Consider the following 1,153,433-nt stretch of genomic DNA (forward strand, 5'->3'; position numbering starts at 1 on the left):
CCTCCTTATAATTATAATAGTGACCCTCTGGGTCTGGTCTCTTTATAATAATAATAGTACCCCTCTGGGCCTTCTTATAATAATAACAGTACCCCTCTGGACCTCCTTATAATAATAGTACCCCTCTGGGCCTCCTTATAATTATAATAGTGACCCTCTGGGTCTGGTCTCTTTATAATAATAATAGAACCCCTCTGGGCCTTCTTATAATAATAACAGTACCCCTCTGGGCCTTCTTATAATAATAGTACCCCTCTGGGCCTCCTTATAATAATAACAGTACCCCTCTGGACCTCCTTATAATAATGACAGTACCCCTCTGGGCCTCCTTATAATAATAGTACCCCTCTGGACCTCCTTATACGAATAACAGTACCCCTATGGGCCTCCTTATAATAATAATAGTCCCATCCGGACCTACTTTTAATAACAACAGTACCCCTCTGGTCTTTCTTATAATAATAGTACCCCTCTGGGCCTCCTTATAATTATAATAGTGACCCTCTGGGTCTGGTCTCTTTATAATAATAATAGTACCCCTCTGGGCCTTCTTATAATAATAACAGTACCCCTCTGGGCCTCCTTATAATAATAATAACAGTACGCCTCTGGGCCTCCATATAATAATAATAATAGTGCCCCTCTGGGCCTCCATATAATAATAATAACAGTACCCCTCTGGGCCTCCTTATAATAATAACAGTACCCCTCTGGGCTTCCTTATAATAATAATAGTACCCCTATGGGCCTCTTATAATAATAATAGTACTCCTCTGGGTCTCCTTATAATAATAACAGTACCCCTCTGGGCTTGCTTATAATAATAGGACCCCTATGGGCCTCTTATAATAATAATAGTACCCCTCTGGGCCTTCTTATAATAATAATAGTGCCCCTCTGGATCTCTTTATAATAATAATAGTGCCCCTCTGGGCCTCCTTATAATAATAATAATACCCCTATGGGCCTCTTATAATAATAATAGTACCCCTTTGGGCTTCCTTATAATAATAATAGTACCCCTCTGGGTCTCCTTATAATAATAATATTACCCCTCTGGGTCTCCTTATAATAATAATAGTGCCCCTCTGGGCTTCCTTATAATTATAATAGTGCCCCTCTGGGTCTCCTTATAATAACAATAGTACCCCTCTGGGTCTCCTTATAATAATAATAGTACCCCTCTGGGTCTCCTTATAATAATAATAGTACCCCTCTGGGTCTCCTTATAATATTAACTAGATGGAGGCCCGATGCTATGGCATCGGGAGGGTGGTAATGTCACAATGGGGGCAGGCTTTGCAGCATTGAGAATCTCTCCCCCCATGTGCTCACCCACCTGTCCACTCTCTCTTTCCCCCATGTGCTGACTTCTCCCGTCTGTGCTCTCTTCTTTGACTTGTCTACCCCATGTGCTATCCCCCTTGTCTGCTGTCTCTCTCCTTAATGTGCTGTGTTCTCTCCTCATGTGCTGTCCCATTTGAGCTATCTCCCCCCTGTGCGCTTTCTCTCTCCCCCATCTGCTGTCTTCTCCTCTCATGTGATCTCTTCTTTGACCTGTGTACCCCATGTGCTCTCCCCCTTGTCTGCTCTCTCTCTCCACCCCTGTTCTGTCTTCTTCCCTCATGTGTTCTCTCATTTGAGCTGTCTCCCTGCGCAATAAATCAGACCACTGGTATCTTTGTGCAGGCAGATAGCGACAGTCACATTAAAACTGCGCATGCATTCCTCCTGTACAAAGATGGCGGCGGTCAGTGAATCATTTGGCTGATCCAGGCGGCGTGTGCGGCATGTTCGCGATGGTGTTCCGCTGGTGGTACCGCGCAAGAGGCTGCATACGGCGTATACAGTGTGTGTGTGTGTGTGTGTGTGTGGTGCGTACGGGGTATACAGAGTGTGTGTGTGTGTGTGGTGGTACGTACGGCGTATATGTTGCGCCCTGCTGCGCATTGGTGCCACCGAACCCAGAAGGGTGCATGAACGGATTTCTCCACAAGAGGCCCTCACTACATGCAAACACCTCCACCTTCCACCTCATACTAGCAGAGGGAGCCCTGATAGGGATATATAAAGGGAAGGTGGAGCCAGGCAGCTCAGTTAGTCTTCAGTTTTCAGTTACAGTGCAGTGTGCTCAGACAGAGTGAGAGCAGCACACGCTGCTGTGTGAAGCAAGCTAGGCCTCCAGCAGCCCTGAAGCCCAGTGAGGGCCCCGAGCGTGGCCGACGGCGAGGAGGAAAGGAGAGTGGAACTAAGGGGGCAGAGGAGCATACCAGGCTTACCCCAGTATATATACCGGACACCGGGTCCAACCGGAGGTCCTACTTCAGAGCAACAGGCGGAGTAAAAGCAGGACACATAAGCTAGGCTCAGTTGCAGGCTGGCCAGGAGCTTACACAGAGGCAGACACGGATCAGGAGGCCTTATACCCGCTCCCTGGGGAGAAGTCCAAAAGTGCGCCCTTCACCTGGAGTACCCTGGACTGTATCTAACAGCTGTACCAGTAAAGGTAACGAAGCAAAACCCCCTGTCTCTGTCCGTTACTCCGGCTGCGCCATCGTTCTTCCCCTGCACTACAACGCCCAGGGCATCTTCCACCATCTATCTATCTACACTGCCCTGAGGCCCGCTCCACTTGTGGGGAGCTGTATCATCTTTAGCTGCCTTGACACCCGCCTCAGAGGACTGTTGCAGCGCTGGTGACCTTCACCAGACACCACAGGTGGCGTCACAAATTTCTCTGAACTTTTAGTAGTAATTGCTACCCCTTTTGTGCACTGACCGCCCTGGGCCAGCCACTGTGATATACTACCCCGAATAGTAAGGCCCCTGGGGGCGAGTCATCCCAACTGGCGTCACGAACAGGATTGCGTGCCCGTTGCCGAGTACTATGCACCTTAAAAGACTGTAAGTCTTACTGTGGTGAAGTTTTTCCCGCCAAATGCCGCTTTTTCCCGCTATTATCCGCCATTTTCGGGTCGCTGCGCGGGAAGAAGAGGGGCGTAACTGCTGGAAGCGCGCGAAGTCGAGGACACGCCCCGCCCCTGACGTCGTACCAGGAAGCGTCAGGACCTGGAAGGAGCCAGGGGACGCTCTGACGTCAGAAGCGAGCGACGCAAGGTCCTGAAAGAAGGCCGTCGCCCGCGGAGCTGCGGCCTACCTAAAGGAAGAGTTCAGTAGGTAGGCTCCGGTTCACTAGGGGGGCGCAACGATGTCCGAAGCCCAGCAGAGCGCCGGAATACCGGTTAATGGCCCCGATGTCCCACTAGCGCTTGGCGCTGAGCAGGCTGAAGCGTCTGCTCCACCAGCAGGGCATGTAACCCCTGTCATACCTATGGCCCCCCAGTATAATGGCAAATCAGACACACTGTCCGGATTCAAGAGGAAAATATGCGGCATACTGGACATGTACTCTATGACTGGCAAGCAGAGAGCTGCTGTAGTGTTAGGACAATTGACAGGTGCCGCTGAGCGAGAAGTTGAAACCTGGCCATCCGCAGACCAAGAATCAGTGTCCACCATCTTTAAAAGACTGCAAACAGCGTTTGAAAACTGCACTGAAACAGATCTCCGGATGAGGTTCTAGCATTGTGTCCAGAAACCCGAGGACAGTATCCGGGACTATGCCTGGCGCTTACAGGAGGCCCTGCGGTCCCTGAAACAGGTTAGTCCAGCCAGCATCCATGATGACAATAAAATGCTGACGGAACAGTTCATCCGGGGGTTAAAGTCCCAGGAGGAGAGCAGAACTGTATGGTGGTGGGCCTTAGACCATCCAGATGCCACCTTTGACACCCTTAAGGACATGGCTATAAAGGGCCTGCAGCCCCTGGAAACAACAGACACTGCTATCCAGCGTTACCAGGGTGGGGCCACCCCCATGTAGGCAGCACCCACCGCTCCTTCACTAATGGCCGAAACAAGGATGCAAACAGTGCCCCCTAGCGAGCTGGACAGCCTACGCTCTGAGGTGCACCAGCTAAGTAAAACCATGGCCACTGTCATGAGCACCCTGCAGCTACAGACGGAGCCTGAGCCAGAAGGAAGGATCTTGCTAGCCGACAGCCCTGAGGATGTCCCCTGGATGAGAAGAAGAAGGAGGACAACACCACCCCGGAGGGGGACAATGCCACCCCGTGGGAGGACCAATGACCAATGCCGCCCTCCAGAAGACTTCATCTGCTACCGTTGCCATAAAGCAGGCCACACCACGCGGAGGTGTCCTTTAAATGAGGAAACCCTGGGGCCGAGGGCCAACACCCAGGAGTAGACCAACCAGGCCCAACAAACTGGTACCGCCGGTTCGTGGGAGGAAGACCTTTCCTGTACATTGTGCTGGACGGCATCGCGACCCCTGCTGTGCTGGACACAGGATCTCAGGTAACCATTATGCCTGATGTCCTCTACAAAAGGTTCTGGTCCATAGACGAACTGAGCCCGCCAGCTCCAAACCGTTCTGTGTATGCCTCCAATGGCCTTCCCCTTAACCTAGTTGGGGTTAAGGATGTGGCAGTAAAGGTGGGAAGAGTGGAACTGAAGGACCAGGGACTAATTGTAGTAGAGACTAATCCTGATGATACAGACTTGTATATGGTACTTGGCACAAATATTGTTAGTAACTGTTTGGGAGAAGTGTTGTTCTTGCTCCAACAGATAGCTGACACTGCCAGACCAGGGCAGAGGAGGGTGCTCCAGAAAGAGATCCGAGCCCTTATGTACCAGCAACTGGTAAAGCTATCAGGTGGTGAAATTGGGTGACAGACCCGATACCCATTGTGGTCCCCCCGATGAGTGAGATGCTGATTTGGTGTAGAGCAGCAATAGGTCTCAAAGGACGGAGCTACCAGGCGGTAGTAGAGCCCCTTAGCTCAGAGCATAGACCTACACTCTTGACTGCCAGAGGGGTAGTGGATGTACGCAATGGGAGGGTGCCTGTACGCCTTTTAAACTATGGGGAGGATGAGATTAGATTACCACGTTACGCCACTGTTGCCAAACTGTACACAGTAGATAACAACTCCATACACACGGCGGAGTCCTTAACCTCACCAGACGAAGTGGAGGATAATGACCCGGGAACCCAGGTGGGGGATTGGTGTCAACAGCTCCATGTTGGGACAGACACCACTCCTGCCCATCAGAAGCAGGGTGTACACCGGGTGGTTCAGGAATACGAGCAGGTATTCAGTAAACACCCACTTGACTTTGGGAGAATTAAAAGGGTACAACACCATATCCCCACAGGTGACCATCCACCCATCAAAGAACGTTACAGGCCTATACCACCAGCACACTACCAGAAGGCGAAGGAGATGTTGCACGACATGAAGAAGGCAGGGGTAGTAAGGGATAGTTGTAGTCCCTGGGCGGTTCCCCTAGTTCTAGTCAGGAAAAAGGACGGAAGCATGAGAATGTGTGTAGATTACAGACAAGTAAATCGCATTACACATAAAGATGCATACCCTTTACCACGTGTCTAGGAATCTCTGGCTGCCTTAAAGTCTGCAAATTACTTCTACACACCCTTGACCTCACTAGTGGGTACTGGCAAGTAGCTGTTGCTGAGGAGGATCGGGAGAAGACGGCCTTTACCACCCCAATGGGACTCTGTGAGTTCAACAGTATGCCGTTCGGACTCTGCAACGCCCCCGGAACGTTCCAGAGATTGATGGAGTGCTGCCTGGGACACCGCAACTTCGAGACTGTACTACTATACCCAGAGAACTATAGCAGCTTCAAGTTGGAGTTCCTGGCCCTGGTCTGGGCCATCACCGAGCAGTTGAAACACTACCTAGCCTCCAGTAAGTTCACTGCCTACACAGACAATAACCCCTTGACTCATCTGGAAACAGCCAAGTTAGGAGCCATGGAACAACGATGGATGGCTCGGCTGTCAAACTACCAGTTCACCATTAAGTACCGGTAAGGCCGCAAGAATGCCAATGCCGATGCCCTGTCCAGGAAGCCTCACCAGTCGGACACTGAAGAAGAAGTGGATGCGTACGACGTATGAAGTGTGTGTGTGGTGCGCACGGCGTATATAGAGTGTGTGTGTGGTGGTGCGCACGGCGTATATAGAGTGTGTGTGTGGTGGTGCGTACAGCGTATACAGTGTGTGTAGTGCATACGGCGTATACAGTGTGTTTTTGTGTGGTGCGTACGGCGTATACAGTGTATGTGTGGTGGTGCGTACGGTGTATACAGTGTGTGTGTGGTGCGTAGGGCATATACAGAGTGTATCTGTGGTGGTACGTACGGCGTATACAGTGTGTGTGTGGTGCGTACGGCGTATACAGTGTGTATGTGGTGCGTATGGCGTATACATTGTGTGTGTATGTGGTGCGTATGGCGTATACAGAGTGTGTGTGTTGTGTGTACGGCGTATACAGTGTGTGTATGTGTGTGGTATGTACGGCGTATACAGTGTGTGTGTGGTGGTGCGTACGGCGTATACAGTGTGTGTGTGTATGTGGTGTGTATGGCGTGGTATGTACGGCATATACAATGTGTGTGTGGTGCGTACGGCGTATACAGTGTGTGTCTGGTGTGTACGGCGTATAGAGTGTGTGTGTGTGGTGCGTACGGCCTATACAGTCTGTGTGTGTATGTGGTGCATATGGCGTATACAGTGTGTGTGTGTGTGTGTGTGTGTGGTATGTAGGGCGTATACAGTGCGTGTGTGGTGGTGCGTACGGCGTATACAGTGTGTGTGTGTATGTGGTGTGTATGGCGTATACAGTGTGTGCGTGTGTAGTGTTTATGGCATATACAGAGTGTGTGCGTGTGATGTGTAGGCGTATACAAGGTGTGTGTGTGTGTGTGGTGCGTACCGCGTATACAGAGTGTGTGTGTGTGATGTGTACGGCGTATACAGTGTGTGTGTGGTGCGTACGGCGTATACAGTGTGTGTGTGGTGCGTACGGCTTAAACAGCGTGTGTTTGTGTGCTGCATACGGCGTATACAGTGTATGTGTGGTGGTATGTACGGCGTATACAGTGTGTGTGTGGTGCGCACGGTGTATACAGTGTGTGTGTGTGGTGCGTACGGCGTATACAGTGTGTGCGGTGCGAACGGTGTATACAGTGTGTGTGTGTGTGTGTGTGTGTGGTGCGTACCGCGTATACAGAGTGTGTGTGTTTGGTGTGTACGGCGTATACAGTGTGTGTATGTGGTGCATACGGCATATACAGTGTGTATGTGTGTGTGGTACTTACGGCGTATACAGTGTGTGTGTGTGGTGCGTACCGCGTATACAGAGTGTGTGTATGGTGTGTACGGCGTATACAGTGTGTGTGTGTGTTGCGTACGGCGTATACAGTGTGTGTGTGTGTTGCGTACGGCGTATACAGTGTGTGTGTGGTGGTGCTTACGGAGCAGAATTATCTCTTCATGATTCAGAAAGAGAAGAAATTCGAACTGCACCTGAGGAAACAGAGGAATGGAAGCATGTGACCCACAGAAGCAGGAGGATCGAGAGGCAGTCAGCACCCATACTGCTCAGGAACCAGTACCAGGCTCTCTCGCAGGAGAACCATGAAGAAATACAGCAAGATAAGACTTTGCCAGCAATGAATAACCTTGTAAGCCCTCAGAATCCTCCTGGATGGAGAAAGAAGAATGTTGTGAAGAAAAAACGGAGAGTGGTGGTTATGGGGGATTCCCTGTTAAGAGGAACAGAGGCCGCTATCTGCAGACCAGACATAACCTCAAGAGAAATGTGCTATCTTCCAGGAGCAAAAATTAAAGATGTGTCTGACAGGATATCAAGACTCTTCAGACCTACAGATCACTACCCATTCCTGCTAATACATGTGGGGACAAATGACACCGCAAGAAAGGACCTGGAAACCATCTGCAGTGACTTTGAAGACTTAGGCAAGAAAGTGAAAGAATTGGGAGCGCAGGTGGTCTTCTCATCCATCCTCCCAGTGGATGGCCATGGAACAATGAGGTGGAATAAGATTCTACAGGTGAACAACTGGCTACGTCGATGGTGCCGTCAACAAGGATTTGGATTTCTGGATCACGGAATGAATTACCTATACGATGGACTACTTGCTAGAGATGGGGTGCACCTTACGAAGATTGGAAAACATGTATTTGGAAGTCGCCTTGCTACACTCATCAGGAGAGCTTTAAACTAGAACAATGTGGGAAGGGAAGCAAAAGGCCAGAAAAAGCTATACAGCTGACAAATACTATTGAGATCTCTGCTACTGGAAGTGGAAAGGAAGAACAAAGACAAAACAATTTAAATAATAAAAATATGGGAGGAAGAGAAACCAATCACAAACTAAAATGTTTTTATACAAATGCACAAAGCATGGGCAACAAACAAGGAGAATTGGAACTACTAATGCAGGAAAAGGAATATGATGTCATTGGAATCACTGAAACTTGGTGGGACGATACACATGATTGGAATAAAAGGCTAAAAGGATACAACTTATTTGCAAGAAACAGACTTGATAAACGAGGAGGAGGTGTCGCATTGTATGTTAGAAAAGAGTATATCTGCACAGAGATTGAAGCTTCAGAGACTGGGAGTTCTGTGGAAACTGTTTGGGTAAGAATACAAGGAGAGAACAACGGAAAGGACACCATTGTAGGCATTTACTACAGGCCACCTGGGCAAGCTGAAGATATGGATGAACTCTTTATGCATCAAATGACCAAGTTCTCCAAAAAATATGACGTAGTGGTCATGGGAGATTTCAACTATCCAGACATTTGTTGGGAATCTCTCTCAAGTAAAACTAACAGGTCAAGCAAATTCTTATCCTCTCTTGCTGACAACTTTATCTTCCAAAAGGTAGGGGAGAAAACAAGGGGATCTGCTACTTTGGATCTAATCCTTAAAAACAGGGAGGAAATGGTTGAGGAGGTAAAGGTGGCTGGGACCCTAGGAGGCAGCGATCATGCTATTATAGAATTTTGGATAACTAGAGGAGGAAGACATGTTAAGACTCAAACTTCAAGATTAGATTTTAGAAAGGCAGATTTTAAGAGACTCAGAAAGAGAATAGGAGGGATCCAATGGCTGGATGTCCTTAAGGACAAAAATGTCCAGGAAGGATGGGAAATTTTTAAAAATGAGATTCTCAAAGCACAATCGTTAACAATCCCGAAAAGTAGGAAGAATGGGAAGCATTTAAGGAAACCAGGATGGATGAACACAGAACTTAAACACATGCTAAAAAGAAAGAAAGAAATGTTTATTAAATGGAAAGAGGGAGGCATATCTAAAGAAGATTATAATGCAGTCTGCAGATCCTGTAGGGCACGTATCAGGTTAGCTAAAGCTGACAATGAACTAAGGCTTGCAAGAGATGTCAAAAGCAATAAAAAAGGATTTTGGGGGTATGTCAAAAGTAAAAGAAAAGTCAAAGATGCTATAGGATTTTTACAGGATGAAAATGGAGAAATGGTAAGAGAGGATGTTGAGAAGGCCGAACTTTTTAATTCCTATTTTGCATCTGTTTTCTCTCAGAAAGAAAATGTAACATCAACTGATCTTCACTGTCCTTTTAAAGGAATAGAAGAATCCAAGTTATCTGTAAACAGAAAGATTGTGAGGAAATATTTAGCTAACATAAATGAGTTCAAGTCTCCAGGTCCAGATGAATTACACCCCAGAGTACTGAAGGAGATCGTAGAAGAAATTTTAGAACCACTCTCCATAATCTTTGAAAATTCTTGGAGAACAGGAGAAGTCCCAGAAGACTGGAGAAGAGCAAATGTTGTTCCTATCTTCAAAAAGGGGAAGAAGGTGGACCCAGGGAACTATAGGCCGGTGAGTCTGACTTCTATACCAGGAAAGATCTTTGAACAAATTATTAAACAACATGTATGTAAGTACACGGATAAGAATGAAGTGATTAACCAGAGTCAGCATGGGTTTGTAACTAACAAGTCATGTCAGACTAACTTAATTTCCTTCTATGACAGAATCACTGACTGGGTGGATCAGGGAAATGCTGTAGATATAGTATATCTTGACTTCAGCAAAGCATTTGACAAAGTATCTCACACCATCCTTATTGAAAAAATGACCAAGTATGCAATGGACCAGGCAACTGTTAGGTGGATTCATAACTGGCTTAGTGATCGGACTCAAAGGGTGGTTGTAAATGGCTTCACATCCAGCTGGATGAATGTCTCAAGTGGGGTACCACAGGGCTCCGTCCTGGGACCTGTATTGTTCAACATCTTTATCAATGATTTAGATGAAGGAATTGAGGGTAAACTGATTAAATTTGCTGATGACACAAAGCTAGGAGGGATAGCTAATACTAGAGAAGAGAGAGAGAGGATTCAAAAAGACCTAAATAAACTGGAGCAGTGGGCAGCAACCAACAGAATGGTTTTTAACAGGGAAAAATGCAAAGTACTACATCTGGGCAATAAAAATGAAAAAAGCATATACAGAATGGGTGGAATAGAGCTAAGCAACAGTACATGTGAAAAAGACTTAGGTATACTAATAGATCATAGACTGAACATGAGTCAACAGTGTGATGCAGCAGCAAAAAAGGCAAATACAATTCTGGGATGTATTAACAGAAGCATACAGTCTAGATCACGTGAAGTCATTATCGGTCTTTACTCCTCTTTGGTCAGACCTCATCTGGAATACTGTGTACAGTTTTGGGCACCACATTTTAAAAAAGACATAGACAAACTGGAGCAAGTTCAGAGAAGAGCGACCAGAATGGTGACTGGTCTGCAAACCATGTCCTATGAGGAACGGTTGCAGGATTTGGGAATGTTTAGCTTGCAAAAAAGAAGACTGAGAGGAGACTTAATAGCTGTCTACAAATATCTTAAGGGCTGTCACATTGTAGAAGGATCATCTTTATTCTCATTTGCACAAGGAAAGACTAGAAGCAATGGGATGAAACTAAATGGGAGGAGACACAGATTAGATATTAGAAAAAACTTTTTGACAGTTAGGGTGATTAATGAGTGGAACAGGCTGCCACGAAAGGTGGTGATTTCCCCTTCAATGGACGTCTTCAAACAGAGGCTGGACAGACATCTGTCTGAGATGATCTAGTGAATCCTGCTTTGAGCAGGGGGTTGGACCAGATGACCCAGGAGGTCCCCTCCAACTCTACCATTCTATGATTCTACGGCGTATACAGAGTGTGTGTGTGATGGTGCGTACAGCGTATACAGTGTGTGTGTGCTGCGTACGGCGTATATAGTGTGTCTGTGTACGTTTGGTGCATATGGCGTTTACAGTGTGTGTGTGTGTGGTGCGTACAGTGTATACAGTGTGTGTGTGTGTACGGCGTATACAGTGTTTGCGTGTGTGTGGGGTGCGTACGGCGTATACAGTGTGTGTGTGGTGCGTACGGCGTATACAGTGTGCGTGTATGTGTGGTGTGTACGGCGTATACAGAGTGTGCGTGTGTGTCGTGGTGCGTACTGTGTATACAGTGTGTGTGTGTGTGTGGTGCGTATGGCGTATACAGTGTGTCTGTGTATGTGGTGCGTACGGCGTATAAAGAGTATACAGTGTGTGTGTGTGGTGCGTATGGCGTATACAGTGTGTGTATGTGGTGAATACGGTGTATACATTGTGTGTGTGTGTGTGTTGCACACGGCGTATACAGTGTGTGTGTGTGTGGTGCGTATGGCTTATACAGTGTGTGTGTGTGGTGCGTACGGCGTATACAGTGTGTGTGTGTGAGTGTGTGGCGCATACAGAGTATACAGTGTGTGTGTGGTGCATACGGCGTTTACAGTGTGTGTGTGTGTGGTGCGTACGGTGTATACAGTATGTGTGTGTGTACGGCGTATACAGTGTTTGTGTGTGTGTGGGGTGCGTACGGCGTATACAGTGTGTGTGTGGTGCGTACGGCGTATACAGTGTGTGTGTGTGCGTGGTGTGTACGGCGTATACAGAGTGTGCGTGTGTGTCGTGGTGCGCACTGCGTATACAGTGTGTGTGTGTGTGTGGTGCGTATGGCGTATACAGTGTGTCTGTGTATGTGGTGCGTACGACGTATAAAGAGTATACAGTGTGTGTGTGTGGTGCATATGGCATATACAGTGTGTGTATGTGGTGCGTACGGTGTATACATTGTGTGTGTGTGTGTTGCGCACAGCGTATACAGTGTGTGTGTGTGTGTTTGTGGTGCGTACAGCGAATACAGTGTTACAGTGTGTGTGTGGTGCGTACGGCGTATACAGTGTGTGTGTGGTGCATACGGTGTATACAGTGTGTGTGTGTGGTGCGTACGGCATATACAGTGTGTGTGTGTGGTGCGTACGGTGTATACATTGTGTGTGTGTGTTGCGCACAGCGTATACAGTGTGTGTGTGTGTGTGTGGTGCGTATGGCTTATACAGTGTGTGTGTGTGTTTGTGGTGCGTATGACGTATAAAGAGTATACAGTGTGTGTGTGTGGTGCGTATGGCATATACAGTGTGTGTATGTGGTGCGTACGGTGTATACATTGTGTGTGTGTGTGTTGCGCACAGCGTATACAGTGTGTGTGTGTGTGGTGCGTATGGCTTATACAGTGTGTGTGTGTTTGTGGTGCGTACAGCGTATACAGAGTTACGGTGTGTGTGTGGTGCGTACGGCGTATACAGTGTGTGTGTGGTGCATACGGTGTATACAGTGTGTGTGTGTGGTGCGTACGGCATATACAGTGTGTGTGTGTGGTGCGTACGGCGTATACAGTCTGTGTGTGTGTGTGGTGCATACGGCATATACAGTATGTGTGTGTGTGTCGTGCGTACGGCGTATACAACATGTGTGTGTGTGTGCGTGGTGCGCACAGCGTATACAGTGTGTGTGTGTGTGGTGCGTACGGCGTATACAGTGTGTGTGTGTGTTTGTGTGTGGTGCGTACGGCGTAAACAGTGTATGTGTGTGTGGTGCATACGGCGGATATGTGGCGCCCTGCTGTGCACAGGCACCACAGATCCCAAAAGGGTGCATGGACGTACTTCTCCACAAGAGGCCCTCACTTCCTACAGACACCTCCACCCTTCCACCTCAGACCACCAGAGGGAGCCATGTTAGGGATATATATACTGGAGGGTGGAGTTAGGTAGTCAGAGTGTGCTGACGCTAGGAGAGCAGTGAAGACGCAGCATGCTGGCTGCTGTGCTTAGGCGAGCCAAGGCCTACAGCACGAGTTGAAGCCTGAGGGGCCCTGAGTGTGGCCGGAGGCAAGCAGAGGAAAGAAGTGATAAGGGGGCAGAGGAGCATCATAGGCTCACCCCAGAATGTAAACCGGACACCGGGTCCGCGCCTACAGGGTCCTTTACACCCAGTAGGGATTACCGGCATACCAGGAGGACTACAAGTCCCTGGTCGACCAGAAGCTAAACCCGTCAACAGGACTAGGAACCACGAAGGCCCCAGCATCCAGGGAGAGTGGTTACCAGGGAAAAGTCCTACTACCAAGCCGTCAAGTGAGAGAGCAAAACAGCATAGAGGCCAGGCCTAGCTCCAGGCAGGTCAGAAGCACAGAGAGAGGAAGAAACGGATCAGGAGGCCATATACCCGCTCACTGGGGAGAGTCCAGAAGTGCACCCTTCCTACCAAGTACCCTGGACCGTACCTGTATTCACACCAGTAAAGATACTGAACCGAACCCCTGTGTGCGTGTCTGTCATTCCCTCTGATCCGACCTGACCACCTCTCACCTGCACCCCCATCAACTCTACACTGCCCTGAGGCCCGCTCCACCTGTGGGGAGTCGTTCCATCCCAGCAGCCCTATCAACTGCCTCAGAGGTCTGCGGCAGCGCTGGTACAAATTACCGGAAACCACAGGTGGCGTCACGATCAAACTACAAACTCCATATAAACAATTAACCCCCTTTTTTTGTTGACCGCCCTGGGCCACGGACCGGGCCGCCGCCACTGTGACATATATCTCATCCCCCAGTATCTGTGAGGCCCGGATGCCGAGTACCCCACTGCCCTTGGGGCGCGTCATGTCTGGCATCACGAACAGGATTTCATGCCCTTTGCCACCGGGTACTGTGTGCCGTAATTGAACTGTGTTTGTACTGTGGTGAATATCGCCGCCATAACCGCGCCGCCGCGTGGAAAGAGGAAGGACGTAACCGCGGGAACCAGTGGGGCGTGACTGTAGGAAGCGCGCGAAGCCCAGGCCCCACCTCGCTCCTTGACGCCGAACCTGGAAGCGTCAGGTTCTAGAAGGAGACCGTCGTCAAGCACAAGCTCTGACGTCAGCCGCGAAGGAGACGCAAGGCCCTGGAAGGAGACCGTCGTCTGCGGAGCTGCGGCCTACCCGATCCAAGTAAAGAAGGTAGGCTACGGTTTACTAGGGGGACACAACCATGGCCGACGACCAGCAAGACGCCGGAGCAACAGTTAACGCTCCAGATGTTCAACTTGCGCCCAGCGCTGCTCTGGCCGGAGTGGCCGCCCCACCAGCAGGGGTCGTGACTCCATTGATACCCTTGGCCCTGCTGTATATCCCTGGAGCGAAATGGCTTCCCCAGTTTGACGGCAAACCAGACATCCTGTCTGGATTCAAAAGGAAAATATGTGTGTGTGTATGTGTATTGGACATGTACCCAATGACTGGTAAACAGAGAGCCGCTGTTGTGCTGGGACAATTGACTAGTGCCGCAGAGCGGGAAGTTGAAACCTGGCCAGCTGCAGACCAGGAATCAGCATCCGTTATCTTTAAGAGACTGCAAACTGTCTTTGAAAAGCACACTGAGACAGATCTCCGGATGAGGTTCTACCACTGTACCCAGAAACCTGACGACAGTATCCGGGACTACGCCTGGTGCTTGCAGGAAGCGCTGCGGGCCCTGAAACAGGTTAGTCCAGCCAGCATACAAGATGAGAACAAAATGCTGACAGAACAGTTCATCCTGGGGTTGAGGTCTCAGGAGGAGAGCAGAACCGTACGGTGGTGGGCCTTAGATCATCCAAATGCCACCTTTGACGCCCTGAAGGACATGGCTATTAAGGGTCTACAGCCCCTGGAACCGTCAGATACTGCTATCCAGCGTTACCAGGGTGGGGCCACCCCAGTGCCCGCAGCACCCATTGCTCCTTCATTAACGGCTGAAACAAAAATGCAAACAGTGCCCCCTAGTGAGCTGGACAGCCTGCGCTCTGAAGTGCGCCAGCTAAGTAAAACCCTGGCCACTGTCCTGAGCACTCTGCAGCTACAGACGGAGCCCGAGCCGGAAGGAAGGATCCTACTCGCCGACAGTCCTGAGGATGTCCCTTGGATGAGGAGAAGAAGAAGGACAACGCCACCCCATAGAAGGACAACGCCACCCCGTGGGAGGACCAACGTCGCCCTCCGGGAGAATTCATCTGCTACCGTTGCCACAAGGCAGGTCACACCATGCGGAACTGTCCTTTAAACGGGCAAACCCTGGGGCCAAGGCAAAACACCCAGGAGTAGATCAACCAGGCCCATCCAGCTGGTACGACCGGTTTGTAGGAGGAAGGCCTTTCCTGTCCATCGTGCTGGACGGCATAGCAACACCTGCATTACTGGACACCGGCTCACAGGTAACCATCATACCTGATGTCCTCTACCAAAGGTATTGGTCCATAGATGAACTCCACCTGCCAGCCCCGAACCTCTCAATGTATGCCTCTAACGGCCTTGCTCTTAACCTAGTAGGGGTTAAGGACGTGACAGTGAAGGTGGGGAGAGTGGAACTAAAGGACCAAGGACTAATAGTCATAGAATCTAACCCTGGTGATACCAATACATATATGATACTTGGTACAAATATTGTTGGTAACTGTTTGGGAGAAGTGTTGTTTTTACTCCAACAGATTGCTGACACTGCCAAACCAGGGCAGAGGAAGGTGCTCCAGAGAGAAATTCGAGCCCTCCTGTACCAGCAACAGGTAAAATTAACAGGTGATGAGATTGGTAATGTACGGGTGACAGACCTGATACCCATTGTGATTCCCCCGATGAGTGAAATGCTGATTTGGTGTAGGGCAGCAATAGGTCTCAAGGGACAGAACTACCAGGCAGTAGTGGAGCCCCTTAGCTCAGAGCACAGACCTACACTCCTAACTGCTAGAGGGGTAGTTGATGTACGCAATGGGAGGGTACCTGTACGCCTCCTAAATTGTGGGGAGGAGGAAGTTAAATTGCCAAGATACGTCACTGTTGCCAGATTGTATACTGTGAATGATGATGCCATGCACACAGTGGAATCCTTGACCCCCACCAGATACAGTGGAGGACAATGACTCCGAAACTCAGCTGGAGAATTGGTGTCAACAGCTCCATGTTGGAACTGACGCCACTCCTGTCCATCAAAGACACGGTGTTTACAGAGTGGCTCAGGAATATGAACAAGTGTTTAGTAAGCACCCACTTCATTTTGGAAGGGTTAAAGGGGTACAACACCACATACCCACCGGTAACCATCCACCCATTAAGGAGCGTTACAGACCCGTACCACCAGCACATTACCAAAAAGCCAAGGAAATGTTACATGACATGAAAAAAGCAGGGGTAGTAAGGGATAGCTGTAGCCCCTGGGCAGCTCCCCTGGTCCTGGTCAGAAAGAAGGACGGTAGCATGAGAATGTGTGTAGATTATAGACAAATTAATCGAATAACACATAAAGATGCATACCCTTTGCCCTGTATAGAGGAATCCCTGGCAGCACTAAAATCTGCCAATTATTTCTCTACATTGGATCTGACTAGCGGGTACTGGCAAGTCTCTGTTGCTGAAGAAGACCGGGAGCAGACAGCCTTCACCACCCCGATGGGATTATGCGAGTTCAACAGTATGCCGTTTGGGCTCTGCAATGCCCCTGGGAAGTTCCAGAGGTTGATGGAGTGTTGCTTGGGACACCGGAACTTCGAGACAGTGCTGCTGTACCTGGATGACGTTATCGTGTACTCGAGGATGTATGAAGACCATCTAAAGCACCTGGCGGAGGTATTTGAAGCATTGTCCCAGTATGGGATGAAACTAAATATTTCTAAGTGCCACCTGCTCAAGCAGAAGGTTCAGTACCTGGGACACGTGGTCAGCTCAGAGGGAGTAGCACCGGACCCGGAGAAGGTCACTGCCATCCAGAAGTGCCCTGAACAGAGAAGCATCAAAGAAGTACAGCAATTCCTGGGACTGGTCGGGTACTACAGGAGGTTCATAAAGGACTATACCAAAAAGGTAGCACCTCTACAAGATCTCCTGGTACGACAGTCCAAAAGAGGAAAAAGTCCCCCATTCCAGTGGGGCAAAGAACAGGCTGAATCCTTTGCAGAAATGAAGGAAGTCCTAACTGGTGAAGAAATCCTGGCTTACCCTGACTACAGCCAGCCTTTTCTGTTGTACACCGACGCCAGCAATGAGGGACTGGGAGCTGTGTTGTCCCAGAAGCAAAACGGCAGAGAGAAGGTAATTGCCTATGCCAGTAGGAAGTTTCGCCCTACTGAGAGGAACCCGGAGAACTACAGTTCCTTTAAGCTGGAGTTCCTGGCCTTGGTCTGGGCTATCACTGAAAGATTCAAGCATTACCTAGCCTCAACTAAGTTTACAGCTTTTACTGACAACAATCCCTTGACACACCTGGAAACAGCCAGGTTGGGAGCCATGGAACAGCGTTGGGTGGCCAGACTGTCAAATTATCAGTTCACGATCAAGTACCGGGCAGGTCACAAGAACACCAATGCTGATGCCCTGTCGAGAATGCCCCACCAGTCAGACACCGAGGATGAAGTGGATGACCTGGAAGAGATTAAACTACCTGCTTTCCACAGAAATGGGATGGTCCACGTGCAGCGCACATCCAGAAGGTATCGTGGTAAGACACTAAACCCTTTACCTCATCACAGCTGGAAGGAGACCCAGGACAGTGACCCGGTTGTCAGCCTCATCAAAGGACTGATAACCCAGGAAGGTTCTCACCTGGAGAAGGATGCTCCCCCACAAGCCAAGGAACTGTGGAATGAGAGAAGCCGGCTATTCATCTACAGAGAGAAGCTGTGCAGAAGGTATGTCAACCCCAAGACCTATGAAATGGTGTGGCAGATTGTTGTACCCAGGACAGATATCCAGATGGTGTTAGAGGCCTACCACGATCAAGCAGGTCACTTTGGCTGGAAGAAGCTGGAAACCCTGCTGAAGGACCGATTCTATTGGGTTGGAATGCGGAGTTCCATAGAAAGGTGGTGCCGGAATTGTGGGCCCTTCAATCAGCAACCAGAAGAACTTGTAAGCGCCCTGGAAGAACCTGCACAGGAACAGGAAGAGTCCCCTGTCAGAGGAGAAGCACCAGTTGAAGCACAGCCTGAAGGCCCAGTAATCAGTGCACTTGCCAGTCCCATAGAGAGATTAAGGCAGTTCTATGATTTACCTACACGAAGACCTGATAGGCTAACAGACACTAGTAACACCCCAGTGCTACATAGGTCAACACGCAGCACACAAGGCCAAATCCCTGCCAGGTATAGGGAATGAGTTAAAAATGCATACAGTGTAAATAGTTACCCAGTTGGGTATTGCCTACTATTATTTGTTATATGAACTGAAAATATATGTGCATTTAGTTACCCGTGAGGGTATAAAGACTTGTAGGCTGAGGACTGTGAGCAGCCAAAAACTGTCTTTGTAAATAGTTGCACTCATCAAAAGTGCTCCCTTATTTGACCACTGAACAAAAACCCATTTGGCGTGGCCGAAGACGTGGTCCAACACCAGGATCACTTAAGCCCTGCAGCCACGCCCAGGGCCTACGTTGAGGGTTTTCGGACGGGTCCCTCATGCTGCTCAATTTGCATCCTCCCCAGTGAGATGGACACCTGTAAAGGATCTCACTGAGACTTTAAGAAGAGTGTTTTAAATTAGAAAATGTATTAATGTTATTATACTTGTTATTGTTATTGTTACCTGTTACAAAATGCTTCAGTCCGGGAGTACTGAGTTGTACTAGGGGGGAATGTGGCGCCCTGCTGTGCACAGGCACCACAGATCCCAAAAGGGTGCATGGATGGACTTCTCCACAAGAGGCCCTCACTTCATACAGACACCTCCACCCTTCCACCTCAGACCACCAGAGGGAGCCCTGTTAGGGATATATATACTGGAGGGTGGAGTTAGGTAGTCAGAGTGTGCTGACGCTAGGAGAGCAGTGAAGACGCAGCATGCTGGCTGCTTTGCTTTGGCGAGCCAAGGCCTACAGCACGAGTTGAAGCCTGAGGGGCCCCGAGTGTGGCCGGAGGCAAGCAGAGGAGAGTAGTGATAAGGGCGCAGAGGAGCATCATAGGCTCACCCCAGAACGTAAACCGGACACCGGGTCCGCGCCTACAGGGTCCTTTACACCCAGTAGGGATTACCAGCATACCAGGAGGACTACAAGTCCCTGGTCGACCTCTAGCTAAACCCGTCAACAGGACTAGGAACCACGAAGGCCCCAGCGTGCAGGGAGAGTGGTTACCAGGGAAAAGTCCTACTACCAAGCCGTCAGGTGAGAGAGCAAAACAGCATAGAGGCCAGGCCTAGCTCCAGGCAGGTCAGAAGCACAGAGAGAGAGGAAGAAAAGGATCAGGAGGCCTTATACCCGCTCACTGGGGAGAGTCAAGAAGTGCACCCTTCCTACCGAGTACCCTGGACAGTACCTGTATTCACACCAGTAAAGGTACTGAAGCGAACCCCTGTGTGCGTGTCCGTTATTCCCTCTGATCCGACCTGACCACCTCTCACCTGCACCCCTATCAACTCTACACTGCCCTGAGGCCCGCTCCACCTGTGGGGAGCCGTTCCATCCCAGCAGCCCTATCAACTGCCTCAGAGGTCTGCGGCAGCGCTGGTACAAATTACCAGAAACCACAGGTAGCGTCACGATCAAACTACAAACTCCATATAAACATTTAACCCCCTTTTTCCTTTTTTTGTTGACCGCCCTGGGCACGGACCAGGCCGCCGCCACTGTGACATATATCTCATCCCCCAGTATCTGTGAGGCCCGGCTGCCGAGTACCCCACTGCCCTTGGGGTGCGTCATCTCCAGTGTGTATTTGTGAGTGCGTGTAGTGCGTACGGCGTATACCGTGCGTGTGTGTGGCGACGGTGTTCCGCTGGTGGTACTGCGGCGTGTCATCACCAGTGTGTATTTGTGAGTGCGTGCGGTGCATACGGCGTATACAGTGCGTGTGGTGCGACGGTGTTCCGCTGGTGGTACTGAGCAAGAGGCTGGTGCCACCAGCGGTTTCCATATTGAGATACCCATCACTTGGGTGTCCCAATATGGCAGTCGGTGAACTTCTGCTGCTTGGAATTCTGGGATCCGGACACATCTGGACGGAACAGGATGTGAAGACATTACAAGGTAAGTATATAATAGATAATGCCCCTCTGCGTCTCTTTATAATAATAATAGTACCCCTCTTGGCCTCCTTATAATAATAATAATACCCCTCTGGGTCTCCTTATAATAATAATAGTGCCCATTTGGGTCTCCTTATAATAATAATAGTGCCCCTCTGGGCCTCCTTATAATAATAATAGTACCCCTCTGGGCCTTCTTATAATAATAATAGTACCCATCTGAGCCACCTTATAATAACAATAGTGCCCCTCTGGGTCTCCTTATAATAATAATAGTGCCCCTTGGGCCTCCATAAAATAATAATAATAGTGCCCCTCTGGGCCTCCTTATAATATTAATAGTACTCCTCTGGGTCTCCTTATAATAATAATAATAATAATAATAATAATAATAATAATAAAAATAATAATATTACCCCTCTGGGCCTCCTTATAATAATAATAGTGCCCCTCTGAGCCTCCTTATAATAATAATAGTGCCCCTCTGGGTCTCCTTATAATAATAGTAGTGCCTCTCTGGGCCTCCTTATAATAATAATAGTACCCATCTGAGCCACCTTTTAATAACAATAGTGCCCCTCTGGGTCTCCTTATAATAATAATAGTGCCCCTCTGGGCCTCCTTTTAATAATAATAGTGCCCCTCTGAGCCTCCTTATAATAATAATAGTGCCCCTCTAGGCCTCCTTATAATAATAATAGTACCCCTCTGGGCCTTCTTATAATAATAATAGTACCCATCTGAGCCACCTTATAATAACAATAGTGCCCCTCTGGGTCTCCTTATAATAATAATAGTGCCCCTCTGGGCCTCCTTTTAATAATAATAGTGCCCCTCTGAGCCTCCTTATAATAATAATAGTGCCCCTCTGGGTCTCCTTATAATAATAATAGTGCCCCTCTGGGCCTCCATAAAATAATAATAATAGTGCCCCTCTGGGCCTCCTTATAATATTAATAGTACTCCTCTGGGTCTCCTTATAATAATAATAATAATAATAATAATAATAAAAATAATAACATTACCCCTCTGGGCCTCCTTATAATAATAATAGTGCCCCTCTGAGCCTCCTTATAATAATAATAGTGCCCCTCTGGGTCTCCTTATAATAATAGTAGTGCCTCTCTGGGCCTCCTTATAATAATAATAGTACCCCTCTGGGCCTCCTTAAAATAATAATAGTGCCCCTCTGGGCCTCTTTATATTAATAATAGTTCCCCTCTGGGCCTCCTTATAATAATAATAGTGCCCCTCTGAGCCTCCTTATGATAATAATAGTGCCCCTCTGGGTCTCCTTATAATAATAGTGCCCCTCTGGGCCTCCTTATAATAATAATAGTTCCCCTCTGGGTCTCCTTATAATAATAATAGTGCCCCTCTGGGTCTCCTTATAATAATAGTACCCCTCTGGGTCTCCTTATAATAATAGTGCCCCTCTGGGCCTCCTTATAAGAATAATAGTGCCCCTCTGGGCCTCCTTATAATAATAATAGTGCCCCTTTGGGCCTCCTTATAATAATAGTGCACCTCTGTGTCTCCATATAATAATAATAATAGTTCCCCTCTGGGTCTCCTTATATTAATAATAGTTCCCCTCTGGGCCTCCTTATAATAATAACAGTACCCCTCTGGGCCTCCTCATAATAATAATAGTGCCCCTCTGGGCCTCCTTATAATAATAATAGTACCCCTCTGGGCCCCCTCATAATAATAATAGTGCCCCTCTGGGCCTCCTCATAATAATAATAGTGCCCCTTCGGGCCTCCTTATAATAATAGTAGTGCCTCTCTGGGTCTCCTTATAATAATAATAGTGCCTCTCTGGGCCTCCTTATAATAATAATAGTACCCCTCTGGGCCTCCTTAAAATAATAATAGTGCCCCTCTGGGCCTCTTTATATTAATAATAGTTCCCCTCTGGGCCTCCTTATCATAATAATAGTGCCCCTCTGAGCCTCCTTATGATAATAATAGTGCCCCTCTGGGTCTCCTTATAATAATAGTGCCCCTCTGGGCCTCCTTATAATAATAATAGTTCCCCTCTGGGTCTCCTTATAATAATAGTAGTGCCTCCTCATAATAATAATAGTGCCCCTTCGGGCCTCCTTATAATAATAATAGTGCCCCTCTGGGTGTCCTTATAATAATAGTACCCCTCTGGGTCTCCTTATAATAATAATAGTGCCCCTCTGGGTGTGCTTATAATAATAATAGTACCCCTCTGGGTCTCCTTATAATAATAATAGTACTCCTCTGGGTGTCCTTATAATAATAATAGTGCCCTTCTGGACCTCCTTTTAACAATAATAGTACCCCTATGGGCCTCTTATAATAATAATAGTTCCCTTCTGGGCCTCCTTATAATAATAATAATAATAATAATAATAATAATACCCCTCTAGGTATCCTTATAATAATAATAATACCCCTCTGCGTCTCCGTATAAAAATAATAATACTCCTATGGGCCTCTTATAATAATAATTGTGCCCCTCTGGGCCTCCATAAAATAGTAATAATAGTGCCCCTCTGGGCCTCCTTATAATATTAATAGTACTCCTCTGGGTCTCCTTATAATAATAATAATAATAATAATAATAATAATAATAATATTACCCCTCTGGGCCTTCTTATAATAATAATAGTGCCCCTCTGGGTCTCCTTATAATAATAGTAGTGCCTCTGGGTGCCTCCATATAATAATAATAGTACCCCTCTGGGCCTCCTTAAAATAATAATAGTGCCCCTCTGGGCCTCTTTATAATAATAATAGTTCCCCTCTGGGCCTCCTTATAATAATAATAGTGCCCCTCTGAGCCTCCTTATGATAATAATAGTGCCCCTCTGGGTCTCCTTATAATAATAGTGCCCCTCTGGGCCTCCTTATAATAATAATAGCTCCCCTCTGGGTCTCCTTATAATAATAATAGTGCCCCTCTGGGTCTCCTTATAATAATAGTACCCCTCTGGGTCTCCTTATAATAATAGTGCCCCTTTGGGCCTCCTTATAAGAATAATAGTGCCCCTCTGGGCCTCCTTATAATAATAATAGTGCCCCTTTGGGCCTCCTTATAATAATAGTGCACATCTGGGTCTCCGTATAATAATAATAATAGTTCCCCTCTGGGTCTCCTTATATTAATAATAGTTCCCCTCTGGGCCTCCTTATAATAATAATAGTACCCCTCTGGGCCTCCTCATAATAATAATAGTGCCCCTCTGGGCCTCCTTATAATAATAATAATAGTAACCCTCTGGGCCCCCTCATAATAATAATAGTGCCCCTCTGGGCCTCCTCATAATAATAATAGTGCCCCTTCGGGCCTCCTTATAATAATAATAGTGCCCCTCTGGGTGTCCTTATAATAATAGTACCCCTCTGGGTCTCCTTATAATAATAATAGTGCCCCTCTGGGTGTGCTTATAATAATAATAGTACCCCTCTGGGTCTCCTTATAATAATAATAGCACTCCTCTGGGTGTCATTATAATAATAATAGTGCCCTTCCGGACCTCCTTATAACAATAATAGTACCCCTATGGGCCTCTTATAATAATAATAATAGTTCCCTTCTGGGCCTCCTTATAATAATAATAATAATACCCCTCTAGGTATCCTTATAATAATAATAGTACCCCTCTGCGTCTCCTTATAATAATAATAATACCCCTATGGGCCTCTTATAATAATAATTGTGCCACTCTGGGTCTCCTTATAATAATAATAGTGCCCCTTTGCGTCTCCTTATAATAATAATAGTGCCCCTCTGGGTCTTCTTATAATAATAGTACCCCTCTGCGTCTCCTTATAATAATTATAGTGCCCCTCTGGGTCTCCTTATAATAATAATAGTGCCCCTCTGGGTTTTCTTATAATAATAGTACCCCTCTGCGTCTCCTTATAATAATAATAGTGCCCCTCTGCGTCTCCTTATAATAATAAAAGTGCCCCCCTGGGTCTCCTTATAATAATAATAATAATAATAGTGCCCCTCTGGGTTTTCTTATAATAATAGTACCCCTCTGCGTCTCCTTATAATAATAATAGTGCCCCTCTGCGTCTCCTTATAATAATAAAAGTGCCCCCCTGGGTCTCCTTATAATAATAATAATAATAATAGTACCCCTCTGGGTCTTCTTAAAATAATAATACCCCTCTGCGTCTCTTTATAATAATAATAGTACCCCTCTGGGTCTCTTATAATAATAATAGTTCCCTTCTGGGCTTCCTTATAATAATAATAATAATAATACCCCTCTGGGCCTCCTTATAATAATAATAGTGCTCCTCTGGGCCACCTTATAATAATAATAGTGCCCCTCTGGGCCTCCTTATAATATTAATAGTGCCCCTCTGGGCCTCCTTATAATAATAATAGTGCCCCTCTGGGCCTTCTTATAATAATAATAGTGCCCCTCTGGGCCTCCTTATAATAATAATAGTGCCCCTCTGGCCCTCCTTATAAAAATAATAGTGCCCCTCTGGGCCTCCTTATAATAATAATAGTGCCCCTCTAGGCTTCCTTATAATAGTAATAGTGCCCCTCTGCGCCTCCTTATAATAATAATAGTGCCCCTCTGGGCCTCCTTATAATAATAATAGTGCCCCTATGTGTCTCCTTATAATTATAATAGTGCCCCTCTGGGCCTTCTTATAATAATAATTGTGCCCCTCTGGGCCTCCTTATAATAATAATAGTGCCCCTCTGGGCCTCCTTATAATAATAATAGTGCCCCTCTGGGCCTTCTTATAATAATAATAGTGCCCCTCTGGGCCTCCTTATAATAATAATAGTGCCCCTCTGGGTCTCCTTATAATAATAATAGTGCCCCTCTGGGTCTCCTTATATTAATAGTGCCCCTCTGGGCCTCCTTATAAGAATAATAGTACTCCTCTGGGTGTCCTTATAATAATAATAGTGCCCTTCTGGACCTCCTTTTAACAATAATAGTACCCCTATGGGCCTCTTATAATAATAATAGTTCCCTTCTGGGCCTCCTTATAATAATAATAATAATAATAATAATAATAATACCCCTCTAGGTATCCTTATAATAATAATAATACCCCTCTGCGTCTCCGTATAAAAATAATAATACTCCTATGGGCCTCTTATAATAATAATTGTGCCCCTCTGGGCCTCCATAAAATAGTAATAATAGTGCCCCTCTGGGCCTCCTTATAATATTAATAGTACTCCTCTGGGTCTCCTTATAATAATAATAATAATAATAATAATATTACCCCTCTGGGCCTTCTTATAATAATAATAGTGCCCCTCTGGGTCTCCTTATAATAATAGTAGTGCCTCTGGGTGCCTCCATATAATAATAATAGTACCCCTCTGGGCCTCCTTAAAATAATAATAGTGCCCCTCTGGGCCTCTTTATAATAATAATAGTTCCCCTCTGGGCCTCCTTATAATAATAATAGTGCCCCTCTGAGCCTCCTTATGATAATAATAGTGCCCCTCTGGGTCTCCTTATAATAATAGTGCCCCTCTGGGCCTCCTTATAATAATAATAGCTCCCCTCTGGGTCTCCTTATAATAATAATAGTGCCCCTCTGGGTCTCCTTATAATAATAGTACCCCTCTGGGTCTCCTTATAATAATAGTGCCCCTTTGGGCCTCCTTATAAGAATAATAGTGCCCCTCTGGGCCTCCTTATAATAATAGTGCCCCTTTGGGCCTCCTTATAATAATAGTGCACATCTGGGTCTCCGTATAATAATAATAATAGTTCCCCTCTGGGTCTCCTTATATTAATAATAGTTCCCCTCTGGGCCTCCTTATAATAATAATAGTACCCCTCTGGGCCTCCTCATAATAATAATAGTGCCCCTCTGGGCCTCCTTATAATAATAATAATAGTAACCCTCTGGGCCCCCTCATAATAATAATAGTGCCCCTCTGGGCCTCCTCATAATAATAATAGTGCCCCTTCGGGCCTCCTTATAATAATAATAGTGCCCCTCTGGGTGTCCTTATAATAATAGTACCCCTCTGGGTCTCCTTATAATAATAATAGTGCCCCTCTGGGTGTGCTTATAATAATAATAGTACCCCTCTGGGTCTCCTTATAATAATAATAGCACTCCTCTGGGTGTCATTATAATAATAATAGTGCCCTTCCGGACCTCCTTATAACAATAATAGTACCCCTATGGGCCTCTTATAATAATAATAATAGTTCCCTTCTGGGCCTCCTTATAATAATAATAATAATACCCCTCTAGGTATCCTTATAATAATAATAGTACCCCTCTGCGTCTCCTTATAATAATAATAATACCCCTATGGGCCTCTTATAATAATAATTGTGCCACTCTGGGTCTCCTTATAATAATAATAGTGCCCCTTTGCGTCTCCTTATAATAATAATAGTGCCCCTCTGGGTCTTCTTATAATAATAGTACCCCTCTGCGTCTCCTTATAATAATTATAGTGCCCCTCTGGGTCTCCTTATAATAATAATAGTGCCCCTCTGGGTTTTCTTATAATAATAGTACCCCTCTGCGTCTCCTTATAATAATAATAGTGCCCCTCTGCGTCTCCTTATAATAATAAAAGTGCCCCCCTGGGTCTCCTTATAATAATAATAATAATAATAGTGCCCCTCTGGGTTTTCTTATAATAATAGTACCCCTCTGCGTCTCCTTATAATAATAATAGTGCCCCTCTGCGTCTCCTTATAATAATAAAAGTGCCCCCCTGGGTCTCCTTATAATAATAATAATAATAATAGTACCCCTCTTGGTCTTCTTAAAATAATAATACCCCTCTGCGTCTCTTTATAATAATAATAGTACCCCTCTGGGTCTCTTATAATAATAATAGTTCCCTTCTGGGCTTCCTTATAATAATAATAATAATACCCCTCTGGGCCTCCTTATAATAATAATAGTGCCCCTCTGGGCCACCTTATAATAATAATAGTGCCCCTCTGGGCCTCCTTATAATATTAATAGTGCCCCTCTGGGCCTCCTTATAATAATAATAGTGCCCCTCTGGGCCTTCTTATAATAATAATAGTGCCCCTCTGGGCCTCCTTATAATAATAATAGTGCCCCTCTGGCCCTCCTTATAAAAATAATAGTGCCCCTCTGGGCCTCCTTATAATAATAATAGTGCCCCTCTAGGCTTCCTTATAATAATAATAGTGCCCCTCTAGGCTTCCTTATAATAGTAATAGTGCCCCTCTGCGCCTCCTTATAATAATAATAGTGCCCCTCTGGGCCTCCTTATAATAATAATAGTGCCCCTATGTGTCTCCTTATAATTATAATAGTGCCCCTCTGGGCCTTCTTATAATAATAATTGTGCCCCTCTGGGCCTCCTTATAATAATAATAGTGCCCCTCTGGGCCTCCTTATAATAATAATAGTGCCCCTCTGGGCCTTCTTATAATAATAATAGTGCCCCTCTGGGCCTCCTTATAATAATAATAGTGCCCCTCTGGGTCTCCTTATAATAATAATAGTGCCCCTCTGGGTCTCCTTATAATAATAGTGCCCCTCTGGGCCTCCTTATAAGAATAATAGTGCCCCTCTGGGCCTCCTTATAATAATAATAGTGCCCCTTTGGGCCTCCTCATAATAATAGTGCACCTCTGGGTCTCCATATAATAATAATAATTCCCCTCTGGGTCTCCTTATATTAATAATAGTTCCCCTCTGGGCCTGCTTATAATAATAATAGTACCCCTCTGGGCCTCCTCATAATAATAATAGTGCCCCTCTGGGCCTCCTTATAATAATAATAGTACCCCTCTGGGCCCCCTCATAATAATAATAGTGCCCCTCTGGGCCTCCTCATAATAATAATAGTGCCCCTTCGGGCCTCCTTATAATAATTATAGTGCCCCTCTGGGTGTCCTTATAATAATACTACCCCTCTGGGTCTCCTTATAATAATAATAGTGCCCCTCTGGGTGTGCTTATAATAATAATAGTACCCCTCTGGGCCTCCTTATAATAATAATAGTGCCCCTCTGGGCCTCCTTATAATAATAATAGTGCCCCTCTGGGCCTTCTTATAATAATAATAGTGCCCCTCTGGGCCTCCTTATAATAATAATAGTGCCCCTCTGGCCCTCCTTATAAAAATAATAGTGCCCCTCTGGGCCTCCTTATAATAATAATAGTGCCCCTCTAGGCTTCCTTATAATAGTAATAGTGCCCCTCTGCGCCTCCTTATAATAATAATAGTGCCCCTCTGGGCCTCCTTATAATAATAATAGTGCCCCTATGTGTCTCCTTATAATTATAATAGTGCCCCTCTGGGCCTTCTTATAATAATAATTGTGCCCCTCTGGGCCTCCTTATAATAATAATAGTGCCCCTCTGGGCCTCCTTATAATAATAATATTGCCCCTCTGGGCCTTCTTATAATAATAATAGTGCCCCTCTGGGCCTCCTTATAATAATAATAGTGCCCCTCTGGGTCTCCTTATAATAATAATAGTGCCCCTCTGGGTCTCCTTATAATAATAGTGCCCCTCTGGGCCTCCTTATAAGAATAATAGTGCCCCTCTGGGCCTCCTTATAATAATAATAGTGCCCCTTTGGGCCTCCTCATAATAATAGTGCACCTCTGGGTCTCCATATAATAATAATAATTCCCCTCTGGGTCTCCTTATATTAATAATAGTTCCCCTCTGGGCCTCCTTATAATAATAATAGTACCCCTCTGGGCCTCCTCATAATAATAATAGTGCCCCTCTGGGCCTCCTTATAATAATAATAGTACCCCTCTGCGCCCCCTCATAATAATAATAGTGCCCCTCTGGGCCTCCTCATAATAATAATAGTGCCCCTTCGGGCCTCCTTATAATAATTATAGTGCCCCTCTGGGTGTCCTTATAATAATACTACCCCTCTGGGTCTCCTTATAATAATAATAGTGCCCCTCTGGGTGTGCTTATAATAATAATAGTACCCCTCTGGGTCTCCTTATAATAATAATAGTACTCCTCTGGGTGTCCTTATAATAATAATAGTGCCCTTCTGGACCTCCTTATAACAATAAAAGTACCCATATGGGCCTCTTATAATAATAATAGTTCCCTTCTGGGCCTCCTTATAATAATAATAATAATAATAATACCCCTCTAGGTATCCTTATAATAATAATAGTACCCCTCTGAGTCTCCTTATAATAATAATAATAATACCCCTATGGGCCTCTTATAATAATAATTGTGCCCCTCTGGGCCTCCATAAAATAATAATAATAGTGCCCCTCTGGGCCTCCTTATAATATTAATAGTACTCCTCTGGGTCTCCTTATAATAATAATAATAATAATAATAATAAAAAAAATAATAATATTACCCCTCTGGGCCTCCTTATAATAATAATAGTGCCCCTCTGAGCCTCCTTATAATAATAATAGTGCCCCTCTGGGTCTCCTTATAATAATAGTAGTGCCTCTCTGGGCCTCCTTATAATAATAATAGTACCCGTCTGGGCCTCCTTAAAATAATAATAGTGCACCTCTGGGCCTCTTTATAATAATAATAGTTCCCCTCTGGGCCTCCTTATAATAATAATAGTGCCCCTCTGAGCCTCCTTATGATAATTATAGTGCCCCTCTGGGTGTCCTTATAATAATAATAGTGCCCTTCTGGACCTCCTTATAACAATAATAGTACCCCTATGGGCCTCTTATAATAATAATAGTTCCCTTCTGGGCCTCCTTATAATAATAATAATAATAATAATAATAATAATAATAATACCCCTCTAGGTATCCTTATAATAATAATAGTACCCCTCTGCGTCTCCTTATAATAATAATAATACCCCTATGGGCCTCTTATAATAATAATTGTGCCCCTCTGGGCCTCCTTATAATAATAATAATAATAATAATAATACCCCTCTAGGTATCCTTATAATAATAATAGTACCCCTCTGCGTCTCCTTATAATAATAATAATACCCCTATGGGCCTCTTATAATAATAATTGTGCCCCTTTGGGCCTCCTTATAATAATAGTGCACCTCTGGGTCTCCGTATAATAATAATAATAGTTCCCCTCTGGGCCTCCTTATAATAATAATAGTACCCCTCTGGGCCTCCTCATAATAATAATAGTGCCCCTCTGGGCCTCCTTATAATAATAATAGTAACCCTCTGGGCCCCCTCATAATAATAATAGTGCCCCTCTGGGCCTCCTCATAATAATAATAGTGCCCTTCGGGCCTCCTTATAATAATAATAGTGCCCCTCTTGGTGTCCTTATAATAATAGTACCCCTCTGGGTCTCCTTATAATAATAATAGTGCCCCTCTGGGTGTGCTTATAATAATAATAGTACCCCTCTGGGTCTCCTTATAATAATAATAGTACTCCTCTGGGTGTCCTTATAATAATAATAGTGCCCTTCTGGACCTCCTTATAACAATAATAGTACCCCTATGGGCCTCTTATAATAATAATAGTTCCCTTCTGGGCCTCCTTATAATAATAATAATAATAATAATAATACCCCTCTAGGTATCCTTATAATAATAATAGTACCCCTCTGCGTCTCCTTATAATAATAATAATACCCCTATGGGCCTCTTATAATAATAATTGTGCCCCTCTGGGTCTCCTTATAATAATAATAGTGCCCCTCTGCGTCTCCTTATAATAATAATAGTGCCCCTCTGGGTCTTCTTATAATAATAGTACCCCTCTGCGTCTCCTTATAATAATTATAGTGCCCCTCTGGGTCTCCTTATAATAATAATAGTGCCCCTCTGGGTTTTCTTATAATAATAGTACCCCTCTGCGTCTCCTTATAATAATAATAGTGCCCCTCTGCGTCTCCTTATAATAATAAAAATGCCCCCCTGGGTCTCCTTATAATAATAATAATAATAGTGCCCCTCTGGGTCTTCTTATAGTAATAGTTGTTAGAACCTTGCTCTTAGGTTTTTTTTCCTTTGCTGGTCACATGACCTTGTTGGCCTATTTAATCCTGCTCCGCCCTTCTGGCTTTGCTGGACTTCATTGTATATCTACTTTCTAGCTAGCCTGTGCTCTGTGTCTTGCTCTGTTAGTTTGCTTGGTCTACTGACCTCTATGTTCTATATATTTTGTTTGTTCGTCTGTCTGCTACTATTTCTGTTAGGAGGTGTCCCATATTCCTCCCAGTCCTTAGTACTTGTAGGGATTCCTTCCCCACATCTATAGGTCTCCGTACAGACTAGCTTAGGACTTTAGCAGGTCTGATCGCAGGATCAGGTCCCCTGTTACATCGTAGGGATTAAGCTGAGTTTTATCGTAGGGACAGATCTCCTCTCTTTCCTTAGCTCTGGTAGCAGAACATAACAGTAAGTCCAGCCAGCAAATTCTCTAAGGAAAGATTTTTCTGTTCCATCATGGTGTCGGTTCAGGATTTGGTTCATCGCCTGCAGTGACTCTCTCTGGAGGTGGCCGAGCTCCGTCAGCACGTGAGTAACTGTCCTGGAGCACATTTCTTGGAGCCTAAGGTATGTTTGCCGGATTTATTTTTTGGTGAACACCGAGAATTTTTTTCATTTAAAAATGCTTGCTTATTGTATTTTCGTTTGAGACCTAAGTCCTCTGGGGATGAATCCCAGCGCGTAGGGTTCATAATGTCACTTTTGCGCAAAGAGCCTCAGGAGTGGGCCTTTTCTTTGCAACCTAGTGATACATGCTTCAGATCAGTGGATAGTTTTTTTTCTGCTTTGGGACTATTATATGATGATTCTGACCGTGTCGCATCAGCTGAGACTGAGTTGAGACGTTTAAAACAGGGATCAGGTAATGTGGAAAAATATTGTACTCATTTCCGTCGTTGGTCTACTCAAACAGGGTGGAACGATTCTGCTCTGAAAAGTCTATTTCTTGCTGGGCTCAGTGAAAGGGTTAAAGACCTGCTAATTGCTTATCCTACACCTGAAGATTTGCAACAGGCTATGCAATTAGCTATACGGGTGGATAGAAGACTGCGTGCAAGGGTTAATGAGAGCAAATCCTCTGCTATGTCAGTTTCTGGTTATGAGAATGTGTGTACTAACAGTGGTGAACCGATGGAGATTGGATCGGTGAAACCTCGCTCTCAAGAAAAAGACCGTCGATTTTCTGAAGGCTTGTGTTTCTATTGCGGAAAATCTGGTCATTTGATTAAAGGCTGTGAGCTTCGTATGAAGAAAGAAAAAAAAATGGTCAGTCACGCCCGTATTGCCTGTTTAAATTCCAAGGGTATATTTTTAGCTGCTTCCACGATTGCTCAGAAAGAATTAATGGAATTTCGGGTGTTTGTTGATTGCGGGTCTACTTTGAATGTAATTGATGGGGGATTCGTGGAAAGACTCAATTTAAAACCTGAACCTTTATCATCCCCCATTGCTGTGGTTTCTGTGGATGGTTCCCCTTTGAAGAATATTACTCTCAAGGTCTGTGAATTTCCTCTCACTATTAATGGTGTTCACCATGAGAAATTGGATTTGGTAGTGTTGAATAACTTGCCTTCTCCAGTAATATTGGGATTGCCCTGGTTAAAATTTCACAATCCTGTACTGGATTGGTCTACCAGTGAAATTAAATCCTGGAGCCATAAATGTTATGACAAGTGTTGTAACGGGCGTATTGCAGCTTTGGATAGGGGAGAATTGCCTGTTCCTATTCAGGATTTTTGGAGAGTTTTTTCTGAGAAGGATTCGCAGGTTTTGCCTCCCCATAGAGACTATGATTGTTCTATTGAATTTGTCCCTGGAGCGACTCTTCCTAAAAGTCGTTTATTTAACCTTACTATTCCTGAGAGGAAGGCTTTGGAGGAATACATACAGACAAGTTTGGCCGCCGGTCACATTAGGCCCTCTAAGTCTCCTGTGGCGGTTGGATTTTTTTTTGTAAAAAAAAAAGGACGGCGGTTTACGTCCTTGTCTGGATTTTCGTGAGATTAACAAAATTACTGTACGCAATCCTTACCCACTGCCATTGATTCCTGATCTGTTTAACCAGTTAATGGGGGCCAAGTGGTTCTCTAAAATTGACCTTAAGGGGGCATACAATCTGTTGCGCATGAAGGAGGGTGACGAATGGAAGACTGCTTTTAACACTCCTGTGGGTCATTTTGAGAATCTGGTTATGCCTTTTGGTCTTACTAATGCTCCTGCATTTTTTCAGAATCTGATTAATGACATCCTTAGACCTTTGATCGGCAAAAATGTGGTTGTGTATTTGGATGACATTTTGATTTATTCGCCGGATCTGGAGTCTCATTGGCGGAGCGTGCGTGAGGTATTACAGTTATTAATGGACAATTCGCTTTTTGCTAAGCTGGAGAAATGTGAGTTCGCTGTACAGAGAATTAGTTTTTTGGGCTACATTATCTCCAGCAAAGGTTTTGAGATGGATCCGGTTAAGGTTCAGGCTGTGCAGGAATGGCCTAGGCCTATTGGTTTGAAATCGATACAGAGGTTTTTGGGTTTCGCCAATTACTACAGAAAATTCATAAAAATTTTTTCTAGTATTGTCAAACCTCTGACTGATCTCACCAGGAAAGGTGCTGATGCGGTTCAGTGGTCTTCTGAGGCCATTGAAGCTTTTGTGTATCTCAAGGAGAGGTTCACCTCTGCTCCCATCCTTATGCAGCCTGATGTTACTAGGCCGTTTTTGGTTGAGGTTGATGCTTCCTCTGTGGGGGTTGGCGCAGTATTGTCTCAGGATAACGGGGATGGATTACATCCCTGTGCCTTTTTTTCAAAAAAATTTTCGGAGACTGAACTGAATTACGATATTGGTAATCGGGAATTATTGGCTATTAAACTCGCATTTGAACACTGGCGCCACTTCTTGGAAGGTGCGGAATTTCCCGTTCAGGTTCTTACGGATCATAAAAATCTGATATATCTTGATGCTGCCAAGCGCCTGAATGCCCGTCAGGCTAGGTGGGCACTGTTTTTCTCGCGGTTTAATTTCTCCGTTACTTACATCCCTGGTACTAAGAATGTTAAGGCGGATGCCTTGTCTCGCAGTTTTTCTCCCATAGTCGGTGCTGAGAAAGAGGAGAACATTTTACAAGAAGGTGTTGTGATAGCTGCTTTGGACTCCGTTTTCGAAAATGAGATTCTTAAAGCACAGGAGAATGCCCCTTCTAACACTCCTCATGGGAGATTGTTTGTGCCTGGGACCTTTAGGAGAGATTTGTTTGTTGAGTGTCACGAATCTCGGTTGGCAGGTCATCCCGGAATCTCTGAGACCAAGAGACTGGTGGGTCGCAGTTTTTGGTGGCCTGGATGGCAGAAGGAAGTCATTAAGTGGGTGCGTCAATGTACTATATGTGCTAGATCTAAGTCCTCACATACTCCTGCTGCGGGGTTGCTTTGTCCTTTGGAGGTTCCCAGTGCTCCTTGGACACATTTGGCTATGGACTTTATAACTGACCTTCCCCCCTCTGAGGGTTTTACTGTCATCTGGGTGGTCGTGGACCGTTTTAGCAAGATGTGTCACTTGGTTCCTTTCGTCAAACTGCCCTGCGCTAAAACTCTCGCTAAGGCCTTTGTCAAGGAAATTGTCAGACTTCATGGCGTTCCTACTGACATTGTTTCTGATAGGGGTCCTCAGTTCGTGGCTCGTTTTTGGCGTGCCTTTTGTGATAGGTTGGGAGTTCATTTGTCGTTCTCGTCCGGATATCATCCTGAATCTAATGGCCAGACAGAAAGGAAAAACCAGGATGTTGAGCAGTTTTTGCGTTGTTTTGTGGCAGACAATCAAGAGGGGTGGTCTGAGTTTCTGCCACTTGCTGAATTTGCTCTGAACAATCATACATCTTCTTCTGCTGGTTGTTCGCCTTTTTTTTGTTGTTCTGGGAGACATCCGTCGTTTGGGTCGTTCTCCAAGTTGGGATCTGCCGTGCCTGAGGAGGAGAATTTTTCCGGTGATTTGGAGAGAGTTTGGACGGATGTGCGTGGTAATCTTCAGGAGGCCAACAGAAAATCTAAAGACTACTTTGATAGGAAACGACAGGAGGTTTTGTTCGCTGTTGGTGACATGGTTTGGTTGTCCTCTAGGAATCTGCGGTTGAGGATTCCTTCAAAGAAATTGGGTCCCAAGTTTGTAGGGCCCTTTAAGGTGCTTCAGGTTGTCAACCAATCTGCTGTTAGGTTGGAGGTTCCTACCTCCTGGAGAATTAATCCGGTATTTCATGTCTCTCTGTTGAAAAAAGCTGTTGTATCGGATTGTGATGCCTCTGCCTCTGTTCCTCCGGTGGTGGAGGACGGGGAATATGAAATTTCTCGCATCCTTAACTCTAGACGGTATAGAGGTAGTTTGCAGTATCTTGTGGCCTGGAAAGGTTTCGGTCCCGAGGATAACTCTTGGGTGAGGTCGGATGATGTTTCCGCGTCCAGACTTATCAGAGCGTTTCACAGGAGATTTCCTGATAAGCCTGGTCCTAGGGGATCCGGAGGATCCTCTTAGAAGGGGGGGTACTGTTAGAACCTTGCTCTTAGGTTTTTTTTCCTTTGCTGGTCACATGACCTTGTTGGCCTATTTAATCCTGCTCCGCCCTTCTGGCTTTGCTGGACTTCATTGTATATCTACTTTCTAGCTAGCCTGTGCTCTGTGTCTTGCTCTGTTAGTTTGCTTGGTCTACTGACCTCTATGTTCTATATATTTTGTTTGTTCGTCTGTCTGCTACTATTTCTGTTAGGACGTGTCCCATATTCCTCCCAGTCCTTAGTACTTGTAGGGATTCCTTCCCCACATCTATAGGTCTCCGTACAGACTAGCTTAGGACTTTAGCAGGTCTGATCGCAGGATCAGGTCCCCTGTTACATCGTAGGGATTAAGCTGAGTTTTATCGTAGGGACAGATCTCCTCTCTTTCCTTAGCTCTGGTAGCAGAACATAACAATAGTACCCTTCTGCGTCTCCTTATAATAATAATAGTGCCCCTCTGGGTCTTCTTATAATAATAATACCCCTCTGCGTCTCTTTATAATAATAATAGTACCCCTCTGGGTCTCTTATAATAATAATAGTTCCCTTCTGGGCTTCCTTATAATAATAATAATACCCCTCTGGGCCTCCTTATAATAATAATAGCACCCCTCTGGGCCTCCTTATAATAATAATAGTGCCCCTCTGGGCCTCTTATAATAATAATAGTACCCCTCTGGGCCTCCTTATAATAATAATAGTGCCCCTCTGGGCCTCCTTATAATAATAATAGTGCCCCTCTGGGCCTCCTTATAATAATAATAGTACCCCTCTGGGCCTCCTTATAAGGGAATCTGCCAGGAGGATCAACCATCTACACTAGTGGCTAAAATTGAGGCAACACCCTCAAAATATATGAATTTTAACCATTTTTCCAATACAAATCCAAGTTTCATGAATGTTTTTGATTTCACAGTAAAGTTTTTAAGTAGAAATAACAAAATCTCATATAGAAACACCATATTAGCAGGAAATTTGTTCATTTGTCAACAAATTGGACACTATTGTCACTCAGATGACTGTGGGAGAAAGGCCATTTATTTGTCCCACAGTCATCTGAGTGACTGGCATCTTCTTGGCATGCTATCTACCAGTTTGTGTAAATCAGATGATGTGATCATATGAAGCCATGATTTGATGATGGGTGCAATGAGTTCCTGCTTGTTTGAAGCCCGCTGTTTTGACACCGCTCTTTTGAGCCGAGCCCATAGATTCTCAATAGGATTGAGATCTGGGCTGTTTCCTGGCCAATTCGATAGCTGGACATTTTTGTCCTTGAACCAAGAGAGACATTTTTTAGCTGTATGGCATGGGGCTCTGTGGCACCCCAGGGGTCTGGTTACCACAGTAATAGAAATATTACATCTGAGAGCAAGTGGGAGGTTTCTCTGGTCAGGAGCCCTAAGCATGCAACACCGCCCGCCCAGACCTGGGAGGGGAGGAATCTGCCCTTATAAACTGGGTCTGGGGCGGGATTAGGACAATCAGAGCCTGGAGAGGGAAAGCAAGAACTAGGAGCTCTGTAGGAGCAGGAGCGAGTGCCAGGGGCTGGAAGCCAGATAGCTCACCCTGGCTGAAGACACTAAGACCGGACACGGAGTCCGAGGCTGTGGGGACATCCAGGTCCAGCAGCAGAATCCAACCGGCAGGGGATTCCAGGTCCTCTGGCCATAGAAGCCCGGAGGCACGGTCACAAGCAAGGGACCAGCACCGCCATCGTGGAGCGGAGGCTAACAGAAGGCCCCAAGTCACCGGCCATACGGGTGAGCACCACACGGTACACTCAGGGATGTGGGCTACTTCTACCCGCATACAGCAAGGTAGCCAGGAAGAGTGCAGATAGACGGGGAGGCCTACAACTCCACCTGGCCAGGGGAGATCCTGCTTGCTCACAGACTGACCAGGCCTCTACTGCTAACCAGTACTCCCGGGAGGGTCTGCTTTATAACACCAGTAAAGACCCTGAACTGCACTGCACAGACTCTGAGTTGTTCCTGCTGCGCTCGTGCACCATCACTCCCATCATCCATACCAACTGCCCTGAGGCTATACTTCTCCCGTGGGGAGTCATCCCATTCTTAGCTGCACACACAACACCGGCCTCAGCGGTCTGCCTTGCAGCGGCGGTCCCCACTGACCGCAATCCACGGGTGGCGTAGTCGGACCATCATCATACCAATAACCCTGCCACTGATTTGACCACCCTGGGCACGGACCGGGTCATCGCCATGGAGACTACAACCCCCAGCGATCCGGCTCCGGGTATTCCCCGCACACACGTGCACGCACAACACAGGCCCAGGGGGCGAGTCAGCTCCATCTTGCTGAAAAATAAACGGTGTCCCTACACCAAATACATCACGTGCCGAAGGAATGAATTCAGGCTGAAGGACTTCCTTGATGTACTTTTCAGCATTAACTGTTCCTTCAATTACCGGCAGCCGACCAACAACATCTCTGGACACGTAGCCCCCTACCATAACGCTGAGAGGATTCTTCATGGCGGGTACTGTACACTCTGGCAAGCAATCCTCTCCAGGTCGTCGAACGTAGCGGACACCGTCGCTGCCGAAGATGGATATGTGTGTCTCCTCGCTCCATAAAACATTTCTCCATTCAATGGTCCATTTAGACTGTTCTTTGGCCACTGCAGACGTTTCTGACTCTGTGAGGCATTCAAAAATGGCTTTTTACGTGGTATTCTGGCTCTTAACCCCGCGTTTACCAATCGTCGTCGAACTGTCTGATCGGTCACTGTCACTCCAGTGTTGACAAGCTCCTTGTTGATGTCAACAGCAGTTGATTTCCTGTTATTTAGGGCCATTCTAACAATTCTTCTATCAGTCTGAGGAGTTGTAGCCTTCTTCCTTCCTCTACCTGGTTTATTCTTTATCGAACCAGTCTCCTGAAACCGCTTACACACTTTGAGAACTCCGGCCGGTGAGATTCCTTTTCCAATTCGTGCTGCAATTTCCCGGTAACTGTACCCTTCTTCTCTTAAAGTAACAGCTTTGGCTCTCTTCTTAGGTGACCACTCCTGTCTAATACTGCTGGCACAATATCGGTCTTAAATCACACCCAGGTCACTATAGACAAACATAGAATACATATCGCAGAAGAGGGCGTGTGTTCAAGTAAGTATGTCAGTGAGAACGTTCATTAAATATTGGTGATACTGAAAAACTGCAGGTGTTGCCTCAATTTTGGCCACTAGTGTATATGGGCATTGTGGGATTCACTCAGGTTGTGCTTGAGGTAGGCATTAGTCAGTTTCCACACAGGCAGTGTTTTAGTTTAATAAGGAAAGGTTTATTAGCTCCACAATCTCTGGTGGGACTTTAACACAAAACAGCCAAGATCCTGCACAGAGGTAAAGACAGCGGGAATGTACAGAACATACGACATGTCAATACTCCGCCAGGTATACATCCAATACTCTCCCCAAGTATACATCCAATACTACCCCCAAGTATACATCCAATACTCCGCCAGGCATACATCTAATACACCGGCAGGTACATATCCAATACTCCGGCAGGTCCACATCCAATACTCCGGCAGGTACAAGTCCAATACTTCAGAAGGTATATACCCAGTGCTCCGGCAGGTACACGTCTAATACTCTGGCAGTTATACTTCCTATTCTCCAGCACACATCCAATACTTTGCCAGGTATATGTCCTATACTCCACCAGGTACATGTCCTATACTCCACCAGGTACACGTCCTATACTCCACCAGGTACACGTCCAATACTCCGGCAGTTATACGTCTAATACTCCAGCAGGTACACACATCCAATACTTCACCTGATGTACGTCCTGTACTCCGGCACGTATACGTCCAATACTCCACCAAGTACACATCCAGTACTCCTGCAGTTACACGTCCAATACTCTGCCAGGTACACGTCCAATACTCCGGCCGATACACATCCAATACTCAGGCAGGTACACGTCCAATACTCCGGCCGATACACATCCAATACTCCGTCAGATACACGTCCAATGCTCCGGCAGGTATACGTTCAATGCTCTGCAACGTATAAGTCCAGCGCACCGGCAGGTATACATCCAATACCTCACTTCTGCAGACTGTCCACCATTAACTGGTGCTTTTTCTCTCCAGGGCCAAAGACTGCTCAGCTCCTCAGCTGACTCACAGTCACTCTATTCAGAGAGACCCTCATTTGTCTCTCTCCCCACTGCAGCTCACATCTTGGCAAGTTACTCAGGAGCCTCAACACACTCACCTCTGCTCAACGTCCCGCAGACTCACTGGCTCACCAGCAGTCACACACGCTGAACACATTTCCTGCAGGTGCTCTCCTCATCACGACCTGCAGTGCTAGGACCTCACCCTCACCTACCTGGCCTTGCTACAGCATGCAGGTCATGGGAAGCTGAATAAACTGATACCTTGATATCTGCGATCCAATGTCTTATTCCAGAGAAATCCATATTTTCCTTAATATGTTAATAAGCTGTTAAGATCCATGGGCCGCACACATTTCCCAGAGAATCTTCCTCCAGAGTTTACTTTCAATGGAATGAGAAGTTACCAGTGTGAGACATGTAGATTAGAAGAGCAGACTGTCAGTCAATACATGTCTCACACTAGTTTCACTCTTTTTCATTATAAGCTCTGGAGGCAGATTCTCAGGAAGAATGAAAATATACATTTTTCTACCATAAAAATTTTATTTTAGGCCTAAATATTTCCTCTTCACTGGTGATGGGTGAGCACTAAAATGCTCGGATGCTCGTTGCTTGGGTCGGTCAATTAACGAGCCCAATGTAAGTCTTTGGGAAACTCAAGCATTTTTCAGGCGGCTCCCCCCGACGGTCTGCAGAGGGCCTAAAAATTGCCCAAATCGATGAGAACAGTGCTCAAATGACATGGGAACAGCATGGGGAAAACCCCTGGAAGCATTTCTGACTCCCAGGTCACTGCTGTCAACAATGTTGTCAAAGGTATTACGCCACTTTTATGGACTCACAATAAAACATACAAAAACGAAACCAAAATTGATTTTCCTGGGAAATATGTTAAGGAACATCCTTTCCAGGATAATGACTTGTATATAAGGCAAAAACAATAACAAAAAACAAAAATGCTCCTCCACACCATAGGCTATGTTCACACGTAGCATTTTTTATACATTTTTGCACTTTTGTATTGCTTTCAACCGTGACAAATGCATTCACCAGGAAATGTCATTTTAACATTTTACAATCTTATCTGGCCATGTGGTGTGTGACACATCATCAGACACATCGTGTTTCATTTATGAAGGAGGGACTCTGAAAGTCACAAAGCCTATTTTTATAGGGCCATCAGGCGGCCTTTACTATTCTTAAAGGGCCAGCAGTCGGCCCTCACTATTCTTAGAGAGCCATCAGCCGGCTATACTTTGTTGTTCTCATTATTAAAGAGTGGGTCTCCTATACTTTTATTGCATATGCAGTGAGTGGCAGGGCTGCTTAAAATTTGGACGCACCCCAATACCCCTTTGAAAATTTGGACGCACCCCAATTCCCCTTTGAAGAGACTTAGAGTAGGGCCTCCTGAAAACAATGTTCACATTATTAGGAAGTGGGTCTCCCATACTGTTTGCCTATGCAGTGAATGCAAGGGCTGCCAAAAATTTGGACCTACTCCAATGCCCCTTGGAAGAGACGTAGAGGAGGGCCCCCTAAAAAAAAATGTTCCCATTATTAGGAAGTGGGTCTCCCATTGTGTTTGCCTATGTAGTGAATGCAAGGGTTGTCAAAACTTTGGAGGCACTACAATGCCCCTTGAAAAAAATGTGGAGGTCAGAGGGCCTCCTGAAAACAATGTTCCCATTATTAGGAAGTGGGTCTTCCATAGTGTTGGCCTATGCAGTGAATGCAAAGGTTGTCAAAAATTGGGAGGCACTCCAATGTCCCTTGGAAGAGATGTAGAGGGCCTCATGAAAAAAATGTTCCCATTATTAGGAAGTAGGCCTCCCATAGTGTTGGCCTATGCTGTGAGTGCAAGGGTTGCCAAAAATTGGGAGGCACTCCAATGCCCCTTGGAAGAGACGTAGAGGAGGACCTCATAAAAAAATGTTCCCATTAGAAAGAAGTAGGTCTCCTATACTTGTAATGCCCATGCACTAAGTGTATGGGCTGACAAACATTTACCCCTGGTGGGTATACAGTGCCTACAAGTAGTATTCAACCCCCTGCAGATTTAGCTGGTTGACACATGCGGAATTAACTTGGCATTGTGACATTTGTACTGTAGATCAGCCTGGAAGTGGGAAATGCACTGCAGCAAATTTTGTTTTTGTTTTTTTTTTTTGTTTTGTTTTTTTAAAAACGTTAAAAATTAATTCAGAGTGTCATTTATAGTGTTGAGCCACCCCCGTAGTGTTCGAGTTCGGTTCGGTTCGTCGAACACCCGTGTGTTCGCCGAACTGTTCGTCGAACTGTTCGTCGAACACCTTCGAACACCGTTAAAACCAATGGCAGGCAAACAAAAACACATAGAAACACATAGAAAACACCTTCAAAGGTGTCCAAAAGCTGACAAACTGCTCAGAAGACACAACTAACACATGGAAACATATGGTCATGCGAAAAGAAAAGAGGTGGAGGAGTAAAAGGAGGGGGAGACACAGATATAGGCATGTCATGCCCTTCTAAAATCCAAAAAGTGAGAAGCCGAGACGGCCAGTCCGCTCCTGCCCGTGCCACCTCCGTGTCGCCGGGTTTGTGCCAGAGCCGCGGTGAACCCTGACGGCCAGCCCCCCTCTCCCAATACTGGTGCCTGTCCGCTGGTGGGTCGAGAGAGCCCCCCTGTGGTGGAGGCAGCTCTAAGCTTTTTAATTTAAATTGTCCCTCTAATTTGAATGAATACACTTTAAATCCATTTACAAGGATCTATTGGAGGGCAAGTCTCATGCCAGCAGCCGCGTAATTCCAGCTCCAGTAGCGTCCACTAAAGCTGCTGCAGTTAAAAAGCTTTTATAAGGATCGAGCTCGGCTGTCCACCGCAAGGCATCCTAGTGCCAGTCCCAGCCCCTATGCCTTGGGGTGCCTCCTGATGCTCTTCACTAAGTATCCCGTGGTCCCGAAGCATTTCCTTTGAAAAAATTAAGTGTCCAAACTACAGGTGGTGTAGCTTGCTTAACAGCCGGGATAATCCGCTGACTAGCAGACACTGCTACTAGGCACAAAGTATTTCCTGGGCTAGATGCAGTTAAAAATTTGTAAGTAGATACTCTCGTTGGATGCTGAGAAAGCATTCCATAGAGTCTCCTGGCACGCCATATATGATTCTCTTAAAAAGCTTGGGGTAGGGGTCTAGGGGACCCTTTTATAGCCAAAATCACGGCCCTGTATCACAATACGTCACCTAGGCTGAAGATAAATGGAACTGTAGCACCGAGGGCTCGGTTGCTACAGACGTATTGCACCTCACCCAGAGGTGTGATATCTCACTCTCAGATAAGGATGGAGTGTGGATCAGGACCCGACACCTGCATGCATTACACCACATTGCCGTGGGGCAGGGCGACCAATATGCCCCTGAGATGGGCACGACAGTCCCTGTCCCTGGCTGGAGTGGGGGGAGGGAACACTGAGGAAGGGGAACCCTGCAGTGCAGGAGCAGGGAGGAAGCAGTTCCTGGGTGCATTGAGAAGGGAGTATAAAAGGTGGGCACCATCTTAGTTCAGTGCAGAGAAGTCTGAGCAGAAGTGGCAGGGAGCAGGGGCTCTGCATGAGCTCTGCTCCGGAGGCGGGCCTAGTAACAGAGGCCCAGGCCTGCAAGAGGGAGAAGGAAGGAAGAGGAGCGGAGAAGGCTCCAGGAACGAGGAATGAAGGGATCCCAGGGGTGCGGACGGGCGAGTCGCCACCGCACGCCCGAATCCACCTGCGTGGAGGGGTCAGGCCAAAGGGGGAGACCGGTCCCCGAACTAGTGGAGGCAGGAAACGACCCTCAGCTAGAAACCGGAGGCTCTGACATTTTATGTGGCGCAGCCCCTTGCTCCACCCGCTAGGAAGGCACCACATAGGGTCAGGGAAACTGGCGCCAAGTTTACCAAGAGGAGGCCCGAGGCAGCCGGACAGAAGTGTTGGTAAGAAAGGCCAGACAAAGGACACACAAAGGGGGTCCTGTGAAGCGCTCCAAAGTTATCTGGGAGTTGTCTGAGCCCCTCACCTGGTGAGCACAGTACGACGTGGGCAGCCGTTACCTGCAGACGTGGTCTGGATAATAAGAACTGTGAGTAAAGGCCCTGAACTGCATCACTGACTCCGTGTCGTTACTGCTGCTGCCCTGCACCATCACCCCCATCCTCCGCATACACTGCCCTGAGGCTATACTCCTCCCGTGGGGAGTTATGCTACGCTCTGCTGCACCCACAACACCAGCCTTAGCGGTCTGCCCTGTAGCGGCGGTTCACTCTGACCGCAATCCACGGGTGGCGTAGTCGGACATTTAAACATCAAAACCACATAAATAGTTCCGCCACTGGTTTGACCGCCCTGAGCCACGGAACCGGATCGCCGCCACGAAGACTACAACCACCAGCATCCACCAAAAAGGGTCCGGCTCCGGGTGTCCCAAGGCCCAGGGGGTGCGTCAGAACATTTTCATCACCTTTCACAATCACCAATGGGACAAGGCAGGGATGTCCTCTGTCCCCTCTCTTATACATCCTAGTGACGGAGCACCTGCTCTCATCAATTCGCCATAACCCCAATATTAGGTGGATTGAGGTGGGAGGCACCGAGTACAAGTGCTCTCTATTTGCTGATGATGTACTAGTATATATCACTCAATCACATATATCCATCCCTGCTGTTATGGCTGAAATAGATCACTTTGTTACATGGTAAAATTTTAAAATCAATGCAGCGAAGTCTGAGGCCCTCGATGTCTCCCTCCCTAAATCCATATAGGATTCCATCCAGTCCAACTTTCCCTTTGCCTGGCCCTCACAGGGTATCAAATACTTAGGAATTCCTATTCATAGAGACCTCTCCCATCTATGTTATCTTAATTTTGGGCCCTTTATTGAACAATTCCATACAGACCACGGTTGGCAAGTTAGAACTGTAAGATTCACTACGTGAACCACTGGTGTTTTGTGGAAAAGCACATGTACACCGCGTTCCAAATTATTATGCAAAAAGTGTTTAGGAGTGATAAGGGAAGAATTTGTTTGTTTGTCAGTTAAACTCATTGATGGTGATGTGTGTCAGGGCTCTTTATATCACTGTAAGCAATTGCAGACACCTGTGCTAATTAGTTTGGCAGGTGTGTCCAATGAAAGGCAAGACTACTTAAGAAGGCTCTCTCACATTATTAAGCAGCCTACATTTTCTGCCAAAATGGGAAAGAAAAAGGATGTGTCGGCTGCTGAGAAGCAACAAATTGTGGAGTGTTTAGGTCAAGGCATGACTACAATCAACATTGTGCGATGATCAGGATGAAGTGTCTTGGCAATCAAGAAGTATGTAGCTGATTCACAGTACACACGTGTGCGTGCTGATAAGGGCAAATTGAGGACTCTTTCCTACAGGCAATTACGTCAGGTTGAAACAGCAGCGGCAAAAAAGCCTTGTCATAGCAGCAGACAAGTTTTTGAAGCTGCTTGTGCCTCCAACGTCCCCCGAACAACAAGATGCAGGGTCCTTCAGAGGTTTGCAGCTGTGCATATGCCATCCTGTCGACCTCCTCTATCCACTTCACACAAGCAGAAACGGCTCCAGTGGGCCAAACATTACATGAAGACTGATTTCAAAACTGTTTTGTTCACGGATGAGTGCCGTGCAGCGCTCGATGGTCCAGATGAATGGAGTGGAGGATGGCTGGTTGATGGACACCCCACGCAAACACGGCTACAGCGCCAACAAGGAGGAGGTGGAGTAATGTTTTGGGCTGGAATCATGGGGAGAGAGATTGTCGGCCCCTTTAGGATCCCTGAAGGCGCTAAAGATGAACTCCATAATGTATGTGGATTTTCTCAAACAGCACTTCCTGCCATGGTTCAAGAAGAAGAACCGTGTATTTCACAGCAAGATCATTTTTCTGCATGATAATGCACCATCTCATGCTGCACATAAAACATCTGCATCTCTGGCTGATATGGGCATAAAAGGGGACAAACTTATGGTGTGACCCCCATGCTCCCCTGACCTCTACCCCATTCAGAACCTTTGGAGCATCATTAAAAGGAGTGTCTATGATGGCGGGAGGCAGTTCACATCTAAGCAACAGCTCTGGGAGGGTATTCTGTCCTCATGCAAAACAATTGAAGCAGAAACCATCCAAAACCTGACAAATTCAATGGACGAGAGAGTTCAGAAGCTCCTTTCGAACAAGGGGTCCTATGTGAAAATGTAACATCACCTAGAATAAAGTTTTGAGTTGAAAACTGTTTGATTTCAGTTTCTAACAACCTGCTAATGCTTATAATTTCAAAAATGACCATTTTTTTGGTCTTTATTAAAATGAAAAGGTTGATCGAAAAGTTTGGGGGATCTAAGAGTGTGGCAACCCAGTAGTCATGATTACTTCGAATTCTGACAATATGAGGGTCATGCTGCAGGTAGTGCAGCAAGAAGGCACTTATGTGTCTTGCGCATCTCGGAGCCCCAAAATTATTTTCCGGGCTAGATGCAGCTAAAAATTATTTTTAATTTTAAATCTGGTGAAGCTTATTATAGATGGCCTAATAGGATCAGTGCTGCACACTGCTACAAAGCCCAAATTATTTTCCAGTCAAGATACAGATAAACATGATTAGTAATTTGAAAGCTTAAAACGGTTGGTAGGGTGATTTTAACCAATCATCAAGCTTTTACTCTCCCCAGGATGACACAGGGGTAGAAAAGTCGTTTCGGATCCATGATTTGTTCATCTTTATGAACGTGAGTCTGTCTACATTATCAGTGGAGAGCCGCGTGCGCTTATCTGTCAGCACACCACCAGCAGCGCTGAACACACGTTCAGACAGAACGCTGGCTGCGGGGCATGACAAGATCTCCAAGGCGTAAGTGGCTAGCTCCGGCCATTTATCCAGATTGGAAGCCCAAAAAGAGCAAGGGTCCAGTGACACAGTCGTGGCTTCAATGTTTACTTGGAGATACTCCTGTACCATCGTCTCTAGGCGTTGACTATGTGTCAGACTTCTTGTCTCCTGTGGCCTTGCAAAGGATGGGCTAAAAAAGTGGTGAAATGATTCCGCAAAATTGATGTTACCAGCAGATACTGTGGTTCTGTTACGGTTTGAGTGCTGAACACTTGACGGTCCCACGGTTGGCAAGTTGGAACTGTGAGATTCACTACGTGCACCACTGGTATTTTGTGGAAAAGCACATGTAAGATTCTGCAACAGTCTCTGCTGATACTCCTGCATGCGTGCATCCCTTTCTATGGCAGGAATAATTTCTGCAAATTTACTTTTGTACCGGGGATCTAACAGTGTGGCAACCCAGTAGTCAGGATTATTTCTAATTCTCACAATTCGAGGGTCATGTTGCAGGTAGTGCAGCAAGAAGGCACTCATGTGTGTTGCGCATCCAGGAGCACCAAGTCCCTGTTGTGTTGGTGGCGAGGTAACAATCATGCTTCCTTCCTCTGTCCTCTCCCCCCAACCTCGCACAACAGAAATGTGATCAAGGTCTCCCTCATCTGATGAGTCTTCCATCAGTTCGTCCTCCACTTCTTCCTGGGCTCCTGCACCTTCCTCACTAGTTTGGCTGCTACCATGCGCCCTGGTAAAACCATCTCCCCCACCCTCACATGCCTGCCGCCTTGGTGCTGCCGACCGTCTGGACCTTGCAGATGTTAGCCCTTCCGCATACAACTCCTCCTCCTCTACTTCCTCCACCTCCTCTTGTGCCACCACCTGACTCTGAATTCTGTTTAACATGTGCTCCAGCATGTAAATCACCGGAATAGTCATGCTGATAATGGCATCGTCAGCACTAAACATCTTCGTCGCCATTTCAAAACTGTGCAGAAGGGTGCATAGGTCCCTGATCTGAGACCACTCCTCCAGCGTGATTTGCCCCACCTCTGAATCTCGTTGGCCCAGGCTATACGTCAGAACGTATTGCACCAGGGCTTGTCGGTGCTGCCACAGTCGCTGCAACATGTGCAGAGTTGAATTCCACCGGGTAGGCACATCGCATTTTAGCCGGTGAAGTGGCAGGCCCAACGACTTCTGTAGAGATGTAAGTCGCTGAGCTGCGGGATGCGAACGGCGGAAGTGAGCACACAGCGACCGTGCCCTCTGCAGAAGGCCATCTAGTCTGGGATAGTGGGCTAAAAATTGCTGGACAACCAGGTTCAACACGTGAGCCATACAAGGCACGTGTGTGACATTGCCCCGGCGAAGGGCCGCACCCAGGTTTGCAGCATTGTCGCACACGGCCTTCCCTGGTTTCAGGTCCAGTGGAGACAACCATTCATGAAATTGGTTCTCCAGAGCTGACCACAACTCCTCAGCTGTGTGACTCACATTTCCCAGACATTTCAATGTAAAAACCGCCTGATGACGTTGAGCCCTACTGCCAGCATAGTAAGGAGGTGTGCAGGATCCCTTCTGCGCAGTTAGAAAGCTTGTGGCATGACCAGACAGGCTTTGGGTGCAGGTGGAAGACCGAGAGGAGGTTGAGGAGGCAGAAGCAGTGGAGGAACTTTGACATAAAGAGGATTGACGCACAACTCGTGGGGACGGCAAGACTTGGACAGCAGCCCCTTGTCCTGCTGTCACCATAGTTACCCAGTGCCCAGTCAGCGACATGTAACGCCCCTGTCCATGCCTACTCGTCCAAGTGTCTGTGGTGAAATGCACCCTGTCACACACAGAGTTTCTCAAAGAAGCGGTGATGTTGTGTGCGACATGCTGGTGGAGCGCAGGCACACCTTTCTTTGAGAAGTAGTGCCGACTGGGCATCTGGTACTGGGGCACTGCGACGGACATAAGGTCTCGAAAATCCTCTGTGTCCACCAGGCGGAAAGGCAGCATTTCTGTAGCCAAGAGCTTGCAGATGGTGAAATTCAACCTCTTAGCTTTCTCATGGCTAGGAGGAAATGGTCTTTTACTTGTCCACATCTGAGGGACCGAGGGCTGGCTATTGTGCTTAGACGGGGTTGATAAGGGTGTCCCCGGCAAACTGCCGGTCTGTGAGGAAGATGCAGGCGGACATGTTAGGTTGCCTTGATCCAAAGGTGGTGCTATCGATGTCGGACAGCGCTCAACACCAGCTGGTGTTACCACCTCCAAAGAAAATGATGACCTGCCAATCACGCTGGCTGTTGCGGGTAAAGAGGTGGCAGGTCTGCGCCCCAAAACAGGTGTGACTGCTGTCCCCCCAGTCACAGAGGATGAAGAGGCCGCGGATGCACAAGATATGGCAGACGGTGATTGGCCCGGCCGGCTAGGCCGCATTGTAGCACACTGAGCTTCCCACTGCAACTTATGCTTCATGTCCATGTGCCGGTTCATGCATGAAGTACTCAAACTATGTATTTTTTGGCCTCTACTTAGCTTTTGCTGACAAATGTTACAGATAACACGAGTTGGGTCATCTTTATCGATCTGAAAAAATGCCCAGGCTATGCAAGGCTTAGCACCCATGCGACCTGAAGAGCCACCACGACTTGTGGTGAGAGGCAGAGTTGTGTTTGAGGATGCAGTTGTTGACGTGCTTCCAGTACTACGTCTCTGTCCAGGAAGGCGCAACCTGACCTCGTCGTCACTAGCATCTTCCTCCACCTCCTCTGCTGACCTCATCTCTTGGCTGACTGTGGGTTGACAGTAAGTGGGATCTCCGACCTCATCATCATCACCCTGTGCGTTATCACACCCGTCGTCCTCAGAGCCAACCTGTTCCTGCCCTGACAAAAAACTAAAGTTGTCGCTCCAATCAGGTATTTGAGTCTTATCATCGTCTTCCTCATTGTCTCCACCAACAGGAGTTACAGTTTGGGAATGAGGGTCTACATTATGGTCAGAACCTTCTGCGTCTGGTCCTGGATCCGACTCATAAAGATTCTGGGCATCAGTGCAGATCATTTCCTCGTCTGGATTCACACAAGCGCTGGAGTCGACCTCTGATTCCCAGGCTATAGTATGAGTAAACAGCTCTGCAGACTCAACCATCTGTTCTACCTCATACTCAGACGGGCAGCTGGAGATTTGGGAGCTGTGAGGAAGCAAGTGCGATTTGGGTGACACCTTTGAGGGCTGGAGTATTTGTGATGTTGAAGTTGATGTGGAGGAGAGCCCACTTAAAGGAGCACTTGATATCCGTTGAAGCACCTGCTGTTTTTGTGCCTCATCTGGAATTTGTAGCGATTGGCGTGGCCGTAAGAAAGGGATCTTATCACATTGTCCGCTAAAAGAAGTAGACATTTTAGTTTGGCTGGAAGATGGTCTTTCTTCTGCAGATGTTACTGTTGCTTTAACACCTACCCCACGGACACAACCTTTTTTCCCCTTCCCAACACGCCTATTCCCCTTTCCACCAGCAGCAGGCCTTTTTCCACTCATTTTGGTGGTTAACTAATTCACAACTCTGGAGTTGTTTGCACAAAAAAACAATGGATGGTAACCGAGCAGAGCTGAGTGGCCAAACTGTGGTATTAGGCCAAAACTATTGGCTGGGTTAGATGCAGAAAAAAATTATTTTGAATTTGCAACCTGATGGAGGTCAGTATAGATGGACTAATACAAATAGTCCCACACACTGCTAGAAGCCCAAATATTTTTTCAGAGGTACTGTAGATGCAGATAAAAATTATTTTTAATTTGCAACCTGATGGAGGTCAGTATAGATGGACTAATAGACCAAGTCCCACACACTGCTAGAAGCCCAAATATTTTTTCAGAGCTAGATGCAGAAAAAAATTATTTTTAATTTGCAACCTGATGGAGGTCAGTATAGATGGACTAATAGACCAAGTCCCACACACTGCTAGAAGCCCAACTATTTTTTCAGAGCTAGATGCAGATAAAAATTATATTCAATTTGCAACCTGATGGAGGTCAGTATAGATGGACTAATAGACCAAGTCCCACACACTGCTAGAAGCTCAAATATTTTTTCAGAGCTAGATGCAGAAAAAAAATATTTTTAATTTGCAACCTGATGGAGGTCAGTATAGATGGACTAATAGACCAAGTCCCACACACTGCTAGAAGCCCAAATATTTTTTCAGAGCTAGATGCAGAAAAAAATTATTTTTAATTTGCAACCTGATGGAGGTCAGTATAGATGGACTAATAGACCAAGTCCCACACACTGCTAGAAGCCCAAATATTTTTTCAGAGCTAGATGCAGAAAAAAATTATTTTTAATTTGCAACCTGATGGAGGTCAGTATAGATGGACTAATAGACCAAGTCCCACACACCGCTAGAAGCCCAAATATTTTTTCAGAGCTAGATGCAGAAAAAAATTATTTTTAATTTGCAACCTGATGGAGGTCAGTATAGATGGACTAATAGACCAAGTCCCACACACCGCTAGAAGCCCAACTATTTTTTCAGAGCTAGATGCAGAAAAAAATTATATTCAATTTGCAACCTGCTGGAGGTCAGTATAGAAGGACTAATAGAACAAGTCCCACACACTGCTAGAAGCCCAAATATTTTTTCAGAGCTAAATGAAGAAAAAAATTATTTTTAATTTGCAACCTGATGGAGGTCAGTATAGATGGACTAATAGACCAAGTCCCACACACTGCTAGAAACCCAAATATTTTTTCAGAGCTAGATGCAGAAAAAAATTATATTCAGTTTGCAACCTGATGGAGGTCAGTATAGATGGACTAATAGAATGATGCTATGCCCAAAAGATTTTACTTCACTAGGTGCAGTAAAAAAATTGGTATTCTATACACAGGTGTTATATCTTGCAACACAGATAGGCTACTCCACTGACTAACACACTCTGCAATAGGCCAAAAAGGATTAGCTTTGCTAGATTCAGCCAAATGCTGTGAAAAAAACTTGCACAGCACTGGCACAGACCTGCCTGGCAAAAACTGATAGGAACTCATGTAACCTAGTCCTGAAAAGGACTCCAATTACAATTAGTCTTTACTCCCACAACCTATCTATTTAAGAGCACAGACCTCCCTGATAAAAGTCAGAGGAAATGCTGTAACCTAGTCCTTAAAAGGACTGCAATCACAACTATTCCCTACTCCCAAGCTATCTGTATATTTGTGCGAAAATTGGCTTGAAATTAACAAGGTATAGCGCACACAGCAACAGCGGTGCCGTCTAACACGCAGCTGCAGCAGTGAGAAAATGGTGGCGACGGGGAAAATGGCTTGGTCTTATAGGGCAAGGACATGTGACATACACTGCCAATGACACATGCCCTTGCTTGTGTGAAAAAAAGCACTTCGCTCCGTGTGTGCGCTGCTGATAGGCTGACAGATTGCACCTCCCCACTGCAAATGCGGGAAAGAGAAAAAAAAATGGAGATCTTCATTGTTCCTGCAGAGATCCATCCCCTGCCCCTCCCCCCACCCCGCTGTACACTCAAACTGCGTATTAACATTAATTTTCATCATTACTGAGAAAAAATCCAGTTATGATTTTGGTGCACGAACAGTTATCGAACATAACCTCGAACAGCCGAATTTTTCTCAAATTGTTCGTGTTCGCCGTCCGGCTCGAACACCGCCCAAAACAGCTCGAATTTGAGATTGGCGAACAGTTCGAGTAGAACAATGCTCATCTCTAGTCATTTATTATTCAACCCCTCAAACCACAAGAATTCTGTTTGGTCCCCCTAATGTATTAAGAAGTAGTTCAGGCACCAAGAATAATAAGCTTCACATGTGTGGATTAAAGATCTCTTTTGCCAGCCTTTTCTGACTATTTAAGACCCTCCCCAAACTTGTGAACAGCACTCAGACATGGTCAACATGGGAAAGACAAAGGAGCATTCCAAGGCCATCAGAGACAAGATCGTGGAGGGTCACAAGGCTGGCAAGGGGTACAAAACCCTTTCCAAGGAGTTGAGCCTACCTGTCTCCACTGTTGGGAGCATCATCCGTAAGTGGAAGGCTTATGGAACTACTGTTAGCCTTCCACGGCCTGGACAGCCTTTGAAAGTGTCCTCCCGTGCCGAGGCCAGGCTTGTCCGAAGAGTCAAGGCTAACCCAAGGACAACAAGGAAGGAGCTCCGGGAAGATCTCATGGCAGTGGGGACATTGGTTTCAGTCAATACCATAAGTAACGTACTCCACCACAATGGTCTCCGTTCCAGACGAGCCTGTATGGTACCTTTACTTTCAAAGCGTCATGTCAAGGCTCATCTACAGTTTGCTCATGATCACTTGGAGGACTCTGAGACAGACTGGTTCAAGGTTCTATGGTCTGATGAGACCAAGATCGAGATCTTTGGTGCCAACCACACACGTGACGTTTGGAGACTGGATGGCACTGCATACGACCCCAAGAATACCATCCCTACAGTCAAGCATGGTGGTGGCAGCATCATGCTGTGGGGCTGTTTCTCAGCCAAGGGGCCTGGCCATCTGGTCCGCATCCATGGGAAGATGGATAGCACGGCCTACCTGGAGATTTTGGCCAAGAACCTCCGCTCCTCCATCAAGGATCTTAAGATGGGTCGTAATTTCATCTTCCAACAAGACAACGACCCAAAGCACACAGCCAAGAAAACCAAGGCCTGGTTCAAGAGGGAAAAAGTCAAGGTGTTGGAGTGGCCTAGTCAGTCTCCTGACCTTAACCCAATTGAAAACTTGTGGAAGGAGCTCAAGATTAAAGTCCACATGAGACACCCAAAGAACCTAGATAACTTGGAGAAGATCTGCATGGAGGAGTGGGCCAAGATAACTCCACAGACCTGTGCCAGCCTGATCAGGTCTTATAAAAGACGATTATTAGCTGTAATTGCAAACAAGGGTTATTCCACAAAATATTAAACATAGGGGTTGTATAATAATTGACCCACACTTTTATGTTTAAAATTTAATAAAATTCAACTGAGCAACATAACTTTTTGGTTTGTAAGATTTATGCTTCTGTTCATAAAACCTACTCTCGTTTGCAGTTTGAAGGCTCTAACTTATTTGCATCTTATCAAACCAGCTAAATCTGCAGGGGGTTGAATACTACTTGTAGGCACTGTACATGAACATATTGTATAAAATTATTTTATTACGGGCATCATAAACACCCTTTAATAAAATTATGTGGGCGTTGCATCATGGACCACGGTCACCCTGGTGATATGGTGGTGGAGGATGAGGATGAGGAGAAGGAGGAGGACAAGAGCAAATAGACAAAATCAGAAAGGGTATACCCATGTGTGGGTGTGAAAAGGTGCATGGGAATACACCTCCCAAAAAAAGACACTGGATTTGAGTTTATGTTACGCTGCTATCATTCGGTGGTATTGAGAAGTCTGGCCCAATCCAGCCCTTGTTCATTTTTATAAGAGTCAGCCTGTCAGCATTTTCAGTTGACAGGCGGATGCGCTTATCAGTTATATTTCCATCAGCAGCACTAAAAACCGGCTCTGATAAAATGCTAGTGGCAGGGCAGGCCAGGATCTCCAAGGCATAGAGAGCCAGTTCATTCAACGTATCCAGCTTGGATACCCAATAATTATAAGGCACAGAAGAATCACGTAGGACGTTGGTACGGTCGGCAAGGTACTCCCTCAGCATCTTCCCAAACTTTGCACTCCTTGTGAGAGTACCCTGCACCTCAGGGCCTGTGCGATGGGAGGGTCTGAGAAAATTCTCCCAGAACTTTGACAGTGTTCCCCTGCCTCTGCTTGATTGGAGTTGTGTCTCTCTTGCCTGTAGTCCTTGGTTGTCCAATTAACTGTGACCTCTGCCGCCAGCGTTTTCAGATGGGAATATTTTTAATAGTTCCACAACAAGGGCCTTCTGGTAATGACCCATTTTTGTAGACCTGTCCGCCTCAGGAATAAGAGATATAAAGTTCTCCTTGTAGCGTGGGTCTAGAAGTGTCACCAACCAGTAATGACTGTCACCCAAAATTTTGAGAACGCGAGGGTCATGGGAAAGGCAGCGTAACATAAACTTAGCCATGCGTGACAGACTGCTAACAGGCAAGACTTCCATGTCCTCACCATGTTGACGACTGACCATGCTCTCCTCCTCCTCCTCTCTGTCCTCAGGCCATCCACGCTGAACAGACGGTATGACAGTTGTGCAGGTAGTACAGTCAATAGCGCATGAAACTAGCTCCTGTTCTTCCTCCTCCTCCTCCTCTTCCTCATTGTCACCCAATCCACGTTGGGATGAGATGAGGCTTGGCTGTGTGTAATCACCCTTTATGGTTCCTTGTTCTATCTCATCATGCAATGCATCCTCTTTGATTGTGAGCAGAGAGCGTTTCAGAAGACAGAGAAGCGGGATGGTGATGCTAATTATGGCGTCATTGCCGCTCACCATCTTGTTGGACTCCTCAAAGTATTGGAGGATGGTACACATGCCTGACATCCATGTCCACTGGGAACATCACACACCAGTCTGTGAGCTGGAAGCTGCAAACGCTGCTGAAACACGGCAAGGGCGGCGAAAGCTGTAGGTGACTCTCTAAAATGGGCACATAGGCGGCGTACTTTAGCAAGCAGATCCGGCAGCTCCGGGTAGGATTTGAGAACCCACTGAACCGCAAGGTTTAGCACATGGGCCAGGCATGGTACGTGTGTGAGCTCGCCTCGCCTCAGAGCCGCCACCAGGTTCCGACCATTGTCACACACGACCATGCCTGGCTGTAGGTTCAGCGGTGTGAGCCACAGATATGCCTGCTCTTTTAGAGCTGTCCACAACTCTTCAGCATTGTGCGGTTTGTCACCTAAGCATATTAGCTTTAGCACAGCCTGTTGCCGCTTAGCCAAGGCAGTGCTGCAGTGCTTCCAGCTTGTGACTGATGTGGTCATTTCGGAGATGGAGGTTGAAGAGGAGGAGGAGGCTGAGGAGGATGAGGTGCAGGAGATGTAGACTGTGGGGGCAACCCTGATTGACCTAGGGCCCGCAATCCTTGGCGTCGGGAGGACGTGTTTCGTCTTATAGTCAGACTGGGTTCCGGCTTCCACTATGTTAACCCAGTGTGCCGTCAACGAAATGTACTGTCCCTGCCCACAAGCACTTGTCCACGTGTCCGTGGTTAGGTGGACTTTCCCGGTAACTGCGTTATTGAGGGCACGGCTAATGTTTTGGGACATGTGCTTGTGTAATGTGGGAACGGCACACCGGGAGAAATAGTGGCGGCTGGGGACCAAGTACTGAGGGACGGTCACCGTCATCAGGGTGCGGAATGCTTCCATAACCACGAGCCTAAAAGGCAACATTTCGAGTGCAAGCAGTCGAGAATTGTGAGAATTTAGTATTGTGGCCTGTGGGGAGCTGGCTGCGTATTTGTGCTTGCGTTCCAAGGACTGGCGTATGGAAAGCTGAACGCTGCACTGGGACAAGGACGTGGATGTGCTTGCTGATGCTACTTGAGAGTGTGCAACGACAGGTGCAGGGCAGGAGGCATCTTCGCATGCACCATTGACAGGGGATTGTCTTGCCTGCACAAGAGCACAAGAAGCAGCAGTGCCACCCGTAGACACTGTTCCTGGACCCTGGGGTTCGGCCCACAAAGGCAGGTGCTTTGCTGCCATGTGCCTGATCTTGCTGGTGGTGATCAGGCTGGTAGTTTTGCCACCCCTGCTGATGCTGGCCTGGCAGGTGGTACAAATGGCCTTTTTGGGGTTATCGGCAGAGTCTTTAAAAAACAACCAGACTTGGGAATACCTAACAGTTGTACTGGCAACTTCCTTTGTGTTTGTGTTACGGGGAATGGTTGCCTGCCTTCTGTCTGCGGCCACCACACTGCTTCTTCCTGCCTGTTGGGGTGCTCTGCCTCCCTCCCCCTGTGTGCTGCTGTCCTTGCTCTGCATGTCCTCCTGCCAAGTTGGGTCAGTTACTATATCATGCACCACCTCGTCTTCCATTTCCGCACCCTGGTCCTCCTCCTGACTTTCTGGCAATTGTATCTCATCATCATCCACCTCTTGTGACACTTTCCCACCGTTGCCTTCGTGTGACCGTGGCTGCTCAAATATGTGAACATTGCTACATGCGATCTCCTCTTGCCCCGCTTCAAGTGGACTGGGCGAGAGGCCCAAATCTATAAATGGAAAAGTGAACAGCTCTTCGGAGCGTCCAAGTGTTGGATCAGTTGTTTCCGGGCACTCAGCATGGTGGGAGGAAGGAGGGTCCAGACTCACGGCTACTGAGACTTGACTGTGTGGAAGACAGGGTGGTGGTGGTGGCAAAGTGACTGGAAGCATTTTCCGCTATCCAACCAACAACCTTTTGACACTGCTGTGGGTTCAATAGTGGTGTGCTGCGGTCCCCTAGGAATTGGGATAGGAAGGTCGGGCGAGAAGATGTGGGTGTTTATTGTGGCACAATTTTAGCTTGCCCACGGCCTCGGCCTCGGTCTCTGCATGCACCATCACCATAACGTCCAGTTCCCCGTCTTTTGCCATGTGCCTTGCCCATTTTAGATGGAGGACAATATCTTCCACGCTCACTACAAATGGCTGAATTTGGAGCGAACTTATATGTGATCCGTGTGACGGAGAAACCACAGTTTTAAATACCTGGCCTTTACGTAACTATTTTGAACAGCAAACCGGTGTCAAAAACTGCGCTGAGGCACTGAAACTAATTTTTAACGGAGGCTAGAAATGGCAGTATTTTCTGAAAACGTATATGTGAGCCATGTGACGAAGAAAACACGGTTTTAAACAGCTGGCCTGTAGGTAACTATTTTGAACAGCAACCCGGTGTCAAAAACTTTGCTGACACACTGATACAAATTTTTAACGGAGGCCAGAAATGGCAGTAGTTTCTGAAAACGTATTTTTGATCCGTGTGATGGAGAAACCACAGTTTTAAATACCTGGCCTGTAGGTAACTATTTTCTACAGCAAACCGGTGTTAAAAACTTCACTGACACACTGAAACAAATTTTTAATGGAGGCCAGAAATGGCAGTAGTTTCTGAAAACGTATTTGTGATCCGTGTGATGGAGAAAACACAGTTTTAAATACCTGACCTGTAGGTAACTATTTTGAACAGCAAACCGGTGTCAAAAACGTCGCTGACGCACTGAAGCAAATTTTTATTGGAGGCCAGAAATGGCAGTATTTTCTGAAAACGTATATGTGATCCGTGTGACGGAGAAACCACAGTTTTAAATACCTGGCCTGTAGGTAACTATTTTGAACAGCAAACCGGTGTCAAAAACTTCGCTGACACACTGAAACAAATTTTTAATGGAGGCCAGAAATGGCAGTATTTTCTGAAGACATATATGTGATCCGTGTGATGGAGAAACCACAGTTTTAAATAGCTGGATTTTTAGCACTGTAATATGTAAAGGACATGGCTGTATTCTGCACTGCCAGCAAGCAACTGGGAAAGAAAAACTGTGTTCTCTGGATTGCTTTTTAAGAAAATAATGATAAGATCCCCAAAAAAAATTATTCCTGGCCCCTAAGACCTGGGCCTATTTCTAGAAATGTCTAACAGCAATAGCAGACAAAACTGGAATGGAGCCTCTTGAGCTATGTGCACTGCAGTCTTCTATATACACTGCCTGCCTGATATCTCTGCAGATGGATTAGTCCTCAGTAGGACTGTTTGTTGAGATGGATATGTGTCTCTAATATAGTTTGGTATACCTACACTAACTAGAAACAAGCAAATCTCTCCCTAGCTCAGCAGCACCTCTCCCTACACTGTCTGATTCCGGAGAGACTGTGACAAGCATGGCGGTGCCAGGTCTGATATAGACCTGATGACACTGTGCGGCCAGCCAATCACTGTAATGCCACAACCAACATGGCTGCGGCATTACAGTGAGTGGCAGGCAATCCCTGCATGTTCATTGGCTCTTTAAAGAGCGCCAAACATGCAGAGAGGGGACCTGAGCATCCACCTGAGCATCTCACAAGTACTCGGTGAGCTCAGAGCATCTCGCAAAGTACTCGGCAAGCTCCGAGCATCTCGATTACTGAGATGCTCGGGCGAGTACCGAGTACTTGCGAGTATGCTCGCTCATCACTACTCTTCACAAAAAGTAACAGGAGAAACTGGACCATTGAATTTGTATATCAGTTTCTCCTGAGTATGCTGATATCCCATATGTGGTTGGCCACTATTATCTCCACACATGACATGGCACAGAAGAGAAGGTGCGCTATGTGATTTTGGAGAGCAATTTTGCTTTGTATAGGTTGTGGACGCCATGTTACATTTGCAAAGCCCTCAAGGTGCCTAAAAAACAAAAACTCCTTACAAGTGACTCCTTTTTGAAAAGTACATCCCCATCAGGAATTTATCTTGGGGTGTAGTAACCTCGGACACACAGATGCTTCACGAAAGTTTATAACATTGAGATGTGAAAATTATTGTTATTTCTACAAACCTGTTGTTTAGTCACAAATTTTTCCTTTTCACTAGGCATTTTCTTCTGAGTATACTAATACCCAATTTGTGGTCAAAAACTATTGTTTGGGTAGATGGCATGGCTCAGAAGGGAGGGCATGCTACTTTACTTTTGGAGCGCAATATGGGTTTGAATTGATTGTGAATGCTATGTCATATTTGTAGAGCTCCAAAGGTGCCAAAGAAGCATAAGCCCCACAAAATTGACCCCATTTTGAAAACTACGCCCCTCAAGGTATTCATTTTGGGGTGTAGTGACTCAATACTTGAAAAAGTATTCATATCCATTGAACTTTTCCACATTTTTTCATATTAAACTCGCAAACTTCAATGTACTGTACATTTGTAGTTAGGGGGTAAGAAAGGAAGGAGGATGTAATAGACGGCACTTGATAAGTAGACTTCTTGGGGAGGTATAATTTCCTTTTCATCTTCACAGAGGCAGGGGAAAGCTCTGCGTCTGAGGCTGGTAAATGTTCTGTGGACACAGGTCACTGCTGGGGGAATAGAATAGTAACTTCGACTACATCCCAATATAACCAGTGGACTTATGTCCTGTGAAGATAGGGGTAATAATGTGGGATATTAATACCGTACTCCTTGTGCCGGTGCGGTGCTTGTAGGGTTTAAATCTTAATTAGGTGTTGGTTTTCTTCTGCTCTAACCCGATTAGCTATACTATTTATATACATTACAGATCAAAAGTTTGGACACACCTTCTCATTTAAAGATTTTTCTGTATTTTCATGACTTTGAAAATTGTACATTCACACTGAAGGCATCAAAACTATGAATTAACACATGTGGAATTATATACTTAACAAAAAAGTGTGAAACAACTGAAAATATGTCTTATATTCTAGGTTCTTCAAAGTAGCCACCTTTTGCTTTGATGACTGCTTTGCACACTCTTGGCATTCTCTTGATGAGCTTCAAGAGGTAGTCACCGGAAATGGTTTTCACTTCACAGGTGTGCCCTGTCAGGTTTAATAAGTGGGATTTCTTGCCTTATAAATGGGGTTGGGACTGTCAGTTGTGTTGTGCAGAAGTCTGGTGGATACACAGATGATAGTCCTACTGAATAGACTGTTAGAATTTGTATTATGGCAAGAAAAAAGAAGCTAAGTAAAGAAAAACGAGTGGCCATCATTACTTTAAGAAATGAAGGTCAGTCAGTCCGAAAAATTGGGAAAACTTTGAAAGTGTCCCCAAGTGCAGTTGCAAAAACCATCAAGCGCTACAAAGAAACTGGCTCACATGAGGACAGCCCCAGGAAAGGAAGACCAAGAGTCACCTCTGCTTCTGAGGATAAGTTTATCCAAGTCACCAGCCTCAGAAATCGCAGGTTAACAGCAGCTCAGATTAGAGACCAGGTCAATGCCACACAGAGTTCTAGCAGCAGACACATCTCTTCAACAACTGTTAAGAGGAGACTTTGTGCAGCAGGCCTTTGTGATGCCCTGCTGTGCATGGAGTCAAAGATCCAAGGGGGGTGCATTTCAGGTTTTCTCCACAAGAGGCCCTCAGAGCATGCACACACCTCCACCCTACCTCAGAACCACCAGAGGGAGCCCTACAGGGATATATAAATAGGGATGGTGGAGCTAGGCAGGGAGTGACTCAGCAGGTTTCTGCAGAGAGAGAACAGTCTGGAGTCTGCTGCAGCCAGAGACAGAGAGACAGTGTGTCAGCAGGTTCTGCAAGCAGTCTAGCAGAGCAGAGAAGGAGACAGCTAGGAGCGTTGCCGACGCTCTAGAGAGCGGCAGAAGAGGCAGCCAGCTAACTGCCAGTGTGTATAGCCTAGTGAGGGCCCAGAGTAGGCCGAAGGCTAGTGGAACAGTAGTATTGGGGACAGAGGAGCTTCATAAGCTCACCCCAGAAATATACCGGACACCATCTCCGAGTCTGCAGAGCAGTATACCCTCTGTGGAAAACAGCCGGATCTTTCCTGGAAGACTTCAGGTCTCAGGATAGCCCAGGAGCTGACACGTAGCAGGACCAAGAGGCACGGAGGCTCCGCCATACCAGGAGCGTGCTCTTCAGCAAAAGGCCCTAACACCAAGTCAGCCGGCGCATCACAAGGACTAAATTAGACCAAGCAATGTGAACTGAGGTCTAAGATGGTAGACATGCAAGAAATAGGAGCATGTTCACACTAGCAAAAAAGAAACAAAACCTACAAAAGACAAAAGACAAAAATATATCTCATACCCTACCATCATTATATATAAATGTAAAGCAAAGTTGCATAATAAATATAGGGTACTTAGTGAACTATTTTTGATCAAAAAAAGTGTATACAAGCCGTCCCACCAGCGGCAAGGTGACCCTAAATTGGGACGGTACCTATACTGCCTATATTAAAAACCTTACTGTATATCAAAGTTGAAGTAATGCATATAAAAGGGTAGACAAATAGGACCGGGTCCCAACTCCAGACCACCCAGGCCCGTGGTAAGCTACATATATACCAGTCAGCTCAACAAAGGGGATGCCACACCCTTAAATTGCACAGAATGCAAACAAGACAAAAGACCAAGCAATGTGAACTGAGGTCTAAGATGGTAGACATGCAAGAAATAGAAGCATGTTCACACTAGCAAAAAAGAAACAAAACCTACAAAAGACAAAAGACAAAAATATATCTCATACCCTACCATCATTATATATAAATGTAAAGCAAAGTTGCATAATAAATATAGGGTACTTAGTGAACTATTTTTGATCAAAAAAAGTGTATACAAGCCGTCCCACCAGCGGCAAGGTGACCCTAAATTGGGACGGTACCTATACTGCCTATATTAAAAACCTTACTGTATATCAAAGTTGAAGTAATGCATATAAAAGGGTAGACAAATAGGACCGGGTCCCAACTCCAGACCACCCAGGCCCGTGGTAAGCTACATATATACCAGTCAGCTCAACAAAGGGGATGCCACACCCTTAAATTGCACAGAATGCAAACAAGACAAAAGACCAAGCAATGTGAACTGAGGTCTAAGATGGTAGACATGCAAGAAATAGGAGCATGTTCACACTAGCAAAAAAGAAACAAAACCTACAAAAGACAAAAGACAAAAATATATCTCATACCCTACCATCATTATATATAAATGTAAAGCAAAGTTGCATAATAAATATAGGGTACTTAGTGAACTATTTTTGATCAAAAAAAGTGTATACAAGCCGTCCCACCAGCGGCAAGGTGACCCTAAATTGGGACGGTACCTATACTGCCTATATTAAAAATCTTACTGTATATCAAAGTTGAAGTAATGCATATAAAAGGGTAGACAAATAGGACCGGGTCCCAACTCCAGACCACCCAGGCCCGTGGTAAGCTACATATATACCAGTCAGCTCAACAAAGGGGATGCCACACCCTTAAATTGCACAGAATGCAAACAAGACAAAAGACCAAGCAATGTGAACTGAGGTCTAAGATGGTAGACATGCAAGAAATAGGAGCATGTTCACACTAGCAAAAAAGAAACAAAACCTACAAAAGACAAAAGACAAAAATATATCTCATACCCTACCATCATTATATATAAATGTAAAGCAAAGTTGCATAATAAATATAGGGTACTTAGTGAACTATTTTTGATCAAAAAAAGTGTATACAAGCCGTCCCACCAGCGGCAAGGTGACCCTAAATTGGGACGGTACCTATACTGATTATATTAAAAACCTTACTGTATATCAAAGTTGAAGTAATGCATATAAAAGGGTAGACAAATAGGACCGGGTCCCAACTCCAGACCACCCAGGCCCGTGGTAAGCTACATATATACCAGTCAGCTCAACAAAGGGGATGCCACACCCTTAAATTGCACAGAATGCAAACAAGACAAAAGACCAAGCAATGTGAACTGAGGTCTAAGATGGTAGACATGCAAGAAATAGGAGCATGTTCACACTAGCAAAAAAGAAACAAAACCTACAAAAGACAAAAGACAAAAATGTATCTCATACCCTACCATCATTATATATAAATGTAAAGCAAAGTTGCATAATAAATATAGGGTACTTAGTGAACTATTTTTGATCAAAAAAAGTGTATACAAGCCGTCCCACCAGCGGCAAGGTGACCCTAAATTGGGACGGTACCTATACTGCCTATATTAAAAACCTTACTGTATATCAAAGTTGAAGTAATGCATATAAAAGGGTAGACAAATAGGACCGGGTCCCAACTCCAGACCACCCAGGCCCGTGGTAAGCTACATATATACCAGTCAGCTCAACAAAGGGGATGCCACACCCTTAAATTGCACAGAATGCAAACAAGACAAAAGACCAAGCAATGTGAACTGAGGTCTAAGATGGTAGACATGCAAGAAATAGGAGCATGTTCACACTAGCAAAAAAGAAACAAAACCTACAAAAGACAAAAGACAAAAATATATCTCATACCCTACCATCATTATATATAAATGTAAAGCAAAGTTGCATAATAAATATAGGGTACTTAGTGAACTATTTTTGATCAAAAAAAGTGTATACAAGCCGTCCCACCTTGCCGCTGGTGGGACGGCTTGTATACACTTTTTTTGATCAAAAATAGTTCACTAAGTACCCTTTATTTATTATGCAACTTTGCTTTACATTTATATATAATGATGGTAGGGTATGAGATATATTTTTGTCTTTTGTCTTTTGTAGGTTTTAAGGACTAAATTAGGCCTAGTTTCAGACGGGCCATAAACTACATGAAGCGGCAAGGATACAGGAGGCCCTATGCCAGCTCACTGGGGAGAGACCTGCAGTGCACCCCTCACCCTACAGTGCTCCAGGCGGTACCGCAACTCCACCAGTAAAAAGGTACTGAAGCCAAACGTGAGTGTGTCTCCTATTTTTCCTTGGACCCGGCTGGGTCACAGCCATATCGTGTACCTTACCAAACACCGCTGCCCTGAGGCCTAGCTCCACCTGTGGGGAGCTACACCATCATAGCTGCCATAACACCGGCCTCAGTGGACTGCCGCAGCGCTGGTGGTCCTCACCAGACACCACAGGTGGCGTCACAAACTTTGACATTACATTTTCCTTTTCCCCTTTTTTAAGAGAGACCCCAGGGTACAGGCCCGGGAGCCGACCACCGCGACATCCCCCAAGACCAGACATTAAGGCCCGGGCGCCGAGTAGTCCCCATCCCCTGGGCGCCACACCTTCATGGAAAAATAGCTGCTAAGAAACCACTGCTAGGGACAGGCAACAAGCAGAAGAGACTTGTTTGGGCTAAAGAACACAAGGAATGGACATTAGACCAGTGGAAATCTGTGCTTTGGTCTGATGAGTCCAAATTTGAGATTTTTGGTTCCAACCACCGTGTCTTTGTGCGACGCAGAAAAGGTGAACGGATGGACTCTACATGCCTGGTTCCCACCGTGAAGCATGGAGGAGGAGGTGTGATGGTGTGGGGAAGCTTTGCTGGTGACACTGTTGGGGATTTATTCAAAATTGAAGGCATACTGAACCAGCATGGCTACCACAGCGTCTTGTAGCGGCATGCTATTCCATCCGATTAGCATTTAGTTGGACCATTATTTATTTTTCAACAGGACAATGAACCCAAACACACCTCCAGGCTGTGTAAGAGCTATTTTACCAAGAAGGAGAGTGATGGGGTGCTACGCCAGATGACCTGGCCTCCACAGTCACCAGACCTGAACCCAATCGAAATGGTTTGGGGTGAGCTGGACCGCAGAGTGAAGGCAAAAGGGCCAACAAGTGCTAAGCATCTCTGGGAACTCCTTCAAGATTGTTGGAAGATCATTTCCGGTGACTACCTCTTGAAGCTCATCAAGAGAATGCCAAGAGTGTGCAAAGCAGTCATCAAAGCAAAAGGTGGCTACTTTGAAGAACCTAGAATATAAGACAAATAAATTTGGTGAGTCCCAAGAATAATTAAAATCTTCAATTTATTAGAAAATAATTAAAAGATCATACAGGTTGGGGATACATCTTAACGCGTTTCTGGCAAAAGCCCTTATTTACTGAGATACAGATTCCTTATGATACATGGTATAAAAACAAATGGTGACCAACCATTGATCAATAAACACATATGTTAGCAATCAATCACATTTGAGAATAATCAGCATAATCACAAGGCTAAATCTGGCTTTCTTGGATTTAGCCTTGTGATTATGCTGATTATTCTCAAATGTGATTGATTGCTAACATATGTGTTTATTGATCAATGGTTGGTCACCATTTGTTTTTATACCATGTATCATAAGGAATCTGTATCTCAGTGAATAAGGGCTTTTGCCAGAAACGCTTTGAGATGTATCCCCAACCTGTATGATCTTTTAATTATTTTCTAATAAATTGAAGATTTTAATTATTCTTGGGACTCACAAAATTTATTTTTCTTATGTGATGCCTTAAGTCACGGCTATTGTTTGGAGACCCTCAGCATTGCAAAACGGACTGAGCTATACTAAGAGTACACGGTGAGGCTGTCTTTTTTGTTTATTTACCTTATAGAATAAAAGACATATTTTCAGCTGTTTCACACTTTTTTGTTAAGTATATAATTCCACATGTGTTAATTCATCGTTTTGATGCCTCCAGTGTGAATGTAAAATTTTCATAGTCATGAAAATACAGAAAAATCTTTAAATGAGAAGGTGTGTCCAAACTTTTGGTCTGTACTGTATATATATATATATATATATATATATATATATATATATATATACCGGTATATACTGTATATATATATGTATATATATATATATATATACATATATATGACTGTGGGGTCGCCATTGTTGCAGAACCCAAGTTTTGAGTTGTACAGATGATAAAGGCTGCTTTGGCCATTGCACACAGGTCATAACCCGCCATGTGTGTTATTTATATACACTGGGTATGGAGGAAGGACGTGGAGATATAAAGGTTTACACGCGGCCAGTTCCTCATCAGCTGTCATGTAGTCCTTGTAGTGCAGATAGTGGAGTAACATGGTGATATAAATGGCCTCATCCATTCTGCACTTTCTCTAATGATTTTCCTTTCTTGTTTATTCTCATCTCTATAGGCCGAAGAAAAATCCCAAAGTGGAGAATTGGCCTTTTTTAAACAACTGACCCAGAATGTCCGGCTTGCACTGGAGTATACGGCCTACTCACTGGAGAGTCTGGTAAGGATCCATCATCTATATACAGTTGTGCTCAAAAGTTTACATACCCTGGCAGAATTTTTTCTTTCTTGGCCTTGTTTCAGAGAATATGAATGATAACAAAAAACTTTTTCTCCACTCATGGTTATTGGTTGGGTGAAGCCATTTATTGTCAAACTACTGTGTTTTCTATTTTTAAATCTTAATGACAATCAAAAACATCCAAATGACCCTGATCAAAAGTTCACATACCCTGGTGATTTTGACCTGATAACATGCACAGAATTTGACACAAATGGGTTTGAATGGCTACTAAAGGTAACATCCTCACCTGTGACCTGTTTGCTTGTAATCAGTGTGTGTGCATAAAAGCTGAGTGAGTTTCTGGGATCCAGACAGACTCTTGCATCTTTCATCTAGCCACTGACGTTTCTGGATTGTGAGTCATGGGGAAAGCAAAAGAATTGTCAACGGATCTACGGTAAAAGGTAGCTGAACTGTATAACACAGGAAAGGGATACAAAAAAATATCCAAGGAATTGATAATGCCAGTCAGCAGCGTTCAAACTGTGATTAACAAATGGAAAATCAGGGGCTCTGTAAAAACCAAATAACTGTCAGATAGATCAACAAAAATTTCAGCCACAACTGCTAGGAAAATTGTTCAGGATGCAAAGAAAAACCCACAAATAACATCAGCTGAAATTCAGGACTCTCTGAAAACTAGCAGTGTGGCTGTTTCAATGTGCACAATAAGGAGGCACTTGAAGAAAAATGGGCTGCATGGTTGAGTCGCCAGAAGAAAGCCATTACTGGGCAGATGCCACAAAGTATCTCGCCTACAATACGCCAAAAAGCACAGAGTCAAGCCTCAAAACTTCTGGAACAAGGAAATTTGGAGTGATGAGACAAAAATTTAACTTTTTGGCCACAACCATAAACGTTACATTTCGAGAGAGGTCAACAAGGCATATGATGAAAAGAACACCATTCCTACAGTAAAGCACGGAGGTGGATCGCTGATGTTTTGGGAATGTTTGAGCAATAAAGGCACAGGAAAACTTGGTAAAAGTTGAAGGAAAGTTGAATGCAGCATGTTATCAACAAATACTGGAGGCAAATTTGCACTTATCAGCCCGGAAGCTGCACATTGGATGTACTTGGGAAGGATGAGTTGAAGGCTGATATCAAAGCAACCTGGGCTTCCATATAACCTCAGCAGTGCCACAGGCTGATCGCCTCCATGCCACGCCACAGTGATGCAGTAATTATTATTATTATTTATTATTATAGCGCCATTTATTTCATGGCGCTTTACATGTGAAAGTGATATTCATAGCATAAACAATTACAATAAATTTTGAACAATACAAGTCGGCAACTTGTACAAGAGGAGCGAGGACCCTGCCCGTGAGGGCTCACAATTTACGTTTAAAAGGAGCCCCGACCAAGTATTGAGTGCATTTACTGAACATACATTTCAGTAAGACAACATTTCCGATTTTAAAAACATTTTTCAAGCCGTTTTTATAAAGTATTCTAATTTACTGAGATAATGACTTTTGTGTTTTCATTGGCTGTAAGCCATAATCATCAGCATTAACAGAAATAAACACTTGAAATAGATCACTCTGTTTGTAATGACTCTATATAATATATGAGTTTTCGCTTTTTGTATCGAAGAACTGAAATAAATTAACTTTTGATGATATTAGATACACTGTATATATATATATGAGAATTGTAGAGGAAGGCCCCATACACATCCTGTAACAATTATGAAGGAGGGCATAATACACACCCTGGAAAAATTAAGAGCGGGGGTCGCATGATGACGCTGTTAAAATTATGAGTGAGGGCCGCCTGTTTACTCTCTAAAAGTCATAAGTGAGGTCCGCTTGTTTACCCTCTAAAAATTATGAGCGAGGGCTGCATGATGACCCTCTAAAAATAATGATCAAGGGTCGCCTAATCACCCTCTAAAAATTTTGAGTGAGGGTCGTCTGATGGCCCTCTAAAAATTTGAGTGAAGGCCACCTGACAACATCTAAAAATTCTGAGTGAGGGCCGCATGATGACCCTCTAAAAATTTGGAGCGAGGGCCGCATGATGACCCTGTTGATATGGTGGAGGAGGAGGAGGACAAGGAAAAGAAGAAACCATGAACTGCATACCCTTATTTGGGTGGGAAGGGGTGCATGGGAATACACTAGAAAAAAAAGGAACATTTAAATTGGCTTTATTTTCCACTGCTGTCATCCGGTGGGGTTGAGAAGTCTGAGCCAATCCAGGCCTTGTTCATTTTGACAACAATCAGCTTGTCAGCATTTTCAGTTGACAGGCAAATGCGCAGTTATGATGCCCCCAGCGGCACTAAAGACCTGCTCTGACAAAACGCTAGAGGGAGGGCAAGTCAGCAACTCCAAGTCGTAGAGGGACAGTATTAGATCTATAATATATGCCTTCAAACATTACGATATTAGTAGGGAAAAGAAAATATGTAGCCCTGAAAAGGACTTTTTAGGTTACAGTAACAGTATACCTATAGAAGGACTGCCTATATGCCTCTAATACAAAACTATCCCTCCTCCACCAGCTATTCCTACACTGAATGCAGGTAACAGCGGTTTTACTAGAGAGAGGACAGTATGTAGCCCTGAAAAGGACTTTTGTTTTAATGGTGCAGCAGCTGTATACAACTACTGCAATAGCAATTAAACACTGCCTATATACTTGCTCTAATCTCAGCTCTCCCTAAGCTGCTTCTAGAGGAGAGTGTACCGAGCATCACATCACTGGGTGTTATATAAGACCCGATGACGCGATGCAGCCGGCCAATCACAGTAATGCCAGTAGCCAACATGGCTATGGCACTATCGTGTATGGCAGGCAAGCCCTGCATGTTTATTGGCTTCTAACGTGCACCAAACATGCGGGGCGGGGACTCGAGCATGGCGCTCGAGCACCCGCGATGCTCAATCGAGTATCGAGCCATGGCGAGCAAGCTCACTCATCACTATTAATGACATCTAGCGGTTTTTCCAGGTTCTTTGAGGATACCGCATAGTTTCTCCTCCGATGTCTAATTCCTGCTCTCATTTTATTTGTGCTTGTGCTGGGAATTGCCAACAGATGGAGATTTATTGGAAACAAAAATTCAGCTGATACATTCCTCCCTGATAAGATATCACAGCAGTCTGAATAGGAATCTCTTGTTTCTCCTTCAGTGGTGTAGTGAGACTCACTCATGTTGATGTCCTGTTACGTTTATAACTAGTCCTTTCAATATAGATTTAGGAGTAACTCTCTCTTTTTTTCCATGAATAAACCTCATTTTTATCATAATCTTGTAATTCTGTTGCAAACTTGTTTTTTTTCAAACTTTTTTTTAACCCCTTTCTGAAATGTATCATACATATACGGCACATGTCGTGTGTCAGGACTCTGAATGTTTTGTTTTCCTTTGGGACATTTCTGCCCTTTTTCAAGATGGCGTCTTCTGTATCATGTGCCCTTACCTCCTACCCTTATAACTCCACCCCAGCCACTAGTCCAGTGCTAGAGTATTTTGCCTGAGATCCTCCTTCTGGTGACTTCCTGGCTTTCTGCATGCTCCTGAAATTCTGATGGAATCAACTGTTCCCTGAGAGTCTGCTTCATACTCTAGTTTCCAGCATTTCTCCTGCCCCTGGCTGTTTTGTGCTGGTTCCTCTGCACCTCTGCCCTCTATCTGCTTTGGCTCTCAAGTAAGCTGCTCTGAGGTCTCACTCTCCTTATTCGGATGGTCGCTGAGCACGGGACTGGTCTGCACTGTCCGAGACTTTTATCCGGGCCTCTCTCTGCATTGTATGGACTTGCTGATATATATATATATATATATATATATATATATATATATATATATATACATATACTAGCTATTGAACCCGTTCTACGCCCGGGTGGCGAGCATTTTTATTGGTATATGGTCTCCCATGTTGATATGTGCTGCCCCCCTCCTGGTATTTGTACTGCCCCCACCATCCTATCCCGGTATGCGTGGCACCCCTCATCCCCAATCCCGGTATGCGTGGCACCCCTCATCCCTAATCCCGGTATGCGTGTCTCTCCTCATCCCCAATCCCGGTATGCGTGGCACCCCTCATCCCCAATCCTGGTATGCGTGGCACCCCTCATCCCCAATCCCGGTATGTGTGGCACCCCTCATCCCCAATCCTGGTATGTGTGGCACCCCTCATCCCCAATCCTGGTATGCGTGGCACCCCTCATCCCCAATCCCGGTATGCGTGGCACCGCTCATCCCTATTCTGGTATGTGTGACACCTTTCATCCCCAATCCCGGAATGCGTGGCACCCCTCATCCCCAATCCTGGTATGCGTGGCACCCCTCATCCCTATTCTGATATGCGTGGCACCCCTCATCCCTATTCTGGTATGTGTGGCACCCCTCATCCCTATTCTGGTATGTGTGGCACCTTTCATCCCCAAACCAGGTATGCATAGCACCCCTCATCCCCAATCCCAGTATGCGTGGCACCCCTCATCCCTATTCTGGTATGCGTGGCACCTTTCATCCCCAATCCTGGTATGCGTGGCACCCCTCATCCCCAATCCCGGTATGCGTGGCTCCCCTCATCCCCAATACCATTATGCGTCGCACCCCCTCATCCCCAATCCTGGTATGCGTGGCACCCCCTCATCCCCAATCCTGGTATGCGTGGCACCCCTCATCCCCAATCCTGGTATGCGTGGCACCCTCATCCCTATTCTGCTATGCGTGGCACCCCTCATCCCCAATCCCGGTGTGCGTGGCACCCCTCATCCCCAATCCCGGTATGCGTGGCACCCCTCATCCCCAATCCCGGTATGCGTGTCACCCCTCATCCCCAATCCGGGTTTGCGTGTCACCCCTCATCCCTATTTTGGTATGCGTGGCACCCCTCATCCCCAATCCTGGTATGCGTGGCACCCTTCATCCCCAATCCTGGTATGCGTGGCACCCCTCATCCCCAATCCTGGTATGCGTGGCACCCCTCATCCCCAATCCCGGTATGTATGGCACCCCTTATCCCCCAATCCCTATATGCGTGGCACCCCTCATCCCAAATCCCGGTATGCGTGGCACCCCTCATCCCCAATTCTGGTATGCGTGGCACCCTTCATCCTCAATCCCGGTATGCGTGACAGCCCTCATCCCTATTCTGGTATACATGGCACCTCTCATCCCCAATCCTGGTATGCGTGTCATCCCTCATCCCCAATCCCAGTATGCGTGGCACCCCTCATCCCTATTCTGGTATGCATGGCTCCCCTCATCCCTATTCTGGTATGCATGGCTCCCCTAATCCCGGTATGCGTGGCACCCCTCACCCCACCACTATACACACATCCCCCAAAAAATAAACAGTTATACTCACCTTTCTTCTCTGTACTCCAGCACTGCAGCGTCCTGTTCTGCCGGAGGCCGGGGGTGGAGTGCGGCGACACTGTAAATGTGTCTTCAGTAAAATGGCGCCGGATAGCGCTATGTGCACGCGCCGGTCCGATGTCTCACTCCGCCCCAGGTCTCCGCTGAAGAGAGGTGCCGCGGCAACGCTCCTCCCGGTCAGGTAAGTATGTAAATATGGCGCCGGAGATCATGGTATGTGTTCAGTGTCTACGCATACCGCGATCTCCGACGCCATACACTCCTCTTACCTGTAACGGTCTTCTGTCTGGAGCCAGACTGCGCATGCGTGACGCGCAGTCTATCGAGACTTCGGACAGAGACCCGCATCCCCGGTTATATTATATATATATATATATATATATATATATATATAAAACGGTGAACTAACCTTGCAAAGACTCATTATTCTGTGAACTTAAGACTTTGAGATTTCTCTGCATTTTTGTGCAAAACATTGTGTGCTTTAATATAGACTTTTCACCTATAAACTGTGTAGTGTTGTGTCTTGCTCCACGCAAACAGTCTCCTTAGTTATCCTCTATAATTGTTACATCGTGTCTCTCCCTTTGGCGCGGGCTCCGGCGATGAGTCCGCACCTTTCCATCGAGTCCGCACCTTTCTGTGCCCCTAACACGACAAAACAATAAAAAAATCAAATTTACACATATTTGGTATCATCGCTTTCAGAATCGCCTGATCTATCAATATATAAAAATAAGTAATCCGATTGGTAAACGGCGTAATGAGAAAAAAAATAAAAACGGCAGAATTACTTTTTTTTGGTCGCCCCAAATTGAAATAAAATACAATAACGGGCGATTAAAACATCGGATCTACCCAAAAATGGCACCAATGAAAACATCAGCTTGGCGCGCAAAAAATAAGCCCCCATCCGGCCCCAGATCACGAAAAATCAAGATGCAATAGGTCTCGGAAAATATTGTCTTTTTTTTTTAAACAAACTTTGTTTTTTTTTCACCACTTAAATAGCAAAGAACCTATACATGTTTGGTATCTACGAACTTGAAATGACCTGTAGAATAATGGCAGGTCAGTTTTACCATATAGTTAATGTGGTAAAAAAAAACAACTGTGCAATTGCACTTTTTTTTGCAGTTTCACCGCACTTGGATTTTTTTCCCCGTTTTCCAGTACATGATATGGTAAAACCAATGCTGTCATTCAATAGCAGAATTTGTCCCACAAAATATAAGCCCTCACATGGCCATATTGATGGAAAAATGAAAAAAGTTATGGCTCTGGGAAGAAGGGGAGCAAAAATCTGAAAGCGTAAAAATGGAAAATGGCCCCAGGGGTGAAGGGGTTAATGTTCATAACAGAAGTTTCAATATTATTGATATTCACTTTAACTTCATTATCCATATCTTAGAATTTATCATGATATTGAAATATCACAGGATTCTGTTTAAATATTTTTACATCACAGATACAATCAATTCCATTGATTCCAATGAACATCTAGATAGGACAACTCTTCCATTTGTCAAGGAATTCTGGAGAGTATATAGCTGTAGGAGTTTTTTTTAATTCTTAAGCCCTGTGTGATCATCTTTTTGCTGAAGTAATTTTGCAAGCTAGCCAGGTCCCACCAAACCTTCATTTCTTTGGAGCTTTTCCAATTTATACATGGCAGTTTTACACATGGTTTATTCATCAGCAGCATTCAGAGTTGGGGTTCAAAAATCTGTATCTAAAATATTTACGTCAATGAAAATGGTTCAGACATGCCCCATTAAATCTTATATCAATTATAAACAGAAACTTTGTAGTTTATTTAATAAATTGCAATAAGTGCAAAGTACAGTATCTTGGTTGCACCACGAGGCCCTCTTAAAGTTAGAATTCTACAGTAACATAAAAAGATCTTAAGGGTGCTTCCGCAGCTTAACGGCATTTGCCCTTGTTCACACAGGCAATGTTGTGGCACCCCAGGGGTCTGGTTTCCACAGTAATAGCAGTATTACGTCTGTGAGCAGGTGGGAGGTCTCCTGGGCAGGAATCCTAAGCATGCCACACCTCCTGCCCAGTCCTGGGAGGGGAAGAACTTCCCCTACATAAACTGGGGCTGAGGCAGGGTTAGAGAGAGGAGTTCCAGACAGAGACGGAGTCTGGTCTGGACACGCAGAAACAGGGACAGATAGACATCAGGAGCTCTGTAGGAGCCAAGGAGAAGCGCCAGGGGCTGGAGCTGTGCAGAGCTCGCCCTGGGAGAAGGTACTAAAACCGGACACAGGAGTCCGAGGCTGTGGGGACTAAGATATACCCAGCAGCAGAATCCATCCGGCAGGGGATTCCAGGTCCTCTGGCCATAAAAGCCCGGAGGCTCAGTCACAACGAAGGGACCAGCACCGCCATCCCGGAGCGGAGGCTAACAGGAGGCCCCAGGTCACCAGCCATACGGGTAAGCACCACACGGTATACCCAGGGACGTGGGCTACTTGTAACCGCCAAAAGCAGGGTAGCCAGGAAGGGTACAGACTAACGGGAAGGCCTACAACTCCACCTGGCCAGGGGAACTCCGGCTTACTCGCAGACTAACCAGGCCCCAACTACTAGCCAGTACTCCCGGGGTAATTTGCCTTGTACCATCAGTAAAGGCCCTGAACTGTACCCTCACGTCTCCGTGCTACCTTGTCGCACCGTTAGTGCTGGGACATCCACACCATCACTCCCAACATCACCCACATCCGCTGCCCTGAGGCCATACCTCTCCCGTTGGGGGTTATATCAACATTGCTGCACACCTATACCACCGGCCTCAGCGGTCTGCCCTTCAGCGGTGGTTTCATAACCGCATTCAACGGGTGGAGTAGTCGGACACTAATACCATCATACCAATAACTGCCACTTAGTTTGACCACCCTGGGCGCGGACCGGGTCACCGCCACACGAAGACTACTACCCCCATCGGATCCGGCTCCGGGTATCCCCCGCGCGCACGCGCGCCGCACTACAGCACTGGCCCAGGGGGTGAGTCAACTTTGGCGTAGTCGGCAGGATACGTGCCCGCAACCACCGAGTACTGCGTGCCTGGAAAAAAAAAAGAGACTTTTATACTTACCTGTGGTGAAGTTTCCCGCCGTCCGGAGTCGTTTCCCGCCATCTGGAGCCGATTCCCGCCATCCGACGCCATCTTCTGCCTTCTTCCCGCCATCCGTGGAGTTTTCCCGCCATTGGACGCCATCCTGAGGGCGCCGCGCGGTAAGAAGAGGGGCGTGGACTCCGAAAGCCCGCGAGAACTGAAGCCCCGCCTGACGTCCGGACGTTGCGTAAGGTCCTGGAAGGAGCCCAGCAGACGCCGACGTCACAGGAGCGCGACGGAAGGTCCTCAACCCTGACGATCCACTGCGGAGCCGCGGCCTACGGAAGAGGATCATCGCAAGGTAGGCCACGGTCCACTAGGGGGGAGACGGATGTCGGATACGGAGGAGAGCTTCACCGCCACAGCCGCCGCCAGCGCCACCGCTGCTGCGGTCATGCCTTTCACCATGCCCTATATCCCGGGGGCAGCCTGGCTACCCCAGTACTCAGGGGAGTCACATACCCTAAATGACTTCAGAGAAAGGCTGGATAGCCTCTTCCAGGTGTATCCCCTCACGGAGGCGCAAAAAGTGAGCATCCTGGTGGCCCAATTAATCGGGGCAGCCCAAAGGGAGGTAAAGTCCTGGCCACCTGGGAGGAAGAGGACTGTCAGAGACATACTAACCCGGCTGAAAGACACATTTGACACCCGCACCTCAGCCGAAATAAAACTAAGATTTTATGGGTGCAAACAACGGGCACATGAGAGTATAAGAGACTATGCTCTAAACCTACAAGAGGCCCTGAGAGCCATTAAGCAGGCAGACCCTGACAGCGTGGGAAATGAAGATAAGCTGTTGACTGAACAATTCATTGAGGGTCTACTGTGCAATGCCCACCGAACCCAGTTGCGGGCAATGGCCTTACAGGACCCTGACCTGGACTTTGCACAGTTCAAAGACAGAGCCATCCGGGTGCTCCGAGAACCGGCACCAGGTGGCGCTGTGACCCACAGGCGCCCCGCTATCACTTATCACCAGGAGACGGCGCCCTTGTCTGCAGGGCCTGTGGGAGCTGATGCGCAGGCTTTAAACAGTGACCCGGCTACAGACCTGCACCATCAGGTCCAAGAGCTAACTAAAAGCGTAGCCGCGCTAACCCGAACTGTGCAGTCTTTACAGGTTTCTACTGCAGTGAAGATCGAGCTGGCATCCGGACCGGAGGACATCCCGTGGCGCCGACCAAGGAGGACCCCACCGGCCAGAGGAAGACCCAGCGATCGATACAACGAGGACGGACGACCTATTTGCCGCCGCTGCAATCAACCCGGACATGTGGCAAGGTACTGTCATTTAAACGGGCACAACCTGGGGTAGAGGGCCAACCCCCAGGCATAAGACCATCAGGCCCATCAAACTGGCGTGATAAATACGTAGGGGGGCGTCCAATCTTGCCTGTGGTACTGGATGGCATTCCTATGAGTGCCCTACTAGACACTGGGTCACAGGTCACCACCATCCCGTACGTGCTCTTCAAGCAGTACTGGAATGATTCGGACATAACCCGCTACCCAGACGATGACCTGAGTATCATCGCCAGCAATGGTCAGCCCGTGCCGCAGGTGGGATTCAAGGAGGTGACCATTAAAATCGGTAAAGTCGAACTGGCGGCACAAGGACTGATTATAGTGGACATAGACCGTCATGAGAGTCACCCTAGAATCACCTTGGGAACCAATGTAATTGAAAATTGTCTTGCAGAGGTGATTCTCATTTTACAGCAGGTTGCCAAGAACGCCAGTTCCGGCCAGCAGCGTGTGCTCCAAAAAGAGATCCGGGCACTGATGAAGCAGCAACAGGTGGAACTATATGGTGGTGAGATAGGTAGCGTGAGAATGTGTGACCCGTTCCCTATTGCCATGCCCCCAAAAAGTGAGATGATGATTTGGTGCCGGGCAGCTATTGGTCTAAGAGGTAGAGACTACCAAGCAATGGTAGAACCCGTCTACTCAGACAGTAGGCCCACCATTTTGACAGCACGGGGGGTGGTCGATGTACGCCATGGGAGGGTGCCCGTTCGCATCATAAATATCGGTGAGAGAGAAGTACACCTGCCCCGGTATGCCACGCTAGCTAAATTGTTCACCATAAACCAGAATTCTGTACAGGCCGTGGAACCCTTGCCTCCATCTCAACCAGAGGAAGGTAACGGCTCTAAGAAACCAGTGGAGGACTGGTGTCAGCAACTACATCTGGGTACTGACTCCACTCCCTCACACCAGAAACAAGGAGTCTATCGGGTGGTTCAAGAGTACGAGAGAGTGTTTAGTAAACACCCGTTAGACTTCGGGCGAGTAAAGGGGGTAGAACACCACATCCCCACGGGAGACCATCCTCCCATAAAGGAGAGATACCGACCCGTACCCCCTGCACACTACCAACACGCCAAGGGGATGCTTAGAGACATGAAGGAGGCTGGGGTAATCAGGGACAGCTGTAGCCCCTGGGCAGCTCCACTAGTCTTAGTGAAAAAGAAGGACAACACTATGAGAATGTGTGTAGACTACAGGAAGGTCAACCGTATCACACACAAAGATGCGTACCCGTTACCAAGGATAGAAGAGTCCTTAGCTGCATTAAAATCTGCTAACTTCTTCTCTACTTTGGATCTCACTAGCGGGTACTGGCAGGTTCCTGTAGCAGAGGCAGACCGAGAGAAGACCACATTCACCACCCCGATGGGTCTCAGCGAATTTAACTGTATGCCGTTCGGGCTCTGCAACGCACCAGGAACCTTCCAACGGTTGATGGAATGCTGTCTGGGACACCGGAACTTCGAGACGGTCCTGTTATACCTGGACGATGTCATCGTCTATTCCAAGACCTACGAGGACCACCTGAAACACCTGGCAGAAGTGTTCGAAGCTCTGGCAAACTACGGCCTAAAGGTGAAACCCTCCAAGTGTCACCTCCTGAAACCAAAGGTGCAATACCTGGGACACGTGGTGAGTGCTGACGGAGTGGCTCCTGACCCTGATAAGATCACCGTGATTAAGGACTGGCCAAGACCCTCCAGCATAAAGGAAGTGTGGCAGTTCCTCGGGTTGGTAGGCTACTACCGAAGATTCATTCCCGGTTTCACCAAAATGGCAGCCCCTATGCAGGACCTCCTGATAGGTCAATCTCGAAAAGCCAAAAACCAGAAGCCGCCCTTCAGGTGGGAAAAGCTGGAAGAGGAGTCCTTTTGCCAGCTGAAGATGGCCCACACGGGGGATGAAATCCTGGCATATCCAGACTACAGCCAGCCCTTTATCCTCCACACGGACGCAAGTAACATCGGGCTAGGAGCCGTGCTGTCCCAGATCCAGCAAGGAAAAGAACGAGTAATCGCTTACGCTAGCCGAAAGCTACGACCCACCGAGAGGAACCCTGAGAATTATAGCTCATTCAAGCTGGAGTTCCTGGCAGTAGTGTGGGCAGTGACCGAACGTTTCAAGCATTACCTTGCCTCCTCCAAATTCATCGTGTACACGGATAACAACCCGTTGACACACCTGGACACTGCAAGGCTCGGTGCTCTGGAACAGAGATGGATGGCTCGCCTGTCCAACTTTGAATTCACCATCAAATACCGGGCAGGACGCTCAAATGCCAACGCGGATGCCCTGTCTAGAATGCCGAACTTACTGGACGTAGGGGAAGATCCAGAAGATCTGGAAGAAGTTGAGCTCCCTGCGTTCCACCGTCATGGGATTACCTTGTATTCCCACCGTGTGAAGGACAGGCGCTCCGCGACGTTCAATCCCTTGCCCCACTACAACTGGGCGGAGACGCAAGACAGTGATCCTGCAGTCCGTCTGGTGAAGGAAATGCTGACCCAAGCCGATGCCAGTCTGGACCCAGACGCCCCAGAGGAGACTAAGCAACTGTGGAAGGAGAAAAGTAGGCTGTTCCTCTACAGGGAGAAGTTGTGCCGGAGAATGGTTAACTCTCGAACACATGAGTTGACCTGGCAGGTAGTGGTCCCCAGACGAGACGCGGCTATGATTCTGGAGGCGTACCACAACGGAGCAGGACATTTCGGGTGGAAGAAGCTGGAGTTCTTATTGCGTGAACGGTTCTACTGGTTAGGCATGAGAGGAGCCATCGAGAGGTGGTGCAGAGACTGTGGACCGTGCCACCTAAGAAGGAAGGACCGTGCCAGCCAGAAGACTCCCTTGCAGCCCATCATCACCCGACAGCCACTGGAACTGGTAGCCCTGGACCATGTGAAACTGTCTCCAAGCAGATCTGGGTATGTCTACGCCCTCACAATCGTAGATCATTACTCCCGGTTCCTGGTGGTGGTCCCGGTCAAGGACTTAACGGCTCAAACAGCAGCTAGAGCCTTCCAGCAGCACTTCTGCCGTCCACACGGGTACCCGGACCAAGTGCTGACAGACCAAGGGCCAGCCTTCGAAGCGGAAGTCTTCCAGGAGTTCTGCAACCTGTATGGCTGCACGAAGATAAGAACAACGCCCTATCACCCACAAACTAATGGACTCTGCGAGAAGATGAACCAGGTGGTGATAGACCTCCTGAAAACATTGCCCCTGGAAGAACGCAGTCTGTGGCCTGAGAAGCTGCCTGATCTGGTGGACCTATACAACCACATCCCTGTAGGTTCTACCAACTGTACCCCGGCTTACCTAATGAGAGCGAGGCCTGGTAAGCTGCCTATCGACCTGGATATGGGAGTCCTGACGCCCGAGGACACCTCGCCAGAGGCAGACTGGGATACAGGACGGCAGCAGCAGTATCGGAAAGTGCAGGAGAGCGTGGAGCGAAGTCTGTCTCATGCTAGAGAAAGGCAAGAGAGGGCTTATAATCAGTATGCTCCCGCTGTTCCCCTGGTACCTGGAGAGCAGGTCTTGAAGAGGAAAAGACGGCTCCACAAGTTGGACGACCAGTGGGAGAAGGACCCGTACACCGTACTGCCATCAAGCCATGAGAACCCAAATATTTGCGTGATCAGTAAGGATGGAGGAGAAACCACAGCCGTTGTCTCCAGAGACCACCTGAAGAAGTGTCCCGAGCAGCTGCAAAACCCTGAAGAAGAAGATCAAGAAAACCCTCGACCCGCAGAGGAAAGGGAAGAAATGATCAGGACTGTACTCGGAGACTTCCCCCGGTCTTGGACACAAGTAAACGGTGCTGTCGTGGTACCCGTCCTCACCTTTCCCCAGCCAGCCCCGCAAGTGCCTACAGAGGAACCAGTAGAGCTGGAAGAGCAGCCAGCCCAAGAGGCAGAAGAGTCCACGCCAGCAGTACAGGAGGATCAACCCTCTGCTAGTAGTGAGCCTGCTGTGCCCCTAGTGAGCCAAAGAGTGCGCAGAAAGCTGCCCAGCCTGCCCATAACACCTCCTACACCATGTAGTGCAGGACCAGTTAGTGAGCTCCGTAGGTCCACTAGGGTTACCAGAGGCCAGATGCCCGTACGTTGGAGAATCTAAGTTGGCTAGTTGCTTTAACTATTTTATGTTTACCTGTTTTGTTGTAGCCGTTGCTAATTATGTTTTTCAGTTACAGATTTCTTTATATGGACTGACAGGTTATGGACAGTGAGTAACCGGAACTCTGTTGTAAATATGTTTGGAGCGTAACCCAGGAATGGACTAAAGACTGTTAAAGACTCGGGGCAGGACAGACCCCTACCTGGTTACGGCTCCCTGTTCTTTGGTGAAATGGACACCCTTATTGCTTCCCGGTTACGGACACGCCGTGACCATCTCATGTATTTAATTGTTATTGTTTATACCCTGTTATGTTTTGAAAAAAAAAAAAAAAAAAAAATGTTTAGTCCGGGAGTACTAAATTTCACTAGGGGGGACTGTGGCACCCCAGGGGTCTGGTTTCCACAGTAATAGCAGTATTACGTCTGTGAGCAGGTGGGAGGTCTCCTGGGCAGGAATCCTAAGCATGCCACACCTCCTGCCCAGTCCTGGGAGGGGAAGAACTTCCCCTACATAAACTGGGGCTGAGGCAGGGTTAGAGAGAGGAGTTCCAGACAGAGACGGAGTCTGGTCTGGACACGCAGAAACAGGGACAGATAGACATCAGGAGCTCTGTAGGAGCCAAGGAGAAGCGCCAGGGGCTGGAGCTGTGCAGAGCTCGCCCTGGGAGAAGGTACTAAAACCGGACACAGGAGTCCGAGGCTGTGGGGACTAAGATATACCCAGCAGCAGAATCCATCCGGCAGGGGATTCCAGGTCCTCTGGCCATAAAAGCCCGGAGGCTCAGTCACAACGAAGGGACCAGCACCGCCATCCCGGAGCGGAGGCTAACAGGAGGCCCCAGGTCACCAGCCATACGGGTGAGCACCACACGGTATACCCAGGGACGTGGGCTACTTGTAACTGCCGAAAGCAGGGTAGCCAGGAAGGGTACAGACTAACGGGAAGGCCTACAACTCCACCTGGCCAGGGGAACTCCGGCTTACTCGCAGACTAACCAGGCCCCAACTACTAGCCAGTACTCCCGGGGGAATTTGCCTTGTACCATCAGTAAAGGCCCTGAACTGTACCCTCGCGTCTCCGTGCTACCTTGTCGCACCGTTAGTGCTGGGACATCCACACCATCACTCCCAACATCACCCACATCCGCTGCCCTGAGGCCATACCTCTCCCGTTGGGGGTTATATCAACATTGCTGCACACCTATACCACCGGCCTCAGCGGTCTGCCCTGCAGCGGCGGTTTCATAACCGCATTCAACGGGTGGCGTAGTCGGACACTAATACCATCATACCAATAACTGCCACTTAGTTTGACCACCCTGGGCGCGGACCGGGTCACCGCCACACGAAGACTACTACCCCCATCGGATCCGGCTCCGGGTATCCCCCGCGCGCACGCGCGCCGCACTACAGCACTGGCCCAGGGGGTGAGTCAATGTCATTAGCATGGAAGTTACAGAGATAGAAAGGGTTACAACGGATGTGAGAGGAGATAGCTAGTAAGCATGGAAGCCCACTGGATATTGGTTTTACAGACCAGACCGCCTTATGGATTAAACTTGAGACAAGATCTTATTTACCATTATTGATGGGTTAATCCAGATATCTGTTTTTAGTAATTTTTGATTGATGTTTTTGTGGTTTCTGTCTGTATATTTTTTTGTATTTTGAGTTTGTGGTTTATACATATAGGTTCTCTCCATGTGGAGACTGCACACCCATTAATTGTGACCTGATCTGAGAAAAGTTAAAGGGGAGGGGTGTGATATAATGGTAATATGTATTAAACAGCTATGATTAAGGAATTTTATTCCAAAATGCGTAGGAAAATGTTCTGATACGTATTCTTTAAACGTTGGCTATGCACATGAGTTTTGGAATAAAGAATAAGAGTTCATCCTGGAGGATGGAATGCTGAGTTTTTCTTCGATTGTAATGACAGGTTTAGGGGTCATCAGCAGGCCCCCATCTGGTATGACAACCCACCGGCGCCCGCAATCATGTCACAGGCGCGCTGATGGGTGCATTGAACAGTACACATGTTAAATGCCGCTGTCAGAGATTGATAGAGAGATTTAACAGGTTAACTGGCTGTTAGAGGTCTATGATGGCTGACATGTGCAAGGAAATATGCTGGCTCAGCTTGCGAGCCTGCATCAAAGGCAATAAGTTTATCATGGAGATACGCAAGTCTGCGTAGGAACAGCATACACAAAATAGTGCATTTTTTAATGCTGTTTGCAATGTTGCTTCAGATTGTTTTCAATTATTTTGGATATATTGGAGCAAAAACAAGATTTGCAAACGTATAATAACCAACTATAGAGTCTTGTGATGTCTTTCCTTGATCCTTACAAGAAAAGAAAACCACGGACTACATAAGGTTTGGTGACGGTGTAGCTGGAGGCACAATGGACTGTCAGATAAGCAAAATCCACAGCTAGAGATTTCATTACATTCAAGTGAAGGCTGCCAAGATTTATTCCCAGACTTCAGGAGAAGGGCAGGAAATCCCACAGCTGTTAAGGTATTTCCCATTGTTTACATTTAAGGAGTCTCCATCCTTTTGTAATTAGAAGTGATGTTTGCATGTGGTGCCCACCGAGACCCTGGATACAGGCAACGTCATGGATGATCTCTGGACTAACATATGGGGAATTCTGTCTGTGGTGGATACAAATAATGAAAATTGCTTTCGGAGTCAATCTGTCTTCTTTACAGCTTATCTTTGTAAATACTTTTATAACAAAATAGACAAAAGTATTCTAAGAGTGATACCTTTATTGGCTAACTTAGAACACTTTTGTCTTTTTGGGCATAAAAGTATTTACATCAATTTTTCTGGGTAACACAGCACCACAATATAATATTGTATTTTTGTTAGTGATGAGCGAACGTGTTCGCCACTGCTCGGTACTCGCCCGAGCATCACGGTGCGTGACAAGCTCGGCGAGTATTTCTGGGTTGCTCAGCAGGAGCTCGGGTCCCTGCCCTGCATATTTGGTCCTCTTCAGAGAGCCAATGAACATGCAGGGATTGCTTGCCACACACTGTAATGCCGTGGCCATGTTGGTTGTGGGAATTACAGTGATTGGCTGGCCACACAGCGTCATCAGGTCTATATAAGACCTGGCGCCGCTATGCTCGTCACAGTCTACCCCGGAATCAGGTAGAGTCGGGACAGTTGCTGCTGAGCTAGGGAGAGTTTTGCTTGTTTAGAGTTAGTATAGGTATTCCACAACATATATCTATATAGCCATCTAAACTAACAGTCCTTCTGAGGAATAATCCAGGTGCATATTTTCAGTGGTGAAGGTGATAGCAGGAGTTAGGCAGGCAGGCAGTGTATGTGGCAGACTGCAGTGCATATAGTGCAAGAGGGTCCATAGCACGTTTCTGCTGCTGCTATTCTTACAGATATTTGTAGACATAGCCCCAGGTATGAGGGGCCAGGGCAATTTTTTTTTTTTTATATTAATCCTGGTTATTTGCTTAAAAACCAAGGCAGGCAGGGTATGTGACAGACTGCAGTGCATGTTACAGCACAAGAGGGTCCATTGCATGTTCAGCTTCTGAGTGATCCTGCTGTGACAAATATTTGTAGACATAAAAAAAAAAATGCTATCTCAATCCTAGTTAATTGCTTTAAAAGCAATCCAGAGCTAGCACTGCAGAATACAGCCAGATCTGTTCCATATTTCAGCGATAAAAATCCAGAAATTTGAACTGAACCTGGAAAATATTGGCCTCTTTTTCCATCATGTTGCAGTGTGTCAGTCAAGCCAAGCTATTCATACTAGGTCTCTGTGTAGAATAATATTAGTAAATAACAGGCCTGCTATTTAAAACCGTGATTCTCTGTCAGACATCACTTATAACAGTGTTCCAAAATCAGCCATTTCTGCCTTCCATTTCATTGCAGTGTGTCGGTCAAGCTATTCACACTGGGTCTTTGTGTAGAATAATATTAGTAAATTACAGGCCTGCTATTTAAAACCGTGGTTCTCTGTCAGACGTATCACATATAACTGCGTTCCAAAATCAGCCATTTCTAGTGAACGTGGAAAATATTGTCCTCCATTTAAAATGGGCAAGGTGTGTGGCAAGGGACAGGGAAGTGGACGTGATGGTTACGGTGCATGCAGAGGACGAGGGCGTGGGCAAGCTGAAATTGTGCCACAACAAACACCCACATCTTGTCGCCCGACCGTCCTGTCCCAATTGCTATGGGACCGCAGCACACCACTATTGAACCCAGAGCAATGTCAAAAGGTTGTTGGTTGGATAGCAGATAATGCTTCCAGTCACTTTGCCACCACCACTACCACCCTGTCTTCCACATGGTCAAGTCTCAGTAGCCGTGAGTCTGGACCGCATATTCCTCACCCTGATCCTCCTTCCTCCCACCATGCCGAGTGCACGGAGACAACTGATCCCATACTTGGGCACTCAGAAGAGCTGTTCACTTTTCCATTTGTAGATTCAGGTCAGCTTCAAGCGAGTCAAGAGGAGAACGCATGTAGCGATGCCCAAATATTTGAGCAGCCACGGTCACATGAAAGCAACGGTGGGAAAGTGCATTTATTGTTGCAAGAGGTGGATGATGATGATGATGAGACGCAACTGCCAGAAAGCCAGGAGGAGGACCAAGGAGCGGAAGTGAAATACGGGGTGGTGGATGATATAGTAACTGACCCAACCTGGCAGGGGGACATGCAGAGCGAGGACAGCAGCACATAGGGGAAGGGAGGCGTATCACCACAACAGGCAGGAAGAAGCAGTGTGGTGGCCACAGACACAAGACGGGAAAGCGTTCCCCGTAACACCAACACAACGGAAGTTGCCAGTACAACTGTTAGGTCTTCCCGAGTTTGGTTGTTTTTTAAAGACTCTGCAGATAACCGCAAAAAGGTCATTTGCACTACCTGCCAGACCAGCATCAGCAGGGGTAGCAAAACTAGCAGCCTGACCACCACCAGCATGATCAGGCACATGGCAGCATAGCACCCTACTAAGTGGGCCGAACCTCAGGGTCCTGAAACAGTGTCTGTGGTGACACCACTGCTTCCTCTGTTGTGCATGCACGCCAATCCCCTATCCATGGCGCATGCCAAGGTGCCTCCAGCCTTGCATCTGTTGTTGCACACTCTCAACTAGCACCATCAGCAAGCACGTCCACTTCCTTGTCCCAGCTCACCATTCAGTTGTCCCTACCTTGGAACCCAAGCGCAAATATGCAGCCAAAGCCCCACAGGCCACACTACTAAATTCACACATTTCACGACTGCTTGCACTCAAAATGTTGCCTTTTAGGCTCGTGGAGACAGAAGCTTTCTGCAACCTGATGGCGGCGGACGACCCTCAGTACTCGGTCCCCAGCCGCCACTATTTCTCACGGTGTGCCGTCCCTGCATTACACAAACACGTGTCCCACAACATTAGCCATGCTCTCAACAACGCAGTTACTGGGAAAGTCCACCCAACCACGGTACATCTCACTAACGGCACACTGGGTTAATATAGTGGAAGCCAGGACCCAGTCAGACCTTGGGATGGAACATGTCCTCCCGATGCGGAGAATTGCGGGCCCTGGGTCAATCAGTGTTGCCCCCACATTCTACAGTTCCTGCACCTTCTCCTCCTCTTCTTCAGCCTCCATCTCCAAAATTAGCACATCAGTCAGAAGCTGGAAGCACTGCAGCACTGCCTAGGCCAAGCTGCAACAGGCTGTGCTGAAGCTAATATGCTTAGGTGACAAACCGCACACCGCTGAAGAGTTGTGGACAGCTCTGAAAGAGCAGGCAGATCTGTGTCTGACACCGCTGAACCTACAGCCAGGCATGGTCGTGTGTGACAATGGCTGGAACTTGGTGGCTGCTCTGAAGCGAGGCGAGCTCACACACGTACCATGCCTGGCCCATGTGCTTTACCTCATGGTTCAGCGGTTTCTGAAAACTTACCTAGATCTGTCGCATCTGCTTGTCAAAGTATGTCGTATGTGTGCCCATTTAGGAAAGTCAGCTACCGCTTACGCCCCCCTTGCCGTGCTTCAGCAGCATTTGCAGCTTCCAGCTCACCGACTGATGTGTGATGTCCCCACGCATTGGAACTCTACATTGCAGATTATGGGGAGGATTTGTGAGAAGAAGAGGGCAGTTGTTGACTACCAGCATTGACACGGCCATCGGTATTCAGGTCAGACTCCAAACATAAGACCTTAGGAGTGGACATTGATGTCAGACATCTGTACCATACTCCATAACTTTGAGGAGTACACCAAGATGGTGAGAGGCAATGGCGCCATAATTAGCATCACCATCCCGCTTCTCTGTCTTCTGAAACACTCTCTGCTCACAATTAAAGAGGATGCATTGCAGGCAGAGCATGATGAGATGGAGCAAGGAGCCATACAGGGTGATTCCACACAGCCCAGTCTCATCTCATCCCATCGTGGATTGGGTGACAATGAGGAGGAGGAAGAACAGGAGCTAGTTTCCTGCGCTATAGACGGTACTACCTGCACAAATGTCATACCGTCTGTTCAGCGTGGATGGCCTGAGGACAGGGAGGAGGAAGAGGAGGGGGATGAGGAGTAAAGCATGGTCAGTTGTCCTCTTTGTGAGGACACAGAAATCTTGCCTCTTTACAGTCTGGCACGCATGGCTGAGTTTATGTTACGCTGCCTTTCCCGTGACCCATGCGTTGTCCAAATTTTGGGTGACTGCCATTACTGGTTGGTGACACTTCTAGACCCATGCTACAAGGAGAATTTTATGTCTTTTAGTACCTTGCCGGACAGGCCTAATAAAATGGGGCAGTACCAGAATGCCCTTGTTGCAGAATTATTAAAAAAATTCCCATCTGAAAACGCTGGTGGCAGAGGTCACAGTTTGTTGGACAACCAAGGAGTACAGGCGAGAAAGACACAAATGCAATCCAGCAGAAGCAAGGGAACACTGTCAAAGTTCTGGGACAGTTTTCTCCGACCCTCCCATCGCACAGGCCCTGTGGCGTGGAATACTCTCCCAAGGAGGGAAAAGTTTCGGAAAATGCTGAGTTAGTACCTTGCCGACCGTACCAACATCCTCCGTGATTCCTCTGTGCCTTATAATTGTTGGGTATCCAAGCTGGACACATGGCATGAACTGGTTCTCTGCGGCTTGTAGGTCCTGGCCTGCCCTGCTTCTAGCGTTTTGTCAGAGCGGGTTTTCGTGCTGCTGGTGGAATTTTAGCTGATAGGCGCATCCGCCTGTCAACTGAAAATGCTGATGAGACGCCCTCCCTGAGCGTTGGGGTTTTACTTGGTGCCGGGCCAATGTATGGTGGTGGTGTGGGATGTCGTCGTGGCCGTGACCCGGTCCGTGCCCAGGGCTGTCACATAAAAAAAATAGGCTTTTGGATGAGTGGTTGTTCGACTACGCCACCTGTGGTTTCTGGTGAAGGCCACCAGCGCTGCAACAGTCCTCCGAGGCCGGTGTTCCGGCAGCTTGGTTGGTACTACTCCCCACAGGCGGAGTAGGCCTCAGGGCAGTGTTAGATCTGGAGAGTAGTGGTGGGTGCAGTGCTGCGCAGGAATGAACAAACGGAGGCAGTAAGTGAAGTCATCCAAGCTTTACTCACTTTGGTGAAGTAGCAGCTGCAAAGCTTCTCTCTGCTTCTCGTGGTGCGCTGCGGCCACCAGGAAGGGGGTTCAGCACTTCCCAGGTAGACCAGGAGCACCTGTCAAGACCCCGTTGGTGTGTTCCTCTCTTTCTCCTTCTCCTTCTCCTCCCGCTTGTGTCCCCCTCTGGGATCCACTAAGCCGCCGGGCTTTTCCAACAGTGACGTGAAGTACACAGTCAGATATCGGGGGCCGGTCACCCCTCTTGCAGCAGGAATCCCTCTGGCTAGGCCAGAGTGAAGAATACAGGTGGCGACTCCGCTCCGTCCGTATCCCCCTGGGATCCTTTTCCTGTGGAGCCTATCTCCTCTGCTCCCCTCCAAGGCCTTCTTAGAACGGGACCCTGACCGGGCAGAGACACTGGTTAACTCTGACCCGCTCCTCGTCTCAAGGCCTGAGAATGAGGACCATGAATCTTCAGCCAGCTACAGGCTCTTGCTGGACCCTGACAGAAGACCAAAATCAAAGGACCTTGAACTTAAGATGGCCACCTATTATAAATGATTCTATAAGTGCTTCCTGTAAATGTTTCCTCCACCCTCACCCACTACTTGGTTCCCCTCACTTTTGGTTCCCCCCATCTCCTCTATCCCGGAACGGGGCAGCACCCTGGTGCATTTAGGCCCCCTGCAGGACAGGAGCGGTGTAGTGTTGAGTGTGAAGTGGGGTCCTGGGTGATGCTCCATCCTTACCTGGAAGAGGAGATACCACACCTCTATCTGAGGTGCAGTACCCCTGTGGCGACTGAACCCTCAGGAGCGCCACACTGACAGGCTGACTCTTATAAAAATTAACAAGGGCTGGATTGGACCAGACTTCTCAACACCACCGAATGATAGCAGCGTAGCATAAACTCAAATACAGTGTCTTTTTTGGGGAGGTCTAACTCTATTCGCATGTATCTCTGTCTTCACATCCAGACATGGGTATAAGCTTCCTGATTTTGTCTATTTGCTCTTGTCCTCCTCATCCTCATCCTCCACCACCATATCACCACAATATCTACCATATCACCATATGTAGTTCCTCCAAATTTTTAGCAGCCGTTGCATTCACTGCATAGGCAAACAGTATGGGAGACCCACTTCCTAATAATGGGAACATTGTTTACAGGAGGCTCTCCGACCTCTACGACTCTTGCAAGGGACATTGGAGTTCCTCCAAATTTTTGGCAGCCGTTGCATTCACTGCATAGGCAAACAGTATGGGAGACCCACTTCCTAAAAATGGGAACATTGTGTTCAGGAGGACCTCCGACCTCTACGTCTCTTGCAAGGGACATTGAAGTTCCTCCAAATTTTTGCTGGCTGTTGCATTCACTGCATAGGCAAACAGTATGGGAGACCCACTTCCTAATAATGGCAACATTGTTTTCAGGAGGCCCTCCAACCTCTACTTCTCTTGCAAGGGATATTGGAGTTCCTCCAAGTTTTTGGCAGCCATTGCATTCACTGCATAGGCAAACAGTATGGGAGACCCACTTCCTAATAATGGGAACATTGTTTTCAGGAGGCCCTCCGACCTCCACGTCTCTTGCAAAGGACATTGGTGTTCCTCCAAATTTTTGACAGCTGTTGCATTCACTGCATAGGCAAACAGTATGGGAGACCCACTTCCTAATAATGGCAACATTGTTTTCATGAGGCCCTCCAACCTCTACGTCTCTTGCAAGGGATATTGGAGTTCCTCCAAATTTTTGGCAGCCGTTGCATTCACTGCATAGGCAAACAGTATGGGACACTTACTCCTTTCTAATGGTAACATGTCATTACTGTGGCCCAGCTCTATGTGTCTTTAAATTGTTATTGGGGTATTTCCTAAATTTTGGCATCCGTTGGACTCACTGCATACCCTATAACTGTATAGCAGACCCACTCCTTGCTAATGGGAACATGTCGTTACTGTGGCCCAGCTCTATGTGTCTTTAAATTGGTACTTGGGTTTTTCCCAAATTTTGGCAGCCCTTGCGGTCACTGCATGACCGCCGGGTGGGCCGCTGGAAAAATGCTCGAGTTTCCCATAGACTTACATTGGGCTCCTTACGCGGACCGAACACTCGAGCATTCCAATTTGCTCGACCCGAGCAACGAGTAACCGAGCATTTTCGTGCTCGCTGATCACTAATCATTGTACATCTTGTGAGTCTGGACACATAGGAAACCCCATATTAAAATGAGTAAAATGTAAAGTCGTAATGTGGTGTTTTTATCCTTTTGCTCTCTCTTTTGACCTATCGAGTTTAGTATGACACTTTTGCACAGTGGACAGTACATTTGCGCAGAAAAAGCACCAAGCCTGAAGGGTATCCTGCAATGATCAAAGTAACTAGGTGTGGCACCAATGACACTGCCACTGCAGCTGTACTGCCTAACATGAAGGAGCGCTGGGCTATGCCAGATCACCAGGGAGAGAAAAACTATATGGTAGGTATGTGTTAACATTTTTTTTAAGCTTTGGATCTTTAGTATTCTAAAGGCTACACAGCGACTAAGACATGACATGGGTTGTACGGCCAAAGATCGCTGTATGACGCTGATACATCACAGTATAATGAAAGTGAATAGGGTCACATTGCAAGGAATTGCGACTGCGACAAAAATATGGCATAAAATCTGCTTCTGGTTCTGACATTTTGTTACTTGCCTGATGCATTGTGACCTCATTTTCTTGCATTATGCTCTGATGCAGAATCAGCATACAGTCATCATTGGCCGTGCAACGTGTAGAGAGGCCAAATTCTCCTTGCAGCCCCAGCCTCATTCACATCTTCTTAATATGGCTCCATACCGGATCTGTACATTTGGTTTCAAGAACTGGAGGTCTGATTCTATTATGTCATGTGGCAAGGCTCATTAAAGGGTCGATATTGACTGTTAGGATTGCTACTTCCAATCTGTGGTGCTAGAGTTCAAGTCCTTTTCCTCTCTGAATAGACAATTTGCATATTTAATATCCAAAAAGAGAATTAAACAGCCTCTAAGTTTACTTTCCCAGGCATGTGAGCCATGTCACTTTCCACAAGAAGAGATGTTACTCATAAGACCCCAGTCAGATGCCTCTCATACAGCCAAAGGGAAGAAGGACTGGAAAGACATAAAGCCCAAAATAGGGCCTTATCTGGGTAATAATGTTAAAAGAATTGCACAATGGTGCTCACCTTGTCGGGTTGTGTGCACACAGGTTATGGAGAAACAAAAGGGTTAATTCTGCACTGCCGTGTGGAAAGGATAAAAGATGCCAATCCGAGTATAAGTGGTTTATTCGTCAAAACGTTTCTTTATCCTTCCCACTTGGCAGTGCAGAATTAACCCATTTGTTTCTACATTACCTGTGTAACGACCGGTACGCCGGCCGAATGTGTATGAGGGATACGGCGCTGCTATGAGTGACTCCAACCTCGTATAGTGGCAAATAACTTTCTTTATACTAGTCACACAAATGACTGGGTTAAATGATTCTACAAAATATGGGCCACAACAGCCACTAACACAAATTACAAGTTATGCAGCCCGAGAGAGCCCAAGTGCCAATCTCGCGGGAATGAGCCAAACTACCCCTGGGCTATGCCGCTCCCACCCTTATTCAGTACAGGGCCTACCCAGGATGTTACCCGCGGATGTGGCACGTGGTCCTCCCAGGAATATAACCTTACACCCCCTCCCACACTAATACAATGGGATCTGGGTACCCTTGTTTTCCCCTTAGAGAACACTCATATATATATTTAGCCAATGTGTTACCTATACAGTGTACAGTTTCTCTTCCTACAAGAGCAAAGAGAAATCTCTCAGACTTAATACATATACAAACAGTTAACAAACTAAACCTTTTATTAGACTCTGATCTCTGGCCACAGGGTTTGATCAGCTTCTCCTTCTTACCAAGCTCTTCAGCACATTCAGGTGTAAGCAGGAATTAGAATCAATCTTCTCAGTCTCAAAGTGTAGTTCACAACAGGGCTCCTTTGTAGTATCCACATACACAGAATCTTAGTATGTCAGATCCTTCACAATCTCTGGGATCAAGCCTGATCAGTCCATCAGCAGTGATATACACCTGGCAGTTCTCAGCACTACTGGAATCACTAATTAGCTCTCCCTAACTGACTACACAGTTGGTGACCGGCCACATATCTCAGTTACTCACAAGGCACAGCTTCTTCTTGGACACACTGTCTGGCTGCAGTCTGTACAAGTTCCCAAATGTCCCCCTGGGCATCAGACATGTCAAGCCTCCTCGGAGGACTTCCTGGTTCTGTGTTTCCCGGGCTTTTTTTACAGATCCCCGGGCTTTTTCTTTACTTGTTTCTTGCTGACCCCTAATGGCCGGACTAAGTCATTGCAGGAGAAATTTATACTGTCAGTAATATGAACTCATTACTAAAAAGACATGTCAACTTGTTACACCTGCACTTTCTCATACAGCCAAATCAGATTTCATGCTTTGCACTGAGGAGGGGGGCAACACCTCAAAACACGTGTCTGCAAATTGACTTTTACCTTAAGTCATGTGGCAAGGCTTGTTAAAGGGTCGATATTAGCATTGAGGATTGCCACTTTCGATAGGTGGAGCTAGATTATAAGTCCTCTTTCCCGCTGAAGAAACAATTTGCATATCAATCACAAGGCATGCAGTGAACAGCAGGCCTCAGCAGTCACAAAACAGGACATCATTTCTTCCTGGGAAAAGGGAGACCACGGAGCGGCCCGTGTGTGGAGTGACGGGGATTTGAGACAGTGGGTATACTTTCACTGGCCGCAGTGGAGTTACAAATCAATACGGCCATAACCTGGTGTACAAAAACTGTATATAACCTGTTTTGGCCATACAGACAAACTGACTTCTGCGGTGAGTGATTGGCTGCAGTAATCACATGCACATTCAGTCAGAAAAGGAAGCATGGAAATTGGTGGTAGACCCGGAAAGGAAAAGGGAACAAGAACAAATGTAAAAGATATATGAAGCCCTACAGAGGTGCATCAGGGAGAGGGGGAGAAACTAAGTTTGGACGTTCTAGCAGAAGTCTTGTATTAAATCCCCGGAATGTTTTTGTACCATTGATGCTAATACTGCCCGTGACTTGAATGACTTTCTAACCATTTTTGAATGTTCTACATAAACATTTGTGTTATTTTCTATATGTTTTTAGAAGGGATGGACGTCTTAAGACATAACTTATCTTCGGGGCATCTCAGTAAAAACACAGCTCCTTGTTCATTTCATGTTTAACGTAAATGGAATTTCCTGTGTTTCTGACATCCTAAATCCGCACCAACATCATCTATTAAAACTGCCTGAGCTTATGGACGCTATTAATATGTCGTGAGAAAAACAAATATCTTGGGAAACAGCAGCCGCCAGCTGCAAACATAAAAACTTCACTCAACTTCATATACATAGCTGACATTTTTGTGCTATTCAATGGCTCCAACAGGAGGAAATATGGGGAAATGCAATTTCTAAAAATGTTGATTCTTTAAGCAACATTTTTGTAATCTTTTAATTTGCCACACCATTAATTATTTTAGGTTTATCCAGCGATTTTGAATCATCCTCCTGGTCAATAGATCTGGGTAAAATCACTGGTATGAAATTATGACTTTGTGTTTTACTGCTGCACGTTCCTCCTTACCGTTAGCTAATCACCCTTGTTATTTTCTATATGCTAATTGCTCTGCAAAGATGTAATTTTAACATATCTTTGTTGTATTTTTTTAACACTTCAAAGGATGGACCCAAACTGATGAGGCCAAAAATAATAAATCTGATCATAAAACCAAACAGATGACGGCAGTGTTTCCCTTCATCCCTCCAGCCTGTTCCTGCCCTCTCTGTTTTTGTTGCCTGTCAGTATACAAGGTTGGGTAGACATTTGACAAGACTTGACTTTGAACTGTTGGTGTTGTGAATGTTTTTCTATCGGTTTCAACTTTGTGGATTTCTTATATTTGTGTGATGTGAAGAATATTCATTTTCATTATGTGGATCAAGCAGTGGTTGCATATTTCCACTAATGCTCAATTCACATCGTGGACTTTGGGCCCTTGTTCTTGTGATTTCGGATCTACGGGGGTCTCAGAAGCTGGATCCTCAATCGATCTGTCGATTTGTTATCCTTTATCTTGTGGGTAGATGATAAATGTTGTTTATGGGATAACTCCCTTAACAACCTCCAACTTGTGGCAAGTTCATAAGAAGTGCATCTTGTATAAATTGGACACATTTATTTTAGGCATTGTCCACATATGTGTTGTAGGCGTCTTTAGGAGTCTCTTTTGCAGATTCTGTAAAAAACTAAGATGTGCCAAATTTATTCTGGTCTACACCTTAACTAAAAATGATATTCCAGTGAGTGGCTGGCATATTTTTCTTGTAATAATTCATGATGGATCGCCCACTTTGAAGGAGGTGGCAGACATTGGCATAAAAACTCCCCAAATTTTGCAAAATTTCATGGAATTTAATGCCAGAATTCTGCTGAAACTCCTTGATGAATTGGGGCCTAAGTCAAATTCATGTCTGAGGTATGAATATTGCTTTCTGTTCCATCATAGAACCAGAGAAAAAGATGAACCCTATTGTAGTATGTGGAATCTGTCTTCATGTGATTAATCATTCAAAGCTAAAAATTCTATTTTTCAGAACCTATGTCGGAACAGAACGGCATTCATATTACAGATGTGAACATAGCCTAAGAGCATTTTATTGTTAAGCAAACCTCACGTTTCTACAGTGGGTGAAATAAGTATTGAACACGTCACTAATTTTCTAAGTAAATATATTTATAAAGGTGCTATGACATGAAATTCTCATCAGATGTCGGTCACTACCCATCCAATCCACACAGGCAAAGAAATCCAACCATAGATGTCGACAAACTAAGCTATATGTAATATTGAGAAATGACACCGGGAAAAAGAATTGACCAGATGAAGAAACAGAGGTGGAAAACCCCCATGGAAAGTCATGTTACTAGCTGAAAATTATCAGTAATTAGAAAGCAATCCTGCCAGTTAGTGAAAAATGATATCTCCTGATTCAACTGATGACCTATAAAAAGGAGTCTCATTACCAAAGTGCCACACAAGAAACATGTCATGATGGGTAAAAACAGTGAGCTTTCCCAAGACCTTCGCAACCTTACTGTTGTAAAACATACTGATGGCACTGGTTACAGAAACATTTCTAAACTACTGAAGGTTCCAGTGAGCATTGTTGGGGCCATAAACCAGAAGTGGAAGAACATCATTTCACCATAAACCGGTGACGACCAAGAGCTCCCTGCAAGATTCCAGATAGAGGAGTGAAAAGAATTATCAGACAAGTTGTTCAAGAGACAAGGACCACCTGTGGAGAGCTACAGAAAAATCTGGAATCAGCAGTGTCATGGTACATAGTTTTCCCTGTCCTGCAATTCTGTATAAAATGTCATGATGTGATGTAAGTACCCATGCCCTTTCCCAGATCTTTGTTCCTCAACCATAATTTAACTTGGGCTTGTGTCAACACCGCTAGCGTACTCCCCATTGTTCTCTTAAGCAGGGGGAGAACTCACAGTACACATCTTTATAGACACATCGGAGCCATGCCATGGACTAAACCATCGACTAGGAGGGGGGAAACCTCTCCTCCCCTACCCTTGGGCTGTTCCCGGTAGCCCAAGACAAAGGACTTATGCGTGACCAGTGTTGTGTTGGGAGATCTCTGGAGGAAGAAGTGTGGGGGCTCTTAGCTGCGGCAAGACCTCACGCCCGTCGGTGAATGTGGACTTATTATGGACCTTAGGAATAACATGGATTTTTGATTTGGTATTCTGCCTGCCTTAATAAATCCCATTGGATCGTTCTTAGTCCGGTGGTCTCTTCTTGCTCTGCCGTATACCCCGTCACAAACTGGTGGCAGCGGTGGGATCAGAGCAGAAGGAATGGAGGACAACGGCCCATCAACTGCTGGAACCAGAGCCTCAGAGTACAAGAACTGGACTGTGGTGAGCTTACAAACAAAGGCCCGTGAACTGGGGGTCAGCTACAAGGGACTCTCAAAGGAGCAGCTAACTGAGGCTATGGAAGGAGTTCGCCTGCAAGAGGATGCTGAGGAAGCACCTCCACGGCCAATGGAGGAAAGGCGACAGGCAGAGGTAAATACCCAAAAAAGTCAGTGGGCTGTGTGGTACGAGGAGGAGATGGTAATGATGGGAGAGGAGGTCTCCATAGACTATAAGATGGAGGTCATGCGAGGAGCTAAGGGGATGGCATTGCTGGAGAGGCAGATAGCTTTGGAAGCAGCTAGAAGCGCCAGACAGATTGTAACCCCAGCACCCACCATGAGGGAACTCCCCAGAGTGTCCCGCAAAGATTTCAAGCCGTTCCAGGAGGCTGCAGGTGACATTGAGGGCTTCTTCCAGGACTTTGAGCTTCAGTGTCGATTAATGGAAGTCCCAGAAAGGGAGCGAGTCCGACATCTGGTGGGGCTCTTAGAGGGTGGAGCTGCCGCAGCCTATAGAGCTATGGACCCTCAGGGGGACTGTGAGTATGCAGACATTAAACGGACTATTCTGGAACACTATGCTGTGACCCCAGACACTTATTGGACCCAGTTTCGTACTTTGGCCTGTGATGAGGAGGTGTCCTTCAAGATGTATGCCCACAGACTCAAACAAATATGTCATCGCTGGCTGGAGGGAGAGGAGGCCTTAACTTGGGGGGCCTTCCTCCAGGTCATCTTGAAAGAGCAGTTTTACTTCAAGTGTCCCGCTGAGATCCGAGAATGGGTGCGTGAAAGGAGACCAGCCACGGTGGAGGAAGCTGCAGCTCTAGCGGATGAGGCTCTCACCATCAAGCCTCAATGGAAAAAACTACTACTCAGTGAGAAAAGAACTACCAGCCCCCCGACGATGGCGGCCCCTGGTCCTTCGGCCTCCCATACTCACCATCCCAATAGACCATCCACTCATGGTGACCTTCGTGTGACTGTGCCTCGCATTACTCCTGCTCCGCCTTCGGGACTACGACGTGGAGGAAGAGTCCCAGAGCGCAGATGTTATAGATGTGGGCAGCCTGGGCATCTGCAATTCCAATGTCCAGGTGTTCGGAGGCAGGACAGCTACAGACCGCCTTTGCCGGTTCATTATCTACAGACACCCTCACCAGGAGAAGAGCTGGATTCAGTCCCTGACGACTTGCCAAGTGACTTCAATACCCTGGCTCCCATACCAGGAGTCTATGAGGTGCGAGCCCCAGCCACCTGTTCTTCTGACCGTCAGCACAAATATCTACAGGAGGACGTGCTGGATGGCCAAAAGGTTGTCGGCTTCCGTGACACTGGGGCTTTTCTCACCATAGCCGATCCCCGTGTACTTCAGCCAGAAGCAATTCAAAAGGGACCAGGAATTGCCATTGAATTGGCTGGAGGCACCCAGAGATATATTCCAAGAGCAAGAGTGTCCCTGGATTATGGCTTTGGGGCCAAACAATGCGTGGTCGGTGTGATGAGCGGCCTCCCCGCAGACGTTCTTTTAGGAAATGATGTGGGACATCTGCATTGCCACTTCGTCGGTGCGGTAACCAGAAGTCAAACCAAGAGAGCAGCAGATGGGGACGCATATAACTCATCCATGGAAATGAGGCCACCAGAACCGCCGACACTGCCGGTGAGTGATTCTTCTTGTAGGGACAGTGTGAGTGATACCTGGGATAGAGTTCAGTTTCGACAAGAGGTCGATACTGACCCCACCCTAGCTAGTTTTAGAGCACGAGCTGAGACAGGGCAGTTAGGGGAGAACAGGGAAAGGATTATCCGAGAAAATGGACTTTTGTATAGGGTTACCAATGCTGCCTCCCCAGATAAGCCCTGGACTTGTAACAAACAGATGATTGTTCCTCAGAAATACAGGATTCCCCTACTACACCTTGCTCATGATATCCCTACTGCTGGCCATCAAGGCAAAACCCGCACCGAGAGACGATTGACTCAAACCTTCTATTGGCCAGGGATTTCTCAGGCAGTGGAGCATTTCTGTCGAACTTGCGATATATGTCAGCGTAGAGGGCAACCCGGAGATCACCCAAAGGCCCCTCTGCAACCACTCCCTATCATAGAAGAGCCATTTCAAAGAGTAGCTGTCGATATCATTGGGCCTCTAGCTAAGCCAAGTAGATCAGAAAAGCAGTACATTCTCACTGTTGTGGACTACGCCACCCGATATCCGAAAGCTGTGGCCTTGTCCAGTATTTCTGCAGCCAAGGTGGCTGAGGCCCTGGTTACCATTTTCACCAGAGTAGGATTTCCCAGTAAGATCTTGTCGGACCAAGGCTCCCAGTTCATGTCAGAACTAGTACAGTGTCTGTGGCGCACCTGTGGAGTACGAGCGATTCTAACAACACCGTATCATCCACAAACAAATGGACTTTGTGAACGATTTAACGGCACTCTGAAGAATATGCTGAGGGCCTTCACGGACAGAGATTCAGACTGGGAGAAGTACCTACCCCATCTCTTGTTTGCCTATCGGGAAGTTCCTCAGGAGTCCACCGGGTTTTCCCCCTTTGAACTCCTCTATGGAAGAAAGGTCCGAGGACCCTTTACTCTGCTCAATGAATACTGAGTGGGGCAAGTTAAAGATACAGGAGCCCCTGTTGTCCCTTATGTCCTAAAGCTGCGAGAAACCCTGGCTCAACTTGCTAGTTTCGCCCAGAGTCATGTGCATATGGCTCAAACCCGACAGAAGACCTGGTATGACCGTAAAGCACGCTATCGGGAGTTTGTAGAAGGACAACCGGTCTTAATGATTATTCCCCATCCACAAAATAAACTGCAGACCACGTGGGATGGTTCCTTCCGGGTTCTCAAGAAACTAAAATGACACCAATTACCTTCTTGCTCTAGATGATCAGGGACTAAGACAAAAGACTGTCCATGTGAATATGATTAAGGAATACCACGACCGGAACCTTCCAATGATAGCAAGCTGTCGGCTAGCTTCAGAAGACGGTCCCGAGGAAGAGGACTCCCTACCGGATCTCGTGGAAGCCACGAGAGCCCCGTCCACTGTTGAACAGGTTCCTCTGGGAGATCACCTGGACCCCTTACAGAAAGACCAGATGCTGGGAGTGCTTCAACAGAGACGGGCTGCTTTCTCATCTCAACCAGGTCGAACCACCGTCACCCAACATCATGTAGACACTCAGGGTATCCGTCCCATACAACAGGCTCCTTACCGGGTACCTGAATCAGTTCGAAACACCATGCAGCACGAACTAGAGGAGATGTTACAGCTGGGGGTAATCCAGGCCTCTCGTAGCCCTTGGGCCTCTCCTGTGGTGTTAGTACCAAAGAAGGATGGGAGTACTCGATTTTGTGTGGACTACAGACGACTTAATGACCATACTGTCAGTGATCCATACCCAATGTCCCATATTGACGAACTTCTAGACCGAATGGCTGGATCCCGATATGTCACTACCTTAGATCTCAGTAAGGGATACTGGCAAATTCCTCTGATGGAGGAAGGGAGAGGACGGTCCGCTTTTATAACCCCCTTTGGTCTGTATGAATTTCTATGAAAAATGGAATTTGGAATGAAAAATGCCCCGGCAACCTTCTAGAGAATGGTAGATCAGATCCTCCGGGGATGTGGGGACTTTGCTTGTGCCTACTTAGATGATATCGCCGTCTTCAGCCTGACGTGGGAGGAACATCTGAATCAAGTAGCCGTTATTCTTGACCTGATTCTTGCAGCCGGCCTAACCATTCGACCCGATAAATGTCAATTGGGGATGGGTGAAGTCCAGTACCTAGGGCATAGAGTAGGGGGAGGGAAGCTCCGTCCAGAACCTGCAAAAATCCAGGCTATTAGAGACTGGCCTGTACCCCAAACTAAGAAACAAGTTATGGCTTTTTTGGGCACTGCTAGCTACTACCGAAAATTTGTTTCTCATGTTAGCACTGTGGCCAAGCCTCTTACCGACCTGACCAAGAAAACGATGCCCAGGCTGGTAATCTGGACTCCAGCCTGTGAGGAGGCTTTTAACTGGCTGAAAGACGCCCTGGTCTGTGACCCTGCTCTGGCTGCTCCGGACTACAAGAGGCGATTCATTGTGCAGACAGATGCCTCTGCTTATGGATTGGGAGCTGTACTCAGCCAGGTGAATGCAGCGGGGGACGAGCACCCCATCGCCTTCCTCAGCAGGAAACTGCTGGACCGAGAAGTGGCCTATGCAACTGTGGAAAAAGAATGTCTGGCTATTGTGTGGGCCCTCCGGAAACTAAAGCCGTATCTGTATGGACGAGAATTCACTGTGGTTACTGATCACAATCCCCTCACCTGGCTGAACAGAGCCTCTGGGGACAATGGACGCTTACTACGATGGAGCCTGGCTCTGCAGCCCTATAACTTTACAATACAATATAGAAGAGGCAGCCAACACCAAAATGCAGATGGACTGTCCAGGCAGGAGGAGCCCTGAGTCCGGTCAGCCCTGCCTGTGTGTACTTAACAAGCGACCTGTAGAGGTCCCTCGTACGTAAACAAAATTGGAGGGGAAGGAATTGTCATGGTACATAGTTTTCCCTGTCCTGCATTTCTGTATAAAATGTCATGATGTGATGTAAGTACCCATGCCCTTTCCCAGATCTTTGTTCCTCAACCATAATTTAACTTGGGCTTGTGTCAACACCGCTAGAGGACTCCCCATTGTTCTCTTAAGCAGGGGGAGAACTCACAGTACACATCTTTATAGACACATCGGAGCCATGCCATGGACTAAACCATCGACTAGGAGGGGGGAAACCTCTCCTCCCCTACCCTTGGGCTGTTCCCGGTAGCCCAAGACAATGGACTTATGCGTGACCAGTGTTGTGTTGGGAGATCTCTGGAGGAAGAAGTGTGGGGGCTCTTAGCTGCGGCAAGACCTCACGCCCGACGGTGATTGTGGACTTATTATGGACCTTAGGAATAACATGGATTTTTGATTTGGTATGCTGCCTGCCTTAATAAATCCCGTTGGATTGTTCTTAGTCCGGTGGTCTCTTCTTGCTCTGCCGTATACCCCGTCACAAGCAGGTAAAATAGTTTCAATGAAAACAATAAGTAATACACTCAACCTCCATGACCTGTATGCATGCTCACCACGCAAGACTCCATTGCTGAACAAAAAGCAAGTTCAAGTGCGTTTAAAGTTTGCTCAATAACATTTAGACAAGCCTGTGAGAATATAGTCTGGTCAGATGAGACCAAAATTGAACTCTTTGGATGCCATAATACACATCATGTTTGGAGGCCAAAAGACACTGCATATCACCCCAAAAACACCATACCAACAGTGAAGTTTGGAGAATTTAACATCATGGTGTAAGGCCGTTTTCAGCAAATGGCACTGGCAAACTTCATATAATTGAAGGAATGATGAATTAATAAATATACCAATACATTCTTGATAAAAATCTGCTGCCATCTACCTGGATGATGAAGATGAAATGAGGGTGGACATTTCAGCAAGACAATAATCCCAAACACACAGCAAAGGAAACTGTCAATTAGTTTCAGGGAAAGAAAATAAAGCTGCTAGAATGGCCCAGCCACTCACCGGACCTGAATCCAATAGAAAATGTATGGAAAGAACTATAGCTCAGAGTTCATAGAAGGAGCCCACGAAGCCTTCAGGATTTGAAGAGTGTTTGTGTGGAAGAATGGGCCAAAATCACACTTGAGCAATGCATGCAACTAGTTTCTCCATACAGGAGGCATCTTGAAGCTGTCATCACCAGCAAAGACTTTTGTATGAAGTATTAATTACATTTCAGTAAGTGTGTTCAATACTTTTTCCCTGTGTCATTTCCCATTATTACACATGACTTAATTTATGAACATCTATGGTTTGATTTCTTGGCCTTTGTGGACTAGATGGGTTGTTAACAACATCTGGTGAGAAATTCATGTCAATAGCATCTTTAGAAATATATTTACTTAAAAAATTGACGTGTTCAATACTTATTTCACCCATTGTATATGTATACCGTATATAGTACTGTGCAAAAGATTTAGACAGGTGTGAAAAAACTTCCGGAAAGTAAGAATGCTTTAAAAAATTAGAAGCTTTAATAGTTTATTTTTAGCAATTAAAATGCGAAGTGAATGAAAAAAATAGAAATCGAAATCAAATCAATATTTGCTGTGACCGCCCTTTGCTTTCAAAACAACATCTATTCTTCTAGATACATTTGCTCACAGTTTTTGAAGGAACTCGGCAGGGAGATTGTTCCTAACATCTTGGAGAACCAACCTTCTGTCTCTACATGTAATCCCAGACAGACTCGATGGTGTTGAGATCAGGGCTGTGTGGGGCCATATCATCACTTTCAGGACTTCAACCTGACAACTGACACATAATGTTTGACCCTCAGGCAGCCTGATCTCAGCCAGATATGTTTGATGTCTCACGCTGCGAGCGGTGACGTCAGTAAGGTTATCGCAGTTTATCATCTACGAACTGGGATAAGCTTACTGACATCAGCGTTCGTTGCAGCAGCCGGATTCACGCGCTACTGTCATTGTATTCCAGCTGCCGTGCTGAGCGGTAATGACTCGCCCCCTGGGCCGTGGGGCACTCGGAGCCGGGCAGCAGGGAAACGCTGGGGGGTAGTGGTGGCGACCCGGTTCCGTGGCTCAGGGTGGTCAGACCAGTGGTAGTCCGCTATGTGCTGTAGGTAATGTCTGACTACTCCACCCGTGGATTGCGGCTATAATGAACCGCCGCTGCAAGGCAGTCCTCTGAGGCTGATGGTGTGTGCAGCTGAGTTAGTATAACTCCCCACGGGAAGAGTGTAGCCTCAGGGCAATGTAGTGAATGGTGGGGGTGATAGTGCAGGGCGTCCCAGTACCGTTAGTGCTGGCGAAGCAAAAAGCACAAAGACAACGTGTTGCAGTCCAGGGTCTTTTACTCACAGTTTGTATATTCCCAGTCACTTCTGTCAGCAATGACCGCCCAAGCCGTGCTGCGTCCACCAGGTGAGGGGCTCGGTCAACCCCCAGGCAGTTTCAGGAATATGGCACAGGACCCCCTTCTGTCCTTTCTCTGGCCTGCCCCACCAGTGACCAACTTTTGTCCAGCTACCGCGGATCTGCGCGGGTAAACGTGGGCCCCGTTCCCCGCTGTCCTATATGGTGCCTTCCTAGCAGGTTTGGTGAGGTGTCGCACCAATAAATGATCATGACCTCCGGTCTTTGGCTGAGGGTAGTTTCTCCTCCACCAACTTGGGATCCGATACCCTTAATCTGCCTGACCCTTCACCCGGTATTCTCATGGGCTCTTATGGTCCCTTCTGCCTTCTTGTTTCTGAGCCCTTCTACACTTTGGGTACTTCTCTTTTCTTTGCTGTTCCTTTCTGTTTCTGTTCCTTTCTGTTTCTGTTCTTTTCTGTTCCTTTCTTCTGGCTTCGGCCTTCACTCTAGGCCTGCCTCGTGGAGCTGGGCCCAGACTGAGCCACAGCTCCCTGTCAGCCCTCTCTGGCTGAACTCCTTCTCTCACTCCACTGACTGAACTGAACCCAGAGCTAAGATGGTGCCCACGTTATATACCTTCCCCCAGAGTGTGAGCTCAGGTGACCAGCAACCAATGAGCTCCTATCTATGCTCAGAAACCGTCCCCTTCTGCTCCTACATCACTGGGTTTTCCTCCCCCCTCCCCACTCCAGCCAGGGACAGATTCTGTCGTGCCTGCCTTACTGTCTAATGGGAGCACCGTTGAGCTGTCCCCCCGAAATGGGGTGTGTGTGATGCATGCACCGGGAGTGGAATACCACACCTCTGGCAGAGGTGCAATACCCCTGTAGCGGCCGAACCCTCGGGGCGCTACATTCTCCCCTGGTAAACCACAGCACGTCCCCGGGCTGGAAAAGAGCAAAGACATTTGATTACAAGACATGCAAAACTTTTTCAAAACTTTTCACACTAGAAAACGGACGACATTGTTCAATTCCCTTTATGGGAAACACCTTCTTCTTTTTCAACATTTTTCCTTCACTAGATATGGTCATGACTACTGGAACTCTTTTGTCATATAAAACACCTTACCAAACATTTGCATTATTACTTTAGCAGCGTATAAAACTTTTTCTACATAAAACATTTGCAAGAAAAACATTTTCAAAAAACATTCTTGAACTCTGGCCGCTGTGCAACTTGTGACCAGGTGTTCAATCTTCTTTTAAAGTGCAAAAACTTCAGTAAACTTTTAAACGTGAGGGACTCTCTGTCCCGAGGTAGACGTTAGTCTTGTTATAAAACCAGTAGAGGGCGCTTTAGGAAGCGCAACTATTTACAAGGAATTGGCCGTTCCTAGTCCTCGGCCGGTTGGAAAGGGGGAATGGCTGCTCTCAGTCCTCAGCCAGGTAAGGGAAGAGGGATGGCTGTTCTCAGTCCCCAGCCAGATAAGGGATAAAGGGGCAACTTTCAAACAGGTAACAGTCTCATAACAGTTCCTCTTACCCTGACGGGTAACTATTTACATTTGTGCGCTGCCACTTTTCAGTAGCGGTGTCCTCCTTGCGCACCTTCCTCAGGATAGTCTTCAGACCCGTCCGGGTCCTCTTGGCTTTCCTCGTAGCCGTAGTGCCGCAGTTCCTCCTTGGTAAGCCGGTGGACATAGAGGGCGTACGGTCCTTTGGCGCCCTCGTGCCGGGTATAGGTGACCACATCACCAGGGTATAGGTCCCTCTGGCAGATGGCTTTCGACGTCCCTGCGGGTAACAAAGACGTCGCCGGCGGTTCCCGGGTCCCTTATAAAGCCCCAGCCATTCTCCATCTGGAACTTTATCATGGTCCTTGTGGCTCGGGGACCGCGGGCGGCTCGGGGGTCTTGACGGGCCCTGCGTTTCTGCTCAGCACTCTGGACCTGAAGCCGCTCCTCCTTAACGCGCCTCTCTCGCCTTTCCCGCTCAAAGGTCACCAGCTGCTGACGACAGGACTCCAGACGAAGGGCTGCGTCTGCCCGGGTCTCCTGAGTGAACCCCATTAGGTTTTCGCCAGTGGGGTCCCACTCAAATTGGGCGTCCTCTATTGGGGGCAGGGTGACTTCTACGGGCTCCGGAGCAGGTATCAGGGGCTCGCGCGGGGGCTGGGCTCTCCATGGGTGGCCGCTGGTCAGCTCGGCCGGCCACACCAGGGGCAGTCCATCCGGGCCGGTGTGCTGGGCGAATAGATCCGCGCCCAGGGGTAGTATGGCAGGGGGCCCCGGTTGGGGAGCAGCGCCCGGGGGCACTCGGCCTTGCGACCAGGCCGGTGGTCGCCTGCTGGTCGTGCCTGGGAGTGGCGCAGTCAAGGTAGGGGGCGCTGGTGAGGCAGCGGCGCCCGGGTGCACTAGGCCTTGTGTCCCGGCCTGTGACGTCTCTCTCTTTACTGCGCCCGGGGTTAAAGGGCACGATGCGGGGCGGGGCGTGGCCGCGGCTCTTGCCGCTTGAGGCCTAGCCGGGAGTAGTGACGGCGCGGCAACAGGTACGGTGAGTGGGGCTTCGGGCTCTGCGACGGGAGGCTGGGGCAGGCTTGCAGCTGCTGGGCCTTGGGTGGTAACGTCCCCTTTACCTGCCTCGGTCCTCGTGGCTCCCTCCGCGGCGGCGTCTCCGGCCTTCACTCCTCCTTCACCGTCCTCAGAGGCAGGCGTACTCCGGGGTGTGGGTGATGCCTGCCGCTGGCGGGTTCCAGCCTGCCGGGCCAGTTCTTCTCTCCACCCGGCAAGCGCATCCTGCTGCGCCCGGACCATCCTCCGATCCAGGTCTTCTAGTGCAGCTTGTGCATGCTCCGGATCTCTGGGGAGCTGCGCCAGGATCTCCGCCAGGCTGCATGGCGGTTCAGCCTGCAGCAGGCTACGGGCCAGGGTGCTGGTGGGGTTCGTCGCTCCTTCCATTCCCGGGTGTGGCCTGTCCAGACTGATCCAGACCGCACCCTGCCCCACAGTTTTCTTCTCTTTCCGCCCCCTTTGGGGGTGGTCTTGGGGCAATCTGCTGACAATCACTTTCAGGGGCAGCCCCCCCACCTTGATGGACATCTCCACAGCCGCGCTCATGGCTGTTGGGGGTGGGCTCATTCTTTGGCGCCATTCTGGGACCTGGCCCACGATGAGAGGTGGCTTCCTGTGGTCTTTCGGCGCGCACATTATGGCGCTCGTTCTTCCGGGGCGGGCGCCATTTTTAGTACAGTGAAACAGTCTCTTTTCAGGCGCGCAATACCCGTTTGTGGCGGGTTGGTCACGATCCTGCCGACTACGCCAAAGCTGACTCGCCCCCTGGGCCGTGGGACACTTGGAGCCGGGCAGTAGGGAGACGCTGGGGGGTAGTGGTGGCGACCCGATTCCGTGGCTCAGGGTGGTCAGACCAGTGGTAGTCCGCTATGTGCTGTAGGTAATGTCCGACTACGCCACCTGTGGATTGCGGCTATAATGAACCGCCGCTGCAAGGCAGTCCCCTGAGGCTGATGGTATGTGCAGCTGAGTTAGTATAACTCCCCACGGGAAGAGTGTAGCCTCAGGGCAATGTAGTGGATGGTGGGGGTGATAGTGCAGGGCGTCCCAGTACCGTTAGTGCTGGCAAAGCAAAAAGCACAAAGACAACGTGTTGCAGTCCAGGGTCTTTTACTCACAGTTTGTATATTCCCAGTCACTTCTGTCAGCAATGACCGCCCAAGCCGTGCTGCGTCCACCAGGTGAGGGGCTCGGTCAACCCCCAGGCAGTTTCAGGAATATGGCACAGGACCCCCTTCTGTCCTTTCTCTGGCCTGCCCCACCAGTGACCAACTTTTGTCCAGCTACCGCGGATCTGCCTATATGGTGCCTTCCTAGCAGGTTTGGTGAGGTGTCACACCAATAAATGATCACGACCTCCGGTCTTTGGCTGAGGGTAGTTTCTCTTCCACCAACTTGGGATCCGGTACCCTTAATCTGCCTGACCCTTCACCCAGTATTCTCATGGGCTCTTAGGGTCCCTTCTGCCTTCTTGCTTCTGAGCCCTTCTACACTTTGGGTACTTCTCTTTTCTTTGCTGTTCCTTTCTGTTTCTGTTCCTTTCTGTTCCTTTCTTTTCCTTCCTTCCTTCTTCCTCTGGCCTTCACTCTAGGCCTGCCTCGTGGAGCTGGGCCCAGACTGAGCCACAGCTCCCTGTCAGCCCTCTCTGGCTGAACTCCTTCTCTCACTCCACTGACTGAACTGAACCCAGAGCTAAGATGGTGCCCACCTTATATACCTTCCCCCAGAGTGTGAGCTCAGGTGACCAGCAACCAATGAGCTCCTATCTATGCTCAGAAACCGTCCCCTTCTGCTCCTACATCACTGGGTTTTCCTCCCCCCTCCCCACTCCAGCCAGGGACAGATTCTGTCATGCCTGCATTACTGTCTAATGGGAGCACCGTTGAGCTGTCCCCTGGAAATGGGGTGTGTGTGATGCATGCAGCTAACTGGGCCCAGGTCCATACTCCATCCTTACCCGGGAGTGGAATACCACACCTCTGGCAGAGGTGCAATACCCCTGTAGCGGCCGAACCCTCGGGGCGCTACAGTAACGTTACTGATGTCAACGCTCAGCATTGCATCCAAAAGTAGCAGAGTCGGGGATTGTCGTGGGACGTGGGATGAATTTACGGCGGACCACTTTGGATTATTTTATTTTTTTAAATTAATAAATGGGTAAAAGAGGGTTGGGGAGTGCTTTTTACAATTAAAGGACTTTTCTCTGCGTGTGTATTGATTTTGACTACTGGGTTAGTAATGGGGGTTTCTTATAGATGCCTTTCCATTACTAACCCCTGGGTTTGATGTCAGCGGACATTACATAGCTGACATCAACCCCAAAACCATTACCCCGCTTGCCAATGAACAAGGGCAAGCGGGAAGAGTCGAGGCTAAGCACCAGAATTGGCGCCTCTAATGGTTGCACCATTTCTGTGGTTGGCTGAGGGCTGGTGTTATTTGTCTGGGAGGGGGTCAATATTCATGGCCCCTTTCCATCCTATTAATATCAGCCCAAAGCTGTCTGCTTAGCCTTTGCTGGTTATTAAAAATATGAGGGACCCCACGTATTTTTTTTTTTTGGGGGGGGGGGACACCTTTTTAATAACCACTAAAGGCTACGCAGACAGTTGAGAGCTGTTGTTAATAGGCTGGGAAAATCCATGGATATTGACCCTTTCCCAGAATAATAACACCAGCTCAAAGCTGTCTGCTTTTCCTTGGCTGATTATTAAAAATAGGGGAGAGCCCAAGTCGTTTTTTTCATTTATTTATTAGTATTTTTCATTTTTTTATTTATTAGTAATAAATAAATAGATGAAAAAACTGCCGTGGGGCCCCCTTATTTTTAATAACCAGCTAAGGGAAAGCAGACAGCTGTGGGTTTATATTAATAGGCTGGAAATACCATAAATATTGTGCCATTCCTAACCTATAAATATCAGCCTGCAGCCGCCTCTGAAGTGGCGCATCATATTTGATGCGCCAATTCTGGTGTTTAGCCTCAGCTCTTTCCGATTGCCCTGGCGTGGTGGCAATCGGGGTAATTATTTTGGGGGTTAATAATGGAGAGGTGTCGGTCAGACACCCTCATTACTAACTCAGTAGTAAAAATACATAAACACACACGCACGGAAATGTTTTTTATTTGAATAAAAACTCACCCACACTTTGTACACCCATTTATTAATGAAATGATCCCACAAAGTAATCCCGATTCCACGTCCATCAGCACGTTATTTATGAAAGATATTTTCTATTTGATTAGCTTTCCTTGGCAATCTCAAAATTATCTTCATAAATTGTCCATCACCACATCCTCATATTCCTAATCTTTTATTCTGAGTCTTTGCGCCTATATATTGAATGTACAGGATATTGAAGGCTTTATCATCTGCATTTTATAACCAGGGAAGGAACAAGTAGAATTATATCCCAATTAATCTCAGTCACTGGTACTTCAAGGATGTTATTTCCTGATATAACAGAAGAAGAAAGCAGCAGAACGGACATATAACGAAAACTGAATGTGCTGGTTACACAGAACATAGGGGCTAGAGAGAAAATCAAAATAGCTTCCCCGTCTATGTATTTCTTGACCCAACCTACATAATAAGGCAAATCAGCGTTCGACCATTGTAGTCACCTTCTTTGGTAAGTATGGGAACTAACTGGCTAAGACCTGGACCAGACAGGACATTCATGATGTGTTGAGTTTTGAAGAACATAAGACAGTCTTTATTTAAATCTCCCTTTCGGTCTACCCTTGTACCTGCCAATCCATATCAATTTTTTTCTTTTATATATTCCTTAATTCCAACATTTGAATTTTTAAGGAGATTCTTCTTCTTACATTATGATAAACAAGGGTGTGGTCTTTCATCATGTAGGTTGTATGGAGTAGGATTTATTTGTATGTGGCTTGTTAGAATGGGGCAGGGTTTTCCGGAATATACCTTTACTCACACATTCCTAGTATATTGTCTTCACAATAATTCAGACCGAAATATTTAGATCTTAGATTAAACCACAATGTTCAGATCACAGACCCGATGCCCACAGTTCAAATTAGACCACAGACCCCAAAATTCAGCCCTTAGATCAGATCTATTTACTTATTCACCCTCCATTATTTCACTCTCCTTTACTACATGTTGGCTTTTTCTTTCAAAGGAATCTGTCAGTAGGTTTGTGCTATTTAATCTGAGAGTTGCATAATATAGGGCAGGAGAGCCTGGTTCCAGTGATGTGTCACTTGTTAGGCTGTGTGTTGTAGTTTCAATACAATCAGTATTTTATCAGCAGGAGATTATCACTGTGCGATTACATCTCATGTGCAGACCAGTCACTCTAATCTGTAACCCCGCCTCATCACTGATTGGCAGCTTGCTCACAATGCATAGTGTACATCTGCCAAACAATGGTTTGGGCAGGGTGATACACAGAGCAGAAGTCTTAGCTCTGCAATATTCTATCAAAACTACACCAAGCAGCCCAGTAAGTGATACATTGCAGGAATCAGGATTTATTGCCCTGTGTAATGCTGCTCTCAGATTATATAGCAAAAAATGTGCTGACAGATTCCCTTTAACTTTGCCTAGTACCTCACATGACATTCTAAATCTGGCAAGTACAAATAGGCTACAATGTAAAATACTGTTGCTCTTGCAGTTTGACGGACTGTGCTTGTGTCAAAAATTTGCTTTGATTGTCCCTAAAATATAAGGACAGGTATAGAAAATTCAGGACAGTAGGTAGTATACCTACTTTCCGTAACCTCAGTTCACACAACATAGCTGCCCAAATCTAGTAGTGTCAACTGGTTTTGTTTCAAGGGGCATAAAATTCTTGCCTGGCCACTTGGTTCTGTTGGAAAATTTTGCTGTTTCTATTAAAACATACCTTTCGGGCTTCATTATAATGCTCACAGGCAATAGCAATAGGTGTCTAATGTCCGACTTTGCCATTGCTAATGCTCCCACATGCCAACTAATGGCGGTCATTTAATGGACAGTTTTAACAGAATCATTAAAGAACGACTCCGACTCCTCCTTCCATTAAAGCTTTTATCCCCTTAATATATTGCAATCATCATATTATATAGCACTGTCCACTTACAATTGCTCATTTTGCCTTTCTACCCAGCTAATTCTTCTGTTTTCCATTAGGTCTATGACATCACGTGATTACAAACTGACTAGCTGAATCCTTCTAAGCTCTATGTAGAAACAGGAAGTCTCTTTTCCCTGCATGAGTCATGAGTCACTGCAAAAGTCCCTGACTGGGGGAGGAGGGAACAGCTGGATCAGGAGTTGAAGATGGGGATGATAAATGCAGGGACTAGAGACTTCTTGTTTCTACATAGAGCAGAGAAAAGAGAAGCATTAGCTGGGTAGAAAGGAAAAATTAGCAATTGTAAGTACACAGTGCCATATAATGATGATGACTGCAATATATTAAAAGGATTAAAACATTGATGGGAGGAGTGCTTCAATATGATTGCTCTGTGCACACAGAATTACATGTTATGAGAAGCACGGGAGAGGGGAGCGGTGGCGATGTGCTGCTGATAATGATTTTTAAGCTTGCATCCGATGAATGAGCATTTTGCTTGTCTATTAGGTGTTTGCCAGCCTGTTTAAACAGGTCAATAGTTGGGACCAAGCATTTCTATAAACGCTTGCACCACCGATCGAATATTGCCCAGTAGAAAGAGTCCTTCATCTTAGAGCAGTGCAAAATTTAAATACTCTAACTGTAAAGAATCCTTTCCCTGACTGAAGATGGATCTGCCTTTTTTTTCCTTTGGATAATAGTACTTTTATCTTTGGGCTAATTTCTTTATGAGATTGGGGCTCAGACCCAATGTAGATGTTATACAAGACACAGAACACAGATGAAGGTGGCATTGTATTTGATTCAAATCAGGAGGAACTACAGTGTTACATGGCCCGTTCCTTATAGTGGATTGGTGGATGTCACAGTGGATGGTTCATACTAATGCTTTTTACAATTGATGTATTATCAGTTATGGGTGACGGAATCGATTTACAGGACCCTTGTATAGAGGCCAGGTCAGTAATCCTTGGCTGCAAGACGGCATCCTCAGCTCCTTTTTTTTTTGTCTAGCTGGCTTGGTGGGACATTGTTCTGACTAATCAAAATAGACGTAGTAGGCGAGTTCCTGTCTAACGCCCATGGAATAATGACATGGCCAATGGACCAGGGTCCAGTACATTTATTTGCTCATCTCTTTTAGCAATCACTATTGCTCCTACTATTAAAAAGTTATTCCCATCTCAGCTATCTATGATTGAGATTGGAAAAACCAGTTAGGATCAATAGTAACCACAAGTGCTTTGTAAGGAAGAGAACATTTCGCAGAACCACTTGGAGTAAAGCTCTGAAGCTCTTTGTTCTCCTTTGTGCGGCTGATCCTCCCTGTGAAGCATGCCCGTTCATGATCCCCACAACCCTCCTACCACCGAGAACAGAACCTTGTATTACTCCCTGTTGACATTTTTCATTCCAACTGATTAAAGGGAAAGCCTTGTTATTCATTCCATAGAATGTGCAGTTCAGCATAACATGCAGGGCTTGATCCATCGCCATTCATACTATTGGGACTTTTTGGCAGACCCTTTCTAACTGTAAAAGGTATTTAACTTTCATAAATAATAGAGAATGGAAAGAGTAACCAGGTCACATATCCCAGATTCCATGAAATGCTGAAACAGAAATATTGTTTGTTAAGCTGAAATATCATGTTACTTTTATAGAAAAATCTCCCACAGATCTGTTTTGTTAATGGATTATCCAGGAGTCGCTGATTTCTATAACCAAAAAACACTATTCTTCTGAGACGTATTCCCGCTTATGTCTTTAACCTCTTAAACGGGTATTTCCATCTCCAAGATCTTATCCCAATATGTAGTAGGAGTAATAATAATAATATTAGCAAATACCTCCAATTAGACTGTAGTATAGTTTTTCTGATTCACTATGTTGCTTACCCCATGTGCAGGGCATTGCAGTAGCTTAGGTATCCATGGTTATAAACATTCATAAAGTGACAGTTAGTTCTTAGTGGTCGTAACCTTGGATACCTAAGCTACTACAATGCTCTGTATGTGGGGTAAGTGACATTGCGAATCAGAAGAACTTTACTACATTTCTAATTGACGGTATTTGCTAATATTATTATTATTACACCTGCTACATATTGGGATAAGATCTTTGAGGTGGGAATACTCCTTTAATGATGCAGCTTATTTGGGACCTTAGGATTCAGTTTGGTCACCATACTTTCCTAAAAAATGCAATAAAAAGCTATAAAAATGCCGTAAGAACCCCAAAATGGTTTCAAGAATTTTTTAGCTCACCATGCCAAAAACATTCACACAGCTCCAGTGATAGAAAAAAAAAAAGTTACAGGCCTCAGAAAAAGACGACGCCAAGCAAATCTTGTATTTTAGATATATATATTTTTTACTTACCATCAAAATAAAAAATAAAACTATACAAGTTTAGAATTTTCATAATCATACTTCTAAGAAAACATGTTGATGGGTAATTTTTACTGTACAATGAATATAGTAAAAACAAAATCCCAAACACAGTGGTGGAATAGCGTCCCCCCACTTTCCATTTTCCTGTGTATTGTATGGTAAAATGAATGGCGTCATTCAAAAGCTACAACTCGTATTTCGAAAAACAAGCTATTAAATGGTTATGGCAATGGAAAAAAAAAGTAATGACTCTTGGAAGAAGGGGAAGAAAAAAGTGCAGAAAATAAAAATTGCTCAAAGCTGGAATTTGCTTTGTACAAAGATGTAAAACATTTTATTTATTAATTAGAAAAATGTTTTTTTATTATCTTTAGATAACTGTTCTCCATCGGAGTGTGCGCCCATTGAAGTGAATGAGATGACTGTCTCCCAGATCAAATTGTGCAGATTTCTTATTCAGTGACCACAGCGACCTTGGCTTTCCAGTTTTTGACTAAACAAAACATCTGACCCCGGGCACTTATGTGTGATATGAGCGATCCAACCGATGAGTGACAGATGCCAGATGATGACAGATATCAGTGGAAACGTTAACGGGCTGTTTTTCTTTTCGGTTGCTGCAGTAAAAAAGTCTTTTCTGCAACAAATTAAAGGGAATCTGTCACCAGGTTTCTGTTACCCCATCTGAGAGCAGCATGATGTAGAGACAGACACCCTGATTCCAGCGATGTATCACTTACTGGGAAGCTTGATGTAGTTTTGATAAAATTCCTGCTTAATCTTGTGCATATCCACCAGTTCTCTTAATGCTGAGCTCTGTATAACTCCGCCCCCACCTCTGATTGGCACCTTCCTGCCTATGCACAGTGTAGACAGAAAGCTGCCAATCGGTGGTGGGGGCGGAGTTATACAGAGCTTATGAATATGGTTGAGTAACTGGCAGCTGGTTTACTAGTCCTCTAGTGATAATCTCCTAGTGATTTTCTCAAAGCTACACTAAGTAGCCCAGTAAGTGACACATCGCTGGAAGTGGGGTCTCTGTCACTACATATTGCTGCTCTTGGTTTACATTGCAAAAACTTGATGACAAACTCCCTTTAATGACAGCCCTGAGCAGGCACCATGTTATACCAAGATAAATCGATAGGTTTGTTTGATTTGATATTTTAATTTCTGCTATTGTTGCACCAGATAACAACCATCACAGATCAAATACAAATAAGTCGGCTGTCTAAATATCCATACTATTGGCCATCCTTACAGAGTAACCATATTTTTCCCCCATAAATCAATAGTACACATTAAAATATGAAACTTTGTAATATATCTTATTAGAGAAATCCTCTTCTTTCTCCTGACTTTTGGTGCTCATAAAGTTCTATGGAGAACTGTAACTGTCGTTTCAGTAGAATGTGTTTGTCTTTAGCTCCTCCTTCTTCATAGAGTTTTAAAAGCACCAACTGTCATCTCCTATGTTAGTAATGGGAAAGTTTGTCTTCACTGAATACAGATTTTACCCACAAATTGAGCATGAAAGATCAGTGCAAGAGAAGAAAGAAGCAGGTTTCTCTGATAAGATATATATAGTTACATAGTTACATAGTTTATAAGGCCGAAAAAAGACAAGCGTCCATCCAGTTCAGCCTATTTCTTGTGCACTGCAGCTATTCCGCAGCGTTGATCCAGGGGAAGGCAACAAAAAACCATGCGGTATAGGCCAATTTACATCATTGAGGAAAAATTCACTTCCCGACACCAATCTGGCAGTAAAATTAAATCCCTGGATTAATTAACTAAGCATAAGATGTAATTTTATTGTTCTCAAGAAAGGCGTCCAGGCCTCTCTTGAACTCTTTAAGTGAGTTGGACATCACCACTTCCTCTCCCAGAGAGTTCCAGAGTCTCACGGCTCTGACCGTAAAGAATCCCCTTCTATGCTGGTGCAGGAACCTCTTTTCCTCCAGACGCATAGTGTGCCCCCTCGTCTTTGTCACCATCCTTGGTATAAACAGGTCATGGGAGAGATCTCTGTACTGCCCCCTGATGTATTTATACATGTTTATGAGGTCTCCCCTAAGCCTTCTCTTTTCCAATGTAAATAGGCCTAATTTTGACAACCTCTCTGGGTATTCTAGTCCCTCCATTCCCTTTATTACCTTAGTCGCCCTCCTTTGTACTCTCTCTAGCTCCAATATGTCTTTCCTGAGCACCGGAGCCCAGAACTGTGCACAATATTCTAAGTGCGGCCTTACCAGCGCTTTATACAGAGGAAGAACAATGTTCTCATCATATGCCCCTATTCCTCTTCTGATGCATGCCATGACTCTATTTGCCTTCGCAGCTGCTGCCTGACACTGGGCACTCCAATTTAATTTGCTGTTAACCAAGACGCCCAGGTCCTTCTCCATGTCAGATTTCCCCAACGGTTTCCCATTTAATATGTATGGGTGACTGCTGTTTTTCTTTCCCATGTGCATGACCTTACATTTATCGGCATTGAACCCCATTTGCCATTTTTTGGCCCAACTCCCCAATTTATCTAAATCCTCCTGTAGCTGTGCCCTGTCCTCATCTGTATTAACTACTTTACAAAGTTTAGTATCATCTGCAAATATTGCTATTTTACTATGCAACCCTTCCACTAGATCATTAATAAATATATTAAATAATATAGGGCTGAAGACAGACCCTTGAGGCACCCCGCTAGTAACAGTGACACACCCTGAGCTTACTCCATTGATAACCACCCTCTGCTTTCTATCACTCAGCCAGCTATTTACCCACTTGCACACATTATCCCCCAGACCAAGCATTCTCATTTTATATACCAACCTTTTGTGTGGCACGGTATCAAACGCTTTGGAGAAGTCAATGTATACAACATCCACTGACTCTCCCCGGTCCAGCTGTGAGCTCACCTCCTCGTAGAAGGCGATCAGGTTTGTTTGGCAGGAGCGATCCCTCATGAATCCATGTTGATATGGAGTTAGACAGTTATTATCATTAAGATATTCTACAATAGCATCTCTAAGAAATCCTTCAAACAATTTACCCACAACAGACGTTAAGCTGACTGGTCTATAGTTCCCAGGGTCACTTTTAGACCCCTTTTTGAATATTGGTACCACATTTGCTTGGCGCCAGTCAAGTGGGACAGTCCCTGTCCATAAAGAGTGCTTGAATATAAGATACAGCGGCCTGTCTATCACATTACTTAATTCTTTTAGTACCCGGGGGTGTATGTCATCTGGGCCTGGTGACTTGTCTATTTTGATATTATTTAGGCGTTTCTGAACCTCCTCCTGGGTTAGGTGGGTGATATTTAGCGGAGGGTTTACGTTATCACTCTGCATTTCCTCCGATAAATTGTTTTCTTTTGTGAAAACAGTGGAGAAGAAGCTATTGAGTAGGTTTGCTTTACCCTCATCGCCCTCTATGATTTTACCCAGGTTATTTTTCAATGGGCCAACTCCATCAGTTTTAATCCTTTTACTGTTTATATAGTTAAAGAACAGTTTGGGATTCGTTTTACTTTCCTTGGCAATTAGTCTCTCTGTCTCCTCTTTTGCTATTCTTATTTGTTTCTTACAGATTTTGTTTTTTTCCCTATAAGATATTAGCGCTTCCTCGCTGCCTTCTTGTTTAAGTTTACCGAAAGCCCTTTTTTTGTTTTTCATTGCCCTCTTGACTTCCTTATTTAGCCACATTGGCTTCCTCCTATTCCTAGCCCTTTTATTCCCATAAGGTATGTACCTTCTACAGTGACTATGAATCACCAACTATATATTACATAGTTGGTGATTCTAATGTGGACTATTGATGTAATAGACACATTTTTTTCTTTAAATTGTTTATATTACATATTCATACAATATTTCAAACACAATCAAAGTCTTAATACAGTCCTCCCAGAAAATACCAGAGGATTAAGGACAAAGACTTAAATCTCTGTTGTTTGACACTTGCTCTCCTTTGATCTTACATTAGAGGTGTGATTTTATCAATGGTCCCATCACCCAGTGAATTTACCCCTATACCAAACAAATGATCGCCCTTTGATCTGAGCTTTCATGGTCTGAAGAGGTGACAGCAATTCTGCTCTGATGTCTTCTTTTTCATTTGCTTGTGTTAAACCTAAATGTCCTGCGTTTTTTATAATGGAAGCAAAGTGACTTACAAGTCTCGTCCTCCAATACACGCGCTCCACTCATAAGCTAAGCATGGCAAAGGAAAGGCGGATATCATAAAGACTGTGGAACTTGGAAGAGAAGTTCACAACTTGCACTAAAACATGAGCAAAAGGGATTGATGCAGTGAACTTTTACCATAGATTATATTACTACACAATACGAAGAAGAATTTATATTTTTCTCTATGTCAGTAATGTACAGCACAACTTCAGCCATTAGTGGTCATTACGACACCCCTTTTCCACATACGTCTTCTATCCATGTTTTTCACGAAAAAGTAGGAGTCTAAAGGGTAACATCTCTCCTTGCGAAAAGTGACAAACTTACATAAGGAGACTTTTAGGCCATGCAATGCTCTTAAGGGAAATTAAAAATGCAAATACCCTCTTCAGAGAGGAAGAGGACTTCAACCTTAGCGCCACCTACTGGAAGCGTAAATCTTAAAAGACAATATTAACCCTTTAATGAGCCTTCCGTTCTGCCTTAGATCCCCAGTCAGAGATCTCTCACCCAGCCAAATCTTACTTCCTGCTTTACACTGATGAGGGGCAAACACCCTGACACACGTGACTGCAAATTAAATGTCTGGTTTATCTTCTTTTCCTAAGTCATGTGGCAAGGCTTGTTAAAGGGTCAATATTTACTTTTAGGAGTGCTACATCCAATAGGAGGCACTATAGTTCAGGTCCTCTTCCTCTCGGAATAGACAAATTGAATATTTCACGAAAAGAATATGCACCTATTATTGTATCGGATACTGTTTATGCTCCTGTATTCATTTGTGGGCCATTTGTCCAGGAATGAAAGGACTAAGACATGTCCATTTTTTATCTGATTCACTCATTCAAATCAATAGGTCTGTGAAAAACTCAGACAGACCACTCATGTCATACCAGTTACATCCTAGTGCTGTCCATTTTCACTGACCGCTTGGATAGACGTGAGAAACTTCAATGAGTACACAGGGGAAATGCTGATGCAAAACACTACTCCAAATTGATCCATCTTTCACGTATGAAAAAACCCCTCAGATGTCTGAATGAGGTCTTAGGTCTCCTTTACACCACTCAAACTTAAACTGGACAGTCTTAAAATGTTCTAGATTCATCAAAAGGCTATTTGTTAAACCTGTCTAATTTGAAGACTCTCTTGTCTGAAATTTAAACCACCACATTTAAACCTATTAGTTGGTGTCATGGTTCTGTTGTCGGGTATCCCAGGACCAGGGGCTCCTTCCCTGTCCCTAACACTAGGAACACCCTGTTCCCTGGATTACCTTCTGAAAGTGAAGAAGCCGGGGCCACGTACCTTGCTCCTGATTCAGCCCTCAGTCTGTTCCCTCCTCCCACCCAGGGAAAAGGGGAGTAGTAGTGTATAGTAATACACCAACCAGACTAACAAGCTAATATGCACAGGGATAAAGGAAAATACCAATCATACAAATATATGCACACAAACAACAAAGGTTAACACCGGGGAGTGGAGGATAGGGAAAAACCATAGTAGGTGTAGAATATCATTAACACATGATCACAACCACGCAACAGTCTCATATAAATCCACTAAACGCCTTCTCCAACAACAAACCAACAAACTTCTAACAATGCTGCATAAAGCTAGCTCTGGCAATGATTGCTTGCTAGAACCCAGAATATATAGAAGAGGGGAGTGACCAGCATTGAACAGCTGAAAGCATAACCCTGTGAAGCTTCCAACAGCAATCAGCAGCAGATTAACCCCTGCACTGCTAAAAGAAACCTGCACCGTTTAATATGAAGGTGAAAGGTATAATGAGACGCTGTGATCTTCTGACTCTCTTTCGTGGTAAACCCATGACAGTTAGTTTACTTTATACTAGAAATTTATGTCAAAACACCGGTTGTGTTGCATATCGGGCATCTGTCTAAGACATCACCTATTAAAGCTATGTCCTTTCGCTGCTGTTAAAGGGATTGTCCAGTGAAAACAAGTTATCAGCTATCCTCAGGATTCGTGATAACTTGTTGATTGGTGGAGGTCCAACTGCTGGGAGCCGCATTCATCAGCAGAAATGGGTACTTTGATCTCAATTAGAATGGAATGGCATCAAGAATGCCTGACAGCTGCTCCATTCATTCTCTATGGGGTTTCCATGCTCAGCTTTCTACGGCAACACTATAGAGAATGAATGGAGCAGAGGACGGGCTTCTGAATTTCTGCTTAATTTTGTAAAAGGGATAAAAGTTCCTCATCAGGGATAAGATTCCATGTTCAATCGATCAGTGCGGGTCCCATCGGTTGGACACCCACTGACTAATCCTGCCAATATGTGATAACTTGTTTTCGTGGGACAACCCTTTTAAAGCCCTTAAATTCTCCTTGACATATTGGCGGCAGCGGTGGGATTTGTGTAATCTTACTGTTGATTTCCTGGACACAGAACTTTCCTCAGACAACCACTAATAACCTCAGTGATAGCAGCCAAGATGTGCAAGTGCAGGGATTTTTGCATGTGGCGCTCATACCCAATACTGAATAAATCAAGATGTTTAAAAACTGTTGCTTGCATTTTCTCACCATTTGTGTTAGAATCTATGTTGTTTTATTATCGGCTATCTTGTTGTGGATTGCTGGCTTCTGGTCTTTTCCTCTGGTGTTGGGAGTCTTGGTCACGTGATCTCTTCACTCTTTATTACGCAGCACCTGTCTCCCATTCCCCGTTGGATATCAGTGTTTGTTAAGCTTGTGCTCTGGCTAAGTTGCCTTGTTAAGTTCTTTGTGCTTTGGACAATTGATATCCTGGGACTTCTTGTTCCACCAGCTTTGTTCCCTTTTATCTTTGATTCTGCAACTAACTTTTCTGCTAGGAGGCTCCTGTTTTTGCTCCCAGTCATTAGATCTTTTAGGGACCCCTTTCCCCTTTCTTCAGGTCTTCGTTTGAGTTCAGTGCAGGAGTTTCAGTGGGGCTATTCACAAGGAATTGGGCACCCACCCCAGTGAAGGGTTAAGCTGAGTCTCAGTGCAGGGACAGCTTTTCCCTCCTATTCCTTAGTTCTAAGTTGTAGAACATAACAATTTGCATATCATCAACATGTCTATCGATCCTGTGATTTCCATAACTCCACGACTTTTTCCTCTTGCTGCTGTAACTTTAATGTTTAGGAGTGTATCTCTCGTATCACAAAAAAAATCTCTATTGATCAGAAAACAGAAAAGTGACAGCTCTTGGACAGTGAGGAGGAAAAATCGACTTAATGGCTTAATGGGCTGAAAAAACTGGAACCGGTCCAGCATGTACAAACCACATATTTTGGACCAACCTCAAGTCTCCTAACCCAAACTTAACAGCCTCCTAAGGCCACGTTGACACCTTCAGTATTTGGTCAGTAATCTCCATCAGTATTTGTAAGCCAAAACCAGGTGAGGAACAATAAGAGGAAAAGTATAATAGAAACACGTCACCACTAGTGATGAGCGAGCATACTCGCATGTACTCTGTACTCGCCCTAGCATCTCAGTAATCGAGATGCTCGGAGCTCGCCGAGTACTTGTGAGATGCTCGGGTGGATGCTCGGGTCCAATCCCTGCATGTTTGGCGCTCTTTACAGAGCCAATGAACATGCAGGGATTGCCTGCCACTCACTGTAATGCCGCAGCCATATTGGCTGGCAGCACAGCGTCATCAGGTCTATATCAGACCTGGCGCCGCTATGCTCATCAGTCTACCACGGAATCAAACAGTGTAGGGAGAGGTGCTGCTGAGCTAGGGAGAGATTTGCTTGTTTATTTTGTAGTGTAGGCAGAACAGAAGTATATTACACATATGCATCTCAACAAACAGTCCTTCTCAGGACTAATCCATCTGCAGACATATCAGGCAGGCAGTGTATATAGGCAAGTGTAATGGAGACAAGAGAGCCTTTAAGAGAATTCTTACAGGATGCTTCAAAGATGGAGCAAGCCTGAAGGGGTTTTTGGAGCCAAGCTGCAGAGAGGAACAGACGTGCTCCCTATGTGCTGAGAAACCCTGCGTGTCAGGCCTAAACCAGAGGCCTTCGAGGTGCCACAGCCAGACACCGGTGGATAAGCTCCGGATCCCTCACAGATGTGTCTCATGTGCTGTGCCTAGTGAGGAGAGTCGGAACCTGCTTGCGGTGCTGAGTGAGTTTCCGGAACCCAACGTCGCCCGCCAACAGACGAGGTCTGGGAGACGGGTGGACCAGGAAAGTCACACCAGTGAAAGCAGAGGAGCAGCATACGTGAACAGGGTCATCACTTCTACTGTTAACTCACGGCACCGGGACAAGTTGGGTTTAGGTACTCAGATTGGGAGGGGAACAGTTGGGCGGAAGAAGCTAAACGTGATTTAATTGACTTTGTCCGGAAAAGACTTTCGGCCTAGTGGGAATAACCAGTGACCCCCGCTAGGGACATATACAGAAGAACCATAAGGGTTCGCACGGTTAGAAAAATTCTTTGGTGCTCAGGAGGAAAATAGTCCACTGATATCAAACCTAAACCTCTGGCACTAATAAATGAGGAAACAATGATATATCATTTCAAAAATATTTGTTTTAATTCGAAGAAGTGACCATAGTGAGATAATAATCAACGGAACGTTTCGTTTCGGCTAATTGCCTTTATCATGGTTTATCTGTGTTAATGAAAAATATTGCATTTAATAAGGTTACACAAATAATAAAGCCACACACATTACATACGTATATAATTTTGACATACATAAAGCTCATATGCATGGTTGTCAAGTAGTAGGTGATCATATTCAAGCGCAAATTGTACCTATAATATAAAAAATAATAATCATCATCATAATAATGATGTTGCTCAGTAAGAAAAGCATCCAATGCCATGTAGAAAGGCGGAGTAGGGAAAGGCAAACCAAGAGTTCTAAAGGTATTTGTTCCAAAACAACCATAAAGTAGGATATTTAGAAACATAGTGCAATACATAGTAGGTCATGTGTATGTCCCAAAGATAAAGGGAAAAGAGAGACAAAGATGTTCAAAGTATATATCAGATTGGATGTAAAGCTATGCAACTTACTTATTAGCATATAGAAGTCCGACACGGGTATGTCCATGTAATGTAGCAGTCAAATGATGCGCCAGTGTGAGCACATGGGAGGTAAGTCCCATTTTATATGCGTCAGAGCAGGAAGAGGTATCGCCGTGAATGAGAGATGCGGTGCAGTCTGCGTTCCACCACCAACCGGAAGTGATGCGCTGGATATGATGTGCCGATATTGAACTGAAAAAGAGGGGTGGGGTGCGTTCCCCAGGGCAGTGGGGTACTCGGTGTCCGGGCCTATGGATGCTGGGGGGGAATATGTCACAGTGGCTGGCCCGGTCAGGGGCGGTCAACAAAAAGGGGATAGTTTATATGGGATTTGTAGTTTGATCGTGACGCCACTTGTGGTTTCTGGTAATTTGTACCAGCGCTGCTTGCAGACCTCTGAGGCAGTTGTTAGGCAGCTAGGATGGAACAGCTGCCCACAGGTGGAGCGGGCCTCAGGGCAGTGTAGAGTTTGACAGTGGATGGTGATGCTGGGGCTTGTAGTGCAGTCGGGATGGCGCAGCAGGAGTAACTGACAGAGACAGGGGATTCGCTTCAATATCTTTACTGGTGCGGATGTCAGGTACGGTCCAGGGTACGCGGTAGGAAGGGTGCACTTCAGGACTTCTCCCCAGTGAGCGGGTATAGGGCCTCCTGGTCCGTGTCTCCCTCTCTCTAAGCCCCTGGCCAGCCTGCAACTGGGCCTAGCTTCTGTGTCGTGTTGCTCTCTTCACCTGTCGCTTGGTAGTAGGACATTCCGCTGGCAACCAGTATCCCTGGGCGCCGGGGCCTTCATGGTTCCTGGTCCTGTAATGGGTTTAGCTTCAGGTCGGCCAGGGACTTGTAGTCCTCCTGGTATGCCGGTGATCCCTAATGGGTATAAAGGGACCCTGTAGGCGCGGACCCGGTGTCCGGTTTGTATACTCGGGGTGAGCCTATGATGCTCCTCTGCCCCCTCAACTCCTCTCTCTTCTCCTCTTTTCCTTCGGCCACACTCAGGGCCCTCAATACAGCAGCAGACGTGCTGCGTCTTCGCTGCTTTCAGTGTCAGCACACTCTCCTCAGACACTCTCACTCTGTCTGGCTGACTGACTGCCTGGCTCCACCCTCCATATATATATCCCTAACGGGCTCCCTCTGGTGGTATGAGGTGGAAGGGTGGAGGTGTTTGTATGTAATGAGGGCCTCTTGTGGAGAAGTCCATCCATGCACCCTTTTTGGTCCTGTGGTACCTGTGAACAGCAGGGTGCCAAATTCCCATCTAGTACAATTCAGTACTCCTGGACTGAAGCATTTTTTTTTAAAACAGGTCACAACAATAACAATAATAATAATAATGTTACAATAAGTCCCATCACCAGGTGTCCATTCCACGGGTGAAGGTGTAACAACAGGAACATGAGGGACCCGCCTGAAAACCCTCAACGTAGGCCCTGGGCGTGGCTACAGGGCATAAGTGATCCAGGTGCTGGACCACGTCTTCGGCCACGCCAAACGGATTTTTGTTCTGTGGTCTTATAAGGGGGCACTTTTGATGAGTGCAGCTATTTATAAGGACAGTTTTTGGCTGCTCACAGTCCTCAGCCTACAAGTCTCTGTACCCTGACGGGTAAGTAAAGGCACACATTAATTTCAGTTTACACAATAAACAATAGGCAATACCCAACTGGGTAACTATTTATAATGTAAGCACTTTGTGCTTATTCCCTAAACCTGGCAGGGATTTGGCCTTGTGTGCTGCATGTGGACCTTCGTAGCACTGGGGTGATATTGGTGTCTGTGCATGCACTCTCTGTTAACCTATCAGGTGTACGTGCTGGTAGATTATAAAACTGCCTCAATCTCTCTATGGGACTGGCAAGTGCACTGATTACTGGGCCTTCAGGCTCTGCCTCAATGGGTGATCCTCCTCTGACTGGGAACTCTTCCTGTTCCTGAGCAGGTTCTTCTAGGGTGCTCACAGGTTATAGAAGTGTATTACTGGTATAATAACTGCTCCATCAAGTTGAGGCCAGTCTGCAGGGAAATCTCCTAGAACTGTGAGAAGCACATCTTCCTTGGGTTCTTCCGGTGCTATAGGAGGTACTTCTTCCTCCATTGTCTTCAGTAGACCTGGGCACACTTTCAAGTGGTCTCTTGAGACTGTTGCGGTTGTTTTACCTCCATCCTTACTGATCAGGCAGGTTTTACTATTGTCAAATCTGGAGTTTAGCACAGTGTAGGGCTCTCTTTCCCACTGGTCATCGAGCTTGTGACCTCTTCTTTTCCGCTTTAGCACTATCTCTCCAGGTGCCAAGGGTTCTGCTGGTGCATGCTTATTGTACTGCTCTTTCTGTCTTTCCCTCACCTTGTTTAGACTGTCTTCGACACAGGCCTGTACCTTCCTGTACTGCTCTTGCCGACTTGTGTCCCAATCTTCAGTGGACGTATCTGCAGCAGGTTCTACCACTCTGAGTTCCAGGTCCATGGGCAATTTTCCAGGTCTTGCTCTCATGAAGTACGCTGGGGTACAATTAGTAGAATTCACGGGTATGTGGTTATACAGGTCCACCAGGTCAGGAAGCTTATCTGGCCACTGGTTCCTCTCTTCCAAAGGTAGGGTTTTTAGCAGGTCTATAATGATGTTATTCATTTTCTCGCACATATCGTTGGTTTGCGGATGATATGGCGTAGTCCAGATCTTCTTGCATCCATACAGGTGGCAGAATTCCTTGAATAGCTCAGCTTCGAAAGCAGGGCCTTGATCTGTGAGCACCTTTTCAGGATATCCACGGGGTCTGCAGAAGTATGCTTGGAACGTTCTTGCCGCAGTTTCCGCTGTCAGGTCCTTGACAGGGGCTACCACCAGGAACCGGGAATAGTGATCCACCATGGTCAGGGCATAGGAGTAGCCTGATCTGCTGGGTGACAGTTTCACGTGATCCAGAGCGACAATCTACAGGGTTTGGGTTGTTTTGATGGACTGCAAGGGTGCTTTCTGGCTGCCGTAGTCTTTTCTTCTAAGGCTACAGGGCCCACAATTCCGGCACCACCTTTCTATGGAGCTCCGCATTCCAACCCAATAGAACCGGTCCTTCAGCAGGGTTTCCAGCTTCTTCCAGCCAAAGTGACCTGCTTGGTCGTGGTAGGCCTCTAACACAATCTGGATATCCGTCCTGGGTACAACAATCTGCCACACCATTTCATGGGTCTTGGGGTTTACATACCTTCTGCACATCTTCTCTCTGTAGATGAACAGCCGGCTTCTCTCATTCCACAGGTGTATGGCTTGTGGAGGAGCATCCTTCTCCAGGTGAGAACCTTCTTGGGTTATCAGTCTTTTGATGAGGCTGACAACCGGGTCACTGTCCTGGGTCTCCTTCCAGCTGTGATGAGGTAGAGGGTTTGGCGTCCTAACATGACATCTTCTGGAGGCGTGTTGCTTGTGGACCATTCCATTTCTGTGGAAAGCAGGTAGTTCAATTTCTTCGAGATCATCCACTTCATCCTCGGAGTCCGACTGGTGGGGCATTCTTGACAAGGCATCAGCATTGGTATTCTTGTGACCTGCCCGGTACTTGATTGTGAACTGATAATTCGACAGTCTGGCCACCCAACGCTGTTCCATGGCTCCCAACCTGGCTGTCTCCAGGTCTGTCAAGGGATTATTGTCGGTAAAGGCTGTGAATTTAGTTGAGGCTAGGTAATGCTTGAATCTTTCAGTGATAGCCCAGACCAAGGCCAGGAACTCCAGCTTGAAGGAACTGTAATTCTCCGGGTTCCTCTCAGTAGGGCGAAGCTTCCTACTGGCATATGAAATTACTTTTTCTCTGCCATTTTGCTTCTGGGACAACACAGCTCCCAGTCCCTTGTTGCTGGCATCGGTGTACAACAAGAAAGGCTGGCTGTAGTCAGGGTAAGCCAGGATTTCTTCACCGGTTAGGACTTCCTTCATTGATGCAAAGGACTCATTCTGCTCTTTACCCCACTGGAATGGGGGACTTTTACCTCTCTTTGACTGTCCTACCAGGAGATCTTGTAAAGGTGCTGCCTTCTTGGTGTAATCCTTTATGAACTGCCTGTAGTACCCAACCAGTCCCAGGAACTGCCGTACTTCTTTGATGTTTCTCGGTTCAGGCCACTTCTGGATGGCAGTGACCTTCTCCGGGTCTGGTGCTACTCCCTCTGAGCTGACTACGAGTCCCAGGTACTGAACCTTCTGCTTCAGCAGGTGGCACTTAGAAGGTTTTAGTTTCATTCCATACCGGGACAATGCCTCAAATACCTCCGCCAGGTGCTTTAGATGGTCTTCATACGTCCTCAAGTACACGATAACGTCATCCAGGTATAGTAGCACTGTCTCAAAGTTCCGGTGTCCCAAGCAACACTCCATCAACCTCTGGAACGTTCCGGGTGCGTTGCAGAGTCCAAACGGCATGCTGTTGAATTCGCACAGTCCCATCGGGGTGGTGAAGGCTGCCTTCACCCGGTCTTCCTCAGCAACAGAGAATTGCCAGGACCCGCTAGTGAGATCCAATGTAGAGAAGCAATTGGCAGATTTTAGTGCAGCCAGGGATTCCTCTATACGGGGCAAAGGGTATGCATCTTTATGTGTTATTCGATTAATTTGTCTACACACATCCTCATGCTACCGTCCTTCTTTCTGACTAGGACCAGGGTAGCTGCCCAGGGGCTACAACTATCCCTTACTACTAGAGATGAGCGTTGTTCTACTCGAACTGTTCGACAATCTCAAATTCGAGCTGTTTTGGGCGGTGTTCGAGCCGGTCGGCGAACACGAACAATTTGAGAAAAATTCGGCTGTTCGAGGTTATGTTCGATAACTGTTCGTGCACCAAAATCATAACTGGATTTTTTCTCAGTAATGATGAAAATTAATGTTAATACGCAGTTTGAGTGTACAGCGGGGTGGGGGGAGGGGCAGGGGATGGATCTCTGCAGGAACAATGAAGATCTCCATTTTTTTTTCTCTTTCCCACATTTGCAGTGGGGAGGTGCAATCTGTCAGCCTATCAGCAGCGCACACACGGAGCGAAGTGCTTTTTTTCACACAAGCAAGGGCATGTGTGATTGGCAGTGTATGTCACATGTCCTTGCCCTATAAGACCAAGCCATTTTCCCCGTCGCCACCATTTTCTCACTGCTGCAGCTGCGTGTTAGACGGCACAGCTGTTGCTGTGTGCGCTATACCTTGTTAATTTCAAGCCAATTTTCGCACAAATATACAGATAGCTTGGGAGTAGGGAATAGTTGTGATTGCAGTCCTTTTAAGGACTAGGTTACAGCATTTCCTACGACTTTTATCAAGCAGGTCTGTGCTCTTAAATAGATAGATTGTGGGAGTAAAGACTAATTGTAATTGGAGTCCTTTTCAGGACTAGGTTACATCAGTTCCTATCAGTTTTTGCCAGGCAGGTCTGTGCCAGTGCTGTGCAAGTTTTTTTCACAGCATTTGGCTGAATCTAGCAAAGCTAATCCTTTTTGGCCTATTGCAGAGTGTGTTAGTCAGTGGAGTAGCCTATCTGTGTTGCAAGATATACCACCTGTGTATAGAATACCAATTTTTTTACTGCACCTAGTGAAGTAAAATCTTTTGGGCATAGCATCATTCTATTAGTCCATCTATACTGACCTCCATCAGGTTGCAAATTAAAAATAATTTTTTTCTTCATTTAGCTCTGAAAAAATATTTGGGCTTCTAGCAGTGTGTGGGACTTGTTCTATTAGTCCTTCTATACTGACCTCCAGCAGGTTGCAAATTGAATATAATTTTTTTCTGCATCTAGCTCTGAAAAAATATTTGGGCTTCTAGCGGTGTGTGGGACTTGGTCTATTAGTCCATCTATACTGACCTCCATCAGGTTGCAAATTAAAAATAATTTTTTTCTGCATCTAGCTCTGAAAAAATATTTGGGCTTCTAGCAGTGTGTGGGACTTGGTCTATTAGTCCATCTATACTGACCTCCATCAGGTTGCAAATTAAAAATAATTTTTTTCTGCATCTAGCTCTGAAAAAATATTTGGGCTTCTAGCAGTGTGTGGGACTTGGTCTATTAGTCCATCTATACTGACCTCCATCAGGTTGCAAATTAAAAATAATTTTTTTCTTCATTTAGCTCTGAAAAAATATTTGGGCTTCTAGCAGTGTGTGGGACTTGTTCTATTAGTCCTTCTATATTGACCTCCAGCAGGTTGCAAATTGAATATAATTTTTTTCTGCATCTAGCTCTGAAAAAATATTTGGGCTTCTAGCGGTGTGTGGGACTTGGTCTATTAGTCCATCTATACTGACCTCCATCAGGTTGCAAATTAAAAATAATTTTTTTCTGCATCTAGCTCTGAAAAAATATTTGGGCTTCTAGCAGTGTGTGGGACTTGGTCTATTAGTCCATCTATACTGACCTCCATCAGGTTGCAAATTGAATAAAAAAATTTTCTGCATCTAGCTCTGAAAAAATATTTGGGCTTCTAGCGGTGTGTGGGACTTGGTCTATTAGTCCATCTATACTGACCTCCATCAGGTTGCAAATTAAAAATAATTTTTTTCTGCATCTAACCCAGCCAATAGTTTTGGCCTAATACCACAGTTTGGCCACTCAGCTCAGCTCGGTTACCATCCATTGTTTTTTTGTGCAAACAACTCCAGAGTTGTGAATTAGTTAACCACCAAAATGAGTGGAAAAAGGCCTGCTGCTGGTGGAAAGGGGAATAGGCGTGTTGGGAAGGGGAAAAAAGGTTGTGTCCGTGGGGTAGGTGCAGAAGAAAGACCATCTTCCAGCCAAACTAAAATGTCTACTTCTTTTAGCGGACAATGTGATAAGATCCCTTTCTTACGGCCACGCCAATCGCTACAAATTCCAGATGAGGCACAAAAACAGCAGGTGCTTCAACGGATATCAAGTGCTCCTTTAAGTGGGCTCTCCTCCACATCAACTTCAACATCACAAATACTCCAGTCCTCAAAGGTGTCACCCAAATCGCACTTGCTTCCTCACAGCTCCCAAATCTCCAGCTGCCCGTCTGAGTATGAGGTAGAACAGATGGTTGAGTCTGCAGAGCTGTTTACTCATACTATAGCCTGGGAATCAGAGGTCGACTCCAGCGCTTCTGTGAATCCAGACGAGGAAATGATCTGCACTGATGCCCAGAATCTTTATGAGTCGGATCCAGGACCAGACGCAGAAGGTTCTGACCATAATGTAGACCCTCATTCCCAAACTGTAACTCCTGTTGGTGGAGACAATGAGGAAGACGATGATAAGACTCAAATACCTGATTGGAGCGACAACTTTAGTTTTTTGTCAGGGTAGGAACAGGTTGGCTCTGAGGACGACGGGTGTGATAACGCACAGGGTGATGATGATGAGGTCGGAGATCCCACTTACTGTCAACCCACAGTCAGCCAAGAGATGAGGTCAGCAGAGGAGGTGGAGGAAGATGCTAGTGACGACGAGGTCAGGTTGCGCCTTCCTGGACAGAGACGTAGTACTGGAAGCACGTCAACAACTGCATCCTCAAACACAACTCTGCCTCTCACCACAAGTCGTGGTGGCTCTTCAGGTTGCATGGGTGCTAAGCCTTGCATAGCCTGGGCATTTTTTCAGATCGATAAAGATGACCCAACTCGTGTTATCTGTAACATTTGTCAGCAAAAGCTAAGTAGAGGCCAAAAAATACATAGTTTGAGTACTTCATGCATGAACCGGCACATGGACATGAAGCATAAGTTGCAGTGGGAAGCTCAGTGTGCTACAATGCGGCCTAGCCGGCCGGGCCAACCACCGTCTGCCATATCTTGTGCATCCGCGGCCTCTTCATCCTCTGTGACTGGGGGGACAGCAGTCACACCTGTTTTGGGGCGCAGACCTGCCACCTCTTTACCCGCAACAGCCAGCATGATTGGCAGGTCATCATTTTCTTTGGAGGTGGTAACACCAGCTGGTCTTGAGCGCTGTCCGACATCGATAGCACCACCTTTGGATCAAGGCAACCTAACATGTCCGCCTGCATCTTCCTCACAGACCGGCAGTTTGCCGGGGACACCCTTATCAACCCCGTCTAAGCACAATAGCCAGCCCTCGGTCCCTCAGATGTGGACAAGTAAAAGACCATTTCCTCCTAGCCATGAGAAAGCTAAGAGGTTGAATTTCACCATCTGCAAGCTCTTGGCTACAGAAATGCTGCCTTTCCGCCTGGTGGACACAGAGGATTTTCGAGACCTTATGTCCGTCGCAGTGCCCCAGTACCAGATGCCCAGTCGGCACTACTTCTCAAAGAAAGGTGTGCCTGCGCTCCACCAGCATGTCGCACACAACATCACCGCTTCTTTGAGAAACTCTGTGTGTGACAGGGTGCATTTCACCACAGACACTTGGACGAGTAGGCATGGACAGGGGCGTTACATGTCGCTGGCTGGGCACTGGGTAACTATGGTGACAGCAGGACAAGGGGCTGCTGTCCAAGTCTTGCCGTCCCCACGAGTTGTGCGTCAATCCTCTTTATGTCAAAGTTCCTCCACTGCTTCTGCCTCCTCAACCTCCTCTCGGTCTTCCACCTGCACCCAAAGCCTGTCTGGTCATGCCACAAGCTTTCTAACTGCGCAGAAGGGATCCTGCACACCTCCTTACTATGCTGGCAGTAGGGCTCAACGTCATCAGGCGGTTTTTACATTGAAATGTCTGGGAAATGTGAGTCACACAGCTGAGGAGTTGTGGTCAGCTCTGGAGACCCAATTTCATGAATGGTTGTCTCCACTGGACCTGAAACCAGGGAAGGCCGTGTGCGACAATGCTGCAAACCTGGGTGCGGCCCTTCGCCGGGGCAATGTCACACACGTGCCTTGTATGGCTCACGTGTTGAACCTGGTTGTCCAGCAATTTTTAGCCCACTATCCCAGACTAGATGGCCTTCTGCAGAGGGCACGGTCGCTGTGTGCTCACTTCCGCCGTTCGCATCCCGCAGCTCAGCGACTTACATCTCTACAGAAGTCGTTGGGCCTGCCACTTCACCGGCTAAAATGCGATGTGCCTACCCGGTGGAATTCAACTCTGCACATGTTGCAGCGACTGTGGCAGCACCGACAAGCCCTGGTGCAATACGTTCTGACGTATAGCCTGGGCCAACGAGATTCAGAGGTGGGGCAAATCACGCTGGAGGAGTGGTCTCAGATCAGGGACCTATGCACCCTTCTGCACAGTTTTGAAATGGCGACGAAGATGTTTAGTGCTGACGATGCCATTATCAGCATGACTATTCCGGTGATTTACATGCTGGAGCACATGTTAAACAGAATTCGGAGTCAGGTGGTGGCACAAGAGGAGGTGGAGGAAGTAGAGGAGGAGGAGTTGTATGCGGAAGGGCTAACATCTGCAAGGTCCAGACGGTCGGCAGCACCAAAGCGGCAGGCATGTGAGGGTGGGGGAGATGATTTTACCAGGGCGCATGGTAGCAGCCAAACTAGTGAGGAAGGTGCAGGAGCCCAGGAAGAAGTGGAGGACGAACTGATGGAAGACTCATCAGATGAGGGAGACCTTGATCACATTTCTGTTGTGCGAGTTTGGGGGGAGAGGACAGAGGAAGGAAGCATGATTGTTACCTCGCCACCAACACAACAGGGACTTGGTGCTCCTGGATGCGCAACACACATGAGTGCCTTCTTGCTGCACTACCTGCAACATGACCCTCGAATTGTGAGAATTAGAAATAATCCTGACTACTGGGTTGCCACACTGTTAGATCCCCGGTACAAAAGTAAATTTGCAGAAATTATTCCTGCCATAGAAAGGGATGCTCGCATGCAGGAGTATCAGCAGAGACTGTTGCAGAATCTTACATGTGCTTTTCCACAAAATACCAGTGGTGCACGTAGTGAATCTCACAGTTCCAACTTGCCAACCGTGGGACCGTCAAGTGTTCAGCACTCAAACCGTAACAGAACCACAGTATCTGCTGGTAACATCAATTTTGCGGAATCATTTCACCACTTTTTTAGCCCATCCTTTGCAAGGCCACAGGAGACAAGAAGTCTGACACATAGTCAACGCCTAGAGACGATGGTACAGGAGTATCTCCAAGTAAACATTGAAGCCACGACTGTGTCACTGGACCCTTGCTCTTTTTGGGCTTCCAATCTGGATAAATGGCCGGAGCTAGCCACTTACGCCTTGGAGATCTTGTCATGCCCCGCAGCCAGCGTTCTGTCTGAACGTGTGTTCAGCGCTGCTGGTGGTGTGCTGACAGATAAGCGCACGCGGCTCTCCACTGATAATGTAGACAGACTCACGTTCATAAAGATGAACAAATCATGGATCCGAAACGACTTTTCTACCCCTGTGTCATCCTGGGGAGAGTAAAAGCTTGATGATTGGTTAAAATCACCCTACCAACCGTTTTAAGCTTTCAAATTACTAATCATGTTTATCTGTATCTTGACTGGAAAATAATTTGGGCTTTGTAGCAGTGTGCAGCACTGATCCTATTAGGCCATCTATAATAAGCTTCACCAGATTTAAAATTAAAAATAATTTTTAGCTGCATCTAGCCCGGAAAATAATTTTGGGGCTCCGAGATGCGCAAGACACATAAGTGCCTTCTTGCTGCACTACCTGCAGCATGACCCTCATATTGTCAGAATTCGAAGTAATCATGACTACTGGGTTGCCACACTCTTAGATCCCCCAAACTTTTCGATCAACCTTTTCATTTTAATAAAGACCAAAAAAATGGTCATTTTTGAAATTATAAGCATTAGCAGGTTGTTAGAAACTGAAATCAAACAGTTTTCAACTCAAAACTTTATTCTAGGTGATGTTACATTTTCACATAGGACCCCTTGTTCGAAAGGAGCTTCTGAACTCTCTCGTCCATTGAATTTGTCAGGTTTTGGATGGTTTCTGCTTCAATTGTTTTGCATGAGGACAGAATACCCTCCCAGAGCTGTTGCTTAGATGTGAACTGCCTCCCGCCATCATAGACACTCCTTTTAATGATGCTCCAAAGGTTCTGAATGGGGTAGTGGTCAGGGGAGCATGGGGGTCACACCATAAGTTTGTCCCCTTTTATGCCCATATCAGCCAGAGATGCAGATGTTTTATGTGCAGCATGAGATGGTGCATTATCATGCAGAAAAATGATCTTGCTGTGAAATACACGGTTCTTCTTCTTGAACCATGGCAGGAAGTGCTGTTTGAGAAAATCCACATACATTATGGAGTTCATCTTTAGCGCCTTCAGGGATCCTAAAGGGGCCGACAATCTCTCTCCCCATGATTCCAGCCCAAAACATTACTCCACCTCCTCCTTGTTGGCGCTGTAGCCGTGTTTGCGTGGGGTGTCCATCAACCAGCCATCCTCCACTCCATTCATCTGGACCATCGAGCGCTGCACGGCACTCATCCGTGAACAAAACAGTTTTGAAATCAGTCTTCATGTAATGTTTGGCCCACTGGAGCCGTTTCTGCTTGTGTGAAGTGGATAGAGGAGGTCGACAGGATGGCGTATGCACAGCTGCAAACCTCTGAAGGACCCTGCATCTTGTTGTTCGGGGGACGTTGGAGGCACAAGCAGCTTCAAAAACTTGTCTGCTGCTATGACAAGGCTTTTTTGCCGCTGCTGTTTCAACCTGACGTAATTGCCTGTAGGAAAGAGTCCTCAATTTGCCCTTATCAGCACGCACATGTGTGTACTGTGAATCAGCTACATACTTCTTGATTGCCAAGACACTTCATCCTGATCATCGCACAATGTTGATTGTAGTCATGCCTTGACCTAAACACTCCACAATTTGTTGCTTCTCAGCAGCCGACACATCCTTTTTCTTTCCCATTTTGGCAGAAAATGTAGGCTGCTTAATAATGTGAGAGAGCCTTCTTAAGTAGTCTTGCCTTTCATTGGACACACCTGCCAAACTAATTAGCACAGGTGTCTGCAATTGCTTACAGTGATATAAAGAGCCCTGACACACATCACCATCAATGAGTTTAACTGACAAACAAACAAATTCTTCCCTTATCACTCCTAAACACTTTTTGCATAATAATTTGGAACGCGGTGTACATGTGCTTTTCCACAAAACACCAGTGGTTCACGTAGTGAATCTTACAGTTCTAACTTGCCAACCGTGGTCTGTATGGAATTGTTCAATAAAGGGCCCAAAATTAAGATAACATAGATGGGAGAGGTCTCTATGAATAGGAATTCCTAAGTATTTGATACCCTGTGAGGGCCAGGCAAAGGGAAAGTTGGACTGGATGGAATCCTATATGGATTTAGGGAGGGAGACATCGAGGGCCTCAGACTTCGCTGCATTGATTTTAAAATTTTACCATGTAACAAAGTGATCTATTTCAGCCATAACAGCAGGGATGGATATATGTGATTGAGTGATATATACTAGGACATCATCAGCAAATAGAGAGCACTTGTACTCGGTGCCTCCCACCTCAATCCACCTAATATTGGGGTTATGGCGAATTGATGAGAGCAGGTGCTCCGTCACTAGGATGTATAAGAGAGGGGACAGGGGACATCCCTGCCTTGTCCCATTGGTGATTGAGAAAGGTGATGAAAATGTTCTGACGCACCCCCTGGGCCTTGGGACACCCGGAGCCGGACCCTTTTTGGTGGATGCTGGTGGTTGTAGTCTTCGTGGCGGCGATCCGGTTCCGTGGCTCAGTGCGGTCAAACCAGTGGCGGAACTATTTATGTGGTTTTGATGTTTAAATGTCCGACTACGCCACCCGTGGATTGCGGTCAGAGTGAACCGCCGCTACAGGGCAGACCGCTAAGGCTGGTGTTGTGGGTGCAGCAGAGCGTAGCATAACTCCCCACGGGAGGAGTATAGCATCAGGGCAGTGTATGCGGAGGATGGGGGTGATGGTGCAGGGCAGCAGCAGTAACGACACGGAGTCAGTGATGCAGTTCAGGGCCTTTACTCACAGTTCTTATTATCCAGACCACGTCTGCAGGTAACGGCTGCCCACGTCGTACTGTGCTCACCAGGTGAGGGGCTCAGACAACTCCCAGATAACTTTGGAGCGCTTCACAGGACCCCCTTTGTGTGTCCTTTGTCTGGCCTTTCTTACCAACACTTCTGTCCGGCTGCCTCGGGCCTCCGCTTGGTAAACTTGGCGCCAGTTTCCCTGACCCTATGTGGTGCCTTCCTAGAGGGTGGAGCAAGGGGCTGCGCCACATAAAATGTCAGAGCCTCCGGTTTCTAGCTGAGGGTCGTTTCCTGCCTCCACTAGTTCGGGGACCGGTCTCCCCCTTTGGCCTGACCCCTCCACGCAGGTGGATTCGGGCGTGCGGTGGCGACTCGCCCGTCCGCACCCCTGGGATCCCTTCATTCCTCGTTCCTGGAGCCTTCTCCGCTCCTCTTCCTTCCTTCTCCCTCTTGCAGGCCTGGGCCTCTGTTACTAGGCCCGCCTCCGGAGCAGAGCTCATGCAGAGCCCCTGCTCCCTGCCACTTCTGCTCAGACTTCTCTGCACTGAACTAAGATGGTGCCCACCTTTTATACTCCCTTCTCAATGCACCCAGGAACTGCTTCCTCCCTGCTCCTGCACTGCAGGGTTCCCCTTCCTCAGTGTTCCCTCCCCCCACTCCAGCCAGGGACAGGGACTGTCGTGCCCATCTCAGGGGCATATTGGTCGCCCTGCCCCACGGCAATGTGGTGTAATGCATGCAGGTGTCGGGTCCTGATCCACACTCCATCCTTATCTGAGAGTGAGATATCACACCTCTGGGTGAGGTGCAATACGTCTGTAGCAACCGAGCCCTCGGTGCTACAGTTCCATTTATCTTCAGCCTAGGTGACGTATTGTGATACAGGGCCGTGATTTTGGCTATAAAAGGGTCCCCTAGACCCCTACCCCAAGCTTTTTAAGAGAATCATATATGGCGTGCCAGGAGACTCTATGGAATGCTTTCTCAGCATCCAACGAGAGTATCTACTTACAAATTTTTAACTGCATCTAGCCCAGGAAATACTTTGTGCCTAGTAGCAGTGTCTGCTAGTCAGCGGATTATCCCGGCTGTTAAGCAAGCTACACCACCTGTAGTTTGGACACTTAATTTTTTCAAAGGAAATGCTTCGGGACCACGGGATACTCAGTGAAGAGCATCAGGAGGCACCCCAAGGCATAGGGGCTGGGACTGGCAGTAGGATGCCTTGCGGTGGACAGCCGAGCTCGATCCTTATAAAAGCTTTTTAACTGCAGCAGCTTTAGTGGACGCTACTGGAGCTGGAATTACGCGGCTGCTGGCATGAGACTTGCCCTCCAATAGATCCTTGTAAATGGATTTAAAGTGTATTCATTCAAATTAGAGGGACAATTTAAATTAAAAAACTTAGAGCTGCCTCCACCACAGGGGGGCTCTCTCGACCCACCAGCGGACAGGCACCAGTATTGGGAGAGGGGGGCTGGCCGTCAGGGTTCACCGCGGCTCTGGCACAAACCCGGCGACACGGAGGTGGCATGGGCAGGAGCGTACTGGCCGTCTCGGCTTCTCACTTTTTGGATTTTAGAAGGGCATGACATGCCTATATCTGTGTCTCCCCCTCCTTTTACTCCTCCACCTCTTTTCTTTTCGCATGACTATATGTACTTGTCACTTTTCCATGTGTTAGTTGTGTCTTCTGAGCAGTTTGTCAGCTTTTGGACACCTTTGAAGGTGTTTTCTATGTGTTTCTATGTGTTTTTGTTTGCCTGCCATTGGTTTTAACGGTGTTCGAAGGTGTTCGACGAACAGTTCGACGAACAGTTCGGCGAACACACGGGTGTTCGACGAACCGAACCGAACTCGAACACTACGGGGGTGGCTCAACACTACTTACTACCCTCGCCTTTTTCATGTCATGCAATATTTCCTTGGCTTTTTGGTAAGGTGCTGGTGGTATGGGTCTGTAACGCTCCTTAATGGGTGGATGGTTACCGGTGGGTATGTGGTGTTGTACCCCTTTAACCCTTCCAAAATCAAGCGGGTGTTTACTACACACCTGTTCATATTCCTGAACCACTCTGTAAACACCGTGTTTCTGATGGACAGGGGTGGCGTCAGTCCCAACATGGTGCTGTTGACACCATTCCTCCAGCTGAGCTTCGGAGTCATTGTCCTCCACTGTATCTGGTGAGGTCAAGGATTCCACTGTGTGCATAGCATCATTATTCACAGTATACAATCTGGCAACAGTTGCGTATCTTGGCAATTTAACTTCCTCCTCCCCACAATTTAGGAGATGTACAGGTACCCTTCCATTGCGTACATCAACTACCCCTCTAGCAGTTAGGAGTGTAGGTCTGTGCTCTGAGCTAATGGGCTCCACTACCGCCTGGTAGTTCTGTCCATTGAGACCTATTGCTGCCCTACACCAAATCAGCATTTCACTCATTGGGGGAATCACAATGGGTATCGAGTCTGTCACCCGTACATTACCAATCTCATCACCTGTTAGCTTTACCTGTTGCTGGTACAGGAGGGCTCGAATTTCTTTCTGGAGCACCTTCCTCTGCCCTGGTTTGGCAGTGTCAGCAATCTGTTGGAGTAAAAACAACACTTCTCCCAAACAGTTACCAACAATATTTGTACCAAGTATCATATATGGATTGGTATCACCAGGGTTAGATTCTATGACTATTAGTCCTTGGTCCTTTAGTTCCACTCTCCCCACCTTCACTGTCACATCCTTAACCCCTACTAGGTTAAGAGGAAGGCTGTTAGAGGCATACACAGAGAGGTTCGGGGCTGGCAGGTGGAGTACATCTATGGACCAGTACCTTTGGTAGAGGACATCAGGTATGATGGTTACCTGTGAGCCGGTGTCCAGTAATGCAGGTGTTGCTATGCCGTCCAGCACGATGGACAGGAAAGGCCTTCCTCCTACAAACTGGTCGTACCAGCTTGATGGGCCTGGTTGATCTACTACTGGGTGTCGGCCCTTGGCCCCAGGATTTGCCCGTTTAAAGGACAGTTCCGCGCGGTGTGGCCTGCCTTGTGGCAACAGTAGCAGATGAATTCTCCTGGAGCGCGATGTTGGTCGTTGGTCCTCCCACGGGGTGCGTTTTCCTCCTACGGGGTGGCGTTGTCCTCCTTCTTCTCCTCATCCAGGGGACATCCTCAGGACTGTCGGCGAATAGGAGCCTTCCTTCCGGCTCGGGCTCCGTCTGTAGCTGCAGGGCGCTCAGGACAGTGGCCAGGGTTTTACTTAGCTGACGCACTTCAGAGCGCAGGCTGCCCAGCTTGCTAGGGTGCACTGTTTACATTTTTGTTTCAGCCGTTAATGAAGGAGCAGTGGGTGCTGCGGGCACTGGGGTGGCCCCACCCTGGTAACGCTGGATAGCAGTATCTGATAGTTCCAAGGGCTGCAGACCCTTAATAGCCATGTCCTTCAGGGCGTCAAAGGTGGCATTTGGATGATCTAAGGCCCACCACCGTACGGTTCTGCTCTCCTCCTGGGACCTCAACGCCCGGATGAACTGTTCTGTCAACATTTTGTCCTCACCATGTATGCTGGCTGGACTAACCTGTTTCAGGGCCCTCAGGGCTTCCTGTAAGCGCGAGGCATAGTCCTGGATACTGTCCTCAGGTTTCTGGGTGCAGTGGTAGAACCTCATCTGGAGATCTGTCTCAGTGCGGTTTTCAAAGACAGTTTGCAGTCTCTTAAAGATAATGGATACTGATTCCTGGTCTGCGGCTGGCCAGGTTTCAACTTCCCACTCGGCGGCACCAGTCAATTGTCCCAGCACAACAGCGGCTCTCTGTTTACCAGTCATTGAGTACATATCCAGTACACTGCATATTTTCCTTTTGAATTCAGATAGGGTGTCTGGTTTGCCGTCATACTGGGGAAGCCATTTTGCTCCAGAGATATACGGCAGGGACATGGGTATCAACGGAGTCACGACCCCTGCTGGTGGGGCGGCCGCTCTGGCCTGAGCAGCGCTGGGCGCAAGTTGAGCATCAGGAGCGTTAACCGGTGCTCCGGCGTTTTGCTGGTCGTCGGCCATGGTTGCGCCCCCCTAGTGAACCGTAGCCTACCTCCTGTTTCTTTAATCAGGTAGGCCACAGCTCCGCAGACGACGGTCTCCTTCCAGGACCTGACGCTTCCTGGTGCTGCGTCAGAGCGCGAGGTGGGGCTTGAGCTTCGCGCGCTTCCAGCAGTCACGTCTCTCCGATTCCCGCGGTTACGCCCCTCTTCTTCCCGCGCGGCGACGCGGTAATGGCGGCGATGTTCACCACAGTTTAAACATAGTTCAAATATGGCACACAGTACCCGGTGGCAACGGGCACGAAATCCTGTTCGTGGCGCCAGAGATGACGCGCCCCCAGGGCAGTGGGGTACTCTGTGTCCAGGCCTATGGATCCTGGGGGGGAATATGTCACAGTGACTGGCCCGGTCCGTGGCCCAGGGCGGTCAACAAAAAGGGGATAGTTTATATGGGATTTGTAGTTTGATCGTGACGCCACCTGTGGTTTCTAGTAATTTGTACCAGCGCTGCTGCAGACCTCTGAGGCAGTGGTTAGGCAGCTAGGATGGAACAGCTCCCCACAGGTGGAGCGGGCCTCAGGGCAGTGTAGAGTTTGACGGTGGATGGTGATGCTGGGGCTTGTAGTGCAGTCGGGATGGCGCAGCAGGAGTAACTGACAGAGACAGGGGATTCGCTTCAATACCTTTACTGGTGCGGATGTCAGGTACGGTCCAGGGTACGCGGGAGGAAGGGTGCACTTCAGGACTTCTCCCCAGTGAGCGGGTATAGGGCCTCTTGGTCCGTGTCTCCCTCTCTCTAAGCTCCTGGCCAGCCTGCAACTGGGCCTAGCTTCTGTGTCGTGTTGCTCTCTTCACCTGTCGCTTGGTAGTAGGACCTTCCGCTGGCAACCACTATCCCTGGGCGCTGGGGCCTTTGTGGTTCCTGGTCTTGTAATGGGTTTAGCTTCAGGTCGGCCAGGGACTTGTAGTCCTCCTGGTATGCCGGTGATCCCTACTGGGTATAAAGGGACCCTGTAGGCGCGGACCCGGTGTCCGGTTTGTATACTCGGGGTGAGCCTATGATGCTCCTCTGCCCCCTCAACTCCTCTCTCCTCTCCTCTTTTCCTTCAGCCACACTCGGGGCCCTCAATACAGCAGCAGACATGCTGCGTCTTCGCTGCTCTCAACGTCAGCACGCTCTCCTCAGACTCTCTGACTCTGTCTGACTGACTGCCTGGCTCCACCCTCCATATATATATATATATCCCTAACGGGCTCCCTCTGGTGGTATGAGGTGGAAGGGTGGAGGTGTTTGTATGTAATGAGGGCCTCTTGTGGAGAAGTCCATCCATGCACCCTTTTGGGTCCTGTGGTACCTGTGAACAGCAGGGTGCCACACATGCGCAATAAACCCAGAAAAAAGGGGAGGGGAAAGGGAGGGGGAACAAAGAGTGGCTAAAAGAGCAAAAAACTGAAAGGTGAATAAAAGACAAAAAAAAATAAGCACATTTAAATGAAAAGAAAGAAGGATACAAAGACGGGGGAATAAAAAGGAATGAGGCTAAACTGCAGGAATAAGGAAAAAGGAGGAAAATCGGAGCAAATACCTCTGGAAACTCTTAAGCAGCCCCCTTTTTTTTCTTCCTTATTTCTCCTCTCCTGGATATTTTATTTTCACCTCACCTATCTCCTTATATATCTATGTATTGAGTCTCCCTGTCCCCTATCTTGGTTTACACATAGCGCATTCTGGGTCTAATGCGCATGCACATGGTGGAACTCACCTCACCCCTCTTTTCAGTTCGATATCGGCACGTCATAACCGGCGTGTCACTTCCGGTTGGTGGTGGAACGCAGACTTCTTTACTTGCAGCCACATTCACATACAGGGAGTAACAAGTGATACAGTCTCTTTGTGATCTCTTCACATACAGCGGCACTTTACCAGCGATGAAAGACACGGACACCGATTTGGATATGAAGATTAATGCCGAATGCGCCAGCTCTCTGGGCAACTCCATTCTCTGTCCCACTGCCTGACCTGCTTGGATCCACCTCCCTAATGAGGCTGTCCTGTCTTGGCATGTAAGGTGAAGTTCCCACATTGACCTCTCCATGTACATCTGTTCTTGTGCCCGCTGCCTAGACTGTTCGGATTCACCTTCCAGATAAGGTTGTCCAAAAGCTCCCAGAATGTGACACACACACAGCCTTCTCCTGTACTTTCTCCTGTGTCCTCCTGACATGTCCTCACTAGTCACTGTCCCTCACTCAACTCACTCAAGTGAACTGTCTGCAATCAGGAAGTGACTCCTTTCTTCACTGAACCTGCTCCTCCCACACTGAAGCAGCTCCTAAACCCCTTAACTCTTTCCTAACTTATAACTGCATACTCTGTGTGCTATAGTGCCCACCTCTGCACTACTTCTTCTATCAATCTAATAGTCTACCCGCACCAACCTATATTGAACCTATAAGTAACCCATCAGACATTAGATCATATGAATGCTCATATATAAACATAGAACACAGCATTATGTGCATTAAGAGGGAAGAGACGCATGACCGTCCTGGTCACCCTCTTACACTGCCATTTCTGGCCTCCATTATAAAAAATTTTCAGTGTGTCAGCGAAGTTTTGACACCGGTTTGCTGTTCAAAATAGTTACCTACAGGCCAGGTATTTAAAACTGTGGTTTCTTCATCACACGGATCACATATAACTTTGCTCCAAATTCAGCCATTTGTAGTGAGTGTGAAAGATATTGTCCTCCACTTAAAATGGGCAAGGCGCGTGGCAAGGGACAGGGAACTGGACGTGATGGTGATGGTGATGGAGCATGCAGAGGCCGAGGCCGTGGGCAAGCTGAAACTGTGCCACAACAAACACCCACCGACACACACTGACCTTCCTGTCCCAATTCCTAGGGGAACGCAGCACACCACTATTGAACCAAAAGCAGTGTCAAAAGGTTATTGGTTGGATAGCGATAATGCTTCCAGTCACTTAGCCACCACCACCAACACCACCCTGTGTTCCACCTGATGAAGATGAGCAGAAAAAAGGAAGCCATAAGTGTTTCAAACACCCCAAATACAACATGATTTAAACACAATGTGATGACTAAAAAGATTTCATAATTTATTAAATATATTCAAAAAAACACATTGTACGAGTTCCATATAATATAAGACATAACAAGGGCAGGTAAAGCAAAAGAGGGTAGAGAGAGACATAGTTGGTATCAGATTTTAACCAAACCTACAACACATAAGGTCACATAGCTTGTCCAATACAATTCATTGGTAACAACAAAATGCGTGTTGATAAAGTCACAATAACATTAATCATATAATCTGGCATATATATAAGGTCAATACAAATGGCCATAAGTCATACACAACAACACAATTGTACAAATATCACATGGACTAAGCTAAATATGACATACTCAGTGAGAGGCTAGAGATGACCAACAATGTCAGAGGAGGCCCCAACATGTGTTTCCGTACATCCTCAGGGGACAGTCATTGGGTGTGTGAGGATACAAAGCCTCTTATACATGTGGACAAGGAGGGAAGACTGGGCACTGACGCACGCATAGCGCCATGCGCCCCCGGACGTTGCTGACAGCGGCGATGAAGATGGCTTGATTCTATCGAAACTCGTTGTCGAAATTTTTTACCAAATTATATTAAAGGTTTGCTACCTTATATTTTATAATACTCTCTTGTCCTAGCGCTCCTTATACCGCATCTTTTTTACCTTCCACACGGTCAAGTCTCAGTAGCCGTGAGTCTGGACTGCATATTCCTCACCCAGATCCTCCTTCCTCCCACCATGCCGAGTGCCCGGAGAAAACTGATCCCACACTTGGACACTCTGAAGAGCTGTTTACTTTTCCATTTATAGATTCGGGCCCCTCGCCCAGTCCACTTGAAGCGGGGCAAGAGGAGATCGCATGTAGTGATGCCCAAATATTTGAGCAGCCACGGTCACACGAAGGCAACGGTGGGAAAGTGTCACAAGAAGTGGACGATGATGAGACACAATTGCCAGAAAGTCAGAAGGAGGACCAGGGTGTGGAAGTGGAAGACAAGGTGGTGGATGATATAGTAACTGACCCAACCTGGCATGTAGGACATGCAGAGCGAGGACAGCAGCACACAGGGGGAGGGAGGCAGAGCACCCCAACAGGCAGGAAGAAACAGTGTGGTGGCTGCAGACAGAAGGCAGGCAACCATTCCACGTAACACCAACACGAAGGAAGTTGCCAGTACAACTGTTAGGTCTTCCCAAGTTTTTTATTTTTTTTAAAGACTCTGCCGATAACCCTAAAAAGGCCATTTGCACCACCTGCCAGGCCAGCATCAGCAGGGGTAGCAAAACTACCAGCCTGACCAGCACCAGCATGATCAGGCACATGGTAGCAAAGCACCCGACTTTGTGGGCCGAAGCCCAGGGTCCAGGAACAGTGTCTACGGGTAGCACCACTGCTTCTTCCATTGTTGTGCATGCAAGCCAATCCCTTGTCCATGGTGCATGCGAAGATGCCTCCTGCCCTGCACCTGTTGTTGCACACTCTCAAGTAGCAGCATCAGGAAGCACGTCCAGATCCTTGTCACAGCGCAGTGTTCAGTTGTCCATACACCAGTCCTTGGAACATAAGCGCAAATACGCAGCTAACGCCCCACAGGCCACACTACTAAATTCCCACATTTCGTGACTGCTTGCGCTCGAAATGTTGCCTTTTAGGCTCGTGGAGACATTCCGCAAGCTGATGGCAGCGGCCATTCCTCGGTACTCGGTCCCCATCCACCACTATTTCTCCCGGTGTGCCGTCCCCGAATTACACAAGCACGTGTCCCAAAACATTAGCCGTGCCCTCAATAACGCAGTTACCGGGAAAGTCCACTTAACCACGAACATGTGGACAAGTGCTTGTGGGCAGGGACGGTACATCTTACTGACGGCACACTGAGTTAACATAGTGGAAGTCGGGACCCGGTCGGACCTTGGGACGGAACACGTCCTCCCGACGCCAAGGATTGGAGGCCCTAGGACAATCAGGGTTGCCCCCACAGTCTACAGCTTCTGCATCTCATCCTCCTCAGCCTCCTCCTCCTGTTCAGCCTTCATCTCCGAAATGACCACATCAGTCACAAGCTGGAAGCACTGCAGCACTACCTCGGCCAAGCGGAAACAGGCTGTGCTGATGCTAATATGCTTAGGTGACAAACCGCACAATGCTGAAGAGTTGTGGACAGCTCTGAAGGAGTAGGCAGATCTGTGGCTCACACCGCTGAACCTTCAGCCAGGCATGGTCGTGTGTGGCAATGACCGTAACCTGGTGGCAGCTCTGAGGCGAGGCGAGCTCACACACGTACCATGTCTGGCCCAAGTGCTTAACCTCGTGGTTCAGCGGTTTATCAAAACCTACCTGAAGCTGCCAGATCTGCTTATTAAAGTACGCCGCCTGTGTGCCCATTTTAAAAAGTCACCTACAGCTTCCGCTGCCCTTGCCGTGTTTCAGCAGCGTTTGCAGCTTCTGGCTCAGAGACTGGTGTGTGATGTCCTCACGCGTTGGAACTCTACACTGCAGATGTTGGGAAGGATTTGTGAGCAGAAGAGGGCAGTTGTTGAGTACCAGCATCAACAAGGCCATTGGTATTCAGTTCAGAATCCACACATAAGTCCTCAGGAGTGGACATGGATGTAAGACATATGTACCATCCTCCAAAACTTTGAGGACTCCATCAAGATGGTGAGCAGCGATGACGCCATAATTAGTGTCACCATCCCGATTCTCTGTCTTCTGAAACGCTCTCTGCTCACAATCAAAGAGGATGCATTGCAGGCGGAGCACGATGAAATTGAGCAAGGAACCATACAGGGTGATTACACACAGCCCAGCCTCATCTCATCCCAATGTGGATTGGGTGACAATGGGGAAGAGGAGGAGGAAGAACAGGAGCTGGTTTCATGCGCTATAGACGGTACTACCTGCACAACTGCCATACCGTCTGTTCAGCGTGGATGGCCTGAGGACAGAGTGGTGGAGGAGGAGAGCATGGTCAGTCGTCCTCTTGGTGAGGACACAGAAATCTTGCCTGTTAGCAGTCTGGCACGCATGGCTGAGTTTATGTTATGCTGCCTTTCCAATGACTCTCGCATTCTCAAAATTTTGGGTGACAGTTATTACTGGTTGGTGACACTTCTGGACCCACACTACAAGGAAAACTTTCTATCTCTTATTCCTGAGGCGGACAGGTCTACAAAAATGGGGCAGTACCAGAAGGCCCTTGTTGCGGAACTATTAAAAAAATTCCCATCTGAAAACACTGGCAACAGAGGTCACAGTTTGTTGGACAACGAAGGACTACAGGCGAGAGAGACACAACTCCAATCCAGCAGAGGCTGGGGAACACTGTCAAAGTTCTGAGAGAATTTTCTCAGCCCTTCCCATCGCACAGGCCCTGAGGAACGGGGTACTCTCACAAGGAGTGCAAAGTTTGGGAAGATTCTGAGGGAGTACTTTGCTGACCGTACCAATGTCCTCCATGATTCCTCTGTGCCTTATAATTATTGGGTATTCAAGCTGGATACGTAGAATGAACTGGCTCTCTACGCCTTGGGGGTCCTTGCCTGCCCTGCTGCTAGCGTTTTATCAGAGCGGGTTTTTAGTGCCGCCGATGGAATTATAACTGATAAGCGCATCCGTTTGTCAACTGAAAATGCTGACAGGCTGACTCTTATATAAATGAACAAGGGCTGGATTGGGCAAGACTTCTCAACACCACCGAATGATAACGGCGTAACATAAACTCAAATCCAGTGTCTTTTTTGGGAGGTGTATTCCCATGCACTTTTTCACACTCACACATGGGTATATGCTTCCTGATTTTGTCTATTTGCTCTTGTCCTCCTCCTTCTCCTCATCCTCATCCTCCACCACCATATCACCAGTGTGACCGGGGTCCTTTATGCAACACCCACTTAAAATTTTTAAAGGGTGTTTATGATGCCCGTTAAAATTGTTTTATACAGTATGTTCATGTATATCCACCAGAGGTAAATGTTTGTCAGCCCATACACTTAGTGCATGGGCATTACAAGTATAGGAGACCCGCTCCTTTCTAATGGGAAATTTTTTTTTTTTCATGAGGCCCTCCTCCATATCTCTTCCAAGGGGCATTGGAGTGCCTCCCAATTTTTGGCAGCCTTTGCATTCAATGCATAGGCCAACACTATGGGAGACTCACTTCCTAATAATGGGAACATTTTTTCATGAGGCCCTCTACGTTTCTTCCAAGGGGCATTGGAGTGCCTCCCAATTTTTGGCAGCCTTTGCATTCAATGCATAGGCCAACATTATGGGAGACCCACTTCCTAATAATGGGAACATTTTTTCATGAGGCCCTCTACGTTTCTTCCAAGGGGCATTGGAGTGCCTCCCAATTTTTGGCAACCCTTGCATTCACTACATAGACAAACACAATGGGAGACCCACTTCCTAATAATGGGAACATTGTTTTCAGGAGGCCCTCTGACCACTATGTCTCTTCCAAGGGGCATTGGAGTGCCTCCACATTTTTGGCAACCCTTGCATTCACTGCATAGGCAAACACAATTGGAGACCCACTTCCTAATAATGGGAACTTTGTTTTCAGGAGGCCCTCTGACCTCCACGTCTCTTCCAAGGGGCATTAGAGTGCCTCAAAATTTTTGGCAACCCTTGCATTCACTGCATAGGCAAACACAATGGGAGACCCACTTCCTAATAATGGGAACATTTTTTTTCAGGAGGCCTTCCTCTACGTCTTTTCCAAGGGGCACTGGAGTAGGTCCAAATTTTTGGCAGCCCTTGCATTCAGTGCATAGGCAAAAGTATGGGAGACCCACTTCCTAATAATGGGAACATTGTTTTCAGCAGGCCCTCCTCTAAGTCTCTTCACAGGGGTATTGGGGTGCGTCCAAATTTTCAAAGGGGTATTGGGGTACGTCCAAATTTTGGGCAGCTCTGACACTCACTACATACGCAATAACAGTATAGGAGACCCACTCATTAGTAATGGGAACAACAAAGCATAGACGATTGATGGCTCTCTAAGAATAGTGAGGGCCGACTGCTGGCCCTTTAAGGATAGTAAAGGCCGCCTGATGGCCCTATAAAAATAGGCTTTGTGACTTTCAGAGTCCCTCCTTCATAAATGAAACAGGATGTGTCTGATCATGTCCCACACACCACATGGCCAGATAAGGTTGTAAAATGTTAAAATGACATTTCCCGGTGAATGCATTTGTCACTGTTGAATGCAATACAAAAGTGCAAAAACGCATTAAAAATGCTATGTGTGAACATAGCCTATTATGTGGAGGAGTATTTTTGTTTTTGGTTATTTATTTTGCCTTATATACAAGTCATTACCCTGGAAAGGATGTTCCTTAACATATTTCCCAGGAAATTCCATTTTGGTTTCGTTTTTCGTATTTTATTGTGAGTCCGTAAAAGTGGCGTACTACCTCTGACAACATTGTTCACTGCAGTGACCTGGGTGTCAGAAATGCTGTTCCAGGGGTCTTCCCCATGCTATTCCCATGTCATTTTAGCACTGTTCCCATCGATTTGGCCAATTTTTAGGTCCTCTGCAGATCGCTGGGGGGAGCTGCCAGAGAAATGCTCGAGTTTCCAATAGACTTACATTAGTCTCGTTACTCGGACCGAGCACCCGAGTATTCCAATGCTCTCGATCCGAGCATCGAGCACCCGAGCATTTTAGTGCTCGCCCATCACTAGTCACCACTTCTGTATTTATCACCCACTCCTGGTTTTGGCTTACAAACACTGATGCAAAATACTGACCAAATACTGAATGTGTGAACGCGGCCTAAAGATTTGCATTGGGGTTCTGCGCTTCCATCTGTAGCTCATTCAGTTGGCATGCACTGGATGATGGTGGAACTTTAAAAAAAAAAACGTGATGTACATAAGTTAACTTTTTATTAATTTTTTATTTATTGGAGCTACCTGTTGGTAATTAGAAAAAGTGAAAAGAAATGCATTAACCAGAGTATTGATATATTAATGATGCGGCCATAGACTAGGATACTTATGGAATTCTTGTTACAATTGATTAATGTGTACTATAAAGGGGACTGTTCACAAAACATGTGATTGTTTGCATTTCTCCTGCTGAAAGTTCCCACATTTATTTCCTTTGTTCAGTTCTAACATCTACTTTCACATAGAAAACTATTGCCACCTAGTGGCCACTCTTAGTAATTGATGTACACTGTATTTTCCCAGCTCACAAAGTAACAGAAATATTTCTTGTTAGCCACTGCAAAATTAGCCTTTTCTTGTGGCGAGGGGTTTTTATATAACTGACTATGAATTAGTGTGGTTTTTTTTTTATCTTATAAAATTCTGCATAATTATCTTTATAACAATTCTGCCCTGCAGGTCTTATTCACTCAGGAGGTTTTTTTTTTCTATCTGCAAAAAGTAGTCTGTTTCTCATCCATTATTTTTTGTCGGTGCACTGTGTTTCTGGAGGTTTCCAATCTTTTTCTAGCAACTGCTGAGAAAAAAAACGATAGCATACCAATGCCGTCCATGTGTTTTATTTTTCCCCATTTACTTGATTGGGTAGAGTTCAGTCTGCAAAATGAACCAGGTTAGGACATACAGTGGGTGCGGAAAGTATTCAGACCCCTTTCAATTTTTCACTCTTTATTTCATTGCAGCCATTTGGTAAATTCTAAAAAGTTCATTTTTTTCTCATTAAAGTACACTCTGCACCCCATCTTGACTGAAAAAAAACAGAAATGTAGAAATTTTTGCAAATTTATTAAAAAAGAAAAACTGAAATACTTCCCGTGGTCCTCCATAGAATATAATGCACTCACCATAGTCCTCCCTACAGTATATTATACACCCCATAGAGTAAAATGCAGCCCCCATATAGTATAATGCACCCCACAGTCCTGCACTATTATGGGCACCAGGTACTCACTGATTTTAAAATACTGTATATTTTAAATAAGCTGACCCGAGTATAAGCCGAGGCCCCTAATTTTACCACAAAAAAAATTGGGAAAACGTATTGACTCGAGTATAAGCCTAGGGTGGAAAATGCAGCAGCTACTGGTAAATTTCCCCATCCTGGTATGCATGGCCCCCTAATCCCCCAATCCTGGTACATATGGTACCCCTCATTCCCCAATCCTGGTACGTACGGCACACCTCATCCCCCAATCCTTTTATGCATGGCACCCCTCATCTCCCAATGCTAGTACACATGGCACCCCTCATCCCCCAATCCTGGTACACATGGCACCCCTCATCCCCCTATCCTTGTTTGCATGGCACCCCTCACCCCCAATTCTGGTATGCATGGCCCTCTCATCCCCCAATCGTGGTATATGTGGCCCCGGCCTCATTCCCCAATCATGGTACGTGTGGCCCCCTCATCCCCTACTCCTGGTACGTATGGCACCCTTCATCCCCCAATCCTGGTATGCATGGCCTCCTCATCCCCCCAAACCTGGTATGTGTGGCCTCCTCATCCCCCAATCCTGGTATGTGTGGCCCCCTCATCCCCCAATCCTGGTATGTATGGCCCAATCACTTTACACATAAAACAAATAAACACTTATACTCACCTTCCTTCCTCACCTCTGCTCCAGCGCTGTGTTCTGTCTGCCAGCAGCTCATGTCGGCATCTGAGCAGCGTGCGCTCTTGGATGCCGAGGTGAGCTGCTGGCATATTCACTCCTCACCACGCTGGAAATGTGCTCATGAGGGACATGGAGAGGCTATGAGGCTCTCATCCTGTACATGGGGATGCTATGGGGGTCTGATACTGGACATGGGGAGGTGATGGGGGCTCATCCTGTACATGGGGAGGCTATGGGGGTCTCATCCTGGACATGGGGAGGCTATGGGGGTCTCATCCTGGACATGGGGAGGCTATGGGGGTCTCATCCTTGACATGGGAAGGCTATGAGGGTCTCATCCTGGATATGGGGAGGCTATGGGGGTCTCATCCTGGACATGGGGAGGCGATGTGGGTTTCATCCTGTACATGGGGAGGCTATGGGAGTCTCATCCTGGATATGGGGAGGCTATGGGGCTCTAATGCTGGACAAGAGGCAGCGATGGGGGTCTCATCCTGGACATGTAGAGGAGATAGGGGTCTCATCCTGGACATGTCCAGGATGAGACCCCCATCGCCTCACCATGTCCAGGATGAGACCCCCATAGCCTCCCCATGTCCAGGATGAGAGCCTTATAGCCTCCCCATGTCCAGGATGAGACCCCCATAGCCTCCCCATATCCAGGATAAGAGCCTTATAGCCTCCGCATGTCCCGGATGAGACCCTCATAGCCTCCCCATGTACAGGATGAGAGCCTTATATCCTTCCCATGTCCAGGATGAGACCCCCTAACCTCCCTATGTCCAGGATGAGACTCCCATAGCCTCCCCATGTCCAGGATGAGACCCCCATAGCCTCCCCATGTCCAGGATACGACCCCCATCGCCTCCCCATGTCCAGTATGAGACCCTCATAGCTTCCCCATGTCCAGGATGAGAGCCTTATAGCCTCCCTATGTCCAGGATGAGGCCCACATAGCCTCCCCATGTACAGGATGAGACCCCCATAACCTCCCCATATTCAGGATGAGAGCCTTATAGCCTCCCCATGTCCAGGATGAGACCCCCATCGCCTCCCCATGTAAAGGATGAGAGCCTTATAGCCTCCCGATTTCCAAAATGAGACCCCCATAGCCTCCATATGTCCAGGATGAGAGCCCTACAGTCTCCCAATGTCCAGGATGAGACCACCATTGCCTCCCCATGTTAAGGATGAGACACCCATAGCCTCCCCATGTCCAGGATGAGACCGCAATAGCCTCCCCATGTCCAGAATGAGACCCCCATCACCTCCCCATGTCCAGCATCAGAGCCCCATAGCCTCCCCATGTCCAGGATGAGACTCCCATAGCCTCCCCATGTCCGGGATTAAACCCTCATCGACTCCCCATGTCCAGGATGAGACCTCCATCGCCTCCCCATTTACAATATGAGACCCTCATAGCTTCCCCATGTTCAGGATGAGACCCCCATCGCCTCCCCATGTCCAGCATCAGAGCCCCATAGCCTCCCCATGACAAGGATGAGAGCATTATAGCCTCCCCATGTCCCGGATGAGACCCCCATAGCCTCGCCATGTACAGGATGAGAACCTTATAGCCTCCCCATGTCCATGATGAGAGCCTTATAGCCTCCCCATGTCGCCGATTAGACCCACATAGCTTACCCATGACCAGGATGAGACCCCCATCGCCTCCCCATGTCCAGCATCAGAGCCCCATAGCCTCCCCATGTCCCGGATGAGACCCCCATAACCTCCCCATGTTCAGAATAAGACCCCCATAGCCTCCCCATTTCCTGGATGAGACCCCCATAGCCTCCCCATGACCAGGATGAGAGCCCTATAGTCTTCCAATGTCCAGGATGAGACCACCATTGCCTCCCCATGTCAAGGATGAGACCCCCATAGCCTTCCCATGTCCAGGATGAGACCCCCATAGCCTCCCCATGTCCAGGATGAGACCCCCATCGCCTCCCCATGTCCAGGATAAAAACCCCATAGCTTCCCCATGTCCAGGATGAGACCCCATCGCCTCCCCATGTCCAGCATCAGAGCTCCATAGCCTCCCCATGTCCAGGGTGAGACCCCCATAGCCTCTCCACGTCCAGGGTGAGACCCCCATAGCCTCCCTATGTCCAGGATGAGACTCCCATAGCCTCCCCATGTCCAGGATGAGACCCCCATAGCCTTCCCTGTCCAGGATGACACCCCCATAGCCTCTTCATGTACAGGATGAGAGCCTTAAAGGCTCCCCATGTCCCAGATGAGACCCCCATAGCCTCCCCATGTCCAGGATGAGACCCCCATAGCCTCCCCATGTACAAGATGAGAGCCTTATAGCCTCCCCATGTCCAGGATGAGACACCCATAGCCTCCTCATGTACAGGATGAGAGCCTTATAGCCTCCCCATGTCCAGGAGTACACCCCTATAGCCTCCCTACATACAGGATGAGAGCCCTATAGTCTCCCCATGTCTAGGATGAAACCCCCACCGCCCCCACTTTTCCAGGATGATACCCCCATAGACTCCCCATGTCCAGTATGAGCGCTCATAGCCTCCCCAGGTCCAGGTAGATTCCCCCATAGCCTCACCATGTCCAGGGTGAGACCCCCACAGCCTCCCCATATGTAAGGTGACACCCCCATAGCCTCCCCATGTCCACGATGACACCCCCATAGCCTCCACTTGTTCATGATGAGACCACCATAGCCTCCCCATGTGCAGGATGAGACCCCCATAGCCTCCCCATGTACAGGTTGAGACCCCTATTGCCTCCCCATGTCCAGCATCAGAGCCCCATAGCCTCCCCTTGTCCACAATAAGAGCATTATAGCCTCCCCATGTCCCGGATGAGACCCCTATATCCTCCTCATGTACAGGATGAGAGACTTATAGATTCCCCATGTCCAGGATGAGAGCCTTATAGCCTCCCATTGTCCAGGATGAGACCCACATAGCCTAACCATGTCCAGGATGACACCCCCATCGCCTACCCATGTCCAGCATCAGAGCCCCATATCCTCCCCATGTCCAGGATAAGATCCTTATAGCCTCCCCATGTCCCGGATGAAACCCCCATCGCCTCCCCATGTCCAGGATGAGATTCCATAGCCTCCTCATGTACAAGATGAGAGCCTTATAGCCTCCCCATGTCCTGGATGAGACCCCCATAGCTTCCCCATGTCTAGGATGAGACCCCTATAGCATCCCTACGTCCAGGATGACAGCCCTATAGTCTCCACATGTCCAGGATGAAACCCCCATCGCCTCCACTTGTCCAGGATGATACCCCCATAGACTCCCCATGTCCAGTATGAGTGCTCCATAGCCTCCCCAGGTCCAGGTAGAGACCCCCATAGCCTCAACATGTCCAAGGTGAGACCCCCACAGCCTCCTCATATCCAGGATGACACCCCCATAGCCTCCCCATGTCCAGGATGACACCCCCATAGCCTCCCCTTGTCCAAGATGAGACCACCATAGTATCCCCATGTCCAGGATGAGACCCCCATAGCCTCCCCATGTACAGGTTGAGACCCCAATCGCCTCCCCATGTCCAGCATCAGAGCCCCATAGCCTCCCCTTGTCCAGAAAAGAGCATTGTAGCCTCCCCATGTCCCGGATGAGACCCCCATAGCCTCCCCATGTACAGGATGAGAGCCTTATAGTTTCCCCATGTCCAGGAATACACCCCTATAGCCTCCCTACGTCCAGGATGAGAGCCCTATAGTCTCTCGATGTCCCGGATGAGACCCCCATAGCCTCCCCATGTACAGGATTAGAGCCTTATAGATTCCCCATGTCCAGGATGAGAGCCTTATAGCCTCTCATTGTCCAGGATGAGACCCACATAGCCTAACAATGTCCAGGATGACACCCCATTGCCTACCCATGTCCAGAATCAGAGCCCCATATCCTCTCCATGTCCAGTATAAGAGCCTTATAGCCTCCCCATGTCCCGGATGAAACCCCCATTGCCTCCCCATGTCCAGGATGAGAACCCCAAAGACTCCCCATGTCCAGGATGAGACCCCAATAGCCTTCCCATGTCCAGGATGACACCCCCATAGCCTCTTCATGTACAGGATGAGAGCCTTAAAGGCTCCACATGTCCCAGATGAGACCCCCATAGACTCCCCATGTCCAGGATGAGAGCCTTATAGCCACCCCATGTCCAGGTGGAGACCCCCATAGCCTCCCCATGTACAAGATGAGAGCCTTATAGCCTCCCCATGTCCAGGATGAGACCCCCATAGCTTCCCCATGTCCAGGAATACACCCCTATAGCCTCCCTACATCCAGGATGACAGCCCTATAGTCTCCCCATGTCTAGGATGAAACCCGCATCGCCTCCACTTGTCCAGGATGATACCCCCATAGACTCCCCATGTCCAGTATGAGCGCTCCATAGCCTCCCCAGGTCCAGGTAGATTCCTCCATAGCCTCACCATGTCCAGGGTGAGACCTCCACAGCCTCCCCATATCCAAGATGACACCCCCATAGCCTCCCCATGTCCAGGATGACACCCCCATAGCCTCCCCTTGTCCAGGATGAGACCCCCATAGCCTCCCCATGTACAGGTTGAGACCCCCATCGCCTCCCCATGTCCAGCATCAGAGCCCCATAGCCTCCCCTTATCCAGAATAAGAGCATTATAGCCTCCCAATGTCCCTGATGAGACCCCCATAGCCTCCCCACGTACAGGATGAGAGACTTTTAGATTCCCCATGTCCAGGATGAGAGCCTTATAGCCTCCCATTGTCCAGGATGAGACCCACATAGCCTAACCATGTCCAGGATGACACCCCCATCGCCTACCCATGTCCAGCATTAGAGCCCCATATCCTCCCCATGTCCAGGATAAGAGCCTTATAGCCTCCCCATGTCCCGGATGAAACCCCCATCACCTCCCCATGTCCAGGATGAGACCCCATAGCCTCCCCATGTCCAGGATAAGAGCCTTATAGCCTCCCCATGTCCTGGACGAAACCCCCACCACCTCACCATGTCCAGGATGAGACCCCCATAGCCTCCCCATGTCCAGAATAAGAGCCTTAGAGCCTCCCCATGTCCAGGATGAGACCCCCATAGCCTCCCCATGTACAGGATGAGAGCCTTATAGCCTCCCCATGTCCAGGATGAGACCCCCATAGCTTTCCCATGTCTAGGATGACACCCCTATAGCCTCCCTACGTCCAGGATGACAGCCGTATAGCCTCCCCATGTCCAGCATCAGAGCCCCATAGCCTCCCCTTGTCCAGAATAAGAGCATTATAGCCTCCCCATGTCCCGGATGAGACCCCCATAGCCTCCCCATGTACAGGATGAGAACCTTATAGATTCACCATGTCCAGGATGAGACCCACATAGCCTAACCATGTCCAGGATGACACCCCCCAACGCCTACCCATGTCCAGCATCAGAGCCCCATATCCTCCCCATGTCCAGTATAAGAGCCTTATAGCCTCCCCATGTCCCGGATGAAACCCCTATCGCCTCCCCATGTCCAGGATGAGACCCCCATAGACTCCCCATGTACAGGATGAGACCCCAATAGCCTCCCCATGTCCAGGATGACACCCCCATAGCCTCCCCATGTCCAGGAAGAGACCACCATAGCCTCTCCATGTCCAGGATGAGATCCCCATAGCCTCCCCATATCCAGGATGAGACCCCCATCGCCTCCCCATGTCCAGCATCAGAGCCCCATAGCCTTCCCATGTTCAGAATAAGAGCATTATAGCCTCCCCATGTCCCGGGTGAGACCCCCATAGCCTCCCCATGTACAGGATGAGTGACTTATAGCCTCCTCATGTCTAGGATGAGACCCCAATAGCCTCCCCATGAACAGGATGAGAGCCTTATAGCCTCCCCATGTCTAGGATGAGACCCCCATAGCTTTCCCATGTCTAGGATGACACCCCTATAGCCTCCCTACGTCCAGGATGACAGCCCTATAGTCTCCCCATATCTAGGATGAAACCCCAATCGCCTCCACTTGTCCAGGATGATACTCCCATAGACTCCCCATGTCCAGTATGAGCGCTCCATAGCCTCTCCAGGTCCAGGTAGAGACCCCCATAGCCTCCCCATGTCCAGGGTGAGACCCCTATTGCCTCCCCATGTCCAGGATGACACCCCCATAGCCTCCCCGTGTCCAGGAAGAGACCACCATAGCCTCTCCATGTCCAGGATGAGATCCCCATAGCCTCCCCATATCCAGAATCAGAGCCCCATAGCCTTACCATGTTCAGAATAAGAGCATTATAGCCTCCCCATATCCAGGATGAGACCCCCATCGCCTCCCCATGTCCAGCATCGGAGCCCCACAGCCTTCCCATGTCCAGAATAAGAGCATTATAGCCTCCCCATGTCCCGGGTGAGACCCCCATAGCCTCCCCATGTACAGGATGAGTGACTTATAGCCTCGTCATGTCCAGGATGAGAATCTTATAGCCTCCCACTGTCCAGGATGGGCCCATTGCCTCCTCATTTCCAGCATGAGACCCCCATAGCCTCCCATACACATAAAAAAAAAGAACACCACATACTCGCCTCGGTGCCATTCCCCCGGCGTTCCGCCTGTGTCTTTGCTCTTGTCTCTGATGCATTGACTCTCCGCAGTACACAGCTGTCGCGATAAAATGACGTCATCGCTTCAACTGTTTCACACGCTGATCGGCGGAGGAAGGGGCTGGATGCCCATGATCCACCAATGCAGTTAGCGCGAATGGAGACAGCGGGCAAAATTCTACAATGACCTGCAGCATTTGACACATTGATTTGACACATTGATCTCCCATTGTTTTCTAAGATTGGGTCATGTACCAATTAACATGAAGAAAAAAAGAATCACAGTTTGAGCCCAAAAATTTTGATTTAATGTGCGACATTTGACATATTAGTTTTAAGCTCTTATCTAACATTGGAAAGTGCACTATCATGGTTTATACATTGTGCTGACATAATTTGCGCAAAATGTATCATTACAGTGTGAGTTGTGATAATTATGGTGTGGAAGGGGTTGAAGTGAATGCATCAAATATTTAATGCAAATTATGACATTTTTGATAAATGTGAACTGATGTGTCAGTGTTTTGCCTGTGAAAACAATTGACAGTACATAGAAGACAAATACTGATGTGTGAATAAGGCTCTACACGGAGATCATTCACTCACTTACATCAGGGATTACCATTACTTTAAATTTCTTTCCTGATCTTGAAATTAAGAGACACAAAAATGCAAATTATTTGAAAAGTGCAGTGCAAGGGATATTATCACAAAGCGATATTACTAGTGCTATCTACAGTAGGCTGAAAGAATTCTGTCCCAAATTTCTTAGAGAGGAAAGAAGCAACCGGACTTTGGCTTTATTTTTATTTTTTGTGGTTAATGCAGTCTATATTGGAATTGTGTCTAAATGCAAATCCTCCAATTCATCACAGTGTTTATGTCAGATATGCGGCATAAAACACTTTTGAAAAGATGCGCAACATTTTTAGGTCGGTTTCACACGTCCGGATATTTCCAGTACCGGAAAAAACGGTAACAGAGATATCCGTGCCATGTGTCTCCATGTGTGTTTTACGTGTGGTATCCGTGTGCGGCACGTGTGCTGCATCTGGATCACACTGACGGGTGCCTGGGAATCAGCGTTACAGGTAGCGCTGTTCCCAGGCGCAGGTGCTGAACGCTGCCCTCATCATGGTTCCCTGCCGGAGCTGTGATCAGCACCAGCAGGGACCATGATGTGGGTAGTAGTAGTGTACTCTCTGTGTCCCCATCTGTAAAATTAAGAATAAAATAATAAAATCCTTGTACTCACCTCTCCTAGGTGTCCCCTGCTGTCACCCATGCGACCGTTGCTGCAGAGAATCCGGGAAGAATGAGCGGCTCCAGAGCTGCACTCAGTGAGTGACAGGACGCCGCTCCTGAGCTTCAGCTCCAGAGCGCTTTATTCTCTCTGGCTCCTCGGCAGCAGCGCTCACATGGATGACAGTGGGGGACACCTCAGAGAGGTGAGTATAAGAATTTTATTATTTTATTCTTAATTTTACAGGTGGGGACACTGAGAGTACACTACTACTACCCTCATCATGGTCCCTGCTGGTGCTGAGCACAGCGCCGGCAGGGAACCATGATGAAGGCAGCATGCAGCACCTGCGCTTGGGAACAGCGCAATTCTCAGGTGCCAGTACGTGTCACACGGATGACACAAGGATGTCATGCGAGTGGTACATTTTGTGGACCGTGTGTCCCCAAAAAAATGGACTTGTCTCCGTGTGGAGCACACGAACACATGGTCCTCAAAAACACACTGAGATGTACACAGACTCATTCATTTGAATGGGTCTGCATGTGTCAGTGTCTCCGGTACATGTGGAAACTGTCACCACTCGTACTGGAGATACTGATGTGTGAAAGAGGCCTTACACAGTGGGGAGTTGTACAAACATTTTGCTACTATTGGCATTTTCAAACCAGTCATACCATGCTCCTCCAAAGTGGATGAGAAATTCAGCAAAAGTTAAGCCATTACTTATGTCACAAATGTTACTCCATGGAGTTGCCTTTTTGACGAGGTGCACAGTGGTGCACACCACTGATTAGATGTGCTGAATTCATCAAGTGGAGTGGGCCTCTTAATGAATTTGCACATCCTACTCTGCTACGCCTCTTCATTAAGAGTGGCTCGTACAACACCAGTCTTCATAAATCGGCCCCAGAGTGATACTGCTTATAGGGGTTGCGTCGCCAAAGACCACTCAGAGTGCCCATGTTGACCCATGTATGCACAAAGAAGGCAACGATTAAAGTGAATTACAATCACAAAAAGTTATAGCATACCACTATTCCTGGGACCCCACCGATATTAACCCCTTCACCACCTTGGGTTTTTCTTCAGACACACATCCAGTTGAAGTGTATTGCGGCACACAGACCCGTCGGGTCCGTGGGCGGCAATACACGCTGCCCGCCAATCTGAGGTCAGCTGCTGATGTCGGCATGCACATGACTGGTGAGCACGGCAGTGACGTCATGCACTCCGGCGACTTGCACACTGAATCGGCTGCCGGCTTCAGAAGAGGATGCCGCCCGGTATGGGAGTGAATGGGAAGTAAGTATTTATTTGTTTTTTTTTTAAATCAGTGAGTGCACAGTGGCCATACTACTACTTGGTTGACTATGGGTTGTGCATTATATTGTATGGAGGACTATGGGCTGTGCGTTATATTAAATGAAGGATATGGGCTTTGTATTATACTAACATGGAGGTCTATGGAGAGTGCATTATATTACATGGAGGATTATGGGCTGTGCAGTATACTATATGGATAACTATGGGGAGTGCATTATACTATATGGAGGACTATGGGCTGTGAATTATACTATATGGAGGACTATGGGCTGTGCATTATACTATATGGAGGACAATGGGCTATACATTATACTATATGGAGGACTGTGGAATGTGCATTATATTATATGAAGGATACGGGCTGGGTATTATACTAATATGGACAATTATGGGTTGTGCATTATATCTGGAGATGCATTATATTATATGGGTGAATATGGGGGTGCATTATACATGGAGGACTATGTAGGGTGCATTATATTATATGGAGGAGTATGGGGTGCACATTATACTATATGGGCAGCACGGTGGCTCAGTGGTTAGGTCCAAGGACAACATCTGCAAGGAGTTTGTATGTTCTCCCCGTGTTTGCAATGGTTTCCTCCCACATTTCAAAGACATACTGATAGGGAAATTAGATTGTGAGCCCCAATGGGAACAGCGACAATATTGTCTGTGAAGCGCTGTGGAATTAATGGTGCTATATAAGTGAGTAAATATGGAGGACTATGAGAGGTGCATTATAATATATGGAGGATTATGGGGGGTGCATTAAACTGTATGAAGGACTATGGTGAGTGCATTATACTGCATTGATGACTTTGTGGGGTGCATTATACTGTATGGAGGGCTATGGTGGTACAGTATACTATTTGGAGGACTATGGGATGCATTATACTATATGGAGAACTATGGGCTGTGTGTTATACTATATGGAGAACTATGGGGAGTGCATTATACTGCATGGATGACTTTGTGGGGTGCATTATACTGTATAGAGGACTACGGGGGTGCAGTATACTATTTGGAGGACTACTAGGGATGCATTATACTAAATGAGGACTATGGGCTGTGTGTTATACTATATGGAGGACTATAGGGAGTGCATTATATTTCTACTATGGGGCCCCATGATGTCTATGTATGCCCCTGGTGAGTATAACGGTTTATGTTTTTCTATACATTAAAGAACAGCTACAGAATGGGAAAAATGTACCAGGATGGAGGATATATCAGGATAGGGCCCAGAATAAGGGGCATATGCCAGGATGGTGGATATATATACCAGGATGAGGCCAGGATGAGGGACATATATATCAGGATGGAGGGCATATATATATATATATATATATATGTATATATATATATTCATTCAGGATGGGGGGGCTCAGGTCCAAATCTTGCACCGGGGCCCATCAGACTCTAGTTACGCCACTGGGTCTGTTATGTTGGATTTCAAACTGTCTGATCTATTGTTCTCATGGACGATAAGCCACAAGCAGGGGGTTTTTGGCAGTGGCTTGTTTAGTTCTCGATGTTGAGAACACGTGTACACTAGGCTGAACCAAGCATGCCGGAGGAATAGCTGTCCACATAACAAACATTCATCCGAAAGCTATTTATCTTTTGTGGCCTTCTTAATTCAACCAGACAACCAAAAGTCCATCACAAGATCGCACCATTTGGAGCTGATTGGTTAAAGTGTTTATACAGGACTAGAAATGAACAAAGACTTGCAGGACCGTGGTCGAGTGTCCTGGTAGGTACTTCATGGCAACCTGGAAAACCCCTGGTACGCGAATTGATATAGGTATCTGGTTCAGGATAAGTGTAAATGACGTCACTTTGAATCTTTATGTAATTGAGGCTGCAAGTGCACAGAGGGCATCCCGGTTCACAGCAAGTGCTTCGAAGGGGACCCACTTTGTAGCAAGTGTTCCAATTCTCTGCACCTATCACTACACACTTCGACTTGATTGATATTAGTTTATTATTAACAGCAGAGCTAAGCAAACAAATAATCAAACACATGGGAGTGGTGCAAGCAGTGGCGTAACTAGTGTCCAATGGGTCCCTGTGCAAAAATGGGCTGGAGTTCATAGGAGATTGTGATTTCTACTATACATAGTGCTGAAGCCCTGCTATGTGTAGCACAGGCGATCAGATGATCCCAGCTTCAAGTCTCCTAAGAGGACTATTGAAGTCAGTAAAAAAGAAAAAAAAAAAAAGTTTTAAAAAATATTAAAAAATTAAAGGAATCACAAAAGTTTAAATCAACCCCTTTAGCCCCATTCAAAATAAAACAATAAAAATACACATATTTGATATCACCGTGTTCAGAAAGGTCCGATAAAACAAAATATAAAGTAAATTAATCTGATCAGTAAATGGCGTAACGAGAAAAAAAATTGCAAAGCTAGAATTGTGGTGTTTTGGTTGCCTCAACAAGACAATAAAATACAATAAGAGACGATCACAAAATCGTATCTACCCCAAAATGGTATTAATAAAAACATCATCTCAGAGCGCAAAAAATAAGTCATCACCTAGCACCAGATCCCGAAAAATGGAGACACTACTGCTCTTGGAAAATGGCGACAATTTTTTTTTTCTTACAAATTTTCGAATTTTTTTTTCAATACTTAAATAAAAAAGAACCTACACATGTTTAGTATCTGTGTACTCATACTGACCTGGGGAATCATACTGCCAGTTCAGTTTTAGCATTTAGTGAACATGGTAAATAAAAAACTCCAAAAACTTTTGTGGAATTGCATTTTTTTGGAATTTCACTGCACTTAGAATTTTCTTCCCGTTTTCCAGTACACTATGTAGTAGAATGCATGGTGTCATTCAAAAGTACAATTCGTCCCACAAAAAACAAGCCCTCATATGGCTATATTGACTGAAAATTAAAAAGGTTATGGCTCTGGGAAGAAGGGGTAGAAAAAAGAAAGTGCAAAAATGGAAAATTGCAAGGTGGTGAAGGGGTTAATCATGTCACCATCCTGTAATAATATTCCCCATGCTGTTCTTTTTATACAATAATGGGCCCCATCCTATAATAATGTCCTCCATCCTTAGTAGCTTCCAGTAATAATGTCTGCCGACCTGGGCCCTTCTAGTAATATGTCCCTTTCTGGCCCTTCCAGTAATAATGTCTGCCGACCTGGGCCCTTCCAGTAATATGTCCCTTTCTGGCCCTTCCAGTAATAATGTCCGCCGTCCTGGGCCCTTCCAGTAATAATGTCCCTTTCTGGCACTTCCAGTAATAATGTCCGCTGTCCTGGACCTCTCCAGTAATAATGCCCTTTGCCTGGTTCCTGTCCTATAACAATGTCCCACATCCTGGGTCCCTCCCTGGTATAATATCCCCATCCTGGTACAATGGTCTCTATCCTGGGCCCCTTCAATTCTTGTCCAGCACATTTTAAAAAGAAACAAACGATTATTCTTACCTTTCCCCACTCCCACAATATGCAGTGTCCTCATCTATAGCCAGCACAGAAGTCGGCAGCTGACTTGGCGTGCTGGCACAGTTAGCACATGACGTCACTGCCATGGACCGCCCATCAAGTGCGAGGCGATGTCTGCTGCCGTCCTCTGATTGGCCGGCAGCGTGTATTGCATTGCACGTAGCCGGTGAGTCTCTGCACTTTAATACATTTCCCTGGATTTCAGTTGAATCCAGGTGAAATCGGTGCTGGCATCAACAGGCCCCTTTGCATGAGCTCTGTTGCACCCTCTGCGACCGTGATCCTCATGCCCCTGGATACTGGTCAACAAATAATGCAGAAGTGCAGTGCAATTTGCGAAGACTTAGGCCGACCTGGGTGCAATTGCAGCCTCCTCATTCATATAAAAATTCAAAGGTGAATTTCTAAGTGATGAAATATCCATTTATAGACAGAAACATATGTTTGAACTTATTTTTTTACTACCCTACCCGAGAATGTAATTAGTTTGGTGGCCCTAAAACTCTTCACAGGTTCCCTTTAAGAGATGAATTATTGGGATATTTTTCCATATTTTTTTCTGCCTCTTGTTTCTCCTTTAATGCTGCTGTTCTGATGAACCATCGTATATTTTAACTACAAGAATCCTCCCTGGCCTCTCTGTGCTTCTATGATCACATTGGGTGAAGTAAGGTAGCGATGATAAAAACACAAGTGCTTCCTTCTCGTTCTCGGTTCTAGCTGCCACTTGTCAAGAAATCTTGTGAAGCAAAAAACAGCAAAATAAATCTCAGGTCAAAATCTTAAGAAAGACTAGTAAAACAAGCCGAGGAATTCACAAGCCAGGGTACGACTGTATGTCAGAACTCGGAAGCAGGATTTATGTGGCAAACCTCCATCTTTACAATTTGCAAATACAACATTAACTGTCGAGTACACACTATAAATATATATTTTTCTGCATTGTAAAATCAGCCCAGAACATAGCAATTTCAGCATATAGGCATTTTTTATGGCTTTTTGAGCTTTGCAATAATTCTTCTTGATGCAGTGCTGTAAGGTAGAGAACTCGGATCTTGCTCCCGTGGTTTCTAGCCTTGGCTCAAACTCTTGATAATGGTTCACGCTTGAGCTATATTTTGAGAACCCTATGAACTAAATTCTTTCACTGTGTATTGAAATCTATTGATGAAGGAAGGTCTCGGTATATTGTTTATACCTAGTGCCCTTCAAAACTAGAAGAATAGCAAGGACTGTGTGGATCCACCTAGAGCCCTCGAAGAGACTACACAATGCCCACCAGTCCTACGTCTAGTCAAGAATAGTATGGAGTGGCCTTGTATTTTAATGGAGAGAGGTTCAAGGATTTAACTGGTGTAGAAAAATGTATTTTACAGTACTAATAGGTAAGTATATTCTTCAGATATGGAGAATATTAAAAATGCATTTGTAGAAATACAAACACTGATTTCTCAGTGATGGAAGACCAGTGGTATTCTTATATGTGTAACCTTTAAAGACCCACATTAAGCAAATCAATTCTTTACATCTGTTATTTGGTAAGCTGTTGTATGTGATATCTATCATAAAAGGACATACAGATTGCATACATACATATATACAGTGCCTACAAGTAGTATTCAACCCCCTGCAGATTTAGCTGGTTTGATAAGATGCAAATAAGTTAGAGCCTTCAAACTGCAAACGAGAGTAGGTTTTATGAACAGAAGCATAAATCTTACAAACCAAAAAGTTATGTTGCTCAGTTGAATTTTATTAAATTTTAAACATAAAAGTGTGAGTCAATTATTATACAACCCCTATGTTTAATATTTTGTGGAATAACCCTTGTTTGCAATTACAGCTAATAATCATCTTTTATAAGACCTGATCAGGCCGGCACAGGTCTGTGGAGTTATCTTGGCCCACTCCTCCATGCAGATCTTCTCCAAGTTATCTAGGTTCTTTGGGTGTCTCATGTGGACTTTATTCCTGAGCTCTTTCCACAAGTTTTCAATTGGGTTAACGTCAGGAGACTGACTAGGCCACTCCAACACCTTGACTTTTTCCCTCTTGAACCAGGCCTTGGTTTTCTTGGCTGTGAACTTTGGGTCGTTGTCTTGTTGGAAGATGAAATTACGACCCATCTTAAGATCCTTGATGGAGGAGCGGAGGTTCTTGGCCAAAATCTCCAGGTAGGCCGTGCTATCCATCTTCCCATGGATGCGGACCAGATGGCCAGGCCCCTTGGCAGAGAAACAGCCCCACAGCATGATGCTGCCACCACCATGCTTGACTGTAGGGATGGTATTCTTGGGGTCGTATGCAGTGCCATCCAGTCTCCAAACGTCTCGTGTGTGGTTGGCACCAAAGATCTCGATCTTGGTCTCATCAGACCATAGAACCTTGAACCAGTCTGTCTCAGAGTCCTCCAAGTGATCATGAGCAAACTGTAGACGAGCCTTGACATGACGCTTTGAAAGTAAAGGTACCTTACGGGCTCGTCTGGGACGGAGACCATTGAGGTGGAGTACGTTACTTATGGTATTGACTGAAACCAATGTCCCCACTGCCATGAGATCTTCCCGGAGCTCCTTCCTTGTTGTCCTTGGGTTAGCCTTGACTCTTCAGACAAGCCTGGCCTCGGCACGGGAGGACACTTTCAAAGGCTGTCCTGGCCGTGGAAGGCTAACAGTAGTTCCATAAGCCTTCCACTTACGGATGATGCTCCCAACAGTGGAGACAGGTAGGCCCAACTCCTTGGAAAGGGTTTTGTACCCCTTGCCAGCCTTGTGACCCTCCACGATCTTGTCTCTGATGGCCTTGGAATGCTCCTTTGTCTTTCCCATGTTGACCATGTCTGAGTGCTGTTCACAAGTTTGGGGAGGGTCTTAAATAGTCAGAAAAGGCTGGCAAAAGAGATCTTTAATCCACACATGTGAAGCTCATTATTCTTGGTGCCTGAACTACTTCTTAATACCTTTGGGGGACCAAACAGAATTCTTGTGGTTTGAGGGGTTGAATAATAAATGACACTCTGAATTAACTTTTAACGTTTTTTAAAAAAAAAAAAAAAAAAAAAAATTGCTGCAGTGCATTTCCCACTTCCAGGCTGATCTACAGTACAAATGTCACAATGCCAAGTTAATTCCGCATGTGTCAACCAGCTAAATCTGCAGGGGGTTGAATACTACTTGTAACTTGTAGGCACTGTACATACATTCATGCACACATACATAGATTCATTCACTTCCTAATTCCTTTATGTCCTAGAAACGTTCAAACACTTTTGTTTTGTTTCTAATGTTCTGTATTTTAAGTTCTTTACAGCTATTACATCGCCTTTTAAAGACCATCTGTCAAAATACAATATAAAACAGATTTCTTAGACCTGGTAAGGCTGGTGTGTTTACTGTGAAAATCCATGTAACAATGTCTGTATAATTCTTTGGCAAAAATTCCCCAGCCGAACCTTAAAACAAGCTTTTAAGAAGTCCAAACAGAGCTGCACTGGCCAATTGTCCAATTTAATTTAAGGATTATACAACCCTTCTGAAATGGGTTTTCAAAGAAAGTACAATAGTCTCACCAGGTCTAAGATATTTATCTAATAATGTATTTACATCATTTCCTGAATTTGGCGACAGAGCTGTTTTCAGTAGTTTTGTAACCCTTTCAGGCACCATGGCAATTTTATTTTTTTTTGCTCGTATCTTTTTCCCTCCATTTCTTTCAAAATTTCTTACAGTTTTGTAATTTTTCTGTCTACATAATTTTTTTGTGGGATGTGTTGCAGTTTTAAATTACACCATTCATTTTACTATATAGTTTACTGAAAAACGAAGAGATGTTAAATAGTAAAAAAAAATCTGCCATTGTTATTTGAGTTTTGCTTTTATGGTGTTTGTTGTGTGACAAAATGACCTGGCAACATCACTCCATATCTATATTATATAGTAATTGCCGAAAGTGTTGGCACCATTGATATTGTTCCAGAAAGTGAAGTGTTTCTCCCAGAAAATTATTACAATTACACGTTTTGTTATACACATGTTTATTTCCTTTGTGTGTATTGGAACAACACAAAAAAAAAGAGAAAAAAAAGCAAATTGGACATCATTTCACACAAGACCCCAAAAATGATCCAGACAAAATTGTTGGCACCCTCAACCTAATATTTGGTAGCACACCCTTTGGAATAAATAACTGCAATAAATCGCTTCCTATAACCATCAATAAGCTTCTTACACCTCTCAACTGGAATTTTGGATCACTCTTCTTTTGCAAATTGCTCCAGGTCTCTCATATGTGAAGGCGCCTTCTTCCAACAGTAATTTTAAGATCTCTCCATAGGTATTCAATGGGATTTTGATCCGGACTCATTGCTGGCCACTTCAGAACTCTCCAGCACTTTGTTTCCGTCCATTTCTGGGGGCTTCTTGAAGTATGTTTGGGTCATTGGCCTGCAGGAAGACCCATGACCTAGGATGCAAACCCAGCTTTCTGACACTGGGCACTACATTGCGACCCAAACTCCTTTTGTAATCTTCAGATTTTATGATGCCTAGAACACAGACAAGGCACTCAATGCCAGAGGCAGCAAAACAGCCCCCAACCATCTTTGAGCCTCCACTATATTTGACTGTAGGTACTGTGTTCTTTTCTTTGTAGACCGCATTCCATTTTCGATAAATGGTAGAATAATGTGCTTTGCCAAAAAGCTCTATCTTGGTCTCATCTGTCCACAAGACCCTTTCCCAGAAGGATTTTAGCGTACTCACGTACATTTTGGCAAACTGAAGTCTATTTTTTTATGTCTCGGTGTCAGCAGTGGGGTCCTCATGGGTCTCCTGCCATAGCATTTTATTTCATTCAAATGTCAACGGATTGTTCGTGATGACACTGATGCACCCTGAGCCTTCAGGACAGCTTGAATTTTTTTGAAACGTGTTTTAGGGCTGCTTATCCACCATCCTGATTATCCTGTGTGGCAACCTTTCATCAATTTTTCTATGCCGTTCATGTCCAGGGAGATTAGCTACAGTGCCATGGGTTGTAAACTTCTTGATTATGTTGCATGCCGTGGACAAAGGAACATCAAGATGTCTGGGGATGGACTTGTAACCTTGAGATTGTTGATATTTTTCAACAAATTTCGTTCTCAAGTCCTCAGACAGTTCTCTTCTCCTCTTTCTGTTGTCCAAGCTTAGTGTGGCACACACAGACCCACAATGCAAAGATTGAGTCACGTTCTCCCCTTTTTATCTGGTTTCAGGTGAGATTTTCATATTGCCCACACCTGTTACTTGCAACAGGGGAGCTTGAACGAGCATCACATGCTTAAAACAAAACTGTTCACCCACAATTTTGGAAAAATGGCAACAATTTTATCCTGCCCATTTGGGGGTTTTATGTGAAATAATGTACTTTTTTCTCTCTTTCTTTTGTGTTGTTCCAATACACACAAAGGAAATAAACATGTGTATAACAAAACAAGTGTAGTTGCAATAATTTTCTGGGGGAAATACTTCATTTTCTCAAACAATATCAAGGATGCCAAGACTTTCGTTCATGACTGTATATTGTTCCTTGGGGGCTTTTAACAGGCACTGTGTGATTGCGTCAGGAAGAGAATGGTAATGGTGGTATCTGCTGGGAATAACAGTACTGCTGGGTCCTAATGGATCGAATTTAGAAATTTTATCTCTCAAGCAGGGTGAGTTTTATTCTGTAACTGTGGCTCCTATTGATGCCTCTATTACTGTGAAAAACTAAACAAAAATCAAAAAACTATTATTTTATAGTGTAATGAAAAAAAAAAATTAAACTGTAATTTATATCTACCCCACATTACTGCTGCAGCTAATCGCTCGCTACAGCAGTATATGGAAAAAAATAAAAAAATGCAATATTTCAACATTGAAATTGCAACACCAAGAAGGAAAAGTCATGGAGTTATGGAAATTACAAAATGGATAAACATATAAATGAAATGCAAATGATGAAAAAATGGAAATACAATTTTAAAAACATCTCAACTTGTTCAGTATTGAGAATGAGCGCTACAGGCAGGAATCCCCTCACTTACAAGTGTTGGCTGCTATCAATGAGGTTGTTAATGGTTGTCGGTGGAATGTTCTGCCACACTCAATGCACTCAGGCAAATCATCAAGATCCACTGCTGGCAGCTCCCTTTTATTGCTCATATATAACAAAGAAGCAAAGAAGTAGAAACTTAACCTGAATAATTATTTTATAGCGTGAAGAAAAAAATAAATTAAACTGTAATTTACATGTGTCTCACATTACTGCTCCAATTACTCTCTCACTTCAGCAGTACATGGACTGTGAAAGCTGCAGTTATTCTCTAAGCTCAGTGGTAAATGTGCTCTGGTGGCAATAGCCCATCACTGGCCTCAGCAATATATAGGCTGTGATGATTGCAACCAATCTCATTGCTATATGGACTGTCGGCTGCAGCCATTCAATGGCCTCTGCAGTATACAGGCTGAGACAGCTACTGCCAATCGCCTACCTCAGCAGTACATAGACTTTGACAGTTGGGGCCAATCACTGGTCTCAGCAGTACAGTATATGGGCAGTACCAGCTGCAGCCAATCATTGATCTTAGTGGTGTATGGGCAATGCCAGCTGTAGCCAATCACTGATATTAGTGGTATATGGGCTGTGACAGCTGCAGCCAATCACTGATCTTAGTTGTTTATGGGCTGAGAATGCTGCAGGCAATCACTGATCTTAGTTTTATATGGGTGGTATATCGACTGTGACAGCTGCAGCCAATCACTGATCTTAGTTTTTTATGGGCTGAGACTGCTGCAGGCAGTCACTGATCTTAGTGGTATATGGGTGGCATATCGGCTGTGACAGCTGCAACCATTCACTGATTTTAGTGGTATATGGGCTGTGATAGCTGCAGCTAATCACCGTTCTTAGTTGTTTATGTACTGTGACAGCTGCAGCCAATGTAAACAAAGGATCTGCTGGTAGGAACTGGAATGTAAAGTTGGACCGGAGAGGAGTAAAAGATTGAGTATACTGTATATCATTTGGTTATTTAACAGTATTTATGCCTCTAAACAGCTTTTTAGTTAACTTGGACAATTTCTTTAATAAAAGTGATAGGTACTCAGATTGCCTGAGACGTAGCCAGGGTGTAGACAGTAGGGGAGATGGTGAAGGTAGAGTGTCTAGGGGTGATCGACTACCTGAGGCTATGTGCACACGTTCAGTATTTGGTCAGTATTTTACATCAGTATTTGTAAGTCAAAATCAGGAGGGGAGCAATCAGAGGAAAAGTATAAAAGAAACACGCAGTAGCGTAGCTACTGGGGGGGCAGAGGGGGCGGTGGCCCCGGGCCCCGTGCTCCGAGGGGGCCCACCCGGAGCTACGCTATTGTAACTGTATCGGCGTGAACAGCACGCCGATACAGTTACACCCTGGGGCATAACAGGGAGACTCGATGTCCCTGCGCTGCCTGGCAGAGGGGAGTGCCCCCGGTGCCAGCATCAGGGCCCCCCCACCCATAACCGCAAGCTCAGTGATGAGAGAGGTTTATTTTTTATTTTTCCTATGGGGGTGAGTATGCTACAGACTCTGCCTATGGGGGGTGGTTATGATACAGACTTTGTCTATGAGGGGGGGATTATGTTACAGACTCTGCCTATGGGGGGATTACACTACAGACTCTGCCTATGGGGCGGATTATACACTATGCCTATGGGGGAGATTATTCTTCACGCTCTGCCTATGGGGGGATTATACTACAGACTCTGCCTATGAGGGGGATTATGCTACAGACTCTGCCTATTGGAGTGCATTATACAATATTGAGCGCTATCTTGTGCATTATACTATATGTAGGCTATTTATACAGTGTGGGGATTACAGTTAGGGTCATACAGTTTGGGAGATAATGTGGGGTCTTTGCATAGTGTGGGAGCCATCATACAGTGTGGGAGATAATGTGGGGTCTTTGCACAGTGTGGGGCCCATCATACAATATGGGAGATAATGTGGGGTCTTTGCACAGTGTGGGGGCCATCATACAGTGTGGGAGCTAATGTGGGGTCTTTGCACACTGTGGAGGCCATCATACAGTGTGGGAGATAACGTGGGGTCTTTGCATAGTGTGGGGGCCATCATACAGTGCGGGAGATAATGTGGGGTCTTTGCACAGTGTGGAGGCCATCATACAGTGTGGGAGATAATGTGGGGTCTTTGCACGGTGTGGAGGTCATCATATAGTGTGAGAGATAATGTGGGGTCTTTGCACAGTGTGGGGCCATCATACAGTGTGGGAGATAATGTGGGGTCTTTGCACATTGTGGGTGCCATCATACAGTGTGGGAGATAATGTGGGGTCTTTGCACAGTGTGGGGTCCATCATACAGTGTTGGAGACATCAGTTTGGAGGCTATTAAGGGGTCAGTATACTGTGTGGGGGGTACTGTACAGTGACGGGAAATTATACTGTGTATAAGAGAGCATCATACTGTGTATAGGGGAGCTGCACATGGGGGGAGACTCAGGACATTATTAAATCTTAAGTGGGCACTTATCATTATAGGGGAACTCAGGTTATTATGACTGTCAAAGGGGCACACAGAGGGCACTGTTACTTTCTAGGGGACACAATGTGGGCTTTGTTTTCTAGGGCACTTACACACTGCATTACTGTATTCTAGAGGTTTGTTTAACCATCTAGAGAGCACACAGCAGGTGCAGTAATAGGGACACATACAGCAGTGGCTCAGTATTGGGGTATCAGCAGGATGAGGCGTTTGTGCAGGTTGGGGATAGATGGGGACGGGGCCTGAAATGTAAGAAGTCAAATGTGTCTTGTGATCTCTGCAGACCTGAGACTCTGAGTCCTGGATGGAGAAGTCATCATGTTGGTCTGAGCCAGATGGAAAAGACAGAAAAAGTGAACAATTTAATCACAAAGAACGTCAGCTGTAAGTTATTATACAGTATATAACTGTGCTGTGATCTCTTATATGTTCTGCAGGACTGGTATCTAGCAATATATCACCATATGGCGGTAATAGCAGCGCTGGTCTTTGTATAGAGATTATTTTCAGTAACAGTGCGGTCATCTGCTGAGGTTCTCCTACATCCACTATCTGGGTGCGCCACCATAGGTGTAATCAGGGTTACCTAGTTAGGGGCCAACTCAGAAGTTTCGCCCCCCCCGAACCAAAACCCTAGCTACGCCTCTGGAAACACGTCACCACTTCTGAATTTTTCACCCACTTCTGGTTTTGACTTACAGAAACTGATGTAAAATACTGACCAAATACTGAATGTGTGAACGTGGCCTGAATGTCCACATGAAAAAAATTGCAGCATGCACTAGTGCCTTCAGTATTTCAGATGACACCTGTCTATTCCAGTCTATAGTTGTGCAAAAAAATTGGATTTCGTATGGATCAATTGTATAGCGTCCGATTTTTGCAGATACATTGCAATTCTTAAACATAAAAAACTGTATTTCGTCTTGTGTTGATGTATAAAAACGGATGTCATATGGATGACACAAATCATTTTTTTTCTGGATGAAATTCGGATGATTGTTTATATGCTAGTGTGAACTTAGCCTTAGGCCCCCTTCACACGTCGGTTTTGTATGTCCGTATGCGGTCTGTTTTTAAAGGTCCGCAAATACGGACATACGCACACCCTTTGTATTCAATGGGTGCACGAACGTGTCCTTGTGTCCGGGTGAAAAACACGCAGACATGTTAGTTTTTTTGCGCAACTCGCACAAAATGCCTGCGGCATACGTGCACACTGATGACACATGGATGACATCTACACCTACGGAATACAACGTTACAATAAAACTAGTTGCAATACAATAAAACAAATCTTTGTTCACACATGCAGTTTCTTAGGCATAAAGCAAGAAATCCTTAATGAACACTAATTGTTTAGAATTCTATGTTAGAAAGCTATGGGTGCGTCCAGCAGGTGGCGCTGCATACTCACAGTACGTCTGGCTCCACTCCCCTGCTGGATTGTGAGAGTTAATCCATCCCTGTACAAAGCTCGGGGTGAAGACTTTTATTAAAGATGATGCATCAGTGCTAATACATGCCAGGGAAGAACAGCACATTTTTATTTGATTCCAAGTGATCTTTTCTCTCCTTTAATGGTAAAATTAATTGTAGTGTAAGATGCTGAGACTTCTGTTTTAAACCCGGCTGATACCATTTATGATCCTTTACTATCGGATGTGTCACAATCATTTTTAGAAAATATTATATCACCGAAAGGTTTAAAAGCTAAAAGCTAATTATGTTCAAAGTGATATTGGCTCAATCACTTAAGCAGCTATTTACTACAGCAGATTTTTTCTTTTCATTTCTCGCTGGGGAAAATGTGATAATTAATAGTGACCTCCGAGCACGTGTATTCAAAATGGTAAAGGATTGGGGCAGATAAGAAATATTATAGAGTGGATGCGAACATGAAAAGTAGAATATGTATCATGTCACCTGTTATATATTCATTTCTCCTGACACAATCAGGGCTACATCTCTATAGGATACTGCTGGAAGAACAGTCACCGATGCTGAGCAGATACGTGTATAGAAAATGATTAATCCCCTCTGCTACAGTTTATGTATCACTACCATACTATGATTTCAAATTACATATACTACACTCCTTAACATTGAAATTGCAGCACCAAGAAGGAATGCTGGAATTATGGGAATCACAGGATGGATAGATATGTTAATGATATGCAAATGATGAAAATATGGAAACATAATTATCAAAAAAATCGCAATTTATTCAGTATCGAGTGTAATCACTATGTGCAGAAATTCCCACACTTTCCCGCCCTGGATGCTATCAATGAAGTAAATAAAATGGACGTCTGAGAACTGTTCTGGCATTTCTGGGGATTTTCCATTGTTTAGGCACATCAGGGGCTCTCCAAACGCGACATGGCGCCCGCTCTCAATTCCAGCCAATTTTGCATTCAAAACTTCAAATGGCGCTCCTTCCCTTCTGAGCCCTGCTGTGCACTAAAACAGTGGTTTTCCCCCACATATGGAGTATTTGCATACTCTGGAGAGATTGCACAATAATTTAGTGGAGTCCATTTTCTCCTGTCACCCTTGAGAAAATAAAAAAAATTTGTCTAAAGTAAAATTTTTGTGAAAAAAAGGTAAATGTTCTTTTTCTCCTTCCGCATACCATTAATTCCTGTGAAGCCCCTGAAGGGTTAATAAACTTCTTGAATGTGGTTTTGAGCACCTTGAGGAGTGAAGTTTTTAGAATTGTGTCATTTTTGAGTATTTTTGTCATATACGCCCTTCAAAGTCACTTCAAATGTAATGTGGGCCCTAAAAAATGGTTTTGTAAATTTTGGTGGAAAAATTAGAAATTGCTGGTGTAATTTTAACCCTTATAACTTCCTACCAAAAAAAAAAAAAATTGTTTCCAAAATTGTGCTGATGTAAAGTAGACATGTGGGAAATGTTATTTATTAACTATTTTGTGTGACATATCTCTCTGATTCAGGGGCATTAAAATTAAAAGTTTGAAAATCGCTAAATATTCAAAATTGACGTTAAATTTCTGCTTTTTTCACAAATAAACACGAGTCATATTGAAGAAATGTTACCGCTTTCACAAAGTACAATATGTCACGAAAAAATATTCTCAGAATCAGTGGGATCCGTTGAAGCATTCAAGAGTAAGTACCTCATAAATGGACAGTAGTCCGAATTGTAAAATTTGGCCTGATCATGAAGGTGAAAGCAGGCTTGTAGGCTGAAGGGGTTAGGTACAACTTAACAAAAATACTCACCATTCCATCATTTTTGCCTTTCCTGTCCTTTCTGAATGTAGTTTGTCTAAATTTGTAAACCAGTCATGGCTTTTGTCCAGCCAGGTTTCCGTAATGCCCAATTTTTATTATCTATAACAGATATGAATAATTTTTCTTGCAGCAGAACAAAACCCTAACTGATCAAAAAATAATAGCACCCATGGCTCTTTCCTCCATATCTGCATCCTGTACTGATGCTAAGCTTATACTGTTGCCTCCTTAAGGGTTGCTAGGCAACTTCCTTATAAGGTCATATGCCCCTTTAAGGTAAGAACAAAAGATTCCATTCTGACATCATTATGACATCACAATTAAACATCAGAACTTATACAAGTGTTTACACTCCCATCGTCACTTTGATACCCTGGTGTCATTGCTGTCAGTGATCAGCTGCATAGCTATTCACCTATTGACTGTGCTTGGATTTATTTTGGATTGTTGAAATGTCTGGAATTCCTCCAGACAGACTTCAGGTGTTAGCACTACTCCAGGGCATTCTTACCACCTATGACCCTGACTTTGTGCTACCACTACCGGATGGCGTCCTCAGCTTCACTTACCGGCTGGTTATGGAGCTAGTGAGAGATTGCCTGACCAAATACCACCAAGGTCGAATAAGCTCAGAATATCTTGAGCATTTACAGCAGAACATCTGGACATTAGTACAGCAGGTAAGTAGCAGACAATATGCACAAATCATAGAAAAATAATAATAATAGACAATATTAATGGAATACAAGTTTAAGTTTAACCTGTACCAAATACCTAGATAAGAATACCTGGGGAGCTGTAATAGGGTGTAGAGGCTACATTAGTTGCTATGCAGATACTTACTAGTATTTGCTGTACAGATGGCAGGAGTAACATGTTTGGTGATATAAATGGCCTCCTCCATTCTGCACGTTCTCTAATGATTTTCCTTTCTTGTTTATTCTCATCTCTATAGGCCGAAGAAAAATCCCAAAGTGGAGAATTGGCCTTTATTAAACAACTGGCCAAAAATGTCCTGCTTGTACTGGAGTATCCGACCTACTCACTGGAGCGTCTGGTAAGGATCCACCATCTTCTATATCTCATGTCCTTGTTGTCTGATCTTCTCCAGATTACCGTCATATAGCAGAAGGTCAGATGTGTGATGTTAGAGGCCTCCCTGTCCGCTCCAGGCAGACACAGAACATTTTATGGCCGCCTGTCTCTGCGGCTCCATCACCTGTGATGGCAGTCTGTACTCTGCGGTGCAGAGTTTGTATTGCCACCTCTGTCTCGCTCGATCATCACAATCTTCCTTCTGGTAAATGCTGCAGTCCTGATAGAAGATATTAGAGAACAGTGGTAGATACAAGTCCCTTATATATGAATGTGGGTTTACTGGAGGGAGCGGCTGCGTATAGACCGTCCTATACTGAAATTATCATGTAAATCCATCCAGTATTAGTCCATCCTGCCTTGTGGTAATTTAGTGTTTGTGAAATGTTATATTAATTGTATATATTATATCCATCAGAAAACATCAGAAGGCGACTCCGAAGAGGGGAAAAACCTAAATATTGCTGAACCTGATACCTGTCAGCCGGGGCTAAACCCTGATCTGATGGAAGGTAAGCCGATCATCTAATATTCTACATTCTAATATCAAGTTATAGAGAACGGCAGAGAATATGGAGATTTACTCTTCATCCTGTGTATGAGGCTGCTGACGGCTCATGAGCCCCCTATAGACTCATGTAATTCTGCTCCTCTCCTCTGGGCTCTTCTCATGTCATTGTTGTGACTGGATCAGATCCTGAACAATCACACATTTATAGTACAGTATATATGGATATGCCATAATTATATACAGTGTGTAGAATATCCATATACCCAGTATTATTCCATGTACAGGGGTCTCGTCATTTCCTTCATTACATGGATGTGTTATATAGTACTAGATGGTGGCCCGATTCTAAAGCATTGGGTATTCTAGCATATGTCTCCCGACCCTCCTTTATAATGCCCCATGCAGGAAGTCACATCCCCCGTATATAATACCCCATGCATATAATACCCCATGCAGGATGTCACATCCCCCCTATATAATACCCCATGCAGGTTGTCACCTCTCCCCCATATAATGCCCCATGTAGGATGTCACCTCTCCCCCCATATAATGGCCCATGCAGGATGTCACCTCTCCCCCATATAATGCCCCATGTAGGATGTCACCTCTCCCCCCATATAATGCCCCATGCAGGATGTCACCTCTCCCCCCATATAATGCCCCATGTAGGATGTCACCTCTCCCCCCATATAATGCCCCATGCAGGATGTCACCTCTCCCCCCATATAATGCCCCATGTAGGATGTCACCTCTCCCCCCATATAATGCCCCATGCAGGATGTCACCTCTCCCCCCATATAATGCCCCATGCAGGCTGTCAAATCCCCCCTATATAATAACCCATGCAGGATGTCACCTCTACCCCCATATAATGCCCCATGTAGGATGTCACCTCTCCCCCATATAATGCCCCATGTAGGATATCAGCTCTCCCCCCATATAATGCCCCATGTAGGATGTCACCTCTCCCCCCATATAATGGCCCATGCGGGATGTCACCTCTCCCCCATATAATGCCCCATGTAGGATGTTACCTCTCCCCCCATATAATGCCCCATGCAGGATGTCACCTCTCCCTCATATAATGCACCTATGGCCCCGTACAAAAAAAAAAATCCAATACTCACCTCACCGCTTCTCTGGACTCCAACGTAGCTGGCATCTTCACGCTGTGCGCTGTGATCGGTCAGGAGAGAGCGCGGTGTAAAGACGTCACCGCGCCCTCTGACCTGAAACGTCACAGAGCATCAGCGGAAGACACAGGAGCTGCTACGCAGGCACGGCGAGGGGTAAGTATGACGCCGGGTGCCGGGGTCCTGATCGAGCGGGGGGAGGGACGGGAGGAGAGGGGAGGGGAGGGGTAAGTATGACGCTGGGGTCCTGATCGAGCGGGGGGAGGGACGGGAGGAGAGGGGAGTGGAGAGGAGGGGAGGGGTGCGGTAAGTATGACGCCGGGGTCCTGATCGAGCGGGGGGGAGGGACGGGAGGAGAGGAGAGGGGAGGGGAGAGGAGGGGAAAGGAGGGGAGGGGTGTCACAGTTGTTCTAAGGAGATAAGCGGCTGTAGCCGCTGATCTTCCGACGATAGCCGCATGTAGGTCAGCGGCGCCTGCGGTCGTGGGACTTATGCTGCGAGCAGCCGGGTGCATCGCCGCTGACCTCCGTGCCTCACATGAGCCGCTAATGTCCGCCATGTTTTTCTGAAATGCCGCGTCGCTGATTGGCCGCGGCCGGACCAATCAGCGACCCGGGATTTCCAGGACAGACAGACAGACAGAAAGACAGACAGACAGAAAGACAGAAAGACAGACAGACGGGATAAGACAATTATATAGATAGAAGTGCTGATATAGACTAATACATGACGTCTCTTCATTATTTTATCATTATTTTAGGAATAACTGAGCCGGAAGATTCTGATGGTGGAATATGTGAGACACCAGAGATCATCCAGGAATCTGCCAGTGTAAGTATCAGAGGGACGTCTGTAGATCATCAGATGACGGGTGTGAGTTACACATCCCATATTATACCCCATATGATAATGGGATAGCACGGTTCTTCATATATATCAGACCTATTGTATGTGATGATGCATTATTATTATTCTGCCTCCTCTGTGTGATGTCCCTTATCCTCCCCTGCAGTACAATGATATATGTGTATGGGGGATATCCCCCTATAATATAATAGTGTCTGTGGAGAGTCCGGCTTGTATCACGTCCTCTACATCTTCTGCAGAAAAATCAGTGAGGACATCATATAGAAGTGAGACCTTCCTACATCTGGGGCTTTTATTCTCCTGTGGTTTCTATGTCTTATTGTCATTTCTTTTTCCTTTTTAGACCTTGATCGGATCATTAAACCCTTTGAGACTTCCTTGTAAGAACGACTATAAACTGATCAAACTGATCAGCTTTGGATCTTTTGGGTGAGCTTTATTTTAGTATAATATGTATTTCCCAGGGCTCCTTATGATGATGCCTATGTCTCTGTGACCTGCCCATGTAATATTCCCATAGACAAATTATATGAGTCCACATCACTGTCCACATCTATCACTATTCTGGTCAGGTAGGATGTGACGTGGATGAGGTGATCATTTGAGGATTGTTATTTTATGAAATTTTAGACCTGGATTTCTAGTGACACCCAACATGTTATATCGACCATTAGTACAGGAGATCACTTGATGAGGTCTATAGACTCATTGTTAGTAAGAATTCATAATAAATCTTGGATTTTCCTCCTCTCAGGGCCGTCCACTTAGTGCGCCATAAAGACACAAATCAAGTATGCGCTATGAAGAAAATGGACAAGCAGAACCTGAAAGACCCAGAGGAACTGGAACGAGCCTTTTTGGAGAGGGACATCTCAATCTTTGCTGATTGTCCCTTTGTGGCCTCCATGTTCTGCTCCTTTCCGACTAAGCTTCATCTGTGTATGGTCATGGAATATTTACCAGGTAGGACACATCCATCGTATCTATATCCAGCCTGCGTCAGCTTAATCCTAGCACCTTATATACCCAGAATGTGCCCACATGGACGGGTACATGTCCTCACTGCATTTACTATGAGTTATTTGTTGCAAAGATGCCTGAAAAGTCAGTGATCTCTGTGAACATCTCCCCTGTATGTCCTCACTGAGCAGGGCAGCCATATCCACTATGGAAAAAAAGCTTGTAGATGAGGCCCGGCTGTGTCTCTTTGTATATGGTCACTCTGCAGTATACAGTATATCTTTATGTAACAGATCCTGTCCCAATGTCTCTGCTTATTTCTCATTCACCCTCATCATGTGTAATTTACATTGGAACAAACCCTCACGTGTCATATTTGCTTTGTCCTGTAGGAGGAGACTGTGGCAAGCTTTTAAAGTACAGGGGTGCTTTACCTGTCCCCCTGGCCCGTATGTATATTGCGGAAACTATTCTTGCTGTGGAATACCTGCACAACTATGGTGTGGTGCACAGAGACCTGAAGCCTGAGAAGTAAGTGACCCCTGTAATATAATGCAGGGGAAGAAAGTTTGAGTTTGTTATATAGCCTGTGGGTTATTACTTGGGGCTGACACCATCTTTTCTTTCACAGCCTCCTGATAACATCAACAGGACATATTAAAGTCACAGATTTTGGGCTTTCAAAACTCGGCCTCATGAGACCAACATCTGACATCTACCAGGCTCCATTTGAGGACATCACCAGCGAGTTCCTTGATAATGAGGTTGGTTTTACTTACAGGATCTTCTACTTCATCTCATCTCTTTCTCCTTCTCTGATAATTTCTCATGTAGAAAATATTTCCTCTGATGTTACTGTATTTGTCGCAATTATATTTATTGATCATTATCTCATTGTTCTGTTGGTTTCCAGGCTGTTGGCACCCCTAAATACGTAGCTCCAGAAGTCATCTTAATGAAAGGATATGGAAGGCCTGTTGACTGGTGGTCAGTAGGGATCATCCTATATGAATTTCTTTATGGATTTACACCATTTAATGGAGCTTCCAAAAAGGAGATTTATCACAGTATCCTTAGGGGTAAGTAAAATCATCTGAATGCTATGTGATCTCATAGTTATTTAGCTTGCTTGATTCTGTGGTTTAGTTCTACCTTTGTTAAGGAAATTGATTTTTAAGATAATGAATGAAGACGATTTCTGTAATATTTGTTTTTTATATAACAGATGACATAACTTGGACATATGATAAATACTCTCCTCCCCGCGATGCTCGGGGCATCATAACTGAGCTGCTCAGAAAAAATCCAACACATAGACTTGGGACAGGTAATATTATAATAGTATTCTTTATGACTTATTACACTTCTGTGACCAGAAAAATGATCTAGTCCATTGGGATCAGCACTGAGATTCCTTACTCTACCTAATTTCAGTACATTTCCGTTACATCTTCAGTTTAGATTAGCATAAACTATACAGATATGGAGCAGTTTGTCTTACAATGACTTTATCACTTTCTTTCTTGTCTTCCTTTTCCAGAAGGAGCAAATGAGGTCAAATTTCATCAATTTCTGCGTTACTTAGACTTTGACAACCTTCTAAGTCAGAAGCCCCTGTTTGTTCCTGATCTAAAGTCAGATGAGGACACTCGCTACTTTACCAGTAAGTAAAATGAGACGTCATCTACAGGAAACTGCCGTGTGTCTTGTCTTTCATTTTATGTGAAAATTATTATCCATCATTATTAGTGATAACAGGGTGACTGTCTGACCCTGGTCTTATACTAATAATCTCAGATAATTGTATTTTGCAGCTCGCTCCAGAACATACAAACATACTGATTCAGATGAGGGCGACACAAGTGGGGAGAATGACTGGACAGAAGTCCAGAATTTTGTATCATCTTCTGAAAAGTTTTCTAAAGTAAGTATGTAATGAATAAAATGTATAAGGCCATGTGCACACAATGAGTGTTTGATGAGCTTTTTACCTCAGTATTTGTAAGCCAAAATCAGGAGTGGGACAGTGAGAGGAAAAGTATAATAGAAATACGTCACCACTTCTGCATTTTTCACCCACTCCTGGTTTTGGCTTACAAATGCTGAGGTAAAAAACTCACGAAATACTCAACGTGTGCATGGGGCCTAAAACCTGTAATTAGAAAAAAGTTATAAAATATACCTATTTTATATTTCTCTTCTTCTTTTAGCTAATTACCACCAATACCGTAATGATGAACAATGAAGAGAAGCCTATGTCATCTTCACTGTGTTCCCCAGAGAACAGCGAAAAACGCTCAGACATGTAAGTAGATTATTATCATTATTGTGAGATTCAGTTCTGATATATGTCAGATCCAAATACAAGACACGAGTAACACAAATCTAAATCCAGCATCCACCACCCCATGATTGCTCATCTCTGTGGATCTGGATTGTGATAACTCTGCAGTAACAGCTGATCAATATGACCAGCCATTCATTTCCAGTTCACTATGGCCAATATTACTAGTTATACTGCATTCTTGATGGTAGAATGGGGTCCTGAGCAGGGTGCCCCCTTCATTGTGTCCTAATTGGCCTTACATACAGATGTTCTTCCATTTTTCTATTGTTTTTCCTTGTAATTTATTTGTCTTTCTTCTACAAAACAGGCAGAGAGAGTCTTCATCTTCCAAAACTGATGATGACAATCAGTGTTTTCCTGATAAAACCAGCGAGTCATCCTCATCCTCGTCCTCAGTGTCAGGTATGTACAGGTTTATAAGCCATCCTATTATAGTCTATAATGCAAAAGTTTAATCTGAATCTGCACATGATGACTCAGGAAATTACTTATTACTATTACTTTATTCCCGCTGCCCCCCTGATTATTCTGTTTTTTGCTTTGTTAAAGTCCCCCATATGAATCTAGAGTTATGGGCCTTTTTTATTTAGTGCTAACCTTTATGGTCTTTACCAAGGGGGCGTGGCTCACAGAATTCTCTGGGCGCGTATCTTCAGGCTGCTCTGCAATATTAAACTGTGAGCCTCACCCCCATGGTACAGATGATTACAATTAGCACTAAATAAAAAGGCCCATATCTCTGGAACTGTATGGCAGATTTTAACAAATCCAAAAGCAGAATACTCTGGATATCAGCAGAAATAAAGTAAGAGTGGATCCTGGACTCTTTTGATCTGGTGGCGGGTCCTCTTTAAAGTTACACTGAAGTTTTATGTAACTGATTATATAATAACACTGCGGCTTGCTGAATATAGCGTCATGTTAATAGGGGAACATATTCCCTTTGGGAGACCCCACATGACGGCACATAGAAAACCTACAGGTGCATATTAACCAGTTTACATAACTTTATAAAGACACAAAGCTAATCTTTTAGAAGTTTATAATCAGCATCTGTTTCTGACTTTTTCATTAGAATCTCCTGTTCAGAAGAGAAGAAAATGTTTTCTGAATCTGAGAAAACAAGACAAAACTGAGAAAGTAGAAGAGGGGGAACGTAGGCGAGGTAAGTGTGACAATAAGCTCCATGTTGTATGATGTCAGTGAGAAGGATTCATGTGGAGCAGATGTTATCTGTCAGTGGTGGGATTGTCACATGTATGATGACTGACACTGATCCCGTACCTCTGTATGGAGAAGATTCCTCTCCCGTCCTCCCACAGAGACACCACAGTAGTATCCTGTAATATGGACTTCCATTACTTACATCAGTTTTACATCTTTTCTCATAGGTTCTCTCTTCCGCCGGATGATATCATCCTGCCGGCGTGGATTGTCCAGGGCTGCTCGCGCTGTCAGAGAAAGCTGTATTTTTGCCTGCTGTCAACAGGGCACCATAGACATCTCAAGGACAGAAAACCCCGACATCTAGCTCCCTGAAGAACGTGCAGCACATCCTCCATCAATGCTGTACCTGTATGGAAGGACTTGTACATTTATCTGTGGCCTTCTGACCTGCAAGAAACATCTGCAAAAGCTGAAGACCCCTTTAATAACATCTCTTCATTATTTCCTGCAATTCTTATTTTAAAAAAATATAAATAGATACAAATTTAAAATTAATTAATCCCTTAAGCCATTTTGTATGTTAATGACCGAGCCTAATTTTTTAAAGCCTCACGTTATGAGGTAATAACTCTGGAATGCTTCAACTTATCCCATTGATTCTAAGAATGCTTTTTTGTGACATGTTTTACTTAATATTAGTGGTAAATTTTGGTCTATATTATTTGGGTTTATTTATGAAAATAATGAAAATTTAGCAAAAAAATTTAAAATGTCACTATTTTCAAACTTTGAATTTTTATGGCCTTAAACTAGATAGTTATGCAACACAAAATAGTTAATAAATAACGTTTCCCTCATGTCTACTTTACATCAGCACAATTTTTGAAACTTAGTTGTTTTTGAGCCTTGTCACATGACTTAGGATTGACGAGGGGCAGTACCGTGAAACAGTATCTGCAAATTGAGATTTTTGTTTTGGCTTTATCCTAAGTCATGTGACAAGGCTCGTTAGAGAGTCAATATTGACCTTTAGGATTGCTACTTCCTATAGGTAGCACTAGAGTTCTAGTCCTCTTCATTGCTAAAGAGATAATTTGCTTATTTCTCAGAGGAGCATTGCGGCCTAAAAGTCTTCCCACCTTGGCATGTCAGGCTTGACATGTCACTCTCCGAAAGAGAAACGTTACCCCTTGGATTCTGATAAAAATGAAAAAGTAACTTTTTACTTTTTCCAACAAAAATGTTACTTTAGCCCCAAATTTTGCATTTTCACAGGGGTAACAGGAGAAAGTAGACCATATAATTTGTTGTGCGATTTCTCCTGAGTACACTGATACCCCATATGTGGTAGAAACCTATTGTTTGGGTCCACGGCAAGGCTCAGAAGGGAAGGAGCGCCATTCCACTTTTGAAACTCAAAATTGACTGGAATCAATAGCAGACATCATGTCTAGTGTTGAGCGAGCACTAAAATGCTCGGGTGCTTGAAGCTCGGGCCGAGCTCGCCTTGATACTCGGGTGCTCGACCCGAGCAACGACCCCAATGTTAGTCTATGGGAGACCTGAGCATTTTTGCGGCGGCACCCCCGGCAGTCTTTTAAAAGCCTAACAATTGCCCAAAACGATAGTGACAGTGCTTAAATGACATGGGGACAGCATGGGGATCGCCCCAGGAAGCATTTCTGACCCCCAGGTCACTGATGTCAACAATGTGGTCAGAGGTATTAAGCCACTTTTAAGGGCTCACAATAAAACGTTCAAACACGAAACAAACTACTTTCCTGTGAAATAAGTTAAGGAAGTTCCTTTCCAGGGTAAAGACTTGTGTATAAGGTAAAATAAATATCCGCAAAAAAAATACTCCTCCACACCTTGGGCTATGTTCACAAGTAGCATTTTTTATGCGTTTTTGCACTTTTGCATTGCTTTCAACCATGACAAATGCATTCACTGGGAAATGTCATTTTAACATTTTACAACCTTATCTGGCCATGTGCTGTGTGACACATGCATACAGTGCTGAAAAGACATGGGAACAGCATGTGGAAGACCCTGGAAGCATCTCTGACACCCAGGTCAGTGCCTAAAAGTGTGCCCATCAGAAGTGATCCTTGCCGCATCAGAAGATGCAGACTTGCAACTATCCCCGTGCAAGAATTGTCCCAGGGCAGTGTTCAATTGTACCTCCCCCATTCCTTGCAATGCAAGCGCAAATATGCAGCCAACCAGCTACCCACCCACCTGCAGGCTGCAATACTATACTGCTAGCTTGCACTTGAAATGGGGCCTTTTAGTTTGGAGGAGGCCGAAGCTGGCCACTACCTCATGGCTGCTTCGGCAGCGAGGTATCCATACTCAGTCCCCAGCAGCCTGGCGGCCGGGTGTCCACGCTAGGTCCCCAGCGGCCAGGGGGCGGTGGGGTGTCCATACTCGGTCCTCAGCCGCTCCTATTTCTCCTGTCACCTTCCCACACACTTTTCTTAGCCTGGCCTGCTTTAGGGCAGCATTGGACGAGCCCACCAGAGAACCAGACTCCTCCGGTGGGCCCTGGCTTCTCCATCAGGGGAGTTGAGAGTGCCAATGAGAGGAGCATGATGATGATGATAGAAGTTAGCATCTGCTTTGTTTTCTTGGAATGCAAGCGTAAGTGTGCAGCCTGCCACCCACCCACCGCCAGGCTGCAATACCATATTGCTAGCTTGCACTTGAAATGGGGCCTTTTAGTTTGGAGGAGGCCAAAGCTGGCCACTACCTCAAGGCTGCTTCGGCAGCGAGGTATCCATACTCAGTACCCAGCCGCCCCTATTTGTCCCGGTGTGCCTTATACATGAGATTAAGCGCGCATACTCAAACATTACCTGTGCCCTCCCCAGTGCATTTAGTGGGAAGGACAGCCTATTCCGCTGTAGTGTGTGCATGCCAAACCCCTGTTCATGGTACATGCGAAGATGCCTCCCACCCTGCACCTGTCATTGCAGACTTGCAATTATCCCCATTCAAGTCCTTGTCCCAGGGCAGTGTTCAATTGTACCTCTCCCATTCCGTGCAATGCAAGCGCAAGTATGCAGCCTGCCACCCACCCACCCCCAGGCTGCAATACCATACAGCTTGATTGCTTTCACTTTAAATTGGGCCTTTTAGGCATGTGGAGGCGGAATCTGGCCACCACGTCATGACTGCGTTGGCGGCCTGGTATCCATACTCAGTCCCCAGCCGCCCGGCGGCCGGTTGTCAAAACTCGGTCCCCAGCCGCCAGGGGGCGGCCGGGTGTCCACACATGGTCCCCAGCCGCCCCTATTTCTCCTGTCACCTTCCCACACACTTTTCTTAGCCTGGCCTGCTTTAAGGGCAGCATTGGACGAGCCCACCAGAGAACCAGACTCCTCCGGTGGGTCCTGGCTTCTCAATCAGGGGCGTTGAGAGTGCCAAGGTGAGGAGCATGATGATGATGATAGAAGTTAGCATCTGTTTTGTTTTTTTGGAATGCAAGCGTAAGTGTGCAGCCTGCCACCCTCCCACCCCCAGGCTGCAATGCCATACTGCTACCTTGCACTTTAAATGGGGTCTTTTAGTTTGGAGGAGGTCGAAGCTGGCCACTACCTCATGGCTGCTTCGGCAGCGAGGTATCCATACTCAGTCCCCAGCCGCCCGGCGGCCGGGTTTCCACACTCGGTCCCCAGCTGCCAGGGGGCGGCCGGTTGTCCATACTCGGTCCCCTGCCGCACAGCGGCCGGGTGTCCACACACGGTCCCCAGCCGCCTGGGGGCGGCCGGGTGTCCATAAACGGTCCTCAGCCGCCCCTATTTCTCCTGTCACCTTCCCACACACTTTTCTTAGCCTGTCCTGCTTTAGGGCAGCATTGGACGAGCCTACCAGAGAACCAGACTCCTCTGGTGGGCCCTGGCTTCTCGATCAGGGGAGTTGAGAGTGCCAAGGTGAGGAGCATGATGATGATGATAGAAGTTAGCATCTGCTTTGTTGTCTTGGAATGCAAGCGTAAGTGTGCAGCCTGCCACCCACCCACCCCCAGGCTGCAATACCATACTGCTAGCTTGCACTTGAAATGGGGTCTTTTAGTTTGGAGGAGGTCGAAGCTGGCCACTACCTCATGGCTGCTTCGGTAGCGAGGTATCCATACTCAGTCCCCAGCCGCCCGGCGGCCGGGTTTCCACGCTCGGTCCCCAGCTGCCAGGGGGCGGCCGGTTGTCCATACTCGGTCCCCTGCCGCACCGCGGCCGGGTGTCCACACACGGTCCCCAGCCGCCTGGGGGCGGCCGGGTGTCCATAAACGGTCCCCAGCCGCCCCTATTTCTCCTATCACCTTCCCACACACTTTTCTTAGCCTGGCCTGCTTTAGGGCAGCATTGGACGAGCCCACCAGAGAACCAGACTCCTCCGGTGGGCCCTGGCTTCTCCATCAGGGGAGTTGAGAGTGCCAAGGTGAGGAGCATGATGATGATGATAGAAGTTAGCATCTGCTTTGTTTTCTTGGAATGCAAGCGTAAGTGTGCAGCCTGCCACCCACCCACCCCCAGGCTGCAATACCTTACTGCTAGCTTGCACTTGAAATGGGGCCTTTTAGTTTGGAGGAGGCCGAAGCTGGCCACTACCTCAAGGCTGCTTCGGCAGCGAGGTATCCATACTCAGTCCCCAGCCGCCCCTATTTGTCCCGGTGTGCCTTATACATAAGATTAAGCGTGCATACTCAAACAATACCTGTTCCCTCCCCAGTGCATTTAGTGGGAAGAACAGCCTATTCCACTGTAGTGTGTGCATGCCAAACCCCTGTTCATGGTACATGCAAAGATGCCTCCCACCCTGCACCTGTCGTTGCAGACTTGCAATTATCCCCATTCAAGTCCTTGTCCCAGGGCAGTGTTCAATTGTACCTCTCCCATTCCGTGCAATGCAAGCGCAAGTATGCAGCCTGCCACCCACCCACCCCCAGGTTGCAATACCATACAGCTTGCTTGCACTTTAAATTGGGCCTTTTAGGCATGTGGAGGAGGAATCTGGCCACCACGTCATGGCTGCGTTGGCGGCCGGGTGTCCATACTCGGTCCCTTGCCGCCCCGCGGCCGGGTGTCCACACACGGTCCCCAGCCGCCTGGGGGCGGCCGGGTGTCCATAAACGGTCCCCAGCCACCCCTATTTCTCCTGTCACCTTCCCACACACTTTTCTTAGCCTGTCCTGCTTTAGGGCAGAATTGGACAAGCCCACCAGAGAACCAGACTCCTCCGGTGGGCCCTGGCTTCTCCATCAGGGGAATTGAGAGTGCCAAGGTGAGGAGCATGATGATGATGATAAAAGTTAGCATCTGCTTTGTTTTCTTTTAATGCAAGCGTAAGTGTGCAGCCTGCCACCCACCCACCGCCAGGCTGCAATGCCATACTGCTAGCTTGCCCTTGAAATGGGGCCTTTTACTTTGGAGGAGGTCGAAGCTGGCCACTACCTCATGGCTGATTCGGCAGTGAGGTATCCATACTCAGTCCCCAGCCGCCCCGCGGCCGGGTGTCCACGCTCGGTCCCCAGCTGCCAGGGGGCAGCCGGGTGTCCATAATCGATCCCCAGTCGCCCCACGGCCGGGTGTCCACACACGGTCCCCAGCCGCCTGGGGGCGGCCGGGTCTCCATAAACGGTCCCCAGCCGCCCCTATTTCTGCTATCAACTTCCCACACACTTTTCTTAGCCTGGCCTGCTTTAGGGCAGCATTGACGAGCCCACCAGAGAACCAGACTCCTCCGGTGGGCCCTGGCTTCTGCATCAGGGGAGTTGAGAGTGCCAAGGTGAGGAGCATGATGATGATGATAGAAGTTAGCATCTGCTTTGTTTTCTTGGAATGCAAGTGTAAGTGTGCAGCCTGCCACCCTCCCACCCCCAGGCTGCAAAACCATACTGCTAGCTTGCACTTGAAATAGGGCTTTTAGTTTGGAGGAGGCCGAATCTGGCCACTACCTCATGGCTGCTTCGGCAGCGAGGTATCCATACTCAGTCCCCAGCCGCCTCTATTTGTCCCGATGTGCCTTATGCATAAGATTAAACGCGCATTCCAAAACATTACCTGTGCCCTCCCCAGTGCATTTAGTGGGAAGGACTGCCTATTCCGCTGTAGTGTGTGCATGCCAAATCCCTGTTCATGGTACATGTGAAGATGCCTCCCACCCTGCACCTGTCGTTGCAGACTTGCAACTATCCCCGTTCAAGTCCTTGTCCCAGGGCAGTGTACAATTGTACATCTCCCATTCCTTGCAATGCAAGCGCAAGTATGCAGCCTGACACCCACCCACCCCCAGGCTGCAATACCATACTGCTTGCTTGCACTTTAAATTGGGCCTTTTAGGTATGTGGAGGCGGAATCTGGCCACCACGTCATGGCTGCGTTGGCGGCCTGCTATCCATACTCTGTCCCCAGCCACCCGGCGGCCGGTAGTCCACACTCGATCCCCAGCTGCCAGGGGGCGGCCGGGTGTCCATACTCGGTTCCCAGCTGCCTCGCGGCCGGGTGTCCACTCACGGCCCCCAGCCACCCCTATTTCTCCTGTCACTTTCCCACACACTTTTCTTAGCCTGGCCTGCTTTAGGGCAGCATTGGACAAGCCCACCAGAGAACCAGACTCCTCCGGTGGGCCCTGGCTTCTCCATCAGGGGAGTTGAGAGTGCCAAGGTGAGGAGCATGACGATGATGATAGAAGTTAGCATCTGCTTTGTTTTCTTGGAAGGCAAGCGCATGTATGTAGTAGCGGCTAGGCCTGAGGTGGTCAGCGTTTTGGCTGATATCCTACCTCCTCCGAGGATTGCTGGATGTTTTCTTGCTACTATCCCAGTTCTTTGACTCCTGTTAAAACAAATGATCAGGTGCTAATTGATGGATGAGGTGGTGGCAATGGAGAAAGAGCAGGAGGAACAGGGACCATTCACATCAATATCAGGCCAGTCAACCACATATGTCTTGTAGGATATGTTTCTGTAACAAAAGGAGCGGTTTGGCTGCACAGTTATAGGGCATACAGTGATTGCAATGCCTACCAAAAATTTCGAGACACTCCAATGCCCCTTGGAAATGACATGGAGGTCAGAGGGCCTTAACTAAACCGTTTTTTCCATTTATAGTAACTGGGTCTCCTGTACACTGTTGGCCTAAGCAGTGAATGGAAGGCTTTCCAAAAATTATGAGGAATTGCTATGCCCCTTGAAACAGACGTGGATTACAGCGTACTAAAAACCTTCTACCCATTATTGGGGAGTGGGTCTCCCTTAGTTTTCGCCTTTGCATTGAAAAGCAATAGCTGACTAAAATTAGGAGGAAATGCAATGCCCTTTGGAGGAGTCGTGGAGGTTAGAGGAAATTAAAAACAACATTTCAATGCACCTTGGAAGAGCTGTGGAGTTCAGAGTGGTTTAAGAAGACGCTTTTAGTGCCCCTTTGAAGAGACGTGGAGGTCACAGTAGCTTAACAAGATGATTTTAATGCCCCTCGGAAGAGACGTGGAGATCCCAGTAGCTTAACAAGACAGTTTTAATGCCCCTCGAAAGAGACGTGGAGGTCACAGTAGCTTACAAGACAGTTTTAATGCCCCTTGGAAAAGTAGTGGAGGTCACAGTAGCTTAACAAGACGGTTTTAATTCCCCTCGGAAGAGACGTGAAGGTCACAGTAGCTTAACAAGACGGTTTTAATGCCCCTCGGAAGAGATGTGGAGGTCCCAGAAGCTTAACAAGACAGTTTTAATGCCCCTCGGAAGAGACGTGGTGGTCACAGTAGCCTAACAAGACGGTTTTAATGCCCCTTGGAAAAGTGGTGGAGGTCGCAGTAGCTTAACAAGACTGTTTTAATGCCCCTTGGAAAAGTGGTGGAGGTCACAGTAGCTTAAAAAGTCGGTTTTCATGCCCCTCGGAAGAGACGTGGAGGTCACAGTAGCTTAACAAGACGGTTTCAATGCCGCTCGGAATAGACGTGGAGGTCCCAGAAGCTTAACAAGATGGCTTTAATGCCCCTCGGAAGAGACGTGGTGGTCACAGTAGCCTAACAAGATGGTTTTAATGCCCCTTGGAAAAGTGGTGGAGGTCGCAGTAACTTAACAAGACGGTTTTAATGCCCCTTGGAAAAGTGCTGGCGGTCACAGTAACTTAAAAAGACGGTTTTAATGCCCCTCGGGAGAGACTTGGAGGTCCCAGTATCTTAACAAGATGGTTTTTATGCCCCTTACAAGAGCCATATAGTACAGCATCTTAAAAACATTATTCCCATTATTGGGGAGTGTGTCTCCCATAGTCTTTGCTTATGCCTTCCAATCAAAAGCTGCCAAAAATTAAGACGGAGGAACTTGCAATGCCCCTTACAAGAGCCATGCAGTACAGCATATTACAAACATTATTCCCATTATTGGGGAGAGGGTCTCCCATAGTCTTTGCTTATGCCTTCCAAGCAAAAGCTGCCAAAAATTAGGAGGAAATGCAATGCCCGTTCGAAGAGTCGTGGAGGTTAGAGTTATTTAAAAACAACATTTCAATGCCCCTTGGAAGAGCTGTGGAATTTAGAGTGGTTTAACAAGACGCTTTTAATGTCCCTTGTAAAAGTGGTGGAGGTCACAGTAGCTTAACCAGATGGTTTTATTGCCCCTTGGAAAAGTGGTGGATGTCACAGTAGATTAACAAGACGGTTTTAATGCCCCTCGGAAGAGACGTGGAGGTCACAGTAGCTTAACAAGATGGTTTTAATGCCCCTTGGAAAAGTGGAGGAGGTCACAGTAGCTTAGCAAGATGGTTTTAATGCCCCTCGGAAGAGACGTAGAGGTCCCTGGAGCTTATCAAGACAGTTTTAATGCCCCTCGGAAGAGACGTGGAGGTCACAGTAGCTTAACAAGATGGTTTTAAAGCCCCTAGGAAAAGTGGTGGAGGTCGCAGTAGCTTAACAAGACGGTTTTAATACCCCTTGGAAAAGTGGTGGAGGTCACAGTAGCTTAGCAAGACGGTTTTAATGCCCCTCGTTAGAGACGTGGAGGTCACAGTAGCTAAACACGACGGTTTGAGTGCCCCTTGGAAGAGACGTAGAGGACCTAGGAGCTTAACAAGACTGTTTTAATGCCCCTTACAAGAGCCATACAGTACAGCATCTTAAAAACATTATTCCCATTATTGGGAAGTGGGACTCCCTTAGTCTTTGCTTATGCCTTCCAAGCAAAAGCTGCCAAAAATTAGAACGGAGGAACTTGCAATGCCCCTTACAAGAGCCATGCAGTACAGCATATTACAAACATTTTTCCCATTATTGGGGAGTGGGTCTCCCATAGTCTTTGCTTATGCCTTCCAAGCAAAAGCTGCCAAAAATTAGGAGGAAATGCAATGCCCGTTCGAAGAGTCGTGGAGGTTAGAGTTAATTAAAAACAACATTTCAATTCCCCTTGGAAGAGCTGTGGAGGTCACAGTAGCTTAACAAGATAGTTTTAATGCCTCTTGGAAAAGTGGTGGATGTCACAGTTGCTGAGCAAGACGGTTTTAATGCCCCTCGGAAGAAGAGAGGTGGAGGTCACAGTAGCGTAGCAAGACGGTTTTAATGCCCCTTGGAAAAGTGGTGGAGGTCACAGTAGCATAACAAGATAGTTTTATTGCCCCACGGAAGAGACGTGGAGGTCACAGTAGCTTAATAAGACGGTTTTAATGCCCCTCGGAAGAGACGTGGAGGTCCCAGTAGCTTAGCAAGACGGTTCTAATGCCCCACAGAAGAGACGTGGAGGTCACAGTAGCTTAACAAGACGGTTTTAATGCCCCTGGGAAAAGTGGTGGAGGTCGCAGTAGCTTAACAAGACGGTTTTAATGCCCCTTGGAAAAGTGGTGGAGGTCACAGTAGCTTAACAAGATGGTTTTAATTCCCCTCGGAAGAGACGTGGAGGTCACAGTAGTTTAGCAAGACGTTTTTAAGGCCCCTCGGAAGAGACGTGGAGGTCACAGTAGCTTAACAAGACGGTTTAAATGCCGCTCGGAAGAGACGTGGAGGTCACAGTAGCTTAACCAGATGGTTTTAATGCCCCTTGGAAAAGTGGTGGAGGTTGCAGTAGCTTAACAAGACAGTTTTAATGCCGCTTGGAAAAGTGGTGGAGGTCACAGTAGCTTAACAAGACGGTTTTGAAGCCCCTCGGGAGAGACGTGGAGGACACAGTAGCTTAACAATCGGTTTTAATGCCCCTCGGAAGAGACGTGGAGGTCACAGTAGCTTAACAAGACGGTTTTAATGCCCCTCGAAAGAGACGTGGAGGTCCCAGTAGCTTAACAAGATGGTTTTAATGCCCCTTGGAAGAGTGGTGGAGGTCACAGTAGCTTAACGAGATGCTTTTAATGCCCCGTGGAAAAGTGTTGGAGGTCACAGTAGCTTAACAAGACGGTTTTAATGCCCCTCGGAAGAGACGTGGAGGTCACAGTAGCTTAACATGACGGTATTCATGCCCCTTGGAAAAGTGGTGGATGTCACAGTAGCTTAACAAGACGGTTTTAATGGCCCTCGATAGAGACCAGGGGTCACAGTAGCTTAACAAGACGGTTTGAATGCCCCTCGGAAGAGACGTGGAAGTCACAGTAGCTTAACAAGACGGTTCTAATGCTCCTCGGGAAAGACGTGGAGGTCCCAGTAGCTTAACCAGACGGTTTTAATTCCCCTCGGAAGAGACGTGGAGGTCACAGTAGCTTAACAAGACGGTTTTAATGCGCCTTGGAAAAGTGGTGGAGGTCACAGAAGTTTAACAAGACGGTTTTAATGCCCCTCGGAAGAGACGTGGAGGTCCCAGTAGCTTAACAGACGGTTTTAATGCCCCATGGAAAAGTGATGGAGGTTGCAGTAGCTTAACAAGATGGTTTTAATTCCCCTCGGAAGAGACGTGGAGGTCACAGTAGCTTAACAAGACGGTTTTAATGCCCCCCGGAAGAGACGTGGAGGTCACATTAGCTTAACAAGATGGTTTTAATGCCCCTCGGAAGAGACGGGGAGGTCACAGTAGCTTAACAAGTCGGTTTTAATGCCCCTCGGAAGAGACGTGGAGGTCGCAGCAGCTTAACAAGACAGTTTTAAAGCCACTTGGAAAAGTGGTGGAGGTCACAGTAGTTTAAGAAGACGGTTTTAATGCCCCTCAGAAGAGACGTGGAGGTCCCAGTAGCTTAACAAGACGGTTTTAATGCCCCTCGGAAGAGACGTGGAAGTCAGAGTAGCTTAACAAGACGGTTTTAATGCCCCTTGGAAAAGTGGTGGAGGTTGCAGTAGCTTAACAAGATGGTTTTAATTCCCCTCGAAACAGACGTGGAGGTCACAGTAGGTTAACAAGACGGTTTTAATGCCCCTTGGAAGAGACTTGGAGGTCACAGTAGCTTAAAAAGTCGGTTTTAATGCCCCTTCGAAAAGTGGTGGAGGTCACAGTAGCTTAACAAGACGGTTTTAATGCACCTCGGAAGAAAAGTGGAGGTCACAGTAGCTTAACAAGACGGTTTTAATGCCCCTCGGAAGAGACGTGGAGGTCGCAGTAGCTTAACAAGACGGTTTTAATGCCCCTTGGAAAAGTGGTGGAGGTCACAGTAGCTTAACAAGACGGTTTTAATGCCCCTCGGGAGAGACGTGGAGGTCACAGTAGCTTAACAAGATGGTTTTAATGCCCCTCGGAAGAGACGTGGAGGTCACAGTCGCTTAACAAGACGGTTTTATTGCCCCTCGGAAGAGACGTGGAGTTCACAGTAGCTTAACAAGACGGTTTTAATGCCCCTTGGAAGAGACGTGGAAGTCACAGTAGCTTAACAAGATGGTTTTAATGCCCCTCGGCAGTGACGTGGAGGTCCCAGTAGCTTAACAAGACGGTTTTAATGCCCCTTGGAAAAGTGGTGGAGGTCACAGTAGTTTAACAAGACGGTTTTAATGCCCCTCGGAAGAGACGTGGAGGTCACAGTAGCTTAACAAGACGGTTTTAATGCCCCTCGGAAGAGACGTGGAGGTCACAGTAGCTTAACATGACGGTATTCATGCCCCTTGGAAAAGTAGTGGATGTCACAGTAGCTTAACAAGACGGTTTTAATGGCCCTCGATAGAGACCAGGGGTCACAGTAGCTTAACAAGACGGTTTGAATGCCCCTCGGAAGAGACGTGGAAGTCACAGTAGCTTAACAAGACGGTTCTAATGCTCCTCGGGAAAGACGTGGAGGTCCCAGTAGCTTAACCAGACGGTTTTAATTCCCCTCGGAAGAGACGTGGAGGTCACAGTAGCTTAACAAGACGGTTTTAATGCGCCTTGGAAAAGTGGTGGAGGTCCCAGTAGCTTAACCAGACGGTTTTAATTCCCCTCGGAAGAGACGTGGAGGTCACAGTAGCTTAACAAGACGGTTTTAATGCCCCTTGGAAAAGTGGTGGAGGTCACAGAAGTTTAACAAGACGGTTTTAATGCCCCTCGGAAGAGACGTGGAGGTCCCAGTAGCTTAACAGACGGTTTTAATGCCCCATGGAAAAGTGATGGAGGTTGCAGTAGCTTAACAAGATGGTTTTAATTCCCCTCGGAAGAGACGTGGAGGTCACAGTAGCTTAACAAGACGGTTTTAATGCCCCCCGGAAGAGACGTGGAGGTCACATTAGCTTAACAAGATGGTTTTAATGCCCCTCGGAAGAGACGGGGAGGTCACAGTAGCTTAACAAGTCGGTTTTAATGCCCCTCGGAAGAGACGTGGAGGTCGCAGCAGCTTAACAAGACAGTTTTAAAGCCACTTGGAAAAGTGGTGGAGGTCACAGTAGTTTAAGAAGACGGTTTTAATGCCCCTCAGAAGAGACGTGGAGGTCCCAGTAGCTTAACAAGACGGTTTTAATGCACCTCGGAAGAAAAGTGGAGGTCACAGTAGCTTAACAAGACGGTTTTAATGCCCCTCGGAAGAGACGTGGAGGTCGCAGTAGCTTAACAAGACGGTTTTAATGCCCCTTGGAAAAGTGGTGGAGGTCACAGTAGCTTAACAAGACGGTTTTAATGCCCCTCGGGAGAGACGTGGAGGTCACAGTAGCTTAACAAGACGGTTTTAATGCCCCTCGGAAGAGACGTGGAGGTCACAGTCGCTTAACAAGACGGTTTTATTGCCCCTCGGAAGAGACGTGGAGTTCACAGTAGCTTAACAAGACGGTTTTAATGCCCCTTGGAAGAGACGTGGAAGTCACAGTAGCTTAACAAGATGGTTTTAATGCCCCTCGGCAGTGACGTGGAGGTCCCAGTAGCTTAACAAGACGGTTTTAATGCTCCTTGGAAAAGTGGTGGAGGTCACAGTAGTTTAACAAGACGGTTTTAATGCCCCTCGGAAGAGACGTGGAGGTCACAGTAGCTTAACAAGACAGTTTTAATGCCCCTTGGAAGAGACGTGGAGGTCCCAGTAGCTTAACCAGACGGTTTTAATTCCCCTCGGAAGAGACGTGAAGGTCACATGAGCTTAATATGTCGGTTTTAATGCGCCTTGGAAAAGTGGTGGAGGTCGCAGTAGCTTAACAAGACTGTTTTAATGCCCCTTGGAAAAGTGGTGAGGGTCACAGTAGCTTAACAAGATGGCTTGAATGCCCCTTGAAAGAGACGTGGAGTACCCAGCAGCTTAACAAAACGGTTTTAATGCCACTTGGAAAAGTGGTGGAGGTCACAGTAGTTTAACAAGACGGTTTTAATGCCCCTCGAAAGAGACGTGGAGGTCCCATTAGCTTAAGAAGACGGTTTTAATGCCCCTCGGAAGAGACATGGAAGTCAGAGTAGATTAACAAGACGGTTTTATTGCCCCTTGGAAAAGTGGTGGAGGTCGCAGTAGCTTAACAAGATGGTTTTAATTCCCCTCGGAAGAGACGTGGAGGTCACAGTAGCTTAACAAGACGCTTTTAATGCCCCTTGGAAGAGTGGTGGAGGTCACAGTAGCTTAATAAGACGCTTTTAATGCCCCTTGGAAAAGTGTTGGAGGTCACAGTTGCTTAAAAAGACAGTTTTAATGCTCCTCGGAAGAGACGTGGAGGTCACAGTAGCTTAACATGACGGTATTAATGCTCCTTGTAAAAGTGGTGGATGTCACAGTAGCTTAACAAGACGGTTTTAATGCCCCTCGGTAGAGACCTGGAGGTCACAGTAGCTTAACAAGACGGTTTGTATGCCCCTTGGAAGAGACGTGGAAGTCACAGTAGCTTAACAAGATGGTTTTAATGCCCCTCGGAAGTGACGTTTAGGTCCCAGTAGCTTAACAAGACGGTTTTAATGCCCCTCGTTAGAGACATGGAAGTCAGAGTAGCTTAACAAGACGGTTTTATTGCCCCTTGGAAAAGTGGTGGAGGTCGCAGTAGCTTAACAAGATGGTTTTAATTCCCCTTGGAAGAGACGTGGGGGTCACAGTAGCTTAACAAGACTGTTTTAATGCCCCTCGGAAGAGACGTGGAGGTCACAGTAGCTTAACAAGATGGTTTTAATGCCCCTCGGAAGAGACGTGGAGGTCACAGTAGCTTAACAAGTCGGTTTTAATGCCCCTCGGAAGAGACGTGGAGGTCCCAGCATCTTAATAAGACGGTTTTAATGCCACTTGGAAAAGTGGTGGAGGTCACAGTAGTTTAACAAGACGGTTTTAATGCCCCTCGAAAGAGACGTGGAGGTCCCAGTAGCTTAACAAGATGGTTTTAATGCCCCTCGGAACAGACGTGGAAGTCAGAGTAGCTTAACAAGACGGTTTTAATGCCCCTTGGAAAAGTGGTGGAGGTCGCAGTAGCTTAACAAGATGGTTTTAATTCCCCTCGGAAGAGACGTGGAGGTCACAGTAGCTTAACAAGATGGTTTTAATGCCCCTCGGAAGAGACGTGGAGGTCACAGTAGCTTAGCAAGGCGGTTTTAATGCCCCTTGGAAAAGTGGTGGAGGTCACAGTTGCTTCAAAAGACGGTTTTAATGCCCCTTGGAAAAGTGTTGGAGGTCACAGTAGCTATACAAGACGGTTTTAATGCCCCTCGGAATAGACGTGGAGGTCACAGTAGCTTAACAAGACGGTTTTAATGCCCCTTACAAGAGCCATACAGTACAGCATCTTAAAAATATTATTCCCATTATTGGGGAGTGGGTCTCACAGTCTTTGCTTATGCCTTCCAAGCAAAACCTGGCAAAAATAAGTACGTGGGAACTTTCAATAATGGCAACACAGACCCAGGTCACCCTGGTGGTATAGCGGTGGTGGAGGCTGAGGATAAGGAGAAGAACATAAAACAGCCGAAATGAGGAAGCGTATACCCATGTGTGGGTGTGAAGCAGTGCATGTGAATACACCTCTCGAAATAACACAGTGGATTTGACTTTATGTTACTCTACTGTCATTTGGTTGTGATGAGAAGTCTGGCCCAATCCAGCCCTTGTTCATTTTGATAGTGGTCAGCTCGTCAGCAGAGTCAGTTGACAGGCGAGTGCGCTTATCAGTTATAATTCCCCCAGCGGCACTAAAAATATGCTCCAATAACACGCTAGCGGCAGGGCAGGCCAGGACCTCCAAGGCATACAGAGCGAGTTCATTCCAAGTGTCCAGTTTGGATACCCAATAATTAAAAGGCACAGAGGAATCACGGAGGACTCTGATACGGTCGGCAAGGTACTCCCTCACCATCTTTTGAAAATTTCCAAACCTTGTGAGAGTACCCCGTACCTCAGGGTCTGTCCGAAGGGAGGGTCTGAGAAAACTGTCCCAGAACGTTGACAGTGTTCCCCTGCCTCTGCTGGATTGGAGTTGCGTCTCTCTCGCATGTATGCCTTGGTTGGGAAACGAACCCTGTTTTTAACAGTTCTTCTGCAAGGGCCTTCTGGAACTGCCCCATTTTTGTAGACCTTTCCACCTCAGAAATAAGAGAGTGATAGTTCTCCTTGTAGCGGCGGTCTAAAAGTGTCACCAACCAGTAATGACTGTCACCCAACATTTTGACAACGCAAGGGTCACGGTTAAGGCAGCGTAACATAAAGTCAGCCATGCGTGTCAGTCTGGTAACGGGCAAGATTTCCGTGTCCTCACCAAGATGACGACTGACCATGCTCTCCTCCTCCTCCTCCTCCTCCCCCCTGTCCTCAGGCCACCCACGCTGAACCGACGGTATGACAGTTGTACAGGTACTACCGTCTACAGTGCATGATACAAGCTCCTGTTCTTCCTCCTCCTCTCCCTCATTGTCCCCCAATGCACGTTGGGATGAGATAAGGCAGGCGATTTACTTGCACACACAACAGGGGGTTCTATTGCACACACAACAGCGGAAGAAGCAGTGGTGACACCAGCTGACACTGGTCGTGGACCCTGGGGTTCGCCTCACAAAGTCGGGTGCTTTGCTGCCATGTGCATGATCATGCTGGTGGTGGTCAGGCTGGTAGTTTCGTCACCCCTGCTGATGCTGGTATGGCAGGTGGTACAAATGGCCTTTTTGGGGTTATCAGCAGAGTCTTTAAAAAAATTCCAGACTCTGGAAGACCTACAGGTTGTACTGGAAACATCCCTCGTGTTAGTGTTACGGGGAACTGTTGCCTGCCTTCTGTGTGGAAGACCGTGTGGAAGACAGACCGGAGGTGGTGGTGCCCAGGTAACTGGAAGTATTATCTGCTATCCAATTAATAACCTGTTCACACTGATCAGTTCGCAATACTGGTGTTGTTCTGTTCTTCCCTAGTAATTCGGTCAAGAAGTGGGAGCGAGAAGATGTGGCTGTTGGTTGTGGCACATTTTCACCTTGGCCACGGCCCCGTCCTCTGCACGCACCATCACCAGAAAGTCCAGTTCCACGTCCCTTGCCACGCGCCTAGCCCATTGTAAAGGAAGTAAAATAGCTTACACTCGCACTATCAATGGAAAAAGCATAATAAAAAGTACATTAGAACCGTGGAACAGGAAGACCACAGTTCTATTTCTCTGGCCTACACCCGACTCTTTTAAACAATCAAAACAATCAGGGAGAAGCTATTACTGTTTTTCTTTACGGAAAAAATACCAAAAGCTGGATAATAGAGATTTTTACAGTGGAGCAGCAAAACCACAGTTATAATTTACTTGTGTATACCAGACTTTTTTAAATATATATATTTGCGGCTGAACAGTGAGCGACACACTTAAACTGATTTTTTAAGATACAAATGGCCCAAAAGTGAATAATACAGAGGTTTAAACTGTGGAACTGCAAAACCACACTTCAGTTTCTCTGGCCTACACCTGATTATTTTCAACAGATATATTTGTGTCTGAAAAATCAGGGAGACACTATTAGTTTTTTTGGGGGGTGGGGACACCAAAAGGTTAATAAGACGGGTATTTGTACAGTATGAAGGAGGAAAAACAATAGAGGATTTAGATGAAAAAAAATTATTTTTCCTGGCCCCCGAGACCTGGAGCTAAGTCCAGCAATTTCAGCAACAGGAGCACACAGGACTGTAATGCAGCGTTTGCTGGTATAACCACTGCGTCTCCTATACAGCCTGCCTGCCTGATATCTGGGATGGATATTAGTCCTGAGAAGGACTGTTTGTTTGAACTGACAGACCCTACACTAACTATTTCGCAGTATATATCTCTCCCTAAATCAGCAGCGCTGTCCCTACACTGTCTAATCCCAGCCGTCTGTGTCTAAGATGGCGGCGCCCGGTTTTAAATACTCGAGGTGGCGCTGTGCGGCCAGCCAATCAATGTAATGCCCACAACCAACATGGTTGCGGCATTACAGTGACTGGCTGGCAATCCCTGCATGTTCATTGGCTCTGTAAAAAGAACCAAACATGCAGGGCGGAGACCCGAGCTCCCGCCCAAGTAACCCGGAAGTGCTCGGTGCTCGCCGAACATCCTGAGTAGCGTGATGCTCGGGCGAGTACCGAGCAGTGTCGAGCATGTTCGCTCAACACTAATCATGTCACATTTGGAGAGCCACTGATGTGCTTAAACAGTGGAAACCCCTCACAAAGGACCTCATTTTCAAGAAATTTATCCAGATATGTGGCGAGCACCTTGAACTCTTAGGTGCTTCACAGAATTTTATAACGCTGAGCCAAGAAAATAAAAAATCATATTTTTTTCACAAAAAAATTGTTTTAGCCCAAGATATTGCATTTTCACAAGGGTAAAAAGAGAAAATTCCCATACAGTTTGTTGTTCAATTTCTCCTGAGTACGCTGATACCCCATATGTGGTGGAAAACTACTGTTTGGGTGCACAGCAGGGCTTGTAAGGGAAGGAAGGAGCACCATTCCACTAGGAACACAAAATCAGATAACAGACATCATAACGCGTTTGAAGAGCCCCTGATGTACCTAAACAGTGGAAACCCCCACAAGTGACTCCATTTTGAAAACTACACCTAGCAAAGATTTTATCCAGGGGTATAGTGAGCATTTTGAACACACAGATACTACGCAAAATTTGTTAACATTAGATCGTCATATAGTAATATATACATTTTTTCCCCCAAATTTTTTTTTAGCCCCAATATGTTCACTTTTGCAAGTGCTAACTTGAAAAAATTGACTACTCAGTTTGTTACCTTCTTTCTTCTGAGCGTGGCGATTCCTCACATGTCATTAGAAACCTCTGTTTGGACAAACGGCAGGGCATGGAATAGAAGGAGCAATATTTGAATTTTGATGCACAAATTTGGCGGAAATAGAGTTCTTGACATGCCAAAACAACGGAAACTCCACAATTAACCCATTTTCTAAACTGCACCCCCTAAAGAATTAATTTATTGGTTTAATGAGTCTCTTGAGCCCACATTTTATTAAAGGATTTAATTCAAAATTAGTGTGAAAAAATAAACTTTAATTTTTTCTTCACACAAGTGTCATTTTTAGGACAAATTTTTCATACATAGTAGAGAGAGGTAAGGAAATGGACCCCAAAATTTATAGCGCATTTCCTCCTGTGCTCAAACATAACCCCATTAGTATAGTTTGACTGAACAGTCAGGCCCAAAAGGGATGTGCACCCTGAGGCTTTTTAGGTCATAAATGCATATATATACAGTACAGACCAAAAGTTTGGACACACCTTCTCATTTAAAGATTTTTCTGTATTTTCATGACGATGAGGCTTTATATATATGGGGTACAATGTCCCCAGCATCACATTTGCCAGTAAATATGACTATGCTGTGCTGACAAAGCCACATACCACTGTTATTTCATAGGAGCTGAAAAAAATTGCATTGAAATGAAAGGCAACATGTTTCAAACTGGAGGAGTGTAACAATGTTGCAAAGGTGAGCAAGTTCACATGATAAAAGAACATCCAGGGCTGCTGCCACTCTTTCTTTTTATTCATTTTCCTTCTTTTTAAAAGGGACTAGTTGTACAACGTCTTTGTAGCCCAATTAATCCCTATATGAGGGACTGATGTGCCATGTAACGCTGGCGCACTATAACAGGTCCCTGCCCGACAAGGTAGGAACCGCCATGTGCGCAGAACAACCCATTCTTTTACAGAGTATATAATGGTCTACCACTGGAGGAAGATGACTACTCAATATTCTGCAGCGCAACGTTCTTCTTCCATCACATCATGTTCATCTCTCAGTAATTCATCCAGCATCACACTTTCCTCAGTAGTCACAAGGTCAGGACTAAGCCTTAAGAGGACACGGGATACGAATTTCCATCCCTATAGACGCAGACCGTTTAGACAGTCGCCTGTGGACAGTGGGGACAATAAGGTAATTAACCTTAGTAGTTACAAACTTACTGACACGGACCTTGCTCTACTAAGCAGGGGTCTTTCCTTCTCACCTCAGAGCAACTTTGATGTCTTTTCTGCCATCAAGGACCTCCATTTATTTGCGAGGTCTTTGATGTTTAAGAAACATTTTTTTGATGAGACACAATTCAATCTCTTTCCAACAGAAGAGGAACAAGTAGCCCTATGAACATTGGAGGAACTTTCTATGGAACACAACATGGAAGAAGCGGGTAAGATCCCTGCATCTATTAGAGTAAGGTCCAAAAAGTTTCCCCCACTGTCCACGTGCGCTAATATAGATTTATTTGTAGAGTTCGAACGCATACCACGCTATATAGAGAAGGACAATCTAACCACACATGAGCGTGGACGCCTTCGGGCTCTCCAGAACCTCCCTAATATAGTGCTGAAACCGGCAGACAAGGGTGGGAACATCGTGCTATGGCCAAAAGACATGTATGAGAGGGAGGCCTTTAGACAGCTCAACAATAAAACCTGTTATAAACGCTTGACATTTAATCCTTTGGCCTCCTTCTCATCCCAATTGTCTAATATTATCAACAAAGCTGTGGCCGATGGGATCATCACTACCGGATTGGCTTCAGCACTATTGGTTAATGAACCGACGGTATCTACATTCTACTTGTTGCCTAAAGTGCACAAGAATATGTCCTCACCACCTGGGCGTCCTATCATCTCTGGAACAGAGAACTTTCTAGAGAATGTCAACCGATGGATTGACAGTAAACTTCAGCCGTTAGTAGAAAGTCTTCCATCATTTCTTTTAGACACAGGTGACCTACTTAAGAAAGTTGATGGATTGTATTTGGATCCAGAGATGATTCTTGTGACCGGTAATGTGGAATCACTATATACTAATATTAAGCATGTAGACGGTTTAAAAGCCTGCGCTTTTTTCCTCAATACCTGCAATCTACTGAGAGATATTGTGAACTTAGTGATGTGCCTCTTGGAATTTTCCCTTACCCACAACTTTTTCACATTTAAGGGGTCCTTCTACCTACAGCTCCAGGGTACGGCCATAGGTGCATCGTTTGCGCCGGCCTATGCCAATTTGTTCCTGGGGCTGTGGGAGAGGGGCCTCACCCTGCCGGATCGGCGGGCGTCAATGGATCGCGTCCCTTTTTGGACGCGCTACATTGATGATATCCTGCTGATCTGGCAGGGTTCGGTTGAGGACTTGCAAATGTTTGTGCAACTCCTCAACACTAATGATATGAATATTTATATTACTTTCAATTGGGATATTGACACAGTTAACTTTCTTGATGTTACCCTTACAAGGGATCATAATAATTTGATACAAACAAACATCTATAGAAAGGACACCTCCACGAATATGTTGCTCCACGCGTTGTCCTCCCATCCCCCTTGGATGGTTCGATCTGTACCCACTGGACAATTTCTGCATCTCCGCAGACTCTGTTCCAGTGATGAAGATTTTGTTAGACAGTCCAAGGACATGAAGAGGAGATTCTATGAGAGGGGCTACAGTAAACGGGTGATTAAAAGAGCGTATCATCGCGCTAAATATTCGGATAGGCACGATTTGCTCTATTTGCAAAGAAGTCCTAAGATCAATGACAAACCAAGATTCATAACAAATTACCATGGACAATTCGGACGGATGAGGAAATGCTTGATTCAAGCTTGGCCCATCCTCCTGATAGATCCAGTATTGTCAAAAATTCTCCCTGATCGCCCACCCATTACTGTACGCCGCTCCAAGAATCTCCGTGACTATCTTGTACATAGTCACTACCAAACTGTATCTGGTACGTCTACAATTTTTGGTGCATCGGGTCCTGAGTGTGGGAGTTTTCCGTGCGGTCGATGCGTCGCTTGCCCCAATATGGATAGAACAAATACTTTCTCCAATGCAGCGGGTACTAAAATCTATGAAATAAGGAGCCGCATTACATGTACCTCACGCTTTATCTATTACGCTACTTGTCCCTGTGGGCTCATTTATGTTGGCCTAACAACGCGCCAACTTAAAGTGAGAATAAGAGAACATGTATTGGGGATATCGGCGGCGATCAACTGCGCTGACCCCTCCACACTCAGGACTATACCAAAACATTTTAAACTCCATCATGACTGTGATAGTTCCCTCCTGAGGGTTCGGGGGATAGACGCGTTAAGAGTTGGTATTCGTGGAGGTAAACTGAGCCAACGTCTGGCTCAGCTCAAATCTAGATGGATTTGGCGATTAAATACTGTACATCCCAATGGACTGAATGAGAATCTCAGCTTCGCTCCTTTTCTTTAATCTCTCCCCTGTCACATATTCTGTTGTGGTTTTTATGATTTTAACATTTTTTTATTATTTTTTAGTATTTTTCACCATCCGTTTGCACTTTACTTCCTCTGGCGAGTCGTGTCTACTCTATGGCTGACATCATATGGATGAATATGTGAATACGAATATACTGAATAACCTATTTCATCTGGGAACAACTATTGTGGTGTATACATATTGTGGATCTTCCTCTTGCGTTCGAAGATCCATATATGTTAATTTGTTTAAGTGGAAGTTATATCTGGGAAATTCGCTAGCCTTACATTAGACATTGTTCTTCTTGATTTAATCAAGATGATATATAGGATGTTATCTTTTGATATTCCACCTACTATATATTATTGCTAGGACAATATGGCTTTTCCGCACTCCTTTATATATATATGGGATTGAACATGATCTGTATGGGTACTTTGTTATATTTTTATATACACTACTTGATGTGATGATATATTGTATGCGGATTGCCATATTGTTAATCTACTTGGTTGGGATACTGTCTTTATCATGTGATCTGTCTATATATCTATGTGGTGGTAGTGGGAGTAGATACATCGCTTAATTGAGCTTACACCTCTTGTTATAGTTCCTGCTTATGGGAGGTTTAAGGACCTTACGCGCGAGCGTCACCGCTCTCTGAGTACCCCGTGTCGCCTGGCGTCTTTATGCAAGGACCTGTATCACGTGGGTCCATGTGACCATCACGTGATCCCTTGCATGACACCCGCGCCACCGGTTGCTTGGTAGCGGGGACGCTAAGCGCGTTACTGCGGGTCCACCTCCACCACCTGATTGGCCAACACAACATTCAAATACACACGCCCCCAGAGGAAGTTGACGCCCCCTGAAGAAGGCAAACGCTGAAACGTGCGTTGGGGTGGACGAGCGGTCCACGTGAGGGTACCCTGACATCACAGCTTTTGGCCCAGGTAATTCTCCTCTACATAACACAGCACTTGCTTTTTATTACCTATCATTATGCTTACCTGGAACACACTCTGTCAATATAGCTCTATTAGTTGAACCCTCCTAGCTGTCATACTTTGACTATACTAGTGCTATAGTGGCTATTACTAGTGTCCCTTATGTGGCATTTGATATGCTGAATGTATATTCTAGCTGCTGATACATGGCACCTTGACAGTATAGGTTATGAGTTCCCCATGAGGTATTATCAAGTATTTCATATTATTTCTATATATATACTGGTTGTATGCACTACCATATGGGTATTACTATGGATATTGTACTGCGGTCATTTGGTAATCCTCCTTATTGGTCTGTCATATGAAGGACTATATATATGCTTTTTTGCTGTGGTGCCTCGGACCCTAGAACATGTGGACCGGATCGTCCTTTCAGTGAGATGGTCATCCTACATGATATGTGCTTTTCTGTATTTTTGTACTGTGCCTGATATTGATTATGGAGTAAACTTTTATGCTATTTATGAATAAAAGTTAATTTTTATTATTATTTTGGGTTGATATGGCGGTATTTCTTTCTTCAAGTATTTCGAGTATATAAAGAGGCAGTATGCCATGGTACATGTGGACAGTTTTAGCAGGTATAACGGGCTTTGTAATACCCGAATAAAATAATAAGAAAGCCCATTCTTTATATACCAGGAACAGCTCGTGTACTAGGTGTCCTCCGTGAAAAACAGCCATATCTATGTCACCAAATAGTATAAAGATTCAGAATGCTTTAGATGGCACGGCATAATCATAAACTGGCAGAAAAAAGGATGCCATTTCAGAAAATTCCCCTCACAGTATGTAAGGGTATAGTGAGCATTAACTTTTTCAACTTGTTTTTTTTGTATACCAGTATATAAATGGGCAATGAATAAATAAAAAGTGAATCAAGAGAAAATGGCAGAAGGTGACAAGGGTAAAAACAAAAAACTCAACACTGTTATCCTCGGGATGTGTGGTAGCGACAGAGACATTCCCTAATGAAGTGGCCAGGTTTATTAGGACAAGTGTCACACTGGTAGCTGATTTCCCTCCTAACTCCATCTTTGTAACACACCCTGTAGCTCTTTTGGGGTCTGCCTTTTTGGATTGTAGGTGGAACTTGTGAGGGAAAATGCTGATTGAGGACAATTCTGCTGGACTTACTAGATAATTCTCCCCTCAGCCTTCCTTGGTCAACAAATATGAAATGTTCTATCACTTTTTCTTGTAACTCAAGGTAAGATCCTCGGTTCCCAGTTTTTTGGTACAGCACAAATGCGTTATATATGGCCACCAGATCGCAAGATTTTTGTACCATATGCAAGACTTGCAAACAGCAATGTATGGCTGTAGCATCTGGTCCGCAAGATCCACACCACCCATACATTTATTGTAATCCTGTACACAGGCTTCAGGACACTAGAAAAATGTGATAATTAATAGTGACCTCCGAGCACGTGTATTCAAAATGGTAAAGGATTGGCGCAGATAAGAAATATTAGAGAGTGGATGCGAACATGAAAAGTAGAATATGTATCATGTCACCTGTTATATATTCATTTCTCTTGACACAATCAGGGCTACATCTCTATAGGATACTGCTGGAAGAACAGTCACTGATGCTGAGCAGATACGTGTATAGAAAATGATTAATCCCCTCTGCTACAGTTTATGTATCACTACCATACTATGATTTCAAATTTCCGGTGACTACCTCTTGAAGTTTATCAAGAGAATGGCAAGAGTGTGCAAAGCAGTCATCAAAGCAAAAGGTGGCTACTTTGAAGAACCTAGAATATAAGACATATTTTCAGTTGTTTCACACTTTTTTGTTAAGTATATAATTCCACATGTGTTAATTCATAGTTTTGATGCCTTCAGTGTGAATGTACAATTTTCATAGTCATGAAAATACAGACAGATCTTTAAATGAGAAGGTGTGTCCAAACTTTTGGTCTGTACTGTATACTACACTCCTTAACATTGAAATTGCAGCACCAAGAAGGAATGCTGGAATTATGGGAATCACAGGATGTGATTAATAATATGCAAATGATGAAAATATGGAAACATAATTATCAAAAAATCGCAATTTATTCAGTATCGAGTGTGATCACCATGTGCAGAAATCCCCACACTTTCCCGCCCTGGATGCTGTCAATGAAGTAAAAAAAATGGATGTCTGAGAACTGTTCTGGCACTTGTGGAGATTTTCCATTGTTTAGGCACATCAGGGGCTCTCCAAACGTGACATGGCGCCCGCTCTCAATTCCAGTTAATTTTGCGTTCAAAATGTCAAATGGCGCTCCTTCCCTTCTGAGCCCTGCTGTGCACCAAAACAGTGGTTTTCCCCCACATATGGAGTATTTGCATACTCTGGAGAGATTGCACAATAATTTAGTGGAGTCCATTTTCTCCTGTTACCCTTGAGAAAATAAAAAAAATTGGTCTAAAGTAAAATTTTTGTGAAAAAAAGTTAAATGTTCTTTTTTTCCTTCCGCATACCATTAATTCCTGTGAAGCCCCTGAAGGGTTAATTAACTTCTTGAATGTGGTTTTGAGCACCTTGAGGGGTGCAGTTTTTAGAATAGTGTCATTTTTGAGTATTTCTGTCATATAGGCCCCTCAAAGTCACTTCAAATGTAATGTGGGCCCTAAAAAATGGTTTTGTAAATTTTGGTGGAAAAATTAGAAATTGCTGGTCAAATTTTAACCCTTATAACTTCCTACCAAAAAAAAAATATTGTTTCCAAAATTGTGCTGATGTAAAGTAGACATGTGGGAAATGTTATTTATTAACTATTTTGCGTGACATATCTCTCTGATTCAGGGGCATTAAAATTAAAAGTTTGAAAATCGCTAAATATTCAAAATTGACATTAAATTTCTGTTTTTTTCACAAATAAACACAAGTCATATTGAAGAAATGTTACCGCTTTCACAAAGTACAATATGTCACGAAAAAATATTCTCAGAATCAGTGGGATCCGTTGAAGTGTTCCAGAGTAATTACCTCATAAATGGACAGTGGTCCGAATTGTAAAATTTGGCCTGATCATGAAGGTGAAAACAGGCTTGGAGGCTGAAGGGGTTAAGTACAATTTAACAAAAATACTCACCATTCCATCATTTTGACCTTTCCTGTCCTTTCTGAATGTAGTTTGTCTACATTTGCAAACCAGTCATGGCTTTTGTCCAGACAGGTTTCCGTAATGCCCAATTTTTATTATCTATAACAGATATGAATAATTTTTCTTGCAGCAGAACAAAACCCAAACTGATCAAAAAATAATAGCACCCATGGCTCTTTCCTCCATATCTGCATCCTGTACTGATGCTCAGCCTATATTGTTGCCTCCTTAAGGGTTGCTAGGCAACTTCCTTATAAGGTCATATGCCCCTTTAAGGTAAGAACACAAGATTCCATTCTGACATCATTATGACATCACAATTAAACATCAGAACTTATACAAATGTTTACACTCCCTTTGTCACTTTGATACCCTGGTGTCATTGTTGTCAGTGATCAGCTGCATAGCTATTCACATATTGACTGCGCTTGGATTTATTTGGGATTGTTGAAATGTCTGGAATTCCTCCAGACAGACTTCAGGTGTTAGCACTACTCCAGGGCATTCTTACCACCTATGACCCTGACTTTGTGCTACCACTACCCGATGGTGTCCTCAGCTTCACTTACCGACTGGTTATGGAGCTAGTGAGAGATTGCCTGACCAAATACCACCAAGGTCGAATAAGCTCAGAATATCTTGAGCATTTACAGCAGAACATCTGGACATTAGTACAGCAGGTAAGTAGCAGACAATCTGCACAAATCATATAATAATAATAATAATAATAGACAATATTAATGGAATGCAAGTTTAAGTTTAACCTGTACCAAATACCCAGATAAGAATAGCCGGGGAGCTGTAATAGGGTGTACAGGCTACATTAGTTGCTGTGCAGATACTTACTAGTATTTGATGTACAGATGGCAGGAGTAACATGCTTAGTGATATAAATGGCCTCCTCCATTCTGCACGTTCTCTAATGATTTTCCTTTCTTGTTCATTATCATCTCTATAGGCCGAAGAAAAATCCCAAAGTGGAGAATTGGCCTTTATTAAACAACTGGCCCAAAGTGTCCTGCTTGTACTGGAGTATCCGACCTACTCACTGGAGCGTCTGGTAAGGATCCACCATCTTCTATATCTCATGTCCTTGCTGTCTGATCTTCTACAGATTACCGTCATTTAGCAGAAGGTCAGATGTGTGATGTTAGAGGCCTCCCTGTCCGCTCCAGGCAGACACAGGACATTTTATGGCAGCCTGTCTCTGCGGCTCCATCACCTGTGATGGCAGTCGGTACTCAGCGGTGCAGAGTTTGTATTTCCACCTCTGTCTCGCTCGATCATCACAATCTTCCTTCCGGTAAATGCTGCAGCTCTGACAGAAGATATTAGAGAACAGTGGTAGATACAAGTCCCTTATATATGAATGGGGATTTACTGGAAGGAGCGGCTGCGTATAGTCCGTCCAATACTGAAATTATCATGTAAATCCATCCAGTATTAGTCCATCCTGCCTTATGCTAATTTAATGTTTGTGAAATGTTATATTAATTGTATATATTATATCCATCAGGAAACATCAGTAGGCGACTCCGAAGAGGGGAAAAACCTAAATATCGCTGACCCTGATACCTGTCAGCCGGGGCTAAACCCTGATCTGATGGAAGGTAAGCCGATCATCTAATATTCTACATTCTAATATCAAGTTATAAAGAATATGGAGATTTACTCTTCATCCTCTGAATGAGGCTGCTGATGGCTCACGAACCCCCTATAGACTATAATGGAGGGGCTCCTGTAATTCTGCTCCTCTCCTCTGGGCTCTTCTCATGTTATTGTTGTGACTGGATCAGATCTTGAACAATCACACATTTATAGTACAGTATATATGGATATGCCATAATTATATACAGTGTGTAGAATATCCATATACCCAGTATTATTCCATGTACAGGGGTCTCGTCATTTTCTTCATTACATTCATGTGTTATATAGTAAGTGCTGATATAGACTAATACATGATGTCTCTTCATTATTTTATCATTATTTTAGGAATAACTGAGCAGGAAGATTCTGATGGTGGAATATGTGAGACACCAGAGATCATACTGGAATCTGCCAGTGTAAGTATCAGAGGGACGTCTGTAGATCATCAGATGACGGGTGTGAGTTACACATCCCATATTATATCCCATATGATAATGGGATAGCGCGGTTCTTCATGTAGATCAGACCTATTGTGTGTGATGATGCAATATTATTATTCTGCCTCCTCTGGGTGATGTCCCTTATCCTCCACTGCAGTACAATGATATATGTGTATGGGGGATATTCCCCTATAATATAATAGTGTCTGTGGAGGGTCAAGCTTGTATCACGTCCTCTACACATGCTGCAGTGTAATCAGTGAGGACATCATATAGAAGCGAGACCTTCCTACATCTGGGGCTTTTATTCCCCTGCGGTTTCTATGTCTTATTGTCATTTCTTTTTCCTTTTTAGACCTTGATCGGATCATTAAACCCTTTGAGACTTCCTTGTAAGAACGACTATAAATTGATCAAACTGATCAACTTTGGATCTTTTGGGTGAGCTTTATTTTAGTATAATATGTATTTCCCAGGGCTCCTTATGATGATGCCTATGTCTCTGTGACCTGCCCATGTAATATTCCCATAGACAAATTATATGAGTCCACATCACTGTCCACATCTATCACTATTCAGGTCAGGTAGGATGTGACGTGGATGAGGTGATCATTTGAGGAGTGTTGTTTTATGTAATTTTAGACCTGGATTTCTAGTGACGCCCAACATGTTATATTGACCATTAGTACAGGAGATCACTTGATGAGGTCTATAGACTCATTGTTAGTAAGAATTCATAATAAATCTTGGATTTTCCTCCTCTCAGGGCCGTCCACTTAGTGCGCCATAAAGACACAAATCAAGTATGCGCTATGAAGAAAATGGACAAGCAGAACCTGAAAGACCCAGAGGAACTGGAACGAGCCTTTTTGGAGAGGGACATCTCAATCTTTGCTGATTGTCCCTTTGTGGCCTCCATGTTCTGCTCCTTTCCTACTAAGCTTCATCTGTGTATGGTCATGGAGTATGTACCAGGTAGGACACATCCATCGTATCTATATCCAGCCCACGTCAGCTTAATCCTAGCACCTTATATACCCAGAATGTGCCCACATGGACGGGTACATGTCCTCACTGCATTTACTATGAGTTATTTGTTGCAAAGATGCCTGAAAAGTCAGTGATCTCTGTGAACATCTCCCCTGTATGTCCTCACTGAGCTTGGAAGCCATATCCACTATGGAAAAAAAGCTTGTAGATGAGGCCCGGCTGTGTCTCTTTGTATAGAGTCACTCTGCAGTATACAGTATATCTTTATGTAACAGATCCTGTCCCAATGTCTCTGCTTATTTCTCATTCACCCTCATCATGTGTAATTTACATTGTAACAAACCCTCACGTGTCATATTTGCTTTGTCCTGTAGGATTAGACTGTGGCAAGCTTTTAAAGTACAGGGGTGCTTTACCTGTCCCCCTGGCCCGTATGTATATTGCGGAAACTATTCTTGCTGTGGAATACCTGCACAACTATGGTGTGGTGCACAGAGACCTGAAGCCTGAGAAGTAAGTGACCCCTGTAATATAATACAGGGGAAGAAAGTTTGGGTTCGTTATATAGCCTGTGGGTTATTACTTGGGGCTGACACCATCTTTTCTTTCACAGCCTCCTGATTACATCAACAGGACATATTAAAGTCACAGATTTTGGGCTTTCAAAACTCGGCCTCATGAGACCAACATCTGACATCTACCAGGCTCCATTTGAGGACATCACCAGCGAGTTCCTTGATAATGAGGTTGGTTTTACTTACAGGATCTTCTACTTCATCTCATCTCTTTCTCCTTCTCTGATAATTTCTCATCTAGAAAATATTTCCTCTGATGTCACTGTGTTTGTTGCAATTATATTTATTGATCATCATCTCATTGTTCTGTTGGTTTCCAGGCTGTTGGCACCCCTAAATACGTAGCTCCAGAAGTCATCTTAATGAGAGGATATGGAAGGCCTGTTGACTGGTGGTCAGTAGGGATCATCCTATATGAATTTCTTTATGGATTTACACCATTTAATGGAGCTTCCAAAAAGGAGATTTATCACAGTATCCTTAGGGGTAAGTAAAATCATCTGAATGCTATGTGATCTCACAGTTATTTAGTTTGCTTGATTCTGTGGTTTAAGTCTAGCTTTGTTAAGGAAATTGATTTTTCAGAAAATGAATGAAGACGGTTTCTGTAATATTTGTTTTTTATATAACAGATGACATAACTTGGACATATGATAAATACTCTCCTCCCCGCGATGCTCGGGGCATCATAACTGAGCTGCTCAGAAAAAATCCAACACATAGACTTGGGACAGGTAATATTATAATAGTATTCTTTATGACTTATTACACCTCTGTGACCAGAAAAATGATCTAGTCCATTGGGATCAGCACTGAGATTCCATACTCCACCTAATTTCAGTACATTTCCGTTACATCTTCAGTTTAGATTAGCATAAACTATACAGATATGGAGCAGTTTCTCTTACAATGACTTTATCACTTTCTTTCTTGTCTTCCTTTTCCAGAAGGAGCAAATGAGGTCAAATTTCATCAATTTCTGCGTTACTTTGACTTTGACAACCTTTTAAGTCAGAAAACCCTGTTTGTTCCTGATCTAACGTCAGATGAGGACACTCACTACTTTACCAGTAAGTAAAATGAGACGTCATCTACAGGAAACTGCCGTGTGTCTTGTCTTTCATTTTAAGTGAAAATTATTACCCATCATTATTAGTGATAACATGGTGACTGTCTGACCCTGGTCTTATACTAATAATCTCTGATAAAAATTGTATTTTGTAGCTCACTCCAGAACATACAAACATACTGATTCAGATGAGGGCGACACATGTGGGGAGAATGACAGGACAGAAGTCCAGAATTTTGTATCATCCTCTGAAAAGTTTTCTAAAGTAAGTATGTAATGAATAAAATGTATAAGGCCATGTGCACACAATGAGTGTTTGATGAGTTTTTTACCTCAGTATTTGTATGCCAAAATCAGGAGTGGGACAGTGAGAGGAAAAGTATAATAGAAACACGTCACCACTTCTGCATTTTTCACCCACTCCTGGTTTTGGCTTACAAATGCTGAGGTAAAAAACTCACCAAGTACTCAACGTGTGCATGTGGCCTAAACCCTGTAATTAGAAAAAAGTTATAAAATATACCTATTTTATATTTCCCTGCTTCTTTTAGCTAATTACCACCAGTACCGTAATGATGAACAATGAAGAGAAGCCTATGTCATCTTCACTGTGTTCCCCAGAGAACAGCGAAAAACGCTCAGACATGTGAGTAGAGTATTATCATTATTGTGAGATTCAGTTCTGATATATGTCAGATCCAAATACAAGACACGAGTAACACAAACCTAAATCCAGCATCCACCACCCCATGATTGCTGATCTCTGTGGATCTGGCTTGTGATAACACTGCAGTAACAACTGATCAATGTGACCCACTATTCATTTCCAGTTCACTATGGCCAATATAACTATTTATACTGCATTCTTGATGGTAGAATGGGGTCCTGAGCAGGGTGCCCCCTTCATTGTGTCCTAATTGGCCTTACAGACAGATGTTCTTCCATTTTTCTATTGTTTTTCCTTGTAATTTATTTGTCTTTCTTCTACAAAACAGGCAGAGAGAGTCTTCATCTTCCAAAACTGATGATGACAATCAGTGTTTTCCTGCTAAAACCAGCGAGTCATCCTCGTCCTCAGTGTCAGGTATGTACAGGTTTATAGGACATCCTATTATAGACTATAATACAAAAGTGTAATGTGAATCTGCACATGAAGGGTGAGAAAATTACAGTATTTATTACTATTACTTTACTCCCGCTGCCCCCTGATTATTCTGTTTTTTGCTTTGTTAAAATCCCCCATATGATTCTAGAGTTATGGGCCTTTTTTATTTAGTGCTAACCTTTATGGTCTTTACCAAGGGGGCGTGGCTCACAGAATTCTCTGGGCGCGTATCTTCAGGCTGCTCTGCAATATTAAACTGTGAGCCATGCCCCCATGGTACAGATGATTACAATTAGCACTAAATAAAAAGGCCCATATCTCTGGAACTGTATGGCAGATTTTAACAAACCCAAAAGCAGAATACTCTGGGTATCAGCAGAAATAAAGTAAGAGTGGATCCTGGACTCTTTTGATCTGGTGACGGGTCCTCTTTAAAGTTACACTGAAGTTTTATGTAACTGATTATATAATAACACTGCGGCTTGCTGAATGTAACGTCATGTTAATAGGGGAACATATTCACTTTGGGAGACCCCACATGACGGCACATAGAAAACCTACAGGTGCATATTAATCAGTTTACATAACTCTATAAAGACACAAAGCTAATCTTTTAGAAGTTTATAATCAACATCTGTTTCTGACTTTTTCATTAGAATCTCCTGTTCAGAAGAGAAGAAAATGTTTTCTGAATCTGAGAAAACAAGAAAAAACTGAGAAAGTAGAAGAGGGGGAACGTAGGCGAGGTAAGTGTGACAATAAGCTCCATGTTGTATGATGTCAGTGAGAAGGATTCATGTGGAGCAGATGTTATCTGTCAGTGGTGGGATTGTCACATGTATGATGGCTGACACTGATCCCGTACCTCTGTATGGAGAAGATTCCTCTCCCGTCCTCCCACAGTGACACCACAGTAGTATCCTGTAATATGGACTTCCATTACTTACATCAGTTTCACATCTTTTCTCATAGGTTCTCTCTTCCGCCGGATGATATCATCCTGCCGGCGTGGATTGTCCAGGGCTGTCAGAGAAAGCTGTATTTTTGAGAGCTGTGGCCTTCTGACCTGCAAGAAACATCTGCAAAAGCTGAAGACCCCTTTAATAACATCTCTTCATTCTTTCCTGCAATTCTTATTTTAAAAAAATATAAATAGATACAAATTTAAAATTGATTAATCCCTTAAGCCATTTTGTATGTTAATGACCGAGCCTAATTTTTTAAAGCCTCACGTTATGAGGTAATAACTCTGGAATGCTTCAACTTATCCCATTGATTCTAAGAATGCTTTTTTGTGACATGTTTCACTTAATATTAGTGGTAAATTTTGGTCTATATTATTTGGGTTTATTTATGAAAATAATGAAAATTTTGCAAAAAAATTTAAAATGTCACTATTTCCAAACTTTGAATTTTTATGACCTTAAACTAGATAGTTATGCCACACAAAATAGTTAATAAATAACATTTCCCTCATGTCTACTTTACATCAGCACAATTTTTGAAACTTAGTTGTTCTTGAGCCTTGTCACATGACTTAGGATTGACGAGCGCAGCACCCTGAAACAGGATCTGCAAATTGAGATTTTTGTTTTGGCTTTATCCTAAGTCATGTGACAAGACTCGTTAGAGAGTCGATATTGACTTTTAGGATTGCTACTTCCTATAGGTAGCACTAGAGTTCTAGTCCTCTTCCTTACTGAAGAGATAATTTGCTTATTTCTCAGAGGAGCATTGCGGCCTAAAAGTCTTCCCACCTTGGCATGTCAGGCTTGACATGTCACTCTCTGAAAGAGAAACGTTACCCCTTGGATTCTGATAAAAATGAAAAAGTAACTTTTTACTTTTTCCAACAAAAATGTTACTTTAGCCCCAAATTTTGCATTTTCACAGGGGTAACAGGAGAAAATGGACAATATAATTTGTTGTGCGATTTCTCCTGAGTACACCGATACCCCATATGTGGTAGGAAACTATTGTTTGGGTCCACGGCAAGGCTCAGAAGGGAAGGAGCACCATTCCACTTTTGACACTCAAAATTGACTGGAATCAAAAGCAGACGTTATGTCACATTTGGAGAGCCACTGATGTGCCTAAACAGTGGAAACCCCTCACAAAGGACCTAATTGTCAAGAAATTTATCCAGATATGTGGCGAGCACCTTGAATTCTGAGGTGCTTCACAGAATTTTATAACGCTGAGCCAAGAAAATAAAAAATCATATTTTTCCCACAAATATTTTGTTTTTTGCCCAAAATATTGCATTTGCACATGGGTAAAAAGAGAAAATTCCCCATACAGTTTAACAAACATCATAACGCGTTTGAAGAGCCCCTGATGTACCTAAACAGTGGAAACCCCAGCCCAATTAATCCTATTCCCTATATGAGGGACTGATGTGCCATGTAACGCTGGCGCACTATAACAGGTCCCTGCCCGGCAAGGTTGGAATCGCCATGTGCGCAGAACAACCCATTCTTTTAGAGTATATAAAGAGGCAGTATGCCACGGTACATGTAGACAGTTTTAGCAGGTATAACGGGCTTTGTAAAACCCAAATAAAATAATAAGAAAGCCCATTCTTTATATACCAGGAACAGCTCGTGTACTAGGTGTCCTCCGTGAAAAACAGCCATATCTATGTCACCAAATAGTACAAAGATTCAGAATGCTTTAGATGGCACGGCATAATCTTAAACTGGCGGAAAAAAGGATGCCATTTCAGAAAATTCCCCTCCCCTTCTAACTCCATCTTTGTAACACACCCTGTAGCTCTTTTGGGGTCTGCCTTTTTTGATTGTAGGTGGAACTTGTGAGGGAAAATGCTGATTGGGGACAATTCTGCTGGACTTACTAGATAATTCTCCCCTCAGCCTTCCTTGGTCAACAAATATGAAATGTTCTATCACTTTTTCTTGTAACTCAAGGTAAGATCCTCGGTTCACAGTTTTTTGGTACAGCACAAATGCGTTATATATGGCCATCAGATCGTAAGATTTTTGTACCATATGCAAGACTTGCAAACAGCAATGTATGGCTGTAGCATCTGGTCCGCAAGATCCACACCACCCATACATTTATTGTAATCCTGTACACAGGCTTCAGGACACTAGAACTTTCTATGTAAATATATTTCTAAAGGTGCTAAAGACATGAACTTCTCACCAGATGTCGTTAACAACCCATCCAATCCACGCAGGCAAAGAAATCAAACCATAGCTGTCCATAAATTATGTATAATAATGAGAAATGACACAGGGAAAAAATATTGAACACACTTACTGAAATTTATTTAATTCTTTGTACAAAAGCCTTTGTTGGTGATGACAGTTTCAACACGCCTCCTCTATGGAGAAACTAGTCGCATGCATTGCTCAGGTGTGATTTTGGCCAATTCTTCCACACAGCAACTCTTCAAATCCTTAAGCATCCGTGGACTCCTTCTATGAACTCTGAGGTTTAGCTCCTTCCATAAATTTTCTATTGGATTCAGGTCTATTGGATTCAGTCAGCTGCAGTAAAGACTTGCAAATCATCACAAAGGAGGAAACCCATATTGCCCTTCAAACAGTATAATTGCCCTTATATAGTCCTTCAAACAGTTTAATAGCCTACAGCATGGCACTCAAACTAGTATTCTAGCCCCTGCATATTCCTCCAATCTGTATAATGGCTCACAAACTGCAAACTGCCCTGCAAACCGTATAAAGGCCCTCCACACAGCTCTCCAAACTGTATAATAACCCCCACACAGCCCTCCAAACTGTATAATAACCCCCACACAGCCCTCCAAACTGTATAATAACCTCCCACATAGGCCTCCAAATAGTATAATGGCTCCCAAATAGCCCTGCAAACCGTATAATGGCCCCCACATAATCCTAATAACAGTATAATGCCCCCATCTATGCCTGATATTAATAGCACCACCGGGGTTTCTAAGAATAATCATAATGCACCACCAGGTCTCCTTATGATAATAATAGAGACCCACTGTCCCACCTTATAATAATAATAATAATAATAATGGGCTTTCCTAAGGCCTCCTTATCATAGTAGCACTCTGCGTCTCCATATATCATTAACAATGCCCTCCACGCCTCTTTATAATAATGATAATGATAAAAATAGTTATCTCTGTGCCCCCTTTCCTTATATTAAAAATAAGTGTCCACCTGGATCCCTTAATAATAATATTTATAGAAATAATAATAGTTCCCCCTGAGCCTACTTATAGTTACAATAGTGGCCCTTGGTTGCACTTATATTAATAATGTCCCTTTGAACCTTTTTATAATAGTAATAATCACCTGGGCCCCTTATAATAATAATAGCGCCCCTCTTGGCATCTCCAAAGTAATAATAATAATAGTACCACCTGGGTCTCCTTTTAGAGTCCCATGGGTCTTCCTGTAGTAAGTCTCCCGTTTGCCTCTCTATTATAATATTAGTAACCCCTGACTCTCCTTATAATAATAATAATAATAGTTCTCACTTGGGCCTCCTTGTAATATTATTAGTGCCCCTGTAGTGACTGGTAAACAATTAAAATAAACTAATATTTTCCTCACACCACTTCCATGCCGGGTGTTGATGTGCTCCACCTCACCATAATATCTCACCAGGCACAGAAGTGATATCATTGCATTGCCTGATGCCCCCTGAGTGGCATCGGCTTCTTGCAGTCCCTGTCCTGGGCTGAAAGCAGCCTGTGACTTCCCCGAGTTAGATGGCAGAGCAAGGAGCTGATAGCTTTCTGCTTTGTCACAAATGTTAAGGCTGTGTGCCCACGATACGTTTTTAAGGCATTTCTGCAGTGTTTTGGCAGCTGCGGAAAAGCTGCAGAAACGCATTAAAAACGCATGGTAGAAGGGCAGCAATGTTCCCCAATGATTATCCGCACATGCTGCGGAAATTTCCGCTGCGGATTATCATTGCGGAAAAAAACGCAGCCATTGACTTGCATTAGACCGCATGGATTACGCATCACTGTATATGTAGATGCGTAATCCAAGCGTTCTAATGTGCGGATGGTACCCGGGTGTAGAGGAGAGAAGAGTCTCATCCACACCCAGGTATCATTAAAAAATCTGTAAAAAAATAATAAAATAAAAAATAAATGTATACTTACCTTCTGGCGGCCCGCGCAGCGCTCCTCCTTGCTTCCCGGCACTTTGCAGTGGATTGAAGGACCTGTGCTGACGTCAGAGTCATGTGACCGGTCACGCAATGCTGTCGTCGGCAGGTCTTTCAATCCACTGCTGCTGGCAGCCGGGACCGAGCGAAACAAGCCAGCGTGGGCCATCGGAGGGTAAGTATATATTTATTTTTCTATTTTTAACCACTCTCTCGGTCACACTATATAAATCCATGCCGTTTGCATGGATTTATATAGTGTGACCTAGTTGTCACAAGCACTTTCCAAGTGATGCTAATCGCTTGGAAAGCGCTTGTCAATCCGCATGCGGAAATGTCAGTGAATAACGCTCCATTTCCGCATGTCCCTGGCAGGAAAACGCATGTACAATCCGCATGCGTTTTTTTCTGCCAGGGAGATGCAGAAACGCTCAGGAAAAATCCTGAGCATTTCTGCATCGTGGGCACATAGTCTAATAGTTAATAGAGTTGCGGATCGATGCAGCCCATTATTAGACCAGCTAAGCAGGCATTTGCCAGAATTACCAGATTCTCATCCCGGCCCTGAAGGAGCCTAGTTGAGCCCAGCCAGAGGGCAGGACAGCTATCCTTCACCCCCACAATGCTGCTTGAAGCGCACAAGATCTCCAGCTGCAGCCTCTTGCCAGCCATACCTGCTGAGATCAACTCCAGAGAAGGCAGATGGAAAGGGGCAGCTCAAGGTATGCATGGGGCTTATATTAATATGGGGTCAACTATTCCAAACAAGGGTGTAAGGGGGGCTAACAGGAGGCTATAATACAGAGCCCAAACAGGCTGGACTATTAACAGAAGGTGAAAGGAAGAGGTAAGATGAGAAACAGGCATTCTGCTGCTGAGGCTTGAAGGGAATAGAGCCAGTAATAACACAGCAGGGCCGGTGATGGTAGTGTTCATTAGGAGCTCAGACCTGCCGGCTGCATTCAGTGACACCTTTAAACAATGTGGTATCATTTATTATTATTATTATTATTATTATTAGGCCCAGGAGGCACTATTATTTGTAATATAATAAAAAAGACACAGGTAGTCGCTTATAATATTATTATTATAAGGCGGCCCATAAGGGGCACCATTATTATAAGGAGGTGCAGGCCACAGTATTAAAAAGAATCAGTCAATAAGATCATCCCTTCTAAACCGTCTAAATGGGCATGTAGCTCATAGAAAGTGGAATAAACTGATACCTTAATAGCTGCGATTTAATGTCTTATTCTACAGAAATATACTCTTTTTTTTAATATGTAAATGAACTGTTAAGATCTATGGGCCGGACATAGATCTCCCTTAGAATCTGCCTCCAGAGATTATTTTAAATAAAAGGGGTATCTCGGCAGTAAAAACGCCCATTTTTCAGCAATTTTAGTGGCGTTTTTGGGTGCAGATTTCATGTGTGCTTTGTTTACAGTGCATATTTAATAAAATGAGTTTTATTCACCAATACACCACAAAAATGCCATTCTCTCATTGTTCTACTGAGAGTAGCGCCTGAGACTCTAGTCAGGACGTAACCACAACTATGCAAATTGTATAATTGCGTTCTCTACGCTGGGAATAGAGGGGAATCATGACAGTGTGTGTATACAGAAATTTGTCTAGAACCTGGAAAACCCATAGAGGCAGTAACAGATCTAAGCGTACTACAGTACAAAGATACAATAACAGAACCAAGTTTACTTCTACTAGTTACTTTACTACTTATAGATTCTGCAACTGAAGAAACAATATTGCGACGATAGTTGCAAAGTGTTGGAAGAAAAAGTTTGTGGTTTGGAAATTGGATGTTGTCATTATATTATTCACTCATATACACCATTCCATTATACATAGTAAAATCGACAAAACAGTCCACTTAAAGAAAGCTTCAATTAACTTTTTTCCCCCCTAAATGTGTCTATATGTGCATGTACAGTAGTGATGTAGTGTAATGTTAATGTACTCACCTACCACTGCTCTCTCCGGTATCCAGCTCTGTTCTGCTTCTCTTCTCACTGACGTCACCGCTCTGCAGACTCTCTGTCTCACACTGTTCTCTGCGTGACCCAGAAGTGGCTTTTACAATGTAAACCACAGAACAAGCATTGGAACAAGGTACCATACACTCACATTGTAAGGCCTCATTCACACGTCAGTATTTTTAAATTAATGTTTGTTTGCCAAATCCAGGAGTGGAACTTACACAGAAAAACTATAATTGAAAGATTCATGTATAGGGCTTTAAAGGGGTGTCCAATCATGAGGTACTAATGTCCTTTGGATAGGTCATAAATATCAGATTAGTGAAAGTCCTACACTCTGCACAACCAGCATTTAACTATTATCAAGCAACCAGATGTCAACACATTGAAAGTAGTTGCAAAGCAGAGCTCCATTCAATGTGTAGCAACTATTGCTGTGTACTACAGAACAGATTCAGGAACTGAACTGTACTTCTCGGTAACAGCCTCAACACATTGAAGATAATATAGTAAATGTTCTGCAGTACTCGGCAACGGCTGCAACACAGTGAAGCAAATAAAAGTTCTACAGTACTCGACAACAGCTGCAACACACTATACGAGATGTTCAGCATTATTCAGCAACAGCTGATACAAATTGAAGAGAATAGGTGCTGTTCTGCAGTATTTGGAAACAGTGTCTACACATTCAAGAGAATAGAAGATGATCTGCAATATTTGGCAATAGCTGCTACACTTTGAAGAGAATAGGAGCTGTTCTGCATTACTTTGAACAGAATAAACATTATTTTTCAGTATCTGGAAGCAGTATTTACACATTGAGGAGAATAAGAGATGAATAAGAAAGAATAGGAGATGATCTCCAGCATTCGGCAACAGAGGATACACATTGAAGTGACGAGGAGATGTTATGCAGGAGGAAGACCTTTCCTGTCCATTGTGCTAGGCGGCATCGCGACACCTGCCCTGCTGGACACAGGATCTCAGGTAACCATCATGCCTGATGTCCTCTACAAAAAGTTCTGGTCCATAGACGAACTTCACCCACCAGCTCCAAACCTTTCCGTGTATGCCTCCAATGGCCTTCCCCTTAACCTGGTCGGGGTTAAGGATGTGGCAGTAAAGGTGGGAAGAGTGGAACTGAAGGACCAGTGACTAATTGTAGTAGAGACTAATCCTGATGATACAGACTTGTATATGGTACTTGGCACAAATATTGTTAGTAACTGTCTGGGAGAAGTGTTGTTCTTGCTTCAACAGATGGCTGACACCGCCAGACCAGGGCAGAGGAGGGCACTCCAGAAAGAGATCTGAGCCCTTATGTACCAGCAACAGGTAAAGCTAACAGGTGGTGAAATTGGTAATGCACGGGTGACAGACCCGATACCCATTGTGATCCCCCCAATGAGTGAGATGCTGATTTGGTGTAGAGCAGCGATAGGTCTCAAAGGACGGAGCTACCAGGTGGTAGTAGAGCCCCTTAGCTTGGAGCATAGACCTACACTCTTGACTGCCAGAGGGGTGGTGAATGTACGCAATGGGAGGGTGCCTGTACGCCTCCTAAACTATGGGGAGGATGAGATTAGATTACCACTCTACGCCACTGTTGCCTAACTGTACACAGTAGATAACAACTCCATACACACGGCGGAGTCCTTAAACTCACCAGACGAAGTGGAGGATAATAACCCGGGAACCCAGGTGGAGGATTGGTGTCAACAGCTTCATGTTGGGACAGACACCACTCCTGCCCATCAGAAGCAGGGTGTACACCGGGTGGTTCAGGAATATGAGCAAGTATTCAGTAAACACCCACTTGAATTTGGGAGGATTAAAGGGGTACAACACCATATACCCACAGGTGACCATCCACCCATCAAAGAACGTTACAGGCCCATACCACCAGCACACTATCAGAAGGCAAAGGAGATGTTGCACGACATGAAGAAGGCAGGGGTAGTAAGGGATAGCTGTAGTCCCTGGGCAGCTCCCCTGGTCCTAGTCAGGAAAAAGGACGGAAGCATGAGAATGTGTGTAGATTACAGACAGGTAAATCGCATAACACACAAAGATGCATACCCTTTGCCCCGTATAGAGGAATCCCTGGCTGCATTAAAGTCTGCAAATTACTTCTCCACCCTTGACCTCACTAGTGGGTACTGGCAAGTAGCTGTTGCTGAGGAGGATTGGGAGAAGACGGCCTTTACTACCCCGATGGGACTCTGCGAGTTCAACAGTATGCCGTTCGGACTCTACAACGCCCCCGGAACATTCCAGAGATTGATAGAGTGCTGTTTGGGACACCGTAACTTTGAGACCGTACTGCTATACCTTGATGACGTGATAGTGTACTCCAAAACGTACGAGGACCATTTGAAGCACCTGGCAGAGGTATTTGAGTCGCTGTCCCGGTATGGGATGAAGCTGAAGCTCTTCAAATGCCACCTGCTCAAGCGAAAGGTACAGTACCTGGGGCACATTGTTATTGCAGAAGGAGTAGCACCGGACCTGGAGAAGGTCACTGCCATCCAGAAATGGCCGGAGCCGAAGAGCCTCATGGAGATACGTCATTTCCTGGGACTAGTCGGATATTACCGGAGGTTTGTGAAGGACTATACCAAGAAAACGGCGCCTTTGCAAGATCTCCTGGTAGGACAGTCCGGGAGAGGCAGAAACCCCCCGTTCCAGTGGGGTAAGGAGCAAGCTGAATCCTTTGAGGTGATGAAGGGGATTCTGACCGGCGAGGAGATCCTAGCCTACCCTGACTACAGCCAACCGTTCCTGCTGTACACTGATGCCAGCAACGAGGGATTAGGAGCTGTGTTAAGTCAGAAGCAGAATGGCGGAGAGAAGGTGATCGCCTATGCAAGCAGGAAACTCCGCCCGACCGAGAGGAACCAAGAGAACTATAGCAGCTTCAAGTTGGAGTTCCTGGCCCTGGTCTGGGCAATCACCGAGCGGTTCAGGCACTACCTAGCCTCAAGTAAGTTCACTGCCTACACTGATAATAACCCCTTGACTCATCTGGAAACAGCCAAGTTAGGAGTCATGGAACAACGATGGATGGCTCGGCTGTCAAACTACCTGTTCACCATTAAGTACCGGGCAGGCCGCAAGAATGCCAACGCCGATGCCCTGTCCAGGATGCCTCACCAGTCGGACACTGAAGAAGAAGTGGATGACCTGGAAGAGATTGAGCTACCTGCCTTCCACCGTAATGGAATGGTCCACGAGCAACGAGCCACCAGGAGGCATCGCGGTAAGACGTTAAACCCTTTGCCTCACCACAGCTGGAAGGAGACCCAGGACAGCGACCCGGTTGTCAGCCGTATCAAAGAACAGATAACCCAGGAAGGTTCCTCCCTAGAGAAGGATGTGTCTCCACAAGCCAAGCAGCTGTGGAATGAGAGAAGCCAGCTGTTCATCTATAGGGAGAAGCTGTGCCGAAGGTACGTCAACCTGAGGACCCAGGAGATGGTATGGCAGATCGTAGTGCCCAGGACGGGCATCCAGATGGTGTTGGAGGCCTACCACGATCAAGCGGGGCACTTTGGCTGGAAGAAGCTAGAAACCCTCCTGAAGAATCGGTTTTATTAGGTTGGGATGCGGAGTTCCATAGAGAGATGGTGTCGGGATTGTGGACCCTGTAACCTCAGAAGAAAGTACTACAGCAGCCAGAAAGCACCCTTGCAGTCCATCAAGGCAACCCAGCCCCTGGAGATCGTCGCCCTGGATCACGTCAAGCTGTCACCCAGCAGGTCAGGCTACTCGTATGCCCTGACCATGATGGATCACTACTCCTGGATCCTGGTGGTAGCCCCCGTCAAGGATCTGATGGCAGAAACTGCAGCAAGGACATTTCAACCTTACTTCTGCAGGCCCCATGGATACCCAGATAAGGTGCTGACGGATCAAGGCCCTGCCTTTGAAGCCGAATTGTTCTGCCATCTGTATGGGGGTAAGAAGATCCGGACTACACCGTACCACCCCCAAACCAATGGGTTATGTGAAAAGATGAATAACATCGTCATCGACCTGTTGAAGACCTTACCGCTAGAAGAAAGAAATCAGTGACCAGACAAGCTACCTGACCTGGTAGATCTGTACAACCACATACCTGTGAGTTCCACCAATTGTACTCCAGCATATCTCATGCGAGCAAGACCCGGAAAGTTGCCCATGGACCTGGAGGTTGGTGTAGTAGAACCCGAAGCAGATATGTCCACTGAAGGCTGGGACACGACGCGACAGGAACAGTACAGGAGAGTACAAGCCTGTGTCGAAGACAGTCTGAATAGGGTAAGAGACAAGCAGCAAGCACAGTACAAGAGTGCACCAGCAGAACCCTTTTCACCTGGAGAAGTTGTGCTAAAGAGAAAAAGAAGAAACCACAAACTTGATGATCAGTGGGAGAGGGAACCCTACACTGTGTTAAATTCAAGATTTGATAACAGGAAGACCTGTTTAATTACCAAGGACGGAGGAAGAACGACTGCAACGGTATCTAGAGACCATCTGAAGTTGTGTCCAGGACCGCTAAAACCCCAGGAAGAAGTGCCTCTCATTGTACCGGAAGAGCCTAAAGAAGCAGTAATACATACTGAATTAGGAGATTTCCCGGCAGATTGGCCCCAACTAGGTGGAGCGGTAATAATACCTGTGCTACACTTCTACCAACAGTAAGAAGACATTTCACAGCAAGTAGAACCTGTAGGTGCCCCAGAAGAGCCTGCTCGGGAAGAATCGCCGGAAGAAGGATCCCCGGTTAGAGCAGAGCAAGAAGGCCCAGCCAATGGTACACTTGCCAGTCTCGTAGGGAGGTTAAGGCAGTCTTGCAGTCCCTCCACACCTAGAACTGACAGAATGGGAGGTAGTACAAACACCAATACCACACGCATCCCAGTACTATGTAGGTCAACACGTAGCACGCAAGGTCAGACCCCTGTCAGATACAGAGAGTAAAAAGAGAAACTCTGATATTATAAATAGTTGCCCCTGGGGTATGTTGCTCTTGTGTAAATTTCATGTATGTATTTATTGATGTGTTTTACCTTACAACGGACAATTTTGGTGACATGGACCCTTAGCATTGCATTTAATTACCCGTAAGGGTATATATATATAAAAGACTCTGTGGCTAAGGACTGTGAGCAGCCCAAAAACTGTTCATGTACATAATTGCACTCCCTGGAGTGCCTTGTAAGTAACCACTGAACAAAAACCCGTTTGGTGTGGCCGAAGACGTGGTCCATCACCTGGATCACTCATGCCCTGTAGCCACGCCCAGGGCCTACGTTGAGGGTTTTCGGACGGGTCCCTCATGCTACTCATCCACTTTCGGTGAAAAGGACATCAGGTTACGGGACTTGCTGTAACCATATTGTTATTATTGTAATTGTTATTATTATTGTTTAACCTGTTTTTGAAAAAAATGCATCAGTCCAGGAGTACTGAGTTTTACTAGCGCGGAATGTGGCGCCCTGCTGCGCATTGGTGCCACAGAACCCAGAAGGGTGCATGGATGGACTTCTCCACAAGAGGCCCTCCCTACATTCACACACCTCCACCCTACCACCTCAGACCAGCAGAGGGAGCCCATTAGGGATATATAGAGGGAGGGTGGAGCCAGGCAGCTCAGTCTTAGTTTCAGTTTAGTGAGTGTTCAGAGAGGAACACAGCTCAGAGTGAGCAGAGAGCATGCCGATGCTCAGAGAGAGGTGAAGACACAGCACGCCAGCTGCAGAGTAGAGAGGGCCCCGAGTGTGGTCGACGGCGAGGAGAAAAGGAGAGTGGAGCTAAGTGGGCAGAGGAGCATAGTAAGCTCACCCCGTTATCCAAACCGGACACTGGGTCCGAGCCTACAGGGACCCTTTACACCCAGTAGGGATAACTGGAATCCCAGGAGGACTACAAGTCCATGGCAAACCTGAAGCTGACACCTACAGGACCAGGAACCTGACGTCCAGAGAAAGTGGTTACCAAACAGAGGTCCTACTTCTGAGCAACAGGTGAAGTAAAATCAGGACACATAGTCTAGGCTCAGTTGCAGGCTGTCCAGGAACATACACAGAGACAGACACGGATCAGGAGGCCCTATACCCACTCACTGGGGTGAAGTCCAAAAGTGCGCCCTTCACCTGGAGTACCCTGGACCGTACCTAACAACAGCACCAGTAAAGGTAATGAAGCAAATCCCCTGTCTCTGTCCGTTACTTCTGCTGCGCCATCGCTCCCCCTGCACCACAACGCCAGCCACCGTGATCTCCCCTAAAAGCAGCCATAAGGCCCGGCTGCCGAGTACCCTATGGCCCTGGGGGCGAGTCAGGGTCTTTGCACAGTGTGGAGGTCATCATATAGTGTGAGAGATAATGTGGGGTCTTTGCACAGTGTGGGGGCCATCAAACAGTGTGGGAGATAATGTGGGGTCTTTGCACAGTGTGGGTGCCATCATACAGTGTGGGAGATAATGTGGGGTCTTTGCACAGTGTGGGGTCCATCATACAGTGTTGGAGACATCAGTTTGGAGGCTATTAAGGGGTCAGTATACTGTGTGGGGGGTACTGTACAGTGAGGGGGAATTATACTGTGTATAAGAGAGCACCATACTGTGTATAGGGGAGCTGCACATGGGGGGAGACTCAGGACATTATTAAATTTTAAGTGGGCACTTATCATTATAGGAGAACTCAGGTTATTATGATAAAGGGGCACACAGAGGGCACTATTACTTTCTAGGGGACACAATGTGGGCTTTGTTTTCTAGGGCACTTACACACTGCATTACTGTATTCTAGAGGTTTGTTTAACCATCTAGAGAGCACACAGCAGGTGCAGTAATAGGGACACATACAGCAGTGGCTCAGTATTGGGGTATCAGCAGGATGAGGCGTTTGTGCAGGTTGGGGATAGATGGGGACGGGGCCTGAAATGTAAGAAGTCAAATGTGTCTTTGTTGTGATCTCTGCAGACCTGAGACTCTGAGTCCTGGATGGAGAAGTCATCATGTTGGTCTGAGCCAGATGGAAAAGACAGAAAAAGTGAACAATTTTAATCACAAAGAACGTCAGCTGTAAGTTATTATACAGTATATAACTGTGCTGTGATCTCTTATATGTTCTGCAGGACTGGTATCTAGCAATATATCACCATATGGCGGTAATAGCAGCGCTGGTCTTTGTATAGAGATTATTTTCAGTAACAGTGCCGTCATCTGCTGAGGTTCTCCTACATCCACTATCTGGGTGCGCCACCATAGGTGTAATCAGGGTTACCTAGTTAGGGGCCAACTCAGAAGTTTCGCCCCCCCCTGAACCAAAACCCTAGGTACGCCTCTGGAAACACGTCACCACTTCTGAATTTTTCACCCACTTCTGGTTTTGACTTACAGAAACTGATGTAAAATACTGACCAAATACTGAATGTGTGAACGTGGCCTGAATGTCCACATGAAAAAAATTGCAGGATGCACAAGTGCCTTCAGTATTTCAGATGACACCTGTCTATTGCAGTCTATAGTTGTGCAAAAAAATTGGATTTCGTATCAATCAATTGTATAGCGTCCGATTTTTGCAGATACATTGCAATTCTTAAACATAAAAAACTGTATTTCGTCTTGTGTTGATGTATAAAAACAGATGTCATACGGATGACACAAATCATTTTTTTTCTGGATGAAAGTCAGATGATTGTTTATATGCTAGTGTGAACTTAGCCTTAGGACCCCTTCACACGTCGGTTTTGTATGTCCGTATGCGGTCTGTTTTTAAAGGTCCGCAAATACGGACATACGCACACCCTTTGTATTCAATGGGTGCACGAACGTGTCCTTGTGTCCGGGTGAAAAACACGCAGACATGTTAGTTTTTTTGCGCAACTCGCACAAAATGCCTGCGGCATACGTGCACACTGATGACACATGGATGACATCTACACCTACGGAATACAACGTTACAATAAAACTAGTTGCAATACAATAAAACAAATCTTTGTTCACACATGCAGTTTCTTAGGCTGTGTGCCCACGATGCGTTTTTCAAGCGTTTATGCTGCGGAATTTCCGCAGCATAAACGCTTCAAAAACGCTTGGTAATCCGCCCCCCATGGTCCCCAATGACAAACCGCACTTTCAATGCCCATGCTGCGTTTTTTTCCGCAGCGTTTATGCTGCGCTCAAAAATCCGCAGCATGTCCATTAATTTTGCAGAAGCGCGGCGTAATCGCCGCCATTGACTTGCATTGAGACGCATATACTCACGGATTATATGCGTTTCAATGTTCGGATGGTACCCAAGTCTGGAGAAGAAGAGACTCTCATCCAGACCTGGGTACCATAGAATCTCTAAAAAAAAGAATTTAAAATAAAAAATAAAGTTTATTCTCACCTACCGATGTCTTCCCGGTGTTTTGTCTGCTCCGTCCAGTGTCTTGCAATGTTCGCGTTGTGAAGGACCTACCATGACGTCACTGAGTCATGTGACCCATCACATGGCTGAATGATGTCACCGCAGGTCCTCACACCACCGTGAGCAGTGCAAGACACCGGATGGAGCAGACAAAACACCGGGAAGACATCGAAAGGTGAGTATAAACTTTATTTTTTTTATTTTTTACCATTCTTATTCTTTTTTTTTAACTAACTTGGTCACACTACTATAAATCCATGCCGGTTGCATGGATTTATATAGTGTGAACAACTTGTCAAGCACTTTTCAAAGTGATGCTAAAATCGCTTGGAAAAGCACTTGATAACCCGCATGCGGAAATGCATGCAAAGATGCTTCACAAATGCTTCTACCTGGCGGGAAAAACGCATGTAAAAACCGCATGCGTTTTTCCTGCCAGGGAGAAGCGTAAAAAATATGCAGCCTTTCTGGGTCGTGGGCACATAGCCTTAGACATAAAGCTAGACATTCTTAATGAACACTAATTGTTTAGAATTCCATGTTAGAAAGCTATGGGTGCGTCCAGCAGGTGGCGCTGCATATTCACAGTACGTCTGGCTTCACTTGCCTGCTGGATTGTGAGAGTTAATCCATCCCTGTACAAAGCTCGGGGTGAAGACTTTTATTAAAGATGATGCATCAGTGCTAATACATGCCAGGGAAGAACGGCATATTTTTATTTGATTCCAAGTGATCTTTTCTCTCCTTTAATGGTAAAATTAATTGTAGTGTAAGATGCTGAGACTTCTGTTTTAAACCCGGCTGATACCATTTATGATCCTTTACTATCGGATGTGTCACAATTAGTGTTGAGCATTCCGATACTGAAATATCGGGTATCGACCGATATTCGCGGTATCGGAGTTCCGATACTTTTACAATATCGAATACCGGAATCAGAAGTTCCCATAATGCCTGTGCTCTGCAGTGTCTCTGAAGGATGACAAGCTGGATGGCAGAGCTCAGCTTACTGTACTTGTCATTTAGTGTAAAGGATTTATTAAAAAAAATAATAGTGTTTTCGTGCACCGTCTCTTAAAAAAAGCCGGCCGGCAATTCAGCAGCGGTACCCGACAATTTAGAATAGAAAGAATAGAGTATCACACATAGATTAGATAGATAGAAACATGTCAGTCACATATATATGAAGCACAGTGACAGTGTTGCTTACTGTACTTGTCATTTAGTGTAAAGGATTTATTTAAAAAAATAATAGTGTTTTCATGCACCGTCTCTTTAAAAAAGCCGGCCGGCAATTCAGCATCGGTACCCGACAATTTACAACAGAAAGAATTGAGCATCACACATAGATTAGATAGATAGAAACATGTCAGTCACATATATAATAAGTACAGTGATAGTGTTGCTTACTGTACTTGTCATTTAGTGTTAAAATAAAGGATTTATTTAAAAAAAAATTGGCGTAGGGTTCCCCGTAATTTTAGTCTCTAGCGGAGATTAAGCAGACAGCTGGGGTTGATGTTTGAAGCCTGGGAAGGGGGTAATACCCACGGAGCTTCCCAGGCTACTGATATCAGCCCCCAGCTGAATACCTAGCCTTTACTAGCTATTAAAATGGGGGACCCCACAAAAAAATTACGTGGGGTCCCCCCTATTTTAATAGCTAGCAAAGGCTAGGCAGACAGCTGGGGGCTGATATTAATAGCTCAGGAAGGGTGCCATGAATATTGGCCCCCTCCCTGTCTAGAAACACCAGCCGTCAGCCGCCCCAGAAATGGCGCATCCATAGATCGTTGGCTTCAGCTGGAATGAGCGTGATGGTAAGTATGGTTTAATTTAGAACAATAAAGAATTGTGTGTTTATTTCAATTAAAGGACTTTATTCTATGTGTTTGTGTTTTTTTGTAACTTTCACTATGGGGTTAGTAATGGGGGTGTCTTATAGACACCTCTCCATTACCAACCTGGGCTTCATGTCAGCTGGCACTATAAGCTGACATCAACCCCAACCCTATTACCCCACTGCCACCGCTACAGGGCAGTGGGAAGAGCGAGGCTAAGTTCCAGAATTGGCGCATCCTATGGATGCGCCATTTCTGGGGCGGCTGACGGCTGGTGTTTCTAGCCTGGGAGGGGGCCAATATTCATGGCACCCTTCCTGGGCTATTAATATCAGCCCCCAGCTGTCTGCCTAGCCTTTGCTAGCTATTAAAATAGGGGGGCCCCACGTCATTTTTTTTTGGGGTCCCCCATTTTAATAGCTAGTAAAGGCTAGGTATTCAGCTGGGGGTTGATATTAGTAGCCTGGGAAGCTCCGTGGGTATTACCCCCTTCCCAGGCTTCAAACAGCTGCCCCAGCCGTCTGTTTAACCTCTGCTAGAGACTAAAATTACGGGGAACCCCACGCCAATTTTTTTTTTAATAAATCCTTTATTTTAACACTAAATGACAAGTACAGTAACCAACACTGTCACTGTACTTATTATATATGTGACTGACATGTTTCTATCTATCTAATCTATGTGTGATGCTCTATCTTTCTGTTCTAAATTGTCGGGTACCGCTGCTGAATTGCCGGCCGGCTTTTTTAAAGAGACGGTGCATGAAAACACTATTGTTTTTTTAAATAAATCCTTTACACTAAATGACAAGTACTTAAGCAACACTGTCACTGTTCTTATTATATATGTGACTAACATGTTTCTATCTATCTAATCTATGTGTGATTCTCTATTTTTTCTGTTCTAAATTGTCGGGTACCTGTGTATGCCGCTGCTGAATTGCCGGCTTTTCATGTTTCACTGTGAGCACTGTTCCCATCGATTTGGGCAACCACCTCCCCAATACATTCTACATTATTGTTAGTTGTTTTCCTTCATGTAGAATTAACCTACAAGGAAAGAAAGGGTTTATTTTCATTCCGATATTTGTGTCCCATTGGCTTGCATTGGTTTCCGGTATGGGAATCGGCGATATCCGATACTTTTTGAGTATCGGCCCGATCCAATCCGATCCGATATTTCCTGATATCGGAAGGTATCGCTTAACACAAGTCACAATAATTTTTAGAAAATATTATATCACCAAAAGGTTTAACAGTTATAAGCTAATTATGTTCAAAGTGATATTGGCTCAATCACTTAAGCAGCTATTTACTACAGCAGATTTTTTCTTTCCATTTCTCGCTGGTGGAAAATGTGATAATTAATAGTGACCTCCGAGCACGTGTATTCAAAATGGTAAAGGATTGGGGCAGATAAGAAATATTATAGAGTGGATGCGAACATGAAAAGTAGAATATGTATCATGTCACCTGTTATATATTCATTTCTCCTGACACAATCAGGGCTACATCTCTATAGGATACTGCTGGAAGAACAGTCACCGATGCTGAGCAGATACGTGTATAGAAAATGATTAATCCCCTCTGGTACTGTTTATGTATCACTACCATACTATGATTTCAAATTACATATACTACACTCCTTAACATTGAAATTGCAGCACCAAGAAGGAATGCTGGAATTATGGGAATCACAGGATGGATAGATATGTTAATGATATGCAAATGATGAAAATATGGAAACATAATTATCAAAAAATCGCAATTTATTCAGTATCGAGTGTAATCACTATGTGCAGAAATCCCCACACTTTCCCGCCCTGGATGCTATCAATGAAGTAAAAAAAATGGACGTCTGAGAACTGTTCTGGCACTTGTGGGGATTTTCCATTGTTTAGGCACATCAGGGGCTCTCCAAACGCGACATGGCGCCCGCTCTCAATTCCAGCCAATTTGGCGTTCAAAATGTCAAATGGCGCTCCTTTCCTTCTGAACCCTGCTGTGCACCAAAACAGTGGTTTTCCCCCACATATGGAGTATTTGCATACTCTGGAGAGATTGCACAATAATTTAGTGGAGTCCATTTTTTCCTGTTACCCTTGAGAAAATAAAAAAAATTTGTCTAAAGTAAATTTTTTGTGAAAAAAATTTAAATGTTCTTTTTTTCCTTCCGCATACCATTACTTCCTGTGAAGCCCCTGAAGGGTTAATAAACTTCTTGAATGTGGTTTTGAGCACCTTGAGGGGTGCAGTTTTTAGAAAAGTGTCATTTTTGAGTATTTTTGTCATATAGGCCCCTCAAAGTCACTTCAAATGTAATGTGGGCCCTAAAAGATTGTTTTGTAAATTTTGGTGGAAAAATTAGAAATTGCTGGTCAAACTTTAACCCTTATAACTTTCTACCAAAAAAAAAAAATTGTTTCCAAAATTGTGCTGATGTAAAGTAGACATGTGGGAAATGTTATTTATTAACTATTTTGCGTGACATATCTCTCTGATTCAGGGGCATTAAAATTAAAAGTTTGAAAATCGCTAAATATTCAAAATTGGCGTTAAATTTCTGATTTTTTTCACAAATAAACACGTCATATTGAAGAAATATTATCGCTTTCACAAAGTACAATATGTCACGAAAAAATATTCTCAGAATCAGTGGGATCCGTTGAAGCATTCCAGAGTAATTACCTCATAAATGGACAGTAGTCCGAATTGTAAAATTTGGCCTGATCATGAAGGTGAAAGCAGGCTTGTAGGCTGAAGGGGTTAGGTACAATTTAACAAAAATACTCACCATTCCATCATTTTTGCCTTTCCTGTCCTTTCTGAATGTAGTTTGTCTAAATTTGTAAACCAGTCATGGATTTTGTCCAGCCAGGTTTCCGTAATGCCCAATTTTTATTATCTATAACAGATATGAATAATTTTTCTTGCAGCAGAACAAAACCCTAACTGATCAAAAAATAATAGCACCCATGGCTCTTTCCTCCATATCTGCATCCTGTACTGATGATAAGCTTATACTGTTGCCTCCTTAAGGGTTGCTAGGCAACTTCCTTATAAGGTCATATGCCGCTTTAAGGTAAGAACACAAGATTCCATTCTGACATCATTATGACATCACAATTAAACATCAGAACTTATACAACTGTTTACACTCCCATCGTCACTTTGATACCCTGGTGTCATTGTTGTCAGTGATCAGCTGCATAGCTATTCACATATTGACTGCGCTTGGATTTATTTGGGATTGTTGAAATGTCTGGAATTCCTCCAGACAGACTTCAGGTGTTAGCACTACTCCAGGGCATTCTTACCACCAATGACCCTGACTTTGTGCTACCACTACCCGATGGCGTCCTCAGCTTCACTTACCGGCTGGTTATGGAGCTAGTGAGAGATTGCCTGACCAAATACCACCAAGGTCGAATAAGCTCAGAATATCTTGAGCATTTACAGCAGAACATCTGGACATTAGTACAGCAGGTAAGTAGCAGACAATCTGCACAAATCATAGAAAAATAATAATAATAGACAATATTAATGGAATGCAAGTCTAAGTTTAACCTGTATCAAATACCCAGATAAGAATACCCGAGGAGCTGTAATAGGGTTTACAGGCTACATTAGTTGCTGTGCAGATACTTACTAGTATTTGCTGTACAGATGGCAGGAGTAACATGTTTGGTGATATAAATGGCCTCCTCCATTCTGCACGTTCTCTAATGATTTTCCTTTCTTATTTATTCTCATCTCTATAGGCCGAAGAAAAATCCCAAAGTGGAGAATTGGCCTTTATTAAACAACTGGCCCAAAATGTCCTGCTTGTACTGGAGTATCCGGCCTACTCACTGGAGCGCCTGGTAAGGATCCACCATCTTCTATATCTCATGTCCTTGTTGTCTGATCTTCTCCTGATTACCGTTATATAGCAGAAGGTCAGATGTGTGATATTAGAGGCCTCCCTGTCCGCTCCAGGCAGACACAGGACATTTTATGGCCGCCTGTCTCTGCGGCTCCATCACCTGTGATGGCAGTCTGTACTCAGCGGTGCAGAGTTTGTATTGCCACCTCTATCTCGTTCGATCATCACAATCTTCCTTCAGTTCTGATAGAAGATATTAGAGAACAGTGGTAGATACAAGTCCCTTATATATGAATGTGAATTTACTGGAGGAAAGGGCTGCGTATAGTCCTTCCAATATTGAAATTATCATGTAAATCCATCCAGTATTAGTCCATCCTGCCTTCTGGTAATTTAGTGTTTGTGAAATGATATATTATTTGTATATATTATATCCATCAGAAAACATCAGAAGGTGACTCCGAAGAGTGGAAAAACCTAAATATCGCTGACCCCGAGACCAGTCAGCCGGGGCTAAACTCTGATCTGATGGAAGGTAAGCCGATCATCTAATATTCTACATTCTAATATCAAGTTATAGAGAACGGCAGAGAATATGGAGATTTACTCTTCATCCTCTGTATGAGGCTGCCGACGGCTCATGAGCCCCCTATAGACTATAATGGAGGGGCTTATGTAATTCTGCTCCTCTCCTCTGGGCTCTTTTCATGTCATTGTTGTGACTCGATCAGATCCTGAACAATCACACATTTATAGTACAGTACATATGGATATGACCTAATTATATACAGTGTTTAGAATATCCATATACCCAGTATTATTCCATGTACAGGGGTCTCATCATTTCCTTCATTACATGGATGTGTTATATAGTAAGTGCTGATATAGACTAATACATGACATCTCTTCATTATTTTATCATTATTTTAGGAATAACTGAGCCGGAAGATTCTGATGGTGGAATATGTGAGACACCAGAGATCATCCAGGAATCTGCCAGTGTAAGTATCAGAGGGACGTCTGTAGATCATCAGATGATGGGTTTGAGTTACACATCCCATATTATACCCCATATGATAATGGGATAGCACGGTTCTTCATATAGATCAGACCTATTGTATGTGATGATGCATTATTATTATTCTGCCTCCTCTGTGTGATGTCCCTTATCCTCCCCTGCAGTACAATGATATATGTGTATGGGGGATATCCCCCTATAATATAATAGTTTCTGTGGAGGGTCCGGCTTGTATCACATCCTCTACATCTGCTGCAGTGTAATCAGTGAGTACATCATATAGAAGTGAGACCTTCCTGCATCTGGGGCTTTTATTCCCCTGCGGTTTCTATGTCTTATTGACATTTCTTTTTCCTTTTTAGACCTTGATCGGATCATTAAACCCTTTGAGACTTCCTTGTAAGAACGACTATAAACTGATCAAACTGATCAGCTTTGGATCTTTTGGGTGAGCTTTATTTTGCTATAATATTTATTTCCCAGGGCTCCTTATGATGATGCCTATGTCTCTGTGACCTGCCCATGTAATATTCCCATAGACAAATTATATGAGTCCACATCACTGTCCACATCTATCACTATTCTGGTCAGGTAGGATGTGACGTGGATGAGGTGATCATTTGAGGAGTGTTGTTTTATGTAATTTTAGACCTGGATTTCTAGTGACGCCCAACATGTTATATCGACCATTAGTACAGGAGATCACTTGATGAGGTCTATAGACTCATTGTTAGTAAGAATTCATAATAAATCTTGGATTTTCCTCCTCTCAGGGCCGTCCACTTAGTGCGCCATAAAGACACAAATCAAGTATGCGCTATGAAGAAAATGGACAAGCAGAACCTGAAAGACCCAGAGGAACTGGAACGAGCCTTTTTGGAGAGGGACATCTCAATCTTTGCTGATTGTCCCTTTGTGGCCACCATGTTCTGCTCCTTTCCGACTAAGCTTCATCTGTGTATGGTCATGGAGTATTTACCAGGTAGGACACATCCATCGTATCTATATCCAGCCCACGTCAGCTTAATCCTAGCACCTTATATACCCAGAATGTGCCCACATGGAGGGGTACATGTCCTCACTGCATTTACTATGAGTTATTTGTTGCAAAGATGCCTGAAAAGTCAGTGATCTCTGTGAACATCTCCCCTGTATGTCCTCACTGAGCTTGGAAGCCATATCCACTATGGAAAAAAAGCTTGTAGATGAGGCCCGGCTGTGTCTCTTTGTATAGGGTCACTCTGCAGTATACAGTATATCTTTATATAACAGATCCTGTCCCATTGTCTCTGCTTATTTCTCATTCACCCTCATCATGTGTAATTTACATTGTAACAAACCCTCACGTTTCATATTTGCTTTGTCCTGTAGGAGGAGACTGTGGCAAGCTTTTAAAGTACAGGGGTGCTTTACCTGTCCCCCTGGCCCGTATGTATATTGCGGAAACTATTCTTGCTGTGGAATACCTGCACAACTATGGTGTGGTGCACAGAGACCTGAAGCCTGAGAAGTAAGTGACCCCTGTAATATAATACAGGGGAAGAAAGTTTGAGTTTGTTATATAGTCTGTGGGTTATTACTTGGGGCTGACACCATCTTTTCTTTCACAGCCTCCTGATTACATCAACAGGACATATTAAAGTCACAGATTTTGGGCTTTCAAAACTCGGCCTCATGAGACCAACATCTGACATCTACCAGGCTCCATTTGAGGACATCGCCAGCGAGTTCCTTGATAATGAGGTTGGTTTTACTTACAGGATCTTCTACTTCATCTCATCTCTTTCTCCTTCTCTGATAATTTCTCATGTAGAAAATATTTCCTCTGATGTTACTGTATTTGTCGCAATTATATTTATTGATCATTATCTCATTGTTCTGTTGGTTTCCAGGCTGTTGGCACCCCTAAATACGTAGCTCCAGAAGTCATCTTAATGAAAGGATATGGAAGGCCTGTTGACTGGTGGTCAGTAGGGATCATCCTATATGAATTTCTTTATGGATTTACACCATTTAATGGAGCTTCCAAAAAGGAGATTTATCACAGTATCCTTAGGGGTAAGTAAAATCATCTGAATGCTATGTGATCTCATAGTTATTTAGATTGCTTGATTCTATGGTTTAGTTCTAGCTTTGTTAAGGAAATTGATTTTTAAGAAAATGAATGAAGACGGTTTCTGTAATATTTGTTTTTTATATAACAGATGACATAACTTGGACATATGATAAATACTCTCCTCCCCGCGATGCTCGGGGCATCATAACTGAGCTGCTCAGAAAAAATCCAACACATAGACTTGGGACAGGTAATATTATAATAGTATTCTTTATGACTTATTACACCTCTGTGACCAGAGAAATGATCTAGTCTATTGGGATCAGCACTGAGATTCCCTACTCAACCTAATTTCAGTACATATCCGTTACATCTTCAGTTTAGATTAGCATAAACTATACAGATATGGAGCAGTTTCTCTTACAATGACTTTATCACTTTTTTTCTTGTCTTTCTTTCCCAGAAGGAGCAAATGAGATCAAATTTCATCAATTTCTGCGTTACTTAGATTTTGACAACCTTCTAAGTCAGAAGCCCCTGTTTGTTCCTGATCTAAAGACAGATGAGGACACTCGCTACTTTACCAGTAAGTAAAATGAGACGTCATCTACAGGAAACTGCCGTGTGTCTTGTCTCTCATTTTATGTGAAAGTTATTACCCATCATTATTAGTGATAACATGGTGACTGTCTGACCCTGGTCTTATACTAATAATCTCTGATAACAATTGTATTTTGCAGCTCGCTCCAGAACATACAAACATACTGATTCAGATGAGGGCGACACAAGTGGGGAGAATGACTGGACAGAAGTCCAGAATTTTGCATCATCTTCTGAAAAGTTTTCTAAAGTAAGTATGTAATGAATAAAATGTATAAGGCCATGTGCACACAATGAGTGTTTGATGAGTTTTTTACCTCAGTATTTGTAAACCAAAATCAGGAGTGGGACAGTGAGAGGAAAAGTATAATAGAAACACGTCACCACTTCTGCATTTTTCACCCACTCCTGGTTTTGGCTTACAAATGCTGAGGTAGAAAACTCACGAAATACTCAACGTGTGCATGTGGCCTAAAACCTGTAATTAGAAAAAAGTTATAAAATATACCTATTTTATATTTCTCTGCTTCTTTTAGCTAATTACCACCAATACCGTAATGATGAACAATGAAGAGAAGCCTATGTCATCTTCATTGTGTTCCCCAGAGAACAGCGAAAAACGCTCAGACATGTAAGTAGATTATTATCATTATTGTGAGATTCAGTTCTGATATATGTCAGATCCAAATACAAGACACGAGTAACACAAATCTAAATCCAGCCTCCACCACCCCATGATTGCTGATCTCTGTGGATCTGGCTTGTGATAACACTGCAGTAACAACTGATCAATGTGACCCACTATTCATTTCCAGTTCACTATGGCCAATATTACTAGTTATACTGCATTCTTGATGTTAGAATGGGGTCCTGAGCAGGGTGCCCCCTTCATTGTGTCCTAATTGGCCTTACAGACAGATGTTCTTCCATTTTTATATTGTTTTTCCTTGTAATTTATTTTTCTTTCTTCTACAAAACAGGCAGAGAGAGTCTTCATCTTCCAAAACTGATGATGACAATCAGTGTTTTCCTGATAAAACCAGCGAGTCATCCTCGTCCTCAGTGTCAGGTATGTACAGGTTTATAGGACATCCTATTATAGCCTATAATGCAAAAGTGTAATGTGAATCTGCACATGAAGACTCAGGAAATTACTTATTACTATTACTTTATTCCCGCTGCCCCCCTGATTATTCTGTTTTTTGCTTTGTTAAAGTCCCCCATATGATTCTAGAGTTATAGGCCTTTTTTATTTAGTGCTAACCTTTATGGTCTTTACCAAGGGGGCGTGGCTCACAGAATTCTCTGGGCGCGTATCTTCAGGCTGCTCTGCAATATTAAACTGTGAGCCATGCCCCCATGGTACAGATGATTACAATTAGCACTAAATAAAAAGGCCCATATCTCTGGAACTGTATGGCAGATTTTAACAAACCCAAAAGCAGAATACTCTGGATATCAGCAGAAATAAAGTAAGAGTGGATCCTGGACTCTTTTGATCTGGTGGCGGGTCCTCTTTAAAGTTACACTGAAGTTTTATGTAACTGATTATATAATAACACTGCGGCTTGCTGAATGTAACGTCATGTTAATAGGGGAACATATTCCCTTTGGGAGACCCCACATGACGGCACATAGAAAACCTACAGGTGCATATTAACCAGTTTACATAACTCTATATAGACACAAAGCTAATCTTTTAGAAGTTTATAATCAGCATCTGTTTCTGACTTTTTCATTAGAATCTCCTGTTCAGAAGAGAAGAAAATGTTTTCTGAATCTGAGAAAACAAGAAAAAACAGAGAAAGTAGAAGAGGGGGAATGTAGGCGAGGTAAGTGTGACAATAAGCTCCATGTTGTATGAGGTCAGTGAGAAGGATTCATGTGGAGCAGATGTTATCTGTCAGTGGTGGGATTGTCACATGTATGATGGCTGACACTGATCCCGTACCTCTGTATGGAGAAGATTCACCTCCCGTCCTCCCACAGTGACACCACAGTAGTATCCTGTAATATGGACTTCCATTACTTACATCAGTTTTACATCTTTTCTCACAGGTTCTCTCTTCCGCCGGATGATATCATCCTGCCGGCGTGGATTGTCCAGGGCTGCTCGCGCTGTCAGAGAAAGCTGTATTTTTGCCTGCTGTCAACAGGGCACCATAGACATCTCAAGGACAGAAAACCCCGACATCTAGCTCCCTGAAGAACGTGCAGCACATCCTCCATCAATGCTGTACCTGTATGGAAGGACTTGTACATCTACCTGTGGCCTTCTGACCTGCAGGAAACATCTGCAAAAGCTGAAGACCCCTTTAATAACATCTCTTCATTCTTTCCTGCAATTCTTATTTTAAAAAAATATAAATAGATACAAATTAAAAATTGATTAATCCCTTAAGCCATTTTGTATGTTAATGACCGAGCCTAATTTTTTAAAGCGTCACGTTATGAGGTAATAACTCTGGAATGCTTCAACTTATCCCATTGATTCTAAGAATGCTTATTTTGTGACATGTTTTACTTAATATTAGTGGTAAATTTTGGTCTATATTATTTGGGTTTATTTATGAAAATAATGAAAATTTTACAAAAAAATTTAAAATGTCACTATTTTCAAACTTTGAATTGTTATGGCCTTAAACTAGATAGTTATGCCACACAAAATAGTTAATAAATAACATTTCCCTCATGTCTACTTTACATCAGCACAATTTTTGAAACTTAGTTGTTTTTGAGCCTTGTCACATGACTTAGGATTGACGAGGGGCAGTACCCTGAAACAGCATCTGCAAATTGAGATTTTTTTTTGGCTTTATCCTAAGTCATGTGACAAGACTCGTTAGAGAGTCGATATTGACTTTTAGGATTGCTACTTCCTATAGGTAGCACTAGAGTTCTAGTCCTCTTCCTTACTGAAGAGATAATTTGCTTATTTCTCAGAGGAGCATTGCGGCCTAAAAGTCTTCTCACCTTGGCATGTCAGGCTTGACATGTCACTCTCCGAAAGAGAAACGTTACTCCTTGGATTCTGATAAAAATGAAAAAGTAACTTTTTACTTTTTCCAACAAAAATGTTACTTTAGCCCCACATTTTGCATTTTCACAGGGGTAACAGGAGAAAGTGGACAATTTAATTTGTTGTGCGATTTCTCCTGAGTACATCGATTTGCCATATGTGGTAGAAACCTGTTGTTTGGGTCCACGGCAAGGCTCAGAAGGGAAGGAGCACCATTCCACTTTTGAAACTCAAAATTGACTGGAATCAATAGCAGACATCATGTCACATTTGGAGAGCCACTGATGTGCCTAAACAGTGGAAACCCCTCACAAAGGACCTCATTTTCAAGAAATGTATCCATATATGTGGTGAGCACCTTGAACTCTTAGGTGCTTCACAGAATTTTAAAACGCTGAGCCAAGAAAATAAAAAATCATATTTTTCCCACAAAAATTTTGTTTTAGCCCAAAATATTGCATTTTCACAAGGGTAAAAAGAGAAAATTCCCCATACAGTTTGTTGTGCAATTTCTCCTGAGTACTCTGATACCCCATATTTGGTGGAAAACTACTGTTTGGGTGCACAGCAGGGCTTGGAGGAAGGAGCACCATTCGACTAAGAACACAAAATTGGTTGGAATCGGATAACAAACATCATAACGCATTTGAAGAGCCCCTGATGTACCTAAACAGTGGAAACCCCCACAAGTGACTCCATTTTGGAAACTACACCTAGCAAAGATTTTATCCAGGGGTATAGTGAGCATTTTGAACACACAGATACTATGCAAAATGTGTTAATATTAGATCGTCATATAGTAATATATACATTTTTTCACAAAAAAATTTTTTCAGCCCCAATATGTTCACTTTTGCAAGCGGTAACTTGAAAAAATTGACTACTCAGCTGGTTACCTTCTTTCTTCTGAGCGTGGCGATGCCTCACATGTCATTAGAAACCTCTGTTTGGACAAACGTCAGGGCATGGAATAGAAGGAGCATTATTTGAATTTTGAAGCACAAATTTGGCTGAAATAGAGTTCTTGACATGCAAAACAATGGAAACTCCACAACTAACCAATTTTCTAAACTGCACCCCCTAAAGAATTAATTTATTGGTTTAATGAGTCTTTTGAGCCCACATTTTATTAAAGGATTTAATTCAAAATTAGTGTGAAAAAATAAACTTTAATTTTTTTATCACACAAGAGTCATTTTTAGGACAAATTTTTCATACATAGTAGAGAGAGGTAAGGAAATGGACCCCAAAATTTATAGCGCAATTCCTCCTGTGCTCAAACATAACCCCATTAGTTTAGTTTGACTGAACAGTCAGGCCCAAAAGGGATGGGCACCCTGAGGCTTTTTAGGTCATAAATGCATATATATATATGGGTTACAATGTCCCCAGCATGACATTTGCCAGTAAATATGACTATGCTGTGCTGACAAAGCCTCATACCACTGTTATTTCATAGGAGCTGAAAAAAATTGCATTGAAATGAAAGGCAACATGTTTCAAACTGGATGAGTGTAACAATGTTGCAAAGGTGAGCAAGTTCACATGATAAAAGAACATCCAGGGCTGCTGCCACTCTTTCTTTTTATTCATTTTCCTTCTTTTTAAAAGGGATTAGTTGTACAACGTCTCTGTAGACCAATTAATCCTATTCCCTATATGAGGGACTGATGTGCCATGTAACGCTGGCGCACTATAACAGGTCCCTGCCCGGCAAGGTAGGAACCGCCATGTGAGCAGAAAAACCCATTCTTTTACAGAGTATATAAAGAGGCAGTATGCCACGGTACATGTGGACAGTTTTAGCAGGTATAAGGAGCTTTGTAATACCCGAATAAAATAATAAGGAAGCCCATTCTTTATATACCAGGAACAGCTTGTGTACTAGGTGTCCTCCGAGAAAAACAGCCATATCTATGTCACCAAATAGTACAAAGATTCAGAATGCTTTAGATGGCACGGCATAATCATAAACTGGCAGAAAAAGGATGCCATTTCAGAAAATTACCCTCACAGTATGTAAGGGTATAGTGAGCATTAACTTTTCAACTTGTTTTTTTTTGTATACCAGTATATAAATGGGCAATGAATAAATAAAAAGTGAATCAAGAGAAAATGGCAGAAGGTGACAAGGGTAAAAACAAAAAAATCAACACTGTTATCCTCGGGATGTGTGGTAGCGACAGAGAAATTCCCTAATGAAGTGGCCAGGTTTATTAGGACAAGTGTCACACTGGTAGCTGATTTCCCTCCTAACTCCATCTTTGTAACATACCCTGTAGCTCTTTTGGGGTCTGCCTTTTTTGATTGTAGGTGGAACTTGTGAGGGAAAATGCTGATTGGGGACAATTCTGCTGGACTTACTAGATAATTCTCCCCTCAGCCTCCCTTGGTCACCAAGTATGAAATGTTCTATCACTTTTTCTTGTAACTCAAGGTAAGATCCTCGGTTCCCAGTTTTTTGGTACAGCACAAATGCGTTATATATGGCCATCAGATCGTAAGATATTTGTACTATATGCAAGACTTGCAAACAGCAATGTATGGCTGTAGCATCTGGTCCGCAAGATCCACACCACCCATACATTTATTGTAATCCTGTACACAGGCTTCAGGACACTAGAACTTTCTATGTAAATATATTTCTAAAGGTGCTAAAGACATGAACTTCTCACCAGATGTCGGTAACAACCCATCCAATCCACACAGGCAAAGAAATCAAACCATAGATGTCCATAAATTATGCGTGATAATGAGAAATGACACAGAGAAAAAATATTGAACACACTTACTGAAATTTATTTAATTCTTTGTACAAAAGCCTTTGTTGGTGATGACAGTTTCAAGACGCCTCTTCTATGGAGAAACTAGTCGCATGCATTGCTCAGGTGTGATTTTGGCCAATTCTTCCACACAACAACTCTTCAAATTCTTAAGCATCCGTGGACTCCTTCTATGAACCCTGAGGTTTAGCTCCTTCAATACATTTTCTATTGGATTCAGGTCTATTGGGTTCAGTCAGCTGCAGTAAAGACTTGGCAAATCATCACAAAGGAGGAAACCCACATTGCCCTTCAAACAGTATAATTGCCCTTATATAGTCCTTCAAACAGTTTAATAGCCTACAGCATGGCGCTCAAACTAGTATTCTAGCCCCAGCATATTCCTCCAATCTGTATAATGGCTCACAAACTGCAAACTGCCCTGCAAACCGTATAAAGGGCCTCCACACAGCCCTCCAAACTGTATAATAACACCCACACCACCCTCCAAACTGTATAATAACCCCCACACAGCCCTCCAAACTGTATAATAACCTCCCACATAGGCCTCCAAATAGTATAATGGCTCCCAAATAGCCATGCAAACTGTATAATGGCCCCCACATATTCCTAATAACAGTATAATGCCCCCATCTATGCCTGATATTAACCCCTTAAGCCCCGCGGGTGGTTTGCACGTTAATGACCGGGCCAATTTTTACAATTCTGACCACTGTCACTTTATGAGGTAATTACTCTGGAACGCTTCAACGGATCCCCCTGATTCTGAGATTGTTTTTTTGTGACATATTGTACTTCATGATTGTGGAAAAATTTCTTCGATATCACTTGCGTTTATTTGTGAAAAAAACAGAAATTTGGCGAAAATTTAGAAAATTTTGCAATTTTCAAAATTTGAATTTTTAAGCCCTGAAATCAGAGCGATATGTCACACAAAAGAGTTAATAAATAACATTTCCCACATGTCTACTTTACATCAGCACAATTTTGGAACCAAAATTTTTTTTTGTTAGGGAGCTATAAGGGTTAAAAGTTGACCAGCGATTTCTCATTTTTCCAGCAAAATTTACAAAACCATTTTTTTAGGGACCACATCACATTTGAAGTCACTTGGAGAGGTCTTTTTGACAGAAAATACCCAAAAGTGACACCATTCTAAAAACAGCACCCCTCAAGGTGCTCAAAACCACATTCAAGAACTTTATTAACCCTTCAGGTGCTTCACAGGAATTTTTTGAATGTGGAAGAAAAAAATGAACATTTAACTTTTTTCACAAAAATGTTACATTAGACCCAATTTTTTTTATTTTTACAGGGGTAACAAGAAAAAATGGATCCCAAAATTTGTTGTGCAATTTCCCTTGGGCATGCAGATACCCAATATTTGGGGAAAAAACACTGTTTGGGTGCACGGCAGGGCTCAGAAGGGAAGGAGCGCCATTTGACTTTTTGATTGTAAAATTTGCTTGAATAATTAGCGGACGCCATGTTGTGTTTGGAGAGCCCCTGTGTGCCCAAACTTTGGAGCTCCCCCACAAGTGACCCCATTTTGGAAACTAGACCCCCCAAGGCACCTTTATAGATGCATAGTGAGCACTTGGAACCCCCAGGTGCTTCACAAATTGATTCGTAAATATGAAAAAGTGAAAAAAAAAACACTTTTTCATTTTTACGAATCAATTTGTGAAGCACCTAGGGGTTCCAAGTGCTCACTATGCATCTAGATAGGTGCCTTGGGGGGTCTAGTTTCCAAAATGGGGTCACTTGTGGGGGAACTCCAATGTTTGGACACACAGGGACTCTCTAAATACAACATGGTATCCGCTAACAAATTGAATGGAAAATCGTCTCAAATTGTTAGCGGACACCACATTGCGTTTGGAGAGCCCCTCTGTGCCCAAACTTTGGAGCTCCCCCACAAGTGACCCCATTTTGGAAACTAGACCCCCCAAGGCACCTTTCTAGATGCATAGTGAGCACTTGGAACCCCCAGGTGCTTCACAAATTGATTTGTAAAAATGAAAAAGTGAAAAAAAAAACACTTTTTCATTTTTATGACTCAATTTGTGAAACACCTGGGGTTCCAAGTGCTCACTATGCATCTAGATAGGTGTCTTGGGGGGTCTAGTTTCCAAAATGGGGTCACTTGTGGGGGAGCTCCAATGTTTGGGCACACAGGGACTCTCCAAATGCAACATGATATCCGCTAACAAATTGAGCCGACAATTTGTTAGCGGATATCATGTTGCATTTGGAGAGTCCCTGTGTGCCCAAACATTGGAGCTGCCCCACAAGTGACCCCATTTTGGATACTAGACCCCCCAAGGCACCTATCTAGATGCATAGTGAGCACTTGGAACCCCCAGGTGCTTCACAAATTGATTCATAAAAATGAAAAACTGTTTTTTTTTTCACTTTTTCATTTTTACGAATCAATTTGTGAAGCACCTGGGGGTTCCAAGTGCTCACTATGCATCTAGATAGGTGCCTTGGGGGGTCTAGTTTCCAAAATGGGGTCACTTGTGGGGGAGCTCCAATGTTTGGGCACACAGGGACTCTCTAAATGCAACATGGTATCCGCTAACAAATTGAATGGAAAATCGGCTCAAATTGTTAGCGGACACCACATTGCGTTTGGAGAGCCCCTGTGTGCCCAAACTTTGGAGCTCCCCCGCAAGTGACCCCATTTTGGAAACTAGACCCCCCAAGGCACCTTTCTAGATGCATAGTGAGCACTTGGAACCCCCAGGTGCTTCACAAATTGATTCGTAAAAATGAAAAAGTGAAAAAAAAAACACTTTTTCATTTTTATGAATCAATTTGTGAAACACCTGGGGTTCCAAGTGCTCACTATGCATCTAGATAGGTGCCTTGGGGGGTCTAGTTTCCAAAATGGGGTCAATTGTGGGGGAGCTCCAATGTTTGGGCACACAGGGGCTCTCCAAACGCAACATGGCGTCCGCTAACAATTTGAGCCGATTTTCCATTCAATTTGTTAGCGGACACCATGTCGCGTTTGGAGAGCCCGTGATGTGCTTAAACAGTGGAGCTCCCCCACAAGTGTCCCCATTTTGGAAACTATACCCCTCAAGGATTTTATTAAGGTGTATAGTGAACATTTTGAACCCAGAGGTACGGCACAGAATTTGTTTACATTAGGTCATCATATTGAATAAGTTGTCATTATTCTTGAGCGCAAGTGCTCGCTACTTGAGTTTGCATCGGGTACTCAGGTATGCACCATGTACAGCGTGTGCTCGAGTGACATGCTCGAGTCCCTGCTCCGCATGTTTCACGGTTATTAGACACCCCAAAAAAAACATGCGGGGATCGCTCGTGCATGGCAGGCAATCCCCGTAAAGTTTTTTGGCCGCGAAGCATATGGGGCAGAGACTCGAGCATGTCACTCAAATACCCACGATACTCAATGCATACCAGAGCACCCGAGGCAAACTCAAGTAGCGAGCACTTGCTCTCAACACTAGTCGCCATATCGTCATCTTTTTTTCTTACTTTTGAAAAAAATCCCAACCCCAGCCCTAACCCTAGCACAACCCTAGCCCTAGCACAACCCTAGCCCCAGCACAACCCTAGCCCCAGCACAACCCTAGCCCCTAGCACAACCCTAGCCCCAGCACAACCCTAGCCCCAAACCCAGCCCTAACCCTAGCCCAATCCTAACCCAAGAGTTTATTTTTCACGCCGTTCCTTGTGCGGTATAAGTGATTAGACGACTTTATTCTTTGGGTCGGTGTGATTACAGCAATGCCAGAATCATATGGGGTTTTTATGACTGACAGCTGTCACACACTAAAAGACGTATTTTTTGTAAAATCTAGTTTTTGCATCGCCATATTTTGAGAGCTATAATTTTTCCAGATTTTGGCAGACAGTCATGTGACGGCTTGTTTTTTGCGGGATGACTTGACGTTGTTATTGGTGCCATTTTCAGGCACGTGACATTTTTTGATCGCTTTCTATTCCGATTTATGGGAGGCAGAATAAACAAAAACCAACAATTCAGGAATTGTTTTTTTTTTTTTTTTTTTTATTCTGTTCCGCGTGTGGTAAAATTGATGAGGTAGCTTTATTCTTCGGGTCAGTACGTTTACAGCGGTACCACATTTGTATCATTTTTCTATGTTTTGGCGCTTATACACAATAAAAGCTATTTTATAGAAAAAAATATTTTTTAGCATAACTTTATTCTGAGAGCTATAACTTTTTTATTTTTTGGCTGATGGAGATGTATCATGGCTTGTTTTTTGCGGGACGAGATGACGTTTTCAGTGGTATCATTTTTATTTATATGCGTCTTTTTGATCGCGTGTTATTCCACTTTTTGTTTGGCGGTATGGTGATAAAGCATTGTTTTTTGCTTCGTTTTTTTTTTTTTTTTTTTAACCGTGATCACTGAAGGGGTTAACTAGTGGGACAGTTTTATAGGTCAGGTTGTTCCGGACGCGGCGATACCAAATATGTGTACTTTTATTGTTTTTTTTTTTTATAATAATATTTATTGATGGGTACATTATATTTTTATTTTTGGTGTATTATTTTTTTTATTTTTTTATAATATTTTTGCACATTTTTTTTTTTTTTTTCCACTTTCACACAGTTTATACACTTTATTACTTTGTCCCACTCTGGGACTTTCACTTTTTTTTTTCTGATTGCCTGCATGGCACAGGAATGAAGCACCATCCCTATGCCATGAAGGCTGTCAGAAGTGCACAGTGTGAAGATTGCTTGGAGATGCACTGCGCATGCCCAAGCAATCTTCCTGCTCTCTGGTGACCCGGATGTTGTCATGACGACATAGGGTCGTCATGGCAACACCCGGGAAGCCTTTGCAGACTGCGCTGGAAGCCGGAAGAGGAGGTGAGTATCGCCGATCACCTCCCCTTGCCCCCGCAATGCCGCGATCGACTTCGATCGCAGCATCGCGGGGGTTAATGTGCTGGAATCGGTGCAGGACCGCTCCCTGCACATAGTACCGGGTGTCAGCTGTGACAATCAGCTGACACCCGGCGGCGATCGCGCCCGCACAGCCTGTGTGCGCGCGCGATCGCCATGACGTACTAATACGGGTCTGGCTCTTAAGTCCCAGGGCACAGACGCGTATTAGTACGTCAGATGTTATTAAGGGGTTAATAGCACCACCGGGGTTTCTAAGAATAATCATAATGCACCACCAGGTCTCCTTATAATTATAATAGAGACCCACTGGCCCACCTTATAATAATAATAATAATAATAATAATAATAATGGGCTTTCCTAAGGCCTCCTTATTATTGTAGCACTCTGGGTCTCCATATATCATTAACAATGCCCTCTACGCCTCTTTATCTTTATAATAATAATGATAATAATAAAAATAGTTATCTCTGTGCCCCCTTTCCTTATATTAAAAATAAGTGTCCACCTGGATCCCTTAATAATAATATTTATAGAAATAATAATAGTTCCCCCTGAGCCTACTTATAGTTACAATAGTGGCCCTTGGTTGCACTTATATTAATAATAATGTCCCTTTGAACCTTTTTATAATAGTAATAATCACCTGGGCCCCTTATAATAATAATAGCGCCCCTCTTGGCATCTCCAAAGTAATAATAATAATAGTACCACCTGGGTCTCCTTTTAGAGTCCCATGGGTCTTCCTGTAGTAAGTCTCCCGTTTGCCTCTCTATTATAATATTAGTAACCCCTGACTCTCCTTATAATAATAATAATAATAGTTCTCACTTGGGCCTCCTTGTAATATTATTAGTACCCCTGTAGTGACTGGTAAACAATTAAAATAAACTAATATTTTCCTCACACCACTTCCATGCCGGGTGTTGATGTGCTCCACCTCACCATAATATCTCACCAGGCACAGAAGTGATATCATTGCATTGCCTGATGCCCCCTGAGTGGCATCGGCTTCTTGCAGTCCCTGTCCTGGGCTGAAAGCAGCCTGTGACTTCCCCGAGTTAGATGGCAGAGCAAGGAGCTGATAGCTTTCTGCTTTGTCACAAATGTTAAGGCTGTGTGCCCACGATACGTTTTTAATGCATTTCTGCAGTGTTTTGGCAGCTGCGGAAAAGCTGCAGAAACGCATTAAAAACGCATGGTAGAAGGGCAGCAATGTTCCCCAATGATTATCCGCACATGCTGCGGAAATTTCCGCTGCGGATTATCATTGCGGAAAAAAACGCAGCCATTGACTTGCATTAGACCGCATGGATTACGCATCACTGTATATGTAGATGCGTAATCCAAGCGTTCTAATGTGCGGATGGTACCCGCGTGTAGAGGAGAGGAGAGTCTCATCCACACCCAGGTATCATTAAAAAATCTGTAAAAAAAGAATAAAATAAAAAATAAATGTATACTTACCTTCTGGCGGCCCGCGCAGCGCTCCTCCTTGCTTCCCGGCACTTTGCAGTGGATTGAAGGACCTGTGCTGACGTCAGAGTCATGTGACCGGTCACGCAATGCTGTCGTCGGCAGGTCTTTCAATCCACTGCTGCTGGCAGCCGGGACCGAGCGAAACAAGCCAGCGCGGGCCATCGGAGGGTAAGTGTATATTTATTTTTTTATTTTTAACCACTCTCTCGGTCACACTATATAAATCCATGCCGTTTGCATGAATTTATATAGTGTGACCTAGTTGTCACAAGCACTTTCCAAGTGATGCTAATGTGGCACCCCAGGGGTCTGGTTTCCACAGTAATAGCAATATTACGTCTGGGAGCAGGTGGGAGGTCTCCTGGTCAGGAATCCTATGCATGCCACACCTCCTGCCCAGTCCTGGGAGGGGAAGAACTTCCCCTATATAAAACTGGGGCTGAGGCAGGGTTAGAGAGAAGGAAAAGAGGAGAAGAGGAGTTCCAGACAGAGACATAGTCTGGTCTGGGGAGGAGCAGCTATAGGAAAGAAAGATCAGGAGCTCAGTGGGAGCAGTGCTAAAAGGAGTCAGGGGCTGGAAGCTGTAGAGCTCGCCCTGATTGAAGAGTTCTCACCGGACCCGGAGTCCGAGGCTGTGGGGACTAATCCTTACCCAGCAGCAGAAACCGACCGGCAGGGGATTTCAGGTCCTCTGGCCAAGAAACCCGAAGGCACGGTCACACGCAAGGGACCAGCACCGCCGTCGTGGAGCGGAAGCTACCAGAAGGCCCCGAGTCACCGGCCATACGGGTGAGCACCACACGGTACACTCAGGGACGTGGGCTACTTTTACCCGCCTCTAGCAAGGTAGCCAGAAGAGTACAATTAGTTGGGGAGGCCTACAACTCCGTCTGGCCAGGGGAGATCCCATCTGCTCACGGACTGACCAGGCCCCGATCGCTAGCCAGTACTCCGGGAGGGTCTACCTTGGTCATCAGTAAAGACCCTGAACTACACCGCACCGTCTCTGAGTGGTTCCTGCTACCTGCATGCTATTCTGCTACCCCCTTCAAACACGTCGGCTGCCCTGAGGCCATACCCCTCCCGTTGGGGGTTATACCATCTACGCTGCACAATCGTACCACCGGCCTCAGCGGTCTGCCCTGCAGCGGCGGCCTCATAGCCGCATTCAACGGGTGGCGTAGTCGAACACCGTACCATCTTCTGCTAAACTCTGCCACTCAGCTTGACTCCCTGGGCATGGACCGGGTCACCGCCACGAGACTACTACCCCTATCAGATCCGGCTCCGGGTAGGCTCCCGCGTGCGCAACGCTGCGCGACTCAGGCCCAGGGGCGCGTCACTAATTGCTTGGAAAGCGCTTGTCAATCCGCATTCGGAAATGTCAGTGAATAACACTCCATTTCCGCATGTCCCTGGCAGGAAAACGCATGTACAATCCGCATGTACAATCCGCATGTACAATCCGCATGTACAATCCGCATGCGTTTTTTTCTGCCAGGGAGATGCAGAAACGCTCAGGAAAAATCCTGAGCATTTCTGCATCGTGGGCACATAGCCTAACAGTTAATAGAGTTGCGGATCGATGCAGCCCATTATTAGACCAGCTAAGCAGGCATTTGCCAGAATTACCAGATTCTCATCCCGGCCCTGAAGGAGCCTAGTTGAGCCCAGCCAGAGGGCAGGACAGCTATCCTTCACCCCCACAATGCTGCTTGAAGCGCACAAGACCTCCAGCTGCAGCCTCTTGCCAGCCATACCTGCTGAGATCAACTCCAGAGAAGGCAGATGGAAAGGGGCAGCTCAAGGTATGCATGGGGCTTATATTAATATGGGGTCAACTATTCCAAACAAGGGTGTAAGGGGGGCTAACAGGAGGATATAATACAGAGCCCAAACAGGCTGGACTATTAACAGAAGGTGAAAGGAAGAGGTAAGATGAGAAACAGGCATTCTGCTGCTGAGGCTTGAAGGGAATAGAGCCAGTAATAACACAGCAGGGCCGGTGATGGTAGTGTTCATTAGGAGCTCAGACCTGCCGGCTGCATTCAGTGACACCTTTAAACAATGTGGTATCATTTATTATTATTATTATTATTATTATTATTATTAGGCCAAGGAGGCACTATTATTTGTAATATAATAAAAAAGACACAGATAGTTACTTCAAATATTATTATTATAAGGCGGCCCATAAGGGGCACCATTATTATAAGGAGGTGCAGGCCACAGTATTAAAAAGAATCAGTCAATAAGATCATCCCTTCTAAACCGTCTAAATGGGCATGTAGCTCATAGAAAGTGGAATAAATTGATACCTTAATAGCTGCGATTTAATGTCTTATTCTAGAGAAATATACTCTTTTTTTTTAATATGTAAATGAACTGTTAAGATCTATGGGCCGGACATAGATCTCCCTTAGAATCTGCCTCCAGAGATTATTTTAAATAAAAGGGGTATCTCGGCAGTAAAAACGCCCATTTTTCAGCAATTTTAGTGGCTTTTTTGGGTGCAGATTTCATGTGTGCTTTGTTCACAGTGCATATTTAATAAAATGAGTTTTATTCACCAATACACCACAAAAATGCCATTCTCTCATTGTTCTACTGAGAGTAGCGCCTGAGACTCTAGTCAGGACGTAACCACAACTATGCAAATTGTATAATTGCGTTCTCTACGCTGGGAATAGAGGGGAATCATGACAGTGTGTGTATACAGAAATTTGTCTAGAACCTGGAAAACCCATAGAGGCAGTAACAGATCTAAGCGTACTACAGTACAAAGATACAATAACAGAACCAAGTTTACTTCTACTAGTTACTTTACTACTTATAGATTCTGCAACTGAAGAAACAATATTGCGACGATAGTTGCAAAGTGTTGGAAGAAAAAGTTTGTGGTTTGGAAATTGGATGTTGTCATTATATTATTCACTCATATACACCATTCCATTATACATAGTAAAATAGACAAAACAGTCCACTTAAAGAAAGCTTCAATTAACTTTTTCCCCCCTAAATGTGTCTATATGTGCATGTACAGTAGTGATGTAGTGTAATGTTAATGTACTCACCTACCACTGCTCTCTCCGGTATCCAGCTCTGTTCTGCTTCTCTTCTCACTGACGTCACCGCTCTGCAGACTCTCTGTCTCACACTGTTCTCTGCGTGACCCAGAAGTGGCTTTTACAATGTAAACCACAGAACAAGAATTGGAACAAGGTACCATACACTCACATTGTAAGGCCTCATTCACACGTCAGTATTTTTAAATTAATGTTTGCCAAATCCAGGAGTGGAACTTACACAGAAAAACTATAATTGAAAGATTCATGTATAGGGCTTTAAAGGGGTGTCCAATCATGAGGTACTAATGTCCTTTGGATAGGTCATAAATATCAGATTAGTGAAAGTCCTACAGTCTGCACAACCAGCATTTAACTATTATCAAGCAACCAGATGTCAACACATTGAAAGTAGTTGCAAAGCAGAGCTCCATTCAATGTGTAGCAACTATTGCTGTGTACTACAGAACAGATTCAGGAACTGAACTGTACTTCTCGGTAACAGCCTCAACACATTGAAGATAATATAGTAAATGTTCTGCAGTACTCGGCAACGGCTGCAACACAGTGAAGCAAATAAAAGTTCTACAGTACTCGACAACAGCTGCAACACACTATACGAGATGTTCAGCATTATTCAGCAACAGCTGATACAAACTGAAGAGAATAGGTGCTGTTCTGCAGTATTTGGAAACAGTGTCTACACATTCAAGAGAATAGAAGATGATCTGCAATATTTGGCAACAGCTGCTACACTTTGAAGAGAATAGGAGCTGTTCTGCATTACTTTGAACAGAATAAACGTTATTTTTCAGTATCTGGAAGCAGTATTTACACATTGAGGAGAATAAGAGATGAATAAGAAAGAATAGGAGATGATCTCCAGTATTCGGCAACAGAGGCTACACATTGAAGTGACGAGGAGATGTTATGCAGGAGGAAGACCTTTCCTGTCCATTGTGCTAGGCGGCATCGCGACACCTGCCCTGCTGGACACAGGATCTCAGGTAACCATCATGCCTGATGTCCTCTACAAAAAGTTCTGGTCCATAGACAAACTTCACCCACCAGCTCCAAACCTTTCCGTGTATGCCTCCAATGGCCTTCCCCTTAACCTGGTCGGGGTTTAGGATGTGGCAGTAAAGGTGGGAAGAGTGGAACTGAAGGACCAGTGACTAATTGTAGTAGAGACTAATCCTGATGATACAGACTTGTATATGGTACTTGGCACAAATATTGTTAGTAACTGTCTGGGAGAAGTGTTGTTCTTGCTTCAACAGATGGCTGACACCGCCAGACCAGGGCAGAGGAGGGCACTCCAGAAAGAGATCTGAGCCCTTATGTACCAGCAACAGGTAAAGCTAACAGGTGGTGAAATTGGTAATGCACGGGTGACAGACCCGATACCTATTGTGATCCCCCCGATGAGTGAGATGCTGATTTGGTGTAGAGCAGCGATAGGTCTCAAAGGACGGAGCTACCAGGTGGTAGTAGAGCCCCTTAGCTCGGAGCATAGACCTACACTCTTGACTGCCAGAGGGGTGGTGAATGTACGCAATGGGAGGGTGCCTGTACGCCTCCTAAACTATGGGGAGGATGAGATTAGATTACCACTCTACGCCACTGTTGCCTAACTGTACACAGTAGATAACAACTCCATGCACACGACGAAGTGGAGGATAATAACCCGGGAACCCAGGTGGAGGATTGGTGTCAACAGCTTCATGTTGGGACAGACACCACTCCTGCCCATCAGAAGCAGGGTGTACACCGGGTGGTTCAGGAATACGAGCAAGTATTCAGTAAACACCCACTTGAATTTGGGAGGATTAAAGGGGTACAACACCATATACCCACAGGTGACCATCCACCCATCAAAGAACGTTACAGGCCCATACCACCAGCACACTATCAGAAGGCAAAGGAGATGTTGCACGACATGAAGAAGGCAGGGGTAGTAAGGGATAGCTGTAGTCCCTGGGCAGCTCCCCTGGTCCTAGTCAGGAAAAAGGACGGAAGCATGAGAATGTGTGTAGATTACAGACAGGTAAATCGCATAACACACAAAGATGCATACCCTTTGTCCCGTATAGAGGAATCCCTGGCTGCATTAAAGTCTGCAAATTACTTCTCCACCCTTGACCTCACTAGTGGGTACTGGCAAGTAGCTGTTGCTGAGGAGGATTGGGAGAAGACGGCCTTTACTACCCCGATGGGACTCTGCGAGTTCAACAGTATGCCGTTCGGACTCTGCAACGCCCCCGGAACATTCCAGAGATTGATGGAGTGCTGTTTGGGACACCGTAACTTTGAGACCGTACTGCTATACCTTGATGACGTGATAGTGTACTCCAAAACGTACGAGGACCATTTGAAGCACCTGGCAGAGGTATTTGAGTCGCTGTCCCGGTATGGGATGAAGCTGAAGCTCTCCAAATGCCACCTGCTCAAGCGAAAGGTACAGTACCTGGGGCACATTGTTATTGCAGAAGGAGTAGCACCGGACCTGGAGAAGGTCACTGCCATCCAGAAATGGCCGGAGCCGAAGAGCCTCATGGAGGTACGTCATTTCCTGGGACTAGTCGGATATTACCGGAGGTTTGTGAAGGACTATACCAAGAAAACGGCGCCTTTGCAAGATCTCCTGGTAGGACAGTCCGGGAGAGGCAGAAACCCCCCGTTCCAGTGGAGTAAGGAGCAAGCTGAATCCTTTGAGGTGATGAAGGGGATTCTGACCGGCGAGGAGATCCTAGCCTACCCTGACTACAGCCAACCGTTCCTGCTGTACACTGATGCCAGCAACGAGGGATTAGGAGCTGTGTTAAGTCAGAAGCAGAATGGCGGAGAGAAGGTGATCGCCTATGCAAGCAGGAAGCTCCGCCCGACCGAGAGGAACCAAGAGAACTATAGCAGCTTCAAGTTGGAGTTCCTGGCCCTGGTCTGGGCAATCACCGAGCGGTTCAGGCACTACCTAGCCTCAAGTAAGTTCACTGCCTACACTGATAATAACCCCTTGACTCATCTGGAAACAGCCAAGTTAGGAGTCATGGAACAACGATGGATGGCTCGGCTGTCAAACTACCTGTTCACCATTAAGTACCGGGCAGGCCGCAAGAATGCCAACGCCGATGCCCTGTCCAGGATGCCTCACCAGTCGGACACTGAAGAAGAAGTGGATGACCTGGAAGAGATTGAGCTACCTGCCTTCCACCGTAATGGAATGGTCCACGAGCAACGAGCCACCAGGAGGCATCGCGGTAAGACGTTAAACCCTTTGCCTCACCACAGCTGGAAGGAGACCCAGGACAGCGACCCGGTTGTCAGCCGTATCAAAGAACAGATAACCCAGGAAGGTTCCTCCCTAGAGAAGGATGCGTCTCCACAAGCCAAGCAACTGTGGAATGAGAGAAGCCAGCTGTTCATCTATAGGGAGAAGCTGTGCCGAAGGTACGTCAACCTGAGGACCCAGGAGATGGTATGGCAGATCGTAGTGCCCAGGACGGGCATCCAGATGGTGTTGGAGGCCTACCACGATCAAGCGTGGCACTTTGGCTGGAAGAAGCTAGAAACCCTCCTGAAGAATCGGTTTTATTAGGTTGGGATGCGGAGTTCCATAGAGAGATGGTGCCGGGATTGTGTACCCTGTAACCTCAGAAGAAAGTACTACAGCAGCCAGAAAGCACCCTTGCAGTCCATCAAGGCAACCCAGCCCCTGGAGATCGTCGCCCTGGATCACGTCAAGCTGTCACCCAGCAGGTCAGGCTACTCGTATGCCCTGACCATGATGGATCACTACTCCTGGATCCTGGTGGTAGCCCCCGTCAAGGATCTGATGGCAGAAACTGCAGCAAGGACATTTCAACCTTACTTCTGCAGGCCCCATGGATACCCAGATAAGGTGCTGACGGATCAAGGCCCTGCCTTTGAAGCCGAATTGTTCTGCCATCTGTATGGGTGTAAGAAGATCCGGACTACACCGTACCATCCCCAAACCAATGGGTTATGTGAAAAGATGAATAACATCGTCATCGACCTGTTGAAGACCTTACCGCTAGAAGAAAGAAATCAGTGACCAGACAAGCTACCTGACCTGGTAGATCTGTACAACCACATACCTGTGAGTTCCACCAATTGTACTCCAGCATATCTCATGCGAGCAAGACCCGGAAAGTTGCCCATGGACCTGGAGGTTGGTGTAGTAGAACCCGAAGCAGATATGTCCACTGAAGGCTGGGACACGACGCGACAGGAACAGTACAGGAGAGTACAAGCCTGTGTCGAAGACAGTCTGAATAGGGTAAGAGACAAGCAGCAAGCACAGTACAAGAGTGCACCAGCAGAACCCTTTTCACCTGGAGAAGTTGTGCTAAAGAGAAAAAGAAGAAACCACAAACTTGATGATCAGTGGGAGAGGGAACCCTACACTGTGTTAAATTCAAGATTTGATAACAGGAAGACCTGTTTAATTACCAAGGACGGAGGAAGAACGACTGCAACGGTATCTAGAGATCATCTGAAGTTGTGTCCAGGACCGCTAAAGCCCCAGGAAGAAGTGCCTCTCACTGTACCGGAAGAGCCTAAAGAAGCAGTAATACATACTGAATTAGGAGATTTCCCGGCAGATTGGCCCCAACTAGGTGGAGCGGTAATAATACCTGTGCTACACTTCTACCAACAGTAAGAAGACATTCCACAGCAAGCAGAACCTGTAGGTGCCCCAGAAGAGCCTGCTCGGGAAGAATCGCCGGAAGAAGGATCCCCGGTTACAGCAGAGCAAGAAGGCCCAGCCAATGGTACACTTGCCAGTCTCGTAGGGAGGTTAAGGCAGTCTTGCAGTCCCTCCACACCTAGAACTGACAGAATGGGAGGTAGTACAAACACCAATACCACACGCATCCCAGTACTATGTAGGTCAACACGTAGCACGCAAGGTCAGACCCCTGTCAGATACAGAGAGTAAAAAGAGAAACTCTGATATTATAAATAGTTGCCCCTGGGGTATGTTGCTCTTGTGTAAATTTTATGTATGTATTTATTGATGTGTTTTACCTTACAATGGACAATTTTGGTGACATGGACCCTTAGCATTGCATTTAATTACCCGTAAGGGTATATATATATAAAAGACTCTGTGGCTAAGGACTGTGAGCAGCCCAAAAACTGTTCATGTACATAATTGCACTCCCTGGAGTGCCTTATAAGTAACCACTGAACAAAAACCCGTTTGGTGTGGCCGAAGACGTGGTCCATCACCTGGATCACTCATGCCCTGTAGCCACGCCCAGGGCCTACGTTGAGGGTTTTCAGACGGGTCCCTCATGCTACTCATCCACTTTCGGTGAAAAGGACATCAGGTTACGGGACTTGCTGTAACCATATTGTTATTATTGTAATTGTTATTATTATTGTTTAACCTGTTTTTGAAAAAAATGCATCAGTCCAGGAGTACTGAGTTTTACTAGCGCGGAATGTGGCGCCCTGCTGCGCATTGGTGCCACAGAACCCAGAAGGGTGCATGGATGGACTTCTCCACAAGAGGCCCTCACTACATTCACACACCTCCACCCTACCACCTCAGACCAGCAGAGGGAGCCCATTAGGGATATATAGAGGGAGGGTGGAGCCAGGCAGCTCAGTCTTAGTTTCAGTTTAGTGAGTGTTCATAGAGGAACACAGCTCAGAGTGAGCAGAGAGCATGCCGATGCTCAGAGAGAGGTGAAGACACAGCACACCAGCTGCAGAGTAGAGAGGGCCCCGAGTGTGGTCGACGGCGAGGAGAAAAGGAGAGTGGAGCTAAGTGGGCAGAGGAGCATAGTAAGCTCACCCCGTTATCCAAACCGGACACTGGGTCCGAACCTACAGGGACCCTTTACACCCAGTAGGGATAACTGGAATCCCAAGAGGACTACAAGTCCATGGCAAACCTGAAGCTGACACCTACAGGACCAGGAACCTGACGTCCAGGGAAAGTGGTTACCAAACAGAGGTCCTACTTCTGAGCAACAGGTGAAGTAAAATCAGGACACATAGTCTAGGCTCAGTTGCAGGCTGTCCAGGAACATACACAGAGACAGACACAGATCAGGAGGCCCTATACCCACTCACTGGGTTGAAGTCCAAAAGTGCGCCCTTCACCTGGAGTACCCTGGACCTTACCTAACAACAGCACCAGTAAAGGTAATGAAGCAAATCCCCTGTCTCTGTCCGTTACTTCTGCTGCGCCATCGCTCCCCCTGCACCACAACGCCAGCCACCGTGATCTCCCCTAAAATCAGCCATAAGGCCCGGCTGCCGAGTACCCTATGGCCCTAGGGGCGAGTCAGGGTCTTTGCACAGTGTGGAGGTCATCATATAGTGTGAGAGATAATGTGGGGTCTTTGCACAGTGTGGGTGCCATCATACAGTGTGGGAGATAATGTGGGAGATAATGTGGGGTCTTTGCACAGTGTGGGGTCCATCATACAGTGTTGGAGACATCAGTTTGGAGGCTATTAAGGGGTCAGTATACTGTGTGGGGGGTACTGTACAGTGAGGGGGAATTATACTGTGTATAAGAGAGCACCATACTGTGTATAGGGGAGCTGCACATGGGGGGAGACTCAGGACATTATTAAATTTTAAGTGGGCACTTATCATTATAGGAGAACTCAGGTTATTATGATAAAGGGGCACACAGAGGGCACTATTACTTTCTAGGGGACACAATGTGGGCTTTGTTTTCTAGGGTACTTACACACTGCATTACTGTATTCTAGAGGTTTGTTTAACCATCTAGAGAGCACACAGCAGGTGCAGTAATAGGGACACATACAGCAGTGGCTCAGTATTGGGGTATCAGCAGGATGAGGCGTTTGTGCAGGTTGGGGATAGATGGGGACGGGGCCTGAAATGTAAGAAGTCAAATGTGTCTTTGTTGTGATCTCTGCAGACCTGAGACTCTGAGTCCTGGATGGAGAAGTCATCATGTTGGTCTGAGCCAGATGGAAAAGACAGAAAAAGTGAACAATTTAATCACAAAGAACGTCAGCTGTAAGTTATTATACAGTATATAACTGTGCTGTGATCTCTTATATGTTCTGCAGGACTGGTATCTAGCAATATATCACCATATGGCGGTAATAGCAGCGCTGGTCTTTGTATAGAGATTATTTTCAGTAACAGTGCGGTCATCTGCTGAGGTTCTCCTACATCCACTATCTGGGTGCGCCACCATAGGTGTAATCAGGGTTACCTAGTTAGGGGCCAACTCAGAAGTTTCGCCCCCCCCCTGAACCAAAACCCTAGCTACGCCTCTGGAAACACGTCACCACTTCTGAATTTTTCAACCATTTCTGGTTTTGACTTACAGAAACTGATGTAAAATACTGACCAAATACTGAATGTGTGAACGTGGCCTGAATGTCCACATGAAAAAAATTGCAGGATGCACAAGTGCCTTCAGTATTTCAGATGACACCTGTCTATTGCAGTCTATAGTTGTGCAAAAAAATTGGATTTCGTATGGATCAATTGTATAGCGTCCGATTTTTGCAGATACATTGCAATTCTTAAACATAAAAAACTGTATTTCGTCTTGTGTTGATGTATAAAAACGGATGTCATACGGATGACACAAATCATTTTTTTTCTGGATGAAAGTCGGATGATTGTTTATATGCTAGTGTGAACTTAGCCTTAGGCCCCCTTCACACGTCGGTTTTGTATGTCCGTATGCGGTCTGTTTTTAAAGGTCCGCAAATACGGACATACGCACACCCTTTGTATTCAATGGGTGCACGAACGTGTCCTTGTGTCCGGGTGAAAAACACGCAGACATGTTAGTTTTTTTGCGCAACTCGCACAAAATGCCTGCGGCATACGTGCACACTGATGACACATGGATGACATCTACACCTACGGAATACAACGTTACAATAAAACTAGTTGCAATACAATAAAACAAATCTTTGTTCACACATGCAGTTTCTTAGGCTGTGTGCCCACGATGCGTTTTTCAAGCGTTTATGCTGCGGAATTTCCGCAGCATAAACGCTTCAAAAACGCTTGGTAATCCGCCCCCCATGGTCCCCAATGACAAGCCGCACTTTCAATGCCCATGCTGCGTTGTTTTCCGCAGCGTTTATGCTGCGCTCAAAAATCCGCAGCATGTCCATTAATTTTGCAGAAGCGCGGCGTAATCGCCGCCATTGACTTGCATTGAGACGCATATAATCCGTGTCAGTACATTTGTACTCACGGATTATATGCGTTTCAATGTTCGGATGGTACCCAAGTCTGGAGAAGAAGAGACTCTCATCCAGACCTGGGTACCATAGAATCTCTAAAAAAAAGAATTTAAAATAAAAAATAAAGTTTATTCTCACCTACCGATGTCTTCCCGGTGTTTTGTCTGCTCCGTCCAGTGTCTTGCAATATTCGCGTTGTGAAGGACCTACCATGACGTCACTGAGTCATGTGACCCATCACGTGGCTGAATGACGTCACCGCAGGTCCTCACACCACCGTGAGCAGTGTAAGACACCGGATGGAGCAGACAAAACACCGGGAAGACATCGAAAATTGAGTATAAACTTTATTTTTTTTATTTTTTACCATTCTTATTCTTTTTTTTTAACTAACTTGGTCACACTACTATAAATCCATGCCAGTTGCATGGATTTATATAGTGTGAACAACTTGTCAAGCACTTTTCAAAGTGATGCTAAAATCGCTTGGAAAAGCACTTGATAACCCGCATGCGGAAATGCATGCAAAGATGCTTCACAAATGCTTCTACCTGGCGGGAAAAACGCATGTAAAAACCGCATGCGTTTTTCCTGCCAGGGAGAAGCGTAAAAAATATGCAGCCTTTCTGGGTCGTGGGCACATAGCCTTAGACATAAAGCTAGACATTCTTAATGAACACTAATTGTTTAGAATTCCATGTTAGAAAGCTATGGGTGCGTCCAGCAGGTGGCGCTGCATACTCACAGTACGTCTGGCTCCACTCCCCTGCTGGATTGTGAGAGTTAATCCATCCCTGTACAAAGCTCGGGGTGAAGACTTTTATTAAAGATGATGCATCAGTGCTAATACATGCCAGGGAAGAACAGCACATTTTTATTTGATTCCAAGTGATCTTTTCTCTCCTTTAATGGTAAAATTAATTGTAGTGTAAGATGCTGAGACTTCTGTTTTAAACCCGGCTTATACCATTTATGATACTTTACTATCGGATGTGTCACAATTAGTGTTGAGCATTCCGATACTGAAATATCGGGTATCGACCGATATTCGCGGTATCGGAGTTCCGATACTTTTACAATATCGAATACCGGAATCGGAAGTTCCCATAATGCCTGTGCTCTGCAGTGTCTCTGAAGGATGACAAGCTGGATGGCAGAGCTCAGCTTACTGTACTTGTCATTTAGTGTAAAGGATTTATTAAAAAAAATAATAGTGTTTTCGTGCACCGTCTCTTAAAGAAAGCCGGCCGGCAATTCAGCAGCGGTACCCGACAATTTAGAATAGAAAGAATAGAGTATCACACATAGATTAGATAGATAGAAACATGTCAGTCACATATATATGAAGTACAGTGATAGTGTTGCTTACTGTACTTGTCATTTAGTGTAAAGGATTTATTTAAAAAAATAATAGTGTTCTCATGCACCGTCTCTTTAAAAAAGGGCTGATATCAGTAGCCTGGGAAGCTCCGTGGGTATTACCCCCTTCCCAGGCTTCAAACAGCTGCCCCAGCCGTCTGTTTAACCTCTGCTAGAGACTAAAATTACGGGGAACCCCACGCCAATTTTTTTTTTAATAAATCCTTTATTTTAATACTAAATGACAAGTACAGTAACCAACACTGTCACTGTACTTATTATATATGTGACTGACATGTTTCTATCTATCTAATCTATGTGTGATGCTCTATCTTTCTGTTCTAAATTGTCGGGTACCGCTGCTGAATTGCCGGCCGGCTTTTTTAAAGAGACGGTGCATGAAAACACTATTATTTTTTTAAATAAATCCTTTACACTAAATGACAAGTACTTAAGCAACACTGTCACTGTACTTATTATATATGTGACTAACATGTTTCTATCTATCTAATCTATGTGTGATTCTCTATTCTTTCTATTCTAAATTGTCGGGTACCTGTGTATGCCGCTGCTGAATTGCCGGCTTTTCATGTTTCACTGTGAGCACTGTTCCCATCGATTTGGGCAACCACCTCCCCAATACATTCTACATTATTGTTAGTTGTTTTCCTTCATGTAGAATTAACCTACAAGGAAAGAAAGGGTTTATTTTCATTCCGATATTTGTGTCCCATTGACTTGCATTGGTTTCCGGTATGGGAATCGGCGATATCCGATACTTTTTGAGTATCGGCCCGATCCAATCCGATCCGATATTTCCTGATATCGGAAGGTATCGCTTAACACAAGTCACAATCATTTTTAGAAAATATTATATCACCAAAAGGTTTAACAGTTATAAGCTAATTATGTTCAAAGTGATATTGGCTCAATCACTTAAGCAGCTATTTACTGCAGCAGATTTTTTCTTTCCATTTCTCGCTGGTGGAAAATGTGATAATTAATAGTGACCTCCGAGCACGTGTATTCAAAATGGTAAAGGATTGGGGCAGATAAGAAATATTATAGAGTGGATGCGAACATGAAAAGTAGAATATGTATCATGTCACCTGTTATATATTCATTTCTCCTGACACAATCAGGGCTACATCTCTATAGGATACTGCTGAAAGAACAGTCACCGATGCTGAGCAGATACGTGTATAGAAAATGATTAATCCCCTCTGCTACAGTTTATGTATCACTACCATACTATGATTTCAAATTACATATACTACACTCCTTAACATTGAAATTGCAGCACCAAGAAGGAATGCTGGAATTATGGGAATCACAGGATGGATAGATATGTTAATGATATGCAAATGATGAAAATATGGAAACATAATTATCAAAAAATCGCAATTTATTCAGTATCGAGTGTGATCACTATGTGCAGAAATCCCCACACTTTCCCGCCCTGGATGCTATCAATGAAGTTAAAAAAATGGACGTCTGAGAACTGTTCTGGCACTTGTGGGGATTTTCCATTGTTTAGGCACATCAGGGGCTCTCCAAACGCGACATGGCGCCCGCTCTGAATTCCAGCCAATTTGGCGTTCAAAATGTCAAATGGCGCTCCTTTCCTTCTGAACCCTGCTGTGCACCAAAACAGTGGTTTTCCCCCACATATGGAGTATTTGCATACTCTGGAGAGATTGCACAATAATTTAGTGGAGTCCATTTTTTCCTGTTACCCTTGAGAAAATAAAAAAAATTTGTCTAAAGTAAATTTTTTTTGAAAAAAATTTAAATGTTCTTTTTTTCCTTCCGCATACCATTACTTCCTGTGAAGCCCCTGAAGGGTTAATTAACTTCTTGAATGTGGTTTTGAGCACCTTGAGGGGTGAAGTTTTTAGAATAGTGTCATTTTTGAGTATTTTTGTCATATAGGCCCCTCAAAGTCACTTCAAATGTAATGTGGGCCCTAAAAGATTGTTTTGTAAATTTTGGTGGAAAAATTAGAAATTGCTGGTCAAACTTTAACCCTTATAACTTCCTACCAAAAAAAAAAAATTGTTTCCAAAATTGTGCTGCTGTAAAGTAGACATGTGGGAAATGTTATTTATTAACTATTTTGTGTGACATATCTCTCTGATTCAGGGGCATTAAAATTAAAAGTTTGAAAATCGCTAAATATTCAAAATTGGCGTTAAATTTCTGATTTTTTCACAAATAAACACGTCATATTGAAGAAATATTACCGCTTTCACAAAGTACAATATGTCACGAAAAAATATTCTCAGAATCAGTGGGATCCGTTGAAGCGTTCCAGAGTAATTACCTCATAAATGGACAGTGGTCCGAATTGTAAAATTTGGCCTGATCATGAAGGTGAAAGCAGGCTTGTAGGCTGAAGGGGTTAGGTACAATTTAACAAAAATACTCATCATTCCATCATTTTTGCCTTTCCTGTCCTTTCTGAATGTAGTTTGTCTAAATTTGTAACCCAGTCATGGCTTTTGTCCAGCCAGGTTTCCGTAATGCCCAATTTTTATTATCTATAACAGATATGAATAATTTTTCTTGCAGCAGAACAAAACCCTAACTGATCAAAAAATAATAGCACCCATGGCTCTTTCCTCCATATCTGCATCCTGTACTGATGCTAAGCTTATACTGTTGCCTCCTTAAGGGTTGCTAGGCAACTTCCTTATAAGGTCATATGCCACTTTAAGGTAAGAACACAAGATTCCATTCTGACATCATTATGACATCACAATTAAACATCAGAACTTATACAACTGTTTACACTCCCATCGTCACTTTGATACCCTGGTGTCATTGTTGTCAGTGATCAGCTGCATAGCTATTCACATATTGACTGCGCTTGGATTTATTTGGGATTGTTGAAATGTCTGGAATTCCTCCAGACAGACTTCAGGTGTTAGCACTACTCCAGGGCATTCTTACCACCTATGACCCTGACTTTGTGCTACCACTACCCGATGGCGTCCTCAGCTTCACTTACCGGCTGGTTATGGAGCTAGTGAGAGATTGCCTGACCAAATACCACCAAGGTCGAATAAGCTCAGAATATCTTGAGCATTTACAGCAGAACATCTGGACATTAGTACAGCAGGTAAGTAGCAGACAATCTGCACAAATCATAGAAAAATAATAATAATAGACAATATTATTGGAATGCAAGTGTAAGTTTAACCTGTATCAAATACCCAGATAAGAATACCCGAGGAGCTGTAATAGGGTTTACAGGCTACATTAGTTGCTGTGCAGATACTTACTAGTATTTGCTGTACAGATGGCAGGAGTAACATGTTTGGTGATATAAATGGCCTCCTCCATTCTGCACGTTCTCTAATGATTTTCCTTTCTTGTTTATTCTCATCTCTATAGGCCGAAGAAAAATCCCAAAGTGGAGAATTGGCCTTTATTAAACAACTGGCCCAAAATGTCCTGCTTGTACTGGAGTATCCGGCCTACTCACTGGAGCGCCTGGTAAGGATCCACCATCTTCTATATCTCATGTCCTTGTTGTCTGATCTTCTCCTGATTACCGTCATATAGCAGAAGGTCAGATGTGTGATATTAGAGGCCTCCCTGTCCGCTCCAGGCAGACACAGGACATTTTAAGGCCGCCTGTCTCTGCGGCTCCATCACCTGTGATGGCAGTCTGTACTTAGCGGTGCAGAGTTTGTATTGCCACCTCTATCTCGTTCGATCATCACAATCTTCCTTCAGTTCTGATAGAAGATATTAGAGAACAGTGGTAGATACAAGTCCCTTATATATGAATGTGAATTTACTGGAGGAAAGGGCTGCGTATAGTCCTTCCAATATTGAAATTATCATGTAAATCCATCCAGTATTAGTCCATCCTGCCTTCTGGTAATTTAGTGTTTGTGAAATGTTATATTAATTGTATATATTATATCCATCAGAAAACATCAGAAGGTGACTCCGAAGAGTGGAAAAACCTAAATATCGCTGACCCCGAGACCAGTCAGCCGGGGCTAAACTCTGATCTGATGGAAGGTAAGCCGATCATCTAATATTCTACATTCTAATATCAAGTTATAGAGAACGGCAGAGAATATGGAGATTTACTCTTCATCCTCTGTATGAGGCTGCTGACGGCTCATGAGCCCCCTATAGACTATAATGGAGGGGCTCATGTAATTCTGCTCCTCTCCTCTGGGCTCTTTTCATGTCATTGTTGTGACTCGATCAGATCCTGAACAATCACACATTTATAGTACAGTACATATGGATATGACCTAATTATATACAGTGTTTAGAATATCCATATACTCAGTATTATTCCATATACAGGGGTCTCGTCATTTCCTTCATTACAAGGATGTGTTATATAGTAAGTGCTGATATAGACTAATACATGATGTCTCTTCATTATTTTATCATTATTTTAGGAATAACTGAGCCGGAAGATTCTGATGGTGGAATATGTGAGACACCAGAGATCATCCAGGAATCTGCCAGTGTAAGTATCAGAGGGACGTCTGTAGATCATCAGATGACGGGTGTGAGTTACACATCCCATATTATACCCCATATGATAATGGGATAGCACGGTTCTTCATATAGATCAGACCTATTGTATGTGATGATGCATTATTATTATTCTGCCTCCTCTGTGTGATGTTCCTTATCCTCCCCTGCAGTACAATGATATATGTGTATGGGGGATATCCCCCTATAATATAATAGTTTCTGTGGAGGGTCCGGCTTGTATCACATCCTCTACATCTGCTGCAGTGTAATCAGTGAGTACATCATATAGAAGTGAAATCTTCCTGCATCTGGGTCTTTTATTCTCCTGCGGTTTCTATGTCTTATTGACATTTCTTTTTCCTTTTTAGACCTTGATCGGATCATTAAACCCTTTGAGACTTCCTTGTAAGAACGACTATAAACTGATCAAACTAATCAGCTTTGGATCTTTTGGGTGAGCTTTATTTTGCTATAATATTTATTTCCCAGGGCTCCTTATGATGATGCCTATGTCTCTGTGACCTGCCCATGTAATATTCCCATAGACAAATTATATGAGTCCACATCACTGTCCACATCTATCACTATTCAGGTCAGGTAGGATGTGACGTGGATGAGGTGATCATTTGAGGAGTGTTGTTTTATGTAATTTTAGACCTGGATTTCTAGTGACGCCCAACATGTTATATCGACCATTAGTACAGGAGATCACTTGATGAGGTCTATAGACTCATTGTTAGTAAGAATTCATAATAAATCTTGGATTTTCCTCCTCTCAGGGCCGTCCACTTAGTGCGCCATAAAGACACAAATCAAGTATGCGCTATGAAGAAAATGGACAAGCAGAACCTGAAAGACCCAGAGGAACTGGAACGAGCCTTTTTGGAGAGGGACATCTCAATCTTTGCTGATTGTCCCTTTGTGGCCTCCATGTTCTGCTCCTTTCCGACTAAGCTTCATCTGTGTATGGTCATGGAGTATTTACCAGGTAGGACACATCCATCGTATCTATATCCAGCCCACGTCAGCTTAATCCTAGCACCTTATATACCCAGAATGTGCCCACATGGAGGGGTACATGTCCTCACTGCATTTACTATGAGTTATTTGTTGCAAAGATGCCTGAAAAGTCAGTGATCTCTGTGAACATCTCCCCTGTATGTCCTCACTGAGCTTGGAAGCCATATCCACTATGGAAAAAAAGCTTGTAGATGAGGCCCGGCTGTGTCTCTTTGTATAGGGTCACTCTGCAGTATACAGTATATCTTTATATAACAGATCCTGTCCCATTGTCTCTGCTTATTTCTCATTCACCCTCATCATGTGTAATTTACATTGTAACAAACCCTCACGTTTCATATTTGCTTTGTCCTGTAGGAGGAGACTGTGGCAAGCTTTTAAAGTACAGGGGTGCTTTACCTGTCCCCCTGGCCCGTATGTATATTGCGGAAACTATTCTTGCTGTGGAATACCTGCACAACTATGGTGTGGTGCACAGAGACCTGAAGCCTGAGAAGTAAGTGACCCCTGTAATATAATACAGGGGAAGAAAGTTTGAGTTTGTTATATAGTCTGTGGGTTATTACTTGGGGCTGACACCATCTTTTCTTTCACAGCCTCCTGATTACATCAACAGGACATATTAAAGTCACAGATTTTGGGCTTTCAAAACTCGGCCTCATGAGACCAACATCTGACATCTACCAGGCTCCATTTGAGAACACCACCAGCGAGTTCCTTGATAATGAGGTTGGTTTTACTTAGAGGATCTTCTACTTCATCTCATCTCTTTCTCCTTCTCTGATAATTTCTCATGTAGAAAATATTTCCTCTGATGTTACTGTATTTGTCGCAATTATATTTATTGATCATCATCTCATTGTTCTGTTGGTTTCCAGGCTGTTGGCACCCCTAAATACGTAGCTCCAGAAGTCATCTTAATGAAAGGATATGGAAGGCCTGTTGACTGGTGGTCAGTAGGGATCATCCTATATGAATTTCTTTATGGATTTACACCATTTAATGGAGCTTCCAAAAAGGAGATTTATCACAGTATCCTTAGGGGTAAGTAAAATCATCTGAATGCTATGTGATCTCATAGTTATTTAGCTTGCTTGATTCTATGGTTTAGTTCTAGCTTTGTTAAGGAAATTGATTTTTAAGAAAATGAATGAAGACGGTTTCTGTAATATTTGTTTTTTATATAACAGGTGACAAAGCTTGGACATATGATAAATACTCTCCTCCCCGCGATGCTCGGGGCATCATAACTGAGCTGCTCAGAAAAAATCCAACACATAGACTTGGGACAGGTAATATTATAATAGTATTCTTTATGACTTATTACACCTCTGTGACCAGAGAAATGATCTAGTCCATTGGGATCAGCACTGAGATTCCCTACTCAACCTAATTTCAGTACATATCCGTTACATCTTCAGTTTAGATTAGCATAAACTATACAGATATGGAGCAGTTTCTCTTACAATGACTTTATCACTTTTTTTCTTGTCTGTCTTTCCCAGAAGGAGCAAATGAGATCAAATTTCATCAATTTCTGCGTTACTTAGACTTTGACAACCTTCTAAGTCAGAAGCCCCTGTTTGTTCCTGATCTAAAGTCAGATGAGGACACTCGCTACTTTACCAGTAAGTAAAATGAGACGTCATCTACAGGAAACTGCCGTGTGTCTTGTCTCTCATTTTATGTGAAAGTTATTACCCATCATTATTAGTGATAACATGGTGACTGTCTGACTCTGGTCTTATACTAATAATCTCTGATAACAATTGTATTTTGCAGCTCGCTCCAGAACATACAAACATACTGATTCAGATGAGGGCGACACAAGTGGGGAGAATGACTGGACAGAAGTCCAGAATTTTGCATCATCTTCTGAAAAGTTTTCTAAAGTAAGTATGTAATGAATAAAATGTATAAGGCCATGTGCATACAATGAGTGTTTGATGAGTTTTTTACCTCAGTATTTGTAAGCCAAAATCAGGAGTGGGACAGTGAGAGGAAAAGTATAATAGAAACACGTCACCACTTCTGCATTTTTCACCCACTCCTGGTTTTGGCTTACAAATGCTGAGGTAGAAAACTCACGAAATACTCAACGTGTGCATGTGGCCTAAAACCTGTAATTAGAAAAAAGTTATAAAATATACCTATTTTATATTTCTCTGCTTCTTTTAGCTAATTACCACCAATACCGTAATGATGAACAATGAAGAGAAGCCTATGTCATCTTCATTGTGTTCCCCAGAGAACAGCGAAAAACGCTCAGACATGTAAGTAGATTATTATCATTATTGTGAGATTCAGTTCTGATATATGTCAGATCCAAATACAAGACACGAGTAACATAAATCTAAATCCAGCATCCACCACCCCATGATTGCTGATCTCTGTGGGTCTGGCTTGTGATAACACTGCAGTAACAACTGATCAATGTGACCAGCCATTCATTTCCAGTTCACTATGGCCAATATTACTAGTTATACTGCATTCTTGCTGGTAGAATGGGGTCCTGAGCAGGGAGCCCCCTTCATTGTGTCCTAATTGGCCTTACAGACAGATGTTCTTCCATTTTTCTATTGTTTTTCCTTGTAATTTATTTTTCTTTCTTCTACAAAACAGGCAGAGAGAGTCTTCATCTTCCAAAACTGATGATGACAATCAGTGTTTTCCTGATAAAACCAGCGAGTCATCCTCGTCCTCAGTGTCAGGTATGTACAGGTTTATAGGACATCCTATTATAGCCTATAATACAAAAGTGTAATGTGAATCTGCACATGAAGACTCAGGAAATTACTTATTACTATTACTTTATTCCCGCTGCCCCCCTGATTATTCTGTTTTTTGCTTTGTTAAAATCCCCCATATGATTCTAGAGTTATAGGCCTTTTTTATTTAGTGCTAACCTTTATGGTCTTTACCAAGGGGGCGTGGCTCACAGAATTCTCTGGGCGCGTATCTTCAGGCTGCTCTGCAATATTAAACTGTGAGCCATGCCCCCATGGTACAGATGATTACAATTACCACTAAATAAAAAGGCCCATATCTCTGGAACTGTATGGCAGATTTTAACAAATCCAAAAGCAGAATACTCTGGGTATCAGCAGAAATAAAGTAAGAGTGGATCCTGGACTCTTTTGATCTGGTGACGGGTCCTCTTTAAAGTTACACTGAAGTTTTATGTAACTGATTATATAATAACACTGTGGCTTGCTGAATGTAACGTCATGTTAATAGGGGAACATATTCCCTTTGGGAGACCCCACATGACGGCACATAGAAAACCTACAGGTGCATATTAATCAGTTTACATAACTCTATATAGACACAAAGCTAATCTTTTAGAAGTTTATAATCAGCATCTGTTTCTGACTTTTTCATTAGAATCTCCTGTTCAGAAGAGAAGAAAATGTTTTCTGAATCTGAGAAAACAAGAAAAAACTGAGAAAGTAGAAGAGGGGGAACGTAGGCGAGGTAAGTGTGACAATAAGCTCCATGTTGTATGATGTCAGTGAGAAGGATTCATGTGGAGCAGATGTTATCTGTCAGTGGTGGGATTGTCACATGTATGATGACTGACACTGATCCCGTACCTCTGTATGGAGAAGATTCACCTCCCGTCCTCCCACAGAGACCCCACAGTAGTATCCTGTAATATGGACTTCCATTACTTACATCAGTTTTACATCTTTTCTCACAGGTTCTCTCTTCCGCCGGATGATATCATCCTGCCGGCGTGGATTGTCCAGGGCTGCTCGCGCTGTCAGAGAATGCTGTATTTTTGCCTGCTGTCAACAGGGCACCATAGACATCTCAAGGACAGAAAACCCCGACATCTAGCTCCCTGAAGAACGTGCAGCACATCCTCCATCAATGCTGTACCTGTATGGAAGGACTTGTACATCTACCTGTGGCCTTCTGACCTGCAAGAAACATCTGCAAAAGCTGAAGACCCCTTTAATAACATCTCTTCATTCTTTCCTGCAATTCTTATTTAAAAAAAATATAAATAGATACAAATTAAAAATTGATTAATCCCTTAAGCCATTTTGTATGTTAATGACCGAGCCTAATTTTTTAAAGCCTCACGTTATGAGGTAATAACTCTGGAATGCTTCAACTTATCCCATTGATTCTAAGAATGCTTTTTTGTGACATGTTTCACTTAATATTAGTGGTAAATTTTGGTCTACATTATTTGGGTTTATTTATGAAAATAATGAAAATTTTGCAAAAAAATTTAAAATGTCACTATTTTCAAACTTTGAATTTTTATGACCTTAAACTAGATAGTTATGCCACACAAAATAGTTAATAAATAACATTTCCCTCATGTCTACTTTACATCAGCACAATTTTTGAAACTTAGTTGTTTTTGAGCCTTGTCACATGACTTAGGATTGACGAGGGGCAGTACCCTGAAACAGTATCTGCAAATTGAGATTTTTGTTTTGGCTTTATCCTATGTCATGTGACAAGGCTCGTTAGAGAGTCGATATTGACTTTTAGGATTGCTACTTCCTATAGGTAGCACTAGAGTTCTAGTCCTCTTCCTTACTGAAGAGATAATTTGCTTATTTCTCAGAGGAGCATTGCGGCCTAAAAGTCTTCTCACCTTGGCATGTCAGGCTTGACATGTCACTCTCCGAAAGAGAAACGTTACTCCTTGGATTCTGATAAATATGAAAAAGTAACTTTTTACTTTTTCCAACAAAAATGTTGCTTTAGCCCCAAATTTTGCATTTTCACAGGGGTAACAGGAGAAAGTAGACCATATAATTTGTTGTGCGATTTCTCCTGAGTACACTGATACAACATATGTGGTAGAAACCTATTGTTTGGATCCACGGCAAGGCTCAGAAGGGAAGGAGCACCATTCCACTTTTGAAACTCAAAATTGACTGGAATCAATAGCAGACATCATTTCTACTGTTGAGCGAGCACTAAAATGCTCGGGTGCTCGAAGCTTGGGCCGAGCTCGCTGTGATACTCGGGCGTTCGACCCGAGCAACGAGCCCTATGTTAGTCTATGGGAGACCTGAGCATTTTTGCAGCGGCACCCCTGGCAGTCTTTTAAAAGCCTAACAATTGCCCAAAACGATAGTGACAGTGCTCAAATGACATGGGGACAGCATGGGGATCGCCCCAGGAAGCATTTCTGACCCCCAGGTCACTGCTGTCAACAATGTGGTCAGAGGTATTAAGCCACTGTTAAGGGATCACAATAAAACTTTCAAAAACGAAACTGAAACTGATTTCCTGTGAAATATGTTAAGGAAGTTCCTTTCCAGGGTAAAGACTTGTGTATAAGGTAAAATAAATATCCGCAAAAAAAATACTCCTCCACACCTTGGGCTATGTTCACAAGTAGCATTTTTTATGCGTTTTTGCACTTTTGTATTGCTTTCAACCGTGACAAATGCATTCACTGGGAAATGTCATTTTAACATTTTACAACCTTATCTGGCCATGTGCTGTGTGACCCATCCATACAGTGCTGAAAAGACATGGGAACAGCATGGGGAAGACCCCTGGAAGCATCTCTGACACCCATGTCACTGCCTAAAAGTGTGCCCATCAGAAGTGATCCTTGCCGCAGCAGAAGATGCAGACTTGCAACTATCCCCGTGCAAGAATCGTCCCAGGGCAGTGTTCAATTGTACCTCCCCCATTCCTTGCAATGCAAGCGCAAATATGCAGCCAACCAGCCACCCACCCAACCACAGGCTGAAATACTATACTGCTAGATTGCACTTGAAATGGGGCCTTTTACTTTGGAGGAGGCCAAAGCTGGCCAATACCTCATGGCTGCTTCGGCAGCGAGGTATCCATACTCAGTCCCCTGCCCCCCTATTTGTCCCGGTGTGCCTTATACATAAGATTAAGCGCGCCGAGTGTCCACGCTCAGTCCCCAGCCGACAGGGGGCAGCCGGGTGTCCATACTCGGTCCACAGCCGCCCTGCCGCCGGGTGTCCACACACGGTCCCCAGCCACCTGGGGGCGGCCGGGTGTCCATAAATGGTCCCCAGCCGCCCCTATTTCTCCTGTCACCTTCCCACACACTTTTCTTAGCCTGGCCTGCTTTAGGGCAGCTTTGGACGAGCCCACCAGAGAACCAGACTCCTCTGGTGGGCCCTGGCTTCTCAATCAGGGGCGTTGAGAGTGCCAAGGTGAGGAGCATGATGATGATGATAGAAGTTAGCATCTGCTTTGTTTTCTTGGAATGCAAGCGTAAGTGTGCAGCCTGCCACCCTCCCACCCCCAGGCTGCAATGCCATACTGCTAGCTTGCACTTGAAATGGGGTCTTATAGTTTGGAGGAGGTCGAAGCTGGCCACGACCTCATGGCTGCTTCGGCAGCGAGGTATCCATACTCAGTCCCCAGCTGCCCCGCGGCCGGGTGTCCATGCTCGGTCCCCAGCCACCAGGGGGCGGCCAGGTGTCCATACTCAGTCCCCAGCCGCCCCGCGGCCGGGTGTCCACACACGGTCCCCAGCCGTCTGGGGGCGGCCGGGTGTCCATAAACGGTCCCCAGCCTCCCTTATTTCTCCTGTTACCCTCCCACACACTTTTCTTAGCCTGGCCTGCTTTAGGGCAGCATTGGACGAGCCCACCAGAGAACCAGACTCCTCCGCTGGGCCCTGGCTTCTCCATCAGGGGAGTTGAGAGTGCCAAGGTGAGGAGCATGATGATGATGATAGAAGTTAGCATCTGCTTTGTTTTCTTGGAATGCAAGCGTAAGTGTGCAGTCTGCCACCCACCCACCCCCAGGCAGCAATACCATTCTAGCTTGCACTTGAAATGGGGCCTTTTAGTTTGGAGGAGGCCGAAGCTGGCCACTACCTCAAGGCTGCTTCGGCAGCGAGGTATCCATACTCAGTCCCCAGCCGCCCCTATTTGTCCCGGTGTGCCTTATACATAAGATTAAGCGCACATACCAAAACATTACCTGTGCCCTCCCCAGTGCATTTAGCGGTAATGACAGCCTTTTCCGCTGTAGTGTGTGCATGCCAAACCCCTGTTCATGGTACATGCGAAGATGCCTCCCACCCTGCATCTGTCGTTGCAGACTTGCAACTATCCCTGTTCAAGTCCTTGTCCCAGGGCAGTGTTCAATTGTACCTCTCCCATTCCTTGCAATGCAAGTGCAAATATGCAGCCTGCCACCCACCCACATCCAGGATGCAATACCATACTGCTTGCTTGCTTGCTTGCACTTTAAATTGGGCCTTTAAGGCATGTGGAGGCGGAATCTGGCCACCACATCGTGGCTGCGTTGGCGGCGTGGTATCCATACTCAGTCCCCAGCCGCCTGGCGGCCGGGTATCCACATTTGGTCCCCCGCCGCCAGGGGGCGGCCGGGTGTCCATACTCGGTCCTCAGCTGCCCCGCGGCCGGGTGTCCACACACGGTCCCCAGCCGCCTGGGGGCGGCCGGGTGTCCATAAATAGTCCCCAGCCTCTCCTATTTCTCCTGTCACCTTCCCACACACTTTTCTTAGCCTGGCCTGCTTTAGGTCAGCATTGGATGAGCCCACCAGAGAACCAGACTCCTCCGGTGGGCCCTGGCTTCTCCATCAGGGGAGTTGAGAGTGCCAAGGTGAGGAGCATGATGATGATGATAGAAGTTAGCATCTGCTTTGTTTTATTGGAATGCAAGCTCATGTATGTAGTAGCAGCTAGGCCTGAGGTGGTCAGCGTTTTGTCGCATATCCTACCTCCTCCGAGGATGGCTGGATGTTTTCCTGCTACTATCCCAGTTCTATGACTCCCGTTAAAACAAAGCTTCAGGTGCTAAATGATGGATGAGGTCGTGGCAAAGGAGAAAGAGCAGGAGGAACAGGGACCATTCACATCAATATCAGGCCAGTCAACCACATATGTCTCGTATTATATGTTTCTGTAACAAAAGGAGCGGTTTGGCTGCACAGTTATAGGGCATACAGTGAGTGCAATGCCTACCAAAAATTTCGAGACACTCCAATGCCCCTTGGAAATGACATGGAGATCAGAGGGCCTTAACTAAACCGCTTTTTCCATTTATAGCAAATGGGTCTCCTGTACACTGTTGGCCTAAGCAGTGAATGGAAGGCTTTCCAAAAATTATGAGGAATTGCAATGCCCCTTGAAACAGACGTGGATTACAGCGTACTGAAAACCTTCTACCCATTTTTGGGGAGTGGGTCTCCCTTAGTTTTCGCCTTTGCATTGAAAAGCAAAAGCTGACTAAAATTAGGAGGAAATGCAATGCCCATTGGAAGAGTCGTGGAGGTTAGAGGTAATAAAAAACAATATTTCAATGCACCTTGGAAGAGCTGTGGAGTTCAGAGTGGTTTAAGAAGACGCTTTTAATGCCCCTTTGAAGAGACGTGGTGGTCACAGTAGCTTAACAATAGAGATGAGCGTTGTTCTACTCGAACTGTTCGCCAATCTCAAATTCGAGCTGTTTTGGGCGGTGTTCGAGCCGTTCGGCGAACACGAACGATTTGAGAAAAATTTGGCTGTTCGAGGTTATATTCGATAACTGTTCGTGCACCAAAATCATAACTGGATTTTTTCTCAATAATGATGAAAATTAATGTTAATACGCTGTTTGAGTGTACAGCGGGGTGGGGGGAGGGGTAGGGGATGGATCTCTGCAGGAATAATGAAGATTTCCATTTTTTTTTCTCTTTCCCGCATTTACAGTGGGGAGGTGCAATCTGTCAGCCTATCAGCAGCACACACACGGAGCGAAGTGCTTTTTTCACACAAGCAAGGGCATGTGTCATTGGCAGTGTATGTCACATGTCCTTGCCCTATAAGACCAAGCCATTTTCCCCGTCGCCACCATTTTCTCACTGCTGCAGCTGCGTGTTAGACGGCACCGCTGTTGCTGTGTGCGCTATACCTTGTTAATTTCAAGCCAATTTTCGCACAAATCTACAGATAGCTTGGGAGTAGGGAATAGTTGTGATTGCAGTCCTTTTAAGGACTAGGTTACAGCATTTCCTACGACTTTTATCAGGCAGGTCTGTGCTCTTAAATAGATAGATTGTGGGAGTAAAGACTAATTGTAATTGCAGTCCTTTTCAGGACTAGGTTACATCAGTTCCTATCAGTTTTTGCCAGGCAGGTCTGTGCCAGTGCTGTGCAAGTTTTTTTCACAGCATTTGGCTGAATCTAGCAAAGCTAATCCTTTTTGGCCTATTGCAGAGTGTGTTAGTCAGTGGAGTAGCCTATCTGTGTTGCAAGATATACCACCTGTGTATAGAATACCAATTTTTTTACTGCACCTAGTGAAGTAAAATCTTTTGGGCATAGCATCATTCTATTAGTCCATCTATACTGACCTCCATCAGGTTGCAAATTGAATATAATTTTTTTCTGCATCTAGCTCTGAAAAAATATTTGGGCTTCTAGCAGTGTGTGGGACTTGTTCTATTAGTCCATCTATACTGACCTCCATCAGGTTGCAAACTGAATATAATTTTTTTCTGCATCTAGCTCTGAAAAAATATTTGGCCTTCTAGCAGTGTGTGGGACTTTCTCTATTAGTCCATCTATACTGACCTCCATCAGGTTGCAAACTGAATATATTTTTTTTCTGCATCTACCTCTGAAAAAATATTGGGCTTCTAGCTGTGTGTGGGACTTGTTCTATTAATCCATCTATACAGACCTCCATCAGGTTGCAAAGTGAATATAATTTTTTTCTGCATCTACCTCTGAAAAAATATTTGGGCTTCTAGCAGTGTGTGGGACTTGTTCTATTAGTCCATCTATACTGACCTCCATGAGGTTGCAAACTGAATATATTTTTTTTCTGCATCTAGCTCTGAAAAAATATTGGGCTTCTAGCTGTGTGTGGGAATTGTTCTATTAATCCATCTATACAGACCTCCATCAGGTTGCAAACTGAATATAAATTTTTTCTGCATCTACCTCTCAAAAAATATTTGGGCTTCTAGCTGTGTGTGGGACTTGTTCTATTAGTCCATCTATACTGACCTCCATCAGGTTGCAAACTGAAAATAATTTTTTGTCTGCATCTAGCTCTGAAAAAATATGTGGCCTTCTAGCAGTGTGTGGGACTTTCTCTATTAGTCCATCTGTACTGACCTCCATCAGGTTGCAAATTAAAAATAATTTTTATCTGCATCCAGCTCTGAAAAAATATTTGGCCTTCTAGCAGTGTGTGGGACTTTCTCTATTAGTCCATCTATACTGACCTCCATCAGGTTGCAAATTAAAAATAATTTTTATCTGCATCCAGCTCTGAAAAAATATTTGGCCTTCTAGCAGTGTGTGGGACTTTCTCTATTAGTCCATCTATACTGACCTCCATCAGGTTGCAAATTAAAAATAATTTTTTGTCTGCATCTAGCTCTGAAAAAATATTTGGCCTTCTAGCAGTGTGTGGGACTTTCTCTATTAGTCCATCTATACTGACCTCCATCAGGTTGCAAACTGAATATATTTTTTTTCTGCATCTACCTCTGAAAAAATATTGGGCTTCTAGCTGTGTGTGGGACTTGTTCTATTAATCCATCTATGCAGACCTCCATCAGGTTGCAAACTGAATATAATTTTTTTCTGCATCTACCTCTGAAAAAATATTTGGGCTTCTAGCTGTGTGTGGGACTTGTTCTATTAGTCCATCTATACTGACCTCCATCAGGTTGCAAACTGAAAATAATTTTTTGTCTGCATCTAGCTCTGAAAAAATATTTGGCCTTCTAGCAGTGTGTGGGACTTTCTCTATTAGTCCATCTATACTGACCTCCATCAGGTTGCAAACTGAATATATTTTTTTTCTGCATCTACCTCTGAAAAAATATTTGGGCTTCTAGCTGTGTGTGGGACTTTCTCTATTAGTCCATCTATACTGACCTCCATCAGGTTGCAAATTGAATATAATTTTTTTCTGCATCTAACCCAGCCAATAGTTTTGGCCTAATACCACAGTTTGGCCACTCAGCTCTGCTCGGTTCCCATCCATTGTTTTTTTGTGCAAACAACTCCAGAGTTGTGAATTAGTTAACCACCAAAATGAGTGGAAAAAGGCCTGCTGCTGGTGGAAAGGGGAATAGGCGTGTTGGGAAGGGGAAAAAAGGTTGTGTCCGTGGGGTAGGTGTTAAAGCAACAGTAACATCTGCAGAAGAAAGACCATCTTCCAGCCAAACTAAAATGTCTACTTCTTTTAGCGGACAATGTGATAAGATCCCTTTCTTACGGCCATGCCAATCGCTACAAATTCCAGATGAGGCACAAAAACAGCAGGTGCTTCAACGGATATCAAGTGCTCCTTTAAGTGGGCTCTCCTCCACATCAACTTCAACATCATAAATACTCCAGTCCTCAAAGGTGTCACCCCAATCGCACTTGCTTCCTCACAGCTCCCAAATCTCCAGCTGCCCGTCTGAGTATGAGGTAGAACAGATGGTTGAGTCTGCAGAGCTGTTTACTCATGCTATAGCCTGGGAATCAGACTCCAGCGCTTCTGTGAATCCAGACGAGGAAATGATCTGCACTGATGCCCAGAATCTTTATGAATCGGATCCAGGACCAGACGCAGAAGGTTCTGACCATAATGTAGACCCTCATTCCCAAACTGTAACTCCTGTTGGTGGAGACAATGAGGAAGACGATGATGAGACTCAAATACCTGACTGGAGCGACAACTTTAGTTTTTTGTCAGGGCAGGAACAGGTTGGCTCTGAGGACGACGGGTGTGATAACACACAGGGTGATGATGATGAGGTTGGAGATCCCACTTACTGTCAACCCACAGTCAGCCAAGAGATGAGGTCCGCAGAGGAGGTGGAGGAAGATGCTAGTGATGACGAGGTCAGGTTGCGCCTTCCTGAACAGAGACGTAGTACTGGAAGCACGTCAACAACTGCATCCTCAAACACAACTCTGCCTCTCACCACAAGTCGTGGTGGCTCTTCAGGTCGCATGGGTGCTAAGCCTTGCATAGCCTGGGCATTTTTTCAGATCGATAAAGATGACCCAACTCGTGTTATCTGTAACATTTGTCAGCAAAAGCTAAGTAGAGGCCAAAAAATACATAGTTTGAGTACTTCATGCATGAACCGGCACATGGACATGAAGCATAAGTTGCAGTGGGAAGCTCAGTGTGCTACAATGCGGCCTAGCCGGCCGGGCCAACCACCGTCTGCCATATCTTGTGCATCCGCGGCCTCTTCATCCTCTGTGACTGGGGGGACAGCAGTCACACCTGTTTTGGGGCGCAGACCTGCCACCTCTTTACCCACAACAGCCAGCGTGATTGGCAGGTCATCATTTTCTTTGGAGGTGGTAACACCAGCTGGTGTTGAGCGCTGTCCGACATCGATAGCACCACCTTTGGATCAAGGCAACCTAACATGTCCGCCTGCATCTTCCTCACAGACTGGCAGTTTGCCGGGGACACCCTTATCAACCCCGTCTAAGCACAATAGCCAGCCCTCGGTCCCTCGGATGTGGACAAGTAAAAGACCATTTCCTCCTAGCCATGAGAAAGCTAAGAGGTTGAATTTCACCATCTGCAAGCTCTTGGCTACAGAAATGCTGCCTTTCCGCCTGGTGGACACAGAGGATTTTCGAGACCTTATGTCCGTCACAGTGCCCCAGTACCAGATGCCCAGTCGGCACTACTTCTCAAAGAAAGGTGTGCCTGCGCTTCACCAGCATGTCGCACACAACATCACCGCTTCTTTGAGAAACTCTGTGTGTGACAGGGTGCATTTCACCACAGACACTTGGACGAGTAGGCATGGACAGGGGCGTTACATGTTGCTGACTGGGCACTGGGTAACTATGGTGACAGCAGGACAAGGGGCTGCTGTCCAAGTCTTGCCGTCCCCACGAGTTGTGCGTCAATCCTCTTTATGTCAAAGTTCCTCCACTGCTCCTGCCTCCTCAACCTCCTCTCGGTCTTCCACCTGCACCCAAAGCCTGTCTGGTCATGCCACAAGCTTTCTAACTGCGCAGAAGGGATCCTGCACACCTCCTTACTATGCTGGCAGTAGGGCTCAACGTCATCAGGCGGTTTTTACTTTGAAATGTCTGGGAAATGTGAGTCACACAGCTGAGGAGTTGTGGTCAGCTCTGGAGAACCAATTTCATGAATGGTTGTCTCCACTGGACCTGAAACCAGGGAAGGCCATGTGCGACAATGCTGCAAACCTGGGTGCGGCCCTTCGCCGGGAAATGTCACACACGTGCCTTGTATGGCTCACGTGTTGAACCTGGTTGTCCAGCAATTTTTAGCCCACTATCCCAGACTAGATGGCCTTCTGCAGAGGGGACGATCGCTGTGTGCTCACTTCCGCCGTTCGCATCCCGCAGCTCAGCAACTTACATCTCTACAGAAGTCGTTGGGCCTGCCACTTCACCGGCTAAAATGCGATGTGGCAACCCGGTGGAATTCAACTCTGCACATGTTGCAGCGACTGTGGCAGCACCGACAAGCCCTGGTGCAATACGTTCTGACGTATAGCCTGGGCCAACGAGATCCGGAGGTGGGGCAAATCACGCTGGAGGAGTGGTCTCAGATCAGGGACCTATGCACCCTTCTGCACAGTTTTGAAATGGCGACGAAGATGTTTAGTGCTGACGATGCCATTATCAGCATGACTATTCCGGTGATTTACATGCTGGAGCACATGTTAAACAGAATTCGGAGTCAGGTGGTGGCACAAGAGGAGGTGGAGGAAGTAGAGGAGGAGGAGTTGTATGCGGAAGGGCTAACATCTGCAAGGTCCAGACGGTCGGCAGCACCAAGGCGGCAGGCATGTGAGGGTGGGGGAGATGGTTTTACCAGGGCGCATGGTAGCAGCCAAACTAGTGAGGAAGGTGCAGGAGCCGAGGAACAAGTGGCGGACGAACTGATGGAAGAATCATCAGATGAGGGAGACCTTGATCACATTTCTGTTGTGCGAGGTTGGGGGGAGAGGACAGAGGAAGGAAGCATGATTGTTACCTCGCCACCAACACAACAGGGACTTGGTGCTCCTGGATGCGCAACACACATGAGTGCCTTCTTGCTGCACTACCTGCAACATGACCCTCGAATTGTGAGAATTAGAAATAATCCTGACTACTGGGTTGCCACACTGTTAGATCCCCGGTACAAAAGTAAATTTGCAGAAATTATTCCTGCCATAGAAAGGGATGCACGCATGCAGGAGTATCAGCAGAGACTGTTGCAGAATCTTACATGTGCTTTTCCACAAAACACCAGTGGTGCACGTAGTGAATCTCACAGTTCCAACTTGCCAACCGTGGGACCGTCAAGTGTTCAGCACTCAAACCGTAACAGAACCACAGTATCTGCTGGTAACATCAATTTTGCGGAATCATTTCACCACTTTTTTAGCCCATCCTTTGCAAGGCCACAGGAGACAAGAAGTCTGACACATAGTCAACGCCTAGAGACGATGGTACAGGAGTATCTCCAAGTAAACATTGAAACCATGACTGTGTCACTGGACCCTTGCTCTTTTTGGGCTTCCAATCTGGATAAATGGCCGGAGCTAGCCATTTACGCCTTGGAGATCTTGTCATGCCCCGCAGCCAGCGTTCTGGCTGAACGTGTGTTCAACGCTGCTGGTGGTGTGCTGACAGATAAGCGCACGCGGCTCTCCACTGATAATGTAGACAGACTCACGTTCATAAAGATGAACAAATCATGGATCCGAAACGACTTTTCTACCCCCGTGTCATCCTGGGGAGAGTAAAAGCTTGATGATTGGTTAAAATCACCCTACCAACCGTTTTAAGCTTTCAAATTACTAATCATGTTTATCTGTATCTTGACTGGAAAATAATTTGTGCTTTGTAGCAGTGTGCAGCACTGATCCTATTAGCCCATCTATACTAAGCTCCACCAGATTTAAAATTAATAATAATTTTTAGCTGCATCTAGCTCGGAAAATAATTTAGGGGCTCCGAGATGCGCAAGACACATAAGTGCCTTCTTGCTGCACTACCTGCAACATGACCCTCATATTGTCAGAATTCGAAGTAATCATGACTACTGGGTTGCCACACTCTTAGATCCCCCAAACTTTTCGATCAACCTTTTCATTTTAATAAAGACCAAAAAAATGGTCATTTTTGAAATTATAAGCATTAGCAGGTTATTAGAAACTGAAATCAAACAGTTTTCAAATCAAAACTTTATTCTAGGTGATGTTACATTTTCACATAGGACCCCTTGTTCGAAAGGAGCTTCTGAACTCTCTCGTCCATTGAATTTGTCAGGTTTTGGATGGTTTCTGCTTCAATTGTTTTGCATGAGGACAGAATACCCTCCCAGAGCTGTTGCTTACATGTGAACTGCCTCCCGCCATCATAGACACTCCTTTTGATGATGCTCCAGAGGTTCTGAATGGGGTAGAGGTCAGGGGAGCATGGGGGTCACACCATAAGTTTGTCGCCTTTTATGCCCATATCAGCCAGAGATGCAGATGTTTTATGTGCAGCATGAGATGGTGCATTATCATGCAAAAAAATTATCTTGCTGTGAAATACATGGTTCTTCTTCTTGAACCATGGCAGGAAGTGCTGTTTGAGAAAATCCACATACATTATGGAGTTCATCTTTAGCGCCTTCAGAGATCCTAAAGGGGCCGACAATCTCTCTCCCCATGATTCCAGCCCAAAACATTACTCCACCTCCTCCTTGTTGGCGCTGTAGCCGTGTTTGCATGGGGTGTCCATCAACCAGCCATCCTCCAGTCCATCCATCTGGACCATCGAGTGCTGCACGGCACTCATCCGTGAACAAAACAGTTTTGAAATCAGTCTTCATGTAATGTTTGGCCCACTGGAGCCGTTTCTGCTTGTGTGAAGTGGATAGAGCAGGTCGACAGGATGGCATATGCACAGCTGCAAACCTCTGAAGGACCCTGCATCTTGTTGTTCGGGGGACGTTGGAGGCACCAGCAGCTTCAAAAACTTGTCTGCTGCTATGACAAGGCTTTTTTGCCGCTGCTCTTTTATCCTGATGTAATTGCCTGTAGGAAAGAGTCCTCAATTTGCCCTTATCAGCACGCACACGTGTGTACTGTGAATCAGCTACATACTTCTTGATTGCCAAGACACTTCATCCTGATCATCGCACAATGTTGATTGTAGTCATGCCTTGACCTAAACACTCCACAATTTGTTGCTTCTCAGCAGCCGACACATCCTTTTTCTTTCCCATTTTGGCAGAAAATGTAGGCTGCTTAATAATGTGAGACAGCCTTCTTAAGTAGTCTTGCCTTTCATTGGACACACCTGCCAAACTAATTAGCACAGGTGTCTGCAATTGGTTACAGTGATATAAAGAGCCCTGACACACATCACCATCAATGAGTTTAACTGACAAACAAACAAATTATTCCCTTAACACTTCTTCTTCCTAAACACTTTTTGCATAATAATTTGGAACAGAGTGTACATGTGCTTTTCCACAAAACACCAGTGGTTCACGTAGTGAATCTTACAGTTCTAACTTGACAACCGTGGTCTGTATGGAGTTGTTCAATAAAGGGCCCAAAATTAAGATAACATAGATGGGAGAGGTTCTCTATGAATAGGAATTCCTAAGTATTTGATACCCTGTGAGGGACAGGCAAAGGGAAAGTTGGACTGGATGGAATCCTATATGGATTTGGGGAGGGAGACATCGAGGGCCTCAGACTTCGCTGCATTGATTTTAAAATTTGACCATGTAACAAAGTGATCTATTTCAGCCATAACAGCATGGATGGATATATGTGATTGAGTGATATATACTAGTACATCATCAGCAAATAGAGAGCACTTGTACTCGGTGCCTCCCACCTCAATCCACCTAATATTGGGGTTATGGCGAATTGATGAGAGCAGGTGCTCCGTCACTAGGATGTATAAGAGAGGGGACAGAGGACATCCCTGCCTTGTCCCATTGGTGATTGTGAAAGGTGATGAAAATGTTCTGATGCACCCCCTGGGCCTTGGGACACCCGGAGCCGGACCCTTTTTGGTGGATGCTGGTGGTTGTAGTCTTCGTGGCGGCGACCCGGTTCCGTGGCTCTGGGTGGTCAAACCAGTGGCGGAACTATTTATGTGGTTTTGATGTTTAAATGTCCGACTACGCCACCCGTGGATTGCGGTCAGAGTGAACCGCCGCTGCAGGGCAGACCGCTGAGGCTGGTGTTGTGGGTGCAGCAGAGCGTAGCATAACTCCCCACGGGAGGAGTATAGCCTCAGGGCAGTGTATGCGGAGGATGGGGGTGATGGTGCAGGGCAGCAGCAGTAACGACACGGAGTCAGTGATGCAGTCCAGGGCCTTTACTCACAGTTCTTATTATCCAGACCACATCTGCAGGTAACGGCTGCCCACGTCGTACTGTGCTCACCAGGTGAGGGGCTCAGACAACTCCCAGATAACTTTGGAGCGCTTCACAGGACCCCCTTTGTGTGTCCTTTGTCTGGCCTTTCTTACCAACACTTCTGTCCGGCTGCCTCGGGCCTCCTCTTGGTAAACTTGGCGCCAGTTTCCCTGACCCTATGTGCTGCCCTCCTAGCGGGTGTAGCGAGGGGCTGCGCCACATAAAATGTCACAGCCTCCGGTTTCTAGCTGAGGGTCATTTCCTGCCTCCACTAGTTTCGGGGACCGGTCTCCCCCTTTGGCCTGACCCCTCCATGCAGGTGGATTCGGGCGTGCGGTGGCGACTCGCCCGTCCGCACCCCTGGGATCCCTTCGTTCCTCGTTCCTGGAGCCTTCTCCGCTCCTCTTCCTTCCTTCTCCCTCTTCCAGGCCTGGGCCTCTGTTACTAGGCCCGCCTCCGGAGCAGAGCTCATGCAGAGCCCCTGCTCCCTGCCACTTCTGCTCAGACTTCTCTGCACTGAACTAAGATGGTGCCCACCTTTTATACTCCCTTCTCAATGCACCCAGGAACTGCTTCCTCCCTGCTCCTGCACTACAGGGTTCCCCTTCCTCAGTGTTCCCTCCCCCCACTCCAGCCAGGGACAGGGACTGTCGTGCCCATCTCAGGGGCATATTGGTCGCCCTGCCCCACGGCAATGTGGTGTAATGCATGCAGGTGTCGGGTCCTGATCCACACTCCATCCTTACCTGAGAGTGAGATATCACACCTCTGGGTGAGGTGCAATACCTCTGTAGCAACCGAGCCCTCAGGGTGCTACAGTTCCATTTATCTTCAGTCTAGGTGACGTATTGCGATACAGGGCCGTGATTTTGGCTATAAAAGGGTCCCCTAGACCCCTACCCCAAGCTTTTTAAGAGAATCATATATGGCGTGCCAGGAGACTCTATGGAATGCTTTCTCAGCATCCAACGAGAGTATCTAATTACAAATTTTTAACTGCATCTAGCCCAGGAAATACTTTGTGCCTAGTAGCAGTGTCTGCTAGTCAGCGGATTATCCCGGCTGTTAAGCAAGCTACACCACCTGTAGTTTGGACACTTAATTTTTTCAAAGGAAATGCTTCGGGACCACGGGATACTCAGTGAAGAGCATCAGGAGGCACCCCAAGGCATAGGGGCTGGGACTGGCAGTAGGATGCCTTGCGGTGGACAGCCGAGCTCGATCCTTATAAAAGCTTGTTAACTGCAGCAGCTTTAGTGGACGCTACTGGAGCTGGAATTACGCGGCTGCTGGCATGAGACTTGCCCTCCAATAGATCCTTGTAAATGGATTTAAAGTGTATTCATTCAAATTAGAGAGACAATTTAAATAAAAAAGCTTAGAGCTGCCTCCACCACAGGGGGGCTCGCTCGACCCACCAGCGGACAGGCACCAGTATTGGGAGAGGGGGGCTGGCCGTCAGGGTTCACCGCGGCTCTGGCACAAACCCGGCGACACGGAGGTGGCACGGGCAGGAGCGGACTGAACGTGTCGGCTTCTCACTTTTTGGATTTTAGAAGGGCATGACATGCCTATATCTGTGTCTCCCCCTCCTTTTACTCCTCCACCTCTTTTCTTTTCTCATGACTATATGTACTTGTCACTTTTCCATGTGTTAGTTGTGTCTTCTGAACAGTTTGTCAGCTTTTGGACACCTTTGAAGGTGTTTTCTATGTGTTTCTATGTGTTATTGTTTGCCTGCGATTGGTTTTAACGGTGTTCGAAGGTGTTCGACGAACAGTTCGACGAACAGTTCGGCGAACACACGGGTGTTCGACGAACCGAACCGAACTCGAACACTACGGGGGTGGCTCAACACTACTTAACAAGATGGTTTTAATGCGCCTCGGAAGAGACGTGGAGATCCCAGTAGCTTAATAAGACAGTTTTAACGCCCCTCGAAAGAGACGTGGAGGTCACAGTAGCTTAACAAGACGGTTTTAATGCCCCTTGGAAAAGTGGTGGAGGTCACAGTAGCTTAACAAGACAGTTTTAATGCCCCTCGGAAGAGACGTGGAGGTCACAGTAGCTTAGCAAGATAGTTTTAATGCCTCTCGGAAGAGACGTGGAGGTCCCAGTAGCTTAACAAGACGGTTTTAATGCCCCTCGGAAGAGACGTGGAGGTCACAATAGCTTAACAAGATGGTTTTAATGCCTCTTGGAAAAGTGGTGGAGGTCGCAGTAGCTTAACAAGACGGTTTTAATGCCCCTCGAAAGAGACGTGGAGGTCACAGTTGCTTAACAAGACAGTTTGAATGCCTCTTGGAAGAGACGTGGTGGTCCCCGTAGCTTAACAACACAGTTTTAATGCCCCTTACAAGAGCCATACAGTACAGCATCTTAAAAACATTATTCCCATTATTGGGGAGTGGGTCTCCCATAGTCTTTGCTTATGCCTTCCAAGCAAAAGCTGCCAAAAATTAGGACGGAGGAACTTGCAATGCCCATTACAAGGGCCATGCAGTACAGCATATAACAAACATTATTCCCATTATTGGGGAGTGGGTCTCCCATAGTCTTTGCTTATGCCTTCCAAGCAAAAGCTGACAAAAATTAGGACGGAGGAACTTGCAATGCCCCTTACAAGACACATGCAGTACAGCATATTACAAACATTATTCCCATTATTGGGGAGTGGGTCTCCCATAGTCTTTGCTTATGCCTTCCAAGCAAGAGCTGCCAAAAATTAGGACGGAGGAATTTCCAATGCCCCTTACAAGAGACATGCAGTACAGCATATTACAAACATTATTCCCATTATTGGTGAGTGGGTCTCCCATAGTCTTTGCTTATGCCTTCCAAGCAAAAGCTGACAAAAATTAGGACGGAGGAACTTGCAATGCCCCTTACAAGCCCCATGCAGTACAGCATATTACAAACATTATTCCCATTATTGGGGAGTGGGTCTCCCAAAGTCTTAGCTTATGCCTTCCAAGCAAAAGCTACCAAAAATTAGGATGGAGGATCTTGCAAAGCCCCTTACAAGAGCCATGCAGTACAGTCTATTACAAACATTATTCCCATTATTGGGGAGTGGGTCTCCCATAGTCTTTGCTTATGCCTTACAAGCAAAAGCTGCCAAACAATAGGAGGAAATCCAATGCCCGTTCGAAGAGTCGAGGAGGATACAGTTAATTAAAAACAACATTTCAATGCCCCTCGGAATAACTGTGGAGTTTAGTGTGGTTTAACAAGATGCTTTTAATTCCCCTCGGAAGAGACGTGGAGGTCCCATTAGCTTAACAAGACGGTTTTAATGCCCCTTGGAAAAGTGGTGGAGGTCGCAGTAGCGTAACAAGACGGTTTTAATGCCCCTTGGAAAAGTGGTGGAGGTCACAGTAGCTTAACAAGATGGTTTTAATGCCCCTTGGAAAAGTGGTGGATGTCACAGTAGCTTAACAAGACGGTTTTAATGCCCCTCGGAAGAGACGTGGAGGTCAGAGTAGCTTAAGAAGACGGTTTTAATGCCCCTTGGAAAAGTGGTGGAGGTCACAGTAGCTTAACAAGATGGTTTTAATGCCCCTTGGAAAAGTGGTGGAGGTTGCAGTAGCTTAACAAGATGGTTTTAATGCCACTCGGAAGAGACGTGGAGGTCGCAGTAGCTAACAAGACGGTTTTAATGCCCCTTGGAAAAGTGGTGGAGGTCACAGCAGCTTAATAGGACAATTTTAATTCCCCTCGGAAGAGACGTGGAGGACACAGTAGCTTAACAAGATGCTTTTAATGCCCCTCGGAAGAGACGTGAAGGTCACAGTAGTTTAACAAGACGGTTTTTATGCCACTCGGAAGAGATGTGGAGGTCGCAGTAGCTTAACAAGACGGTTTTAATGACCCTTGGAAAAGTGGTGGAGGTCACAGTAGTTAAACAAGACGGTTTTAATCCAGCTCGGAAGAGACGTGGAGGGAACAGTAGCTAAACAAGACGGTTTTAATGCCCCTCGTAAGAGACGTGGAGGTCCAAGTAGCTTAACAAGACGGTTTTAACGCCCCTCGGAAGAGACTTGGAGGTCCAGTAGCTTAACAAGATGGTTTTAATGCCCGTTGGAAGAGTGCTGGAGGTCACATTAGCTTAACAAGACGGTTTTAATGTCCCTTGGAATAGTGTTGGAGGTCACATTAGCTTAACAAGACGGTTTTAATGCCCCTCGTAAGAGACGTGGAGGTCACAGTAGCTTAACAAGATGGTTTTAATGCCCCTCGGAAGAGAGGTGGAAGTCACAGTAGCTTAACAAGACGGTTTTAATGCCCATCGGAAGTGACGTGGAGGTCCCTGTAGCTTAAAAAAAAAAGTTTTAATGCCCCTCGGAAGAGACGTGGAGGTCCCAGCAGCTTAACAAGACGAATTTAATGCCCCTTGGAAAAGTGGTGGAGGTCACAGTAGTCTAACAAGACGGTTTTAATGCCCCTCGGAAGAGACGTGGAGACCCCAGTAGCTTAACAAGATGGTTCTAATGCCCCTCGAAAGAGATGTAGAGGTCACAGTAGCTTATCAAGACCGTTTTAATGCCCCTTGGAAAAGTGGTGGAGGTCACAGTAGCTTAACAAGACAGTTTTAATGCCCCTCGGAAGAGACGTGGAGGTCACAGTATCTTAACAAGACGGTTTTAATGCCCCTTGGAAAAGTGGTGGAGGTCGCAGTAGCTTAACAAGACGGTTTTAATGCCCCTTGGAAAAGTGGTGGAGGTCACAGTAGCTTAACAAGACGGTTTTAATGCCCCGCAGAAGAGACGTGGAGGTCACAGTAGCTTAACAAGACAGTTTGAATGCCCCTTGGATTGGACGTGGAGGTCCCAGTAGCTTAACAAGACGGTTTTAATGCCCCTTACAAGAGCCATAAAGTACAGCATCTTAAAAACATTATTCCCATTATTGGGCAGTGCGTCTCCCATAGTCTTTGCTTTTGCCTTCCAAGCAAAAGCTGCCAAAAATTAGGATGGAGGAACTTGCAATGCCCCTTACAAGAGCCATGCAGTACAGCATATTACAAACATTATTCCCATCATTGGGGAGTGGGTCTCCCATAGTCTTTGCTTATGCCTTCCAAGCAAAAGCTGCCAAAAATTGGGACGGAGGAACTTGCAATGCCCCTTATAAGAGCCATGCAGTACAGCATATTACAAACATTATTACCATTATTGGGGAGTGGGTCTCCCATAGTCTTTGCTTATGCCTTCCACGCAAAAGCTGACAAAAATTAGGACTGAGGAACTTGTTATGCCCCTTACAAGAGCCATGCAGTACAGCATATTACAAATATTATTCCTATTATTGGGGAGTGGGTCTCCCATAGTCTTTGCTTATGCCTTCCAAGCAAAAGCTGCCAAAAATAAGGAGGAAATGCAATGCGCGTTCGAAGAGTTGTGGAGGTTAGAGTTAATTAAAAACAATATATAAATGCCCCTTGGAAGAGCTGTGGAGTTCGGAGTCGTTTAACAAGACGCTTTAAATGCCCCTCGGAAGAGAAGTGGCGGTCCCAGTAGCTTAACAAGACGGTTTTAATGCCTCTTGGAAAAGTGGTGGAGGTCACAGTAGCCTAACAAGACGGTTTTAATTCCCCTCGGAAGAGACGTGGAGGTCACTGTAGCTTAACAAGACAGTTTTAATGCCCTCGGAAGAGACGTTGAGGTCACAGTAGCATAACAAGACTGTTTTAATGCCCCTCGGAAGAGATGTGGAGGTCACAGTAGCTTAACAAGACAGTTTTAATGCCCCTTGGAAAAGTGGTGGAGGTCGCAGTAGCTTAACAAGACGGTTTTATTGCCCCTTGGAAAAGTGGTGGAGCTCACAGTAGCTTAACAAGACGGTTTTAATGCCCCTCGGAAGAGACGTGGAGGTCACAGTAGCTTATCAAGACGGTCTTTATGCCCCTCGGAAGAGACGTGGAGGTCACAGTAGCTTAACAAGACGGTTTTAATGCCCCTTGGAAAAGTGGTGGAGGTCGCAGTAGCTTAACAAGACGGTTTTAATGCCTCTTGGAAATGTGGTGGAGGTCATAGTAGCCTAACAAGACGGTTTTAATTCCCCTCAGAAGAGACGTGGAGGTCACAGTAGCTTAACAAGACGGTTTTAATGCCCTCGGAAGAGACGTTGAGGTCACAGTAGCATAAGAAGACTGTTTTAATGCCCCTCGGAAGTGATGTGGAGGTCACAGTAGCTTAACAAGACCGTTTTAATGCCCCTTGGAAAAGTGGTGGAGGTCGCAGTAGCTTAACAAGACGGTATTAATGCCCCTTGGAAAAGTGGTGGAGGTCACAGTAGCTTAACAAGACGGTTTTAATGCCCCTTGGAAAAGTGGTGGAGGTCACAGTAGCTTAACAAGACGGTTTTAATGCCCCGCAGAAGAGACGTGGAGGTCACAGTAGCTTAACAAGACAGTTTGAATGCCCCTTGGATTGGACGTGGAGGTCCCAGTAGCTTAACAAGACGGTTTTAATGCCCCTTACAAGAGCCATAAAGTACAGCATCTTAAAAACATTATTCCCATTATTGGGGAGTGCGTCTCCCATAGTCTTTGCTTTTGCCTTCCAAGCAAAAGCTGCCAAAAATTAGGATGGAGGAACTTGCAATGCCCCTTACAAGAGCCATGCAGTACAGCATATTACAAACATTATTCCCATCATTGGGGAGTGGGTCTCCCATAGTCTTTGCTTATGCCTTCCAAGCAAAAGCTGCCAAAAATTGGGACGGAGGAACTTGCAATGCCCCTTATAAGAGCCATGCAGTACAGCATATTACAAACATTATTACCATTATTGGGGAGTGGGTCTCCCATAGTCTTTGCTTATGCCTTCCAAGCAAAAGCTGACAAAAATTAGGACTGAGGAACTTGTTATGCCCCTTACAAGAGCCATGCAGTACAGCATATTACAAATATTATTCCTATTATTGGGGAGTGGGTCTCCCATAGTCTTTGCTTATGCCTTCCAAGCAAAAGCTGCCAAAAATAAGGAGGAAATGCAATGCGCGTTCGAAGAGTTGTGGAGGTTAGAGTTAATTAAAAACAATATATAAATGCCCCTTGGAAGAGCTGTGGAGTTCGGAGTCGTTTAACAAGACGCTTTAAATGCCCCTCGGAAGAGAAGTGGCGGTCCCAGTAGCTTAACAAGACGGTTTTAATGCCTCTTGGAAAAGTGGTGGAGGTCACAGTAGCCTAACAAGACGGTTTTAATTCCCCTCGGAAGAGACGTGGAGGTCACTGTAGCTTAACAAGACAGTTTTAATGCCCTCGGAAGAGACGTTGAGGTCACAGTAGCATAACAAGACTGTTTTAATGCCCCTCGGAAGAGATGTGGAGGTCACAGTAGCTTAACAAGACAGTTTTAATGCCCCTTGGAAAAGTGGTGGAGGTCGCAGTAGCTTAACAAGACGGTTTTATTGCCCCTTGGAAAAGTGGTGGAGCTCACAGTAGCTTAACAAGACGGTTTTAATGCCCCTCGGAAGAGACGTGGAGGTCACAGTAGCTTATCAAGACGGTCTTTATTCCCCTCGGAAGAGACGTGGAGGTCACAGTAGCTTAACAAGACGGTTTTAATGCCCCTTGGAAAAGTGGTGGAGGTCGCAGTAGCTTAACAAGACGGTTTTAATGCCTCTTGGAAATGTGGTGGAGGTCATAGTAGCCTAACAAGACGGTTTTAATTCCCCTCAGAAGAGACGTGGAGGTCACAGTAGCTTAACAAGACGGTTTTAATTCCCTCGGAAGAGACGTTGAGGTCACAGTAGCATAAGAAGACTGTTTTAATGCCCCTCGGAAGTGATGTGGAGGTCACAGTAGCTTAACAAGACCGTTTTAATGCCCCTTGGAAAAGTGGTGGAGGTCGCAGTAGCTTAACAAGACGGTATTAATGCCCCTTGGAAAAGTGGTGGAGGTCACAGTAGCTTAACAAGACGGTTTTAATGCCCCTCGGAAGAGACGTGGAGGTCCCAGTTTCTTAACAAGACGGTTTTAATGCCCCTCGGAAGAGACGTGAAGGTCACAATAGCTTAACAAGATGGTTTTAATGCCCCTCGGAAGAGACCTGGAGTTCCCAGTAGCTTAACAAGATGGTTTTAATGCCATTCGGAATAGACGTGGAGGTCACAGTAACTTAACAAGACAGTTTTAATGCCCCTTGAAAAAATGGTGGAGGTCGCAGTAGCTTCACAAGACGGTTTTAATGCCCCTTGGAAAAGTGGTGGAGGTCACAGTATCTTAACACGACGGTTTTAATGCCCCTTGGAAAAGTGTTTTCGAGGTCGCAGTAGCTTAACAAGACGGTTTTAATGCCCCTTACAAGAGCCATACAGTACAGCATCTTAAAAATATTATTCCCATTATTGGGAAGTGGGTCTCCCAGTCTTTGCTTATGCCTTCCAAGCAAAAGCTGGCAAAAATAAGGACAGAGGAACTTTCAATAATGGCAACACGGACCACGGTCACCCTGGTGGTATAGTGGTGGTGGAGGCTGAGGATAAGGAGAAGAACATAAAACAGCCGAAATGAGGAAGCGTATAACCATGTGTGGGTGTGAAGCGGTGCATGTGAATACACCTCCCGAAATAACACAGTGGATTTCACTTTATGTTACTCTGCTGTCATTTGGTGGTAATGAGAAGTCTGGCCCAATCCAGCCCTTGTTCATTTTGATAAGGGTCAGCTTGTCAGCATTGTCAGTTGACAGGCGAGTGCGCTTATCAGTTATAATTCCCCCAGCGGCACTAAAAACACTCTCCAATAACAAGCTAGCGGCAGGGCAGGCCAAGACCTCCAAGGCATACAGAGCGTGTTCATTCCAAGTGTCCAGCTTGGATAACCAATAGTTAAAAGGCACAGAGGAATCACGGAGGACGCTGGTACGGTCGGCAAGGTACTCCCTCACCATCTTTTGAAACTTTCCACTCCTTGTGAGAGTACCCTGCGTCTCAGGGTCTATCCGAAGGGAGGGTATGAGAAAACTGTCCTAGAACGTTGACAGTGTTCCCTTGCCGCTGCTGGATTGGATTTGTTTCTCTCTTGCATGTACTCCTTGGTTGGGCAACGAACTGTGACCTCTGCCGCTAGTGTGTTCAGATGGGAATTTTCTGCAGCAAGGGCCTTCTGGTACTGCCCCATTTTTGTAGACCTCTCCACCTCAGGAATAAGAGAGTGAAAGTTCTCCTTGTAGCGGGGGTCTAAAAGTGTCACCAACCAGTAATGACTGTCACCCAAGAATTTGACAACGCAAGGGTCACGGTTAAGGCGGCGTAACATAAAGTCAGCCATGCGTGCCAGACTGGTAACGGGCAAGACTTCCGTGTCCTCACCAAGATGACGACTGACCATGCTCTCCTCCTCCTCCTCCCCCCTATTCTCAAGCCACCCACGCTGAACCGACGTTATGACAGTTGTACAGGTACTACCGTCTACAGCGCATGATACAAGTTCCTGTTCTTCCTCCTCCTCCTCCTCTCCCTCATTGTCCCCCAATGCATGTTGGGATGAGATGAGGCTGGGCTGTGTGTAATCGACCGCTACGGCTTCTTGATCCATCTCATCATACTCAGGCTGCAATGCCTCCTCTTTAATTGTCTGCAGAAAGCGTGGCAAAAGACAGACAAGTGGAATGCTGACGCTAATGATGGCGTCATCGCCACTCACCATCTTGGTGGACTCCTCAAAGTTTGTCAAGATGGTAGATATGTCAGACATCCAGGTCCACTCCTGAGGTCTTATGTGTGGAGTCTGACCTGAATATCGACAGCCTTGTTGCAGCTGGTACTCCACAACTGCTCTCTTCTGCTCACAAATCCTTTGCAACATGTGGAGGTTAGAGTTCCAACGTGTGGGGACGTCACACACCAGTTGGTGTGACGGAAGCTGCAAACGCTGCTGCAACACAGCAAGGGCGGTGGAAGCTGTAGCCGACTTGCGAAAATGAGCTGACAGGCAGAGTACTTTGACGAGCAGATCTGGCAACTCGGGGTACGATTTAAGAAACCGCTGAACCACGAGGTTAAGCACATGAGCCAGGCATGGTACATGTGTGATCTCGCCTCGCCTCAGAGCCGCCACCAGGTTACGGCCATTGTCACACACGACCTTGTCTGGATGTAGGTTCAGCGGTCTCAGCCACAGATCTGCCTGCTCTTTCACAGCTGTCCACAACTCACAAGCAGTGTGAGGTTTCTCACCTAAGCTTATGAGTTTCAGCACAGCCTGTTGCCGCTTGGCGGAGGCAGTACTGCAGTGCTTCCAGCTTGTAGCTGATGTGGTGATATCTGAGATGGAGGTTGAACATGAGGAGGAGGAGGAGGATGATGCGCAGGGGCTGTACACTGTGGGGGCAACTCTGACTGACATAGGGCCCGCAATCCTCGGTGTGGGGAGGATGTGTTCCGTCCCAAGGTCCGACTGGGTCCCGGCTTCCACTATGTTTACTCAATGTGCCGTCAGGGAGATGTACCGTCCCTGGGTTCCTGGCCACAAGCACTTGTCTACGTGTCCATTGTCAGGTGCACTCTCCCAGTAACTGCGTTGTTTAGGGCACGGCAGATGTTTTGGGACACGTGCTTATGTAGTGCGGGGATGGCACACCGGGCAAAATAGTGTCGGCTGGGGACCGAGTACCGAGGGACGGCCACCGCCATAAGGTTGCGGAAGGATTCCGTCTCCACCAGCCTAAAAGGCAGCATTTCCAACGCAAGCAGTCGTGAAATGTGCGAATTTAGGACTGTGGCCTGTGGGGCGTTAGCTGCGAATTTCCGCTTTCGTTCAAAGGTCTGGGATATGGACAATTGAACGCTGCGGTGGGACGTGGACGTGGACGTTGATGCTGTTTCTTGAGAAACTGCCAAAACAAGTGAAGACTGAGAGGAGGGGGCATCTTTGCATGCAGTATGGACAGGGGATTGCCTTGCACACACAACAGGGGGTTCTATTGCACACACAACAGCGGAAGAAGCAGTGGTGACACCCGCTGACACTGGTCGTGGACCCTGGGGTTCGCCCCACAAAGTTGGGTGCTTTGCTGCCATGTGCCTGATCATGCTGTTGGTGGTCAGGCTGGTAGTTTTGTCACCCCTGCTGATGCTGGCTTGGCAGGTGGTACAAATGGCCTTTTTGGTGTTATCAGCAGAGTCTTTAAAAAAATTCCAGACTCTGGAAGACCTACAGGTTGTACTGGCAACGTCCCTCGTGTTGGTGTTATGTGGAACTGTTGCCTGCCTTCTGTGTGCGGCCACCACACTGCTTCTTCCTGCCTGTTGGGGTACTCTGCCTCCCTCACCCTGTGTGCTGCTGGCCTCGCTCTGCATGTCCTCCTGCCATGTTGGGTCAGTTACTAGATCATCCACCACCTCCTCCTCTTCCACTTGCGCACCACGATCCTCCTCCTCACTTCCTGGCAATTGTGTCTCGTCATCGTCCACCTCTTGTGACAAATTGCCAGCGTCGACTTCTTGTGGCCGTGGCTGTTCAAATATTTGGGCATCTCTACATGGGATCTCCTCTTCCACCACTTCAAGCGGAGCAGACGAGGGGCACAAATCTGGAAATGGACCAGTGAACAGCTCTTCAGAGTGTCCAAGTGTGGGATCAGTTGCTGTCTGACGACACTCGGCATGGTGGGAGGAAGGAGCATCAGGGTGAGGAGGAGTATGCGGTCGAAACTCACGGCTACTAAGATTTGACCGTGTGGAAGACAGACCGGAGGTGGTGGTGCCCAGGTAACTGGAAGTATTATCTGCTATCCAATTAATAACCTGTTCACACTGATCAGTTCGCAATACTGGTGTTGTTCTGTGCTTTCCTAGTAATTCGGTCAAGAAGTGGGAGCGAGAAGATGTGGCTGTTGGTTGTGGCACATTTTCACCTTGGCCACGGCCCCGTCCTCTGCATGTACCATCACCAGAACGTCCAGTTCCACGTCCCTTGCCACGTGCCTTGCCCATTGTAAAGGAAGTAAAATAGCTTACACTCGCACTATCAATGGAAATAGCGTAATAAAAAGTAGATTATAACCGTGGAAGAGGAAAACCACAGTTCTATTTCACTGGCCTACACCCGACTCTTTTAAACAATCTTAACAATCAGGGAGAAACTATTACTGTTTTTCTTTACGGAAAAAATAACAAAAGCTGGATAATAGAGATTTTTTACCCTGGAACAGCAAAACCACAGTTATAATTTACCGGTGTATACCAGACTTTTCTAAATATGTCTATTTGCAGCTGAACAGTGAGTGACACACTCAAACTGTTTTTTTTTAGATACAAATGGCCCAAAAGTGGATAATACAGAGGTTTGAACCGTGGAACTGCAAAACTACTCTTCTGTTTCTCTGGCCTACACCAGACTATTTTCAACAGATATATTTGTGTCTGAAAAATCAGGGAGACACTATTAGTTTTTTTTTTACGGTAAAAAATGCCAAAAGCAGGATAATAGAGATTTTTTATGGTGGAACAGCAAAACCACAGTTATAATTTACTGGTGTATACCAGACTTTTGTAAATATGTATATTTTCGGCTGAACAGTGAGCGACACACTCAAACTGGTTTTTTTTAGATACAAATTGCCCAAAAGTGGATAATACAGAGGTTTGAACCGTGGAACTGCAAAACCACACTTCTGCTTCTCTGGCCTACACCAGACTATTTTCAACAGATATATTTGTGTCTGAACTGTCACAGACACACTTTTATTTTTTTTGGGTGGGGGACACCAAAAGGTTAATAAGACGGGTATTTGTACAGTGTGAAGGAGGAATAAAAATAGAGGATTTAGATGAAAAAAAAAGTATTTTTCCTGGCCCCCGAGACCTGGAGCTAAGTCCAGCAATTTCTGCAACAGGAGCACACAGGACTTTAATGCAGCGTTTGCTGGTATAACCACTGCGTCTCCTATACAGCCTGCCTGCTTGATATCTGGGATGGATATTAGTCCTGAGAAGGACTGTTTGTTTGATCTGGCAGCCTTTACAGACCCTACACTAACTATTTCGCAGTATATATCTCTCCCTAAATCAACAGCGCTGTCCCTACACTGTCTGATCCCAGCCGTCTGTGTCAAAGATGGCGGCGCCCGGTTTTAAATACTCGAGGTGACGCTGTGCTGCCAGCTAATCAATGTAATGCCCACAACCAACATGGCTGCGGCATTACAGTGACTGGCTGGTAATCCCTGCATGTTCATTGGCTCTGTAAAGAGCGCCAAACATGCAGGGCGGAGACCCGAGCTCCCGCCCAAGTAACCCGGAAATGCTCGGTGCTCGCCGAACATCCTGAGTAGCGTGATGCTCGGGCGAGTACCGAGCAGTGTCGAGCATGTTCGCTCAACACTAATCATGTTACATTTGGAGAGCCACTGATGTGCCTAAACAGTGGAAACCTCTCACAAAGGACCTAATTTTCAAGAAATTTAACCAGATACGTGGTGAGTACCTTGAACTCTTAGGTGCTTCACAGAATTTTATAACGCTGAACCAAGAAAATAAAAAATCATATTTTTCCCACAAAAATTTTGTTTTAGCCCAAGATATTGCATTTTCACAAGGATAAAAAGAGAAAATTCCCCATACAGTTTGTTGTTCAATTTCTCCTGAGTATGCTGATACCCATATGTGGTGGAAAACTACTGTTTGGATGCACAGCAGCGTTTGTAAGGGAAGGAAGGAGCACCATTCGACTAGGAACACAAAATTGGTTGGAATCGGATAACAGACAGCATAACGCGTTTGAAGAGCCCCTGATGTACCTAAACAGTGTAAACCCCCACAAGTGACTCCATTTTGGAAACTACACCTAGCAAAGATTTTATCCAGGGGTATAGTGAGCATTTTGAACACACAGATACTACGCAAAATTTGTTAACATTAGATCGTCATATAGTAATATGTACATTGTTTCACCAAAAAAATTTTTTAGCCCCAATATGTTCACTTTTGCAAGCGGTAACTTGAAAAAATTGACTACTCTGTTTGTTACCTGTAACGGGTCTGGGAGGTGGAACCTCTGAGCTATTATACAAAGGGGCAGTCTTTGTAAGGAGGCAGGTGGCTCCCAGGGAAGGCGGGAAGGTAGACACAGCAGGTGACAAGAACAGTCTCAGGGTAGAAGGACAGAACGGACACGGCACGTGACGGGAACAGTCTCTTGACAGGCAGGTGGTCATGGCAAGTGACAGCAGAGCCTCCAGGTAGGCTAGCAGGCAGGTAACAGGTGAGCGCTCCCAGGTGAGCGGGCAAGAGTCTCTGGACAGGCAGGTGGTCACAGCAAGTGACAGCCTCCAGGTAGGCTAGCAGGTGGGCAGCAGGTGAGCGCTCCCAGGTGAGCCGGCAAGAGTCTCTGGACAGGTAGGTGACGGCTAAGCCTCCAGGTAGGCTAGCAGGCAGGTAGCAGGTGGACGCTCCCAGGTGAGCGGGCAAGAGTCTCTGGACAGGTAGGTGGTCACAGCAAGTGACGGCTAAGCCTCCAGGTAGGCTAGCAGGCGGGTAGCAGGTGAGCGGGCAAGAGCCTCTGGACAGGCAGGTGGTCACAGTAAGTGACGGCAGAGCCTCCAGGTAGGCTAGCAGGCAGGTAGCAGGTTGGCGCTCCCAGGAGAGCGGGCAGACTGATCCATAGACAGACTGGCAGGTGCTGGTAGGCAGACTGTCGGACCGCAGGAATGCAAGCAGATAGACAGGAATCAGGCAGGTATCAAGCAGGAATCTGGCAGGTAACTGGCAGGTATCTGGTAACGGGACCTGAGGGCTGAAGCAGAGTTGAAAGGCTTTGCAACAACATTGCTCGGGCACCTCCATTTTGGAGGAGGTGCCTTATATATGGTGAGATCCTCCGGCCATTGGCCAGGGACTCCTTAGGATGGCGCGCGCGGCCCCTTTAAGAGAGGGGGAGCGCAAGCGCACGCGCCCTAAGCACAGTGGCCAGGAAGCAGCGCTCGCTGCCAGCAGAGCGGGAGGAAGACGCCGGGCACGGAGTGGAGAGGTGAGGGGAACGCTACAGTACCCCCCCCTTTAGGCCCCCCTTTTTTAGGCCAGAGAGAAATTTATCCAGGATGAGAGGGGCATGGATGTTCTCCCGGGGCTCCCATGTTCTCTCCTCAGGACCAAACCCTTTCCAATCCACTAGAAAAAGGTCTTTCCTCTTACCCTTTTGGTGCCAGAATGTTCTCTACCTCAAACTCGTCTTCAGCGGAAACCGGAGCAGGAGGCGTACCTGTAGACTTGGAAAAAGAGTTAAGTACCACAGGTTTGAGTAGAGATACATGGAAGGAGTTAGGGATCCGCAAGTTGGCCGGGAGTTTCAATTTATAGGCCACCGGGTTGATTTGCTTGATAACTTCCAGTGGACCGATGAACCGAGGCCCTAACTTGTAAGAAGGAATCTTGAGCCGGACATATTTGGACGAGAGCCAGACTTTATCTCCAGGACGGAATTGCGGTGGATCCAGACGTCTTTTGTCAGCCTGTTTTTTCATCCGCTCGGAAGACTGAAGAAGTGCGGATCTGGTACTCTCCCAAATGGAGGAAAATTCGCTAACAAAAGATTCCGCAGCCGGGTTGTCCACCGAGGTGGAGGCGGGAAACGGGATCCGAGGATGCTGACCGTAGACTACAACAAACGGGGATTTGGAGGAAGATTCGCTCTCGTGATTATTGTAGGAAAATTCGGCCCACGGTAAAAGATCCACCCAGTCGGAATGGTGAGCATTAATAAAGTGCCGGAGATAACTGGTTAAATTTTGGTTGATCCGTTCTACTTGACCCTTGGACTGTGGGTGATAAGCAGAAGAAAAGTCCAAGGTGACCCCCAGCAATTTACACATGGCTCGCCAAAAGCGAGAGGTGAACTGAACCCCTCGGTCGGATACAATGTGGAGAGGAAGACCATGAAGACGGAAAATATGATGTATAAAGTCTTTAGCCAACTCGGATGCAGACGGGAGGCCTGGCAGGGGAACGAAGTGAGCCATCTTAGAAAAGCGGTCAGCGGCCACCCAAATGACTGTACAACCGGCAGAGACAGGGAGGTCCGTTATAAAGTCCATAGCTATATGCTGCCACGGGGCAGCAGGTACAGGAAGAGGTAGGAGGCGGCCGGCTGGCAGGTGTCTCAGAACTTTGTTGCGGGCGCAGGACACACAGGCAGAAACAAAATCTATTACGTCCTTGTGCAGGGTAGGCCACCAGTAATGCCGGGTAATAAGCTGGAGGGTCTTCTTCTGACCAGCGTGGCCAGCTAGCTTAGACGAGTGTCCCCAGTGTAGGACCCTCTCACGATCAGGTACTGTTACGAACGTCTTTCCGCGTGGAAGACGATTTAGATTCACGGGGGCCACCTGCATTACTCTGGCGGGGTCGATGATGTGCTTAGGCTCCTCCTCAAGATCAGAGACCAAAAAGGATCGGGACAAGGCATCAGCTTTGATGTTTTTGTCTGCTGGGCGAAAATGAAGAATGAAATCAAAGCGGGTGAAGAACAAGGACCACCGGGCTTGGCGCGGGTTAAGTCTCTGGGCGCTCTGGAGGTAAGCCAAGTTCTTGTGGTCCGTGTAAATTATTACCGGGTGAAGAGCCCCCTCGAGCAGGTAACGCCACTCCTCCAGTGCCAGCTTAATGGCCAATAATTCTCGGTCTCCTATAGAGTAATTGCGCTCGGAAGAGTAGAAGAGTTTGGAGAAGAAGCCGCAAGTTACCATTCTTCCGGAAGACGACTTTTGGGTAAGTACCGCTCCGGCTCCGGAGGAGGTAGCGTCAACCTCTAGGAAGAATTGTTTGTTGCAGTCCGGACGATGCAGCACGGAAGCGGAGGAGAAAGCTTGTTTTAAGGAAAGGAAGGCCTCCTCTGCTTCGGGCGGCCATTCTCTGGGATTAGCGCCCTTAAGGGTGAGCGCAGAGATAGGGGCAGTCCGGGAAGAGAAGTGCGGAATGAAGAGGCGGTAGTAGTTGGCGAAGCCCAGGAACCGCTAAATAGCCTTCAACCCCTCTGGTCGGGGCCACTTCTGGATGGCAGACAGTTTCTCAGGATCCATTCGTAGGCCGGTCTGAGAGATTATGTAGCCCAGAAACGGAAGCGAGGTCTGCTCAAAGAGGCACTTCTCATATTTTGCGTAGAGGTGGTTCTGCCTGAGCCTGAGCAGGACCTGACGAACGTCCCTCCGGTGAGTGAGGAGATCCGGAGAGAAGACTAAGATGTCGTCCAGGTACACCACCACGCAGGAGTAGAGAAGGTCACGGAAGATGTCATTGATCAACTCTTGAAAGATGGTGGGAGCGTTACAGAGCCCCCCATCTACAGCGGCGACAGATAAGGGTACAGTCAGAGATTTGGTGGGAATGCGGTATTTCTCTACCAGGGACTGAAAATGAGATTTCGGCAGCTCCAGAGTCAAGTTGAGCCAGTTCAAAATAACGGTTCTCCCCGCAGATGATAGAGACCGACAGCATCAGAGATGGAGAGGGTTTACTTTTGTCTAGGGCGACCTCTCTGAGCGATCCTAGACACAGGCGTTTCCCGACCTCTCCGGGCAGGAACGGATCCGGTGCTCCTTACTGCCACAGTAGAAGCAGCTCCCCTCGGCACGGCGTAATTCTTGACGGGTTTTGACCATCTTTGTCTGGTTGACCTGCATAGGCTCGGATGAGGGCGCCTGGGGAGTAACGGAGGAAGTGACGGGTCTCTGGAAGGTAGGGGCAAGGCGTGGAAACCTCCTCTCACGGGTGACCTCTTTGGTGCGCTCCTGGAACCGGATGTCAATCCGGGTGGCAAGTGTTATTAAGTCGTCGAGAGTGGTAGGAATGTCCCGACCGGCAAGTTCATCTTTAATACGGCCGGACAGACCCTCCCAGAAGACGGACACCAGGGCGTCGTTATCCCAGGCAAGCTCCGAAGCAAGGGTATGGAACCGTATGGCATATTGGCCCACGGTGAGACTTCCTTGGCGGAGGCGTAGCAGAGATGAGGCGGATGAGGTCTTCTGTCCTGGTTCGTCGAAGACTTTCCGGAAAGCCGTGAGAAAGGCTGGCAGGTTGGACACCAGGGGGTCTCCTCTCTTCCATAGAGGATTTAGCCAAGCCAGCGCCTCCCCCGTGAGATGGGACATGATGAAGGATACTTGGGCTCGGTCGGTGGAAAACTGGTGTGCCAACAGTTCGAAGTGCAGAGTGCACTGGTTAATGAAGCCCCGTGCCTGGCCGAGATCTCCGCTAAAACGAGGCGGGGCGGAGAGGCGGGGACCGGGAAGAGATGCCATGGTATTGATGGGCAGCGGCGGTGTCGGGGTAGTAAGTGTGCGAGTGGAGGCAGCTCCCGATGAGGTAGTCAATGTGTCCAGGTGGGAGTTAACACTACGCAGGTGACTCAGGATGGACTCCTGTTGGGACCTCTGATGGGAGAGTTCATGACATAGGTCCGAGAGCGAGGGAGCTTGGGTGCCACCGGGTTTCATGGCCCGAGCAAACTGTAACGGGTCTGGGAGGTGGAACCTCTGAGCTATTATACAAAGGGGCAGTCTTTGTAAGGAGGCAGGTGGCTCCCAGGGAAGGCGGGAAGGTAGACACGGCAGGTGACAAGAACAGTCTCAGGGTAGAAGGACAGAACGGACACGGCACGTGACGGGAACAGTCTCTTGACAGGTGGGTGGTCACGGCAAGTGACAGCAGAGCCTCCAGGTAGGCTAGCAGGCAGGTAACAGGTGAGCGCTCCCAGGTGAGCGGACAAGAGTCTCTGGACAGGCAGGTAGTCACAGCAAGTGACGGCTAAGCCTCCAGGTAGGCTAGCAGGCGGGTAACAGGTGAGCGCTCCCAGGTGAGCGGGCAAGAGTCTCTGGACAGGCAGCTGGTCACAGCAAGTGACGGCAGAGCCTCCAGGTAGGCTAGCAGGCGGGTAGCAGGTGAGCGCTCCCAGGTGAGCGGGCAAGAGTCTCTGGACAGGCAGGTGGTCACAGCAAGTGACGGCAGAGCCTCCAGGTAGGCTAGCAGGCAGGTAGCAGGTGGGCGCTCCCAGGTGAGCGGGCAGACTGATCCATAGACTGATTGGCAGGTGCTGGTAGGCAGACTGTCGGACCGCAGGAATGCAAGCAGATAGACAGGAATCAGGCAGGTGTCAAGCAGGAATCTGGCAGGTAACTGGCAGGTATCTGGTAACGGGACCTGAGGGCTGAAGCAGAGTTGAAAGGCTTTGCAACATCATTGCTCGGGCACCTCCATTTTGGAGGAGGTGCCTTATATATGGTGAGATCCTCCGGCCATTGGACTCCTTAGGATGGCGCGCGCGGCCCCTTTAAGAGAGGGGGAGCGCGCGCGCGCCCTAAGCACAGTGGCCGGGAAGCAGCGCGCGCTGCCAGCAGAGCGGGAGGTAGACGCTGGGCACGGAGCGGAGAGGTGAGGGGAACGGTGTCCCTGCCTAGCAGGAGGCAGGGACGCCGACGCTACATTACCTTCTTTCTTCTGAGCGTGGCGATGCCTCACATGTCATTAGAAACCTCTGTTTGGACAAACGGCAGGGCATGGAATAGAAGGAGCATTATTTGAATTTTGAAGCACAAATTTGGCTGAAACAGAGTTCTTGACATGCCAAAACAACGGAAACTCCACAACTAACTCATTTTCTAAACTGCACCCCCTAAAGAATTTATTTATTGGTTTAATGAGTCTTTTGAGCCCACGTTTTATTAAATTCAAAATTAGTGTGAAAAAATAAACTTTAATTTTTTTATCACACAAGTGTCATTTTTAGGACAAATTTTTCATACATAGTAGAGAAAGGTAAGGAAATGGACCCCAAAATTTATAGCGCAATTCCTCCTGTGCTCAAACATAACCCCATTAGTATAGTTTGACTGAACAGTCAGGCCCAAAAGGGATGGGCACCCTGAGGCTTTTTAGGTCATAAATGCATATATATATATGGGGTACAATGTCCCCAGCATCACATTTGCCAGTAAATATGACTATGCTGTGCTGACAAAGCCACATACCACTGTTATTTCATAGGAGCTGAAAAAAATTGCATTGAAATGAAAAGCAACATGTTTCAAACTGGAGGAGTGTAACAATGTTGCAAAGGTGAGCAAGTTCACATGATAAAAGAACATCCAGGGCTGCTGCCACTCTTTCTTTTTATTCATTTTCCTTCTTTTTAAAAGGGTCTAGTTGTACAACGTCTCTGTAGACCAATTAATCCCTATATGAGGGACTGATGTGCCATGTAACGCTGGCGCACTATAACAGGTCCCTGCCCGGCAAGGTAGGAACCGCCATGTGCGCAGAACAACCCATTCTTTTACAGAGTATATAAAGAGGCAGTATGCCACGGTACATGTGGACAGTTTTAGCAGGTATAAGGGGCTTTGTAATACCCGAATAAAATAATAAGAAAGCCCATTCTTTATATACCAGGAACAGCTCGTGTACTAGGTGTCCTCCGTGAAAAATAGCCATATCTATGTCACCAAATAGTACAAAGATTCAGAATGGTTTAGATGGCACGGCATAATCATAAACTGGCGGAAAAAAGGATGCCATTTCAGAAAATTACCCTCACAGTATGTAAGGGTATAGTGAGCATTAACTTTTTCAACTTGTTTTTTTTTGTATACCAGTATATAAATGGGAAATGAATAAATAAAAAGTGAATCAAGAGAAAATGGCAGAAGGTGACAAGGGTAAAAACAAAAAAATCAACACTGTTATCCTCGGGATGTGTGGTAGCGACAGAAACATTCCCTAATGAAGTGGCCAGGTTTATTAGGACAAGTGTCACACTGGTAGCTGATTTCCCTCCTAACTCCATCTTTGTAACACACCCTGTAGCTCTTTTGGGGTCTGCCTTTTTTCATTGTAGGTGGAACTTGTGAGGGAAAATGCTGATTGAGGACAATTCTGCTGGACTTACTAGATAATTCTCCCCTCAGCCTCCCTTGGTCACCAAATATGAAATGTTCTATCACATTTTCTTGGAACTCAAGGTAAGATCCTAGGTTCCCAGTTTTTTGGTACAGCACAAATGCGTTATATATGGCCATCAGATGGTAAGATTTTTGTACCATATGCAAGACTTGCAAACAGCAATGTATGGCTGTAGCATCTGGTCCGCAAGATCCACACCACCCATACATTTATTGTAATCCTGTACACAGGCTTCAGGACACTAGAAAAATGTGATAATTAATAGTGACCTCCGAGCACGTGTATTCAAAATGGTAAAGGATTGGCGCAGATAAGAAATATTAGAGAGTGGATGCGAACATGAAAAGTAGAATATGTATCATGTCACCTGTTATATATTCATTTCTCCTGACACAATCAGGGCTACATCTCTATAGGATACTGCTGGAAGAACAGTCACCGATGCTGAGCAGATACGTGTATAGAAAATGGTTAATCCCCTCTGCTACTGTTTATGTATCACTACCATACTATGATTTCAAATTACATATACTACACTCCTTAACATTGAAATTGTAGCACCAAGAAGGAATGCTGGAATTATGGGAATCACAGGATGGATAGATATGTCAATAATATGCAAATGATGAAAATATGGAAACATAATTATCAAAAAAAATCGCAATTTATTCAGTATCGAGTGAGATCACCATGTGCAGAAATCTCCGCACTTTCCCGCCCTGGATGCTATCAATGAAGTAAAAAAAATGGATGTCTGAGAAATGTTCTGGCACTTGTGGGGATTTTCCATTGTTTAGGCACATCAGGGGCTCTCCAAACGCGACATGGCGCCCGCTCTCAATTCCAGTTAATTTTGCGTTCAAAATGTCAAATGGCGCTCCTTCCCTTCTGAGCCCTGCTGTGCACCAAAACAGTGCTTTTCCCCCAACATATGGAGTATTTGCATAATCTGGAGAGATTGAATAATAATTTAGTGGAGTCCATTTTCTCCTGTTACCCTTGAGAAAATAAAAAAAATTGGTCTAAAGTAAAATTTTTGTGAAAAAAAGTTAAATGTTCTTTTTTTCCTTCCGCATACCATTAATTCCTGTGAAGCCCCTGAGGGGTTAATAAAATTTTTGAATGTGGTTTTGAGCACCTTGAGGGGTGAAGTTTTTAGAATAGTGTCATTTTTGAGTATTTTTGTCATATAGGCCTCTCAAAGTCACTTCAAATGTAATGTGGGCCCTAAAAAATGGTTTTGTAAATTTTGGTGGAAAAATTAGAAATTGCTGGTCAAATTTTAACCCTTATAACTTCCTGCCAAAAAAAAAAATTGTTTCCAAAATTGTGCTGATGTAAAGTAGACATGTGGGAAATGTTATTTATTAACTATTTTGTGTGACATATCTCTCTGATTCAGGGGCATTAAAATTAAAAGTTTGAAAATCGCTAAATATTCAAAATTGACATTAAATTTCTACTTTTTTCACAAATAAACACAAGTCATATTGAAGAAATGTTACCGCTTTCAGAAAGTACAATATGTCACGAAAAAATATTCTCAGAATCAGTGGGATCCGTTGAAGTGTTCAAGAGTAATTACCACATAAATGGACAGTGGTCCGAATTGTAAAATTTGGCCTGATCATGAATGTGAAAACAGGCTTGGAGGCTGAAGGGGTAAAGTACAATTTAACAAAAATACTCACCATTCCATCATTTTGGCCTTTCCTGTCCTTTCTGAACGTAGTTTGTCTACATTTGTAACCCAGTCATGGCTTTTGTCCAGACAGGTTTCCGTAATGCCCAATTTTTATTATCTATAACAGATTTGAATAATTTTTCTTGCAGCAGAACAAAACCCAAACTGATCAAAAAATAATAGCACCCATGGCTCTTTCCTCCATATCTGCATCCTGTACTGATGCTCAGCCTATATTGTTGCCTCCTTAAGGGTTGCTAGGCAACTTCCTTATAAGGTCATATGCAGCTTTAAGGTAAGAACACAAGATTCCATTCTGACATCATTATGACATCACAATTGAACATCAGAACTTATACAAGGGTTTACACTCCCAACGTCAATTTGATACCCTGGTGTCATTGCTGTCAGTGATCAGCTGCATAGCTATTCACATATTGACTGCGCTTGGATTTATTTGGGATTATTGAAATGTCTGGAATTCCTCCAGACAGACTTCAGGTGTTAGCACTACTCCAGGGCATTCGTACCACCTATGACCCTGACTCTGTGCTACCACTACCCGATGGTGTCCTCAGCTTCACTTACCGGCTGGTTATGGAGCTAGTGAGAGATTGCCTGACCAAATACCACCAAGGTCGAATAAGCTCAGAATATCTTGAGCATTTACAGCAGAACATCTGGACATTAGTACAGCAGGTAAGTTGCAGACAATCTGCACAAATCATAGAAAAATAATAATAATAGACAATATTAATGGAATACAAGTTTAAGTTTAACCTGTACCAAATATCCAGATAAGAATACCCGGGGAGCTGTAATAGGGTGTACAGGCTACATTAGTTGCTGTGCAGATACTTACTAGTATTTGCTGTACAGATGGCAGGAGTAACATGTTTGGTGATATAAATGGCTTCCTCCATTCTGCACGTTCTCTAATGATTTTCCTTTCTCGTTTATTGTCATCTCTATAGGCCGAAGAAAAATCCCACAGTGGAGAATTGGCCTTTATTAAACAACTTGCCCAAAATGTCCTGCTTGTACTGGAGTATCCGGCCTACTCTCTGGAGCGCCTGGTAAGTATCCTCCATCTTCTATATCTCATGTCCTTGTTGTCTGATCTTCTCCAGATTACCGTCATATAGCAGAAGGTCAGATGTGTGATATTAGAGGCCTCCCTGTCCGCTCTAGGCAGACACAGGACATTTTATGGCCGCCTGTCTCCGTGGCTCCATCACCTGTGATGGCAGTCTGTACTCAGTGGTGCAGAGTTTGTATTGCCCCCTCTGTCTCGCTCGATCATCACAATCTTACTTCTGGTAAATGTTGCAGTCCTGATAGAAGATATTAGAGAACAGTGGTAGATACAAGTCCCTTATATATGAATGTGGATTTACTGGAGGGAGCGGCGGCGTATATTCCGTCGTTTCCTGAAATTATCATGTAAATCCATCCAGTATTAGTCCATCTTGCCTTGTGGTAATTTAGTGTTTGTGAAATGTTATATTAATTGTATATATTATATCCATCAGAAAACATCAGAAGGTGACTCCGAAGAGGAGAAAAACCTAAATATCGCTGACCCCGAGACCAGTCAGCCGGGGCTAAACCCTGATCTGATGGAAGGTAAGCCGATCATCTAATATTCTACATTCTAATATCAAGTTATAGAGAACGGCAGAGAATATGGAGATTTACTCTTCATCCTCTGTATGAGGCTGCTGACGGCTCATCAGCCCCCTAAAGACTAAAATGGAGGGGCTCATGTAATTCTGCTCCTCTCCTCTGGGCTCTTCTCATGTCATTGTTGTGACTCGATCAGATCCTGAACAATCACACATTTATAGTACAGTATATATGGATATGCGATAATTATATACAGTGTGTAGAATATCCATATACCCAGTATTATTCCATATACAGGGGTCTCGTCATTTCCTTCGTTACATGGATGTGTTATATAGTAAGTGCTGATATAGACTAATACATGACGTCTCTTCATTATTTTATCATTATTTCAGGAATAACTGAGCTGGAAGATTCTGATGGTGGAATATGTGAGACACCAGAGATCATCCAGGAATCTGCCAGTGTAAGTATCAGAGGGACGTCTGTACATCATCAGATGACGGGTGTGAGTTACACATCCCATATTATACCCCATATGATAATGGGATAGCACGGTTCTTCATATATATCAGACCTATTGTATGTGATGATGCATTATTATTATTCTGCCTCCTCTGTGTGATGTCCCTTATCCTCCCCTGCAGTACAATGATATATGTGTATGGGGGATATCCCCCTATAATATAATAGTGTCTGTGGAGGGTTCAGCTTGTATCACGTCCTCTACACATGCTGCAGTGTAATCAGTGAGGACATCATATAGAAGTGAGACCTTCCTGCATCTGGGTCTTTTATTCTCCTGCGGTTTCTATGTCTTATTGTCATTTCTTTTTCCTTTTTAGACCTTGATCGGATCATTAAACCCATTGAGACTTCCTTGTAAGAACGACTATAAACTGATCAAACTGATCAGCTTTGGATCTTTTGGGTGAGCTTTATTTTAGTATAATATGTATTTCCCAGGGCTCCTTATGATGATGCCTATGTCTCTGTGACCTGCCCATGTAATATTCCCATAGACAAATTATATGAGTCCACATCACTGTCCACATCTATCACTATTCAGGTCAGGTAGGATGTGACGTGGATGAGGTGATCATTTGAGGAGTGTTGTTTTATGTAATTTTAAACTTGGATTTCTAGTGACACCCAACATGTTATATTGACCATTAGTACAGGAGATCACTTGATGAGGTCTATAGACTCATTGTTAGTAAGAATTCATAATAAATCTTGGATTTTCCTCCTCTCAGGGCCGTCCACTTAGTGCGCCATAAAGACACAAATCAAGTATGTGCTATGAAGAAAATGGACAAGCAGAACCTGAAAGACCCAGAGGAACTGGAACGAGCCTTTTTGGAGAGGGACATCTCAATCTTTGCTGATTGTCCCTTTGTGGCCTCCATGTTCTGCTCCTTTCCTACTAAGCTTCATCTGTGTATGGTCATGGAGTATTTACCAGGTAGGACACATCCATCGTATCTATATCCAGCTCACGTCAGCTTAATCCTAGCACCTTATATACCCAGAATGTGCCCACATGGATGGGTACATTTCCTCACTGCATTTACTATGAGTTATTTGTTGCAAAGATGCCTGAAAAGTCAGTGATCTCTGTGAACATCTCCCCTGTATGTCCTCAATGAGCTTGGAAGCCATATCCACTATGGAAAAAAAGCTTGTAGATGAGGCCCGGCTGTGTCTCTTTGTATAGGGTCACTCTGCAGTATACAGTATATCTATCACGGGTGTGTCGCCACGAAGATCGTCACGATTACACAGCCTGACTACTCGCAGCTGACTTTTTGGTGCTTTGTGTTTTCGGCAGTGAGGGAGTTAATTCTCTCTGTCTCTGTGCTAGACGAGGTCCAGCCTCGCCCAGCTGCAATCAATGCTGCTGTAGTGAGACTCCTTCAAATGCCTGCTGGTCTGTTTGGGAAGTGTCGGTGAAAGCATTTCATACAGACTAATAGAGCGGATCGTGGTATTTGGAGTTTCTGAGATAAGTGTATTTGGAGTGTTTTTTCCCTTCCTCGCTTTATCATTTATCTCCTTTCCCGTTGGTGTTCCCTCTGTTGTAGTTGTGTAGTTTTTGTATGCAAGGTGGTTTTGGTTTTTCCCTTGTACTGTCTCGTTCGTCTAAGTACTGTGTGTGGGCATATTATTACTTGTCCTCTTTTGTTGTGATCGGGGTCCTTCTCAGGACTAGATTACTTAGGTGCAGGGATCCTCAGGAGGTAGAGGTTATGCTGGCGGCCTGGACCTCTGTACCTTTAACAGTACCTCCAGGTTGAGGGATTAGTCAGGGCCCCAGCTTAGGGTCAGCTTAGGCCCCCTACCTCCAGTATACAGAGACAGCGTGACATTTTCACCGACCCACTTAGTTTTTCTCCAGCTACCATGGATCCAGTAGCCGGTCTAGCTCGGCAGTTGCAGAGTTTGTCCATGGAGCTGGCGGACGTTAGGTCCAAGGTTTTGCATCCTCAGGAGCAAGCCGGACCAGAACCTAAAGTAGCTCTCCCTGACAGGTTCACTGGGGGGCGGGACAAGTTTTTTGTTTTCCAGGAGGCATGCAAATTGTACTTTCGGCTGCGGCCTCGGTCATCGGGGAGTGAAGAACAAAGGGTGGGAATTGTCATCTCGCTCCTACAAGGGGACCCACAATCTTGGGCGTTCTCTCTTCCCCCGGGCTCCCCGGCTCTCCAGTCAGTGGATAGGTTTTTCGCTGCTCTGGGACTCGTATATGATGACCCAGATCGGATCTCCCTTGCTGAGTCTAAGTTACGTAGGATCCAGCAGGGAGATCGTCCGGCGGAGGAATTCTGTTCGGAGTTCTGTAGGTGGGCCACGCACACCCAGTGGAATGACCCGGCTCTTAGGAGCCAGTTTTGTCAAGGTTTATCCGACAAATTACAGGATGTGTTGGCACAGTATGACTCTCCCGCGTCACTGGAAGCCGCTATGGCCCTGGCTATTCGCGTTGACAGACGGCTTCGGGAGAGGTGCGGGATAACTCGACCCCCTGTGATGACTCCACCTCCTACAAGGTCCCCTCATATGGTGGTTCCCCTGGTCAGTCCAGAGGAGCCTATGCAATTAGGAGGGACATCATTTCGGGGGAGGGGACCGGTGGTGCGCCATAAGACAGTAAGGTGTTTCTTCTGCGGGAGAAAGGGACATTTTATTGGGGGGTGTCCATCCCGTCCCTTGCAGAGTGAAGAGTCGTCGGAAAACTGTTGATCTCAGGTTGTGTGGTGGACGGCAATCTGGGAGTAGGTATTTCGTCCCTAGGTTCGTCTCAGTTTCTCGTACCGGCGGAGGTGGTGGTGGGTACGAGAACTGAGAGGATATCTGTTCTTCTGGATAGTGGGGCTGGGGCTAATCTGGTTGATGCTCGGTTTGCCCGGGTTCAAGGTATGCGATTGAGTGAGTTGGCTAAACCCATCCCCATATTCTCGATCGATGCCAGGCCTCTCGGTCAGGGAAGTTTTTTGCAAGCTGTGCATGACGTAAAACTTCAAGTGGGGGCGATACATAAAGAACTGTTGTCTTTCTACGTGTTGGAGGGTCTTCCCACTCCTATAGTGTTGGGCCTTCCTTGGTTAACTAAGCATAACCCGGTTATTAATTGGCAAACCAGAGAGATAAGCCAATGGAGTAAATTCTGTAATAAAAACTGCATGAACACGGTCATCGGTGCGGTTACTCCTTGGGTCTTACCTCCATTTCTGGCGGACTTTGAGGATGTATTCTCGGAGAAAGGGTGTCCGGAACTACCTCCTCATCGCGAGTATGACTGTTCTGTAAAACTGCTCCCTGAGGCCAAGTTACCTAAAGCTAGGTTGTATAACCTTTCTGGTCCTGAGAGGCAGGCCATGAAGGATTATATTTCAGAAAGTCTGGCTAAGGGGCATATTAGACCTTCATCTTCACCGGTGGCTGCGGGGTTCTTCTTTGTTAAGAAGAAAGATGGAGGCCTACGCCCTTGCCTGGATTTCCGTGAACTTAATCGGATTACGGTCCGAGATCCGTATCCACTCCCACTTATTCCCGATCTCTTTAATCAGATCGTGGGCGCCAAATGGTTCTCTAAATTGGATCTCAGGGGGGCGTACAATCTGATTAGGATGAAGGAGGGGGATGAGTGGAAGACGGCGTTTAACACTCCGGAGGGGCATTATGAGAACCTTGTCATGCCATTCGGTCTGACTAATGCCCCGGCGGTGTTCCAACACTTTGTTAATGACATTTTTCGCCGCCTGGTGGGACAGTTTGTTGTCATATATCTGGATGATATCTTAATTTACTCGCCGGATCTGGTGTCTCATCAGGAGCACGTTAGGCAGGTGTTACAGATCTTGCGGGATAATAAACTGTATGCCAAATGGGAAAAGTGTGTGTTCGCCGTACAGGAACTCCAGTTTTTAGGCTTCCTGGTTTCAGCGTCCGGTTTTCGTATGGACCCTGGGAAAGTGCGGGCAGTTCTTGAGTGGGATCGGCCAGAGAATCTTAAGGCACTACAACGTTTCCTGGGGTTTGCTAATTATTACCGGAAGTTCATTCGTAATTTCTCGTCCATGGTTAAGCCTCTCACAGACATGACTAAAAAGGGGACGGATTTTTCTAGGTGGTCTGACAAGGCTTGTCAAGCATTCTCCTCCTTGAAAAAATGTTTTGCCTCGGCACCCATACTCATTCAACCTGATGCGTCACAGCCATTCATTGTAGAGGTAGACGCTTCCGAGGTAGGGGTGGGAGCAGTATTGTCACAGGGTTCGTCCCCTGGTAAGTGGCATCCGTGCGCCTTTTTCTCTAAAAAATTGTCGTCCGCTGAGAGGAATTACGATGTCGGCAATAGGGAACTCTTGGCCATTAAGTTAGCTTTTGAGGAGTGGCGCCATTTTTTGGAGGGGGCAGTCCATCCGGTCACCGTCATCACCGATCACAAGAACCTGCTATATCTGGAGTCCACGAAACGTCTGAATCCCAGACAAGCTAGGTGGTCATTGTTTTTTACCAGGTTTAATTTTGTCGTTACATATCGTCCTGGGTCAAAAAATGTAAAGGCGGATGCCTTATCTCGTAGTTTCCCTGGGGCCGGGAATACGGACGACCCGATTCCTATCCTTCAGGAGGGGGTGGTGGTTTCGGCAGTATGCTCTGAGCTGGAGGAGGAGGTATTGGAGGCTCAGGGGGACGCCCCTGTTGGACCTCCGGGGAGACTGTTTGTTCCAGATCAGTTGCGACAAAAGGTGATCGAGGCACACCATAACTCAGTTTTGGCAGGACACCCGGGGAGTAAAGCAACTGTGGATCTCCTCTCGCGTCGGTTTTGGTGGCCTAACTTACATAAGGAGGTGGTAACTTTTGTCGCGTCCTGTGGGGTTTGTGCACGCTCTAAGACCTCACATACCCGTCCATCTGGGGCCCTCTTACCTTTGAAGATCCCGGAGCGTCCTTGGACTCATCTGTCTATGGACTTTATTACGGACCTCCCTCCGTCTTCGGGTAAAACGGTCATACTCGTTATAGTGGACAGGTTCAGCAAGATGGCACATTTTATCGCTCTTCCGGCTCTCCCTAATGCTAAAACTCTTGCGCAGGTGTTCATTGGGGAGATTGTGAGGCTTCACGGGGTACCCTCCGATGTGGTGTCTGATCGGGGGTCTCAGTTTGTGTCCAAGTTCTGGAAGGCGTTTTGTGCACGGCGGGGGATGCATTTGTCATTCTCATCGGCTTTTCACCCTCAGACCAATGGTCAGACGGAACGTATGAACCAGAGCTTGGAGACATATCTCCGGTGTTTTGTGTCAGAGAACCAGGAGGACTGGGCTTCTTTCTTACCTCTGGTAGAGTTTGCTCTTAATAATAGGCGGAGCGAGTCCACTGGTAAGTCCCCGTTTTTTGGGGCATATGGTTTTCACCCCCAGTTTTGTACTTTCAGTAGGGGGGGCTCTTCGGGGGTTCCTGAGGAGGAATGATTTTCCTCATCACTCGCTTCAGTATGGAGAGGGGTGCTGAAGAATCTGAATACTATGGGGAACCGATACAAACGTATGGCTGATAGGAGGAGAGTGTCTGATCCGGACCTAAGTGTGAATGATCGGGTATGGTTGTCTACCAGGAATATTAAACTTAAGGTTCCCTCCTGGAAACTGGGTCCCAGGTTCATCGGGCCGTACAGAATCAGTTCTATTATTAATCCGGTGGCATTCCGTCTTGACCTCCCCCCTACGTTTAAAATTCACAACGTGTTCCACAGATCGTTGCTTAAGAGGTATGTGGCGCCGGTGGTACCATCACCTTTACCTCCCCCTCCAGTGGTGGTCAATGGTAACTTGGAGTTCCAGGTATCAAGGGTCATCGATTCACGTTTTAATCGCCGGTCCCTTCAGTACCTGGTTCATTGGAAAGGGTATGGTCCTGAGGAGAGGATGTGGGTTCCTGCGTCGGATATTAACGCAGACCGATTAGTTGGGGCCTTCCACACGACTCACCCGGATAAACCTGGCCCTGAGGGTCCGGAGGCCCCTCGTAGAAGGGGGGGTACTGTCACGGGTGTGTCGCCACGAAGATCGTCACGATTACACAGCCTGACTTCTCGCAGCTGACTTTTTGGTGCTTTGTGTTTTCGGCAGTGAGGGAGTTAATTCTCTCTCTCTCTGTGCTAGACAAGGTCCAGCCTCGCCCAACTGCAATCAATGCTGCTGTAGTGAGACTCCTTCAAATGCCTGCTGGTCTGTTTGGGAAGTGTCGGTGAAAGCATTTCATACAGACTAATAGAGCGGATCGTGGTATTTGGAGTTTCTGAGATAAGTGTATTTGGAGTGTTTTTTCCCTTCCTTGCTTTATCATTTATCTCCTTTCCCGTTGGTGTTCCCTCTGTTGTAGTTGTGTAGTTTTTGTATGCAAGGTGGTTTTGGTTTTTCCCTTGTACTGTCTCGTTCGTCTAAGTACTGTGTGTGGGCATATTATTACTTGTCTTCTTTTGTTGTGATCGGGGTCCTTCTCAGGACTAGATTACTTAGGTGCAGGGATCCTCAGGAGGTAGGGGTTACGCTGGCGGCCTGGACCTCTGTACCTTTAACAGTACCTCCAGGTTGAGGGATTAGTCAGGGCCCCAGCTTAGGGTCAGCTTAGGCCCCCTACCTCCAGTATACAGAGACAGCGTGACAATATCTTTATGTAACAGATCCTGTCCCAATGTCTCTGCTTATTTCTCATTCACCCTCATCATGTGTAATTTACATTGGAACAAACCCTCACGTGTCATATTTGCTTTGTCCTGTAGGAGGAGACTGTGGCAAGCTTTTAAAGTACATGGGTGCTTTACCTGTCCCCCTGGCCCGTATGTATATTGCGGAAACTATTCTTGCTGTGGAATACCTGCACAACTATGGTGTGGTGCACAGAGACCTGAAGCCTGAGAAGTAAGTGACCCCTGTAATATAATACAGGGGAAGAAAGTTTGAGTTCGTTATATAGCCTGTGGGTTATTACTTGGGGCTGACACCATCTTTTCTTTCACAGCCTCCTGATTACATCAACAGGACATATTAAAGTCACAGATTTTGGGCTTTCAAAACTCGGCCTAATGAGACCAACATCTGACATCTACCAGGCTCCATTTGAGGACATCACCAGCGAGTTCCTTGATAATGAGGTTGGTTTTACTTACAGGATCTTCTACTTCATCTCATCTCTTTCTCCTTCTCTGATAATTTGTCATCTAGAAAATATTTCCTCTGATGTTACTGTATTTGTTGCAATTATATTTATTGATCATTATCTCATTGTTCTGTTGGTTTCCAGGCTGTTGGCACCCCTAAATACGTAGCTCCAGAAGTCATCTTAATGAAAGGATATGGAAGGCCTGTTGACTGGTGGTCAGTAGGGATCATCCTATATGAATTTCTTTATGGATTTACACCATTTAATGGAGCTTCCAAAAAGGAGATTTATCACAGTATCCTTAGGGGTAAGTAAAATCATCTGAATGCTATGTGATCTCACAGTTATTTAGCTTGCTTGATTCTGTGGTTTAGTTCTAGCTTTGTTATGGAAATTTATTTTTAAGAAAATGAATGAAGACGGTTTCTGTAATATTTGTTTTTTATATAACAGATGACATAACTTGGACATATGATAAATACTCTCCTCCCCGTGATGCTCGGGGCATCATAACTGAGCTGCTCAGAAAAAATCCAACACATAGACTTGGGACAGGTAATATTATAATAGTATTCTTTATGACTTATTACACTTCTGTGACCAGAAAAATGATCTAGTCCATTGGGATCAGCACTGAGATTCCCTACTCTACCTAATTTCAGTACATATCCGTTACATCTTCACTTTAGATTAGCATAAACTATACAGATATAGAGCAGTTTCTCTTACAATGACTTAATCACTTTCTTTCTTGTCTTCCTTTTCCAGAAGGAGCAAATGAGGTCAAATTTCATCAATTTCTGCGTTACTTAGATTTTGACAACCTTCTAAGTCAGAAGCCCCTGTTTGTTCCTGATCTAAAGACAGATGAGGACACTCGCTACTTTACCAGTAAGTAAAATGAGACGTCATCTACAGGAAACTGCCGTGTGTCTTGTCTTTCATTTTATGTGAAAATGATTACCCATCATTATCAGTGTTAACATGGTGACTGTCTGACCCTGGTCTTATACTAATAATCTCTGATAACAATTGTATTTTGCAGCTCGCTCCAGAACATACAAACATACTGATTCAGATGAGGGCGACACAAGTGGGGAGAAAGACTGGACAGATGTCCAGAATTTTTTATCATCTTCTGAAAAGTTTTCTAAAGTAAGTATGTAATGAATAAAATGTATAAGGCCATGTGCACACAATGAGTGTTTGATGAGTTTTTTACCTCAGTATTTGTAAGCCAAAATCAGGAGTGGGACAGTGAGAGGAAAAGTATAATAGAAACACGTCACCACTTCTGCATTTTTCACCCACTCCTGGTTTTGGCTTACAAATGCTGAGGTAGAACACTCACCAAATACTCAACGTGTGCATGTGGCCTAAAACCTGTAATTAGAAAAAAGTTATAAAATATACCTATTTTATATTTCTCTGCTTCTTTTAGCTAATTACCACCAATACCGTAATGATGAACAATGAAGAGAAGCCTATGTCATCTTCACTGTGTTCCCCAGAGAACAGCAAAAAACGCTTAGACATGTGAGTAGATTATTATCATTATTGTGAGATTCAGTTCTGATATATGTCAGATCCAAATACAAGACACGAGTAACACAAATCTAAATCCAGCATCCACCACCCCATGATTGCTGATCTCTGTGGATCTGGCTTGTGATAAAACTGCAGTAACAACTGATCAATGTGACCCACTATTCATTTCCAGTTCACTATGGCCAATATTACTAGTTATACTGCATTCTTGATGTTAGAATGGGGTCCTGAGCAGGGTGCCCCCTTCATGGTGTCCTAATTGGCCTTACATACAGATGTTCTTCCATTTTTATATTGTTTTTCCTTGTAATTTATTTTTCTTTCTTCTACAAAACAGGCAGAAAGAGTCTTCATCTTCCAAAACTGATGATGACAATCAGTGTTTTCCTGCTAAAACCAGCGAGTCATCCTCGTCCTCAGTGTCAGGTATGTACAGGTTTATAGGACATCCTATTATAGCCTATAATGCAAAAGTGTAATGTGAATCTGCACATGAAGACTCAGGAAATTACTTATTACTATTACTTTATTCCCGCTGCCCCCCTGATTATTCTGTTTTTTGCTTTGTTAAAATCCCCCATATGAATCTAGAGTTATGGGCCTTTTTTATTTAGTGCTAACCTTTATGGTCTTTACCAAGGGGGCGTGGCTCACAGAATTCTCTGGGCGCGTATCTTCAGGCTGCTCTGCAATATTAAACTGTGAGCCTCGCCCCCATGGTACAGATGATTACAATTACCACTAAATAAAAAGGCCCATATCTCTGGAACTGTATGGCAGATTTTAACAAACCCAAAAGCAGAATACTCAGGATATCAGCAGAAATAAAGTAAGAGTGGATCCTGGACTCTTTTGATCTGGTGACGGGTCCTCTTTAAAGTTACACTGAAGTTTTATGTAACTGATTATATAATAACACTGCGGCTTGCTGAATATAGCGTCATGTTAATAGGGGAACATATTCCCTTTGGGAGACCCCACATGACGGCACATAGAAAACCTACAGGTGCATATTAACCAGTTTACATAACTCTATATAGACACAAAGCTAATCTTTTAGAAGTTTATAATCAGCATCTGTTTTTGACTTTTTCATTAGAATCTCCTGTTCAGAAGAGAAGAAAATGTTTTCTGAATCTGAGAAAACAAGAAAAAACTGAGAAAGTAGAAGAGGGGGAACGTAGGCGAGGTAAGTGTGACAATAAGCTCCATGTTGTATGATGTCAGAGAGAAGGATTCATGTGGAGCAGATGTTATCTGTCAGTGGTGGGATTGTCACATGTATGATGACTGACACTGATCCCGTACCTGATCTGTATGGAGAAGATTCACCTCCCGTCCTCCCACAGTGACACCACAGTAGTATCCTGTAATATGGACTTCCATTACTTACATCAGTTTTACATCTTTTCTCATAGGTTCTCTCTTCCGCCGGATGATATCATCCTGCCGGCGTGGATTGTCCAGGGCTGCTCGCGCTGTCAGAGAAAGCTACATTTTTGCCTGCTGTCAACAGGGCACCATAGACATCTCAAGGACAGAAAACCCCGACATCTAGCTCCCTGAAGAACGTGCAGCACATCCTCCATCAATGCTGTACCTGTATGGAAGGACTTGTACATTTATCTGTGGCCTTCTGACCTGCGAGAAACATCTGCAAAAGCTGAAGACCCCTTTAATAACATCTCTTCATTCTTTCCTGCAATTCTTATTTTAAAAAAATATAAATAGATACAAATTAAAAATTGATTAATCCCTTAAGCCATTTTGTATGTTAATGACCGAGCCTAATTTTTAAAAGCGTCACGTTATGAGGTAATAACTCTGGAATGCTTCAACTTATCCCATTGATTCTAAGAATGCTTTTTTTGTGACATGTTTTACTTAATATTAGTGGTAAATTTTGGTCTACATTATTTGGGTTTATTTATGAAAATAATGAAAATTTTGCAAAAAAATTTAAAATGTCACTATTTTCAAACTTTGAATTTTTATGACCTTAAACTAGATAGTTATGCCACACAAAATAGTTAATAAATAACATTTCCCTCATGTCTACTTTACATCAGCACAATTTTTGAAACTTAGTTGTTTTTGAGCCTTGTCACATGACTTAGGATTGACGAGGGGCAGTACCCTGAAACAGTATCTGCAAATTGAGATTTTTGTTTTGGCTTTATCCTAAGTCATGTGACAAGGCTCGTTAGAGAGTCAATATTGACCTTTAGGATTGCTACTTCCTATAGGTAGCACTAGAGTTCTAGTCCTCTTCCTTACTGAAGAGATAATTTGCTTATTTCTCAGAGGAGCATTGCAGCCTAAAAGTCTTCCCACCTTGGCATGTCAGGCTTGACATGTCACTCTCTGAAAGAGAAATGTTACCCCTTGGATTCTGATAAAAATGAAAAAGTAACTTTTTACTTTTTCCAACAAAAATGTTACTTTAGCCCCAAATTTTGCATTTTCACAGGGGTAACAGGAGAAAATGGACAATATAATTTGTTGTGCGATTTCTCCTGAGTACACCGATACCCCATATGTGGTATGAAACTATTGTTTGGGTCCACGGCAAGGCTCAGAAGGGAAGGAGCACCATTCCAATTTTGACACTCAAAATTGACTGGAATCAAAAGCAGACGTTATGTCACATTTGGAGAGCCACTGATGTGCCTAAACAGTGGAAACCCCTCACAAAGGACCTAATTGTCAAGAAATTTACCCAGATATGTGGCGAGCACCTTGAATTCTGAGGTGCTTCACAGAATTTTATAACGCTGAGCCAAGAAAATAAAAAATCATATTTTTCCCACAAAAATTTTGTTTTAGCCCAAAATATTCCATTTGCACATGGGTAAAAAGAGAAAATTCCCCATACAGTTTGTTGTGCAATTTCTCCAGAGTACGCTGATACCCCATATGTGGTGGAAAACTACTGTTTGGGCGCACAGCAGAGCTTGTAAGGGAAGGAAGGAGCACCATTCGACTAAGAACACAAAATTGGTTGGAATCGGATAACAGACATCATAACGCGTTTGAAGAGCCCCTGATGTACCTAAACAGTGGAAACCCCCACAAGTGACTCCATTTTGGAAACTACACCTAGCAAAGATTTTATCCAGGGGTATACTGTAGTGAGCGTTTTGAACACACAGATACTACGCAAAATTTGTTAACATTAGATCGTCATATAGTAATATATCCATTTTTTCACAAAATTTTTTTTAAGCCCCAATATGTTCACTTTTGCAAGCGGTAACTTAAAAAAATTGACTACTCAGCTTGTTACCTTCTTTCTTCTGAGCGTGGCGATGCCTCACATGTCATTAGAAACCTCTGTTTGGACAAACGGCAGGGCATGGAATAGAAGGAGCATTATTTGAATTTTGAAGCACAAATTTGGCTTAAATAGAGTTCTTGACATGCAAAACAATGGAAACTCCACAACTAACTCATTTTCTAAACTGCACCCCCTAAAGAATTAATTTATTGGTTTAATGAGTCTTTTGAGCCCACATTTTATTAAAGGATTAAATTCAAAGTTAGTGTGAAAAAATAAACTTTAATTTTTTTTATCACACAAATGTCATTATTAGGACAAATTTTTCATACATAGTAGAGAAAGGTAAGGAAATGGACCCCAAAATTTATAGCGCAATGCCTCCTGTGCTCAAACATAACCCCATTAGTATAGTTTGACTGAACAGTCAGGCCCAAAAGGGATGGGCACCCTGAGGCTTTTTAGGTCATAAATGCATATATATATATATATATATATATATATATATATATATGGGGTACAATGTCCCCAGCATCACATTTGCCAGTAAATATGACTATGCTGTGCTGACAAAGCCTCATACCACTGTTATTTCATAGGAGCTGAAAAAAATTGCATTGAAATGAAAGGCAACATGTTTCAAACTGGAGGAGTGTAACAATGTTGCAAAGGTGAGCAAGTTCACATGATAAAAGAACATCCAGGGCTGCTGCCACTATTTCTTTTTATTCATTTTCCTTCTTTTTAAAAGGGACTAGTTGTACAACGTCTAGGTAGCCCAATTAATCCTATTCCCTATATGAGGGACTGATGTGCCATGTAACGCTGGCGCACTATAACAGGTCTCTGCCCGGCAAGGTTGGAACCGCCATGTGCGCAGAACAACCCATTCTTTTAGAGTATATAAAGAGGCAGTATGCCACGGTACATGTGGACAGTTTTAGCAGGTATAACGGGCTTTGTAAAACCCAAATAAAATAATAAGAAAGCCCATTCTTTATATACCAGGAACAGCTCGTGTACTAGGTGTCCTCCGTGAAAAACAGCCATATCTATGTCACCAAATAGTACAAAGATTCAGAATGCTTTAGATGGCACGGCATAATCATAAACTGGCGGAAAAAAGGATGCCATTTCAGAAAATTCCCCTCCCCTTCTAACTCCATCTTTGTAACACACCCTGTAGCTCTTTTGGGGTCTGCCTTTTTTGATTGTAGGTGGAACTTGTGAGGGAAAATGCTGATTGGGGACAATTCTGCTGGACTTACTAGATAATTCTGCCCTCAGCCTTCCTTGGTCAACAAATATGAAATGTTCTATCACTTTTTCTTGTAACTCAAGGTAAGATCCTCGGTTCCCAGTTTTTTGGTACAGCACAAATGCGTTATATATGGCCATCAGATCGTAAGATTTTTGTACCATATGCAAGACTTGCAAACAGCAATGTATGGCTGTAGCATCTGTTCCGCAAGATCCACACCACCCATACATTTATTGTAATCCTGTACACAGGCTTCAGGACACTAGAACTTTCTATGTAAATATATTTCTAAAGGTGCTAAAGACATGAACTTCTCACCAGATGTCGTTAACAACCCATCCAATCCACACAGGCAAAGAAATCAAGCCATAGCAGTCCATAAATTATGTGTAATAATGAGAAATGACACAGGGAAAAAATATTGAACACACTTACTGAAATTTATTTAATTCTTTGTACAAAAGCCTTTGTTGGTGATGACAGTTTCAACACGCCTCCTCTATGGAGAAACTAGTCGCATGCATTGCTCAGGTGTGATTTTGGCCAATTCTTCCACACAGCAACTCTTCAAATCCTTAAGCATCCGTGGACTCCTTCTATGAACTCTGAGGTTTAGCTCCTTCCATAAATTTTCTATTGGATTCAGGTCTATTGGATTCAGTCAGCTGCAGTAAAGACTTGCAAATCATCACAAAGGAGGAAACCCACATTGCCCTTCAAACAGTATAATTGCCCTTATATAGTCCTTCAAACAGTTTAATAGCCTACAGCATGGCACTCAAACTAGTATTCTAGCCCCTGCATATTCCTCCAATCTGTATAATGGCTCACAAACTGCAAACTGCCCTGTAAACCGTATAAAGGCCCTCCACACAGCCCTCCAAACTGTATAATAACCCTCACACAGCCCTCCAAACTGTATAATAACCCCCACACAGCCCTCCAAACTGTATAATAACCCCCACACAGCCCTCCAAACTGTATAATAACCTCCCACATAGGCCTCCAAATAGTATAATGGCTCCCAAATAGCCATGCAAACTGTATAATGGCCCCCACATAATCCTAATAACAGTATAATGCCCCCATCTATGCCTGATATTAATAGCACCACCGGGGTTTCTAAGAATAATCATAATGCACCACCAGGTCTCCTTATAATAATAATAGAGACCCACTGGCCCACCTTATAATAATAATAATAATAATAATAATAATAATGGGCTTTCCTAAGGCCTCCTTATCATAGTAGCACTCTGCGTCTCCATATATCATTAACAATGCCCTCTACGCCTCTTTATCTTTATATTAATGATAATGATAAAAATAGTTATCTCTGTGCCCCTTTTCCTTATATTAAAAATAAGTGTCCACCTGGATCCCTTAATAATAATATTTATAGAAATAATAATAGTTCCCCCTGAGCCTACTTATAGTTACAATAGTGGCCCTTGGTTGCACTTATATTAATAATGTCCCTTTGAACCTTTTTAGAATAGTAATAATCACCTGGGCCCCTTATAATAATAATAGCGCCCCTCTTGGCATCTCCAAAGTAATAATAATAATAGTACCACCTGGGTCTCCTTTTAGAGTCCCATGGGTCTTCCTGTAGTAAGTCTCCCGTTTGCCTCTCTATTATAATATTAGTAACCCCTGACTCTCCTTATAATAATAATAATAATAGTTCTCACTTGGGCCTCCTTGTAATATTATTAGTACCCCTGTAGTGACTGGTAAACAATTAAAATAAACTAATATTTTCCTCACACCACTTCCATGCCGGGTGTTGATGTGCTCCACCTCACCATAATATCTCACCAGGCACAGAAGTGATATCATTGCATTGCCTGATGCCCCCTGAGTGGCATCGGCTTCTTGCAGTCCCTGTCCTGGGCTGAAAGCAGCCTGTGACTTCCCCGAGTTAGATGGCAGAGCAAGGAGCTGATAGCTTTCTGCTTTGTCACAAATGTTAAGGCTGTGTGCCCACGATGCGTTTTTAATGCATTTCTGCAGTGTTTTGGCAGCTGCGGAAAAGCTACAGAAACGCATTAAAAACGCATGGTAGAAGGGCAGCAATGTTCCCCAATGATTATCCGCACATGCTGCGGAAATTTCCGCTGCGGATTATCATTGCGGAAAAAAACGCAGCCATTGACTTGCATTAGACCGCATGGATTACGCATCACTGTATATGTAGATGCGTAATCCAAGCGTTCTAATGTGCGGATGGTACCCGCGTGTAGAGGAGAGGAGAGTCTCATCCACACCCAGGAATCATTAAAAAATCTGTAAAAAAAGAATAAAATAAAAAATAAATGTATACTTACCTTCTGGCGGCCCGCGCAGCGCTCCTCCTTGCTTCCCGGCACTTTGCAGTGGATTGAAGGACCTGCGCTGACGTCAGAGTCATGTGACCGGTCACGCAATGCTGTCGTCGGCAGGTCTTTCAATCCACTGCTGCTGGCAGCCGGGTCCGAGCGAAACAAGCCAGCGCGGGCCATCGGAGGGTAAGTGTATATTTATTTTTTTATTTTTAACCATTCTCTCGGGTCACACTATATAAATCCATGCAGTTTGCATGGATTTATATAGTGTGACCTAGTTGTCACAAGCACTTTCCAAGTGATGCTAATCGCTTGGAAAGCGCTTGTCAATCCGCATGCGGAAATGTCAGTGAATAACGCTCCATTTCCGCATGTCCCTGGCAGGAAAACGCATGTACAATCCGCATGTACAATCCGCATGTACAATCCGCATGTACAATCCGCATGTACAATCCGCATGTACAATCCGCATGCGTTTTTTTCTGACAGGGAGATGCAGAAACGCTCAGGAAAAATCCTGAGCATTTCTGCATCGTGGGCACATAGCCTAACAGTTAATAGAGTTGCGGATCGATGCAGCCCATTATTAGACCAGCTAAGCAGGCATTTGCCAGAATTACCAGATTCTCATCCCGGCCCTGAAGGAGCCTAGTTGAGCCCAGCCAGAGGGCAGGACAGCTATCCTTCACCCCCACAATGCTGCTTGAAGCGCACAAGACCTCCAGCTGCAGCCTCTTGCCAGCCATACCTGCTGAGATCAACTCCAGAGAAGGCAGATGGAAAGGGGCAGCTCAAGGTATGCATGGGGCTTATATTAATATGGGGTCAACTATTCCAAACAAGGGTGTAAGGGGGGCTAACAGGAGGCTATAATACAAACAGGCTGGACTATTAACAGAAGGTGAAAGGAAGAGGTAAGATGAGAAACAGGCATTCTGCTGCTGAGGCTTGAAGGGAATAGAGCCAGTAATAACACAGCAGGGCCGGTGATGGTAGTGTTCATTAGGAGCTCAGACCTGCCGGCTGCATTCAGTGACACCTTTAAACAATGTGGTATCATTTATTATTATTATTATTATTATTATTAGGCCCAGGAGGCACTATTATTTGTAATATAATAAAAGAGACACAGGTAGTCGCTTATAATATTATTATTATAAGGCGGCCCATAAGGGGCACCATTATTATAAGGAGGTGCAGGCCACAGTATTAAAAAGAATCAGTCAATAAGATCATCCCTTCTAAACCGTCTAAATGGGCATGTAGCTCATAGAAAGTGGAATAAACTGATACCTTAATAGCTGCGATTTAATGTCTTATTCTACAGAAATATACTCTTTTTTTTAATATGTAAATGAACTGTTAAGATCTATGGGCCGGACATAGATCTCCCTTAGAATCTGCCTCCAGAGATTATTTTAAATAAAAGGGGTATCTCGGCAGGAAAAACGCCCATTTTTCAGCAATTTTAGTGGCTTTTTTGGGTGCAGATTTCATGTGTGCTTTGTTTACAGTGCATATTTAATAAAATGAGTTTTATTCACCAATACACCACAAAAATGCCATTCTCTCATTGTTCTACTGAGAGTAGCGCCTGAGACTCTAGTCAGGACGTAACCACAACTATGCAAATTGTATAATTGCGTTCTCTACGCTGGGAATAGAGGGGAATCATGACAGTGTGTGTATACAGAAATTTGTCTAGAACCTGGAAATCCCATAGAAGCAGTAACAGATCTAAGCGTACTAACAGTACAAAGATACAATAACAGAACCAAGTTTACTTCTACTAGTTACTTTACTACTTATAGATTCTGCAACTGAAGAAACAATATTGCGACGATAGTTGCAAAGTGTTGGAAGAAAAAGTTTGTGGTTTGGAAATTGGATGTTGTCATTATATTATTCACTCATATACACCATTCCATTATACATAGTAAAATCGACAAAACAGTCCACTTAAAGAAAGCTTCAATTAACTTTTTTCCCCCCTAAATGTGTCTATATGTGCATGTACAGTAGTGATGTAGTGTAATGTTAATGTACTCACCTACCACTGCTCTCTCCGGTATCCAGCTCTGTTCTGCTTCTCTTCTCACTGACGTCACCGCTCTGCAGACTCTCTGTCTCACACTGTTCTCTGCGTGACCCAGAAGTGGCTTTTACAATGTAAACCACAGAACAAGCATTGGAACAAGGTACCATACACTCACATTGTAAGGCCTCATTCACACGTCAGTATTTTTAAATTAATGTTTGTTTGCCAAATCCAGGAGTGGAACTTACACAGAAAAACTATAATTGAAAGATTCATGTATAGGGCTTTAAAGGGGTGTCCAATCATGAGGTACTAATGTCCTTTGGATAGGTCATAAATATCAGATTAGTGAAAGTCCTACACTCTGCACAACCAGCATTTAACTATTATCAAGCAACCAGATGTCAACACATTGAAAGTAGTTGCAAAGCAGAGCTCCATTCAATGTGTAGCAACTATTGCTGTGTACTACAGAACAGATTCAGGAACTGAACTGTACTTCTCGGTAACAGCCTCAACACATTGAAGATAATATAGTAAATGTTCTGCAGTACTCGGCAACGGCTGCAACACAGTGAAGCAAATAAAAGTTCTACAGTGCTCGACAACAGCTGCAACACACTATACGAGATGTTCAGCATTATTCAGCAACAGCTGATACAAATTGAAGAGAATAGGTGCTGTTCTGCAGTATTTGGAAACAGTGTCTACACATTCAAGAGAATAGAAGATGATCTGCAATATTTGGCAACAGCTGCTACACTTTGAAGAGAATAGGAGCTGTTCTGCATTACTTTGAACAGAATAAACGTTATTTTTCAGTATCTGGAAGCAGTATTTACACATTGAGGAGAATAAGAGATGAATAAGAAAGAATAGGAGATGATCTCCAGTATTCGGCAACAGAGGCTACACATTGAAGTGACGAGGAGATGTTATGCAGGAGGAAGACCTTTCCTGTCCATTGTGCTAGGCGGCATCGCGACACCTGCCCTGCTGGACACAGGATCTCAGGTAACCATCATGCCTGATGTCCTCTACAAAAAGTTCTGGTCCATAGACGAACTTCACCCACCAGCTCCAAACCTTTCCGTGTATGCCTCCAATGGCCTTCCCCTTAACCTGGTCGGGGTTAAGGATGTGGCAGTAAAGGTGGGAAGAGTGGAACTGAAGGACCAGTGACTAATTGTAGTAGAGACTAATCCTGATGATACAGACTTGTATATGGTACTTGGCACAAATATTGTTAGTAACTGTCTGGGAGAAGTGTTGTTCTTGCTTCAACAGATGGCTGACACCGCCAGACCAGGGCAGAGGAGGGCACTCCAGAAAGAGATCTGAGCCCTTACGTACCAGCAACAGGTAAAGCTAACAGGTGGTGAAATTGGTAATGCACGGGTGACAGACCCGATACCCATTGTGATCCCCCGAATGAGTGAGATGCTGATTTGGTGTAGAGCAGCGATAGGTCTCAAAGGACGGAGCTACCAGGTGGTAGTAGAGCCCCTTAGCTCGGAGCATAGACCTACACTCTTGACTGCCAGAGGGGTGGTGAATGTACGCAATGGGAGGGTGCCTGTACACCTCCTAAACTATGGGGAGGATGAGATTAGATTACCACTCTACGCCACTGTTGCCTAACTGTACACAGTAGATAACAACTCCATACACACGGCGGAGTCCTTAAACTCACCAGACGAAGTGGAGGATAATAACCCGGGAACCCAGGTGGAGGATTGGTGTCAACAGCTTCACGTTGGGACAGACACCACTCCTGCCCATCAGAAGCAGGGTGTACACCGGGTGGTTCAGGAATACGAGCAAGTATTCAGTAAACACCCACTTGAATTTGGGAGGATTAAAGGGGTACAACACCATATACCCACAGGTGACCATCCACCCATCAAAGAACGTTACAGGCCCATACCACCAGCACACTATCAGAAGGCAAAGGAGATGTTGCACGACATGAAGAAGGCAGGGGTAGTAAGGGATAGCTGTAGTCCCTGGGCAGCTCCCCTGGTCCTAGTCAGGAAAAAGGACGGAAGCATGAGAATGTGTGTAGATTACAGACAGGTAAATCGCATAACACACAAAGATGCATACCCTTTGCCCCGTATAGAGGAATCCCTGGCTGCATTAAAGTCTGCAAATTACTTCTCCACCCTTGACCTCACTAGTGGGTACTGGCAAGTAGCTGTTGCTGAGGAGGATTGGGAGAAGACGGCCTTTACTACCCCGATGGGACTCTGCGAGTTCAACAGTATGCCGTTCGGACTCTGCAACGCCCCCGGAACATTCCAGAGATTGATGGAGTGCTGTTTGGGACACCGTAACTTTGAAACCATACTGCTATACCTTGATGACGTGATAGTGTACTCCAAAACGTACGAGGACCATTTGAAGCACCTGGCAGAGGTATTTGAGTCGCTGTCCCGGTATGGGATGAAGCTGAAGCTCTCCAAATGCCACCTGCTCAAGCGAAAGGTACAGTACCTGGGGCACATTGTTATTGCAGAAGGAGTAGCACCGGACCTGGAGAAGGTCACTGCCATCCAGAAATGGCCGGAGCCGAAGAGCCTCATGGAGGTATGTCATTTCCTGGGACTAGTCGGATATTACCGGAGGTTTGTGAAGGACTATACCAAGAAAACGGCGCCTTTGCAAGATCTCCTGGTAGGACAGTCCGGGTGAGGCAGAAACCCCCGTTCCAGTGGGGTAAGGAGCAAGCTGAATCCTTTGAGGTGATGAAGGGGATTCTGACCGGCGAGGAGATCCTAGCCTACCCTGACTACAGCCAACCGTTCCTGCTGTACACTGATGCCAGCAACGAGGGATTAGGAGCTGTGTTAAGTCAGAAGCAGAATGGCGGAGAGAAGGTGATCGCCTATGCAAGCAGGAAGCTCCGCCCGACCAAGAGGAACCAAGAGAACTATAGCAGCTTAAAGTTGGAGTTCCTGGCCCTGGTCTGGGCAATCACCGAGCGGTTCAGGCACTACCTAGCCTCAAGTAAGTTCACTGCCTACACTGATAATAACCCCTTGACTCATCTGGAAACAGCCAAGTTAGGAGTCATGGAACAACGATGGATGGCTCGGCTGTCAAACTACCTGTTCACCATTAAGTACCAGGCAGGCCGCAAGAATGCCAACGCCGATGCCCTGTCCAGGATGCCTCACCAGTCGGACACTGAAGAAGTGGATGACCTGGAAGAGATTGAGCTACCTGCCTTCCACCGTAATGGAATGGTCCACGAGCAACGAGCCACCAGGAGGCATCGCGGTAAGACGTTAAACCCTTTGCCTCACCACAGCTGGAAGGAGACCCAGGACAGCGACCCGGTTGTCAGCCGTATCAAAGAACAGATAACCCAGGAAGGTTCCTCCCTAGAGAAGGATGCGTCTCCACAAGCCAAGCAACTGTGGAATGAGAGAAGCCAGCTGTTCATCTATAGGGATAAGCTGTGCCGAAGGTACGTCAACCTGAGGACCCAGGAGATGGTATGGCAGATCGTAGTGCCCAGGACGGGCATCCAGATGGTGTTGGAGGCCTACCACGATCAAGCGGGGCACTTTGGCTGGAAGAAGCTAGAAACCCTCCTGAAGAATCGGTTTTATTAGGTTGGGATGCGGAGTTCCATAGAGAGATGGTGCCGGGATTGTGGACCCTGTAACCTCAGAAGAAAGTACTACAGCAGCCAGAAAGCACCCTTGCAGTCCATCAAGGCAACCCAGCCCCTGGAGTTCGTCGCCCTGGATCACGTCAAGCTGTCACCCAGCAGGTCAGGCTACTCGTATGCCCTGACCATGATGGATCACTACTCCTGGATCCTGGTGGTAGCCCCCGTCAAGGATCTGATGGCAGAAACTGCAGCAAGGACATTTCAACCTTACTTCTGCAGGCCCCATGGATACCCAGATAAGGTGCTGACGGATCAAGGCCCTGCCTTTGAAGCCGAATTGTTCTGCCTTCTGTATGGGTGTAAGAAGATCCGGACTACACCGTACCACCCCCAAACCAATGGGTTATGTGAAAAGATGAATAACATCGTCATCGACCTGTTGAAGACCTTACCGCTAGAAGAAAGAAATCAGTGACCAGACAAGCTACCTGACCTGGTAGATCTGTACAACCACATACCTGTGAGTTCCACCAATTGTACTCCAGCATATCTCATGCGAGCAAGACCCGGAAAGTTGCCCATGGACCTGGAGGTTGGTGTAGTAGAACCCCAAGCAGATATGTCCACTGAAGGCTGGGACACGACGCGACAGGAACAGTACAGGAGAGTACAAGCCTGTGTCGAAGACAGTCTGAATAGGGTAAGAGACAAGCAGCAAGCACAGTACAAGAGTGCACCAGCAGAACCCTTTTCACCTGGAGAAGTTGTGCTAAAGAGAAAAAGAAGAAACCACAAACTTGATGATCAGTGGGAGAGGGAACCCTACACTGTGTTAAATTCAAGATTTGATAACAGGAAGACCTGTTTAATTACCAAGGACGGAGGAAGAACGACTGCAACGGTATCTAGAGACCATCTGAAGTTGTGTCCAGGACCGCTAAAACCCCAGGAAGAAGTGCCTCTCATTGTACCGGAAGAGCCTAAAGAAGCAGTAATACATACTGAATTAGGAGATTTCCCGGCAGATTGGCCCCAACTAGGTGGAGCGGTAATAATACCTGTGCTACACTTCTACCAACAGTAAGAAGACATTCCACAGCAAGTAGAACCTGTAGGTGCCCCAGAAGAGCCTGCTCGGGAAGAATCGCCGGAAGAAGGATCCCCGGTTAGAGCAGAGCAAGAAGGCCCAGCCAATGGTACACTTGCCAGTCTCGTAGGGAGGTTAAGGCAGTCTTGCAGTCCCTCCACACCTAGAACTGACAGAATGGGAGGCAGTACAAACACCAATACCACACGCATCCCAGTACTATGTAGGTCAACACGTAGCACGCAAGGTCAGACCCCTGTCAGATACAGAGAGTAAAAAGAGAAACTCTGATATTATAAATAGTTGCCCCTGGGGTATGTTGCTCTTGTGTAAATTTCATGTATGTATTTATTCATGTGTTTTACCTTACAATGGACAATTTTGGTGACATGAACCCTTAGCATTGCATTTAATTACCCGTAAGGGTATATATATATAAAAGACTCTGTGGCTAAGGACTGTGAGCAGCCCAAAAACTGTTCATGTACATAATTGCACTCCCTGGAGTGCCTTGTAAGTAACCACTGAACAAAAACCCGTTTGGTGTGGCTGAAGACGTGGTCCATCACCTGGATCACTCATGCCCTGTAGCCATGCCCAGGGCCTACGTTGAGGGTTTTCGGACGGGTCCCTCATGCTACTCATCCACTTTCGGTGAAAAGGACATCAGGTTACGGGACTTGCTGTAACCATATTGTTATTATTGTAATTGTTATTATTATTGTTTAACCTGTTTTTGAAAAAAATGCATCAGTCCAGGAGTACTGAGTTTTACTAGCGCGGAATGTGGCGCCCTGCTGCGCATTGGTGCCACAGAACCCAGAAGGGTGCATGGATGGACTTCTCCACAAGAGGCCCTCACTACATTCACACACCTCCACCCTACCACCTCAGACCAGCAGAGGGAGCCCATTAGGGATATATAGAGGGAGGGTGGAGCCAGGCAGCTCAGTCTTAGTTTCAGTTTAGTGAGTGTTCAGAGAGGAACACAGCTCAGAGTGAGCAGAGAGCATGCCGACGCTCAGAGAGAGGTGAAGACACAGCACACCAGCTGCAGAGTAGAGAGGGCCCCGAGTGTGGTCGACGGCGAGGAGAAAAGGAGAGTGGAGCTAAGTGGGCAGAGGAGCATAGTAAGCTCACCCCGTTATCCAAACCGGACACTGGATCCGAACCTACAGGGACCCTTTACACCCAGTAGGGATAACTGGAATCCCAGGAGGACTACAAGTCCATGGCAAACCTGAAGCTGACACCTACAGGACCAGGAACCTGACATCCAGGGAAAGTGGTTACCAAACAGAGGTCCTACTTCTGAGCAACAGGTGAAGTAAAATCAGGACACATAGTCTAGGCTCAGTTGCAGGCTGTCCAGCTGTCCAGGAACATACACAGAGACAGACACGGATCAGGAGACCCTATACTCACTCACTGGGGTGAAGTCCAAAAGTGCGCCCTTCACCTGGAGTACCCTGGACCGTACCTAACAACAGCACCAGTAAAGGTAATGAAGCAAATCCCCTGTCTCTGTCCGTTACTTCTGCTGCGCCATCGCTCCCCCTGCACCACAACGCCAGCCACCGTGATCTCCCCTAAAAGCAGCCATAAGGCCCGGCTGCCGAGTACCCTATGGCCCTGGGGGCGAGTCAGGGTCTTTGCACAGTGTGGAGGTCATCATATATTGTGAGAGATAATGTGGGGTCTTTGCACAGTGTGGGGGCCATCAAACAGTGTGGGAGATAATGTGGGGTCTTTGCACAGTGTGGGTGCCATCATACAGTGTGGGAGATAATGTGGGGTCTTTGCACAGTGTGGGGTCCATCATACAGTGTTGGAGACATCAGTTTGGAGGCTATTAAGGGGTCAGTATACTGTGTGGGGGGTACTGTACATTGAGGGGGAATTATACTGTGTATAAGAGAGCACCATACTGTGTATAGGGGAGCTGCACATGGGGGGAGACTCAGGACATTATTAAATTTTAAGTGGGCACTTATCATTATAGGAGAACTCAGGTTATTATGATAAAGGGGCACACAAAGGGCACTATTACTTTCTAGGGGACACAATGTGGGCTTTGTTTTCTAGGGCACTTACACACTGCATTACTGTATTCTAGAGGTTTGTTTAACCATCTAGAGAGCACACAGCAGGTGCAGTAATAGGGACACATACAGCAGTGGCTCAGTATTGGGGTATCAGCAGGATGAGGCGTTTGTGCAGGTTGGGGATAGTTGGGGACGGGGCCTGAAATGTAAGAAGTCAAATGTGTCTTTGTTGTGATCTCTGCAGACCTGAGACTCTGAGTCCTGGATGGAGAAGTCATCATGTTGGTCTGAGCCAGATGGAAAAGACAGAAAAAGTGAACAATTTAATCACAAAGAACGTCAGCTGTAAGTTATTATACAGTATATAACTGTGCTGTGATCTCTTATATGTTCTGCAGGACTGGTATCTAGCAATATATCACCATATGGCGGTAATAGCAGCGCTGGTCTTTGTATAGAGATTATTTTCAGTAACAGTGCGGTCATCTGCTGAGGTTCTCCTACATCCACTATCTGGGTGCGCCACCATAGGTGTAATCAGGGTTACCTAGTTAGGGGCCAACTCAGAAGTTTCGCCCCCCCCTGAACCAAAACCCTAGCTATGCCTCTGGAAACACGTCACCACTTCTGAATTTTTCACCCACTTCTGGTTTTGACTTACAGAAACTGATGTAAAATACTGACCAAATACTGAATGTGTGAACGTGGCCTGAATGTCCACATGAAAAAAATTGCAGGATGCACAAGTGCCTTCAGTATTTCAGATGACACCTGTCTATTGCAGTCTATAGTTGTGCAAAAAAATTGGATTTCGTATGGATCAATTGTATAGCGTCCGATTTTTGCAGATACATTGCAATTCTTAAACATAAAAAACTGTATTTCGTCTTGTGTTGATGTATAAAAACGGATGTCATACGGATGACACAAATCATTTTTTTTCTGGATGAAAGTCAGATGATTGTTTATATGCTAGTGTGAACTTAGCCTTAGGCCCCCTTCACACGTCGGTTTTGTATGTCCGTATGCGGTCTGTTTTTAAAGGTCCGCAAATACGGACATACGCACACCCTTTGTATTCAATGGGTGCACGAACGTGTCCTTGTGTCCGGGTGAAAAACACGCAGACATGTTAGTTTTTTTGCGCAACTCGCACAAAATGCCTGCGGCATACGTGCACACTGATGACACATGGATGACATCTACACCTACGGAATACAACGTTACAATAAAACTAGTTGCAATACAATAAAACAAATCTTTGTTCACACATGCAGTTTCTTAGGCTGTGTGCCCACGATGCGTTTTTCAAGCGTTTATGCTGCGGAATTTCCGCAGCATAAACGCTTCAAAAACGCTTGTTAATCCGCCCCCCATGGTCCCCAATGACAAGCCGCACTTTCAATGCCCATGCTGCGTTTTTTTCCGCAGCGTTTATGCTGCGCTCAAAAATCCGCAGCATGTCCATTAATTTTGCAGAAGCGCGGCGTAATCGCCGCCATTGACTTGCATTGAGACGCATATAATCCGTGTCAGTACATTTGTACTCACGGATTATATGCGTTTCAATGTTCGGATGGTACCCAAGTCTGGAGAAGAAGAGACTCTCATCCAGATCTGGGTACCATAGAATCTCTAAAAAAAAGAATTTAAAATAAAAAATAAAGTTTATTCTCACCTACCGATGTCTTCCCGGTGTTTTGTCTGCTCCGTCCAGTGTCTTGCAATATTCGCGTTGTGAAGGACCTACCATGACGTCACTGAGTCATGTGACCCATCACATGGCTGAATGACGTCACCGCAGGTCCTCACACCACCGTGAGCAGTGTAAGACACCGGATGGAGCAGACAAAACACCGGGAAGACATCGAAAATTGAGTATAAACTTTATTTTTTTTATTTTTTACCATTCTTATTCTTTTTTTTTAACTAACTTGGTCACACTACTATAAATCCATGCCAGTTGCATGGATTTATATAGTGTGAACAACTTGTCAAGCACTTTTCAAAGTGATGCTAAAATCGCTTGGAAAAGCACTTGATAACCCGCATGCGGAAATGCATGCAAAGATGCTTCACAAATGCTTCTACCTGGCGGGAAAAACGCATGTAAAAACCGCATGCGTTTTTCATGCCAGGGAGAAGCGTAAAAAATATGCAGCCTTTCTGGGTCGTGGGCACATAGCCTTAGACATAAAGCTAGACATTCTTAATGAACACTAATTGTTTAGAATTCCATGTTAGAAAGCTATGGGTGCGTCCAGCAGGTGGCGCTGCATACTCACAGTACGTCTGGCTCCACTCGCCTGCAGGATTGTGAGAGTTAATCCATCCCTGTACAAAGCTCGGGGTGAAGACTTTTATTAAAGATGATGCATCAGTGCTAATACATGCCAGGGAAGAACAGTACATTTTTATTTGATTCCAAGTGATCTTTTCTCTCCTTTAATGGTAAAATTAATTGTAGTGTAAGATGCTGAGACTTCTGTTTTAAACCCGGCTGATACCATTTATGATCCTTTACTATCGGATGTGTCACAATTAGTGTTGAGCATTCCGATACTGAAATATCGGGTATCGACCGATATTCGCGGTATCGGAGTTCCGATACTTTTACAATATCGAATACCGGAATCGGAAGTTCCCATAATGCCTGTGCTCTGCAGTGTCTCTGAAGGATGACAAACTGGATGGCAGAGCTCAGCTTACTGTACTTGTCATTTAGTGTAAAGGATTTATTAAAAAAAATAATAGTGTTTTCGTGCACCGTCTCTTAAAAAAAGCCGGCCGGCAATTCAGCAGCGGTACCCGACAATTTAGAATAGAAAGAATAGAGTATCACACATAGATTAGATAGATAGAAACATGTCAGTCACATATATATGAAGCACAGTGACAGTGTTGCTTACTGTACTTGTCATTTAGTGTAAAGGATTTATTTAAAAAAATAATAGTGTTTTCATGCACCGTCTCTTTAAAAAAGCCGGCCGGCAATTCAGCATCGGTACCCGACAATTTACAACAGAAAGAATTGAGCATCACACATAGATTAGATAGATAGAAACATGTCAGTCACATATATAATAAGTACAGTGATAGTGTTGCTTACTGTACTTGTCATTTAGTGTTAAAATAAAGGATTTATTTAAAAAAAAATTGGCGTAGGGTTCCCCGTAATTTTAGTCTCTAGCGGAGATTAAGCAGACAGCTGGGGTTGATGTTTGAAGCCTGGGAAGGGGGTAATACCCACGGAGCTTCCCAGGCTACTGATATCAGCCCCCAGCTGAATACCTAGCCTTTACTAGCTAATAAAATGGGGGACCCCCCAAAAAAATTACGTGGGGTCCCCCCTATTTTAATTGCTAGCAAAGGCTAGGCAGACAGCTGGGGGCTGATATTAATAGCTCAGGAAGGGTGCCATGAATATTGGCCCCTTCCCTGGCTAGAAACACCAGCCGTCAGCCGCCCCAGAAATGGCGCATCCATAGATCGTTGGCTTCAGCTGGAATGAGCGTGATGGTAAGTATGGTTTAATTTAGAACAATAAAGAATTGTGTATTTATTTCAATTAAAGGACTTTATTCTAGGTGTTTGTGTTTTTTTGTAACTTTCACTATGGGGTTAGTAATGGGGGTGTCTTATAGACACCTCTCCATTACCAGCCTGGGCTTCATGTCAGCTGGCACTATAAGCTGACATCAACCCCAACCCTATTACCCCACTGCCACCGCTACAGGGCAGTGGGAAGAGCGAGGCTAAGTGCCAGAATTGGCGCATCCTATGGATGCGCCATTTCTGGGGCGGCTGACGGCTGGTGTTTCTAGCCTGGGAGGGGGCCAATATTCATGGCACCCGTCCTGGGCTATTAATATCAGCCCCCAGCTGTCTGCCTAGCCTTTGCTAGCTATTAAAATAGGGGGGACCCCACGTCATTTTTTTTGGGGGTCCCCCATTTTAATAGCTAGTAAAGGCTAGGTATTCAGCTGGGGGTTGATATTAGTAGCCTGTGAAGCTCCGTGGGTATTACCCCCTTCCCAGGCTTCAAACAGCTGCCCCAGCCGTCTGTTTAACCTCTGCTAGAGACTAAAATTACGGGGAACCCCACGCCAATTTTTTTTTTAATAAATCCTTTATTTTAACACTAAATGACAAGTACAGTAACCAACACTGTCACTGTACTTATTATATATGTGACTGACATGTTTCTATCTATCTAATCTATGTGTGATGCTCTATCTTTCTGTTCTAAATTGTCGGGTACCGCTGCTGAATTGCCGGCCGGCTTTTTTAAAGAGACGGTGCATGAAAACACTATTATTTTTTTAAATAAATCCTTTACACTAAATGACAAGTACTTAAGCAACACTGTCACTGTTCTTATTATATATGTGACTAACATGTTTCTATCTATCTAATCTATGTGTGATTCTCTATTCTTTCTATTCTAAATTGTCGGGTACCTGTGTATGCCGCTGCTGAATTGCCGGCTTTTCATGTTTCACTGTGAGCACTGTTCCCATCGATTTGGGCAACCACCTCCCCAATACATTCTACATTATTGTTAGTTGTTTTCCTTCATGTAGAATTAACCTACAAGGAAAGAAAGGGTTTATTTTCATTCCGATATTTGTGTCCCATTGACTTGCATTGGTTTCCGGTATGGGAATCGGCGATATCCGATACTTTTTGAGTATCGGCCCGATCCAATCCGATCCGATATTTCCTGATATCGGAAGGTATCGCTTAACACAAGTCACAATCATTTTTAGAAAATATTATATCACCAAAAGGTTTAACAGTTATAAGCTAATTATGTTCAAAGTGATATTGGCTCAATCACTTAAGCAGCTATTTACTACAGCAGATTTTTTCTTTCCATTTCTCGCTGGTGGAAAATGTGATAATTAATAGTGACCTCCGAGCACGTGTATTCAAAATGGTAAAGGATTGGGGCAGATAAGAAATATTATACAGTGGATGCGAACATGAAAAGTAGAATATGTATCATGTCACCTGTTATATATTCATTTCTCCTGACACAATCAGGGCTACATCTCTATAGGATACTGCTGGAAGAACAGTCACCGATGCTGAGCAGATACGTGTATAGAAAATGATTAATCCCCTCTGCTACAGTTTATGTATCACTACCGTACTATGATTTCAAATTACATATACTACACTCCTTAACATTGAAATTGCAGCACCAAGAAGGAATGCTGGAATTATGGGAATCACAGGATGGATAGATATGTTAATGATATGCAAATGATGAAAATATGGAAACATAATTATCAAAAAATCGCAATTTATTCAGTATCGAGTGTAATCACTATGTGCAGAAATCCCCACACTTTCCCGCCCTGGATGCTATCAATGAAGTAAAAAAAACGGACGTCTGAGAACTGTTCTGGCACTTGTGGGGATTTTCCATTGTTTAGGCACATCAGGGGCTCTCCAAACGCGACATGGCGCCCGCTCTCAATTCCAGCCAATTTGGCGTTCAAAATGTCAAATGGCGCTCCTTTCCTTCTGAACCCTGCTGTGCACCAAAACAGTGGTTTTCCCCCACATATGGAGTATTTGCATACTCTGGAGAGATTGCACAATAATTTAGTGGAGTCCATTTTTTCCTGTTACCCTTGAGAAAATAAAAAAAATTTGTCTAAAGTAAATATTTTGTGAAAAAAATTTAAATGTTCTTTTTTTCCTTCCGCATACCATTACTTCCTGTGAAGCCCCTGAAGGGTTAATAAACTTCTTGAATGTGGTTTTGAGCACCTTGAGGGGTGCAGTTCTTAGAATAGTGTCATTTTTGAGTATTTTTGTCATATAGGCCCCTCAAAGTCACTTCAAATGTAATGTGGGCCCTAAAAGATTGTTTTGTAAATTTTGGTGGAAAAATTAGAAATTGCTGGTCAAACTTTAACCCTTATAACTTCCTACCAAAAAAAAAAAATTGTTTCCAAAATTGTGCTGATGTAAAGTAGACATGTGGGAAATGTTATTTATTAACTATTTTGTGTGACATATCTCTCTGATTCAGGGGCATTAAAATTAAAAGTTTGAAAATCGCTAAATATTCAAAATTGGCGTTAAATTTCTGATTTTTTCACAAATAAACACGTCATATTGAAGAAATATTATCGCTTTCACAAAGTACAATATGTCACGAAAAAATATTCTCAGAATCAGTGGGATCCGTTGAAGCGTTCCAGAGTAATTACCTCATAAATGGACAGTAGTCCGAATTGTAAAATTTGGCCTGATCATGAAGGTGAAAGCAGGCTTGTAGGCTGAAGGGGTTAGGTACAATTTAACAAAAATACTCATCATTCCATCATTTTTGCCTTTCCTGTCCTTTCTGAATGTAGTTTGTCTAAATTTGTAACCCAGTCATGGCTTTTGTCCAGCCAGGTTTCCGTAATGCCCAATTTTTATTATCTATAACAGATATGAATAATTTCTCTTGCAGCAGAACAAAACCCTAACTGATCAAAAAATAATAGCACCCATGGCTCTTTCCTCCATATCTGCATCCTGTACTGATGCTAAGCTTATACTGTTGCCTCCTTAAGGGTTGCTAGGCAACTTCCTTATAAGGTCATATGCCGCTTTAAGGTAAGAACACAAGATTCCATTCTGACATCATTATGACATCACAATTAAACATCAGAACTTATACAACTGTTTACACTCCCATCGTCACTTTGATACCCTGGTGTCATTGTTGTCAGTGATCAGCTGCATAGCTATTCACATATTGACTGCGCTTGGATTTATTTGGGATTGTTGAAATGTCTGGAATTCCTCCAGACAGACTTCAGGTGTTAGCACTACTCCAGGGCATTCTTACCACCTATGACCCTGACTTTGTGCTACCACTACCCGATGGCGTCCTCAGCTTCACTTACCGGCTGGTTATGGAGCTAGTGAGAGATTGCCTGACCAAATACCACCAAGGTCGAATAAGCTCAGAATATCTTGAGCATTTACAGCAGAACATCTGGACATTAGTACAGCAGGTAAGTAGCAGACAATCTGCACAAATCATAGAAAAATAATAATAATAGACAATATTAATGGAATGCAAGTCTAAGTTTAACCTGTATCAAATACCCAGATAAGAATACCCGAGGAGCTGTAATAGGGTTTACAGGCTACATTAGTTGCTGTGCAGATACTTACTAGTATTTGCTGTACAGATGGCAGGAGTAACATGTTTGGTGATATAAATGGCCTCCTCCATTCTGCACGTTCTCTAATGATTTTCCTTTCTCGTTTATTCTCATCTCTATAGGCCGAAGAAAAATCCCAAAGTGGAGAATTGGCCTTTATTAAACAACTGGCCCAAAATGTCCTGCTTGTACTGGAGTATCCGGCCTACTCACTGGAGCGCCTGGTAAGGATCCACCATCTTCTATATCTCATGTCCTTGTTGTCTGATCTTCTCCTGATTACCGTCATATAGCAGAAGGTCAGATGTGTGATATTAGAGGCCTCCCTGTCCGCTCCAGGCAGACACAGGACATTTTATGGCCGCCTGTCTCTGCGGCTCCATCACCTGTGATGGCAGTCTGTACTCAGCGGTGCAGAGTTTGTATTGCCACCTCTATCTCGTTCGATCATCACAATCTTCCTTCAGTTCTGATAGAAGATATTAGAGAACAGTGGTAGATACCAGTCCCTTATATATGAATGTGAATTTACTGGAGGAAAGGGCTGCGTATAGTCCTTCCAATATTGAAATTATCATGTAAATCCATCCAGTATTAGTCCATCCTGCCTTCTGGTAATTTAGTGTTTGTGAAATGTTATATTAATTGTATATATTATATCCATCAGAAAACATCAGAAGGTGACTCCGAAGAGTGGAAAAACCTAAATATCGCTGACCCCGAGACCAGTCAGCCGGGGCTAAACTCTGATCTGATGGAAGGTAAGCCGATCATCTAATATTCTACATTCTAATATCAAGTTATAGAGAACGGCAGAGAATATGGAGATTTACTCTTCATCCTCTGTATGAGGCTGCTGACGGCTCATGAGCCCCCTATAGACTATAATGGAGGGGCTCATGTAATTCTGCTCCTCTCCTCTGGGCTCTTTTCATGTCATTGTTGTGACTCGATCAGATCCTGAACAATCACACATTTATAGTACAGTACATATGGATATGACCTAATTATATATAGTGTTTAGAATATCCATATACTCAGTATTATTCCATATACAGGGGTCTCGTCATTTCCTTCATTACATGGATGTGTTATATAGTAAGTGCTGATATAGACTAATACATGACGTCTCTTCATTATTTTATCATTATTTTAGGAATAACTGAGCCGGAAGATTCTGATGGTGGAATATGTGAGACACCAGAGATCATCCAGGAATCTGCCAGTGTAAGTATCAGAGGGACGTCTGTAGATCATCAGATGACGGGTGTGAGTTACACATCCCATATTATACCCCATATGATAATGGGATAGCACGGTTCTTCATATAGATCAGACCTATTGTATGTGATGATGCATTATTATTATTCTGCCTCCTCTGTGTGATGTCCCTTATCCTCCCCTGCAGTACAATGATATATGTGTATGGGGTATATCCCCCTATAATATAATAGTTTCTGTGGAGGGTCCGGCTTGTATCACATCCTCTACATCTGCTGCAGTGTAATCAGTGAGTACATCATATAGAAGTGAGACCTTCCTGCATCTGGGGCTTTTATTCCCCTGCGGTTTCTATGTCTTATTCACATTTCTTTTTCCTTTTTAGACCTTGATAGGATCATTAAACCCTTTGAGACTTCCTAGTAAGAACGACTATAAACTGATCAAACTGATCAGCTTTGGATCTTTTGGGTGAGCTTTATTTTGCTATAATATTTATTTCCCTGGGCTCCTTATGATGATGCCTATGTCTCTGTGACCTGCCCATGTAATATTCCCATAGACAAATTATATGAGTCCACATCACTGTCCACATCTATCACTATTCAGGTCAGGTAGGATGTGACGTGGATGAGGTGATCATTTGAGGAGTGTTGTTTTATGTAATTTTAGACCTGGATTTCTAGTGACGCCCAACATGTTATATCGACCATTAGTACAGGAGATCACTTGATGAGGTCTATAGACTCATTGTTAGTAAGAATTCATAATAAATCTTGGATTTTCCTCCTCTCAGGGCCGTCCACTTAGTGCGCCATAAAGACACAAATCAAGTATGCGCTATGAAGAAAATGGACAAGCAGAACCTGAAAGACCCAGAGGAACTGGAACGAGCCTTTTTGGAGAGGGACATCTCAATCTTTGCTGATTGTCCCTTTGTGGCCTCCATGTTCTGCTCCTTTCCGACTAAGCTTCATCTGTGTATGGTCATGGAGTATTTACCAGGTAGGACACATCCATCGTATCTATATCCAGCCCACGTCAGCTTAATCCTAGCACCTTATATACCCAGAATGTGCCCACATGGAGGGGTACATGTCCTCACTGCATTTACTATGAGTTATTTGTTGCAAAGATGCCTGAAAAGTCAGTGATCTCTGTGAACATCTCCCCTGTATGTCCTCACTGAGCTTGGAAGCCATATCCACTATGGAAAAAAAGCTTGTAGATGAGGCCCGGCTGTGTCTCTTTGTATAGGGTCACTCTGCAGTATACAGTATATCTTTATATAACAGATCCTGTCCCAATGTCTCGTCTCTGCTTATTTCTCATTCACCCTCATCATGTGTAATTTACATTGTAACAAACCCTCACGTTTCATATTTGCTTTGTCCTGTAGGAGGAGACTGTGGCAAGCTTTTAAAGTACAGGGGTGCTTTACCTGTCCCCCTGGCCCGTATGTATATTGCGGAAACTATTCTTGCTGTGGAATACCTGCACAACTATGGTGTGGTGCACAGAGACCTGAAGCCTGAGAAGTAAGTGACCCCTGTAATATAATACAGGGGAAGAAAGTTTGAGTTCGTTATATAGCCTGTGGGTTATTACTTGGGGCTGACACCATCTTTTCTTTCACAGCCTCCTGATTACATCAACAGGACATATTAAAGTCACAGATTTTGGGCTTTCAAAACTCGGCCTCATGAGACCAACATCTGACATCTACCAGGCTCCATTTGAGGACATCACCAGCGAGTTCCTTGATAATGAGGTTGGTTTTACTTAGAGGATCTTCTACTTCATCTCATCTCTTTCTCCTTCTCTGATAATTTCTCATGTAGAAAATATTTCCTCTGATGTTACTGTATTTGTCGCAATTATATTTATTGATCATCATCTCATTGTTCTGTTGGTTTCCAGGCTGTTGGCACCCCTAAATACGTAGCTCCAGAAGTCATCTTAATGAAAGGATATGGAAGGCCTGTTGACTGGTGGTCAGTAGGGATCATCCTATATGAATTTCTTTATGGATTTACACCATTTAATGGAGCTTCCAAAAAGGAGATTTATCACAGTATCCTTAGGGGTAAGTAAAATCATCTGAATGCTATGTGATCTCATAGTTATTTAGCTTGCTTGATTCTATGGTTTAGTTCTAGCTTTGCTAAGGAAATAGATTTTTAAGAAAATGAATGAAGACGGTTTCTGTAATATTTGTTTTTTATATAACAGATGACATAACTTGGACATATGATAAATACTCTCCTCCCCGCGATGCTCGGGGCATCATAACTGAGCTGCTCAGAAAAAATCCAACACATAGACTTGGGACAGGTAATATTATAATAGTATTCTTTATGACTTATTACACCTCTGTGACCAGAGAAATGATCTAGTCCATTGGGATCAGCACTGAGATTCCCTACTCAACCTAATTTCAGTACATATCCGTTACATCTTCAGTTTAGATTAGCATAAACTATACAGATATGGAGCAGTTTCTCTTACAATGACTTTATCACTTTTTTTCTTGTCTTTCTTTCCCAGAAGGAGCAAATGAGATCAAATTTCATCAATTTCTGCGTTACTTAGACTTTGACAACCTTCTAAGTCAGAAGCCCCTGTTTGTTCCTGATCTAAAGACAGATGAGGACACTCGCTACTTTACCAGTAAGTAAAATGAGACGTCATTTACAGGAAACTGCCGTGTGTCTTGTCTCTCATTTTATGTGAAAGTTATTACCCATCATTATTAGTGATAACATGGTGACTGTCTGACCCTGGTCTTATACTAATAATCTCTGATAACAATTGTATTTTGCAGCTCGCTCCAGAACATACAAACATACTGATTCAGATGAGGGCGACACAAGTGGGGAGAATGACTGGACAGAAGTCCAGAATTTTGCATCATCTTCTGAAAAGTTTTCTAAAGTAAGTATGTAATGAATAAAATGTATAAGGCCATGTGCACACAATGAGTGTTTGATGAGTTTTTTACCTCAGTATTTGTAAGCCAAAATCAGGAGTGGGACAGTGAGAGGAAAAGTATAATAGAAACACGTCACCACTTCTGCATTTTTCACTCACTCCTGGTTTTGGCTTACAAATGCTGAGGTAGAAAACTCACGAAATACTCAATGTGTGCATGTGGCCTAAAACCTGTAATTAGAAAAAAGTTATAAAATATACCTATTTTATATTTCTCTGCTTCTTTTAGCTAATTACCACCAATACCGTAATGATGAACAATGAAGAGAAGCCTATGTCATCTTCATTGTGTTCCCCAGAGAACAGCGAAAAACGCTCAGACATGTAAGTAGATTATTATCATTATTGTGAGATTCAGTTCTGATATATGTCAGATCCAAATACAAGACACGAGTAACACAAACCTAAATCCAGCATCCACCACCCCATGATTGCTGATCTCTGTGGGTCTGGCTTGTGATAACACTGCAGTAACAACTGATCAATGTGACCCACTATTCATTTCCAGTTCACTATGGCCAATATTACTAGTTATACTGCATTCTTGATGGTAGAATGGGGTCCTGAGCAGGGTGCCCCCTTCATTGTGTCCTAATTGGCCTTACAGACAGATGTTCTTACATTTTTCTATTGTTTTTCCTTGTAATTTATTTTTCTTTCTTCTACAAAACAGGCAGAGAGAGTCTTCATCTTCCAAAACTGATGATGACAATCATTGTTTTCCTGATAAAACCAGCGAGTCATCCTCGTCCTCAGTGTCAGGTATGTACAGGTTTATAGGACATCCTATTATAGCCTATAATACAAAAGTGTAATGTGAATCTGCACATGAAGACTCAGGAAATTACTTATTACTATTACTTTATTCCCGCTGCCCCCCTGATTATTCTATTTTTTGCTTTGTTAAAATCCCCCATATGAATCTAGAGTTATAGGCCTTTTTTATTTAGTGCTAACCTTTATGGTCTTTACCAAGGGGGCGTGGCTCACAGAATTCTCTGGGCGCGTATATTCAGGCTGCTCTGCAATATTAAACTGTGAGCCATGCCCCCATGGTACAGATGATTACAATTAGCACTAAATAAAAAGGCCCATATCTCTGGAACTGTATGGCAGATTTTAACAAATCCAAAAGCAGAATACTCTGGGTATCAGCATAAATAAAGTAAGAGTGGATCCTGGACTCTTTTGATCTGGTGACGGGTCCTCTTTAAAGTTACACTGAAGTTTTATGTAACTGATTATATAATAACACTGTGCATTGCTGAATGTAATGTCATGTTAATAGGGGAACATATTCCCTTTGGGAGACCCCACATGACGGCACATAGAAAACCTACAGGTGCATATTAATCAGTTTACATAACTCTATATAGACACAAAGCTAATCTTTTAGAAGTTTATAATCAGCATCTGTTTTTGACTTTTTCATTAGAATCTCCTGTTCAGAAGAGAAGAAAATGTTTTCTGAATCTGAGAAAACAAGAAAAAACTGAGAAAGTAGAAGAGGGGGAACGTAGGCGAGGTAAGTGTGACAATAAGCTCCATGTTGTATGATGTCAGTGAGAAGGATTCATGTGGAGCAGATGTTATCTGTCAGTGGTGGGATTGTCACATGTATGATGGCTGACACTGATCCCGTACCTCCGTATGGAGAAGATTCACCTCCCGTCCTCCCACAGTGACACCACAGTAGTATCCTGTAATATGGACTTCCATTACTTACATCAGTTTTACATCTTTTCTCACAGGTTCTCTCTTCCGCCGGATGATATCATCCTGCCGGCGTGGATTGTCCAGGGCTGCTCGCGCTGTCAGAGAAAGCTGTATTTTTGCCTGCTGTCAACAGGGCACCATAGACATCTCAAGGACAGAAAACCCCGACATCTAGCTCCCTGAAGAACGTGCAGCACATCCTCCATCAATGCTGTACCTGTATGGAAGGACTTGTACATCTACCTGTGGCCTTCTGACCTGCAAGAAACATCTGCAAAAGCTGAAGACCCCTTTAATAACATCTCTTCATTCTTTCCTGCAATTCTTATTTAAAAAAAATATAAATAGATACAAATTTAAAATTGATTAATCCCTTAAGCCATTTTGTATGTTAATGACCGAGCCTAATTTTTTAAAGCGCCACGTTATGAGGTAATAACTCTGGAATGCTTCAACTTATCCCATTGATTCTAAGAATGCTTTTTTGTGACATGTTTCACTTAATATTAGTGGTAAATTTTGGTCTACATTATTTGGGTTTATTTATGAAAATAATGAAAATTTTGCAAAAAAATTTAAAATGTCACTATTTTCAAACTTTGAATTTTTATGACCTTAAACTAGATAGTTATGCCACACAAAATAGTTAATAAATAACATTTCCCTCATGTCTACTTTACATCAGCACAATTTTTGAAACTTAGTTGTTTTTGAGCCTTGTCACATGACTTAGGATTGACGAGGGGCAGTACCCTGAAACAGTATCTGCAAATTGAGATTTTTGTTTTGGCTTTATCCTATGTCATGTGACAAGGCTCGTTAGAGAGTCGATATTGACTTTTAGGATTGCTACTTCCTAGAGGTAGCACTAGAGTTCTAGTCCTCTTCCTTACTGAAGAGATAATTTGCTTATTTCTCAGAGGAGCATTGCGGCCTAAAAGTCTTCTCACCTTGGCATGTCAGGCTTGACATGTCACTCTCCGAAAGAGAAACGTTACTCCTTGGATTCTGATAAATATGAAAAAGTAACTTTTTACTTTTTCCAACAAAAATGTTGCTTTAGCCCCAAATTTTGCATTTTCACAGGGGTAACAGGAGAAAGTAGACCATATAATTTGTTGTGCGATTTCTCCTGAGTACACTGATACAACATATGTGGTAGAAACCTATTGTTTGGATCCACGGCAAGGCTCAGAAGGGAAGGAGCACCATTCCACTTTTGAAACTCAAAATTGACTGGAATCAATAGCAGACATCATTTCTACTGTTGAGCGAGCACTAAAATGCTCGGGTGCTCGAAGCTTGGGCCGAGCTCGCTGTGATACTCGGGCGTTCGACCCGAGCAACGAGCCCTATGTTAGTCTATGGGAGACCTGAGCATTTTTGCAGCGGCACCCCTGGCAGTCTTTTAAAAGCCTAACAATTGCCCAAAACGATAGTGACAGTGCTCAAATGACATGGGGACAGCATGGGGATCGCCCCAGGAAGCATTTCTGACCCCCAGGTCACTGCTGTCAACAATGTGGTCAGAGGTATTAAGCCACTGTTAAGGGATCACAATAAAACTTTCAAAAACGAAACTGAGACTGATTTCCTGTGAAATATGTTAAGGAAGTTCCTTTCCAGGGTAAAGACTTGTGTATAAGGTAAAATAAATATCCGCAAAAAAAATACTCCTCCACACCTTGGGCTATGTTCACAAGTAGCATTTTTTATGCGTTTTTGCACTTTTGTATTGCTTTCAACCGTGACAAATGCATTCACTGGGAAATGTCATTTTAACATTTTACAACCTTATCTGGCCATGTGCTGTGTGACCCATCCATACAGTGCTGAAAAGACATGGGAACAGCATGGGGAAGACCCCTGGAAGCATCTCTGACACCCATGTCACTGCCTAAAAGTGTGCCCATCAGAAGTGATCCTTGCCGCATCAGAAGATGCAGACTTGCAACTATCCCCGTGCAAGAATCGTCCCAGGGCAGTGTTCAATTGTACCTCCCCCATTCCTTGCAATGCAAGCGCAAATATGCAGCCAACCAGCCACCCACCCAACCACAGGCTGAAATACTATACTGCTAGATTGCACTTGAAATGGGGCCTTTTACTTTGGAGGAGGCCGAAGCTGGCCAATACCTCATGGCTGCTTCGGCAGCGAGGTATCCATACTCAGTCCCCTGCCCCCCTATTTGTCCCGGTGTGCCTTATACATAAGATTAAGCGCGCCGAGTGTCCACGCTCAGTCCCCAGCCGACAGGGGGCAGCCGGGTGTCCATACTCGGTCCACAGCCGCCCCGCCGCCGGGTGTCCACACACGGTCCCCAGCCACCTGGGGGCGGCCGGGTGTCCATAAATGGTCCCCAGCCGCCCCTATTTCTCCTGTCACCTTCCCACACACTTTTCTTAGCCTGGCCTGCTTTAGGGCAGCTTTGGACGAGCCCACCAGAGAACCAGACTCCTCTGGTGGGCCCTGGCTTCTCAATCAGGGGCGTTGAGAGTGCCAAGGTGAGGAGCATGATGATGATGATAGAAGTTAGCATCTGCTTTGTTTTCTTGGAATGCAAGCGTAAGTGTGCAGCCTGCCACCCTCCCACCCCCAGGCTGCAATGCCATACTGCTAGCTTGCACTTGAAATGGGGTCTTTTAGTTTGGAGGAGGTCGAAGCTGGCCACGACCTCATGGCTGCTTCGGCAGCGAGGTATCCATACTCAGTCCCCAGCTGCCCCGCGGCCGGGTGTCCATGCTCGGTCCCCAGCCACCAGGGGGCGGCCGGGTGTCCATACTCGGTCCCCAGCCGCCCCGCGGCCGGGTGTCCACACACGGTCCCCAGCCGTCTGGGGGCGGCCGGGTGTCCATAAACGGTCCCCAGCCTCCCTTATTTCTCCTGTTACCCTCCCGCACACTTTTCTTAGCCTGGCCTGCTTTAGGGCAGCATTGGACGAGCCCACCAGAGAACCAGACTCCTCCGCTGGGCCCTGGCTTCTCCATCAGGGGAGTTGAGAGTGCCAAGGTGAGGAGCATGATGATGATGATAGAAGTTAGCATCTGCTTTGTTTTCTTGGAATGCAAGCGTAAGTGTGCAGTCTGCCACCCACCCACCCCCAGGCAGCAATACCATTCTAGCTTGCACTTGAAATGGGGCCTTTTAGTTTGGAGGAGGCCGAAGCTGGCCACTACCTCAAGGCTGCTTCGGCAGCGAGGTATCCATACTCAGTCCCCAGCCGCCCCTATTTGTCCCGGTGTGCCTTATACATAAGATTAAGCGCACATACCAAAACATTACCTGTGCCCTCCCCAGTGCATTTAGCGGGAATGACAGCCTTTTCCGCTGTAGTGTGTGCATGCCAAACCCCTGTTCATGGTACATGCGAAGATGCCTCCCACCCTGCATCTGTCGTTGCAGACTTGCAACTATCCCTGTTCAAGTCCTTGTCCCAGGGCAGTGTTCAATTGTACCTCTCCCATTCCTTGCAATGCAAGTGCAAATATGCAGCCTGCCACCCACCCACATCCAGGCTGCAATACCATACTGCTTGCTTGCTTGCTTGCACTTTAAATTGGGCCTTTAAGGCATGTGGAGGCGGAATCTGGCCACCACATCGTGGCTGCGTTGGCGGCGTGGTATCCATACTCAGTCCCCAGCCGCCTGGCGGCCGGGTATCCACACTTGGTCCCCCGCCGCCAGGGGGCGGCCGGGTGTCCATACTCGGTCCTCAGCTGCCCCGCGGCCGGGTGTCCACACACGGTCCCCAGCCGCCTGGGGGCGGCCGGGTGTCCATAAATAGTCCCCAGCCTCTCCTATTTCTCCTGTCACCTTCCCACACACTTTTCTTAGCCTGGCCTGCTTTAGGTCAGCATTGGATGAGCCCACCAGAGAACCAGACTCCTCCGGTGGGCCCTGGCTTCTCCATCAGGGGAGTTGAGAGTGCCAAGGTGAGGAGCATGATGATGATGATAGAAGTTAGCATCTGCTTTGTTTTATTGGAATGCAAGCTCATGTATGTAGTAGCAGCTAGGCCTGAGGTGGTCAGCGTTTTGTCGCATATCCTACCTCCTCCGAGGATGGCTGGATGTTTTCCTGCTACTATCCCAGTTCTATGACTCCCGTTAAAACAAAGCTTCAGGTGCTAAATGATGGATGAGGTCGTGGCAAAGGAGAAAGAGCAGGAGGAACAGGGACCATTCACATCAATATCAGGCCAGTCAACCACATATGTCTCGTATTATATGTTTCTGTAACAAAAGGAGCGGTTTGGCTGCACAGTTATAGGGCATACAGTGAGTGCAATGCCTACCAAAAATTTCGAGACACTCCAATGCCCCTTGGAAATGACATGGAGATCAGAGGGCCTTAACTAAACCGCTTTATCCATTTATAGCAAATGGGTCTCCTGTACACTGTTGGCCTAAGCAGTGAATGGAAGGCTTTCCAAAAATTATGAGGAATTGCAATGCCCCTTGAAACAGACGTGGATTACAGCGTACTGAAAACCTTCTACCCATTTTTGGGGAGTGGGTCTCCCTTAGTTTTCGCCTTTGCATTGAAAAGCAAAAGCTGACTAAAATTAGGAGGAAATGCAATGCCCATTGGAAGAGTCGTGGAGGTTAGAGGTAATAAAAAACAATATTTCAATGCACCTTGGAAGAGCTGTGGAGTTCAGAGTGGTTTAAGAAGACGCTTTTAATGCCCCTTTGAAGAGTCGTGGTGGTCACAGTAGCTTAACAATAGAGATGAGCGTTGTTCTACTCGAACTGTTCGCCAATCTCAAATTCGAGCTGTTTTGGGCGGTGTTCGAGCCGTTCGGCGAACACGAACGATTTGAGAAAAATTTGGCTGTTTGAGGTTATATTCGATAACTGTTCGTGCACCAAAATCATAACTGGATTTTTTCTCAGTAATGATGAAAATTAATGTTAATACGCTGTTTGAGTGTACAGCGGGGTGGGGGGAGGGGTAGGGGATGGATCTCTGCAGGAATAATGAAGATCTCCATTTTTTTTTCTCTTTCCCGCATTTACAGTGGGGAGGTGCAATCTGTCAGCCTATCAGCAGCACACACACGGAGCGAAGTGCTTTTTTCACACAAGCAAGGGCATGTGTCATTGGCAGTGTATGTCACATGTCCTTGCCCTATAAGACCAAGCCATTTTCCCCGTCGCCACCATTTTCTCACTGCTGCAGCTGCGTGTTAGACGGCACCGCTGTTGCTGTGTGCGCTATACCTTGTTAATTTCAAGCCAATTTTCGCACAAATCTACAGATAGCTTGGGAGTAGGGAATAGTTGTGATTGCAGTCCTTTTAAGGACTAGGTTACAGCATTTCCTACGACTTTTATCAGGCAGGTCTGTGCTCTTAAATAGATAGATTGTGGGAGTAAAGACTAATTGTAATTGCAGTCCTTTTCAGGACTAGGTTACATCAGTTCCTATCAGTTTTTGCCAGGCAGGTCTGTGCCAGTGCTGTGCAAGTTTTTTTTCACAGCATTTGGCTGAATCTAGCAAAGCTAATCCTTTTTGGCCTATTGCAGAGTGTGTTAGTCAGTGGAGTAGCCTATCTGTGTTGCAAGATATACCACCTGTGTATAGAATACCAATTTTTTTACTGCACCTAGTGAAGTAAAATCTTTTGGGCATAGCATCATTCTATTAGTCCATCTATACTGACCTCCATCAGGTTGCAAATTGAATATAATTTTTTTCTGCATCTAGCTCTGAAAAAATATTTGGGCTTCTAGCAGTGTGTGGGACTTGTTCTATTAGTCCATCTATACTGACCTCCATCAGGTTGCAAACTGAATATAATTTTTTTCTGCATCTAGCTCTGAAAAAATATTTGGCCTTCTAGCAGTGTGTGGGACTTTCTCTATTAATCCATCTATACTGACCTCCATCAGGTTGCAAACTGAATATATTTTTTTTCTGCATCTACCTCTGAAAAAATATTGGGCTTCTAGCTGTGTGTGGGACTTGTTCTATTAATCCATCTATACAGACCTCCATCAGGTTGCAAACTGAATATAATTTTTTTCTGCATCTACCTCTGAAAAAATATTTGGGCTTCTAGCAGTGTGTGGGACTTGTTCTATTAGTCCATCTATACTGACCTCCATGAGGTTGCAAACTGAATATATTTTTTTTCTGCATCTACCTCTGAAAAAATATTGGGCTTCTAGCTGTGTGTGGGACTTGTTCTATTAATCCATCTATACAGACCTCCATCAGGTTGCAAACTGAATATAATTTTTTTCTGCATCTACCTCTCAAAAAATATTTGGGCTTTTAGCTGTGTGTGGGACTTGTTCTATTAGTCCATCTATACTGACCTCCATCAGGTTGCAAACTGAAAATAATTTTTTGTCTGCATCTAGCTCTGAAAAAATATTTGGCCTTCTAGCAGTGTGTGGGACTTTCTCTATTAGTTCATCTGTACTGACCTCCATCAGGTTGCAAATTAAAAATAATTTTTATCTGCATCCAGCTCTGAAAAAATATTTGGCCTTCTAGCAGTGTGTGGGACTTTCTCTATTAGTCCATGTATACTGACCTCCATCAGTTTGCAAATTAAAAATAATTTTTATCTGCATCCAGCTCTGAAAAAATATTTGGCCTTCTAGCAGTGTGTGGGACTTTCTCTATTAGTCCATCTATACTGACCTCCATCAGGTTGCAAATTAAAAATAATTTTTTGTCTGCATCTAGCTCTGAAAAAATATTTGGCCTTCTAGCAGTGTGTGGGACTTTCTCTATTAGTCCATCTATACTGACATCCATCAGGTTGCAAACTGAATATATCTTTTTTCTGCATCTACCTCTGAAAAAATATTGGGCTTCTAGCTGTGTGTGGGACTTGTTCTATTAATCCATCTATACAGACCTCCATCAGGTTGCAAACTGAATAAAATTTTTTGTCTGCATCTACCTCTGAAAAAATATTTGGGCTTCTAGCTGTGTGTGGGACTTGTTCTATTAGTCCATCTATACTGACCTCCATCAGGTTGCAAACTGAAAATAATTTTTTGTCTGCATCTAGCTCTGAAAAAATATTTGGCCTTCTAGCAGTGTGTGGGACTTTCTCTATTAGTCCATCTATACTGACCTCCATCAGGTTGCAAATTAAAAATAATTTTTATCTGCATCCAGCTCTGAAAAAATATTTGGCTTTCTAGCAGTGTGTGGGACTTTCTCTATTAGTCCATCTATACTGACCTCCATCAGGTTGCAAATTAAAAATAATTTTTATCTGCATCCAGCTCTGAAAAAATATTTGGCCTTCTAGCAGTGTGTGGGACTTTCTCTATTAGTCCATCTATACTGACCTCCATCAGGTTGCAAATTAAAAATAATTTTTTGTCTGCATCTAGCTCTGAAAAAATATTTGGCCTTCTAGCAGTGTGTGGGACTTTCTCTATTAGTCCATCTATACTGACCTCCATCAGGTTGCAAACTGAATATATTTTTTTTCTGCATCTACCTCTGAAAAAATATTGGGCTTCTAGCTGTGTGTGGGACTTGTTCTATTAATCCATCTATGCAGACCTCCATCAGGTTGCAAACTGAATATAATTTTTTTCTGCATCTACCTCTGAAAAAATATTTGGGCTTCTAGCTGTGTGTGGGACTTGTTCTATTAGTCCATCTATACTGACCTCCATCAGGTTGCAAACTGAAAATAATTTTTTGTCTGCATCTAGCTCTGAAAAAATATTTGGCCTTCTAGCAGTGTGTGGGACTTTCTCTATTAGTCCATCTATACTGACCTCCATCAGGTTGCAAATTAAAAATAATTTTTATCTGCATCCAGCTCTGAAAAAATATTTGGCCTTCTAGCAGTGTGTGGGACTTTCTCTATTAGTCCATCTATACTGACCTCCATCAGGTTGCAAATTAAAAATAATTTTTTGTCTGCATCTAGCTCTGAAAAAATATTTGGCCTTCTAGCAGTGTGTGGGACTTTCTCTATTAGTCCATCTATACTGACCTCCATCAGGTTGCAAACTGAATATATTTTTTTTCTGCATCTACCTCTGAAAAAATATTGGGCTTCTAGTTGTGTGTGGGACTTGTTCTATTAATCCATCTATACAGACCTCCATCAGGTTGCAAACTGAATATAATTTTTTTCTGCATCTACCTCTGAAAAAATATTTGGGCTTCTAGCTGTGTGTGGGACTTGTACTATTAGCCCATCTATACTGACCTCCATCAGGTTGCAAACTGAAAATAATTTTTTGTCTGCATCTAGCTCTGAAAAAATATTTGGCCTTCTAGCAGTGTGTGGGACTTTCTCTATTAGTCCATCTATACTGACCTCCATCAGGTTGCAAATTAAAAATAATTTTTATCTGCATCCAGCTCTGAAAAAAATATTTGGCCTTCTAGCAGTGTGTGGGACTTTCTCTATTAGTCCATCTATACTGACCTCCATCAAGTTGCAAATTAAAAATATTTTTTATCTGCATCCAGCTCTGAAAAAATATTTGGCCTTCTAGCAGTGTGTGGGTCTTTCTCTATTAGTCCATCTATACTGACCTCCATCAGGTTGCAAATTAAAAATAATTTTTTGTCTGCATCTAGCTCTGAAAAAATATTTGGCCTTCTAGCAGTGTGTGGGACTTTCTCTATTAGTCCATCTATACTGACCTCCATCAGGTTGCAAACTGAATATATCTTTTTTCTGCATCTACCTCTGAAAAAATATTGGGCTTCTAGCTGTGTGTGGGACTTGTTCTATTAATCCATCTATACAGACCTCCATCAGGTTGCAAACTGAATATAATTTTTTGTCTGCTTCTACCTCTGAAAAAATATTTGGGCTTCTAGCTGTGTGTGGGACTTGTTCTATTAGTCCATCTATACTGACCTCCATCAGGTTGCAAACTGAAAATAATTTTTTGTCTGCATCTAGCTCTGAAAAAATATTTGGCCTTCTAGCAGTGTGTGGGACTTTCTCTATTAGTCCATCTATACTGACCTCCATCAGGTTGCAAATTAAAAATAATTTTTATCTGCATCCAGCTCTGAAAAAATATTTGGCCTTCTAGCAGTGTGTGGGACTTTCTCTATTAGTCCATCTATACTGACCTCCATCAGGTTGCAAATTAAAAATAATTTTTTGTCTGCATCTAGCTCTGAAAAAATATTTGGCCTTCTAGCAGTGTGTGGGACTTTCTCTATTAGTCCATCTATACTGACCTCCATCAGGTTGCAAAGTGAATATATTTTTTTTCTGCATCTACCTCTGAAAAAATATTGGGCTTCTAGCTGTGTGTGGGACTTGTTCTATTAATCCATCTATGCAGACCTCCATCAGGTTGCAAACTGAATATAATTTTTTTCTGCATCTACCTCTGAAAAAATATTTGGGCTTCTAGCTGTGTGTGGGACTTGTTCTATTAGTCCATCTATACTGACCTCCATCAGGTTGCAAACTGAAAATAATTGTTTGTCTGCATCTAGCTCTGAAAAAATATTTGGCCTTCTAGCAGTGTGTGGGACTTTCTCTATTAGTCCATCTATACTGACCTCCATCAGGTTGCAAATTAAAAATAATTTTTATCTGCATCCAGCTCTGAAAAAATATTTGGCCTTCTAGCAGTGTGTGGGACTTTCTCTATTAGTCCATCTATACTGACCTCCATCAGGTTGCAAATTAAAAATAATTTTTTGTCTGCATCTAGCTCTGAAAAAATATTTGGCCTTCTAGCAGTGTGTGGGACTTTCTCTATTAGTCCATCTATACTGACCTCCATCAGGTTGCAAACTGAATATATTTTTTTTCTGCATCTACCTCTGAAAAAATATTGGGCTTCTAGTTGTGTGTGGGACTTGTTCTATTAATCCATCTATACAGACCTCCATCAGGTTGCAAACTGAATATAATTTTTTTCTGCATCTACCTCTGAAAAAATATTTGGGCTTCTAGCTGTGTGTGGGACTTGTACTATTAGTCCATCTATACTGACCTCCATCAGGTTGCAAACTGAAAATAATTTTTTGTCTGCATCTAGCTCTGAAAAAATATTTGGCCTTCTAGCAGTGTGTGGGACTTTCTCTATTAGTCCATCTATACTGACCTCCATCAGGTTGCAAATTAAATATAATTTTTATCTGCATCTACCTTTGAAAAAATATTTGGGCTTCTAGCTGTGTGTGGGACTTGTTCTATTAGTCCATCTATACTGACCTCCATCAGGTTGCAAACTGAATATAATTTTTTTCTGCATCTAGCTCTGAAAAAATATTTGGCCTTCTAGCAGTGTGTGGGACTTTCTCTATTAGTCCATCTATACTGACCTCCATCAGGTTGCAAATTAAAATTAATTTTTATCTGCATCCAGCTCTGAAAAAAATATTTGGCCTTCTAGCAGTGTGTGGGACTTTCTCTATTAGTCCATCTATACTGACCTCCATCAGGTTGCAAATTAAATATAATTTTTATCTGCATCTACCTTTGAAAAAATATTTGGGCTTCTAGCTGTGTGTGGGACTTGTTCTATTAGTCCATCTATACTGACCTCCATCAGGTTGCAAACTGAATATAATTTTTTTCTGCATCTAGCTCTGAAAAAATATTTGGCCTACTAGCAGTGTGTGGGACTTTCTCTATTAGTCCATCTATACTGACCTCCATCAGGTTGCAAATTAAAAATAATTTTTTGTCTGCATCTACCTCTGAAAAAATATTTGGCCTTCTAGCAGTGTGTGGGACTTTCTCTATTAGTCCATCTATACTGACCTCCATCAGGTTGCAAACTGAATATATTTTTTTTCTGCATCTACCTCTGAAAAAATATTTGGGCTTCTAGCTGTGTGTGGGACTTTCTCTATTAGTCCATCTATACTGACCTCCATCAGGTTGCAAATTGAATATAATTTTTTTCTGCATCTAACCCAGCCAATAGTTTTGGCCTAGTACCACAGTTTGGCCACTCAGCTCTGCTCGGTTCCCATCCATTGTTTTTTTGTGCAAACAACTCCAGAGTTGTGAATTAGTTAACCACCAAAATGAGTGGAAAAAGGCCTGCTGCTGGTGGAAAGGGGAATAGGCGTGTTGGGAAGGGGAAAAAAGGTTGTGTCCGTGGGGTAGGTGTTAAAGCAACAGTAACATCTGCAGAAGAAAGACCATCTTCCAGCCAAACTAAAATGTCTACTTCTTTTAGCGGACAATGTGATAAGATCCCTTTCTTACGGCCATGCCAATCGCTACAAATTCCAGATGAGGCACAAAAACAGCAGGTGCTTCAACGGATATCAAGTGCTCCTTTAAGTGGGCTCTCCTCCACATCAACTTCAACATCACAAATACTCCAGTCCTCAAAGGTGTCACCCCAATCGCACTTGCTTCCTCACAGCTCCCAAATCTCCAGCTGCCCGTCTGAGTATGAGGTAGAACAGATGGTTGAGTCTGCAGAGCTGTTTACTCATACTATAGCCTGGGAATCAGACTCCAGCACTTCTGTGAATCCAGACGAGGAAATGATCTGCACTGATGCCCAGAATCTTTATGAATCGGATCCAGGACCAGACGCAGAAGGTTCTGACCATAATGTAGACCCTCATTCCCAAACTGTAACTCCTGTTGGTGGAGACAATGAGGAAGACGATGATGAGACTCAAATACCTGACTGGAGCGACAACTTTAGTTTTTTGTCAGGGCAGGAACAGGTTGGCTCTGAGGACGACGGGTGTGATAACACACAGGGTGATGATGATGAGGTTGGAGATCCCACTTACTGTCAACCCACAGTCAGCCAAGAGATGAGGTCAGCAGAGGAGGTGGAGGAAGATGCTAGTGACGACGAGGTCAGGTTGCGCCTTCCTGAACAGAGACGTAGTACTGGAAGCACGTCAACAACTGCATCCTCAAACACAACTCTGCCTCTCACCACAAGTCGTGGTGGCTCTTCAGGTCGCATGGGTGCTAAGCCTTGCATAGCCTGGGCATTTTTTCAGATCCATAAAGATGACCCAACTCGTGTTATCTGTAACATTTGTCAGCAAAAGCTAAGTAGAGGCCAAAAAATACATAGTTTGAGTACTTCATGCATGAATCGGCACATGGACATGAAGCATAAGTTGCAGTGGGAAGCTCAGTGTGCTACAATGCGGCCTAGCCGGCCGGGCCAACCACCGTCTGCCATATCTTGTGCATCCGCGGCCTCTTCATCCTCTGTGACTGGGGGGACAGCAGTCACACCTGTTTTGGGGCGCAGACCTGCCACCTCTTTACCCACAACAGCCAGCGTGATTGGCAGGTCATCATTTTCTTTGGAGGTGGTAACACCAGCTGGTGTTGAGCGCTGTCCGACATCGATAGCACCACCTTTGGATCAAGGCAACCTAACATGTCCGCCTGCATCTTCCTCACAGACCGGCAGTTTGCCGGGGACACCCTTATCAACCCCGTCTAAGCACAATAGCCAGCCCTCGGTCCCTCGGATGTGGACAAGTAAAAGACCATTTCCTCCTAGCCATGAGAAAGCTAAGAGGTTGAATTTCACCATCTGCAAGCTCTTGGCTACAGAAATGCTGCCTTTCCGCCTGGTGGACACAGAGGATTTTCGAGACCTTATGTCCGTCGCAGTGCCCCAGTACCAGATGCCCAGTCGGCACTACTTCTCAAAGAAAGGTGTGCCTGCGCTTCACCAGCATGTCGCACACAACATCACCGCTTCTTTGAGAAACTCTGTGTGTGACAGGGTGCATTTCACCACAGACACTTGGACGAGTAGGCATGGACAGGGGCGTTACATGTTGCTGACTGGGCACTGGGTAACTATGGTGACAGCAGGACAAGGGGCTGCTGTCCAAGTCTTGCCGTCCCCACGAGTTGTGCGTCAATCCTCTTTATGTCAAAGTTCCTCCACTGCTTCTGCCTCCTCAACCTCCTCTCGGTCTTCCACCTGCACCCAAAGCCTGTCTGGTCATGCCACAAGCTTTCTAACTGCGCAGAAGGGATCCTGCACACCTCCTTACTATGCTGGCAGTAGGGCTCAACGTCATCAGGCGGTTTTTACATTGAAATGTCTGGGAAATGTGAGTCACACAGCTGAGGAGTTGTGGTCAGCTCTGGAGAACCAATTTCATGAATGGTTGTCTCCACTGGACCTGAAACCAGGGAAGGCCATGTGCGACAATGCTGCAAACCTGGGTGCGGCCCTTCGCCGGGGAAATGTCACACACGTGCCTTGTATGGCTCACGTGTTGAACCTGGTTGTCCAGCAATTTTTAGCCCACTATCCCAGACTAGATGGCCTTCTGCAGAGGGGACGGTCGCTGTGTGCTCACTTCCGCCGTTCGCATCCCGCAGCTCAGCAACTTACATCTCTACAGAAGTCGTTGGGCCTGCCACTTCACCGGCTAAAATGCGATGTGGCAACCCGGTGGAATTCAACTCTGCACATGTTGCAGCGACTGTGGCAGCACCGACAAGCCCTGGTGCAATACGTTCTGACGTATAGCCTGGGCCAACGAGATCCGGAGGTGGGGCAAATCACGCTGGAGGAGTGGTCTCAGATCAGGGACCTATGCACCCTTCTGCACAGTTTTGAAATGGCGACGAAGATGTTTAGTGCTGACGATGCCATTATCAGCATGACTATTCCGGTGATTTACATGCTGGAGCACATGTTAAACAGAATTCGGAGTCAGGTGGTGGCACAAGAGGAGGTGGAGGAAGTAGAGGAGGAGGAGTTGTATGCGGAAGGGCTAACATCTGCAAGGTCCAGACGGTCGGCAGCACCAAGGCGGCAGGCATGTGAGGGTGGGGGAGATGGTTTTACCAGGGCGCATGGTAGCAGCCAAACTAGTGAGGAAGGTGCAGGAGCCGAGGAACAAGTGGCGGACGAACTGATGGAAGAATCATCAGATGAGGGAGACCTTGATCACATTTCTGTTGTGCGAGGTTGGGGGGAGAGGACAGAGGAAGGAAGCATGATTGTTACCTCGCCACCAACACAACAGGGACTTGGTGCTTCTGGATGCGCAACACACATGAGTGCCTTCTTGCTGCACTACCTGCAACATGACCCTCGAATTGTGAGAATTAGAAATAATCCTGACTACTGGGTTGCCACACTGTTAGATCCCCGGTACAAAAGTAAATTTGCAGAAATTATTCCTGCCATAGAAAGGGATGCACGCATGCAGGAGTATCAGCAGAGACTGTTGCAGAATCTTACATGTGCTTTTCCACAAAACACCAGTGGTGCACGTAGTGAATCTCACAGTTCCAACTTGCCAACCGTGGGACCGTCAAGTGTTCAGCACTCAAACCGTAACAGAACCACAGTATCTGCTGGTAACATCAATTTTGCGGAATCATTTCACCACTTTTTTAGCCCATCCTTTGCAAGGCCACAGGAGACAAGAAGTCTGACGCATAGTCAACGCCTAGAGACGATGGTACAGGAGTATCTCCAAGTAAACATTGAAACCATGACTGTGTCACTGGACCCTTGCTCTTTTTGGGCTTCCAATCTGGATAAATGGCCGGAGCTAGCCATTTACGCCTTGGAGATCTTGTCATGCCCCGCAGCCAGCGTTCTGGCTGAACGTGTGTTCAGCGCTGCTGGTGGTGTGCTGACAGATAAGCGCACGCGGCTCTCCACTGATAATGTAGACAGACTCACGTTCATAAAGATGAACAAATCATGGATCCGAAACGACTTTTCTACCCCTGTGTCATCCTGGGGAGAGTAAAAGCTTGATGATTGGTTAAAATCACCCTACCAACCGTTTTAAGCTTTCAAATTACTAATCATGTTTATCTGTATCTTGACTGGAAAATAATTTGTGCTTTGTAGCAGTGTGCAGCACTGATCCTATTAGCCCATCTATACTAAGCTCCACCAGATTTAAAATTAATAATAATTTTTAGCTGCATCTAGCTCGGAAAATAATTTAGGGGCTCCGAGATGCGCAAGACACATAAGTGCCTTCTTGCTGCACTACCTGCAGCATGACCCTCATATTGTCAGAATTCGAAGTAATCATGACTACTGGGTTGCCACACTCTTAGATCCCCCAAACTTTTCGATCAACCTTTTCATTTTAATAAAGACCAAAAAAATGGTCATTTTTGAAATTATAAGCATTAGCAGGTTATTAGAAACTGAAATCAAACAGTTTTCAACTCAAAACTTTATTCTAGGTGATGTTACATTTTCACATAGGACCCCTTGTTCGAAAGGAGCTTCTGAACTCTCTCGTCCATTGAATTTGTCAGGTTTTGGATGGTTTCTGCTTCAATTGTTTTGCATGAGGACAGAATACCCTCCCAGAGCTGTTGCTTAGATGTGAACTGCCTCCCGCCATCATAGACACTCCTTTTGATGATGCTCCAGAGGTTCTGAATGGGGTAGAGGTCAGGGGAGCATGGGGGTCACACCATAAGTTTGTCCCCTTTTATGCCCATATCAGCCAGAGATGCAGATGTTTTATGTGCAGCATGAGATGGTGCATTATCATGCAAAAAAATGATCTTGCTGTGAAATACATGGTTCTTCTTCTTGAACCATGGCAGGAAGTGCTGTTTGAGAAAATCCACATACATTATGGAGTTCATCTTTAGCGCCTTCAGAGATCCTAAAGGGGCCGACAATCTCTCTCCCCATGATTCCAGCCCAAAACATTACTCCACCTCCTCCTTGTTGGCGCTGTAGCCGTGTTTGCATGGGGTGTCCATCAACCAGCCATCCTCCACTCCATCCATCTGGACCATCGAGTGCTGCACGGCACTCATCCGTGAACAAAACAGTTTTGAAATCAGTCTTCATGTAATGTTTGGCCCACTGGAGCCGTTTCTGCTTGTGTGAAGTGGATAGAGCAGGTCGACAGGATGGCATATGCACAGCTGCAAACCTCTGAAGGACCCTGCATCTTGTTGTTCGGGGGACGTTGGAGGCACCAGCAGCTTCAAAAACTTGTCTGCTGCTATGACAAGGCTTTTTTGCCGCTGCTCTTTTATCCTGACGTAATTGCCTGTAGGAAAGAGTCCTCAATTTGCCCTTATCAGCACGCACACGTGTGTACTGTGAATCAGCTACATACTTCTTGATTGCCAAGACACTTCATCCTGATCATCGCACAATGTTGATTGTAGTCATGCCTTGACCTAAACACTCCACAATTTGTTGCTTCTCAGCAGCCGACACATCCTTTTTCTTTCCCATTTTGGCAGAAAATGTAGGCTGCTTAATAATGTGAGACAGCCTTCTTAAGTAGTCTTGCCTTTCATTGGACACACCTGCCAAACTAATTAGCACAGGTGTCTGCAATTGCTTACAGTGATATAAAGAGCCCTGACACACATCACCATCAATGAGTTTAACTGACAAACAAACAAATTCTTCCCTTAACACTTCTTCTTCCTAAACACTTTTTGCATAATAATTTGGAACAGAGTGTACATGTGCTTTTCCACAAAACACCAGTGGTTCACGTAGTGAATCTTACAGTTCTAACTTGACAACCGTGGTCTGTATGGAGTTGTTCAATAAAGGGCCCAAAATTAAGATAACATAGATGGGAGAGGTTCTCTATGAATAGGAATTCCTAAGTATTTGATACCCTGTGAGGGCCAGGCAAAGGGAAAGTTGGACTGGATGGAATCCTATATGGATTTGGGGAGGGAGACATCGAGGGCCTCAGACTTCGCTGCATTGATTTTAAAATTTGACCATGTAACAAAGTGATCTATTTCAGCCATAACAGCATGGATGGATATATGTGATTGAGTGATATATACTAGTACATCATCAGCAAATAGAGAGCACTTGTACTCGGTGCCTCCCACCTCAATCCACCTAATTTTGGGGTTATGGCGAATTGATGAGAGCAGGTGCTCCGTCACTAGGATGTATAAGAGAGGGGACAGAGGACATCCCTGCCTTGTCCCATTGGTGATTGTGAAAGGTGATGAAAATGTTCTGATGCACCCCCTGGGCCTTGGGACACCCGGAGCCGGACCCTTTTTGGTGGATGCTGGTGGTTGTAGTCTTCGTGGCGGCGACCCGGTTCCGTGGCTCTGGGTGGTCAAACCAGTGGCGGAACTATTTATGTGGTTTTGATGTTTAAATGTCCGACTACGCCACCCGTGGATTGCGGTCAGAGTGAACCGCCGCTGCAGGGCAGACCGCTGAGGCTGGTGTTGTGGGTGCAGCAGAGCGTAGCATAACTCCCCACGGGAGGAGTATAGCCTCAGGGCAGTGTATGCAGAGGATGGGGGTGATGGTGCAGGGCAGCAGCAGTAACGACACGGAGTCAGTGATGCAGTCCAGGGCCTTTACTCACAGTTCTTATTATCCAGACCACATCTGCAGGTAACGGCTGCCCACGTCGTACTGTGCTCACCAGGTGAGGGGCTCAGACAACTCCCAGATAACTTTGGAGCGCTTCACAGGACCCCCTTTGTGTGTCCTTTGTCTGGCCTTTCTTACCAACCCTTCTGTCCGGCTGCCTCGGGCCTCCTCTTGGTAAACTTGGCGCCAGTTTCCCTGACCCAATGTGCTGCCCTCCTAGCGGGTGTAGCGAGGGGCTGCGCCACATAAAATGTCACAGCCTCCGGTTTCTAGCTGAGGGTCATTTCCTGCCTCCACTAGTTTCGGGGACCGGTCTCCCCCTTTGGCCTGACCCCTCCATGCAGGTGGATTCGGGCGTGCGGTGGCGACTCGCCCATCCGCACCCCTGGGATCCCTTCGTTCCTCGTTCCTGGAGCCTTCTCCGCTCCTCTTCCTTCCTTCTCCCTCTTCCAGGCCTGGGCCTCTGTTACTAGGCCCGCCTCCGGAGCAGAGCTCATGCAGAGCCCCTGCTCCCTGCCACTTCTGCTCAGACTTCTCTGCACTGAACTAAGATGGTGCCCACCTTTTATACTCCCTTCTCAATGCACCCAGGAACTGCTTCCTCCCTGCTCCTGCACTACAGGGTTCCCCTTCCTCAGTGTTCCCTCCCCCCACTCCAGCCAGGGACAGGGACTGTCGTGCCCATCTCAGGGGCATATTGGTCGCCCTGCCCCACGGCAATGTGGTGTAATGCATGCAGGTGTCGGGTCCTGATCCACACTCCATCCTTACCTGAGAGTGAGATATCACACCTCTGGGTGAGGTGCAATACCTCTGTAGCAACCGAGCCCTCAGGGTGCTACAGTTCCATTTATCTTCAGCCTAGGTGACGTATTGCGATACAGGGCCGTGATTTTGGCTATAAAAGGGTCCCCTAGACCCCTACCCCAAGCTTTTTAAGAGAATCATATATGGCGTGCCAGGAGACTCTATGGAATCCTTTCTCAGCATCCAACGAGAGTATCTAATTACAAATTTTTAACTGCATCTAGCCCAGGAAATACTTTGTGCCTAGTAGCAGTGTCTGCTAGTCAGCGGATTATCCCGGCTGTTAAGCAAGCTACACCACCTGTAGTTTGGACACTTAATTTTTTCAAAGGAAATGCTTCGGGACCACGGGATACTCAGTGAAGAGCATCAGGAGGCACCCCAAGGCATAGGGGCTGGGACTGGCAGTAGGATGCCTTGCGGTGGACAGCCGAGCTCGATCCTTATAAAAGCTTGTTAACTGCAGCAGCTTTAGTGGACGCTACTGGAGCTGGAATTACGCGGCTGCTGGCATGAGACTTGCCCTCCAATAGATCCTTGTAAATGGATTTAAAGTGTATTCATTCAAATTAGAGAGACAATTTAAATTAAAAAGCTTAGAGCTGCCTCCACCACAGGGGGGCTCGCTCGACCCACCAGCGGACAGGCACCAGTATTGGGAGAGGGGGGCTGGCCGTCAGGGTTCACCGCGGCTCTGGCACAAACCCGGCGACACGGAGGTGGCACGGGCAGGAGCGGACTGAACGTGTCGGCTTCTCACTTTTTGGATTTTAGAAGGGCATGACATGCCTATATCTGTGTCTCCCCCTCCTTTTACTCCTCCACCTCTTTTCTTTTCTCATGACTATATGTACTTGTCACTTTTCCATGTGTTAGTTGTGTCTTCTGAGCAGTTTGTCAGCTTTTGGACACCTTTGAAGGTGTTTTCTATGTGTTTCTATGTGTTATTGTTTGCCTGCGATTGGTTTTAACGGTGTTCGAAGGTGTTCGACGAACAGTTCGACGAACAGTTCGGCGAACACATGGGTGTTCGACGAACCGAACCGAACTCGAACACTACGGGGGTGGCTCAACACTACTTAACAAGATGGTTTTAATGCGCCTCGGAAGAGACATGGAGATCCCAGTAGCTTAACAAGACAGTTTTAACGCCCCTCGAAAGAGACGTGGAGGTCACAGTAGCTTAACAAGACGGTTTTAATGCCCCTTGGAAAAGTGGTGGAGGTCACAGTAGCTTAACAAGACAGGTTTAATGCCCCTCGGAAGAGACGTGGAGGTCACAGTAGCTTAGCAAGATAGTTTTAATGCCTCTCGGAAGAGACATGTAGGTCCCAGTAGCTTAACAAGACGGTTTTAATGCCCCTCGGAAGAGACGTGGAGGTCACAATAGCTTAACAAGATGGTTTTAATGCCTCTTGGAAAAGTGGTGGAGGTCGCAGTAGCTTAACAAGACGGTTTTAATGCCCCTCGAAAGAGACGTGGAGGTCACAGTTGCTTAACAAGACAGTTTGAATGCCTCTTGGAAGAGACGTGGAGGTCCCCGTAGCTTAACAACACAGTTTTAATGCCCCTTACAAGAGCCATACAGTACAGCATCTTAAAAACATTATTCCCATTATTGGGGAGTGGGTCTCCCATAGTCTTTGCTTATGCCTTCCAAGCAAAAGCTGCCAAAAATTAGGACGGAGGAACTTGCAATGCCCATTACAAGGGCCATGCAGTACAGCATATAACAAACATTATTCCCATTATTGGGGAGTGGGTCTCCCATAGTCTTTGCTTATGCCTTCCAAGCAAAAGCTGACAAAAATTAGGACGGAGGAACTTGCAATGCCCCTTACAAGACACATGCAGTACAGCATATTACAAACATTATTCCCATTATTGGGGAGTGGGTCTCCCATAGTCTTTGCTTATGCCTTCCAAGCAAGAGCTGCCAAAAATTAGGACGGAGGAATTTGCAATGCCCCTTACAAGAGACATGCAGTACAGCATATTACAAACATTATTCCCATTATTGGTGAGTGGGTCTCCCATAGTCTTTGCTTATGCCTTCCAAGCAAAAGCTGACAAAAATTAGGACGGAGGAACTTGCAATGCCCCTTACAAGCCCCATGCAGTACAGCATATTACAAACATTATTCCCATTATTGGGGAGTGGGTCTCCCAAAGTCTTAGCTTATGCCTTCCAAGCAAAAGCTGCCAAAAATTAGGATGGAGGATCTTGCAAAGCCCCTTACAAGAGCCATGCAGTACAGTCTATTACAAACATTATTCCCATTATTGGGGAGTGGGTCTCCCATAGTCTTTGCTTATGCCTTACAAGCAAAAGCTGCCAAAAAATAGGAGTAAATGCAATGCCCGTTCGAAGAGTCGAGGAGGATACAGTTAATTAAAAACAACATTTCAATGCCCCTCGGAATAACTGTGGAGTTTAGTGTGGTTTAACAAGACGCTTTTAATTCCCCTCGGAAGAGACGTGGAGGTCCCATTAGCTTAACAAGACGGTTTTAATGCCCCTTGGAAAAGTTGGTGGAGGTCGCAGTAGCGTAACAAGACGGTTTTAATGCCCCTTGGAAAAGTGGTGGAGGTCACAGTAGCTTAACAAGATGGTTTTAATGCCCCTTGGAAAAGTGGTGGATGTCACAGTAGCTTAACAAGACGGTTTTAATGCCCCTCGGAAGAGACGTGGAGGTCAGAGTAGCTTAAGAAGACGTTTTAATGCCCCTTGGAAAAGTGGTGGAGGTCACAGTAGCTTAACAAGATGGTTTTAATGCCCCTTGGAAAAGTGGTGGAGGTTGCAGTAGCTTAACAAGATGGTTTTAATGCCACTCGGAAGAGACGTGGAGGTCACAGCAGCTTAATAGGACAATTTTAATTCCCCTCGGAAGAGACGTGGAGGACACAGTAGCTTAACAAGACGCTTTTAATGCCCCTCGGAAGAGACGTAAAGGTCACAGTAGCTTAACAAGACGGTTTTTATGCCACTCGGAAGAGATGTGGAGGTCGCAGTAGCTTAACAAGACGGTTTTAATGACCCTTGGAAAAGTGGTGGAGGTCACAGTAGCTTAACAAGACAGTTTTAATGCCCCTCGGGAGAGACGTGGAGGTAACAGTAGCTTAACAAGACGGTTTTAATCCAGCTCGGAAGAGACGTGGAGGGAACAGTAGCTAAACAAGACGCTTTTAATGCCCCTCGTAAGAGACGTGGAGGTCCCAGTAGCTTAACAAGATGGTTTTAACGCCCCTCGGAAGAGACTTGGAGGTCCAGTAGCTTAACAAGATGGTTTTAATGCCCCTTGGAAAAGTGCTGGAGGTCACATTAGCTTAACAAGACGGTTTTAATGTCCCTTGGAATAGTGTTGGAGGTCACATTAGCTTAACAAGACGGTTTTAATGCCCCTCGTAAGAGACGTGGAGGTCACAGTAGCTTAACAAGATGGTTTTAATGCCCCTCGGAAGAGAGGTGGAAGTCACAGTAGCTTAACAAGACGGTTTTAATGCCCATCGGAAGTGACGTGGAGGTCCCTGTAGCTTAAAAAAAAAAGTTTTAATGCCCCTCGGAAGAGACGTGGAGGTCCCAGCAGCTTAACAAGACGAATTTAATGCCCCTTGGAAAAGTGGTGGAGGTCACAGTAGTCTAACAAGACGGTTTTAATGCCCCTCGGAAGAGATGTGGAGACCCCAGTAGCTTAACAAGATGGTTCTAATGCCCCTCGAAAGAGATGTGGAGGTCACAGTAGCTTATCAAGACCGTTTTAATGCCCCTTGGAAAAGTGGTGGAGGTCACAGTAGCTTAACAAGACAGTTTTAATGCCCCTCGGAAGAGACGTGGAGGTCACAGTATCTTAACAAGACGGTTTTAATGCCCCTTGGAAAAGTGGTGGAGGTCGCAGTAGCATAACAAGACGGTTTTAATGCCCCTTGGAAAAGTGGTGGAGGTCACAGTAGCTTAACAAGACGGTTTTAATGCCCCTCAGAAGAGACGTGGAGGTCACAGTAGCTTAACAAGACAGTTTGAATGCCCCTTGGATTGGACGTGGAGGTCCCAGTAGCTTAACAAGACGGTTTTAATGCCCCTTACAAGAGCCATAAAGTACAGCATCTTAAAAACATTATTCCCATTATTGGGGAGTGCGTCTCCCATAGTCTTTGCTTATGCCTTCCAAGCAAAAGCTGCCAAAAATTAGGATGGAGGAACTTGCAATGCCCCTTACAAGAGCCATGCAGTACAGCATATTACAAACATTATTCCCATCATTGGGGAGTGGGTCTCCCATAGTCTTTGCTTATGCCTTCCAAGCAAAAGCTGCCAAAAATTGGGACGGAGGAACTTGCAATGCCCCTTATAAGAGCCATGCAGTACAGCATATTACAAACATTATTACCATTATTGGGGAGTGGGTCTCCCATAGTCTTTGCTTATGCCTTCCAAGCAAAAGCTGACAAAAATTAGGACTGAGGAACTTGTTATGCCCCTTACAAGAGCCATGCAGTTCAGCATATTACAAATATTATTCCTATTATTGGGGAGTGGGTCTCCCATAGTCTTTGCTTATGCCTTCCAAGCAAAAGCTGCCAAAAATAAGGAGGAAATGCAATGCGCGTTCGAAGAGTTGTGGAGGTTAGAGTTAATTAAAAACAATATATAAATGCCCCTTGGAAGAGCTGTGGAGTTCGGAGTGGTTTAACAAGACGCTTTAAATGCCCCTTGGAAGAGAAGTGGCGGTCCCAGTAGCTTAACAAGACAGTTTTAATGCCCCTTGGAAAAGTGGTGGAGGTCGCAGTAGCTTAACAAGACGGTTTTATTGCCCCTTGGAAAAGTGGTGGAGCTCACAGTAGCTTAACAAGACGGTTTTAATGCCCCTCGGAAGAGACGTGGAGGTCACAGTAGCTTATCAAGACGGTCTTTATGCCCCTCGGAAGAGACGTGGAGGTCACAGTAGCTTAACAAGACGGTTTTAATGCCCCTTGGAAAAGTGGTGGAGGTCGCAGTAGCTTAACAAGACGGTTTTAATGCCTCTTGGAAATGTGGTGGAGGTCACAGTAGCCTAACAAGACGGTTTTAATTCCCCTCAGAAGAGACGTGGAGGTCACAGTAGCTTAACAAGACGGTTTTAATGCCCTCGGAAGAGACGTTGAGGTCACAGTAGCATAACAAGACTGTTTTAATGCCCCTCGGAAGTGATGTGGAGGTCACAGTAGCTTAACAAGACCGTTTTAATGCCCCTTGGAAAAGTGGTGGAGGTCGCACTAGCTTAACAAGACGGTATTAATGCCCCTTGGAAAAGTGGTGGAGGTCACAGTAGCTTAACAAGACGGTTTTAATGCCCCTCGGAAGAGACGTGGAGGTCCCAGTTTCTTAACAAGACGGTTTTAATGCCCCTCGGAAGAGACGTGAAGGTCACAATAGCTTAACAAGATGGTTTTAATGTCCCTCGGAAGAGACCTGGAGGTCCCAGTAGCTTAACAAGATGGTTTTAATGCCATTCGGAATAGACGTGGAGGTCACAGTAACTTAACAAGACAGTTTTAATGCCCCTTGAAAAAATGGTGGAGGTCGCAGTAGCTTCACAAGACGGTTTTAATGCCCCTTGGAAAAGTGGTGGAGGTCACAGTATCTTAACACGACAGTTTTAATGCCCCTTGGAAAAGTGTTTTCGAGGTCGCAGTAGCTTAACAAGACGGTTTTAATGCCCCTTACAAGAGCCATACAGTACAGCATCTTAAAAATATTATTCCAATTATTGGGAAGTGGGTCTCCCAGTCTTTGCTTATGCCTTCCAAGCAAAAGCTGGCAAAAATAAGGACAGAGGAACTTTCAATAATGGCAACACGGACCACGGTCACCCTGGTGGTATAGTGGTGGTGGAGGCTGAGGATAAGGAGAAGAACATAAAACAGCCGAAATGAGGAAGCGTATAACCATGTGTGGGTGTGAAGCGGTGCATGTGAATACACCTCCCGAAATAACACAGTGGATTTCACTTTATGTTACTCTGCTGTCATTTGGTGGTAATGAGAAGTCTGGCCCAATCCAGCCCTTGTTCATTTTGATAAGGGTCAGCTTGTCAGCATTGTCAGTTGACAGGCGAGTGTGCTTATCAGTTATAATTCCCCCAGCGGCACTAAAAACACTCTCCAATAACAAGCTAGCGGCAGGGCAGGCCAAGACCTCCAAGGCATACAGAGCGTGTTCATTCCAAGTGTCCAGCTTGGATAACCAATAGTTAAAAGGCACAGAGGAATCACGGTGGACGCTGGTACGGTCGGCAAGGTACTCCCTCACCATCTTTTGAAACTTTCCACTCCTTGTGAGAGTACCCTGCGTCTCAGGGTCTATCCGAAGGGAGGGTATGAGAAAACTGTCCTAGAACGTTGACAGTGTTCCCTTGCCGCTGCTGGATTGGATTTGTTTCTCTCTTGCATGTACTCCTTGGTTGGGCAACGAACTGTGACCTCTGCCGCTAGTGTGTTCAGATGGGAATTTTCTGCAGCAAGGGCCTTCTGGTACTGCCCCATTTTTGTAGACCTCTCCACCTCCGGAATAAGAGAGTGAAAGTTCTCCTTGTAGCGGGGGTCTAAAAGTGTCACCAACCAGTAATGACTGTCACCCAAGAATTTGACAACGCAAGGGTCACGGTTAAGGCGGCGTAACATAAAGTCAGCCATGCGTGCCAGACTGGTAACGGGCAAGACTTCCGTGTCCTCACCAAGATGACGACTGACCATGCTCTCCTCCTCCTCCTCCCCCCTATTCTCAAGCCACCCACGCTGAACCGACGTTATGACAGTTGTACAGGTACTACCGTCTACAGCGCATGATACAAGTTCCTGTTCTTCCTCCTCCTCCTCCTCCTCTCCCTCATTGTCCCCCAATGCATGTTGGGATGAGATGAGGCTGGGCTGTGTGTAATCGACCGCTACGGCTTCTTGATCCATCTCATCATACTCAGGCTGCAATGCCTCCTCTTTAATTGTCTGCAGAAAGCGTGGCAAAAGACAGACAAGTGGAATGCTGACGCTAATGATGGCGTCATCGCCACTCACCATCTTGGTGGACTCCTCAAAGTTTGTCAAGATGGTAGATATGTCAGACATCCAGGTCCACTCCTGAGGTCTTATGTGTGGAGTCTGACCTGAATATCGACAGCCTTGTTGCAGCTGGTACTCCACAACTGCTCTCTTCTGCTCACAAATCCTTTGCAACATGTGGAGGTTAGAGTTCCAACGTGTGGGGACGTCACACACCAGTTGGTGTGATGGAAGCTGCAAACGCTGCTGCAACACAGCAAGGGCGGTGGAAGCTGTAGCCGACTTGCGAAAATGAGCTGACAGGCAGAGTACTTTGACGAGCAGATCTGGCAACTCGGGGTACGATTTAAGAAACCGCTGAACCACGAGGTTAAGCACATGAGCCAGGCATGGTACATGTGTGATCTCGCCTCGCCTCAGAGCCGCCACCAGGTTACGGCCATTGTCACACACGACCTTGTCTGGATGTAGGTTCAGCGGTCTCAGCCACAGATCTGCCTGCTCTTTCACAGCTGTCCACAACTCACAAGCAGTGTGAGGTTTCTCACCTAAGCTTATGAGTTTCAGCACAGCCTGTTGCCGCTTGGCGGAGGCATTACTGCAGTGCTTCCAGCTTGTAGCTGATGTGGTGATATCTGAGATGGAGGTTGAACATGAGGAGGAGGAGGAGGATGATGCGCAGGGACTGTACACTGTGGGGGCAACTCTGACTGACATAGGGCCCGCAATCCTCGGTGTGGGGAGGATGTGTTCCGTCCCAAGGTCCGACTGGGTCCCGGCTTCCACTATGTTTACTCAATGTGCCGTCAGGGAGATGTACCGTCCCTGGGTTCCTGGCCACAAGCACTTGTCTACGTGTCCATTGTCAGGTGCACTCTCCCAGTAACTACGTTGTTTAGGGCACGGCAGATGTTTTGGGACACGTGCTTATGTAGTGCGGGGATGGCACACCGGGCAAAATAGTGTCGGCTGGGGACCGAGTACCGAGGGACGGCCTCCGCCATAAGGTTGCGGAAGGATTCCGTCTCCACCAGCCTAAAAGGCAGCATTTCCAACGCAAGCAGTCGTGAAATGTGCGAATTTAGGACTGTGACCTGTGGGGCGTTAGCTGCGAATTTCCGCTTTCGTTCAAAGGTCTGGGATATGGACAATTGAACGCTGCGGTGGGACGTGGACGTGGACGTTGATGCTGTTTCTTGAGAAACTGCCAAAACAAGTGAAGACTGAGAGGAGGGGGCATCTTTGCATGCAGTATGGACAGGGGATTGCCTTGCACACACAACAGGGGGTTCTATTGCACACACAACAGCGGAAGAAGCAGTGGTGACACCCGCTGACACTGGTCGTGGACCCTGGGGTTCGCCCCACAAAGTTGGGTGCTTTGCTGCCATGTGCCTGATCATGCTGTTGGTGGTCAGGCTGGTAGTTTTGTCACCCCTGCTGATGCTGGCATGGCAGGTGGTACAAATGGCCTTTTTGGTGTTATCAGCAGAGTCTTTAAAAAAATTCCAGACTCTGGAAGACCTACAGGTTGTACTGGCAACGTCCCTCGTGTTGGTGTTATGTGGAACTGTTGCCTGCCTTCTGTGTGCGGCCACCACACTGCTTCTTCCTGCCTGTTGGGGTACTCTGCCTCCCTCACCCTGTGTGCTGCTGTCCTCGCTCTGCATGTCCTCCTGCCATGTTGGGTCAGTTACTAGATCATCCACCACCTCCTCCTCTTCCACTTGCGCACCACGATCCTCCTCCTCACTTCCTGGCAATTGTGTCTCGTCATCGTCCACCTCTTGTGACAAATTGCCAGCGTCGACTTCTTGTGGCCGTGGCTGTTCAAATATTTGGGCATCTCTACATGGGATCTCCTCTTCCACCACTTCAAGCGGAGCAGACGAGGGGCACAAATCTGGAAATGGACCAGTGAACAGCTCTTCAGAGTGTCCAAGTGTGGGATCAGTTGCTGTCTGACGACACTCGGCATGGTGGGAGGAAGGAGCATCAGGGTGAGGAGGAGTATGCGGTCGAAACTCACGGCTACTAAGATTTGACCGTGTGGAAGACAGACCGGAGGTGGTGGTGCCCAGGTAACTGGAAGTATTATCTGCTATCCAATTAATAACCTGTTCACACTGATCAGTTCGCAATACTGGTGTTGTTCTGTGCTTTCCTAGTAATTCGGTCAAGAAGTGGGAGCGAGAAGATGTGGCTGTTGGTTGTGGCACATTTTCACCTTGGCCACGGCCCCGTCCTCTGCATGTACCATCACCAGAACGTCCAGTTCCACGTCCCTTGCCACGTGCCTTGCCCATTGTAAAGGAAGTAAAATAGCTAACACTCGCACTATCAATGGAAATAGCGTAATAAAAAGTAGATTATAACCGTGGAAGAGGAAAACCACAGTTCTATTTCACTGGCCTACACCCGACTCTTTTAAACAATCTTAACAATCAGGGAGAAACTATTACTGTTTTTCTTTACGGAAAAAATAACAAAAGCTGGATAATAGAGATTTTTTACCCTGGAACAGCAAAACCACAGTTATAATTTACCGGTGTATACCAGACTTTTTTAAATATGTATATTTGCAGCTGAACAGTGAGCGACACACTCAAACTGTTTTTTTTTAGATACAAATGGCCCAAAAGTGGATAATACAGAGGTTTGAACCGTGGAACTGCAAAACTACTCTTCTGTTTCTCTGGCCTACACCAGACTATTTTCAACAGATATATTTGTGTCTGAAAAATCAGGGAGACACTATTAGTTTTTTTTTTACGGTAAAAAATGCCAAAAGCAGGATAATAGAGATTTTTTATGGTGGAACAGCAAAACCACAGTTATAATTTACTGGTGTATACCAGACTTTTGTAAATATATATATTTTCGGCTGAACAGTGAGCGACACACTCAAACTGGTTTTTTTTAGATACAAATTGCCCAAAAGTGGATAATACAGAGGTTTGAACCGTGGAACTGCAAAACCACACTTCTGCTTCTCTGGCCTACACCAGACTATTTTCAACAGATATATTTGTGTCTGAACTGTCACAGACACACTTTTATTTTTTTTGGGTGGGGGACACCAAAAGGTTAATAAGACGGGTATTTGTACAGTGTGAAGGAGGAATAAAAATAGAGGATTTAGATGAAAAAAAAAGTATTTTTCCTGGCCCCCGAGACCTGGAGCTAAGTCCAGCAATTTCTGCAACAGGAGCACACAGGACTTTAATGCAGCGTTTGCTGGTATAACCACTGCGTCTCCTATACAGCCTGCCTGCTTGATATCTGGGATGGATATTAGTCCTGAGAAGGACTGTTTGTTTGATCTGGCAGCCTTTACAGACCCTACACTAACTATTTCGCAGTATATATCTCTCCCTAAATCAACAGCGCTGTCCCTACACTGTCTGATCCCAGCCGTCTGTGTCCAAGATGGCGGCGCCCGGTTTTAAATACTCGAGGTGACGCTGTGCTGCCAGCTAATCAATGTAATGCCCACAACCAACATGGCTGCGGCATTACAGTGACTGGCTGGTAATCCCTGCATGTTCATTGGCTCTGTAAAGAGCGCCAAACATGCAGGGCGGAGACCCGAGCTCCCGCCCAAGTAACCCGGAAATGCTCGGTGCTCGCCGAACATCCTGAGTAGCGTGATGCTCGGGCGAGTACCGAGCAGTGTCGAGCATGTTCGCTCAACACTAATCATGTTACATTTGGAGAGCCACTGATGTGCCTAAACAGTGGAAACCTCTCACAAAGGACCTAATTTTCAAGAAATTTAACCAGATACGTGGTGAGTACCTTGAACTCTTAGGTGCTTCACAGAATTTTATAACGCTGAACCAAGAAAATAAAAAATCATATTTTTCCCACAAAAATTTTGTTTTAGCCCAAGATATTGCATTTTCACAAGGATAAAAAGAGAAAATTCCCCATACAGTTTGTTGTTCAATTTCTCCTGAGTATGCTGATACCCATATGTGGTGGAAAACTACTGTTTGGACGCACAGCAGCGTTTGTAAGGGAAGGAAGGAGCACCATTCGACTAGGAACACAAAATTGGTTGGAATCGGATAACAGACAGCATAACGCGTTTGAAGAGCCCCTGATGTACCTAAACAGTGTAAACCCCCACAAGTGACTCCATTTTGGAAACTACACCTAGCAAAGATTTTATCCAGGGGTATAGTGAGCATTTTGAACACACAGATACTACGCAAAATTTGTTAACATTAGATCGTCATATAGTAATATGTACATTGTTTCACCCAAAAAATTTTTTAGCCCCAATATGTTCACTTTTGCAAGCGGTAACTTGAAAAAATTGACTACTCTGTTTGTTACCTGTAACGGGTCTGGGAGGTGGAACCTCTGAGCTATTATACAAAGGGGCAGTCTTTGTAAGGAGGCAGGTGGCTCCCAGGGAAGGCGGGAAGGTAGACACAGCAGGTGACAAGAACAGTCTCAGGGTAGAAGGACAGAACGGACACGGCACGTGACGGGAACAGTCTCTTGACAGGCAGGTGGTCATGGCAAGTGACAGCAGAGCCTCCAGGTAGGCTAGCAGGCAGGTAACAGGTGAGCGCTCCCAGGTGAGCGGGCAAGAGTCTCTGGACAGGCAGGTGGTCACAGCAAGTGACAGCCTCCAGGTAGGCTAGCAGGTGGGCAGCAGGTGAGCGCTCCCAGGTGAGCCGGCAAGAGTCTCTGGACAGGTAGGTGACGGCTAAGCCTCCAGGTAGGCTAGCAGGCAGGTAGCAGGTGGACGCTCCCAGGTGAGCGGGCAAGAGTCTCTGGACAGGTAGGTGGTCACAGCAAGTGACGGCTAAGCCTCCAGGTAGGCTAGCAGGCGGGTAGCAGGTGAGCGCTCCCAGGTGAGCGGGCAAGAGTCTCTGGACAGGCAGGTGGTCACAGTAAGTGACGGCAGAGCCTCCAGGTAGGCTAGCAGGCAGGTAGCAGGTTGGCGCTCCCAGGAGAGCGGGCAGACTGATCCATAGACAGACTGGCAGGTGCTGGTAGGCAGACTGTCGGACCGCAGGAATGCAAGCAGATAGACAGGAATCAGGCAGGTATCAAGCAGGAATCTGGCAGGTAACTGGCAGGTATCTGGTAACGGGACCTGAGGGCTGAAGCAGAGTTGAAAGGCTTTGCAACAACATTGCTCGGGCACCTCCATTTTGGAGGAGGTGCCTTATATATGGTGAGATCCTCCGGCCATTGGCCAGGGACTCCTTAGGATGGCGCGCGCGGCCCCTTTAAGAGAGGGGGAGCGCAAGCGCACGCGCCCTAAGCACAGTGGCCAGGAAGCAGCGCTCGCTGCCAGCAGAGCGGGAGGAAGACGCCGGGCACGGAGTGGAGAGGTGAGGGGAACGCTACAGTACCCCCCCCTTTAGGCCCCCCCTTTTTTAGGCCAGAGAGAAATTTATCCAGGATGAGAGGGGCATGGATGTTCTCCCAGGGCTCCCATGTTCTCTCCTCAGGACCAAACCCTTTCCAATCCACTAGAAAAAGGTCTTTCCTCTTACCCTTTTGGTGCCAGAATGTTCTCTACCTCAAACTCGTCTTCAGCGGAAACCGGAGCAGGAGGCGTACCTGTAGACTTGGAAAAAGAGTTAAGTACCACAGGTTTGAGTAGAGATACATGGAAGGAGTTAGGGATCCGCAAGTTGGCCGGGAGTTTCAATTTATAGGCCACCGGGTTGATTTGCTTGATAACTTCCAGTGGACCGATGAACCGAGGCCCTAACTTGTAAGAAGGAATCTTGAGCCGGACATATTTGGACGAGAGCCAGACTTTATCTCCAGGACGGAATTGCGGTGGATCCAGACGTCTTTTGTAAGCCTGTTTTTTCATCCGCTCGGAAGACTGAAGAAGTGCGGATCTGGTACTCTCCCAAATGGAGGAAAATTCGCTAACAAAAGATTCCGCAGCCGGGTTGTCCACCGAGGTGGAGGCGGGAAACGGGATCCGAGGATGCTGACCGTAGACTACAACAAACGGGGATTTGGAGGAAGATTCGCTCTCGTGATTATTGTAGGAAAATTCGGCCCACGGTAAAAGATCCACCCAGTCGGAATGGTGAGCATTAATAAAGTGCCGAAGATAACTGGTTAAATTTTGGTTGATCCGTTCTACTTGACCCTTGGACTGTGGGTGATAAGCAGAAGAAAAGTCCAAGGTGACCCCCAGCAATTTACACATGGCTCGCCAAAAGCGAGAGGTGAACTGAACCCCTCGGTCGGATACAATGTGGAGAGGAAGACCATGAAGACGGAAAATATGATGTATAAAGTCTTTAGCCAACTCGGATGCAGACGGGAGGCCTGGCAGGGGAACGAAGTGAGCCATCTTAGAAAAGCGGTCAGCGACCACCCAAATGACTGTACAACCGGCAGAGACAGGGAGGTCCGTTATAAAGTCCATAGCTATATGTTGCCACGGGGCAGCAGGTACAGGAAGAGGAAGGAGGCGGCCGGCTGGCAGGTGTCTCAGAACTTTGTTGCGGGTGCAGGACACACAGGCAGAAACAAAATCTATTACGTCCTTGTGCAGGGTAGGCCACCAGTAATGCCGGGTAATAAGCTGGAGGGTCTTCTTCTGACCAGCGTGGCCAGCTAGCTTAGACGAGTGTCCCCAGTGTAGGACCCTCTCACGATCAGGTACTGTTACGAACGTCTTTCCGCGTGGAAGACGATTTAGATTCACGGGGGCCACCTGCATTACTCTGGCGGGGTCGATGATGTGCTTAGGCTCCTCCTCAAGATCAGAGACCAAAAAGGATCGGGACAAGGCATCAGCTTTGATGCTTTTGTCTGCTGGGCGAAAATGAAGAATGAAATCAAAACGGGTGAAGATCAAGGACCACCGGGCTTGGCGCGGGTTAAGTCTCTGGGCGCTCTGGAGGTAAGCCAAGTTCTTGTGGTCCGTGTAAATTATTACCGGGTGAAGAGCCCCCTCGAGCAGGTAACGCCACTCCTCCAGTGCCAGCTTAATGGCCAATAATTCTCGGTCTCCTATAGAGTAATTGCGCTCGGAAGAGGAGAAGAGTTTGGAGAAGAAGCCGCAAGTTACCATTCTTCCGGAAGACGACTTTTGGGTAAGTACCGCTCCGGCTCCGGAGGAGGTAGCGTCAACCTCTAGGAAGAATTGTTTGTTGCAGTCCGGACAATGCAGCACGGAAGCGGAGGAGAAAGCTTGTTTTAAGGAAAGGAAGGCCTCCTCTGCTTCGGGCGGCCATTCTCTGGGATTAGCGCCCTTAAGGGTGAGCGCAGAGATAGGGGCAGTCCGGGAAGAGAAGTGCGGAATGAAGAGGCGGTAGTAGTTGGCGAAGCCCAGGAACCGCTAAATAGCCTTCAACCCCTCTGGTCGGGGCCACTTCTGGATGGCAGACAGTTTCTCAGGATCCATTCGTAGGCCGGTCTGAGAGATTATGTAGCCCAGAAACGGAAGCGAGGTCTGCTCAAAGAGGCACTTCTCATATTTTGCGTAGAGGTGGTTCTGCCTGGACCTGAGCAGGACCTGACGAACGTTCCTCCGGTGAGTGAGGAGATCCGGAGAGAAGACTAAGATGTCGTCCAGGTACACCACCACGCAGGAGTAGAGAAGGTCACGGAAGATGTCATTGATCAACTCTTGAAAGATGGTGGGAGCGTTACAGAGCACCCCATCTACAGCGGCGACAGATAAGGGTACAGTCAGAGGTTTGGTGGGAATGCGGTATTTCTCTACCAGGGACTGAGAAATGAGATTTCGGCAGCTCCAGAGTCAAGTTGAGCCAGTTCAAAATAACGGTTCTCCCCGCAGATGATAGAGACCGACAGCATCAGAGATGGAGAGGGTTTACTTTTGTCTAGGGCGACCTCTCTGAGCGATCCTAGACACAGGCGTTTCCCGACCTCTCCGGGCAGGAACGGATCCGGTGCTCCTTACTGCCACAGTAGAAGCAGCTCCCCTCGGCACGGCGTAATTCTTGACGGGTTTTGACCATCTTTGTCTGGTTGACCTGCATAGGCTCGGATGAGGGCGCCTGGGGAGTAACGGAGGAAGTGACGGGTCTCTGGAAGGTAGGGGCAAGGCGTGGAAACCTCCTCTCACGGGTGACCTCTTTGGTGCGCTCCTGGAACCGGATGTCAATCCGGGTGGCAAGTGTTATTAAGTCGTCGAGAGTGGTAGGAATGTCCCGACCGGCAAGTTCATCTTTAATACGGCCGGACAGACCCTCCCAGAAGACGGACACCAGGGCGTCGTTATCCCAGGCAAGCTCCGAAGCAAGGGTATGGAACCGTATGGCATATTGGCCCACGGTGAGACTTCCTTGGCGGAGGCGTAGCAGAGATGAGGCGGATGAGGTCTTCCGTCCTGGTTCGTCGAAGACTTTCCGGAAAGCCGTGAGAAAGGCTGGCAGGTTGGACACCAGGGGGTCTCCTCTCTTCCATAGAGGATTTAGCCAAGCCAGCGCCTCCCCCGTGAGATGGGACATGATGAAGGATACTTGGGCTCGGTCGGTGGAAAACTGGTGTGCCAACAGTTCGAAGTGCAGAGTGCACTGGTTAATGAAGCCCCGTGCCTGGCCGAGATCTCCGCTAAAACGAGGCGGGGCGGAGAGGCGGGGACCGGGAAGAGATGCCATGGTATTGATGGGCAGCGGCGGTGTCGGGGTAGTAAGTGTGCGAGTGGAGGCAGCTCCCGATGAGGTAGTCAATGTGTCCAGGTGGGAGTTAACACTACGCAGGTGACTCAGGATGGACTCCTGTTGGGACCTCTGATGGGAGAGTTCATGACATAGGTCCGAGAGCGAGGGAGCTTGGGTGCCACCGGGTTTCATGGCCCGAGCAAACTGTAACGGGTCTGGGAGGTGGAACCTCTGAGCTATTATACAAAGGGGCAGTCTTTGTAAGGAGGCAGGTGGCTCCCAGGGAAGGCGGGAAGGTAGACACGGCAGGTGACAAGAACAGTCTCAGGGTAGAAGGACAGAACGGACACGGCACGTGACGGGAACAGTCTCTTGACAGGTGGGTGGTCACGGCAAGTGACAGCAGAGCCTCCAGGTAGGCTAGCAGGCAGGTAACAGGTGAGCACTCCCAGGTGAGCGGGCAAGAGTCTCTGGACAGGCAGGTAGTCACAGCAAGTGACGGCTAAGCCTCCAGGTAGGCTAGCAGGCGGGTAACAGGTGAGCGCTCCCAGGTGAGCGGGCAAGAGTCTCTGGACAGGCAGCTGGTCACAGCAAGTGACGGCAGAGCCTCCAGGTAGGCTAGCAGGCGGGTAGCAGGTGAGCGCTCCCAGGTGAGCGGGCAAGAGTCTCTGGACAGGCAGGTGGTCACAGCAAGTGACGGCAGAGCCTCCAGGTAGGCTAGCAGGCAGGTAGCAGGTGGGCGCTCCCAGGTGAGCGGGCAGACTGATCCATAGACTGACTGGCAGGTGCTGGTAGGCAGACTGTCGGACCGCAGGAATGCAAGCAGATAGACAGGAATCAGGCAGGTGTCAAGCAGGAATCTGGCAGGTAACTGGCAGGTATCTGGTAACGGGACCTGAGGGCTGAAGCAGAGTTGAAAGGCTTTGCAACATCATTGCTCGGGCACCTCCATTTTGGAGGAGGTGCCTTATATATGGTGAGATCCTCCGGCCATTGGACTCCTTAGGATGGCGCGCGCGGCCCCTTTAAGAGAGGGGGAGCGCGCGCGCGCCCTAAGCACAGTGGCCGGGAAGCAGCGCGCGCTGGCAGCAGAGCGGGAGGTAGACGCTGGGCACGGAGCGGAGAGGTGAGGGGAACGGCGTCCCTGCCTAGCAGGAGGCAGGGACGCCGACGCTACATTACCTTCTTTCTTCTGAGCGTGGCGATGCCTCACATGTCGTTAGAAACCTCTGTTTGGACAAACGGCAGGGCATGGAATAGAAGGAGCATTATTTGAATTTTGAAGCAAAAATTTGGCTGAAACAGAGTTCTTGACATGCCAAAACAACGGAAACTCCACAACTAACTCATTTTCTAAACTGCACCCCCTAAAGAATTTATTTATTGGTTTAATGAGTCTTTTGAGCCCACATTTTATTAAATTCAAAATTAGTGTGAAAAAATAAACTTTAATTTTTTTATCACACAAGTGTCATTTTTAGGACAAATTTTTCATACATAGTAGAGAAAGGTAAGGAAATGGACCCCAAAATTTATAGCGCAATTCCTCCTGTGCTCAAACATAACCCCATTAGTATAGTTTGACTGAACAGTCAGGCCCAAAAGGGATGGGCACCCTGAGGCTTTTTAGGTCATAAATGCATATATATATATGGGGTACAATGTCCCCAGCATCACATTTGCCAGTAAATATGACTATGCTGTGCTGACAAAGCCTCATACCACTGTTATTTCATAGGAGCTGAAAAAAATTGCATTGAAATGAAAAGCAACATGTTTCAAACTGGAGGAGTGTAACAATGTTGCAAAGGTGAGCAGGTTCACATGATAAAAGAACATCCAGGGCTGCTGCCACTCTTTCTTTTTATTCATTTTCCTTCTTTTTAAAAGGGACTAGTTGTACAACGTCTCTGTAGACCAATTAATCCCTATATGAGGGACTGATGTGCCATGTAACGCTGGCGCACTATAACAGGTCCCTGCCCGGCAAGGTAGGAACCGCCATGTGCGCAGAACAACCCATTCTTTTACAGAGTATATAAAGAGGCAGTATGCCACGGTACATGTGGACAGTTTTAGCAGGTATAAGGGGCTTTGTAATACCCGAATAAAATAATAAGAAAGCCCATTCTTTATATACCAGGAACAGCTCGTGTACTAGGTGTCCTCCGAGAAAAACAGCCATATCTATGTCACCAAATAGTACAAAGATTCAGAATGGTTTAGATGGCACGGCATAATCATAAACTGGCGGAAAAAAGGATGCCATTTCAGAAAATTACCCTCACAGTATGTAAGGGTATAGTGAGCATTAACTTTTTCAACTTGTTTTTTCTTGTATACCAGTATATAAATGGGCAATGAATAAATAAAAAGTGAATCAAGAGAAAATGGCAGAATGTGACAAGGGTAAAAACAAAAAAATCAACACTGTTATCCTCGGGATGTGTGGTAGCGACAGAAACATTCCCTAATGAAGTGGCCAGGTTTATTAGGACAAGTGTCACACTGGTAGCTGATTTCCCTCCTAACACACCCTGTAGCTCTTTTGGGGTCTGCCTTTTTTGATTGTAGGTGGAACTTGTGAGGGAAAATGCTGATTGAGGACAATTCTGCTGGACTTACTAGATAATTCTCCCCTCAGCCTCCCTTGGTCACCAAATATGAAATGTTCTATCACATTTTCTTGGAACTCAAGGTAAGATCCTAGGTTCCCAGTTTTTTGGTACAGCACAAATGCGTTATATATGGCCATCAGATCGTAAGATTTTTGTACCATATGCAAGACTTGCAAACAGCAATGTATGGCTGTAGCATCTGGTCCGCAAGATCCACACCACCCATACATTTATTGTAATCCTGTACACAGGCTTCAGGACACTAGAAAAATGTGATAATTAATAGTGACCTCCGAGCACGTGTATTCAAAATGGTAAAGGATTGGCGCAGATAAGAAATATTAGAGAGTGGATGCGAACATGAAAAGTAGAATATGTATCATGTCACCTGTTATATATTCATTTCTCCTGACACAATCAGGGCTACATCTCTATAGGATACTGCTGGAAGAACAGTCACCGATGCTGAGCAGATACGTGTATAGAAAATGGTTAATCCCCTCTGCTACTGTTTATGTATCACTACCATACTATGATTTCAAATTACATATACTACACTCCTTAACATTGAAATTGTAGCACCAAGAAGGAATGCTGGAATTATGGGAATCACAGGATGGATAGATATGTCAATAATATGCAAATGATGAAAATATGGAAACATAATTATCAAAAAAAATCGCAATTTATTCAGTATCGAGTGCGATCACCATGTGCAGAAATCTCCGCACTTTCCCGCCCTGGATGCTATCAATGAAGTAAAAAAAATGGATGTCTGAGAAATGTTCTGGCACTTGTGGGGATTTTCCATTGTTTAGGCACATCAGGGGCTCTCCAAACGCGACATGGCGCCCGCTCTCAATTCCAGTTAATTTTGCGTTCAAAATGTCAAATGGCGCTCCTTCCCTTCTGAGCCCTGCTGTGCACCAAAACAGTGCTTTTCCCCCAACATATGGAGTATTTGCATAATCTGGAGAGATTGCATAATAATTTAGTGGAGTCCATTTTCTCCTGTTACCCTTGAGAAAATAAAAAAAATTGGTCTAAAGTAAAATTTTTGTGAAAAAAAGTTAAATGTTCTTTTTTTCCTTCCGCATACCATTAATTCCTGTGAAGCCCCTGAGGGGTTAATAAAATTTTTGAATGTGGTTTTGAGCACCTTGAGGGGTGAAGTTTATAGAATAGTGTCATTTTTGAGTATTTTTGTCATATAGGCCTCTCAAAGTCACTTCAAATGTAATGTGGGCCCTAAAAAATGGTTTTGTAAATTTTGGTGGAAAAATTAGAAATTGCTGGTCAAATTTTAACCCTTATAACTTCCTGCCAAAAAAAAAATTGTTTCCAAAATTGTGCTGATGTAAAGTAGACATGTGGGAAATGTTATTTATTAACTATTTTGTGTGACATATCTCTCTGATTCAGGGGCATTAAAATTAAAAGTTTGAAAATCGCTAAATATTCAAAATTGACATTAAATTTCTACTTTTTTCACAAATAAACACAAGTCATATTGAAGAAATGTTACCGCTTTCAGAAAGTACAATATGTCACGAAAAAATATTCTCAGAATCAGTGGGATCCGTTGAAGTGTTCAAGAGTAATTACCTCATAAATGGACAGTGGTCCGAATTGTAAAATTTGGCCTGATCATGAATGTGAAAACAGGCTTGGAGGCTGAAGGGGTAAAGTACAATTTAACAAAAATACTCACCATTCCATCATTTTGGCCTTTCCTGTCCTTTCTGAACGTAGTTTGTCTACATTTGTAACCCAGTCATGGCTTTTGTCCAGACAGGTTTCCGTAATGCCCAATTTTTATTATCTATAACAGATATGAATAATTTTTCTTGCAGCAGAACAAAACCCAAACTGATCAAAAAATAATATCACCCATGGCTCTTTCCTCCATATCTGCATCCTGTACTGATGCTCAGCCTATATTGTTGCCTCCTTAAGGGTTGCTAGGCAACTTCCTTATAAGGTCATATGCCGCTTTAAGGTAAGAACACAAGATTCCATTCTGACATCATTATGACATCACAATTGAACATCAGAACTTATACAAGGGTTTACACTCCCAATGTCAATTTGATACCCTGGTGTCATTGCTGTCAGTGATCAGCTGCATAGCTATTCACATATTGACTGCGCTTGGATTTATTTGGGATTGTTGAAATGTCTGGAATTCCTCCAGACAGACTTCAGGTGTTAGCACTACTCCAGGGCATTCGTACCACCTATGACCCTGACTCTGTGCTACCACTACCCGATGGTGTCCTCAGCTTCACTTACCGGCTGGTTATGGAGCTAGTGAGAGATTGCCTGACCAAATACCACCAAGGTCGAATAAGCTCAGAATATCTTGAGCATTTACAGCAGAACATCTGGACATTAGTACAGCAGGTAAGTTGCAGACAATCTGCACAAATCATAGAAAAATAATAATAATAGACAATATTAATGGAATACAAGTTTAAGTTTAACCTGTACCAAATATCCAGATAAGAATACCCGGGGAGCTGTAATAGGGTGTACAGGCTACATTAGTTGCTGTGCAGATACTTACTAGTATTTGCTGTACAGATGGCAGGAGTAACATGTTTGGTGATATAAATGGCTTCCTCCATTCTGCACGTTCTCTAATGATTTTCCTTTCTCGTTTATTCTCATCTCTATAGGCCGAAGAAAAATCCCACAGTGGAGAATTGGCCTTTATTAAACAACTTGCCCAAAATGTCCTGCTTGTACTGGAGTATCCGGCCTACTCTCTGGAGCGCCTGGTAAGTATCCTCCATCTTCTATATCTCATGTCCTTGTTGTCTGATCTTCTCCAGATTACCGTCATATAGCAGAAGGTCAGATGTGTGATATTAGAGGCCTCCCTTTCCGCTCTAGGCAGACACAGGACATTTTATGGCCGCCTGTCTCCGTGGCTCCATCACCTGTGATGGCAGTCTGTACTCAGTGGTGCAGAGTTTGTATTGCCCCCTCTGTCTCGCTCGATCATCACAATCTTCCTTCTGGTAAATGTTGCAGTCCTGATAGAAGATATTAGAGAACAGTGGTAGATACAAGTCCCTTATATATGAATGTGGATTTACTGGAGGGAGCGGCGGCGTATATTCCGTCGTTTCCTGAAATTATCATGTAAATCCATCCAGTATTAGTCCATCTTGCCTTGTGGTAATTTAGTGTTTGTGAAATGTTATATTAATTGTATATATTATATCCATCAGAAAACATCAGAAGGTGACTCCGAAGAGGAGAAAAACCTAAATATCGCTGACCCCGAGACCAGTCAGCCGGGGCTAAACCCTGATCTGATGGAAGGTAAGCCGATCATCTAATATTCTACATTCTAATATCAAGTTATAGAGAACGGCAGAGAATATGGAGATTTACTCTTCATCCTCTGTATGAGGCTGCTGACGGGTCATGAGCCCCCTAAAGACTAAAATGGAGGGGCTCATGTAATTCTGCTCCTCTCCTCTGGGCTCTTCTCATGTCATTGTTGTGACTCGATCAGATCCTGAACAATCACACATTTATAGTACAGTATATATGGATATGCGATAATTATATACAGTGTGTAGAATATCCATATACCCAGTATTATTCCATATACAGGGGTCTCGTCATTTCCTTCGTTACATGGATGTGTTATATAGTAAGTGCTGATATAGACTAATACATGACGTCTCTTCATTATTTTATCATTATTTCAGGAATAACTGAGCTGGAAGATTCTGATGGTGGAATATGTGAGACACCAGAGATCATCCAGGAATCTGCCAGTGTAAGTATCAGAGGGACGTCTGTACATCATCAGATGACGGGTGTGAGTTACACATCCCATATTATACCCCATATGATAATGGGATAGCACGGTTCTTCATATATATCAGACCTATTGTATGTGATGATGCATTATTATTATTCTGCCTCCTCTGTGTGATGTCCCTTATCCTCCCCTGCAGTACAATGATATATGTGTATGGGGGATATCCCCCTATAATATAATAGTGTCTGTGCAGGGTTCAGCTTGTATCACGTCCTCTACACATGCTGCAGTGTAATCAGTGAGGACATCATATAGAAGTGAGACCTTCCTGCATCTGGGTCTTTTATTCTCCTGCGGTTTCTATGTCTTATTGTCATTTCTTTTTCCTTTTTAGACCTTGATCGGATCATTAAACCCATTGAGACTTCCTTGTAAGAACGACTATAAACTGATCAAACTGATCAGCTTTGGATCTTTTGGGTGAGCTTTATTTTAGTATAATATGTATTTCCCAGGGCTCCTTATGATGATGCCTATGTCTCTGTGACCTGCCCATGTAATATTCCCATAGACAAATTATATGAGTCCACATCACTGTCCACATCTATCACTATTCAGGTCAGGTAGGATGTGACGTGGATGAGGTGATCATTTGAGGAGTGTTGTTTTATGTAATTTTAGACCTGGATTTCTAGTGACACCCAACATGTTATATTGACCATTAGTACAGGAGATCACTTGATGAGGTCTATAGACTCATTGTTAGTAAGAATTCATAATAAATCTTGGATTTTCCTCCTCTCAGGGCCGTCCACTTAGTGCGCCATAAAGACACAAATCAAGTATGTGCTATGAAGAAAATGGACAAGCAGAACCTGAAAGACCCAGAGTAACTGGAACGAGCCTTTTTGGAGAGGGACATCTCAATCTTTGCTGATTGTCCCTTTGTGGCCTCCATGTTCTGCTCCTTTCCTACTAAGCTTCATCTGTGTATGGTCATGGAGTATTTACCAGGGAGGACACATCCATCGTATCTATATCCAGCTCACGTCAGCTTAATCCTAGCACCTTATATACCCAGAATGTGCCCACATGGATGGGTACATTTCCTCACTGCATTTACTATGAGTTATTTGTTGCAAAGATGCCTGAAAAGTCAGTGATCTCTGTGAACATCTCCCCTGTATGTCCTCACTGAGCTTGGAAGCCATATCCACTATGGAAAAAAAGCTTGTAGATGAGGCCCGGCTGTGTCTCTTTGTATAGGGTCACTCTGCAGTATACAGTATATCTGTCACGGGTGTGTCGCCACGAAGATCGTCACGATTACACAGCCTGACTTCTCGCAGCTGACTTTTTGGTGCTTTGTGTTTTCGGCAGTGAGGGAGTTAATTCTCTCTCTCTCTGTGCTAGACGAGGTCCAGCCTCGCCCAACTGCAATCAATGCTGCTGTAGTGAGACTCCTTCAAATGCCTGCTGGTCTGTTTGGGAAGTGTCGGTGAAAGCATTTCATACAGACTAATAGAGCGGATCGTGGTATTTGGAGTTTCTGAGATAAGTGTATTTGGAGTGTTTTTTCCCTTCCTCGCTTTATTATTTATCTCCTTTCCCGTTGGTGTTCCCTCTGTTGTAGTTGTGTAGTTTTTGTATGCAAGGTGGTTTTGGTTTTTCCCTTGTACTGTCTCGTTCGTCTAAGTACTGTGTGTGGGCATATTATTACTTGTCCTCTTTTGTTGTGATCGGGGTCCTTCTCAGGACTAGATTACTTAGGTGCAGGGATCCTCAGGAGGTAGGGGTTACGCTGGCGGCCTGGACCTCTGTACCTTTAACAGTACCTCCAGGTTGAGGGATTAGTCAGGTCCCCAGCTTAGGGTCAGCTTAGGCCCCCTACCTCCAGTATACAGAGACAGTGTGACATTTTCACCGACCCACTTAGTTTTTCTCCAGCTACCATGGATCCAGTAGCCGGTCTAGCTCGGCAGTTGCAGAGTTTGTCCATGGAGCTGGCGGACGTTAGTTCCAAGGTTTTGCATCCTCAGGAGCAAGCCGGACCAGAACCTAAAGTAGCTCTCCCTGACAGGTTCACTGGGGGGCGGGACAAGTTTTTTGTTTTCCGGGAGGCATGCAAATTGTACTTTCGGCTGCGGCCTCGGTCATCGGGGAGTGAAGAACAAAGGGTGGGAATTGTCATCTCGCTCCTACAAGGGGACCCACAATCTTGGGCGTTCTCTCTTCCCCCGGGCTCCCCGGCTCTCCAGTCAGTGGATAGGTTTTTCGCTGCTCTGGGACTCGTATATGATGACCCAGATCGGATCTCCCTTGCTGAGTCTAAGTTACGTAGGATCCAGCAGGGAGATCGTCCGGCGGAGGAATTCTGTTCGGAGTTCCGTAGGTGGGCAACGGACACCCAGTGGAATAACCCGGCTCTTAGGAGCCAGTTTTGTCAAGGTTTATCCGACAAATTACAGGATGTGTTGGCACAGTATGACTCTCCCGCGTCACTGGAAGCCGCTATGGCCCTGGCTATTCGCGTTGACAGACGGCTTCGGGAGAGGTGCGGGATAACTCGACCCCCTGTGATGACTCCACCTCCTACAAGGTCCCCTCATATGGTGGTTCCCCTGGTCAGTCCAGAGGAGCCTATGCAATTAGGAGGGACATCATTTCGGGGGAGGGGACCGGTGGTGCGCCATAAGACAGGAAGGTGTTTCTTCTGCGGGAGAAAGGGACATTTTATTGGGGGGTGTCCATCCCGTCCCTTGCAGAGTGAAGAGTCGTCGGAAAACTGTTGATCCCAGGTTGTGTGGTGGACGGCAATCTGGGAGTAGGTATTTCGTCCCTAGGTTCGTCTCAGTTTCTCGTACCGGCGGAGGTGGTGGTGGGTACGAGAACTGAGAGGATATCTGTTCTTCTGGATAGTGGGGCCGGGGCTAATCTGGTTGATGCTCGGTTTGCCCGGGTTCAAGGTATGCGATTGAGTGAGTTGGCTAAACCCATCCCCATATTCTCGATCGATGCCAGGCCTCTCGGTCAGGGAAGTTTTTTGCAAGCTGTGCATGACGTAAAACTTCAAGTGGGGGCGATACATAAAGAACTGTTGTCTTGCTACGTGTTGGAGGGTCTTCCCACTCCTATAGTGTTGGGCCTTCCTTGGTTAACTAAGCATAACCCGGTTATTAATTGGCAAACCAGAGAGATAAGCCAATGGAGTAAATTCTGTAATAAAAACTGCATGAACACGGTCATCGGTGCGGTTACTCCTTGGGTCTTACCTCCATTTCTGGCGGACTTTGAGGATGTATTCTCGGAGAAAGGGTGTCCGGAACTACCTCCTCATCGCGAGTATGACTGTTCTGTAAAACTGCTCCCTGAGGCCAAGTTACCTAAAGCTAGGTTGTATAACCTTTCTGGTCCTGAGAGGCAGGCCATGAAGGATTATATTTCAGAAAGTCTGGCTAAGGGGCATATTAGACCTTCATCTTCACCGGTGGCTGCGGGGTTCTTCTTTGTTAAGAAGAAAGATGGAGGCCTACGCCCTTGCCTGGATTTCCGTGAACTTAATCTTATTACGGTCCGAGATCCGTATCCACTCCCACTTATTCCCGATCTCTTTAATCAGATCGTGGGCGCCAAATGGTTCTCTAAATTGGATCTCAGGGGGGCGTACAATCTGATTAGGATGAAGGAGGGGGATGAGTGGAAGACGGCGTTTAACACTCCGGAGGGGCATTATGAGAACCTTGTCATGCCATTCGGTCTGACTAATGCCCCGGCGGTGTTCCAACACTTTGTTAATGACATTTTTCGCCGCCTGGTGGGACAGTTTGTTGTCATATATCTGGATGATATCTTAATTTACTCGCCGGATCTGGTGTCTCATCAGGAGCACGTTAGGCAGGTGTTACAGATCTTGCGGGATAATAAACTGTATGCCAAATGGGAAAAGTGTGTGTTCGCCGTACAGGAACTCCAGTTTTTAGGCTTCCTGGTTTCAGCGTCCGGTTTTCGTATGGACCCTGGGAAAGTGCGGGCAGTTCTTGAGTGGGATCGGCCAGAGAATCTTAAGGCACTACAACGTTTCCTGGGGTTTGCTAATTATTACCGGAAGTTCATTCGTAATTTCTCGTCCATGGTTAAGCCTCTCACAGACATGACTAAAAAGGGGACGGATTTTTCTAGGTGGTCTGACAAGGCTTGTCAAGCATTCTCCTCCTTGAAAAAATGTTTTGCCTCGGCACCCATACTCATTCAACCTGATGCGTCACAGCCATTCATTGTAGAGGTAGACGCTTCCGAGGTAGGGGTGGGAGCAGTATTGTCACAGGGTTCGTCCCCTGGTAAGTGGCATCCGTGCGCCTTTTTCTCTAAAAAATTGTCGTCCGCTGAGAGGAATTACGATGTCGGCAATAGGGAACTCTTGGCCATTATGTTAGCTTTTGAGGAGTGGCGCCATTTTTTGGAGGGGGCAGTCCATCCAGTCATCGTCATCACCGATCACAAGAACCTGCTATATCTGGAGTCCGCGAAACGTCTGAATCCCAGACAAGCTAGGTGGTCATTGTTTTTTACCAGGTTTAATTTTGTCGTTACATATCGTCCTGGGTCAAAAAATGTAAAGGCGGATGCCTTATCTCGTAGTTTCCCTGGGGCCGGGAATACGGACGACCCGATTCCTATCCTTCAGGAGGGGGTGGTGGTTTCGGCAGTATGCTCTGAGCTGGAGGAGGAGGTATTGGAGGCTCAGGGGGACGCCCCTGTTGGACCTCCGGGGAGACTGTTTGTTCCAGATCAGTTGCGACAAAAGGTGATCGAGGCACACCATAACTCAGTTTTGGCAGGACACCCGGGGAGTAAAGCAACTGTGGATCTCCTCTCACGTCGGTTTTGGTGGCCTAACTTACATAAGGAGGTGGTAACTTTTGTCGCGTCCTGTGGGGTTTGTGCGCGCTCTAAGACCTCACATACCCGTCCATCTGGGGCCCTCTTACCTTTGAAGATCCCGGAGCGTCCTTGGACTCATCTGTCTATGGACTTTATTACGGACCTCCCTCCGTCTTCGGGTAAAACGGTCATACTCGTTGTAGTGGACAGGTTCAGCAAGATGGCACATTTTATCGCTCTTCCGGCTCTCCCTAATGCTAAAACTCTTGCGCAGGTGTTCATTGGGGAGATTGTGAGGCTTCACGGGGTACCCTCCGATGTGGTGTCTGATCGGGGGTCTCAGTTTGTGTCCAAGTTCTGGAAGGCGTTTTGTGCACGGCGGGGGATGCATTTGTCATTCTCATCGGCTTTTCACCCTCAGACCAATGGTCAGACGGAACGTATGAACCAGAGCTTGGAGACATATCTCCGGTGTTATGTGTCAGAGAACCAGGAGGACTGGGCTTCTTTCTTACCTCTGGCAGAGTTTGCTCTTAATAATAGGCGGAGCGAGTCCACTGGTAAGTCCCCGTTTTTTGGGGCATATGGTTTTCACCCCCAGTTTTGTACTTTCAGTAGGGGGGGCTCTTCGGGGGTTCCTGAGGAGGAACGATTTTCCTCATCACTCGCTTCAGTATGGAGAGGGGTGCTGAAGAATCTGAATACTATGGGGAACCGATACAAACGTATGGCTGATAGGAGGAGAGTGTCTGATCCGGACCTAAGTGTGAACGATCGGGTATGGTTGTCTACCAGGAATATTAAACTTAAGGTTCCCTCCTGGAAACTGGGTCCCAGGTTCATCGGGCCGTACAGAATCAGTTCTATTATTAATCCGGTGGCATTCCGTCTTGACCTCCCCCCTACGTTTAAAATTCACAACGTGTTCCACAGATCGTTGCTTAAGAGGTATGTGGCGCCGGTGGTACCGTCACCTTTACCTCCCCCTCCAGTGGTGGTCAATGGTAACTTGGAGTTCCAGGTATCAAGGGTCATCGATTCACGTTTTAATCGCCGGTCCCTTCAGTACCTGGTTCATTGGAAAGGGTATGGTCCTGAGGAGAGGATGTGGGTTCCTGCGTCGGATATTAACGCAGACCGATTAGTTGGGGCCTTCCACACGACTAACCCGGATAAACCTGGCCCTGAGGGTCCGGAGGCCCCTCGTAGAAGGGGGGGTACTGTCACGGGTGTGTCGCCACGAAGATCGTCACGATTACACAGCCTGACTTCTCGCAGCTGACTTTTTGGTGCTTTGTGTTTTCGGCAGTGACGGAGTTAATTCTCTCTCTCTCTGTGCTAGACGAGGTCCAGCCTCGCCCAGCTGCAATCAATGCTGCTGTAGTGAGACTCCTTCAAATGCCTGCTGGTCTGTTTGGGAAGTGTCGGTGAAAGCATTTCATACAGACTAATAGAGCGGATCGTGGTATTTGGAGTTTCTGAGATAAGTGTATTTGGAGTGTTTTTTCCCTTCCTCGCTTTATCATTTATCTCCTTTCCCGTTGGTGTTCCCTCTGTTGTAGTTGTGTAGTTTTTGTATGCAAGGTGGTTTTGGTTTTTCCCTTGTACTGTCTCGTTCGTCTAAGTACTGTGTGTGGGCATATTATTACTTGTCCTCTTTTGTTGTGATCGGGGTCCTTCTCAGGACTAGATTACTTAGGTGCAGGGATCCTCAGGAGGTAGGGGTTACGCTGGCGGCCTGGACCTCTGTACCTTTAACAGTACCTCCAGGTTGAGGGACTAGTCAGGGCCCCAGCTTAGGGTCAGCTTAGGCCCCCTACCTCCAGTATACAGAGACAGCGTGACAATATCTTTATGTAACAGATCCTGTCCCAATGTCTCTGCTTATTTCTCATTCACCCTCATCATGTGTAATTTACATTGGAACAAACCCTCACGTGTCATATTTGCTTTGTCCTGTAGGAGGAGACTGTGGCAAGCTTTTAAAGTACATGGGTGCTTTACCTGTCCCCCTGGCCCGTATGTATATTGCGGAAACTATTCTTGCTGTGGAATACCTGCACAACTATGGTGTGGTGCACAGAGACCTGAAGCCTGAGAAGTAAGTGACCCCTGTAATATAATACAGGGGAAGAAAGTTTGAGTTCGTTATATAGCCTGTGGGTTATTACTTGGGGCTGACACCATCTTTTCTTTCACAGCCTCCTGATTACATCAACAGGACATATTAAAGTCACAGATTTTGGGCTTTCAAAACTCGGCCTAATGAGACCAACATCTGACATCTACCAGGCTCCATTTGAGGACATCACCAGCGAGTTCCTTGATAATGAGGTTGGTTTTACTTACAGGATCTTCTACTTCATCTCATCTCTTTCTCCTTCTCTGATAATTTGTCATCTAGAAAATATTTCCTCTGATGTTACTGTATTTGTTGCAATTATATTTATTGATCATTATCTCATTGTTCTGTTGGTTTCCAGGCTGTTGGCACCCCTAAATACGTAGCTCCAGAAGTCATCTTAATGAAAGGATATGGAAGGCCTGTTGACTGGTGGTCAGTAGGGATCATCCTATATGAATTTCTTTATGGATTTACACCATTTAATGGAGCTTCCAAAAAGGAGATTTATCACAGTATCCTTAGGGGTAAGTAAAATCATCTGAATGCTATGTGATCTCACAGTTATTTAGCTTGCTTGATTCTGTGGTTTAGTTCTAGCTTTGTTATGGAAATTTATTTTTAAGAAAATGAATGAAGACGGTTTCTGTAATATTTGTTTTTTATATAACAGATGACATAACTTGGACATATGATAAATACTCCCCTCCCCGCGATGCTCGGGGCATCATAACTGAGCTGCTCAGAAAAAATCCAACACATAGACTTGGGACAGGTAATATTATAATAGTATTCTTTATGACTTATTACACTTCTGTGACCAGAAAAATGATCTAGTCCATTGGGATCAGCACTGAGATTCCCTACTCTACCTAATTTCAGTACATATCCGTTACATCTTCACTTTAGATTAGCATAAACTATACAGATATGGAGCAGTTTCTCTTACAATGACTTAATCACTTTCTTTCTTGTCTTCCTTTTCCAGAAGGAGCAAATGAGGTCAAATTTCATCAATTTCTGCGTTACTTAGATTTTGACAACCTTCTAAGTCAGAAGCCCCTGTTTGTTCCTGATCTAAAGACAGATGAGGACACTCGCTACTTTACCAGTAAGTAAAATGAGACGTCATCTACAGGAAACTGCCGTGTGTCTTGTCTTTCATTTTATGTGAAAATGATTACCCATCATTATCAGTGTTAACATGGTGACTGTCTGACCCTGGTCTTATACTAATAATCTCTGATAACAATTGTATTTTGCAGCTCGCTCCAGAACATACAAACATACTGATTCAGATGAGGGCGACACAAGTGGGGAGAATGACTGGACAGATGTCCAGAATTTTTTATCATCTTCTGAAAAGTTTTCTAAAGTAAGTATGTAATGAATAAAATGTATAAGGCCATGTGCACACAATGAGTGTTTGATGAGTTTTTTACCTCAGTATTTGTAAGCCAAAATCAGGAGTGGGACAGTGAGAGGAAAAGTATAATAGAAACACGTCACCACTTCTGCATTTTTCACCCACTCCTGGTTTTGGCTTACAAATGCTGAGGTAGAACACTCACCAAATACTCAACGTGTGCATGTGGCCTAAAACCTGTAATTAGAAAAAAGTTATAAAATATACCTATTTTATATTTCTCTGCTTCTTTTAGCTAATTACCACCAATACCGTAATGATGAACAATGAAGAGAAGCCTATGTCATCTTCACTGTGTTCCCCAGAGAACAGCAAAAAACGCTCAGACATGTGAGTAGATTATTATCATTATTGTGAGATTCAGTTCTGATATATGTCAGATCCAAATACAAGACACGAGTAACACAAATCTAAATCCAGCATCCACCACCCCATGATTGCTGATCTCTGTGGATCTGGCTTGTGATAAAACTGCAGTAACAACTGATCAATGTGACCCACTATTCATTTCCAGTTCACTATGGCCAATATTACTAGTTATACTGCATTCTTGATGTTAGAATGGGGTCCTGAGTAGTGTTGAGCCACCCCCGTAGTGTTCGGGTTCGGTTCGTTTCGTCGAATACCGGGATGTTCGAGGAACTGTTCGTCGAACTGTTCGTCGAACACCTTAGAACACCGTCGAACACCGTTAAAACCAATGGCAGGCAAACAAAAACACATAGAAACACATAGAAAACACCTGCAAAGGTGTCCAAAAGCTGACAAACTGCTCAGAAGACACTCTCTTTAAAAAAGCCGGCCGGCAAATTCAGCAGCGGCATACACCGGTACCCGACAATTTAGACAAGAAGGAATAGAGCATCACACATAGATTAGATAGATAGAAACATGTCAGTCACACATATAAGAAGCACAGTGACAGTGTTGGTTACTGCACTTGTCATTTAGTGTAAAGGATTTATTAAAAAAAATATTAGTGTTTTCATGCACCGTCTCTTTAAAAAAGCCGGCCGGCAATTCAGCATCTGTACCCGACAATTTAGAACAGAAAGAATAGAGCTTCACACATAGATTAGATAGATAGAAACATGTCAGTCACATATATAATAAGTACAGTGATAGTGTTGCTTACTGTACTTGTCATTTAGTGTAAAGGATTTATTTAAAAAAATAATAGTGTTTTCATGCACTGTCTCTTTAAAAAAGCCGGCCGGCAATTCAGCAGCAGTACCCGACAATTTAGAACAGAAAGATAGAGCATCACACATAGATTAGATAGATAGACACATGCTCTAGCGGAGGTTAAGCAGACGGCTGGGGCAGATTTTTGAAGCCTGGGAAGGGGGTAATACCCACGGAGCTTCCCAGGCTACTAATATCAGCCCCGAGCTGAATACATAGCCTTTACTAGCTATTAAAATGGGGGACCCCCCAAAAAAAATGACGTGGGATCCCCCCTAATTTAATAGCTAGCAAAGGCTAGGCAGACAGCTGGGGGCTGATATTAATAGCCCAGGAAGGGAGCCATGAATATTGGCCCCCTCCCAGGCTAGAAACATCAGCCGTCAGCCGCCCCAGAAATGGCGCATTCATAGGATGCGCCAATTCTGGCACTTAGCCTCGCTCTTCCACGCTGCCCTGGTGCGGTGGCAGGGGGTAATAGTGGTGGGGTTGATGTCAGCTTATAATGCCAGCTGACATCAAGCCCAGGTTAGTAATGGAGAGGCGTCTATAAGACACCCCCATTACTAACCCCATAGTCAAAGTTAAAAAAAACACAAACACCCAGAATAAAGTCCTTTAATTGAAATAAAGACACAATCCTTTATTGTTCTAAATTAAACCATACTTACCATCACGCCCATTCCAGCTGAAGCCAACGATCTCCTGCAATAAAAGAAAAATAATAAAGCAACCTCATCCTTACCTTTCCATGGTTCCCACGACAGCTTCAGCTCTGCTACATCGAGATGACAGGCTGGACCACAGCAGAACGCTGCCATCCAGCCTGTCTTCCGCAGACACTGAGAAGCGCAGGCTTGCTTGCGCTGCTCAGCGTCTCTCTGTGACGACATCCAGATGAGCCGAGTTCATGTCCAATGAACTCGGCTCACCTCATGCACGTCACTGACAGCGTGGGAAAATTCTCACGCTGAAGCGCTGATTGCAGGAGAATTTTCCCACGCTGTCAGTGACGTGCAGGAGGTGAGCTGAGTTCATTGGACATGAGCTCACCTCATGCACATCACTGACAGCGTGGGAGAATTCTCCTGCACTCAGCACTTCAGCGTGAGAATTTTCCCACGCTGTCAGTGACGTGCATGAGGTGAGCCGAGTTCATTGGACATGACCTCGGCTCATCTGGATGCCGTCACAGCGAGACAGTGAGGAGCGCAAGCATGCCTGCGCTTCTCAGTCTCTGCGGGATGACAGACTGGATGGCAGCGTTCTGCTGCGGTCCAGCCAGTCATCTCGATGTAGCAGAGCTGAAGCTGTCGTGGGAACCATGGAAAGGTAAGGATGAGGTTGGTTTATTATTTTTCTTTTATTGCAGGAGATCGTTGGCTTCAGCTGGAATGGGTGTGATGGTAAGTATGGTTTAATTTAGAACAATAAAGAATTGTGTCTTTATTTCAATTAAAGGACTTTATTCTGGGTGTTGTGTTTTTTTTAAATACTTTACTAGAAATTCGTGGCGGTCATGTCTAATACTGGCGTGACCCCATGAATTTTGGGCTTGGGGCCAGCTGATAATACCAAGCTGGCCCTAACCCCTTTATTACCCAGTGAGCCACCGCACCAGGGCCCTGGATGAGTTGGGTACAGCGCCAGAAGATGGCGCTTCTATGAACGCGCCATTTTCCGGGGTGGCTGCGGACTGCAATTTGTAGCGGGGGGGGGCCCAGAAAGCTTGGGCCTCCCTGCGCTGCAGATTCCAGGACCCAGCTGCCTAGTTGTACCTGGCTGGACACAAAAATAGGGCGAAGCCCCACGTCAATTTTCTTTAAATTATTTCATGAAATAATTAAGAAAAAAAGGGCTTCCCTATATTGTTGCGTCCGGCCAGGTACAAATAGGCAGCTGGTGGTTGGGGGCAGCCCGTTCCTGCCTGCTGTACCTGGCTGGACACAAATATAGTGCGAAGCCCCACTTCAATTTTTTTAAATTATTTCAGGAAATTCATGAAATAATTTTAAAAAAAATTGACGTGGGGCTTCGCACTATATTTGTGTCCAGCCAGGTACAGCAGGCAGGAACGGGCTGCCCCCACCCACCAGCTGCCTATTTGTACCTGGCCGGACACAACAATATAGGGAAGCCCTTTTTTTCTTAATTATTTCATGAAATAATTTAAAGAAAATTGACGTGGGGCTTCGCCCTGTTTTTGTGTCCAGCCAGGTACAACTAGGCAGCTGGGGGCTGGAATCCGCAGCGCAGGGAGGCCCAAGCTTTCTGGGCCACCCCCGCTGCAAATTGCAGTCCGCAGCCACTCCGGAAAATCGCGCGTTCATAGAAGCGCCATCTTCTGGCGCTGTACCCAACTCATCCAGGGCCCTGATGCGGTGGCTCACTGGGTAATAAAGGGGTTAGGGCCAGCTTGGCATTATCAGCTGGCCCTAAGCCCGAAATTCATGGGGTCACGCCAATATTAGACATGACCACCATGAATTTCTAGTAAAGTATTTAAAAAAAACACAACACCCAGAAAAAAGTCCTTTAATTGAAATAAACACACAATTCTTTATTGTTCTAAATTAAACCATACTTACCATCACGCCCATTCCAGCTGAAGCCAACGATCTCCTGAAATAAAAGAAAAATAATAAAGCAACATCATCCTTACCTTTCCATGGTTCCCATGACAGCTTCAGCTCTGCTACATCGAGATGACAGGCTGGACCGCAGCAGAACGCTGCCATCCAGCCTGTCATCCCGCAGACACTGAGAAGCGCAGGCTTGCTTGCGCTCCACAGTGTCTCTCTGTGAGGGCATCCAGATGAGCCGAGTTAATGTCCAATGAACTCGGCTCACCTCATGCACGTCACTGACAGCGTGGGAAAATTCTCCTGCACTCAGCGCTTCAGCGTGGGAGAATTCTCACGCTGAAGCGCTGAGTGCAGGAGAATTCTCCCACGCTGTCAGTGACGTGCAGGAGGTGAGCTGAGTTCATTGGACATGAGCTCACCTTATGCACGTCACTGACAGCGTGGGAGAATTCTCCTGCACTCACCGCTTCAGCGTGAGAATTTTCCCACGCTGTCAGTGACGTGCATGAGGTGAGCCGAGTTCATTGGACATGAACTCGGCTCATCTGGATGTCGTCACAGAGAGACGCTGAGCAGCGCAAGCAAGCCTGCGCTTCTCAGTGTCTGCGGGATGAGAGGCTGGATGGCAGCGTTCTGCTGCGGTCCAGCCTGTCATCTCGATGTAGCAGAGCTGAAGCTGTCGTGGGAACCATGGAAAGGTAAGGATGAGGTTGCTTTATTATTTTTCTTTTATTGCAGGAGATCGTTGGCTTCAGCTGGAATGGGCGTGACGGTAAGTATGGTTTAATTTAGAACAATAAAGGATTGTGTCTTTATTTCAATTAAAGGACTTTATTCTGGGTGTTTGTGTTTTTTTTAACTTTGACTATGGGGTTAGTAATGGGGTTGTCTTATAGACGCCTCTCCATTACTAACCTGGGCTTGATGTCAGCTGGCATTATAAGCTGACATCAACCCCAACCCTATTACCCCCTGCCACCGCACCAGGGCAGCGTGGAAGAGCGAGGCTAAGTGCCAGAATTGGCGCATCCTATGAATGCGCCATTTCTGGGGCGGCTGACGGCTGGTGTTTCTAGCCTGGGAGGGGGCCAATATTCATGGCTCCCTTCCTGGGCTATTAATATCAGCCCCCAGCTGTCTGCCTAGCCTTTGCTAGCTATTAAATTAGGGGGGACCCCACGTCATTTTTTTTGGGGGGTCCCCCATTTTAATAGCTAGTAAAGGCTATGTATTCAGCTGGGGGCTGATATTAGTAGCCTGGGAAGCTCCGTGGGTATTACCCCCTTCCCACGCTTCAAACATCTGCCCCAGCCGTCTGCTTAACCTCCGCTAGAGCCTAAAATTAAGGGGAACCCCACGCCAATTTTTTTAATAATAAATCCTTTATTTTAATACTAAATGACAAGTACAGTAACCAACACTATCACTGTACTTCATATATATGTGACTGACATGTTTCTATCTATCTAATCTATGTGTGAAGCTCTATTCTGTCTGTTATAAATTGTCGGGTACCGCTGCTGAATTGCCGGCCGGCTTTTTTAAAGAGACGGTGCATGAAAACACTATTATTTTTTTTGATAAATCCTTTACGCTAAATGACAAGTACGGTAAGCAGCACTGTCACTGTACTTCATATATATGTGACTGACATGTTTCTATCTATCTAATCTATGTGTGATTCTCTATTCTTTCTATTCTAAATTGTCGGGTACCGCTGCTGAATTGCCGGCCGGCTTTTTTAAAGAGACAGTGCATGAAAACACTATTATTTTTTTTGATAAATCCTTTACGCTAAATGACAAGTACAGTAAGCAGCACTTTCACTGTACTTCGTATATATGTGGCTGACATGTTTATATCTATCTAATCTATGTGTGAAGCTCTATTCTTTCGGTTCTAAATTGTCGGGTACCGGTGTATGCCGCTGCTGAATTGCCGGCTTTTCATGTTTCACTGTGAGCACTGTTCCCATCGATTTGGGCAATCACTGTAATGCCACAACCACCATGGCTGTGGCATTACAGTGAGTGGCAGACAATCCCTGCATGATTGGTGCTCTAAATAGCGCCAGACATGCAGGACACGCTTTTGGTGCACGAACAGTTATCGAACATAACCTCGAACAGCCGAATTTTTTGCAAATCGTTCGGGTTCGTCGAACAACTCGAACACCGCCCAAAACAGCTCGAATTTGAGATTGGTGAACAGTTCTAGTCGAACACCGCTCATCTCTAGTCCTGAGCAGGGTGCCCCCTTCATGGTGTCCTAATTGGCCTTACATACAGATGTTCTTCCATTTTTATATTGTTTTTCCTTGTAATTTATTTTTCTTTCTTCTACAAAACAGGCAGAGAGAGTCTTCATCTTCCAAAACTGATGATGACAATCAGTGTTTTCCTGCTAAAACCAGCGAGTCATCCTCGTCCTCAGTGTCAGGTATGTACAGATTTATTGGAAATCCTATTATAGTCTATAATGCAAAAGTGTAATGTGAATCTGCACATGAAGACTCAGGAAATTACTTATTACTATTACTTTATTCCCGCTGGCCCCCTGATTATTCTGTTTTTTGCTTTGTTAAAATCCCCCATATGAATCTAGAGTTATGGGCCTTTTTTATTTAGTGCTAACCTTTATGGTCTTTACCAAGGGGGCGTGGCTCACAGAATTCTCTGGGCGCGTATCTTCAGGCTGCTCTGCAATATTAAACTGTGAGCCATGCCCCCATGGTACAGATGATTACAATTAGCACTAAATAAAAAGGCCCATACCTCTGGAACTGTATGGCAGATTTTAACAAACCCAAAAGCAGAATACTCTGGGTATCAGCAGAAATAAAGTAAGAGTGGATCCTGGACTCTTTTGATCTGGTGACGGGTCCTCTTTAAAGTTACACTGAAGTTTTATGTAACTGATTATATAATAACACTGTGCATTGCTGAATGTAATGTCATGTTAATAGGGGAACATATTCCCTTTGGGAGACCCCACATGACGGCACATAGAAAACCTACAGGTGCATATTAACCAGTTTACATAACTCTATATAGACACAAAGCTAATCTTTTAGAAGTTTATAATCAGCATCTGTTTCTGACTTTTTCATTAGAATCTCCTGTTCAGAAGAGAAGAAAATGTTTTCTGAATCTGAGAAAACAAGACAAAACTGAGAAAGTAGAAGAGGGGGAACGTAGGCGAGGTAAGTGTGACAATAAGCTCCATGTTGTATGATGTCAGTGAGAAGGATTCATGTGGAGCAGATGTTATCTGTCAGTGGTGGGATTGTCACATGTATGATGGCTGACACTGATCCCGTACCTCTGTATGGAGAAGATTCCTCTCCCGTCCTCCCACAGAGACACCACAGTAGTATCCTGTAATATGGACTTCCATTACTTACATCAGTTTTACATCTTTTCTCACAGGTTCTCTCTTCCGCCGGATGATATCATCCTGCCGGCGTGGATTGTCCAGGGCTGCTCGCGCTGTCAGAGAAAGCTACATTTTTGCCTGCTGTCAACAGGGCACCATAGACATCTCAACGACAGAAAACCCCGACATCTAGCTCCCTGAAGAACGTGCAGCACATCCTCCATCAATGCTGTACCTGTATGGAAGGACTTGTACATTTATCTGTGGCCTTCTGACCTGCGAGAAACATCTGCAAAAGCTGAAGACCCCTTTAATAACATGTCTTCATTCTTTCCTGCAATTCTTATTTTAAAAAAATATAAATAGATACAAATTAAAAATTGATTAATCCCTTAAGCCATTTTGTATGTTAATGACCGAGCCTAATTTTTAAAAGCGTCACGTTATGAGGTAATAACTCTGGAATGCTTCAACTTATCCCATTGATTCTAAGAATGCTTTTTTTGTGACATGTTTTACTTAATATTAGTGGTAAATTTTGGTCTACATTATTTGGGTTTATTTATGAAAATAATGAAAATTTTGCAAAAAAATTTAAAATGTTACTATTTTCAAACTTTGAATTTTTATGACCTTAAACTAGATAGTTATGCCACACAAAATAGTTAATAAATAACATTTCCCTCATGTCTACATTACATCAGCACAATTTTTGAAACTTAGTTGTTTTTGAGCCTTGTCACATGACTTAGGATTGACGAGGGGCAGTACCCTGAAACAGGATCTGCAAATTGAGATTTTTGTTTTGGCTTTTATCCTAAGTCATGTGACAAGACTCGTTAGAGAGTCGATATTGACTTTTAGGATTGCTACTTCCTATAGGTAGCACTAGAGTTCTAGTCCTCTTCCTTACTGAAGAGATAATTTGCTTATTTCTCAGAGGAGCATTGCAGCCTAAAAGTCTTCCCACCTTGGCATGTCAGGCTTGACATGTCACTCTCTGAAAGAGAAACGTTACCCCTTGGATTCTGATAAAAATGAAAAAGTAACTTTTTACTTTTTCCAACAAAAATGTTACTTTAGCCCCAAATTTTGCATTTTCACAGGGGTAACAGGAGAAAATGGACAATATAATTTGTTGTGCGATTTCTCCAGAGTACACCGATACCCCATATGTGGTAGGAAACTATTGTTTGGGTCCACGGCAAGGCTCAGAAGGGAAGGAGCACCATTCCAATTTTGACACTCAAAATTGACTGGAATCAAAAGCAGACATCATGTCACATTTGGAGAGCCACTGATGTGCCTAAACAGTGGAAACCCCTCACAAAGGACCTAATTGTCAAGAAATTTACCCAGATATGTGGCGAGCACCTTGAATTCTGAGGTGCTTCACAGAATTTTATAACGCTGAGCCAAGAAAATAAAAAATCATATTTTTCCCACAAAAATTTTGTTTTAGCCCAAAATATTGCATTTGCACATGGGTAAAAAGAGAAAATTCCCCATACAGTTTGTTGTGCAATTTCTCCAGAGTACGCTGATACCCCATATGTGGTGGAAAACTACTGTTTGGGCGCACAGCAGAGCTTGTAAGGGAAGGAAGGAGCACCATTCGACTAAGAACACAAAATTGGTTGGAATCGGATAACAGACATCATAACGCGTTTGAAGAGCCCCTGATGTACCTAAACAGTGGAAACCCCCACAAGTGACTCCATTTTGGAAACTACACCTAGCAAAGATTTTATCCAGGGGTATACTGTAGTGAGCATTTTGAACACACAGATACTATGCAAAATTTGTTAACATTAGATCGTCATATAGTAATATATCCATTTTTTCACAAAATTTTTTTTAAGCCCCAATATGTTCACTTTTGCAAGCGGTAACTTAAAAAAATTGACTACTCAGCTTGTTACCTTCTTTCTTCTGAGCGTGGCGATGCCTCACATGTCATTAGAAACCTCTGTTTGGACAAACGGCAGGGCATGGAATAGAAGGAGTATTATTTGAATTTTGAAGCACAAATTTGGCTTAAATAGAGTTCTTGACATGCAAAACAACGGAAACTCCACAACTAACCCATTTTCTAAACTGCACCCCCTAAAGAATTAATTTATTGGTTTAATGAGTCTTTTGAGCCCACATTTTATTAAAGGATTAAATTCAAAATTAGTGTGAAAAAATAAACTTTAATTTTTTTTATCACACAAATGTCATTATTAGGACAAATTTTTCATACATAGTAGAGAAAGGTAAGGAAATGGACCCCAAAATTTATAGCGCAATGCCTCCTGTGCTCAAACATAACCCCATTAGTATAGTTTGACTGAACAGTCAGGCCCAAAAGGGATGGGCACCCTGAGGCTTTTTAGGTCATAAATGCATATATATATATATATATATATATATATATATATATATATATATATGGGGTACAATGTCCCCAGCATCACATTTGCCAGTAAATATGACTATGCTGTGCTGACAAAGCCTCATACCACTGTTATTTCATAGGAGCTGAAAAAAATTGCATTGAAATGAAAGGCAACATGTTTCAAACTGGAGGAGTGTAACAATATTGCAAAGGTGAGCAAGTTCACATGATAAAAGAACATCCAGGGCTGCTGCCACTATTTCTTTTTATTAATTTTCCTTCTTTTTAAAAGGGACTAGTTGTACAACGTCTCTGTAGCCCATTTAATCCTATTCCCTATATGAGGGACTGATTTGCCATGTAACACTGGCGCACTATAACAGGTCTCTGCCCGGCAAGGTTGGAACCGCCATGTGCGCAGAACAACCCATTCTTTTAGAGTATATAAAGAGGCAGTATGCCACGGTACATGTGGACAGTTTTAGCAGGTATAACGGGCTTTGTAAAACCCAAATAAAATAATAAGAAAGCCCATTCTTTATATACCAGGAACAGCTCGTGTACTAGGTGTCCTCCGTGAAAAACAGCCATATCTATGTCACCAAATAGTACAAAGATTCAGAATGCTTTAGATGGCACGGCATAATCATAAACTGGCGGAAAAAAGGATGCCATTTCAGAAAATTCCCCTCCCCTTCTAACTCCATCTTTGTAACACACCCTGTAGCTCTTTTGGGGTCTGCCTTTTTTGATTGTAGGTGGAACTTGTGAGGGAAAATGCTGATTGGGGACAATTCTGCTGGACTTACTAGATAATTCTGCCCTCAGCCTTCCTTGGTCAACAAATATGAAATGTTCTATCACTTTTTCTTGTAACTCAAGGTAAGATCCTCGGTTCCCAGTTTTTTGGTACAGCACAAATGCGTTATATATGGCCATCAGATCGTAAGATTTTTGTACCATATGCAAGACTTGCAAACAGCAATGTATGGCTGTAGCATCTGGTCCGCAAGATCCACACCACCCATACATTTATTGTAATCCTGTACACAGGCTTCAGGACACTAGAACTTTCTATGTAAATATATTTCTAAAGGTGCTAAAGACATGAACTTCTCACCAGATGTCGTTAACAGCCCATCCAATCCACGCAGGCAAAGAAATCAAACCATAGCAGTCCATAAATTATGTGTAATAATGAGAAATGACACAGGGAAAAAATATTGAACACACTTACTGAAATTTATTTAATTCTTTGTACAAAAGCCTTTGTTGGTGATGACAGTTTCAACACGCCTCCTCTATGGAGAAACTAGTCGCATGCATTGCTCAGGTGTGATTTTGGCCAATTCTTCCACACAGCAACTCTTCAAATCCTTAAGCATCCGTGGACTCCTTCTATGAACTCTGAGGTTTAGCTCCTTCCATAAATTTTCTATTGGATTCAGGTCTATTGGATTCAGTCAGCTGCAGTAAAGACTTGCAAATCATCACAAAGGAGGAAACCCACATTGCCCTTCAAACAGTATAATTGCCCTTATATAGTCCTTCAAACAGTTTAATAGCCTACAGCATGGCACTCAAACTAGTATTCTAGCCCCTGCATATTCCTCCAATCTGTATAATGGCTCACAAACTGCAAACTGCCCTGCAAACCGTATAAAGGCCCTCCACACAGCTCTCCAAACTGTATAATAACCCCCACACAGCCCTCCAAACTGTATAATAACACCCACACCGCCCTCCAAACTGTATAATAACCCCCACACAGCCCTCCAAACTGTATAATAACACCCACACCGCCCTCCAAACTGTATAATAACCCCCAAACAGCCCTCCAAACTGTATAATAACCTCCCACATAGGCCTCCAAATAGTATAATGGCTCCCAAATAGCCCTGCAAACCGTATAATGGCCCCCACATAATCCTAATAACAGTATAATGCCCCCATCTATGCCTGATATTAATAGCACCACCGGGGTTTCTAAGAATAATCATAATGCACCACCAGGTCTCCTTATAATAATAATAGAGACCCACTGGCCCACCTTATAATAATAATAATAATAATAATAATAATAATGGGCTTTCCTAAGGCCTCCTTATCATAGTAGCACTCTGGGTCTCCATATATCATTAACAATGCCCTCTACGCCTCTTTATCTTTATATTAATGATAATGATAAAATTAGTTATCTCTGTGCCCCCTTTCCTTATATTAAAAATAAGTGTCCACCTGGATCCCTTAATAATAATATTTATAGAAATAATAATAGTTCCCCCTGAGCCTACTTATAGTTACAATAGTGGCCCTTGGTTGCACTTATATTAATAATGTCCCTTTGAACCTTTTTAGAATAGTAATAATCACCTGGGCCCCTTATAATAATAATAGCGCCCCTCTTGGCATCTCCAAAGTAATAATAATAATAGTACCACCTGGGTCTCCTTTTAGAGTCCCATGGGTCTTCCTGTAGTAAGTCTCCCGTTTGCCTCTCTATTATAATATTAGTAACCCCTGACTCTCCTTATAATAATAATAATAATAGTTCTCACTTGGGCCTCCTTGTAATATTATTAGTACCCCTGTAGTGACTGGTAAACAATTAAAATAAACTAATATTTTCCTCACACCACTTCCATGCCGGGTGTTGATGTGCTCCACCTCACCATAATATCTCACCAGGCACAGAAGTGATATCATTGCATTGCCTGATGCCCCCTGAGTGGCATCGGCTTCTTGCAGTCCCTGTCCTGGGCTGAAAGCAGCCTGTGACTTCCCCGAGTTAGATGGCAGAGCAAGGAGCTGATAGCTTTCTGCTTTGTCACAAATGTTAAGGCTGTGTGCCCACGATGCGTTTTTAATGCATTTCTGCAGTGTTTTGGCAGCTGCGGAAAAGCTACAGAAACGCATTAAAAACGCATGGTAGAAGGGCAGCAATGTTCCCCAATGATTATCCGCACATGCTGCGGAAATTTCCGCTGCGGATTATCATTGCGGAAAAAAACGCAGTCATTGACTTGCATTAGACCGCATGGATTACGCATCACTGTATATGTAGATGCGTAATCCAAGCGTTCTAATGTGCGGATGGTACCCGCGTGTAGAGGAGAGGAGAGTCTCATCCACACCCAGGTATCATTAAAAAATCTGTAAAAAAAAGAATAAAATAAAAAATAAATGTATACTTACCTTCTGGCGGCCCGCGCAGCGCTCCTCCTTGCTTCCCGGCACTTTGCAGTGGATTGAAGGACCTGCGCTGACGTCAGAGTCATGTGACCGGTCACGCAATGCTGTCGTCGGCAGGTCTTTCAATCCACTGCTGCTGGCAGCCGGGACCGAGCTAAACAAGCCAGCGCGGGCCATCGGAGGGTAAGTGTATATTTATTTTTTTATTTTTAACCACTCTCTCGGTCACACTATATAAATCCATGCCGTTTGCATGGATTTATATAGTGTGACCTAGTTGTCACAAGCACTTTCCAAGTGATGCTAATCGCTTGGAAAGCGCTTGTCAATCCGCATGCGGAAATGTCAGTGAATAACGCTCCATTTCCGCATGTCCCTGGCAGGAAAACGCATGTACAATCCGCATGTACAATCCGCATGTACAATCCGCCTGTACAATCCGCATGCGTTTTTTTCTGCCAGGGAGATGCAGAAACGCTCAGGAAAAATCCTGAGCATTTCTGCATCGTGGGCACATAGCCTAACAGTTAATAGAGTTGCGGATCGATGCAGCCCATTATTAGACCAGCTAAGCAGGCATTTGCCAGAATTACCAGATTCTCATCCCGGCCCTGAAGGAGCCTAGTTGAGCCCAGCCAGAGGGCAGGACAGCTATCCTTCACCCCCACAATGCTGCTTGAAGCGCACAAGACCTCCAGCTGCAGCCTCTTGCCAGCCATACCTGCTGAGATCAACTCCAGAGAAGGCAGATGGAAAGGGGCAGCTCAAGGTATGCATGGGGCTTATATTAATATGGGGTCAACTATTCCAAACAAGGGTGTAAGGGGGGCTAACAGGAGGCTATAATACAAACAGGCTGGACTATTAACAGAAGGTGAAAGGAAGAGGTAAGATGAGAAACAGGCATTCTGCTGCTGAGGCTTGAAGGGAATAGAACCAGTAATAACACAGCAGGGCCGGTGATGGTAGTGTTCATTAGGAGCTCAGACCTGCCGGCTGCATTCAGTGACACTTTTAAACAATGTGGTATCATTTATTATTATTATTATTATTAGGCCCAGGAGGCACTATTATTTGTAATATAATAAAAAAGACACAGGTAGTCGCTTATAATATTATTATTATAAGGCGGCCCATAAGGGGCACCATTATTATAAGGAGGTGCAGGCCACAGTATTAAAAAGAATCAGTCAATAAGATCATCCCTTCTAAACCGTCTAAATGGGCATGTAGCTCATAGAAAGTGGAATAAACTGATACCTTAATAGCTGCGATTTAATGTCTTATTCTACAGAAATATACTCTTTTTTTTAATATGTAAATGAACTGTTAAGATCTATGGGCCGGACATAGATCTCCCTTAGAATCTGCCTCCAGAGATTATTTTAAATAAAAGGGGTATCTCGGCAGTAAAAACGCCCATTTTTCAGCAATTTTAATGGCGTTTTTTGGTGCAGATTTCATGTGTGCTTTGTTTACAGTGCATATTTAATAAAATGAGTTTTATTCACCAATACACCACAAAAATGCCATTCTCTCATTGTTCTACTGAGAGTAGCGCCTGAGACTCTAGTCAGGACGTAACCACAACTATGCAAATTGTATAATTGCGTTCTCTACGCTGGGAATAGAGGGGAATCATGACAGTGTGTGTATACAGAAATTTGTCTAGAACCTGGAAAACCCATAGAGGCAGTAACAGATCTAAGCGTACTACAGTACAAAGATACAATAACAGAACCAAGTTTACTTCTACTAGTTACTTTACTACTTATAGATTCTGCAACTGAAGAAACAATATTGCGACGATAGTTGCAAAGTGTTGGAAGAAAAAGTTTGTGGTTTGGAAATTGGATGTTGTCATTATATTATTCACTCATATACACCATTCCATTATACATAGTAAAATAGACAAAACAGTCCACTTAAAGAAAGCTTCAATTAACTTTTTTCCCCCCTAAATGTGTCTATATGTGCATGTACAGTAGTGATGTAGTGTAATGTTAATGTACTCACCTACCACTGCTCTCTCCGGTATCCAGCTCTGTTCTGCTTCTCTTCTCACTGACGTCACCGCTCTGCAGACTCTCTGTCTCACACTGTTCTCTGCGTGACCCAGAAGTGGCTTTTACAATGTAAACCACAGAACAAGCATTGGAACAAGGTACCATACACTCACATTGTAAGGCCTCATTCACACGTCAGTATTTTTAAATTAATGTTTGTTTGCCAAATCCAGGAGTGGAACTTACACAGAAAAACTATAATTGAAAGATTCATGTATAGGGCTTTAAAGGGGTGTCCAATCATGAGGTACTAATGTCCTTTGGATAGGTCATAAATATCAGATTAGTGAAAGTCCTACACTCTGCACAACCAGCATTTAACTATTATCAAGCAACCAGATGTCAACACATTCAAAGTAGTTGCAAAGCAGAGCTCCATTCAATGTGTAGCAACTATTGCTGTGTACTACAGAACAGATTCAGGAACTGAACTGTACTTCTCGGTAACAGCCTCAACACATTGAAGATAATATAGTAAATGTTCTGCAGTACTCGGCAACGGCTGCAACACAGTGAAGCAAATAAAAGTTCTACAGTACTCGACAACAGCTGCAACACACTATACGAGATGTTCAGCATTATTCAGCAACAGCTGATACAAATTGAAGAGAATAGGTGCTGTTCTGCAGTATTTGGAAACAGTGTCTACACATTCAAGAGAATAGAAGATGATCTGCAATATTTGGCAACAGCTGCTACACTTTGAAGAGAATAGGAGCTGTTCTGCATTACTTTGAACAGAATAAACGTTATTTTTCAGTATCTGGAAGCAGTATTTACACATTGAGGAGAATAAGAGATGAATAAGAAAGAATAGGAGATGATCTCCAGTATTCGGCAACAGAGGCTACACATTGAAGTGACGAGGAGATGTTATGCAGGAGGAAGACCTTTCCTGTCCATTGTGCTAGGCGGCATCGCGACACCTGCCCTGCTGGACACAGGATCTCAGGTAACCATCATGCCTGATGTCCTCTACAAAAAGTTCTGGTCCATAGACGAACTTCACCCACCAGCTCCAAACCTTTCCGTGTATGCCTCCAATGGCCTTCCCCTTAACCTGGTCGGGGTTTAGGATGTGGCAGTAAAGGTGGGAAGAGTGGAACTGAAGGACCAGTGACTAATTGTAGTAGAGACTAATCCTGATGATACAGACTTGTATATGGTACTTGGCACAAATATTGTTAGTAACTGTCTGGGAGAAGTGTTGTTCTTGCTTCAACAGATGGCTGACACCGCCAGACCAGGGCAGAGGAGGGCACTCCAGAAAGAGATCTGAGCCCTTATGTACCAGCAACAGGTAAAGCTAACAGGTGGTGAAATTGGTAATGCACGGGTGACAGACCCGATACCCATTGTGATCCCCCCGATGAGTGAGATGCTGATTTGGTGTAGAGCAGCGATAGGTCTCAAAGGACGGAGCTACCAGGTGGTAGTAGAGCCCCTTAGCTCGGAGCATAGACCTACACTCTTGACTGCCAGAGGGGTGGTGAATGTACGCAATGGGAGGGTGCCTGTACGCCTCCTAAACTATGGGGAGGATGAGATTAGATTACCACTCTACGCCACTGTTGCCTAACTGTACACAGTAGATAACAACTCCATACACACGGCGGAGTCCTTAAACTCACCAGACGAAGTGGAGGATAATAACCCGGGAACCCAGGTGGAGGATTGGTGTCAACAGCTTCACGTTGGGACAGACACCACTCCTGCCCATCAGAAGCAGGGTGTACACCGGGTGGTTCAGGAATACGAGCAAGTATTCAGTAAACACCCACTTGAATTTGGGAGGATTAAAGGGGTACAACACCATATACCCACAGGTGACCATCCACCCATCAAAGTACGTTACAGGCCCATACCACCAGCACACTATCAGAAGGCAAAGGAGATGTTGCACGACATGAAGAAGGCAGGGGTAGTAAGGGATAGCTGTAGTCCCTGGGCAGCTCCCCTGGTCCTAGTCAGGAAAAAGGACGGAAGCATGAGAATGTGTGTAGATTACAGACAGGTAAATCGCATAACACACAAAGATGCATACCCTTTGCCCCGTATAGAGGAATCCCTGGCTGCATTAAAGTCTGCAAATTACTTCTCCACCCTTGACCTCACTAGTGGGTACTGGCAAGTAGCTGTTGCTGAGGAGGATTGGGAGAAGACGGCCTTTACTACCCCGATGGGACTCTGCGAGTTCAACAGTATGCCGTTCGGACTCTGCAACGCCCCCGGAACATTCCAGAGATTGATGGAGTGCTGTTTGGGACACCGTAACTTTGAGACCATACTGCTATACCTTGATGACGTGATAGTGTACTCCAAAACGTACGAGGACCATTTGAAGCACCTGGCAGAGGTATTTGAGTCGCTGTCCCGGTATGGGATGAAGCTGAAGCTCTCCAAATGCCACCTGCTCAAGCGAAAGGTACAGTACCTGGGGCACATTGTTATTGCAGAAGGAGTAGCACCGGACCTGGAGAAGGTCACTGCCATCCAGAAATGGCCGGAGCCGAAGAGCCTCATGGAGGTACGTCATTTCCTGGGACTAGTCGGATATTACCGGAGGTTTGTGAAGGACTATACCAAGAAAACGGCGCCTTTGCAAGATCTCCTGGTAGGACAGTCCGGGAGAGGCAGAAACCCCCCGTTCCAGTGGGGTAAGGAGCAAGCTGAATCCTTTGAGGTGATGAAGGGGATTCTGACCGGCGAGGAGATCCAAGCCTACCCTGATTACAGCCAACCGTTCCTGCTGTACACTGATGCCAGCAACGAGGGATTAGGAGCTGTGTTAAGTCAGAAGCAGAATGGCGGAGAGAAGGTGATCGCCTATGCAAGCAGGAAGCTCCGCCCGACCGAGAGGAACCAAGAGAACTATAGCAGCTTCAAGTTGGAGTTCCTGGCCCTGGTCTGGGCAATCACCGAGCGGTTCAGGCACTACCTAGCCTCAAGTAAGTTCACTGCCTACACTGATAATAACCCCTTGACTCATCTGGAAACAGCCAAGTTAGGAGTCATGGAACAACGATGGATGGCTCGGCTGTCAAACTACCTGTTCACTATTAAGTACCGGGCAGGCCGCAAGAATGCCAACGCCGATGCCCTGTCCAGGATGCCTCACCAGTCGGACACTGAAGAAGAAGTGGATGACCTGGAAGAGATTGAGCTACCTGCCTTCCACCGTAATGGAATGGTCCACGAGCAACGAGCCACCAGGAGGCATCGCGGTAAGACGTTAAACCCTTTGCCTCACCACAGCTGGAAGGAGACCCAGGACAGCGACCCGGTTGTCAGCCGTATCAAAGAACAGATAACCCAGGAAGGTTCCTCCCTAGAGAAGGATGCGTCTCCACAAGCCAAGCAACTGTGGAATGAGAGAAGCCAGCTGTTCATCTATAGGGAGAAGCTGTGCCGAAGGTACGTCAACCTGAGGACCCAGGAGATGGTATGGCAGATCGTAGTGCCCAGGACGGGCATCCAGATGGTGTTGGAGGCCTACCACGATCAAGCGGGGCACTTTGGCTGGAAGAAGCTAGAAACCCTCCTGAAGAATCGGTTTTATTAGGTTGGGATGCGGAGTTCCATAGAGAGATGGTGCCGGGATTGTGGACCCTGTAACCTCAGAAGAAAGTACTACAGCAGCCAGAAAGCACCCTTGCAGTCCATCAAGGCAACCCAGCCCCTGGAGTTCGTCGCCCTGGATCACGTCAAGCTGTCACCCAGCAGGTCAGGCTACTCGTATGCCCTGACCATGATGGATCACTACTCCTGGATCCTGGTGGTAGCCCCCGTCAAGGATCTGATGGCAGAAACTGCAGCAAGGACATTTCAACCTTACTTCTGCAGGCCCCATGGATACCCAGATAAGGTGCTGACGGATCAAGGCCCTGCCTTTGAAGCCGAATTGTTCTGCCATCTGTATGGGTGTAAGAAGATCCGGACTACACCGTACCACCCCCAAACCAATGGGTTATGTGAAAAGATGAATAACATCGTCATCGACCTGTTGAAGACCTTACCGCTAGAAGAAAGAAATCAGTGACCAGACAAGCTACCTGACCTGGTAGATCTGTACAACCACATACTTGTGAGTTCCACCAATTGTACTCCAGCATATCTCATGCGAGCAAGACCCGGAAAGTTGCCCATGGACCTGGAGGTTGGTGTAGTAGAACCCCAAGCAGATATGTCCACTGAAGGCTGGGACACGACGCGACAGGAACAGTACAGGAGAGTACAAGCCTGTGTCGAAGACAGTCTGAATAGGGTAAGAGACAAGCAGCAAGCACAGTACAAGAGTGCACCAGCAGAACCCTTTTCACGTGGAGAAGTTGTGCTAAAGAGAAAAAGAAGAAACCACAAACTTGATGATCAGTGGGAGAGGGAACCCTACACTGTGTTAAATTCAAGATTTGATAACAGGAAGACCTGTTTAATTACCAAGGACGGAGGAAGAACGACTGCAACGGTATCTAGAGACCATCTGAAGTTGTGTCCAGGACCGCTAAAACCCCAGGAAGAAGTGCCTCTCATTGTACCGGAAGAGCCTAAAGAAGCAGTAATACATACTGAATTAGGAGATTTCGCGGCAGATTGGCCCCAACTAGGTGGAGCGGTAATAATACCTGTGCTACACTTCTACCAACAGTAAGAAGACATTCCACAGCAACTAGAACCTGTAGGTGCCCCAGAAGAGCCTGCTCGGGAAGAATCGCCGGAAGAAGGATCCCCGGTTAGAGCAGAGCAAGAAGGCCCAGCCAATGGTACACTTGCCAGTCTCGTAGGGAGGTTAAGGCAGTCTTGCAGTCCCTCCACACCTAGAACTGACAGAATGGGAGGTAGTACAAACACCAATACCACACGCATCCCAGTACTATGTAGGTCAACACGTAGCACGCAAGGTCAGACCCCTGTCAGATACAGAGAGTAAAAAGAGAAACTCTGATATTATAAATAGTTGCCCCTGGGGTATGTTGCTCTTGTGTAAATTTCATGTATGTATTTATTGATGTGTTTTACCTTACAATGGACAATTTTGGTGACATGAACCCTTAGCATTGCATTTAATTACCCGTAAGGGTATATATATATAAAAGACTCTGTGGCTAAGGACTGTGAGCAGCCCAAAAACTGTTCATGTACATAATTGCACTCCCTGGAGTGCCTTGTAAGTAACCACTGAACAAAAACCCGTTTGGTGTGGCTGAAGACGTGGTCCATCACCTGGATCACTCATGCCCTGTAGCCACGCCCAGGGCCTACGTTGAGGGTTTTCGGACGGGTCCCTCATGCTACTCATCCACTTTCGGTGAAAAGGACATCAGGTTACAGGACTTGCTGTAACCATATTGTTATTATTGTAATTGTTATTATTATTGTTTAACCTGTTTTTGAAAAAAATGCATCAGTCCAGGAGTACTGAGTTTTACTAGCGCGGAATGTGGCGCCCTGCTGCGCATTGGTGCCACAGAACCCAGAAGGGTGCATGGATGGACTTCTCCTCAAGAGGCCCTCACTACATTCACACACCTCCACCCTACCACCTCAGACCAGCAGAGGGAGCCCATTAGGGATATATAGAGGGAGGGTGGAGCCAGGCAGCTCAGTCTTAGTTTCAGTTTAGTGAGTGTTCAGAGAGGAACACAGCTCAGAGTGAGCAGAGAGCATGCCGACGCTCAGAGAGAGGTGAAGACACAGCACGCCAGCTGCAGAGTAGAGAGGGCCCCGAGTGTGGTCGACGGCGAGGAGAAAAGGAGAGTGGAGCTAAGTGGGCAGAGGAGCATAGTAAGCTCACCCCGTTATCCAAACCGGACACTGGGTCCGAACCTACAGGGACCCTTTACACCCAGTAGGGATAACTGGAATCCCAGGAGGACTACAAGTCCATGGCAAACCTGAAGCTGACACCTACAGGACCAGGAACCTGACATCCAGGGAAAGTGGTTACCAAACAGAGGTCCTACTTCTGAGCAACAGGTGAAGTAAAATCAGGACACATAGTCTAGGCTCAGTTGCAGGCTGTCCAGCTGTCCAGGAACATACACAGAGACAGACACGGATCAGGAGGCCCTATACCCACTCACTGGGGTGAAGTCCAAAAGTGCGCCCTTCACCTGGAGTACCCTGGACCGTACCTAACAACAGCACCAGTAAAGGTAATGAAGCAAATCCCCTGTCTCTGTCCGTTACTTCTGCTGCGCCATCGCTCCCCCTGCACCACAACGCCAGCCACCGTGATCTCCCCTAAAAGCAGCCATAAGGCCCGGCTGCCGAGTACCCTATGGCCCTGGGGGTGAGTCAGGGTCTTTGCACAGTGTGGAGGTCATCATATAGTGTGAGAGATAATGTGGGGTCTTTGCACAGTGTGGGGGCCATCAAACAGTGTGGGAGATAATGTGGGGTCTTTGCACAGTGTGGGTGCCATCATACAGTGTGGGAGATAATGTGGGGTCTTTGCACAGTGTGGGGTCCATCATACAGTGTTGGAGACATCAGTTTGGAGGCTATTAAGGGGTCAGTATACTGTGTGGGGGGTACTGTACATTGAGGGGGAATTATACTGTGTATAAGAGAGCACCATACTGTGTATAGGGGAGCTGCACATGGGGGGAGACTCAGGACATTATTAAATTTTAAGTGGGCACTTATCATTATAGGAGAACTCAGGTTATTATGATAAAGGGGCACACAAAGGGCACTATTACTTTCTAGGGGACACAATGTGGGCTTTGTTTTCTAGGGTACTTACACACTGCATTACTGTATTCTAGAGGTTTGTTTAACCATCTAGAGAGCACACAGCAGGTGCAGTAATAGGGACACATACAGCAGTGGCTCAGTATTGGGGTATCAGCAGGATGAGGCGTTTGTGCAGGTTGGGGATAGTTGGGGACGGGGCCTGAAATGTAAGAAGTCAAATGTGTCTTTGTTGTGATCTCTGCAGACCTGAGACTCTGAGTCCTGGATGGAGAAGTCATCATGTTGGTCTGAGCCAGATGGAAAAGACAGAAAAAGTGAACAATTTAATCACAAAGAACGTCAGCTGTAAGTTATTATACAGTATATAACTGTGCTGTGATCTCTTATATGTTCTGCAGGACTGGTATCTAGCAATATATCACCATATGGCGGTAATAGCAGCGCTGGTCTTTGTATAGAGATTATTTTCAGTAACAGTGCGGTCATCTGCTGAGGTTCTCCTACATCCACTATCTGGGTGCGCCACCATAGGTGTAATCAGGGTTACCTAGTTAGGGGCCAACTCAGAAGTTTCGCCCCCCCCTGAACCAAAACCCTAGCTACGCCTCTGGAAACACGTCACCACTTCTGAATTTTTCACCCACTTCTGGTTTTGACTTACAGAAACTGATGTAAAATACTGACCAAATACTGAATGTGTGAACGTGGCCTGAATGTCCACATGAAAAAAATTGCAGGATGCACAAGTGCCTTCAGTATTTCAGATGACACCTGTCTATTGCAGTCTATAGTTGTGCAAAAAAATTGGATTTCGTATGGATCAATTGTATAGCGTCCGATTTTTGCAGATACATTGCAATTCTTAAACATAAAAAACTGTATTTCGTCTTGTGTTGATGTATAAAAACGGATGTCATACGGATGACACAAATCATTTTTTTTCTGGATGAAAGTCAGATGATTGTTTATATGCTAGTGTGAACTTAGCCTTAGGCCCCCTTCACACGTCGGTTTTGTATGTCCGTATGCGGTCTGTTTTTAAAGGTCCGCAAATACGGACATACGCACACCCTTTGTATTCAATGGGTGCACGAACGTGTCCTTGTGTCCGGGTGAAAAACACGCAGACATGTTTGTTTTTTTGCGCAACTCGCACAAAATGCCTGCGGCATACGTGCACACTGATGACACATGGATGACATCTACACCTACGGAATACAACGTTACAATAAAACTAGTTGTAATACAATAAAACAAATCTTTGTTCACACATGCAGTTTCTTAGGCTGTGTGCCCACGATGCGTTTTTCAAGCGTTTATGCTGCGGAATTTCCGCAGCATAAACGCTTCAAAAACGCTTGGTAATCCGCCCCCCATGGTCCCCAATGACAAGCCGCACTTTCAATGCCCATGCTGCGGTTTTTTTCCGCAGCGTTTATGCTGCGCTCAAAAATCCGCAGCATGTCCATTAATTTTGCAGAAGCGCGGCGTAATCGCCGCCATTGACTTGCATTGAGACGCATATAATCCGTGTCAGTACATTTGTACTCACGGATTATATGCGTTTCAATGTTCGGATGGTACCCAAGTCTGGAGAAGAAGAGACTCTCATCCAGATCTGGGTACCATAGAATCTCTAAAAAAAAGAATTTAAAATAAAAAATAAAGTTTATTCTCAACTACCGATGTCTTCCCGGTGTTTTGTCTGCTCCGTCCAGTGTCTTGCAATATTCGCGTTGTGAAGGACCTACCATGACGTCACTGAGTCATGTGACCCATCACATGGCTGAATGACGTCACCGCAGGTCCTCACACCACCGTGAGCAGTGTAAGACACCGGATGGAGCAGACAAAACACCGGGAAGACATCGAAAGGTGAGTATAAACTTTATTTTTTTTATTTTTTACCATTCTTATTCTTTTTTTTTAACTAACTTGGTCACACTACTATAAATCCATGCCAGTTGCATGGATTTATATAGTGTGAACAACTTGTCAAGCACTTTTCAAAGTGATGCTAAAATCGCTTGGAAAAGCACTTGATAACCCGCATGCGGAAATGCATGCAAAGATGCTTCACAAATGCTTCTACCTGGCGGGAAAAACGCATGTAAAAACCGCATGCGTTTTTCCTGCCAGGGAGAAGCATAAAAAATATGCAGCCTTTCTGGGTCGTGGGCACATAGCCTTAGACATAAAGCTAGACATTCTTAATGAACACTAATTGTTTAGAATTCCATGTTAGAAAGCTATGGGTGCGTCCAGCAGGTGGCGCTGCATACTCACAGTACGTCTAGCTCCACTCGCCTGCTGGATTGTGAGAGTTAATCCATCCCTGTACAAAGCTCGGGGTGAAGACTTTTATTAAAGATGATGCATCAGTGCTAATACATGCCAGGGAAGAACAGCACATTTTTATTTGATTCCAAGTGATCTTTTCTCTCCTTTAATGGTAAAATTAATTGTAGTGTAAGATGCTGAGACTTCTGTTTTAAACCCGGCTGATACCATTTATGATCCTTTACTATCGGATGTGTCACAATTAGTGTTGAGCATTCCGATACTGAAATATCGGGTATCGACCGATATTCGCGGTATCGGAGTTCCGATACTTTTACAATATCGAATACCGGAATCGGAAGTTCCCATAATGCTTGTGCTCTGCAGTGTCTCTGAAGGATGACAAGCTGGATGGCAGAGCTCAGCTTACTGTACTTGTCATTTAGTGTAAAGGATTTATTAAAAAAAATAAGTGTTTTCGTGCACCGTCTCTTAAAAAAAGCCGGCCGGCAATTCAGCAGCGGTACCCGACAATTTAGAATAGAAAGAATAGAGTATCACACATAGATTAGATAGATAGAAACATGTCAGTCACATATATATGAAGCACAGTGACAGTGTTGCTTACTGTACTTGTCATTTAGTGTAAAGGATTTATTTAAAAAAATAATAGTGTTTTCATGCACCGTCTCTTTAAAAAAGCCGGCCGGCAATTCAGCATCGGTACCCGACAATTTACAACAGAAAGAATTGAGCATCACACATAGATTAGATAGATAGAAACATGTCAGTCACATATATAATAAGTACAGTGATAGTGTTGCTTACTGTACTTGTCATTTAGTGTTAAAATAAAGGATTTATTTAAAAAAAAATTGGCATGGGGTTCCCCGTAATTTTAGTCTCTAGCGGAGATTAAGCAGACAGCTGGGGTTGATGTTTGAAGCCTGGGAAGGGGGTAATACCCACGGAGCTTCCCAGGCTACTGATATCAGTCCCCAGCTGAATACCTAGCCTTTACTAGCTATTAAAATGGGGGACCCCCCAAAAAAATTACGTGGGGTCCCCCCTATTTTAATAGCTAGCAAAGGCTAGGCAGACAGCTGGGGGCTGATATTAATAGCTCAGGAAGGGTGCCATGAATATTGGCCCCCTCCCTGGCTAGAAACACCAGCCGTCAGCCGCCCCAGAAATGGCGCATCCATAGATCGTTGGCTTCAGCTGGAATGAGCGTGATGGTAAGTATGGTTTAATTTAGAACAATAAAGAATTGTGTATTTATTTCAATTAAAGGACTTTATTCTAGGTGTTTGTGTTTTTTTGTAACTTTCACTATGGGGTTAGTAATGGGGGTGTCTTATAGACACCTCTCCATTACCAACCTGGGCTTCATGTCAGCTGGCACTATAAGCTGACATCAACCCCAACCCTATTACCCCACTGCCACCGCTACAGGGCAGTGGGAAGAGCGAGGCTAAGTGCCAGAATTGGCGCATCCTATGGATGCGCCATTTCTGGGGCGGCTGACGGCTGGTGTTTCTAGCCTGGGAGGGGGCCAATATTCATGGCACCCTTCCTGGGCTATTAATATCAGCCCCCAGCTGTCTGCCTAGCCTTTGCTAGCTATTAAAATAGTGGGGAACCCACGTCATTTTTTTTTGGGGTCCCCCATTTTAATAGCTAGTAAAGGCTAGGTATTCAGCTGGGGGTTGATATTAGTAGCCTGGGAAGCTCCGTGGGTATTACCCCCTTCCCAGGCTTCAAACAGCTGCCCCAGCCGTCTGTTTAACCTCTGCTGGAGACTAAAATTACGGGGAACCCCACGCCAATTTTTTTTTTAATAAATCCTTTATTTTAACACTAAATGACAAGTACAGTAACCAACACTGTCACTGTACTTATTATATATGTGACTGACATGTTTCTATCTATCTAATCTATGTGTGATGCTCTATCTTTCTGTTCTAAATTGTCGGGTACCGCTGCTGAATTGCCGGCCGGCTTTTTTAAAGAGACGGTGCATGAAAACACTATTATTTTTTTAAATAAATCCTTTACACTAAATGACAAGTACTTAAGCAACACTGTCACTGTACTTATTATATATGTGACTAACATGTTTCTATCTATCTAATCTATGTGTGATTCTCTATTCTTTCTATTCTAAATTGTCGGGTACCTGTGTATGCCGCTGCTGAATTGCCGGCTTTTCATGTTTCACTGTGAGCACTGTTCCCATCGATTTGGGCAACCACCTCCCCAATACATTCTACATTATTGTTAGTTGTTTTCCTTCATGTAGAATTAACCTACAAGGAAAGAAAGGGTTTATTTTCATTCCGATATTTGTGTCCCATTGACTTGCATTGGTTTCCGGTATGGGAATCGGCGATATCCGATACTTTTTGAGTATCGGCCCGATCCAATCCGATCCGATATTTCCTGATATCGGAAGGTATCGCTTAACACAAGTCACAATCATTTTTAGAAAATATTATATCACCAAAAGGTTTAACAGTTATAAGCTAATTATGTTCAAAGTGATATTGGCTCAATCACTTAAGCAGCTATTTACTACAGCAGATTTTTTCTTTCCATTTCTCGCTGGTGGAAAATGTGATAATTAATAGTGACCTCCGAGCACGTGTATTCAAAATGGTAAAGGATTGGGGCTGATAAGAAATATTATAGAGTGGATGCGAACATGAAAAGTAGAATATGTATCATGTCACCTGTTATATATTCATTTCTCCTGACACAATCAGGGCTACATCTCTATAGGATACTGCTGGAAGAACAGTCACTGATGCTGAGCAGATACGTGTATAGAAAATGATTAGTCCCCTCTGCTACAGTTTATGTATCACTACCATACTATGATTTCAAATTACATATACTACACTCCTTAACATTGAAATTGCAGCACCAAGAAGGAATGCTGGAATTATGGGAATCACAGGATGGATAGATATGTTAATGATATGCAAATGATGAAAATATGGAAACATAATTATCAAAAAATCGCAATTTATTCAGTATCGAGTGTGATCACTATGTGCAGAAATCCCCACACTTTCCCGCCCTGGATGCTATCAATGAAGTTAAAAAAATGAACGTCTGAGAACTGTTCTGGCACTTGTGGGGATTTTCCATTGTTTAGGCACATCAGGGGCTCTCCAAACGCGACATGGCGCCCGCTCTCAATTCCAGCCAATTTGGCGTTCAAAATGTCAAATGGCGCTCCTTTCCTTCTGAACCCTGCTGTGCACCAAAACAGTGGTTTTCCCCCACATATGGAGTATTTGCATACTCTGGAGAGATTGCACAATAATTTAGTGGAGTCCATTTTTTCCTGTTACCCTTGAGAAAATAAAAAAAATTTGTCTAAAGTAAATTTTTTGTGAAAAAAATTTAAATGTTCTTTTTTTCCTTCCGCATACCAATAATTCCTGTGAAGCCCCTGAAGGGTTAATTAACTTCTTGAATGTGGTTTTGAGCACCTTGAGGGGTGCAGTTTTTAGAATAGTGTCATTTTTGAGTATTTTTGTCATATAGGCCCCTCAAAGTCACTTCAAATGTAATGTGGGCCCTAAAAGATTGTTTTGTAAATTTTGATGGAAAAATTAGAAATTGCTGGTCAAACTTTAACCCTTATAACTTCCTACCAAAAAAAAAAAATTGTTTCCAAAATTGTGCTGATGTAAAGTAGACATGTGGGAAATGTTATTTATTAACTATTTTGTGTGACATATCTCTCTGATTCAGGGGCATTAAAATTAAAAGTTTGAAAATCGCTAAATATTCAAAATTGGCGTTAAATTTCTGATTTTTTCACAAATAAACACGAGTCATATTGAAGAAATGTTACCGCTTTCACAAAGTACAATATGTCACGAAAAAATATTCTCAGAATCAGTGGGATCCGTTGAAGCGTTCCAGAGTAATTACCTCATAAATGGACAGTGGTCCGAATTGTAAAATTTGGCCTGATCATGAAGGTGAAAGCAGGCTTGTAGGCTGAAGGGGTTAGGTACAATTTAACAAAAATACTCATCATTCCATCATTTTGACCTTTCCTGTCCTTTCTGAATGTAGTTTGTCTAAATTTGTAACCCAGTCATGGCTTTTGTCCAGCCAGGTTTCCGTAATGCCCAATTTTTATTATCTATAACAGATATGAATAATTTTTCTTGCAGCAGAACAAAACCCTAACTGATCAAAAAATAATAGCACCCATGGCTCTTTCCTCCATATCTGCATCCTGTACTGATGCTAAGCCTATACTGTTGCCTCCTTAAGGGTTGCTAGGCAACTTCCTTATAAGGTCATATGCCGCTTTAAGGTAAGAACACAAGATTCCATTCTGACATCATTATGACATCACAATTAAACATCAGAACTTATACAACTGTTTACACTCCCATCGTCACTTTGATACCCTGGTGTCATTGTTGTCAGTGATCAGCTGCATAGCTATTCACATATTGACTGCGCTTGGATTTATTTGGGATTGTTGAAATGTCTGGAATTCCTCCAGACAGACTTCAGGTGTTAGCACTACTCCAGGGCATTCTTACCACCTATGACCCTGACTTTGTGCTACCACTACCCGATGGCGTCCTCAGCTTCACTTACCGGCTGGTTATGGAGCTAGTGAGAGATTGCCTGACCAAATACCACCAAGGTCGAATAAGCTCAGAATATCTTGAGCATTTACAGCAGAACATCTGGACATTAGTACAGCAGGTAAGTAGCAGACAATCTGCACAAATCATAGAAAAATAATAATAATAGACAATATTAATGGAATGCAAGTCTAAGTTTAACCTGTATCAAATACCCAGATAAGAATACCCGAGGAGCTGTAATAGGGTTTACAGGCTACATTAGTTGCTGTGCAGATACTTACTAGTATCTGCTGTACAGATGGCAGGAGTAACATGTTTGGTGATATAAATGGCCTCCTCCATTCTGCACGTTCTCTAATGATTTTCCTTTCTTGTTTATTCTCATCTCTATAGGCCGAAGAAAAATCCCAAATTGGAGAATTGGCCTTTATTAAACAACTGGCCCAAAATGTCCTGCTTGTACTGGAGTATCCGGCCTACTCACTGGAGCGCCTGGTAAGGATCCACCATCTTCTATATCTCATGTCCTTGTTGTCTGATCTTCTCCTGATTACCGTCATATAGCAGAAGGTCAGATGTGTGATATTAGAGGCCTCCCTGTCCGCTCCAGGCAGACACAGGACATTTTATGGCCGCCTGTCTCTGCGGCTCCATCACCTGTGATGGCAGTCTGTACTCAGCGGTATAGAGTTTGTATTGCCACCTCTATCTCGTTCGATCATCACAATCTTCCTTCAGTTCTGATAGAAGATATTAGAGAACAGTGGTAGATACAAGTCCCTTATATATGAATGTGAATTTACTGGAGGAAAGGGCTGCGTATAGTCCTTCCAATATTGAAATTATCATGTAAATCCATCCAGTATTAGTCCATCCTGCCTTCTGGTAATTTAGTGTTTGTGAAATGTTATATTAATTGTATATATTATATCCATCAGAAAACATCAGAAGGTGACTCCGAAGAGTGGAAAAACCTAAATATCGCTGACCCCGAGACCAGTCAGCCGGGGCTAAACTCTGATCTGATGGAAGGTAAGCCGATCATCTAATATTCTACATTCTAAAATCAAGTTATAGAGAACGGCAGAGAATATGGAGATTTACTTTTCATCCTCTGTATGAGGCTGCTGACGGCTCATGAGCCCCCTATAGATTATAATGGAGGGGCTCATGTAATTCTGCTCCTCTCCTCTGGGCTCTTTTCATGTCATTGTTGTGACTCGATCAGATCCTGAACAATCACACATTTATAGTACAGTATATATGGATATGACATAATTATATACAGTGTTTAGAATATCCATATACTCAGTATTATTCCATATACAGGGGTCTCGTCACTTCCTTCATTACATGGATGTGTTATATAGTAAGTGCTGATATAGACTAATACATGACGTCTCTTCATTATTTTATCATTATTTTAGGAATAACTGAGCCGGAAGATTCTGATGGTGGAATATGTGAGACACCAGAGATCATCCAGGAAGCTGCCAGTGTAAGTATCAGAGGGACGTCTGTAGATCATCAGATGACGGGTGTGAGTTACACATCCCATATTATACCCCATATGATAATGGGATAGCACGGTTCTTCATATAGATCAGACCTATTGTATGTGATGATGCATTATTATTATTCTGCCTCCTCTGTGTGATGTTCCTTATCCTCCCCTGCAGTACAATAATATATGTGTATGGGGGATATCCCCCTATAATATAATAGTGTCTGTGGAGGGTCCGGCTTGTATCACATCCTCTACATCTGCTGCAGTGTAATCAGTGAGGACACCATATAGAAGTAAGACCTTCCTGCATCTGGGGCTTTTATTCTCCTGCGGTTTCTATGTCTTATTGTCATTTCTTTTTCCTTTTTAGACCTTGATCGGATCATTAAACCCTTTGAGACTTCCTTGTAAGAACGACTATAAACTGATCAAACTGATCAGCTTTGGATCTTTTGGGTGAGCTTTATTTTGCTATAATATTTATTTCCCTGGGCTCCTTATGACAATGCCTATGTCTCTGTGACCTGCCCATGTAATATTCCCATAGACAAATTATATGAGTCCACATCACTGTCCACATCTATCACTATTCTGGTCAGGTAGGATGTGACGTGGATGAGGTGATCATTTGAGGAGTGTTGTTTTATGTAATTTTAGACCTGGATTTCTAGTGACGCCCAACATGTTATATCGACCATTAGTACAGGAGATCACTTGATGAGGTCTATAGACTCATTGTTAGTAAGAATTCATAATAAATCTTGGATTTTCCTCCTCTCAGGGCCGTCCACTTAGTGCGCCATAAAGACACAAATCAAGTATGCGCTATGAAGAAAATGGACAAGCAGAACCTGAAAGACCCAGAGGAACTGGAACGAGCCTTTTTGGAGAGGGACATCTCAATCTTTGCTGATTGTCCCTTTGTGGCCTCCATGTTCTGCTCCTTTCCGACTAAGCTTCATCTGTGTATGGTCATGGAGTATTTACCAGGTAGGACACATCCATCATATCTATATCCAGCCCACGTCAGCTTATATACCCAGAATGTGCCCACATGGACGGGTACATGTCCTCACTGCATTTGACGCGCCCCCTGGGACATATTCCTTTTTGAGGGGAATACCCGGCACCGGATCAGATGGGGGGGGGGTTTGTAGTCTCCGAGCGGCTGTGACCCGGCCCGTGCCCAGGGCGTCAAGCTCAGTGTTATGTGGCAGTCCTACAGATGTTATTAAGAGTTCTTTTGTGTCGACTACGCCACCCGTTGTGATGCGGTCACTGTGGCCGCCGCTGCAGCAGGGTCCGCTGAGGCTGATGGTGGGTGCGCAGCTTGGTGGGATAACCCCCAACGGGAGGGGTATAGCCTCAGAGGGGACAGGCGCAGAGGATGGGGGTTGTGGTGGTGTAGTGCAGACGGCAGTGAAGACAGAGTCGGGTTGTGCAGTTAAGGGTGTTTACTTACTGCAGATGTTGTACTGGTCACTCCAGCTGCTAGTGACCACCCGAGCCGTGCTGCGTCCACCAGGTCCTGGATCCAGGCAACCCCCAAACAAGTCCGGAGCGTGGCCCTGAGCTCTCTTTCTGTCCCGTTCTCTGGCCGTCCCCACCAGTAATCCACCTAGGTCCAGCTCCCTCGGGCCTTCTGTTGGGACACCCTTGGCCCTGGGTTCCCTGACCCTTCATGTGGTGTGCCTTCGGGGTGGATGTGATGGGTGACCGTGGCAGACGCTGCCCACGGTCTCCGGTCTCTGGCTGGGGAATGTTTTTACCCCCACCAGCTTGGGTTCCGGTACCCTGATGCCGACTCTTCACCCGGTGCTTTGAGTTGGGATCTCAGAGTCCTTCTCTTCTGTGCTCTGGGTCTCTCTCTTTTCTCCTCTCTCACTCTGGGTCTTTGTCTTTCTTCTCTCCTCTGCTCCTGACTTGTTCTCTGCAGCTGACTGACTCTCTGCATCTGATCCTCTGCATCTGACCCTGATCTTAGTTGGTGCCCACCTTATATACACCCTCTATGTGTGAGCTCAGGTGACCAGCACCCAATGAGCTCCTATCTTTACCCAGGCTGCTCCCCCTATCTGCCCCTACACTACATGGGATGTACCACCCCCCTCCCACTCCAGCCAGGAACAGACTCGGTCGTACCTGCACATTTCTAAGTGGGAGTACTGTCGGCCTGTTCCCCGGAAATGGGATGTGTGTAGTGCATGCAGCCTACCGAGCTCAGATCCACACTCCATCCTTACCCGGGAGTGGAATATCACACCTCTGGGTTGAGGTGCAATACTCCTGTAGCAGCCGAATCCTCAGGGTGCTACATTCCCCCCTGGTAAATCACAGCACGTCCTCGGGCTGTAAGACATAAAACATCACCAAAACATATAAATTTTTGCATAACATATAAAACATATAAAACAATATATATATATATAAAACTTTTCATATAAACATTCTCGTCGTCTCTTGTTTCAGGTTCCTCCTCCGGACACTGTGCAACGTGTGTCCGGGAAAAGTGCGACAGTCTCTTAGAAAAACTGGTTTTCCTATAAAACCGGTAGGGGGCGCTTTAGGAAGCGCAACTATATACAGGGGAAGTTGGCCGCTCTCAGTCCTCGGCCAGGTAGAGGGAAGGGAATGGCTGCTCACAGTCCTCAGCCTGTGGGATTAAGGGGTTAACGGGTAAACAGTTCACTCATGCTGGTCCCAACGGGGACTATATTAGCAACAACAGTTTCAGTTTCAGTTTCAGTTCACGGTTTCAGTTTACTGTGCCCCGACGGGCAACTATATACAGCTTCTGCTTCGCTGTCCTTAGCGACGGCGTCCTCCTGCTCTTGCTTTTTGGTTACCTTTGGCTCTAGTTTCAGACCCGTCCGGGTCCTCTTGTTCTTCCTCCTCACACCGCAGCTCTTCCTCCGTCAGGCGATGCACATGGAGGGCGTAGGGACCTTTGGCACACTTGTGCCGGGTGAAGGTGACCTCGTCTCCGATGTAGAGGTCACGACCTCTGTGCCCCTCCGGCAGATGGGACTCCACGTCTCTGCGCGTGACAAAGACGTCACCGGGGGTGTTGTTGTCTCGAATGAAGCCCCACCCATGCTGCTGGTTGAACTTGATTACAGTCCCGGTGGTACGGGGACTGTGCGCTGCACGGGGGTCCCTCCTGGTCCGGCTCTTTTGCTCGGCGCTCCTTATTTGGGCCTGTTGTTCCCGGACCCGCCTCTCTCTCCGCTCCCTCGCAAACTCCTCGAGCTGTTGGCGGCAGCACTCCGCACGCTCTGCTGCAGCTGCCCTAGTTTCCTGAGTGAACCCCATTAGATCTTCTCCGGTGGGGTCCCACTCAAACTGTGCTTCCGCTAGCGGGGGCGAGATCCTTATTACGGGCTTCGGAGCCGGAATCAGGGGTGCACATGACGCGCCCCTGGGCCTGTGTCGCGCTGCGTTGCGCACGCGGGAGCTTACCCGGAGCCGGATCTGTTTAGGGTTGTAGTCTCGTGGCGGTGACCCGGTCCGTGCCCAGGGAGTCAAACTGGACGGCAGTCTGTTAGCGGTAGAAAATGGTTGATGACTACGCCACCCGTTGAATGCAGCCAGGGGGCTGCTGCTGCAGGGCAGACCGCTGAGGCCGGTGGAAGGATGGTGCAGCGTGATAGTATAACCCCCAACGGGAGGGGTATGGCCTCAGGGCAGCCGACGTGGATGATGGGGGTAGCAGGAACCACTCAGAGACGGTATGGTAGCGTTCAGGGTCTTTACTGGTAACAACGATAGACCCTCCCGGAGTACTTGCTAGCGAACGGGGCCTGGTCAGTCCTTGAGCAGATGGGATCTCCCCTGGCCAGGCGTAGTTGTAGGCCTCCCAAGCTGACTGTACTCTTCTGGCTACCTTGCTAGAAGCTGATGTAAGTAGCCCACGTCCCTGAGTGTACCGTGTGGTGCTCACCCGTATGGCCGGTGACTCGGGGCCTTCTAATGGCTTCCGCTCCACGATGGCGGTGCTGGTCCCACGCGTGTGACCGGGCCTTCGGGCTTCTGGGCCAGGGGACCTGAAATCCCCTGCCTGACGGATTCTGCTGCTGGGTAGAAGTTAGTCCCCACAGCCTCGGACTCCGGGTCCGGTAAAGAATCTTCTTAGTCAGGGCGAGCTCTTTAGCTGCCAGCCCCTGACTCCTTGTGACTCTGCTGCTTCCTATGCTGCTCTTGTCTCTCCTCTTCCTGGACTCCCTAACCCTGCCTCAGCCCCGGGTTTATACAGGGGAAGTTCTTCCCCTCCCAAGGCTGGGCAGGAGGTGTGGCATGCACAGGATCCCTGACCAAAGGACCTCCCACCTGCTCTCAGACGTAATATCTCTATCACTGTGACAACCAGACCCCTGGGGTGTCACACTCCCCCCTAGTGAAATTTAGTACTCCGGGACTAAACACTTTTTAGAAAAATATAACAAGGTATATCAAAGAACAATAAAATACAATAAGGAAACACAATAAGATGGTCACGGATGTCCGCAACCGGGTGCAGTCTTTGAAGAAAAGCAAAGGTGTCCATTTCACCAACACAGGGAGACGTAACCAGGTAGGGGTCTGTCCTACCCCGAGTCCTTAACAGTCTCTAGTCCATCCTGGGTTACGCTCCAACTATGTACAAGGATTCCCGGTAAATCCACCAAGGATCCCTAAAAATAACTAGAAACACAAAATTATACACAAGCAACAAGACACAGAAAAACATAAATAAAACAATTTATACACTTCAAATTCTCCAGCGTGCGGGTAACTGGCCTCTAGTGGCCCGAGTGGACCTACGGAGCTGACTGTCTGGCCCTGAACTACAGGGTGTAGGAACTGTCAAGGGTAAACTGGGCAGCTGTCTACCGGCTCTTTGTCTCACTAGGGGTACGGCAGGCTCACTATAAGCAGAGGGTTGATTCTCCTGTTCTGCTTGTGTGGAGTCTTCTGCCTCCTGGACCGGCTGTTCTTCCAGCTCTACCCGTTGCTCCGTAGGTTCTTGGGATGATGGTTGGAGGAAGGTGAGTACGGGTACCACAACTGCACCATTGACTTGAGTCCAAGACCGAGGGAAGTCCCCGAGCACGGTACTAACCATATCTTCCCTTTCTTCCACGGGTCGATGGTCTTCCTGTTCCTCCTCAGGGTTCCTCAGTTGTTCGGGGCACTTCTTCAGGTGGTCCCGGGATACAATGGCTGTGGTTTCCCCTCCGTCTTTACTGATGGTACAGACCTTCGGGTTCTCGTGGCTTGAGGGCAGTACGGTGTACGGGTCCTTCTCCCACTGGTCGTCCAACTTGTGGAGCCGTCTCTTCCTCTTCAAGACCTGCTCTCCGGGTACCAGGGGAACAGCGGGAGCATACTGGTTGTAAGTCTTCTCTTGTCTTTCCCTAGCCTGACAGAGACTTCGCTCCACGCTCTCCTGTACTTTCCGGTACTGCTGCTGCCTCTCTGTGTCCCAGTCCGTTTCTGGTGAAGTGTCCTCGGGCGTCAGGACTCCCATTTCCAGGTCAACAGGTAACTTACCAGGTCTTGCCCTCATTAGGTAAGCCGGGGTACAGTTGGTGGAACCTACCGGGATGTGGTTGTATAGGTCCACCAGATCGGGCAACTTCTCAGGCCACAGACTGCGTTCTTCCAGGGGCAACGTTTTTAGAAGATCCATTACCACCTGGTTCATTTTCTCACAAAGTCCATTAGTTTGCGGATGGTAGGGTGTCGTCCTTATCTTCCGGCAGCCATACAGATTGCAGAATTCCTGGAAGACCTCCGCTTCAAAGGCAGGTCCCTGGTCCGTCAGCACTTGGTCCGGGTACCCGTGTGGACGGCAAAAGTGCTGCTGGAAGGCTCTAGCTGCTGTTCGAGCCGTTAAGTCCTTGACGGGGACGACAACCAGAAACCGGGAGTAATGATCCACGATGGTTAACGCGTAGACGTAGCCACTTCTGCTGGGGGTCAGTTTTACATGATCCAAGGCTACCAGTTCCAACGGTTGCCGGGTGACGATGGACTGCAGGGGAGTCTTCTGGCTGGCCCGGTCCTTCCTTCTCAGATTGCACGGGCCACAGTCTCTGCACCACTTCTCGATGGTTCCCCTCATGCCTACCCAGTGGAACCGCTCGCGCAGCAGGAACTCCAGCTTTTTCCACCCGAAGTGTCCAGCTCCGTCGTGGTATGCCTCCATCACCATGGCTGCGTCTCTTCGTGGCACCACTACTTGCCAGAGTAGTTCATGCGTCCTGGAGTTAACCATTCTGCGGCACAACTTCCCCTTGTAAAGGAACAGTCGACTCTTCTCTGCCCATAGTTGTTTGGCTTCCTCTGGAGCGTCTGATTCCAGGCTAGCCTCCGGGCGAGTCAGCATCTCCTTCACCAGTCGGACGGCAGGGTCGCTGTCTTGCGTTTCCGCCCAGTTGTAGTGAGGTAAGGGGTTCAACGTAGCAGCCTGCTTACTCCTTACCCGGTGGGAATACTGGATAGTCCCATGACGGTGGAACGCAGGGAGTTCAACTTCTTCCAGTCCCTCCGGATCTTCTCCTCCGTCCGGCAGGTTGGGCATCCTGGACAGGGCGTCCGCGTTGGTATTGGAGCGCCCTGCCCGGTATTTAATTGTGAACTCGTAGTTGGACAGACGGGCCATCCACCTCTGCTCCAGGGCACCGAGTCTTGCCGTGTCCAGGTGTGTCAGCGGGTTGTTATCCGTGTATACGGTGAACCGGGAAGAAGCGAGGTAATGCCTAAAGCGCTCGGTGACTGCCCATACCACGGCCAGGAACTCTAGCTTAAATGAGCTGTAATTTTCGGGGTTCCTTTCGGTGGGTCGCAGTTTTCGGCTGGCATAGGAGATTACTCGTTCTCTCCCCTGCTGAATCTGGGACAGTACGGCTCCTAGCCCGATGTTACTGGCGTCGGTGTAGAGGATGAAGGGCTGGCTATAGTCCGGGTACGCCAAGATTTCATCCCCCGTGAGGGCCATCTTCAGCTGGCGGAAGGACTCTTCTTCTAGCTTTTCCCATTTGAAGGGCGGCTTCTGGTTCTTGGCCTTCCGGGACTGGCCTATCAGGAGGTCCTGCATAGGTGCTGCCTTTTTGGTGAAACCGGGAATAAACCTTCGGTAGTAGCCTACCAACCCTAGGAACTGCCGCACTTCTTTTACGCTGGAGGGGCTTGGCCATCCCTTAATTGCGGTGATCTTATCGGGGTCGGGAGCCACTCCGTCAGCGCTCACCACGTGTCCCAGGTATTGCACCTTTGGTTTCAGGAGGTGACACTTGGAGGGTTTCACCTTTAGGCCGTAACTCGCCAGAGCTTCGAACACCTCCGCCAGGTGTTTCAGGTGGTCCTCATAAGTTTTGGAGTATACGATGACATCGTCCAGGTACAACAGGACCGTCTCGAAGTTTCTGTGGCCCAGACAGCACTCCATTAATCGTTGGAAGGTTCCTGGGGCGTTGCAGAGTCCGAACGGCATGCAGGTGAACTCGCTAAGTCCCATCGGGGTGGTGAATGCGGTCTTCTCCCGGTCCGCCTCTGCTACAGGAACCTGCCAGTACCCACTAGTGAGATCCAAGGTAGAGAAGAAGTTAGCAGATCTTAAAGCAGCCAATGACTCCTCTATCCTTGGTAAGGGGTACGCATCCTTGTGTGTGATACGGTTGATTTTCCGGTAATCTACACACATCCTCATGGTGTTGTCTTTCTTTTTGACTAAAACTAGTGGGGCTGCCCAGGGGCTACAGCTATCCCGGATTACCCCAGCCTCCTTCATGTCTCTAAGCATCCCCTTGGCGTGTTGGTAATGTGCAGGGGGTACGGGTCGATACCTCTCTTTTATGGGAGGATGATCTCCCGTGGGGATGCGGTGTTCTACCCCCTTGACTCGCCCGAAGTCTAACGGGTGTTTACTAAACACTCTCTCATACTCTTGAACCACCCGATAGACTCCTTGTTTCTGGTGTGAGGGAGTGGAGTCAGTACCCAGATGTAGTTGCTGACACCAGTCCTCCATGTCTTTCTTAGAGCCGTTACCTTCCTCCGGGTGAGATGGAGGCAAGGGTTCCACAGATTGTATAGAATTTTGATTAGTGGTATATAATTTGGCTAGCGTGGCATACCGGGGCAGGTACACTTCCCTCTCCCCGATATTTATTATGCGAACGGGCACCCTCCCATGGCGTACATTGACCACCCCCCGTGCTGTCAAAATGGTGGGCCTACTGTCTGAGTAAACTGGTTCTACCATTGCCTGGTAATCTCTACCTCTCAGACCAATAGCTGCCCGGCACCAAATCATCATTTCACTTTTTGGGGGCATGGCAATAGGAAAAGGGTCACACATTCTTACGCTACCAATCTCACCGCCGGAGAGTTCCACTTGTTGCCGTTGCATCAGTGCCCGGATCTCTTTCTGGAGCACCCGCTGCTCGCCGGAGCTGGCATTCTTGGCAACCTGCTGTAAAAGGAAAATCACCTCTGCAAGACAATTTTCAATTACATTAGTTCCTAGAGTTATTTTTGGGTGACTCTCATGTTTGTCAATATCTACAATGATCAGTCCCTGTGCGGCCAGTTCAACTCTACCAATTTTGATGGTCACCTCTTTAAATCCGATCTGTGGCACGGGCTGACCATTGCTGGCGATGATACTCAAGTCGTCGTCAGGGTAGCGGGTAATATCCGAGTCATTCCAGTACTGCTTGAAGAGCACGTACGGGATGGTGGTGACCTGTGACCCGGTGTCCAGTAGGGCACTCATGGGAATGCCATCCAGTACCACAGGCAAGACTGGACGTCCTCCCACATATCTGTCGCGCCAGTTCGATGGGCCTGGTGATCTTTTTCCTGGGGGTTGGCCCTCTACCCCAGGTTGTGCCCGTTTAAAGAACAGTACCTTTCCATATGTCCGGGTTGATTGCAGCGGCGGCAGATGGGTCGTCCGTCCTCGCTGTATCGGTCACTGGGTCTTCCTCTGGCCGGTGGGGTCCTCCTTGGTCGACGCCACGGGATGTCCTCCGGTCCGGATGCCAGCTGGATCTTCCCTGGAGTGGAAACCTGTAAAGACTGCACAGTTCGGGTTAGCGCAGCAACGCTTTTAGCTAGCTCTTGGACCTGATGGTGTAGGTCTGGAGCCGGGTCATTGTCCAAAGCCTGCGCATCAGCTCCCACAGGCCCTGCTGACAAGGGCGCCGCCTCCTGGTAGTAAGTGGTAGTGGGGCGTCTGTGGGTCACAACGCCACCTGGTGCCGGTTCTCGGAGCACCCGGATGGCTCTGTCCTTGAACTGTGCAAATTCTAGATGAGGGTCCTGTAAGGCCATTGCCCGCAACTGGGTGCGGTGGGCATTGCAATATAAACCCTCTATAAATTGTTCGGTCAACAGCCTGTCCTCGTTTCCCACTCCATTAGGGTCGGTCTGCTTAATGGCCCTCAGGGCCTCTTGTAGGTTGAGTGCATAGTCCCTTATACTCTCATGCGCTCGCTGCTTGCACCCGTAGAATCTAAGTTTAATCTCGGCTGAGGTGCGGGTATCAAAGGTGTCCTTCAGCCGGGTTAGTATCCCTGCGACAGTCTTCCTCCCAGGTGGCCAGGATTTTACTTCCCTTTTGGCTGCCCCAGTTAGTTGGGCCACCAGGATGCTCACTTTTTGCTCTTCTGTGAGGGGGTACACCTGGAAGAGGCTATCCAGCTTTTCTCTAAAGTCATGCAGGGTATGTGACTCCCCTGAGTACTGGGGTAGCCAAGCTGCTCCCGGGATATAGGGCATGGTGAAGGGCATAACTGCAACAGCGGTAGCGCTGGCGGTGGTTGAGGCAGTGGAGCTCTCCTCCGTATCCGACATCTTCCTCCCCCCTAGTGGACCGTGGCCTACCTTGCGATGATCCTGTTCCGTAGGCCGCGGCTCCGCAGTGGATCGTCAGGGTTGAGGACCTTCCGTCGCGCTCCTGTGACGTCGGCGTCTGCTGGGCTCCTTCCAGGACCTTACGCAACGTCCGGACGTGAGGCGGGGCTTCAGTTCTCGCGCGCTTTCGGAGTCCACGCCCCTCTTCTTCCCGCGCGGCGTCCTCAAGATGGCGTCCAATGGCGGGAAAACTCCACGGATGGCGGGAAGAAGGCTGAAGATGGCGCCGGATGGCGGGAAACTTCACCGATGGCGGGAAGAAGGCTGAAGATGGCGCCGGATGGCGGGAATCTTCACCGATGGTGGGAATCTTCACCACTGGTAAGTTTGAACAGTCTTTGCTTTTCAGGCACGCAGTACCCGGTGGTTGCGGGCACGTGATCCTGCCGACTACGCCAAAGTTGACGCGCCCCTGGGCCTGTGTCGCGCTGCGTTGCGCACGCGGGAGCTTACCCGGAGCCGGATCTGTTTAGGGTTGTAGTCTCGTGGCGGTGACCCGGTCCGTGCCCAGGGAGTCAAACTGGACGGCAGTCTGTTAGCGGTAGAAAATGGTTGATGACTACGCCACCCGTTGAATGCAGCCAGGGGGCTGCTGCTGCAGGGCAGACCGCTGAGGCCGGTGGAAGGATGGTGCAGCGTGATAGTATAACCCCCAACGGGAGGGGTATGGCCTCAGGGCAGCCGACGTGGATGATGGGGGTAGCAGGAACCACTCAGAGACGGTATGGTAGCGTTCAGGGTCTTTACTGGTAACAACGATAGACCCTCCCGGAGTACTTGCTAGCGAACGGGGCCTGGTCAGTCCTTGAGCAGATGGGATCTCCCCTGGCCAGGCGTAGTTGTAGGCCTCCCAAGCTGACTGTACTCTTCTGGCTACCTTGCTAGAAGCTGATGTAAGTAGCCCACGTCCCTGAGTGTACCGTGTGGTGCTCACCCGTATGGCCGGTGACTCGGGGCCTTCTAATGGCTTCCGCTCCACGATGGCGGTGCTGGTCCCACGCGTGTGACCGGGCCTTCGGGCTTCTGGGCCAGGGGACCTGAAATCCCCTGCCTGACGGATTCTGCTGCTGGGTAGAAGTTAGTCCCCACAGCCTCGGACTCCGGGTCCGGTAAAGAATCTTCTTAGTCAGGGCGAGCTCTTTAGCTGCCAGCCCCTGACTCCTTGTGACTCTGCTGCTTCCTATGCTGCTCTTGTCTCTCCTCTTCCTGGACTCCCTAACCCTGCCTCAGCCCCGGGTTTATACAGGGGAAGTTCTTCCCCTCCCAAGGCTGGGCAGGAGGTGTGGCATGCACAGGATCCCTGACCAAAGGACCTCCCACCTGCTCTCAGACGTAATATCTCTATCACTGTGACAACCAGACCCCTGGGGTGTCACACACACATGGCCCCAACCCTCCTCTGGTGCTCCAGTTCGTAATACCTCTGGGGCCAGATGAAAGGCTGCCCGTCCGGCCACGTGTGCTGGGCAAACAAGTCCTCTCCCAGACGCGGCACCCTTGGTTTTACGGGTGCGGGCGCGGTGGTGGTGGCGCCCGGGTTGCCCAGGCCTTGCGGCCAGGCCTGGGGCACCTGGAAGGTGAAGGGCACCGTTAGGACGGCGGCGCCCTGGGCTACCTGGCCTTGCGGCCAGGCCGGAGGCTCCGCGGAGGTAGGGGGCGCTGTTGGTGATGCGACGCCCGGGGGTACTAGGCCTTGCGACCAGGCTGGTGGTACTTCCTGCTTGGTCACGCTCGGGGTCGAGGCGTGTGACGTCACAGGGGTCGCGGTGGCGGCTTCCGGTTGGGGCCTAGTCTGCGTCGGTGACATGGCGTTTTCGGGCACAGCAGGGGGACTTTCGGGCTCTGCGACGGGGAGCTGGGGCAGGTAAGCGGTGTCCCGGCTTGGGGTATAGACGTCCCCTTTACCTGCCTCCATGCGTTCGGCTCCCTTCTCGGCGCCGTCTCCGGCCTTGGGTCCTCCCGCGCCATCCCCAGAGGCGGTCTCCTTCCTCATCTCGGCTGGCGTGCTCCGGGTCTTGGTTTCAGCTTGCGTCTTGGTTTCAGCTTGCTGGGCCATCTCCCGGCTCCATTCCGCCAATATCTCGCGCTGTACCCGGGCCATCCTCCGTGCGAGGCCCTCCAGGGCAGTCTGCGCACACTCCCGGTCTCGGGGGAGCTGTGCAAGGACCTCCACTAGGCCTAGTGGGGTCGTGGTGTCCAGCAGGCTCCTGACCAACGGGTCGGTGCTGCTCTGCTCTTCTTCCAGCAGGCTCCTGGCCAGCGGGCCGGTGCTGCTCTGCTCTCTGGACATCTCCGGGTGAGCTCCTCCGATATTCTTCTCCAGGCTTCTTGCCTCCGGGTGCGCTCTCTCCAGACTGCTCCAGGCGGCACCCATCTTTGCTCTTTTCTTTCGTCTCCTCCCACTTCGAGGGCGGTCCCGGGGCAACTCGGTGACTGTCAGCTCCAGGGGTAGTTCTTTCACGCTGACAGACACCTCCAGCATCACAGTCTCTGTTGGTGGGGGCGGTTTCCACTTTTGGCGCCATTTTCTGTCCCGGCCCACGATGGAAGGTGGCCTCTTGCCCTCCTTTGGCACGCCCATAATGGCGTCCGCTGCTCTTCCAAGGCGGGAAATCTGCGGTTTTGGCGGGAAGCGTCGCCCAGTGGCGGGAAACTCTGCAGATGGCGGGAACAAGTTGGAAATGGCGGACAATCGGCGGGAAACGACTGGTGATGGAGTCCGATGGCGTGGACCCTCCGGAACCGGCGGGAGACTTCTTTCTGAGGTAAACTTGCACTTTTCTTCAGGCACGCAGTACCCGGGTGTTGCGGGCACGTAATCCTGCCGACTACGCCAAAGTTGACGCGCCCCCTGGGACATATTCCTTTTTGAGGGGAATACCCGGCACCGGATCAGATGGGGGGGGGGGTTTGTAGTCTCCGAGCGGCTGTGACCCGGCCCGTGCCCAGGGCGTCAAGCTCAGTGTTATGTGGCAGTCCTACAGATGTTATTAAGAGTTCTTTTGTGTCGACTACGCCACCCGTTGTGATGCGGTCACTGTGGCCGCCGCTGCAGCAGGGTCCGCTGAGGCTGATGGTGGGTGCGCAGCTTGGTGGGATAACCCCCAACGGGAGGGGTATAGCCTCAGAGGGGACAGGCGCAGAGGATGGGGGTTGTGGTGGTGTAGTGCAGACGGCAGTGAAGACAGAGTCGGGTTGTGCAGTTAAGGGTGTTTACTTACTGCAGATGTTGTACTGGTCACTCCAGCTGCTAGTGACCACCCGAGCCGTGCTGCGTCCACCAGGTCCTGGATCCAGCCAACCCCCAAACAAGTCCGGAGCGTGGCCCTGAGCTCTCTTTCTGTCCCGTTCTCTGGCCGTCCCCACCAGTAATCCACCTAGGTCCAGCTCCCTCGGGCCTTCTGTTGGGACACCCTTGGCCCTGGGTTCCCTGACCCTTCATGTGGTGTGCCTTCGGGGTGGATGTGATGGGTGACCGTGGCAGACGCTGCCCACGGTCTCCGGTCTCTGGCTGGGGAATGTTTTTACCCCCACCAGCTTGGGTTCCGGTACCCTGATGCCGACTCTTCACCCGGTGCTTTGAGTTGGGATCTCAGAGTCCTTCTCTTCTGTGCTCTGGGTCTCTCTCTTTTCTCCTCTCTCACTCTGGGTCTTTGTCTTTCTTCTCTCCTCTGCTCCTGACTTGTTCTCTGCAGCTGACTGACTCTCTGCATCTGATCCTCTGCATCTGACCCTGATCTTAGTTGGTGCCCACCTTATATACACCCTCTATGTGTGAGCTCAGGTGACCAGCACCCAATGAGCTCCTATCTTTACCCAGGCTGCTCCCCCTATCTGCCCCTACACTACATGGGATGTACCACCCCCCTCCCACTCCAGCCAGGAACAGACTCGGTCGTACCTGCACATTTCTAAGTGGGAGTACTGTCGGCCTGTTCCCCGGAAATGGGATGTGTGTAGTGCATGCAGCCTACCGAGCTCAGATCCACACTCCATCCTTACCCGGGAGTGGAATATCACACCTCTGGGTTGAGGTGCAATACTCCTGTAGCAGCCGAATCCTCAGGGTGCTACACATTTACTATGAGTTATTTGTTACAAAGATGCCTGAAAAGTCAGTGATCTCTGTGAACATCTCCCCTGTATGTCCTCATTGAGCTTGGAAGCCATATCCACTATGGAAAAAAAGCTTGTAGATGAGGCCCGGCTGTGTCTCTTTGTATAGGGTCACTCTGCAGTATACAGTATATCTTTATGTAACAGATCCTGTCCCAATGTCTCTGCTTATTTCTCATTCACCCTCATCATGTGTAATTTACATTGGAACAAACCCTCACGTGTCATATTTGCTTTGTCCTGTAGGAGGAGACTGTGGCAAGCTTTTAAAGTACAGGGGTGCTTTACCTGTCCCCCTGGCCCGTATGTATATTGCGGAAACTATTCTTGCTGTGGAATACCTGCACAACTATGGTGTGGTGCACAGAGACCTGAAGCCTGAGAAGTAAGTGACCCCTGTAATATAATACAGGGGAAGAAAGTTTGAGTTCGTTATATAGCCTGTGGGTTATTACTTGGGGCTGACACCATCTTTTCTTTCACAGCCTCCTGATTACATCAACAGGACATATTAAAGTCACAGATTTTGGGCTTTCAAAACTCGGCCTCATGAGACCAACATCTGACATCTACCAGGCTCCATTTGAGGACATCACCAGCGAGTTCCTTGATAATGAGGTTGGTTTTACTTACAGGATCTTCTACTTCATCTCATCTCTTTCTCCTTCTCTGATAATTTCTCATGTAGAAAATATTTCCTCTGATGTTACTGTATTTGTCGCAATTATATTTATTGATCATCATCTCATTGTTCTGTTGGTTTCCAGGCTGTTGGCACCCCTAAATACGTAGCTCCAGAAGTCATCTTAATGAAAGGATATGGAAGGCCTGTTGACTGGTGGTCAGTAGGGATCATCCTATATGAATTTCTTTATGGATTTACACCATTTAATGGAGCTTCCAAAAAGGAGATTTATCACAGTATCCTTAGGGGTAAGAAAAATCATCTGAATGCTATGTGATCTCATAGTTATTTAGCTTGCTTGATTCTATGGTTTAGTTCTAGCTTTGTTAAGGAAATTGATTTTTAAGAAAATGAATGAAGACGGTTTCTGTAATATTTGTTTTTTATATAACAGATGACATAACTTGGACATATGATAAATACTCTCCTCCCCGTGATGCTCGGGCCATCATAACTGAGCTGCTCAGAAAAAATCCAACACATAGACTTGGGACAGGTAATATTATAATAGTATTCTTTATGACTTATTACACCTCTGTGACCAGAGAAATGATCTAGTCCATTGGGATCAGCACTGAGATTCCCTACTCAACCTAATTTCAGTACATATCCATTACATCTTCAGTTTAGATTAGCATAAACTATACAGATATGGAGCAGTTTCTCTTACAATGATTTTATCACTTTTTTTCTTGTCTTTCTTTCCCAGAAGGAGCAAATGAGATCAAATTTCATCAATTTCTGCGTTACTTAGACTTTGACAACCTTCTAAGTCAGAAGCCCCTGTTTGTTCCTGATCTAAAGTCAGATGAGGACACTCGCTACTTTACCAGTAAGTAAAATGAGACGTCATCTACAGGAAACTGCCGTGTGTCTTGTCTTTCATTTTATGTGAAAGTTATTACCCATCATTATTAGTGATAACATGGTGACTGTCTGACCCTGGTCTTATACTAATAATCTCTGATAACAATTGTATTTTGCAGCTCGCTCCAGAACATACAAACATACTGATTCAGATGAGGGCGACACAAGTGGGGAGAATGACTGGACAGAAGTCCAGAATTTTGCATCATCTTCTGAAAAGTTTTCTAAAGTAAGTATGTAATGAATAAAATGTATAAGGCCATGTGCACACAATGAGTGTTTGATGAGTTTTTACCTCAGTATTTGTAAGCCAAAATCAGGAGTGGGACAGTGAGAGGAAAAGTATAATAGAAACACGTCACCACTTCTGCATTTTTCACCCACTCCTGGTTTTGGCTTACAAATGCTGAGGTAGAAAACTCACGAAATACTCAACGTGTGCATGTGGCCTAAAACCTGTAATTAGAAAAAAGTTATAAAATATACCTATTTTATATTTCTCTGCTTCTTTTAGCTAATTACCACCAATACCGTAATGATGAACAATGAAGAGAAGCCTATGTCATCTTCATTGTGTTCCCCAGAGAACAGCGAAAAACGCTCAGATATGTGAGTATATTATTAGCATTATTGTGAGATTCAGTTCTGATATATGTCAGATCCAAATACAAGACACGAGTAACACAAACCTAAATCCAGCATCCACCACCCCATGATTGCTGATCTCTGTGGGTATGGCTTGTGATAACACTGCAGTAACAACTGATCAATGTGACCAGCCATTCATTTCCAGTTCACTATGGCCAATATTACTAGTTATACTGCATTCTTGATGGTAGAATGGGGTCCTGAGCAGGGTGCCCCCTTCATTGTGTCCTAATTGGCCTTACAGACAGATGTTCTTCCATTTTTCTATTGTTTTTCCTTGTAATTTATTTTTCTTTCTTCTACAAAACAGGCAGAGAGAGTCTTCATCTTCCAAAACTGATGATGACAATCAGTGTTTTCCTGATAAAACCAGCGAGTCATCCTCGTCCTCAGTGTCAGGTATGTACAGGTTTATAGGACATCCTATTATAGCCTATAATGCAAAACTGTAATGTGAATCTGCAGATGAAGACTCAGGAAATTACTTATTACTATTACTTTATTCCCGCTGCCCCCCTGATTATTCAGTTTTTTGCTTTGTTAAAATCCCCCATATGATTCTAGAGTTATAGGCCTTTTTTATTTAGTGCTAATCTTTATGGTCTTTACCAAGGGGGCGTGGCTCACAGAATTCTCTGGGCGCGTATCTTCAGGCTGCTCTGCAATATTAAACTGTGAGCCATGCCCCCATGGTACAGATGATTACAATTAGCACTAAATAAAAAGGCCCATATCTCTGGAACTGTATGGCAGATTTTAACAAACCCAAAAGCAGAATACTCTGGGTATCAGCAGAAATAAAGTAAGAGTGGATCCTGGACTCTTTTGATCTGGTGACGGGTCCTCTTTAAAGTTACACTGAAGTTTTATGTAACTGATTATATAATAACACTGCGGCTTGCAGAATGTAACGTCATGTTAATAGGGGAACATATTCCCTTTGGGAGACCCCACATGACGGCACATAGAAAACCTACAGGTGCATATTAACCAGTTTACATAACTCTATATAGACACAAAGCTAATCTTTTAGAAGTTTATAATCAGCATCTGTTTCTGACTTTTTCATTAGAATCTCCTGTTCAGAAGAGAAGAAAATGTTTTCTGAATCTGAGAAAACAAGAAAAAACAGAGAAAGTAGAAGAGGGGGAACGTAGGCGAGGTAAGTGTGACAATAAGCTCCATGTTGTATAATGTCAGTGAGAAGGATTCATGTGGAGCAGATGTTATCTGTCAGTGGTGGGATTGTCACATGTATGATGGCTGACACTGATCCCGTACCTCTGTATGGAGAAGATTCACCTCCCGTCGTCCCACAGTGACACCACAGTAGTATCCTGTAATATGGACTTCCATTACTTACATCAGTTTTACATCTTTTCTCACAGGTTCTATCTTTCGCCGGATGATATCATCCTGCCGGCGTGGATTGTCCAGGGCTGCTCGCGCTGTCAGAGAAAGCTGTATTTTTGCCTGCTGTCAACAGGGCACCATAGACATCTCAAGGACAGAAAACCCCGACATCTAGCTCCCTAAAGAACGTGCAGCACATCCTCCATCAATGCTGTACCTGTATGGAAGGACTTGTACATTTATCTGTGGCCTTCTGACCTGCAAGAAACATCTGCAAAAGCTGAAGACCCCTTTAATAACATCTCTTCATTCTTTCCTGCAATTCTTATTTAAAAAAAATATAAATAGATACAAATTTAAAATTGATTAATCCCTTAAGCCATTTTGTATGTTAATGACCGAGCCTAATTTTTTAAAGCCTCACGTTATGAGGTAATAACTCTGGAATGCTTCAACTTATCCCATTGATTCTAAGAATGCTTTTTTGTGACATGTTTCACTTAATATTAGTGGTAAATTTTGGTCTATATTATTTGGGTTTATTTATGAAAATAATGAAAATTTTGCAAAAAAATTTTAAATGTCACTATTTTCAAACTTTGAATTTTTATGGCCTTAAACTAGATAGTTATGCCACACAAAATAGTTAATAAATAACATTTCCCTCATGTCTACTTTACATCAGCACAATTTTTGAAACTTAGTTGTTTTTGAGCCTTGTCACATGACTTAGGATTGACGAGGGGCAGTACCCTGAAACATTATCTGCAAATTGAGATTTTTGTTTTGGCTTTATCCTATGTCATGTGACAAGGCTCGTTAGAGAGTCGATATTGACTTTTAGGATTGCTACTTCCTATAGGTAGCACTAGAGTTCTAGTCCTCTTCCTTACTGAAGAGATAATTTGCTTATTTCTCAGAGGAGCATTGCGGCCTAAAAGTCTTCTCACCTTGGCATGTCAGGCTTGACATGTCACTCTCCGAAAGAGAAACGTTACTCCTTGGATTCTGATAAATATGAAAAAGTAACTTTTTACTTTTTCCAACAAAAATGTTACTTTAGCCCCAAATTTTGCATTTTCACAGGGGTAACAGGAGAAAGTAGACTATATCATTTGTTATGCGATTTCTCCTGAGTACACTGATACAACATATGTGGTAGAAACCTATTGTTTGGATCCACGGCAAGGCTCAGAAGGGAATGAGCACCATTCCACTTTTGAAACTCAAAATTGACTGGAATCAATAGCAGACATCATGTCTAGTGTTGAGCGAGCACTAAAATGCTCGGGTGCTCGAAGCTTGGGCCGAGCTCGCTGTGATACTCGGGCGTTCGACCCGAGCAACGAGCCCTATGTTAGTCTATGGGAGACCTGAGCATTTTTGCGGCGGCACCCCTGGCAGTCTTTTAAAAGCCTAATAATTGCCCAAAACGATAGTGACAGTGCTCAAATGACATGGGGATAGCATGGGGATCGCCCCAGGAAGCATTTCTGACCCCCAGGTCACTGTGGTCAGAGGTATTAAGCCACTGTTAAGGGATCACAATAAAACTTTCAAAAACGAAACTGAAACTGATTTCCTGTGAAATATGTTAAGGAAGTTCCTTTCCAGGGTAAAGACTTGTGTATAAGGTAAAATAAATATCCGCAAAAAAAATACTCCTCCACACCTTGGGCTATGTCCACAAGTAGCATTTTTTATGCGTTTTTGCACTTTTGTATTGCTTTCAACCGTGACAAATGCATTCACTGGGAAATGTCATTTTAACATTTTACAACCTTATCTGGCCATGTGCTGTGTGACCCATCCATACAGTGCTGAAAAGACATGGGAACAGCATGGGGAAGACCCCTGGAAGCATCTGTGACACCCATGTCACTGCCTAAAAGTGTGCCCATCAGAAGTGATCCTTGCTGCATCAGAAGATGCAGACTTGCAACTATCCCCGTGCAAGAATTGTCCCAGGGCAGTGTTCAATTGTACCTCCCCCATTCCTTGCAATGCAAGTGCAAATATGCAGCCAACCAGCCACCCACCCAACCACAGGCTGCAATACTATACTGCTAGATTGCACTTGAAATGGGGCCTTTTACTTTGGAGGAGGCCGAAGCTGGCCAATACCTCATGGCTGCTTCGGCAGCGAGGTATCCATACTCAGTCCCCTGCCCCCCTATTTGTCCCGGTGTGCCTTATACATAAGATTAAGCGCGCCGAGTGTCCACGCTCAGTCCCCAGCCGACAGGGGGCAGCTGGGTGTCCATACTCGGTCCACAGCCGCCCCGCCGCCGGGTGTCCACACACGGTCCCCAGCCACCTGGGGGCGGCCGGGTGTCCATAAATGGTCCCCAGCCGCCCCTATTTCTCCTGTCACCTTCCCACACACTTTTCTTAGCCTGGCCTGCTTTAGGGCAGCTTTGGACGAGCCCACCAGAGAACCAGACTCCTCTGGTGGGCCCTGGCTTCTCAATCAGGGGCGTTGAGAGTGCCAAGGTGAGGAGCATGATGATGATGATAGAAGTTAGCATCTGCTTTGTTTTCTTGGAATGCAAGCGTAAGTGTGCAGCCTGCCACCCTCCCACCCCCAGGCTGCAATGCCATACTGCTAGCTTGCACTTGAAATGGGGTCTTTTAGTTTGGAGGAGGTCGAAGCTGGCTATGACCTCATGGCTGCTTCGGCAGCGAGGTATCCATACTCAGTCCCCAGCTGCCCCGCGGCCAGGTGTCCATGCTCGGTCCCCAGCCGCCAGGGGGCGGCCGGGTGTCCATACTCGGTCCCCAGCCGCCCCGCGGCCGGGTGTCCACACACGGTCCCCAGCCGTCTGGGGGCGGCCGGGTGTCCATAAACGGTCCCCAGGCTCCCTTATTTCTCCTGTTACCCTCCCACACACTTTTCTTAGCCTGGCCTGCTTTAGGGCAGCATTGGACGAGCCCACCAGAGAACCAGACTCCTCCGCTGGGCCCTGGCTTCTCCATCAGGAGAGTTGAGAGTGCCAAGGGGAGGAGCATGATGATGATGATAGAAGTTAGCATCTGCTTTGTTTTCTTGTAATGCAAGCGTAAGTGTGCAGTCTGCCACCCACCCACCCCCAGGCAGCAATACCATTCTAGCTTGCACTTGAAATGGGGCCTTTTAGTTTGGAGGAGGCCGAAGCTGGCCACTACCTCAAGGCTGCTTCGGCAGCGAGGTATCCATACTCAGTCCCCAGCCGCCCCTATTTGTCCCGGTGTGCCTTATACATAAGATTAAGCGCACATACCAAAACATTACCTGTGCCCTCCCCAGTGCATTTAGCGGGAATGACAGCCTTTTCCGCTGTAGTGTGTGCATGCCAAACCCCTGTTCATGGTACATGCGAAGATGCCTCCCACCCTGCATCTGTCGTTGCAGACTTGCAACTATCCCTGTTCAAGTCCTTGTCCCAGGGCAGTGTTCAATTGTACCTCTCCCATTCCTTGCAATGCAAGTGCAAATATGCAGCCTGCCACCCACCCACCCCTAGGCTGCAATACCATACTGCTTGCTTGCTTGCACTTTAAATTGGGCCTTTAAGGCATGTGGAGGCGGAATCTGGCCACCACATCATGGCTGCGTTGGCGGCGTGGTATCCATACTCAGTCCCCAGCCGCCTGGCGGCCGGGTATCCACACTTGGTCCCCCGCCTCCACGGGGCGGCCGGGTGTCCATACTCGGGCCCCAGCTGCCCCGCGGCCGGGTGTCCATACACGGTCCCCAGCCGCCTGGGGGTTGCCGGGTGTCCATAAATAGTCCCCAGCCTCTCCTATTTCTCCTGTCATCTTCCCACACACTTTTCTTAGCCTGGCCTGCTTTAGGTCAGCATTGGGTGAGCCCACCAGAGAACCAGACTCCTCCGGTGGGCCCTGGCTTCTCCATCAGGGGAGTTGAGAGTGCCAAGGTGAGGAGCATGATGATGATGATAGAAGTTAGCATCTGCTTTGTTTTATTGGAATGCAAGCTCATGTATGTAGTAGCGGCTAGGCCTGAGGTGGTCAGCGCTTTGGCGCATATTCTACCTCCTCCGAGGATGGCTGGATGTTTTCCTGCTACTATCCCAGTTCTATGACTCCCGTTAAAACAAAGCTTCAGGTGCTAAATGATGGATGAGGTCGTGGCAAAGGAGAAAGAGCAGGAGGAACAGGGACCATTCACATCAATATCAGGCCAGTCAACCACATATGTCTCGTATTATATGTTTCTGTAACAAAAGGAGCGGTTTGGCTGCACAGTTATAGGGCATACAGTGAGTGCAATGCCTACCAAAAATTTCGAGACACTCCAATGCCCCTTGGAAATGACATGGAGATCAGAGGGCCTTAACTAAACCGCTTTTTTCATTTATAGCAAATGGGTCTCCTGTACACTGTTGGCCTAAGCAGTGAATGGAAGGCTTTCCAAAAATTATGAGGAATTGCAATGCCCCTTGAAACAGACGTGGATTACAGCGTACTGAAAACCTTCTACCCATTTTTGGGGAGTGGGTCTCCCTTAGTTTTCGCCTTTGCATTGAAAAGCAAAAGCTGACTAAAATTAGGAGGAAATGCAATGCCCATTGGAAGAGTCGTGGAGGTTAGAGGTAATAAAAAACAATATTTCAATGCACCTTGGAAGAGCTGTGGAGTTCAGAGTGGTTTAAGAAGACGCTTTTAATGCCCCTTTAAAGAGACGTGGTGGTCACAGTAGCTTAACGATAGAGATGAGCGTTGTTCTACTCGAACTGTTCGCCAATCTCAAATTCGAGCTGTTTTGGGCAGTGTTCGAGCCGTTCGGCGAACACGAACGATTTGAGAAAAATTCGGCTGTTCGAGGTTATGTTCGATAACTGTTCGTGCACCAAAATCATAACTGGATTTTTTCTCAGTAATGATGAAAATTAATGTTAATACGCTGTTTGAGTGTACAGCGGGGTGGGGGGAGGGGCAGGGGATGGATCTCTGCAGGAATAATGAAGATCTCCATTTTTTTTTCTCTTTCCCGCATTTACAGTGGGGAGGTGCAATCTGTCAGCCTATCAGCAGCGCACACACGGAGCGAAGTGCTTTTTTCACACAAGCAAGGGCATGTGTCATTGGCAGTGTATGTCACATGTCCTTGCCCTATAAGACCAAGCCATTTTCCCCGTCGCCACCATTTTCTCACTGCTGCAGCTGCGTGTTAGACGGCACCGCTGTTGCTGTGTGCGCTATACCTTGTTAATTTCAAGCCAATTTTCGCACAAATCTACAGATAGCTTGGGAGTAGGGAATAGTTGTGATTGCAGTCCTTTTAAGGACTAGGTTACAGCATTTTCTACGACTTTTATCAGGCAGGTCTGTGCTCTTAAATAGATAGATTGTGGGAGTAAAGACTAATTGTAACTGCAGTCCTTTTCAGGACTAGGTTACATCAGTTCCTATCAGTTTTTGCCAGGCAGGTCTGTGCCAGTCCTGTGCAAGTTTTTTTCAGAGCATTTGGCTGAATCTAGCAAAGCTAATCCTTTTTGGCCTATTGCAGAGTGTGTTAGTCAGTGGAGTAGCCTATCTGTGTTGCAAGATATACCACCTGTGTATAGAATACCAATTTTTTTACTTCACCTAGTGAAGTAAAATCTTTTGGGCATAGCATCATTCTATTATTCCATCTATACTGACCTCCATCAGGTTGCAAATTGAATATAATTTTTTTCTGCATCTAGCTCTGAAAAAATATTTGGGTTTCTAGCAGTGTGTGGGACATGTTCTATTAGTCCATCTATACTGACCTCCATCAGGTTGCAAAACTGAATATAATTTTTTTCTGCATCTAGCTCTGAAAAAATATTTGGCCTTCTAGCAGTGTGTGGGACTTTCTCTATTAGTCCATCTATACTGACCTCCATCAGGTTGCAAACTGAATATATTGTTTTTCTGCATCTACCTCTGAAAAAATATTGGGCTTCTAGCTGTGTGTGGGACTTGTTCTATTAATCCATCTATACAGACCTCCATCAGGTTGCAAACTGAATATAATTTTTTTCTGCATCTACCTCTGAAAAAATATTTGGGCTTCTAGCAGTGTGTGGGACTTGTTCTATTAGTCCATCTATACTGACCTCCATCAGGTTGCAAACTGAATATATATTTTTTCTGCATCTACCTCTGAAAAAATATTGGGCTTCTAGCTGTGTGTGGGACTTGTTCTATTAATCCATCTATACAGACCTCCATCAGGTTGCAAACTGAATATAATTTTTTTCTGCATCTACCTCTCAAAAAATATTTGGGCTTCTAGCTGTGTGTGGGACTTGTTCTATTAGTCCATCTATACTGACCTCCATCAGGTTGCAAACTGAAAATAATTTTTTGTCTGCATCTAGCTCTGAAAAAATATTTGGCCTTCTAGCAGTGTGTGGGACTTTCTCTATTAGTCCATCTATACTGACCTCCATCAGGTTGCAAATTAAAAATAATTTTTATCTGCATCCAGCTCTGAAAAAATATTTGGCCTTCTAGCAGTGTGTGGGACTTTCTCTATTAGTCCATCTATACTGACCTCCATCAGGTTGCAAATTAAAAATAATTTTTTGTCTGCATCTAGCTCTGAAAAAATATTTGGCCTTCTAGCAGTGTGTGGGACTTTCTCTATTAGTCCATCTATACTGACCTCCATCAGGTTGCAAACTGAATATATCTTTTTTCTGCATCTACCTCTGAAAAAATATTGGGCTTCTAGCTGTGTGTAGGACTTGTTCTATTAATCCATCTATACAGACCTCCATCAGGTTGCAAACTGAATATAATTTTTTGTCTGCATCTACCTCTGAAAAAATATTTGGGCTTCTAGCTGTGTGTGGGACTTGTTCTATTAGTCGATCTATACTGACCTCCATCAGGTTGCAAACTGAAAATAATTTTTTGTCTGCATCTAGCTCTGAAAAAATATTTGGCCTTCTAGCAGTGTGTGGGACTTTCTCTATTAGTCCATCTATACTGACCTCCATCAGGTTGCAAATTAAAAATAATTTTTATCTGCATCCAGCTCTGAAAAAATATTTGGCCTTCTAGCAGTGTGTGGGACTTTCTCTATTAGTCCATCTATACTGACCTCCATCAGGTTGCAAATTAAAAATAATTTTTTGTCTGCATCTAGCTCTGAAAAAATATTTGGCCTTCTAGCAGTGTGTGGGAATTTCTCTATTAGTCCATCTATACTGACCTCCATCAGGTTGCAAACTGAATATATTTTTTTTCTGCATCTACCTCTGAAAAAATATTGGGCTTCTAGCTGTGTGTGGGACTTGTTCTATTAATCCATCTATACAGACCTCCATCAGGTTGCAAACTGAATATAATTTTTTTCTGCATCTACCTCTGAAAAAATATTTGGGCTTCTAGCTGTGTGTGGGACTTGTTCTATTAGTCCATCTATACTGACCTCCATCAGGTTGCAAACTGAAAATAATTTTTTGTCTGCATCTAGCTCTGAAAAAATATTTGGCCTTCTAGCAGTGTGTGGGACTTTCTCTATTAGTCCATCTATACTGACCTCCATCAGGTTGCAAATTAAAAATAATTTTTAACTGCATCCAGCTCTGAAAAAATATTTGGCCTTCTAGCAGTGTGTGGGACTTTCTCTATTAGTCCATCTATACTGACCTCCATCAGGTTGCAAATTAAAAATAATTTTTTGTCTGCATCTAGCTCTGAAAAAATATTTGGCCTTCTAGCAGTGTGTGGGACTTTCTCTATTAGTCCATCTATACTGACCTCCATCAGGTTGCAAACTGAATATATCTTTTTTCTGCATCTACCTCTGAAAAAATATTGGGCTTCTAGCTGTGTGTAGGACTTGTTCTATTAATCCATCTATACAGACCTCCATCAGGTTGCAAACTGAATATAATTTTTTGTCTGCATCTACCTCTGAAAAAATATTTGGGCTTCTAGCTGTGTGTGGGACTTGTTCTATTAGTCCATCTATACTGACCTCCATCAGGTTGCAAACTGAAAATAATTTTTTGTCTGCATCTAGCTCTGAAAAAATATTTGGCCTTCTAGCAGTGTGTGGGACTTTCTCTATTAGTCCATCTATACTGACCTCCATCAGGTTGCAAATTAAAAATAATTTTTATCTGCATCCAGCTCTGAAAAAATATTTGGCCTTCTAGCAGTGTGTGGGACTTTCTCTATTAGTCCATCTATACTGACCTCCATCAGGTTGCAAATTAAAAATAATTTTTTGTCTGCATCTAGCTCTGAAAAAATATTTGGCCTTCTAGCAGTGTGTGGGAATTTCTCTATTAGTCCATCTATACTGACCTCCATCAGGTTGCAAACTGAATATATTTTTTTTCTGCATCTACCTCTGAAAAAATATTGGGCTTCTAGCTGTGTGTGGGACTTGTTCTATTAATCCATCTATACAGACCTCCATCAGGTTGCAAACTGAATATAATTTTTTTCTGCATCTACCTCTGAAAAAATATTTGGGCTTCTAGCTGTGTGTGGGACTTGTTCTATTAGTCCATCTATACTGACCTCCATCAGGTTGCAAACTGAAAATAATTTTTTGTCTGCATCTAGCTCTGAAAAAATATTTGGCCTTCTAGCAGTGTGTGGGACTTTCTCTATTAGTCCATCTATACTGACCTCCATCAGGTTGCAAATTAAAAATAATTTTTAACTGCATCCAGCTCTGAAAAAATATTTGGCCTTCTAGCAGTGTGTGGGACTTTCTCTATTAGTCCATCTATACTGACCTCCATCAGGTTGCAAACTGAATATATTGTTTTTCTGCATCTACCTCTGAAAAAATATTGGGCTTCTAGCTGTGTGTGGGACTTGTTCTATTAATCCATCTATACAGACCTCCATCAGGTTGCAAACTGAATATAATTTTTTTCTGCATCTACCTCTGAAAAAATATTTGGGCTTCTAGCAGTGTGTGGGACTTGTTCTATTAGTCCATCTATACTGACCTCCATCAGGTTGCAAACTGAATATATTTTTTTTCTGCATCTACCTCTGAAAAAATATTGGGCTTCTAGCTGTGTGTGGGACTTGTTCTATTAATCCATCTATACAGACCTCCATCAGGTTGCAAACTGAATATAATTTTTTTCTGCATCTACCTCTGAAAAAATATTTGGGCTTCTAGCTGTGTGTGGGACTTGTTCTATTAGTCCATCTATACTGACCTCCATCAGGTTGCAAACTGAAAATAATTTTTTGTCTGCATCTAGCTCTGAAAAAATATTTGGCCTTCTAGCAGTGTGTGGGACTTTCTCTATTAGTCCATCTATACTGACCTCCATCAGGTTGCAAATTAAAAATAATTTTTATCTGCATCCAGCTCTGAAAAAATATTTGGCCTTCTAGCAGTGTGTGGGACTTTCTCTATTAGTCCATCTATACTGACCTCCATCAGGTTGCAAATTAAAAATAATTTTTATCTGCATCCAGCTCTGAAAAAATATTTGGCCTTCTAGCAGTGTGTGGGACTTTCTCTATTAGTCCATCTATACTGACCTCCATCAGGTTGCAATTTAAAAATAATTTTTTGTCTGCATCTAGCTCTGAAAAAATATTTGGCCTTCTAGCAGTGTGTGGGACTTTCTTTATTAGTCCATCTATACTGACCTCCATCAGGTTGCAAACTGAATATATTTTTTTTCTGCATCTACCTCTGAAAAAATATTGGGCTTCTAGCTGTGTGTGGGACTTGTTCTATTAATCCATCTATACAGACCTCCATCAGGTTGCAAACTGAATATAATTTTTTTCTGCATCTACCTCTGAAAAAATATTTGGGCTTCTAGCTGTGTGTGGGACTTGTTGTATTAGTCCATCTATACTGACCTCCATCAGGTTGCAAATTAAAAATAATTTTTATCTGAATCCAGCTTTGAAAAAATATTTGGCCTTCTAGCAGTGTGTGGGACTTTCTCTATTAGTCCATCTATACTGACCTCCATCAGGTTGCAAATTAAAAATAATTTTTATCTGCATCCAGCTCTGAAAAAATATTTGGCCTTCTAGCAGTGTGTGGGACTTTCTCTATTAGTCCATCTATACTGACCTCCATCAGGTTGCAAATTAAAAATAATTTTTATCTGCATCCAGCTCTGAAAAAATATTTGGCCTTCTAGCAGTGTGTGGGACTTTCTCTATTAGTCCATCTATACTGACCTCCATCAGGTTGCAATTTAAAAATAATTTTTTGTCTGCATCTAGCTCTGAAAAAATATTTGGCCTTCTAGCAGTGTGTGGGACATTCTCTATTAGTCCATCTATACTGACCTCCATCAGGTTGCAAACTGAATATATTTTTTTTCTGCATCTACCTCTGAAAAAATATTGGGCTTCTAGCTGTGTGTGGGACTTGTTCTATTAATCCATCAATACAGACCTCCATCAGGTTGCAAACTGAATATAATTTTTTTCTGCATCTACCTCTGAAAAAATATTTGGGCTTCTAGCTGTGTGTGGGACTTGTTGTATTAGTCCATCTATACTGACCTCCATCAGGTTGCAAATTAAAAATAATTTTTATCTGAATCCAGCTTTGAAAAAATATTTGGCCTTCTAGCAGTGTGTGGGACTTTCTCTATTAGTCCATCTATACTGACCTCCATCAGGTTGCAAATTAAAAATAATTTTTATCTGCATCCAGCTCTGAAAAAATATTTGGCCTTCTAGCAGTGTGTGGGACTTTCTCTATTAGTCCATCTATACTGACCTCCATCAGGTTGCAAATTAAAAATAATTTTTTGTCTGCATCTAGCTCTGAAAAAATATTTGGCCTTCTAGCAGTGTGTGGGACTTTATCTATTAGTCCATCTATACTGACCTCCATCAGGTTGCAAACTGAATATATCTTTTTTCTGCATCTACCTCTGAAAAAATATTGGGCTTCTAGCTGTGTGTAGGACTTGTTCTATTAATCCATCTATACAGACCTCCATCAGGTTGCAAACTGAATATAATTTTTTGTCTGCATCTACCTCTGAAAAAATATTTGGGCTTCTAGCTGTGTGTGGGACTTGTTCTATTAGTCCATCTATACTGACCTCCATCAGGTTGCAAACTGAAAATAATTTTTTGTCTGCATCTAGCTCTGAAAAAATATTTGGCCTTCTAGCAGTGTGTGGGACTTTCTCTATTAGTCCATCTATACTGACCTCCATCAGGTTGCAAATTAAAAATAATTTTTATCTGCATCCAGCTCTGAAAAAATATTTGGCCTTCTAGCAGTGTGTGGGACTTTCTCTATTAGTCCATCTATACTGACCTCCATCAGGTTGCAAATTAAAAATAATTTTTTGTCTGCATCTAGCTCTGAAAAAATATTTGGCCTTCTAGCAGTGTGTGGGACTTTCTCTATTAGTCCATCTATACTGACCTCCATCAGGTTGCAAACTGAATATATTTTTTTTCTGCATCTACCTCTGAAAAAATATTGGGCTTCTAGCTGTGTGTGGGACTTGTTCTATTAATCCATCTATACAGACCTCCATCAGGTGGCAAACTGAATATAATTTTTTTCTGCATCTACCTCTGAAAAAATATTTGGGCTTCTAGCTGTGTGTGGGACTTGTTCTATTAGTCCATCTATACTGACCTCCATCAGGTTGCAAACTGAAAATAATTTTTTGTCTGCATCTAGCTCTGAAAAAATATTTGGCCTTCTAGCAGTGTGTGGGACTTTCTCTATTAGTCCATCTATACTGACCTCCATCAGGTTGCAAATTAAAAATAATTTTTATCTGCATCCAGCTCTGAAAAAATATTTGGCCTTCTAGCAGTGTGTGGGACTTTCTCTATTAGTCCATCTATACTGACCTCCATCAGGTTGCAAATTAAAAATAATTTTTTGTCTGCATCTAGCTCTGAAAAAATATTTGGCCTTCTAGCAGTGTGTGTGACTTTCTCTATTAGTCCATCTATACTGACCTCCATCAGGTTGCAAACTGAATATATTTTTTTTCTGCATCTACCTCTGAAAAAATATTGGGCTTCTAGCTGTGTGTGGGACTTGTTCTATTAATCCATCTATACAGACCTCCATCAGGTTGCAAACTGAATATAATTTTTTTCTGCATCTACCTCTGAAAAAATATTTGGGCTTCTAGCTGTGTGTGGGACTTGTTCTATTAGTCCATCTATACTGACCTCCATCAGGTTGCAAATTAAAAATAATTTTTATCTGCATCTACCTTTGAAAAAATATTTGGGCTTCTAGCTGTGTGTGGGACTTGTTCTATTAGTCCATCTATACTGACCTCCATCAGGTTGCAAACTGAATATAATTTTTTTCTGCATCTAGCTCTGAAAAAATATTTGGCCTTCTAGCAGTGTGTGGGACTTTCTCTATTAGTCCATCTATACTGACCTCCATCAGGTTGCAAATTAAAAATAATTTTTATCTGCATCCAGCTCTGAAAAAATATTTGGCCTTCTAGCAGTGTGTGGGACTTTCTCTATTAGTCCATTTATACTGACCTCCATCAGGTTGCAAATTAAAAATAATTTTTTGTCTGCATCTACCTCTGAAAAAATATTTGGCCTTCTAGCAGTGTGTGGGACTTTCTCTATTAGTCCATCTATACTGACCTCCATCAGGTTGCAAACTGAATATATTTTTTTCTGCATCTACCTCTGAAAAAATATTTGGGCTTCTAGCTGTGTGTGGGACTTTCTCTATTAGTCCATCTATACTGACCTCCATCAGGTTGCAAATTGAATATAATTTGTTTCTGCATCTAACCCAGCCAATAGTTTTGGCCTAATACCACAGTTTGGCCACTCAGCTCTGCTCGGTTCCCATCCATTGTTTTTTTGTGCAAACAACTCCAGAGTTGTGAATTAGTTAACCACCAAAATGAGTGGAAAAAGGCCTGCTGCTGGTGGAAAGGGGAATAGGCGTGTTGGGAAGGGGAAAAAAGGTTGTGTCCGTGGGGTAGGTGTTAAAGCAACAGCAACATCTGCAGAAGAAAGACCATCTTCCAGCCAAACTAAAATGTCTACTTCTTTTAGCGGACAATGTGATAAGATCCCTTTCTTACGGCCATGCCAATCGCTACAAATTACAGATGAGGCACAAAAACAGCAGGTGCTTCAACGGATATCAAGTGCTCCTTTAAGTGGGCTCTCCTCCACATCAACTTCAACATCACAAATACTCCAGTCCTCAAAGGTGTCACCCCAATCGCACTTGCTTCCTCACAGCTCCCAAATCTCCAGCTGCCCGTCTGAGTATGAGGTAGAACAGATGGTTGAGTCTGCAGAGCTGTTTACTCATACTATAGCCTGGGAATCAGAGGTCGACTCCAGCGCTTCTGTGAATCCAGACGAGGAAATGATCTGCACTGATGCCCAGAATCTTTATGAATCGGATCCAGGACCAGACGCAGAAGGTTCTGACCATAATGTAGACCCTCATTCCCAAACTGTAACTCCTGTTGGTGGAGACAATGAGGAAGACGATGTTGAAACTCAAATACCTGACTGGAGCGACAACTTTAGTTTTTTGTCAGGGCAGGAACAGGTTGGCTCTGAGGACGACGGGTGTGATAACGCACAGGGTGATGATGATGAGGTTGGAGATCCCACTTACTGTCAACCCACAGTCAGCCAAGAGATGAGGTCAGCAGAGGAGGTGGAGGAAGATGCTAGTGACGACGAGGTCAGGTTGCGCCTTCCTGGACAGAGACGTAGTACTGGAAGCACGTCAACAACTGCATCCTCAAACACAACTCTGCCTCTCACCACAAGTCGTGGTGGCTCTTCAGGTCGCATGGGTGCTAAGCCTTGCATAGCCTGGGCATTTTTTCAGATCGATAAAGATGACCCAACTCGTGTTATCTGTAACATTTGTCAGCAAAAGCTAAGTAGAGGCCAAAAAATACATAGTTTGAGTACTTCATGCATGAACCAGCACATGGACATGAAGCATAAGTTGCAGTGGGAAGCTCAGTGTGCTACAATGCGGCCTAGCCAGCTGGGCCAACCACCGTCTGCCATATCTTGTGCATCCACGGCCTCTTCATCCTCTGTGACTGGGGGGACAGCAGTCACACCTGTTTTGGGGCGCAGACCTGCCACCTTTTTACCCACAACAGCCAGCGTGATTGGCAGGTCATCATTTTCTTTGGAGGTGGTAACACCAGCTGGTGTTGAGCGCTGTCCGACATCGATAGCACCACCTTTGGATCAAGGCAACCTAACATGTCCGCCTGCATCTTCCTCACAGACCGGCAGTTTGCCGGGGACACCCTTATCAACCCCGTCTAAGCACAATAGCCAGCCCTCGGTCCCTCAGATGTGGACAATTAAAGACCATTTCCTCCTAGCCAGCTAAGAGGTTGAATTTCACCATCTGCAAGCTCTTGGCTACAGAAATGCTGCCTTTCCGCCTGGTGGACACAGAGGATTTTCGAGACATTATGTCCGTCGCAGTGCCCCAGTACCAGATGCCCAGTCGGCACTACTTCTCAAAGAAAGGTGTGCCTGCGCTTCACCAGCATGTCGCACACAACATCACCGCTTCTTTGAGAAACTCTGTGTGTGACAGGGTGCATTTCACAACAGACACTTGGACGAGTAGGCATGGACAGGGGCGTTACATGTCACTGACTGGGCACTGGGTAACTATGGTGACAGCAGGACAAGGGGCTGCTGTCCAAGTCTTGCCATCCCCACGAGTTGTGCGTCAATCCTCTTTATGTCAAAGTTCCTCCACTGCTTCTGCCTCCTCAACCTCCTCTCGGTCTTCCACCTGCACCCAAAGCCTGTCTGGTCATGCCACAAGCTTTCTAACTGCGCAGAAGGGATCCTGCACACCTCCTTACTATGCTGGCAGTAGGGCTCAACGTCATCAGGCGGTTTTTACTTTGAAATGTCTGGGAAATGTGAGTCACACAGCTGAGGAGTTGTGGTCAGCTCTGGAGAACCAATTTCATGAATGGTTGTCTCCACTGGACCTGAAACCAGGGAAGGCCGTGTGCGACAATGCTGCAAACCTGGGTGCGGCCCTTCGCCGGGGCAATGTCACACACGTGCCTTGTATGGCTCACGTGTTGAACCTGGTTGTCCAGCCATTTTTAGCCCACTATCCCAGACTAGATGGCCTTCTGCAGAGGGCACGGTCGCTGTGTGCTCACTTCCGCCGTTCGCATCCCGCAGCTCAGCGACTTACATCTCTACAGAAGTCGTTGGGCCTGCCACTTCACCGGCTAAAATGCGATGTGCCTACCCGGTGGAATTCAACTCTGCACATGTTGCAGCGACTGTGGCAGCACCGACAAGCCCTGGTGCAATACGTTCTGACGTATAGCCTGGACCAACGAGATCCGGAGGTGGGGCAAATCACGCTGGAGGAGTGGTCTCAGATCAGGGACCTATGCACCCTTCTGCACAGTTTTGAAATGGCGACGAAGATGTTTAGTGCTGACGATGCCATTATCAGCATGGCTATTCGGTGATTTACATGCTGGAGCACATGTTAAACAGAATTCGGAGTCAGGTGGTGGCACAAGAGGAGGTGGAGGAAGTAGAGGAGGAGGAGTTGTATGCGGAAGGGCTAACATCTGCAAGGTCCAGACGGTCGGCAGCACCAAGGCGGCAGGCATGTGAGGGTGGGGGAGATGGTTTTACCAGGGCGCATGGTAGCAGCCAAACTAGTGAGGAAGGTGCAGGAGCCCAGGAAGAAGTGGAGGACGAACTGATGGAAGAATCATCAGATGAGGGAGACCTTGATCACATTTCTGTTGTGCGAGGTTGGGGGGAGAGGACAGAGGATGGGAAGCATGATTGTTACCTCGCCATCAACACAACAGGGACTTGGTGCTCCTGGATGCGCAACACACATGAGTGCCTTCTTGCTGCACTACCTGCAACATGACCCTCGAATTGTGAGAATTAGAAATAATCCTGACTACTGGGTTGCCACACTGTTAGATCCCCGGTACAAAAGTAAATTTGCAGAAATTATTCCTGCCATAGAAAGGGATGCACGCATGCAGGAGTATCAGCAGAGACTGTTGCAGAATCTTACATGTGCTTTTCCACAAAACACCAGTGGTGCACGTAGTAAATCTCACAGTTCCAACTTGCCAACCGTGGGACCGTCAAGTGTTCAGCACTCAAACCGTAACAGAACCATAGTATCTGCTGGTAACATCAATTTTGCGGAATCATTTCACCACTTTTTTAGCCCATCCTTTGCAAGGCCACAGGAGACAAGAAGTCTGACACATAGTCAACGCCTAGAGACGATGGTACAGGAGTATCTCCAAGTAAACATTGAAGCCATGACTGTGTCACTGGACCCTTGCTCTTTTTGGGCTTCCAATCTGGATAAATGGCCGGAGCTAGCCATTTACGCCTTGGAGATCTTGTCATGCCCCGCAGCCAGTGTTCTGTCTGAACGTGTGTTCAGCGCTGCTGGTGGTGTGCTGACAGATAAGCGCACGCGGCTCTCCACTGGTAATGTAGACAGACTCACGTTCATAAAGATGAACAAATCATGGATCCGAAACAACTTTTCTACCCCTGTGTCATCCTGGGGAGAGTAAAAGCTTGATGATTGGTTAAAATCACCCTACCAACCGTTTTAAGCTTTCAAATTACTAATCATGTTTATCTGTATCTTGACTGGAAAATAATTTGTGCTTTGTAGCAGTGTGCAGCACTGATCCTATTAGCCCATCTATACTAAGCTCCACCAGATTTAAAATTAATAATAATTTTTAGCTGCATCTAGCCCGGAAAATAATTTTTTGGGGCTCCGAGATGCGCAAGACACATAAGTGCCTCCTTGCTGCACTACCTGCAACATGACCCTCATATTGTCAGAATTCGAAGTAATCATGACTACTGGGTTGCCACACTCTTAGATCCCCCAAACTTTTCGATCAACCTTTTCATTTTAATAAAGACCAAAAAAATGGTCATTTTTGAAATTATAAGCATTAGCAGGTTATTAGAAACTGAAATCAAACAGTTTTCAACTCAAAACTTTATTCTAGGTGATGTTACATTTTCACATAGGACCCCTTGTTCGAAAGGAGCTTCTGAACTCTCTCGTCCATTGAATTTGTCAGGTTTTGGATGGTTTCTGCTTCAATTGTTTTGCATGAGGACAGAATACCCTCCCAGAGCTGTTGCTTAGATGTGAACTGCCTCCCGCCATCATAGACACTCCTTTTGATGATGCTCCAGAGGTTCTGAATGGGGTAGAGGTCAGGGGAGCATGGGGGTCACACCATAAGTTTGTCGTTGGGCCTGCCACTTCACCGGCTAAAATGCGATGTGCCTACCCGGTGGAATTCAACTCTGCACATGTTGCAGCGACTGTGGCAGCACCGACAAGCCCTGGTGCAATACGTTCTGACGTATAGCCTGGACCAACGAGATCCGGAGGTGGGGCAAATCACGCTGGAGGAGTGGTCTCAGATCAGGGACCTATGCACCCTTCTGCACAGTTTTGAAATGGCGACGAAGATGTTTAGTGCTGACGATGCCATTATCAGCATGGCTATTCGGTGATTTACATGCTGGAGCACATGTTAAACAGAATTCGGAGTCAGGTGGTGGCACAAGAGGAGGTGGAGGAAGTAGAGGAGGAGGAGTTGTATGCGGAAGGGCTAACATCTGCAAGGTCCAGACGGTCGGCAGCACCAAGGCGGCAGGCATGTGAGGGTGGGGGAGATGGTTTTACCAGGGCGCATGGTAGCAGCCAAACTAGTGAGGAAGGTGCAGGAGCCCAGGAAGAAGTGGAGGACGAACTGATGGAAGAATCATCAGATGAGGGAGACCTTGATCACATTTCTGTTGTGCGAGGTTGGGGGGAGAGGACAGAGGATGGGAAGCATGATTGTTACCTCGCCATCAACACAACAGGGACTTGGTGCTCCTGGATGCGCAACACACATGAGTGCCTTCTTGCTGCACTACCTGCAACATGACCCTCGAATTGTGTGCCCATATCAGCCAGAGATGCAGATGTTTTATGTGCAGCATGAGATGGTGCATTATCATGCAAAAAAATGATCTTGCTGTGAAATACATGGTTCTTCTTCTTGAACCATGGCAGGAAGTGCTGTTTGAGAAAATCCACATACATTATGGAGTTCATCTTTAGCGCCTTCAGGGATCCTAAAGGGGCCGACAATCTCTCTCCCCATGATTCCAGCCCAAAACATTACTCCACCTCCTCCTTGTTGGCGCTGTAGCCGTGTTTGCGTGGGGTGTCCATCAACCAGCCATCCTCCACTCCATCCATCTGGACCATCGAGCGCTGCACGGCACTCATCCGTGAACAAAACAGTTTTGAAATCAGTCTTCATGTAATGTTTGTACCACTGGAGCCGTTTCTGCTTGTGTGAAGTGGATAGAGGAGGTCGACAGGATGGCATATGCACAGCTGCAAACCTCTGAAGGACCCTGCATCTTGTTGTTCGGGGGACGTTGGAGGCACCAGCAGCTTCAAAAACTTGTCTGCTGCTATGACAAGGCTTTTTTTGCCGCTGCTCTTTTAACCTGACGTAATTGCCTGTAGGAAAGAGTCCTCAATTTGCCCTTATCAGCACGCACACGTGTGTACTGTGAATCAGCTACATACTTTTTGATTGCCAAGACACTTCATCCTGATCATCGCACAATGTTGATTGTAGTCATGCCTTGACCTAAACACTCCACAATTTGTTGCTTCTCAGCAGCCGACACATCCTTTTTCTTTCCCATTTTGGCAGAAAATGTAGGCTGCTTAATAATGTGAGACAGCCTTCTTAAGTAGTCTTGCCTTTCATTGGACACACCTGCCAATCTAATTAGCACAGGTGTCTGCAATTGCTTACAGTGATATAAAGAGCCCTGACACACATCACCATCAATGAGTTTAACTGACAAACAAACAAATTCTTCCCTTATCACTCCTAAACACTTTTTGCATAATAATTTGGAACACAGTGTACATGTGCTTTTCCACAAAACACCAGTGGTTCACGTAGTGAATCTTACAGTTCTAACTTGCCAACCGTGGTCTGTATGGAGTTGTTCAATAAAGGGCCCAAAATTAAGATAACATAGATGGGAGAGGTCTCTATGAATAGGAATTCCTAAGTATTTGATACCCTGTGAGGGCCAGGCAAAGGGAAAGTTGGACTGGATGGAATCCTATATGGATTTGGGGAGGGAGACATCGAGGGCCTCAGACTTCGCTGCATTGATTTTAAAATTTGACCATGTAACAAAGTGATCTATTTCAGCCATAACAGCATGGATGGATATATGTGATTGAGTGATATATGCTAGTACATCATCAGCAAATAGAGAGCACTTGTACTCGGTGCCTCCCACCTCAATCCACCTAATATTGGGGTTATGGCGAATTGATGAGAGCAGGTGCTCCGTCACTAGGATGTATAAGAGAGAGGACAGAGGACATCCCTGCCTTGTCCCATTGGTGATTGTGAAAGGTGATGAAAATGTTCTGATGCACCCCCTGGGCCTTGGGACACCCGGAGCCGGACCCTTTTTGGTGGATGCTGGTGGTTGTAGTCTTCGTGGCGTCGACCCGGTTCCGTGGCTCTGGGTGGTCAAACCAGTGGCGGAACTATTTATGTGGTTTTGATGTTTAAATGTCCGACTACGCCACCTGTGGATTGCGGTCAGAGTGAACCGCCGCTGCAGGGCAGACAGCTGAGGCTGGTGTTGTGGGTGCAGCAGAGCGTAGCATAACTCCCCACGGGAGGAGTATAGCCTCAGGGCAGTGTATGCGGAGGATGGGGGTGATGGTGCAGGGCAGCAGCAGTAACGACACGGAGTCAGTGATGCAGTCCAGGCCTTTACTCACAGTTCTTATTATCCAGACCACGTCTGCAGGTAACGGCTGCCCACGTCGTACTGTGCTCACCAGGTGAGGGGCTCAGACAACTCCCAGATAACTTTGGAGCGCTTCACAGGACCCCCTTTGTCTGTCCTTTGTCTGGCCTTTCTTGCCAACCCTTCTGTCCGGCTGCCTCGGGCCTCCTCTTGGTAAACTTGGCGCCAGTTTCCCTGACCCTATGTGCTGCCCTCCTAGCGGGTGTAGCGAGGGGCTGCGCCACATAAAATGTCACAGCCTCCGGTTTCTAGCTGAGGGTCGTTTCCTGCCTCCACTAGTTTCGGGGACCGGTCTCCCCCTTTGGCCTGACCCCTCCATGCAGGTGGATTCAGGCGTGCGGTGGCGACTCGCCCGTCCGCACCCCTGGGATCCCTTCGTTCCTCGTTCCTGGAGCCTTCTCCGCTCCTCTTCCTTCCTTCTCCCTCTTCCAGGCCTGGGCCTCTGTTACTAGGCCCGTCTCCGGAGCAGAGCTCATGCAGAGCCCCTGCTCCCTGCCACTTCTGCTCAGACTTCTCTGCACTGAACTAAGATGGTGCCCACCTTTTATACTCCCTTCTCAATGCACCCAGGAACTGCTTCCTCCCTGCTCCTGCACTACAGGGTTCCCCTTCCTCAGTGTTCCCTCCCCCCACTCCAGCCAGGGACAGGGACTGTCGTGCCCATCTCAGGGGCATATTGGTCGCCCTGCCCCACGGCAATGTGGTGTAATGCATGCAGGTGTCGGGTCCTGATCCACACTCCATCCTTACCTGAGAGTGAGATATCACACCTCTGGGTGAGGTGCAATACCTCTGTAGCAACCGAGCCCTCAGGGTGCTACAGTTCCATTTATCTTCAGCCTAGGTGACGTATTGCGATACAGGGCCGTGATTTTGGCTATAAAAGGGTCCCCTAGACCCCTACCCCAAGCTTTTTAAGAGAATCATATATGGCGTGCCAGGAGACTCTATGGAATGCTTTCTCAGCATCCAACGAGAGTATCTAATTACAAATTTTTAACTGCATCTAGCCCAGGAAATACTTTGTGCCTAGTAGCAGTGTCTGCTAGTCAGCGGATTATCCCGGCTGTTAAGCAAGCTACACCACCTGTAGTTTGGACACTTAATTTTTTCAAAGGAAATGCTTCGGGACCACGGTATACTCAGTGAAGAGCTGGGACTGGCAGTAGGATGCCTTGCGGTGGACAGCCGAGCTCGATCCTTATAAAAGCTTTTTAACTGCAGCAGCTTTAGTGGACGCTACTGGAGCTGGAATTACGCGGCTGCTGGCATGAGACTTGCCCTCCAATAGATCCTTGTAAATGGATTTAAAGTGTATTCATTCAAATTAGAGAGACAATTTAAATGAAAAAGCTTAGAGCTGCCTCCACCACAGGGGGGTTCGCTCGACCCACCAGCGGACAGGCACCAGTATTGGGAGAGGGGGGCTGGCCGTCAGGGTTCACCGCGGCTCTGGCACAAACCCGGCGACACGGAGGTGGCACGGGCAGGAGCATACTGAACGTGTCGGCTTCTCACTTTTTGGATTTTAGAAGGGCATGACATGCCTATATCTGTGTCTCCCCCTCCTTTTACTCCTCCACCTCTTTTCATTTCTCATGACTATATGTACTTGTGACTTTTCCATGTGTTAGTTGTGTCTTCTGAGCAGTTTGTCAGCTTTTGGACACCTTTGAAGGTGTTTTCTATGTGTTTCTATGTGTTTTTTTTGCCTGCCATTGGTTTTAACGGTGTTCGAAGGTGTTCGACGAACAGTTCGACGAACAGTTCGGCGAACACACGGGTGTTCGACGAACCGAACCGAACACGAACACTACGGGGGTGGCTCAACACTACTTAACAAGATGGTTTTAATGCGCCTCGGAAGAGACGTGGAGATCCCAGTAGCTTAACAAGACAGTTTTAACGCCCCTCGAAAGAGACGTGGAGGTCACAGTAGCTTAACAAGACGGTTTTAATGCCACTTGGAAAAGTGGTGGAGGTCACAGTAGCTTAACAAGACAGTTTTAATGCCCCTCGGAAGAGACGTGGAGGTCACAGTAGCTTAACAAGATAGTTTTAATGCCTCTCGAAAGAGAGGTGGAGGTCCCAGTAGCTTAACAAGACGGTTTTAATGCCCCTCGGAAGAGATGTGGAGGTCACAATAGCTTAACAAGATGGTTTTAATGCCTCTTGGAAAAGTTTTGGAGGTCGCAGTAGCTTAACAAGACGGTTTTAATGCCCCTCGAAAGAGACGTGGAGATCATAGTTGCTTAACAAGACAGTTTGAATGCCTCTTGGAAGAGACGTGGAGATCCCCGTAGCTTAACAACACAGTTTTAATGCCCCTTACAAGAGCCATACAGTACAGCATCTTAAAAACATTATTCCCATTATTGGGGAGTGGGTCTCCCAGAGTCTTTGCTTATGCCTTCCAAGCAAAAGCTGCCAAAAATTAGGACGGAGGAACTTCCAATGCCCATTACAAGGGCCATGCAGTACAGCATATAACAAACATTATTCCCATTATTGGGGAGTGGGTCTCCCATAGTCTTTTAATTCCCCTCGGAAGAGACGTGGAGGTCCCATTAGCTTAACAAGACGGTTTTAATGCCCCTTGAAAAAGTGGTGGAGGTCGCAGTAGCTTAACAAGACGGTTTTAATGCCCCTTGGAAAAGTGGTGGAGGTCACAGTAGCTTAACAAGATGGTTTTAATTCCCCTTTGAAAAGTGGTGGATGTCACAGTAGCTTAACAAGACGGTTTTAATGCCCCTCGGAAGAGACGTGGAGGTCACAGTATCTTAAAAAGACGGTTTTAATGCCCCTTGGAAAAGTGGTGGAGGTCACAGTAGCTTAACAAGATGGTTTTAATGCCCCTTGGAAAAGTGGTGGAGGTCGCAGTAGCTTAACAAGATGGTTTTAATGCCACTCAGAAGAGACGTGGAGGTCGCAGTAGCTAACAAGACGGTTTTAATGCCCCTTGCAAAAGTGGTGGAGGTCACAGCAGCTTAATAGGACAATTTTAATTCCCCTCGGAAGAGACGTGGAGGACACAGTAGCTTAACAAGACGCTTTTAATGCCCCTCGGAAGAGACGTGAAGGTCACAGTAGCTTAACAAGACGGTTTTTATGCCACTCGGAAGAGATGTGGAGGTCACAGTAGCTTAACAAGACGGTTTTAATGCCCCTTGGAAAAGTGGTGGAGGTCGCAGTAGCTTAACAAGACGGTTTTAATGACCCTTGGAAAAGTGGTGGAGGTCACAGTAGCTTAACAAGACAGTTTTAATGCCCCTCGGGAGAGATGTGGAGGTAACAGTAGCTTAACAAGACGGCTTTAATCCAGCTCGGAAGAGACGTGGAGGGAACAGTAGCTAAACAAGACGATTTTAATGCCCCTCGTAAGAGACGTGGAGGTCCCAGTAGCTTAACAAGACGGTTTTAACGCCCCTCGGAAGAGACTTGGAGGTCCAGAAGCTTAACAAGATGGTTTTAATGCCCCTTGGAAATGTGCTGGAGGTCACATTAGCTTAACAAGACGGTTTTAATGCCCCTTGGAATAGTGTTGGAGGTCACATTAGCTTAACAAGACGGTTTTAATGCCCCTCGGAAGAGACGTGGAGGTCACAGTAGCTTAACAAGATGGTTTTAATCCCCCTCGGAAGAGACGTGGAAGTCACAGTAGCTTAACAAGACGGTTTTAATGCCCCTCGGAAGAGACGTGGAGGTCCCTGTAGCTTAAAAAAAAAGTTTTAATGCCCCTCGGAAGAGACGTTGAGGTCCCAGCAGCTTAACAAGACGAATTTAATGCCCCTTGGAAAAGTGGTGGAGGTCACAGTAGTCTAACAAGACGGTTTTAATGCCCCTCGGAAGAGACGTGGAGACCCCAGTAGCTTAACAAGATGGTTCTAATGCCCCTCGAAAGAGATGTGGAGGTCACAGTAGCTTATCAAGACCGTTTTAATGCCCCTTGGAAAAGTGGTGGAGGTCACAGTATCTTAACAAGACGGTTTTAATGCCCCTTGGAAAAGTGGTGGAGGTCGCAGTAGCTTAACAAGACGGTTTTAATGCCCCTTGGAAAAGTGGTGGAGGTCACAGTAGCTTAACAAGATGGTTTTAATGCCCCTCAGAAGAGACGTGGAGGTCACAGTAGCTTAACAAGACAGTTTGAATGCCCCTTGGATTGGACGTGGAGGTCCCAGTAGCTTAACAAGACAGTTTTAATGCCCCTTACAAGAGCCATAAAGTACAGCATCTTAAAAACATTATTCCCATTATTGGGGAGCGCGTCTCCCATAGTCTTTGCTTATGCCTTCCAAGCAAAAGCTGCCAAAAATTAGGATGGAGGAACTTGCAATGCCCCTTACAAGAGCCATGCAGTACAGCATATTACAAACATTATTCCCATCATTGGGGAGTGGGTCTCCCATAGTCTTTGCTTATGCCTTCCAAGCAAAAGCTGCCAAAAATTGGGACGGAGGAACTTGCAATGCCCCTTATAAGAGCCATGCACTACAGCATATTACAAACATTATTACCATTATTGGGGAGTGGGTCTCCCATAGTCTTTGCTTATGCCTTCCAAGCAAAAGCTGACAAAAATTAGGACTGAGGAACTTGTTATGCCCCTTACAAGAGCCATGCAGTACAGCATATTACAAATATTATTCCTATTATTGGGGAGTGGGTCTCCCATAGTCTTTGCTTATGCCTTCCAAGCAAAAGCTGACAAAAATAAGGAGGAAATGCAATGCGCGTTTGAAGAGTTGTGGAGGTTAGAGTTAATTAAAAACAATATTTAAATGCCCCTTGGAAGAGCTGTGGAGTTCGGAGTGGTTTAACAAGACGCTTTAAATGCCCCTCGGAAGAGAAGTGGAGGTCCCAGTAGCTTAGCAAGACGGTTTTAATGCGACTTGGGAAAATGGTGGAGGTCGCAGTAGCTTAACAAGACAGTTTTAATGCCCCTTGGAAAAGTTATGGAGGTCACAGTAGCTTAACAAGATGGTTTTAATGCCCCTTGGAAAAGTGGTGGATGTCACAGTAGCTTAACAAGATGGTTTTAATGCCTCTCGGAAGAGACATGGAGGTCACAGTAGCTTAACAAGATGGTTTTAATGCCCCTTAGAAAAGTGGTGGAGGTCACAGTAGCTTAACAAGACGGTTTTAATGCCCCTCGGAAGAGACGTGGAGGTCACAGTAGCTTAACAAGACAGTTTTAATGCCCCTCGGAAGAGACGTGGAGGTCCCAGTAGCTTAACAAGACAGTTTTAATGCCCCTCGGAAGAGACGTGGAGGTCACAGTAGCTTAACAAGACGGTTTTATTACCCCTTGGAAAAGTGGTGGAGGTCGCAGTAGCTTAACAAGATGGTTTTAATACCCCTTGGAAAAGTGGTGGAGGTCACAGTAGCTTAACAAGACAGTTTTAATGACCCTCCGAAAAGACGTGGAGGTCACAGTAGCTTAACAAGACGGTTTTAATGCCCCTTGGAAAAATGGTGGAGGTCACAGTAGCATTGCAAGATGGTTTTAATGCCCCTCGGAAGAGACGTGGAGGTCACAGTAGCTTAGCAAGACGGTTTTAATGCCCCTTACAAGAGCCATACAGTGCAGCATCTTAAAAACATTATTCCCATTATTGTTGAGTGGGTCTCCCATAGTCTTTGCTTATGCCTACCAAGCAAAAGATGCCAAAAATTAGGACGGAGGAACTTGCAATGCCCCTTACAAGAGCCATGCAGTACAGCATATTGCAAACATTATTCCCATTATTGGGGAGTGGGTTTCCCATAGTCTTTGGTTATGCCTTCCAAGCAAAAGCTGACAAAAATTAGGACGGAGGAACTTGAAATGCCCCTTATAAGAGCCATGCAGTACAGCATATTACAAACATTATTCCCATTATTGGGGAGTGGGTCTCCCATAGTCTTTGCTTATGCCTTCCAAGCAAAAGCTGCCAAAAATTAGGACAGAGGAACTTGCAATACCCCTTACAAGAGCCATGCAGTAGAGCATCTTACAAACATTAATCCCATTATTGGGGAGTGGGTCTCCCATAGTCTTTGCTTATGCCTTCCAAGCAAAAGCTGACAAAAATTAGGACAGAGGAACTTGTTATGCCCCTTACAAGAGCCATGCAGTACAGCATATTACAAACATTAATCCCATTGTTGGGGAGTGGGTCTCCCATAGTCTTTGCTTATGCCTTCCAAGCAAAAGCTGCCAAAAATTAGGAGGAAATGCAATGCGCGCTCGAAGAGTTGTGGAGGTTAGAGTTAATTAAAAACAATATTTAAATGCCCCTTGGAAGAGCTGTGGAGTTCGGAGTGGTTTAACAAGATGCTTTTAATGCCCCTCGGAAGAGACGTGGAGGTCCCAGTAGCTTAACAAGACGGTTTTAATGCCCCTTGGAAAAGTGGTGGAGGTCGCAGTAGCTTAACAAGACGGTTTTAATGCCCCTTGGAAAAGTTGTGGAGGTCACAGTAGCTTAACAAGACGGTTTTAATGCCCCTCAGAACAGACGTGGAGGTCACAGTAGCTTAACAAGACAGTTTGAATGCCCCTTGGATTGGACGTGGAGGTCCCAGTAGCTTAACAAGACGGTTTTAATGCCCCTTACAAGAGCCATACAGTACAGCATCTTAAGAACATTATTCCCATTATTGGGAAGTGCGCCTCCAATCGTCTTTGCTTATGCCTTCCAAGGAAAAGCTGCCAAAAATTAGCATGGAGGAACTTGCAATGCCCCTTACAAGAGCCATGCAGTACAGCATATTACAAACATTATTCCCATCATTGGGGAGTGAGTCTCCCATAGTCTTTGCTTATGCCTTCCAAGCAAAAGCTGCCAAAAATTAGGACAGAGGAACTTGCAATGCCCCTTCTAAGAGCCATGCAGTACAGCATATTACAAACATTATTCCCATTATTGGGGAGTGGGTCTCCCATAGTCTTTGCTTATGCCTTCCAAGCAATAGCTGCCAAAAATTAGGAGGAAATGCAATGTGCGTTCGAAGAGTTGTGGAGGTTAGAGTTAATTAAAAACAATATTTAAATGTCCCTTGGAAGAGCTGTGGAGTTCGGAGTGGTTTAACAAAACGCTTTTAATGCCCCTCGGAAGAGACGTGGAGGTCCCAGTAGCTTAACAAGACGCTTTTAATGCCCCTTGGGAAAATGGTGGAGGTCGCAGTAGCTTAACAAGACGGTTTTAATGCCCCTTGGAAAAGTTATGGAGGTCACAGTAGCTTAACAAGATTTTTTAAATGCCCCTTGGAAAAGTGGTGAATGTCACAGTAGCTTAACAAGATGATTTTAATGCCCCTCGGAAGAGACATGGAGGTCACAGTAGCTTAATAAGGTGGTTTTAATGCCCCTTGGAAAAGTGGTGGAGGTCACAGTAGCTTAACAAGACGATTTTAATGCCCCTCGGAAGAGACGTGGAGGTCACAGTAGCTTAACAAGACAGTTTTAATGCACCTCGGAAGAGACGTGGAGGTCACAGTAGCTTAACAAGACAGTTTTAATGCCCCTCGGAAGAGACGTGGAGTTCACAGTAGCTTAACAAGACGGTTTTATTACCCAATGGAAAAGTGGTGGAGGTCGCAGTAGCTTAACAAGACGGTTTTTATACCCCTTGGAAAAGTGGTGGAGGTCACAGTAGCTTAACAAGACAGTTTTAATGCCCCTCCGAAAAGACGTGGAGGTCACAGTAGCTTAACAAGACGGTTTTAATGCCCCTTGGAAAAATGGTGGAGGTAACAGTAGCTTAACAAGATGGTTTTAATGCCCCTCGGAAGAGACGTGGAGGTCACAGTAGCTTAACAAGATGGTTTGAATGCCCCTTGCAAGAGACGTGGAGGTCACAGTAGCTTAGCAAGACGGTTTTAATGCCCCTTACAAGAGCCATACAGTACAGCATCTTAAAAACATTATTCCCGTTATTGGGGAGTGGGTCTCCCATAGTCTTTGCTTATGCCTACCAAGCAAAAGATGCCAAAAATTAGGACGGAGGAACTTGCAATGCCCCTTACAAGAGCCATGCAGTACAGCATATTGCAAACATTATTCCCATTATTGGGGAGTGGGTCTCCCATAGTGTTTGGTTATGCCTTACAAGCAAAATCTGACAAAAATTAGGACGGAGGAACTTGAAATGCCCCTTATAAGAGCCATGCAGTACAGCATCTTACAAACATTATTCCCATTATTGGGGAGTGGGTCTCCATAGTCTTTGCTTATGCCTTCCAAGCAAAAGCTGCCAAAAATTAGGACAGAGGAACTTGCAATGCCCCTTACAAGAGGGATGCAGTACAGTATATTACAAACATTAATCCCATTATTGGGGAGTGGGTCTCCCATAGTCTTTGCTTATGCCTTCCAAGCAAAAGCTGACAAAAATTAGGACGGAGGATCTTGTTATGCCCCTTACAAGAGCCATGCAGTACAGCATATTACAAACATTATTCCCATTATTGGGGAGTGGGTCTCCCATAGTCTTTGCTTATGCCTTCCAAGCAAAAGCTGCCAAAAATTAGGAGGAAATGCAATGCGCGCTCGAAGAGTTGCGGAGGTTAGAGTTAATTGAAAACAATATTTAAATGCCCCTTGGAAGAGCTGTGGAGTTCGGAGTGTTTTAACAAGACGCTTTTAATGCCCCTCGGAAGAGACGTGGAGGTCCCAGTAGCTTAACAAGACGGTATTAATGCCCCTTGGGAAAATGGTGGAGGTCGCAGTAGCTTAACAAGACGGTTTTAATGCCCCTTGGAAAAGTTATGGAGGTCACAGTAGCTTAACAAGATGGTTTTAATGCCCCTTGGAAAAGTGGTGGATGTCACAATAGCTTAACAAGATGATTTTAATGCCCCTTGGAAGAGACATGGAGGTCACAGTAGCTTAACAAGACGGTTTTAATGACCCTTGGAAAAGTGGTGGAGGTCACAGTAGCTTAACAAGACAGTTTTAATGCCCATCAGGAGAGACGTGGAGGGAACAGTAGCTTAACAAGACAGTTTTAATCCAGGTCGGAAGAGACGTGGAGGGAACAGTAGCTAAACAAGACGGTTTTAATGCCCCTCGTAAGAGACGTGGAGGTCCCAGTAGCTTAACAAGACGGTTTTAACGCCCCTCGGAAGAGACTTGGAGGTCCAGTAGCTTAACAAGATGGTTTTAATGCCCCTTGGAAAAGTGCTGGAGGTCACATTCGCTTAACAAGACGGTTTTAATGCCCCTTGGAATAGTGTTGGAGGTCACATTAGCTTAACAAGACGGTTTTAATGCCCCTCAGAAGAGACGTGGAGGTCACAGTAGCTTAACAAGATGGTTTTAATGCCCCTCGGAAGAGACGTGGAAGTCACAGTAGCTTAACAAGACGGTTTTAATGCCCCTAGGAAGAGACGTGGAGGTCCCTGTAGCTTAAAAAACATGTTTTAATGCCCCTCGGAAGAGACGTGGAGGTCCCAGCAACTTAACAAGACGGTTATAATACCCCTTGGAAAAGTGATGGAGGTCACAGTAGCTTAACAAGACAGTTTTAATGCCCCTCCGAAAAGACGTGGAGGTCACAGTAGCTTAACAAGACGGTTTCAATGCCCCTTGGAAAAATGGTGGAGGTCACAGCAGCTTAACAAGATGGTTTTAATGCCCCTCGGAAGAGACGTTGAGGTCACAGTGGCTTAACAAGATGGTTTGTATGCCCCTTGGAAGAGACGTGGAGGTCCCAGTAGCTTAGCAAGACGGTTTAAATGCCCCTGACAAGAGCCATACAGTACAGCATCTTAAAAACATTATTCCCATTATTGGGGAGTGGGTCTCCCATAGTCTTTGCTTATGCCTACCAATTAAAAGATGCCAAAAATTAGGACGGAGGAACTTGCAATGCCCCTTACAAGAGCCATGCAGTACAGCATATATTGCAAACATCATTCCCATTATTGGTTAGTGGGTCTTCCATAGTCTTTGGTTATGCCTTCCAAGCAAAAGCTGACAAAAATTAGGACGGAGGAACTTTAATTGCCCCTTATAAGAGCCATGCAGTACAGCATATTACAAACAATATTCCTATTATTGGTGAGTGGGTCTCCCATAGTCTTTGCTTATGCCTTCCAAGCAAAAGCTGCCAAAAATTAGGACAGAGGAACTTGCAATGCCCCTTACAAGAGCCATGCAGTACAGTATATTACAAACATTAATCCCATTATTGGGGAGTGGGTCTCCCATAGTCTTTGCTTAGGCCTTTCAAGCAAAAGATGACAAAAATTAGGACGAAGGAACTTGCAATGCCCCTTACCAGAGCCATGCAGTACAGCATATTACAAACATTATTCCCATTATTGGGGAGTTGGTCTCCCTTAGTCTTTGCTTATGCCTTCCAAGCAAAAGCTGCCAAAAATTAGGATGGAGGAACTTTCAATGCCCCTTACAAGAACCATGCAGAACAGCATATTATAAACATTATTCCCATTATTGGGGAGTGGGTCTCCCATAGTCTTTGCTTATGCCTTCCAAGCAAAAGCTGACAAAAATTAGGAGGAAACGCAATGCCCGTTCGAAGAGTCGTGGAGGTTAGAGTTAATTAAAAACAGTGTTCAAATGCCCCTTGGAAGAGCTGTGGAGTTCAGAGTAGTTTAACAAGACGCTTTTAATGCCCCTCAGAAGAGACGTGGAGGTCCCAGTAGCTTAACAAGACGGTTTTAAAGCCCCTTGGAAAAGTGGTGGAGGTCGCAGTAGCTTAACAAGACGGTTTTAATGCTCCTTGGAAAAGTTATGGAGGTCACAGTAGCTTAACAAGATGGTTTTAATGCCCTTTGGAAAAGTGGTGGATGTCACAGTAGCTTAACAAGACGGTTTTAATGCCCCTCGGAAGAGATGTGGAGGTCACAGTAGCTTAAGAAGACGGTTTTAATGCCCCTTGGAAAAGTGGTGGAGCTCACAGTAGCTTAACAAGAAGGTTTTAATGCACCTCGGAAGAGACTTGGAGGTCACAGTAGCTTATCAAGACGGTCTTTATGCCCCTCGGAAGAGACGTGGAGGTCACAGTAGCTTAACAAGACGGTTTTAATGCCCCTTGGAAAAGTGGTGGAGGTCGCAGTAGCCTAACAAGACGGTTTTAATTCCCCTCGGAAGAGACGAGCAGGTCACAGTAGCTTAACAAGACAGTTTTAATGCCCTCGGAAGAGACGTTGAGGTCACAGTAGCATAACAAGACTGTTTTAATGCCCCTCGGAAGAGATGTGGAGGTCACAGTAGCTTAACAAGACAGTTTTAATGCCCCTTGGAAAAGTGGTGGAGGTCGCAGTAGCTTAACAAGATGGTTTTATTGCCCCTTGGAAAAGTGGTGGAGCTCACAGTAGCTTAACAAGACGGTTTTAATGCCCCTCGGAAGAGACGTGGATGTCACAGTAGCTTATCAAGACGGTCTTTATGCCCCTCGGAAGAGACGTGGAGGTCACAGTAGCTTAACAAGACGGTTTTAATCCCCTTGGAAAAGTGGTGGAGGTCGCAGTAGCTTAACAAGACGGTTTTAATGCCTCTTGGAAATGTGGTGGAGGTCACAGTAGCCTAACAAGACGGTTTTAATTCCCCTCAGAAGAGACGTGGAGGTCACAGTAGCTTAACAAGACGGTTTTAATGCCCTCGGAAGAGACGTTGAGGTCACAGTAGCATAACAAGACTGTTTTAATGCCCCTCGGAAGTGATGAGGAGGTCACAGTAGCTTAACAAGACCGTTTTAATGCCCCTTGGAAAAGTGGTGGAGGTCGCAGTAGCTAAACAAGACGGTATTAGTGCCCCTTGGAAAAGTGGTGGAGGTCACAGTAGCTTAACAAGACGGTTTTAATGCCCCTCGGAAGAGACGTGGAGGTCCCAGTTTCTTAACAAGACGGTTTTAATGCCCCTCGGAAGAGACGTGAAGGTCACAATAGCTTAAAAAGATGGTTTTAATGCCCCTCGGAAGAGACCTGGAGGTCCCAGTAGCTTAACAAGATGGTTTTAATGCCATTCGGAATAGACGTGGAGGTCTCAGTAACTTAACAAGACAGTTTTAATGCCCCTTGAAAAAGTGGTGGAGGTCGCAGTAGCTTCACAAGACGGTTTTAATGCCCCTTGGAAAAGTGGTGGAAGTCACAGTATCTTAACACGACGGTTTTAATGCCCCTTGGAAAAGTGTTTTCGAGGTTGCAGTAGCTTAACAAGACGGTTTTAATGCCCCTTACAAGAGCCATACAGTACAGCATCTTAAAAATATTATTCCCATTATTGGGAAGTGGGTCTCCCAGTCTTTGCTTATGCCTTCCAAGCAAAAGCTGGCAAAAATAAGGACAGAGGAACTTTCAATAATGGCAACACGGACCACGGTCACCCTGGTGGTATAGTGGTGGTGGAGGCTGAGGATAAGGAGAAGAACATAAAACAGCCAAAATGAGGAAGCGTATAACCATGTGTGGGTGTGAAGCGGTGCATGTGAATACACCTCCCGAAATAACACAGTGGATTTCACTTTATGTTACTCTGCTGTCATTTGGTGGTAATGAGAAGTCTGGCCCAATCCAGCCCTTGTTCATTTTGATAAGGGTCAGCTTGTCAGCATTGTCAGTTGACAGGCGAGTGCGCTTATCAGTTATAATTCCCCCAGCGGCACTAAAAACACTCTCCAATAACAAGCTAGCGGCAGGGCAGGCCAAGACCTCCAAGGCATACAGAGCGTGTTCATTCCAAGTGTCCAGCTTGGATAACCAATAGTTAAAAGGCACAGAGGACGGTCGGCAAGGTACGGTCGGCAAGGTACTCCCTCACCATCTTTTGAAACTTTCCACTCCTTGTGAGAGTACCCTGCGCCTCAGGGTCTATCCGAAGGGAGGGTATGAGAAAACTGTCCTAGAACGTTGACAGTGTTCCCTTGCCGCTGCTGGATTGGATTTGTTTCTCTCTTGCATGTACTCCTTGGTTGGGCAACGAACTGTGACCTCTGCCGCTAGTGTGTTCAGATGGGAATTTTCTGCAGCAAGGGCCTTCTGGTACTGCCCCATTTTTGTAGACCTCTCCACCTCAGGAATAAGAGAGTGAAAGTTCTCCTTGTAGCGGGGGTCTAAAAGTGTCACCAACCAGTAATGACTGTCACCCAAGAATTTGACAACGCAAGGATCACGGTTAAGGCGGCGTAACATAAAGTCAGCCATGCGTGCCAGACTGGTAATGGGCAAGACTTCCGTGTCCTCACCAAGATGACGACTGACCATGCTCTCCTCCTCCTCCTCCCCCTATTCTCAAGCCACCCACGCTGAACCGACGTTATGACAGTTGTACAGGTACTACCGTCTACAGCGCATGATACAAGTTCCTGTTCTTCCTCCTCCTCCTCCTCCTCTCCCTCATTGTCCCCCAATGCATGTTGGGATGAGATGAGGCTGGGCTGTGTGTAATCGACCGCTACGGCTTCTTGATCCATCTCATCATACTCAGGCTGCAATGCCTCCTCTTTAATTGTCTGCAGAAAGCGTGGCAAAAGACAGACAAGTGGAATGCTGACGCTAATGATGGCGTCATCGCCACTCACCATCTTGGTGGACTCCTCAAAGTTTGTCAAGATGGTAGATATGTCAGACATCCAGGTCCACTCCTGAGGTCTTATGTGTGGAGTCTGACCTGAATATCGACAGCCTTGTTGCAGCTGGTACTCCACAACTGCTCTCTTCTGCTCACAAATCCTTTGCAACATGTGGAGGTTAGAGTTCCAACGTGTGGGGACGTCACACACCAGTTGGTGTGACGGAAGCTGCAAACGCTGCTGCAACACAGCAAGGGCGGTGGAAGCTGTAGCCGACTTGCGAAAATGAGCTGACAGGCAGAGTACTTTGACGAGCAGATCTGGCAACTCGGGGTACGATTTAAGAAACCGCTGAACCACGAGGTTAAGCACATGAGCCAGGCATGGTACATGTGTGATCTCGCCTCGCCTCAGAGCCGCCACCAGGTTACGGCCATTGTCACACACGACCTTGTCTGGATGTAGGTTCAGCGGTCTCAGCCACAGATCTGCCTGCTCTTTCACAGCTGTCCACAACTCACAAGCAGTGTGAGGTTTCTCACCTAAGCTTATGAGTTTCAGCACAGCCTGTTGCCGCTTGGCGGAGGCAGTACTGCAGTGCTTCCAGCTTGTAACTGATGTGGTGATATCTGAGATGGAGGTTGAACATGAGGAGGAGGAGGAGGATGATGCGCAGGGGCTGTACACTGTGGGGGCAACTCTGACTGACATAGGGCCCGCAATCCTCGGTGTGGGGAGGATGTGTTCCGTCCCAAGGTCCGACTGGGTCCCGGCTTCCACTATGTTTACTCAATGTGCCGTCAGGGAGATGTACCGTCCCTGGGTTCCTGGCCACAAGCACTTGTCTACATGTCCATTGTCAGGTGCACTCTCCCAGTAACTGCATTGTTTAGGGCACGGCAGATGTTTTGGGACACGTGCTTATGTAATGCGGGGATGGCACACCGGGCAAAATAGTGTCGGCTGGGGACCGAGTACCGAGGGACGGCCACCGCCATAAGGTTGCGGAAGGATTCCGTCTCCACCAGCCTAAAAGGCAGCATTTCCAACGCAAGCAGTCGTGAAATGTGCGAATTTAGGACTGTGGCCTGTGGGGCGTTAGCTGCGAATTTCCGCTTTCGTTCAAAGGTCTGGGATATGGACAATTGAACGCTGCGGTGGGACGTGGACGTGGACGTTGATGCTGTTTCTTGAGAAACTGCCAAAACAAGTGAAGACTGAGAGGAGGGGGCATCTTTGCATGCAGTATGGACAGGGGATTGCCTTGCACACACAACAGGGGGTTCTATTGCACACACAACAGCGGAAGAAGCAGTGGTGACACCCGCTGACACTGGTCGTGGACCCTGGGGTTCGCCCCACAAAGTTGGGTGCTTTGCTGCCATGTGTCTGATCATGCTGGTGGTGGTCAGGCTGGTAGTTTTGTCACCCCTGCTGATGCTGGCATGGCAGGTGGTACAAATGGCCTTTTTGGTGTTATCAGCAGAGTCTTTAAAAAAATTCCAGACTCTGGAAGACCTACAGGTTGTACTGGCAACGTCCCTCGTGTTGGTGTTATGTGGAACTGTTGCCTGCCTTCTGTGTGCGGCCACCACACTGCTTCTTCCTGCCTGTTGGGGTACTCTGCCTCCCTCACCCTGTGTGCTGCTGGCCTCGCTCTGCATGTCCTCCTGCCATGTTGGGTCAGTTACTAGATCATCCACCACCTCCTCCTCTTCCACTTGCGCACCACGATCCTCCTCCTCACTTCCTGGCAATTGTGTCTCGTCATCGTCCACCTCTTGTGACAAATTGCCAGCGTCGACTTCTTGTGGCCGTGGCTGTTCAAATATTTGGGCATCTCTACATGGGATCTCCTCTTCCACCACTTCAAGCGGAGCAGACGAGGGGCACAAATCTGGAAATGGACCAGTGAACAGCTCTTCAGAGTGTCCAAGTGTGGGATCAGTTGCTGTCTGACGACACTCGGCATGGTGGGAGGAAGGAGCATCAGGGTGAGGAGGAGTATGCGGTCGCACCACTTCAAGCGGAGCAGACGAGGGGCACAAATCTGGAAATGGACCAGTGAACAGCTCTTCAGAGTGTCCAAGTGTGGGATCAGTTGCTGTCTGACGACACTCGGCATGGTGGGAGGAAGGAGCATCAGGGTGAGGAGGAGTATGCGGTCGAAACTCACGGCTACTAAGATTTGACCGTGTGGAAGACAGACCGGAGGTGGTGGTGCCCAGGTAACTGGAGGTAGTATCTGCTATCCAATTAATAACCTGTTCACACTGATCAGTTCGCAATACTGGTGTTGTTCTGTGCTTTCCTAGTAATTCGGTCAAGAAGTGGGAGCGAGAAGATGTGGCTGTTGGTTGTGGCACATTTTCACCTTGGCCACGGCCCCGTCCTCTGCATGTACCATCACCAGAACGTCCAGTTCCACGTCCCTTGCCACGTGCCTTGCCCATTGTAAAGGAAGTAAAATAGCTTACACTCGCACTATCAATGGAAATAGCGTAATAAAAAGTAGATTATAACCGTGGAAGAGGAAAACCACAGTTCTATTTCACTGGCTTACACCCGACTCTTTTAAACAATCTTAACAATCAGGGAGAAACTATTACTGTTTTTCTTTACGGAAAAAATAACAAAAGCTGGATAATAGAGATTTTTTACCGTGGAACTGCAAAACCACAGTTATAATTTACCGGTGTATACCAGACTTTTTTAAATATGTATATTTGCGGCTGAACAGTGAGCGACACACTCAAACTGATTTTTTTTAGATACAAATGGCCCAAAAGTGGATAATACAGAGGTTTGAACCGTGGAACTGCAAAACCACTCTTCTGTTTCTCTGGCCTACACCAGACTATTTTCAACAGATATATTTGTGTCTGAAAAATCAGGGAGACACTATTAGTTTTTTTTTTACGGTAAAAAATGCCAAAAGCAGTATAATAGAGATTTTTTATGGTGGAACAGCAAAACCACAGTTATAATTTACTGGTGTATACCAGACTTTTGTAAATATATATATTTTCGGCTGAACAGTGAGCGACACACTCAAACTGTTTTTTTTAGATACAAATTGCCCAAAATTGGATAATACAGAGCTTTGAACCGTGGAACTGCAAAACCACACTTCTGCTTCTCTGGCCTACACCAGACTATTTTCAACAGATATATTTGTGTCTGAACTGTCACAGACACACTTTTATTTTTTTTGGGTGGGGGACACCAAAAGGTTAATAAGACGGGTATTTGTACAGTGTGAAGGAGGAATAAAAATAGAGGATTTAGATGAAAAAAAAAGTATTTTTCCTGGCCCCCGAGACCTGGAGCTAAGTCCAGCAATTTCTGCAACAGGAGCACACAGGACTTTAATGCAGCGTTTGCTGGTATAACCACTGCGTCTCCTATACAGCCTGCCTGCTTGATATCTGGGATGGATATTAGTCCTGAGAAGGACTGTTTGTTTGATCTGGCAGCCTTTACAGACCCTACACTAACTATTTTGCAGTATATATCTCTCCCTAAATCAGCAGCACTGTCCCTACACTGTCTGATCCCAGCCGTCTGTGTCCAAGATGGCGGCGCCCGGTTTTAAATACTCGAGGTGACGCTGTGCTGCCAGCTAATCAATGTAATGCCCACAACCAACATGGCTGCGGCATTACAGTGACTGGCTGGTAATCCCTGCATGTTCATTGGCTCTGTAAAGAGCGCCAAACATGCAGGGTGGAGACCCGAGCTCCCGCCCAAGTAACCCGGAAATGCTCGGTGCTCGCCGAACATCCTGAGTAGCGTGATGCTCGGGCGAGTACCGAGCAGTGTCGAGCATGTTCGCTCAACACTAATCATGTTACATTTGGAGAGCCACTGATGTGCCTAAACAGTGGAAACCTCTCACAAAGGACCTAATTTTCAAGAAATTTAACCAGATACGTGGTGAGTACCTTGAACTCTTAGGTGCTTCACAGAATTTTATAACGCTGAACCAAGAAAATAAAAAATCATATTTTTCCCACAAAAATTTTGTTTTAGCCCAAGATATTGCATTTTCACAAGGATAAAAAGAGAAAATTCCCCATACAGTTTGTTGTTCAATTTCTCCTGAGTATGCTGATACCCATATGTGGTGGAAAACTACTGTTTGGACGCACAGCAGGGTTTGTAAGGGAAGGAAGGAGCACCATTCGACTAGGAACACAAAATTGGTTGGAATCGGATAACAGACAACATAACGCGTTTGAAGAGCCCCTGATGTACCTAAACAGTGGAAACCCCCACAAGTGACTCCATTTTGGAAACTACACCTAGCAAAGATTTTATCCAGGGGTATAGTGAGCATTTTGAACACACAGATACTACGCAAAATTTGTTAACATTAGATCGTCATATAGTAATATGTACATTGTTTCACCCAAAAAATTTTTTAGCCCCAATATGTTCACTTTTGCAAGCGGTAACTTGAAAAAATTGACTACTCTGTTTGTTACCTGTAACGGGTCTGGGAGGTGGAACCTCTGAGCTATTATACAAAGGGGCAGTCTTTGTAAGGAGGCAGGTGGCTCCCAGGGAAGGCGGGAAGGTAGACACAGCAGGTGACAAGAACAGTCTCAGGGTAGAAGGACAAAACGGACACGGCACGTGACGGGAACAGTCTCTTGACAGGCAGGTGGTCATGGCAAGTGACAGCAGAGCCTCCAGGTAGGCTAGCAGGCAGGTAACAGGTGAGCGCTCCCAGGTGAGCGGGCAAGAGTCTCTGGACAGGCAGGTGGTCACAGCAAGTGACAGCCTCCAGGTAGGCTAGCAGGTGGGCAGCAGGTGAGCGCTCCCAGGTGAGCGGGCAAGAGTCTCTGGAGAGGCAGGTGGTCACAGCAAGTGACGGCAGTGCCTCCAGGTAGGCTAGCAGGCGGGTAGCAGATGAGCGCTCCCAGGTGAGCGGGCAAGAGACTCTGGACAGGCAGGTGGTCACAGCAAGTGACGGCAGAGCCTCCAGGTAGGCTAGCAGGCAGGTAGCAGGTGGGCGCTCCCTGGTGAGCGGGCAGACTGATCCATAGACTGACTGGCAGGTGCTGGTAGGCAGACTGTCGGACCGCAGGAATGCAAGCAGATAGACAGGAATCAGGCAGGTGTCAAGCAGGAATCTGGCAGGTAACTGGCAGGTATCTGGTAACGGGACCTGAGGACTGAAGCAGAGTTGAAAGGCTTTGGAACATCATTGCTCGGGCACCTCCATTTTGGAGGAGGTGCCTTATATATTGTGAGATCCTCCGGCCATTGGACTCCTTAGGATGGCGCGCGCGGCCCCTTTAAGAGAGGGGGAGCGCGCGCGCGCCCTAAGCACAGTGGCCGGGAAGCAGCGCGCGCTGCCAGCAGAGCGGGAGGTAGACGCTGGGCACTGAGCGGAGAGGTGAGGGGAACGGCGTCCCTGCCTAGCAGGAGGCAGGGACGCCGACGCTACATTACCTTCTTTCTTCTGAGCGTGGCGATGCCTCACATGTCATTAGAAACCTCTGTTTGGACAAACGGCAGGGCATGGAATAGAAGGAGCATTATTTGAATTTTGAAGCACAAATTTGGCTGAAACAGAGTTCTTGACATGCCAAAACAACGGAAACTCCACAACTAACTCATTTTCTAAACTGCACCCCCTAAAGAATTTATTTATTGGTTTAATGAGTCTTTTGAGCCCACATTTTATTAAATTGAAAATTAGTGTGAAAAAATAAACTTTAATTTTTTTATCACACAAGTGTCATTTTTAGGACAAATTTTTCATACATAGTAGAGAAAGGTAAGGAAATGGACCCCAAAATTTATAGCGCAATTCCTCCTGTGCTCAAACATAACCCCATTAGTATAGTTTGACTGAACAGTCAGGCCCAAAAGGGATGGGCACCCTGAGGCTTTTTAGGTCATAAATGCATATATATATATGGGGTACAATGTCCCCAGCATCACATTTGCCAGTAAATATGACTATGCTGTGCTGACAAAGCCACATACCACTGTTATTTCATAGGAGCTGAAAAAAATTGCATTGAAATGAAAAGCAACATGTTTCAAACTGGAGGAGTGTAACAATGTTGCAAAGGTGAGCAGGTTCACATGATAAAAGAACATCCAGGGCTGCTGCCACTCTTTCTTTTTATTCATTTTCCTTCTTTTTAAAAGGGACTAGTTGTACAACGTCTCTGTAGACCAATTAATCCCTATATGAGGGACTGATGTGCCATGTAACGCTGGCGCACTATAACAGGTCCCTGCCCGGCAAGGTAGGAACCGCCATGTGTGCAGAACAACCCATTCTTTTACAGAGTATATAAAGAGGCAGTATGCCACGGTACATGTCGACAGTTTTAGCAGGTATAAGGGGCTTTGTAATACCCGAATAAAATAATAAGAAAGCCCATTCTTTATATACCAGGAACAGCTTGTGTACTAGGTGTCCTCCGAGAAAAACAGCCATATCTATGTCACCAAATAGTACAAAGATTCAGAATGGTTTAGATGGCACGGCATAATCATAAACTGGCGGAAAAAAGGATGCCATTTCAGAAAATTACCCTCACAGTATGTAAGGGTATAGTGAGCATTAACTTTTTCAACTTGTTTTTTTTTGTATACCAGTATATAAATGGGCAATGAATAAATAAAAAGTGAATCAAGAGAAAATGGCAGAAGGTGACAAGGGTAAAAACAAAAAAATCAACACTGTTATCCTCGGGATGTGTGGTAGCGACATAAACATTCCCTAATGAAGTGGCCAGGTTTATTAGGACAAGTGTCACACTGGTAGCTGATTTCCCTCCTAACTCCATCTTTGTAACACACCCTGTAGCTCTTTTGGGGTCTGCCTTTTTTGATTGTAGGTGGAACTTGTGAGGGAAAATGCTGATTGAGGACAATTCTGCTGGACTTACTAGATAATTCTCCCCTCAGCCTCCCTTGGTCACCAAATATGAAATGTTCTATCACATTTTCTTGGAACTCAAGGTAAGATCCTCGGTTCCCAGTTTTTTGGTACAGCACAAATGCGTTATATATGGCCATCAGATCGTAAGATTTTTGTACCATATGCAAGACTTGCAAACAGCAATGTATGGCTGTAGCATCTGGTCCGCAAGATCCACACCACCCATACATTTATTGTAATCCTGTACACAGGCTTCAGGACACTAGAAAAATGTGATAATTAATAGTGACCTCCGAGCACGTGTATTCAAAATGGTAAAGGATTGGCGCAGATAAGAAATATTAGAGAGTGGATGCGAACATGAAAAGTAGAATATGTATCATGTCACCTGTTATATATTCATTTCTCCTGACACAATCAGGGCTACATCTCTATAGGATACTGCTGGAAGAACAGTCACCGATGCTGAGCAGATACGTGTATAGAAAATGGTTAATCCCCTCTGCTACTGTTTATGTATCACTACCATACTATGATTTCAAATTACATATACTACACTCCTTAACATTGAAATTGTAGCACCAAGAAGGAATGCTGGAATTATGGGAATCACAGGATGGATAGATATGTCAATAATATGCAAATGATGAAAATATGGAAACATAATTATCAAAAAAAATCGCAATTTATTCAGTATCGAGTGTGATCACCATGTGCAGAAATCTCCGCACTTTCCCGCCCTGGATGCTATCAATGAAGTAAAAAAAATGGACGTCTGAGAACTGTTCTGGCACTTGTGGGGATTTTCCATTGTTTAGGCACATCAGGGGCTCTTCAAACGCGACATGGCGCCCGCTCTCAATTCCAGTTAATTTTGCGTTCAAAATGTCAAATGGCGCTCCTTCCCTTCTGAGCCCTGCTGTGCACCAAAACAGTGCTTTTCCCCCAACATATGGAGTATTTGCATAATCTGGAGAGATTGCATAATAATTTAGTGGAGTCCATTTTCTCCTGTTACCCTTGAGAAAATAAAAAAAATTGGTCTAAAGTAAAATTTTTGTGAAAAAAAGTTAAATGTTCTTTTTTTCCTTCCGCATACCATTAATTCCTGTGAAGCCCCTGAGGGGTTCATAAAATTTTTGAATGTGGTTTTGAGCACCTTGAGGGGTGAAGTTTTTAGAATAGTGTCATTTTTGAGTATTTTTGTCATATAGGCCTCTCAAAGTCACTTCAAATGTAATGTGGGCCCTAAAAAATGGTTTTGTAAATTTTGGTGGAAAAATTAGAAATTGCTGGTCAAATTTTAACCCTTATAACTTCCTGCCAAAAAAAAAAATTGTTTCCAAAATTGTGCTGATGTAAAGTAGACATGTGGGAAATGTTATTTATTAACTATTTTGTGTGACATATCTCTCTGATTCAGGGGCATTAAAATTAAAAGTTTGAAAATCGCTAAATATTCAAAATTGACATTAGATTTCTGCTTTTTTCACAAATAAACACAAGTCATATTGAAGAAATGTTACCGCTTTCAGAAAGTACAATATGTCACGAAAAAATATTCTCAGAATCAGTGGGATCCGTTGAAGTGTTCAAGAGTAATTACCTCATAAATGGACAGTGGTCCGAATTGTAAAATTTGGCCTGATCATGAATGTGAAAACAGGCTTGGAGGCTGAAGGGGTAAAGTACAATTTAACAAAAATACTCATCATTCCATCATTTTGGCCTTTCCTGTCCTTTCTGAACGTAGTTTGTCTACATTTGTAACCCAGTCATGGCTTTTGTCCAGACAGGTTTCCGTAATGCCCAATTTTTATTATCTATAACAGATATGAATAATTATTCTTGCAGCAGAACAAAACCCAAACTGATCAAAAAATAATAGCACCCATGGCTCTTTCCTCCATATCTGCATCCTGTACTGATGCTCAGCCTATATTGTTGCCTCCTTAAGGGTTGCTAGGCAACTTCCTTATAAGGTCATATGCCGCTTTAAGGTAAGAACACAAGATTCCATTCTGACATCATTATGACATCACAATTAAACATCAGAACTTATACAAGGGTTTACACTCCCAACGTCAATTTGATACCCTGGTGTCATTGCTGTCAGTGATCAGCTGCATAGCTATTCACATATTGACTGCGCTTGGATTTATTTGGGATTGTTGAAATGTCTGGAATTCCTCCAGACAGACTTCAGGTGTTAGCACTACTCCAGGGCATTCGTACCACCTATGACCCTGACTTTGTGCTACCACTACCCGATGGTGTCCTCAGCTTCACTTACCGGCTGGTTATGGAGCTAGTGAGAGATTGCCTGACCAAATACCACCAAGGTCGAATAAGCTCAGAATATCTTGAGCATTTACAGCAGAACATCTGGACATTAGTACAGCAGGTAAGTAGCAGACAATCTGCACAAATCATAGAAAAATAATAATAATAGACAATATTAATGGAATACAAGTTTAAGTTTAACCTGTACCAAATATCCAGATAAGAATACCCGGGGAGCTGTAATAGGGTGTACAGGCTACATTAGTTGCTGTGCAGATACTTACTAGTATTTGCTGTACAGATGGCAGGAGTAACATGTTTGGTGATATAAATGGCCTCCTCCATTCTGCACGTTCTCTAATGATTTTCCTTTCTTGTTCATTCTCATCTCTATAGGCCGAAGAAAAATCCCAAAGTGGAGAATTGGCCTTTATTAAACAACTTGAACAAAATGTCCTGCTTGTGCTGGAGTATCCGGCCTACTCTCTGGAGCGCCTGGTAAGGATCCATCATCTTCTATATCTCATGTCCTTGTTGTCTGATCTTCTCCAGATTACCGTCATATAGCAGAAGGTCAGATGTGTGATATTAGAGGCCTCCCTGTCCGCTCTAGGCAGACACAGGACATTTTATGGCCGCCTGTCTCCGCGGCTCCATCACCTGTGATGGCAGTCTGTACTCAGCGGTGCAGAGTTTGTATTGCCCCCTCTGTCTCGCTCGATCATCACAATCTTCCTTCTGGTAAATGTTGCAGTCCTGATAGAAGATATTAGAGAACAGTGGTAGATACAAGTCCCTTATATATGAATGTGGATTTACTGGAGGGAGCAGCGGCGTATATTCCGTCCTATCCTGAAATTATCATGTAAATCCATCCAGTATTAGTCCATCTTGCCTTGTCTTAATTTAGTGTTTGTGAAATGTTATATTAATTGTATATATTATATCCATCAGAAAACATCAGAAGGAGACTCCGAAGAGGGGAAAAACCTAAATATCGCTGACCCCGAGACCAGTCAGCCGGGGCTAAACCCTGATCTGATGGAAGGTAAGCCGATCATCTAATATTCTACATTCTAATATCAAGTTATAGAGAACGGCAGAGAATATGGAGATTTACTCTTCATCCTCTGTATGAGGCTGCTGACGGCTCATGAGCCCCCTAAAGACTATAATGGAAGGGCTCATGTAATTCTGCTCCTCTCCTCTGGGCTCTTCTCATGTCATTGCTGTGACTCGATCAGATCCTGAACAATCACACATTTATAGTACAGTATATATGGATATGCGATAATTATATACAGTGTGTAGAATATCCATATACCCAGTATTATTCCATATACAGGGGTCTCGTCATTTCCTTCATTACATGGATGTGTTATATAGTAAGTGCTGATATAGACTAATACATGACGTCTCTTCATTATTTTATCATTATTTCAGGAATAACTGAGCCGGAAGATTCTGATGGTGGAATATGTGAGACACCAGATATCATCCAGGAATCTGCCAGTGTAAGTATCAGAGGGACGTCTGTACATCATCAGATGACGGGTGTGAGTTACACATCCCATATTATACCCCATATGATAATGGGATAGCACGGTTCTTCATATATATCAGACCTATTGTATGTGATGATGTATTATTATTATTCTGCCTCCTCTGTGTGATGTCCCTTATCCTCCCCTGCAGTACAATGATATATGTGTATGGGGGATATCCCCCTCTAATATAATAGTTTCTGCGGAGGGTCCGGCTTGTATCACATCCTCTACATCTGCTGCAGTGTAATCAGTGAGGACATCATGTAGAAGTGAGACCTTCCTACATCTGGGTCTTTTATTCCCCTGCGGTTTCTATGTCTTATTGTCATTTCTTTTTCCTTTTTAGACCTTGATCGGATCATTAAACCCATTGAGACTTCCTTGTAAGAACGACTATAAACTGATCAAACTGATCAGCTTTGGATCTTTTGGGTGAGCTTTATTTTAGTATAATATGTATTTCCCAGGGCTCCTTATGATGATGCCTATGTCTCTGTGACCTGCCCATGTAATATTCCCATAGACAAATTATATGAGTCCACATCACTGTCCACATCTATCACTATTCAGGTCAGGTAGGATGTGACGTGGATGAGGTGATCATTTGAGGAGTGTTGTTTTATGTAATTTTAGACCTGGATTTCTAGTGACGCCCAACATGTTATATCGACCATTAGTACAGGAGATCACTTGATGAGGTCTATAGACTCATTGTTAGTAAGAATTCATAATAAATCTTGGATTTTCCTCCTCTCAGGGCCGTCCACTTAGTGCGCCATAAAGACACAAATCAAGTATGCGCTATGAAGAAAATGGACAAGCAGAACCTGAAAGACCCAGAGGAACTGGAACGAGCCTTTTTGGAGAGGGACATCTCAATCTTTGCTGATTGTCCCTTTGTGGCCTCCATGTTCTGCTCCTTTCCTACTAAGCTTCATCTGTGTATGGTCATGGAGTATTTACCAGGTAGGACACATCCATCGTATCTATATCCAGCTCACGTCAGCTTAATCCTAGCACCTTATATACCCAGAATGTGCCCACATGGAGGGGTACATGTCCTCACTGCATTTACTATGAGTTATTTGTTGCAAAGATGCCTGAAAAGTCAGTGATCTCTGTGAACATCTCCCCTGTATGTCCTCACTGAGCTTGGAAGCCATATCCACTATGGAAAAAAAGCTTTTAGATGAGGCCCGGCTGTGTCTCTTTGTATAGGGTCACTCTGCAGTATACAGTATATCTTTATGTAACAGATCCTGTCCCAATGTCTCTGCTTATTTCTCATTCACCCTCATGATGTGTAATTTACATTGGAACAAACCCTCACGTGTCATATTTGCTTTGTCCTGTAGGAGGAGACTGTGGCAAGCTTTTAAAGTACAGGGGTGCTTTACCTGTCCCCCTGGCCCGTATGTATATTGCGGAAACTATTCTTGCTGTGGAATACCTGCACAACTATGGTGTGGTGCACAGAGACCTGAAGCCTGAGAAGTAAGTGACCCCTGTAATATAATACAGGGGAAGAAAGTTTGAGTTCGTTATATAGCCTGTGGGTTATTATTTGGGGCTGACACCATCTTTTCTTTCACAGCCTCCTGATTACATCAACAGGACATATTAAAGTCACAGATTTTGGGCTTTCAAAACTCGGCCTAATGAGACCAACATCTGACATCTACCAGGCTCCATTTGAGGACATCACCAGCGAGTTCCTTGATAATGAGGTTGGTTTTACTTACAGGATCTTCTACTTCATCTCATCTCTTTCTCCTTCTCTGATAATTTGTCATCTAGAAAATATTTCCTCTGATGTTACTGTATTTGTTGCAATTATATTTATTGATCATCATCTCATTGTTCTGTTGGTTTCCAGGCTGTTGGCACCCCTAAATACGTAGCTCCAGAAGTCATCTTAATGAAAGGATATGGAAGGCCTGTTGACTGGTGGTCAGTAGGGATCATCCTATATGAATTTCTTTATGGATTTACACCATTTAATGGAGCTTCCAAAAAGGAGATTTATCACAGTATCCTTAGGGGTAAGTAAAATCATCTGAATGCTATGTGATCTCACAGTTATTTAGCTTGCTTGATTCTGTGGTTTAGTTCTAGCTTTGTTATGGAAATTGATTTTTAAGAAAATGAATGAAGACGGTTTCTGTAATATTTGTTTTTTATATAACAGATGACATAACTTGGACATATGATAAATACTCTCCTCCCCGCGATGCTCGGTGCATCATAACTGAGCTGCTCAGAAAAAATCCAACACATAGACTTGGGACAGGTAATATTATAATAGTATTCTTTATGACTTATTACACTTCTGTGACCAGAAAAATGATCTAGTCTATTGGGATCAGCACTGAGATTCCCTACTCTACCTAATTTCAGTATATATCCGTTTCATCTTCAGTTTAGATTAGCATAAACTATACAGATATGGAGCAGTTTCTCTTACAATGACTTAATCACTTTCTTTCTTGTCTTCCTTTTCCAGAAGGAGCAAATGAGGTCAAATTTCATCAATTTCTGCGTTACTTAGATTTTGACAACCTTCTAAGTCAGAAGCCCCTGTTTGTTCCTGATCTAAAGACAGATGAGGACACTCGCTACTTTACCAGTAAGTAAAATGAGACGTCATCTACAGGAAACTGCCGTGTGTCTTGTCTTTCATTTTATGTGAAAATGATTACCCATCATTATTAGTGTTAACATGGTGACTGTCTGACCCTGGTCTTATACTAATAATCTCTGATAACAATTGTATTTTGCAGCTCGCTCCAGAACATACAAACATACTGATTCAGATGAGGGCGACACAAGTGGGGAGAATGACTGGACAGAAGTCCAGAATTTTGTATCATCTTCTGAAAAGTTTTCTAAAGTAAGTATGTAATGAATAAAATGTATAAGGCCATGTGCACACAATGAGTGTTTGATGAGTTTTTTACCTCAGTATTTGAAAGCCAAATTCAGGAGTGGGACAGTGAGAGGAAAAGTATAATAGAAACACGTCACCAATTCTGCATTTTTCACCCACTCCTGGTTTTGGCTTACAAATGCTGAGGTAGAACACTCACCAAATACTCAACGTGTGCATGTGGCCTAAAACCTGTAATTAGAAAAAAGTTATAAAATATACCTATTTTATATTTCTCTGCTTCTTTTAGCTAATTACCACCAATACCGTAATGATGAACAATGAAGAGAAGCCTATGTCATCTTCACTGTGTTCCCCAGAGAACAGCGAAAAACGCTCAGACATGTAAGTAGATTATTATCATTATTGTGAGATTCAGTTCTGATATATGTCAGATCCAAATACAAGACACGAGTAACACAAATCTAAATCCAGCATCCACCACCCCATGATTGCTGATCTCTGTGGATCTGGCTTGTGATAACACTGCAGTAACAACTGATCAATGTGACCCACTATTCATTTCCAGTTCACTATGGCCAATATTACTAGTTATACTGCATTCTTGATGTTAGAATGGGGTCCTGAACAGGGTGCCCCCTTCATGGAGTCCTAATTGGCCTTACAGACAGATGTTCTTCCATTTTTATATTGTTTTTCCTTGTAATTTATTTTTCTTTCTTCTACAAAACAGGCAGAAAGAGTCTTCATCTTCCAAAACTGATGATGACAATCAGTGTTTTCCTGATAAAACCAGCGAGTCATCCTCGTCCTCAGTGACAGGTATGTACAGGTTTATAGGACATCCTATTATAGCCTATAATACAAAAGTGTAATGTGAATCTGCAGATGAAGACTCAGGAAATTACTTATTATTATTACTTTACTCCCGCTGGCCCCCTGATTATTCTGTTTTTTGCTTTGTTAAAATCCCCCATATGAATCTAGAGTTATGGGCCTTTTTTATTTAGTGCTAACCTTTATGTTCTTTACCAAGGGGGCGTGGCTCACAGAATTCTCTGGGCGCGTATCTTCAGGCTGCTCTGCAATATTAAACTGTGAGCCATGCCCCCATGGTACAGATGATTACAATTAGCGCTAAATAAAAAGGCCCATATCTCTGGAACTGTATGGCAGATTTTAACAAACCCAAAAGCAGAATACTCTGGGTATCAGCAGAAATAAAGTAAGAGTGGATCCTGGACTCTTTTGATCTGGTGACGGGTCCTCTTTAAAGTTACACTGAAGTTTTATGTAACTGATTATATAATAACACTGCGGCTTGCTGAATATAGCGTCATGTTAATAGGGGAACATATTCCCTTTGGGAGACCCCACATGACGGCACATAGAAAACCTACAGGTGCATATTAATCAGTTTACATAACTCTATATAGACACAAAGCTAATCTTTTAGAAGTTTATAATCAGCATCTGTTTCTGACTTTTTCATTAGAATCTCCTGTTCAGAAGAGAAGAAAATGTTTTCTAAATCTGAGAAAACAAGAAAAAATTGAGAAAGTAGAAGAGGGGGAACGTAGGCGAGGTAAGTGTGACAATAAGCTCCATGTTGTATGATGTCAGTGAGAAGGATTCGTGTGGAGCAGATGTTATCTGTCAGTGGTGGGATTGTCACATGTATGATGGCTGACACTGATCCCGTACCTCTGTATGGAGAAGATTCCTCTCCCGTCCTCCCACAGAGACACCACAGTAGTATCCTGTAATATGGACTTCCATTACTTACATCAGTTTTACATCTTTTCTCATAGGTTCTCTCTTCCGCCGGAAGATATCATCCTGCCGGCGTGGATTGTCCAGGGCTGCTCGCGCTGTCAGAGAAAGCTGTATTTTTGCCTGCTGTCAACAGGGCACCATAGACATCTCAAGGACAGAAAACCCCGACATCTAGCTCCCTGAAGAACGTGCAGCACATCCTCCATCAATGCTGTACCTGTATGGAAGGACTTGTACATCTACCTGTGGCCTTCTGACCTGCGAGAAACATCTGCAAAAGCTGAAGACCCCTTTAATAACATCTCTTCATTCTTTCCTGCAATTCTTATTTTAAAAAAATATAAATAGATACAAATTAAAAATTGATTAATCCCTTAAGCCATTTTGTATGTTAATGACCGAGCCTAATTTTAAAAAGCGTCACGTTATGAGGTAATAACTCTGGAATTCTTCAACTTATCCCATTGATTCTAAGAATGCTTTTTTTGTGACATGTTTTACTTAATATTAGTGGTAAATTTTGGTCTACATTATTTGGGTTTATTTATGAAAATAATGAAAATTTTGCAAAAAAATTTAAAATGTCACTATTTTCAAACTTTGAATTTTTATGACCTTAAACTAGATAGTTATGCCACACAAAATAGTTAATAAATAACATTTCCCTCATGTCTACTTTACATCAGCACAATTTTTGAAACTTAGTTGTTTTTGATCCTTGTCACATGACTTAGGATTGACGAGGGGCAGTACCCTGAAACAGTATCTGCAAATTGAGATTTTTGTTTTGGCTTTTATCCTAAGTCATGTGACAAGACTCGTTAGAGAGTCGATATTGACTTTTAGGATTGCTACTTCCTATAGGTAGCACTAGAGTTCTAGTCCTCTTCCTTACTGAAGAGATAATTTGCTTATTTCTCAGAGGAGCATTGCAGCCTAAAAGTCTTCCCACCTTGGCATGTCAGGCTTGACATGTCACTCTCTGAAAGAGAAACGTTACCCCTTGGATTCTGATAAAAATGAAAAAGTAACTTTTTACTTTTTCCAACAAAAATGTTACTTTAGCCCCAAATTTTGCATTTTCACAGGGGTAACAGGAGAAAATGGACAATATAATTTGTTGTGCGATTTCTCCTGAGTACACCGATACCCCATATGTTGTACGAAACTATTGTTTGGGTCCACGGCAAGGCTCAGAAGGGAAGGAGCACCATTCCACTTTTGACACTCAAAATTGAATGGAATCAAAAGCAGACATTATGTCACATTTGGAGAGCCACTGATGTGCCTAAACAGTGGAAACCCCTCACAAAGGACCTAATTGTCAAGAAATTTACCCAGATATGTGGCGAGCACCTTGAATTCTGAGGTGCTTCACAGAATTTTATAACGCTGAACCAAGAAAATAAAAAATCATATTTTTCCCACAAAAATTTTGTTTTAGCCCAAAATATTGCATTTGCACATGGGTAAAAAGAGAAAATTCCCCATACAGTTTGTTGTGCAATTTCTCCAGAGTACGCTGATACCCCATATGTGGTGGAAAACTACTGTTTGGGCGCACAGCAGAGCTTGTAAGGGAAGGAAGGAGCACCATTCCACTAAGAACACAAAATTGGTTGGAATCGGATAACAGACATCATAACGCGTTTGAAGAGCCCCTGATGTACCTAAACAGTGGAAACCCCCACAAGTGACTCCATTTTGGAAACTACACCTAGCAAAGATTTTATCCAGGGGTATACTGTAGTGAGCATTTTGAACACACAGATACTACGCAAAATTTGTTAACATTAGATCGTCATATAGTAATATATCCATTTTTTCACAAAATTTTTTTTAAGCCCCAATATGTTCACTTTTGCAAGCGGTAACTTAAAAAAATTGACTACTCAGCTTGTTACCTTCTTTCTTCTGAGCGTGGCGATGCCTCACATGTCATTAGAAACCTCTGTTTGGACAAATGGCAGGGCATGGAATAGAAGGAGCATTATTTGAATTTTGAAGCACAAATTTGGCTTAAATAGAGTTCTTGACATGCAAAACAACGGAAACTCCACAACTAACCCATTTTCTAAACTGCACCCCCTAAAGAATTAATTTATTGGTTTAATGAGTCTTTTGAGCCCACATTTTATTAAAGGATTAAATTCAAAATTAGTGTGAAAAAATAAACTTTAATTTTTTTTATCACACAAATGTCATTATTAGGACAAATTTTTCATACATAGTAGAGAAAGGTAAGGAAATGGACCCCAAAATTTATAGCGCAATTCCTCCTGTGCTCAAACATAACCCCATTAGTATAGTTTGACTGAACAGTCAGGCCCAAAAGGGATGGGCACCCTGAGGCTTTTTAGGTCATAAATGCATATATATATATATATATATATATATATATATATATATATATATGGGGTACAATGTCCCCAGCATCACATTTGCCAGTAAATATGACTATGCTGTGCTGACAAAGCCACATACCACTGTTATTTCATAGGAGCTGAAAAAAATTGCATTGAAATGAAAAGCAACATGTTTCAAACTGGAGGAGTGTAACAATATTGCAAAGGTGAGCAGGTTCACATGATAAAAGAACATCCAGGGCTGCTGCCACTATTTCTTTTTATTAATTTTCCTTCTTTTTAAAAGGGACTAGTTGTACAACGTCTCTGTAGCCCAATTAATCCTATTCCCTATATGAGGGACTGATGTGCCATGTAACACTGGCGCACTATAACAGGTCCCTGCCCGGCAAGGTTGGAACCGCCATGTGCGCAGAACAACCCATTCTTTTAGAGTATATAAAGAGGCAGTATGCCACGGTACATGTGGACAGTTTTAGCAGGTATAACGGGCTTTGTAAAACCCAAATAAAATAATAAGAAAGCCCATTCTTTATATACCAGGAACAGCTCGTGTACTAGGTGTCCTCCGTGAAAAACAGCCATATCTATGTCACCAAATAGTACAAAGATTCAGAATGCTTTAGATGGCACGGCATAATCATAAACTGGCGGAAAAAAGGATGCCATTTCAGAAAATTCCCCTCCCCTTCTAACTCCATCTTTGTAACACACCCTGTAGCTCTTTTGGGGTCTGCCTTTTTTGATTGTAGGTGGAACTTGTGAGGGAAAATGCTGATTGGGGACAATTCTGCTGGACTTACTAGATAATTCTCCCCTCAGCCTTCCTTGGTCAACAAATATGAAATGTTCTATCACTTTTTCTTGTAACTCAAGGTAAGATCCTCGGTTCCCAGTTTTTTGGTACAGCACAAATGTGTTATATATGGCCATCAGATCGTAAGATTTTTGTACCATATGCAAGACTTGCAAACAGCAATGTATGGGTGTAGCATCTGGTCCGCAAGATCCACACCACCCATACATTTATTGTAATCCTGTACACAGGCTTCAGGACACTAGAACTTTCTATGTAAATATATTTCTAAAGGTGCTAAAGACATGAACTTCTCACCAGATGTCGTTAACAACCCATCCAATTCACACAGGCAAAGAAATCAAACCATAGCTGTCCATAAATTATGTGTAATAATGAGAAATGACACAGGGAAAAAATATTGAACACACTTACTGAAATTTATTTAATTCTTTGTACAAAAGCCTTTGTTGGTGATGACAGTTTCAACACGCCTCCTCTATGGAGAAACTAGTCGCATGCATTGCTCAGGTGTGATTTTGGCCAATTCTTCCACACAGCAACTCTTCAAATCCTTAAGCATCCGTGGACTCCTTCTATGAACCCTGAGGTTTAGCTCCTTCCATAAATTTTCTATTGGATTCAGGTCTATTGGATTCAGTCAGCTGCAGTAAAGACTTGCAAATCATCACAAAGGAGGAAACCCACATTGCCCTTCAAACAGTATAATTGCCCTTATATAGTCCTTCAAACAGTTTAATAGCCTACAGCATGGCACTCAAACTAGTATTCTAGCCCCTGCATATTCCTCCAATCTGTATAATGGCTCACAAACTGCAAACTGCCCTGCAAACCGTATAAAGGACCTCCACACAGCTCTCCAAACTGTATAATAACCCCCACACAGCCCTCCAAACTGTATAATAACCCCCACACAGCCCTCCAAACTGTATAATAACCTCCCACATAGGCCTCCAAATAGTATAATGGCTCCTAAATAGCCCTGCAAACCGTATAATGGCCCCCACATAATCCTAATAACAGTATAATGCCCCCATCTATGCCTGATATTAATAGCACCACCGGGGTTTCTAAGAATAATCATAATGCACCACCAGGTCTCCTTATAATAATAATAGAGACCCACTGGCCCACCTTATAATAATAATAATAATAATAATAATAATGGGCTTTCCTAAGGCCTCCTTATCATAGTAGCACTCTGGGTCTCCATATATCATTAACAATGCCCTCTACGCCTCTTTATCTTTATATTAATGATAATGATAAAATTAGTTATCTCTGTGCCCCCTTTCCTTATATTAAAAATAAGTGTCCACCTGGATCCCTTAATAATAATATTTATAGAAATAATAATAGTTCCCCCTGAGCCTACTTATAGTTACAATAGTGGCCCTTGGTTGCACTTATATTAATAATGTCCCTTTGAACCTTTTTAGAATAGTAATAATCACCTGGGCCCCTTATAATAATAATAGCGCCCCTCTTGGCATCTCCAAAGTAATAATAATAATAGTACCACCTGGGTCTCCTTTTAGAGTCCCATGGGTCTTCCTGTAGTAAGTCTCCCGTTTGCCTCTCTATTATAATATTAGTAACCCCTGACTCTCCTTATAATAATAATAATAATAGTTCTCACTTGGGCCTCCTTGTAATATTATTAGTACCCCTGTAGTGACTGGTAAACAATTAAAATAAACTAATATTTTCCTCACACCACTTCCATGCCGGGTGTTGATGTGCTCCACCTCACCATAATATCTCACCAGGCACAGAAGTGATATCATTGCATTGCCTGATGCCCCCTGAGTGGCATCGGCTTCTTGCAGTCCCTGTCCTGGGCTGAAAGCAGCCTGTGACTTCCCCGAGTTAGATGGCAGAGCAAGGAGCTGATAGCTTTCTGCTTTGTCACAAATGTTAAGGCTGTGTGCCCACGATGCGTTTTTAATGCATTTCTGCAGTGTTTTGGCAGCTGCGGAAAAGCTACAGAAACGCATTAAAAACGCATGGTAGAAGGGCAGCAATGTTCCCCAATGATTATCCGCACATGCTGCGGAAATTTCCGCTGCGGATTATCATTGCGGAAAAAAAAGCAGCCATTGACTTGCATTAGACCGCATGGATTACGCATCACTGTATATGTAGATGCGTAATCCAAGCGTTCTAATGTGCGGATGGTACCCGCGTGTAGAGGAGAGGAGAGTGTCATCCACACCCAGGAATCATTAAAAAATCTGTAAAAAAAGAATAAATAAAAAAAAAATGTATACTTACCTTCTGGCGGCCCGCGCAGCGCTCCTCCTTGCTTCCCGGCACTTTGCAGTGGATTGAAGGACCTGCGCTGACGTCAGAGTCATGTGACCGGTCACGCAATGCTGTCGTCGGCAGGTCTTTCAATCCACTGCTGCTGGCAGCCGGGACCGAGCGAAACAAGCCAGCGCGGGCCATCGGAGGGTAAGTGTATATTTATTTTTTTATTTTTAACCACTCTCTCGGTCACACTATATAAATCCATGCCGTTTGCATGGATTTATATAGTGTGACCTAGTTGTCACAAGCACTTTCCAAGTGATGCTAATCGCTTGGAAAGCGCTTGTCAATCCGCATGCGGAAATGTCAGTGAATAACGCTCCATTTCCGCATGTCCCTGGCAGGAAAACGCATGTACAATCCGCATGTACAATCCGCATGTACAATCCGCCTGTACAATCCGCATGCGTTTTTTTCTGCCAGGGAGATGCAGAAACGCTCAGGAAAAATCCTGAGCATTTCTGCATCGTGGGCACATAGCCTAACAGTTAATAGAGTTGCGGATCGATGCAGCCCATTATTAGACCAGCTAAGCAGGCATTTGCCAGAATTACCAGATTCTCATCCCGGCCCTGAAGGAGCCTAGTTGAGCCCAGCCAGAGGGCAGGACAGCTATCCTTCACCCCCACAATGCTGCTTGAAGCGCACAAGACCTCCAGCTGCAGCCTCTTGCCAGCCATACCTGCTGAGATCAGCTCCAGAGAAGGCAGATGGAAAGGGGCAGCTCAAGGTATGCATGGGGCTTATATTAATATGGGGTCAACTATTCCAAACAAGGGTGTAAGGGGGGCTAACAGGAGGCTATAATACAAACAGGCTGGACTATTAACAGAAGGTGAAAGGAAGAGGTAAGATGAGAAACAGGCATTCTGCTGCTGAGGCTTGAAGGGAATAGAGCCAGTAATAACACAGCAGGGCCGGTGATGGTAGTGTTCATTAGGAGCTCAGACCTGCCGGCTGCATTCAGTGACACCTTTAAACAATGTGGTATCATTTATTATTATTATTATTATTATTATTAGGCCCAGGAGGCACTATTATTTGTAATATAATAAAAAAGACACAGGTAGTCGCTTATAATATTATTATTATAAGGCGGCCCATAAGGGGCACCATTATTATAAGGAGGTGCAGGCCACAGTATTAAAAAGAATCAGTCAATAAGATCATCCCTTCTAAACCGTCTAAATGGGCATGTAGCTCATAGAAAGTGGAATAAACTGATACCTTAATAGCTGCGATTTAATGTCTTATTCTACAGAAATATACTCTTTTTTTTAATATGTAAATGAACTGTTAAGATCTATGGGCCGGACATAGATCTCCCTTAGAATCTGCCTCCAGAGATTATTTTAAATAAAAGGGGTATCTCGGCAGTAAAAACGCCCATTTTTCAGCAATTTTAATGGCGTTTTTTGGTGCAGATTTCATGTGTGCTTTGTTTACAGTGCATATTTAATAAAATGAGTTTTATTCACCAATACACCACAAAAATGCCATTCTCTCATTGTTCTACTGAGAGTAGCGCCTGAGACTCTAGTCAGGACGTAACCACAACTATGCAAATTGTATAATTGCGTTCTCTACGCTGGGAATAGAGGGGAATCATGACAGTGTGTGTATACAGAAATTTGTCTAGAACCTGGAAAACCCATAGAGGCAGTAACAGATCTAAGCGTACTACAGTACAAAGATACAATAACAGAACCAAGTTTACTTCTACTAGTTACTTTACTACTTATAGATTCTGCAACTGAAGAAACAATATTGCGACGATAGTTGCAAAGTGTTGGAAGAAAAAGTTTGTGGTTTGGAAATTGGATGTTGTCATTATATTATTCACTCATATACACCATTCCATTATACATAGTAAAATAGACAAAACAGTCCACTTAAAGAAAGCTTCAATTAACTTTTTTCCCCCCTAAATGTGTCTATATGTGCATGTACAGTAGTGATGTAGTGTAATGTTAATGTACTCACCTACCACTGCTCTCTCCGGTATCCAGCTCTGTTCTGCTTCTCTTCTCACTGACGTCACCGCTCTGCAGACTCTCTGTCTCACACTGTTCTCTGCGTGACCCAGAAGTGGCTTTTACAATGTAAACCACAGAACAAGCATTGGAACAAGGTACCATACACTCACATTGTAAGGCCTCATTCACACGTCAGTATTTTTAAATTAATGTTTGTTTGCCAAATCCAGGAGTGGAACTTACACAGAAAAACTATAATTGAAAGATTCATGTATAGGGCTTTAAAGGGGTGTCCAATCATGAGGTACTAATGTCCTTTGGATAGGTCATAAATATCAGATTAGTGAAAGTCCTACAGTCTGCACAACCAGCATTTAACTATTATCAAGCAACCAGATGTCAACACATTGAAAGTAGTTGCAAAGCAGAGCTCCATTCAATGTGTAGCAACTATTGCTGTGTACTACAGAACAGATTCAGGAACTGAACTGTACTTCTCGGTAACAGCCTCAACAATTGAAGATAATATAGTAAATGTTCTGCAGTACTCGGCAACGGCTGCAACACAGTGAAGCAAATAAAAGTTCTACAGTACTCGACAACAGCTGCAACACACTATACGAGATGTTCAGCATTATTCAGCAACAGCTGATACAAACTGAAGAGAATAGGTGCTGTTCTGCAGTATTTGGAAACAGTGTCTACACATTCAAGAGAATAGAAGATGATCTGCAATATTTGGCAACAGCTGCTACACTTTGAAGAGAATAGGAGCTGTTCTGCATTACTTTGAACAGAATAAACGTTATTTTTCAGTATCTGGAAGCAGTATTTACACATTGAGGAGAATAAGAGATGAATAAGAAAGAATAGGAGATGATCTCCAGTATTCGGCAACAGAGGCTACACATTGAAGTGACGAGGAGATGTTATGCAGGAGGAAGACCTTTCCTGTCCATTGTGCTAGGCGGCATCGCGACACCTGCCCTGCTGGACACTGGATCTCAGGTAACCATCATGCCTGATGTCCTCTACAAAAAGTTCTGGTCCATAGACGAACTTCACCCACCAGCTCCAAACCTTTCCGTGTATGCCTCCAATGGCCTTCCCCTTAACCTGGTCGGGGTTAAGGATGTGGCAGTAAAGGTGGGAAGAGTGGAACTGAAGGACCAGTGACTAATTGTAGTAGAGACTAATCCTGATGATACAGACTTGTATATGGTACTTGGCACAAATATTGTTAGTAACTGTCTGGGAGAAGTGTTGTTCTTGCTTCAACAGATGGCTGACACCGCCAGACCAGGGCAGAGGAGGGCACTCCAGAAAGAGATCTGAGCCCTTATGTACCAGCAACAGGTAAAGCTAACAGGTGGTGAAATTGGTAATGCACGGGTGACAGACCCGATACCCATTGTGATCCCCCCGATGAGTGAGATGCTGATTTGGTGTAGAGCAGCGATAGGTCTCAAAGGACGGAGCTACCAGGTGGTAGTAGAGCCCCTTAGCTCGGAGCATAGACCTACACTCTTGACTGCCAGAGGGGTGGTGAATGTACGCAATGGGAGGGTGCCTGTACGCCTCCTAAACTATGGGGAGGATGAGATTAGATTACCACTCTACGCCACTGTTGCCTAACTGTACACAGTAGATAACAACTCCATACACACGGCGGAGTCCTTAAACTCACCAGACGAAGTGGAGGATAATAACCCGGGAACCCAGGTGGAGGATTGGTGTCAACAGCTTCACGTTGGGACAGACACCACTCCTGCCCATCAGAAGCAGGGTGTACACCGGGTGGTTCAGGAATACGAGCAAGTATTCAGTAAACACCCACTTGAATTTGGGAGGATTAAAGGGGTACAACACCATATACCCACAGGTGACCATCCACCTATCAAAGAACGTTACAGGCCCATACCACCAGCACACTATCAGAAGGCAAAGGAGATGTTGCACGACATGAAGAAGGCAGGGGTAGTAAGGGATAGCTGTAGTCCCTGGGCAGCTCCCCTGGTCCTAGTCAGGAAAAAGGACGGAAGCATGAGAATGTGTGTAGATTACAGACAGGTAAATCGCATAACACACAAAGATGCATACCCTTTGCCCCGTATAGAGGAATCCCTGGCTGCATTAAAGTCTGCAAATTACTTCTCCACCCTTGACCTCACTAGTGGGTACTGGCAAGTAGCTGTTGCTGAGGAGGATTGGGAGAAGACGGCCTTTACTACCCCGATGGGACTCTGCGAGTTCAACAGTATGCCGTTCGGACTCTGCAACGCCCCCGGAACATTCCAGAGATTGATGGAGTGCTGTTTGGGACACCGTAACTTTGAGACCATACTGCTATACCTTGATGACGTGATAGTGTACTCCAAAACGTACGAGGACCATTTGAAGCACCTGGCAGAGGTATTTGAGTCGCTGTCCCGGTATGGGATGAAGCTGAAGCTCTCCAAATGCCACCTGCTCAAGCGAAAGGTACAGTACCTGGGGCACATTGTTATTGCAGAAGGAGTAGCACCGGACCTGGAGAAGGTCACTGCCATCCAGAAATGGCCGGAGCCGAAGAGCCTCATGGAGGTACGTCATTTCCTGGGACTAGTCGGATATTACCGGAGGTTTGTGAAGGACTATACCAAGAAAACGGCGCCTTTGCAAGATCTCCTGGTAGGACAGTCCGGGAGAGGCAGAAACCCCCCGTTCCAGTGGGGTAAGGAGCAAGCTGAATCCTTTGAGGTGATGAAGGGGATTCTGACCGGCGAGGAGATCCTAGCCTACCCTGACTACAGCCAACCGTTCCTGCTGTACACTGATGCCAGCAACGAGGGATTAGGAGCTGTGTTAAGTCAGAAGCAGAATGGCGGAGAGAAGGTGATCGCCTATGCAAGCAGGAAGCTCCGCCCGACCGAGAGGAACCAAGAGAACTATAGCAGCTTCAAGTTGGAGTTCCTGGCCCTGGTCTGGGCAATCACCGAGCGGTTCAGGCACTACCTAGCCTCAAGTAAGTTCACTGCCTACACTGATAATAACCCCTTGACTCATCTGGAAACAGCCAAGTTAGGAGTCATGGAACAACGATGGATGGCTCGGCTGTCAAACTACCTGTTCACCATTAAGTACCGGGCAGGCCGCAAGAATGCCAACGCCGATGCCCTGTCCAGGATGCCTCACCAGTCGGACACTGAAGAAGAAGTGGATGACCTGGAAGAGATTGAGCTACCTGCCTTCCACCGTAATGGAATGGTCCACGAGCAACGAGCCACCAGGAGGCATCGCGGTAAGACGTTAAACCCTTTGCCTCACCACAGCTGGAAGGAGACCCAGGACAGCGACCCGGTTGTCAGCCGTATCAAAGAACAGATAACCCAGGAAGGTTCCTCCCTAGAGAAGGATGCGTCTCCACAAGCCAAGCAACTGTGGAATGAGAGAAGCCAGCTGTTCATCTATAGGGATAAGCTGTGCCGAAGGTACGTCAACCTGAGGACCCAGGAGATGGTATGGCAGATCGTAGTGCCCAGGACGGGCATCCAGATGGTGTTGGAGGCCTACCACGATCAAGCGGGGCACTTTGGCTGGAAGAAGCTAGAAACCCTCCTGAAGAATCGGTTTTATTAGGTTGGGATGCGGAGTTCCATAGAGAGATGGTGCCGGGATTGTGGACCCTGTAACCTCAGAAGAAAGTACTACAGCAGCCAGAAAGCACCCTTGCAGTCCATCAAGGCAACCCAGCCCCTGGAGTTCGTCGCCCTGGATCACGTCAAGCTGTCACCCAGCAGGTCAGGCTACTCGTATGCCCTGACCATGATGGATCACTACTCCTGGATCCTGGTGGTAGCCCCCGTCAAGGATCTGATGGCAGAAACTGCAGCAAGGACATTTCAACCTTACTTCTGCAGGCCCCATGGATACCCAGATAAGGTGCTGACGGATCAAGGCCCTGCCTTTGAAGCCGAATTGTTCTGCCATCTGTATGGGTGTAAGAAGATCCGGACTACACCGTACCACCCCCAAACCAATGGGTTATGTGAAAAGATGAATAACATCGTCATCGACCTGTTGAAGACCTTACCGCTAGAAGAAAGAAATCAGTGACCAGACAAGCTACCTGACCTGGTAGATCTGTACAACCACATACCTGTGAGTTCCACCAATTGTACTCCAGCATATCTCATGCGAGCAAGACCCGGAAAGTTGCCCATGGACCTGGAGGTTGGTGTAGTAGAACCCCAAGCAGATATGTCCACTGAAGGCTGGGACACGACGCGACAGGAACAGTACAGGAGAGTACAAGCCTGTGTCGAAGACAGTCTGAATAGGGTAAGAGACAAGCAGCAAGCACAGTACAAGAGTGCACCAGCAGAACCCTTTTCACCTGGAGAAGTTGTGCTAAAGATAAAAAGAAGAAACCACAAACTTGATGATCAGTGGGAGAGGGAACCCTACACTGTGTTAAATTCAAGATTTGATAACAGGAAGACCTGTTTAATTACCAAGGACGGAGGAAGAACGACTGCAACGGTATCTAGAGACCATCTGAAGTTGTGTCCAGGACCGCTAAAACCCCAGGAAGAAGTGCCTCTCATTGTACCGGAAGAGCCTAAAGAAGCAGTAATACATACTGAATTAGGAGATTTCCCGGCAGATTGGCCCCAACTAGGTGGAGCGGTAATAATACCTGTGCTACACTTCTACCAACAGTAAGAAGACATTCCACAGCAAGTAGAACCTGTAGGTGCCCCAGAAGAGCCTGCTCGGGAAGAATCGCCGGAAGAAGGATCCCCGGTTAGAGCAGAGCAAGAAGGCCCAGCCAATGGTACACTTGCCAGTCTCGTAGGGAGGTTAAGGCAGTCTTGCAGTCCCTCCACACCTAGAACTGACAGAATGGGAGGTAGTACAAACACCAATACCACACGCATCCCAGTACTATGTAGGTCAACACGTAGCACGCAAGGTCAGACCCCTGTCAGATACAGAGAGTAAAAAGAGAAACTCTGATATTATAAATAGTTGCCCCTGGGGTATGTTGCTCTTGTGTAAATTTCATGTATGTATTTATTGATGTGTTTTACCTTACAATGGACAATTTTGGTGACATGAACCCTTAGCATTGCATTTAATTACCCGTAAGGGTATATATATATAAAAGACTCTGTGGCTAAGGACTGTGAGCAGCCCAAAAACTGTTCATGTACATAATTGCACTCCCTGGAGTGCCTTGTAAGTAACCACTGAACAAAAACCGTTTGGTGTGGCTGAAGACGTGGTCCATCACCTGGATCACTCATGCCCTGTAGCCACGCCCAGGGCCTACGTTGAGGGTTTTCGGACGGGTCCCTCATGCTACTCATCCACTTTCGGTGAAAAGGACATCAGGTTACGGGACTTGCTGTAACCATATTGTTATTATTGTAATTGTTATTATTATTGTTTAACCTGTTTTTGAAAAAAATGCATCAGTCCAGGAGTACTGAGTTTTACTAGCACGGAATGTGGCGCCCTGCTGCGCATTGGTGCCACAGAACCCAGAAGGGTGCATGGATGGACTTCTCCACAAGAGGCCCTCACTACATTCACACACCTCCACCCTACCACCTCAGACCAGCAGAGGGAGCCCATTAGGGATATATAGAGGGAGGGTGGAGCCAGGCAGCTCAGTCTTAGTTTCAGTTTAGTGAGTGTTCAGAGAGGAACACAGCTCAGAGTGAGCAGAGAGCATGCCGACGCTCAGAGAGAGGTGAAGACACAGCACGCCAGCTGCAGAGTAGAGAGGGCCCCGAGTGTGGTCGACGGCGAGGAGAAAAGGAGAGTGGAGCTAAGTGGGCAGAGGAGCATAGTAAGCTCACCCCGTTATCCAAACCGGACACTGGGTCCGAACCTACAGGGACCCTTTACACCCAGTAGGGATAACTGGAATCCCAGGAGGACTACAAGTCCATGGCAAACCTGAAGCTGACACCTACAGGACCAGGAACCTGACATCCAGGGAAAGTGGTTACCAAACAGAGGTCCTACTTCTGAGCAACAGGTGAAGTAAAATCAGGACACATAGTCTAGGCTCAGTTGCAGGCTGTCCAGCTGTCCAGGAACATACACAGAGACAGACACGGATCAGGAGGCCCTATACCCACTCACTGGGGTGAAGTCCAAAAGTGCGCCCTTCACCTGGAGTACCCTGGACCGTACCTAACAACAGCACCAGTAAAGGTAATGAAGCAAATCCCCTGTCTCTGTCCGTTACTTCTGCTGCGCCATCGCTCCCCCTGCACCACAACGCCAGCCACCGTGATCTCCCCTAAAAGCAGCCATAAGGCCCAGCTGCCGAGTACCCTATGGCCCTGGGGGCGAGTCAGGGTCTTTGCACAGTGTGGAGGTCATCATATAGTGTGAGAGATAATGTGGGGTCTTTGCACAGTGTGGGGGCCATCAAACAGTGTGGGAGATAATGTGGGGTCTTTGCTTGCACAGTGTGGGTGCCATCATACAGTGTGGGAGATAATGTGGGGTCTTTGCACAGTGTGGGGTCCATCATACAGTGTTGGAGACATCAGTTTGGAGGCTATTAAGGGGTCAGTATACTGTGTGGGGGGTACTGTACATTGAGGGGGAATTATACTGTGTATAAGAGAGCACCATACTGTGTATAGGGGAGCTGCACATGGGGGGAGACTCAGGACATTATTAAATTTTAAGTGGCACTTATCATTATAGGAGAACTCAGGTTATTATGATAAAGGGGCACACAAAGGGCACTATTACTTTCTAGGGGACACAATGTGGGCTTTGTTTTCTAGGGCACTTACACACTGCATTACTGTATTCTAGAGGTTTGTTTAACCATCTAGAGAGCACACAGCAGGTGCAGTAATAGGGACACATACAGCAGTGGCTCAGTATTGGGGTATCAGCAGGATGAGGCGTTTGTGCAGGTTGGGGATAGTTGGGGACGGGGCCTGAAATGTAAGAAGTCAAATGTGTCTTTGTTGTGATCTCTGCAGACCTGAGACTCTGAGTCCTGGATGGAGAAGTCATCATGTTGGTCTGAGCCAGATGGAAAAGACAGAAAAAGTGAACAATTTAATCACAAAGAACGTCAGCTGTAAGTTATTATACAGTATATAACTGTGCTGTGATCTCTTATATGTTCTGCAGGACTGGTATCTAGCAATATATCACCATATGGCGGTAATAGCAGCGCTGGTCTTTGTATAGAGATTATTTTCAGTAACAGCGCCGTCATCTGCTGAGGTTCTCCTACATCCACTATCTGGGTGCGCCACCATAGGTGTAATCAGGGTTACCTAGTTAGGGGCCAACTCAGAAGTTTCGCCCCCCCCTGAACCAAAACCCTAGCTACGCCTCTGGAAACACGTCACCACTTCTGAATTTTTCACCCACTTCTGGTTTTGACTTACAGAAACTGATGTAAAATACTGACCAAATACTGAATGTGTGAACGTGGCCTGAATGTCCACATGAAAAAAATTGCAGGATGCACAAGTGCCTTCAGTATTTCAGATGACACCTGTCTATTGCAGTCTATAGTTGTGCAAAAAAATTGGATTTCGTATGGATCAATTGTATAGCGTCCGATTTTTGCAGATACATTGCAATTCTTAAACATAAAAAACTGTATTTCATCTTGTGTTGATGTATAAAAACGGATGTCATACGGATGACACAAATCATTTTTTTTCTGGCTAGTGTGAACTTAGCCTTAGGCCCCCTTCACACGTCGGTTTTGTATGCGCCATTTCTGGGGCGGCTGACGGCTGGTGTTTCTAGCCTGGGAGGGGGCCAATATTCATGGCACCCTTCCTGGGCTATTAATATCAGCCCCCAGCTGTCTGCCTAGCCTTTGCTAGCTATTAAAATAGGGGGGACCCCACGTAATATTTTTGGGGGGTCCCCCATTTTAATAGCTAGTAAAGGCTAGGTATTCAGCTGGGGGTTGATATTAGTAGCCTGGGAAGCTCCGTGGGTATTACCCCCTTCCCAGGCTTCAAACAGCTGCCCCAGCCGTCTGTTTAACCTCTGCTAGAGACTAAAATTACGGGGAACCCCACGCCAATTTTTTTTTTAATAAATCCTTTATTTTAACACTAAATGACAAGTACAGTAACCAACACTGTCACTGTACTTATTATATATGTGACTGACATGTTTCTATCTATCTAATCTATGTGTGATGCTCTATCTTTCTGTTCTAAATTGTCGGGTACCGCTGCTGAATTGCCGGCCGGCTTTTTTAAAGAGACGGTGCATGAAAACACTATTATTTTTTTAAATAAATCCTTTACACTAAATGACAAGTACTTAAGCAACACTGTCACTGTTCTTATTATATATGTGACTAACATGTTTCTATCTATCTAATCTATGTGTGATTCTCTATTCTTTCTATTCTAAATTGTCGGGTACCTGTGTATGCCGCTGCTGAATTGCCGGCTTTTCATGTTTCACTGTGAGCACTGTTCCCATCGATTTGGGCAACCACCTCCCCAATACATTCTACATTATTGTTAGTTGTTTTCCTTCATGTAGAATTAACCTACAAGGAAAGAAAGGGTTTATTTTCATTCCGATATTTGTGTCCCATTGACTTGCATTGGTTTCCGGTATGGGAATCGGCGATATCCGATACTTTTTGAGTATCGGCCCGATCCAATCCGATCCGATATTTCCTGATATCGGAAGGTATCGCTTAACACAAGTCACAATCATTTTTAGAAAATATTATATCACCAAAAGGTTTAACAGTTATAAGCTAATTATGTTCAAAGTGATATTGGCTCAATCACTTAAGCAGCTATTTACTACAGCAGATTTTTTCTTTCCATTTCTCGCTGGTGGAAAATGTGATAATTAATAGTGACCTCCGAGCACGTGTATTCAAAATGGTAAAGGATTGGGGCAGATAAGAAATATTATAGAGTGGATGCGAACATGAAAAGTAGAATATGTATCATGTCACCTGTTATATATTCATTTCTCCTGACACAATCAGGGCTACATCTCTATAGGATACTGCTGGAAGAACAGTCACCGATGCTGAGCAGATACGTGTATAGAAAATGATTAATCCCCTCTGATACAGTTTATGTATCACTACCGTACTATGATTTCAAATTACATATACTACACTCCTTAACATTGAAATTGCAGCACCAAGAAGGAATGCTGGAATTATGGGAATCACAGGATGGATAGATATGTTAATGATATGCAAATGATGAAAATATGGAAACATAATTATCAAAAAATCGCAATTTATTCAGTATCGAGTGTAATCACTATGTGCAGAAATCCCCACACTTTCCCGCCCTGGATGCTATCAATGAAGTAAAAAAAATGGACGTCTGAGAACTGTTCTGGCACTTGTGGGGATTTTCCATTGTTTAGGCACATCAGGGGCTCTCCAAACGCGACATGGCGCCCGCTCTCAATTCCAGCCAATTTGGCGTTCAAAATGTCAAATGGCGCTCCTTTCCTTCTGAACCCTGCTGTGCACCAAAACAGTGGTTTTCCCCCACATATGGAGTATTTGCATACTCTGGAGAGATTGCACAATAATTTAGTGGAGTCCATTTTTTCCTGTTACCCTTGAGAAAATAAAAAAAATTTGTCTAAAGTAAATTTTTTGTGAAAAAAATTTAAATGTTCTTTTTTTCCTTCCGCATACCATTACTTCCTGTGAAGCCCCTGAAGGGTTAATAAACTTCTTGAATGTGGTTTTGAGCACCTTGAGGGGTGCAGTTTTTAGAATAGTGTCATTTTTGAGTATTTTTGTCATATAGGCCCCTCAAAGTCACTTCAAATGTAATGTGGGCCCTAAAAGATTGTTTTGTAAATTTTGGTGGAAAAATTAGAAATTGCTGGTCAAACTTTAACCCTTATAACTTCCTACCAAAAAAAAAAAATTGTTTCCAAAATTGTGCTGATGTAAAGTAGACATGTGGGAGATGTTATTTATTAACTATTTTGTGTGACATATCTCTCTGATTCAGGGGCATTAAAATTAAAAGTTTGAAAATCGCTAAATATTCAAAATTGGCGTTAAATTTCTGATTTTTTCACAAATAAACACGTCATATTGAAGAAATATTATCGCTTTCACAAAGTACAATATGTCACGAAAAAATATTCTCAGAATCAGTGGGATCCGTTGAAGCGTTCCAGAGTAATTACCTCATAAATGGACAGTAGTCCGAATTGTAAAATTTGGCCTGATCATGAAGGTGAAAGCAGGCTTGTAGGCTGAAGGGGTTAGGTACAATTTAACAAAAATACTCATCATTCCATCATTTTTTTCTTTCCTGTCCTTTCTGAATGTAGTTTGTCTAAATTTGTAACCCAGTCATGGCTTTTGTCCAGCCAGGTTTCCGTAATGCCCAATTTTTATTATCTATAACAGATATGAATAATTTCTCTTGCAGCAGAACAAAACCCTAACTGATCAAAAAATAATAGCACCCATGGCTCTTTCCTCCATATCTGCATCCTGTACTGATGCTAAGCTTATACTGTTGCCTCCTTAAGGGTTGCTAGGCAACTTCCTTATAAGGTCATATGCCGCTTTAAGGTAAGAACACAAGATTCCATTCTGACATCATTATGACATCACAATTAAACATCAGAACTTATACAACTGTTTACACTCCCATCGTCACTTTGATACCCTGGTGTCATTGTTGTCAGTGATCAGCTGCATAGCTATTCACATATTGACTGCGCTTGGATTTATTTGGGATTGTTGAAATGTCTGGAATTCCTCCAGACAGACTTCAGGTGTTAGCACTACTCCAGGGCATTCTTACCACCTATGACCCTGACTTTGTGCTACCACTACCCGATGGCGTCCTCAGCTTCACTTACCGGCTGGTTATGGAGCTAGTGAGAGATTGCCTGACCAAATACCACCAAGGTCGAATAAGCTCAGAATATCTTGAGCATTTACAGCAGAACATCTGGACATTAGTACAGCAGGTAAGTAGCAGACAATCTGCACAAATCATAGAAAAATAATAATAATAGACAATATTAATGGAATGCAAGTCTAAGTTTAACCTGTATCAAATACCCAGATAAGAATACCCGAGGAGCTGTAATAGGGTTTACAGGCTACATTAGTTGCTGTGCAGATACTTACTAGTATTTGCTGTACAGATGGCAGGAGTAACATGTTTGGTGATATAAATGGCCTCCTCCATTCTGCACGTTCTCTAATGATTTTCCTTTCTTGTTTATTCTCATCTCTATAGGCCGAAGAAAAATCCCAAAGTGGAGAATTGGCCTTTATTAAACAACTGGCCCAAAATGTCCTGCTTGTACTGGAGTATCCGGCCTACTCACTGGAGCGCCTGGTAAGGATCCACCATCTTCTATATCTCATGTCCTTGTTGTCTGATCTTCTCCTGATTACCGTCATATAGCAGAAGGTCAGATGTGTGATATTAGAGGCCTCCCTGTCCGCTCCAGGCAGACACAGGACATTTTATGGCCGCCTGTCTCTGCGGCTCCATCACCTGTGATGGCAGTCTGTACTCAGCGGTGCAGAGTTTGTATTGCCACCTCTATCTCGTTCGATCATCACAATCTTCCTTTAGTTCTGATAGAAGATATTAGAGAACAGTGGTAGATACCAGTCCCTTATATATGAATGTGAATTTACTGGAGGAAAGGGCTGCGTATAGTCCTTCCAATATTGAAATTATCATGTAAATCCATCCAGTATTAGTCCATCCTGCCTTCTGGTAATTTAGTGTTTGTGAAATGTTATATTAATTGTATATATTATATCCATCAGAAAACATCAGAAGGTGACTCCGAAGAGTGGAAAAACCTAAATATCGCTGACCCCGAGACCAGTCAGCCGGGGCTAAACTCTGATCTGATGGAAGGTAAGCCGATCATCTAATATTCTACATTCTAATATCAAGTTATAGAGAACGGCAGAGAATATGGAGATTTACTCTTCATCCTCTGTATGAGGCTGCTGACGGCTCATGAGCCCCCTATAGACTATAATGGAGGGGCTCATGTAATTCTGCTCCTCTCCTCTGGGCTCTTTTCATGTCATTGTTGTGACTCGATCAGATCCTGAACAATCACACATTTATAGTACAGTATATATGGATATGACCTAATTATATATAGTGTTTAGAATATCCATATACTCAGTATTATTCCATATACAGGGGTCTCGTCATTTCCTTCATTACATGGATGTGTTATATAGTAAGTGCTGATATAGACTAATACATGACGTCTCTTCATTATTTTATCATTATTTTAGGAATAACTGAGCCGGAAGATTCTGATGGTGGAATATGTGAGACACCAGAGATCATCCAGGAATCTGCCAGTGTAAGTATCAGAGGGACGTCTGTAGATCATCAGATGACGGGTGTGAGTTACACATCCCATATTATACCCCATATGATAATGGGATAGCACGGTTCTTCATATAGATCAGACCTATTGTATGTGATGATGCATTATTATTATTCTGCCTCCTCTGTGTGATGTCCCTTATCCTCCCCTGCAGTACAATGATATATGTGTATGGGGGATATCCCCCTATAATATAATAGTTTCTGTGGAGGGTCCGGCTTGTATCACATCCTCTACATCTGCTGCAGTGTAATCAGTGAGTACATCATATAGAAGTGAGACCTTCCTGCATCTGGGGCTTTTATTCTCCTGCGGTTTCTATGTCTTATTGTCATTTCTTTTTCCTTTTTAGACCTTGATCGGATCATTAAACCCTTTGAGACTTCCTTGTAAGAACGACTATAAACTGATCAAACTGATCAGCTTTGGATCTTTTGGGTGAGCTTTATTTTGCTATAATATTTATTTCCCTGGGCTCCTTATGATGATGCCTATGTCTCTGTGACCTGCCCATGTAATATTCCCATAGACAAATTATATGAGTCCACATCACTGTCCACATCTATCACTATTCAGGTCAGGTAGGATGTGACGTGGATGAGGTGATCATTTGAGGAGTGTTGTTTTATGTAATTTTAGACCTGGATTTCTAGTGACGCCCAACATGTTATATCGACCATTAGTACAGGAGATCACTTGATGAGGTCTATAGACTCATTGTTAGTAAGAATTCATAATAAATCTTGGATTTTCCTCCTCTCAGGGCCGTCCACTTAGTGCGCCATAAAGACACAAATCAAGTATGCGCTATGAAGAAAATGGACAAGCAGAACCTGAAAGACCCAGAGGAACTGGAACGAGCCTTTTTGGAGAGGGACATCTCAATCTTTGCTGATTGTCCCTTTGTGGCCTCCATGTTCTGCTCCTTTCCGACTAAGCTTCATCTGTGTATGGTCATGGAGTATTTACCAGGTAGGACACATCCATCGTATCTATATCCAGCCCACGTCAGCTTAATCCTAGCACCTTATATACCCAGAATGTGCCCACATGGAGGGGTACATGTCCTCACTGCATTTACTATGAGTTATTTGTTGCAAAGATGCCTGAAAAGTCAGTGATCTCTGTGAACATCTCCCCTGTATGTCCTCACTGAGCTTGGAAGCCATATCCACTATGGAAAAAAAGCTTGTAGATGAGGCCCGGCTGTGTCTCTTTGTATAGGGTCACTCTGCAGTATACAGTATATCTTTATATAACAGATCCTGTCCCATTGTCTCTGCTTATTTCTCATTCACCCTCATCATGTGTAATTTACATTGTAACAAACCCTCACGTTTCATATTTGCTTTGTCCTGTAGGAGGAGACTGTGGCAAGCTTTTAAAGTACAGGGGTGCTTTACCTGTCCCCCTGGCCCGTATGTATATTGCGGAAACTATTCTTGCTGTGGAATACCTGCACAACTATGGTGTGGTGCACAGAGACCTGAAGCCTGAGAAGTAAGTGACCCCTGTAATATAATACAGGGGAAGAAAGTTTGAGTTTGTTATATAGTCTGTGGGTTATTACTTGGGGCTGACACCATCTTTTCTTTCACAGCCTCCTGATTACATCAACAGGACATATTAAAGTCACAGATTTTGGGCTTTCAAAACTCGGCCTCATGAGACCAACATCTGACATCTACCAGGCTCCATTTGAGGACATCACCAGCGAGTTCCTTGATAATGAGGTTGGTTTTACTTAGAGGATCTTCTACTTCATCTCATCTCTTTCTCCTTCTCTGATAATTTCTCATGTAGAAAATATTTCCTCTGATGTTACTGTATTTGTCGCAATTATATTTATTGATCATTATCTCATTGTTCTGTTGGTTTCCAGGCTGTTGGCACCCCTAAATACGTAGCTCCAGAAGTCATCTTAATGAAAGGATATGGAAGGCCTGTTGACTGGTGGTCAGTAGGGATCATCCTATATGAATTTCTTTATGGATTTACACCATTTAATGGAGCTTCCAAAAAGGAGATTTATCACAGTATCCTTAGGGGTAAGTAAAATCATCTGAATGCTATGTGATCTCATAGTTATTTAGCTTGCTTGATTCTATGGTTTAGTTCTAGCTTTGTTAAGGAAATTGATTTTTAAGAAAATGAATGAAGACGGTTTCTGTAATATTTGTTTTTTATATAACAGATGACATAACTTGGACATATGATAAATACTCTCCTCCCCGCGATGCTCGGGGCATCATAACTGAGCTGCTCAGAAAAAATCCAACACATAGACTTGGGACAGGTAATATTATAATAGTATTCTTTATGACTTATTACACCTCTGTGACCAGAGAAATGATCTAGTCCATTGGGATCAGCACTGAGATTCCCTACTCACCCTAATTTCAGTACATATCCGTTACATCTTCAGTTTAGATTAGCATAAACTATACAGATATGGAGCAGTTTCTCTTACAATGACTTTATCACTTTTTTTCTTGTCTTTCTTTCCCAGAAGGAGCAAATGAGATCAAATTTCATCAATTTCTGCGTTACTTAGACTTTGACAACCTTCTAAGTCAGAAGCCCCTGTTTGTTCCTGATCTAAAGACAGATGAGGACACTCGCTACTTTACCAGTAAGTAAAATGAGACGTCATCTACAGGAAACTGCCGTGTGTCTTGTCTCTCATTTTATGTGAAAGTTATTACCCATCATTATTAGTGATAACATGGTGACTGTCTGACCCTGGTCTTATACTAATAATCTCTGATAACAATTGTATTTTGCAGCTCGCTCCAGAACATACAAACATACTGATTCAGATGAGGGCGACACAAGTGGGGAGAATGACTGGACAGAAGTCCAGAATTTTGCATCATCTTCTGAAAAGTTTTCTAAAGTAAGTATGTAATGAATAAAATGTATAAGGCCATGTGCACACAATGAGTGTTTGATGAGTTTTTTACCTCAGTATTTGTAAGCCAAAATCAGGAGTGGGACAGTGAGAGGAAAAGCATAATAGAAACACCTCACCACTTCTGCATTTTTCACCCACTCCTGGTTTTGGCTTACAAATGCTGAGGTAGAAAACTCACGAAATACTCAACGTGTGCATGTGGCCTAAAACCTGTAATTAGAAAAAAGTTATAAAATATACCTATTTTATATTTCTCTGCTTCTTTTAGCTAATTACCACCAATACCGTAATGATGAACAATGAAGAGAAGCCTATGTCATCTTCATTGTGTTCCCCAGAGAACAGCGAAAAACGCTCAGACATGTGAGTAGATTATTATCATTATTGTGAGATTCAGTTCTGATATATGTCAGATCCAAATACAAGACACGAGTAACACAAACCTAAATCCAGCATCCACCACCCCATGATTGCTGATCTCTGTGGGTCTGGCTTGTGATAATGACGCGCCCCCTGGGCCATATTCTTTAGGGGAATATCCGGAGCCGGATCAGATGGGAGTTGTAGTCTTCCGAGTGGCTGTGACCCGGTCCGTGCCCAGGGTGTCAAGCTCAGAGTATGTGGCAGTCCTACAGATGTTATAAAGTTCTTAATGTCGACTACGCCACCCGTTGTATTGCGGTCACTATGGCCGCCGCTGCAGCAGGGTCCGCTGAGGCTGATGGTGTTGGTGCAGCTTTTGGTAGTATAACCCCCAACGGGTGGGGTATAGCCTCAGGGGGTCAGGTGCAGAGGATGGGGGTTGTGGTGGTGCAGCATAGATGTTAAGTGAAGACAGAGTCGGGTTGTGCAGTTTAAGGTATTTACTCACTGCTGATGTTCCGGTCACTCCAGCTTCAAGTGACCACCCGAGCCGTGCTGCGTCCACCAGGTCCTGGATTCAGCAAACCCCCAAACAAGTCCGGAGCGTGACCCTGAGCTCTCCTTCTGTCCTTTCCTCTGGCCGTCCCCACTAGTGATCCACCTAGGTCCAGCTCCCTCGGGCCTTCTGTTGGGAGACCCTTGGCCTTGGGTTCCCTGACCCTCCACGTGGTTTGCCTTCGGGGTGGATGTGGTGGGTGGCCGTGGCAGACGCTGCCCACGGCCTCCGGTCTCTGGCTAGGGTGTGCTTTTGCCCCCACCAGTTTGGGATCCGGTACCCTATTGCCGACTCTTCACCCGGGGATTGAATTTGGGTTCTCAGAGTCCTTTCTTTTTCCCTCTCTGGGTCTTTCCTTCTCTGCTCCACTCTCTCTCTGCAGGCTCATCTGGACCTCTGCTTCTTACTGACTCTGACAGACTGACCCTGATCTTTGATGGTGCCCACCTTATATACTCCCTCTATGTGTGAGCTCAGGTGACCAGCACCCAATGAGCTCCTATCTTTACCCAGGCTGCTCCCCCTATCTGCCCCTACACTACTTGGGATGTACCACCCCCCTCCCACTCCAGCCAGGAACAGACTCGGTCGTACCTGCACATTTCTAAGTGGGAGTACCGTCGGCCTGCCCCTCGGAAATGGGATGTGTGTAGTGCATGCAGCCTACCGAGCTCAGTTTCACACTCCATCCTTACCCGGGAGTGGAATACCACACCTCTGGGTTGAGGTGCAATACCCCTGTAGCAGCCGAATCCTCAGGGTGCTACATTCCCCCCTGGTAAATCACAGCACGTCCTCGGGCTGTAAGAACAAAACACCACAAAACATACAAAATTTTTTTTTTTTCATATAAACAACATAGTAAAAACATATAAAATATCATATATATATCAGAAAACTTTTCATACAAATAACATTCTCGTCGCCTCTGCTCCTCCTCCGGTCACTGTACAACGTGTGACTGGGTAAAGTGCGACAGTCTTTTCTTGAAAAACTCGTGGCTTTCCTGTAAAACCAGTAGGGAGCGCTTTAGGACGCGCAACTATATACAAGGGATATGGCCGCTCTCAGTCCTCGGCCAGGTATTAGGGAGGAATGACCGCTCTCAGTCCTCGGTCAGTGGGATTTAAGGGATAAACGGGTAAACAGTTCACACTTGCTGGTCCCAACGGGGACTATATTAGCAACAGTTCACTGTGCCCCGACGGGCAACTATATACAGCTTGTACTCTGCTGTACTTAACGACGGCGTCCTCCTGCTCTTTCTTTGTGGTTACCTTTAGCTTCAGACCCGTCCGGGTCCTCTTGTTCTTCCTCCTCACACCGCAGCTCTTCCTCCGTCAGGCGATGCACATGGAGGACGTAGGGTCCTTTGGCACACTTGTGCCGGGTGAAGGTGACCTCGTCCCCGATGTAAAGGTCACGACCTCTGTGTCCCTCCGGTAGGTGGGATTCAACGTCTCTCCTGGTTACGAAGACGTCGCCTGGGGTGCGGTGGTCTCGGATGAAGCCCCACCCATGCTGCATGTTAAACTTGATCACAGTCCCGGTGGTGCGGGGACTATGCGCTGCACGGGGGTCTCTCCTGGCCCGGCTCTTCTGCTCCGCGCTCCTTATTTGAGCTTGCTGTTCCCGGACCCGCCTCTCTCTCCGCTCCCTCTCAAAGACCTTGAGTTGTTGGCGGCAGCACTCAGCACGCTCCGCTGCAGCTGCCCGAGTCTCCTGAGTGAACCCCATGAGATCTTCTCCGGTGGGGTCCCACTCAAACTGCGCTTCTGCTAGCGGGGGCGAGATCCTCTTTACGGGCTTTGGAGCCGGGATCAGGGGTGCACACATGGCCCCAGCCTTCCTCTGCCGTTCCAGTTCATGATATTCCTGGGGCCAGATGAAAGGCTGCCCATCCGGGCACGTGTGTTGGATAAACAGGTCCTCTCCCAGATGCGGCACTCTTGGTCTTATGGGCGCAGTGGTGTTAGCGCCCGGGTAGCCCGGGCCTTGCGGCCAGGCCTGGGGTATCTGGAAGGTGAAGGGCACCGTAAGGACGGCGGCACCCTGGGCTACTTGGCCCTGCGACCAGGCCGGGGGCTCCGCGGAGGTAGGGGGCGCTGTTGGTATTGCGGCGCCCGGGGGTACTAGGCCTTGCGACCAGGCTGGTGGTACTTCCTGCTTGGTCACGCTCAGGGTCGAGGCGTGTGACGTCACAGGGGTCGCGGCTCCCGTTTGAGGCCTAGTCTGCGGCGGTGACGTTGCAGCGACGGGCACGGCAGGGGATACTTCGGGCTCTGCGACGGGGAGCTGGGGCAGGTACGCGGTTTCCCGGTTTGGGGTAGAGACGTCCCCTTTACCTGCCTCCTTTCGTTCGGCTCCCTTCTCGGCGCCGTCTCCGGCCTTCAGTCCTCTCGCGCCATCCTCAGAGGCGGTCTGTCTCCTCGTCTTGGGTGGCGTGCTCCGCTGACAGGTCTCGGTCTGCCGGGCCATCTCACGGCTCCACTCCGCCAACGTCTCTCGCTGCACCCGGGCCATCCTCCTTGCGAGGCCCTCCAGAGCGGTCTGCGCACACTCCCGGTCTCGGGGGAGCTGTGCTAGGACCTCCACTAGGCCTAGTGGGGTCGTTGCTTCCAGCAGGCTCCTGACCAACGGGTCGGTGCTGCTCTGCTCTCCTTCTGTTGTCTCCAGCAGGCTCCTGGCCAGCGGGCCGGTGCTGCTCTGCTCTCCCTCCTCTGTTTCTAGCAGGCTCCTGGCCAACGGGCCGGTGCTGCTCTGCTTTCTCGCCATCTCCGGGTAAGCTCCTCCGATACTCTTCTCCAGGCTTCTTGCCTCCGGGTGCGCTCGCTCCAGACTGCTCCAAGCGACACCCATTTTTTTTCTCTCCTTTCATCTCCTCCCACTTCGAGGGCGGTCCCGGGGCCACTTGGTGATTGTCAGCTCCAGGGGCAGTTCTTTCACGCTGACAGACACCTCTAGCATCACAGTCTCTGTTGGTGGGGGCGGTTTCCACTTTTGGCGCCATTTTCGGTCCTGGCCCACGATGGGAGGCGGCCTCTTGCCATCCTCTGGTACGCCCATAATGGCGTCCGCTCTGACAAGGCGGGAAACCTTTGGAAATGGCGGGAATCGTCTCCCAGTGGCGGGAAACTCTGCAGATGGCGGGAAAACGCTGTTAATGGCGGACAACCGGCTGGAATCGACCTGTGATGGGGTCCGATAGCGGGGACCCTCCGGAACCGGCAGGAGACTTCTTTTTGAGGTAAACTCGTTCTTTTCTTCAGGCACGCAGTACCCGGTTGTTGTGGGCACGTAATCCTGCCGACTACGCCAAAGTTGACGCGCCCCCTGGGCCATATTCTTTAGGGGAATATCCGGAGCCGGATCAGATGGGAGTTGTAGTCTTCCGAGTGGCTGTGACCCGGTCCGTGCCCAGGGTGTCAAGCTCAGAGTATGTGGCAGTCCTACAGATGTTATAAAGTTCTTAATGTCGACTACGCCACCCGTTGTATTGCGGTCACTATGGCCGCCGCTGCAGCAGGGTCCGCTGAGGCTGATGGTGTTGGTGCAGCTTTTGGTAGTATAACCCCCAACGGGTGGGGTATAGCCTCAGGGGGTCAGGTGCAGAGGATGGGGGTTGTGGTGGTGCAGCATAGATGTTAAGTGAAGACAGAGTCGGGTTGTGCAGTTTAAGGTATTTACTCACTGCTGATGTTCCGGTCACTCCAGCTTCAAGTGACCACCCGAGCCGTGCTGCGTCCACCAGGTCCTGGATTCAGCAAACCCCCAAACAAGTCCGGAGCGTGACCCTGAGCTCTCCTTCTGTCCTTTCCTCTGGCCGTCCCCACTAGTGATCCACCTAGGTCCAGCTCCCTCGGGCCTTCTGTTGGGAGACCCTTGGCCTTGGGTTCCCTGACCCTCCACGTGGTTTGCCTTCGGGGTGGATGTGGTGGGTGGCCGTGGCAGACGCTGCCCACGGCCTCCTGTCTCTGGCTAGGGTGTGCTTTTGCCCCCACCAGTTTGGGATCCGGTACCCTATTGCCGACTCTTCACCCGGGGATTGAATTTGGGTTCTCAGAGTCCTTTCTTTTTCCCTCTCTGGGTCTTTCCTTCTCTGCTCCACTCTCTCTCTGCAGGCTCATCTGGACCTCTGCTTCTTACTGACTCTGACAGACTGACCCTGATCTTTGATGGTGCCCACCTTATATACTCCCTCTATGTGTGAGCTCAGGTGACCAGCACCCAATGAGCTCCTATCTTTACCCAGGCTGCTCCCCCTATCTGCCCCTACACTACTTGGGATGTACCACCCCCCTCCCACTCCAGCCAGGAACAGACTCGGTCGTACCTGCACATTTCTAAGTGGGAGTACCGTCGGCCTGCCCCTCGGAAATGGGATGTGTGTAGTGCATGCAGCCTACCGAGCTCAGTTTCACACTCCATCCTTACCCGGGAGTGGAATACCACACCTCTGGGTTGAGGTGCAATACCCCTGTAGCAGCCGAATCCTCAGGGTGCTACAATAACACTGCAGTAACAACTGATCAATGTGACCCACTATTCATTTCCAGTTCACTATGGCCAATATTACTAGTTATACTGCATTCTTGATGGTAGAATGGGGTCCTAAACAGGGTGCCCCCTTCATTGTGTCCTAATTGGCCTTACAGACAGATGTTCTTCCATTTTTCTATTGTTTTTCCTTGTAATTTATTTTTCTTTCTTCTACAAAACAGGCAGAGAGAGTCTTCATCTTCCAAAACTGATGATGACAATCAGTGTTTTCCTGATAAAACCAGCGAGTCATCCTCGTCCTCAGTGTCAGGTATGTACAGGTTTATAGGACATCCTATTATAGCCTATAATACAAAAGTGTAATGTGAATCTGCACATGAAGACTCAGGAAATTACTTATTACTATTACTTTATTCCCGCTGCCCCCCTGATTATTCTATTTTTTGCTTTGTTAAAATCCCCCATATGATTCTAGAGTTATAGGCCTTTTTTATTTAGTGCTAACCTTTATGGTCTTTACCAAGGGGGCGTGGCTCACAGAATTCTCTGGGCGCGTATATTCAGGCTGCTCTGCAATATTAAACTGTGAGCCATGCCCCCATGGTACAGATGATTACAATTAGCACTAAATAAAAAGGCCCATATCTCTGGAACTGTATGGCAGATTTTAACAAATCCAAAAGCAGAATACTCTGGGTATCAGCAGAAATAAAGTAAGAGTGGATCCTGGACTCTTTTAATCTGGTGACGGGTCCTCTTTAAAGTTACACTGAAGTTTTATGTAACTGATTATATAATAACACTGTGCATTGCTGAATATAGCGTCATGTTAATAGGGGAACATATTCCCTTTGGGAGACCCCACATGACGGCACATAGAAAACCTACAGGTGCATATTAACCAGTTTACATAACTCTATATAGACACAAAGCTAATCTTTTAGAAGTTTATAATCAGCATCTGTTTCTGACTTTTTCATTAGAATCTCCTGTTCAGAAGAGAAGAAAATGTTTTCTGAATCTGAGAAAACAAGAAAAAACTGAGAAAGTAGAAGAGGGGGAACGTAGGCGAGGTAAGTGTGACAATAAGCTCCATGTTGTATAATGTCAGTGAGAAGGATTCATGTGGAGCAGATGTTATCTGTCAGTGGTGGGATTGTCACATGTATGATGACTGACACTGATCCCGTACCTCCGTATGGAGAAGATTCCTCTCCCGTCCTACCACAGAGACCCCACAGTAGTATCCTGTAATATGGACTTCCATTACTTACATCAGTTTTACATCTTTTCTCACAGGTTCTATCTTCCGCCGGATGATATCATCCTGCCGGCGTGGATTGTCCAGGGCTGCTCGCGCTGTCAGAGAAAGCTGTATTTTTGCCTGCTGTAAACAGGGCACCATAGACATCTCAAGGACAGAAAACCCCGACATCTAGCTCCCTGAAGAACGTGCAGCACATCCTCCATCAATGCTGTACCTGTATGGAAGGACTTGTACATTTATCTGTGGCCTTCTGACCTGCGAGAAACATCTGCAAAAGCTGAAGACCCCTTTAATAACATCTCTTCATTCTTTCCTGCAATTCTTATTTAAAAAAAATATAAATAGATACAAATTTAAAATTGATTAATCCCTTAAGCCATTTTGTATGTTAATGACCGAGCCTAATTTTTTAAAGCCTCACGTTATGAGGTAATAACTCTGGAATGCTTCAACTTATCCCATTGATTCTAAGAATGCTTTTTTGTGACATGTTTCACTTAATATTAGTGATAAATTTTGGTCTATATTATTTGGGTTTATTTATGAAAATAATGAAAATTTTGCAAAAAAATTTAAAATGTCACTATTTTCAAACTTTGAATTTTTATGACCTTAAACTAGATAGTTATGCCACACAAAATAGTTAATAAATAACATTTCCCTCATGTCTACTTTACATCAGCACAATTTTTGAAACTTAGTTGTTTTTGAGCCTTGTCACATGACTTAGGATTGACGAGGGGCAGTACCCTGAAACAGTATCTGCAAATTGAGATTTTTGTTTTGGCTTTATCCTATGTCATGTGACAAGGCTCGTTAGAGAGTCGATATTGACTTTTAGGATTGCTACTTCCTATAGGTAGCACTAGAGTTCTAGTCCTCTTCCTTACTGAAGAGATAATTTGCTTATTTCTCAGAGGAGCATTGCGGCCTAAAAGTCTTCTCACCTTGGCATGTCAGGCTTGACATGTCACTCTCCGAAAGAGAAACGTTACTCCTTGGATTCTGATAAATATGAAAAAGTAACTTTTTACTTTTTCCAACAAAAATGTTACTTTAGCCCCAAATTTTGCATTTTCACAGGGGTAACAGGAGAAAGTAGACCATATAATTTGTTGTGCGATTTCTCCTGAGTACACTGATACAACATATGTGGTAGAAACCTATTGTTTGGATCCACGGCAAGGCTCAGAAGGGAAGGAGCACCATTCCACTTTTGAAACTCAAAATTGACTGGAATCAATAGCAGACATCATTTCTACTGTTGAGCGAGCACAATAAAATGCTCGGGTGCTCGAAGCTTGGGCCGAGCTCGCTGTGATACTCGGGCGTTCGACCCGAGCAACGAGCCCTATGTTAGTCTATGGGAGACCTGAGCATTTTTGCGGCGGCACCCCTGGCAGTCTTTTAAAAGCCTAACAATTGCCCAAAACGATAGTGACAGTGCTCAAATGACATGGGGACAGCATGGGGATTGCCCCAGGAAGCATTTCTGACCCCCAGGTCACTGCTGTCAACAATGTGGTCAGAGGTATTAAGCCACTGTTAAGGGATCACAATAAAACTTTCAAAAACGAAACTGAAACTGATTTCCTGTGAAATATGTTAAGGAAGTTCCTTTCCAGGGTAAAGACTTGTGTATAAGGTAAAATAAATATCCGCAAAAAAAATACTCCTCCACACCTTGGGCTATGTTCACAAGTAGCATTTTTTATGCGTTTTTGCACTTTTGTATTGCTTTCAACCGTGACAAATGCATTCACTGGGAAATGTCATTTTAACATTTTACAACCTTATCTGGCCATGTGCTGTGTGACCCATCCATACAGTGCTGAAAAGACATGGGAACAGCATGGGGAAGACCCCTGGAAGCATCTCTGACACCCATGTCACTGCCTAAAAGTGTGCCCATCAGAAGTGATCCTTGCCGCATCAGAAGATGCAGACTTGCAACTATCCCCGTGCAAGAATTGTCCCAGGGCAGTGTTCAATTGTACCTCCCCCATTCCTTGCAATGCAAGCGCAAATATGCAGCCAACCAGCCACCCACCCAACCACAGGCTGCAATACTATACTGCTAGATTGCACTTGAAATGGGGCCTTTTACTTTGGAGGAGGCTGAAGCTGGCCAATACCTCATGGCTGCTTCGGCAGCGAGGTATCCATACTCAGTCCCCTACCCCCCTATTTGTCCCGGTGAGCCTTATACATAAGATTAAGCGCGCCGAGTGTCCACGCTCAGTCCCCAGCCGACAGGGGGCAGCCGGGTGTCCATACTCGGTCCACAGCCGCCCCGCCGCCGGGTGTCCACACACGGTCCCCAGCCACCTGGGGGCGGCCGGGTGTCCATAAATGGTCCCCAGCCGCCCCTATTTCTCCTGTCACCTTCCCACACACTTTTCTTAGCCTGGCCTGCTTTAGGGCAGCTTTGGACGAGCCCACCAGAGAACCAGACTCCTCTGGTGGGCCCTGGCTTCTCAATCAGAGGCGTTGAGAGTGCCAAGGTGAGGAGCATGATGATGATGATAGAAGTTAGCATCTGCTTTGTTTTCTTGGAATGCAAGCGTAAGTGTGCAGCCTGCCACCCTCCCACCCCCAGGCTGCAATGCCATACTGCTAGCTTGCACTTGAAATGGGGTCTTTTAGTTTGGAGGAGGTCGAAGCTGGCCACGACCTCATGGCTGCTTCGGCAGCGAGGTATCCATACTCAGTCCCCAGCTGCCCCACGGCCGGGTGTCCATGCTCGGTCCCCAGCCGCCAGGGGGCGGCTGGGTGTCCATACTCGGTCCCCAGCCGCCCCACGGCCGGGTGTCCACACACGGTCCCCAGCCGTCTGGGGGCGGCCGGGTGTCCATAAACGGTCCCCAGCCTCCCTTATTTCTCCTGTTACCCTCCCACACACTTTTCTTAGCCTGGCCTGCTTTAGGGCAGCATTGTACGAGCCCACCAGAGAACCAGACTCCTCCGCTGGGCCCTGGCTTCTCCATCAGGGGAGTTGAGAGTGCCAAGGTGAGGAGCATGATGATGATGATAGAAGTTAGCATCTGCTTTGTTTTCTTGGAATGCAAGTGTAAGTGTGCAATCTGCCACCCACCCACCCCCAGGCAGCAATACCATTCTAGCTTGCACTTGAAATGGGGCCTTTTAGTTTGGAGGAGGCCGAAGCTGGCCACTACCTCAAGGCTGCTTCGGCAGCGAGGTATCCATACTCAGTCCCCAGCCGCCCCTATTTGTCCCGGTGTGCCTTATACATAAGATTAAGCGCACATACCAAAACATTACCTGTGCCCTCTACAGTGCATTTAGCGGGAATGACAGCCTTTTCCGCTGTAGTGTGTGCATGCCAAACCCCTGTTCATGGTACATGCGAAGATGCCTCCCACCCTGCATCTGTCGTTGCAGACTTGCAACTATCCCTGTTCAAGTCCTTGTCCCAGGGCAGTGTTCAATTGTACCTCTCCCATTCCTTGCAATGCAAGTGCAAATATGCAGCCTGCCACCCACCCACCCCCAGGCTGCAATACCATACTGCTTGCTTGCACTTTAAATTGGGCCTTTAAGGCATGTGGAGGCGGAATCTGGCCACCACATCATGGCTGCGTTGGCGGCGTGGTATCCATACTCAGTCCCCAGCCACCTGGCGGCCGGGTATCCACACTTGGTCCCCCGCCGCCAGGGGGCGGCCGGGTGTCCATACTCGGTCCCCAGCTGCCCCGCGGCCCGGTGTCCACACACGGTCCCCAGCCGCCTGGGGGCGGCCGGGTGTCCATGAATAGTCCCCAGCCTCTCCTATTTCTCCTGTCACCTTCCCACACACTTTTCTTAGCCTGGCCTGCTTTAGGTCAGCATTGGATGAGCGCACCAGAGAACCAGACTCCTCCGGTGGGCCATGGCTTCTCCATCAGGGGAGTTGAGAGTGCCAAGGTGAGGAGCATGATGATGATGATAGAAGTTAGCATCTGCTTTGTTTTATTGGAATGCAAGCTCATGTATGTAGTAGCGGCTAGGCCTGAGGTGGTCAGCGTTTTGGCGCATATCCTACCTCCTCCGAGGATGGCTGGATGTTTCCTGCTACTATCCCAGTTCTATGACTCCCGTTAAAACTAAGCTTCAGGTGCTAAATGATGGATGAGGTCGTGGCAAAGGAGAAAGAGCAGGAGGAACAGGGACCATTCACATCAATATCAGGCCAGTCAACCACATATGTCTCGTATTATATGTTTCTGTAACAAAAGGAGCGGTTTGGCTGCACAGTTATAGGGCATACAGTGAATGCAATGCCTACCAAAAATTTCGAGACACTCCAATGCCCCTTGGAAATGACATGGAGATCAGAGGGCCTTAACTAAACCGCTTTTTCCATTTATAGCAAATGGGTCTCCTGTACACTGTTGGCCTAAGCAGTGAATGGAAGGCTTTCCAAAAATTATGAGGAATTGCAATGCCCCTTGAAACAGACGTGGATTACAGCGTACTGAAAACCTTCTACCCATTTTTGGGGAGTGGGTCTCCCTTAGTTTTCGCCTTTGCATTGAAAAGCAAAAGCTGACTAAAATTAGGAGGAAATGCAATGCCCATTGGAAGAGTCGTGGAGGTTAGAGGTAATAAAAAACAATATTTCAATGCACCTTGGAAGAGCTGTGGAGTTCAGAGTGGTTTAAGAAGACGCTTTTAATGCCCCTTTGAAGAGACGTGGTGGTCACAGTAGCTTAACAATAGAGATGAGCGTTAGTGTTGAGCCACCCCCGTAGTGTTCGGGTTCGGTTCGGATCGTCGAACACCGGGATGTTCGAGGAACTGTTCGTCGAACTGTTCGTCGAACACCTTAGAACACCGTCGAACACCGTTAAAACCAATGGCAGGCAAACAAAAACACATAGAAACACATAGAAAACACCTGCAAAGGTGTCCAAAAGCTGACAAACTGCTCAGAAGACACTCTCTTTAAAAAAGCCGGCCGGCAAATTCAGCAGCGGCATACACCGGTACCCGACAATTTAGACAAGAAGGAATAGAGCATCACACATAGATTAGATAGATAGAAACATGTCAGTCACATATATATGAAGTACAGTGACAGTGTTGGTTACTGCACTTGTCATTTAGTGTAAAGGATTTATTAAAAAAAATATTAGTGTTTTCATGCACCGTCTCTTTAAAAAAGCCGGCCGGCAATTCAGCATCTGTACCCGACAATTTAGAACAGAAAGAATAGAGCTTCACACATAGATTAGATAGATAGAAACATGTCAGTCACATATATAATAAGTACAGTGATAGTGTTGCTTACTGTACTTGTCATTTAGTGTAAAGGATTTATTTAAAAAAATAATAGTGTTTTCATGCACTGTCTCTTTAAAAAAGCCGGCCGGCAATTCAGCAGCGGTACCCGACAATTTAGAACAGAAAGATAGAGCATCACACATAGATTAGATAGATAGAAACATGTCAGTCACATATATATGAAGTACAGTGATAGTGTTGGTTACTGTACTTGTCATTTAGTATTAAAATAAAGGATTTATTATTAAAAAAATTGGCGTGGGGTTCCCCTTAATTTTAGGCTCTAGCGGAGGTTAAGCAGACGGCTGGGGCAGATGTTTGAAGCCTGGGAAGGGGGTAATACCCACGGAGCTTCCCAGGCTGCTAATATCAGCCCCCAGCTGAATACATAGCCTTTACTAGCTATTAAAATGGGGGACCCCCCCAAAAAAATGACGTGGGGTCCCCCCTAATTTAATAGCTAGCAAAGGCTAGGCAGACAGCTGGGGGCTGATATTAATAGCCCAGGAAGGGAGCCATGAATATTGGCCCCCTCCCAGGCTAGAAACACCAGCCGTCAGCCGCCCCAGAAATGGCGCATTCATAGGATGCGCCAATTCTGGCACTTAGCCTCGCTCTTCCACGCTGCCCTGGTGCGGTGGCAGGGGGTAATAGGGTTGGGGTTGATGTCAGCTTATAATGCCAGCTGACATCAAGCCCAGGTTAGTAATGGAGAGGCGTCTATAAGACACCCCCATTACTAACCCCATAGTCAAAGTTAAAAAAAACACAAACACCCAGAATAAAGTCCTTTAATTGAAATAAAGACACAATCCTTTATTGTTCTAAATTAAACCATACTTACCATCACGCCCATTCCAGCTGAAGCCAACGATCTCCTGCAATAAAAGAAAAATAATAAAGCAACCTCATCCTTACCTTTCCATGGTTCCCACGACAGCTTCAGCTCTGCTACATCGAGATGACAGGCTGGACCGCAGCAGAACGCTGCCATCCAGCCTGTCATCCCGCAGACACTGAGAAGCGCAGGCTTGCTTGCGCTGCTCAGCGTCTCTCTGTGACGACATCCAGATGAGCCGAGTTCATGTCCAATGAACTCGGCTCACCTCATGCACGTCACTGACAGTTCATTGGACATGACCTCGGCTCATCTGGATGCCGTCACAGCGAGACAGTGAGGAGCGCAAGCAAGCCTGCGCTTCTCAGTGTCTGCGGGATGACAGACTGGATGGCAGCGTTAATTTAGAACAATAAAGAATTGTGTCTTTATTTCAATTAAAGGACTTTATTCTGGGTGTTGTGTTTTTTTTAAATACTTTACTAGAAATTCATGGCGGTCATGTCTAATACTGGCGTGACCCCATGAATTTTGGGCTTGGGGCCAGCTGATAATACCAAGCTGGCCCTAACCCCTTTATTACCCAGTGAGCCACCGCACCAGGGCCCTGGATGAGTTGGGTACAGCGCCAGAAGATGGCGCTTCTATGAACGCGCCATTTTCCGGGGTGGCTGCGGACTGCAATTTGTAGCGGGGGGGGCCCAGAAAGCTTGGGCCTCCCTGCGCTGCAGATTCCAGCCCCCAGCTGCCTAGTTGTACCTGGCTGGACACAAAAATAGGGCGAAGCCCCACGTACTTTTTTTTTAATTATTTCATGAAATTCATGAAATAATTAAGAAAAAAAGGGCTTCCCTATATTGTTGTGTCCGGCCAGGTACAAATAGGCAGCTGGTGGTTGGGGGCAGCCCGTTCCTGCCTGCTGTACCTGGCTGGACACAAATATAGTGCGAAGCCCCACTTCAATTTTTTTAAATTATTTCATGAATTTCCTGAAATGATTTAAAAAAAATTGACGTGGGGCTTCGCACTATATTTGTGTCCAGCCAGGTACAGCAGGCAGGAACGGGCTGCCCCCATCCACCAGCTGCCTATTTGTACCTGGCCGGACACAACAATATAGGGAAGCCCTTTTTTTCTTAATTATTTCATGAAATAATTTAAAGAAAATTGACGTGGGGCTTCGCCCTGTTTTTGTGTCCAGCCAGGTACAACTAGGCAGCTGGGGGCTGGAATCCGCAGCGCAGGGAGGCCCAAGCTTTCTGGGCCACCCCCGCTGCAAATTGCAGTCCGCAGCCACCCCGGAAAATGGCGCGTTCATAGAAGCGCCATCTTCTGGCGCTGTACACAACTCATCCAGGGCCCTGATGCGGTGGCTCACTGGGTAATAAAGGGGTTACGGCCAGCTTGGCATTATCAGCTGGCCCTAAGCCCGAAATTCATGGGGTCACGCCAATATTAGACATGACCACCATGAATTTCTAGTAAAGTATTTAAAAAAAACACAACACCCAGAAAAAAGTCCTTTAATTGAAATAAACACACAATTCTTTATTGTTCTAAATTAAACCATACTTACCATCACGCCCATTCCAGCTGAAGCCAACGATCTCCTGAAATAAAAGAAAAATAATAAAGCAACATCATCCTTACCTTTCCATGGTTCCCATGACAGCTTCAGCTCTGCTACATCGAGATGACAGGCTGGACCGCAGCAGAACGCTGCCATCCAGCCTGTCATCCCGCAGACACTGAGAAGCGCAGGCTTGCTTGCGCACCACAGTGTCTCTCTGTGAGGGCATCCAGATGAGCCGAGTTAATGTCCAGTGAACTCGGCTCACCTCATGCACGTCACTGACAGCGTGGGAAAACTCTCCTGCACTCAGCGCTTCAGCGTGGGAGAATTCTCACACTGAAGCGCTGAGTGCAGGAGAATTCTCCCACGCTGTCAGTGACGTGCAGGAGGTGAGCTGAGTTCATTGGACATGAGCTCACCTTATGCACGTCACTGACAGCGTGGGAAAATTCTCCTGCACTCAGCGCTTCAGCGTGGGAGAATTCTCACGCTGAAGCGCTGAGTGCAGGAGAATTCTCCCACGCTGTCAGTGACATGCAGGAGGTGAGCTGAGTTCATTGGACATGAGCTCACCTCATGCACGTCACTGACAGCGTGGGAGAATTCTCCTGCACTCACCGCTTCAGCGTGAGAATTTTCCCACGCTGTCAGTGACGTGCATGAGGTGAGCCGAGTTCATTGGACATGAACTCGGCTCATCTGGATGTCGTCACAGAGAGACGCTGAGCAGCGCAAGCAAGCCTGCGCTTCTCAGTGTCTGCGGGATGAGAGGCTGGATGGCAGCGTTCTGCTGCGGTCCAGCCTGTCATCTCGATGTAGCAGAGCTGAAGCTGTCGTGGGAACCATGGAAAGGTAAGGATGAGGTTGCTTTATTATTTTTCTTTTATTGCAGGAGATCGTTGGCTTCAGCTGGAATGGGCGTGACGGTAAGTATGGTTTAATTTAGAACAATAAAGGATTGTGTCTTTATTTCAATTAAAGGACTTTATTCTGGGTGTTTGTGTTTTTTTTAACTTTGACTATGGGGTTAGTAATGGGGGTGTCTTATAGACGCCTCTCCATTACTAACCTGGGCTTGATGTCAGCTGGCATTATAAGCTGACATCAACCCCAACCCTATTACCCCCTGCCACCGCACCAGGGCAGCGTGGAAGAGCGAGGCTAAGTGCCAGAATTGGCGCATCCTATGAATGCGCCATTTCTGGGGCGGCTGACGGCTGGTGTTTCTAGCCTGGGAGGGGGCCAATATTCATGGCTCCCTTCCTGGGCTATTAATATCAGCCCCCAGCTGTCTGCCTAGCCTTTGCTAGCTATTAAATTAGGGGGGACCCCACGTCATTTTTTTTGGGGGGTCCCCCATTTTAATAGCTAGTAAAGGCTATGTATTCAGCTGGGGGCTGATATTAGTAGCCTGGGAAGCTCCGTGGGTATTACCCCCTTCCCAGGCTTCAAACATCTGCCCCAGCCGTCTGCTTAACCTCCGCTAGAGCCTAAAATTAAGGGGAACCCCACGCCAATTTTTTTAATAATAAATCCTTTATTTTAATACTAAATGACAAGTACAGTAACCAACACTATCACTGTACTTCATATATATGTGACTGACATGTTTCTATCTATCTAATCTATGTGTGAAGCTCTATTCTGTCTGTTATAAATTGTCGGGTACCGCTGCTGAATTGCAGGCCGGCTTTTTTAAAGAGACGGTGCATGAAAACACTATTCTTTTTTTTGATAAATCCTTTACGCTAAATGACAAGTACAGTAAGCAGCACTTTCACTGTACTTCGTATATATGTGGCTGACATGTTTATATCTATCTAATCTATGTGTGAAGCTCTATTCTTTCGGTTCTAAATTGTCGGGTACAGGTGTATGCCGCTGCTGAATTGCCGGCTTTTCATGTTTCACTGTGAGCACTGTTCCCATCGATTTGGGCAATCACTGTAATGCCACAACCACCATGGCTGTGGCATTACAGTGAGTGGCAGACAATCCCTGCATGATTGGTGCTCTAAATAGCGCCAGACATGCAGGACACGCTTTTGGTGCACGAACAGTTATCGAACATAACCTCGAACAGCCGAATTTTTTGCAAATCGTTCGGGTTCGTCGAACAACTCGAACACCGCCCAAAACAGCTCGAATTTGAGATTGGCGAACAGTTCTAGTCGAACACCGCTCATCTCTAATGAGCGTTGTTTTACTCGAACTGTTCGCCAATTTCAAATTCGAGCTGTTTTGGGCGGTGTTCGAGCCGTTCGGCGAACACGAACGATTTGAGAAAAATTTGGCTGTTCGAGGTTATGTTCGATAACTGTTCGTGCACCAAAATCATAACTGGATTTTTTCTCAGTAATGATGAAAATTAATGTTAATACGCTGTTTGAGTGTACAGCGGGGTTGGGGGAGGGGCAGGGGATGGATCTCTGCAGGAATAATGAAGATCTCCATTTTTTTTTCTCTTTCCCGCATTTACAGTGGGGAGGTGCAATCTGTCAGCCTATCAGCAGCACACACACGGAGCGAAGTGCTTTTTTCACACAAGCAAGGGCATGTGTCACTGGCAGTGTATGTCACATGTCCTTGCTCTATAAGACCAAGCCATTTTCCCCGTCGCCACCATTTTCTCACTGCTGCAGCTGCGTGTTAGACGGCACCGCTGTTGCTGTGTGCGCTATACCTTGTTAATTTCAAGCCAATTTTCGCACAAATCTACAGATAGCTTGGGAGTAGGGAATAGTTGTGATTGCAGTCCTTTTAAGGACTAGGTTACAGCATTTCCTCCGACTTTTATCAGGCAGGTCTGTGCTCTTAAATAGATAGATTGTGGGAGTAAAGACTAATTGTAATTGCAGTCCTTTTCAGGACTAGGTTACATCAGTTCCTATCAGTTTTTGCCAGGCAGGTCTGTGCCAGTGCTGTGCAAGTTTTTTTCACAGCATTTGGCTGAATCTAGCAAAGCTAATCCTTTTTGGCCTATTGCAGAGTGTGTTAGTCAGTGGAGTAGCCTATCGGTGTTGCAAGATATACCACCTGTGTATAGAATTCCAATTTTTTTACTGCACCTAGTGAAGTAAAAGCTTTTGGGCATAGCATCATTCTATTAGTCCATCTATACTGACCTCCATCAGTTTGCAAATTGAATATAATTTTTTTCTGCATCTAGCTCTGAAAAAATATTTGGGCTTCTAGCAGTGTGTGGGACTTGTTCTATTAGTCCATCTATACTGACCTCCATCAGGTTGCAAACTGAATATAATTTTTTTCTGCATCTAGCTCTGAAAAAATATTTGGCCTTCTAGCAGTGTGTGGGACTTTCTCTATTAGTCCATCTATACTGACCTCCATCAGGTTGCAAACTGAATATATTTTTTTTCTGCATCTACCTCTGAAAAAATATTGGGCTTCTAGCTGTGTGTAGGACTTGTTCTATTAATCCATCTATACAGACCTCCATCAGGTTGCAAACTGAATATAATTTTTTGTCTGCATCTACCTCTGAAAAAATATTTGGGCTTCTAGCTGTGTGTGGGACTTGTTCTATTTGTCCATCTATACTGACCTCCATCAGGTTGCAAACTAAAAATAATTTTTTTTCTGCATCTAGCTCTGAAAAAATATTTGGCCTTCTAGCAGTGTGTGGGACTTTCTCTATTAGTCCATCTATACTGACCTCCATCAGGTTGCAAATTAAAAATAATTTTTATCTGCATCCAGCTCTGAAAAAATATTTGGCCTTCTAGCAGTGTGTGGGACTTTCTCTATTAGTCCATCTATACTGACCTCCATCAGGTTGCAAATTAAAAATAATTTTTATCTGCATCCAGCTCTGAAAAAATATTTGGCCTTCTAGCAGTGTGTGGGACTTTCTCTATTAGTCCATCTATACTGACCTCCATCAGGTTGCAAATTAAAAATAATTTTTTGTCTGCATCTAGCTCTGAAAAAATATTTGGCCTTCTAGCAGTGTGTGGGACTTTCTCTATTAGTCCATCTATACTGACCTCCATCAGGTTGCAAACTGAATATATTTTTTTTCTGCATCTACCTCTGAAAAAATATTGGGCTTCTAGCTGTGTGTGGGACTTGTTCTATTAATCCATCTATACAGACCTCCATCAGGTTGCAAACTGAATATAATTTTTTTCTGTATCTACCTCTGAAAAAATATTGGGCTTCTAGCTGTGTGTGGGACTTGTTCTATTAGTCCATCTATACTGACCTCCATCAGGTTGCAAACTGAAAATAATTTTTTGTGTGCATCTAGCTCTGAAAAAATATTTGGCCTTCTAGCAGTGTGTGGGACTTTCTCTATTAGTCCATCTATACTGACCTCCATCAGGTTGCAAATTAAAAATAATTTTTATCTGCATCTACCTTTGAAAAAATACTTGGGCTTCTAGCTGTGTGTGGGACTTGTTCTATTAGTCCATCTATACTGACCTCCATCAGGTTGCAAACTGAATATAATTTTTTTCTGCATCTAGCTCTGAAAAAATATTTGGCCTTCTAGCAGTGTGTGGGACTTTCTCTATTAGTCCATCTATACTGACCTCCATCAGGTTGCAAATTAAAAATAATTTTTATCTGCATCCAGCTCTGAAAAAATATTTGGCCTTCTAGCAGTGTGTGGGACTTTCTCTATTAGTCCATCTATACTGACCTCCATCAGGTTGCAAATTAAAAATAATTTTTTGTCTGCATCTAGCTCTGAAAAAATATTTGGCCTTCTAGCAGTGTGTGGGACTTTCTCTATTAGTCCATCTATACTGACCTCCATCAGGTTGCAAACTGAATATATTTTTTTTCTGCATCTACCTCTGAAAAAATATTGGGCTTCTAGCTGTGTGTGGGACTTGTTCTATTAATCCATCTATACAGACCTCCATCAGGTTGCAAACTGAATATAATTTTTTTCTGCATCTACCTCTGAAAAAATATTGGGCTTCTAGCTGTGTGTGGGACTTGTTCTATTAGTCCATCTATACTGACCTCCATCAGGTTGCAAACTGAAAATAATTTTTTGTCTGCATCTAGCTCTGAAAAAATATTTGGCCTTCTAGCAGTGTGTGGGACTTTCTCTATTAGTCCATCTATACTGACCTCCATCAGGTTGCAAATTAAAAATAATTTTTATCTGCATCTACCTTTGAAAAAATATTTGGGCTTCTAGCTGTGTGTGGGACTTGTTCTATTAGTCCATCTATACTGACCTCCATCAGGTTGCAAACTGAATATAATTTTTTTCTGCATCTAGCTCTGAAAAAATATTTGGCCTTCTAGCAGTGTGTCGGACTTTCTCTATTAGTCCATCTATACTGACCTCCATCAGGTTGCAAATTAAAAATAATTTTTATCTGCATCCAGCTCTGAAAAAATATTTGGCCTTCTAGCAGTGTGTGGGACTTTCTCTATTAGTCCATCTATACTGACCTCCATCAGGTTGCAAATTAAAAATAATTTTTTGTCTGCATCTACCTCTGAAAAAATATTTGGCCTTCTAGCAGTGTGTGGGACTTTCTCTATTAGTCCATCTATACTGACCTCCATCAGGTTGCAAACTGAATATATTTTTTTCTGCATCTACCTCTGAAAAAATATTTGGGCTTCTAGCTGTGTGTGGGACTTTCTCTATTAGTCCATCTATACTGACCTCCATCAGGTTGCAAATTGAATATAATTTTTTTCTGCATCTAACCCAGCCAATAGTTTTGGCCTAATACCACACTTTGGCCACTCAGCTCTGCTCGGTTCCTATCCATTGTTTTTTTGTGCAAACAACTCCAGAGTTATGAATTAGTTAACCACCAAAATGAGTGGAAAAAGGCCTGCTGCTGGTGGAAAGGGGAATAGGCGTGTTGGGAAGGGGAAAAAAGGTTGTGTCCGTGGGGTAGGTGTTAAAGCAACAGTAACATCTGCAGAAGAAAGACCATCTTCCAGCCAAACTAAAATGTCTACTTCTTTTAGCGGACAATGTGATAAGATCCCTTTCTTACGGCCATGCCAATCGCTACAAATTCCAGATGAGGCACAAAAACAGCAGGTGCTTCAACGGATATCAAGTGCTCCTTTAAGTGGGCTCTCCTCCACATCAACTTCAACATCACAAATACTCCAGTCCTCAAAGGTGTCACCCCAATCGCACTTGCTTCCTCACAGCTCCCAAATCTCCAGCTGCCCGTCTGAGTATGAGGTAGAGCAGATAGTTGAGTCTGCAGAGCTGTTTACTCATACTATAGCCTGGGAATCAGAGGTCGACTCCAGCGCTTCTGTGAATCCAGATGAGGAAATGATCTGCACTGATGCCCAGAATCTTTATGAATCGGATCCAGGACCAGACGCAGAAGGTTCTGACCATAATGTAGACCCTCATTCCCAAACTGTAACTCCTGTTGGTGGAGACAATGAGGAAGACGATGATGAGACTCAAATACCTGACTGGAGCGACAAATTTAGTTTTTTGTCAGGGCAGGAACAGGTTGGCTCTGAGGACGACGGGTGTGATAACGCACAGGGTGATGATGATGAGGTTGGAGATCCCACTTACTGTCAACCCACAGTCAGCCAAGAGATGAGGTCAGCAGAGGAGGTGGAGGAAGATGCTAGTGACGACGAGGTCAGGTTGCGCCTTCCTGGACAGAGACGTAGTACTGGAAGCACGTCAACAACTGCATCCTCAAACAAAACTCTGCCTCTCACCACAAGTCGTGGTGGCTCTTCAGGTCACATGGGTGCTAAGCCTTGCATAGCCTGGGCATTTTTTCAGATCGATAAAGATGACCCAACTCGTGTTATCTGTAACATTTGTCAGCAAAAGCTAAGTAGAGGCCAAAAAATACATAGTTTGAGTACTTCATGCATGAACCGGCACATGGACATGAAGCATAAGTTGCAGTGGGAAGCTCAGTGTGCTACAATGCGGCCTAGCCGGCCGGGCCAACCACCGTCTGCCATATCTTGTGCATCCGCGGCCTCTTCATCCTCTGTGACTGGGGGGACAGCAGTCACACCTGTTTTGGGGCGCAGACCTGGCACCTCTTTACCCACAACAGCCAGCGTGATTGGCAGGTCATCATTTTCTTTGGAGGTGGTAACACCAGCTGGTGTTGAGCGCTGTCCGACATCGATAGCACCACCTTTGGATCAAGGCAACCTAACATGTCCGCCTGCATCTTCCTCACAGACCGGCAGTTTGCCGGGGACACCCTTATCAACCCCGTCTAAGCACAATAGCCAGCCCTCGGTCCCTCAGATGTGGACAAGTAAAAGACCATTTCCTCCTAGCCATGAGAAAGCTAAGAGGTTGAATTTCACCATCTGCAAGCTCTTGGCTACAGAAATGCTGCCTTTCCGCCTGGTGGACACAGAGGATTTTCGAGACCTTATGTCCGTCGCAGTGCCCCAGTACCAGATGCCCAGTCGGCACTACTTCTCAAGGAAAGGTGTGCCTGCGCTTCACCAGCATGTCATACACAACATCACCGCTTCTTTGAGAAACTCTGTGTGTGACAGGGTGCATTTCACCACAGACACTTGGACGAGTAGGCATGGACAGGGGCGTTACATGTCGCTGACTGGGCACTGGGTAACTATGGTGACAGCAGGACAAGGGGCTGCTGTCCAAGTCTTGCCATCCCCACGAGTTGTGCGTCAATCCTCTTTATGTCAAAGTTCCTCCACTGCTTCTGCCTCCTCAACCTCCTCTCGGTCTTCCACCTGCACCCAAAGCCTGTCTGGTCATGCCACAAGCTTTCTAACTGCGCAGAAGGGATCCTGCACACCTCCTTACTATGCTGGCAGTAGGGCTCAACGTCATCAGGCGGTTTTTACTTTGAAATGTCTGGGAAATGTGAGTCACACAGCTGAGGAGTTGTGGTCAGCTCTGGAGAACCAATTTCATGAATGGTTGTCTCCACTGGACCTGAAACCAGGGAAGGCCATGTGCGACAATGCTGCAAACCTGGGTGCGGCCCTTCGCCGGGGCAATGTCACACACGTGCCTTGTATGGCTCACGTGTTGAACCTGGTTGTCCAGCAATTTTTAGCCCACTATCCCAGACTAGATGGCCTTCTGCAGAGGGCACGGTCGCTGTGTGCTCACTTCCACCGTTCGCATCCCGCAGCTCAGCAACTTACATCTCTACAGAAGTCGTTGGGCCTGCCACTTCACCGGCTAAAATGCGATGTGGCAACCCGGTGGAATTCAACTCTGCACATGTTGCAGCAACTGTGGCAGCACCGACAAGCCCTGGTGCAATACGTTCTGACGTATAGCCTGGGCCAACGAGATCCGGAGGTGGGGCAAATCACGCTGGAGGAGTAGTCTCAGATCAGGGACCTATGCACCCTTCTGCACAGTTTTGAAATGGCGACGAAGATGTTTAGTGCTGACGATGCCATTATCAGCATGACTATTCCGGTGATTTACATGCTGGAGCACATGTTAAACAGAATTCGGAGTCAGGTGGTGGCACAAGAGGAGGTGGAGGAAGTAGAGGAGGAGGAGTTGTATGCGGAAGGGCTAACATCTGCAAGGTCCAGACGGTCGGCAGCACCAAGGCGGCAGGCATGTGAGGGTGGGGGAGATGGTTTTACCAGGGCGCATGGTAGCAGCCAAACTAGTGACGAAGGTGCAGGAGCCGAGGAAGAAGTGGCGGACGAACTGATGGAAGAATCATCAGATGAGGGAGACCTTGATCACATTTCTGTTGTGCGAGGTTGGGGGGAGAGGACAGAGGAAGGAAGCATGATTGTTACCTCGCCACCAACACAACAGGGACTTGGTGCTCCTGGATGCGCAACACACATGAGTGCCTTCTTGCTGCACTACCTGCAACATGACCCTCGAATTGTGAGAATTAGAAATAATCCTGACTACTGGGTTGCCACACTGTTAGATCCCCGGTACAAAAGTAAATTTGCAGAAATTATTCCTGCCATAGAAAGGGATGCATGCATGCAGGAGTATCAGCAAAGACTGTTGCAGAATCTTACATGTGCTTTTCCACAAAACACCAGTGGTGCACGTAGTGAATCTCACAGTTCCAACTTGCCAACCGTGGGACCGTCAAGTGTTCAGCACTCAAACCGTAACAGAACCACAGTATCTGCTGGTAACATCAATTTTGCGGAATCATTTCACCACTTTTTTAGCCCATCCTTTGCAAGGCCACAGGAGACAAGAAGTCTGACAGATAGTCAACGCCTAGAGACGATGGTACAGGAGTATCTCCAAGTAAACATTGAAGCCATGACTGTGTCACTGGACCCTTGCTCTTTTTGGGCTTCCAATCTGGATAAATGGCCGGAGCTAGCCATTTACGCCTTGGAGATCTTGTCATGCCCCGCAGCCAGCGTTCTGGCTGAACGTGTGTTCAGCGCTGCTGGTGGTGTGCTGACAGATAAGCGCACGTGGCTCTCCACTGATAATGTAGACAGACTCACGTTCATAAAGATGAACAAATCATGGATCCGAAACGACTTTTCTACCCCTGTGTCATCCTGGGGAGAGTAAAAGCTTGATGATTGTTTAAAATCACCCTACCAACCGTTTTAAGCTTTCAAATTCCTAATCATGTTTATCTGTATCTTGACTGGAAAATAATTTGTGCTGTGTAGCAGTGTGCAGCACTGATCCTATTAGCCCATCTATACTAAGCTCCACCAGATTTAAAATTAATAATAATTTTTAGCTGCATCTAGCCCGGAAAATAATTTAGGGGCTCCGAGATGCGCAAGACACATAAGTGCCTTCTTGCTGCACTACCTGCAACATGACCCTCATATTGTCAGAATTCGAAGTAATCATGACTACTGGGTTGCCACACTCTTAGATCCCCCAAACTTTTCCATCAACCTTTTCATTTTAATAAAGACCAAAAAAATGGTCATTTTTGAAATTATAAGCATTAGCAGGTTATTAGAAACTGAAATCAAACATTTTTCAACTCAAAACTTTATTCTAGGTGATGTTACATTTTCACATAGGACCCCTTGTTCGAAAGGAGCTTCTGAACTCTCTCGTCCATTGAATTTGTCAGGTTTTGGATGGTTTCTGCTTCAATTGTTTTGCATGAGGACAGAATACCCTCCCAGAGCTGTTGCTTAGATGTGAACTGCCTCCCGCCATCATAGACACTCCTTTTGATGATGCTCCAGAGGTTCTGAATGGGGTAGAGGTCAGGGGAGCATGGGGGTCACACCATAAGTTTGTCCCCTTTTATGCCCATATCAGCCAGAGATGCAGATGTTTTATGTGCAGCATGAGATGGTGCATTATCATGCAAAAAAATGATCTTGCTGTGAAATACATGGTTCTTCTTCTTGAACCATGGCAGGAAGTGCTGTTTGAGAAAATCCACATACATTATGGAGTTCATCTTTAGCGCCTTCAGGGATCCTAAAGGGGCCGACAATCTCTCTCCCCATGATTCCAGCCCAAAACATTACTCCACCTCCTTGTTGGCGCTGTAGCCGTGTTTGCATGGGGTGTCCATCAACCAGCCATCCTCCACTCCATCCATCTGGACCATCGAGTGCTGCACGGCACTCATCCGTGAACAAAACAGTTTTGAAATCAGTCTTCATGTAATGTTTGGCCCACTGGAGCCGTTTCTGCTTGTGTGAAGTGGATAGAGCAGGTCGACAGGATGGCATATGCACAGCTGCAAACCTCTGAAGGACCCTGCATCTTGTTGTTCGGGGGACGTTGGAGGCACCAGCAGCTTCAAAAACTTGTCTGTTGCTATGACAAGGCTTTTTTGCCGCTGCTCTTTTATCCTGACGTAATTGCCTGTAGGAAAGAGTCCTCAATTTGCCCTTATCAGCACGCACACGTGTGTACTGTGAATCAGCTACATACTTCTTGATTGCCAAGACACTTCATCCTGATCATCGCACAATGTTGATTGTAGTCATGCCTTGACCTAAACACTCCACAATTTGTTGCTTCTCAGCAGCCGACACATCCTTTTTCTTTCCCATTTTGGCAGAAAATGTAGGCTGCTTAATAATGTGAGACAGCCTTCTTAAGTAGTCTTGCCTTTCATTGGACACACCTGCCAAACTAATTAGCACAGGTGTCTGCAATTGCTTACAGTGATATAAAGAGCCCTGACACACATCACCATCAATGAGTTTAACTGACAAACAAACAAATTCTTCCTTTATCACTCCTAAACACTTTTTGCATAATAATTTGGAACACAGTGTACATGTGCTTTTCCACAAAACACCAGTGGTTCACGTAGTGAATCTTACAGTTCTAACTTGCCAACCGTGGTCTGTATGGAGTTGTTCAATAAAGGGCCCAAAATTAAGATAACATAGATGGGAGAGGTTCTCTATGAATAGGAATTCCTAAGTATTTGATACCCTGTGAGGGCCAGGCAAAGGGAAAGTTGGACTGGATGGAATCCTATATGGATTTGGGGAGGGAGACATCGAGGGCCTCAGACTTCGCTGCATTGATTTTAAAATTTGACCATGTAACAAAGTGATCTATTTCAGCCATAACAGCATGGATGGATATATGTGATTGAGTGATATATACTAGTACATCATCAGCAAATAGAGAGCACTTGTACTCGGTGCCTCCCACCTCAATCCACCTAATATTGGGGTTATGGCGAATTGATGAGAGCAGGTGCTCCGTCACTAGGATGTATAAGAGAGGGGACAGAGGACATCCCTGCCTTGTCCCATTGGTGATTGTGAAAGGTGATGAAAATGTTCTGATGCACCCCCTGGGCCTTGGGACACCCGGAGCCGGACCCTTTTTGGTGGATGCTGGTGGTTGTAGTCTTCGTGGCGGCGACCCGGTTCCGTGGCTCTGGGTGGTCAAACCAGTGGCGGAACTATTTATGTGGTTTTGATGTTTAAATGTCCGACTACGCCACCCGTGGATTGCGGTCAGAGTGATCCGCCGCTGCAGGGCAGACCGCTGAGGCTGGTGTTGTGGGTGCAGCAGAGCGTAGCATAACTCCCCACGGGAGGAGTATAGCCTCAGGGCAGTGTATGCGGAGGATGGGGGTGATGGTGCAGGGCAGCAGCAGTAACGACACGGAGTCAGTGATGCAGTCCAGGGCCTTTACTCACAGTTCTTATTATCCAGACCACGTCTGCAGGTAACGGCTGCCCACATCGTACTGTGCTCACCAGGTGAGGGGCTCAGACAACTCCCAGATACCTTTGGAGCGCTTCACAGGACCCCCTTTGTGTGTCCTTTGTCTGGCCTTTCTTACCAACCCTTCTGTCCGGCTGCCTCGGGCCTCCTCTTGGTAAACTTGGCGCCAGTTTCCCTGACCCTATGTGCTGCCCTCCTAGCGGGTGTAGCGAGGGGCTGCGCCACATAAAATGTCACAGCCTCCGGTTTCTAGCTGAGGGTCGTTTCCTGCCTCCACTAGTTTCGGGGACCGGTCTCCCCCTTTGGCCTGACCCCTCCATGCAGGTGGATTCGGGCGTGCGGTGGCGACTCGCCCGTCCGCACTCCTGGGATCCCTTCGTTCCTCGTTCCTGGAGCCTTCTCCGCTCCTCTTCCTTCCTTCTCCCTCTTCCAGGCCTGGGCCTCTGTTACTAGGCCCGCCTCCGGAGCAGAGCTCATGCAGAGCCCCTGCTCCCTGCCACTTCTGCTCAGACTTCTCTGCACTGAACTAAGATGGTGCCCACCTTTTATACTCCCTTCTCAATGCACCCAGGAACTGCTTCCTCCCTGCTCCTGCACTACAGGGTTCCCCTTCCTCAGTGTTCCCTCCCCCCACTCCAGCCAGGGACAGGGACTGTCGTGCCCATCTCAGGGGCATATTGGTCGCCCTGCCCCACGGCAATGTGGTGTAATGCATGCAGGTGTCGGGTCCTGATCCACACTCCATCCTTACCTGAGAGTGAGATATCACACCTCTGGGTGAGGTGCAATACCTCTGTAGCAACCGAGCCCTCAGGGTGCTACAGTTCCATTTATCTTCAGCCTAGGTGACGTATTGCGATACAGGGCCGTGATTTTGGCTATAAAAGGGTCCCCTAGACCCATACCCCAAGCTTTTTAAGAGAATCATATATGGCGTGCCAGGAGACTCTATGGAATGCTTTCTCGGCATCCAACGAGAGTATCTAATTACAAATTTTTAACTGCATCTAGCCCAGGAAATACTTTGTGCCTAGTAGCAGTGTCTGCTAGTCAGCGGATTATCCCGGCTGTTAAGCAAGCTACACCACCTGTAGTTTGGACACTTAATTTTTTCAAAGGAAATGCTTCGGGACCACGGGATACTCAGTGAAGAGCATCAGGAGGCACCCCAAGGCATAGGGGCTGGGACTGGCAGTAGGATGCCTTGCGGTGGACAGCCGAGCTCGATCCTTATAAAAGCTTGTTAACTGCAGCAGCTTTAGTGGACGCTACTGGAGCTGGAATTACGCGGCTGCTGGCATGAGACTTGCCCTCCAATAGATCCTTGTAAATGGATTTAAAGTGTATTCATTCAAATTAGAGAGACAATTTAAATTAAAAAGCTTAGAGCTGCCTCCACCACAGGGGGGCTCGCTCGACCCACCAGCGGACAGGCACCAGTATTGGGAGAGGGGGGCTGGCCGTCAGGGTTCACCGCGGCTCTGGCACAAACCCGGCGACACGGAGGTGGCACGGGCAGGAGCGGACTGAACGTGTCGGCTTCTCACTTTTTGGATTTTAGAAGGGCATGACATGCCTATATCTGTGTCTCCCCCTCCTTTTACTCCTCCACCTCTTTTCTTTTCTCATGACTATATGTACTTGTCACTTTTCCATGTGTTAGTTGTGTCTTCTGAGCAGTTTGTCAGCTTTTGGACACCTTTGAAGGTGTTTTCTATGTGTTATTGTTTGCCTGCCATTGGTTTTAACGGTGTTCGAAGGTGTTCGACGAACAGTTCGACGAACAGTTCGGCGAACACACGGGTGTTCGACGAACCGAACCGAACTCGAACACTACGGGGGTGGCTCAACACTACTTAACAAGATGGTTTTAATGCGCCTCGGAAGAGACGTGGAGATCCCAGTAGCTTAACAAAACAGTTTTAACGCCCCTCGAAAGAGACGTGGAGGTCACAGTAGCTTAACAAGATGGTTTTAATGCCCCTTGGAAAAGTGGTGGAGGTCACAGTAGCTTAACAAGACAGTTTTAATGCCCCTCGGAAGAGACGTGGAGGTCACAGTAGCTTAGCAAGATAGTTTTAATGCCTCTCGGAAGAGACGTGGAGGTCCCAGTAGCTTAACAAGACGGTTTTAATGCCCCTCGGAAGAGACGTGGAGGTCACAATAGCTTAACAAGATGGTTTTAATGCCTTTTGGAAAAGTGGTGGAGGTCGCAGTAGCTTAACAAGTTGGTTTTAATGCCCCTCGAAAGAGACGTGGAGGTCACAGTTGCTTAACAAGACAATTTGAAATCCTCTTGGAAGAGACGTGGAGGTCCCCGTAGCTTAACAACACAGTTTTAATGCCCCTTACAAGAGCCATACAGTACAGCATCTTAAAAACATTATTCCCATTATTGGGGAGTGGGTCTCCCATAGTCTTTGCTTATGCCTTCCAAGCAAAAGCTGCCAAAAATTAGGACGGAGGAACTTGCAATGCCCATTACAAGGGCCATGCAGTACAGCATATAACAAACATTATTCCCATTATTGGGGAGTGGGTCTCCCATAGTCTTTGCTTATGCCTTCCAAGCAAAAGCTGACAAAAATTAGGACGGAGGAACTTGCAATGCCCCTTACAAGACACATGCAGTACAGCATATTACAAACATTATTCCCATCATTGGGGAGTGGGTCTCCCATAGTCTTTGCTTATGTCTTCCAAGCAAAAGCTGCCAAAAATTGGGACGGAGGAACTTGCAATGCCCCTTATAAGAGCCATGCAGTACAGCATATTACAAACATTATTACCATTATTGGGGAGTGGGTCTCCCATAGTCTTTGCTTATGCCTTCCAAGCAAAAGCTGACAAAAATTAGGACTGAGGAACTTGTTATGCCCCTTACAAGAGCCATGCAGTACAGCATATTACAAATATTATTCCTATTATTGGGGAGTGGGTCTCCCATAGTCTTTGCTTATGCCTTCCAAGCAAAAGCTGCCAAAAATAAGGAGGAAATGCAATGCGCGTTCGAAGAGTTGTGGAGGTTAGAGTTAATTAAAAACAATATATAAATGCCCCTTGGAAGAGCTGTGGAGTTCGGAGTGGTTTAACAAGACGCTTTAAATGCCCCTCGGAAGAGAAATGGCGGTCCCAGTAGCTTAACAAGACGGTTTTAATGCCTCTTGGAAAAGTGGTGGAGGTCACAGTAGCCTAACAAGATGGTTTTAATTCCCCTCGGAAGAGACGTGGAGGTCACAGTAGCAAAACAAGACTGTTTTCATGCCCCTCGGAAGAGATGTGGAGGTCACAGTAGCTTAACAATACAGTTTTAATGCCCCTTGGAAAAGTGGTGGAGGTCGCAGTAGCTTAACAAGACGGTTTTATTGCCCCTTGGAAAAGTGGTGGAGCTCACAGTAGCTTAAGAAGACGGTTTTAATGCCCCTCGGAAGAGACGTGGAGGTCACAGTAGCTTATCAAGACGGTCTTTATGCCCCTCGGAAGAGACGTGGAGGTCACAGTAGCTTAACAAGACGGTTTTAATGCCCTCGGAAGAGACGTTGAGGTCACAGTAGCATAACAAGACTGTTTTAATGCCCCTCGGAAGTGATGTGGAGGTCACAGTAGCTTAACAAGACCGTTTTAATGCCCCTTGGAAAAGTGGTGGAGGTCGCAGTAGCTTAACAAGACGGTTTTAATGCCCCTCGGAAGAGACGTGGAGGTCACAGTAGCTTATCAAGACGGTCTTTATGCCCCTCGGAAGAGACGTGGAGGTCACAGTAGCTTAACAAGACGGTTTTAATGCCCCTTGGAAAAGTGGTGGAGGTCGCAGTAGCTTAACAAGACGGTTTTAATGCCTCTTGGAAATGTGGTGGAGGTCACAGTAGCCTAACAAGACGGTTTTAATTCCCCTCAGAAGAGATGTGGAGGTCACAGTAGCTTAACAAGACGGTTTTAATGCCCTCGGAAGAGACGTTGAGGTCACAGTAGCATAACAAGACTGTTTTAATGCCCCTCGGAAGTGATGTGGAGGTCACAGTAGCTTAACAAGACCGTTTTAATGCCCCTTGGAAAAGTGGTGGAGGTCGCAGTAGCTTAACAAGACGGTATTAATGCCCCTTGGAAAAGTGGTGGAGGTCACAGTAGCTTAACAAGACGGTTTTAATGCCCCTCGGAAGAGACGTGGAGGTCCCAGTTTCTTAACAAGACGGTTTTAATGCCCCTCGGAAGAGACGTGAAGGTCACAATAGCTTAACAAGATGGTTTTAATGCCCCTCGGAAGAGACCTGGAGGTCCCAGTAGCTTAACAAGATGGTTTTAATGCCATTCGGAATAGACGTGGAGGTCACAGTAACTTAACAAGACAGTTTTAATGCCCCTTGAAAAAGTGGTGGAGGTCGCAGTAGCTTCACAAGACGGTTTTAATGCCCCTTGGAAAAGTGGTGGAGGTCACAGTATCTTAACACGACGGTTTTAATGCCCCTTGGAAAAGTGTTTTTGAGGTCGCAGTAGCTTAACAAGACGGTTTTAATGCCCCTTACAAGAGCCATACAGTACAGCATCTTAAAAATATTATTCCCATTATTGGGAAGTGGGTCTCCCAGTCTTTGCTTATGCCTTCCAATCAAAAGCTGGCAAAAATAAGGACAGAGGAACTTTCAATAATGGCAACATGGACCACGGTCACCCTGGTGGTATAGTGGTGGTGGAGGCTGAGGATAAGGAGAAGAACATAAAACAGCCGAAATGAGGAAGCGTATAACCATGTGTGGGTGTGAAGCGGTGCATGTGAATACACCTCCCGAAATAACACAGTGGATTTCACTTTATGTTACTCTGCTGTCATTTGGTGGTAATGAGAAGTCTGGCCCAATCCAGCCCTTGTTCATTTTGATAAGGGTCAGCTTGTCAGCATTGTCAGTTGACAGGCGAGTGCGCTTATCAGTTATAATTCCCCCAGCGGCACTAAAAACACTCTCCAATAACAAGCTAGCGACAGGGCAGGCCAGGACCTCCAAGGCATACAGAGCGTGTTCATTCCAAGTGTCCAGCTTGGATAACCAATAGTTAAAAGGCACAGAGGAATCACGGAGGACGCTGTGACCTCTGCCGCTAGTGTGTTCAGATGGGAATTTTCTGCAGCAAGGGCCTTCTGGTACTGCCCCATTTTTGTAGACCTCTCCACCTCAGGAATAAGAGAGTGAAAGTTCTCCTTGTAGCGGGGGTCTAAAAGTGTCACCAACCAGTAATGACTGTCACTCAAGAATTTGACAACGCAAGGGTCACGGTTAAGGTGGCGTAACATAAAGTCAGCCATGCGTGCCAGACTGGTAACGGGCAAGACTTCCGTGTCCTCACCAAGATGACGACTGACCATGCTCTCCTCCTCCTCCTCCCCCCTATTCTCAAGCCACCCACGCTGAACCGACGTTATGACAGTTGTACAGGTACTACTGTCTACAGCGCATGATACAAGTTCCTGTTCTTCCTCCTCCTCCTCCTCCTCTCCCTCATTGTCCCCCAATGCATGTTGGGATGAGATGAGGCTGGGCTGTGTGTAATCGACCGCTACGGCTTCTTGATCCAACTCATCATACTCAGGCTGCAATGCCTCCTCTTTAATTGTCTGCAGAAAGCGTGGCAAAAGACAGACAAGTGGAATGCTGACGCTAATGATGGCGTCATCGCCACTCACCATCTTGGTGGACTCCTCAAAGTTTGTCAAGATGGTAGATATGTCAGACATCCAGGTCCACTCCTCAGGTCTTATGTGTGGAGTCTGACCTGAATATCGACAGCCTTGTTGCAGCTGGTACTCCACAACTGCTCTCTTCTGCTCACAAATCCTTTGCAACATGTGGAGGTTAGAGTTCCAACGTGTGGGGACGTCACACACCAGTTGGTGTGACGGAAGCTGCAAACGCTGCTGCAACACAGCAAGGGCGGTGGAAGCTGTAGCCGACTTGCGAAAATGAGCTGACAGGCAGAGTACTTTGACGAGCAGATCTGGAAACTCGGGGTACGATTTAAGAAACCGCTGAACCACGAGGTTAAGCACATGAGCCAGGCATGGTACATGTGTGATCTCGCCTCGCCTCAGAGCCGCCACCAGGTTACGGCCATTGTCACACACGACCTTGTCTGGATGTAGGTTCAGCAGTCTCAGCCACAGATCTGCCTGCTCTTTCACAGCTGTCCACAACTCACAAGCAGTGTGAGGTTTCTCACCTAAGCTTATGAGTTTCAGCACAGCCTGTTGCCGCTTGGCGGAGGCAGTACTGCAGTGCTTCCAGCTTGTAGCTGATGTGGTGATATCTGAGATGGAGGTTGAACATGAGGAGGAGGAGGAGGATGATGCGCAGGGGCTGTACACTGTGGGGGCAACTCTGACTGACATAGCGCCCGCAATCCTCGGTGTGGGGAGGATGTGTTCCGTCCCAAGGTCCGACTGAGTCCCGGCTTCCACTATTTTTACTCAATGTGCCGTCAGGGAGATGTACCGTCCCTGGGTTCCTGGCCACAAGCACTTGTCTACGTGTCCATTGTCAGGTGCACTCTCCCAGTAACTGCGTTGTTTAGGGCACGGCAGATGTTTTGGGACACGTGCTTATGTAGTGCGGGGATGGCACACCGGGCAAAATAGTGTCGGCTGGGGACCGAGTACCGAGGGACGGCCACCGCCATAAGGTTGCGGAAGGATTCCGTCTCCACCAGCCTAAAAGGCAGCATTTCCAACGCAAGCAGTCATGAAATGTGCGAATTTAGGACTGTGGCCTGTGGGGCGTTAGCTGCAAATTTCCGCTTTCGTTCAAAGGTCTGGGATATGGACAATTGAACGCTGCGGTGGGACGTGGACGTGGACATTGATGCTGTTTCTTGAGAAACTGCCAAAACAAGTGAAGACTGAGAGGAGGGGGCATCTTTGCATGCAGTATGGACAGGGGATTGCCTTGCACACACAACAGGGGGTTCTATTGCACACACAACAGCGGAAGAAGCAGTGGTGACACCCGCTGACACTGGTCGTGGACCCTGGGGTTCGCCCCACAAAGTTGGGTGCTTTGCTGCCATGTGCCTGATCATGCTGGTGGTGGTCAGGCTGGTAGTTTTGTCACCCCTGCTGATGCTGGCATGGCAGGTGGTACAAATGGCCTTTTTGGTGTTATCAGCAGAGTCTTTAAAAAAATTCCAGACTCTGGAAGACCTACAGGTTGTACTGGCAACGTCCCTCGTGTTGGTGTTATGTGGAACTGTTGCCTGCCTTCTGTGTGCGGCCACCACACTGCTTCTTCCTGCCTGTTGGGGTACTCTGCCTCCCTCACCCTGTGTGCTGCTGGCCTCGCTCTGCATGTCCTCCTGCCATGTTGGGTCAGTTACTAGATCATCCACCACCTCCTCCTCTTCCACTTGCGCACCACGATCCTCCTCCTCACTTCCTGGCAATTGTGTCTCGTCATCGTCCACCTCTTGTGACAAATTGCCAGCGTCGACTTCTTGTGGCCGTGGCTGTTCAAATATTTGGGCATCTCTACATGGGATCTCCTCTTCCACCACTTCAAGCGGAGCAGACGAGGGGCACAAATCTGGAAATGGACCAGTGAACAGCTCTTCAGAGTGTCCAAGTGTGGGATCAGTTGCTGTCTGACGACACTCGGCATGGTGGGAGGAAGGAGCATCAGGGTGAGGAGGAGTATGCGGTCGAAACTCACGGCTACTAAGATTTGACCGTGTGGAAGACAGACCGGAGGTGGTGGTGCCCAGGTAACTGGAAGTATTATCTGCTATCCAATTAATAACCTGTTCACACTGATCAGTTCGCAATACTGGTGTTCTGTGCTTTCCTAGTAATTCGGTCAAGAAGTGGGAGCGAGAAGATGTGGCTGTTGGTTGTGGCACATTTTCACCTTGGCCACGGCCCCGTCCTCTGCATGTACCATCACCAGAACGTCCAGTTCCACGTCCCTTGCCACGTGCCTTGCCCATTGTAAAGGAAGTAAAATAGCTTACACTCGCACTATCAATGGAAATAGCGTAATAAAAAGTAGATTATAACCGTGGAAGAGGAAAACCACAGTTCTATTTCACTGGCCTACACCCGACTCTTTTAAACAATCTTAACAATCAGGGAGAAACTATTACTGTTTTTCTTTACGGAAAAAATAACAAAAGCTGGATAATAGAGATTTTTTACCGTGGAACAGCAAAACCACAGTTATAATTTACCGGTGTATACCAGACTTTTTTAAATATGTATATTTGCGGCTGAACAGTGAGCGACACACTCAAACTGTTTTTTTTTAGATACAAATGGCCCAAAAGTGGATAATACAGAGGTTTGAACCGTGGAACTGCAAAACCACTCTTCTGTTTCTCTGGCCTACACCAGACTATTTTCAACAGATATATTTGTGTCTGAAAAATCAGGGAGACACTATTAGTTTTTTTTTTACGGTAAAAAATGCCAAAAGCAGGATAATAGAGATTTTTTATGGTGGAACAGCAAAACCACAGTTATAATTTACTGGTGTATACCAGACTTTTGTAAATATATATATTTTCGGCTGAACAGTGAGCGACACACTCAAACTGTTTTTTTTTTTAGATACAAATTGCCCAAAAGTGGATAATACAGAGGTTTGAACCGTGGAACTGCAAAACCACACTTCTGCTTCTCTGGCCTACACCAGACTATTTTCAACAGATATATTTGTGTCTGAACTGTCACAGACACACTTTTATTTTTTTTGGGTGGGGGACACCAAAAGGTTAATAAGACGGGTATTTGTACAGTGTGAAGGAGGAATAAAAATAGAGGATTTAGATGAAAAAAAAAGTATTTTTCCTGGCCCCCGAGACCTGGAGCTAAGTCCAGCAATTTCTGCAACAGGAGCACACAGGACTTTAATGCAGCGTTTGCTGGTATAACCACTGCGTCTCCTATACAGCCTGCCTGCTTGATATCTGGGATGGATATTAGTCCTGAGAAGGACTGTTTGTTTGATCTGGCAGCCTTTACAGACCCTACACTAACTATTTCGCAGTATATATCTCTCCCTAAATCAGCAGCGCTGTCCCTACACTGTCTGATCCCAGCCGTCTGTGTCAAAGATGGCGGCGCCCGGTTTTAAATACTCGAGGTGACGCTGTGCTGCCAGCTAATCAATGTAATGCCCACAACCAACATGGCTGCGGCATTACAGTGACTGGCTGGTAATCCCTGCATGTTCATTGGCTCTGTAAAGAGCGCCAAACATGCAGGGCGGAGACCCGAGCTCCCGCCCAAGTAACCCGGAAATGCTCGGTGCTCGCCGAACATCCTGAGTAGCGTGATGCTCCGGCGAGTACCGAGCAGTGTCGAGCACGTTCGCTCAACACTAATCATGTTACATTTGGAGAGCCACTGATGTGCCTAAACAGTGGAAACCTCTCACAAATGACCTAATTTTCAAGAAATTTAACCAGATACGTGGTGAGTACCTTGAACTCTTAGGTGCTTCACAGAATTTTATAACGCTGAACCAAGAAAATAAAAAATCATATTTTTCCCACAAAAATTTTGTTTTAGCCCAAGATATTGCATTTTCACAAGGATAAAAAGAGAAAATTCCCCATACAGTTTGTTGTTCAATTTCTCCTGAGTATGCTGATACCCATATGTGGTGGAAAACTACTGTTTGGACGCACAGCAGCGTTTGTAAGGGAAGGAAGGAGCACCATTCGACTAGGAACACAAAATTGGTTGGAATCGGATAACAGACAGCATAACGCGTTTGAAGAGCCCCTGATGTACCTAAACAGTGTAAACCCCCACAAGTGACTCCATTTTGGAAACTACACCTAGCAAAGATTTTATCCAGGGGTATAGTGAGCATTTTGAACACACAGATACTACGCAAAATTTGTTAACATTAGATCGTCATATAGTAATATGTACATTGTTTCACCCAAAAAATTTTTTAGCCCCAATATGTTCACTTTTGCAAGCGGTAACTTGAAAAAATTGACTACTCTGTTTGTTACCTGTAACGGGTCTGGGAGGTGGAACCTCTGAGCTATTATACAAAGGGGCAGTCTTTGTAAGGAGGCAGGTGGCTCCCAGGGAAGGCGGAAAGGTAGACACAGCAGGTGACAAGAACAGTCTCAGAGTAGAAGGACAGAATGGACACGGCACGTGACGGGAACAGTCTCTTGACAGGCAGGTGGTCATGGCAAGTGACAGCAGAGCCTCCAGGTAGGCTAGCAGGCAGGTAACAGGTGAGCGCTCCCAGGTGAGCGGGCAAGAGTCTCTGGACAGGCAGGTGGTCACAGCAAGTGACAGCCTCCAGGTAGGCTAGCAGGTGGGCAGCAGGTGAGCGCTCCCAGGTGAGCTGGCAAGAGTCTCTGGACAGGCAGGTGGTCACAGCAAGTGACGGCAGATCCTCCAGGTAGGCTAGCAGGCAGGTAGCAGGTGGACGCTCCAAGGTGAGCAGGCAAGAGTCTCTGGACAGGCAGGTGGTCACAGCAAGTGACGGCTAAGCCTCCAGGTAGGCTAGCAGGTGGGTAGCAGGTGAGCGCTCCCAGGTGAGCGGGCAAGAGTCTCTGGACAGGCAGGTGGTCACAGCAAGTGACGGCAGAGCCTCCAAGTAGGCTAGCAGGCGGGTAGCAGGTGAGCGCTCCCAGGTGAGCGGGCAAGAGTCTCTGGACAGGCAGGTGGTCACAGTAAGTGACGGCAGAGCCTCCAGGTAGGCTAGCAGGTGGGTAGCAGGTGAGCGCTCCCAGGTGAGCGGGCAAGAGTCTCTGGACAGGCAGGTGGTCACAGCAAGTGACGGCAGAGCCTCCAAGTAGGCTAGCAGGCGGGTAGCAGGTGAGCGCTCCCAGGTGAGCGGGCAAGAGTCTCTGGACAGGCAGGTGGTCACAGCAAGTGACGGCTAAGCCTCCAGGTAGGCTAGCAGGTGGGTAGCAGGTGAGCGCTCCCAGGTGAGCGGGCAAGAGTCTCTGGACAGGCAGGTGGTCACAGCAAGTGACGGCAGAGCCTCCAAGTAGGCTAGCAGGCGGGTAGCAGGTGAGCGCTCCCAGGTGAGCGGGCAAGAGTCTCTGGACAGGCAGGTGGTCACAGTAAGTGACGGCAGAGCCTCCAGGTAGGCTAGCAGGCAGGTAGCAGGTTGGCGCTCCCAGGAGAGCGGGCAGACTGATCCATAGACTGACTGGCAGGTGCTGGTAGGCAGACTGTCGGACCGCAGGAATGCAAGCAGATAGACAGGAATCAGGCAGGTATCAAGCAGGAATCTGGCAGGTAACTGGCAGGTATCTGGTAACGGGACCTGAGGGCTGAAGCAGAGTTGAAAGGCTTTGCAACAACATTGCTCGGGCACCTCCATTTTGGAGGAGGTGCCTTATATATGGTGAGATCCTCCGGCCATTGGCCGGGGACTCCTTTGGATGGCGCGCGCGGCCCCTTTAAGAGAGGGGGAGCGCAAGCGCACGCGCCCTAAGCACAGTGGCCAGGAAGCAGCGCTCGCTGCCAGCAGAGCGGGAGGAAGACGCCGGGCACGGAGTGGAGAGGTGAGGGGAACGCTACAGTACCCCCCCCTTTAGGCCCCCCCTTTTTTAGGCCAGAGAGAAATTTATCCAGGATGAGAGGGGCATGGATGTTCTCCCGGGGCTCCCATGTTCTCTCCTCAGGACCAAACCCTTTCCAATCCACTAGAAAAAGGTCTTTCCTCTTACCCTTTTGGTGCCAGAATGTTCTCTACCTCAAACTCGTCTTCAGCGGAAACTGGAGCAGGAGGCGTACCTGTAGACTTGGAAAAAGAGTTAAGTACCACAGGTTTGAGTAGAGATACATGGAAGGAGTTAGGGATCCGCAAGTTGGCCGGGAGTTTCAATTTATAGGCCACCGGGTTGATTTGCTTGATAACTTCCAGTGGACCGATGAACCGAGGCCCTAACTTGTAAGAAGGAATCTTGAGCCGGACATATTTGGACGAGAGCCAGACTTTATCTCCAGGACGGAATTGTGGTGGATCCAGACGTCTTTTGTCAGCCTGTTTTTTCATCCGCTCGGAAGACTGAAGAAGTGCGGATCTGGTACTCTCCCAAATGGAGGAAAATTCGCTAACAAAAGATTCCGCAGCCGGGTTGTCCACCGAGGTGGAGGCGGGAAACGGGATCCGAGGATGCTGACCGTAGACTACAACAAACGGGGATTTGGAGGAAGATTCGCTCTCGTGATTATTGTAGGAAAATTCGGCCCACGGTAAAAGATCCACCCAGTCGGAATGGTGAGCATTAATAAAGTGCCAGAGATAACTGGTTAAATTTTGGTTGATCCGTTCTACTTGACCCTTGGACTGTGGGTGATAAGCAGAAGAAAAGTCCAAGGTGACCCCCAGCAATTTACACATGGCTCGTCAAAAGCGAGAGGTGAACTGAACCCCTCGGTCGGATACAATGTGGAGAGGAAGACCATGAAGACGGAAAATATGATGTATAAAGTCTTTAGCCAACTCGGATGCAGACGGGAGGCCTGGCAGGGGAACGAAGTGAGCCATCTTAGAAAAGCGGTCAGCGACCACCCAAATGACTGTACAACCGGCAGAGACAGGGAGGTCCGTTATAAAGTCCATAGCTATATGCTGCCACGGGGCAGCAGGTACAGGAAGAGGAAGGAGGCGGCCTGCTGGCAGGTGTCTCAGAACTTTGTTGCGGGCGCAGGACACACAGGCAGAAACAAAATCTATTACGTCCTTGTGCAGGGTAGGCCACCAGTAATGCCGGGTAATAAGCTGGAGGGTCTTCTTCTGACCAGCGTGGCCAGCTAGCTTAGACGAGTGTCCCCAGTGTAGGACCCTCTCACGATCAGGTACTGTTACGAACGTCTTTCCGCGTGGAAGACGATTTAGATTCACGGGGGCCACCTGCATTACTCTGGCGGGGTCGATGATGTGCTTAGGCTCCTCCTCAAGATCAGAGACCAAAAAGGATCGGGACAAGGCATCAGCTTTGATGTTTTTGTCTGCTGGGCGAAAATGAAGAATGAAATCAAAGCGGGTGAAGAACAAGGACCACCGGGCTTGGCGCGGGTTAAGTCTCTGGGCGCTCTGGAGGTAAGCCAAGTTCTTGTGGTCCGTGTAAATTATTACCGGGTGAAGAGCCCCCTCGAGCAGGTAACGCCACTCCTCCAGTGCCAGCTTAATGGCCAATAATTCTCGGTCTCCTATAGAGTAATTGCGCTCGGAAGAGGAGAAGAGTTTGGAGAAGAAGCCGCAAGTTACCATTCTTCCGGAAGACGACTTTTGGGTAAGTACCGCTCCGGCTCCGGAGGAGGTAGCGTCAACCTCTAGGAAGAATTGTTTGTTGCAGTCCGGACGATGCAGCATGGAAGCGGAGGAGAAAGCTTGTTTTAAGGAAAGGAAGGCCTCCTCTGCTTCGGGCGGCAATTCTCTGGGATTAGCGCCCTTAAGGGTGAGCGCAGAGATAGGGGCAGTCCGGGAAGAGAAGTGCGGAATGAAGAGGCGGTAGTAGTTGGCGAAGCCCAGGAACCGCTGAATAGCCTTCAACCCCTCTGGTCAGGGCCACTTCTGGATGGCAGACAGTTTCTCAGGATCCATTCGTAGGCCGGTCTGAGAGATTATGTAGCCCAGAAACGGAAGCGAGGTCTGCTCAAAGAGGCACTTCTCATATTTTGCGTAGAGGTGGTTCTGCCTGAGCCTGAGCAGGACCTGACGAACGTCCCTCCGGTGAGTGAGGAGATCCGGAGAGAAGACTAAGATGTCGTCCAGGTACACCACCACGCAGGAGTAGAGAAGGTCACGGAAGATGTCATTGACCAACTCTTGAAAGATGGTGGGAGCGTTACAGAGCCCCCCATCTACAGCGGCGACAGATAAGGGTACAGTCAGAGGTTTGGTGGGAATGCGGTATTTCTCTACCAGGGACTGAGAAATGAGATTTCGGCAGCTCCAGAGTCAAGTTGAGCCAGTTCAAAATAACGGTTCTCCCCGCAGATGATAGAGACCGACAGCATCAGAGATGGAGAGGGTTTACATTTGTCTAGGGCGACCTCTCTGAGCGATCCTAGACACAGGCGTTTCCCGACCTCTCCGGGCAGGAACGGATCCGGTGCTCCTTACTGCCACAGTAGAAGCAGCTCCCCTCGGCACGGCGTAATTCTTGACGGGTTTTGACCATCTTTGTCTGGTTGACCTGCATAGGCTCCGATGAGGGCGCCTGGGGAGTAACGGAGGAAGTGACGGGTCTCTGGAAGGTAGGGGCAAGGCGTGGAAACCTCCTCTCATGGGTGACCTCTTTGGTGCGCTCCTGGAACCGGATGTCAATCCGGGTGGCAAGTGTTATTAAGTCGTCGAGAGTGGTAGGAATGTCCCGACCGGCAAGTTCATCTTTAATACGGCCGGACAGACCCTCCCAGAAGACGGACACCAGGGCGTCGTTATCCCAGGCAAGCTCCGAAGCAAGGGTATGGAACCGTATGGCATATTGGCCCACGGTGAGACTTCCTTGGCGGAGGCGTAGCAGAGATGAGGCGGATGAGGTCTTCCGTCCTGGTTCGTCGAAGACTTTCCGGAAAGCCGTGAGAAAGGCTGGCAGGTTGGCACCAGGGGTCTCCTCTCTTCCATAGAGGATTTAGCCAAGCCAGCGCCTCCCCCGTGAGATGGGACATGATGAAGGATACTTGGGCTCGGTCGGTGGAAAACTGGTGTGCCAACAGTTCGAAGTGCAGAGTGCACTGGTTAATGAAGCCCCGTGCCTGGCCGAGATCTCCGCTAAAACGAGGCGGGGCGGAGAGGCGGGGACCGGGAAGAGATGCCATGGTATTGATGGGCAGCGGCGGTGTCGGGGTAGTAAGTGTGCGAGTGGAGGCAGCTCCCGATGAGGTAGTCAATGTGTCCAGGTGGGAGTTAACACTACGCAGGTGACTCAGGATGGACTCCTGTTGGGACCTCTGATGGGAGAGTTCATGACATAGGTCCGAGAGCGAGGGAGCTTGGGTGCCACTGGGTTCCATGGCCCGAGCAAACTGTAACGGGTCTGGGAGGTGGAACCTCTGAGCTATTATACAAAGGGGCAGTCTTTGTAAGGAGGCAGGTGGCTCACAGGGAAGGCGGGAAGGTAGACACGGCAGGTGACAAGAACAGTCTCAGGGTAGAAGGACAGAACGGACACGGCACGTGACGGGAACAGTCTCTTGACAGGTAGGTGGTCACGGCAAGTGACAGCAGAGCCTCCAGGTAGGCTAGCAGGCAGGTAACAGGTGAGCGCTCCCAGGTGAGCGGGCAAGAGTCTCTGGACAGGCAGGTAGTCACAGCAAGTGACGGCTAAGCCTCTAGGTAGGCTAGCAGGCGGGTAACAGGTGAGCGCTCCCAGGTGAGCGGACAAGAGTCTCTGGACAGGCAGCTGGTCACAGCAAGTGACGGCAGAGCCTCCAGGTAGGCTAGCAGGCAGGTAGCAGGTGGGCGCTCCCAGGTGAGCAGGCAGACTGATCCATAGACTGACTGGCAGGTGCTGGTAGGCAGACTGTCGGACCGCAGGAATGCAAGCAGATAGACAGGAATCAGGCAGGTGTCAAGCAGGAATCTGGCAGGTAACTGGCAGGTATCTGGTAACGGGACCTGAGGGCTGAAGCAGAGTTGAAAGGCTTTGCAACATCATTGCTCGGGCACCTTCATTTTGGAGGAGGTGCCTTATATATGGTGAGATCCTCCGGCCATTGGACTCCTTAGGATGGCGCGCGCGGCCCCTTTAAGAGAGAGGGAGCGCGCGCGCGCCCTAAGCACAGTGGCCGGGAAGCAGCGCTCGCTGCCAGCAGAGCGGGAGGTAGACGCTGGGCACGGAGCGGAGAGGTGAGGGGAACGGCGTCCCTGCCTAGCAGGAGGCAGGGACGCCGACGCTACATTACCTTCTTTCTTCTGAGCGTGGCGATGCCTCACATGTCATTAGAAACCTCTGTTTGGACAAACGGCAGGGCATGGAATAGAAGGAGCATTATTTGAATTTTGAAGCACAAATTTGGCTGAAACAGAGTTCTTGACATGCCAAAACAACGGAAACTCCACAACTAACTCATTTTCTAAACTGCACCCCCTAAAGAATTTATTTATTGGTTTAATGAGTCTTTTGAGCCCACATTTTATTAAATTCAAAATTAGTTTGAAAAAATAAACTTTAATTTTTTTATCACACAAGTGTCATTTTTAGGACAAATTTTTCATACATAGTAGAGAAAGGTAAGGAAATGGACCCCAAAATTTATAGCGCAATTCCTCCTGTGCTCAAACATAACCCCATTAGTATAGTTTGACTGAACAGTCAGGCCCAAAAGGGATGGGCACCCTGAGGCTTTTTAGGTCATAAATGCATATATATATATGGGGTACAATGTCCCCAGCATCACATTTGCCAGTAAATATGACTATGCTGTGCTGACAAAGCCACATACCACTGTTATTTCATAGGAGCTGAAAAAAATTGCATTGAAATGAAAAGCAACATGTTTCAAACTGGAGGAGTGTAACAATGTTGCAAAGGTGAGCAGGTTCACATGATAAAAGAACATCCAGGGCTGCTGCCACTCTTTCTTTTTATTCATTTTCCTTCTTTTTAAAAGGGACTAGTTGTACAACGTCTCTGTAGACCAATTAATCCCTATATGAGGGACTGATGTGCCATGTAACGCTGGCGCACTATAACAGGTCACTGCCCGGCAAGGTAGGAACCGCCATGTGCGCAGAACAACCCATTCTTTTACAGAGTATATAAAGAGGCAGTATGCCACGGTACATGTGGACAGTTTTAGCAGGTATGTAATACCCGAATAAAATAATAAGAAACCCCATTCTTTATATACCAGGAACAGCTTGTGTACTAGGTGTCCTCCGAGAAAAACAGCCATATCTATGTCACCAAATAGTACAAAGATTCAGAATGGTTTAGATGGCACGGCATAATCATAAACTGGCGGAAAAAAGGATGCCATTTCAGAAAATTACCCTCACAGTATGTAAGGGTATAGTGAGCATTAACTTTTTCAACTTGTTTTTTTTTGTATACCAGTATATAAATGGGCAATGAATAAATAAAAAGTGAATCAAGAGAAAATGGCAGAAGGTGACAAGGGTAAAAACAAAAAAATCAACACTGTTATCCTCGGGATGTGTGGTAGCGACAGAAACATTCCCTAATGAAGTGGCCAGGTTTATTAGGACAAGTGTCACACTGGTAGCTGATTTCCCTCCTAACTCCATCTTTGTAACACACCCTGTAGCTCTTTTGGGGTCTGCCTTTTTTGATTGTAGGTGGAACTTGTGAGGGAAAATGCTGATTGAGGACAATTCTGCTGGACTTACTAGATAATTCTCCCCTCAGCCTCCCTTGGTCACCAAATATGAAATGTTCTATCAATTTTTCTTATAACTCAAGGTAAGATCCTAGGTTCCCAGTTTTTTGGTACAGCACAAATGCGTTATATATGGCCATCAGATCGTAAGATTTTTGTACCATATGCAAGACTTGCAAACAGCAATGTATGGCTGTAGCATCTGGTCCGCAAGATCCACACCACCCATACATTTATTGTAATTCTGTACACAGGCTTCAGGACACTAGAACTTTCTATGTAAATATATTTCTAAAGGTGCTAAAGACATGAACTTCTCACCAGATGTCGTTAACAACCCATCCAATCCACACAGGCAAAGAAATCAAACCATAGCTGTCCATAAATTATGTGTAATAATGAGAAGTGACACAGGGAAAAAATATTGAACACACTTACTGAAATTTATTTAATTCTTTGTACAAAAGCCTTTGTTGGTGATGACAGTTTCAACACGCCTCCTCTATGGAGAAACTAGTCGCATGCATTGCTCAGGTGTGATTTTGGCCAATTCTTCCACACAGCAACTCTTCAAATCCTTAAGCATCCGTGGACTCCTTCTATGAACTCTGAGGTTTAGCTCCTTCCATAAATTTTCTATTGGATTCAGGTCTATTGGATTCAGTCAGCTGCAGTAAAGACTTGCAAATCATCACAAAGGACGAAACCCACATTGCCCTTCAAACAGTATAATTGCCCTTATATAGTCCTTCAAACAGTTTAATAGCCTACAGCATGGCGCTCAAACTAGTATTCTAGCCCCTGCATATTCCTCCAATCTGTATAATGGCTCACAAACTGCAAACTGCCCTGCAAACCGTATAAAGGCCCTCCACACAGCCCTCCAAACTGTATAATAACACCCACACCGCCCTCCAAACTGTATAATAACCCCCACACAGCCCTCCAAACTGTATAATAACCTCCCACATAGGCCTCCAAATAGTATAATGGCTCCTAAATAGCCCTGCAAACCGTATAATGGCCCCCACATAATCCTAATAACAGTATAATGCCCCCATCTATGCCTGATATTAATAGCACCACCGGGGTTTCTAAGAATAATCATAATGCACCACCAGGTCTCCTTATAATAATAATAGAGACCCACTGGCCCACCTTATAATAATAATAATAATAATAATAATGGGCTTTCCTAAGGCCTCCTTATCATAGTAGCACTCTGCGTCTCCATATATCATTAACAATGCCCTCTACGCCTCTTTATCTTTATATTAATGATAATGATAAAAATAGTTATCTCTGTGCCCCTTTTCCTTATATTAAAAATAAGTGTCCACCTGGATCCCTTAATAATAATATTTATAGAAATAATAATAGTTCCCCCTGAGCCTACTTATAGTTACAATAGTGGCCCTTGGTTGCACTTATATTAATAATGTCCCTTTGAACCTTTTTAGAATAGTAATAATCACCTGGGCCCCTTATAATAATAATAGCGCCCCTCTTGGCATCTCCAAAGTAATAATAATAGTACCACCTGGGTCTCCTTTTAGAGTCCCATGGGTCTTCCTGTAGTAAGTCTCCCGTTTGCCTCTCTATTATAATATTAGTAACCCCTGACTCTCCTTATAATAATAATAATAATAGTTCTCACTTGGGCCTCCTTGTAATATTATTAGTACCCCTGTAGTGACTGGTAAACAATTAAAATAAACTAATATTTTCCTCACACCACTTCCATGCCGGGTGTTGATGTGCTCCACCTCACCATAATATCTCACCAGGCACAGAAGTGATATCATTGCATTGCCTGATGCCCCCTGAGTGGCATCGGCTTCTTGCAGTCCCTGTCCTGGGCTGAAAGCAGCCTGTGACTTCCCCGAGTTAGATGGCAGAGCAAGGAGCTGATAGCTTTCTGCTTTGTCACAAATGTTAAGGCTGTGTGCCCACGATGCGTTTCTAATGCATTTCTGCAGTGTTTTGGCAGCTGCGGAAAAGCTACAGAAACGCATTAAAAACGCATGGTAGAAGGGCAGCAATGTTCCCCAATGATTATCCGCACATGCTGCGGAAATTTCCGCTGCGGATTATCATTGCGGAAAAAAACGCAGCCATTGACTTGCATTAGACCGCATGGATTACGCATCACTGTATATGTAGATGCGTAATCCAAGCGTTCTAATGTGTGGATGGTACCCGCGTGTAGAGGAGAGGAGAGTCTCATCCACACCCAGGTATCATTAAAAAATCTGTAAAAAAAGAAGAAAATAAAAAATAAATGTATACTTACCTTCTGGCGGCCCGCGCAGCGCTCCTCCTTGCTTCCCGGCACTTTGCAGTGGATTGAAGGACCTGCGCTGACGTCAGAGTCATGTGACCGGTCACGCAATGCTGTCGTCGGCAGGTCTTTCAATCCACTGCTGCTGGCAGCTGGGACCGAGCGAAACAAGCCAGCGCGGGCCATCGGAGGGTAAGTGTATATTTATTTTTTTATTTTTAACCACTCTCTCGGTCACACTATATAAATCCATGCCGTTTGCATGGATTTATATAGTGTGACCTAGTTGTCACAAGCACTTTCCAAGTGATGCTAATCGCTTGGAAAGCGCTTGTCAATCCGCATGCGGAAATGTCAGTGAATAACGCTCCATTTCCGCATGTCCCTGGCAGGAAAACGCATGTACAATCCGCATGTACAATCCGCATGTACAATCCGCATGTACAATCCGCATGCGTTTTTTTCTGCCAGGGAGATGCAGAAACGCTCAGGAAAAATCCTGAGCATTTCTGCATCGTGGGCACATAGCCTAACAGTTAATAGAGTTGCGGATCGATGCAGCCCATTATTAGACCAGCTAAGCAGGCATTTGCCAGAATTACCAGATTCTCATCCCGGCCCTGAAGGAGCCTAGTTGAGCCCAGCCAGAGGGCAGGACAGCTATCCTTCACCCCCACAATGCTGCTTGAAGCGCACAAGACCTCCAGCTGCAGCCTCTTGCCAGGCATACCTGCTGAGATCAGCTCCAGAGAAGGCAGATGGAAAGGGGCAGCTCAAGGTATGCATGGGGCTTATATTAATATGGGGTCAACTATTCCAAACAAGGGTGTAAGGGGGGCTAACAGGAGGCTATAATACAGAGCCCAAACAGGCTGGGCTATTAACAGAAGGTGAAAGGAAGAGGTAAGATGAGGAACAGGCATTCTGCTGCTGAGGCTTGAAGGGAATAGAACCAGTAATAACACAGCAGGGCCGGTGATGGTAGTGTTCATTAGGAGCTCAGACCTGCCGGCTGCATTCAGTGACACTTTTAAACAATGTGGTATCATTTATTATTATTATTATTATTATTATTATTAGGCCCAGGAGGCACTATTATTTGTAATATAATAAAAAAGACACAGGTAGTCGCTTATAATATTATTATTATAAGGCGGCCCATAAGGGGCACCATTATTATAAGGAGGTGCAGGCCACAGTATTAAAAAGAATCAGTCAATAAGATCATCCCTTCTAAACCGTCTAAATGGGCATGTAGCTCATAGAAAGTGGAATAAACTGATACCTTAATAGCTGCGATTTAATGTCTTATTCTACAGAAATATACTCTTTTTTTTAATATGTAAATGAACTGTTAAGATCTATGGGCCGGACATAGATCTTCCTTAGAATCTGCCTCCAGAGATTATTTTAAATAAAAGGGGTATCTCGGCAGTAAAAACGCCCATTTTTCAGCAATTTTAGTGGCGTTTTTGGGTGCAGATTTCATGTGTGCTTTGTTCACAGTGCATATTTAATAAAATGAGTTTTATTCACCAATACACCACAAAAATGCCATTCTCTCATTGTTCTACTGAGAGTAGCGCCTGAGACTCTAGTCAGGACGTAACCACAACTATGCAAATTGTATAATTGCGTTCTCTACGCTGGGAATAGAGGGGAATCATGACAGTGTGTGTATACAGAAATTTGTCTAGAACCTGGAAAACCCATAGAGGCAGTAACAGATCTAAGCGTACTACAGTACAAAGATACAATAACAGAACCAAGTTTACTTCTACTAGTTACTTTACTACTTATAGATTCTGCAACTGAAGAAACAATATTGCGACGATAGTTGCAAAGTGTTGGAAGAAAAAGTTTGTGGTTTGGAAATTGGATGTTGTCATTATATTATTCACTCATATACACCATTCCATTATACATAGTAAAATAGACAAAACAGTCCACTTAAAGAAAGCTTCAATTAACTTTTTTCCCCCCTAAATGTGTCTATATGTGCATGTACAGTAGTGATGTAGTGTAATGTTAATGTACTCACCTACCACTGCTCTCTCCGGTATCCAGCTCTGTTCTGCTTCTCTTCTCACTGACGTCACCGCTCTGCAGACTCTCTGTCTCACACTGTTCTCTGCGTGACCCAGAAGTGGCTTTTACAATGTAAACCACAGAACAAGCATTGGAACAAGGTACCATACACTCACATTGTAAGGCCTCATTCACACGTCAGTATTTTTAAATTAATGTTTGTTTGCCAAATCCAGGAGTGGAACTTACACAGAAAAACTATAATTGAAAGATTCATGTATAGGGCTTTAAAGGGGTGTCCAATCATGAGGTACTAATGTCCTTTGGATAGGTCATAAATATCAGATTAGTGAAAGTCCTACACTCTGCACAACCAGCATTTAACTATTATCAAGCAACCAGATGTCAACACATTCAAAGTAGTTGCAAAGCAGAGCTCCATTCAATGTGTAGCAACTATTGCTGTGTACTACAGAACAGATTCAGGAACTGAACTGTACTTCTCGGTAACAGCCTCAACACATTGAAGATAATATAGTAAATGTTCTGCAGTACTCGGCAACGGCTGCAACACAGTGAAGCAAATAAAAGTTCTACAGTACTCGACAACAGCTGCAACACACTATACGAGATGTTCAGCATTATTCAGCAACAGCTGATACAAATTGAAGAGAATAGGTGCTGTTCTGCAGTATTTGGAAACAGTGTCTACACATTCAAGAGAATAGAAGATGATCTGCAATATTTGGCAACAGCTGCTACACTTTGAAGAGAATAGGAGCTGTTCTGCATTACTTTGAACAGAATAAACGTTATTTTTCAGTATCTGGAAGCAGTATTTACACATTGAGGAGAATAAGAGATGAATAAGAAAGAATAGGAGATGATCTCCAGTATTCGGCAACAGAGGCTACACATTGAAGTGACGAGGAGATGTTATGCAGGAGGAAGACCTTTCCTGTCCATTGTGCTAGGCGGCATCGCGACACCTGCCCTGCTGGACACAGGATCTCAGGTAACCATCATGCCTGATGTCCTCTACAAAAAGTTCTGGTCCATAGACGAACTTCACCCACCAGCTCCAAACCTTTCCGTGTATGCCTCCAATGGCCTTCCCCTTAACCTGGTCGGGGTTAAGGATGTGGCAGTAAAGGTGGGAAGAGTGGAACTGAAGGACCAGTGACTAATTGTAGTAGAGACTAATCCTGATGATACAGACTTGTATATGGTACTTGGCACAAATATTGTTAGTAACTGTCTGGGAGAAGTGTTGTTCTTGCTTCAACAGATGGCTGACACCGCCAGACCAGGGCAGAGGAGGGCACTCCAGAAAGAGATCTGAGCCCTTATGTACCAGCAACAGCTAAAGCTAACAGGTGGTGAAATTGGTAATGCACGGGTGACAGACCCGATACCCATTGTGATCCCCCCAATGAGTGAGGTGCTGATTTGGTGTAGAGCAGCGATAGGTCTCAAAGGACGGAGCTACCAGGTGGTAGTAGAGCCCCTTAGCTCGGAGCATAGACCTACACTCTTGACTGCCAGAGGGGTGGTGAATGTACGCAATGGGAGGGTGCCTGTACGCCTCCTAAACTATGGGGAGGATGAGATTAGATTACCACTCTACGCCACTGTTGCCTAACTGTACACAGTAGATAACAACTCCATACACACGGCGGAGTCCTTAAACTCACCAGACGAAGTGGAGGATAATAACCCAGGTGGAGGATTGGTGTCAACAGCTTCATGTTGGGACAGACACCACTCCTGCCCATCAGAAGCAGGGTGTACACCGGGTGGTTCAGGAATATGAGCAAGTATTCAGTAAACACCCACTTGAATTTGGGAGGATTAAAGGGGTACAACACCATATACCCACAGGTGACCATCCACCCATCAAAGAACGTTACAGGCCCATACCACCAGCACACTATCAGAAGGCAATGGAGATGTTGCACGACATGAAGAAGGCAGGGGTAGTAAGGGATAGCATACCCTTTGCCCCGTATAGAGGAATCCCTGGCTGCATTAAAGTCTGCAAATTACTTCTCCACCCTTGACCTCACTAGTGGGTACTGGCAAGTAGCTGTTGCTGAGGAGGATTGGGAGAAGACGGCCTTTACTACCCCGATGGGACTCTGCGAGTTCAACAGTATGCCGTTCGGACTCTGCAACGCCCCCGGAACATTCCAGAGATTGATGGAGTGCTGTTTGGGACACCGTAACTTTGAGACCGTACTGCTATACCTTGATGACGTGATAGTGTACTCCAAAACGTACGAGGACCATTTGAAGCACCTGGCAGAGGTATTTGAGTCGCTGTCCCGGTATGGGATGAAGCTGAAGCTCTTCAAATGCCACCTGCTCAAGCGAAAGGTACAGTACCTGGGGCACATTGTTATTGCAGAAGGAGTAGCACCGGACCTGGAGAAGGTCACTGCCATCCAGAAATGGCCGGAGCCGAAGAGCCTCATGGAGATACGTCATTTCCTGGGACTAGTCGGATATTACCGGAGGTTTGTGAAAGACTATACCAAGAAAACGGCGCCTTTGCAAGATCTCCTGGTAGGACAGTCCGGGAGAGGCAGAAACCCCCCGTTCCAGTGGGGTAAGGAGCAAGCTGAATCCTTTGAGGTGATGAAGGGGATTCTGACCGGCGAGGAGATCCTAGCCTACCCGGACTACAGCCAACCGTTCCTGCTGTACACTGATGCCAGCAACGAGGGATTAGGAGCTGTGTTAAGTCAGAAGCAGAATGGCGGAGAGAAGGTGATCGCCTATGCAAGCAGGAAGCTCCGCCCGACCGAGAGGAACCAAGAGAACTATAGCAGCTTCAAGTTGGAGTTCCTGGCCCTGGTCTGGGCAATCACCGAGCGGTTCAGGCACTACCTAGCCTCAAGTAAGTTCACTGCCTACACTGATAATAACCCCTTGACTCATCTGGAAACAGCCAAGTTAGGAGTCATGGAACAACGATGGATGGCTCGGCTGTCAAACTACCTGTTCACCATTAAGTACCGGGCAGGCCGCAAGAATGCCAACGCCGATGCCCTGTCCAGGATGCCTCACCAGTTGGACACTGAAGAAGAAGTGGATGACCTGGAAGAGATTGAGCTACCTGCCTTCCACCGTAATGGAATGGTCCACGAGCAACGAGCCACCAGGAGGCATCGCGGTAAGACGTTAAACCCTTTGCCTCACCACAGCTGGAAGGAGACCCAGGACAGCGACCCGGTTGTCAGCCTTATCAAAGAACAGATAACCCAGGAAGGTTCCTCCCTAGAGAAGGATGTGTCTCCACAAGCCAAGCAACTGTGGAATGAGAGAAGCCAGCTGTTCATCTATAGGGAGAAGCTGTGCCGAAGGTACGTCAACCTGAGGACCCAGGAGATGGTATGGCAGATCGTAGTGCCCAGGACGGGCATCCAGATGGTGTTGGAGGCCTACCACGATCAAGCGGGGCACTTTGGCTGGAAGAAGCTAGAAACCCTCCTGAAGAATCGGTTTTATTAGGTTGGGATGCGGAGTTCCGTAGAGAGATGGTGCCGGGATTGTGGACCCTGTAACCTCAGAAGAAAGTACTACAGCAGCCAGAAAGCACCCTTGCAGTCCATCAAGGCAACCCAGCCCCTGGAGATCGTCGCCCTGGATCACGTCAAGCTGTCACCCAGCAGGTCAGGCTACTCGTATGCCCTGACCATGATGGATCACTACTCCTGGATCCTGGTGGTAGCCCCCGTCAAGGATCTGATGGCAGAAACTGCAGCAAGGACATTTCAAACTTACTTCTGCAGGCCCCATGGATACCCAGATAAGGTGCTGACGGATCAAGGCCCTGCCTTTGAAGCCGAATTGTTCTGCCATCTGTATGGGTGTAAGAAGATCCGGACTACACCGTACCACCCCCAAACCAATGGGTTATGTGAAAAGATGAATAACATCGTCATCGACCTGTTGAAGACCTTACCGCTAGAAGAAAGAAATCAGTGACCAGACAAGCTACCTGACCTGGTAGATCTGTACAACCACATACCTGTGAGTTCCACCAATTGTACTCCAGCATATCTCATGCGAGCAAGACCCGGAAAGTTGCCCATGGACCTGGAGGTTGGTGTAGTAGAACCCGAAGCAGATATGTCCACTGAAGGCTGGGACACGACGCGACAAGAACAGTACAGGAGAGTACAAGCCTGTGTCGAAGACAGTCTGAATAGGGTAAGAGACAAGCAGCAAGCACAGTACAAGAGTGCACCAGCAGAACCCTTTTCACCTGGAGAAGTTGTGCTAAAGAGAAAAAGAAGAAACCACAAACTTGATGATCAGTGGGAGAGGGAACCCTACACTGTGTTAAATTCAAGATTTGATAACAGGAAGACCTGTTTAATTACCAAGGACGGAGGAAGAACGACTGCAACGGTATCTAGAGACCATCTGAAGTTGTGTCCAGGACCGCTAAAACCCCAGGAAGAAGTGCCTCTCATTGTACCGGAAGAGCCTAAAGAAGCAGTAATACATACTGAATTAGGAGATTTCCCGGCAGATTGGCCCCAACTAGGTGGAGCGGTAATAATACCTGTGCTACACTTCTACCAACAGTAAGAAGACATTCCACAGCAAGTAGAATCTGTAGGTGCCCCAGAAGAGCCTGCTCGGGAAGAATCGCCGGAAGAAGGATCCCCGGTTAGAGCAGAGCAAGAAGGCCCAGCCAATGGTACACTTGCCAGTCTCGTAGGGAGGTTAAGGCAGTCTTGCAGTCCCTTCACACCTAGAACTGACAGAATGGGAGGTAGTACAAACACCAATACCACACGCATCCCAGTACTATGTAGGTCAACACGTAGCACGCAAGGTCAGACCCCTGTCAGATACAGAGAGTAAAAAGAGAAACTCTGATATTATAAATAGTTGCCCCTGGGGTATGTTGCTCTTGTGTAAATTTCATGTATGTATTTATTGATGTGTTTTACCTTACAATGGACAATTTTGGTGACATGGACCCTTAGCATTGCATTTAATTACCCGTAAGGGTATATATATATAAAAGACTCTGTGGCTAAGGACTGTGAGCAGCCCAAAAACTGTTCATGTACATAATTGCACTCCCTGGAGTGCCTTGTAAGTAACCACTGAACAAAAACCCGTTTGGTGTGGCCGAAGACGTGGTCCATCACCTGGATCACTCATGCCCTGTAGCCACGCCCATGGCCTACGTTGAGGGTTTTCGGACGGGTCCCTCATGCTACTCATCCACTTTCGGTGAAAAGGACATCAGGTTACGGGACTTGCTGTAACCATATTGTTATTATTGTAATTGTTATTATTATTGTTTAACCTGTTTTTGAAAAAAATGCATCAGTCCAGTAGTACTGAGTTTTACTAGCGCGGAATGTGGCGCCCTGCTGCGCATTGGTGCCACAGAACCCAGAAGGGTGCATGGATGGACTTCTCCACAAGAGGCCCTCCCTACATTCACACACCTCCACCCTACCACCTCAGACCAGCAGAGGGAGCCCATTAGGGATATATAGAGGGAGGGTGGAGCCAGGCAGCTCAGTCTTAGTTTCAGTTTAGTGAGTGTTCAGAGAGGAACACAGCTCAGAGTGAGCAGAGAGCATGCCGACGCTCAGAGAGAGGTGAAGACACAGCACGCCAGCTGCAGAGTAGAGAGGGCCCCGAGTGTGGTCGACGGCGAGGAGAAAAGGAGAGTGGAGCTAAGTGGGCAGAGGAGCATAGTAAGCTCACCCCGTTATCCAAACCGGACACTGGGTCCGAGCCTACAGGGACCCTTTACACCCAGTAGGGATAACTGGAATCCCAGGAGGACTACAAGTCCATGGCAAACCTGAAGCTGACACCTACAGGACCAGGAACCTGACGTCCAGGGAAAGTGGTTACCAAACAGAGGTCCTACTTCTGAGCAACAGGTGAAGTAAAATCAGGACACATAGTCTAGGCTCAGTTGCAGGCTGTCCAGGAACATACACAGAGACAGACACGGATCAGGAGGCCCTATACCCACTCACTGGGGTGAAGTCCAAAAGTGCGCCCTTCACCTGGAGTACCCTGGACCGTACCTAACAACAGCACCAGTAAAGGTAATGAAGCAAATCCCCTGTCTCTGTCCGTTACTTCTGCTGCGCCATCGCTCCCCCTGCACCACAATGCCAGCCACCGTGATCTCCCCTAAAAGCAGCCATAAGGCCCGGCTGCCGAGTACCCTATGGCCCTGGGGGCGAGTCAGGGTCTTTGCACAGTGTGGAGGTCATCATATAGTGTGAGAGATAATGTGGGGTCTTTGCACAGTGTGGGGGCCATCAAACAGTGTGGGAGATAATGTGGGGTCTTTGCACAGTGTGGGTGCCATCATACAGTGTGGGAGATAATGTGGGGTCTTTGCACAGTGTGGGGTCCATCATACAGTGTTGGAGACATCAGTTTGGAGGCTATTAAGGGGTCAGTATACTGTGTGGGGGGTACTGTACAGTGAGGGGGAATTATACTGTGTATAAGAGAGCACCATACTGTGTATAGGGGAGCTGCACATGGGGGGAGACTCAGGACATTATTAAATTTTAAGTGGGCACTTATCATTATAGGGGAACTCAGGTTATTATGATAAAGGGGCACACAGAGGGCACTATTACTTTCTAGGGGACACAATGTGGTCTTTGTTTTCTAGGGCACTTACACACTGCATTACTGTATTCTAGAGGTTTGTTTAACCATCTAGAGAGCACACAGCAGGTGCAGTAATAGGGACACATACAGCAGTGGCTCAGTATTGGGGTATCAGCAGGATGAGGCGTTTGTGCAGGTTGGGGATAGATGGGGACGGGGCCTGAAATGTAAGAAGTCAAATGTGTCTTTGTTGTGATCTCTGCAGACCTGAGACTCTGAGTCCTGGATGGAGAAGTCATCATGTTGGTCTGAGCCAGATGGAAAAGACAGAAAAAGTGAACAATTTTAATCACAAAGAACGTCAGCTGTAAGTTATTATACAGTATATAACTGTGCTGTGATCTCTTATATGTTCTGCAGGACTGGTATCTAGCAATATATCACCATATGGCGGTAATAGCAGCGCTGGTCTTTGTATAGAGATTATTTTCAGTAACAGTGCGGTCATCTGCTGAGGTTCTCCTACATCCACTATCTGGGTGCGCCACCATAGGTGTAATCAGGGTTACCTAGTTAGGGGCCAACTCAGAAGTTTCGCCCCCCCTGAACCAAAACCCTAGCTACCCCTCTGGAAACACGTCACCACTTCTGAATTTTTCACCCACTTCTGGTTTTGACTTACAGAAACTGATGTAAAATACTGACCAAATACTGAATGTGTGAACGTGGCCTGAATGTCCACATGAAAAAAATTGCAGGATGCACAAGTGCCTTCAGTATCTCAGATGACACCTGTCTATTGCAGTCTATAGTTGTGCAAAAAAATTGGATTTCGTATCAATCAATTGTATAGCGTCCGATTTTTGCAGATACATTGCAATTCTTAAACATAAAAAACTGTATTTCGTCTTGTGTTGATGTATAAAAACGGATGTCATACGGATGACACAAATCATTTTTCTTCTGGATGAAAGTCAGATGATTGTTTATATGCTAGTGTGAACTTAGCCTTAGGCCCCCTTCACACGTCGGTTTTGTATGTCCGTATGCGGTCTGTTTTTAAAGGTCCGCAAATACGGACATACGCACACCCTTTGTATTCAATGGGTGCACGAACGTGTCCTTGTGTCCGGGTGAAAAACACGCAGACATGTTAGTTTTTTTGCGCAACTCGCACAAAATGCCTGCGGCATACGTGCACACTGATGACACATGGATGACATCTACACCTACGGAATACAACATTACAATAAAACTAGTTGCAATACAATAAAACAAATCTTTGTTCACACATGCAGTTTCTTAGGCTGTGTGCCCACGATGCGTTTTTCAAGCGTTTATGCTGCGGAATTTCCGCAGCATAAACGCTTCAAAAACGCTTGGTAATCCGCCCCCCATGGTCCCCAATGACAAGCCGCACTTTCAATGCCCATGCTGCGTTTTTTTCCGCAGCGTTTATGCTGCGCTCAAAAATCCGCAGCATGTCCATTAATTTTGCAGAAGCGCGGCGTAATCGCCGCCATTGACTTGCATTGAGACGCATATAATCCGTGTCAGTACATTTGTACTCACGGATTATATGCGTTTCAATGTTCGGATGGTACCCAAGTCTGGAGAAGAAGAGACTCTCATCCAGACCTGGGTACCATAGAATCTCTAAAAAAAAGAATTTAAAATAAAAAATAAAGTTTATTCTCAACTACCGATGTCTTCCCGGTGTTTTGTCTGCTCCGTCCAGTGTCTTGCAATGTTCGCGTTGTGAAGGACCTACCATGACGTCACTGAGTCATGTGACCCATCACATGGCTGAATGACGTCACCGCAGGTCCTCACACCACCGTGAGCAGTGCAAGACACCGGATGGAGCAGACAAAACACCGGGAAGACATCGAAAGGTGAGTATAAACTTTATTTTTTTTATTTTTTACCATTCTTATTCTTTTTTTTTAACTAACTTGGTCACACTACTATAAATCCATGCCGGTTGCATGGATTTATATAGTGTGAACAACTTGTCAAGCACTTTTCAAAGTGATGCTAAAATCGCTTGGAAAAGCACTTGATAACCCGCATGCGGAAATGCATGCAAAGATGCTTCACAAATGCTTCTACCTGGCGGGAAAAACGCATGTAAAAACCGCATGCGTTTTTCCTGCCAGGGAGAAGCGTAAAAAATATGCAGCCTTTCTGGGTCGTGGGCACATAGCCTTAGACATAAAGCTAGACATTCTTAATGAACACTAATTGTTTAGAATTCCATGTTAGAAAGCTATGGGTGCGTCCAGCAGGTGGCGCTGCATATTCACAGTACGTCTGGCTTCACTTGCCTGCTGGATTGTGAGAGTTAATCCATCCCTGTACAAAGCTCGGGGTGAAGACTTTTATTAAAGATGATGCATCAGTGCTAATACATGCCAGGGAAGAACGGCATATTTTTATTTGATTCCAAGTGATCTTTTCTCTCCTTTAATGGTAAAATTAATTGTAGTGTAAGATGCTGAGACTTCTGTTTTAAACCCGGCTGATACCATTTATGATCCTTTACTATCGGATGTGTCACAATTAGTGTTGAGCATTCCGATACTGAAATATCGGGTATCGACCGATATTCGCGGTATCGGAGTTCCGATACTTTTACAATATCGAATACCGGAATCGGAAGTTCCCATAATGCCTGTGCTCTGCAGTGTCTCTGAAGGATGATAAGCTGGATGGCAGAGCTCAGCTTACTGTACTTGTCATTTAGTGTAAAGGATTTATTAAAAAAAATAATAGTGTTTTCGTGCACTGTCTCTTAAAAAAAGCCAGCCGGCAATTCAGCAGCGGTACCCGACAATTTAGAATAGAAAGAATAGAGTATCACACATAGATTAGATAGATAGAAACATGTCAGTCACATATATATGAAGCACAGTGACAGTGTTGCTTACTGTACTTGTCATTTAGTGTAAAGGATTTATTTAAAAAAATAATAGTGTTTTCATGCACCGTCTCTTTAAAAAAGCCGGCCGGCAATTCAGCATCGGTACCCGACAATTTACAACAGAAAGAATTGAGCATCACACATAGATTAGATAGATAGAAACATGTCAGTCACATATATAATAAGTACAGTGATAGTGTTGCTTACTGTACTTGTCATTTAGTGTTAAAATAAAGGATTAATTTAAAAAAAAATTGGCGTAGGGTTCCCCGTAATTTTAGTCTCTAGCGGAGATTAAGCAGACAGCTGGGGTTGATGTTTGAAGCCTGGGAAGGGGGTAATACCCACGGAGCTTCCCAGGCTACTGATATCAGCCCCCAGCTGAATACCTAGCCTTTACTAGCTATTAAAATGGGGGACCCCCCAAAAAAATGACGTGGGGTCCCCCCTATTTTAATAGCTAGCAAAGGCTAGGCAGACAGCTGGGGGCTGATATTAATAGCTCAGGAAGGGTGCCATGAATATTGGCCCCCTCCCTGGCTAGAAACACCAGCCGTCAGCCGCCCCAGAAATGGCGCATCCATAGATCGTTGGCTTCAGCTGGAATGAGCGTGATGGTAAGTATGGTTTAATTTAGAACAATAAAGAATTTTGTGTTTATTTCAATTAAAGGACTTTATTCTAGGTGTTTGTGTTTTTTTGTAACTTTCACTATGGGGTTAGTAATGGGGGTGTCTTATAGACACCTCTCCATTACCAACCTGGGCTTCATGTCAGCTGGCACTATAAGCTGACATCAACCCCAACCCTATTACCCCACTGCCACCGCTACAGGGCAGTGGGAAGAGCGAGGCTAAGTGCCAGAATTGGCGCATCCCATGGATGCGCCATTTCTGGGGCGGCTGACGGCTGGTGTTTCTAGCCTGGGAGGGGGCCAATACTCATGGCACCCTTCCTGGGCTATTAATATCAGCCCCCAGCTGTCTGCCTAGCCTTTGCTAGCTATTAAAATAGGGGGGACCCCACGTCATTTTTTTTGGGGGTCCCCCATTTTAATAGCTAGTAAAGGCTAGGTATTCAGCTGGGGGTTGATATTAGTAGCCTGGGAAGCTCCGTGGGTATTACCCCCTTCCCAGGCTTCAATCAGCTGCCCCAGCCGTCTGTTTAACCTCTGCTAGAGACTAAAATTACGGGGAACCCCACGCCAATTTTTTTTTTAATAAATCCTTTATTTTAACACTAAATGACAAGTACAGTAACCAACACTGTCACTGTACTTATTATATATGTGACTGACATGTTTCTATCTATCTAATCTATGTGTGATGCTCTATCTTTCTGTTCTAAATTGTCGGGTACCGCTGCTGAATTGCCGGCCGGCTTTTTTAAAGAGACGGTGCATGAAAACACTATTATTTTTTTAAATAAATCCTTTACACTAAATGACAAGTACTTAAGCAACACTGTCACTGTTCTTATTATATATGTGACTAACATGTTTCTCTCTATCTAATCTATGTGTGATTCTCTATTCTTTCTATTCTAAATTGTCGGGTACCTGTGTATGCCGCTGCTGAATTGCCGGCTTTTCATGTTTCACTGTGAGCACTGTTCCCATCGATTTGGGCAACCACCTCCCCAATACATTCTACATTATTGTTAGTTGTTTTCCTTCATGTAGAATTAACCTACAAGGAAAGAAAGGGTTTATTTTCATTCCGATATTTGTGTCCCATTGACTTGCATTGGTTTCCGGTATGGGAATCGGCGATATCCGATACTTTTTGAGTATCGGCCCGATCCAATCCGATCCGATATTTCCTGATATCGAAGGTATCGCTTAACACAAGTCACAATCATTTTTAGAAAATATTATATCACCAAAAGGTTTAACAGTTATAAGCTAATTATGTTCAAAGTGATATTGGCTCAATCACTTAAGCAGCTATTTACTACAGCAGATTTTTTCTTTCCATTTCTCGCTGGTGGAAAATGTGATAATTAATAGTGACCTCCGAGCACGTGTATTCAAAATGGTAAAGGATTGGGGCTGATAAGAAATATTATAGAGTGGATGCGAACATGAAAAGTAGAATATGTATCATGTCACCTGTTATATATTCATTTCTCCTGACACAATCAGGGCTACATGTATATAGGATACTGCTGGAAGAACAGTCACTGATGCTGAGCAGATACGTGTATAGAAAATAATTAATCCCCTCTGCTACAGTTTATGTATCACTACCATACTATGATTTCAAATTACATATACTACACTCCTTAACATTGAAATTGCAGCACCAAGAAGGAATGCTGGAATTATGGGAATCACAGGATGGATAGATATGTTAATGATATGCAAATGATGAAAATATGGAAACATAATTATCAAAAAATCGCAATTTATTCAGTATCGAGTGTAATCACTATGTGCAGAAATCCCCACACTTTCCCGCCCTGGATGCTATCAATGAAGTAAAAAAAATGGACGTCTGAGAACTGTTCTGGCACTTGTGGGGATTTTCCATTGTTTAGGCACATCAGGGGCTCTCCAAACGCGACATGGCGCCCGCTCTCAATTCCAGCCAATTTGGCGTTCAAAATGTCAAATGGCGCTCCTTTCCTTCTGAACCCTGCTGTGCACCAAAACAGTGGTTTTCCCCCACATATGGAGTATTTGCATACTCTGGAGAGATTGCACAATAATTTAGTGGAGTCCATTTTTTCCTGTTACCCTTGAGAAAATAAAAAAAATTTGTCCAAAGTTAATTTTTTTTGAAAAAAATTTAAATGTTCTTTTTTTCCTTCCGCATACCATTACTTCCTGTGAAGCCCCTGAAGGGTTAATAAACTTCTTGAATGTGGTTTTGAGCACCTTGAGGGGTGCAGTTTTTAGAATAGTGTCATTTTTGAGTATTTTTGTCATATAGGCCCCTCAAAGGCACTTCAAATGTAATGTGGGCCCTAAAAGATTGTTTTGTAAATTTTGGTGGAAAAATTAGAAATTGCTGGTCAAACTTTAACCCTTATAACTTCCTACCAAAAAAAAAAAATTGTTTCCAAAATTGTGCTGATGTAAAGTAGACATGTGGGAAATGTTATTTATTAACTATTTTGTGTGACATATCTCTCTGATTCAGGGGCATTAAAATTAAAAGTTTGAAAATCGCTAAATATTCAAAATTGGCGTTAAATTTCTGATTTTTTCACAAATAAACACGAGTCATATTGAAGAAATATTATCGCTTTCACAAAGTACAATATGTCACGAAAAAATATTCTCAGAATCAGTGGGATCCGTTGAAGCGTTCCAGAGTAATTACCTCATAAATGGACAGTAGTCCGAATTGTAAAATTTGGCCTGATCATGAAGGTGAAAGCAGGCTTGTAGGCTGAAGGGGTTAGGTACAATTTAACAAAAATACTCATCATTCCATCATTTTTGCCTTTCCTGTCCTTTCTGAATGTAGTTTGTCTAAATTTGTAACCCAGTCATGGCTTTTGTCCAGCCAGGTTTCCCTAATGCCCAATTTTTATTATCTATAACAGATATGAATAATTTTTCTTGCAGCAGAACAAAACCCTAACTGATCAAAAAATAATAGCACCCATGGCTCTTTCCTCCATATCTGCATCCTGTACTGATGCTAAGCTTATACTGTTGCCTCCTTAAGGGTTGCTAGGCAACTTCCTTATAAGGTCATATGCCGCTTTAAGGTAAGAACACAAGATTCCATTCTGACATCATTATGACATCACAATTAAACATCAGAACTTATACAACTGTTTACACTCCCATCGTCACTTTGATATCCTGGTATCATTGTTGTCAGTGATCAGCTGCATAGCTATTCACATATTGACTGCGCTTGGATTTATTTGGGATTGTTGAAATGTCTGGAATTCCTCCAGACAGACTTCAGGTGTTAGCACTACTCCAGGGCATTCTTACCACCTATGACCCTGACTTTGTGCTACCACTACCCGATGGCGTCCTCAGCTTCACTTACCGGCTGGTTATGGAGTTAGTGAGAGATTGCCTGACCAAATACCACCAAGGTCGAATAAGCTCAGAATATCTTGAGCATTTACAGCAGAACATCTGGACATTAGTACAGCAGGTAAGTAGCAGACAATCTGCACAAATCATAGCAAAATAATAATAATAGACAATATTAATGGAATGCAAGTCTAAGTTTAACCTGTATCAAATACCCAGATAAGAATACCCGAGGAGCTGTAATAGGGTTTACAGGCTACATTAGTTGCTGTGCAGATACTTACTAGTATTTGCTGTACAGATGGCAGGAGTAACATGTTTGGTGATATAAATGGCCTCCCCCATTCTGCACGTTCTCTAATGATTTTCCTTTCTTATTTATTCTCATCTCTATAGGCCGAAGAAAAATCCCAAAGTGGAGAATTGGCCTTTATTAAACAACTGGCCCAAAATGTCCTGCTTGTACTGGAGTATCCGGCCTACTCACTGAAGCGCCTGGTAAGGATCCACCATCTTCTATATCTCATGTCCTTGTTGTCTGATCTTCTCCTGATTACCATTATATAGCAGAAGGTCAGATGTGTGATATTAGAGGCCTCCCTGTCCGCTCCAGGCAGACACAGGACGGCTCCATCACCTGTGATGGCAGTCTGTACTCAGCGGTGCAGAGTTTGTATTGCCACCTCTATCTCGTTCGATCATCACAATCTTCCTTCAGTTCTGATAGAAGATATTAGAGAACAGTGGTAGATACAAGTCCATTATATATGAATGTGAATTTACTGGAGGAAAGGGCTGCGTATAGTCCTTCCAATATTGAAATTATCATGTAAATCCATCCAGTATTAGTCCATCCTGCCTTCTGGTAATTTAGTGTTTGTGAAATGATATATTAATTGTATATATTATATCCATCAGAAAACATCAGAAGGTGACTCCGAAGAGTGGAAAGACCTAAATATCGCTGACCCCGAGACCAGTCAGCCGGGGCTAAACTCTGATCTGATGGAAGGTAAGCTGATCATCTAATATTCTACATTCTAATATCAAGTTATAGAGAACGGCAGATAATATGGAGATTTACTCTTCATCCTCTGTATGAGGCTGCTGACGGCTCATGAGCCCCCTATAGACTATAATGGAGGGGCTCATGTAATTCTGCTCCTCTCCTCTGGGCTCTTTTCATGTCATTGTTGTGACTCGATCAGATCCTGAACAATCACACATTTATAGTACAGTACATATGGATATGACCTAATTATATACAGTGTTTAGAATATCCATATACTCAGTATTATTCCATATACAGGGGTCTCGTCATTTCCTTCATTACATGGATGTGTTATATAGTAAGTGCTGATATAGACTAATACATGACATCTCTTCATTATTTTATCATTATTTTAGGAATAACTGAGCCGGAAGATTCTGATGGTGGAATATGTGAGACACCAGAGATCATCCAGGAATCTGCCAGTGTAAGTATCAGAGGGACGTCTGTAGATCATCAGATGACGGGTTTGAGTTACACATCCCATATTATACCCCATATGATAATGGGATAGCACGGTTCTTCATATAGATCAGACCTATTGTATGTGATGATGCATTATTATTATTCTGCCTCCTCTGTGTGGTGTCCCTTATCCTCCCCTGCAGTACAATGATATATGTGTATGGGGTATATCCCCCTATAATATAAGAGTGTCTGTGGAGGGTCCGGCTTGTATCACATCCTCTACATCTGCTGCAGTGTAATCAGTGAGTACATCATATAGAAGTGAGACCTTCCTGCATCTGGGGCTTTTATTCCCCTGCGGTTTCTATGTCTTATTGACATTTCTTTTTCCTTTTTAGACTTTGATCGGATCATTAAACCCTTTGAGACTTCCTTGCAAGAACGACTATAAACTGATCAAACTGATCAGCTTTGGATCTTTTGGGTGAGCTTTATTTTGCTATAATATTTATTTCCCTGGGCTCCTTATGATGATGCCTATGTCTCTGTGACCTGCCCATGTAATATTCCCATAGACAAATTATATGAGTCCACATCACTGTCCACATCTATCACTATTCAGGTCAGGTAGGATGTGACGTGGATGAGGTGATCATTTGAGGAGTGTTGTTTTATGTAATTTTAGACCTGGATTTCTAGTGACGCCCAACATGTTATATCGACCATTAGTACAGGAGATCACTTGATGAGGTCTATAGACTCATTGTTAGTAAGAATTCATAATAAATCTTGGATTTTCCTCCTCTCAGGGCCGTCCACTTAGTGCGCCATAAAGACACAAATCAAGTATGCGCTATGAAGAAAATGGACAAGCAGAACCTGAAAGACCCAGAGGAACTGGAACGAGCCTTTTTGGAGAGGGACATCTCAATCTTTGCTGATTGTCCCTTTGTGGCCTCCATGTTCTGCTCCTTTCCGACTAAGCTTCATCTGTGTATGGTCATGGAGTATTTACCAGGTAGGACACATCCATCGTATCTATATCCAGCCCACGTCAGCTTAATCCTAGCACCTTATATACCTAGAATGTGCCCACATGGAGGGGTACATGTCCTCACTGCATTTACTATGAGTTATTTGCTGCAAAGATGCCTGAAAAGTCAGTGATCTCTGTGAACATCTCCCCTGTATGTCCTCACTGAGCTTGGAAGCCATATCCACTATGGAAAAAAAGCTTGTAGATAAGGCCCGGCTGTGTCTCTTTGTATAGGGTCACTCTGCAGTACACAGTATATCTTTATGTAACAGATCCTGTCCCAATGTCTCTGCTTATTTCTCATTCACCCTCATCATGTGTAATTTACATTGTAACAAACCCTCACGTTTCATATTTGCTTTGTTCTGTAGGAGGAGACTGTGGCAAGCTTTTAAAGTACAGGGGTGCTTTACCTGTCCCCCTGGCCCGTATGTATATTGCGGAAACTATTCTTGCTGTGGAATACCTGCACAACTATGGTGTGGTGCACAGAGACCTGAAGCCTGAGAAGTAAGTGACCCCTGTAATAAAATACAGGGGAAGAAAGTTTGAGTTTGTTATATAGTCTGTGGGTTATTACTTGGGGCTGACACCATCTTTTCTTTCACAGCCTCCTGATTACATCAACAGGACATATTAAAGTCACAGATTTTGGGCTTTCAAAACTCGGCCTCATGAGACCAACATCTGACATCTACCAGGCTCCATTTGAGGACATCACCAGCGAGTTCCTTGATAATGAGGTTGGTTTTACTTACAGGATCTTCTACTTCATCTCATCTCTTTCTCCTTCTCTGATAATTTGTCATCTAGAAAATATTTCCTCTGATGTCACTGTGTTTGTTGCAATTATATTTATTGATCATCATCTCATTGTTCTGTTGGTTTCCAGGCTGTTGGCACCCCTAAATACGTAGCTCCAGAAGTCATCTTAATGAAAGGATATGGAAGGCCTGTTGACTGGTGGTCAGTAGGGATCATCCTATATGAATTTCTTTATGGATTTACACCATTTAATGGAGCTTCCAAAAAGGAGATTTATCACAGTATCCTTAGGGGTAAGTAAAATCATCTGAATGCTATGTGATCTCACAGTTATTTAGCTTGCTTGATTCTATGGTTTAGTTCTAGCTTTGTTAAGGAAATTGATTTTTAAGAAAATGAATGAAGACGGTTTCTGTAATATTTGTTTTTTATATAACAGATGACATAACTTGGACATATGATAAATACTCTCCTCCCCGTGATGCTCGGGGCATCATAACTGAGCTGCTCAGAAAAAATCCAACACATAGACTTGGGACAGGTAATATTATAATAGGATTCTTTATGACTTATTACACTTCTGTGACCAGAGAAATGATCTAGTCCATTGGGATCAGCACTGAGATTCCCTACTCAACCTAATTTCAGTAAATATCCGTTACATCTTCAGTTTAGATTAGCATAAACTATACAGATATGGAGCAGTTTCTCTTACAATGACTTTATCACTTTTTTTCTTGTCTTTCTTTCCCAGAAGGAGCAAATGAGATCAAATTTCATCAATTTCTGCGTTACTTAGACTTTGACAACCTTCTAAGTCAGAAGCCCCTGTTTGTTCCTGATCTAAAGTCAGATGAGGACACTCGCTACTTTACCAGTAAGTAAAATGAGACGTCATCTACAGGAAACTGCCGTGTGTCTTGTCTCTCATTTTATGTGAAAGTTATTACCCATCATTATTAGTGATAACATGGTGACTGTCTGACCCTGGTCTTAGACTAATAATCTCTGATAACAATTGTATTTTGCAGCTCGCTCCAGAACATACAAACATACTGATTCAGATGAGGGCGACACAAGTGGGGAGAATGACTGGACAGAAGTCCAGAATTTTGCATCATCTTCTGAAAAGTTTTCTAAAGTAAGTATGTAATGAATAAAATGTATAAGGCCATGTGCACACAATGAGTGTTTGATGAGTTTTTTACCTCAGTATTTGTAAGCCAAAATCAGGAGTGGGACAGTGAGAGGAAAAGTATAATAGAAACACGTCACCACTTCTGCATTTTTCACCCACTCCTGGTTTTGGCTTACAAATGCTGAGGTAGAAAACTCACGAAATACTCAACGTGTGCATGTGGCCTAAAACCTGTAATTTGAAAAAAGTTATAAAATATGCCTATTTTATATTTCTCTGCTTCTTTTAGCTAATTACCACCAATACCGTAATGATGAACAATGAAGAGAAGCCTATGTCATCTTCATTGTGTTCCCCAGAGAACAGCGAAAAACGCTCAGACATGTAAGTAGATTATTATCATTATTGTGAGATTCAGTTCTGATATATGTCAGATCCAAATACAAGACACGAGTAACACAAACCTAAATCCAGCATCCACCACCCCATGATTGCTGATCTCTGTGGGTCTGGCTTGTGATAACACTGCAGTAACAACTGATCAATGTGACCCACTATTCATTTCCAGTTCACTATGGCCAATATTACTAGTTATACTGCATTCTTGATGGTAGAATGGGGTCCTAAACAGGGTGCCCCCTTCATTGTGTCCTAATTGGCCTTACAGACAGATGTTCTTCCATTTTTCTATTGTTTTTCCTTGTAATTTATTTTTCTTTCTTCTACAAAACAGGCAGAGAGAGTCTTCATCTTCCAAAACTGATGATGACAATCATTGTTTTCCTGATAAAACCAGCGAGTCATCCTCGTCCTCAGTGTCAGGTATGTACAGGTTTATAGGACATCCTATTATAGCCTATAATACAAAAGTGTAATGTGAATCTGCACATGAAGACTCAGGAAATTACTTATTACTATTACTTTATTCCCGCTGCCCCCCTGATTATTCTATTTTTGCTTTGTTAAAATCCCCCATATGATTCTAGAGTTATAGGCCTTTTTTATTTAGTGCTAACCTTTATGGTCTTTACCAAGGGGGCGTGGCTCAAAGAATTATCTGGGCGCGTATCTTCAGGCTGCTCTGCAATATTAAACTGTGAGCCATGCCCCCATGGTACAGATGATTACAATTAGCACTAAATAAAAAGGCCCATATCTCTGGAACTGTATGGCAGATTTTAACAAATCCAAAAGCAGAATACTCTGGGTATCAGCAGAAATAAAGTAAGAGTGGATCCTGGACTCTTTTAATCTGGTGACGGGTCCTCTTTAAAGTTAGACTGAAGTTTTATGTAACTGATTATATAATAACACTGCAGCTTGCTGAATATAGCGTCATGTTAATAGGGGAACATATTCCCTTTGGGAGACCCCACATGATGGCACATAGAAAACCTACAGGTGCATATTAACCAGTTTACATAACTCTATATAGACACAAAGCTAATCTTTTAGAAGTTTATAATCAGCATCTGTTTCTGACTTTTTCATTAGAATCTCCTGTTCAGAAGAGAAGAAAATGTTTTCTGAATCTGAGAAAACAAGAAAAAACTGAGAAAGTAGAAGAGGGGGAACGTAGGCGAGGTAAGTGTGACAATAAGCTCCATGTTGTATGAGGTCAGTGAGAAGGATTCATGTGGAGCAGATGTTATCTGTCAGTGGTGGGATTGTCACATGTATGATGGCTGACACTGATCCCGTACCTATGTATGGAGAAGATTCACCTCCCGTCCTCCCACAGTGACACCACAGTAGTATCCTGTAATATGGACTTCCATTACTTACATCAGTTTTACATCTTTTCTCACAGGTTCTATCTTCCGCCGGATGATATCATCCTGCCGGCGTGGATTGTCCAGGGCTGCTCGCGCTGTCAGAGAAAGCTGTATTTTTGCCTGCTGTCAACAGGGCACCATAAACATCTCAAGGTCAGAAAACCCCGACATCTAGCTCCCTGAAGAACGTGCAGCACATCCTCCATCAATGCTGTACCTGTATGGAAAGACTTGTACATCTACCTGTGGCCTTCTGACCTGCAAGAAACATCTGCAAAAGCTGAAGACCCCTTTAATAACATCTCTTCATTCTTTCCTGCAATTCTTATTTAAAAAAAATATAAATAGATACAAATTTAAAATTGATTAATCCCTTAAGCCATTTTGTATGTTAATGACCGAGCCTAATTTTTTAAAGCGTCACGTTATGAGGTAATAACTCTGGAATTCTTCAACTTATCCCATTGATTCTAAGAATGTTTTTTTGTGACATGTTTCACTTAATATTAGTGGTAAATTTTGGTCTATATTATTTGGGTTTATTTATGAAAATAATGAAAATTTTGCAAAAAAATTTAAAATGTCACTATTTTCAAACTTTGAATTTTTATGACCTTAAACTAGATAGTTATGCCACACAAAATAGTTAATAAATAACATTTCCCTCATGTCTACTTTACATCAGCACAATTTTTGAAACTTAGTTGTTTTTGAGCCTTGTCACATGACTTAGGATTGACGAGGGGCAGCACCCTGAAACAGTATCTGCAAATTGAGATTTTTGTTTTGGCTTTATCCTATGTCATGTGACAAGGCTCGTTAGAGAGTCGATATTGACTTTTAGGATTGCTACTTCCTATAGGTAGCACTAGAGTTCTAGTCCTCTTCCTTACTGAAGAGATAATTTGCTTATTTCTCAGAGGAGCATTGCGGCCTAAAAGTCTTCTCACCTTGGCATGTCAGGCTTGACATGTCACTCTCCGAAAGAGAAACGTTACTCCTTGGATTCTGATAAATATGAAAAAGTAACTTTTTACTTTTTCCAACAAAAATGTTACTTTAGCCCCAAATTTTGCATTTTCACAGGGGTAACAGGAGGAAGTAGACCATATAATTTGTTGTGCGATTTCTCCTGAGTACACTGATACAACATATGTGGTAGAAACCTATTGTTTGGATCCACGGCAAGGCTCAGAAGGGAAGGAGCACCATTCCACTTTTGAAACTCAAAATTGACTGGAATCAATAGCAGACATCATTTCTACTGTTGAGCGAGCACTAAAATGCTCGGGTGCTCGAAGCTTGGGCCGAGCTCGCTGTGATACTCGGGCGTTCGACCCGAGCAACGAGCCCTATGTTAGTCTATGGGAGACCTGAGCATTTTTGCGGCGGCACCCCTGGCAGTCTTTTAAAAGCCTAACAATTGCCCAAAACGATAGTGACAGTGCTCAAATGACATGGGGACAGCATGGGGATTGCCCCAGGAAGCATTTCTGACCCCCATGTCACTGCTGTCAACAATGTGGTCAGAGGTATTAAGCCACTGTTAAGGGATCACAATAAAACTTTCAAAAACGAAACTGAAACTGATTTCCTGTGAAATATGTTAAGGAATTTCTTTTCCAGGGTAAAGACTTGTGCATAAGGTAAAATAAATATCCGCAAAAAAAATACTCCTCCACACCTTGGGCTATGTTCACAAGTAGCATTTTTTATGCGTTTTTGCACTTTTGTATTGCTTTCAACCGTGACAAATGCATTCACTGGGAAATGTCATTTTAACATTTTACAACCTTATCTGGCCATGTGCTGTGTGACCCATCCATACAGTGCTGAAAAGACATGGGAACAGCATGGGGAAGACCCCTGGAAGCATCTCTGACACCCATGTCACTGCCTAAAAGTGTGCCCATCAGAAGTGATCCTTGCCGCATCAGAAGATGCAGACTTGCAACTATACCCGTGCAAGAATTGTCCCAGGGCAGTGTTCAATTGTAACTCCCCCATTCCTTGCAATGCAAGCGCAAATATGCAGCCAACCAGCCACCCACCCAACCACAGGCTGCAATACTATACTGCTAGATTGCACTTGAAATGGGGCCTTTTACTTTGGAGGAGGCTGAAGCTGGCCAATACCTCATGGCTGCTTCGGCAGCGAGGTATCCATACTCAGTCCCCTGCCCCCCTATTTGTCTCGGTGAGCCTTATACATAAGATTAAGCGCGCCGAGTGTCCACGCTCAGTCCCCAGCCGACAGGGGGCAGCCGGGTGTCCATACTCGGTCCACAGCCGCCCTGCCGCCGGGTGTCCACACACGGTCCCCAGCCACCTGGGGGCGGCCGGGTGTCCATAAATGGTCCCCAGCCGCCCCTATTTCTCCTGTCACCTTCCCACACACTTTTCTTAGCCTGGCCTGCTTTAGGGCAGCTTTGGACGAGCCCACCAGAGAACCAGACTCCTCTGGTGGGCCCTGGCTTCTCAATCAGAGGCGTTGAGAGTGCCAAGGTGAGGAGCATGATGATGATGATAGAAGTTAGCATCTGCTTTGTTTTCTTGGAATGCAAGCGTAAGTGTGCAGCCTGCCACCCTCCCACCCCCAGGCTGCAATGCCATACTGCTAGCTTGCACTTGAAATGGGGTCTTTTAGTTTGGAGGAGGTCGAAGCTGGCCACGACCTCATGGCTGCTTCGGCAGCGAGGTATCCATACTCAGTCCCCAGCTGCCCCGCGGCCGGGTGTCCATGCTCGGTCCCCAGCCGCCAGGGAGCAGCCGGGTGTCCATACTCGGTCCCCAGCCGCCCCACGGCCGGGTGTCCACACACGGTCCCCAGCCGTCTGGGGGCGGCCGGGTGTCCATAAACGGTCCCCAGCCTCCCTTATTTCTCCTGTTACCCTCCCACACACTTTTCTTAGCCTGGCCTGCTTTAGGGCAGCATTGGACGAGCCCACCAGAGAACCAGACTCCTCCGCAGGGCCCTGGCTTCTCCATCAGGGGAGTTGAGAGTGCCAAGGTGAGGAGCATGATGATGATGATAGAAGTTAGCATCTGCTTTGTTTTCTTGGAATGCAAGTGTAAGTGTGCAGTCTGCCACCCACCCACCCCCAGGCAGCAATACCATTCTAGCTTGCACTTGAAATGGGGCCTTTTAGTTTGGAGGAGGCCGAAGCTGGCCACTACCTCAAGGCTGCTTCGGCAGCGAGGTATCCATACTCAGTCCCCAGCCGCCCCTATTTGTCCCGGTGTGCCTTATACATAAGATTAAGCGCACATACCAAAACATTACCTGTGCCCTCCCCAGTGCATTTAGCGGGAATGACAGCCTTTTCCGCTGTAGTGTGTGCATGCCAAACCCCTGTTCATGGTACATGCGAAGATGCCTCCCACCCTGCATCTGTCGTTGCAGACTTGCAACTATCCCTGTTCAAGTCCTTGTCCCAGGGCAGTGTTCAATTGTACCTCTCCCATTCCTTGCAATGCAAGTGCAAATATGCAGCCTGCCACCCACCCACCCCCAGGCTGCAATACCATACTGCTTGCTTGCTTGCACTTTAAATTGGGCCTTTAAGGCATGTGGAGGCGGAATCTGGCCACCACATCATGGCTGCGTTGGCGGCGTGGTATCCATACTCAGTCCCCAGCCACCTGGCGGCCGGGTATCCACACTTGGTCCCCCGCCGCCAGGGGGCGGCCGGGTGTCCATACTCGGTCCCCAGCTGCCCCGCGGCCGGGTGTCCACACACGGTCCCCAGCCGCCTGGGGGCGGCCAGGTGTCCATAAATAGTCCCCAGCCTCTCCTATTTCTCCTGTCACCTTCCCACACACTTTTCTTAGCCTGGCCTGCTTTAGGTCAGCATTGGATGAGCCCACCAGAGAACCAGACTCCTCCGGTGGGCCCTGGCTTCTCCATCAGGGGAGTTGAGAGTGCCAAGGTGAGGAGCATGATGATGATGATAGAAGTTAGCATCTGCTTTGTTTTATTGGAATGCATGCTCATGTATGTAGTAGCGGCTAGGCCTGAGGTGGTCAGCGTTTTGGCGCATATCCTACCTCCTCCGAGGATGGCTGGATGTTTTCCTGCTACTATCCCAGTTCTATGACTCCCGTTAAAACAAAGCTTCAGGTGCTAAATGATGGATGAGGTCGTGGCAAAGGAGAAAGAGCAGGAGGAACAGGGACCATTCACATCAATATCAGGCCAGTCAACCACATATGTCTCGTATTATATGTTTCTGTAACAAAAGGAGCGGTTTGGCTGCACAGTTATAGGGCATACAGTGAATGCAATGCCTACCAAAAATTTCGAGACACTCCAATGCCCCTTTGAAATGACATGGAGATCAGAGGGCCTTAACTAAACCGCTTTTTCCATTTATAGCAAATGGGTCTCCTGTACACTGTTGGCCTAAGCAGTGAATGGAAGGCTTTCCAAAAATTATGAGGAATTGCAATGCCCCTTGAAACAGACGTGGATTACAGCGTACTGAAAACCTTCTACCCATTTTTGGGGAGTGGGTCTCCCTTAGTTTTCGCCTTTGCATTGAAAAGCAAAAGCTGACTAAAATTAGGAGGAAATGCAATGCCCATTGGAAGAGTCGTGGAGGTTAGAGGTAATAAAAAACAATATTTCAATGCACCTTGGAAGAGCTGTGGAGTTCAGAGTGGTTTAAGAAGACGCTTTTAATGCCCCTTTGAAGAGACGTGGTGGTCACAGTAGCTTAACAATAGAGATGAGCGTTGTTCTACTCGAACTGTTCGCCAATCTCAAATTCGAGCTGTTTTGGGCGGTGTTCGAGCCGTTCGGCGAACACGAACGATTTGAGAAAAATTTGGCTGTTCGAGGTTATGTTCGATAACTGTTCGTGCACCAAAATCATAACTGGATTTTTTCTCAGTAATGATGAAAATTAATGTTAATACGCTGTTTGAGTGTACAGCGGGGTGGGGGGAGGGGCAGGGGATGGATCTCTGCAGGAATAATGAAGATCTCCATTTTTTTTTCTCTTTCCCGCATTTACAGTGGGGAGGTGCAATCTGTCAGCCTATCAGCAGCACACACACGGAGCGAAGTGCTTTTTTCACACAAGCAAGGGCATGTGTCACTGGCAGTGTATGTCACATGTCCTTGCTCTATAAGACCAAGCCATTTTCCCCGTCGCCACCATTTTCTCACTGCTGCAGCTGCGTGTTAGACGGCACCGCTGTTGCTGTGTGCGCTATACCTTGTTAATTTCAAGCCAATTTTCGCACAAATCTACAGATAGCTTGGGAGTAGGGAATAGTTGTGATTGCAGTCCTTTTAAGGACTAGGTTACAGCATTTCCTCCGACTTTTATCAGGCAGGTCTGTGCTCTTAAATAGATAGATTGTGGGAGTAAAGACTAATTGTAATTGCAGTCCTTTTCAGGACTAGGTTACATCAGTTCCTATCAGTTTTTGCCAGGCAGGTCTGTGCCAGTGCTGTGCAAGTTTTTTTCACAGCATTTGGCTGAATCTAGCAAAGCTAATCCTTTTTGGCCTATTGCAGAGTGTGTTAGTCAGTGGAGTAGCCTATCTGTGTTGCAAGATATACCACCTGTGTATAGAATTCCAATTTTTGGGCATAGCATCATTCTACTAGTCCATCTATACTGACCTCCATCAGTTTGCAAATTGAATATAATTTTTTTCTGCATCTAGCTCTGAAAAAATATTTGGGCTTCTAGCTGTGTGTGGGACTTGTTCTATTAGTCCATCTATACTGACCTCCATCAGGTTGCAAACTGAATATAATTTTTTTCTGCATCTAGCTCTGAAAAAATATTTGGCCTTCTAGCAGTGTGTGGGACTTGTTCTATTAGTCCATCTATACTGACCTCCATCAGGTTGCAAACTGAATATATTTTTTTTCTGCATCTACCTCTGAAAAAATATTGGGCTTCTAGCTGTGTGTGGGACTTGTTCTATTAATCCATCTATACAGACCTCCATCAGGTTGCAAACTGAATATAATTTTTTGTCTGCATCTACCTCTGAAAAAATATTTGGGCTTCTAGCTGTGTGTGGGACTTGTTCTATTAGTCCATCTATACTGACCTCCATCAGGTTGCAAACTGAAAATAATTTTTTTTCTGCATCTAGCTCTGAAAAAATATTTGGCCTTCTAGCAGTGTGTGGGACTTTCTCTATTAGTCCATCTATACTGACCTCCATCAGGTTGCAAATTAAAAATAATTTTTATCTGCATCCAGCTCTGAAAAAATATTTGGCCTTCTAGCAGTGTGTGGGACTTTCTCTATTAGTCCATCTATACTGACCTCCATCAGGTTGCAAATTAAAAATAATTTTTATCTGCATCCAGCTCTGAAAAAATATTTGGCCTTCTAGCAGTGTGTGGGACTTTCTCTATTAGTCCATCTATACTGACCTCCATCAGGTTGCAAATTAAAAATAATTTGTTGTCTGCATCTAGCTCTGAAAAAATATTTGGCCTTCTAGCAGTGTGTGGGACTTTCTCTATTAGTCCATCTATACTGACCTCCATCAGGTTGCAAACTGAATATATATTTTTTCTGCATCTACCTCTGAAAAAATATTGGGCTTCTAGCTGTGTGTGGGACTTGTTCTATTAATCCATCTATACAGACCTCCATCAGGTTGCAAACTGAATATAATTTTTTTCTGTATCTACCTCTGAAAAAATATTTGGGCTTCTAGCTGTGTGTGGGACTTGTTCTATTAGTCCATCTATACTGACCTCCATCAGGTTGCAAACTGAAAATAATTTTTTGTCTGCATCTAGCTCTGAAAAAATATTTGGCCTTCTAGCAGTGTGTGAGACTTTCTCTATTAGTCCATCTATACTGACCTCCATCAGGTTGCAAATTAAAAATAATTTTTATCTGCATCCAGCTCTGAAAAAATATTTGGCCTTCTAGCAGTGTGTGGGACTTTCTCTATTAGTCCATCTATACTGACCTCCATCAGGTTGCAAATTAAAAATAATTTTTATCTGCATCCAGCTCTGAAAAAATATTTGGCCTTCTAGCAGTGTGTGGGACTTTCTCTATTAGTCCATCTATACTGACCTCCATCAGGTTGTAAATTAAAAATAATTTTTTGTCTGCATCTAGCTCTGAAAAAATATTTGGCCTTCTAGCAGTGTGTGGGACTTTCTCTATTAGTCCATCTATACTGACCTCCATCAGGTTGCAAACTGAATATATTTTTTTTCTGCATCTACCTCTGAAAAAATATTGGGCTTCTAGCTGTGTGTGGGACTTGTTCTATTAATCCATCTATACAGACCTCCATCAGGTTGCAAACTGAATATAATTTTTTTCTGCATCTACCTCTGAAAAAATATTGGGCTTCTAGCTGTGTGTGGGACTTGTTCTATTAGTCCATCTATACTGACGTCCATCAGGTTGCAAACTGAAAATAATTTTTTGTCTGCATCTAGCTCTGAAAAAATATTTGGCCTTCTAGCAGTGTGTGGGACTTTCTCTATTAGTCCATCTATACTGACCTCCATCAGGTTGCAAATTAAAAATAATTTTTATCTGCATCTACCTTTGAAAAAATATTTGGGCTTCTAGCTGTGTGTGGGACTTGTTCTATTAGTCCATCTATACTGACCTCCATCAGGTTGCAAACTGAATATAATTTTTTTCTGCATCTAGCTCTGAAAAAATATGTGGCCTTCTAGCAGTGTGTGGGACTTTCTCTATTAGTCCATCTATACTGACCTCCATCAGGTTGCAAATTAAAAATAATTTTTATCTGCATCCAGCTCTGAAAAAATATTTGGCCTTCTAGCAGTGTGTGGGACTTTCTCTATTAGTCCATCTATACTGACCTCCATCAGGTTGCAAATTAAAAATAATTTTTTGTCTGCATCTACCTCTGAAAAAATATTTGGCCTTCTAGCAGTGTGTGGGACTTTCTCTATTAGTCCATCTATACTGACCTCCATCAGGTTGCAAACTGAATATATTTTTTTCTGCATCTACCTCTGAAAAAATATTTGGGCTTCTAGCTGTGTGTGGGACTTTCTCTATTAGTCCATCTATACTGACCTCCATCAGGTTGCAAATTGAATATAATTTTTTTCTGCATCTAACCCAGCCAATAGTTTTGGCCTAATACCACACTTTGGCCACTCAGCTCTGCTCGGTTCCTATCCATTGTTTTTTTGTGCAAACAACTCCAGAGTTGTGAATTAGTTAACCACCAAAATGAGTGGAAAAAGGCCTGCTGCTGGTGGAAAGGGGAATAGGCGTGTTGGGAAGGGGAAAAAAGGTTGTGTCCGTGGGGTAGGTGTTAAAGCAACAGTAACATCTGCAGAAGAAAGACCATCTTCCAGCCAAACTAAAATGTCTACTTCTTTTAGCGGACAATGTGATAAGATCCCTTTCTTACGGCCATGCCAATCGCTACAAATTCCAGATGAGGCACAAAAACAGCAGGTGCTTCAACGGATATCAAGTGCTCCTTTAAGTGGGCTCTCCTCCACATCAACTTCAACATCACAAATACTCCAGTCCTCAAAGGTGTCACCCCAATCGCACTTGCTTCCTCACAGCTCCCAAATCTCCAGCTGCCCGTCTGAGTATGAGGTAGAACAGATGGTTGAGTCTGCAGAGCTGTTTACTCATACTATAGCCTGGGAATCAGAGGTCGACTCCAGCGCTTCTGTGAATCCAGACGAGGAAATGATCTGCACTGATGCCCAGAATCTTTATGAATCGGATCCAGGACCAGACGCAGAAGGTTCTGACCATAATGTAGACCCTCATTCCCAAACTGTAACTCCTGTTGGTGGAGACAATGAGGAAGACGATGATGAGACTCAAATACCTGACTGGAGCGACAACTTTAGTTTTTTGTCAGGGCAGGAACAGGTTGGCTCTGAGGACGACGGGTGTGATAACGCACAGGGTGATGATGATGAGGTTGGAGATCCCACTTACTGTCAACCCACAGTCAGCCAAGAGATGAGGTCAGCAGAGGAGGTGGAGGAAGATGCTAGTGACGACGAGGTCAGGTTGCGCCTTCCTGGACAGAGACGTAGTACTGGAAGCACGTCAACAACTGCATCCTCAAACACAACTCTGCCTCTCACCACAAGTCGTGGTGGCTCTTCAGGTCGCATGGGTGCTAAGCCTTGCATAGCCTGGGCATTTTTTCAGATCGATAAAGATGACCCAACTCGTGTTATCTGTAACATTTGTCAGCAAAAGCTAAGTAGAGGCCAAAAAATACATAGTTTGAGTACTTCATGCATGAACCGGCACATGGACATGAAGCATAAGTTGCAGTCGGAAGCTCAGTGTGCTACAATGCGGCCTAGCCGGCCGGGCCAACCACCGTCTGCCATATCTTGTGCATCCGCGGCCTCTTCATCCTCTGTGACTGGGGGGACAGCAGTCACACCTGTTTTGGGGCGCAGACCTGCCACCTCTTTACCCACAACAGCCAGCGTGATTGGCAGGTCATCATTTTCTTTGGAGGTGGTAACACCAGCTGGTGTTGAGCGCTGTCCGACATCGATAGCACCACCTTTGGATCAAGGCAACCTAACATGTCCGCCTGCATCTTCCTCACAGACCGGCAGTTTGCCGGGGACACCCTTATCAACCCCGTCTAAGCACAATAGCCAGCCCTCGGTCCCTCAGATGTGGACAAGTAAAAGACCATTTCCTCCTAGCCATGAGAAAGCTAAGAGGTTGAATTTCACCATCTGCAAGCTCTTGGCTACAGAAATGCTGCCTTTCCGCCTGGTGGACACAGAGGATTTTCGAGACCTTATGTCCGTCGCAGTGCCCCAGTACCAGATGCCCAGTCGGCACTACTTCTCAAGGAAAGGTGTGCCTGCGCTTCACCAGCATGTCGCACACAACATCACCGCTTCTTTGAGAAACTCTGTGTGTGACAGGGTGCATTTCACCACAGACACTTGGATGAGTAGGCATGGACAGGGGCGTTACATGTCGCTGACTGGGCACTGGGTAACTATGGTGACAGCAGGACAAGGGGCTGCTGTCCAAGTCTTGCCGTCCCGAGTTGTGCGTCAATCCTCTTTATGTCAAAGTTCCTCCACTGCTTCTGCCTCCTCAACCTCCTCTCGGTCTTCCACCTGCACCCAAAGCCTGTCTGGTCATGCCACAAGCTTTCTAACTGCGCAGAAGGGATCCTGCACACCTCCTTACTATGCTGGCAGTAGGGCTCAACGTCATCAGGCGGTTTTTACTTTGAAATGTCTGGGAAATGTGAGTCACACAGCTGAGGAGTTGTGGTCAGCTCTGGAGAACCAATTTCATGAATGGTTGTCTCCACTGGACCTGAAACCAGGGAAGGCCATGTGCGACAATGCTGCAAACCTGGGTGCGGCCCTTCGCCGGGGCAATGTCACACACGTGCCTTGTATGGCTCACGTGTTGAACCTGGTTGTCCAGCAATTTTTAGCCCACTATCCCAGACTAGATGGCCTTCTGCAGAGGGCACGGTCGCTGTGTGCTCACTTCCGCCGTTCGCATCCCGCAGCTCAGCAACTTACATCTCTACAGAAGTCGTTGGGCCTGCCACTTCACCGGCTAAAATGCGATGTGGCAACCCGGTGGAATTCAACTCTGCACATGTTGCAGCGACTGTGGCAGCACCGACAAGCCCTGGTGCAATACGTTCTGACGTATAGCCTGGGCCAACGAGATCCGGAGGTGGGGCAAATCACGCTGGAGGAGTGGTCTCAGATCAGGGACCTATGCACCCTTCTGCACAGTTTTGAAATGGCGACGAAGATGTTTAGTGCTGACGATGCCATTATCAGCATGAATATTCCGGTGACTTACATGCTGGAGCACATGTTAAACAGAATTCGGAGTCAGGTGGTGGCACAAGAGGAGGTGGAGGAAGTAGAGGAGGAGGAGTTGTATGCGGAAGGGCTAACATCTGCAAGGTCCAGACGGTCGGCAGCACCAAGGCGGCAGGCATGTGAGGGTGGGGGAGATGGTTTTACCAGGGCGCATGGTAGCAGCCAAACTAGTGACGAAGGTGCAGGAGCCGAGGAAGAAGTGGCGGACGAACTGATGGAAGAATCATCAGATGAGGGAGACCTTGATCACATTTCTGTTGTGCGAGGTTGGGGGGAGAGGACAGAGGAAGGAAGCATGATTGTTACCTCGCCACCAACACAACAGGGACTTGGTGCTCCTGGATGCGCAACACACATGAGTGCCTTCTTGCTGCACTACCTGCAACATGACCCTCGAATTGTGAGAATTAGAAATAATCCTGACTACTGGGTTGCCACACTGTTAGATCCCCGGTACAAAAGTAAATTTGCAGAAATTATTCCTGCCATAGAAAGGGATGCACGCATGCAGGAGTATCAGCAAAGACTGTTGCAGAATCTTACATGTGCTTTTCCACAAAACACCAGTGGTGCACGTAGTGAATCTCACAGTTCCAACTTGCCAACCGTGGGACCGTCAAGTGTTCAGCACTCAAACCGTAACAGAACCACAGTATCTGCTGGTAACATCAATTTTGCGGAATCATTTCACCACTTTTTTAGCCCATCCTTTGCAAGGCCACAGGAGACAAGAAGTCTGACACATAGTCAACGCCTAGAGACGATGGTACAGGAGTATCTCCAAGTAAACATTGAAGCCATGACTGTGTCACCGGACCCTTGCTCTTTTTGGGCTTCCAATCTGGATAAATGGCCGGAGCTAGCCATTTACGCCTTGGAGATCTTGTCATGCCCCGCAGCCAGCGTTCTGGCTGAACGTGTGTTCAGCGCTGCTGGTGGTGTGCTGACAGATAAGCGCACGCGGCTCTCCACTGATAATGTAGACAGACTCACGTTCATAAAGATGAACAAATCATGGATCCGAAACGACTTTTCTACTCCTGTGTCATCCTGGGGAGAGTAAAAGCTTGATGATTGTTTAAAATCACCCTACCAACCGTTTTCAGCTTTCAAATTACTAATCATGTTTATCTGTATCTTGACTGGAAAATAATTTGTGCTGTGTAGCAGTGTGCAGCACTGATCCTATTAGCCCATCTATACTAAGCTCCACCAGATTTAAAATTAATAATAATTTTTAGCTGCATCTAGCCCGGAAAATAATTTAGGGGCTCCGAGATGCGCAAGACACATAAGTGCCTTCTTGCTGCACTACCTGCAACATGACCCTCATATTGTCAGAATTCGAAGTAATCATGACTACTGGGTTGCCACACTCTTAGATCCCCCAAACTTTTCGATCAACCTTTTCATTTTAATAAAGACCAAAAAAATGGTCATTTTTGAAATTATAAGCATTAGCAGGTTATTAGAAACTGAAATCAAACAGTTTTCAACTCAAAACTTTATTCTAGGTGATGTTACATTTTCACATAGGACCCCTTGTTCGAAAGGAGCTTCTGAACTCTCTCGTCCATTGAATTTGTCAGGTTTTGGATGGTTTCTGCTTCAATTGTTTTGCATGAGGACAGAATACCCTCCCAGAGCTGTTGCTTAGATGTGAACTGCCTCCCGCCATCATAGACACTCCTTTTGATGATGCTCCAGAGGTTCTGAATGGGGTAGAAGTCAGGGGAGCATGGGGGTCACACCATAAGTTTGTCCCCTTTTATGCCCATATCAGCCAGAGATGCAGATGTTTTATGTGCAGCATGAGATGGTGCATTATCATGCAAAAAAATGATCTTGCTGTGAAATACATGGTTCTTCTTCTTGAACCATGGCAGGAAGTGCTGTTTGAGAAAATCCACATACATTATGGAGTTCATCTTTAGCTCCTTCAGGGATCCTAAAGGGGCCGACAATCTCTCTCCCCATGATTCCAGCCCAAAACATTACTCCACCTCCTTGTTGGCGCTGTAGCCGTGTTTGCATGGGGTGTCCATCAACCAGCCATCCTCCACTCCATCCATCTGGACCATCGAGTGCTGCACGGCACTCATCCGTGAACAAAACAGTTTTGAAATCAGTCTTCATGTAATGTTTGGCCCACTGGAGCCGTTTCTGCTTGTGTGAAGTGGATAGAGCAGGTCGACAGGATGGCATATGCACAGCTGCAAACCTCTGAAGGACCCTGCATCTTGTTGTTCGGGGGACGTTGGAGGCACCAGCAGCTTCAAAAACTTGTCTGTTGCTATGACAAGGCTTTTTTGCCGCTGCTCTTTTATCCTGACGTAATTGCCTGTAGGAAAGAGTCCTCAATTTGCCCTTATCAGCACGCACACGTGTGTACTGTGAATCAGCTACATACTTCTTGATTGCCAAGACACTTCATCCTGATCATCGCACAATGTTGATTGTAGTCATGCCTTGACCTAAACACTCCACAATTTGTTGCTTCTCAGCAGCCGACACATCCTTTTTCTTTCCCATTTTGGCAGAAAATGTAGGCTGCTTAATAATGTGAGACAGCCTTCTTAAGTAGTCTTGCCTTTCATTGGACACACCTGCCAAACTAATTAGCACAGGTGTCTGCAATTGCTTACAGTGATATAAAGAGCCCTGACACACATCACCATCAATGAGTTTAACTGACAAACAAACAAATTCTTCCCTTATCACTCCTAAACACTTTTTGCATAATAATTTGGAACACAGTGTACATGTGCTTTTCCACAAAACACCAGTGGTTCACGTAGTGAATCTTACAGTTCTAACTTGCCAACCGTGGTCTGTATGGAGTTGTTCAATAAAGGGCCCAAAATTAAGATAACATAGATGGGAGAGGTTCTCTATGAATAGGAATTCCTAAGTATTTGATACCCTGTGAGGGCCAGGCAAAGGGAAAGTTGGACTGGATGGAATCCTATATGGATTTGGGGAGGGAGACATCGAGGGCCTCAGACTTCGCTGCATTGATTTTAAAATTTGACCATGTAACAAAGTGATCTATTTCAGCCATAACAGCATGGATGGATATATGTGATTGAGTGATATATACTAGTACATCATCAGCAAATAGAGAGCACTTGTACTCGGTGCCTCCCACCTCAATCCACCTAATATTGGGGTTATGGCGAATTGATGAGAGCAGGTGCTCCGTCACTAGGATGTATAAGAGAGGGGACAGAGGACATCCCTGCCTTGTCCCATTGGTGATTGTGAAAGGTGATGAAAATGTTCTGATGCACCCCCTGGGCCTTGGGACACCCGGAGCCGGACCCTTTTTGGTGGATGCTGGTGGTTGTAGTCTTCGTGGCGGCGACCCGGTTCCGTGGCTCTGGGTGGTCAAACCAGTGGCGGAACTATTTATGTGGTTTTGATGTTTAAATGTCCGACAACGCCACCCGTGGATTGCGGTCAGAGTGAACCGCCGCTGCAGGGCAGACCGCTGAGGCTGGTGTTGTGGGTGCAGCAGAGCGTAGCATAACTCCCCACGGGAGGAGTATAGCCTCAGGGCAGTGTATGCGGAGGATGGGGGTGATGGTGCAGGGCAGCAGCAGTAACGACACGGAGTCAGTGATGCAGTCCAGGGCCTTTACTCACAGTTCTTATTATCCAGACCACGTCTGCAGGTAACGGCTGCCCACGTCGTACTGTGCTCACCAGGTGAGGGGCTCAGACAACTCCCAGATAACTTTGGAGCGCTTCACAGGACCCCCTTTGTGTGTCCTTTGTCTGGCCTTTCTTACCAACCCTTCTGTCCGGCTGCCTCGGGCCTCCTCTTGGTAAACTTGGCGCCAGTTTCCCTGACCCTATGTGCTGCCCTCCTAGCGGGTGTAGCGAGGGGCTGCGCCACATAAAATGTCACAGCCTCCGGTTTCTAGCTGAGGGTCGTTTCCTGCCTCCACTAGTTTCGGGGACCGGTCTCCCCCTTTGGCCTGACCCCTCCATGCAGGTGGATTCAGGCGTGCGGTGGCGACTCGCCCGTCCGCACCCCTGGGATCCCTTCGTTCCTCGTTCCTGGAGCCTTCTCCGCTCCTCTTCCTTCCTTCTCCCTCTTCCAGGCCTGGGCCTCTGTTACTAGGCCCGCCTCCGGAGCAGAGCTCATGCAGAGCCCCTGCTCCCTGCCACTTCTGCTCAGACTTCTCTGCACTGAACTAAGATGGTGCCCACCTTTTATACTCCCTTCTCAATGCACCCAGGAACTGCTTCCTCCCTGCTCCTGCACTACAGGGTTCCCCTTCCTCAGTGTTCCCTCCCCCCACTCCAGCCAGGGACAGGGACTGTCGTGCCCATCTCAGGGGCATATTGGTCGCCCTGCCCCACGGCAATGTGGTGTAATGCATGCAGGTGTCGGGTCCTGATCCACACTCCATCCTTACCTGAGAGTGAGATATCACACCTCTGGGTGAGGTGCAATACCTCTGTAGCAACCGAGCCCTCAGGGTGCTACAGTTCCACTTATCTTCAGCCTAGGTGACGTATTGCGATACAGGGCCGTGATTTTGGCTATAAAAGGGTCCCCTAGACCCATACCCCAAGCTTTTTAAGAGAATCATATATGGCGTGCCAGGAGACTCTATGGAATGCTTTCTCAGCATCCAACAAGAGTATCTAATTACAAATTTTTAACTGCATCTAGCCCAGGAAATACTTTGTGCCTAGTAGCAGTGTCTGCTAGTCAGCGTATTATCCCGGCTGTTAAGCAAGCTACACCACCTGTAGTTTGGACACTTAATTTTTTCAAAGGAAATGCTTCGGGACCACGGGATACTCAGTGAAGAGCATCAGGAGGCACCCCAAGGCATAGGGGCTGGGACTGGCAGTAGGATGCCTTGCGGTGGACAGCCGAGCTCGATCCTTATAAAAGCTTGTTAACTGCAGCAGCTTTAGTGGACGCTACTGGAGCTGGAATTACGCGGCTGCTGGCATGAGACTTGCCCTCCAATAGATCCTTGTAAATGGATTTAAAGTGAATTCATTCAAATTAGAGAGACAATTTAAATTAAAAAGCTTAGAGCTGCCTCCACCACAGGGGGGCTCGCTCGACCCACCAGCGGACAGGCACCAGTATTGGGAGAGGGGGGCTGGCCGTCAGGGTTCACTGCGGCTCTGGCACAAACCCGGCGACACGGAGGTGGCACGGGCAGGAGCGGACTGAACGTGTCGGCTTCTCACTTTTTGGATTTTAGAAGGGCATGACATGCCTATATCTGTGTCTCCCCCTCCTTTTACTCCTCCACCTCTTTTCTTTTCTCATGACTATATGTACTTGTCACTTTTCCATGTGTTAGTTGTGTCTTCTGAGCAGTTTGTCAGCTTTTGGACACCTTTGAAGGTGTTTTCTATGTGTTATTGTTTGCCTGCCATTGGTTTTAACGGTGTTCGAAGGTGTTCGACGAACAGTTCGACGAACAGTTCGGCGAACACACGGGTGTTCGACGAACCGAACTCGAACACTACGGGGGTGGCTCAACACTACTTAACAAGATGGTTTTAATGCGCCTCGGAAGAGACGTGGAGATCCCAGTAGCTTAACAAGACAGTTTTAACGCCCCTCGAAAGAGACGTGGAGGTCACAGTAGCTTAACAAGATGGTTTTAATGCCCCTTGGAAAAGTGGTGGAGGTCACAGTAGCTTAACAAGACAGTTTTAATGCCCCTCGGAAGAGACGTGGAGGTCACAGTAGCTTAGCAAGATAGTTTTAATGCCTCTCGGAAGAGACGTGGAGGTCCCAGTAGCTTAACAAGACGGTTTTAATGCCCCTCGGAAGAGACGTGGAGGTCACAATAGCTTAACAAGATGGTTTTAATGCCTTTTGGAAAAGTGGTGGAGGTCGCAGTAGCTTAACAAGTTGGTTTTAATGCCCCTCGAAAGAGACGTGGAGGTCACAGTTGCTTAACAAGACAGTTTGAATGCCTCTTGGAAGAGACGTGGAGGTCCCCGTAGCTTAACAACACAGTTTTAATGCCCCTTACAAGAGCCATACAGTACAGCATCTTAAAAACATTATTCCCATTATTGGGGAGTGGGTCTCCCATAGTCTTTGCTTATGCCTTCCAAGCAAAAGCTGCCAAAAATTAGGACGGAGGAACTTGCAATGCCCATTACAAGGGCCATGCAGTACAGCATATAACAAACATTATTCCCATTATTGGGGAGTGGGTCTCCCATAGTCTTTGATTATGCCTTCCAAGCAAAAGCTGACAAAAATTAGGACGGAGGAACTTGCAATGCCCCTTACAAGACACATGCAGTACAGCATATTACAAACATTATTCCCATCATTGGGGAGTGGGTCTCCCATAGTCTTTGCTTATGCCTTCCAAGCAAAAGCTGCCAAAAATTGGGACGGAGGAACTTGCAATGCCCCTTATAAGAGCCATGCAGTACAGCATATTACAAACATTATTACCATTATTGGGGAGTGGGTCTCCCATAGTCTTTGCTTATGCCTTCCAAGCAAAAGCTGACAAAAATTAGGACTGAGGAACTTGTTATGCCCCTTACAAAAGCCATGCAGTACAGCATATTACAAATATTATTCCTATTATTGGGGAGTGGGTCTCCCATAGTCTTTGCTTATGCCTTCCAAGCAAAAGCTGCCAAAAATAAGGAGGAAATGCAATGCGCGTTCGAAGAGTTGTGGAGGTTAGAGTTAATTAAAAACAATATATAAATGCCCCTTGGAAGAGCTGTGGAGTTCGGAGTGGTTTAACAAGACGCTTTAAATGCCCCTCGGAAGAGAAGTGGCGGTCCCAGTAGCTTAACAAGACGGTTTTAATGCCTCTTGGAAAAGTGGTGGAGGTCACAGTAGCCTAACAAGACGGTTTTAATTCCCCTCGAAAGAGACGTGGAGGTCACAGTAGCTTAACAAGACAGTTATAATGCCCTCGGAAGAGACGTTGAGGTCACAGTAGCAAAACAAAACTGTTTTAATGCCCCTCGGAAGAGATGTGGAGGTCACAGTAGCTTAACAAGACAGTTTTAATGCCCCTTGGAAAAGTGGTGGAGGTCGCAGTAGCTTAACAAGACGGTTTTATTGCCCCTTGGAAAAGTGGTGGAGCTCACAGTAGCTTAACAAGACGGTTTTAATGCCCCTCGGAAGAGACGTGGAGGTCACAGTAGCTTATCAAGACGGTCTTTATGCCCCTCGGAAGAGACGTGGAGGTCACAGTAGCTTAACAAGACGGTTTTAATGCCCCTTGGAAAAGTGGTGGAGGTCGCAGTAGCTTAACAAGACGGTTTTAATGCCTCTTGGAAATGTGGTGGAGGTCACAGTAGCCTAACAAGACGGTTTTAATTCCCCTCAGAAGAGACGTGGAGGTCACAGTAGCTTAACAAGACGGTTTTAATGCCCTCGGAAGAGACGTTGAGGTCACAGTAGCATAACAAGACTGTTTTAATGCCCCTCGGAAGTGATGTGGAGGTCACAGTAGCTTAACAAGACCGTTTTAATGCCCCCTGGAAAAGTGGTGGAGGTCGCAGTAGCTTAACAAGACGGTATTAATGCCCCTTGGAAAAGTGGTGGAGGTCACAGTAGCTTAACAAGACGGTTTTAATGCCCCTCGGAAGAGACGTGGAGGTCCCAGTTTCTTAACAAGACGGTTTTAATGCCCCTCGGAAGAGACGTGAAGGTCACAATAGCTTAACAAGATGGTTTTAATGCCCCTCGGAAGAGACCTGGAGGTCCCAGTAGCTTAACAAGATGGTTTTAATGCCATTCGGAATAGACGTGGAGGTCACAGTAACTTAACAAGACAGTTTTAATGCCCCTTGAAAAAGTGGTGGAGGTCGCAGTAGCTTCACAAGACGGTTTTAATGCCCCTTGGAAAAGTGGTGGAGGTCACAGTATCTTAACACGACGGTTTTAATGCCCCTTGGAAAAGTGTTTTTGAGGTCGCAGTAGCTTAACAAGACGGTTTTAATGCCCCTTACAAGAGCCATACAGTACAGCATCTTAAAAATATTATTCCCATTATTGGGAAGTGGGTCTCCCAGTCTTTGCTTATGCCTTCCAATCAAAAGCTGGCAAAAATAAGGACAGAGGAACTTTCAATAATGGCAACATGGACCACGGTCACCCTGGTGGTATAGTGGTGGTGGACGCTGAGGATAAGGAGAAGAACATAAAACAGCCGAAATGAGGAAGCGTATAACCATGTGTGGGTGTGAAGCGGTGCATGTGAATACACCTCCCGAAATAACACAGTGGATTTCACTTTATGTTACTCTGCTGTCATTTGGTGGTAATGAGAAGTCTGGCCCAATCCAGCCCTTGTTCATTTTGATAAGGGTCAGCTTGTCAGCATTGTCAGTTGACAGGCGAGTGCGCTTATCAGTTATAATTCCCCCAGCGGCACTAAAAACACTCTCCAATAAGAAGCTAGCGGCAGGGCAGGCCAGGACCTCCAAGGCATACAGAGCGTGTTCATTCCAAGTGTCCAGCTTGGATAACCAATAGTTAAAAGGCACAGAGGAATCACGGAGGACGCTGTGACCTCTGCCGCTAGTGTGTTCAGATGGGAATTTTCTGCAGCAAGGGCCTTCTGGTACTGCCCCATTTTTGTAGACCTCTCCACCTCAGGAATAAGAGAGTGAAAGTTCTCCTTGTAGCGGGGGTCTAAAAGTGTCACCAACCAGTAATGACTGTCACCCAAGAATTTGACAACGCAAGGGTCACGGTTAAGGCGGCGTAACATAAAGTCAGCCATGCGTGCCAGACTGGTAACGGGCAAGACTTCCGTGTCCTCACCAAGATGACGACTGACCATGCTCTCCTCCTCCTCCTCCCCCCTATTCTCAAGCCACCCACGCTGAACCGACGTTATGACAGTTGTACAGGTACTACTGTCTACAGCACATGATACAAGTTCCTGTTCTTCCTCCTCCTCCTCCTCCTCTCCCTCATTGTCCCCCAATGCATGTTGGGATGAGATGAGGCTGGGCTGTGTGTAATCGACCGCTACGGCTTCTTGATCCAACTCATCATACTCAGGCTGCAATGCCTCCTCTTTAATTGTCTGCAGAAAGCGTGGCAAAAGACAGACAAGTGGAATGCTGACGCTAATGATGGCGTCATCGCCACTCACCATCTTGGTGGACTCCTCAAAGTTTGTCAAGATGGTAGATATGTCAGACATCCAGGTCCACTCCTCAGGTCTTATGTGTGGAGTCTGACCTGAATATCGACAGCCTTGTTGCAGCTGGTACTCCACAACTGCTCTCTTCTGCTCACAAATCCTTTGCAACATGTGGAGGTTAGAGTTCCAACGTGTGGGTACGTCACACACCAGTTGGTGTGACGGAAGCTGCAAACGCTGCTGCAACACAGCAAGGGCGGTGGAAGCTGTAGCCGACTTGCGAAAATGAGCTGACAGGAAGAGTACTTTGACGAGCAGATCTGGCAACTCGGGGTACGATTTAAGAAACCGCTGAACCACGAGGTTAAGCACATGAGCCAGGCATGGTACATGTGTGATCTCGCCTCGCCTCAGAGCCGCCACCAGGTTACGGCCATTGTCACACACGACCTTGTCTGGATGTAGGTTCAGCGGTCTCAGCCACAGATCTGCCTGCTCTTTCACAGCTGTCCACAACTCACAAGCAGTGTGAGGTTTCTCACCTAAGCTTATGAGTTTCAGCACAGCCTGTTGCCGCTTGGCGGAGGCAGTACTGCAGTGCTTCCAGCTTGTAGCTGATGTGGTGATATCTGAGATGGAGGTTGAACATGAGGAGGAGGAGGAGGATGATGCGCAGGGGCTGTACACTGTGGGGGCAACTCTGACTGACATAGCGCCCGCAATCCTCGGTGTGGGGAGGATGTGTTCCGTCCCAAGGTCCGACTGGGTCCCGGCTTCCACTATTTTTACTCAATGTGCCGTCAGGGAGATGTACCGTCCCTGGGTTCCTGGCCACAAGCACTTGTCTACGTGTCCATTGTCAGGTGCACTCTCCCAGTAACTGCGTTGTTTAGGGCACGGCAGATGTTTTGGGACACGTGCTTATGTAGTGCGGGGATGGCACACCGGGCAAAATAGTGTCGGCTGGGGACCGAGTACCGAGGGACGGCCACCGCCATAAGCTTGCGGAGCGATTCCGTCTCCACCAGCCTAAAAGGCAGCATTTCCAACGCAAGCAGTCGTGAAATGTGCGAATTTAGGACTGTGGCCTGTGGGGCGTTAGCTGCAAATTTCCGCTTTCGTTCAAAGGTCTGGGATATGGACAATTGAACGCTGCGGTGGGACGTGGACGTGGACATTGATGCTGTTTCTTGAGAAACTGACAAAACAAGTGAAGACTGAGAGGAGGGGGCATCTTTGCATGCAGTATGGACAGGGGATTGCCTTGCACACACAACAGGGGGTTCTATTGCACACACAACAGCGGAAGAAGCAGTGGTGACACCCGCTGACACTGGTCGTGGACCCTGGGGTTCGCCCCACAAAGTTGGGTGCTTTGCTGCCATGTGCCTGATCATGCTGGTGGTGGTCAGGCTGGTAGTTTTGTCACCCCTGTTGATGCTGGCATGGCAGGTGGTACAAATGGCCTTTTTGGTGTTATCAGCAGAGTCTTTAAAAAAATTCCAGACTCTGGAAGACCTACAGGTTGTACTGGCAACGTCCCTCGTGTTGGTGTTATGTGGAACTGTTGCCTGCCTTCTGTGTGCGGCCACCACACTGCTTCTTCCTGCCTGTTGGGGTACTCTGCCTCCCTCACCCTGTGTGCTGCTGGCCTCGCTCTGCATGTCCTCCTGCCATGTTGGGTCAGTTACTAGATCATCCACCACCTCCTCCTCTTCCACTTGCGCACCACGATCCTCCTCCTCACTTCCTGGCAATTGTGTCTCGTCAATGTCCACCTCTTGTGACAAATTGCCTGCGTCGACTTCTTGTGGCCGTGGCTGTTCAAATATTTGGGCATCTCTACATGGGATCTCCTCTTCCACCACTTCAAGCGGAGCAGACGAGGGGCACAAATCTGGAAATGGACCAGTGAACAGCTCTTCAGAGTGTCCAAGTGTGGGATCAGTTGCTGTCTGACGACACTCGGCATGGTGGGAGGAAGGAGCATCAGGGTGAGGAGGAGTATGCGGTCGAAACTCACGGCTACTAAGATTTGACCGTGTGGAAGACAGACCGGAGGTGGTGGTGCCCAGGTAACTGGAAGTATTATCTGCTATCCAATTAATAACCTGTTCACACTGATCAGTTCGCAATACTGGTGTTGTTCTGTGCTTTCCTAGTAATTCGGTCAAGAAGTGGGAGCGAGAAGATGTGGCTGTTGGTTGTGGCACATTTTCACCTTGGCCACGGCCCCGTCCTCTGCATGTACCATCACCAGAACGTCCAGTTCCACGTCCCTTGCCACGTGCCTTGCCCATTGTAAAGGAAGTAAAATAGCTTACACTCGCACTATCAATGGAAATAGCGTAATAAAAAGTAGATTATAACCGTGGAAGAGGAAAACCACAGTTCTATTTCACTGGCCTACACCCGACTCTTTTAAACAATCTTAACAATCAGGGAGAAACTATTACTGTTTTTCTTTACGGAAAAAATAACAAAAGCTGGATAATAGAGATTTTTTACCGTGGAACAGCAAAACCACAGTTATAATTTACCGGTGTATACCAGACTTTTTTAAATATGTATATTTGCGGCTGAACAGTGAGCGACACACTCAAACTGTTTTTTTTTAGATACAAATGGCCCAAAAGTGGATAATACAGAGGTTTGAACCGTGGAACTGCAAAACCACTCTTCTGTTTCTCTGGCCTACACCAGACTATTTTCAACAGATATATTTGTGTCTGAAAAATCAGGGAGACACTATTAGTTTTTTTTTTACGGTAAAAAATGCCAAAAGCAGGATAATAGAGATTTTTTTATGGTGGAACAGCAAAACCACAGTTATAATTTACTGGTGTATACCAGACTTTTGTAAATATATATATTTTCGGCTGAACAGTGAGCGACACACTCAAACTGTTTTTTTTTTAGATACAAATTGCCCAAAAGTGGATAATACAGAGGTTTGAACCGTGGAACTGCAAAACCACACTTCTGCTTCTCTGGCCTACACCAGACTATTTTCAACAGATATATTTGTGTCTGAACTGTCACAGACACACTTTTATTTTTTTTGGGTGGGGGACACCAAAAGGTTAATAAGACGGGTATTTGTACAGTGTGAAGGAGGAATAAAAATAGAGGATTTAGATGAAAAAAAAAGTATTTTTCCTGGCCCCCGAGACCTGGAGCTAAGTCCAGCAATTTCTGCAACAGGAGCACACAGGACTTTAATGCAGCGTTTGCTGGTATAACCACTGCGTCTCCTATACAGCCTGCCTGCTTGATATCTGGGATGGATATTAGTCCTGAGAAGGACTGTTTGTTTGATCTGGCAGCCTTTACAGACCCTACACTAACTATTTCGCAGTATATATCTCTCCCTAAATCAGCAGCGCTGTCCCTACACTGTCTGATCCCAGCCGTCTGTGTCCAAGATGGCGGCGCCCGGTTTTAAATACTCGAGGTGACGCTGTGCTGCCAGCTAATCAATGTAATGCCCACAACCAACATGGCTGCGGCATTACAGTGACTGGCTGGTAATCCCTGCATGTTCATTGGCTCTGTAAAGAGCGCCAAACATGCAGGGCGGAGACCCGAGCTCCCGCCCAAGTAACCCGGAAATGCTCGGTGCTCGCCGAACATCCTGAGTAGCGTGATGCTCGGGCGAGTACCGAGCAGTGTCGAGCATGTTCGCTCAACACTAATCATGTTACATTTGGAGAGCCACTGATGTGCCTAAACAGTGGAAACCTCTCACAAATGACCTAATTTTCAAGAAATTTAACCAGATACGTGGTGAGTACCTTGAACTCTTAGGTGCTTCACAGAATTTTATAACGCTGAACCAAGAAAATAAAAAATCATATTTTTCCCACAAAAATTTTGTTTTAGCCCAAGATATTGCATTTTCACAAGGATAAAAAGAGAAAATTCCCCATACAGTTTGTTGTTCAATTTCTCCTGAGTATGCTGATACCCATATGTGGTGGAAAACTACTGTTTGGACGCACAGCAGCGTTTGTAAGGGAAGGAAGGAGCACCATTCGACTAGGAACACAAAATTGGTTGGAATCGGATAACAGACAGCATAACGCGTTTGAAGAGCCCCTGATGTACCTAAACAGTGTAAACCCCCACAAGTGACTCCATTTTGGAAACTACACCTAGCAAAGATTTTATCCAGGGGTATAGTGAGCATTTTGAACACACAGATACTACGCAAAATTTGTTAACATTAGATCGTCATATAGTAATATGTACATTGTTTCACCCAAAAATTTTTTTAGCCCCAATATGTTCACTTTTGCAAGCGGTAACTTGAAAAAATTGACTACTCTGTTTGTTACCTGTAACGGGTCTGGGAGGTGGAACCTCTGAGCTATTATACAAAGGGGCAGTCTTTGTAAGGAGGCAGGTGGCTCCCAGGGAAGGCGGAAAGGTAGACACAGCAGGTGACAAGAACAGTCTCAGGGTAGAAGGACAGAATGGACACGGCACGTGACGGGAACAGTCTCTTGACAGGCAGGTGGTCATGGCAAGTGACAGCAGAGCCTCCAGGTAGGCTAGCAGGCAGGTAACAGGTGAGCGCTCCCAGGTGAGCGGGCAAGAGTCTCTGGACAGGCAGGTGGTCACAGCAAGTGACAGCCTCCAGGTAGGCTAGCAGGTGGGCAGCAGGAGAGCGCTCCCAGGTGAGCCGGCAAGAGTCTCTGGACAGGCAGGTGGTCACAGCAAGTGATGGCAGATCCTCCAGGTAGGCTAGCAGGCAGGTAGCAGGTGGACGCTCCCAGGTGAGCGGGCAAGAGTCTCTGGACAGGCAGGTGGTCACAGCAAGTGACGGCTAAGCCTCCAGGTAGGCTAGCAGGTGGGTAGCAGGTGAGCGCTCCCAGGTGAGCGGGCAAGAGTCTCTGGACAGGCAGGTGGTCACAGCAAGTGACGGCAGAGCCTCCAAGTAGGCTAGCAGGCGGGTAGCAGGTGAGCGCTCCCAGGTGAGCGGGCAAGAGTCTCTGGACAGGCAGGTGGTCACAGTAAGTGACGGCAGAGCCTCCAGGTAGGCTAGCAGGCAGGTAGCAGGTTGGCGCTCCCAGGAGAGCAGGCAGACTGATCCATAGACTGACTGGCAGGTGCTGGTAGGCAGACTGTCGGACCGCAGGAATGCAAGCAGATAGACAGGAATCAGGCAGGTATCAAGCAGGAATCTGGCAGGTAACTGGCAGGTATCTGGTAACGGGACCTGAGGGCTGAAGCAGAGTTGAAAGGCTTTGCAACAACATTGCTCGGGCACCTCCATTTTGGAGGAGGTGCCTTATATATGGTGAGATCCTCCGGCCATTGGCCGGGGACTCCTTTGGATGGCGCGCGCGGCCCCTTTAAGAGAGGGGGAGCGCAAGCGCATGCGCCCTAAGCACAGTGGCCAGGAAGCAGCGCTCGCTGCCAGCAGAGTGGGAGGAAGACGCCGGGCACGGAGTGGAGAGGTGAGGGGAACGCTACAGTACCCCCCCCTTTAGGCCCCCCCTTTTTTAGGCCAGAGAGAAATTTATCCAGGATGAGAGGGGCATGGATGTTCTCCCGGGGCTCCCATGTTCTCTCCTCAGGACCAAACCCTTTCCAATCCACTAGAAAAAGGTCTTTCCTCTTACCCTTTTGGTGCCAGAATGTTCTCTACCTCAAACTCGTCTTCAGCGGAAACTGGAGCAGGAGGCGTACCTGTAGACTTGGAAAAAGAGTTAAGTACCACAGGTTTGAGTAGAGATACATGGAAGGAGTTAGGGATCCGCAAGTTGGCCGGGAGTTTCAATTTATAGGCCACCGGGTTGATTTGCTTGATAACTTCCAGTGGACCGATGAACCGAGGCCCTAACTTGTAAGAAGGAATCTTGAGCCGGACATATTTGGACGAGAGCCAGACTTTATCTCCAGGACGGAATTGCGGTGGATCCAGACGTCTTTTGTCAGCCTGTTTTTTCATCCGCTCGGAAGACTGAAGAAGTGCGGATCTGGTACTCTCCCAAATGGAGGAAAATTCGCTAACAAAAGATTCCGCAGCCGGGTTGTCCACCGAGGTGGAGGCGGGAAACGGGATCCGAGGATGCTGACCGTAGACTACAACAAACGGGGATTTGGAGGAAGATTCGCTCTCGTGATTATTGTAGGAAAATTCGGCCCACGGTAAAAGATCCACCCAGTCGGAATGGTGAGCATTAATAAAGTGCCGGAGATAACTGGTTAAATTTTGGTTGATCCGTTCTACTTGACCCTTGGACTGTGGGTGATAAGCAGAAGAAAAGTCCAAGGTGACCCCCAGCAATTTACACATGGCTCGCCAAAAGCGAGAGGTGAACTGAACCCCTCGGTCGGATACAATGTGGAGAGGAAGACCATGAAGACGGAAAATATGATGTATAAAGTCTTTAGCCAACTCGGATGCAGACGGGAGGCCTGGCAGGGGAACGAAGTGAGCCATCTTAGAAAAGCGGTCAGCGACCACCCAAATGACTGTACAACGGCAGAGACAGGGAGGTCCGTTATAAAGTCCATAGCTATATGCTGCCACGGGGCAGCAGGTACAGGAAGAGGAAGGAGGCGGCCTGCTGGCAGGTGTCTCAGAACTTTGTTGCGGGCGCAGGACACACAGGCAGAATCAAAATCTATTACGTTCTTGTGCAGGGTAGGCCACCAGTAATGCCGGGTAATAAGCTGGAGGGTCTTCTTCTGACCAGCGTGGCCAGCTAGCTTAGACGAGTGTCCCCAGTGTAGGACCCTCTCACGATCAGGTACTGTTACGAACGTCTTTCCGCGTGGAAGACGATTTAGATTCACGGGGGCCACCTGCATTACTCTGGCGGGGTCGATGATGTGCTTAGGCTCCTCCTCGAGATCAGAGACCAAAAAGGATCGGGACAAGGCATCAGCTTTGATGTTTTTGTCTGCTGGGCGAAAATGAAGAATGAAATCAAAGCGGGTGAAGAACAAGGACCACCGGGCTTGGCGCGGGTTAAGTATCTGGGCGCTCTGGAGGTAAGCCAAGTTCTTGTGGTCCGTGTAAATTATTACCGGGTGAAGAGCCCCCTCGAGCAGGTAACGCCACTCCTCCAGTGCCAGCTTAATGGCCAATAATTCTCGGTCTCCTATAGAGTAATTGCGCTCGGAAGAGGAGAAGAGTTTGGAGAAGAAGCCGCAAGTTACCATTCTTCCGGAAGACGACTTTTGGGTAAGTACCGCTCAGGCTCCGGAGGAGGAAGCGTCAACCTCTAGGAAGAATTGTTTGTTGCAGTACGGACGATGCAGCACGGAAGCGGAGGAGAAAGCTTGTTTTAAGGAAAGGAAGGCCTCCTCTGCTTCGGGCGGCCATTCTCTGGGATTAGCGCCCTTAAGGGTGAGCGCAGAGATAGGGGCAGTCCGGGAAGAGAAGTGCGGAATGAAGAGGCGGTAGTAGTTGGCGAAGCCCAGGAACCGCTGAATAGCCTTCAACCCCTCTGGTCAGGGCCACTTCTGGATGGCAGACAGTTTCTCAGGATCCATTCGTAGGCCGGTCTGAGAGATTATGTAGCCCAGAAACGGAAGCGAGGTCTGCTCAAAGAGACACTTCTCATATTTTGCGTAGAGGTGGTTCTGCCTGAGCCTGAGCAGGACCTGACGAACGTCCCTCCGGTGAGTGAGGAGATCCGGAGAGAAGACTAAGATGTCGTCCAGGTACACCACCACGCAGGAGTAGAGAAGGTCACGGAAGATGTCATTGACCAACTCTTGAAAGATGGTGGGAGCGTTACAGAGCCCCCCATCTACAGCGGCGACAGATAAGGGTACAGTCAGAGGTTTGGTGGGAATGCGGTATTTCTCTACCAGGGACTGAGAAATGAGATTTCGGCAGCTCCAGAGTCAAGTTGAGCCAGTTCAAAATAACGGTTCTCCCCGCAGATGATAGAGACCGACAGCATCAGAGATGGAGAGGGTTTACATTTGTCTAGGGCGACCTCTCTGAGCGATCCTAGACACAGGCGTTTCCCGACCTCTCCGGGCAGGAACGGATCCGGTGCTCCTTACTGCCACAGTAGAAGCAGCTCCCCTCGGCACGGCGTAATTCTTGACAGGTTTTGACCATCTTTGTCTGGTTGACCTGCATAGGCTCCGATGAGGGCACCTGGGGAGTAACGGAGGAAGTGACGGGTCTCTGGAAGGTAGGGGCAAGGCGTGGAAACCTCCTCTCACGGGTGACCTCTTTGGTGCGCTCCTGGAACCGGATGTCAATCCGGGTGGCAAGTGTTATTAAGTCGTCGAGAGTGGTAGGAATGTCCCGACCGGCAAGTTCATCTTTAATACGGCCGGACAGACCCTCCCAGAAGACGGACACCAGGGCGTCGTTATCCCAGGCAAGCTCCGAAGCAAGGGTATGGAACCGTATGGCATATTGGCCCACGGTGAGACTTCCTTGGCGGAGGCGTAGCAGAGATGAGGCGGATGAGGTCTTCCGTCCTGGTTCGTCGAAGACTTTCCGGAAAGCCGTGAGAAAGGCTGGCAGGTTGGACACCAGGGGGTCTCCTCTCTTCCATAGAGGATTTAGCCAAGCCAGCGCCTCCCCCGTGAGATGGGACATGATGAAGGATACTTGGGCTCGGTCGGTGGAAAACTGGTGTGCCAACAGTTCGAAGTGCAGAGTGCACTGGTTAATGAAGCCCCGTGCCTGGCCGAGATCTCCGCTAAAACGAGGCGGGGCGGAGAGGCGGGGACCGGGAAGAGATGCCATGGTATTGATGGGCAGCGGCGGTGTCGGGGTAGTAAGTGTGCGAGTGGAGGCAGCTCCCGATGAGGTAGTCAATGTGTCCAGGTGGGAGTTAACACTACGCAGGTGACTCAGGATGGACTCCTGTTGGGACCTCTGATGGGAGAGTTCATGACATAGGTCCGAGAGCGAGGGAGCTTGGGTGCCACTGGGTTCCATGGCCCGAGCAAACTGTAACGGGTCTGGGAGGTGGAACCTCTGAGCTATTATACAAAGGGGCAGTCTTTGTAAGGAGGCAGGTGGCTCCCAGGGAAGGCGGGAAGGTAGACACGGCAGGTGACAAGAACAGTCTCAGGGTAGAAGGACAGAACGGACACGGCACGTGACGGGAACAGTCTCTTGACAGGTGGGTGGTCACGGCAAGTGACAGCAGAGCCTCCAGGTAGGCTAGCAGGCAGGTAACAGGTGAGCGCTCCCAGGTGAGCGGGCAAGAGTCTCTGGACAGGCAGGTAGTCACAGCAAGTGACGGCTAAGCCTCTAGGTAGGCTAGCAGGCGGGTAACAGGTGAGCGCTCCCAGGTGAGCGGGCAAGAGTCTCTGGACAGGCAGCTGGTCACAGCAAGTGACGGCAGAGCCTCCAGGTAGGCTAGCAGGCAGGTAGCAGGTGAGCGCTCCCAGGTGAGCGGGCAAGAGTCTCTGGACAGGCAGGTGGTCACAGCAAGTGACGGCAGAGCCTCCAGGTAGGCTAGCAGGCAGGTAGCAGGTGGGCGCTCCCAGGTGAGCGGGCAGACTGATCCATAGACTGACTGGCAGGTGCTGGTAGGCAGACTGTCGGACCGCAGGAATGCAAGCAGATAGACAGGAATCAGGCAGGTGTCAAGCAGGAATCTGGCAGGTAACTGGCAGGTATCTGGTAACGGGACCTGAGGGCTGAAGCAGAGTTGAAAGGCTTTGCAACATCATTGCTCGGGCACCTTCATTTTGGAGGAGGTGCCTTATATATGGTGAGATCCTCCGGCCATTGGACTCCTTAGGATGGCGCGCGCGGCCCCTTTAAGAGAGGGGGAGCGCGCGCGCGCCCTAAGCACAGTGGCCGGGAAGCAGCGCTCGCTGCCAGCAGAGCGGGAGGTAGACGCTGGGCACGGAGCGGAGAGGTGAGGGGAATGGCGTCCCTGCCTAGCAGGAGGCAGGGACGCCGACGCTACATTACCTTCTTTCTTCTGAGCGTGGCGATGCCTCACATGTCATTAGAAACCTCTGTTTGGACAAACGGCAGGGCATGGAATAGAAGGAGCATTATTTGAATTTTGAAGCACAAATTTGGCTGAAATAGAGTTCTTGACATGCCAAAACAACGGAAACTCCACAACTAACTCATTTTCTAAACTGCACCCCCTAAAGAATTTATTTATTGGTTTAATGAGTCTTTTGAGCCCACATTTTATTAAATTCAAAATTAGTTTGAAAAAATAAACTTTAATTTTTTTATCACACAAGTGTCATTTTTAGGACAAATTTTTCATACATAGTAGAGAAAGGTAAGGAAATGGACCCCAAAATTTATAGCGCAATTCCTCCTGTGCTCAAACATAACCCCATTAGTATAGTTTGACTGAACAGTCAGGCCCAAAAGGGATGGGCACCCTGAGGCTTTTTAGGTCATAAATGCATATATATATATGGGGTACAATGTCCCCAGCATCACATTTGCCAGTAAATATGACTATGCTGTGCTGACAAAGCCACATACCACTGTTATTTCATAGGAGCTGAAAAAAATTGCATTGAAATGAAAAGCAACATGTTTCAAACTGGAGGAGTGTAACAATGTTGCAAAGGTGAGCAAGTTCACATGATAAAAGAACATCCAGGGCTGCTGCCACTCTTTCTTTTTATTCATTTTCCTTCTTTTTAAAAGGGACTAGTTGTACAACGTCTCTGTAGACCAATTAATCCCTATATGAGGGACTGATGTGCCATGTAACGCTGGCGCACTATAACAGGTCCCTGCCCGGCAAGGTAGGAACCGCCATGTGCGCAGAACAACCCATTCTTTTACAGAGTATATAAAGAGGCAGTATGCCACGGTACATGTGGACAGTTTTAGCAGGTATGTAATACCCGAATAAAATAATAAGAAACCCCATTCTTTATATACCAGGAACAGCTTGTGTACTAGGTGTCCTCCGAGAAAAACAGCCATATCTATGTCACCAAATAGTACAAAGATTCAGAATGGTTTAGATGGCACGGCATAATCATAAACTGGCGGAAAAAAGGATGCCATTTCAGAAAATTACCCTCACAGTATGTAAGGGTATAGTGAGCATTAACTTTTTCAACTTGTTTTTTTTTGTATACCAGTATATAAATGGGCAATGAATAAATAAAAAGTGAATCAAGAGAAAATGGCAGAAGGTGACAAGGGTAAAAACAAAAAAATCAACACTGTTATCCTCGGGATGTGTGGTAGCGACAGAAACATTCCCTAATGAAGTGGCCAGGTTTATTAGGACAAGTGTCACACTGGTAGCTGATTTCCCTCCTAACTCCATCTTTGTAACACACCCTGTAGCTCTTTTGGGGTCTGCCTTTTTTGATTGTAGGTGGAACTTGTGAGGGAAAATGCTGATTGGGGACAATTCTGCTGGACTTACTAGATAATTCTCCCCTCAGCCTCCCTTGGTCACCAAATATGAAATGTTCTATCACTTTTTCTTGTAACTCAAGGTAAGATCCTAGGTTCCCAGTTTTTTGGTACAGCACAAATGTGTTATATATGGCCATCAGATCGTAAGATTTTTGTACCATATGCAAGACTTGCAAACAGCAATGTATGGCTGTAGCATCTGGTCCGCAAGATCCACACCACCCATACATTTATTGTAATCCTGTACACAGGCTTCAGGACACTAGAAAAATGTGATAATTAATAGTGACCTCCGAGCACGTGTATTCAAAATGGTAAAGGATTGGCGCAGATAAGAAATATTAGAGAGTGGATGCGAACATGAAAAGTAGAATATGTATCATGTCACCTGTTATATATTCATTTCTCCTGACACAATCAGGGCTACATCACTATAGGATACTGCTGGAAGAACAGTCACCGATGCTGAGCAGATACGTGTATAGAAAATGGTTAATCCCCTCTGCTACTGTTTATGTATCACTACCATACTATGATTTCAAATTACATATACTACACTCCTTAACATTGAAATTGTAGCACCAAGAAGGAATGCTGGAATTATGGGAATCACAGGATGGATAGATATGTCAATAATATGCAAATGATGAAAATATGGAAACATAATTATCAAAAAAAATCGCAATTTATTCAGTATCGAGTGTGATCACCATGTGCAGAAATCTCCGCACTTTCCCGCCCTGGATGCTATCAATGAAGTAAAAAAAATGGATGTCTGAGAAATGTTCTGGCACTTGTGGGGATTTTCCATTGTTTAGGCACATCAGGGGCTCTCCAAACGCGACATGGCGCCCGCTCTCAATTCCAGTTAATTTTGCGTTCAAAATGTCAAATGGCGCTCCTTCCCTTCTGAGCCCTGCTGTGCACCAAAACAGTGCTTTTCCCCCAACATATGGAGTATTTGCATAATCTGAAGAGATTGCATAATAATTTAGTGGAGTCCATTTTCTCCTGTTACCCTTGAGAAAATAAAAAAAATTGGTCTAAAGTAAAATTTTTGTGAAAAAAAGTTAAATGTTCTTTTTTTCCTTCCGCATACCATTAAGTCCTGTGAAGCCCCTGAGGGGTTAATAAAATTTTTGAATGTGGTTTTGAGCACCTTGAGGGGTGAAGTTTTTAGAATAGTGTCATTTTTGAGTATTTTTGTCATATAGGCCTCTCAAAGTCACTTCAAATGTAATGTGGGCCCTAAAAAATGGTTTTGTAAATTTTGGTGGAAAAATTAGATATTGCTGGTCAAATTTTAACCCTTATAACTTCCTGCCAAAAAAAAAAATTGTTTCCAAAATTGTGCTGATGTAAAGTAGACATGTGGGAAATGTTATTTATTAACTATTTTGTGTGACATATCTCTCTGATTCAGGGGCATTAAAATTAAAAGTTTGAAAATCGCTAAATATTCAAAATTGACATTAAATTTCTGCTTTTTTCACAAATAAACACAAGTCATATTGAAGAAATGTTACCGCTTTCAGAAAGTACAATATGTCACGAAAAAATATTCTCAGAATCAGTGGGATCCGTTGAAGTGTTCAAGAATAATTACCTCATAAATGGACAGTGGTCCGAATTGTAAAATTTGGCCTGATCATGAATGTGAAAACAGGCTTGGAGGCTGAAGGGGTAAAGTACAATTTAACAAAAATACTCACCATTCCATCATTTTGGCCTTTCCTGTCCTTTCTGAACGTAGTTTGTCTACATTTGTAACCCAGTCATGGCTTTTGTCCAGACAGGTTTCCGTAATGCCCAATTTTTATTATCTATAACAGATATGAATAATTTTTCTTGCAGCAGAACAAAACCCAAACTGATCAAAAAATAATAGCACCCATGGCTCTTTCCTCCATATCTGCATCCTGTACTGATGCTCAGCCTATATTGTTGCCTCCTTAAGGGTTGCTAGGCAACTTCCTTATAAGGTCATATGCCGCTTTAAGGTAAGAACACAAGATTCCATTCTGACATCATTATCACATCACAATTAAACATCAGAACTTATACAAGGGTTTACACTCCCAACGTCAATTTGATACCCTGGTGTCATTGCTGTCAGTGATCAGCTGCATAGCTATTCACATATTGACTGCGCTTGGATTTATTTGGGATTGTTGAAATGTCTGGAATTCCTCCAGACAGACTTCAGGTGTTAGCACTACTCCAGGGCATTCGTACCACCTATGACCCTGACTTTGTGCTACCACTACCCGATGGTGTCCTCAGCTTCACTTACCGGCTGGTTATGGAGCTAGTGAGAGATTGCCTGACCAAATACCACCAAGGTCGAATAAGCTCAGAATATCTTGAGCATTTACAGCAGAACATCTGGACATTAGTACAGCAGGTAAGTAGCAGACAATCTGCACAAATCATAGAAAAATAATAATAATAGACAATATTAATGGAATACAAGTTTAAGTTTAACCTGTACCAAATATCCAGATAAGAATACCCGGGGAGCTGTAATAGGGTGTACAGGCTACATTAGTTGCTGTGCAGATACTTACTAGTATTTGCTGTACAGATGGCAGGAGTAACATGTTTGGTGATATAAATGGCCTCCTCCATTCTGCACGTTCTCTAATGATTTTCCTTTCTCGTTTATTCTCATCTCTATAGGCCGAAGAAAAATCCCAAAGTGGAGAATTGGCCTTTATTAAACAACTTGCCCAAAATGTCCTGCTTGTACTGGAGTATCCGGCCTACTCTCTGGAGCGCCTGGTAAGTATCCTCCATCTTCTATATCTCATCTCCTTGTTGTCTCATCTTCTCCAGATTACCGTCATATAGCAGAAGGTCAGATGTGTGATATTAGAGGCCTCCCTGTCCGCTCTAGGCAGACACAGGACATTTTATGGCCGCCTGTCTCCGCGGCTCCATCACCTGTGATGGCAGTCTGTACTCAGCGGTATAGAGTTTGTATTGCCACCTCTATCTCGTTCGATCATCACAATCTTCCTTCAGTTCTGATAGAAGATATTAGAGAACAGTGGTAGATACAAGTCCCTTATATATGAATGTGGATTTACTGGAGGGAGCGGCGGCGTATATTCCGTCCTTTCCTGAAATTATCATGTAAATCCATCCAGTATTAGTCCATCTTGCCTTGTGGTAATTTAGTGTTTGTGAAATGTTATATTAATTGTATATATTATATCCATTAGAAAACATCAGAAGGCGACTCCGAAGAGGAGAAAAACCTAAATATCGCTGACCCCGAGACCAGTCAGCCGGGGCTAAACCCTGATCTGATGGAAGGTAAGCCGATCATCTAATATTCTACATTCTAATATCAAGTTATAGAGAACGGCAGAGAATATGGAGATTTACTCTTCATCCTCTGTATGAGGCTGCTGACGGCTCATGAGCCCCCTAAAGACTATAATGGAGGGGCTCATGTAATTCTGCTCCTCTCCTCTGGGCTCTTCTCATGTCATTGTTGTGACTCGATCAGATCCTGAACAATCACACATTTATAGTACAGTATATATGGATATGCGATAATTATATACAGTGTGTAGAATATCCATATACCCAGTATTATTCCATATACAGGGGTCTCGTCATTTCCTTCATTACATGGATGTGTTATATAGAAAGTGCTGATATAGACTAATACATGACGTCTCTTTATTATTTTATCATTATTTCAGGAATAACTGAGCTGGAAGATTCTGATGGTGGAATATGTGAGACACCAGATATCATCCAGGAATCTGCCAGTGTAAGTATCAGAGGGACGTCTGTACATCATCAGATGATGGGTGTGAGTTACACATCCCATATTATACCCCATATGATAATGGGATAGCACGGTTCTTCATATATATCAGACCTATTGTATGTGATGATGCATTATTATTATTCTGCCTCCTCTGTGTGATGTCCCTTATCCTCCCCTGCAGTACAATGATATATGTGTATGGGGGATATCCCCCTATAATATAATAGTGTCTGTGGAGGGTTCAGCTTGTATCACGTCCTCTACACATGCTGCAGTGTAATCAGTGAGGACATCATATAGAAGTGAGACCTTCCTGCATCTGGGTCTTTTATTCTCCTGCGGTTTCTATGTCTTATTGTCATTTCTTTTTCCTTTTTAGACCTTGATCGGATCATTAAACCCATTGAGACTTCCTTGTAAGAACGACTATAAACTGATCAAACTGATCAGCTTTGGATCTTTTGGGTGAGCTTTATTTTAGTATAATATGTATTTCCCAGGGCTCCTTATGATGATGCCTATGTCTCTGTGACCTGCCCATGTAATATTCCCATAGACAAATTATATGAGTCCACATCACTGTCCACATCTATCACTATTCAGGTCAGGTAGGATGTGACGTGGATGAGGTGATCATTTGAGGAGTGTTGTTTTATGTAATTTTAGACCTGGATTTCTAGTGACGCCCAACATGTTATATCAACCATTAGTACAGGAGATCACTTGATGAGGTCTATAGACTCATTGTTAGTAAGAATTCATAATAAATCTTGGATTTTTCTCCTCTCAGGGCTGTCCACTTAGTGCGCCATAAAGAGACAAATCAAGTATGTGCTATGAAGAAAATGGACAAGCAGAACCTGAAAGACCCAGAGGAACTGGAACGAGCCTTTTTGGAGAGGGACATCTCAATCTTTGCTGATTGTCCCTTTGTGGCCTCCATGTTCTGCTCCTTTCCTACTAAGCTTCATCTGTGTATGGTCATGGAGTATTTACCAGGTAGGACACATCCATCGTATCTATATCCATCTCACGTCAGCTTAATCCTAGCACCTTATATACCCAGAATGTGCCCACATGGACGGGTACATTTCCTCACTGCATTTACTATGAGTTATTTGTTGCAAAGATGCCTGAAAAGTCAGTGATCTCTGTGAACATCTCCCCTGTATGTCCTCACTGAGCTTGGAAGCCATATCCACTATGGAAAAAAAGCTTGTAGATGAGGCCCGGCTGTGTCTCTTTGTATAGGGTCACTCTGCAGTATACAGTATATCTTTATGTAACAGATCCTGTCCCAATGTCTCTGCTTATTTCTCATTCACCCTCATGATGTGTAATTTACATTGGAACAAACCCTCACGTGTCATATTTGCTTTGTCCTGTAGGAGGAGACTGTGGCAAGCTTTTAAAGTACATGGGTGCTTTACCTGTCCCCCTGGCCCGTATGTATATTGCGGAAACTATTCTTGCTGTGGAATACCTGCACAACTATGGTGTGGTGCACAGAGACCTGAAGCCTGAGAAGTAAGTGACCCCTGTAATATAATGCAGGGGAAGAAAGTTTGAGTTCGTTATATAGCCTGTGGGTTATTACTTGGGGCTGACACCATCTTTTCTTTCACAGCCTCCTGATTACATCAACAGGACATATTAAAGTCACAGATTTTGGGCTTTCAAAACTCGGCCTCATGAGACCAACATCTGACATCTACCAGGCTCCATTTGAGGACATCACCAGTGAGTTCCTTGATAATGAGGTTGGTTTTACTTACAGGATCTTCTACTTCATCTCATCTCTTTCTCCTTCTCTGATAATTTCTCATGTAGAAAATATTTCCTCTGATGTTACTGTATTTGTCGCAATTATATTTATTGATCATCATCTCATTGTTCTGTTGGTTTCCAGGCTGTTGGCACCCCTAAATACGTAGCTCCAGAAGTCATCTTAATGGAAGGATATGGAAGGCCTGTTGACTGGTGGTCAGTAGGGATCATCCTATATGAATTTCTTTATGGATTTACACCATTTAATGGAGCTTCCAAAAAGGAGATTTATCACAGTATCCTTAGGGGTAAGTAAAATCATCTGAATGCTATGTGATCTCACAGTTATTTAGCTTGCTTGATTCTGTGGTTTAGTTCTAGCTTTTTTAAGGAAATTGATTTTTAAGATAATGAATGAAGACGGTTTCTGTAATATTTGTTTTTTATATAACAGATGACATAACTTGGACATATGATAAATACTCTCCTCCCCGCGATGCTCGGGGCATCATAACTGAGCTGCTCAGAAAAAATCCAACACATAGACTTGGGACAGGTAATATTATAATAGTATTCTTTATGACTTATTACACTTCTGTGACCAGAAAAATGATCTAGTCCATTGGGATCAGCACTGAGATTCCTTACTCTACCTAATTTCAGTACATTTCCGTTACATCTTCAGTTTAGATTAGCATAAACTATACAGATATGGAGCAGTTTGTCTTACAATGACTTTATCACTTTCTTTCTTGTCTTCCTTTTCCAGAAGGAGCAAATGAGGTCAAATTTCATCAATTTCTGCGTTACTTAGACTTTGACAACCTTCTAAGTCAGAAGCCCCTGTTTGTTCCTGATCTAAAGTCAGATGAGGACACTCGCTACTTTACCAGTAAGTAAAATGAGACGTCATCTACAGGAAACTGCCGTGTGTCTTGTCTTTCATTTTATGTGAAAATTATTACCCATCATTATTAGTGATAATATGGTGACTGTCTGACCCTAGTCTTACACTAATAATCTCAGATAATTGTATTTTGCAGCTCGCTCCAGAACATACAAACATACTGATTCAGATGAGGGCGACACAAGTGGGGAGAATGACTGGACAGAAGTCCAGAATTTTGTATCATCTTCTGAAAAGTTTTCTAAAGTAAGTATGTAATGAATAAAATGTATAAGGCCATGTGCACACAATGAGTGTTTGATGAGCTTTTTACCTCAGTATTTGTAAGCCAAAATCAGGAGTGGGACAGTGAGAGGAAAAGTATAATAGAAATATGTCACCACTTCTGCATTTTTCACCCACTCCTGGTTTTGGCTTACAAATGCTGAGGTAAAAAACTCACGAAATACTCAACGTGTGCATGGGGCCTAAAACCTGTAATTAGAAAAAAGTTATAAAATATACCTATTTTATATTTCTCTTCTTCTTTTAGCTAATTACCACCAATACCGTAATGATGAACAATGAAGAGAAGCCTATGTCATCTTCATTGTGTTCCCCAGAGAACAGCGAAAAACGCTCAGACATGTGAGTAGATTATTATCATTATTGTGAGATTCAGTTCTGATATATGTCAGATCCAAATACAAGACACGAGTAACACAAATCTAAATCCAGCATCCACCACCCCATGATTGCTGATCTCTGTGGATCTGGCTTGTGATAACACTGCAGTAACAGCTGATCAATGTGACCAGCCATTCATTTCCAGTTCACTATGGCCAATATTACTAGTTATACTGCATTCTTGATGGTAGAATGGGGTCCTGAGCAGGGTGCCCCCTTCATTGTGTCCTAATTGGCCTTACATACAGATGTTCTTCCATTTTTCTATTGTTTTTCCTTGTAATTTATTTGTCTTTCTTCTACAAAACAGGCAGAGAGAGTCTTCATCTTCCAAAACTGATGATGACAATCATTGTTTTCCTGCTAAAACCAGCGAGTCATCCTCGTCCTCAGTGTCAGGTATGTACAGGTTTATAGGACATCCTATTATAGTCTATAATGCAAAAGTTTAATGTGAATCTGCACATGAAGACTCAGGAAATTACTTATTACTATTACTTTATTCCCGCTGCCCCCCTGATTATTCTGTTTTTTGCTTTGTTAAAGTCCCCCATATGAATCTAGAGTTATGGGCCTTTTTTATTTAGTGCTAACCTTTATGGTCTTTACCAAGGGGGCGTGGCTCACAGAATTCTCTGGGCGCGTATCTTCAGGCTGCTCTGCAATATTAAACTGTGAGCCTCACCCCCATGGTACAGATGATTACAATTAGCACTAAATATAAAGGCCCATATCTCTGGAACTGTATGGCAGATTTTAACAAATCCAAAAGCAGAATACTCTGGATATCAGCAGAAATAAAGTAAGAGTGGATCCTGGACTCTTTTGATCTGGTGGCGGGTCCTCTTTAAAGTTACACTGAAGTTTTATGTAACTGATTATATAATAACACTGCGGCTTGCTGAATATAGCGTCATGTTAATAGGGGAACATATTCCCTTTGGGAGACCCCACATGACGGCACATAGAAAACCTACAGGTGCATATTAACCAGTTTACATAACTCTATATAGACACAAAGCTAATCTTTTAGAAGTTTATAATCAGCATCTGTTTCTGACTTTTTCATTAGAATCTCCTGTTCAGAAGAGAAGAAAATGTTTTCTGAATCTGAGAAAACAAGAAAAAACTGAGAAAGTAGAAGAGGGGGAACGTAGGCGAGGTAAGTGTGACAATAAGCTCCATGTTGTATGATGTCAGTGAGAAGGATTCATGTGGAGCAGATGTTATCTGTCAGTGGTGGGATTGTCACATGTATGATGGCTGACACTGATCCCGTACCTCTGTATGGAGAAGATTCCTCTCCCGTCCTCCCACAGAGACACCACAGTAGTATCCTGTAATATGGACTTCCATTACTTACATCAGTTTTACATCTTTTCTCATAGGTTCTCTCTTCCGCCGGATGATATCATCCTGCCGGCGTGGATTGTCCAGGGCTGCTCGCGCTGTCAGAGAAAGCTGTATTTTTGCCTGCTGTCAACAGGGCACCATAGACATCTCAAGGACAGAAAACCCCGACATCTAGCTCCCTGAAGAACGTGCAGCACATCCTCCATCAATGCTGTACCTGTATGGAAGGACTTGTACATCTACCTGTGGCCTTCTGACCTGCAAGAAACATCTGCAAAAGCTGAAGACCCCTTTAATAACATCTCTTCATTCTTTCCTGCAATTCTTATTTAAAAAAAATATAAATAGATACAAATTTAAAATTGATTAATCCCTTAAGCCATTTTGTATGTTAATGACCGAGCCTAATTTTTTAAAGCCTCACGTTATGAGGTAATAACTCTGGAATGCTTCAACTTATCCCATTGATTCTAAGAATGCTTTTTTGTGACATGTTTCACTTAATATTAGTGGTAAATTTTGGTCTATATTATTTGGGTTTATTTATGAAAATAATGAAAATTTTGCAAAAAAATTTAAAATGTCACTATTTTCAAACTTTGAATTTTTATGACCTTAAACTAGATAGTTATGCCACACAAAATAGTTAATAAATAACATTTCCCTCATGTCTACTTTACATCAGCACAATTTTTGAAACTTAGTTGTTTTTGAGCCTTGTCACATGACTTAGGATTGACGAGGGGCAGTACCCTGAAACAGTATCTGCAAATTGAGATTTTTGTTTTGGCTTTATCCTATGTCATGTGACAAGGCTCGTTAGAGAGTCGATATTGACTTTTAGGATTGCTACTTCCTATAGGTAGCACTAGAGTTCTAGTCCTCTTCCTTACTGAAGAGATAATTTGCTTATTTCTCAGAGGAGCATTGCGGCCTAAAAGTCTTCACACCTTGGCATGTCAGGCTTGACATGTCACTCTCCGAAAGAGAAACATTACTCCTTGGATTCTGATAAATATGAAAAAGTAACTTTTTACTTTTTCCAACAAAAATGTTACTTTAGCCCCAAATTTTGCATTTTCACAGGGGTAACAGGAGAAAGTAGACCATATCATTTGTTATGCGATTTCTCCTGAGTACACTGATACAACATATGTGGTAGAAACCTATTGTTTGGATCCACGGCAAGGCTCAGAAGGGAAGGAGCACCATTCCACTTTTGAAACTCAAAATTGACTGGAATCAATAGCAGACATCATGTCTAGTGTTGAGCGAGCACTAAAATGCTCGGGTGCTTGAAGCTTGGGCCGAGCTCGCTGTGATACTCGGGCGTTCGACCCGAGCAACGAGCCCTATGTTAGTCTATGGGAGACCTGAGCATTTTTGCGGCGGCACCCCTGGCAGTCTTTTAAAAGCCTAACAATTGCCCAAAACGATAGTGACAGTGCTCAAATGACATGGGGATAGCATGGGGATCGCCCCAGGAAGCATTTCTGACCCCCAGGTCACTGCTGTCAACAATGTGGTCAGAGGTATTAAGCCACTGTTAAGGGATCACAATAAAACTTTCAAAAACGAAACTGAAACTGATTTCCTGTGAAATATGTTAAGGAAGTTCCTTTCCAGGGTAAAGACTTGTGTATAAGGTAAAATAAATATCCGCAAAAAAAATACTCCTCCACACCTTGGGCTATGTTCACAAGTAGCATTTTTTATGCGTTTTTGCACTTTTGTATTGCTTTCAACCGTGACAAATGCATTCACTGGGAAATGTCATTTTAACATTTTACAACCTTATCTGGCCATGTGCTGTGTGACCCATCCATACAGTGCTGAAAAGACATGGGAACAGCATGGGGAAGACCCCTGGAAGCATCTGTGACACCCATGTCACTGCCTAAAAGTGTGCCCATCAGAAGTGATCCTTGCCGCATCAGAAGATGCAGACTTGCAGCTATCCCCGTGCAAGAATTGTCCCAGGGCAGTGTTCAATTGTACCTCCCCCATTCCTTGCAATGCAAGTGCAAATATGCAGCCAACCAGCCACCCACCCAACCACAGGCTGCAATACTAAACTGCTAGATTGCACTTGAAATGGGGCCTTTTACTTTGGAGGAGGCCGAAGCTGGCCAATACCTCATGGCTGCTTCGGCAGCGAGGTATCCATACTCAGTCCCCTGCCCCCCTATTTGTCCCGGTGTGCCTTATACATAAGATTAAGCGCGCCGAGTGTCCACGCTCAGTCCCCAGCCGACAGGGGGCAGCTGGGTGTCCATACTCGGTCCACAGCCGCCCCGCCGCCGGGTGTCCACACACGGTCCCCAGCCACCTGGGGGCGGCCGGGTGTCCATAAATGGTCCCCAGCCGCCCCTATTTCTCCTGTCACCTTCCCACACACTTTTCTTAGCCTGGCCTGCTTTAGGGCAGCTTTGGACGAGCCCACCAGAGAACCAGACTCCTCTGGTGGGCCCTGGCTTCTCAATCAGGGGCGTTGAGAGTGCCAAGGTGAGGAGCATGATGATGATGATAGAAGTTAGCATCTGCTTTGTTTTCTTGGAATGCAAGCGTAAGTGTGCAGCCTGCCACCCTCCCACCCCCAGGCTGCAATGCCGTACTGCTAGCTTGCACTTGAAATGGGGTCTTTTAGTTTGGAGGAGGTCGAAGCTGGCCATGACCTCATGGCTGCTTCGGCAGCGAGGTATCCATACTCAGTCCCCAGCTGCCCCGCGGCCGGGTGTCCATGCTCGGTCCCCAGCCGCCAGGGGGCGGCCGGGTGTCCATACTCGGTCCCCAGCCGCCCCGCGGCCGGGTGTCCACACATGGTCCCCAGCCGTCTGGGGGCGGCCGGGTGTCCATAAACGGTCCCCAGCCTCCCTTATTTCTCCTGTTACCCTCCCACACACTTTTCTTAGCCTGGCCTGCTTTAGGGCAGCATTGGACGAGCCCACCAGAGAACCAGACTCCTCCGCTGGGCCCTGGCTTCTCCATCAGGGGAGTTGAGAGTGCCAAGGGGAGGAGCATGATGATGATGATAGAAGTTAGCATCTGCTTTGTTTTCTTGGAATGCAAGCGTAAGTGTGCAGTCTGCCACCCACCCACCCCCAGGCAGCAATACCATTCTAGCTTGCACTTGAAATGGGGCCTTTTAGTTTGGAGGAGGCCGAAGCTGGCCACTACCTCAAGGCTGCTTCGGCAGCGAGGTATCCATACTCAGTCCCCAGCCGCCCCTATTTGTCCCGGTGTGCCTTATACATAAGATTAAGCGCACATACCAAAACATTACCTGTGCCCTCCCCAGTGCATTTAGCGGGAATGACAGCCTTTTCCGCTGTAGTGTGTGCATGCCAAACCCCTGTTCATGGTACATGCGAAGATGCCTCCCACCCTGCATCTGTCGTTGCAGACTTGCAACTATCCCTGTTCAAGTCCTTGTCCCAGGGCAGTGTTCAATTGTACCTCTCCCATTCCTTGCAATGCAAGTGCAAATATGCAGCCTGCCACCCACCCACCCCCAGGCTGCAATACCATACTGCTTGCTTGCTTGCTTGCACTTTAAATTGGGCCTTTAAGGCATGTGGAGGCGGAATCTGGCCACCACATCATGGCTGCGTTGGCGGCGTGGTATCCATACTCAGTCCCCAGCCGCCTGGCGGCCGGGTATCCACACTTGGTCCCCCGCCGCCACGGGGCGGCCGGGTGTCCATACTCGGGCCCCAGCTGCCCCGCGGCCGGGTGTCCATACACGGTCCCCAGCCGCCTGGGGGTTGCCGGGTGTCCATAAATAGTCCCCAGCCTCTCCTATTTCTCCTGTCACCTTCCCACACACTTTTCTTAGCCTGGCCTGCTTTAGGTCAGCATTGGGTGAGCCCACCAGAGAACCAGACTCCTCCGGTGGGCCCTGGCTTCTCCATCAGGGGAGTTGAGAGTGCCAAGGTGAGGAGCATGACGATGATGATAGAAGTTAGCATCTGCTTTGTTTTATTGGAATGCAAGCTCATGTATGTAGTAGCGGCTAGGCCTGAGGTGGTCAGCGCTTTGGCGCATATTCTACCTCCTCCGAGGATGGCTGGATGTTTTCCTGCTACTATCCCAGTTCTATGACTCCCGTTAAAACAAAGCTTCAGGTGCTAAATGATGGATGAGGTCGTGGCAAAGGAGAAAGAGCAGGAGGAACAGGGACCATTCACATCAATATCAGGCCAGTCAACCACATATGTCTCGTATTATATGTTTCTGTAACAAAAGGAGCGGTTTGGCTGCACAGTTATAGGGCATACAGTGAGTGCAATGCCTACCAAAAATTTCGAGACACTCCAATGCCCCTTGGAAATGACATGGAGATCAGAGGGCCTTAACTAAACCGCTTTTTTCATTTATAGCAAATGTGTCTCCTGTACACTGTTGGCCTAAGCAGTGAATGGAAGGCTTTCCAAAAATTATGAGGAATTGCAATGCCCCTTGAAACAGACGTGGATTACAGCGTACTGAAAACCTTCTACCCATTTTTGGGGAGTGGGTCTCCCTTAGTTTTCGCCTTTGCATTGAAAAGCAAAAGCTGACTAAAATTAGGAGGAAATGCAATGCCCATTGGAAGAGTCGTGGAGGTTAGAGGTAATAAAAAACAATATTTCAATGCACCTTGGAAGAGCTGTGGAGTTCAGAGTGGTTTAAGAAGATGCTTTTAATGCCCCTTTAAAGAGACGTGGTGGTCACAGTAGCTTAACAATAGAGATGAGCGTTGTTCTACTCGAACTGTTCGCCAATCTCAAATTCGAGCTGTTTTGGGCGGTGTTCGAGCCGTTCGGCGAACACGAACGATTTGAGAAAAATTCGGCTGTTCGAGGTTATGTTCGATAACTGTTCGTGCACCAAAATCATAACTGGATTTTTTCTCAGTAATGATGAAAATTAATGTTAATACGCTGTTTGAGTGTACAGCGGGGTGGGGGGAGGGGCAGGGGATGGATCTCTGCAGGAATAATGAAGATCTCCATTTTTTTTTCTCTTTCCCGCATTTACAGTGGGGAGGTGCAATCTGTCAGCCTATCAGCAGCGCACACACGGAGCGAAGTGCTTTTTTCACACAAGCAAGGGCATGTGTCATTGGCAGTGTATGTCACATGTCCTTGCCCTATAAGACCAAGCCATTTTCCCCGTCGCCACCATTTTCTCACTGCTGCAGCTGCGTGTTAGACGGCACCGCTGTTGCTGTGTGCGCTATACCTTGTTAATTTCAAGCCAATTTTCGCACAAATCTACAGATAGCTTGGGAGTAGGGAATAGTTGTGATTGCAGTCCTTTTAAGGACTAGGTTACAGCATTTCCTACGACTTTTATCAGGCAGGTCTGTGCTCTTAAATAGATAGATTGTGGGAGTAAAGACTAATTGTAACTGCAGTCCTTTTCAGGACTAGGTTACATCAGTTGCTATCAGTTTTTGCCAGGCAGGTCTGTGCCAGTGCTGTGCAAGTTTTTTTCAGAGCATTTGGCTGAATCTAGCCAAGCTAATCCTTTTTGGCCTATTGCAGAGTGTGTTAGTCAGTGGAGTAGCCTATCTGTGTTGCAAGATATACCACCTGTGTATAGAATACCAATTTTTTTACTTCACCTAGTGAAGTAAAATCTTTTGGGCATAGCATCATTCTATTATTCCATCTATACTGACCTCCATCAGGTTGCAAATTAAATATAATTTTTTTCTGCATCTAGCTCTGAAAAAATATTTGGGCTTCTAGCAGTGTGTGGGACTTGTTCTATTAGTCCATCTATACTGACCTCCATCAGGTTGCAAACTGAATATAATTTTTTTCTGCATCTAGCTCTGAAAAAATATTTGGCCTTCTAGCAGTGTGTGGGACTTTCTCTATTAGTCCATCTATACTGACCTCCATCAGGTTGCAAACTGAATATAATTTTTTTCTGCATCTAGCTCTGAAAAAATATTTGGCCTTCTAGCAGTGTGTGGGACTTTCTCTATTAGTCCATCTATACTGACCTCCATCAGGTTGCAAACTGAATATATTGTTTTTCTGCATCTACCTCTGAAAAAATATTGGGCTTCTAGCTGTGTGTGGGACTTGTTCTATTAATCCATCTATACAGACCTCCATCAGGTTGCAAACTGAATATAATTTTTTTCTGCATCTACCTCTGAAAAAATATTTGGGCTTCTAGCAGTGTGTGGGACTGGTTCTATTAGTCCATCTATACTGACCTCCATCAGGTTGCAAACTGAATATATTTTTTTTCTGCATCTACCTCTGAAAAAATATTGGGCTTCTAGCTGGGTGTGGGACTTGTTCTATTAATCCATCTATACAGACCTCCATCAGGTTGCAAACTGAATATAATTTTTTTCTGCATCTACCTCTCAAAAAATATTTGGGCTTCTAGCTGTGTGTGGGACTTGTTCTATTAGTCCATCTATACTGACCTCCATCAGGTTGCAAACTGAAAATAATTTTTTGTCTGCATCTAGCTCTGAAAAAATATTTGGCCTTCTAGCAGTGTGTGGGACTTTCTCTATTAGTCCATCTATACTGACCTCCATCAGGTTGCAAATTAAAAATAATTTTTATCTGCATCCAGCTCTGAAAAAATATTTGGCCTTCTAGCAGTGTGTGGGACTTTCTCTATTAGTCCATCTATACTGACCTCCATCAGGTTGCAAATTAAAAATAATTTTTATCTGCATCCAGCTCTGAAAAAATATTTGGCCTTCTAGCAGTGTGTGGGACTTTCTCTATTAGTCCATCTATACTGACCTCCATCAGGTTGCAAATTAAAAATAATTTTTTGTCTGCATCTAGCTCTGAAAAAATATTTGGCCTTCTAGCAGTGTGTGGGACTTTCTCTATTAGTCCATCTATACTGACCTCCATCAGGTTGCAAACTGAATATATTTTTTTTCTGCATCTACCTCTGAAAAAATATTGGGCTTCTAGCTGTGTGTGGGACTTGTTCTATTAATCCATCTATACAGACCTCCATCAGGTTGCAAACTGAATATAATTTTTTTCTGCATCTACCTCTGAAAACATATTTGGGCTTCTAGCTGTGTGTGGGACTTGTTCTATTAGTCCATCTATACTGACCTCCATCAGGTTGCAAATTAAAAATAATTTTTATCTGAATCCAGCTTTGAAAAAATATTTGGCCTTCTAGCAGTGTGTGGGAATTTCTCTATTAGTCCATCTATACTGACCTCCATCAGGTTGCAAATTAAAAATAATTTTTATCTGCATCCAGCTCTGAAAAAATATTTGGCCTTCTAGCAGTGTGTGGGACTTTCTCTATTAGTCCATCTATACTGACCTCCATCAGGTTGCAAATTAAAAATAATTTTTTGTCTGCATCTAGCTCTGAAAAAATATTTGGCCTTCTAGCAGTGTGTGGGACTTTCTCTATTAGTCCATCTATACTGACCTCCATCAGGTTGCAAACTGAATATATCTTTTTTCTGCATCTACCTCTGAAAAAATATTGGGCTTCTAGCTGTGTGTAGGACTTGTTCTATTAATCCATCTATACAGACCTCCATCAGGTTGCAAACTGAATATAATTTTTTGTCTGCATCTACCTCTGAAAAAATATTTGGGCTTCTAGCTGTGTGTGGGACTTGTTCTATTAGTCCATCTATACTGACCTCCATCAGGTTGCAAACTGAAAATAATTTTTTGTCTGCATCTAGCTCTGAAAAAATATTTGGCCTTCTAGCAGTGTGTGGGACTTTCTCTATTAGTCCATCTATACTGACCTCCATCAGGTTGCAAATTAAAAATAATTTTTATCTGCATCCAGCTCTGAAACAATATTTGGCCTTCTAGCAGTGTGTGGGACTTTCTCTATTAGTCCATCTATACTGACCTCCATCAGGTTGCAAATTAAAAATAATTTTTTGTCTGCATCTAGCTCTGAAAAAATATTTGGCCTTCTAGCAGTGTGTGGGACTTTCTCTATTAGTCCATCTATACTGACCTCCATCAGGTTGCAAACTGAATATATCTTTTTTCTGCATCTACCTCTGAAAAAATATTGGGCTTCTAGCTGTGTGTAGGACTTGTTCTATTAATCCATCTATACAGACCTCCATCAGGTTGCAAACTGAATATAATTTTTTGTCTGCATCTACCTCTGAAAAAATATTTGTGCTTCTAGCTGTGTGTGGGACTTGTTCTATTAGTCCATCTATACTGACCTCCATCAGGTTGCAAACTGAAAATAATTTTTTGTCTGCATCTAGCTCTGAAAAAATATTTGGCCTTCTAGCAGTGTGTGGGACTTTCTCTATTAGTCCATCTATACTGACCTCCATCAGGTTGCAAATTAAAAATAATTTTTATCTGCATCCAGCTCTGAAACAATATTTGGCCTTCTAGCAGTGTGTGGGACTTTCTCTATTAGTCCATCTATACTGACCTCCATCAGGTTGCAAATTAAAAATAATTTTTTGTCTGCATCTAGCTCTGAAAAAATATTTGGCCTTCTAGCAGTGTGTGGGACTTTCTCTATTAGTCCATCTATACTGACCTCCATCAGGTTGCAAACTGAATATATTTTTTTTCTGCATCTACCTCTGAAAAAATATTGGGCTTCTAGCTGTGTGTGGGACTTGTTCTATTAATCCATCTATACAGACCTCCATCAGGTTGCAAACTGAATATAATTTTTTTCTGCATCTACCTCTGAAAAAATATTTGGGCTTCTAGCTGTGTGTGGGACTTGTTCTATTAGTCCATCTATACTGACCTCCATCAGGTTGCAAACTGAAAATAATTTTTTGTCTGCATCTAGCTCTGAAAAAATATTTGGCCTTCTAGCAGTGTGTGGGACTTTCTCTATTAGTCCATCTATACTGACCTCCATCAGGTTGCAAATTAAAAATAATTTTTATCTGCATCCAGCTCTGAAAAAATATTTGGCCTTCTAGCAGTGTGTGGGACTTTCTCTATTAGTCCATCTATACTGACCTCCATCAGGTGGCAAACTGAATATATTGTTTTTCTGCATCTACCTCTGAAAAAATATTGGGCTTCTAGCTGTGTGTGGGACTTTCTCTATTAATCCATCTATACAGACCTCCATCAGGTTGCAAACTGAATATAATTTTTTTCTGCATCTTCCTCTGAAAAAATGTTTGGGCTTCTAGCAGTGTGTGGGACTTGTTCTATTAGTCCATCTATACTGACCTCCATCAGGTTGCAAACTGAATATATTTTTTTTCTGCATCTACCTCTGAAAAAATATTGAGCTTCTAGCTGAGTGTGGGACTTGTTCTATTAATCCATCTATACAGACCTCCATCAGGTTGCAAACTGAATATAATTTTTTTCTGCATCTACCTCTGAAAAAATATTTGGGCTTCTAGCAGTGTGTGGGACTTGTTCTATTAGTCCATCTATACTGACCTCCATCAGGTTGCAAACTGAAAATAATTTTTTGTCTGCATCTAGCTCTGAAAAAATATTTGGCCTTCTAGCAGTGTGTGGGACTTTCTCTATTAGTCCATCTATACTGACCTCCATCAGGTTGCAAATTAAAAATAATTTTTATCTGCATCCAGCTCTGAAAAAATATTTGGCCTTCTAGCAGTGTGTGGGACTTTCTCTATTAGTCCATCTATACTGACCTCCATCAGGTTGCAAATTAAAAATAATTTTTATCTGCATCCAGCTCTGAAAAAATATTTGGCCATCTAGCAGTGTGTGGGACTTTCTCTATTAGTCCATCTATACTGACCTCCATCAGTTTGCAAATTAAAAATAATTTTTTGTCTGCATCTAGCTCTGAAAAAATATTTGGCCTTCTAGCAGTGTGTGGGACTTTCTCTATTAGTCCATCTATACTGACCTCCATCAGGTTGCAAACTGAATATATTTTTTTTCTGCATCTACCTCTGAAAAAATATTAGGCTTCTAGCTGTGTGTGGGACTTGTTCTATTAATCCATCTATACAGACCTCCATCAGGTTGCAAACTGAATATAATTTTTTTCTGCATCTACCTCTGAAAAAATATTTGGGCTTCTAGCTGTGTGTGGGACTTGTTCCATTAGTCCATCTATACTGACCTCCATCAGGTTGCAAATTAAAAATAATTTTTATCTGAATCCAGCTTTGAAAAAATATTTGGCCTTCTAGCAGTGTGTGGGACTTTCTCTATTAGTCCATCTATACTGACCTCCATCAGGTTGCAAATTAAAAATAATTTTTATCTGCATCCAGCTCTGAAAAAATATTTGGCCTTCTAGCAGTGTGTGGGACTTCTCTATTAGTCCATCTATACTGACCTCCATCAGGTTGCAAATTAAAAATAATTTTTTGTCTGCATCTAGCTCTGAAAAAATATTTGGCCTTCTAGCAGTGTGTGGGACTTTCTCTATTAGTCCATCTATACTGACCTCCATCAGGTTGCAAACTGAATATATCTTTTTCTGCATCTACCTCTGAAAAAATATTGGGCTTCTAGCTGTGTGTAGGACTTGTTCTACTAATCCATCTATACAGACCTCCATCAGGTTGCAAACTGAATATAATTTTTTGTCTGCATCTACCTCTGAAAAAATATTTGGGCTTCTAGCTGTGTGTGGGACTTGTTCTATTAGTCCATCTATACTGACCTCCATCAGGTTGCAAACTGAAAATAATTTTTTGTCTGCATCTAGCTCTGAAAAAATATTTGGCCTTCTAGCATTGTGTGGGACTTTCTCTATTAGTCCATCTATACTGACCTCCATCAGGTTGCAAATTAAAAATAATTTTTATCTGCATCCAGCTCTAAAAAAATATTTGGCCTTCTAGCAGTGTGTGGGACTTTCTCTATTAGTCCATGTATACTGACCTCCATCAGGTTGCAAATTAAAAATAATTTTTTATCTGCATCTAGCTCTGAAAAAATATTTGGCCTTCTAGCAGTGTGTGGGACTTTCTCTATTAGTCCATCTATACTGACCTCCATCAGGTTGCAAACTGAATATATTTTTTTTCTGCATCTACCTCTGAAAAAATATTGGGCTTCTAGCTGTGTGTGGGACTTGTTCTATTAATCCATCTATACAGACCTCCATCAGGTTGCAAACTGAATATAATTTTTTTCTGCATCTACCTCTGAAAAAATATTTGGGCTTCTAGCTGTGTGTGGGACTTGTTCTATTAGTCCATCTATACTGACCTCCATCAGGTTGCAAACTGAAAATAATTTTTTGTCTGCATCTAGCTCTGAAAAAATATTTGGCCTTCTAGCAGTGTGTGGGACTTTCTCTATTAGTCCATCTATACTGACCTCCATCAGGTTGCAAATTAAAAATAATTTTTATCTGCATCCAGCTCTGAAAAAATATTTGGCCTTCTAGCAGTGTGTGGGACTTTCTCTATTAGTCCATCTATACTGACCTCCATCAGGTTGCAAATTAAAAATAATTTTTTGTCTGCATCTAGCTCTGAAAAAATATTTGGCTTTCTAGCAGTGTGTGGGACTTTCTCTATTAGTCCATCTATACTGACCTCCATCAGGTTGCAAACTGAATATATTTTTTTTCTGCATCTACCTCTGAAAAAATATTGGGCTTCTAACTGTGTGTGGGACTTGTTCTATTAATCCATCTATACAGACCTCCATCAGGTTGCAAACTGAATATAATTTTTTTCTGCATCTACCTCTGAAAAAATATTTGGGCTTCTAGCTGTGTGTGGGACTTGTTCTATTAGTCCATCTATACTGACCTCCATCAGGTTGCAAATTAAAAATAATTTTTATCTGCATCTACCTTTGAAAAAATATTTGGGCTTCTAGCTGTGTGTGGGACTTGTTCTATTAGTCCATCTATACTGACCTCCATCAGGTTGCAAACTGAATATAATTTTTTTCTGCATCTAGCTCTGAAAAAATATTTGGCCTTCTAGCAGTGTGTGGGACTTTCTCTATTAGTCCATCTATACTGACCTCCATCAGGTTGCAAATTAAAAATAATTTTTATCTGCATCCAGCTCTGAAAAAATATTTGGCCTTCTAGCAGTGTGTGGGACTTTCTCTATTAGTCCATTTATACTGACCTCCATCAGGTTGCAAATTAAAAATAATTTTTTGTCTGCATCTACCTCTGAAAAAATATTTGGCCTTCTAGCAGTGTGTGGGACTTTCTCTATTAGTCCATCTATACTGACCTCCATCAGGTTGCAAACTGAATATATTTTTTTCTGCATCTACCTCTGAAAAAATATTTGGGCTTCTAGCTGTGTGTGGGACTTTCTCTATTAGTCCATCTATACTGACCTCCATCAGGTTGCAAATTGAATATAATTTTTTTCTGCATCTAACCCAGCCAATAGTTTTGGCCTAATACCACAGTTTGGCCACTCAGCTCTGCTCGGTTCCCATCCATTGTTTTTTTGTGCAAACAACTCCAGAGTTGTGAATTAGTTAACCACCAAAATGAGTGGAAAAAGGCCTGCTGCTGGTGGAAAGGGGAATAGGCGTGTTGGGAAGGGGAAAAAAGGTTGTGTCCTTGGGGTAGGTGTTAAAGCAACAGTAACATCTGCAGAAGAAAGACCATCTTCCAGCCAAACTAAAATGTCTACTTCTTTTAGCGGACAATGTGATAAGATCCCTTTCTTACGGCCATGCCAATCGCTACAAATTCCAGATGAGGCACAAAAACAGCAGGTGCTTCAACGGATATCAAGTGCTCCTTTAAGTGGGCTCTCCTCCACATCAACTTCAACATCACAAATACTCCAGTCCTCAAAGGTGTCACCCCAATCGCACTTGCTTCCTCACAGCTCCCAAATCTCCAGCTGCCGTCTGAGTATGAGGTAGAACAGATGGTTGAGTCTGCAGAGCTGTTTACTCATACTATAGCCTGGGAATCAGAGGTCGACTCCAGCGCTTCTGTGAATCCAGACGAGGAAATGATCTGCACTGATGCCCAGAATCTTTATGAATCGGATCCAGGACCAGACGCAGAAGGTTCTGACCATAATGTAGACCCTCATTCCCAAACTGTAACTCCTGTTGGTGGAGACAATGAGGAAGACGATGTTGAGACTCAAATACCTGACTGGAGCGACAACTTTAGTTTTTTGTCAGGGCAGGAACAGGTTGGCTCTGAGGACGACGGGTGTGATAACGCACAGGGTGATGATGATGAGGTTGGAGATCCCACTTACTGTCAACCCACAGTCAGCCAAGAGATGAGGTCAGCAGAGGAGGTGGAGGAAGATGCTAGTGACGACGAGGTCAGGTTGCGCCTTCCTGGACAGAGACGTAGTACTGGAAGCACGTCAACAACTGCATCCTCAAACACAACTCTGCCTCTCACCACAAGTCGTGGTGGCTCTTCAGGTCGCATGGGTGCTAAGCCTTGCATAGCCTGGGCATTTTTTCAGATCGATAAAGATGACCCAACTTGTGTTATCTGTAACATTTGTCAGCAAAAGCTAAGTAGAGGCCAAAAAATACATAGTTTGAGTACTTCATGCATGAACCAGCACATGGACATGAAGCATAAGTTGCAGTGGGAAGCTCAGTGTGCTACAATGCGGCCTAGCCAGCTGGGCCAACCACCGTCTGCCATATCTTGTGCATCCACGGCCTCTTCATCCTCTGTGACTGTTGGGACAGCAGTCACACCTGTTTTGGGGCGCAGACCTGCCACCTCTTTACCCACAACAGCCAGCGTGATTGGCAGGTCATCATTTTCTTTGGAGGTGGTAACACCAGCTGGTGTTGAGCGCTGTCCGACATCGATAGCACCACCTTTGGATCAAGGCAACCTAACATGTCCGCCTGCATCTTCCTCACAGACCGGCAGTTTGCCGGGGACACCCTTATCAACCCCGTCTAAGCACAATAGCCAGCCCTCGGTCCCTCAGATGTGGACAAGTAAAAGACCATTTCCTCCTAGCAAGCTAAGAGGTTGAATTTCACCATCTGCAAGCTCTTGGCTACAGAAATGCTGCCCTTCCGCCTGGTGGACACAGAGGATTTTCGAGACCTTATGTCCGTCGCAGTGCCCCAGTACCAGATGCCCAGTCGGCACTACTTCTCAAAGAAAGGTGTGCCTGCTCTTCACCAGCATGTCGCACACAACATCACCGCTTCTTTGAGAAACTCTGTGTGTGACAGGGTGCATTTCACCACAGACACTTGGACGAGTAGGCATGGACAGGGGCGTTACATGTCGCTGACTGGGCACTGGGTAACTATGGTGACAGCAGGACAAGGGGCTGCTGTCCAAGTCTTGCCGTCCCCACGAGTTGTGCGTCAATCCTCTTTATGTCAAAGTTCCTCCACTGCTTCTGCCTCCTCAACCTCCTCTCGGTCTTCCACCTGCACCCAAAGCCTGTCTGGTCATGCCACAAGCTTTCTAACTGCGCAGAAGGGATCCTGCACACCTCCTTACTATGCTGGCAGTAGGGCTCAACGTCATCAGGCGGTTTTTACTTTGAAATGTCTGGGAAATGTGAGTCACACAGCTGAGGAGTTGTGGTCAGCTCTGGAGAACCAATTTCATGAATGGTTGTCTCCACTGGACCTGAAACCAGGGAAGGCCGTGTGCGACAATGCTGCAAACCTGGGTGCGGCCCTTCGCCGGGGCAATGTCACACACGTGCCTTGTATGGCTCACGTGTTGAACCTGGTTGTCCAGCCATTTTTAGCCCACTATCCCAGACTAGATGGCCTTCTGCAGAGGGCACGGTCGCTGTGTGCTCACTTCCGCCGTTCGCATCCCGCAGCTTAGCGACTTACATCTCTACAGAAGTCATTGGGCCTGCCACTTCACCGGCTAAAATGCGATGTGCCTACCCGGTGGAATTCAACTCTGCACATGTTGCAGCGACTGTGGCAGCACCGACAAGCCCTGGTGCAATACGTTCTGACGTATAGCCTGGGCCAACGAGATCCGGAGGTGGGGCAAATCACGCTGGAGGAGTGGTCTCAGATCAGGGACCTATGCACCCTTCTGCACAGTTTTGAAATGGCGACGAAGATGTTTAGTGCTGACGATGCCATTATCAGCATGGCTATTCGGTGATTTACATGCTGGAGCACATGTTAAACAGAATTCGGAGTCAGGTGGTGGCACAAGAGGAGGTGGAGGAAGTAGAGGAGGAGGAGTTGTATGCGGAAGGGCTAACATCTGCAAGGTCCAGACGGTCGGCAGCACCAAGGCGGCAGGCATGTGAGGGTGGGGGAGATGGTTTTACCAGGGCGCATGGTAGCAGCCAAACTAGTGAGGAAGGTGCAGGAGCCCAGGAAGAAGTGGAGGACGAACTGATGGAAGAATCATCAGATGAGGGAGACCTTGATCACATTTCTGTTGTGCGAGGTTGGGGGGAGAGGACAGAGGATGGGAAGCATGATTGTTACCTCGCCATCAACACAACAGGGACTTGGTGCTCCTGGATGCGCAACACACATGAGTGCCTTCTTGCTGCACTACCTGCAACATGACCCTCGAATTGTGAGAATTAGAAATAATCCTGACTACTGGGTTGCCACACTGTTAGATCCCCGGTACAAAAGTAAATTTGCAGAAATTATTCCTGCCATAGAAAGGGATGCACGCATGCAGGAGTATCAGCAGAGACTGTTGCAGAATCTTACATGTGCTTTTCCACAAAACACCAGTGGTGCACGTAGTAAATCTCACAGTTCCAACTTGCCAACCGTGGGACCGTCAAGTGTTCAGCACTCAAACCGTAACAGAACCATAGTATCTGCTGGTAACATTAATTTTGCGGAATCATTTCACCACTTTTTTAGCCCATCCTTTGCAAGGCCACAGGAGACAAGACGTCTGACACATAGTCAACGCCTAGAGACGATGGTACAGGAGTATCTCCAAGTAAACATTGAAGCCATGACTGTGTCACTGGACCCTTGCTCTTTTTGGGCTTCCAATCTGGATAAATGGCCGGAGCTAGCCATTTACGCCTTGGAGATCTTGTCATGCCCCGCAGCCAGCGTTCTGTCTGAACGTGTGTTCAGCGCTGCTGGTGGTGTGCTGACAGATAAGCGCACGCGGCTCTCCACTGATAATGTAGACAGACTCACGTTCATAAAGATGAACAAATCATGGATCCGAAACGACTTTTCTACCCCTGTGTCATCCTGGGGAGAGTAAAAGCTTGATGATTGGTTAAAATCACCCTACCAACCGTTTTAAGCTTTCAAATTACTAATCATGTTTATCTGTATCTTGACTGGAAAATAATTTGTGCTTTGTAGCAGTGTGCAGCACTGATCCTATTAGCCCATCTATACTAAGCTCCACCAGATTTAAAATTAATAATAATTTTTAGCTGCATCTAGCCCGGAAAATAATTTTGGGGCTCCGAGATGCGCAAGACACATAAGTGCCTCCTTGCTGCACTACCTGCAACATGACCCTCATATTGTCAGAATTCGAAGTAATCATGACTACTGGGTTGCCACACTCTTAGATCCCCCAAACTTTTCGATCAACCTTTTCATTTTAATAAAGACCAAAAAAATGGTCATTTTTGAAATTATAAGCATTAGCAGGTTATTAGAAACTGAAATCAAACAGTTTTCAACTCAAAACTTTATTCTAGGTGATGTTACATTTTCACATAGGACCCCTTGTTCGAAAGGAGCTTCTGAACTCTCTCGTCCATTGAATTTGTCAGGTTTTGGATGGTTTCTGCTTCAATTGTTTTGCATGAAGACAGAATACCCTCCCAGAGCTGTTGCTTAGATGTGAACTGCCTCCCGCCATCATAGACACTCCTTTTGATGATGCTCCAGAGGTTCTGAATGGGGTAGAGGTCAGGGGAGCATGGGGGTCACACCATAAGTTTGTCCCCTTTTATGCCCATATCAGCCAGAGATGCAGATGTTTTATGTGCAGCATGAGATGGTGCATTATCATGCAAAAAAATGATCTTGCTGTGAAATACATGGTTCTTCTTCTTGAACCATGGCAGGAAGTGCTGTTTGAGAAAATCCACATACATTATGGAGTTCATCTTCAGCGCCTTCAGGGATCCTAAAGGGGCCGACAATCTCTCTCCCCATGATTCCAGCCCAAAACATTACTCCACCTCCTCCTTGTTGGCGCTGTAGCCGTGTTTGCGTGGGGTGTCCATCAACCAGCCATCCTCCACTCCATTCATCTGGACCATCGAGCGCTGCACGGCACTCATCCGTGAACAAAACAGTTTTGAAATCAGTCTTCATGTAATGTTTGTCCCTCTGGAGCCGTTTCTGCTTGTGTGAAGTGGATAGAGGAGGTCGACAGGATGGCATATGCACAGCTGCAAACCTCTGAAGGACCCTGCATCTTGTTGTTCGGGGGACGTTGGAGGCACCAGCAGCTTCAAAAACTTGTCTGCTGCTATGACAAGGCTTTTTTTGCCGCTGCTCTTTTATCCTGACGTAATTGCCTGTAGGAAAGAGTCCTCAATTTGCCCTTATCAGCACGCACACGTGTGTACTGTGAATCAGCTACATACTTTTTGATTGCCAAGACACTTCATCCTGATCATCGCACAATGATGATTGTAGTCATGCCTTGACCTAAACACTCCACAATTTGTTGCTTCTCAGCAGCCGACACATCCTTTTTCTTTCCCATTTTGGCAGAAAATGTAGGCTGCTTAATAATGTGAGACAGCCTTCTTAAGTAGTCTTGCCTTTCATTGGACACACCTGCCAATCTAATTAGCACAGGTGTCTGCAATTGCTTACAGTGATATAAAGAGCCCTGACACACATCACCATCAATGAGTTTAACTGACAAACAAACAAATTATTCCCTTATCACTCCTAAACACTTTTTGCATAATAATTTGGAACACAGTGTACATGTGCTTTTCCACAAAACACCAGTGGTTCACGTAGTGAATCTTACAGTTCTAACTTGCCAACCGTGGTCTGTATGGAGTTGTTCAATAAAGGGCCCAAAATTAAGATAACATAGATGGGAGAGGTCTCTATGAATAGGAATTCCTAAGTATTTGATACCCTGTGAGGGCCAGGCAAAGGGAAAGTTGGACTGGATGGAATCCTATATGGATTTGGGGAGGGAGACATCGAGGGCCTCAGACTTCGCTGCATTGATTTTAAAATTTGACCATGTAACAAAGTGATCTATTTCAGCCATAACAGCATGGATGGATATATGTGATTGAGTGATATATACTAGTACATCATCAGCAAATAGAGAGCACTTGTACTCGGTGCCTCCCACCTCAATCCACCTAATATTGGGGTTATGGCGAATTGATGAGAGCAGGTGCTCCGTCACTAGGATGTATAAGAGAGAGGACAGAGGACATCCCTGCCTTGTCCCATTGGTGATTGTGAAAGGTGATGAAAATGTTCTGATGCACCCCCTGGGCCTTGGGACACCCGGAGCCGGACCCTTTTTGGTGGATGCTGGTGGTTGTAGTCTTCGTGGCGGCGACCCGGTTCCGTGGCTCTGGGTGGTCAAACCTGTGGCGGAACTATTTATGTGGTTTTGATGTTTAAATGTCCGACTACGCCACCCGTGGATTGCGGTCAGAGTGAACCGCCGCTGCAGGGCAGACCGCTGAGACTGGTGTTGTGGGTGCAGCAGAGCGTAGCATAACTCCCCACGGGAGGAGTATAGCCTCAGGGCAGTGTATGCGGAGGATGGGGGTGATGGTGCAGGGCAGCAGCAGTAACGACACGGAGTCAGTGATGCAGTCCAGGCCTTTACTCACAGTTCTTATTATCCAGACCACGTCTGCAGGTAATGGCTGCCCACGTCGTACTGTGCTCACCAGGTGAGGGGCTCAGACAACTCCCAGATAACTTTGGAGCGCTTCACAGGACCCCCTTTGTCTGTCCTTTGCCTGGCCTTTCTTGCCAACCCTTCTGTCCGGCTGCCTCGGGCCTCCTCTTGGTAAACTTGGCACCAGTTTCCCTGACCCTATGTGCTGCCCTCCTAGCGGGTGTAGCGAGGGGCTGCGCCACATAAAATGTCACAGCCTCCGGTTTCTAGCTGAGGGTCGTTTCCTGCCTCCACTAGTTTCGGGGACCGGTCTCCCCCTTTGGCCTGACCCCTCCATGCAGGTGGATTCAGGCGTGCGGTGGCGACTCGCCCGTCCGCACCCCTGGGATCCCTTCGTTCCTCGTTCCTGGAGCCTTCTCCGCTCCTCTTCCTTCCTTCTCCCTCTTCCAGGCCTGGGCCTCTGTTACTAGGCCCGCCTCCGGAGCAGAGCTCATGCAGAGCCCCTGCTCCCTGCCACTTCTGCTCAGACTTCTCTGCACTGAACTAAGATGGTGCCCACCTTTTATACTCCCTTGTCAATGCACCCAGGAACTGCTTCCTCCCTGCTCCTGCACTATAGGGTTCCCCTTCCTCAGTGTTCCCTCCAACCACTCCAGCCAGGGACAGGGACTGTCGTGCCCATCTCAGGGGCATATTGGTCGCCCTGCCCCACGGCAATGTGGTGTAATGCATGCAGGTGTCGGGTCCTGATCCACACTCCATCCTTACCTGAGAGTGAGATATCACACCTCTGGGTGCTACAGTTCCATTTATCTTCAGCCTAGGTGACGTACTGCGATACAGGGCCGTGATTTTGGCTATAAAAGGGTCCCCTAGACACCTACCCCAAGCTTTTTAAGAGAATCATATATGGCGTGCCAGGAGACTCTATGGAATGCTTTCTCAGCATCCAACGAGAGTATCTAATTACAAATTTTTAACTGCATCTAGCCCAGGAAATACTTTGTGCCTAGTAGCAGTGTCTGCTAGTCAGCGGATTATCCCGGCTGTTAAGCAAGCTACACCACCTGTAGTTTGGACACTTAATTTTTTCAAAGGAAATGCTTCGGGACCACGGTATACTCAGTGAAGAGCTGGGACTGGCAGTAGGATGCCTTGCGGTGGACAGCCGAGCTCGATCCTTATAAAAGCTTTTTAACTGCAGCAGCTTTAGTGGACGCTACTGGAGCTGGAATTACGCGGCTGCTGGCATGAGACTTGCCCTCCAATAGATCCTTGTAAATGGATTTAAAGTGTATTCATTCAAATTAGAGAGACAATTTAAATGAAAAAGCTTAGAGCTGCCTCCACCACAGGGGGGCTCGCTCGACCCACCAGCGGACAGGCACCAGTATTGGGAGAGGGGGGCTGGCCGTCAGGGTTCACCGCGGCTCTGGCACAAACCCGGCGACACGGAGGTGGCACGGGCAGGAGCGGACTGAACATGTCGGCTTCTCACTTTTTGGATTTTAGAAGGGCATGACATGCCTATATCTGTGTCTCCCCCTCCTTTTACTCCTCCACCTCTTTTCTTTTCTCATGACTATATGTACTTGTGACTTTTCCATGTGTTAGTTGTGTCTTCTGAGCAGTTTGTCAGCTTTTGGACACCTTTGAAGGTGTTTTCTATGTGTTTCTATGTGTTTTTGTTTGCCTGCCATTGCTTTTAACGGTGTTCGAAGGTGCTCGACGAACAGTTCGACGAACAGTTCGGCGAACACACGGGTGTTCGACGAACCGAACCGAACACGAACACTACGGGGGTGGCTCAACACTACTTAACAAGATGGTTTTAATGCGCCTCGGAAGAGACGTGGAGATCCCAGTAGCTTAACAAGACAGTTTTAACGCCCCTCGAAAGAGACGTGGAGGTCACAGTAGCTTAACAAGACGGTTTTAATGCCCCTTGGAAAAGTGGTGGAGGTCACAGTAGCTTAACAAGACAGTTTTAATGCCACTCGGAAGAGACGTGGAGGTCACAGTAGCTTAACAAGATAGTTTTAATGCCTCTCGAAAGAGACGTGGAGGTCCCAGTAGCTTAACAAGACTGTTTTAATGCCCCTTGGAAGAGATGTGGAGGTCACAATAGCTTAACAAGATGGTTTTAATGCCTCTTGGAAAAGTTTTGGAGGTCGCAGTAGCTTAACAAGACGGTTTTAATGCCCCTCGAAAGAGACGTGGAGGTCATAATTGCTTAACAAGACAGTTTGAATGCCTCTTGGAAGAGACGTGGAGATCCCCGTAGCTTAACAACACAGTTTTAATGCCCCTTACAAGAGCCATACAGTACAGCATCTTAAAAACATTATTCCCATTATTGGGGAGTGGGTCTCCCATAGTCTTTGCTTATGCCTTCCAAGCAAAAGCTGCCAAAAATTAGGACGGAGGAACTTGCAATGCCCATTACAAGGGCCATGCAGTACAGCATATAACAAACATTTTTCCCATTATTGGGGAGTGGGTCTCCCATAGTCTTTTAATTCCCCTCGGAAGAGACGTGGAGGTCCCATTAGCTTAACAAGACGGTTTTAATGGCCCTTGAAAAAGTGGTGGAGGTCGCAGTAGCTTAACAAGACGGTTTTAATGCCCCTTGGAAAAGTGGTGGAGGTCACAGTAGCTTAACAAGATGGTTTTAATGCCCCTTTGAAAAGTGGTGGATGTCACAGTAGCTTAACAAGACGGTTTTAATGCCCCTCGGAAGAGACGTGGAGGTCACAGTATCTTAAAAAGACGGTTTTAATGCCCCTTGGAAAAGTGGTGGAGGTCACAGTAGCTTAACAAGATGGTTTCAATGCCCCTTGGAAAAGTGGTGGAGGTCGCAGTAGCTTAACAAGATGGTTTTAATGCCACTCGGAAGAGACGTGGAGGTCGCAGTAGCTAACAAGACGGTTTTAATGCCCCTTGCAAAAGTGGTGGAGGTCACAGCAGGTTAATAGGACAATTTTAATTCCCCTCGGAAGAGACGTGGAGGACACAGTAGCTTAACAAGACGCTTTTAATGCCCCTCGGAAGAGACGTGAAGGTCACAGTAGCTTAACAAGACGGTTTTTATGCCACTCGGAAGAGATGTGGAGGTCACAGTAGCTTATCAAGACGGTTTTAATGCCCCTTGGAAAAGTGGTGGAGGTCGCAGTAGCTTAACAAGACGGTTTTAATGACCCTTGGAAAAGTGGTGGAGGTCACAGTTTCTTAACAAGACAGTTTTAATGCCCCTCGGGAGAGACGTGGAAGGAACAGTAGCTAAACAAGACGGTTTTAATGCCCCTCGTAAGAGACGTGGAGGTCCCAGTAGCTTAACAAGACGGTTTTAACGCCCCTCGGAAGAGACTTGGAGGTCCAGAAGCTTAACAAGATGGTTTTAATGCCCCTTGGAAATGTGCTGGAGGTCACATTAGCTTAACAAGACGGTTTTAATGCCCCTTGGAATAGTGTTGGAGGTCACATTAGCTTAACAAGACGGTTTTAATGCCCCTCGGAAGAGACGTGGAGGTCACAGTACCTTAACAAGATGGTTTTAATGCCCCTCGGAAGAGACGTGGAAGTCACAGTAGCTTAACAAGACGGTTTTAATGCCCCTCGGAAGAGACGTGGAGGTCCCTGTAGCTTAAAAAAAAAGTTTTAATGCCCCTCGGAAGAGACGTGGAGGTCCCAGCAGCTTAACAAGACGAATTTAATGCCCCTTGGAAAAGTGGTGGAGGTCACAGTAGTCTAACAAGACGGTTTTAATGCCCCTCGGAAGAGACGTGGAGACCCCAGTAGCTTAACAAGATGGTTCTAATGCCCCTCGAAAGAGATGTGGAGGTCACAGTAGCTTATCAAGACCGTTTTAATGCCCCTTGGAAAAGCGGTGGAGGTCACAGTATCTTAACAAGACGGTTTTAATGCCCCTTGGAAAAGTGGTGGAGGTCGCAGTAGCTTAACAAGACGGTTTTAATGCCCCTTGGAAAAGTGGTGGAGGTCACAGTAGCTTAACAAGATGGTTTTAATGCCCCTCAGAAGAGACGTGGAGGTCACAGTAGCTTAACAAGACAGTTTGAATGCCCCTTGGATTGGACGTGGAGGTCCCAGTAGCTTAACAAGACAGTTTTAATGCCCCTTGCAAGAGCCATAAAGTACAGCATCTTAAAAACATTATTCCCATTATTGGGGAGCGCGTCTCCCATAGTCTTTGCTTATGCCTTCCAAGCAAAAGCTGCCAAAAATTAGGATGGAGGAACTTGCAATGCCCCTTACAAGAGCCATGCAGTACAGCATATTACAAACATTATTCCCATCATTGGGGAGTGGGTCTCCCATAGTCTTTGCTTATGCTTTCCAAGCAAAAGCTGCCAAAAATTGGGACGGAGGAACTTGCAATGCCCCTTATAAGAGCCATGCACTACAGCATATTACAAACATTATTACCATTATTGGGGAGTGGGTCTCCCATAGTCTTTGCTTATGCCTTCCAAGCAAAAGCTGACAAAAATTAGGACTGAGGAACTTGTTATGCCCCTTACAAGAGCCATGCAGTACAGCATATTACAAATATTATTCCTATTATTGGGGAGTGGGTCTCCCATAGTCTTTGCTTATGCCTTCCAAGCAAAAGCTGACAAAAATAAGGAGGAAATGCAATGCGCGTTCGAAGAGTTGTGGAGGTTAGAGTTAATTAAAAACAATATTTAAATGCCCCTTGGAAGAGCTGTGGAGTTCGGAGTGGTTTAACAAGACGCTTTAAATGCCCCTCGGAAGAGAAGTGGAGGTCCCAGTAGCTTAGCAAGACGGTTTTAATGCCCCTTGGGAAAATGGTGGAGGTCGCAGTAGCTTAACAAGACAGTTTTAATGCCCCTTGGAAAAGTTATGGAGGTCACAGTAGCTTAACAAGATGGTTTTAATGCCCCTTGGAAAAGTGGTGGATGTCACAGTAGCTTAACAAGATGGTTTTAATGCCTCTCGGAAGAGACATGGAGGTCACAGTAGCTTAACAAGATGGTTTTAATGCCCCTTAGAAAAGTGGTGGAGGTCACAGTAGCTTAACAAGACGGTTTTAATGCCCCTCGGAAGAGACGTGGAGGTCACAGTAGCTTAACAAGACAGTTTTAATGCCCCTCGGAAGAGACGTGGAGGTCCCAGTAGCTTAACAAGACAGTTTTAATGCCCCTCGGAAGAGACGTGGAGGTCACAGTAGCGGTTTTATTACCCCTTGGAAAAGTGGTGGAGGTCGCAGTAGCTTAACAAGACGGTTTTAATACCCCTTGGAAAAGTGGTGGAGGTCACAGTAGCTTAACAAGACAGTTTTAATGACCCTCCGAAAAGACGTGGAGGTCACAGTAGCTTAACAAGACGGTTTTAATGCCCCTTGGAAAAATGGTGGAGGTCACAGTAGCTTTGCAAGATGGTTTTAATGCCCCTCGGAAGAGACGTGGAGGTCACAGTAGCTTAGCAAGACGGTTTTAATGCCCCTTACAAGAGCCATACAGTGCAGCATCTTAAAAACATTATTCCCATTATTGGGGAGTGGGTCTCCCATAGTCTTTGCTTATGCCTACCAAGCAAAAGATGCCAAAAATTAGGACGGAGGAACTTGCAATGCCCCTTACAAGAGCCATGCAGTACAGCATATTGCAAACATTATTCCCATTATTGGGGAGTGGGTTTCCTATAGTCTTTGGTTATGCCTTCCAAGCAAAAGCTGACAAAATTTAGGACGGAGGAACTTGAAATGCCCCTTATAAGAGCCATGCAGTACAGCATATTACAAACATTATTCCCATTATTGGGGAGTGGGTCTCCCATAGTCTTTGCTTATGCCTTCCAAGCAAAAGCTGCCAAAAATTAGGACAGAGGAACTTGCAATACCCCTTACAAGAGCCATGCAGTAGAGCATCTTACAAACATTAATCCCATTATTGGGGAGTCGGTCTCCCATAGTCTTTGCTTATGCCTTCCAAGCAAAAGCTGACAAAAATTAGGACGGAGGAACTTGTTATGCCCCTTACAAGAGCCATGCAGTACAGCATATTACAAACATTAATCCCATTGTTGGGGAGTGGGTCTCCCATAGTCTTTGCTTATGCCTTCCAAGCAAAAGCTGCCAAAAATTAGGAGGAAATGCAATGCGCGCTCGAAGAGTTGTGGAGGTTAGAGTTAATTAAAAACAATATTTAAATGCCCCATGGAAGAGCTGTGGAGTTCGGAGTGGTTTATCAAGATGCTTTTAATGCCCCTCGGAAGAGACGTGGAGGTCCCAGTAGCTTAACAAGACGGTTTTAATGCCCCTTGGAAAAGTGGTGGAGGTCGCAGTAGCTTAACAAGACGGTTTTAATGCCCCTTGGAAAAGTTGTGGAGGTCACAGTAGCTTAACAAGACGGTTTTAATGCCCCTCAGAAGAGACGTGGAGGTCACAGTAGCTTAACAAGACAGTTTGAATGCCCCTTGGATTGGACGTGGAGGTCCCAGTAGCTTAACAAGACGGTTTTAATGCCCCTTACAAGAGCCATACAGTACAGCATCTTAAGAACATTATTCCCATTATTGGGAAGTGCGCCTCCAATAGTCTTTGCTTATGCCTTCCAAGGAAAAGCTGCCAAAAATTAGGATGGAGGAACTTGCAATGCCCCTTACAAGAGCCATGCAGTACAGCATATTACAAACATTATTCCCATCATTGGGGAGTGAGTCTCCCATAGTCTTTGCTTATGCCTTCCAAGCAAAAGCTGCCAAAAATTAGGACAGAGGAACTTGCAATTAGAGATGAGCGTTGTTCTACTCGAACTGTTCGCCAATCTCAAATTCGAGCTGTTTTGGGCGGTGTTCGAGCCGGACGGCGAACACGAACAATTTGAGGAAAATTCGGCTGTTCGAGGTTATGTTCGATAACTGTTCGTGCACCAAAATCATAACTGGATTTTTTCTCAGTAATGATGAAAATTAATGTTAATACGCAGTTTGAGTGTACAGCGGGGTGGGGGGAGGGGCAGGGGATGGATCTCTGCAGGAACAATGAAGATCTCCATTTTTTTTTCTCTTTCCCGCATTTGCAGTGGGGAGGTGCAATCTGTCAGCCTATCAGCAGCGCACACACGGAGCGAAGTGCTTTTTTTCACACAAGCAAGGGCATGTGTCATTGGCAGTGTATGTCACATGTCCTTGCCCTATAAGACCAAGCCATTTTCCCCGTCGCCACCATTTTCTCACTGCTGCAGCTGCGTGTTAGACGGCACCGCTGTTGCTGTGTGCGCTATACCTTGTTAATTTCAAGCCAATTTTCGCACAAATATACAGATAGCTTGGGAGTAGGGAATAGTTGTGATTGCAGTCCTTTTAAGGACTAGGTTACAGCATTTCCTACGACTTTTATCAGGGAGGTCTGTGCTCTTAAATAGATAGGTTGTGGGAGTAAAGACTAATTGTAATTGGAGTCCTTTTCAGGACTAGGTTACATGAGTTCCTATCAGTTTTTGCCAGGCAGGTCTGTGCCAGTGCTGTGCAAGTTTTTTTCACAGCATTTGGCTGAATCTAGCAAAGCTAATCCTTTTTGGCCTATTGCAGAGTGTGTTAGTCAGTGGAGTAGCCTATCTGTGTTGCAAGATATAACACCTGTGTATAGAATACCAATTTTTTTACTGCACCTAGTGAAGTAAAATCTTTTGGGCATAGCATCATTCTATTAGTCCATCTATACTGACCTCCATCAGGTTGCAAACTGAATATAATTTTTTTCTGCATCTAGCTCTGAAAAAATATTTGGGCTTCTAGCAGTGTGTGGGACTTGGTCTATTAGTCCATCTATACTGACCTCCATCAGGTTGCAAATTAAAAATAATTTTTTTCTTCATTTAGCTCTGAAAAAATATTTGGGCTTCTAGCAGTGTGTGGGACTTGTTCTATTAGTCCTTCTATACTGACCTCCAGCAGGTTGCAAATTGAATATAATTTTTTTCTGCATCTAGCTCTGAAAAAATAGTTGGGCTTCTAGCGGTGTGTGGGACTTGGTCTATTAGTCCATCTATACTGACCTCCATCAGGTTGCAAATTAAAAATAATTTTTTTCTGCATCTAGCTCTGAAAAAATATTTGGGCTTCTAGCAGTGTGTGGGACTTGGTCTATTAGTCCATCTATACTGACCTCCATCAGGTTGCAAATTAAAAATATTTTTTTTCTGCATCTAGCTCTGAAAAAATATTTGGGCTTCTAGCGGTGTGTGGGACTTGGTCTATTAGTCCATTTATACTGACCTCCATCAGGTTGCAAATTAAAAATAATTTTTTTCTGCATCTAGCTCTGAAAAAATATTTGGGCTTCTAGCAGTGTGTGGGACTTGGTCTATTAGTCCATCTATACTGACCTCCATCAGGTTGCAAATTAAAAATAATTTTTTTCTGCATCTAGCTCTGAAAAAATATTTGGGCTTCTAGCGGTGTGTGGGACTTGGTCTATTAGTCCATCTATACTGACCTCCATCAGGTTGCAAATTAAAAATAATTTTTTTCTGCATCTAGCTCTGAAAAAATATTTGGGCTTCTAGCAGTGTGTGGGACTTGGTCTATTAGTCCATCTATACTGACCTCCATCAGGTTGCAAATTAAAAATAATTTTTTTCTGCATCTAGCTCTGAAAAAATATTTGGGCTTCTAGCAGTGTGTGGGACTTGGTCTATTAGTCCATCTATACTGACCTCCATCAGGTTGCAAATTAAAAATAATTTTTTTCTGCATCTAGCTCTGAAAAAATATTTGGGCTTCTAGCAGTGTGTGGGACTTGGTCTATTAGTCCATCTATACTGACCTCCATCAGGTTGCAAATTGAATATAATTTTTTTCTGCATCTAGCTCTGAAAAAATATTTGGGCTTCTAGCGGTGTGTGGGACTTGGTCTATTAGTCCATCTATACTGACCTCCATCAGGTTGCAAATTAAAAATAATTTTTTTCTGCATCTAGCTCTGAAAAAATATTTTGGGCTTCTAGCAGTGTGTGGGACTTGGTCTATTAGTCCATCTATACTGACCTCCATCAGGTTGCAAATTAAAAATAATTTTTATCTGCATCTACAGTACCTCTGAAAAAATATTTGGGCTTCTAGCAGTGTGTGGGACTATTTGTATTAGTCCATCTATAGTGACCTCCATCAGGTTGCAAATTCAAAATAATTTTTTTCTGCATCTAACCCAGCCAATAGTTTTGGCCTAATACCACAGTTTGGCCACTCAGCTCTGCTCGGTTACCATCCATTGTTTTTTTGTGCAAACAACTCCAGAGTTGTGAATTAGTTAACCACCAAAATGAGTGGAAAAAGGCCTGCTGCTGGTGGAAAGGGGAATAGGCGTGTTGGGAAGGGGAAAAAAGGTTGTGTCCGTGGGGTAGGTGTTAAAGCAACAGTAACATCTGCAGAAGAAAGACCATCTTCCAGCCAAACTAAAATGTCTACTTCTTTTAGCGGACAATGTGATAAGATCCCTTTCTTACGGCCACGCCAATCGCTACAAATTCCAGATGAGGCACAAAAACAGCAGGTGCTTCAACGGATATCAAGTGCTCCTTTAAGTGGGCTCTCCTCCACATCAACTTCAACATCACAAATACTCCAGCCCTCAAAGGTGTCACCCAAATCGCACTTGCTTCCTCACAGCTCCCAAATCTCCAGCTGCCCGTCTGAGTATGAGGTAGAACAGATGGTTGAGTCTGCAGAGCTGTTTACTCATACTATAGCCTGGGAATCAGAGGTCGACTCCAGCGCTTGTGTGAATCCAGACGAGGAAATGATCTGCACTGATGCCCAGAATCTTTATGAGTCGGATCCAGGACCAGACGCAGAAGGTTCTGACCATAATGTAGACCCTCATTCCCAAACTGTAACTCCTGTTGGTGGAGACAATGAGGAAGACGATGATAAGACTCAAATACCTGATTGGAGCGACAACTTTAGTTTTTTGTCAGGGCAGGAACAGGTTGGCTCTGAGGACGACGGTTGTGATAACGCACAGGGTGATGATGATGAGGTCGGAGATCCCACTTACTGTCAACCCACAGTCAGCCAAGAGATGAGGTCAGCAGAGGAGGTGGAGGAAGATGCTAGTGACGACCAGGTCAGGTTGCGCCTTCCTGGACAGAGACGTAGTACTGGAAGCACGTCAACAACTGCATCCTCAAACACAACTCTGCCTCTCACCACAAGTCGTGGTGGCTCTTCAGGTCGCATGGGTGCTAAGCCTTGCATAGCCTGGGCATTTTTTCAGATCGATAAAGATGACCCAACTCGTGTTATCTGTAACATTTGTCAGCAAAAGCTAAGTAGAGGCCAAAAAATACATAGTTTGAGTACTTCATGCATGAACCGGCACATGGACATGAAGCATAAGTTGCAGTGGGAAGCTCAGTGTGCTACAATGCGGCCTAGCCGGCCGGGCCAATCACCGTCTGCCATATCTTGTGCATCCGCGGCCTCTTCATCCTCTGTGACTGGGGGGACAGCAGTCACACCTGTTTTGGGGCGCAGACCTGCCACCTCTTTACCCGCAACAGCCAGCGTGATTGGCAGGTCATCATTTTCTTTGGAGGTGGTAACACCAGCTGGTGTTGAGCGCTGTCCGACATCGATAGCACCACCTTTGGATCAAGGCAACCTAACATGTCCGCCTGCATCTTCCTCACAGACCGGCAGTTTGCCGGGGACACCCTTATCAACCCCGTCTAAGCACAATAGCCAGCCCTCGGTCCCTCAGATGTGGACAAGTAAAAGACCATTTCCTCCTAGCCATGAGAAAGCTAAGAGGTTGAATTTCACCATCTGCAAGCTCTTGGCTACAGAAATGCTGCCTTTCCACCTGGTGGACACAGAGGATTTTCGAGACCTTATGTCCGTCGCAGTGCCCCAGTACCAGATGCCCAGTCGGCACTACTTCTCAAAGAAAGGTGTGCCTGCGCTCCACCAGCATGTCGCACACAAAATCACCGCTTCTTTGAGAAACTCTGTGTGTGACAGGGTGCATTTCACCACAGACACTTGGACGAGTAGGCATGGACAGGGGCGTTACATGTCGCTGACTGGGCACTGGGTAACTATGGTGACAGCAGGACAAGGGGCTGCTGTCCAAGTCTTGCCGTCCCCACGAGTTGTGCGTCAATCCTCTTTATGTCAAAGTTCCTCCACTGCTTCTGCCTCCTCAACCTCCTCTCGGTCTTCCACCTGCACCCAAAGCCTGTCTGGTCATGCCACAAGCTTTCTAACTGCGCAGAAGGGATCCTGCACACCTCCTTACTATGCTGGCAGTAGGGCTCAACGTCATCAGGCGGTTTTTACATTGAAATGTCTGGGAAATGTGAGTCACACAGCTGAGGAGTTGTGGTCAGCTCTGGAGAACCAATTTCATGAATGGTTGTCTCCACTGGACCTGAAACCAGGGAAGGCCGTGTGCGACAATGCTGCAAACCTGGGTGCGGCCCTTCGCCGGGGCAATGTCACACACGTGCCTTGTATGGCTCACGTGTTGAACCTGGTTGTCCAGCAATTTTTAGCCCACTATCCCAGACTAGATGGCCTTCTGCAGAGGGCACGGTCGCTGTGTGCTCACTTCCGCCGTTCGCATCCCGCAGCTCAGCGACTTACATCTCTACAGAAGTCGTTGGGCCTGCCACTTCACCGGCTAAAATGCGATGTGCCTACCCGGTGGAATTCAACTCTGCACATGTTGCAGCGACTGTGGCAGCACCGACAAGCCCTGGTGCAATACGTTCTGACGTATAGCCTGGGCCAACGAGATTCAGAGGTGGGGCAAATCACGCTGGAGGAGTGGTCTCAGATCAGGGACCTATGCACCCTTCTGCACAGTTTTGAAATGGCGACGAAGATGTTTAGTGCTGACGATGCCATTATCAGCATGACTATTCCGGTGATTTACATGCTGGAGCACATGTTAAACAGAATTCAGAGTCAGGTGGTAGCACAAGAGGAGGTGGAGGAAGTAGAGGAGGAGGAGTTGTATGCGGAAGGGCTAACATCTGCAAGGTCCAGACGGTCGGCAGCACCAAGGCGGCAGGCATGTGAGGGTGGGGGAGATGGTTTTACCAGGGCGCATGGTAGCAGCCAAACTAGTGAGGAAGGTGCAGGAGCCCAGGAAGAAGTGGAGGACGAACTGATGGAAGACTCATCAGATGAGGGAGACCTTGATCACATTTCTGTTGTGCGAGGTTGGGGGGAGAGGACAGAGGAAGGAAGCATGATTGTTACCTCGCCACCAACACAACAGGGACTTGATGCTCCTGGATGCGCAACACACATGAGTGCCTTCTTGCTGCACTACCTGCAACATGACCCTCGAATTGTGAGAATTAGAAATAATCCTGACTACTGGGTTGCCACACTGTTAGATCCCCGGTACAAAAGTAAATTTGCAGAAATTATTCCTGCCATAGAAAGGGATGCACGCATGCAGGACTATCAGCAGAGACTGTTGCAGAATCTTACATGTGCTTTTCCACAAAATACCAGTGGTGCACGTAGTGAATCTCACAGTTCCAACTTGCCAACCGTGGTCTGTATGGAATTGTTCAATAAAGGGCCCAAAATTAAGATAACATAGATGGGAGAGGTCTCTATGAATAGGAATTCCTAAGTATTTGATACCCTGTGAGGGCCAGGCAAAGGGAAAGTTGGACTGGATGGAATCCTATATGGATTTAGGGAGGGAGACATCGAGGGCCTCAGACTTCGCTGCATTGATTTTAAAATTTTACCATGTAACAAAGTGATCTATTTCAGCCATAACAGCAGGGATGGATATATGTGATTGAGTGATATATACTAGGACATCATCAGCAAATAGAGAGCACTTGTACTCGGTGCCTCCCACCTCAATCCACCTAATATTGGGGTTATGGCGAATTGATGAGAGCAGGTGCTCCGTCACTAGGATGTATAAGAGAGGGGACAGAGGACATCCCTGCCTTGTCCCATTGGTGATTGTGAAAGGTGATGAAAATGTTCTGACGCACCCCCTGGGCCTTGGGACACCCGGAGCCGGACCCTTTTTGGTGGATGCTGGTGGTTGTAGTCTTCGTGGCGGCGATCCGGTTCCGTGGCTCAGGGCGGTCAAACCAGTGGCGGAACTATTTATGTGGTTTTGATGTTTAAATGTCCGACTACGCCACCCGTGGATTGCGGTCAGAGTGAACCGCCGCTACAGGGCAGACCGCTAAGGCTGGTGTTGTGGGTGCAGCAGAGCGTAGCATAACTCCCCACGGGAGGAGTATAGCCTCAGGGCAGTGTATGCGGAGGATGGGGGTGATGGTGCAGGGCAGCAGCAGTAACGACACGGAGTCAGTGATGCAGTTCAGGGCCTTTACTCACAGTTCTTATTATCCAGACCACGTCTGCAGGTAACGGCTGCCCACGTCGTACTGTGCTCACCAGGTGAGGGGCTCAGACAACTCCCAGATAACTTTGGAGCGCTTCACAGGACCCCCTTTGTGTGTCCTTTGTCTGGCCTTTCTTACCAACACTTCTGTCCGGCTGCCTCGGGCCTCCTCTTGGTAAACTTGGCGCCAGTTTCCCTGACCCTATGTGGTGCCTTCCTAGCGGGTGGAGCAAGGGGCTGCGCCACATAAAATGTCAGAGCCTCCGGTTTCTAGCTGAGGGTCGTTTCCTGCCTCCACTAGTTCGGGGACCGGTCTCCCCCTTTGGCCTGACCCCTCCACGCAGGTGGATTCGGGCGTGCGGTGGCGACTCGCCCGTCCGCATCCCTGGGATCCCTTCATTCCTCGTTCCTAGAGCCTTCTCCGCTCCTCTTCCTTCCTTCTCCCTCTTGCAGGCCTGGGCCTCTGTTACTAGGCCCGCCTCCGGAGCAGAGCTCATGCAGAGCCCCTGCTCCCTGCCACTTCTGCTCAGACTTCTCTGCACTGTACTAAGATGGTGCCCACCTTTTATACTCCCTTCTCAATGCACCCAGGAACTGCTTCCTCCCTGCTCCTGCACTGCAGGGTTCCCCTTCCTCAGTGTTCCCTCCCCCCAACTCCAGCCAGGGACAGGGACTGTCGTGCCCATCTCAGGGGCATATTGGTCGCCCTGCCCCACGGCAATGTGGTGTAATGCATGCAGGTGTCGGGTCCTGATCCACACTCCATCCTTATCTGAGAGTGAGATATCACACCTCTGGGTGAGGTGCAATACGTCTGTAGCAACCGAGCCCTCGGTGCTACAGTTCCATTTATCATCAGCCTAGGTGACGTATTGTGATACAGGGCCGTGATTTTGGCTATAAAAGGGTCCCCTAGACCCCTACCCCAAGCTTTTTAAGAGAATCATATATGGCGTGCCAGGAGACTCTATGGAATGCTTTCTCAGCATCCAACGAGAGTATCTACTTACAAATTTTTAACTGCATCTAGCCCAGGAAATACTTTGTGCCTAGTAGCAGTGTCTGCTAGTCAGCGGATTATCCCGGCTGTTAAGCAAGCTACACCACCTGTAGTTTGGACACTTAATTTTTTCAAAGGAAATGCTTCGGGACCACGGGAAACTTAGTGAAGAGCATCAGGAGGCACCCCAAGGCATAGGGGCTGGGACTGGCACTAGGATGCCTTGCGGTGGACAGCCGAGCTCGATCCTTATAAAAGCTTTTTAACTGCAGCAGCTTTAGTGGACGCTACTGGAGCTGGAATTACGCGGCTGCTGGCATGAGACTTGCCCTCCAATAGATCCTTGTAAATGGATTTAAAGTGTATTCATTCAAATTAGAGGGACAATTTAAATTAAAAAGCTTAGAGCTGCCTCCACCACAGGGGGGCTCTCTCGACCCACCAGCGGACAGGCACCAGTATTGGGAGAGGGGGGCTGGCCGTCAGGGTTCACCGCGGCTCTGGCACAAACCCGGCGACACGGAGGTGGCACGGGCAGGAGCGGACTGGCCGTCTCGGCTTCTCACTTTTTGGATTTTAGAAGGGCATGACATGCCTATATCTGTGTCTCCCCCTCCTTTTACTCCTCCACCTCTTTTCTTTTCGCATGACTATATGTACTTGTCACTTTTCCATGTGTTAGTTGTGTCTTCTGAGCAGTTTGTCAGCTTTTGGACACCTTTGAAGGTGTTTTCTATGTGTTTCTATGTGTTTTTGTTTGCCTGCCATTGGTTTTAACGGTGTTCGAAGGTGTTCGACGAACAGTTCGACGAACAGTTCGGCGAACACACGGGTGTTCGACGAACCGAACCGAACTCGAACACTACGGGGGTGGCTCAACACTACTTGCAATGCCCCTTATAAGAGCCATGCAGTACAGCATATTACAAACATTATTCCCATTATTGGGGAGTGGGTCTCCCATAGTCTTTGCTTATGCCTTCCAAGCAATAGCTGCCAAAAATTAGGAGGAAATGCAATGTGCGTTCGAAGAGTTGTGGAGGTTAGAGTTAATTAAAAACAATATTTAAATGTCCCTTGGAAGAGCTGTGGAGTTCGGAGTGGTTTAACAAAACGCTTTTAATGCCCCTCGGAAGAGACGTGGAGGTCCCAGTAGCTTAACAAGACGCTTTTAATGCCCCTTGGGAAAATGGTGGAGGTCGCAGTAGCTTAACAAGACGGTTTTAATGCCCCTTGGAAAAGTTATGGAGGTCACAGTAGCTTAACAAGATTTTTTAAATGCCCCTTGGAAAAGTGGTGAATGTCACAGTAGCTTAACAAGATGATTTTAATGCCCCTCGGAAGAGACATGGAGGTCACAGTAGCTTAATAAGATGGTTTTAATGCCCCTTGGAAAAGTGGTGGAGGTCACAGTAGCTTAACAAGATGATTTTAATGCCCCTCGGAAGAGACGTGGAGGTCACAGTAGCTTAACAAGACAGTTTTAATGCACCTCGGAAGAGACGTGGAGGTCCCAGTAGCTTAACAAGACAGTTTTAATGCCCCTCGGAAGAGACGTGGAGTTCACAGTAGCTTAACAAGACGGTTTTATTACCCCTTGGAAAAGTGGTGGAGGTCGCAGTAGCTTAACAAGACGGTTTTTATACCCCTTGGAAAAAGTGGTGGAGGTCACAGTAGCTTAACAAGACAGTTTTAATGCCCCTCCGAAAAGACGTGGAGGTCACAGTAGCTTAACAAGACGGTTTTAATGCCCCTTGGAAAAATGGTGGAGGTAACAGTAGCTTAACAAGATGGTTTTAATGCCCCTCGGAAGAGACGTAGAGGTCACAGTAGCTTAACAAGATGGTTTGAATGCCCCTTGCAAGAGACGTGGAGGTCACAGTAGCTTAGCAAGACGGTTTTAATGCCCCTTACAAGAGCCATACAGTACAGCATCTTAAAAACATTATTCCCGTTATTGGGGAGTGGGTCTCCCATAGTCTTTGCTTATGCCTACCAAGCAAAAGATGCCAAAAATTAGGACGGAGGAACTTGCAATGCCCCTTACAAGAGCCATGCAGTACAGCATATTGCAAACATTATTCCCATTATTGGGGAGTGGGTCTCCCATAGTGTTTGGTTATGCCTTCCAAGCAAAATCTGACAAAAATTAGGACGGAGGAACTTGAAATGCCCCTTATAAGAGCCATGCAGTACAGCATCTTACAAACATTATTCCCATTATTGGGGAGTGGGTCTCCATAGTCTTTGCTTATGCCTTCCAAGCAAAAGCTGCCAAAAATTAGGACAGAGGAAATTGCAATGCCCCTTACAAGAGGGATGCAGTACAGTATATTACAAACATTAATCCCATTATTGGGGAGTGGGTCTCCCATAGTCTTTGCTTATGCCTTCCAAGCAAAAGCTGACAAAAATTAGGACGGAGGATCTTGTTATGCCCCTTACAAGAGCCATGCAGTACAGCATATTACAAACATTATTCCCATTATTGGGGAGTGGGTCTCCCATAGTCTTTGCTTATGCCTTCCAAGCAAAAGCTGCCAAAAATTAGGAGGAAATGTAATGCGCGCTCGAAGAGTTGTGGAGGTTAGAGTTAATTGAAAACAATATTTAAATGCCCCTTGGAAGAGCTGTGGAGTTCGGAGTGTTTTAAAAAGACGCTTTTAATGCCCCTTGGAAGAGACGTGGAGGTCCCAGTAGCTTAACAAGACGGTTTTAATGCCCCTTGGGAAAATGGTGGAGGTCGCAGTAGCTTAACAAGACGGTTTTAATGCCCCTTGGAAAAGTTATGGAGGTCACAGTAGCTTAACAAGATGGTTTTAATGCCCCTTGGAAAAGTGGTGGATGTCACAGTAGCTTAACAAGATGATTTTAATGCCCCTTGGAAGAGACATGGAGGTCACAGTAGCTTAACAAGACGGTTTTAATGACCCTTGGAAAAGTGGTGGAGGTCACAGTAGCTTAACAAGACAGTTTTAATGCCCATCAGGAGAGACGTGGAGGGAACAGTAGCTTAACAAGACAGTTTTAATCCAGGTCGGAAGAGACGTGGAGGGAACAGTAGCTAAACAAGACGGTTTTAATGCCCCTCGTAAGAGACGTGGAGGTCCCAGTAGCTTAACAAGACGGTTTTAACGCCCCTCGGAAGAGACTTGGAGGTCCAGTAGCTTAACAAGATGGTTTTAATGCCCCTTGGAAAAGTGCTGGAGGTCACATTAGCTTAACAAGACGGTTTTAATGCCCCTTGGAATAGTGTTGGAGGTCACATTAGCTTAACAAGACGGTTTAAATGCCCCTCAGAAGAGACGTGGAGGTCACAGTAGCTTAACAAGATGGTTTTAATGCCCCTCGGAAGAGACGTGGAAGTCACAGTAGCTTAACAAGACGGTTTTAATGCCCCTAAGAAGAGACGTGGAGGTCCCTGTAGCTTAAAAAACATGTTTTAATGCCCCTCGGAAGAGACGTGGAGGTCCCAGCAACTTAACAAGACGGTTTTAATACCCCTTGGAAAAGTGGTGGAGATCACAGTAGCTTAACAAGACAGTTTTAATGCCCCTCCGAAAAGACGTGGAGGTCACAGTAGCTTAACAAGACGGTTTCAATGCCCCTTGGAAATATGGTGGAGGTCACAGCAGCTTAACAAGATGGTTTTAATGCCCCTCGGAAGAGACGTTGAGGTCACAGTGGCTTAACAAGATGGTTTGTATGCCCCTTGGAAGAGACGTGGAGGTCCCAGTAGCTTAGCAAGATGGTTTAAATGCCCCTGACAAGAGCCATACAGTACAGCATCTTAAAAACATTATTCCCATTATTGGGGAGTGGGTCTCCCATAGTCTTTGCTTATGCCTACCAATTAAAAGATGCCAAAAATTAGGACGGAGGAACTTGCAATGCCCCTTACAAGAGCCATGCAGTACAGCATATATTGCAAACATTATTCCCATTATTGGTTAGTGGGTCTTCCATAGTCTTTGGTTATGCCTTCCAAGCAAAAGCTGACAAAAATTAGGACGGAGGAACTTTAATTGCCCCTTATAAGAGCCATGCAGTTCAGCATATTACAAACAATATTCCTATTATTGGTGAGTGGGTCTCCCATAGTCTTTGCTTATGCCTTCCAAGCAAAAGCTGCCAAAAATTAGGACAGAGGAACTTGCAATGCCCCTTACAAGAGCCATGCAGTACAGTATATTACAAACATTAATCCCATTATTGGGGAGTGGGTCTCCCATAGTCTTTGCTTAGGCCTTTCAAGCAAAAGATGACAAAAATTAGGACGAAGGAACTTGCAATGCCCCTTACCAGAGCCATGCAGTACAGCATATTACAAACATTATTCCCATTATTGGGGAGTTGGTCTCCCTTAGTCTTTGCTTATGCCTTCCAAGCAAAAGCTGCCAAAAATTAGGATGGAGGAACTTGCAATGCCCCTTACAAGAACCATGCAGTACAGCATATTATAAACATTATTCCCATTATTGGGGAGTGGGTCTCCCATAGTCTTTGCTTATGCCTTCCAAGCAAAAGCTGACAAAAATTAGGAGGAAACGCAATGCCCATTCGAAGAGTCGTGGAGGTTAGAGTTAATTAAAAACAGTGTTCAAATGCCCCTTGGAAGAGCTGTGGAGTTCAGAGTAGTTTAACAAGACGCTTTTAATGCCCCTCAGAAGAGACGTGGAGGTCCCAGTAGCTTAACAAGACGGTTTTAAAGCCCCTTGGAAAAGTGGTGGAGGTCGCAGTAGCTTAACAAGACGGTTTTAATGCTCCTTGGAAAAGTTATGGAGGTCACAGTAGCTTAACAAGATGGTTTTAATGCCCCTTGGAAAAGTGGTGGATGTCACAGTAGCTTAACAAGACGGTTTTAATGCCCCTCGGAAGAGATGTGGAGGTCACAGTAGCTTAAGAAGACGGTTTTAATGCCCCTTGGAAAAGTGGTGGAGCTCACAGTAGCTTAACAAGACGGTTTTAATGCACCTCGGAAGAGACTTGGAGGTCACAGTAGCTTATCAAGATGGTCTTTATGCCCCTCGGAAGAGACGTGGAGGTCACAGTAGCTTAACAAGACGGTTTTAATGACCCTTGGAAAAGTGGTGGAGGTCGCAGTAGCTTAACAAGACGGTTTTAATGCCTCTTGGAAAAGTGGTGGAGGTCACAGTAGCCTAACAAGACGGTTTTAATTCCCCTCGGAAGAGACGTGCAGGTCACAGTAGCTTAACAAGACAGTTTTAATGCCCTCGGAAGAGACGTTGAGGTCACAGTAGCATAACAAGACTGATTTAATGCCCCTCGGAAGAGATGTGGAGGTCACAGTAGCTTAACAAGACAGTTTTAATGCCCCTTGGAAAAGTGGTGGAGGTCGCAGTAGCTTAACAAGACGGTTTTATTGCCCCTTGGAAAAGTGGTGGAGCTCACAGTAGCTTAACAAGACGGTTTTAATGCCCCTCGGAAGAGACGTGGATGTCACAGTAGCTTATCAAGACTGTCTTTATGCCCCTCGGAAGAGACGTGGAGGTCACAGTAGCTTAACAATACGGTTTTAATGCCCCTTAGAAAAGTGGTGGAGGTCGCAGTAGCTTAACAAGACGGTTTTAATGCCTCTTGGAAATGTGGTGGAGGTCACAGTAGCCTAACAAGACGGTTTTAATTCCCCTCAGAAGAGACGTGGAGGTCACACTAGCTTAACAAGACGCTTTTAATGCCCTCGGAAGAGACGTTGAGGTCACAGTAGCATAACAAGAATGTTTTAATGCCCCTCGGAAGTGATGAGGAGGTCACAGTAGCTTAACAAGACCGTTTTAATGCCCCTTGGAAAAGTGGTGGAGGTCGCAGTAGCTAAACAAGACGGTATTAATGCCCCTTGGAAAAGTGGTGGAGGTCACAGTAGCTTAACAAGACGGTTTTAATGCCCCTCGGAAGAGACGTGGAGGTCCCAGTTTCTTAACAAGACGGTTTTAATGCCCCTCGGAAGAGACGTGAAGGTCACAATAGCTTAAAAAGATGGTTTTAATGCCCCTCGGAAGAGACCTGGAGGTCCCAGTAGCTTAACAAGATGGTTTTAATGCCATTCGGAATAGACGTGGAGGTCTCAGTAACTTAACAAGACAGTTTTAATGCCCCTTGAAAAAGTGGTGGAGGTCGCAGTAGCTTCACAAGACGGTTTTAATGCCCCTTGGAAAAGTGGTGGAAGTCACAGTATCTTAACACGACGGTTTTAATGCCCCTTGGAAAAGTGTTTTCGAGGTCGCAGTAGCTTAACAAGACGGTTTTAATGCCCCTTACAAGAGCCATACAGTACAGCATCTTAAAAATATTATTCCCATTATTGGGAAGTGGGTCTCCCAGTCTTTGCTTATGCCTTCCAAGCAAAAGCTGGCAAAAATAAGGACAGAGGAACTTTCAATAATGGCAACACGGACCACGGTCACCCTGGTGGTATAGTGGTGGTGGAGGCTGAGGATAAGGAGAAGAACATAAAACAGCCAAAATGAGGAAGCGTATAACCATGTGTGGGTGTGAAGCGGTGCATGTGAATACACCTCCCGAAATAACACAGTGGATTTCACTTTATGTTACTCTGCTGTCATTTGGTGGTAATGAGAAGTCTGGCCCAATCCAGCCCTTGTTCATTTTGATAAGGGTCAGCTTGTCAGCATTGTCAGTTGACAGGCGAGTGCGCTTATCAGTTATAATTCCCCCAGCGGCACTAAAAACACTCTCCAATAACAAGCTAGCGGCAGGGCAGGCCAAGACCTCCAAGGCATACAGAGCATGTTCATTCCAAGTGTCCAGCTTGGATAACCAATAGTTAAAAGGCACAGAGGACGGTCGGCAAGGTACGGTCGGCAAGGTACTCCCTCACCATCTTTTGAAACTTTCCACTCCTTGTGAGAGTACCCTGCGCCTCAGGGTCTATCCGAAGGGAGGGTATGAGAAAACTGTCCTAGAACGTTGACAGTGTTCCCTTGCCGCTGCTGGATTGGATTTGTTTCTCTCTTGCATGTACTCCTTGGTTGGGCAACGAACTGTGACCTCTGCCGCTAGTGTGTTCAGATGGGAATTTTCTGCAGCAAGGGCCTTCTGGTACTGCCCCATTTTTGTAGACCTCTCCACCTCAGGAATAAGAGAGTGAAAGTTCTCCTTGTAGCGGGGGTCTAAAAGTGTCACCAACCAGTAATGACTGTCACCCAAGAATTTGACAACGCAAGGGTCACGGTTAAGGCGGCGTAACATAAAGTCAGCCATGCGTGCCAGACTGGTAACGGGCAAGACTTCCGTGTCCTCACCAAGATGACGACTGACCATGCTCTCCTCCTCCTCCTCCCCCTATTCTCAAGCCACCCACGCTGAACCGACGTTATGACAGTTGTACAGGTACTACCGTCTACAGCGCATGATACAAGTTCCTGTTCTTCCTCCTCCTCCTCCTCCTCCTCTCCCTCATTGTCCCCCAATGCATGTTGGGATGAGATGAGGCTGGGCTGTGTGTAATCGACCGCTACGGCTTCTTGATCCATCTCATCATACTCAGGCTGCAATGCCTCCTCTTTAATTGTCTGCAGAAAGCGTGGCAAAAGACAGACAAGTGGAATGCTGACGCTAATGATGGCGTCATCGCCACTCACCATCTTGGTGGACTCCTCAAAGTTTGTCAAGATGGTAGATATGTCAGACATCCAGGTCCACTCCTGAGGTCTTATGTGTGGAGTCTGACCTGAATATCGACAGCCTTGTTGCAGCTGGTACTCCACAACTGCTCTCTTCTGCTCACAAATCCTTTGCAACATGTGGAGGTTAGAGTTCCAACGTGTGGGGACGTCACACACCAGTTGGTGTGACGGAAGCTGCAAACGCTGCTGCAACACAGCAAGGGCGGTGGAAGCTGTAGCCGACTTGCGAAAATGAGCTGACAGGCAGAGTACTTTGACGAGCAGATCTGGCAACTCGGGGTACGATTTAAGAAACCGCTGAACCACGAGGTTAAGCACATGAGCCAGGCATGGTACATGTGTGATCTCGCCTCGCCTCAGAGCCGCCACCAGGTTACGGCCATTGTCACACACGACCTTGTCTGGATGTAGGTTCAGCGGTCTCAGCCACAGATCTGCCTGCTCTTTCACAGCTGTCCACAACTCACAAGCAGTGTGAGGTTTCTCACCTAAGCTTATGAGTTTCAGCACAGCCTGTTGCCGCTTGGCGGAGGCAGTACTGCAGTGCTTCCAGCTTGTAACTGATGTGGTGATATCTGAGATGGAGGTTGAACATGAGGAGGAGGAGGAGGATGATGCGCAGGGGCTGTACACTGTGGGGACAACTCTGACTGACATAGGGCCCGCAATCCTCGGTGTGGGGAGGATGTGTTCCGTCCCAAGGTCCGACTGGGTCCCGGCTTCCACTATGTTTACTCAATGTGCCGTCAGGGAGATGTACCGTCCCTGGGTTCCTGGCCACAAGCACTTGTCTACATGTCCATTGTCAGGTGCACTCTCCCAGTAACTGCATTGTTTAGGGCACGGCAGATGTTTTGGGACACGTGCTTATGTAGTGCGGGGATGGCACACCGGGCAAAATAGTGTCGGCTGGGGACCGAGTACCGAGGGACGGCCACCGCCATAAGATTGCGGAAGGATTCCGTCTCCACCAGCCTAAAAGGCAGCATTTCCAACGCAAGCAGTCGTGAAATGTGCGAATTTAGGACTGTGGCCTGTGGGGCGTTAGCTGCGAATTTCCGCTTTCGTTCAAAGGTCTGGGATATGGACAATTGAACGCTGCGGTGGGACGTGGACGTGGACGTTGATGCTGTTTCTTGAGAAACTGCCAAAACAAGTGAAGACTGAGAGGAGGGGGCATCTTTGCATGCAGTATGGACAGGGGATTGCCTTGCACACTCAACAGGGGGTTCTATTGCACACACAACAGCGGAAGAAGCAGTGGTGACACCCGCTGACACTGGTCGTGGACCCTGGGGTTCGCCCCACAAAGTTGGGTGCTTTGCTGCCATGTGTCTGATCATGCTGGTGGTGGTCAGGCTGGTAGTTTTGTCACCCCTGCTGATGCTGGCATGGCAGGTGGTACAAATGGCCTTTTTGGTGTTATCAGCAGAGTCTTTAAAAAAATTCCAGACTCTGGAAGACCTACAGGATGTACTGGCAACGTCCCTCGTGTTGGTGTTATGTGGAACTGTTGCCTGCCTTCTGTGTGCGGCCACCACACTGCTTCTTCCTGCCTGTTGGGGTACTCTGCCTCCCTCACCCTGTGTGCTGCTGGCCTCGCTCTGCATGTCCTCCTGCCATGTTGGGTCAGTTACTAGATCATCCACCACCTCCTCCTCTTCCACTTGCGCACCACGATCCTCCTCCTCACTTCCTGGCAATTGTGTCTCGTCATCGTCCACCTCTTGTGACAAATTGCCAGCGTCGACTTCTTGTGGCCGTGGCTGTTCAAATATTTGGGCATCTCTACATGGGATCTCCTCTTCCACCACTTCAAGCGGAGCAGACGAGGGGCACAAATCTGGAAATGGACCAGTGAACAGCTCTTCAGAGTGTCCAAGTGTGGGATCAGTTGCTGTCTGACGACACTCGGCATGGTGGGAGGAAGGAGCATCAGGGTGAGGAGGAGTATGCGGTCGAAACTCACGGCTACTAAGATTTGACCGTGTGGAAGACAGACCGGAGGTGGTGGTGCCCAGGTAACTGGAAGTATTATCTGCTATCCAATTAATAACCTGTTCACACTGATCAGTTCGCAATACTGGTGTTGTTCTGTGCTTTCCTAGTAATTCGGTCAAGAAGTGGGAGCGAGAAGATGTGGCTGTTGGTTGTGGCACATTTTCACCTTGGCCACGGCCCCGTCCTCTGCATGTACCATCACCAGAACGTCCAGTTCCACGTCCCTTGCCACGTGCCTTGCCCATTGTAAAGGAAGTAAAATAGCTTACACTCGCACTATCAATGGAAATAGCGTAATAAAAAGTAGATTATAACCGTGGAAGAGGAAAGCCACAGTTCTATTTCACTGGCCTACACCCGACTCTTTTAAACAATCTTAACAATCAGGGAGAAACTATTACTGTTTTTCTTTACGGAAAAAAAACAAAAGCTGGATAATAGAGATTTTTTACCGTGGAACTGCAAAACCACAGTTATAATTTACCGGTGAATACCAGACTTTTTTAAATATGTATATTTGCGGCTGAACTGTTTTTTTTTAGATACAAATGGCCCAAAAGTGGATAATACAGAGGTTTGAACCGTGGAACTGCAAAACCACTCTTCTGTTTCTCTGGCCTACACCAGACTATTTTCAACAGATATATTTGTGTCTGAAAAATCAGGGAGACACTATTAGTTTTTTTTTTACGGTAAAAAATGCCAAAAGCAGTATAATAGAGATTTTTTATGGTGGAACAGCAAAACCACAGTTATAATTTACTGGTGTATACCAGACTTTTGTAAATATATATATTTTCGGCTGAACAGTGAGCGACACACTCAAACTGTTTTTTTTAGATACAAATTGCCCAAAATTGGATAATACAGAGCTTTGAACCGTGGAACTGCAAAACCACACTTCTGCTTCTCTGGCCTACACCAGACTATTTTCAACAGATATATTTGTGTCTGAACTGTCACAGACACACTTTTATTTTTTTTGGGTGGGGGACACCAAAAGGTTAATAAGACGGGTATTTGTACAGTGTGAAGGAGGAATAAAAATAGAGGATTTAGATGAAAAAAAAAGTATTTTTCCTGGCCCCCGAGACCTGGAGCTAAGTCCAGCAATTTCTGCAACAGGAGCACACAGGACTTTAATGCAGCATTTGCTGGTATAACCACTGCGTCTCCTATACAGCCTGCCTGCTTGATATCTGGGATGGATATTAGTCCTGAGAAGGACTGTTTGTTTGATCTGGCAGCCTTTACAGACACTACACTAACTATTTTGCAGTATATATCTCTCCCTAAATCAGCAGCGCTGTCCCTACACTGTCTGATCCCAGCCGTCTGTGTCCAAGATGGCGGCGCCCGGTTTTAAATACTCGAGGTGACGCTGTGCTGCCAGCTAATCAATGTTATGCCCACAACCAACATGGCTGCGGCATTACAGTGACTGGCTGGTAATCCCTGCATGTTCATTGGCTCTGTAAAGAGCGCCAAACATGCAGGGTGGAGACCCGAGCTCCCGCCCAAGTAACCCGGAAATGCTCGGTGCTCGCCGAACATCCTGAGTAGCGTGATGCTCGGGCGAGTACCGAGCAGTGTCGAGCATGTTCGCTCAACACTAATCATGTTACATTTGGAGAGCCACTGATGTGTCTAAACAGTGGAAACCTCTCACAAAGGACCTAATTTTCAAGAAATTTAACCAGATACGTGGTGAGTACCTTGAACTCTTAGGTGCTTCACAGAATTTTATAACGCTGAACCAAGAAAATAAAAAATCATATTTTTCCCACAAAAATTTTGTTTTAGCCCAAGATATTGCATTTTCACAAGGATAAAAAGAGAAAATTCCCCATACAGTTTGTTGTTCAATTTCTCCTGAGTATGCTGATACCCATATGTGGTGGAAAACTACTGTTTGGACGCACAGCAGGATTTGTAAGGGAAGGAAGGAGCACCATTCGACTAGGAACACAAAATTGGTTGGAATCGGATAACAGACAACATAACGCGTTTGAAGAGCCCCTGATGTACCTAAACAGTGGAAACCCCCACAAGTGACTCCATTTTGGAAACTACACCTAGCAAAGATTTTATCCAGGGGTATAGTGAGCATTTTGAACACACAGATACTACGCAAAATTTGTTAACATTAGATCGTCATATAGTAATATGTACATTGTTTCACCAAAAAAATTTTTTAGCCCCAATATGTTCACTTTTGCAAGCGGTAACTTGAAAAAATTGACTACTCTGTTTGTTACCTGTAACGGGTCTGGGAGGTGGAACCTCTGAGCTATTATACAAAGGGGCAGTCTTTGTAAGGAGGCAGGTGGCTCCCAGTGAAGGCGGGAAGGTAGACACAGCAGGTGACAAGAACAGTCTCAGGGTAGAAGGACAGAACGGACACGGCACGTGACGGGAACAGTCTCTTGACAGGCAGGTGGTCATGGCAAGTGACAGCAGAGCCTCCAGGTAGGCTAGCAGGCAGGTAACAGGTGAGCGCTCCCAGGTGAGCGGGCAAGAGTCTCTGGACAGGCAGGTGGTCACAGCAAGTGACAGCCTCCAGGTAGGCTAGCAGGTGGGCAGCAGGTGAGCGCTCCCAGGTGAGCGGGCAAGAGTCTCTGGAGAGGCAGGTGGTCACAGCAAGTGACGGCAGAGCCTCCAGGTAGGCTAGCAGGCGGGTAGCAGATGAGCGCTCCCAGGTGAGCGGGCAAGAGACTCTGGACAGGCAGGTGGTCACAGCAAGTGACGGCAGAGCCTCCAGGTAGGCTAGCAGGCAGGTAGCAGGTGGGGGCTCCCTGGTGAGCGGGCAGACTGATCCATAGACTGACTGGCAGGTGCTGGTAGGCAGACTGTCGGACCGCAGGAATGCAAGCAGATAGACAGGAATCAGGCAGGTGTCAAGCAGGAATCTGGCAGGTAACTGGCAGGTATCTGGTAACGGGACCTGAGGGCTGAAGCAGAGTTGAAAGGCTTTGGAACATCATTGCTCGGGCACCTCCATTTTGGAGGAGGTGCCTTATATATTGTGAGATCCTCCGGCCATTGGACTCCTTAGGATGGCGCGCGCGGCCCCTTTAAGAGAGGGGGAGCGCGCGCGCGCCCTAAGCACAGTGGCCGGGAAGCAGCGCGCGCTGCCAGCAGAGCGGGAGGTAGACGCTGGGCACTGAGCGGAGAGGTGAGGGGAACGGCGTCCCTGCCTAGCAGGAGGCAGGGACGCCGACGCTACATTACCTTCTTTCTTCTGAGCGTGGCGATGCCTCACATGTCATTAGAAACCTCTGTTTGGACAAACGGCAGGGCATGGAATAGAAGGAGCATTATTTGAATTTTGAAGCACAAATTTGGCTGAAACAGAGTTCTTGACATGCCAAAACAACGGAAACTCCACAACTAACTCATTTTCTAAACTGCACCCCCTAAAGAATTTATTTATTGGTTTAATGAGTCTTTTGAGCCCACATTTTATTAAATTGAAAATTAGTGTGAAAAAATAAACTTTAATTTTTTTATCACACAAGTGTCATTTTTAGGACAAATTTTTCATACATAGTAGAGAAAGGTAAGGAAATGGACCCCAAAATTTATAGCGCAATTCCTCCTGTGCTCAAACATAACCCCATTAGTATAGTTTGACTGAACAGTCAGGCCCAAAAGGGATGGGCACCCTGAGGCTTTTTAGGTCATAAATGCATATATATATATGGGGTACAATGTCCCCAGCATCACATTTGCCAGTAAATATGACTATGCTGTGCTGACAAAGCCACATACCACTGTTATTTCATAGGAGCTGAAAAAAATTGCATTGAAATGAAAAGCAACATGTTTCAAACTGGAGGAGTGTAACAATGTTGCAAAGGTGAGCAAGTTCACATGATAAAAGAACATCCAGGGCTGCTGCCACTCTTTCTTTTTATTCATTTTCCTTCTTTTTAAAAGGGACTAGTTGTACAACGTCTCTGTAGACCAATTAATCCCTATATGAGGGACTGATGTGCCATGTAACGCTGGCGCACTATAACAGGTCCCTGCCCGGCAAGGTAGGAACCGCCATGTGCGCAGAACAACCCATTCTTTTACAGAGTATATAAAGAGGCAGTATGCCACGGTACATGTGGACAGTTTTAGCAGGTATGTAATACCCGAATAAAATAATAAGAAACCCCATTCTTTATATACCAGGAACAGCTCGTGTACTAGGTGTCCTCCGAGAAAAACAGCCATATCTATGTCACCAAATAGTACAAAGATTCAGAATGGTTTAGATGGCACGGCATAATCATAAACTGGCGGAAAAAAGGATGCCATTTCAGAAAATTACCCTCACAGTATGTAAGGGTATAGTGAGCATTAACTTTTTCAACTTGTTTTTTTTTGTATACCAGTATATAAATGGGCAATGAATAAATAAAAAGTGAATCAAGAGAAAATGGCAGAAGGTGACAAGGGTAAAAACAAAAAAATCAACACTGTTATCCTCGGGATGTGTGGTAGCGACAGAAACATTCCCTAATGAAGTGGCCAGGTTTATTAGGACAAGTGTCACACTGGTAGCTGATTTCCCTCCTAACTCCATCTTTGTAACACACCCTGTAGCTCTTTTGGGGTCTGCCTTTTTTGATTGTAGGTGGAACTTGTGAGGGAAAATGCTGATTGGGGACAATTCTGCTGGACTTACTAGATAATTCTCCCCTCAGCCTCCCTTGGTCACCAAATATGAAATGTTCTATCACTTTTTCTTGTAACTCAAGGTAAGATCCTAGGTTCCCAGTTTTTTGGTACAGCACAAATGTGTTATATATGGCCATCAGATCGTAAGATTTTTGTACCATATGCAAGACTTGCAAACAGCAATGTATGGCTGTAGCATCTGGTCCGCAAGATCCACACCACCCATACATTTATTGTAATCCTGTACACAGGCTTCAGGACACTAGAACTTTCTATGTAAATATATTTCTAAAGGTGCTAAAGACATGAACTTCTCACCAGATGTCGTTAACAACCCATCCAATTCACACAGGCAAAGAAATCAAACCATAGCTGTCCATAAATTATGTGTAATAATGAGAAATGACACAGGGAAAAAATATTGAACACACTTACTGAAATTTATTTAATTCTTTGTACAAAAGCCTTTGTTGGTGATGACAGTTTCAACACGCCTCCTCTATGGAGAAACTAGTCGCATGCATTGCTCAGGTGTGATTTTGGCCAATTCTTCCACACAGCAACTCTTCAAATCCTTAAGCATCCGTGGACTCCTTCTATGAACCCTGAGGTTTAGCTCCTTCCATAAATGTTCTATTGGATTCAGGTCTATTGGATTCAGTCAGCTGCAGTAAAGACTTGCAAATCATCACAAAGGAGGAAACCCACATTGCCCTTCAAACAGTATAATTGCCCTTATATAGTCCTTCAAACAGTTTAATAGCCTACAGCATGACACTCAAACTAGTATTCTAGCCCCTGCATATTCCTCCAATCTGTATAATGGCTCACAAACTGCAAACTGCCCTGCAAACTGTATAAAGGCCCTCCACACAGCTCTCCAAACTGTATAATAACCCCCACACAGCCCTCCAAACTGTATAATAACCCCCACACAGCCCTCCAAACTGTATAATAACCTCCCACATAGGCCTCCAAATAGTATAATGGCTCCTAAATAGCCCTGCAAACCGTATAATGGCCCCCACATAATCCTAATAACAGTATAATGCCCCCATCTATGCCTGATATTAATAGCACCACCGGGGTTTCTAAGAATAATCATAATGCACCACCAGGTCTCCTTATAATAATAATAGAGACCCACTGGCCCACCTTATAATAATAATAATAATAATAATAATGGGCTTTCCTAAGGCCTCCTTGGAAAAGTGCTTGACAACTTGTTCAGAATGGTAAAAAATAAAAAAATAAACTTTATACTCACCTTCTGATGCATTCTCTGCCCCGTCCGGAGTCTTGAGCGGCTCACGCTGTTGTGTGCAGGACCTGCGGTGACGTCATTGAGTCATGTGGTGGGTCACATGACTCAATGACGTGGCAGGTCCTTCAGACAACAGCGCGACGGAGGGAAAACATCAGAAGATAAGTATAAACTTTATTTTATTTTTTTTTTTACAGGTTCTTTGGTACCCAGGTCTGGAGGAGAGTCTCCTCTCCTCCAGACTTGGGTACCATCCGCACATTGATTCCGCAGCGCTTCCGCAAAATTAATGAACATGCTGCGGATTTTTGACTGCAGCATATACGCTGCGGAAAAATCCGCAGCATGGGCATTGACATTGCGGAATGCCATTGGGGACCATGGGGTGCGGATCTACATGCGTTTTTCAAGCGTTTACGCTGCGGAAATTCCGCAGCATATACGCTTGAAAAACGCTACGTGGGCACACAGCCTAAAATAAAAAATAAATGTATACTTACCTACTGGCGGCCCGCGCAGCGCTCCTCCTTGCTTCCCGGCACTTTGCAGTGGATTGAAGGACCTGCGCTGACGTCAGAGTCATGTGACCGGTCACGCAATGCTGTCGTCGGCAGCTCTTTCAATCCACTGCTGCTGGCAGCCGGGACCGAGCGAAACAAGCCAGCGCGGGCCATCGGAGGGTAAGTATATATTTATTTTTTTATTTTTAACCACTCTCTCGGTCACACTATATAAATCCATGCCGTTTGCATGGATTTATATAGTGTGACCTAGTTGTCACAAGCACTTTCCAAGTGATGCTAATCGCTTGGAAAGCGCTTGTCAATCCGCATGCGGAAATGTCAGTGAATAACGCTCCATAGCCGCATGTCCCTGGCAGGAAAACGCATGTACAATCTGCATGTACAATCCGCATGTACAATCCGCATGCGTTTTTTTCTGCCAGGGAGATGCAGAAACGCTCAGGAAAAATCCTGAGCATTTCTGCATCGTGGGCACATAGCCTAACAGTTAATAGAGTTGCGGATCGATGCAGCCCATTATTAGACCAGCTAAGCAGGCATTTGCCAGAATTACCAGATTCTCATCCCGGCCCTGAAGGAGCCTAGTTGAGCCCAGCCAGAGGGCAGGACAGCTATCCTTCACCCCCACAATGCTGCTTGAAGCGCACAAGACCTCCAGCTGCAGCCTCTTGCCAGCCATACCTGCTGAGATCAACTCCAGAGAAGGCAGATGGAAAGGGGCAGCTCAAGGTATGCATGGGGCTTATATTAATATGGGGTCAACTATTCCAAACAAGGGTGTAAGGGGGGCTAACAGGAGGCTATAATACAAACAGGCTGGACTATTAACAGAAGGTGAAAGGAAGAGGTAAGATGAGAAACAGGCATTCTGCTGCTGAGGCTTGAAGGGAATAGAGCCAGTAATAACACAGCAGGGCCGGTGATGGTAGTGTTCATTAGGAGCTCAGACCTGCCGGCTGCATTCAGTGACACCTTTAAACAATGTGGTATCATTTATTATTATTATTATTATTAGGCCCAGGAGGCACTATTATTTGTAATATAATAAAAAAGACACAGGTAGTCGCTTATAATATTATTATTATAAGGCGGCCCATAAGGGGCACCATTATTATAAGGAGGTGCAGGCCACAGTATTAAAAAGAATCAGTCAATAAGATCATCCCTTCTAAACCGTCTAAATGGGCATGTAGCTCATAGAAAGTGGAATAAACTGATACCTTAATAGCTGCGATTTAATGTCTTATTCTACAGAAATATACTCTTTTTTTAATATGTAAATGAACTGTTAAGATCTATGGGCCGGACATAGATCTCCCTTAGAATCTGCCTCCAGAGATTATTTTAAATAAAAGGGGTATCTCGGCAGTAAAAACGCCCATTTTTCAGCAATTTTAGTGGCGTTTTTGGGTGCAGATTTCATGTGTGCTTTGTTCACAGTGCATATTTAATAAAATGAGTTTTATTCACCAATACACCACAAAAATGCCATTCTCTCATTGTTCTACTGAGAGTAGCGCCTGAGACTCTAGTCAGGACGTAACCACAACTATGCAAATTGTATAATTACGTTCTCTACGCTGGGAATAGAGGGGAATCATGACAGTGTGTGTATACAGAAATTTGTCTAGAACCTGGAAAACCCATAGAGGCAGTAACAGATCTAAGCGTACTACAGTACAAAGATACAATAACAGAACCAAGTTTACTTCTACTAGTTACTTTATTACTTATAGATTCTGCAACTGAAGAAACAATATTGCGACGATAGTTGCAAAGTGTTGGAAGAAAAAGTTTGTGGTTTGGAAATTGGATGTTGTCATTATATTATTCACTCATATACACCATTCCATTATACATAGTAAAATAGACAAAACAGTCCACTTAAAGAAAGCTTCAATTAACTTTTTTCCCCCCTAAATGTGTCTATATGTGCATGTACAGTAGTGATGTAGTGTAATGTTAATGTACTCACCTACCACTGCTCTCTCCGGTATCCAGCTCTGTTCTGCTTCTCTTCTCACTGACGTCACCGCTCTGCAGACTCTCTGTCTCACACTGTTCTCTGCGTGACCCAGAAGTGGCTTTTACAATGTAAACCACAGAACAAGCATTGGAACAAGGTACCATACACTCACATTGTAAGGCCTCATTCACACGTCAGTATTTTTAAATTAATGTTTGTTTGCCAAATCCAGGAGTGGAACTTACACAGAAAAACTATAATTGAAAGATTCATGTATAGGGCTTTAAAGGGGTGTCCAATCATGAGGTACTAATGTCCTTTGGATAGGTCATAAATATCAGATTAGTGAAAGTCCTACACTCTGCACAACCAGCATTTAACTATTATCAAGCAACCAGATGTCAACACATTGAAAGTAGTTGCAAAGCAGAGCTCCATTCAATGTGTAGCAACTATTGCTGTGTACTACAGAACAGATTCAGGGACTGAACTGTACTTCTCGGTAACAGCCTCAACACATTGAAGATAAAATAGTAAATGTTCTGCAGTACTCGGCAACGGCTGCAACACAGTGAAGCAAATAAAAGTTCTACAGTACTCGACAACAGCTGCAACACACTATACGAGATGTTCAGCATTATTCAGCAACAGCTGATACAAATTGAAGAGAATAGGTGCTGTTCTGCAGTATTTGGAAACAGTGTCTACACATTCAAGAGAATAGAAGATGATCTGCAATATTTGGCAATAGCTGCTACACTTTGAAGAGAATAGGAGCTGTTCTGCATTACTTTGAACAGAATAAACATTATTTTTCAGTATCTGGAAGCAGTATTTACACATTGAGGAGAATAAGAGATGAATAAGAAAGAATAGGAGATGATCTCCAGTATTCGGCAACAGAGGATACAAATTGAAGTGACGAGGAGATGTTATGCAGGAGGAAGACCTTTCCTGTCCATTGTGCTAGGCGGCATCGCGACACCTGCCCTGCTGGACACAGGATCTCAGGTAACCATCATGCCTGATGTCCTCTACAAAAAGTTCTGGTCCATAGACGAACTTCACCCACCAGCTCCAAACCTTTCCGTGTATGCCTCCAATGGCCTTCCCCTTAACCTGGTCGGGGTTAAGGATGTGGCAGTAAAGGTGGGAAGAGTGGAACTGAAGGACCAGTGACTAATTGTAGTAGAGACTAATCCTGATGATACAGACTTGTATATGGTACTTGGCACAAATATTGTTAGTAACTGTCTGGGAGAAGTGTTGTTCTTGCTTCAACAGATGGCTGACACCGCCAGACCAGGGCAGAGGAGGGCACTCCAGAAAGAGATCTGAGCCCTTATGTACCAGCAACAGGTAAAGCTAACAGGTGGTGAAATTGGTAATGCACGGGTGACAGACCCGATACCCATTGTGATCCCCCCAATGAGTGAGATGCTGATTTGGTGTAGAGCAGCGATAGGTCTCAAAGGACGGAGCTACCAGGTGGTAGTAGAGCCCCTTAGCTCGGAGCATAGACCTACACTCTTGACTGCCAGAGGGGTGGTGAATGTACGCAATGGGAGGGTGCCTGTACGCCTCCTAAACTATGGGGAGGATGAGATTAGATTACCACTCTACGCCACTGTTGCCTAACTGTACACAGTAGATAACAACTCCATACACACGGCGGAGTCCTTAAACTCACCAGACGAAGTGGAGGATAATAACCCGGGAACCCAGGTGGAGGATTGGTGTCAACAGCTTCATGTTGGGACAGACACCACTCCTGCCCATCAGAAGCAGGGTGTACACCGGGTGGTTCAGGAATATGAGCAAGTATTCAGTAAACACCCACTTGAATTTGGGAGGATTAAAGGGGTACAACACCATATACCCACAGGTGACCATCCACCCATCAAAGAACGTTACAGGCCCATACCACCAGCACACTATCAGAAGGCAAAGGAGATGTTGCACGACATGAAGAAGGCAGGGGTAGTAAGGGATAGCTGTAGTCCCTGGGCAGCTCCCCTGGTCCTAGTCAGGAAAAAGGACGGAAGCATGAGAATGTGTGTAGATTACAGACAGGTAAATCGCATAACACACAAAGATGCATACCCTTTGCCCCGTATAGAGGAATCCCTGGCTGCATTAAAGTCTGCAAATTACTTCTCCACCCTTGACCTCACTAGTGGGTACTGGCAAGTAGCTGTTGCTGAGGAGGATTGGGAGAAGACGGCCTTTACTACCTCGATGGGACTCTGCGAGTTCAACAGTATGCCGTTCGGACTCTACAACGCCCCCGGAACATTCCAGAGATTGATGGAGTGCTGTTTGGGACACCGTAACTTTGAGACCGTACTGCTATACCTTGATGACGTGATAGTGTACTCCAAAACGTACGAGGACCATTTGAAGCACCTGGCAGAGGTATTTGAGTCGCTGTCCCGGTATGGGATGAAGCTGAAGCTCTTCAAATGCCACCTGCTCAAGCGAAAGGTACAGTACCTGGGGCACATTGTTATTGCAGAAGGAGTAGCACCGGACCTGGAGAAGGTCACTGCCATCCAGAAATGGCCGGAGCCGAAGAGCCTCATGGAGATACGTCATTTCCTGGGACTAGTCGGATATTACCGGAGGTTTGTGAAGGACTATACCAAGAAAACGGCGCCTTTGCAAGATCTCCTGGTAGGACAGTCCGGGAGAGGCAGAAACCCCCCGTTCCAGTGGGGTAAGGAGCAAGCTGAATCCTTTGAGGTGATGAAGGGGATTCTGACCGGCGAGGAGATCCTAGCCTACCCTGACTACAGCCAACCGTTCCTGCTGTACACTGATGCCAGCAACGAGGGATTAGGAGCTGTGTTAAGTCAGAAGCAGAATGGCGGAGAGAAGGTGATCGCCTATGCAAGCAGGAAGCTCAGCCCGACCGAGAGGAACCAAGAGAACTATAGCAGCTTCAAGTTGGAGTTCCTGGCCCTGGTCTGGGCAATCACCGAGCGGTTCAGGCACTACCTAGCCTCAAGTAAGTTCACTGCCTACACTGATAATAACCCCTTGACTCATCTGGAAACAGCCAAGTTAGGAGTCATGGAACAACGATGGATGGCTCGGCTGTCAAACTACCTGTTCACCATTAAGTACCGGGCAGGCCGCAAGAATGCCAACGCCGATGCCCTGTCCAGGATGCCTCACCAGTCGGACACTGAAGAAGAAGTGGATGACCTGGAAGAGATTGAGCTACCTGCCTTCCACCGTAATGGAATGGTCCACGAGCAACGAGCCACCAGGAGGCATCGCGGTAAGACGTTAAACCCTTTGCCTCACCACAGCTGGAAGGAGACCCAGGACAGCGACCCGGTTGTCAGCCGTATCAAAGAACAGATAACCCAGGAAGGTTCCTCCCTAGAGAAGGATGCGTCTCCACAAGCCAAGCAACTGTGGAATGAGAGAAGCCAGCTGTTCATCTATAGGGAGAAGCTGTGCCGAAGGTACGTCAACCTGAGGACCCAGGAGATGGTATGGCAGATCGTAGTGCCCAGGACGGGCATCCAGATGGTGTTGGAGGCTTACCACGATCAAGCGGGGCACTTTGGCTGGAAGAAGCTAGAAACCCTCCTGAAGAATCGGTTTTATTAGGTTGGGATGCGGAGTTCCATAGAGAGATGGTGCCGGGATTGTGGACCCTGTAACCTCAGAAGAAAGTACTACAGCAGCCAGAAAGCACCCTTGCAGTCCATCAAGGCAACCCAGCCCCTGGAGATCGTCGCCCTGGATCACGTCAAGCTGTCACCCAGCAGGTCAGGCTACTCGTATGCCCTGACCATGATGGATCACTACTCCTGGATCCTGGTGGTAGCCCCCGTCAAGGATCTGATGGCAGAAACTGCAGCAAGGACATTTCAACCTTACTTCTGCAGGCCCCATGGATACCCAGATAAGGTGCTGACGGATCAAGGCCCTGCCTTTGAAGCCGAATTGTTCTGCCATCTGTATGGGTGTAAGAAGATCCGGACTACACCGTACCACCCCCAAACCAATGGGTTATGTGAAAAGATGAATAACATCGTCATCGACCTGTTGAAGACCTTACCGCTAGAAGAAAGAAATCAGTGACCAGACAAGCTACCTGACCTGGTAGATCTGTACAACCACATACCTGTGAGTTCCACCAATTGTACTCCAGCATATCTCATGCGAGCAAGACCCGGAAAGTTGCCCATGGACCTGGAGGTTGGTGTAGTAGAACCCGAAGCAGATATGTCCACTGAAGGCTGGGACACGACGCGACAGGAACAGTACAGGAGAGTACAAGCCTGTGTCGAAGACAGTCTGAATAGGGTAAGAGACAAGCAGCAAGCACAGTACAAGAGTGCACCAGCAGAACCCTTTTCACCTGGAGAAGTTGTGCTAAAGAGAAAAAGAAGAAACCACAAACTTGATGATCAGTGGGAGAGGGAACTCTACACTGTGTTAAATTCAAGATTTGATAACAGGAAGACCTGTTTAATTACCAAGGATGGAGGAAGAACGACTGCAACGGTATCTAGAGACCATCTGAAGTTGTGTCCAGGACCGCTAAAACCCCAGGAAGAAGTGCCTCTCATTGTACCGGAAGAGCCTAAAGAAGCAGTAATACATACTGAATTAGGAGATTTCCCGGCAGATTGGCCCCAACTAGGTGGAGCGGTAATAATACCTGTGCTACACTTCTACCAACAGTAAGAAGACATTCCACAGCAAGTAGAACCTGTAGGTGCCCCAGAAGAGCCTGCTCGGGAAGAATCGCCGGAAGAAGGATCCCCGGTTAGAGCAGAGCAAGAAGGCCCAGCCAATGGTACACTTGCCAGTCTCGTAGGGAGGTTAAGGCAGTCTTGCAGTCCCTCCACACCTAGAACTGACAGAATGGGAGGTAGTACAAACACCAATACCACACGCATCCCAGTACTATGTAGGTCAACACGTAGCACGCAAGGTCAGACCCCTGTCAGATACAGAGAGTAAAAAGAGAAACTCTGATATTATAAATAGTTGCCCCTGGGGTATGTTGCTCTTGTGTAAATTTCATGTATTTATTTAATGATGTGTTTTACCTTACAACGGACAATTTTGTTGACATGGACCCTTAGCATTGCATTTAATTACCCGTAAGGGTATATATATATAAAAGACTCTGTGGCTAAGGACTGTGAGCAGCCCAAAAACTGTTCATGTACATAATTGCACTCCCTGGAGTGCCTTGTAAGTAACCACTGAACAAAAACCCGTTTGGTGTGGCCGAAGACGTGGTCCATCACCTGGATCACTCATGCCCTGTAGCCACGCCCAGGGCCTACGTTGAGGGTTTTCGGACGGGTCCCTCATGCTACTCATCCACTTTCGGTGAAAAGGACATCAGGTTACGGGACTTGCTGTAACCATATTGTTATTATTGTAATTGTTATTATTATTGTTTAACCTGTTTTTGAAAAAAATGCATCAGTCCAGGAGTACTGAGTTTTACTAGCGCGGAATGTGGCGCCCTGCTGCGCATTGGTGCCACAGAACCCAGAAGGGTGCATGGATGGACTTCTCCACAAGAGGCCCTCCCTACATTCACACACCTCCACCCTACCACCTCAGACCAGCAGAGGGAGCCCATTAGGGATATATAGAGGGAGGGTGGAGCCAGGCAGCTCAGTCTTAGTTTCAGTTTAGTGAGTGTTCAGAGAGGAACACAGCTCAGAGTGAGCAGAGAGCATGCCGATGCTCAGAGAGAGGTGAAGACACAGCACGCCAGCTGCAGAGTAGAGAGGGCCCCGAGTGTGGTCGACGGCGAGGAGAAAAGGAGAGTGGAGCTTAGAGATGAGCGTTGTTCTACTCGAACTGTTCGCCAATCTCAAATTCGAGCTGTTTTGGGCGGTGTTCGAGCCGGTCGGCGAACACAAACAATTTGAGAAAAATTCGGCTGTTCGAGGTTATGTTCGATAACTGTTCGTGCACCAAAATCATAACTGGATTTTTTCTCAGTAATGATGAAAATTAATGTTAATACGCAGTTTGAGTGTACAGCGGGGCGGGGGGAGGGGCAGGGGATGGATCTCTGCAGGAACAATGAAGATCTCCATTTTTTTTTCTCTTTCCCGCATTTGCAGTGGGGAGGTGCAATCTGTCAGCCTATCAGCAGCGCACACACGGAGCGAAGTGCTTTTTTTCACACAAGCAAGGGCATGTGTGATTGGCAGTGTATGTCACATGTCCTTGCCCTATAAGACCAAGCCATTTTCCCCGTCGCCACCATTTTCTCACTGCTGCAGCTGCGTGTTAGACGGCACCGCTGTTGCTGTGTGCGCTATACCTTGTTAATTTCAAGCCAATTTTCGCACAAATATACAGATAGCTTGGGAGTAGGGAATAGTTGTGATTGCAGTCCTTTTAAGGACTAGGTTACAGCATTTCCTACGACTTTTATCAGGCAGGTCTGTGCTCTTAAATAGATAGATTGTGGGAGTAAAGACTAATTGTAATTGGAGTCCTTTTCAGGACTAGGTTACATCAGTTCCTATCAGTTTTTGCCAGGCAGGTCTGTGCCAGTGCTGTGCAAGTTTTTTTCACAGCATTTGGCTGAATCTAGCAAAGCTAATCCTTTTTGGCCTATTGCAGAGTGTGTTAGTCAGTGGAGTAGCCTATCTGTGTTGCAAGATATACCACCTGTGTATAGAATACCAATTTTTTTACTGCACCTAGTGAAGTAAAATCTTTTGGGCATAGCATCATTCTATTAGTCCATCTATACTGACCTCCATCAGGTTGCAAACTGAATATAATTTTTTTCTGCATCTAGCTCTGAAAAAATATTTGGGCTTCTAGCAGTGTGTGGGACTTGGTCTATTAGTCCATCTATACTGACCTCCATCAGGTTGCAAATTAAAAATAATTTTTTTCTTCATTTAGCTCTGAAAAAATATTTGGGCTTCTAGCAGTGTGTGGGACTTGTTCTATTAGTCCTTCTATACTGACCTCCAGCAGGTTGCAAATTGAATATAATTTTTTTCTGCATCTAGCTCTGAAAAAATATTTGGGCTTCTAGCGGTGTGTGGGACTTGGTCTATTAGTCCATCTATACTGACCTCCATCAGGTTGCAAATTAAAAATAATTTTTTTCTGCATCTAGCTCTGAAAAAATATTTGGGCTTCTAGCAGTGTGTGGGACTTGGTCTATTAGTCCATCTATACTGACCTCCATCAGGTTGCAAATTAAAAATAATTTTTTTCTTCATTTATCTCTGAAAAAATATTTGGGCTTCTAGCAGCGTGTGGGACTTGTTCTATTAGTCCATCTATACTGACCTCCATCAGGTTGCAAACTGAATATAATTTTTTTCTGCATCTAGCTCTGAAAAAATATTTGGGCTTCTAGCAGTGTGTGGGACTTGGTCTATTAGTCCATCTATACTGACCTCAATCAGGTTGCAAATTAAAAATAATTTTTTTCTGCATCTAGCTCTGAAAAAATATTTGGGCTTCTAGCAGTGTGTGGGACTTGGTCTATTAGTCCATCTATACTGACCTCCATCAGGTTGCAAATTAAAAATAATTTTTTTCTTCATTTAGCTCTGAAAAAATATTTGGGCTTCTAGCAGTGTGTGGGACTTGTTCTATTAGTCCTTCTATACTGACGTCCAGCAGGTTGCAAATTGAATATAATTTTTTTCTGCATCTAGCTCTGAAAAAATATTTGGGCTTCTAGCGGTGTGTGGGACTTGGTCTATTAGTCCATCTATACTGACCTCCATCAGGTTGCAAATTAAAAATAATTTTTTTCTGCATCTAGCTCTGAAAAAATATTTGGGCTTCTAGCGGTGTGTGGGACTTGGTCTATTAGTCCATCTATACTGACCTCCATCAGGTTGCAAATTAAAAATAATTTTTTTCTGCATCTAACCCAGCCAATAGTTTTGGCCTAATACCACAGTTTGGCCACTCAGCTCTGCTCGGTTACCATCCATTGTTTTTTTGTGCAAACAACTCCAGAGTTGTGAATTAGTTAACCACCAAAATGAGTGGAAAAAGGCCTGCTGCTGGTGGAAAGGGGAATAGGCGTGTTGGGAAGGGGAAAAAAGGTTGTGTCCGTGGGGTAGGTGCAGAAGAAAGACCATCTTCCAGCCAAACTAAAATGTCTACTTCTTTTAGCGGACAATGTGATAAGATCCCTTTCTTACGGCCACGCCAATCGCTACAAATTCCAGATGAGGCACAAAAACAGCAGGTGCTTCAACGGATATCAAGTGCTCCTTTAAGTGGGCTCTCCTCCACATCAACTTCAACATCACAAATACTCCAGTCCTCAAAGGTGTCACCCAAATCGCACTTGCTTCCTCACAGCTCCCAAATCTCCAGCTGCCCGTCTGAGTATGAGGTAGAACAGATGGTTGAGTCTGCAGAGCTGTTTACTCATACTATAGCCTGGGAATCAGAGGTCGACTCCAGCGCTTCTGTGAATCCAGACGAGGAAATGATCTGCACTGATGCCCAGAATCTTTATGAGTCGGATCCAGGACCAGACGCAGAAGGTTCTGACCATAATGTAGACCCTCATTCCCAAACTGTAACTCCTGTTGGTGGAGACAATGAGGAAGACGATGATAAGACTCAAATACCTGATTGGAGCGACAACTTTAGTTTTTTGTCAGGGCAGGAACAGGTTGGCTCTGAGGATGACGGGTGTGATAACACACAGGGTGATGATGATGAGGTTGGAGATCCCACTTACTGTCAACCCACAGTCAGCCAAGAGATGAGGTCAGCAGAGGAGGTGGAGGAAGATGCTAGTGACGACGAGGTCAGGTTGCGCCTTCCTGGACAGAGACGTAGTACTGGAAGCACGTCAACAACTGCATCCTCAAACACAACTCTGCCTCTCACCACAAGTCGTGGTGGCTCTTCAGGTCGCATGGGTGCTAAGCCTTGCATAGCCTGGGCATTTTTTCAGATCGATAAAGATGACCCAACTCGTGTTATCTGTAACATTTGTCAGCAAAAGCTAAGTAGAGGCCAAAAAATACATAGTTTGAGTACTTCATGCATGAACCGGCACATGGACATGAAGCATAAGTTGCAGTGGGAAGCTCAGTGTGCTACAATGCGGTCTAGCCGGCCGGGCCAACCACCGTCTGCCATATCTTGTGCATCCGCGGCCTCTTCATCCTCTGTGACTGGGGGGACAGCAGTCACACCTGTTTTGGGGCGCAGACCTGCCACCTCTTTACCCGCAACAGCCAGCGTGATTGGCAGGTCATCATTTTCTTTGGAGGTGGTAACACCAGCTGGTCTTGAGCGCTGTCCGACATCGATAGCACCACCTTTGGATCAAGGCAACCTAACATGTCCACCTGCATCTTCCTCACAGACCGGCAGTTTGCCGGGGACACCCTTATCAACCCCGTCTAAGCACAATAGCCAGCCCTCGGTCCCTCAGATGTGGACAAGTAAAAGACCATTTCCTCCTAGCCATGAGAAAGCTAAGAGGTTGAATTTCACCATCTGCAAGCTCTTGGCTACAGAAATGCTGCCTTTCCGCCTGGTGGACACAGAGGATTTTCGAGACCTTATGTCCGTCGCAGTGCCCCAGTACCAGATGCCCAGTCGGCACTACTTCTCAAAGAAAGGTGTGCCTGCGCTCCACCAGCATGTCGCACACAACATCACCGCTTCTTTGAGAAACTCTGTGTGTGACAGGGTGCATTTCACCACAGACACTTGGACGAGTAGGCATGGACAGGGGCGTTACATGTCGCTGACTGGGCACTGGGTAACTATGGTGACAGCAGGACAAGGGGCTGCTGTCCAAGTCTTGCCGTCCCCACGAGTTGTGCGTCAATCCTCTTTATGTCATTTTTCCTCCACTGCTTCTGCCTCATCAACCTCCTCTCGGTCTTCCACCTGCACCCAAAGCCTGTCTGGTCATGCCACAAGCTTTCTAACTGCGCAGAAGGGATCCTGCACACCTCCTTACTATGCTGGCAGTAGGGCTCAACGTCATCAGGCGGTTTTTACATTGAAATGTCTGGGAAATGTGAGTCACACAGCTGAGGAGTTGTGGTCAGCTCTGGAGAACCAATTTCATGAATGGTTGTCTCCACTGGACCTGAAACCAGGGAAGGCCGTGTGCGACAATGCTGCAAACCTGGGTGCGGCCCTTCGCCGGGGCAATGTCACACACGTGCCTTGTATGGCTCACGTGTTGAACCTGGTTGTCCAGCAATTTTTAGCCCACTATCCCAGACTAGATGGCCTTCTGCAGAGGGCACGGTCGCTGTGTGCTCACTTCCGCCGTTCGCATCCCGCAGCTCAGCGACTTACATCTCTACAGAAGTCGTTGGGCCTGCCACTTCACCGGCTAAAATGCGATGTGCCTACCCGGTGGAATTCAACTCTGCACATGTTGCAGCGACTGTGGCAACACCGACAAGCCCTGGTGCAATACGTTCTGACGTATAGCCTGGGCCAACGAGATTCAGAGGTGGGGCAAATCACGCTGGAGGAGTGGTCTCAGATCAGGGACCTATGCACCCTTCTGCACAGTTTTGAAATGGCGACGAAGATGTTTAGTGCTGACGATGCCATTATCAGCATGACTATTCCGGTGATTTACATGCTGGAGCACATGTTAAACAGAATTCGGAGTCAGGTGGTGGCACAAGAGGAGGTGGAGGAAGTAGAGGAGGAGGAGTTGTATGCGGAAGGGCTAACATCTGCAAGGTCCAGACGGTCGGCAGCACCAAGGCGGCAGGCATGTGAGGGTGGGGGAGATGGTTTTACCAGGGCGCATGGTAGCAGCCAAACTAGTGAGGAAGGTGCAGGAGCCCAGGAAGAAGTGGAGGACGAACTGATGGAAGACTCATCAGATGAGGGAGACCTTGATCACATTTCTGTTGTGCGAGGTTGGGGGGAGAGGACAGAGGAAGGAAGCATGATTGTTACCTCGCCACCAACACAACAGGGACTTGATGCTCCTGGATGCGCAACACACATGAGTGCCTTCTTGCTGCACTACCTGCAACATGACCCTCGAATTGTGAGAATTAGAAATAATCCTGACTACTGGGTTGCCACACTGTTAGATCCCCGGTACAAAAGTAAATTTGCAGAAATTATTCCTGCCATAGAAAGGGATGCACGCATGCAGGACTATCAGCAGAGACTGTTGCAGAATCTTACATGTGCTTTTCCACAAAATACCAGTGGTGCACGTAGTGAATCTCACAGTTCCAACTTGCCAACCGTGGTCTGTATGGAATTGTTCAATAAAGGGCCCAAAATTAAGATAACATAGATGGGAGAGGTCTCTATGAATAGGAATTCCTAAGTATTTGATACCCTGTGAGGGCCAGGCAAAGGGAAAGTTGGACTGGATGGAATCCTATATGGATTTAGGGAGGGAGACATCGAGGGCCTCAGACTTCGCTGCATTGATTTTAAAATTTTACCATGTAACAAAGTGATCTATTTCAGCCATAACAGCAGGGATGGATATATGTGATTGAGTGATATATACTAGGACATCATCAGCAAATAGAGAGCACTTGTACTCGGTGCCTCCCACCTCAATCCACCTAATATTGGGGTTATGGCGAATTGATGAGAGCAGGTGCTCCGTCACTAGGATGTATAAGAGAGGGGACAGAGGACATCCCTGCCTTGTCCCATTGGTGATTGTGAAAGGTGATGAAAATGTTCTGACGCACCCCCTGGGCCTTGGGACACCCGGAGCCGGACCCTTTTTGGTGGATGCTGGTGGTTGTAGTCTTCGTGGCGGCGATCTGGTTCCGTGGCTCAGGGCGGTCAAACCAGTGACGGAACTATTTATGTGGTTTTGATGTTTAAATGTCCGACTACGCCACCCGTGGATTGCGGTCAGAGTGAACCGCCGCTACAGGGCAGACCGCTAAGGCTGGTGTTGTGGGTGCAGCAGAGCATAGCATAACTCCCCACGGGAGGAGTATAGCCTCAGGGCAGTGTATGCGGAGGATGGGGGTGATGGTGCAGGGCAGCAGCAGTAACGACACGGAGTCAGTGATGCAGTTCAGGGCCTTTACTCACAGTTCTTATTATCCAGACCACGTCTGCAGGTAACGGCTGCCCACGTCGTACTGTGCTCACCAGGTGAGGGGCTCAGACAACTCCCAGATAACTTTGGAGCGCTTCACAGGACCCCCTTTGTGTGTCCTTTGTCTGGCCTTTCTTACCAACACTTCTGTCCGGCTGCCTCGGGCCTCCTCTTGGTAAACTTGGCGCCAGTTTCCCTGACCCTATGTGGTGCCTTCCTAGCGGGTGGAGCAAGGGGCTGCGCCACATAAAATGTCAGAGCCTCCGGTTTCTAGCTGAGGGTCGTTTCCTGCCTCCACTAGTTCGGGGACCGGTCTCCCCCTTTGGCCTGACCCCTCCACGCAGGTGGATTCGGGCGTGCGGTGGCGACTCGCCCGTCCGCACCCCTGGGATCCCTTCATTCCTCGTTCCTGGAGCCTTCTCCGCTCCTCTTCCTTCCTTCTCCCTCTTGCAGGCCTGGGCCTCTGTTACTAGGCCCGCCTCCGGAGCAGAGCTCATGCAGAGCCCCTGCTCCCTGCCACTTCTGCTCAGACTTCTCTGCACTGAACTAAGATGGTGCCCACCTTTTATACTCCCTTCTCAATGCACCCAGGAACTGCTTCCTCCCTGCTCCTGCACTGCAGGGTTCCCCTTCCTCAGTGTTCCCTCCCCCCACTCCAGCCAGGGACAGGGACTGTCGTGCCCATCTCAGGGGCATATTGGTCGCCCTGCCCCACGGCAATGTGGTGTAATGCATGCAGGTGTCGGGTCCTGATCCACACTCCATCCTTATCTGAGAGTGAGATATCACACCTCTGGGTGAGGTGCAATACGTCTGTAGCAACCGAGCCCTCGGTGCTACAGTTCCATTTATCTTCAGCCTAGGTGACGTATTGTGATACAGGGCCGTGATTTTGGCTATAAAAGGGTCCCCTAGACCCCTACCCCAAGCTTTTTAAGAGAATCATATATGGCGTGCCAGGAGACTCTATGGAATGCTTTCTCAGCATCCAACGAGAGTATCTACTTACAAATTTTTAACTGCATCTAGCCCAGGAAATTCTTTGTGCCTAGTAGCAGTGTCTGCTAGTCAGCGGATTATCCCGGCTGTTAAGCAAGCTACACCACCTGTAGTTTGGACACTTAATTTTTTCAAAGGAAATGCTTCGGGACCATGGGATACTTAGTGAAGAGCATCAGGAGGCACCCCAAGGCATAGGGGCTGGGACTGGCACTAGGATGCCTTGCGGTGGACAGCCGAGCTCGATCCTTATAAAAGCTTTTTAACTGCAGCAGCTTTAGTGGACGCTACTGGAGCTGGAATTACGCGGCTGCTGGCATGAGACTTGCCCTCCAATAGATCCTTGTAAATGGATTTAAAGTGTATTCATTCAAATTAAAGGGACAATTTAAATTAAAAAGCTTAGAGCTGCCTCCACCACAGGGGGGCTCTCTCGACCCACCAGCGGACAGGCACCAGTATTGGGAGAGGGGGGCTGGCCGTCAGGGTTCACCGCGGCTCTGGCACAAACCCGGCGACACGGAGGTGGCACGGGCAGGAGCGGACTGGCCGTCTCGGCTTCTCACTTTTTGGATTTTAGAAGGGCATGACATGCCTATATCTGTGTCTCCCCCTCCTTTTACTCCTCCACCTCTTTTCTTTTCGCATGACTATATGTACTTGTCACTTTTCCATGTGTTAGTTGTGTCTTCTGAGCAGTTTGTCAGCTTTTGGACACCTTCGAAGGTGTTTTCTATGTGTTTCTATGTGTTTTTGTTTGCCTGCCATTGGTTTTAACGGTGTTCGAAGGTGTTCGACGAACAGTTCGACGAACAGTTCGGCGAACACACGGGTGTTCGACGAACCGAACCGAACTCGAACACTACGGGGGTGGCTCAACACTAGTGGAGATAAGTGGGCAGAGGAGCATAGTAAGCTCACCCCGTTATCCAAACCGGACACTGGGTCCGAGCCTACAGGGACCCTTTACACCCAGTAGGGATAACTGGAATCCCAGGAGGGCTACAAGTCCATGGCAAACCTGAAGCTGACACCTACAGGACCAGGAACCTGACGTCCAGGGAAAGTGGTTACCAAACAGAGGTCCTACTTCTGAGCAACAGGTGAAGTAAAATCAGGACACATAGTCTAGGCTCAGTTGCAGGCTGTCCAGGAACATACACAGAGACAGACACGGATCAGGAGGCCCTATACCCACTCACTGGGGTGAAGTCCAAAAGTGCGCCCTTCACCTGGAGTACCCTGGACCGTACCTAACAACAGCACCAGTAAAGGTAATGAAGCAAATCCCCTGTCTCTGTCCGTTACTTCTGCTGCGCCATCGCTCCCCCTGCACCACAATGCCAGCCACCGTGATCTCCCCTAAAAGCAGCCATAAGGCCCGGCTGCCGAGTACCCTATGGCCCTGGGGGCGAGTCAGGGTCTTTGCACAGTGTGGAGGTCATCATATAGTGTGAGAGATAATGTGGGGTCTTTGCACAGTGTGGGGGCCATCAAACAGTGTGGGAGATAATGTGGGGTCTTTGCACAGTGTGGGTGCTATCATACAGTGTGGGAGATAATGTGGAGTCTTTGCACAGTGTAGGGTCCATCATACAGTGTTGGAGACATCAGTTTGGAGGCTATTAAGGGGTCAGTATACTGTGTGGGGGGTACTGTACAGTGAGGGGGAATTATACTGTGTATAAGAGAGCACCATACTGTGTATAGGGGAGCTGCACATGGGGGGAGACTCAGGACATTATTAAATTTTAAGTGGGCACTTATCATTATAGGAGAACTCAGGTTATTATGATAAAGGGGCACACAGAGGGCACTATTACTTTCTAGGGGACACAATGTGGGCTTTGTTTTCTAGGGCACTTACACACTGCATTACTGTATTCTAGAGGTTTGTTTAACCATCTAGAGAGCACACAGCAGGTGCAGTAATAGGGACACATACAGCAGTGGCTCAGTATTGGGGTATCAGCAGGATGAGGCGTTTGTGCAGGTTGGGGATAGATGGGGACGGGGCCTGAAATATAAGAAGTCAAATGTGTCTTTGTTGTGATCTCTGCAGACCTGAAACTCTGAGTCCTGGATGGAGAAGTCATCATGTTGGTCTGAGCCAGATGGAAAAGACAGAAAAAGTGAACAATTTAATCACAAAGAACGTCAGCTGTAAGTTATTATACAGTATATAACTGTGCTGTGATCTCTTATATGTTCTGCAGGACTGGTATCTAGCAATATATCACCATATGGCGGTAATAGCAGCGCTGGTCTTTGTATAGAGATTATTTTCAGTAACAGTGCGGTCATCTGCTGAGGTTCTCCTACATCCACTATTTGGGTGCGCCACCATAGGTGTAATCAGGGTTACCTAGTTAGGGGCCAACTCAGAAGTTTCGCCCCCCCCCTGAACCAAAACCCTAGGTACGCCTCTGGAAACACGTCACCACTTCTGAATTTTTCACCCACTTCTGGTTTTGACTTACAGAAACTGATGTAAAATACTGACCAAATACTGAATGTGTGAACGTGGCCTGAATGTCCACATGAAAAAAATTGCAGGATGCACAAGTGCCTTCAGTATTTCAGATGACACCTGTCTATTGCAGTCTATAGTTGTGCAAAAAAATTGGATTTCGTATCAATCAATTGTATAGCGTCCGATTTTTGCAGATACATTGCAATTCTTAAACATAAAAAACTGTATTTCGTCTTGTGTTGATGTATAAAAACGGATGTCATACGGATGACACAAATCATTTTTTTTCTGGATGAAAGTCAGATGATTGTTTATATGCTAGTGTGAACTTAGCCTTAGGCCCCCTTCACACGTCGGTTTTGTATGTCCGTATGCGGTCTGTTTTTAAAGGTCCGCAAATACGGACATACGCACACCCTTTGTATTCAATGGGTGCACGAACGTGTCCTTGTGTCCGGGTGAAAAACACTCAGACATGTTAGTTTTTTTGCGCAACTCGCACAAAATGCCTGCGGCATACGTGCACACTGATGACACATGGATGACATCTACACCTACGGAATACAACGTTACAATAAAACTAGTTGCAATACAATAAAACAAATCTTTGTTCACACATGCAGTTTCTTAGGCTGTGTGCCCACGATGCGTTTTTCAAGCGTTTATGCTGCGGAATTTCCGCAGCATAAACGCTTCAAAAACGCTTGGTAATCCGCCCCCCATGGTCCCCAATGACAAGCCGCACTTTCAATGCCCATGCTGCGTTTTTTTCCGCAGCGTTTATGCTGCGCTCAAAAATCCGCAGCATGTCCATTAATTTTGCAGAAGCGCGGCGTAATCGCCGCCATTGACTTGCATTGAGACGCATATAATCCGTGTCAGTACATTTGTACTCACGGATTATATGCGTTTCAATGTTCGGATGGTACCCAAGTCTGGAGAAGAAGAGACTCTCATCCAGACCTGGGTACCATAGAATCTCTAAAAAAAAGAATTTAAAATAGAAAATAAAGTTTATTCTCACCTACCGATGTCTTCCCGGTGTTTTGTCTGCTCCGTCCAGTGTCTTGCAATGTTCGCGTTGTGAAGGACCTACCATGACGTCACTGAGTCATGTGACCCATCACATGGCTGAATGATGTCACCGCAGGTCCTCACACCACCGTGAGCAGTGCAAGACACCGGATGGAGCAGACAAAACACCGGGAAGACATCGAAAGGTGAGTATAAACTTTATTTTTTTTATTTTTTACCATTCTTATTCTTTTTTTTTAACTAACTTGGTCACACTACTATAAATCCATGCCGGTTGCATGGATTTATATAGTGTGAACAACTTGTCAAGCACTTTTCAAAGTGATGCTAAAATCGCTTGGAAAAGCACTTGATAACCCGCATGCGGAAATGCATGCAAAGATGCTTCACAAATGCTTCTACCTGGCGGGAAAAACGCATGTAAAAACCGCATGCGTTTTTCCTGCCAGGGAGAAGCGTAAAAAATATGCAGCCTTTCTGGGTCGTGGGCACATAGCCTTAGACATAAAGCTAGACATTCTTAATGAACACTAATTGTTTAGAATTCCATGTTAGAAAGCTATGGGTGCGTCCAGCAGGTGGCGCTGCATACTCACAGTACGTCTGGCTTCACTTGCCTGCTGGATTGTGAGAGTTAATCCATCCCTGTACAAAGCTCGGGGTGAAGACTTTTATTAAAGATGATGCATCAGTGCTAATACATGCCAGGGAAGAACGGCATATTTTTATTTGATTCCAAGTGATCTTTTCTCTCCTTTAATGGTAAAATTAATTGTAGTGTAAGATGCTGAGACTTCTGTTTTAAACCCGTCTGATACCATTTATGATCCTTTACTATCGGATGTGTCACAATTAGTGTTGAGCATTCCGATACTGAAATATCGGGTATCGACCGATATTCGCGGTATCGGAGTTCCGATACTTTTACAATATCGAATACCGGAATCAGAAGTTCCCATAATGCCTGTGCTCTGCAGTGTCTCTGAAGGATGACAAGCTGGATGGCAGAGCTCAGCTTACTGTACTTGTCATTTAGTGTAAAGGATTTATTAAAAAAAATAATAGTGTTTTCGTGCACCGTCTCTTAAAAAAAGCCGGCCGGCAATTCAGCAGCGGTACCCGACAATTTAGAATAGAAAGAATAGAGTATCACACATAGATTAGATAGATAGAAACATGTCAGTCACATATATATGAAGCACAGTGACAGTGTTGCTTACTGTACTTGTCATTTAGTGTAAAGGATTTATTAAAAAAAATAATAGTGTTTTCATGCACCGTCTCTTTAAAAAAGCCGGCCGGCAATTCAGCATCGGTACCCGACAATTTACAACAGAAAGAATTGAGCATCACACATAGATTAGATAGATAGAAACATGTCAGTCACATATATAATAAGTACAGTGATAGTGTTGCTTACTGTACTTGTCATTTAGTGTTAAAATAAAGGATTTATTTAAAAAAAAATTGGCGTAGGGTTCCCCGTAATTTTAGTCTCTAGCGGAGATTAAGCAGACAGCTGGGGTTGATGTTTGAAGCCTGGGAAGGGGGTAATACCCACGGAGCTTCCCAGGCTACTGATATCAGCCCCCAGCTGAATACCTAGCCTTTACTAGCTATTAAAATGGGGGACCCCACAAAAAAATTACGTGGGGTCCCCCCTATTTTAATAGCTAGCAAAGGCTAGGCAGACAGCTGGGGGCTGATATTAATAGCTCAGGAAGGGTGCCATGAATATTGGCCCCCTCCCTGGCTAGAAACACCAGCCGTCAGCCGCCCCAGAAATGGCGCATCCATAGATCGTTGGCTTCAGCTGGAATGAGCGTGATGGTAAGTATGGTTTAATTTAGAACAATAAAGAATTGTGTGTTTATTTCAATTAAAGGACTTTATTCTATGTGTTTGTGTTTTTTTGTAACTTTCACTATGGGGTTAGTAATGGGGGTGTCTTATAGACACCTCTCCATTACCAACCTGGGCTTCATGTCAGCTGGCACTATAAGCTGACATCAACCCCAACCCTATTACCCCACTGCCACCGCTACAGGGCAGTGGGAAGAGCGAGGCTAAGTGCCAGAATTGGCGCATCCTATGGATGCGCCATTTCTGGGGCGGCTGACGGCTGGTGTTTCTAGCCTGGGAGGGGGCCAATATTCATGGCACCCTTCCTGGGCTATTAATATCAGCCCCCAGCTGTCTGCCTAGCCTTTGCTAGCTATTAAAATAGGGGGGACCCCACGTCATTTTTTTTTGGGGTCCCCAATTTTAATAGCTAGTAAAGGCTAGGTATTCAGCTGGGGGTTGATATTAGTAGCCTGGGAAGCTCCGTGGGTATTACCCCCTTCCCAGGCTTCAAACAGCTGCCCCAGCCGTCTGTTTAACCTCTGCTAGAGACTAAAATTACGGGGAACCCCACGCCAATTTTTTTTTTAATAAATCCTTTATTTTAACACTAAATGACAAGTACAGTAACCAACACTGTCACTGTACTTATTATATATGTGACTGACATGTTTCTATCTATCTAATCTATGTGTGATGCTCTATCTTTCTGTTCTAAATTGTCGGGTACCGCTGCTGAATTGCCGGCTGGCTTTTTTAAAGAGACGGTGCATGAAAACACTATTATTTTTTTAAATAAATCCTTTACACTAAATGACAAGTACTTAAGCAACACTGTCACTGTTCTTATTATATATGTGACTAACATGTTTCTATCTATCTAATCTATGTGTGATTCTCTATTCTTTCTGTTCTAAATTGTCGGGTACCTGTGTATGCCGCTGCTGAATTGCCGGCTTTTCATGTTTCACTGTGAGCACTGTTCCCATCGATTTGGGCAACCACCTCCCCAATACATTCTACATTATTGTTAGTTGTTTTCCTTCATGTAGAATTAACCTACAAGGAAAGAAAGGGTTTATTTTCATTCCGATATTTGTGTCCCATTGACTTGCATTGGTTTCCGGTATGGGAATCGGCGATATCCGATACTTTTTGAGTATCGGCCCGATCCAATCCGATCCGATATTTCCTGATATCGGAAGGTATCGCTTAACACAAGTCACAATAATTTTTAGAAAATATTATATCACCAAAAGGTTTAACAGTTATAAGCTAATTATGTTCAAAGTGATATTGGCTCAATCACTTAAGCAGCTATTTACTACAGCAGATTTTTTCTTTCCATTTCTCGCTGGTGGAAAATGTGATAATTAATAGTGACCTCCGAGCACGTGTATTCAAAATGGTAAAGGATTGGGGCAGATAAGAAATATTATAGAGTGGATGCGAACATGAAAAGTAGAATATGTATCATGTCACCTGTTATATATTCATTTCTCCTGACACAATCAGGGCTACATCTCTATAGGATACTGCTGGAAGAACAGTCACCGATGCTGAGCAGATACGTGTATAGAAAATGATTAATCCCCTCTGCTACTGTTTATGTATCACTACCATACTATGATTTCAAATTACATATACTACACTCCTTAACATTGAAATTGCAGCACCAAGAAGGAATGCTGGAATTATGGGAATCACAGGATGGATAGATATGTTAATGATATGCAAATGATGAAAATATGGAAACATAATTATCAAAAAATCGCAATTTATTCAGTATCGAGTGTAATCACTATGTGCAGAAATCCCCACACTTTCCCGCCCTGGATGCTATCAATGAAGTAAAAAAAATGGACGTCTGAGAACTGTTCTGGCACTTGTGGGGATTTTCCATTGTTTAGGCACATCAGGGGCTCTCCAAACGTGACATGGCGCCCGCTCTGAATTCCAGCCAATTTGGCGTTCAAAATGTCAAATGGCGCTCCTTTCCTTCTGAACCCTGCTGTGCACCAAAACAGTGTTTTTCCCCCACATATGGAGTATTTGCATACTCTGGAGAGATTGCGCAATAATTTAGTGGAGTCCATTTTTTCCTGTTACCCTTGAGAAAATAAAAAAAATTTGTCTAAAGTAAATTTTTTGTGAAAAAAATTTAAATGTTCTTTTTTTCCTTCCGCATACCATTACTTCCTGTGAAGCCCCTGAAGGGTTAATAAACTTCTTGAATGTGGTTTTGAGCACCTTGAGGGGTGCAGTTTTTAGAAAAGTGTCATTTTTGAGTATTTTTGTCATATAGGCCCCTCAAAGTCACTTCAAATGTAATGTGGGCCCTAAAAGATTGTTTTGGAAATTTTGGTGGAAAAATTAGAAATTGCTGGTCAAACTTTAACCCTTATAACTTCCTACCAAAAAAAAAAAATTGTTTCCAAAATTGTGCTGATGTAAAGTAGACATGTGGGAAATGTTATTTATTAACTATTTTGCGTGACATATCTCTCTGATTCAGGGGCATTAAAATTAAAAGTTTGAAAATCGCTAAATATTCAAAATTGGCGTTAAATTTCTGATTTTTTTCACAAATAAACACGTCATATTGAAGAAATATTATCGCTTTCACAAAGTACAATATGTCACGAAAAAATATTCTCAGAATCAGTGGGATCCGTTGAAGCATTCCAGAGTAATTACCTCATAAATGGACAGTAGTCCGAATTGTAAAATTTGGCCTGATCATGAAGGTGAAAGCAGGCTTGTAGGCTGAAGGGGTTAGGTACAATTTAACAAAAATACTCACCATTCCATCATTTTTGCCTTTCCTGTCCTTTCTGAATGTAGTTTGTCTAAATTTGTAAACCAGTCATGGCTTTTGTCCAGCCAGGTTTCCGTAATGCCCAATTTTTATTATCTATAACAGATATGAATAATTTTTCTTGCAGCAGAACAAAACCCTAACTGATCAAAAAATAATAGCACCCATGGCTCTTTCCTCCATATCTGCATCCTGTACTGATGCTAAGCTTATACTGTTGCCTCCTTAAGGGTTGCTAGGCAACTTCCTTATAAGGTCATATGCCGCTTTAAGGTAAGAACACAAGATTCCATTCTGACATCATTATGACATCACAATTAAACATCAGAACTTATACAACTGTTTACACTCCCATCGTCACTTTGATACCCTGGTGTCATTGTTGTCAGTGATCAGCTGCATAGCTATTCACATATTGACTGCGCTTGGATTTATTTGGGATTGTTGAAATGTCTGGAATTCCTCCAGACAGACTTCAGGTGTTAGCACTACTCCAGGGCATTCTTACCACCAATGACCCTGACTTTGTGCTACCACTACCCGATGGCGTCCTCAGCTTCACTTACCGGCTGGTTATGGAGCTAGTGAGAGATTGCCTGACCAAATACCACCAAGGTCGAATAAGCTCAGAATATCTTGAGCATTTACAGCAGAACATCTGGACATTAGTACAGCAGGTAAGTAGCAGACAATCTGCACAAATCATAGAAAAATAATAATAATAGACAATATTAATGGAATGCAAGTCTAAGTTTAACCTGTATCAAATACCCAGATAAGAATACCCGAGGAGCTGTAATAGGGTTTACAGGCTACATTAGTTGCTGTGCAGATACTTACTAGTATTTGCTGTACAGATGGCAGGAGTAACATGTTTGGTGATATAAATGGCCTCCTCCATTCTGCACGTTCTCTAATGATTTTCCTTTCTTATTTATTCTCATCTCTATAGGCCGAAGAAAAATCCCAAAGTGGAGAATTGGCCTTTATTAAACAACTGGCCCAAAATGTCCTGCTTGTACTGGAGTATCCGGCCTACTCACTGGAGCGCCTGGTAAGGATCCACCATCTTCTATATCTCATGTCCTTGTTGTCTGATCTTCTCCTGATTACCGTTATATAGCAGAAGGTCAGATGTGTGATATTAGAGGCCTCCCTGTCCGCTCCAGGCAGACACAGGACATTTTATGGCCGCCTGTCTCTGCGGCTCCATCACCTGTGATGGCAGTCTGTACTCAGCGGTGCAGAGTTTGTATTGCCACCTCTATCTCGTTCGATCATCACAATCTTCCTTCAGTTCTGATAGAAGATATTAGAGAACAGTGGTAGATACAAGTCCCTTATATATGAATGTGAATTTACTGGAGGAAAGGGCTGCGTATAGTCCTTCCAATATTGAAATTATCATGTAAATCCATCCAGTATTAGTCCATCCTGCCTTCTGGTAATTTAGTGTTTGTGAAATGATATATTAATTGTATATATTATATCCATCAGAAAACATCAGAAGGTGACTCCGAAGAGTGGAAAAACCTAAATATCGCTGACCCCGAGACCAGTCAGCCGGGGCTAAACTCTGATCTGATGGAAGGTAAGCCGATCATCTAATATTCTACATTCTAATATCAAGTTATAGAGAACGGCAGAGAATATGGAGATTTACTCTTCATCCTCTGTATGAGGCTGCTGACGGCTCATGAGCCCCCTATAGACTATAATGGAGGGGCTTATGTAATTCTGCTCCTCTCCTCTGGGCTCTTTTCATGTCATTGTTGTGACTCGATCAGATCCTGAACAATCACACATTTATAGTACAGTACATATGGATATGACCTAATTATATACAGTGTTTAGAATATCCATATACCCAGTATTATTCCATGTACAGGGGTCTCATCATTTCCTTCATTACATGGATGTGTTATATAGTAAGTGCTGATATAGACTAATACATGACATCTCTTCATTATTTTATCATTATTTTAGGAATAACTGAGCCGGAAGATTCTGATGGTGGAATATGTGAGACACCAGAGATCATCCAGGAATCTGCCAGTGTAAGTATCAGAGGGACGTCTGTACATCATCAGATGACGGGTGTGAGTTACACATCCCATATTATACCCCATATGATAATGGGATAGCACGGTTCTTCATATAGATCAGACCTATTGTATGTGATGATGCATTATTATTATTCTGCCTCCTCTGTGTGATGTCCCTTATCCTCCCCTGCAGTACAATGATATATGTGTATGGGGGATATCCCCCTATAATATAATAGTTTCTGTGGAGGGTCCGGCTTGTATCACATCCTCTACATCTGCTGCAGTGTAATCAGTGAGTACATCATATAGAAGTGAGACCTTCCTGCATCTGGGGCTTTTATTCTCCTGCGGTTTCTATGTCTTATTGACATTTCTTTTTCCTTTTTAGACCTTGATCGGATCATTAAACCCTTTGAGACTTCCTTGTAAGAGCGACTATAAACTGATCAAACTGATCAGCTTTGGATCTTTTGGGTGAGCTTTATTTTAGTATAATATGTATTTCCCAGGGCTCCTTATGATGATGCCTATGTCTCTGTGACCTGCCCATGTAATATTCCCATAGACAAATTATATGAGTCCACATCACTGTCCACATCTATCACTATTCAGGTCAGGTAGGATGTGACGTGGATGAGGTGATCATTTGAGGAGTGTTGTTTTATGTAATTTTAGACCTGGATTTCTAGTGACGCCCAACATGTTATATCGACCATTAGTACAGGAGATCACTTGATGAGGTCTATAGACTCATTGTTAGTAAGAATTCATAATAAATCTTGGATTTTCCTCCTCTCAGGGCCGTCCACTTAGTGCGCCATAAAGACACAAATCAAGTATGCGCTATGAAGAAAATGGACAAGCAGAACCTGAAAGACCCAGAGGAACTGGAACGAGCCTTTTTGGAGAGGGACATCTCAATCTTTGCTGATTGTCCCTTTGTGGCCTCCATGTTCTGCTCCTTTCCGACTAAGCTTCATCTGTGTATGGTCATGGAGTATTTACCAGGTAGGACACATCCATCGTATCTATATCCAGCCCACGTCAGCTTAATCCTAGCACCTTATATACCCAGAATGTGCCCACATGGAGGGGTACATGTCCTCACTGCATTTACTATGAGTTATTTGTTGCAAAGATGCCTGAAAAGTCAGTGATCTCTGTGAACATCTCCCCTGTATGTCCTCACTGAGCTTGGAAGCCATATCCACTATGGAAAAAAAGCTTGTAGATGAGGCCCGGCTGTGTCTCTTTGTATAGGGTCACTCTGCAGTATACAGTATATCTTTATATAACAGATCCTGTCCCATTGTCTCTGCTTATTTCTCATTCACCCTCATCATGTGTAATTTACATTGTAACAAACCCTCACGTTTCATATTTGCTTTGTCCTGTAGGAGGAGACTGTGGCAAGCTTTTAAAGTACAGGGGTGCTTTACCTGTCCCCCTGGCCCGTATGTATATTGCGGAAACTATTCTTGCTGTGGAATACCTGCACAACTATGGTGTGGTGCACAGAGACCTGAAGCCTGAGAAGTAAGTGACCCCTGTAATATAATACAGGGGAAGAAAGTTTGAGTTTGTTATATAGTCTGTGGGTTATTACTTGGGGCTGACACCATCTTTTCTTTCACAGCCTCCTGATTACATCAACAGGACATATTAAAGTCACAGATTTTGGGCTTTCAAAACTCGGCCTCATGAGACCAACATCTGACATCTACCAGGCTCCATTTGAGGACATCACCAGCGAGTTCCTTGATAATGAGGTTGGTTTTACTTACAGGATCTTCTACTTCATCTCATCTCTTTCTCCTTCTCTGATAATTTCTCATGTAGAAAATATTTCCTCTGATGTTACTGTATTTGTCGCAATTATATTTATTGATCATTATCTCATTGTTCTGTTGGTTTCCAGGCTGTTGGCACCCCTAAATACGTAGCTCCAGAAGTCATCTTAATGAAAGGATATGGAAGGCCTGTTGACTGGTGGTCAGTAGGGATCATCCTATATGAATTTCTTTATGGATTTACACCATTTAATGGAGCTTCCAAAAAGGAGATTTATCACAGTATCCTTAGGGGTAAGTAAAATCATCTGAATGCTATGTGATCTCATAGTTATTTAGATTGCTTGATTCTATGGTTTAGTTCTAGCTTTGTTAAGGAAATTGATTTTTAAGAAAATGAATGAAGACGGTTTCTGTAATATTTGTTTTTTATATAACAGATGACATAACTTGGACATATGATAAATACTCTCCTCCCCGCGATGCTCGGGGCATCATAACTGAGCTGCTCAGAAAAAATCCAACACATAGACTTGGGACAGGTAATATTATAATAGTATTCTTTATGACTTATTACACCTCTGTGACCAGAGAAATGATCTAGTCCATTGGGATCAGCACTGAGATTCCCTACTCAACCTAATTTCAGTACATATCCGTTACATCTTCAGTTTAGATTAGCATAAACTATACAGATATGGAGCAGTTTCTCTTACAATGACTTTATCACTTTTTTTCTTGTCTTTCTTTCCCAGAAGGAGCAAATGAGATCAAATTTCATCAATTTCTGCGTTACTTAGATTTTGACAACCTTCTAAGTCAGAAGCCCCTGTTTGTTCCTGATCTAAAGACAGATGAGGACACTCGCTACTTTACCAGTAAGTAAAATGAGACGTCATCTACAGGAAACTGCCGTGTGTCTTGTCTCTCATTTTATGTGAAAGTTATTACCCATCATTATTAGTGATAACATGGTGACTGTCTGACCCTGGTCTTATACTAATAATCTCTGATAACAATTGTATTTTGCAGCTCGCTCCAGAACATACAAACATACTGATTCAGATGAGGGCGACACAAGTGGGGAGAATGACTGGACAGAAGTCCAGAATTTTGCATCATCTTCTGAAAAGTTTTCTAAAGTAAGTATGTAATGAATAAAATGTATAAGGCCATGTGCATACAATGAGTGTTTGATGAGTTTTTTACCTCAGTATTTGTAAGCCAAAATCAGGAGTGGGACAGTGAGAGGAAAAGTATAATAGAAACACGTCACCACTTCTGCATTTTTCACCCACTCCTGGTTTTGGCTTACAAATGCTGAGGTAGAAAACTCACGAAATACTCAACGTGTGCATGTGGCCTAAAACCTGTAATTAGAAAAAAGTTATAAAATATACCTATTTTATATTTCTCTGCTTCTTTTAGCTAATTACCACCAATACCGTAATGATGAACAATGAAGAGAAGCCTATGTCATCTTCATTGTGTTCCCCAGAGAACAGCGAAAAACGCTCAGACATGTAAGTAGATTATTATCATTATTGTGAGATTCAGTTCTGATATATGTCAGATCCAAATACAAGACACGAGTAACACAAATCTAAATCCAGCATCCACCACCCCATGATTGCTGATCTCTGTGGATCTGGCTTGTGATAACACTGCAGTAACAACTGATCAATGTGACCCACTATTCATTTCCAGTTCACTATGGCCAATATTACTAGTTATACTGCATTCTTGCTGGTAGAATGGGGTCCTGAGCAGGGAGCCCCCTTCATTGTGTCCTAATTGGCCTTACAGACAGATGTTCTTCCATTTTTATATTGTTTTTCCTTGTAATTTATTTTTCTTTCTTCTACAAAACAGGCAGAGAGAGTCTTCATCTTCCAAAACTGATGATGACAATCAGTGTTTTCCTGATAAAACCAGCGAGTCATCCTCGTCCTCAGTGTCAGGTATGTACAGGTTTATAGGACATCCTATTATAGCCTATAATGCAAAAGTGTAATGTGAATCTGCACATGAAGACTCAGGAAATTACTTATTACTATTACTTTATTCCCGCTGCCCCCCTGATTATTCAGTTTTTTGCTTTGTTAAAATCCCCCATATGATTCTAGAGTTATGGGCCTTTTTTATTTAGTGCTAACCTTTATGGTCTTTACCAAGGGGGCGTGGCTCACAGAATTCTCTGGGCGCGTATCTTCAGGCTGCTCTGCAATATTAAACTGTGAGCCATGCCCCCATGGTACAGATGATTACAATTAGCACTAAATAAAAAGGCCCATATCTCTGGAACTGTATGGCAGATTTTAACAAACCCAAAAGCAGAATACTCTGGGTATCAGCAGAAATAAAGTAAGAGTGGATCCTGGACTCTTTTAATCTGGTGACGGGTCCTCTTTAAAGTTAGACTGAAGTTTTATGTAACTGATTATATAATAACACTGCAGCTTGCTGAATGTAATGTCATGTTAATAGGGGAACATATTCCCTTTGGGAGACCCCACATGACGGCACATAGAAAACCTACAGGTGCATATTAATCAGTTTACATAACTCTATATAGACACAAAGCTAATCTTTTAGAAGTTTATAATCAGCATCTGTTTCTGACTTTTTCATTAGAATCTCCTGTTCAGAAGAGAAGAAAATGTTTTCTGAATCTGAGAAAACAAGAAAAAACTGAGAAAGTAGAAGAGGAGGAACGTAGGCGAGGTAAGTGTGACAATAAGCTCCATGTTGTATGATGTCAGTGAGAAGGATTCATGTGGAGCAGATGTTATCTGTCAGTGGTGGGATTGTCACATGTATGATGGCTGACACTGATCCCGTACCTCTGTATGGAGAAGATTCCTCTCCCGTCCTCCCACAGAGACACCACAGTAGTATCCTGTAATATGGACTTCCATTACTTACATCAGTTTTACATCTTTTCTCACAGGTTCTCTCTTCCGCCGGATGATATCATCCTGCCGGCGTGGATTGTCCAGGGCTGCTCGCGCTGTCAGAGAAAGCTGTATTTTTGCCTGCTGTCAACAGGGCACCATAGACATCTCAAGGACAGAAAACCCCGACATCTAGCTCCCTGAAGAACGTGCAGCACATCCTCCATCAATGCTGTACCTGTATGGAAGGACTTGTACATTTATCTGTGGCCTTCTGACCTGCGAGAAACATCTGCAAAAGCTGAAGACCCCTTTAATAACATCTCTTCATTCTTTCCTGCAATTCTTATTTTAAAAAAATATAAATAGATACAAATTTAAAATTGATTAATCCCTTAAGCCATTTTGTATGTTAATGACCGAGCCTAATTTTTTAAAGCGTCACGTTATGAGGTAATAACTCTGGAATGCTTCAACTTATCCCATTGATTCTAAGAATGCTTATTTTGTGACATGTTTTACTTAATATTAGTGGTAAATTTTGGTCTATATTATTTGGGTTTATTTATGAAAATAATGAAAATTTTACAAAAAAATTTAAAATGTCACTATTTTCAAACTTTGAATTGTTATGGCCTTAAACCAGATAGTTATGCCACACAAAATAGTTAATAAATAACATTTCCCTCATGTCTACTTTACATCAGCACAATTTTTGAAACTTAGTTGTTTTTGAGCCTTGTCACATGACTTAGGATTGACGAGGGGCAGTACCCTGAAACAGGATCTGCAAATTGAGATTTTTGTTTTGGCTTTTATCCTAAGTCATGTGACAAGACTCGTTAGAGAGTCGATATTGACTTTTAGGATTGCTACTTCCTATAGGTAGCACTAGAGTTCTAGTCCTCTTCCTTACTGAAGAGATAATTTGCTTATTTCTCAGAGGAGCATTGCGGCCTAAAAGTCTTCCCACCTTGGCATGTCAGGCTTGACATGTCACTCTCCGAAAGAGAAACGTTACTCCTTGGATTCTGATAAAAATGAAAAAGTAACTTTTTACTTTTTCCAACAAAAATGTTACTTTAGCCCCACATTTTGCATTTTCACAGGGGTAACAGGAGAAAGTGGACAATTTAATTTGTTGTGCGATTTCTCCTGAGTACATCGATTTGCCATATGTGGTAGAAACCTGTTGTTTGGGTCCACGGCAAGGCTCAGAAGGGAAGGAGCACCATTCCACTTTTGAAACTCAAAATTGACTGGAATCAATAGCAGACATCATGTCACATTTGGAGAGCCACTGATGTGCCTAAACAGTGGAAACCCCTCACAAAGGACCTCATTTTCAAGAAATGTATCCATATATGTGGTGAGCACCTTGAACTCTTAGGTGCTTCACAGAATTTTAAAACGCTGAGCCAAGAAAATAAAAAATCATATTTTTCCCACAAAAATTTTGTTTTAGCCCAAAATATTGCATTTTCACAAGGGTAAAAAGAGAAAATTCCCCATACAGTTTGTTGTGCAATTTCTCCTGAGTACGCTGATACCCCATATGTGGTGGAAAACTACTGTTTGGGTGCACAGCAGGGCTTGGAGGAAGGAGCACCATTCGACTAAGAACACAAAATTGGTTGGAATCGGATAACAAACATCATAACGCATTTGAAGAGCCCCTGATGTACCTAAACAGTGGAAACCCCCACAAGTGACTCCATTTTGGAAACTACACCTAGCAAAGATTTTATCCAGGGGTATAGTGAGCATTTTGAACACACAGATACTATGCAAAATGTGTTAATATTAGATCGTCATATAGTAATACATACATTTTTTCACAAAAAAATTTTTTCAGCCCCAATATGTTCACTTTTGCAAGCGGTAACTTGAAAAAATTGACTACTCAGCTGGTTACCTTCTTTCTTCTGAGCGTGGCGATGCCTCACATGTCATTAGAAACCTCTGTTTGGACAAACGTCAGGGCATGGAATAGAAGGAGCATTATTTGAATTTTGAAGCACAAATTTGGCTGAAATAGAGTTCTTGACATGAAAAACAATGGAAACTCCACAACTAACCAATTTTCTAAACTGCACCCCCTAAAGAATTACTTTATTGGTTTAATGAGTCTTTTGAGCCCACATTTTATTAAAGGATTTAATTCAAAATTAGTGTGAAAAAATAAACTTTAATTTTTTTATCACACAAGTGTCATTTTTAGGACAAATTTTTCATACATAGTAGAGAGAGGTAAGGAAATGGACCCCAAAATTTATAGCGCAATTCCTCCTGTGCTCAAACATAACCCCATTAGTTTAGTTTGACTGAACAGTCAGGCCCAAAAGGGATGTGCACCCTGAGGCTTTTTAGGTCATAAATGCATATATATATATATGGGTTACAATGTCCCCAGCATGACATTTGCCAGTAAATATGACTATGCTGTGCTGACAAAGCCTCATACCACTGTTATTTCATAGGAGCTGAAAAAAATTGCATTGAAATGAAAGGCAACATGTTTCAAACTGGAGGAGTGTAACAATATTGCAAAGGTGAGCAGGTTCACATGATAAAAGAACATCCAGGGCTGCTGCCACTATTTCTTTTTATTTATTTTCCTTCTTTTTAAAAGGGATTAGTTGTACAACGTCTCTGTAGACCAATTAATCCTATTCCCTATATGAGGGACTGATGTGCCATGTAACGCTGGCGCACTATAACAGGTCCCTGCCCGGCAAGGTAGGAACCGCCATGTGCGCAGAACAACCCATTCTTTTACAGAGTATATAAAGAGGCAGTATGCCACGGTACATGTGGACAGTTTTAGCAGGTATAAGGGGCTTTGTAATACCCGAATAAAATAATAAGGAAGCCCATTCTTTATATACCAGGAACAGCTCGTGTACTAGGTGTCCTCCGAGAAAAACAGCCATATCTATGTCACCAAATAGTACAAAGATTCAGAATGCTTTAGATGGCACGGCATAATCATAAACTGGCAGAAAAAGGATGCCATTTCAGAAAATTACCCTCACAGTATGTAAGGGTATAGTGAGCATTAACTTTTCAACTTGTTTTTTTTTGTATACCAGTATATAAATGGGCAATGAATAAATAAAAAGTGAATCAAGAGAAAATGGCAGAAGGTGACAAGGGTAAAAACAAAAAAATCAACACTGTTATCCTCGGGATGTGTGGTAGCGACAGAGACATTCCCTAATGAAGTGGCCAGGTTTATTAGGACAAGTGTCACACTGGTAGCTGATTTCCCTCCTAACTCCATCTTTGTAACATACCCTGTAGCTCTTTTGGGGTCTGCCTTTTTTCATTGTAGGTGGAACTTGTGAGGGAAAATGCTGATTGGGGACAATTCTGCTGGACTTACTAGATAATTCTCCCCTCAGCCTCCCTTGGCCATCAAGTATGAAATGTTCTATCACTTTTTCTTGGAACTCAAGGTAAGATCCTCGGTTCCCAGTTTTTTGGTACAGCACAAATGCGTTATATATGGCCATCAGATCGTAAGATATTTGTACGATATGCAAGACTTGCAAACAGCAATGTATGGCTGTAGCATCTGGTCCGCAAGATCCACACCACCCATACATTTATTGTAATCCTGTACACAGGCTTCAGGACACTAGACCTTTCTATGTAAATATATTTCTAAAGGTGCTAAAGACATGAACTTCTCACCAGATGTCGGTAACAACCCATCCAATCCACACAGGCAAAGAAATCAAACCATAGATGTCCATAAATTATGCGTGATAATGAGAAATGACACAGAGAAAAAATATTGAACACACTTACTGAAATTTATTTAATTCTTTGTACAAAAGCCTTTGTTGGTGATGACAGTTTCAAGACGCCTCTTCTATGGAGAAACTAGTCGCATGCATTGCTCAGGTGTGATTTTGGCCAATTCTTCCACACAACAACTCTTCAAATTCTTAAGCATCCGTGGACTCCTTCTATGAACCCTGAGGTTTAGCTCCTTCAATACATTTTCTATTGGATTCAGGTCTATTGGGTTCAGTCAGCTGCAGTAAAGACTTGGCAAATCATCACAAAGGAGGAAACCCACATTGCCCTTCAAACAGTATAATTGCCCTTATATAGTCCTTCAAACAGTTTAATAGCCTACAGCATGGCGCTCAAACTAGTATTCTAGCCCCAGCATATTCCTCCAATCTGTATAATGGCTCACAAACTGCAAACTGCCCTGCAAACCGTATAAAGGGCCTCCACACAGCCCTCCAAACTGTATAATAACACCCACACCACCCTCCAAACTGTATAATAACCCCCACACAGCCCTCCAAACTGTATTATAACCTCCCACATAGGCCTCCAAATAGTATAATGGCTCCCAAATAGCCATGCAAACTGTATAATGGCCCCCACATATTCCTAATAACAGTATAATGCCCCCATCTATGCCTGATATTAACCCCTTAAGCCCCGCGGGTGGTTTGCACGTTAATGACCGGGCCAATTTTTACAATTCTGACCACTGTCACTTTATGAGGTAATTACTCTGGAACGCTTCAACGGATCCCCCTGATTCTGAGATTGTTTTTTCGTGACATATTGTACTTCATGATTGTGGAAAAATTTCTTCGATATCACTTGCGTTTATTTGTGAAAAAAACAGAAATTTGGCGAAAATTTAGAAAATTTTGCAATTTTCAAAATTTGAATTTTTAAGCCCTGAAATCAGAGCGATATGTCACACAAAAGAGTTAATAAATAACATTTCCCACATGTCTACTTTACATCAGCACAATTTTGGAACCAAAATTTTTTTTTGTTAGGGAGCTATAAGGGTTAAAAGTTGACCAGCGATTTCTCATTTTTCCAACAAAATTTACAAAACCATTTTTTTAGGGACCACATCACATTTGAAGTCACTTGGAGAGGTCTTTTTGACAGAAAATACCCAAAAGTGACACCATTCTAAAAACTGCACCCCTCAAGGTGCTCAAAACCACATTCAAGAACTTTATTAACCCTTCAGGTGCTTCACAGGAATTTTTTGAATGTGGAAGAAAAAAATGAACATTTAACTTTTTTCACAAAAATGTTACATTAGACCCAATTTTTTTTATTTTTACAGGGGTAACAAGAAAAAATGGATCCCAAAATTTGTTGTGCAATTTCCCTTGGGCATGCAGATACCCAATATTTGGGGAAAAAACACTGTTTGGGCGCACGGCAGGGCTCAGAAGGGAAGGAGCGCCATTTGACTTTTTGATTGTAAAATTTGCTTGAATAATTAGCGGACGCCATGTTGTGTTTGGAGAGCCCCTGTGTGCCCAAACTTTGGAGCTCCCCCACAAGTGACCCCATTTTGGAAACTAGACCCCCCAAGGCACCTTTATAGATGCATAGTGAGCACTTGGAACCCCCAGGTGCTTCACAAATTGATTCGTAAATATGAAAAAGTGAAAAAAAAACACTTTTTCATTTTTATGACTCAATTTGTGAAACACCTGGGGTTCCAAGTGCTCACTATGCATCTAGATAGGTGTCTTGGGGGGTCTAGTTTCCAAAATGGGGTCACTTGTGGGGGAGCTCCAATGTTTGGGCACACAGGGACTCTCCAAATGCAACATGATATCCGCTAACAAATTGAGCCGACAATTTGTTAGCGGATATCATGTTGCATTTGGAGAGTCCCTGTGTGCCCAAACATTGGAGCTCCCCCACAAGTGACCCCATTTTGGAAACTAGACCCCCCAAGGCACCTATCTAGATGCATAGTGAGCACTTGGAACCCCCAGGTGCTTCACAAATTGATTCATAAAAATGAAAAACTGTTTTTTTTTTCACTTTTTCATTTTTACGAATCAATTTGTGAAGCACCTGGGGGTTCCAAGTGCTCACTATGCATCTAGATAGGTGCCTTGGGGGGTCTAGTTTCCAAAATGGGGTCACTTGTGGGGGAGCTCCAATGTTTGGGCACACAGGGACTCTCTAAATGCAACATGGTATCCGCTAACAAATTGAATGGAAAATCGGCTCAAATTGTTAGCGGACACCACATTGCGTTTGGAGAGCCCCTGTGTGCCCAAACTTTGGAGCTCCCCCGCAAGTGACCCCATTTTGGAAACTAGACCCCCCAAGGCACCTTTCTAGATGCATAGTGAGCACTTGGAACCCCCAGGTGCTTCACAAATTGATTCGTAAAAATGAAAAAGTGAAAAAAAAAACACTTTTTCATTTTTATGAATCAATTTGTGAAACACCTGGGGTTCCAAGTGCTCACTATGCATCTAGATAGGTGCCTTGGGGGGTCTAGTTTCCAAAATGGGGTCAATTGTGGGGGAGCTCCAATGTTTGGGCACACAGGGGCTCTCCAAACGCAACATGGCGTCCGCTAACAATTTGAGCCGATTTTCCATTCAATTTGTTAGCGGACACCATGTCGCGTTTGGAGAGCCCGTGATGTGCTTAAACAGTGGAGCTCCCCCACAAGTGTCCCCATTTTGGAAACTATACCCCTCAAGGATTTTATTAAGGTGTATAGTGAACATTTTGAACCCAGAGGTACGGCACAGAATTTGTTTACATTAGGTCATCATATTGAATAAGTTGTCATTATTCTTGAGCGCAAGTGCTCGCTACTTGAGTTTGCATCGGGTACTCAGGTATGCACCATGTACAGCGTGTGCTCGAGTGACATGCTCGAGTCCCTGCTCCGCATGTTTCACGGTTATTAGACACCCCAAAAAAAACATGCGGGGATCGCTCGTGCATGGCAGGCAATCCCCGTAAAGTTTTTTGGCCGCGAAGCATATGGGGCAGAGACTCGAGCATGTCACTCAAATACCCACGATACTCAATGCATACCAGAGCACCCGAGGCAAACTCAAGTAGCGAGCACTTGCTCTCAACACTAGTCGCCATATCGTCATCTTTTTTTCTTACTTTTGAAAAAAATCCCAACCCCAGCCCTAACCCTAGCACAACCCTAGCCCTAGCACAACCCTAGCCCCAGCACAACCCTAGCCCCAGCACAACCCTAGCCCCTAGCACAACCCTAGCCCCAGCACAACCCTAGCCCCAAACCCAGCCCTAACCCTAGCCCAATCCTAACCCAAGAGTTTATTTTTCACGCCGTTCCTTGTGCGGTATAAGTGATTAGACGACTTTATTCTTCGGGTCGGTGTGATTACAGCAATGCCAGAATCATATGGGGTTTTTATGACTGACAGCTGTCACACACTAAAAGACGCATTTTTTGTAAAATCTAGTTTTTGCATCGCCATATTTTGAGAGCTATAATTTTTCCAGATTTTGGCAGACAGTCATGTGACGGCTTGTTTTTTGCGGGATGACTTGACGTTGTTATTGGTGCCATTTTCAGGCACGTGACATTTTTTGATCGCTTTCTATTCCGATTTATGGGAGGCAGAATAAACAAAAACCAACAATTCAGGAATTGTTTTTTTTTATTTTTTTTTATTCTGTTCCGCGTGTGGTAAAATTGATGAGGTAGCTTTATTCTTCGGGTCAGTACGTTTACAGCGGTACCACATTTGTATCATTTTTCTATGTTTTGGCGCTTATACACAATAAAAGCTATTTTATAGAAAAAAATATTTTTTAGCATAACTTTATTCTGAGAGCTATAACTTTTTTATTTTTTGGCTGATGGAGATGTATCATGGCTTGTTTTTTGCGGGACGAGATGACGTTTTCAGTGGTATCATTTTTATTTATATGCGTCTTTTTGATCGCGTGTTATTCCACTTTTTGTTTGGCGGTATGGTGATAAAGCATTGTTTTTTGCTTCGTTTTTTTTTTTTTTTTTTTTAACCGTGATCACTGAAGGGGTTAACTAGTGGGACAGTTTTATAGGTCAGGTTGTTCCGGACGCGGCGATACCAAATATGTGTACTTTTATTGTTTTTTTTTTTTATAATAATATTTATTGATGGGTACATTATATTTTTATTTTTGGTGTATTATTTTTTTTATTTTTTTATAATATTTTTGCACATTTTTTTTTTTTTTTTCCACTTTCACACAGTTTATACACTTTATTACTTTGTCCCACTCTGGGACTTTCACTTTTTTTTTTCTGACTGCCTGCATGGCACAGGAATGAAGCACCATCCCTATGCCATGAAGGCTGTCAGAAGTGCACAGTGTGAAGATTGCTTGGAGATGCACTGCGCATGCCCAAGCAATCTTCCTGCTCTCTGGTGACCCGGATGTTGTCATGACGACATAGGGTCGTCATGGCAACACCCGGGAAGCCTTTGCAGACTGCGCTGGAAGCCGGAAGAGGAGGTGAGTATCGCCGATCACCTCCCCTTGCCCCCGCAATGCCGCGATCGACTTCGATCGCAGCATCGCGGGGGTTAATGTGCTGGAATCGGTGCAGGACCGCTCCCTGCACATAGTACCGGGTGTCAGCTGTGACAATCAGCTGACACCCGGCGGCGATCGCGCCCGCACAGCCTGTGTGCGCGCGCGATCGCCATGACGTACTAATACGGGTCTGGCTCTTAAGTCCCAGGGCACAGACGCGTATTAGTACGTCAGATGTTATTAAGGGGTTAATAGCACCACCGGGGTTTCTAAGAATAATCATAATGCACCACCAGGTCTCCTTATAATTATAATAGAGACCCACTGGCCCACCTTATAATAATAATAATAATAATAATAATAATAATAATGGGCTTTCCTAAGGCCTCCTTATTATTGTAGCATTCTGGGTCTCCATATATCATTAACAATGCCCTCTACGCCTCTTTATCTTTATAATAATAATGATAATAATAAAAATAGTTATCTCTGTGCCCCCTTTCCTTATATTAAAAATAAGTGTCCACCTGGATCCCTTAATAATAATATTTATAGAAATAATAATAGTTCCCCCTGAGCCTACTTATAGTTACAATAGTGGCCCTTGGTTGCACTTATATTAATAATAATGTCCCTTTGAACCTTTTTATAATAGTAATAATCACCTGGGCCCCTTATAATAATAATAGCGCCCCTCTTGGCATCTCCAAAGTAATAATAATAGTACCACCTGGGTCTCCTTTTAGAGTCCCATGGGTCTTCCTGTAGTAAGTCTCCCAGTTGCCTCTCTATTATAATATTAGTAACCCCTGACTCTCCTTATAATAATAATAATAATAGTTCTCACTTGGGCCTCCTTGTAATATTATTAGTACCCCTGTAGTGACTGGTAAACAATTAAAATAAACTAATATTTTCCTCACACCACTTCCATGCCGGGTGTTGATGTGCTCCACCTCACCATAATATCTCACCAGGCACAGAAGTGATATCATTGCATTGCCTGATGCCCCCTGAGTGGCATCGGCTTCTTGCAGTCCCTGTCCTGGGCTGAAAGCAGCCTGTGACTTCCCCGAGTTAGATGGCAGAGCAAGGAGCTGATAGCTTTCTGCTTTGTCACAAATGTTAAGGCTGTGTGCCCACGATACGTTTTTAATGCATTTCTGCAGTGTTTTGGCAGCTGCGGAAAAGCTGCAGAAACGCATTAAAAACGCATGGTAGAAGGGCAGCAATGTTCCCCAATGATTATCCGCACATGCTGCGGAAATTTCGCTGCGGATTATCATTGCGGAAAAAAACGCAGCCATTGACTTGCATTAGACCGCATGGATTACGCATCACTGTATATGTAGATGCGTAATCCAAGCGTTCTAATGTGCGGATGGTACCCGCGTGTAGAGGAGAGGAGAGTCTCATCCACACCCAGGTATCATTATAAAATCTGTAAAAAAAGAATAAAATAAAAAATAAATGTATACTTACCTTCTGGCGGCCCGCGCAGCGCTCCTCCTTGCTTCCCGGCACTTTGCAGTGGATTGAAGGACCTGTGCTGACGTCAGAGTCATGTGACCGGTCACGCAATGCTGTCGTCGGCAGGTCTTTCAATCCACTGCTGCTGGCAGCCGGGACCGAGCGAAACAAGCCAGCGCGGGCCATCGGAGGGTAAGTGTATATTTATTTTTTTATTTTTAACCACTCTCTCGGTCACACTATATAAATCCATGCCGTTTGCATGGATTTATATAGTGTGACCTAGTTGTCACAAGCACTTTCCAAGTGATGCTAATGTGGCACCCCAGGGGTCTGGTTTCCACAGTAATAGCAATATTACGTCTGGGAGCAGGTGGGAGGTCTCCTGGTCAGGAATCCTATGCATGCCACACCTCCTGCCCAGTCCTGGGAGGGGAAGAACTTCCCCTATATAAAACTGGGGCTGAGGCAGGGTTAGAGAGAAGGAAAAGAGGAGAAGAGGAGTTCCAGACAGAGACATAGTCTGGTCTGGGGAGGAGCAGCTATAGGTAAGAAAGATCAGGAGCTCAGTGGGAGCAGTGCTAAAAGGAGTCAGGGGCTGGAAGCTGTAGAGCTCGCCCTGATTGAAGAGTTCTCACCGGACCCGGAGTCCGAGGCTGTGGGGACTAATCCTTACCCAGCAGCAGAAACCGACCGGCAGGGGATTTCAGGTCCTCTGGCCAAGAAACCCGAAGGCACGGTCACACGCAAGGGACCAGCACCGCCGTCGTGGAGCGGAAGCTACCAGAAGGCCCCGAGTCACCGGCCATACGGGTGAGCACCACACGGTACACTCAGGGACGTGGGCTACTTTTACCCGCCTCTAGCAAGGTAGCCAGAAGAGTACAATTAGTTGGGGAGGCCTACAACTCCGTCTGGCCAGGGGAGATCCCATCTGCTCACGGACTGACCAGGCCCCGATCGCTAGCCAGTACTCCGGGAGGGTCTACCTTGGTCATCAGTAAAGACCCTGAACTACACCGCACCGTCTCTGAGTGGTTCCTGCTACCTGCATGCTATTCTGCTACCCCCTTCAAACACGTCGGCTGCCCTGAGGCCATACCCCTCCCGTTGGGGGTTATACCATCTACGCTGCACAATCGTACCACCGGCCTCAGCGGTCTGCCCTGCAGCGGCGGCCTCATAGCCGCATTCAACGGGTGGCGTAGTCGAACACCGTACCATCTTCTGCTAAACTCTGCCACTCAGCTTGACTCCCTGGGCATGGACCGGGTCACCGCCACGAGACTACTACCCCTATCAGATCCGGCTCCGGGTAGGCTCCCGCGTGCGCAACGCTGCGCGACTCAGGCCCAGGGGCGCGTCACTAATTGCTTGGAAAGCGCTTGTCAATCCGCATTCGGAAATGTCAGTGAATAACACTCCATTTCCGCATGTCCCTGGCAGGAAAACGCATGTACAATCCGCATGTACAATCCGCATGTACAATCCGCATGTACAATCCGCATGCGTTTTTTTCTGCCAGGGAGATGCAGAAACGCTCAGGAAAAATCCTGAGCATTTCTGCATCGTGGGCACATAGCCTAACAGTTAATAGAGTTGCGGATCGATGCAGCCCATTATTAGACCAGCTAAGCAGGCATTTGCCAGAATTACCAGATTCTCATCCCGGCCCTGAAGGAGCCTAGTTGAGCCCAGCCAGAGGGCAGGACAGCTATCCTTCACCCCCACAATGCTGCTTGAAGCGCACAAGACCTCCAGCTGCAGCCTCTTGCCAGCCATACCTGCTGAGATCAACTCCAGAGAAGGCAGATGGAAAGGGGCAGCTCAAGGTATGCATGGGGCTTATATTAATATGGGGTCAACTATTCCAAACAAGGGTGTAAGGGGGGCTAACAGGAGGCTATAATACAGAGCCCAAACAGGCTGGACTATTAACAGAAGGTGAAAGGAAGAGGTAAGATGAGAAACAGGCATTCTGCTGCTGAGGCTTGAAGGGAATAGAGCCAGTAATAACACAGCAGGGCCGGTGATGGTAGTGTTCATTAGGAGCTCAGACCTGCCGGCTGCATTCAGTGACACCTTTAAACAATGTGGTATCATTTATTATTATTATTATTATTATTATTATTATTAGGCCAAGGAGGCACTATTATTTGTAATATAATAAAAAAGACACAGATAGTTACTTCAAATATTATTATTATAAGGCGGCCCATAAGGGGCACCATTATTATAAGGAGGTGCAGGCCACAGTATTAAAAAGAATCAGTCAATAAGATCATCCCTTCTAAACCGTCTAAATGGGCATGTAGCTCATAGAAAGTGGAATAAACTGATACCTTAATAGCTGCGATTTAATGTCTTATTCTAGAGAAATATACTCTTTTTTTTTAATATGTAAATGAACTGTTAAGATCTATGGGCCGGACATAGATCTCCCTTAGAATCTGCCTCCAGAGATTATTTTAAATAAAAGGGGTATCTCGGCAGTAAAAACGCCCATTTTTCAGCAATTTTAGTGGCGTTTTTGGGTGCAGATTTCATGTGTGCTTTGTTTACAGTGCATATTTAATAAAATGAGTTTTATTCACCAATACACCACAAAAATGCCATTCTCTCATTGTTCTACTGAGAGTAGCGCCTGAGACTCTAGTCAGGACGTAACTACAACTATGCAAATTGTATAATTGCGTTCTCTACGCTGGGAATAGAGGGGAATCATGACAGTGTGTGTATACAGAAATTTGTCTAGAACCTGGAAAACCCATAGAGGCAGTAACAGATCTAAGCGTACTACAGTACAAAGATACAATAACAGAACCAAGTTTACTTCTACTAGTTACTTTACTACTTATAGATTCTGCAACTGAAGAAACAATATTGCGACGATAGTTGCAAAGTGTTGGAAGAAAAAGTTTGTGGTTTGGAAATTGGATGTTGTCATTATATTATTCACTCATATACACCATTCCATTATACATAGTAAAATAGACAAAACAGTCCACTTAAAGAAAGCTTCAATTAACTTTTTTCCCCCCTAAATGTGTCTATATGTGCATGTACAGTAGTGATGTAGTGTAATGTTAATGTACTCACCTACCACTGCTCTCTCCGGTATCCAGCTCTGTTCTGCTTCTCTTCTCACTGACGTCACCGCTCTGCAGACTCTCTGTCTCACACTGTTCTCTGCGTGACCCAGAAGTGGCTTTTACAATGTAAACCACAGAACAAGCATTGGAACAAGGTACCATACACTCACATTGTAAGGCCTCATTCACACGTCAGTATTTTTAAATTAATGTTTGTTTGCCAAATCCAGGAGTGGAACTTACACAGAAAAACTATAATTGAAAGATTCATGTATAGGGCTTTAAAGGGGTGTCCAATCATGAGGTACTAATGTCCTTTGGATAGGTCATAAATATCAGATTAGTGAAAGTCCTACAGTCTGCACAACCAGCATGTAACTATTATCAAGCAACCAGATGTCAACACTTTGAAAGTAGTTGCAAAGCAGAGCTCCATTCAATGTGTAGCAACTATTGCTGTGTACTACAGAACAGATTCAGGAACTGAACTGTACTTCTCGGTAACAGCCTCAACACATTGAAGATAATATAGTAAATGTTCTGCAGTACTCGGCAACGGCTGCAACACAGTGAAGCAAATAAAAGTTCTACAGTACTCGACAACAGCTGCAACACACTATACGAGATGTTCAGCATTATTCAGCAACAGCTGATACAAACTGAAGAGAATAGGTGCTGTTCTGCAGTATTTGGAAACAGTGTCTACACATTCAAGAGAATAGAAGATGATCTGCAATATTTGGCAACAGCTGCTACACTTTGAAGAGAATAGGAGCTGTTCTGCATTACTTTGAACAGAATAAACGTTATTTTTCAGTATCTGGAAGCAGTATTTACACATTGAGGAGAATAAGAGATGAATAAGAAAGAATAGGAGATGATCTCCAGTATTCGGCAACAGAGGCTACACATTGAAGTGACGAGGAGATGTTATGCAGGAGGAAGACCTTTCCTGTCCATTGTGCTAGGCGGCATCGCGACACCTGCCCTGCTGGACACAGGATCTCAGGTAACCATCATGCCTGATGTCCTCTACAAAAAGTTCTGGTCCATAGACAAACTTCACCCACCAGCTCCAAACCTTTCCGTGTATGCCTCCAATGGCCTTCCCCTTAACCTGGTCGGGGTTAAGGATGTGGCAGTAAAGGTGGGAAGAGTGGAACTGAAGGACCAGTGACTAATTGTAGTAGAGACTAATCCTGATGATACAGACTTGTATATGGTACTTGGCACAAATATTGTTAGTAACTGTCTGGGAGAAGTGTTGTTCTTGCTTCAACAGATGGCTGACACCGCCAGACCAGGGCAGAGGAGGGCACTCCAGAAAGAGATCTGAGCCCTTATGTACCAGCAACAGGTAAAGCTAACAGGTGGTGAAATTGGTAATGCACGGGTGACAGACCCGATACCCATTGTGATCCCCCCGATGAGTGAGATGGTGATTTGGTGTAGAGCAGCGATAGGTCTCAAAGGACGGAGCTACCAGGTGGTAGTAGAGCCCCTTAGCTCGGAGCATAGACCTACACTCTTGACTGCCAGAGGGGTGGTGAATGTACGCAATGGGAGGGTGCCTGTACGCCTCCTAAACTATGGGGAGGATGAGATTAGATTACCACTCTACGCCACTGTTGCCTAACTGTACACAGTAGATAACAACTCCATGCACACGACGAAGTGGAGGATAATAACCCGGGAACCCAGGTGGAGGATTGGTGTCAACAGCTTCATGTTGGGACAGACACCACTCCTGCCCATCAGAAGCAGGGTGTACACCGGGTGGTTCAGGAATACGAGCAAGTATTCAGTAAACACCCACTTGAATTTGGGAGGATTAAAGGGGTACAACACCATATACCCACAGGTGACCATCCACCCATCAAAGAACGTTACAGGCCCATACCACCAGCACACTATCAGAAGGCAAAGGAGATGTTGCACGACATGAAGAAGGCAGGGGTAGTAAGGGATAGCTGTAGTCCCTGGGCAGCTCCCCTGGTCCTAGTCAGGAAAAAGGACGGAAGCATGAGAATGTGTGTAGATTACAGACAGGTAAATCGCATAACACACAAAGATGCATACCCTTTGTCCCGTATAGAGCAATCCCTGGCTGCATTAAAGTCTGCAAATTACTTCTCCACCCTTGACCTCACTAGTGGGTACTGGCAAGTAGCTGTTGCTGAGGAGGATTGGGAGAAGACGGCCTTTACTACCCCGATGGGACTCTGCGAGTTCAACAGTATGCCGTTCGGACTCTGCAACGCCCCCGGAACATTCCAGAGATTGATGGAGTGCTGTTTGGGACACCGTAACTTTGAGACCGTACTGCTATACCTTGATGACGTGATAGTGTACTCCAAAACGTACGAGGACCATTTGAAGCACCTGGCAGAGGTATTTGAGTCGCTGTCCCGGTATGGGATGAAGCTGAAGCTCTCCAAATGCCACCTGCTCAAGCGAAAGGTACAGTACCTGGGGCACATTGTTATTGCAGAAGGAGTAGCACCGGACCTGGAGAAGGTCACTGCCATCCAGAAATGGCCGGAGCCGAAGAGCCTCATGGAGGTACGTCATTTCCTGGGACTAGTCGGATATTACCGGAGGTTTGTGAAGGACTATACCAAGAAAACGGCACCTTTGCAAGATCTCCTGGTAGGACAGTCCGGGAGAGGCAGAAACCCCCCGTTCCAGTGGAGTAAGGAGCAAGCTGAATCCTTTGAGGTGATGAAGGGGATTCTGACCGGCGAGGAGATCCTAGCCTACCCTGACTACAGCCAACCGTTCCTGCTGTACACTGATGCCAGCAACGAGGGATTAGGAGCTGTGTTAAGTCAGAAGCAGAATGGCGGAGAGAAGGTGATCGCCTATGCAAGCAGGAAGCTCCGCCCGACCGAGAGGAACCAAGAGAACTATAGCAGCTTCAAGTTGGAGTTCCTGGCCCTGGTCTGGGCAATCACCGAGCGGTTCAGGCACTACCTAGCCTCAAGTAAGTTCACTGCCTACACTGATAATAACCCCTTGACTCATCTGGAAACAGCCAAGTTAGGAGTCATGGAACAACGATGGATGGCTCGGCTGTCAAACTACCTGTTCACCATTAAGTACCGGGCAGGCCGCAAGAATGCCAACGCCGATGCCCTGTCCAGGATGCCTCACCAGTCGGACACTGAAGAAGAAGTGGATGACCTGAAAGAGATTGAGCTACCTGCCTTCCACCGTAATGGAATGGTCCACGAGCAACGAGCCACCAGGAGGCATCGCGGTAAGACGTTAAACCCTTTGCCTCACCACAGCTGGAAGGAGACCCAGGACAGCGACCCGGTTGTCAGCCGTATCAAAGAACAGATAACCCAGGAAGGTTCCTCCCTAGAGAAGGATGCGTCTCCACAAGCCAAGCAACTGTGGAATGAGAGAAGCCAGCAGTTCATCTATAGGGAGAAGCTGTGCCGAAGGTACGTCAACCTGAGGACCCAGGAGATGGTATGGCAGATCGTAGTGCCCAGGACGGGCATCCAGATGGTGTTGGAGGCCTACCACGATCAAGCGTGGCACTTTGGCTGGAAGAAGCTAGAAACCCTCCTGAAGAATCGGTTTTATTAGGTTGGGATGCGGAGTTCCATAGAGAGATGGTGCCGGGATTGTGTACCCTGTAACCTCAGAAGAAAGTACTACAGCAGCCAGAAAGCACCCTTGCAGTCCATCAAGGCAACCCAGCCCCTGGAGATCGTCGCCCTGGATCACGTCAAGCTGTCACCCAGCAGGTCAGGCTACTCGTATGCCCTGACCATGATGGATCACTACTCCTGGATCCTGGTGGTAGCCCCCGTCAAGGATCTGATGGCAGAAACTGCAGCAAGGACATTTCAACCTTACTTCTGCAGGCCCCATGGATACCCAGATAAGGTGCTGACGGATCAAGGCCCTGCCTTTGAAGCCGAATTGTTCTGCCATCTGTTTGGGTGTAAGAAGATCCGGACTACACCGTACCATCCCCAAACCAATGGGTTATGTGAAAAGATGAATAACATCGTCATCGACCTGTTGAAGACCTTACCGCTAGAAGAAAGAAATCAGTGACCAGACAAGCTACCTGACCTGGTAGATCTGTACAACCACATACCTGTGAGTTCCACCAATTGTACTCCAGCATATCTCATGCGAGCAAGACCCGGAAAGTTGCCCATGGACCTGGAGGTTGGTGTAGTAGAACCCGAAGCAGATATGTCCACTGAAGCCTGGGACACAACGCGACAGGAACAGTACAGGAGAGTACAAGCCTGTGTCGAAGACAGTCTGAATAGGGTAAGAGACAAGCAGCAAGCACAGTACAAGAGTGCACCAGCAGAACCCTTTTCACCTGGAGAAGTTGTGCTAAAGAGAAAAAGAAGAAACCACAAACTTGATGATCAGTGGGAGAGGGAACCCTACACTGTGTTAAATTCAAGATTTGATAACAGGAAGACCTGTTTAATTACCAAGGACGGAGGAAGAACGACTGCAACGGTATCTAGAGATCATCTGAAGTTGTGTCCAGGACCGCTAAAGCCCCAGGAAGAAGTGCCTCTCACTGTACCGGAAGAGCCTAAAGAAGCAGTAATACATACTGAATTAGGAGATTTCCCGGCAGATTGGCCCCAACTAGGTGGAGCGGTAATAATACCTGTGCTACACTTCTACCAACAGTAAGAAGACATTCCACAGCAAGCAGAACCTGTAGGTGCCCCAGAAGAGCCTGCTCGGGAAGAATCGCCGGAAGAAGGATCCCCGGTTACAGCAGAGCAAGAAGGCCCAGCCAATGGTACACTTGCCAGTCTCGTAGGGAGGTTAAGGCAGTCTTGCAGTCCCTCCACACCTAGAACTGACAGAATGGAGGTAGTACAAACACCAATACCACACGCATCCCAGTACTATGTAGGTCAACACGTAGCACGCAAGGTCAGACCCCTGTCAGATACAGAGAGTAAAAAGAGAAACTCTGATATTATAAATAGTTGCCCCTGGGGTATGTTGCTCTTGTGTAAATTTTATGTATGTATTTATTGATGTGTTTTACCTTACAATGGACAATTTTGGTGACATGGACCCTTAGCATTGCATTTAATTACCCGTAAGGGTATATATATATAAAAGACTCTGTGGCTAAGGACTGTGAGCAGCCCAAAAACTGTTCATGTACATAATTGCACTCCCTGGAGTGACTTATAAGTAACCACTGAACAAAAACCCGTTTGGTGTGGCCGAAGACGTGGTCCATCACCTGGATCACTCATGCCCTGTAGCCACGCCCAGGGCCTACGTTGAGGGTTTTCAGACGGGTCCCTCATGCTACTCATCCACTTTCGGTGAAAAGGACATCAGGTTACGGGACTTGCTGTAACCATATTGTTATTATTGTAATTGTTATTATTATTGTTTAACCTGTTTTTGAAAAAAATGCATCAGTCCAGGAGTACTGAGTTTTACTAGCGCGGAATGTGGCGCCCTGCTGCGCATTGGTGCCACAGAACCCAGAAGGGTGCATGGATGGACTTCTCCACAAGAGGCCCTCACTACATTCACACACCTCCACCCTACCACCTCAGACCAGCAGAGGGAGCCCATTAGGGATATATAGAGGGAGGGTGGAGCCAGGCAGCTCAGTCTTAGTTTCAGTTTAGTGAGTGTTCAGAGAGGAACACAGCTCAGAGTGAGCAGAGAGCATGCCGACGCTCAGAGAGAGGTGAAGACACAGCACACCAGCTGCAGAGTAGAGAGGGCCCCGAGTGTGGTCGACGGCGAGGAGAAAAGGAGAGTGGAGCTAAGTGGGCAGAGGAGCATAGTAAGCTCACCCCGTTATCCAAACCGGACACTGGGTCCGAACCTACAGGGACCCTTTACACCCAGTAGGGATAACTGGAATCCCAAGAGGACTACAAGTCCATGGCAAACCTGAAGCTGACACCTACAGGACCAGGAACCTGACGTCCAGGGAAAGTGGTTACCAAACAGAGGTCCTACTTCTGAGCAACAGGTGAAGTAAAATCAGGACACATAGTCTAGGCTCAGTTGCAGGCTGTCCAGGAACATACACAGAGACAGACACAGATCAGGAGGCCCTATACCCACTCACTGGGTTGAAGTCCAAAAGTGCGCCCTTCACCTGGAGTACCCTGGACCTTACCTAACAACAGCACCAGTAAAGGTAATGAAGCAAATCCCCTGTCTCTGTCCGTTACTTCTGCTGCGCCATCGCTCCCCCTGCACCACAACGCCAGCCACCGTGATCTCCCCTAAAATCAGCCATAAGGCCCGGCTGCCGAGTACCCTATGGCCCTAGGGGCGAGTCAGGGTCTTTGCACAGTGTGGAGGTCATCATATAGTGTGAGAGATAATGTGGGGTCTTTGCACAGTGTGGGTGCCATCATACAGTGTGGGAGATAATGTGGGAGATAATGTGGGGTCTTTGCACAGTGTGGGGTCCATCATACAGTGTTGGAGACATCAGTTTGGAGGCTATTAAGGGGTCAGTATACTGTGTGGGGGGTACTGTACAGTGAGGGGGAATTATACTGTGTATAAGAGAGCACCATACTGTGTATAGGGGAGCTGCACATGGGGGGAGACTCAGGACATTATTAAATTTTAAGTGGGCACTTATCATTATAGGAGAACTCAGGTTATTATGATAAAGGGGCACACAGAGGGCACTATTACTTTCTAGGGGACACAATGTGGGCTTTGTTTTCTAGGGTACTTACACACTGCATTACTGTATTCTAGAGGTTTGTTTAACCATCTAGAGAGCACACAGCAGGTGCAGTAATAGGGACACATACAGCAGTGGCTCAGTATTGGGGTATCAGCAGGATGAGGCGTTTGTGCAGGTTGGGGATAGTTGGGGACGGGGCCTGAAATGTAAGAAGTCAAATGTGTCTTTGTTGTGATCTCTGCAGACCTGAGACTCTGAGTCCTGGATGGAGAAGTCATCATGTTGGTCTGAGCCAGATGGAAAAGACAGAAAAAGTGAACAATTTAATCACAAAGAACGTCAGCTGTAAGTTATTATACAGTATATAACTGTGCTGTGATCTCTTATATGTTCTGCAGGACTGGTATCTAGCAATATATCACCATATGGCGGTAATAGCAGCGCTGGTCTTTGTATAGAGATTATTTTCAGTAACAGTGCGGTCATCTGCTGAGGTTCTCCTACATCCACTATCTGGGTGCGCCACCATAGGTGTAATCAGGGTTACCTAGTTAGGGGCCAACTCAGAAGTTTCGCCCCCCCCCTGAACCAAAACCCTAGCTACGCCTCTGGAAACACGTCACCACTTCTGAATTTTTCAACCATTTCTGGTTTTGACTTACAGAAACTGATGTAAAATACTGACCAAATACTGAATGTGTGAACGTGGCCTGAATGTCCACATGAAAAAAATTGCAGGATGCACAAGTGCCTTCAGTATTTCAGATGACACCTGTCTATTGCAGTCTATAGTTGTGCAAAAAAATTGGATTTCGTATCAATCAATTGTATAGCGTCCGATTTTTGCAGATACATTGCAATTCTTAAACATAAAAAACTGTATTTCGTCTTGTGTTGATGTATAAAAACGGATGTCATACGGATGACACAAATCATTTTTTTTCTGGATGAAAGTCGGATGATTGTTTATATGCTAGTGTGAACTTAGCCTTAGGCCCCCTTCACATGTCGGTTTTGTATGTCCGTATGCGGTCTGTTTTTAAAGGTCCGCAAATACGGACATACGCACACCCTTTGTATTCAATGGGTGCACGAACGTGTCCTTGTGTCCGGGTGAAAAACACGCAGACATTTTAGTTTTTTTGCGCAACTCGCACAAAATGCCTGTGGCATACGTGCACACTGATGACACATGGATGACATCTACACCTACGGAATACAACGTTACAATAAAACTAGTTGCAATACAATAAAACAAATCTTTGTTCACACATGCAGTTTCTTAGGCTGTGTGCCCACGATGCGTTTTTCAAGCGTTTATGCTGCGGAATTTACGCAGCATAAACGCTTCAAAAACGCTTGGTAATCCGCCCCCCATGGTCCCCAATGACAAGCCGCACTTTCAATGCCCATGCTGCGTTTTTTTCCGCAGCGTTTATGCTGCACTCAAAAATCCGCAGCATGTCCATTAATTTTGCAGAAGCGCGGCGTAATCGCCGCCATTGACTTGCATTGAGACGCATATACTCACGGATTATATGCGTTTCAATGTTCGGATGGTACCCAAGTCTGGAGAAGAAGAGACTCTCATCCAGACCTGGGTACCATAGAATCTCTAAAAAAAAGAATTTAAAATAAAAAATAAAGTTTATTCTCACCTACCGATGTCTTCCCGGTGTTTTGTCTGCTCCGTCCAGTGTCTTGCAATGTTCGCGTTGTGAAGGACCTACCATGACTTCACTGAGTCATGTGACCCATCACATGGCTGAATGACGTCACCGCAGGTCCTCACACCACCGTGAGCAGTGCAAGACACCGGATGGAGCAGACAAAACACCGGGAAGACATCGAAAATTGAGTATAAACTTTATTTTTTTTATTTTTTACCATTCTTATTCTTTTTTTTTAACTAACTTGGTCACACTACTATAAATCCATGCCAGTTGCATGGATTTATATAGTGTGAACAACTTGTCAAGCACTTTTCAAAGTGATGCTAAAATCGCTTGGAAAAGCACTTGATAACCCGCATGCGGAAATGCATGCAAAGATGCTTCACAAATGCTTCTACCTGGCGGGAAAAACGCATGTAAAAACCGCATGCGTTTTTCCTGCCAGGGAGAAGCGTAAAAAATATGCAGCCTTTCTGGGTCGTGGGCACATAGCCTTAGACATAAAGCTAGACATTCTTAATGAACACTAATTGTTTAGAATTCCATGTTAGAAAGCTATGGGTGCGTCCAGCAGGTGGCGCTGCATACTCACAGTACGTCTGGCTCCACTCCCCTGCTGGATTGTGAGAGTTAATCCATCCCTGTACAAAGCTCGGGGTGAAGACTTTTATTAAAGATGATGCATCAGTGCTAATACATGCCAGGGAAGAACAGCACATTTTTATTTGATTCCAAGTGATCTTTTCTCTCCTTTAATGGTAAAATTAATTGTAGTGTAAGATGCTGAGACTTCTGTTTTAAACCCGGCTGATACCATTTATGATCCTTTACTATCGGATGTGTCACAATTAGTGTTGAGCATTCCGATACTGAAATATCGGGTATCGACCGATATTCGCGGTATCGGAGTTCCGATACTTTTACAATATCGAATACCGGAATCGGAAGTTCCCATAATGCCTGTGCTCTGCAGTGTCTCTGAAGGATGACAAGCTGGATGGCAGAGCTCAGCTTACTGTACTTGTCATTTAGTGTAAAGGATTTATTAAAAAAAATAATAGTGTTTTCGTGCACCGTCTCTTAAAGAAAGCCGGCCGGCAATTCAGCAGCGGTACCCGACAATTTAGAATAGAAAGAATAGAGTATCACACATAGATTAGATAGATAGAAACATGTCAGTCACATATATATGAAGTACAGTGATAGTGTTGCTTACTGTACTTGTCATTTAGTGTAAAGGATTTATTTAAAAAAATAATAGTGTTTTCATGCACCTTCTCTTTAAAAAAGGGCTGATATCAGTAGCCTGGGAAGCTCCATGGGTATTACCCCCTTCCCAGGCTTCAAACAGCTGCCCCAGCCGTCTGTTTAACCTCTGCTAGAGACTAAAATTACGGGGAACCCCACGCCAATTTTTTTTTTAATAAATCCTTTATTTTAACACTAAATGACAAGTACAGTAACCAACACTGTCACTGTACTTATTATATATGTGACTGACATGTTTCTATCTATCTAATCTATGTGTGATGCTCTATCTTTCTGTTCTAAATTGTCGGGTACCGCTGCTGAATTGCCGGCCGGCTTTTTTAAAGAGACGGTGCATGAAAACACTATTATTTTTTTAAATAAATCCTTTACACTAAATGACAAGTACTTAAGCAACACTGTCACTGTACTTATTATATATGTGACTAACATGTTTCTATCTATCTAATCTATGTGTGATTCTCTATTCTTTCTATTCTAAATTGTCGGGTACCTGTGTATGCCGCTGCTGAATTGCCGGCTTTTCATGTTTCACTGTGAGCACTGTTCCCATCGATTTGGGCAACCACCTCCCCAATACATTCTACATTATTGTTAGTTGTTTTCCTTCATGTAGAATTAACCTACAAGGAAAGAAAGGGTTTATTTTCATTCCGATATTTGTGTCCCATTGACTTGCATTGGTTTCCGGTATGGGAATCGGCGATATCCGATACTTTTTGAGTATCGGCCCGATCCAATCCGATTCGATATTTCCTGATATCGGAAGGTATCGCTTAACACAAGTCACAATCATTTTTAGAAAATATTATATCACCAAAAGGTTTAACAGTTATAAGCTAATTATGTTCAAAGTGATATTGGCTCAATCACTTAAGCAGCTATTTACTACAGCAGATTTTTTCTTTCCATTTCTCGCTGGTGGAAAATGTGATAATTAATAGTGACCTCCGAGCACGTGTATTCAAAATGGTAAAGGATTGGGGCAGATAAGAAATATTATAGAGTGGATGCGAACATGAAAAGTAGAATATGTATCATGTCACCTGTTATATATTCATTTCTCCTGACACAATCAGGGCTACATCTCTATAGGATACTGCTGAAAGAACAGTCACCGATGCTGAGCAGATACGTGTATAGAAAATGATTAATCCCCTCTGCTACAGTTTATGTATCACTACCATACTATGATTTCAAATTACATATACTACACTCTTTAACATTGAAATTGCAGCACCAAGAAGGAATGCTGGAATTATGGGAATCACAGGATGGATAGATATGTTAATGATATGCAAATGATGAAAATATGGAAACATAATTATCAAAAAATCGCAATTTATTCAGTATCGAGTGTGATCACTATGTGCAGAAATCCCCACACTTTCCCGCCCTGGATGCTATCAATGAAGTTAAAAAAATGGACGTCTGAGAACTGTTCTGGCACTTGTGGGGATTTTCCATTGTTTAGGCACATCAGGGGCTCTCCAAACGCGACATGGCGCCCGCTCTGAATTCCAGCCAATTTGGCGTTCAAAATGTCAAATGGCGCTCCTTTCCTTCTGAACCCTGCTGTGCACCAAAACAGTGGTTTTCCCCCACATATGGAGTATTTGCATACTCTGGAGAGATTGCACAATAATTTAGTGGAGTCCATTTTTTCCTGTTACCCTTGAGAAAATAAAAAAAATTTGTCTAAAGTAAATTTTTTGTGAAAAAAATTTAAATGTTCTTTTTTTCCTTCCGCATACCATTACTTCCTGTGAAGCCCCTGAAGGGTTAATTAACTTCTTGAATGTGGTTTTGAGCACCTTGAGGGGTGAAGTTTTTAGAATAGTGTCATTTTTGAGTATTTTTGTCATATAGGCCCCTCAAAGTCACTTCAAATGTAATGTGGGCCCTAAAAGATTGTTTTGTAAATTTTGGTGGAAAAATTAGAAATTGCTGGTCAAACTTTAACCCTTATAACTTCCTACCAAAAAAAAAAAATTGTTTCCAAAATTGTGCTGCTGTAAAGTAGACATGTGGGAAATGTTATTTATTAACTATTTTGTGTGACATATCTCTCTGATTCAGGGGCATTAAAATTAAAAGTTTGAAAATCGCTAAATATTCAAAATTGGCGTTAAATTTCTGATTTTTTCACAAATAAACACGTCATATTGAAGAAATATTACCGCTTTCACAAAGTACAATATGTCACGAAAAAATATTCTCAGAATCAGTGGGATCCGTTGAAGCGTTCCAGAGTAATTACCTCATAAATGGACAGTGGTCCGAATTGTAAAATTTGGCCTGATCATGAAGGTGAAAGCAGGCTTGTAGGCTGAAGGGGTTAGGTACAATTTAACAAAAATACTCATCATTCCATCATTTTTGCCTTTCCTGTCCTTTCTGAATGTAGTTTGTCTAAATTTGTAACCCAGTCATGGCTTTTGTCCAGCCAGGTTTCCGTAATGCCCAATTTTTATTATCTATAACAGATATGAATAATTTTTCTTGCAGCAGAACAAAACCCTAACTGATCAAAAAATAATAGCACCCATGGCTCTTTCCTCCATATCTGCATCCTGTACTGATGCTAAGCTTATACTGTTGCCTCCTTAAGGGTTGCTAGGCAACTTCCTTATAAGGTCATATGCCGCTTTAAGGTAAGAACACAAGATTCCATTCTGACATCATTATGACATCACAATTAAACATCAGAACTTATACAACTGTTTACACTCCCATCGTTACTTTGATACCCTGGTGTCATTGTTGTCAGTGATCAGCTGCATAGCTATTCACATATTGACTGCGCTTGGATTTATTTGGGATTGTTGAAATGTCTGGAATTCCTCCAGACAGACTTCAGGTGTTAGCACTACTCCAGGGCATTCTTACCACCTATGACCCTGACTTTGTGCTACCACTACCCGATGGCGTCCTCAGCTTCACTTACCGGCTGGTTATGGAGCTAGTGAGAGATTGCCTGACCAAATACCACCAAGGTCGAATAAGCTCAGAATATCTTGAGCATTTACAGCAGAACATCTGGACATTAGTACAGCAGGTAAGTAGCAGACAATCTGCACAAATCATAGAAAAATAATAATAATAGACAATATTAATGGAATGCAAGTGTAAGTTTAACCTGTATCAAATACCCAGATAAGAATACCCGAGGAGCTGTAATAGGGTTTACAGGCTACATTAGTTGCTGTGCAGATACTTACTAGTATTTGCTGTACAGATGGCAGGAGTAACATGTTTGGTGATATAAATGGCCTCCTCCATTCTGCACGTTCTCTAATGATTTTCCTTTCTTGTTTATTCTCATCTCTACAGGCCGAAGAAAAATCCCAAAGTGGAGAATTGGCCTTTATTAAACAACTGGCCCAAAATGTCCTGCTTGTACTGGAGTATCCGGCCTACTCACTGGAGCGCCTGGTAAGGATCCACCATCTTCTATATCTCATGTCCTTGTTGTCTGATCTTCTCCTGATTACCGTCATATAGCAGAAGGTCAGATGTGTGATATTAGAGGCCTCCCTGTCCGCTCCAGGCAGACACAGGACATTTTATGGCCGCCTGTCTCTGCGGCTCCATCACCTGTGATGGCAGTCTGTACTCAGCGGTGCAGAGTTTGTATTGCCACCTCTATCTCGTTCGATCATCACAATCTTCCTTCAGTTCTGATAGAAGATATTAGAGAACAGTGGTAGATACAAGTCCCTTATATATGAATGTGAATTTACTGGAGGAAAGGGCTGCGTATAGTCCTTCCAATATTGAAATTATCATGTAAATCCATCCAGTATTAGTCCATCCTGCCTTCTGGTAATTTAGTGTTTGTGAAATGTTATATTAATTGTATATATTATATCCATCAGAAAACATCAGAAGGTGACTCCGAAGAGTGGAAAAACCTAAATATCGCTGACCCCGAGACCAGTCAGCCGGGGCTAAACTCTGATCTGATGGAAGGTAAGCTGATCATCTAATATTCTACATTCTAATATCAAGTTATAGAGAACGGCAGAGAATATGGAGATTTACTCTTCATCCTCTGTATGAGGCTGCTGACGGCTCATGAGCCCCCTATAGACTATAATGGAGGGGCTCATGTAATTCTGCTCCTCTCCTCTGGGCTCTTTTCATGTCATTGTTGTGACTCGATCAGATCCTGAACAATCACACATTTATAGTACAGTACATATGGATATGACCTAATTATATACAGTGTTTAGAATATCCATATACTCAGTATTATTCCATATACAGGGGTCTCGTCATTTCCTTCATTACAAGGATGTGTTATATAGTAAGTGCTGATATAGACTAATACATGATGTCTCTTCATTATTTTATCATTATTTTAGGAATAACTGAGCCGGAAGATTCTGATGGTGGAATATGTGAGACACCAGAGATCATCCAGGAATCTGCCAGTGTAAGTATCAGAGGGACGTCTGTAGATCATCAGATGACGGGTGTGAGTTACACATCCCATATTATACCCCATATGATAATGGGATAGCACGGTTCTTCATATAGATCAGACCTATTGTATGTGATGATGCATTATTATTATTCTGCCTCCTCTGTGTGATGTTCCTTATCCTCCCCTGCAGTACAATGATATATGTGTATGGGGTATATCCCCCTATAATATAATAGTTTCTGTGGAGGGTCCGGCTTGTATCACATCCTCTACATCTGCTGCAGTGTAATCAGTGAGTACATCATATAGAAGTGAAATCTTCCTGCATCTGGGTCTTTTATTCTCCTGCGGTTTCTATGTCTTATTGACATTTCTTTTTCCTTTTTAGACCTTGATCGGATCATTAAACCCTTTGAGACTTCCTTGTAAGAACGACTATAAACTGATCAAACTGATCAGCTTTGGATCTTTTGGGTGAGCTTTATTTTGCTATAATATTTATTTCCCAGGGCTCCTTATGATGATGCCTATGTCTCTGTGACCTGCCCATGTAATATTCCCATAGACAAATTATATGAGTCCACATCACTGTCCACATCTATCACTATTCAGGTCAGGTAGGATGTGACGTGGATGAGGTGATCATTTGAGGAGTGTTGTTTTATGTAATTTTAGACCTGGATTTCTAGTGACGCCCAACATGTTATATCGACCATTAGTACAGGAGATCACTTGATGAGGTCTATAGACTCATTGTTAGTAAGAATTCATAATAAATCTTGGATTTTCCTCCTCTCAGGGCCGTCCACTTAGTGCGCCATAAAGACACAAATCAAGTATGCGCTATGAAGAAAATGGACAAGCAGAACCTGAAAGACCCAGAGGAACTGGAACGAGCCTTTTTGGAGAGGGACATCTCAATCTTTGCTGATTGTCCCTTTGTGGCCTCCATGTTCTGCTCCTTTCCGACTAAGCTTCATCTGTGTATGGTCATGGAGTATTTACCAGGTAGGACACATCCATCGTATCTATATCCAGCCCACGTCAGCTTAATCCTAGCACCTTATATACCCAGAATGTGCCCACATGGAGGGGTACATGTCCTCACTGCATTTACTATGAGTTATTTGTTGCAAAGATGCCTGAAAAGTCAGTGATCTCTGTGAACATCTCCCCTGTATGTCCTCACTGAGCTTGGAAGCCATATCCACTATGGAAAAAAAGCTTGTAGATGAGGCCCGGCTGTGTCTCTTTGTATAGGGTCACTCTGCAGTATACAGTATATCTTTATATAACAGATCCTGTCCCAATGTCTCTGCTTATTTCTCATTCACCCTCATCATGTGTAATTTACATTGGAACAAACCCTCACGTGTCATATTTGCTTTGTCCTGTAGGAGGAGACTGTGGCAAGCTTTTAAAGTACAGGGGTGCTTTACCTGTCCCCCTGGCCCGTATGTATATTGCGGAAACTATTCTTGCTGTGGAATACCTGCACAACTATGGTGTGGTGCACAGAGACCTGAAGCCTGAGAAGTAAGTGACCCCTGTAATATAATACAGGGGAAGAAAGTTTGAGTTTGTTATATAGTCTGTGGGTTATTACTTGGGGCTGACACCATCTTTTCTTTCACAGCCTCCTGATTACATCAACAGGACATATTAAAGTCACAGATTTTGGGCTTTCAAAACTCGGCCTCATGAGACCAACATCTGACATCTACCAGGCTCCATTTGAGGACATCACCAGTGAGTTCCTTGATAATGAGGTTGGTTTTACTTAGAGGATCTTCTACTTCATCTCATCTCTTTCTCCTTCTCTGATAATTTCTCATGTAGAAAATATTTCCTCTGATGTTACTGTATTTGTCGCAATTATATTTATTGATCATCATCTCATTGTTCTGTTGGTTTCCAGGCTGTTGGCACCCCTAAATACGTAGCTCCAGAAGTCATCTTAATGAAAGGATATGGAAGGCCTGTTGACTGGTGGTCAGTAGGGATCATCCTATATGAATTTCTTTATGGATTTACACCATTTAATGGAGCTTCCAAAAAGGAGATTTATCACAGTATCCTTAGGGGTAAGTAAAATCATCTGAATGCTATGTGATCTCATAGTTATTTAGCTTGCTTGATTCTATGGTTTAGTTCTAGCTTTGTTAAGGAAATTGATTTTTAAGAAAATGAATGAAGACGGTTTCTGTAATATTTGTTTTTTATATAACAGATGACATAACTTGGACATATGATAAATACTCTCCTCCCCGCGATGCTCGGGGCATCATAACTGAGCTGCTCAGAAAAAATCCAACACATAGACTTGGGACAGGTAATATTATAATAGTATTCTTTATGACTTATTACACCTCTGTGACCAGAGAAATGATCTAGTCCATTGGGATCAGCACTGAGATTCCCTACTCAACCTAATTTCAGTACATATCCGTTACATCTTCAGTTTAGATTAGCATAAACTATACAGATATGGAGCAGTTTCTCTTACAATGACTTTATCACTTTTTTTCTTGTCTGTCTTTCCCAGAAGGAGCAAATGAGATCAAATTTCATCAATTTCTGCGTTACTTAGACTTTGACAACCTTCTAAGTCAGAAGCCCCTGTTTGTTCCTGATCTAAAGTCAGATGAGGACACTCGCTACTTTACCAGTAAGTAAAATGAGACGTCATCTACAGGAAACTGCCGTGTGTCTTGTCTCTCATTTTATGTAAAAGTTATTACCCATCATTATTAGTGATAACATGGTGACTGTCTGACCCTGGTCTTATACTAATAATCTCTGATAACAATTGTATTTTGCAGCTCGCTCCAGAACATACAAACATACTGATTCAGATGAGGGCGACACAAGTGGGGAGAATGACTGGACAGAAGTCCAGAATTTTGCATCATCTTCTGAAAAGTTTTCTAAAGTAAGTATGTAATGAATAAAATGTATAAGGCCATGTGCATACAATGAGTGTTTGATGAGTTTTTTACCTCAGTATTTGTAAGCCAAAATCAGGAGTGGGACAGTGAGAGGAAAAGTATAATAGAAACACGTCACCACTTCTGCATTTTTCACCGACTCCTGGTTTTGGCTTACAAATGCTGAGGTAGAAAACTCACGAAATACTCAACGTGTGCATGTGGCCTAAAACCTGTAATTAGAAAAAAGTTATAAAATATACCTATTTTATATTTCTCTGCTTCTTTTAGCTAATTACCACCAATACCGTAATGATGAACAATGAAGAGAAGCCTATGTCATCTTCATTGTGTTCCCCAGAGAACAGCGAAAAACGCTCAGACATGTAAGTAGATTATTATCATTATTGTGAGATTCAGTTCTGATATATGTCAGATCCAAATACAAGACACGAGTAACACAAACCTAAATCCAGCATCCACCACCCCATGATTGCTGATCTCTGTGGGTCTGGCTTGTGATAACACTGCAGTAACAACTGATCAATGTGACCAGCCATTCATTTCCAGTTCACTATGGCCAATATTACTAGTTATACTGCATTCTTGCTGGTAGAATGGGGTCCTGAGCAGGGTGCCCCCTTCATTGTGTCCTAATTGGCCTTACAGACAGATGTTCTTCCATTTTTCTATTGTTTTTCCTTGTAATTTATTTTTCTTTCTTCTACAAAACAGGCAGAGAGAGTCTTCATCTTCCAAAACTGATGATGACAATCAGTGTTTTCCTGATAAAACCAACGAGTCATCCTCGTCCTCAGTGTCAGGTATGTACAGGTTTATAGGACATCCTATTATAGCCTATAATGCAAAAGTGTAATGTGAATCTGCACATGAAGACTCAGGAAATTGCTTATTACTATTACTTTATTCCCGCTGCCCCCCTGATTATTCTGTTTTTTGCTTTGTTAAAATCCCCCATATGATTCTAGAGTTATGGGCCTTTTTTATTTAGTGCTAACCTTTATGGTCTTTACCAAGGGGGCGTGGCTCACAGAATTCTCTGGGCGCGTATATTCAGGCTGCTCTGCAATATTAAACTGTGAGCCATGCCCCCATGGTACAGATGATTACAATTACCACTAAATAAAAAGGCCCATATCTCTGGAACTGTATGGCAGATTTTAACAAACCCAAAAGCAGAATACTCAGGATCAGCAGAAATAAAGTAAGAGTGGATCCTGGACTCTTTTGATCTGGTGACGGGTCCTCTTTAAAGTTACACTGAAGTTTTATGTAACTGATTATATAATAACACTGTGGCTTGCTGAATATAGCGTCATGTTAATAGGGGAACATATTCCCTTTGGGAGACCCCACATGACGGCACATAGAAAACCTACAGGTGCATATTAATCAGTTTACATAACTCTATATAGACACAAAGCTAATCTTTTAGAAGTTTATAATCAACATCTGTTTCTGACTTTTTCATTAGAATCTCCTGTTCAGAAGAGAAGAAAATGTTTTCTGAATCTGAGAAAACAAGAAAAAACTGAGAAAGTAGAAGAGGGGGAATGTAGGCGAGGTAAGTGTGACAATAAGCTCCATGTTGTATGATGTCAGTGAGAAGGATTCATGTGGAGCAGATGTTATCTGTCAGTGGTGGGATTGTCACATGTATGATGGCTGACACTGATCCCGTACCTCTGTATGGAGAAGATTCACCTCCCGTCCTCCCACAGTGACACCACAGTAGTATCCTGTAATATGGACTTCCATTACTTACATCAGTTTTACATCTTTTCTCACAGGTTCTCTCTTCCGCCGGATGATATCATCCTGCCGGCGTGGATTGTCCAGGGCTGCTCGCGCTGTCAGAGAAAGCTGTATTTTTGCCTGCTGTCAACAGGGCACCATAGACATCTCAAGGACAGAAAACCCCGACATCTAGCTCCCTGAAGAACGTGCAGCACATCCTCCATCAATGCTGTACCTGTATGGAAGGACTTGTACATCTACCTGTAGCCTTCTGACCTGCAAGAAACATCTGCAAAAGCTGAAGACCCCTTTAATAACATCTCTTCATTCTTTCCTGCAATTCTTATTTAAAAAAAATATAAATAGATACAAATTTAAAATTGATAGTTATGCCACACAAAATAGTTAATAAATAACATTTCCCTCATGTCTACTTTACATCAGCACAATTTTTGAAACTTAGTTGTTTTTGAGCCTTGTCACATGACTTAGGATTGACGAGGGGCAGTACCCTGAAACAGTATCTGCAAATTGAGATTTTTGTTTTGGCTTTATCCTATGTCATGTGACAAGGCTCGTTAGAGAGTCGATATTGACTTTTAGGATTGCTACTTCCTAGAGGTAGCACTAGAGTTCTAGTCCTCTTCCTTACTGAAGAGATAATTTGCTTATTTCTCAGAGGAGCATTGCGGCCTAAAAGTCTTCTCACCTTGGCATGTCAGGCTTGACATGTCACTCTCCGAAAGAGAAACGTTACTCCTTGGATTCTGATAAATATGAAAAAGTAACTTTTTACTTTTTCCAACAAAAATGTTGCTTTAGCCCCAAATTTTGCATTTTCACAGGGGTAACAGGAGAAAGTAGACCATATAATTTGTTGTGCGATTTCTCCTGAGTACACTGATACAACATATGTGGTAGAAACCTATTGTTTGGATCCACGGCAAGGCTCAGAAGGGAAGGAGCACCATTCCACTTTTGAAACTCAAAATTGACTGGAATCAATAGCAGACATCATTTCTACTGTTGAGCGAGCACTAAAATGCTCGGGTGCTCGAAGCTTGGGCCGAGCTCGCTGTGATACTCGGGCGTTCGACCCGAGCAACGAGCCCTATGTTAGTCTATGGGAGACCTGAGCATTTTTGCGGCGGCACCCCTGGCAGTCTTTTAAAAGCCTAACAATTGCCCAAAACGATAGTGACAGTGCTCAAATGACATGGGGACAGCATGGGGATCGCCCCAGGAAGCATTTCTGACCCCCAGGTCACTGCTGTCAACAATGTGGTCAGAGGTATTAAGCCACTGTTAAGGGATCACAATAAAACTTTCAAAAACGAAACTGAAACTGATTTCCTGTGAAATATGTTAAGGAAGTTCCTTTCCAGGGTAAAGACTTGTGTATAAGGTAAAATAAATATCCGCAAAAAAAATACTCCTCCACACCTTGGGCTATGTTCACAAGTAGCATTTTTTATGCGTTTTTGCACTTTTGTATTGCTTTCAACCGTGACAAATGCATTCACTGGGAAATGTCATTTTAACATTTTACAACCTTTTCTGGCCATGTGCTGTGTGACCCATCCATACAGTGCTGAAAAGACATGGGAACAGCATGGGGAAGACCCCTGGAAGCATCTCTGACACCCATGTCACTGCCTAAAAGTGTGCCCATCAGAAGTGATCCTTGCCGCATCAGAAGATGCAGACTTGCAACTATCCCCGTGCAAGAATCGTCCCAGGGCAGTGTTCAATTGTACCTCCCCCATTCCTTGCAATGCAAGCGCAAATATGCAGCCAACCAGCCACCCACCCAACCACAGGCTGCAATACTATACTGCTAGATTGCACTTGAAATGGGGCCTTTTACTTTGGAGGAGGCCGAAGCTGGCCAATATCTCATGGCTGCTTCGGCAGCGAGGTATCCATACTCAGTCCCCTGCCCCCCTATTTGTCCCGGTGTGCCTTATACAAAAGATTAAGCGCGCCGAGTGTCCACGCTCAGTCCCCAGCCGACAGGGGGCAGCCGGGTGTCCATACTCGGTCCACAGCCGCCCCGCCGCCGGGTGTCCACACACGGTCCCCAGCCACCTGGGGGCGGCCGGGTGTCCATAAATGGTCCCCAGCCGCCCCTATTTCTCCTGTCACCTTCCCACACACTTTTCTTAGCCTGGCCTGCTTTAGGGCAGCTTTGGACGAGCCCACCAGAGAACCAGACTCCTCTGGTGGGCCCTGGCTTCTCAATCAGGGGCGTTGAGAGTGCCAAGGTGAGGAGCATGATGATGATGATAGAAGTTAGCATCTGCTTTGTTTTCTTGGAATGCAAGCGTAAGTGTGCAGCCTGCCACCCTCCCACCCCCAGGCTGCAATGCCATACTGCTAGCTTGCACTTGAAATGGGGTCTTTTAGTTTGGAGGAGGTCGAAGCTGGCCACGACCTCATGGCTGCTTCGGCAGCGAGGTATCCATACTCAGTCCCCAGCTGCCCCGCGGCCGGGTGTCCATGCTCGGTCCCCAGCCACCAGGGGGCGGCCGGGTGTCCATACTCGGTCCCCAGCCGCCCCGCGGCCGGGTGTCCACACACGGTCCCCAGCCGTCTGGGGGCGGCCGGGTGTCCATAAACGGTCCCCAGCCTCCCTTTTTTCTCCTGTTACCCTCCCACACACTTTTCTTAGCCTGGCCTGCTTTAGGGCAGCATTGGACGAGCCCACCAGAGAACCAGACTCCTCCGCTGGGCCCTGGCTTCTCCATCAGGGGAGTTGAGAGTGCCAAGGTGAGGAGCATGATGATGATGATAGAAGTTAGCATCTGCTTTGTTTTCTTGGAATGCAAGCGTAAGTGTGCAGTCTGCCACCCACCCACCCCCAGGCAGCAATACCATTCTAGCTTGCACTTGAAATGGGGCCTTTTAGTTTGGAGGAGGCCGAAACTGGCCACTACCTCAAGGCTGCTTCGGCAGCGAGGTATCCATACTCAGTCCCCAGCCGCCCCTATTTGTCCCGGTGTGCCTTATACATAAGATTAAGCGCACATACCAAAACATTACCTGTGCCCTCCCCAGTGCATTTAGCGGGAATGACAGCCTTTTCCGCTGTAGTGTGTGCATGCCAAACCCCTGTTCATGGTACATGCGAAGATGCCTCCCACCCTGCATCTGTCGTTGCAGACTTGCAACTATCCCTGTTCAAGTCCTTGTCCCAGGGCAGTGTTCAATTGTACCTCTCCCATTCCTTGCAATGCAAGTGCAAATATGCAGCCTGCCACCCACCCACATCCAGGCTGCAATACCATACTGCTTGCTTGCTTGCTTGCACTTTAAATTGGGCCTTTAAGGCATGTGGAGGCGGAATCTGGCCACCACATCGTGGCTGCGTTGGCGGCGTGGTATCCATACTCAGTCCCCAGCCGCCTGGCGGCCGGGTATCCACACTTGGTCCCCCGCCGCCAGGGGGCGGCCGGGTGTCCATACTCGGTCCTCAGCTGCCCCGCGGCCGGGTGTCCACACACGGTCCCCAGCCGCCTGGGGGCGGCCGGGTGTCCATAAATAGTCCCCAGCCTCTCCTATTTCTCCTGTCACCTTCCCACACACTTTTCTTAGCCTGGCCTGCTTTAGGTCAGCATTGGATGAGCCCACCAGAGAACCAGACTCCTCCGGTGGGCCCTGGCTTCTCCATCAGGGGAGTTGAGAGTGCCAAGGTGAGGAGCATGATGATGATGATAGAAGTTAGCATCTGCTTTGTTTTATTGGAATGCAAGCTCATGTATGTAGTAGCAGCTAGGCCTGAGGTGGTCAGCGTTTTGGCGCATATCCTACCTCCTCCGAGGATGGCTGGATGTTTTCCTGCTACTATCCCAGTTCTATGACTCCCGTTAAAACAAAGCTTCAGGTGCTAAATGATGGATGAGGTCGTGGCAAAGGAGAAAGAGCAGGAGGAACAGGGACCATTCACATCAATATCAGGCCAGTCAACCACATATGTCTCGTATTATATGTTTCTGTAACAAAAGGAGCGGTTTGGCTGCACAGTTATAGGGCATACAGTGAGTGCAATGCCTACCAAAAATTTCGAGACACTCCAATGCCCCTTGGAAATGACATGGAGATCAGAGGGCCTTAACTAAACCGCTTTTTCCATTTATAGCAAATGGGTCTCCTGTACACTGTTGGCCTAAGCAGTGAATGGAAGGCTTTCCAAAAATTATGAGGAATTGCAATGCCCCTTGAAACAGACGTGGATTACAGCGTACTGAAAACCTTCTACCCATTTTTGGGGAGTGGGTCTCCCTTAGTTTTCGCCTTTGCATTGAAAAGCAAAAGCTGACTAAAATTAGGAGGAAATGCAATGCCCATTGGAAGAGTCGTGGAGGTTAGAGGTAATAAAAAACAATATTTCAATGCACCTTGGAAGAGCTGTGGAGTTCAGAGTGGTTTAAGAAGACGCTTTTAATGCCCCTTTGAAGAGACGTGGTGGTCACAGTAGCTTAACAATAGAGATTAGCGTTGTTCTACTCGAACTGTTCGCCAATCTCAAATTCGAGCTGTTTTGGGCGGTGTTCGAGCCGTTCGGCGAACACGAACGATTTGAGAAAAATTTGGCTGTTCGAGGTTATATTCGATAACTGTTCGTGCACCAAAATCATAACTGGATTTTTTCTCAGTAATGATGAAAATTAATGTTAATACGCTGTTTGAGTGTACAGCGGGGTGGGGGGAGGGGTAGGGGATGGATCTCTGCAGGAATAATGAAGATCTCCATTTTTTTTTCTCTTTCCCGCATTTACAGTGGGGAGGTGCAATCTGTCAGCCTATCAGCAGCACATACACGGAGCGAAGTGCTTTTTTCACACAAGCAAGGGCATGTGTCATTGGCAGTGTATGTCACATGTCCTTGCCCTATAAGACCAAGCCATTTTCCCCGTCGCCACCATTTTCTCACTGCTGCAGCTGCGTGTTAGACGGCACCGCTGTTGCTGTGTGCGCTATACCTTGTTAATTTCAAGCCAATTTTCGCACAAATCTACAGATAGCTTGGGAGTAGGGAATAGTTGTGATTGCAGTCCTTTTAAGGACTAGGTTACAGCATTTCCTACGACTTTTATCAGGCAGGTCTGTGCTCTTAAATAGATAGATTGTGGGAGTAAAGACTAATTGTAATTGCAGTCCTTTTCAGGACTAGGTTACATCAGTTCCTATCAGTTTTTGCCAGGCAGGTCTGTGCCAGTGCTGTGCAAGTTTTTTTTCACAGCATTTGGCTGAATCTAGCAAAGCTAATCCTTTTTGGCCTATTGCAGAGTGTGTTAGTCAGTGGAGTAGCCTATCTGTGTTGCAAGATATACCACCTGTGTATAGAATACCAATTTTTTTACTGCACCTAGTGAAGTAAAATCTTTTGGGCATAGCATCATTCTATTAGTCCATCTATACTGACCTCCATCAGGTTGCAAATTGAATATAATTTTTTTCTGCATCTAGCTCTGAAAAAATATTTGGGCTTCTAGCAGTGTGTGGGACTTGTTCTATTAGTCCATCTATACTGACCTCCATCAGGTTGCAAACTGAATATAATTTTTTTCTGCATCTAGCTCTGAAAAAATATTTGGCCTTCTAGCAGTGTGTGGGACTTTCTCTATTAATCCATCTATACTGACCTCCATCAGGTTGCAAACTGAATATATTTTTTTTCTGCATCTACCTCTGAAAAAATATTGGGCTTCTAGCTGTGTGTGGGACTTGTTCTATTAATCCATCTATACAGACCTCCATCAGGTTGCAAACTGAATATAATTTTTTTCTGCATCTACCTCTGAAAAAATATTTGGGCTTCTAGCAGTGTGTGGGACTTGTTCTATTAGTCCATCTATACTGACCTCCATGAGGTTGCAAACTGAATATATTTTTTTTCTGCATCTACCTCTGAAAAAATATTGGGCTTCTAGCTGTGTGTGGGACTTGTTCTATTAATCCATCTATACAGACCTCCATCAGGTTGCAACCTGAATATAATTTTTTTCTGCATCTACCTCTCAAAAAATATTTGGGCTTTTAGCTGTGTGTGGGACTTGTTCTAATAGTCCATCTATACTGACCTCCATCAGGTTGCAAACTGAAAATAATTTTTTGTCTGCATCTAGCTCTGAAAAAATATTTGGCCTTCTAGCAGTGTGTGGGACTTTCTCTATTAGTTCATCTGTACTGACCTCCATCAGGTTGCAAATTAAAAATAATTTTTATCTGCATCCAGCTCTGAAAAAATATTTGGCCTTCTAGCAGTGTGTGGGACTTTCTCTAATAGTCCATGTATACTGACCTCCATCAGGTTGCAAATTAAAAATAATTTTTATCTGCATCCAGCTCTGAAAAAATATTTGGCCTTCTAGCAGTGTGTGGGACTTTCTCTATTAGTCCATCTATACTGACCTCCATCAGGTTGCAAATTAAAAATAATTTTTTGTCTGCATCTAGCTCTGAAAAAATATTTGGCCTTCTAGCAGTGTGTGGGACTTTCTCTATTAGTCCATCTATACTGACATCCATCAGGTTGCAAACTGAATATATCTTTTTTCTGCATCTACCTCTGAAAAAATATTGGGCTTCTAGCTGTGTGTGGGACTTGTTCTATTAATCCATCTATACAGACCTCCATCAGGTTGCAAACTGAATATAATTTTTTGTCTGCATCTACCTCTGAAAAAATATTTGGGCTTCTAGCTGTGTGTGAGACTTGTTCTATTAGTCCATCTATACTGACCTCCATCAGGTTGCAAACTGAAAATAATTTTTTGTCTGCATCTAGCTCTGAAAAAATATTTGGCCTTCTAGCAGTGTGTGGGACTTTCTCTATTAGTCCATCTATACTGACCTCCATCAGGTTGCAAATTAAAAATAATTTTTATCTGCATCCAGCTCTGAAAAAATATTTGGCCTTCTAGCAGTGTGTGGGACTTTCTCTATTAGTCCATCTATACTGACCTCCATCAGGTTGCAAATTAAAAATAATTTTTATCTGCATCCAGCTCTGAAAAAATATTTGGCCTTCTAGCAGTGTGTGGGACTTTCTCTATTAGTCCATCTATACTGACCTCCATCAGGTTGCAAATTAAAAATAATTTTTTGTCTGCATCTAGCTCTGAAAAAATATTTGGCCTTCTAGCAGTGTGTGGGACTTTCTCTATTAGTCCATCTATACTGACCTCCATCAGGTTGCAAACTGAATATATTTTTTTTCTGCATCTACCTCTGAAAAAATATTGGGCTTCTAGCTGTGTGTGGGACTTGTTCTATTAATCCATCTATGCAGACCTCCATCAGGTTGCAAACTGAATATAATTTTTTTCTGCATCTACCTCTGAAAAAATATTTGGGCTTCTAGCTGTGTGTGGGACTTGTTCTATTAGTCCATCTATACTGACCTCCATCAGGTTGCAAACTGAAAATAATTTTTTGTCTGCATCTAGCTCTGAAAAAATATTTGGCCTTCTAGCAGTGTGTGGGACTTTCTCTATTAGTCCATCTATACTGACCTCCATCAGGTTGCAAATTAAAAATAATTTTTATCTGCATCCAGCTCTGAAAAAATATTTGTCCTTCTAGCAGTGTGTGTGACTTTCTCTATTAGTCCATCTATACTGACCTCCATCAGGTTGCAAATTAAAAATAATTTTTTGTCTGCATCTAGCTCTGAAAAAATATTTGGCCTTCTAGCAGTGTGTGGGACTTTCTCTATTAGTCCATCTATACTGACCTCCATCAGGTTGCAAACTGAATATATTTTTTTTCTGCATCTACCTCTGAAAAAATATTGGGCTTCTAGTTGTGTGTGGGACTTGTTCTATTAATCCATCTATACAGACCTCCATCAGGTTGCAAACTGAATATAATTTTTTTCTGCATCTACCTCTGAAAAAATATTTGGGCTTCTAGCTGTGTGTGGGACTTGTACTATTAGTCCATCTATACTGACCTCCATCAGGTTGCAAACTGAAAATAATTTTTTGTCTGCATCTAGCTCTGAAAAAATATTTGGCCTTCTAGCAGTGTGTGGGACTTTCTCTATTAGTCCATCTATACTGACCTCCATCAGGTTGCAAATTAAAAATAATTTTTATCTGCATCTACCTTTGAAAAAATATTTGGGCTTCTAGCTGTGTGTGGGACTTGTTCTATTAGTCCATCTATACTGACCTCCATCAGGTTGCAAACTGAATATAATTTTTTTCTGCATCTAGCTCTGAAAAAATATTTGGCCTTCTAGCAGTGTGTGGGACTTTCTCTATTAGTCCATCTATACTGACCTCCATCAGGTTGCAAATTAAAATTAATTTTTATCTGCATCCAGCTCTGAAAAAAATATTTGGCCTTCTAGCAGTGTGTGTCACTTTCTCTATTAGTTCATCTATACTGACCTCCATCAGGTTGCAAATTAAAAATAATTTTTATCTGCATCCAGCTCTGAAAAAATATTTGGCCTTCTAGCAGTGTGTGGGTCTTTCTCTATTAGTCCATCTATACTGACCTCCATCAGGTTGCAAATTAAAAATAATTTTTTGTCTGCATCTAGCTCTGAAAAAATATTTGGCCTTCTAGCAGTGTGTGGGACTTTCTCTATTAGTCCATCTATACTGACCTCCATCAGGTTGCAAACTGAATATATCTTTTTTCTGCATCTACCTCTGAAAAAATATTGGGCTTCTAGCTGTGTGTGGGACTTGTTCTATTAATCCATCTATACAGACCTCCATCAGGTTGCAAACTGAATATAATTTTTTGTCTGCATCTACCTCTGAAAAAATATTTGGGCTTCTAGCTGTGTGTGGGACTTGTTCTATTAGTCCATCTATACTGACCTCCATCAGGTTGCAAACTGAAAATAATTTTTTGTCTGCATCTACCTCTGAAAAAATATTTGGCCTTCTAGCAGTGTGTGGGACTTTCTCTATTAGTCCATCTATACTGACCTCCATCAGGTTGCAAACTGAATATATTTTTTTTCTGCATCTACCTCTGAAAAAATATTTGGGCTTCTAGCAGTGTGTGGGACTTTCTCTATTAGTCCATCTATACTGACCTCCATCAGGTTGCAAATTGAATATAATTTTTTTCTGCATCTAACCCAGCCAATAGTTTTGGCCTAATACCACAGTTTGGCCACTCAGCTCTGCTCGGTTCCCATCCATTGTTTTTTTGTGCAAACAACTCCAGAGTTGTGAATTAGTTAACCACCAAAATGAGTGGAAAAAGGCCTGCTGCTGGTGGAAAGGGGAATAGGCGTGTTGGGAAGGGGAAAAAAGGTTGTGTCCGTGGGGTAGGTGTTAAAGCAACAGTAACATCTGCAGAAGAAAGACCATCTTCCAGCCAAACTAAAATGTCTACTTCTTTTAGCGGACAATGTGATAAGATCCCTTTCTTACGGCCATGCCAATCGCTACAAATTCCAGATGAGGCACAAAAACAGCAGGTGCTTCAACGGATATCAAGTGCTCCTTTAAGTGGGCTCTCCTCCACATCAACTTCAACATCATAAATACTCCAGTCCTCAAAGGTGTCACCCCAATCGCACTTGCTTCCTCACAGCTCCCAAATCTCCAGCTGCCCGTCTGAGTATGAGGTAGAACAGATGGTTGAGTCTGCAGAGCTGTTTACTCATACTATAGCCTGGGAATCAGACTCCAGCGCTTCTGTGAATCCAGACGAGGAAATGATCTGCACTGATGCCCAGAATCTTTATGAATCGGATCCAGGACCAGACGCAGAAGGTTCTGACCATAATGTAGACCCTCATTCCCAAACTGTAACTCCTGTTGGTGGAGACAATGAGGAAGACGATGATGAGACTCAAATACCTGACTGGAACGACAACTTTAGTTTTTTGTCAGGGCAGGAACAGGTTGGCTCTGAGGACGACGGGTGTGATAACACACAGGGTGATGATGATGAGGTTGGAGATCCCACTTACTGTCAACCCACAGTCAGCCAAGAGATGAGGTCAGCAGAGGAGGTGGAGGAAGATGCTAGTGATGATGAGGTCAGGTTGCGCCTTCCTGAACAGAGACGTAGTACTGGAAGCACGTCAACAACTGCATCCTCAAACACAACTCTGCCTCTCACCACAAGTCGTGGTGGCTCTTCAGGTCGCATGGGTGCTAAGCCTTGCATAGCCTGGGCATTTTTTCAGATCGATAAAGATGACCCAACTCGTGTTATCTGTAACATTTGTCAGCAAAAGCTAAGTAGAGGCCAAAAAATACATAGTTTGAGTACTTCATGCATGAACCGGCACATGGACATGAAGCATAAGTTGCAGTGGGAAGCTCAGTGTGCTACAATGCGGCCTAGCCGGCCGGGCCAACCACCGTCTGCCATATCTTGTGCATCCGCGGCCTCTTCATCCTCTGTGACTGGGGGGACAGCAGTCACACCTGTTTTGGGGCGCAGACCTGCCACCTCTTTACCCACAACAGCCAGCGTGATTGGCAGGTCATCATTTTCTTTGGAGGTGGTAACACCAGCTGGTGTTGAGCGCTGTCCGACATCGATAGCACCACCTTTGGATCAAGGCAACCTAACATGTCCGCCTGCATCTTCCTCACAGACTGGCAGTTTGCCGGGGACACCCTTATCAACCCCGTCTAAGCACAATAGCCAGCCCTCGGTCCCTCGGATGTGGACAAGTAAAAGACCATTTCCTCCTAGCCATGAGAAAGCTAAGAGGTTGAATTTCACCATCTGCAAGCTCTTGGCTACAGAAATGCTGCCTTTCCGCCTGGTGGACACAGAGGATTTTCGAGACCTTATGTCCGTCACAGTGCCCCAGTACCAGATGCCCAGTCGGCACTACTTCTCAAAGAAAGGTGTGCCTGCGCTTCACCAGCATGTCGCACACAACATCACCGCTTCTTTGAGAAAGTCTGTGTGTGACAGGGTGCATTTCACCACAGACACTTGGACGAGTAGGCATGGACAGGGGCGTTACATGTTGCTGACTGGGCACTGGGTAACTATGGTGACAGCAGGACAAGGGGCTGCTGTCCAAGTCTTGCCGTCCCCACGAGTTGTGCGTCAATCCTCTTTATGTCAAAGTTCCTCCACTGCTTCTGCCTCCTCAACCTCCTCTCGGTCTTCCACCTGCACCCAAAGCCTGTCTGGTCATGCCACAAGCTTTCTAACTGCGCAGAAGGGATCCTGCACACCTCCTTACTATGCTGGCAGTAGGGCTCAACGTCATCAGGCGGTTTTTACTTTGAAATGTCTGGGAAATGTGAGTCACACAGCTGAGGAGTTGTGGTCAGCTCTGGAGAACCAATTTCATGAATGGTTGTCTCCACTGGACCTGAAACCAGGGAAGGCCATGTGCGACAATGCTGCAAACCTGGGTGCGGCCCTTCGCCGGGGAAATGTCACACACGTGCCTTGTATGGCTCACGTGTTGAACCTGGTTGTCCAGCAATTTTTAGCCCACTATCCCAGACTAGATGGCCTTCTGCAGAGGGGACGATCGCTGTGTGCTCACTTCCGCCGTTCGCATCCCGCAGCTCAGCAACTTACATCTCTACAGAAGTCGTTGGGCCTGCCACTTCACCGGCTAAAATGCGATGTGGCAACCCGGTGGAATTCAACTCTGCACATGTTGCAGCGACTGTGGCAGCACCGACAAGCCCTGGTGCAATACGTTCTGACGTATAGCCTGGGCCAACGAGATCCGGAGGTGGGGCAAATCACGCTGGAGGAGTGGTCTCAGATCAGGGACCTATGCACCCTTCTGCACAGTTTTGAAATGGCGACGAAGATGTTTAGTGCTGACGATGCCATTATCAGCATGACTATTCCGGTGATTTACATGCTGGAGCACATGTTAAACAGAATTCGGAGTCAGGTGGTGGCACAAGAGGAGGTGGAGGAAGTAGAGGAGGAGGAGTTGTATGCGGAAGGGCTAACATCTGCAAGGTCCAGACGGTCGGCAGCACCAAGGCGGCAGGCATGTGAGGGTGGGGGAGATGGTTTTACCAGGGCGCATGGTAGCAGCCAAACTAGTGAGGAAGGTGCAGGAGCCGAGGAACAAGTGGCGGACGAACTGATGGAAGAATCATCAGATGAGGGAGACCTTGATCACATTTCTGTTGTGGGAGGTTGGGGGGAGAGGACAGAGGAAGGAAGCATGATTGTTACCTCGCCACCAACACAACAGGGACTTGGTGCTCCTGGATGCGCAACACACATGAGTGCCTTCTTGCTGCACTACCTGCAACATGACCCTCGAATTGTGAGAATTAGAAATAATCCTGACTACTGGGTTGCCACACTGTTAGATCCCCGGTACAAAAGTAAATTTGCAGAAATTATTCCTGCCATAGAAAGGGATGCACGCATGCAGGAGTATCAGCAGAGACTGTTGCAGAATCTTACATGTGCTTTTCCACAAAACACCAGTGGTGCACGTAGTGAATCTCACAGTTCCAACTTGCCAACCGTGGGACCGTCAAGTGTTCAGCACTCAAACCGTAACAGAACCACAGTATCTGCTGGTAACATCAATTTTGCGGAATCATTTCACCACTTTTTTAGCCCATCCTTTGCAAGGCCACAGGAGACAAGAAGTCTGACACATAGTCAACGCCTAGAGACGATGGTACAGGAGTATCTCCAAGTAAACATTGAAACCATGACTGTGTCACTGGACCCTTGCTCTTTTTGGGCTTCCAATCTGGATAAATGGCCGGAGCTAGCCATTTACGCCTTGGAGATCTTGTCATGCCCCGCAGCCAGCGTTCTGGCTGAACGTGTGTTCAACGCTGCTGGTGGTGTGCTGACAGATAAGCGCACGCGGCTCTCCACTGATAATGTAGACAGACTCACGTTCATAAAGATGAACAAATCATGGATCCGAAACGACTTTTCTACCCCTGTGTCATCCTGGGGAGAGTAAAAGCTTGATGATTGGTTAAAATCACCCTACCAACCGTTTTAAGCTTTCAAATTACTAATCATGTTTATCTGTATCTTGACTGGAAAATAATTTGTGCTTTGTAGCAGTGTGCAGCACTGATCCTATTAGCCCATCTATACTAAGCTCCACCAGATTTAAAATTAATAATAATTTTTAGCTGCATCTAGCTCGGAAAATAATTTAGGGGCTCCGAGATGCGCAAGACACATAAGTGCCTTCTTGCTGCACTACCTGCAACATGACCCTCATATTGTCAGAATTCGAAGTAATCATGACTACTGGGTTGCCACACTCTTAGATCCCCCAAACTTTTCGATCAACCTTTTCATTTTAATAAAGACCAAAAAAATGGTCATTTTTGAAATTATAAGCATTAGCAGGTTATTAGAAACTGAAATCAAACAGTTTTCAACTCAAAACTTTATTCTAGGCGATGTTACATTTTCACATAGGACCCCTTGTTCGAAAGGAGCTTCTGAACTCTCTCGTCCATTGAATTTGTCAGGTTTTGGATGGTTTCTGCTTCAATTGTTTTGCATGAGGACAGAATACCCTCCCAGAGCTGTTACTTAGATGTGAACTGCCTCCCGCCATCATAGACACTCCTTTTGATGATGCTCCAGAGGTTCTGAATGGGGTAGAGGTCAGGGGAGCATGGGGGTCACACCATAAGTTTGTCCCCTTTTATGCCCATATCAGCCAGAGATGCAGATGTTTTATGTGCAGCATGAGATGGTGCATTATCATGCAAAAAAATGATCTTGCTGTGAAATACATGGTTCTTCTTCTTGAACCATGGCAGGAAGTGCTGTTTGAGAAAATCCACATACATTATGGAGTTCATCTTTAGCGCCTTCAGAGATCCTAAAGGGGCCGACAATCTCTCTCCCCATGATTCCAGCCTAAAACATTACTCCACCTCCTCCTTGTTGGCGCTGTAGCCGTGTTTGCATGGGGTGTCCATCAACCAGCCATCCTCCACTCCATCCATCTGGACCATCGAGCGCTGCACGGCACTCATCCGTGAACAAAACAGTTTTGAAATCAGTCTTCACGTAATGTTTGGCCCACTGGAGCCGTTTCTGCTTGTGTGAAGTGGATAGAGCAGGTCGACAGGATGGCATATGCACAGCTGCAAACCTCTGAAGGACCCTGCATCTTGTTGTTCGGGGGACGTTGGAGGCACCAGCAGCTTCAAAAACTTGTCTGCTGCTATGACAAGGCTTTTTTGCCGCTGCTCTTTTATCCTGACGTAATTGCCTGTAGGAAAGAGTCCTCAATTTGCCCTTATCAGCACGCACACGTGTGTACTGTGAATCAGCTACATACTTCTTGATTGCCAAGACACTTCATCCTGATCATCGCACAATGTTGATTGTAGTCATGCCTTGACCTAAACACTCCACAATTTGTTGCTTCTCAGCAGCCGACACATCCTTTTTCTTTCCCATTTTGGCAGAAAATGTAGGCTGCTTAATAATGTGAGACAGCCTTCTTAAGTAGTCTTGCCTTTCATTGGACACACCTGCCAAACTAATTAGCACAGGTGTCTGCAATTGGTTACAGTGATATAAAGAGCCCTGACACACATCACCATCAATGAGTTTAACTGACAAACAAACAAATTCTTCCCTTAACACTTCTTCTTCCTAAACACTTTTTGCATAATAATTTGGAACAGAGTGTACATGTGCTTTTCCACAAAACACCAGTGGTTCACGTAGTGAATCTTACAGTTCTAACTTGCCAACCGTGGTCTGTATGGAGTTGTTCAATAAAGGGCCCAAAATTAAGATAACATAGATGGGAGAGGTTCTCTATGAATAGGAATTCCTAAGTATTTGATATCCTGTGAGGGCCAGGCAAAGGGAAAGTTGGACTGGATGGAATCCTATATGGATTTGGGGAGGGAGACATCGAGGGCCTCAGACTTCGCTGCATTGATTTTAAAATTTGACCATGTAACAAAGTGATCTATTTCAGCCATAACAGCATGGATGGATATATGTGATTGAGTGATATATACTAGTACATCATCAGCAAATAGAGAGCACTTGTACTCGGTGCCTCCCACCTCAATCCACCTAATATTGGGGTTATGGCGAATTGATGAGAGCAGGTGCTCCGTCACTAGGATGTATAAGAGAGGGGACAGAGGACATCCCTGCCTTGTCCCATTGGTGATTGTGAAAGGTGATGAAAATGTTCTGATGCACCCCCTGGGCCTTGGGACACCCGGAGCCGGACCCTTTTTGGTGGATGCTGGTGGTTGTAGTCTTCGTGGCGGCGACCCGGTTCCGTGGCTCTGGGTGGTCAAACCAGTGGCGGAACTATTTATGTGGTTTTGATGTTTAAATGTCCGACTACGCCACCCGTGGATTGCGGTCAGAGTGAACCGCCGCTGCAGGGCAGACCGCTGAGGCTGGTGTTGTGGGTGCAGCAGAGCGTAGCATAACTCCCCACGGGAGGAGTATAGCCTCAGGGCAGTGTATGCGGAGGATGGGGGTGATGGTGCAGGGCAGCAGCAGTAACGACACGGAGTCAGTGATGCAGTCCAGGGCCTTTACTCACAGTTCTTATTATCCAGACCACATCTGCAGGTAACGGCTGCCCACGTCGTACTGTGCTCACCAGGTGAGGGGCTCAGACAACTCCCAGATAACTTTGGAGCGCTTCACAGGACCCCCTTTGTGTGTCCTTTGTCTGGCCTTTCTTACCAACCCTTCTGTCCGGCTGCCTCGGGCCTCCTCTTGGTAAACTTGGCGCCAGTTTCCCTGACCCTATGTGCTGCCCTCCTAGCGGGTGTAGCGAGGGGCTGCGCCACATAAAATGTCACAGCCTCCGGTTTCTAGCTGAGGGTCATTTCCTGCCTCCACTAGTTTCGGGGACCGGTCTCCCCCTTTGGCCTGACCCCTCCATGCAGGTGGATTGGGGCGTGCGGTGGCGACTCGCCCGTCCGCACCCCTGGGATCCCTTCGTTCCTCGTTCCTGGAGCCTTCTCCGCTCCTCTTCCTTCCTTCTCCCTCTTCCAGGCCTGGGCCTCTGTTACTAGGCCCGCCTCCGGAGCAGAGCTCATGCAGAGCCCCTGCTCCCTGCCACTTCTGCTCAGACTTCTCTGCACTGAACTAAGATGGTGCCCACCTTTTATACTCCCTTCTCAATGCACCCAGGAACTGCTTCCTCCCTGCTCCTGCACTACAGGGTTCCCCTTCCTCAGTGTTCCCTCCCCCCACTCCAGCCAGGGACAGGGACTGTCGTGCCCATCTCAGGGGCATATTGGTCGCCCTGCCCCACGGCAATGTGGTGTAATGCATGCAGATGTCGGGTCCTGATACACACTCCATCCTTACCTGAGAGTGAGATATCACACCTCTGGGTGAGGTGCAATACCTCTGTAGCAACCGAGCCCTCAGGGTGCTACAGTTCCATTTATCTTCAGCCTAGGTGACGTATTGCGATACAGGGCCGTGATTTTGGCTATAAAAGGGTCCCCTAGACCCCTAGCTTTTTAAGAGAATCATATATGGCGTGCCAGGAGACTCTATGGAATGCTTTCTCAGCATCCAACGAGAATATCTAATTACAAATTTTTAACTGCATCTAGCCCAGGAAATACTTTGTGCCTAGTAGCAGTGTCTGCTAGTCAGCGGATTATCCCGGCTGTTAAGCAAGCTACACCACCTGTAGTTTGGACACTTAATTTTTTCAAAGGAAATGCTTCGGGACCACGGGATACTCAGTGAAGAGCATCAGGAGGCACCCCAAGGCATAGGGGCTGGGACTGGCAGTAGGATGCCTTGCGGTGGACAGCCGAGCTCGATCCTTATAAAAGCTTGTTAACTGCAGCAGCTTTAGTGGACGCTACTGGAGCTGGAATTACGCGGCTGCTGGCATGAGACTTGCCCTCCAATAGATCCTTGTAAATGGATTTAAAGTTTATTCATTCAAATTAGAGAGACAATTTAAATAAAAAAGCTTAGAGCTGCCTCCACCACAGGGGGCTCGCTCGACCCACCAGCGGCAGGCACCAGTATTGGGAGAGGGGGGCTGGCCGTCAGGGTTCACCGCGGCTCTGGCACAAACCCGGCGACACGGAGGTGGCACGGGCAGGAGCGGACTGAACGTGTCGGCTTCTCACTTTTTGGATTTTAGAAGGGCATGACATGCCTATATCTGTGTCTCCCCCTCCTTTTACTCCTCCACCTCTTTTCTTTTCTCATGACTATATGTACTTGTCACTTTTCCATGTGTTAGTTGTGTCTTCTGAGCAGTTTGTCAGCTTTTGGACACCTTTGAAGGTGTTTTCTATGTGTTTCTATGTGTTATTGTTTGCCTGCGATTGGTTTTAACGGTGTTCGAAGGTGTTCGACGAACAGTTCGACGAACAGTTCGGCGAACACACGGGTGTTCGACGAACCGAACCGAACTCGAACACTACGGGGGTGGCTCAACACTACTTAACAAGATGGTTTTAATGCGCCTCGGAAGAGACGTGGAGATCCCAGTAGCTTAACAAGACAGTTTTAACGCCCCTCGAAAGAGACGTGGAGGTCACAGTAGCTTAACAAGACGGTTTTAATGCCCCTTGGAAAAGTGGTGGAGGTCACAGTAGCTTAACAAGACAGTTTTAATGCCCCTCGGAAGAGACGTGGAGGTCACAGTAGCTTAGCAAGATAGTTTTAATGCCTCTCAGAAGAGACGTGGAGGTCCCAGTAGCTTAACAAGACGGTTTTAATGCCCCTCGGAAGAGACGTGGAGGTCACAATAGCTTAACAAGATGGTTTTAATGCCTCTTGGAAAAGTGGTGGAGGTCGCAGTAGCTTAACAAGACGGTTTTAATGCCCCTCGAAAGAGACGTGGAGGTCACAGTAGCTTAACAAGACGGTTTTAATGCCCCTTGGAAAAGTGGTGGAGGTCACAGTAGCTTAACAAGACAGTTTTAATGCCCCTCGGAAGAGACGTGGAGGTCACAGTAGCTTAGCAAGATAGTTTTAATGCCTCTCAGAAGAGACGTGGAGCTCCCAGTAGCTTAACAAGACGGTTTTAATGCCCCTCGGAAGAGACGTGGAGGTCACAATAGCTTAACAAGATGGTTTTAATGCCTCTTGGAAAAGTGGTGGAGGTCGCAGTAGCTTAACAAGACGTTTTTAATGCCCCTCGAAAGAGACGTGGAGGTCACAGTTGCTTAACAAGACAGTTTGAATGCCTCTTGGAAGAGACGTGGAGGTCCCCGTAGCTTAACAACACAGTTTTAATGCCCCTTACAAGAGCCATACAGTACAGCATCTTAAAAACATTATTCCCATTATTGGGGAGTGGGTCTCCCATAGTCTTTGCTTATGCCTTCCAAGCAAAAGCTGCCAAAAATTAGGACGGAGGAACTTGCAATGCCCATTACAAGGGCCATGCAGTACAGCATATAACAAACATTATTCCCATTATTGGGGAGTGGGTCTCCCATAGTCTTTGCTTATGCCTTCCAAGCAAAAGCTGACAAAAATTAGGACGGAGGAACTTGCAATGCCCCTTACAAGACACATGCAGTACAGCATATTACAAACATTATTCCCATTATTGGGGAGTGGGTCTCCCATAGTCTTTGCTTATGCCTTCCAAGCAAGAGCTGCCAAAAATTAGGACGGAGGAATTTGCAATGCCCCTTACAAGAGACATGCAGTACAGCATATTACAAACATTATTCCCATTATTGGTGAGTGGGTCTCCCATAGTCTTTGCTTATGCCTTCCAAGCAAAAGCTGACAAAAATTAGGACGGAGGAACTTGCAATGCCCCTTACAAGCCCCATGCAGTACAGCATATTACAAACATTATTCCCATTATTGGGGAGTGGGTCTCCCAAAGTCTTAGCTTATGCCTTCCAAGCAAAAGCTGCCAAAAATTAGGATGGAGGATCTTGCAAAGCCCCTTACAAGAGCCATGCAGTACAGTCTATTACAAACATTATTCCCATTATTGGGGAGTGGGTCTCCCATAGTCTTTGCTTATGCCTTACAAGCAAAAGCTGCCAAAAAATAGGAGGAAATCCAATGCCCGTTCGAAGAGTCGAGGAGGATACAGTTAATTAAAAACAACATTTCAATGCCCCTCGGAATAACTGTGGAGTTTAGTGTGGTTTAACAAGACGCTTTTAATTCCCCTCGGAAGAGATGTGGAGGTCCCATTAGCTTAACAAGACGGTTTTAATGCCCCTTGGAAAAGTGGTGGAGGTCGCAGTAGCGTAACAAGACGGTTTTAATGCCCCTTGGAAAAGTGGTGGAGGTCACAGTAGCTTAACAAGATGGTTTTAATGCCCCTTGGAAAAGTGGTGGATGTCACAGTAGCTTAACAAGACGGTTTTAATGCCCCTCGGAAGAGACGTGGAGGTCAGAGTAGCTTAAGAAGACGGTTTTAATGCCCCTTGGAAAAGTGGTGGAGGTCACAGTAGCTTAACAAGATGGTTTTAATGCCCCTTGGAAAAGTGGTGGAGGTTGCAGTAGCTTAACAAGATGGTTTTAATGCCACTCGGAAGAGACGTGGAGGTCACAGCAGCTTAATAGGACAATTTTAATTCCCCTCGGAAGAGACGTGGAGGACACAGTAGCTTAACAAGACGCTTTTAATGCCCCTCGGAAGAGACGTAAAGGTCACAGTAGCTTAACAAGACGGTTTTTATGCCACTCGGAAGAGATGTGGAGGTCGCAGTAGCTTAACAAGACGGTTTTAATGACCCTTGGAAAAGTGGTGGAGGTCACAGTAGCTTAACAAGACAGTTTTAATGCCCCTCGGGAGAGACGTGGAGGTAACAGTAGCTTAACAAGACGGTTTTAATCCAGTTCGGAAGAGACGTGGAGGGAACAGTAGCTAAACAAGACGCTTTTAATGCCCCTCGTAAGAGACGTGGAGGTCCCAGTAGCTTAACAAGACGGTTTTAACGCCCCTCGGAAGAGACTTGGAGGTCCAGTAGCTTAACAAGATGGTTTTAATGCCCCTTGGAAAAGTGCTGGAGGTCACATTAGCTTAACAAGACGGTTTTAATGTCCCTTGGAATAGTGTTGGAGGTCACATTAGCTTAACAAGACGGTTTTAATGCCCCTCGTAAGAGACGTGGAGGTCACAGTAGCTTAACAAGATGGTTTTAATGCCCCTCGGAAGAGAGGTGGAAGTCACAGTAGCTTAACAAGACGGTTTTAATGCCCATCGGAAGTGACGTGGAGGTCCCTGTAGCTTAAAAAAAAAAGTTTTAATGCCCCTCGGAAGAGACGTGGAGGTCCCAGCAGCTTAACAAGACGAATTTAATGCCCCTTGGAAAAGTGGTGGAGGTCACAGTAGTCTAACAAGACGGTTTTAATGCCCCTCGGAAGAGATGTGGAGACCCCAGTAGCTTAACAAGATGGTTCTAATGCCCCTCGAAAGAGATGTGGAGGTCACAGTAGCTTATCAAGACCGTTTTAATGCCCCTTGGAAAAGTGGTGGAGGTCACAGTAGCTTAACAAGACAGTTTTAATGCCCCTCGGAAGAGACGTGGAGGTCACAGTATCTTAACAAGACGGTTTTAATGCCCCTTGGAAAAGTGGTGGAGGTCGCAGTAGCATAACAAGACGGTTTTAATGCCCCTTGGAAAAGTGGTGGAGGTCACAGTAGCTTAACAAGACGGTTTTAATGCCCCTCAGAAGAGGCGTGGAGGTCACAGTAGCTTAACAAGACAGTTTGAATGCCCCTTGGATTGGACGTGGAGGTCCCAGTAGCTTAACAAGACGGTTTTAATGCCCCTTACAAGAGCCATAAAGTACAGCATCTTAAAAACATTATTCCCATTATTGGGGAGTGCGTCTCCCATAGTCTTTGCTTTTGCCTTCCAAGCAAAAGCTGCCAAAAATTAGGATGGAGGAACTTGCAATGCCCCTTACAAGAGCCATGCAGTACAGCATATTACAAACATTATTCCCATCATTGGGGAGTGGGTCTCCCATAGTCTTTGCTTATGCCTTCCAAGCAAAAGCTGCCAAAAATTGGGACGGAGGAACTTGCAATGCCCCTTATAAGAGCCATGCAGTACAGCATATTACAAACATTATTACCATTATTGGGGAGTGGGTCTCCCATAGTCTTTGCTTATGCCTTCCAAGCAAAAGCTGACAAAAATTAGGACTGAGGAACTTGTTATGCCCCTTACAAGAGCCATGCAGTACAACATATTACAAATATTATTCCTATTATTGGGGAGTGGGTCTCCCATAGTCTTTGCTTATGCCTTCCAAGCAAAAGCTGCCAAAAATAAGGAGGAAATGCAATGCGCGTTCGAAGAGTTGTGGAGGTTAGAGTTAATTAAAAACAATATATAAATGCCCCTTGGAAGAGCTGTGGAGTTCGGAGTGGTTTAACAAGACGCTTTAAATGCCCCTCGGAAGAGAAGTGGCGGTCCCAGTAGCTTAACAAGACGGTTTTAATGCCTCTTGGAAAAGTGGTGGAGGTCACAGTAGCCTAACAAGACGGTTTTAATTCCCCTCGGAAGAGACGTGGAGGTCACTGTAGCTTAACAAGACAGTTTTAATGCCCTCGGAAGAGACGTTGAGGTCACAGTAGCATAACAAGACTGTTTTAATGCCCCTCGGAAGAGATGTGGAGGTCACAGTAGCTTAACAAGACAGTTTTAATGCCCCTTGGAAAAGTGGTGGAGGTCGCAGTAGCTTAACAAGACGGTTTTATTGCCCCTTGGAAAAGTGGTGGAGCTCACAGTAGCTTAACAAGACGGTTTTAATGCCCCTCGGAAGAGACGTGGAGGTCACAGTAGCTTATCAAGACGGTCTTTATGCCCCTCGGAAGAGACGTGGAGGTCACAGTAGCTTAACAAGACGATTTTAATGCCCCTTGGAAAAGTGGTGGAGGTTGCGGTAGCTTAACAAGACGGTTTTAATGCCCTCGGAAGAGACGTTGAGGTCACAGTAGCATAACAAGACTGTTTTAATGCCCCTCGGAAGTGATGTGGAGGTCACAGTAGCTTAACAAGACAGTTTTAATGCCCCTTGGAAAAGTGGTGGAGGTCGCAGTAGCTTAACAAGACGGTATTAATGCCCCTTGGAAAAGTGGTGGAGGTCACAGTAGCTTAACAAGACGGTTTTAATGCCCCTCGGAAGAGACGTGGAGGTCCCAGTTTCTTAACAAGACGGTTTTAATGCCCGTCGGAAGAGACGTGAAGGTCACAATAGCTTAACAAGATGGTTTTAATGCCCCTCGGAAGAGACCTGGAGGTCCCAGTAGCTTAACAAGATGGTTTTAATGCCATTCGGAATAGACGTGGAGGTCACAGTAACTTAACAAGACAGTTTTAATGCCCCTTGAAAAAATGGTGGAGGTCGCAGTAGCTTCACAAGACGGTTTTAATGCCCCTTGGAAAAGTGGTGGAGGTCACAGTATCTTAACACGACGGTTTTAATGCCCCTTGGAAAAGTGTTTTCGAGGTCGCAGTAGCTTAACAAGACGGTTTTAATGCCCCTTACAAGAGCCATACAGTACAGCATCTTAAAAATATTATTCCCATTATTGGGAAGTGGGTCTCCCAGTCTTTGCTTATGCCTTCCAAGCAAAAGCTGGCAAAAATAAGGACAGAGGAACTTTCAATAATGGCAACACGGACCACGGTCACCCTGGTGGTATAGTGGTGGTGGAGGCTGAGGATAAGGAGAAGAACATAAAACAGCCGAAATGAGGAAGCGTATAACCATGTGTGGGTGTGAAGCGGTGCATGTGAATACACCTCCCGAAATAACACAGTGGATTTCACTTTATGTTACTCTGCTGTCATTTGGTGGTAATGAGAAGTCTGGCCCAATCCAGCCCTTGTTCATTTTGATAAGGGTCAGCTTGTCAGCATTGTCAGTTGACAGGCGAGTGCGCTTATCAGTTATAATTCCCCCAGCGGCACTAAAAACACTCTCCAATAACAAGCTAGCGGCAGGGCAGGCCAAGACCTCCAAGGCATACAGAGCGTGTTCATTCCAAGTGTCCAGCTTGGATAACCAATAGTTAAAAGGCACAGAGGAATCACGGTGGACGCTGGTACGGTCGGCAAGGTACTCCCTCACCATCTTTTGAAACTTTCCACTCCTTGTGAGAGTACCCTGCGTCTCAGGGTCTATCCCAAGGGAGGGTATGAGAAAACTGTCCTAGAACGTTGACAGTGTTCCCTTGCCGCTGCTGGATTGGATTTGTTTCTCTCTTGCATGTACTCCTTGGTTGGGCAACGAACTGTGACCTCTGCCGCTAGTGTGTTCAGATGGGAATTTTCTGCAGTAAGGGCCTTCTGGTACTGCCCCATTTTTGTAGACCTCTCCACCTCAGGAATAAGAGAGTGAAAGTTCTCCTTGTAGCGGGGGTCTAAAAGTGTCACCAACCAGTAATGACTGTCACCCAAGAATTTGACAACGCAAGGGTCACGGTTAAGGCGGCGTAACATAAAGTCAGCCATGCGTGCCAGACTGGTAACGGGCAAGACTTCCGTGTCCTCACCAAGATGACGACTGACCATGCTCTCCTCCTCCTCCTCCCCCCTATTCTCAAGCCACCCACGCTGAACCGACGTTATGACAGTTGTACAGGTACTACCGTCTACAGCGCATGATACAAGTTCCTGTTCTTCCTCCTCCTCCTCTCCCTCATTGTCCCCCAATGCATGTTGGGATGAGATGAGGCTGGGCTGTGTGTAATCGACTGCTACGGCTTCTTGATCCATCTCATCATACTCAGGCTGCAATGCCTCCTCTTTAATTGTCTGCAGAAAGCGTGGCAAAAGACAGACAAGTGGAATGCTGACGCTAATGATGGCGTCATCGCCACTCACCATCTTGGTGGACTCCTCAAAGTTTGTCAAGATGGTAGATATGTCAGACATCCAGGTCCACTCCTGAGGTCTTATGTGTGGAGTCTGACCTGAATATCGACAGCCTTGTTGCAGCTGGTACTCCACAACTGCTCTCTTCTGCTCACAAATCCTTTGCAACATGTGGAGGTTAGAGTTCCAACGTGTGGGGACGTCACACACCAGTTGGTGTGATGGAAGCTGCAAACGCTGCTGCAACACAGCAAGGGCGGTGGAAGCTGTAGCCGACTTGCGAAAATGAGCTGACAGGCAGAGTACTTTGACGAGCAGATCTGGCAACTCGGGGTACGATTTAAGAAACCGCTGAACCACGAGGTTAAGCACATGAGCCAGGCATGGTACATGTGTGATCTCGCCTCGCCTCAGAGCCGCCACCAGGTTACGGCCATTGTCACACACGACCTTGTCTGGATGTAGGTTCAGCGGTCTCAGCCACAGATCTGCCTGCTCTTTCACAGCTGTCCACAACTCACAAGCAGTGTGAGGTTTCTCACCTAAGCTTATGAGTTTCAGCACAGCCTGTTGCCGCTTGGCGGAGGCAGTACTGCAGTGCTTCCAGCTTGTAGCTGATGTGGTGATATCTGAGATGGAGGTTGAACATGAGGAGGAGGAGGAGGATGATGCGCAGGGACTGTACACTGTGGGGGCAACTCTGACTGACATAGGGCCCGCAATCCTCGGTGTGGGGAGGATGTGTTCCATCCCAAGGTCCGACTGGGTCCCGGCTTCCACTATGTTTACTCAATGTGCCGTCAGGGAGATGTACCGTCCCTGGGTTCCTGGCCACAAGCACTTGTCTACGTGTCCATTGTCAGGTGCACTCTCCCAGTAACTGCGTTGTTTAGGGCACGGCAGATGTTTTGGGACACGTGCTTATGTAGTGCGGGGATGGCACACCGGGCAAAATAGTGTCGGCTGGGGACCGAGTACCGAGGGACGGCCACCGCCATAAGGTTGCGGAAGGATTCCGTCTCCACCAGCCTAAAAGGCAGCATTTCCAACGCAAGCAGTCGTGAAATGTGCGAATTTAGGACTGTGGCCTGTGGGGCGTTAGCTGCGAATTTCCGCTTTCGTTCAAAGGTCTGGGATATGGACAATTGAACGCTGCGGTGGGACGTGGACGTGGACGTTGATGCTGTTTCTTGAGAAACTGCCAAAACAAGTGAAGACTGAGAGGAGGGGGCATCTTTGCATGCAGTATGGACAGGGGATTGCCTTGCACACACAACAGGGGGTTCTATTGCACACACAACAGCGGAAGAAGCAGTGGTGACACCCGCTGACACTGGTCGTGGACCCTGGGGTTCGCCCCACAAAGTTGGGTGCTTTGCTGCCATGTGCCTGATCATGCTGTTGGTGGTCAGGCTGGTAGTTTTGTCACCCCTGCTGATGCTGGCATGGCAGGTGGTACAAATGGCCTTTTTGGTGTTATCAGCAGAGTCTTTAAAAAAATTCCAGACTCTGGAAGACCTACAGGTTGTACTGGCAACGTCCCTCGTGTTGGTGTTATGTGGAACTGTTGCCTGCCTTCTGTGTGCGGCCACCACACTGCTTCTTCCTGCCTGTTGGGGTACTCTGCCTCCCTCACCCTGTGTGCTGCTGGCCTCGCTCTGCATGTCCTCCTGCCATGTTGGGTCAGTTACTAGATCATCCACCACCTCCTCCTCTTCCACTTGCGCACCACGATCCTCCTCCTCACTTCCTGGCAATTGTGTCTCGTCATCGTCCACCTCTTGTGACAAATTGCCAGCGTCGACTTCTTGTGGCCGTGGCTGTTCAAATATTTGGGCATCTCTACATGGGATCTCCTCTTCCACCACTTCAAGCGGAGCAGACGAGGGGCACAAATCTGGAAATGGACCAGTGAACAGCTCTTCAGAGTGTCCAAGTGTGGGATCAGTTGCTGTCTGACGACACTCGGCATGGTGGGAGGAAGGAGCATCAGGGTGAGGAGGAGTATGCGGTCGAAACTCACGGCTACTAAGATTTGACCGTGTGGAAGACAGACCGGAGGTGGTGGTGCCCAGGTAACTGGAAGTATTATCTGCTATCCAATTAATAACCTGTTCACACTGATCAGTTCGCAATACTGGTGTTGTTCTGTGCTTTCCTAGTAATTCGGTCAAGAAGTGGGAGCGAGAAGATGTGGCTGTTGGTTGTGGCACATTTTCACCTTGGCCACGGCCCCGTCCTCTGCATGTACCATCACCAGAACGTTCAGTTCCACGTCCCTTGCCACGTGCCTTGCCCATTGTAAAGGAAGTAAAATAGCTTACACTCGCACTATCAATGGAAATAGCGTAATAAAAAGTAGATTATAACCGTGGAAGAGGAAAACCACAGTTCTATTTCACTGGCCTACACCCGACTCTTTTAAACAATCTTAACAATCAGGGAGAAACTATTACTGTTTTTCTTTACGGAAAAAATAACAAAAGCTGGATAATAGAGATTTTTTACCCTGGAACAGCAAAACCACAGTTATAATTTACCGGTGTATACCAGACTTTTTTAAATATGTATATTTGCAGCTGAACAGTGAGCGACACACTCAAACTGTTTTTTTTTAGATACAAATGGCCCAAAAGTGGATAATACAGAGGTTTGAACCGTGGAACTGCAAAACTACTCTTCTGTTTCTCTGGCCTACACCAGACTATTTTCAACAGATATATTTGTGTCTGAAAAATCAGGGAGACACTATTAGTTTTTTTTTTACGGTAAAAAATGCCAAAAGCAGGATAATAGAGATTTTTTATGGTGGAACAGCAAAACCACAGTTATAATTTACTGGTGTATACCAGACTTTTGTAAATATATATATTTTCGGCTGAACAGTGAGCGACACACTCAAACTGGTTTTTTTTAGATACAAATTGCCCAAAAGTGGATAATACAGAGGTTTGAACCGTGGAACTGCAAAACCACACTTCTGCTTCTCTGGCCTACACCAGACTATTTTCAACAGATATATTTGTGTCTGAACTGTCACAGACACACTTTTATTTTTTTTGGGTGGGGGACACCAAAAGGTTAATAAGACGGGTATTTGTACAGTGTGAAGGAGGAATAAAAATAGAGGATTTAGATGAAAAAAAAAGTATTTTTCCTGGCCCCCGAGACCTGGAGCTAAGTCCAGCAATTTCTGCAACAGGAGCACACAGGACTTTAATGCAGCGTTTGCTGGTATAACCACTGCGTCTCCTATACAGCCTGCCTGCTTGATATCTGGGATGGATATTAGTCCTGAGAAGGACTGTTTGTTTGATCTGGCAGCCTTTACAGACCCTACACTAACTATTTCGCAGTATATATCTCTCCCTAAATCAACAGCGCTGTCCCTACACTGTCTGATCCCAGCCATCTGTGTCCAAGATGGCGGCGCCCGGTTTTAAATACTCGAGGTGACGCTGTGCTGCCAGCTAATCAATGTAATGCCCACAACCAACATGGCTGCGGCATTACAGTGACTGGCTGGTAATCCCTGCATGTTCATTGGCTCTGTAAAGAGCGCCAAACATGCAGGGCGGAGACCCGAGCTCCCGCCCAAGTAACCCGGAAATGCTCGGTGCTCGCCGAACATCCTGAGTAGCGTGATGCTCGGGCGAGTACCGAGCAGTGTCGAGCATGTTCGCTCAACACTAATCATGTTACATTTGGAGAGCCACTGATGTGCCTAAACAGTGGAAACCTCTCACAAAGGACCTAATTTTCAAGAAATTTAACCAGATACGTGGTGAGTACCTTGAACTCTTAGGTGCTTCACAGAATTTTATAACGCTGAACCAAGAAAATAAAAAATCATATTTTTCCCACAAAAATTTTGTTTTAGCCCAAGATATTGCATTTTCACAAGGATAAAAAGAGAAAATTCCCCATACAGTTTGTTGTTCAATTTCTCCTGAGTATGCTGATACCCATATGTGGTGGAAAACTACTGTTTGGACGCACAGCAGCGTTTGTAAGGGAAGGAAGGAGCACCATTCGACTAGGAACACAAAATTGGTTGGAATCGGATAACAGACAGCATAACGCGTTTGAAGAGCCCCTGATGTACCTAAACAGTGTAAACCCCCACAAGTGACTCCATTTTGGAAACTACACCTAGCAAAGATTTTATCCAGGGGTATAGTGAGCATTTTGAACACACAGATACTACGCAAAATTTGTTAACATTAGATCGTCATATAGTAATATGTACATTGTTTCACCAAAAAAATTTTTTAGCCCCAATATGTTCACTTTTGCAAGCGGTAACTTGAAAAAATTGACTACTCTGTTTGTTACCTGTAACGGGTCTGGGAGGTGGAACCTCTGAGCTATTATACAAAGGGGCAGTCTTTGTAAGGAGGCAGGTGGCTCCCAGGGAAGGCGGGAAGGTAGACACAGCAGGTGACAAGAACAGTCTCAGGGTAGAAGGACAGAACGGACACGGCACGTGACGGGAACAGTCTCTTGACAGGCAGGTGGTCATGGCAAGTGACAGCAGAGCCTCCAGGTAGGCTAGCAGGCAGGTAACAGGTGAGCGCTCCCAGGTGAGCGGGCAAGAGTCTCTGGACAGGCAGGTGGTCACAGCAAGTGACAGCCTCCAGGTAGGCTAGCAGGTGGGCAGCAGGTGAGCGCTCCCAGGTGAGCCGGCAAGAGTCTCTGGACAGGTAGGTGACGGCTAAGCCTCCAGGTAGGCTAGCAGGCAGGTAGCAGGTGGACGCTCCCAGGTGAGCGGGCAAGAGTCTCTGGACAGGTAGGTGGTCACAGCAAGTGACGGCTAAGCCTCCAGGTAGGCTAGCAGGCGGGTAGCAGGTGAGCGCTCCCAGGTGAGCTGGCAAGAGTCTCTGGACAGGCAGGTGGTCACAGTAAGTGACGGCAGAGCCTCCAGGTAGGCTAGCAGGCAGGTAGCAGGTTGGCGCTCCCAGGAGAGCGGGCAGACTGATCCATAGACAGACTGGCAGGTGCTGGTAGGCAGACTGTCGGACCGCAGGAATGCAAGCAGATAGACAGGAATCAAGCAGGTATCAAGCAGGAATCTGGCAGGTAACTGGCAGGTATCTGGTAACGGGACCTGAGGGCTGAAGCAGAGTTGAAAGGCTTTGCAACAACATTGCTCGGGCACCTCCATTTTGGAGGAGGTGCCTTATATATGGTGAGATCCTCCGGCCATTGGCCAGGGACTCCTTAGGATGGCGCGCGCGGCCCCTTTAAGAGAGGGGGAGCGCAAGCGCACGCACCCTAAGCACAGTGGCCAGGAAGCAGCGCTCGCTGCCAGCAGAGCGGGAGGAAGACGCCGGGCACGGAGTGGAGAGGTGAGGGGAACGCTACAGTACCCCCCCCTTTAGGCCCCCCCTTTTTTAGGCCAGAGAGAAATTTATCCAGGATGAGAGGGGCATGGATGTTCTCCCGGGGCTCCCATGTTCTCTCCTCAGGACCAAACCCTTTCCAATCCACTAGAAAAAGGTCTTTCCTCTTACCCTTTTGGTGCCAGAATGTTCTCTACCTCAAACTCGTCTTCAGCGGAAACCGGAGCAGGAGGCGTACCTGTAGACTTGGAAAAAGAGTTAAGTACCACAGGTTTGAGTAGAGATACATGGAAGGAGTTAGGGATCCGCAAGTTGGCTGGGAGTTTCAATTTATAGGCCACCGGGTTGATTTGCTTGATAACTTCCAGTGGACCGATGAACCGAGGCCCTAACTTGTAAGAAGGAATCTTGAGCCGGACATATTTGGACGAGAGCCAGACTTTATCTCCAGGACGGAATTGCGGTGGATCCAGACGTCTTTTGTCAGCCTGTTTTTTCATCCGCTCGGAAGACTGAAGAAGTGCGGATCTGGTACTCTCCCAAATGGAGGAAAATTCGCTAACAAAAGATTCCGCAGCCGGGTTGTCCACCGAGGTGGAGGCGGGAAACGGGATCCGAGGATGCTGACCGTAGACTACAACAAACGGGGATTTGGAGGAAGATTCGCTCTCGTGATTATTGTAGGAAAATTCGGCCCACGGTAAAAGATCCACCCAGTCGGAATGGTGAGCATTAATAAAGTGCCGAAGATAACTGGTTAAATTTTGGTTGATCCGTTCTACTTGACCCTTGGACTGTGGGTGATAAGCAGAAGAAAAGTCCAAGGTGACCCCCAGCAATTTACACATGGCTCGCCAAAAGCGAGAGGTGAACTGAACCCCTCGGTCGGATACAATGTGGAGAGGAAGACCATGAAGACGGAAAATATGATGTATAAAGTCTTTAGCCAACTCGGATGCAGACGGGAGGCCTGGCAGGGGAACGAAGTGAGCCATCTTAGAAAAGCGGTCAGCGACCACCCAAATGACTGTACAACCGGCAGAGACAGGGAGGTCCGTTATAAAGTCCATAGCTATATGTTGCCACGGGGCAGCAGGTACAGGAAGAGGAAGGAGGCGGCCGGCTGGCAGGTGTCTCAGAACTTTGTTGCGGGCGCAGGACACACAGGCAGAAACAAAATCTATTACGTCCTTGTGCAGGGTAGGCCACCAGTAATGCCGGGTAATAAGCTGGAGGGTCTTCTTCTGACCAGCGTGGCCAGCTAGCTTAGACGAGTGTCCCCAGTGTAGGACCCTCTCACGATCAGGTACTGTTACGAACGTCTTTCCGCGTGGAAGATGATTTAGATTCACGGGGGCCACCTGCATTACTCTGGCGGGGTCGATGATGTGCTTAGGCTCCTCCTCAAGATCAGAGACCAAAAAGGATCGGGACAAGGCATCAGCTTTGATGTTTTTGTCTGCTGGGCGAAAATGAAGAATGAAATCAAAACGGGTGAAGAACAAGGACCACCGGGCTTGGCGCGGGTTAAGTCTCTGGGCGCTCTGGAGGTAAGCCAAGTTCTTGTGGTCCGTGTAAATTATTACCGGGTGAAGAGCCCCCTCGAGCAGGTAACGCCACTCCTCCAGTGCCAGCTTAATGGCCAATAATTCTCGGTCTCCTATAGAGTAATTGCGCTCGGAAGAGGAGAAGAGTTTGGAGAAGAAGCCGCAAGTTACCATTCTTCCGGAAGACGACTTTTGGGTAAGTACCGCTCCGGCTCCGGAGGAGGTAGCGTCAACCTCTAGGAAGAATTGTTTGTTGCAGTCCGGACGATGCAGCACGGAAGCGGAGGAGAAAGCTTGTTTTAAGGAAAGGAAGGCCTCCTCTGCTTCGGGCGGCCATTCTCTGGGATTAGCGCCCTTAAGGGTGAGCGCAGAGATAGGGGCAGTCCGGGAAGAGAAGTGCGGAATGAAGAGGCGGTAGTAGTTGGCGAAGCCCAGGAACCGCTAAATAGCCTTCAACCCCTCTGGTCGGGGCCACTTCTGGATGGCAGACAGTTTCTCAGGATCCATTCGTAAGCCGGTCTGAGAGATTATGTAGCCCAGAAATGGAAGCGAGGTCTGCTCAAAGAGGCACTTCTCATATTTTGCGTAGAGGTGGTGCTGCCTGGACCTGAGCAGGACCTGACGAACGTCCCTCCGGTGAGTGAGGAGATCCGGAGAGAAGACTAAGATGTCGTCCAGGTACACCACCACGCAGGAGTAGAGAAGGTCACGGAAGATGTCATTGATCAACTCTTGAAAGATGGTGGGAGCGTTACAGAGCCCCCCATCTACAGCGGCGACAGATAAGGGTACAGTCAGAGGTTTGGTGGGAATGCGGTATTTCTCTACCAGGGACTGAGAAATGAGATTTCGGCAGCTCCAGAGTCAAGTTGAGCCAGTTCAAAATAACGGTTCTCCCCGCAGATGATAGAGACCGACAGCATCAGAGATGGAGAGGGTTTACTTTTGTCTAGGGCGACCTCTCTGAGCGATCCTAGACACAGGCGTTTCCCGACCTCTCCGGGTAGGAACGGATCCGGTGCTCCTTACTGCCACAGTAGAAGCAGCTCCCCTCGGCACGGCGTAATTCTTGACGGGTTTTGACCATCTTTGTCTGGTTGACCTGCATAGGCTCGGATGAGGGCGCCTGGGGAGTAACGGAGGAAGTGACGGGTCTCTGGAAGGTAGGGGCAAGGTGTGGAAACCTCCTCTCACGGGTGACCTCTTTGGTGCGCTCCTGGAACCGGATGTCAATCCGGGTGGCAAGTGTTATTAAGTCGTCGAGAGTGGTAGGAATGTCCCGACCGGCAAGTTCATCTTTAATACGGCCGGACAGACCCTCCCAGAAGACGGACACCAGGGCGTCGTTATCCCAGGCAAGCTCCGAAGCAAGGGTATGGAACCGTATGGCATATTGGCCCACGGTGAGACTTCCTTGGCGGAGGCGTAGCAGAGATGAGGCGGATGAGGTCTTCCGTCCTGGTTCGTCGAAGACTTTCCGGAAAGCCGTGAGAAAGGCTGGCAGGTTGGACACCAGGGGGTCTCCTCTCTTCCATAGAGGATTTAGCCAAGCCAGCGCCTCCCCCGTGAGATGGGACATGATGAAGGATACTTGGGCTCGGTCGGTGGAAAACTGGTGTGCCAACAGTTCGAAGTGCAGAGTGCACTGGTTAATGAAGCCCCGTGCCTGCCCGAGATCTCCGCTAAAACGAGGCGGGGCGGAGAGGCGGGGACCGGGAAGAGATGCCATGGTATTGATGGGCAGCGGCGGTGTCGGGGTAGTAAGTGTGCGATTGGAGGCAGCTCCCGATGAGGTAGTCAATGTGTCCAGGTGGGAGTTAACACTACGCAGGTGACTCAGGATGGACTCCTGTTGGGACCTCTGATGGGAGAGTTCATGACATAGGTCCGAGAGCGAGGGAGCTTGGGTGCCACCGGGTTTCATGGCCCGAGCAAAACTGTAACGGGTCTGGGAGGTGGAACCTCTGAGCTATTATACAAAGGGGCAGTCTTTGTAAGGAGGCAGGTGGCTCCCAGGGAAGGCGGGAAGGTAGACACGGCAGGTGACAAGAACAGTCTCAGGGTAGAAGGACAGAACGGACACGGCACGTGACGGGAACAGTCTCTTGACAGGTGGGTGGTCACGGCAAGTGACAGCAGAGCCTCCAGGTAGGCTAGCAGGCAGGTAACAGGTGAGCGCTCCCAGGTGAGCGGGCAAGAGTCTCTGGACAGGCAGGTAGTCACAGCAAGTGACGGCTAAGCCTCCAGGTAGGCTAGCAGGCGGGTAACAGGTGAGCGCTCCCAGGTGAGCGGGCAAGAGTCTCTGGACAGGCAGCTGGTCACAGCAAGTGACGGCAGAGCCTCCAGGTAGGCTAGCAGGCGGGTAGCAGGTGAGCGCTCCCAGGTGAGCGGGCAAGAGTCTCTGGACAGGCAGGTGGTCACAGCAAGTGACGGCAGAGCCTCCAGGTAGGCTAGCAGGCAGGTAGCAGGTGGGCGCTCCCAGGTGAGCGGGCAGACTGATCCATAGACTGACTGGCAGGTGCTGGTAGGCAGACTGTCGGACCGCAGGAATGCAAGCAGATAGACAGGAAATAGGCAGGTGTCAAGCAGGAATCTGGCAGGTAACTGGCAGGTATCTGGTAACGGGACCTGAGGGCTGAAGCAGAGTTGAAAGGCTTTGCAACATCATTGCTCGGGCACCTCCATTTTGGAGGAGGTGCCTTATATATGGTGAGATCCTCCGGCCATTGGACTCCTTAGGATGGCGCGCGCGGCCCCTTTAAGAGAGGGGGAGCGCGCGCGCGCCCTAAGCACAGTGGCCGGGAAGCAGCGCGCGCTGCCAGCAGAGCGGGAGGTAGACGCTGGGCACGGAGCGGAGAGGTGAGGGGAACGGCGTCCCTGCCTAGCAGGAGGCAGGGACGCCGACGCTACATTACCTTCTTTCTTCTGAGCGTGGCGATGCCTCACATGTCGTTAGAAACCTCTGTTTGGACAAACGGCAGGGCATGGAATAGAAGGAGCATTATTTGAATTTTGAAGCACAAATTTGGCTGAAACAGAGTTCTTGACATGCCAAAACAACGGAAACTCCACAACTAACTCATTTTCTAAACTGCACCCCCTAAAGAATTTATTTATTGGTTTAATGAGTCTTTTGAGCCCACATTTTATTAAATTCAAAATTAGTGTGAAAAAATAAACTTTAATTTTTTTATCACACAAGTGTCATTTTTAGGACAAATTTTTCATACATAGTAGAGAAAGGTAAGGAAATGGACCCCAAAATTTATAGCGCAATTCCTCCTGTGCTCAAACATAACCCCATTAGTATAGTTTGACTGAACAGTCAGGCCCAAAAGGGATGGGCACCCTGAGGCTTTTTAGGTCATAAATGCATATATATATATGGGGTACAATGTCCCCAGCATCACATTTGCCAGTAAATATGACTATGCTGTGCTGACAAAGCCACATACCACTGTTATTTCATAGGAGCTGAAAAAAATTGCATTGAAATGAAAAGCAACATGTTTCAAACTGGAGGAGTGTAACAATGTTGCAAAGGTGAGCAGGTTCACATGATAAAAGAACATCCAGGGCTGCTGCCACTCTTTCTTTTTATTCATTTTCCTTCTTTTTAAAAGGGACTAGTTGTACAACGTCTCTGTAGACCAATTAATCCCTATATGAGGGACTGATGTGCCATGTAACGCTGGCGCACTATAACAGGTCCCTGCCCGGCAAGGTAGGAACCGCCATGTGCGCAGAACAACCCATTCTTTTACAGAGTATATAAAGAGGCAGTATGCCACGGTACATGTGGACAGTTTTAGCAGGTATAAGGGGCTTTGTAATACCCGAATAAAATAATAAGAAAGCCCATTCTTTATATACCAGGAACAGCTCGTGTGCTAGGTGTCCTCCGAGAAAAACAGCCATATCTATGTCACCAAATAGTACAAAGATTCAGAATGGTTTAGATGGCACGGCATAATCATAAACTGGCGGAAAAAAGGATGCCATTTCAGAAAATTACCCTCACAGTATGTAAGGGTAAAGTGAGCATTAACTTTTTCAACTTGTTTTTTTTTGTATACCAGTATATAAATGGGAAATGAATAAATAAAAAGTGAATCAAGAGAAAATGGCAGAAGGTGACAAGGGTAAAAACAAAAAAATCAACACTGTTATCCTCGGGATGTGTGGTAGCGACAGAAACATTCCCTAATGAAGTGGCCAGGTTTATTAGGACAAGTGTCACACTGGTAGCTGATTTCCCTCCTAACTCCATCTTTGTAACACACCCTGTAGCTCTTTTGGGGTCTGCCTTTTTTGATTGTAGGTGGAACTTGTGAGGGAAAATGCTGATTGAGGACAATTCTGCTGGACTTACTAGATAATTCTCCCCTCAGCCTCCCTTGGTCACCAAATATGAAATGTTCTATCACATTTTCTTGGAACTCAAGGTAAGATCCTAGGTTCCCAGTTTTTTGGTACAGCACAAATGCGTTATATATGGCCATCAGATGGTAAGATTTTTGTACCATATGCAAGACTTGCAAACAGCAATGTATGGCTGTAGCATCTGGTCCGCAAGATCCACACCACCCATACATTTATTGTAATCCTGTACACAGGCTTCAGGACACTAGAAAAATGTGATAATTAATAGTGACCTCCGAGCACGTGTATTCAAAATGGTAAAGGATTGGCGCAGATAAGAAATATTAGAGAGTGGATGCGAACATGAAAAGTAGAATATGTATCATGTCACCTGTTATATATTCATTTCTCCTGACACAATCAGGGCTACATCTCTATAGGATACTGCTGGAAGAACAGTCACCGATGCTGAGCAGATACGTGTATAGAAAATGGTTAATCCCCTCTGCTACTGTTTATGTATCACTACCATACTATGATTTCAAATTACATATACTACACTCCTTAACATTGAAATTGTAGCACCAAGAAGGAATGCTGGAATTATGGGAATCACAGGATGGATAGATATGTCAATAATATGCAAATGATGAAAATATGGAAACATAATTATCAAAAAAAATCGCAATTTATTCAGTATCGAGTGCGATCACCATGTGCAGAAATCTCCGCACTTTCCCGCCCTGGATGCTATCAATGAAGTAAAAAAAATGGATGTCTGAGAAATGTTCTGGCACTTGTGGGGATTTTCCATTGTTTAGGCACATCAGGGGCTCTCCAAACGCGACATGGCGCCCGCTCTCAATTCCAGTTAATTTTGCGTTCAAAATGTCAAATGGCGCTCCTTCCCTTCTGAGCCCTGCTGTGCACCAAAACAGTGCTTTTCCCCCAACATATGGAGTATTTGCATAATCTGGAGAGATTGCATAATAATTTAGTGGAGTCCATTTTCTCCTGTTACCCTTGAGAAAATAAAAAAAATTGGTCTAAAGTAAAATTTTTGTGAAAAAAAGTTAAATGTTCTTTTTTTCCTTCCGCATACCATTAATTCCTGTGAAGCCCCTGAGGGGTTAATAAAATTTTTGAATGTGGTTTTGAGCACCTTGAGGGGTGAAGTTTTTAGAATAGTGTCATTTGTGAGTATTTTTGTCATATAGGCTTCTCACAGTCACTTCAAATGTAATGTGGGCCCTAAAAAATGGTTTTGTAAATTTTGGTGGAAAAATTAGAAATTGCTGGTCAAATTTTAACCCTTATAACTTCCTGCCAAAAAAAAAATTGTTTCCAAAATTGTGCTGATGTAAAGTAGACATGTGGGAAATGTTATTTATTAACTATTTTGTGTGACATATCTCTCTGATTCAGGGGCATTAAAATTAAAAGTTTGAAAATCGCTAAATATTCAAAATTGACATTAAATTTCTACTTTTTTCACAAATAAACACGTCATATTGAAGAAATATTATCGCTTTCACAAAGTACAATATGTCACGAAAAAATATTCTCAGAATCAGTGGGATCCGTTGAAGTGTTCAAGAGTAATTACCTCATAAATGGACAGTGGTCCGAATTGTAAAATTTGGCCTGATCATGAATGTGAAAACAGGCTTGGAGGCTGAAGGGGTAAAGTACAATTTAACAAAAATACTCACCATTCCATCATTTTGGCCTTTCCTGTCCTTTCTGAACGTAGTTTGTCTACATTTGTAACCCAGTCATGGCTTTTGTCCAGACAGGTTTCCGTAATGCCCAATTTTTATTATCTATAACAGATATGAATAATTTTTCTTGCAGCAGAACAAAACCCAAACTGATCAAAAAATAATAGCACCCATGGCTCTTTCCTCCATATCTGCATCCTGTACTGATGCTCAGCCTATATTTTTGCCTCCTTAAGGGTTGCTAGGCAACTTCCTTATAAGGTCATATGCCGCTTTAAGGTAAGAACACAAGATTCCATTCTGACATCATTATGACATCACAATTGAACATCAGAACTTATACAAGGGTTTACACTCCCAATGTCAATTTGATACCCTGGTGTCATTGCTGTCAGTGATCAGCTGCATAGCTATTCACATATTGACTGCGCTTGGATTTATTTGGGATTGTTGAAATGTCTGGAATTCCTCCAGACAGACTTCAGGTGTTAGCACTACTCCAGGGCATTCGTACCACCTATGACCCTGACTCTGTGCTACCACTACCCGATGGTGTCCTCAGCTTCACTTACCGGCTGGTTATGGAGCTAGTGAGAGATTGCCTGACCAAATACCACCAAGGTCGAATAAGCTCAGAATATCTTGAGCATTTACAGCAGAACATCTGGACATTAGTACAGCAGGTAAGTTGCAGACAATCTGCACAAATCATAGAAAAATAATAATAATAGACAATATTAATGGAATACAAGTTTAAGTTTAACCTGTACCAAATATCCAGATAAGAATACCCGGGGAGCTGTAATAGGGTGTACAGGCTACATTAGTTGCTGTGCAGATACTTACTAGTATTTGCTGTACAGATGGCAGGAGTAACATGTTTGGTGATATAAATGGCTTCCTCCATTCTGCACGTTCTCTAATGATTTTCCTTTCTCGTTTATTCTCATCTCTATAGGCCGAAGAAAAATCCCACAGTGGAGAATTGGCCTTTATTAAACAACTTGCCCAAAATGTCCTGCTTGTACTGGAGTATCCGGCCTACTCTCTGGAGCGCCTGGTAAGTATCCTCCATCTTCTATATCTCATGTCCTTGTTGTCTGATCTTCTCCAGATTACCGTCATATAGCAGAAGGTCAGATGTGTGATATTAGAGGCCTCCCTGTCCGCTCTAGGCAGACACAGGACATTTTATGGCCACCTGTCTCTGCGGCTCCATCACCTGTGATGGCAGTCTGTACTCAGTGGTGCAGAGTTTGTATTGCCCCCTCTGTCTCGCTCGATCATCACAATCTTCCTTCTGGTAAATGTTGCAGTCCTGATAGAAGATATTAGAGAACAGTGGTAGATACAAGTCCCTTATATATGAATGTGGATTTACTGGAGGGAGCGGCGGCGTATATTCCGTCGTTTCCTGAAATTATCATGTAAATCCATCCAGTATTAGTCCATCTTGCCTTGTGGTAATTTAGTGTTTGTGAAATGTTATATTAATTGTATATATTATATCCATCAGAAAACATCAGAAGGTGACTCCGAAGAGGAGAAAAAACTAAATATCGCTGACCCCGAGACCAGTCAGCCGGGGCTAAACCCTGATCTGATGGAAGGTAAGCTGATCATCTAATATTCTACATTCTAATATCAAGTTATAGAGAACGGCAGAGAATATGGAGATTTACTCTTCATCCTCTGTATGAGGCTGCTGACGGGTCATGAGTCCCCTAAAGACTAAAATGGAGGGGCTCATGTAATTCTGCTCCTCTCCTCTGGACTCTTCTCATGTCATTGTTGTGACTCGATCAGATCCTGAACAATCACACATTTATAGTACAGTATATATGGATATGCGATAATTATATACAGTGTGTAGAATATCCATATACCCAGTATTATTCCATATACAGGGGTCTCGTCATTTCCTTCGTTACATGGATGTGTTATATAGTAAGTGCTGATATAGACTAATACATGACGTCTCTTCATTATTTTATCATTATTTCAGGAATAACTGAGCTGGAAGATTCTGATGGTGGAATATGTGAGACACCAGAGATCATCCAGGAATCTGCCAGTGTAAGTATCAGAGGGACGTCTGTACATCATCAGATGACGGGTGTGAGTTACACATCCCATATTATACCCCATATGATAATGGGATAGCACGGTTCTTCATATATATCAGACCTATTGTATGTGATGATGCATTATTATTATTCTGCCTCCTCTGTGTGATGTCCCTTATCCTCCCCTGCAGTACAATGATATATGTGTATGGGGGATATCCCCCTATAATATAATAGTGTCTGTGCAGGGTTCAGCTTGTATCACGTCCTCTACACATGCTGCAGTGTAATCAGTGAGGACATCATATAGAAGTGAGACCTTCCTGCATCTGGGTCTTTTATTCTCCTGCGGTTTCTATGTCTTATTGTCATTTCTTTTTCCTTTTTAGACCTTGATCGGATCATTAAACCCATTGAGACTTCCTTGTAAGAACGACTATAAACTGATCAAACTGATCAGCTTTGGATCTTTTGGGTGAGCTTTATTTTAGTATAATATGTATTTCCCAGGGCTCCTTATGATGATGCCTATGTCTCTGTGACCTGCCCATGTAATATTCCCATAGACAAATTATATGAGTCCACATCACTGTCCACATCTATCACTATTCAGGTCAGGTAGGATGTGACGTGGATGAGGTGATCATTTGAGGAGTGTTGTTTTATGTAATTTTAGACCTGGATTTCTAGTGACACCCAACATGTTATATTGACCATTAGTACAGGAGATCACTTGATGAGGTCTATAGACTCATTGTTAGTAAGAATTCATAATAAATCTTGGATTTTCCTCCTCTCAGGGCCGTCCACTTAGTGCGCCATAAAGACACAAATCAAGTATGTGCTATGAAGAAAATGGACAAGCAGAACCTGAAAGACCCAGAGGAACTGGAACGAGCCTTTTTGGAGAGGGACATCTCAATCTTTGCTGATTGTCCCTTTGTGGCCTCCATGTTCTGCTCCTTTCCTACTAAGCTTCATCTGTGTATGGTCATGGAGTATTTACCAGGTAGGACACATCCATCGTATCTATATCCAGCTCACGTCAGCTTAATCCTAGCACCTTATATACCCAGAATGTGCCCACATGGATGGGTACATTTCCTCACTGCATTTACTATGAGTTATTTGTTGCAAAGATGCCTGAAAAGTCAGTGATCTCTGTGAACATCTCCCCTGTATGTCCTCACTGAGCTTGGAAGCCATATCCACTATGGAAAAAAAGCTTGTAGATGAGGCCCGGCTGTGTCTCTTTGTATAGGGTCACTCTGCAGTATACAGTATATCTGTCACGGGTGTGTCGCCACGAAGATCGTCACGATTACACAGCCTGACTTCTCGCAGCTGACTTTTTGGTGCTTTGTGTTTTCGGCAGTGAGGGAGTTAATTCTCTCTCTCTCTGTGCTAGACGAGGTCCAGCCTCGCCCAACTGCAATCAATGCTGCTGTAGTGAGACTCCTTCAAATGCCTGCTGGTCTGTTTGGGAAGTGTCGGTGAAAGCATTTCATACAGACTAATAGAGCGGATCGTGGTATTTGGAGTTTCTGAGATAAGTGTATTTGGAGTGTTTTTTCCCTTCCTCGCTTTATCATTTATCTCCTTTCCCGTTGGTGTTCCCTCTGTTGTAGTTGTGTAGTTTTTGTATGCAAGGTGGTTTTGGTTTTTCCCTTGTACTGTCTCGTTCGTCTAAGTACTGTGTGTGGGCATATTATTACTTGTCCTCTTTTGTTGTGATCGGGGTCCTTCTCAGGACTACATTACTTAGGTGCAGGGATCCTCAGGAGGTAGGGGTTACGCTGGCGGCCTGGACCTCTGTACCTTTAACAGTACCTCCAGGTTGAGGGACTAGTCAGGGCCCCAGCTTAGGGTCAGCTTAGGCCCCCTACCTCCAGTATACAGAGACAGCGTGACAATATCTTTATGTAACAGATCCTGTCCCAATGTCTCTGCTTATTTCTCATTCACCCTCATCATGTGTAATTTACATTGGAACAAACCCTCACGTGTCATATTTGCTTTGTCCTGTAGGAGGAGACTGTGGCAAGCTTTTAAAGTACATGGGTGCTTTACCTGTCCCCCTGGCCCGTATGTATATTGCGGAAACTATTCTTGCTGTGGAATACCTGCACAACTATGGTGTGGTGCACAGAGACCTGAAGCCTGAGAAGTAAGTGACCCCTGTAATATAATACAGGGGAAGAAAGTTTGAGTTCGTTATATAGCCTGTGGGTTATTACTTGGGGCTGACACCATCTTTTCTTTCACAGCCTCCTGATTACATCAACAGGACATATTAAAGTCACAGATTTTGGGCTTTCAAAACTCGGCCTAATGAGACCAACATCTGACATCTACCAGGCTCCATTTGAGGACATCACCAGCGAGTTCCTTGATAATGAGGTTGGTTTTACTTACAGGATCTTCTACTTCATCTCATCTCTTTCTCCTTCTCTGATAATTTGTCATCTAGAAAATATTTCCTCTGATGTTACTGTATTTGTTGCAATTATATTTATTGATCATTATCTCATTGTTCTGTTGGTTTCCAGGCTGTTGGCACCCCTAAATACGTAGCTCCAGAAGTCATCTTAATGAAAGGATATGGAAGGCCTGTTGACTGGTGGTCAGTAGGGATCATCCTATATGAATTTCTTTATGGATTTACACCATTTAATGGAGCTTCCAAAAAGGAGATTTATCACAGTATCCTTAGGGGTAAGTAAAATCATCTGAATGCTATGTGATCTCACAGTTATTTAGCTTGCTTGATCCTGTGGTTTAGTTCTAGCTTTGTTATGGAAATTGATTTTTAAGAAAATGAATGAAGACGGTTTCTGTAATATTTGTTTTTTATATAACAGATGACATAACTTGGACATATGATAAATACTCCCCTCCCCGCGATGCTCGGGGCATCATAATTGAGCTGCTCAGAAAAAATCCAACACATAGACTTGGGACAGGTAATATTATAATAGTATTCTTTATGACTTATTACACTTCTGTGACCAGAAAAATGATCTAGTCCATTGGGATCAGCACTGAGATTCCCTACTCTACCTAATTTCAGTACATATCCGTTACATCTTCACTTTAGATTAGCATAAACTATACAGATATGGAGCAGTTTCTCTTACAATGACTTAATCACTTTCCTTCTTGTCTTCCTTTTCCAGCAGGAGCAAATGAGGTCAAATTTCATCAATTTCTGCGTTACTTAGATTTTTACAACCTTCTAAGTCAGAAGCCCCTGTTTGTTCCTGATCTAAAGACAGATGAGGACACTCGCTACTTTACCAGTAAGTAAAATGAGACATCATCTACAGGAAACTGCCGTGTGTCTTGTCTTTCATTTTATGTGAAAATGATTACCCATCATTATCAGTGTTAACATGGTGACTGTCTGACCCTGGTCTTATACTAATAATCTCTGATAACAATTGTATTTTGCAGCTCGCTCCAGAACATACAAACATACTGATTCAGATGAGGGCGACACAAGTGGGGAGAATGACTGGACAGATGTCCAGAATTTTTTATCATCTTCTGAAAAGTTTTCTAAAGTAAGTATGTAATGAATAAAATGTATAAGGCCATGTGCACACAATGAGTGTTTGATGAGTTTTTTACCTCAGTATTTGTAAGCCAAAATCAGGAGTGGGACAGTGAGAGGAAAAGTATAATAGAAACACGTCACCCACCCATTTTTCACCCACTCCTGGTTTTGGCTTACAAATGCTGAGGTAGAACACTCACCAAATACTCAACGTGTGCATGTGGCCTAAAACCTGTAATTAGAAAAAAGTTATAAAATATACCTATTTTATATTTCTCTGCTTCTTTTAGCTAATTACCACCAATACCGTAATGATGAACAATGAAGAGAAGCCTATGTCATCTTCACTGTGCTCCCCAGAGAACAGCAAAAAACGCTCAGACATGTGAGTAGATTATTATCATTATTGTGAGATTCAGTTCTGATATATGTCAGATCCGAATACAAGACACGAGTAACACAAATCTAAATCCAGCATCCACCACCCCATGATTGCTGATCTCTGTGGATCTGGCTTGTGATAAAACTGCAGTAACAACTGATCAATGTGACCCACTATTCATTTCCAGTTCACTATGGCCAATATTACTAGTTATACTGCATTCTTGATGTTAGAATGGGGTCCTGAGTAGTGTTGAGCCACCCCCGTAGTGTTCGGGTTCGGTTCGTTTCGTCGAACACCGGGATGTTCGAGGAACTGTTCGTCGAACTGTTCGTCGAACACCTTAGAACACCGTCGAACACCGTTAAAACCAATGGCAGGCAAACAAAAACACATAGAAACACATAGAAAACACCTGCAAAGGTGTCCAAAAGCTGACAAACTGCTCAGAAGACACTCTCTTTAAAAAAGCCGGCCGGCAAATTCAGCAGCGGCATACACCGGTACCCGACAATTTAGACAAGAAGGAATAGAGCATCACACATAGATTAGATAGATAGAAACATGTCAGTCACATATATAATAAGTACAGTGATAGTGTTGCTTACTGTACTTGTCATTTAGTGTAAAGGATTTATTTAAAAAAATAATAGTGTTTTCATGCACTGTCTCTTTAAAAAAGCCGGCCGGCAATTCAGCATCTGTACCCGACAATTTAGAACAGAAAGAATAGAGCTTCACACATAGATTAGATAGATAGAAACATGTCAGTCACATATATAATAAGTACAGTGATAGTGTTGCTTACTGTACTTGTCATTTAGTGTAAAGGATTTATTTAAAAAAATAATAGTGTTTTCATGCACTGTCTCTTTAAAAAAGCCGGCCGGCAATTCAGCAGCGGTACCCGACAATTTAGAACAGAAAGATAGAGCATCACACATAGATTAGATAGATAGACACATGCTCTAGCGGAGGTTAAGCAGACGGCTGGGGCAGATTTTTGAAGCCTGGGAAGGGGGTAATACCCACGGAGCTTCCCAGGCTACTAATATCAGCCCCCAGCTGAATACATAGCCTTTACTAGCTATTAAAATGGGGGACCCCCCCAAAAAAATGACGTGGGGTCCCCCCTAATTTAATAGCTAGCAAAGGCTAGGCAGACAGCTGGGGGCTGATATTAATAGCCCAGGAAGGGAGCCATGAATATTGGCCCCCTCCCAGGCTAGAAACATCAGCCGTCAGCCGCCCCAGAAATGGCGCATTCATAGGATGCGCCAATTCTGGCACTTAGCCTCGCTCTTCCACGCTGCCCTGGTGCGGTGGCAGGGGGTAATAGTGGTGGGGTTGATGTCAGCTTATAATGCCAGCTGACATCAAGCCCAGGTTAGTAATGGAGAGGCGTCTATAAGACACCCCCATTACTAACCCCATAGTCAAAGTTAAAAAAAACACAAACACCCAGAATAAAGTCCTTTAATTGAAATAAAGACACAATCCTTTATTGTTCTAAATTAAACCATACTTACCATCACGCCCATTCCAGCTGAAGCCAACGATCTCCTGCAATAAAAGAAAAATAATAAAGCAACCTCATCCTTACCTTTCCATGGTTCCCACGACAGCTTCAGCTCTGCTACATCGAGATGACAGGCTGGACCGCAGCAGAACGCTGCCATCCAGCCTGTCTTCCGCAGACACTGAGAAGCGCAGGCTTGCTTGCGCTGCTCAGCGTCTCTCTGTGACGACATCCAGATGAGCCGAGTTCATGTCCAATGAACTCGGCTCACCTCATGCACGTCACTGACAGCGTGGGAAAATTCTCACGCTGAAGCGCTGATTGCAGGAGAATTTTCCCACGCTGTCAGTGACGTGCAGGAGGTGAGCTGAGTTCATTGGACATGAGCTCACCTCATGCACATCACTGACAGCGTGGGAGAATTCTCCTGCACTCAGCACTTCAGCGTTAGAATTTTCCCACGCTGTCAGTGACGTGCATGAGGTGAGCCGAGTTCATTGGACATGACCTCGGCTCATCTGGATGCCGTCACAGCGAGACAGTGAGGAGCGCAAGCATGCCTGCGCTTCTCAGTCTCTGCGGGATGACAGACTGGATGGCAGCGTTCTGCTGCGGTCCAGCCAGTCATCTCGATGTAGCAGAGCTGAAGCTGTCGTGGGAACCATGGAAAGGTAAGGATGAGGTTGGTTTATTATTTTTCTTTTATTGCAGGAGATCGTTGGCTTCAGCTGGAATGGGTGTGATGGTAAGTATGGTTTAATTTAGAACAATAAAGAATTGTGTCTTTATTTCAATTAAAGGACTTTATTCTGGGTGTTGTGTTTTTTTTAAATACTTTACTAGAAATTCATGGCGGTCATGTCTAATACTGGCGTGACCCCATGAATTTTGGGCTTGGGGCCAGCTGATAATACCAAGCTGGCCCTAACCCCTTTATTACCCAGTGAGCCACCGCACCAGGGCCCTGGATGAGTTGGGTACAGCGCCAGAAGATGGCACTTCTATGAACGCGCCATTTTCCGGGGTGGCTGCGGACTGCAATTTGTAGCGGGGGGGGGGCCCAGAAAGCTTGGGCCTCCCTGCGCTGCAGATTCCAGCCCCCAGCTGCCTAGTTGTACCTGGCTGGACACAAAAATAGGGCGAAGCCCCACGTACTTTTTTTTTAATTATTTCATGAAATTCATGAAATAATTAAGAAAAAAAGGCCTTCCCTATATTGTTGTGTCCGGCCAGGTACAAATAGGCAGCTGGTGGTTGGGGGCAGCCCGTTCCTGCCTGCTGTACCTGGCTGGACACAAATATAGTGCGAAGCCCCACTTCAATTTTTTTAAATTATTTCAGGAAATTCATGAAATAATTTAAAAAAAATTGACGTGGGGCTTCGCACTATATTTGTGTCCAGCCAGGTATAGCAGGCAGGAACGGGCTGCCCCCAACCACCAGCTGCCTATTTGTACCTGGCCGGACACAACAATATAGGGAAGCCCTTTTTTTCTTAATTATTTCATGAAATAATTTAAAGAAAATTGACGTGGGGCTTCGCCCTGTTTTTGTGTCCAGCCAGGTACAACTAGGCAGCTGGGGGCTGGAATCCGCAGCGCAGGGAGGCCCAAGCTTTCTGGGCCACCCCCGCTGCAAATTGCAGTCCGCAGCCACCCCGGAAAATGGCGCGTTCATAGAAGCGCCATCTTCTGGCGCTGTACCCAACTCATCCAGGGCCCTGATGCGGTGGCTCACTGGGTAATAAAGGGGTTAGGGCCAGCTTGGCATTATCAGCTGGCCCTAAGCCCGAAATTCATGGGGTCACGCCAATATTAGACATGACCACCATGAATTTCTAGTAAAGTATTTAAAAAAAACACAACACCCAGAAAAAAGTCCTTTAATTGAAATAAACACACAATTCTTTATTGTTCTAAATTAAACCATACTTACCATCACGCCCATTCCAGCTGAAGCCAACGATCTCCTGAAATAAAAGAAAAATAATAAAGCAACATCATCCTTACCTTTCCATGGTTCCCATGACAGCTTCAGCTCTGCTACATCGAGATGACAGGCTGGACCGCATCAGAACGCTGCCATCCAGCCTGTCATCCCGCAGACACTGAGAAGCGCAGGCTTGCTTGCGCTCCACAGTGTCTCTCTGTGAGGGCATCCAGATGAGCCGAGTTAATGTCCAATGAACTCGGCTCACCTCATGCACGTCACTGACAGCGTGGGAAAATTCTCCTGCACTCAGCGCTTCAGCGTGGGAGAATTCTCACACTGAAGCGCTGAGTGCAGGAGAATTCTCCCACGCTGTCAGTGACGTGCAGGAGGTGAGCTGAGTTTATTGGACATGAGCTCACCTTATGCACGTCACTGACAGCGTGGGAAAATTCTCCTGCACTCAGCGCTTCAGCGTGGGAGAATTCTCACGCTGAAGCGCTGAGTGCAGGAGAATTCTCCCACGCTGTCAGTGACGTGCAGGAGGTGAGCTGAGTTCATTGGACATGAGCTCACCTTATGCACGTCACTGACAGCGTGGGAAAATTCTCCTGCACTCAGCGCTTCAGCGTGGGAGAATTCTCACGCTGAAGCGCTGAGTGCAGGAGAATTCTCCCACGCTGTCAGTGACGTGCAGGAGGTGAGCTGAGTTCATTGGACATGAGCTCACCTTATGCACGTCACTGACAGCGTGGGAGAATTCTCCTGCACTCACCGCTTCAGCGTGAGAATTTTCCCACGCTGTCAGTGACGTGCATGAGGTGAGCCGAGTTCATTGGACATGAACTCGGCTCATCTGGATGTCGTCACAGAGAGACGCTGAGCAGCGCAAGCAAGCCTGCGCTTCTCAGTGTCTGCGGGATGAGAGGCTGGATGGCAGCGTTCTGCTGCGGTCCAGCCTGTCATCTCGATGTAGCAGAGCTGAAGCTGTCGTGGGAACCATGGAAAGGTAAGGATGAGGTTGCTTTATTATTTTTCTTTTATTGCAGGAGATCGTTGGCTTCAGCTGGAATGGGCGTGACGGTAAGTATGGTTTAATTTAGAACAATAAAGGATTGTGTCTTTATTTCAATTAAAGGACTTTATTCTGGGTGTTTGTGTTTTTTTTAACTTTGACTATGGGGTTAGTAATGGGGGTGTCTTATAGACGCCTCTCCATTACTAACCTGGGCTTGATGTCAGCTGGCATTATAAGCTGACATCAACCCCAACCCTATTACCCCCTGCCACCGCACCAGGGCAGCGTGGAAGAGCGAGGCTAAGTGCCAGAATTGGCGCATCCTATGAATGCGCCATTTCTGGGGCGGCTGACGGCTGGTGTTTCTAGCCTGGGAGGGGGCCAATATTCATGGCTCCCTTCCTGGGCTATTAATATCAGCCCCCAGCTGTCTGCCTAGCCTTTGCTAGCTATTAAATTAGGGGGGACCCCACGTCATTTTTTTGGGGGGGTCCCCCATTTTAATAGCTAGTAAAGGCTATGTATTCAGCTGGGGGCTGATATTAGTAGCCTGGGAAGCTCCGTGGGTATTACCCCCTTCCCACGCTTCAAACATCTGCCCCAGCCTTCTGCTTAACCTCCGCTAGAGCCTAAAATTAAGGGGAACCCCACGCCAATTTTTTTAATAATAAATCCTTTATTTTAATACTAAATGACAAGTACAGTAACCAACACTATCACTGTACTTCATATATATGTGACTGACATGTTTCTATCTATCTAATCTATGTGTGAAGCTCTATTCTGTCTGTTATAAATTGTCGGGTACCGCTGCTGAATTGCCGGCCGGCTTTTTTAAAGAGACGGTGCATGAAAACACTATTATTTTTTTTGATAAATCCTTTACGCTAAATGACAAGTACAGTAAGCAGCACTGTCACTGTACTTCATATATATGTGACTGACATGTTTCTATCTATCTAATCTATGTGTGATTCTCTATTCTTTCTATTCTAAATTGTCGGGTACCGCTGCTGAATTGCCGGCCGGCTTTTTTAAAGAGACAGTGCATGAAAACACTATTATTTTTTTTGATAAATCCTTTACACTAAATGACAAGTACAGTAAGCAGCACTTTCACTGTACTTCGTATATATGTGGCTGACATGTTTATATCTATCTAATCTATGTGTGAAGCTCTATTCTTTCGGTTCTAAATTGTCGGGTACCGGTGTATGCCGCTGCTGAATTGCCGGCTTTTCATGTTTCACTGTGAGCACTGTTCCCATCGATTTGGGCAATCACTGTAATGCCACAACCACCATGGCTGTGGCATTACAGTGAGTGGCAGACAATCCCTGCATGATTGGTGCTCTAAATAGCGCCAGACATGCAGGACACGCTTTTGGTGCACGAACAGTTATCGAACATAACCTCGAACAGCCGAATTTTTTGCAAATCGTTCGGGTTCGTCGAACAACTCGAACACCGCCCAAAACAGCTCGAATTTGAGATTGGCGAACAGTTCTAGTCGAACACCGCTCATCTCTAGTCCTGAGCAGGGTGCCCCCTTCATGGTGTCCTAATTGGCCTTACATACAGATGTTCTTCCATTTTTATATTGTTTTTCCTTGTAATTTATTTTTCTTTCTTCTACAAAACAGGCAGAGAGAGTCTTCATCTTCCAAAACTGATGATGACAATCAGTGTTTTCCTGCTAAAACCAGCGAGTCATCCTCGTCCTCAGTGTCAGGTATGTACAGATTTATTGGAAATCCTATTATAGTCTATAATGCAAAAGTGTAATGTGAATCTGCACATGAAGACTCAGGAAATTACTTATTACTATTACTTTGTTCCCGCTGCCCCCCTGATTATTCTGTTTTTTGCTTTGTTAAAATCCCCCATATGAATCTAGAGTTATGGGCCTTTTTAATTTAGTGCTAACCTTTATGGTCTTTACCAAGGGGGCGTGGCTCACAGAATTCTCTGGGCGCGTATCTTCAGGCTGCTCTGCAATATTAAACTGTGAGCCATGCCCCCATGGTACAGATGATTACAATTAGCACTAAATAAAAAGGCCCATACCTCTGGAACTGTATGGCAGATTTTAACAAACCCAAAAGCAGAATACTCTGGGTATCAGCAGAAATAAAGTAAGAGTGGATCCTGGACTCTTTTGATCTGGTGACGGGTCCTCTTTAAAGTTACACTGAAGTTTTATGTAACTGATTATATAATAACACTGCGGCTTGCTGAATGTAATGTCATGTTAATAGGGGAACATATTCCCTTTGGGAGACCCCACATGACGGCACATAGAAAACCTACAGGTGCATATTAACCAGTTTACATAACTCTATATAGACACAAAGCTAATCTTTTAGAAGTTTATAATCAGCATCTGTTTCTGACTTTTTCATTAGAATCTCCTGTTCAGAAGAGAAGAAAATGTTTTCTGAATCTGAGAAAACAAGACAAAACTGAGAAAGTAGAAGAGGGGGAACGTAGGCGAGGTAAGTGTGACAATACGCTCCATGTTGTATGATGTCAGTGAGAAGGATTCATGTGGAGCAGATGTTATCTGTCAGTGGTGGGATTGTCACATGTATGATGGCTGACACTGATCCCGTACCTCTGTATGGAGAAGATTCACCTCCCGTCCTCCCACAGAGACACCACAGTAGTATCCTGTAATATGGACTTCCATTACTTACATCAGTTTTACATCTTTTCTCATAGGTTCTCTCTTCCGCCGGATGATATCATCCTGCCGGCGTGGATTGTCCAGGGCTGCTCGCGCTGTCAGAGAAAGCTACATTTTTGCCTGCTGTCAACAGGGCACCATAGACATCTCAACGACAGAAAACCCCGACATCTAGCTCCCTGAAGAACGTGCAGCACATCCTCCATCAATGCTGTACCTGTATGGAAGGACTTGTACATTTATCTGTGGCCTTCTGACCTGCGAGAAACATCTGCAAAAGCTGAAGACCCCTTTAATAACATCTCTTCATTCTTTCCTGCAATTCTTATTTTAAAAAAATATAAATAGATACAAATTAAAAATTGATTAATCCCTTAAGCCATTTTGTATGTTAATGACCGAGCCTAATTTTTAAAAGCGTCACGTTATGAGGTAATAACTCTGGAATGCTTCAACTTATCCCATTGATTCTAAGAATGCTTTTTTTGTGACATGTTTTACTTAATATTAGTGGTAAATTTTGGTCTACATTATTTGGGTTTATTTATGAAAATAATGAAAATTTTGCAAAAAAAATTAAAATGTTACTATTTTCAAACTTTGAATTTTTATGACCTTAAACTAGATGGTTATGCCACACAAAATAGTTAATAAATAACATTTCCCTCATGTCTACTTTACATCAGCACAATTTTTGAAACTTAGTTGTTTTTTAGCCTTGTCACATGACTTAGGATTGACGAGGGGCAGTACCCTGAAACAGGATCTGCAAATTGAGATTTTTGTTTTGGCTTTTATCCTAAGTCATGTGACAAGACTCGTTAGAGAGTCGATATTGACTTTTAGGATTGCTACTTCCTATAGGTAGCACTAGAGTTCTAGTCCTCTTCCTTACTGAAGAGATAATTTGCTTATTTCTCAGAGGAGCATTGCAGCCTAAAAGTCTTCCCACCTTGGCATGTCAGGCTTGACATGTCACTCTCTGAAAGAGAAACGTTACCCCTTGGATTCTGATAAAAATGAAAAAGTAACTTTTTACTTTTTCCAACAAAAATGTTACTTTAGCCCCAAATTTTGCATTTTCACAGGGGTAACAGGAGAAAATGGACAATATAATTTGTTGTGCGATTTCTCCTGAGTACACCGATACCCCATATGTGGTAGGAAACTATTGTTTGGGTCCACGGCAAGGCTCAGAAGGGAAGGAGCACCATTCCAATTTTGACACTCAAAATTGACTGGAATCAAAAGCAGACATCATGTCACATTTGGAGAGCGACTGATGTGCCTAAACAGTGGAAACCCCTCACAAAGGACCTAATTGTCAAGAAATTTACCCAGATATGTGGCGAGCACCTTGAATTCTGAGGTGCTTCACAGAATTTTATAACGCTGAGCCAAGAAAATAAAAAATCATATTTTTCCCACAAAAATTTTGTTTAAGCCCAAAATATTGCATTTGCACATGGGTAAAAAGAGAAAATTCCCCATACAGTTTGTTGTGCAATTTCTCCAGAGTACGCTGATAACCCATATGTGGTGGAAAACTACTGTTTGGGCGCACAGCAGAGCTTGTAAGGGAAGGAAGGAGCACCATTCGACTAAGAACACAAAATTGGTTGGAATCGGATAACAGACATCATAACGCGTTTGAAGAGCCCCTGATGTACCTAAACAGTGGAAACCCCCACAAGTGACTCCATATGGAAACTACACCTAGCAAAGATTTTATCCAGGGGTATACTGTAGTGAGCATTTTGAACACACAGATACTACGCAAAATTTGTTAACATTAGATCGTCATATAGTAATATATCCATTTTTTCACAAAAATTTTTTTAAGCCCCAATATGTTCACTTTTGCAAGCGGTAACTTAAAAAAATTGACTACTCAGCTTGTTACCTTCTTTCTTCTGAGCGTGGCGATGCCTCACATGTCATTAGAAACCTCTGTTTGGACAAACGGCAGGGCATGGAATAGAAGGAGCATTATTTGAATTTTGAAGCACAAATTTGGCTTAAATAGAGTTCTTGACATGCAAAACAACGGAAACTCCACAACTAACCCATTTTCTAAACTGCACCCCCTAAAGAATTAATTTATTGGTTTAATGAGTCTTTTGAGCCCACATTTTATTAAAGGATTAAATTCAAAATTAGTGTGAAAAAATAAACTTTAATTTTTTTTATCACACAAATGTCATTATTAGGACAAATTTTTCATACATAGTAGAGAAAGGTAAGGAAATGGACCCCAAAATTTATAGCGCAATGCCTCGTGTGCTCAAACATAACCCCATTAGTATAGTTTGACTGAACAGTCAGGCCCAAAAGGGATGGGCACCCTGAGGCTTTTTAGGTCATAAATGCATATATATATATATATATATATATATATATATATATATATATATATATATATATATATATATATATATATATATATGGGGTACAATGTCCCCAGCATCACATTTGCCAGTAAATATGACTATGCTGTGCTGACAAAGCCTCATACCACTGTTATTTCATAGGAGCTGAAAAAAATTGCATTGAAATGAAAGGCAACATGTTTCAAACTGGAGGAGTGTAACAATATTGCAAAGGTGAGCAAGTTCACATGATAAAAGAACATCCAGGGCTGCTGCCACTCTTTCTTTTTATTAATTTTCCTTCTTTTTAAAAGGGACTAGTTGTACAACGTCTCTGTAGACCAATTAATCCTATTCCCTATATGAGGGACTGATGTGCCATGTAACACTGGCGCACTATAACAGGTCTCTGCCCGGCAAGGTTGGAACCGCCATGTGCGCAGAACAACCCATTCTTTTAGAGTATATAAAGAGGCAGTATGCCACGGTACATGTGGACAGTTTTAGCAGGTATAACGGGCTTTGTAAAACCCAAATAAAATAATAAGAAAGCCCATTCTTTATATACCAGGAACAGCTCGTGTACTAGGTGTCCTCCGTGAAAAACAGCCATATCTATGTCACCAAATAGTACAAAGATTCAGAATGCTTTAGATGGCACGGCATAATCATAAACTGGCGGAAAAAAGGATGCCATTTCAGAAAATTCCCCTCCCCTTCTAACTCCATGTTTGTAACACACCCTGTAGCTCTTTTGGGGTCTGCCTTTTTTGATTGTAGGTGGAACTTGTGAGGGAAAATGCTGATTGGGGACAATTCTGCTGGACTTACTAGATAATTCTCCCCTCAGCCTTCCTTGGTCAACAAATATGAAATGTTCTATCACTTTTTCTTGTAACTCAAGGTAAGATCCTCGGTTCCCAGTTTTTTGGTACAGCACAAATGTGTTATATATGGCCATCAGATCGTAAGATTTTTGTACCATATGCAAGACTTGCAAACAGCAATGTATGGGTGTAGCATCTGGTCCGCAAGATCCACACCACCCATACATTTATTGTAATCCTGTACACAGGCTTCAGGACACTAGAACTTTTTATGTAAATATATTTCTAAAGGTGCTAAAGACATGAACTTCTCACCAGATGTCGTTAACAACCCATCCAATTCACACAGGCAAAGAAATCAAACCATAGCTGTCCATAAATTATGTGTAATAATGAGAAATGACACAGGGAAAAAATATTGAACACACTTACTGAAATTTATTTAATTCTTTGTACAAAAGCCTTTGTTGGTGATGACAGTTTCAACACGCCTCCTCTATGGAGAAACTAGTCGCATGCATTGCTCAGGTGTGATTTTGGCCAATTCTTCCACACAGCAACTCTTCAAATCCTTAAGCATCCGTGGACTCCTTCTATGAACCCTGAGGTTTAGCTCCTTCCATAAATGTTCTATTGGATTCAGGTCTATTGGATTCAGTCAGCTGCAGTAAAGACTTGCAAATCATCACAAAGGAGGAAACCCACATTGCCCTTCAAACAGTATAATTGCCCTTATATAGTCCTTCAAACAGTTTAATAGCCTACAGCATGGCACTCAAACTAGTATTCTAGCCCCTGCATATTCCTCCAATCTGTATAATGGCTCACAAACTGCAAACTGCCCTGCAAACCGTATAAAGGCCCTCCACACAGCTCTCCAAACTGTATAATAACCCCCACACAGCCCTCCAAACTGTATAATAACCCCCACACAGCCCTCCAAACTGTATAATAACCTCCCACACAGCCCTCCAAACTGTATAATAACCTCCCACATAGGCCTTCAAATAGTATAATGGCTCCTAAATAGCCCTGCAAACCGTATAATGGCCCCCACATAATCCTAATAACAGTATAATGCCCCCATCTATGCCTGATATTAATAGCACCACCGGGGTTTCTAAGAATAATCATAATGCACCACCAGGTCTCCTTATAATAATATAGGAGACCCACTGGCCCACCTTATAATAATAATAATAATAATAATAATAATAATAATAATAATAATGGGCTTTCCTAAGGCCTCCTTATCATAGTAGCAGTCTGCGTCTCCATATATCATTAACAATGCCCTCCACGCCTCTTTATAATAATGATAATGATAAAAATAGTTATCTCTGTGCCCCCTTTCCTTATATTAAAAATAAGTGTCCACCTAGATCCCTTAATAATAATATTTATAGAAATAATAATTGTTCCCCCTGAGCCTACTTATAGTTACAATAGTGGCCCTTGGTTGCACTTATATTAATAATAATGTCCCTTTGAACCTTTTTATAATAGTAATAATCACCTGGGCCCCTTATAATAATAATAGCGCCCCTCTTGGCATCTACAAAGTAATAATAATAGTACCACCTGGGTCTCCTTTTAGAGTCCCATGGGTCTTCCTGTAGTAAGTCTCCCGTTTGCCTCTCTATTATAATATTAGTAACCCCTGACTCTCCTTATAATAATAATAATAATAGTTCTCACTTGGGCCTCCTTGTAATATTATTAGTACCCCTGTAGTGACTGGTAAACAATTAAAATAAACTAATATTTTCCTCACACCACTTCCATGCCGGGTGTTGATGTGCTCCACCTCACCATAATATCTCACCAGGCACAGAAGTGATATCATTGCATTGCCTGATGCCCCCTGAGTGGCATCGGCTTCTTGCAGTCCCTGTCCTGGGCTGAAAGCAGCCTGTGACTTCCCCGAGTTAGATGGCAGAGCAAGGAGCTGATAGCTTTCTGCTTTGTCACAAATGTTAAGGCTGTGTGCCCACGATGCGTTTTTAATGCATTTCTGCAGTGTTTTGGCAGCTGCGGGAAAGCTGCAGAAACGCATTAAAAACGCATGGTAGAAGGGCAGCAATGTTCCCCAATGATTATCCGCACATGCTGCGGAAATTTCCGCTGCGGATTATCATTGCGGAAAAAAACGCAGCCATTGACTTGCATTAGACCGCATGGATTACGCATCACTGTATATGTAGATGCGTAATCCAAGCGTTCTAATGTGCGGATGGTACCCGCGTGTAGAGGAGAGGAGAGTCTCATCCACACCCAGGTATCATTAAAAAATCTGTAAAAAAAAGAATAAAATAAAAAATAAATGTATACTTACCTTCTGGCGGCCCGCGCAGCGCTCCTCCTTGCTTCCCGGCACTTTGCAGTGGATTGAAGGACCTGCGCTGACGTCAGAGTCATGTGACCGGTCACGCAATGCTGTCGTCGGCAGGTCTTTCAATCCACTGCTGCTGGCAGCCGGGACCGAGCGAAACAAGCCAGCGCGGGCCATCGGAGGGTAAGTGTATATTTATTTTTTTATTTTTAACCACTCTCTCGGTCACACTATATAAATCCATGCCGTTTGCATGGATTTATATAGTGTGACCTAGTTGTCACAAGCACTTTCCAAGTGATGCTAATCGCTTGGAAAGCGCTTGTCAATCCGCATGCGGAAATGTCAGTGAATAACGCTCCATTTCCGCATATCCCTGGCAGGAAAACGCATGTACAATCCGCATGTACAATCCGCATGTACAATCCGCATGTACAATCCGCATGTACAATCCACATGTACAATCCGCATGTACAATCCGCATGTACAATCCGCATGTACAATCCACATGTACAATCCGCATGTACAATCCGCCTGTACAATCCGCATGCGTTTTTTTCTGCCAGGGAGATGCAGAAACGCTCAGGAAAAATCCGGAGCATTTCTGCATCGTGGGCACATAGCCTAACAGTTAATAGAGTTGCGGATCGATGCAGCCCATTATTAGACCAGCTAAGCAGGCATTTGCCAGAATTACCAGATTCTCATCCCGGCCCTGAAGGAGCCTAGTTGAGCCCAGCCAGAGGGCAGGACAGCTATCCTTCACCCCCACAATGCTGCTTGAAGCGCACAAGATCTCCAGCTGCAGCCTCTTGCCAGCCATACCTGCTGAGATCAACTCCAGAGAAGGCAGATGGAAAGGGGCAGCTCAAGGTATGCATGGGGCTTATATTAATATGGGGTCAACTATTCCAAACAAGGGTGTAAGGGGGGCTAACAGGAGGCTATAATACAAACAGGCTGGACTATTAAAAGAAGGTGAAAGGAAGATGTAAGATGAGAAACAGGCATTCTGCTGCTGAGGCTTGAAGGGAATAGAGCCAGTAATAACACAGCAGGGCCGGTGATGGTAGTGTTCATTAGGAGCTCAGACCTGCCGGCTGCATTCAGTGACACTTATAAACAATGTGGTATCATTTATTATTATTATTATTATTATTATTATTATTATTAGGCCCAGTAGGCACTATTATTTGTAATATAATAAAAAAGACACAGGTAGTCGCTTATAATATTATTATTATAAGGCGGCCCATAAGGGGCACCATTATTATAAGGAGGTGCAGGCCACAGTATTAAAAAGAATCAGTCAATAAGATCATCCCTTCTAAACCGTCTAAATGGGCATGTAGCTCATAGAAAGTGGAATAAACTGATACCTTAATAGCTGCGATTTAATGTCTTATTCTACAGAAATATACTCTTTGTTTTAATATGTAAATGAACTGTTAAGATCTATGGGCCGGACATAGATCTCCCTTAGAATCTGCCTCCAGAGATTATTTTAAATAAAAGGGGTATCTCAGCAGTAAAAACGCCCATTTTTCAGCAATTTTAGTGGCTTTTTTGGGTGCAGATTTCATGTGTGCTTTGTTCACAGTGCATATTTAATAAAATGAGTTTTATTCACCAATACACCACAAAAATGCCATTCTCTCATTGTTCTACTGAGAGTAGCGCCTGAGACTCTAGTCAGGACGTAACTACAACTATGCAAATTGTATAATTGCGTTCTCTACGCTGGGAATAGAGGGGAATCATGACAGTGTGTGTATACAGAAATTTGTCTAGAACCTGGAAAACCCATAGAGGCAGTAACAGATCTAAGCGTACTACAGTACAAAGATACAATAACAGAACCAAGTTTACTTCTACTAGTTACTTTACTACTTATAGATTCTGCAACTGAAGAAACAATATTGCGACGATAGTTGCAAAGTGTTGGAAGAAAAAGTTTGTGGTTTGGAAATTGGATGTTGTCATTATATTATTCACTCATATACACCATTCCATTATACATAGTAAAATAGACAAAACAGTCCACTTAAAGAAAGCTTCAATTAACTTTTTTCCCCCCTAAATGTGTCTATATGTGCATGTACAGTAGTGATGTAGTGTAATGTTAATGTACTCACCTACCACTGCTCTCTCCGGTATCCAGCTCTGTTCTGCTTCTCTTCTCACTGACGTCACCGCTCTGCAGACTCTCTGTCTCACACTGTTCTCTGCGTGACCCAGAAGTGGCTTTTACAATGTAAACCACAGAACAAGCATTGGAACAAGGTACCATACACTCACATTGTAAGGCCTCATTCACACGTCAGTATTTTTAAATTAATGTTTGTTTGCCAAATCCAGGAGTGGAACTTACACAGAAAAACTATAATTGAAAGATTCATGTATAGGGCTTTAAAGGGGTGTCCAATCATGAGGTACTAATGTCCTTTGGATAGGTCATAAATATCAGATTAGTGAAAGTCCTACACTCTGCACAACCAGCATTTAACTATTATCAAGCAACCAGATGTCAACACATTGAAAGTAGTTGCAAAGCAGAGCTCCATTCAATGTGTAGCAACTATTGCTGTGTACTACAGAACAGATTCAGGAACTGAACTGTACTTCTCGGTAACAGCCTCAACACATTGAAGATAATATAGTAAATGTTCTGCAGTACTCGGCAACGGCTGCAACACAGTGAAGCAAATAAAAGTTCTACAGTACTCGACAACAGCTGCAACACACTATACGAGATGTTCAGCATTATTCAGCAACAGCTGATACAAATTGAAGAGAATAGGTGCTGTTCTGCAGTATTTGGAAACAGTGTCTACACATTCAAGAGAATAGAAGATGATCTGCAATATTTGGCAAGAGCTGCTACACTTTGAAGAGAATAGGAGCTGTTCTGCATTACTTTGAACAGAATAAACGTTATTTTTCAGTATCTGGAAGCAGTATTTACACATTGAGGAGAATAAGAGATGAATAAGAAAGAATAGGAGATGATCTCCAGTATTCGGCAACAGAGGCTACACATTGAAGTGACGAGGAGATGTTATGCAGGAGGAAGACCTTTCCTGTCCATTGTGCTAGGCGGCATCGCGACACCTGCCCTGCTGGACACAGGATCTCAGGTAACCATCATGCCTGATGTCCTCTACAAAAGGTTCTGGTCCATAGACGAACTTCACCCACCAGCTCCAAACCTTTCCGTGTATGCCTCCAATGGCCTTCCCCTTAACCTGGTCGGGGTTAAGGATGTGGCAGTAAAGTTGGGAAGAGTGGAACTGAAGGACCAGTGACTAATTGTAGTAGAGACTAATCCTGATGATACCGACTTGTATATGGTACTTGGCACAAATATTGTTAGTAACTGTCTGGGAGAAGTGTTGTTCTAGCTCCAACAGATGGCTGACACCGCCAGACCAGGGCAAAGGAGGGCACTCCAGAAAGAGATCTGAGCCCTTATGTACCAGCAACAGGTAAAGCTAACAAGTGGTGAAATTGGTAATGCACGGGTGACAGACCCGATACCCATTGTGATCCCCCCGATGAGTGAGATGCTGATTTGGTGTAGAGCAGCGATAGGTCTCAAAGGACGGAGCTACCAGGTGGTAGTAGAGCCCCTTAGCTCGGAGCATAGACCTACACTCTTGACTGCCAGAGGGGTGGTGAATGTACGCAATGGGAGGGTGCCTGTACGCCTCCTAAACTATGGGGAGGATGAGATTAGATTACCACGCTACGCCACTGTTGCCTAACTGTACACAGTAGAAAACAACTCCATACACACGGCGGAGTCCTTAACCTCACCAGACGAAGTGGAGGATAATAACCCGGGAACCCAGGTGGAGGATTGGTGTCAACAGCTTCATGTTGGGACAGACACCACTCCTGCCCATCAGAAGCAGGGTGTACACCGGGTGGTTCAGGAATACGAGCAAGTATTCAGTAAACACCCACTTGAATTTGGGAGGATTAAAGGGGTACAACACCATATACCCACAGGTGACGATCCACCCATCAAAGAACGTTACAGGCCCATACCACCAGCACACTATCAGAAGGCAAAGGAGATGTTGTACGACATGAAGAAGGCAGGTGTAGTAAGGGATAGCTGTAGTCCCTGGGCAGCTCCCCTGGTCCTAGTCAGGAAAAAGGACGGAAGCATGAGAATGTGTGTAGATTACAGACAGGTAAATCGCATAACACACAAAGATGCATACCCTTTGCCCCGTATAGAGGAATCCCTGGCTGCATTAAAGTCTGCAAATTACTTCTCCACCCTTGACCTCACTAGTGGGTACTGGCAAGTAGCTGTTGCTGAGGAGGATTGGGAGAAGACGGCCTTTACTACCCCGATGGGACTCTGCGAGTTCAACAGTATGCCGTTCGGACTCTGCAACGCCCCCGGAACATTCCAGAGATTGATGGAGTGCTGTTTGGGACACCGTAACTTTGAGACCGTACTGCTATACCTTGATGACGTGATAGTGTACTCCAAAACGTGCGAGGACCATTTGAAGCACCTGGCAGAGGTATTTGAGTCGCTGTCCCGGTATGGGATGAAGCTGAAGCTCTCCAAATGCCACCTGCTCAAGCGAAAGGTACAGTACCTGGGGCACATTGTTATTGCAGAAGGAGTAGCACCGGACCTGGAGAAGGTCACTGCCATCCAGAAATGGCCGGAGCCGAAGAGCCTCATGGAGGTACGTCATTTCCTGGGACTAGTCGGATATTACCGGAGGTTTGTGAAGGACTATACCAAGAAAACGGCGCCTTTGCAAGATCTCCTGGTAGGACAGTCCGGGAGAGGCAGAAACCCCCCGTTCCAGTGGGGTAAGGAGCAAGCTGAATCCTTTGAGGTGATGAAGGGGATTCTGACCAGCGAGGAGATCCTAGCCTACCCTGACTACAGCCAACCATTCCTGCTGTACACTGATGCCAGCAACAAGGGATTAGGAGCTGTGTTAAGTCAGAAGCAGAATGGCGGAGAGAAGGTGATCGCCTATGCAACAGGAAGCTCCGCCCGACCGAGAGGAACCAAGAGAACTATAGCAGCTTCAAGTTGGAGTTCCTAGCCCTGGTCTGGGCAATCACCGAGCGGTTCAGGCACTACCTAGCCTCAAGTAAGTTCACTGCCTACACTGATAATAACCCCTTGACTCATCTGGAAACAGCCAAGTTAGGAGTCATGGAACAACGATGGATGGCTCGGCTGTCAAACTACCAGTTCACCATTAAGTACCAGGCAGGCCGCAAGAATGCCAACGCCGATGCCCTGTCCAGGATGCCTCACCAGTCGGACACTGAAGAAGAAGTGGATGACCTGGAAGAGATTGAGCTACCTACCTTCCACCGTAATGGAATGGTCCACGAGCAACGAGCCACCAGGAGGCATCGCGGTTAGATGTTAAACCCTTTGCCTCACCACAGCTGGAAGGAGACCCAGGACAGCGACCCGGTTGTCAAAGAACAGATAACCCAGGAAGGTTCCTCCCTAGAGAAGGATGCGTCTCCACAAGCCAAGCAACTGTGGAATGAGAGAAGCCAGTTGTTCATCTATAGGGAGAAGCTGTGCCGAAGGTACGTCAACCTGAGGACCCAGGAGATGGTATGGCAGATCGTAGTGCCCAGGATGGGGCATCCAGATGGTGTTGGAGGCCTACCACGATCAAGCGGGGCACTTTGGCTGGAAGAAGCTAGAAACCCTCCTGAAGAATCGGTTTTATTAGGTTGGGATGCGGAGTTCCATAGAGAGATGGTGCCGGGATTGTGGACCCTGTAACCTCAGAAGAAAGTACTACAGCAGCCAGAAAGCACCCTTGCAGTCCATCAAGGCAACCCAGCCCCTGGAGATCGTCGCCCTGGATCACGTCAAGCTGTCACCCAGCAGGTCAGGCTACTCGTATGCCCTGACCATGATGGATCACTACTCCCGGATCCTGGTGGTAGCCCCCGTCAAGGATCTGATGGCAGAAACTGCAGCAAGGACATTTCAACCTTACTTCTGCAGGCCCCATGGATACCCAGATAAGGTGCTGACGGATCAAGGCCCTGCCTTTGAAGCCGAATTGTTCTGCCATCTGTATGGGTGTAAGAAGATCCGGACTACACCGTACCACCCCCAAACCAATGGGTTATGTGAAAAGATGAATAACATCATCATTGACCTGTTGAAGACCTTACCGCTAGAAGAAAGAAATCAGTGGCCAGACAAGCTACCTGACCTGGTAGATCTGTACAACCACATACCTGTGAGTTCCACCAATTGTACTCCAGCATATCTCATGCGAGCAAGACCCGGAAAGTTGCCCATGGACCTGGAGGTTGGTGTAGTAGAACCCGAAGCAGATATGTCCACTGAAGGCTGGGACACGACGCGACAGGAACAGTACAGGAGAGTACAAGCCTGTGTCGAAGACAGTCTGAATAGGGTAAGAGACAAGCAGCAAGCACAGTACAAGAGTGCACCAGCAGAACCCTTTTCACCTGGAGAAGTTGTGCTAAAGAGAAAAAGAAGAAACCACAAACTTGATGATCAGTGGGAGAGGGAACCCTACACTGTGTTAAATTCAAGATTTGATAACAGGAAGACCTGTTTAATAACCAAGGACGGAGGAAGAACGACTGCAACGGTATCTAGAGACCATCTGAAGTTGTGTCCAGGACCGCTAAAACCCCAGGAAGAAGTGCCTCTCATTGTACCGGAAGAGCCTAAAGAAGCAGTAATACATACTGAATTAGGAGATTTCCCGGCAGATTGGCCCCAACTAGGTGGAGTGGTAATAATACCTGTGCTACACTTCTACCAACAGTAAGAAGACATTCCACAGCAAGTAGAACCTGTAGGTGCCCCAGAAGAGCCTGCTCGGGAAGAATCGCCAGAAGATGGATCCCCGGTTGGAGCAGAGCAAGAAGGCCCAGCCAATGGTACACTTGCCAGTCTCGTAGGGAGGTTAAGGCAGTCTTGCAGTCCCTCCACACCTAGAACTGACAGAATGGGAGGTAGTACAAACACCAATACCACACGCATCCCAGTACTATGTAGGTCAACACGTAGCACGCAAGGTCAGACCCCTGTCAGATACAGAGAGTAAAAAGAGAAACTCTGATATTATAAATAGTTGCCCCTGGGGTATTTTGCTCTTGTGTAAATTTCATGTATGTATTTATTGATGTGTTTTACCTTACAATGGACAATTTTGGTGACATGGACCCTTAGCATTGCATTTAATTACCCATAAGGGTATATATATATAAAAGACTCTGTGGCTAAGGACTGTGAGCAGCCCAAAAACTGTTCATGTACATAATTGCACTCCCTGGAGTGCCTTGTAAGTAACCACTGAACAAAAACCCGTTTGGTGTGGCCGAAGACGTGGTCCATCACCTGGATCACTCATGCCCTGTAGCCACGCCCAGGGCCTACGTTGAGGGTTTTCGGACGGGTCCCTTATGCTACTCATCCACTTTCGGTGAAAAGGACATCAGGTTACGGGACTTGCTGTAACCATATTGTTATTATTATAATTGTTATTATTATTGTTTAACCTGTTTTTGAGTGAGCAGAGAGCATGCCGACGCTCAGAGAGAGGTGAAGACACAGCACGCCAGCTGCAGAGTAGAGAGGGCCCCGAGTGTGGTTGACGGCGAGGAGAAAAGGAGAGTGGAGCTAAGTGGGCAAAGGAGCATAGTAAGCTCACCCCGTTATACAAACCGGACACTGGGTCCGAGCCTACATGGACCCTTTACACCCAGTAGGGATAACTGGAATCCCAGGAGGACTACAAGTCCATGGCAAACCTGAAGCTGACACCTACAGGACCAGGAACCTGACGTCCAGGGAAAGTGGTTACCAAACAGAGGTCCTACTTCTGAGCAACAGGTGAAGTAAAATCAGGACACATAGTCTAGGCTCAGTTGCAGGCTGTCCAGGAACATACACAGAGACAGACACGGATCAGGAGGCCCTATACCCACTCACTGGGGTGAAGTCCAAAAGTGCGCCCTTCACCTGGAGTACCCTGCACCGTACCTAACAACAGCACCAGTAAAGGTAATGAAGCAAATCCCCTGTCTCTGTCCGTTACTTCTGCTGCGCCATCGCTCCCCCTGCACCACAACGCCAGCCACCGTGATCTCCCCTAAAAGCAGCCATAAGGCCCGGCTGCCGAGTACCCTATGGCCCTGGGGGCGAGTCAGGGTCTTTGCACAGTGTGGGGGCCATCAAACAGTGTGGGAGATAATGTGGGGTCTTTGCACAGTGTGGGTGCCATCATACAGTGTGGGAGATAATGTGGGGTCTTTGCACAGTGTGGGTGCCATCATACAGTGTGGGAGATAATGTGGGGTCTTTGCACAGTGTGGGGTCCATCATACAGTGTTGGAGACATCAGTTTGGAGGCTATTAAGGGGTCAGTATACTGTGTGGGGGGTACTGTACAGTGAGGGGGAATTATACTGTGTATAAGAGAGCACCATACTGTGTATAGGGGAGCTGCACATGGGGGGAGACTCAGGACATTATTAAATTTTAAGTGGGCACTTATCATTATAGGGGAACTCAGGTTATTATGATAAAGGGGCACACAGAGGGCACTATTACTTTCTAGGGGACACAATGTGGGCTTTGTTTTCTAGGGCACTTACACACTGCATTACTGTATTCTAGAGGTTTGTTTAACCATCTAGAGAGCACACAGCAGGTGCAGTAATAGGGACACATACAGCAGTGGCTCAGTATTGGGGTATCAGCAGGATGAGGCGTTTGTGCAGGTTGGGGATAGATGGGGGCGGGGCCTGAAATGTAAGAAGTCAAATGTGTCTTTGTTGTGATCTCTGCAGACCTGAGACTCTGAGTCCTGGATGGAGAAGTCATCATGTTGGTCTGAGCCAGATGGAAAAGACAGAAAAAGTGAACAATTTAATCACAAAGAACGTCAGCTGTAAGTTATTATACAGTATATAACTGTGCTGTGATCTCTTATATGTTCTGCAGGACTGGTATCTAGCAATATATCACCATATGGCGGTAATAGCAGCGCTGGTCTTTGTATAGAGATTATTTTCAGTATCAGTGCGGTCATCTGCTGAGGTTCTCCTACATCCACTATCTGGGTGCGCCACCATAGGTGTAATCAGGGTTACCTAGTTAGGGGCCAACTCAGAAGTTTCGCCCCCCCCTGAACCAAAACCCTAGCTACGCCTCTGGAAACACGTCACCACTTCTGAATTTTTCACCCACTTCTGGTTTTGACTTACAGAAACTGATGTAAAATACTGACCAAATACTGAATGTGTGAACGTGGCCTGAATGTCCACATGAAAAAAATTGCAGCATGCACTAGTGCCTTCAGTATTTCAGATGACACCTGTCTATTCCAGTCTATAGTTGTGCAAAAAAATTGGATATCGTATGGATCAATTGTATAGCGTTCGATTTTTGCAGATACATTGCAATTCTTAAACATAAAAAACTGTATTTCGTCTTGTGTTGATGTATAAAAACGGATGTCATATGGATGACAAAAATCTTTTTTTTTCTGGATGAAAGTCGGATGATTGTTTATATGCTAGTGTGAACTTAGCCTTAGGCCCCCTTCACACGTCGGTTTTGTATGTCCGTATGCGGTCTGTTTTTAAAGGTCCGCAAATACGGACATACGCACACCCTTTGTATTCAATGGGTGCACGAACGTGTCCTTGTGTCCGGGTGAAAAACACGCAGACATGTTAGTTTTTTTGCGCAACTCGCACAAAATGCCTGCGGCATACGTGCACACTGATGACACATGGATGACATCTACACCTACGGAATACAACGTTACAATAAAACTAGTTGCAATACAATAAAACAAATCTTTGTTCACACATGCAGTTTCTTAGGCTGTGTGCCCACGATGCGTTTTTCAAGCGTTTATGCTGCGGAATTTCCGCAGCATAAACGCTTCAAAAACGCTTGGTAATCCGCCCCCCATGGTCCCCAATGACAAGCCGCACTTTCAATGCCCATGCTGCGTTTTTTTCCGCAGCGTTTATGCTGCACTCAAAAATCCGCAGCATGTCCATTAATTTTGCAGAAGCGCGGCGTAATCGCCGCCATTGACTTGCATTGAGACGCATATAATCCGTGTCAGTACATTTGTACTCACGGATTATATGCGTTTCAATGTTCGGATGGTACCCAAGTCTGGAGAAGAAGAGACTCTCATCCAGACCTGGGTACCATAGAATCTCTAAAAAAAAGAATTTAAAATAAAAAATAAAGTTTATTCTCACCTACCGATGTCTTCCCGGTGTTTTGTCTGCTCCGTCCAGTGTCTTGCAATGTTCGCGTTGTGAAGGACCTACCATGACGTCACTGAGTCATGTGACCCATCACATGGCTGAATGACGTCACCACAGGTCCTCACACCACCGTGAGCAGTGCAAGACACCGGATGGAGCAGACAAAACACCGGGAAGACATCGAAAGGTGAGTATAAACTTTATTTTTTTTATTTTTTACCATTCTTATTCTTTTTTTTTAACTAACTTGGTCACACTACTATAAATCCATGCCGGTTGCATGGATTTATATAGTGTGAACAACTTGTCAAGCACTTTTCAAAGTGATGCTAAAATCGCTTGGAAAAGCACTTGATAACCCGCATGCGGAAATGCATGCAAAGATGCTTCACAAATGCTTCTACCTGGCGCGAAAAACGCATGTAAAAACCGCATGCGTTTTTCCTGCCAGGGAGAAGCATAAAAAATATGCAGCCTTTCTGCGTCGTGGGCACATAGCCTAAGGCTATGTGCCCACGTAGCATTTTTCAAGCGTATATGCTGCGGAATTTCCGCAGCGTAAACGCTTGAAAAACGCATGTATATCCGCACCCCATGGTCCCCAATGGGATTCCGCAAGTTCTATGCACATGCTGCGGATTTTTCCGCAGCGTTTATGCCGCGTTCAAAAATCCGCAGCATGTCATTTAATTTTGCGTTTCCGCAAGCGGAATTGCCTTTGTCCAATGCATAAAAAACGCAAGGCAATTCCGCATGTGGAAAACGCGTGATAAACGCGCGAAAAATGCGCGATAAACGCGTGCGGAATTCCGCATGCGTTTTACCGGGAGAGGACTTGCATTTATGCAGCAGAAATTTTCTGCTTCATAAATGCAACGTGGGCACATAGCCTTAGACATAAAGCTAGACATTCTTAATGAACACTAATTGTTTAGAATTCCATGTTAGAAAGCTATGGGTGCGTCCAGCAGGTGGCGCTGCATACTCACAGTACGTCTGGCTCCACTCGCCTGCTGGATTGTGAGAGTTAATCCATCCCTGTACAAAGCTCGGGGTGAAGACTTTTATTAAAGATGATGCATCAGTGCTAATACATGCCAGGGAAGAACAGCACATTTTTATTTGATTCCAAGTGATCTTTTCTCTCCTTTAATGGTAAAATTAATTGTAGTGTAAGATGCTGAGACTTCTGTTTTAAACCCGGCTGATACCATTTATGATCCTTTACTATCGGATGTGTCACAATTAGTGTTGAGCATTCCGATACTGAAATATCGGGTATCGACCGATATTCGCGGTATCGAAGTTCCGATACTTTTACAATATCGAATACCGGAATTGGAAGTTCCCATAATGCCTGTGCTCTGCAGTGTCTCTGAAGGATGACAAGCTGGATGGCAGAGCTCAGCTTACTGTACTTGTCATTTAGTGTAAAGGATTTATTAAAAAAAATAATAGTGTTTTCGTGCACCGTCTCTTAAAAAAAGCCGGCCGGCAATTCAGCAGCGGTACCCGACAATTTAGAATAGAAAGAATAGAGTATCACACATAGATTAGATAGATAGAAACATGTCAGTCACATATATATGAAGTACAGTGACAGTGTTGCTTACTGTACTTGTCATTTAGTGTAAAGGATTTATTTAAAAAAATAATAGTGTTTTCATGCACCGTCTCTTTAAAAAAGCCCGCCGGCAATTCAGCATCGGTACCCGACAATTTACAACAGAAAGAATTGAGCATTACACATAGATTAGATAGATAGAAACATGTCAGTCACATATATAATAAGTACAGTGATAGTGTTGCTTACTGTACTTGTCATTTAGTGTTAAAATAAAGGATTTATTTAAAAAAAAATTGGCGTGGGGTTCCCCGTAATTTTAGTCTCTAGCGGAGATTAAGCAGACAGCTGGGGTTGATGTTTGAAGCCTGGGAAGGGGGTAATACCCACGGAGCTTCCCAGGCTACTGATATCAGCCCCCAGCTGAATACCTAGCCTTTACTAGCTATTAAAATAGGGGACCCCCCAAAAAAATTACGTGGGGTCCCCCCTATTTTAATAGCTAGCAAAGGCTAGGCAGACAGCTGGGGGCTGATATTAATAGCTCAGGAAGGGTGCCATGAATATTGGCCCCCTCCCAGGCTAGAAACACCAGCCGTCAGCCACCCCAGAAATGACGCATCCATAGATCGTTGGCTTCAGCTGGAATGAGCGTGATGGTAAGTATGGTTTAATTTAGAACAATAAAGAATTGTGTGTTTATTTCAATTAAAGGACTTTATTCTGGGTGTTTGTGTTTTTTTGTAACTTTCACTATGGGGTTAGTAATGGGGGTGTCTTATAGACACCTCTCCATTACCAACCTGGGCTTCATGTCAGCTGGCATTATAAGCTGACATCAACCCCAACCCTATTACCCCACTGCGACCGCTACAGGGCAGTGGGAAGAGCGAGGCTAAGTGCCAGAATTGGCGCATCCTATGGATGCGCCATTTCTGGGGCGGCTGACGGCTGGTGTTTCTAGCCTGGGAGGGGGCCAATATTCATGGCACCCTTCCTGGGCTATTAATATCAGCCCCCAGCTGTCTGCCTAACCTTTGCTAGCTATTAAAATAGGGGGGACCCCACGTCATTTTTTTTTGGGGTCCCCCATTTTAATAGCTAGTAAAGGCTAGGTATTCAGCTGGGGGTTGATATTAGTAGCCTGGGAAGCTCCGTGGGTATTACCCCCTTCCCAGGCTTCAAACATCTGCCCCAGCCGTCTGTTTAACCTCTGCTAGAGACTAAAATTACGGGGAACCCCACGCCAATTTTTTTTTTAATAAATCCTTTATTTTAACACTAAATGACAAGTACAGTAACCAACACTGTCACTGTACTTATTATATATGTGACTGACATGTTTCTATCTATCTAATCTATGTGTGATGCTCTATCTTTCTGTTCTAAATTGTCGGGTACCGCTGCTGAATTGCCGGCCGGCTTTTTTAAAGAGACGGTGCATGAAAACACTATTATTTTTTTAAATAAATCCTTTACACTAAATGACAAGTACTTAAGCAACACTGTCACTGTACTTATTATATATGTGACTAACATGTTTCTATCTATCTAATCTATTTGTGATTCTCTATTCTTTCTATTCTAAATTGTCGGGTACCTGTGTATGCCGCTGCTGAATTGCCGGCTTTTCATGTTTCACTGTGAGCACTGTTCCCATCGATTTGGGCAACCACCTCCCCAATACATTCTACATTATTGTTAGTTGTTTTCCTTCATGTAGAATTAACCTACAAGGAAAGAAAGGGTTTATTTTCATTCCGATATTTGTGTCCCATTGACTTGCATTGGTTTCCGGTATGGGAATCGGCGATATCCGATACTTTTTGAGTATCGGCCCGATCCAATCCGATCCGATATTTCCTGATATCGGAAGGTATCGCTTAACACAAGTCACAATCATTTTTAGAAAATATTATATCACCAAAAGGTTTAACAGTTATAAGCTAATTATGTTCAAAGTGATATTGGCTCAATCACTTAAGCAGCTATTTACTACAGCAGATTTTTTCTTTCCATTTCTCGCTGGTGGAAAATGTGATAATTAATAGTGACCTCCGAGCACGTGTATTCAAAATGGTAAAGGATTGGGGCAGATAAGAAATATTATAGAGTGGATGCGAACATGAAAAGTAGAATATGTATCATGTCACCTGTTATATATTCATTTCTCCTGACACAATCAGGGCTACATGTCTATAGGATACTGCTGGAAGAACAGTCACCGATGCTGAGCAGATACGTGTATAGAAAATGATTAATCCCCTCTGCTACAGTTTATGTATCACTACCATACTATGATTTCAAATTACATATACTACACTCCTTAACATTGAAATTGCAGCACCAAGAAGGAATGCTGGAATTATGGGAATCACAGGATGGATAGATATGTTAATGATATGCAAATGATGAAAATATGGAAACATAATTATCAAAAAATCGCAATTTATTCAGTATCGAGTGTGATCACTATGTGCAGAAATCTCCACAATTTCCCGCCCTGGATGCTATCAATGAAGTAAAAAAAATGGACGTCTGAGAACTGTTCTGGCACTTGTGGGGATTTTCCATTGTTTAGGCACATCAGGGGCTCTCCAAACGCGACATGGCGCCCGCTCTCAATTCCAGCCAATTTGGCGTTCAAAATGTCAAATGGCGCTCCTTTCCTTCTGAACCCTGCTGTGCACCAAAACAGTGGTTTTCCCCCACATATGGAGTATTTGCATACTCTGGAGAGATTGCACAATAATTTAGTGGAGTCCATTTTTTCCTGTTACCCTTGAGAAAATAAAAAAAATTTGTCTAAAGTAAATTTTTTGTGAAAAAAATTTAAATGTTCTTTTTTTCCTTCCGCATACCAATAATTCCTGTGAAGCCCCTGAAGGGTTAATAAACTTCTTGAATGTGGTTTTGAGCACCTTGAGGGGTGCAGTTTTTAGAATAGTGTCATTTTTGAGTATTTTTGTCATATAGGCCCCTCAAAGTCACTTCAAATGTAATGTGGGCCCTAAAAGATTGTTTTGTAAATTTTGATGGAAAAATTAGAAATTGCTGGTCAAACTTTAACCCTTATAACTTCCTACTAAAAAAAAAAAATTGTTTCCAAAATTGTGCTGATGTAAAGTAGACATGTGGGAAATGTTATTTATTAACTATTTTGTGTGACATATCTCTCTGATTCAGGGGCATTAAAATTAAAAGTTTGAAAATCGCTAAATATTCAAAATTGGCGTTAAATTTCTGATTTTTTCACAAATAAACACGAGTCATATTGAAGAAATGTTACCGCTTTCACAAAGTACAATATGTCACGAAAAAATATTCTCAGAATCAGTGGGATCCGTTGAAGCGTTCCAGAGTAATTACCTCATAAATGGACAGTGGTCCGAATTGTAAAATTTGGCCTGATCATGAAGGTGAAAGCAGGCTTGTAGGCTGAAGGGGTTAGGTACAATTTAACAAAAATACTCATCATTCCATCATTTTGACCTTTCCTGTCCTTTCTGAATGTAGTTTGTCTAAATTTGTAACCCAGTCATGGCTTTTGTCCAGCCAGGTTTCCGTAATGCCCAATTTTTATTATCTATAACAGATATGAATAATTTTTCTTGCAGCAGAACAAAACCCTAACTGATCAAAAAATAATAGCACCCATGGCTCTTTCCTCCATATCTGCATCCTGTACTGATGCTAAGCCTATACTGTTGCCTCCTTAAGGGTTGCTAGGCAACTTCCTTATAAGGTCATATGCCGCTTTAATGTAAGAACACAAGATTCCATTCTGACATCATTATGACATCACAATTAAACATCAGAACTTATACAACTGTTTACACTCCCATCGTCACTTTGATACCCTGGTGTCATTGTTGTCAGTGATCAGCTGCATAGCTATTCACATATTGACTGCGCTTGGATTTATTTGGGATTGTTGAAATGTCTGGAATTCCTCCAGACAGAGTTCAGGTGTTAGCACTACTCCAGGGCATTCTTACCAACTATGACCCTGACTTTGTGCTACCACTACCCGATGGCGTCCTCAGCTTCACTTACCGGCTGGTTATGGAGCTAGTGAGAGATTGCCTGACCAAATACCACCAAGGTCGAATAAGCTCAGAATATCTTGAGCATTTACAGCAGAACATCTGGACATTAGTACAGCAGGTAAGTAGCAGACAATCTGCACAAATCATAGAAAAATAATAATAATAGACAATATTAATGGAATGCAAGTCTAAGATTAACCTGTATCAAATACCCAGATAAGAATACCCGAGGAGCTGTAATAGGGTTTACAGGCTACATTAGTTGCTGTGCAGATACTTACTAGTATTTGCTGTACAGATGGCAGGAGTAACATGTTTGGTGATATAAATGGCCTCCTCCATTCTGCACGTTCTCTAATGATTTTCCTTTCTTGTTTATTCTCATCTCTATAGGCCGAAGAAAAATCCCAAATTGGAGAATTGGCCTTTATTAAACAACTGGCCCATAATGTCCTGCTTGTACTGGAGTATCCGGCCTACTCACTGGAGCGCCTGGTAAGGATCCACCATCTTCTATATCTCATGTCCTTGTTGTCTGATCTTCTCCTGATTACCGTCATATAGCAGAAGGTCAGATGTGTGATATTAGAGGCCTCCCTGTCCGCTCCAGGCAGACACAGGACATTTTATGGCCGCCTGTCTCTGCGGCTCCATCACCTGTGATGGCAGTCTGTACTCAGCGGTATAGAGTTTGTATTGCCACCTCTATCTCGTTCGATCATCACAATCTTCCTTCAGTTCTGATAGAAGATATTAGAGAACAGTGGTAGATACAAGTCCCTTATATATGAATGTGAATTTACTGGAGGAAAGGGCTGCGTATAGTCCTTCCAATATTGAAATTATCATGTAAATCCATCCAGTATTAGTCCATCCTGCCTTCTGGTAATTTAGTGTTTGTGAAATGTTATATTAATTGTATATATTATATCCATCAGAAAACATCAGAAGGTGACTCCGAAGAGTGGAAAAACCTAAATATCGCTGACCCCGAGACCAGTCAGCCGGGGCTAAACTCTGATCTGATGGAAGGTAAGCCGATCATCTAATATTCTACATTCTAAAATCAAGTTATAGAGAACGGCAGAGAATATGGAGATTTACTCTTCATCCTCTGTATGAGGCTGCTGACGGCTCATGAGCCCCCTATAGATTATAATGGAGGGGCTCATGTAATTCTGCTCCTCTCCTCTGGGCTCTTTTCATGTCATTGTTGTGACTCGATCAGATCCTGAACAATCACACATTTATAGTACAGTATATATGGATATGACATAATTATATACAGTGTTTAGAATATCCATATACTCAGTATTATTCCATATACAAGGGTCTCGTCACTTCCTTCATTACATGGATGTGTTATATAGTAAGTGCTGATATAGACTAATACATGACGTCTCTTCATTATTTTATCATTATTTTAGGAATAACTGAGCCGGAAGATTCTGATGGTGGAATATGTGAGACACCAGAGATCATCCAGGAATCTGCCAGTGTAAGTATCAGAGGGACGTCTGTAGATCATCAGATGACGGATGTGAGTTACACATCCCATATTATACCCCATATGATAATGGGATAGCACGGTTCTTCATATAGATCAGACCTATTGTATGTGATGATGCATTATTATTATTCTGCCTCCTCTGTGTGATGTTCCTTATCCTCCCCTGCAGTACAATAATATATGTGTATGAGGGATATCCCCCTATAATATAATAGTGTCTGTGGAAGGTCCGGCTTGTATCACATCCTCTACATCTGCTGCAGTGTAATCAGTGAGGACACCATATAGAAGTGAGACCTTCCTGCATCTGGGGCTTTTATTCACCTGCGGTTTCTATGTCTTATTGTCATTTCTTTTTCCTTTTTAGACCTTGATCGGATCATTAAACCCTTTGAGACTTCCTTGTAAGAACGACTATAAACTGATCAAACTGATCAGCTTTGGATCTTTTGGGTGAGCTTTATTTTGCTATAATATTTATTTCCCTGGGCTCCTTATGATGATGCCTATGTCTCTGTGACCTGCCCATGTAATATTCCCATAGACAAATTATATGAGTCCACATCACTGTCCACATCTATCACTATTCTGGTCAGTTAGGATGTGACGTGGATGAGGTGATCATTTGAGGAGTGTTGTTTTATGTAATTTTAGACCTGGATTTCTAGTGACGCCCAACATGTTATATCGACCATTAGTACAGGAGATCACTTGATGAGGTCTATAGACTCATTGTTAGTAAGAATTCATAATAAATCTTGGATTTTCCTCCTCTCAGGGCCGTCCACTTAGTGCGCAATAAAGACACAAATCAAGTATGCGCTAAGAAGAAAATGGACAAGCAGAACCTGAAAGACCCAGAGGAACTGGAACGAGCCTTTTTGGAGAGGGACATCTCAATCTTTGCTGATTGTCCCTTTGTGGCCTCCATGTTCTGCTCCTTTCCGACTAAGCTTCATCTGTGTATGGTCATGGAGTATTTACCAGGTAGGACACATCCATCGTATCTATATCCAGCCCACGTCAGCTTATATACCCAGAATGTGCCCACATGGACGGGTACATGTCCTCACTGCATTTACTATGAGTTATTCGTTACAAAGATGCCTGAAAAGTCAGTGATCTCTGTGAACATCTCCCCTGTATGTCCTCATTGAGCTTGGAAGCCATATCCACTAAGGAAAAAAAGCTTGTAGATGAGGCCCGGCTGTGTCTCTTTGTATAGGGTCACTCTGCAGTATACAGTATATCTTTATGTAACAGATCCTGTCCCAATGTCTCTGCTTATTTCTCATTCACCCTCATCATGTGTAATTTACATTGGAACAAACCCTCACGTGTCATATTTGCTTTGTCCTGTAGGAGGAGACTGTGGCAAGCTTTTAAAGTACAGGGGTGCTTTACCTGTCCCCCTGGCCCGTATGTATATTGCGGAAACTATTCTTGCTGTGGAATACCTGCACAACTATGGTGTGGTGCACAGAGACCTGAAGCCTGAGAAGTAAGTGACCCCTGTAATATAATACAGGGGAAGAAAGTTTGAGTTCGTTATATAGCCTGTGGGTTATTACTTGGGGCTGACACCATCTTTTCTTTCACAGCCTCCTGATTACATCAACAGGACATATTAAAGTCACAGATTTTGGGCTTTCAAAACTCGGCCTAATGAGACCAACATCTGACATCTACCAGGCTCCATTTGAGGACATCACCAGCGAGTTCCTTGATAATGAGGTTGGTTTTACTTACAGGATCTTCTACTTCATCTCATCTCTTTCTCCTTCTCTGATAATTTCTCATGTAGAAAATATTTCCTCTGATGTTACTGTATTTGTCGCAATTATATTTATTGATCATCATCTCATTGTTCTGTTGGTTTCCAGGCTGTTGGCACCCCTAAATACGTAGCTCCAGAAGTCATCTTAATGAAAGGATATGGAAGGCCTGTTGACTGGTGGTCAGTAGGGATCATCCTATATGAATTTCTTTATGGATTTACACCATTTAATGGAGCTTCCAAAAAGGAGATTTATCACAGTATCCTTAGGGGTAAGTAAAATCATCTGAATGCTATGTGATCTCATAGTTATTTAGCTTGCTTGATTCTATGGTTTAGTTCTAGCTTTGTTAAGGAAATTGATTTTTAAGAAAATGAATGAAGACGGTTTCTGTAATATTTGTTTTTTATATAACAGATGACATAACTTGGACATATGATAAATACTCTCCTCCCCGTGATGCTCGGGGCATCATAACTGAGCTGCTCAGAAAAAATCCAACACATAGACTTGGGACAGGTAATATTATAATAGTATTCTTTATGACTTATTACACCTCTGTGACCAGAGAAATGATCTAGTCCATTGGGATCAGCATTGAGATTCCCTACTCAACCTAATTTCAGTACATATCCATTACATCTTCAGTTTAGATTAGCATAAACTATACAGATATGGAGCAGTTTCTCTTACAATGATTTTATCACTTTTTTTCTTGTCTTTCTTTCCCAGAAGGAGCAAATGAGATCAAATTTCATCAATTTCTGCGTTACTTAGACTTTGACAACCTTCTAAGTCAGAAGCCCCTGTTTGTTCCTGATCTAAAGTCAGATGAGGACACTCGCTACTTTACCAGTAAGTAAAATGAGACGTCATCTACAGGAAACTGCCGTGTGTCTTGTCTTTCATTTTATGTGAAAGTTATTACCCATCATTATTAGTGATAACATGGTGACTGTCTGACCCTGGTCTTATACTAATAATCTCTGATAACAATTGTATTTTGCAGCTCGCTCCAGAACATACAAACATACTGATTCAGATGAGGGCGACACAAGTGGGGAGAATGACTGGACAGAAGTCCAGAATTTTGCATCATCTTCTGAAAAGTTTTCTAAAGTAAGTATGTAATGAATAAAATGTATAAGGTCATGTGCACACAATGAGTGTTTGATGAGTTTTTTACCTCAGTATTTGTAAGCCAAAATCAGGAGTGGGACAGTGAGAGGAAAAGTATAATAGAAACACGTCACCACTTCTGCATTTTTCACCCACTCCTGGTTTTGGCTTACAAATGCTGAGGTAGAAAACTCACGAAATACTCAACGTGTGCATGTGGCCTAAAACCTGTAATTAGAAAAAAGTTATAAAATATACCTATTTTATATTTCTCTGCTTCTTTTAGCTAATTACCACCAATACCGTAATGATGAACAATGAAGAGAAGCCTATGTCATCTTCATTGTGTTCCCCAGAGAACAGCGAAAAACGCTCAGATATGTGAGTATATTATTAGCATTATTGTGAGATTCAGTTCTGATATATGTCAGATCCAAATACAAGACACGAGTAACACAAACCTAAATCCAGCATCCACCACCCCATGATTGCTGATCTCTGTGGGTCTGGCTTGTGATAACACTGCAGTAACAACTGATCAATGTGACCAGCCATTCATTTCCAGTTCACTATGGCCAATATTACTAGTTATACTGCATTCTTGATGGTAGAATGGGGTCCTGAGCAGGGTGCCCCCTTCATTGTGTCCTAATTGGCCTTACAGACAGATGTTCTTCCATTTTTCTATTGTTTTTCCTTGTAATTTATTTTTCTTTCTTCTACAAAACAGGCAGAGAGAGTCTTCATCTTCCAAAACTGATGATGACAATCAGTGTTTTCCTGATAAAACCAGCGAGTCATCCTCGTCCTCAGTGTCAGGTATGTACAGGTTTATAGGACATCCTATTATAGACTATAATACAAAAGTGTAATGTGAATCTGCACATGAAGACTCAGGAAATTACTTATTACTATTACTTTATTCCCGCTGCCCCCCTGATTATTCAGTTTTTTGCTTTGTTAAAATCCCCCATATGATTCTAGAGTTATAGGCCTTTTTTATTTAGTGCTAATCTTTATGGTCTTTACCAAGGGGGCGTGGCTCACAGAATTCTCTGGGCGCGTATCTTCAGGCTACTCTGCAATATTAAACTGTGAGCCATGCCCCCATGGTACAGATGATTACAATTAGCACTAAATATAAAGGCCCATATCTCTGGAACTGTATGGGGGATTTTAACAAATCCAAAAGCAGAATACTCAGGATCAGCAGAAATAAAGTAAGAGTGGATCCTGGACTCTTTTGATCTGGTGACGGGTCCTCTTTAAAGTTACACTGAAGTTTTATGTAACTGATTATATTATAACACTGCGGCTTGCTGAATATAGCGTCATGTTAATAGGGGAACATATTCCCTTTGGGAGACCCCACATGACGGCACATAGAAAACCTACAGGTGCATATTAATCAGTTTACATAACTCTATGTAGACACAAAGCTAATCTTTTAGAAGTTTATAATCAGCATCTGTTTCTGACTTTTTCATTAGAATCTCCTGTTCAGAAGAGAAGAAAATGTTTTCTGAATCTGAGAAAACAAGAAAAAACAGAGAAAGTAGAAGAGGGGGAACGTAGGCGAGGTAAGTGTGACAATAAGCTCCATGTTGTATGATGTCAGTGAGAAGGATTCATGTGGAGCAGATGTTATCTGTCAGTGGTGGGATTGTCACATGTATGATGGCTGACACTGATCCCGTACCTCTGTATGGAGAAGATTCACCTCCCGTCCTCCCACAGTGACACCACAGTAGTATCCTGTAATATGGACTTCCATTACTTACATCAGTTTTACATCTTTTCTCACAGGTTCTCTCTTCCGCCGGATGATATCATCCTGCCGGCGTGGATTGTCCAGGGCTGCTCGCGCTGTCAGAGAAAGCTGTATTTTTGCCTGCTGTCAACAGGGCACCATAGACATCTCAAGGACAGAAAACCCCGACATCTAGCTCCCTGAAGAACGTGCAGCACATCATCCATCAATGCTGTACCTGTATGGAAGGACTTGTACATCTACCTGTGGCCTTCTGACCTGCAAGAAACATCTGCAAAAGCTGAAGACCCCTTTAATAACATCTCTTCATTCTTTCCTGCAATTCTTATTTAAAAAAAATATAAATAGATACAAATTTAAATTTGATTAATCCCTTAAGCCATTTTGTATGTTAATGACCGAGCCTAATTTTTTAAAGCCTCACGTTATGAGGTAATAACTCTGGAATGCTTCAACTTATCCCATTGATTCTAAGAATGCTTTTTTGTGACATGTTTCACTTAATATTAGTGGTAAATTTTGGTCTATATTATTTGGGTTTATTTATGAAAATAATGAAAATTTTGCAAAAAAATTTAAAATGTCACTATTTTCAAACTTTGAATTTTTATTACCTTAAATTAGATAGTTATGCCACACAAAATAGTTAATAAATAACATTTCCCTCATGTCTACTTTACATCAGCACAATTTTTGAAACTTAGTTGTTTTTGAGCCTTGTCACATGACTTAGGATTGACGAGGGGGAGTACCCTGAAACAGTATCTGCAAATTGAGATTTTTGTTTTGGCTTTATCCTATGTCATGTGACAAGGCTCGTTAGAGAGTCGATATTGACTTTTAGGATTGCTACTTCCTATAGGTAGCACTAGAGTTCTAGTCCTCTTCCTTACTGAAGAGATAATTTGCTTATTTCTCAGAGGAGCATTGCGGCCTAAAAGTCTTCTCACCTTGGCATGTCAGGCTTGACATGTCACTCTCCGAAAGAGAAACGTTACTCCTTGGATTCTGATAAATATGAAAAAGTAACTTTTTACTTTTTCCAACAAAAATGTTGCTTTAGCCCCAAATTTTGCATTTTCACAGGGGTAACAGGAGAAAGTAGACCATATAATTTGTTGTGCGATTTCTCCTGAGTACACTGATACAACATATGTGGTAGAAACCTATTGTTTGGATCCACGGCAAGGCTCAGAAGGGAAGGAGCACCATTCCACTTTTGAAACTCAAAATTGACTGGAATCAATAGCAGACATCATTTCTACTGTTGAGCGAGCACTAAAATGCTCGGGTGCTCGAAGCTTGGGCCGAGCTCGCTGTGATACTCGGGCGTTCGACCCGAGCAACGAGCCCTATGTTAGTCTATGGGAGACCTGAGCATTTTTGCGGCGGCACCCCTGGCAGTCTTTTAAAAGCCTAACAATTGCCCAAAACGATAGTGACAGTGCTCAAATGACATGGGGACAGCATGGGGATCGCCCCAGGAAGCATTTCTGACCCCCAGGTCACTGCTGTCAACAATGTGGTCAGAGGTATTAAGCCACTGTTAAGGGATCACAATAAAACTTTCAAAAACGAAACTGAAACTGATTTCCTGTGAAATATGTTAAGGAAGTTCCTTTCCAGGGTAAAGACTTGTGTATAAGGTAAAATAAATATCCGCAAAAAAAATACTCCTCCACACCTTGGGCTATGTTCACAAGTAGCATTTTTTATGCGTTTTTGCACTTTTGTATTGCTTTCAACCGTGACAAATGCATTCACTGGGAAATGTCATTTTAACATTTTACAACCTTATCTGGCCATGTGCTGTGTGACCCATCCATACAGTGCTGAAAAGACATGGGAACAGCATGGGGAAGACCCCTGGAAGCATCTCTGATACCCATGTCACTGCCTAAAAGTGTGCCCATCAGAAGTGATCCTTGCCGCATCAGAAGATGCAGACTTGCAACTATCCCCGTGCAAGAATCGTCCCAGGGCAGTGTTCAATTGTACCTCCCCCATTCCTTGCAATGCAAGCGCAAATATGCAGCCAACCAGCCACCCACCCAACCACAGGCTGCAATACTATACTGCTAGATTGCACTTGAAATGGGGCCTTTTACTTTGGAGGAGGCCGAAGCTGGCCCATACCTCATGGCTGCTTCGGCAGCGAGGTATCCAAACTCAGTCCCCTGCCCCCCTATTTGTCCCGGTGTGCCTTATACATAAGATTAAGCGCGCCGAGTGTCCACGCTCAGTCCCCAGCCGACAGGGGGCAGCCGGGTGTCCATACTCGGTCCACAGCCGCCCCGCCGCCGGGTGTCCACACACGGTCCCCAGCCACCTGGGGGCGGCCGGGTGTCCATAAATGGTCCCCAGCCGCCCCTATTTCTCCTGTCACCTTCCCACACACTTTTCTTAGCCTGGCCTGCTTTAGGGCAGCTTTGGACGAGCCCACCAGAGAACCAGACTCCTCTGGTGGGCCCTGGCTTCTCAATCAGGGGCGTTGAGAGTGCCAAGGTGAGGAGCATGATGATGATGATAGAAGTTAGCATCTGCTTTGTTTTCTTGGAATGCAAGCGTAAGTGTGCAGCCTGCCACCCTCCCACCCCCAGGCTGCAATGCCATACTGCTAGCTTGCACTTGAAATGGGGTCTTTTAGTTTGGAGGAGGTCGAAGCTGGCCACGACCTCATGGCTGCTTCGGCAGCGAGGTATCCATACTCAGTCCCCAGCTGCCCCACGGCCGGGTGTCCATGCTCGGTCCCCAGCCGCCAGGGGTCGGCCGGGTGTCCATACTCGGTCCCCAGCCGCCCCGCGGCCGGGTGTCCACACACGGTCCCCAGCCGTCTGGGGGCGGCCGGGTGTCCATAAACGGTCCCCAGCCTCCCTTATTTCTCCTGTTACCCTCCCACACACTTTTCTTAGCCTGGCCTGCTTTAGGGCAGCATTGGACGAGCCCACCAGAGAACCAGACTCCTCCGCTGGGCCCTGGCTTCTCCATCAGGGGAGTTGAGAGTGCCAAGGTGAGGAGCATGATGATGATGATAGAAGTTAGCATCTGCTTTGTTTTCTTGGAATGCAAGCGTAAGTGTGCAGTCTGCCACCCACCCACCCCCAGGCAGCAATACCATTCTAGCTTGCACTTGAAATGGGGCCTTTTAGTTTGGAGGAGGCCGAAGCTGGCCACTACCTCAAGGCTGCTTCGGCAGCGAGGTATCCATACTCAGTCCCCAGCCGCCCCTATTTGTCCCGGTGTGCCTTATACATAAGATTAAGCGCACATACCAAAACATTACCTGTGCCCTCCCCAGTGCATTTAGCGGGAATGACAGCCTTTTCCGCTGTAGTGTGTGCATGCCAAACCCCTGTTCATGGTACATGCGAAGATGCCTCCCACCCTGCATCTGTCGTTGCAGACTTGCAACTATCCCTGTTCAAGTCCTTGTCCCAGGGCAGTGTTCAATTGTACCTCTCCCATTCCTTGCAATGCAAGTGCAAATATGCAGCCTGCCACCCACCCACCCCCAGGCTGCAATACCATACTGCTTGCTTGCTTGCTTGCACTTTAAATTGGGCCTTTAAGGCATGTGGAGGCGGAATCTGGCCACCACATCATGGCTGCGTTGGCGGCGTGGTATCCATACTCAGTCCCCAGCCGCCTGGCGGCCGGGTATCCACACTTGGTCCCCCGCCGCCAGGGGGCGGCCGGGTGTCCATACTCGGTCCTCAGCTGCCCCGCGGCCGGGTGTCCACACACGGTCCCCAGCCGCCTGGGGGCGGCCGGGTGTCCATAAATAGTCCCCAGCCTCTCCTATTTCTCCTGTCACCTTCCCACACACTTTTCTTAGCCTGGCCTGCTTTAGGTCAGCATTGGATGAGCCCACCAGAGAACCAGACTCCTCCGGTGGGCCCTGGCTTCTCCATCAGGGGAGTTGAGAGTGCCAAGGTGAGGAGCATGATGATGATGATAGAAGTTAGCATCTGCTTTGTTTTATTGGAATGCAAGCTCATGTATGTAGTAGCAGCTAGGCCTGAGGTGGTCAGCGTTTTGGCGCATATCCTACCTCCTCCGAGGATGGCTGGATGTTTTCCTGCTACTATCCCAGTTCTATGACTCCCGTTAAAACAAAGCTTCAGGTGCTAAATGATGGATGAGGTCGTGGCAAAGGAGAAAGAGCAGGAGGAACAGGGACCATTCACATCAATATCAGGCCAGTCAACCACATATGTCTCGTATTATATGTTTCTGTAACAAAAGGAGCGGTTTGGCTGCACAGTTATAGGGCATACAGTGAGTGCAATGCCTACCAAAAATTTCGAGACACTCCAATGCCCCTTGGAAATGACATGGAGATCAGAGGGCCTTAACTAAACCGCTTTTTCCATTTATAGCAAATGGGTCTCCTGTACACTGTTGGCCTAAGCAGTGAATGGAAGGCTTTCCAAAAATTATGAGGAATTGCAATGCCCCTTGAAACAAACGTGGATTACAGCGTACTGAAAACCTTCTACCCATTTTTGGGGAGTGGGTCTCCCTTAGTTTTCGCCTTTGCATTGAAAAGCAAAAGCTGACTAAAATTAGGAGGAAATGCAATGCCCATTGGAAGAGTCGTGGAGGTTAGAGGTAATAAAAAACAATATTTCAATGCACCTTGGAAGAGCTGTGGAGTTCAGAGTGGTTTAAGAAGATGCTTTTAATGCCCCTTTGAAGAGACGTGGTGGTCACAGTAGCTTAACAATAGAGATGAGCGTTGTTCTACTCGAACTGTTCGCCAATCTCAAATTCGAGCTGTTTTGGGCAGTGTTCGAGCCGTTCGGCGAACACGAACGATTTGAGAAAAATTTGGCTGTTCGAGGTTATATTCGATAACTGTTCGTGCACCAAAATCATAACTGGATTTTTCCTCAGTAATGATGAAAATTAATGTTAATACGCTGTTTGAGTGTACAGCGGGGTGGGGGGAGGGGTAGGGGATGGATCTCTGCAGGAATAATGAAGATCTCCATTTTTTTTTCTCTTTCCCGCATTTACAGTGGGGAGGTGCAATCTGTCAGCCTATCAGCAGCACACACACGGAGCGAAGTGCTTTTTTCACACAAGCAAGGGCATGTGTCATTGGCAGTGTATGTCACATGTCCTTGCCCTATAAGACCAAGCCATTTTCCCCGTCGCCACCATTTTCTCACTGCTGCAGCTGCGTGTTAGACGGCACCGCTGTTGCTGTGTGCGCTATACCTTGTTAATTTCAAGCCAATTTTCGCACAAATCTACAGATAGCTTGGGAGTAGGGAATAGTTGTGATTGCAGTCCTTTTAAGGACTAGGTTACAGCATTTCCTACGACTTTTATCAGGCAGGTCTGTGCTCTTAAATAGATAGATTGTGGGAGTAAAGACTAATTGTAATTGCAGTCCTTTTCAGGACTAGGTTACATCAGTTCCTATCAGTTTTTGCCAGGCAGGTCTGTGCCAGTGCTGTGCAAGTTTTTTTCACAGCATTTGGCTGAATCTAGCAAAGCTAATCCTTTTTGGCCTATTGCAGAGTGTGTTAGTCAGTGGAGTAGCCTATCTGTGTTGCAAGATATACCACCTGTGTATAGAATACCAATTTTTTTACTGCACCTAGTGAAGTAAAATCTTTTGGGCATAGCATCATTCTATTAGTCCATCTATACTGACCTCCATCAGGTTGCAAATTGAATATAATGTTTTTCTGCATCTAGCTCTGAAAAAATATTTGGGCTTCTAGCAGTGTGTGGGACTTGTTCTATTAGTCCATCTATACTGACCTCCATCAGGTTGCAAACTGAATATAATTTTTTTCTGCATCTAGCTCTGAAAAAATATTTGGCCTTCTAGCAGTGTGTGGGACTTTCTCTATTAGTCTATCTATACTGACCTCCATCAGGTTGCAAACTGAATATATTTTTTTTCTGCATCTACCTCTGAAAAAATATTGGGCTTCTAGCTGTGTGTGGGACTTGTTCTATTAATCCATCTATACACACCTCCATCAGGTTGCAAACTGAATATAATTTTTGTCTGCATCTAGCTCTGAAAAAATATTTGGCCTTCTAGCAGTGTGTGGGACTTTCTCTATTAGTCCATCTATACTGACCTCCATCAGGTTGCAAATTAAAAATAAATTTTATCTGCATCTACCTTTGAAAAAATATTTGGGCTTCTAGCTGTGTGTGGGACTTGTTCTATTAGTCCATCTATACTGACCTCCATCAGGTTGCAAACTGAATATAATTTTTTTCTGCATCTAGCTCTGAAAAAATATTTGGCCTTCTAGCAGTGTGTGGGACTTTCTCTATTAGTCCATCTATACTGACCTCCATCAGGTTGCAAATTAAAAATAATTTTTATCTGCATCCAGCTCTGAAAAAATATTTGGCCTTCTAGCAGTGTGTGGGTCTTTCTCTATTAGTCCATCTATACTGACCTCCATCAGGTTGCAAATTAAAAATAATTTTTTGTCTGCATCTAGCTCTGAAAAAATATTTGGCCTTCTAGCAGTGTGTGGGACTTTCTCTATTAGTCCATCTATACTGACCTCCATCAGGTTGCAAACTGAATATATCTTTTTTCTGCATCTACCTCTGAAAAAATATTGGGCTTCTAGCTGTGTGTGGGACTTGTTCTATTAATCCATCTATACAGACCTCCATCAGGTAGCAAACTGAATATGATTTTTTGTCTGCATCTATCTCTGAAAAAATATTTGGGCTTCTAGCTGTGTGTGGGACTTGTTCTATTAGTCCATCTATACTGACCTCCATCAGGTTGCAAACTGAAAATAATTTTTTGTCTGCATCTAGCTCTGAAAAAATATTTGGCCTTCTAGCAGTGTGTGGGACTTTCTCTATTAGTCCATCTATACTGACCTCCATCAGGTTGCAAATTAAAAATAATTTTTATCTGCATCCAGCTCTGAAAAAATATTTGGCCTTCTAGCAGTGTGTGGGACTTTCTCTATTAGTCCATCTATACTGACCTCCATCAGGTTGCAAATTAAAAATAATTTTTATCTGCATCCAGCTCTGAAAAAATATTTGGCCTTCTAGCAGTGTGTGGGACTTTCTCTATTAGTCCATCTATACTGACCTCCATCAGGTTGCAAATTAAAAATAATTTTTTGTCTGCATCTAGCTCTGAAAAAATATTTGGCCTTCTAGCAGTGTGTGGGACTTTCTCTATTAGTCCATCTATACTGACCTCCATCAGGTTGCAAACTGAATATATTTTTTTTCTGCATCTACCTCTGAAAAAATATTGGGCTTCTAGCTGTGTGTGGGACTTGTTCTATTAATCCATCTATGCAGACCTCCATCAGGTTGCAAACTGAATATAATTTTTTTCTGCATCTACCTCTGAAAAAATATTTGGGCTTCTAGCTGTGTGTGGGACTTGTTCTATTAGTCCATCTATACTGACCTCCATCAGGTTGCAAACTGAAAATAATTTTTTGTCTGCATCTAGCTCTGAAAAAATATTTGGCCTTCTACAGTGTGTGGGACTTTCTCTATTAGTCCATCTATACTGACCTCCATCAGGTTGCAAACTGAATATATTTTTTTTCTGCATCTACCTCTGAAAAAATATTGGGCTTCTAGTTGTGTGTGGGACTTGTTCTATTAAACCATCTATACAGACCTCCATCAGGTTGCAAACTGAATATAATTTTTTTCTGCATCTACCTCTGAAAAAATATTTGGGCTTCTAGCTGTGTGTGGGACTTGTACTATTAGTCCATCTATACTGACCTCCATCAGGTTGCAAACTGAAAATAATTTTTTGTCTGCATCTAGCTCTGAAAAAATATTTGGCCTTCTAGCAGTGTGTGGGACTTTCTCTATTAGTCCATCTATACTGACCTCCATCAGGTTGCAAATTAAAATTAATTTTTATCTGCATCCAGCTCTGAAAAAAATATTTGGGCTTCTAGCTGTGTGTGGGACTTGTTCTATTAGTCCATCTATACTGACCTCCATCAGGTTGCAAACTGAATATAATTTTTTTCTGCATCTAGCTCTGAAAAAATATTTGGACTTCTAGCAGTGTGTGGGACTTTCTCTATTAGTCCATCTATACTGACCTCCATCAGGTTGCAAATTAAAATTAATTTTTATCTGCATCCAGCTCTGAAAAAAATATTTGGCCTTCTAGCAGTGTGTGGGACTTTCTCTATTAGTCCATCTATACTGACCTCCATCAGGTTGCAAATTAAAAATAATTTTTTGTCTGCATCTACCTCTGAAAAAATATTTGGCCTTCTAGCAGTGTGTGGGACTTTCTCTATTAGTCCATCTATACTGACCTCCATCAGGTTGCAAACTGAATATATTTTTTTTCTGCATCTACCTCTGAAAAAATATTTGGGCTTCTAGCTGTGTGTGGGACTTTCTCTATTAGTCCATCTATACTGACCTCCATCAGGTTGCAAATTGAATATAATTTTTTTCTGCATCTAACCCAGCCAATAGTTTTGGCCTAATACCACAGTTTGGCCACTCAGCTCTGCTCGGTTCCCATCCATTGTTTTTTTGTGCAAACAACTCCAGAGTTGTGAATTAATTAACCACCAAAATGAGTGGAAAAAGGCCTGCTGCTGGTGGAAAGGGGAATAGGCGTGTTGGGAAGGGGAAAAAAGGTTGTGTCCGTGGGGTAGGTGTTAAAGCAACAGTAACATCTGCAGAAGAAAGACCATCTTCCAGCAAAACTAAAATGTCTACTTCTTTTAGCGGACAATGTGATAAGATCCCTTTCTTACGGCCATGCCAATCGCTACAAATTCCAGATGAGGCACAAAAACAGCAGGTGCTTCAACGGATATCAAGTGCTCCTTTAAGTGGGCTCTCCTCCACATCAACTTCAACATCACAAATACTCCAGTCCTCAAAGGTGTCACCCCAATCGCACTTGCTTCCTCACAGCTCCCAAATCTCCAGCTGCCCGTCTGAGTATGAGGTAGAACAGATGGTTGAGTCTGCAGAGCTGTTTACTCATACTATAGCCTGGGAATCAGACTCCAGCGCTTCTGTGAATCCAGACGAGGAAATGATCTGCACTGATGCCCAGAATCTTTATGAATCGGATCCAGGACCAGACGCAGAAGGTTCTGACCATAATGTAGACCCTCATTCCCAAACTGTAACTCCTGTTGGTGGAGACAATGAGGAAGACGATGATGAGACTCAAATACCTGACTGGAGCGACAACTTTAGTTTTTTGTCAGGGCAGGAACAGGTTGGCTCTGAGGACGACGGGTGTGATAACACACAGGGTGATGATGATGAGGTTGGAGATCCCACTTACTGTCAACCCACAGTCAGCCAAGAGATGAGGTCAGCAGAGGAGGTGGAGGAAGATGCTAGTGACGACGAGGTCAGGTTGCGCCTTCCTGAACAGAGACGTAGTACTGGAAGCACGTCAACAACTGCATCCTCAAACACAACTCTGCCTCTCACCACAAGTCGTGGTGGCTCTTCAGGTCGCATGGGTGCTAAGCCTTGCATAGCCTGGGCATTTTTTCAGATCGATAAAGATGACCCAACTCGTGTTATCTGTAACATTTGTCAGCAAAAGCTAAGTAGAGGCCAAAAAATACATAGTTTGAGTACTTCATGCATGAACCGGCACATGGACATGAAGCATAAGTTGCAGTGGGAAGCTCAGTGTGCTACAATGCGGCCTAGCCGGCCGGGCCAACCACCGTCTGCCATATCTTGTGCATCCGCGGCCTCTTCATCCTCTGTGACTGGGGGGACAGCAGTCACACCTGTTTTGGGGCTCAGACCTGCCACCACTTTACCCACAACAGCCAGCGTGATTGGCAGGTCATCATTTTCTTTGGAGGTGGTAACACCAGCTGGTGTTGAGCGCTGTCCGACATCGATAGCACCACCTTTATATCAAGACAACCTAACATGTCCGCCTGCATCTTCCTCACAGACCGGCAGTTTGCCGGGGACACCCTTATCAACCCCGTCTAAGCACAATAGCCAGCCCTCGGTCCCTCGGATGTGGACAAGTAAAAGACCATTTCCTCCTAGCCATGAGAAAGCTAAGAGGTTGAATTTCACCATCTGCAAGCTCTTGGCTACAGAAATGCTGCCTTTCCGCCTGGTGGACACAGAGGATTTTCGAGACCTTATGTCCGTCGCAGTGCCCCAGTACCAGATGCCCAGTCGGCACTACTTCTCAAAGAAAGGTGTGCCTGCGCTTCACCAGCATGTCGCACACAACATCACCGCTTCTTTGAGAAACTCTGTGTGTGACAGGGTGCATTTCACCACAGACACTTGGACGAGTAGGCATGGACAGGGGCGTTACATGTTGCTGACTGGGCACTGGGTAACTATGGTGACAGCAGGACAAGGGGCTGCTGTCCAAGTCTTGCCGTCCCCACGAGTTGTGCGTCAATCCTCTTTATGTCAAAGTTCCTCCACTGCTTCTGCCTCCTCAACCTCCTCTCGGTCTTCCACCTGCACCCAAAGCCTGTCTGGTCATGCCACAAGCTTTCTAACTGCGCAGAAGGGATCCTGCACACCTCCTTACTATGCTGGCAGTAGGGCTCAACGTCATCAGGCGGTTTTTACTTTGAAATGTCTGGGAAATGTGAGTCACACAGCTGAGGAGTTGTGGTCAGCTCTGGAGAACCAATTTCATGAATGGTTGTCTCCACTGGACCTGAAACCAGGGAAGGCCATGTGCGACAATGCTGCAAACCTGGGTGCGGCCCTTCGCCGGGGAAATGTCACACACGTGCCTTGTATGGCTCACGTGTTGAACCTGGTTGTCCAGCAATTTTTAGCCCACTATCCCAGACTAGATGGCCTTCTGCAGAGGGGACGGTCGCTGTGTGCTCACTTCCGCCGTTCGCATCCCGCAGCTCAGCAACTTACATCTCTACAGAAGTCGTTGGGCCTGCCACTTCACCGGCTAAAATGCGATGTGGCAACCCGGTGGAGTTCAACTCTGCACATGTTGCAGCGACTGTGGCAGCACCGACAAGCCCTGGTGCAATACGTTCTGACGTATAGCCTGGGCCAACGAGATCCGGAGGTGGGGCAAATCACGCTGGAGGAGTGGTCTCAGATCAGGGACCTATGCACCCTTCTGCACAGTTTTGAAATGGCGACGAAGATGTTTAGTGCTGACGATGCCATTATCAGCATGACTATTCCGGTGACTTACATGCTGGAGCACATGTTAAACAGAATTCGGAGTCAGGTGGTGGCACAAGAGGAGGTGGAGGAAGTAGAGGAGGAGGAGTTGTATGCGGAAGGGCTAACATCTGCAAGGTCCAGACGGTCGGCAGCACCAAGGCGGCAGGCATGTGAGGGTGGGGGAGATGGTTTTACCAGGGCGCATGGTAGCAGCCAAACTAGTGAGGAAGGTGCAGGAGCCGAGGAACAAGTGGCGGACGAACTGATGGAAGAATCATCAGATGAGGGAGACCTTGATCACATTTCTGTTGTGCGAGGTTGGGGGGAGAGGACAGAGGAAGGAAGCATGATTGTTACCTCGCCACCAACACAACAGGGACTTGGTGCTCCTGGATGCGCAACACACATGAGTGCCTTCTTGCTGCACTACCTGCAACATGACCCTCGAATTGTGAGAATTAGAAATAATCCTGACTACTGGGTTGCCACACTGTTAGATCCCCGGTACAAAAGTAAATTTGCAGAAATTATTCCTGCCATAGAAAGGGATGCATGCATGCAGGAGTATCAGCAGAGACTGTTGCAGAATCTTACATGTGCTTTTCCACAAAACACCAGTGGTGCACGTAGTGAATCTCACAGTTCCAACTTGCCAACCGTGGGACCGTCAAGTGTTCAGCACTCAAACCGTAACAGAACCACAGTATCTGCTGGTAACATCAATTTTGCGGAATCATTTCACCACTTTTTTAGCCCATCCTTTGCAAGGCCACAGGAGACAAGAAGTCTGACACATAGTCAACGCCTAGAGACGATGGTACAGGAGTATCTCCAAGTAAACATTGAAACCATGACTGTGTCACTGGACCCTTGCTCTTTTTGGGCTTCCAATCTGGATAAATGGCCGGAGCTAGCCATTTACGCCTTGGAGATCTTGTCATGCCCCGCAGCCAGCGTTCTGGCTGAACGTGTGTTCAGCGCTGCTGGTGGTGTGCTGACAGATAAGCGCACGCGGCTCTCCACTGATAATGTAGATAGACTCACGTTCATAAAGATGAACAAATCATGGATCCGAAACGACTTTTCTACCCCTGTGTCATCCTGGGGAGAGTAAAAGCTTGATGATTGGTTAAAATCACCCTACCAACCGTTTTAAGCTTTCAAATTACTAATCATGTTTATCTGTATCTTGACTGGAAAATAATTTGTGCTTTGTAGCAGTGTGCAGCACTGATCCTATTAGCCCATCTATACTAAGCTCCACCAGATTTAAAATTAATAATAATTTTTAGCTGCATCTAGCTCGGAAAATAATTTAGTGGCTCCGAGATGCGCAAGACACATAAGTGCCTTTTTGCTGCACTACCTGCAACATGACCCTCATATTGTCAGAATTCGAAGTAATCATGACTACTGGGTTGCCACACTCTTAGATCCCCCAAACTTTTCGATCAACCTTTTCATTTTAATAAAGACCAAAAAAATGGTCATTTTTGAAATTATAAGCATTAGCAGGTTATTAGAAACTGAAATCAAACAGTTTTCAACTCAAAACTTTATTCTAGGTGATGTTACATTTTCACATAGGACCCCTTGTTCGAAAGGAGCTTCTGAACTCTCTCGTCCATTGAATTTGTCAGGTTTTGGATGGTTTCTGCTTCAATTGTTTTGCATGAGGACAGAATACCCTCCCAGAGCTGTTGCTTAGATGTGAACTGCCTCCCGCCATCATAGACACTCCTTTTGATGATGCTCCAGAGGTTCTGAATGGGGTAGAGGTCAGGGGAGCATGGGGGTCACACCATAAGTTTGTCCCCTTTTATGCCCATATCAGCCAGAGATGCAGATGTTTTATGTGCAGCATGAGATGGTGCATTATCATGCAAAAAAATGATCTTGCTGTGAAATACATGGTTCTTCTTCTTGAACCATGGCAGGAAGTGCTGTTTGAGAAAATCCACATACATTATGGAGTTCATCTTTAGCGCCTTCAGAGATCCTAAAGGGGCCGACAATCTCTCTCCCCATGATTCCAGCCCAAAACATTACTCCACCTCCTCCTTGTTGGCGCTGTAGCCGTGTTTGCATGGGGTGTCCATCAACCAGCCATCCTCCACTCCATCCATCTGGACCATCGAGTGCTGCACGGCACTCATCCGTGAACAAAACAGTTTTGAAATCAGTCTTCATGTAATGTTTGGCCCACTGGAGCCGTTTCTGCTTGTGTGAAGTGGATAGAGGAGGTCGACAGGATGGCGTATGCACAGCTGCAAACCTCTGAAGGACCCTGCATCTTGTTGTTCGGGGGACGTTGGAGGCACAAGCAGCTTCAAAAACTTGTCTGCTGCTATGACAAGGCTTTTTTGCCGCTGCTCTTTCAACCTGACGTAATTGCCTGTAGGAAAGAGTCCTCAATTTGCCCTTATCAGCACGCACACGTGTGTACTGTGAATCAGCTACATACTTCTTGATTGCCAAGACACTTCATCCTGATCATCGCACAATGTTGATTGTAGTCATGCCTTGACCTAAACACTCCACAATTTGTTGCTTCTCAGCAGCCGACACATCCTTTTTCTTTCCCATTTTGGCAGAAAATGTAGGCTGCTTAATAATGTGAGACAGCCTTCTTAAGTAGTCTTGCCTTTCATTGGACACACCTGCCAAACTAATTAGCACAGGTGTCTGCAATTGCTTACAGTGATATAAAGAGCCCTGACACACATCACCATCAATGAGTTTAACTGACAAACAAACAAATTCTTCCCTTAACACTTCTTCTTCCTAAACACTTTTTGCATAATAATTTGGAACAGAGTGTACATGTGCTTTTCCACAAAACACCAGTGGTTCACGTAGTGAATCTTACAGTTCTAACTTGCCAACCGTGGTCTGTATGGAGTTGTTCAATAAAGGGCCCAAAATTAAGATAACATAGATGGGAGAGGTTCTCTATGAATAGGAATTCCTAAGTATTTGATACCCTGTGAGGGCCAGGCAAAGGGAAAGTTGGACTGGATGGAATCCTATATGGATTTGGGGAGGGAGACATCGAGGGCCTCAGACTTCGCTGCATTGATTTTAAAATTTGACCATGTAACAAAGTGATCTATTTCAGCCATAACAGCATGGATGGATATATGTGATTGAGTGATATATACTAGTACATCATCAGCAAATAGAGAGCACTTGTACTCGGTGCCTCCCACCTCAATCCACCTAATATTGGGGTTATGGCGAATTGATGAGAGCAGGTGCTCCGTCACTAGGATGTATAAAAGAGGGGACAGAGGACATCCCTGCCTTGTCCCATTGGTGATTGTGAAAGGTGATGAAAATGTTCTGATGCACCCCCTGGGCCTTGGGACACCCGGAGCCGGACCCTTTTTGGTGGATGCTGGTGGTTGTAGTCTTCGTGGCGGCGACCCGGTTCCGTGGCTCTGGGTGGTCAAACCAGTGGCGGAACTATTTATGTGGTTTTGATGTTTAAATGTCCGACTACGCCACCCGTGGATTGCGGTCAGAGTGAACCGCCGCTGCAGGGCAGACCGCTGAGGCTGGTGTTGTGGGTGCAGCAGAGCGTAGCATAACTCCCCACGGGAGGAGTATAGCCTCAGGGCAGTGTATGCGGAGGATGGGGGTGATGGTGCAGGGCAGCAGCAGTAACGACACGGAGTCAGTGATGCAGTCCAGGGCCTTTACTCACAGTTCTTATTATCCAGACCACATCTGCAGGTAACGGCTGCCCACGTCGTACTGTGCTCACCAGGTGAGGGGCTCAGACAACTCCCAGATAACTTTGGAGCGCTTCACAGGACCCCCTTTGTGTGTCCTTTGTCTGGCCTTTCTTACCAACCCTTCTGTCCGGCTGCCTCGGGCCTCCTCTTGGTAAACTTGGCGCCAGTTTCCCTGACCCTATGTGCTGCCCTCCTAGCAGGTGTAGCGAGGGGCTGCGCCACATAAAATGTCAAAGCCTCCGGTTTCTAGCTGAGGGTCATTTCCTGCCTCCACTAGTTTCGGGGACCGGTCTCCCCCTTTGGCCTGACCCCTCCATGCAGGTGGATTCGGGCGTGCGGTGGCGACTCGCCCGTCCGCACCCCTGGGATCCCTTCGTTCCTCGTTCCTGGAGCCTTCTCCGCTCCTCTTCCTTCCTTCTCCCTCTTCCAGGCCTGGGCCTCTGTTACTAGGCCCGCCTCCGGAGCAGAGCTCATGCAGAGCCCCTGCTCCCTGCCACTTCTGCTCAGACTTCTCTGCACTGAACTAAGATGGTGCCCACCTTTTATACTCCCTTCTCAATGCACCCAGGAACTGCTTCCTCCCTGCTCCTGCACTACAGGGTTCCCCTTCCTCAGTGTTCACTCCCCCCACTCCAGCCAGGGACAGGGACTGTCGTGCCCATCTCAGGGGCATATTGGTCGCCCTGCCCCACGGCAATGTGGTGTAATGCATGCAGGTGTCGGGTCCTGATCCACACTCCATCCTTACCTGAGAGTGAGATATCACACCTCTGGGTGAGGTGCAATACCTCTGTAGCAACCGAGCCCTCAGGGTGCTACAGTTCCATTTATCTTCAGCCTAGGTGACGTATTGCGATACAGGGCCGTGATTTTGGCTATAAAAGGGTCCCCTAGACCCCTACCCCAAGCTTTTTAAGAGAATCATATATGGCGTGCCAGGAGACTCTATGGAATGCTTTCTCAGCATCCAACGAGAGTATCTAATTACAAATTTTAACTGCATCTAGCCCAGGAAATACTTTGTGCCTAGTAGCAGTGTCTGCTAGTCAGCGGATTATCCCGGCTGTTAAGCAAGTTACACCACCTGTAGTTTGGACACTTAATTTTTTCAAAGGAAATGCTTCGGGACCACGGGATACTCAGTGAAGAGCATCAGGAGGCACCCCAAGGCATAGGGGCTGGGACTGGCAGTAGGATGCCTTGCGGTGGACAGCCGAGCTCGATCCTTATAAAAGCTTGTTAACTGCAGCAGCTTTAGTGGACGCTACTGGAGCTGGAATTACGCGGCTGCTGGCATGAGACTTGCCCTCCAATAGATCCTTGTAAATGGATTTAAAGTGTATTCATTCAAATTAGAGAGACAATTTAAATTAAAAAGCTTAGAGCTGCCTCCACCACAGGGGGGCTCGCTCGACCCACCAGCGGACAGGCACCAGTATTGGGAGAGGGGGGCTGGCCGTCAGGGTTCACCGCGGCTCTGGCACAAACCCGGCGACACGGAGGTGGCACGGGCAGGAGCGGACTGAACGTGTCGGCTTCTCACTTTTTGGATTTTAGAAGGGCATGACATGCCTATATCTGTTTCTCCCCCTCCTTTTACTCCTCCACCTCTTTTCTTTTCTCATGACTATATGTACTTGTCACTTTTCCATGTGTTAGTTGTGTCTTCTGAGCAGTTTGTCAGCTTTTGGACACCTTTGAAGGTGTTTTCTATGTGTTTCTATGTGTTATTGTTTGCCTGCGATTGGTTTTAACGGTGTTCGAAGGTGTTCGACGAACAGTTCGACGAACAGTTCGGCGAACACACGGGTGTTCGACGAACCGAACTCGAACACTACGGGGGTGGCTCAACACTACTTAACAAGATGGTTTTAATGCGCCTCGGAAGAGACGTGGAGATCCCAGTAGCTTAACAAGACAGTTTTAACGCCCCTCGAAAGAGACGTGGAGGTCACAGTAGCTTAACAAGACGGTTTTAATGCCCCTTGGAAAAGTGGTGGAGGTCACAGTAGCTTAACAAGACAGTTTTAATGCCCCTCGGAAGAGACGTGGAGGTCACAGTAGCTTAGCAAGATAGTTTTAATGCCTCTCGGAAGAGACGTGGAGGTCCCAGTAGCTTAACAAGACGGTTTTAATGCCCCTCGGAAGAGACGTGGAGGTCACAATAGCTTAACAAGATGGTTTTAATGCCTCTTGGAAAAGTGGTGGAGGTCGCAGTAGCTTAACAAGACGGTTTTAATGCCCCTCGAAAGAGACGTGGAGGTCACAGTTGCTTAACAAGACAGTTTGAATGCCTCTTGGAAGAGACGTGGAGGTCCCCGTAGCTTAACAACACAGTTTTAATGCCCCTTACAAGAGCCATACAGTACAGAATCTTAAAAACATTATTCCCATTATTGGGGAGTGGGTCTCCCATAGTCTTTGCTTATGCCTTCCAAGCAAAAGCTGCCAAAAATTAGGACGGAGGAACTTGCAATGCCCATTACAAGGGCCATGCAGTACAGCATATAACAAACATTATTCCCATTATTGGGGAGTGGGTCTCCCATAGTCTTTGCTTATGCCTTCCAAGCAAAAGCTGACAAAAATTAGGACGGAGGAACTTGCAATGCCCCTTACAAGACACATGCAGTACAGCATATTACAAACATTATTCCCATTATTGGGGAGTGGGTCTCCCATAGTCTTTGCTTATGCCTTCCAAGCAAGAGCTGCCAAAAATTAGGACGGAGGAATTTGCAATGCCCCTTACAAGAGACATGCAGTACAGCATATTACAAACATTATTCCCATTATTGGTGAGTGGGTCTCCCATAGTCTTTGCTTATGCCTTCCAAGCAAAAGCTGACAAAAATTAGGACGGAGGAACTTGCAATGCCCCTTACAAGCCCCATGCAGTACAGCATATTACAAACATTATTCCCATTATTGGGGAGTGGGTCTCCCAAAGTCTTAGCTTATGCCTTCCAAGCAAAAGCTGCCAAAAATTAGGATGGAGGATCTTGCAAAGCCCCTTACAAGAGCCATGCAGTACAGCCTATTACAAACATTATTCCCATTATTGGGGAGTGGGTCTCCCATAGTCTTTGCTTATGCCTTACAAGCAAAAGCTGCCAAAAAATAGGAGGAAATGCAATGCCCGTTCGAAGAGTCGAGGAGGATACAGTTAATTAAAAACAACATTTCAATGCCCCTCGGAATAACTGTGGAGTTTAGTGTGGTTTAACAAGACGCTTTTAATTCCCCTCGGAAGAGACGTGGAGGTCCCATTAGCTTAACAAGACGGTTTTAATGCCCCTTGGAAAAGTGGTGGAGGTCGCAGTAGCGTAACAAGACGGTTTTAATGCCCCTTGGAAAAGTGGTGGAGGTCACAGTAGCTTAACAAGATGGTTTTAATGCCCCTTGGAAAAGTGGTGGATGTCACAGTAGCATAACAAGACGGTTTTAATGCCCCTCGGAAGAGACGTGGAGGTCAGAGTAGCTTAAGAAGACGGTTTTAATGCCCCTTGGAAAAGTGGTGGAGGTCACAGTAGCTTAACAAGATTGTTTTAATGCCCCTTGGAAAAGTGGTGGAGGTTGCAGTAGCTTAACAAGATGGTTTTAATTCCACTCGGAAGAGACGTGGAGGTCGCAGTAGCTAACAAGACGGTTTTAATGCCCCTTGGAAAAGTGGTGGAGGTCACAGCAGCTTAATAGGACAATTTTAATTCCCCTCGGAAGAGACGTGGAGGACACAGTAGCTTAACAAGACGCTTTTAATGCCCCTCGGAAGAGACGTGATGGTCACAGTAGCTTAACAAGACGGTTTTTATGCCACTCGGAAGAGATGTGGAGGTCGCAGTAGCTTAACAAGACGGTTTTAATGACCCTTGGAAAAGTGGTGGAGGTCACAGTAGCTTAACAAGACAGTTTTAATGCCCCTCGGGAGAGACGTGGAGGTAACAGTAGCTTAACAAGACGGTTTTAATCCAGCTCGGAAGAGACGTGGAGGGAACAGTAGCTAAACAAGACGGTTTTAATGCCCCTCGTAAGAGACGTGGAGGTCCCAGTAGCTTAACAAGACGGTTTTAACGCCCCTCGGAAGAGACTTGGAGGTCCAGTAGCTTAACAAGATGGTTTTAATGCCCCTTGGAAAAGTGCTGGAGGTCACATTAGCTTAACAAAACGGTTTTAATGTCCCTTGGAATAGTGCTGGAGGTCACATTAGCTTAACAAGACGGTTTTAATGCCCCTCGTAAGAGACGTGGAGGTCACAGTAGCTTAACAAGATGGTTTTAATGCCCCTCGGAAGAGAGGTGGAAGTCACAGTAGCTTAACAAGACGGTTTTAATGCCCATCGGAAGTGACGTGGAGGTCCCTGTAGCTTAAAAAAAAAAGTTTTAATGCCCCTCGGAAGAGACGTGGAGGTCCCAGCAGCTTAACAAGATGGTTTTAATGCCCCTTGGAAAAGTGGTGGAGGTCACAGTAGTCTAACAAGACGGTTTTAATGCCCCTCGGAAGAGACGTGGAGACCCCAGTAGCTTAACAAGATGGTTCTAATGCCCCTCGAAAGAGATGTGGAGGTCACAGTAGCTTATCAAGACCGTTTTAATGCCCCTTGGAAAAGTGGTGGAGGTCACAGTAGCTTAACAAGACAGTTTTAATGCCCCTTGGAAAAGTGGTGGAGGTCACAGTAGCTTAACAAGACAGTTTGAATGCCCCTTGGATTGGACGTGGAGGTCCCAGTAGCTTAACAAGACGGTTTTAATGCCCCTTACAAGAGCCATAAAGTACAGCATCTTAAAAACATTATTCCCATTATTGGGGAGTGCGTCTCCCATAGTCTTTGCTTATGCCTTCCAAGCAAAAGCTGCCAAAAATTAGGATGGAGGAACTTGCAATGCCCCTTACAAGAGCCATGCAGTACAGCATATTACAAACATTATTCCCATCATTGGGGAGTGGGTCTCCCATAGTCTTTGCTTATGCCTTCCAAGCAAAAGCTGCCAAAAATTAGGACGGAGGAACTTGCAATGCCCCTTATAAGAGCCATGCAGTACAGCATATTACAAACATTATTACCATTATTGGGGAGTGGGTCTCCCATAGTCTTTGCTTATGCCTTCCAAGCAAAAGCTGACAAAAATTAGGACTGAGGAACTTGTTATGCCCCTTACAAGAGCCATGCAGTACAGCATATTACAAATATTATTCCTATTATTGGGGAGTGGGTCTCCCATAGTCTTTGCTTATGCCTTCCAAGCAAAAGCTGCCAAAAATAAAGAGGAAATGCAATGCGCGTTCGAAGAGTTGTGGAGGTTAGAGTTAATTAAAAACAATATATAAATGCCCCTTGGAAGAGCTGTGGAGTTCGGAGTGGTTTAACAAGACGCTTTAAATGCCCCTCGGAAGAGAAGTGGCGGTCCCAGTAGCTTAACAAGACGGTTTTAATGCCTCTTGGAAAAGTGGTGGAGGTCACAGTAGCCTAACAAGACGGTTTTAATTCCCCTCGGAAGAGACGTGGAGGTCACTGTAGCTTAACAAGACAGTTTTAATGCCCTCGGAAGAGACGTTGAGGTCACAGTAGCATAACAAGACTGTTTTAATGCCCCTCGGAAGAGATGTGGAGGTCACAGTAGCTTAACAAGACAGTTTTAATGCCCCTTGGAAAAGTGGTGGAGGTCGCAGTAGCTTAACAAGACGGTTTTATTGCCCCTTGGAAAAGTGGTGGAGCTCACAGTAGCTTAACAAGACGGTTTTAATGCCCCTCGGAAGAGACGTGGAGGTCACAGTAGCTTATCAAGACGGTCTTTATGCCCCTCGGAAGAGACGTGGAGGTCACAGTAGCTTAACAAGACGGTTTTAATGCCCCTTGGAAAAGTGGTGGAGGTCGCAGTAGCTTAACAAGACGGTTTTAATGCCTCTTGGAAATGTGGTGGAGGTCACAGTAGCCTAACAAGACGGTTTTAATTCCCCTCAGAAGAGACGTGGAGGTCACAGTAGCTTAACAAGACGGTTTTAATGCCCTCGGAAGAGACGTTGAGGTCACAGTAGCATAACAAGACTGTTTTAATGCCCCTCGGAAGTGATGAGGAGGTCACAGTAGCTTAACAAGACCGTTTTAATGCCCCTTGGAAAAGTGGTGGAGGTCGCAGTAGCTTAACAAGACGGTATTAATGCCCCTTGGAAAAGTGGTGGAGGTCACAGTAGCTTAACAAGACGGTTTTAATGCCCCTCGGAAGAGACGTGGAGGTCCCAGTTTCTTAACAAGACGGTTTTAATGCCCCTCGGAAGAGACGTGAAGGTCACAATAGCTTAACAAGATGGTTTTAATGCCCCTCGGAAGAGACCTGGAGGTCCCAGTAGCTTAACAAGATGGTTTTAATGCCACTCGGAATAGACGTGGAGGTCACAGTAACTTAACAAGACAGTTTTAATGCCCCTTGAAAAAATGGTGGAGGTCGCAGTAGCTTCACAAGACGGTTTTAATGCCCCTTGGAAAAGTGGTGGAGGTCACAGTATCTTAACACGACGGTTTTAATGCCCCTTGGAAAAGTGTTTTCGAGGTCGCAGTAGCTTAACAAGACGGTTTTAATGCCCCTTACAAGAGCCATACAGTAGAGCATCTTAAAAATATTATTCCCATTATTGGGAAGTGGGTCTCCCAGTCTTTGCTTATGCCTTCCAAGCAAAAGCTGGCAAAAATAAGGACAGAGGAACTTTCAATAATGGCAACACGGACCACGGTCACCCTGGTGGTATAGTGGTGGTGGAGGCTGAGGATAAGGAGAAGAACATAAAACAGCCGAAATGAGGAAGCGTATAACCATGTGTGGGTGTGAAGCGGTGCATGTGAATACACCTCCCGAAATAACACAGTGGATTTCACTTTATGTTACTCTGCTGTCATTTGGTGGTAATGAGAAGTCTGGCCCAATCCAGCCCTTGTTCATTTTGATAAGGGTCAGCTTGTCAGCATTGTCAGTTGACAGGCGAGTGCGCTTATCAGTTATAATTCCCCCAGCGGCACTAAAAACACTCTCCAAAAACAAGCTAGCGGCAGGGCAGGCCAAGACCTCCAAGGCATACAGAGCGTGTTCATTCCAAGTGTCCAGCTTGGATAACCAATAGTTAAAAGGCACAGAGGAATCACGGAGGACGCTGGTACGGTCGGCAAGGTACTCCCTCACCATCTTTTGAAACTTTCCACTCCTTGTGAGAGTACCCTGCGTCTCAGGGTCTATCCGAAGGGAGGGTATGAGAAAACTGTCCTAGAACGTTGACAGTGTTCCCTTGCCGCTGCTGGATTGGATTTGTTTCTCTCTTGCATGTACTCCTTGGTTGGGCAACGAACTGTGACCTCTGCCGCTAGTGTGTTCAGATGGGAATTTTCTGCAGCAAGGGCCTTCTGGTACTGCCCCATTTTTGTAGACCTCTCCACCTCAGGAATAAGAGAGTGAAAGTTCTCCTTGTAGCGGGGGTCTAAAAGTGTCACCAACCAGTAATGACTGTCACCCAAGAATTTGACAACGCAAGGGTCACAGTTAAGGCGGCGTAACATAAAGTCAGCCATGCGTGCCAGACTGGTAACGGGCAAGACTTCCGTGTCCTCACCAAGATGACGACTGACCATGCTCTCCTCCTCCTCCTCCCCCCTATTCTCAAGCCACCCACGCTGTACCGACGTTATGACAGTTGTACAGGTACTACCGTCTACAGCGCATGATACAAGTTCCTGTTCTTCCTCCTCCTCCTCCTCCTCTCCCTCATTGTCCCCCAATGCATGTTGGGATGAGATGAGGCTGGGCTGTGTGTAATCGACCGCTACGGCTTCTTGATCCATCTCATCATACTCAGGCTGCAATGCCTCCTCTTTAATTGTCTGCAGAAAGCGTGGCAAAAGACAGACAAGTGGAATGCTGACGCTAATGATGGCGTCATCGCCACTCACCATCTTGGTGGACTCCTCAAAGTTTGTCAAGATGGTAGATATGTCAGACATCCAGGTCCACTCCTGAGGTCTTATGTGTGGAGTCTGACCTGAATATCGACAGCCTTGTTGCAGCTGGTACTCCACAACTGCTCTCTTCTGCTCACAAATCCTTTGCAACATGTGGAGGTTAGAGTTCCAACGTGTGGGGACGTCACACACCAGTTGGTGTGACGGAAGCTGCAAACGCTGCTGCAACACAGCAAGGGCGGTGGAAGCTGTAGCCGACTTGCGAAAATGAGCTGACAGGCAGAGTACTTTGACGAGCAGATCTGGCAACTCGGGGTACGATTTAAGAAACCGCTGAACCACGAGGTTAAGCACATGAGCCAGGCATGGTACATGTGTGATCTCGCCTCGCCTCAGAGCCGCCACCAGGTTACGGCCATTGTCACACACGACCTTGTCTGGATGTAGGTTCAGCGGTCTCAGCCACAGATCTGCCTGCTCTTTCACAGCTGTCCACAACTCACAAGCAGTGTGAGGTTTCTCACCTAAGCTTATGAGTTTCAGCACAGCCTGTTGCCGCTTGGCGGAGGCAGTACTGCAGTGCTTCCAGCTTGTAGCTGATGTGGTGATATCTGAGATGGAGGTTGAACATGAGGAGGAGGAGGAGGATGATGCGCAGGGGCTGTACACTGTGGGGGCAACTCTGACTGACATAGGGCCCGCAATCCTCGGTGTGGAGAGGATGTGTTCCGTCCCAAGGTCCGACTGGGTCCCGGCTTCCACTATGTTTACTCAATGTGCCGTCAGGGAGATGTACCGTCCCTGGGTTCCTGGCCACAAGCACTTGTCTACGTGTCCATTGTCAGGTGCACTCTCCCAGTAACTGCGTTGTTTAGGGCACGGCAGATGTTTTGGGACACGTGCTTATGTAGTGCGGGGATGGCACACCGGGCAAAATAGTGTCGGCTGGGGACCGAGTACCGAGGGACGGCCACCGCCATAAGGTTGCGGAAGGATTCCGTCTCCACCAGCCTAAAAGGCAGCATTTCCAACGCAAGCAGTCGTGAAATGTGCGAATTTAGGACTGTGGCCTGTGGGGCGTTAGCTGCGAATTTCCGCTTTCGTTCAAAGGTCTGGGATATGGACAATTGAACGCTGCGGTGGGACGTGGACGTGGACGTTGATGCTGTTTCTTGAGAAACTGCCAAAACAAGTGAAGACTGAGAGGAGGGGGCATCTTTGCATGCAGTATGGACAGGGGATTGCCTTGCACACACAACAGGGGGTTCTATTGCACACACAACAGCGGAAGAAGCAGTGGTGACACCCGCTGACACTGGTCGTGGACCCTGGGGTTCGCCCCACAAAGTTGGGTGCTTTGCTGCCATGTGCCTGATCATGCTGTTGGTGGTCAGGCTGGTAGTTTTGTCACCCCTGCTGATGCTGGCATGGCAGGTGGTACAAATGGCCTTTTTGGTGTTATCAGCAGAGTCTTTAAAAAAATTCCAGACTCTGGAAGACCTACAGGTTGTACTGGCAACGTCCCTCGTGTTGGTGTTATGTGGAACTGTTGCCTGCCTTCTGTGTGCGGCCACCACACTGCTTCTTCCTGCCTGTTGGGGTACTCTGCCTCCCTCACCCTGTGTGCTGCTGGCCTCGCTCTGCATGTCCTCCTGCCATGTTGGGTCAGTTACTAGATCATCTACCACCTCCTCCTCTTCCACTTGCGCACCACGATCCTCCTCTTCACTTCCTGGCAATTGTGTCTCGTCATCGTCCACCTCTTGTGACAAATTGCCAGCGTCGACTTCTTGTGGCCGTGGCTGTTCAAATATTTGGGCATCTCTACATGGGATCTCCTCTTCCACCACTTCAAGCGGAGCAGACGAGGGGCACAAATCTGGAAATGGACCAGTGAACAACTCTTCAGAGTGTCCAAGTGTGGGATCAGTTGCTGTCTGACGACACTCGGCATGGTGGGAGGAAGGAGCATCAGGGTGAGGAGGAGTATGCGGTCGAAACTCACGGCTACTAAGATTTGACCGTGTGGAAGACAGACCGGAGGTGGTGGTGCCCAGGTAACTGGAAGTATTATCTGCTATCCAATTAATAACCTGTTCACACTGATCAGTTCGCAATACTGGTGTTGTTCTGTGCTTTCCTAGTAATTCGGTCAAGAAGTGGGAGCGAGAAGATGTGGCTGTTGGTTGTGGCACATTTTCACCTTGGCCACGGCCCCGTCCTCTGCATGTACCATCACCAGAACGTCCAGTTCCACGTCCCTTGCCACGTGCCTTGCCCATTGTAAAGGAAGTAAAATAGCTTACACTCGCACTATCAATGGAAATAGCGTAATAAAAAGTAGATTATAACCGTGGAAGAGGAAAACCACAGTTCTATTTCACTGGCCTACACCCGACTCTTTTAAACAATCTTAACAATCAGGGAGAAACTATTACTGTTTTTCTTTACGGAAAAAATAACAAAAACTGGATAATAGAGATTTTTTACCCTGGAACAGCAAAACCACAGTTATAATTTACCGGTGTATACCAGACCTTTTTAAATATGTATATTTGCAGCTGAACAGTGAGCGACACACTCAAACTGTTTTTTTTTAGATACAAATGGCCCAAAAGTGGATAATACAGAGGTTTGAACTGTGGAACTGCAAAACTACTCTTCTGTTTTTCTGGCCTACACCAGACTATTTTCAACAGATATATTTGTGTCTGAAAAATCAGGGAGACACTATTAGTTTTTTTTTTACGGTAAAAAATGCCAAAAGCAGGATAATAGAGATTTTTTATGGTGGAACAGCAAAACCACAGTTATAATTTACTGGTGTATACCAGACTTTTGTAAATATATATATTTTCGGCTGAACAGTGAGCGACACACTCAAACTGGTTTTTTTTAGATACAAATTGCCCAAAAGTGGATAATACAGAGGTTTGAACCGTGGAACTGCAAAACCACACTTCTGCTTCTCTGGCCTACACCAGACTATTTTCAACAGATATATTTGTGTCTGAACTGTCACAGACACACTTTTATTTTTTTTGGGTGGGGGACACCAAAAGGTTAATAAGACGGGTATTTGTACAGTGTGAAGGAGGAATAAAAATAGAGGATTTAGATGAAAAAAAAAGTATTTTTCCTGGCCCCCGAGACCTGGAGCTAAGTCCAGCAATTTCTGCAACAGGAGCACACAGGACTTTAATGCAGCGTTTGCTGGTATAACCACTGCGTCTCCTATACAGCCTGCCTGCTTGATATCTGGGATGGATATTAGTCCTGAGAAGGAATGTTTGTTTGATCTGGCAGCCTTTACAGACCCTACACTAACTATTTCGCAGTATATATCTCTCCCTAAATCAACAGCGCTGTCCCTACACTGTCTGATCCCAGCCGTCTGTGTCCAAGATGGCGGCGCCCGGTTTTAAATACTCGAGGTGACGCTGTGCTGCCAGCTAATCAATGTAATGCCCACAACCAACATGGCTGCGGCATTACAGTGACTGGCTGGTAATCCCTGCATGTTCATTGGCTCTGTAAAGAGCGCCAAACATGCAGGGCGGAGACCCGAGCTCCCGCCCAAGTAACCCGGAAATGCTCGGTGCTCACCGAACATCCTGAGTAGCGTGATGCTCGGGCGAGTACCGAGCAGTGTCGAGCATGTTCGCTCAACACTAATCATGTTACATTTGGAGAGCCACTGATGTGCCTAAACAGTGGAAACCTCTCACAAAGGACCTAATTTTCAAGAAATTTAACCAGATACGTGGTGAGTACCTTGAACTCTTAGGTGCTTCACAGAATTTTATAACGCTGAACCAAGAAAATAAAAAATCATATTTTTCCCACAAAAATTTTGTTTTAGCCCAAGATATTGCATTTTCACAAGGATAAAAAGAGAAAATTCCCCATACAGTTTGTTGTTCAATTTCTCCTGAGTATGCTGATACCCATATGTGGTGGAAAACTACTGTTTGGACACACAGCAGCGTTTGTAAGGGAAGGAAGGAGCACCATTCGACTAGGAACACAAAATTGGTTGGAATCGGATAACAGACAGCATAACGCGTTTGAAGAGCCCCTGATGTACCTAAACAGTGTAAACCCCCACAAGTGACTCCATTTTGGAAACTACACCTAGCAAAGATTTTATCCAGGGGTATAGTGAGCATTTTGAACACACAGATACTACGCAAAATTTGTTAACATTAGATCGTCATATAGTAATATGTACATTGTTTCACCAAAAAAATTTTTTAGCCCCAATATGTTCACTTTTGCAAGCGGTAACTTGAAAAAATTGACTACTCTGTTTGTTACCTGTAACGGGTCTGGGAGGTGGAACCTCTGAGCTATTATACAAAGGGGCAGTCTTTGTAAGGAGGCAGGTGGCTCCCAGGGAAGGCGGGAAGGTAGACACAGCAGGTGACAAGAACAGTCTCAGGGTAGAAGGACAGAACGGACACGGCACGTGACGGGAACAGTCTCTTGACAGGCAGGTGGTCATGGCAAGTGACAGCAGAGCCTCCAGGTAGGCTAGCAGGCAGGTAACAGGTGAGCGCTCCCAGGTGAGCGGGCAAGAGTCTCTGGACAGGCAGGTGGTCACAGCAAGTGACAGCCTCCAGGTAGGCTAGCAGGTGGGCAGCAGGTGAGCGCTCCCAGGTGAGACGGCAAGAGTCTCTGGACAGGTAGGTGACGGCTAAGCCTACAGGTAGGCTAGCAGGCAGGTAGCAGGTGGACGCTCCCAGGTGAGCGGGCAAGAGTCTCTGGACAGGTAGGTGGTCACAGCAAGTGACGGCTAAGCCTCCAGGTAGGCTAGCAGGCGGGTAGCAGGTGAGCGCTCCCAGGTGAGCGGGCAAGAGTCTCTGGACAGGCAGGTGGTCACAGTAAGTGACGGCAGAGCCTCCAGGTAGGCTAGCAGGCAGGTAGCAGGTTGGCGCTCCCAGGAGAGCGGGCAGACTGATCCATAGACAGACTGGCAGGTGCTGGTAGGCAGACTGTCGGACCGCAGGAATGCAAGCAGATAGACAGGAATCAGGCAGGTATCAAGCAGGAATCTGGCAGGTAACTGGCAGGTATCTGGTAACGGGACCTGAGGGCTGAAGCAGAGTTGAAAGGCTTTGCAACAACATTGCTCGGGCACCTCCATTTTGGAGGAGGTGCCTTATATATGGTGAGATCCTCCGGCCATTGGCCAGGGACTCCTTAGGATGGCGCGCGCGGCCCCTTTAAGAGAGGGGGAGCGCAAGCGCACGCGCCCTAAGCACAGTGGCCAGGAAGCAGCGCTCGCTGCCAGCAGAGCGGGAGGAAGACGCCGGGCACGGAGTGGAGAGGTGAGGGGAACGCTACAGTACCCCCCCCTTTAGGCCCCCCCTTTTTTAGGCCAGAGAGAAATTTATCCAGGATGAGAGGGGCATGGATGTTCTCCCGGGGCTCCCATGTTCTCTCCTCAGGACCAAACCCTTTCCAATCCACTAGAAAAAGGTCTTTCCTCTTACCCTTTTGGTGCCAGAATGTTCTCTACCTCAAACTCGTCTTCAGCGGAAACCGGAGCAGGAGGCGTACCTGTAGACTTGGAAAAAGAGTTAAGTACCACAGGTTTGAGAAGAGATACATGGAAGGAGTTAGGGATCCGCAAGTTGGCCGGGAGTTTCAATTTATAGGCCACCGGGTTGATTTGCTTGATAACTTCCAGTGGACCGATGAACCGAGGCCCTAACTTGTAAGAAGGAATCTTGAGCCGGACATATTTGGACGAGAGCCAGACTTTATCTCCAGGACGGAATTGCGGTGGATCCAGACGTCTTTTGTCAGCCTGTTTTTTCATCCGCTCGGAAGACTGAAGAAGTGCGGATCTGGTACTCTCCCAAATGGAGGAAAATTCGCTAACAAAAGATTCCGCAGCCGGGTTGTCCACCGAGGTGGAGGCGGGAAACGGGATCCGAGGATGCTGACCGTAGACTACAACAAACGGGGATTTGGAGGAAGATTCGCTCTCGTGATTATTGTAGGAAAATTCGGCCCACGGTAAAAGATCCACCCAGTCGGAATGGTGAGCATTAATAAAGTGCCGGAGATAACTGGTTAAATTTTGGTTGATCCGTTCTACTTGACCCTTGGACTGTGGGTGATAAGCAGAAGAAAAGTCCAAGGTGACCCCCAGCAATTTACACATGGCTCGCCAAAAGCGAGAGGTGAACTGAACCCCTCGGTCGGATACAATGTGGAGAGGAAGACCATGAAGACGGAAAATATGATGTATAAAGTCTTTAGCCAACTCGGATGCAGACGGGAGGCCTGGCAGGGGAACGAAGTGAGCCATCTTAGAAAAGCGGTCAGCGACCACCCAAATGACTGTACAACCGGCAGAGACAGGGAGGTCCGTTATAAAGTCCATAGCTATATGCTGCCACGGGGCAGCAGGTACAGGAAGAGGAAGGAGGCGGCCGGCTGGCAGGTGTCTCAGAACTTTGTTGCGGGCGCAGGACACACAGGCAGAAACAAAATCTATTACGTCCTTGTGCAGGGTAGGCCACCAGTAATGCCGGGTAATAAGCTGGAGGGTCTTCTTCTGACCAGCGTGGCCAGCTAGCTTAGACGAGTGTCCCCAGTGTAGGACCCTCTCACGATCAGGTACTGTTACGAACGTCTTTCCGCGTGGAAGACGATTTAGATTCACGGGGGCCACCTGCATTACTCTGGCGGGGTCGATGATGTGCTTAGGCTCCTCCTCAAGATCAGAGACCAAAAAGGATCGGGACAAGGCATCAGCTTTGATGTTTTTGTCTGCTGGGCGAAAATGAAGAATGAAATCAAAGCGGGTGAAGAACAAGGACCACCGGGCTTGGCGCGGGTTAAGTCTCTGGGCGCTCTGGAGGTAAGCCAAGTTCTTGTGGTCCGTGTAAATTATTACCGGGTGAAGAGCCCCCTCGAACAGGTAACGCCACTCCTCCAGTGCCAGCTTAATGGCCAATAATTCTCGGTCTCCTATAGAGTAATTGCGCTCGGAAGAGGAGAAGAGTTTGGAGAAGAAGCCGCAAGTTACCATTCTTCCGGAAGACGACTTTTGGGTAAGTACCGCTCCGGCTCCGGAGGAGGTAGCGTCAACCTCTAGGAAGAATTGTTTGTTGCAGTCCGGACGATGCAGCACGGAAGCGGAGGAGAAAGCTTGTTTTAAGGAAAGGAAGGCCTCCTCTGCTTCGGGCGGCCATTCTCTGGGATTAGCGCCCTTAAGGGTGAGCGCAGAGATAGGGGCAGTCCGGGAAGAGAAGTGCGGAATGAAGAGGCGGTAGTAGTTGGCGAAGCCCAGGAACCGCTAAATAGCCTTCAACCCCTCTGGTCGGGGCCACTTCTGGATGGCAGACAGTTTCTCAGGATCCATTCGTAGGCCGGTCTGAGAGATTATGTAGCCCAGAAACGGAAGCGAGGTCTGCTCAAAGAGGCACTTCTCATATTTTGCGTAGAGGTGGTTCTGCCTGAGCCTGAGCAGGACCTGACGAACGTCCCTCCGGTGAGTGAGGAGATCCGGAGAGAAGACTAAGATGTCGTCCAGGTACACCACCACGCAGGAGTAGGGAAGGTCACGGAAGATGTCATTGATCAACTCTTGAAAGATGGTGGGAGCGTTACAGAGCCCCCCATCTACAGCGGCGACAGATAAGGGTACAGTCAGAGGTTTGGTGGGAATGCGGTATTTCTCTACCAGGGACTGAGAAATGAGATTTCGGCAGCTCCAGAGTCAAGTTGAGCCAGTTCAAAATAACGGTTCTCCCAGCAGATGATAGAGACCGACAGCATCAGAGATGGAGAGGGTTTACTTTTGTCTAGGGCGACCTCTCTGAGCGATCCTAGACACAGGCGTTTCCCGACCTCTCCGGGCAGGAACGGATCCGGTGCTCCTTACTGCCACAGTAGAAGCAGCTCCCCTCGGCACGGCGTAATTCTTGACGGGTTTTGACCATCTTTGTCTGGTTGACCTGCATAGGCTTGGATGAGGGCGCCTGGGGAGTAACGGAGGAAGTGACGGGTCTCTGGAAGGTAGGGGCAAGGCGTGGAAACCTCCTCTCACGGGTGACCTCTTTGGTGCGCTCCTGGAACCGGATGTCAATCCGGGTGGCAAGTGTTATTAAGTCGTCGAGAGTGGTAGGAATGTCCCGACCGGCAAGTTCATCTTTAATACGGCCGGACAGACCCTCCCAGAAGACGGACACCAGGGCGTCGTTATCCCAGGCAAGCTCCGAAGCAAGGGTATGGAACCGTATGGCATATTGGCCCACGGTGAGACTTCCTTGGCGGAGGCGTAGCAGAGATGAGGCGGATGAGGTCTTCCATCCTGGTTCGTCGAAGACTTTCCGGAAAGCCGTGAGAAAGGCTGGCAGGTTGGACACCAGGGGGTCTCCTCTCTTCCATAGAGGATTTAGCCAAGCCAGCGCCTCCCCCGTGAGATGGGACATGATGAAGGATGCTTGGGCTCGGTCGGTGGAAAACTGGTGTGCCAACAGTTCGAAGTGCAGAGTGCGCTGGTTAATGAAGCCCCGTGCCTGGCCGAGATCTCCGCTAAAACGAGGTGGGGCGGAGAGGCGGGGACCGGGAAGAGATGCCATGGTATTGATGGGCAGTGGCGGTGTCGGGGTAGTAAGTGTGCGAGTGGAGGCAGCTCCCGATGAGGTAGTCAATGTGTCCAGGTGGGAGTTAACACTACGCAGGTGACTCAGGATGGACTCCTGTTGGGACCTCTGATGGGAGAGTTCATGACATAGGTCCGAGAGCGAGGGAGCTTGGGTGCCACGGGGTTTCATGGCCCGAGCAAACTGTAACGGGTCTGGGAGGTGGAACCTCTGAGCTATTATACAAAGGGGCAGTCTTTGTAAGGAGGCAGGTGGCTCCCAGGGAAGGCGGGAAGGTAGACACGGCAGGTGACAAGAACAGTCTCAGGGTAGAAGGACAGAACGGACACGGCACGTGACGGGAACAGTCTCTTGACAGGTGGGTGGTCACGGCAAGTGACAGCAGAGCCTCCAGGTAGGCTAGCAGGCAGGTAACAGGTGAGCGCTCCCAGGTGAGCGGGCAAGAGTCTCTGGACAGGCAGGTAGTCACAGCAAGTGCCGGCTAAGCCTCCAGGTAGGCTAGCAGGCGGGTAGCAGGTGAGCGCTCCCAGGTGAGCGGGCAAGAGTCTCTGGACAGGCAGGTGGTCACAGCAAGTGACGGCAGAGCCTCCAGGTAGGCTAGCAGGCAGGTAGCAGGTGGGCGCTCCCAGGTGAGCGGGCAGACTGATCCATAGACTGACTGGCAGGTGCTGGTAGGCAGACTGTCGGACCGCAGGAATGCAAGCAGATAGACAGGAATCAGGCAGGTGTCAAGCAGGAATCTGGCAGGTAACTGGCAGGTATCTGGTAACGGGACCTGAGGGCTGAAGCAGAGTTGAAAGGCTTTGCAACATCATTGCTCGGACACCTCCATTTTGGAGGAGGTGCCTTATATATGGTGAGATCCTCCGGCCATTGGACTCCTTAGGATGACGCGCGCGGCCCCTTTAAGAGAGGGGGAGCGCGCGCGCGCCCTAAGCACAGTGGCCGGGAAGCAGCGCGCGCTGCCAGCAGAGCGGGAGGTAGACGCTGGGCACGGAGCGGAGAGGTGAGGGGAACGGCGTCCCTGCCTAGCAGGAGGCAGGGACGCCGACGCTACATTACCTTCTTTCTTCTGAGCGTGGCGATGCCTCACATGTCATTAGATACCTCTGTTTGGACAAACGGCAGGGCATGGAATAGAAGGAGCATTATTTGAATTTTGAAGCACAAATTTGGCTGAAACAGAGTTCTTGACATGCCAAAACAACGGAAACTCCACAACTAACTCATTTTCTAAACTGCACCCCCTAAAGAATTTATTTATTGGTTTAATGAGTCTTTTGAGCCCACATTTTATTAAATTCAAAATTAGTGTGAAAAAATTAACTTTAATTTTTTTATCACACAAGTGTCATTTTTAGGACAAATTTTTCATACATAGTAGAGAAAGGTAAGGAAATGGACCCCAAAATTTATAGCGCAATTCCTCCTGTGCTCAAACATAACCCCATTAGTATAGTTTGACTGAACAGTCAGGCCCAAAAGGGATGGGCACCCTGAGGCTTTTTTCGGTCATAAATGCATATATATATATGGGGTACAATGTCCCCAGCATCACATTTGCCAGTAAATATGACTATGCTGTGCTGACAAAGCCACATACCACTGTTATTTCATAGGAGCTGAAAAAAATTGCATTGAAATGAAAAGCAACATGTTTCAAACTGGAGGAGTGTAACAATGTTGCAAAGGTGAGCAGGTTCACATGATAAAAGAACATCCAGGGCTGCTGCCACTCTTTCTTTTTATTCATTTTCCTTCTTTTTAAAAGGGACTAGTTGTACAACGTCTCTGTAGACCAATTAATCCCTATATGAGGGACTGATGTGCCATGTAACGCTGGCGCACTATAATAGGTCCCTGCCCGGCAAGGTAGGAACCGCCATGTGCGCAGAACAACCCATTCTTTTACAGAGTATATAAAGAGGCAGTATGCCACGGTACATGTGGACAGTTTTAGCAGGTATAAGGGGCTTTGTAATACCCGAATAAAATAATAAGAAAGCCCATTCTTTATATACCAGGAACAGCTCGTGTACTAGGTGTCCTCCGAGAAAAACAGCCATATCTATGTCACCAAATAGTACAAAGATTCAGAATGGTTTAGATGGCACGGCATAATCATAAACTGGCGGAAAAAAGGATGCCATTTCAGAAAATTACCCTCACAGTATGTAAGGGTATAGTGAGCATTAACTTTTTCAACTTGTTTTTTTTTGTATACCAGTATATAAATGGGAAATGAATAAATAAAAAGTGAATCAAAAGAAAAAATGGCAGAAGGTGACAAGGGTAAAAACAAAAAAATCAACACTGTTATCCTCGGGATGTGTGGTAGCGACATAAACATTCCCTAATGAAGTGGCCAGGTTTATTAGGACAAGTGTCACACTGGTAGCTGATTTCCCTCCTAACTCCATCTTTGTAACACACCCTGTAGCTCTTTTGGGGTCTGCCTTTTTTGATTGTAGGTGGAACTTGTGAGGGAAAATGCTGATTGAGGACAATTCTGCTGGACTTACTAGATAATTCTCCCCTCAGCCTCCCTTGGTCACCAAATATGAAATGTTCTATCACATTTTCTTGGAACTCAAGGTAAGATCCTAGGTTCCCAGTTTTTTGGTACAGCACAAATGCGTTATATATGGCCATCAGATGGTAAGATTTTTGTACCATATGCAAGACTTGCAAACAGCAATGTATGGCTGTAGCATCTGGTCCGCAAGATCCACACCACCCATACATTTATTGTAATCCTGTACACAGGCTTCAGGACACTAGAAAAATGTGATAATTAATAGTGACCTCCGAGCACGTGTATTCAAAATGGTAAAGGATTGGCGCAGATAAGAAATATTAGAGAGTGGATGTGAACATGAAAAGTAGAATATGTATCATGTCACCTGTTATATATTCATTTCTCCTGACACAATCAGGGCTACATCTCTATAGGATACTGCTGGAAGAACAGTCACCGATGCTGAGCAGATACGTGTATAGAAAATGGTTAATCCCCTCTGCTACTGTTTATGTATCACTACCATACTATGATTTCAAATTACATATACTACACTCCTTAACATTGAAATTGTAGCACCAAGAAGGAATGCTGGAATTATGGGAATCACAGGATGGATAGATATGTCAATAATATGCAAATGATGAAAATATGGAAACATAATTATCAAAAAAAATCGCAATTTATTCAGTATCGAGTGCGATCACCATGTGCAGAAATCTCCGCACTTTCCCGCCCTGGATGCTATCAATGAAGTAAAAAAAATGGATGTCTGAGAAATGTTCTGGCACTTGTGGGGATTTTCCATTGTTTAGGCACATCAGGGGCTCTCCAAACGCGACATGGCGCCCGCTCTCAATTCCAGTTAATATTGCGTTCAAAATGTCAAATGGCGCTCCTTCCCTTCTGAGCCCTGCTGTGCACCAAAACAGTGCTTTTCCCCCAACATATGGAGTATTTTCATAATCTGGAGAGATTGCATAATAATTTAGTGGAGTCCATTTTCTCCTGTTACCCTTGAGAAAATAAAAAAAATTGGTCTAAAGTAAAATTTTTGTGAAAAAAAGTTAAATGTTCTTTTTTTCCTTCCGCATACCATTAATTCCTGTGAAGCCCCTGAGGGGTTAATAAAATTTTTGAATGTGGTTTTGAGCACCTTGAGGGGTGAAGTTTTTAGAATAGTGTCATTTTTGAGTATTTTTGTCATATAGGCCTCTCAAAGTCACTTCAAATGTAATGTGGGCCCTAAAAAATGGTTTTGTAAATTTTGGTGGAAAAATTAGAAATTGCTGGTCAAATTTTAACCCTTATAACTTCCTGCCAAAAAAAAAAATTGTTTCCAAAATTGTGCTGATGTAAAGTAGACATGTGGGAAATGTTATTTATTAACTATTTTGTGTGACATATCTCTCTGATTCAGGGGCATTAAAATTAAAAGTTTGAAAATCGCTAAATATTCAAAATTGACATTAAATTTCTACTTTTTTCACAAATAAACACAAGTCATATTGAAGAAATGTTACCGCTTTCAGAAAGTACAATATGTCACGAAAAAATATTCTCAGAATCAGTGGGATCCGTTGAAGTGTTCAAGAGTAATTACCTCATAAATGGACAGTGGTCCGAATTGTAAAATTTGGCCTGATCATGAATGTGAAAACAGGCTTGGAGGCTGAAGGGGTAAAGTACAATTTAACAAAAATACTCACCATTCCATCATTTTGGCCTTTCCTGTCCTTTCTGAACGTAGTTTGTCTACATTTGTAACCCAGTCATGGCTTTTGTCCAGACAGGTTTCCGTAATGCCCAATTTTTATTATCTATAACAGATATGAATAATTTTTCTTGCAGCAGAACAAAACCCAAACTGATCAAAAAATAATAGCACCCATGGCTCTTTCCTCCATATCTGCATCCTGTACTGATTCTCAGCCTATATTGTTGCCTCCTTAAGGGTTGCTAGGCAACTTCCTTATAAGGTCATATGCCGCTTTAAGGTAAGAACACAAGATTCCATTCTGACATCATTATGACATCACAATTGAACATCAGAACTTATACAAGGGTTTACACTCCCAATGTCAATTTGATACCCTGGTGTCATTGCTGTCAGTGATCAGCTGCATAGCTATTCACATATTGACTGCGCTTGGATTTATTTGGGATTGTTGAAATGTCTGGAATTCCTCCAGACAGACTTCAGGTGTTAGCACTACTCCAGGGCATTCGTACCACCTATGACCCTGACTTTGTGCTACCACTACCCGATGGTGTCCTCAGCTTCACTTACCGGCTGGTTATGGAGCTAGTGAGAGATTGCCTGACCAAATACCACCAAGGTCGAATAAGCTCAGAATATCTTGAGCATTTACAGCAGAACATCTGGACATTAGTACAGCAGGTAAGTTGCAGACAATCTGCACAAATCATAGAAAAATAATAATAATAGACAATATTAATGGAATACAAGTTTAAGTTTAACCTGTACCAAATATCCAGATAAGAATACCCGGGGAGCTGTAATAGGGTGTACAGGCTACATTAGTTGCTGTGCAGATACTTACTAGTATTTGCTGTACAGATGGCAGGAGTAACATGTTTGGTGATATAAATGGCTTCCTCCATTCTGCACGTTCTCTAATGATTTTCCTTTCTCGTTTATTCTCATCTCTATAGGCCGAAGAAAAATCCCACAGTGGAGAATTGGCCTTTATTAAACAACTTGCCCAAAATGTCCTGCTTGTACTGGAGTATCCGGCCTACTCTCTGGAGCGCCTGGTAAGTATCCTCCATCTTCTATATCTCATGTCCTTGTTGTCTGATCTTCTCCAGATTACCGTCATATAGCAGAAGGTCAGATGTGTGATATTAGAGGCCTCCCTGTCCGCCCTAGGCAGACACAGGACATTTTATGGCCGCCTGTCTCCGTGGCTCCATCACCTGTGATGGCAGTCTGTACTCAGTGGTGCAGAGTTTGTATTGCCCCCTCTGTCTCGCTCGATCATCACAATCTTCCTTCTGGTAAATGTTGCAGTCCTGATAGAAGATATTAGAGAACAGTGGTAGATACAAGTCCCTTATATATGAATGTGGATTTACTGGAGGGAGCGGCGGCGTATATTCCGTCGTTTCCTGAAATTATCATGTAAATCCATCCAGTATTAGTCCATCTTGCCTTGTGGTAATTTAGTGTTTGTGAAATGTTATATTAATTGTATATATTATATCCATCAGAAAACATCAGAAGGTGACTCCGAAGAGGAGAAAAACCTAAATATCGCTGACCCCGAGACCAGTCAGCCGGGGCTAAACCCTGATCTGATGGAAGGTAAGCCGATCATCTAATATTCTACATTCTAATATCAAGTTATAGAGAACGGCAGAGAATATGGAGATTTACTCTTCATCCTCTGTATGAGGCTGCTGACGGCTCATGAGCCCCCTAAAGACTAAAATGGAGGGGCTCATGTAATTCTGCTCCTCTCCTCTGGGCTCTTCTCATGTCATTGTTGTGACTCGATCAGATCCTGAACAATCACACATTTATAGTACAGTATATATGGATATGCGATAATTATATACAGTGTGTAGAATATCCATATACCCAGTATTATTCCATATACAGGGGTCTCGTCATTTCCTTCGTTACATGGATGTGTTATATAATAAGTGCTGATATAGACTAATACATGACGTCTCTTCATTATTATATCATTATTTCAGGAATAACTGAGCTGGAAGATTCTGATGGTGGAATATGTGAGACACCAGAGATCATCCAGGAATCTGCCAGTGTAAGTATCAGAGGGACGTCTGTACATCATCAGATGACGGGTGTGAGTTACACATCCCATATTATACCCCATATGATAATGGGATAGCACGGTTCTTCATATATATCAGACCTATTGTATGTGATGATGCATTATTATTATTCTGCCTCCTCTGTGTGATGTCCCTTATCCTCCCCTGCAGTACAATGATATATGTGTATGGGGGATATCCCCCTATAATATAATAGTGTCTGTGGAGGGTTCAGCTTGTATCACGTCCTCTACACATGCTGCAGTGTAATCAGTGAGGACATCATATAGAAGTGAGACCTTCCTGCATCTGGGTCTTTTATTCTCCTGCGGTTTCTATGTCTTATTGTCATTTCTTTTTCCTTTTTAGACCTTGATCGGATCACTAAACCCATTGAGACTTCCTTGTAAGAACGACTATAAACTGATCAAACTGATCAGCTTTGGATCTTTTGGGTGAGCTTTATTTTAATATAATATGTATTTCCCAGGGCTCCTTATGATGATGCCTATGTCTCTGTGACCTGCCCATGTAATATTCCCATAGACAAATTATATGAGTCCACATCACTGTCCACATCTATCACTATTCAGGTCAGGTAGGATGTGACGTGGATGAGGTGATCATTTGAGGAGTGTTGTTTTATGTAATTTTAGACCTGGATTTCTAGTGACACCCAACATGTTATATTGACCATTAGTACAGGAGATCACTTGATGAGGTCTATAGACTCATTGTTAGTAAGAATTCATAATAAATCTTGGATTTTCCTCCTCTCAGGGCCGTCCACTTAGTGCGCCATAAAGACACAAATCAAGTATGTGCTATGAAGAAAATGGACAAGCAGAACCTGAAAGACCCAGAGGAACTGGAACGAGCCTTTTTGGAGAGGGACATCTCAATCTTTGCTGATTGTCCCTTTGTGGCCTCCATGTTCTGCTCCTTTCCTACTAAGCTTCATCTGTGTATGGTCATGGAGTATTTACCAGGTAGGACACATCCATCGTATCTATATCCAGCTCACGTCAGCTTAATCCTAGCACCTTATATACCCAGAATGTGCCCACATGGATGGGTACATTTCCTCACTGCATTTACTATGAGTTATTTGTTGCAAAGATGCCTGAAAAGTCAGTGATCTCTGTGAACATCTCCCCTGTATGTCCTCACTGAGCTTGGAAGCCATATCCACTATGGAAAAAAAGCTTGTAGATGAGGCCCGGCTGTGTCTCTTTGTATAGGGTCACTCTGCAGTATACAGTATATCTGTCACGGGTGTGTCGCCACGAAGATCGTCACGATTACACAGCCTGACTTCTCGCAGCTGACTTTTTGGTGCTTTGTGTTTTCGGCAGTGAGGGAGTTAATTCTCTCTCTCTCTGTGCTAGACGAGGTCCAGCCTCGCCCAGCTGCAATCAATGCTGCTGTAGTGAGACTCCTTCAAATGCCTGCTGGTCTGTTTGGGAAGTGTCGGTGAAAGCATTTCATACAGACTAATAGAGCGGATCGTGGTATTTGGAGTTTCTGAGATAAGTGTATTTGGAGTGTTTTTTCCCTTCCTCGCTTTATCATTTATCTCCTTTCCCGTTGGTGTTCCCTCTGTTGTAGTTGTGTAGTTTTTGTATGCAAGGTGGTTTTGGTTTTTCCCTTGTACTGTCTCGTTCGTCTAAGTACTGTGTGTGGGCATATTATTACTTGTCCTCTTTTGTTGTGATCGGGGTCCTTCTCAGGACTAGATTACTTAGGTGCAGGGATCCTCAGGAGGTAGGGGTTACGCTGGCGGCCTGGACCTCTGTACCTTTAACAGTACCTCCAGGTTGAGGGATTAGTCAGGGCCCCAGCTTAGGGTCAGCTTAGGCCCCCTACCTCCAGTATACAGAGACAGCGTGACAATATCTTTATGTAACAGATCCTGTCCCAATGTCTCTGCTTATTTCTCATTCACCCTCATCATGTGTAATTTACATTGGAACAAACCCTCACGTGTCATATTTGCTTTGTCCTGTAGGAGGAGACTGTGGCAAGCTTTTAAAGTACATGGGTGCTTTACCTGTCCCCCTGGCCCGTATGTATATTGCGGAAACTATTCTTGCTGTGGAATACCTGCACAACTATGGTGTGGTGCACAGAGACCTGAAGCCTGAGAAGTAAGTGACCCCTGTAATATAATACAGGGGAAGAAAGTTTGAGTTCGTTATATAGCCTGTGGGTTATTACTTGGGGCTGACACCATCTTTTCTTTCACAGCCTCCTGATTACATCAACAGGACATATTAAAGTCACAGATTTTGGGCTTTCAAAACTCGGCCTAATGAGACCAACATCTGACATCTACCAGGCTCCATTTGAGGACATCACCAGCGAGTTCCTTGATAATGAGGTTGGTTTTACTTACAGGATCTTCTACTTCATCTAATCTCTTTCTCCTTCTCTGATAATTTGTCATCTAGAAAATATTTCCTCTGATGTTACTGTATTTGTTGCAATTATATTTATTGATCATTATCTCATTGTTCTGTTGGTTTCCAGGCTGTTGGCACCCCTAAATACGTAGCTCCAGAAGTCATCTTAATGAAAGGATATGGAAGGCCTGTTGACTGGTGGTCAGTAGGGATCATCCTATATGAATTTCTTTATGGATTTACACCATTTAATGGAGCTTCCAAAAAGGAGATTTATCACAGTATCCTTAGGGGTAAGTAAAATCATCTGAATGCTATGTGATCTCACAGTTATTTAGCTTGCTTGATTCTGTGGTTTAGTTCTAGCTTTGTTATGGAAATTTATTTTTAAGAAAATGAATGAAGACGGTTTCTGTAATATTTGTTTTTTATATAACAGATGACATAACTTGGACATATGATAAATACTCTCCTCCCCGCGATGCTCGGGGCATCATAACTGAGCTGCTCAGAAAAAATCCAACACATAGACTTGGGACAGGTAATATTATAATAGTATTCTTTATGACTTATTACACTTCTGTGACCAGAAAAATGATCTAGTCCATTGGGATCAGCACTGAGATTCCCTACTCTACCTAATTTCAGTACATATCCGTTACATCTTCACTTTAGATTAGCATAAACTATACAGATATGGAGCAGTTTCTCTTACAATGACTTAATCACTTTCTTTCTTGTCTTCCTTTTCCAGAAGGAGCAAACGAGGTCAAATTTCATCAATTTCTGCGTTACTTAGATTTTGACAACCTTCTAAGTCAGAAGCCCCTGTTTGTTCCTGATCTAAAGACAGATGAGGACACTCGCTACTTTACCAGTAAGTAAAATGAGACGTCATCTACAGGAAACTGCCGTGTGTCTTGTCTTTCATTTTATGTGAAAATGATTACCCATCATTATCAGTGTTAACATGGTGACTGTCTGACCCTGGTCTTATACTAATAATCTCTGATAACAATTGTATTTTGCAGCTCGCTCCAGAACATACAAACATACTGATTCAGATGAGGGCGACACAAGTGGGGAGAATGACTGGACAGATGTCCAGAATTTTTTATCATCTTCTGAAAAGTTTTCTAAAGTAAGTATGTAATGAATAAAATGTATAAGGCCATGTGCACACAATGAGTGTTTGATGAGTTTTTTACCTCAGTATTTGTAAGCCAAAATCAGGAGTGGGACAGTGAGAGGAAAAGTATAATAGAAACACGTCACCACTTCTGCATTTTTCACCCACTCCTGGTTTTGGCTTACAAATGCTGAGGTAGAACACTCACCAAATACTCAACGTGTGCATGTGGCCTAAAACCTGTAATTAGAAAAAAGTTATAAAATATACCTATTTTATATTTCTCTGCTTCTTTTAGCTAATTACCACCAATACCGTAATGATGAACAATGAAGAGAAGCCTATGTCATCTTCACTGTGTTCCCCAGAGAACAGCAAAAAACGCTCAGACATGTGAGTAGATTATTATCATTATTGTGAGATTCAGTTCTGATATATGTCAGATCCAAATACAAGACACGAGTAACACAAATCTAAATCCAGCATCCACCACCCCATGATTGCTGATCTCTGTGGATCTGGCTTGTGATAAAACTGCAGTAACAACTGATCAATGTGACCCACTATTCATTTCCAGTTCACTATGGCCAATATTACTAGTTATACTGCATTCTTGATGTTAGAATGGGGTCCTGAGCAGGGTGCCCCCTTCATGGTGTCCTAATTGGCCTTACATACAGATGTTCTTCCATTTTTATATTATTTTTCCTTGTAATTTATTTTTCTTTCTTCTACAAAACAGGCAGAAAGAGTCTTCATCTTCCAAAACTGATGATGACAATCAGTGTTTTCCTGCTAAAACCAGCGAGTCATCCTCGTCCTCAGTGTCAGGTATGTACAGGTTTATAGGACATCCTATTATAGCCTATAATGCAAAAGTGTAATGTGAATCTGCACATGAAGACTCAGGAAATTACTTATTACTATTACTTTATTCCCGCTGCCCCCCTGATTATTCTGTTTTTTGCTTTGTTAAAATCCCCCATATGAATCTAGAGTTATGGGCCTTTTTTATTTAGTGCTAACCTTTATGGTCTTTACCAAGGGGGCGTGGCTCACAGAATTCTCTGGGCGCGTATCTTCAGGCTGCTCTGCAATATTAAACTGTGAGCCATGCCCCCATGGAACAGATGATTACAATTAGCACTAAATAAAAAGGCCCATACCTCTGGAACTGTATGGCAGATTTTAACAAACCCAAAAGCAGAATACTCTGGGTATCAGCAGAAATAAAGTAAGAGTGGATCCTGGACTCTTTTGATCTGGTGACGGGTCCTCTTTAAAGTTACACTGAAGTTTTATGTAACTGATTATATAATAACACTGCGGCTTGCTGAATATAGCGTCATGTTAATAGGGGAACATATTCCCTTTGGGAGACCCCACATGACGGCACATAGAAAACCTACAGGTGCATATTAACCAGTTTACATAACTCTATATAGACACAAAGCTAATCTTTTAGAAGTTTATAATCAGCATCTGTTTCTGACTTTTTCATTAGAATCTCCTGTTCAGAAGAGAAGAAAATGTTTTCTGAATCTGAGAAAACAAGACAAAACTGAGAAAGTAGAAGAGGGGGAACGTAGGCGAGGTAAGTGTGACAATAAGCTCCATGTTGTATGATGTCAGTGAGAAGGATTCATGTGGAGCAGATGTTATCTGTCAGTGGTGGGATTGTCACATGTATGATGACTGACACTGATCCCGTACCTCTGTATGGAGAAGATTCCTCTCCCGTCCTCCCACAGAGACACCACAGTAGTATCCTGTAATATGGACTTCCATTACTTACATCAGTTTTACATCTTTTCTCATAGGTTCTCTCTTCCGCCGGATGATATCATCCTGCCGGCGTGGATTGTCCAGGGCTGCTCGCGCTGTCAGAGAAAGCTACATTTTTGCCTGCTGTCAACAGGGCACCATAGACATCTCAACGACAGAAAACCCCGACATCTAGCTCCCTGAAGAACGTGCAGCACATCCTCCATCAATGCTGTACCTGTATGGAAGGACTTGTACATTTATCTGTGGCCTTCTGACCTGCGAGAAACATCTGCAAAAGCTGAAGACCCCTTTAATAACATCTCTTCATTCTTTCCTGCAAATCTTATTTTAAAAAAATATAAATAGATACAAATTAAAAATTGATTAATCCCTTAAGCCATTTTGTATGTTAATGACCGAGCCTAATTTTTAAAAGCGTCACGTTATGAGGTATTAACTCTGGAATGCTTCAACTTATCCCATTGATTCTAAGAATGCTTATTTTGTGACATGTTTTACTTAATATTAGTGGTAAATTTTGGTCTACATTATTTGGGTTTATTTATGAAAATAATGAAAATTTTGCAAAAAATTTAAAATGTCACTATTTTCAAACTTTGATTTTTTATGACCTTAAACTAGATAGTTATGCCACACAAAATAGTTAATAAATAACATTTCCCTCATGTCTACTTTACATCAGCACAATTTTTGAAACTTAGTTGTTTTTGAGCCTTGTCACACGACTTAGGATTGACGAGGGGCAGTACCCTGAAACAGGATCTGCAAATTGAGATTTTTGTTTTGGCTTTTATCCTAAGTCATGTGACAAGACTCGTTAGAGAGTCGATATTGACTTTTAGGATTGCTACTTCCTATAGGTAGCACTAGAGTTCTAGTCCTCTTCCTTACTGAAGAGATAATTTGCTTATTTCTCAGAGGAGCATTGCAGCCTAAAAGTCTTCCCACCTTGGCATGTCAGGCTTGACATGACACTCTCTGAAAGAGAAACGTTACCCCTTGGATTCTGATAAAAATGAAAAAGTAACTTTTTACTTTTTCCAACAAAAATGTTACTTTAGCCCCAAATTTTGCATTTTCACAGGGGTAACAGGAGAAAATGGACAATATAATTTGTTGTGCGATTTCTCCTGAGTACACCGATACCCCATATGTGGTAGGAAACTATTGTTTGGGTCCACGGCAAGGCTCAGAAGGGAAGGAGCACCATTCCAATTTTGACACTCAAAATTGACTGGAATCAAAAGCAGACGTTATGTCACATTTGGAGAGCCACTGATGTGCCTAAACAGTGGAAACCCCTCACAAAGGACCTAATTGTCAAGAAATTTACCCAGATATGTGGCGAGCACCTTGAATTCTGAGGTGCTTCACAGAATTTTATAACGTTGAGCCAAGAAAATAAAAAATCATATTTTTCCCACAAAAATTTTGTTTTAGCCCAAAATATTGCATTTACACATGGGTAACAAGAGAAAATTCCCCATACAGTTTGTTGTGCAATTTCTCCAGAGTACGCTGATACCCCATATGTGGTGGAAAACTACTGTTTGGGCGCACAGCAGGGCTTGGAGGAAGGAGCACCATTCGACTAAGAACACAAAATTGGTTGGAATCGGATAACAGACATCATAACGCGTTTGAAGAGCCCCTGATGTACCTAAACAGTGGAAACCCCCACAAGTGACTCCATTTTGGAAACTACACCTAGCAAAGATTTTATCCAGGGGTATACTGTAGTGAGCATTTTGAACACACAGATACTACGCAAAATTTGTTAACATTAGATCGTCATATAGTAATATATCCATTTTTTCACAAAATTTTTTTTAAGCCCCAATATGTTCACTTTTGCAAGCGGTAACTTAAAAAAATTGACTACTCAGCTTGTTACCTTCTTTCTTCTGAGCGTGGCGATGCCTCACATGTCATTAGAAACCTCTGTTTGGACAAACGGCAGGGCATGGAATAGAAGGAGCATTATTTGAATTTTGAAGCACAAATTTGGCTTAAATAGAGTTCTTGACATGCCAAAACAACGGAAACTCCACAACTAACTCATTTTCTAAACTGCACCCCCTAAAGAATTAATTTATTGGTTTAATGAGTCTTTTGAGCCCACATTTTATTAAAGGATTAAATTCAAAATTAGTGTGAAAAAATAAACTTTAATTTTTTTTATCACACAAATGTCATTATTAGGACAAATTTTTCATACATAGTAGAGAAAGGTAAGGAAATGGACCCCAAAATTTATAGCGCAATTCCTCCTGTGCTCAAACATAACCCCATTAGTATAGTTTGACTGAACAGTCAGGCCCAAAAGGGATGGGCACCCTGAGGCTTTTTAGGTCATAAATGCATATATATATATATATATATATATATATATATATATATATATATGGGGTACAATGTCCCCAGCATCACATTTGCCAGTAAATATGACTATGCTGTGCTGACAAAGCCTCATACCACTGTTATTTCATAGGAGCTGAAAAAAATTGCATTGAAATGAAAGGCAACATGTTTCAAACTGGAGGAGTGTAACAATATTGCAAAGGTGAGCAAGTTCACATGATAAAAGAACATCCAGGGCTGCTGCCACTATTTCTTTTTATTAATTTTCCTTCTTTTTAAAAGGGACTAGTTGTACAACGTCTCTGTAGCCCATTTAATCCTATTCCCTATATGAGGGACTGATTTGCCATGTAACACTGGCGCACTATAACAGGTCTCTGCCCGGCAAGGTTGGAACCGCCATGTGCGCAGAACAACCCATTCTTTTAGAGTATATAAAGAGGCAGTATGCCACGGTACATGTGGACAGTTTTAGCAGGTATAACGGGCTTTGTAAAACCCAAATAAAATAATAAGAAAGCCCATTCTTTATATACCAGGAACAGCTCGTGTACTAGGTGTCCTCCGTGAAAAACAGCCATATCTATGTCACCAAATAGTACAAAGATTCAGAATGCTGAATGGCACGGCATAATCATAAACTGGCGGAAAAAAGGATGCCATTTCAGAAAATTCCCCTCCCCTTCTAACTCCATCTTTGTAACACACCCTGTAGCTCTTTTGGGGTCTGCCTATTTTGATTGTAGGTGGAACTTGTGAGGGAAAATGCTGATTGGGGACAATTCTGCTGGACTTACTAGATAATTCTCCCCTCAGCCTTCCTTGGTCAACAAATATGAAATGTTCTATCACTTTTTCTTGTAACTCAAGGTAAGATCCTCGGTTCCCAGTTTTTTGGTACAGCACAAATGCGTTATATATGGCCATCAGATCGTAAGATTTTTGTACCATATGCAAGACTTGCAAACAGCAATGTATGGCTGTAGCATCTGGTCTGCAAGATCCACACCACCCATACATTTATTGTAATCCTGTACACAGGCTTCAGGACACTAGAACTTTCTATGTAAATATATTTCTAAAGGTGCTAAAGACATGAACTTCTCACCAGATGTCGTTAACAACCCATCCAATCCACACAGGCAAAGAAATCAAACCATAGCTGTCCATAAATTATGTGTAATAATGAGAAATGACACAGGGAAAAAATATTGAACACATTTACTGAAATTTATTTAATTCTTTGTACAAAAGCCTTTGTTGGTGATGACAGTTTCAACACGCCTCCTCTATGGAGAAACTAGTCGCATGCATTGCTCAGGTGTGATTTTGGCCAATTCTTCCACACAGCAACTCTTCAAATCCTTAAGCATCCGTGGACTCCTTCTATGAACTCTGAGGTTTAGCTCCTTCCATAAATTTTCTATTGGATTCAGGTCTATTGGATTCAGTCAGCTGCAGTAAAGACTTGCAAATCATCACAAAGGAGGAAACCCACATTGCCCTTCAAACAGTATAATTGCCCTTATATAGTCCTTCAAACAGTTTAATAGCCTACAGCATGGCACTCAAACTAGTATTCTAGCCCCTGCATATTCCTCCAATCTGTATAATGGCTCACAAACTGCAAACTGCCCTGTAAACCGTATAAAGGCCCTCCACACAGCCCTCCAAACTGTATAATAACCCCCACACAGCCCTCCAAACTGTATAATAACCCCCACACAGCCCTCCAAACTGTATAATAACCTCCCACATAGGCCTCCAAATAGTATAATGGCTCCCAAATAGCCATGCAAACTGTATAATGGCCCCCACATAATCCTAATAACAGTATAATGCCCCCATCTATGCCTGATATTAATAGCACCACCGGGGTTTCTAAGAATAATCATAATGCACCACCAGGTCTCCTTATAATAATAATAGAGACCCACTGGCCCACCTTATAATAATAATAATAATAATAATAATAATAATAATAATAATAATAATAATGGGCTTTCCTAAGGCCTCCTTATCATAGTAGCACTCTGCGTCTCCATATATCATTAACAATGCCCTCTACGCCTCTTTATCTTTATATTAATGATAATGATAAAAATAGTTATCTCTGTGCCCCTTTTCCTTATATTAAAAATAAGTGTCCACCTGGATCCCTTAATAATAATATTTATATAAATAATAATAGTTCCCCCTGAGCCTACTTATAGTTACAATAGTGGCCCTTGGTTGCACTTATATTAATAATGTCCCTTTGAACCTTTTTAGAATAGTAATAATCACCTGGGCCCCTTATAATAATAATAGCGCCCCTCTTGGCATCTCCAAAGTAATAATAATAATAGTACCACCTGGGTCTCCTTTTAGAGTCCCATGGGTCTTCCTGTAGTAAGTCTCCCGTTTGCCTCTCTATTATAATATTAGTAACCCCTGACTCTCCTTATAATAATAATAATAATAGTTCTCACTTGGGCCTCCTTGTAATATTATTAGTGCCCCTGTAGTGACTGGTAAACAATTAAAATAAACTAATATTTTCCTCACACCACTTCCATGCCGGGTGTTGATGTGCTCCACCTCACCATAATATCTCACCAGGCACAGAAGTGATATCATTGCATTGCCTGATGCCCCCTGAGTGGCATCGGCTTCTTGCAGTCCCTGTCCTGGGCTGAAAGCAGCCTGTGACTTCCCCGAGTTAGATGGCAGAGCAAGGAGCTGATAGCTTTCTGCTTTGTCACAAATGTTAAGGCTGTGTGCCCACGATGCGTTTTTAATGCATTTCTGCAGTGTTTTGGCAGCTGCGGAAAAGCTACAGAAACGCATTAAAAACGCATGGTAGAAGGGCAGCAATGTTCCCCAATGATTATCCGCACATGCTGCGGAAATTTCCGCTGCGGATTATCATTGCGGAAAAAAACGCAGCCATTGACTTGCATTAGACCGCATGGATTACGCATCACTGTATATGTAGATGCGTAATCCAAGCGTTCTAATGTGCGGATGGTACCCGCGTGTAGAGGAGAGGAGAGTCTCATCCACACCCAGGAATCATTAAAAAATCTGTAAAAAAAGAATAAAATAAAAAATAAATGTATACTTACCTTCTGGCGGCTCGCGCAGCGCTCCTCCTTGCTTCCCGGCACTTTGCAGTGGATTGAAGGACCTGCGCTGACGTCAGAGTCATGTGACCGGTCACGCAATGCTGTCGTCGGCAGGTCTTTCAATCCACTGCTGCTGGCAGCCGGGACCGAGCGAAACAAGCCAGCGCGGGCCATCGGAGGGTAAGTGTATATTTATTTTTTTATTTTTAACCACTCTCTCGGTCACACTATATAAATCCATGCCGTTTGCATGGATTTATATAGTGTGACCTAGTTGTCACAAGCACTTTCCAAGTGATGCTAATCGCTTGGAAAGCGCTTGTCAACCCGCATGCGGAAATGTCAGTGAATAATGCTCCATTTCCGCATGTCCCTGGCAGGAAAACGCATGTACAATCCGCATGTACAATCCGCATGTACAATCCGCATGTACAATCCGCATGTACAATCCGCATGTACAATCCGCATGCGTTTTTTTCTGCCAGGGAGATGCAGAAACGCTCAGGAAAAATCCTGAGCATTTCTGCATCGTGGGCACATAGCCTAACAGTTAATAGAGTTGCGGATCGATGCAGCCCATTATTAGACCAGCTAAGCAGGCATTTGCCAGAATTACCAGATTCTCATCCCGGCCCTGAAGGAGCCTAGTTGAGCCCAGCCAGAGGGCAGGACAGCTATCCTTCACCCCCACAATGCTGCTTGAAGCGCACAAGACCTCCAGCTGCAGCCTCTTGCCAGCCATACCTGCTGAGATCAACTCCAGAGAAGGCAGATGGAAAGGGGCAGCTCAAGGTATGCATGGGGCTTATATTAATATGGGGTCAACTATTCCAAACAAGGGTGTAAGGGGGGCTAACAGGAGGCTATAATACAAACAGGCTGGACTATTAACAGAAGGTGAAAGGAAGAGGTAAGATGAGAAACAGGCATTCTGCTGCTGAGGCTTGAAGGGAATAGAGCCAGTAATAACACAGCAGGGCCGGTGATGGTAGTGTTCATTAGGAGCTCAGACCTGCCGGCTGCATTCAGTGACACTTTTAAACAATGTGGTATCATTTATTATTATTATTATTATTATTATTAGGCCCAGGAGGCACTATTATTTGTAATATAATAAAAAAGACACAGGTAGTCGCTTATAATATTATTATTATAAGGCGGCCCATAAGGGGCACCATTATTATAAGGAGGTGCAGGCCACAGTATTAAAAAGAATCAGTCAATAAGATCATCCCTTCTAAACCGTCTAAATGGGCATGTAGCTCATAGAAAGTGGAATAAACTGATACCTTAATAGCTGCGATTTAATGTCTTATTCTAGAGAAATATACTCTTTTTTTTAATATGTAAATGAACTGTTAAGATCTATGGGCCGGACATAGATCTCCCTTAGAATCTGCCTCCAGAAATTATTTTAAATAAAAGGGGTATCTCGGCAGTAAAAACGCCCATTTTTCAGCAATTTTAGTGGCGTTTTTGGGTGCAGATTTCATGTGTGCTTTGTTTACAGTGCATATTTAATAAAATGAGTTTTATTCACCAATACACCACAAAAATGCCATTCTCTCATTGTTCTACTGAGAGTAGCGCCTGAGACTCTAGTCAGGACGTAACCACAACTATGCAAATTGTATAATTGCGTTCTCTACGCTGGGAATAGAGGGGAATCATGACAGTGTGTGTATACAGAAATTTGTGTAGAACCTGGAAAACCCATAGAGGCAGTAACAGATCTAAGCGTACTACAGTACAAAGATACAATAACAGAACCAAGTTTACTTCTACTAGTTACTTTACTACTTATAGATTCTGCAACTGAAGAAACAATATTGCGACGATAGTTGCAAAGTGTTGGAAGAAAAAGTTTGTGGTTTGGAAATTGGATGTTGTCATTATATTATTCACTCATATACACCATTCCATTATACATAGTAAAATCGACAAAACAGTCCACTTAAAGAAAGCTTCAATTAACTTTTTTCCCCCCTAAATGTGTCTATATGTGCATGTACAGTAGTGATGTAGTGTAATGTTAATGTACTCACCTACCACTGCTCTCTCCGGTATCCAGCTCTGTTCTGCTTCTCTTCTCACTGACGTCACCGCTCTGCAGACTCTCTGTCTCACACTGTTCTCTGCGTGACCCAGAAGTGGCTTTTACAATGTAAACCACAGAACAAGCATTGGAACAAGGTACCATACACTCACATTGTAAGGCCTCATTCACACGTCAGTATTTTTAAATTAATGTTTGTTTGCCAAATCCAGGAGTGGAACTTACACAGAAAAACTATAATTGAAAGATTCATGTATAGGGCTTTAAAGGGGTGTCCAATCATGAGGTACTAATGTCCTTTGGATAGGTCATAAATATCAGATTAGTGAAAGTCCTACAGTCTGCACAACCAGCATTTAACTATTATCAAGCAACCAGATGTCAACACATTGAAAGTAGTTGCAAAGCAGAGCTCCATTCAATGTGTAGCAACTATTGCTGTGTACTACAGAACAGATTCAGGAACTGAACTGTACTTCTCGGTAACAGCCTCAACACATTGAAGATAATATAGTAAATGTTCTGCAGTACTCGGCAACGGCTGCAACACAGTGAAGCAAATAAAAGTTCTACAGTACTCGACAACAGCTGCAACACACTATACGAGATGTTCAGCATTATTCAGCAACAGCTGATACAAATTGAAGAGAATAGGTGCTGTTCTGCAGTATTTGGAAACAGTGTCTACACATTCAAGAGAATAGAAGATGATCTGCAATATTTGGCAACAGCTGCTACACTTTGAAGAGAATAGGAGCTGTTCTGCATTACTTTGAACAGAATAAACGTTATTTTTCAGTATCTGGAAGCAGTATTTACACATTGAGGAGAATAAGAGATGAATAAGAAAGAATAGGAGATGATCTCCAGTATTCGGCAACAGAGGCTACACATTGAAGTGACGAGGAGATGTTATGCAGGAGGAAGACCTTTCCTGTCCATTGTGCTAGGCGGCATCGCGACACCTGCCCTGCTGGACACAGGATCTCAGGTAACCATCATGCCTGATGTCCTCTACAAAAAGTTCTGGTCCATAGACGAACTTCACCCACCAGCTCCAAACCTTTCCGTGTATGCCTCCAATGGCCTTCCCCTTAACCTGGTCGGGGTTAAGGATGTGGCAGTAAAGGTGGGAAGAGTGGAACTGAAGGACCAGTGACTAATTGTAGTAGAGACTAATCCTGATGATACAGACTTGTATATGATACTTGGCACAAATATTGTTAGTAACTGTCTGGGAGAAGTGTTGTTCTTGCTTCAACAGATGGCTGACACCGCCAGACCAGGGCAGAGGAGGGCACTCCAGAAAGAGATCTGAGCCCTTATGTACCAGCAACAGGTAAAGCTAACAGGTGGTGAAATTGGTAATGCACGGGTGACAGACCCGATACCCATTGTGATCCCCCCGATGAGTGAGATGCTGATTTGGTGTAGAGCAGTGATAGGTCTCAAAGGACGGAGCTACCAGGTGGTAGTAGAGCCCCTTAGCTCGGAGCATAGACCTACACTCTTGACTGCCAGAGGGGTGGTGAATGTACGCAATGGGAGGGTGCCTGTACGCCTCCTAAACTATGGGGAGGATGAGATTAGATTACCACTCTACGCCACTGTTGCCTAACTGTACACAGTAGATAACAACTCCATACACACGGCGGAGTCCTTAAACTCACCAGACGAAGTGGAGGATAATAACCCGGGAACCCAGGTGGAGGATTGGTGTCAACAGCTTCACGTTGGGACAGACACCACTCCTGCCCATCAGAAGCAGGGTGTACACCGGGTGGTTCAGGAATACGAGCAAGTATTCAGTAAACACCCACTTGAATTTGGGAGGATTAAAGGGGTACAACACCATATACCCACAGGTGACCATCCACCCATCAAAGAACGTTACAGGCCCATACCACCAGCACACTATCAGAAGGCAAAGGAGATGTTGCACGACATGAAGAAGGCAGGGGTAGTAAGGGATAGCTGTAGTCCCTGGGCAGCTCCCCTGGTCCTAGTCAGGAAAAAGGACGGAAGCATGAGAATGTGTGTAGATTACAGACAGGTAAATCGCATAACACACAAAGATGCATACCCTTTGCCCCGTATAGAGGAATCCCTGGCTGCATTAAAGTCTGCAAATTACTTCTCCACCCTTGACCTCACTAGTGGGTACTGGCAAGTAGCTGTTGCTGAGGAGGATTGGGAGAAGACGGCCTTTACTACCCCGATGGGACTCTGCGAGTTCAACAGTATGCCGTTCGGACTCTGCAACGCCCCCGGAACATTCCAGAGATTGATGGAGTGCTGTTTGGGACACCGTAACTTTGAGACCATACTGCTATACCTTGATGACGTGATAGTGTACTCCAAAACGTACGAGGACCATTTGAAGCACCTGGCAGAGGTATTTGAGTCGCTGTCCCGGTATGGGATGAAGCTGAAGCTCTCCAAATGCCACCTGCTCAAGCGAAAGGTACAGTACCTGGGGCACATTGTTATTGCAGAAGGAGTAGCACCGGACCTGGAGAAGGTCACTGCCATCCAGAAATGGCCGGAGCCGAAGAGCCTCATGGAGGTACGTCATTTCCTGGGACTAGTCGGATATTACCGGAGGTTTGTGAAGGACTATACCAAGAAAACGGCGCCTTTGCAAGATCTCCTGGTAGGACAGTCCGGGAGAGGCAGAAACCCCCCGTTCCAGTGGGGTAAGGAGCAAGCTGAATCCTTTGAGGTGATGAAGGGGATTCTGACCGGCGAGGAGATCCAAGCCTACCCTGACTACAGCCAACCGTTCCTGCTGTACACTGATGCCAGCAACGAGGGATTAGGAGCTGTGTTAAGTCAGAAGCAGAATGGCGGAGAGAAGGTGATCGCCTATGCAAGCAGGAAGCTCCGCCCGACCGAGAGGAACCAAGAGAACTATAGCAGCTTCAAGTTGGAGTTCCTGGCCCTGGTCTGGGCAATCACCGAGCGGTTCAGGCACTACCTAGCCTCAAGTAAGTTCACTGCCTACACTGATAATAACCCCTTGACTCATCTGGAAACAGCCAAGTTAGGAGTCATGGAACAACGATGGATGGCTCGGCTGTCAAACTACCTGTTCACCATTAAGTACCGGGCAGGCCGCAAGAATGCCAACGCCGATGCCCTGTCCAGGATGCCTCACCAGTCGGACACTGAAGAAGAAGTGGATGACCTGGAAGAGATTGAGCTACCTGCCTTCCACCGTAATGGAATGGTCCACGAGCAACGAGCCACCAGGAGGCATCGCGGTAAGACGTTAAACCCTTTGCCTCACCACAGCTGGAAGGAGACCCAGGACAGCGACCCGGTTGTCAGCCGTATCAAAGAACAGATAACCCAGGAAGGTTCCTCTCTAGAGAAGGATGCGTCTCCACAAGCCAAGCAACTGTGGAATGAGAGAAGCCAGCTGTTCATCTATAGGGAGAAGCTGTGCCGAAGGTACGTCAACCTGAGGACCCAGGAGATGGTATGGCAGATCGTAGTGCCCAGGACGGGCATCCAGATGGTGTTGGAGGCCTACCACGATCAAGCGGGGCACTTTGGCTGGAAGAAGCTAGAAACCCTCCTGAAGAATCGGTTTTATTAGGTTGGGATGCGGAGTTCCATAGAGAGATGGTGCCGGGATTGTGGACCCTGTAACCTCAGAAGAAAGTACTACAGCAGCCAGAAAGCACCCTTGCAGTCCATCAAGGCAACCCAGCCTCTGGAGTTCGTCGCCCTGGATCACGTCAAGCTGTCACCCAGCAGGTCAGGCTACTCGTATGCCCTGACCATGATGGATCACTACTCCTGGATCCTGGTGGTAGCCCCCGTCAAGGATCTGATGGCAGAAACTGCAGCAAGGACATTTCAACCTTACTTCTGCAGGCCCCATGGATACCCAGATAAGGTGCTGACGGATCAAGGCCCTGCCTTTGAAGCCGAATTGTTCTGCCATCTGTATGGGTGTAAGAAGATCCGGACTACACCGTACCACCCCCAAACCAATGGGTTATGTGAAAAGATGAATAACATCGTCATCGACCTGTTGAAGACCTTACCGCTAGAAGAAAGAAATCAGTGACCAGACAAGCTACCTGACCTGGTAGATCTGTACAACCACATACTTGTGAGTTCCACCCATTGTACTCCAGCATATCTCATGCGAGCAAGACCCGGAAAGTTGCCCATGGACCTGGAGGTTGGTGTAGTAGAACCCCAAGCAGATATGTCCACTGAAGGCTGGGACACGACGCGACAGGAACAGTACAGGAGAGTACAAGCCTGTGTCGAAGACAGTCTGAATAGGGTAAGAGACAAGCAGCAAGCACAGTACAAGAGTGCACCAGCAGAACCCTTTTCACCTGGAGAAGTTGTGCTAAAGAGAAAAAGAAGAAACCACAAACTTGATGATCAGTGGGAGAGGGAACCCTACACTGTGTTAAATTCAAGATTTGATAACAGGAAGACCTGTTTAATTACCAAGGACGGAGGAAGAACGACTGCAACGGTATCTAGAGACCATCTGAAGTTGTGTCCAGGACCGCTAAAACCCCAGGAAGAAGTGCCTCTCATTGTACCGGAAGAGCCTAAAGAAGCAGTAATACATACTGAATTAGGAGATTTCCCGGCAGATTGGCCCCAACTAGGTGGAGCGGTAATAATACCTGTGCTACACTTCTACCAACAGTAAGAAGACATTCCACAGCAAGTAGAACCTGTAGGTGCCCCAGAAGAGCCTGCTCGGGAAGAATCGCCGGAAGAAGGATCCCCGGTTAGAGCAGAGCAAGAAGGCCCAGCCAATGGTACACTTGCCAGTCTCGTAGGGAGGTTAAGGCAGTCTTGCAGTCCCTCCACACCTAGAACTGACAGAATGGGAGGTAGTACAAACACCAATACCACACGCATCCCAGTACTATGTAGGTCAACACGTAGCACGCAAGGTCAGACCCCTGTCAGATACAGAGAGTAAAAAGAGAAACTCTGATATTATAAATAGTTGCCCCTGGGGTATGTTGCTCTTGTGTAAATTTCATGTATGTATTTATTGATGTGTTTTACCTTACAATGGACAATTTTGGTGACATGAACCCTTAGCATTGCATTTAATTACCCGTAAGGGTATATATATATAAAAGACTCTGTGGCTAAGGACTGTGAGCAGCCCAAAAACTGTTCATGTACATAATTGCACTCCCTGGAGTGCCTTGTAAGTAACCACTGAACAAAAACCCGTTTGGTGTGGCTGAAGACGTGGTCCATCACCTGGATCACTCATGCCCTGTAGCCACGCCCAGGGCCTACGTTGAGGGTTTTCGGACGGGTCCCTCATGCTACTCATCCACTTTCGGTGAAAAGGACATCAGGTTACGGGACTTGCTGTAACCATATTGTTATTATAGTAATTGTTATTATTATTGTTTAACCTGTTTTTGAAAAAAATGCATCAGTCCAGGAGTACTGAGTTTTACTAGCGCGGAATGTGGCGCCCTGCTGCGCATTGGTGCCACAGAACCCAGAAGGGTGCATGGATGGACTTCTCCACAAGAGGCCCTCACTACATTCACACACCTCCACCCTACCACCTCAGACCAGCAGAGGGAGCCCATTAGGGATATATAGAGGGAGGGTGGAGCCAAGCAGCTCAGTCTTAGTTTCAGTTTAGTGAGTGTTCAGAGAGGAACACAGCTCAGAGTGAGCAGAGAGCATGCCGACGCTCAGAGAGAGGTGAAGACACAGCACGCCAGCTGCAGAGTAGAGAGGGCCCCGAGTGTGGTCGACGGCGAGGAGAAAAGGAGAGTGGAGCTAAGTGGGCAGAGGAGCATAGTAAGCTCACCCCGTTATCCAAACCGGACACTGGGTCCGAACCTACAGGGACCCTTTACACCCAGTAGGGATAACTGGAATCCCAGGAGGACTACAAGTCCATGGCAAACCTGAAGCTGACACCTACAGGACCAGGAACCTGACATCCAGGGAAAGTGGTTACCAAACAGAGGTCCTACTTCTGAGCAACAGGTGAAGTAAAATCAGGACACATAGTCTAGGCTCAGTTGCAGGCTGTCCAGCTGTCCAGGAACATACACAGAGACAGACACGGATCAGGAGGCCCTATACCCACTCACTAGGGTGAAGTCCAAAAGTGCGCCCTTCACCTGGAGTACCCTGGACCGTACCTAACAACAGCACCAGTAAAGGTAATGAAGCAAATCCCCTGTCTCTGTCCGTTACTTCTGCTGCGCCATCGCTCCCCCTGCACCACAACGCCAGCCACCGTGATCTCCCCTAAAAGCAGCCATAAGGCCCGGCTGCCGAGTACCCTATGGCCCTGGGGGCGAGTCAGGGTCTTTGCACAGTGGGGAGGTCATCATATAGTGTGGGAGATAATGTGGGGTCTTTGCACAGTGTGGGGGCCATCAAACAGTGTGGGAGATAATGTGGGGTCTTTGCACAGTGTGGGTGCCATCATACAGTGTGGGAGATAATGTGGGGTCTTTGCACAGTGTGGGGTCCATCATACAGTGTTGGAGACATCAGTTTGGAGGCTATTAAGGGGTCAGTATACTGTGTGGGGGGTACTGTACATTGAGGGGGAATTATACTGTGTATAAGAGAGCACCATACTGTGTATAGGGGAGCTGCACATGGGGGGAGACTCAGGACATTATTAAATTTTAAGTGGGCACTTATCATTATAGGAGAACTCAGGTTATTATGATAAAGGGGCACACAAAGGGCACTATTACTTTCTAGGGGACACAATGTGGGCTTTGTTTTCTAGGGCACTTACACACTGCATTACTGTATTCTAGAGGTTTGTTTAACCATCTAGAGAGCACACAGCAGGTGCAGTAATAGGGACACATACAGCAGTGGCTCAGTATTGGGGTATCAGCAGGATGAGGCGTTTGTGCAGGTTGGGGATAGTTGGGGACGGGGCCTGAAATGTAAGAAGTCAAATGTGTCTTTGTTGTGATCTCTGCAGACCTGAGACTCTGAGTCCTGGATGGAGAAGTCATCATGTTGGTCTGAGCCAGATGGAAAAGACAGAAAAAGTGAACAATTTAATCACAAAGAACGTCAGCTGTAAGTTATTATACAGTATATAACTGTGCTGTGATCTCTTATATGTTCTGCAGGACTGGTATCTAGCAATATATCACCATATGGCGGTAATAGCAGCGCTGGTCTTTGTATAGAGATTATTTTCAGTAACAGTGCGGTCATCTGCTGAGGTTCTCCTACATCCACTATCTGGGTGCGCCACCATAGGTGTAATCAGGGTTACCTAGTTAGGGGCCAACTCAGAAGTTTCGCCCCCCCCTGAACCAAAACCCTAGCTACGCCTCTGGAAACACGTCACCACTTCTGAATTTTTCACCCACTTCTGGTTTTGACTTACAGAAACTGATGTAAAATACTGACCAAATACTGAATGTGTGAACGCGGCCTGAATGTCCACATGAAAAAAATTGCAGGATGCACAAGTGCCTTCAGTATTTCAGATGACACCTGTCTATTGCAGTCTATAGTTGTGCAAAAAAATTGGATTTCGTATGGATCAATTGTATAGCGTCCGATTTTTGCAGATACATTGCAATTCTTAAACATAAAAAACTGTATTTCGTCTTGTGTTGTATAAAAACGGATGTCATACGGATGACACAAATCATTTTTTTTCTGGATGAAAGTCAGATGATTGTTTATATGCTAGTGTGAACTTAGCCTTAGGCCCCCTTCACACGTCGGTTTTGTATGTCCGTATGCGGTCTGTTTTTAAAGGTCCGCAAATACGGACATACGCACACCCTTTGTATTCAATGGGTGCACGAACGTGTCCTTGTGTCCGGGTGAAAAACACGCAGACATGTTAGTTTTTTTGCGCAACTCGCACAAAATGCCTGCGGCATACGTGCACACTGATGACACATGGATGACATCTACACCTACGGAATACAACGTTACAATAAAACTAGTTGCAATACAATAAAACAAATCTTTGTTCACACATGCAGTTTCTTAGGCTGTGTGCCCACGATGCGTTTTTCAAGCGTTTATGCTGCGGAATTTCCGCAGCATAAACGCTTCAAAAACGCTTGGTAATCCGCCCCCCATGGTCCCCAATGACAAGCCGCACTTTCAATGCCCATGCTGCGGTTTTTTTCCGCAGCGTTTATGCTGCGCTCAAAAATCCGCAGCATGTCCATTAATTTTGCAGAAGCGCGGCGTAATCGCCGCCATTGACTTGCATTGAGACGCATATAATCCGTGTCAGTACATTTGTACTCACGGATTATATGCGTTTCAATGTTCGGATGGTACCCAAGTCTGGAGAAGAAGAGACTCTCATCCAGACCTGGGTACCATAGAATCTCTAAAAAAAAGAATTTAAAATAGAAAATAAAGTTTATTCTCACCTACCGATGTCTTCCCGGTGTTTTGTCTGCTCCGTCCAGTGTCTTGCAATATTCGCGTTGTGAAGGACCTACCATGACGTCACTGAGTCATGTGACCCATCACATGGCTGAATGACGTCACCACAGGTCCTCACACCACCGTGAGCAGTGCAAGACACCGGATGGAGCAGACAAAACACCGGGAAGACATCGAAAGGTGAGTATAAACTTTATTTTTTTTATTTTTTACCATTCTTATTCTTTTTTTTTAACTAACTTGGTCACACTACTATAAATCCATGCCAGTTGCATGGATTTATATAGTGTGAACAACTTGTCAAGCACTTTTCAAAGTGATGCTAAAATCGCTTGGAAAAGCACTTGATAACCCGCATGCGGAAATGCATGCAAAGATGCTTCACAAATGCTTCTACCTGGCGGGAAAAACGCATGTAAAAACCGCATGCGTTTTTCCTGCCAGGGAGAAGCGTAAAAAATATGCAGCCTTTCTGGGTCGTGGGCACATAGCCTTAGACATAAAGCTAGACATTCTTAATGAACACTAATTGTTTAGAATTCCATGTTAGAAAGCTATGGGTGCGTCCAGCAGGTGGCGCTGCATACTCACAGTACGTCTGGCTCCACTCGCCTGCTGGATTGTGAGAGTTAATCCATCCCTGTACAAAGCTCGGGGTGAAGACTTTTATTAAAGATGATGCATCAGTGCTAATACATGCCAGGGAAGAACAGCACATTTTTATTTGATTCCAAGTGATCTTTTCTCTCCTTTAATGGTAAAATTAATTGTAGTGTAAGATGCTGAGACTTCTGTTTTAAACCCGGCTGATACCATTTATGATCCTTTACTATCGGATGTGTCACAATTAGTGTTGAGCATTCCGATACTGAAATATCGGGTATCGACCGATATTCGCGGTATCGGAGTTCCGATACTTTTACAATATCGAATACCGGAATCGGAAGTTCCCATAATGCCTGTGCTCTGCAGTGTCTCTGAAGGATGACAAGCTGGATGGCAGAGCTCAGCTTACTGTACTTGTCATTTAGTGTAAAGGATTTATTAAAAAAAATAAGTGTTTTCGTGCACCGACTCTTAAAAAAAGCCGGCCGGCAATTCAGCAGCGGTACCCGACAATTTAGAATAGAAAGAATAGAGTATCACACATAGATTAGATAGATAGAAACATATCAGTCACATATATATGAAGCACAGTGACAGTGTTGCTTACTGTACTTGTCATTTAGTGTAAAGGATTTATTTAAAAAAATAATAGTGTTTTCATGCACCCTCTCTTTAAAAAAGCCGGCCGGCAATTCAGCATCGGTACCCGACAATTTACAACAGAAAGAATTGAGCATCACACATAGCTTAGATAGATAGAAACATGTCAGTCACATATATAATAAGTACAGTGATAGTGTTGCTTACTGTACTTGTCATTTAGTGTTAAAATAAAGGATTTATTTAAAAAAAAATTGGCGTGGGGTTCCCCGTAATTTTAGTCTCTAGCGGAGATTAAGCAGACAGCTGGGGTTGATGTTTGAAGCCTGGGAAGGGGGTAATACCCACGGAGCTTCCCAGGCTACTGATATCAGTCCCCAGCTGAATACCTAGCCTTTACTAGCTATTAAAATGGGGGACCCCCCAAAAAAATTACGTGGGGTCCCCCCTATTTTAATAGCTAGCAAAGGCTAGGCAGACAGCTGGGGGCTGATATTAATAGCTCAGGAAGGGTGCCATGAATATTGGCCCCCTCCCTGGCTAGAAACACCAGCCGTCAGCCGCCCCAAAAATGGCGCATCCATAGATCGTTGGCTTCAGCTGGAATGAGCGTGATGGTAAGTATGGTTTAATTTAGAACAATAAAGAATTGTGTATTTATTTCAATTAAAGGACTTTATTCTAGGTGTTTGTGTTTTTTTGTAACTTTCACTATGGGGTTAGTAATGGGGGTGTCTTATAGACACCTCTCCATTACCAACCTGGGATTCATGTCAGCTGGCACTATAAGCTGACATCAACCCCAACCCTATTACCCCACTGCCACCGCTACAGGGCAGTGGGAAGAGCGATGCTAAGTGCCAGAATTGGCGCATCCTATGGATGCGCCATTTCTGGGGCGGCTGACGGCTGGTGTTTCTAGCCTGGGAGGGGGCCAATATTCATGGCACCCTTCCTGGGCTATTAATATCAGCCCCCAGCTGTCTGCCTAGCCTTTGCTAGCTATTAAAATAGGGGGGACCCCACGTCATTTTTTTTTGGGGTCCCCCATTTTAATAGCTAGTAAAGGCTAGGTATTCAGCTGGGGGTTGATATTAGTAGCCTGGGAAGCTCCGTGGGTATTACCCCCTTCCCAGGCTTCAAACAGCTGCCCCAGCCGTCTGTTTAACCTCTGCTAGAGACTAAAATTACGGGGAACCCCACGCCAATTTTTTTTTTAATAAATCCTTTATTTTAACACTAAATGACAAGTACAGTAACCAACACTGTCACTGTACTTATTATATATGTGACTGACATGTTTCTATCTATCTAATCTATGTGTGATGCTCTATCTTTCTGTTCTAAATTGTCGGGTACCGCTGCTGAATTGCCGGCCGGCTTTTTTAAAGAGACGGTGCATGAAAACACTATTATTTTTTTAAATAAATCCTTTACACTAAATGACAAGTACTTAAGCAACACTGTCACTGTACTTATTATATATGTGACTAACATGTTTCTATCTATCTAATCTATGTGTGTTTCTCTATTCTTTCTATTCTAAATTGTCGGGTACCTGTGTATGCCGCTGCTGAATTGCCGGCTTTTCATGTTTCACTGTGAGCACTGTTCCCATCGATTTGGGCAACCACCTCCCCAATACATTCTACATTATTGTTAGTTGTTTTCCTTCATGTAGAATTAACCTACAAGGAAAGAAAGGGTTTATTTTCATTCCGATATTTGTGTCCCATTGACTTGCATTGGTTTCCGGTATGGGAATCGGCGATATCCGATACTTTTTGAGTATCGGCCCGATCCAATCCGATCCGATATTTCCTGATATCGGAAGGTATCGCTTAACACAAGTCACAATAATTTTTAGAAAATATTATATCACCAAAAGGTTTAACAGTTATAAGCTAATTATGTTCAAAGTGATATTGGCTCAATCACTTAAGCAGCTATTTACTACAGCAGATTTTTTCTTTCCATTTCTCGCTGGTGGAAAATGTGATAATTAATAGTGACCTCCGAGCACGTGTATTCAAAATGGTAAAGGATTGGGGCAGATAAGAAATATTATAGAGTGGATGCGAACATGAAAAGTAGAATATGTATCATGTCACCTGTTACATATTCATTTCTCCTGACACAATCAGGGCTACATCTCTATAGGATACTGCTGGAAGAACAGTCACCGATGCTGAGCAGATACGTGTATAGAAAATGATTAATCCCCTCTGCTACTGTTTATGTATCACTACCATACTATGATTTCAAATTACATATACTACACTCCTTAACATTGAAATTGCAGCACCAAGAAGGAATGCTGGAATTATGGGAATCACAGGATGGATAGATATGTTAATGATATGCAAATGATGAAAATATGGAAACATAATTATCAAAAAATCGCAATTTATTCAGTATCGAGTGTAATCACTATGTGCAGAAATCCCCACACTTTCCCGCCCTGGATGCTATCAATGAAGTAAAAAAAATGGACGTCTGAGAACTGTTCTGGCACTTGTGGGGATTTTCCATTGTTTAGGCACATCAGGGGCTCTCCAAACGCGACATGGCGCCCGCTCTCAATTCCAGCCAATTTGGCGTTCAAAATGTCAAATGGCGCTCCTTTCCTTCTGAACCCTGCTGTGCACCAAAACAGTGTTTTTCCCCCACATATGGAGTATTTGCATACTCTGGAGAGATTGCACAATAATTTAGTGGAGTCCATTTTTTCCTGTTACCCTTGAGAAAATAAAAAAAATTTGTCTAAAGTAAATTTTTTGTGAAAAAAATTTAAATGTTCTTTTTTTCCTTCCGCATACCATTACTTCCTGTGAAGCCCCTGAAGGGTTAATAAACTTCTTGAATGTGGTTTTGAGCACCTTGAGGGGTGCAGTTTTTAGAATAGTGTCATTTTTGAGTATTTTTGTCATATAGGCCCCTCAAAGTCACTTCAAATGTAATGTGGGCCCTAAAAGATTGTTTTGTAAATTTTGGTGGAAAAATTAGAAATTGCTGGTCAAACTTTAACCCTTATAACTTCCTACCAAAAAAAAAAAATTGTTTCCAAAATTGTGCTGATGTAAAGTAGACATGTGGGAAATGTTATTTATTAACTATTTTGTGTGACATATCTCTCTGATTCAGGGGCATTAAAATTAAAAGTTTGAAAATCGCTAAATATTCAAAATTGGCGTTAAATTTCTGATTTTTTCACAAATAAACACGTCATATTGAAGAAATATTATCGCTTTCACAAAGTACAATATGTCACGAAAAAATATTCTCAGAATCAGTGGGATCCGTTGAAGCGTTCCAGAGTAATTACCTCATAAATGGACAGTAGTCCGAATTGTAAAATTTGGCCTGATCATGAAGGTGAAAGCAGGCTTGTAGGCTGAAGGGGTTAGGTACAATTTAACAAAAATACTCATCATTCCATCATTTTTGCCTTTCCTGCCCTTTCTGAATGTAGTTTGTCTAAATTTGTAACCCAGTCATGGCTTTTGTCCAGCCAGGTTTCCGTAATGCCCAATTTTTATTATCTATAACAGATATGAATAATTTTTCTTGCAGCAGAACAAAACCCTAACTGATCAAAAAATAATAGCACCCATGGCTCTTTCCTCCATATCTGCATCCTGTACTGATGCTAAGCTTATACTGTTGCCTCCTTAAGGGTTGCTAGGCAACTTCCTTATAAGGTCATATGCCGCTTTAAGGTAAGAACACAAGATTCCATTCTGACATCATTATGACATCACAATTAAACATCAGAACTTATACAACTGTTTACACTCCCATCGTCACTTTGATACCCTGGTGTCATTGTTGTCAGTGATCAGCTGCATAGCTATTCACATATTGACTGCGCTTGGATTTATTTGGGATTGTTGAAATGTCTGGAATTCCTTCAGACAGACTTCAGGTGTTAGCACTACTCCAGGGCATTCTTACCACCTATGACCCTGACTTTGTGCTACCACTACCCGATGGCGTCCTCAGCTTCACTTACCGGCTGGTTATGGAGCTAGTGAGAGATTGCCTGACCAAATACCACCAAGGTCGAATAAGCTCAGAATATCTTGAGCATTTACAGCAGAACATCTGGACATTAGTACAGCAGGTAAGTAGCAGACAATCTGCAAAAATCATAGAAAAATAATAATAATAGACAATATTAATGGAATGCAAGTCTAAGTTTAACCTGTATCAAATACCCAGATAAGAATACCCGAGGAGCTGTAATAGGGTTTACAGGCTACATTAGTTGCTGTGCAGATACTTACTAGTATTTGCTGTACAGATGGCAGGAGTAACATGTTTGGTGATATAAATGGCCTCCTCCATTCTGCACGTTCTCTAATGATTTTCCTTTCTTGTTTATTCTCATCTCTATAGGCCGAAGAAAAATCCCAAAGTGGAGAATTGGCCTTTATTAAACAACTGGCCCAAAATGTCCTGCTTGTACTGGAGTATCCGGCCTACTCACTGGAGCGCCTGGTAAGGATCCACCATCTTCTATATCTCATGTCCTTGTTGTCTGATCTTCTCCTGATTACCGTCATATAGCAGAAGGTCAGATGTGTGATATTAGAGGCCTCCCTGTCCGCTCCAGGCAGACACAGGACATTTTATGGCCGCCTGTCTCTGCGGCTCCATCACCTGTGATGGCAGTCTGTACTCAGCGGTGCAGAGTTTGTATTGCCACCTCTATCTCGTTCGATCATCACAATCTTCCTTCAGTTCTGATAGAAGATATTAGAGAACAGTGGTAGATACCAGTCCCTTATATATGAATGTGAATTTACTGGAGGAAAGGGCTGCGTATAGTCCTTCCAATATTGAAATTATCATGTAAATCCATCCAGTATTAGTCCATCCTGCCTTCTGGTAATTTAGTGTTTGTGAAATGTTATATTAATTGTATATATTATATCCATCAGAAAACATCAGAAGGTGACTCCGAAGAGTGGAAAAACCTAAATATTGCTGACCCCGAGACCAGTCAGCCGGGGCTAAACTCTGATCTGATGGAAGGTAAGCCGATCATCTAATATTCTACATTCTAATATCAAGTTATAGAGAACGGCAGAGAATATGGAGATTTACTCTTCATCCTCTGTATGAGGCTGCTGACGGCTCATGAGCCCCCTATAGACTATAATGGAGGGGCTCATGTAATTCTGCTCCTCTCCTCTGGGCTCTTTTCATGTCATTGTTGTGACTCGATCAGATCCTGAACAATCACACATTTATAGTACAGTACATATGGATATGACCTAATTATATACAGTGTTTAGAATATCCATATACTCAGTATTATTCCATATACAGGGGTCTCGTCATTTCCTTCATTACATGGATGTGTTATATAGTAAGTGCTGATATAGACTAATACATGACATCTCTTCATTATTTTATCATTATTTTAGGAATAACTGAGCCGGAAGATTCTGATGGTGGAATATGTGAGACACCAGAGATCATCCAGGAATCTGCCAGTGTAAGTATCAGAGGGACGTCTGTAGATCATCAGATGACGGGTGTGAGTTACACATCCCATATTATACCCCATATGATAATGGGATAGCACGGTTCTTCATATAGATCAGACCTATTGTATGTGATGATGCATTATTATTATTCTGCCTCCTCTGTGTGATGTCCCTTATCCTCCCCTGCAGTACAATGATATATGTGTATGGGGGATATCCCCCTATAATATAATAGTTTCTGTGGAGGGTCCGGCTTGTATCACATCCTCTACATCTGCGGCTGTGTAATCAGTGAGTACATCATATAGAAGTGAGACCTTCCTGCATCTGGGGCTTTTATTCTCCTGCGGTTTCTAGGTCTTATTGACATTTCTTTTTACTTTTTAGACCTTGATCGGATCATTAAACCCTTTGAGACTTCCTTGTAAGAACGACTATAAACTGATCAAACTGATCAGCTTTGGATCTTTTGGGTGAGCTTTATTTTGCTATAATATTTATTTCCCTGGGCTCCTTATGATGATGCCTATGTCTCTGTGACCTGCCCATGTAATATTCCCATAGACAAATTATATGAGTCCACATCACTGTCCACATCTATCACTATTCAGGTCAGGTAGGATGTGACGTGGATGAGGTGATCATTTGAGGAGTGTTGTTTTATGTAATTTTAGACCTGGATTTCTAGTGACGCCCAACATGTTATATCGACCATTAGTACAGGAGATCACTTGATGAGGTCTATAGACTCATTGTTAGTAAGAATTCATAATAAATCTTGGATTTTCCTCCTCTCAGGGCCGTCCACTTAGTGCGCCATAAAAACACAAATCAAGTATGCGCTATGAAGAAAATGGACAAGCAGAACCTGAAAGAACCAGAGGAACTGGAACGAGCCTTTTTGGAGAGGGACATCTCAATCTTTGCTGATTGTCCCTTTGTGGCCTCCATGTTCTGCTCCTTTCCGACTAAGCTTCATCTGTGTATGGTCATGGAGTATTTACCAGGTAGGACACATCCATCGTATCTATATCCAGCCCACGTCAGCTTAATCCTAGCACCTTATATACCCAGAATGTGCCCACATGGACGGGTACATGTCCTCATTGCATTTACTATGAGTTATTTGTTGCAAAGATGCCTGAAAAGTCAGTGATCTCTGTAAACATCTCCCCTGTATGTCCTCACTGAGCTTGGAAGCCATATCCACTATGGAAAAAAAGCTTGTAGATGAGGCCCGGCTGTGTCTCTTTGTATAGGGTCACTCTGCAGTATACAGTATATCTTTATATAACAGATCCTGTCCCATTGTCTCTGCTTATTTCTCATTCACCCTCATGATGTGTAATTTACATTGTAACAAACCCTCACGTTTCATATTTGCTTTGTCCTGTAGGAGGAGACTGTGGCAAGCTTTTAAAGTACAGGGGTGCTTTACCTGTCCCCCTGGCCCGTATGTATATTGCGGAAACTATTCTTGCTGTGGAATACCTGCACAACTATGGTGTGGTGCACAGAGACCTGAAGCCTGAGAAGTAAGTGACCCCTGTAATATAATACAGGGGAAGAAAGTTTGAGTTTTTTATATAGTCTGTGGGTTATTACTTAGGGCTGACACCATCTTTTCTTTCACAGCCTCCTGATTACATCAACAGGACATATTAAAGTCACAGATTTTGGGCTTTCAAAACTCGGCCTCATGAGACCAACATCTGACATCTACCAGGCTCCATTTGAGGACATCACCAGCGAGTTCCTTGATAATGAGGTTGGTTTTACTTAGAGGATCTTCTACTTCATCTCATCTCTTTCTCCTTCTCTGATAATTTCTCATGTAGAAAATATTTCCTCTGATGTTACTGTATTTGTTGCAATTATATTTATTGATCATTATCTCATTGTTCTGTTGGTTTCCAGGCTGTTGGCACCCCTAAATACGTAGCTCCAGAAGTCATCTTAATGAAAGGATATGGAAGGCCTGTTGACTGGTGGTCAGTAGGGATCATCCTATATGAATTTCTTTATGGATTTACACCATTTAATGGAGCTTCCAAAAAGGAGATTTATCACAGTATCCTTAGGGGTAAGTAAAATCATCTGAATGCTATGTGATCTCATAGTTATTTAGCTTGCTTGATTCTATGGTTTAGTTCTAGCTTTGTTAAGGAAATTGATTTTTAAGAAAATGAATGAAGACGGTTTCTGTAATATTTGTTTTTTATATAACAGATGACATAACTTGGACATTTGATAAATACTCTCCTCCCCGCGATGCTCGGGGCATCATAACTGAGCTGCTCAGAAAAAATCCAACACATAGACTTGGGACAGGTAATATTATAATAGTATTCTTTATGACTTATTACACCACTGTGACCAGAAAAATGATCTAGTCCATTGGGATCAGCACTGAGATTCCCTACTCAACCTAATTTCAGTACATATCCGTTACATCTTCAGTTTAGATTAGCATAAACTATACAGATATGGAGCAGTTTCTCTTACAATGACTTTATCACTTTTTTTCTTGTGTTTCTTTCCCAGAAGGAGCAAATGAGATCAAATTTCATCAATTTCTGCGTTACTTAGACTTTGACAACCTTCTAAGTCAGAAGCCCCTGTTTGTTCCTGATCTAAAGACAGATGAGGACACTCGCTACTTTACCAGTAAGTAAAATGAGACGTCATCTACAGGAAACTGCCGTGTGTCTTGTCTCTCATTTTATGTGAAAGTTATTACCCATCATTATTAGTGATAACATGGTGACTGTCTGACCCTGGTCTTATACTAATAATCTCTGATAACAATTGTATTTTACAGCTCGCTCCAGAACATACAAACATACTGATTCAGATGAGGGCGACACAAGTGGGGAGAATGACTGGACAGAAGTCCAGAATTTTGCATCATCTTCTGAAAAGTTTTCTAAAGTAAGTATGTAATGAATAAAATGTATAAGGCCATGTGCACACAATGAGTGTTTGATGAGTTTTTTACCTCAGTATTTGTAAGCCAAAATCAGGAGTGGGACAGTGAGAGGAAAAGTATAATAGAAACACGTCACCACTTCTGCATTTTTCACCCACTCCTGGTTTTGGCTTACAAATGCTGAGGTAGAAAACTCACGAAATACTCAACGTGTGCATGTGGCCTAAAACCTGTAATTAGAAAAAAGTTATAAAATATACCTATTTTATATTTCTCTGCTTCTTTTAGCTAATTACCACCAATACCGTAATGATGAACAATGAAGAGAAGCCTATGTCATCTTCATTGTGTTCCCCAGAGAACAGCGAAAAACGCTCAGACATGTAAGTAGATTATTATCATTATTGTGAGATTCAGTTCTGATATATGTCAGATCCAAATACAAGACACGAGTAACACAAATCTAAATCCAGCATCCACCACCCCATGATTGCTGATCTCTGTGGGTCTGGCTTGTGATAACACTGCAGTAACAACTGATCAATGTGACCCACTATTCATTTCCAGTTCACTATGGCCAATATTACTAGTTATACTGCATTCTTGATGGTAGAATGGGGTCCTAAACAGGGTGCCCCCTTCATTGTGTCCTAATTGGCCTTACAGACAGATGTTCTTACATTTTTCTATTGTTTTTCCTTGTAATTTATTTTTCTTTCTTCTACAAAACAGGCAGAGAGAGTCTTCATCTTCCAAAACTGATGATAACAATCAGTGTTTTCCTGATAAAACCAGCGAGACATCCTCGTCCTCAGTGTCAGGTATGTACAGGTTTATAGGACATCCTATTATAGCCTATAATACAAAAGTGTAATGTGAATCTGCACATGAAGACTCAGGAAATTACTTATTACTATTACTTTATTCCCGCTGCCCCCCTGATTATTCTATTTTTTGCTTTGTTAAAATCCCCCATATGATTCTAGAGTTATAGGCCTTTTTTATTTAGTGCTAACCTTTATGGTCTTTACCAAGGGGGCGTGGCTCACAGAATTCTCTGGGCGCGTATCTTCAGGCTGCTCTGCAATATTAAACTGTGAGCCATGCCCCCATGGTACAGATGATTACAATTAGCACTAAATAAAAAGGCCCATATCTCTGGAACTGTATGGCAGATTTTAACAAATCCAAAAGCAGAATACTCTGGGTATCAGCAGAAATAAAGTAAGAGTGGATCCTGGACTCTTTTAATCTGGTGACGGGTCCTCTTTAAAGTTAGACTGAAGTTTTATGTAACTGATTATATAATAACGCTGCGGCTTGCTGAATGTAATGTCATGTTAATAGGGGAACATATTCCCTTTGGGAGACCCCACACGACGGCACATAGAAAACCTACAGGTGCATATTAATCAGTTTACATAACTCTATATAGACACAAAGCTAATCTTTTAGAAGTTTATAATCAGTTTCTGACTTTTTCATTAGAATCTCCTGTTCAGAAGAGAAGAAAATGTTTTCTAAATCTGAGAAAACAAGAAAAAACTGAGAAAGTAGAAGAGGGGGAACGTAGGCGAGGTAAGTGTGACAATAAGCTCCATGTTGTATAATGTCAGTGAGAAGGATTCGTGTGGAGCAGATGTTATCTGTCAGTGGTGGGATTGTCACATGTATGATGGCTGACACTGATCCCGTACCTCTGTATGGAGAAGATTCCTCTCCCGTCCTCCCACAGAGACACCACAGTAGTATCCTGTAATATGGACTTCCATTACTTACATCAGTTTTACATCTTTTCTCATAGGTTCTCTCTTCCGCCGGATGATATCATCCTGCCGGCGTGGATTGTCCAGGGCTGCTCGCGCTGTCAGAGAAAGCTGTATTTTTGCCTGCTGTCAACAGGGCACCATAGACATCTCAAGGACAGAAAACCCCGACATCTAGCTCCCTGAAGAACGTGCAGCACATCCTCCATCAATGCTGTACCTGTATGGAAGGACTTGTACATCTACCTGTGGCCTTCTGACCTGCAAGAAACATCTGCAAAAGCTGAAGACCCCTTTAATAACATCTCTTCATTCTTTCCTGCAATTCTTATTTAAAAAATATATAAATAGATACAAATTTAAAATTGATTAATCCCTTAAGCCATTTTGTATGTTAATGACCGAGCCTAATTTTTTAAAGCCTCACGTTATGAGGTAATAACTCTGGAATGCTTCAACTTATCCCATTGATTCTAAGAATGCTTTTTTGTGACATGTTTCACTTAATATTAGTGGTAAATTTTGGTCTATATTATTTGGGTTTATTTATGAAAATAATGAAAATTTTGCAAAAAAATTTAAAATGTCACTATTTTCAAACTTTGAATTTTTATGACCTTAAACTAGATAGTTATGCCACACAAAATAGTTAATAAATAACATTTCCCTCATGTCTACTTTACATCAGCACAATTTTTGAAACTTAGTTGTTTTTGAGCCTTGTCACATGACTTAGGATTGACGAGGGGCAGTACCCTGAAACAGTATCTGCAAATTGAGATTTTTGTTTTGGCTTTATCCTATGTCATGTGACAAGGCTCGTTAGAGAGTCGATATTGACACTTCCTATAGGTAGCACTAGAGTTCTAGTCCTCTTCCTTACTGAAGAGATAATTTGCTTATTTCTCAGAGGAGCATTGCGGCCTAAAAGTCTTCTCACCTTGGCATGTCAGGCTTGACATGTCACTCTCCGAAAGAGAAACGTTACTCCTTGGATTCTGATAAATATGAAAAAGTAACTTTTTACTTTTTCCAACAAAAATGTTGCTTTAGCCTCAAATTTTGCATTTTCACAGGGGTAACAGGAGAAAGTAGACCATATAATTTGTTGTGCGATTTCTCCTGAGTACACTGATACAACATATGTGGTAGAAACCTATTGTTTGGATCCACCGCAAGGCTCAGAAGGGAAGGAGCACCATTCCACTTTTGAAACTCAAAATTGACTGGAATCAATAGCAGACATCATTTCTACTGTTGAGCGAGCACTAAAATGCTCGGGTGCTCGAAGCTTGGGCCGAGCTCGCTGTGATACTCGGGCGTTCGACCCGAGCAACGAGCCCTATGTTAGTCTATGGGAGACCTGAGCATTTTTGCGGCGGCACCCCTGGCAGTCTTTTAAAAGCCTAACAATTGCCCAAAACGATAGTGACAGTGCTCAAATGACATGGGGACAGCATGGGGATCGCCCCAGGAAGCATTTCTGACCCCCAGGTCACTGCTGTCAACAATGTGGTCAGAGGTATTAAGCCACTGTTAAGGGATCACAATAAAACTTTCAAAAACGAAACTGAAACTGATTTCCTGTGAAATATGTTAAGGAAGTTCCTTTCCAGGGTAAAGACTTGTGTATAAGGTAAAATAAATATCCGCAAAAAAAATACTCCTCCACACCTTGGGCTATGTTCACAAGTAGCATTTTTTATGCGTTTTTGCACTTTTGTATTGCTTTCAACCGTGACAAATGCATTCACTGGGAAATGTCATTTTAACATTTTACAACCTTATCTGGCCATGTGCTGTGTGACCCATCCATACAGTGCTGAAAAGACATGGGAACAGCATGGGGAAGACCCCTGGAAGCATCTCTGACACCCATGTCACTGCCTAAATGTGTGCCCATCAGAAGTGATCCTTGCCGCATCAGAAGATGCAGACTTGCAACTATCCCCGTGCAAGAATCGTCCCAGGGCAGTGTTCAATTGTACCTCCCCCATTCCTTGCAATGCAAGCGCAAATATGCAGCCAACCAGCCACCCACCCAACCACAGGCTGCAATACTATACTGCTAGATTGCACTTGAAATGGGGCCTTTTACTTTGGAGGAGGCCGAAGCTGGCCAATACCTCATGGCTGCTTCGGCAGCGAGGTATCCATACTCAGTCCCCTGCCCCCCTATTTGTCCCGGTGTGCCTTATACATAAGATTAAGCGCGCCGAGTGTCCACGCTCAGTCCCCAGCCGACAGGGGGCAGCCGGGTGTCCATACTCGGTCCACAGCCGCCCCGCCGCCGGGTGTCCACACACGGTCCCCAGCCACCTGGGGGCGGCCGGGTGTCCATAAATGGTCCCCAGCCGCCCCTATTTCTCCTGTCACCTTCCCACACACTTTTCTTAGCCTAGCCTGCTTTAGGGCAGCTTTGGACGAGCCCACCAGAGAACTAGACTCCTCTGGTGGGCCCTGGCTTCTCAATCAGGGGCGTTGAGAGTGCCAAGGTGAGGAGCATGATGATGATGATAGAAGTTAGCATCTGCTTTGTTTTCTTGGAATGCAAGCGTAAGTGTGCAGCCTGCCACCCTCCCACCCCCAGGCTGCAATGCCATACTGCTAGCTTGCACTTGAAATGGGGTCTTTTAGTTTGGAGGAGGTCGAAGCTGGCCACGACCTCATGGCTGCTTCGGCAGCGAGGTATCCATACTCAGTCCCCAGCTGCCCCACGGCCGGGTGTCCATGCTCGGTCCCCAGCCGCCAGGGGGCGGCCGGGTGTCCATACTCGGTCCCCAGCCACCCCGCGGCCGGGTGTCCACACACGGTCCCCAGCCGTCTGGGGGCGGCCGGGTGTCCATAAACGGTCCCCAGCCTCCCTTATTTCTCCTGTTACCCTCCCACACACTTTTCTTAGCCTGGCCTGCTTTAGGGCAGCATTGGACGAGCCCACCAGAGAACCAGACTCCTCCGCTGGGCCCTGGCTTCTCCATCAGGGGAGTTGAGAGTGCCAAGGTGAGGAGCATGATGATGATGATAGAAGTTAGCATCTGCTTTGTTTTCTTGGAATGCAAGCGTAAGTGTGCAGTCTGCCACCCACCCACCCCCAGGCAGCAATACCAGCTTGCACTTGAAATGGGGCCTTTTACTTTGGAGGAGGCCGAAGCTGGCCACTACCTCAAGGCTGCTTCGGCAGCGAGGTATCCATACTCAGTCCCTAGCCGCCCCTATTTGTCCCGGTGTGCCTTATACATAAGATTAAGCGCACATACCAAAACATTACCTGTGCCCTCCCCAGTGCATTTAGCGGGAATGACAGCCTTTTCCGCTGTAGTGTGTGCATGCCAAACCCCTGTTCATGGTACATGCGAAGATGCCTCCCACCCTGCATCTGTCGTTGCAGACTTGCAGCTATCCCTGTTCAAGTCCTTGTCCCAGGGCAGTGTTCAATTGTACCTCTCCCATTCCTTGCAATGCAAGTGCAAATATGCAGCCTGCCACCCACCCACCCCCAGGCTGCAATACCATACTGCTTGCTTGCTTGCACTTTAAATTGGGCCTTTAAGGCATGTGGAGGCGGAATCTGGCCACCACATCGTGGCTGCGTTGGCGGCGTGGTATCCATACTCAGTCCCCAGCCGCCTGGCGGCCGGGTATCCACACTTGGTCCCCCGCCGCCAGGGGGCGGCCGGGTGTCCATACTCGGTCCCCAGCTGCCCCGCGGCCGGGTGTCCACACACGGTCCCCAGCCACCTGGGGGCGGCCGGGTGTCCATAAATAGTCCCCAGCCTCTCCTATTTCTCCTGTCACCTTCCCACACACTTTTCTTAGCCTGGCCTGCTTTAGGTCAGCATTGGATGAGCCCACCAGAGAACCAGACTCCTCCGGTGGGCCCTGGCTTCTCCATCAGGGGAGTTGAGAGTGCCAAGGTGAGGAGCATGATGATGATGATAGAAGTTAGCATCTGCTTTGTTTTATTGGAATGCAAGCTCATGTATGTAGTAGCAGCTAGGCCTGAGGTGGTCAGCGTTTTGGCGCATATCCTACCTCCTCCGAGGATGGCTGGATGTTTTCCTGCTACTATCCCAGTTCTATGACTCCCGTTAAAACAAAGCTTCAGGTGCTAAATGATGGATGAGGTCGTGGCAAAGGAGAAAGAGCAGGAGGAACAGGGACCATTCACATCAATATCAGGCCAGTCAACCACATATGTCTCGTATTATATGTTTCTGTAACAAAAGGAGCGGTTTGGCTGCACAGTTATAGGGCATACAGTGAGTGCAATGCCTACCAAAAATTTCGAGACACTCCAATGCCCCTTGGAAATGACATGGAGATCAGAGGGCCTTAACTAAACCGCTTTTTCCATTTATAGCAAATGGGTCTCCTGTACACTGTTGGCCTAAGCAGTGAATGGAAGGCTTTCCAAAAATTATGAGGAATTGCAATGCCCCTTGAAACAGACGTGGATTACAGCGTACTGAAAACCTTCTACCCATTTTTGGGGAGTGGGTCTCCCTTAGTTTTCGCCTTTGCATTGAAAAGCAAAAGCTGACTAAAATTAGGAGGAAATGCAATGCCCATTGGAAGAGTCGTGGAGGTTAGAGGTAATAAAAAACAATATTTCAATGCACCTTGGAAGAGCTGTGGAGTTCAGAGTGGTTTAAGAAGACGCTTTTAATGCCCCTTTGAAGAGACGTGGTGGTCACAGTAGCTTAACAATAGAGATGAGCGTTGTTCTACTCGAACTGTTCGCCAATCTCAAATTCGAGCTGTTTTGGGCGGTGTTCGAGCCATTCGGCGAACACGAACGATTTGAGAAAAATTTGGCTGTTCGAGGTTATGTTCGATAACTGTTCGTGCACCAAAATCATAACTGGATTTTTTCTCAGTAATGATGAAAATTAATGTTAATACGCTGTTTGAGTGTACAGCGGGGTGGGGGGAGGGGTAGGGGATGGATCTCTGCAGGAATAATGAAGATCTCCATTTTTTTTTCTCTTTCCCGCATTTACAGTGGGGAGGTGCAATCTGTCAGCCTATCAGCAGCACACACACGGAGCGAAGTGCTTTTTTCACACAAGCAAGGGAGATGTTAACTACCTTGAAAATCATTAAGGAAGGTGAAGAGTTCTTAGACAGAGCAGAATTATCTCTTCATGATTCAGAAAGAGAAGAAATTCGAACTGCACCTGACGAGGAATGGAAGCATGTGACCCACAGAAGCAGGAGGATCGAGAGGCAGTCAGCACCCATACTGCTCAGGAACCAGTACCAGGCTCTCACGCAGGAGAACCTTGAAGAAATACAGCAAGATAAGACTTTGCCAGCAATGAATAACCTTGTAAGTCCTCAGAATCCTCCTGGATGGAGAAAGAAGAATGTTGTGAAGAAAAAACGAAGAGTGGTGGTCATGGGGGATTGCCTGTTAAGAGGAACAGAGGCCGCTATCTGCAGACCAGACATAACCTCAAGAGAAATGTGCTGTCTTCCTGGAACAAAAATTAAAGATGTGTCTGACAGGATATCAAGACTCTTCAGACCTACAGATCACTACCCATTCCTGCTAATACATGTGGGGACAAATGACACCGCAAGAAAGGACCTGGAAACCATCTGCAGTGACTTTGAAGACTTAGGCAAGAAAGTGAAAGAATTGGGAGCGCAGGTTGTCTTCTCATCCATCCTCCCCGTGGATGACCATGGAACAATGAGGTGGAATAAGATTCTACAGGTGAACAACTGGCTACGTCGATGGTGCCGTCAACAAAGATTTGGATTTCTGGATCACGGGATGAATTACCTATACGATGGACTACTTGCTAGAGATGGGGTGCACCTTACGAAGACTGGAAAACATGTATTTGGAAGTCGCCTTGCTACACTCATCAGGAGAGCTTTAAACTAGAACAATGTGGGAAGGGAAGCAAAAGGCCAGAAAAAGCCATACAGCTGACAAATACTATTGAGATCTCTGCTACTGGAAGTGGAAAGAAAGAACAAAGACAAAAAAATCTAAATAAAAATATGGGAGGAAGAGAAACCAATCACAAACTAAAATGTTTTTATACAAATGCACAAAGCATGGGCAACAAACAAGGAGAATTGGAACTACTAATGCAGGGATAGCTAATACTAGAGAAGAGAGAGAGAGGATTCAAAAATACCTAAATAAACTGGAGCAGTGGGCAGCAACCAACAGAATGGTTTTTAACAGGGAAAAATGCAAAGTACTACATCTGGGCAATAAAAATGAAAAAAGCATATACAGAATGGGAGGAATAGAGCTAAGCAACAGTACATGTGAAAAAGACTTAGGTATACTAATAGATCATAGACTGAACATGAGTCAACAGTGTGATGCAGCAGCAAAAAAGGCAAATACAATTCTGGGATGTATTAACAGAAGCATACAGTCTAGATCACGTGAAGTCATTATCGGTCTTTACTCCTCTTTGGTCAGACCTCATCTGGAATACTGTGTACAGTTTTGGGCACCACATTTTAAAAAAGACATAGACAAACTGGAGCAAGTTCAGAGAAGAGCGACCAGAATGGTGACTGGTCTGCAAACCATGTCCTATGAGGAACGGTTGCAGGATTTGGGAATGTTTAGCTTGCAAAAAAGAAGACTGAGAGGAGACTTAATAGCTGTCTACAAATATGTCAAGGGCTGTCACATTGTAGAAGGATCATCTTTATTCTCATTTGCACAAGGAAAGACTAGAAGCAATGGGATGAAACTAAATGGGAGGAGACACAGATTAGATATTAGAAAAAACTTTTTGACAGTTAGGGTGATTAATGAGTGGAACAGGCTGCCACGAGAGGTGGTGAGTTCCCCTTCAATGGACGTCTTCAAACAGAGGCTGGACAGACATCTGTCTGAGATGATCTAGTGAATCCTGCTTTGAGCAGGGGGTTGGACCAGATGACCCAGGAGGTCCCTTCCAACTCTACCATTCTATGATTCTATGATTCTATGTGTCATTGGCAGTGTATGTCACATGTCCTTGCCCTATAAGACCAAGCCATTTTCCCCGTTGCCACCATTTTCTCACTGCTGCAGCTGCGTGTTAGACGGCACCGCTGTTGCTGTGTGCGCTATACCTTGTTAATTTCAAGCCAATTTTCGCACAAATCTACAGATAGCTTGGGAGTAGGGAATAGTTGTGATTGCAGTCCTTTTAAGGACTAGGATACAGCATTTCCTACGACTTTTATCAGGCAGGTCTGTGCTCTTAAATAGATAGATTGTGGGAGTAAAGACTAAGTGTAATTGCAGTCCTTTTCAGGACTAGGTTACATCAGTTCCTATCAGTTTTTGCCAGGCAGGTCTGTGCCAGTGCTGTGCAAGTTTTTTTCACAGCATTTGGCTGAATCTAGCAAAGCTAATCCTTTTTGGCCTATTGCAGAGTGTGTTAGTCAGTGGAGTAGCCTATCTGTGTTGCAAGATATACCACCTGTGTATAGAATACCAATTTTTTTACTGCACCTAGTGAAGTAAAATCTTTTGGGCATAGCATCATTATATTAGTCCATCTATACTGACCTCCATCAGGTTGCAAATTGAATATAATTTTTTTCTGCATCTAGCTCTGAAAAAATATTTGGGCTTCTAGCAGTGTGTGGGACTTGTTCTATTAGTCCATCTATACTGACCTCCATCAGGTTGCAAACTGAATATAATTTTTTTCTGCATCTAGCTCTGAAAAAATATTTGGCCTTCTAGCAGTGTGTGGGACTTTCTCTATTAGTCCATCTATACTGACCTCCATCAGGTTGCAAACTGAATATATTTTTTTTCTGCATCTACCTCTGAAAAAATATTGGGCTTCTAGCTGTGTGTGGGACTTGTTCTATTAATCCATCTATACAGACCTCCATCAGGTTGCAAACTGAATATAATTTTTTTCTGCATCTACCTCTGAAAAAATATTTGGGCTTCTAGCAGTGTGTGGGACTTGTTCTATTAGTCCATCTATACTGACCTCCATCAGGTTGCAAACTGAATATATTTTTTTTCTGCATCTACCTCTGAAAAAATATTGGGCTTCTAGCTGTGTGTGGGACTTGTTCTATTAATCCATCTATACAGACCTCCATCAGGTTGCAAACTGAATATAATTTTTTTCTGCATCTACCTCTCAAAAAATATTTGGGCTTCTAGCTGTGTGTGGGACTTGTTCTATTAGTCCATCTATACTGACCTCCATCAGGTTGCAAACTGAAAATAATTTTTTGTCTGCATCTAGCTCTGAAAAAATATTTGGCCTTCTAGCAGTGTGTGGGACTTTCTCTATTAGTCCATCTGTACTGACCTCCATCAGGTTGCAAATTAAAAATAATTTTTATCTGCATCCAGCTCTGAAAAAATATTTGGCCTTCTAGCAGTGTGTGGGACTTTCTCTATTAGTCCATCTATACTGACCTCCATCAGGTTGAAAATTAAAAATAATTTTTATCTGCATCCAGCTCTGAAAAAATATTTGGCCTTCTAGCAGTGTGTGGGACTTTCTCTATTAGTCCATCTATACTGACCTCCATCAGGTTGCAAATTAAAAATAATTTTTTGTCTGCATCTAGCTCTGAAAAAATATTTGGCCTTCTAGCAGTGTGTGGGACTTTCTCTATTAGTCCATCTATACTGACCTCCATCAGGTTGCAAACTGAATATATCTTTTTTCTGCATCTACCTCTGAAAAAATATTGGGCTTCTAGCTGTGTGTGGGACTTATTCTATTAATCCATCTATACAGACCTCCATCAGATTGCAAACTGAATATAATTTTTTGTCTGCATCTACCTCTGAAAAAATATTTGGGCTTCTAGCTGTGTGTGGGACTTGTTCTATTAGTCCATCTATACTGACCTCCATCAGGTTGCAAACTGAAAATAATTTTTTGTCTGCATCTAGCTCTGAAAAAATATTTGGCCTTCTAGCAGTGTGTGGGACTTTCTCTATTAGTCCATCTGTACTGACCTCCATCAGGTTGCAAATTAAAAATAATTTTTATCTGCATCCAGCTCTGAAAAAATATTTGGCCTTCTAGCAGTGTGTGGGACTTTCTCTATTAGTCCATCTATACTGACCTCCATCAGGTTGAAAATTAAAAATAATTTTTATCTGCATCCAGCTCTGAAAAAATATTTGGCCTTCTAGCAGTGTGTGGGATTTTCTCTATTAGTCCATCTATACTGACCTCCATCAGGTTGCAAATTAAAAATAATTTTTTGTCTGCATCTAGCTCTGAAAAAATATTTGGCCTTCTAGCAGTGTGTGGGACTTTCTCTATTAGTCCATCTATACTGACCTCCATCAGGTTGCAAACTGAATATATCTTTTTTCTGCATCTACCTCTGAAAAAATATTGGGCTTCTAGCTGTGTGTGGGACTTATTCTATTAATCCATCTATACAGACCTCCATCAGATTGCAAACTGAATATAATTTTTTGTCTGCATCTACCTCTGAAAAAATATTTGGGCTTCTAGCTGTGTGTGGGACTTGTTCTATTAGTCCATCTATACTGACCTCCATCAGGTTGCAAACTGAAAATAATTTTTTGTCTGCATCTAGCTCTGAAAAAATATTTGGCCTTCTAGCAGTGTGTGGGACTTTCTCTATTAGTCCATCTATACTGACCTCCATCAGGTTGCAAATTAAAAATAATTTTTATCTGCATCCAGCTCTGAAAAAATATTTGGCCTTCTAGCAGTGTGTGGGACTTTCTCTATTAGTCCATCTATACTGACCTCCATCAGGTTGCAAATTAAAAATAATTTTTATCTGCATCCAGCTCTGAAAAAATATTTGGCCTTCTAGCAGTGTGTGGGACTTTCTCTATTAGTCCATCTATACTGACCTCCATCAGGTTGCAAATTAAAAATAATTTTTTGTCTGCATCTAGCTCTGAAAAAATATTTGGCCTTCTAGCAGTGTGTGGGACTTTCTCTATTAGTCCATCTATACTGACCTCCATCAGGTTGCAAACTGAATATATTTTTTTTCTGCATCTACCTCTGAAAAAATATTGGGCTTCTAGCTGTGTGTGGGACTTGTTCTATTAATCCATCTATGCAGACCTCCATCAGGTTGCAAACTGAATATAATTTTTTTCTGCATCTACCTCTGAAAAAATATTTGGGCTTCTAGCTGTGTGTGGGACTTGTTCTATTAGTCCATCTATACTGACCTCCATCAGGTTGCAAACTGAAAATAATTTTTTGTCTGCATCTAGCTCTGAAAAAATATTTGGCCTTCTAGCAGTGTGTGGGACTTTCTCTATTAGTCCATCTATACTGACCTCCATCAGGTTGCAAACTGAATATATTTTTTTTCTGCATCTACCTCTGAAAAAATATTGGGCTTCTAGTTGTGTGTGGGACTTGTTCTATTAATCCATCTATACAGACCTCCATCAGGTTGCAAACTGAATATAATTTTTTTCTGCATCTACCTCTGAAAAAATATTTGGGCTTCTAGCTGTGTGTGGGACTTGTACTATTAGCCCATCTATACTGACCTCCATCAGGTTGCAAACTGAAAATAATTTTTTGTCTGCATCTAGCTCTGAAAAAATATTTGGCCTTCTAGCAGTGTGTGGGACTTTCTCTATTAGTCCATCTATACTGACCTCCATCAGGTTGCAAATTAAAAATAATTTTTATCTGCATCTATCTTTGAAAAAATATTTGGGCTTCTAGCTGTGTGTGGGATTTGTTCTATTAGTCCATCTATACCAGAGGTCCCCAACCTTTTTTGCACCAGGGACCGGCTTTAAGCAAGACCAGTTTTCCATGGCCCGGTGGGGGTGGGTGCGCGGCTTTGGTCATATGGGGGTGGGGTTATGGAGGGGTGGAGCTGTATGGGGAGGATGCTGGCGGGACCTCGGTGTACAGCGCTGCTAAGTAGCAGCATTGTACATTGAGCGTCAGTGTATACAGCGCTGCTGCTTAGCAGCGCTACACACTGAACACCGGTACCGGGAGCCGCGTCACTGAAGCCAGTCTGCTGCCCCAGCACGCCCCACATAACATGTTCTGCCAGGGGCGTGTCAGTGAGGAGAGCCTGCCGCCCCACCCCGTCAGGAACACACCATGCTGTGCAGGAGGGCCGCGTCACTAAGACCCGCCCCGTGACGTACAACAGGTACCATGCTGTGCTGTGGAGGGCTGCGTTACTAAGACCCGCCCGACGCCCCACCCCGTCCTGCATAATGTTCTCTGCCGGGAGCTGCGAGCTGTCACGGCTATGGCAGAAAACATTATAAATCCACACAGAGCGAGTTCTGACCAGGCGCAGGGCCGCGGAGCTAGCTGTCAGCGGCAGGGCCGGCTCCAGGTTTTTCTGGGCCCCGGGCGAAAGAGTCTCAGTGGGCCCCTTTAACACATACCACGATTCATGATGCAGAGATACGGCGGAGAAATATATATATATAGTACAATGCAAAGATTTCACTTCATGAGTGATATCTATTGTAAATTCTACAATAGCTCAGAAACCGGTGAATCGCTCCACACAGAATAGTGGCCCCCATATAAGGCTCCATACGGAATACTGGTCCCCATATAACGCCCATACGGAATACTGGCCCCCATATAACGCTTCATACGGAATACTGGCCCCCATATAAGGCCCATACGGAATACTTGCCCCCATATAAGGCCCCATACGGAATACTTGCCCCCATATAAGGCCCCATACGGAATACTTGCCCCCATATAAGGCCCCATACGGAATACTTGCCCCCATATAAGGCCCCATACGGAATACTGGCCCCCATATAAGACCCCATACGGAATACTGGCCCCCATATAAGACCCCATACGGAATACTGGCCCCCATATAAGACCCCATACGGAATACTGGCCCCCATATAAGGCTCCATACAGAATACTGGCCCCCATATAACGCTCCATACAGGATACTGGCCCCCATATAACGCTCCATACAGGATACCGGTCCCCATATAATGCTGCATGCAGGCTGTTACCCCCCACATAATGCCCCATACAGGCTGCCCCCCCCCTTATAATGCTCCATGCAGGCTGTTCCCCCCCACATAATGCCCCATACAGGCCCCCCCCTTTTAATGCTCCATGCAGGCTGTTACCCCCCACATAATGCCCCATACAGGCTGCCCCCCCTCTTTATAATGCCCCATGCAGGCTGTCACCCCTCCTCTTTATACTGCCCCATGCAGGCTGTCACCCCTCCTCTTTATACTGCCCCATGCAGGCTGTCACCCCCCCTCTTTATAATGCCCCATGCAGGCTGTCACCCCTCCTCTTTATAATGCTCCATGCAGGCTGTCACCCCTCCTCTTTATAATGCTCCATGCAGGCTGTCACCCCTCCTCTTTATACTGCCCCATGCAGGCTGTCACCCCCCCTCTTTATAATGCCCCATGCAGGCTGTCACCCCTCCTCTTTATAATGCTCCATGCAGGCTGTCACCCCTCCTCTTTATACTGCCCCATGCAGGCTGTCACCCCTCCTCTTTATACTGCCCCATGCAGGCTGTCACTCCTCCTCTTTATAATGCCCCATGCAGGATGTCCCCCCCTCTCTTTATAATGCCCCGTGCAGGTTGTTCCCCACCTTATAATGCCCCATGCAGGCTGGTCCCCACCTTATAATGCCCCATGCAGGCTGTCACCCCTCCTCATTATAATGCCCCAAGCAGGAATCCCCCCTCTTTATAATGCCCCATGCAGGCTGTTCCCCACCTTATAATGCCCCATGCAGGCTGTCACCCCTCCTCATTATAATGCCCCAAGCAGGAATCCCCCCTCTTTATAATGCCCCATGCAGGCTGGTCCCCACCTTATAATGCCCCATGCAGGCTGTCACCCCTCCTCATTATAATGCCCCAAGCAGGAATCCCCCCCTCTTTATAATGCCCCATGCAGGCTGGTCCCCACCTTATAATGCCCCATGCAGGCTGTCACCCCTCCTCTTTATAATGCCCCAAGCAGGATGCCCCCCCTCCCCTCTTTATACTGCCCCATGCCTCCATACATTAAAAAAAAAAAAAAATCAAATACTCACCTCCCTTCTCCTCACCTGCTACCTGCTGCCCGCCGCTCGCTGCTCGGCTCCCAACTCCAGCGTTGTCGTTTCTTCCCGCTCAGCGCTCCCTGTGACGGCTCAGGGGAGGGCGCGGTGTAAAGACGTCACCGCGCCCTCTGACCTGAGACGTCACAGGGAGCGCAGAGCAGGAAGACAGCTGATCTGCGGAGGCACGGGGAGAGGTAAGTATCGGGCTGCCGGGGCCCTGAGCAAGCGGCGGAGAAGGGCGGGCGCTGACACCGCTCTCCTCCGCCCATAGCCCAGCGGGGTGCGCGACCGCCAGTGGGCCCCTCTGCCTGCTCAGAGCCCCGGCATTTGCCCGGGTGCTGACGCCGGCCCTGGTCAGCGGCGCCGCGGACCGGCTGAAAAACCCCAACGGCCCGGTCCTGGTCCGCGGACCGGCGGTTGGGGACCTCTGATCTATGCTGACCTCCATCAGGTTGCAAACTGAATATAATTTTTTTCTGCATCTAGCTCTGAAAAAATATTTGGCCTTCTAGCAGTGTGTGGGACTTTCTCTATTAGTCCATCTATACTGACCTCCATCAGGTTGCAAATTAAAATTAATTTTTATCTGCATCCAGCTCTGAAAAAAATATTTGGCCTTCTAGCAGTGTGTGGGACTTTCTCTATTAGTCCATCTATACTGACCTCCATCAGGTTGCAAATTAAAATTAATTTTTATCTGCATCCAGCTCTGAAAAAAATATTTGGCCTTCTAGCAGTGTGTGGGACTTTCTCTATTAGTCCATCTATACTGACCTCCATCAGGTTGCAAACTGAATATATTTTTTTTCTGCATCTACCTCTGAAAAAATATTTGGGCTTCTAGCTGTGTGTGGGACTTTCTCTATTAGTCCATCTATACTGACCTCCATCAGGTTGCAAATTGAATATAATTTTTTTCTACATCTAACCCAGCCAATAGTTTTGGCCTAATATCACAGTTTGGCCACTCAGCTCTGCTCGGTTCCCATCCATTGTTTTTTTGTGCAAACAACTCCAGAGTTGTGAATTAGTTAACCACCAAAATGAGTGGAAAAAGGCCTGCTGCTGGTGGAAAGGGGAATAGGCGTGTTGGGAAGGGGAAAAAAGGTTGTGTCCGTGGGGTAGGTGTTAAAGCAACAGTAACATCTGCAGAAGAAAGACCATCTTCCAGCCAAACTAAAATGTCTACTTCTTTTAGCGGACAATGTGATAAGATCCCTTTCTTACGGCCATGCCAATCGCTACAAATTCCAGATGAGGCACAAAAACAGCAGGTGCTTCAACGGATATCAAGTGCTCCTTTAAGTGGGCTCTCCTCCACATCAACTTCAACATCACAAATACTCCAGTCCTCAAAGGTGTCACCCCAATCGCACTTGCTTCCTCACAGCTCCCAAATCTCCAGCTGCCCGTCTGAGTATGAGGTAGAACAGATGGTTGAGTCTGCAGAGCTGTTTACTCATACTATAGCCTGGGAATCAGACTCCAGCGCTTCTGTGAATCCAGACGAGGAAATGATCTGCACTGATGCCCAGAATCTTTATGAATCGGATCCAGGACCAGACGCAGAAGGTTCTGACCATAATGTAGACCCTCATTCCCAAACTGTAACTCCTGTTGGTGGAGACAATGAGGAAGACGATGATGAGACTCAAATACCTGACTGGAGCGACAACTTTAGTTTTTTGTCAGGGCAGGAACAGGTTGGCTCTGAGGACGACGGGTGTGATAACACACAGGGTGATGATGATGAGGTTGGAGATCCCACTTACTGTCAACCCACAGTCAGCCAAGAGATGAGGTCAGCAGAGGAGGTGGAGGAAGATGCTAGTGACGACGAGGTCAGATTGCGCCTTCCTGGACAGAGACGTAGTACTGGAAGCACGTCAACAACTGCATCCTCAAACACAACTCTGCCTCTCACCACAAGTCATGGTGGCTCTTCAGGTCGCATGGGTGCTAAGCCTTGCATAGCCTGGGCATTTTTTCAGATCGATAAAGATGACCCAACTCGTGTTATCTGTAACATTTGTCAGCAAAAGCTAAGTAGAGGCCAAAAAATACATAGTTTGAGTACTTCATGCATGAACCGGCACATCCACATGAAGGATAAGTTGCAGTGGGAAGCTCAGTGTGCTACAATGCGGCCTAGCCGGCCGGGCCAACCACCGTCTGCCATATCTTGTGCATCCGCGGCCTCTTCATCCTCTGTGACTGGGGGGACAGCAGTCACACCTGTTTTGGGGCGCAGACCTGCCACCTTTTTACCCACAACAGCCAGCGTGATTGGCAGGTCATCATTTTCTTTGGAGGTGCTAACACCAGCTGGTGTTGAGCGCTGTCCGACATCGATAGCACCACCTTTGGATCAAGGCAACCTAACATGTCCACCTGCATCTTCCTCACAGACCGGCAGTTTGCCGGGGACACCCTTATCAACCCCGTCTAAGCACAATAGCCAGCCCTCGGTACCTCGGATGTGGACAAGTAAAAGACCATTTCCTCCTAGCCATGAGAAAGCTAAGAGGTTGAATTTCACCATCTGCAAGCTCTTGGCTACAGAAATGCTGCCTTTCCGCCTGGTGGACACAGAGGATTTTCGAGACCTTATGTCCGTCGCAGTGCCCCAGTACCAGATGCCCAGTCGGCACTACTTCTCAAAGAAAGGTGTGCCTGCGCTTCACCAGCATGTCGCACACAACATCACCGCTTCTTTGAGAAACTCTGTGTGTGACAGGGTGCATTTCACCACAGACACTTGGACGAGTAGGCATGGACAGGGGCGTTACATGTCGCTGACTGGGCACTGGGTAACTATGGTGACAGCAGGACAAGGGGCTGCTGTCCAAGTCTTGCCGTCCCCACGAGTTGTGCGTCAATCCTCTTTATGTCAAAGTTCCTCCACTGCTTCTGCCTCCTCAACCTCCTCTCGGTCTTCCACCTGCACCCAAAGCCTGTCTGGTCATGCCACAAGCTTTCTAACTGTGCAGAAGGGATCCTGCACACCTCCTTACTATGCTGGCAGTAGGGCTCAACGTCATCAGGCGGTTTTTACTTTGAAATGTCTGGGAAATGTGAGTCACACAGCTGAGGAGTTGTGGTCAGCTCTGGAGAACCAATTTCATGAATGGTTGTCTCCACTGGACCTGAAACCAGGGAAGGCCATGTGCGACAATGCTGCAAACCTGGGTGCGGCCCTTCGCCGGGGAAATGTCACACACGTGCCTTGTATAGCTCACGTGTTGAACCTGGTTGTCCAGCAATTTTTAGCCCACTATCCCAGACTAGATGACCTTCTGCAGAGGGCACGGTCGCTGTGTGCTCACTTCCGCCGTTCGCATCCCGCAGCTCAGCAACTTACATCTCTACAGAAGTCGTTGGGCCTGCCACTTCACTGGCTAAAATGCGATGTGGCAACCCGGTGGAATTCAACTCTGCACATGTTGCAGCGACTGTGGCAGCACCGACAAGCCCTGGTGCAATACGTTCTGACGTATAGCCTGGGCCAACGAGATCTGGAGGTGGGGCAAATCACGCTGGAGGAGTGGTCTCAGATCAGGGACCTATGCACCCTTCTGCACAGTTTTGAAATGGCGACGAAGATGTTTAGTGCTGACGATGCCATTATCAGCATGACTATTCCGGTGATTTACATGCTGGAGCACATGTTAAACAGAATTCGGAGTCAGGTGGTGGCACAAGAGGAGGTGGAGGAAGTAGAGGAGGAGGAGTTGTATGCGGAAGGGCTAACATCTGCAAGGTCCAGACGGTCGGCAGCACCAAGGCGGCAGGCATGTGAGGGTGGGGGAGATGGTTTTACCAGGACGCATGGTAGCAGCCAAACTAGTGAGGAAGGTGCAGGAGCCGAGGAACAAGTGGCGGACGAACTGATGGAAGAATCATCAGATGAGGGAGACCTTGATCACATTTCTGTTGTGCGAGGTTGGGGGGAGAGGACAGAGGAAGGAAGCATGATTGTTACCTCGCCACCAACACAACAGGGACTTGGTGCTCCTGGATGCGCAACACACATGAGTGCCTTCTTGCTGCACTACCTGCAACATGACCCTCGAATTGTGAGAATTAGAAATAATCCTGACTACTGGGTTGCCACACTGTTAGATCCCCGGTACAAAAGTAAATTTGCAGAAATTATTCCTGCCATAGAAAGGGATGCACGAATGCAGGAGTATCAGCAGAGACTGTTGCAGAATCTTACATGTGCTTTTCCACAAAACACCAGTGGTGCACGTAGTGAATCTCACAGTTCTAACTTGCCAACCGTGGGACCGTCAAGTGTTCAGCACTCAAACCGTAACAGAACCACAGTATCTGCTGGTAACATCAATTTTGCGGAATCATTTCACCACTTTTTTAGCCCATCCTTTGCAAGGCCACAGGAGACAAGAAGTCTGACACATAGTCAACGCCTAGAGACGATGGTACAGGAGTATCTCCAAGTAAACATTGAAACCATGACTGTGTCACTGGACCCTTGCTCTTTTTGGGCTTCCAATCTGGATAAATGGCCGGAGCTAGCCATTTACGCCTTGGAGATCTTGTCATGCCCCGCAGCCAGCGTTCTGGCTGAACGTGTGTTCAGCGATGCTGGTGGTGTGCTGACAGATAAGCGCACGCGGCTCTCCACTGATAATGTAGACAGACTCACGTTCATAAAGATGAACAAATCATGGATCCGAAACGACTTTTCTACCCCTGTGTCATCCTGGGGAGAGTAAAAGCTTGATGATTGGTTAAAATCACCCTACCAACCGTTTTAAGCTTTCAAATTACTAATCATGTTTATCTGTATTTTGACTGGAAAATAATTTGTGCTTTGTAGCAGTGTGCAGCACTGATCCTATTAGCCCATCTATACTAAGCTCCACCAGATTTAAAATTAATAATAATTTTTAGCTGCATCTAGCTCGGAAAATAATTTAGGGGCTCCGAGATGCGCAAGACACATAAGTGCCTTCTTGCTGCACTACCTGCAACATGACCCTCATATTGTCAGAATTCGAAGTAATCATGACTACTGGGTTGCCACACTCTTAGATCCCCCAAACTTTTCGATCAACCTTTTCTTTTTAATAAAGACCAAAAAAATGGTCATTTTTGAAATTATAAGCATTAGCAGGTTATTAGAAACTGAAATCAAACAGTTTTCAACTCAAAACTTTATTCTAGGTGATGTTACATTTTCACATAGGACCCCTTGTTCGAAAGGAGCTTCTGAACTCTCTCGTCCATTGAATTTGTCAGGTTTTGGATGGTTTCTGCTTCAATTGTTTTGCATGAGGACAGAATACCCTCCCAGAGCTGTTGCTTAGATGTGAACTGCCTCCCGCCATCATAGACACTCCTTTTGATGATGCTCCAGAGGTTCTGAATGGGGTAGAGGTCAGGGGAGCATGGGGGTCACACCATAAGTTTGTCCCCTTTTATGCCCATATCAGCCAGAGATGCAGATGTTTTATGTGCAGCATGAGATGGTGCATTATCATGCAAAAAAATGATCTTGCTGTGAAATACATGGTTCTTCTTCTTGAACCATGGCAGGAAGTGCTGTTTGAGAAAATTCACATACATTATGGAGTTCATCTTTAGCGCCTTCAGAGATCCTAAAGGGGCCGACAATCTCTCTCCCCATGATTCCAGCCCAAAACATTACTCCACCTCCTCCTTGTTGGCGCTGTAGCCGTGTTTGCATGGGGTGTCCATCAACCAGCCATCCTCCACTCCATCCATCTGGACCATCGAGTGCTGCACGGCACTCATCCGTGAACAAAACAGTTTTGAAATCAGTCTTCATGTAATGTTTGGCCCACTGGAGCCGTTTCTGCTTGTGTGAAGTGGATAGAGCAGGTCGACAGGATGGCATATGCACAGCTGCAAACCTCTGAAGGACCCTGCATCTTGTTGTTCGGGGGACGTTGGAGGCACCAGCAGCTTCAAAAACTTGTCTGCTGCTATGACAAGGCTTTTTTGCCGCTGCTCTTTTATCCTGACGTAATTGCCTGTAGGAAAGAGTCCTCAATTTGCCCTTATCAGCACGCACACGTGTGTACTGTGAATCAGCTACATACTTCTTGATTGCCAAGACACTTCATCCTGATCATCGCACAATGTTGATTGTAGTCATGCCTTGACCTAAACACTCCACAATTTGTTGCTTCTCAGCAGCCGACACATCCTTTTTCTTTCCCATTTTGGCAGAAAATGTAGGCTGCTTAATAATGTGAGACAGCCTTCTTAAGTAGTCTTGCCTTTCATTGGACACACCTGCCAAACTAATTAGCACAGGTGTCTGCAATTGCTTACAGTGATATAAAGAGCCCTGACACACATCACCATCAATGAGTTTAACTGACAAACAAACAAATTCTTCCCTTAACACTTCTTCTTCCTAAACACTTTTTGCATAATAATTTGGAACACAGTGTACATGTGCTTTTCCACAAAACACCAGTGGTTCACGTAGTGAATCTTACAGTTCTAACTTGCCAACCGTGGTCTGTATGGAGTTGTTCAATAAAGGGCCCAAAATTAAGATAAAATAGATGGGAGAGGTTCTCTATGAATAGGAATTCCTAAGTATTTGATACCCTGTGAGGGCCAGGCAAAGGGAAAGTTGGACTGGATGGAATCCTATATGGATTTGGGGAGGGAGACATCGAGGGCCTCAGACTTCGCTGCATTGATTTTAAAATTTGACCATGTAACAAAGTGATCTATTTCAGCCATAACAGCATGGATGGATATATGTGATTGAGTGATATATACTAGTACATCATCAGCAAATAGAGAGCACTTGTACTCGGTGCCTCCCACCTCAATCCACCTAATATTGGGGTTATGGCGAATTGATGAGAGCAGGTGCTCCGTCACTAGGATGTATAAGAGAGGGGACAGAGGACATCCCTGCCTTGTCCCATTGGTGATTGTGAAAGGTGATGAAAATGTTCTGATGCACCCCCTGGGCCTTGGGACACCCGGAGCCGGACCCTTTTTGGTGGATGCTGGTGGTTGTAGTCTTCGTGGCGGCGACCCGGTTCCGTGGCTCTGGGTGGTCAAACCAGTGGCGGAACTATTTATGTGGTTTTGATGTTTAAATGTCCGACTACGCCACCCGTGGATTGCGGTCAGAGTGAACCGCCGCTGCAGGGCAGACCGCTGAGGCTGGTGTTGTGGGTGCAGCAGAGCGTAGCATAACTCCCCACGGGAGGAGTATAGCCTCAGGGCAGTGTATGCGGAGGATGGGGGTGATGGTGCAGGGCAGCAGCAGTAACGACACGGAGTCAGTGATGCAGTCCAGGGCCTTTACTCACAGTTCTTATTATCCAGACCACGTCTGCAGGTAACGGCTGCCCACGTCGTACTGTGCTCACCAGGTGAGGGGCTCAGACAACTCCCAGATAACTTTGGAGCGCTTCACAGGACCCCCTTTGTGTGTCCTTTGTCTGGCCTTTCTTACCAACCCTTCTGTCCGGCTGCCTCGGGCCTCCTCTTGGTAAACTTGACACCAGTTTCCCTGACCCTATGTGCGGGTGTAGCGAGGGGCTGCGCCACATAAAATGTCACAGCCTCCGGTTTCTAGCTGAGGGTCATTTCCTGCCTCCACTAGTTTCGGGGACCGGTCTCCCCCTTTGGCCTGACCCCTCCATGCAGGTGGATTCGGGCGTGCGGTGGCGACTCGCCCGTCCGCACCCCTGGGATCCCTTTGTTCCTCGTTCCTGGAGCCTTCTCCGCTCCTCTTCCTTCCTTCTCCCTCTTCCAGGCCTGGGCCTCTGTTACTAGGCCCGCCTCCGGAGCAGAGCTCATGCAGAGCCCCTGCTCCCTGCCACTTCTGCTCAGACTTCTCTGCACTGAACTAAGATGGTGCCCACCTTTTATACTCCCTTCTCAATGCACCCAGGAACTGCTTCCTCCCTGCTCCTGCACTACAGGGTTCCCCTTCCTCAGTGTTCCCTCCCCCCACTCCAGCCAGGGACAGGGACTGTCGTGCCCATCTCAGGGGCATATTGGTCGCCCTGCCCCACGGCAATGTGGTGTAATGCATGCAGGTGTCGGGTCCTGATCCACACTCTATCCTTACCTGAGAGTGAGATATCACACCTCTGGGTGAGGTGCAATACCTCTGTAGCAACCGAGCCCTCAGGGTGCTACAGTTCCATTTATCTTCAGCCTAGGTGACGTATTGCGATACAGGGCCGTGATTTTGGCTATAAAAGGGTCCCCTAGACCCCTACCCCAAGCTTTTTAAGAGAATCATATATGGCATGCCAGGAGACTCTATGGAATGCTTTCTCAGCATCCAACGAGAGTATCTAATTACAAATTTTTAACTGCATCTAGCCCAGGAAATACTTTGTGCCTAGTAGCAGTGTCTGCTAGTCAGCGGATTATCCCGGCTGTTAAGCAAGCTACACCACCTGTAGTTTGGACACTTAATTTTTTCAAAGGAAATGCTTCGGGACCACGGGATACTCAGTGAAGAGCATCAGGAGGCACCCCAAGGCATAGGGGCTGGGACTGGCAGTAGGATGCCTTGCGGTGGACAGCCGAGCTCGATCCTTATAAAAGCTTGTTAACTGCAGCAGCTTTAGTGGACGCTACTGGAGCTGGAATTACGCGGCTGCTGGCATGAGACTTGCCCTCCAATAGATCCTTGTAAATGGATTTAAAGTGTATTCATTCAAATTAGAGAGACAATTTAAATTAAAAAGCTTAGAGCTGCCTCCACCACAGGGGGGCTCGCTCGACCCACCAGCGGACAGGCACCAGTATTGGGAGAGGGGGGCTGGCCGTCAGGGTTCACCGCGGCTCTGGCACAAACCCGGCGACACGGAGGTGGCACGGGCAGGAGCGGACTGAACGTGTCGGCTTCTCACTTTTTGGATTTTAGAAGGGCATGACATGCCTATATCTGTGTCTCCCCCTCCTTTTACTCCTTCACCTCTTTTCTTTTCTCATGACTATATGTACTTGTCACTTTTCCATGTGTTAGTTGTGTCTTCTGAGCAGTTTGTCAGCTTTTGGACACCTTTGAAGGTGTTTTCTATGTGTTTCTATGTGTTATTGTTTGCCTGCGATTGGTTTTAACGGTGTTCGAAGGTGTTCGACGAACAGTTCGACGAACAGTTCGGCGAACACACGGGTGTTCGACGAACCGAACCGAACTCGAACACTACGGGGGTGGCTCAACACTACTTAACAAAATGGTTTTAATGCGCCTCGGAAGAGACGTGGAGATCCCAGTAGCTTAACAAGACAGTTTTAACGCCCCTCGAAAGAGACGTGGAGGTCACAGTAGCTTAACAAGACGGTTTTAATGCCCCTTGGAAAAGTGGTGGAGGTCGCAGTAGCTTAACAAGACAGTTTTAATGCCCCTCGGAAGAGACGTGGAGGTCACAGTAGCTTAGCAAGATAGTTTTAATGCCTCTCGGAAGAGACGTGGAGGTCCCAGTAGCTTAACAAGACGGTTTTAATGCCCCTCGGAAGAGACGTGGAGGTCACAATAGCTTAACAAGATGGTTTTAATGCCTCTTGGAAAAGTGGTGGAGGTCGCAGTAGCTTAACAAGACGGTTTTAATGCCCCTCGAAAGAGACGTGGAGGTCACAGTTGCTTAACAAGACAGTTTGAATGCCTCTTGGAAGAGACGTGGAGGTCCCCGTAGCTTAACAACACAGTTTTAATGCCCCTTACAAGAGCCATACAGTACAGCATCTTAAAAACATTATTCCCATTATTGGGGAGTGGGTCTCCCATAGTCTTTGCTTATGCCTTCCAAGCAAAAGCTGCCAAAAATTAGGACGGAGGAACTTGCAATGCCCATTACAAGGGCCATGCAGTACAGCATATAACAAACATTATTCCCATTATTGGGGAGTGGGTCTCCCATAGTCTTTGCTTATGCCTTCCAAGCAAAAGCTGACAAAAATTAGGACGGAGGAACTTGCAATGCCCCTTACAAGACACATGCAGTACAGCATATTACAAACATTATTCCCATTATTGGGGAGTGGGTCTCCCATAGTCTTTGCTTATGCCTTCCAAGCAATAGCTGCCAAAAATTAGGACGGAGGAATTTGCAATGCCCCTTACAAGAGACATGCAGTACAGCATATTACAAACATTATTCCCATTATTGGTGAGTGGGTCTCCCATAGTCTTTGCTTATGCCTTCCAAGCAAAAGCTGACAAAAATTAGGACGGAGGAACTTGCAATGCCCCTTACAAGCCCCATGCAGTACAGCATATTACAAACATTATTCCCATTATTGGGGAGTGGGTCTCTCAAAGTCTTAGCTTATGCCTTCCAAGCAAAAGCTGCCAAAAATTAGGATGGAGGAACTTGCAAAGCCCCTTACAAGAGCCATGCAGTACAGTCTATTACAAACATTATTCCCATTATTGGGGAGTGGGTCTCCCATAGTCTTTGCTTATGCCTTACAAGCAAAAGCTGCCAAAAAATAGGAGGAAATGCAATGCCCGTTCGAAGAGTCGAGGAGGATACAGTTAACTAAAAACAACATTTCAATGCCCCTCGGAATAACTGTGGAGTTTAGTGTGGTTTAACAAGACGCTTTTAATTCCCCTCGGAAGAGACGTGGAGGTCCCATTAGCTTAACAAGACGGTTTTAATGCACCTTGGAAAAGTGGTGGAGGTCGCAGTAGCGTAACAAGACGGTTTTAATGCCCCTTGGAAAAGTGGTGGAGGTCACAGTAGCTTAACAAGATGGTTTTAATGCCCCTTGGAAAAGTGGTGGATGTCACAGTAGCTTAACAAGACGGTTTTAATGCCCCTCGGAAGAGACGTGGAGGTCAGAGTAGCTTAAGAAGACGGTTTTAATGCCCCTTGGAAAAGTGGTGGAGGTCACAGTAGCTTAACAAGATGGTTTTAATGCCCCTTGGAAAAGTGGTGGAGGTTGCAGTAGCTTAACAAGATGGTTTTAATGCCACTCGGAAGAGACGTGGAGGTCGCAGTAGCTAACAAGACGGTTTTAATGCCCCTTGGAAAAGTGGTGGAGGTCACAGCAGCTTAATAGGACAATTTTAATTCCCCTCGGAAGAGACGTGGAGGACACAGTAGCTTAACAAGACGCTTTTAATGCCCCTCGGAAGAGACGTGAAGGTCACAGTAGCTTAACAAGACGGTTTATATGCCACTCGGAAGAGATGTGGAGGTCACAGTAGCTTAACAAGACGGTTTTAATGCCCCTTGGAAAAGTGGTGGAGGTCGCAGTAGCTTAACAAGACGGTTTTAATGACCCTTGGAAAAGTGGTGGAGGTCACAGTAGCTTAACAAGACAGTTTTAATGCCCCTCGGGAGAGACGTGGAGGTAACAGTAGCTTAACAAGACGGTTTTAATCCAGCTCGGAAGAGACGTGGAGGGAACAGTAGCTAAACAAGACAGTTTTAATGCCCCTCGTAAGAGACGTGGAGGTCCCAGTAGCTTAACAAGACGGTTTTAACGCCCCTCGGAAGAGACTTGGAGGTCCAGTAGCTTAACAAGATGGTTTTAATGCCCCTTGGAAAAGTGCTGGAGGTCACATTAGCTTAACAAGACGGTTTTAATGTCCCTTGGAATAGTGTTGGAGGTCACATTAGCTTAACAAGACGGTTTTAATGCCCCTCGGAAGAGACGTGGAGGTCACAGTAGCTTAACAAAATGGTTTTAATGCCCCTCGGAAGAGACGTGAAAGTCACAGTAGCTTAACAAGACGGTTTTAATGACCATCGGAAGAGACGTGGAGGTCCCTGTAGCTTAAAAAAAAAAGTTTTAATGCTCCTCGGAAGAGACGTGGAGGTCCCAGCAGCTTAACAAGACGAATTTAATGCCCCTTGGAAAAGTGGTGGAGGTCACAGTAGTCTAACAAGACGGTTTTAATGCCCCTCGGAAGAGACGTGGAGACCCCAGTAGCTTAACAAGATGGTTCTAAGCCCCTCGAAAGAGATGTGGAGGTCACAGTAGCTTATCAAGACCGTTTTAATGCCCCTTGGAAAAGTGGTGGAGGTCACAGTAGCTTAACAAGACAGTTTTAATGCCCCTCGGAAGAGACGTGGAGGTCACAGTATCTTAACAAGACGGTTTTAATGCCCCTTGGAAAAGTGGTGGAGGTCACAGTAGCTTAACAAGACGGTTTTAATGCCCCTCAGACGAGACGTGGAGGTCACAGTAGCTTAACAAGACAGTTTGAATGCCCCTTGGATTGGACGTGGAGGTCCCAGTAGCTTAACAAGACGGTTTTAATGCCCCTTACAAGAGACATAAAGTACAGCATCTTAAAAACATTATTCCCATTATTGGGGAGTGCGTCTCCCATAGTCTTTGCTTATGCCTTCCAAGCAAAAGCTGTCAAAAATTAGGATGGAGGAACTTGCAATGCCCCTTACAAGAGCCATGCAGTACAGCATATTACAAACATTATTCCCATCATTGGGGAGTGGGTCTCCCATAGTCTTTGCTTATGCCTTCCAAGCAAAAGCTGCCAAAAATTGGGACGGAGGAACTTGCAATGCCCCTTATAAGAGCCATGCAGTACAGCATATTACAAACATTATTACCATTATTGGGGAGTGGGTCTCCCATAGTCTTTGCTTATGCCTTCCAAGCAAAAGCTGACAAAAATTAGGACTGAGGAACTTGTTATGCCCCTTACAAGAGCCATGCAGTACAGCATATTACAAATATTATTCCTATTATTGGGGAGTGGGTCTCCCATAGTCTTTGCTTATGCCTTCCAAGCAAAAGCTGCCAAAAATAAGGAGGAAATGCAATGCGCGTTCGAAGAGTTGTGGAGGTTAGAGTTAATTAAAAACAATATATAAATGCCCCTTGGAAGAGCTGTGGAGTTCGGAGTGGTTTAACAAGACGCTTTAAATGCCCCTCGGAAGAGAAGTGGCGGTCCCAGTAGCTTAACAAGACGGTTTTAATGCCTCTTGGAAAAGTGGTGGAGGTCACAGTAGCCTAACAAGACGGTTTTAATTCCCCTCGGAAGAGACGTGGAGGTCACTGTAGCTTAGCAAGACAGTTTTAATGCCCTCGGAAGAGACGTTGAGGTCACAGTAGCATAAGAAGACTGTTTTAATGCCCCTCGGAAGAGATGTGGAGGTCACAGTAGCTTAACAAGACAGTTTTAATGCCCCTTGGAAAAGTGGTGGAGGTCGCAGTAGCTTAACAAGACGGTTTTATTGCCCCTTGGAAAAGTGGTGGAGCTCACAGTAGCTTAACAAGACGGTTTTAATGCCCCTCGGAAGAGACGTGGAGGTGACAGTAGCTTATCAAGACGGTCTTTATGCCCCTCGGAAGAGACGTGGAGGTCACAGTAGCTTAACAAGACGGTTTTAATGCCCCTTGGAAAAGTGGTGGAGGTCGCAGTAGCTTAACAAGACGGTTTTAATGCCTCTTGGAAATGTGGTGGAGGTCACAGTAGCCTAACAAGACGGTTTTAATTCCCCTCAGAAGAGACGTGGAGGTCACAGTAGCTTAACAAGACAGTTTTAATGCCCTCGGAAGAGAAGTTGAGGTCACAGTAGCATAACAAGACTGTTTTAATGCCCCTCGGAAATGATGTGGAGGTCACAGTAGCTTAACAAGACCGTTTTAATGCCCCTTGGAAAAGTGGTGGAGGTCGCAGTAGCTTAACAAGACGGTATTAATGCCCCTTGGAAAAGTGGTGGAGGTCACAGTAGCTTAACAAGACGGTTTTAATGCCCCTCCGAAGAGACGTGAAGGTCCCAGTTTCTTAACAAGACGGTTTTAATGCCCCTCGGAAGAGACGTGAAGGTTACAATAGCTTAACAAGATGGTTTTAATGCCCCTCGGAAGAGACCTGGAGGTCCCAGTAGCTTAACAAGATGGTTTCAATGCCATTCGGAATAGACGTGGAGGTCACAGTAACTTAACAAGACAGTTTTAATGCCCCTTGAAAAAGTGGTGGAGGTCGCAGTAGCTTCACAAGACGGTTTTAATGCCCCTTGGAAAAGTGGTGGAGGTCACAGTATCTTAACACGACGGTTTTAATGCCCCTTGGAAAAGTGTTTTCGAGGTCGCAGTAGCTTAACAAGACGGTTTTAACGCCCCTTACAAGAGCCATACAGTACAGCATCTTAAAAATATTATTCCCATTATTGGGAAGTGGGTCTCCCAGTCTTTGCTTATGCCTTCCAAGCAAAAGCTGGCAAAAATAAGGACAGAGGAACTTTCAATAATGGCAACACGGACCACGGTCACCCTGGTGGTATAGTGGTGGTGGAGGCTGAGGATAAGGAGAAGAACATAAAACAGCCGAAATGAGGAAGCGTATAACCATGTGTGGGTGCATGTGAATACACCTCCCGAAATAACACAGTGGATTTCACTTTATGTTACTCTGCTGTCATTTGGTGGTAATGAGAAGTCTGGCCCAATCCAGCCCTTGTTCATTTTGATAAGGGTCAGCTTGTCAGCATTGTCAGTTGACAGGCGAGTGCGCTTATCAGTTATAATTCCCCCAGCGGCACTAAAAACACTCTCCAATAACAAGCTAGCGGCAGGGCAGGCCAGGACCTCCAAGGCATACAGAGCGTGTTCATTCCAAGTGTCCAGCTTGGATAACCAATAGTTAAAAGGCACAGAGGAATCACGGAGGACGTTGGTACGGTCGGCAAGGTACTCCCTCACCATCTTTTGAAACTTTCCACTCCTTGTGAGAGTACCCTGCGTCTCAGGGTCTATCCGAAGGGAGGGTATGAGAAAACTGTCCTAGAACGTTGACAGTGTTCCCTTGCCGCTGCTGGATTGGATTTGTTTCTCTCTTGCATGTACTCCTTGGTTGGGCAACGAACTGTGACCTCTGCCGCTAGTGTGTTCAGATGGGAATTTTCTGCAGCAAGGGCCTTCTGGTACTGCCCCATTTTTGTAGACCTCTCCACCTCAGGAATAAGAGAGTGAAAGTTCTCCTTGTAGCGGGGGTCTAAAAGTGTCACCAACCAGTAATGACTGTCACCCAAGAATTTGACAACGCAAGGGTCACGGTTAAGGCGGCGTAACATAAAGTCAGCCATGCGTGCCAGACTGGTAACGGGCAAGACTTCCGTGTCCTCACCAAGATGACGACTGACCATGCTCTCCTCCTCCTCCTCCCCCCTATTCTCAAGCCACCCACGCTGAACCGACGTTATGACAGTTGTACAGGTAGTACCGTCTACAGCGCATGATACAAGTTCCTGTTCTTCCTCCTCCTCCTCCTCCTCTCCCTCATTGTCCCCCAATGCATGTTGGGATGAGATGAGGCTGGGCTGTGTGTAATCGACCGCTACGGCTTCTTGATCCATCTCATCATACTCAGGCTGCAATGCCTCCTCTTTAATTGTCTGCAGAAAGCGTGGCAAAAGACAGACAAGTGGAATGCTGACGCTAATGATGGCGTCATCGCCACTCACCATCTTGGTGGACTCCTCAAAGTTTGTCAAGATGGTAGATATGTCAGACATCCAGGTCCACTCCTGAGGTCTTATGTGTGGAGTCTGACCTGAATATCGACAGCCTTGTTGCAGCTGGTACTCCACAACTGCTCTCTTCTGCTCACAAATCCTTTGCAACATGTGGAGGTTAGAGTTCCAACGTGTGGGGACGTCACACACCAGTTGGTGTGACGGAAGCTGCAAACGCTGCTGCAACACAGCAAGGGCGGTGGAAGCTGTAGCCGACTTGCGAAAATGAGCTGACAGGCAGAGTACTTTGACGAGCAGATCTGGCAACTCGGGGTACGATTTAAGAAACCGCTGAACCACGAGGTTAAGCACATGAGCCAGGCATGGTACATGTGTGATCTCGCCTCGCCTCAGAGCCGCCACCAGGTTACGGCCATTGTCACACACGACCTTGTCTGGATGTAGGTTCAGCGGTCTCAGCCACAGATCTGCCTGCTCTTTCACAGCTGTCCACAACTCACAAGCAGTGTGAGGTTTCTCACCTAAGCTTATGAGTTTCAGCACAGCCTGTTGCCGCTTGGCGGAGGCAGTACTGCAGTGCTTCCAGCTTGTAGCTGATGTGGTGATATCTGAGATGGAGGTTGAACATGAGGAGGAGGAGGAGGATGATGCGCAGGGGCTGTACACTGTGGGGGCAACTCTGACTGACATAGGGCCCGCAATCCTCGGTGTGGGGAGGATGTGTTCCGTCCCAAGGTCCGACTGGGTCCCGGCTTCCACTATGTTTACTCAATGTGCCGTCAGGGAGATGTACCGTCCCTGGGTTCCTGGCCACAAGCACTTGTCTACGTGTCCATTGTCAGGTGCACTCTCCCAGTAACTGCGTTGTTTAGGGCACGGCAGATGTTTTGGGACACGTGCTTGTGTAGTGCGGGGATGGCACACCGGGCAAAATAGTGTCGGCTGGGGACCGAGTACCGAGGGACGGCCACCGCCATAAGGTTGCGGAAGGATTCCGTCTCCACCAGCCTAAAAGGCAGCATTTCCAACGCAAGCAGTCGTGAAATGTGCGAATTTAGGACTGTGGCTGTGGGGCGTTAGCTGCGAATTTCCGCTTTCGTTCAAAGGTCTGGGATATGGACAATTGAACGCTGCGGTGGGACGTGGACGTGAACGTTGATGCTGTTTCTTGAGAAACTGCCAAAACAAGTGAAGACTGAGAGGAGGGGGCATCTTTGCATGCAGTATGGACAGGGGATTGCCTTGCACACAAAACAGGGGGTTCTATTGCACACACAACAGCGGAAGAAGCAGTGGTGACACCCGCTGACACTGGTCGTGGACCCTGGGGTTCGCCCCACAAAGTTGGGTGCTTTGCTGCCATGTGCCTGATCATGCTGGTGGTGGTCAGGCTGGTAGTTTTGTCACCCCTGCTGATGCTGGCATGGCAGGTGGTACAAATGGCCTTTTTGGTGTTATCAGCAGAGTCTTTAAAAAAATTCCAGACTCTGGAAGACCTACAGGTTGTACTGGCAACGTCCCTCGTGTTGGTGTTATGTGGAACTGTTGCCTGCCTTCTGTGTGCGGCCACCACACTGCTTCTTCCTGCCTGTTGGGGTACTCTGCCTCCCTCACCCTGTGTGCTGCTGGCCTCGCTCTGCATGTCCTCCTGCCATGTTGGGTCAGTTACTAGATCATCCACCACCTCCTCCTCTTCCACTTGCGCACCACGATCCTCCTCCTCACTTCCTGGCAATTGTGTCTCGTCATCGTCCACCTCTTGTGACAAATTGCCAGCGTCGACTTCTTGTGGCCGTGGCTGTTCAAATATTTGGGCATCTCTACATGGGATCTCCTCTTCCACCACTTCAAGCGGAGCAGACGAGGGGCACAAATCTGGAAATGGACCAGTGAACAACTCTTCAGAGTGTCCAAGTGTGGGATCAGTTGCTGTCTGACGACACTCGGCATGGTGGGAGGAAGGAGCATCAGGGTGAGGAGGAGTATGCGGTCGAAACTCACGGCTACTAAGATTTGACCGTGTGGAAGACAGACCGGAGGTGGTGGTGCCCAGGTAACTGGAAGTATTATCTGCTATCCAATTAATAACCTGTTCACACTGATCAGTTCGCAATACTGGTGTTGTTCTGTGCTTTCCTAGTAATTCGGTCAAGAAGTGGGAGCGAGAAGATGTGGCTGTTGGTTGTGGCACATTTTCACCTTGGCCACGGCCCCGTCCTCTGCATGTACCATCACCAGAACGTCCAGTTCCACGTCCCTTGCCACGTGCCTTGCCCATTGTAAAGGAAGTAAAATAGCTTACACTCGCACTATCAATGGAAATAGCGTAATAAAAAGTAGATTATAACCGTGGAAGAGGAAAACCACAGTTCTATTTCACTGGCCTACACCCGACTCTTTTAAACAATCTTAACAATCAGGGAGAAACTATTACTGTTTTTCTTTACGGAAAAAATAACAAAAGCTGGATAATAGAGATTTTTTACCCTGGAACAGCAAAACCACAGTTATAATTTACCGGTGTATACCAGACTTTTTTAAATATGTATATTTGCAGCTGAACAGTGAGCGACACACTCAAACTGTTTCTTTTTAGATACAAATGGCCCAAAAGTGGATAATACAGAGGTTTGAACCGTGGAACTGCAAAACCACTCTTCTGTTTCTCTGGCCTACACCAGACTATTTTCAACAGATATATTTGTGTCTGAAAAATCAGGGAGACACTATTAGTTTTTTTTTTACGGTAAAAAATGCCAAAAGCAGGATAATAGAGATTTTTTATGGTGGAACAGCAAAACCACAGTTATAATTTACTGGTGTATACCAGACTTTGTAAATATATATATTTTCGGCTGAACAGTGAGCGACACACTGAAACTGGTTTTTTTTAGATACAAATTGCCCAAAAGTGGATAATACAGAGGTTTGAACCGTGGAACTGCAAAACCACACTTCTGCTTCTCTGGCCTACACCAGACTATTTTCAACAGATATATTTGTGTCTGAACTGTCACAGACACACTTTTATTTTTTTTGGGTGGGGGACACCAAAAGGTTAATAAGACGGGTATTTGTACAGTGTGAAGGAGGAATAAAAATAGAGGATTTAGATGAAAAAAAAAGTATTTTTCCTGGCCCCCGAGACCTGGAGCTAAGTCCAGCAATTTCTGCAACAGGAGCACACAGGACTTTAATGCAGCGTTTGCTGGTATAACCACTGCGTCTCCTATACAGCCTGCCTGCTTGATATCTGGGATGGATATTAGTCCTGAGAAGGACTGTTTGTTTGATCTGGCAGCCTTTACAGACCCTACACTAACTATTTCGCAGTATATATCTCTCCCTAAATCAACAGCGCTGTCCCTACACTGTCTGATCCCAGCCGTCTGTGTCCAAGATGGCGGCGCCCGGTTTTAAATACTCGAGGTGACGCTGTGCTGCCAGCTAATCAATGTAATGCCCACAACCAACATGGCTGCGGCATTACAGTGACTGGCTGGTAATCCCTGCATGTTCATTGGCTCTGTAAAGAGCACCAAACATGCAGGGCGGAGACCCGAGCTCCCGCCCAAGTAACCCGGAAATGCTCGGTGCTCGCCGAACATCCTGAGTAGCGTGATGCTCGGGCGAGTACCGAGCAGTGTCGAGCATGTTCGCTCAACACTAATCATGTTACATTTGGAGAGCCACTGATGTGCCTAAACAGTGGAAACCTCTCACAAAGGACCTAATTTTCAAGAAATTTAACCAGATACGTGGTGAGTACCTTGAACTCTTAGGTGCTTCACAGAATTTTATAACGCTGAACCAAGAAAATAAAAAATCATATTTTTCCCACAAAAATTTTGTTTTAGCCCAAGATATTGCATTTTCACAAGGATAAAAAGAGAAAATTCCCCATACAGTTTGTTGTTCAATTTCTCCTGAGTATGCTGATACCCATATGTGGTGGAAAACTACTGTTTGGACGCACAGCAGCGTTTGTAAGGGAAGGAAGGAGCACCATTCGACTAGGAACACAAAATTGGTTGGAATCGGATAACAGACAGCATAACGTGTTTGAAGAGCCCCTGATGTACCTAAACAGTGTAAACCCCCACAAGTGACTCCATTTTGGAAACTACACCTAGTAAAGATTTTATCCAGGGGTATAGTGAGCATTTTGAACACACAGATACTACGCAAAATTTGTTAACATTAGATCGTCATATAGTAATATGTACATTGTTTCACCAAAAAATTTTTTTAGCCCCAATATGTTCACTTTTGCAAGCGGTAACTTGAAAAAATTGACTACTCTGTTTGTTACTTGTAACGGGTCTGGGAGGTGGAACCTCTGAGCTATTATACAAAGGGGCAGTCTTTGTAAGGAGGCAGGTGGCTCCCAGGGAAGGCGGGAAGGTAGACACAGCAGGTGACAAGAACAGTCTCAGGGTAGAAGGACAGAACGGACACGGCACGTGACGGGAACAGTCTCTTGACAGGCAGGTGGTCATGGCAAGTGACAGCAGAGCCTCCAGGTAGGCTAGCAGGCAGGTAACAGGTGAGCGCTCCCAGGTGAGCGGGTAAGAGTCTCTGGACAGGCAGGTGGTCACAGCAAGTGACAGCCTCCAGGTAGGCTAGCAGGTGGGCAGCAGGTGAGCGCTCCCAGGTGAGCCGGCAAGAGTCTCTGGACAGGCAGGTGGTCACAGCAAGTGACGGCTAAGCCTCCAGGTAGGCTAGCAGGCAGGTAGCAGGTGGACGCTCCCAGGTGAGCGGGCAAGAGTCTCTGGACAGGTAGGTGGTCACAGCAAGTGACGGCTAAGCCTCCAGGTAGGCTAGCAGGTGGGTAGCAGGTGAGCGCTCCCAGGTGAGCGGGCAAGAGTCTCTGGACAGGCAGGTGGTCACAGCAAGTGACGGCAGAGCCTCCAGGTAGGCTAACAGGCGGGTAGCAGGTGAGCGCTCCCAGGTGAGTGGGCAAGAGTCTCTAGACAGGCAGGTGGTCACAGTAAGTGACGGCAGAGCCTCCAGGTAGGCTAGCAGGCAGGTAGCAGGTTGGCGCTCCCAGGAGAGCGGGCAGACTGATCCATAGACAGACTGTCAGGTGCTGGTAGGCAGACTGTCGGACCGCAGGAATGCAAGCAGATCGACAGGAATCAGGCAGGTATCAAGCAGGAATCTGGCAGGTAACTGGCAGGTATCTGGTAACGGGACCTGAGGGCTGAAGCAGAGTTGAAAGGCTTTGCAACAACATTGCTCGGGCATCTCCATTTTGGAGAAGGTGCCTTATATATGGTGAGATCCTCCGGCCATTGGCCAGGGACTCCTTAGGATGGCGCGCGCGGCCCCTTTAAGAGAGGGGGAGCGCAAGCGCACGCGCCCTAAGCACAGTGGCCAGGAAGCAGCGCTCGCTGCCAGCAGAGCGGGAGGAAGACGCCGGGCACGGAGTGGAGAGGTGAGGGGAACGCTACAGTACCCCCCCCTTTAGGCCCCCCCTTTTTTAGGCCAGAGAGAAATTTATCCAGGATGAGAGGGGCATGGATGTTCTCCCGGGGCTCCCATGTTCACTCCTCAGGACCAAACCCTTTCCAATCCACTAGAAAAAGGTCTTTCCTCTTACCCTTTTGGTGCCAGAATGTTCTCTACCTCAAACTCGTCTTCAGCGGAAACCGGAGCAGGAGGCGTACCTGTAGACTTGGAAAAAGAGTTAAGTACCACAGGTTTGAGTAGAGATACATGGAAGGAGTTAGGGATCCGCAAGTTGGCCGGGAGTTTCAATTTATAAGCCACCGGGTTGATTTGCTTGATAACTTCCAGTGGACCGATGAACCGAGGCCCTAACTTGTAAGAAGGAATCTTGAGCCGGACATATTTGGACGAGAGCCAGACTTTATCTCCAGGACGGAATTGCGGTGGATCCAGACGTCTTTTGTCAGCCTGATTTTTCATCCGCTCGGAAGACTGAAGAAGTGCGGATCTGGTACTCTCCCAAATGGAGGAAAATTCACTAACAAAAGATTCCGCAGCCGGGTTGTCCACCGAGGTGGAGGCGGGAAACGGGATCCGAGGATGCTGACCGTAGACTACAACAAACGGGGATTTGGAGGAAGATTCGCTCTCGTGATTATTGTAGGAAAATTCGGCCCACGGTAAAAGATCCACCCAGTCGGAATGGTGAGCATTAATAAAGTGCCGGAGATAACTGGTTAAATTTTGGTTGATCCGTTCTACTTGACCCTTGGACTGTGGGTGATAAGCAGAAGAAAAGTCCAAGGTGACCCCCAGCAATTTACACATGGCTCGCCAAAAGCGAGAGGTGAACTGAACCCCTCGGTCGGATACAATGTGGAGAGGAAGACCATGAAGACGGAAAATATGATGTATAAAGTCTTTAGCCAACTCGGATGCAGACGGGAGGCCTGGCAGGGGAACGAAGTGAGCCATCTTAGAAAAGCGGTCAGCGACCACCCAAATGACTGTACAACCGGCAGAGACAGGGAGGTCCGTTATAAAGTCCATAGCTATATGCTGCCATGGGGCAGCAGGTATAGGAAGAGGAAGGAGGCGGCCGGCTGGCAGGTGTCTCAGAACTTTGTTGCGGGCGCAGGACACACAGGCAGAAACAAAATCTATTACGTCCTTGTGCAGGGTAGGCCACCAGTAATGCCGGGTAATAAGCTGGAGGGTCTTCTTCTGACCAGCGTGGCCAGCTAGCTTAGACGAGTGTCCCCAGTGTAGGACCCTCTCACGATCAGGTACTGTTACGAACGTCTTTCCGCGTGGAAGACGATTTAGATTCACGGGGGCCACCTGCATTACTCTGGCGGGGTAGATGATGTGCTTAGGCTCCTCCTCAAGATCAGAGACCAAAAAGGATCGGGACAAGGCATCAGCTTTGATGTTTTTGTCTGCTGGGCGAAAATGAAGAATGAAATCAAAGCGGGTGAAGAACAAGGACCACCGGGCTTGGCGCGGGTTAAGTCTCTGGGCGCTCTGGAGGTAAACCAAGTTCTTGTGGTCCGTGTAAATTATTACCCGGTGAAGAGCCCCCTCGAGCAGGTAACGCCACTCCTCCAGTGCCAGCTTAATGGCCAATAATTCTCGGTCTCCTATAGAGTAATTGCGCTCGGAAGAGGAGAAGAGTTTGGAGAAGAAGCCGCAAGTTACCATTCTTCCGGAAGACGACTTTTGGGTAAGTACCGCTCCGGCTCCGGAGGAGGTAGCGTCAACCTCTAGGAAGAATTGTTTGTTGCAGTCCGGACGATGCAGCACGGAAGCGGAGGAGAAAGCTTGTTTTAAGGAAAGGAAGGCCTCCTCTGCTTCGGGCGGCCATTCTCTGGGATTAGCGCCCTTAAGGGTGAGCGCAGAGATAGGGGCAGTCCGGGAAGAGAAGTGCGGAATGAAGAGGCGGTAGTAGTTGGCGAAGCCCAGGAACCGCTAAATAGCCTTCAACCCCTCTGGTCGGGGCCACTTCTGGATGGCAGACAGTTTCTCAGGATCCATTCGTAGGCCGGTCTGAGAGATTATGTAGCCCAGAAACAGAAGCGAGGTCTGCTCAAAGAGGCACTTCTCATATTTTGCGTAGAGGTGGTTCTGCCTGAGCCTGAGCAGGACCTGACGAACGTCCCTCCGGTGAGTGAGGAGATCCGGAGAGAAGACTAAGATGTCGTCCAGGTACACCACCACGCAGGAGTAGAGAAGGTCACGGAAGATGTCATTGATCAACTCTTGAAAGATGGTGGGAGCTTTACAGAGCCCCCCATCTACAGCGGCGACAGATAAGGGTACAGTCAGAGGTTTGGTGGGAATGCGGTATTTCTCTACCAGGGTCTGAGAAATGAGATTTCGGCAGCTCCAGAGTCAAGTTGAGCCAGTTCAAAATAACGGTTCTCCCCGCAGATGATAGAGACCGACAGCATCAGAGATGGAGAGGGTTTACTTTTGTCTAGGGCGACCTCTCTGAGCGATCCTAGACACAGGCGTTTCCCGACCTCTCCGGGCAGGAACGGATCCGATGCTCCTTACTGCCACAGTAGAAGCAGCTCCCCTCGGCACGGTGTAATTCTTGACGGGTTTTGACCATCTTTGTCTGGTTGACCTGCATAGGCTCGGATGAGGGCGCCTGGGGAGTAACGGAGGAAGTGACGGGTCTCTGGAAGGTAGGGGCAAGGCGTGGAAACCTCCTCTCACGGGTGACCTCTTTGGTGCGCTCCTGGAACCGGATGTCAATCCGGGTGGCAAGTGTTATTAAGTCGTCGAGAGTGGTAGGAATGTCCCGACCGGCAAGTTCATCTTTAATACGGCCGGACAGACCCTCCCAGAAGACGGACACCAGGGCGTCGTTATCCCAGGCAAGCTCCGAAGCAAGGGTATGGAACCGTATGGCATATTGGCCCACGGTGAGACTTCCTTGGCGGAGGCGTAGCAGAGATGAGGCGGATGAGGTCTTCCGTCCTGGTTCGTCGAAGACTTTCCGGAAAGCCGTGAGAAAGGCTGGCAGGTTGGACACCAGGGGGTCTCCTCTCTTCCATAGAGGATTTAGCCAAGCCAGCGCCTCCCCCGTGAGATGGGACATGATGAAGGATACTTGGGCTCGGTCGGTGGAAAACTGGTGTGCCAACAGTTCGAAGTGCAGAGTGCACTGGTTAATGAAGCCCCGTGCCTGGCCGAGATCTCCGCTAAAACGAGGCGGGGCGGAGAGGCGGGGACCGGGAAGAGATGCCATGGTATTGATGGGCAGCGGCGGTGTCGGGGTAGTAAGTGTGCGAGTGGAGGCAGCTCCCGATGAGGTAGTCAATGTGTCCAGGTGGGAGTTAACACTACGCAGGTGACTCAGGATGGACTCCTGTTGGGACCTCTGATGGGAGAGTTCATGACATCGGTCCGAGAGCGAGGGAGCTTGGGTGCCACCGGGTTTCATGGCCCGAGCAAACTGTAACGGGTCTGGGAGGTGGAACCTCTGAGCTATTATACAAAGGGGCAGTCTTTGTAAGGAGGCAGGTGGCTCCCAGGGAAGGCGGGAAGGTAGACACGGCAGGTGACAAGAACAGTCTCAGGGTAGAAGGACAGAACGGACACGGCACGTGACGGGAACAGTCTCTTGACAGGTGGGTGGTCACGGCAAGTGACAGCAGAGCCTCCAGGTAGGCTAGCAGGCAGGTAACAGGTGAGCGTTCCCAGGTGAGCGGGCAAGAGTCTCTGGACAGGCAGGTAGTCACAGCAAGTGACGGCTAAGCCTCCAGGTAGGCTAGCAGGCGGGTAACAGGTGAGCGCTCCCAGGTGAGCGGGCAAGAGTCTCTGGACAGGCAGCTGGTCACAGCAAGTGACGGCAGAGCCTCCAGGTAGGCTAGCAGGCGGGTAGCAGGTGAGCGCTCCCAGGTGAGCGGGCAAGAGTCTCTGGACAGGCAGGTGGTCACAGCAAGTGACGGCAGAGCCTCCAGGTAGGCTAGCAGGCAGGTAGCAGGTGGGCGCTCCCAGGTGAGCGGACAGACTGATCCATAGACTGACTGGCAGGTGCTGGTAGGCAGACTGTCGGACCGCAGGAATGCAAGCAGATAGACAGGAATCAGGCAGGTGTCAAGCAGGAATCTGGCAGGTAACTGGCAGGTATCTGGTAACGGGACCTGAGGGCTGAAGCAGAGTTGAAAGGCTTTGCAACATCATTGCTCGGGCACCTCCATTTTGGAGGAGGTGCCTTATATATGGTGAGATCCTCCGGCCATTGGACTCCTTAGGATGGCGCGCGCGGCCCCTTTAAGAGAGGGGGAGCGCGCGCGCGCCCTAAGCACAGTGGCCGGGAAGCAGCGCGCGCTGCCAGCAGAGCGGGAGGTAGACGCTGGGCACGGAGCGGAGAGGTGAGGGGAACGGCGTCCCTGCCTAGCAGGAGGCAGGGATGCCGACGCTACATTACCTTCTTTCTTCTGAGCGTGGCGATGCCTCACATGTCATTAGATACCTCTGTTTGGACAAACGGCAGGGCATGGAATAGAAGGAGCATTATTTGAATTTTGAAGCACAAATTTGGCTGAAACAGAGTTCTTGACATGCCAAAACAACGGAAACTCCACAACTAACTCATTTTCTAAACTGCACCCCCTAAAGAATTTATTTATTGGTTTAATGAGTCTTTTGAGCCCACATTCTATTAAATTCAAAATTAGTGTGAAAAAATAAACTTTAATTTTTTTATCACACAAGTGTCATTTTTAGGACAAATTTTTCATACATAGTAGAGAAAGGTAAGGAAATGGACCCCAAAATTTATAGCGCAATTCCTCCTGTGCTCAAACATAACCCCATTAGTATAGTTTGACTGAACAGTCAGGCCCAAAAGGGATGGGCACCCTGAGGCTTTTTAGGTCATAAATGCATATATATATATGGGGTACAATGTCCCCAGCATCACATTTGCCAGTAAATATGACTATGCTGTGCTGACAAAGCCTCATACCACTGTTATTTCATAGGAGCTGAAAAAAATTGCATTGAAATGAAAAGCAACATGTTTCAAACTGGAGGAGTGTAACAATGTTGCAAAGGTGAGCAAGTTCACATGATAAAAGAACATCCAGGGCTGCTGCCACTCTTTCTTTTTATTCATTTTCCTTCTTTTTAAAAGGGACTAGTTGTACAACGTCTCTGTAGACCAATTAATCCCTATATGAGGGACTGATGTGCCATGTAACGCTGGCGCACTATAACAGGTCCCTGCCCGGCAAGGTAGGAACCGCCATGTGCGCAGAACAACCCATTCTTTTACAGAGTATATAAAGAGGCAGTATGCCACGGTACATGTGGACAGTTTTAGCAGGTATAAGGGGCTTTGTAATACCCGAATAAAATAATATGAAAGCCCATTCTTTATATACCAGGAACAGCTTGTGTACTAGGTGTCCTCCGAGAAAAACAGCCATATCTATGTCACCAAATAGTACAAAGATTCAGAATGGTTTAGATGGCACGGCATAATCATAAACTGGCGGAAAAAAGGATGCCATTTCAGAAAATTACCCTCACAGTATGTAAGGGTATAGTGAGCATTAACTTTTTCAACTTGTTTTTTATGTATACCAGTATATAAATGGGCAATGAATAAATAAAAAGTGAATCAGGAGAAAATGGCAGAAGGTGACAAGGGTAAAAACAAAAAAATCAACACTGTTATCCTCGGGATGTGTGGTAGCGACATAAACATTCCCTAATGAAGTGGCCAGGTTTATTAGGACAAGTGTCACACTGGTAGCTGATTTCCCTCCTAACTCCATCTTTGTAACACACCCTGTAGCTCTTTTGGGGTCTGCCTTTTTTGATTGTAGGTGGAACTTGTGAGGGAAAATGCTGATTGAGGACAATTCTGCTGGACTTACTAGATAATTCTCCCCTCAGCCTCCCTTGGTCACCAAATATGAAATGTTCTATCACATTTTCTTGGAACTCAAGGTAAGATCCTAGGTTCCCAGTTTTTTGGTACAGCACAAATGCGTTATATATGGCCATCAGATGGTAAGATTTTTGTACCATATGCAAGACTTGCAAACAGCAATGTATGGCTGTAGCATCTGGTCCGCAAGATCCACACCACCCATACATTTATTGTAATCCTGTACACAGGCTTCAGGACACTAGAAAAATGTGATAATTAATAGTGACCTCCGAGCACGTGTATTCAAAATGGTAAAGGATTGGCGCAGATAAGAAATATTAGAGAGTGGATGCGAACATGAAAAGTAGAATATGTATCATGTCACCTGTTATATATTCATTTCTCCTGACACAATCAGGGCTACATCTCTATAGGATACTGCTGGAAGAACAGTCACCGATGCTGAGCAGATACGTGTATGGAAAATGGTTAATCCCCTCTGCTAATGTTTATGTATCACTACCATACTATGATTTCAAATTACATATACTACACTCATTAACATTGAAATTGTAGCACCAAGAAGGAATGCTGGAATTATGGGAATCACAGGATGGATAGATATGTCAATAATATGCAAATGATGAAAATATGGAAACATAATTATCAAAAAAAATCGCAATTTATTCAGTATCGAGTGTGATCACCATGTGCAGAAATCTCCGCACTTTCCCTCCCTGGATGCTATCAATGAAGTAAAAAAAATGGATGTCTGAGAAATGTTCTGGCACTTGTGGGGATTTTCCATTGTTTAGGCACATCAGGGGCTCTCCAAACGCGACATGGCGCCCGCTCTCAATTCCAGTTAATTTTGCGTTCAAAATGTCAAATGGCGCTCCTTCCCTTCTGAGCCATGCTGTGCACCAAAACAGTGCTTTTCCCCCAACATATGGAGTATTTGCATAATCTGGAGAGATTGCATAATAATTTAGTGGAGTCCATATTCTCCTGAAAATAAAAAAAATTTGTCTAAAGTAAAATTTTTGTGAAAAAAAGTTAAATGTTCTTTTTTTCCTTCCGCATACCATTAATTCCTGTGAAGCCCCTGAGGGGTTAATAAAATTTTTGAATGTGGTTTTGAGCACCTTGAGGGGTGAAGTTTTTAGAATAGTGTCATTTTTGAGTATTTTTGTCATATAGGCCTCTCAAAGTCACTTCAAATGTAATGTGGGCCCTAAAAAATGGTTTTGTAAATTTTGGTGGAAAAATTAGAAATTGCTGGTCAAATTTTAACCCTTATAACTTCCTGCCAAAAAAAAAAATTGTTTCCAAAATTGTGCTGATGTAAAGTAGACATGTGGGAAATGTTATTTATTAACTATTTTGTGTGACATATCTCTCTGATTCAGGGGCATTAAAATTAAAAGTTTGAAAATCGCTAAATATTCAAAATTGACATTAAATTTCTGCTTTTTTCACAAATAAACACAAGTCATATTGGAGAAATGTTACCGCTTTCAGAAAGTACAATATGTCACGAAAAAATATTCTCAGAATCAGTGGGATCCGTTGAAGTGTTCAAGAGTAAGTACCTCATAAATGGACAGTGGTCCGAATTGTAAAATTTGGCCTGATCATGAATGTGAAAACAGGCTTGGAGGCTGAAGGGGTAAAGTACAATTTAACAAAATTACTCACCATTCCATCATTTTGGCCTTTCCTGTCCTTTCTGAACGTAGTTTGTCTACATTTGTAACCCAGTCATGGCTTTTGTCCAGACAGGTTTCCGTAATGCCCAATTTTTATTATCTATAACAGATATGAATAATTATTCTTGCAGCAGAACAAAACCCAAACTGATCAAAAAATAATAGCACCCATGGCTCTTTCCTCCATATCTGCATCCTGTACTGATGCTCAGCCTATATTGTTGCCTCCTTAAGGGTTGCTAGGCAACTTCCTTATAAGGTCATATGCCGCTTTAAGGTAAGAACACAAGATTCCATTCTGACATCATTATGACATCACAATTAAACATCAGAACTTATACAAGGGTTTACACTCCCAACGTCAATTTGATACCCTGGTGTCATTGCTGTCAGTGATCAGCTGCATAGCTATACACATATTGACTGCGCTTGAATTTATTTGGGATTGTTGAAATGTCTGGAATTCCTCCAGACAGACTTCAGGTGTTAGCACTACTCCAGGGCATTCGTACCACCTATGACCCTGACTTTGTGCTACCACTACCCGATGGTGTCCTCAGCTTCACTTTCCGGCTGGTTATGGAGCTAGTGAGAGATTGCCTGACCAAATACCACCAAGGTCGAATAAGCTCAGAATATCTTGAGCATTTACAGCAGAACATCTGGACATTAGTACAGCAGGTAAGTAGCAGACAATCTGCACAAATCATAGAAAAATAATAATAATAGACAATATTAATGGAATACAAGTTTAAGTTTAACCTGTACCAAATATCCAGATAAGAATACCCGGGGAGCTGTAATAGGGTGTACAGGCTACATTAGTTGCTGTGCAGATACTTACTAGTATTTGCTGTACAGATGGCAAGAGTAACATGTTTGGTGATATAAATGGCCTCCTCCATTCTGCACGTTCTCTCATGATTTTCCTTTCTTGTTCATTCTCATCTCTATAGGCCGAAGAAAAATCCCAAAGTGGAGAATTGGCCTTTATTAAACAACTTGCCCAAAATGTCCTGCTTGTGCTGGAGTATCCGGCCTACTCTCTGGAGCGCCTGGTAAGGATCCATCATCTTCTATATCTCATGTCCTTGTTGTCTGATCTTCTCCAGATTACCGTCATATAGCAGAAGGTCAGATGTGTGATATTAGAGGCCTCCCTGTCCGCTCTAGGCAGACACAGGACATTTTATGGCCGCCTGTCTCTGCGGCTCCATCACCTGTGATGGCAGTCTGTACTCAGCGGTGCAGAGTTTGTATTGCCCCCTCTGTCTCGCTCGATCATCACAATCTTCCTTCTGGTAAATGTTGCAGTCCTGATAGAAGATATTAGAGAACAGTGGTAGATACCAGTCCCTTATATATGAATGTGGATTTACTGGAGGGAGTAGCGGCGTATATTCCGTCCTATCCTGAAATTATCATGTAAATCCATCCAGTATTAGTCCATCTTGCCTTGTGGTAATTTAGTGTTTGTGAAATGTTATATTAATTGTATATATTATATCCATCAGAAAACATCAGAAGGTGACTCCGAGGAGGAGAAAAACCTAAATATCGCTGACCCCGAGACCAGTCAGCCGGGGCTAAACCCTGATCTGATGGAAGGTAAGCCGATCATCTAATATTCTACATTCTAATATCAAGTTATAGAGAACGGCAGAGAATATGGAGATTTTCTCTTCATCCTCTGTATGAGGCTGCTGACGGCTCATGAGCCCCCTAAAGACTATAATGGAGGGGCTCATGTAATTCTGCTCCTCTCCTCTGGACTCTTCTCATGTCATTGCTGTGACTCGATCAGATCCTGAACAATCACACATTTATAGCACATTATATATGTATATGCGATAATTATATACAGTGTGTAGAATATCCATATACCCAGTATTATTCCATATACAGGGGTCTCGTCATTTCCTTCATTACATGGATGTGTTATATAGTAAGTGCTGATATAGACTAATACATGACGTCTCTTCATTATTTTATTATTATTTCAGGAATAACTGAGCCGGAAGATTCTGATGGTGGAATATGTGAGACACCAGAGATCATCCAGGAATCTGCCAGTGTAAGTATCAGAGGGACGTCTGTACATCATCAGATGACGGGTATGAGTTACACATCCCATATTATACCCCATATGATAATGGGATAGCACGGTTCTTCATATATATCAGACCTATTGTATGTGATGATGCATTATTATTATTCTGCCTCCTCTGTGTGATGTCCCTTATCCTCCCCTGCAGTACAATGATATATGTGTATGGGGGATATCCCCCTCTAATATAATAGTTTCTGCGGAGGGTCCGGCTTGTATCACATCCTCTACACATGCTGCAGTGTAATCAGTGAGGACATCATATAGAAGTGAGACCTTCCTGCATCTGGGTCTTTTATGCTCCTGCGGTTTCTATGTCTTATTGTCATTTCTTTTTCCTTTTTAGACCTTGATCGGATCATTAAACCCATTGAGACTTCCTTGTAAGAACGACTATAAACTGATCAAACTGATCAGCTTTGGATCTTTTGGGTGAGCTTTATTTTAGTATAATATGTATTTCCCAGGGCTCCTTATGATGATGCCTATGTCTCTGTGACCTGCCCATGTAATATTCCCATAGACAAATTATATGAGTCCACATCACTGTCCACATCTATCACTATTCAGGTCAGGTAGGATGTGACGTGGATGAGGTGATCATTTGAGGAGTGTTGTTTTATGTAATTTTAGACCTGGATTTCTAGTGACGCCCAACATGTTATATCGACCATTAGTACAGGAGATCACTTGATGAGGTCTATAGACTCATTGTTAGTAAGAATTCATAATAAATCTTGGATTTTCCTCCTCTCAGGGCCGTCCACTTAGTGCGCCATAAAGACACAAATCAAGTATGTGCTATGAAGAAAATGGACAAGCAGAACCTGAAAGACCCAAAGGAACTGGAACGAGCCTTTTTGGAGAGGGACATCTCAATCTTTGCTGATTGTCCCTTTGTGGCCTCCATGTTCTGCTCCTTTCCTACTAAGCTTCATCTGTGTATGGTCATGGAGTATTTACCAGGTAGGACACATCCATCCTATCTATATCCAGCCCACGTCAGCTTAATCCTAGCACCTTATATACCCAGAATGTGCCCACATGGACGGGTACATTTCCTCACTGCATTTACTATGAGTTATTTGTTGCAAAGATGCCTGAAAAGTCAGTGATCTCTGTGAACATCTCCCCTGTATGTCCTCACTGAGCTTGGAAGCCATATCCACTATGGAAAAAAAGCTTGTAGATGAGGCCCGGCTGTGTCTCTTTGTATAGGGTCACTCTGCAGTATACAGTATATCTTTATGTAACAGATCCTGTCCCAATGTCTCTGCTTATTTCTCATTCACCCTCATCATGTGTAATTTACATTGGAACAAACCCTCACGTGTCATATTTGCTTTGTCCTGTAGGAGGAGACTGTGGCAAGCTTTTAAAGTACATGGGTGCTTTACCTGTCCCCCTGGCCCGTATGTATATTGCGGAAACTATTCTTGCTGTGGAATACCTGCACAACTATGGTGTGGTGCACAGAGACCTGAAGCCTGAGAAGTAAGTGACCCCTGTAATATAATACAGGGGAAGAAAGTTTGAGTTCGTTATATAGCCTGTGGGTTATTACTTGGGGCTGACACCATCTTTTCTTTCACAGCCTCCTGATTACATCAACAGGACATATTAAAGTCACAGATTTTGGGCTTTCAAAACTCGGCCTAATGAGACCAACATCTGACATCTACCAGGCTCCATTTGAGAACACCACCAGCGAGTTCCTTGATAATGAGGTTGGTTTTACTTACAGGATCTTCTACTTCATCTCATCTCTTTCTCCTTCTCTGATAATTTGTCATCTAGAAAATATTTCCTCTGATGTTACTGTATTTGTTGCAATTATATTAATTGATCATCATCTCATTGTTCTGTTGGTTTCCAGGCTGTTGGCACCCCTAAATACGTAGCTCCAGAAGTCATCTTAATGAAAGGATATGGAAGGCCTGTTGACTGGTGGTCAGTAGGGATCATCCTATATGAATTTCTTTATGGATTTACACCATTTAATGGAGCTTCCAAAAAGGAGATTTATCACAGTATCCTTAGGGGTAAGTAAAATCATCTGAATGCTATGTGATCTCACAGTTATTTAGCTTGCTTGATTCTGTGGTTTAGTTCTAGCTTTGTTATGGAAATTGATTTTTAAGAAAATGAATGAAGACGGTTTCTGTAATATTTGTTTTTTATATAACAGATGACATAACTTGGACATATGATAAATACTCTCCTCCCCGCGATGCTCGGGGCATCATAACTGAGCTGCTCAGAAAAAATCCAACACATAGACTAGGGACAGGTAATATAATAGTATTCTTTATGACTTATTACACTTCTGTGACCAGAAAAATGATCTAGTCCATTGGGATCAGCACTGAGATTCCCTACTCTACCTAATTTCAGTATATATCCGTTACATCTTCAGTTTAGATTAGCATCAACTATACAGATATGGAGCAGTTTCTCTTACAATGACTTAATCACTTTATTTCTTGTCTTCCTTTTCCAGAAGGAGCAAATGAGGTCAAATTTCATCAATTTCTGCGTTACTTAGATTTTGACAACCTTCTAAGTCAGAAGCCCCTGTTTGTTCCTGATCTAAAGACAGATGAGGACACTCGCTACTTTACCAGTAAGTAAAATGAGACATCATCTACAGGAAACTGCCGTGTGTCTTGTCTTTCATTTTATGTGAAAATGATTACCCATCATTATTAGTGTTAACATGGTGACTGTCTGACCCTGGTCTTATACTAATAATCTCTGATAACAATTGTATTTTGCAGCTCGCTCCAGAACATACAAACATACTGATTCAGATGAGGGCGACACAAGTGGGGAGAATGACTGGACAGAAGTCCAGAATTTTGTATCATCTTCTGAAAAGTTTTCTAAAGTAAGTATGTAATGAATAAAATGTATAAGGCCATGTGCACACAATGAGTGTTTGATGAGTTTTTTACCTCAGTATTTGAAAGCCAAAATCAGGAGTGGGACAGTGAGAGGAAAAGTATAATAGAAACACGTCACCACTTCTGCATTTTTCACCCACTCCTGGTTTTGGCTTACAAATGCTGAGGTAGAAAACTCACGAAATACTCAACGTGTGCATGTGGCCTAAAACCTGTAATTAGAAAAAAGTTATAAAATATACCTATTTTATATTTCTCTGCTTCTTTTAGCTAATTACCACCAATACCGTAATGATGAACAATGAAGAGAAGCCTATGTCATCTTCATTGTGTTCCCCAGAGAACAGCAAAAAACGCTCAGACATGTAAGTAGATTATTATCATTATTATGAGATTCAGTTCTGATATATGTCAGATCCAAATACAAGACACGAGTAACACAAATCTAAATCCAGCATCCACCACCCCATGATTGCTGATTTCTGTGGATCTGGCTTGTGATAACACTGCAGTAACAACTGATCAATGTGACCCACTATTCATTTCCAGTTCACTATGGCCAATATTACTAGTTATACTGCATTCTTGATGTTAGAATGGGGTCCTGAGCAGGGTGCCCCCTTCATTGTGTCCTAATTGGCCTTACATACAGATGTTCTTCCATTTTTATATTGTTTTTCCTTGTAATTTATTTTTCTTTCTTCTACAAAACAGGCAGAAAGAGTCTTCATCTTCCAAAACTGATGATGACAATCATTGTTTTCCTGCTAAAACCAGCGAGTCATCCTCGTCCTCAGTGACAGGTATGTACAGGTTTATAGGACATCCTATTATAGCCTATAATGCAAAAGTGTAATGTGAATCTGCACATGAAGACTCAGGAAATTACTTATTACTATTACTTTATTCCCGCTGCCACCCTGATTATTCTGTTTTTTGCTTTGTTAAAATCCCCCATATGAATCTAGAGTTATGGGCCTTTTTTATTTAGTGCTAACCTTTATGGTCTTTACCAAGGGGGCGTGGCTCACAGAATTCTCTGGGCGCGTATCTTCAGGCTGCTCTGCAATATTAAACTGTGAGCCTCGCCCCCATGGTACAGATGATTACAATTAGCGCTAAATAAAAAGGCCCATATCTCTGGAACTGTATGGCAGATTTTAACAAACCCAAAAGCAGAATACTCTGGGTATCAGCAGAAATAAAGTAAGAGTGGATCCTGGACTCTTTTGATCTGGTGACGGGTCCTCTTTAAAGTTACACTGAAGTTTTATGTAACTGATTATATAATAACACTGCGGCTTGCTGAATATAGCGTCATGTTAATAGGGGAACATATTCCCTTTGGGAGACCCCACATGACGGCACATAGAAAACCTACAGGTGCATATTAACCAGTTTACATAACTCTATATAGACACAAAGCTAATCTTTTAGAAGTTTATAATCAGCATCTGTTTCTGACTTTTTCATTAGAATCTCCTGTTCAGAAGAGAAGAAAATGTTTTCTGAATCTGAGAAAACAAGAAAAAACTGAGAAAGTAGAAGAGGGGGAACGTAGGCGAGGTAAGTGTGACAATAAGCTCCATGTTGTATGATGTCAGCGAGAAGGATTCATGTGGAGCAGATGTTATCTGTCAGTGGTGGGATTGTCACATGTATGATGGCTGACACTGATCCCGTACCTCCGTATGGAGAAGATTCCCCTCCCGTCCTCCCACAGTGACACCACAGTAGTATCCTGTAATATGGACTTCCATTACTTACATCAGTTTTACATCTTTTCTCACAGGTTCTCTCTTCCGCCGGATGATATCATCCTGCCGGCGTGGATTGTCCAGGGCTGCTCGCGCTGTCAGAGAAAGCTGTATTTTTGCCTGCTGTCAACAGGGCACCATAGACATCTCAAGGACAGAAAACCCCGACATCTAGCTCCCTGAAGAACGTGCAGCACATCCTCCATCAATGCTGTACCTGTATGGAAGGACTTGTACATTTATCTGTGGCCTTCTGACCTGCAAGAAACATCTGCAAAAGCTGAAGACCCCTTTAATAACATCTCTTCATTCTTTCCTGCAATTCTTATTTTAAAAAAATATAAATAGATACAAATTAAAAATTGATTAATCCCTTAAGCCATTTTGTATGTTAATGACCGAGCCTAATTTTTTAAAGCCTCACGTTATGAGGTAATAACTCTGGAATGCTTCAACTTATCCCATTGATTCTAAGAATGTTTTTTGTGACATGTTTCACTTAATACTAGTGGTAAATTTTGGTCTACATTATTTGGGTTTATTTATGAAAATAATGAAAATTTTGCAAAAAAATTTAAAATGTCACTATTTTCAAACTTTGAATTTTTATGACCTTAAACTAGATAGTTATGCCACACAAAATAGTTAATAAATAACATTTCCCTCATGTCTACTTTACATCAGCACAATTTTTGAAACTTAGTTGTTTTTTAGCCTTGTCACATGACTTAGGATTGACGAGGGGCAGTACCCTGAAACAGCATCTGCAAATTGAGATTTTTGTTTTGGCTTTTATCCTAAGTCATGTGACAAGACTCGTTAGAGAGTCGATATTGACTTTTAGGATTGCTACTTCCTATAGGTAGCACTAGAGTTCTAGTCCTCTTCCTTACTGAAGAGATAATTTGCTTATTTCTCAGAGGAGCATTGCGGCCTAAAAGTCTTCCCACCTTGGCATGTCAGGCTTGACATGTCACTCTCTGAAAGAGAAACGTTACCCCTTGGATTCTGATAAAAATGAAAAAGTAACTTTTTACTTTTTCCAACAAAAATGTTACTTTAGCCCCAAATTTTGCATTTTCACAGGGGTAACAGGAGAAAATGGACAATATAATTTGTTGTGCGATTTCTCCTGAGTACACCGATACCCCATATGTGGTAGGAAACTATTGTTTGGGTCCACGGCAAGGCTCAGAAGGGAAGGAGCACCATTCCACTTTTGACACTCAAAATTGACTGGAATCAAAAGCAGACGTTATGTCACATTTGGAGAGCCACTGATGTGCCTAAACAGTGGAAACCCCTCACAAAGGACCTAATTGTCAAGAAATTTACCCAGATATGTGGCGAGCACCTTGAATTCTGAGGTGCTTCACAGAATTTTATAACGCTGAGCCAAGAAAATAAAAAATCATATTTTTCCCACAAAAATTTTGTTTTAGCCCAAAATATTGCATTTGCACATGGGTAAAAAGAGAAAATTCCCCATACAGTTTGTTGTGCAATTTCTCCAGAGTACGCTGATACCCCATATGTGGTGGAAAACTACTGTTTGGGCGCACAGCAGAGCTTGTAAGGGAAGGAAGGAGCACCATTCCACTAAGAACACAAAATTGGTTGGAATCGGATAACAGACATCATAACGCGTTTGAAGAGCCCCTGATGTACCTAAACAGTGGAAACCCCCACAAGTGACTCCATTTTGGAAAGTACACCTAACAAAGATTTTATCCAAGGGTATACTGTAGTGAGCATTTTGAACACACAGATACTATGCAAAATTTGTTAACATTAGATCGTCATATAGTAATATATCCATTTTTTCACAAAATTTTTTTTAAGCCCCAATATGTTCACTTTTGCAAGCGGTAACTTAAAAAAATTGACTACTCAGCTTGTTACCTTCTTTCTTCTGAGCGTGGCGATGCCTCACATGTCATTAGAAACCTCTGTTTGGACAAACGGCAGGGCATGGAATAGAAGGAGCATTATTTGAATTTTGAAGCACAAATTTGGCTTAAATAGAGTTCTTGACATGCAAAACAACGGAAACTCCACAACTAACCCATTTTCTAAACTGCACCCCCTAAAGAATTAATTTATTGGTTTAATGAGTCTTTTGAGCCCACATTTTATTAAAGGATTAAATTCAAAATTAGTGTGAAAAAATAAACTTTAATTTTTTTTTATCACACAAATGTCATTATTAGGACAAATTTTTCAAACATAGTAGAGAAAGGTAAGGAAATGGACCCCAAAATTTATAGCGCAATGCCTCCTGTGCTCAAACATAACCCCATTAGTATAGTTTGACTGAACAGTCAGGCCCAAAAAGGGATGGACACCCTGAGGCTTTTTAGGTCATAAATGCATATATATATATATATATATATATATATATATATATATATATATATATATGGGGTACAAAGCCTCATACCACTGTTATTTCATAGGAGCTGAAAAAAATTGCATTGAAATGAAAGGCAACATGTTTCAAACTGGAGGAGTGTAACAATATTGCAAAGGTGAGCAAGTTCACATGATAAAAGAACATCCAGGGCTGCTGCCACTATTTCTTTTTATTAATTTTCCTTCTTTTTAAAAGGGACTAGTTGTACAACGTCTCTGTAGCCCATTTAATCCTATTCCCTATATGAGGGACTGATTTGCCATGTAACACTGGCGCACTATAACAGGTCTCTGCCCGGCAAGGTTGGAACCGCCATGTGTGCAGAACAACCCATTCTTTTAGAGTATATAAAGAGGCAGTATGCCACAGTACATGTGGACAGTTTTAGCAGGTATAACGGGCTTTGTAAAACCCAAATAAAATAATAAGAAAGCCCATTCTTTATATACCAGGAACAGCTCGTGTACTAGGTGTCCTCCGTGAAAAATAGCCATATCTATGTCACCAAATAGTACAAAGATTCAGAATGCTTTAGATGGCACGGCATAATCATAAACTGGCGGAAAAAAGGATGCCATTTCAGAAAATTCCCCTCCCCTTCTAACTCCATCTTTGTAACACACCCTGTAGCTCTTTTGGGGTCTGCCTTTTTTGATTGTAGGTGGAACTTGTGAGGGAAAATGCTGATTGGGGACAATTCTGCTGGACTTACTAGATAATTCTCCCCTCAGCCTCCCTTGGCCACCAAATATGAAATGTTCTATCACTTTTTCTTGTAACTCAAGGTAAGATCCTCGGTTCCCAGTTTTTTGGTACAGCACAAATGCGTTATATATGGCCATCAGATCGTAAGATTTTTGTACCATATGCAAGACTTGCAAACAGCAATGTATGGGTGTAGCATCTGGTCCGCAAGATCCACACCACCCATACATTTATTGTAATCCTGTACACAGGCTTCAGGACACTAGAACTTTCTATGTAAATATATTTCTAAAGGTGCTAAAGACATGAACTTCTCACCAGATGTCGTTAACAACCCATCCAATCCACACAGGCAAAGAAATCAAACCATAGCTGTCCATAAATTATGTGTAATAATGAGAAATGACACAGGGAAAAAATATTGAACACACTTACTGAAATTTATTTAATTCTTTGTACAAAAGCCTTTGTTGGTGATGACAGTTTCAACACGCCTCCTCTATGGAGAAACTAGTCGCATGCATTGCTCAGGTGTGATTTTGGCCAATTCTTCCACACAGCAACTCTTCAAATCCTTAAGCATCCGTGGACTCCTTCTATGAACTCTGAGGTTTAGCTCCTTCCATAAATTTTCTATTGGATTCAGGTCTATTGGATTCAGTCAGCTGCAGTAAAGACTTGCAAATCATCACAAAGGAGGAAACACACATTGCCCTTCAAACAGTGTAATTGCCCTTATATAGTCCTTCAAACAGTTTAATAGCCTACAGAATGGCACTCAAACTAGTATTCTAGCCCCTGCATATTCCTCCAATCTGTATAATGGCTCACAAACTGCAAACTGCCCTGTAAACCGTATAAAGGCCCTCCACACAGCCCTCCAAACTGTATAATAACCCCCACACAGCCCTCCAAACTGTATAATAACCCCCACACAGTCCTCCAAACTGTATAATAACCTCCCACATAGGCCTCCAAATAGTATAATGGCTCCTAAATAGCCCTGCAAACCGTATAATGGCCCCCACATAATCCTAATAACAGTATAATGCCCCCATCTATGCCTGATATTAATAGCACCACCGGGGTTTCTAAGAATAATCATAATGCACCACCAGGTCTCCTTATAATAATAATAGAGACCCACTGGCCCACCTTATAATAATAATAATAATAATAATAATGGGCTTTCCTAAGGCCTCCTTATCATAGTAGCACTCTGCGTCTCCATATATCATTAACAATGCCCTCCACGCCTCTTTATAATAATGATAATGATAAAAATAGTTATCTCTGTGCCCCCTTTCCTTATATTAAAAATAAGTGTCCACCTGGATCCCTTAATAATAATATTTATAGAAATAATAATAGTTCCCCCTGAGCCTACTTATAGTTACAATAGTGGCCCTTGGTTGCACTTATATTAATAATGTCCCTTTGAACCTTTTTAGAATAGTAATAATCACCTGGGCCCCTTATAATAATAATAGCGCCCCTCTTGGCATCTCCAAAGTAATAATAATAATAGTACCACCTGGGTCTCCTTTTAGAGTCCCATGGGTCTTCCTGTAGTAAGTCTCCCGTTTGCCTCTCTATTATAATATTAGTAACCCCTGACTCTCCTTATAATAATAATAATAATAGTTCTCACTTGGGCCTCCTTGTAATATTATTAGTACCCCTGTAGTGACTGGTAAACAATTAAAATAAACTAATATTTTCCTCACACCACTTCCATGCCGGGTGTTGATGTGCTCCACCTCACCATAATATCTCACCAGGCACAGAAGTGATATCATTGCATTGCCTGATGCCCCCTGAGTGGCATCGGCTTCTTGCAGTCCCTGTCCTGGGCTGAAAGCAGCCTGTGACTTCCCCGAGTTAGATGGCAGAGCAAGGAGCTGATAGCTTTCTGCTTTGTCACAAATGTTAAGGCTGTGTGCCCACGATGCGTTTTTAATGCATTTCTGCAGTGTTTTGGCAGCTGCGGAAAAGCTACAGAAACGCATTAAAAACGCATGGTAGAAGGGCAGCAATGTTCCCCAATGATTATCCGCACATGCTGCGGAAATTTCCGCTGCGGATTATCATTGCGGAAAAAAACGCAGCCATTGACTTGCATTAGACCGCATGGATTACGCATCACTGTATATGTAGATGCGTAATCCAAGCGTTCTAATGTGCGGATGGTACCCGCGTGTAGAGGAGAGGAGAGTCTCATCCACACCCAGGTATCATTAAAAAATCTGTAAAAAAAGAATAAAATAAAAAATAAATGTATACTTACCTTCTGGCGGCCCGCGCAGCGCTCCTCCTTGCTTCCCGGCACTTTGCAGTGGATTGAAGGACCTGTGCTGACGTCAGAGTCATGTGACCGGTCACGCAATGCTGTCGTCGGCAGGTCTTTCAATCCACTGCTGCTGGCAGCCGGGACCGAGCGAAACAAGCCAGCGCGGGCCATCGGAGGGTAAGTATATATTTATTTTTTTATTTTTAACCACTCTCTCGGTCACACTATATAAATCCATGCCGTTTGCATGGATTTATATAGTGTGACCTAGTTCTCACAAGCACTTTCCAAGTGATGCTAATCGCTTGGAAAGCGCTTGTCAATCCGCATGCGGAAATGTCAGTGAATAACGCTCCATTTCCGCATGTCCCTGGCAGGAAAACGCATGTACAATCCGCATGTACAATCCGCATGTACAATCCGCATGTACAATCCGCATGTACAATCCGCATGCGTTTTTTTCTGCCAGGGAGATGCAGAAACGCTCAGGAAAAATCCTGAGCATTTCTGCATCGTGGGCACATAGCCTAACAGTTAATAGAGTTGCGGATCGATGCAGCCCATTATTAGACCAGCTAAGCAGGCATTTGCCAGAATTACCAGATTCTCATCCCGGCCCTGAAGGAGCCTAGTTGAGCCCAGCCAGAGGGCAGGACAGCTATCCTTCACCCCCACAATGCTGCTTGAAGCGCACAAGACCTCCAGCTGCAGCCTCTTGCCAGCCATACCTGCTGAGATCAACTCCAGAGAAGGCAGATGGAAAGGGGCAGCTCAAGGTATGCATGGGGCTTATATTAATATGGGGTCAACTATTCCAAACAAGGGTGTAAGGGGGGCTAACAGGAGGCTATAATACAAACAGGCTGGACTATTAACATAAGGTGAAAGGAAGAGGTAAGATGAGAAACAGGCATTCTGCTGCTGAGGCTTGAAGGGAATAGAGCCAGTAATAACACAGCAGGGCCGGTGATGGTAGTGTTCATTAGGAGCTCAGACCTGCCGGCTGCATTCAGTGACACCTTTAAACAATGTGGTATCATTTATTATTATTATTATTATTATTATTAGGCCCAGGAGGCACTATTATTTGTAATATAATAAAAAAGACACAGGTAGTCGCTTATAATATTATTATTATAAGGCGGCCCATAAGGGGCACCATTATTATAAGGAGGTGCAGGCCACAGTATTAAAAAGAATCAGTCAATAAGATCATCCCTTCTAAACCGTCTAAATGGGCATGTAGCTCATAGAAAGTGGAATAAACTGATACCTTAATAGCTGCGATTTAATGTCTTATTCTACAGAAATATACTCTTTTTTTTAATATGTAAATGAACTGTTAAGATCTATGGGCCGGACATAGATCTCCCTTAGAATCTGCCTCCAGAGATTATTTTAAATAAAAGGGGTATCTCGGCAGTAAAAACGCCCATTTTTCAGCAATTTTAGTGGCGTTTTTGGGTGCAGATTTCATGTGTGCTTTGTTTACAGTGCATATTTAATAAAATGAGTTTTATTCACCAATACACCACAAAAATGCCATTCTCTCATTGTTCTACTGAGAGTAGCGCCTGAGACTCTAGTCAGGACGTAACCACAACTATGCAAATTGTATAATTGCGTTCTCTACGCTGGGAATAGAGGGGAATCATGACAGTGTGTGTATACAGAAATTTGTCTAGAACCTGGAAAACCCATAGAGGCAGTAACAGATCTAAGCGTACTACAGTACAAAGATACAATAACAGAACCAAGTTTACTTCTACTAGTTACTTTACTACTTATAGATTCTGCAACTGAAGAAACAATATTGCGACGATAGTTGCAAAGTGTTGGAAGAAAAAGTTTGTGGTTTGGAAATTGGATGTTGTCATTATATTATTCACTCATATACACCATTCCATTATACATAGTAAAATAGACAAAACAGTCCACTTAAAGAAAGCTTCAATTAACTTTTTTCCCCCCTAAATGTGTCTATATGTGCATGTACAGTAGTGATGTAGTGTAATGTTAATGTACTCACCTACCACTGCTCTCTCCGGTATCCAGCTCTGTTCTGCTTCTCTTCTCACTGACGTCACCGCTCTGCAGACTCTCTGTCTCACACTGTTCTCTGCGTGACCCAGAAGTGGCTTTTACAATGTAAACCACAGAACAAGCATTGGAACAAGGTACCATACACTCACATTGTAAGGCCTCATTCACACGTCAGTATTTTTAAATTAATGTTTGTTTGCCAAATCCAGGAGTGGAACTTACACAGAAAAACTATAATTGAAAGATTCATGTATAGGGCTTTAAAGGGGTGTCCAATCATGAGGTACTAATGTCCTTTGGATAGGTCATAAATATCAGATTAGTGAAAGTCCTACACTCTGCACAACCAGCATTTAACTATTATCAAGCAACCAGATGTCAACACATTGAAAGTAGTTGCAAAGCAGAGCTCCATTCAATGTGTAGCAACTATTGCTGTGTACTACAGAACAGATTCAGGAACTGAACTGTACTTCTCGGTAACAGCCTCAACACATTGAAGATAATATAGTAAATGTTCTGCAGTACTCGGCAACGGCTGCAACACAGTGAAGCAAATAAAAGTTCTACAGTACTCGACAACAGCTGCAACACACTATACGAGATGTTCAGCATTATTCAGCAACAGCTGATACAAATTGAAGAGAATAGGTGCTGTTCTGCAGTATTTGGAAACAGTGTCTACACATTCAAGAGAATAGAAGATGATCTGCAATATTTGGCAATAGCTGCTACACTTTGAAGAGAATAGGAGCTGTTCTGCATTACTTTGAACAGAATAAACATTATTTTTCAGTATCTGGAAGCAGTATTTACACATTGAGGAGAATAAGAGATGAATAAGAAAGAATAGGAGATGATCTCCAGTATTCGGCAACAGAGGATACACATTGAAGTGACGAGGAGATGTTATGCAGGAGGAAGACCTTTCCTGTCCATTGTGCTAGGCGGCATCGCGACACCTGCCCTGCTGGACACAGGATCTCAGGTAACCATCATGCCTGATGTCCTCTACAAAAAGTTCTGGTCCATAGACGAACTTCACCCACCAGCTCCAAACCTTTCCGTGTATGCCTCCAATGGCCTTCCCCTTAACTTGGTCGGGGTTAAGGATGTGGCAGTAAAGGTGGGAAGAGTGGAACTGAAGGACCAGTGACTAATTGTAGTAGAGACTAATCCTGATGATACAGACTTGTATATGGTACTTGGCACAAATATTATTAGTAACTGTCTGGGAGAAGTGTTGTTCTTGCTTCAACAGATGGCTGACACCGCCAGACCAGGGCAGAGGAGGGCACTCCGAAAGAAATCTGAGCCCTTATGTACCAGCAACAGGTAAAGCTAACAGGTGGTGAAATTGGTAATGCACGGGTGACAGACCCGATACCCATTGTGATCCCCCCAATGAGTGAGATGCTGATTTGGTGTAGAGCAGCGATAGGTCTCAAAGGATGGAGCTACCAGGTGGTAGTAGAGCCCCTTAGCTCGGAGCATAGACCTACACTCTTGACTGCCAGAGGGGTGGTGAATGTACGCAATGGGAGGGTGCCTGTACGCCTCCTAAACTATGGGGAGGATGAGATTAGATTACCACTCTACGCCACTGTTGCCTAACTGTACACAGTAGATAACAACTCCATACACACGGCGGAGTCCTTAAACTCACCAGACGAAGTGGAGGATAATAACCCGGGAACCCAGGTGGAGGATTGGTGTCAACAGCTTCATGTTGGGACATACACCACTCCTGCCCATCAGAAGCAGGGTGTACACCGGGTGGTTCAGGAATATGAGCAAGTATTCAGTAAACACCCACTTGAATTTGGGAGGATTAAAGGGGTACAACACCATATACCCACAGGTGACCATCCACCCATCAAAGAACGTTACAGGCCCATACCACCAGCACACTATCAGAAGGCAAAGGAGATGTTGCACGACATGAAGAAGGCAGGGGTAGTAAGGGATAGCTGTAGTCCCTGGGCAGCTCCCCTGGTCCTAGTCAGGAAAAAGGACGGAAGCATGAGAATGTGTGTAGATTACAGACAGGTAAATCGCATAACACACAAAGATGCATACCCTTTGCCCCGTATAGAGGAATCCCTGGCTGCATTAAAGTCTGCAAATTACTTCTCCACCCTTGACCTCACTAGTGGGTACTGGCAAGTAGCTGTTGCTGAGGAGGATTGGGAGAAGACGGCCTTTACTACCCCGATGGGACTCTGCGAGTTCAACAGTATGCCGTTCGGACTCTACAACGCCCCCGGAACATTCCAGAGATTGATGGAGTGCTGTTTGGGACACCGTAACTTTGAGACCGTACTGCTATACCTTGATGACGTGATAGTGTACTCCAAAATGTACGAGGACCATTTGAAGCACCTGGCAGAGGTATTTGAGTCGCTGTCCCGGTATGGGATGAAGCTGAAGCTCTTCAAATGCCACCTGCTCAAGCGAAAGGTACAGTACCTGGGGCACATTGTTATTGCAGAAGGAGTAGCACCGGACCTGGAGAAGGTCACTGCCATCCAGAAATGGCCGGAGCCGAAGAGCCTCATGGAGATACGTCATTTCCTGGGACTAGTCGGATATTACCGGAGGTTTGTGAAGGACTATACCAAGAAAACGGCGCCTTTGCAAGATCTCCTGGTAGGACAGTCCGGGAGAGGCAGAAACCCCCCGTTCCAGTGGGGTAAGGAGCAAGCTGAATCCTTTGAGGTGATGAAGGGGATTCTGACCGGCGAGGAGATCTTAGCCTACCCTGACTACAGCCAACCGTTCCTGCTGTACACTGATGCCAGCAACGAGGGATTAGGAGCTGTGTTAAGTCAGAAGCAGAATGGCGGAGAGAAGGTGATCGCCTATGCAAGCAGGAAGCTCCGCCCGACCGAGAGGAACCAAGAGAACTATAGCAGCTTCAAGTTGGAGTTCCTGGCCCTGGTCTGGGCAATCACCGAGCGGTTCAGGCACTACCTAGCCTCAAGTAAGTTCACTGCCTACACTGATAATAACCCCTTGACTCATCTGGAAACAGCCAAGTTAGGAGTCATGGAACAACGATGGATGGCTCGGCTGTCAAACTACCTGTTCACCATTAAGTACCGGGCAGGCCGCAAGAATGCCAACGCCGATGCCCTGTCCAGGATGCCTCACCAGTCGGACACTGAAGAAGAAGTGGATGACCTGGAAGAGATTGAGCTACCTGCCTTCCACCGTAATGGAATGGTCCACGAGCAACGAGCCACCAGGAGGCATCGCGGTAAGACGTTAAACCCTTTGCCTCACCACAGCTGGAAGGAGACCCAGGACAGCGACCCAGTTGTCAGCCGTATCAAAGAACAGATAACCCAGGAAGGTTCCTCCCTAGAGAAGGATGCGTCTCCACAAGCCAAGCAACTGTGGAATGAGAGAAGCCAGCTGTTCATCTATAGGGAGAAGCTGTGCCGAAGGTACGTCAACCTGAGGACCCAGGAGATGGTATGGCAGATCGTAGTGCCCAGGACGGGCATCCAGATGGTGTTGGAGGCCTACCACGATCAAGCGGGGCACTTTGGCTGGAAGAAGCTAGAAACCCTCCTGAAGAATCGGTTTTATTAGGTTGGGATGCGGAGTTCCATAGAGAGATGGTGCCGGGATTGTGGACCCTGTAACCTCAGAAGAAAGTACTACAGCAGCCAGAAAGCACCCTTGCAGTCCATCAAGGCAACCCAGCCCCTGGAGATCGTCGCCCTGGATCACGTCAAGCTGTCACCCAGCAGGTCAGGCTACTCGTATGCCCTGACCATGATGGATCACTACTCCTGGATCCTGGTGGTAGCCCCCGTCAAGGATCTGATGGCAGAAACTGCAGCAAGGACATTTCAACCTTACTTCTGCAGGCCCCATGGATACCCAGATAAGGTGCTGACGGATCAAGGCCCTGCCTTTGAAGCCGAATTGTTCTGTCATCTATATGGGTGTAAGAAGATCCGGACTACACCGTACCACCCCCAAACCAATGGGTTATGTGAAAAGATGAATAACATCGTCATCGACCTGTTGAAGACCTTACCGCTAGAAGAAAGAAATCAGTGACCAGACAAGCTACCTGACCTGGTAGATCTGTACAACCACATACCTGTGAGTTCCACCAATTGTACTCCAGCATATCTCATGCGAGCAAGACCCGGAAAGTTGCCCATGGACCTGGAGGTTGGTGTAGTAGAACCCGAAGCAGATATGTCCACTGAAGGCTGGGACACGACGCGACAGGAACAGTACAGGAGAGTACAAGCCTGTGTCGAAGACAGTCTGAATAGGGTAAGAGACAAGCAGCAAGCACAGTACAAGAGTGCACCAGTAGAACCCTTTTCACCTGGAGAAGTTGTGCTAAAGAGAAAAAGAAGAAACCACAAACTTGATGATCAGTGGGAGAGGGAACCCTACACTGTGTTAAATTCAAGATTTGATAACAGGAAGACCTGTTTAATTACCAAGGACGGAGGAAGAACGACTGCAACGGTATCTAGAGACCATCCGAAGTTGTGTCCAGGACCGCTAAAACCCCAGGAAGAAGTGCCTCTCATTGTACCGGAAGAGCCTAAAGAAGCAGTAATACATACTGAATTAGGAGATTTCCCGGCAGATTGGCCCCAACTAGGTGGAGCGGTAATAATACCTGTGCTACACTTCTACCAACAGTAAGAAGACATTCCACAGCAAGTAGAACCTGTAGGTGCCCCAGAAGAGCCTGCTCGGGAAGAATCGCCGGAAGAAGGATCCCCGGTTAGAGCAGAGCAAGAAGGCCCAGCCAATGGTACACTTGCCAGTCTCGTAGGGAGGTTAAGGCAGTCTTGCAGTCCCTTCACACCTAGAACTGACAGAATGGGAGGTAGTACAAACACCAATACCACACGCATCCCAGTACTATGTAGGTCAACACGTAGCACGCAAGGTCAGACCCCTGTCAGATACAGAGAGTAAAAAGAGAAACTCTGATATTATAAATAGTTGCCCCTGGGGTATGTTGCTCTTGTGTAAATTTCATGTATGTATTTATTGATGTGTTTTACCTTACAACGGACAATTTTGGTGACATGGACCCTTAGCATTGCATTTAATTACCCGTAAGGGTATATATATATAAAAGACTCTGTGGCTAAGGACTGTGAGCAGCCCAAAAACTGTTCATGTACATAATTGCACTCCCTGGAGTGCCTTGTAAGTAACCACTGAACAAAAACCCGTTTGGTGTGGCCGAAGACGTGGTCCATCACCTGGATCACTCATGCCCTGTAGCCACGCCCAGGGCCTACGTTGAGGGTTTTCGGACGGGTCCCTCATGCTACTCATCCACTTTCGGTGAAAAGGACATCAGGTTACGGGACTTGCTGTAACCATATTGTTATTATTGTAATTGTTATTATTATTGTTTAACCTGTTTTTGAAAAAAATGCATCAGTCCAGGAGTACTGAGTTTTACTAGCGCGGAATGTGGCGCCCTGCTGCGCATTGGTGCCACAGAACCCAGAAGGGTGCATGGATGGACTTCTCCACAAGAGGCCCTCCCTACATTCACACACCTCCACCCTACCACCTCAGACCAGCAGAGGGAGCCCATTAGGGATATATAGAGGGAGGGTGGAGCCAGGCAGCTCAGTCTTAGTTTCAGTTTAGTGAGTGTTCAGAGAGGAACACAGCTCAGAGTGAGCAGAGAGCATGCCGATGCTCAGAGAGAGGTGAAGACACAGCACGCCAGCTGCAGAGTAGAGAGGGCCCCGAGTGTGGTCGACGGCGAGGAGAAAAGGAGAGTGGAGCTAAGTGGGCAGAGGAGCATAGTAAGCTCACCCCGTTATCCAAACCGGACACTGGGTCCGAGCCTACAGGGACCCTTTACACCCAGTAGGGATAACTGGAATCCCAGGAGGACTACAAGTCCATGGCAAACCTGAAGCTGACACCTACAGGACCAGGAACCTGACGTCCAGGGAAAGTGGTTACCAAACAGAGGTCCTACTTCTGAGCAACAGGTGAAGTAAAATCAGGACACATAGTCTAGGCTCAGTTGCAGGCTGTCCAGGAACATACACAGAGACAGACACGGATCAGGAGGCCCTATACCCACTCACTGGGGTGAAGTCCAAAAGTGCGCCCTTCACCTGGAGTACCCTGGACCGTACCTAACAACAGCACCAGTAAAGGTAATGAAGCAAATCCCCTGTCTCTGTCCGTTACTTCTGCTGCGCCATCGCTCCCCCTGCACCACAACGCCAGCCACCGTGATCTCCCCTAAAAGCAGCCATAAGGCCCGGCTGCCGAGTACCCTATGGCCCTGGGGGCGAGTCAGGGTCTTTGCACAGTGTGGAGGTCATCATATAGTGTGAGAGATAATGTGGGGTCTTTGCACAGTGTGGGGGCCATCAAACAGTGTGGGAGATAATGTGGGGTCTTTGCACAGTGTGGGTGCTATCATACAGTGTGAGAGATAATGTGGAGTCTTTGCACAGTGTGGGGTCCATCATACAGTGTTGGAGACATCAGTTTGGAGGCTATTAAGGGGTCAGTATACTGTGTGGGGGGTACTGTACAGTGAGGGGGAATTATACTGTGTATAAGAGAGCACCATACTGTGTATAGGGGAGCTGCACATGGGGGGAGACTCAGGACATTATTAAATTTTAAGTGGGCACTTATCATTATAGGAGAACTCAGGTTATTATGATAAAGGGGCACACAGAGGGCACTATTACTTTCTAGGGGACACAATGTGGGCTTTGTTTTCTAGGGCACTTACACACTGCATTACTGTATTCTAGAGGTTTGTTTAACCATCTAGAGAGCACACAGCAGGTGCAGTAATAGGGACACATACAGCAGTGGCTCAGTATTGGGGTATCAGCAGGATGAGGCGTTTGTGCAGGTTGGGGATAGATGGGGACGGGGCCTGAAATGTAAGAAGTCAAATGTGTCTTTGTTGTGATCTCTGCAGACCTGAGACTCTGAGTCCTGGATGGAGAAGTCATCATGTTGGTCTGAGCCAGATGGAAAAGACAGAAAAAGTGAACAATTTTAATCACAAAGAACGTCAGCTGTAAGTTATTATACAGTATATAACTGTGCTGTGATCTCTTATACAGTTATATGAAAAAGTTTGGGCACCCCTATTAATCTTAAGCTTAATGTTTTATAAAAATTGGTGTTTTTGCAACAGCTATTTCAGTTTGATATGTGTAATAACTGTTGGACACAGTAATGTTTCTGCCTTCAAATGAGGTTTATTGTACTAACAGAAAATGTGCAATCTGCATTCAAACAAAATTTGACAGGTGCATAAGTATGGGCACCCTTATCATTTTCTTGTTTTAAATACTCCTACCTACTTTATACTGACTTACTAAAGCACTTTTTTTGGTTTTGTAACCTCATTGAGCTTTGAACTTCATAGCCAGGTGTATGCAATCATGAGAAAAGCTACTTAAAGTGGCCACTTGCAAGCTGTTCTCCTGTTTGAATCTCCTCTGAAGAGTGGCATCACGGGCTCCTCAAAACAACTGTCAAATGATCTGAAAACAAAGATTATTCAACATAGTTGTTCACGGGAAAGATACAAAAAGCTGTCTCAGAGATTTAACCTGTCAGTTTCCACTGTGAGGAACATAGTAAGGAAATGGAAGAACACTGGGACAGTTCTTGTTAAGGCCAGAAGTGGCAGGCCAAGAAAAACATCAGAAAAGCAGAGAAGAAGAATGGTGAGATCAGTCAAGGACAATCCTCAGACCACCTCCAGAGAGCTGCAGCATCAACTTGCTGCAGATGGTGTCACTGTGCATCGGTCAACTATACAACGCACTTTGCACAAGGAGAAGCTGTATGGGAGAGTGATGTGAAAGAAGCCGTTTCTGCAAGCACGCCACAAACAAAGTCGGCTGAGGTATGCAAAAGCACATTTGGAGAAACCAATTTCTTTTTGGAAGAAGGTCCTGTGGACTGATGAAACCAAGATTGAGATGTTTGGTCATACAAAAAGGCGTTATGCATTGCGGCAAAAAAACACAGCATTCCATGAAAAACACTTGCTACCCACAGTAAAATTTGGTGGAGGTTCCATCATGGTTTGGGGCTGTGTGGCCAATGCCGGCACCGGGAATCTTGTTAAAGTTGAGGGACGCATGGATTCCACTCAGTATCAGCAGATTCTTGACAGTAATGTTCAAGAATCAGTGACAAAGTTGAAGTTACGCAGGGGATGGATCTTTCAGCAAGACAATGATCCAAAACACCGCTCCAAATCTACTCAGGCATTCATGCAGAGGAACAATTACAATGTTCTGGAATGGCCATCCCAGTCCCCAGACCTGAATATCATTGAACATCTGTGGGATCAATTGAAGAGGGCTGTCCATGCTCGGCGACCATCAAACTTAACTGAACTGGAATTGTTTTGTAAAGGGGAATGGTCAAAAATACCTTCATCCAGGATCCAGGAACTCATTAAAAGCTACAGGAAGTGACTAGAGGCTGCTATTTTGGCAAAAGGAGGATCTACTAAATATTAATGCCACTTTTCTGGTGAGGTGCCCATACTTATGCACCTGTCAAATTTTGTTTGAATGCAGATTGCACATTTTCTGTTAGTACAATAAACCTCATTTCAAGGCAGAAACATTACTGTGTCCAACAGTTATTACATGTATCAAACTGAAATAGCTGTTGCAAAAACACCAATTTTTATAAAACATTAAGCTTAAGATTAATAGGGGTGCCCAAACTTTTTCATATAACTGTATGTTCTGCAGGACTGGTATCTAACAATATATCACCATATGGCGGTAATAGCAGCGCTGGTCTTTGTATAGAGATTATTTTCAGTAACAGTGCCGTCATCTGCTGAGGTTCTCCTACATCCACTATCTGGGTGCGCCACCATAGGTGTAATCAGGGTTACCTAGTTAGGGGCCAACTCAGAAGTTTCGCCCCCCCCTGAACCAAAACCCTAGGTACGCCTCTGGAAACACGTCACCACTTCTGAATTTTTCACCCACTTCTGGTTTTGACTTACAGAAACTGATGTAAAATACTGACCAAATACTGAATGTGTGAACGTGGCCTGAATGTCCACATGAAAAAAATTGCAGGATGCACAAGTGCCTTCAGTATTTCAGATGACACCTGTCTATTGCAGTCTATAGTTGTGCAAAAAAATTGGATTTCGTATCAATCAATTGTATAGCGTCCGATTTTTGCAGATACATTGCAATTCTTAAACATAAAAAACTGTATTTCGTCTTGTGTTGATGTATAAAAACGGATGTCATACGGATGACACAAATCATTTTTTTTCTGGATGAAAGTCAGATGATTGTTTATATGCTAGTGTGAACTTAGCCTTAGGCCCCCTTCACACGTCGGTTTTGTATGTCCGTATGCGGTCTGTTTTTAAAGGTCCGCAAATACGGACATACGCACACCCTTTGTATTCAATGGGTGCACGAACGTGTCCTTGTGTCCGGGTGAAAAACACGCAGACATGTTAGTTTTTTTGCGCAACTCGCACAAAATGCCTGCGGCATACGTGCACACTGATGACACATGGATGACATCTACACCTACGGAATACAACGTTACAATAAAACTAGTTGCAATACAATAAAACAAATCTTTGTTCACACATGCAGTTTCTTAGGCTGTGTGCCCACGATGCGTTTTTCAAGCGTTTATGCTGCGGAATTTCCGCAGCATAAACGCTTCAAAAACGCTTGTTAATCCGCCCCCCATGGTCCCCAATGACAAGCCGCACTTTCAATGCCCATGCTGCGTTTTTTTCCGCAGCGTTTATGCTGCGCTCAAAATTCCGCAGCATGTCCATTAATTTTGCAGAAGCGCGGCGTAATCGCCGCCATTGACTTGCATTGAGACGCATATAATCCGTGTCAGTACATTTGTACTCACGGATTATATGCGTTTCAATGTTCGGATGGTACCCAAGTCTGGAGAAGAAGAGACTCTCATCCAGACCTGGGTACCATAGAATCTCTAAAAAAAAGAATTTAAAATAAAAAATAAAGTTTATTCTCACCTACCGATGTCTTCCCGGTGTTTTGTCTGCTCCGTCCAGTGTCTTGCAATGTTCGCGTTGTGAAGGACCTACCATGACGTCACTGAGTCATGTGACCCATCACATGGCTGAATGATGTCACCGCAGGTCCTCACACCACCGTGAGCAGTGCAAGACACCGGATGGAGCAGACAAAACATCGGGAAGACATCGAAAGGTGAGTATAAACTTTATTTTTTTTATTTTTTACCATTCTTATTCTTTTTTTTTAACTAACTTGGTCACACTACTATAAATCCATGCCGGTTGCATGGATTTATATAGTGTGAACAACTTGTCAAGCACTTTTCAAAGTGATGCTAAAATCGCTTGGAAAAGCACTTGATAACCCGCATGCGGAAATGCATGCAAAGATGCTTCACAAATGCTTCTACCTGGCGGGAAAAACGCATGTAAAAACCGCATGCGTTTTTCCTGCCAGGGAGAAGCGTAAAAAATATGCAGCCTTTCTGGGTCGTGGGCACATAGCCTTAGACATAAAGCTAGACATTCTTAATGAACACTAATTGTTTAGAATTCCATGTTAGAAAGCTATGGGTGCGTCCAGCAGGTGGCGCTGCATACTCACAGTACGTCTGGCTCCACTCGCCTGCTGGATTGTGAGAGTTAATCCATCCCTGTACAAAGCTCGGGGTGAAGACTTTTATTAAAGATGATGCATCAGTGCTAATACATGCCAGGGAAGAACGGCATATTTTTATTTGATTCCAAGTGATCTTTTCTCTCCTTTAATGGTAAAATTAATTGTAGTGTAAGATGCTGAGACTTCTGTTTTAAACCCGGCTGATACCATTTATGATCCTTTACTATCGGATGTGTCACAATTAGTGTTGAGCATTCCGATACTGAAATATCGGGTATCGACCGATATTCGCGGTATCGGAGTTCCGATACTTTTACAATATCGAATACCGGAATCAGAAGTTCCCATAATGCCTGTGCTCTGCAGTGTCTCTGAAGGATGACAAGCTGGATGGCAGAGCTCAGCTTACTGTACTTGTCATTTAGTGTAAAGGATTTATTAAAAAAAATAATAGTGTTTTCGTGCACCGTCTCTTAAAAAAAGCCGGCCGGCAATTCAGCAGCGGTACCCGACAATTTAGAATAGAAAGAATAGAGTATCACACATAGATTAGATAGATAGAAACATGTCAGTCACATATATATGAAGCACAGTGACAGTGTTGCTTACTGTACTTGTCATTTAGTGTAAAGGATTTATTTAAAAAAATAATAGTGTTTTCATGCACCGTCTCTTTAAAAAAGCCGGCCGGCAATTCAGCATCGGTACCCGACAATTTACAACAGAAAGAATTGAGCATCACACATAGATTAGATAGATAGAAACATGTCAGTCACATATATAATAAGTACAGTGATAGTGTTGCTTACTGTACTTGTCATTTAGTGTTAAAATAAAGGATTTATTTAAAAAAAAATTGGCGTAGGGTTCCCCGTAATTTTAGTCTCTAGCGGAGATTAAGCAGACAGCTGGGGTTGATGTTTGAAGCCTGGGAAGGGGGTAATACCCACGGAGCTTCCCAGGCTACTGATATCAGCCCCCAGCTGAATACCTAGCCTTTACTAGCTATTAAAATGGGGGACCCCACAAAAAAATTACGTGGGGTCCCCCCTATTTTAATAGCTAGCAAAGGCTAGGCAGACAGCTGGGGGCTGATATTAATAGCTCAGGAAGGGTGCCATGAATATTGGCCCCCTCCCTGGCTAGAAACACCAGCCGTCAGCCGCCCCAGAAATGGCGCATCCATAGATCGTTGGCTTCAGCTGGAATGAGCGTGATGGTAAGTATGGTTTAATTTAGAACAATAAAGAATTGTGTGTTTATTTCAATTAAAGTACTTTATTCTATGTGTTTGTGTTTTTTTGTAACTTTCACTATGGGGTTAGTAATGGGGGTGTCTTATAGACACCTCTCCATTACCAGCCTGGGCTTCATGTCAGCTGGCACTATAAGCTGACATCAACCCCAACCCTATTACCCCACTGCCACCGCTACAGGGCAGTGGGAAGAGCGAGGCTAAGTGCCAGAATTGGCGCATCCTATGGATGCATCATTTCTGGGGCGGCTGACGGCTGGTGTTTCTAGCCTGGGAGGGGGCCAACATTCATGGCACCCTTCCTGGGCTATTAATATCAGCCCCCAGCTGTCTGCCTAGCCTTTGCTAGCTATTAAAATAGGGGGGACCCCACGTCATTTTTTTTTGGGGTCCCCCATTTTAATAGCTAGTAAAGGCTAGGTATTCAGCTGGGGGTTGATATTAGTAGCCTGGGAAGCTCCGTGGGTATTACCCCCTTCCCAGGCTTCAAACAGCTGCCCCAGCCGTCTGTTTAACCTCTGCTAGAGACTAAAATTACGGGGAACCCCACGCCAATTTTTTTTTTAATAAATCCTTTATTTTAACACTAAATGACAAGTACAGTAACCAACACTGTCACTGTACTTATTATATATGTGACTGACATGTTTCTATCTATCTAATCTATGTGTGATGCTCTATCTTTCTGTTCTAAATTGTCGGGTACCGCTGCTGAATTGCCGGCCGGCTTTTTTAAAGAGACGGTGCATGAAAACACTATTATTTTTTTAAATAAATCCTTTACACTAAATGACAAGTACTTAAGCAACACTGTCACTGTTCTTATTATATATGTGACTAACATGTTTCTATCTATCTAATCTATGTGTGATTCTCTATTCTTTCTGTTCTAAATTGTCGGGTACCTGTGTATGCCGCTGCTGAATTGCCGGCTTTTCATGTTTCACTGTGAGCACTGTTCCCATCGATTTGGGCAACCACCTCCCCAATACATTCTACATTATTGTTAGTTGTTTTCCTTCATGTAGAATTAACCTACAAGGAAAGAAAGGGTTTATTTTCATTCCGATATTTGTGTCCCATTGACTTGCATTGGTTTCCGGTATGGGAATCGGCGATATCCGATACTTTTTGAGTATCGGCCCGATCCAATCCGATCCGATATTTCCTGATATCGGAAGGTATCGCTTAACACAAGTCACAATAATTTTTAGAAAATATTATATCACCAAAAGGTTTAACAGTTATAAGCTAATTATGTTCAAAGTGATATTGGCTCAATCACTTAAGCAGCTATTTACTACAGCAGATTTTTTCTTTCCATTTCTCGCTGGTGGAAAATGTGATAATTAATAGTGACCTCCGAGCACGTGTATTCAAAATGGTAAAGGATTGGGGCAGATAAGAAATATTATAGAGTGGATTCGAACATGAAAAGTAGAATATGTATCATGTCACCTGTTATATATTCATTTCTCCTGACACAATCAGGGCTACATCTCTATAGGATACTGCTGGAAGAACAGTCACCGATGCTGAGCAGATACGTGTATAGAAAATGATTAATCCCCTCTGCTACTGTTTATGTATCACTACCATACTATGATTTCAAATTACATATACTACACTCCTTAACATTGAAATTGCAGCACCAAGAAGGAATGCTGGAATTATGGGAATCACAGGATGGATAGATATGTTAATGATATGCAAATGATGAAAATATGGAAACATAATTATCAAAAAATCGCAATTTATTCAGTATCGAGTGTAATCACTATGTGCAGAAATCCCCACACTTTCCCGCCCTGGATGCTATCAATGAAGTAAAAAAAATGGACGTCTGAGAACTGTTCTGGCACTTGTGGGGATTTTCCATTGTTTAGGCACATCAGGGGCTCTCCAAACGCGACATGGCGCCCGCTCTCAATTCCAGTTAATTTTGCGTTCAAAATGTCAAATGGCGCTCCTTCCCTTCTGAGCCCTGCTGTGCACCAAAACAGTGCTTTTCCCCCAACATATGGAGTATTTGCATAATCTGGAGAGATTGCATAATAATTTAGTGGAGTCCATTTTCTCCTGTTACCCTTGAGAAAATAAAAAAAATTGGTCTAAAGTAAAATTTTTGTGAAAAAAAGTTAAATGTTCTTTTTTTCCTTCCGCATACCATTAATTCCTGTGAAGCCCCTGAGGGGTTAATAAAATTTTTGAATGTGGTTTTGAGCACCTTGAGGGGTGAAGTTTTTAGAATAGTGTCATTTTTGAGTATTTTTGTCATATAGGCCTCTCAAAGTCACTTCAAATGTAATGTGGGCCCTAAAAAATGGTTTTGTAAATTTTGGTGGAAAAATTAGAAATTGCTGGTCAAATTTTAACCCTTATAACTTCCTGCCAAAAAAAAAAAATTGTTTCCAAAATTGTGCTGATGTAAAGTAGACATGTGGGAAATGTTATTTATTAACTATTTTGTGTGACATATCTCTCTGATTCAGGGGCATTAAAATTAAAAGTTTGAAAATCGCTAAATATTCAAAATTGACATTAAATTTCTACTTTTTTCACAAATAAACACAAGTCATATTGAAGAAATGTTACCGCTTTCAGAAAGTACAATATGTCACGAAAAAATATTCTCAGAATCAGTGGGATCCGTTGAAGTGTTCAAGAGTAATTACCACATAAATGGACAGTGGTCCGAATTGTAAAATTTGGCCTGATCATGAATGTGAAAACAGGCTTGGAGGCTGAAGGGGTAAAGTACAATTTAACAAAAATACTCACCATTCCATCATTTTGGCCTTTCCTGTCCTTTCTGAACGTAGTTTGTCTACATTTGTAACCCAGTCATGGCTTTTGTCCAGACAGGTTTCCGTAATGCCCAATTTTTATTATCTATAACAGATTTGAATAATTTTTCTTGCAGCAGAACAAAACCCAAACTGATCAAAAAATAATAGCACCCATGGCTCTTTCCTCCATATCTGCATCCTGTACTGATGCTCAGCCTATATTGTTGCCTCCTTAAGGGTTGCTAGGCAACTTCCTTATAAGGTCATATGCAGCTTTAAGGTAAGAACACAAGATTCCATTCTGACATCATTATGACATCACAATTGAACATCAGAACTTATACAAGGGTTTACACTCCCAACGTCAATTTGATACCCTGGTGTCATTGCTGTCAGTGATCAGCTGCATAGCTATTCACATATTGACTGCGCTTGGATTTATTTGGGATTATTGAAATGTCTGGAATTCCTCCAGACAGACTTCAGGTGTTAGCACTACTCCAGGGCATTCGTACCACCTATGACCCTGACTCTGTGCTACCACTACCCGATGGTGTCCTCAGCTTCACTTACCGGCTGGTTATGGAGCTAGTGAGAGATTGCCTGACCAAATACCACCAAGGTCGAATAAGCTCAGAATATCTTGAGCATTTACAGCAGAACATCTGGACATTAGTACAGCAGGTAAGTTGCAGACAATCTGCACAAATCATAGAAAAATAATAATAATAGACAATATTAATGGAATACAAGTTTAAGTTTAACCTGTACCAAATATCCAGATAAGAATACCCGGGGAGCTGTAATAGGGTGTACAGGCTACATTAGTTGCTGTGCAGATACTTACTAGTATTTGCTGTACAGATGGCAGGAGTAACATGTTTGGTGATATAAATGGCTTCCTCCATTCTGCACGTTCTCTAATGATTTTCCTTTCTCGTTTATTCTCATCTCTATAGGCCGAAGAAAAATCCCACAGTGGAGAATTGGCCTTTATTAAACAACTTGCCCAAAATGTCCTGCTTGTACTGGAGTATCCGGCCTACTCTCTGGAGCGCCTGGTAAGTATCCTCCATCTTCTATATCTCATGTCCTTGTTGTCTGATCTTCTCCAGATTACCGTCATATAGCAGAAGGTCAGATGTGTGATATTAGAGGCCTCCCTGTCCGCTCTAGGCAGACACAGGACATTTTATGGCCGCCTGTCTCCGTGGCTCCATCACCTGTGATGGCAGTCTGTACTCAGTGGTGCAGAGTTTGTATTGCCCCCTCTGTCTCGCTCGATCATCACAATCTTCCTTCTGGTAAATGTTGCAGTCCTGATAGAAGATATTAGAGAACAGTGGTAGATACAAGTCCCTTATATATGAATGTGGATTTACTGGAGGGAGCGGCGGCGTATATTCCGTCGTTTCCTGAAATTATCATGTAAATCCATCCAGTATTAGTCCATCTTGCCTTGTGGTAATTTAGTGTTTGTGAAATGTTATATTAATTGTATATATTATATCCATCAGAAAACATCAGAAGGTGACTCCGAAGAGGAGAAAAACCTAAATATCGCTGACCCCGAGACCAGTCAGCCGGGGCTAAACCCTGATCTGATGGAAGGTAAGCCGATCATCTAATATTCTACATTCTAATATCAAGTTATAGAGAACGGCAGAGAATATGGAGATTTACTCTTCATCCTCTGTATGAGGCTGCTGACGGCTCATGAGCCCCCTAAAGACTAAAATGGAGGGGCTCATGTAATTCTGCTCCTCTCCTCTGGGCTCTTCTCATGTCATTGTTGTGACTCGATCAGATCCTGAACAATCACACATTTATAGTACAGTATATATGGATATGCGATAATTATATACAGTGTGTAGAATATCCATATACCCAGTATTATTCCATATACAGGGGTCTCGTCATTTCCTTCGTTACATGGATGTGTTATATAGTAAGTGCTGATATAGACTAATACATGACGTCTCTTCATTATTTTATCATTATTTCAGGAATAACTGAGCTGGAAGATTCTGATGGTGGAATATGTGAGACACCAGAGATCATCCAGGAATCTGCCAGTGTAAGTATCAGAGGGACGTCTGTACATCATCAGATGACGGGTGTGAGTTACACATCCCATATTATACCCCATATGATAATGGGATAGCACGGTTCTTCATATATATCAGACCTATTGTATGTGATGATGCATTATTATTATTCTGCCTCCTCTGTGTGATGTCCCTTATCCTCCCCTGCAGTACAATGATATATGTGTATGGGGGATATCCCCCTATAATATAATAGTGTCTGTGGAGGGTTCAGCTTGTATCACGTCCTCTACACATGCTGCAGTGTAATCAGTGAGGACATCATATAGAAGTGAGACCTTCCTGCATCTGGGTCTTTTATTCTCCTGCGGTTTCTATGTCTTATTGTCATTTCTTTTTCCTTTTTAGACCTTGATCGGATCATTAAACCCATTGAGACTTCCTTGTAAGAACGACTATAAACTGATCAAACTGATCAGCTTTGGATCTTTTGGGTGAGCTTTATTTTAGTATAATATGTATTTCCCAGGGCTCCTTATGATGATGCCTATGTCTCTGTGACCTGCCCATGTAATATTCCCATAGACAAATTATATGAGTCCACATCACTGTCCACATCTATCACTATTCAGGTCAGGTAGGATGTGACGTGGATGAGGTGATCATTTGAGGAGTGTTGTTTTATGTAATTTTAGACCTGGATTTCTAGTGACACCCAACATGTTATATTGACCATTAGTACAGGAGATCACTTGATGAGGTCTATAGACTCATTGTTAGTAAGAATTCATAATAAATCTTGGATTTTCCTCCTCTCAGGGCCGTCCACTTAGTGCGCCATAAAGACACAAATCAAGTATGTGTTATGAAGAAAATGGACAAGCAGAACCTGAAAGACCCAGAGGAACTGGAACGAGCCTTTTTGGAGAGGGACATCTCAATCTTTGCTGATTGTCCCTTTGTGGCCTCCATGTTCTGCTCCTTTCCTACTAAGCTTCATCTGTGTATGGTCATGGAGTATTTACCAGGTAGGACACATCCATCGTATCTATATCCAGCTCACGTCAGCTTAATCCTAGCACCTTATATACCCAGAATGTGCCCACATGGATGGGTACATTTCCTCACTGCATTTACTATGAGTTATTTGTTGCAAAGATGCCTGAAAAGTCAGTGATCTCTGTGAACATCTCCCCTGTATGTCCTCACTGAGCTTGGAAGCCATATCCATTATGGAAAAAAAGCTTGTAGATGAGGCCCGGCTGTGTCTCTTTGTATAGGGTCACTCTGCAGTATACAGTATATCTATCACGGGTGTGTCGCCACGAAGATCGTCACGATTACACAGCCTGACTTCTCGCAGCTGACTTTTTGGTGCTTTATGTTTTCGGCAGTGAGGGAGTTAATTCTCTCTCTCTCTGTGCTAGACGAGGTCCAGCCTCGCCCAGCTGCAATCAATGCTGCTGTAGTGAGACTCCTTCAAATGCCTGCTGGTCTGTTTGGGAAGTGTCGGTGAAAGCATTTCATACAGACTAATAGAGCGGATCGTGGTATTTGGAGTTTCTGAGATAAGTGTATTTGGAGTGTTTTTTCCCTTCCTCGCTTTATCATTTATCTCCTTTCCCGTTGGTGTTCCCTCTGTTGTAGTTGTGTAGTTTTTGTATGCAAGGTGGTTTTGGTTTTTCCCTTGTACTGTCTCGTTCGTCTAAGTACTGTGTGTGGGCATATTATTACTTGTCCTCTTTTGTTGTGATCAGGGTCCTTCTCAGGACTAGATTACTTAGGTGCAGGGATCCTCAGGAGGTAGAGGTTATGCTGGCGGCCTGGACCTCTGTACCTTTAACAGTACCTCCAGGTTGAGGGATTAGTCAGGGCCCCAGCTTAGGGTCAGCTTAGGCCCCCTACCTCCAGTATACAGAGACAGCGTGACATTTTCACCGACCCACTTAGTTTTTCTCCAGCTACCATGGATCCAGTAGCCGGTCTAGCTCGGCAGTTGCAGAGTTTGTCCATGGAGCTGGCGGACGTTAGGTCCAAGGTTTTGCATCCTCAGGAGCAAGCCGGACCAGAACCTAAAGTAGCTCTCCCTGACAGGTTCACTGGGGGGCGGGACAAGTTTTTTGTTTTCCGGGAGGCATGCAAATTGTACTTTCGGCTGCAGCCTCGGTCATCGGGGAGTGAAGAACAAAGGGTGGGAATTGTCATCTCGCTCCTACAAGGGGACCCACAATCTTGGGCGTTCTCTCTTCCCCCGGGCTCCCCGGCTCTCCAGTCAGTGGATAGGTTTTTCGCTGCTCTGGGACTCGTATATGATGACCCAGATCGGATCTCCCTTGCTGAGTCTAAGTTACGTAGGATCCAGCAGGGAGATCGTCCGGCGGAGGAATTCTGTTCGGAGTTCTGTAGGTGGGCCACGGACACCCAGTGGAATGACCCGGCTCTTAGGAGCCAGTTTTGTCAAGGTTTATCCGACAAATTACAGGATGTGTTGGCACAGTATGACTCTCCCGCGTCACTGGAAGCCGCTATGGCCCTGGCTATTCGCGTTGACAGACGGCTTCGGGAGAGGTGCGGGATAACTCGACCCCCTGTGATGACTCCACCTCCTACAAGGTCCCCTCATATGGTGGTTCCCCTGGTCAGTCCAGAGGAGCCTATGCAATTAGGAGGGACATCATTTCGGGGGAGGGGACCGGTGGTGCGCCATAAGACAGGAAGGTGTTTCTTCTGCGGGAGAAAGGGACATTTTATTGGGGGGTGTCCATCCCGTCCCTTGCAGAGTGAAGAGTCGTCGGAAAACTGTTGATCCCAGGTTGTGTGGTGGACGGCAATCTGGGAGTAGGTATTTCGTCCCTAGGTTCGTCTCAGTTTCTCGTACCGGCGGAGGTGGTGGTGGGTACGAGAACTGAGAGGATATCTGTTCTTCTGGATAGTGGGGCTGGGGCTAATCTGGTTGATGCTCGGTTTGCCCGGGTTCAAGGTATGCGATTGAGTGAGTTGGCTAAACCCATCCCCATATTCTCGATCGATGCCAGGCCTCTCGGTCAGGGAAGTTTTTTGCAAGCTGTGCATGACGTAAAACTTCAAGTGGGGGCGATACATAAAGAACTGTTGTCTTGCTACGTGTTGGAGGGTCTTCCCACTCCTATAGTGTTGGGCCTTCCTTGGTTAACTAAGCATAACCCGGTTATTAATTGGCAAACCAGAGAGATAAGCCAATGGAGTAAATTCTGTAATAAAAACTGCATGAACACGGTCATCGGTGCGGTTACTCCTTGGGTCTTACCTCCATTTCTGGCGGACTTTGAGGATGTATTCTCGGAGAAAGGGTGTCCGGAACTACCTCCTCATCGCGAGTATGACTGTTCTGTAAAACTGCTCCCTGAGGCCAAGTTACCTAAAGCTAGGTTGTATAACCTTTCTGGTCCTGAGAGGCAGGCCATGAAGGATTATATTTCAGAAAGTCTGGCTAAGGGGCATATTAGACCTTCATCTTCACCGGTGGCTGCGGGGTTCTTCTTTGTTAAGAAGAAAGATGGAGGCCTACGCCCTTGCCTGGATTTCCGTGAACTTAATCGGATTACGGTCCGAGATCCGTATCCACTCCCACTTATTCCCGATCTCTTTAATCAGATCGTGGGCGCCAAATGGTTCTCTAAATTGGATCTCAGGGGGGCGTACAATCTGATTAGGATGAAGGAGGGGGATGAGTGGAAGACGGCGTTTAACACTCCGGAGGGGCATTATGAGAACCTTGTCATGCCATTCGGTCTGACTAATGCCCCGGCGGTGTTCCAACACTTTGTTAATGACATTTTTCGCCGCCTGGTGGGACAGTTTGTTGTCATATATCTGGATGATATCTTAATTTACTCGCCGGATCTGGTGTCTCATCAGGAGCACGTTAGGCAGGTGTTACAGATCTTGCGGGATAATAAACTGTATGCCAAATGGGAAAAGTGTGTGTTCGCCGTACAGGAACTCCAGTTTTTAGGCTTCCTGGTTTCAGCGTCCGGTTTTCGTATGGACCCTGGGAAAGTGCGGGCAGTTCTTGAGTGGGATCGGCCAGAGAATCTTAAGGCACTACAACGTTTCCTGGGGTTTGCTAATTATTACCGGAAGTTCATTCGTAATTTCTCGTCCATGGTTAAGCCTCTCACAGACATGACTAAAAAGGGGACGGATTTTTCTAGGTGGTCTGACAAGGCTTGTCAAGCATTCTCCTCCTTGAAAAAATGTTTTGCCTCGGCACCCATACTCATTCAACCTGATGCGTCACAGCCATTCATTGTAGAGGTAGACGCTTCCGAGGTAGGGGTGGGAGCAGTATTGTCACAGGGTTCGTCCCCTGGTAAGTGGCATCCGTGCGCCTTTTTCTCTAAAAAATTGTCGTCCGCTGAGAGGAATTACGATGTCGGCAATAGGGAACTCTTGGCCATTAAGTTAGCTTTTGAGGAGTGGCGCCATTTTTTGGAGGGGGCAGTCCATCCGGTCACCGTCATCACCGATCACAAGAACCTGCTATATCTGGAGTCCGCGAAACGTCTGAATCCCAGACAAGCTAGGTGGTCATTGTTTTTTACCAGGTTTAATTTTGTCGTTACATATCGTCCTGGGTCAAAAAATGTAAAGGCGGATGCCTTATCTCGTAGTTTCCCTGGGGCCGGGAATACGGACGACCCGATTCCTATCCTTCAGGAGGGGGTGGTGGTTTCGGCAGTATGCTCTGAGCTGGAGGAGGAGGTATTGAAGGCTCAGGGGGACGCCCCTGTTGGACCTCCGGGGAGACTGTTTGTTCCAGATCAGTTGCGACAAAAGGTGATCGAGGCACACCATAACTCAGTTTTGGCAGGACACCCGGGGAGTAAAGCAACTGTGGATCTCCTCTCGCGTCGGTTTTGGTGGCCTAACTTACATAAGGAGGTGGTAACTTTTGTCGCGTCCTGTGGGGTTTGTGCACGCTCTAAGACCTCACATACCCGTCCATCTGGGGCCCTCTTACCTTTGAAGATCCCGGAGCGTCCTTGGACTCATCTGTCTATGGACTTTATTACGGACCTCCCTCCGTCTTCGGGTAAAACGGTCATACTCGTTATAGTGGACAGGTTCAGCAAGATGGCACATTTTATCGCTCTTCCGGCTCTCCCTAATGCTAAAACTCTTGCGCAGGTGTTCATTGGGGAGATTGTGAGGCTTCACGGGGTACCCTCCGATGTGGTGTCTGATCGGGGGTCTCAGTTTGTGTCCAAGTTCTGGAAGGCGTTTTGTGCACGGCGGGGGATGCATTTGTCATTCTCATCGGCTTTTCACCCTCAGACCAATGGTCAGACGGAACGTATGAACCAGAGCTTGGAGACATATCTCCGGTGTTTTGTGTCAGAGAACCAGGAGGACTGGGCTTCTTTCTTACCTCTGGTAGAGTTTGCTCTTAATAATAGGCGGAGCGAGTCCACTGGTAAGTCCCCGTTTTTTGGGGCATATGGTTTTCACCCCCAGTTTTGTACTTTCAGTAGGGGGGGCTCTTCGGGGGTTCCTGAGGAGGAACGATTTTCCTCATCACTCGCTTCAGTATGGAGAGGGGTGCTGAAGAATCTGAATACTATGGGGAACCGATACAAACGTATGGCTGATAGGAGGAGAGTGTCTGATCCGGACCTAAGTGTGAACGATCGGGTATGGTTGTCTACCAGGAATATTAAACTTAAGGTTCCCTCCTGGAAACTGGGTCCCAGGTTCATCGGGCCGTACAGAATCAGTTCTATTATTAATCCGGTGGCATTCCGTCTTGACCTCCCCCCTACGTTTAAAATTCACAACGTGTTCCACAGATCGTTGCTTAAGAGGTATGTGGCGCCGGTGGTACCATCACCTTTACCTCCCCCTCCAGTGGTGGTCAATGGTAACTTGGAGTTCCAGGTATCAAGGGTCATCGATTCACGTTTTAATCGCCGGTCCCTTCAGTACCTGGTTCATTGGAAAGGGTATGGTCCTGAGGAGAGGATGTGGGTTCCTGCGTCGGATATTAACGCAGACCGATTAGTTGGGGCCTTCCACACGACTCACCCGGATAAACCTGGCCCTGAGGGTCCGGAGGCCCCTCGTAGAAGGGGGGGTACTGTCACGGGTGTGTCGCCACGAAGATCGTCACGATTACACAGCCTGACTTCTCGCAGCTGACTTTTTGGTGCTTTGTGTTTTCGGCAGTGAGGGAGTTAATTCTCTCTCTCTCTGTGCTAGACGAGGTCCAGCCTCGCCCAGCTGCAATCAATGCTGCTGTAGTGAGACTCCTTCAAATGCCTGCTGGTCTGTTTGGGAAGTGTCGGTGAAAGCATTTCATACAGACTAATAGAGCGGATCGTGGTATTTGGAGTTTCTGAGATAAGTGTATTTGGAGTGTTTTTTCCCTTCCTCGCTTTATCATTTATCTCCTTTCCCGTTGGTGTTCCCTCTGTTGTAGTTGTGTAGTTTTTGTATGCAAGGTGGTTTTGGTTTTTCCCTTGTACTGTCTCGTTCGTCTAAGTACTGTGTGTGGGCATATTATTACTTGTCCTCTTTTGTTGTGATCGGGGTCCTTCTCAGGACTAGATTACTTAGGTGCAGGGATCCTCAGGAGGTAGGGGTTACACTGGCGGCCTGGACCTCTGTACCTTTAACAGTACCTCCAGGTTGAGGCATTAGTCAGGGCCCCAGCTTAGGGTCAGCTTAGGCCCCCTACCTCCAGTATACAGAGACAGCGTGACAATATCTTTATGTAACAGATCCTGTCCCAATGTCTCTGCTTATTTCTCATTCACCCTCATCATGTGTAATTTACATTGGAACAAACCCTCACGTGTCATATTTGCTTTGTCCTGTAGGAGGAGACTGTGGCAAGCTTTTAAAGTACATGGGTGCTTTACCTGTTCCCCTGGCCCGTATGTATATTGCGGAAACTATTCTTGCTGTGGAATACCTGCACAACTATGGTGTGGTGCACAGAGACCTGAAGCCTGAGAAGTAAGTGACCCCTGTAATATAATACAGGGGAAGAAAGTTTGAGTTCGTTATATAGCCTGTGGGTTATTACTTGGGGCTGACACCATCTTTTCTTTCACAGCCTCCTGATTACATCAACAGGACATATTAAAGTCACAGATTTTGGGCTTTCAAAACTCGGCCTAATGAGACCAACATCTGACATCTACCAGGCTCCATTTGAGGACATCACCAGCGAGTTCCTTGATAATGAGGTTGGTTTTACTTACAGGATCTTCTACTTCATCTCATCTCTTTCTCCTTCTCTGATAATTTGTCATCTAGAAAATATTTCCTCTGATGTTACTGTATTTGTTGCAATTATATTTATTGATCATTATCTCATTGTTCTGTTGGTTTCCAGGCTGTTGGCACCCCTAAATACGTAGCTCCAGAAGTCATCTTAATGAAAGGATATGGAAGGCCTGTTGACTGGTGGTCAGTAGGGATCATCCTATATGAATTTCTTTATGGATTTACACCATTTAATGGAGCTTCCAAAAAGGAGATTTATCACAGTATCCTTAGGGGTAAGTAAAATCATCTGAATGCTATGTGATCTCACAGTTATTTAGCTTGCTTGATTCTGTGGTTTAGTTCTAGCTTTGTTATGGAAATTTATTTTTAAGAAAATGAATGAAGACGGTTTCTGTAATATTTGTTTTTTATATAACAGATGACATAACTTGGACATATGATAAATACTCTCCTCCCCGCGATGCTCGGGGCATCATAACTGAGCTGCTCAGAAAAAATCCAACACATAGACTTGGGACAGGTAATATTATAATAGTATTCTTTATGACTTATTACACTTCTGTGACCAGAAAAATGATCTAGTCCATTGGGATCAGCACTGAGATTCCCTACTCTACCTAATTTCAGTACATATCCGTTACATCTTCACTTTAGATTAGCATAAACTATACAGATATGGAGCAGTTTCTCTTACAATGACTTAATCACTTTCTTTCTTGTCTTCCTTTTCCAGAAGGAGCAAATGAGGTCAAATTTCATCAATTTCTGCGTTACTTAGATTTTGACAACCTTCTAAGTCAGAAGCCCCTGTTTGTTCCTGATCTAAAGACAGATGAGGACACTCGCTACTTTACCAGTAAGTAAAATGAGACGTCATCTACAGGAAACTGCCGTGTGTCTTGTCTTTCATTTTATGTGAAAATGATTACCCATCATTATCAGTGTTAACATGGTGACTGTCTGACCCTGGTCTTATACTAATAATCTCTGATAACAATTGTATTTTGCAGCTCGCTCCAGAACATACAAACATACTGATTCAGATGAGGGCGACACAAGTGGGGAGAATGACTGGACAGATGTCCAGAATTTTTTATCATCTTCTGAAAAGTTTTCTAAAGTAAGTATGTAATGAATAAAATGTATAAGGCCATGTGCACACAATGAGTGTTTGATGAGTTTTTTACCTCAGTATTTGTAAGCCAAAATCAGGAGTGGGACAGTGAGAGGAAAAGTATAATAGAAACACGTCACCACTTCTGCATTTTTCACCCACTCCTGGTTTTGGCTTACAAATGCTGAGGTAGAACACTCACCAAATACTCAACGTGTGCATGTGGCCTAAAACCTGTAATTAGAAAAAAGTTATAAAATATACCTATTTTATATTTCTCTGCTTCTTTTAGCTAATTACCACCAATACCGTAATGATGAACAATGAAGAGAAGCCTATGTCATCTTCACTGTGTTCCCCAGAGAACAGCAAAAAACGCTCAGACATGTGAGTAGATTATTATCATTATTGTGAGATTCAGTTCTGATATATGTCAGATCCAAATACAAGACACGAGTAACACAAATCTAAATCCAGCATCCACCACCCCATGATTGCTGATCTCTGTGGATCTGGCTTGTGATAAAACTGCAGTAACAACTGATCAATGTGACCCACTATTCATTTCCAGTTCACTATGGCCAATATTACTAGTTATACTGCATTCTTGATGTTAGAATGGGGTCCTGAGCAGGGTGCCCCCTTCATGGTGTCCTAATTGGCCTTACATACAGATGTTCTTCCATTTTTATATTGTTTTTCCTTGTAATTTATTTTTCTTTCTTCTACAAAACAGGCAGAAAGAGTCTTCATCTTCCAAAACTGATGATGACAATCAGTGTTTTCCTGCTAAAACCAGCGAGTCATCCTCGTCCTCAGTGTCAGGTATGTACAGGTTTATAGGACATCCTATTATAGCCTATAATGCAAAAGTGTAATGTGAATCTGCACATGAAGACTCAGGAAATTACTTATTACTATTACTTTATTCCCGCTGCCCCCCTGATTATTCTGTTTTTTGCTTTGTTAAAATCCCCCATATGAATCTAGAGTTATGGGCCTTTTTTATTTAGTGCTAACCTTTATGGTCTTTACCAAGGGGGCGTGGCTCACAGAATTCTCTGGGCGCGTATCTTCAGGCTGCTCTGCAATATTAAACTGTGAGCCATGCCCCCATGGTACAGATGATTACAATTAGCACTAAATAAAAAGGCCCATACCTCTGGAACTATATGGCAGATTTTAACAAACCCAAAAGCAGAATACTCTGGGTATCAGCAGAAATAAAGTAAGAGTGGATCCTGGACTCTTTTGATCTGGTGACGGGTCCTCTTTAAAGTTACACTGAAGTTTTATGTAACTGATTATATAATAACACTGCGGCTTGCTGAACATAGCGTCATGTTAATAGGGGAACATATTCCCTTTGGGAGACCCCACATGACGGCACATAGAAAACCTACAGGTGCATATTAACCAGTTTACATAACTCTATATAGACACAAAGCTAATCTTTTAGAAGTTTATAATCAGCATCTGTTTTTGACTTTTTCATTAGAATCTCCTGTTCAGAAGAGAAGAAAATGATGGCTGACACTGATCCCGTACCTGATCTGTATGGAGAAGATTCACCTCCCTTCCTCCCACAGTGACACCACAGTAGTATCCTGTAATATGGACTTCCATTACTTACATCAGTTTTACATCTTTTCTCATAGGTTCTCTCTTCCGCCGGATGATATCATCCTGCCGGCGTGGATTGTCCAGGGCTGCTCGCGCTGTCAGAGAGAGCTGTATTTTTGCCTGCTGTCAACAGGGCACCATAAACATCTCAAGGACAGAAAACCCCGACATCTAGCTCCCTGAAGAACGTGCAGCACATCCTCCATCAATGCTGTACCTGTATGGAAGGACTTGTACATTTATCTGTGGCCTTCTGACCTGCGAGAAACATCTGCAAAAGCTGAAGACCCCTTTAATAACATCTCTTCATTCTTTCCTGCAATTCTTATTTTAAAAAAATATAAATAGATACAAATTAAAAATTGATTAATCCCTTAAGCCATTTTGTATGTTAATGACCGAGCCTAATTTTTAAAAGCGTCACGTTATGAGGTAATAACTCTGGAATGCTTCAACTTATCCCATTGATTCTAAGAATGCTTTTTTGTGACATGTTTTACTTAATATTAGTGGTAAATTTTGGTCTACATTATTTGGGTTTATTTATGAAAATAATGAAAATTTTGCAAAAAAATTTAAAATGTCACTATTTTCAAACTTTGAATTTTTATGACCTTAAACTAGATAGTTATGCCACACAAAATAGTTAATAAATAACATTTCCCTCATGTCTACTTTACATCAGCACAATTTTTGAAACTTAGTTGTTTTTGAGCCTTGTCACATGACTTAGGATTGACGAGGGGCAGTACCCTGAAACAGTATCTGCAAATTGAGATTTTTGTTTTGGCTTTTATCCTAAGTCATGTGACAAGACTCGTTAGAGAGTCGATATTGACTTTTAGGATTGCTACTTCCTATAGGTAGCACTAGAGTTCTAGTCCTCTTCCTTACTGAAGAGATAATTTGCTTATTTCTCAGAGGAGCATTGCAGCCTAAAAGTCTTCCCACCTTGGCATGTCAGGCTTGACATGTCACTCTCTGAAAGAGAAATGTTACCCCTTGGATTCTGATAAAAATGAAAAAGTAACTTTTTACTTTTTCCAACAAAAATGTTATTTTAGCCCCAAATTTTGCATTTTCACAGGGGTAACAGGAGAAAATGGACAATATAATTTGTTGTGCGATTTCTCCTGAGTACACCGATACCCCATATGTGGTAGGAAACTATTGTTTGGGTCCACGGCAAGGCTCAGAAGGGAAGGAGCACCAGTCCAATTTTGACACTCAAAATTGACTGGAATCAAAAGCAGACGTTATGTCACATTTGGAGAGCCACTGATGTGCCTAAACAGTGGAAACCCCTCACAAAGGACCTAATTGTCAAGAAATTTACCCAGATATGTGGCAAGCACCTTGAATTCTGAGGTGCTTCACAGAATTTTATAACGCTGAGCCAAGAAAATAAAAAATCATATTTTTCCCACAAAAATTTTGTTTTAGCCCAAAATATTCCATTTGCACATGGGTAAAAAGAGAAAATTCCCCATACAGTTTGTTGTGCAATTTCTCCAGAGTACGCTGATACCCCATATGTGGTGGAAAACTACTGTTTGGGCGCACAGCAGAGCTTGTAAGGGAAGGAAGGAGCACCATTCGACTAAGAACACAAAATTGGTTGGAATCGGATAACAGACATCATAACGCGTTTGAAGAGCCCCTGATGTACCTAAACAGTGGAAACCCCCACAAGTGACTCCATTTTGGAAACTACACCTAGCAAAGATTTTATCCAGGGGTATACTGTAGTGAGCATTTTGAACACACAGATACTACGCAAAATTTGTTAACATTAGATCGTCATATAGTAATATATCCATTTTTTCACAAAATTTTTTTTAAGCCCCAATATGTTCACTTTTGCAAGCGGTAACTTAAAAAAATTGACTACTCAGCTTGTTACCTTCTTTCTTCTGAGCGTGGCGATGCCTCACATGTCATTAGAAACCTCTGTTTGGACAAACGGCAGGGCATGGAATAGAAGGAGCATTATTTGAATTTTGAAGCACAAATTTGGCTGAAACAGAGTTCTTGACATGCCAAAACAACGGAAACTCCACAACTAACTCATTTTCTAAACTGCACCCCCTAAAGAATTAATTTATTGGTTTAATGAGTCTTTTGAGCCCACATTTTATTAAAGGATTAAATTCAAAATTAGTGTGAAAAAATAAACTTTAATTTTTTTTATCACACAAATGTCATTATTAGGACAAATTTTTCATACATAGTAGAGAAAGGTAAGGAAATGGACCCCAAAATTTATAGCGCAATGCCTCCTGTGCTCAAACATAACCCCATTAGTATAGTTTGACTGAACAGTCAGGCCCAAAAGGGATGGGCACCCTGAGGCTTTTTAGGTCATAAATGCATATATATATATATATATATATATATATATATATATATATATATATATATGGGGTACAATGTCCCCAGCATCACATTTGCCAGTAAATATGACTATGCTGTGCTGACAAAGCCTCATACCACTGTTATTTCATAGGAGCTGAAAAAAATTGCATTGAAATGAAAGGCAACATGTTTCAAACTGGAGGAGTGTAACAATGTTGCAAAGGTGAGCAAGTTCACATGATAAAAGAACATCCAGGGCTGCTGCCACTATTTCTTTTTATTAATTTTCCTTCTTTTTAAAAGGGACTAGTTGTACAACGTCTCTGTAGCCCAATTAATCCTATTCCCTATATGAGGGACTGATGTGCCATGTAACGCTGGCGCACTATAACAGGTCTCTGCCCGGCAAGGTTGGAACCGCCATGTGCGCAGAACAACCCATTCTTTTAGAGTATATAAAGAGGCAGTATGCCACGGTACATGTGGACAGTTTTAGCAGGTATAACGGGCTTTGTAAAACCCAAATAAAATAATAAGAAAGCCCATTCTTTATATACCAGGAACAGCTCGTGTACTAGGTGTCCTCCGTGAAAAACAGCCATATCTATGTCACCAAATAGTACAAAGATTCAGAATGCTTTAGATGGCACGGCATAATCATAAACTGGCGGAAAAAAGGATGCCATTTCAGAAAATTCCCCTCCCCTTCTAACTCCATCTTTGTAACACACCCTGTAGCTCTTTTGGGGTCTGCCTTTTTTGATTGTAGGTGGAACTTGTGAGGGAAAATGCTGATTGGGGACAATTCTGCTGGACTTACTAGATAATTCTGCCCTCAGCCTTCCTTGGTCAACAAATATGAAATGTTCTATCACTTTTTCTTGTAACTCAAGGTAAGATCCTCGGTTCCCAGTTTTTTGGTACAGCACAAATGCGTTATATATGGCCATCAGATCGTAAGATTTTTGTACCATATGCAAGACTTGCAAACAGCAATGTATGGCTGTAGCATCTGGTCCGCAAGATCCACACCACCCATACATTTATTGTAATCCTGTACACAGGCTTCAGGACACTAGAACTTTCTATGTAAATATATTTCTAAAGGTGCTAAAGACATGAACTTCTCACCAGATGTCGTTAACAACCCATCCAATCCACACAGGCAAAGAAATCAAACCATAGCAGTCCATAAATTATGTGTAATAATGAGAAATGACACAGGGAAAAAATATTGAACACACTTACTGAAATTTATTTAATTCTTTGTACAAAAGCCTTTGTTGGTGATGACAGTTTCAACACGCCTCCTCTATGGAGAAACTAGTCGCATGCATTGCTCAGGTGTGATTTTGGCCAATTCTTCCACACAGCAACTCTTCAAATCCTTAAGCATCCGTGGACTCCTTCTATGAACTCTGAGGTTTAGCTCCTTCCATAAATTTTCTATTGGATTCAGGTCTATTGGATTCAGTCAGCTGCAGTAAAGACTTGCAAATCATCACAAAGGAGGAAACCCACATTGCCCTTCAAACAGTATAATTGCCCTTATATAGTCCTTCAAACAGTTTAATAGCCTACAGCATGGCACTCAAACTAGTATTCTAGCCCCTGCATATTCCTCCAATCTGTATAATGGCTCACAAACTGCAAACTGCCCTGTAAACCGTATAAAGGCCCTCCACACAGCCCTCCAAACTGTATAATAACCCCCACACAGCCCTCCAAACTGTATAATAACCCCCACACAGCCCTCCAAACTGTATAATAGCCTCCCACATAGGCCTCCAAATAGTATAATGGCTCCCAAATAGCCATGCAAACTGTATAATGGCCCCCACATAATCCTAATAACAGTATAATGCCCCCATCTATGCCTGATATTAATAGCACCACCGGGGTTTCTAAGAATAATCATAATGCACCACCAGGTCTCCTTATAATAATAATAGAGACCCACTGGCCCACCTTATAATAATAATAATAATAATGATAATAATAATGGGCTTTCCTAAGGCCTCCTTATCATAGTAGCACTCTGCGTCTCCATATATCATTAACAATGCCCTCTACGCCTCTTTATCTTTATATTAATGATAATGATAAAAATAGTTATCTCTGTGCCCCTTTTCCTTATATTAAAAATAAGTGTCCACCTGGATCCCTTAATAATAATATTTATAGAAATAATAATAGTTCCCCCTGAGCCTACTTATAGTTACAATAGTGGCCCTTGGTTGCACTTATATTAATAATGTCCCTTTGAACCTTTTTAGAATAGTAATAATCACCTGGGCCCCTTATAATAATAATAGCGCCCCTCTTGGCATCTCCAAAGTAATAATAATAATAGTACCACCTGGGTCTCCTTTTAGAGTCCCATGGGTCTTCCTGTAGTAAGTCTCCCGTTTGCCTCTCTATTATAATATTAGTAACCCCTGACTCTCCTTATAATAATAATAATAATAGTTCTCACTTGGGCCTCCTTGTAATATTATTAGTACCCCTGTAGTGACTGGTAAACAATTAAAATAAACTAATATTTTCCTCACACCACTTCCATGCCGGGTGTTGATGTGCTCCACCTCACCATAATATCTCACCAGGCACAGAAGTGATATCATTGCATTGCCTGATGCCCCCTGAGTGGCATCGGCTTCTTGCAGTCCCTGTCCTGGGCTGAAAGCAGCCTGTGACTTCCCCGAGTTAGATGGCAGAGCAAGGAGCTGATAGCTTTCTGCTTTGTCACAAATGTTAAGGCTGTGTGCCCACGATACGTTTTTAATGCATTTCTGCAGTGTTTTGGCAGCTGCGGAAAAGCTACAGAAACGCATTAAAAACGCATGGTAGAAGGGCAGCAATGTTCCCCAATGATTATCCGCACATGCTGCGGAAATTTCCGCTGCGGATTATCATTGCGGAAAAAAACGCAGCCATTGACTTGCATTAGACCGCATGGATTACGCATCACTGTATATGTAGATGCGTAATCCAAGCGTTCTAATGTGCGGATGGTACCCGCATGTAGAGGAGAGGAGAGTCTCATCCACACCCAGGAATCATTAAAAAATCTGTAAAAAAAGAATAAAATAAAAAATAAATGTATACTTACCTTCTGGCGGCCCGCGCAGCGCTCCTCCTTGCTTCCCGGCACTTTGCAGTGGATTGAAGGACCTGCGCTGACGTCAGAGTCATGTGACCGGTCACGCAATGCTGTCGTCGGCAGGTCTTTCAATCCACTGCTGCTGGCAGCCGGGACCGAGCGAAACAAGCCAGCGTGGGCCATCGGAGGGTAAGTATATATTTATTTTTCTATTTTTAACCACTCTCTCGGTCACACTATATAAATCCATGCCGTTTGCATGGATTTATATAGTGTGACCTAGTTGTCACAAGCACTTTCCAAGTGATGCTAATCGCTTGGAAAGCGCTTGTCAATCCGCATGCGGAAATGTCAGTGAATAACGCTCCATTTCCGCATGTCCCTGGCAGGAAAACGCATGTACAATCCGCATGTACAATCCGCATGTACAATCCGCCTGTACAATCCGCATGCGTTTTTTTCTGCCAGGGAGATGCAGAAACGCTCAGGAAAAATCCTGAGCATTTCTGCATCGTGGGCACATAGCCTAACAGTTAATAGAGTTGCGGATCGATGCAGCCCATTATTAGACCAGCTAAGCAGGCATTTGCCAGAATTACCAGATTCTCATCCCGGCCCTGAAGGAGCCTAGTTGAGCCCAGCCAGAGGGCAGGACAGCTATCCTTCACCCCCACAATGCTGCTTGAAGCGCACAAGACCTCCAGCTGCAGCCTCTTGCCAGCCATACCTGCTGAGATCAACTCCAGAGAAGGCAGATGGAAAGGGGCAGCTCAAGGTATGCATGGGGCTTATATTAATATGGGGTCAACTATTCCAAACAAGGGTGTAAGGGGGGCTAACAGGAGGCTATAATACAAACAGGCTGGACTATTAACAGAAGGTGAAAGGAAGAGGTAAGATGAGAAACAGGCATTCTGCTGCTGAGGCTTGAAGGGAATAGAGCCAGTAATAACACAGCAGGGCCGGTGATGGTAGTGTTCATTAGGAGCTCAGACCTGCCGGCTGCATTCAGTGACACCTTTAAACAATGTGGTGTCATCTATTATTATTATTATTATTATTATTAGGCCCAGGAGGCACTATTATTTGTAATATAATAAAAGAGACACAGGTAGTCGCTTATAATATTATTATTATAAGGCGGCCCATAAGGGGCACCATTATTATAAGGAGGTGCAGGCCACAGTATTAAAAAGAATCAGTCAATAAGATCATCCCTTCTAAACCGTCTAAATGGGCATGTAGCTCATAGAAAGTGGAATAAACTGATACCTTAATAGCTGCAATTTAATGTCTTATTCTAGAGAAATATACTCTTTTTTTTAATATGTAAATGAACTGTTAAGATCTATGGGCCGGACATAGATCTCCCTTAGAATCTGCCTCCAGAGATTATTTTAAATAAAAGGGGTATCTCGGCAGTAAAAACGCCCATTTTTCAGCAATTTTAGTGGCGTTTTTGGGTGCAGATTTCATGTGTGCTTTGTTCACAGTGCATATTTAATAAAATGAGTTTTATTCACCAATACACCACAAAAATGCCATTCTCTCATTGTTCTACTGAGAGTAGCGCCTGAGACTCTAGTCAGGACGTAACCACAACTATGCAAATTGTATAATTGCGTTCTCTACGCTGGGAATAGAGGGGAATCATGACAGTGTGTGTATACAGAAATTTGTCTAGAACCTGGAAAACCCATAGAGGCAGTAACAGATCTAAGCGTACTACAGTACAAAGATACAATAACAGAACCAAGTTTACTTCTACTAGTTACTTTACTACTTATAGATTCTGCAACTGAAGAAACAATATTGCGACGATAGTTGCAAAGTGTTGGAAGAAAAAGTTTGTGGTTTGGAAATTGGATGTTGTCATTATATTATTCACTCATATACACCATTCCATTATACATAGTAAAATAGACAAAACAGTCCACTTAAAGAAAGCTTCAATTAACTTTTTTCCCCCCTAAATGTGTCTATATGTGCATGTACAGTAGTGATGTAGTGTAATGTTAATGTACTCACCTACCACTGCTCTCTCCGGTATCCAGCTCTGTTCTGCTTCTCTTCTCACTGACGTCACCGCTCTGCAGACTCTCTGTCTCACACTGTTCTCTGCGTGACCCAGAAGTGGCTTTTACAATGTAAACCACAGAACAAGCATTGGAACAAGGTACCATACACTCACATTGTAAGGCCTCATTCACACGTCAGTATTTTTAAATTAATGTTTGTTTGCCAAATCCAGGAGTGGAACTTACACAGAAAAACTATAATTGAAAGATTCATGTATAGGGCTTTAAAGGGGTGTCCAATCATGAGGTACTAATGTCCTTTGGATAGGTCATAAATATCAGATTAGTGAAAGTCCTACAGTCTGCACAACCAGCATTTAACTATTATCAAGCAACCAGATGTCAACACATTGAAAGTAGTTGCAAAGCAGAGCTCCATTCAATGTGTAGCAACTATTGCTGTGTACTACAGAACAGATTCAGGAACTGAACTGTACTTCTCGGTAACAGCCTCAACACATTGAAGATAATATAGTAAATGTTCTGCAGTACTCGGCAACGGCTGCAACACAGTGAAGCAAATAAAAGTTCTACAGTACTCGACAACAGCTGCAACACACTATACGAGATGTTCAGCATTATTCAGCAACAGCTGATACAAATTGAAGAGAATAGGTGCTGTTCTGCAGTATTTGGAAACAGTGTCTACACATTCAAGAGAATAGAAGATGATCTGCAATATTTGGCAACAGCTGCTACACTTTGAAGAGAATAGGAGCTGTTCTGCATTACTTTGAACAGAATAAACGTTATTTTTCAGTATCTGGAAGCAGTATTTACACATTGAGGAGAATAAGAGATGAATAAGAAAGAATAGGAGATGATCTCCAGTATTCGGCAACAGAGGCTACACATTGAAGTGACGAGGAGATGTTATGCAGGAGGAAGACCTTTCCTGTCCATTGTGCTAGGCGGCATCGCGACACCTGCCCTGCTGGACACAGGATCTCAGGTAACCATCATGCCTGATGTCCTCTACAAAAAGTTCTGGTCCATAGACGAACTTCACCCACCAGCTCCAAACCTTTCCGTGTATGCCTCCAATGGCCTTCCCCTTAACCTGGTCGGGGTTAAGGATGTGGCAGTAAAGGTGGGAAGAGTGGAACTGAAGGACCAGTGACTAATTGTAGTAGAGACTAATCCTGATGATACAGACTTGTATATGGTACTTGGCACAAATATTGTTAGTAACTGTCTGGGAGAAGTGTTGTTCTTGCTTCAACAGATGGCTGACACCACCAGACCAGGGCAGAGGAGGGCACTCCAGAAAGAGATCTGAGCCCTTATGTACCAGCAACAGGTAAAGCTAACAGGTGGTGAAATTGGTAATGCACGGGTGACAGACCCGATACCCATTGTGATCCCCCCGATGAGTGAGATGCTGATTTGGTGTAGAGCAGCGATAGGTCTCAAAGGACGGAGCTACCAGGTGGTAGTAGAGCCCCTTAGCTCGGAGCATAGACCTACACTCTTGACTGCCAGAGGGGTGGTGAATGTACGCAATGGGAGGGTGCCTGTACGCCTCCTAAACTATGGGGAGGATGAGATTAGATTACCACTCTACGCCACTGTTGCCTAACTGTACACAGTAGATAACAACTCCATACACACGGCGGAGTCCTTAAACTCACCAGACGAAGTGGAGGATAATAACCCGGGAACCCAGGTGGAGGATTGGTGTCAACAGCTTCACGTTGGGACAGACACCACTCCTGCCCATCAGAAGCAGGGTGTACACCGGGTGGTTCAGGAATACGAGCAAGTATTCAGTAAACACCCACTTGAATTTGGGAGGATTAAAGGGGTACAACACCATATACCCACAGGTGACCATCCACCCATCAAAGAACGTTACAGGCCCATACCACCAGCACACTATCAGAAGGCAAAGGAGATGTTGCACGACATGAAGAAGGCAGGGGTAGTAAGGGATAGCTGTAGTCCCTGGGCAGCTCCCCTGGTCCTAGTCAGGAAAAAGGACGGAAGCATGAGAATGTGTGTAGATTACAGACAGGTAAATCGCATAACACACAAAGATGCATACCCTTTGCCCCGTATAGAGGAATCCCTGGCTGCATTAAAGTCTGCAAATTACTTCTCCACCCTTGACCTCACTAGTGGGTACTGGCAAGTAGCTGTTGCTGAGGAGGATTGGGAGAAGACGGCCTTTACTACCCCGATGGGACTCTGCGAGTTCAACAGTATGCCGTTCGGACTCTGCAACGCCCCCGGAACATTCCAGAGATTGATGGAGTGCTGTTTGGGACACCGTAACTTTGAGACCATACTGCTATACCTTGATGACGTGATAGTGTACTCCAAAACGTACGAGGACCATTTGAAGCACCTGGCAGAGGTATTTGAGTCGCTGTCCCGGTATGGGATGAAGCTGAAGCTCTCCAAATGCCACCTGCTCAAGCGAAAGGTACAGTACCTGGGGCACATTGTTATTGCAGAAGGAGTAGCACCGGACCTGGAGAAGGTCACTGCCATCCAGAAATGGCCGGAGCCGAAGAGCCTCATGGAGGTATGTCATTTCCTGGGACTAGTCGGATATTACCGGAGGTTTGTGAAGGACTATATCAAGAAAACGGCGCCTTTGCAAGATCTCCTGGTAGGACAGTCCGGGTGAGGCAGAAACCCCCCGTTCCAGTGGGGTAAGGAGCAAGCTGAATCCTTTGAGGTGATGAAGGGGATTCTGACCGGCGAGGAGATCCTAGCCTACCCTGACTACAGCCAACCGTTCCTGCTGTACACTGATGCCAGCAACGAGGGATTAGGAGCTGTGTTAAGTCAGAAGCAGAATGGCGGAGAGAAGGTGATCGCCTATGCAAGCAGGAAGCTCCGCCCGACCAAGAGGAACCAAGAGAACTATAGCAGCTTCAAGTTGGAGTTCCTGGCCCTGGTCTGGGCAATCACCGAGCGGTTCAGGCACTACCTAGCCTCAAGTAAGTTCACTGCCTACACTGATAATAACCCCTTGACTCATCTGGAAACAGCCAAGTTAGGAGTCATGGAACAACGATGGATGGCTCGGCTGTCAAACTACCTGTTCACCATTAAGTACCAGGCAGGCCGCAAGAATGCCAACACCGATGCCCTGTCCAGGATGCCTCACCAGTCGGACACTGAAGAAGTGGATGACCTGGAAGAGATTGAGCTACCTGCCTTCCACCGTAATGGAATGGTCCACGAGCAACGAGCCACCAGGAGGCATCGCGGTAAGACGTTAAACCCTTTGCCTCACCACAGCTGGAAGGAGACCCAGGACAGCGACCCGGTTGTCAGCCGTATCAAAGAACAGATAACCCAGGAAGGTTCCTCCCTAGAGAAGGATGCGTCTCCACAAGCCAAGCAACTGTGGAATGAGAGAAGCCAGCTGTTCATCTATAGGGATAAGCTGTGCCGAAGGTACGTCAACCTGAGGACCCAGGAGATGGTATGGCAGATCGTAGTGCCCAGGACGGGCATCCAGATGGTGTTGGAGGCCTACCACGATCAAGCGGGGCACTTTGGCTGGAAGAAGCTAGAAACCCTCCTGAAGAATCGGTTTTATTAGGTTGGGATGCGGAGTTCCATAGAGAGATGGTGCCGGGATTGTGGACCCTGTAACCTCAGAAGAAAGTACTACAGCAGCCAGAAAGCACCCTTGCAGTCCATGAAGGCAACCCAGCCCCTGGAGTTCGTCGCCCTGGATCACGTCAAGCTGTCACCCAGCAGGTCAGGCTACTCGTATGCCCTGACCATGATGGATCACTACTCCTGGATCCTGGTGGTAGCCCCCGTCAAGGATCTGATGGCAGAAACTGCAGCAAGGACATTTCAACCTTACTTCTGCAGGCCCCATGGATACCCAGATAAGGTGCTGACGGATCAAGGCCCTGCCTTTGAAGCCGAATTGTTCTGCCATCTGTATGGGTGTAAGAAGATCCGGACTACACCGTACCACCCCCAAACCAATGGGTTATGTGAAAAGATGAATAACATCGTCATCGACCTGTTGAAGACCTTACCGCTAGAAGAAAGAAATCAGTGACCAGACAAGCTACCTGACCTGGTAGATCTGTACAACCACATACCTGTGAGTTCCACCAATTGTACTCCAGCATATCTCATGCGAGCAAGACCCGGAAAGTTGCCCATGGACCTGGAGGTTGGTGTAGTAGAACCCCAAGCAGATATGTCCACTGAAGGCTGGGACACGACGCGACAGGAACAGTACAGGAGAGTACAAGCCTGTGTCGAAGACAGTCTGAATAGGGTAAGAGACAAGCAGCAAGCACAGTACAAGAGTGCACCAGCAGAACCCTTTTCACCTGGAGAAGTTGTGCTAAAGAGAAAAAGAAGAAACCACAAACTTGATAATCAGTGGGAGAGGGAACCCTACACTGTGTTAAATTCAAGATTTGATAACAGGAAGACCTGTTTAATTACCAAGGACGGAGGAAGAACGACTGCAACGGTATCTAGAGACCATCTGAAGTTGTGTCCAGGACCGCTAAAACCCCAGGAAGAAGTGCCTCTCATTGTACCGGAAGAGCCTAAAGAAGCAGTAATACATACTGAATTAGGAGATTTCCCGGCAGATTGGCCCCAACTAGGTGGAGCGGTAATAATACCTGTGCTACACTTCTACCAACAGTAAGAAGACATTCCACAGCAAGTAGAACCTGTAGGTGCCCCAGAAGAGCCTGCTCGGGAAGAATCGCCGGAAGAAGGATCCCCGGTTAGAGCAGAGCAAGAAGGCCCAGCCAATGGTACACTTGCCAGTCTCGTAGGGAGGTTAAGGCAGTCTTGCAGTCCCTCCACACCTAGAACTGACAGAATGGGAGGTAGTACAAACACCAATACCACACGCATCCCAGTACTATGTAGGTCAACACGTAGCACGCAAGGTCAGACCCCTGTCAGATACAGAGAGTAAAAAGAGAAACTCTGATATTATAAATAGTTGCCCCTGGGGTATGTTGCTCTTGTGTAAATTTCATGTATGTATTTATTGATGTGTTTTACCTTACAATGGACAATTTTGGTGACATGAACCCTTAGCATTGCATTTAATTACCCGTAAGGGTATATATATATAAAAGACTCTGTGGCTAAGGACTGTGAGCAGCCCAAAAACTGTTCATGTACATAATTGCACTCCCTGGAGTGCCTTGTAAGTAACCACTGAACAAAAACCCGTTTGGTGTGGCTGAAGACGTGGTCCATCACCTGGATCACTCATGCCCTGTAGCCACGCCCAGGGCCTACGTTGAGGGTTTTCGGACGGGTCCCTCATGCTACTCATCCACTTTCGGTGAAAAGGACATCAGGTTACGGGACTTGCTGTAACCATATTGTTATTATTGTAATTGTTATTATTATTGTTTAACCTGTTTTTGAAAAAAATGCATCAGTCCAGGAGTACTGAGTTTTACTAGCGCGGAATGTGGCGCCCTGCTGCGCATTGGTGCCACAGAACCCAGAAGGGTGCATGGATGGACTTCTCCACAAGAGGCCCTCACTACATTCACACACCTCCACCCTACCACCTCAGACCAGCAGAGGGAGCCCATTAGGGATATATAGAGGGAGGGTGGAGCCAGGCAGCTCAGTCTTAGTTTCAGTTTAGTGAGTGTTCAGAGAGGAACACAGCTCAGAGTGAGCAGAGAGCATGCCGACGCTCAGAGAGAGGTGAAGACACAGCACGCCAGCTGCAGAGTAGAGAGGGCCCCGAGTGTGGTCGACGGCGAGGAGAAAAGGAGAGTGGAGCTAAGTGGGCAGAGGAGCATAGTAAGCTCACCCCGTTATCCAAACCGGACACTGGATCCGAACCTACAGGGACCCTTTACACCCAGTAGGGATAACTGGAATCCCAGGAGGACTACAAGTCCATGGCAAACCTGAAGCTGACACCTACAGGACCAGGAACCTGACATCCAGGGAAAGTGGTTACCAAACAGAGGTCCTACTTCTGAGCAACAGGTGAAGTAAAATCAGGACACATAGTCTAGGCTCAGTTGCAGGCTGTCCAGCTGTCCAGGAACATACACAGAGACAGACACGGATCAGGAGACCCTATACTCACTCACTGGGGTGAAGTCCAAAAGTGCGCCCTTCACCTGGAGTACCCTGGACCGTACCTAACAACAGCACCAGTAAAGGTAATGAAGCAAATCCCCTGTCTCTGTCCGTTACTTCTGCTGCGCCATCGCTCCCCCTGCACCACAACGCCAGCCACCGTGATCTCCCCTAAAAGCAGCCATAAGGCCCGGCTGCCGAGTACCCTATGGCCCTGGGGGCGAGTCAGGGTCTTTGCACAGTGTGGAGGTCATCATATAGTGTGAGAGATAATGTGGGGTCTTTGCACAGTGTGGGGGCCATCAAACAGTGTGGGAGATAATGTGGGGTCTTTGCACAGTGTGGGTGCCATCATACAGTGTGGGAGATAATGTGGGGTCTTTGCACAGTGTGGGGTCCATCATACAGTGTTGGAGACATCAGTTTGGAGGCTATTAAGGGGTCAGTATACTGTGTGGGGGGTACTGTACATTGAAGGGGAATTATACTGTGTATAAGAGAGCACCATACTGTGTATAGGGGAGCTGCACATGGGGGGAGACTCAGGACATTATTAAATTTTAAGTGGGCACTTATCATTATAGGAGAACTCAGGTTATTATGATAAAGGGGCACACAAAGGGCACTATTACTTTCTAGGGGACACAATGTGGGCTTTGTTTTCTAGGGCACTTACACACTGCATTACTGTATTCTAGAGGTTTGTTTAACCATCTAGAGAGCACACAGCAGGTGCAGTAATAGGGACACATACTGCAGTGGCTCAGTATTGGGGTATCAGCAGGATGAGGCGTTTGTGCAGGTTGGGGATAGTTGGGGACGGGGCCTGAAATGTAAGAAGTCAAATGTGTCTTTGTTGTGATCTCTGCAGACCTGAGACTCTGAGTCCTGGATGGAGAAGTCATCATGTTGGTCTGAGCCAGATGGAAAAGACAGAAAAAGTGAACAATTTAATCACAAAGAACGTCAGCTGTAAGTTATTATACAGTATATAACTGTGCTGTGATCTCTTATATGTTCTGCAGGACTGGTATCTAGCAATATATCACCATATGGCGGTAATAGCAGCGCTGGTCTTTGTATAGAGATTATTTTCAGTAACAGCGCCGTCATCTGCTGAGGTTCTCCTACATCCACTATCTGGGTGCGCCACCATAGGTGTAATCAGGGTTACCTAGTTAGGGGCCAACTCAGAAGTTTCGCCCCCCCCTGAACCAAAACCCTAGCTACGCCTCTGGAAACACGTCACCACTTCTGAATTTTTCACCCACTTCTGGTTTTGACTTACAGAAACTGATGTAAAATACTGACCAAATACTGAATGTGTGAACGTGGCCTGAATGTCCACATGAAAAAAATTGCAGGATGCACAAGTGCCTTCTGTATTTCAGATGACACCTGTCTATTGCAGTCTATAGTTGTGCAAAAAAATTGGATTTCGTATGGATCAATTGTATAGCGTCCGATTTTTGCAGATACATTGCAATTCTTAAACATAAAAAACTGTATTTCGTCTTGTGTTGATGTATAAAAACGGATGTCATACGGATGACACAAATCATTTTTTTTCTGGATGAAAGTCAGATGATTGTTTATATGCTAGTGTGAACTTAGCCTTAGGCCCCCTTCACACGTCGGTTTTGTATGTCCGTATGCGGTCTGTTTTTAAAGGTCCGCAAATACGGACATACGCACACCCTTTGTATTCAATGGGTGCACGAACGTGTCCTTGTGTCCGGGTGAAAAACACGCAGACATGTTAGTTTTTTTGCGCAACTCGCACAAAATGCCTGCGGCATACGTGCACACTGATGACACATGGATGACATCTACACCTACGGAATACAACGTTACAATAAAACTAGTTGCAATACAATAAAACAAATCTTTGTTCACACATGCAGTTTCTTAGGCTGTGTGCCCACGATGCGTTTTTCAAGCGTTTATGCTGCGGAATTTCCGCAGCATAAACGCTTCAAAAACGCTTGTTAATCCGCCCCCCATGGTCCCCAATGACAAGCCGCACTTTCAATGTCCATGCTGCGTTTTTTTCCGCAGCGTTTATGCTGCGCTCAAAAATCCGCAGCATGTCCATTAATTTTGCAGAAGCGCGGCGTAATCGCCGCCATTGACTTGCATTGAGACGCATATAATCCGTGTCAGTACATTTGTACTCACGGATTATATGCGTTTCAATGTTCGGATGGTACCCAAGTCTGGAGAAGAAGAGACTCTCATCCAGATCTGGGTACCATAGAATCTCTAAAAAAAAGAATTTAAAATAAAAAATAAAGTTTATTCTCACCTACCGATGTCTTCCCGGTGTTTTGTCTGCTCCGTCCAGTGTCTTGCAATATTCGCGTTGTGAAGGACCTACCATGACGTCACTGAGTCATGTGACCCATCACATGGCTGAATGACGTCACCGCAGGTCCTCACACCACCGTGAGCAGTGTAAGACACCGGATGGAGCAGACAAAACACCGGGAAGACATCGAAAATTGAGTATAAACTTTATTTTTTTTATTTTTTACCATTCTTATTCTTTTTTTTTAACTAACTTGGTCACACTACTATAAATCCATGCCAGTTGCATGGATTTATATAGTGTGAACAACTTGTCAAGCACTTTTCAAAGTGATGCTAAAATCGCTTGGAAAAGCACTTGATAACCCGCATGCGGAAATGCATGCAAAGATGCTTCACAAATGCTTCTACCTGGCGGGAAAAACGCATGTAAAAACCGCATGCGTTTTTCCTGCCAGGGAGAAGCGTAAAAAATATGCAGCCTTTCTGGGTCGTGGGCACATAGCCTTAGACATAAAGCTAGACATTCTTAATGAACACTAATTGTTTAGAATTCCATGTTAGAAAGCTATGGGTGCGTCCAGCAGGTGGCGCTGCATACTCACAGTACGTCTGGCTCCACTCGCCTGCTGGATTGTGGGAGTTAATCCATCCCTGTACAAAGCTCGGGGTGAAGACTTTTATTAAAGATGATGCATCAGTGCTAATACATGCCAGGGAAGAACAGCACATTTTTATTTGATTCCAAGTGATCTTTTCTCTCCTTTAATGGTAAAATTAATTGTAGTGTAAGATGCTGAGACTTCTGTTTTAAACCCAGCTGATACCATTTATGATCCTTTACTATCGGATGTGTCACAATTAGTGTTGAGCATTCCGATACTGAAATATCGGGTATCGACCGATATTCGCGGTATCGGAGTTCCGATACTTTTACAATATCGAATACCGGAATCGGAAGTTCCCATAATGCCTGTGCTCTGCAGTGTCTCTGAAGGATGACAAGCTGGATGGCAGAGCTCAGCTTACTGTACTTGTCATTTAGTGTAAAGGATTTATTAAAAAAAATAATAGTGTTTTCGTGCACCGTCTCTTAAAAAAAGCCGGCCGGCAATTCAGCAGCGGTACCCGACAATTTAGAATAGAAAGAATAGAGTATCACACATAGATTAGATAGATAGAAACATGTCAGTCACATATATATGAAGCACAGTGACAGTGTTGCTTACTGTACTTGTCATTTAGTGTAAAGGATTTATTTAAAAAAATAATAGTGTTTTCATGCACCGTCTCTTTAAAAAAGCCGGCCGGCAATTCAGCATCGGTACCCGACAATTTACAACAGAAAGAATTGAGCATCACACATAGATTAGATAGATAGAAACATGTCAGTCACATATATAATAAGTACAGTGATAGTGTTGCTTACTGTACTTGTCATTTAGTGTTAAAATAAAGGATTTATTTAAAAAAAAATTGGCGTAGGGTTCCCCGTAATTTTAGTCTCTAGCGGAGATTAAGCAGACAGCTGGGGTTGATGTTTGAAGCCTGGGAAGGGGGTAATACCCACGGAGCTTCCCAGGCTACTGATATCAGCCCCCAGCTGAATACCTAGCCTTTACTAGCTAATAAAATGGGGGACCCCCCAAAAAAATTACGTGGGGTCCCCCCTATTTTAATAGCTAGCAAAGGCTATGCAGACAGCTGGGGGCTGATATTAATAGCTCAGGAAGGGTGCCATGAATATTGGCCCCTTCCCTGGCTAGAAACACCAGCCGTCAGCCGCCCCAGAAATGGCGCATCCATAGATCGTTGGCTTCAGCTGGAATGAGCGTGATGGTAAGTATGGTTTAATTTAGAACAATAAAGAATTGTGTATTTATTTCAATTAAAGGACTTTATTCTAGGTGTTTGTGTTTTTTTGTAACTTTCACTATGGGGTTAGTAATGGGGGTGTCTTATAGACACCTCTCCATTACCAGCCTGGGCTTCATGTCAGCTGGCACTATAAGCTGACATCAACCCCAACCCTATTACCCCACTGCCACCGCTACAGGGCAGTGGGAAGAGCGAGGCTAAGTGCCAGAATTGGCGCATCCTATGGATGCGCCATTTCTGGGGCGGCTGACGGCTGGTGTTTCTAGCCTGGGAGGGGGCCAATATTCATGGCACCCTTCCTGGGCTATTAATATCAGCCCCCAGCTGTCTGCCTAGCCTTTGCTAGCTATTAAAATAGGGGGGACCCCACGTCATTTTTTTTGGGGGTCCCCCATTTTAATAGCTAGTAAAGGCTAGGTATTCAGCTGGGGGTTGATATTAGTAGCCTGGGAAGCTCCGTGGGTATTACCCCCTTCCCAGGCTTCAAACAGCTGCCCCAGCCGTCTGTTTAACCTCTGCTAGAGACTAAAATTACGGGGAACCCCACGCCAATTTTTTTTTTAATAAATCCTTTATTTTAACACTAAATGACAAGTACAGTAACCAACACTGTCACTGTACTTATTATATATGTGACTGACATGTTTCTATCTATCTAATCTATGTGTGATGCTCTATCTTTCTGTTCTAAATTGTCGGGTACCGCTGCTGAATTGCCGGCCGGCTTTTTTAAAGAGACGGTGCATGAAAACACTATTATTTTTTTAAATAAATCCTTTACACTAAATGACAAGTACTTAAGCAACACTGTCACTGTTCTTATTATATATGTGACTAACATGTTTCTATCTATCTAATCTATGTGTGATTCTCTATTCTTTCTATTCTAAATTGTCGGGTACCTGTGTATGCCGCTGCTGAATTGCCGGCTTTTCATGTTTCACTGTGAGCACTGTTCCCATCGATTTGGGCAACCACCTCCCCAATACATTCTACATTATTGTTAGTTGTTTTCCTTCATGTAGAATTAACCTACAAGGAAAGAAAGGGTTTATTTTCATTCCGATATTTGTGTCCCATTGACTTGCATTGGTTTCCGGTATGGGAATCGGCGATATCCGATACTTTTTGAGTATCGGCCCGATCCAATCCGATCCGATATTTCCTGATATCGGAAGGTATCGCTTAACACAAGTCACAATCATTTTTAGAAAATATTATATCACCAAAAGGTTTAACAGTTATAAGCTAATTATGTTCAAAGTGATATTGGCTCAATCACTTAAGCAGCTATTTACTACAGCAGATTGTTTCTTTCCATTTCTCGCTGGTGGAAAATGTGATAATTAATAGTGACCTCCGAGCACATGTATTCAAAATGGTAAAGGATTGGGGCAGATAAGAAATATTATAGAGTGGATGCGAACATGAAAAGTAGAATATGTATCATGTCACCTGTTATATATTCATTTCTCCTGACACAATCAGGGCTACATCTCTATAGGATACTGCTGGAAGAACAGTCACCGATGCTGAGCAGATACGTGTATAGAAAATGATTAATCCCCTCTGCTACAGTTTATGTATCACTACCGTACTATGATTTCAAATTACATATACTACACTCCTTAACATTGAAATTGCAGCACCAAGAAGGAATGCTGGAATTATGGGAATCACAGGATGGATAGATATGTTAATGATATGCAAATGATGAAAATATGGAAACATAATTATCAAAAAATCGCAATTTATTCAGTATCGAGTGTAATCACTATGTGCAGAAATCCCCACACTTTCCCGCCCTGGATGCTATCAATGAAGTAAAAAAAATGGACGTCTGAGAACTGTTCTGGCACTTGTGGGGATTTTCCATTGTTTAGGCACATCAGGGGCTCTCCAAACGCGACATGGCGCCCGCTCTCAATTCCAGCCAATTTGGCGTTCAAAATGTCAAATGGCGCTCCTTTCCTTCTGAACCCTGCTGTGCACCAAAACAGTGGTTTTCCCCCACATATGGAGTATTTGCATACTCTGGAGAGATTGCACAATAATTTAGTGGAGTCCATTTTTTCCTGTTACCCTTGAGAAAATAAAAAAAATTTGTCTAAAGTAAATTTTTTGTGAAAAAAATTTAAATGTTCTTTTTTTCCTTCCGCATACCATTACTTCCTGTGAAGCCCCTGAAGGGTTAATAAACTTCTTGAATGTGGTTTTGAGCACCTTGAGGGGTGCAGTTTTTAGAATAGTGTCATTTTTGAGTATTTTTGTCATATAGGCCCCTCAAAGTCACTTCAAATGTAATGTGGGCCCTAAAAGATTGTTTTGTAAATTTTGGTGGAAAAATTAGAAATTGCTGGTCAAACTTTAACCCTTATAACTTCCTACCAAAAAAAAAAAATTGTTTCCAAAATTGTGCTGATGTAAAGTAGACATGTGGGAAATGTTATTTATTAACTATTTTGTGTGACATATCTCTCTGATTCAGGGGCATTAAAATTAAAAGTTTGAAAATCGCTAAATATTCAAAATTGGCGTTAAATTTCTGATTTTTTCACAAATAAACACGTCATATTGAAGAAATATTATCGCTTTCACAAAGTACAATATGTCACGAAAAAATATTCTCAGAATCAGTGGGATCCGTTGAAGCGTTCCAGAGTAATTACCTCATAAATGCACAGTAGTCCGAATTGTAAAATTTGGCCTGATCATGAAGGTGAAAGCAGGCTTGTAGGCTGAAGGGGTTAGGTACAATTTAACAAAAATACTCATCATTCCATCAATTTTGCCTTTCCTGTCCTTTCTGAATGTAGTTTGTCTAAATTTGTAACCCAGTCATGGCTTTTGTCCAGCCAGGTTTCCGTAATGCCCAATTTTTATTATCTATAACAGATATGAATAATTTCTCTTGCAGCAGAACAAAACCCTAACTGATCAAAAAATAATAGCACCCATGGCTCTTTCCTCCATATCTGCATCCTGTACTGATGCTAAGCTTATACTGTTGCCTCCTTAAGGGTTGCTAGGCAACTTCCTTATAAAGTCATATGCCGCTTTAAGGTAAGAACACAAGATTCCATTCTGACATCATTATGACATCACAATTAAACATCAGAACTTATACAACTGTTTACACTCCCATCGTCACTTTGATACCCTGGTGTCATTGTTGTCAGTGATCAGCTGCATAGCTATTCACATATTGACTGCGCTTGGATTTATTTGGGATTGTTGAAATGTCTGGAATTCTTCCAGACAGACTTCAGGTGTTAGCACTACTCCAGGGCATTCTTACCACCTATGACCCTGACTTTGTGCTACCACTACCCGATGGCGTCCTCAGCTTCACTTACCGGCTGGTTATGGAGCTAGTGAGAGATTGCCTGACCAAATACCACCAAGGTCGAATAAGCTCAGAATATCTTGAGCATTTACAGCAGAACATCTGGACATTAGTACAGCAGGTAAGTAGCAGACAATCTGCACAAATCATAGAAAAATAATAATAATAGACAATATTAATGGAATGCAAGTCTAAGTTTAACCTGTATCAAATACCCAGATAAGAATACCCGAGGAGCTGTAATAGGGTTTACAGGCTACATTAGTTGCTGTGCAGATACTTACTAGTATTTGCTGTACAGATGGCAGGAGTAACATGTTTGGTGATATAAATGGCCTCCTCCATTCTGCACGTTCTCTAATGATTTTCCTTTCTCGTTTATTCTCATCTCTATAGGCCGAAGAAAAATCCCAAAGTGGAGAATTGGCCTTTATTAAACAACTGGCCCAAAATGTCCTGCTTGTACTGGAGTATCCGGCCTACTCACTGGAGCGCCTGGTAAGGATCCACCATCTTCTATATCTCATGTCCTTGTTGTCTGATCTTCTCCTGATTACCGTCATATAGCAGAAGGTCAGATGTGTGATATTAGAGGCCTCCCTGTCCGCTCCAGGCAGACACAGGACATTTTATGGCCGCCTGTCTCTGCGGCTCCATCACCTGTGATGGCAGTCTGTACTCAGCGGTGCAGAGTTTGTATTGCCACCTCTATCTCGTTCGATCATCACAATCTTCCTTCAGTTCTGATAGAAGATATTAGAGAACAGTGGTAGATACCAGTCCCTTATATATGAATGTGAATTTACTGGAGGAAAGGGCTGCGTATAGTCCTTCCAATATTGAAATTATCATGTAAATCCATCCAGTATTAGTCCATCCTGCCTTCTGGTAATTTAGTGTTTGTGAAATGTTATATTAATTGTATATATTATATCCATCAGAAAACATCAGAAGGTGACTCCGAAGAGTGGAAAAACCTAAATATCGCTGACCCCGAGACCAGTCAGCCGGGGCTAAACTCTGATCTGATGGAAGGTAAGCCGATCATCTAATATTCTACATTCTAATATCAAGTTATAGAGAACGGCAGAGAATATGGAGATTTACTCTTCATCCTCTGTATGAGGCTGCTGACGGCTCATGAGCCCCCTATAGACTATAATGGAGGGGCTCATGTAATTCTGCTCCTCTCCTCTGGGCTCTTTTCATGTCATTGTTGTGACTCGATCAGATCCTGAACAATCACACATTTATAGTACAGTACATATGGATATGACCTAATTATATATAGTGTTTAGAATATCCATATACTCAGTATTATTCCATATACAGGGGTCTCGTCATTTCCTTCATTACATGGATGTGTTGTATAGTAAGTGCTGATATAGACTAATACATGACGTCTCTTCATTAGTTTATCATTTTTTTAGGAATAACTGAGCCGGAAGATTCTGATGGTGGAATATGTGAGACACCAGAGATCATCCAGGAATCTGCCAGTGTAAGTATCAGAGGGACGTCTGTAGATCATCAGATGACGGGTTTGAGTTACACATCCCATATTATACCCCATATGATAATGGGATAGCACGGTTCTTCATATAGATCAGACCTATTGTATGTGATGATGCATTATTATTATTCTGCCTCCTCTGTGTGATGTCCCTTATCCTCCCCTGCAGTACAATGATATATGTGTATGGGGGATATCCCCCTATAATATAATAGTTTCTGTGGAGGGTCCGGCTTGTATCACATCCTCTACATCTGCTGCAGTGTAATCAGTGAGTACATCATATAGAAGTGAGACCTTCCTGCATCTGGGGCTTTTATTCTCCTGCGGTTTCTATGTCTTATTGACATTTCTTTTTCCTTTTTAGACCTTGATCGGATCATTAAACCCTTTGAGACTTCCTTGTAAGAACGACTATAAACTGATCAAACTGATCAGCTTTGGATCTTTTGGGTGAGCTTTATTTTGCTATAATATTTATTTCCCTGGGCTCCTTATGATGATGCCTATGTCTCTGTGACCTGCCCATGTAATATTCCCATAGACAAATTATATGAGTCCACATCACTGTCCACATCTATCACTATTCAGGTCAGGTAGGATGTGACGTGGATGAGGTGATCATTTGAGGAGTGTTGTTTTATGTAATTTTAGACCTGGATTTCTAGTGACGCCCAACATGTTATATCGACCATTAGTACAGGAGATCACTTGATGAGGTCTATAGACTCATTGTTAGTAAGAATTCATAATAAATCTTGGATTTTCCTCCTCTCAGGGCCGTCCACTTAGTGCGCCATAAAAACACAAATCAAGTATGCGCTATGAAGAAAATGGACAAGCAGAACCTGATAGACCCAGAGGAACTGGAACGAGCCTTTTTGGAGAGGGACATCTCAATCTTTGCTGATTGTCCCTTTGTGGCCTCCATGTTCTGCTCCTTTCCGACTAAGCTTCATCTGTGTATGGTCATGGAGTATTTACCAGGTAGGACACATCCATCGTATCTATATCCAGCCCACGTCAGCTTAATCCTAGCACCTTATATACCCAGAATGTGCCCACATGGAGGGGTACATGTCCTCACTGCATTTACTATGAGTTATTTGTTGCAAAGATGCCTGAAAAGTCAGTGATCTCTGTGAACATCTCCCCTGTATGTCCTCACTGAGCTTGGAAGCCATATCCACTATGGAAAAAAAGCTTGTAGATGAGGCCCGGCTGTGTCTCTTTGTATAGGGTCACTCTGCAGTAGACAGTATATCTTTATATAACAGATCCTGTCCCATTGTCTCTGCTTATTTCTCATTCACCCTCATCATGTGTAATTTACATTGTAACAAACCCTCACGTTTCATATTTGCTTTGTCCTGTAGGAGGAGACTGTGGCAAGCTTTTAAAGTACATGGGTGCTTTACCTGTCCCCCTGGCCCGTATGTATATTGCGGAAACTATTCTTGCTGTGGAATACCTGCACAACTATGGTGTGGTGCACAGAGACCTGAAGCCTGAGAAGTAAGTGACCCCTGTAATATAATACAGGGGAAGAAAGTTTGAGTTTGTTATATAGTCTGTGGGTTATTACTTGGGGCTGACACCATCTTTTCTTTCACAGCCTCCTGATTACATCAACAGGACATATTAAAGTCACAGATTTTGGGCTTTCAAAACTCGGCCTCATGAGACCAACATCTGACATCTACCAGGCTCCATTTGAGGACATCGCCAGCGAGTTCCTTGATAATGAGGTTGGTTTTACTTAGAGGATCTTCTACTTCATCTCATCTCTTTCTCCTTCTCTGATAATTTCTCATGTAGAAAATATTTCCTCTGATGTTACTGTATTTGTCGCAATTATATTTATTGATCATTATCTCATTGTTCTGTTGGTTTCCAGGCTGTTGGCACCCCTAAATACGTAGCTCCAGAAGTCATCTTAATGAAAGGATATGGAAGGCCTGTTGACTGGTGGTCAGTAGGGATCATCCTATATGAATTTCTTTATGGATTTACACCATTTAATGGAGCTTCCAAAAAGGAGATTTATCACAGTATCCTTAGGGGTAAGTAAAATCATCTGAATGCTATGTGATCTCATAGTTATTTAGCTTGCTTGATTCTATGGTTTAGTTCTAGCTTTGCTAAGGAAATAGATTTTTAAGAAAATGAATGAAGACGGTTTCTGTAATATTTGTTTTTTATATAACAGATGACATAACTTGGACATATGATAAATACTCTCCTCCCCGCGATGCTCGGGGCATCATAACTGAGCTGCTCAGAAAAAATCCAACACATAGACTTGGGACAGGTAATATTATAATAGTATTCTTTATGACTTATTACACCTCTGTGACCAGAGAAATGATCTAGTCCATTGGGATCAGCACTGAGATTCCCTACTCAACCTAATTTCAGTACATATCCGTTACATCTTCAGTTTAGATTAGCATAAACTATACAGATATGGAGCAGTTTCTCTTACAATGACTTTATCACTTTTTTTCTTGTCTTTCTTTCCCAGAAGGAGCAAATGAGATAAAATTTCATCAATTTCTGCGTTACTTAGACTTTGACAACCTTCTAAGTCAGAAGCCCCTGTTTGTTCCTGATCTAAAGACAGATGAGGACACTCGCTACTTTACCAGTAAGTAAAATGAGACGTCATTTACAGGAAACTGCCGTGTGTCTTGTCTCTCATTTTATGTGAAAGTTATTACCCATCATTATTAGTGATAACATGGTGACTGTCTGACCCTGGTCTTATACTAATAATCTCTGATAACAATTGTATTTTGCAGCTCGCTCCAGAACATACAAACATACTGATTCAGATAAGGGCGACACAAGTGGGGACAATGACTGGACAGAAGTCCAGAATTTTGCATCATCTTCTGAAAAGTTTTCTAAAGTAAGTATGTAATGAATAAAATGTATAAGGCCATGTGCACACAATGAGTGTTTGATGAGTTTTTTACCTCAGTATTTGTAAGCCAAAATCAGGAGTGGGACAGTGAGAGGAAAAGTATAATAGAAACATGTCACCACTTCTGCATTTTTCACCCACTCCTGGTTTTGGCTTACAAATGCTGAGGTAGAAAACTCACGAAATAATGTGTGCATGTGGCCTAAAACCTGTAATTAGAAAAAAGTTATAAAATATACCTATTTTATATTTCTCTGCTTCTTTTAGCTAATTACCACCAATACCGTAATGATGAACAATGAAGAGAAGCCTATGTCATCTTCATTGTGTTCCCCAGAGAACAGCGAAAAACGCTCAGACATGTAAGTAGATTATTATCATTATTGTGAGATTCAGTTCTGATATATGTCAGATCCAAATACAAGACACGAGTAACACAAATCTAAATCCAGCATCCACCACCCCATGATTGCTGATCTCTGTGGGTCTGGCTTGTGATAACACTGCAGTAACAACTGATCAATGTGACCCACTATTCATTTCCAGTTCACTATGGCCAATATTACTAGTTATACTGCATTCTTGATGGTAGAATGGGGTCCTGAGCAGGGTGCCCCCTTCATTGTGTCCTAATTGGCCTTACAGACAGATGTTCTTCCATTTTTCTATTGTTTTTCCTTGTAATTTATTTTTCTTTCTTCTACAAAACAGGCAGAGAGAGTCTTCATCTTCCAAAACTGATGATGACAATCAGTGTTTTCCTGATAAAACCAGCGAGTCATCCTCGTCCTCAGTGTCAGGACATCCTATTATAGCCTATAATACAAAAGTGTAATGTGAATCTGCAGATGAAGACTCAGGAAATTACTTATTACTATTACTTTATTCCCGCTGCCCCCCTGATTATTCTGTTTTTTGCTTTGTTAAAATCCCCCATATGAATCTAGAGTTATAGGCCTTTTTTATTTAGTGCTAACCTTTATGGTCTTTACCAAGGGGGCGTGGCTCACAGAATTCTCTGGGCGCGTATCTTCAGGCTGCTCTGCAATATTAAACTGTGAGCCATGCCCCCATGGTACAGATGATTACAATTAGCACTAAATAAAAAGGCCCATATCTCTGGAACTGTATGGCAGATTTTAACAAATCCAAAAGCAGAATACTCTGGGTATCAGCAGAAATAAAGTAAGAGTGGATCCTGGACTCTTTTAATCTGGTGACGGGTCCTCTTTAAAGTTAGACTGAAGTTTTATGTAACTGATTATATAATAACACTGCAGCTTGCTGAATGTAATGTCATGTTAATAGGGGAACATATTCCCTTTGGGAGACCCCACATGACGGCACATAGAAAACCTACAGGTGCATATTAACCAGTTTACATAACTCTATATAGACACAAAGCTAATCTTTTAGAAGTTTATAATCAGCATCTGTTTCTGACTTTTTCATTAGAATCTCCTGTTCAGAAGAGAAGAAAATGTTTTCTGAATCTGAGAAAACAAGAAAAAACTGAGAAAGTAGAAGAGGGGGAACGTAGGCGAGGTAAGTGTGACAATAAGCTCCATGTTGTATGATGTCAGTGAGAAGGATTCATGTGGAGCAGATGTTATCTGTCAGTGGTGGGATTGTCACATGTATGATGGCTGACACTGATCCCGTACCTGATCTGTATGGAGAAGATTCACCTCCCGTCCTCCCACAGAGACACCACAGTAGTATCCTGTAATATGGACTTCCATTACTTACATCAGTTTTATATCTTTTCTCACAGGTTCTCTCTTCCGCCGGATGATATCATCCTGCCGGCGTGGATTGTCCAGTGCTGCTCGCGCTGTCAGAGAAAGCTGTATTTTTGCCTGCTGTCAACAGGGCACCATAAACATCTCAAGGACAGAAAACCCCGACATCTAGCTCCCTGAAGAACGTGCAGCACATCCTCCATCAATGCTGTACCTGAATGGAAGGACTTGTACATTTATCTGTGGCCTTCTGACCTGCGAGAAACATCTGCAAAAGCTGAAGACCCCTTTAATAACATCTCTTCATTCTTTCCTGCAATTCTTATTTAAAAAAAATATAAATAGATACAAATTTAAAATTGATTAATCCCTTAAGCCATTTTGTATGTTAATGACCGAGCCTAATTTTTTAAAGCCTCACGTTATGAGGTAATAACTCTGGAATGCTTCAACTTATCCCATTGATTCTAAGAATGCTTTTTTGTGACATGTTTCACTTAATATTAGTGGTAAATTTTGGTCTATATTATTTGGGTTTATTTATGAAAATAATGAAAATTTTGCAAAAAAATTTAAAATGTCACTATTTTCAAACTTTGAATTTTTATGACCTTAAACTAGATAGTTATGCCACACAAAATAGTTAATAAATAACATTTCCCTCATGTCTACTTTACATCAGCACAATTTTTGAAACTTAGTTGTTTTTGAGCCTTGTCACATGACTTAGGATTGACGAGGGGCAGTACCCTGAAACAGTATCTGCAAATTGAGATTTTTGTTTTGGCTTTATCCTATGTCATGTGACAAGGCTCGTTAGAGAGTCGATATTGACTTTTAGGATTGCTACTTCCTATAGGTAGCACTAGAGTTCTAGTCCTCTTCCTTACTGAAGAGATAATTTGCTTATTTCTCAGAGGAGCATTGCGGCCTAAAAGTCTTCTCACCTTGGCATGTCAGTCTTGACATGTCACTCTCCGAAAGAGAAACGTTACTCCTTGGATTCTGATAAATATGAAAAAGTAACTTTTTACTTTTTCCAACAAAAATGTTGCTTTAGCCCCAAATTTTGCATTTTCACAGGGGTAACAGGAGAAAGTAGACCATATAATTTGTTGTGCGATTTCTCCTGAGTACACTGATACAACATATGTGGTAGAAACCTATTGTTTGGATCCACGGCAAGGCTCAGAAGGGAAGGAGCACCATTCCACTTTTGAAACTCAAAATTGACTGGAATCAATAGCAGACATCATTTCTACTGTTGAGCGAGCACTAAAATGCTCGGGTGCTCGAAGCTTGGGCCGAGCTCGCTGTGATACTCGGGCGTTCGACCCGAGCAACGAGCCCTATGTTAGTCTATGGGAGACCTGAGCATTTTTGCGGCGGCACCCCTGGCAGTCTTTTAAAAGCCTAACAATTGCCCAAAACGATAGTGACAGTGCTCAAATGACATGGGGACAGCATGGGGATCGCCCCAGGAAGCATTTCTGACCCCCAGGTCACTGCTGTCAACAATGTGGTCAGAGGTATTAAGCCACTGTTAAGGGATCACAATAAAACTTTCAAAAACGAAACTGAAACTGATTTCCTGTGAAATATGTTAAGGAAGTTCCTTTCCAGGGTAAAGACTTGTGTATAAGGTAAAATAAATATCCGCAAAAAAAATACTCCTCCACACCTTGGGCTATGTTCACAAGTAGCATTTTTTATGCGTTTTTGCACTTTTGTATTGCTTTCAACCGTGACAAATGCATTCACTGGGAAATGTCATTTTAACATTTTACAACCTTATCTGGCCATGTGCTGTGTGACCCATCCATACAGTGCTGAAAAGACATGGGAACAGCATGGGGAAGACCCCTGGAAGCATCTCTGACACCCATGTCACTGCCTAAAAGTGTGCCCATCAGAAGTGATCCTTGCCGCATCAGAAGATGCAGACTTGCAACTATCCCCGTGCAAGAATCGTCCCAGGGCAGTGTTCAATTGTACCTCCCCCATTCCTTGCAATGCAAGCGCAAATATGCAGCCAACCAGCCACCCACCCAACCACAGGCTGCAATACTATACTGCTAGATTGCACTTGAAATGGGGCCTTTTACTTTGGAGGAGGCCGAAGCTGGCCAATACCTCATGGCTGCTTCGGCAGCGAGGTATCCATACTCAGTCCCCTGCCCCCCTATTTGTCCCGGTGTGCCTTATACATAAGATTAAGCGCGCCGAGTGTCCACGCTCAGTCCCCAGCCGACAGGGGGCAGCCGGGTGTCCATACTCGGTCCACAGCCGCCCCGCCGCCGGGTGTTCACACACGGTCCCCAGCCACCTGGGGGCGGCCGGGTGTCCATAAATGGTCCCCAGCCGCCCCTATTTCTCCTGTCACCTTCCCACACACTTTTCTTAGCCTGGCCTGCTTTAGGGCAGCTTTGGACGAGCCCACCAGAGAACCAGACTCCTCTGGTGGGCCCTGGCTTCTCAATCAGGGGCGTTGAGAGTGCCAAGGTGAGGAGCATGATGATGATGATAGAAGTTAGCATCTGCTTTGTTTTCTTGGAATGCAAGCGTAATTGTGCAGCCTGCCACCCTCCCACCCCCAGGCTGCAATGCCATACTGCTAGCTTGCACTTGAAATGGGGTCTTTTAGTTTGGAGGAGGTCGAAGCTGGCCACGACCTCATGGCTGCTTCGGCAGCGAGGTATCCATACTCAGTCCCCAGCTGCCCCGCGGCCGGGTGTCCATACTCGGTCCCCAGCCGCCCCGCGGCCGGGTGTCCACACACGGTCCCCAGCCGTCTGGGGGCGGCCGGGTGTCCATAAACGGTCCCCAGCCTCCCTTATTTCTCCTGTTACCCTCCCACACACTTTTCTTAGCCTGGCCTGCTTTAGGGCAGCATTGGACGAGCCCACCAGAGAACCAGACTCCTCCGCTGGGCCCTGGCTTCTCCATCAGGGGAGTTGAGAGTGCCAAGGTGAGGAGCATGATGATGATGATAAAAGTTAGCATCTGCTTTGTTTTCTTGGAATGCAAGCGTAAGTGTGCAGTCTGCCACCCACCCACCCCCAGGCAGCAATACCATTCTAGCTTGCACTTGAAATGGGGCCTTTTAGTTTGGAGGAGGCCGAAGCTGGCCACTACCTCAAGGCTGCTTCGGCAGCGAGGTATCCATACTCAGTCCCCAGCCGCCCCTATTTGTCCCGGTGTGCCTTATACATAAGATTAAGCGCACATACCAAAACATTACCTGTGCCCTCCCCAGTGCATTTAGCGGGAATGACAGCCTTTTCCGCTGTAGTGTGTGCATGCCAAACCCCTGTTCATGGTACATGCGAAGATGCCTCCCACCCTGCATCTGTCGTTGCAGACTTGCAACTATCCCTGTTCAAGTCCTTGTCCCAGGGCAGTGTTCAATTGTACCTCTCCCATTCCTTGCAATGCAAGTGCAAATATGCAGCCTGCCACCCACCCACCCCCAGGCTGCAATACCATACTGCTTGCTTGCTTGCTTGCACTTTAAATTGGGCCTTTAAGGCATGTGGAGGCGGAATCTGGCCACCACATCGTGGCAGCGTTGGCGGCGTGGTATCCATACTCAGTCCCCAGCCGCCTGGCGGCCGGGTATCCACACTTGGTCCCCCGCCGCCAGGGGGCGGCCGGGTGTCCATACTCGGTCCTCAGCTGCCCCGCGGCCGGGTGTCCACACACGGTCCCCAGCCGCCTGGGGGCGGCCGGGTGTCCATAAATAGTCCCCAGCCTCTCCTATTTCTCCTGTCACCTTCCCACACACTTTTCTTAGCCTGGCCTGCTTTAGGTCAGCATTGGATGAGCCCACCAGAGAACCAGACTCCTCCGGTGGGCCCTGGCTTCTCCATCAGGGGAGTTGAGAGTGCCAAGGTGAGGAGCATGATGATGATGATAGAAGTTAGCATCTGCTTTGTTTTATTGGAATGCAAGCTCATGTATGTAGTAGCAGCTAGGCCTGAGGTGGTCAGCGTTTTGTCGCATATCCTACCTCCTCCGAGGATGGCTGGATGTTTTCCTGCTACTATCCCAGTTCTATGACTCCCGTTAAAACAAAGCTTCAGGTGCTAAATGATGGATGAGGTCGTGGCAAAGGAGAAAGAGCAGGAGGAACAGGGACCATTCACATCAATATCAGGCCAGTCAACCACATATGTCTCGTATTATATGTTTCTGTAACAAAAGGAGCGGTTTGGCTGCACAGTTATAGGGCATACAGTGAGTGCAATGCCTACCAAAAATTTCGAGACACTCCAATGCCCCTTGGAAATGACATGGAGATCAGAGGGCCTTAACTAAACCGCTTTATCCATTTATAGCAAATGGGTCTCCTGTACACTGTTGGCCTAAGCAGTGAATGGAAGGCTTTCCAAAAATTATGAGGAATTGCAATGCCCCTTGAAACAGACGTGGATTACAGCGTACTGAAAACCTTCTACCCATTTTTGGGGAGTGGGTCTCCCTTAGTTTTCGCCTTTGCATTGAAAAGCAAAAGCTGACTAAAATTAGGAGGAAATGCAATGCCCATTGGAAGAGTCGTGGAGGTTAGAGGTAATAAAAAACAATATTTCAATGCACCTTGGAAGAGCTGTGGAGTTCAGAGTGGTTTAAGAAGACGCTTTTAATGCCCCTTTGAAGAGTCGTGGTGGTCACAGTAGCTTAACAATAGAGATGAGCGTTGTTCTACTCGAACTGTTCGCCAATCTCAAATTCGAGCTGTTTTGGGCGGTGTTCGAGCCGTTCGGCGAACACGAACGATTTGAGAAAAATTTGGCTGTTTGAGGTTATATTCGATAACTGTTCGTGCACCAAAATCATAACTGGATTTTTTCTCAGTAATGATGAAAATTAATGTTAATACGCTGTTTGAGTGTACAGCGGGGTGGGGGGAGGGGTAGGGGATGGATCTCTGCAGGAATAATGAAGATCTCCATTTTTTTTTCTCTTTCCCGCATTTACAGTGGGGAGGTGCAATCTGTCAGCCTATCAGCAGCACATACATGGAGCGAAGTGCTTTTTTCACACAAGCAAGGGCATGTGTCATTGGCAGTGTATGTCACATGTCCTTGCCCTATAAGACCAAGCCATTTTCCCCGTCGCCACCATTTTCTCACTGCTGCAGCTGCGTGTTAGACGGCACCGCTGTTGCTGTGTGCGCTATACCTTGTTAATTTCAAGCCAATTTTCGCACAAATCTACAGATAGCTTGGGAGTAGGGAATAGTTGTGATTGCAGTCCTTTTAAGGACTAGGTTACAGCATTTCCTACGACTTTTATCAGGCAGGTCTGTGCTCTTAAATAGATAGATTGTGGGAGTAAAGACTAATTGTAATTGCAGTCCTTTTCAGGACTAGGTTACATCAGTTCCTATCAGTTTTTGCCAGGCAGGTCTGTGCCAGTGCTGTGCAAGTTTTTTTTCACAGCATTTGGCTGAATCTAGCAAAGCTAATCCTTTTTGGCCTATTGCAGAGTGTGTTAGTCAGTGGAGTAGCCTATCTGTGTTGCAAGATATACCACCTGTGTATAGAATACCAATTTTTTTACTGCACCTAGTGAAGTAAAATCTTTTGGGCATAGCATCATTCTATTAGTCCATCTATACTGACCTCCATCAGGTTGCAAATTGAATATAATTTTTTTCTGCATCTAGCTCTGAAAAAATATTTGGGCTTCTAGCAGTGTGTGGGACTTGTTCTATTAGTCCATCTATACTGACCTCCATCAGGTTGCAAACTGAATATAATTTTTTCCTGCATCTAGCTCTGAAAAAATATTTGGCCTTCTAGCAGTGTGTGGGACTTTCTCTATTAATCCATCTATACTGACCTCCATCAGGTTGCAAACTGAATATATTTTTTTTCTGCATCTACCTCTGAAAAAATATTGGGCTTCTAGCTGTGTGTGGGACTTGTTCTATTAATCCATCTATACAGACCTCCATCAGGTTGCAAACTGAATATCATTTTTTTCTGCATCTACCTCTGAAAAAATATTTGGGCTTCTAGCAGTGTGTGGGACTTGTTCTATTAGTCCATCTATACTGACCTCCATGAGGTTGCAAACTGAATATATTTTTTTTCTGCATCTACCTCTGAAAAAATATTGGGCTTCTAGCTGTGTGTGGGACTTGTTCTATTAATCCATCTATACAGACCTCCATCAGGTTGCAAACTGAATATAATTTTTTTCTGCATCTACCTCTCAAAAAATATTTGGGCTTTTAGCTGTGTGTGGGACTTGTTCTATTAGTCCATCTATACTGACCTCCATCAGGTTGCAAACTGAAAATAATTTTTTGTCTGCATCTAGCTCTGAAAAAATATTTGGCCTTCTAGCAGTGTGTGGGACTTTCTCTATTAGTTCATCTGTACTGACCTCCATCAGGTTGCAAATTAAAAATAATTTTTATCTGCATCCAGCTCTGAAAAAATATTTGGCCTTCTAGCAGTGTGTGGGACTTTCTCTATTAGTCCATGTATACTGACCTCCATCAGGTTGCAAATTAAAAATAATTTTTATCTGCATCCAGCTCTGAAAAAATATTTGGCCTTCTAGCAGTGTGTGGGACTTTCTCTATTAGTCCATCTATACTGACCTCCATCAGGTTGCAAATTAAAAATAATTTTTTGTCTGCATCTAGCTCTGAAAAAATATTTGGCCTTCTAGCAGTGTGTGGGACTTTCTCTATTAGTCCATCTATACTGACATCCATCAGGTTGCAAACTGAATATATCTTTTTTCTGCATCTACCTCTGAAAAAATATTGGGCTTCTAGCTGTGTGTGGGACTTGTTCTATTAATCCATCTATACAGACCTCCATCAGGTTGCAAACTGAATATAATTTTTTGTCTGCATCTACTTCTGAAAAAATATTTGGGCTTCTAGCTGTGTGTGAGACTTGTTCTATTAGTCCATCTATACTGACCTCCATCAGGTTGCAAACTGAAAATAATTTTTTGTCTGCATCTAGCTCTGAAAAAATATTTGGCCTTCTAGCAGTGTGTGGGACTTTCTCTATTAGTCCATCTATACTGACCTCCATCAGGTTGCAAATTAAAAATAATTTTTATCTGCATCCAGCTCTGAAAAAATATTTGGCCTTCTAGCAGTGTGTGGGACTTTCTCTATTAGTCCATCTATACTGACCTCCATCAGGTTGCAAATTAAAAATAATTTTTATCTGCATCCAGCTCTGAAAAAATATTTGGCCTTCTAGCAGTGTGTGGGACTTTCTCTATTAGTCCATCTATACTGACCTCCATCAGGTTGCAAATTAAAAATAATTTTTTGTCTGCATCTAGCTCTGAAAAAATATTTGGCCTTCTAGCAGTGTGTGGGACTTTCTCTATTAGTCCATCTATACTGACCTCCATCAGGTTGCAAATTAAAAATAATTTTTTGTCTGCATCTAGCTCTGAAAAAATATTTGGCCTTCTAGCAGTGTGTGGGACTTTCTCTATTAGTCCATCTATACTGACCTCCATCAGGTTGCAAACTGAATATATTTTTTTTCTGCATCTACCTCTGAAAAAATATTGGGCTTCTAGCTGTGTGTGGGACTTGTTCTATTAATCCATCTATGCAGACCTCCATCAGGTTGCAAACTGAATATAATTTTTTTCTGCATCTACCTCTGAAAAAATATTTGGGCTTCTAGCTGTGTGTGGGACTTGTTCTATTAGTCCATCTATACTGACCTCCATCAGGTTGCAAACTGAAAATAATTGTTTGTCTGCATCTAGCTCTGAAAAAATATTTGGCCTTCTAGCAGTGTGTGGGACTTTCTCTATTAGTCCATCTATACTGACCTCCATCAGGTTGCAAATTAAAAATAATTTTTATCTGCATCCAGCTCTGAAAAAATATTTGGTCTTCTAGCAGTGTGTGGGACTTTCTCTATTAGTCCATCTATACTGACCTCCATCAGGTTGCAAATTAAAAATAATTTTTTGTCTGCATCTAGCTCTGAAAAAATATTTGGCCTTCTAGCAGTGTGTGGGACTTTCTCTATTAGTCCATCTATACTGACCTCCATCAGGTTGCAAATTAAATATAATTTTTATCTGCATCTACCTTTGAAAAAATATTTGGGCTTCTAGCTGTGTGTGGGACTTGTTCTATTAGTCCATCTATACTGACCTCCATCAGGTTGCAAACTGAATATAATTTTTTTCTGCATCTAGCTCTGAAAAAATATTTGGCCTTCTAGCAGTGTGTGGGACTTTCTCTATTAGTCCATCTATACTGACCTCCATCAGGTTGCAAATTAAAATTAATTTTTATCTGCATCCAGCTCTGAAAAAAATATTTGGCCTTCTAGCAGTGTGTGGGACTTTCTCTATTAGTCCATCTATACTGACCTCCATCAGGTTGCAAATTAAAAATAATTTTTTGTCTGCATCTACCTCTGAAAAAATATTTGGCCTTCTAGCAGTGTGTGGGACTTTCTCTATTAGTCCATCTATACTGACCTCCATCAGGTTGCAAACTGAATATATTTTTTTTCTGCATCTACCTCTGAAAAAATATTTGGGCTTCTAGCTGTGTGTGGGACTTTCTCTATTAGTCCATCTATACTGACCTCCATCAGGTTGCAAATTGAATATAATTTTTTTCTGCATCTAACCCAGCCAATAGTTTTGGCCTAATACCACAGTTTGGCCACTCAGCTCTGCTCGGTTCCCATCCATTGTTTTTTTGTGCAAACAACTCCAGAGTTGTGAATTAGTTAACCACCAAAATGAGTGGAAAAAGGCCTGCTGCTGGTGGAAAGGGGAATAGGCGTGCTGGGAAGGGGAAAAAAGGTTGTGTCCGTGGGGTAGGTGTTAAAGCAACAGTAACATCTGCAGAAGAAAGACCATCTTCCAGCCAAACTAAAATGTCTACTTCTTTTAGCGGACAATGTGATAAGATCCCTTTCTTACGGCCATGCCAATCGCTACAAATTCCAGATGAGGCACAAAAACAGCAGGTGCTTCAACGGATATCAAGTGCTCCTTTAAGTGGGCTCTCCTCCACATCAACTTCAACATCACAAATACTCCAGTCCTCAAAGGTGTCACCCCAATCGCACTTGCTTCCTCACAGCTCCCAAATCTCCAGCTGCCCGTCTGAGTATGAGGTAGAACAGATGGTTGAGTCTGCAGAGCTGTTTACTCATACTATAGCCTGGGAATCAGACTCCAGCGCTTCTGTGAATCCAGACGAGGAAATGATCTGCACTGATGCCCAGAATCTTTATGAATCGGATCCAGGACCAGACACAGAAGGTTCTGACCATAATGTAGACCCTCATTCCCAAACTGTAACTCCTGTTGGTGGAGACAATGAGGAAGACGATGATGAGACTCAAATACCTGACTGGAGCGACAACTTTAGTTTTTTGTCAGGGCAGGAACAGGTTGGCTCTGAGGACGACGGGTGTGATAACACACAGGGTGATGATGATGAGGTTGGAGATCCCACTTACTGTCAACCCACAGTCAGCCAAGAGATGAGGTCAGCAGAGGAGGTGGAGGAAGATGCTAGTGACGACGAGGTCAGGTTGCGCCTTCCTGAACAGAGACGTAGTACTGGAAGCACGTCAACAACTGCATCCTCAAACACAACTCTGCCTCTCACCACAAGTCGTGGTGGCTCTTCAGGTCGCATGGGTGCTAAGCCTTGCATAGCCTGGGCATTTTTTCAGATCCATAAAGATGACCCAACTCGTGTTATCTGTAACATTTGTCAGCAAAAGCTAAGTAGAGGCCAAAAAATACATAGTTTGAGTACTTCATGCATGAATCGGCACATGGACATGAAGCATAAGTTGCAGTGGGAAGCTCAGTGTGCTACAATGCGGCCTAGCCGGCCGGGCCAACCGCCGTCTGCCATATCTTGTGCATCCGCGGCCTCTTCATCCTCTGTGACTGGGGGGACAGCAGTCACACCTGTTTTGGGGCGCAGACCTGCCACCTCTTTACCCACAACAGCCAGCGTGATTGGCAGGTCATCATTTTCTTTGGAGGTGGTAACACCAGCTGGTGTTGAGCGCTGTCCGACATCGATAGCACCACCTTTGGATCAAGGCAACCTAACATGTCCGCCTGCATCTTCCTCACAGACCGGCAGTTTGCCGGGGACACCCTTATCAACCCCGTCTAAGCACAATAGCCAGCCCTCGGTCCCTCGGATGTGGACAAGTAAAAGACCATTTCCTCCTAGCCATGAGAAAGCTAAGAGGTTGAATTTCACCATCTGCAAGCTCTTGGCTACAGAAATGCTGCCTTTCCGCCTGGTGGACACAGAGGATTTTCGTGAGCTTATGTCCGTCGCAGTGCCCCAGTACCAGATGCCCAGTCGGCACTACTTCTCAAAGAAAGGTGTGCCTGCGCTTCACCAGCATGTCGCACACAACATCACCGCTTCTTTGAGAAACTCTGTGTGTGACAGGGTGCATTTCACCACAGACACTTGGACGAGTAGGCATGGACAGGGGCGTTACATGTTGCTGACTGGGCACTGGGTAACTATGGTGACAGCAGGACAAGGGGCTGCTGTCCAAGTCTTGCCGTCCCCACGAGTTGTGCGTCAATCCTCTTTATGTCAAAGTTCCTCCACTGCTTCTGCCTCCTCAACCTCCTCTCGGTCTTCCACGTGCACCCAAAGCCTGTCTGGTCATGCAACAAGCTTTCTAACTGCGCAGAAGGGATCCTGCACACCTCCTTACTATGCTGGCAGTAGGGCTCAACGTCATCAGGCGGTTTTTACTTTGAAATGTCTGGGAAATGTGAGTCACACAGCTGAGGAGTTGTGGTCAGCTCTGGAGAACCAATTTCATGAATGGTTGTCTCCACTGGACCTGAAACCAGGGAAGGCCATGTGCGACAATGCTGCAAACCTGGGTGCGGCCCTTCGCCGGGGAAATGTCACACACGTGCCTTGTATGGCTCACGTGTTGAACCTGGTTGTCCAGCAATTTTTAGCCCACTATCCCAGACTAGATGGCCTTCTGCAGAGGGGACGGTCGCTGTGTGCTCACTTCCGCCGTTCGCATCCCGCAGCTCAGCAACTTACATCTCTACAGAAGTCGTTGGGCCTGCCACTTCACCGGCTAAAATGCGATGTGGCAACCCGGTGGAATTCAACTCTGCACATGTTGCAGCGACTGTGGCAGCACCGACAAGCCCTGGTGCAATACGTTCTGACGTATAGCCTGGGCCAACGAGATCCGGAGGTGGGGCAAATCACGCTGGAGGAGTGGTCTCAGATCAGGGACCTATGCACCCTTCTGCACAGTTTTGAAATGGCGACGAAGATGTTTAGTGCTGACGATGCCATTATCAGCATGACTATTCCGGTGATTTACATGCTGGAGCACATGTTAAACAGAATTCGGAGTCAGGTGGTGGCACAAGAGGAGGTGGAGGAAGTAGAGGAGGAGGAGTTGTATGCGGAAGGGCTAACATCTGCAAGGTCCAGACGGTCGGCAGCACCAAGGCGGCAGGCATGTGAGGGTGGGGGAGATGGTTTTACCAGGGCGCATGGTAGCAGCCAAACTAGTGAGGAAGGTGCAGGAGCCGAGGAACAAGTGGCGGACGAACTGATGGAAGAATCATCAGATGAGGGAGACCTTGATCACATTTCTGTTGTGCGAGGTTGGGGGGAGAGGACAGAGGAAGGAAGCATGATTGTTACCTCGCCACCAACACAACAGGGACTTGGTGCTCCTGGATGCGCAACACACATGAGTGCCTTCTTGCTGCACTACCTGCAACATGACCCTCGAATTGTGAGAATTAGAAATAATCCTGACTACTGGGTTGCCACACTGTTAGATCCCCGGTACAAAAGTAAATTTGCAGAAATTATTCCTGCCATAGAAAGGGATGCACGCATGCAGGAGTATCAGCAGAGACTGTTGCAGAATCTTACATGTGCTTTTCCACAAAACACCAGTGGTGCACGTAGTGAATCTCACAGTTCCAACTTGCCAACCGTGGGACCGTCAAGTGTTCAGCACTCAAACCGTAACAGAACCACAGTATCTGCTGGTAACATCAATTTTGCGGAATCATTTCACCACTTTTTTAGCCCATCCTTTGCAAGGCCACAGGAGACAAGAAGTCTGACACATAGTCAACGCCTAGAGACGATGGTACAGGAGTATCTCCAAGTAAACATTGAAGCCACGACTGTGTCACTGGACCCTTGCTCTTTTTGGGCTTCCAATCTCGATAAATGGCCGGAGCTAGCCATTTACGCCTTGGAGATCTTGTCATGCCCCGCAGCCAGCGTTCTGGCTGAACGTGTGTTCAGCGCTGCTGGTGGTGTGCTGACAGATAAGCGCACGCGGCTCTCCACTGATAATGTAGACAGACTCACGTTCATAAAGATGAACAAATCATGGATCCGAAACGACTTTTCTACCCCTGTGTCATCCTGGGGAGAGTAAAAGCTTGATGATTGGTTAAAATCACCCTACCAACCGTTTTAAGCTTTCAAATTACTAATCATGTTTATCTGTATCTTGACTGGAAAATAATTTGTGCTTTGTAGCAGTGTGCAGCACTGATCCTATTAGCCCATCTATACTAAGCTCCACCAGATTTAAAATTAATAATAATTTTTAGCTGCATCTAGCTCGGAAAATAATTTAGGGGCTCCGAGATGCGCAAGACACATAAGTGCCTTCTTGCTGCACTACCTGCAGCATGACCCTCATATTGTCAGAATTCGAAGTAATCATGACTACTGGGTTGCCACACTCTTAGATCCCCCAAACTTTTCGATCAACCTTTTCATTTTAATAAAGACCAAAAAAATGGTCATTTTTGAAATTATAAGCATTAGCAGGTTATTAGAAACTGAAATCAAACAGTTTTCAACTCAAAACTTTATTCTAGGTGATGTTACATTTTCACATAGGACCCCTTGTTCGAAAGGAGCTTCTGAACTCTCTCGTCCATTGAATTTGTCAGGTTTTGGATGGTTTCTGCTTCAATTGTTTTGCATGAGGACAGAATACCCTCCCAGAGCTGTTGCTTAGATGTGAACTGCCTCCCGCCATCATAGACACTCCTTTTGATGATGCTCCAGAGGTTCTGAATGGGGTAGAGGTCAGGGGAGCATGGGGGTCACACCATAAGTTTGTCCCCTTTTATGCCCATATCAGCCAGAGATGCAGATGTTTTATGTGCAGCATGAGATGGTGCATTATCATGCAAAAAAATGATCTTGCTGTGAAATACATGGTTCTTCTTCTTGAACCATGGCAGGAAGTGCTGTTTGAGAAAATCCACATACATTATGGAGTTCATCTTTAGCGCCTTCAGAGATCCTAAAGGGGCCGACAATCTCTCTCCCCATGATTCCAGCCCAAAACATTACTCCACCTCCTCCTTGTTGGCGCTGTAGCCGTGTTTGCATGGGGTGTCCATCAACCAGCCATCCTCCACTCCATCCATCTGGACCATCGAGTGCTGCACGGCACTCATCCGTGAACAAAACAGTTTTGAAATCAGTCTTCATGTAATGTTTGGCCCACTGGAGCCGTTTCTGCTTGTGTGAAGTGGATAGAGCAGGTCGACAGGATGGCATATGCACAGCTGCAAACCTCTGAAGGACCCTGCATCTTGTTGTTCGGGGGACGTTGGAGGCACCAGCAGCTTCAAAAACTTGTCTGCTGCTATGACAAGGCTTTTTTGCCGCTGCTCTTTTATCCTGACGTAATTGCCTGTAGGAAAGAGTCCTCAATTTGCCCTTATCAGCACGCACACGTGTGTACTGTGAATCAGCTACATACTTCTTGATTGCCAAGACACTTCATCCTGATCATCGCACAATGTTGATTGTAGTCATGCCTTGACCTAAACACTCCACAATTTGTTGCTTCTCAGCAGCCGACACATCCTTTTTCTTTCCCATTTTGGCAGAAAATGTAGGCTGCTTAATAATGTGAGACAGCCTTCTTAAGTAGTCTTGCCTTTCATTGGACACACCTGCCAAACTAATTAGCACAGGTGTCTGCAATTGCTTACAGTGATATAAAGAGCCCTGACACACATCACCATCAATGAGTTTAACTGACAAACAAACAAATTCTTCCCTTAACACTTCTTCTTCCTAAACACTTTTTGCATAATAATTTGGAACAGAGTGTACATGTGCTTTTCCACAAAACACCAGTGGTTCACGTAGTGAATCTTACAGTTCTAACTTGCCAACCGTGGTCTGTATGGAGTTGTTCAATAAAGGGCCCAAAATTAAGATAACATAGATGGGAGAGGTTCTCTATGAATAGGAATTCCTAAGTATTTGATACCCTGTGAGGGCCAGGCAAAGGGAAAGTTGGACTGGATGGAATCCTATATGGATTTGGGGAGGGAGACATCGAGGGCCTCAGACTTCGCTGCATTGATTTTAAAATTTGACCATGTAACAAAGTGATCTATTTCAGCCATAACAGCATGGATGGATATATGTGATTGAGTGATATATACTAGTACATCATCAGCAAATAGAGAGCACTTGTACTCGGTGCCTCCCACCTCAATCCACCTAATTTTGGGGTTATGGCGAATTGATGAGAGCAGGTGCTCCGTCACTAGGATGTATAAGAGAGGGGACAGAGGACATCCCTGCCTTGTCCCATTGGTGATTGTGAAAGGTGATGAAAATGTTCTGATGCACCCCCTGGGCCTTGGGACACCCGGAGCCGGACCCTTTTTGGTGGATGCTGGTGGTTGTAGTCTTCGTGGCGGCGACCCGGTTCCGTGGCTCTGGGTGGTCAAACCAGTGGCGGAACTATTTATGTGGTTTTGATGTTTAAATGTCCGACTACGCCACCCGTGGATTGCGGTCAGAGTGAACCGCCGCTGCAGGGCAGACCGCTGAGGCTGGTGTTGTGGGTGCAGCAGAGCGTAGCATAACTCCCCACGGGAGGAGTATAGCCTCAGGGCAGTGTATGCAGAGGATGGGGGTGATGGTGCAGGGCAGCAGCAGTAACGACACGGAGTCAGTGATGCAGTCCAGGGCCTTTACTCACAGTTCTTATTATCCAGACCACATCTGCAGGTAACGGCTGCCCACGTCGTACTGTGCTCACCAGGTGAGGGGCTCAGACAACTCCCAGATAACTTTGGAGCGCTTCACAGGACCCCCTTTGTGTGTCCTTTGTCTGGCCTTTCTTACCAACCCTTCTGTCCGGCTGCCTCGGGCCTCCTCTTGGTAAACTTGGCGCCAGTTTCCCTGACCCTATGTGCTGCCCTCCTAGCGGGTGTAGCGAGGGGCTGCGCCACATAAAATGTCACAGCCTCCGGTTTCTAGCTGAGGGTCATTTCCTGCCTCCACTAGTTTCGGGGACCGGTCTCCCCCTTTGGCCTGACCCCTCCATGCAGGTAGATTCGGGCGTGCGGTGGCGACTCGCCCGTCCGCACCCCTGGGATCCCTTCGTTCCTCGTTCCTGGAGCCTTCTCCGCTCCTCTTCCTTCCTTCTCCCTCTTCCAGGCCTGGGCCTCTGTTACTAGGCCCGCCTCCGGAGCAGAGCTCATGCAGAGCCCCTGCTCCCTGCCACTTCTGCTCAGACTTCTCTGCACTGAACTAAGATGGTGCCCACCTTTTATACTCCCTTCTCAATGCACCCAGGAACTGCTTCCTCCCTGCTCCTGCACTACAGGGTTCCCCTTCCTCAGTGTTCCCTCCCCCCACTCCAGCCAGGGACAGGGACTGTCGTGCCCATCTCAGGGGCATATTGGTCGCCCTGCCCCACGGCAATGTGGTGTAATGCATGCAGGTGTCGGGTCCTGATCCACACTCCATCCTTACCTGAGAGTGAGATATCACACCTCTGGGTGAGGTGCAATACCTCTGTAGCAACCGAGCCCTCAGGGTGCTACAGTTCCATTTATCTTCAGCCTAGGTGACGTATTGCGATACAGGGCCGTGATTTTGGCTATAAAAGGGTCCCCTAGACCCCTACCCCAAGCTTTTTAAGAGAATCATATATGGCGTGCCAGGAGACTCTATGGAATGCTTTCTCAGCATCCAACGAGAGTATCTAATTACAAATTTTTAACTGCATCTAGCCCAGGAAATACTTTGTGCCTAGTAGCAGTGTCTGCTAGTCAGCGGATTATCCCGGCTGTTAAGCAAGCTACACCACCTGTAGTTTGGACACTTAATTTTTTCAAAGGAAATGCTTCGGGACCACGGGATACTCAGTGAAGAGCATCAGGAGGCACCCCAAGGCATAGGGGCTGGGACTGGCAGTAGGATGCCTTGCGGTGGACAGCCGAGCTCGATCCTTATAAAAGCTTGTTAACTGCAGCAGCTTTAGTGGACGCTACTGGAGCTGGAATTACGCGGCTGCTGGCATGAGACTTGCCCTCCAATAGATCCTTGTAAATGGATTTAAAGTGTATTCATTCAAATTAGAGAGACAATTTAAATTAAAAAGCTTAGAGCTGCCTCCACCACAGGGGGGCTCGCTCGACCCACCAGCGGACAGGCACCAGTATTGGGAGAGGGGGGCTGGCCGTCAGGGTTCACCGCGGCTCTGGCACAAACCCGGCGACACGGAGGTGGCACGGGCAGGAGCGGACTGAATGTGTCGGCTTCTCACTTTTTGGATTTTAGAAGGGCATGACATGCCTATATCTGTGTCTCCCCCTCCTTTTACTCCTCCACCTCTTTTCTTTTCTCATGACTATATGTACTTGTCACTTTTCCATGTGTTAGTTGTGTCTTCTGAGCAGTTTGTCAGCTTTTGGACACCTTTGAAGGTGTTTTCTATGTGTTTCTATGTGTTATTGTTTGCCTGCGATTGGTTTTAACGGTGTTCGAAGGTGTTCGACGAACAGTTCGACGAACAGTTCGGCGAACACACGGGTGTTCGACGAACCGAACCGAACTCGAACACTACGGGGGTGGCTCAACACTACTTAACAAGATGGTTTTAATGCGCCTCGGAAGAGACGTGGAGATCCCAGTAGCTTAACAAGACAGTTTTAACGCCCCTCGAAAGAGACGTGGAGGTCACAGTAGCTTAACAAGACGGTTTTAATGCCCCTTGGAAAAGTGGTGGAGGTCACAGTAGCTTAACAAGACAGTTTTAATGCCCCTCGGAAGAGACGTGGAGGTCACAGTAGCTTAGCAAGATAGTTTTAATGCCTCTCGGAAGAGACGTGGAGGTCCCAGTAGCTTAACAAGACGGTTTTAATGCCCCTCGGAAGAGACGTGGAGGTCACAATAGCTTAACAAGATGGTTTTAATGCCTCTTGGAAAAGTGGTGGAGGTCGCAGTAGCTTAACAAGACGGTTTTAATGCCCCTCGAAAGAGACGTGGAGGTCACAGTTGCTTAACAAGACAGTTTGAATGCCTCTTGGAAGAGACGTGGAGGTCCCCGTAGCTTAACAACACAGTTTTAATGCCCCTTACAAGAGCCATACAGTACAGCATCTTAAAAATATTATTCCCATTATTGGGGAGTGGGTCTCCCATAGTCTTTGCTTATGCCTTCCAAGCAAAAGCTGCCAAAAATTAGGACGGAGGAACTTGCAATGCCCATTACAAGGGCCATGCAGTACAGCATATAACAAACATTATTCCCATTATTGGGGAGTGGGTCTCCCATAGTCTTTGCTTATGCCTTCCAAGCAAAAGCTGACAAAAATTAGGACGGAGGAACTTGCAATGCCCCTTACAAGACACATGCAGTACAGCATATTACAAACATTATTCCCATTATTGGGGAGTGGGTCTCCCATAGTCTTTGCTTATGCCTTCCAAGCAAGAGCTGCCAAAAATTAGGACGGAGGAATTTGCAATGCCCCTTACAAGAGACATGCAGTACAGCATATTACAAACATTATTCCCATTATTGGTGAGTGGGTCTCCCATAGTCTTTGCTTATGCCTTCCAAGCAAAAGCTGACAAAAATTAGGACGGAGGAACTTGCAATGCCCCTTACAAGCCCCATGCAGTACAGCATATTACAAACATTATTCCCATTATTGGGGAGTGGGTCTCCCAAAGTCTTAGCTTATGCCTTCCAAGCAAAAGCTGCCAAAAATTAGGATGGAGGATCTTGCAAAGCCCCTTACAAGAGCCATGCAGTACAGTCTATTACAAACATTATTCCCATTATTGGGGAGTGGGTCTCCCATAGTCTTTGCTTATGCCTTACAAGCAAAAGCTGAAAAAAATAGGAGGAAATGCAATGCCCGTTCGAAGAGTCGAGGAGGATACAGTTAATTAAAAACAACATTTCAATGCCCCTCGGAATAACTGTGGAGTTTAGTGTGGTTTAACAAGACGCTTTTAATTCCCCTCGGAAGAGACGTGGAGGTCCCATTAGCTTAACAAGACGGTTTTAATGCCCCTTGGAAAATTGGTGGAGGTCGCAGTAGCGTAACAAGACGGTTTTAATGCCCCTTGGAAAAGTGGTGGAGGTCACAGTAGCTTAACAAGATGGTTTTAATGCCCCTTGGAAAAGTGGTGGATGTCACAGTAGCTTAACAAGACGATTTTAATGCCCCTCGGAAGAGACGTGGAGGTCAGAGTAGCTTAAGAAGACGTTTTAATGCCCCTTGGAAAAGTGGTGGAGGTCACAGTAGCTTAACAAGATGGTTTTAATGCCCCTTGGAAAAGTGGTGGAGGTTGCAGTAGCTTAACAAGATGGTTTTAATGCCACTCGGAAGAGACGTGGAGGTCACAGCAGCTTAATAGGACAATTTTAATTCCCCTCGGAAGAGACGTGGAGGACACAGTAGCTTAACAAGACGCTTTTAATGCCCCTCGGAAGAGACGTAAAGGTCACAGTATCTTAACAAGACGGTTTTTATGCCACTCGGAAGAGATGTGGAGGTCGCAGTAGCTTAACAAGACGGTTTTAATGACCCTTGGAAAAGTGGTGGAGGTCACAGTAGCTTAACAAGACAGTTTTAATGCCCCTCGGGAGAGACGTGGAGGTAACAGTAGCTTAACAAGACGGTTTTAATCCAGCTCGGAAGAGACGTGGAGGGAACAGTAGCTAAACAAGACGCTTTTAATGCCCCTCGTAAGAGACGTGGAGGTCCCAGTAGCTTAACAAGACGGTTTTAACGCCCCTCGGAAGAGACTTGGAGGTCCAGTAGCTTAACAAGATGGTTTTAATGCCCCTTGGAAAAGTGCTGGAGGTCACATTAGCTTAACAAGATGGTTTTAATGTCCCTTGGAATAGTGTTGGAGGTCACATTAGCTTAACAAGACGGTTTTAATGCCCCTCGTAAGAGACGTGGAGGTCACAGTAGCTTAACAAGATGGTTTTAATGCCCCTCGGAAGAGAGGTGGAAGTCACAGTAGCTTAACAAGACGGTTTTAATGCCCATCGGAAGTGACGTGGAGGTCCCTGTAGCTTAAAAAAAAAAGTTTTAATGCCCCTCGGAAGAGACGTGGAGGTCCCAGCAGCTTAACAAGACGAATTTAATGCCCCTTGGAAAAGTGGTGGAGGTCACAGTAGTCTAACAAGACCGTTTTAATGCCCCTCGGAAGAGATGTGGAGACCCCAGTAGCTTAACAAGATGGTTCTAATGCCCCTCGAAAGAGATGTGGAGGTCACAGTAGCTTATCAAGACCGTTTTAATGCCCCTTGGAAAAGTGGTGGAGGTCACAGTAGCTTAACAAGACAGTTTTAATGCCCCTCGGAAGAGACGTGGAGGTCACAGTATCTTAACAAGACGGTTTTAATGCCCCTTGGAAAAGTGGTGGAGGTCGCAGTAGCATAACAAGACGGTTTTAATGCCCCTTGGAAAAGTGGTGGAGGTCACAGTAGCTTAACAAGACGGTTTTAATGCCCCTCAGAAGAGGCGTGGAGGTCACAGTAGCTTAACAAGACAGTTTGAATGCCCCTTGGATTGGACGTGGAGGTCCCAGTAGCTTAACAAGGCGGTTTTAATGCCCCTTACAAGAGCCATAAAGTACAGCATCTTAAAAACATTATTCCCATTATTGGGGAGTGCGTCTCCCATAGTCTTTGCTTATGCCTTCCAAGCAAAAGCTGCCAAAAATTAGGATGGAGGAACTTGCAATGCCCCTTACAAGAGCCATGCAGTACAGCATATTACAAACATTATTCCCATCATTGGGGAGTGGGTCTCCCATAGTCTTTGCTTATGCCTTCCAAGCAAAAGCTGCCAAAAATTGGGACGGAGGAACTTGCAATGCCCCTTATAAGAGCCATGCAGTACAGCATATTACAAACATTATTACCATTATTGGGGAGTGGGTCTCCCATAGTCTTTGCTTATGCCTTCCAAGCAAAAGCTGACAAAAATTAGGACTGAGGAACTTGTTATGCCCCTTACAAGAGCCATGCAGTACAGCATATTACAAATATTATTCCTATTATTGGGGAGTGGGTCTCCCATAGTCTTTGCTTATGCCTTCCAAGCAAAAGCTGCCAAAAATAAGGAGGAAATGCAATGCGCGTTCGAAGAGTTGTGGAGGTTAGAGTTAATTAAAAACAATATATAAATGCCCCTTGGAAGAGCTGTGGAGTTCGGAGTGGTTTAACAAGACGCTTTAAATGCCCCTCGGAAGAGAAGTGGCGGTCCCAGTAGCTTAACAAGACGGTTTTAATGCCTCTTGGAAAAGTGGTGGAGGTCACAGTAGCCTAACAAGACGGTTTTAATTCCCCTCGGAAGAGACGTGGAGGTCACTGTAGCTTAACAAGACAGTTTTAATGCCCTCGGAAGAGACGTTGAGGTCACAGTAGCATAACAAGACTGTTTTAATGCCCCTCGGAAGAGATGTGGAGGTCACAGTAGCTTAACAAGACAGTTTTAATGCCCCTTGGAAAAGTGGTGGAGGTCGCAGTAGCTTAACAAGACGGTTTTATTGCCCCTTGGAAAAGTGGTGGAGCTCACAGTAGCTTAACAAGACGGTTTTAATGCCCCTCGGAAGAGACGTGGAGGTCACAGTAGATTATCAAGGCGGTCTTTATGCCCCTCGGAAGAGACGTGGAGGTCACAGTAGCTTAAGAAGACGGTTTTAATGCCCCTTGGAAAAGTGGTGGAGGTTGCAGTAGCTTAACAAGACGGTTTTAATGCCTCTTGGAAATGTGGTGGAGGTCACAGTAGCCTAACAAGACGGTTTTAATTCCCCTCAGAAGAGACGTGGAGGTCACAGTAGCTTAACAAGACGGTTTTAATGCCCTCGGAAGAGACGTTGAGGTCACAGTAGCATAACAAGACTGTTTTAATGCCCCTCGGAAGTGATGTGGAGGTCACAGTAGCTTAACAAGACAGTTTTAATGCCCCTTGGAAAAGTGGTGGAGGTCGCAGTAGCTTAACAAGACGGTATTAATGCCCCTTGGAAAAGTGGTGGAGGTCACAGTAGCTTAACAAGACGGTTTTAATGCCCCTCGGAAGAGACGTGGAGGTCCCAGTTTCTTAACAAGACGGTTTTAATGCCCGTCGGAAGAGACGTGAAGGTCACAATAGCTTAACAAGATGGTTTTAATGCCCCTCGGAAGAGACCTGGAGGTCCCAGTAGCTTAACAAGATGGTTTTAATGCCATTCGGAATAGACGTGGAGGTCACAGTAACTTAACAAGACAGTTTTAATGCCCCTTGAAAAAATGGTGGAGGTCGCAGTAGCTTCACAAGACGGTTTTAATGCCCCTTGGAAAAGTGGTGGAGGTCACAGTATCTTAACACGACGGTTTTAATGCCCCTTGGAAAAGTGTTTTCGAGGTCGCAGTAGCTTAACAAGACGGTTTTAATGCCCCTTACAAGAGCCATACAGTACAGCATCTTAAAAATATTATTCCCATTATTGGGAAGTGGGTCTCCCAGTCTTTGCTTATGCCTTCCAAGCAAAAGCTGGCAAAAATAAGGACAGAGGAACTTTCAATAATGGCAACACGGACCACGGTCACCCTGGTGGTATAGTGGTGGTGGAGGCTGAGGATAAGGAGAAGAACATAACACAGCCGAAATGAGGAAGCGTATAACCATGTGTGGGTGTGAAGCGGTGCATGTGAATACACCTCCCGAAATAACACAGTGGATTTCACTTTATGTTACTCTGCTGTCATTTGGTGGTAATGAGAAGTCTGGCCCAATCCAGCCCTTGTTCATTTTGATAAGGGTCAGCTTGTCAGCATTGTCAGTTGACAGGCGAGTGCGCTTATCAGTTATAATTCCCCCAGCGGCACTAAAAACACTCTCCAATAACAAGCTAGCGGCAGGGCAGGCCAAGACCTCCAAGGCATACAGAGCGTGTTCATTCCAAGTGTCCAGCTTGGATAACCAATAGTTAAAAGGCACAGAGGAATCACGGTGGACGCTGGTACGGTCGGCAAGGTACTCCCTCACCATCTTTTGAAACTTTCCACTCCTTGTGAGAGTACCCTGCGTCTCAGGGTCTATCCGAAGGGAGGGTATGAGAAAACTGTCCTAGAACGTTGACAGTGTTCCCTTGCCGCTGCTGGATTGGATTTGTTTCTCTCTTGCATGTACTCCTTGGTTGGGCAACGAACTGTGACCTCTGCCGCTAGTGTGTTCAGATGGGAATTTTCTGCAGCAAGGGCCTTCTGGTACTGCCCCATTTTTGTAGACCTCTCCACCTCAGGAATAAGAGAGTGAAAGTTCTCCTTGTAGCGGGGGTCTAAAAGTGTCACCAACCAGTAATGACTGTCACCCAAGAATTTGACAACGCAAGGGTCACGGTTAAGGCGGCGTAACATAAAGTCAGCCATGCGTGCCAGACTGGTAACGGGCAAGACTTCCGTGTCCTCACCAAGATGACGACTGACCATGCTCTCCTCCTCCTCCTCCCCCCTATTCTCAAGCCACCCACGCTGAACCGACGTTATGACAGTTGTACAGGTACTACCGTCTACAGCGCATGATACAAGTTCCTGTTCTTCCTCCTCCTCCTCCTCCTCTCCCTCATTGTCCCCCAATGCATGTTGGGATGAGATGAGGCTGGGCTGTGTGTAATCGACCGCTACGGCTTCTTGATCCATCTCATCATACTCAGGCTGCAATGCCTCCTCTTTAATTGTCTGCAGAAAGCGTGGCAAAAGACAGACAAGTGGAATGCTGACGCTAATGATGGCGTCATCGCCACTCACCATCTTGGTGGACTCCTCAAAGTTTGTCAAGATGGTAGATATGTCAGACATCCAGGTCCACTCCTGAGGTCTTATGTGTGGAGTCTGACCTGAATATCGACAGCCTTGTTGCAGCTGGTACTCCACAACTGCTCTCTTCTGCTCACAAATCCTTTGCAACATGTGGAGGTTAGAGTTCCAACGTGTGGGGACGTCACACACCAGTTGGTGTGATGGAAGCTGCAAACGCTGCTGCAACACAGCAAGGGCGGTGGAAGCTGTAGCCGACTTGCGAAAATGAGCTGACAGGCAGAGTACTTTGACGAGCAGATCTGGCAACTCGGGGTACGATTTAAGAAACCGCTGAACCACGAGGTTAAGCACATGAGCCAGGCATGGTACATGTGTGATCTCGCCTCGCCTCAGAGCCGCCACCAGGTTACGGCCATTGTCACACACGACCTTGTCTGGATGTAGGTTCAGCGGTCTCAGCCACAGATCTGCCTGCTCTTTCACAGCTGTCCACAACTCACAAGCAGTGTGAGGTTTCTCACCTAAGCTTATGAGTTTCAGCACAGCCTGTTGCCGCTTGGCGGAGGCAGTACTGCAGTGCTTCCAGCTTGTAGCTGATGTGGTGATATCTGAGATGGAGGTTGAACATGAGGAGGAGGAGGAGGATGATGCGCAGGGACTGTACACTGTGGGGGCAACTCTGACTGACATAGGGCCCGCAATCCTCGGTGTGGGGAGGATGTGTTCCATCCCAAGGTCCGACTGGGTCCCGGCTTCCACTATGTTTACTCAATGTGCCGTCAGGGAGATGTACCGTCCCTGGGTTCCTGGCCACAAGCACTTGTCTACGTGTCCATTGTCAGGTGCACTCTCCCAGTAACTGCGTTGTTTAGGGCACGGCAGATGTTTTGGGACACGTGCTTATGTAGTGCGGGGATGGCACACCGGGCAAAATAGTGTCGGCTGGGGACCGAGTACCGAGGCACGGCCACCGCCATAAGGTTGCGGAAGGATTCCGTCTCCACCAGCCTAAAAGGCAGCATTTCCAACGCAAGCAGTCGTGAAATGTGCCAATTTAGGACTGTGGCCTGTGGGGCGTTAGCTGCGAATTTCCGCTTTCGTTCAAAGGTCTGGGATATGGACAATTGAACGCTGCGGTGGGACGTGGACGTGGACGTTGATGCTGTTTCTTGAGAAACTGCCAAAACAAGTGAAGACTGAGAGGAGGGGGCATCTTTGCAAGCAGTATGGACAGGTGATTGCCTTGCACACACAACAGGGGGTTCTATTGCACACACAACAGCGGAAGAAGCAGTGGTGACACCCGCTGACACTGGTCGTGGACCCTGGGGTTCGCCCCACAAAGTTGGGTGCTTTGCTGCCATGTGCCTGATCATGCTGTTGGTGGTCAGGCTGGTAGTTTTGTCACCCCTGCTGATGCTGGCATGGCAGGTGGTACAAATGGCCTTTTTGGTGTTATCAGCAGAGTCTTTAAAAAAATTCCAGACTCTGGAAGACCTACAGGTTGTACTGGCAACGTCCCTCGTGTTGGTGTTATGTGGAACTGTTGCCTGCCTTCTGTGTGCGGCCACCACACTGCTTCTTCCTGCCTGTTGGGGTACTCTGCCTCCCTCACCCTGTGTGCTGCTGGCCTCGCTCTGCATGTCCTCCTGCCATGTTGGGTCAGTTACTAGATCATCCACCACCTCCTCCTCTTCCACTTGCGCACCACGATCCTCCTCCTCACTTCCTGGCAATTGTGTCTCGTCATCGTCCACCTCTTGTGACAAATTGCCAGTGTCGACTTCTTGTGGCCGTGGCTGTTCAAATATTTGGGCATCTTTACATGGGATCTCCTCTTCCACCACTTCAAGCGGAGCAGACGAGGGGCACAAATCTGGAAATGGACCAGTGAACAGCTCTTCAGAGTGTCCAAGTGTGGGATCAGTTGCTGTCTGACGACACTCGGCATGGTGGGAGGAAGGAGCATCAGGGTGAGGAGGAGTATGCGGTCGAAACTCACGGCTACTAAGATTTGACCGTGTGGAAGACAGACCGGAGGTGGTGGTGCCCAGGTAACTGGAAGTATTATCTGCTATCCAATTAATAACCTGTTCACACTGATCAGTTCGCAATACTGGTGTTGTTCTGTGCTTTCCTAGTAATTCGGTCAAGAAGTGGGAGCGAGAAGATGTGGCTGTTGGTTGTGGCACATTTTCACCTTGGCCACGGCCCCGTCCTCTGCATGTACCATCACCAGAACGTCCAGTTCCACGTCCCTTGCCACGTGCCTTGCCCATTGTAAAGGAAGTAAAATAGCTTACACTCGCACTGTCAATGGAAATAGCGTAATAAAAAGTAGATTATAACCGTGGAAGAGGAAAACCACAGTTCTATTTCACTGGCCTACACCCGACTCTTTTAAACAATCTTAACAATCAGGGAGAAACTATTACTGTTTTTCTTTACGGAAAAAATAACAAAAGCTGGATAATAGAGATTTTTTACCCTGGAACAGCAAAACCACAGTTATAATTTACCGATGTATACCAGACTTTTTTAAATATGTATATTTGCAGCTGAACAGTGAGCGACACACTCAAACTGTTTTTTTTTAGATACAAATGGCCCAAAAGTGGATAATACAGAGGTTTGAACCGTGGAACTGCAAAACTACTCTTCTGTTTCTCTGGCCTACACCAGACTATTTTCAACAGATATATTTGTGTCTGAAAAATCAGGGAGACACTATTAGTTTTTTTTTTACGGTAAAAAATGCCAAAAGCAGGATAATAGAGATTTTTTATGGTGGAACAGCAAAACCACAGTTATAATTTACTGGTGTATACCAGACTTTTGTAAATATATATATTTTCGGCTGAACAGTGAGCGACACACTCAAACTGGTTTTTTTTAGATACAAATTGCCCAAAAGTGGATAATACAGAGGTTTGAACCGTGGAACTGCAAAACCACACTTCTGCTTCTCTGGCCTACACCAGACTATTTTCAACAGATATATTTGTGTCTGAACTGTCACAGACACACTTTTATTTTTTTTGGGTGGGGGACACCAAAAGGTTAATAAGACGGGTATTTGTACAGTGTGAAGGAGGAATAAAAATAGAGGATTTAGATGAAAAAAAAAGTATTTTTCCTGGCCCCCGAGACCTGGAGCTAAGTCCAGCAATTTCTGCAACAGGAGCACACAGGACTTTAATGCAGCGTTTGCTGGTATAACCACTGCGTCTCCTATACAGCCTGCCTGCTTGATATCTGGGATGGATATTAGTCCTGAGAAGGACTGTTTGTTTGATCTGGCAGCCTTTACAGACCCTACACTAACTATTTCGCAGTATATATCTCTCCCTAAATCAACAGCGCTGTCCCTACACTGTCTGATCCCAGCCGTCTGTGTCCAAGATGGCGGCGCCCGGTTTTAAATACTCGAGGTGACGCTGTGCTGCCAGCTAATCAATGTAATGCCCACAACCAACATGGCTGCGGCATTACAGTGACTGGCTGGTAATCCCTGCATGTTCATTGGCTCTGTAAAGAGCGCCAAACATGCAGGGCGGAGACCCGAGCTCCCGCCCAAGTAACCCGGAAATGCTCGGTGCTCACCGAACATCCTGAGTAGCGTGATGCTCGGGCGAGTACCGAGCAGTGTCGAGCATGTTCGCTCAACACTAATCATGTTACATTTGGAGAGCCACTGATGTGCCTAAACAGTGGAAACCTCTCACAAAGGACCTAATTTTCAAGAAATTTAACCAGATACGTGGTGAGTACCTTGAACTCTTAGGTGCTTCACAGAATTTTATAACGCTGAACCAAGAAAATAAAAAATCATATTTTTCCCACAAAAATTTTGTTTTAGCCCAAGATATTGCATTTTCACAAGGATAAAAAGAGAAAATTCCGCATACAGTTTGTTGTTCAATTTCTCCTGAGTATGCTGATACCCATATGTGGTGGAAAACTACTGTTTGGACGCACAGCAGCGTTTGTAAGGGAAGGAAGGAGCACCATTCGACTAGGAACACAAAATTGGTTGGAATCGGATAACAGACAGCATAACGCGTTTGAAGAGCCCCTGATGTACCTAAACAGTGTAAACCCCCACAAGTGACTCCATTTTGGAAACTACACCTAGCAAAGATTTTATCCAGGGGTATAGTGAGCATTTTGAACACACAGATACTACGCAAAATTTGTTAACATTAGATCGTCATATAGTAATATGTACATTGTTTCACCAAAAAAATTTTTTAGCCCCAATATGTTCACTTTTGCAAGCGGTAACTTGAAAAAATTGACTACTCTGTTTGTTACCTGTAACGGGTCTGGGAGGTGGAACCTCTGAGCTATTATACAAAGGGGCAGTCTTTGTAAGGAGGCAGGTGGCTCCCAGGGAAGGCGGGAAGGTAGACACAGCAGGTGACAAGAACAGTCTCAGGGTAGAAGGACAGAACGGACACGGCACGTGACGGGAACAGTCTCTTGACAGGCAGGTGGTCATGGCAAGTGACAGCAGAGCCTCCAGGTAGGCTAGCAGGCAGGTAACAGGTGAGCGCTCCCAGGTGAGCGGGCAAGAGTCTCTGGACAGGCAGGTGGTCACAGCAAGTGACAGCCTCCAGGTAGGCTAGCAGGTGGGCAGCAGGTGAGCGCTCCCAGGTGAGCCGGCAAGAGTCTCTGGACAGGTAGGTGACGGCTAAGCCTCCAGGTAGGCTAGCAGGCAGGTAGCAGGTGGACGCTCCCAGGTGAGCGGGCAAGAGTCTCTGGACAGGTAGGTGGTCACAGCAAGTGACGGCTAAGCCTCCAGGTAGGCTAGCAGGCGGGTAGCAGGTGAGCGCTCCCAGGTGAGCGGGCAAGAGTCTCTGGACAGGCAGGTGGTCACAGTAAGTAACGGCAGAGCCTCCAGGTAGGCTAGCAGGCAGGTAGCAGGTTGGCGCTCCCAGGAGAGCGGGCAGACTGATCCATAGACAGACTGGCAGGTGCTGGTAGGCAGACTGTCGGACCGCAGGAATGCAAGCAGATAGACAGGAATCAGGCAGGTATCAAGCAGGAATCTGGCAGGTAACTGGCAGGTATCTGGTAACGGGACCTGAGGGCTGAAGCAGAGTTGAAAGGCTTTGCAACAACATTGCTCGGGCACCTCCATTTTGGAGGAGGTGCCTTATATATGGTGAGATCCTCCGGCCATTGGCCAGGGACTCCTTAGGATGGCGCGCGCGGCCCCTTTAAGAGAGGGGGAGCGCAAGCGCACGCGCCCTAAGCACAGTGGCCAGGAAGCAGCGCTCGCTGCCAGCAGAGCGGGAGGAAGACGCCAGGCACGGAGTGGAGAGGTGAGGGGAACGCTACAGTACCCCCCCCTTTAGGCCCCCCCTTTTTTAGGCCAGAGAGAAATTTATCCAGGATGAGAGGGGCATGGATGTTCTCCCGGGGCTCCCATGTTCTCTCCTCAGGACCAAACCCTTTCCAATCCACTAGAAAAAGGTCTTTCCTCTTACCCTTTTGGTGCCAGAATGTTCTCTACCTCAAACTCGTCTTCAGCGGAAACCGGAGCAGGAGGCGTACCTGTAGACTTGGAAAAAGAGTTAAGTACCACAGGTTTGAGTAGAGATACATGGAAGGAGTTAGGGATCCGCAAGTTGGCTGGGAGTTTCAATTTATAGGCCACCGGGTTGATTTGCTTGATAACTTCCAGTGGACCGATGAACCGAGGCCCTAACTTGTAAGAAGGAATCTTGAGCCGGACATATTTGGACGAGAGCCAGACTTTATCTCCAGGACGGAATTGCGGTGGATCCAGACGTCTTTTGTCAGCCTGTTTTTTCATCCGCTCGGAAGACTGAAGAAGTGCGGATCTGGTACTCTCCCAAATGGAGGAAAATTCGCTAACAAAAGATTCCGCAGCCGGGTTGTCCACCGAGGTGGAGGCGGGAAACGGGATCCGAGGATGCTGACCGTAGACTACAACAAACGGGGATTTGGAGGAAGATTCGCTCTCGTGATTATTGTAGGAAAATTCGGCCCACGGTAAAAGATCCACCCAGTCGGAATGGTGAGCATTAATAAAGTGCCGAAGATAACTGGTTAAATTTTGGTTGATCCGTTCTACTTGACCCTTGGACTGTGGGTGATAAGCAGAAGAAAAGTCCAAGGTGACCCCCAGCAATTTACACATGGCTCGCCAAAAGCGAGAGGTGAACTGAACCCCTCGGTCGGATACAATGTGGAGAGGAAGACCATGAAGACGGAAAATATGATGTATAAAGTCTTTAGCCAACTCGGATGCAGACGGGAGGCCTGGCAGGGGAACGAAGTGAGCCATCTTAGAAAAGCGGTCAGCGACCACCCAAATGACTGTACAACCGGCAGAGACAGGGAGGTCCGTTATAAAGTCCATAGCTATATGTTGCCACGGGGCAGCAGGTACAGGAAGAGGAAGGAGGCGGCCGGCTGGCAGGTGTCTCAGAACTTTGTTGCGGGCGCAGGACACACAGGCAGAAACAAAATCTATTACGTCCTTGTGCACGGTAGGCCACCAGTAATGCCGGGTAATAAGCTGGAGGGTCTTCTTCTGACCAGCGTGGCCAGCTAGCTTAGACGAGTGTCCCCAGTGTAGGACCCTCTCACGATCAGGTACTGTTACGAACGTCTTTCCGCATGGAAGATGATTTAGATTCACGGGGGCCACCTGCATTACTCTGGCGGGGTCGATGATGTGCTTAGGCTCCTCCTCAAGATCAGAGACCAAAAAGGATCGGGACAAGGCATCAGCTTTGATGTTTTTGTCTGCTGGGCGAAAATGAAGAATGAAATCAAAACGGGTGAAGAACAAGGACCACCGGGCTTGGCGCGGGTTAAGTCTCTGGGCGCTCTGGAGGTAAGCCAAGTTCTTGTGGTCCGTGTAAATTATTACCGGGTGAAGAGCCCCCTCGAGCAGGTAACGCCACTCCTCCAGTGCCAGCTTAATGGCCAATAATTCTCGGTCTCCTATAGAGTAATTGCGCTCGGAAGAGGAGAAGAGTTTGGAGAAGAAGCCGCAAGTTACCATTCTTCCGGAAGACGACTTTTGGGTAAGTACCGCTCCGGCTCCGGAGGAGGTAGCGTCAACCTCTAGGAAGAATTGTTTGTTGCAGTCCGGACGATGCAGCACGGAAGCGGAGGAGAAAGCTTGTTTTAAGGAAAGGAAGGCCTCCTCTGCTTCGGGCGGCCATTCTCTGGGATTAGCGCCCTTAAGGGTGAGCGCAGAGATAGGGGCAGTCCGGGAAGAGAAGTGCGGAATGAAGAGGCGGTAGTAGTTGGCGAAGCCCAGGAACCGCTAAATAGCCTTCAACCCCTCTGGTCGGGGCCACTTCTGGATGGCAGACAGTTTCTCAGGATCCATTCGTAAGCCGGTCTGAGAGATTATGTAGCCCAGAAACGGAAGCGAGGTCTGCTCAAAGAGGCACTTCTCATATTTTGCGTAGAGGTGGTTCTGCCTGGACCTGAGCAGGACCTGACGAACGTCCCTCCGGTGAGTGAGGAGATCCGGAGAGAAGACTAAGATGTCGTCCAGGTACACCACCACGCAGGAGTAGAGAAGGTCACGGAAGATGTCATTGATCAACTCTTGAAAGATGGTGGGAGCGTTACAGAGCCCCCCATCTACAGCGGCGACAGATAAGGGTACAGTCAGAGGTTTGGTGGGAATGCGGTATTTCTCTACCAGGGACTGAGAAATGAGATTTCGGCAGCTCCAGAGTCAAGTTGAGCCAGTTCAAAATAACGGTTCTCCCCGCAGATGATAGAGACCGACAGCATCAGAGATGGAGAGGGTTTACTTTTGTCTAGGGCGACCTCTCTGAGCGATCCTAGACACAGGCGTTTCCCGACCTCTCCGGGCAGGAACGGATCCGGTGCTCCTTACTGCCACAGTAGAAGCAGCTCCCCTCGGCACGGCGTAATTCTTGACGGGTTTTGACCATCTTTGTCTGGTTGACCTGCATAGGTTCGGATGAGGGCGCCTGGGGAGTAACGGAGGAAGTGACGGGTCTCTGGAAGGTAGGGGCAAGGCGTGGAAACCTCCTCTCACGGGTGACCTCTTTGGTGCGCTCCTGGAACCGGATGTCAATCCGGGTGGCAAGTGTTATTAAGTCGTCGAGAGTGGTAGGAATGTCCCGACCGGCAAGTTCATCTTTAATACGGCCAGACAGACCCTCCCAGAAGACGGACACCAGGGCGTCGTTATCCCAGGCAAGCTCCGAAGCAAGGGTATGGAACCGTATGGCATATTGGCCCACGGTGAGACTTCCTTGGCGGAGGCGTAGCAGAGATGAGGCGGATGAGGTCTTCCGTCCTGGTTCGTCGAAGACTTTCCGGAAAGCCGTGAGAAAGGCTGGCAGGTTGGACACCAGGGGGTCTCCTCTCTTCCATAGAGGATTTAGCCAAGCCAGCGCCTCCCCCGTGAGATGGGACATGATGAAGGATACTTGGGCTCGGTCGGTGGAAAACTGGTGTGCCAACAGTTCGAAGTACAGAGTGCACTGGTTAATGAAGCCCCGTGCCTGGCCGAGATCTCCGCTAAAACGAGGCGGGGCGGAGAGGCGGGGACCGGGAAGAGATGCCATGGTATTGATGGGCAGCGGCGGTGTCGGGGTAGTAAGTGTGCGATTGGAGGCAGCTCCCGATGAGGTAGTCAATGTGTCCAGGTGGGAGTTAACACTACGCAGGTGACTCAGGATGGACTCCTGTTGGGACCTCTGATGGGAGAGTTCATGACATAGGTCCGAGAGCGAGGGAGCTTGGGTGCCACCGGGTTTCATGGCCCGAGCAAACTGTAACGGGTCTGGGAGGTGGAACCTCTGAGCTATTATACAAAGGGGCAGTCTTTGTAAGGAGGCAGGTGGCTCCCAGGGAAGGCGGGAAGGTAGACACGGCAGGTGACAAGAACAGTCTCAGGGTAGAAGGACAGAACGGACACGGCACGTGACGGGAACAGTCTCTTGACAGGTGGGTGGTCACGGCAAGTGACAGCAGAGCCTCCAGGTAGGCTAGCAGGCAGGTAACAGGTGAGCGCTCCCAGGTGAGCGGGCAAGAGTCTCTGGACAGGCAGGTAGTCACAGCAAGTGACGGCTAAGCCTCCAGGTAGGCTAGCAGGCGGGTAACAGGTGAGCGCTCCCAGGTGAGCGGGCAAGAGTCTCTGGACAGGCAGCTGGTCACAGCAAGTGACGGCAGAGCCTCCAGGTAGGCTAGCAGGCGGGTAGCAGGTGAGCGCTCCCAGGTGAGCGGGCAAGAGTCTCTGGACAGGCAGGTGGTCACAGCAAGTGACGGCAGAGCCTCCAGGTAGGCTAGCAGGCAGGTAGCAGGTGGGCGCTCCCAGGTGAGCGGGCAGACTGATCCATAGACTGACTGGCAGGTGCTGGTAGGCAGACTGTCGGACCGCAGGAATGCAAGCAGATAGACAGGAATCAGGCAGGTGTCAAGCAGGAATCTGGCAGGTAACTGGCAGGTATCTGGTAACGGGACCTGAGGGCTGAAGCAGAGTTGAAAGGCTTTGCAACATCATTGCTCGGGCACCTCCATTTTGGAGGAGGTGCCTTATATATGGTGAGATCCTCCGGCCATTGGACTCCTTAGGATGGCGCGCGCGGCCCCTTTAAGAGAGGGGGAGCGCGCGCGCGCCCTAAGCACAGTGGCCGGGAAGCAGCGCGCGCTGCCAGCAGAGCGGGAGGTAGACGCTGGGCACGGAGCGGAGAGGTGAGGGGAACGGCGTCCCTGCCTAGCAGGAGGCAGGGACGCCGACGCTACATTACCTTCTTTCTTCTGAGCGTGGCGATGCCTCACATGTCGTTAGAAACCTCTGTTTGGACAAACGGCAGGGCATGGAATAGAAGGAGCATTATTTGAATTTTGAAGCACAAATTTGGCTGAAACAGAGTTCTTGACATGCCAAAACAACGGAAACTCCACAACTAACTCATTTTCTAAACTGCACCCCCTAAAGAATTTATTTATTGGTTTAATGAGTCTTTTGAGCCCACATTTTATTAAATTCAAAATTAGTGTGAAAAAATAAACTTTAATTTTTTTATCACACAAGTGTCATTTTTAGGACAAATTTTTCATACATAGTAGAGAAAGGTAAGGAAATGGACCCCAAAATTTATAGCGCAATTCCTCCTGTGCTCAAACATAACCCCATTAGTATAGTTTGACTGAACAGTCAGGCCCAAAAGGGATGGGCACCCTGAGGCTTTTTAGGTCATAAATGCATATATATATATGGGGTACAATGTCCCCAGCATCACATTTGCCAGTAAATATGACTATGCTGTGCTGACAAAGCCACATACCACTGTTATTTCATAGGAGCTGAAAAAAATTGCATTGAAATGAAAAGCAACATGTTTCAAACTGGAGGAGTGTAACAATGTTGCAAAGGTGAGCAGGTTCACATGATAAAAGAACATCCAGGGCTGCTGCCACTCTTTCTTTTTATTCATTTTCCTTCTTTTTAAAAGGGACTAGTTGTACAACGTCTCTGTAGACCAATTAATCCCTATATGAGGGACTGATGTGCCATGTAACGCTGGCGCACTATAACAGGTCCCTGCCCGGCAAGGTAGGAACCGCCATGTGCGCAGAACAACCCATTCTTTTACAGAGTATATAAAGAGGCAGTATGCCACGGTACATGTGGACAGTTTTAGCAGGTATAAGGGGCTTTGTAATACCCGAATAAAATAATAAGAAAGCCCATTCTTTATATACCAGGAACAGCTCGTGTACTAGGTGTCCTCCGAGAAAAACAGCCATATCTATGTCACCAAATAGTACAAAGATTCAGAATGGTTTAGATGGCACGGCATAATCATAAACTGGCGGAAAAAAGGATGCCATTTCAGAAAATTACCCTCACAGTATGTAAGGGTATAGTGAGCATTAACTTTTTCAACTTGTTTTTTTTTGTATACCAGTATATAAATGGGAAATGAATAAATAAAAAGTGAATCAAGAGAAAATGGCAGAAGGTGACAAGGGTAAAAACAAAAAAATCAACACTGTTATCCTCGGGATGTGTGGTAGCGACAGAAACATTCCCTAATGAAGTGGCCAGGTTTATTAGGACAAGTGTCACACTGGTAGCTGATTTCCCTCCTAACTCCATCTTTGTAACACACCCTGTAGCTCTTTTGGGGTCTGCCTTTTTTGATTGTAGGTGGAACTTGTGAGGGAAAATGCTGATTGAGGACAATTCTGCTGGACTTACTAGATAATTCTCCCCTCAGCCTCCCTTGGTCACCAAATATGAAATGTTCTATCACATTTTCTTGGAACTCAAGGTAAGATCCTCGGTTCCCAGTTTTTTGGTACAGCACAAATGCGTTATATATGGCCATCAGATGGTAAGATTTTTGTACCATATGCAAGACTTGCAAACAGCAATGTATGGCTGTAGCATCTGGTCCGCAAGATCCACACCACCCATACATTTATTGTAATCCTGTACACAGGCTTCAGGACACTAGAAAAATGTGATAATTAATAGTGACCTCCGAGCACGTGTATTCAAAATGGTAAAGGATTGGCGCAGATAAGAAATATTAGAGAGTGGATGCGAACATGAAAAGTAGAATATGTATCATGTCACCTGTTATATATTCATTTCTCCTGACACAATCAGGGCTACATCTCTATAGGATACTGCTGGAAGAACAGTCACCGATGCTGAGCAGATACGTGTATAGAAAATGGTTAATCCCCTCTGCTACTGTTTATGTATCACTACCATACTATGATTTCAAATTACATATACTACACTCCTTAACATTGAAATTGTAGCACCAAGAAGGAATGCTGGAATTATGGGAATCACAGGATGGATAGATATGTCAATAATATGCAAATGATGAAAATATGGAAACATAATTATCAAAAAAAATCGCAATTTATTCAGTATCGAGTGCGATCACCATGTGCAGAAATCTCCGCACTTTCCCGCCCTGGATGCTATCAATGAAGTAAAAAAAATGGATGTCTGAGAAATGTTCTGGCACTTGTGGGGATTTTCCATTGTTTAGGCACATCAGGGGCTCTCCAAACGCGACATGGCGCCCGCTCTCAATTCCAGTTAATTTTGCGTTCAAAATGTCAAATGGCGCTCCTTCCCTTCTGAGCCCTGCTGTGCACCAAAACAGTGCTTTTCCCCCAACATATGGAGTATTTGCATAATCTGGAGAGATTGCATAATAATTTAGTGGAGTCCATTTTCTCCTGTTACCCTTGAGAAAATAAAAAAAATTGGTCTAAAGTAAAATTTTTGTGAAAAAAAGTTAAATGTTCTTTTTTTCCTTCCGCATACCATTAATTCCTGTGAAGCCCCTGAGGGGTTAATAAAATTTTTGAATGTGGTTTTGAGCACCTTGAGGGGTGAAGTTTTTAGAATAGTGTCATTTTTGAGTATTTTTGTCATATAGGCCTCTCAAAGTCACTTCAAATGTAATGTGGGCCCTAAAAAATGGTTTTGTAAATTTTGGTGGAAAAATTAGAAATTGCTGGTCAAATTTTAACCCTTATAACTTCCTGCCAAAAAAAAAATTGTTTCCAAAATTGTGCTGATGTAAAGTAGACATGTGGGAAATGTTATTTATTAACTATTTTGTGTGACATATCTCTCTGATTCAGGGGCATTAAAATTAAAAGTTTGAAAATCGCTAAATATTCAAAATTGACATTAAATTTCTACTTTTTTCACAAATAAACACAAGTCATATTGAAGAAATGTTACCGCTTTCAGAAAGTACAATATGTCACGAAAAAATATTCTCAGAATCAGTGGGATCCGTTGAAGTGTTCAAGAGTAATTACCTCATAAATGGACAGTGGTCCGAATTGTAAAATTTGGCCTGATCATGAATGTGAAAACAGGCTTGGAGGCTGAAGGGGTAAAGTACAATTTAACAAAAATACTCACCATTCCATCATTTTGGCCTTTCCTGTCCTTTCTGAACGTAGTTTGTCTACATTTGTAACCCAGTCATGGCTTTTGTCCAGACAGGTTTCCGTAATGCCCAATTTTTATTATCTATAACAGATATGAATAATTTTTCTTGCAGCAGAACAAAACCCAAACTGATCAAAAAATAATATCACCCATGGCTCTTTCCTCCATATCTGCATCCTGTACTGATGCTCAGCCTATATTGTTGCCTCCTTAAGGGTTGCTAGGCAACTTCCTTATAAGGTCATATGCCGCTTTAAGGTAAGAACACAAGATTCCATTCTGACATCATTATGACATCACAATTGAACATCAGAACTTATACAAGGGTTTACACTCCCAATGTCAATTTTGATACCCTGGTGTCATTGCTGTCAGTGATCAGCTGCATAGCTATTCACATATTGACTGCGCTTGGATTTATTTGGGATTGTTGAAATGTCTGGAATTCCTCCAGACAGACTTCAGGTGTTAGCACTACTCCAGGGCATTCGTACCACCTATGACCCTGACTCTGTGCTACCACTACCCGATGGTGTCCTCAGCTTCACTTACCGGCTGGTTATGGAGCTAGTGAGAGATTGCCTGACCAAATACCACCAAGGTCGAATAAGCTCAGAATATCTTGAGCATTTACAGCAGAACATCTGGACATTAGTACAGCAGGTAAGTTGCAGACAATCTGCACAAATCATAGAAAAATAATAATAATAGACAATATTAATGGAATACAAGTTTAAGTTTAACCTGTACCAAATATCCAGATAAGAATACCCGGGGAGCTGTAATAGGGTGTACAGGCTACATTAGTTGCTGTGCAGATACTTACTAGTATTTGCTGTACAGATGGCAGGAGTAACATGTTTGGTGATATAAATGGCTTCCTCCATTCTGCACGTTCTCTAATGATTTTCCTTTCTCGTTTATTCTCATCTCTATAGGCCGAAGAAAAATCCCACAGTGGAGAATTGGCCTTTATTAAACAACTTGCCCAAAATGTCCTGCTTGTACTGGAGTATCCGGCCTACTCTCTGGAGCGCCTGGTAAGTATCCTCCATCTTCTATATCTCATGTCCTTGTTGTCTGATCTTCTCCAGATTACCGTCATATAGCAGAAGGTCAGATGTGTGATATTAGAGGCCTCCCTGTCCGCTCTAGGCAGACACAGGACATTTTATGGCCGCCTGTCTCTGCGGCTCCATCACCTGTGATGGCAGTCTGTACTCAGTGGTGCAGAGTTTGTATTGCCCCCTCTGTCTCGCTCGATCATCACAATCTTCCTTCTGGTAAATGTTGCAGTCCTGATAGAAGATATTAGAGAACAGTGGTAGATACAAGTCCCTTATATATGAATGTGGATTTACTGGAGGGAGCGGCGGCGTATATTCCGTCGTTTCCTGAAATTATCATGTAAATCCATCCAGTATTAGTCCATCTTGCCTTGTGGTAATTTAGTGTTTGTGAAATGTTATATTAATTGTATATATTATATCCATCAGAAAACATCAGAAGGTGACTCCGAAGAGGAGAAAAACCTAAATATCGCTGACCCCGAGACCAGTCAGCCGGGGCTAAACCCTGATCTGATGGAAGGTAAGCCGATCATCTAATATTCTACATTCTAATATCAAGTTATAGAGAACGGCAGAGAATATGGAGATTTACTCTTCATCCTCTGTATGAGGCTGCTGACGGGTCATGAGTCCCCTAAAGACTAAAATGGAGGGGCTCATGTAATTCTGCTCCTCTCCTCTGGGCTCTTCTCATGTCATTGTTGTGACTCGATCAGATCCTGAACAATCACACATTTATAGTACAGTATATATGGATATGCGATAATTATATACAGTGTGTAGAATATCCATATACCCAGTATTATTCCATATACAGGGGTCTCGTCATTTCCTTCGTTACATGGATGTGTTATATAGTAAGTGCTGATATAGACTAATACATGACGTCTCTTCATTATTTTATCATTATTTCAGGAATAACTGAGCTGGAAGATTCTGATGGTGGAATATGTGAGACACCAGAGATCATCCAGGAATCTGCCAGTGTAAGTATCAGAGGGACGTCTGTACATCATCAGATGACGGGTGTGAGTTACACATCCCATATTATACCCCATATGATAATGGGATAGCACGGTTCTTCATATATATCAGACCTATTGTATGTGATGATGCATTATTATTATTCTGCCTCCTCTGTGTGATGTCCCTTATCCTCCCCTGCAGTACAATGATATATGTGTATGGGGGATATCCCCCTATAATATAATAGTGTCTGTGCAGGGTTCAGCTTGTATCACGTCCTCTACACATGCTGCAGTGTAATCAGTGAGGACATCATATAGAAGTGAGACCTTCCTGCATCTGGGTCTTTTATTCTCCTGCGGTTTCTATGTCTTTTTGTCATTTCTTTTTCCTTTTTAGACCTTGATCGGATCATTAAACCCATTGAGACTTCCTTGTAAGAACGACTATAAACTGATCAAACTGATCAGCTTTGGATCTTTTGGGTGAGCTTTATTTTAGTATAATATGTATTTCCCAGGGCTCCTTATGATGATGCCTATGTCTCTGTGACCTGCCCATGTAATATTCCCATAGACAAATTATATGAGTCCACATCACTGTCCACATCTATCACTATTCAGGTCAGGTAGGATGTGACGTGGATGAGGTGATCATTTGAGGAGTGTTGTTTTATGTAATTTTAGACCTGGATTTCTAGTGACACCCAACATGTTATATTGACCATTAGTACAGGAGATCACTTGATGAGGTCTATAGACTCATTGTTAGTAAGAATTCATAATAAATCTTGGATTTTCCTCCTCTCAGGGCCGTCCACTTAGTGCGCCATAAAGACACAAATCAAGTATGTGCTATGAAGAAAATGGACAAGCAGAACCTGAAAGACCCAGAGGAACTGGAACGAGCCTTTTTGGAGAGGGACATCTCAATCTTTGCTGATTGTCCCTTTGTGGCCTCCATGTTCTGCTCCTTTCCGACTAAGCTTCATCTGTGTATGGTCATGGAGTATTTACCAGGTAGGACACATCCATCGTATCTATATCCAGCTCACGTCAGCTTAATCCTAGCACCTTATATACCCAGAATGTGCCCACATGGATGGGTACATTTCCTCACTGCATTTACTATGAGTTATTTGTTGCAAAGATGCCTGAAAAGTCAGTGATCTCTGTGAACATCTCCCCTGTATGTCCTCACTGAGCTTGGAAGCCATATCCACTATGGAAAAAAAGCTTGTAGATGAGGCCCGGCTGTGTCTCTTTGTATAGGGTCACTCTGCAGTATACAGTATATCTGTCACGGGTGTGTCGCCACGAAGATCGTCACGATTACACAGCCTGACTTCTCGCAGCTGACTTTTTGGTGCTTTGTGTTTTCGGCAGTGAGGGAGTTAATTCTCTCTCTCTCTGTGCTAGACGAGGTCCAGCCTCGCCCAACTGCAATCAATGCTGCTGTAGTGAGACTCCTTCAAATGCCTGCTGGTCTGTTTGGGAAGTGTCGGTGAAAGCATTTCATACAGACTAATAGAGCGGATCGTGGTATTTGGAGTTTCTGAGATAAGTGTATTTGGAGTGTTTTTTCCCTTCCTCGCTTTATCATTTATCTCCTTTCCCGTTGGTGTTCCCTCTGTTGTAGTTGTGTAGTTTTTGTATGCAAGGTGGTTTTGGTTTTTCCCTTGTACTGTCTCGTTCGTCTAAGTACTGTGTGTGGGCATATTATTACTTGTCCTCTTTTGTTGTGATCGGGGTCCTTCTCAGGACTAGATTACTTAGGTGCAGGGATCCTCAGGAGGTAGGGGTTACGCTGGCGGCCTGGACCTCTGTACCTTTAACAGTACCTCCAGGTTGAGGGATTAGTCAGGGCCCCAGCTTAGGGTCAGCTTAGGCCCCCTACCTCCAGTATACAGAGACAGCGTGACATTTTCACCGACCCACTTAGTTTTTCTCCAGCTACCATGGATCCAGTAGCCGGTCTAGCTCGGCAGTTGCAGAGTTTGTCCATGGAGCTGGCGGACGTTAGGTCCAAGGTTTTGCATCCTCAGGAGCAAGCCGGACCAGAACCTAAAGTAGCTCTCCCTGACAGGTTCACTGGGGGGCGGGACAAGTTTTTTGTTTTCCGGGAGGCATGCAAATTGTACTTTCGGCTGCGGCCTCGGTCATCGTGGAGTGAAGAACAAAGGGTGGGAATTGTCATCTCGCTCCTACAAGGGGACCCACAATCTTGGGCGTTCTCTCTTCCCCCGGGCTCCCCGGCTCTCCAGTCAGTGGATAGGTTTTTCGCTGCTCTGGGACTCGTATATGATGACCCAGATCGGATCTCCCTTGCTGAGTCTAAGTTACGTAGGATCCAGCAGGGAGATCGTCCGGCGGAGTAATTCTGTTCGGAGTTCCGTAGGTGGGCCACGGACACCCAGTGGAATGACCCGGCTCTTAGGAGCCAGTTTTGTCAAGGTTTATCCGACAAATTACAGGATGTGTTGGCACAGTATGACTCTCCCGCGTCACTGGAAGCCGCTATGGCCCTGGCTATTCGCGTTGACAGACGGCTTCGGGAGAGGTGCGGGATAACTCGACCCCCTGTGATGACTCCACCTCCTACAAGGTCCCCTCATATGGTGGTTCCCCTGGTCAGTCCAGAGGAGCCTATGCAATTAGGAGGGACATCATTTCGGGGGAGGGGACCGGTGGTGCGCCATAAGACAGGAAGGTGTTTCTTCTGCGGGAGAAAGGGACATTTTATAGGGGGGTGTCCATCCCGTCCCTTGCAGAGTGAAGAGTCGTCGGAAAACTGTTGATCCCAGGTTGTGTGGTGGACGGCAATCTGGGAGTAGGTATTTCGTCCCTAGGTTCGTCTCAGTTTCTCGTACCGGCGGAGGTGGTGGTGGGTACGAGAACTGAGAGGATATCTGTTCTTCTGGATAGTGGGACCGGGGCTAATCTGGTTGATGCTCGGTTTGCCCGGGTTCAAGGTATGCGATTGAGTGAGTTGGCTAAACCCATCCCCATATTCTCGATCGATGCCAGGCCTCTCGGTCAGGGAAGTTTTTTGCAAGCTGTGCATGACGTAAAACTTCAAGTGGGGGCGATACATAAAGAACTGTTGTCTTGCTACGTGTTGGAGGGTCTTCCCACTCCTATAGTGTTGGGCCTTCCTTGGTTAACTAAGCATAACCCGGTTATTAATTGGCAAACCAGAGAGATAAGCCAATGGAGTAAATTCTGTAATAAAAACTGCATGAACACGGTCATCGGTGCGGTTACTCCTTGGGTCTTACCTCCATTTCTGGCGGACTTTGAGGATGTATTCTCGGAGAAAGGGTGTCCGGAACTACCTCCTCATCGCGAGTATGACTGTTCTGTAAAACTGCTCCCTGAGGCCAAGTTACCTAAAGCTAGGTTGTATAACCTTTCTGGTCCTGAGAGGCAGGCCATGAAGGATTATATTTCAGAAAGTCTGGCTAAGGGGCATATTAGACCTTCATCTTCACCGGTGGCTGCGGGGTTCTTCTTTGTTAAGAAGAAAGATGGAGGCCTACGCCCTTGCCTGGATTTCCGTGAACTTAATCTTATTACGGTCCGAGATCCGTATCCACTCCCACTTATTCCCGATCTCTTTAATCAGATCGTGGGCGCCAAATGGTTCTCTAAATTGGATCTCAGGGGGGCGTACAATCTGATTAGGATGAAGGAGGGGGATGAGTGGAAGACGGCGTTTAACACTCCGGAGGGGCATTATGAGAACCTTGTCATGCCATTCGGTCTGACTAATGCCCCGGCGGTGTTCCAACACTTTGTTAATGACATTTTTCGCCGCCTGGTGGGACAGTTTGTTGTCATATATCTGGATGATATCTTAATTTACTCGCCGGATCTGGTGTCTCATCAGGAGCACGTTAGGCAGGTGTTACAGATCTTGCGGGATAATAAACTGTATGCCAAATGGGAAAAGTGTGTGTTCGCCGTACAGGAACTCCAGTTTTTAGGCTTCCTGGTTTCAGCGTCCGGTTTTCGTATGGACCCTGGGAAAGTGCGGGCAGTTCTTGAGTGGGATCGGCCAGAGAATCTTAAGGCACTACAACGTTTCCTGGGGTTTGCTAATTATTACCGGAAGTTCATTCGTAATTTCTCGTCCATGGTTAAGCCTCTCACAGACATGACTAAAAAGGGGACGGATTTTTCTAGGTGGTCTGACAAGGCTTGTCAAGCATTCTCCTCCTTGAAAAAATGTTTTGCCTCGGCACCCATACTCATTCAACCTGATGCGTCACAGCCATTCATTGTAGAGGTAGACGCTTCCGAGGTAGGGGTGGGAGCAGTATTGTCACAGGGTTCGTCCCCTGGTAAGTGGCATCCGTGCGCCTTTTTCTCTAAAAAATTGTCGTCCGCTGAGAGGAATTACGATGTCGGCAATAGGGAACTCTTGGCCATTATGTTAGCTTTTGAGGAGTGGCGCCATTTTTTGGAGGGGGCAGTCCATCCGGTCACCGTCATCACCGATCACAAGAACCTGCTATATCTGGAGTCCGCGAAACGTCTGAATCCCAGACAAGCTAGGTGGTCATTGTTTTTTACCAGGTTTAATTTTGTCGTTACATATCGTCCTGGGTCAAAAAATGTAAAGGCGGATGCCTTATCTCGTAGTTTCCCTGGGGCCGGGAATACGGACGACCCGATTCCTATCCTTCAGGAGGGGGTGGTGGTTTCGGCAGTATGCTCTGAGCTGGAGGAGGAGGTATTGGAGGCTCAGGGGGACGCCCCTGTTGGACCTCCGGGGAGACTGTTTGTTCCAGATCAGTTGCGACAAAAGGTGATCGAGGCACACCATAACTCAGTTTTGGCAGGACACCCGGGGAGTAAAGCAACTGTGGATCTCCTCTCACGTCGGTTTTGGTGGCCTAACTTACATAAGGAGGTGGTAACTTTTGTCGCGTCCTGTGGGGTTTGTGCGCGCTCTAAGACCTCACATACCCGTCCATCTGGGGCCCTCTTACCTTTGAAGATCCCGGAGCGTCCTTGGACTCATCTGTCTATAGACTTTATTACGGACCTCCCTCCGTCTTCGGGTAAAACGGTCATACTCGTTGTAGTGGACAGGTTCAGCAAGATGGCACATTTTATCGCTCTTCCGGCTCTCCCTAATGCTAAAACTCTTGCGCAGGTGTTCATTGGGGAGATTGTGAGGCTTCACGGGGTACCCTCCGATGTGGTGTCTGATCGGGGGTCTCAGTTTGTGTCCAAGTTCTGGAAGGCGTTTTGTGCACGGCGGGGGATGCATTTGTCATTCTCATCGGCTTTTCACCCTCAGACCAATGGTCAGACGGAACGTATGAACCAGAGCTTGGAGACATATCTCCGGTGTTTTGTGTCAGAGAACCAGGAGGACTGGGCTTCTTTCTTACCTCTGGCAGAGTTTGCTCTTAATAATAGGCGGAGCGAGTCCACTGGTAAGTCCCCGTTTTTTGGGGCATATGGTTTTCACCCCCAGTTTTGTACTTTCAGTAGGGGGGGCTCTTCGGGGGTTCCTGAGGAGGAACGATTTTCCTCATCACTCGCTTCAGTATGGAGAGGGGTGCTGAAGAATCTGAATACTATGGGGAACCGATACAAACGTATGGCTGATAGGAGGAGAGTGTCTGATCCGGACCTAAGTGTGAACGATCGGGTATGGTTGTCTACCAGGAATATTAAACTTAAGGTTCCCTCCTGGAAACTGGGTCCCAGGTTCATCGGGCCGTACAGAATCAGTTCTATTATTAATCCGGTGGCATTCCGTCTTGACCTCCCCCCTACGTTTAAAATTCACAACGTGTTCCACAGATCGTTGCTTAAGAGGTATGTGGCGCCGGTGGTACCGTCACCTTTACCTCCCCCTCCAGTGGTGGTCAATGGTAACTTGGAGTTCCAGGTATCAAGGGTCATCGATTCACGTTTTAATCGCCGGTCCCTTCAGTACCTGGTTCATTGGAAAGGGTATGGTCCTGAGGAGAGGATGTGGGTTCCTGCGTCGGATATTAACGCAGACCGATTAGTTGGGGCCTTCCACACGACTAACCCGGATAAACCTGGCCCTGAGGGTCCGGAGGCCCCTCGTAGAAGGGGGGGTACTGTCACGGGTGTGTCGCCACGAAGATCGTCACGATTACACAGCCTGACTTCTCGCAGCTGACTTTTTGGTGCTTTGTGTTTTCGGCAGTGAGGGAGTTAATTCTCTCTCTCTCTGTGCTAGACGAGGTCCAGCCTTGCCCAGCTGCAATCAATGCTGCTGTAGTGAGACTCCTTCAAATGCCTGCTGGTCTGTTTGGGAAGTGTCGGTGAAAGCATTTCATACAGACTAATAGAGCGGATCGTGGTATTTGGAGTTTCTGAGATAAGTGTATTTGGAGTGTTTTTTCCCTTCCTCGCTTTATCATTTATCTCCTTTCCCGTTGGTGTTCCCTCTGTTGTAGTTGTGTAGTTTTTGTATTCAAGGTGGTTTTGGTTTTTCCCTTGTACTGTCTCGTTCGTCTAAGTACTGTGTGTGTGCATATTATTACTTGTCCTCTTTTGTTGTGATCGGGGTCCTTCTCAGGACTAGATTACTTAGGTGCAGGGATCCTCAGGAGGTAGGGGTTACGCTGGCGGCCTGGACCTCTGTACCTTTAACAGTACCTCCAGGTTGAGGGACTAGTCAGGGCCCCAGCTTAGGGTCAGCTTAGGCCCCCTACCTCCAGTATACAGAGACAGCGTGACAATATCTTTATGTAACAGATCCTGTCCCAATGTCTCTGCTTATTTCTCATTCACCCTCATCATGTGTAATTTACATTGGAACAAACCCTCACGTGTCATATTTGCTTTGTCCTGTAGGAGGAGACTGTGGCAAGCTTTTAAAGTACATGGGTGCTTTACCTGTCCCCCTGGCCCGTATGTATATTGCGGAAACTATTCTTGCTGTGGAATACCTGCACAACTATGGTGTGGTGCACAGAGACCTGAAGCCTGAGAAGTAAGTGACCCCTGTAATATAATACAGGGGAAGAAAGTTTGAGTTCGTTATATAGCCTGTGGGTTATTACTTGGGGCTGACACCATCTTTTCTTTCACAGCCTCCTGATTACATCAACAGGACATATTAAAGTCACAGATTTTGGGCTTTCAAAACTCGGCCTAATGAGACCAACATCTGACATCTACCAGGCTCCATTTGAGGACATCACCAGCGAGTTCCTTGATAATGAGGTTGGTTTTACTTACAGGATCTTCTACTTCATCTCATCTCTTTCTCCTTCTCTGATAATTTGTCATCTAGAAAATATTTCCTCTGATGTTACTGTATTTGTTGCAATTATATTTATTGATCATTATCTCATTGTTCTGTTGGTTTCCAGGCTGTTGGCACCCCTAAATACGTAGCTCCAGAAGTCATCTTAATGAAAGGATATGGAAGGCCTGTTGACTGGTGGTCAGTAGGGATCATCCTATATGAATTTCTTTATGGATTTACACCATTTAATGGAGCTTCCAAAAAGGAGATTTATCACAGTATCCTTAGGGGTAAGTAAAATCATCTGAATGCTATGTGATCTCACAGTTATTTAGCTTGCTTGATTCTGTGGTTTAGTTCTAGCTTTGTTATGGAAATTTATTTTTAAGAAAATGAATGAAGACGGTTTCTGTAATACTTGTTTTTTATATAACAGATGACATAACTTGGACATATGATAAATACTCCCCTCCCCGCGATGCTCGGGGCATCATAACTGAGCTGCTCAGAAAAAATCCAACACATAGACTTGGGACAGGTAATATTATAATAGTATTCTTTATGACTTATTACACTTCTGTGACCAGAAAAATGATCTAGTCCATTGGGATCAGCACTGAGATTCCCTACTCTACCTAATTTCAGTACATATCCGTTACATCTTCACTTTAGATTAGCATAAACTATACAGATATGGAGCAGTTTCTCTTACAATGACTTAATCACTTTCTTTCTTGTCTTCCTTTTCCAGAAGGAGCAAATGAGGTCAAATTTCATCAATTTCTGCGTTACTTAGATTTTGACAACCTTCTAAGTCAGAAGCCCCTGTTTGTTCCTGATCTAAAGACAGATGAGGACACTCGCTACTTTACCAGTAAGTAAAATGAGACGTCATCTACAGGAAACTGCCGTGTGTCTTGTCTTTCATTTTATGTGAAAATGATTACCCATCATTATCAGTGTTAACATGGTGACTGTCTGACCCTGGTCTTATACTAATAATCTCTGATAACAATTGTATTTTGCAGCTCGCTCCAGAACATACAAACATACTGATTCAGATGAGGGCGACACAAGTGGGGAGAATGACTGGACAGATGTCCAGAATTTTTTATCATCTTCTGAAAAGTTTTCTAAAGTAAGTAAGTAATGAATAAAATGTATAAGGCCATGTGCACACAATGAGTGTTTGATGAGTTTTTTACCTCAGTATTTGTAAGCCAAAATCAGGAGTGGGACAGTGAGAGGAAAAGTATAATAGAAACACGTCACCACTTCTGCATTTTTCACCCACTCCTGGTTTTGGCTTACAAATGCTGAGGTAGAACACTCACCAAATACTCAACGTGTGCATGTGGCCTAAAACCTGTAATTAGAAAAAAGTTATAAAATATACCTATTTTATATTTCTCTGCTTCTTTTAGCTAATTACCACCAATACCGTAATGATGAACAATGAAGAGAAGCCTATGTCATCTTCACTGTGTTCCCCAGAGAACAGCAAAAAACGCTCAGACATGTGAGTAGATTATTATCATTATTGTGAGATTCAGTTCTGATATATGTCAGATCCAAATACAAGACACGAGTAACACAAATCTAAATCCAGCATCCACCACTCCATGATTGCTGATCTCTGTGGATCTGGCTTGTGATAAAACTGCAGTAACAACTGATCAATGTGACCCACTATTCATTTCCAGTTCACTATGGCCAATATTACTAGCTATACTGCATTCTTGATGTTAGAATGGGGTCCTGAGTAGTGTTGAGCCACCCCCGTAGTGTTCGGGTTCGGTTCGTTTCGTCGAACACCGGGATGTTCGAGGAACTGTTCGTCGAACTGTTCGTCGAACACCTTAGAACACCGTCGAACACCGTTAAAACCAATGGCAGGCAAACAAAAACACATAGAAACACATAGAAAACACCTGCAAAGGTGTCCAAAAGCTGACAAACTGCTCAGAAGACACTCTCTTTAAAAAAGCAGGCCGGCAAATTCAGCAGCGGCATACACCGGTACCCGACAATTTAGACAAGAAGGAATAGAGCATCACACATAGATTAGATAGATAGAAACATGTCAGTCACATATATAATAAGTACAGTGATAGTGTTGCTTACTGTACTTGTCATTTAGTGTAAAGGATTTATTTAAAAAAATAATAGTGTTTTCATGCACTGTCTCTTTAAAAAAGCCGGCCGGCAATTCAGCATCTGTACCCGACAATTTAGAACAGAAAGAATAGAGCTTCACACATAGATTAGATAGATAGAAACATGTCAGTCACATATATAATAAGTACAGTGATAGTGTTGCTTACTGTACTTGTCATTTAGTGTAAAGGATTTATTTAAAAAAATAATAGTGTTTTCATGCACTGTCTCTTTAAAAAAGCCGGCCGGCAATTCAGCAGCGGTACCCGACAATTTAGAACAGAAAGATAGAGCATCACACATAGATTAGATAGATAGACACATGCTCTAGCGGAGGTTAAGCAGACGGCTGGGGCAGATTTTTGAAGCCTAGGAAGGGGGTAATACCCACGGAGCTTCCCAGGCTACTAATATCAGCCCCCAGCTGAATACATAGCCTTTACTAGCTATTAAAATGGGGGACCCCCCAAAAAAAATGACGTGGGGTCCCCCCTAATTTAATAGCTAGCAAAGGCTAGGCAGACAGCTGGGGGCTGATATTAATAGCCCAGGAAGGGAGCCATGAATATTGGCCCCCTCCCAGGCTAGAAACATCAGCCGTCAGCCGCCCCAGAAATGGCGCATTCATAGGATGCGCCAATTCTGGCACTTAGCCTCGCTCTTCCACGCTGCCCTGGTGCGGTGGCAGGGGGTAATAGTGGTGGGGTTGATGTCAGCTTATAATGCCAGCTGACATCAAGCCCAGGTTAGTAATGGAGAGGCGTCTATAAGACACCCCCATTACTAACCCCATAGTCAAAATTAAAAAAAACACAAACACCCAGAATAAAGTCCTTTAATTGAAATAAAGACACAATCCTTTATTGTTCTAAATTAAACCATACTTACCATCACGCCCATTCCAGCTGAAGCCAACGATCTCCTGCAATAAAAGAAAAATAATAAAGCAACCTCATCCTTACCTTTCCATGGTTCCCACGACAGCTTCAGCTCTGCTACATCGAGATGACAGGCTGGACCGCAGCAGAACGCTGCCATCCAGCCTGTCTTCCGCAGACACTGAGAAGCGCAGGCTTGCTTGCGCTGCTCAGCGTCTCTCTGTGACGACATCCAGATGAGCCGAGTTCATGTCCAATGAACTCGGCTCACCTCATGCACGTCACTGACAGCGTGGGAAAATTCTCACGCTGAAGCGCTGATTGCAGGAGAATTTTCCCACGCTGTCAGTGACGTGCAGGAGGTGAGCTGAGTTCATTGGACATGAGCTCACCTCATGCACATCACTGACAGCGTGGGAGAATTCTCCTGCACTCAGCACTTCAGCGTGAGAATTTTCCCACGCTGTCAGTGACGTGCATGAGGTGAGCCGAGTTCATTGGACATGACCTCGGCTCATCTGGATGCCGTCACAGCGAGACAGTGAGGAGCGCAAGCATGCCTGCGCTTCTCAGTCTCTGCGGGATGACAGACTGGATGGCAGCGTTCTGCTGCGGTCCAGCCAGTCATCTCGATGTAGCAGAGCTGAAGCTGTCGTGGGAACCATGGAAAGGTAAGGATGAGGTTGGTTTATTATTTTTCTTTTATTGCAGGAGATCGTTGGCTTCAGCTGGAATGGGTGTGATGGTAAGTATGGTTTAATTTAGAACAATAAAGAATTGTGTCTTTATTTCAATTAAAGGACTTTATTCTGGGTGTTGTGTTTTTTTTAAATACTTTACTAGAAATTCATGGCGGTCATGTCTAATACTGGCGTGACCCCATGAATTTTGGGCTTGGGGCCAGCTGATAATACCAAGCTGGCCCTAACCCCTTTATTACCCAGTGAGCCACCGCACCAGGGCCCTGGATGAGTTGGGTACAGCGCCAGAAGATGGCGCTTCTATGAACGCGCCATTTTCCGGGGTGGCTGCGGACTGCAATTTGTAGCGGGGGGGGGCCCAGAAAGCTTGGGCCTCCCTGCGCTGCAGATTCCAGCCCCCAGCTGCCTAGTTGTACCTGGCTGGACACAAAAATAGGGCGAAGCCCCACGTACTTTTTTTTTAATTATTTCATGAAATTCATGAAATAATTAAGAAAAAAAGGCCTTCCCTATATTGTTGTGTCCGGCCAGGTACAAATAGGCAGCTGGTGGTTGGGGGCAGCCCGTTCCTGCCTGCTGTACCTGGCTGGACACAAATATAGTGCGAAGCCCCACTTCAATTTTTTTAAATTATTTCAGGAAATTCATGAAATAATTTAAAAAAAATTGACGTGGGGCTTCGCACTATATTTGTGTCCAGCCAGGTACAGCAGGCAGGAACGGGCTGCCCCCAACCACCAGCTGCCTATTTGTACCTGGCCGGACACAACAATATAGGGAAGCCCTTTTTTTCTTAATTATTTCATGAAATAATTTAAAGAAAATTGACGTGGGGCTTCGCCCTGTTTTTGTGTCCAGCCAGGTACAACTAGGCAGCTGGGGGCTGGAATCCGCAGCGCAGGGAGGCCCAAGCTTTCTGGGCCACCCCCGCTGCAAATTGCAGTCCGCAGCCACCCCGGAAAATGGCGCGTTCATAGAAGCGCCATCTTCTGGCGCTGTACCCAACTCATCCAGGGCCCTGATGCGGTGGCTCACTGGGTAATAAAGGGGTTAGGGCCAGCTTGGCATTATCAGCTGGCCCTAAGCCCGAAATTCATGGGGTCACGCCAATATTAGACATGACCACCATGAATTTCTAGTAAAGTATTTAAAAAAAACACAACACCCAGAAAAAAGTCCTTTAATTGAAATAAACACACAATTCTTTATTGTTCTAAATTAAACCATACTTACCATCACGCCCATTCCAGCTGAAGCCAACGATCTCCTGAAATAAAAGAAAAATAATAAAGCAACATCATCCTTACCTTTCCATGGTTCCCATGACAGCTTCAGCTCTGCTACATCGAGATGACAGGCTGGACCGCAGCAGAACGCTGCCATCCAGCCTGTCATCCCGCAGACACTGAGAAGCGCAGGCTTGCTTGCGCTCCACAGTGTCTCTCTGTGAGGGCCTCCAGATGAGCCGAGTTAATGTCCAATGAACTCGGCTCACCTCATGCACGTCACTGACAGCGTGGGAAAATTCTCCTGCACTCAGCGCTTCAGCGTGGGAGAATTCTCACACTGAAGCGCTGAGTGCAGGAGAATTCTCCCACGCTGTCAGTGACGTGCAGGAGGTGAGCTGAGTTTATTGGACATGAGCTCACCTTATGCACGTCACTGACAGCGTGGGAAAATTCTCCTGCACTCAGCGCTTCAGCGTGGGAGAATTCTCACGCTGAAGCGCTGAGTGCAGGAGAATTCTCCCACGCTGTCAGTGACGTGCAGGAGGTGAGCTGAGTTCATTGGACATGAGCTCACCTTATGCACGTCACTGACAGCGTGGGAGAATTCTCCTGCACTCACCGCTTCAGCGTGAGAATTTTCCCACGCTGTCAGTGACGTGCATGAGGTGAGCCGAGTTCATTGGACATGAACTCGGCTCATCTGGATGTCGTCACAGAGAGACGCTGAGCAGCGCAAGCAAGCCTGCGCTTCTCAGTGTCTGCGGGATGAGAGGCTGGATGGCAGCGTTCTGCTGCGGTCCAGCCTGTCATCTCGATGTAGCAGAGCTGAAGCTGTCGTGGGAACCATGGAAAGGTAAGGATGAGGTTGCTTTATTATTTTTCTTTTATTGCAGGAGATCGTTGGCTTCAGCTGGAATGGGCGTGACGGTAAGTATGGTTTAATTTAGAACAATAAAGGATTGTGTCTTTATTTCAATTAAAGGACTTTATTCTGGGTGTTTGTGTTTTTTTTAACTTTGACTATGGGGTTAGTAATGGGGGTGTCTTATAGACGCCTCTCCATTACTAACCTGGGCTTGATGTCAGCTGGCATTATAAGCTGACATCAACCCCAACCCTATTACCCCCTGCCACCGCACCAGGGCAGCGTGGAAGAGCGAGGCTAAGTGCCAGAATTGGCGCATCCTATGAATGCGCCATTTCTGGGGCGGCTGACGGCTGGTGTTTCTAGCCTGGGAGGGGGCCAATATTCATGGCTCCCTTCCTGGGCTATTAATATCAGCCCCCAGCTGTCTGCCTAGCCTTTGCTAGCTATTAAATTAGGGGGGACCCCACGTCATTTTTTTGGGGGGGTCCCCCATTTTAATAGCTAGTAAAGGCTATGTATTCAGCTGGGGGCTGATATTAGTAGCCTGGGAAGCTCCGTGGGTATTACCCCCTTCCCACGCTTCAAACATCTGCCCCAGCCTTCTGCTTAACCTCCGCTAGAGCCTAAAATTAAGGGGAACCCCACGCCAATTTTTTTAATAATAAATCCTTTATTTTAATACTAAATGACAAGTACAGTAACCAACACTATCACTGTACTTCATATATATGTGACTGACATGTTTCTATCTATCTAATCTATGTGTGAAGCTCTATTCTGTCTGTTATAAATTGTCGGGTACCGCTGCTGAATTGCCGGCCGGCTTTTTTAAAGAGACGGTGCATGAAAACACTATTATTTTTTTTGATAAATCCTTTACGCTAAATGACAAGTACAGTAAGCAGCACTGTCACTGTACTTCATATATATGTGACTGACATGTTTCTATCTATCTAATCTATGTGTGATTCTCTATTCTTTCTATTCTAAATTGTCGGGTACCGCTGCTGAATTGCCGGCCGGCTTTTTTAAAGAGACAGTGCATGAAAACACTATTATTTTTTTTGATAAATCCTTTACGCTAAATGACAAGTACAGTAAGCAGCACTTTCACTGTACTTCGTATATATGTGGCTGACATGTTTATATCTATCTAATCTATGTGTGAAGCTCTATTCTTTCGGTTCTAAATTGTCGGGTACCGGTGTATGCCGCTGCTGAATTGCCGGCTTTTCATGTTTCACTGTGAGCACTGTTCCCATCGATTTGGGCAATCACTGTAATGCCACAAACACCATGGCTGTGGCATTACAGTGAGTGGCAGACAATCCCTGCATGATTGGTGCTCTAAATAGCGCCAGACATGCAGGACACGCTTTTGGTGCACGAACAGTTATCGAACATAACCTCGAACAGCCGAATTTTTTGAAAATCGTTCGGGTTCGTCGAACAACTCGAACACCGCCCAAAACAGCTCGAATTTGAGATTGGCGAACAGTTCTAGTCGAACACCGCTCATCTCTAGTCCTGAGCAGGGTGCCCCCTTCATGGTGTCCTAATTGGCCTTACATACAGATGTTCTTCCATTTTTATATTGTTTTTCCTTGTAATTTATTTTTCTTTCTTCTACAAAACAGGCAGAGAGAGTCTTCATCTTCCAAAACTGATGATGACAATCAGTGTTTTCCTGCTAAAACCAGCGAGTCATCCTCGTCCTCAGTGTCAGGTATGTACAGATTTATTGGAAATCCTATTATAGTCTATAATGCAAAAGTGTAATGTGAATCTGCACATGAAGACTCAGGAAATTACTTATTACTATTACTTTATTCCCGCTGCCCCCCTGATTATTCTGTTTTTTGCTTTGTTAAAATCCCCCATATGAATCTAGAGTTATGGGCCTTTTTAATTTAGTGCTAACCTTTATGGTCTTTACCAAGGGGGCGTGGCTCACAGAATTCTCTGGGCGCGTATCTTCAGGCTGCTCTGCAATATTAAACTGTGAGCCATGCCCCCATGGTACAGATGATTACAATTAGCACTAAATAAAAAGGCCCATACCTCTGGAACTGTATGGCAGATTTTAACAAACCCAAAAGCAGAATACTCTGGGTATCAGCAGAAATAAAGTAAGAGTGGATCCTGGACTCTTTTGATCTGGTGACGGGTCCTCTTTAAAGTTACACTGAAGTTTTATGTAACTGATTATATAATAACACTGTGCATTGCTGAATGTAACGTCATGTTAATAGGGGAACATATTCCCTTTGGGAGACCCCACATGACGGCACATAGAAAACCTACAGGTGCATATTAACCAGTTTACATAACTCTATATAGACACAAAGCTAATCTTTTAGAAGTTTATAATCAGCATCTGTTTCTGACTTTTTCATTAGAATCTCCTGTTCAGAAGAGAAGAAAATGTTTTCTGAATCTGAGAAAACAAGACAAAACTGAGAAAGTAGAAGAGGGGGAACGTAGGCGAGGTAAGTGTGACAATAAGCTCCATGTTGTATGATGTCAGTGAGAAGGATTCATGTGGAGCAGATGTTATCTGTCAGTGGTGGGATTGTCACATGTATGATGGCTGACACTGATCCCGTACCTCTGTATGGAGAAGATTCACCTCCCGTCCTCCCACAGAGACACCACAGTAGTATCCTGTAATATGGACTTCCATTACTTACATCAGTTTTACATCTTTTCTCATAGGTTCTCTCTTCCGCCGGATGATATCATCCTGCCGGCGTGGATTGTCCAGGGCTGCTCGCGCTGTCAGAGAAAGCTACATTTTTGCCTGCTGTCAACAGGGCACCATAGACATCTCAACGACAGAAAACCCCGACATCTAGCTCCCTGAAGAACGTGCAGCACATCCTCCATCAATGCTGTACCTGTATGGAAGGACTTGTACATTTATCTGTGGCCTTCTGACCTGCGAGAAACATCTGCAAAAGCTGAAGACCCCTTTAATAACATCTCTTCATTCTTTCCTGCAATTCTTATTTTAAAAAAATATAAATAGATACAAATTAAAAATTGATTAATCCCTTAAGCCATTTTGTATGTTAATGACCGAGACTAATTTTTAAAAGCGTCACGTTATGAGGTAATAACTCTGGAATGCTTCAACTTATCCCATTGATTTTAAGAATGCTTTTTTTGTGACATGTTTTACTTAATATTAGTGGTAAATTTTGGTCTACATTATTTGGGTTTATTTATGAAAATAATGAAAATTTTGCAAAAAAAATTAAAATGTTACTATTTTCAAACTTTGAATTTTTATGACCTTAAACTAGATAGTTATGCCACACAAAATAGTTAATAAATAACATTTCCCTCATGTCTACTTTACATCAGCACAATTTTTGAAACTTAGTTGTTTTTTAGCCTTGTCACATGACTTAGGATTGACGAGGGGCAGTACCCTGAAACAGGATCTGCAAATTGAGATTTTTGTTTTGGCTTTTATCCTAAGTCATGTGACAAGACTCGTTAGAGAGTCGATATTGACTTTTAGGATTGCTACTTCCTATAGGTAGCACTAGAGTTCTAGTCCTCTTCCTTACTGAAGAGATAATTTGCTTATTTCTCAGAGGAGCATTGCAGCCTAAAAGTCTTCCCACCTTGGCATGTCAGGCTTGACATGTCACTCTCTGAAAGAGAAACGTTACCCCTTGGATTCTGATAAAAATGAAAAAGTAACTTTTTACTTTTTCCAACAAAAATGTTACTTTAGCCCCAAATTTTGCATTTTCACAGGGGTAACAGGAGAAAATGGACAATATAATTTGTTGTGCGATTTCTCCTGAGTACACCGATACCCCATATGTGGTAGGAAACTATTGTTTGGGTCCACGGCAAGGCTCAGAAGGGAAGGAGCACCATTCCAATTTTGACACTCAAAATTGACTGGAATCAAAAGCAGACATCATGTCACATTTGGAGAGCCACTGATGTGCCTAAACAGTGGAAACCCCTCACAAAGGACCTAATTGTCAAGAAATTTACCCAGATATGTGGCGAGCACCTTGAATTCTGAGGTGCTTCACAGAATTTTATAACGCTGAGCCAAGAAAATAAAAAATCATATTTTTCCCACAAAAATTTTGTTTAAGCCCAAAATATTGCATTTGCACATGGGTAAAAAGAGAAAATTCCCCATACAGTTTGTTGTGCAATTTCTCCAGAGTACCCTGATACCCCATATGTGGTGGAAAACTACTGTTTGGGCGCACAGCAGAGCTTGTAAGGGAAGGAAGGAGCACCATTCGACTAAGAACACAAAATTGGTTGGAATCGGATAACAGACATCATAACGCGTTTGAAGAGCCCCTGATGTACCTAAACAGTGGAAACCCCCACAAGTGACTCCATTTTGGAAACTACACCTAGCAAAGATTTTATCCAGGGGTATACTGTAGTGAGCATTTTGAACACACAGATACTACGCAAAATTTGTTAACATTAGATCGTCATATAGTAATATATCCATTTTTTCACAAAAAAATTTTTAAGCCCCAATATGTTCACTTTTGCAAGCGGTAACTTAAAAAAATTGACTACTCAGCTTGTTACCTTCTTTCTTCTGAGCGTGGCGATGCCTCACATGTCATTAGAAACCTCTGTTTGGACAAACGGCAGGGCATGGAATAGAAGGAGCATTATTTGAATTTTGAAGCACAAATTTGGCTTAAATAGAGTTCTTGACATGCAAAACAACGGAAACTCCACAACTAACCCATTTTCTAAACTGCACCCCCTAAAGAATTAATTTATTGGTTTAATGAGTCTTTTGAGCCCACATTTTATTAAAGGATTAAATTCAAAATTAGTGTGAAAAAATAAACTTTAATTTTTTTTATCACACAAATGTCATTATTAGGACAAATTTTTCATACATAGTAGAGAAAGGTAAGGAAATGGACCCCAAAATTTATAGCGCAATGCCTCGTGTGCTCAAACATAACCCCATTAGTATAGTTTGACTGAACAGTCAGGCCCAAAAGGGATGGGCACCCTGAGGCTTTTTAGGTCATAAATGCATATATATATATATATATATATATATATATATATATATATATATATATATATATATATGGGGTACAATGTCCCCAGCATCACATTTGCCAGTAAATATGACTATGCTGTGCTGACAAAGCCTCATACCACTGTTATTTCATAGGAGCTGAAAAAAATTGCATTGAAATGAAAGGCAACATGTTTCAAACTGGAGGAGTGTAACAATATTGCAAAGGTGAGCAAGTTCACATGATAAAAGAACATCCAGGGCTGCTGCCACTCTTTCTTTTTATTAATTTTCCTTCTTTTTAAAAGGGACTAGTTGTACAACGTCTCTGTAGACCAATTAATCCTATTCCCTATATGAGGGACTGATGTGCCATGTAACGCTGGCGCACTATAACAGGTCTCTGCCCGGCAAGGTTGGAACCGCCATGTGCGCAGAACAACCCATTCTTTTAGAGTATATAAAGAGGCAGTATGCCACGGTACATGTGGACAGTTTTAGCAGGTATAACGGGCTTTGTAAAACCCAAATAAAATAATAAGAAAGCCCATTCTTTATATACCAGGAACAGCTCGTGTACTAGGTGTCCTCCGTGAAAAACAGCCATATCTATGTCACCAAATAGTACAAAGATTCAGAATGCTTTAGATGGCACGGCATAATCATAAACTGGCGGAAAAAAGGATGCCATTTCAGAAAATTCCCCTCCCCTTCTAACTCCATCTTTGTAACACACCCTGTAGCTCTTTTGGGGTCTGCCTTTTTTGATTGTAGGTGGAACTTGTGAGGGAAAATGCTGATTGGGGACAATTCTGCTGGACTTACTAGATAATTCTCCCCTCAGCCTTCCTTGGTCAACAAATATGAAATGTTCTATCACTTTTTCTTGTAACTCAAGGTAAGATCCTCGGTTCCCAGTTTTTTGGTACAGCACAAATGTGTTATATATGGCCATCAGATCGTAAGATTTTTGTACCATATGCAAGACTTGCAAACAGCAATGTATGGCTGTAGCATCTGGTCCGCAAGATCCACACCACCCATACATTTATTGTAATCCTGTACACAGGCTTCAGGACACTAGAACTTTCTATGTAAATATATTTCTAAAGGTGCTAAAGACATGAACTTCTCACCAGATGTCGTTAACAACCCATCCAATCCACACAGGCAAAGAAATCAAACCATAGCTGTCCATAAATTATGTGTAATAATGAGAAATGACACAGGGAAAAAATATTGAACACACTTACTGAAATTTATTTAATTCTTTGTACAAAAGCTTTTGTTGGTGATGACAGTTTCAACACGCCTCCTCTATGGAGAAACTAGTCGCATGCATTGCTCAGGTGTGATTTTGGCCAATTCTTCCACACAGCAACTCTTCAAATCCTTAAGCATCCGTGGACTCCTTCTATGAACCCTGAGGTTTAGCTCCTTCCATAAATGTTCTATTGGATTCAGGTCTATTGGATTCAGTCAGCTGCAGTAAAGACTTGCAAATCATCACAAAGGAGGAAACCCACATTGCCCTTCAAACAGTATAATTGCCCTTATATAGTCCTTCAAACAGTTTAATAGCCTACAGCATGGCACTCAAACTAGTATTCTAGCCCCTGCATATTCCTCCAATCTGTATAATGGCTCACAAACTGCAAACTGCCCTGCAAACCGTATAAAGGCCCTCCACACAGCTCTCCAAACTGTATAATAACCCCCACACAGCCCTCCAAACTGTATAATAACCTCCCACATAGGCCTTCAAATAGTATAATGGCTCCTAAATAGCCCTGCAAACCGTATAATGGCCCCCACATAATCCTAATAACAGTATAATGCCCCCATCTATGCCTGATATTAATAGCACCACCGGGGTTTCTAAGAATAATCATAATGCACCACCAGGTCTCCTTATAATAATAATAGAGACCCACTGGCCCACCTTATAATAATAATAATAATAATAATAATAATAATGGGCTTTCCTAAGGCCTCCTTATCATAGTAGCACTCTGCGTCTCCATATATCATTAACAATGCCCTCCACGCCTCTTTATAATAATGATAATGATAAAAATAGTTATCTCTGTGCCCCCTTTCCTTATATTAAAAATAAGTGTCCACCTGGATCCCTTAATAATAATATTTATAGAAATAATAATAGTTCCCCCTGAGCCTACTTATAGTTACAATAGTGGCCCTTGGTTGCACTTATATTAATAATAATGTCCCTTTGAACCTTTTTATAATAGTAATAATCACCTGGGCCCCTTATAATAATAATAGCGCCCCTCTTGGCATCTACAAAGTAATAATAATAGTACCACCTGCGTCTCCTTTTAGAGTCCCATGGGTCTTCCTGTAGTAAGTCTCCCGTTTGCCTCTCTATTATAATATTAGTAACCCCTGACTCTCCTTATAATAATAATAATAATAGTTCTCACTTGGGCCTCCTTGTAATATTATTAGTACCCCTGTAGTGACTGGTAAACAATTAAAATAAACTAATATTTTCCTCACACCACTTCCATGCCGGGTGTTGATGTGCTCCACCTCACCATAATATCTCACCAGGCACAGAAGTGATATCATTGCATTGCCTGATGCCCCCTGAGTGGCATCGGCTTCTTGCAGTCCCTGTCCTGGGCTGAAAGCAGCCTGTGACTTCCCCGAGTTAGATGGCAGAGCAAGGAGCTGATAGCTTTCTGCTTTGTCACAAATGTTAAGGCTGTGTGCCCACGATGCGTTTTTAATGCATTTCTGCAGTGTTTTGGCAGCTGCGGGAAAGCTGCAGAAACGCATTAAAAACGCATGGTAGAAGGGCAGCAATGTTCCCCAATGATTATCCGCACATGCTGCGGAAATTTCCGCTGCGGATTATCATTGCGGAAAAAAACGCAGCCATTGACTTGCATTAGACCGCATGGATTACGCATCACTGTATATGTAGATGCGTAATCCAAGCGTTCTAATGTGCGGATGGTACCCGCGTGTAGAGGAGAGGAGAGTCTCATCCACACCCAGGTATCATTAAAAAATCTGTAAAAAAAAGAATAAAATAAAAAATAAATGTATACTTACCTTCTGGCGGCCCGCGCAGCGCTCCTCCTTGCTTCCCGGCACTTTGCAGTGGATTGAAGGACCTGTGCTGACGTCAGAGTCATGTGACCGGTCACGCAATGCTGTCGTCGGCAGGTCTTTCAATCCACTGCTGCTGGCAGCCGGGACCGAGCGAAACAAGCCAGCGCGGGCCATCGGAGGGTAAGTGTATATTTATTTTTTTATTTTTAACCACTCTCTCGGTCACACTATATAAATCCATGCCGTTTGCATGGATTTATATAGTGTGACCTAGTTGTCACAAGCACTTTCCAAGTGATGCTAATCGCTTGGAAAGCGCTTGTCAATCCGCATGCGGAAATGGCAGTGAATAACGCTCCATTTCCGCATGTCCCTGGCAGGAAAACGCATGTACAATCCGCATGTACAATCCGCATGTACAATCCGCATGTACAATCCGCATGTACAATCCACATGTACAATCCACATGTACAATCCGCATGCGTTTTTTTCTGCCAGGGAGATGCAGAAACGCTCAGGAAAAATCCGGAGCATTTCTGCATCGTGGGCACATAGCCTAACAGTTAATAGAGTTGCGGATCGATGCAGCCCATTATTAGACCAGCTAAGCAGGCATTTGCCAGAATTACCAGATTCTCATCCCGGCCCTGAAGGAGCCTAGTTGAGCCCAGCCAGAGGGCAGGACAGCTATCCTTCACCCCCACAATGCTGCTTGAAGCGCACAAGACCTCCAGCTGCAGCCTCTTGCCAGCCATACCTGCTGAGATCAACTCCAGAGAAGGCAGATGGAAAGGGGCAGCTCAAAGTATGCATGGGGCTTATATTAATATGGGGTCAACTATTGCAAACAAGGGTGTAAGGGGGGCTAACAGGAGGCTATAATACAAACAGGCTGGACTATTAACAGAAGGTGAAAGGAAGAGGTAAGATGAGAAACAGGCATTCTGCTGCTGAGGCTTGAAGGGAATAGAGCCAGTAATAACACAGCAGGGCCGGTGATGGTAGTGTTCATTAGGAGCTCAGACCTGCCGGCTGCATTCAGTGACACTTTTAAACAATGTGGTATCATTTATTATTATTATTATTATTATAATTATTATTATTATTAGGCCCAGGAGGCACTATTATTTGTAATATAATAAAAAAGACACAGGTAGTCGCTTATAATATTATTATTATAAGGCGGCCCATAAGGGGCACCATTATTATAAGGAGGTGCAGGCCACAGTATTAAAAAGAATCAGTCAATAAGATCATCCCTTCTAAACCGTCTAAATGGGCATGTAGCTCATAGAAAGTGGAATAAACTGATACCTTAATAGCTGCGATTTAATGTCTTATTCTACAGAAATATACTCTTTGTTTTAATATGTAAATGAACTGTTAAGATCTATGGGCCGGACATAGATCTCCCTTAGAATCTGCCTCCAGAGATTATTTTAAATAAAAGGGGTATCTCGGCAGTAAAAACGCCCATTTTTCAGCAATTTTAGTGGCTTTTTTGGGTGCAGATTTCATGTGTGCTTTGTTCACAGTGCATATTTAATAAAATGAGTTTTATTCACCAATACACCACAAAAATGCCATTCTCTCATTGTTCTACTGAGAGTAGCGCCTGAGACTCTAGTCAGGACGTAACCACAACTATGCAAATTGTATAATTGCGTTCTCTACGCTGGGAATAGAGGGGAATCATGACAGTGTGTGTATACAGAAATTTGTCTAGAACCTGGAAAACCCATAGAGGCAGTAACAGATCTAAGCGTACTACAGTACAAAGATACAATAACAGAACCAAGTTTACTTCTACTAGTTACTTTACTACTTATAGATTCTGCAACTGAAGAAACAATATTGCGACGATAGTTGCAAAGTGTTGGAAGAAAAAGTTTGTGGTTTGGAAATTGGATGTTGTCATTATATTATTCACTCATATACACCATTCCATTATACATAGTAAAATAGACAAAACAGTCCACTTAAAGAAAGCTTCAATTAACTTTTTTCCCCCCTAAATGTGTCTATATGTGCATGTACAGTAGTGATGTAGTGTAATGTTAATGTACTCACCTACCACTGCTCTCTCCGGTATCCAGCTCTGTTCTGCTTCTCTTCTCACTGACGTCACCGCTCTGCAGACTCTCTGTCTCACACTGTTCTCTGCGTGACCCAGAAGTGGCTTTTACAATGTAAACCACAGAACAAGCATTGGAACAAGGTACCATACACTCACATTGTAAGGCCTCATTCACACGTCAGTATTTTTAAATTAATGTTTGTTTGCCAAATCCAGGAGTGGAACTTACACAGAAAAACTATAATTGAAAGATTCATGTATAGGGCTTTAAAGGGGTGTCCAATCATGAGGTACTAATGTCCTTTGGATAGGTCATAAATATCAGATTAGTGAAAGTCCTACACTCTGCACAACCAGCATTTAACTATTATCAAGCAACCAGATGTCAACACATTGAAAGTAGTTGCAAAGCAGAGCTCCATTCAATGTGTAGCAACTATTGCTGTGTACTACAGAACAGATTCAGGAACTGAACTGTACTTCTCGGTAACAGCCTCAACACATTGAAGATAATATAGTAAATGTTCTGCAGTACTCGGCAACGGCTGCAACACAGTGAAGCAAATAAAAGTTCTACAGTACTCGACAACAGCTGCAACACACTATACGAGATGTTCAGCATTATTCAGCAACAGCTGATACAAATTGAAGAGAATAGGTGCTGTTCTGCAGTATTTGGAAACAGTGTCTACACATTCAAGAGAATAGAAGATGATCTGCAATATTTGGCAAGAGCTGCTACACTTTGAAGAGAATAGGAGCTGTTCTGCATTACTTTGAACAGAATAAACGTTATTTTTCAGTATCTGGAAGCAGTATTTACACATTGAGGAGAATAAGAGATGAATAAGAAAGAATAGGAGATGATCTCCAGTATTCGGCAACAGAGGCTACACATTGAAGTGACGAGGAGATGTTATGCAGGAGGAAGACCTTTCCTGTCCATTGTGCTAGGCGGCATCGCGACACCTGCCCTGCTGGACACAGGATCTCAGGTAACCATCATGCCTGATGTCCTCTACAAAAAGTTCTGGTCCATAGACGAACTTCACCCACCAGCTCCAAACCTTTCCGTGTATGCCTCCAATGGCCTTCCCCTTAACCTGGTCGGGGTTAAGGATGTGGCAGTAAAGGTGGGAAGAGTGGAACTGAAGGACCAGTGACTAATTGTAGTAGAGACTAATCCTGATGATACCGACTTGTATATGGTACTTGGCACAAATATTGTTAGTAACTGTCTGGGAGAAGTGTTGTTCTAGCTCCAACAGATGGCTGACACCGCCAGACCAGGGCAAAGGAGGGCACTCCAGAAAGAGATCTGAGCCCTTATGTACCAGCAACAGGTTAAGCTAACAAGTGGTGAAATTGGTAATGCACGGGTGACAGACCCGATACCCATTGTGATCCCCCCGATGAGTGAGATGCTGATTTGGTGTAGAGCAGCGATAGGTCTCAAAGGACGGAGCTACCAGGTGGTAGTAGAGCCCCTTAGCTCGGAGCATAGACCTACACTCTTGACTGCCAGAGGGGTGGTGAATGTACGCAATGGGAGGGTGCCTGTACGCCTCCTAAACTATGGGGAGGATGAGATTAGATTACCACGCTACGCCACTGTTGCCTAACTGTACACAGTAGATAACAACTCCATACACACGGCGGAGTCCTTAACCTCACCAGACGAAGTGGAGGATAATAACCCGGGAACCCAGGTGGAGGATTGGTGTCAACAGCTTCATGTTGGGACAGACACCACTCCTGCCCATCAGAAGCAGGGTGTACACCGGGTGGTTCAGGAATACGAGCAAGTATTCAGTAAACACCCACTTGAATTTGGGAGGATTAAAGGGGTACAACACCATATACCCACAGGTGACCATCCACCCATCAAAGAACGTTACAGGCCCATACCACCAGCACACTATCAGAAGGCAAAGGAGATGTTGTACGACATGAAGAAGGCAGGTGTAGTAAGGGATAGCTGTAGTCCCTGGGCAGCTCCCCTGGTCCTAGTCAGGAAAAAGGACGGAAGCATGAGAATGTGTGTAGATTACAGACAGGTAAATCGCATAACACACAAAGATGCATACCCTTTGCCCCGTATAGAGGAATCCATGGCTGCATTAAAGTCTGCAAATTACTTCTCCACCCTTGACCTCACTAGTGGGTACTGGCAAGTAGCTGTTGCTGAGGAGGATTGGGAGAAGACGGCCTTTACTACCCCGATGGGACTCTGCGAGTTCAACAGTATGCCGTTCGGACTCTGCAACGCCCCCGGAACATTCCAGAGATTGATGGAGTGCTGTTTGGGACACCGTAACTTTGAGACCGTACTGCTATACCTTGATGACGTGATAGTGTACTCCAAAACGTGCGAGGACCATTTGAAGCACCTGGCAGAAGTATTTGAGTCGCTGTCCCGGTATGGGATGAAGCTGAAGCTCTCCAAATGCCACCTGCTCAAGCGAAAGGTACAGTACCTGGGGCACATTGTTATTGCAGAAGGAGTAGCACCGGACCTGGAGAAGGTCACTGCCATCCAGAAATGGCCGGAGCCGAAGAGCCTCATGGAGGTACGTCATTTCCTGGGACTAGTCGGATATTACCGGAGGTTTGTGAAGGACTATACCAAGAAAACGGCGCCTTTGCAAGATCTCCTGGTAGGACAGTCCGGGAGAGGCAGAAACCCCCCGTTCCAGTGGGGTAAGGAGCAAGCTGAATCCTTTGAGGTGATGAAGGGGATTCTGACCAGCGAGGAGATCCTAGCCTACCCTGACTACAGCCAACCGTTCCTGCTGTACACTGATGCCAGCAACAAGGGATTAGGAGCTGTGTTAAGTCAGAAGCAGAATGGCGGAGAGAAGGTGATCGCCTATGCAACAGGAAGCTCCGCCCGACCGAGAGGAACCAAGAGAACTATAGCAGCTTCAAGTTGGAGTTCCTAGCCCTGGTCTGGGCAATCACCGAGCGGTTCAGGCACTACCTAGCCTCAAGTAAGTTCACTGCCTACACTGATAATAACCCCTTGACTCATCTGGAAACAGCCAAGTTAGGAGTCATGGAACAACGATGGATGGCTCGGCTGTCAAACTACCAGTTCACCATTAAGTACCAGGCAGGCCGCAAGAATGCCAACGCCGATGCCCTGTCCAGGATGCCTCACCAGTCGGACACTGAAGAAGAAGTGGATGACCTGGAAGAGATTGAGCTACCTGCCTTCCACCGTAATGGAATGGTCCACGAGCAACGAGCCACCAGGAGGCATCGCGGTTAGACGTTAAACCCTTTGCCTCACCACAGCTGGAAGGAGACCCAGGACAGCGACCCGGTTGTCAGCCGTATCAAAGAACAGATAACCCAGGAAGGTTCCTCCCTAGAGAAGGATGCGTCTCCACAAGCCAAGCAACTGTGGAATGAGAGAAGCCAGTTGTTCATCTATAGGGAGAAGCTGTGCCGAAGGTACGTCAACCTGAGGACCCAGGAGATGGTATGGCAGATCGTAGTGCCCAGGATGGGGCATCCAGATGGTGTTGGAGGCCTACCACGATCAAGCGGGGCACTTTGGCTGGAAGAAGCTAGAAACCCTCCTGAAGAATCGGTTTTATTAGGTTGGGATGCGGAGTTCCATAGAGAGATGGTGCCGGGATTGTGGACCCTGTAACCTCAGAATAAAGTACTACAGCAGCCAGAAAGCACCCTTGCAGTCCATCAAGGCAACCCAGCCCCTGGAGATCGTCGCCCTGGATCACATCAAGCTGTCACCCAGCAGGTCAGGCTACTCGTATGCCCTGACCATGATGGATCACTACTCCCGGATCCTGGTGGTAGCCCCCGTCAAGGATCTGATGGCAGAAACTGCAGCAAGGACATTTCAACCTTACTTCTGCAGGCCCCATGGATACCCAGATAAGGTGCTGACGGATCAAGGCCCTGCCTTTGAAGCCGAATTGTTCTGCCATCTGTATGGGTGTAAGAAGATCCGGACTACACCGTACCACCCCCAAACCAATGGGTTATGTGAAAAGATGAATAACATCATCATCGACCTGTTGAAGACCTTACCGCTAGAAGAAAGAAATCAGTGGCCAGACAAGCTACCTGACCTGGTAGATCTGTACAACCACATACCTGTGAGTTCCACCAATTGTACTCCAGCATATCTCATGCGAGCAAGACCCGGAAAGTTGCCCATGGACCTGGAGGTTGGTGTAGTAGAACCCGAAGCAGATATGTCCACTGAAGGCTGGGACATGACGCGACAGGAACAGTACAGGAGAGTACAAGCCTGTGTCGAAGACAGTCTGAATAGGGTAAGAGACAAGCAGCAAGCACAGTACAAGAGTGCACCAGCAGAACCCTTTTCACCTGGAGAAGTTGTGCTAAAGAGAAAAAGAAGAAACCACAAACTTGATGATCAGTGGGAGAGGGAACCCTACACTGTGTTAAATTCAAGATTTGATAACAGGAAGACCTGTTTAATAACCAAGGACGGAGGAAGAACGACTGCAACGGTATCTAGAGACCATCTGAAGTTGTGTCCAGGACCGCTAAAACCCCAGGAAGAAGTGCCTCTCATTGTACCGGAAGAGCCTAAAGAAGCAGTAATACATACTGAATTAGGAGATTTCCCGGCAGATTGGCCCCAACTAGGTGGAGTGGTAATAATACCTGTGCTACACTTCTACCAACAGTAAGAAGACATTCCACAGCAAGTAGAACCTGTAGGTGCCCCAGAAGAGCCTGCTCGGGAAGAATCGCCAGAAGATGGATCCCCGGTTGGAGCAGAGCAAGAAGGCCCAGCCAATGGTACACTTGCCAGTCTCGTAGGGAGGTTAAGGCAGTCTTGCAGTCCCTCCACACCTAGAACTGACAGAATGGGAGGTAGTACAAACACCAATACCACACGCATCCCAGTACTATGTAGGTCAACACGTAGCACGCAAGGTCAGACCCCTGTCAGATACAGAGAGTAAAAAGAGAAACTCTGATATTATAAATAGTTGCCCCTGGGGTATTTTGCTCTTGTGTAAATTTCATGTATGTATTTATTGATGTGTTTTACCTTACAATGGACAATTTTGGTGACATGGACCCTTAGCATTGCATTTAATTACCCATAAGGGTATATATATATAAAAGACTCTGTGGCTAAGGACTGTGAGCAGCCCAAAAACTGTTCATGTACATAATTGCACTCCCTGGAGTGCCTTGTAAGTAACCACTGAACAAAAACCCGTTTGGTGTGGCCGAAGACGTGGTCCATCACCTGGATCACTCATGCCCTGTAGCCACGCCCAGGGCCTACATTGAGGGTTTTCGGACGGGTCCCTTATGCTACTCATCCACTTTCGGTGAAAAGGACATCAGGTTACGGGACTTGCTGTAACCATATTGTTATTATTATAATTGTTATTATTATTGTTTAACCTGTTTTTGAAAAAAATGCATCAGTCCAGGAGTACTGAGTTTTACTAGCGCGGAATGTGGCGCCCTGCTGCGCATTGGTGCCACAGAACCCAGAAGGGTGCATGGATGGACTTCTCCACAAGAGGCCCTCACTACATTCACACACCTCCACCCTACCACCTCAGACCAGCAGAGGGAGCCCATTAGGGATATATAGAGGGAGGGTGGAGCCAGGCAGCTCAGTCTTAGTTTCAGTTTAGTGAGTGTTCAGAGAGGAACACAGCTCAGAGTGAGCAGAGAGCATGCCGACGCTCAGAGAGAGGTGAAGACACAGCACGCCAGCTGCAGAGTAGAGAGGGCCCCGAGTGTGGTTGACGGCGAGGAGAAAAGGAGAGTGGAGCTAAGTGGGCAAAGGAGCATAGTAAGCTCACCCCGTTATACAAACCGGACACTGGGTCCGAGCCTACATGGACCCTTTACACCCAGTAGGGATAACTGGAATCCCAGGAGGACTACAAGTCCATGGCAAACCTGAAGCTGACACCTACAGGACCAGGAACCTGACGTCCAGGGAAAGTGGTTACCAAACAGAGGTCCTACTTCTGAGCAACAGGTGAAGTAAAATCAGGACACATAGTCTAGGCTCAGTTGCAGGCTGTCCAGGAACATACACAGAGACAGACACGGATCAGGAGGCCCTATACCCACTCACTGGGGTGAAGTCCAAAAGTGCGCCCTTCACCTGGAGTACCCTGCACCGTACCTAACAACAGCACCAGTAAAGGTAATGAAGCAAATCCCCTGTCTCTGTCCGTTACTTCTGCTGCGCCATCACTCCCCCTGCACCACAACGCCAGCCACCGTGATCTCCCCTAAAAGCAGCCATAAGGCCCGGCTGCCGAGTACCCTATGGCCCTGGGGGCGAGTCAGGGTCTTTGCACAGTGTGGGGGCCATCAAACAGTGTGGGAGATAATGTGGGGTCTTTGCACAGTGTGGGTGCCATCATACAGTGTGGGAGATAATGTGGGGTCTTTGCACAGTGTGGGTGCCATCATACAGTGTGGGAGATAATGTGGGGTCTTTGCACAGTGTGGGGTCCATCATACAGTGTTGGAGACATCAGTTTGGAGGCTATTAAGGGGTCAGTATACTGTGTGGGGGGTACTGTACAGTGAGGGGGAATTATACTGTGTATAAGAGAGCACCATACTGTGTATAGGGGAGCTGCACATGGGGGGAGACTCAGGACATTATTAAATTTTAAGTGGGCACTTATCATTATAGGGGAACTCAGGTTATTATGATAAAGGGGCACACAGAGGGCACTATTACTTTCTAGGGGACACAATGTGGGCTTTGTTTTCTAGGGCACTTACACACTGCATTACTGTATTCTAGAGGTTTGTTTAACCATCTAGAGAGCACACAGCAGGTGCAGTAATAGGGACACATACAGCAGTGGCTCAGTATTGGGGTATCAGCAGGATGAGGCGTTTGTGCAGGTTGGGGATAGATGGGGACGGGGCCTGACATGTAAGAAGTCAAATGTGTCTTTGTTGTGATCTCTGCAGACCTGAGACTCTGAGTCCTGGATGGAGAAGTCATCATGTTGGTCTGAGCCAGATGGAAAAGACAGAAAAAGTGAACAATTTAATCACAAAGAACGTCAGCTGTAAGTTATTATACAGTATATAACTGTGCTGTGATCTCTTATATGTTCTGCAGGACTGGTATCTAGCAATATATCACCATATGGCGGTAATAGCAGCGCTGGTCTTTGTATAGAGATTATTTTCAGTAACAGTGCGGTCATCTGCTGAGGTTCTCCTACATCCACTATCTGGGTGCGCCACCATAGGTGTAATCAGGGTTACCTAGTTAGGGGCCAACTCAGAAGTTTCGCCCCCCCCTGAACCAAAACCCTAGCTACGCCTCTGGAAACACGTCACCACTTCTGAATTTTTCACCCACTTCTGGTTTTGACTTACAGAAACTGATGTAAAATACTGACCAAATACTGAATGTGTGAACGTGGCCTGAATGTCCACATGAAAAAAATTGCAGCATGCACTAGTGCCTTCAGTATTTCAGATGACACCTGTCTATTCCAGTCTATAGTTGTGCAAAAAAATTGGATATCGTATGGATCAATTGTATAGCGTCCGATTTTTGCAGATACATTGCAATTCTTAAACATAAAAAACTGTATTTCGTCTTGTGTTGATGTATAAAAACGGATGTCATACGGATGACAAAAATCTTTTTTTTTCTGGATGAAAGTCGGATGATTGTTTATATGCTAGTGTGAACTTAGCCTTAGGCCCCCTTCACACGTCGGTTTTGTATGTCCGTATGCGGTCTGTTTTTAAAGGTCCGCAAATACGGACATACGCACACCCTTTGTATTCAATGGGTGCACGAACGTGTCCTTGTGTCCGGGTGAAAAACACGCAGACATGTTAGTTTTTTTGCGCAACTCGCACAAAATGCCTGGCATACGTGCACACTGATGACACATGGATGACATCTACACCTACGGAATACAACGTTACAATAAAACTAGTTGCAATACAATAAAACAAATCTTTGTTCACACATGCAGTTTCTTAGCCTGTGTGCCCACGATGCGTTTTTCAAGCGTTTATGCTGCGGAATTTCCGCAGCATAAACGCTTCAAAAACGCTTGGTAATCCGCCCCCCATGGTCCCCAATGACAAGCCGCACTTTCAATGCCCATGCTGCGTTTTTTTCCGCAGCGTTTATGCTGCACTCAAAAATCCGCAGCATGTCCATTAATTTTGCAGAAGCGCGGCGTAATCGCCGCCATTGACTTGCATTGAGACGCATATAATCCGTGTCAGTACATTTGTACTCACGGATTATATGCGTTTCAATGTTCGGATGGTACCCAAGTCTGGAGAAGAAGAGACTCTCATCCAGACCTGGGTACCATAGAATCTCTAAAAAAAAGAATTTAAAATAAAAAATAAAGTTTATTCTCACCTACCGATGTCTTCCCGGTGTTTTGTCTGCTCCGTCCAGTGTCTTGCAATGTTCGCGTTGTGAAGGACCTACCATGACGTCACTGAGTCATGTGACCCATCACATGGCTGAATGACGTCACCACAGGTCCTCACACCACCGTGAGCAGTGCAAGACACCGGATGGAGCAGACAAAACACCGGGAAGACATCGAAAGGTGAGTATAAACTTTATTTTTTTTATTTTTTACCATTCTTATTCTTTTTTTTTAACTAACTTGGTCACACTACTATAAATCCATGCCGGTTGCATGGATTTATATAGTGTGAACAACTTGTCAAGCACTTTTCAAAGTGATGCTAAAATCGCTTGGAAAAGCACTTGATAACCCGCATGCGGAAATGCATGCAAAGATGCTTCACAAATGCTTCTACCTGGCGCGAAAAACGCATGTAAAAACCGCATGCGTTTTTCCTGCCAGGGAGAAGCGTAAAAAATATGCAGCCTTTCTGCGTCGTGAGCACATAGCCTAAGGCTATGTGCCCACGTAGCATTTTTCAAGCGTATATGCTGCGGAATTTCCGCAGCGTAAACGCTTGAAAAACGCATGTATATCCGCACCCCATGGTCCCCAATGGGATTCCGCAAGTTCTATGCACATGCTGCGGATTTTTCCGCAGCGTTTATGCCGCGTTCAAAAATCCGCAGCATGTCATTTAATTTTGCGTTTCCGCAAGCGGAATTGCCTTTGTCCAATGCATAAAAAACGCAAGGCAATTCCGCATGTGGAAAACGCGTGATAAACGCGCGAAAAATGCGCGATAAACGCGTGCGGAATTCCGCATGCGTTTTACCGGGAGAGGACTTGCATTTATGCAGCAGAAATTTTCTGCTTCATAAATGCAACGTGGGCACATAGCCTTAGACATAAAGCTAGACATTCTTAATGAACACTAATTGTTTAGAATTCCATGTTAGAAAGCTATGGGTGCGTCCAGCAGGTGGCGCTGCATACTCACAGTACGTCTGGCTCCACTCGCCTGCTGGATTGTGAGAGTTAATCCATCCCTGTACAAAGCTCGGGGTGAAGACTTTTATTAAAGATGATGCATCAGTGCTAATACATGCCAGGGAAGAACAGCACATTTTTATTTGATTCCAAGTGATCTTTTCTCTCCTTTAATGGTAAAATTAATTGTAGTGTAAGATGCTGAGACTTCTGTTTTAAACCCGGCTGATACCATTTATGATCCTTTACTATCGGATGTGTCACAATTAGTGTTGAGCATTCCGATACTGAAATATCGGGTATCGACCGATATTCGCGGTATCGAAGTTCCGATACTTTTACAATATCGAATACCGGAATTGGAAGTTCCCATAATGCCTGTGCTCTGCAGTGTCTCTGAAGGATGACAAGCTGGATGGCAGAGCTCAGCTTACTGTACTTGTCATTTAGTGTAAAGGATTTATTAAAAAAAATAATAGTGTTTTCGTGCACCGTCTCTTAAAAAAAGCCGGCCGGCAATTCAGCAGCGGTAACCGACAATTTAGAATAGAAAGAATAGAGTATCACACATAGATTAGATAGATAGAAACATGTCAGTCACATATATATGAAGTACAGTGACAGTGTTGCTTACTGTACTTGTCATTTAGTGTAAAGGATTTATTTAAAAAAATAATAGTGTTTTCATGCACCGTCTCTTTAAAAAAGCCGGCCGGCAATTCAGCATCGGTACCCGACAATTTACAACAGAAAGAATTGAGCATTACACATAGATTAGATAGATAGAAACATGTCAGTCACATATATAATAAGTACAGTGATAGTGTTGCTTACTGTAATTGTCATTTAGTGTTAAAATAAAGGATTTATTTTAAAAAAAATTGGCGTGGGGTTCCCCGTAATTTTAGTCTCTAGCGGAGATTAAGCAGACAGCTGGGGTTGATGTTTGAAGCCTGGGAAGGGGGTAATACCCACGGAGCTTCCCAGGCTACTGATATCAGCCCCCAGCTGAATACCTAGCCTTTACTAGCTATTAAAATAGGGGACCCCCCAAAAAAATTACGTGGGGTCCCCCCTATTTTAATAGCTAGCAAAGGCTAGGCAGACAGCTGGGGGCTGATATTAATAGCTCAGGAAGGGTGCCATGAATATTGGCCCCCTCCCAGGCTAGAAACACCAGCCGTCAGCCACCCCAGAAATGACGCATCCATAGATCGTTGGCTTCAGCTGGAATGAGCGTGATGATAAGTATGGTTTAATTTAGAACAATAAAGAATTGTGTGTTTATTTCAATTAAAGGACTTTATTCTGGGTGTTTGTGTTTTTTTGTAACTTTCACTATGGGGTTAGTAATGGGGGTGTCTTATAGACACCTCTCCATTACCAACCTGGGCTTCATGTCAGCTGGCATTATAAGCTGACATCAACCCCAACCCTATTACCCCACTGCGACCGCTACAGGGCAGTGGGAAGAGCGAGGCTAAGTGCCAGAATTGGCGCATCCTATGGATGCGCCATTTCTGGGGCGGCTGACGGTTGGTGTTTCTAGCCTGGGAGGGGGCCAATATTCATGGCACCCTTCCTGGGCTATTAATATCAGCCCCCAGCTGTCTGCCTAGCCTTTGCTAGCTATTAAAATAGGGGGGACCCCACGTCATTTTTTTTTGGGGTCCCCCATTTTAATAGCTAGTAAAGGCTAGGTATTCAGCTGGGGGTTGATATTAGTAGCCTGGGAAGCTCCGTGGGTATTACCCCCTTCCCAGGCTTCAAACATCTGCCCCAGCCGTCTGTTTAACCTCTGCTAGAGACTAAAATTACGGGGAACCCCACGCCAATTTTTTTTTTAATAAATCCTTTATTTTAACACTAAATGACAAGTACAGTAACCAACACTGTCACTGTACTTATTATATATGTGACTGACATGTTTCTATCTATCTAATCTATGTGTGATGCTCTATCTTTCTGTTCTAAATTGTCAGGTACCGCTGCTGAATTGCCGGCCGGCTTTTTTAAAGAGACGGTGCATGAAAACACTATTATTTTTTTAAATAAATCCTTTACACTAAATGACAAGTACTTAAGCAACACTGTCACTGTACTTATTATATATGTGACTAACATGTTTCTATCTATCTAATCTATGTGTGATTCTCTATTCTTTCTATTCTAAATTGTCGGGTACCTGTGTATGCCGCTGCTGAATTGCCGGCTTTTCATGTTTCACTGTGAACACTGTTCCCATCGATTTGGGCAACCACCTCCCCAATACATTCTACATTATTGTTAGTTGTTTTCCTTCATGTAGAATTAACCTACAAGGAAAGAAAGGGTTTATTTTCATTCCGATATTTGTGTCCCATTGACTTGCATTGGTTTCCGGTATGGGAATCGGCGATATCCGATACTTTTTGAGTATCGGCCCGATCCAATCCGATCCGATATTTCCTGATATCGGAAGGTATCGCTTAACACAAGTCACAATCATTTTTAGAAAATATTATATCACCAAAAGGTTTAACAGTTATAAGCTAATTATGTTCAAAGTGATATTGGCTCAATCACTTAAGCAGCTATTTACTACAGCAGATTTTTTCTTTCCATTTCTCGCTGGTGGAAAATGTGATAATTAATAGTGACCTCCGAGCACGTGTATTCAAAATGGTAAAGGATTGGGGCTGATAAGAAATATTATAGAGTGGATGCGAACATGAAAAGTAGAATATGTATCATGTCACCTGTTATATATTCATTTCTCCTGACACAATCAGGGCTACATGTCTATAGGATACTGCTGGAAGAACAGTCACCGATGCTGAGCAGATACGTGTATAGAAAATGATTAATCCCCTCTGCTACAGTTTATGTATCACTACCATACTATGATTTCAAATTACATATACTACACTCCTTAACATTGAAATTGCAGCACCAAGAAGGAATGCTGGAATTATGGGAATCACAGGATGGATAGATATGTTAATGATATGCAAATGATGAAAATATGGAAACATAATTATCAAAAAATCGCAATTTATTCAGTATCGAGTGTGATCACTATGTGCAGAAATCTCCACAATTTCCCGCCCTGGATGCTATCAATGAAGTAAAAAAAATGGACGTCTGAGAACTGTTCTGGCACTTGTGGGGATTTTCCATTGTTTAGGCACATCAGGGGCTCTCCAAACGCGACATGGCGCCCGCTCTCAATTCCAGCCAATTTGGCGTTCAAAATGTCAAATGGCGCTCCTTTCCTTCTGAACCCTGCTGTGCACCAAAACAGTGGTTTTCCCCCACATATGGAGTATTTGCATACTCTGGAGAGATTGCACAATAATTTAGTGGAGTCCATTTTTTCCTGTTACCCTTGAGAAAATAAAAAAAATTTGTCTAAAGTAAATTTTTTGTGAAAAAAATTTAAATGTTCTTTTTTTCCTTCCGCATACCAATAATTTCTGTGAAGCCCCTGAAGGGTTAATTAACTTCTTGAATGTGGTTTTGAGCACCTTGAGGGGTGCAGTTTTTAGAATAGTGTCATTTTTGAGTATTTTTGTCATATAGGCCCCTCAAAGTCACTTCAAATTTAATGTGGGCCCTAAAAGATTGTTTTGTAAATTTTGATGGAAAAATTAGAAATTGCTGGTCAAACTTTAACCCTTATAACTTCCTACTAAAAAAAAAAAATTGTTTCCAAAATTGTGCTGATGTAAAGTAGACATGTGGGAAATGTTATTTATTATCTATTTTGTGTGACATATCTCTCTGATTCAGGGGCATTAAAATTAAAAGTTTGAAAATCGCTAAATATTCAAAATTGGCGTTAAATTTCTGATTTTTTCACAAATAAACACGAGTCATATTGAAGAAATGTTACCGCTTTCACAAAGTACAATATGTCACGAAAAAATATTCTCAGAATCAGTGGGATCCGTTGAAGCGTTCCAGAGTAATTACCTCATAAATGGACAGTGGTCCGAATTGTAAAATTTGGCCTGATCATGAAGGTGAAAGCAGGCTTGTAGGCTGAAGGTGTTAGGTACAATTTAACAAAAATACTCATCATTCCATCATTTTGACCTTTCCTGTCCTTTCTGAATGTAGTTTGTCTAAATTTGTAACCCAGTCATGGCTTTTGTCCAGCCAGGTTTCCGTAATGCCCAATTTTTATTATCTATAACAGATATGAATAATTTTTCTTGCAGCAGAACAAAACCCTAACTGATCAAAAAATAATAGCACCCATGGCTCTTTCCTCCATATCTGCATCCTGTACTGATGCTAAGCCTATACTGTTGCCTCCTTAAGGGTTGCTAGGCAACTTCCTTATAAGGTCATATGCCGCTTTAATGTAAGAACACAAGATTCCATTCTGACATCATTATGACATCACAATTAAACATCAGAACTTATACAACTGTTTACACTCCCATCGTCACTTTGATACCCTGGTGTCATTGTTGTCAGTGATCAGCTGCATAGCTATTCACATATTGACTGCGCTTGGATTTATTTGGGATTGTTGAAATGTCTGGAATTCCTCCAGACAGAGTTCAGGTGTTAGCACTACTCCAGGGCATTCTTACCAACTATGACCCTGACTTTGTGCTACCACTACCCGATGGCGTCCTCAGCTTCACTTACCGGCTGGTTATGGAGCTAGTGAGAGATTGCCTGACCAAATACCACCAAGGTCGAATAAGCTCAGAATATCTTGAGCATTTACAGCAGAACATCTGGACATTAGTACAGCAGGTAAGTAGCAGACAATCTGCACAAATCATAGAAAAATAATAATAATAGACAATATTAATGGAATGCAAGTCTAAGTTTAACCTGTATCAAATACCCAGATAAGAATCCCGAGGAGCTGTAATAGGGTTTACAGGCTACATTAGTTGCTGTGCAGATACTTACTAGTATTTGCTGTACAGATGGCAGGAGTAACATGTTTGGTGATATAAATGGCCTCCTCCATTCTGCACGTTCTCTAATGATTTTCCTTTCTTGTTTATTCTCATCTCTATAGGCCGAAGAAAAATCCCAAATTGGAGAATTGGCCTTTATTAAACAACTGGCCCATAATGTCCTGCTTGTACTGGAGTATCCGGCCTACTCACTGGAGCGCCTGGTAAGGATCCACCATCTTCTATATCTCATGTCCTTGTTGTCTGATCTTCTCCTGATTACCGTCATATAGCAGAAGGTCAGATGTGTGATATTAGAGGCCTCCCTGTCCGCTCCAGGCAGACACAGGACATTTTATGGCCGCCTGTCTCTGCGGCTCCATCACCTGTGATGGCAGTCTGTACTCAGCGGTATAGAGTTTGTATTGCCACCTCTATCTCGTTCGATCATCACAATCTTCCTTCAGTTCTGATAGAAGATATTAGAGAACAGTGGTAGATACAAGTCCCTTATATATGAATGTGAATTTACTGGAGGAAAGGGCTGCGTATAGTCCTTCCAATATTGAAATTATCATGTAAATCCATCCAGTATTAGTCCATCCTGCCTTCTGGTAATTTAGTGTTTGTGAAATGTTATATTAATTGTATATATTATATCCATCAGAAAACATCAGAAGGTGACTCCGAAGAGTGGAAAAACCTAAATATCGCTGACCCCGAGACCAGTCAGCCGGGGCTAAACTCTGATCTGATGGAAGGTAAGCCGATCATCTAATATTCTACATTCTAAAATCAAGTTATAGAGAACGGCAGAGAATATGGAGATTTACTCTTCATCCTCTGTATGAGGCTGCTGACGGCTCATGAGCCCCCTATAGATTATAATGGAGGGGCTCATGTAATTCTGCTCCTCTCCTCTGGGCTCTTTTCATGTCATTGTTGTGACTCGATCAGATCCTGAACAATCACACATTTATAGTACAGTATATATGGATATGACATAATTATATACAGTGTTTAGAATATCCATATACTCAGTATTATTCCATATACAGGGGTCTCGTCACTTCCTTCATTACATGGATGTGTTATATAGTAAGTGCTGATATAGACTAATACATGACGTCTCTTCATTATTTTATCATTATTTTAGGAATAACTGAGCCGGAAGATTCTGATGGTGGAATATGTGAGACACCAGAGATCATCCAGGAATCTGCCAGTGTAAGTATCAGAGGGACGTCTGTAGATCATCAGATGACGGATGTGAGTTACACATCCCATATTATACCCCATATGATAATGGGATAGCACGGTTCTTCATATAGATCAGACCTATTGTATGTGATGATGCATTATTATTATTCTGCCTCCTCTGTGTGATGTTCCTTATCCTCCCCTGCAGTACAATAATATATGTGTATGGGGGATATCCCCCTATAATATAATAGTGTCTGTGGAAGGTCCGGCTTGTATCACATCCTCTACATCTGCTGCAGTGTAATCAGTGAGGACACCATATAGAAGTGAGACCTTCCTGCATCTGGGGCTTTTATTCACCTGCGGTTTCTATGTCTTATTGTCATTTCTTTTTCCTTTTTAGACCTTGATCGGATCATTAAACCCTTTGAGACTTCCTTGTAAGAACGACTATAAACTGATCAAACTGATCAGCTTTGGATCTTTTGGGTGAGCTTTATTTTGCTATAATATTTATTTCCCTGGGCTCCTTATGATGATGCCTATGTCTCTGTGACCTGCCCATGTAATATTCCCATAGACAAATTATATGAGTCCACATCACTGTCCACATCTATCACTATTCTGGTCAGGTAGGATGTGACGTGGATGAGGTGATCATTTGAGGAGTGTTGTTTTATGTAATTTTAGACCTGGATTTCTAGTCACGCCCAACATGTTATATCGACCATTAGTACAGGAGATCACTTGATGAGGTCTATAGACTCATTGTTAGTAAGAATTCATAATAAATCTTGGATTTTCCTCCTCTCAGGGCCGTCCACTTAGTGCGCAATAAAGACACAAATCAAGTATGCGCTATGAAGAAAATGGACAAGCAGAACCTGAAAGACCCAGAGGAACTGGAACGAGCCTTTTTGGAGAGGGACATCTCAATCTTTGCTGATTGTCCCTTTGTGGCCTCCATGTTCTGCTCCTTTCCGACTAAGCTTCATCTGTGTATGGTCATGGAGTATTTACCAGGTAGGACACATCCATCATATCTATATCCAGCCCACGTCAGCTTATATACCCAGAATGTGCCCACATGGACGGGTACATGTCCTCACTGCATTTACTATGAGTTATTTGTTACAAAGATGCCTGAAAAGTCAGTGATCTCTGTGAACATCTCCCCTGTATGTCCTCATTGAGCTTGGAAGCCATATCCACTATGGAAAAAAAGCTTGTAGATGAGGCCCGGCTGTGTCTCTTTGTATAGGGTCACTCTGCAGTATACAGTATATCTTTATGTAACAGATCCTGTCCCAATGTCTCTGCTTATTTCTCATTCACCCTCATCATGTGTAATTTACATTGGAACAAACCCTCACGTGTCATATTTGCTTTGTCCTGTAGGAGGAGACTGTGGCAAGCTTTTAAAGTACAGGGGTGCTTTACCTGTCCCCCTGGCCCGTATGTATATTGCGGAAACTATTCTTGCTGTGGAATACCTGCACAACTATGGTGTGGTGCACAGAGACCTGAAGCCTGAGAAGTAAGTGACCCCTGTAATATAATACAGGGGAAGAAAGTTTGAGTTCGTTATATAGCCTGTGGGTTATTACTTGGGGCTGACACCATCTTTTCTTTCACAGCCTCCTGATTACATCAACAGGACATATTAAAGTCACAGATTTTGGGCTTTCAAAACTCGGCCTAATGAGACCAACATCTGACATCTACCAGGCTCCATTTGAGGACATCACCAGCGAGTTCCTTGATAATGAGGTTGGTTTTACTTAGAGGATCTTCTACTTCATCTCATCTCTTTCTCCTTCTCTGATAATTTCTCATGTAGAAAATATTTCCTCTGATGTTACTGTATTTGTCGCAATTATATTTATTGATCATCATCTCATTGTTCTGTTGGTTTCCAGGCTGTTGGCACCCCTAAATACGTAGCTCCAGAAGTCATCTTAATGAAAGGATATGGAAGGCCTGTTGACTGGTGGTCAGTAGGGATCATCCTATATGAATTTCTTTATGGATTTACACCATTTAATGGAGCTTCCAAAAAGGAGATTTATCACAGTATCCTTAGGGGTAAGTAAAATCATCTGAATGCTATGTGATCTCATAGTTATTTAGCTTGCTTGATTCTATGGTTTAGTTCTAGCTTTGTTAAGGAAATTGATTTTTAAGAAAATGAATGAAGACGGTTTCTGTAATATTTGTTTTTTATATAACAGATGACATAACTTGGACATATGATAAATACTCTCCTCCCCGTGATGCTCGGGGCATCATAACTGAGCTGCTCAGAAAAAATCCAACACATAGACTTGGGACAGGTAATATTATAATAGTATTCTTTATGACTTATTACACCTCTGTGACCAGAGAAATGATCTAGTCCATTGGGATCAGCATTGAGATTCCCTACTCAACCTAATTTCAGTACATATCCATTACATCTTCAGTTTAGATTAGCATAAACTATACAGATATGGAGCAGTTTCTCTTACAATGATTTTATCACTTTTTTTCTTGTCTTTCTTTCCCAGAAGGAGCAAATGAGATCAAATTTCATCAATTTCTGCGTTACTTAGACTTTGACAACCTTCTAAGTCAGAAGTCTTGTTTGTTCCTGATCTAAAGTCAGATGAGGACACTCGCTACTTTACCAGTAAGTAAAATGAGACGTCATCTACAGGAAACTGCCGTGTGTCTTGTCTTTCATTTTATGTGAAAGTTATTACCCATCATTATTAGTGATAACATGGTGACTGTCTGACCCTGGTCTTATACTAATAATCTCTGATAACAATTGTATTTTGCAGCTCGCTCCAGAACATACAAACATACTGATTCAGATGAGGGCGACACAAGTGGGGAGAATGACTGGACAGAAGTCCAGAATTTTGCATCATCTTCTGAAAAGTTTTCTAAAGTAAGTATGTAATGAATAAAATGTATAAGGTCATGTGCACACAATGAGTGTTTGATGAGTTTTTTACCTCAGTATTTGTAAGCCAAAATCAGGAGTGGGACAGTGAGAGGAAAAGTATAATAGAAACACGTCACCACTTCTGCATTTTTCACCCACTCCTGGTTTTGGCTTACAAATGCTGAGGTAGAAAACTCACGAAATACTCAACGTGTGCATGTGGCCTAAAACCTGTAATTAGAAAAAAGTTATAAAATATACCTATTTTATATTTCTCTGCTTCTTTTAGCTAATTACCACCAATACCGTAATGATGAACAATGAAGAGAAGCCTATGTCATCTTCATTGTGTTTCCCAGAGAACAGCGAAAAACGCTCAGATATGTGAGTATATTATTAGCATTATTGTGAGATTCAGTTCTGATATATGTCAGATCCAAATACAAGACACGAGTAACACAAACCTAAATCCAGCATCCACCACCCCATGATTGCTGATCTCTGTGGGTCTGGCATGTGATAACACTGCAGTAACAACTGATCAATGTGACCAGCCATTCATTTCCAGTTCACTATGGCCAATATTACTAGTTATACTGCATTCTTGATGGTAGAATGGGGTCCTGAGCAGGGTGCCCCCTTCATTGTGTCCTAATTGGCCTTACAGACAGATGTTCTTCCATTTTTCTATTGTTTTTCCTTGTAATTTATTTTTCTTTCTTCTACAAAACAGGCAGAGAGAGTCTTCATCTTCCAAAACTGATGATGACAATCAGTGTTTTCCTGATAAAACCAGCGAGTCATCCTCGTCCTCAGTGTCAGGTATGTACAGGTTTATAGGACATCCTATTATAGCCTATAATACAAAAGTGTAATGTGAATCTGCACATGAAGACTCAGGAAATTACTTATTACTATTACTTTATTCCCGCTGCCCCCCTGATTATTCTGTTTTTTGCTTTGTTAAAATCCCCCATATGATTCTAGAGTTATAGGCCTTTTTTATTTAGTGCTAATCTTTATGGTCTTTACCAAGGGGGCGTGGCTCACAGAATTCTCTGGGCGCGTATCTTCAGGCTACTCTGCAATATTAAACTGTGAGCCATGCCCCCATGGTACAGATGATTACAATTAGCACTAAATATAAAGGCCCATATCTCTGGAACTGTATGGGGGATTTTAACAAATCCAAAAGCAGAATACTCTGGGTATCAGCAGAAATAAAGTAAGAGTGGATCCTGGACTCTTTTGATCTGGTGACGGGTCCTCTTTAAAGTTACACTGAAGTTTTATGTAACTGATTATATTATAACACTGTGGCTTGCTGAATATAGCGTCATGTTAATAGGGGAACATATTCCCTTTGGGAGACCCCACATGACGGCACATAGAAAACCTACAGGTGCATATTAATCAGTTTACATAACTCTATATAGACACAAAGCTAATCTTTTAGAAGTTTATAATCAGCATCTGTTTCTGACTTTTTCATTAGAATCTCCTGTTCAGAAGAGAAGAAAATGTTTTCTGAATCTGAGAAAACAAGAAAAAACAGAGAAAGTAGAAGAGGGGGAATGTAGGCGAGGTAAGTGTGACAATACGCTCCATGTTGTATGATGTCAGTGAGAAGGATTCATGTGGAGCAGATGTTATCTGTCAGTGGTGGGATTGTCACATGTATGATGGCTGACACTGATCCCGTACCTCTGTATGGAGAAGATTCACCTCCCGTCCTCCCACAGTGACACCACAGTAGTATCCTGTAATATGGACTTCCATTACTTACATCAGTTTTACATCTTTTCTCACAGGTTCTCTCTTCCGCCGGATGATATCATCCTGCCGGCGTGGATTGTCCAGGGCTGCTCGCGCTGTCAGAGAAAGCTGTATTTTTGCCTGCTGTCAACAGGGCACCATAGACATCTCAAGGACAGAAAACCCCGACATCTAGCTCCCTGAAGAACGTGCAGCACATCCTCCATCAATGCTGTACCTGTATGGAAGGACTTGTACATCTACCTGTGGCCTTCTGACCTGCAAGAAACATCTGCAAAAGCTGAAGACCCCTTTAATAACATCTCTTCATTCTTTCCTGCAATTCTTATTTAAAAAAAATATAAATAGATACAAATTTAAAATTGATTAATCCCTTAAGCCATTTTGTATGTTAATGACCGAGCCTAATTTTTTAAAGCCTCACGTTATGAGGTAATAACTCTGGAATGCTTCAACTTATCCCATTGATTCTAAGAATGCTTTTTTGTGACATGTTTCACTTAATATTAGTGGTAAATTTTGGTCTATATTATTTGGGTTTATTTATGAAAATAATGAAAATTTTGCAAAAAAATTTAAAATGTCACTATTTTCAAACTTTGAATTTTTATGACCTTAAATTAGATAGTTATGCCACACAAAATAGTTAATAAATAACATTTCCCTCATGTCTACTTTACATCAGCACAATTTTTGAAACTTAGTTGTTTTTGAGCCTTGTCACATGACTTAGGATTGACGAGGGGCAGTACCCTGAAACAGTATCTGCAAATTGAGATTTTTGTTTTGGCTTTATCCTATGTCATGTGACAAGGCTCGTTAGAGAGTCGATATTGACTTTTAGGATTGCTACTTCCTATAGGTAGCACTAGAGTTCTAGTCCTCTTCCTTACTGAAGAGATAATTTGCTTATTTCTCAGAGGAGCATTGCGGCCTAAAAGTCTTCTCACCTTGGCATGTCAGGCTTGACATGTCACTCTCCGAAAGAGAAACGTTACTCCTTGGATTCTGATAAATATGAAAAAGTAACTTTTTACTTTTTCCAACAAAAATGTTGCTTTAGCCCCAAATTTTGCATTTTCACAGGGGTAACAGGAGAAAGTAGACCATATAATTTGTTGTGCGATTTCTCCTGAGTACACTGATACAACATATGTGGTAGAAACCTATTGTTTGGATCCACGGCAAGGCTCAGAAGGGAAGGAGCACCATTCCACTTTTGAAACTCAAAATTGACTGGAATCAATAGCAGACATCATTTCTACTGTTGAGCGAGCACTAAAATGCTCGGGTGCTCGAAGCTTGGGCCGAGCTCGCTGTGATACTCGGGCGTTCGACCCGAGCAACGAACCCTATGTTAGTCTATGGGAGACCTGAGCATTTTTGCGGCGGCACCCCTGGCAGTCTTTTAAAAGCCTAACAATTGCCCAAAACGATAGTGACAGTGCTCAAATGACATGGGGACAGCATGGGGATCGCCCCAGGAAGCATTTATGACCCCCAGGTCACTGCTGTCAACAATGTGGTCAGAGGTATTAAGCCACTGTTAAGGGATCACAATAAAACTTTCAAAAACGAAACTGAAACTGATTTCCTGTGAAATATGTTAAGGAAGTTCCTTTCCAGGGTAAAGACTTGTGTATAAGGTAAAATAAATATCCGCAAAAAAAATACTCCTCCACACCTTGGGCTATGTTCACAAGTAGCATTTTTTATGCGTTTTTGCACTTTTGTATTGCTTTCAACCGTGACAAATGCATTCACTGGGAAATGTCATTTTAACATTTTACAACCTTATCTGGCCATGTGCTGTGTGACCCATCCATACAGTGCTGAAAAGACATGGGAACAGCATGGGGAAGACCCCTGGAAGCATCTCTGACACCCATGTCACTGCCTAAAAGTGTGCCCATCAGAAGTGATCCTTGCCGCATCAGAAGATGCAGACTTGCAACTATCCCCGTGCAAGAATCGTCCCAGGGCAGTGTTCAATTGTACCTCCCCCATTCCTTGCAATGCAAGCGCAAATATGCAGCCAACCAGCCACCCACCCAACCACAGGCTGCAATACTATACTGCTAGATTGCACTTGAAATGGGGCCTTTTACTTTGGAGGAGGCCGAAGCTGGCCCATACCTCATGGCTGCTTCGGCAGCGAGGTATCCAAACTCAGTCCCCTGCCCCCCTATTTGTCCCGGTGTGCCTTATACATAAGATTAAGCGCGCCGAGTGTCCACGCTCAGTCCCCAGCCGACAGGGGGCAGCCGGGTGTCCATACTCGGTCCACAGCCGCCCCGCCGCCGGGTGTCCACACACGGTCCCCAGCCACCTGGGGGCGGCCGGGTGTCCATAAATGGTCCCCAGCCGCCCCTATTTCTCCTGTCACCTTCCCACACACTTTTCTTAGCCTGGCCTGCTTTAGGGCAGCTTTGGACGAGCCCACCAGAGAACCAGACTCCTCTGGTGGGCCCTGGCTTCTCAATCAGGGGCGTTGAGAGTGCCAAGGTGAGGAGCATGATGATGATGATAGAAGTTAGCATCTGCTTTGTTTTCTTGGAATGCAAGCGTAAGTGTGCAGCCTGCCACCCTCCCACCCCCAGGCTGCAATGCCATACTGCTAGCTTGCACTTGAAATGGGGTCTTTTAGTTTGGAGGAGGTCGAAGCTGGCCACGACCTCATGGCTGCTTCGGCAGCGAGGTATCCATACTCAGTCCCCAGCTGCCCCGCGGCCGGGTGTCCATGCTCGGTCCCCAGCCGCCAGGGGTCGGCCGGGTGTCCATACTCGGTCCCCAGCCGCCCCGCGGCCGGGTGTCCACACACGGTCCCCAGCCGTCTGGGGGCGGCCGGGTGTCCATAAACGGTCCCCAGCCTCCCTTATTTCTCCTGTTACCCTCCCACACACTTTTCTTAGCCTGGCCTGCTTTAGGGCAGCATTGGACGAGCCCACCAGAGAACCAGACTCCTCCGCTGGGCCCTGGCTTCTCCATCAGGGGAGTTGAGAGTGCCAAGGTGAGGAGCATGATGATGATGATAGAAGTTAGCATCTGCTTTGTTTTCTTGGAATGCAAGCGTAAGTGTGCAGTCTGCCACCCACCCACCCCCAGGCAGCAATACCATTCTAGCTTGCACTTGAAATGGGGCCTTTTAGTTTGGAGGAGGCCGAAGCTGGCCACTACCTCAAGGCTGCTTCGGCAGCGAGGTATCCATACTCAGTCCCCAGCCGCCCCTATTTGTCCCGGTGTGCCTTATACATAAGATTAAGCGCACATACCAAAACATTACCTGTGCCCTCCCCAGTGCATTTAGCGGGAATGACAGCCTTTTCCGCTGTAGTGTGTGCATGCCAAACCCCTGTTCATGGTACATGCGAAGATGCCTCCCACCCTGCATCTGTCGTTGCAGACTTGCAACTATCCCTGTTCAAGTCCTTGTCCCAGGGCAGTGTTCAATTGTACCTCTCCCATTCCTTGCAATGCAAGTGCAAATATGCAGCCTGCCACCCACCCACCCCCAGGCTGCAATACCATACTGCTTGCTTGCTTGCTTGCACTTTAAATTGGGCCTTTAAGGCATGTGGAGGCGGAATCTGGCCACCACATCATGGCTGCGTTGGCGTCGTGGTATCCATACTCAGTCCCCAGCCGCCTGGCGGCCGGGTATCCACACTTGGTCCCCCGCCGCCAGGGGGCGGCCGGGTGTCCATACTCGGTCTTCAGCTGCCCCGCGGCCGGGTGTCCACACACGGTCCCCAGCCGCCTGGGGGCGGCCGGGTGTCCATAAATAGTCCCCAGCCTCTCCTATTTCTCCTGTCACCTTCCCACACACTTTTCTTAGCCTGGCCTGCTTTAGGTCAGCATTGGATGAGCCCACCAGAGAACCAGACTCCTCCGGTGGGCCCTGGCTTCTCCATCAGGGGAGTTGAGAGTGCCAAGGTGAGGAGCATGATGATGATGATAGAAGTTAGCATCTGCTTTGTTTTATTGGAATGCAAGCTCATGTATGTAGTAGCAGCTAGGCCTGAGGTGGTCAGCGTTTTGGCGCATATCCTACCTCCTCCGAGGATGGCTGGATGTTTTCCTGCTACTATCCCAGTTCTATGACTCCCGTTAAAACAAAGCTTCAGGTGCTAAATGATGGATGAGGTCGTGGCAAAGGAGAAAGAGCAGGAGGAACAGGGACCATTCACATCAATATCAGGCCAGTCAACCACATATGTCTCGTATTATATGTTTCTGTAACAAAAGGAGCGGTTTGGCTGCACAGTTATAGGGCATACAGTGAGTGCAATGCCTACCAAAAATTTCGAGACACTCCAATGCCCCTTGGAAATGACATGGAGATCAGAGGGCCTTAACTAAACCGCTTTTTCCATTTATAGCAAATGGGTCTCCTGTACACTGTTGGCCTAAGCAGTGAATGGAAGGCTTTCCAAAAATTATGAGGAATTCCAATGCCCCTTGAAACAAACGTGGATTACAGCGTACTGAAAACCTTCTACCCATTTTTGGGGAGTGGGTCTCCCTTAGTTTTCGCCTTTGCATTGAAAAGCAAAAGCTGACTAAAATTAGGAGGAAATGCAATGCCCATTGGAAGAGTCGTGGAGGTTAGAGGTAATAAAAAACAATATTTCAATGCACCTTGGAAGAGCTGTGGAGTTCAGAGTGGTTTAAGAAGATGCTTTTAATGCCCCTTTGAAGAGACGTGGTGGTCACAGTAGCTTAACAATAGAGATGAGCGTTGTTCTACTCGAACTGTTCGCCAATCTCAAATTCGAGCTGTTTTGGGCGGTGTTCGAGCCGTTCGGCGAACACGAACGATTTGAGAAAAATTTGGCTGTTCGAGGTTATATTCGATAACTGTTCGTGCACCAAAATCATAACTGGATTTTTCCTCAGTAATGATGAAAATTAATGTTAATACGCTGTTTGAGTGTACAGCGGGGTGGGGGGAGGGGTAGGGGATGGATCTCTGCAGGAATAATGAAGATCTCCATTTTTTTTTCTCTTTCCCGCATTTACAGTGGGGAGGTGCAATCTGTCAGCCTATCAGCAGCACACACACGGAGCGAAGTGCTTTTTTCACACAAGCAAGGGCATGTGTCATTGGCAGTGTATGTCACATGTCCTTGCCCTATAAGACCAAGCCATTTTCCCCGTCGCCACCATTTTCTCACTGCTGCAGCTGCGTGTTAGACGGCACCGCTGTTGCTGTGTGCGCTATACCTTGTTAATTTCAAGCCAATTTTCGCACAAATCTACAGATAGCTTGGGAGTAGGGAATAGTTGTGATTGCAGTCCTTTTAAGGACTAGGTTACAGCATTTCCTACGACTTTTATCAGGCAGGTCTGTGCTCTTAAATAGATAGATTGTGGGAGTAAAGACTAATTGTAATTGCAGTCCTTTTCAGGACTAGGTTACATCAGTTCCTATCAGTTTTTGCCAGGCAGGTCTGTGCCAGTGCTGTGCAAGTTTTTTTCACAGCATTTGGCTGAATCTAGCAAAGCTAATCCTTTTTGGCCTATTGCAGAGTGTGTTAGTCAGTGGAGTAGCCTATCTGTGTTGCAAGATATACCACCTGTGTATAGAATACCAATTTTTTTACTGCACCTAGTGAAGTAAAATCTTTTGGGCATAGCATCATTCTATTAGTCCATCTATACTGACCTCCATCAGGTTGCAAATTGAATATAATTTTTTTCTGCATCTAGCTCTGAAAAAATATTTGGGCTTCTAGCAGTGTGTGGGACTTGTTCTATTAGTCCATCTATACTGACCTCCATCAGGTTGCAAACTGAATATAATTTTTTTCTGCATCTAGCTCTGAAAAAATATTTGGCCTTCTAGCAGTGTGTGGGACTTTCTCTATTAGTCTATCTATACTGACCTCCATCAGGTTGCAAACTGAATATATTTTTTTTCTGCATCTACCTCTGAAAAAATATTGGGCTTCTAGCTGTGTGTGGGACTTGTTCTATTAATCCATCTATACAGACCTCCATCAGGTTGCAAACTGAATATAATTTTTGTCTGCATCTAGCTCTGAAAAAATATTTGGCCTTCTAGCAGTGTGTGGGACTTTCTCTATTAGTCCATCTATACTGACCTCCATCAGGTTGCAAATTAAAAATAAATTTTATCTGCATCTACCTTTGAAAAAATATTTGGGCTTCTAGCTGTGTGTGGGACTTGTTCTATTAGTCCATCTATACTGACCTCCATCAGGTTGCAAACTGAATATAATTTTTTTCTGCATCTAGCTCTGAAAAAATATTTGGCCTTCTAGCAGTGTGTGGGACTTTCTCTATTAGTCCATCTGTACTGACCTCCATCAGGTTGCAAATTAAAATTAATTTTTATCTGCATCCAGCTCTGAAAAAAATATTTGGCCTTCTAGCAGTGTGTGGGACTTTCTCTATTAGTCCATCTATACTGACCTCCATCAGGTTGCAAATTAAAAATAATTTTTATCTGCATCCAGCTCTGAAAAAATATTTGGCCTTCTAGCAGTGTGTGGGTCTTTCTCTATTAGTCCATCTATACTGACCTCCATCAGGTTGCAAATTAAAAATAATTTTTTGTCTGCATCTAGCTCTGAAAAAATATTTGGCCTTCTAGCAGTGTGTGGGACTTTCTCTATTAGTCCATCTATACTGACCTCCATCAGGTTGCAAACTGAATATATCTTTTTTCTGCATCTACCTCTGAAAAAATATTGGGCTTCTAGCTGTGTGTGGGACTTGTTCTATTAATCCATCTATACAGACCTCCATCAGGTTGCAAACTGAATATAATTTTTTGTCTGCATCTACCTCTGAAAAAATATTTGGGCTTCTAGCTGTGTGTGGGACTTGTTCTATTAGTCCATCTATACTGACCTCCATCAGGTTGCAAACTGAAAATAATTTTTTGTCTGCATCTAGCTCTGAAAAAATATTTGGCCTTCTAGCAGTGTGTGGGACTTTCTCTATTAGTCCATCTATACTGACCTCCATCAGGTTGCAAATTAAAAATAATTTTTATCTGCATCCAGCTCTGAAAAAATATTTGGCCTTCTAGCAGTGTGTGGGACTTTCTCTATTAGTCCATCTATACTGACCTCCATCAGGTTGCAAATTAAAAATAATTTTTATCTGCATCCAGCTCTGAAAAAATATTTGGCCTTCTAGCAGTGTGTGGGACTTTCTCTATTAGTCCATCTATACTGACCTCCATCAGGTTGCAAATTAAAAATAATTTTTTGTCTGCATCTAGCTCTGAAAAAATATTTGGCCTCCTAGCAGTGTGTGGGACTTTCTCTATTAGTCCATCTATACTGACCTCCATCAGGTTGCAAACTGAATATATTTTTTTTCTGCATCTACCTCTGAAAAAATATTGGGCTTCTAGCTGTGTGTGGGACTTGTTCTATTAATCCATCTATGCAGACCTCCATCAGGTTGCAAACTGAATATAATTTTTTTCTGCATCTACCTCTGAAAAAATATTTGGGCTTCTAGCTGTGTGTGGGACTTGTTCTATTAGTCCATCTATACTGACCTCCATCAGGTTGCAAACTGAAAATAATTTTTTGTCTGCATCTAGCTCTGAAAAAATATTTGGCCTTCTACAGTGTGTGGGACTTTCTCTATTAGTCCATCTATACTGACCTCCATCAGGTTGCAAACTGAATATATTTTTTTTCTGCATCTACCTCTGAAAAAATATTGGGCTTCTAGTTGTGTGTGGGACTTGTTCTATTAATCCATCTATACAGACCTCCATCAGGTTGCAAACTGAAAATAATTTTTTGTCTGCATCTAGCTCTGAAAAAATATTTGGCCTTCTAGCAGTGTGTGGGACTTTCTCTATTAGTCCATCTATACTGACCTCCATCAGGTTGCAAATTAAAATTAATTTTTATCTGCATCCAGCTCTGAAAAAAATATTTGGGCTTCTAGCTGTGTGTGGGACTTGTTCTATTAGTGCATCTATACTGACCTCCATCAGGTTGCAAACTGAATATAATTTTTTTCTGCATCTAGCTCTGAAAAAATATTTGGCCTTCTAGCAGTGTGTGGGACTTTCTCTATTAGTCCATCTATACTGACCTCCATCAGGTTGCAAATTAAAATTAATTTTTATCTGCATCCAGCTCTGAAAAAAATATTTGGCCTTCTAGCAGTGTGTGGGACTTTCTCTATTAGTCCATCTATACTGACCTCCATCAGGTTGCAAATTAAAAATAATTTTTTGTCTGCATCTACCTCTGAAAAAATATTTGGCCTTCTAGCAGTGTGTGGGACTTTCTCTATTAGTCCATCTATACTGACCTCCATCAGGTTGCAAACTGAATATATTTTTTTTCTGCATCTACCTCTGAAAAAATATTTGGGCTTCTAGCTGTGTGTGGGACTTTCTCTATTAGTCCATCTATACTGACCTCCATCAGGTTGCAAATTGAATATAATTTTTTTCTGCATCTAACCCAGCCAATAGTTTTGGCCTAATACCACAGTTTGGCCACTCAGCTCTGCTCGGTTCCCATCCATTGTTTTTTTGTGCAAACAACTCCAGAGTTGTGAATTAGTTAACCACCAAAATGAGTGGAAAAAGGCCTGCTGCTGGTGGAAAGGGGAATAGGCGTGTTGGGAAGGGGAAAAAAGGTTGTGTCCGTGGGGTAGGTGTTAAAGCAACAGTAACATCTGCAGAAGAAAGACCATCTTCCAGCAAAACTAAAATGTCTACTTCTTTTAGCGGACAATGTGATAAGATCCCTTTCTTACGGCCATGCCAATCGCTACAAATTCCAGATGAGGCACAAAAACAGCAGGTGCTTCAACGGATATCAAGTGCTCCTTTAAGTGGGCTCTCCTCCACATCAACTTCAACATCACAAATACTCCAGTCCTCAAAGGTGTCACCCCAATCGCACTTGCTTCCTCACAGCTCCCAAATCTCCAGCTGCCCGTCTGAGTATGAGGTAGAACAGATGGTTGAGTCTGCAGAGCTGTTTACTCATACTATAGCCTGGGAATCAGACTCCAGCGCTTCTGTGAATCCAGACGAGGAAATGATCTGCACTGATGCCCAGAATCTTTATGAATCGGATCCAGGACCAGACGCAGAAGGTTCTGACCATAATGTAGACCCTCATTCCCAAACTGTAACTCCTGTTGGTGGAGACAATGAGGAAGACGATGATGAGACTCAAATACCTGACTGGAGCGACAACTTTAGTTTTTTGTCAGGGCAGGAACAGGTTGGCTCTGAGGACGACGGGTGTGATAACACACAGGGTGATGATGATGAGGTTGGAGATCCCACTTACTGTCAACCCACAGTCAGCCAAGAGATGAGGTCAGCAGAGGAGGTGGAGGAAGATGCTAGTGACGACGAGGTCAGGTTGCGCCTTCCTGAACAGAGACGTAGTACTGGAAGCACGTCAACAACTGCATCCTCAAACACAACTCTGCCTCTCACCACAAGTCGTGGTGGCTCTTCAGGTCGCATGGGTGCTAAGCCTTGCATAGCCTGGGCATTTTTTCAGATCGATAAAGATGACCCAACTCGTGTTATCTGTAACATTTGTCAGCAAAAGCTAAGTAGAGGCCAAAAAATACATAGTTTGAGTACTTCATGCATGAACCGGCACATGGACATGAAGCATAAGTTGCAGTGGGAAGCTCAGTGTGCTACAATGCGGCCTAGCCGGCCGGGCCAACCACCGTCTGCCATATCTTGTGCATCCGCGGCCTCTTCATCCTCTGTGACTGGGGGGACAGCAGTCACACCTGTTTTGGGGCGCAGACCTGCCACCACTTTACCCACAACAGCCAGCGTGATTGGCAGGTCATCATTTTCTTTGGAGGTGGTAACACCAGCTGGTGTTGAGCGCTGTCCGACATCGATAGCACCACCTTTATATCAAGACAACCTAACATGTCCGCCTGCATCTTCCTCACAGACCGGCAGTTTGCCGGGGACACCCTTATCAACCCCGTCTAAGCACAATAGCCAGCCCTCGGTCCCTCGGATGTGGACAAGTAAAAGACCATTTCCTCCTAGCCATGAGAAAGCTAAGAGGTTGAATTTCACCATCTGCAAGCTCTTGGCTACAGAAATGCTGCCTTTCCGCCTGGTGGACACAGAGGATTTTCGAGACCTTATGTCCGTCGCAGTGCCCCAGTACCAGATGCCCAGTCGGCACTACTTCTCAAAGAAAGGTGTGCCTGCGCTTCACCAGCATGTCGCACACAACATCACCGCTTCTTTGAGAAACTCTGTGTGTGACAGGGTGCATTTCACCACAGACACTTGGACGAGTAGGCATGGACAGGGGCGTTACATGTTGCTGACTGGGCACTGGGTAACTATGGTGACAGCAGGACAAGGGGCTGCTGTCCAAGTCTTGCCGTCCCCACGAGTTGTGCGTCAATCCTCTTTATGTCAAAGTTCCTCCACTGCTTCTGCCTCCTCAACCTCCTCTCGGTCTTCCACCTGCACCCAAAGCCTGTCTGGTCATGCCACAAGCTTTCTAACTGCGCAGAAGGGATCCTGCACACCTCCTTACTATGCTGGCAGTAGGGCTCAACGTCATCAGGCGGTTTTTACTTTGAAATGTCTGGGAAATGTGAGTCACACAGCTGAGGAGTTGTGGTCAGCTCTGGAGAACCAATTTCATGAATGGTTGTCTCCACTGGACCTGAAACCAGGGAAGGCCATGTGCGACAATGCTGCAAACCTGGGTGCGGCCCTTCGCCGGGGAAATGTCACACACGTGCCTTGTATGGCTCACGTGTTGAACCTGGTTGTCCAGCAATTTTTAGCCCACTATCCCAGACTAGATGGCCTTCTGCAGAGGGGACGGTCGCTGTGTGCTCACTTCCGCCGTTCGCATCCCGCAGCTCAGCAACTTACATCTCTACAGAAGTCGTTGGGCCTGCCACTTCACCGGCTAAAATGCGATGTGGCAACCCGGTGGAATTCAACTCTGCACATGTTGCAGCGACTGTGGCAGCACCGACAAGCCCTGGTGCAATACGTTCTGACGTATAGCCTGGGCCAACGAGATCCGGAGGTGGGGCAAATCACGCTGGAGGAGTGGTCTCAGATCAGGGACCTATGCACCCTTCTGCACAGTTTTGAAATGGCGACGAAGATGTTTAGTGCTGACGATGCCATTATCAGCATGACTATTCCGGTGACTTACATCCTGGAGCACATGTTAAACAGAATTCGGAGTCAGGTGGTGGCACAAGAGGAGGTGGAGGAAGTAGAGGAGGAGGAGTTGTATGCGGAAGGGCTAACATCTGCAAGGTCCAGACGGTCGGCAGCACCAAGGCGGCAGGCATGTGAGGGTGGGGGAGATGGTTTTACCAGGGCGCATGGTAGCAGCCAAACTAGTGAGGAAGGTGCAGGAGCCGAGGAACAAGTGGCGGACGAACTGATGGAAGAATCATCAGATGAGGGAGACCTTGATCACATTTCTGTTGTGCGAGGTTGGGGGGAGAGGACAGAGGAAGGAAGCATGATTGTTACCTCGCCACCAACACAACAGGGACTTGGTGCTCCTGGATGCGCAACACACATGAGTGCCTTCTTGCTGCACTACCTGCAACATGACCCTCGAATTGTGAGAATTAGAAATAATCCTGACTACTGGGTTGCCACACTGTTAGATCCCCGGTACAAAAGTAAATTTGCAGAAATTATTCCTGCCATAGAAAGGGATGCATGCATGCAGGAGTATCAGCAGAGACTGTTGCAGAATCTTACATGTGCTTTTCCACAAAACACCAGTGGTGCACGTAGTGAATCTCACAGTTCCAACTTGCCAACCGTGGGACCGTCAAGTGTTCAGCACTCAAACCGTAACAGAACCACAGTATCTGCTGGTAACATCAATTTTGCGGAATCATTTCACCACTTTTTTAGCCCATCCTTTGCAAGGCCACAGGAGACAAGAAGTCTGACACATAGTCAACGCCTAGAGACGATGGTACAGGAGTATCTCCAAGTAAACATTGAAACCATGACTGTGTCACTGGACCCTTGCTCTTTTTGGGCTTCCAATCTGGATAAATGGCCGGAGCTAGCCATTTACGCCTTGGAGATCTTGTCATGCCCCGCAGCCAGCGTTCTGGCTGAACGTGTGTTCAGCGCTGCTGGTGGTGTGCTGACAGATAAGCGCACGCGGCTCTCCACTGATAATGTAGATAGACTCACGTTCATAAAGATGAACAAATCATGGATCCGAAACGACTTTTCTACCCCTGTGTCATCCTGGGGAGAGTAAAAGCTTGATGATTGGTTAAAATCACCCTACCAACCGTTTTAAGCTTTCAAATTACTAATCATGTTTATCTGTATCTTGACTGGAAAATAATTTGTGCTTTGTAGCAGTGTGCAGCACTGATCCTATTAGCCCATCTATACTAAGCTCCACCAGATTTAAAATTAATAATAATTTTTAGCTGCATCTAGCTCGGAAAATAATTTAGTGGCTCCGAGATGCGCAAGACACATAAGTGCCTTCTTGCTGCACTACCTGCAACATGACCCTCATATTGTCAGAATTCGAAGTAATCATGACTACTGGGTTGCCACACTCTTAGATCCCCCAAACTTTTCGATCAACCTTTTCATTTTAATAAAGACCAAAAAAATGGTCATTTTTGAAATTATAAGCATTAGCAGGTTATTAGAAACTGAAATCAAACAGTTTTCAACTCAAAACTTTATTCTAGGTGATGTTACATTTTCACATAGGACCCCTTGTTCGAAAGGAGCTTCTGAACTCTCTCGTCCATTGAATTTGTCAGGTTTTGGATGGTTTCTGCTTCAATTGTTTTGCATGAGGACAGAATACCCTCCCAGAGCTGTTGCTTAGATGTGAACTGCCTCCCGCCATCATAGACACTCCTTTTGATGATGCTCCAGAGGTTCTGAATGGGGTAGAGGTCAGGGGAGCATGGGGGTCACACCTTAAGTTTGTCCCCTTTTATGCCCATATCAGCCAGAGATGCAGATGTTTTATGTGCAGCATGAGATGGTGCATTATCATGCAAAAAAATGATCTTGCTGTGAAATACATGGTTCTTCTTCTTGAACCATGGCAGGAAGTGCTGTTTGAGAAAATCCACATACATTATGGAGTTCATCTTTAGCGCCTTCAGAGATCCTAAAGGGGCCGACAATCTCTCTCCCCATGATTCCAGCCCAAAACATTACTCCACCTCCTCCTTGTTGGCGCTGTAGCCGTGTTTGCATGGGGTGTCCATCAACCAGCCATCCTCCACTCCATCCATATGGACCATCGAGTGCTGCACGGCACTCATCCGTGAACAAAACAGTTTTGAAATCAGTCTTCATGTAATGTTTGGCCCACTGGAGCCGTTTCTGCTTGTGTGAAGTGGATAGAGGAGGTCGACAGGATGGCGTATGCACAGCTGCAAACCTCTGAAGGACCCTGCATCTTGTTGTTCGGGGGACGTTGGAGGCACAAGCAGCTTCAAAAACTTGTCTGCTGCTATGACAAGGCTTTTTTGCCGCTGCTCTTTCAACCTGACGTAATTGCCTGTAGGAAAGAGTCCTCAATTTGCCCTTATCAGCACGCACACGTGTGTACTGTGAATCAGCTACATACTTCTTGATTGCCAAGACACTTCATCCTGATCATCGCACAATGTTGATTGTAGTCATGCCTTGACCTAAACACTCCACAATTTGTTGCTTCTCAGCAGCCGACACATCCTTTTTCTTTCCCATTTTGGCAGAAAATGTAGGCTGCTTAATAATGTGAGACAGCCTTCTTAAGTAGTCTTGCCTTTCATTGGACACACCTGCCAAACTAATTAGCACAGGTGTCTGCAATTGCTTACAGTGATATAAAGAGCCCTGACACACATCACCATCAATGAGTTTAACTGACAAACAAACAAATTCTTCCCTTAACACTTCTTCTTCCTAAACACTTTTTGCATAATAATTTGGAACAGAGTGTACATGTGCTTTTCCACAAAACACCAGTGGTTCACGTAGTGAATCTTACAGTTCTAACTTGCCAACCGTGGTCTGTATGGAGTTGTTCAATAAAGGGCACAAAATTAAGATAACATAGATGGGAGAGGTTCTCTATGAATAGGAATTCCTAAGTATTTGATACCCTGTGAGGGCCAGGCAAAGGGAAAGTTGGACTGGATGGAATCCTATATGGATTTGGGGAGGGAGACATCGAGGGCCTCAGACTTCGCTGCATTGATTTTAAAATTTGACCATGTAACAAAGTGATCTATTTCAGCCATAACAGCATGGATGGATATATGTGATTGAGTGATATATACTAGTACATCATCAGCAAATAGAGAGCACTTGTACTCGGTGCCTCCCACCTCAATCCACCTAATTTTGGGGTTATGGCGAATTGATGAGAGCAGGTGCTCCGTCACTAGGATGTATAAGAGAGGGGACAGAGGACATCCCTGCCTTGTCCCATTGGTGATTGTGAAAGGTGATGAAAATGTTCTGATGCACCCCCTGGGCCTTGGGACACCCGGAGCCGGACCCTTTTTGGTGGATGCTGGTGGTTGTAGTCTTCGTGGCGGCGACCCGGTTCCGTGGCTCTGGGTGGTCAAACCAGTGGCGGAACTATTTATGTGGTTTTGATGTTTAAATGTCCGACTACGCCACCCGTGGATTGCGGTCAGAGTGAACCGCCGCTGCAGGGCAGACCGCTGAGGCTGGTGTTCTGGGTGCAGCAGAGCGTAGCATAACTCCCCACGGGAGGAGTATAGCCTCAGGGCAGTGTATGCGGAGGATGGGGGTGATGGTGCAGGGCAGCAGCAGTAACGACACGGAGTCAGTGATGCAGTCCAGGGCCTTTACTCACAGTTCTTATTATCCAGACCACATCTGCAGGTAACGGCTGCCCACGTCGTACTGTGCTCACCAGGTGAGGGGCTCAGACAACTCCCAGATAACTTTGGAGCGCTTCACAGGACCCCCTTTGTGTGTCCTTTGTCTGGCCTTTCTTACCAACCCTTCTGTCCGGCTGCCTCGGGCCTCCTCTTGGTAAACTTGGCGCCAGTTTCCCTGACCCTATGTGCTGCCCTCCTAGCGGGTGTAGCGAGGGGCTGCGCCACATAAAATGTCAAAGCCTCCGGTTTCTAGCTGAGGGTCATTTCCTGCCTCCACTAGTTTCGGGGACCGGTCTCCCCCTTTGGCCTGACCCCTCCATGCAGGTGGATTCGGGCGTGCGGTGGCGACTCGCCCGTCCGCACCCCTGGGATCCCTTCGTTCCTCGTTCCTGGAGCCTTCTCCGCTCCTCTTCCTTCCTTCTCCCTCTTCCAGGCCTGGGCCTCTGTTACTAGGCCCGCCTCCGGAGCAGAGCTCATGCAGAGCCCCTGCTCCCTGCCACTTCTGCTCAGACTTCTCTGCACTGAACTAAGATGGTGCCCACCTTTTATACTCCCTTCTCAATGCACCCAGGAACTGCTTCCTCCCTGCTCCTGCACTACAGGGTTCCCCTTCCTCAGTGTTCACTCCCCCCACTCCAGCCAGGGACAGGGACTGTCGTGCCCATCTCAGGGGCATATTGGTCGCCCTGCCCCACGGCAATGTGGTGTAATGCATGCAGGTGTCGGGTCCTGATCCACACTCCATCCTTACCTGAGAGTGAGATATCACACCTCTGGGTGAGGTGCAATACCTCTGTAGCAACCGAGCCCTCAGGGTGCTACAGTTCCATTTATCTTCAGCCTAGGTGACGTATTGCGATACAGGGCCGTGATTTTGGCTATAAAAGGGTCCCCTAGACCCCTACCCCAAGCTTTTTAAGAGAATCATATATGGCGTGCCAGGAGACTCTATGGAATGCTTTCTCAGCATCCAACGAGAGTATCTAATTACAAATTTTTAACTGCATCTAGCCCAGGAAATACTTTGTGCCTAGTAGCAGTGTCTGCTAGTCAGCGGATTATCCCGGCTGTTAAGCAAGTTACACCACCTGTAGTTTGGACACTTAATTTTTTCAAAGGAAATGCTTCGGGACCACGGGATACTCAGTGAATAGCATCAGGAGGCACCCCAAGGCATAGGGGCTGGGACTGGCAGTAGGATGCCTTGCGGTGGACAGCCGAGCTCGATCCTTATAAAAGCTTGTTAACTGCAGCAGCTTTAGTGGACGCTACTGGAGCTGGAATTACGCGGCTGCTGGCATGAGACTTGCCCTCCAATAGATCCTTGTAAATGGATTTAAAGTGTATTCATTCAAATTAGACAGACAATTTAAATTAAAAAGCTTAGAGCTGCCTCCACCACAGGGGGGCTCGCTCGACCCACCAGCGGACAGGCACCAGTATTGGGAGAGGGGGGCTGGCCGTCAGGGTTCACCGCGGCTCTGGCACAAACCCGGCGACACGGAGGTGGCACGGGCAGGAGCGGACTGAACGTGTCGGCTTCTCACTTTTTGGATTTTAGAAGGGCATGACATGCCTATATCTGTTTCTCCCCCTCCTTTTACTCCTCCACCTCTTTTCTTTTCTCATGACTATATGTACTTGTCACTTTTCCATGTGTTAGTTGTGTCTTCTGAGCAGTTTGTCAGCTTTTGGACACCTTTGAAGGTGTTTTCTATGTGTTTCTATGTGTTATTGTTTGCCTGCGATTGGTTTTAACGGTGTTCGAAGACAGTTTTAACGCCCCTCGAAAGAGACGTGGAGGTCACAGTAGCTTAACAAGACGGTTTTAATGCCCCTTGGAAAAGTGGTGGAGGTCACAGTAGCTTAACAAGACAGTTTTAATGCCCCTCGGAAGAGACGTGGAGGTCACAGTAGCTTAGCAAGATAGTTTTAATGCCTCTCGGAAGAGACGTGGAGGTCCCAGTAGCTTAACAAGACGGTTTTAATGCCCCTCGGAAGAGACGTGGAGGTCACAATAGCTTAACAAGATGGTTTTAATGCCTCTTGGAAAAGTGGTGGAGGTCGCAGTAGCTTAACAAGACGGTTTTAATGCCCCTCGAAAGAGACTTGGAGGTCACAGTTGCTTAACAAGACAGTTTGAATGCCTCTTGGAAGAGACGTGGAGGTCCCCGTAGCTTAACAACACAGTTTTAATGCCCCTTACAAGAGCCATACAGTACAGAATCTTAAAAACATTATTCCCATTATTGGGGAGTGGGTCTCCCATAGTCTTTGCTTATGCCTTCCAAGCAAAAGCTGCCAAAAATTAGGACGGAGGAACTTGCAATGCCCATTACAAGGGCCATGCAGTACAGCATATAACAAACATTATTCCCATTATTGGGGAGTGGGTCTCCCATAGTCTTTGCTTATGCCTTCCAAGCAAAAGCTGCCAAAAATTAGGACGGAGGAACTTGCAATGCCCCTTACAAGACACATGCAGTACAGCATATTACAAACATTATTCCCATTATTGGGGAGTGGGTCTCCCATAGTCTTTGCTTATGCCTTCCAAGCAAGAGCTGCCAAAAATTAGGACGGAGGAATTTGCAATGCCCCTTACAAGAGACATGCAGTACAGCATATTACAAACATTATTCCCATTATTGGTGAGTGGGTCTCCCATAGTCTTTGCTTATGCCTTCCAAGCAAAAGCTGACAAAAATTAGGACGGAGGAACTTGCAATGCCCCTTACAAGCCCCATGCAGTACAGCATATTACAAACATTATTCCCATTATTGGGGAGTGGGTCTCCCAAAGTCTTAGCTTATGCCTTCCAAGCAAAAGCTGCCAAAAATTAGGATGGAGGATCTTGCAAAGCCCCTTACAAGAGCCATGCAGTACAGTCTATTACAAACATTATTCCCATTATTGGGGAGTGGGTCTCCCATAGTCTTTGCTTATGCCTTACAAGCAAAAGCTGCCAAAAAATAGGAGGAAATGCAATGCCCGTTCGAAGAGTCGAGGAGGATACAGTTAATTAAAAACAACATTTCAATGCCCCTCGGAATAACTGTGGAGTTTAGTGTGGTTTAACAAGACGCTTTTAATTCCCCTCGGAAGAGACGTGGAGGTCCCATTAGCTTAACAAGACGGTTTTAATGCCCCTTGGAAAAGTGGTGGAGGTCGCAGTAGCGTAACAAGACGGTTTTAATGCCCCTTGGAAAAGTGGTGGAGGTCACAGTAGCTTAACAAGATGGTTTTAATGCCCCTTGGAAAAGTGGTGGATGTCACAGTAGCTTAACAAGACGGTTTTAATGCCCCTCGGAAGAGACGTGGAGGTCAGAGTAGCTTAAGAAGACGGTTTTAATGCCCCTTGGAAAAGTGGTGGAGGTCACAGTAGCTTAACAAGATTGTTTTAATGCCCCTTGGAAAAGTGGTGGAGGTTGCAGTAGCTTAACAAGATGGTTTTAATTCCACTCGGAAGAGACGTGGAGGTCGCAGTAGCTAACAAGACGGTTTTAATGCCCCTTGGAAAAGTGGTGGAGGTCACAGCAGCTTAATAGGACAATTTTAATTCCCCTCGGAAGAGACGTGGAGGACACAGTAGCTTAACAAAACGCTTTTAATGCCCCTCGGAAGAGACGTGATGGTCACAGTAGCTTAACAAGACAGTTTTTATGCCACTCGGAAGAGATGTGGAGGTCGCAGTAGCTTAACAAGACGGTTTTAATGACCCTTGGAAAAGTGGTGGAGGTCACAGTAGCTTAACAAGACAGTTTTAATGCCCCTCGGGAGAGACGTGGAGGTAACAGTAGCTTAACAAGACGGTTTTAATCCAGCTCGGAAGAGACGTGGAGGGAACAGTAGCTAAACAAGACGGTTTTAATGCCCCTCGTAAGAGACGTGGAGGTCCCAGTAGCTTAACAAGACGGTTTTAACGCCCCTCGGAAGAGACTTGGAGGTCCAGTAGCTTAACAAGATGGTTTTAATGCCCCTTGGAAAAGTGCTGGAGGTCACATTAGCTTAACAAGACGGTTTTAATGTCCCTTGGAATAGTGCTGGAGGTCACATTAGCTTAACAAGACGGTTTTAATGCCCCTCGTAAGAGACGTGGAGGTCACAGTAGCTTAACAAGATGGTTTTAATGCCCCTCGGAAGAGAGGTGGAAGTCACAGTAGCTTAACAAGACGGTTTTAATGCCCATCGGAAGTGACGTGGAGGTCCCTGTAGCTTAAAAAAAAAAGTTTTAATGCCCCTCGGAAGAGACGTGGAGGTCCCAGCAGCTTAACAAGACGAATTTAATGCCCCTTGGAAAAATGGTGGAGGTCACAGTAGTCTAACAAGACGGTTTTAATGCCCCTCGGAAGAGACGTGGAGACCCCAGTAGCTTAACAAGATGGTTCTAATGCCCCTCGAAAGAGATGTGGAGGTCACAGTAGCTTATCAAGACCGTTTTAATGCCCCTTGGAAAAGTGGTGGAGGTCACAGTAGCTTAACAAGACAGTTTTAATGCCCCTTGGAAAAGTGGTGGAGGTCGCAGTAGCTTAACAAGACGGTTATAATGCCCCTTGGAAAAGTGGTGGAGGTCACAGTAGCTTAACAAGACGGTTTTAATGCCCCTCAGAAGAGACGTGGAGGTCACAGTAGCTTAACAAGACAGTTTGAATGCCCCTTGGATTGGACGTGGAGGTCCCAGTAGCTTAACAAGACGGTTTTAATGCCCCTTACAAGAGCCATAAAGTACAGCATCTTAAAAACATTATTCCCATTATTGGGGAGTGCGTCTCCCATAGTCTTTGCTTATGCCTTCCAAGCAAAAGCTGCCAAAAATTAGGATGGAGGAACTTGCAATGCCCCTTACAAGAGCCATGCAGTACAGCATATTACAAACATTATTCCCATCATTGGGGAGTGGGTCTCCCATAGTCTTTGCTTATGCCTTCCAAGCAAAAGCTGCCAAAAATTAGGACGGAGGAACTTGCAATGCCCCTTATAAGAGCCATGCAGTACAGCATATTACAAACATTATTACCATTATTGGGGAATGGGTCTCCCATAGTCTTTGCTTATGCCTTCCAAGCAAAAGCTGACAAAAATTAGGACTGAGGAACTTGTTATGCCCCTTACAAGAGCCATGCAGTACAGCATATTACAAATATTATTCCTATTATTGGGGAGTGGGTCTCCCATAGTCTTTGCTTATGCCTTCCAAGCAAAAGCTGCCAAAAATAAAGAGGAAATGCAATGCGCGTTCGAAGAGTTGTGGAGGTTAGAGTTAATTAAAAACAATATATAAATGCCCCTTGGAAGAGCTGTGGAGTTCGGAGTGGTTTAACAAGACGCTTTAAATGCCCCTCGGAAGAGAAGTGGCGGTCCCAGTAGCTTAACAAGACGGTTTTAATGCCTCTTGGAAAAGTGGTGGAGGTCACAGTAGCCTAACAAGACGGTTTTAATTCCCCTCGGAAGAGACGTGGAGGTCACTGTAGCTTAACAAGACAGTTTTAATGCCCTCGGAAGAGACGTTGAGGTCACAGTAGCATAACAAGACTGTTTTAATGCCCCTCGGAAGAGATGTGGAGGTCACAGTAGCTTAACAAGACAGTTTTAATGCCCCTTGAAAAAGTGGTGGAGGTCGCAGTAGCTTAACAAGACGGTTTTATTGCCCCTTGGAAAAGTGGTGGAGCTCACAGTAGCTTAACAAGACGGTTTTAATGCCCCTCGGAAGAGACGTGGAGGTCACAGTAGCTTATCAAGACGGTCTTTATGCCCCTCGGAAGAGACGTGGAGGTCACAGTAGCTTAACAAGACGGTTTTAATGCCCCTTGGAAAAGTGGTGGAGGTCGCAGTAGCTTAACAAGACGGTTTTAATGCCTCTTGGAAATGTGGTGGAGGTCACAGTAGCCTAACAAGACGGTTTTAATTCCCCTCAGAAGAGACGTGGAGGTCACAGTAGCTTAACAAGACGGTTTTAATGCCCTCGGAAGAGACGTTGAGGTCACAGTAGCATAACAAGACTGTTTTAATGCCCCTCGGAAGTGATGAGGAGGTCACAGTAGCTTAACAAGACCGTTTTAATGCCCCTTGGAAAAGTGGTGGAGGTCGCAGTAGCTTAACAAGACGGTATTAATGCCCCTTGGAAAAGTGGTGGAGGTCACAGTAGCTTAACAAGACGGTTTTAATGCCCCTCGGAAGAGACGTGGAGGTCCCAGTTTCTTAACAAGACGGTTTTAATGCCCCTCGGAAGAGACGTGAAGGTCACAATAGCTTAACAAGATGGTTTTAATGCCCCTCGGAAGAGACCTGGAGGTCCCAGTAGCTTAACAAGATGGTTTTAATGCCATTCGGAATAGACGTGGAGGTCACAGTAACTTAACAAGACAGTTTTAATGCCCCTTGAAAAAATGGTGGAGGTCGCAGTAGCTTCACAAGACGGTTTTAATGCCCCTTGGAAAAGTGGTGGAGGTCACAGTATCTTAACACGACGGTTTTAATGCCCCTTGGAAAAGTGTTTTCGAGGTCGCAGTAGCTTAACAAGACGGTTTTAATGCCCCTTACAAGAGCCATACAGTACAGCATCTTAAAAATATTATTCCCATTATTGGGAAGTGGGTCTCCCAGTCTTTGCTTATGCCTTCCAAGCAAAAGCTGGCAAAAATAAGGACAGAGGAACTTTCAATAATGGCAACACGGACCACGGTCACCCTGGTGGTATAGTGGTGGTGGAGGCTGAGGATAAGGAGAAGAACATAAAACAGCCGAAATGAGGAAGCGTATAACCATGTGTGGGTGTGAAGCGGTGCATGTGAATACACCTCCCGAAATAACACAGTGGATTTCACTTTATGTTACTCTGCTGTCATTTGGTGGTAATGAGAAGTCTGGCCCAATCCAGCCCTTGTTCATTTTGATAAGGGTCAGCTTGTCAGCATTGTCAGTTGACAGGCGAGTGCGCTTATCAGTTATAATTCCCCCAGCGGCACTAAAAACACTCTCCAATAACAAGCTAGCGGCAGGGCAGGCCAAGACCTCCAAGGCATACAGAGCGTGTTCATTCCAAGTGTCCAGCTTGGATAACCAATAGTTAAAAGGCACAGAGGAATCACGGAGGACGCTGGTACGGTCGGCAAGGTACTCCCTCACCATCTTTTGAAACTTTCCACTCCTTGTGAGAGTACCCTGCGTCTCAGGGTCTATCCGAAGGGAGGGTATGAGAAAACTGTCCTAGAACGTTGACAGTGTTCCCTTGCCGCTGCTGGATTGGATTTGTTTCTCTCTTGCATGTACTCCTTGGTTGGGCAACGAACTGTGACCTCTGCCGCTAGTGTGTTCAGATGGGAATTTTCTGCAGCAAGGGCCTTCTGGTACTGCCCCATTTTTGTAGACCTCTCCACCTCAGGAATAAGAGAGTGAAAGTTCTCCTTGTAGCGGGGGTCTAAAAGTGTCACCAACCAGTAATGACTGTCACCCAAGAATTTGACAACGCAAGGGTCACAGTTAAGGCGGCGTAACATAAAGTCAGCCATGCGTGCCAGACTGGTAACGGGCAAGACTTCCGTGTCCTCACCAAGATGACGACTGACCATGCTCTCCTCCTCCTCCTCCCCCCTATTCTCAAGCCACCCACGCTGTACCGACGTTATGACAGTTGTACAGGTACTACCGTCTACAGCGCATGATACAAGTTCCTGTTCTTCCTCCTCCTCCTCCTCCTCTCCCTCATTGTCCCCCAATGCATGTTGGGATGAGATGAGGCTGGGCTGTGTGTAATCGACCGCTACGGCTTCTTGATCCATCTCATCATACTCAGGCTGCAATGCCTCCTCTTTAATTGTCTGCAGAAAGCGTGGCAAAAGACAGACAAGTGGAATGCTGACGCTAATGATGGCGTCATCGCCACTCACCATCTTGGTGGACTCCTCAAAGTTTGTCAAGATGGTAGATATGTCAGACATCCAGGTCCACTCCTGAGGTCTTATGTGTGGAGTCTGACCTGAATATCGACAGCCTTGTTGCAGCTGGTACTCCACAACTGCTCTCTTCTGCTCACAAATCCTTTGCAACATGTGGAGGTTAGAGTTCCAACGTGTGGGGACGTCACACACCAGTTGGTGTGACGGAAGCTGCAAACGCTGCTGCAACACAGCAAGGGCGGTGGAAGCTGTAGCCGACTTGCGAAAATGAGCTGACAGGCAGAGTACTTTGACGAGCAGATCTGGCAACTCGGGGTACGATTTAAGAAACCGCTGAACCACGAGGTTAAGCACATGAGCCAGGCATGGTACATGTGTGATCTCGCCTCGCCTCAGAGCCGCCACCAGGTTACGGCCATTGTCACACACGACCTTGTCTGGATGTAGGTTCAGCGGTCTCAGCCACAGATCTGCCTGCTCTTTCACAGCTGTCCACAACTCACAAGCAGTGTGAGGTTTCTCACCTAAGCTTATGAGTTTCAGCACAGCCTGTTGCCGCTTGGCGGAGGCAGTACTGCAGTGCTTCCAGCTTGTAGCTGATGTGGTGATATCTGAGATGGAGGTTGAACATGAGGAGGAGGAGGAGGATGATGCGCAGGGGCTGTACACTGTGGGGGCAACTCTGACTGACATAGGGCCCGCAATCCTCGGTGTGGAGAGGATGTGTTCCGTCCCAAGGTCCGACTGGGTCCCGGCTTCCACTATGTTTACTCAATGTGCCGTCAGGGAGATGTACCGTCCCTGGGTTCCTGGCCACAAGCACTTGTCTACGTGTCCATTGTCAGGTGCACTCTCCCAGTAACTGCGTTGTTTAGGGCACGGCAGATGTTTTGGGACACGTGCTTATGTAGTGCGGGGATGGCACACCGGGCAAAATAGTGTCGGCTGGGGACCGAGTACCAAGGGACGGCCACCGCATAAGGTTGCGGAAGGATTCCGTCTCCACCAGCCTAAAAGGCAGCATTTCCAACGCAAGCAGTCGTGAAATGTGCGAATTTAGGACTGTGGCCTGTGGGGCGTTAGCTGCGAATTTCCGCTTTCGTTCAAAGGTCTGGGATATGGACAATTGAACGCTGCGGTGGGACGTGGACGTGGACGTTGATGCTGTTTCTTGAGAAACTGCCAAAACAAGTGAAGACTGAGAGGAGGGGGCATCTTTGCATGCAGTATGGACAGGGGATTGCCTTGCACACACAACAGGGGGTTCTATTGCACACACAACAGCGGAAGAAGCAGTGGTGACACCCGCTGACACTGGTCGTGGACCCTGGGGTTCGCCCCACAAAGTTGGGTGCTTTGCTGCCATGTGCCTGATCATGCTGTTGGTGGTCAGGCTGGTAGTTTTGTCACCCCTGCTGATGCTGGCATGGCAGGTGGTACAAATGGCCTTTTTGGTGTTATCAGCAGAGTCTTTAAAAAAATTCCAGACTCTGGAAGACCTACAGGTTGTACTGGCAACGTCCCTCGTGTTGGTGTTATGTGGAACTGTTGCCTGCCTTCTGTGTGCGGCCACCACACTGCTTCTTCCTGCCTGTTGGGGTACTCTGCCTCCCTCACCCTGTGTGCTGCTGGCCTCGCTCTGCATGTCCTCCTGCCATGTTGGGTCAGTTACTAGATCATCTACCACCTCCTCCTCTTCCACTTGCGCACCACGATCCTCCTCTTCACTTCCTGGCAATTGTGTCTCGTCATCGTCCACCTCTTGTGACAAATTGCCAGCGTCGACTTCTTGTGGCCGTGGCTGTTCAAATATTTGGGCATCTCTACATGGGATCTCCTCTTCCACCACTTCAAGCGAAGCAGACGAGGGGCACAAATCTGGAAATGGACCAGTGAACAACTCTTCAGAGTGTCCAAGTGTGGGATCAGTTGCTGTCTGACGACACTCGGCATGGTGGGAGGAAGGAGCATCAGGGTGAGGAGGAGTATGCGGTCGAAACTCACGGCTACTAAGATTTGACCGTGTGGAAGACAGACCGGAGGTGGTGGTGCCCAGGTAACTGGAAGTATTATCTGCTATCCAATTAATAACCTGTTCACACTGATCAGTTCGCAATACTGGTGTTGTTCTGTGCTTTCCTAGTAATTCGGTCAAGAAGTGGGAGCGAGAAGATGTGGCTGTTGGTTGTGGCACATTTTCACCTTGGCCACGGCCCCGTCCTCTGCATGTACCATCACCAGAACGTCCAGTTCCACGTCCCTTGCCACGTGCCTTGCCCATTGTAAAGGAAGTAAAATAGCTTACACTCGCACTATCAATGGAAATAGCGTAATAAAAAGTAGATTATAACCGTGGAAGAGGAAAACCACAGTTCTATTTCACTGGCCTACACCCGACTCTTTTAAACAATCTTAACAATCAGGGAGAAACTATTACTGTTTTTCTTTACGGAAAAAATAACAAAAGCTGGATAATAGAGATTTTTTACCCTGGAACAGCAAAACCACAGTTATAATTTACCGGTGTATACCAGACCTTTTTAAATATGTATATTTGCAGCTGAACAGTGAGCGACACACTCAAACTGTTTTTTTTTAGATACAAATGGCCCAAAAGTGGATAATACAGAGGTTTGAACTGTGGAACTGCAAAACTACTCTTCTGTTTTTCTGGCCTACACCAGACTATTTTCAACAGATATATTTGTGTCTGAAAAATCAGGGAGACACTATTAGTTTTTTTTTTACGGTAAAAAATGCCAAAAGCAGGATAATAGAGATTTTTTATGGTGGAACAGCAAAACCACAGTTATAATTTACTGGTGTATACCAGACTTTTGTAAATATATATATTTTCGGCTGAACAGTGAGCGACACACTCAAACTGGTTTTTTTTAGATACAAATTGCCCAAAAGTGGATAATACAGAGGTTTGAACCGTGGAACTGCAAAACCACACTTCTGCTTCTCTGGCCTACACCAGACTATTTTCAACAGATATATTTGTGTCTGAACTGTCACAGACACACTTTTATTTTTTTTGGGTGGGGGACACCAAAAGGTTAATAAGACGGGTATTTGTACAGTGTGAAGGAGGAATAAAAATAGAGGATTTAGATGAAAAAAAAAGTATTTTTCCTGGCCCCCGAGACCTGGAGCTAAGTCCAGCAATTTCTGCAACAGGAGCACACAGGACTTTAATGCAGCGTTTGCTGGTATAACCACTGCGTCTCCTATACAGCCTGCCTGCTTGATATCTGGGATGGATATTAGTCCTGAGAAGGACTGTTTGTTTGATCTGGCAGCCTTTACAGACCCTACACTAACTATTTCGCAGTATATATCTCTCCCTAAATCAACAGCGCTGTCCCTACACTGTCTGATCCCAGCCGTCTGTGTCCAAGATGGCGGCGCCCGGTTTTAAATACTCGAGGTGACGCTGTGCTGCCAGCTAATCAATGTAATGCCCACAACCAACATGGCTGCGGCATTACAGTGACTGGCTGGTAATCCCTGCATGTTCATTGGCTCTGTAAAGAGCGCCAAACATGCAGGGCGGAGACCCGAGCTCCCGCCCAAGTAACCCGGAAATGCTCGGTGCTCGCCGAACATCCTGAGTAGCGTGATGCTCGGGCGAGTACCGAGCAGTGTCGAGCATGTTCGCTCAACACTAATCATGTTACATTTGGAGAGCCACTGATGTGCCTAAACAGTGGAAACCTCTCACAAAGGACCTAATTTTCAAGAAATTTAACCAGATACGTGGTGAGTACCTTGAACTCTTAGGTGCTTCACAGAATTTTATAACGCTGAACCAAGAAAATAAAAAATCATATTTTTCCCACAAAAATTTTGTTTTAGCCCAAGATATTGCATTTTCACAAGGATAAAAAGAGAAAATTCCCCATACAGTTTGTTGTTCAATTTCTCCTGAGTATGCTGATACCCATATGTGGTGGAAAACTACTGTTTGGACACACAGCAGCGTTTGTAAGGGAAGGAAGGAGCACCATTCGACTAGGAACACAAAATTGGTTGGAATCGGATAACAGACAGCATAACGCGTTTGAAGAGCCCCTGATGTACCTAAACAGTGTAAACCCCCACAAGTGACTCCATTTTGGAAACTACACCTAGCAAAGATTTTATCCAGGGGTATAGTGAGCATTTTGAACACACAGATACTACGCAAAATTTGTTAACATTAGATCGTCATATAGTAATATGTACATTGTTTCACCAAAAAAATTTTTTAGCCCCAATATGTTCACTTTTGCAAGCGGTAACTTGAAAAAATTGACTACTCTGTTTGTTACCTGTAACGGGTCTGGGAGGTGGAACCTCTGAGCTATTATACAAAGGGGCAGTCTTTGTAAGGAGGCAGGTGGCTCCCAGGGAAGGCGGGAAGGTAGACACAGCAGGTGACAAGAACAGTCTCAGGGTAGAAGGACAGAACGGACACGGCACGTGACGGGAACAGTCTCTTGACAGGCAGGTGGTCATGGCAAGTGACAGCAGAGCCTCCAGGTAGGCTAGCAGGCAGGTAGCAGGTGAGCGCTCCCAGGTGAGCGGGCAAGAGTCTCTGGACAGGCAGGTGGTCACAGCAAGTGACAGCCTCCAGGTAGGCTAGCAGGTGGGCAGCAGGTGAGCGCTCCCAGGTGAGCCGGCAAGAGTCTCTGGACAGGTAGGTGACGGCTAAGCCTCCAGGTAGGCTAGCAGGCAGGTAGCAGGTGGACGCTCCCAGGTGAGCGGGCAAGAGTCTCTGGACAGGTAGGTGGTCACAGCAAGTGACGGCTAAGCCTCCAGGTAGGCTAGCAGGCGGGTAGCAGGTGAGCGCTCCCAGGTGAGCGGGCAAGAGTCTCTGGACAGGCAGGTGGTCACAGTAAGTGACGGCAGAGCCTCCAGGTAGGCTAGCAGGCAGGTAGCAGGTTGGCGCTCCCAGGAGAGCGGGCAGACTGATCCATAGACAGACTGGCAGGTGCTGGTAGGCAGACTGTCGGACCGCAGGAATGCAAGCAGATAGACAGGAATCAGGCAGGTATCAAGCAGGAATCTGGCAGGTAACTGGCAGGTATCTGGTAACGGGACCTGAGGGCTGAAGCAGAGTTGAAAGGCTTTGCAACAACATTGCTCGGGCACCTCCATTTTGGAGGAGGTGCCTTATATATGGTGAGATCCTCCGGCCATTGGCCAGGGACTCCTTAGGATGGCGCGCGCGGCCCCTTTAAGAGAGGGGGAGCGCAAGCGCACGCGCCCTAAGCACAGTGGCCAGGAAGCAGCGCTCGCTGCCAGCAGAGCGGGAGGAAGACGCCGGGCACGGAGTGGAGAGGTGAGGGGAACGCTACAGTACCCCCCCCTTTAGGCCCCCCCTTTTTTAGGCCAGAGAGAAATTTATCCAGGATGAGAGGGGCATGGATGTTCTCCCGGGGCTCCCATGTTCTCTCCTCAGGACCAAACCCTTTCCAATCCACTAGAAAAAGGTCTTTCCTCTTACCCTTTTGGTGCCAGAATGTTCTCTACCTCAAACTCGTCTTCAGCGGAAACCGGAGCAGGAGGCGTACCTGTAGACTTGGAAAAAGAGTTAAGTACCACAGGTTTGAGAAGAGATACATGGAAGGAGTTAGGGATCCGCAAGTTGGCCGGGAGTTTCAATTTATAGGCCACCGGGTTGATTTGCTTGATAACTTCCAGTGGACCGATGAACCGAGGCCCTAACTTGTAAGAAGGAATCTTGAGCCGGACATATTTGGACGAGAGCCAGACTTTATCTCCAGGACGGAATTGCGGTGGATCCAGACGTCTTTTGTCAGCCTGTTTTTTCATCCGCTCGGAAGACTGAAGAAGTGCGGATCTGGTACTCTCCCAAATGGAGGAAAATTCGCTAACAAAAGATTCCGCAGCCGGGTTGTCCACCGAGGTGGAGGCGGGAAACGGGATCCGAGGATGCTGACCGTAGACTACAACAAACGGGGATTTGGAGGAAGATTCGCTCTCGTGATTATTGTAGGAAAATTCGGCCCACGGTAAAAGATCCACCCAGTCGGAATGGTGAGCATTAATAAAGTGCCGGAGATAACTGGTTAAATTTTGGTTGATCCGTTCTACTTGACCCTTGGACTGTGGGTGATAAGCAGAAGAAAAGTCCAAGGTGACCCCCAGCAATTTACACATGGCTCGCCAAAAGCGAGAGGTGAACTGAACCCCTCGGTCGGATACAATGTGGAGAGGAAGACCATGAAGACGGAAAATATGATGTATAAAGTCTTTAGCCAACTCGGATGCAGACGGGAGGCCTGGCAGGGGAACGAAGTGAGCCATCTTAGAAAAGCGGTCAGCGACCACCCAAATGACTGTACAACCGGCAGAGACAGGGAGGTCCGTTATAAAGTCCATAGCTATATGCTGCCACGGGGCAGCAGGTACAGGAAGAGGAAGGAGGCGGCCGGCTGGCAGGTGTCTCAGAACTTTGTTGCGGGCGCAGGACACACAGGCAGAAATAAAATCTATTACGTCCTTGTGCAGGGTAGGCCACCAGTAATGCCGGGTAATAAGCTGGAGGGTCTTCTTCTGACCAGCGTGGCCAGCTAGCTTAGACGAGTGTCCCCAGTGTAGGACCCTCTCACGATCAGGTACTGTTACGAACGTCTTTCCGCGTGGAAGACGATTTAGATTCACGGGGGCCACCTGCATTACTCTGGCGGGGTCGATGATGTGCTTAGGCTCCTCCTCAAGATCAGAGACCAAAAAGGATCGGGACAAGGCATCAGCTTTGACGTTTTTGTCTGCTGGGCGAAAATGAAGAATGAAATCAAAGCGGGTGAAGAACAAGGACCACCGGGCTTGGCGCGGGTTAAGTCTCTGGGCGCTCTGGAGGTAAGCCAAGTTCTTGTGGTCCGTGTAAATTATTACCGGGTGAAGAGCCCCCTCGAGCAGGTAACGCCACTCCTCCAGTGCCAGCTTAATGGCCAATAATTCTCGGTCTCCTATAGAGTAATTGCGCTCGGAAGAGGAGAAGAGTTTGGAGAAGAAGCCGCAAGTTACCATTATTCCGGAAGACGACTTCTGGGTAAGTACCGCTCCGGCTCCGGAGGAGGTAGCGTCAACCTCTAGGAAGAATTGTTTGTTGCAGTCCGGACGATGCAGCACGGAAGCGGAGGAGAAAGCTTGTTTTAAGGAAAGGAAGGCCTCCTCTGCTTCGGGCGGCCATTCTCTGGGATTAGCGCCCTTAAGGGTGAGCGCAGAGATAGGGGCAGTCCGGGAAGAGAAGTGCGGAATGAAGAGGCGGTAGTAGTTGGCGAAGCCCAGGAACCGCTAAATAGCCTTCAACCCCTCTGGTCGGGGCCACTTCTGGATGGCAGACAGTTTCTCAGGATCCATTCGTAGGCCGGTCTGAGAGATTATGTAGCCCAGAAACGGAAGCGAGGTCTGCTCAAAGAGGCACTTCTCATATTTTGCGTAGAGGTGGTTCTGCCTGAGCCTGAGCAGGACCTGACGAACGTCCCTCCGGTGAGTGAGGAGATCCGGAGAGAAGACTAAGATGTCGTCCAGGTACACCACCACGCAGGAGTAGGGAAGGTCACGGAAGATGTCATTGATCAACTCTTGAAAGATGGTGGGAGCGTTACAGAGCCCCCCATCTACAGCGGCGACAGATAAGGGTACAGTCAGAGGTTTGGTGGGAATGCGGTATTTCTCTACCAGGGACTGAGAAATGAGATTTCGGCAGCTCCAGAGTCAAGTTGAGCCAGTTCAAAATAACGGTTCTCCCCGCAGATGATAGAGACCGACAGCATCAGAGATGGAGAGGGTTTACTTTTGTCTAGGGCGACCTCTCTGAGCGATCCTAGACACAGGCGTTTCCCGACCTCTCCGGGCAGGAACGGATCCGGTGCTCCTTACTGCCACAGTAGAAGCAGCTCCCCTCGGCACGGCGTAATTCTTGACGGGTTTTGACCATCTTTGTCTGGTTGACCTGCATAGGCTCGGATGAGGGCGCCTGGGGAGTAACGGAGGAAGTGACGGGTCTCTGGAAGGTAGGGGCAAGGCGTGGAAACCTCCTCTCACGGGTGACCTCTTTGGTGCGCTCCTGGAACCGGATGTCAATCCGGGTGGCAAGTGTTATTAAGTCGTCGAGAGTGGTAGGAATGTCCCGACCGGCAAGTTCATCTTTAATACGGCCGGACAGACCCTCCCAGAAGACGGACACCAGGGCGTCGTTATCCCAGGCAAGCTCCGAAGCAAGGGTATGGAACCGTATGGCATATTGGCCCACGGTGAGACTTCCTTGGCGGAGGCGTAGCAGAGATGAGGCGGATGAGGTCTTCCGTCCTGGTTCGTCGAAGACTTTCCGGAAAGCCGTGAGAAAGGCTGGCAGGTTGGACACCAGGGGGTCTCCTCTCTTCCATAGAGGATTTAGCCAAGCCAGCGCCTCCCCCGTGAGATGGGACATGATGAAGGATACTTGGGCTCGGTCGGTGGAAAACTGGTGTGCCAACAGTTCGAAGTGCAGAGTGCGCTGGTTAATGAAGCCCCGTGCCTGGCCGAGATCTCCGCTAAAACGAGGTGGGGCGGAGAGGCGGGGACCGGGAAGAGATGCCATGGTATTGATGGGCAGCGGCGGTGTCGGGGTAGTAAGTGTGCGAGTGGAGGCAGCTCCCGATGAGGTAGTCAATGTGTCCAGGTGGGAGTTAACACTACGCAGGTGACTCAGGATGGACTCCTGTTGGGACCTCTGATGGGAGAGTTCATGACATAGGTCCGAGAGCGAGGGAGCTTGGGTGCCACGGGGTTTCATGGCCCGAGCAAACTGTAACGGGTCTGGGAGGTGGAACCTCTGAGCTATTATACAAAGGGGCAGTCTTTGTAAGGAGGCAGGTGGCTCCCAGGGAAGGCGGGAAGGTAGACACGGCAGGTGACAAGAACAGTCTCAGGGTAGAAGGACAGAACGGACACGGCACGTGACGGGAACAGTCTCTTGACAGGTGGGTGGTCACGGCAAGTGACAGCAGAGCCTCCAGGTAGGCTAGCAGGCAGGTAACAGGTGAGCGCTCCCAGGTGAGCGGGCAAGAGTCTCTGGACAGGCAGGTAGTCACAGCAAGTGACGGCTAAGCCTCCAGGTAGGCTAGCAGGCGGGTAACAGGTGAGTGCTCCCAGGTGAGCGGGCAAGAGTCTCTGGACAGGCAGCTGGTCACAGCAAGTGACGGCAGAGCCTCCAGGTAGGCTAGCAGGCGGGTAGCAGGTGAGCGCTCCCAGGTGAGCGGGCAAGAGTCTCTGGACAGGCAGGTGGTCACAGCAAGTGACGGCAGAGCCTCCAGGTAGGCTAGCAGGCAGGTAGCAGGTGGGCGCTCCCAGGTGAGCGGGCAGACTGATCCATAGACTGACTGGCAGGTGCTGGTAGGCAGACTGTCGGACCGCAGGAATGCAAGCAGATAGACAGGAATCAGGCAGGTGTCAAGCAGGAATCTGGCAGGTAACTGGCAGGTATCTGGTAACGGGACCTGAGGGCTGAAGCAGAGTTGAAAGGCTTTGCAACATCATTGCTCGGGCACCTCCATTTTGGAGGAGGTGCCTTATATATGGTGAGATCCTCCGGCCATTGGACTCCTTAGGATGACGCGCGCGGCCCCTTTAAGAGAGGGGGAGCGCGCGCGCGCCCTAAGCACAGTGGCCGGGAAGCAGCGCGCGCTGCCAGCAGAGCGGGAGGTAGACGCTGGGCACGGAGCGGAGAGGTGAGGGGAACGGCGTCCCTGCCTAGCAGGAGGCAGGGACGCCGACGCTACATTACCTTCTTTCTTCTGAGCGTGGCGATGCCTCACATGTCATTAGATACCTCTGTTTGGACAAACGGCAGGGCATGGAATAGAAGGAGCATTATTTGAATTTTGAAGCACAAATTTGGCTGAAACAGAGTTCTTGACATGCCAAAACAACGGAAACTCCACAACTAACTCATTTTCTAAACTGCACCCCCTAAAGAATTTATTTATTGGTTTAATGAGTCTTTTGAGCCCACATTTTATTAAATTCAAAATTAGTGTGAAAAAATAAACTTTAATTTTTTTATCACACAAGTGTCATTTTTAGGACAAATTTTTCATACATAGTAGAGAAAGGTAAGGAAATGGACCCCAAAATTTATAGCGCAATTCCTCCTGTGCTCAAACATAACCCCATTAGTATAGTTTGACTGAACAGTCAGGCCCAAAAGGGATGGGCACCCTGAGGCTTTTTAGGTCATAAATGCATATATATATATGGGGTACAATGTCCCCAGCATCACATTTGCCAGTAAATATGACTATGCTGTGCTGACAAAGCCACATACCACTGTTATTTCATAGGAGCTGAAAAAAATTGCATTGAAATGAAAAGCAACATGTTTCAAACTGGAGGAATGTAACAATGTTGCAAAGGTGAGCAAGTTCACATGATAAAAGAACATCCAGGGCTGCTGCCACTCTTTCTTTTTATTCATTTTCCTTCTTTTTAAAAGGGACTAGTTGTACAACGTCTCTGTAGACCAATTAATCCCTATATGAGGGACTGATGTGCCATGTAACGCTGGCGCACTATAACAGGTCCCTGCCCGGCAAGGTAGGAACCGCCATGTGCGCAGAACAACCCATTCTTTTACAGAGTATATAAAGAGGCAGTATGCCACGGTACATGTGGACAGTTTTAGCAGGTATAAGGGGCTTTGTAATACCCGAATAAAATAATAAGAAAGCCCATTCTTTATATACCAGGAACAGCTCGTGTACTAGGTGTCCTCCGAGAAAAACAGCCATATCTATGTCACCAAATAGTACAAAGATTCAGAATGGTTTAGATGGCACGGCATAATCATAAACTGGCGGAAAAAAGGATGCCATTTCAGAAAATTACCCTCACAGTATGTAAGGGTATAGTGAGCATTAACTTTTTCAACTTGTTTTTTTTTGTATACCAGTATATAAATGGGAAATGAATAAATAAAAAGTGAATCAAGAGAAAATGGCAGAAGGTGACAAGGGTAAAAACAAAAAAATCAACACTGTTATCCTCGGGATGTGTGGTAGCGACATAAACATTCCCTAATGAAGTGGCCAGGTTTATTAGGACAAGTGTCACACTGGTAGCTGATTTCCCTCCTAACTCCATCTTTGTAACACACCCTGTAGCTCTTTTGGGGTCTGCCTTTTTTGATTGTAGGTGGAACTTGTGAGGGAAAATGCTGATTGAGGACAATTCTGCTGGACTTACTAGATAATTCTCCCCTCAGCCTCCCTTGGTCACCAAATATGAAATGTTCTATCACATTTTCTTGGAACTCAAGGTAAGATCCTAGGTTCCCAGTTTTTTGGTACAGCACAAATGCGTTATATATGGCCATCAGATGGTAAGATTTTTGTACCATATGCAAGACTTGCAAACAGCAATGTATGGCTGTAGCATCTGGTCCGCAAGATCCACACCACCCATACATTTATTGTAATCCTGTACACAGGCTTCAGGACACTAGAAAAATGTGATAATTAATAGTGACCTCCGAGCACGTGTATTCAAAATGGTAAAGGATTGGCGCAGATAAGAAATATTAGAGAGTGGATGTGAACATGAAAAGTAGAATATGTATCATGTCACCTGTTATATATTCATTTCTCCTGACACAATCAGGGCTACATCTCTATAGGATACTGCTGGAAGAACAGTCACCGATGCTGAGCAGATACGTGTATAGAAAATGGTTAATCCCCTCTGCTACTGTTTATGTATCACTACCATACTATGATTTCAAATTACATATACTACACTCCTTAACATTGAAATTGTAGCACCAAGAAGGAATGCTGGAATTATGGGAATCACAGGATGGATAGATATGTCAATAATATGCAAATGATGAAAATATGGAAACATAATTATCAAAAAAAATCGCAATTTATTCAGTATCGAGTGCGATCACCATGTGCAGAAATCTCCGCACTTTCCCGCCCTGGATGCTATCAATGAAGTAAAAAAAATGGATGTCTGAGAAATGTTCTGGCACTTGTGGGGATTTTCCATTGTTTAGGCACATCAGGGGCTCTCCAAACGCGACATGGCGCCCGCTCTCAATTCCAGTTAATTTTGCGTTCAAAATGTCAAATGGCGCTCCTTCCCTTCTGAGCCCTGCTGTGCACCAAAACAGTGCTTTTCCCCCAACATACTGAGTATTTTCATAATCTGGAGAGATTGCATAATAATTTAGTGGAGTCCATTTTCTCCTGTTACCCTTGAGAAAATAAAAAAAATTGGTCTAAAGTAAAATTTTTGTGAAAAAAAGTTAAATGTTCTTTTTTTCCTTCCGCATACCATTAATTCCTGTGAAGCCCCTGAGGGGTTAATAAAATTTTTGAATGTGGTTTTGAGCACCTTGAGGGGTGAAGTTTTTAGAATAGTGTCATTTTTGAGTATTTTTGTCATATAGGCCTCTCAAAGTCACTTCAAATGTAATGTGGGCCCTAAAAAATGGTTTTGTAAATTTTGGTGGAAAAATTAGAAATTGCTGGTCAAATTTTAACCCTTATAACTTCCTGCCAAAAAAAAAAATTGTTTCCAAAATTGTGCTGATGTAAAGTAGACATGTGGGAAATGTTATTTATTAACTATTTTGTGTGACATATCTCTCTGATTCAGGGGCATTAAAATTAAAAGTTTGAAAATCGCTAAATATTCAAAATTGACATTAAATTTCTACTTTTTTCACAAATAAACACAAGTCATATTGAAGAAATGTTACCGCTTTCAGAAAGTACAATATGTCACGAAAAAATATTCTCAGAATCAGTGGGATCCGTTGAAGTGTTCAAGAGTAATTACCTCATAAATGGACAGTGGTCCGAATTGTAAAATTTGGCCTGATCATGAATGTGAAAACAGGCTTGGAGGCTGAAGGGGTAAAGTACAATTTAACAAAAATACTCACCATTCCATCATTTTGGCCTTTCCTGTCCTTTCTGAACGTAGTTTGTCTACATTTGTAACCCAGTCATGGCTTTTGTCCAGACAGGTTTCCGTAATGCCCAATTTTTATTATCTATAACAGATATGAATAATTTTTCTTGCAGCAGAACAAAACCCAAACTGATCAAAAAATAATAGCACCCATGGCTCTTTCCTCCATATCTGCATCCTGTACAGATTCTCAGCCTATATTGTTGCCTCCTTAAGGGTTGCTAGGCAACTTCCTTATAAGGTCATATGCCGCTTTAAGGTAAGAACACAAGATTCCATTCTGACATCATTATGACATCACAATTGAACATCAGAACTTATACAAGGGTTTACACTCCCAATGTCAATTTGATACCCTGGTGTCATTGCTGTCAGTGATCAGCTGCATAGCTATTCACATATTGACTGCGCTTGGATTTATTTGGGATTGTTGAAATGTCTGGAATTCCTCCAGACAGACTTCAGGTGTTAGCACTACTCCAGGGCATTCGTACCACCTATGACCCTGACTTTGTGCTACCACTACCCGATGGTGTCCTCAGCTTCACTTACCGGCTGGTTATGGAGCTAGTGAGAGATTGCCTGACCAAATACCACCAAGGTCGAATAAGCTCAGAATATCTTGAGCATTTACAGCAGAACATCTGGACATTAGTACAGCAGGTAAGTTGCAGACAATCTGCACAAATCATAGAAAAATAATAATAATTGACAATATTAATGGAATACAAGTTTAAGTTTAACCTGTACCAAATATCCAGATAAGAATACCCGGGGAGCTGTAATAGGGTGTACAGGCTACATTAGTTGCTGTGCAGATACTTACTAGTATTTGCTGTACAGATGGCAGGAGTAACATGTTTGGTGATATAAATGGCTTCCTCCATTCTGCACGTTCTCTAATGATTTTCCTTTCTCGTTTATTCTCATCTCTATAGGCCGAAGAAAAATCCCGCAGTGGAGAATTGGCCTTTATTAAACAACTTGCCCAAAATGTCCTGCTTGTACTGGAGTATCCGGCCTACTCTCTGGAGCGCCTGGTAAGTATCCTCCATCTTCTATATCTCATGTCCTTGTTGTCTGATCTTCTCCAGATTACCGTCATATAGCAGAAGGTCAGATGTGTGATATTAGAGGCCTCCCTGTCCGCTCTAGGCAGACACAGGACATTTTATGGCCGCCTGTCTCCGTGGCTCCATCACCTGTGATGGCAGTCTGTACTCAGTGGTGCAGAGTTTGTATTGCCCCCTCTGTCTCGCTCGATCATCACAATCTTCCTTCTGGTAAATGTTGCAGTCCTGATAGAAGATATTAGAGAACAGTGGTAGATACAAGTCCCTTATATATGAATGTATATTTACTGGAGGGAGCGGCGGCGTATATTCCGTCGTTTCCTGAAATTATCATGTAAATCCATCCAGTATTAGTCCATCTTGCCTTGTGGTAATTTAGTGTTTGTGAAATGTTATATTAATTGTATATATTATATCCATCAGAAAACATCAGAAGGTGACTCCGAAGAGGAGAAAAACCTAAATATCGCTGACCCCGAGACCAGTCAGCCGGGGCTAAACCCTGATCTGATGGAAGGTAAGCCGATCATCTAATATTCTACATTCTAATATCAAGTTATAGAGAACGGCAGAGAATATGGAGATTTACTCTTCATCCTCTGTATGAGGCTGCTGACGGCTCATGAGCCCCCTAAAGACTAAAATGGAGGGGCTCATGTAATTCTGCTCCTCTCCTCTGGGCTCTTCTCATGTCATTGTTGTGACTCGATCAGATCCTGAACAATCACACATTTATAGTACAGTATATATGGATATGCGATAATTATATACAGTGTGTAGAATATCCATATACCCAGTATTATTCCATATACAGGGGTCTCGTCATTTCCTTCGTTACATGGATGTGTTATATAATAAGTGCTGATATAGACTAATACATGACGTCTCTTCATTATTATATCATTATTTCAGGAATAACTGAGCTGGAAGATTCTGATGGTGGAATATGTGAGACACCAGAGATCATCCAGGAATCTGCCAGTGTAAGTATCAGAGGGACGTCTGTACATCATCAGATGACGGGTGTGAGTTACACATCCCATATTATACCCCATATGATAATGGGATAGCACGGTTCTTCATATATATCAGACCTATTGTATGTGATGATGCATTATTATTATTCTGCCTCCTCTGTGTGATGTCCCTTATCCTCCCCTGCAGTACAATGATATATGTGTATGGGGGATATCCCCCTATAATATAATAGTGTCTGTGGAGGGTTCAGCTTGTATCACGTCCTCTACACATGCTGCAGTGTAATCAGTGAGGACATCATATAGAAGTGAGACCTTCCTGCATCTGGGTCTTTTATTCTCCTGCGGTTTCTATGTCTTTTTGTCATTTCTTTTTCCTTTTTAGACCTTGATCGGATCATTAAACCCATTGAGACTTCCTTGTAAGAACGACTATAAACTGATCAAACTGATCAGCTTTGGATCTTTTGGGTGAGCTTTATTTTAGTATAATATGTATTTCCCAGGGCTCCTTATGATGATGCCTATGTCTCTGTGACCTGCCCATGTAATATTCCCATAGACAAATTATATGAGTCCACATCACTGTCCACATCTATCACTATTCAGGTCAGGTAGGATGTGACGTGGATGAGGTGATCATTTGAGGAGTGTTGTTTTATGTAATTTTAGACCTGGATTTCTAGTGACACCCAACATGTTATATTGACCATTAGTACAGGAGATCACTTGATGAGGTCTATAGACTCATTGTTAGTAAGAATTCATAATAAATCTTGGATTTTCCTCCTCTCAGGGCCGTCCACTTAGTGCGCCATAAAGACACAAATCAAGTATGTGCTATGAAGAAAATGGACAAGCAGAACCTGAAAGACCCAGAGGAACTGGAACGAGCCTTTTTGGAGAGGGACATCTCAATCTTTGCTGATTGTCCCTTTGTGGCCTCCATGTTCTGCTCCTTTCCTACTAAGCTTCATCTGTGTATGGTCATGGAGTATTTACCAGGTAGGACACATCCATCGTATCTATATCCAGCTCACGTCAGCTTAATCCTAGCACCTTATATACCCAGAATGTGCCCACATGGATGGGTACATTTCCTCACTGCATTTACTATGAGTTATTTGTTGCAAAGATGCCTGAAAAGTCAGTGATCTCTGTGAACATCTCCCCTGTATGTCCTCACTGAGCTTGGAAGCCATATCCACTATGGAAAAAAAGCTTGTAGATGAGGCCCGGCTGTGTCTCTTTGTATAGGGTCACTCTGCAGTATACAGTATATCTGTCACGGGTGTGTCGCCACGAAGATCGTCACGATTACACAGCCTGACTTCTCGCAGCTGACTTTTTGGTGCTTTGTGTTTTCGGCAGTGAGGGAGTTAATTCTCTCTCTCTCTGTGCTAGACGAGGTCCAGCCTCGCCCAGCTGCAATCAATGCTGCTGTAGTGAGACTCCTTCAAATGCCTGCTGGTCTGTTTGGGAAGTGTCGGTGAAAGCATTTCATACAGACTAATAGAGCGGATCGTGGTATTTGGAGTTTCTGAGATAAGTGTATTTGGAGTGTTTTTTCCCTTCCTCGCTTTATCATTTATCTCCTTTCCCGTTGGTGTTCCCTCTGTTGTAGTTGTGTAGTTTTTGTATGCAAGGTGGTTTTGGTTTTTCCCTTGTACTGTCTCGTTCGTCTAAGTACTGTGTGTGGGCATATTATTACTTGTCCTCTTTTGTTGTGATCGGGGTCCTTCTCAGGACTAGATTACTTAGGTGCAGGGATCCTCAGGAGGTAGGGGTTACGCTGGTGGCCTGGACCTCTGTACCTTTAACAGTACCTCCAGGTTGAGGGATTAGTCAGGGCCCCAGCTTAGGGTCAGCTTAGGCCCCCTACCTCCAGTATACAGAGACAGCGTGACAATATCTTTATGTAACAGATCCTGTCCCAATGTCTCTGCTTATTTCTCATTCACCCTCATCATGTGTAATTTACATTGGAACAAACCCTCACGTGTCATATTTGCTTTGTCCTGTAGGAGGAGACTGTGGCAAGCTTTTAAAGTACATGGGTGCTTTACCTGTCCCCCTGGCCCGTATGTATATTGCGGAAACTATTCTTGCTGTGGAATACCTGCACAACTATGGTGTGGTGCACAGAGACCTGAAGCCTGAGAAGTAAGTGACCCCTGTAATATAATACAGGGGAAGAAAGTTTGAGTTCGTTATATAGCCTGTGGGTTATTACTTGGGGCTGACACCATCTTTTCTTTCACAGCCTCCTGATTACATCAACAGGACATATTAAAGTCACAGATTTTGGGCTTTCAAAACTCGGCCTAATGAGACCAACATCTGACATCTACCAGGCTCCATTTGAGGACATCACCAGCGAGTTCCTTGATAATGAGGTTGGTTTTACTTACAGGATCTTCTACTTCATCTAATCTCTTTCTCCTTCTCTGATAATTTGTCATCTAGAAAATATTTCCTCTGATGTTACTGTATTTGTTGCAATTATATTTATTGATCATTATCTCATTGTTCTGTTGGTTTCCAGGCTGTTGGCACCCCTAAATACGTAGCTCCAGAAGTCATCTTAATGAAAGGATATGGAAGGCCTGTTGACTGGTGGTCAGTAGGGATCATCCTATATGAATTTCTTTATGGATTTACACCATTTAATGGAGCTTCCAAAAAGGAGATTTATCACAGTATCCTTAGGGGTAAGTAAAATCATCTGAATGCTATGTGATCTCACAGTTATTTAGCTTGCTTGATTCTGTGGTTTAGTTCTAGCTTTGTTATGGAAATTTATTTTTAAGAAAATGAATGAAGACGGTTTCTGTAATATTTGTTTTTTATATAACAGATGACATAACTTGGACATATGATAAATACTCTCCTCCCCGCGATGCTCGGGGCATCATAACTGAGCTGCTCAGAAAAAATCCAACACATAGACTTGGGACAGGTAATATTATAATAGTATTCTTTATGACTTATTACACTTCTGTGACCAGAAAAATGATCTAGTCCATTGGGATCAGCACTGAGATTCCCTACTCTACCTAATTTCAGTACATATCCGTTACATCTTCACTTTAGATTAGCATAAACTATACAGATATGGAGCAGTTTCTCTTACAATGACTTAATCACTTTCTTTCTTGTCTTCCTTTTCCAGAAGGAGCAAATGAGGTCAAATTTCATCAATTTCTGCGTTACTTAGATTTTGACAACCTTCTAAGTCAGAAGCCCCTGTTTGTTCCTGATCTAAAGACAGATGAGGACACTCGCTACTTTACCAGTAAGTAAAATGAGACGTCATCTACAGGAAACTGCCGTGTGTCTTGTCTTTCATTTTATGTGAAAATGATTACCCATCATTATCAGTGTTAACATGGTGACTGTCTGACCCTGGTCTTATACTAATAATCTCTGATAACAATTGTATTTTGCAGCTCGCTCCAGAACATACAAACATACTGATTCAGATGAGGGCGACACAAGTGGGGAGAATGACTGGACAGATGTCCAGAATTTTTTATCATCTTCTGAAAAGTTTTCTAAAGTAAGTATGTAATGAATAAAATGTATAAGGCCATGTGCACACAATGAGTGTTTGATGAGTTTTTTACCTCAGTATTTGTAAGCCAAAATCAGGAGTGGGACAGTGAGAGGAAAAGTATAATAGAAACACGTCACCACTTCTGCATTTTTCACCCACTCCTGGTTTTGGCTTACAAATGCTGAGGTAGAACACTCACCAAATACTCAACGTGTGCATGTGGCCTAAAACCTGTAATTAGAAAAAAGTTATAAAATATACCTATTTTATATTTCTCTGCTTCTTTTAGCTAATTACCACCAATACCATAATGATGAACAATGAAGAGAAGCCTATGTCATCTTCACTGTGTTCCCCAGAGAACAGCAAAAAACGCTCAGACATGTGAGTAGATTATTATCATTATTGTGAGATTCAGTTCTGATATATGTCAGATCCAAATACAAGACACGAGTAACACAAATCTAAATCCAGCATCCACCACCCCATGATTGCTGATCTCTGTGGATCTGGCTTGTGATAAAACTGCAGTAACAACTGATCAATGTGACCCACTATTCATTTCCAGTTCACTATGGCCAATATTACTAGTTATACTGCATTCTTGATGTTAGAATGGGGTCCTGAGCAGGGTGCCCCCTTCATGGTGTCCTAATTGGCCTTACATACAGATGTTCTTCCATTTTTATATTATTTTTCCTTGTAATTTATTTTTCTTTCTTCTACAAAACAGGCAGAAAGAGTCTTCATCTTTCAAAACTGATGATGACAATCAGTGTTTTCCTGCTAAAACCAGCGAGTCATCCTCGTCCTCAGTGTCAGGTATGTACAGGTTTATAGGACATCCTATTATAGCCTATAATGCAAAAGTGTAATGTGAATCTGCACATGAAGACTCAGGAAATTACTTATTACTATTACTTTATTCCCGCTGCCCCCCTGATTATTCTATTTTTTGCTTTGTTAAAATCCCCCATATGAATCTAGAGTTATGGGCCTTTTTTATTTAGTGCTAACCTTTATGGTCTTTACCAAGGGGGCGTGGCTCACAGAATTCTCTGGGCGCGTATCTTCAGGCTGCTCTGCAATATTAAACTGTGAGCCATGCCCCCATGGAACAGATGATTACAATTAGCACTAAATAAAAAGGCCCATACCTCTGGAACTGTATGGCAGATTTTAACAAACCCAAAAGCAGAATACTCTGGGTATCAGCAGAAATAAAGTAAGAGTGGATCCTGGACTCTTTTGATCTGGTGACGGGTCCTCTTTAAAGTTACACTGAAGTTTTATGTAACTGATTATATAATAACACTGCGGCTTGCTGAATATAGCGTCATGTTAATAGGGGAACATATTCCCTTTGGGAGACCCCACATGACGGCACATAGAAAACCTACAGGTGCATATTAACCAGTTTACATAACTCTATATAGACACAAAGCTAATCTTTTAGAAGTTTATAATCAGCATCTGTTTCTGACTTTTTCATTAGAATCTCCTGTTCAGAAGAGAAGAAAATGTTTTCTGAATCTGAGAAAACAAGACAAAACTGAGAAAGTAGAAGAGGGGGAACGTAGGCGAGGTAAGTGTGACAATAAGCTCCATGTTGTATGATGTCAGTGAGAAGGATTCATGTGGAGCAGATGTTATCTGTCAGTGGTGGGATTGTCACATGTATGATGACTGACACTGATCCCGTACCTGATCTGTATGGAGAAGATTCCTCTCCCGTCCTCCCACAGAGACACCACAGTAGTATCCTGTAATATGGACTTCCATTACTTACATCAGTTTTACATCTTTTCTCACAGGTTCTCTCTTCCACCGGATGATATCATCCTGCCGGCGTGGATTGTCCAGGGCTGCTCGCGCTGTCAGAGAAAGCTACATTTTTGCCTGCTGTCAACAGGGCACCATAGACATCTCAACGACAGAAAACCCCGACATCTAGCTCCCTGAAGAACGTGCAGCACATCCTCCATCAATGCTGTACCTGTATGGAAGGACTTGTACATTTATCTGTGGCCTTCTGACCTGCAAGAAACATCTGCAAAAGCTGAAGACCCCTTTAATAACATCTCTTCATTCTTTCCTGCAAATCTTATTTTAAAAAAATATAAATAGATACAAATTAAAAATTGATTAATCCCTTAAGCCATTTTGTATGTTAATGACCGAGCCTAATTTTTAAAAGCGTCACGTTATGAGGTATTAACTCTGGAATGCTTCAACTTATCCCATTGATTCTAAGAATGCTTATTTTGTGACATGTTTTACTTATTATTAGTGGTAAATTTTGGTCTACATTATTTGGGTTTATTTATGAAAATAATGAAAATTTTGCAAAAAATTTAAAATGTCACTATTTTCAAACTTTGATTTTTTATGACCTTAAACTAGATAGTTATGCCACACAAAATAGTTAATAAATAACATTTCCCTCATGTCTACTTTACATCAGCACAATTTTTGAAACTTAGTTGTTTTTGAGCCTTGTCACATGACTTAGGATTGACGAGGGGCAGTACCCTGAAACAGGATCTGCAAATTGAGATTTTTGTTTTGGCTTTTATCCTAAGTCATGTGACAAGACTCGTTAGAGAGTCGATATTGACTTTTAGGATTGCTACTTCCTATAGGTAGCACTAGAGTTCTAGTCCTCTTCCTTACTGAAGAGATAATTTGCTTATTTCTCAGAGGAGCATTGCAGCCTAAAAGTCTTCCCACCTTGGCATGTCAGGCTTGACATGTCACTCTCTGAAAGAGAAACGTTACCCCTTGGATTCTGATAAAAATGAAAAAGTAACTTTTTACTTTTTCCAACAAAAATGTTACTTTAGCCCCAAATTTTGCATTTTCACAGGGGTAACAGGAGAAAATGGACAATATAATTTGTTGTGCGATTTCTCCTGAGTACACCGATACCCCATATGTGGTAGGAAACTATTGTTTGGGTCCACGGCAAGGCTCAGAAGGGAAGGAGCACCATTCCAATTTTGACACTCAAAATTGACTGGAATCAAAAGCAGACGTTATGTCACATTTGGAGAGCCACTGATGTGCCTAAACAGTGGAAACCCCTCACAAAGGACCTAATTGTCAAGAAATTTACCCAGATATGTGGCGAGCACCTTGAATTCTGAGGTGCTTCACAGAATTTTATAACGCTGAGCCAAGAAAATAAAAAATCATATTTTTCCCACAAAAATTTTGTTTTAGCCCAAAATATTGCATTTGCACATGGGTAAAAAGAGAAAATTCCCCATACAGTTTGTTGTGCAATTTCTCCAGAGTACGCTGATACCCCATATGTGGTGGAAAACTACTGTTTGGGCGCACAGCAGGGCTTGGAGGAAGGAGCACCATTCGACTAAGAACACAAAATTGGTTGGAATCGGATAACAGACATCATAACGCGTTTGAAGAGCCCCTGATGTACCTAAACAGTGGAAACCCCCACAAGTGACTCCATTTTGGAAACTACACCTAGCAAAGATTTTATCCAGGGGTATACTGTAGTGAGCATTTTGAACACACAGATACTACGCAAAATTTGTTAACATTAGATCGTCATATAGTAATATATCCATTTTTTCAGAAAATTTTTTTTAAGCCCCAATATGTTCACTTTTGCAAGCGGTAACTTAAAAAAATTGACTACTCAGCTTGTTACCTTCTTTCTTCTGAGCGTGGCGATGCCTCACATGTCATTAGAAACCTCTGTTTGGACAAACGGCAGGGCATGGAATAGAAGGAGTATTATTTGAATTTTGAAGCACAAATTTGGCTTAAATAGAGTTCTTGACATGCCAAAACAACGGAAACTCCACAACTAACTCATTTTCTAAACTGCACCCCCTAAAGAATTAATTTATTGGTTTAATGAGTCTTTTGAGCCCACATTTTATTAAAGGATTAAATTCAAAATTAGTGTGAAAAAATAAACTTTAATTTTTTTTATCACACAAATGTCATTATTAGGACAAATTTTTCATACATAGTAGAGAAAGGTAAGGAAATGGACCCCAAAATTTATAGCGCAATGCCTCCTGTGCTCAAACATAACCCCATTAGTATAGTTTGACTGAACAGTCAGGCCCAAAAGGGATGGGCACCCTGAGGCTTTTTAGGTCATAAATGCATATATATATATATATATATATATATATATATATGGGGTACAATGTCCCCAGCATCACATTTGCCAGTAAATATGACTATGCTGTGCTGACAAAGCCTCATACCACTGTTATTTCATAGGAGCTGAAAAAAATTGCATTGAAATGAAAGGCAACATGTTTCAAACTGGAGGAGTGTAACAATATTGCAAAGGTGAGCAAGTTCACATGATAAAAGAACATCCAGGGCTGCTGCCACTATTTCTTTTTATTAATTTTCCTTCTTTTTAAAAGGGACTAGTTGTACAACGTCTCTGTAGCCCATTTAATCCTATTCCCTATATGAGGGACTGATTTGCCATGTAACACTGGCGCACTATAACAGGTCTCTGCCCGGCAAGGTTGGAACCGCCATGTGCGCAGAACAACCCATTCTTTTAGAGTATATAAAGAGGCAGTATGCCACGGTACATGTGGACAGTTTTAGCAGGTATAACGGGCTTTGTAAAACCCAAATAAAATAATAAGAAAGCCCATTCTTTATATACCAGGAACAGCTCGTGTACTAGGTATCCTCCGTGAAAAACAGCCATATCTATGTCACCAAATAGTACAAAGATTCAGAATGCTTTAGATGGCACGGCATAATCATAAACTGGCGGAAAAAAGGATGCCATTTCAGAAAATTCCCCTCCCCTTCTAACTCCATCTTTGTAACACACCCTGTAGCTCTTTTGGGGTCTGCCTTTTTTGATTGTAGGTGGAACTTGTGAGGGAAAATGCTGATTGGGGACAATTCTGCTGGACTTACTAGATAATTCTGCCCTCAGCCTTCCTTGGTCAACAAATATGAAATGTTCTATCACTTTTTCTTGTAACTCAAGGTAAGATCCTCGGTTCCCAGTTTTTTGGTACAGCACAAATGCGTTATATATGGCCATCAGATCGTAAGATTTTTGTACCATATGCAAGACTTGCAAACAGCAATGTATGGCTGTAGCATCTGGTCCGCAAGATCCACACCACCCATACATTTATTGTAATCCTGTACACAGGCTTCAGGACACTAGAACTTTCTATGTAAATATATTTCTAAAGGTGCTAAAGACATGAACTTCTCACCAGATGTCGTTAACAACCCATCCAATCCACACAGGCAAAGAAATCAAACCATAGCAGTCCATAAATTATGTGTAATAATGAGAAATGACACAGGGAAAAAATATTGAACACATTTACTGAAATTTATTTAATTCTTTGTACAAAAGCCTTTGTTGGTGATGACAGTTTCAACACGCCTCCTCTATGGAGAAACTAGTCGCATGCATTGCTCAGGTGTGATTTTGGCCAATTCTTCCACACAGCAACTCTTCAAATCCTTAAGCATCCGTGGACTCCTTCTATGAACTCTGAGGTTTAGCTCCTTCCATAAATTTTCTATTGGATTCAGGTCTATTGGATTCAGTCAGCTGCAGTAAAGACTTGCAAATCATCACAAAGGAGGAAACCCACATTGCCCTTCAAACAGTATAATTGCCCTTATATAGTCCTTCAAACAGTTTAATAGCCTACAGCATGGCACTCAAACTAGTATTCTAGCCCCTGCATATTCCTCCAATCTGTATAATGGCTCACAAACTGCAAACTGCCCTGTAAACCGTATAAAGGCCCTCCACACAGCCCTCCAAACTGTATAATAACCCCCACACAGCCCTCCAAACTGTATAATAACCCCCACACAGCCCTCCAAACTGTATAATAACCTCCCACATAGGCCTCCAAATAGTATAATGGCTCCCAAATAGCCATGCAAACTGTATAATGGCCCCCACATAATCCTAATAACAGTATAATGCCCCCATCTATGCCTGATATTAATAGCACCACCGGGGTTTCTAAGAATAATCATAATGCACCACCAGGTCTCCTTATAATAATAATAGAGACCCACTGGCCCACCTTATAATAATAATAATAATAATAATAATAATAATAATAATAATAATAATAATGGGCTTTCCTAAGGCCTCCTTATCATAGTAGCACTCTGCGTCTCCATATATCATTAACAATGCCCTCTACGCCTCTTTATCTTTATATTAATGATAAAGATAAAAATAGTTATCTCTGTGCCCCTTTTCCTTATATTAAAAATAAGTGTCCACCTGGATCCCTTAATAATAATATTTATATAAATAATAATAGTTCCCCCTGAGCCTACTTATAGTTACAATAGTGGCCCTTGGTTGCACTTATATTAATAATGTCCCTTTGAACCTTTTTAGAATAGTAATAATCACCTGGGCCCCTTATAATAATAATAGCGCCCCTCTTGGCATCTCCAAAGTAATAATAATAATAGTACCACCTGGGTCTCCTTTTAGAGTCCCATGGGTCTTCCTGTAGTAAGTCTCCCAGTTGCCTCTCTATTATAATATTAGTAACCCCTGACTCTCCTTATAATAATAATAATAATAGTTCTCACTTGGGCCTCCTTGTAATATTATTAGTACCCCTGTAGTGACTGGTAAACAATTAAAATAAACTAATATTTTCCTCACACCACTTCCATGCCGGGTGTTGATGTGCTCCACCTCACCATAATATCTCACCAGGCACAGAAGTGATATCATTGCATTGCCTGATGCCCCCTGAGTGGCATCGGCTTCTTGCAGTCCCTGTCCTGGGCTGAAAGCAGCCTGTGACTTCCCCGAGTTAGATGGCAGAGCAAGGAGCTGATAGCTTTCTGCTTTGTCACAAATGTTAAGGCTGTGTGCCCACGATGCGTTTTTAATGCATTTCTGCAGTGTTTTGGCAGCTGCGGAAAAGCTACAGAAACGCATTAAAAACGCATGGTAGAAGGGCAGCAATGTTCCCCAATGATTATCCGCACATGCTGCGGAAATTTCCGCTGCGGATTATCATTGCGGAAAAAAACGCAGCCATTGACTTGCATTAGACCGCATGGATTACGCATCACTGTATATGTAGATGCGTAATCCAAGCGTTCTAATGTGCGGATGGTACCCGCGTGTAGAGGAGAGGAGAGTCTCATCCACACCCAGGAATCATTAAAAAATCTGTAAAAAAAGAATAAAATAAAAAATAAATGTATACTTACCTTCTGGCGGCCCGCGCAGCGCTCCTCCTTGCTTCCCGGCACTTTGCAGTGGATTGAAGGACCTGCGCTGACGTCAGAGTCATGTGACCGGTCACGCAATGCTGTCATCGGCAGGTCTTTCAATCCACTGCTGCTGGCAGCCGGGACCGAGCGAAACAAGCCAGCGCGGGCCATCGGAGGGTAAGTGTATATTTATTTTTTTATTTTTAACCACTCTCTCGGTCACACTATATAAATCCATGCCGTTTGCATGGATTTATATAGTGTGACCTAGTTGTCACAAGCACTTTCCAAGTGATGCTAATCGCTTGGAAAGCGCTTGTCAACCCGCATGCGGAAATGTCAGTGAATAATGCTCCATTTCCGCATGTCCCTGGCAGGAAAACGCATGTACAATCCGCATGTACAATCCGCATGTACAATCCGCATGTACAATCCGCATGTACAATCCGCATGTACAATCCGCATGCGTTTTTTTCTGCCAGGGAGATGCAGAAACGCTCAGGAAAAATCCTGAGCATTTCTGCATCGTGGGCACATAGCCTAACAGTTAATAGAGTTGCGGATCGATGCAGCCCATTATTAGACCAGCTAAGCAGGCATTTGCCAGAATTACCAGATTCTCATCCCGGCCCTGAAGGAGCCTAGTTGAGCCCAGCCAGAGGGCAGGACAGCTATCCTTCACCCCCACAATGCTGCTTGAAGCGCACAAGACCTCCAGCTGCAGCCTCTTGCCAGCCATACCTGCTGAGATCAACTCCAGAGAAGGCAGATGGAAAGGGGCAGCTCAAGGTATGCATGGGGCTTATATTAATATGGGGTCAACTATTCCAAACAAGGGTGTAAGGGGGGCTAACAGGAGGCTATAATACAAACAGGCTGGACTATTAACAGAAGGTGAAAGGAAGAGGTAAGATGAGAAACAGGCATTCTGCTGCTGAGGCTTGAAGGGAATAGAGCCAGTAATAACACAGCAGGGCCGGTGATGGTAGTGTTCATTAGGAGCTCAGACCTGCCGGCTGCATTCAGTGACACCTTTAAACAATGTGGTGTCATCTATTATTATTATTATTATTATTATTAGGCCCAGGAGGCACTATTATTTGTAATATAATAAAAAAGACACAGGTAGTCGCTTATAATATTATTATTATAAGGCGGCCCAAAAGGGGCACCATTATTATAAGGAGGTGCAGGCCACAGTATTAAAAAGAATCAGTCAATAAGATCATCCCTTCTAAACCGTCTAAATGGGCATGTAGCTCATAGAAAGTGGAATAAACTGATACCTGAATAGCTGCGATTTAATGTCTTATTCTAGAGAAATATACTCTTTTTTTTAATATGTAAATGAAGTGTTAAGATCTATGGGCCGGACATAGATCTCCCTTAGAATCTGCCTCCAGAAATTATTTTAAATAAAAGGGGTATCTCGGCAGTAAAAACGCCCATTTTTCAGCAATTTTAGTGGCGTTTTTGGGTGCAGATTTCATGTGTGCTTTGTTTACAGTGCATATTTAATAAAATGAGTTTTATTCACCAATACACCACAAAAATGCCATTCTCTCATTGTTCTACTGAGAGTAGCGCCTGAGACTCTAGTCAGGACGTAACCACAACTATGCAAATTGTATAATTGCGTTCTCTACGCTGGGAATAGAGGGGAATCATGACATTGTGTGTATACAGAAATTTGTGTAGAACCTGGAAAACCCATAGAGGCAGTAACAGATCTAAGCGTACTACAGTACAAAGATACAATAACAGAACCAAGTTTACTTCTACTAGTTACTTTACTACTTATAGATTCTGCAACTGAAGAAACAATATTGCGACGATAGTTGCAAAGTGTTGGAAGAAAAAGTTTGTGGTTTGGAAATTGGATGTTGTCATTATATTATTCACTCATATACACCATTCCATTATACATAGTAAAATAGACAAAACAGTCCACTTAAAGAAAGCTTCAATTAACTTTTTTCCCCCCTAAATGTGTCTATATGTGCATGTACAGTAGTGATGTAGTGTAATGTTAATGTACTCACCTACCACTGCTCTCTCCGGTATCCAGCTCTGTTCTGCTTCTCTTCTCACTGACGTCACCGCTCTGCAGACTCTCTGTCTCACACTGTTCTCTGCGTGACCCAGAAGTGGCTTTTACAATGTAAACCACAGAACAAGCATTGGAACAAGGTACCATACACTCACATTGTAAGGCCTCATTCACACGTCAGTATTTTTAAATTAATGTTTGTTTGCCAAATCCAGGAGTGGAACTTACACAGAAAAACTATAATTGAAAGATTCATGTATAGGGCTTTAAAGGGGTGTCCAATCATGAGGTACTAATGTCCTTTGGATAGGTCATAAATATCAGATTAGTGAAAGTCCTACAGTCTGCACAACCAGCATTTAACTATTATCAAGCAACCAGATGTCAACACATTGAAAGTAGTTGCAAAGCAGAGCTCCATTCAATGTGTAGCAACTATTGCTGTGTACTACAGAACAGATTCAGGAACTGAACTGTACTTCTCGGTAACAGCCTCAACACATTGAAGATAATATAGTAAATGTTCTGCAGTACTCGGCAACGGCTGCAACACAGTGAAGCAAATAAAAGTTCTACAGTACTCGACAACAGCTGCAACACACTATACGAGATCTTCAGCATTATTCAGCAACAGCTGATACAAATTGAAGAGAATAGGTGCTGTTCTGCAGTATTTGGAAACAGTGTCTACACATTCAAGAGAATAGAAGATGATCTGCAATATTTGGCAACAGCTGCTACACTTTGAAGAGAATAGGAGCTGTTCTGCATTACTTTGAACAGAATAAACGTTATTTTTCAGTATCTGGAAGCAGTATTTACACATTGAGGAGAATAAGAGATGAATAAGAAAGAATAGGAGATGATCTCCAGTATTCGGCAACAGAGGCTACACATTGAAGTGACGAGGAGATGTTATGCAGGAGGAAGACCTTTCCTGTCCATTGTGCTAGGCGGCATCGCGACACCTGCCCTGCTGGACACAGGATCTCAGGTAACCATCATGCCTGATGTCCTCTACAAAAAGTTCTGGTCCATAGACGAACTTCACCCACCAGCTCCAAACCTTTCCGTGTATGCCTCCAATGGCCTTCCCCTTAACCTGGTCGGGGTTAAGGATGTGGCAGTAAAGGTGGGAAGAGTGGAACTGAAGGACCAGTGACTAATTGTAGTAGAGACTAATCCTGATGATACAGACTTGTATATGATACTTGGCACAAATATTGTTAGTAACTGTCTGGGAGAAGTGTTGTTCTTGCTTCAACAGATGGCTGACACCGCCAGACCAGGGCAGAGGAGGGCACTCCAGAAAGAGATCTGAGCCCTTATGTACCAGCAACAGGTAAAGCTAACAGGTGGTGAAATTGGTAATGCACGGGTGACAGACCCGATACCCATTGTGATCCCCCCGATGAGTGAGATGCTGATTTGGTGTAGAGCAGTGATAGGTCTCAAAGGACGGAGCTACCAGGTGGTAGTAGAGCCCCTTAGCTCGGAGCATAGACCTACACTCTTGACTGCCAGAGGGGTGGTGAATGTACGCAATGGGAGGGTGCCTGTACGCCTCCTAAACTATGGGGAGGATGAGATTAGATTACCACTCTACGCCACTGTTGCCTAACTGTACACAGTAGATAACAACTCCATACACACGGCGGAGTCCTTAAACTCACCAGACGAAGTGGAGGATAATAACCCGGGAACCCAGGTGGAGGATTGGTGTCAACAGCTTCACGTTGGGACAGACACCACTCCTGCCCATCAGAAGCAGGGTGTACACCGGGTGGTTCAGGAATACGAGCAAGTATTCAGTAAACACCCACTTGAATTTGGGAGGATTAAAGGGGTACAACACCATATACCCACAGGTGACCATCCACCCATCAAAGAACGTTACAGGCCCATACCACCAGCACACTATCAGAAGGCAAAGGAGATGTTGCACGACATGAAGAAGGCAGGGGTAGTAAGGGATAGCTGTAGTCCCTGGGCAGCTCCCCTGGTCCTAGTCAGGAAAAAGGACGGAAGCATGAGAATGTGTGTAGATTACAGACAGGTAAATCGCATAACACACAAAGATGCATACCCTTTGCCCCGTATAGAGGAATCCCTGGCTGCATTAAAGTCTGCAAATTACTTCTCCACCCTTGACCTCACTAGTGGGTACTGGCAAGTAGCTGTTGCTGAGGAGGATTGGGAGAAGACGGCCTTTACTACCCCGATGGGACTCTGCGAGTTCAACAGTATACCGTTCGGACTCTGCAACGCCCCCGGAACATTCCAGAGATTGATGGAGTGCTGTTTGGGACACCGTAACTTTGAGACCATACTGCTATACCTTGATGACGTGATAGTGTACTCCAAAACGTACGAGGACCATTTGAAGCACCTGGCAGAGGTATTTGAGTCGCTGTCCCGGTATGGGATGAAGCTGAAGCTCTCCAAATGCCACCTGCTCAAGCGAAAGGTACAGTACCTGGGGCACATTGTTATTGCAGAAGGAGTAGCACCGGACCTGGAGAAGGTCACTGCCATCCAGAAATGGCCGGAGCCGAAGAGCCTCATGGAGGTACGTCATTTCCTGGGACTAGTCGGATATTACCGGAGGTTTGTGAAGGACTATACCAAGAAAACGGCGCCTTTGCAAGATCTCCTGGTAGGACAGTCCGGGAGAGGCAGAAACCCCCCGTTCCAGTGGGGTAAGGAGCAAGCTGAATCCTTTGAGGTGATGAAGGGGATTCTGACCGACGAGGAGATCCAAGCCTACCCTGACTACAGCCAACCGTTCCTGCTGTACACTGATGCCAGCAACGAGGGATTAGGAGCTGTGTTAAGTCAGAAGCAGAATGGCGGAGAGAAGGTGATCGCCTATGCAAGCAGGAAGCTCCGCCCGACCGAGAGGAACCAAGAGAACTATAGCAGCTTCAAGTTGGAGTTCCTGGCCCTGGTCTGGGCAATCACCGAGCGGTTCAGGCACTACCTAGCCTCAAGTAAGTTCACTGCCTACACTGATAATAACCCCTTGACTCATCTGGAAACAGCCAAGTTAGGAGTCATGGAACAACGATGGATGGCTCGGCTGTCAAACTACCTGTTCACCATTAAGTACCGGGCAGGCCGCAAGAATGCCAACGCCGATGCCCTGTCCAGGATGCCTCACCAGTCGGACACTGAAGAAGAAGTGGATGACCTGGAAGAGATTGAGCTACCTGCCTTCCACCGTAATGGAATGGTCCACGAGCAACGAGCCACCAGGAGGCATCGCGGTAAGACGTTAAACCCTTTGCCTCACCACAGCTGGAAGGAGACCCAGGACAGCGACCCGGTTGTCAGCCGTATCAAAGAACAGATAACCCAGGAAGGTTCCTCCCTAGAGAAGGATGCGTCTCCACAAGCCAAGCAACTGTGGAATGAGAGAAGCCAGCTGTTCATCTATAGGGAGAAGCTGTGCCGAAGGTACGTCAACCTGAGGACCCAGGAGATGGTATGGCAGATCGTAGTGCCCAGGACGGGCATCCAGATGGTGTTGGAGGCCTACCACGATCAAGCGGGGCACTTTGGCTGGAAGAAGCTAGAAACCCTCCTGAAGAATCGGTTTTATTAGGTTGGGATGCGGAGTTCCATAGAGAGATGGTGCCGGGATTGTGGACCCTGTAACCTCAGAAGAAAGTACTACAGCAGCCAGAAAGCACCCTTGCAGTCCATCAAGGCAACCCAGCCTCTGGAGTTCGTCGCCCTGGATCACGTCAAGCTGTCACCCAGCAGGTCAGGCTACTCGTATGCCCTGACCATGATGGATCACTACTCCTGGATCCTGGTGGTAGCCCCCATCAAGGATCTGATGGCAGAAACTGCAACAAGGACATTTCAACCTTACTTCTGCGGGCCCCATGGATACCCAGATAAGGTGCTGACGGATCAAGGCCCTGCCTTTGAAGCCGAATTGTTCTGCCATCTGTATGGGTGTAAGAAGATCCGGACTACACCGTACCACCCCCAAACCAATGGGTTATGTGAAAAGATGAATAACATCGTCATCGACCTGTTGAAGACCTTACCGCTAGAAGAAAGAAATCAGTGACCAGACAAGCTACCTGACCTGGTAGATCTGTACAACCACATACTTGTGAGTTCCACCCATTGTACTCCAGCATATCTCATGCGAGCAAGACCCGGAAAGTTGCCCATGGACCTGGAGGTTGGTGTAGTAGAACCCCAAGCAGATATGTCCACTGAAGGCTGGGACACGACGCGACAGGAACAGTACAGGAGAGTACAAGCCTGTGTCGAAGACAGTCTGAATAGGGTAAGAGACAAGCAGCAAGCACAGTACAAGAGTGCACCAGCAGAACCCTTTTCACCTGGAGAAGTTGTGCTAAAGAGAAAAAGAAGAAACCACAAACTTGATGATCAGTGGGAGAGGGAACCCTACACTGTGTTAAATTCAAGATTTGATAACAGGAAGACCTGTTTAATTACCAAGGACGGAGGAAGAACGACTGCAACGGTATCTAGAGACCATCTGAAGTTGTGTCCAGGACCGCTAAAACCCCAGGAAGAAGTGCCTCTCATTGTACCGGAAGAGCCTAAAGAAGCAGTAATACATACTGAATTAGGAGATTTCCCGGCAAATTGGCCCCAACTAGGTGGAGCGGTAATAATACCTGTGCTACACTTCTACCAACAGTAAGAAGACATTCCACAGCAAGTAGAACCTGTAGGTGCCCCAGAAGAGCCTGCTCGGGAAGAATCGCCGGAAGAAGGATTCCCGGTTAGAGCAGAGCAAGAAGGCCCAGCCAATGGTACACTTGCCAGTCTCGTAGGGAGGTTAAGGCAGTCTTGCAGTCCCTCCACACCTAGAACTGACAGAATGGGAGGTAGTACAAACACCAATACCACACGCATCCCAGTACTATGTAGGTCATCACGTAGCACGCAAGGTCAGACCCCTGTCAGATACAGAGAGTAAAAAGAGAAACTCTGATATTATAAATAGTTGCCCCTGGGGTATGTTGCTCTTGTGTAAATTACATGTATGTATTTATTGATGTGTTTTACCTTACAATGGACAATTTTGGTGACATGAACCCTTAGCATTGCATTTAATTACCCGTAAGGGTATATATATATAAAAGACTCTGTGGCTAAGGACTGTGAGCAGCCCAAAAACTGTTCATGTACATAATTGCACTCCCTGGAGTGCCTTGTAAGTAACCACTGAACAAAAACCCGTTTGGTGTGGCTGAAGACGTGGTCCATCACCTGGATCACTCATGCCCTGTAGCCACGCCCAGGGCCTACGTTGAGGGTTTTCGGACGGGTCCCTCATGCTACTCATCCACTTTCGGTGAAAAGGACATCAGGTTACGGGACTTGCTGTAACCATATTGTTATTATAGTAATTGTTATTATTATTGTTTAACCTGTTTTTGAAAAAAATGCATCAGTCCAGGAGTACTGAGTTTTACTAGCGCGGAATGTGGCGCCCTGCTGCGCATTGGTGCCACAGAACCCAGAAGGGTGCATGGATGGACTTCTCCACAAGAGGCCCTCACTACATTCACACACCTCCACCCTACCACCTCAGACCAGCAGAGGGAGCCCATTAGGGATATATAGAGGGAGGGTGGAGCCAAGCAGCTCAGTCTTAGTTTCAGTTTAGTGAGTGTTCAGAGAGGAACACAGCTCAGAGTGAGCAGAGAGCATGCCGACGCTCAGAGAGAGGTGAAGACACAGCACGCCAGCTGCAGAGTAGAAAGGGCCCCGAGTGTGGTCGACGGCGAGGAGAAAAGGAGAGTGGAGCTAAGTGGGCAGAGGAGCATAGTAAGCTCACCCCGTTATCCAAACCGGACACTGGGTCCGAACCTACAGGGACCCTTTACACCCAGTAGGGATAACTGGAATCCCAGGAGGACTACAAGTCCATGGCAAACCTGAAGCTGACACCTACAGGACCAGGAACCTGACATCCAGGGAAAGTGGTTACCAAACAGAGGTCCTACTTCTGAGCAACAGGTGAAGTAAAATCAGGACACATAGTCTAGGCTCAGTTGCAGGCTGTCCAGCTGTCCAGGAACATACACAGAGACAGACACGGATCAGGAGGCCCTATACCCACTCACTAGGGTGAAGTCCAAAAGTGCGCCCTTCACCTGGAGTACCCTGGACCGTACCTAACAACAGCACCAGTAAAGGTAATGAAGCAAATCCCCTGTCTCTGTCCGTTACTTCTGCTGCGCCATCGCTCCCCCTGCACCACAACGCCAGCCACCGTGATCTCCCCTAAAAGCAGCCATAAGGCCCGGCTGCCGAGTACCCTATGGCCCTGGGGGCGAGTCAGGGTCTTTGCACAGTGGGGAGGTCATCATATAGTGTGGGAGATAATGTGGGGTCTTTGCACAGTGTGGGGGCCATCAAACAGTGTGGGAGATAATGTGGGGTCTTTGCACAGTGTGGGTGCCATCATACAGTGTGGGAGATAATGTGGGGTCTTTGCACAGTGTGGGGTCCATCATACAGTGTTGGAGACATCAGTTTGGAGGCTATTAAGGGGTCAGTATACTGTGTGGGGGGTACTGTACATTGAGGGGGAATTATACTGTGTATAAGAGAGCACCATACTGTGTATAGGGGAGCTGCACATGGGGGGAGACTCAGGACATTATTAAATTTTAAGTGGGCACTTATCATTATAGGAGAACTCAGGTTATTATGATAAAGGGGCACACAAAGGGCACTATTACTTTCTAGGGGACACAATGTGGGCTTTGTTTTCTAGGGCACTTACACACTGCATTACTGTATTCTAGAGGTTTGTTTAACCATCTAGAGAGCACACAGCAGGTGCAGTAATAGGGACACATACAGCAGTGGCTCAGTATTGGGGTATCAGCAGGATGAGGCGTTTGTGCAGGTTGGGGATAGTTGGGGACGGGGCCTGAAATGTAAGAAGTCAAATGTGTCTTTGTTGTGATCTCTGCAGACCTGAGACTCTGAGTCCTGGATGGAGAAGTCATCATGTTGGTCTGAGCCAGATGGAAAAGACAGAAAAAGTGAACAATTTAATCACAAAGAACGTCAGCTGTAAGTTATTATACAGTATATAACTGTGCTGTGATCTCTTATATGTTCTGCAGGACTGGTATCTAGCAATATATCACCATATGGCGGTAATAGCAGCGCTGGTCTTTGTATAGAGATTATTTTCAGTAACAGTGCGGTCATCTGCTGAGGTTCTCCTACATCCACTATCTGGGTGCGCCACCATAGGTGTAATCAGGGTTACCTAGTTAGGGGCCAACTCAGAAGTTTCGCCCCCCCCTGAACCAAAACCCTAGCTACGCCTCTGGAAACACGTCACCACTTCTGAATTTTTCACCCACTTCTGGTTTTGACTTACAGAAACTGATGTAAAATACTGACCAAATACTGAATGTGTGAACGCGGCCTGAATGTCCACATGAAAAAAATTGCAGGATGCACAAGTGCCTTCAGTATTTCAGATGACACCTGTCTATTGCAGTCTATAGTTGTGCAAAAAAATTGGATTTCGTATGGATCAATTGTATAGCGTCCGATTTTTGCAGATACATTGCAATTCTTAAACATAAAAAACTGTATTTCGTCTTGTGTTGTATAAAAACGGATGTCATACGGATGACACAAATCATTTTTTTTCTGGATGAAAGTCAGATGATTGTTTATATGCTAGTGTGAACTTAGCCTTAGGCCCCCTTCACACGTCGGTTTTGTATGTCCGTATGCGGTCTGTTTTTAAAGGTCCGCAAATACGGACATACGCACACCCTTTGTATTCAATGGGTGCACGAACGTGTCCTTGTGTCCGGGTGAAAAACACGCAGACATGTTAGTTTTTTTGCGCAACTCGCACAAAATGCCTGCGGCATACGTGCACACTGATGACACATGGATGACATCTACACCTACGGAATACAACGTTACAATAAAACTAGTTGCAATACAATAAAACAAATCTTTGTTCACACATGCAGTTTCTTAGGCTGTGTGCCCACGATGCGTTTTTCAAGCGTTTATGCTGCGGAATTTCCGCAGCATAAACGCTTCAAAAACGCTTGGTAATCCGCCCCCCATGGTCCCCAATGACAAGCCGCACTTTCAATGCCCATGCTGCGGTTTTTTTCCGCAGCGTTTATGCTGCGCTCAAAAATCCGCAGCATGTCCATTAATTTTGCAGAAGCGCGGCGTAATCGCCGCCATTGACTTGCATTGAGACGCATATAATCCGTGTCAGTACATTTGTACTCACGGATTATATGCGTTTCAATGTTCGGATGTTACCCAAGTCTGGAGAAGAAGAGACTCTCATCCAGACCTGGGTACCATAGAATCTCTAAAAAAAAGAATTTAAAATAGAAAATAAAGTTTATTCTCACCTACCGATGTCTTCCCGGTGTTTTGTCTGCTCCGTCCAGTGTCTTGCAATATTCGCGTTGTGAAGGACCTACCATGACGTCACTGAGTCATGTGACCCATCACATGGCTGAATGACGTCACCGCAGGTCCTCACACCACCGTGAGCAGTGCAAGACACCGGATGGAGCAGACAAAACACCGGGAAGACATCGAAAGGTGAGTATAAACTTTATTTTTTTTATTTTTTACCATTCTTATTCTTTTTTTTTAACTAACTTGGTCACACTACTATAAATCCATGCCAGTTGCATGGATTTATATAGTGTGAACAACTTGTCAAGCACTTTTCAAAGTGATGCTAAAATCGCTTGGAAAAGCACTTGATAACCCGCATGCGGAAATGCATGCAAAGATGCTTCACAAATGCTTCTACCTGGCGGGAAAAACGCATGTAAAAACCGCATGCGTTTTTCCTGCCAGGGAGAAGCGTAAAAATATGCAGCCTTTCTGGGTCGTGGGCACATAGCCTTAGACATAAAGCTAGACATTCTTAATGAACACTAATTGTTTAGAATTCCATGTTAGAAAGCTATGGGTGCGTCCAGCAGGTGGCGCTGCATATTCACAGTACGTCTGGCTTCACTTGCCTGCTGGATTGTGAGAGTTAATCCATCCCTGTACAAAGCTCGGGGTGAAGACTTTTATTAAAGATGATGCATCAGTGCTAATACATGCCAGGGAAGAACAGCACATTTTTATTTGATTCCAAGTGATCTTTTCTCTCCTTTAATGGTAAAATTAATTGTAGTGTAAGATGCTGAGACTTCTGTTTTAAACCCGGCTGATACCATTTATGATCCTTTACTATTGGATGTGTCACAATTAGTGTTGAGCATTCCGATACTGAAATATCGGGTATCGACCGATATTCGCGGTATCGGAGTTCCGATACTTTTACAATATCGAATACCGGAATCGGAAGTTCCCATAATGCCTGTGCTCTGCAGTGTCTCTGAAGGATGACAAGCTGGATGGCAGAGCTCAGCTTACTGTACTTGTCATTTAGTGTAAAGGATTTATTAAAAAAAATAAGTGTTTTCGTGCACCGACTCTTAAAAAAAGCCGGCCGGCAATTCAGCAGCGGTACCCGACAATTTAGAATAGAAAGAATAGAGTATCACACATAGATTAGATAGATAGAAACATGTCAGTCACATATATATGAAGCACAGTGACAGTGTTGCTTACTGTACTTGTCATTTAGTGTAAAGGATTTATTTAAAAAAATAATAGTGTTTTCATGCACCCTCTCTTTAAAAAAGCCGGCCGGCAATTCAGCATCGGTACCCGACAATTTACAACAGAAAGAATTGAGCATCACACATAGATTAGATAGATAGAAACATGTCAGTCACATATATAATAAGTACAGTGATAGTGTTGCTTACTGTACTTGTCATTTAGTGTTAAAATAAAGGATTTATTTAAAAAAAAATTGGCGTGGGGTTTCCCCTAATTTTAGTCTCTAGCGGAGATTAAGCAGACAGCTGGGGTTGATGTTTGAAGCCTGGGAAGGGGGTAATACCCACGGAGCTTCCCAGGCTACTGATATCAGTCCCCAGCTGAATACCTAGCCTTTACTAGCTATTAAAATGGGGGACCCCCCAAAAAAATTACGTGGGGTCCCCCCTATTTTAATAGCTAGCAAAGGCTAGGCAGACAGCTGGGGGCTGATATTAATAGCTCAGGAAGGGTGCCATGAATATTGGCCCCCTCCCTGGCTAGAAACACCAGCCGTCAGCCGCCCCAAAAATGGCGCATCCATAGATCGTTGGCTTCAGCTGGAATGAGCGTGATGGTAAGTATGGTTTAATTTAGAACAATAAAGAATTGTGTATTTATTTCAATTAAAGGACTTTATTCTAGGTGTTTGTGTTTTTTTGTAACTTTCACTATGGGGTTAGTAATGGGGGTGTCTTATAGACACCTCTCCATTACCAACCTGGGATTCATGTCAGCTGGCACTATAAGCTGACATCAACCCCAACCCTATTACCCCACTGCCACCGCTACAGGGCAGTGGGAAGAGCGATGCTAAGTGCCAGAATTGGCGCATCCTATGGATGCGCCATTTCTGGGGCGGCTGACGGCTGGTGTTTCTAGCCTGGGAGGGGGCCAATATTCATGGCACCCTTCCTGGGCTATTAATATCAGCCCCCAGCTTTCTGCCTAGCCTTTGCTAGCTATTAAAATAGGGGGGACCCCACGTCATTTTTTTTTGGGGTCCCCCATTTTAATAGCTAGTAAAGGCTAGGTATTCAGCTGGGGGTTGATATTAGTAGCCTGGGAAGCTCCGTGGGTATTACCCCCTTCCCAGGCTTCAAACAGCTGCCCCAGCCGTCTGTTTAACCTCTGCTAGAGACTAAAATTACGGGGAACCCCACGCCAATTTTTTTTTTAATAAATCCTTTATTTTAACACTAAATGACAAGTACAGTAACCAACACTGTCACTGTACTTATTATATATGTGACTGACATGTTTCTATCTATCTAATCTATGTGTGATGCTCTATCTTTCTGTTCTAAATTGTCGGGTACCGCTGCTGAATTGCCGGCCGGCTTTTTTAAAGAGACGGTGCATGAAAACACTATTATTTTTTTAAATAAATCCTTTACACTAAATGACAAGTACTTAAGCAACACTGTCACTGTACTTATTATATATGTGACTAACATGTTTCTATCTATCTAATCTATGTGTGTTTCTCTATTCTTTCTATTCTAAATTGTCGGGTACCTGTGTATGCCGCTGCTGAATTGCCGGCTTTTCATGTTTCACTGTGAGCACTGTTCCCATCGATTTGGGCAACCACCTCCCCAATACATTCTACATTATTGTTAGTTGTTTTCCTTCATGTAGAATTAACCTACAAGGAAAGAAAGGGTTTATTTTCATTCCGATATTTGTGTCCCATTGACTTGCATTGGTTTCCGGTATGGGAATCGGCGATATCCGATACTTTTTGAGTATCGGCCCGATCCAATCCGATCCGATATTTCCTGATATCGGAAGGTATCGCTTAACACAAGTCACAATAATTTTTAGAAAATATTATATCACCAAAAGGTTTAACAGTTATAAGCTAATTATGTTCAAAGTGATATTGGCTCAATCACTTAAGCAGCTATTTACTACAGCAGATTTTTTCTTTCCATTTCTCGCTGGTGGAAAATGTGATAATTAATAGTGACCTCCGAGCACGTGTATTCAAAATGGTAAAGGATTGGGGCAGATAAGAAATATTATAGAGTGGATGCGAACATGAAAAGTAGAATATGTATCATGTCACCTGTTACATATTCATTTCTCCTGACACAATCAGGGCTACATCTCTATAGGATACTGCTGGAAGAACAGTCACCGATGCTGAGCAGATACGTGTATAGAAAATGATTAATCCCCTCTGCTACTGTTTATGTATCACTACCATACTATGATTTCAAATTACATATACTACACTCCTTAACATTGAAATTGCAGCACCAAGAAGGAATGCTGGAATTATGGGAATCACAGGATGGATAGATATGTTAATGATATGCAAATGATGAAAATATGGAAACATAATTATCAAAAAATCGCAATTTATTCAGTATCGAGTGTAATCACTATGTGCAGAAATCCCCACACTTTCCCGCCCTGGATGCTATCAATGAAGTAAAAAAAATGGACGTCTGAGAACTGTTCTGGCACTTGTGGGGATTTTCCATTGTTTAGGCACATCAGGGGCTCTCCAAACGCGACATGGCGCCCGCTCTCAATTCCAGCCAATTTGGCGTTCAAAATGTCAAATGGCGCTCCTTTCCTTCTGAACCCTGCTGTGCACCAAAACAGTGGTTTTCCCCCACATATGGAGTATTTGCATACTCTGGAGAGATTGCACAATAATTTAGTGGAGTCCATTTTTTCCTGTTACCCTTGAGAAAATAAAAAAAATTTGTCTAAAGTAAATTTTTTGTGAAAAAAATTTAAATGTTCTTTTTTTCCTTCCGCATACCATTACTTCCTGTGAAGCCCCTGAAGGGTTAATAAACTTCTTGAATGTGGTTTTGAGCACCTTGAGGGGTGCAGTTTTTAGAATAGTGTCATTTTTGAGTATTTTTGTCATATAGGCCCCTCAAAGTCACTTCAAATGTAATGTGGGCCCTAAAAGATTGTTTTGTAAATTTTGGTGGAAAAATTAGAAATTGCTGGTCAAACTTTAACCCTTATAACTTCCTACCAAAAAAAAAAAATTGTTTCCAAAATTGTGCTGATGTAAAGTAGACATGTGGGAAATGTTATTTATTAACTATTTTGTGTGACATATCTCTCTGATTCAGGGGCATTAAAATTAAAAGTTTGAAAATCGCTAAATATTCAAAATTGGCGTTAAATTTCTGATTTTTTCACAAATAAACACGTCATATTGAAGAAATATTATCGCTTTCACAAAGTACAATATGTCACGAAAAAATATTCTCAGAATCAGTGGGATCCGTTGAAGCGTTCCAGAGTAATTACCTCATAAATGGACAGTAGTCCGAATTGTAAAATTTGGCCTGATCATGAAGGTGAAAGCAGGCTTGTAGGCTGAAGGGGTTAGGTACAATTTAACAAAAATACTCATCATTCCATCATTTTTGCCTTTCCTGCCCTTTCTGAATGTAGTTTGTCTAAATTTGTAACCCAGTCATGGCTTTTGTCCAGCCAGGTTTCCGTAATGCCCAATTTTTATTATCTATAACAGATATGAATAATTTTTCTTGCAGCAGAACAAAACCCTAACTGATCAAAAAATAATAGCACCCATGGCTCTTTCCTCCATATCTGCATCCTGTACTGATGCTAAGCTTATACTGTTGCCTCCTTAAGGGTTGCTAGGCAACTTCCTTATAAGGTCATATGCCGCTTTAAGGTAAGAACACAAGATTCCATTCTGACATCATTATGACATCACAATTAAACATCAGAACTTATACAACTGTTTACACTCCCATCGTCACTTTGATACCCTGGTGTCATTGTTGTCAGTGATCAGCTGCATAGCTATTCACATATTGACTGCGCTTGGATTTATTTGGGATTGTTGAAATGTCTGGAATTCCTTCAGACAGACTTCAGGTGTTAGCACTACTCCAGGGCATTCTTACCACCTATGACCCTGACTTTGTGCTACCACTACCCGATGGCGTCCTCAGCTTCACTTACCGGCTGGTTATGGAGCTAGTGAGAGATTGCCTGACCAAATACCACCAAGGTCGAATAAGCTCAGAATATCTTGAGCATTTACAGCAGAACATCTGGACATTAGTACAGCAGGTAAGTAGCAGACAATCTGCACAAATCATAGAAAAATAATAATAATAGACAATATTAATGGAATGCAAGTCTAAGTTTAACCTGTATCAAATACCCAGATAAGAATACCCGAGGAGCTGTAATAGGGTTTACAGGCTACATTAGTTGCTGTGCAGATACTTACTAGTATTTGCTGTACAGATGGCAGGAGTAACATGTTTGGTGATATAAATGGCCTCCTCCATTCTGCACGTTCTCTAATGATTTTCCTTTCTTGTTTATTCTCATCTCTATAGGCCGAAGAAAAATCCCAAAGTGGAGAATTGGCCTTTATTAAACAACTGGCCCAAAATGTCCTGCTTGTACTGGAGTATCCGGCCTACTCACTGGAGCGCCTGGTAAGGATCCACCATCTTCTATATCTCATGTCCTTGTTGTCTGATCTTCTCCTGATTACCGTCATATAGCAGAAGGTCAGATGTGTGATATTAGAGGCCTCCCTGTCCGCTCCAGGCAGACACAGGACATTTTATGGCCGCCTGTCTCTGCGGCTCCATCACCTGTGATGGCAGTCTGTACTCAGCGGTGCAGAGTTTGTATTGCCACCTCTATCTCGTTCGATCATCACAATCTTCCTTCAGTTCTGATAGAAGATATTAGAGAACAGTGGTAGATACCAGTCCCTTATATATGAATGTGAATTTACTGGAGGAAAGGGCTGCGTATAGTCCTTCCAATATTGAAATTATCATGTAAATCCATCCAGTATTAGTCCATCCTGCCTTCTGGTAATTTAGTGTTTGTGAAATGTTATATTAATTGTATATATTATATCCATCAGAAAACATCAGAAGGTGACTCCGAAGAGTGGAAAAACCTAAATATTGCTGACCCCGAGACCAGTCAGCCGGGGCTAAACTCTGATCTGATGGAAGGTAAGCCGATCATCTAATATTCTACATTCTAATATCAAGTTATAGAGAACGGCAGAGAATATGGAGATTTACTCTTCATCCTCTGTATGAGGCTGCTGACGGCTCATGAGCCCCCTATAGACTATAATGAAGGGGCTCATGTAATTCTGCTCCTCTCCTCTGGGCTCTTTTCATGTCATTGTTGTGACTCGATCAGATCCTGAACAATCACACATTTATAGTACAGTACATATGGATATGACCTAATTATATACAGTGTTTAGAATATCCATATACTCAGTATTATTCCATATACAGGGGTCTCGTCATTTCCTTCATTACAAGGATGTGTTATATAGTAAGTGCTGATATAGACTAATACATGATGTCTCTTCATTATTTTATCATTATTTTAGGAATAACTGAGCCGGAAGATTCTGATGGTGGAATATGTGAGACACCAGAGATCATCCAGGAATCTGCCAGTGTAAGTATCAGAGGGACGTCTGTAGATCATCAGATGACGGGTGTGAGTTACACATCCCATATTATACCCCATATGATAATGGGATAGCACGGTTCTTCATATAGATCAGACCTATTGTATGTGATGATGCATTATTATTATTCTGCCTCCTCTGTGTGATGTCCCTTATCCTCCCCTGCAGTACAATGATATATGTGTATGGGGGATATCCCCCTATAATATAATAGTTTCTGTGGAGGGTCCGGCTTGTATCACATCCTCTACATCTGCGGCAGTGTAATCAGTGAGTACATCATATAGAAGTGAGACCTTCCTGCATCTGGGGCTTTTATTCTCCTGCGGTTTCTAGGTCTTATTGACATTTCTTTTTACTTTTTAGACCTTGATCGGATCATTAAACCCTTTGAGACTTCCTTGTAAGAACGACTATAAACTGATCAAACTGATCAGCTTTGGATCTTTTGGGTGAGCTTTATTTTGCTATAATATTTATTTCCCTGGGCTCCTTATGATGATGCCTATGTCTCTGTGACCTGCCCATGTAATATTCCCATAGACAAATTATATGAGTCCACATCACTGTCCACATCTATCACTATTCAGGTCAGGTAGGATGTGACGTGGATGAGGTGATCATTTGAGGAGTGTTGTTTTATGTAATTTTAGACCTGGATTTCTAGTGACGCCCAACATGTTATATCGACCATTAGTACAGGAGATCACTTGATGAGGTCTATAGACTCATTGTTAGTAAGAATTCATAATAAATCTTGGATTTTCCTCCTCTCAGGGCCGTCCACTTAGTGCGCCATAAAAACACAAATCAAGTATGCGCTATGAAGAAAATGGACAAGCAGAACCTGAAAGAACCAGAGGAACTGGAACGAGCCTTTTTGGAGAGGGACATCTCAATCTTTGCTGATTGTCCCTTTGTGGCCTCCATGTTCTGCTCCTTTCCGACTAAGCTTCATCTGTGTATGGTCATGGAGTATTTACCAGGTAGGACACATCCATCGTATCTATATCCAGCCCACGTCAGCTTAATCCTAGCACCTTATATACCCAGAATGTGCCCACATGGACGGGTACATGTCCTCATTGCATTTACTATGAGTTATTTGTTGCAAAGATGCCTGAAAAGTCAGTGATCTCTGTGAACATCTCCCCTGTATGTCCTCACTGAGCTTGGAAGCCATATCCACTATGGAAAAAAAGCTTGTAGATGAGGCCCGGCTGTGTCTCTTTGTATAGGGTCACTCTGCAGTATACAGTATATCTTTATATAACAGATCCTGTCCCACTGTCTCTGCTTATTTCTCATTCACCCTCATGATGTGTAATTTACATTGTAACAAACCCTCACGTTTCATATTTGCTTTGTCCTGTAGGAGGAGACTGTGGCAAGCTTTTAAAGTACAGGGGTGCTTTACCTGTCCCCCTGGCCCGTATGTATATTGCGGAAACTATTCTTGCTGTGGAATACCTGCACAACTATGGTGTGGTGCACAGAGACCTGAAGCCTGAGAAGTAAGTGACCCCTGTAATATAATACAGGGGAAGAAAGTTTGAGTTTTTTATATAGTCTGTGGGTTATTACTTAGGGCTGACACCATCTTTTCTTTCACAGCCTCCTGATTACATCAACAGGACATATTAAAGTCACAGATTTTGGGCTTTCAAAACTCGGCCTCATGAGACCAACATCTGCCATCTACCAGACTACATTTGAGGACATCACCAGCGAGTTCCTTGATAATGAGGTTGGTTTTACTTAGAGGATCTTCTACTTCATCTCATCTCTTTCTCCTTCTCTGATAATTTCTCATGTAGAAAATATTTCCTCTGATGTTACTGTATTTGTCGCAATTATATTTATTGATCATTATCTCATTGTTCTGTTGGTTTCCAGGCTGTTGGCACCCCTAAATACGTAGCTCCAGAAGTCATCTTAATGAAAGGATATGGAAGGCCTGTTGACTGGTGGTCAGTAGGGATCATCCTATATGAATTTCTTTATGGATTTACACCATTTAATGGAGCTTCCAAAAAGGAGATTTATCACAGTATCCTTAGGGGTAAGTAAAATCATCTGAATGCTGTGTGATCTCACAGTTATTTAGCTTGCTTGATTCTATGGTTTAGTTCTAGCTTTGTTAAGGAAATTGATTTTTAAGAAAATGAATGAAGACGGTTTCTGTAATATTTGTTTTTTATATAACAGATGACATAACTTGGACATTTGATAAATACTCTCCTCCCCGCGATGCTCGGGGCATCATAACTGAGCTGCTCAGAAAAAATCCAACACATAGACTTGGGACAGGTAATATTATAATAGTATTCTTTATGACTTATTACACCACTGTGACCAGAAAAATGATCTAGTCCGTTGGGATCAGCACTGAGATTCCCTACTCAACCTAATTTCAGTACATATCCGTTACATCTTCAGTTTAGATTAGCATAAACTATACAGATATGGAGCAGTTTCTCTTACAATGACTTTATCACTTTTTTTCTTGTGTTTCTTTCCCAGAAGGAGCAAATGAGATCAAATTTCATCAATTTCTGCGTTACTTAGACTTTGACAACCTTCTAAGTCAGAAGCCCCTGTTTGTTCCTGATCTAAAGACAGATGAGGACACTCGCTACTTTACCAGTAAGTAAAATGAGACGTCATCTACAGGAAACTGCCGTGTGTCTTGTCTCTCATTTTATGTGAAAGTTATTACCCATCATTATTAGTGATAACATGGTGACTGTCTGACCCTGGTCTTATACTAATAATCTCTGATAACAATTGTATTTTGCAGCTCGCTCCAGAACATACAAACATACTGATTCAGATGAGGGCGACACAAGTGGGGAGAATGACTGGACAGAAGTCCAGAATTTTGCATCATCTTCTGAAAAGTTTTCTAAAGTAAGTATGTAATGAATAAAATGTATAAGGCCATGTGCACACAATGAGTGTTTGATGAGTTTTTTACCTCAGTATTTGTAAGCCAAAATCAGGAGTGGGACAGTGAGAGGAAAAGTATAATAGAAACACGTCACCACTTCTGCATTTTTCACCCACTCCTGGTTTTGGCTTACAAATGCTGAGGTAGAAAACTCACGAAATACTCAACGTGTGCATGTGGCCTAAAACCTGTAATTAGAAAAAAGTTATAAAATATACCTATTTTATATTTCTCTGCTTCTTTTAGCTAATTACCACCAATACCGTAATGATGAACAATGAAGAGAAGCCTATGTCATCTTCATTGTGTTCCCCAGAGAACAGCGAAAAACGCTCAGACATGTAAGTAGATTATTATCATTATTGTGAGATTCAGTTCTGATATATGTCAGATCCAAATACAAGACACGAGTAACACAAACCTAAATCCAGCATCCACCACCCCATGATTGCTGATCTCTGTGGGTCTGGCTTGTGATAACACTGCAGTAACAACTGATCAATGTGACCCACTATTCATTTCCAGTTCACTATGGCCAATATTACTAGTTATACTGCATTCTTGATGGTAGAATGGGGTCCTAAACAGGGTGCCCCCTTCATTGTGTCCTAATTGGCCTTACAGACAGATGTTCTTCCATTTTTCTATTGTTTTTCCTTGTAATTTATTTTTCTTTCTTCTACAAAACAGGCAGAGAGAGTCTTCATCTTCCAAAACTGATGATGACAATCATTGTTTTCCTGATAAAACCAGCGAGTCATCCTCGTCCTCAGTGTCAGGTATGTACAGGTTTATAGGACATCCTATTATAGACTATAATACAAAAGTGTAATGTGAATCTGCACATGAAGACTCAGGAAATTACTTATTACTATTACTTTATTCCCGCTGCCCCCCTGATTATTCTATTTTTTGCTTTGTTAAAATCCCCCATATGATTCTAGAGTTATAGGCCTTTTTTATTTAGTGCTAACCTTTATGGTCTTTACCAAGGGGGCGTGGCTCACAGAATTCTCTGGGCGCGTATCTTCAGGCTGCTCTGCAATATTAAACTGTGAGCCATGCCCCCATGGTACAGATGATTACAATTAGCACTAAATAAAAAGGCCCATATCTCTGGAACTGTATGGCAGATTTTAACAAATCCAAAAGCAGAATACTCTGGATATCAGCAGAAATAAAGTAAGAGTGGATCCTGGACTCTTTTAATCTGGTGACGGGTCCTCTTTAAAGTTAGACTGAAGTTTTATGTAACTGATTATATAATAACGCTGCGGCTTGCTGAATGTAATGTCATGTTAATAGGGGAACATATTCCCTTTGGGAGACCCCACATGACGGCACATAGAAAACCTACAGGTGCATATTAATCAGTTTACATAACTCTATATAGACACAAAGCTAATCTTTTAGAAGTTTATAATCAGTTTCTGACTTTTTCATTAGAATCTCCTGTTCAGAAGAGAAGAAAATGTTTTCTAAATCTGAGAAAACAAGAAAAAACTGAGAAAGTAGAAGAGGGGGAACGTAGGCGAGGTAAGTGTGACAATAAGCTCCATGTTGTATAATGTCAGTGAGAAGGATTCGTGTGGAGCAGATGTTATCTGTCAGTGGTGGGATTGTCACATGTATGATGGCTGACACTGATCCCGTACCTGATCTGTATGGAGAAGATTCACCTCCCGTCCTCCCACAGAGACACCACAGTAGTATCCTGTAATATGGACTTCCATTACTTACATCAGTTTTACATCTTTTCTCATAGGTTCTCTCTTCCGCCGGATGATATCATCCTGCCGGCGTGGATTGTCCAGGGCTGCTCGCGCTGTCAGAGAATGCTGTATTTTTGCCTGCTGTCAACAGGGCACCATAGACATCTCAAGGACAGAAAACCCCGACATCTAGCTCCCTGAAGAACGTGCAGCACATCCTCCATCAATGCTGTACCTGTATGGAAGGACTTGTACATCTACCTGTGGCCTTCTGACCTGCAAGAAACATCTGCAAAAGCTGAAGACCCCTTTAATAACATCTCTTCATTCTTTCCTGCAATTCTTATTTAAAAAATATATAAATAGATACAAATTTAAAATTGATTAATCCCTTAAGCCATTTTGTATGTTAATGACCGAGCCTAATTTTTTAAAGCCTCACGTTATGAGGTAATAACTCTGGAATGCTTCAACTTATCCCATTGATTCTAAGAATGCTTTTTTGTGACATGTTTCACTTAATATTAGTGGTAAATTTTGGTCTATATTATTTGGGTTTATTTATGAAAATAATGAAAATTTTGCAAAAAAATTTAAAATGTCACTATTTTCAAACTTTGAATTTTTATGACCTTAAACTAGATAGTTATGCCACACAAAATAGTTAATAAATAACATTTCCCTCATGTCTACAATTTTTGAAACTTAGTTGTTTTTGAGCCTTGTCACATGACTTAGGATTGACGATGGGCAGTACCCTGAAACAGTATCTGCAAATTGAGATTTTTGTTTTGGCTTTATCCTATGTCATGTGACAAGGCTCGTTAGAGAGTCGATATTGACTTTTAGGATTGATACTTCCTATAGGTAGCACTAGAGTTCTAGTCCTCTTCCTTACTGAAGAGATAATTTGCTTATTTCTCAGAGGAGCATTGCGGCCTAAAAGTCTTCTCACCTTGGCATGTCAGGCTTGACATGTCACTCTCCGAAAGAGAAACGTTACTCCTTGGATTCTGATAAATATGAAAAAGTAACTTTTTACTTTTTCCAACAAAAATGTTGCTTTAGCCTCAAATTTTGCATTTTCACAGGGGTAACAGGAGAAAGTAGACCATATAATTTGTTGTGCGATTTCTCCTGAGTACACTGATACAACATATGTGGTAGAAACCTATTGTTTGGATCCACGGCAAGGCTCAGAAGGGAAGGAGCACCATTCCACTTTTGAAACTCAAAATTGACTGGAATCAATAGCAGACATCATTTCTACTGTTGAGCGAGCACTAAAATGCTCGGGTGCTCGAAGCTTGGGCCGAGCTCGCTGTGATACTCGGGCGTTCGACCCGAGCAACGAGCCCTATGTTAGTCTATGGGAGACCTGAGCATTTTTGCGGCGGCACCCCTGGCAGTCTTTTAAAAGCCTAACAATTGCCCAAAACGATAGTGACAGTGCTCAAATGACATGGGGACAGCATGGGGATCGCCCCAGGAAGCATTTCTGACCCCCAGGTCACTGCTGTCAACAATGTGGTCAGAGGTATTAAGCCACTGTTAAGGGATCACAATAAAACTTTCAAAAACGAAACTGAAACTGATTTCCTGTGAAATATGTTAAGGAAGTTCCTTTCCAGGGTAAAGACTTGTGTATAAGGTAAAATAAATATCCGCAAAAAAAATACTCCTCCACACCTTGGGCTATGTTCACAAGTAGCATTTTTTATGCGTTTTTGCACTTTTGTATTGCTTTCAACCGTGACAAATGCATTCACTGGGAAATGTCATTTTAACATTTTACAACCTTATCTGGCTATGTGCTGTGTGACCCATCCATACAGTGCTGAAAAGACATGGGAACAGCATGGGGAAGACCCCTGGAAGCATCTCTGACACCCATGTCACTGCCTAAATGTGTGCCCATCAGAAGTGATCCTTGCCGCATCAGAAGATGCAGACTTGCAACTATCCCCGTGCAAGAATCGTCCCAGGGCAGTGTTCAATTGTACCTCCCCCATTCCTTGCAATGCAAGCGCAAATATGCAGCCAACCAGCCACCCACCCAACCACAGGCTGCAATACTATACTGCTAGATTGCACTTGAAATGGGGCCTTTTACTTTGGAGGAGGCCGAAGCTGGCCAATACCTCATGGCTGCTTCGGCAGCGAGGTATCCATACTCAGTCCCCTGCCCCCCTATTTGTCCCGGTGTGCCTTATACATAAGATTAAGCGCGCCGAGTGTCCACGCTCAGTCCCCAGCCGACAGGGGGCAGCCGGGTGTCCATACTCGGTCCACAGCCGCCCCGCCGCCGGGTGTCCACACACGGTCCCCAGCCACCTGGGGGCGGCCGGGTGTCCATAAATGGTCCCCAGCCGCCCCTATTTCTCCTGTCACCTTCCCACACACTTTTCTTAGCCTAGCCTGCTTTAGGGCAGCTTTGGACGAGCCCACCAGAGAACCAGACTCCTCTGGTGGGCCCTGGCTTCTCAATCAGGGGCGTTGAGAGTGCCAAGGTGAGGAGCATGATGATGATGATAGAAGTTAGCATCTGCTTTGTTTTCTTGGAATGCAAGCGTAAGTGTGCAGCCTGCCACCCTCCCACCCCCAGGCTGCAATGCCATACTGCTAGCTTGCACTTGAAATGGGGTCTTTTAGTTTGGAGGAGGTCGAAGCTGGCCACGACCTCATGGCTGCTTCGGCAGCGAGGTATCCATACTCAGTCCCCAGCTGCCCCACGGCCGGGTGTCCATGCTCGGTCCCCAGCCGCCAGGGGGCGGCCGGGTGTCCATACTCGGTCCCCAGCCGCCCCGCGGCCGGGTGTCCACACACGGTCCCCAGCCGTCTGGGGGCGGCCGGGTGTCCATAAACGGTCCCCAGCCTCCCTTATTTCTCCTGTTACCCTCCCACACACTTTTCTTAGCCTGGCCTGCTTTAGGGCAGCATTGGACGAGCCCACCAGAGAACCAGACTCCTCCGCTGGGCCCTGGCTTCTCCATCAGGGGAGTTGAGAGTGCCAAGGTGAGGAGCATGATGATGATGATAGAAGTTAGCATCTGCTTTGTTTTCTTGGAATGCAAGCGTAAGTGTGCAGTCTGCCACCCACCCACCCCCAGGCAGCAATACCATTCTAGCTTGCACTTGAAATGGGGCCTTTTACTTTGGAGGAGGCCGAAGCTGGCCACTACCTCAAGGCTGCTTCGGCAGCGAGGTATCCATACTCAGTCCCTAGCCGCCCCTATTTGTCCCGGTGTGCCTTATACATAAGATTAAGCGCACATACCAAAACATTACCTGTGCCCTCCCCAGTGCATTTAGCGGGAATGACAGCCTTTTCCGCTGTAGTGTGTGCATGCCAAACCCCTGCTCATGGTACATGCGAAGATGCCTCCCACCCTGCATCTGTCGTTGCAGACTTGCAGCTATCCCTGTTCAAGTCCTTGTCCCAGGGCAGTGTTCAATTGTACCTCTCCCATTCCTTGCAATGCAAGTGCAAATATGCAGCCTGCCACCCACCCACCCCCAGGCTGCAATACCATACTGCTTGCTTGCTTGCACTTTAAATTGGGCCTTTAAGGCATGTGGAGGCGGAATCTGGCCACCACATCGTTGCTGCGTTGGCGGCGTGGTATCCATACTCAGTCCCCAGCCGCCTGGCGGCCGGGTATCCACACTTGGTCCCCCGCCGCCAGGGGGCGGCCGGATGTCCATACTCGGTCCCCAGCTGCCCCGCGGCCGGGTGTCCACACACGGTCCCCAGCCACCTGGGGGCGGCCGGGTGTCCATAAATAGTCCCCAGCCTCTCCTATTTCTCCTGTCACCTTCCCACACACTTTTCTTAGCCTGGCCTGCTTTAGGTCAGCATTGGATGAGCCCACCAGAGAACCAGACTCCTTCGGTGGGCCCTGGCTTCTCCATCAGGGGAGTTGAGAGTGCCAAGGTGAGGAGCATGATGATGATGATAGAAGTTAGCATCTGCTTTGTTTTATTGGAATGCAAGCTCATGTATGTAGTAGCAGCTAGGCCTGAGGTGGTCAGCGTTTTGACGCATATCCTACCTCCTCCGAGGATGGCTGGATGTTTTCCTGCTACTATCCCAGTTCTATGACTCCCGTTAAAACAAAGCTTCAGGTGCTAAATGATGGATGAGGTCGTGGCAAAGGAGAAAGAGCAGGAGGAACAGGGACCATTCACATCAATATCAGGCCAGTCAACCACATATGTCTCGTATTATATGTTTCTGTAACAAAAGGAGCGGTTTGGCTGCACAGTTATAGGGCATACAGTGAGTGCAATGCCTACCAAAAATTTCGAGACACTCCAATGCCCCTTGGAAATGACATGGAGATCAGAGGGCCTTAACTAAACCGCTTTTTCCATTTATAGCAAATGGGTCTCCTGTACACTGTTGGCCTAAGCAGTGAATGGAAGGCTTTCCAAAAATTATGAGGAATTGCAATGCCCCTTGAAACAGAAGTGGATTACAGCGTACTGAAAACCTTCTACCCATTTTTGGGGAGTGGGTCTCCCTTAGTTTTCGCCTTTGCATTGAAAAGCAAAAGCTGACTAAAATTAGGAGGAAATGCAATGCCCATTGGAAGAGTCGTGGAGGTTAGAGGTAATAAAAAACAATATTTCAATGCACCTTGGAAGAGCTGTGGAGTTCAGAGTGGTTTAAGAAGACGCTTTTAATGCCCCTTTGAAGAGACGTGGTGGTCACAGTAGCTTAACAATAGAGATGAGCGTTGTTCTACTCGAACTGTTCGCCAATCTCAAATTCGAGCTGTTTTGGGCGGTGTTCGAGCCATTCGGCGAACACGAACGATTTGAGAAAAATTTGGCTGTTCGAGGTTATGTTCGATAACTGTTCGTGCACCAAAATCATAACTGGATTTTTTCTCAGTAATGATGAAAATTAATGTTAATACGCTGTTTGAGTGTACAGCGGGGTGGGGGGAGGGGTAGGGGATGGATCTCTGCAGGAATAATGAAGATCTCCATTTTTTTTTCTCTTTCCCGCATTTACAGTGGGGAGGTGCAATCTGTCAGCCTATCAGCAGCACACACACGGAGCGAAGTGCTTTTTTCACACAAGCAAGGGAGATGTTAACTACCTTGAAAATCATTAAGGAAGGTGAAGAGTTCTTAGACAGAGCAGAATTATCTCTTCATGATTCAGAAAGAGAAGAAATTCGAACTGCACCTGACGAGGAATGGAAGCATGTGACCCACAGAAGCAGGAGGATCGAGAGGCAGTCAGCACCCATACTGCTCAGGAACCAGTACCAGGCTCTCACGCAGGAGAACCTTGAAGAAATACAGCAAGATAAGACTTTGCCAGCAATGAATAACCTTGTAAGTCCTCAGAATCCTCCTGGATGGAGAAAGAAGAATGTTGTGAAGAAAAAACGAAGAGTGGTGGTCATGGGGGATTGCCTGTTAAGAGGAACAGAGGCCGCTATCTGCAGACCAGACATAACCTCAAGAGAAATGTGCTGTCTTCCTGGAACAAAAATTAAAGATGTGTCTGACAGGATATCAAGACTCTTCAGACCTACAGATCACTACCCATTCCTGCTAATACATGTGGGGACAAATGACACCGCAAGAAAGGACCTGGAAACCATCTGCAGTGACTTTGAAGACTTAGGCAAGAAAGTGAAAGAATTGGGAGCGCAGGTTGTCTTCTCATCCATCCTCCCCGTGGATGACCATGGAACAATGAGGTGGAATAAGATTCTACAGGTGAACAACTGGCTACGTCGATGGTGCCGTCAACAAGGATTTGGATTTCTGGATCACGGGATGAATTACCTATACGATGGACTACTTGCTAGAGATGGGGTGCACCTTACGAAGACTGGAAAACATGTATTTGGAAGTCGCCTTGCTACACTCATCAGGAGAGCTTTAAACTAGAACAATGTGGGAAGGGAAGCAAAAGGCCAGAAAAAGCCATACAGCTGACAAATACTATTGAGATCTCTGCTACTGGAAGTGGAAAGAAAGAACAAAGACAAAAAAATCTAAATAAAAATATGGGAGGAAGAGAAACCAATCACAAACTAAAATGTTTTTATACAAATGCACAAAGCATGGGCAACAAACAAGGAGAATTGGAACTACTAATGCAGGGATAGCTAATACTAGAGAAGAGAGAGAGAGGATTCAAAAAGACCTAAATAAACTGGAGCAGTGGGCAGCAACCAACAGAATGGTTTTTAACAGGGAAAAATGCAAAGTACTACATCTGGGCAATAAAAATGAAAAAAGCATATACAGAATGGGAGGAATAGAGCTAAGCAACAGTACATGTGAAAAAGACTTAGGTATACTAATAGATCATTGACTGAACATGAGTCAACAGTGTGATGCAGCAGCAAAAAAGGCAAATACAATTCTGGGATGTATTAACAGAAGCATACAGTCTAGATCACGTGAAGTCATTATCGGTCTTTACTCCTCTTTGGTCAGACCTCATCTGGAATACTGTGTACAGTTTTGGGCACCACATTTTAAAAAAGACATAGACAAACTGGAGCAAGTTCAGAGAAGAGCGACCAGAATGGTGACTGGTCTGCAAACCATGTCCTATGAGGAACGGTTGCAGGATTTGGGAATGTTTAGCTTGCAAAAAAGAAGACTGAGAGGAGACTTAATAGCTGTCTACAAATATGTCAAGGGCTGTCACATTGTAGAAGGATCATCTTTATTCTCATTTGCACAAGGAAAGACTAGAAGCAATGGGATGAAACTAAATGGGAGGAGACACAGATTAGATATTAGAAAAAACTTTTTGACAGTTAGGGTGATTAATGAGTGGAACAGGCTGCCACGAGAGGTGGTGAGTTCCCCTTCAATGGACGTCTTCAAACAGAGGCTGGACAGACATCTGTCTGAGATGATCTAGTGAATCCTGCTTTGAGCAGGGGGTTGGACCAGATGACCCAGGAGGTCCCTTCCAACTCTACCATTCTATGATTCTATGATTCTATGTGTCATTGGCAGTGTATGTCACATGTCCTTGCCCTATAAGACCAAGCCATTTTCCCCGTTGCCACCATTTTCTCACTGCTGCAGCTGCGTGTTAGACGGCACCGCTGTTGCTGTGTGCGCTATACCTTGTTAATTTCAAGCCAATTTTCGCACAAATCTACAGATAGCTTGGGAGTAGGGAATAGTTGTGATTGCAGTCCTTTTAAGGACTAGGATACAGCATTTCCTACGACTTTTATCAGGCAGGTCTGTGCTCTTAAATAGATAGATTGTGGGAGTAAAGACTAATTGTAATTGCAGTCCTTTTCAGGACTAGGTTACATCAGTTCCTATCAGCTTTTGCCAGGCAGGTCTGTGCCAGTGCTGTGCAAGTTTTTTTCACAGCATTTGGCTGAATCTAGCAAAGCTAATCCTTTTTGGCCTATTGCAGAGTGTGTTAGTCAGTGGAGTAGCCTATCTGTGTTGCAAGATATACCACCTGTGTATAGAATACCAATTTTTTTACTGCACCTAGTGAAGTAAAATCTTTTGGGCATAGCATCATTATATTAGTCCATCTATACTGACCTCCATCAGGTTGCAAATTGAATATAATTTTTTTCTGCATCTAGCTCTGAAAAAATATTTGAGCTTCTAGCAGTGTGTGGGACTTGTTCTATTAGTCCATCTATACTGACCTCCATCAGGTTGCAAACTGAATATAATTTTTTTCTGCATCTAGCTCTGAAAAAATATTTGGCCTTCTAGCAGTGTGTGGGACTTTCTCTATTAGTCCATCTATACTGACCTCCATCAGGTTGCAAACTGAATATATTTTTTTTCTGCATCTACCTCTGAAAAAATATTGGGCTTCTAGCTGTGTGTGGGACTTGTTCTATTAATCCATCTATACAGACCTCCATCAGGTTGCAAACTGAATATAATTTTTTTCTGCATCTACCTCTGAAAAAATATTTGGGCTTCTAGCAGTGTGTGGGACTTGTTCTATTAGTCCATCTATACTGACCTCCATCAGGTTGCAAACTGAATATATTTTTTTTCTGCATCTACCTCTGAAAAAATATTGGGCTTCTAGCTGTGTGTGGGACTTGTTCTATTAATCCATCTATACAGACCTCCATCAGGTTGCAAACTGAATATAATTTTTTTCTGCATCTACCTCTCAAAAAATATTTGGGCTTCTAGCTGTGTGTGGGACTTGTTCTATTAGTCCATCTATACTGACCTCCATCAGGTTGCAAACTGAAAATAATTTTT

Source organism: Phyllobates terribilis, unplaced genomic scaffold (assembly GCF_046119375.1).
Source record: "Phyllobates terribilis strain yellow unplaced genomic scaffold, ASM4611937v1 Scaffold_3__8_contigs__length_932513732, whole genome shotgun sequence".
Lineage (NCBI taxonomy): Eukaryota > Metazoa > Chordata > Amphibia > Anura > Dendrobatidae > Phyllobates > Phyllobates terribilis.